Source organism: Camelus dromedarius, chromosome 23 (assembly GCF_036321535.1).
Source record: "Camelus dromedarius isolate mCamDro1 chromosome 23, mCamDro1.pat, whole genome shotgun sequence".
Taxonomy (NCBI): Eukaryota; Metazoa; Chordata; class Mammalia; order Artiodactyla; family Camelidae; genus Camelus; species Camelus dromedarius.
In genome coordinates, this window is record NC_087458.1 from 22249955 (window position 1) to 23372329 (window position 1122375).

General features: G+C 44.1%; 5 protein-coding genes, 6 long non-coding RNA genes, 1 other non-coding gene and 1 pseudogene across 16 annotated transcripts; 6 read left to right on the forward strand and 7 right to left on the reverse strand.

Moving 5' to 3' along the window:
• Positions 1-17924: 17924 nt before the first annotated feature.
• ASTN1 (astrotactin 1) lies at positions 17925-310980 on the reverse strand. Of its 2 annotated transcripts, none has more exons than XM_031435723.2 (23): positions 310660-310980; positions 206732-206919; positions 177415-177808; positions 175835-175981; positions 174640-174747; positions 169841-169990; positions 168685-168852; positions 161214-161298; positions 116888-116962; positions 110290-110427; positions 109631-109781; positions 101300-101466; positions 98156-98350; positions 96645-96772; positions 90337-90441; positions 87811-87999; positions 51157-51425; positions 45520-45653; positions 41165-41316; positions 39943-40078; positions 34226-34326; positions 23657-23840; positions 17925-20621 (listed from the first exon to the last, which is right to left on the reverse strand). In XM_031435723.2, exons 1-23 carry the CDS (start codon positions 310940-310942, stop codon positions 20384-20386), a joined length of 3885 nt encoding a protein of 1294 aa, XP_031291583.2. In that variant the 5' UTR covers positions 310943-310980; the 3' UTR covers positions 17925-20383. The 2 variants fall into 2 exon arrangements, with proteins under 2 accessions (XP_031291583.2, XP_031291582.2); XM_031435722.2 differs by having other exon boundaries at positions 168661-168852.
• Positions 25056-29196, forward strand: LOC135318942 (uncharacterized). Its single transcript, XR_010377412.1, has 3 exons — positions 25056-25290; positions 27642-27737; positions 28725-29196. It is a non-coding gene; the product is annotated as an uncharacterized LOC135318942 (long non-coding RNA).
• Positions 35297-41594, forward strand: LOC135319004 (uncharacterized). The gene is made up of 2 exons (XR_010377559.1): positions 35297-37901; positions 38017-41594. It is a non-coding gene; the product is annotated as an uncharacterized LOC135319004 (long non-coding RNA).
• LOC116148073 (casein kinase I-like) lies at positions 241289-242630 on the reverse strand (annotated as a pseudogene).
• A 6174-nt stretch (positions 310981-317154) lies between the features above and the next one.
• BRINP2 (BMP/retinoic acid inducible neural specific 2) lies at positions 317155-425206 on the forward strand. The gene is made up of 8 exons (XM_031435720.2): positions 317155-317937; positions 375080-375426; positions 404300-404490; positions 405600-405808; positions 416304-416409; positions 418868-419104; positions 421516-421738; positions 423218-425206. The coding sequence occupies exons 2-8, from the start codon at positions 375158-375160 to the stop codon at positions 424332-424334; spliced, it is 2352 nt and encodes a 783-aa protein (XP_031291580.2). The 5' UTR covers positions 317155-317937; positions 375080-375157; the 3' UTR covers positions 424335-425206.
• LOC105099967 (uncharacterized) lies at positions 406102-423636 on the reverse strand. 2 transcript variants are annotated; one of them, XR_010377560.1, is made up of 7 exons: positions 423531-423636; positions 422511-422599; positions 418894-419134; positions 415285-415393; positions 413321-413538; positions 412106-412178; positions 406102-407343 (listed from the first exon to the last, which is right to left on the reverse strand). It is a non-coding gene; the product is annotated as an uncharacterized LOC105099967 (long non-coding RNA). The 2 variants fall into 2 exon arrangements; XR_838138.3 differs by having other exon boundaries at positions 412106-412181.
• A 981-nt stretch (positions 425207-426187) lies between the features above and the next one.
• On the reverse strand, positions 426188-431210 carry LOC135318943 (uncharacterized). Of its 2 annotated transcripts, none has more exons than XR_010377413.1 (3): positions 431019-431210; positions 429777-429963; positions 426188-426356 (listed from the first exon to the last, which is right to left on the reverse strand). It is a non-coding gene; the product is annotated as an uncharacterized LOC135318943 (long non-coding RNA). The 2 variants fall into 2 exon arrangements; XR_010377414.1 differs by lacking the exon at positions 426188-426356 and adding an exon at positions 426905-427226.
• An 801-nt stretch (positions 431211-432011) lies between these two features.
• On the reverse strand, positions 432012-751145 carry LOC116148072 (uncharacterized). Its single transcript, XR_010377415.1, has 7 exons — positions 751110-751145; positions 698432-698584; positions 586426-586547; positions 461617-461743; positions 445752-445869; positions 434649-434742; positions 432012-432960 (listed from the first exon to the last, which is right to left on the reverse strand). It is a non-coding gene; the product is annotated as an uncharacterized LOC116148072 (long non-coding RNA).
• Positions 751146-757861: 6716 nt separating this feature from the next.
• TRNAV-GAC (transfer RNA valine (anticodon GAC)) lies at positions 757862-757936 on the forward strand. Its single transcript has one exon. It is a non-coding gene; the product is annotated as a tRNA-Val (tRNA).
• Positions 757937-989237: 231301 nt separating this feature from the next.
• SEC16B (SEC16 homolog B, endoplasmic reticulum export factor) lies at positions 989238-1026498 on the reverse strand. Of its 2 annotated transcripts, none has more exons than XM_031435718.2 (27): positions 1026329-1026498; positions 1025755-1025844; positions 1023884-1024237; positions 1022254-1022366; positions 1021042-1021144; positions 1020153-1020261; positions 1018805-1018949; positions 1018011-1018162; positions 1017572-1017633; positions 1015760-1015895; positions 1015045-1015275; positions 1012454-1012551; positions 1010194-1010275; positions 1006084-1006201; positions 1004836-1004947; positions 1003227-1003332; positions 1001391-1001531; positions 1000101-1000217; positions 999290-999362; positions 997089-997388; positions 996175-996242; positions 992977-993123; positions 992715-992813; positions 992258-992369; positions 992039-992118; positions 990983-991081; positions 989238-990388 (listed from the first exon to the last, which is right to left on the reverse strand). In XM_031435718.2, the coding sequence occupies exons 3-27, from the start codon at positions 1024177-1024179 to the stop codon at positions 990320-990322; spliced, it is 3168 nt and encodes a 1055-aa protein (XP_031291578.2). In that variant the 5' UTR covers positions 1024180-1024237; positions 1025755-1025844; positions 1026329-1026498; the 3' UTR covers positions 989238-990319. The 2 variants fall into 2 exon arrangements, with proteins under 2 accessions (XP_031291578.2, XP_031291579.2); XM_031435719.2 differs by having other exon boundaries at positions 992258-992366; positions 1026329-1026497.
• A 4711-nt stretch (positions 1026499-1031209) lies between these two features.
• Positions 1031210-1031857, forward strand: LOC105099999 (large ribosomal subunit protein uL11-like). The gene is given in 2 exon segments (XM_064477648.1): positions 1031210-1031358; positions 1031361-1031857. Coding segments are annotated over 2 exon segments (609 nt in total). The 5' UTR covers positions 1031210-1031246.
• A 25256-nt stretch (positions 1031858-1057113) lies between these two features.
• Positions 1057114-1082922, reverse strand: LOC105099969 (quinone oxidoreductase-like protein 2). Its single transcript, XM_031436782.2, has 10 exons — positions 1082794-1082922; positions 1082603-1082711; positions 1080439-1080535; positions 1078790-1078848; positions 1078186-1078251; positions 1077308-1077417; positions 1076350-1076431; positions 1071978-1072159; positions 1069240-1069468; positions 1057114-1058438 (listed from the first exon to the last, which is right to left on the reverse strand). Exons 1-10 carry the CDS (start codon positions 1082847-1082849, stop codon positions 1058370-1058372), a joined length of 1059 nt encoding a protein of 352 aa, XP_031292642.2. The 5' UTR covers positions 1082850-1082922; the 3' UTR covers positions 1057114-1058369.
• A 21472-nt stretch (positions 1082923-1104394) lies between these two features.
• LOC135319005 (uncharacterized) lies at positions 1104395-1110292 on the forward strand. The gene is made up of 2 exons (XR_010377561.1): positions 1104395-1105119; positions 1107512-1110292. It is a non-coding gene; the product is annotated as an uncharacterized LOC135319005 (long non-coding RNA).
• Positions 1110293-1122375: the final 12083 nt, after the last annotated feature.

Consider the following 1122375-nt stretch of genomic DNA (forward strand, 5'->3'; position numbering starts at 1 on the left):
GGGAGAGAGAAGAACTTCAACTATTTAGGGTCCATTTTGTCATCCTTTCTTGTTCAGTAGATGGGTTGTATGTGAAATGACCACGTTAACCTGCCTCTATTTACGTCCAGGGCTGACTCTGCATGTGGTCTGTTGCAGTCACTTTTTGGTAATGATTTATGGATTAGGCCTTGGAGAAAAAGAGTGCGGAGCTAGTTTCTTGTTCAACACCCCAGTTTATCATCTCAGGAAGGGCCTGGAGGCTTGCCTCCCTCCAAGCCTCTTCTCCAATGGAACGGAAGGACAGGCAAACATTTAAGTGCAGCCTTGGCCTCTCTGGATCACCTGCTCTTTGGCTCTTAAACCACAGTTTTCTACTTTCCCCATCAACACTGAAGCGATGGCTGAGCACAAAGAAAGAAGAAATACTACCCCTCACTATTTTGAGCCAGACTTATATGTAGGAAAGATCGATATTCTGGAATGGAATAAAAAGGGAAAGGCAATAAACATGTAACTATCTGTGGGGATATGAAGTGAGGGTGCAGAGTCTCTGGGGAAAGGAAAGTGCAGAGTCTGCCCATCCCAAAATCCCAAACTGCTCTTTCTCTGTATTTCTAGCCACATCAGAATACTGTCCATTATTTTGGTTCACATTTAGTTTCTCTAAGAAGAGAACATTTATTTCTGGGATTTTGACAGGCTTCAGGATGGAAAGGGCAGTAGAAAAGCTAAGAGTCTCCATTTTAAAACTGTTGTAAAATCATTATCCAAGTTTCCTGAAGCGTGCCAGGCTGTGCGCAGGGAAGGCCTGCCATGTCGGGAAGGCCACACGCCCCTGACGGGAACGGGGGGCCTGTGGCTCTTGCCAGCGTGAGTCTGGGCTCGGTCTCTCCGCCAGAGTAGCAGTGACAACATTTCTCTTCCATGCTTCGTTTCAAAATATTTTCTCCTCTATTGGTGACATCTGCATTCCATCACTGCCCTGGGAAGGTGACAGGACAGTCCTGATGGTGCATGGGAAGCTCCTCAGGCTGAAGGCTGCCCAGCCCGGGTCAGCTCTGGCCTTTCAGAGACAGCAGGTCCTTCCAGCCTTGATCCCTGGAGCCCAGTGTCACGAGCGCCTCAGGTCACTGATAAAGTCGAAGGTCTGAGACACCGTGGTCACAGATCGCCGGTGGGTATCAGCTCATACTCGCTCCCCGCGGTGGCCTGCATTCTGCTGTCCCCGCCATCCGTGGGGTCACAGAGGGCCTCTCCCAGAGGCTCTTCTGTCTGATTCTTTGTTCCAAAATCACTCCTCCGCTCCCTCTTTTTCCTTATAACTAGCGCTAGGGTATCCAGGTGGCGTAGACTCTGATGGTTAGCGCGACAGCCTCCAGCCAGAGGGGTGAGAGGACAGAACAAGGAGAACGGTCAGCTGGCAAACTTGTCCATGAAGGGAAAAGACTCCTTCTCGATTCTCTCCTTTCCTTCCCTCCATTGCAAGGCGTTGGGTTCGGCGCTTCCTCTGCTCTGTGAGATCGCTACGAGTGCGCGTGTCAGCACCCCGAGGGGATGGCTTGGTTGGGAACATAGGGAAAGGAGCTGATCTACTGTATTGTAACGTCAAACAGCTACAGCCGGTTATTTTGTAAGATTATGAGATGTTCATTAAAAAATCAGCACACAAAATGGGAAGCATCTTTGGTGTCTTATTCTTTGTTGAAATCACTCCATCACTTCCAAATTGCTTTTCATTTGCTCCTGCCAGGCCCAGACAGCTGCCATTGACTAATTGATTTATGATTCCTTTCAGTCACTTAAAAACTATTTATTAAGTAAAGGGTATGCATAAGGAAGATAAACAAGAATGTTCACGAGAAGAGCTGACACACAGAAGCAGACGACACAGCAGTCATGCCAAGTGCCTCATGCGTTGTAGAAATAAAATGCAAGAATCATTTACAGTTCAGAGGAAGTGGGCGTCACTCCTGGCTGCCAAAGGGAAGTGGTGCTTGAAAGATGGTCAGTGAAGGATGCAACATAGCTTGATGGGCAGAAATGGGAACGGGAGAGAGGAGAGTCCAGGTAAAGAGAAGGACAGGGTGGACACTATGGAGGTAGGAATAGGAAAGTATGGGGTGCTATCAAACATCTCCAGGACATTCAACTTAGCCAGAAGATAGAACTCAGCTAGCAGGCGCCGTGTGTTTGGCAAACACAGTCTTATTTCATCCTCATGAATAGATCTGCCACATCCAGAGCCTCATTTCACAGACGTGGACACCAAGTGTCAGTGTGTAAAGAAAGTTCTTTATGTCATATGCCTGGAGCTAGATTCAAGCCTGGTTCTGTGAGACACCGAGTTGTAAGAAAGCAAAGAACAGTGATGGTCCGTAGGATGGGAAAAGGGAAAGGGTGTAAGTGGAGAGAAGTGTCGACGACGAGGCATCTGTGTTATCTTTGTACCCCTCCACTGACAGAAAAGGGAAGCCCGGAGGCGTAGGCATTTGAAGAAGTAACATATATCTGCTTTTTGATAAAATCAGTTCAAAGGCCAAGTAGATAATGAGCTGGAAATTTCATATAAAGCAGTGTTTCACACACTGAAGGAGGCGTCCGCCACTGAGGGTCGCTCGCCAAGGTCTCTGGCCACGCCAGGCACCACCTGGCCGCCTGAAGGGCGGGGTGGTTATCTCAGTACATCTGTGAGCCACGTGGGGAAGCCTGCAGAACAGATGGCTAGAGGTGGGAGCTTGAAACTTGAGAGAGATGTGTGACCACATTAAACATTTGAGAGTGAAAATAATATGACCTGACAGTTCCTTTATGGTTTGCAAAATACCTTCCTATGATTTACTGCTCCCCATGGGTTACACAGAACAACCTTTTCCCTTTTTTCTTTTCATGTTACAGATGAAGCAACTGTGCATTAGAGAGGCCGTTGAAAACTCTGTTACTGTAAGTAAGTGCAGGCTGGGGTGGGACTCCAACCTTTCTGTCCCCCGGTGTGATGTGCTTTCCACCACGCGAAGTTCAGCCCACTAGACCCAGAGCGAACCCAGACCCAGCTGAAACGGGGAAGTCACGTGTCTTTTCCCTTGTTTACGCTTCAAGGTGCTCGCTGGTCTCCTGGTGGCTGTCTTAGTAGCTGGTGGTAGGAAAACTGAGAGTAAACCTAGAGCATCCTTCCAGGGCCCTCTGCTCATGCCAGGCCCTGAGTATAAGCAGATGCCCCTGCACATGCCAGTTCAGCCGGCTGGACGGAGACAGCTGGCAAGGCTGCCTTGCCCCTAACAGCTTCCTCGGGGAGAGTCCTGGAGGAGAATTTGGAGCTCTGGCTTCCCCTGACTGACAAACTTAAATGACACGGTGAGTCACCCACCAGCTGGGGGACTCACTACTCTTAGATTCAGACCAACCAGATGATGAGGGGCTCAGGATGGGGAGCTGGGCAAGAAGAAGGGTTTTCACTTATAAATAACTCCAGAGCATCTCTGGAGCTGGCTTTGGGTTAGCTCTTTTTATGTCACCCCAGGGACCCACTGATTCTGGAACCCTAACATTCCAGAAAGGGAATGTTAGGCTCAGGAAGAAAAGGGGTGATGATGAGAATCTTATATCTCATATGTCCGTGCCCATAAAACCCTGTGCCTTGGGTATTTGGGTCCGGAACAAAGACTCATTAGAGAATAATGGCTATTTTCAAGTGTGCGTGATTTGCTGATGATCCCTTTTTGTTTGTTTATTTGTTTTTTCCCTTGATCTTGCCACTGGATCTGCAGGTTACACTGCCAAGTGCTGGTAAGAGCTGGTGTGACAACGGCAGAGTCCATTCTTAAGAGAATCCGCAAGTCTTATCTGGTTAACATTCCAAATCAGTGTAATAAAAACATTGCTAAGCCCTGAAAGATAGTCCAGAGCAACTACAATTTGCTAATGTTCTTCAAATCAAATTTCCTTCCCAGGATAATTTAATATAGACAAACTCCCTTTGCTTTGTCTTTGTCCACATAAAAGTCACTTATTCAAATGCAAAAGATAAATAAATAAGGAAAGTGTTGACTTTTTAATGACTACCAATCACGTTTCATCAATTTGCCTTTTCTCTCCCTCGTGACTGCTATCTGAAGGCAGCTGTCTTTGAAAAAATGTTTGTAGACAGAGAAGTCACGTATTTGAGTCTCACAAAAGGCCATCAAAGTTCAACAATGTTCCCATACCACAATTCAATATGTGCATTTCAGAGTGCTTTCTGAATAGTGAAGCCAAGTTGTGTTAGGGCACAAATGACTTCCAAGGAATGATTTTGTGGGCAGTGAATCAATAACCTTCAGAATGACCTGGAGGAGAGTCCTAGGGCTTCTTAAAAGTGTCCCGGGAAATACGCTTACTAACTCTGCTCTTGCCTCCTCTACTTTGCTCGGTGACGTGCTGCAGGGAGCAGGCAGGGATGACTGAGTCTAGATTTTGAAGGTCAACGTGTAGGATGTATTAGTGACTTGCAATCTGTGGTCAGCATCATGGTGCTCTGCAAGGAACACAGCCTTGAAGCCTGACAAATTTAAATGTGAATTCTGACTTCACCGCTAACTAGGTCTATTACCTAGTTACTTAACGGCTCTGAGCCTCAGTTTCCTAAATATCTACCTTTGCGGGGCTCTGCCCACCTGAGCAGTGCCAGGCAGGAGGAAGTTCAGAAGTGATCGGTGGAAGCGATGAGTATAGTCTGACCATGGGCAGGAGGGGGGAACTGCCTTTAAATAGCTTGCAAAGACCCTTAGAGGGTCTATGAGACGCGTGCCATTGTTATTACATTCTCAGGACAGAGCAGATAGGAGACTTCCGTGTGGGGTCTGCCTCTTGGGAGATGTTCTAGTCTGTTGATTCAGAGTGAAGCAAAATGGACTTGTAGGATAATGGTGGTAAAGTTTGGTACTGAGAAAAATAAAGTGGGCTAAGGAGAAATTTTTGGAGTTGGCCAAAATGTTGATAAGCTCCAGATATTTGGAATGTATCTGGAAAGCTGTGCTAGCTATGTGGAATGCTGGCTATTTTATTCAAAGGATAATGGAATTACTGAATTCCAGTTTGTAGAAGAGTACTGTTAAATGCAGCCTTCTATGAGGATGGAAATGTCCTGTGTCTACACTGTCCCGTGTAGTAGCCACTAGTCACACGCTTCTGTTGAGCACTTGAGGTGAGACCCACAGGATGGAAGGACCACATTATTAATTTTTAAAAATTCCAATAATTTAAATGTCTTCAGACATTTGAAACCTATTTACCCGTGTGAAAAATGTCTTTCCTGTAGATTAAGTTCATTATGGGACTAAAACATGGCTTTAAGCCTTAACATTTTTTTTAAAAAAACATTCAAAAAGAAAACACTAAACACCATAGTGGACAGCGCATTTCTGGACCATTACAGAGACAAATCATTCACATGTGCTTTTGAAATATGCTTTAGGCACCATTTAAAAAAAAAAGCATGACACATGTCATGGCGGAAGAAAGGGTACAGCCCCTGTCACTTGGATATTTGGGTTATATTATTTTAGTGTAAGGAGACTAAACTTTAATAAGTCATCTATAAATTTATACATCCAGAAACTTCAAACCAGAAATAAAAAAAGGAAAGAAAAAGGTCTCTTACTGACATGTAGTTTACATGAAACCTCTGCAGGGATTTTTTGGTTTTTTTTTTTTTTTTGATTCTGAAATATTTTATTTTATTTTATTTTATTTTATTTTTTTAACATTTTTTATTGTGTTATAGTCATTTTACAATGTTGTGTCAAATTCCAGTGTAGAGCACAATTTTCAGTTACACACGAACATACATATATTCACTGTCACATTTTTTTTCACTGAGCTACCACAAGATCTTGTATATATTTCCCTGTGCTATACAGTATAATCTTGTTTATCTATTCTGCATATGCCTGTCAGTATCTACAAATTTTAAAATCCCAGTCTGTCCCTTCTTATCCTCTGCAGTTTTTTTTATCAGATGAGTTAACAGAGTTACCACTGGGACCTTAATTCTGAGAAATCAAACAGAACCAGTAAAACACTTATCAAAAATGAGACATGAGAAGTATTCAGAGAGGCACAAAGAGGCCCAAGGTGCACAGCTAATCAGCGGCAGAGCCAGGATTTGGGCCCTTGAGGTCTGCCTTTAGCGTCTGTGAAGTTCCTACTATGCTCCAAGGGAACACTCCCTCTCGGGGGAGACCGCACGCGTAAAGCATGGTCCTTAGCCTTGTGGGTTCTCAGGCTTGAAAGGGTCTCCGAGAGACTGAATTATCCACATGATGTTCCCTTCCATGGGTTGTCCCTTCTCATTGCAAACCAGTCTAGCATTAAGGAACTCACTGTCTCCCAGACAGCACATTTTATATCTGGTCTGGTCTGACTTTAGTGAAGCAGAACAAAACAAACAAATAACCATCCAGCTGGTGCTACCTTTGTTTTGGCCACTGAATACTAATTGAGCACCTGTTCTGCGCCAGGCGCTGCTCGGGGTACAGCAGTGAACAGAGCAAAGTCTGTGTCCTCATGGAGCGTGGGGAGAAGTAGGTGGACACAGACAACGTACCCAGATAGGTACACCTGCCTGTCCGCAGGTGATGAGCGCTGCCAAGAACACTCAGCTGCAGTGAGCGGGGCGAGGCGTGGCCGGGCAGGGGGTGCCAGTGTGTACAGGGAAGGTCCCTGAATGCTGCTCAGAGACCAGCAGGAAGGGAGAGCCAGCGCCAGGAGCGCCCCCTGGGGGAAGAGCAAACCGGCGTGGGGAGCAGCCCCAGTGAGGTGGGAGGGGACTTGGTGGGCCCGCAGAAGAGCACTGAGGCCAGCGTGGCCAGAGCAGAACAAGGCAGGCAAGTAAGGGCGGAGAGGGATGGGGCGTGGGGAGGGGTTGCGGTGGTCTCCTCAGGCCCGGTCATGACTTTTACTGGGAAGGAAATTGTTTCCAACATAGGTTTCTCTGCATCTGCACCTAATCCAGCGGCATCCCCTTCGTCACTCTCACATCCATCCTCCTCCTTTCCACCGCCCTCCTCTCACCCTGGCTCGGGCTGCCATCACCTCCTCAACAGACCACAGTGACATCACCAAGCCAGGTCCCTTCTGCCGCCTCTTCCGTGCAGTCCACCGGCATGCGGCTTCCACATCACTCCTCGTAAAGCACAGTTCACATCCAGGCACCAGTGGTGCAGAAAACCCAGTTCACAGTGTCTGCCTGTCCTGAAGGGTCAAACCAGTCCTAGCACAGCCAACCTGTTACACCGACCTTCCACTACGTCTGCTTCCTTCCCCTCAAAGAGGATGTGTCCCTGTCCCTGCCCCAGAAGCCTCAGATTTGCTCAAGCTAATCCCTAACCTGGATGCTTTTCCCTCCCTTGTCTTCCCGTGCCCCAAACCTGCTCATTTCCCAGTCCCTTCTCAGATTTTCCAGTCCTATGGAGCTGACCTTCATCCCCCATCTGCCGAGATTCACTGTGTCCATGACCCATATCGTCCTCCCCTTAGATAATCTATCTGGTTGACTGATGTTTTGTTAGATGTGTTCTTGTCTTTCTCTCCTATTCAAACTGTAAACTCTTGGAAGCCAGGTGATCAGGGTGATTTCACACCTTTTTTGAGAAGCAGAATAAAGCACCCCTTCGTCTGAGCAAAAGCAAACCAGTGTCAGAGACCATGGCTTGAAAAGCGTAGCCCAGGCTGGGTTTCTGGCCATATTCACCCCTTGGACCAGGCAGCCTTGGGCAAGACACAACTTCACAGCCCCACACAGCAGCCCTGGCTTACTGATCTTCCTCGGTTTCAGGTCCCTGGCACTGTCTTGCGCAATGAGTAAAACCTTGAAATGTGCCGAACTGAATCCCAATCCTGATTGTTATGGATGTGAGAACTGAGAGAAAAGAGGTTGTTGTGTTTGGGGTTGGAGATGGGCGGGTGCGCCTGTGGCCACTCGAGCTTTATGCTTTCACCGGTCCTTCAACATTGGTCCAGACAATGATGACAACACAGGCCCAACACAGGAGACTGTGGCTTGGGAGTGCGCAGTATCAAGAAGACTCATTTCGAAGTCGACCGTCGAATTCAGGTTTCGTCCATCAGTTTTACGTTGAGGTGTGTGCTTTAACCCGGCTAAGACGTGCACATTTGGTTTTAGACGTGTAGTCCACGTGGATTAGGAAGAAGTAGCAACTGTTGATGAGGCAAGACAGACGATCTAAGAGACAACCTGACCTGAGATGAAGTTAAGTGACCTTGAGCAAGTTATTTAATGACTTAGGATTCCATTTCTCCACCTGTAAAATGGAATGGCAATTCCTAACTTAAAGAATTTTGATGCAGATTTACTACAATAAACATGAAGCAAATCTGCCACGGAGCTAGCACTTTTTAAATGGTGGTTTTAAGTATTATTACCTGAGGAAAGCAGAAGTATCCCTGAGACAGAAGGGACCAAGAAGAAATGGAGTGGTGGGGATGGTGACTGCCTGGCTTTTGAGTTTCCATGCACCTTCTGGCCTACGATGTGAGTTTGCTAATGTGCTGGTTGGTATTCTGTCTCTCTCTCTCACACACACACATGCGTACATGCACACACACACACTCACACACTGATGTGTGTGCACACACACCCGTATACACACACTCACATAAAATCGAGTGTTCTATAAACCTCTGGCTATGTTTTAAACATAATTTCATTTAAAGCCATGCCCTGTGCCAGTTTGAGGCTCCAGATGAAATAGAATGTGACCCTGAGTCCAAGGATTAAGGGGAGGAAAAAATATTTTTAAACTATGTCAGCAAAACAATGTTATTTATTCACAATTTTAGAGGGTAGTGCTGATGCCAGAGCATGCCCTGGGGCCCTGGCTGGGCAGCATCCTTGGGAGGCAGCAATCCGTATCCACCCACAATAATCGTAGATGTAGGCCATTTATTTACCAAGTAAAGCAGGCCCAGGCAAAGGTCGGAGCTTGGGGAGTGTAATAAGGCTTCCTCTAGGTGTGAGTGAAGTTTCTGGAGGCACCAGGGCATCCAGACTTGACTGTCTCAAAGCAAACTTTGGAAACTGAAGGAATTTATGTATTCATCGTGTTCATGCAGAGGGTCTAGGCTTCACACTGAAGACCTAGTGTGGACTCACAGCTCAAGGAAATGTTGGGCAGATGACTGAGTCTTTTAGGGCTCATCTATAAAGTGGGGGGCAAGTTTATATTTGCAGATTTGTTATGAGCACTCAATCTGGAAACCTCAGTAACCCTTGAAAGCACCTGGCATGTCAGGAGTTCCATGTGAGTTTCTTTCCCATAGCATAGCTGCAGCTCAGTGAATACTCATTAATAATAAATATATATTAATGAATGTATTTCCTTCTTTCTTTTTCAATGAAGTAGCCAATACAATCCTATTAGCATTTCAGATGTACTTAAAATCTCACCACTTGTTTCCAGTTTCCATTCATGCTAGAGCTTAGACGAGAGTTTCTTCTAAGCCAGTTAAGGCTTCAGGGAAGAGGAAACAGGACAGAAAAGAGTTGAATCTGGAGAAGGGTTGAATCTGGCAAGACCTGGAGGTGAAGACGAGGTCAGATTCTGGCAATATCTTTTCCAGGCACTAGGGGGAGCTCCAGGCCTCCTTCACCGTAGATCACTTGGCCAGCAAGTTACCTCACTCTTACCAGGTTTTCTATGAGTCTCCTGGTAATGGAAGCCACGTCTAACACTGGGCTTTGGACACAAGACCCTGCCTTGATCTCAGACTTGGTGTACTCTATAAATTCAGCTCTTCGAGTCACGCCAGCCCCACCCCTTCCCTGCTGTTGTCTTGTTTCTCCTGGCGCCAGCATTTTCCAGACCGGCCTCTTCAACCCAGTGCCATCCACGTTCCCGTCGCTAACACCCCACAGTTTCGTCTTGTTTGATCAAACTGTGAGGCTTTCGAGATCCCAGGTCCGGCCCCACCGTGAGAATACCACCTTGGAGAAGGGCAGGCAGCAGATGGAAAGACAGAAGTGAACTTTTGCAAGGAAGAACTTTCAAAGTGATTGCTTGTACCCTGAAGAATGTCAGGCTTGGAGTTTTGGGGGAAAAACAAATAATTTATAGATCAAGTCTCTTTTGGCTCTTTGTGGAGTTTTCCAAATTTCTTCTGGGAGGCCCCCATTCTGTGGCTGGGGGTAGGAAAACTCACACCTGGCAGGCCAGCTTGTGTTTTCCAAGCCTGCCTTCCTCCTGAGTGGCCCTGAGAGGTAGGGCAGTCCTTGCTGGTGGCCTGGCCCCAGGCTCTGTGGGGAGGAACCGAGCTATGCTCAGACATTCCAGCTGCTGCTGAAACCCAGCGGCACTTCGTTAAGTCCCGGGCCACACCCTCTCCTTTGAGTGTCAGCCAGCATTGCCCTGGCAACCAAATGCCCTTTCTTTATGCTGCCCTCCCCTCGCCCCACACCAGTCAGCTCCATCATCAACACCTCGACTGTGGGCCTCTTTAGGTTCCTTCCTAGTTGCCAGGCTGCTTCCTACTCAGAGGCTGCAGGCTGAGGATGAAAACATCTTCCCATGTCTAACACCCAAGAGGGGGATGGTTTGGAAGGTCCGGAAATTGGAAGTACATTGGGCTGAACTTCTTGGTCAGGGGTTACTATGGTGTAGACACCACAGATCCCTGGGTGTGGGAGAATGCTTCTGTTCTCTCACTGTATAGACATCTGAGGAGCTGGCACGGTCTGCTTGAGAATCCGACCAGCCTGTAGGGTAGTGATGACTCAGGCCGGCAGAGATCAAAATGTCAGTAAGATCAGGCATGGGAGGAATTCCATTTCCACGGGTGCCAAGAAACTCATGTCACGTGGACCCTTGAAAGTGCAGAGGCCCAGCTCCATAGTCATTTCATGGCCAAGATGGACATTGTGCCGAGGACCAGGGCGAAGCTGTAAGACGTGGACGTGTAAAGACCACTGTGTCTCATTTGTTGGTTTTGCCGCATACAGGAAACTCCCTGCCACCAACAGCAAAACAAAACAAAACAACAGGCAAAATCAATGTGTTCAGTCAAAGTTTACTGTTAGTTCAGCTCAGTCACCACATTGCCCTCATATAGGTTCCAAGTCCCAGGGGGACATAGAGCAGCTTTGCAGAGTGGTTAAAAGCATGCACTCTGGCTCCCACACTTCCCTGCTTTATGGCCTCGGGAAGGTTACTTAAGCTTTCTGAGTTGCCTCATCTGTAAAACGTAGCTATTAACAGTGTCTGTCCCTCGGCTTGTTGGGGGAATTAGACAAGAGAAGCCACGTGACAGTGGTTAGATGGTACCTGGCACATAATAAGCAACGATACATGTTACTTGCTAGCAAAACAACAGCGTCTTCAGCAACAACCAAAAAAAATCACATAAAATGGTAAAACCTCTTAGAGAAAGTTCAAAGATAGCATGTGATATTGTGCACAGAAGTTGAAATAGAATGTTATACACATGAAACTTACATAATGTTATAAACCAATGCTATCTCAAAAAAAAAATCCCACAGGAAGAAAAAGAACGCATAGTATGAACTTGAAGCATGTTTTCTTGCAACCCTACAATGTCGTCAAGAGAAATCAATTGGGAAAGGATAATATCGGAGGCACGTGTGACTCCATTTCAGTGTTGAAGAACAGTAAAGAGGGCCAGGGAGCACCAGTGTTGCTGAGCACCACTGTATTCACTTCCTGTTGAATACAGTTGATTGAACTGAGTACATTCCCTGTGCTACACAGTAGGTCCTTTTAGTTTATCTATTTTATATGTAGTAGTGTGTGTCCGTTCATCCCGACCCCTAATTTATCCCTCCCCAGTTTTTCCCCTTTGGTAACCATAATTTGTTTTCTGTGCCTGTTGAGTCTATTTTGGTTTGTTAATAGAATTTATATTCTTTTTTTTCATTCCACATATAAGTGACATATGCTATTTATCTTTCTCTGTCTGACTTACTTCACTTAGTATAATAATCTCTGGGTCCATCCATGTTGCAGCAAATGGTGTTATTTCATTGTTTTTTTATGGCTGAGTAGTATTCCATTGTATAAATATACCACATCTTCTTTATCCAGTCATCTGTCGATGGACAATTTAGGTTGTTTCCATGTCTTGGCTATTGTAAATGATGCTGCTGTGAACACTGGGGTGCAGGTGTCTTTTCAAATGCATGTTCCAGACATTGTGCTGAGTGCTTCCAAAAGCACTGTCTCATTTAATCTTCAGGATGGTTGTGTTGGTGAAGCTACAGTCTCTCAGCTCAAACCCACCCTTTTGTCCTCTACTTTGTGATGCTGCCGTTGGAACACTGCAGACTTCAGCTCCTTTTGGACAGTCCATTCCATGTTAGGTTTTGTCAATAGGGGCCACTAGAGGGCAGTTGGAAGAAAGTAGGGAGAAAGGACTGGTTCCTTCTGGTTTGCTTGCTGTTCACGTCAGCATCATCCTGCTCCTGGTTCTTCATCGCCGCGGTGGCAGCAGTTCGTTCTAGTCTCTGTCATCTCTGTACACTTGAAGAACCGGCTTTTTTATGTTCCGAAAAGAAGTTCCAGCACCAGGCAAATGGCCTCTCCTTGAGGAAACCTCCTTTCTGTTTCCTCCTTTTGTTCTCCTAGTGGTGGCTGCTTCCTGCAGTTATCAGCACCTAAGTGTTATCTCAGTGTTTCAAATATTTTTGCCCTTTGATCCCCCAGTATCTTTTAACCAAGTCCCTATATTAAATTCTCTCTGTTGAAATCATGACTGGATCTTCACTGACATGCTGTTCAAGTGGCAGAAACAGATGGAGACTTTGAAATCCTTCATTTTATGCCACTAAGATACCAAATTAACGCCAGTAAGACTATCTTAAAATACAGATTCCAAAATGAAAAATGACAGTTCAGAAAGCATAAAGTGCTGTGAAAGTGATGATGGAGTAACAGGGCCAGAGATCTCAGAAATGTGTTTTTTTCTCACTCTATTTCCATTATCAGTGAACCATGAACCTATATTCACTTTTGTGTATGTCATAAGTTATATGACATAATATTATATTTTGATGCATATATAAGTGATTTTCTTGGATGGTCCTGATTTTAGGTGTTGGTACCTATTCTTTTTCATATAAATTAGGGGAAGACAAATGCATGGCACACATCCGGCTGTTCACCATTTCCACATCCATGCTAGGCATTTATCACACATCTCACCACTCTTTCCAGCCAGATACAGGTCCATCCTCAGGTCACAGGCAGCCACTACACGTGATCAAATTTAGCACTCAGGCGAAAACCTATTTGCCATCCTTGTGCTCAATCTTAGAGTTTATGGAAATTTCTTTACTTTTGGCATCAAAATTCATCTTCCAGATTGTCATTCAGGCCCTAAAGGGTTATAAAATTCTTATGCCAGATGATACGCAACAACTTTTAGTTTGAAGTATGTATGAGTTAAGAGCCAGCTAGGAAAGCAGAGGACATCTTAGATCATTCAATAGCGAAAATTCAAAATGGGGAACCAATTAGAAAGGCTTTGGAGTAACAGAAAGGGCAGGTAAAAAATGTGGGTCAATCCAAAGTTTGGCGACAGCAGAAGCTCCTGCTTTGAGGAGGTAAGATTCTCGAACTGAAACTCAGGAGCTGGAGCCGCCTAAAGGGAGCTAAGAGCATGGCGGGAATGTCCTGGAGTTCTGAGGCCAGATGGGTAGCCAGAATCACAAAGAATATGCTAAAGACGTCATCCAATCAGAGAGAGGAAGAAATACACAAAGAAGATGCTAAAGACGTCATCCAATCAGAGAGAGGAAGACATACACCAGCTTCCTCCCGCTCCCGGTCCGCCAGTCTTCTGTAAGTGCCTGCCATTGTCCTGCCGGGCTGGAAGTCTGTTGACGAGGGCGTCTGGAAAATGCAGCTGACAAGGGTCAGCTCTCTGTGACACAGAGTAGAGCCACAGAAGGTTCGGGAGTGGGTCCGAAGACAAAGAGGCAGTTGGTTTTGAGGAGTAAGTGTGTTACCAAATCATACTCAGCAGTCACTAAGACAAGATGGCAGTTAAGGCAAGTCCAACCTCGTCTTATCTACAGGGTGTTAGGTCCTGGGACATCGCAAGGACATGGCAGGAGACGGTTCATGTCTAAGTCAGTAGGTCACAGAACACTGTATAACTCATTGGGCAGTGACAGCCTCAGGGTCACTTGAGATTTGGATCCTTCTGAACAAAGGAAGTTGCTCCTAATTATTAAATACAGAGTATGGCTGAGGTTTTCCTACTGGGATGGGTAGTAAGAAATCTATTACATTAATTCGTAGACCAGGTGAACAGACTTCATAAACTCTAAGAAAAGGCAGTTTTGGTGAAGAAGCAAGATAGCAAAATCTGCCCCTCCCTACAGGACTCAATTCAATGACAGCACACCCTGCAAGGTCCTGGCACACAGAGGGCTTTTCCCCTCACTTTGGAATAGTGCAGACGTGAGCCACATCCTGGAGCCCCACACGCATCCAAAGAAATTGTCAGTTACGCTGTATGACGCTGAGGTTTCAACTGACGCTAAGCTGGTTCAGTTGAAGAACAATAAATCAGGAGTTGCTGACAGAAACGGGGTTGGGAGGCAGGAAGTCCTCAAAATCAGGGCTTGGTCCTGGGTCAGCATATCAAGCCGTGCTGTTCTGAAGGGCAGGAGGCTTTTGCGCTCCAAGTGTCCACTCCAGGATCGGGGGTCCTCAACGGATGCATGCAGAACACACAGTACAGGGCAAAAGGACCATTACAGCCCATTATCAGGCTACATCGGACCTACAAAGCTGGGGTCACAGTCCCTTGGCTCCACATTATCCTCATGTGACAAACAAAAAACCAAGACAGACAAACCCCAAGCCAAGCCAAACACACAAGCGAACAAGCTATGCACCAAGTTGTTTTCCTGATGACGGTGGTAGGTCTGCACAGAGGCAGCCACATTTCCTTTGATGGTCTGACATGGGATAACCAGCCAGTGATTTGTAAAAATCTCAGCGGGAGTTTTCTCTTCCTGGGAAGCTCATTCACGGTGGAGGCTGTGTTGTAATGGCTCCAGCCACCAGCCCTTGGTCGAAACGCCGGCACTTCAGCTTTGCTGTGAACTGGGGCGGGTGACCTTAAGCCTCTGAGCCTCTGCTTCCCCTCTCCTCACAGTACCCGGTTCACAGAGTTGCCGTGACGACGGAGGACCAGCCCGCAGTTCAAAGCTAGTGTGCGGCGTCCAGCACACCTCAAGCGCGGGATGCGCACATTCACGTCCGGGAAGTTCCAGAGGCGAAGGGACAGAAAAACAAAATGATTAGAAGAAACCTTCCCTTCTAATTTTTCTTCTTTGTCCCAAACTGTCTTCTCTCTTCTCTTTCTTTATCCGCCTGGCCCTGGAACAACTGTCCCCCCTCCCAGGGTTTCCACTAAGTTCCTGAGGTTCAGTCTCCCAGAGCCATTGGGATGAAGTGCCCGCCCTTCTTTCTGTTCTCCTGTTAGAGCTGAGACTCACCTCCGTGGCGAGAGGGACGCTGTGTGTATGTAGCGCAGCCTGGGTAAAATTTCCTCTCTTGTTCGTGGTGAATTCCCGCCCAGGGAACTACTTAGGTGTTCCATCACTGGGGGATGGACTGGACACCACTGGCCCCAACTCAGGTCCCTTTTACTTAGCAGACCGACCCTCTTCATGGCTTAAAACAATAACCATTTTATTAGGCTGCGTAATTTTCAGGGTGAGGGATTTAGGCGGCACTTGGCAGGCTGACTCTTCTCTTCCAGGTGACATTAATGGAGGCTGCTGGGTCATACACAGCTGGCAGAGGGACTGGTCTTGAGGGTCCGAGACAGCTTCATTCATGTGTCGGGTGCCTTAGCAGGGATGTCCAGAAGGTGGGCTCAGCTGGGGCGGTGGCCCTGAGGCTTACACGTGACCCCCCCAGCATGGTGAGCCCCGTATGTTGGCCTCAGATTTCTGCTCCAAAAGCAAAAGTTACAGAGAAAAAGACAGAAGCCTCAAGGCCTTTTCTTGACTCAGGCTTGGAAGTAACATAGCTTTACTTCTATTAGAATCTACTGGTCAGAACAGTCATAAACCTGCTCAGATTCAAGGGGAGAGGCAGCAGAACCCACATCTAGACGGGAGGAGGGTGGGAGAATTTATGAGCATCTTTTAAAACCGCCAGTCTTCATCTTCTTTAAATAGTTCCTGTTTGCACAAAGACCAGGATTCTCGCTGTCACTTTTCAAGAGAGCCGCCTGGTGCCCAGGCACTTAATATCTGGTTACTGAAGAATTTAAAGGGAATCACATGCGTTGGTGGCAGCACAGATCACATCTATTGAAAGTCACACAGTAGAGAAGGCGACGAAAGATGGAGTGTGGAGCTACTCACCATGAAACCGTACATAATAGCCAGCCCCTCCCAGATGCCTCTACAGAAGGCAAGATAAGAACGTGTCAGGCCGGGCCTTTTGCAACATTATTCTTAGATGCCCAGCGTGTAGATTTCAGCAACTCCCACAGCATCCTGTATGCCTCTGTCCTCTGTCGTGGTTCTCCTCACCCTTGTAATGATGGGTTCAAAGTCTAACTTTCCCCATAAAATGCCACCCTCCACGATGGAGAACAAACTTATCGCCAGCATACCCTCTGCACCAGGCCTGGTGTCAAATGCAGCAGACGTGCAGTGAATACATTCCGTTGGCTAATTATTTGGAGATGATGGCAGAAAAAAAAGATGAGACTCGCTAGTTACATAGCAAGCAGCTTGTAATTTGCTGTGAAGTATTTAACTCTTTTTTTTGACTTAGGACATCAAGGCCTATGGATGCAGAATCTAAAGTATAACGTTTAGAGTTCTGACAATTCCCCGTGGGTCCAGTCAGACCAGGCCGATGATTAAAGGACACAGGTAACATCCACACACCCGACACTTACTAATGGCTTTGTTTATTACTCAGTTGATTATTCCATTTTTTATAATCATACAGTGATTCCCTTTTAAACAAGACTGTTATACCCGAAGTTGGTCACACACTGTCCTCTCTCTTCCTTCTATAGTAGTAAAGGGTTTTTTTTTCACACTCAGTTTTTTAATAGAACATTTCCAAATATCAAGAAATGTGATTAACTAAAAGTAATGAACGGACCAAACTCCATGAGAAACGAACACACGCTCAGTGAAAGGTCCAGCGCGGTCACAGCGGGTCACGCACATTCAGGAGGGAGCACCAGCGGTCTCCCGGGGGCCCGGCACTGGGAGAGGGCTGGTGCGTGTAAGACCTGTTTGGCAGCTTGGAAAGTTGAGGTTTAATACTGGTCTTGTCAATCACCCTTTCTAACTAGAAAGGGTTCCTCCAATCAAACTGCGGGCAGTGTCCTCAGGGTGTGGTGAAGTGTGTCTCCCCAGGGCAAACATCCTCCAGGGAAACCCTCAGAGGGTCCCAACACTCTTTCCTGCTCCATTCAGGTTGGTCTCACTTTAAACTTGAAAGTAGATGGGGTTGTGTGTACAGTGTGTATGTGTGTGTATAGAGTGTGTGTGTCGTTTGTGTATACAATGTGTGAGTCTGTCGTGTTTGTATAGTGTGTGTGTATACTCTGTGCAGTGGGTGTGTATACACCTTGTATACAGAATGTGTGCAGTGTATGCATTGTCTGTATAGTGTGTTGTCCATGTGTAGCGTGTGGTGTGTGTGTATAGGTGTGTGGACTGTGTATATGTGTTGTGTGTACATCTGTGGCTGTGTGTGGTGTGTGTATACTGTGTGCATGTGTGTACGGTGTGTACACTGTGTGGGCCTACAGTTTGTGTTTGTGTCATGTGTAAATAGTGTAATCTGTAGTGTGTGTGTAGTGTGGACGCATGTGTGTATAGTGTGTGTGTATGCTGTGTAGTGTGTGTGTAGTCTGGATGCGTGTGTGCATAGTGTGTGTGTGCGTACACTGTAGTGTGTGTGTAGTGTGCATGTGACTGTGTGCGGTATGTGTGTATGCTGTGTGGTGTGGGTGGTGTGGACGCGTATGCGCACATGCAGTGTGTGTGTGGAGGGCAGAGGGGACACTGGAGGAGGAGGGGAGTCACGGGAAGGAAGAGGCTGAGCAGGAAGGGTCACAGGAGAAGCAGAAGGAGATGAGGTGGCTGAGAGGAGGTGGAGGGACCTGGGAGAGTTGTGGGGGAGGCAGAAGGAGGGAGGGAAAGCCAGGGCCTCCTTTATTGGATAACACAGAGGGAGGGGACAGGGCAGGGGGTCCCTGACCTGGGCGTCCTCAGACTCCTCCACGTTTTCTGTGGGGACATAAATAAGGGACAGCGAAGCAGCAGCAGCGGCCAAACCAGCTCCTCGCAGGCTCCGCCCCATTGGTTGGGACCCTTCCTCTCTGGTCATGGTCAAGATCAGACACTTGCCCTTTGAGGCAGTTTACCCGAGGCCTTGTGTTGACCACAGGTGGTCTCGGAGTTTTCTGGGAACTTTTCCCTGGAACTGGGGGGACCTCTGGGGGGTACATACCAGAATGCGATAAAAACTTCTCCGTCTTTCTGCGGAAAGACGCAGGGAGGGGTATGAGATCAGCCTGTGCTTCGCTCGCGGGCACCGCGGGGAAGGCCCCAGACCCCCTGGTCCCTAAGGGCGCTGTCGCTGCAGAGCTGGGGTGCCCGGTGGGCGTGTCTACCCCGCGGAGGCCGGGGCAAGGAGGAGCTGCGTGTCCCGGCAATGCTGAAAGCAGTGCTGAGGGTGGCGAGGGGTTAAAATCCCGTGCTTGGGGTGGGGGTGGGGGAACCGACAGCCTGATTTCATATGGTAGCTCAGGGGGGTAAGAAATGAGAGTGGGGGAGGGGACGCAAGTTGCATAACCTCTCTCTGCCTCAGTTTCCTTATCCCTGAAATGGAACCAAGAAGAGCACCTCCCTGGAAGGGGCAGGGGTGGCACTGCGAGAATTCAGCGATACCTAGAGCGCTCAGAGAGCGCCTGGCACCCAGGAAGCACTCAGTAAACGAGTTCTGTCATTACTACTGTTTAGGAAAAAATCGGTATGGCTCAATGACTGGCCCTACAGATTCTGCATCTCCTTCCTGACCCTTCTGTCGTGTTCCCAAACGAGGAGCCCTGGTCAAAGGCAGAGGGGCTGACAGCGAGCGTTCAGGCCGCGGGGGTGTTTAGGGGCGGTTAGGGCCGTCACGGGTCCGCAGGGCCGCACAGAGCTGTTTCTGAAGGGCAGGGTTTCCTGCCAGCTGGGCCCCCACTCACGCCCGTGCTGTTGCTCGGGGAGTGGGGCAGACACAACGGCCGGGCCCTTACCTGCGGTCACCGAGCTCGCCTGCCCAGGCTCTCCGCCGCTCCCAGCAACCAGATGGGAGGCGAGATGAATGATCTGCCAAACCAGCAACATAATTAAGCAAATTCGGCAAGGGGCAAACGGACAGGGCTTTTTTCTGGTCGGCAGTAACTTCAGCTCACCAGAACGCTGAGGTGGAGGTGCCAAGCCCTCCTGACCAGAGCAGGCATCAGCCAAGACTCATCGGTCCAGGGGAAGCGGTGTGATGTGCACTGGGGGTCTACAGAAGTTCACCCTGGAGGCACAGGAGTTTTTTTTTTTTTAAACAATAAACTACACTTCTTTCCTAGAATGTGGGCTGCCAGTTAGACTCCCAGGTCGAGGTCTCTGCGGGTGCATCTGACAGGTAGCATTTTGTTGCCTCTTAAAGATCAGAATGTTCAGAGGAGAGGTCGGCGATCTTGCGCAGGGAGACTGAGTTGCAGGACCTCGAACTTCAGGGGGCCTGCTGGGGTGCGTAACGGGGCTGGTTCTCCTCTGGGGTGTGAAGACAGCAGTCAGAGGCCTTGGGGAGACACCACGGGACCCACTCAGGAGCCGCCTTCCCGATTTTCTTGTCGTTCTCTGTGGGCAGAGCCGGGGCTCCCGGTGTGAGCTGCTCCGGCAGGAGGAAGCCGGAGGCGGGGCCCGAGGCCGCCCCGCAGCTTCCTAGCCGCGTCTGTGCCCCGCCATAGGCGTAGGCGACGCGGGAATTCCGTGAGCCCAGGCGCACCCGCCCTTTTCGGGGACGCATGACAGAACTCTTGAGCGTCTTGATGAACCTCTCGGACGAGAATGAACGAAACAAATTAACCAAAAAATAAACAAGCCCGAAAATACCCCCCTAAAGAGAAACGCGGGAAGCCCCGGCTAGGAGGCTCACTGACCACGCAGCTGAGGGCGTCCTACCGAAGAAGGTCTGCAGGGAGCAAGGGTCACGTCCTCCCTGCTCGAGATGTTGCCTGCGGAGGTTTAAATGTTCCATTAAAAAATATTAAAAAGCCACACACCGACCCAGGCGCGCTGGCTCCCTTCCTCGCTCCGGCTTCCTCCGGGCAGCTGCGCTCCGGCCGCGCCGCGGCGCTAGGTGTCTTTGCTGTCCCCGTAATCGTTGTAGGGGACACTCAGGGTCTGCTCCTCGCACGTCTTCCTGAGGTCCCGGCTGAGCTCTGACCAGTCAAGCCCGTAGGGCTTGATCTCACTGTAGCGGCAGCCCAGGTACCTGAGGGAGCTGCGTCGCAGGCTGATCCTGGGCTCCTGCAGGAGTCCGTTGCACCAGCTGCTGAGATCCCCGAGCTGCGAAAGGATGAGGCCGGCCTTCCTGTGGGGCAAGCATGGAGGACGCTTAGGTTACACAGAGCATAAGGCAGGAAGGGTCCACAGCGTGAGACTCTCAGCCTCAAGAGGGCCGAGCCGGGTCTGTTTTGCTTCCTGTCCCAGAGTTGGCAGTTAGATCAGGAGGCCCTCTATAAATATATGTCAAGCCAATGAACGAATGAATGAATGAAATAATTAATCAGGATGGATGAGCAAAGCGGGGCATCAAAGCAAAACAGAGAAGCAAAACGCACTGTGGACAAATAAAGAAGAGAAAACGACTCATATTTTAGTGGGAATTAATGCCCTTTTAAAATCATAGTTGTCAGTTTCCAAAGACAAATCAATTCACTTTAAAGCCAGTAATTTATCACCATTAAATGACAAATAATATGTTTGACTGGCTATTTCCCTTTTCAAGGCTATTTCTGAACTGAGTAGAAGCAGCCGATAAATTGCAGTTCAGGGGATCTCAGATGTAACTAATTATGCCTGTCTGGAGGTGATTATACTGTAATAAGGGCAGAAATGCCCTCAGTGCACACTGACCCAGGGTCATTCTTTGGGAAAATGCAGACTCGCAGTGGCACACATCACCTAATTAACCTGCAGGTGAGCTCACGCTCTGTTCTGCTGTCTCCTCTGGAAAGTCAGGAGGCCAGGGCCATCGAGCCCTCATCCAGGAGGTGATGACAGGGAGCCTGAGCTGTTGCAGATCTGAGAGCAAAAGCGGCCGAGGTGGGCAAGGTCTCCCCGAGTTCACACTCACTGGAAAGGAGTGATCCCACGGGGCCAAGAATAAAGTGTGAGACCCCTGGGTACAGCCTGGGGAAGCGGGCTGGGCTGTCACCACCATCTGGCTCACTGGGGTTCGGACTTCTTCTTGGCATCTACTTCTGTTGACAGGAGCGGGGACCACCGGATGGCCAGTTCTCAGCCCTTATGGCTTTGACTCTCAACACTTAGGATAAGTGGGGGGAAAGGTGTCCCTCACTCAGCTGTGCTGTTCCTTCTTCAAAAAACCTAAGTGATCAGAAACCCATGAAGGGAGAGTCTCTTGTTCCAACAAGCCCAGGTGAGGCTGTGAAATCTCTTCTGGAAAGCTCCGTGAGCAGCATCCCTTGCAGTATTTATCGACTGCGAGGCCAACTTTACAGGTGCGGAAGCAGCTCTTTTCTAGTTCAATCAGCAATTCTTTCCAGAAACTGGAAGTTTCTGCCCTGCATTTACAATGAGCTTTCAAGAACAATAAGCAGATTCATTTCATTCATTTTCTTCCAGCCAGGCGAGGAGCATCACAAGGGCTGAGCTCACTGCATTCCTAGGAGGGCAAGCGAGAGACGGGCAGAGGTGGCGCTGGAGGCAAGGTGTTGCGCTGCAGCAGCGAAATGCAGGGGCCCCGAGGGTGTGAGGTCATCAGAGGGCTGGTCACATTCTCTCCAACGTCAGTGGTGGGTCAGAGAAAATCAAACACACACTCTGCCAGCTAAACAGCTTCCGCATTGTCTCTCCCCTGCCCGTCAGCCTCTGCCATTTGGCCAAGCCAGCTTTCCAAAAATGGTCATCCACAGGGACTTTGGTGGCCCTCCTCTTAATCTGTCCTGCCGCGTGTCATTAGTTACTGACACATTCTTGGGAGGTGGAGGAAGGGGAGAGAAGGAAGAGTGAAGGGCCGTGTCTGCATCACCTTGAAGAAATGGATAAAGGTGCACCTTCGCCATACTTTCAAACAAATGGGTTTAACTAGTAGGTAGGGTTTTTGTGGCTATTTTCATTGCTCACTTTCTAAAAAACTAATAATGAATTTAGACCTGCCCTTGACCATCTCAGAACCTGTGGTCTTCTTGTTTCTTAAGAGCAGTGCAACCAACAGGGTCCTCAAAGTATTTCAACCCTCAACTCCATCTGGAAGCCTCCATGAATGCTAGTGGAACTGGGTTTAACTGAACCGAGGGGATCCTTTCTGCTTCCTTACAGGACACATGCACACACCCCACTGACTTTCCTGTTCAGTCTCACGGCTCACCCCAAAGTGGGCTGCTGTATCTCAAGGCAGGGGACTGGTTGTTTCTTGTGGTTCTCCCCGAGGTCCACGACACTGAAAAGTGAAACTTTATTTTCCACAAGCTAATGAAACTACAAATTCTGCACACCCCCCACCCCCAATATATAGTCTTGACAAACCAGTATTATACATGAAAGAGTCTCCTGGGAAGAGAGTTTTGAGAAGAGATCACCAAGCCAGCAGCAGGCCTCACTTCACAGTGAGATCCACATGTTCCCTCACTCCCCCTTTTCATTAACCAGTTGCCTTTCTGACTCTTGAGTTACAAGAGGGAAATTTTTAAAGCGATCCAGATTCCCTTGGAAATCAACACGATATCGGCAATGTTGGTGCTATTCCAATTGTGACATTCATGCTCTCTGACAGAGAACTGTATATATGGCCTCAACTAATGTCAGAAGGAAGGAGGGAGGGAGGGGGAGGGGAGCAGGCAGACAGAGGGACTTGGGAGGAGAGGTGGGGAGAGGGGATATTAGGCAGGAGTAATAGTGAGGGCAGGAGTGATGATAAGATTTGGAGCAGGGAGGATATTTGTTAATATACACCTACTTTCTAACCCAGGGTTTCCTTTTTACCAAAATTGAGACAGAACAAATGAAAAGTCCCGTATCTGTTTCTCTCTGTGTCCTTCCACAGCCATGGGATCTGTTTGCCTACCAACCTTTATAGGAAATAATTTATGGAATGCCTATAGATTCTTCAGGACCTTACACATAAAATCATTTTATTTCAGGAAGATAATCCTAAATTCTCTCCTTTCTTCAAAAGTAAGAAAGGCAGGACTTGACTACTTAAATATAGCTTATCCATAACTAATCTGCATGAACTGAGCCATCTTAAAACACAGGACTTTCTTCTCCAAGCACGTAAGTGCACCTAGGCTGTCTGCAAATTCACGGATGCAGAATTGTAGTGGGAGAGGAACAGAATTTCAAAGAGCTGAGGTCTTTAAAAGAGACAAGTTTATCGATTACCTGGGGCCTAATTCATCCTCGCACCGCCAGGTGAATTCTCCAAAACTCTCATAGTGTTGATTATAGTGGTAGAGGACCCGATGCAGCGTCGGGGAGCCCAGGTCCAGAAGGGTGTTGTAGGCGGTCTGCTGTTCCTTCCCACTGGTATAGCCATTGAAGAGGTTGTAGATCTTGTCTGCGATTTCTGAGGAGAAAAGGAAAATTAGTAAGGTTATATATGTATATATCAATAATTATAAATATAGACACATATGTGTGTATATGCATGTATATGTGTGTATTTATATACATACATATGAGTGTGTGTGCGGGTATGTGGAATTATTTAAAGAATTCTGGACCTACCTAGAGCCTGGAGAAAGTGGTTTGAGTAATTCATTTTATTCCTGCCCCATCAGGTTTCAGTTTTCTCTTCTATATAATGAAAGCCTTCAAAGAGAATCTCTCTAAGGCCAATTTCAGGGACAATATTCTTTGTCTTTACCCATGTTTCCTAAAAATACAGAGCCGCAGGCAAAAGCTCATAGATTGATACTTTATTGGAAAATGCAGTCCCAGGGAAGTAGGAAGAGGATGGAGAGAAATGAGGCAAGAAAGGAGGCAGAGCACATACAAGAAAGTGCACTAAGGAGCCGATGGCTATGTTTTGCAGGAGAGGATGCACAAAACTACTGGATCCCCAGGGGTCCATCCAGGGGGGGAATGGAAGAAGACTCTGTCACCTGCTCCCATGCAGGACTGGTCCATGGGGACTCTTCACGTTTGCCCCCATGAGGCATTAAAGCCCCTGCACTCCTAGATACAAAGTGGGTCCTGCAAAAGCAGTGGGGAAGCCCTGGACGTGAGGGAACAGCATTTGGCTCAGGGACGAAGTGAGGCACTGCCTTGAGCAACGTGAAGACCAGGAGCGGCCTCAGTGCCAAAGGCAACCTGGTCCCTTGTCAGCAGGGACGCAGGTCCTTTGCTAGGGCCACCCAGACAGGTATGAAGTGGCAGGTCTGTGGTTGTTAGAGCAGGCAGAGAGCTGGACATGAGCAGAGAAAGTGGGGCATGAGCCAAACGGCAGGAAACCATACGTCTTGTGAACAACGGGAGTCCTTGGGCAGACAAAGAAAAGCAGGGACCTCCGGATTGATAAGAAACCACACATTTTGGAATAAATGTCCTGGAGGCAGACAAAGGAAGGTGGGAAAAGTCAGGAATCTCTGGCATCAGAATGTAACCTTTTTCTCATTACGCCCTCACTGCAATAAAATGAGCCTTGCAGATAAGAAGTGCCATCATGCACTGACGCCGTAACACTTCTGATCAAGATTAAATAAGGACAAAAATCCCTCCTCCCCTTGGGAAGGTGGCCCTGGGATGAAATCAAGGACTATGACCCCAAACCCCTCCCTCTTCAATGAGCATTCCGCCCATTCGTTCTTATATGACCCCATATTAGCCAGCTTGCCAAAGAAACTCAGTGACGCTACAGTCCGCCGCTCTCCCCTTGAGAGCGTACTATTGCTTAATAAATCCCCACTCTACGTGTTTGACCTCCATCTCTCGTCTCTGAATTCTTTCTGTGATGGGACAAGGACCTGCTCTCCAGGAACATGGCAACATAGACATTCAATCCAGTGCAGGTCCAAGTGAGTCACCTTTTGGTTTAATTTCTCTCTCTTGTATTTCTGCCTCCAAGACGTTGCCAGGACTGAACTTGGTGAATGTGGCAAAGTGGTGATGAATTGGTGTGGCCTTGGCATTTTCCCCTATTGAGCTCTCAGCACCTTATCCGTAAATGTCTTCTCATCAAACCTGTCAGCAAGGAGAACTGACCACATTTCCTTCCTAAGCAGCTGGGAACTGGAGAGCCGTGCTTTGTCTCAGATCCAGTGTTAACTCTGGGGCTGAAGAAACTGAAGTCTACTGGCTTCTAAGCCGGACTTTGCCCACTTGGACCCGCTGTTAGCCTAAAGGCGCTGATTCCTTGTCACCATTCCAAGTGAACTCAAGGCTGCTGGTAATGACACATCATTGCAGCAGTTTCCTGGGTTGGAGTGAATAAAATTTCTACCTCCACTCTGCCCAAACATTGTGATAATTCCCTTCTTTTTCTGTCTTGCCCGTTGCCCACGAGGACAGGAGCCAGATCTTACTTCCTCAGTGTCCTGAGTGGTGAGCACAGAGCCAATATAGTTGATCAAAAATTGTTGGCTTAATGAGTGAAATTCATGACTTTGGGAGTCATTTGAGTCTTCCTTGGGTGAGGGTTTCCAGTGATCTATCTTCAGATCAGGTTATACCGACCTGTTAGCAATTAAACTCTTGTAGTCAGCATCTTTAGCTGCATGAAAAATGACTTCAGTCCAGAAATCCATTTAGACTTTCAGGATGTTAGAATTCTCAGGTTATTAAAGCAGGGTCAAGAGATAAAGTGGACAGTGATTCGGAATATAAAGATCTCTAGTATCTCCAGTTATTTATCAGCAGGCTGTTGATTGCCAGGAACTTTACATACGTGCATTCACATCCTCACATCACCACTGCACAATGGGTGTGGACGTCCTTGTCCCACAAACGGGGACTTTCACGAGAGGCCAGGTTACCCGTCCAAGGTCAGAGAGTCGTTGCAGGCTGGAGTCAAGATTTAAAACTATATCCACCTTCATTGCTCTTTTGCATCGATGCTCAGGGGACGGTAGTGTTTAACCAATTTGAGATACAGGAGGCAGAGTCTTGGGGGATGTGATTCTGGTGACTATTTCCAGGGGAGGACATGGCCCTGGCTGGTCCACAGATGCCAAGTAAGGGAGAGGCCTCGTAGGTATGCCCAGTGTCTGTCTCTTCTGGACTTGAGATGGAAAGAAGCAGAAGGACTGTTCTAAGAGCTGTGCTGTGGTCAGCGGGAGGTAGGGACTGTGTACTAAGAGGAGAATGACCCACGGAGGAAAAGTGTGGGTCATGAGACTGGAGCCCAGATGGGGAGGTTTGGGGCTCCTTCTCCCACCCTCTGATGGATGTCCATCTGTTCTTATTTCTGGTGATGGGAAATAGGTTCCCAGGCCTCAGGCCCCGGTTGTGACAGTCCGCTGAGGAACAGTGATGACTGGGAAGGCATTTTCTGGCATATTTGCTGTTCTCATAAGGCAGCAGTAATGTCCAGCAAGAGAAGGCTGGTGCTTCCCATTAGCAGCAGCCTTTGTGCCTGGGACCAGGTGGGATAGGCCCAGGTTCCACTGTAAATCTCCTAAAACCAAGATAATCTAACTCCAGGGTGTGCTTGGAAAGCCTACATTGCTAAATGGGATGCTACGTTCAGAAAGATCTATATGCCAGGCTCCCGGAGCCTGAGTATTTCTGGCTCCTCCTAGCTCACTGAGGGAATTTATGGGTATTATTTCATTAGCTTTCATAGTATCTCAAGAATTCACTAACTCAAAGAATGTTAAAGATTAGCAGGTTTTTTTCAGTCATCATTTTACCCAGCTTTCCGCTTCACAGCAGTCTTGAGCTATCCAAAATAGGTATCTGTCTTCCCTCTCTTGGTCTGCATGCGATTCAGGAATAGTTAAAATGCAGGCGAAGAGGTGGTGAGGTGTCTATATACACAGCCTCATCACGAAAAAGGGAACCGAGTTATTAGAAAGATCTCCTGGGGAGCAGAGTAAATGAACGGGGCTGGGACTGAAGTCCTCAGACCCAAAGCTATGGTAAGGACAGGCACCATGGCGTCAAGTGGAGCTGGGTTCCATTACACTAGCTGTGTGGCCTTGGACAAGTTACTTAACCTCTCTGGGTTTTAGTTTCTTTGTCTGTTCAATGATGATAATAATACCTACCTTCCAAGATTTATTGTAAGAAAAAAGTGATGTTGAATGTAAAGCCTTTCTTTAGCCCAGTGTCTGGACAAAGTGAGCATACATTCATTCATTCATTCATTCATTCATTTATTCAATAAAATTTGTACTGAGTGCTTACTGTGTGCTTGACATCTTTCTAGGTACTTGGGCTACAGCAGAGAGAAACTGACAAAATTCCTGACCCTGTGACACGGTCTGGTCGTAGGAGACATTCAGTTAAGCAATAAGCGTAATAGGTAAGTGTTTTCCAAAGTGGGAAAAAAATAGCACAGGAGAAGGAAGATTGGTATTGCTGGATGGGGCACTGCGATTTTAAATAGGGGGTGGGTCTCAACTGGAAAGAGAACATTCAAGCCAAGACATGGAGGAGGGGAGAGAGTGAGCAGTGGGGGGATACCTGGGGCAGAGCACACAGAGGAGAAGAAATGCTGGCACAGACTCCCCAGCTACGGCAGACAGCAGATTTGAAAACAGCAGATAAGCCATGGTGTTTGGAATAAGGTGAGGGAGGAGAGAGTTGGACAATAGTAGATATTATTATTTTTTAATTATTGGTCCTGGTTCCCTACTGGATCATGCTTTTCCCAATGCCATTAAATAGTCTTATTTAAATGAGAGGAGTGACTCCAGGAGCAGAAGTGAGCTTTCTCATCCCCCAGCAGTAATTGCTCTTTTTCCTAAGAAATAAGAATCCTAGGAAGCATCTGTACCTTCCTTGGCTGTTATGACAGAGTCCCCTGAAGGGAGGTCCTAAGTCATCACTGTCAGTATTCTGGGGGAGCTACCTGAAACCACTGTCTGTCCGCACTGAAGTAACTGACCACAGAATTCCACATGAAAACTTGAGGACAATGACTCCCACCTGGCGTTACATCTTGGCATTCTTAGCACTGTCCAAATTGCAGAGTGTCTTCCTCCTTCGCCTTGTTCCTAATGCACTCGAGTTAAAGTTCTTCCTTCTGTCCTTCCCATATCATGTCCTTGCTTATATGTCTCCATAACATAGGTCACTATCTGAAATATTATTTATTTTGCTTTTTTGTTTGTTTGACATCCCTGCTTCAATATAAGCTCCCTGAGGCTGGGGGTTTTGCCCCAACTAATGCCCAGTTCAGGTGTTTAGTGAGGGCTTAAAATAAGTTGTCTGATTTGATAAACTTGTGAAATCTAATTATAAAATTCTTGTAAACAAATTCTGAGCCTAATTCTTTCTGTTTCTTTAGCATCTAATGTCAGGGCGGTGGCATAATTAACAAATGGCCGTGAACGAAGAAAATGAAGAAAAGGACAGTATTTATGTTTGGCATCAGGAAAGGAGGATGGAGGTTGGAGAAAAGATGGATGAGAACCAGCCTTCGCTTAGTGAAGTTACATGAAGAACTCTGGGAAGGCTGTGCCTGGACCTGGGGATCGGGCTGATCTGACTGCTAACTTCATTCAGCCTTTCCTGCTGGGAGAGGATGGCTTCAATAAAACAGCGGTAGAAACTTACTTGCACAGTGGCCTTCCTGTCACGAGATGGCAAAATTCTACATAGAGAGCATCTCGCTTGGGAAAATGTTCATATAAGAAATAAAGTCTGGCTTCCTGCTAGATAATTAGGAGCTGAGGTCATGCTCTGGGTCACTCAAAAGGTAATTCCCATTTGTTACTAGGTTTAAACTCAACCCAAGTGAGTTGTATTTCCGATCGCCATCTGGGTTTGAAGGAGGCAAAACGTATGCTTTCTTGGTGTAAGTGCCAGGTCCGTATTAATTTGCAAGGATGCCCTCAATTAGTCTAACTCATTAATCTCCGCATCCGCCCCACATGGGACTCCTTTCCGACTGGAGGAGAGCAGGCCCTGGGAATGTTAATTTCATTCTCTCAGCATTAAATTGCCTCTCGAGCTCCCAGCGGGTCTGCTGGGATTTCAGAAACCCTTCTTTGCCAGGGGGCACACAGGGTCAGAAGGAAGAAGCACATGTTGCTATGCTCTGGGGACTAGAATAAACGCAAAGAAGCCCCACAGAGAAGCAGGGAAGTGGTCTCTCCCAGGCAGATTATCCTGCGTTGGCCACTTTATCCCCGGGTCACTTCGATCCATCTATTCCTGCAGGCAGCTTTACGCGACGTCCCTCCTACCTGCTTCTCACCACCCGACGGCCAACCAGCCTGCTGCCTGTTCAGCAAGCAAGTCCGAGGTGCCTGCTGTGGCTGCCGGCAAGGACGTCAGCAAATTCTCCAAAACAGAACTGGCTGGGGCACCTTCTCATCACCTGTTCCTCTCTGGCTTGTAGAAAATCAACAGATGATGAACTAAGGGTGCTGTGGGTCCTCTCCAGTCTCTCCTCTAGGGGTTTTCAACCCCACATTCTGCTTTCATCTTCAAGGGATTTCAGGGACCATCAGAAGTCATTCAGTCCATACCCTACGAGCCCGGCAGCGCTCAGAGTCCAGACAAAAGCACCTCTGTCTTCTACTTAAAGGTCTCCGTTCGACTGTTACGCCTCAGTGGACACCAACAGTCCCGAAGGGGGAGCTTTTCTGGTACCTAACTTGAACACTATTTTTTCACGTACGTCTTTTCTTCATCAGTATTGAAAGACAAAGAAAAGTTTTCAGTCTTTTACACAAATAACCCTGTAAAATGTCTAGTTTAACACTGCAAGCAGAATGGGCATTGACGCCAAATGATGAGTCTGAGTGCGGGTTCTGGAAGATGCTAGCTTTGCGGCCCTGGTCAGCTTACTTTATCTACTCCGAATCTCAATGTCTGCACGTATAAAATGCGGGCAATATTCTAGTCATTTAATAAATACTTACTGAGTTCCTACTCAAGAACAAACTCCACGCATGGTTAATGATATTAACAGAGACAATGACTGATTCTGGAAGTTTAGGGCGTACAAGTTTCAATAAGAGAACTGTTGTGGCCATGCTGATTTGCTGGTAGCCCGCAGATCACCTTCTTTATGGCTCCTGACTCCAGCTGTATCAAGTTGACCATGACCGACACAGCCCCTGAATGTGTACTCCCTAACGTTTACCCAACACTTACTATGGCACTTAAAAAAATACTTTACAACCCACCAGCTGAATGAACTAGAAAAAGAAGAACAAAAAACCCCAAAAGGCAGCAGAAGGAAGGAAATTACAAAGATTAGGGAGGAAATAAATAAAATACACGTTAAAAAGACCATAGAAAAAAAATCAATCAAACCAAAAGCTGTTTTTTTGAAAAAGTAAATAAAATGATATCCCATGCTCTTGGATTGGAAGAATCAATATTGTTAAAATGGTCACACTGCCCAAAGCAATCTACAGATTTAATGCAATCCCTATCAAATTACCCAGGACATATTTCACAGAACTAGAAAAAATCATAATAAAATTCATATGGAGCCATCAAAGACCTAGAATTGCCAAAGCATTACTGAAGAGAAAGAAAGAGGCTGGAGGAATAACTCTCCCAGACTTCAGACAATACTATAGAGCTACAGTCATCAAGACAGCATAGTATTGGTACTAAAACAGACATATAGACCAACGAAACAGAATAGAGAGCCCAGAAATGAACTCACAAACTTTTGGTCAACTAATCTTCGACAAAGGAAGCAAGAATATACAATGGAATAAAGACAGTCTCTTCAGCAAATGGTGTTGGGGAAACTGGACAGCAGCATGTAAATCAATGAATCTAGAACACTCCCTTACACCATACACAAAAATCAACTCAAAATGGATCAAAGACTTAAACATAAGACAAGATATAATAAACCTCCTAGAGGAAAATATAGGCAAAACATTATCTGACATACATCTCAAAAATGTTCTCCTAGAAGAAATAAAAGCAAGAATAAACAAATGGGACCTAATGAAACTTATAGGCTTCTGCACAGCAAAGGAAACCATAAGGAAAACAAAAAGACAACTTATGGAATGGGAGAAAATTTTTGCAAATGAAACTGACAAAGGCTTGATCTCCAGAATATATAAGCAGCTCATAAGACTCAATAAGAAAAAAATAAACAACCCAATCCAAAAATGGGCAGAAGATCTAAACAAGCAGTTCTCCAAGGAAGACATACAAATGATCAATAGACACATGAAAAAATGCTCAATATCACTAATTATCAGAGAAATGCAAATCAAAACTACAATGAGGTATCACCTCACACCAGTCAGAATGGCCATCATTCAAAAATCCACAAATGACAAATGCTGGAGAGGCTGTGGAGAAAAGGGAACCCTCCTTCACTGCTGGTGGGAATGCAGTTTGGTGCAGCCACTGTGGAAAACAGTATGGAGATTCCTCAAAGACTAGGAATAGACTTACCATATGACCCAGGAATCCCACTCCTGGGCATATATCCAGGAGGAACCCTACTTCAGGATGACACCTGCACCCCAATGTTCATAGCAGCACTATTTACAATAGCCAAGACATGGAAACAGCCTAAATGTTCATCAACAGATGACTGGATAAAGAAGAAGTGGTATATTTATACAATGGAATACTATTCAGCCATAAAAATCGACAACATAACGCCATTTGCAGCAACATGAATGCTCTTGAAGAATGTCATTCTAAGTGAAGTAAGCCAGAAAGAGAAAGAAAAATACCATATGAGATCGCTCATATGTGGAATCTAAAAAAAAAGAAAGAAAAACAAAGCATAAATACAAAAGAGAAATAGACTCATAGACATAGAATACAAACTTGTGGTTGCCAAGGGGGTGAGGGGTGGGAAGAGATAGACTGGGATTTCAAAAATGTAGAATAGATAAACAAGATTATACTGTATAGCACAGGGAAATATACACAAGATCTTATGGTAGCTCACAGAGAAAAAAAAGTGACAATGAAAAAAATACTTTACATAAGTTCACTCATTTAATTCTCACTAAAAACTTACCTACCATTTTATTTCCTCTGTCCATTTTACAGAAAAGTAAACTGAGGCATGGGGAGAAACAACCTGCTGAAGGTCAAGTAGTTAGATGGGAAAGCAGACATTTGACCCTGAGTGGTCTGGCTCCAGAGTCTAAGTTTTCCCATAACCAGTTGGTCTCCATGTTGCTTTCTAAGTGTTAGGGACAGAATTGTGGGCAAAAAGAGATCAGAACCCTGCTCTCATGGAACTCACTAATGAGGTAGACAGGCACTGAACACATGATTATAGTTAACAGATGGAGATACATATCATGAAGAAAAGGAACATGGACCTGTAAGGGCATCTAGCAATGGCCCGTGACCCCTTCTGTAATGAGGCAGGGACTCTTGCTCTGAGATCTGCAGGCTGAGAGGAGTTAATCAGTGAAAAGGACGGGGCTGGAGAGCACTTGAGACAGTGAGACCAACATGTACAAAGGCTCTGCGTAGGAAATGGAAAAGGTGTGATGGACTAACTGAGAAAGGCAGTGAGGCTTCAGGAAATACAGCGATTGATGGGAGAGTGGCAAGATGGGGCTGGAGAACTGGGCAAGGGACACTCCACTTAGGTTCTAAGATGCCCGTTACATATTTTGATCTTTGTCACAAGAGGAATGGCAATCCATTAAAGAGTTGTAAGAAGAGGCGTTAACATGATCAGATTTCTGTGTTGAATATAACAGTGCCTTTAACATGCCATGCATGTTAAATAAGGTAACACATGTGAAAGTCCTTTCAGAAGTTGTAAGGTGCGAGAGCATCAGTGATTTTAATTAGAGCAGGTCTGGGTCACTCTTTCCACTGTGATGGGCATCACCATGGCGTCACCCCCTTGAGCACTGTGGGACTGTGTCATCTCATACTCCTCTCGATACAGCTGGAGTCAGGAGCCACAGTTCAGGTGATTTGAGGGGCACCACGAACCAGCCTGGCGACAGCATTTTTCTTATTGAAACTTGCACAGCCCAAACTTCTAGCATCAGCCAGTGCCTGGGTTAATGCACACATGCTATCAGCCCATTAGCAGTCCAGCTGCTAACAGGCATTCGTGTTTGATCAGATCACTTTAACCAGTGCCAGAGCCCTGCAGAAGTGGTGCCCAGGACGGGTAAAGTCTGGCTGTGTGTGTGTGGGGGGGGGGTGTAATAAGTCTTAGATCAATGGATGATATCAAGACGGCCAGGGAGCTTCCTGAGAAGAAGCCCCAAGAAGTGTGCTATTTGTGTAATGGATGTGGACCCAACCCAAACCTTTCCTAACTGACAAAGGCTCATTTCAGTGCACGGAAGAGGGACGATTATTTACCAGGCACTGGTCCGTTGTTACAACTCCAAAATATACAGTGAAGATTCTGACACATCTCTGGCAGGGAGCATATGATAAAGCAATTAATTTTAAATCTGTAGCCCTCCTATGCTGTAATTCAAAATAACCTTTCAGGTGTACAAAAAAATATGAAGAGAGCGAGCGACCTGATCAGCACCCTGAGGGCCAAGGTCAGTTACGTCACCACGTACCTAAGCACCTGGTGTACCTCCATGTGTGCCTGGGGCTCTCACCAGTGTCTCCCACTGGCTCCTTGACTTGTGGATCACGTGGAATAATAGGATGCAAGGCGGGTTTCCGCCAGAGGCAGAGGTTGAGGAGTTCCTGGAAAGGAGATGCTCTTGCCCTGAGCCTTGAATTCTCCCCATTCCCAGCTGAACTCCAGGGCGTGGCATTTGACTTCCTTGCTCCCTGCTGCCCTGCCGTGAGAGAAGGTCCCAGGAGCACCCCTCCGCGGACTCTGCTAGCCTCAGTGCTTCTTACCTTGGGCTTTGACATCATCCACCACCGGACAAGGGGTCTTCACGATCACGTCACTCGGCCTGGAGCGCCGTCCTGTGTTGTCCACTCCCCACAGGGTGAACCTGGCAGGGAGGGTAAGGGACATTATCAGAGAGCACCTGAGCGCCTGGCTGTTAGCCAAATTTGCCTGGATGGGCTGGTCTGTCCCTGGCTGCTGTCACCATCCAGGTCATAAAGTACGCAGTCTAGAGCCTCTCACTGCCTCCTGGTGGGTCTCGGGTTGTAACTGGCTGTCTTGCGTATGTTGTCTGATGGCAAACATCAGGGCATAGGGCAATGGTTCTCAAAGTGGGGTCCCCAGGCCGGCAGCATCCCCTGGGAAGATGATAGCAATGAGAATTCTCATGCCCCCCGCCAGACCCACTGAATCAGAAGCTCTAGGGACGAGGACAGAAATCTGAGCTACGACAAGCCTTCTAAGCGATTCTAATGCCAGTTACATTCTGGCAACCACTGAGCTGAGGGGAAGAGCAGGTATCTTTGGAAACAGATGGCCTGAAGCCTCCACTCCCCGCCTTGTGGAGGTAGAGTTGACTCCTCTCAGCTTTGTTTTCCCTCTTCTGGGAAATGGGGATGATACTCAAACTACTCGCAGGTCGTTGCAAAGATGAAAGGAGATACTAACGTACAGGAAGACCTAGCACCCTACCTGGAGCCCAGAGACGGCACACAAATCCTATTAATTCTGCTCTGTCCGTCTGGTGCTCAGGTGAGGCTTTTCTGCAAAGCACCAGAGGACAATTTTCCTCTTTAAAGTCGAAGTGAAACAGTCAGAGCAGAGGGGTCCTGACTTGCCCATGGCTGGGGGCTCTGTTTCCTCCATGCAGCTCCCCTGGACCCACTGAGATGCTGCCCGGCGTGCGCCAGGCATCCAGAGTGGAAACCTTATGCTACCCCTGAGAGTGAGAAGATGTGGTTCTAAGAGCTCCCTCCGCCCTTCAGCGCGCACACACACACCCACACACCCCCCCAGGAAGAGGATGAAGCCCTGCTATCAAGGGCTGAGAGTAAGATCTCCTGCCCGGGTGATGCAGCTGGCTTGGAGAGGAAAGAGCAACGCCAGGTGCAGCTGCTCAGAGAGGGGTTCAAATACAACCACGGAAATAACCTCTGGTGTCAGCGTCCAGGGCCTCTAACGACTAATCTAGAGAGTCTAAAGCAAATCATTAACGCCGCCTTTCTTGTCTCTTCCTCTTGTGCAGTGTCGCCGTGGGAGGCTGCGTTTATTGGCAAGTCCGGGTTTTCTCTCCTCTTGGCGGAGCTACGGGGAGGAAGAGAGGTGGGAGGAAGAGAGATGCCCCGAGAGAGGGGCCCAGGTATGTTGTGCAAAGGTAAATGGGCATCAGACAGCTGAACCGCAGAGGGAGAAAAGCAATGGAAATTGCCTAATGATTCTGCCAGGAAGAATATGTTTCTCTTTGCAGAGAAGAGACAACCTTGCATCTCCCACTGGCTCCCCACAGGGCAGCCCAGGAAACGGTCAGTGTTAAGAACCGTGTGCCCCGATGTGCTGTTTTGCCTCCTTCTGCTTTCCCGGAGTCTCAGGCTGGAATCTGGGCACCTCACACAGCCAGGCTGCATCCCCCCGATTGCCCCCTGGGGTCCGAGTGAGCCCCCTTCTCTCACTGGAGGTCCTGGCAACAGGGCCCCTGATCTGCCGGAAGTCGGTCTGCCGGCTCAGAAGTGGGGCGCTTGGTCTTTGTTGCAGACTTGGCCCTGGCCTCACTTCGCGCTGTCACTTCTCACCACAGTCAGGAGACGGGAAACCCTGTTCTCCCCCAGGCTGATGCCCTAGTGCCGGCAGGGTCGCGGGGCTGCTAGCGGGAGCCTGGCCCTGGGCCCCGGTTCTCACTGCCAGGCTTTCTTCCTTCACTGCCTCGTCTTTTTCTGTCCGCCTTCCGGGGCCCTGAGCATGGCCTTGGGACTCCAGGTCAGGGCGGGAGCCTTGCTACTGCTGAAGGGGTGCTGCCTGTCCGTACGCTTACAGGCTTAGGGGCACCTGCCCTAGACAGTCTGTCTATGGTGGGGTCCAGCCACATTTTGCAGCCCACCTTTATTTAACTCTGGGCCACTAATTTCTAGCAGCTTCCCTGGATGTGATGAAAAATGTCCTAAGCCCCAGGTACCAAGTGGCTGTCAGATGGACGCGCTCTCTCAGTGCCTGGGATGGAGTTAACCCTCACCCCCCACCGCTGAACCACTCCTCCCAGTTTTGCTCCCTGTTCCATCCTGCTGTGAGTTCCCACTAACTCTACTAGATCCTGGGCTGGATCTGGATTTAATACAGATGCCTGTATTAAATTAATTCTCACGTTACTTCTACAGGGAAATTAGTATAAAATTTAGGGTCCTGAGCCCTGACCATTTTTAACTGCAAAGCAAGCTTTTAGGAAAGGCAATATTCCCCACAACCCTCTGAGCAGAGAGGACACTTGACCTAAGAGCCCATCCTTAGTGGTCCCGGCTCCCTCAGTCCTCGAGGGAGCCTGAGGACCAGCCGGATCAATGTTGCTGCTGAAGCCAGACTGGGGGACACTTCGCACCTTTCATGTGGAAACGTGGTGTGCAGTCATTTCAGGAAGGCCGCTCCGTTTATTGTCAGCGTCGTCGTTTCCAGCACTGGACGGCTCGTAGGACAGTAAGAGGGTTATTAGCCGGGACTACTGGGCGGGAGAGATGAGCCCTGCTCCCAATCCGGGGAGCGAATGTGTAAGGACATTTACTGCTTCGCCCAACGCCCCTGGGCCCTTCCCACCGCTGCCTGGCTGGGACGGTTCAGCCTCCTGTTAGAGCCCGTGTGATGACACGTAGATCGTGTGTGTGTGTGCGTGTGCATGCGTGGGTGCATATGTGTGCAGGAACCAGTGCAGCCCTGTGCTGGCTCCAGGGCTGAGGTTTTAAAGTCCTGAAACGTGATGTGCGTTGAGCCTCCTTGGGCCTCCTGCCGAGGGCTGCCTTTCACACTCAGCCTCTCTAGGTGTAGTGGTTTCTGCGCATGGCTCCAAATCCACTCCCTTTTTCTGAATGACCTGTTTGCTGTCGCCTGCCCCCAAAGGCAGAGCTGTCCTGTGAGCACACGCTGTGACAGAGGGGTGGTGGGCGACAAGACCAGGGAGTCACCTCCCCACTCTGGCCTCAGTTTCCTCGTCTGTCCAGTGTTGACGTTGGACCAGACACACTTTAAGATCCCGTTCAACCAGGGACTCTTAGCTGTTTTTATATAGTGGACCCTTCTCAGAATAATGCTTTTCAAATGCATCAAATAGAGCTCATGGGAAGACAAAGTAAGCCAGCTGTGCTGAAAGACCATTCCACTCCGTGGACCCAGGTGAAGAGCCAGCGCCACGCTTAACGTGGGTAATACGATCACACTAGACCCTTGCAGGGGCCTGGAGTGGCTGGGGAGTGAGATGCAGTGAGGAGAATGCAGACCCTGATTCAGTTCTTAGCCACCTGCCGCGCCCCAGACGACAAGCTGTGTGATTCTGGAGAAGTTCCTCAGTGTTGCAGCACCTCAGCTTCCTCAACTATCAAATGGGAGCAATAACCCTTATCTCACAGGGTCAGGGGGCTCCCAGAACCACCCATACGCGGTGAACACTCCCATAAACGAAGGTTGCCTTCCTCCATCACACAGGTAAGGAAACTTAGCTGCAGAAACTTCAAGCGTAATCATTTAGTGGTTGGAAACAAAACCAGGCTTGTGGCCCATGTGCTCTCCGCTCCTAAGGCAGGGATCCTCTCCTTCACAGGGCACAGTCGCTCTGGCTCCACCCGCCCCCTCTGCGGAGAGGACTCGCCCCCAGGCCCTCTTCGTGTGATCCGCAGCGCCACCTAGTGGACGTCGGCTGTCTTTCCCCTCTGCTCCGTGCACTTGTCTCCTAAATTTCTGCAGTAATCAACCTTGACAGAAAGCTCGTGTTTTGCAAGACATAAAAGGGCGACGCTGGAAGTTCACCAAGGATAGCAGAGAGGGAGAAGGCACTGGCCTCAGGTCTTTGATCAGGAAATGTAGCCAGGGCTGGCCAACAAGGGGAGGGTCCCACGGTGGGTAAGGGCTGGCACTCCTAACGGACAACCAACCACGCCAGCCTCACTTCGAATCAGGAAACTTGAAATTCCTAATTAACAGTTGTTAATTACTTGGGAATTACTGAGCCGTATTATAAATGGTAGTTCCCGTTGCACTGAGTTGGAAGCATTTACAGCGGGTTAAGCGTTCCACGCTCCCAAATGTTTGTTCCTTTTACCTGTTCCCCTCCTGACGAAGGGCCACCCGCTACCTGCCCAGGAGCAGGTCAGCTGATGCGAATCCTAAGTAGACTTTCCTCTGTCCCATTATCACAGTTGGTCTCTCCTCATTCGTCAGCCCCTCTAGAATGTCACTCGTCTTAATGTATTTTACTTCCATCACGCTGGCCCCTTGGTTACCTCTCTCTTTTCTATATTAAAGACATTCAGCCTGAGCATTCAAGTTCATCTTGCAATCCACGCCACTCACATTTCTAGCGCCTTTCATCTCTGAACTCTCTAACTGTGGAAATGGACATGATTCATTCTGGAAACCTTCACTCTGTTCTCGTGACCTCATCTGTAAACTACTAAATATTTTTCATACTGATGGAGTCACGGGGTCCCAGAACGGCATCACTGTGAATTCCGCCTTCGCTGCCCCTCAGTTTTCCCATCATGACTTAGATTCCATCACTATCTCTCCTCTTTGGTGTCTTTTATGTCTGCTTCACAAATACTTTACCATTGTTCCCAGAGCCCAGAGGGAAACGGGGAAGAGCTTCCAGGAAGAATCAAGCTGTTCCAAGCACCACGATATAGGCGCTCACTGTACTTTCTTTGCAGAAAAACGCTGACCATCTCTAACCTCTATAAACTATCTATTTCGACACCACTGGAGCTAGATTTTCAAAGCAGAGTTCTTGGTATTTGATGCCCTTCCTCCAAAAAATGCGATCACCTCCTCTGACTTCCAGCGTTCGCTCTCTTTCCCCTGCTCACTTTCTTCAGTTCCCTTTACTCACCATCTGCTTCTGCCTCATTGTCCACTTGCTGCTGACCGTCATCCTCGCCTTTGCCCTTGCTGCTTCCTCCGCCCGGCGTGCCTCTTCCCATGTGATGCCACCTACTGAAATTCTCCACGACCCAACTCAGGTGAAGGCCACTCAAGGTGGAATTAATCACTTCTTTCTTTTCTCTTCTACAACACATCCCTTGCTCTTTACTTTTTTGCTTTTCTTTTTTTAAATAGTAGACTTTGGGGGTAGGGAGGTAATCAAGTTTGTTTGTTTGTTTGTTTATTTTAATGGAGGTACTGGGGATTGAACCCAGGTCCTTTTTCATGCTAAGCACACACCCTACCACTGGGCTATACCCTCTCCTGCTGTTCCTTGTTCTTCGGTATCTAGCTTTCATCTCGTTCTACCTGCCGTTAAAGTTACTTGTTTCTATATCTCCCTTCTCTGCTGCAAACTCTTTGAATGATGGGACTACTTACCTTTCTTGAAGTGCCTGAAAGGTTCTTTCTAATGCTGATCGGGACAAGATTTGAGAGACTCAAAATAGTTTTCCAAGTCTCTGGAGGAACTCAAGTTAGCAAAAAGACACCAGCTGAAAACCTGGGGATGGTCAGGGGAAGGAAGAAGGAGGTGGTGAGGGTCACTCACATGTAGATGGTGTCGGGTTCCAGGCATCGTATGATCAGAGAGATGGTGGTGAGCTGCTTTTCCGGGACCTGAGAGGGCATGGCACACGGAGACTTGGCGCCTGAGATGATGTCGTCCACAAAGCTCAGCACCGTTTCTGCCCGGGGGGTGGGGGGTGGAGGGGAAAAGGCGTGAGAGAGTGTGATGGCCAAGCAGCCCCCAGCGGGGACCAACTCCATGAGAACTAAATATGAAAATCCGCTGGTCCCAGGCTTCTGAAACTCCTAGCAGGGAAAGGAGCCCCTAGAAGGAATGGCTTTCCTGCCTCTTTCCGATTCAGCTAGTCAGTTTAGAGCCATTTGTCCAGAGTTAGTTCTGAAACAACCAAGGTGAGATGTACCTGCCACCTCTGTGAGCTCTTTTACGACATGTTCTCGGCACGGGCAGGGAACGGCTGTTCTGGTCACTGGTCACTGCCCCTCCTTCCCCGTACCTGTGCACATCAGGGGAGGACCCCTGAGGAAGCCGGGGCATGCCCGGCTCTCCACGCCCGGAGGCAGCGCGCAGGTTTCCAGGCTTTGGCAACAGTTTCACCAGAAGCTGTTTGCCCTGAATCAGACTGTGGACGCCACCATCCTGCTGGTGACCATACTCGTGCGTCAGTTTGAGCGATGATTTATGTTGACCTTTCCCTACTTGTAGACAATGGACCACTAAGGCATGAAACATTGTTTCATGGGGTGTTTCCACCCTTTTAAGACTTCCCTCTGCTAGCTGGAACTGGCAAAATCAGAGTTTGCTTTAGGACAAGATGTGGGGTAAGCACATCTGTTTCTCCGTGTTTTTGCCTGAACAGGGCCAGGGGGTGGGATTTATTAGCAAAGGAATTTTTTCTTCTGTAATCATGACAGTGGTTAACACAGAACTGTTTCCTAATTGTGGGCTAGGACAACTAGTGTAGTGCAGTGTTGTTTCTTGGTGAGTGTGCCTAGAGGCAATGAAATGGACACCTCTCTTATAAACAAAAAGAAAAACAAAATCAAAGCAAGATTGTCAAAGGCTCACCATGCAAAACGTCTCAAGTGGAAAAGATGGTGGCTGCTTTTCCTCCCCGCTCCTCCCACGTGGCCCTGGGACACTGGGGACCTGGAGCAAAGCCAGGAGGCGGGACATCTTCCTTGTCTTTTGTTTTTACCCCCTCCCCCCGGGATTGAGAAGAGCCCGTGAAGGGGGAGATGCTCACCTGTCTCCACTTTGGAGTGATCCATCCTGTCAGTGACCTTTTCTTGACGGATGAGGTAATCTACAATCTGCACCCCGATTGGAGGCTCCGAGTGCTCCCACTCCAGGACCACGAGGGTGCTGCTGGGCTCGTGAACCGTGGAGAGTCTCAGCCTGGGTGCCGACAGGAAGAAATATGAAACGGACGCCCAGCCGAGACCCGTGACGTCTCCTGATGCCACTACCGGCCACCTTATCAATGGTCACATCGTAAACTCTTCTTTCTAACCTTTCATAAACAACCATTACAATGATCTTTTTGAAGGCTTGTCTCCTTCCCTAGAGGAAAGGTTCGGGAAGATCCTTGACATCTGTATTTTATTCATCTAAGTGTCTGTTACAGAGTGGAACTCAACATGTACTTGTAAATAAATAACTGAGTCAAAGATGAATGAATGCTTGCACCTTACAGGGTTAGTGGACAGGGCTTTGGGGTAACCTTTATAGGGCTTGGAAATATAATTTCTGGTTTTTGAAAGATAAAAAAATATGCCTCTAATGCTCACAACCAAGGCCCTTGCAAGGTGGCGTCTGGGAGAGCCTTGCATTAACAAGGCCACGGACAGCTCAGTGTCTGTAACGCTACCAGGATCTGCCCTGTTGGTGGAGCCCTGGCTTCCCCGCTTGCTGTGGGTACTAACTTGTGCTCAGTTTGGAGGTAATGCTCAGAGGGGACTTTCCTGGGCCAGAGAAAGTTGGACACGTGGCACGTTCTCCTCAGGGTGACGTCCTGTGTCTGCAAACTCCGGTTCTGATTTCTGTTTCTGTCTTTGCTCTTGGGTTTTGATGCATATCCCGATTCCCATTTCCAGTCTTTCTCTGCTTTTCCCAGTCACTGTCTCCTCATTTCATGTAAATTGTCCACTTTGACCACTCTTTGCCTTGCCATCTCATACCTCTTTGTAACTTGTGAAGACTCAAAAATGCTACTGACAGTCACTGGTATGAATCTCCCAACAATCTGAGTTGTTTTGATTCGCTGCCTTGTTCTCACCTCATGTGTGTGTCTTTGGTTTCTCACTTGCGTCCTGTCCCCTGTCTCTTCCTAGACCACTGGCTTCTGGGGGTGTTCCTGGTTTTTACTCACTCCAGCCTCCCTCTCTTCCATTCATCCCTGCTGTCCACCCGCATCCTTGGTTTCTTTATCTCATGATCACCCGTAACCCTGACCCTCGAGCCTCCACTCAGCTCACCAGATGTGCCATTGGTCTCCCGGATCCCTGGGCAAGGCGCTGTGGGTGGATCACACCAAAGCCATGTCCAGTTTCAAAACTCAACAAATATTTTTTAAGCACCCATTACTGATAAGAATGTGCTCAATGCTGAAGGTGCAGTGGGGCACAAGCCGGCTCCAGCCCCTTCTCCCATGGAGTGGCCAGGAGACAAACACAGTGACACATGTGATTGTAATAATGTGTGATAAGAACTTTAACAAGAAATCACGGGAGGCTGTGGGAGCAAAAGTGAGGAATTCAGCTGGTGGGGAAATAATATGAAACACATGCTCTTTAGTGGCTGATGATGAAGGAACGCATAGCTGACACATGACACTGAAGCTGGAATAGACCCGAAACAGTGTGGATATTGACAAACTCATTAATTAGAGTCATATGCAGAGGGCTATTTTGAAGGAAGAAGGCATCAGGAAGCTTAAGCAAGTAACTAAGCCTTTCTGAGAACTCAGATTCTGTGAAAATGTGGACTGAGGCTGGCCTCTGCTGAGAAACAGGGGTGTGTATGATTTACATAGGCTTGTGTAAAACCAGAGTGTGTTTCTATTTCCAGCTACCAAATTCAAGAGACTAAGGTCTGCTGCTGAGTGATTAGAGCTGACAAGAAAAGTAACATCCTTAAAAGACACTCCTGTTTATGGAAATTTAGCCCAATTTGATCTTTAGCCACAACATTTAGTAAACGCAGGTTTAGAAAGGAAATCACTACTTCACAATGACACCTACACCCCAATGTTCATAGCAGCACTATTTACAATACCCAAGACATGGAAACAGCCTAAATGTCCATCAATGGATGACTGGATAAAGAAGATGTGGTATATTTATACAATGGAATACTACTCAGCCATAAAAACCGACAACATAACACCATTTGCAGCAACATGGATATCCCTGAAGAATGTCATTCTGAGTGAAGTAAGCCAGAAAGAGAAAGAAAAATACTATATGAGATCGTTCATATGTGGAATCTAAAAAACCAAACAAACAAACAAAACATAAATACAAAACAGAAACAGACTTGTAGACATAGAATAAAACTTACGGTTGCCAGGGGGATAAGGGGTGGGAGGGGACAGACTGGGATTTCAAAATGTAGAATAGATAAACAAGATTATACTGTACAGCACAGGGAAATATATACAAGATCTTATGGTAGCTCACAGAGAAAACAATGTGACAATATATATATGTTCATGTATAACTGAAAAATTGTGCTCTACACTGGGATTTGACACAACATTGTAAAATGATTATAAATCAATAAAAAATGTTAAAAAAACAAATACTGAAAAAAAAATTCACCAAGCTAATATCTGTCTCTCCAATAAATAACAAAATAATAAAGGATTATTATTTGTTTCATTCAAAAAAAAAAAAGAAAGGAAATCAGCCTTCAGGCACTGATGACTGGCTCTTGTGTCCACCTGATGAGAACCCTTTGGAGGCTTCAGTGTTGTGTGTCAAAGGTCGCTTTCTTAGCTGGTGAATCAGTCTAGAAGCACCATCTTCTAGGGGCTCCATTTCTACCAAAAGAAAGATCTTTTACTAATAATGGGCTTGATTCTCTTTTGACTCAAGAGGTCAAAGTCATGGCTGAAAAGAGCAGGAAGCCAGTGGGTGGTGTGTCTGAAATGAGCCACAAGAAGAAGGCCAGTAGGTAAGAGAAGACGTTGGCTTATAATGACCAGTGTGTTCTCCTCTTTCTCCACTTTCTTCCTGCTGGGTCCTGGCCCTTTAATGCCCACCCGCACGAGCACGGGACCCGCCAGGGGGCAGTGTGCACCCAGACCAGCCTCTCTCTTGCCGATTTCCTCCTGCTGTCTTGCTCCCGCCCACTCCGTCCTCTGGTGACCGCGGGTGCGGGTCCTCCCTTTGGGCTGTCCTTGCCTTACCAACCCACGGGCTCACGCTCCTCCAGCCTGTCCTACCAGCTCTCTTTATCAGACACTATTTCTTTACTTTACTCCCCTGGCAGATGCTGTGTTCAAGGCTAAAAGGAATCCCTGCCTTTTACCTGAGTTCATCCAGTTCTGTTCAGCCATCCTCTGAGAGGCTGGAAACTGGGCGTGCTCGTGCTCAGCCACCTCTGCACACTGCTCACCCCTCAAATGCAGAGACTCGCTGGTGCTCATCCCGACCTGCTCCTCCAGCCCATACTTGTTCTGGAGCATCCTTTCTCACAGCTGTGGTTCCCTTTCTCATCCCTTTGGGGCTGATTAGTGCTTACTTGTTTCCAGGGCTCCCGTCTTTCCCTCTGACCCCTGAGCACCTCTGGAAGGCTGCCCGGCTATCACGCCAAGGCAGGTCCGAAGGGAACCAACCTCCTCAAACCTGCCTAACCTTTGATGCTTCTTTTCTCAGTAGGAGCCTCCTTAACTCTTCTTCCACCCAGGCCATCAGGCTTAAGTCCATTCTCAACTTCTCCTCCCTTCTCCCTCCCCCGGTCAGTCATCACCAAACCCTGCTGTTTCTACCCAAAGTTATCTCTCAGTTGTACTATAACGCCTGGGATCAGGATCTCTTACCTATGACACTGCTTCCTGCTCTATGACCTTGGAAGAATGATCCTGTCCATCTGAATCCATTTCCTTGCCTATTAAACGGGAGGTGGGAGCAGTACCTAACTGCTCCCCACAGTGCCCGGCCCCCAGTCAGCGTGGCGCTGGCCCAGGTCTTATTCCTGATCTCTCACGCCCTCCACGGCAGTAGCACGGTGACCCGTCTTATCTTTGAGCCATGCTGTCCTGCTCTCTCCACCTTCAGGGAGAAGTTCAAATGCCATCTCCTCCATGAAGCCTTCACCATTCTTCAAATTCAGACCGGACTGTCCCTTTTCACACTTCCCTTAAATGTCTCATATACCCCTTACCAAGCCATCTCTTCTACCATTAAATCTGTGCACCTGCCTCCCCTTGAAAATTGAAAGACCCCCCCCCCCCAAGCAGGGACTGCATCATGGTTTTCTTTCTGTTCCCTCGTACCCAGCCTACTGCTCTGCAAACAGCAGACACGCTTTAATAGACTTTGCCAGAATAAAGCGGAGGCACGCACACAAAAGAGAGGTGGACAGAGGGGGTCTTACACGGGCTGCGGGAGAGGCGCGCAGGTGGGGAGCCCGTCAGCTCCGAAAGCGGTGGAGTCACATCGACACCAGTCCTCGATGACGTCTCCAGTCCCTGAGCACCAGAGGGAGCTCATGGTGGCCTCCAGCAAGAGCTGCAAGAGAGAGCAGAGGAAAGAGTGAGCGTCTGGGAGCCCGGGCTCTCCAGAATCCAGAGACGGAGCATCAGGGCCCTGCTCGTCCCAAACGACTCCAGCCAGCAGGCTGCAGCACGACTTCACCATTTGTTTCTACCCCATGAGATTGTTTTTGGGAAACCTGGACCCTGTAGGACCTCTAGGATGTCTCTCAGCGTAACAGTTCATCCCTGCGGTTGAGGGCTGTCACCTTGGAGGCAAGGCTTCGTCCATCTCCCATTTCCCATTCTCTGCCATCATTCCAGGCCTCGGGCTCTAGTGACAATGACCTCTTCACATACACTCGAGGGAGTGGGGGCTGCCCTTACCACTCTTCCCTCTGCCCAGAGGCACTCAGCCTTTTCTCAAACGCCTCACTGTGCATCCTTCTCTTCACCCTGCCCCGGTATTTCCTCTGCACCCCTTCAGCATGTCTTGTTTCTCACTTACAAGATTCATGCAGTCCTGCCTTGGGTGGTGATTATGCGTGGGGCCCCTCTTTCCCAGGAGAACTGGAAAACCAGGCAGCACACAGGCTAGGAGCTGTGCTCCGGGGCAGTCCCCCCGGGTGAGAACTCCAGCTCTGCCCACCGCTGCAACCCTGGGCAAATCAGGTTTCTCATTTGTTGTAACGATTAATTGAAATAATAGATGGCAAAGGGCAGAGCACAGTACCTATGCTCTGCACATATTATTGCCACATAAAAAATACACATTAGTCATGAATAAATGTCAGGATTATTTTTGCCCTGGAATGACAGGATTGGGTCTTCTGTGGAAGCGTGTAAATATCACAGAGCCTAAAATAATTCTTTCCATACAGTGGGTTCACAGCAGATAGTCACCATTCAATAAAAGGACAACAATCTGAGAACACACTTAGGTCAGTGAGGGAAAAGAATTTGGGAGAGGGGCAAGTCCCCGGTGAAGAAGTGGGCTTTGCTGGGTGCTGGCCCCTCAGTGGGGCCCTGCTGCCTCCACCCCAGGCCCAGGGTCGGGGAGGGCCTGAGAGCCTGAGGCCACAGGGCACGTGGCTAGCCAGGCTGGCCAAGGTCACGGCTTTCTCTCCGGGTCAGGGCAGCATCTGCAGCCTATGCTGCTTCTCTGATTTTCTTCTCTCTGTCCCACTCTCACCACAGCCTCACACAACTGATAAACTAGAGAAATGAAACGGCTATCCTGGAAAACTTTAGGCCAAAAAAAAAAATCAAAAGACAGGGGAAAAAAAGGGGGGGAAAAAGGAAAAGGAAGAAAATAAGGAAAAGAAGAGATAATCCTACAAAAGTCAGCGTGTCCAAGCCCAAAGCCAGTCTGCTACATCCCATTCTTTCCGGACTTAACACAAGCCACCTGAGGCTGGAACGGCGGACACAAGGTCCAGACGGGCCCCGTCTCAGATTGGAACCTCCAGGGAGTGGGGACTGGTCTAGCTTATCACCAGGATCTGTGTAGTGTCAGCGTTTTCAGGGCCCCTTCAGGAGCTAACCCTTTCATTTGAGCTCCAGGATAAACGGCCACCATGATTCTCAGTGGAGGACACTCAGAGCCCAACAGTTTAGGTGACTGCTCGCAGTCGCAGGTTAGTAGCGAGCGGCCGCACGATGGACTGGGCATCGCAGGCTCTTTCCGTCACACGCTCTTCATTAACGCGGCGCCCACCCGCTCCTGGGGGGAGGCCCGGGGCATAGGAGCTGCTCCCTTCATGCTCTGTCTGACTGAACCAAATTCAGATCAAAAGGTGTGTTTTAACCTAAGAACACAGGCTTTTCTTATTGGCTCAGCTCCTCTGCGGGCCACTTCCCAGGCTAAGCATTTAGGCTACAGTGGAGCAGAAGACACAGATGGCCCCTGCCTGCGTACATCTTACAGCAAAATAATAAACAAAAAGTTACATAAATAACCAAATATCCGGAACTGTGGGCGGGCTCCGGAAAAGGGCGAAATGGTGGCAGGAGGGGCAAGGAGGGGCCAACCTCACAGAGGGGCTTGGGAAGGCCTCCATCAGAATGTGTGTTTTCATCTGAGCTTGGACGGACAGATCAAGAGTTATCTGGCCACAAAAGCTGGGGGAGTGTTTCCGGTGGAAAACCCAATATTAAGAAGACTGTAGCCTGGATGAAACCCTGGCTTCTAAAATCACCTGAGAAAAGGTTAGTCTGGCTATAAGAGATGGGGGTCGGGGAGGAGGGGCAAAGAGTTGCTTGGCAAGTGGGAGGGAGGCAGGGCCTGTTACAGAGGGTCCTTGGGACCCTGTGTGGGGGTGTCGGATTCTAAGAGCCACAGGAAGCCATCAAAGTGTTTTAAACTGGGGAGCAACATGACCAGGTTTTCCATGTAGAGGCGTGAAGACCAACCCCCGTGATGGCAATTATTTTAAAAGCCACCTCTTCGAAAGCTTTAATTTTCCACCTTTGATCCGCACCACTCCATGAGAGTTCCTACTCTCTAAATCCTGGGCTGCAGGTACCTGGGAAGGTAGGATGAGGCTACAAGGGAGAAATCACGAAGGGACCCTTTTGGAAAGGAAGAAAAAGGCAAATGACATTTTTTTCTTAGTGCCTACAATGTGCCAGGCATTGCCGAGGAATCCTCGTTTGTTATTGGACTTAATTCTGATTCCAGAAAAGAAATAGGATTTTCCAGTTTTTATTATTTTTTTCTCTAAGGAGAGCAGCTGAACTTTCAAGCCAAGTTTATCCATCCGTTCATTTCTCCACTCATTCATCACTTCGTTCTTTCATTCTGCAGAATGCCAGCTAGGTGTGACTACTGCTGGGCACTGGGATTCCACAGAAGAAGTTTCTTGTTGTCCAGAGGGAGTGGACAGCTACATGAACACTATGACAGTAGGTGATAATGATCTAAAAGACATATGCACGTATGCAGTGGGAGCTGCATGAAGGAAGACTGGGTTGGCCTGGGAGAGGAAGGCAGAGCTTTTAACAGCTGGTGATGTTTAAGCTGAAACTTGGAGGTAACAGCAATTGCGAGTGGCAGCAATGTGGGAGAGGGTGTTCCTGGGAGAGACAGCTGCAAGTCTGAAGGGTTGGATTCACGGGAGAAAATATGCCGTGTTTAAGGAGGTACAAGGAGTTAAACTTTGGAAGGTTACACTCTGGAGTGGGTACAACCTAACCATGTAAGTGAAGACAAAACTAGACAGTGAACTGCCCTCGTCGTGATGTGCTAAGGACTCTGGATTGTATTTGCTGGATTATGCAGAGCCATTGAATTACCTCGCTGCTCTGTGATCCGAAGTCCGTATTAGACAGATGGCTCTGACTGGTCTAACAGGAAAATCAGTAAGAAGGCCACAGCAGTAGGAAGACAGTGGCCTGACACTACAATGGATGACTGAAATACTTAGGCTGTGACAGGGGCTATAATAAAAAGAGGATGGATTTAAGAAATCTGTGGCCCTGGGTGATGGAATAGACGTTAGGAATAAGAAAAGTCTGGGAAGTGCCTCTGGTCCCCAGTTCGGGCAACTTCACAGGACATAGTGCCATTCCCTGGGATGAAAGCAGCAGGTCTGATCAGGGGGGAAGGCGGTGAGCTCATGTTTGTGGAGACACCTGTTTGGTTATATTACCTGACCTACTTGTTTCTAAACTGCAATCATAGACTGGACTGAAATATGGCATTCGAGATTATCCAGTCCAACGGAAGAAGGACAATGAGGCCAAGAGATTGGAAAATTGGCGGAGGATCTACCAGAGAGGTAAGGAGAGGAACACACGCTGGGCCACTGACGCCAGGACTTAGCTCCCCTCTGCTCCTCCTTTGCTTCCTCACTCCTCCTCTCTATTCTTCGGGAAAAAAGGGAACAATTAGAAGGAAAAGCAGAAGAGAAGAGAGAATGGTACAGACAATGCCCAAGAAAGAAGAGAGAAGAAACACAGGCTGGTGACCCAACTCCCGCCTGGGCCACCGGGTCCGTGTGTTTAGAAATTGAAGGTTCAAAACATGGCCAGATGGGAGCTTTCTCTCCACCCTTCTCTGAAGACCAGTGCAAGGAGACAGGGACGGGCTAAGCTCTGATGATGGCCCTGCAGAAAGCAGGGACTCCAGGCCCCCTCTCCTACGAAGCTCTTCTGTTCTGCAGGTCTGCACACCCCGTCCCATCAGATGGGGCTGTGAGCAAGCCCCCCGACTCTGCTGTTCCCAGCAACGTGAACAGGAGCTCTCGGGGAACCACTGCAGCAGCCTTGCGAGCTCACAGAAGACCGAGTGGGACAAGCAAGGGGGAGGCTAGGCACTGGCTTAGAACCACTGCAGCTTCGGTTTCCATGGCAACACAAGCCCCTCCTTCCCATCATCCTTTCAAGCCCCCCCTCCAGTGGTCTCTTCCCTTCCACTTCTCTTCCCATAGTCACTTCTATCGTAGGCCAAAGGAACAATTCATCTTTTTGCTCCTGTGAAAACCCTTATTTTCAAACACTCAGTGAAATATCTGTGGCAGAGGCAGGCAGGCGAGAGAAAAACACACACACACGTGTGCAAAATCCTTCCCGTGGGTTTGAGCATCACCTGTGAAGCAAACTGACACCCCAGGTGTCCCTTCGAAGAGAAAAGAGAGAGCAATTATCACCCCACCTGGACAGGCAGCCCTCTCAGGCGGGCCCGCGGCTCACTGCTGTGCCTACCGCCCCTCGTCCCCAAGGTGGCCTCAGCCTGTGTCTCAGAAGCCCCACACCTGGAGCGTTTGTGTGTTTTATTTCTGTCGTTGTTGTTAGCGTATGTGTTTTTGCCCTTTCTGTTCTTTTCATCCTTGAGATCAGAGAGCGAGGGCACTGCCTCTGCCGAGTTGATCCAGCCTACCCTTTCGGGTCCACTGGTTTCCGCCCAGCCCCTTTGGAAAGGGAGGCGCGGAGGGAAAGGACAGGTGGCTGGGAAACGTCATAACCCAGCTGCAGAGTATGAGGCAGAAAGAGCTGCAAGGACGTGGAGTTTGGTGCTTAGGGTCAGAGAGATGGGCAGGGAGCCAACCTGCGCCAGGAGAAGGTGGCCAGGGCCTTCCCTTTGGGATCTGTGCCTCAAAGGCTCCTGCTAGTCCAGCGGCAGCTGGTCCCATGCTTGGGGTCACTTAGGGGAGCTGGTCCCCCTGCCATGCCAACATGGGAGACACTGCCGGGCCTCTCCCCACAGCCATCCCCCGAGGCTCTCTGAACACGGCCGTGGAGACTGACTGCAGTCCTCCCCGTCTACCTTCTTCCTTCCGGCCCTTGTTGCTCACAGACCTGGACGAATGCTGAGCTGTGAGTCCTAAGTCATCATCATCGGTGCTGCAGATGCCTTGATTTGATTTAATATGCAAAAATGCAAATCTAAGCAAATTAGGTGCCTGGAATAGCTAAACAAAAAGTCTCACTACCCCTGTTCTCACAGGGAGCTCAGCTGGCCCCATCACCCCCTTGGGTTATGTGGAAAGCCCTCTGGTGTTGGGGACACGTCCCCGAGCCAGGAGTCCCAGGCGTCTTACCCTCTGGGTCTGGTTGTTGGTCACCAGTTCATAGATGGGGGCTGCTCTGGTCACCTCCAGCAGCACCGGCTCGGCAGGGGTGTCGGGGCCGGATGTCACATGACACAGGGGGCAGGACGAGGGGCACCGCCCCCTGCTCTGGCACTCCATGAGGACTCCCGCCGCCATGCGCTTGGTGCCAGACTCTGACAGGCTGGCGATGTACTCCGGGAAAGTCAGCACCTTGGGGTCTCTCTCCCGCTCCTCTGACTCGTCGGATGGGGAGTTGCCTGCCCGACACAAAAAGGAAAGGAACAGTGAGTGGGGAGAAAGAGCAAGGCCGTGCATGGCCTCGTGGCCCCTGCGTGCTGGAATCAAGTCCTTGAGAGGCCAGGAAATGTCTGTGAGAGGGTGAGAATCGGATGCTCAATTTGGGGAACTCATCCTCCCGGAAACCCACAGAGTTGGAAATGGCCCTTTCAAATGTGAGACCAGGCTTTTTCCTTTTTCTGAGATTCATCAGCTCCACGGATCCTTTCAGAGGGAGGCTTCTGCAGTCTTTGCAGGAGCCATGACTGTCATCAATAATACAAACAGTAACAGCAGTGATTGTTCTGTGACTCAGTTTCTTCATCCATAAAATGAGGATATTAATAGTACCCGCCTCTAGCATTGTGTAATAAATAAACAGCAAATTATTTTTAAAGCACATAACACAATGGCTAGCGCATGTCAAATCATCATCGTCACAGTTTTAATCATAACTGTCAGCAAGTCTCACGTCTGAACTATGAAAGTGAGATCTGTTCGAGACTTCCCTTAACCCCTACAATGGCTCTCTGTGTGAGTTCTGTCATTGTACCCATTTTACAGATGAGGAAAGTCAGGCCAAGAGCCTCAAGACCACAGAGCTTGTAGATTGTGAGATCTGGGATTTGAATCTGTTTTCATCTGATCTTAAAGTCTTTCAGTCATAGAGAAGGACGGGACTTCCCTGCTTCATTATTAATCACTGCATTGAAGAGGGGGAGGGAATTTTGACTTTTTCAAAAAGACTTACACTCCAAAGCCTGACAGGTGGGTTCACATCACCCCAATTGATGAGTAAAAGGTAGTTGGGAAGCTCCTGGTTTATTTTTGGTGAAACACTGGAAATGCCTGCCAGAAAATAATAGTTTGTTCCCTTTATGATTCCAAGCCTTTATGGTTTTTCATTTAAGTCATTCATTCTAGAGGAAGATGGAGGCAGAATCTGCTAACACAAAGCTCTGGGTTCCTTATGAGACCCCTGACCCTTCGTGGCAAGTTGCAGTCCCGAGTGTGAAACAATTTCAGGGCGGTGGCTGGGCTCGGGAAACAATAAGCAGATGCACAGCATTCCTTCTGGTCCTCTCAGGCACACCAAGGATGTGCTCCCTGATGGGCCCGAGCTGGGGGACAACTAAGGGGGAAGGATTTGCAAAGTGGTTCCATAGGGTGATCATGAGATTCGACTTATGACTTCACAGCAGAGTTCTCTCTTACAGGCTTCAGGCAGTTCCGTTATTCTCCCCCTTGTTTGGACCATTTGGTCCAACCAAGTAAGACCAACCAACCAAGTAAGGCCACGTGGAAGTGTCACGAGGCAGTTCGGCACTGCTGTTTCCCAGATAAGCACCGTCACTGTGCAGGTGAGGCATTTTTGCCTGCAGCTCCACTGACACAAAACTCCTCCTGCACACGAAGGCAAGGACTCACTCAGAGAGTATAAACATGGAGTATAGTTTATCTCACACGTGCATTTTGTTTAACAACGTATCCAGGGCTGAGCTCAAGCCCTTCCCAGGTCACATGAGAACTGCACCACTGCACACAACAAAACCAAGAACAGTGCTGTCAAACGGGAGGCCCAGGAGCCCACACCTGCTAGCCCCAGAGTCACTCCAAGCCAAGTGCATCTCGATGAACATCCAGGCTCATGTAACTCATTCAACCCCATGGCTGGGAGTGTTTGTAAAGTGGCCACGACCTGCCAGGATCTCCTCACCCAGGCCCTGGCCAGGCCTCCGGTCGTCTTCATCAGGCTGTTGGGAGCGGGCCTGAACAAGTGGGGGTCGGGTGAGAGCTTTGCACCCTTGATGTGATTTCTAGAAAAACAGGCCCTCGAGAAAGTGAATGAAATTTTTAAAAAAAATCAGTGAAGAGACAGTGCTTCTTTTCAAGATAATATTTAAAACATTTCACTGTGCAAACCCTGCCAGAGAGCTTGAGGGTCTCTTGCCAGCCCCTGGTACCCCTCACGCTCAGATTCGTTTCTTTCATTATCAACCCACTCGTCTTTCTAACCTCGTGGGGGTTGAGAAAGTATTCAACAAAGAGCCTGGGGAAAGGGTTTCTACAAAATGACCACTAGATGGCGATATTGAGTCTAAAATGACCACTGTGAGAGGAAAGGTGTGATAAATTCCGTGCGGCCACATTGATACCACAGAAAATAAACTTATGGAAATGTTAACACCTGGCTACTTTTTTAAAAAATATGATAGTACAGTTTTCTTTTAATCGAATAATAAAAAAAGGTTGAGCAAAACAATTTCATAAATTTTACCCTAACAAGAAAAATATAGAGTGAAAGACACAAGGTAATCATGGGAGCCACAAGATAATGAAGGGAAAATAAAACAAGGGAAAATAAAAATCCCCGTCCAAGCCCTTCACATGGAGTAAATATACTTCGATAAATAATATGTCATCAGATTCCTTTCTCTCCCCTTTAATCCCCAGATACCCAGAAACTCCTCCCACACCCCACGTGCACATTCATATATGTAACATACAACCTCAGCCTATTCATCCCTTAGGGTGTAGCCCTGGTAGACAAACCGGCCACTAGAGGGCACTGCAACCCCAAACACTGTGGAGCTGAACCACAGCCTCCCTGACTTCAGGGCTTCATCATCAAGGCCCATAATTGCCGTAAATATTTGAGAGGCTGCTCCTCTGGCTGCTGCCTTCCTGCTTTCCCAATTAAAATCACGAGGCAACGAATGCCCCTCAGTGTCCTTCAGCCCTGGATTGGTGCAGCGGTAGGCAGTAGAGAGGCACAGAAGATGATGGAGGCCACCAGACCCTTGTTTTAATCGGAACTATATTTTCCTTCTCCTGCAAATACTCAGGTCCATACAGAGCTGGCCCTGCTGGAGGCCAAGGCGAGCTGCCCCTCTGGTCCCTTCCTCCTGCAGGATGGAGCTGTCTGGAGAGGCGTGAGATTTACACAGAAGTAATGAGCAGCTAGCTCCCCAAAGCCATCTATCCAGGCTCCAGTGAAGAATAGAGATGTGTGTATGAGAGAGATTTTTCGAAAAGGAAATGCATTTTCCATGTGCAGTTAAAGATACAATGGGGAAATACTCCTTAAAATGATGGAGTCCGGTGGCATAAGTCCAGATAAATCTCCCTTTGCCCAAAGGGAGCGCCAATAACCATCATGTCTGTGGCAAGTCAAAGAGCAGCTCAAATCCTCAAAGCTTCAGGGGAGTCTGATCTTTGACACTTGCTTTTAGCCACATCCCCCACCCCCACCCCAACCCCGCTGTGTCAGAGTGGGTGGTAGGAAGGTCTGTGTGTGGAGAGTCAGGGAGGAGGCACTGCCTTATCTCCTCAAAGTGCAGTGGCTGCCTTCTGTCATCAGCCCCTCCAAGTAGAGTCTTTTCTTACTTCTTCCCTCTTCTGGCCTCTAGATCCTGGGTAGAAATGCTCTAGTAATCTGAGACACTACATTGTCTCTTAAAAAAACGGACATTCTATTTCAACAAATACGCAGTTTCTGGACTTAAGAATAAGCTACAATTAAAGTCTTAAAAGATTAGAACTGACAAAGGTGCCTTCTGACCTAGAATAGCCAAGTGTGGCCCTCCTCTGACTCCTGTTTGCATAATTCACCCCACTCTTCTCAGGGGAGGCTTTGGGGTCCCCAAGACACTTAGCTTTCTCACAAGTAGAAGAACAGCCAACCTGGAACATCGTTAACAACCCTGAAACTGCAAAGCATTTTGCAAATGCAGTTTGCTATAAATAAATGCCATTTGCTTTAGGCTAAATCTGTATCCGACAGCACTCAGTGGATGAGTTTCCCCAATAGAATATCATGGTATGAGCTTATTGGCATCTTCAGTGTTCAGAATCTCTTTGTGGATGTGCCTATGGCCTTAGGCATCCACATATTGACCCGCCGAGACTCGGGAGCACATGAAGATGATAAAAGTAACTGACCCATCCGCATGCAGGGTGTGCTCTGCTGGTGGAAACTGACAAGTCATGAAGGTGAATTAGTTGTGATGAAGTAAATTGGTACAATTCCTGTAGGATTCGGGGACCACTTAAGAATCTCTCTCCTGAGTTGGTGCCCAAGGCAATGAGATGCTAATAACATTACGGCTAGAACTACCCAGGTAGTTCATTAGGCAGCCAAGAAGTCAAAGGAAACTCATCACAGCCCAGCTTTTAGAGATGGCTTAAAATCCACAAGAAAGAAAGCTTGACACAGGGTAGGTGAAGCACGGCTGGAGCAAACTGCACCTGAAGCCCACCAGCACCCCAGTTTCTAGGGCCTGCCCCCACCCAGCCCCACACTGGAATTCCTGGAGTTTTACCAGAATTCACATTTCCGCCCATGCACCCAAGCTCAAGTCAGTCTCTCAGAGTGTTGGTCAGTAGACAGAGAGGGTCACGTCACCCTGGATGGCCTTAAATTGAACTCCTAGACCTGCCATGGGACACATTGTCTGAGACCAGAACAAAATACAATACGATGGATTCATACTCAGGGAAAAGCAGACAGGGCATAAACTGGTCACTTCTCCCTACACCTCAAGATGAGCTAACAAGTGCCCTGGGGTCAAGGGATTACGTCTTCTTCATATTGAAACTCCTCTCCCTAGCCCAGGGGTATACATCCATTTCCATATCCATCTCTTGTTCTACCTATCTGTATCTATATACCCGTGGACTGTATATATTATTGGGGGGGGAAGGGCACTGAATATATTAAGTCATGGCCGTACATCTAAAATTTAAAAAGAAGTCAAACACAAAGAATAAAACCGGAGCATTTGTAAACTGTCTCTAGCCCCTTACCAAAGCTTCAAACAATCAAGCAGAAAGAACCAAGCGTTATCTGATGACAGCCAAATCTGCATCTCTCACCGGGACTGCTTCCCCCAGTATAACAAACAGAACCTAAACACACTTGCTCGGAAGTTCATTTGAAAGTGCAGCAGGCACCTCAAACTCAACGTGTCCCAAACCGCAGGACTCATTTCTCCACACCCTCCCCGGCAAGCAGCCCCTCCGCTTGCAGGTCCCGGCCCAGCAAAGGAGCCAGAAATCCTGGCATCGCTGCAGGTTCTTTCTTGTTCTCGCAATCAATCTCCCAGTATTCTTGAGTCTTCGTTCCTCAGCTCCCCTCAACCGTCCACCTCTCTGCCTGGCCGCTGCCGTCCCCAGGGCAGAGCAGTCTAAAGTGTGAGGTCGGGGTCAGGCTGCTGGCTGTGGTTTCTGACTTACCCCTTGTTAGCTGTGGCACGTAGGGGGTGTTTCTTGACCTTTCTGTGCCTGGCCTTCCTCGTCTATCAAATGGAGACAAAGACTGTACTGACTGAGCAAGGCTGCGGTAAAGCCTGACTGAGCTAGTCCACGGGGAGAGCTGAGCAGAGCTGGGACACGGTGAGCATCTCTCAAATTCATGATTCCGACAATGCCCGTCTACCTACCCTGCCACCAGCCACACCATCAAATGGTGGGCTCCTTGAAGGTGAAATTACGCCTTGTTCTCCACTGTAACATCCCACAGTGCCTAACATGTAATGTAACTAATGCATTTGACACTTCATTAAACAAATATTTATCAAATGCCTACAAATGTGTGTCCAATTAATAAATCATTTATAATGACTCTTATACGAAGTGACTACTCTTTGTGCTCTGTAGGCACGAACTAGGCAGGCTGGGTTTAAATTCATTTCTTGCTTTGCTGTCCTGGGTTCTTTGAGATTTCCTAGAAGAGGCACATCAGTTCAGAGTCAGTTCCACTACTTTCAGGCACAAACGGGAACTGGTCAGAGATAATTCAGTTGCAAAGATTTGTGATGATACTGCAGAAATCCTTTTTGCAGATTTTGAAAGCACACACGTGCATCTCGGAGGTTACTGAGGTGCGTTAAGTCATCACCTTGAGATGTAAGGATTTCAGCTTAAGAAAAGGAGTAGCCAGTTGTAGTGCTGAAGAGACAGTGGTTCTCCTGTGACTAGAAAATGTGAGAAAGGTGTGGCCACTAATGTCACAACGTGGCAGAGGGGCATGGCTGGTGTCCTGGGCCTGTGAGGTCATGGGGACCATTGGCTGGGGTGGAGGTGAGGTGGAGGTACATCGCTGGGGGTTCTGGGTGGCTCTGAGACCTGAGTGATACCGTAGGACCAGGATTCAGCATCACATCACCCACTTCTCCAGCCAACAAGGCGGTGATTGTTACAGCAAGAGAGGGAGGCATTCTGGACCCCAAGGATGGTCACAGGGATGAAACGTGCAAACCCACATCTTCTGCACTTTTTCCACTCTGCCCCATCTCAGCCGGCACACAGGAGCCCGTCCACCCACATTACCAGCCAGGCATTCATCACGACCCATTAGCTCAGGGGAACCACATCTTTCTTTTGGGAATTAAATACTGGACAACGTTGGTTCACAACAATCCAACATGCTCTGAAACAGTCCCAACTCTGAAGAGTTTGCACTCTTGTCCTTCCTTACAAATAAATCCACAATTAAAAAACAAAAATCCTTTGTCAGGATGTATCCTTTACTTTGTGGTCTAAAATTAAAGTTATATTAAGAGATACAAGCTATGAAGTATAAAATAAGTAAGATATAAGGATGTAATATGTACCAAAAAAATGAAAGTTACTGTATTGCTTCAGATCTCATTCTTTGGTATTCCTACAGGGAGTTTCTGGAAATAGTGGACGGTCTTTGTCATAAGCAATTGCAGCGTGTCCCAGTGTGGTGAAGTCCAGTGTAATAATTAGTGGTCATCAGATACCCACTGGACATCTCACAACGCACCATAAGTGGGGACCTTCAAGAAAAGGTGTCTTCTGGAAAACTGAATTTTTTGTTTAACTGGTACTTCACCAGAAAATGCTTACTTTTCCTCTAATTCTTGTTGATACTTCTCTAAAAATGTGGTTTTCCAGCTTTCTGTCTCCCTCATGAAGCACTGCCTACCAAACAGATTAAACCTTTCCCCAAGGTGCCTCCTGGTGATGATTTTGTGCATCCGTTATGACCATGCAGCTTTGGAAGCTGTAGGAGGCAGAGATCAAATGGTATGTATTCCCCAAACAGCTCTTAAAAAGTTGACCGATAACACAAGGTTCCATTTTCTTAAGGTCGCCACCCTCTTAACGGGCACATCGTCAAACAAATAACCCCCTGGTTGAGGTTCCCGGCTCAGTCGGCTCATGTGAAGTTGAAGTTTTGGTGTAGACGCAGTGCTCTGTCTTTGCCAAAGGTTGTCAGTCAGCTTTGACGTGGGAACAGTTGATTTCATAACACATTGACAAACTGGAATGTTGGTCATAGTGACGTTCCAACTGGGATGAGAGATTGAGTCCAAGAAAGCGCGGACTGCAGCGTCCACCAAGGGATCAATAAAAACACAAAGACAGCCTTTGCTTAGCAGTGGCCCCAAGGGCACCCCCTTCTTAATCTTCAACTTAGTGTGAAAAGGAAACTATGAAGACAGCCCAGTGATGCAACCACCACTTGAAGGATGCCCGGTGATGCCCCTCTGCACAGCCCACGCATCTCAAGAAGGACGGAAATGAAACCCAAGACTTCCTAGGAAGCCCTAAAAGCTTTTACTACAAAAATGAGCTCTTCTAATCAGCTAGACCGCTAGTCCCCATGGGGCAAGAAGCTGCCTCCAGTTTTGCTGGATGTCCCGCACTGGATAAGCAGTGAACAGACACACAGGGATGAAAAGCAGCAGGGATTTGAGCTCTTTCTAGTCTCTGATTGCCTGCGATTCCTCCGGACTGCAACCCGAAGCCCATTAGGATTTGTCATACAAGCCAGGCCAGGAAACCTGAAGTGCTTCAGCGGGGTTATCCGGAAGCACTTAGCAAGCGCGCACGTGGGAGGGTGTGAAGGCTGTGGGAGACGGCTGGTACGGTGCGGTCCCCACGCTCCCTCAAATTGTCTGTATTTCTAACTCTTTCTCTTTCCTTCTTTCTTCCTTTCTTCCTCTCTTTCTCTCTTTCTTTCTTTCTTTCTTTTTCTTTCTTTTCTTTCTTTCTTTTCTTTTTCTTTCTTTCTTTTTCTTTCTCTTTCTCTTTTTCCTTTCCTTCCTTCCTTTCCTTTCCCTTTCCTTCCCTTTCCTTTCCCTTTCCTTCTTCCTTCCTTCCTTTCTCTATTTCTTTACTTTCTTTCTCTCTATCTCTCTCCCTCCTCCCTCCTTCCATCCCACCCCCTCTGCTCCCATCACCCCTGGTAGAAGCAATCCCACGGATACTTTGCGCCTGTGTCCAGTGGGCTACCTCCCACCCTGCATCAGGCTGAGTTGGTTTTATGCCTTGTCCGTCCCACTCAGCCCCCCGACCCCCTGGGGTGGGGACGTGCTCACCCCGTCCTTAGAGCCCGGCAGCTGCTAGTCTGTAGCTGCTCCCTATCACGATCTGTCATAAACGCGTGTGTGCGTGGTCTAACACCGTCCTTTTGTAAAGTTTATGTGATTCCAGTTTTCGTTTGCCTGTTACAGCCCCATTTCTTTATTCACCAAGTGCCTTTCCTGTGGCTCTTGAGTAGATCACCAAGAGTTTGATTCATACCGAGTCTTTCTCTCTGCTTCCTGGGGCTGCCATGACAAACGACGCCACATGAGTGGCTTAAAACAACAAGAATTTATTTCCCCAAGTCTGGGGATCAGAGTCCAAAGCCAGCGTGTCGGCCGGGCCATATCCCCTCTGAAGGCCCCGGGGGAGGGTGCCTCCTTGCCTCTTCTAGCTTCTGCTGGCTCTCGGCGCCCCTCGGCATTTCCTGGCTTGCAGTGGCCTCACTCCAATCTTGGCCTCACATGTTACGTGGCCTTCTCTGTGTGTCTGCGTCCTAATCTCCCTCTCCCTTCTCTTATAAAGACACTAGTCACTGGACTTAGGGCCCACCTAAATCCAGGATAACATCGTCTTAACCTAATTAAATCTGCAAAGACCCTATCTCCAAATAAGGCCACATTCTGCAGTTTCAGATGGGCATGAATTTTGGAGGGGACCCTGCTCAACCCACTGCAGCACCCACAGCCTTTAATATTGTAACATTGACCTGCCAGCCCTCTCCTGACCCACAGCCAGTGACGGTTCATTTACTGGCCACTGGGGAGCTGGCTGTCCATCCCTTCAACTTCCTCCCAGGGCAATGGGAAGAGGGAAGATGATTCTGGCTCCATCAGCGCCCCTGGCCTGGCCGCAGCTGCCTGCAGGTCCTTGTCAACATCCAAGTAAACCTGACACAGAGATTCAGAGTCACAGCCTCCTGGGTGTGCGGACCTGCACTGGATTATCCCTGCTGATTCGCCACAGACAGAGCGGCATGGAGAGGGGGTTGGGGGAGAGGGCGAGGCTGAGAGAGAGCTGAGAATGAGGAAGGCCTGCGGGATTCGTCCTTTTCAAATCTCCATTAGCAGAAGGACCAGGTGAACGAGTGGGCATGCTCGGCGGGCTGCCAGGAAAGAGCCTCCTGTGCCCTTGTCTGGAGATTAAGGCTTCCCCCCCCTCCCCAGTCTTGTTTCTCCTGTCTGGGAGGCTAAGCTGAGAAGCCAGGTGGGTACCCCCAGACCCCTCAGGAGCAGGCACCTTCCCTCTTTCCTGGCCCTCCCCAAGAAGAAGCCAGAAAAACACAGGGACAAGTAGAGGGAGAAAACCGTAATAGAAACAGAAAGCGTGTAGAGGAAAGGGCGTGCCCAGCACCAGCTTTGGCCTCTGCTCATGTTGAGGGCTCCCCTGGGGGCCTCTGTGAGCTTCTGGCTGCATCCGCAGAGTGGGACTAGCAATGCTGCCCTCTGACTGCCATGCGGCGTATTTCTCAGCCAGGGGGTGCCCGTGAGTGCCTTTAGCTTTGCCAGAACCATCAGCTCCATCTACCCTGTTACTCTTTTTCTTCCATCTCCTCTCCTACAGGTTCCAGCTCCTACCTCATCACCTCTTTCCTTTCTGGCTTCAAGCCTGGAGAAGACAAGCAGAGCCCGGGGAAACCCCTGGGCAGTTCCGAAACGGGTAAAACTGACACGTGACCATAGCTTGCCTTGTCTCCACGTGACAAAAACCGGGCAGGACACTGTGTGTACAGTGTGTGCGTGTGTGTGTGTGTGTGTGTGTCTGGGGATGCTAACACAAGTGGCATGCAGGCAGAAGTCCTCGGGGCTCGTGGGGTTCCACAGCGAAAGATTCAGTGCCTCGCTGAGATGCTGCATAGGCTAGCTTATAAATATATCTAACTACCAAATGGTCTAGAAATTTTTAATAAAAATATTATTCAATAATAATACTACTCTAACCAGCAAGGGAATGCTGTAACGATCTCCATTTTCCTCTCGATACTCATCTAGCTTCTGTTTTTCAAATGAATTTGGATGTTAAATCCTTTTGCTGCCCTGACCAATTTATTCTGCAAATTAACTATATGTGACAGGACTTTAGGTCTGTTGCCACTTAGCTTTGCCTCACTGAGATTTATGCTGCTTTCCTGCGCGTTGGAGCCACCACCAGCTCAAATAGATTGCGGCTCCTGGTGGTGATTTTGGATTCCGCACGAGCACCTCACTTCTTGGTCCTCTTCTCTTGAGTTTAAAAAGCGCTGAGTGGGCCGGGCCCCTTCCACCTCTCGGTGACCCGTGCCCTCTGTTCTCAGACACCCTGGTCTCTGCAGCTGCCTGTCCAGCCTTAATGAATCTCCCATTGTAAGGCGTGGTTTCACCCAGAGCCGGGGCCCACGCTGCTTTGTGAGGGAGACTCAGCCTGGCTGCGACACAATTTGTAAATGGCGGCAAGAGCCAGATGCGGGAAAGCAAGGATTACAAGATGAAGAGGCTGGCAATGATGGAGCATGGCTGCTGAGCCCAAGAATATAATCTCAGATTGTACTAAGAGAGTGCGGTGACCAAGCGATGGAGAGCAACAGTGCCTGGTCAAGCCACACACCATGATTTGGTTCAGCTCTGAGTGACCCAAGTCGGGAGAGGCTCTGCCAAAAGGGAGGGCAGCCAGGCTTCCAGGGCACATGGAGACGGTGCGACGTGAACAGTGGTTGACGGAATTAAGGGAGTTAGGATGGATACAGGGAGACTTGGAAGCAGGCTTGGCAGCTCTCTCTGTAAATATTTGAAGGGAAGAGGGATCACATGAATTCCGTATGTGTGAGAAGGCAAAACAAAGACCCAAGAGGGGAAAGGAGAGAGAGGTGAGTTGACTGAACCACAAATTTTCACTGAGTCTGCTACGTGTCAGGTATAGTACTCAGTGCTCATGTATACAGGTCATAGGAGAGAAAGCTCATTTTCGGGTGTGTGTGGTGGGGGGAGTAGATAGAAGGGAGACACTGATAAGATGGATGTTAGAGGCGTGGAAGACAGGCTTTGGAGTAAGTTTTGAAATGTACTCCTGCACGTGGGGGAGGCTACAGAAGATGCTTGATTCCTTCAGGGACAAGTTTTTATATTGATTTATAACTGATGCAAAGTAGGATGGGCAGCCTTGGAGCTGACAAGCTCTGGGCTACACACAGAAGGGTTCTTGTGGGAGCCAGACAGCCACTTACCAGGGGTTCTACAGCGGTGGGGGGGGGATATTTTAAAAGAATGAGTTCTATGTCCCTTTTAAGTCTATCTCCCAAATGTTAAATTTTTATTCTGTGACCTGATCTCCCAGTATTTCCTTCAATCAGTGGGGTGGAGCCGGGGATATGCATTTTATCAGACACGCCCAGTGATTCTGAGTCCAATACCTGTTGGGGTTCGCCACCTTAAACAAGAGTAATTTATTTTATAAATACCGTCAGAACCCTTTTAAAAAATTCTCCAACTAACCCTAATATGTAAAAGAGATAAAAGGAGTAGACTCTTTAGGCATTTCACATCATGAGTGGTAAAAATAAACAACTCTGTCGTTGACGGAGCCATTCAAGCATTGACTCAGAGCCCCAGGGTCCCAGCAGCCTGATTGGAAAACTACTGATTGAGACAGGGAAGACACTGCTCCAGGAGTGATCGAGCATGCTCCCCAGCCACGAGGACCATGTGCCTGGCCTGAGAAGGCTATTGCCACAGAAGTGGATTCCAGCACTGGCCATCGATAGTCACTTTGCCTCCTGGATTTTGCCAGACAGGAAGCAGTGTGTGCTCAGTCCTACCTGAGAGGGTAACAATGAACATCAGAAACCTTTTATGCTCTTGACCTAAAACAGATCTACTTAATCACGTATGTTCATCTCATGAAGAAGGGGCTTCATGGAGAAGTGAGAAGAAGGCAGCACTCACGCAAACAGTTCCACCAGAGGGACAACGAGACAAACGAGGGGCAGATGTAGAAGCCAGCTAACACCCTCCTTCAGACAGTGATTATAAAGCTGGGTATATAGTAACAAGTTCCTTTATTAAATCATCTCACTCCGAGACCATAAAGCAAACTGTATCATTGCCTCCCACCTGTGGCGCCGTCACTTCCCTGCACGCTCACAGTAATCGCAGACACTGAAACAATTACGGATGTTACAATGACACAGCGGTGTGGTTTCTGCAAAGGGCCCCGCTGTTGTTCGTGTAGCGGGGCCCAGCTGGCAGTTATGACAACCAGTAAACGTTGCCCATTAAAACCAAGGCCTCCTTTAATGTCTCGCTCTCCCTTGTGCACACACAGAGGTTTTTTTGGTTTTTTTCCCCCCAATAAAGAAACTATAGGGCAGAGCAGCAGTCACAGCAGCGAAGAGCCACCGGCCCGACCCGGCCCGACCCGGCCTGACCCAGCCACGGAGCCAGCAGGAGCGCCCAGACCTGAAGGTGGGTGAGGACGCGGTCCATGAGAAGGCCAGAGTCCCTGCGGCCTTTGAGGCTGGACCACCAGTCCAGGTGGGAAAGCAGATGTCTGGTCCTGGAAGTGAAGGGGAAGACCAGAGAAGGGTGCGACACCCCCATCTGTTTTCAGAGTAAGCAGCAGAGGCAGAAACCGTGAGTATATCGCATCAAGGGCCACCACCTCAGCTGGCAGAGACCCATCTCCACCCAGAATTCCCCATCTGATGACATGGGGCTCTGAAGCCCTGGTTCATACTCAGAGCTCTGAGACTGATCATAATGTTCAACCCCATTGGGCTAAAGTTTCCTGATCTATAAAATGGGTTTATACCAGAACTTACAAAATCGTTCTGAGATTACATGGGATAATTCATGTAAAGCCCTCAGGGTGGCTTCTGGTATCTTAGCTTTCAACGGCAGCCATGGTTCACCATCAAATCCCCATTACCTAGCACCATCTTGGCACCAAACAGGTACACGATAAATATATAATGAATTAAAAAAAAAACCCACTGATGCTCAAAAGCAAAACAAGGATCCCTATGGGCTAGAGACAGAAGAATATTTAGTAGTTAAGGACTAAACTTGCAGGCTTCAGGTCTGCAGGAACTCAACCCACCACAGTGGCTGTGAGGTCAGTTCCTACATAGTAAAGGAATCAGAAGTTCCCCACGGTGGGGTGGGGGGGGACAAAACTTGACTTGAGAAAGGGCTTCAACACTTGCCCCTCAGAATGAGGCTTAGGAAGCCAAGACAGTCCAGACCTCTGCCAGCAGCAAGATGCCTGCCTGAGATGGCAGGAGGGGGCAGACACAGCGTGTGGCCGACTCACTGGCTTCGGTACTGGAGCCACGAGGTCCCTGACAGCCCCACGGGATGGGGAAGTGGGAAAAAACATACAATGCTGAATCTATAGTTAGTTTGTAACAGTGTGCTCCCGTGTATAGATTTGACACAGGACATTAATCAAAAGATGAGGTTGGTCACCTCTCGGGCATCCCTGCTGTTGACGGCAGGCTTGTTCAGAGTGACGGACCCCTCTGGTCCATCCGGGGGCACGCTCAAGGCTGCAACCAATCTCTCTGGGAGCTGGGTGATCCTTTAATTGCTATTAGGGGGGAAATGGATAAAAAAGATGCTGCTGACCATGAGCTTGAACTGCTTCAACTAAAATTGCTACACGAGTGGAATAAGATTAAATGTTGATCTCCCAAACCAACCTTTCTAGTTACAAAATATTTCTCCCTGAAATGCAAGGTTATTTGGATGGTACTTGATTGGAGTGGATGCTATATAAATGGTAGTGTTTAAGGACCTCCACCCCATGTCTTGAATAACCATTTATAATACTGAGGTGTTAGTACTAAAAGAGTGCTGGGACTTTTAGATTATTTTTCATTTTCACAAGAAAGAGAAAAAGCAAATCTCTCCTAGGTATCAGCAAAACCCCACGGGTATCTTTCCCTTGTATCAACCTGGAATCAAAAACCAACAGAGAAGTACAGAAAATCAGCCACTGCAGATATATTAAGTCATGAATTCTGTTTCTGAAGCTTGCAACTGTGCGATTTTGTATTTAATTTCAATTCCTACGGTAACAAGTCTACTGGAGGGCAATTTAGATATTGTCTTTAGTCTAGCGTCAAACAAAGCCACAAAATGGAATGAATGTCCGCCCTTATGTGCATCTGCAACACGCACACACACACACACGCGCACACACACACACACACGCACACACACACCCCCCCTAACAAAATACCACCTCTCCCCCAGTGCCAGGAACTTAAATGGTGTCAAGAAAGCTGAGAAAATAGGACCCTTTTAAAATGATAGGTAAGAAGATTCATCTTTAACTTTTCCAAATCCCTGAGGCACATCTAATTTTGCACACGCAGAGACAGTAGGAAGTGAATGTTGTCAACAAGCAACCAGGGCTAAAATTTTCCATGTATCGTGGTAAGTACTCATGTCAAGGTTGTTACCATTACTTTTTTTTTTTTTTTGAGTGCAGATCTTTTTAGATCCTTCCTGTGCTTCTGTCTCGAGCCTCCCAGGACTTTCTTCCCACCAAAAAGTTGGTTGACATCATGTAAAAGCCAGAAGACCCAAACTGGAACTGAATTCAATTTGATAGAGCAAATACTACGTTACTGAATGTCTATTTACAAGGCTCTGTGCAGACCTTCTGAATATACCAGAATGAATTATGTGTAATCCCTATGCTCAAAGGATGTATTACCTTACAGAGGAGATAAGACCGACATACAGAACTTCAGTGCTATATTTTTTTTAAAAAGGATCCAATAAGGACCAGATGATACAGGACAGTTAGACCAGCAGAGGCCTCACTGAGGAGGGAGCTGTTGCGTTTGGCCTTGAGGGATGAGGCATCCTTAGGAACAAGAGCTACCATTTACGGCAGGAATAGGCGAACGTCTTCTGTGAAGAGCCAGACAGTAAATATTTTCGGCCACTCAGCTCTGCCTTTGTGAAAGCGCCACAGACAGTACGGAAGCGAGTGGGCGTGGCTCTGCTCCAATAAAATGCTATTCATGGAGACTGAAATTTAAATTTTATATAGTTTTCACATGTCATCAAATATTATTTTCCTTTGTATTTTTATTTCCCAATCTCTTAAGTAAGCAGAAGCCATTCTTAAATTGTGGGCCAGCCAATCCCAGGTAACAGACCAGGTAGGCCCGCAGGGCCATCGGATCACAGGTAACAGGCCAGACAGGCCTACAGGGCCATCTGATCGCAGGTAACAGGCCAGGTAGGCCGGCAGGGCCATCTAATCCCAGGTAACAGACCAGGTAGGGCCACAGGGCCATCCGAACACAGGTAACAGGCCAGACAGGCCCACAGGGCCATCCAAATGCAGGTAACAGGCCAGGTAGGCCCACAGGGCCATCAAATCCCAGGTAACAGACCAGGTAGTCCCACAGGGCCATCCAATTGCAGGTAACAGACCAGGTAGGCCCGCAGGGCCATCCGATCCCAGGTAACAGGCCAGACAGGCCCACAGGGCCATCCAATCACATGTAACAGGCCAGACAGGCCTGCAGCTCATGTTTGCTGAGACTTGACCCCCGACTTCTCACTATAAATACAATGCTTTATTATCGTTGAGCTCATTGACTCCTGACACCTTGTTCTGTAAGGTAGATGTAATCGTTTCCATGTTTAGATATCCAAAGTGAAGCTTAGAGAACCTAGGTCATACAGATTTCAAAGACCTTGCTTTTAACCACTAGGCCACGCTGTTTCTCGGCGGTGGTAAGGAGCTCACGGCAATGGTGAAATGAATAGGATTTCTTTGGCCGAAGGCACTTAAACATCTAAAAAGACCTTTAACAAGGAGCATGAGTTTTGCTCTCATGGCTTGCTTGTAGTCAACTCATTTTAAATCTTTGTTATCACCATGTTCCCTCTTTTCACAAGTCATGCAGGGCATGGGTATAATGGTTAATAACGTCTACTTTCCAGAATACAATATTCTCTCACATCTGAAGGAAAAAGAACAGCCTTCTGGCGTTTGTTGCAACCTCCCACTCCCGCCCAGGTTGCGCAGAGCCACATGGGGAAGGGCTTGCTTGGCCCTGCAGGTAGTGAGGGTGCTTGGAGACAGAATTCTCTGAGAGCTGGGACTTCTTTCTTTCTCTCCTCACTATTTTGAACAACAGTTTTCATCCATGGCGTCTTTTACTGTCTACTGTTTTGCTTTGTTGTCTTTACCATCTACTGTTTCAGAGCAATTTTACGTGCGAGAGAAGATGGAAGGAGAACAGGAATCGTCGTGTTCTCTCATCACCTGCTAAGATGACCTCAGGTGGTGGCTCCGTTCTTCCTTGATTGCCTTCTTTCTCTGAACAGAGCTAAGCGTCCTGTCCACTGTCCGTGGAGTCGTTCACGAATGTAGGATCTCACTGGTTGTCAGCTTCCAGATAGGATGCTGACAGGCTCGTCAGCCAGTCGGTGTTACCGACCTGTTACGTGCCCAGGATTGTGCTCTGTACTGTGGGGAGCTGTAAAGTATGAGACTGACCTCAGAGAATTTGTAATCTATTGGGGACAGCAGGATAACAAACATAATACAACAGTAATCATAATAATAGTAGCTGCTTTTTATTACCTGCCTTGGCACTCTACTTTGCTTGTGTTCTATCAAGTAAAAAACAAATCTCGACTTACTAGGGAGAGCCTTATTCAAAAAGAGTATTGCAAGACATGGGGCAGAGACAACTGTAGTAAGAGGGGGGACTATTACAATTAGGAGAATGCTCTGATAAGGTCTGCAAACATCTCGAGAGTTAGATAAAACGAGTTGTCCTTTCATAGAGAGAAGTAAACAAAGCTAGAAAGAACCACGTGTGGGGAAGTGGTATGAGGCCAGCCTGTTCCCAAGGGGGGCCGGATACTGGTTCAGGCTGAAGGTGAGCCAAAGTTCAGGAGCCTGGAGGAAGGAGATAAGGTTAACCAAAGTCTGATTCACAAGCATTTTGTTTTGATGGATCAGCGGGGACAGGCAGTTCAGCTCATCATTTATACGGCAAAGAACGGGAATTTTGAGGGTCTGTGTCTGGCCTGGTCATTGATAAACAAGGAGAGGGGTGAGTGCATCTGTGAGTCTTCTAAGTCTCATGGGGATGGATGGTTCTTTGCAGTCAACCATTTTTTCAGAACCTGAAGGGGTGACTGGATTTCTTAACCTCCAGGTAAGATTTAACACTAAGATCACTTTTCCATATTGACCTTAGTGGTTGGTGCTGAAAGTGTCCCTATTTTAGAGATGACAAAACTGAGCAACAGAGAGGTTAATTATTTTGCCCAAGTGCAGAGTTCCCACGAGAGGAGGTAGGACTTACACCCAGGTCTGTCTGACTCCAGGGTGTCCAGTCCACCCTCCCCCATATGACTGAGACTGGTCAGTGTCACTGGAGTTTGGAGATGAGAGGTTATCAGTGAGGCTGGAGAAGGCTTCGTGGAGGACCACAAGAATGGGCAGGAGCTGACTAGGTAGTTAGGGACAATGTGGGTGACCAGGGTAGGGGCGAGAAGGTCAAAAATAGAGGTAAAGTTAGCCAAGGAGGTCATTTAAAAGCTTAACTCTGTGACAGGGAGGTTTTAGCTGGAAAAATAATGGGCATCAAAGTTACATAGATAGAGTAGGGCCATGTGGGATGGAGCCGACCTTCACTGCAGCTCTGCAGGAAACAGCGTGGAGGGTGACATGGCCGAGGGGAAGGAGCCAGGCGGTGAAGTGCAGACTGACTTAGAGCAAATGAGTGCGTGAATGAGAGGCTGGAGGCAAAAATGACTGGCTGGGGGTGGGGGGGTGCTGTAGTCACAATGCAGGCTGGGAGGTCTGCGGTGACAACCACGTGTAGGGAACGAGGGGCAAACGGAGGGAGTATTTCAGAAGAAACAAGAGGATCTGGTGCCAACTCTGGATAGAGGAGTTTAAAGAGAAAGCTTCTCCCTAATTATTAGAAGCTGTGTAGCTAAAAACTCAGAATTTTTCTCAGTAGATCTCACAGAACTTCTGTTTTTAGGATCTGTTAATAGCATAACTCAAAATAAAAAACAGACCAACAGAAAGATTTTTTCAAGCTCTAACATGAGGGAGCAACTCAAGTGAAAGTTAAGCAGGTTTTCGGTAAATCTTCAAAAAGCCTTTAAAATTCTCATATGTATTACAAATCTCCAAGAAGGCAAAACACCATGCAGAGTTGTCAAAAATAATTTGAAAGTGGAATTCATGTCTTGCAGAAAATCTTGCTGGACTAGTGTGCCACAGAGCCCGTCCTGGAAAATAACCTCCCAGTTATTACTGAGGACCTACTATGGGCCAGATGCTCTGCCAGACTCAAGACCCTTGATCTGACAGTCCTCAGCAATCTGCTCATTATCCTGTTTTGCAGACAAGGATCTGTTTTAAAGTCGCTCAGCCACCAAGTCTCTACTCCCAAATCCCCCTCTTCCCTGTGCATCGTGCTTCCTTCCGCATCAATAGAAACACAAGATCTCCAGACCCCAGCTTCCCCAGCTTTCTCAGGAACACCCGAGATCTGCATTCTGCTGACTTGTTTTCAACAATGTGAAGTCCTTTCCCAGGATGCAGGGCTTCATGTGTCACGGGCCTGCTGATCCCAGCTTCCAATCTGTTGGCATTCACCTGCTGTCATACACAGCTTCCGGAGGCACCGTTCGGATTTTAGATGACTCCTCTCCCTTTGTTCCCCAGAAGCTGACATCTATAAACATGACAACACAGGCAGGAGAGGGCAAGAGGAGCAACCTCCAGCTTCTCGGTGCGGGCTGGTGCGAGGCGGGGAGGAGGGAGGGGGCGCGGATAAGGTCCTGACGTCTCACACGTCCCTGCAATTGACATGTACCCCCCTAGTGCTCACGGCTGCTGCCATCACAAACTGCTTGGTGTCAAATTTAGAATAAAAACCAATTAAAAGATAACAAGGAAACATATGCTCGAAAGGGCAAGAATCTTGAGTGTTTACAGAAATATGACCTCTAGCTGCTGCAGGGGAGCATCTATGTGTTTTACAAAACGGAACCCTTCCTGCCCAACCCATTTTCTCCCATGTCCCTAGTTCATCTCCACCCATACGGCTTTCCGTGGAAAAAACGCGGTGATTTTTTACTAGGTGGATGGACTAACTCGTATCTGAGACCCAGAGATCATGGAGATCATTGTTGGTCCCTTTCCCCTGAGCTAGGACAGAGGACTGAGTCTGGGCTGGGTCCAAGGAACTGTTAACATAATGCCTGGAGCTGGGTTCAAGGTGCTTCTACTTGGGGTTCCTGCCGAAGCACAGGCTGTTAGTGAGATAAGGAAGCAGGTAGGGTCCCCACTCCACCCTTGTATCTCACTGAGGCATGCCCACAGTTCAGGAGCCCCTAAGAAGGAAGAGACTGCTAGGAGGGACACCCTAGAATGGAGAGGTTGCTGCCTTGGGTGTCCCCTGCCATGTCAGCATCCGGAAGCAAATGCTACTATCACAGAAAGCAAAGGTTGTGCTACTCAGCACCCGTGTCAGCTCAGTTTAACGTCTGGGCTAGAGTGTTTTCAATTCTTGCTGCTCCATAATTGGGAAATCACCCCAGGAGCCACAGGTTTTCCATTTACGTCTCCCTAAGAAATTTCCACGACCGGGCCTTGCCATGGCTTACAACAGCCTCACCCTCCGCATCCAACGAGTTACCTGTTAGCCAGGTTTCCAAAATCACTGTCACATCCATCCTACACTTGACATTCCTTCCCCCTTAGTCCAGACCCTCAGCAGTTCCCATCGGATCTACTCCAAAATGGTCCTGACTGGTCACGCCGGCTCTAGATTTTACATCTTCCAGTCACCTTCCGGGGTGTTACCAGCTGTACGCCTCTAAAGCACAACAGGAACGTATCCTGTCTCTGCTGAAATCCGTTACTCACTCCCAAACCACATTAAGACAGAGAAGTAGGTCCTTCAAACCACTGCACGGCAGAAGCAGGAGGACTGGGCGTGGCCAGTGGGCCCTCTGCACCCACCCCTGGCTCCTCACCAGCCTTATTCCCCCACGTCTGGCAGGAGCACCTTTTCCTCATTCTGCGTGTTTACGGGCCCTGCCTCTCCCTGTTTAGAATACCATCTCCACCCACCCTCCACCTCTTTGTCCAGGCAACAACCCCGCAGGAAGGTTTGCTCCATCCTGCCCCAGTCTGGACTAGGATCCCCTCTCCAGTGCTGACTCTTCTTGGGTCTCTTAGACTCCTTGCCACAATACACTGCAATTTCTGGTTTACTGGACACCCTCCCACATATTTTATAAACAACTTGAGGGCAGGCCCTGGCTCTCATTCATCGGCGTGTTAGCATACCCTTAGTATAGAGCCTGGCATTCGATACACTTTTAGCAGTAGGTAGTCAGTGAGTGTTTGTTAACTTGTGAAATGGAGCTCCCTCCCCAAGGGGGGCATTGTAAGGTGAGAACTGGGTGGACTAAGGGTTTTATTTTGTCAGTAATGCCTAGTAGTAATAAAACTGTTAAGAGTGGATGAGCTCAGGTCGCAGATCTGGCAGCCTCATGGGAGGGGGTGCGTATCCTGGGACAGCCTCGTGGGCAGGTCCAAAATGCAGAGAGATGCATGCAGGCATTGGGACAAGCACCCCGAGCCCTCCTGGCTTCCAGCACTTTGGGAAAGCAACAGGCAGACCTGTGAGGCAAGGATGAGGAGTGAGCAAGCCTGGGTTCCACTTCCGGTTCTGCCCCTCTCTGCATGACCACAGACCAGTGTCTTCACCCCGTGGGCCTCAGCTCCTCCCCTGGGAGTCAGGGGTACAGGACTGCCAGTGGTACAGAAGCGCAGAGCTGGGGAGTCCTCCTGCAAGGCCACCTGGTCTACAGGCTGACGTCCCGAGCAGGGACTGGTTCTACCACTCCGCCCAGCATCCTGAGGACCTGGGACGGCACGCTGGCTCCGGGGATACCCCAAGGGACAGAGCTCAGCTTTGCAAGCTGTCTTTCATGCTTCACAATTCAAAGTGAAGCCACTGTGATTGAGCACAACTCACAAAAGACCCTTCACCAAACGGGGTCATAATACGTAACCTACCTCCTCACTTCATAGGGTGGTGAGAAATAGGATATATGTGAAAAATACTAAAGATCCTAAGTCTTGCATATATATTAGCATTATAATTATTTTTCAGGGTTTGCAGTCATAATGCTGTAGGATTCTCTAAGGGAGCATCGCTCTAAGGCAAATCTCACTGCCCAGCTCAGCAGGACAAGACATGGCTGCCCACTGTCTTCTCCTCCACAGCCTCCGCTGATTCTCCCGCCTCCTGGCTGCTCCCCATGCTCTCCTTTGTCGAACCACTCCCTGCCAGCCACCTCCACTCGGCCTCTAACTGTGGGAGCAGCTCAGGGCTTGGTCCTGGGCCTGCTTCTCTCCTCTCCTCTGTCTTCCTCCCTAGGTGCGGTTGCACTCTGCATTCTCAGATTTGCATCTCTAGCACTGACCTCTCTTCTGAGCTCCAGACCTGCGTGTCTAACTGTCTACTTGACTTCTTCCCTTGGACGTCTCCATGGACACTCACAGTCTGCACGGAGCTCTTTACTCCCCCCCCTCCCCCAGCCTGTTCCATCCCATCACCCCCTATTTGTGAATGGCACTCCGGCATAATCAGCGTCTCAAGCAAATGTCTAGGAATTATCTCGCTGCTCTTCCCCTGCTCCCCCCCTCCCAGATCCCACTCCCCCCACCCCCCGCCGTCTTCAAGCTCCTCTGTACCATACACAAACCTTGCTCCGTTCTTTCCTCTCCATGTCCCCTGCCCTGGGTTCCTGCTTCAGGTCTCTAACTGGTGTCCTTGTGTCCACTCTGGCCTCCCTTGAAGTTATTCTCCACTCAGTGCAGGAGGGTCATAATATGTAACCTACCTCCTCACTTCATTGGGTGGTGAGAAATGGGTGCATGAAAGGCACCTTGCAAAGCAGAGCTCCACCCACACATACGTGTGACGGGGCACTTGCCTCCGTGACGCTGCCTGGCCATCTTTGTCTTTCCCAGCCTCCAGCCAGCCCATGGTCTCCTCACCCCCCTGCTGCAGCCCCACTCAGCGCCTCACCTCAGGTCTTTGCACCGGCCATCCCCCCTTCCTGGGTTGCCTCTCCCCCAGCCCCACCTCCATATCCCTGCCTGAGCGCCACTCCCGCCCTCCCTGATGGCCCTCAAGTGGACGCGGCCTCGGCCACCCTCTGTCACAGCGCCCCCTTCATCACCCTCACAGCCCATTCACAGTTCCCAATATTGTGTCTGTTCCTTATTTTCTTGTTTATAGTCTGTCCCACCCATGTCTATTTCACAAGAGCAGGAATCACGTCCCATCTACAGTGCTGTCTGCCCAATGCCTGCCCAAAGCAGAAACTCAATAAAGAGTCATTGAATGACGAAGTAATTTTTAAATGGTTGATTAAATCATAAGAGAGATTTTCTTTGATTTCAATTTGCCTTTACGTTCACCTGTAGATCATTAATGATCTTTACCAGCCCCATGAGTGAATGCAGGATGCATGATCTATACTGGTCCCAACGCATTAATTACCCGTGAAGGGAGCTAGTGTGGACGTTTTGAAGACGCAATGCTGCTTCTTTCTACCCAGCCCTCTAAAAAAATGCAGCGACCGGTAAAGCTTGGGGGCACCAGCCTCCTGATTATCTTCGTTCACGTGACTGCGATCAAGTCAATATTGAATGTGAACCCACTGTGAGCAGAATCTAAGGCAACATCTACAGGGAGATGCAAAGAAGTGGGAGAGTCCCTGCTCTCTAGACGAGATGGCAAACAGACCAAATAAAAATACACACAGCTGGAGATGCCCCAAACACATCAATATATATAGAACCAGTTACCACCGCGATCGACTGGACTTTCAATAAATTGACAGGAGGGACCAGAGCAGTCAATGCGGGCGACAGAGCCACATGCAGAAATGACTTTTCAAGCTGCCTCTGTGGAATCAGCCTGACTACAGAAAAACCCCAAGGAAACAGGAAAAAAACATCAAGGGAGCCAGGCTGTTGGTTTGCCCAATTAGGCTGCTTTGCCCTGTCCCTGGCACTCACAGTTCGCCTACAAAGCACATATTTTAACTGGCAGATTCACTGAGAAATTGAGCTGGAGAAATGCTTCTTTCTACCTTTCTTTTTCTCTCTTCCTTTGTTATTTTTTTTTTTTTTACCAGCAAAAGGAAAATATTTGAAAGTCTTTTGAACTGGCTTGATTTTTGCGACTGCTCTAGGCTGAGGGCTTCCGTGCTGCTACATTCTAACTCCCCGGAATGAAGCCCGTCCCCTGCCAGACTTCACCAGGTAGATAGACCTTGTATGGTTATGACTTAGCGAAGCTACCTATTCCTTCCTTATCGAATTGGACCTTATGAGGAGACCAGTGTGGCCACTTTCTGGAGCCCCAGGGCAGGAACTCTGTTTGGGCAGTTACTGTGCCCTCTCTGGCCTCAGTGGGCAGTCACCAGACCGCAGGTAGTCTGCAAACAGCCCTTCACAAAGCAGCAAGGTGAGAAGAGGTAAGATGAGGCTGGCAAAGGAAAGAATTATGCTTTACCTGAACATCTAGAATCCCACCGAAGGTAAGGAAATTTCTTTTATTGCCCACTGTATTGCTGATACCTAGCACGGTGCCTGATCTTCAGCAGACACACATTTACTGTACACATTTCTGAATGAACGCATGAACATCATTACCGTGCAAAGGGGCTCACACCTTCCCTCAAGGTGCTGCTAATTGAGGTCTGTGTGTCTGTCCCTGACTCTGCTGGCAGCGGTGCATCAGCAATCAAGTCAAAGTGCACTTGGGAATTTTCTAGAAGGAAGTTGATCTGATTGGAAAACCATCTTCCTCTCATCAGTCACGGAGACAGAAATGATGTATTCGGAAGCCTTTGACAGTAGTAGCATTCATCATTTACATTTGGTAGTGTAGCTGGCAGCTGGGGTCAGGATTGAAAACGATGTCAAGCACACTCTTTTTTTTTTTTTCAAAATTAATTACAACAGACCTCATCCATTTCTTGCTCATTTCCTTGACGTTCGGTTTTTTTTTTAATGTATTTTTAATTTTTCCTTTTAATTTCTATCTTCTAATAGCTGAACCAACTTCCAGAGAGCTCCATGAGATTCAGGGAGACCGCCTCTGACAACAGAAGAAGGGAAACTAGGAGTGACTAGTGGCCAAATGGATAAACTTACATGAGACGGGCTTGTTGGTTTAGTGCTTTAAGCCAAAGTAGTCAAACACTGTCTTGTGTTTCAGTTTAAACACAAGTTGCATGTTACACCAAATACATATTCCCTTACCCCTCCCCCACTACCAAGAAAACTTTCCTACTTGCTTTGTATAAAAAAGCAATTATAGGAAAGGTGGTAAAAGAAAGACCACTGTTAGCGCCTCAAACATTAACTGGGAGCCAGAAACTATCACAAATGGGAAGTCCACACACGGACTCGCCCCAGTTCCCAGTATATAAACGTAGCCCTCCCTTGTGCTAATCAGGTGGTGGTAAGAGTCTGGCCTGTTCTTCTAATGCCAAATCCCAGCACCTGACATCATCCCGGGGTGGGGCTGGGGGGGCGTGACGTCCCCCACACAGAACATTCACACCTGGAGATGTGAAAGGGGGCTGGTGAGAGGGTGGGCTGGGGCTGGGGGTTGGAGGAGAAGGCATTTGAGGAGATGCTGTCTTAGACAATATGTGACCGTTTCCATTGGAAGGGGAAAAGGAGGATAAAAAAAGTATGGCATTTGCTCATCTAGTCATTCAACAACATTTACTGACTGCCTGCTAGATGCTGTGCATGGTGCTCCTCACTGCAAGAGATGGGGTGGGAGTAGGGAGTGAACTCAGATTCGTTACATGTAGCTCCACCTTTCAGAAATTGTTGACCCCCTCATGCCTCCGAGAATACAGAAGTGCTCCTCCAAAGCAGATGATCAGTAGAAAACAGGGTAAGATAGGAGCCTAACAAAAACATAAAAACTACTAACCAGTTATCTCGCAACCCCAACACACACATGTTGGAGCTTGGGTGGCTGCTAGGGCCAGGGTCCCATCTCTGGGGCGCAAGAGGAACCAATGACTGCATCGGGATGCAGGCAGTGGAACCAGACGGCGCAGGCTCTGGATCATAGGTCAAAAGGGAGGTGATGCAGCTGGACACTTACGTGAATTTCCCCCCTTTGGAGAATGCACCTGACAGCTCCTTTGCACTTAAAAAGCAGTAACACCCAGGCTGCTTATCAAAAAAGCTTCCTCAGGGAATCTTTTCCACAGCCAGCACTTTCTAACATCCCCAACTCCCGCCCCCACCAAGAAAAATCCCTCTCATTCGGGTGGGACAAATCAAGCTTATGTCCTGGTTTTTTCTCAGCAAAGGAGCTGCAACTGGGACTGAAAACAACTGCCGAAAGATGTGATTCTGGTCTTGATTTTTGAATGGAGGTTTGACCTCTCCGCACCCCACCCCCACTCCCATTCAACTAGCCTGCTTAGTAACCGATTTGTGACTTCTGAAATATACATCAGTGTTTCTACAAAGAGCAAATTTACCCAGTTTGACTGACATTTCTATTTTGATCTGTTGCTATTTTGTTCAGAAATAGTAAACTGAACTGCAAATGCCATTCAAGTAATGCTAGTATAATAGTAGTGATAATAATATGAGTCACAATGCATTGAACAGCTGCAGGATGCTAGACATCGTGTTTTATAAAAAATTATTGCATTCAATCCTTACACCACCCTTACTTGTAAGGTAAGTATCAACAGCCCTTTTTTACAGACATGGAAACTGAGGCTTGCAGTCATTAAGTAAACTTCTCAAGGGCCACAGCTAATAAAAAGTTTGATGCAGATCTGTCCGACTCCTAACCCTTGCTATAAACGGCTACATTAAACTCCTTCCACTGCAGTATCAGTTGAGTTTGCCTATTTAGCCTTGAGCCAGACATTATTAAATGCTGCAGGCTGTTATCAGAAGTTGAAATCATTTGCTGAGTATATGGAGTCACAGAATAGTGGAAGTAGAAGAAACTCTAAGTGTCATAGAATTCAAGTTAGTTATTATACAGATGAGAAGATGATTTTGAAGAGGGTTAAGTAATTTACCCAAGGTCAGCTGGCTGGCTACCCACTCCACTGAGACCAATAACCCAGGTCTCTTGACTCTCCATCCAGTGTCCTTTCCCTCAACATGCTGCCTTGGAGTAGGCTGGACAGTGTAGACGTACTACCTCTTAACACACAAGACACTCATCCCAAAAGACGTGGAAGGGGTGTGGGTATAGCTCAGTGGCAGAGGGCATGCTTAGCATGAACAAGGTCCTGGGTTCAATCCCCAGTACCTCCAGTAAAAAAAATTTTAAAATTAAAAAAAAAGATAACCAAAAGACATGGAAACCTCAAGTGATGTCAGGTTCAGATTTTCAGATGTGGTGCAGAATTTTGCATTGTATCACCATTCATGTTGTAATTTTTTCCAATATATTTTTTGCAGAGATGAACGGTTAGCTGTGGGATGGAGACCTTAACTTAAGATCAAAATAAAAGTACTGCTGGATATACGTATTGTACTATTAAGCCTGTAGCCCTAGGCTTATTTCCCTTCATATCACCATGGCCAGCCCACTTGAGCACTGACCTACATCTGGATGCAAGAGACGGGGCTACCCAAATGGATCCCAGCTTAGCTTGCTGAATCCAGGAATCAGAACAAGTTCGGCCACAAGGAGAGTTTCTTCCCTTCATATCCTATCAGAGATTCCCGGCCTCTCTCTCCTCCAGTCATGTTGCGTATCAGTCTGGTATTTACCAAGTAACTTCCATATGCCCTACGGGATGCGAGAAGCTATGAGAATTCAAAAAGATGTGAAGCCTTTCCATTTGCTATTTCCTCTGCCCCCAGGTCTTTGCATGGCCAGCTCCGCCTTGTCTGCCAGGTCTGAGCTCAAACTCACCCTTCGTCACCATCGCTGAGGTCTTCTCCATGCCTGCCATCTTAATCAACCCACGCCCCACACCCACCCATCCTCCAGTCATCCTCTTTTGCATCCCCTGATCTTGGTTCCTTCATAGCATCTATCGCTACCTAGAATTATTGCTTTCATTTATTTGTCACTTGCCACCCTCTTTCTCTTTTCACTAAGATGTAAGCTCCACAGAAGCAGGAAGCTTCCCCGTGTCACTCACCACTAAACACCCGGTGCCTAGACCAATGCTTAGATGTAGACAGAACTGAATAGATGAATGAATGAGTCCACTCTCAGGAAGCAATCCACCAAGCTGTGAAGGCAAAGCGCACATATTTGGAGTGGAGAATAATCCAGAAAATGAGATAATCAACTACTAACTTGTACTTTATGGGTAACATGTCACTATGGTCAGGCCCATCATTATACGAAAGGAGTTTGACATCATGAACAGAATTGTCCCATCAACTAAAATCCTAGCCAGGTTAAAATGGGAAAATCTAACAATTTGTGGTTTTTTAGAGAAAAAAAGATGGGGGCTTCGTGAACACTATTGTAAAAAATAGAGAGCATGCTTGAAATAGTAAGATGAGGACAGTGTTGCCTACAGCACAAAGTTAAAAAAACAAACAAACCTAGCTTTTCACCTTTAAGCCTGATTGTCAGCATGTTTCCAATTCCTTTCAGTGCCCGAGGGCTTAAGACTGTTCAATTCTGCACACACGCCTAACGATCAATGGTTTAATCAGAGACAAGTTCTGGTCCAAAGTGAAAACCACTCAGGCTCGTTCTCCTGTCTGTGACAGACCCTCCTCTGTGAAGAAGACACCAGGACACACCCCAGAGGCCACCATGCCATGGTTCCCGTGTTGAAGTTCCTGCACTAGGTAGGATGAACGGGGATGACGAGGGAACCCGCTCCCTGATGGTCTTGAGAAGAGACCACAGCTTTGCTTTTCAGAATGTGGTCCTCAGACTAACAGCTTTGGTGTTAGCCAAGAGCTCGTTAGACCTGCAGAATCTCAGGCCCCACCAGACTTACTGAATCAGAAGCACCATTTCAGCAAGATCCCAGGAGACACATACGCACATTAAATTTTGAGAAGCATTGTCACAAAGAAAAACAAAAACTCCTCCAGAAACTGTGTCATCATCATTAATTATGGACCCCTCAAAATCCCACACCAACCAACCAAAAATCTAGAAAGCTCAAGGTGAACAGCAATGGGTCCATCATGATGTCCAACAACGGCTGACGTCTGCCCCTGCAGTGTTCACCTTAGACCAGCGGCCTGGCTTCAGTTACGTCTTGACCCCACTTCCATCTTGTCCACTAACCTTCCTCCCTCAATCTCTTCTTGGGCCATTTGCAGGCAAGACAGCATGCCCCCATTTGCAATGTGTCTCAGTAGGTGAAGGCCCTCTTCTTGCCCTCACTCTGCCACTTCCTACTTTCGGGACTGCATGCAAGTTGTTTAAGCTCTCTGAGGCTTTATTTTCTTATCCATAACTGGGGAAAGTAAGACTTAAATGATGTGTACATTTGAGGATTAAATGAGAAAAGTTATGTAACATGTTGTTTGGTAATATTATGCGTGGTAGCTTCTTCCCTCTGCCTACAGATCCTGTTTACTCCGGACTCCGCATCAGAGCCTAGGGACTTGAAGACTCAAATTAAAACCTCACACATATGTTCAGAAAAGCTTAGATCCTCCTGGAAGCCTGTTTACGATACCACCAGGCTCGGCACCGGCAGTGCCTCCTTCAGGCCTGTCTGCCTGGGATGCCACAGAACAGCTGTCTCCTCCAACCCCCTCTCTGCTCACGACAGGGCTGTGCGTGCAATGGGCCCTCAGCAAACGTTTGCTGAATGAATGAATTAATCTTTTAAAGAAAATAGCTGTATGCTGTAATCGCTTTGCCACTAGAGTGCTAACTCTGTCATTGTAAATGTGCACAAGAAGGGCCTTCGCAGCTGGTTCGTAACCCCAGGGTTGTAAAGTATGAAGTGTTATGCAAACCTACATTACTCTTCACTGGGTTTCTGTGCTGTGCCTTTAACTGCACAGCTTTTTGTGTCACGTACCACAAATATGCAAGTCAGCCTATGAACTAGACCAGCATCAAACACAAAGCCTGGGCCTCTGTGGCGCAGCACTCACAGACCAGGCGCAGAGGCTGACGGCTGGTCCGGCTAGCGCTTTTGGTTCAGCCACGGCAGAAATCCGTTCGCTCTCCTGGGGAGATGGACCGTCTGTCCTGGGCTCCATCCACCCAAAGACAAATTGATGAAGGTGGAAAACATGGAGCCCTGTGTGGTAGGAATACAATGCCACGCAGGTGGTTTACATTTTTGACTCTAATCTAACTTAAGACTTCCCAGAGCTAGAGGGTCCCTTTACAGGAAAGACTTTCAGTTTGTGTCTTGGAAGAGGAGGAAGCTATTCTTAGCTTTCCCCCTAGAAAAGAAGCAACTGGCTGGAAACAAACAAACAAAAACCGAACACCCCCTCAGCCCAAACCCCAGTGTATTATGGACTAGAAGGCGCAGCAGAAAGAAACAGCTTGCTTATTGCCAGTTGTCACCTCCAGATAACCCCACTGATACGCCTCAAAAGCAATGGCAAGAAAAAGCTATGGCAAAGATCAGGTCTAACGTAGCAGTGAGAGTGGTACTGGAAAAGAGAAGGAAGAAAGACTGGAGGAAACCCGCTCCTGCATGGAAGGAAGGAAGAAAGGAAGGCGAGAAAGAGAAAGAGAGAAAGAGAGAGAGAGGGAGGGACGGAAGGAGGGAGGGTGGAAGGAAGGAAGGAAGGAAGGAAATATATTGTGGTCCTTGTGTCAGATGGAGGATTAAAATTAAGCCCTCAGAGGTTCTCATTTGAAGAAGGCTCAATTTGGGGGGAGGGAGCTCACTTCTCTGTAATCTACAGATCTATAGCTCTTTTTCTTTTTCACTGGTTTCTTCTGAAGTAAGAACAAAATAAAGGATATCCCTTCAACAAACAGTAGATGCTCATTATACTCCGGGCACTGTGTCCAGGGTGAGGACTCCAAGATTAGTAAGAAATGGTCCTTGTTTAGCCCCTCCTCCCAGATTTCCAACCAAAGTTCAGCTCTTTGTAGATACTATCATGTGTTTTGTTTTTTTTCAAAAAACTTTATAATAAGTCTTCACTCAAGATGGCAGAAACTTTTCAGAATATTTTTCTCAAATGTGTTAAAAAAAAAAAAAAGATTTCATTGTAAAAGTGGCACATGCTTATTGTGGGAAAAGCAACACAGACATTTTTAGTACCAAAAAAAAATTCCCTACCCCATACCCCTAATCTTGGAGCAAACAAAACATTTGTATATATATATACACACACACATATATATATACAATATATACACATATATATATACACACACATGCATACATACATACATATATATATAAAAAGCTACTTCAAGTTGAGATTATATACATGTTTCTGTAATATTATGTATACACACATATATATAAAGTAAGAAGTTAAAAATTATATATATTTATATAGACGTGTATGTGCATATATTTATATGTAACATTTTCAAAACAAACCAGACCTTAATATACCTACTTTCCCGCAATTTGCTTTGCTCGCTTGAAAAGGCTAGGAATAAAACTTCCCTGGATGGAGAGAGAGCAACCTGGTAGTAATGGTTGCCTGGCTGCCTCTGGGGAGTGAAACTGGGAACCAAGAGTGGGAGGAAGATTTACTTTTCACTTTATTCTCTTTTATACTTTTTGAATTTTTTAAATAAATAAACTTTTTAAATTACAGAAAGAAAGGAGATATGGTACGTGCTGTCAGGTCTGTCATCTTGAGAGTCAGTCCCAGAGGAAAAGGGTGATTCAGGAAAGGTGAAGAGTGCTGCCAGGTGACGCACACAAGGAGGCACCGAGCATCAAACAGGCAGCAGCGAGCTCCAGCTAGAGCATCAAGGAGGGCTTGGTGGAAGCGGGGACTTTTGAGCTGGCTCTTGAAGAATAGGAAGGAGGAAACAGTAGTATGGAGGTAGACAGAGGACAGGGTTCGACAGGCTCAGAAGTGTGGAAAGGCTCAATGCCCTCTTCCAGATGAGAGGGAACTTTGATCCTGGACCCAGAGTCGAGGCCTGACTCTGGGTCAGGGTGTCATTTCATTGTAGATGGCAAATTATAGAGCTGAAGCGGGCAATTTAAAAATGCAAGCAAGAAACAGAAATCATAGCCAGGAAGACCAATCTGCTGATGCAGAAGAGGGGGAGATCCACCCAGAAACTAGGCAACCAGACAGACACCAAGGAAAAGAGAAAAACAGAGAGCTGCAAGAGGAGGGCAAGTGAGGAGCCCAAGGGGAACTTGCCGAGTGAGATTTTAGAGTCGTGGAGATTTTAGAGTGCGTATCTATGGCCTCAGACTGCGGCAGGAAGCGGGTCTCTGAGGCCTTAAGCTGTCTGGAATCAAATGCCAGAGTTCTGGATTGATAGCCAGCAGCCTTGTGTCATCAGAGCGGAGGAATGCTCGACGTAGGGAAGGGTCAGTGAGGCGGCAGCCCGGGAGGGCAGTGGGTGTGCTAGGCTGAATATCTGCTCCTAGAGATGTCCGGCCCTAACTTCTAGAACCTATGAGTGTCACCTGTGATTGGCAAAAACTGCAGATACACTTAAATTAAGGTTCTTGAAGTGGGGAGATTAACCTGGATTATCTGGTTGGATTCAATGTGATCAAAAGGGTCCTGATGAGAAGAGGCAGGAGGAGGCAGAGAGATGACCACGTGCCTCAGAGGTCAGGGTGATGCACTTTGAAGGTGGAGGAAGGGGCCACAAGCCAAGGAATACAGGCAGCCTCTGGAAGCTGGAAGGGGGAAAAAAAATAAAAGAGGGAGGGTAGTTCTTCCCTACAGCTTCCCTTCCTCCAGAAAGAACCAGCCCCACTGATACCTCGAGCTGAGCCCATGAAAACTGATTTTGGACCTTTGGCCCCAGAACTGTCAGGAAATAAATTTACGTTGTTTTAAGCCACCAAGTTTATGGTAATTTATTACTGCAGCCACTGGACACTAATGCAGGGAGGGAAGCCATATTCCTGCTGAGAAGGAAGTTAGTGAAGGGCTTCAGGCTGAACAGTCACGCCATAAAGGGGCATTTTAAAAAGGTAACAGACGGCGAAGTGTAGAACGGACCAGAGCGGCAGGAAACTGCAGAAGACGAGACACACGAGGATGCGATTTCAGTACTTCCCACTTCCTCTGAGAGCTGGGACTGTGAACTCGTGCGAAATGCACAGGGGACACCACCTGCTGAAGAAATGTTTAGGTGGTGAAAAGAACAGAACTTTGTGGGCGGCTGAGCATGCAGGATGGAGGAGAGCATCGGGAAGGACTCCTCTCTTTCTGTTTTGGCCCATCAGTGTGGTTCACGCATCTACTGATGAATATAGAGAGGAGAGGTGTCTGTCATGGAGGTGCTTGTGGAATATACAGGTAGAAATGACCAACACTCAAAGGCAGGTGAATTTCTGAATTCCAGGGAAGAGGGAAGGATTTGAGATGCAGGTTGAAGTAGAAACAGAAGAGACTCATCCAGCAACGGTTGAAGAAGAGATGGCATTAAAGATGAAATCCTGGAAAATAACAAAATGTAAATGATTTCCCTAGAGGAGTAAGGGCAAAAAAAGAATGAGAAATAAAGGCCAGAGATTTATGAAGAGAATTTGGACAGAACAGCATCGAGGATGCCAAGGGAGAGAATTTGCAAGAAGGCAGACCTGGTCCAAATGGACAAATTCTTCAGCTGAGACACATAAAATGGCCACAGAAGAGGAAAGTGAAACCGCTTATGAAGTCCTTGCTTTCCTTCTACAGAGTGATTTCTACAGAGCGAAGGGGTTGAATATGATCATTTGAAGAGTGAAAAGAAGCTAAGAAAGTAGAGAAAAAAATGTGTAAACTACTTGCTCAAGGAATTTGATGGGGAGATGCTGAAAGGGAACAGAAGTAAAAGAGTTGCATATTATAAAAATATTATTTTTGGAAGGTCAGGGAAAGGATAATTGTGGCTAGAGAGGTTATAGAGATTAAAAAGGAGGAGAATAATGAATGAGTGAGGACCAAGAGGAGGCAGAGAGGGATGGAGCACGTGTGCAGGTGGAGAAATTAGCCTGACGGCATTTTCGGAGGCATGAGGGCAAAGGATGATGAGAAAAGATGAAAGTAAGTTTAGAAGTGAAGGGACCAAGGTAAGTAAGTTTAGAAGTGGAGAGAGCACAGTTGGGAAACTTCAATTCAGGTAGTCTTTATTTGGGCTGTTGCAAAAAAAAAAAAAAAAAAAAAAAAAGATAGGCAAATCTTGGACAATGAGAAATGGCAGGATATTATTCATAAGCTTCAGTCAGGCTTATCTGAAGATGGGTGTTCCTAATTATTGGTAGGACCAAACCATAGCCTTGTAAGACGACAAATAAGTGCCTGTTGAGTGAAGATCTGGAGATCTGGTCAAGAACATCCATCTCTGGGTTTTCATCAGTCAGGTACAACGGATGCAGTTTACACGCCTGTGATAAAACCCGCGTGGGAAGCCACCACATCAGAAGGGCTTTCCCCACCATTCCCACGGCCGCCGCCACCACCACCGGCATCACTGACAATGGCAGCAACAGCCACAAACCCTTGTAGGAGGATCATCATGTGCCCGGCTCTGGGCTAGACCCCGGGAATTCAAAGTTGAATAAGGCAGGGATCCCACCCTTGAGAAGCTGTGTAGTGATCTGTAGAAAAAAGAGGAGACTCTTTCCTCAAATGCCTGACCTGAGAAAGCTTCTCACCTAAAGAAGGACTCTCAGGATCCATAAACTAGCAGAGCTGGAAGGGACCATAGAGGGCTTCATGGGGAGGTGCTGATAGTTAATTGACTAAACAAAAGCCATCTGGCTGATTCTGGAGTCCCAACCCTTCAGTCCTGTGATCTTTCCATTTCATTTCACCCCTGATAAACTTCCTTTCCTATTCAATCTGCAAGCAATTTTAGGTATCTGATCATAGGTATAAAAGCAAAGAACAGAAAATCTCTTTTCACTGGAAGGTTTTTAAAGTTAGTGCAGGCAAGAACCTATCATCAAAGGACTCAAGTCCAAAAAGGTGTCACTTTTATGTCATGGTAGGTACATCCCTCTCAGAACACTTGTCACCACTAGTGTATAAATTCCTTTCTGGAGCAATCCTCTCAAGAGTGCAGAAACGCAGAAGAAAAATCTTCCTTTGTCTTCTGCACTTACAATTCTTGATCGGTAGCACGCTTCATGCTTTTGGAATAAAAAGAAATTAGTGCCTAGGGAGGAGAAAAATATTTAAGGGTAAGAATCCAATCTGACAATAAGAGAGAGAAACTTTGTGACATAAAAGTAAGACTCTGGAGTCGGTCCCGGGGTGGGTATACGTGGACAATTGTGAGAGAGCAAAATAGACATACTGCAATCTTTGAGTATCTTTTAATGTCAATAAAAAGCAAGGGCTGGGATACATCATATTTATAAGAACTCAAGTCAACAGTAGGACTAAACCAGCTCCTGTGTGGCAAGAATGGCCCAAGATCAAGGCGGCTGGGGCACAGTGCCAAGTCCACGGACAGACTTCCCTCCTGGACTTAGTATTGAACCTTAAGGATACTACGATGCTCAGGATAGATGCAGGCAGAACCAGGAGTTCTGAGGAAGGTCAGACTCTCACCTCCCAGCAGTCCCAGAGCCTGGCAATCCTTGGACTACTGGCAAACAGAAATAGAGGACCGTTTAGCCGTTTGGTTCAATCACTGGGCTCTGGCATGGGAACTTTGAAGTCAGAAAGCTTTGCCAGCTGGAACTCCTCTTATCTAAATGTGGTTACATTATACTCCTTTCTTGGCAAATTGGAATCAGGACAATTTTAAGACGCTGAAGTTTGAAGGGATACAAGGAGCCTTGTTGTGGTTGTGTCTTTGAGCTTAAAGGAATCAGGGCGTGTGTGTGTGTGTGTGTGTATGTGTGTGTGTGTGTTGGGGGGATGCCTACAGCCCAGGCAAAGCTTCTTGCTTCTTTTGGAAGAAAGTGCCCAGCCAGAAGAGAGGCGAAACAGAAATCCGTACGGAGCTCAGAGAACCGAGAGCATCTCAGCCATGAGAGCACGTCTCCCCTCACGGCAGCGCTGATGACAGCAGAGGGTCCCTGGTCTCGAGGGACCCTTGGTCATTAAATCTTACGATGACCTACTTCTTGAGTTTTCATTGTGCTAATTTCATCACTTGCCCTTTAGCAACTCACACATCCATAACTTGGCCTCATCAGAATGCCATGAGGACAAGCTGAGAAGAAGAAATTCCATGAATGGCAATGGTAAACCAGTCCTGGTTGACCAGCATACTAATTTACCAGCCAGGACTCCTCCCATATCAGAAGGTGAATTCAAAAGGTTTGAAAAATTCCAATTTCTTGTACTTAACTTGGACTGAATACTAACTTGCCATCAAGTAGCGGACAGAGATTTATTCGTGAGGCTGTTATCCATGACTATAGAAACCCCTGGGGCAAAGGAGACTTCCTCACAGCACGAGTCAGCAGAAAAAATGGACCTGGACAAAGGGCAGGACAGAATGAGCAGGGGTTTACTACGTAACTACTGGAAGGGGTTGCCGGCCCATGTAGGATGGGGTTGCTGGAGGCAGGAAGTGGTGGGGGAGACGTCAACACTGTCCCATTCTCCCCTACTCCATAAGCTCAGTCTAATACTTGGCCCTTGCTATGGTAGCAGAATGCATGGTGGCTGGTAAAAACCTTTCGGGGAGTCCCTCCTGTGTCCAAGTTCCCCCAGATACCCCCATTTTGAGATTTGGTTTTAGCAACCAAACCTTGGCAACCTGAAGAATGCTCAAGACCATTGAGGCAACACCTGAATTAGTCCTTTACCTACAGACGCCCGTGGTTTGGTCCTATGGCCGCACCTAGGCAGCCAGGACTTGCATGGGGAGTACAACTTGCCGATGTCACTCACCTTTGCTGATGTCTTCATATTCCAGCCAGAGTCTCCGCTGGACCTGCTTGTTTGGGTACCAGATGGAGCAGGATTCCTCAAAGCCATAGACAGCTTCCTGGATGTAATGGTTGCCAAACTGGTCCAACAAGGCTACAAAATCACCACGAGATGTAGCGCCATCCAGGGAGTGCAGAGCATTGCTTAGGGCTATGGAGAAACATCACCCAAGAGTAAGGATGAGGACTCACGATGGGGGTGTCTGGATTCCCGGGCCACTCGGCCTCCAAGGTGCAAGTGCCATGTGGCCTAGAGTGATGCTGGAGAGCTGGCTGCAGCTGTCAGGGGAGCATCTCCAGCTAGCTAAGTCAGACATTTCAGTTCCTAAAAGAACAGCTCTTCAAGCCAGTTGGTTAATTGCTAACTTCATGCACGTTAAGCAGAACATTGTCAAATCTCCACTACCCCCGTACTTAAGTCAATGTTTTTTTTTTTTTCAAATCACAAGTCATGACATTAAATCAATTTAGTGAGCTCAAATAAAAGCATTAAAAAGAAAAAGAAGAGCATGGTCTAAAATAGAAACACAAATACCAGCAGAGAACAGTTCCCATCGTAAGATGAAGTACCGCTTCATGAAACTTCTGTGGTGAGTGTGTGGGAGTGTGTATGCACAAGGTCACGGCGTAACATGTATTCTAACTGGGGATAGTGACCAAAAAGGTTTGTGAAATATTGCCTTCCAACAGAGAAGTTGGTAATGGAAAGTTAATGGAAGAAGAAGGGTAAGAAAAGTCGCTAATACACTGCTTATATTTATTTAAGAAAATCAAAAGCACGAAGTCTGGGAAACGGCAAATGGAGAGCCTGTTTGCCCCCTCAGCCTCCTCCCTAGGAGAATCTCCTTGGATTCGCTTTCCCTGTTTAAGAGAATTATATTTGTTGGAAAGACAGCCACTGGCCAATTTTCCAAATCCAGTACCTTCTGTACCTGGCCAACTTTGTACAGCCTTCCTTTAGACACACCTGTGTCCCATAAGGACAAGGCAGAGCCGGGTCCAGGCATGAGACCCCAGGGGCTAACATGCATATCACCCATGATGCCATGTGGGGCTTTGAAAAGCACGTGGCAACAGAGAGCCCTGACTGTGAACCCCGATACACACAGTACCTGTGCTGGGTGCAAACTCAGTGTGTGAACAAGGCAGGGTCTCCAACCACCGTGTTTTTCGAGAAGGAAGAGTAGCTTATTTCTTCCCAGGTATTTTCTGTACTAGAAGAGTGTACCTCAGTAATATCTAAACCCCAATCTCTTCTTGCTAAGAACTGTTTCGTGATTTAAAAAAAAAAAAACGAAAAGTTCTGAGTCCCTTCTGGAAATGCTCTGTATCCTTAATGCATTTTCTCTCTCTATGCAGGAAGCTTCACCTTTTGTGAGTATGTCTCACTTCTCTTCATAACTCTCTACCTGTCCCCTACTCTCTCTCTCTCTCTCCTGTTGGCCCTAAGACTCTGCTTCCTTGATGCTGACCCTGAGACCCCTCTCCTTGTCCCGCCCTCCCGTGCCAACAGGATCACCTGGCTCTGGTTACCCGTTCATGCAACACGGTGAAGCCAGACTCTGGAGCATGAACTTCAGGTCCAGTACATTCTTTAGGTAGCCTCGTAGGAAGGAGTGGAGCAGTGTCCTTCTAGTCCATGGGGAGGAGGTGGAATAGGGATGTAAACCTCATGTTAAGGCTACTTGTAGAAATTCTCTCTTTTTTTTTTTGCAAATTCCACATTGGAATCTCTCAAATGCTAGGAAAAACTTGATTCAAGGCATTTACCACTAAGATTTGAAGAATACTTACACAAGGTGCCTAGCCATTCTGTTTTGGAACAATTTATCCTAAGTAAGTTTAGAATTCACTGCTCCTTGCCTTACTAGACACAGATACAGATAAAGATATATGTAGATCTACAGATGCAGAAAAATCTACATCAATCAATCATCCATCTATCTGTCTGTCTGTCTGTCTGTCTATCTATGTATCTATCTATCTATCTATCTATCTATCTATCTATCTATCTATCTATCTCACTTGCTGTTTAGGAACCACAGCTGTTTTTTAATTTTTACTCCTCCTTCCTCCTTCTTGCTCTCTTTCCCTTATTTTTTTCATCATATAGAACCTCTAAGTTATACTCTTTGCATTTGGAAAGGGTTATTCTGTCAATTTATAAAAACGTCTGTTTTTGCATATCCTCTCCACACCTTGGGTGACCCCAGGAAAAATGATAAAGTAGGTGTTTATCTTCAGTGGTACCCCCTTACCCTTTCTATCTCTTCTATCCACTGGGATAAAACCTGCAATTCAATCTATACTAAGAAAGCAGTCCTATTCTGTTTGCCTGGAAGGGTGAATCCGAGTGAACAGGTTATAGATCTCATGGAGTGGCTTCATTTTGGATGGCATGTTCCACAAGGGTAAAAGGCTTGTGCCTCTGGAAGGGAATTCCACAGCCCAGGAGCAGGTGGGAGGGGCGGCTTGCAGCTGTGCTCACCCTGAGAGACGGCCACTTGGCTGAGTTTGATGTGGTACATCACAGAGCGGACCTTCCAGTGCTGCAGCACGGGGTATCCGGACACCTCGCTGAAGTTCACCATCCCTAGGGACAGAGGAGATGCGGGCTCAGTGTGTGCGACTGATTCCCAAGTCCCAAGGCTCCTGGGTTAAGGGGTGTAATTGTGAGAACATGAGAAAGCATTCTTTGATGGAGAAAAGTTCTGGAATCATAGTAACAAGAGTTATCATTTATTAAACCTCTCCCCTGTGCCAGGCATTTGTCTAAGCACTTTGTATATAGTCATGTGATACTGTTGAGACAGGGGTTACTGTTTACATTTTATAAATGAGGAAACTGAAGCTCAGAGGGGGTGTTTAAATCAGGGCCCCGGGTCCCCAGTTAGAGCCAGGATGGAGTTCCAGATGTGTCTGAGACCAGGCCAGAGTTCTTAACCTTTCTATCATACGCTCTTCATAAACTCATATGAAATGCTAGGCTCACTGCAACACATGGGGTTTTACTCTCTTTAATAGCTGCAGTAACTGACTCAGCTCACATACCTGACAACATTGATTTCTGTGTCCATTTAACTGATTTGTATTCAGTGTTTAAATTTTAATTACTCTGAAGCTGATAAGGCATGCTTCTCCTTTACCAGGAGGGACAGTGTCCGTGTGGCTAAGTAAGGGGCAGGGATGGCCCTATATTGGGTGTCATCTATGTGACAGATGTTGTCACAGGCACTGTATGTGGTCCCTCTTTTACAGATGGGAAAACTGAGAGTCTGAGAAGCCAAGGTACTTATCCACAGTCACTCTCAATAAAGACACACTTGTAGCTTCTTAGTGATGTTATAGTGAGCTGTTCTTGCTTGAACACCTTGGAGAAAGAGTAGCATCTGAATTGTAGCCATTACTACAAATATAAACTGTTACAGAAACAAAAATAATTAGGCCACAGGACATCAAAAAACACCTTGCTAAGTTTAGAAAATCTATTTTAGCTTCAATTCTATGCCTGATATATGCATATGTGTATGCATATATATTATGTATGTACGCAAATATAATGGCCATGTATATGATGAATTTAGATAGATTGTGTGTGTGTGTACATATAATGGCAATAATATATACATAGAGAATTATCCTGCCATTTTGACCCATGCTTGCTTCAGGCTAAGACAACGAATTTCATACCTAAACTGGATGATGAGTAGGCGGGGTTAATTAGCCGCTTGTCAACTCCGATCAAATTAGCTGAGTAATTGCCAAATTTCCATTTCTGTGTGAATCATATGGGAATAATTATTGGTAAGAAAAAAAGCAAAAAAGGTCAGGAGAGGTGCTTACTGAATCAATTGCCTAAATCTCAGGAAATCAAAGACAAGTTACTTGAAACTCAGGTTTTCAGCCTGTTTCCTTTCAAATGTTCTTCCTTCAGGGCGTTAAGCTTTGTGACGGCACTCATACTCCCACACACTCTGGCTTTTAGCCTTTATGTTAATTATAAGAGCGTATAAAGGAAATTCTAACTTTACAAGATTAAGACTCCGGTCACATACTTCCAAGGTACGTTTCATCAGCGTTATAATGTGCGTGCTCTGTAGAACTGTTCTATGTAGCTGGCATTCTCTAGTGATGCCAGCTCATCTGCTTGTTATTTTGGAAGCTCTATTAATAGAAAAATAGCCGGCACGGTAGATAAAGGCGCCTGAGCTGCCAAGGGGGGCTGGGGGAGCTTGTGGTGCCTGGTCGTGGCATCTGTAATGCGAGAGGCTCAGTGACATGGCCTCTTGCGTCTTTTCAATTCTGCACTTCCAACCAGCTGTGTGACTTGGGGCGTGACTCATTTCTTTCTGTTTTCGTCCCTGGAAAGTGGGGATAATAGCATTCATCCTGCCTACTTTACAGGTAGGTTGTCAGGACACAATAAAGTTATGGGAATAGAAGGGAAGGTAGAACTCAGTGGTACAGTGAGTGCTTGGCACGCACGAGGTCCTGGGTTCAATCCTCAGTACTTCCATTGAAAAAAAAATAAAGTTATGGGTATGAAAGCACACTGAGAAAAGACAGCATCACACACACGGAGGGTTTCCATCATGTTGTCATCCTCCTCCTGATCTCTCTCTCATCACCCCTAATTGTGGGAACTTGACATTTGTTGATTGATGCTTTTGTTATAGACTCCCAGGCTTTAGTTCAGGTCAACAGACGGGAAAAAAAATAAATAGATAAAAGAAGCACGGATGTTGTAGGGGGGAAGGGATGACAGTGTCCCACATTCACTCAGGATGAGCCAAACAACCAAACTCCATTACTTAACTGCTACACAACAGTTGTACTGAATGCATTTAGGCTGCACCATCATCAGGGAAACAGCTGCATAACTGTCAGTGTCCGGGAAATGTTGCTTTGTGCCCACTTACAGATAATATTTCCATTGGTTAAAAAGAAAGGGGTATTTTAAAGTATATATTTTCTTGCTGAGTCATAGGATTCTTTTTCTTTATGCCCTTGACATGCAGTCAGCTCTAATTTTTAAATTTTATTTTATTATTCTTTGGAACATATTTGTGAATGATTTTTTCAAGCAAAATCTGACTATGTTTTCTCAAGGAAGAACATTTTTTTTCCCCTATGCATGAAAAATGAACTATGGGAAAGAAAGGAAGAAAGCAAAAACAAAAAAGAAAGAAAGAGAAAGAAAGAAAAAAGAAGGAAAGAGGAAGCAAAGAAGGAAAGTAAGGAGGCAGACAAGGAAGGAAAGGAAGACAGAAAACAGAAGAATGAAGGAAAGAAGGGAGGGAGGGAGGAAGGACGGAAGTTTGTTTTCTCTTGTTATTTTATTGAAATGTTAAGGGGATGTACTGTCCCCAAAGTTCTAAAGTCAAGGGCCCGCTTCCTTTGTGTGAACTTGAAGAAGTCCCAAAGAGCTCAGAGCTCCAAGTCTTCACATAGATTGAGTGATTACGGCACCCAAGAGGCCCATGAATATGGCCACCAGCCTCCTCTGCCTCCTTGGTCTGCTTCTGACTCTCTTCTTTTTCTCAACTCAGAGACTGAACATGCAAATGGACGATGACCAGACCATTTATAAAAAGAAACCTCTGGCCCACAGTCTGCAGCAACCAGCCCAGGGAACCACCCACTCACCTACAGCAGCCAGCCCAAGACGCTAGTCCACTATCTCTAAGTCAGAACACCATCTCTCCTAGCTCAGGAGGCCAAACACTAACCCCTGTAAAAATCAGACCAAAATAACCAGGACCTGATTAATAATGAACAGCTTCCCGAATTTGTGTTCTTGCTTCCAAGTTAGGTCTAACCAGAGAAGGCAACTACATATACCCCTAAACATTTACATAGACATTTACGTTCCTGGTTAGTCGGACCACCTACATGCCCACAGCCTCCAATCAGGGCACATCTGAAGCCCTCCCTCACCTCCACTCTAAAGCTTTCCTACTTCTCTGCCTGCCTCTCAGTCTCTGCCAACATGGGAGTGATGGTGGCTGCCTCCCTGGCTATAGCGAGCTGTGCAGAAATAGCCTTCACCTGTTTTCATCCTGCTGGTCTTCATTTATCTCCACACCACTTATAACACCAAAAAGGCTGGCGAAGCTGAGAGTTCTTAACTGTCTTGATGAGGAGGGTGGCAATCAGCAAGATAAAACACATACATCAGTAATTTTCCAGTACATTCTTCAAACCCAGTGATTCTGAAAGATGAAAACAGCTGTTGTAGGTAAAAGGATTCTCTCATTAAAGAGAGCTGGGAATTGCGGGGCTGAAGAAAGTGAAAGGGTTTCCTTTACTGCGGGGCTTCTTGGAATCTCTTCTAAGGTGTTGCAAATTGCTGAAAGGTGGAGACTACAGTCTTTCCAAAAGTATTTGAAGACAGAACCTATTTATGAGAAGAACGCTGGTTTTTCATGAGAAAAAAAAAAAAAAAGCTTGAAAATGCTGATGCAGAAGATTCCAAAGATCACTTTAGCTCTAAATTCTTTAAAGCTTGTAGGTTTATGGGGATTATGATTTGTAATAGCATGTAGTGTGACATGATATGACATTCTCTGTATGACTCTCAGGAAAGACATAATCAAAATGTTACCAGAACTAGAAAATAAATATGGAAGAAATGTGGTCAACCATCTCTTTAACTGATTCTTCACATCACCCTGGGCTTTGAAGAAACAAGACTGATTCCTTCTTACATCAAAGGAAACACCTGCTCTTGGACTAACTGGTACCACCTCTTAATCAAAACAGGTTAAAAAGAAAGGCCGGGCAGAAAAGCAGAGGGCGAAGAAAAGTTCTCATGTCAGTGTCTCAAGGCCATGAGACATGGAGGTGTCCCACCTGGACCCCCTTCTACTCCTCTTGCCTCCAATGTGGCAAATCAGGCGGGGTCCAGGGGCACAGGGGAGAAAGGCGTTTCCCTTGCGAGTGAGAACCAAGTTTGGATCTCTCCCTTATTTCCAAAGACGGAGATTCAGACACACACTCTTCTGATGTTTTTTAGATCTATCCACTTAATTCTCCCCCAAAAGCTCAGGTCGCGTCCAGGACAACTTGGTGGACACAGGACAACTTTGTGGCAGCTGCAGGGCAACTCCTCACCTCCATCTAAGGTCTAGTGTGTGAGAGACATGCCCCAGTGACCCTTTAAACGGAAGCCTGGGAGTCTGTTGGTGGCACGCAGCCTGCCCTGCACGTGTCCGCCCTCTCACATCTTCTTTACCAGACATTTTACACACAGCCAGCAAGCGTTTCTCAGCAAATGACATGGAAACAAAAAAACTGTATTCCCAAACACTAAAGATGGAGGCTTTAAGGACACGCCCAGAAATGCGTTTTAATTTTTTTAGTTTTGTGTGTGTGTGTGTGTGTGTGTGTGTATCTGCGTGATCTTTTAGAGGGCAGCTTATTTCAATGAGATTGATTTCTGGTTCAGAATATATCTAATTGTTTTCTCTCTCGCTCCCTTTCCTTCTCCCATAGGGAAAACACTGTTTGGTAGTTTGAATGTTCCTGTTTTCCTTCTTCCTCGGTATACTTATTTATTTAGCAAACATACGTCTCACTATGTATCAGGAGCTGTTCTAAAAACTTTACAAATATTAATTTATTATTCTTCATACTAATCCTATAAGAAAGACAGTATTATAATATGCATTTGTTACAGGTAAGACAACTGAGGCACAGAGAAGGTAAGTAACTTGTCCAAGATCACACAGCCAGTGAAGAGTTGAGCCCAATGTCCAGAGCCTAAGTTAGTAATCGCTATGCTATACTATCTCAGGTAGACCTACTTCTAATTCCGTTTAGGTCTAAACTAAAGTTTTGAACATAACTTGATATCTAGAAAGGGCTTACCCTCATTCCATCCATTCCTCAGAAAAGGGAAGGAAAAGGGAGAGAAAGGTATAGAATAAGGAAGACACAGAATGAGGAAGGGAGGAGAGTGATGGAGAAATGAACAAAGCCAACAGTGGAACTGAGCTCATGTCCAGCTTTCTAGCACAAGATGCTGAGTTCCCAGTTGGTTGCCTCTTATGGGTCCCTGGATCCCTTTGAAGTGTCCTCTTTGGTCCAAGAGGTGCTAACTTGGGGGGAGGTGGTCTTCAGAGACACAGAAAGGAGAAGCATCCCCTGATGCTCCTGCCTCTTCCAGTCAACCCATACCTTTGATGCTAACGATGAGCCCAGGAGAAGAAAGCCACTGGGCTCAAAACAACACGGAGGGCCAGGTGTCATGATCCCCATCTTACGATAAGGGCCATGAGACCCCAAGGGACTGTGTTGTCTAATGTCACACAGCTAGAAAGTGGCAGAGCTGGGAGTCAAACCCAGGGCCGTCTGGCAACAGAGCCCTTTCATTCTGTATTCCCTCACACTGCTCCGTAAGGATCTCCGGGGAGCCCAGCAGTCCCAGTGACAGATGTTTAGGTTACAAGCAATCCATTATCTTTCTGCCTCTCCTGGGGACCGGTCATTTCCTCTAATCCACCGAGAATTCTGAACTCTTATATATCTGTCACCTTATTTGTTTTCAAAATACCCCAATGAGACTAGCAGGGAAAGGTATTATCATGACCATTTTGCAGATAATTATATAATCATCTTGGCAGTTCTACTGACAAATAATCCTACTAGTGTTCCGTTTTAGGACTGAGCTTTGATCACGTGTCAAGGAAATCACTGGCTTTGAAATCAAAATAAGCAAAGTCGAGAGTCTTGAGTTTGTAAAATCATAGAGAGCCATCTGTTTTGCCAGTTAAGGAGGGTGTGTGGCACACTCACCAGTCAGGAAGTCAGGGTCCGGGGTGGGCTCTGAGATTTCCTCCAGGCACTGATTCTCCAAGGGGACAGTGGCCACCACAAGACCATCTGGCAGTTGCTGGTCTAAACCTCGCGCAAAATTGTTTTGCCTGGAAAACAGAGGCAGACTTTCATCTCTGAGTGTTCAGGTGAACCCACTCCTTGGTGGACGATCTGTATCTCAACCCACAATGGATCAAAAAGTTCCTCTCACCCTGAACCCCACTCAGTGTACACGCCTGGAGTAAGACATGAGTGTGAGAAATAGGGCGAGGGTGGGGGGAGATGGAAATAAACTAGCTGAAAAGGTATTTAGAAGATAGAGAAGATTCTTCCCTCCCTCCCACCCCAGTCCTTACTCCCTGATCCCCTTCCCACAAGGTCTGGGTACACGCAGCCACCACAGTGTTAGTTATGACACCTTAACGCTTGCCATTGACAAAGTCCCAGGGGAAATTTTAGTAAAGCCTACTGTCTGTGACCGAAAACACAACTGATTTCAAAAACTAGCTTGGAAATTTGCTATTGATGTGCTCATAAGCATCCAGACCCAGCTTCCTAGCAACTGCTGGTCCGTATTGTAACCCTTTCAACATCCTTATCATCACCATCGTAATCACCATCACCATCACCTCCTGAAATGCATGAGTTCTGAGGAAGATGTATTCAAGCAGCCTAAGATAGATTAGGGACAGGAGCAAATGAAGGCTCTCCTGGGAATATTCTAGGTCAGTGGTTTCAAACATTTCCTTCTCAGGACCCCTTTATACTCTTAAAAATAATTGAAGACCTCAAGTAGCTTTTGCTTTTGTAGATTGTATCGATCAACATATATGATATTAGAAATTGAAATAAAAATTTAAAAAAATATTTATTGATTCATTTTAGGTGACAACAATCAACCTATCAAATATTAACATGTTTTGAAACATGATGAGACAAGTGGCATTATTGTAAAGCTTTTTGCAAATTTTTAAATGCCTGACTTAGGAGAAGACAGCTGAGTTCTCATCTCTGCATTCAACTTATTACAATATCGTGTTTGAGTTGAAGTATATGAAGAAAACCCAGCCTCTCTGTAGGTGGAAAAGGCAGGATCTTAAGCATCCCCTGCAAGGATCTCAGGGATCCTGGGACCACACTCGAGGACAACTATTCTAGATTGACTCACATGCTGAAACCTCCACCCAGAGGGACAATAGAATGTGAGCATTCTGTGATGGCTTCCATGGAAAATCTTGCAGTCCCTGTCTGGGCAAGGTAAACATTTATTTAACCATTTACTGTTCACCCAGAGGAAGCATGGTTCTTGGATTCTTTCTGGAAGGAGGAGTGTAGACCTGGAAAAGACCACGGGAGAGAAAATAACCTATCTTTTTAGGATCACATTTACCTGGACCCAAGATACAAGACTTTATGCTGACTTTGAGGCTCGTCAGGGAAGACATCCATCAACAGCCCTGAATAACCAGTTCTACGGACATGGGGTTCACCTGAATGTTCCTTTCAGCACCTGTCCAGCAGCCACTTCCTTAGAATGGTTGTTGTAACCAAAGAACATCTCCCCAAAGAGAGTCTGGTTCATGGGAAGCTCTCTGCTTTCCCCACAGTCACCTCCCTCAGGGCAGGTCTCCGTGATGAGTTGGCAAGAGCGTCCATCCACACCAAGCTTGTAATCCTCGATGCACCTAATATGGCGGAAAACTCAAGGTAAGAAGTTATTCCATCAATGAGCTGCTCAGTCAACCCAACGTAGCAGATTGGAAAGAAATGCCTGTTGGATGGCCAACGATTATGAATATCCCAGTTTGGTTCTGCCCCTTTTATAATTCAGTTTCTTAAGTCTATGAACCAAGTCTCCTTGCATTAGATGAGCGCACAGAACATCTCACCTTTCCTTTGCAGATAAGTGTTTTCAGAGCTTTGGAGTGCTGTCTCCTCTAATAAGTGTCTGATTTCCCAGAGATGTCAGAGTAAGAATCACTGGAGATAAGCTTATAAATGAGTTAAGACATTTAAATCCAAGGTATTCTAGACTCTTTCTCCGGAACTATCCACGTGACCAGACCCTGCATTTGTCTGGAGAGTAATTAGGCAGCAAAAAGAATTGTGCTTAAGAAATTAATAACCTTTTAATCTGGTCCTGTGACAAGTCAACTAAGAAATTTAAAAGATTGATCATCTTGCAGCTGTGTTCTGTTTGCATGTATGCAGACACAATTAATATATTAACTCCCCCTTCATTCAGCGTAGCCTTCCTGAACTAAACAGACGCCAGGGCATGTTGTGTGAACACCTCCTTGGTGTCCTCCCCATTAAGCATGTACAGTTACTGATGTTGGTAAATATGGGGCAATGACCCATAAGTCATTAATTGAACTTTATTTGTAGTTATATTGAGAAGAACACAATTTGTTCGTTCAAGTAAAAACTACTTTGATAAAGCTGTCATTTTAAAAGCATATTGATTTAATTTGGGTCTCTCCTTCAAAACATACCAAATTTAGAATTTATAGATATTCATGGCATTAAAACATATCATTTATTGCTATCTACAGTAATTGTGGCAATAAGATAAATACCTCTGTTCTAGATAGAGGAACACATAATCATAGTTTTAAGTGGTGAGAAGCAATATTATCATGGCAATAACTCTGCCCTTTACTGCATGACCTTGAATCAGTTGATTACTCCCTGAGCTTCAGTTTCCACATCTGTACAAACGGGAAAAACAGTAGCTGCTTTTTGGGGTTGGTTGAGAAGATGAATTGAGACACCGAACTTAAAGAATTTATATTGTGCCTAGCACATAGTGAGTGCTCATCGTGTTGTTATCATCACGAGCAGAGGTACAAATGAATCCTGCGTAAACGCGACTTTGCTTTCCCCATTTACCATTTATATATTGTGTGAACAGGTGTGAGGAGAGCTCTTTAATTATAAGTGCAAGTGATTTGGTCTTCCTAAAGAACCTCAAATCAAGGACTTCTCTCCGCAGGCTATATATAGTGGCTTGGAGAGTGCAAAATATGCATGTGTACCAAATTCCAATGGAATGGGAAAGTCCCATTAGGGACCTACTGCATTTGTCCAGGCAAAGGACATGTCTTGAGACCCACAAGGGACTCTCCAGCACCAGCCTAGGTCTGGGACAAGATGGTGAAGGGCCTCCTTCCTTGAGCCATAACACAGTGCTTCTGGAAAGAACTGAGAGGCTGGCTGGGTCCCTCTCAGACCATCCTGAGCGTCTTGACGGCTTGCCTTTTCACACTGCCTCCTCCCCCACTGTCCTCTGTGTTCATAGCTGCCTGTCTCCCTGTAAACTCCTCTGAGAGAGGAGACCAGCTCTCACATCCTGCTGTCTCTCCTACATCTGACACCTAACCAGGGTCTTTGTGCAAAGAGGGAGCTCAGATATGTGCTCATTAAATAAATAAATTCTAGGCAACTGTGGCTGATTTTAACTCATTAACTGAAGTGGGTCAACCAGAATGGTAACGTTATAGAGACATTAAAACTGAGATCACATTCCATTTATGGAATGGGATTTTATAAGAAACAAAACAGGAAAATTGTTCAATTGCAAAGAAATAAAAATAAAATGGAATACAATAAAATAAAATTACTAGTCCACTGAATAATCTTTTCATGATGATCCAGCAAGCGCTGGCTTTTAGCAACAATCCAGCATGGCTTCATGACTCTAAACATTGATTTTCACCACAAGCCTATTCCGATTGTGAGATCCTTGAGGGCAGGAACCAAGCGTCATTCATCTTTGCAGCCCAGTGGCCAGCAGGGTGTGGGGCACAGAGGCAGTGCCCTCCCCGACAGGCAGGAAATGAGGGGGATGGGGGGGCAGGGGAGAGGGAGGAAGAGGGGGTGGAAGGAAAGGGGAGAAAAGGATAGACAAGACAACCACGGGTGTGGGTGTTGAAGGATGGGCCATATTTTTATGCACTTACAGATAAACAACGAAAATGTTTTAAAATATAATTCCAGTCAGTGGTATGAATTTCAGTTTTGAGGGAATTTCAGAATTTTTTTTTAAAAAACAGGGAGGGCTTGAATTCCAGTGCTAATCGTCCCACCTTACCAGCTCCCCGATTTTGAGGGAGTCACTTAACCTCACCGCGTGTTAGCTTTGCCATCTGTAAAAGGGGTGGCACTGCCTGCCCTGTCCTGAGAAGGGGTGAGATGAGGCTGGCCCGCAGCGCAGGGCTCTGCAACTCCACGCAGGAGCAGTCCATCCGGGGAGGGAGGCTGTGCAGTCCCCTCTTCCCTTCTTTGACAGCTGATTCATTTCCCACAACCTTTCCCAAGCTTTTGGACCACAGAATTGTTTTGTCACCAAACACGTAGTGATCACACCACAAAACACAGTTAGGGAATCCTGGTGAGGACGGGCAATGATTTAGGTAAACCCTGTGGTCAGTTTCCCCATTTTCAGTGGTGGAACTAGACTTCTCACCCTCCCAATCTTGACTTTAAAAGTGCTCCTTTTCCAGTCCCAGAAGGCTCTTTCCTCAGAGCCTGAGGGCTGGCCTCGGTGACAGAGTTCATTCAGACTTACTTTCCCACCTCCCAGTCCCATCTCCCAGTCCCGACTTGTATGTCTTCACAGGGAGCTGACTCACCCGCAGAACATGAGGATGTTGTACATGGCGGGGTCGTCCGGGAAGGGAGCCATCTGCTGTAGACACAGCTGTTCACAGCCACCATTGAAGCCGTCCGAGCAGTCCACCCCGATGTGGCGGTCATAGCAGCCGGAGCTGTCCTTCATGGGGCTGAGTCCGGATGGGCACTGGCACAACCAGAAAGCATCCACACAGGTGGCTGAATCAGGGCCCTGGGTTCTCTGGGAACCAGAGTGTAACCACCGATGCCTAGTTTCAGCCCTCAGCCTCGAAACCATCAACACTGGTAAGTCATGCACGAATTTCCCACTGTGCTGGGCTCCCTTTAAAAGCAAATGACTTTTTTTTTTTTTTTTTTTTTTTTTGAGGTGATCTTGCTTCTTCTCTCTGGGCACAGATCACACACATTTGTATTAGAGCCGATTCCTCCAAGCAGGCTGGAAGGGAGTGCTGTAGCAAGACAGAGCAAGGTGAACTGGCCTCCCAGTTGGGCCTCAGGCTGGCAGGAAGGTGGAAGTGAGGGGCCAGAATCAAAGTGCATTAGCAGAGATTCCTTTTGGGCTAGAGGAAGGGAGTGCTGCTGTTTGGATTTAGTATTAATTGGACTTTTTTTTTTTTAAGTCCAAAGTACTTTGTCAACGTTGGTACCAGACGGCAGTGCTGGGGAGAGTGGGCTGGACCCAGCCGCCAGCCAGGAGGGCGTGGACTTTCCCTGTGACCTTGGAGGGAGGTTTCTTGGCTCTCCTAGTGGGAGTGGCTTTACTCATGACCTTCCTGCCTCAAGGATGTCCTGAGGAAGACGCAGACAAGGGCACCTGCTACATGAGTGCCCGCAGGTGCCACGCTCGGGTCTGGGCTTTGTCCCAGTGCCCTGGACACTCCATGTGCAACATTTAGCTTTTCTGCACCATGTCCTCAATAAACCACCCAGGAATGACAGCAAAGGAGACAACAGAGGAAGAGAGGTCAGCAGATCCCGGGGAAGAAGAAGGGGCTTGGTGAGCAGTAGAAACACTCATAAGGCCTCCATGATGAGCCCGGCAGTGTCTAACCTTCATACACCTTACTCTCTTACCCTCACAGCATCCCATAACGTAGGCAGGTGATCACCCTCATTTTACTTACGAAGAAACCGAGGCACAGAGAGCTCAACTTTCCCAGCGTCGTGAGGCTGAGCATGGCGGAGCCCCCCCCGGCAGGCTGGCTATGGCGTCCATGACTTGGCTGCCCCGTCACTAGCTCACATCACCACCAGGCGCTCACACAACAGTCACTGTTCACTGAGCACTTACTGGGTGCTGGGCGCTATGTGATGCGATTCAGGTATTTCATCTCACAGCCCCCACGTTATCCTCGCTTAATAGACCTGGAAACTATTAACAATTAATGCATGAACTTCTCACTGCACCGGACTCCATCTACGAGTGAATGAGTATTTTTTGCCATCCTGCTTCTTCTGTCTGTGCAACAGATCCTGTGCATTTGCGTTACAGCCGATTCCTTCCAACAGACTGGAAGGGACAGGTAACTTACCCGGGGTCCAGCAGCTTGTATGGGGTAGAGCTGGGGGGAGGGGGTCTGTCTGGGTCTGATCTGCTTTTAATGACTGTCATATACATACCATCAGCTAGCTACCACACTCTTCCAAAGCTAAAACCAAACCAAAAAAAAAAAAAAAAAAAAAAAAAAAACCTTTTAAACCCTGGTGGAACCATTTTAAGCGCCTCCCTCCTGCCCTGCTGCCTGGCTTCCACTTGCTTTTGCTCTCGGTTGCCAAGCACCTTGGCCTAGTAGCCTGGAGCTGCCGCAGGTGTGCCTCTGAAAACCCACCTCTCCTCCTTCCACACCTCCCAACTGAAGATCACAGCAGGATGTGCGCTGTTTGCTGACACTAATTCTGCAATTTCCCAAACAAATGGCCCCCCTATGGGCCTGCCAGCCTCCCAGCCTGGTCCATCCCCCTTCTCCCGGTGAAGCCAGCTGGAGTGCTGGAAGGTGACAGCCTTTCAAGATGTTTCCAAGGGCTGCCTTGTGCTGGGCCAACCCAGATGTTCCAGATGATGGTAAACAAGCAAACGAGGCAGCTGAGGATCGCACCCCACATTTTGTTCGCCCCCCCCCCACGTCCTTGGCCACCCAGCTGTCAGGCCAGATGTGCCACCAGAAGGGAGCTGGCTTCACCACTGTGAGGCTGTCCCGGCATGGGTGTGGGTAGTGAAACACGGACATTTGATTGGAATGAAACGGGCTGCCCTGGTTGCCAGGTGTTGCGTTTTCTTTCTTTCTCTAAAGCTTGAGAAAAGCCATCAAAGTAGAGACAAAGCCGTCACTCCCACCTCGCGTGTTTCCAGTCCCCGTATCAGCTCACTAGCTCAGTCACCAGCCAGGACTCCCCATCTCTGCGGCCACCTGCTTTTTTTCAGAATGCCCCATCAAGCACGATGTTTGACAAAGATGTCACTGAATGAGACCCCAGAGGGGCTTTGTTCCAGAATCCCAAACCTGGCACATCCACATCCTGCCTGGCTCTGGTATACAGATAACCATCGCTGTGCCAAACTGGATCACACTTTCTTAGGCGGCTTGGAGGGAAGACAGAGTTAGCTGCCTTGTCCAAGGTGGATGCTTTCTCCTCGTAAGCAAAGCTGAAAGTAATAATAACAGCTACCAGGAATTAAGCAATTTTATGTGCAAGACAGTCTACATCTATTATCTTCAATTGCAAAATTCAATTTGGCTTCTTTTCCCCCTTATTTTATAGATGAACAAACTTAGACTTGGAAAGATTAAGCAGTAACTTGTGTAAGGTCACAGAGGTGGAAACTGGCAGAATCAGAATTCGGACCTAGTTCTCTCTGACACCAGCGTTCATGTGGGTCTCTTCCACTCTGCCAGGCTGCTTGCCACGTGTGAGATAACCTAAATTTTTGGAATTGCTAAAAAAACATAGTCACTGTGTCAGTAGAGTAAAGTGACCCTGTAGATGTGTTGTTTGTCTGTCTGATTTTCTTAAGCAACTTCCGGAGTACAGTCTGGACTCAGTTATTTGAAAATTTGAAGATTCAGCCTAATATTCTCTCTCTCTCCCCCTCTCTTTCACACACACACACACACACACACACACACACACACACACACCCATATTATGGGTGTGTATATTTATAGGACAAAAGACTGCAAACTGTCCAGAGCAACGACCTTGAAGACAAGACAAGATCCTCAATCACTAAAAAAGATGCAATTATCTTTACTGCACTGTAACTTACTTGGGCTGCAGTTCAGAGTAAAACATTTTTGAAATAGTTCCAGAAAAAAAAAAAAAAGCTGAAACCAAAAATAGAGTTTTCTTCTTAACCCATGTTGAACCAGAACTCCCATCCCCGAGGAGTCTAATCACTCGTTTCCCATGGTAGAAATTTGCTCTTGTTTTTGCCTGAATGTTTCCTGTGTGGTTGTGTACACATTCTGCGCTCTTCAAAATCTGTATCAAAATACAAAGAGACTACAGGCTCTAAATAATGACCTCTTCCTAGAAGTACGTGCAGCCGGAGACCAGTTGTCAGGAGAGAAAACTTGTGTTTTCTCTTTGCAAAGTGCTGGCCATTGTCTTCTCCTGGCTTGTGGACAGTCCCTCCACTTGTCTCTCAAAAGAGAACTGTTTGCTCAAGACTGAGCCCCAAGGTCATACACTGACCCCTCTTTGCGTAGGTCACGGTTAGCAATCCCATGGCCTTTCCAAACTATAGACTTGAGAAGAAAACTCCATTCATTATGGCAACAACCCTCCCCCATCCAGAGGGTCTAATAAATGAGCTCATAGTTCAGTGACCCCTAAAACACACAAGGTTAATCATCTTTCATGAGATGCTCGTGGCTTCTTGACTTATTACTGGTCTAAAGCATAATTTGCTAATGAGATTAAAATGATTTCCCCCATTCAACTCCTTTTCTTCCCTGTCTTTCCCCTCTGTTTCTAGCAGTGATTTCTGGTTGATTAATTACTTTGGAGTCTAGCGAAATCTCCCTCAGCCTGAGACACACACACCTCAGCTCCATATCACGAGGTGGCGGCGCTGTTGGCAGATGAACAGGACTGATGGACACAAGGGCGTATTCAGGGCCCCTGGGAGAGAAGGAGCGACTTTCTGCAGCTCGCCGGCCTCGCCTTACCTGGATGATTCATAAGACGTGCAGCCAGAACTCCTACTCGAAATAGGTTCTTTCTAACAACATGACAGTCTCATTCCTTTCATAGCTAATGATGGGCTCTGACATGGAAGGCCAAGCCATGCAGGACTTCTCCCAAGGGGGAAAAGCTGGATGGAATGAAATTTGTATTTCAGCGTCCTGCCCTGTTCTCTGAGAGCCGCTGAGGCATACCCTCCTGCTTACAGGGAGAAAGAGGGAGGGTCACTGGGTCACCCGTAATGGTCACCACACGCCTGCACTCCAGTAGAGGTGAAATGACACATTTTGTGGGAAACCATTGTGGACGGCATCTGGACAGAAGGGCGGCAGGGTCACTGGGTCGTTCAAAGCTCATTAGAGCATAATGCTCTGGCCAGGAAGGTCATGCGTTCAATACAAGAGGAAGTGGGGCGGCCGCCCTCTTGCCTTCCACCTAAAGAAGTGCACATCGCACAGAGCAGAAGGCATTCTGGGGAGGCCACTGCCAGACGAGTGTGGAGATAAGAAAGAAGCGTTATGGCAGGTCTTTCCATTTTTAGAGTTTTTTTAAAAAAATAGATTCATAGTGTTGGAAATCATTTTCAACCTTTCAAATAAAGTTTTATATTAAACCTCAATACATAGGCTTGTTAAGAATGAAGATGCTCTAGGGGGAGGTTATAGCTCCAAGTGGTAGAGTGCATGCTTAGCATGCATGAGGTCCTGGGTTCAATCCCCAGCACCTCCTTTAAAAAAAGTAAATAAACAAATGAACCTAATTGTCTGCCCCCGCCACACACAAATAAATGTTCTTACAAAAAAAAAAAAAAAAAGGAACGAAGATGCTCTGGTTTGGGAGAGAAGAGACTAGAATCCTACCCACTGAGGTTGGTGGTGGCCCCGAGGATGTCTGGGACATAACTCCCAGAATCTGTGACAAAAAGAGGCCTGGCAGGTCAAGTTAAGGCTCTTGAGGCGGGAAGATGACCCTGGATCACCCAGGTGAGCCCTGTAATCACAAGAGTCCTTACAAATGGGAAGCAGCAGAGGGAGGATGTGCTACAGGAGAATGGTCAGGAAATGCAACGTAGCTGCTTTAACGATCAAAGAGGGGGACCAGGAGCCCCCAGATGTGGGCAGCCTCTAGAAGCTGGAACTAGAAGCTGGAAAAGGCCAGGAACAGACTCTCCCCCAGAGCCTCCAAACAGGAGTGCATCCCTGCTGACACCTGATGTTAGCCCGGTGACACTCAAATTGGATTCTCACCTACTGAGCTGAAAGATACTAAAATGGGTCTTGAGTCGCCAGTCCTGTGGTAATTTGTTACAGCAGCGACAGGACACTCACACAGCGCCTCTGCAGGACCCCATGGGGCTCCACAGAACAGAGAACCGTGCCCTTGTGCTGTCCAGGCAGGGACCACAGCCCCCTCCTCGGCACGGCAAGGACAAGAGGTAGGAGCAAGAACCAGCAGTCCACGGCGGGTGGCTGACCTCTGCTCCAGCACCCACCCCGAGGGTCAGCGGGCCTGCGGTTGGAGAGTGGTCTGCTTTGGAACGGAGTGACTGAGGCTGGCACAGGGCTGTGCCTTTCACGGGTATTTGTTTCCTGTCCCCAGGGACTCTATAAACAACAGGGCAATTAACTGTGTAGCAATTAACCCTGTGGGAGTCCATGCGTAACAGAGAGATGTGCCCTGCCTTCCTAGAAAGATGGAGGCTGATGTGGACCAAGCCCACCCATCTGGCTTGAACTCAGTCAGTATATGACTGCACACCGTCTCTTCCTACCTCTCTGTCCCTCTCCCAGGTTCCTTAAGGGCCACCTTGCCCTTGAGTCCTCCTCTCCTTTTCCTTTCACAAGAAAGTGCCTTTCCGGGAAGCCTTTCAGCTCAGCACCCAGAGAACTGCACGTCGGGGCTGATGTGGAGAGGAAGACGGCCCGATTCTCCCCAGACTGCAGGCTCTGCAGCTGGTGCCCTTGTCCCTGGTCTGCCTACAGATGACCCAGGACCACTCTGCTAACACAGCAAGGCTTCGGGATGGTAGCGGTACCCAGTGGAGTCAGACCAGGCTCAATGTAAAGTTCTTCTCCATAGGGTCACAAGATCACAATGTGGCATGTCACTCTCAACCCTCCTCCTGTCTCAGGGATCCAGTGCTTCACAGCTAATGAGAAACAGTCAATTGAATGGGCCTGGCCCCCTCCTCCCTCCAAAAGCCACGTGGACCAGTGACTTTAAAGTCTTATGCTAATGCCAAGCACTGGTATAATTGGGCGCCTTTCTGCAGGGGCTCTGATTCTCAAATGCAGCAGCCTTACTGCAAATACATATTCATCGGAACTATTCCTGCTAGCCCCGTCTCACAGATCATAGTGTTAAAAGTACAAAAATACATCAGCACGGCTCTGTGCCAAGTAAAGGGGCAGGATCACCAGCAAAAGGCAGCTGACAAGGCAAAGCCTGAGGGGCTCAGCAAAGGGGTGGAGGAGGGGGAAGAGATGGGGGCTGTATCCTCCTGCACGTGTGTGACTGTGTGAGCATGCTCACACTCATATGAGGGGGCCACGGGGGGGCCCTGGGGGCTGTTCACATATGTGCACACACAGTGTTTCAGCACTTAGACTGACCCAACTGAGAGAGCAATGAGAACGAATGGTTAAAATCTGGATGAAGAAATGCATGTAGAATAGTAAAAAAAAAAAAAAAAAAAAAAAAGAAATCAAAAAAAGTCTCAGCTGGGCACTCCATTAGACAGTGAAATTGTCTCCTGAGGGACCTGGTTGGGAAGCTCATTGCCTAAGACACCTGAAGAACACTTATCTTCGTACTTTTCTGATCGCCCTTGCTGTTCTGCTTTCCCTTCCTTTTAATGGACTGGCCGGGATCTCCGCCTCCCTGCCCCTCAGCCCTCTCTCTTTCCTTTTCCATTTCTTTATTTTCTGTCCCTTCTTGGATGAATCAGGCTCCTGCCACCTGCTGCCCGACCTGGGAAAGTCTGGGGAGGCCTCAGGGCCGAGAGAGTTCCACTCTGGACCCCAGGTACGCATCCATCTTTGATGGAGAACAGGTCCCCAAACAGAGCAGGTGCTTGGAGATGGGGGAAATGGGGCAGGGAGGGGGGCTGTGAAAGATGGAATGGGCCCAGCATCCTCACAGCTGGCCCCTGCCCTGGGTCCCTTTACAAGAGCACAGCTGTCAGATTGGGAAGCAAGATGAGGCATCATATCCTCCCCTAGCGCTGGAAGCTCCTGCACGACAACATGTCTCAATCAATCACCTTTTCCTCTTCTTTATGCTAACTTGGTGTATGGCTTTCCTTGTGTTTCCTCTCTGTGAGGATTGCATCATTCTGCCCTTAAAAGAAGGGAAGGCTGGAAACAGACACTAGTGTTGATGGGCACAAAAATGACTAATATAAAGGCACCAGCCACTGAAGGCTTGCCCATCTGGTCCTGCCTCCATATACCAGCGTGGGTCCATCCATCTTCACGTCCATGGCGTGGGATGTCCACCCTAACCCAAATAGTCTTTCTAGTCCACTGCATCACATGTTTACATGTGCCAAAGTCCATACAACTGATAGCAAAGTAGAAAGCCACCTTTGGCGAAGCATGGTCTCAAAGGGAACGTATTTTAATTTTTTCTCTGGCACTCCTGGCATAATTTATTTCTTCCATCATTCTGGCCTTAAGTAGAGCTCCTCTAAAATTTCGTATCACAGTCAGTGTAATTTGACTCTAGACAAAGATAGGTTCCTTCTAGAATTATCCTATTGTCAATATAGTCTATTTCTTATTAGAATCGATAGTGTACTATGAAGCAGTTAATTAGCTCTCGAACTGTTTAGGGGGGTCCATCACACACCAGACTGCAAGACTGGAAAGAGAGAATCATGCTATGTAACTCGTGAAGTTTTCCTTGGAGAGTTAGAGTACATGGATCAGGTGTTCCGTAAACACATCTTGGTTAAATGGCTGGTATTTGCTCCTCGTCTCTGTCAAGTGAAAATTCCTAATTTAGACCAGACAGTAGTGACAACGAGAGAGGGATGGTTCCTGACCCTCCCTTTCACTCACAGTATGTTGTCAGCTCTAATCTGCATTGTGCCGTACCCGGTGCCCCCTCTTCCCGAAAAGACCAGCTGGACAGGGCAGACATACCACGCAGCCAGTGGAGTCCAGCTTGCGATCTGAGATGCAGCGGAAGTTCTTGCTGCAGCCCCCGTTGTCCTTGCTGCAGTCACGCACTGGTCCAAAGGAATCCAGGAGACCCTCCAGACTGTCGAAGGAGGACGAGGTCATCAGCTCCTCTCTGGGGGGAGACACAGCAGGAGGAGTCAGGGGACAGCAGGTGCGACACGCAGCACCGTGTCCTCCACATTCCTGTCTGGCTGACCAGATCACGGCTCACTCTCTCTTACAAACACTGCAGATCAGCCATGCTCTGAGCCTTGAACTAACAAATTACGGACATTCTCCATGTCTGGGAAGTAAGCCAAGGCTGTAACGCCTGGTCAAAGAAGGAGGTCTAAACTTGGGCAGGGAAATTAACATTTTATTGCCTGTCAGTCCTCAGGGGATGTGGGAAGTGCTTATGAACTTTAATTTCATGCCCCCTCTTGGTGCATGAGCCTTGGGGTGTGCAATATTGACCCAGATAGAGTGGATCCTGACACTGTGTCTGGGGAATTCGAAGGCAGCCTGCCAGTGTCTCTTTTCAGCTTGTCTCGATTCCCTTCCCAGCACCTTGGACCTTCAGGGAGTTTCCCACTCAGCCTTCCAAACCCAGTGGAGTCACAGCACCCTGAGGCTGGACTCACCTGACCTCCACAGCATCCTCCATCACTGTCATGTCCGTCTTACACTTCGCTGATGGGTTGATGGCCAGTTCGGCTGGTGGAATCACAAAGCTCTTGCTGAGGGGCAACCACATGCCCTCCCCAAGGGTGTAGGTGAATCTGCAGAGACACCCAACACCAGCTGGTCATGCTTGGGGGGGTGAGGGGTGACCACCCCGTTGGAGGACCTGGCGCCCTACCTCCAGCTGCCTCCTTCAGGAAGGAGAGCTTATTGCCATTTTATGGATGAGATGATTGAGTCTGAGGGAGACAGACAGGTCTGCCTCTGCTCACACGTCCAGACAGTTGGAGAACTGACAACATGGCCTCCACTTACCAGGTGTTAAAAGTGTCTTTGTGTCAAATCATAAAAAAATCGAGTTCCAGTTTCAGCTTCAGATTTGAAGCTGGGGGCTTCCCCTACCTTAAGTCGGCTATAATTGGAAGCATTTTAATTGAAGAGGCAGGTTGGCCTCCCACCATTCCCATCCCCCGTGCCGCACACCCACTGTGGTAGCGATGGTTTCTCTCTGTGCCTGGAGGAACCCACCAAGGAAAAGAAAGAAGAAAAGCTCCCTTTTGCTGGCTTCTGTGTGATGGGAGCAGCGATGATTGAAGCCAGGAGCCTCCAGGGAAGAGGGAAGAGGGATGAACAAGACAAGCCCAGATGTATTTTCCACACTCCTGCCCACACCCTTAGCTCAGGGCGCTAACCCTCAGGAGGTGGGGAAGATTTTTTTTTTTCCCTTACAACAAGGGCTAAAATGAATGAAAGAATCAATCAGCATTTCAAGGGAGAGCTTAAGGAACCATGAGAGATTATTTGTTTATTTATTCATTCATTTTATTTCAAAGGCATTCAAATGCTCTGTGTTCATAGTCAAAAATAGTCTACAGGATAAAAGCCAGTGTGGGTGGGATATCATGAGGCTGTGGCAGTCTGGCGTCCCCTTCCCACTTAATGTGGAGGGAAGAACAATGGAGAGAGATGCGTACAATTAAGCAGAACCCAGCACCAGCTCCATTAGCATGCTGGTCACAGAGTACCATTTCAGAATCCCGCTCCTTTTCCTCCCCTGACCCGCACACTCCCAGCTCCACTCCCTGGGTTGCCTGAGATGCTAGGAAACCAGACTGCTGATGTGAAATCTTTTATGGGAAATGTAGCCCTCTCCAGGATGCTGGCCACAGAGAATCCCTGCTGCCCGAGGCTCATGAGTTAGAAGCAACCAGGCCTCACAATTTTCATCCACTCCCTGAATGACAGACCTGGGTGGCAGAGCAGCTGAAAGAAGAGAAAGCAGATGCCAAGGGGAGAGGCAAAACCGCGGAGCAAGGGAGAGGTGGCCAGGATTTGGGACATTTCTCTCCTATTCCCACCCTCCTCTTGGTCCCTTACTTCTCTGACCTGTGGGGCAAACCTCTGCAGTCAGCAGCACTGAAATATCAGAGATGCTTTTTGCTCTGAAGGAGGCACTCAACTCCTCCACCCCCAGGAGACTGGGGAGTGAGGTCTGTGCAGGGAGGGGTCGGTACCAGCTGAAGGAAGCCCATTACTAGGGAGACAGAAGAGAAACGTACCACTTCTCTCTTCTGTGAAGCAGCTGGCAGAATTGAAGGCGCGCTGGCTCCTTCACACACACACACACACACACACGACACACGTACGTACGTCATCAGACAAGATTAAGGAGCCAATTCGAGGCAAGCGATTGGCCTGTGGTGCCTGGGACCCCAGATTTAAGGACGAATGTGGGTTGAAGGCAACAACATTTAAGTGTTCATGTCCACTTTTCATTTTGACAGGGAGATTCTAATAGGCAGGCTGGGAGAGGGACACCGCCAATATTACATATAACATCGTTTCAAGGAGAAGATACACACATTTGAATGGCACTGGGAGGAGACAGCTCATCAGGACATAGAGGCGAGTTTTTGTTTTCTATTTTGGTTTGAAAGTTGCAAGGTTTGCGCTGATGCAGAGAAACAAATCTGCGACCTGTAGCTTCTCATGTTTGTAACAGATTTTAGGAGATGACTGGCGGTTCTAGCATATTTCTTTTGGGAGCGAGCAATCCGTGTCCATCCGTCTCATGGTTTTTCCTCCTCCCCAGACGAAACTGTTCACGGGCACGCCAGACCCACGGAGCACAGGTCACCCTCCGGAGATGTCTCTCTTCAGCTTCTTCCCTCACCAGACCCTGCTTCAAACTTCGTGCTCCTGCAACGCAATCTGACTGCAGTTCCTCAAGTTGTCCTAATTTTCTCACCTCTTTGTCTTTGCTCTTAATATTCCTTCTTCCCGAGTTTCCTTTCCTCTCTTCTTTGCTGGACTCCCACTCAGTTTAAGACTCGGTAAAGACCTCTTCCTGAAAGCCCCCTAGGGACTTCACGCCGTAAGGCTGAGTCGGGGACTCTCCTCTGGGCATGTGCACGTGGTCCTTTGTCATCCCTAAGATGCTGACTGGTACCCATCTTTTCGTGTGTCCATCACCACTCATAAGAATGTTCTCTCTTGGATGGCAGAAGACAGTTCTTTGTCATCCTTGTAGCCCCACTGCCTGATATAATTTCTGACCCAAGAAGGTCTCTCCATAAATACTTATTGACTGATCAACAAGGAGACTCGGTTATGTGCTTTAGTTTGTGCTTAGCTATGTTCTTTAGCTTAAACAGGCTACTAGGGAATATAATCTCAGTTTTCCAATTTAAAGATACAAGTCGTGGTGAAGATTATTCTTCATTTAAGACATGATATGGGTTAACCTCTGGGTTTGAATAAATTTAATGGTCAAGATCGATCTGGGTTTGATAGGATGGAGAACCTCCTAGGTGCACAGCAGCTTCTGAAACATGACACATGAAACATGACAGTTAACAAGAAAACAGTGTAATCTTCAGTCTCTGGTGGGGTCAAGGTGAGATCCTGTACATGGAACAAAGTCAGGTGTGGGTTGAAACTAGCCTTTATTGAGGCTTTATTGAGAATCCTCTAAAGGCAGGTGCTCTGCAGAGCCACCACATTTATCCTCACAAAAGCCCTCTTAGGTTAATCATTTGGTCCCATTTTACCAAGTCATCAGCTAATACTTTAAGAAGTTTAGCACTCTCTCCAAGGTGACTTCTCCTTAAGTGGGAAAGATGGGGGTTGGTCTGATTCTCAAGTGTTGCTCACAGCAACTTTCCAGCCCATGTTGGCTCATGCCTATAAAATTCTAAAGTTTTCTTTCATCTGAAAAAAATCTACTGAGCAACTCCAAAAACCAAATATAGAACAAACTGTCAGGGAAAAGCTGTGTCCTAAAATCTCATCTGTCCCTCATCCATGCGGATTTGGCAAGAACATCTTCAAAAAGCCACGGAAGAGAAGCTGGGTGAACATCTGGAATGCCTTCCCATGCTGGGCCTTCTCGCAGGACAGCTGGTGACGGCCACTGTGGTGGATGTCTCAGCTGTGGCCTGAGTCCTGCACATGGCCCTGCTGAACTCGAGCTTGAAATTTCTGTCCAGAATCAAACACTCGCCAGAAAGCACTGGACAGAATGAACCTGTGCTCTCACTGTGGTTTGGCATGAAGTAGAATGGGGGGGAAATAAATGATAAATAGCTCTTAGTTTGGCATCTCCACCCTCTCCCAGAGCAAGCCGTTCCAGAATGAGGTATTATTCCAAGGGATACAGGTACACGCTTGGAGGGAAGGTCTCTGAGAGTGAAATGTGGTCTGTACTGACCTCTGCCACTGGAGGGTCTGGTGGAATGGAGTGACCTTAGCTACAGTGGAAAGGACATTTTCAACACCATGCTGAGTCTGGTGAGAAGATTCATTCTGGAGGTTCAGGCTTCCCTTGGACCCTTTGAGTCTAGTTTGAACCTTCCTGGATTCTTTGGGATTGCAGATTACCAAGGTCAGGTTAGGTATCAAGGTTTCCTAATCTGGCTTCAAGTCCCCAGGAAATGCATGAAATGATCATCTACAGATATTTATTGAAGACCTACTATGTTCAAAGTTATGTTAGATTTTGAGTATTTAAAGCCATATAGGATGTTTCCCCTCCCCTGAAGAAGACAACCATGTTACTGAGAAGCAAATTGGCAAATTAAGAAGAAATATGAAATTAATAACTGACAAATAAATATTGCAGTCAGTATTATATACACATTTGGAGAGGAAGGAGTCATTATGGATTAGTGCAATGGATTGGAGATGCTTTAGGCCAGTGTTTCTCAATCCCAGGTACAGATTAGAATTACCATGTGTTTTTAAGAGACACTCATGCCCTGGCCCCACCTCCTAGAACTTTTGAATTAGTCGGTTTTACGCTAGGTAAGATCATTGCTCATTTTTAAAGCACACTGGGGATTCTCATGGACAGCCATAGTTGGAGAACAGTTCTTGGATGAGACTGTAAATTCCCTGACATCAAGAACTACCTTAGTCACATTTGTTTGGTCATATCTGCAGCATCTAGAACAGTGCCTTGCAATAGTAGGTGCTCAATAGATGTTGAGTTTAGCTGAAACTCGGTCTACACCATGACAATGGGCAGTGTTTACAGCAGGGGGAGAAAATGCACAGAGGAAGTAAATGTGCAGAATGGGAGATGGTCAGGTTGCCAGGGCAGTGGACCGGTAAGAAGGTAAATCTAAGAATGGAAGGTTCTACAGGAGAAGGGCAGCTTATTAAAAGGGAGTCTGTACACTGGCATTCAGTTGTGGAGAGATCTGAATGTCAGAATTTACATTTTATTCCGTAGTCCAGGGAAATATGCAGTGGCTTGGAATTTATCAAGAGCCTAAGTCATAAGTGAACAGAGTAGCTAGTAAACAGTCATTAGCTTCTTGAAGATATTGCCATCACTGACCAGGTCATAGAAATCTCTAGGGTGGCCCCTGGCAGTTAGTTTACTGAGATCCCAGACTGGTTTTGATGAAAGTTCTTAATACCTGAAATAAGGAGATCACGACCCAGGGTTTTCACTTGAGAGACTAGTTATTGCCATGATAGGGACCAAAAGGGTTGGTCACTATTGATTAACCCATGGCTCCTGAGATAGTTGGTTGCATGGGTCAGACCACACAACGGGTCCCCTCTGCAGTGACTGCGTACCACATCCAGGTGGTAGCTAACAAACTTGCAAAGAATAAATGATGTTTTTGGGGATGGAAACAGAGTTTTTGTGCAGGTTCAGCTCTAATAGCAATTTCATCAAAGCTCTTGTTTTTCAAAGTGTTAGTTGCTGACTTTTAAGAGAGAGGGAACTTATCGATGTTAATCAAACTCCACCAAGCTCTCCATCTGCCTTGTCTTTATCACTCTTCGAAGTTCCCAAAAGACCAGCAGCAGGAAAAAGGGAGAAGAAAAGTTAGCCAATGATAAATCATTGTTGGAAGGTTTAAATGCCTGAGTCATAGTCTAAGGAAGATAGCTGACATCTCTTGCAGCACAGATCCTCAAAAGCAGCCTGCAGCCAATGCCATTAACAAGACCCAGCCGCCCTGGGAGGGACACTGAGGAGAGAAAAAGGGCAAGGAAAGGTTCCACTAGGAAATAGTTCTGTAGACCTGGAAGGGATTTGGAAAGGCAGCAGCAGAGAATAGGTGAGACTCAGTACACTGCAGGAGTACAGTGAAAAGGAACTAAGTTTTCCATTTGCTCACTGTTCCTCCAATCCTGCCATGCAGTAGCTTGATGCCTCCTTTGACATCAGGCACTCGGGCAGGACTATTTACTTCCTCTATCAGAGGGCTTGCTCGTGAAGGGAGATGCATTCCTGTCCGTACCACCAGCACAAGCACAATCTCTGGCACTTACTGGGTATTCAGCAGATGCACGTTAATTGAAAGATAGATTGACAGAATAAATGGAGGAGAAGATCTTGGCTTGGAAAGAAACTTGCATTCCAGCTAAGGCCTGGTGTGAATTAAACTTGAGGAAAACCCCATAGTTCATGGCTGGCACCCAAATTCTTCCTTTGCTTCTTCACTTTTCTAGTATGTGCGATTCCCAGGTATGCAGGTAGACATTTGGGAGGGACTGGAAACACCCCATTTGATCAGGAGGTGGTAGATTGAAAAAAATAATACTGAGGTATAGTTAAGAAAGTGGAGAAGCAGAGGCGGGAGGGATTCATCTTGGACAACTTAAGGCTTTATGAGGAAGGTGCAAATTAGATGCAAGATGGGGAGGCAGAAACTGGCATCAGTTGCCTGTTCTGTGCTGGTTTCTGTGCCAGGGGCTTTCCCTGTATTATCTCATATATTCCTCTCAACAATAGAGCCAGGCATGTAATGAGCTCTGTTGAACAAATGTGGAAACTGGAGGCTCCGAGAGGTTGAGGTTTTGACTGGGGTTCATGGAGCAGGCAAGGAAGGAAGACAGACCCCAACAGAATCTGTCCAGCCTCCACATCCTTCATGCTGTCATGGCGTGGACGGGGGGCAGGCACTCTTGTTACTAGGAGGGCAGAGTGGCTAAAAGTGTTTCCCATTTTATAATTTACCACCAGGAAAGAAAGTTCACTGAGAAGTAGGACACGAGGCTTGCAGATATATATCAGCCAGTCCCTAGACAACCACTTACCTGAATATTTTATCAGAAGGCTGTTCTCCCAAAACCAGGTCAAAGCCTCGCTGAAATATTGTGTAAGGCCAAGGCCTGAAAGGAGAAACGACATTCAATTAAAGTCAATCAGCAAACGCTTCCTGAATGTCCACTCTGTGTCAGGCATCATGCCAGGTTCTGGAGACCCAAAGACAAAGCGGACCCAGTCCCTGTCCTCAAGAATCCCACCAAAGGGAGCTCACAAGACCTGGAATACCACAACCCAACCAAGAACAGGATCAATGCAAAACTCACTGACCCACTAGGAAAGTGGAACTTGATAAGACATGACAGTTTGGAACTACATACAGAGTAAACTATAATGGTGTCATAGCCATAATTTATTGTCCTTCAGATGTAGATTTAACAGATACTTAGCTTTGCCTCACTGAAGGAAGAAGGGCAGTATGATTTCTCGGAAAGAGGAGGCCTCTGGAATCAGACAGTTCTGGGTTCAAACTCTGTTCTGCTGTTGAGACAACTGTCTGCCTTCGGGCGGATTATTTGCCTTCCTGAGCCTAATTTCATCACTTGTGAAGATAAGGTTGCTAATAGCTGCTTCACAAACCATTGTGAAGATGAAGCAGACCTTTCAGGCTAAGGCAACAGCTCATACAGGGTCCTCAGCATGTCCTCTTTCTCTCAGAATGACATGAAGATTCTGGGTCTCTGACGGTTCCATGTGGTTTCAACCACTATAATGTCACGCATTCAAACAGAACCAATTGAAATGGTATTTTAAAATAAGACTTAACTACCTGTCTCTCTAGTGAGCATCTAGAAGTTAGTGCATGAACCTGAAAGCATCAAAACTATTTCTTTTAGATTGTATATATCTTTTCACTAACCCAGAGGTCCAAGTCCCAAATTATTCACTCCTCCCAGCAGGGCTTAGCAGAGCCCAGCCACACGTCGGGGACTAGATAGGGCGCCCTGGGTGAACTGGGCTCTTGCTCTCAGGGAACGTACAGTCTCCATGTATAGCCCCATTATACCAACCCCATAACCTAATTATTGAGGATTTTACTGTAGACAAGCCTTTGGTTTTCAAGGACTACAAAAACTCAGGAGAATAAATCAACACGATTATTTGGGACTAAATCCAATACTAGGAATTAACCGAGTAGTTGTCAGTGAGGGCGGTGTCGCCCAATAGAGGGCATTTGGGGAAATTTAGGGCAAGTGCCCTTGAATGACACAGTGATTGGAGGACATTACTGGCATTTAGAAGGCAGGGCTAGGGAGGCTAGAGGATCGCAGTGCTCGGGACCGCTCTGCACCACCAAAAATCCCTCCACATCCTGCGAATTTTCTGAATGTCTTGTTGCACATTTATGGAGATAAAAGCCTGCTTAAATTATCTGAGCCTAGATGCTAACTCCATTTATATATAAGCACAAAGCAACACGTATTGTTTTAATATAAGGTGCATTTTCTAGGTGACTTACTACCATGCAAATTAAGGGAAGATTATACATTATCACTTCAAAATTTTTACCAAGAATTTGTTCATAATTTTGGAAAACCACATCATGGTCTGCAACGCTGTTCGTGGTCTTTGAATCACCAATACAGCACATCTGCATCAGTCTAACCACTCTTACCTGTGTCATGTATTACATATTACATTACGGTGAATCTACATTAGATGCAAATGTCTGTCAACTTTATTATTTCTTCTATTGTGCTATTGCAGAGAATTTTATACGTTGAAATAGTTACTATGTTATAAATTATTTCTCATTTCTCTTAATTCTTGTTAAGGCATATATATATTTTTAAATTTTGTATATACAGATTTTATTATATATGAATTTCATTTAAGGATTGTAATAGGGGCTAAAATTTATTTGTCATAAAATGGGGTGTTGGGTCCAGTGGGGTTGAGAACCACCAACGACCCAACCAGCTAACTAATCAAGTGTTCAGAAGAGTTGGTATTTGCAAGGGGAGGCCCGTGGGACTGCAGAAGGGAGTGGCTGGAATGAATGCATTCATTTTTTTATCGTCAAGATCTATAAACACTTTATTCCTGGAATTCAATTTAGAAAGACCCTGAGGCAACTGGACTTGGCTCCCCAAAGTACCCAAACACTGTACTATGAATAACTCCTGCATCAAATAAACAACCCATGTGTTCTTCGTGTTTGTTCTGTTCATTGGAGGTGAACCCACAGAGTGGGGTTTGAATCTGATGCTGTTTTTCTGAACAGTGAATGGTGGCCTATGAGCAGCTAAAAAAATATGTATTATTTCAAGAGACAGTCTGAAAATCAGGAGAAAAAAATGTCCCATCTAATCCTAGATACCTAGAAAGGGCAATAAAAAGAGAAAAGAAACATGCAACTTTATCTCTCTTTTGGGCAAAATTACATTTAATTCACTATCAGTTTAACAATTTTAAATAACACACGTTTTGCCTTCAAGTCATCTCCAGTACTCAAAACGGGGATACTGTGTGATGAGACTTCACTCTTGGTGTGGTTCCTAGGTTGTTTGAAAATATAATTTGAGGAGCCAAATTTTAGGGCTAGCGTTGATTTCGATGTGAACAATTAAATGCGTGGGATAACATAAATAAACTCGTATTCAAGCCACAGGTGACGAATCAAGGAGCCCGGAAGCACAGATTAAGCACATACTGGCCTGTTGCTAGGCCATCAGGTCAAAGAGACCACCTGCCCTCAAGAGGCCTGAACGTTAAGAAGGGCAGCTCAGATGTGCTGCCTGGACCCGGCCTTGCTCACACGGGCGCCGTGGGTAGGACATGGGCTCTGGAGCCAGCCCGTTTCGAATTCCAGCTCAGCTATCAGTCGCTGTGTGACCTCGAGCAAGTCCCTTAACCATTCTGTGTCCCCATTGCCTCATCTGTGAAATGAGGCTGAGGGTAATGATTTTATCTACCCGGCAAGGCTGTTACAAGGAGGAACCAGTTACCATGGTTAAAGTGTTCAGAACAGTGCCTGGCATTTAGTGAGCATCACACACACATTTGTTAAACACGTTAAACGTACTAGTGACCTGAACCCAACACAAATGCCCTGACAAGGAGATCTCCAAATCCCTAACGAGGAAGAGGCATCTTTCCCTACGCGCAAGCACAGGCGACACCAGGTTTTCACTCAGACTGCGAGTGTATTTGTGTTGGCTGCGGAGAAGGGAGTGATGCACGTGGGGAGACCGGACGCCGCCCCCACCTCCCGGCCGGGGACCACTTCACAGGGCAGTGACTCCACAGCACTGACGTGAAACACGGAGAGAGGGGAAGTGCATGCTGGGAAATGAATGGCAAGAGAAGTCGGAGGGTTTGCAAACCGCTTCACCAAAGGGAGAAAAGAGAATCGACTTACTTCCTCCCCCCTAGTCGGGGATGCGCTGTCAGGGCGATGGGGATTCTTATTTGATTTATTTAGCAAATATGTACGGAGGGCCTACAGTGTGTGAACTGTGAGACTCGGCAACGGGAGGTGGGATAAAGGGGTTCTTGTGCTCAAAGGAATCTGTGGTCTTTCTGAAGAAACACACGTATGCCCAGACGAGTAGCAGAGAAGGAGTAAAAGGGGGGAGGAACGGGACGATGGCGATGAGCTAAGTGGGCGTGGCGGCAGCAGACACTCACTCTGGGCACCACGCCGGGAGGGCTGGGTGCTGGCAGCACATGGGAGGGCAGCAGAGGGGGCTTGATGCACGTGTGTGGACAGGCCACAAGGGGTCACCTAGGAAAAGGCAGGGGCAAAGTGATGAAGAGCTGGACCTAAAAGGGCCCCAAACACTTTGGGGGTGAGTTACCTGAGGACCGATGGAGGAGGCCTCTGCATTCAGGCTTTCTGGATGTGAGTAACAGTAAGAAAGCTGAACCGGCCTCACCAGAAGGAGGACCATCACTGAGTCAAACATCCAGGCTCAGATGGCAGCTGCCTTGAGGATGCCTGGCGACAGGGTCTAGAGGAAATTGCCCCTCTCCTCTTTTTGCTCTGTTTCTCACTCTATAGGCGCTGTTCTTTCATGAGGCTCCTGCACACAGTGGAGGCTTGGCTCCCCGCAGCTCCAGCTCATGTCTTCACAGGCTCAGACCACAGAGAGACACTCCCCCTCTTTGTTAGGGAAAAATAATCTGTGAAAGAGCTGCGTGACATAGCCTGGATCGGCTGAGCCACCTGGACCCGTTTCTGGGGCCAGGGAAGCAGAGGCATCCAAGCAGATGCAACTCCCGTGTGGTTTTCAGGGCTGGAGCTGGAGGAGGGTGACTGTCAAACAAAACAATAATTTCCACCTGACTTCGCATCTGCCTGTGGGGGCAAGAGCGTGACCTCCATCCGGAGTGGATGGCATCACTAAACCAACTGTGCCAATATTGGTTCTGTGAAAAGAGCGCCCTTCAAGAAGCCCGAGGATCGTGTCAGGCCAGGTGTGGGGCAGGAGGCCGAGCACCGCAGCTGGAAGGAAACCTCAGTCTTTTGACTCCAGCTTAGGTAACGTGGCCTCAAATATTCTCTATCCTGCGTTGGGCAACCTAGTCGCATCTTCTTAGTTTAGGAAAATTAACAGAATCGGAAGTCAGAATAGAGCTTGTTTGTTTGTTTGTTTGTTAATATCCTCATTCTGATGAATCAAGACCCTGAAGATTGTCTCCCGAGCAGGCAGCTACAGATGGCCTAGATTCACGGGCATCACGGGCCAGCACAGGAACCATCTGGGATCCATTGCCTCGAGCAAGAACATAATCTGTGCCACAGGGGAGCCCCGTTGTAATGGAAGCACAGTAAGCAGTCAGCAGGACACGCATGCAAACTGTGTATGTGGAGAGCTATCAGTGAACTCTTATCTGCCTTTTCTCTTCCGCCCCTGTCTCACACAATACCCCCAGGTCATGCAGTCTCCCTTAAGCACCAGCGATTTCTAAGCTTTTGGTTTCTCTTCTCGACTCTTGCTCTCCCAAGACACATCTGCCGTCACAGAGTGTTTTACTTTAGTCCTTGGGTTAGGCCAGAAGTTGGTTGTGGCCTTGACTGGACTTGATTTGACTGGCTGCTTAGGCGTTCCTTCCACTATGCAACCAAGAGAGCCAACTGGGTGAGTGAATCCCTGCACGGCCAGCCTGATGGATTGGTTCCTTCACAGTGGCTCTCCCAGGGCAGAAAGGGACCACATCTGTGCTGGACAAGAGCATTTTAGATGCTGCTTTTTGATTAAATGCTACTCCTAGTTTTCCACCTAACCATGGCACCTGGTAAGGGAACTCAGGAATTTGTGGTCAGCATGTCTAGTGAGGGGCTTCCTGGTGGAGAACTTAAGACTTAGCACCTGGGGGTGAGGGAGGAAGATGAGATGAAAGAAAGGTAGGAAGGAAGGAAGGAAGGAAGGAAGGAAGGAAGGAAGGAAAGAAGGAAGGAAGGAAGGAAGGAAGGAAGGAAGGAAGAGAAGGAAGAGAAAGAAAGAAAGAAAGAAAGAAAGAAAGAAAGAAAGAAAGAAAGAAAGAAAGAAAGAAAGAAAGAAAGAAAGAAAGAAAGAAAGAGAAAGAAAGAAAAGAAAGAAAGGAAGGAAGGAAGGAAGGAAGGAAGGAGGGAGGGAAGGGAGGGAGGGAAGAAGGGAGGGAAGAAAGAAGGGAAGAAAGAAGGGAGGGAGGGAAGAAGGAAAGAAAGAAAGGAAGAAAGAAAGGAAGGAAGGAAGGAGGGAAGGCAGGAAGGAAGGAAGGGAGAAAGAAAGAAAACGGGGGTGGAGACAGTGAGAGAGACATGTATGTACGTGTGTATGTGCAGGACACAGTTCAGTGGAGAGAGAGAATGGTTTCAGCTGGAGGCGATAATGAAAAAGGCATTTCATGATGAGCTTTTAAAAACTAGGAGCTGCTTTTGAACTCATATATTCTTCAACCTATCGCTAAAGAGGTCATTTTACAAATGAAAATAACTTGTCTGTCGTTAAGTGAAAGCACACCCTTTTAAGCTTGCCTCTGGCCCACGTTAGGCCAAGTTTCTGGCGGACCCTGGTTTCCAGAGGTCCCTCTGCGCTGTTCACAACACTTTGGGGTCCTGGTACAGGAAGTCATACCATACGCTACGTGAGAGCTTTTGAGCAAATGTTCCTTTTCTTAACTAGGTAAATGCATTTGCAAGGAGGCAGCAGTGAGACAAACAGGGAGTAGAGGTTCATTTAAAAAAATAATAATAATAACAAACTTCTGGAAAAAGGTAGTTTGCGAGATACACAGAGCCAGGAGCCAGACTGAGTAGGTTTAAAACGTGGCGAGATATAGAGGAGAAAGATAAAGACGAAACTGGTAAAAGTAAGTTTTCCAGCTATGCAGTTGGCTGAAACGTCCCACACCTCAATTTATCGTAAGGATGAGATGAGGAGATGACTGTGTGCCACTGTCTTCACAATCAGCAACAGTGCTGGGAGGAATGAGAACGGGAATGACGGGTCATTAGGTTATCTGGTAAACTTGTGGCTTTAGCAGCAGTTAAATAATAAAGATAATGTTGCCCAATGTTTCTAAAAGATGCTTTAGGGCCTCAGGGCCTTTGCAGATGTTGCTTTACCTGGACTTTCCTCCCCTCTCATTTACTTGGATAACTTACACTATTTTTAAGTCAAACTAGAACTTCCCTAACGTTCCAAGACTAGGTTACATCTCTTTGTTACATAAAGCACCCTGCACTCTCCTTTACAGCGCCTGTAAGTATAATGTAAATATTACATATTTAGTTAATATGTTCCCCTCATCAGGTATAAAGGACCCTGTCATCATCTCTGCTCTGTCCTCACTGTCCAGCGTAGAACCATCACATAGTAGGTGCTCAGGGAAGAACTAGACCCCATCACAAATGAGGCTGAGGGTAGGACAGCTCTGGGTTTGAGTCTTTGATGAAGCAGTCCGCTGTCAGGTAAGTCCATTAATTTCTCTCATCCTCAGTACCTTCAACTATAAAATGTGGATAAAATCGTACCTAGAGTTGTCAACTGAGCATATATGTACTTGGCCCCGTGCCTGCCAAACAGGACAAACTCAGCAAACGTTATTGTTCATTATAATTAACATTCCCATGCAGTGAATAGAAAACACATTTCTAACATTAAATTTCAAAAATAAATCACGATGACATGGTATATTTTACAAACTCATGTTATCTTTAAGCATATAAATCTCATGTAAAAGATTAAATTGATGTGATTTGATTCATTATTTAATGTCTATTAATAGGTCAACAAATTCATTTGGAAGTTTTTATGCAGAAAAATATATTTGTCAGGAACTAGCATAGCAGCCAGGAGTGTGACTCTCTGGAGCCAGACTGAGCAGGTTTAAAACCTGGCTCTACCGCTGATTAACTCTGTCCTTGGTCAAGGTCATTAACTCCTGCCATCAGACTAGCCTGTCCACGTCCTCCTTGTGCTCTGGTCGTGCAAACACCACATCACCCTCATCTTCCCTCCACAGTTCAGAGCCTGGCTCGCTGTCCTCTTCAATAATTTTTGGTGACTTCAGCAGCCCCTAAAATGAGCCTTTCAATTCTCAAACCACTCAGCGCCTTGACTTTTCTCCTCAGTGATCCTGCCCCTGACCCTTCCTCCCACAGTCATAGCCTAGATTACCAATATCTGCAACCCTTCCTTGGTCATAACTTCAAGAATCCAATATCTGGCGAGCACCTCCTACCCTCCAAGTTCATTCCTCCTAAAGCCACAGAATATTTTCTAGCCTCCTGAGACTTAAAATCCATTCATCCAACCACCCTTTTATTGACCCTCACCCACCTCACATGCTCGTTTCCCTCTCCACTCAAATTCAATTCTGTGATCCATTATTGTAATCACCCTTTCATGTAACCTCAACTCTCTCGCCCCTCCACTGCTTCATCATACCCATCGAAACACTCCAACACTGGTTAATCTCAATGACCCTGTGGCTCCACTTCTGGGTTTGCACAAATGTGTGCAGCTGGCAACCACAGTGATTGGTCTCGCCTTAAATCCTACACCACTGACCTCAAGTGGGCTCCGAATACTGCCTACTGATCAAACTACATATTCCTCATCTGTTCACTCTCCCACTCTCAAGATCATTATTTCATACCTTCTCCTTTCTCCTCAAACCTCCAACACCTCCACCCCCATCCTCGCCCGCAGCTAATGATCCACTTACTACATAATTGAGAAAACAGAGGCGATCAGATTAAAAGCTTTCCCCACTACATCCACCCACCTGCCTCCCCGAGTGCCCATCACTTGGCCCTCTTTCCTTTCAGGGAAGTCATGAACAGTCTGCGTTCCTGTCTTGAACGCTGCCATCCCAACTCCCTCTTTGACATCCATCTATAGGCGATGGGATATAAGGGAAGGAGCCCTAGATGGAAGTTACAAGTCCAAACCCCGTTCTACTATTATGACCTCAAGTAAATAAGACTGATCTAGACCCTCAATTTCTTCACACTTAGAATGGGAATCATGAGATACAGCACACTCTATGCAAATTTTACATTGGTGACCAAAGTGTGTACAAATAAATTTTAGATCCTTAACAGTCTTTGATTTTTCATCTTTTAATCTACTTTCTTTTTTGCAGTTTTCATTTGATATTTTCTGTACATGTGCCTGTGTGTGCTTAACATAAGTAATCGCATTTAAAGATACAACAGTGAAAAACTGACATAATCCCTGGCTTCCTGGGGCTTAGTTTTCTCACCTATAAAATGGGACAATAATAGTACCCACCTCACCAACTGCACAGGATTAAATGATGTGATATGTGCAAATAACTTATAATAATCTTGGATATAGTAAGTTCTGAATACATTTAGCTGTTATTATTCACATATTATTTGGAATGCTGGTTCTAAATGTTGAAAAGGCTTTTGCCTGAAGAAATTTTAAAAGTGGACAAAATGATTCTGAAAATGACAATAACAAATGTTGTGACTTTCCTCCCCAATTTTGGCATTCAAGGCTACAACCTTGCCCCAAAAAGTGGTAATGAAGACAAATAGACACATTATGATGGTTAATTTCATGTGTCAACTTGATTGAGCCACAGGGTGCCTAAATATTTGGTCAGACATAATTCTGGGTGTTTCTATGAGGGTGTTTAAATGAGATTAACATTTGAATTGGCAGACTGAGTTAAGCAGATTGCCCTCCCTAATGTGGGTGGGCCTCACCCCATCAGCCGAAGGCCTGACTAGAATTAGAAGGTTCACCCTCCCTGAGTAAGAGAGAATTCTTCCATCCTGATGGCCTTCAAACGGAGATATCTGTTTTTTTTTTTTCTGCCTTTGGACTCAAACTGCAACACTGACTTTTCTTGGGTCTTGAGCCTGCTGGCCTTCAAACTGGAACCACATCATCAATTCTCCTGGGTCTGAGGCCCTTGCAATCACACTGGAACTACGCTATTGGGTCTCCTGGGTCTCCAGCTTGCAGACTTGAAGATGTTGGGACTTGTCAGCCTCCATAATCGGATGAGCCAGTTCCTTATAATAAACCTTTCTATATATTCTACATCCTACGGGTTTTGTTTCCCTGTAGAATGCTGTCTAATACACCCACATACACAAATGCACAGACAGAAATACAGAATCCACACTTAACCTTTCTGTCAACACAAAGAGTGTCAGAGAATTAGAGCAGTGAGGACACACAGGCTTGGACCCTTAGTCATGCAGGAGATATTGTTACCTGGACCCCATCACTGGCTTTATGGGGAGAAAGGGTAAACACCTGCTTCAGTACACTCAGGGGGCATCACAGAAACAGAGCCCACCTGTCCTCAGTTGGGGAAAGTTGGCCCAGAGACTTGCAGTTCCCTGTGTATTCTGGGATTAAGGATTATATAAAGCAAAAAGAAGAAATCCTGACTGGGTCAGAAAAAGCTCGTAACAGTAGCTGCCATTTATTGAACGTTGACTACATGTCAGGCAGGGGCATGCTCAGTGCTGAAAACATCAGCACATCCTTTCGCTACCACCTGGAGAGCCGTCCAACTGTACAGTTATTATCCCCACGTTGCAAAGGTAAACAAAGGTTCAGCATGGTTAAGAACACTGTCTGAGGTCACTGAGCCAGCAAGGGCACAGTGAATGTCGTCATGGACCACATCGCCTGTTCTTTGTCCTACACCTTGCCTCCTCTTCTCACCGTCATGGGCACAGAGCTGCTAGAGAAAATGTGCAAAAACAGCATCTGGTCTACAGACGAGGATGCTGCCCGGGTACTGGCCTGGCTTGCTCACCGCTGGCCTCCAGGGGCAGGGAGATGGGTGGGGGAAATGTTATGCACAGTACAGGAGAATTATCTGCTCCCTTGCCTGTGTTTTCATAGGGCACTTCTGCCCTACACCATGTGGTGACAAAGTTACCTGTTCATCTGTCTCCCTCTTTTCATATTCTTGCATTGATATCTAGCAGAATGGTTCTCAGGCTTCAGTTGTTCTCATCCACATAACTAAGGTGGAGCCAAGCATCAGTATTCTTTATGGTTAGGGGGCTGATTCTAAAGCACACAGTAGGTGGAGAATCATCAGCCTGACATATGTCCACTCACACTCTCAATCTTTACCAATGAGTTTGGTCTTCTATACAAGAAGATCCCCATAAAAATGGAAATTACAATCTAGCCTAAATATTCACTGGAACCCTGAATAGTAATGAGGGATGAAGCATGTTGAGTTCTTTCCTGTCCCCTTTATCGATGAATTAAGAGATCCCAAATCTCATTATATCTATATAAGATGCACATTTGGGTTTTTTTAAGTTGTCAGTCATTTTTATTTTAGTGGATCAACATTTTCATTAAGACAGTATTAAACAGAATTGAGATGTTCATAAATGTGCCCACAGGTAGGGACACAGCCCCCCACAACACACATACACACACACATACATACAAGGGTCTGTGTATGTGCCACGGCAGACACCTCTGGCTCTTAGCAGTTCACCTAAATCACCCCAGAAAGGCCCCACCATGGCTCAGATTTTCTGTGTAGGCTCTGTGGAGTCAAGTCTGAGATCTGCATTTGAGTCCCTTGCCAGTTCTGAGAAATTGACGATTGATTTAACCTTTCCAAGCCACCCTTTCTTCTTCTGTGAAATGGTAACAATAATAACTGCCTGTTCCTCACAGGGCTGTAGAAGAGTCAATGAATAAACAAACACAATTCCAGTACAATGACTGAAGCACAGTTGTTACTTTCTACATATAGGTGTCCTTTCCCCATTTTTCTCTGGGCTCTGCATCTAAAGACCCAGCTGATTTTTGCGCTGGGCTGTGGAAGCCAGGATCTCAGGTTCAGTCCTCCTGAAAGCCTCTCAGGCTCACTTGCTCCTGTCCCTTGGGCAAAACCTGCACCAGGTATCCCTGGACACCCATCTTTGCCCACAAATGACCAGGATGCGAGCTGAGTGATGGATCTGTGCAAATCCATCCTTGTACAAGAAACACAGCTCAACCCCTGTTCACTGCTGAGTATGACCTCCCCACACAAAGGAGGGTGCAAACCTGGGACTCCCTCTTCCCCCAAGATGCACACATTCAATTCCCGCAAGAAGGTAGGAGAGTGAACAGCACTAACACGAGAAGAGAGTGAAAGATAAGAGGCAGAGGATGTGCTGGAGAAGAGACAGCTTCCTACATTTCTGTGATCTTCTGTGAGGGGAAACTGACAATGCAAAATAAACCAGGGGACAATCACAGCAGCGCCAAGGACTGTAGTTAGTAAGAGTCTAGAGCTGTTACTCTTTCCCCAAAGTCCTTTCCTATCTACTAATTTGTTTCAATTCAACATGTTATTTAGCAAGTTTCACTATTAATTCAGTCCCTCATTCACTCATTTATTTATTTACTTGAAAAATATTAATTAACCAGTTGCATTGCTAAACACTGTCAAGGGACACAGAAATGATTCATACATGTTCTCTGTCATCAAGGACTTCATTAAGTGACTCATTCCTTGAGCGCTTATTCTGCACCTCTGATGAGCCAGACGCAGTGGAGAGCGCGGGGACCACGGAAGAAAGCCTGGGTCCCCGCCCGGGTTCACGGCCTTTTGGCATGAGAATGACGAGAAAACAATCTGTGGCATTTGGTTTGTCGATTTTTATAATTAAGCAAGTAAAAACCATTATTGATTGTACATTTACTAGTCGGTGATGAGCCAAGTGCTTGATGTTTATTATTGCACTTAATTCTCATCCAGACCCTGAGGCATGAGCATGATGGTATTCATCTTTAATAGATGGGGAGAGTGGGGCTTAGGACAGTTAAATAACATTCACTGAAGTCTCCCAGCTAATGCAGGGCAGAGCCCAGGCTCAAGCCCAGCACTCCCAGACGCCAAAGCCCTCGCAACGACCTCGAGAACATCACCCTCTCTGGTGCTGCGGAGAACAAAGGGGAGTCACTGAGCTGCACGGGCTGGAAGGGCTAATGAGATGAGAAGGCATCCGCACTCCCACGGGGAAATGAGGAAGTAGGGGGGGAAAGGGCTGAGTTTTACCTGCGAGCATCTGGCCAGAGGTGGCGCTAGACAAACGGGGCTGGCATTTAAAAGAGAGGCAAGGACAGAGAATCAGAGTGGAAATAGAGGCGGTGGCAGGAGAAGAGAGAGTAATAACAAGGCACTGACCAATCCTTTACTATCCCCGTTATCTCTGTTTCTTAGATAAGCTCACTGAGGCTCAGAGAGGTTACATGGCCAAAAACGACACAGAAGAGAGGTGACGTTAGATCATTCATTCATTCATCCATTTATTCAGCAAATATGTATTCAGCGGCCAGCACGGGACGGGTTCTGTGTTCTGGGGACACAGAGGTGAACAAACGCAAAGATGGTGAGGTTCTGCTTCTTGAGTTTACACCAATGAATCACAGTTGATGTGAGCACTCTGAAGAAAGGAATGTGGTCCTTGAGTGTGTATGGTCAAGGGGAGCCTGTCTGAGAAGGTGAGGGTTAAGCCCTGGGCGAGGAGATCTTCACAGACAAATCGGGTCCTGTCACTCCCATCCTTTAAACTCCTGTCCTGACCCTCAAAGCCCCCAGCATGCCCAGCTCCTCCTTCCTCACCAGCCTCACCCACAGCCTCTCTCTCCCTGCTTATTGTGCCAGACTCGTGGTGTCTGGCAGTTCCCAGTAGAGGCCGGGCTTTTTGCTGCCCCAGGACCGTCCAGAATGTGCCAACCCTAAAAAGCCTTACGCCTCATCCCGATCTGGCTGGTACCTCCTCATGTGTCCGTTTCAGCTGAAGCACAGCCGCACAGACCTCAGATTTCAAGTGACCCCGCTCCTCCCCTCACTTTAGCCACTCTCGGCTAGCCCTCTACTTTCCCTCATGGCACTTTTCACAGCCTGTGACGGGTTTGTTTTCTTGTTTGTTCTAGTGGCCCCCTCACCAGAGCGTTTATCCCCCGAGGGCAGGAGCCCTGAGAGTCCTCTCCTCACGGTATCTGCAGCTCAGAGCAGAACCCTACACACAGTACACCCTCATGGAAAAAAAAAACATTTAATGAATGATTTTGGTGATTATAAATAAGCAGACACATGTGTGGTCTGTGTGTGTAAAAGATGAAGAGAGGAAAAAGAGAGAGAGAGAGAGATGGTCAAGCTGGGTTTGAAGTTTCAACGTCATAATTAAAACACCAGCATCAACCGTCTCCACTAAGAAATTAACTGACGATAAAAGCAGAGCCAAAATATGTAGATATTTGCCTTTAAGAAATTTAAGTGGGGAAAGTAAATGAGAAAAATTATAGGAGAGGTGATAGAGTCAAGCGATCGTCTGACATTTGAATAAGGGATAGAAGGTGTCTGGGTGTAAAAGCAGATGCAAGAAATTGTTGGCTGGGGAGCAGGGCTGCCTAGAAAATAATCAGAGCTGGAATGACAAATTAAGGTGGAGAGTTTAGCTTTGGCACCGAGAACGACACAGCCACTTCAAAGACAGGCGTGAGAGGAGGTAAAGATGAGGAGAGAGCGAGTCAGCTGGAAGAAAGGGAAGGGAGCCTGTGTCACACGGCTTTGACTTTGCCGTTAGATCCGAGGTCATGGGCTGAGAGCCAGGGGCCAGCACAGAACAGGGTGCTTGAGCAGAGTGGAAAGGTTTTTGGCCCATGACAAGAGGTGGACAAGAAGACTGGGAGGCTGCTGTGGGTCCCTGGTTGAAATTACAGAAAGAAGACCCGCGAGCAAGCTCCTGTGGGGTTCTCCCTAGCTCTAGGAAGCCCCAGGGCAGCAGAGAAGCAAACAGAAAGCTCTTATAAAGGTTGGAATGGGCCAGCACTGGAATGGCAGAAAATAAAAAGGATTTGGGGGTGACTGTGAATGTATTTTTATGAATGGATTTGCATGGGGTCTAGGCTGGCTGGAGAGGTAATAATGCCAAGAAAAGGGCAACACATTTGATGACACTGAAAAATGAAGTCAAAGAGTAGAGTCTTTGGGAGGCTGAAGTGGGGCAAGGAGAAGCTGGGAGATCTAATGGTGGGATGCTTTTAAACTGTAATGCCACCAAGGAGTGGCCTTGCTGGTAATCACCTAAACTAGAGAAGAATCAGAAGATACTGATGAACTGAGACGTCTGTTAGAAGGACAACTAACGTGTATGCTCCTTCGTCCATGCAGGCAGCAAACAATTACAAAGGGCTTATTCCGTGTCAGACACCACACTCAGCATCGGGGAAATAAAGCCAAGTGAAACACGGCCCCTCTCAAGTACCTATGATCTAATGAAAGAACCGGACCAATCAATGGACTAGTGTCATAGCTGGTGACACGGATGGAATTGTGCCCCCAAAATAGTTATGTTAAAGTCCTTCTTGTAGTACCCTCTAATGAAAAAGAATATGGAAAGGAATATACGTGTGTATGTTGTAGGACTGAAGTATTATGCTGTACGCCAGATATTGACGCAACATTATAAGCCGACTAGACGTCAATTAAAAAGAATCTAAAAAGTAGGAATGTTAAGGTCCTATTCCTCCATGTCTCAGAATGTGACCTTATCTGCAGATGTAATTAGTTAACATGGAGTCATTATGGAGTGAAGCAGGTCCCTACTGCAACCGTGACTGGTGTTTTTAATAAGATGATGACCATGTGAAGACAGACATGCAGAGGGAACACCATGTAAAAAGGGAGGCAGAGATTGGAGTGATGCAGTTGCAAGTCGAGGACCATCTGGGGCTACCAGGAGCTGGGAGAGGCAAGGAAGGAATGTTCAGACAGAGCACGGCCCTGCCGAGACCCCAGTTTTGGACTTCTGGCCTCCGGAACTAAGACGCAAGACACTTCTGCTGCTGGGAGCCACCTGGCTTGTATGGCAGCCCTAGAAAACACACACGCTTGGGAAAATGAACTCAAAAGAGAGCTAACTGCAGGGTTATGGACCCACAGAGGGAAGGTATCTATACTGCGGGCCAAAGAACGGTTTGCAGAAAAAGCAGAAGGAACCCGATTTTGAAGGATCAATATGAATTGATTTGACAAAGATGTGGGGAAATGCAGTCCACAGAGGAAAGTCCTGCCTTTAGCCATGGAGATGAGCACGGCAGGTGGGTCTGTCCTCCTGGAGCCCGGTGGCCCTGACACCAGCACTGGAGATGAGGCCAGAGGTCAGGGCAGAGCAGAGCCCGAGAGCAAAGGCTGTGTGTGCCAATAGAGGAATTTGGAATTTTGTCCTGAAAGGTAATGGAGAGCTACTGCAGGAATGCAAACCACGGAGGCAAGAAGGGTGGTTAGTGGCTCAGAGAGTTTCCCCATGAGAGACGAGAAGGGCTGGGATGAAGGGAGCAGTCAGAGGAGAGGGGCCAGTTCTGGGTGAGATGAAGAAAGCAGAAATGAACAGGACACGGTGATTGACTGGATGAGGGTGACGAAAAGAGAGGACGTCAGAGTGAAACCCAGATTTCTGGCTTGAGCATCCAGGTGGTGGCGGCTCCGTTCTGGGACAGCTAAAGGAGGAAAAAGTTAAAATTAGGAGTTCAGTTTTGGGTATACTGACTTTGAATTGTTTAAAATGGGTAGGAATACGGTCACCAGAGGCGAGAAAGTGATCTGTCCTCTTTTGGTCTACCAAATAAATCGATTCTTTTTGTTTGTTTTTTGTTGTTGTTGTCGGGGGAGGCAATTAGGTTTATTTATTTGCTTACTTATTTTGATGGAGGTGCTGGGGATTGAACCCAGGACTTTGTGCATACTAAGCATGTGCTCTACCACTGATCTATACCCTCCCCCCTAAATCGATCTTGAGAATTAGAAAGTTAGGAGGCAACTGGAAGCTGAGGTCAGCAGAAAGATGGAAGAGGCCTGAGGACGCAGAATTCAATTACAGTTGACTCTGAACAGTGGGTGTTAGGGGCTCTGACGTCCTGCAGTGGAAAATCCACAAAAGCTTACAGCCAGTCCTCCGTACCCGCGGTTCTGCCTTGTGCAGTACTATGGTAGTCACCACTGAAAAACAAAATCCGCATATAAACGGACCCACGCAGTTCAAACCCGTGTTGTTCAAGGGTCCACTGTAGCAGAGGGGCTTTTACAACTACATGTGCCCCAAAGCTTCCAGTTGCAACAGAAGTGTGAGGCAATGTCTGTGCAAATTTCCTTCTCCAAGGGGGCTGGCCAATGCACAGAAATGTCCTGTGAGTTATGTAGGGCTGGTTATTAATTGATTTCTGTGGAGAAAAACTAGGAGGAAGACAGAGAACAAGATTCCAAAATCATGGCTCTACCAGCCACAGCTATTTGGGGAAGTCCCGAGGGCATGCAAACCAAGGGCAGATCTGTCGGGATGAACACTTCAACCATTCCCTTCAGGGACTGCTGACTGGCCTGCACCTAGTGCAACAGTTGCTCTCAACCTTCAGTGCACATCAGAATCCCCTGGGAGGCTCACCCCAATGAGGACTGCTGGGCGCCCCCTCAGAGTTCCTGAGTCAGTAGGTCTGGGGTGAGCTGGAGAACGTGCGTTTCTAAGAAGTTCTCAGGTCATTCTGATGTGGCTGGTCTGGGAATCACACCCTGAGACATTGTACTAGTGGTGGTAACCCTCACTGGGCATCAGAATCACCTGGGGGCTTTTAAATTATACGAATGCCAGGTTCAAACCCCAGAGATGTCTGATTTCAAGGGTTTGACGTGGGGCATGGCCATGGAAATGTTTTAATACACTCAGCGAGGTTCTAATGTGTAGCCTGGGAAGAGAATGATGGTCTTGCTTTGTGCCTGGCACAGAGACAGACACTGGGGCACACGGAGTAAGACGACCTGGCCCGGGTCATAGGAGTTCATGGTCAGGAGGAAGAAGTGCGTGCGTGTGTGTGTGTGTGTATATATATATATATGTAAATAGTTATACAAGTGTATATATATGTATATAGTTATGGACTATAAGAGAGGTGAGTCATAGAGGTTTGTAAAAGTACAGAGCAGAGCTGAGGGGAAGCAGAGGAAAGCCACAGAGCTGATGACTGACGTGGGATTTGGAAAGGAAGACTGGAAGAGAGAAGGGGTTTGACTCTGCAGGTTGGCTACCAAGGAGGTGGAGGCAGTGGTGTTGCTAACGCTGCTGCGGGCGATGCAGATCGATGATGCCTGAGAGGACGCTCCAGTCGGGGAAGCCGAGAGCCTAAGAATGTGGTTTGTTTGGATAATGCAAGTGGCTCAACGCGGCAGAAGCACCAGGACCATGGAAGTGAGAGCCTGGGATGAGGCTGGCCGGGCTGGTGGGTGGCAGGTCAGGGAGCGGCACGCACGCCAGGCGGAGGCTCCGGGCCATCAGGGGTCACTGGAGTGCCGGAAGTTCTCCCTGCAGTGGCCCCGGCTTCCCCACTGGGCTCCCTTCCCGGCCTCACAGTCACAGCCTCCCACCGAACATCCTGACAAGTTTCTTGTTATTTTTCGTGTAAAAGACAGATAGGAAAAAGCAATTCAGTGCCTCGGTCTTGTTAAACTCGCAGTAGATTTCAATCCCCTTTACTTATTTATGGACCTATGTTTCCCAAGTGTTCCTTTTCCCTGGTATATTTGTAAACACCATTTTCATTTCCTCTTAATCCTTTTGGCAGCATTAACTCACTCCGTACTCACTACCCTTATCTTTCCTAGGGAAAATGTTCACAGACAAGGTTAAAATTCAGGTTTCTTTCTTTCTTTCTTTCTTTTCTGTTCTCTCCCAAAACTTTTTCTGATTTGAGGTTTAGGGATGTTTTCTCTCATAGACCACATTTTGCTGAAGGCAACTCACTCATAAGCTCAAGATATGTTCCTTACTTTCTGCATCTCAGTGCTCCCATGCTGTGCACACAGGTCCCTTTCTGTCTCTCTCTCAGGCCTGGAAAGTATTCACTCTGATCTTGGCCTTGGGCACAATGGTCGGCAGCCTTGCGCCTCTGGACTAACAAAAGGTTTCGGATTCCCTGAGGCTGTCCTTCCTGCATCTCCCACCAACTAGATTTCCACTCACACAAATGGCAGCATGGGGCCTGCCGCTCTTGGAAGGTGGCGCTACAGAACGTTCCAGCTGGGGCCTTAACCCGTCTGTCAAGCCGATGGCGAGTGGAGACTTGAGGATGTCCGGTGGTTGTAAGGGCCTGGTCAGGGACAAGACAGAGGAAGACACAGCGGGGGAGGCTGCACTCCTTATTCACGGATACCATGAATGCTCTGCAGTTTCTGAAGTCTTCCAGCATTTTCCAAGATGGGGCCTTTATTCTCCCTCCCACTGCTGCCAGGCTCAGTGACTATTCTGTGCAGACAGCAAGGGGAAGGGAGTGTTCCAAAGTGCCCTTCTGCAGCGTTTGGCTTTTGATTTTCCCTCCCTCCAATTTAAGTGATGGGGGATGGTCAGCACTGCTCTGGGGAGAAGGAAATGGGAGGACGTTACCTCCATTAGAACCAGCCAGAAATGAAAACCATTGCCTGGGAGGTAGGGAGGTCACCATCACACTGAAAGCCGAGAGGCTGGACCCTTTGGGAAATGTTGTCCGCATGATTATAGCCTCCAGGGAAAGGGTGGACTTGAGGAGATCATAAAATCCCAGGACTTCGAGACCACATCCCTCACTGCAAACCCACCACCGTGTGCCCACTGCAACGTCATGAGCCTCGACTCCGAATTTCGGAGATTCCAGGGGACGGGACACTGGCTGCCTCCCAGGGGAGGGCATCCTGTTTTGAGATGGTGTTAAGCATTCAACATTTTTCTTGTTTAAATTAAAATCTGCTTCCTTCTCATCTCTACCTATTAATGTTGGGTCTGCCCTTCTGGGCAAAACAGAGCAAGTCTGACTCTCTTGCTACGTTTGTCACCATGTCCTCCATTCACTGCTCCTTCTCTAAGCTAAACACCTCCGAGAGTGACCAGCCTCTGGTCACTCTCATCTGGACATTGTCCAGGTTGTCACTGAACTGCCCAGACCTAAACTTTGAAATCTGTGATTGACCAGACCAGGTACCAGAGGGCAAGATTCACACACACCTTCCACCCCCACCCCCCACACTTTCCTGGGCACCTGGGTCCTACTGATTCTGCAAGAGCACCTTAGACACGGCACAGGTAAGAGCTCGCACACGCCCCACGAGTTTGGCACCGGGGCAGATGCTGACGAGGACACCCACATCCGCACCTCTATGCTGCTGTCATGGATGCTCTGGGGAAACACCCAGATGTCCCCTTCAGGACCCAGGTCGCCCCAGGCTTGGGAGTGTGGCTGCAGATGGACCTCAGCTCGCTGGGAAGCTGCTTTGCCTAACATAGGCCTCCTTCTCCAGGGCAGCCCACCTCTAATGGCTGTTCCATGGGAGGGTCAAAGGCCCAATCCCCTTGCCTCAATTTGGGACACCTCTGAAAGGCTGTCCCAGTTCCATAGCTCCCCTGGGACTGGCCAAGGCCACCCTTGTCACTGCCTGGAGGTGACTGTCTCCTTCTGCCCAGTCTCCTTCTCTCACTGCCTCCCTCTGAGTTACTGCTCCTGAGGAGACCTCTGCCCTGCGTGCAGATCCTACCTCGGAGTCGCATCTGGGGAAAGCTGACCTGCTCCCAGCACACACACACCTCTCCCCCCACGCCGGCCTCAAGGCCAGCTATCAGGCCCTGGTGAGAAGGGAACTCGGTGCCCTCACCTTCTCCCATCATTTGTCTTCTGCTTCAAATCTAGACACTCTGGCTCTCCAAACACCTGTCTGGCCAGAAGAAGTCACATGTCCTGTGTGCACCACAGGCCCTCTCTCACTCTCCCCTCCGGAGGGTAACATAAGGCCTAAATAACATGAAGTCTCTTCCTAGGGCAAGGACATCTCAGAGAGGAAGACCCAGGGCCCGTCGTCCTTTAACCTGCAGAGTCCTGTTCTGCGCCCGCCTTCCCCGGCGCTGCTCCGCCTGGGCCGCCCCGCCTGGTCACGCTTCTCTCCGCACACCCCGTCCTCACGTCCCCTCTTCCCAGGGCTCAAGATCTCGGCAGCCCCTTGCTTCTGCTGTGTGCTCCCTGCTCCTGACTGACAGCGCACGCCTGATACACTTCGGCAGCTGAGCAAGGACTTCAGCTGACCTGACAAGGAGTCTGGGCAGGGTGGAGAGGATGAGAAGGCTCTTAGACAGTTAGCAGGGCGGGATCCTGCTTTCATTATTGCCCTGCTGCTTGTTGCTGCCTGGCTGCTCCCTGGGACCAGCCCAAAGCCAAGGAAGCAGCTGGCAGGCATCCAGGCCTCCTGCACACCCGATTCCTCTGCCCAAGGTTCCAGAACTCCCCTACCTGGAGAAGTACTGGCCACTCATCCACCTGTCCTGCCCCGATATTCAGGGGTACAGCTGTTCAGCCCCTGTTGTCCCAGGGCTGGGCTAATTTACTTCCACACTGTAATCTTGAGACGAAGTTATTTCATTGACACCCTCTCTCCAGCACACCCAGACACAGACACAGACAAAGACACACACAAGGCATTTTTGCTCTCCACGCAGGCCATCTTCTGAATAAAAGAGGATCTACCATGCCTGCGGAATACAGGCATTTTCTCTTCTCACTGCAGAGCTGGACGACCCCAACATTCACCTTGAATCCCTGACAAACCCAGTAGCCCGCGAGCAGGGCGGACTGGCTGACAGGTTCCAGAAGCAGCAGTGGAGGGAGATCTGGCTCCCAGCACCGCCTCCGAAGCAGAAGCTCAGACCTGCTCTTTTGCCCCTGGAAGGGCTGTCTCCTTTTATGAACGCCTTCCAGCTTATTTCATTTTCCCAGATCCATCTTCTGCCCTGTATAGACAGAATAACCAGGAAGATGACAAATGTGTTCCCAAGTACAAACAAGAAATGAAGTTAAAGACGGTGCTGAACCACAGGAGAGGGGTTGCAATCACTTCCTAAGAGCGAATATGAAATCACTACTTTAAAAATGTGGTGGAATGATAAAGACAATTAACACCCAGACACAGGCGACCACGACCATCCTGACAGTTCAAACCAGGTGTCTGGTGCCTGACTCCCTCACAGCTCTATGTGTGCGGTGTATGGGGGCGGGGAGTAAGAGGGTGACACCTTAAAGTGCAGAGATGCCCGAACAGATGCTCCAGCTGTTCATGGTTAGAGTGAAGTAAAAATAGTTTGGAAGTAGGGAGAAGGAGATAGGTCAAAACGCCCATTTTCTAACCACTCCCATAGCCATTAAGCCAACAGGACAGATCCGTCATTTTGTGTGTCATTCAGTGCGGTCCTGTGGATCTGCACGTGAATTCAGGAACCAGACCACCTGAGTTCAAAACCTGGCTCTGCCACCTATTAGCTGGGTGACCGTGAGTCAATCACTTTACTTCGGTGTCTCCTTTCCTCACAGGTAAATAGGTGACAACAACTACATTCACCTTCCAAGAGACTAATGGTAAAATAGCGCCCACCTCACAGGCCTGTCGAAAAGATTAAAGGAATCACACGTGCAAAGTGCTCATGGTGGCGGGCGCGTGCCGAGCACAATGTCAGGCTTGCTGGTACCATGGCCGTCACCCTGACCTGTTTAACTACCCGTCAACTGCCTCCAGTACTGCTGGCTTCACCGTAAGCCAAGGGGGGAAGATTTTGACCCCTCTCCTAACTGGCAAATGTCTGGACACACTTTTGATTGTCACAACTAGGGGAGGGGTGCTACATGTGTGTAGTGGGTGGAGCTCAGGGACATTATTAAATGTCCTGCAACACACAGGGCAGTCCCCTCACGACAAGGAATTATCTGGCCCCAAATGTCGACAGTGCTTAGGCTCAGAAACCCTGATTTAATGCAGGAGTCATCAAACTTTTTCTGTGGAGGGCCAAACAGTAATTCTTTTTGGCTTTGCAACCATATAGTCCCTGTTTCAATGACTCAACTCTGCCTTTGCAGCAGGGAAGCAGCCATGGTTGATACACAAACCAATGAGTATGGTTGTGTTCCAATAAAACTTTATTTACAAAAACAGGTAGTAGACTGGCTTTAGCTTGAAAGTGGTAGTTTGCAGGTCTCTGAGCTAATGCCTCCTGGGCCTTCCTGAAATACCATCTTCATCACTCCCTCTCTTGCCCAAAATATACTCTACAGCTTCCCATTTCCTACAGGTAAAGTCCAGACCCCTTGTTTGGAATTCAAAGCCTTCTGGCCGCTGCCTGTCTTTCCACCCGTATCCTCCACGCCTCCCCATCAGGCCCGCTGCCCCATCACCCACTGTTTCCAAACTGGCCACGTGCATTTCCTCCTCCACCCCTCACCGTCTGCCCATAGTCACTTCTCCATCATGCACATCCTCTAATTCCTGGGCTCTTTCCTTCTCTTCATCGCTCCTTTTTCAAAGGGTGAGCTGAATGGCACTGAGCACTGTGAGCAATATGCTAGAGGCTGTCGAAGGCAATGGATTGTCCTCAAGTCAGGTAACAGCCCTGGGAGGAGAGGAACATCTGGGATGGAGAGACATTTCTGAGAAGAACAAAGGGGATTTGGTGGCCAACAGCGGGACTTACGGAGAACGACCCCAAGATTCTCATCTGGGAGACTGTGTGATTGACGACGCTATTTACACAGGCCCCAAGGTGGGGGCGCTGGAGCAGGTATCAGGGTGGGAACGGGTTTCATGCTCAACCCTGGACAAGTTAATTTGAGATGCTTGTAGGAAATCCATGAGCAAATACCCAGAGAACAGTTGGGAGTAGAGGCCTGAAACCAAGAAAACAGACTTGGACAGGAGGGACAGATTTGGAAAACATAAGCATACAGATCAAGTCCAAGACTCCGGGAGAGGGGGGATCACCCAGGGAAAAGGCTCAGACAACCGAGTGCGGAAGGGAGCCCAGGAGCTCTTCCTGGAGGCTTTGGCTTTTGGATGCTTAAATGTTTGACCTTTGTCCAGGACAGTTTTAACGTAGGGAAAGCTGAAGGCCAAGGTGTCACTTTAGATTATTTGCAAATCAATAGACAAGGAAAAAAAAAAAAGGATTTCATCCCTAGGTAGAGTAACAAAGTGACTTCCAAATTAATTCCCAGCTCCTTCAGAATATCTTGGCTCTGGGTATCAACCTATATTCTATCCAAACCTAAATGTTTTTGAGGATTTCCAACTGATGTTAATTCCACCCATGGATACAAAGCTGGGAGGTAGCATTTATTCCTTGAAGGAACCTAAGAGATGCAATCCCACTTGCTTCTCTGCACTCTTCCAAGATATGTTGGTTTAAAGATCTTGGAAAAATTTTTAGAGCTGCAGTTGATAATGATCTGTGTATCTGTGCACCTAGTCCCGGGTCATGGCTCTAAGCACAGGGACAAGAGGAATAACACGCTGGTGAAGGAAATCAAGATTCAGTGTTAAGACAGAGAACCCAGGAGCAACTCAGTGTTTACACAAATACACACATTCTTTTGTTTGTTCAGATGAGATTAAAGTGATTGATTTCATGGATAAGGAACACTGGCTGGGAGGGTCACTCTTGTGTTAAAATTCCAAGGTTCTGAACAATAGGATTAGCATCTTGTCCAAAAGTATGCTCTGTCTGCATCTTGGTTGACACTCCACCACCAGAGAGGTCTTACGCGCTCAATATTCTGCAACTCAGAGCTAAGGAGCATTCCCCCGATTCTGGCTTTGCCCTGGCCCTCTGCAGAACTGGATTTGGGGAGGTAAAGTCGATTTGCCACTATTTCACTCATCTAGAGTTTTAAGTGTGATAGGGGAAGAATACTTTGACAAGAGGGTTCATTTTGATCTTTGGGATTTGTGTTACCTTCTGATTGACTCCAGGTTTAGGCATTCAATTTACTCTGTTCTAAAACTTTTTATCCAGCTGTCAAAGGCATTAGATCTAATCACCGCCACTTTCTTTACAGAATAGTAGCCTCTGCAAGGGGAGATATTTTTCTCCTTTTCAATGGTGGGAAAAGAGCCAATTAAGCTCCATCCTGCAGAGGTACCGTGGCCTCACACACACACAACATGAACCTAGCCACTCCATTAAACTTTGCATCCGTATCCCGAGAAAAATGAAACAGAAAAAGATGATGTCAGCCACCCCAGGTCTCCAAGGACCACCTTCCTTTTCTAAATCAAGGATCGGGGTGCCCCTTCCCTTCCCTCCTGAAGATTTCTTCTCCCTTCCTGCAGTGCACAAGGAGAGGGGGAAGAAGAGGGAAGGAGAAGGGGGTCGCCAGGACCGCAATTTTTGCCAGTAATGGAGGAATAATGGCTCATTCCAGGAAGACGGAGAAAATGGGCTAAATTAGAAAACATTTCACAATGTCCGGCCTCAGTATCAAGTTGAGCCAAACTCAGTCCAGCACAGCAATTTCCCACCTCCCAACTGTGTCTGCCTGGGCTCAAAGCTCCAATTATGTCAGCCTGAATGCTTCTCCGAAAACTACTACTTCTCTTGTCCGCCTTCCCCTGCCCCATCCTGAGCTCCGGGCTCCAAAAGGGGATAGTGACTGGATGCCGGCTGCAGCTTCTCCTTCAGCTTCCTCGAGCTGCCTCCCCTTCTCCCGCTTCCTTTATTAAAAATGCCAATACTACCATTTTCTGCCTGGTTTTCCGAAAAACGCAGCGAAAAGGAGCTGAGGCAGGGAGGGAACGGGAGCGGAGATGATCTGAACCAAGGAGGGGCTTTTCATCTGGCTGTCCTCCACTGATGCTCACAGTCCGGAAAGCGGTGACGGCGCAGCAGGGGGAAGGAGACGAGGCTGCAATTTTTTTTTCCCTTTTGAAATTAAAACTCCCTTAAAAGAGAAAATGCTGTCCTTGTAACTTTGGCAGGGACTTGCAGCTTTTGTTCCCTTTGTCTGAGTGGGAAATTTCGTCTTCTATTTTGGAAGAAGAGAGAAAGAGAGAAATGGCCCGGAAAACCTGGAAGACGCCAGGTACCAGGGGAAGAAAGACTGGGAGGACGATGAGCAGGGGGAGGATACCTGGAGGGGAAAGAAGCAAACCAAAAGCGGCTCTGAGGAGGAGGGGGCAGGAAGAAGTAAAAGGAAAAAAGACCTATGGGAAGAATTAGTGACTGGAATGGTTATAAAGGAGCAGGAAGGGAAAGTACAGAAAGGATGAAGAACACAGGAAAAGCTGTTAGAGAACCATAAAAATTTCCAACAGGAAGGACTACCCAGGTAACCCCCAGGGGTCAGGTTTATCATCCGCTCAGGCTTTTTCCAAAATGCTTACATAAATCAGGCAGCAGAGCCTTCCGCTCCCCACTCTGCGCACCAGCTAGTCAACACCAACATCGTACCTTCAGCCGAAGTTTCTCTGTCTGCTTCTCACTCGTTTCCTACTTACGCCCCCTGAATAACTTCTCTGCCCTTTCCTGTGACATTTACACCACGGAGATATTACTAGACGATGTCACATCCCCTTTACACGTGCTTAACCCAAGTTAGACACGGCATGATCATTCTTTTCCTCTCTCCCTGGAAACCAAACCTTTTGCCGCCATAATGAATCTCGGTGTTGTTCCCCCAAACCCCTCCCGTCTCTGCGCTTCAGGTACTAAAGCACCTTCAACAGTCTGATCATGAAAACTGGAGAGCAATTTGGGTGGTTGTCCAAAGCAAGGAAGGGAGGGACGTGTACAGTACAGAGGAAATAAATACAGAAGTAAGAGTCATGAGACCAGATCCCCAGGCTAAACTCTACCACTAATCAGTGATGCTACTGGGCCAGACTGTGAGCTGGGCTGCGTGACAGTCGAAGCTCGTCTGAGCTCCGACAGACTAAGATCTAATCTTCATTGACCCTGCCGTCCAGCAACTTTGTGGAGGCACGTGGGCTTCAGAATCTTCAGAGTCTGGTGATGTTGGGTTCAAATCTTGCTCAAACCTTGAAGTCATTTACTTGATTCTTCTGACCCTTTGTATCCTCGGATGTAAACTTGAGAAAATATTGCCAACCCTACCGGGGACGTTGTATGAAGTAAACAGAAGTTCCCAAACTTGCCCAACTCACAGCACCCAAAGTGGCAACCCTAGGCCCAAAGGAGTCTCCACTAGTTTTATTTATTAAATCGTCAGGTCCAAAAATCTTACTAAATATTCACATCCTAACAGTTTAGTAGTCATTTGAAAAAAATTAAACTTGAAAGTGCTTTGAGTGGTATCTGTCCGATATCCCTGTGTTTCCCCTAACAATTTGAAATGCATCTCACAGAGCCCCTGTAAGGCCGCTGTGGGCCCACACCCTTCACTGTGTACCGGGGAATCAGGAAAGTTGTGTGCAAGTAAAATTACCGTAAGTGCTGAGTAGGGACCCGACAAATGGCAGCTATTTCTGCTACCAGCTAGAACATTCCTTTAGCATCTAAACTGGGACTGGAAAAGTGAGCTGAAGTTGATCCCCTTCAGATTCATTGCTTCCCCATGTGTTACATCCAGGCCCAGAGGAGCTGGAAGAGAACTGAAGTGAGCTCCTGGGTTGAACTCCACCTTTAAGAGAAAAACATATGTCTTGATGAACATTGTGAAGGAGGGTTACAAAGATGACCTTGGAGAGTGAGAATTCTACTTCTGAACTCATTAAGGACCCCGAGTTGGGCCCTGTGGCTCCTGAAATATCAAGGCTAGACAAGGATCAGAAAGGAGCCTTCTCGACTGTCTAGAATAAAATAGCAGAAGAAACTCTTGTGTCCCTTCTTTTTCCAATAAGACTTGGCATCTTTTCTAAGATGACCTTTGTTGCAGTCTCTACCATCGGGTATGACTTTGGGTGTCAGAGTAGAGAGACCCTCAGCAGGGCAAGAAAAATTCCTGTTGTTCTCCCCTCTCAGAGAGTGATGACAGTGGAGCTATCAACCACCTGCCACTATTTGCTCATTGATTCTGTCATTGATTTAATGTCTGTTGGGCACCTACTGTATGACTAAGAGGGCTTGGCACCGTAAACACTGAAAAGACAAGCACAGAGTTTCTTAAGGAGTTCCCCACTGCTTGTACAATCCAGTGGGAAACCAGACCAAGGGTTTACTGACCTCTTATGTGTAGGTGCTGTGGAATCTTAAGGAAGACTTTGTTCAACCTACTGCAGCAGAGGTGAGGAGCAGAACAAAGCAAGAGTGTTTGGGGAAGGTTTTCTTGGAATAGGAGTTAGAGGTTAATGGAGCGGGGACAATGCTTATTCTTAACCCTCCCACCTCTTCCCCCAATAAATAGAAAAACAAAACCATAAAGAAACCAGTGACTGCCCCAGGAACACTTCCTTCTTAGAAAACCACCTACTGTAAAGTCTGGCTGCATGCATCTCACCAGTGCACACCCAGACCTAACCTAGGTCAGGGGACTCTGTTGGCTTCACTTCCTTCCACGGTGACAGCCATCATCCCACCTAAGCACCAGCCCTCGGGTTATCAGTGGGACCATCTCAGGACCACTCTGTCTTCCTCAATGCACCTACCTAAGTCACTCTTCAAGATGCTTCCTTCTCATTCTTTTACTTATCTCAACTCATTCATTCATTCATTCATTCATTCCTTCAGCAGACTACATTTAGTCAGCCTCCAGCTCTCCTATATTCAAATCTCTTGTATCCTTCATTTCCTGCACATTCTGCATTAATCTCTGCTGAACGTAAATGTTCACCATAATTCTGATGGAGACTGTTCATTTCCGCATGCGAGGCTGGCATTGGAAAGATAAATACGTTAACTCAGAAACGAACACCATGACAAGTATTAAATATAAATAAACTGAGATCATGATAGCTATGGTGTGAAAACAATGGTGGAGATAATGCCTGTGAGCTCAGGATCAGAGGAGACTGGGTGGCGTCACACAACCATCTCAGAGGGAGCTATCTGGATGCAGACTGAAATAGTAAGCAGGCAACAGCCAGGAAACTTTGGCGTGGGCTAGGGACTGGGTAGGAAAAGCCATTCCAGGCACAGCACACCCCCGAGCAAATGCACAGACATGTGGTACAGCACGGTGCACACACAGGCTCTACAACAGATTCCATGTCCTGGAACATAAAATTCTGGGCAGACAGTGATCAGAGAGGATGGGGCTGAAGGGGTTGGCATGAACCAGGCCAGAAAGAGCCTGTAGGCCACCTCAGAAAGGTCCAAATTGATTCTGTAGGGCCATAGGTTTCATTGATGAGCTTTGAGCAGAGTGTAAAATGAACAGTTCATTTAGATGGATCTTTTTGGTGAATAAAGAGGAAGAATTTGAGGCCAAGTCAAGGGGAAGGGAGCCTATTGTGGCGGTACAGGGAGAGAGAAAGTGCCAGCCTGAGAGGGTGGGGGTGCAGGTGAGACTGTGTGTGTATCACGGGCCTTTGGATAAATATTACGATGATGAGGAGATGCTGGAGTCCCCTAGGGGCATCCCATAGTCATTAGCAAGCCCCCTCCCCCCCGCGATCTGGACTCAAACGCGCCCCTTAAGAATTCCATGATGGGGCTCCACTGACGGATCTTCCCAAGATACAGCAGGTTGGTGGTCACAGCCCTGAACTTTAGTGCTGAAATCTCAGGCCCAGGCTCATGCAGAAATCTGAGACCTGGATCTAAGCGAATGGCTCTGTTAATTATTATTTCATTCACAACAGGCACTGAACTTCCAAGGGATTAAGAGACTGAAATTCAGAAATAAAGAGGCTGCCCAGGTACATGACCAGCGAGAGGCAAGGCCGGGACACAAACCCGGGTTTGTTTAACCAGCGTCCAGGTGCCCTCTCCCCCTCTCAGTCTCTCTCTCTCTGTCTCTATCTCTCTCTCGCACACACACTTCCACTTCACAGCGGAGTCCTCATGGCCATTGTCAAGTACATTCTAAGTGTCTAGAGCCTCAGAGCCACTTTTGCTACCTTCCCAACCCACATCCCATAAGGCCATAGAATACTGGCTGGATCCTTAACCACGTCCTACATTCCATTTTCCGGGCCTGAGCAAGGTTAATTGTTAAATTGGTTAAAACTGAAAGAATGGGGAGAGGTTTCGTGATAGCATCACCAGCCCTCTCCCTGGGCTTCAGTTCAAAGGAATCGCGGTTCGGGGCCGGAGGAGAAAACAGCGAACTTAATGCGCTTGCAGGCTCTTCCCCGCCTCCCTCTGCAGCCCTCGGTGAGCAAGGGCACCGCGGGGGCTGCTGGGAAGCGGAGTCTTTGACGATGTGCTCTCCCTGCTGGGAAGACTAACGGCTTCAAAGAGGGCATCCCGTCCACGACAGGGGCCTGTGTGGAAAACCCGACTGCAGTGTAATTAGGCAAGGGACTGGGAGTGAGGCTAGGGTGCCCAACAACAGCCTCCCCTGCCCAGCGGAAAGCACAGTTTGGGGAGGGGAGAGACAAAGCTTTTGACGAGCAGTAGTGTGTCTTCAAGGATGACGGCTGGGATGCTGGCAGAGAGAAAGAGAAGAGTTCAAACCAAACCCAGCCCAGAAACTCAGCCTGGCCAGGGGTCAAAGTGGAAAGGTTTTAAGTAATGGAAGCAGGACCTCCCTCCTGAAAACCATCCCCGACAGGTATTTTGATACCTGATGTGAGATTCTCTTTGACTCTTGGAGGAAGGACCATTTATTTGATCCCTTTGCCACCTGGTGTTACCAACAGCCTCCATGAGTTACACACTCTTGCTTTCCGTGGTTCTACCATTTACGTCTCACTACATTAGAGATGGGTACCATTATCACCCCCTGTTCACAGGGGGAGGAACCTGTGGCCCAGAGAGCTCAAGCAATTTGCCCAAGGGAAGCGGGTAGAGTCAGTAAGAGGTAGAGCCAGGATTTAGCCCCAGACTGATTGTATGGTTTTAACCATTAAGTCCTATGGGCTCAGCTCCTCATGTGTTTACGCTTCTAATGGATTGCACCTTACAGGACTATTGTGAGGATAGAATAGAGTGTCCAGCACAAACGAAGTCCTCAGTGGAAGTGATGTGAGTGATCTCAAGGTGCTCCCTCCCGCCCGCCTCCAACATAGGCATCTTTCTATTAGCTCATTTCTCATAAGGCTTGGAATCTCACGAGCAGCAATTATGTAGTTTTTATTGAGCACCTACTACATGAAAGACACTATGTACTTGAGGATGAGACTCAAAATGCAGCCCTTGCTCTAAAAGTCTCACTGACTATAAGGGGTCATGACAAGTCTAGGGATATAAACATGGCACAATGAGACAACTGCCCCAAGAGAGAGTTTCTAGCCTGAGGGAGCCCAAAGGAGGAAGAGGTGGCTTCCAACTGGAGAATAGGGAAGGCTTTATAAAAGAGCTGGACCTGGGAGAATGGAGTGAGTTAATGAGGAGCGGCTGGAGGGAGAGAACTGGAGGGGAAGAGAGGTCCTGAGCACAAGTGGAGGGAAGATAAAATAAAAGGCCAGTGCGGTCTAGAGCAAGCAGCCCAGCTGGGCTGGAAACAAATGCTGGGAGTCTTGAGTGCCAGGAGGGACCTATCCTGAGAGGCTATCTGGTGGCCAAACTTGTCCTCAGACACCACACCGCAAGCCTAGACTCAGAGCCAGACTGCCACGCATCATCCCTTCTCCTGACCCCTACTGTGTGCTGCCCAGCAAGACTGAATCCCTCCCTGCGGGGACTTCCCCATCAGCACGGGTGATGAAGGACTGCTATGAGCACTCTCAAACTATTTACAAACAATACCTTCACTTAGAAAGCACTCAGTAAATGTTTCCTATTATTATTTAAAGTGAGGTAACACACAAAGCACCTGGAAGACATCCCAGCCCATAAAAGGAGCCCAGGACACGTGGATCTCTTTCCCCTGCTGGACGGAGTGCCCCGCCCCCAATCTCTCTCTAAGTGTACTTCACTGATGCCTGAAACAGTTCATTCCTCTGGGCTAAACTCCACCTCTCCACAGGCTCCTTTCAAAGAGCAAATGTTTCTGGGACCTGGGAGGAAAAAACCCCGTAAGTGGCTGAAAGTGGAGAGAAGATGACTGCAGGAGCTCAATCCCCCTAAACTGGAGAACTGAGAACACGGGGTGCAGGGCGATCCTGATCATTGTGCCTGCAGCCAGCCCAGCTGTCTCACATCGCTTCAGAGAGGGGAGGGTGGAGTGGAGGGTAAGGCATAAGCAAAGGGGGCTTTCGCCGTCCACAAATCTACTAGTTCACTGAATACACTACTTTCCTTGTGAGGCTGCGCCCTGAGAGTTAAGCGCATGGACTGCAGACAGATCGCCTAGATGCCGCTTACTTTGGTGTAAGCTTTGGGCAAGCTACCAAACCTCTACATGCCTCAGCCTCCCTATCTGCAAAAAGGGCATAGCTTCTTCAAAGAGTTGTGGTAAGATTAAAATATACAAGCTCATGGAAATGTGCCAGGCAGTGAGTAAACTCTCAGTAAATATTAGCTATTATGGTTTACCTTCACTTACCGGGTAGGAACCCACTGAGGGTCACAGTGCTAGAACTCCTTTTAAGGCAAGACTCTAAATGAGATAAAACTGCTCGGCCTGGAGGAACAGATAGCCTAAGAGCTACGTGGAGAGTGTGAAGGCACAGTTTTAGTAGCTTCTGGTTCTTTAGAGAAAGAGGATGGGGCAGGATATTAAAACAAAACAAAACAAAACCAGGAATGCCAAGATAGACTGGGTTCCCTAACAAGAGGGCGTCCCAAGCCAGGCTCATGAACACTTTTGATGGCATCTCTAGGTCAGCATTTCAAAGGGTGGCGTAGGCGTCATCTACTCTGATTTCAGAAAAGCATTCATTCATGGCCTTAGGAAATGCATCCTGTACCCATTCTGGGCCAGACACCTGACAAAATCTTTTATACAGATTAGAGGGAAATAGAAGGGTTGAAGGAATATGGCTGATGGATTTCTGTGTGATTCAACAAATGTAACCAACAAGTTTCGAGTAAGGGGTCAAGGTCAACCTGTGGGAAGGCCTCTGATGGGGGCAGGGCTCGGAGGTATTCTCGTTAACAATTTCATCAGTTACCTGGAGAAGGTCACCGAAGGGACGTTAATTAAATTCATAGATAATACAAAGTAGGAGGGACAGCTAACACCTGGGATAACAAAGTCAAGGTCCGAAGGATTTCAATGCCTGCAAGCTAAAATTTAATAGTTTTATATAAGACCTGAACTTAGGTTAAGACAGTTGTCTTCCGTCTTGAATATACTTTCCGTTTTTGACAGCAGTCCCTGTGAAAAGGATCTTTAGTCGATACCATAAACTAAATACATGTGAACCCCATGGCTCTTCCCTTGAAGGACCTAACATGAACTTGGCTTGGGATTCATTCATAGAAAACACAGGGGAAGAAACAGGCATGGTACATTCTGTAGGGTGTTTTGATCAGTCCTGGACACCATCTGAAAGGTATAATGACAAACTAGGGAGATGCAGAAAACCGTTAGTAGGGTCTCTACGGGATTCAGGAAAATCGCAGTCTAAAGACTAGTTGAAGGAATTAGGTACATTCAGAAGGGAAAGCTGGTTGTGGGGGGGGGGGGAATCATTGCAACTATTTGAAACATTAACGTGTAGCCAGCTCACATATGGAGATCCCGTTTGTTCACAGGTGCCCACCCCACACCCTGCAACAGAGGAGCACGTTTTTCTAATCCGCACAGAGGCGCCACATAAGCTGGCAGTCCTAGGCGTAGAAGAAAGAAATCAGCGTACTCTTTATTGTTCCAGGACAGAGCTGACCAAACAGATGGAACTTACTGGAAAGCACACTCAGGCTCAGCCTGAAGAATGACTGTCTAAGAACCTGTATCACAGCAATGGAATGAGCTGCCTTTTCCAGGAACGTGGCCTCCGTCACTGACAGCATTCGGGTGGCCATCTGCTAAACAGGCTGTGGGAGGGGTTCCTCCACCAGTGGGCAGCTTAGATGATATGACCTTGAGATGGGCTCCCAGCTCTGAGGGTGGGGAATTGTTCGTGAGTCAGCTGATATTCTTACTCCCACCTCCTGAAATTAGGAAGGTGAGTCACCACTCTCATAAGTCTAGAGATCCAGTTAGGTTCAGGAAACAGGGGTCTGTGTAAGCCTTGCTCCAAGATAAACACATGCCTTTATTTATTTAACCAAAGTTCATTGAGCAACTGCTATGTGCCAAGCGGTGTGTTAGGGTCTGACAATACAAGGCTAGATAAGAGACACCACTTCTGCCTTTGTGGAATTTACATTCTAGAAGTGGATTATTCTAAACCCAACTTGCCAAATGGATGTGAAGATCACATCATTTGGAGGCAGTTCAAAGAACATAAATGAGGCCACGAGCAATGGAAAACATCGCCCTGGGATGCTTAATGCCGTCCCTTATTGAGTGCTTACATATTTATGCCACATTATTACATTCTTATTTTTACGGCAAAGGAAACTGAGGCTCAAAAAAGTTATGAAGCTCAGCCAAAAATACAGCGCTTTTAAGTAGAAGTGAGATTCGGGCCCAAGTCTGTCTGACTCCCATTATGCTCTGCTGCCTCCCGTACAGATAAAAACAGGAGCAGGCGAACCCACATCCTTGGGAGGTAGGTAACCAAAGCCTCCTGGCTGGGATGAGGTCGTCTGACCACGGCTATTAAGGGAAGTCTGGTTAATGACATTTAAGACTATACCTAGAAGGAAAAACTGCTGAACGTATCCCAGCCTACCTTCTTCCTAGTCCAAGTAGCTTGAAGAAAACGGATGGCCCCATCCTTCAAACATGAAGATGTCACTCGACCCACTGGGCGAAAGGCTCTGAAATCTTCACCAGTAGCAAGGACTTGCCCATGTGTTTTATTCTCCCTCATTTGTGCCAGCAGGTGGGCAAATGCAATGCCTGCACAGGGTCCACGGTGAGAGTGCGCCATGTCCTCCTGATACAATGGGCCCTCCTGACTTGGACCCTACAGTCGTGAATTTAGACCAGCCACAGCCCAGAGCTACTCAGCAACAGGTGCCTGGCCCCGACAGGTACCAGCCTGGGCCCCCCAGGAGGTTCTGACTGAGTGCTTTTTTTCACATGCATGGGACAGGAGGAGCCAATGGCATTTGCCGTGTTTAGGCCTCCAGCTAGGTCCCCCTGGTGACTTGTCCCTTTGCCTAGGACTCTACATCATTCTGAAAGAGATGCGTAACTGCAGACTACATGCTTATGGTTTTAATCAAGGCATTTGCTCAAGGATCACCTTCCCCCAGAGCCTCAAGGCTGAATTGTAGCTTCTCTCCTGCTTTCATTTTGAGACTCTCAGAACAGTAGCCGTTGTAAGTGTCAGCTATAATTACTACTATATTAATATCAGTATTATTACTGCCGCACCTGAAGGGTAGAGTGTGGGGAGTGCTGTGACACCAGGCATGCGAAGTCCCACGGCTCCCTGGCAGGGACGTTAACTTCACTCCAGGTGGGGTTCTCTGAGTGTGGAATATGTTCCCACGTGTGACCATCCCACCATGGTGAGCACTCACTCCATTTACAGTCATCCTTCTCATGTGGAAGGAATATAACAAGACAGAAAGAGACTCAGAGATATTAGAGAAAAACTAGTGACTACCGGCGGGAGAGAGGGAAGGGAAGAGCAGCAAGATAGGGGTAGTAGGTTAAGAGGTACAAACAGGGATGTCTGTCAACGTTTTATAAAAACTTTGAATGGAGTGTAAGCTATAAAAATATTGAATCACTATGTTGTACACCTGAAACTAATATAATATGGTAAATCAACTATACTTCAATAAAAACAATAAATGAAAAAAAAACAAAAGTCATCCTTCTCATTTGGTTATAAACAAGGGAGCTGCTGCTGTACGGGGGACTGGAAGAGGTCCACGCCAAGCACCGTGCTCCGGGCAGCCCCTGGGACATCCTCCACCCCCAGGGCCCATGGGGCTACAGTGGCACTGCGGCACTGAATAGCTGTTCAACTTCCACCGTGCGGGCCTCCCTTCACAGTCCTGCACAGCAGACATCTGGGGACCCTCCTCCATCCAAAGATCTTTGCTCCATAGGCCAACCTCGACTGCAAAGTGTGGCTGCCAGGCGATCTCTCCTCAAGCCAACAATGCCACTCAGTATGAAAAACCTTGTGGAAAGGTTAATAAACTGGGTGGGGAGGCGAGTACAGGGGAAGGAAGAGATCGTTCCAGCGGCTGAGCTGCACTGTGTGACGAAAGGAGCCTTGATGTTGGCCTTAGGCAGTTCTGTTCACCAGTCTGCGGCCTGGCCACCATGCTACTGAGCCTCACATAATAATAGGCACCTTGCTCATTGTATATGAATATACACACACATATACATATCTATATGTGTGTAGAGGCATGAATGAATATATGTTTTATATATATATATATATTTTTTTTTTACAAAGCAAGAGCTATAATAATACGATGTGATTTCTGTTCAAAAAATATTACCCCTAAACAAACAAAAGACTTCAGAATGAGTTCCCTCCATGGGATGGCCCTTCAGATGACTTGGATTGCCTTCTTTTTACTGTTCTGTGGGGTTTATTTTTTTATTTAGATTTTCCACCCATTACATGCATCCCCTTTATAAAAATAGAAACAAAAGATAAAGACCAAAATGTGCAGTGATGAAATGTTTGCTCTCCAACACAAAGTTAAAACTTAGGGGAAAATAATTGTAGTTATGAATGTTTGAACAAGAATTTCAAATGCTTATCTAAGAAGAATAAACCTTAAGATGAGTTTTACTGAAATTGTTTTCACAGAAATTGTGGGTGGGATAAACACTACGAATTGCTCACCTCTTAACCAGTTTGGAGGAGTTTTATCAAGATTAGTGATGATATTAAAAAAAAACAAAACACTGAGCCCAGAATTATATGCTTAATATATGGCAGCAGTTAATCAGCATTATCTGAGGGGCTGCTCAAAATCTCCAGTGACACTGAAGTTGTACTGTGTTAAATATTGTGCTGAATTTGAGGGTCACTTCTTGGTGTCCATCCAGTCCTTTGCTTTACACAGACTTACAGAGATGTTTATATTAGAAGAATTTGACCTGAATGCTAGACCCTGAGCCACTTTCTTCTTTCCTCCAAAATCAGGTTTTCAACTGAGAGTTTTCAGTTAGACATTAAGAATAACTTCCCCAAATAAAACAGTTTGAGAAAGATAATGTATCACAAAGACACTTTTAAAGCTTCTTTCTTAACTGCCCCCCCCATTTTATGGTTACAAAAGTAATACATGCTCATTGTTAAATTATGAAAGAGAACAAAAATATATTCAAAATTGAAGGGGGGGCAATAGGAAGGAAAAATTTTTGATGCATAGAAAAATAAATTGGGAAGAAATATGCCAAAATGGTAATGGTAGTTTTCTCTGAGCATGGAATAATGAGTGGACTTTTCTCCTATTTATGTTAAAGAAAACAAGATAGTCAGGATCTCCAAAGCCAAGGAAAATGACAGCGTTCTCAAACCTAGCATTCTTAGATCGAAACCCAGAGAAGCTGCAGGTCTAAGGAGCAGTCCTAGTGGAAAACATCCATGCATTCAGTAGAATTTATAAATTCAGGACACTATCTGGAAAGCGTAAGCCAGACATAAAACATTCATTTCTATAAAATTGAAACAATTTATCTTCCATTCTTGAGCAGATGGGAGGGTAAATTGAGGTTGATTTTTTTTTTTCACCCTGGTGGTCATGTTGGAGGAAATATGAGTGTTCCCACCCCCGGCACTGTTTAAAATAAGTCTCTCAGTGCCATGACTGGACCAGTCAGAGAGAACGCTGTGAAAGTTTCATCCTCCTTTGTGGGGGGGTAGGCAGTACTATAGGGGGACTGCAGACACTTGTCACGTGGGGAGGGGTGGGATGAAGCTGAGTCCCGTCAGTCCCTGGGGGAGGAGGACACAGAGAAGCAGGTGGGGACCACAGAATGTCCACCTCTCACCTGCAGCTGATAACAGACTTCCGGAGTGTCACATGCCTGTCACATTGTGTTCTCTTTGAAATCAGTATTTAACTAAATGATTTATCTCCAATACCCACCTGCCACTATAACGCTTGGCCACCAGCTATGTGACCTTGAGCAAGTTCCTTCACCTCTCTGATCCTCTGTTTCCCAAACAGTAAGATGCAAGAATCCTTTAGGATGCACTCAGACGCTAGTCTACAAACCTGTTCTTGTTTTCATTAGAGGGGATGCCTTCCTTGGGGGATGTGGAGCTCCTACACCTTGCTTAGGAAGGGTCCTTAAGTCTGGCTGTGTTTCAGAATCATTTGGCGGCAGGGGAGCTTTTCTTATGTACAGAGTCTGGGCTTTCTCCTAGACCCATGAAATGAAAATCGCTTGGGGTAGAGATCAGAAATCAGTATTTTAAATAAGCTCCCCAGATGATTAAGTCTCTGCTCCATGAACTGGCATCAGGGAGTCAATTATTAGGGCGTATTTCGCCCTCGTATCACCCTGAGTAACCAAGAAGGTTACAATTGCCTCTAAAAGGAGAGCAAAGGGCATCGCCTAAAATGACCATGGCCAGGGTCAGCAATGGCTCCTCAAGTGCCTTTGTGCAAATGAGGAAAAGGCACGTATCTAGATAAACATCCCCTGTGTCTCAGAGTTTGCTTGCTTTGGCCGCAGGGGCAAGGAGGGTCTCAGCCCTCAGCCACTCTTCTAGCAAGATGTCCACCTGCAACGTGCAAAGTGTATGGCTGTACTCAGCTGCCTGACCACATGCTTTGTGAAAATGGGTCAAGTTCCAACATGTTTTAACTTGAGAAGATCCCTGAGAATGAGGTTCAGAATTCCCGAAGCCAAATAGGGGACTGGATCCCGTTCGGTCTGTCCAAGGAGGTGCTGGCAGGTGGAGATTCCCTTTCAACTACTCAGTTCCTGCCTGCTCGCCCAGCAGAGGTCAGTTCTATGGGGCAATATTTCTGTTGGAAACAGGTCACAGCGGGGCTGAGACAGAGAGTGAGAGCGAGAGAGAGAGAGAGATCGAGAGAGAGAGAAGGAACTAGGAACTTTAGGTTTAATTCTAAGAGCTAAGATGATCTGTTTGACATTGAAACGAGTGGTAGAGAGGACCGCCACATTTCTACTGACTCCTGGAGGAGACGCAAGTCAAGAAAAAAAGAGGAACGAAAAGAAGAATGAGAAATAAAGGGCCAATTAAATACACAGGAAACCCTTGCTAGGAATAAGTCGAGTAAGTTAGGAGTAATTAGAAAGTCTCTCTCTCTCACACACACACAGAAACACAGAAACAGAAAAAAGGAGAAAGAAAAAGAGCTAATGGGAAGATAATCGCATTTGTGCATGGCGTGGCGGTGACAGGAGCTGGGCACAGACAAGGAGGTCGGGGCTGGAGGGAGGAGGGAGGGCACCTAGAGATAAAAGAGCACCAGCCGGCTGGCCTGCAAATCTTGTCTGAGGGGCTGGAGGGAGGTGAACAGGGCATCAGTGACACAGAAACAGGCATGGGGGTGGGGAAGCAAAGCCAGATGAGCTCACAACGGGCAAAGGACAGTCAGGAAATGTCATATGTCACGCAAGACTGTCTGACTCCATCTGAGTCACTTCTGACGAGACTTTGGGCAGGTCAAGGAGGCCAAGCACTGCCCGGGACCTGGGCTGGCAATCAGAGCTACCCCCCAGCACCCTAGTCACTGCCCTACAACAGGTCAGCATTTGCACTTTGATGGTCAGACAGCTGAGAGGACGATCTCGCTCAGGTTTAGGTGGTCAGAAGGTGAGACTGGGTTTTAAATGGATCATTTTGAATAATCAGTGGAGGCTGGTCTCTGCTCCATACCTAGAACCCAGAGGCAAAGGCATCCTCTCCAGCAGGCTGTGAGTGGCCTCTAGGGAAATGTTAGAGATGGCATCATTCAGACTGACTCAAATAAAATTACTTTCTGTCAAGGACGCTTTTGAGCAAGACAGAGGGGCTGAGGCCAACCATGACAACACCATCCTCAATCTTGGCTTGAAAAGGAAACTGGATTCTATGGTGTGGGGCATTTGTTCCTGATACAGAGTTAGAATCCCTTAGCAGTCACTCCTGGGAGGGTGAACAGAAGGGAGGAGCTGTAGACATGGAACAGTAAGCACCTGGAACAATGGAAAAGACATATTAAGGTGGTGTGGGCTGTATGAGAGTGTGTGTGCATGTGTACACGCACCCACGTGCACACACGTGTACTAATCTGGAGGCAGGTCACGGTAAGCATGTGGCCTCCTGAGCAGGCAGTGAAAGGAGGCCTCTGATGAGCCGGGCCACTCCTGACAACAGCGTCTAAAACCTTGGAGAAACACCTGTTCCTTTTCCACAGCCAGTCTCTTCCCATCTCATAAATTATTACTTTATCACCATCCTTCAGCGCTGAAATCTAGTAATCTATTCTCAGGTGGGGCATCTCCTTGGTGTTGCTCCCTGTATCTGAGATGCCAGAATAAGAAATCAGACTATTATTTACCAAGAATCTTCAAACACATGAATTTAATCTAACTGCGATCTTCTGAAAAATGTATCTAGAGGCCACTGTATACACTCTTAACCTAACAAAAACATTATTATAGCCTCTCTTAATAATCTCCAAAGTAGTTTAATAAATGTTTTTCCTCCTCGAACATTTTCACGTAAATCAATCTCTCTTGCCTCCTCCACTCTTACTTACTGGTTTCATTTCTTGTTGGTGAAAAAGTTTAATTTGTCCTTGTTGCCCTAGCAGACAGAAATCAAACAGACACCCTAACAGTCCTGGCTGTGTCCACGCAGCTGTAGGCGTGGAAGGCGGCGCAGTTGTGCAGGGATCAGACAGAAGGTGTGGCGAAGCCCTGCGCTGGGGTAGGACCCCTCTATCCTGGCTCCTCTGTTGGGCACCTGGGTCACCAGGTGGGCTAGGGCACGAACTGACTGATTTTGTCGCCAACCCCAAAGACCAAGGATGTAAGCTCAAGCATCTCATGTTCTTCACTAGAAATCTGTCATCCAGGACTTTGTTTAAATCCTTCTGAAGCTATTTTTACTTTTAGTGAATAGGAGCCCTGTGTGTAATGACTTCAGTGATCTTATAACCTGCCACTTGGATCCTCTCACCTGGGTGCACTTCAGTGATGGGCTTTTCCACCCAGACTCACACGCGGATGTCTCACTTCCTGGGCATTTTTGGCAAAACCAGAGTCACCAGAAGATGGCTGAATCCCCTCAACTCACATAACTTGTACATTATGGTCCCCAATTTTCTGTCATTCTTTGCTGTTTGGTCTTGAAAACTTTTTATCTACAGGATAATTTTCAGACTATGCTTTACTTGCAGAATCTAGATAAATAAAACTTTAGATAGCCTCAAGAGATTCTGTATGTGTTCCCTTTGGTTTCGATTTTCTTTTTAGGATAATTTTAATTTATTTTGAAGGGCCCAGAAAAATAATGTGTAGTGAGGGGACATCCCACCAAATAAGCAGACGCTCCTGCTGATAATTCTAAGGCTGTACACGTGGAGCTTTAAGGTCCAGAGCCTTAAGAAGCAAGAGCTCTTCCAGCTTTAGTCTTTACCCAATTTATCAGCCTCTTCTAGTGTCTCTGTAAATTACACAGTTAAGTTATATTGAGTTATTTGTTGGCCATTCTTGGAAAAACCATGCTCCCTACGTCTCCATGCCCTGGCATGTGCTATTCTTTCTGCTTAGAATTACCTCTGTTACCTGTTAAACAGAACAGTTCAAAATCTAACTTCTCCCCAAAGTCCTATTCTAGACTCTTGGATGTCACGTAAGTCACCCCTTAATCCCATTGAACTTTGCTCACAATTTGTTTTCACAGGTTTTAAATTCATTGTAATTTTTCCTTTCTGTTATGTGCCCATCTACCTGTCTAGACTATTAGTTCTTCCAGAGTAAACATCTAATTAGCAGCCTCGCTTATCCTGGGTCACAATGGGTGATGGAGTGAATATTTGTTGAAAACGTGAATGAGTGAGAGAAGAAATGATGGAGTGTCGTGGTGAGAGGATTTCTATAAACAGACTTGCTCACTCACACACACGTATATATACACACATACGCACCAGTCCAGGTAAAATGAAGCAACAAGGCTGGATAAAGCTGCAGGTGCAACTCCTCTGTCTCACAGACCCATCCATTTGTGGTTTTTTTGGATTAATGTCCTTGATCAATTTTCTTCCTTGTCTGAAAGTCATGAGTAGCTTATTGCTACTTTTCTCCTGGTACATTAACCTAGATTTTTCACAAGGGAATTCATTTTAACTATCGTGGGCCTAGGATTTAGCTGTTCTATTTTAAAAGAATGTTCAGCTGCTGTATAATGTATGCAGTCTAAGAATACTAAGTGAAAAACAAACACCCATGCATGCTGCTTACCTCCACCTTCTGGACCATTAAATAAAATATTCAGGAAAATCAGGCCGACCATTGATTTTTTCCCCCCATAATACCCCAAGCCATGTATCATTAGTCAGCAATCTGTCAGGTACTTTTTGAGCCAAGTGACAGTCTTCATGTTCAAATCAATTTCGATTAATTTTGTAAGAATCATTTAAAGAAACGCAGCATCAGATCCTTGATTTAAATCAAGATATATGGCATCTTCTACTTTTCATTTATCTTGTCATTTCATGAGGGAAATGCAATCCTTTGTCTGGCACTTTTTTATACACATATAAACTCCCGGTGCTTATCATTCCCGGTTCCATTATTCTCAAGATAGGCACTTTTTTCCCCTCCTACCAGTTGCTCCTTTATTTTATTAGTGTCCAAAATGAGACCTCATAGACAGTGATGATCAGGGAATAATGGAAATTGGAGATGGAAATGACAGATTAGGTCTCCTTGTCTGTTTCCTGGGGCTAATGTTCCTGTCAGTCTGTAACTCAGCGCTTGATCCTGTCTTATTTGAAATGACACCCACGTGGGGCCTCCACCACTTCCCTGGAGGCTCCTGTCTACATCCTAGGACTGTCTCTACACACAGCCAGAGGGAATAACAAAGCCTTGTGTAATTACCCAGTGAAGTCAGGCCCATCCTCACATGATCTGTCTACAAGGCAAGGGATGTGGAGGCCTGAGCGATTAGCCACCAAATCCAGTCTCTGCAGAGAGCCAGTCTGGACCATTCGGGGCACAAACCTGAACGATATTTTGTCATTGTTCACTTCAGCAGCAGGTACGCAGGTGAAAAGACAGAGAGCTAGTTATCTGTCACCTTTTGCAATATTTTACCCAATAAGAATCATAGTCAACTGAGATTCTCGGCCATCACATAAGCTAAAATCCTGGCTTCCCAGAAACTATGCAAATATTTCAGGGGTCAGAGGACAAGGGAACAAAACTGACTTTACACAGCCGTGGCGAACGGCACTCTTTATTCAAACTCCTCTTGGCATCTATGAGCCAAGTTCTCTGCCCTCCCCACCGATCTTTCAGCCACAGGCCACCTCATATGTATTTACCCTCCTCCAAACATCTTCCTCTACATCTTGTGGACTGCCTCCCTGATAGGATCTAAAATTCAGCGGAGATGGAGCCATCCTTCATTTTTCACTAACGGAAAAATTTCATGGCATTTTGACTTCCTCTAAGCTTTCTGACCTGTGACTCAGATTTCCTTTCCCTAACTTCATTCTCTCATGTCCTTATCCCTCAACTTCAACCCGTTCCAGCACATGTGCCCTCTTTGAACGTCTAAGGGCATCCATCATGCCTTGACTTAGTCATCAGCTGGCCAAGTTCTCAGAGTGGAGTTCTTCTATCCCTTGGTCGTAAATCACTCCCTTGGGATCTTCAATCATTTTTATTGCTCTACTCCAAACTCTCACCCATTTGTCTCCATATTTATTGCTTTAAGAGTCCAGAACTACATTCAATATTCTAGGCTTGGGCTCATCAGAATCATACAGAGGAGGCTGAGCACCGACCTCGGGGCGAAGAATCCTCCATGGCAATGTGTGAAATGACAGTGGTTCCTTTTTTCCACCTTGTCAGGCTGCAAACACATTTCTACTCTGCAGTCCGAGCAATCACTCTGAGATGGCTTTTGCCTTTATTTCTTTCTAAAGCTCCCTTCCCCATTGATGGCTATTATTAGTTAGCGTTTATTGATTTATTGATCCCTTTCTCCCCACACCCTCCTCCATAATGCAGCCAATGCAGAGAGGAAGCTCTCAGCACCCAAAACAAAGTAGAAAGTTGCTTTTAAAAAGCAATAGAAGATGGATGGTGGTGATGGTGGCACAACAATGTGAATGCGCTTAATGCCACTGACTTGCGCACTTAACAATGGTGGAAATGATCATTTTTACGTTATGTATATTTTATTACAATAAAAAGTTGAAGAAAAGAAAAGAAAAAGAAAGCAATAGACTAGGTAACTATTTTATCCCAGTCGTGTGTGCTTAGGGGAAAGCAAAGGTCTCACAGAGAAACGGTAATTGGGGATCGGGCAAAAATCCTTTGACTCAGTCCCAAGCACTCCCCGAGTCTTTGTGCTTCACACTCGCTGACAGCCCTGGTGAAAACAAGTTTCTACTCATGTCAGTCTCGCAAAGCTCGTCAGGCTCCGGGGGAGCTACCCTGGAGACTGTGTGGCTTCGCGTGCCTCCAACAAAACCATCAGCTAAGTTCTGGCTGTGGACTTCTCGTGGCTGACAGTGGCGTGAAAAGGAAGAGAGGGACAGCTTGATTTCCAGATCCCAGCTGGAGGCAGCCGGGCTGCGAGTCAGAGGCACCATCTCCAAACTCGTAAGTGGAGAGAGAGATGAGATGGACGTCACTGGCATGGTATAAATACGGAAACGCACGGGGACATTTTTACCCGTTTGCCGTTCAGAATATAACCACCCTTTTGCTCTGTTCCTCTACACGCAGTGGCTCCACGTCATGTCTGCGTGAGGGAGCGCTGACATCTGGGAACCGGCCGACCCGCCGCCCCCTCACTTACCCCTGGTTTGTGCCCCATTCGTTCCGAATGCAAAGATGCTTGTGGACTGGATCCTTCATGTAACCTTCATAGCAGAGGCATTCCCCTTAGAAGCAGGGTGAGGAAGGAGAAAAAGAAACATGAGGAAATGGATTAACATGTCTGTGTTGGAGAAAATTGATGAAATGATCACATCAAATGCTAACAGTGGCACGGATGAGACGGTAAATCCCATATGGCCCAACACACTCCCGCCCCCACTGCCCACGGCCAGGAACACACCACCAGTCTCTGCATTTCCCACTGCCTGATAACGTTCACTCGTGGAGGAATCTACTGTTTACAAAGCACCTGTTACAAGGACTCTGCAGACACAAAGTCCAAGAACTCTTTGAGCAAAGGGACTGTTTTGCCTTTACTTTCTCAGTGGCCAGTACACTGGGAGGCACATAATAGAAGATCAGTATATGTTTAAAGACTACATCAGTGAGTTATTTCATCAAATACATCCAAGAAACTTGAAAAGTAGGTATTATTAACCACGCTATGCTGGTGAGGGCAACTGAGGCTCAGAAAAATTAAGGGATCTGGAGACAGGTTTTAAACGGCAGAGTTAATATTTGAACCTATGTCTGTCTGACTCCTGAACTTTCCTCCCAACCAGGCCATGCTCCTAGCCCAGGAACAACTATTGTATTTAGAGGAGGCCACTTAGACCCATGGTGGCATTATAGGAACTCTGGGTTTTTATTTTTAAGTGAAAACGGCTAATTACGTTGGTGCTGACAAACAGAAGGATGACCTATGCTAGTTTAGAATTTCACTCTGCTTCATTTCATGAGTTACTCCAACAGTTTACCAAGAGGTCCATGGCCCCCTGGAGTCGTACGCAGAACTGTGCGTGTGTGTATGTGTATCTTTCCTCGGCAGGCTTTCTTCACATTCACTGGATTTACAAGCAGATCCAAGATCCCCCGAAGATCAAGAGTCTCTGCTCTACTTCGTCTGACCTTGGGAAAAATTGTAGCTGCTTCCTTATATTAATAATTCCTTAGGCAACGCTGTGTACCCCTGAAGTACTGAGACCAGCTCCCCTACAGTACCAGTCTTGATGCTTTCACTGGGCTGGTTATTTAATTTGCAGGTAGTGGAAGCACAGGGTGTGACTTCCTAAAATTCAGAAATTACGAAGGTGCCAGACCTTAGGGAGACAAAGGATAATACGATTTCTTTATCTCCCTGGGAAGAGACATTCAAAAAGGAGATAGAAGGAATAATAGCTTTGAGTGCCATCTTCTCTTTCCAAAGATAAAGAAAAACAATAAAAAATGAAGTGCAGGGGCCTCACAGTTGGAAGGGAAGGGACTGGGTGGGTTCTAAGCAAGAAGTTTTTGTTAGGATCTGAGCGCAGCCATTCTTGTCGAGGCTGACCTACAGGCTTCTGCCCTGTAGGGTCTCCTACCAGATAACGCGCGTTTCCCTCTCCCACCCCTGCTCAGCTCAAGGTGCTGAGGAGTGGCGTGAAAATAAGGAAATTCTTAGTTTGTGGGGGAGGCACAGGGAGTGCTGGATCAGCTGTCCCCTGTGTGACAGAGTCAGGCTTCTACATGGCCTAGGTTCACCATAGGCTCCATTTCCTGGCTTCAGTGGTGTTGTGCTGTACCTAGGAATGGTCAGGGAGCTGTGAGTCGAACATAGGAAAACACAGCCTAAAATTCGGTAGGGGATGATAAGACTATCATGTGAAGGCTGTTTCTCTGATAGAAGGAAAGATGAAGGGGCCAGGTACCAGAGAAGGGCAAAAGAAGACAGGTACCATGAGCCGGGCATCATACCTCACCAATCCCAAAGAAAGCGTGGGCTCTGGTCTATAAGCCACACAGGGCAGCAACGAGTTAGTTTTCCCTTGTTTGAGTAGATCTTTTATAAACACTCTGTAATGGAAAATAAATCAATGAGTTAAAGAGTGTGCCCTAAATATATAGATACCACTGCCACTGCGTCTCCTCAAGACACCAGTATCGAGCCAATTATGAGCTTTCCTCAAGGAGAACATCTTTCAATCTCTTTGTGGACTTCAGACCTGGGGATAGTATTACAAAACAGGAAGTAACCTCGGGAGGGTGTCAAACCCATCACCCTGACTCTTAGAATGTTCTTGGCTGGATGCCTTGCCTAGAATTAAAGATTGATAAAGAAGGAAGTCCTCCTTCCATATTTGATATCTTGTTACGGCAAAACATGAAGAAATAAATGTGGTAACGACTTACGAGTTCAAGCAGAGCTTGGCTTTCCTAATGATGGCAACACCTACCATTTGTAGAGCATATTTAACCTTCTCAGATTGCTTATATGGTCATTATCTCCTTATGAGGTTTCCATCATTCATTACTATGTGGGGACACACTGCTGACAACAAATAAAGCTATTCTGCAGCTCATGTTATATACAGCCCAAAGTCAGAGCAACAGGGAAATTTTCAAACATATCAGGTTAGAGTGTGAGGATTTCCAGAACTGGCCTCTCAAATCATCCTCATTTCCGGGACTCATCAAACTTCCCTCTTCTGTATTCCTCCTCAAAGCCAGTTTGACCATCTATGTTGAACGGAGCTCAGACTTGATAAGGAAAGTTGCTATGGCAACCAACTGCTAAATCTTGACTTTAAGAGGGGTTTCGTGCAAGCACCAGCTCTGACTGTTAGCTGTGAATTTTAAAGACCCCACAAGGGTGTTGGATGCCCTCCTAAGCTACAAGCGCTACAGCGCCTGCATCTGCTGTGACAGATGGCAGGGAACACATGACGTGCCGGCTCTGCGGCGGTGTTCACAGGAGTCCAATGGAGAGACATGTCACGGCCACGGAGAAGTGCCCAACAGGGACAGCGTGTGCCCTGCAGGGGGCACTCTCAGGCCACCACACTGCCAGGGACTGGAAGCCCATCCAAGAGAAGACCTGTGCTCGATCTGTGCTTGGTACCCTGAAGGCAGACACCTCGAGGTACCTTCCATGGTGGACAGTGCCTTCAGTCATTTCCCATTTCACAGATGGACGGAGGCACAAATCTCCTGGAAGGATCAAAGAAAGACCTTGCAGCTAGGGCTCCTCAGACATGGCTGGGCTCACTATGAGTTCTCCATGAAGTCAACACAGATCAAGGCCAAAAATCCTGATCACCTCCATCCTTCTGGTTGCCATGGGCTTTTATTGAAAGGAATTGGGAATCTAAAAGGGGACATCTTTCTAAGACATCTGGGCTGGAATACTGTCTAATTGCCTGGTCTCCTCTCCTGTCCAGACGTCAGGCAAGAGGCAGGCTCAGAGTCAAACAGCCCCGGTCATGTGGCCACGACTCTGGGAGGACAGAAGGAAAGGAAATGGGGCAAAAATACATCCTGAAGGAAAGTGCTTTAATTGAGCCACAAAAGGGAATTTGGGATGCGTGGGCGATCCAGGTAGCAGGAACAAAATGGGAGCTGTGCTACCGTGCCAGATTGGGTTCTAAAAACCAGGGAAGACTAGAGAGAGACAAAGGCGTAGTGCAGAGCAAGGGAAGGGGGAGAGGACAGGAGTGATTCTGGTAAACTGGTCCAATGCCCCTCCCAGATTTTACACACCTCTACACGTTTGGGGCTAGCCTATGGAAAGATCTAGGGCAGGAGGAATTTCAGTGAACATCTTGGATGGTGATTAAAACCTGGCTTAGCTTGGAAGCCCACGCTCCTTGCAGACCCATGAAAGCCACATGTCTTGAAAAGGGCAGTGAGGGTCTGGGCCCAAATTGATGGGGGCTGTGAAGTCAAGCAGGTGTGTGGAGCCTCCACAGATGCCCTTATGGCAGAACAAAGGCCAGGAATGGAGCAGAGAGAGAAGTTGCTGAAGCCCGTTATTCTGTGTTTCCGTCAGAAAACAAATAAACAAACATATGCTTGCAACAAAAACCCTTAGAAAGTACAGGAAAAGTCCACCTCTGCCTGGATCCAGCCGGCCATCAAGCCAGACAATTTTAGTGGTTTGCTGTTAGCCTGACTTGACCAAAGTTGTATCTACGGTTAATGAACTCAGGAAGATCTGGGAGAGGATGTCAGGATGTAGTTGGCAAAGGGCTTCCAGGCGTCAGGCTACAAGTTTTAGGTACATTACGTTCCTCCCAGCTAGCATCTTGCAAGAATGCAAAAGGGAGGCTGGAATGGAAAAGAATGACAAGTTTCTTTCAGCTCCGGTCCCTCTCTAGACACCTGACACTTTAGAAGGTCTGCACAGCCACCCTCTGGAAACTGTGCTGGGGTGATGTAAAGAGTGCTGTGACAACGCTGCTGCCTCTCCTGCCCTTTCTGTCCTTCCCTGGTGCATTCGTTTCTATAGCTGCCATAAAACATTACCACAAGCTCAGTGGCTTAAAACAACATACATTTATTATCTTGCAATTCTGCAGGTCAGAAATCCGAGGCTAAAAACAAGGGCTTCCTTTCTGGAGGCTTGTGGGGAGAATCTGTTCCCTTGCCTTTTCCACTTTCTGGAGGACACACATTCATTGGTTCGTGCCCCCTTCCTCCACCTTGAAAAGCCAGCAGTGGCTGGTGGAGTTCTTTTCGTGTCATATCACTCTGGCCTCTTCTGCCTGCCTCTTCCACTGTTAAGCACCCTGCTGATTACATTGGGCCCACCCGGTTAATCCAGGATACTCCTTTCATTTTAAGATCGGTTGTTTAGCAACCTTAATTCCATCTGCAACTTGAATTCATCTTTGCCAGGTAACGAAACATTTTCAAGGGTTCTGGGATTAGGACGTGAACATCTCTGGGGGCCCATGACTCTGCCTACCACACCTGGTGTTCTGGACCGCTGGGCAGGTGATGAGTAAACACACATTTGAGTTTGGAACACGGTGGAAGGATGCCCGAGGAGACTTTCAGACACCGGAGGTTGTTCCTTTGCAGAGACCAAGGGCCTGTTGTTTGTGTGTTTGTTTGTATGTGTGAAAAAGTACACACGTGCACTTGCACGGCTCCACCCATCCATATGGGCAGGCCCCTCGGCATGGCTGGGAAAGCACATGTCCCAACACTACGACATTTCCAAGTGAGTTAGCTGGAGGACTGCAAAAATAACGTCGACTTGACTTGCAGCCAATTCCCACACTCAGCTCTTTGGAGAAAGGCTCTAGGATGGAGTGTGGGAGGCGATAAAGTTTCTCACTGATGAGCGTGTGGGATGACCACATCATCCCATGTGCAGAAAGAAGCAGGGCGGCAAGGGGGAGGGTGCCCAATTCCCACATTAATGAAGATGGAAGTTTCTGCAGCATCATTTCTCAGAGGCTTCCCCAAATGAAGATGTTGCACCTTAGTTCTGTTGTGGGTTTTTATTTTTAATCTTCCTCCCTGGCTTTCCAGTTGGATATTCATTAATTGTCACAGATACTGAGAAGCCACGTGCAGGGGAGGGGCTTCCCAAAGTCATTTTCAGCAAGGGTTAGAAATGAGACATCTGGGAGGGATTAAAGAGGTGATGAGAGCTTCGCTGTGGACAAGCAGCTTCCTCAGCTTCTGACTCGGGAAGCAGTGATGCTCAGCAACGGTGGTTGCCTGAATAGTGTTAGAGCTGCAAATATGCTGGATCTGAACTGCCTGGGGAAATGAACCACCTCTGCTCTGATTCCATGGTGGACAGAACACCGACTCTGCCTTAGGTAGCTGTGGGACTTCAGGCAAGTCATGTAACTTCTTGGGGAACTTGAGCATTGATCTCAAGTAAGGAGGAGTTTATGTCTAAGACCCTCCAAGCTTAAAACACCGATCCTTTCTTTCCACATGTAATTAAAAGTGCTTCCCATTCCTTAAAATCTCAGGTGAAGCTTCCGTGGCCCTCTGGAGATCAAGCTTCTCTCAGAAGTGAGTTTAACTACTGAGATTGTCCAGGGTCTCCTAATCCAGATCAGAGAGGGGACCAGAGACTAGCTCAGCTGCACGGAAAGGCCCCACCTCTGAGATGAGCTGGTTTTTCTCCCTCCTAAGCACACCGGCTTTTGGGCATGGTGCACAGCCCATCTGTCTGGTTTGGTGTTTGCCTGACAGCGTGGGAGGAGCAGCAAGTAAGCACAGTCTTAGATATCAGATGTTTAAAATGCTGTACTTTCTCCTCCATATGGGGGCCTAGAATCTCTGCGATGGGCCCACGTAAAAACAACTTTTAGACCTGTGAAGGTGAACTTTAGATGTTACAGTCACCTGTTATTCCCCCAGAGAGATACAGTAATGGATTAGAACAGAAGTAAGAGCTAGATCTCTTGGAGTCAACTTCTACCAATATCCTTCCACCCCAGCACCTGAAGAAGATGCATCTGTAAGTGTGTGTGTGCGCGCGTGTGTGTGGTGGAGGAGGGGTGGTACGTGAGGTACAGAGAACTGGAGGAGTTGGCCCCAGACTCCAACATTTCACTTGAGGGTCTTAGGTATCAGTGCATCCCCTTCCTTGGTTCTAAGGCATCGTACCACCTCTCTGGGAAGGAGCTATCTGTGGTACTGAATCTACTGGAAATAGGTCTTTATAAAGACTACCATAGATGAACCCCTTCGACAGCGGAAGTGCGAAACAACCTGGCATGAAGGACCTGTAGTCCTGGGTATCTTGGGGCTTGAGAAGCAAGGTGAGTGCCCCAATGCATGCCGTGTCTGAATTCAAACCCTCTCTCAGAGCAGCTCCGGCCCCATGTGATAATATAATAGCCTGAAAGATGTCTCTGCCCTTTGGCCCAGTAATCTCTCTTCTAAGATTTATCTGAAGACAATAACTTCAAATGTGCCCTACATTTATGTGGAAAGATATTCATTTTAGTAGTATTTGGAAAATTAAAGGTTTAAAGCATCCTAAATGTCAAATAATAGGGGACTATTTAAATGAGCTATGATATAGACGTACAATGGAAGACCAAATGGCCATTAAAATTATGTTATTGAGGATTATTTAGTGGTTCTGGAAAACTCTCGTGATAGAAGGTAAAATGAAAAAAAAATGAAGAAAACTCTATTGGACTTAGTGTGTTTACAAGCCTCTAAAAATCAAGCATATATAAAAGATTGGAAGGGAGGATATTAAAATTTTTTAAATGATTTCTTCAGGAGATAGAATTACGAATGATTATCATTTTCTTCCATAAGCTTTTCTAAATTTTCCAAATTTTATAAACATGCATAAAAAGTCAAGCCCGGTGGCAGATATCCCCTGACTGGATGGAAAATGGGCTGTGGGGGTCGTCCTGCACTGATCTGTCTGGCTTGAGGCTCGAATTAAGATGCTTCCAAAGTTTCTGCCAGAAGATGACCCCCACTGTAAACCAACATGCTCAGGGGCCCAACCACACGTTGCCAGCTGCACGGTCTAGGTTCCCAACGGTAATGGGACAATCGGGAGGGACGGCCTGGGTTTTGAGGGGGTGATTGCGAGAGGCATGAGCTCTGACAGTTACCCGCTGCCCGGTGCTCCCGCCTACCAGTTTCGGGGTCGCATTGGTGTTCACAGGGGTCCAGGAGCCGCCGGGCACAGAGGTCCATGGCCCAGGGCCCGCTGGAGTTCTGCTGAGAGAAGAGAACCACTTGGGCAGGGTTCAGCCAGTCGCTGGCGTCCAGCTGGCTCCCCTCCAGCAAGATGAAGCGGCTCCCTGCAGGGGAGAGAGAGGAGGCACACTCGCGTGTGCACACAAAACACGCACACGTGTACACACACATCACTGAAGACAGGGTAAGGGCCGCTCTGCACATTAGTCCCAACCCAGGGTCATTACTTCTACTAATGCTGGCCCGCCAGGAGCCACAGAGCAAGGGATCAGCAGATGGAGGCGTGGCCACCACTTGGTCCTCCCGCTGTATCATCCCTGGCTGCCTTGTCTCGTCCCGTCTCTACTGGGGTGGACCCCAGGGCGCAGAGTCAGGGCAGCTCCGTGATGGCCGTGGCATGGCTTCATCAGACCCAGCCACAGGCACTGGCACTCATCCAAGGAGCAGAGACCCGCTGCCTGTCTTCACTTGCCGTGAAATAGCAGGCCCTCTACCACCGCGGACAGTCCCCACCTGTTTCCAGCCTTACAGCAACTGAGAGAGCAGACATTAACAAGTCAATTAGGTGCTCTGGGCTTAACTAATTCAGGGGCTCTCAAATCTATATCACTCCCTCATTATATTGGTGTCCCCCTGGATGAAAGTGAATGATTGCTTCAGGGTTCTAGGCTCGTGAGTTATTGCAATTAGAAATTTCTCATCAGGAATTTCACACAGAAACATGGCTGATGCTTCAACACTCTACAACTCCACTTAGCTTTTTCCCTCTCAAACGCTAAAAGAATCCTGGTGTCTACATACCTATATCCAGTCTGCTCTGTATTTATCCACAAAGACAGGTGCTTATTTAAAACAAACAGAAATGGGAAATGGGCATAGAGAGGAGGAGGTGATCTGTTCATTTTTTTAACCTGTTTTCTGATTTCATCTAATTTTGTCCTAAGCATTACTTATCTGAGTATAATCTTTTCCTCACTTACAGTCATAGGTCACAGTGCCCCCTGGCTTGTCTCCATCTTTCTTGCCCACCCTGAAACCTTCCCCTTGGGGGAGGGAGGGGGGAGGAGGTGGCAACCTCAGGGGTGGGCTCACCATCAGCGATCAGGTGCTCGGGGACGTGCAGGGTGATTTTGACAACAAGAGGGCAGCTGACGTGAGAGGAACACACAAGGCCAATCACGCAGCTGGTGATGCTGATCAGCGTCAAGGTGGTCTTATTCACGGGACTTCGGGGAGAGCCCACTGAAGCAAAGACAAAAGCAAGACACTTGGCGGTAAAAATCTTGGCAGTGAAGCATCAACAACCTTTTGCTGCCCGCCCTGGCAATCAGGGGAGGCAGCTGGAAAACCCAGTCCAGGTGGGAAATGTGCCCAGCGCATGAGTTCAGTGACCTTCACCCTCACGAACACCATGTCATCCACTGCCTGGACTCAGAGGGGACTTGGCCCACTGGTGGTCCTCAGGGGCAATAGCAGTCAGTTGCGCACAAGTCCTCTGCACGCCTTCTGGGCCAGGTTCACAAGAGAAATCATAAAGGAGGGCACTGTCCGCCTCTACTCGCCTGACAGGGCTCCAACCTCTTGTCCAAAGGAGACCGAACGCTTTCACCCTGTGCTGGAACCCCCTGCACTTCCCATGGCTTTCCACAGAGGGCGCTCTCACCAAACTAACTCGGCTCCAGGGCTCAAAATACCCATCAGGAGACACTTCTGAGCTTGAAGAGCTCACACCTACTCTGCGGGTGGGAGTCCCACAGGTGACTCTCACTCTGTAGGGCCTCAAAGGAGGAAAACGAGGGAAGTCTGCCCTGTATGAGTAAAGGAAGTTGTCACGCCAGAAGGCTCTCCCTGGGTCTGCGGTTGTTGGAGTCCAGTTGTAAATGGAAGCTTAAGAAAATACCAAAGCTGTGGGGTAAGAAAGATTCCCCAGGTAGATGGGGACAGGGCTAAGAAGGGAGGTTTTTGGGGCTGTGGGAATTTGGGTTTTTTTTTTGTTTGTTTTTGTTTTTTTTTTGGTGGGGGAAGGTAATTAGATCCATTTATTTATTTAATGGCAGAACTGGGGACTGAACCCAGGACCTCGTGCATGCTGAGCATGCGCTCTACCACTTGAGCTACCCCCTCCCCCTGTGGGCTGTGTCTTTGGTTTGGTTTTGGTGGAGAGAATAAAACGGTACTAACAAGAGGGACCTTTAATGCAGAGACAGAACCGATGTGGGAAAGTAAGAAAGTAAGGCAAGCTGCCAACAAAATGTGTGTGTCCTTTGGAGTTTTCGCACTGTCTAAGTGAACATTTATTACCGATAGCACTGAAAGGCATCTCTTACAGCCGACAATATGCTAAGTGTTTTATGGACATTCTTTTAAATATCTGCTTCCTTACATTAGGTGTATGAGTCAGCGCAGTGAGTACCCACTTTACAGATAAGGAAAAGATGTCTCAAAAAGATTTAACCTCATAGTGATACTGAACACTTATGAAGCATAATTATGTCAGGCACCAGCACGCAGGATTTTACGCAGCTTATGTCACTTAGCGATGACACGATCTGATGCGGCGGCTGCCAGGCGGGAAGAGTGCGTTTGGGAGGCCACAATGTGTGTCCAGAGTCAAGCAGCTACTAAGGAGGGAAGCCGGAACCAAAACATGGTCCAGTGAGGCTACAGCCTGTGGGCGATGCCCTGTTCAGGCTCTGGGCCTGGGGGGAGTCTTTGGAACCGCGGTTTTCAGGAGCACAGGGAAAGGTCTGGTCTCGGGCTGCAGCACCCTTTAGGGAGCAGGTTCCCTGTGTGGGTGTGTTGGCGACAGCTGGGAGGGAGTGATTCCAGGGTGGCCGGCAGCCTCTGGACCTCTGTCCCTGGCTACCTGGAGATCTTCTATACGTGTTCGTGTCCTAACTTACAAATTTCTACCTCCAGCCCAGACCGGGCCTGGGCAGCAGACCTACCACCAGCATGGCCCCCAGACACTCAAACACAGTATCCACAACTGGCCTCTCCTCCTTCCTTCCAGCCCTGCTCCCTCCTATTTCCTCTGCCCAGCAAATGGCACTGCCATCTACTTGGTTTCAGAACTCCAGCATGGCTGACTCTTCCCTCTCTTTCGTAAGCGACACCCTCCCCACCACTAACACCATTAAATCCTTTTTTCCATTTTTGTGTCCAAAATTTCTCTTGCCTCCATTCTCTCCATCCCTACCCGTGCCTCTCATCTTACAGCGGAGCAATGACAAGAACCACCCACCCAGCCCCACTGCCTCGGCGACCTCCTGCCCTCACGTAGCCTCCACTCATTCACAAAGCAGAGCAGAGCAGGGCTTCGTGCTTTAAAAGGCTTTAGTGACTCCAACTGAAGGGCAGGTCCAAGTCCTTCAGTCAAGGCCATGTACTTTCTCCCGATCCTCCAGCCTGATTTCCTAAGCAAACCACAAACCTGCCCCAGGAGCCTGATCCCAGCAAACTACTCACTGCTCTCTGACGAGACTAGAATTATTTCTGTCTCTGTGACTCTGCACGTATACTTCCTCCTCCACAGAAGGCTGTTTTGTCACCTTGTCAGCCTGGTGGACACCGCCTCTTCGAGTCTCAGCGCGAACAATATCTCCTTGTAAACACTTGCCTGAAACCTTCAAGAACAGCTGCTCGCTCCTTCCTCGCTGTCCCTCCAGCCCTTGGTTACAGCCCTGCTCACTCAGTGCTGCCACTGTTCACAGGCACTGTCTCTCTGGTCCCTCTGCACCATCAACCCACCATCCAGCATCTCTCCCCGACTCCAAGCTTCCCCGTGGTTCCCTCTGACCTGCAGAACCAAGTGCAAGCTCAGTAACAGGCTACAGGAACGACCCTTTGGCAGCCAGCCTGTTACCCAGCCAGCCTCATGCCTCTGTTCCCCAGGAGCCTATATAGTCATACCCCAGATTACCACCGCCATAGTGAACTATTTTTACTTGCTTGAAAAGACCATGTTCTTTTGTGCCTTCAAGGCTTTGTATCTGCTATTTTCCTCTACTGAAATGCCCTTCCCCTGGATTTTCCTCTTTCAAGAAATTCTACACATTGTACCTAACCCAAGTCTAATTATTTTCTCCTTTTTTTTTGCCTCCTGTTGCTGCCAGGTGGAATTAACTGTTCTCTCTTCTGAGTATTCATTTTACTTTATTTCTGTTATTAAATTAAGCCTTATCACTGTGCCATGTTTTCCTGTTTCCACCACTGATCACAAAGCCTGATCCATGGCAGGTGGGTTATAAAATTTCTTGCTGGACTGATTGATGTATCCAGTTCAATTCAACAAACACTTGAAAGCATCTATTATAGGCAGAATTCCTCACTAGGCACTTTGGAAAAATAAATTCGACATGCCCATCCCTAAGAAGCTTACAGTCTAGTTAATAGCAATAAACAGTTGATGCACTAGGAGAGCTTGGTATTTAAAAGGCACAGTTTCATGCCACAAAGAAACGCATTCTAATTCATTACTATAGATTTTCTGAAACAGGATTTTATTCAAGAAGAACCCACCGTGCTTTGCTGGGGCCTCGGTTCGATGGGTCTCGGTCGACTCTCTGCGGTATGTAAATATGTAATGAGGACCAGAGGGTCCACGTCCTCACCTCGAGGGCACTGGGGCGTCACACATTAGGCTACCCACGGCCTCACTGGTCTCTTGAGAAAAGTGGTGGGAAGAACTATTGTACTGATAGCGACAAAGCCTGCAGAAACTGGGACTGAGGAACTCACAGGGCTTCTTTCAGTCTCTGGGAAGAATTCCTCAGTATGACAGGAACTCAGGCAGAGGTAGGAGAGAGCCAAAAGGGAGGTGTCTTTTGGTGGGGGGCACTGGGTTGGTTACTGGTCGGGGAAAACGTTACTGAGTATAGCACAAGGAGATGTCACTCAGATACCCTCCATTGTGTCTCAAGGGGCCCCTGTCTAACAGTCTTCAAGATGAAGCGCTGCGGAAACCCGAGGCTGCACTGTGGAGCATTCTAATAGCAACTACAATAGAGATTTCATAGTGCTCTGCTGGTTACCAAAAAGGCACATTTTGATACAATTTAGCCCTACGCGTGATATATCATTAACCCCTTTAATATGTGAGGAAACGAGGTTCAGAGAAGTTGTTGTCTTTATCCAATATCACATAGCAAGTAAATGGGGAAGCTGATTGGTGCCTGAGCACAGACCTCCCTCAGTCTGTGGGACTGAGGTGGTGAGACCACCCATCACAGGCAGTGGCAGCCACACCTGAAGCCACTGAACATCGAAGTGGAGTGGCACAGACTGTGGCTCCGTGAAAGGACAGCTCTATCAATGCTGAGGAGAATGAATGAAGCAGCCTGGGTCCGGCCAGAGGAGGGGAGGGGACTTGGAGGCTGGGGGTCCTGTGATTGTACTGGATTAAAGGTCAAAAACCATTACACGTTTTTCAGGCCGTAGATGGTTCCGTAATTATCCTATCCCCACCTGGATCCCTGCCTTACCCAGTCCCAGGGCCAGTGTGGCTGGGCAAGTAAGGGTACATCTACTGTCCGTTTTTTCTCATGTAACACATTTTATCAACTTTATTTCCTGTGTCTAAACAGCAAAGTATGACTCCTGGGGCTTCCAGAAGGAATCGAGAGTCTTCTGACCAAGAAACAGCCTTTCAAACAACTCAAAAACTTGTTTGAGAGTGCCATTATCTGGGAGAGATGATTCTCTGAAATTCTCCACTCTAGGCTCTTCTTTCTTCCTTAGGAGGAAACACCAGTTCTGGTCCAAGAATTCTGCCCGCAGAAACGGATTTCGGTCCCCAGAGCCCCCGACCCTATGACCCAGCCCCTCTGCAGGGCCCTGCCTTCCCTTCCCCACGGCCCCTTCACCCCGCTCTGCCTCTCCGTCCTTCCTACCTCTGCTGCGCCTTCGGCTCCGCGAGGGGTCGGTGTAAAAGGTCAGCTGGGGGTCGTTTTCTGCCTCTGTGCTTGAGTCCCCTTCAGGGTTCAGGAAGGCGGAACCGGCTGTGATGAAGAGACAAGGGCAAAGACGGGATCTTCAGTTTTGTCTTCATGACACCGAATCATTCGGCAAGTTCAAGAGGAAAACGAGAGCAGGTTGACTGACGTTCTGGGAGGGGTAACCACAAGGACGGGAGCTTCCTGAGATACAGGTTTATTGGAGAAGTAGACCTTTATATGACAGCCGTCACTGGGGCCAGCCCACGCTCCTACCGAGCCGGCCACTCCTGGCGGCTACCTGCCGGCCAGGACCTTCGCGGATGGCAGGTGGAAAAGGAAGAGGGGGCAACTCCCCCCGTTACAGGTCAGTTTTCTGGTTAATATGAGACTGGAACTATGTCTTAAGGGGCATATGTCTATATGTCTTAATAGCTATATAATATTTTTTCTCGTTCTAGGATTCATGTGTATTCAAAGTGAAAAAGACAGAAAAGAATAAACAAAATACCCAAAATGTTTAAAAGGAACAACCCCAATGTACTCTAATAGGAGAAAAACTCAGTTAACATTTGATGAATATACTCTCCACCTTTTTTCTGATACAGGAACAGGTAAAGTTTTTTTCTTTTTTTTTTTTTAAATAATTTCCCCTTAAAAATGGCATTCTGCTGCACCGTCTGTTTTAACACCTCATTTTTCCCCCACTTAGTAGACGGGTGGGCAATTTTCCATATTAACAAGCCTAGATCTGTATCATCATCTTAAATGATCGCACAGTAAGCCCCTGGACAGGAGACAGATATGCAGGTAGTTAAGCGATTCCCTGCTGATGGACATCGAAGCAATTTCTAATTTTTCGCCCTTTTAAACAACGTCCCGATGAACAGCCTTTTACACACACCTTTGCGCACTTGCCCAACGACTTACTGAGGATAAATTATCATTGATGAAATTACTTGGTCACAAGGTTTGTGTAGATGTTCAAATTTTTTGGTTAAGTAACACTCAGCAGGCCTCCGGAAAGACTGTGCCCAAACACAGCCCCTCTCTAGCCATGCCTGAGAGTGGGGCGTGGGGGACGTTAAGGGCCCCGCCTATCCCCACACTAAGGAACCCGCCTTCAAGCCCTGCAGGCACCGCCCGCCCGTACCTCTTGCTTTGCTGTTGATGCGCTTTCTCTGGCTGCTGGAGGTGTGCGAGAGCAGGGAGGCCTGCTGGTGGTTGGCGTCCACGGGGCTGGTGGCGATGATGTTGTCTTTGTACTTGTTCATCAGGGACAGCTTGGCGTTGTCGCTCCCTGCAGAAGGCGAGGTCAAGGCAAAAGCTTTGAAGGAAAAGGCCAAAGGAGCTGAGAGCAAGAAAATCTGTATGAACCAAGGAGATGGGGGTTCACAGAACTGAAATATGAAAGCTTCAAAGTGAGAGATGGGCAGAGACAGAAATACTTCTCTGGGATTTCTAGGGGACTGTGAAGTCAGAAGAGAAGGGACGAAGAAAGAGTGATTACAACAGAAAACCCAGTTCAACCAATGCTGTATTGATAGGATCACCACGTGTGGCCTTTCAGTGGGGGGGCACACTGACTGCAGATTTCTTTCTTTTGGTTGGCACAGAGGTTTTGAAGAACCTGAATTTGAGTGTCCTCAGGCTGAACATGCCCTCTCTCTTTCACCACAGTCTGCACCGTTCCCTATTGTCTGACTTCCGGCTATGTCACATATTTGTGCCATCTGCCTGCTCCCTGAATGCATTTGAGTTTATAAACATGTGGCTACTTGGTGGCCTTAGCACTACGCCAGGTGCCATAGGGAATATGAGATATCGAAGGCACATCCCCTAATTCTCAACAAATTTCCAGACTTTAAGTCTTACTAGGAAGTGCTCAGGCTTAGCAGGACCTTTTCTAGATGACAGGATCTCTGCGATGTGACTTCACTCTTTCCAAGCCCCACTGAGAGTCCACATATCTTAATCAACATTCAGTTTCAAAAATGTCTTCTTCAAAGACAATTGGCCAGTTCCTTGAAGGATCATTGTCTTGGGGTTCTATCTACGGATAGTTGTTATTTACAGAAGTATAAGAGAAAGACAGGCTAAATGAAAATTACAGTTGTTTGACCCTGGTCTTGTTCACCCAGATTAGGTCCAAGTCACTTCCACCCAGTATCTCACAGATACAAGCGTCTGAGGTCAAACGGTCTGAATGTATTCCTTCCTTTTCTTTGAGGAAGTACATCCCTTGTAAAGACCACAGACGCACAGGCAAGACCACACAGCTAGACCACCCCAGGCCAAAGTCTCAGGAGTCATAGGAAAGAACAGATACCTCTGTCCCCTCCACTTCAATGGAAAATTAAATTGCCTGTGCAAACATACTATATGCAAAAACGTCATACACACACGTAAACCGTTCTTGCTATCTCCTTACTTCCCTGAGGATTGCTCATTATATATGGAAAAGGCTCTAACCCACTCTTCCGTTGGATGTAAAAGTACCCCTGCTTCCAGTGCAAAGTGGAAGTGGAGAGGGATCAAATTTACACTTGTTCTTCTGATTTCCTATATTAGAAAACAGTTCCCATCATCTCAGGAGAAAGCGTATGCTCTTCTTGCCCACCTGGGAAAGGGCACTGGCGGGTCCCATTATGTATGACAACCAGCCATGAAATTAGAAAGCAGCTGCTCCCCGCCCGCTCCCCAGCTCCTGGAGACCAGGCCCCACGTGCGAACCTGGCGTGAGGTCCATGCCTGCCTTCTCATTGCAGCCCTGCAGGGAGTCGAGGGTGCGGGTGACCTGGCTGGCGAAGTCCTCCCCTCCGTTCATGCACTCTCTCTGCAGGTGGTGGCGCAGGTCTGTGATGTCGTACTCGTAGCCGTCCAGGATGGGCGTCTCCCGGATGCTCAGGGTGCCGCTGGAGTTGTGGCCCTGAACGCGCGCGTTGCGCAGACTCTCCCGGCCGTGCCCGCCGATCAGCACAGAGGGGATGTAGTGAATCTCGTTGGCTGCCTCGGCGCTGGCACTCTTCTGGGGCTGGGGGACCCGGCGGCGCTTGCACCAGCGCCGGCGAGTGTACAGGATCATCACCAGGCACAAGATGGACAGCAGCAGAGCAATCATGCCACCCTGGGAAGAGAGAGCGGCAGGTGGATGCGGGAAGATGGGCGCGCTCTTCCCACAAAGAGGCATTGCCCCTCTCGCTGCCACCATCCATCACTCACCCATCCAACCATCCATTCATTCAATCAGGTGCAGTGAGCGCTTACAGCAAGCACCACTCAGCAGCAAAGGGTCAGTCTGCTGTGATCAGTGTTCAAGGCAAAAGAAAAATGGAACTCGGACGGCCAGCGCATCATTTCAACTGGCCCACAGTTGCTTCTGGCTTAGCGAACAATTTGAAGAAGAAAGAAGTCTTTGGGATTGTGTGTGTGTGTGTGTGTGTGTGTGTGTGTGTGTGTGTGTGTGTGTCATTTTAGCTGCAGAAATAGGGGAAAGGGTTAGTTTGTTAAGGCAAATCTGCTACATGTAAAGCTGGTTTCGGGCCAGCTTTTAGCAACGGGATGGCATCTGGTTTCTTCCTGTTTCACATCTGAAAATCAATCACGTACAGATTCTAACTCTGGCTCCACCAATGATCAGCAAATTCTGTAAATCAGAAACCTCAGATGCCTGGAGAAGATACCCCTTACCCTCGCAGGGTGGAGTAAGGACCAAGTTACATAACCGTGTCAAGCACCTCACAGAGTGTATCACAGGGAACCAAGGCGGTCAGCCCAACCTTAAATGTCTCCGTTGGAGTCACTGCCCAGCGGGAGAAAACCAGCGGCCAATCCAAGGGGACGTCTACATCCGCCGGGCGCTCACAACCAAGCGTGCGGAGGACTCTCATCCTTTGAATGTGCCTCTTTAGGAAACACTGCTGCTGCGAGACAGCTCTCTCCCACTCATACAGCCCTGAGTGATGCTCCCGATCCTGCTACAGCTCAGGAGAGGGGGCCCATGTCCTGGAGTCGGACTGGCGGAGGGGTTTTCTTCTGAACCTTCTCATGCTCCAAGGCCATCCTCTAAGCCGTTACTTAAAAACCCGCACACCACTCAGTTGTCTGTCACAGGAGAGGATGAAGGGCTCAGCGAGACCGAAGACCTTGCCTTGACGTGCACCCGGGGCAGGGTTTGGAAGGAAGGGCTGGCAAGCCCGTTGCTGCACAGCACTCAGCGGGTATAAATCTTCCCGTGTGCAATCTGTATTCACTCCCTTTATTTGGGTCAATATCCCTCCGAACCTATTTCATGAGGCGGGGGTGTGCCAGATGATTCTGCGCTCAACCTTGGGCTTCAATCACTGCCACCCCATCATACAGGCTAGAGATGAAAACCCTCTATTATTTTCCAGGGGGCCCACCCACGCAAGGCTGGGTCAAGATAAGTCCCTCAAATGTATCAGAGGGGGCTTTTTCCAGTCTCATAATAATTACGCTTTGGATTTATAAAGTTTCTCTCCGTGTAAATCTTCCCATTTATCCTCCCTCTCCCAGCACCACTGTGAGCAAAGGAGCATGCGCGTGCGCACACACACACACACACACACACACACAAGATGTTGCTGCTTTCAAACGGGCAGCTCAGAAGAACTGAGAGAAGAAGCAACAGCGTCAGCTGCCAAGTGACAGGTCATGTCAGGTGGCTGGTCTGGGACATACACTGGCCTCTAGGTTTTCAAATTTTTCTTTTATCTGCAGAACCCTTTCTCCTGGTGAAATCTCTCAAGCAAGTACAGAGAAAGCATGACTATGAAGTTGGAGATGGGAAGCAGGGATGGGAGTCCAGAGCCCAGCATTCCAGGTCCCGGCTAAGTGCCACCCCCCTCCCCACCATCCATCACCCCTCCAGGCGTCCCCGCAGACGTGCACACACAGCCCCTGCGGCGCCTGAGCAGGGCGGGACCGACCCCTGCACCCGTGTGCTGAGGGTGAGTGTTTGAGTCCAATCCAGTGGTTTTTTGGCAGATCCTTTATCTCAGAGTCAGACCCACTATCCTTTCCATCACCCCAAATTGAAACTGCAACAATAAGTAATTAAGCCACACAGAAGGAATAACTTTCCGAGTGACGGAAATTGTCAGACATTGAATTAGGCTAGTGAAAGCGCGAGGTGATTTTATTCCCTAAAGAGCCGTGAGAGGAGCATAAACATCAGCCTCCCAGGAATGGTTTAAACTCCACCGCGCCTGCTCGCAGACAGGTCCGCAGCAGCCCCTTCCTCTCCTCCTCTATGATTCCCCTTGCAGGTGCTCACGGCAGGATGTGACAAGATCCAGGCCGTAGGTTCATGCCCCACATTATGCAGTAATAAAGCAGGACAGTGGTCCATTATGGGGCGGTCACTCTGTATCACACATTTGTCCCAAATGTGCTACACTTTTAACTCTAGGAGGTAGGGTCAACTATTTCTCCAGATTAGATTTGAAAAGGCTAGGGCACAGATGTTGAATAACTTGTCCAAGGTCACACAGCAAGTGAATTGTAGGACTGGAATGGGACCAAAATGACTCCCACTCCCGAGTCTACCTTCTTAACCACCAGGCTACAGTCACCCTGAATGAGCTCTGCTCACTGGAGACGTAGACACCATGGCATCTATGTCAGGCACTGTAAGAGGGTAGAGTAGGAGAGTGTGGGTGGTTCCACCTAGATCCATCCTCACCTCTCGAAGGAAAAAGAGAAACGACTCCAAGTGCACAACTAGCTGACAGTGGGTCCAAGAGCCACTATCATAAACAAAGGACCTTCCACCAAGCACCCACTCAGTGTCCAAGCCAAGGTCAGCTGCCCGGGCCAAGACAGCAGGCACCGTTCAAGGTCTCTGTGCCAAAATAGGACTGTGCATCGCACATCACTACCTGCCTGGGGGACACCATCAGACTCTCAATTTAGTTGAATTTTAACAAAGAGATCTGTGTTCTCTTTCAACTGTAAGACCCACTGGAAATCCCTGGGCTCAGCCTCTCCTTTCCTGATGAAGAAACAAAGGTTCAGAGAAATGACAAAACTAGGGGGTGCAAAACTGGTTCTAGGTCCAGATCGTCTTCCACTGCTCTTTTCATGGCACTATTTTGTTAGGTTAAATTAATCTAAAGTCCCCTAGACCCCCTAGACACTCAATCAGCAGTATTTTATGCTGTTTTTAAAATAACAACTTAGAGTGAGCTAGAACACAAGTTTTCATTTGGCGAAGCCAGTGCATTTAGCAGTTCTAACCTTGGTTTAGCAAATCATTTCGTCTCCTTAGAGTCAGTGACTCCAGATGACCTCAACTTTTTAGTAATCAGTTACCAGCGATGAGCTCCAGCCATTAGGTGAAACTCAGCACAGACACAGGGAAAAGGAATTCTCAGACTGTCTAGTTATGAAACAGTCTCTCTGCTTCTATAACACAGATTGATGGCAGGTGTCACAACACTTTGTGATGACTTACCAACTGTGGACTACAATGGAAGTAATAATATACATAATGCTGTATGACATTAATGTGTAATATTACTTCATAATAATATGTTGTAATAATAATTTGTAAAATCTCTACACAGATTCCCCCCAACTGCTTATTGGTTCTAACCAGTGGGAAGAGTATAGGTCGGAGAACTACGTGCACAGGGTCTCTGGGAAAAGGCACGGGTGTAGCCACGTTGGTAACGTGCCTTCCACGGTGAGGACGTGCAAATCCAGTCCTCAAATTTGATTGCTTTTGCACCTCTGTGATAAACCATAATTCTTCGATGTTATCATTATTTTTAACCTTTCTACTTCCACTGGGGATTCTGAGCAGGTTCAATGAAAGTCACAGGTGCGCTAGGACTTTTCTTTCAACTAATCTAAAGAAACCAAGAGGTGGCAGATGGAATAGAAAGAACACCGAGGTCAAGCAGGGCGATAGCTGGGAGCTTCTTAATAACCAAGTCAAAAAGAGCAAGGTGAGCTGTACAGTCTTCTCGTCGGACAAAAGAAAGTTTGTCAGTAAACTTATGGTTACAGAGGGAAGCAGGGGAGGATAAATTAGGAGGATTAACAGATACACACCACTATATATAAAACAGATAAGCAACAAGGTCCTACGGTGCAGCACAGGGAACTGTATTCAATATCCTGTAATAACTTATAATGGAAAAAAATATATAACTGAATCACTTTGCTGTATACCTGAAACTAACACAATATTGTAAATCAAATCTACTTCAATAAAAAAAAAAAAAAGAAATTTTGTTGGGAGGAACAAGCTTCCTCCAAGCATTCAACCCCAGTTCGTGTGAACATGAGCTCAGTGGCAAACACAGGAGGCCATGTCATCACACTGGCCTCAGAGAGCTCCCAGGAGTTCTTCATATACGTACATCTGGCTTTGAGTTTCTGTCTTACCCTAGCTGTGTTCAGAGTATGTTCTTCATTTAAGTATTAGCTTCAATGTTTTTTTAAATTAATTAATTAATTAATTAATTATTTGACTTTTTTTTATTGAGTTATAGTCAGTTTATAATGTTGTGTCAACTTCCAGTGTAGAGCACTACTTTTCAGTTATACATGAACATACATATATTCACTGTTGCATTCTTTTTTGTTGTGAGCTTCATTTTTTATAGCATTAAAAACAAAACAAAACCAAAAAACAAAAAAAGCATTAAGGTACCTCTGGACCCAAGCAGCAGGTAATAAGCTACAAACTTTAAACATTAAAAAAATAACACTGACAGCAAGAGATGGAATTGTTTTGCTCTTTATTCATGTTTCCATGAGTTTTCTGATTATTCTATTGATTTTCCTCAAAACTGTTAACATTTTGTAACTTGAAGTGTGTTTGGGGTATATGAGATCTCCACATCTGTTAAAAACATGCTTGCAAAAAATGGCATTTAAAATATATTTGTCTTTTTAAAAATCAATAAATCATTTCTACTGGCTTTAATAGAGATCAAACAAATGAAATCAGCTTTTATTTTATCATGAAACTAACATTTTCGGCACTTACCTGAGAGAGTAGTATGAGGTTTGTCAGATAATTTGCAGATTTGGGAATATTTAGGTTAACAATGGTTTATATAACATTGATGGTGATTGCTCAGGGATAGAAAGTTCTAGGCAGATTTCCCTTTTATGTTTATCCCAGTCACACAGGCCAACCACGAGACTGTCTCATTATCTGAGCTGGGTATTCATCCTGGGTCTGGGTCACCCCTCCCTCCCTTAGCCAACCGTTACTTGTCCTTCAGAGACAATTCAGTGACATGACCTCGGCCAGCTCTTTCCTGGTTTCACTGAACCACCCACAGAACCCTCCGCATAACTAACCACAAGTACTGTTATCTTTGCTCTACTTGCCAATCTCAGCTACTAGATTACAGACGTCATGAGAGCAGAGGGCACTTAGCTCCAGGGTCAATCATAGTGCCTTCCATGAAGCAAGTGTTCAATAATTGCAGAAGGAAGGGAGAGAAGGAGAAAGGGAGGAAGCGGGGGTCAACTTTGAGTAAATTTCAATATAGACATCATCTGTGCGCCTGCAAGCAAAGCTTATATAAGTTAGTTGCTTATGTCACTCGTTCATTCAATTCATTACTCAATCATTCAGTTCACTTTAGCAAGGCATTTTTCTGATGGTCACTGTCATGGGGAAACCGCAGTGAATAATACAGAGAGAGGTCCTGAGCTCATGGGGTTTACATTTGAGTTAGAGGAAATAATCTGTATAGTTAGGTTTTTAAAGGTAAGTGTAGGCACAAAAGGAAGATTAAAAACAGATCACTGGGACAGGCAATAGCCTGCAATTACTTCTTTTCTTTATAACAGAAGAAGCTGTGATGGGTAAAGACGTCTTGGACTGAGGTGGAAGACTAGGTAACACCTCAGGGGACAGCGGAATCCTTCTGTTATCTCAAGTTAGTGTCATATGGTCAGTAAACCCCCAAATAAAGAATCTGGACTTATCAAATATCACCAAAGTTCAGGGCTTTGTCACCTGGCTTTTGTGGACCCTTGGCAGAGAAACAGAAAAGCTGAGATTATGTTTCCAGCTACCATCTGTCAAGGGGCTGCAGCCAATCAATCAGTTCACATTTCAAAGCTTAGCTTCACCCTAGGAGTAACCAGAAAAGTGAATCTGAGACATAATTAATTATCCCTCAAGGCAAGTGGACACATTGAATTCAAATTATGTTCCTAAAGGAATTAAATGGTGGTTCAAAAGTAAGACTCCAGCAGACAAGTTTGGTGGCCCATGTCAGCTATTTCTCCCCCATAACAAAGCCCAGAGGTCAAGGGCAAAGGCCCTTTCCCATATCTGACACTGATCATTCACATCTACCTCCAGCTTTCAAAGAAGACAGAACAAGAGGAGGAAAAACTGTGCAGGCCCATATGGCAACGCTGGTCATATTCTAGTCTCCATCCAAATGTCCCAAGGGTTGGGAATGGAAAAGGGGAATAGATGACTTTTTAAGGTCCCATCCAACCCTGTTTCTCTGTGCCCAGTGGAAAACTAGACCTACATTTCTAATAGTTTGAAGGTCACCAATAAACTTGCAGCACTAAGCAGCCAGTTGCACACCCTCTCTGAACCTACGCCAGGCCTTCATCTATCAGATGGGGTGAAATACATACATTGCCTCTTCCAACTTGAACATTTCCTGATTCTAACACTGATCCCCGTCAACCTGCAAATAGCTCTAAACTGGTAAACTAATAGTGGATACAATGTTTGTGAGCGCTTCCTGACCAGTAATGGCAGCAGCTACAGACCAAGGAAACGATCCTTCAGAGGCAGGCTACCAAATCCAGGTAGCCAATGAGCAGACCCTGATAAGCAGACCCAGTCCTTTCCCCAAAGGCATAATAAGGCCTTGGAAACTGGAAAATGCCATCAGAATTGCAGGAATACATCCTGGACCTTGAGGATTCCTTTATTGCCAAGAGTCCCTAAACTGGAAGGGAAGGCCCCTTGGTTCGCTCTTCTGGCAGATTCCCTTTTCCATGGTGGCTGCTGAACAGAAACCCATTATCCCCTGCCCATCTCCTTCCCAAATGGAAGATGAGAGCTACCCGTTAAGCATATTAAATGGGGAGTTCAATTTATGGGTTATTAGGGACATTACCTCCCCTTGAGGGTTTTCTGAAGTCTATAATTGTGGAAATGCTTTCCAGTTGCCACATCGTTAATTAAGAGGCTTCAGTATGTCCTCTGGGGCTTCTGATGTGGCCCGCACATCCCCCCGTGCATGGCTAGCCTCTCGCTGGGGCCTGAGACAGCGTGAGTCTGCTGCCAAGAGAAGCTGCAGAACCTTCCCCACCCTTCCAGGTCCAAGTAGCCAAAGCTTAGGGAAGATACAGGGTGTCCCCCAAGATCTCTCATTAAAATGCCATTTGGGGGATAAAGATAGGAACCAGACAACCTTCCGTATATAAGCAAGAGACAAGCTCTAAGACCAAGAGCCCCCTAAGTGAGGTAGGTTGGTGTTTGAGGGCCCTCCCAACCCAAAGAGGCTATGAGCATGAAGTTTTCTCAAGAGGAAACTCAACTTCATGGCTTTCAATGTTTTTTCTTTTCCCAGGTCTGAAAGTTTTAATTCTGTGAGGTTTGGTCACTGTCTTCCTTCTTTAACCTGGGAAGTCTGTCTTCAGCATCTCTATGAGACTCAGAGCTTCATCTAATGAGCGCCCAAAGCTCCGCAGGGGAGGTGGCCAGAAGCTGGCGTGCTGGAGTCGGCCTGGGCTATTGTGCACTGTCCGCTTTCAGACACTTTTTATAGAGCTGCTTTTTTTCCTTCTTGGGATTTTTCTTACCTTGGAGCCTTGACTTTGCTGTCCCAAAGTAAAGCAAGGGAGTACATGTGTTCACCAGGAGCTCAGAGCTCCCTGATCATCCGTAGCTTTGGGGACCTGCCGTTCGCCTTAATGAGAAGGCTAAGGTTGAGGGGAGCTTGGATGAAGCAGGGTGACAGAGGCAGCCTGCCACAGGCTGGGTTTTCCAGATCCAAAGCTACCCTAGTGGATCCCCTCATTCCAAAGACTGGCCCACATCACTGCAGGGTGGGAGATCTGTGAGGAATCAGGTGACCGGGGCAAAGCTGAGGTCCTCCACCCCGTCTAGCTGTAGACTTAGCAAATTTCTGAGATGCTGCTGTTCAGTTAGACATTACAGATGAAGCCCCAGTCAGTGCTGTGTGATGAGGCTGGCCACACGCGTAATCCATGTGTGTGGGTATGTATGTGCGTGCGTGCACGTGCACGGATGTGCGTATTGTGCATGACAGGCGGGCTAGGAGATAAAAGGGTCCCCACAGAAGCAAAAGCACTCCGAGTCGTTGTCTCAGCAACCCATGGGCAGAGCTGCGTGAGACAGGCTCCCTCCGTGGGCTACGTGCACCAGCCCTTCAAAGCTTCACAAGCCAAGCATGAAGCCAATAAATAAATATCTCCAGCTGAATAATGCTCCATGCCTATTCTTGGCCACGTTCCTTTCCCTTCTTTCCTCTTTGTTTTTAGGCAGTAGGTGATCTTGATGAAATGAAATAATAACAATAATCTGCTCCATTAGGACCAAACATTAAGGGAATTATTGAACAAGTAAGAGAAGAGGCAGCTGGCACAGTGTATGCTAATGACCATTAGACTTAAACCCTCTTTCTTTCTGAACATAATGGCGTTGTTAAACCCCTCTTCCTCCCACCTCCCCAAAAGTCAGGCCTCCCAGCCCGAGGGGAGGAGAGGAGGCCTTGGAGACCTAACAGCAATGTGGGCAGCAGCTGGGGCTGAGCAAATGAAAACCAACATTAAAAACTAGTCACTGAGGGCAGACCTTATGCAAGACACCTTGGGGGGCTCCAGTGACTTCAGATGAAAAAAGTCAGAAGTAGAAGGGAAGAGAGTCAAGATGTCAAGATTCCCCTGAATTTGGTACCTATTCATCTATACCGCTCTCTGAACCAGTGAAGATTTGAAACATCTTTTCTTCTTCAGCTGAAAACTGAAATGAACCATTAATGTCCTATTCAGGAGGTGCCTACTAGTGAGGGGACTGGCAGAAGGCCCTTCACAGAGGTGTGGGCCTTGATCATATTTCTGTCCCACACACAGAGGTCCAAGTTTATCATCATGACTGCCATGAGGTCTGGTGTGGCAGGGTCCAGTCAAGTGTTCAGGGGCCCTGCCCGGGTTCTCTTTCACAGGAGACCCTCCGGTGGCACAGTGTCTGTACTGGGAGAGGTGACAGTCCCACAGAGCTGATGGTTAGCTTTGTAAAGATCTCAAAGGCTACAAGTCACTACGAAAGCATTTCTCAGCTTCCTACAGCAATCCCATCACACATACTTAATTCTTCCCCTGAATTCCTGTCTTATCTTGTAATTCTGTGCACACCTTGCCTTATTCCTATAGGATCGGCACAATGGAGGAGACATGATGACAACTGCCACTTGTAAAGTACTTACCATGTGCCAAACATGGTGCGTGGTGAACCACATTTATTATCTTATTCAATCCTACCAATAAATACAAGTAGTAAAAACTATATTTTTCGATGAGGAAACAGAAGCTTAGAGGGGATAAATAACTTGCCCAAGTTTCTGTGGTAGCATGACCCTGAACCAAGGCTCACCCACTGATCTTAATGATCTTATTTTATGAGGTTGTTGAGCAGAAAAGGGTTCCACCATGGTAGCCTGGGCTCCAATTCCCCGGCTTTCTATCTTCCCTAAATTAAGCCCTGGATGGTCTTGCTCTCACACCTAACTCTTAGGGTTATGCAAGTGAGGATTCCCATATGTCTACACTCTGTCTTCACTGCCTGCCCCAGATGCTCCCAGTCTTCTTCAATTAAGCTGATTGGTTAATTTGGTCACTAGGTTGACCAAAAGCATAATTTCAAGCAATAATTTAATTGTGCCAAGGGTGACCATACTTAACAGGCTGACGTTCTAATGTGGGCAGGGAAGATCTATGAAGACATCTTGTTCTTGGGTGGATGTTTTCTAAGTGAAATCGAACACCTTCAGGGTCAACAGATACAGATGCTCAATTATTTCCTTGAGAAGAGCCTGCCACACTTGCACACAGACTCAGGTCTCTTTGCTGTGTGTAAGCCCCTGACCTGGGGTCAGAGACCTACGAGGAACAGTAGACATGTTCCATAATATAACACACATGTAGAAGATAGACTGGGGAGAAGATGTGTGGCTTGAATAATTTCAGGAAAATTAGAACTTGCATTGGTTAGATCACCCAAAAGACTGCAGGCCAACAGATTTGGAAAAGGTAGGAGAAACCCTGCATGTCATGTTTTACATCAGGACCCAAACAAGGATGATGGTCACTCCTGATGCAAGTCATTCAATGCTGGTCAAATACAGAGGTTAGCAAAACTCTCCAGACATGGCTTTCAGCTCATAAATCTCCTCTAACTTGTAACTTACTTGACCCACAGTGCTGGGAACGATGGGCAACCATGGCCACATCTCTTGTAATACTCCTGCTGTGACCCAATCTTGACATCAAGTAAGATGCACATTAGAGCTGAAGCATTGTGGCAAAGGGACAGGCGAGGGACTTAAGGACTGGGGGAGACGCTGAGGTACGAACATAATTAGTGCATCATACACCGAGATCTCCTCCAAGCCCCTTATCCCTTGCCAGCAAGCTTTGTTGGACATCAAAGAGGGGAGGGAGAGGGAAGACTGACAGTCAAAAGGCCCTCCTCTGGGGCCATACACTAAGTGCTGTGGCTCTTGTTTCTCCCCCTTAAAAAAAATATTATAATTCAATTTTTCTGTGGAACTAATCAAGCACAAAAATCTGGAGAAGAGGCCTGGTTGTGAAGGCAATCTCTGAGCAAGACACTGACGTTCTCATTAGGGCAGGCTTCATTAAACCACCAGCTCCAACATCAGCAGCATATTGTCTTCAGCTAATTACATTTTTGCTGGCAAAGCCATCGTACAAGTCTTCAAATCCTTCCCATCATTAATTTAAAAACACACACACACACAACAACTGCCCTGCCCTGCCTCCTCCCTCCCTGGCGTCCCACCCACACATCTCTGCATGCTGTCAGCTTTGTTCTTCTGGTTTTCCAGGATTCCTCTCTTATATTGGGTTTTGGAGGGGGAGGAGAGGAAGTGGAGGAGAGAACCTGCCACCTATTAGTTTGATTTTGTTCACTAGCTGACCATGGCTCCCTCTGTTCCTGGCCAGATGCTAGTTATATGCACCAGGACCTTGGGCTCAGGCCCAGTGCTCACCAACCAAAGATGGACCAAAGCAAAGAGAAGCTGGAAGTTGAACCCAGCTCTTCCCCCTCCTCTCGTCACTCATGGAAGGTGACAAAAGGCCTAACTCTGCGATTGTTTTGGTTTCCTCATCAGTGGCTTGATCAGGCAGAATGAATTCATCAGTCAGCCGGATCTGGCCAAAGACACTCACATGATACAAAGACAGTCAGGGGTTCATGCTTCCAAAGCAACTGGACGAGGCAGAGATCATCCACCCAGTGAGCGTGTAACTCTGCACCGTGGGGCAGGCCTGTTTTCCTGACCCTGGTGTGGGGGGTTGGGGGGGGGTGGCGTTCCCAGCCAACCTGCAACATCATTACGACTGCATTCAGACCGTGGCGTTCTGTTGTCAGGGAGAGAGGGGCACAGAGAGAACAGGCTAGCGCGATGGGGGTGTCCGTGCCTGTCTCTGAGCCTCTGCCCTCTCCCTTCCCTGACATGTCCTTCCTCCCCCTCCTTCTATCCTTCACCCCCTTTAAGTCCCAGCATACGTTCCTCTCCCCACTGAAGCCCACTTTGACTACTCCAATGCTCAGACATGCCATCCTCTCCCAATTCTTAAAGCACATAAGAGCATTTCTTAATCAATCTCTAATCCCGAATTCTGCTGTTTCCCATATCACAGCTCTGACTGGATTTGCAGGCAGAGACCACGGCTTAACAACTTTCTAGAGCCCCAGCCTCAGCAGAGGGCCCAGCCCAGAACTGACCCCCTGTAAACAGCGCACTGCTTGATTAATCACAGGGAAGCACGTCCTGCTGGCTTGGCAAAGTTGATAAAGCACAAAAAGCATGATGTTTACACTGTCGGCTCAGAATTAAGGCTTCCATCTGGAAGCGTGTCCTCACTCTTCTCGGCTGGCTCCTCTGCCAACCCTGAGGAAGGAGTCAGCTACGGTAGGGCATCCGTTCTCTCCCCACCAAGGACGTGCAAATAGGAGGCCCGCTGCAGACCCACCATCCAGAGGATACTGGCTGTGTTTTAGGAAAGCGTGATGGCTTCCACTTACCCAGCCTCATTCTAGCTCGCATCTTTCTGTACCATTAGCAAGCCATTGTGAGCTGGCAGAGGGCTCGCTTAAGCTGACCGAGATGGTCTTTTCTAGTAGAACTAACTGACCTGTACTTGGAGCTGACTGTTCTTGCCGTCCTCCCCAGAGCTCTGCACGAATAGAGTCTCATCACAAGACAGGTGAAAGAAATTTGTCATCGCATTTAAAAAAATTTTTTTTAGCAAATGTTTTGAAGTCTTCATTAGATTTATTTTTATGGGTTTTTTGGGGGGGATAATTAGGTTTATTTATTTAATTATTTTTTTTAATGGAGGTCCTGGGGATTGAACCCAGGACCTCGTGCTCTCTGCCCTTTGAGCTATACCCTCCCCCTCCCCCATCATCATATTTTAAAACATCTATTTAGCACCTAATTCTAGGAAGAGCTATACTATGTGCTTTACCAAAAAAAAAGTCACTCTTCTTAGAAAATAAAGCTTTAATTTTTTTGTTTTTATTAACATATGCATATACGTATTGATGGGTATATATATATATATATATATATATATATATATATATATATATATATATATATATAATTGCATTTCTGTTTCTGCAGAGTGACTGCAGGTAAGATGGAGAAGTTCTTTTTCACTCCATTCTGTAGTTGGAAAAATTAAATTTGGCTTAGCAAGAGGGATAAACACTGTCAGAGCCAACAATTTTCAACAGTTTCCTCTACCACCACACCGTGACAAATGTGGGCCACAACCTGGTAGACCCCACAGGCACACCGAGCATTTGATGTACTCCCCAGTTCCAGCTGTGACTCCATTTTTTTTTCTCTCTCCATCGAGAAGCCAGACCACAATGCAAGTTGAGTGAGAATGACCTTATTACAGGTCATTTATAACAGTGACTCCACTCTAATGGAAAGAAGCAAACCGGTCACAAATTTCAGCAGTTTACCCATTATTTGTATCAAATTCACCTGCCACATTTTACAACTGATGGGGTCAAGGCACTGTGGCTGTGAACTACAGAGGTGTCAACGTAGCCACTGAGGACAGGAAAAAAAAAGATTTTTTTCTTTTTCTGAGAGCCCTGTTTTGTTCAGAAGACTGAGTCAGGGACCGTCTGGTCTTCAGGTCCCAGGGGGGCCTCATCCTTGTACAACAGCAGGTGCTACCAGCTTGGTCCTTATTCCTTGCCATGTAATGCTCACAACTGAAGCTCTCACTCTGAAAATCTTTCACAGTCATTTTGCTTAGTGTCAATTAAAACAAAAATTTAATACAGATATATATAGAGAGAGATGGCCTTGTGACCTGGACGGCTCTGGTGTGTGTGACAGTCTTCCCTAAGTTCCTTCTCTATGACATGTGAAAGGAGGAAGAAAGGTGAGGGGTGGGGGTTAGTGGAGAGAAAGGAGCTCCAACAACCAGAGGAGATCTGAGCAGAACCAAAGGTGTTGTGACACAGAGGAAGGGGCACTGACTGAGCACTTGGCCCCAAGTCCCAACAACCCTCCCTTTGGCCCCTCTGAGCCTCAGCTTTCTATGATGTCAGACTTGCCCAGCCTTCCTCATGGGGTTGTCCTTCCATTCCTAGAGTCCCTTTGGCCAGGCCCTCGGCTGGGATACAGACATGCATAATCCGGCCTAGTGAGGAGACGCGCGAGGGGAGGCAGCCTCCTGCACGGGGAACGAGAGCAGGAAAATTGCACTGGGGGCAGCCCTGCCCGACCCGCCCCCAGGGAAGGGCGCTCAGGGCCGTCTCCAGGGGGAAGTCACAGGGCAAAGTTTAAAGAGTCATTAGAAGCGACCCTGCTCAGAGGAGACAAAAGACATTTTACGCTAAAGTACAGCACTAGTGAAATCACAGATGTATTCATCTGTCAGGCAGGGCCAGCAAAGATGACTGAGCCAGTCAGTGTGGCTAGAACGGACAGCGGAAACCAAGGAGTGGTAGGAGAGGAGCGTCAGGGCATGAGAGGGTCAACATCTTGGAATTTACCCTGCAGAGAGGAGGGGCTACTCGAGGTGTTTCACCAGGATGGGGACACAGTCGAAGCTGCATTTTACCAGGAACAGCCTGGCGGCAGTGAGAGGGAAGTTCTGTGGGGATCAAGTCAGCAGGCAGCAGCGTGAACAGGGGGAAAACCCTTGCAGCAGCCAGGTGAGAGGTGATGGGGGCCTGTATCAGCAGTGGTAGTGGGGAGGGAAAGAAGAGAGAAATTCTAGAAACATTTGGAAAATAAAAGGAGCAGAGCTTGGTGCTGGACTGAATGAATGAGGGGGGGAAGGGGCTCTAGCCTGGGTGACCATGTTGGTGGTCCCTGCACCAACAGAGGCAGAGAACACAAGAGGTGGGGAGGGTGGCGGGGAAGATGGATGATGCATTTCACGTGAGCTGTGCTGTTCAGAAGGCACGTGGGACATCCAGACAGATAGATCTGTACGTCAGAAGCTTGAGGGAGAGAAGCCGGGGCTGGAGATGGAGATAGATGTAAGGACCAACGGGGAAAACACATGATCCAAACAAATAACATTCATTCCACAAACACCAACTGGGGATGTTTCTTGTGTGAAGCGTTGTGCTGGTAGCTGTAAGAAACATAAAGATGAATCAGACTCAGACCAGATCCGGCCATGTAGAAGCCTAGTAGAGAAGGAAAGACTCATCAAAATACTAACACGCTGGATGGCAATAGATACCACCCATGAGAGAGGCTCAGAGGACGCTTTCCTGTTGGCTCAGCCATAGCAAACCAAGAAGAAGCCATGGTCTCTGGTTGAGAGGTTGGAGAAGGTGGCCAGGTGGAGATGTCTGAGGCAAGACCTGAAAGAGAGGTCGGATTTGAACACACACACGGGGAGGGGAGTGGAGGCCACAAGGGGACGATGCCACGGCCATAGCAGGTACAGGGACACTGAAAGGGAGGCTGCAGAAAGTGGAATCTTGGGCAATAAGAATGAATAGGAAGATTGAGATCCTTCTGTTCCCAGGAAATAAAATGCACTATTTGTGCAGATGATTCTCTCAAGTGAAATAACTGTCTTTCTCCTTTTGGCTGTTCTTTCTCTGCAACCCTAGTGACCTGGGACGGTATTATCTGGGTAAGGCAGCCTTTAGCATAAATGCAGGTGAAAAAAGTCTGGATGTAGAAACAGCCCTTTGAATGTGCTCACAGTATCACACAGAAATAGTTACATGGCCCACTTCCCACTCTAACTTTTTTTTATTAGATAAAACCAGGTGAAAATGAACATCAGATCCAAGCTCGATCAAAGAGGCAAAGGAACTCACAAAGAACATGGAGAGGAGGAAGCAGGGAAGAGGAAGGCAGCTGAGTCTCCAGTGTCTCAGAGAGGACCTGCCTTCCGGATGGGAATCCAGAATCGCCTTGTCCTTGTCCCCATGCAGAGGCTGCGCTGGGAACCAGCAGGGCCCACCTGGAAGGGGAGTCTGGGAAGTGCCCGAGAAGCCCCAGTGCTGGTAGTCAACAAGGCAGAGTCCACTACCCTGTCAGGAATTTTCCTTCCTCCTAAGATATAACTGCTGTCCTGAGGACAGAGCACACAGGGCAACTGAGGCTGTCCAGTGAGGGAAAAACACAAATAAAGCCGCTGGCTTGCCTGTGCATGCCAGGAATCATTCCGCCTCTGGCTTCACATTAGTCTTTTGTAGACAGGAGGATAAATAGCCTCTTCTCAGAGCACCAAAGTTCTCCAGAGGTGATTCCAGAGCTTTCTGTGGGACATTTCCCCATACCAGATCCCCCAAACTGGAGGCTGCAGGCCCTTCCGGTGAGCTGGTCCCTCATGTGGTCCCAGCGCCACTCCATTCTGGAGCACCTCCTCCCAGCAAAGGTGGGGGCATGTCTAGAGAGGCTCCCTGGAGACTGTGCGATGCAGAGCTGGCTGAGCACAAGGGGCCTTGAGCCTGCAGTTCAGCAAAATCCCAGGATGTCTGCAGAGAGATCCCTGGGGGCCACAGGAAAGGGCTCACAGCCACCAAACTCCTTTCAATGGATCAGCACCGTGGGAAGGGATAGCTCCCTCCCAGGGCAGCACTGCTCCCATCAGCCCAACATAAGGCACAGATGCCTTTCATTTTCCCCACAGACGGTCATCTCATGCTCATAAACGGAAAAAAAGAAGAGCAGAGTTGCTGCAGGGGATAAAATAGAGGTTCTTCATATATTGCTCTGAAGTGAGTTCTAAGCAGGGATGGCAGATGTCTCACATGCCCTTCACTCTCATATTCCTGGGATGTGAGAGCAGGGTGGGGGAACTTGAAGGCCGCCTAGCCTGGGATTCTCAGGGGAGCACCCACAGCCCATCTAGTGCCCCTGGCCGGTGGCATGCCCATGGCTGGCAAAAGTGTGAAACATTTTTATTTTATTTATTTTATAAAATATTATTTTCTCTAACCTATGTTGAAATAATTAACTATCACTTCAAACCCATGATTCTGTTGGCATTTTCATCTAAGATAAGATTAAAATAAGTTCAAACTGAAAAAGACAATCAATTTAAATAAAGATATTCATATAATACTAACACAGATTGTATAAAACTTTGGCAAAAAAACCCCAAAAAAACCAAAAAAACCCCGAATCCTAAATGCCCAAGGTTTTGAAAAACATTCACTTACAGATAAGAAAATTGAGGTTCAGGAAGGTGAAGGAGCTTGCCTGAGTTTTCACAGGCTTTCGTGGGGAAAAGGACTTTAATGAATGCCTCCTGACGTCTAATTCAGTGGTCTCATCCACCATTAGGCGGCTCGTCATCTCAGCAGAGCTTTAATCACTGCTGGGGAGAGTGAGAGGGGATGCGGTCTGGATGGGTACAGCTGGGCTCTCGGCCTGCATCACTGTGCTACGGATGCTCTGAGCACAGCCTTGGCTGGACATGTGGGTGCTGCCCCATCCCAACTCCAGATGGAGTCCAAGGAAGGCGATGGTGCCCTGGAGAGGCTGGAGGCCTTCGATGCTGAGGCTGCGTGCTCAGCAGAGCACTGAGACGAGTGGGGCCGCGGACTGACACAGCCAGCTGAAAGCCTGAGGATGGTGACCTGGATGTATACACGCCATGAAACTTGGGGAACAAAGACAGAATAAATGAGAGCTGCTTTAATGTCACTGCTGGGATGCAGAGTGCTTCTGAGTTTGTTCCGTGTGGCAACTTTCCTCACTCCATAACAATGTGTCTAAGGCCCATCACTGCCAGATTCTGACATGTTCACTCATAAATCCAAACTGCATGTGTGTCTTAGTCCCAAAGCTTTCCAATGTCTTCCTCAGACAAGATATAGGAAGGGAGGAAACAAAAGGCTGAATCTTTTTAATAAACACTTGGTGTCGTCTCTCCCATAGGGATCTCATACAGCCCTTTATGCTGTCGGAGCAGCAGAACTCACCTCAAGTTCACCTTAAGCGAACTTTGGGATTGGGAGCCAGAGCCCAGAAGGTCTCAGACACTGCTCCGCGAAGCACCCGCTGCTGTCAGCCACGATCCAGTGTGTTGATAAACTGAGCGTCTGATTCATCCCAGTTGGAAGGCTACTTGACTCATCTCTGCTGCTATCCACGGATGTCAGCAGCAGTGACGGAGGTACCAGGAGAATCTTCAATGGCAGGGCAGTATCAAGAGGCTGCTGACCTCCGTGGCGAGCCCTGCGCAACGTTGAGGAGGGCTACTGACGTCAGCGCCTCACATAGGCAAGACTCTTAATGAGCTTTAGGAGGTACTTGAGGGAATCACAACTTATTTTATGAGATGAGGTCTTAAAATGCTTTGTCCACCCTCCGCCTCCTCGGCAAGGCAGAGAGCCACCACCAACTTTTAAAGCCCTTACTTGTCAGCCCCACACAAGCCAGCTTTAACGTGACATGTCTGGAAGCACAATTCTACTTCCACGCGTGCATGTACATGTGTATCAGTATTTCGCTTTAAGGGGATATTCTAACATAAACAAGCATCTCATAAAAGTCTACTGTGTGTGGCAAAGTCGAAACCAAGCAGGAGACACAGGGAAGAAAAGATGGCATGTTTGCTTATCCGCGTCCTGTTCATACTTCTTTTGTCAAGTCTGTTTTTGTTTTTGTCAACTTCTGTCTTCACTGAACCCATCAGTACCTCTTAGGAGAGGCTAATGTGAGTGCATGTCACCTGAATTTGTGAGTACCACATGCTCTGAATTGTAGCAAGAACAATGTTTATCACAGCCTCCCTTAAGTGACAATTACAACCAATCCACAGGAATCTGACAAAAACCAGAATCTATTTCCTTTTATACCACAAATAAGACCCTATCATGTCTACTAGTTAGAGTCTAGTCTCTGTTTGGGTTCTGTGGACAAAATGAGGAGAATGTACTAGATTGGGTTCAGCAAACTATGGTCTGTAGGCCAAATGTGGCCCGCTGCCTACTTTTATAAATAAAGTTTTATTGGAACACAGCCACATCCATTCATTTATATCCTGTATATGTCTACTTTGGCACTATTATGGCAAGAGTTAGGTAGTTGCAAAAGAGCTTAAGGCCTGGAAAGCTGAAAATGTTTACCATTTGGCCATTTACACATCCTTGGCCTAATTTCCTGCCATTAGCCATGCTAGGGCTCTCTCTGTGGGCTAGCTGGCTGTATCTCCTGTACCTAAATCTAGACTGTTTCCAACCAGGGCTCATGGGTGTGGGTCTGAGGTCATACTTAAGGGCAAACTTCAGGTCTGTGAGAGAATCTCAAAGCTTTAGGGAGGGGCAGAAGGCGAGAGAAGGGAGCATGATCTGATGCAAAGAAAATGGCATTAGGAATAGGGATCTCTGAATTTTTCCACCAATACTGACCCTGAACATAACCCATCATTATATGCCTTGTTTTCCCTGTATGGATATCTGGGCAGAAAAGGAATTCCCACAATGACATCATTTGGCCTGATCAAAAAATAAATAAATAAATTAGTGAAGTTCTTCCAGGAAGTCTGGAGCTGAGATTATCATCCTAAACTGTAAGACAGCTGCTAGGAAACCCTGTAAACAATGAAACAGACGTGACTTAACAATGCCCTGGATGTACACGGCCACAGCCCAGCTTTGTAATGGGCCCATTCTGTGGCCCTGATGGCCCTAATTGCCTCGGTCTTTTCTCTGAGCAAAACTCCTCTAGGACTCCTGTAAGAAGTTGCTATGATCCTACCTGCCTTCCTGGTTTCCTAAGGTACCGAGCCCCTGGGTAATACATTGCACGCAGAAATTGTTACAGCCAGCTTGCATAGTACCCCAGGAGTTTACCTAGGTAATATTTACTGGGCACCTCCCATGGGCCAGGCTTTGTAGGAAGTGCTTAATAAGAATCACCTCATGTAATCATCAAAACAGCCTTATCAGGTAAAGTCTATTATCATTCCCATTTTATAGATAAGGAAAGAGAGTTTAGAGACATTAAGCAATTTTTCCAAGGACACCAGAAAATCTAGCTCAGTGGCAGAATGAGGATTTAACTTGGTCTCTCTGATAGCAAAGCCACTACCAAAAGCTACCATAGCTAGACCACACAATTAAAGTTCTGCCCCACAGTACTTACTGTCTTCACTGGCTTCTTGACTTCTCAATGAGCTTTGCTCAAATGCAACCCCAAGAGATGCTTGCTCTTGTTGCTCAACCTAAGTCCTCATTTTTTGATGTGGCTCAGAGACTCCACCATGACGATATCTTGCCCAGTTCTCTATGTGCCTTCCTAATCTTCGTCAAGTGGAGAGTTTCTGCTGTGCTAGCTAAAAGAAGCAAATGTAGGACCTAATGAAACTTACAAGCTTCTGCACAGCAAAGGAAACCATAAGTAAAACAAGAAGACAACCTACAGAATGGGAGAAAATTTTTGCAAATGAAACCGACAAAGGCTTGATCTCCAGAATATATAAGCAGCTCATATGACTCAATAAGAAAAAAATAAACAACCCAATCCAAAAATGGGCAGAAGACCTAAACAAGCAGTTCTCCAAGGAAGACATACAAATGATCAAAAGGCACATGAAAAAATGCTCAATATCACTAATTATCAGAGAAATGCAAATCAAAACTACAATGAGGTATCACCTCACACCAGTCAGAATGGCCGTCATTCAAAAATCCACAAATGACAAATGCTGGAGAGGCTGTGGAGAAAGGGGAACCTTCCTACACTGCTGGTGGGAATGCAGTTTGGTGCAGCCACTATGGAAAACAGTGTGGAGATTCCTCAAAAGACTAGGAATAGACCTACTATATGACCCAGGAATCCCACTCCTGGGCTTGTATCCAGAAGGAACCCTAATTCAGGATGACACCTGCACCCCAATGTTCATAGCAGCACTATTTACAATAGCCAAAACATGGAAACAGCCTAAATGTCCATCAACAGATGACTGGATAAAGAAGATGTGGTATATTTATACAATGGAATACTACTCAGCCATAAAAACCGACAACATAACGCCGTTTGCAGCAACATAGATGCTCCTGGAGAATGTCATTCTAAGCGAAGTAAGCCAGAAAGAGAAAGAAAAATACCATATGAGATTGCTCATATGTGGAATCTAAAAAACAAACAAACAAACAAACAAACAAAAACAAAGCGTAAATACAGGACAGAAATAGACTCATAGACAGAGAACACAGACTTGTGGTTGCCAGGGGGGCGGAAGGTGGGAAGGGATAGACTGGGATTTCAAAATTGTAGAATAGATAAACAAGATTATACTGTATAGCACAGGGAAATATATATAAGATCTTGTAGCTCACAGTGAAAACAAAATGTGACAATGAATATATGTATGTTCATGTATAACTGAAAAATTGTGCTCTACACTGGAATTTGACACAACATTGTAAAATGATTATAAATCAATAAAAAAGTTAAAAAAAATTAAAAAATAAAATAAAAACAGTGAAAAAAAAAAAAAAAGCAAATGTACTCCACAGCCTGCAAAACTGGAGAAGCCAGCCGACCCTCACGCCACCAAGCTGTAGTCTTATAACAGAATGAAGTCTGAAGTCAGATGCAGACTTGCCTTGAATCCTGGCTCCACCTGTGTGACCTTGGGTGTGTGATTTACTTTCCCTAAGTCTCAGTGTTCACATCTGAAAAATAGGGGAATGAGTATCTGTTTCACAAAGATGCTAAGGAAATTGATTGATATTATTCATGAAAATAATCCCATGTATTGCCTGGGACATAGTGGGTGAATGGGTAGCTTCATTACTATGAATATTACCAGCTCTTGATATTGATTTAAACCCTGCAGAGATTATGACTCCCACTTTCAAAAAGATCTTCAGGGATTTGGGGAACTAAGTACTTAAAAGTAAATCGTTGGCTTCTATGTCAAGTGAGCTAAATTGCTGAACAGAATATTACATCAAGTTGTTAAAAGACATTATTATCCTTGTGAAAATTTGGCCTCTTAGCTATTTTCCTTGCTGTCTGGAGAAATGGGGGTAACTTGAGGCCTCCATAAGCTTCAGGAAAGAGAACAGAATTGTAAAGAGGAAATTAAGAATGGAACGGAATGGGGAACCACTTGGTACTCGGTTCTGCCAAAGGCCATCCTCAAATGTTAAGTATTAATAATATGACTGAGTATTCCTTGAAAGCTGAATCTTGTATTAATTTTCCATCTCCTTAGTAGTTAAAAAAATACTTGAAGCCTGACAGATATTGCTGAATGAAAGAATCAATATATAAATGAATGAATGAGTCGATGATTCTTTTAAATCAATGATAGGTCAATAATGCTTTTAAAATGCTTTTTTTAGTTTCTAAAAGTTTACTGCCAAAGTGTGAAAGTATATACAAAGAAGCCTGAGTTCATGGTTACATGACTTTCACAATTTTAGAGTTGGAAGTCCCCAACTTCCCCGCTCCCTTCTCTGCCAATAAACCCGCTGCCAGCTGTGAGGCAGCGGGGCTGAAGCCAAGGTGAGCAGGTGGGGCCAGCCGAGCTGAACAGACTCTGAGCTTTTGGGGTGAGCTGACTGGTGTAGCCACAGAAAGACAGAGCTGTATCCCACCTTGGTTGTGGGACCTGGTGCTCAGAGTTCTTGGCTTTGAAGTAACACTGGGGACACGTGTCAGAGAACTCTCAGCAACAAAAGTTGACAAACAACAAAAGCTGGTAAAAGGACCTGCAAGAGACACATCGTGGGCACTCATGATGGGCCAGGGTATGAACTGGGTGCTTCCTACTGCACAGAGTCTAGATTCTGACAATTGTCTCAACTCAGGTCCTGGCTCTGCAACCTTAGGGTTGTTTGACTTTAGGTGAGTTACTTAGCTTGTCTGGCTCTCAGTCCCTTCATCTGTAAAATGAGATAATAACAAACCCTTCCTCATGGTGTTGTGGTGAAGATAAAAAATAAGCTACTATATATTCAAAGTACGTAGATGGTTCGCACATAGTAAGCACAAAATAAGATTGTGATATGATGATTATGATTAAATCTTTTGATCCTCCTAACATCTCTACAAGTTAGATTAGTATGCCCACTCTATTGAAGAAGTAAATCAGGGACTCACAGCTTCTCAGCCTCTGCTAAAGGAAGCGGTTCCAAGCTGTGTCCAGAGCAGGAGTGGCCATTATCTGTGGCACATCGGTCAACCTGCCCATAACTATAATCAACAGAAGAAGGTTGGTTAAGGTCACATCCACCCATGGGATAATTTGCTAGGAAGGTCTCTGAACAAACAGGAACTATGGAAGCCAGTGGGGTCCATCTGCTTGTTTCCCTGAGTTAGAATGAAGGGGTGGGGGGAAGTAGGAAACCTGGTAGCCACAGGAACAAAGTTGGAAACCCTGCAAAGCTGAGCAGTCAGGCGGGATCATAAATGAAGTGACTGGATGAGTAAATGGATAGTACAAACGTTTTATAAAAGCATCCTTGTGGGGTAACATTTACAGAGCAGACGGGACAAAGTAGCTCATTCGCGACACAAGGAACCATAGAAACAGCTGCAAACACCAAACCACATAGCGCTGAGGGGCAGACGGCGGGCCTGGATTCGAGACAACCCGCCAGTTCCAGGCTTCCTGAAATTCCTTGTGGACTTCTTTAAATCAGAAGATTCCTGTCTCCCTTGTCTCCACGTGAGCTTCTATAGTAAAACTCCATTATAGAGAAGGCCTGGGTAGACCTTCATTCTTTAAACGGCCTAACCAATGCATTCACTTCACACGAGGTAATGAAGCTTTCCAAAAGGACAGCAGATTACCTGAAGTGGTAAAGCCAGGATCTGAAGCCCACCTTCCGACTAAACACAGCATTTCTTTCCACTGAACCCCAGTTCTTACTCTGCAGGGATAGGGGAGGGCAGCAAGCAAGCTCAGATAGCTGATCAACTGAAAATGGATTCACATGTACCTGCACCTAATGCATCTTGACAAGAGAGGCACAGACAAATCATGGTGCCAGGCGGGGGAGGTCTGCAAGCCAACGTTCCCTTGGCACTTGGAATAGCCCTGAAATGGACCCTGGCATCTCTTGCCTTTTGCACATCAGTCTGTCAGAGAAAACCCAAAAGCAAAGGGGTTTTGTTTTTAGGGACCTTGCTCTCTTAGGAACCACCCACCATTTTCCAATTAGGAGGCCAAGAACACAATGATGGCTTTGGCAGCTGAGCAGTGACCAGTCAGTCAGTCCAGCCCTGTGACGGATGGCTTAATTGCCAGAAAAGTTCCTTGGACTCAGTCAGGACCTGTTTTTTGTACCTTCCAATTCATTACTCAGGTTCTGTCTTTTGTGATAACACAAGACCTGTCTAAACGCCTCCATTTGTTTTTCAAAGATCAGAAGGACTAGCCCTGATAAGTTAGGGAATCCTCACTTCAGCTAAACAAATAATAATATTAATTGACAAAAAAGATGCAAAAGTGACTCTGATGAATGAATTTGCTAATGAAGTTTTTGTAACAGGTTTGTTGAAGAAAAAAGGTGCTGACAGAAAAACCATCCAGCCCGCTCTCCTAGGCCCATGCACACTTAACAAGCACCTGATAAGTCTTGGTGGCACCTAGCAACGACCATGCTTGGAACTGCTCCTCTCTGCCCCAGAAGTGACTGAGCTTTAGGAACGAAATGGAGGCAGCTTCAAGCAAAGTCATACGTGACGCTTAGGCCGCTGAACTGAACTTGAGCAAAGATGTTCAAGTAAGAGCAAGCATGGGTCCTCCGGCACAAAGTTGTCTGCAGCCCTGGAAATGCATTCCCAGAGGCCCCCACGGGGTGGTCCGCAGGCTTTGTACCAACTCAGTCCCAAGTATTTCTTCCCCAGAATGGAACGCCCTTAATCTTGCTTCTACATTGTTTTTATTGGAAGAAAACTATGTGTCTTGGGCTCACCGGGGGCTCCCAGAAACGAGGAGCCTGGGGACACCTGAAAAGCCAGCAGTCGAAGGTCACAGGAACCTGCAGACGCTGGCTAATGGGTTCCACCCAGCCGGGGCTAGTGGTCCTGAGCATCGCCCAGGTCTGATCAATGGGTTCTCTTCACAAAATTCTCAGGGCAGATAAACATACACTCAAAGATGATTTTTTTCTTCAATTGTGAATTATGCCTAAGAAGGCAGAACTATGAAAAACAGTACCCACCAGCTGAGTTATCATATATATATCATGTATATATATAACTGAAGCATTTTTGAAAGGCTGCTTGCTGTGAAAAATATATTTAACTAACCCATATGCATACAGGAAATCTATTAACACTGCCATCTTTAATTACAAAATGAAATATGTAGTTAATACATTAAAATTCTATTATGCACCATTAACTCCTTCTGCATACTTTAAGAAGAAAAATGTAGAACACATAGCAAATGAGCAAAAAGTACAATATGGAAATCTAAATCCATACAGAGTCTGATCCAACTATCTAATGTAAAGTCATAGTAAAACCTGATCTTCAATGGAGTAAACACTTTGCTTATAAATAAAGAATTGCTTGACTTCTGGTATAAACTCACATATCAATTTTCATTTGATGATTTTGCTTTCACTTGTTCAAAAGTTTGCAAAAGAGTATCCTTGTGTACTTTCGTAGTTTTAAACATCAGTCATCTGGCAAAATTTGAAATAAATCTCTTCAGCCAAGTTTGAATCATGCAGGAGGTTAAAACACATTGTTTGACCCTCAAAGCAATAATATAAGATTTCAGAAGGGAAATCCAATTATTCTATGTAAGGAAGAAATAGTACCACTTTGGAAAAAGTAATTCAAAAATTTTGGGATGTGATTGAAAAGTAAGGGAAGCAGAAGGGTTTTCAAAGTTTTAAATTGCCAAGTTCCTAGCTGAGGTATTGGTTTTCTATAAGCCCACGATGTTTGCTGATAGTATGTTTATACTGGGCACAGTGTGAAAGAGAATTTACCAATTGTCATCCATACAATGTCAAAAGGATACAAAAAAAAAAATGGTTTTCCTTTGCATCTCATTCTCTCATGACTTAGATTTTGCGTGTAAAACAAAACCCAGTAAAAGTGAAATATAAAAATAAACAGCAGGCTCTGCCTTGAGGCAATATGAATGAGAAAAGTGTAAATACAAAATGAAAGAAATGCAAACTTTAAGGTTTTCACAGAACCATTAATTCTCTCCGCACATACTGGAAATATTTAGGATTATCAGTTAAGCTTTTAAATAGACATTTTCTTCACAAGAGAAAAGGTTGGGTCTAGTCACGTTTTGATAATAACTTTAACTTTTCTCTGTTTGAATTATGCTATTCGGATCCAACTAAAAACCGCGTCAGTATTGATCATTACAGTTAATGAAAAATAGCCCTGCGATTGTTATTTTGTAACTTACAGGGGTTTGGGTAGTAAGGTTTCATTTAAGTGCATTTTGCAGCCCAACAAAGGATTTTGCTGACGTCTACGTTTACAATGCTGTCGCTCCAGATGCCTCAAACGGCTGCCTACTTCACTTCCAAAGGATATGGCATGAAGTGTATCAGACAGTGTCTACCAATCTCTGAGTCTCTTAAGAAGAAACCATCAGAGACTCTCGGAACGACATCTTCAAACAGGATACCCTCAGGCGTGATTTCTAAGCTGAGGGCAGATACACAACTCCAGTCTTTGAAACCATTTCTAGAATAGAATGTTAAGGACGGAGAGGCAGTGTATGAGGGTGTAGGGAATCAGAACGGAGGAAGGCGGGGTGGCAAGAGGGGCTGGGGGAGACTCCACTGACCACGCCGTCTTTGACAAGGATGTGGGGAGAGTACTTATATCTTCAGTTCACCTCGGGGGTCCCTGCTCTCCTGCAGAAATCAAAGGCTTTGCTGAATTTTGCATGGAGATATGGGCCCAACCACATCCAGAGATCCAACCAGAGACAAATCAAGGCTGGCCCACCCTTACCCTTTGCCCAAACCCTTTTAACCTCTGCCCTTTCCAGCTTAGTTGAAAATAACATAGGATAACATAAAGTAAAGCAGAAGGAATAATCTCTTCCATTTTTTTTGGAAAACTGACTGTCACTGTCGGTCTGGCTAACCGGCAGTGTAGGAAGGAAAGAGCTCAGAGAGTCCCAGGTTTAAGGCTGATGTGTTCTCATTCCAGGTCAGTGTCCCCTGTCCATTAATTCCTGCCCGGTGAGGGAGGTCTCAAAAAACATTAGCAATGGAGGGCTTTTCATAGGGGTCATTATATTTTAAGGATATTGTCTTTTCCTCAAATTCTTTGGCATTCTTGATCAGCCATGCACCCCCCACAAACACGTGGACGCATACACATGTGCGCGTGTGCACACACACACTTATCTAGAGAATCTCAATTAACCTGTAAACCTGACGCATAGCCGTCTCAATCACCTGCTCGCTCTCCGGCATATCTGGACACTGAGGTTTACCGTTTGCCATTCAAGGACTCTTTTCTGGACCACATAGGCCACTGAAGATATGATGGAGGACCAGGACAAGCTTTGGACTGTTTTTCCACAGATCCTCACAACACTCCCCCAACCCCGACTAAACATACCTTCTGACACCTCACCTGTCTTAACCTCTGGTTTCCAGGGTCTTCCCTTCAGACACAATCACACCCAACATTAGTTCTTGGGGCTCTCTACTCTTCTCTTCACCCTAAACATTTCCGTGATACTGGTTCTTTGAAATGGCCTTGAACCAAAAGAAACGGAATGAAAACCATGCATGGCAAAGGCCGCTTCCTACACTGATGGGAGGATGTGGACGGCTGGTGGGAAGTCCAGCCTTGTGCCCTTCTTTTCAATCAGACTACATTACAAATATGAAGACAATGTGGCTTCTACATCTGTCACCCCAGTCAGCGCCAGGGCTGATTGGGCCAATCTGCCTGATCTCACCACAATCTGGAAACTACAAGCCACACTGAGGAAGACAAAGCTTCCCTGAGAGCGGAAACACTGGTCTTTGATTAAGGATGCGCGTGCACTCTAACCCCCACGTCATAAACCTGTTACTTTGTAAATGTGAGACACAGTCATCTCATTTACCTGCTCGCTCTCTGGCGTAGCTGGACACTGAGGTTTACCATTTGCCTTTCAATGACTCTTTTCTCCACCACATGGTTTAAACAGAGTGGAGTAGTATGTATATGCAGGTAACCTTCCAAGTCAGTTATTCATGGGGACACTGGCTGAAGGAGAAATAGAAGGCTTACATTCTGAGATTTTATCAGAGATTTGATGGGGATATTTTCCATGCCAAATAGTCAGATAATAGAAATTTTAACGAATCTAAAATGTGCTCAGTTATCCCCAATCTAATATGCAAAACTGAACAGCACATAGTGACGGTATTCAGAGTAATAGATTAATTAACATTTGGACCAAGACTTCATTTGGTTCTCTTTTGCGTTTCCTAAGAGTGAAAGAACCCAACTCCTCCCACACATATGGCCCGCAGATAATCAGTCAGGTCTCATCCTGCTTTCAGGCTACCCTAGGAGCAGAGGATGTACTGATTTTACTAATAAAAATACAAAGTGAACCAGGTATTTTCTGTCTCTCCTGGGAAATGAGTTCATTTACTTCACAAATAATTAAGCACCAACTATGTGAATTGTTATTTTAGGTGTTGAAAGTATGCCAATGAACCAAACACCACCAAACAAAACCCCTGCCTGCCATTGTAGCATTTACTTTCCAGTGAGATTCTAAAACACAAGTTCCTAGAATTTTAGGAAAAATCTTCTAATTTTCTTGAGGCCTCAAATTTCCAAGTAAGAGAAGGGATGCTGATGGTGAGATTTCTGAGCTCTCTAGAGGGAGAGGCAAGTATCTACTGGCATGTCTTTTATTGTAAGAGGAGAGAAAGTTAGGACTGACTTTCTCCCAACTGGGAGAAGAGAGAAGAGGACTTGGTAGCAGCAACATCTTGGCAATTCAGTCATTCAGCAAACATTTTTGGAGAAACTATTGTAAGATATTCGGATCCAGTTGAATAATTCTTTCTAAGACAATCCACTACCCCCATCTGATACTGTCTCTGGTTTGTAAAAGTGACTCCATGTGTAAGCGTGTTCCTAGAGAGAACATTCAGGTAATGGTGTTGTAGGAGTAACTGCAACTTTTATGTACATCACAGGGGGAGTACTTGTTAACCAGATCAATATCAGATCATGGTGTTGGGTCCAATGGAGCTATGTCTGAGGCACCAAGACCCTTAGTGTCAAGGTAACAGAAGCCACGGCCTGAGAGGCTGAGGTGGTGCTGCTCTTACCATGACTGAGATGTGGAGGATCCTCAGCTCCTCTTCTGCTGACTCATGCTGGGGTTCTTCTGTCGGGTCTTGTCCAGGGAGGCTTGGGGCGCCATCTTGGTGGTGGATGTGAAAAAGCAAAGTGCCATTCTCCAGCCACTGCTGCCTCCAGCGCACCAGAGGGATGTCCTCCGTGTTCCCTGAGATCTCTAGAGGACGAATACCAAAGGCACGGATCAGAATTCCAGCTGGACCTGTCTGAACCTTCTCTTTCATCTCCTTCCTAGACATTGGTACCGATTAGCCAGTGTCAGCTGAAGACAACAAAAGGTTTCTAGTTATAGTTAGGTTAGGTTTCCTGCTGCTCTGAATCTCAAGGAAGGGAAGAGGCCCTGAGAAGAAGAGAATTATCCCCCCCATAGGTCTTTGCACCCTAAACTAATGGCCTGGGCTCTCACCCATTGAGAAAAACCCAAAGGTGAAGATTCCAGTTCTTCCCCATATTTCTATGATCAATAGCATCCTTTACTCAGCACAGTTTGAATACCCTGATAACCCCCTGAGGTAAATAGAAGGTTGTTTGCCTCTTGTAAATTTGAAAGTGCGAGTTCCCTAGCAATTACTCCGAGACACCAGTGCATCTACCAAGGAGAGAGTTGGTAATTACTGTGCAGAGAACTGGCACTTACAGAAGAGTCCTGGGAGGTTACTGCAGAGCAGCTGGAGCTAAAACCACACTCATTGGCTGCATAGTCCACTGGAGATGTCTGGTTCTTGCTGTGGCAGGTAAAGCAATGTTTTAGTTCCCTCTCATTTTTCCCTTCATTTCTGCAGAGCAAAGGTGGTGTACGTGGAGAGGGCAGTGAAGAAGTGGGCCCTTATCACAGACACAAGCACTCACCTGCCCTCAAAGCTCTAGACCCAAACACCGAACTATCATCAACAGATGAATAACAGCATACCAAAACCTACTATGCCTTTTGTAGTGCAGGTGCTAAGTGTTGCAGAAGTACCCCTTTCTCTGATATTCCTAAGCAGCATCTTATCAAAGATTTGAGACATCCCACAATAGAAAGAACCTAATTAACCCAGCTTTCTCGAGGTTCATTTGGCCCTAAAAATCATTTTTTCCTTAACTATTATTATTATCATCCTCTGCTGAACATACTTTGGCAAAGCACTGCTTTATAAAATTTCATTATTTTGAAAGACCTGGCTTCTTCTCCCGAAATTTATCACCTTTGACAAAAAAAAAAAAAATCAATCTACATAAAAAAGATTTAGTAAGACACATTTAGAATAGTATTCTCATCAAGTACTACAATCGTAAAGAGGAAAGCAATTTTAAATATTTATGGAGTTTATAAATATCTTTCACTCTTTGTGGGAGGGTACAAATGATGTTCTACTGTATTTATTTACTTATATGTGTTTTCATTAGTTTATTTAACAGGCATACATTGGGCATGTGTTACGTATGTGCCAGGCACCATTGTAGGCACTAAGAGACAAATCTCAATGAAGCCCTCAACGGGTTCTCCAAAGCGATGCACTGCTGAATGAATATGGCAAATGTTACACCACATGCATGACAAAGTTTTGTGGGGACACAGAAGAAGGAAAGAGTAATCATGCCTGGGTAGAGGGTGGAAGACAGACGGGGGAAAGTACCCTTCCCAGAAGATGATGCTACAGGTGTTGAGCCTTTAAGTGTGAGTGGACTTCCTTTTAATAGGTGGGGAAGTGGGGAAAGGACATTCAGACACTGATGGGAGAATGAGGAGGAGGAGGAGAGGGAGGAGGAAGAATACTGGCTGGTCCTCTAGGCAAAGGTCAGTGAGAAGGATTTATGGGAGCCACCAGTCATCAGCCTGTCCCTAAAAGACACTGCTGTGATTCCCTGTCTCATCCTACCATCCTACAGACCAGGCAGGGGAATAGACGTAGGAGTGTGAGGGAGGATGAGGGCGCAGCAAAAACAAGATGCTAAGAGTTCCCACATTCTTAGCCTCCTCCCTAACTGCCTGAAAGACTCAGTCATCCTGTCCTGTTGGGCTGGTAAGCTCTCCGTGCTCGGGAAGTGACCCGCACAAGCATCCAGGAAGCTGCAGTGGGCAGAGGCTGTGAGAATGGAAGGGCCCCAGCAGCCCGGTCCTGGTTTTCCAGGCACAGCTCCATTTGGTAAATGAGGCAGTGACACAGGCTTCCCAAGTTCACCTTTCCTCTAAGGAGCCCTTCCAGATTTCCAGGTGAACAGAAACCCTGGGGCGCACCTCCAAAGATGCCTGCTTAGACCGGCTGCAGCCATGTGATGCTTCAGCACACGTCACCTGATCACAAACCCTACTCACAGCACGCCACCTTCCTCACCATGCTTCAAGCCTTCACATCAAAGCACCAGGAAGACTCCTCCTGGGAAACACACCTTTCTCTCCCAAGTCTGCCACTGCAGTAGAAACCAAATTCCATCTCCTTTTCAGCACAGACATAAAAATCACAAGCAGCAGCAGCTCCTACTGGAGGACCTAACGGCATAATTAAATCACCCAGAGCAACATCCAGTCTCTAGCCCACACCTGCTCTAACCCACCCTGGGATTTATTCCACATGTGCTGGCTGCCACTTTGGCCCTTTCTGTAACTATTCGAGAGGAATCCAGCACCTCCTACCTCTGAAGCACTTAACAGACTGGCTTTTTATTTCCCAGGAGATCCTCGTCAAATAGGTCAGACTCATTACCTCTGTTTTAACGGTGGAAGCAGAAACAAGAAAATACCCAGACCAAAGTCACCCCCGCCTGACACAGAAGAGGGACTAAGATGGATGAATTTCTGTCAGATCCCTTCCACCTCCAACACACGCATCAGACAACATGACCTTTGCACATGTGTAAAGAGTTGAGTTGGAAGTCCATGGGATCTTTTAGGAGTTTTTGTGCTGTAGTATTTTAATTTTTTGCACAAAGCCTTAGTATTCCATGAGTTCTTTTACAACTGAAATATAATTCACATACTGTAAAATTCACCCTTTGAATATATACAATTCAGTGGGTTTTAGTATATTCACGAGTGTGCAGCCATTGCCACTCTAATTCCAGAAACTTTCATCAGCCCCAGAAGAAACCCTGTACCCACTGGCTGCCAGGATTTTTTTTTTTTTTTTTTTGAGAAGGAAGGAGTTCTGTCCAAGGTTTTAGGATTTAGGAGTTTCAGGTGCAGCGGGGGTGTGGACAAAGTGCTCCCACGGCGAGGTGGGCTGAGTGTACAGAATCTCTAGCCTTGGCTTCCAGGCCAGCCCTCTGAACCTGACTGTGGGTTATTCGTGCCAAATTCCTTCGGAAAGTGATATCCCTGTTTGGCTCAGACCAGAATCATCACAGAGGGCAAAGGGTGAAGGAAAGAGAGTACCAGGCCTGCCGGTGAAGGTGCCTGTCACTTTTTAGATTCAAGATAATCACAGAATGATAGTTTCTTTCTTGGCTTTTTTCCCCCCCAATCCTGGCAGGATTTGACGTAGGAGAGCTAAAATGCTAAACCAGGAACTTACTTACTTATGCTGTATCTGGCCTGGGTCAACCAATGAAAAACCACACTGGGCACAGTAAATGTCTCATGAATTTCATCACAGTGGGGCTGAGATCAGAGCTGGGAACATCAGTGCAATCACGCTGGTCTGGATGTCAGCAGAACAGCTCAAGAAGAAGAAACACTCAGAAATTGCTTTACCAATGCAAGCCTGACCTGGGACTCCCAAGGAGCAAATATGAGAGGTGATAAAACAGTTACTTTAGTCCACGGCCTCCTGCGGGCCGTGGATGAGGCTCAGACAGAGAGCCTTTGCCGGTGCCCTGAATAAAACAAGTGCCAACAGGAGCCCACAGTCATCTCAAGATACCACAGGTGGTGTGAGTACGACAGCTATCATCGCACTGTGGGGCTGAGAGCTCCAGAAAGTGGAGGCTGTCCTCACTTTTAGCATTCGATTCTCCCCCTCCATCAACCTCGCAGATCTCAGCACCTCCAAAATCCTGGAATGCACAGCAACCAGGGTGCCATTTACTCTTGTATATAACAAAGATCGTTGGAGCACACCCTAATTTGCCACACTGAGCAAATTGCGCTGCATGGTCCCTACTCTCAAGGAGCTTTTGCTCTAGGAAGAAACTGAAGACACAGCAATGAATCAGTGCTCCAAGCCATAACAGCAGTGCTGCGTGAGAGGGTGGAACTTGGCTGGGCGTAAACCCTCGGGAAGGGATAAAATGGGAAGAAATGTTGGGAGGCGATTCGAAATGAAGAGAGCAGTGTGTATAAAGGAACAGCAGGGTGATGCCTGTTTGCAGAACTGCGGGAGGTCTGGTTATGCCGCAGAGGGGAGGATACGGAGAGGAGTAGTGGAGGACACGCTAAAAATCTAGATTGGTGTCAACTGTAAAATTGTGAATGCCAGTTTAAGGAGTTCAGAGCTAATGGAAAGTCATCCATGGTTGCATTAAGCAGAGGAATGAACAGAGCCATGATCAGAAAGATGAAGAAGACTCAAAAAGAGAGTAGATGACACACTAGACTCAATCATCATCTCACTATACCTATATTCTGCAGTGAGCACGATACTCAACTGGAACTCAGGAGACCTAGGTCCAGAGTAACCTTGAATGTGATGTGTAACTTTGTTTTCTCATCTCATTTCTTGTAGGAGGAGCTGTAGAGAAGAATTTCAAGATCCTTTTGTAACTTGACAGTCCACAATTCTAAATCCAAAAGGGTCTGCTTCATGTGACCATCCACAAAAAGGATGATTTTGATGTCCCAAGCGATGTCAAATCTTCTCTAAAGTCTAACCTGCACGCTACCTCTCCCCACCCTCTAAGCACAGAGTGGACGGGTTAGGGGTGATTTGATCAGAGTCTTTAAAAGCCAAGCCCATCTTCAGATTGGACCTCGGGCTGGTGAGAAAGGGTCTTATTCATGCTGATATAGACATACGGTTTCTAAGAAAGAAACCTTGGAGCTTTTGCGTGCAATAGAGAACCAGGATGATGGGCCCTTGGGCAGGGGAAGTCATGCTACAGAAAAACCTGGGATGGGGAAAGGCAGAGAGAAGGAGAGTGAGATGAAATCACTTTTAAATTGGCCTTAGTCATTGTTCTAATGTTAGCTTGTAGCATTGTCTTTCTGTGGGGTTAGCTTAGGACACCCAAAACGTGCTACAAAAATTCCTTCTCCAGGCATTACAACTTCCTTATACCTTCCAAGAGCTCTGGTCTTTCTGCAGGCATCCCCTCAAGTTGAGAGCCTCTGAACAGAGCTGCTAAGACATTACATCATATTAGAATCAGAATTTCCCCAGGAGACAACTTGCATGATGCCCTCTTTCAAAGATGCTGGCAATTTAAAGTCAAACGTGGATTTGAACTAGAGAAATTCTCAAAGATCCTTTAATTCACTGAATAACTGAGAGTGGAGTAGAGCAGTCCTGGCATTTGAGGCCCCTTTTCCACTCCTGGCAAGGCTGAGTTTCAAACTAAATCCAGCTGAGTAGCAATGAGGTGGCTCAGGTGGTGAGGTCAAGTCAGGAAGAGGCCCCGACTTGTCACTTCTTGGCCTCATGTTGAACCAACCGTGCTGTCTACCACGGTTCAGGGTGACACCCTCTGATGGCCATTATTACTAACCATTAGAAGATCTTGCTTAGATCAGGACTTTCAAATTCACTGTTAATCTTAAAAATCCTTCCTCCAAACCAAACCTAATATGGCTTCCAGGTGGGGGTGGCTGATTCCCCAGAGCTGAGTTAGAAAAGAACTGGATCGATTGGAAGACAAATAAAATGCAGAACCATGAAATTCCCTTCCATTAGGGGATTTGGGGGGAGTGTCTATGGGTTATTAGTTTTGCTTGGTTGTTTTTCAATTCTATTAAGTGTGGTATTGTGGAAAAGCCTTGTATTCTTTATGAAAGAATTACAAGGGGAAGGGAACATCTCTAAAAATAGAATCTAGCCACCCCTCCGCTCTGTGCTATCTCAGCTGCCATTGTGAGTTTCCCGATGTGACGAGGATTAAGCACAAAGCTTTAGTAGCGATAAGCTAATTATCCAAAACTAAGATTAAAAATGAGTCTTGTCCATCAGTGACTATCATTAAGGTGACCAAAGGTAGGCCTGTGATACAGTTACCCCTTTCCTTTCATTCCTTTTTATTGCCCCTCCCATTTCAGAGTTTGAAAGGTATTGATGGTCAGTCTAGTTTCCCACATGGTCTCATTATGATCTTCCGACTAAAACGATTAACAGTGGCATTAACTTTCAACACCTCTGTTAGAAAATAACCTGCTTTAAGTCAGGGGTTAATAACAGTAGGGGATCACTAATTATCCTGTAAATCTTTACTCTGGTATCAAACGTGACCCAAGTCTTTAATGTCTCAGGAACGGCAGCCTCTAAAGACCCCAACTTGTTCCATAAACATAATGACAGCAGCGCATTAGTGTCCTGGCCATCTGTGAAGAAAGATGAAGGACAGGTGAAAATCAGACAAAGGAGAAGGATGCAGAGAAAGGACAAAGTCAGGCGGAGAGAGGACAGGACACCAGCCAGAGAAACAACGTCCCATGGGCTGAGCTGGCTGGGCCTCCACACCTCTCGCCACAGGGACCATCTGGTATGGAGTTCGGAGGTGACACAATCCCACATCCAAGAGTGAGAGCCACATGCAGTAAGGCACCCTGCTGGGCCTGAACTCAACCAGCACAGATGCCAGGAACACCAACAATTTGCCTGAAGTTTGTGCCTATATAGGCCTGGCTAAGTGAACGCCCAGAGGGGAAATAGCACAGCCAGGTCATTCTTTCGTGAAGATGTTCCGAATCCAGCTGGAAATGGAACTCCCATTGTGGTCCCCCTGTTCCACCCACAGTCGGCCGTGAGGCTGCTGCTTATTTCTCTCTCGCTCCTCTGCCCCCACACCGAACTACGTGAGCAAAAGCTTTGCAGCAAAATGGCTTAAAATTTCAAGACTCTCTCACCCAACCGAAGAACAGGATGTTCCTTTTTCAAGTAACTAGAACCTTTTTGACTTTCTGAGATTTGGAACAGAAATTTCCAATTTGTGACCAGGAGAAGGATAATTGAATTTCTAGTTCCTCAGCTTGGTGACATTTGCTCTCAAAGGCAAAAACAAGAGAGCCTCAAAGCATTAATGATCCAGTGATGAGAAGCGGAGTGGCAGGTTAGCGGGAGCTTTGGACTGGGCTGGGCGGGGGCCGGGGAGGGGAATGAGGCTGCTGCAATCCCCCGGGAGCCCACTTTTCTCATCTTCAAACAGTGGGACTAGAAGATCTCTAAGGACGCCCCAGCCCTGACCACGGTATTCACTGACCACACCTAACACTGCCTCCCATTGGGCCCCAAATCAGGTGCAGGCTGAGTATGTTTCTGCATGTCAACTGGATAAAAGTCTCTGGAAGTTTTTTTCAAATCCAACTTTCCTCTTGGATGTTAGAACGCTTCCAGCTCAGGCCAGCCTGTCCACTTACAGAGTAAGGACTGGCTGTATTGCAACTCATGATAGTGACCTATGGAAACTCTAATCAATGGTCCCCAATAAGAGAGAGTCATCCACATGCAGATGCCTACAAATGGTTTCCAATGAGTTTTTACCTTTTGTGTTTATGCGGACAGAGTAGTCTAAACAAGAAAACGTCACCTGATCTCTCTCTGCAGCCCCACCAACATCCCTTTATAGAGCTATATTCTAAAAATCAGAAACGTTCCCTTCCTTTAGAGCTGCTCACCCACCCACTCTGTTTTCTGAAGAGGTTTAAGATGGACTAAAAGGAACTAATAGAGAAAGCAGGACTGATGAGAGAAAGAAGTAAGGACTCTAGATAGTCCACAGTATGTTTCTCTGGGGGTGGGTGGGGGCAGGGGCTGCAGAAAGCAGAGGGTGGCTTTTCAAATCAGACTTGATGGAAAGCAGCGACGCTTTCTACGGATGCTGCTGGAAGTAGGTCACTCTGTGCTCCTCTGTGCTGGGATGAATAGCAATCGAGTAGCTACACGAACATTCTATTTACCTAGCCATGGAGATGAAAACATTCCTGTGGGGGGAAATGCAGCCAAAAGGTTCTGACACAACCAAAGAGATGAGGAGACATTCAAATGGCTTCTGATTTCATCCAAAATGGTTTGCTCATTCCTACAACAGTGTTTCTCTGGATCTTTTCAAACCTCTGCAAAGAGTTTATCCACAGGATACTCATTAAAGTCCCATTTGAAAGGGGGAAAATAAAAAGCCCAAAGCTCTTTGAAAAAGGCAGGGTTATCTGAGCTACAGATGTACTGGTAAGAAGAGCTTTAAATGTATCTAGTTCTATTCTCCACTGCCATCTGACTGACCTTTGTAAATTGAGATAATGGCACACATTTAACAAAATCTGACATCGAGTAAGATGTGTAATAATATTTAAACTCTGTAATGTTAAAATATGTATTTACGGATCATTTCATACATTGTGATGAGAATAAGTCATTTTGAAGCCTGCGGGGTTTCATGACTGGAATTCTGATTCGAGCTTGGCAAGTCCCTGGGGGGCCACTTCCTTGCAGTGTGGCACTGGAAGCAATACTGACACCTGGGTTTGGGGAAAGCGGGACACTGGTTGGAGGGCGACTGCAAGGAAACTGCCCAGGAGATCCAGTGAGAGCTCTATTCATTCTGAGTCTTCTCTTATACTCGAGTCTTCTGCTAACAAAGAGTTTAGTATTTGCTATAATTCTCTGATTCTGACCTGTTTCAGTGAAGTCCCCTCACCTTACAAAATGGATGGGAAAAGGAAATGATAAGGACAGAATATCTCTTGTAAATGACTTACAAAAGAAGAGTAGCCTGTGGCTTGTCCTAAACTGTCTTGATTTATCTCCATTTCTTGTTAGTTCTCATCCACTTGTATTTCTGTTCTTACCATCCGTGATTCAACTCATCAAGTCATGACGTACCTATTATGTTCTGGCTCAGCTGAGAAGCCCTTTCAACATTCATGAACTAACTTCATCTTTATTGACCCTTTAATGTTGGTATTTATATTCCCATGTTACAAATAAGGAGCTCCAGAAAAGTCAACCTACTTGACCAAGTTCGCCCAGTTAGTAAATACTAAAATTAGGGGGAAAAAAATTCCTAGGTCTTTTGGCTTCAAGGCTATTGTTCTTTTCCACTATTTCAGTTCCCATTCTCTCATTTTGCACATCTCAACCCCAGGAAAACTTAAGTAAAGTGCTTAGCGATATCTGGCATACAATGAATGCCAGTCAACACCCATATCATCATTGTCATTATTAATAAAATGTGTTTTTTGTTGTCGTTATTGGTATCACTCATATATATTCTAAAATTGAGCAATAATCCTTGACAGAGTTAAGCAAAGGGTAACTTTAATTGTCACAAGCTGCTTAAAATCATTAAAAATCAACTCATTTCCAGTGGGGAACCTGGGCTGTGCCATTACTATAGATTTCTCTAATGCATCTCAGCCAATTGTACATTCTTTAGCTATCTCTGTTGAAACACCACTTACACTGTCTTCATTTTAAGATCTGGCCACGGGGGCTTTCGCAGATGATGCCGTCCTATTCATGCCCACTGAAGGCTGGCACGCGAGGCTAGATCCAGTGAGCTTGCTGTAAGGCACTGAGCTCATTTAAAATGGGGAGGTCTTCCCAGGCAGATGTGGAACTGGTGACTGTGGTCAAAGTAGAGGGAAGGACCAAGTTGAGACAGTGTTAAAATAATAGCTAAGCTTCCTTCAGGGGTAAACTGAGTCCTTTTCTGCAGACTAATTTGGGTAAGTGCTTATTATCATAAATGCCAAGAGGCAGTGCACTCAAGTGGAACCCTCCAGTCTCATCTTCACCCAGAGCAACAAAGCGTTTCCCCCAATTCCTACAGACCTGTGAGCTCACCTTGCCGGCTGTGAGCAGCCCAAAGCTGGGTGGCCAGTCATTTGTCTAGACTCCTCTCTAAACTATTTTCTCCTACAGAGAAGGGGGTCAGAGTGACTTCTAAAGCCTCTTTTCATTCTAAAATTCTCTGATTTTATTTTTTATCTTCCTATGATCTGCAATCACCACACTGGGGGCTGAATCTTAAGTTCCCACAAAGTGAAGATGAGAAGTGGTAATAATCTTATGTATCTCTGTTGTGTTATTCAGCCTGAGAAAAGGGAGTGGGAGGGAACTCTACAAAGGTTCGAGCACATGAAAAATTCCTATTATAATCATTGTGTTACAACTTACAAAAAGACCTGTCTTATAAGGCCCCCTCCTTTTTTGCTCATCAATCCTCTGTGGTAGGTTTTACAGATTTAGAATCGAAGGCCAAAGGGGTAACTGCTGATCTCAAGGGTTAGAGCTAATGTGATGGAGATGATTGGGCTCAAATCCAGCCTTCTGACTCCTAGCATAGTGCCCTTTCTACCAATCTGTGCTGCCTACCAAAGCAATGTTTATTTATACGGAGAAGTCATGAACCACTGTGCTGGCATGTCAGCTTAACGAATTAGATGAACAGAAGATAGACACCAATAGTAAACACTGTCAGGAATGTGAAGAGTTTGTGCTTACAGGCCTGGGAATGAAACTGAGTTATTAACCAATCCACACTAGTCTACAAATCACATGGCAATCTGATGTGATTTCCCTGTGACAGACTCCCCCGGAGGATCCAATCTGCTTCTTCCTGGATGCCAGCTACTGGTCTGAAGACTCTCTAGACACTGCCTTGGGCCCATTTCTGCAGGCTATTGTGTAAATGCTCAAAAGAGGTCAAGATGACCTCTGAATGACCTGACAGACATCTCCAGGGAAATGTTAATCTAGCCATCTAGTTCCTGCTGGGTGAATGATGACGGTTTAAAAGAAATACAAGGCCACTTGATTGCTAAGATACGTTGCTGCTCATCTGGGAGTAACAGTACACTGACAGCACCAGTTGTTAACATCTTTCCATGTTTCTCCTCCCTTAGTGTATTATAGACCTCTCCCTGGTCTCTCTTCATTCTAAAGCCCTCCTTCCTCTACAGACCCTCCGAACAAAACACCCATTATGGGGCTGGCAGTGGGAAGTGGGAGCCATGCACTCTTCAGGAAGGACGTACTTTAGAAAACAGGTCTGCCATTTTGCCCTCGTCAGTACCACAGCTCTTCCTGCTGCGTCCTGCGGGCTTCCAGCCCTCCACTGTGCTGGGCACGCTCTGCGGTACGTGTCTGCATCCATGTGTTCATATAACCATATACCCTTCATGGTGCCAGGATCTTTTCCTTTTTCTCATCTCTGTCACTACAGCTTGAAATCATGCTTTTGCACAGGCATACTTTAGAGTTCACAAAGTTTGCAGTGATGTGATGATCAGGGTGACTCCGAGAAGAAAAAGTAGGAACATCGATAATAATGACTATTTTTCACAAGAGCTCACTTACTGAGCATTAGCTACGTGGTAGGTAGTGGGCTAACCACATATATTCTCATTAAGCTACCTGACAGCGGATAAGGCAGATACTTAAGGGTATTATTATCCCTGGATTAGGAAAGTGAGGGACAAAGAGCTTAAGGAACTGGCCATGTGACTTTGGCACTGCGACTCTAGAAAAGGAGCACACTCTTCCTGAAGCCTCACCCTCTCCACCTGTCAACCAGTAAGAGGCAGGTCCAGGGAGGGACCATCAACACGCAGGCCAACAAATCCACTTCAACTCTTGCCCCCACTGACCACTGTGGCAGGAGATGAGTGAGGCAGTGTCCTTGGTGTCATCCGCCATGGCCAGGAGAATGGGGAGTGGTGAAACATGAACTGGGACCTGATCGTCTGTCTATACATCCTTTTTCTAAGAGTAGGGAAGTGTTATTGGGGTGCATGTACAAACATCAGTCCCCAAACACGGACTATCCAGTGTACACTGTGGCTAATGCTTACGAAGTATTTACAATATGACAGGTACTACCTAAAGGCTATTGAATATATTAACTCATTTCATCTCCCCAGCCATTGTGTGAAGTGGAGAACAATTACAGATGAGAGGGTTGAGGTACAGAAAGGTGATGTGATTTGCACTGTACACTTAGCAAGCAGAGGAGCCTGGTTCAAATTGGATGTCTAGCGTGAGAGTCTGGGTTCTGAAACATCGCACCTCACTGCCTCATCCCTATAAATCATTGTAATATGTACTCCCTGTTTTAAGACTAATTTCTAATTCACCTACTTGCTCACTAGGCGTTCCTTGCCCCTCTTCTCTTGGTTTTCTGTCATAGCTTTGTTACTATTCTCATAACTTAATGGGCGTTCCATTTCTGGAGTTCAAATTTGAATTTCAGCAGTGCTCCACATGTATTTCCACTGCAGGGTGACCTCCCATGGTTAGCTGTCCTTCTCAGCTGATCCTGGCACAGCTCACCAGCACCAAAGATCAGGAGATTTACAGGTGGGGCTGGCATTTCCATTTCTTACCGAGTAGCACTGGCTCATTACTTAAAGACTATAACTAAAACAATGTTAGTGGAGTTTTGCAAAATGGAAAAAAAAGTGCTGGGTTTTCTGCAAGAACACACTATAAAGGAATACAGCTATGTTTCATGATCAAGCCGACAGAGTGTGAACACAGGTGATGGTAACTGGAGAGAGTGGATGATTAGACTTAAGTCAGGACACAGAGACAGGAACTTGGGGACAGCAGATAGCATCTCCATCTAGCACTCAGCCTGTGTCAGGGCCCCCATCCTCTCTGACTTCAGTCTGAAAAGCTGATCTCAGATGCTTAGCAACGAAGTCTTCTCCATTCATGAAATTTTCAGGCTCTTTTTCGTCTTGTTTACTACACCTGTATTTTCTGATTGTACCACACACTGGGACATAAGTTCCCCACGGACAATACCTTCTGGGTGAAGTGGTGCTCCCTTTCATTTGCCCTATACTCACCTTCCTTGGGTTTCAAATAGAGCTTTGAATCCTAGCAGTTGAGGATTTGGTGAACAAGGTCACTTATGCTTGATGTGATAAATACGGATCACATTCTTCTCTTAGTCTCTGTATCCACAGACTCCCTCGTGCCCCTTTCATCCTCTCTGGCTCTTGTGTCTAGTATGCGTCAGGCTTTTCATTCTGCCCTCATACAACCACCCCCGCCTCCTGCTGACCATTACAGCTGCCTTTCCACGCATCTTCTCTGGGTTCATTAGATGCTCTGTCTGGAGTGGAGTCCTGCAGCAGGGCAGAAAGAGGAAGGATTCTAATCCAGACAAGGCTCCCACACCTAGTACCTCTGAAATATTTATGTCTCAGCTTCTCAATCTTTCGATTCATGAGAATAATACAAACATCTACCTCACAGGGCTATACAAGGGAAAATGCCTACAGGAATGCTTTGAAATATGAGAAATAAGAGTCGTAGTTATTACTAATTTTAATATGATCATTAAAGATTTGTGGCAAGAAGAACTTCTGTCATTCCTGGTAAAAAAATCACTGTGATTCCACATGTGTCGAGTCCTGTCGTGTTTCCCAGGCCCCTCAAGATGACGTTTCGTTCCTCTTTTTTAGCCAGGAGAGCTAAAAAATGTTGGGTCAATGTTTTCAGAGAATGATTCTAATGAATTCTAGGTTATTTTCCTGAATCACTAATGATATGACAGAGAGCCTTTTATTTTACAGCTATAGCTAGAGCCTGTGTCTGGGAGAGCGTCACCTTGAAGTTGATGATGTGAAAATCACCACTCTTTTCTGTCTTCTGCATAGACTGTAACAGTCTTCTTGCAGTCTGTCTCCACCAACTTGACTTCTTAATCTATGAAGTTAGCATCATCTAAATCATGTATGAAGACTGTTCATTATACTGCTTTCATAACTGAGGCTCCATGCCCAACAAATGTGTAGTAACTTACCACTGGTAGTTGTACAATTGGTAACTTAGCAAATGGTGACAACTCACCATTTAAAAACAATAGATATTTCAAAGGTAAAACCTGCCAGAGCTTTTTGAAAAATCTAAGTAGGTCTCCCTGATCTGCATGTAGGGTGCACTCCTACAGAACAGTGATCATTCAGATTTGATTTCCCTTTAGAGATTCCCGCTCTCACCCAGCACCCCGGACACTGTGCCCACCTCTTACAAGCATGCTAGGTTCCCCTACTGCAGAAGTAGTTACCAGTCTCATCCAGTAACATCGACTTTGGCGGTTTGTCCCCCGTCAGGGCTCAGAGTCCTTCTAAACAGGGACGGTGTTCCAGATTGGGCTGAACTAGATACTTCATGCCTCTTCCCCCAACTTCCTCTCTGAAGTTCTTCAGGATGCTAGAGTGTATCTCAGGCAGCACAGTGATTTCACTGGTCTTGTTACCTGGGGTGTTCTTTGTACTGACTTGTTTTAGTACTTAAATTTCAGGACGCTTGCTGAAATGTCACAGATTCTTCACTACAAACTGAGAAAAGTCACTGCATCAGTTGCTTTTCTCACTTTTCTCCCTGCACAATCAGGAGGGAATTTAAAGGTTTTCTGACTAGCATCATTTCTTTATATCTTATGGGGAATCTCTTACCTCCCTGATGGTAACAAAAATCTATTTGGGGTCAACTAACTTCTATTTAACACACATTTTTTTTTCATCCATAATAATCTATTAGTGTTTTCCAAATCCCTGCTTTAAAAAAAATTCTTTTTGATATTTAAATTGTCGCATTAGCACAAGACAGACACTAGGTAGCTTTGTTTTCTTTGTGAGAGGTTTCCTCATCATTTAAGGGATAAATGATGCCCTATCTTGTGTTGTCTTTGCTTTTTGATGAAGGGTTAGATCTGGATTTGGTGGGGGGAAAAGTGCTTCTGGTATACAGATGGCTTTTCTTTTTCTGGGAAGACCTTTCTCTCTTGGGTGAGGAGTCCCTAACCTGCAGCAGAAACCCCCTCACCACACCCACTATTCTCACAGGAGCAAACCAGAAAGCCCAGGCTGACTGGCTTCCAGAGGGACACAAGCAGAGGAGAAATACAACCTTTGCCAAGATGGGCCAGTCACCTGGGGAGGGATGGGAAAAGGAAAGCTGTCTCCTGCCTCGGATTTCTAAGACTGTGTTATAGATGATCAAACTAAGACGGAGGGACTTGGCTCTGCCTCTTTAATTACCCTGTCTGGAGAGAAAGCCTGTCATCAGGGCAGGAGTCTGGTCTGTTCAAGAGATTGATTGGAGGAAGACACTTTTTCGTCCCATCTAGATTGCTTCGGTTTTACTGGAATTGAGGCAGGCCATAAACCTATCAGTGACTCAAGAAAATTGAAGCAATTAAGTCTGCAGGTGCGCATATTTGTCATATTAATGATGGATCTGTGTTAATATAAGTCACGGAAGGCTCCCGCATGGCGTGTTCACGGCTGCCACAGGGTGAAAGGACCGGAGGCGGCTCTGAGACCCCGGCCCGCGCTGACATCCGCAGCCCAGGACCCCGGCGATTGAACCACGCCCCCACCCCAAGCTCCTCCCCTCCATCGAGCTCTGCTGAGACGCCGTCTCCTCAGGGCTCCAATTCCAATCAAACCGTTTCATAGACGCTTGATTGGACTCAGGTGAAGAAAACGCTAGTCAACGATGCAGTTGGATGTGGAAGGTGTGTAATTTGCAGGCATGACTTTGGAGTCAGACCGACCAGGTTTGAATCTGTACTGGTTTGTCTTGAACAGGTTATTTAAGCCCAATAAGGATTATAGTATCTACTTTCTAAAGTTGTTGTGAGCAGGGAATGAAGTCATAAATGCAAAGCTCTTAATGCAGTGTCTGGGAGCAATGGCCACTTTAATGATTTCTCCTTTTCTGACCTTGAAAGTATTTTAGCTCCTAGAAATTAATTTTCAGTCAGTTCTCATAGGCTGCCAACTCCTTCAGGGTGAAGAACAGTTCAGGGAAGGTTGAGGAAAAGATGGGGAGGCCAGTGCCCCAGGCAGCCCATCCTCGAGCTCCCCTCTGCTCCTGCCGCAGGGAGCTGCCCTCCTCCCGCCGCCCCTCCCCGAGGCCCTTCTTCCCACAGGACCCCCGGGGGCAGCTGGGCACCCCACCGCGGGGTGTCTGTAGACTGGGCAGGGACCCACCACGTGGCCGGACTAATCCAATTCTCACCCCTAGGAATTCGAGAGGGGGAATGTGGAAGGAACCGGGCCTAAAGCAGCAGAAGCAGAGCGCAGGGAGATGCCGAGGAAAAGCACAGATGGGAGTCTGGGCCGGAAGGGCCACTTCAAGCTGGAGAGAGGAGGAAAAGGAAAAAACAGGAGTAAGCAAAGCTCTGAGGGAGAGAAAAGGCGTCGAGCACAGCGGACAGGGGAGGCAAGGTGGCAGGGGGACGAGAAGCGCGGCCGCGCGGCAGGAGACAAGGCACGTTCACGCAGGACGACACAGGGAGAACCCCAAGGCCCTTCGCGGAGCCCCGAGAGTGTCCTGGATCCGGGTCTACCTGCCTCGGGGCCTGGCAGGAGCATGGCTCCCGCTCCTTCATTCCTTCCAGGTCACTGCCTCCTGCTGACACCTGTGAGTCCCCATCACTGAGTAACTTGGGTCACTGTGCCTTGCGATCAAAGGAGCCTACCCACTGAAATGCGATGCCCTTCCGAGGATCTGGAATGCCCAGAGAATGCCAAACCTTGGTCCCTCGAGATGGCCTTGATCACGGGCACTGGGCACAAGCCTCCTCTGACCGCTTGTCGCAAGAGTCTTCCCCCTACCCCGCTCCCCACCCACCAAGAAACAGGTAAATACATATCACTCTTCAGGAGAGAAGGCATAAGAAAATGTTTGCTTAGACAGTGAGAGAGTGATTAAACGGGACCTTGGTTTCTTCAGAACTGTGTCTTTTCAAAGACTGCCTATGGCCCTGAAGTCTCTTTGTAATTTTGTTTCCATCTGCAAAATGGGAGTTACAATGGCCCAAAGGGCAGAACAAAATTCACTGCATCCATGAGGTTGTGCAACACACAGGCAGGTAATGACACTAGAAAGGTAATGCATTCTTCTCTATTATAAAAGAAAAGATTTTCCTCTGCCAACCCACATAACTTAACATTCAGCAATTATGAGAAAGGAAACAAAACATAAAAAAGCACTGTACATGACAGCTAAAATCAGAATTTGATAAAATATTCTACTTCTAAAGGGATACTGTCAAGTAAAAAAAAAAAATCAATTTGAGTAGAAAAAAAAATCTGGTTTGTTTATTAGTTTTGCTCCTAATGCCACCAAATGGACCTCAATCTGAAATGGCCTTTGAAATCAAATTTGCTGTTCTCCAATTCTGCGACTTACTCTTTATGCTAATTTGTCTGCACCTGCAGGGACAAAGAAACTGGAAGCGTTGAACATGAGATCCAGGAAGAAAAAGCAACACGAAGATTCAGGAAATGAAACCAGAGCTAAATCACATTAGGTGTATAAAGGTTGGACTTTTCATAAAACAAGGAAAGAGTGGCTTGAATGTCTGAGAGAGTATTCTGACTGTAAAAATGACAGACCCTTGGTGAGGAAGCTGGTGTCTTTCCCAGGTCCCAGAGGAATGGCAGCATGGAGCGTGGGGTGATTTTACTGTAAGATCAAGTGTTGGGGCCAAGCTGGGTCGCTCCCAGCCTGCATGTCCCTTAATCATGAGGGTTATTATAAAAATATCTCGAAGGGTTTCATCCTTCAGGATTTAGCCTCTAGAGTTGGGGTTAATTCTCCCTTCCAATTAAAAAATTTATTTAGGGCCCTATTTTGAAAGAATTACCATGATTTTAAGGAAAAGACTCAGCCATCATTTTCCCATTGTCTTCCATTATCTGGATCCTCAAACGTTTCCCTTCTCTTGTTTCCCTGCTGCCACATCACCAGGTGTGCTCTGAAGGTGGCTGGGGACCAAACTGAGCACCCCGGCCATCATAAACCTAAGGGCGCAAGTACCACACAGGAACTTAGAAATACCGTCCTCATTTTACAAATGCCCAATCCTTCAACTGCATACACTCCACACGCTCCATCTGAAATACAATAAAAGCTCAGAGAGTTAAGTATTTTGCCCAAGGTCACACTGAGCATTAGCTCATAAGAAATCCAGAGAAAGAATCTCAGATCGAGGCTCTTTCTGTTACACTGCCTCTCAAAGTCCAGAAAAAAAATTGGAAATATGATTTTTTAATATTCTAAGATGCTTCTACTTTGAATATTTTCTCTATTTCCCTGTCCAGTGTATTTAATTTCAGACTCTCCGCATTGTATACAGCACTGTCAAAATTCAAGTTCTGTCAACAGCCAGTAACCGCTGAGGTCCAATGAAGGCTGTGAATGTTATGTGTTTAATGCTCAAGCAAAAATGTCCATTTCTACCTTGGAGTTATTAGACCTGGCGGGGAAAAAACATCAATTTGTCACGTAAAATGTTCAACAGTCACACTCCTACTGTCCTTCGTCTTCCCTTCCTAAGTGTCTCTTCACTTCTCCATTTTCTGCCCTGTCACCAGGGGTAAAATACAGGCATCACACATCTCAAAAAAAGACTTTTTATAAAATTAAGTAAAAAGAGAATCAATTATTTTATCCACTGCTTGAACTCTACTAGACCAGCTGCCTTACTTCCTTTAGACCAACCCTAGTTTCTTGTAGAAATAAGGTCACTTTCATGGTTCGTAATTGCATCAAATGCATTTTTGTAGCAAATGACACACACTCATTTATGAAGTGACTCTTTTTCATTAATTGAGTAATTGATGAGAAAAGTCTGTGTGTCCCATCTTTGTGACTACAAAGAGATGGCACATAAGAGGTTAATGGACTTTCTCAAAATCACATCGTGCAACAGGATGAGAGTCAGGGTTCACAGCTTCTGCCTCTCCAGTCCAATTTGTTATTGGAGTCACAGAGGAATGTCTTTTAGTGAAACTTCTTGAGATTTTATGTCCCTAATTCTGTTCTGTTTCCCTAGGGAGGAAGTGTAGTGAAGGGGAAAGAGAATGGACATCAGAATCAGACAGACGTGGTTAGACTCCCAACTCTGACATTTGCTAGTCACGTGATCCTAGGCAAGTTACATCACCTCGGAGCTTCTGTGTCTTCATTTGTAAAATGTAGATAATAAGACACTTCAAAGGGCATGTGAAGATTAAATGAGACCACGTGTGACATATACAGCAGGCACTCAATACATGTGAGCACCCTTCCTGTCTGTACTTTTTTTGTTGGACAATTAAAATATAATTGAGCCACGAGAGAGATGACAAACTCAAGAAACTGAAGACTTAACTTCACTCATCTCCAATTAGTTTGTGAGTTCTAACATTTCAACTTGAAAATAAGATCAATTTTGTAGAGAAAACGCACTGATGGTACCACTTTAAATGCCAAGGTCTTCTTACCGGGCAGCATGTTCCATTGATCTTTCTATTCATGTGTCAGTGCCACACTTCAGGACCAAGGCTGTTAATAGGTAGTAGGGAAAACATGAACTGGAAGAAGGAAGTTCAGGGACCACTAGTGGGCTATGTGGACTTTCTCTCATTCATTCATTTCTTTTCAAAGTGTTTTACTGAGTCCTACCTTCATGCTAAATACCAAAGATTACAAATATAAATAAACCTGCCCAAAAGTAGTTTACATTCTAGAATGGGCAGAGAAAAAAAAAAACAACTAAAAATGCAATAAAGGGGCTGTGGGAGTACACACAAGATGGAGTGAGGGGATAAGATAAGGTTGCCCATCTTCAAAAGGAGAAGGCACCAGGGTGGTTTAAAAGAAGAGGTGATACCTTCACTCAGCTGAAAGGTGAATGTGGTGTCCCAGCAGAGCGTGCGCGGTGAGGGGACGACACTCCGTGATGCAGAGCCATGTAATACTAGCAAGGCTCCCCCCTGGGGCAGCAAGGTGGTACTTGCTGGGTTTGAACTTTGTCCTCCAGGCAAAAGGGAGTGGAAGACAAGACCTGACTAGGGCTTCTAGAAAGGTGCCTGTGGAATGTAAAGACCAGAAGGGCTGAGATCAAAGTCAGGGAGATCAGCTGCCGCGGAGTCTTTGAGTGAAGAGGGGAGAAGGGCTTGCCCTGCGGAAGGGAGACATGGGAAAAGGCAGAGGGAGATGGAAGGGGAGGAATTAACAGAGTGTGTCACTGCTTGGATGTGGGGACGAGGGGAGGGGAGGACATGTGGATAACCCTGAAAGGCTAGTGTGACGTTTACACATTCACCAGAGAGGAAACAGAGGATGGGGAGCAAGTTGGATGAGGGGGTGAAGGTTCAGACATCCGGACCCCTAAGTAGGAGCACCGCATAGACAGGAACGTGGACACATCAGAAGGAACGGGAATGTCTCCTCTGTGGTCATGTACCAGTTACGGTAAGATGAAGCCACGGAAATGGATGAAGGCACCCATGAGTGTGCAGTGTGTAAAGGCTGGGGGCCAAGGATGAGACCAGGGACAACGCTGCCCTCTAGGGGCGAGGCTTCTCTGGGCCTCGGTTTCCTCTTCTGTTAAGTGAGTGGGATGGGCTTCTGGGCTCCCCCAGGTTACCTTCACCTCTACAGTGTCTCATTTCATGTCTTTTTATTTGGCTCAGGCTTTCCCTCACAGACGGCTCTTTCTTTCTTCCTCCTTTGTTATTTTTGGAAAAGGCTGTTTGAAGCTTAAGCTCCTCTGAAGGGGCCCCTTGATCCTTCTGTCACAAGGACGTGCATCGGAAGAGTACAGCAGGGAGACTTTGGGGAAGAAGAAAAGGCGAGCGAGAATCGGGGCCAGTCTCAGTGCCAGGCCGTGACCCTCCTGGGCCTTCAAAGAAGCCACAATAGCATGTATCTCCCTCCCACTCCTCAGATGTTCGGGGCAGGTGTTTTTGATACAAACCAGGAGAATAACACCAGCACCTTGCGTTAAATACTCCTGGCTTCCCTTCAACACTCTCCCTCCTGGTACTGGGGGGGGGAGCTCCACCACCGCGGACCGTGCTGTAGTATTAGTACTGCTATTGCTAGCAGACTTTAAAGTATTAGGACCAGAGCATTTTCATTGGCCACATCCCCATTCATAATTTTACCCACTCTTCCGCAATGCATCCTATTTCCTGTTTCTACATCCCGCCTGCATAAAGCACACGCGGATGTTCTCTGCGGAAAGTACACCCCAAATTCCTCTTAAACTCGAGATAAAGAGGAGGAAATTCCACTTATTTTTTGTATACTGCCTGTTTCTCATTAGCCTCGACTTCTTAGGCCCTCGGGTTATGGGCCAGTGGCTTACTTTCATGGCTGTATTACTAGATTTTATTACACTTGTACCGAGAGGCAAGATAGTCTCATTTTATATCTGGCGAAATAGGTTTAGTGACCTGATGACAATTGGCCATGGATCAGTATATTTTCCTTATTATGTGAGTCCAGGGCCATATGTTCTTGGTTGTCAGGGCGGAGTATAAAACGTATTGCCCATCACATGCAAATTCAACACCAGCTATCTATCGCCCTCTTTCTGGCACTGCCCAGTATCAGGAGATGACAAGCCTCCGGATTTTCTAAAATTCTTGTAGGAAAGCCATAGGTCCAAAAGCATTATTCTTTTCTTGATGCCAAATTAGGTCCTGTGCCATTGATAAAAAAAATGTTTCATCTCATCTTTAAAAATAAAAACTTGTTTTTAGGTATTGGAAATTAAGAATTCCAAGTGTAAAGTCAGAAATGAATGAAAATGCAACAAATGGGCTTTCCCTGTATAACACTGTGATGAGGCTTTGGGTTTCTAACCCCTGGAATAAAATTCTTTCCTAATGCAAGGGCCTATTACATAGCAGAAAAGCAACAGAAGAGTTCTTTTCTCCCCTTGTTTTTGGTGGAACTCATCCTCAAATCCTCATTTGTCAACACGGTCTCTTAAGTGGACCGCTCTCAGCGATAACCACCTGGGGTCAGGCTATCAAGATTATAAATGAAGTAGAGAACTGTAAGGGGGTCTTAACCCTCTTGGACCAAACCTCTGCAGGAAGCCCTTCTGCATCTCAGGTACCCAGCAAATGAGGGCCTGGAGGCCTCTAGGCATGCATGTTCTACATCCTCCAAATCCTTTCCACAGCATCCTTATCCTACCTTAGTAAGATGTCTTTCTTCTTTTGTCAGAGTAAATCCTCCCCTGCTGTCATTTAAACCTGTTCCTTTCGGCTTTGTCTTCTGCGGAGAGGGAAACCAGCTCCGTTCGATCCTCCTCATAATACCTGCAAATATGTGACCGCCACCTGGGGAGGGCTGTGTGCCTCCGACTGTGGAGCACAGCGCTGCTCTGGCTCCCCGTCCCGAGGGGGAGTTAAGTTCTCCCAGCCACACTTCTGAAACCACCAGGGACTGAATGGTTGGAGATGTCCCAATTTCCACTCAGGAGGAAGGAAAGGCAACTGACCACACTGAGCAGGGACGAGTGAAGCAGCCTGTTATGCGTTACCGCAACCCCAGGCCCTGCACGTCTCCTGCTGAAGACAGAGGCTGCCCTGTGAGTTCTTCCATGTGGTTTATCTAACGTCCCAATCACAGAGGTGCCTGAGTGTGTCCCTCCCCGAGGGAAAATCTCCAGAGTGGGTGCTTTCTGAGCCCAATTGCTGTTTTCATAACCCGAACCTATTATCCTGATCCCAGCCCATCTACAGGAGAGGTGGACTCCATTAACTTCCCTGCCCTTCACCTCAAGACATTTCCTCTCTTCACTTTTCCTTTCACGGCCCTTCCAGCCTCGAGGGAAAACTACTCTTCTTCTCAAAGTTCAGCCCCTCTGCCTGGGCCCCGAACTTCTCCCTCAGTTGCTGCCTCCGAAGATTGTGCTCTTCTCTCCCGTCCCTCTTACCTTCAATCTGTCTTTCCTGTAATTCTTCCTCTTTGGTCTAACATAATGCTAAAGGTGGTCCTTACCTCCATCTCCTCCTCCACAAAAACACTTCTGATCTTGATTTGGACTTCTCTTACTGTTCTTCTTTTCTTTCAATAATTGCCCATTCCTTCAAAAATGGAGCCTATGGAATAATTTTCTCTACTCATTCTCTCGTTTACTTCTTAACCCATTAACATCCACAAATGATACAGGGTGTGAGCAGAAGAGTCTGAACTTCTAACTGGGCCAAGAACCTCTCGAATACATGGCTTGGGCACAGCAAGTGAATGCTGAATGAGTAAAGGGATGAACACAAGAAAGGGATGGGCTAGCAGAGGGTCAGCATAAGGAATGACCTTTATTGAGTTACTGGTACTAATCCCTGCCAGGCACTGCGTTTGGTGATACAGATATTTGTCTTACTTGATCACAGATGACTTTGTTTCTCAATTCAAGTACTGCTCTTAACCATCCAAATGATATTGAACAAGTCAGTGACCTTTCTAGATTCTAGTTTCTGATCTATAAAACAAAGTGATTGGGCTAAAGGATTTCTCATGCTCCTTGACACCTAGGAGACAGGAAGGAAAAGCATTTGGTTGTATAGGACGGAGTAGAACTTAGAGATGAAATAGTCCTGAGTTTCTAAGTCTCCTTTCTTTCTTCCTTTCTTCCTTTTTCTTTTTCTTTCTTTCTTTCTTTCTTTCTTTCTTTCTTTCTTCCTTTTTCTTTCATCTGACATGGAACCTTGTATCGTATTTTTCTTTCTGTTTACCAAACTTATTTATTGTGTAATAATTTATTTTTTCTCTTTTTTTTCAAAGACACTGGGGTCATATGGCCCAGTGACAAGATCATACTTTTTGAAGGCAAGTAGTATGAACTTGAATCCCACTTTGCCACTCACTAGCCCTATGACCCTGAACAGGCTACTTAACTGATATAAGCCTCAGATTTCTCACCTGTAAAATGCAGCTAAGGAAAAGGGCACCTGCAAAATCCCTGCCTCCAGGGATTTTTGTGAGAGGAGGTAGAGATAAAAAGCCTGGTTCACAGAATGGTTGGCAGGGAGAAGGCATGGTTATAAATGAGTTTCCCTCGTTTTCTCCTTCTCTTTTTCTTTAAGATCAAGGGCAACATTTCTATTAGATTCTTAACAAACACTGCAAATACCTCGTGGACACTTGACTCAGTGGCTCCTAGGCAGACTGGTGTCTTTCAAAGGAAATGACTGACCTCTTGGAACCCCATCATTAAATGATGAAATAACAGAGTTTGGCCACCTGCCCAAGTTTGTGGCAATGTCAAAATCAGCAACCAGGTCGTTTCATGATTCACGGGGTTCTTATTCAAGGCCCTCATGATGCTCCTTGGGGGATTCTTCATGGCCGATTTTGTGTTCCTCAGAAATGGAATGTTTTTTCAAACTCAGTAATTATGATCTGATACAAAGACTTCTCGGTATTGAGGTCGTCAGATGTCCTGGTGTTTCATAAGAGTAGAGAAAACCTCCCCTTCCCCCCACGTATCTTCTGGTGTTTTTCTTTCTTCCTTCTTGTCTCTCTAGTGGTACTTTCTCTGTAGTGTCATGGATCATTCAACCAACCCTTTTCTCTACCTTTAGCTTTCTTTTCACATCAACTAGTTTTAGACATAAATACAAATTTCAAGAAGGGGAAAAGCCATAACCTTAAATAATATTATAATGGAAAAAGAATTATTCCAAAAATGTTCCCTGTAGAATTTAACTCGCAGACACTGGAATTCATCTAGATGCTAGAAAATGGGTAGATAAATTATGGTACAGACATATGATGAAATATGATGTAGTACTAAATACCATTGACCACCATATGTTTCAAAGAACATTTAATGACATGACAAATCACTTACAATATACGGTCAAATAATGTTTTTAAACTTTTTTTAATTGTGTAAAATATGAGGTCAGTTTTCTAAAAAGAAGTTTTATATGAATAGAAAGTTGGTAATATATGTAACAAACTGTTTACAGTTCACCTCTGGAGAGTGGGGTTATGGCAGATTCTAAATTTCCTCTTTATATTTTTTTGCCTGCTTCTTCTAATTTTACTACAATCAATAAATAGTTTGTAGTGAAACGAAAATAATAGCTTTTATTTTGACACCATAGATTGTTAGGTATCTTCTGTGGCAACTAATAATGAATACTCAGGGTGTTTTGTTTATAAAACTGCCAGAGCTGTTTGCATGGGCTCAGACTATTATAGCTGGAGAGAACTGGAAAACAGCATCGATTCTCAAATTTTTTTCAACAGCAGAACTCTTTCTTCAGAAGAAACCTTTAAAGAGATGCTTACTATGTCAACAAAGATAAAAGAAGAGCGGTTCTCATCCCAGGAGGGATCATGGGCCCAGAGCATCCTCATCTTCCCGCCCACCTGATGGCAGCTGAAGCTGTTGATTGAAGTCCCGAAGGCTCTGGGAGACACTATGTGTCAAAATCCTGATATAGTACAACCTCTCTGTGCCGCAGATGAAGAAACAGGCACCTAGAGGGGCAGTGACTTGCATAAAGTCTTCTGGGGTCTTGACCAGGACCGAAACAAAACGCCAATTTTCAGATTCCTGAGCTGGTTGTGTTAGAGACTTGCGTACGAGAGAAAAAGCATCTTTCAGTGATTGTTCTTGAGATCCAAGACTAGAAACAGGGCCTGTGATGCTGATCGTGAAGTCAGCCATCCTCAGCAGTGCGCTCAGCAAGCCATATGCAGAATTCTGCCCGTTCAGCAAGAGCCTGAACGTTATTTATTATTTGGAGGTGCCCGCGGCCTCTTTTTCAACCTTCAGACTCTGAATCTCCTCTGATCCCCACCTCTACCCTCAGGCTGCCTAGGTTTACAAGATGTACTAGTAAATCCTTTCCCCTCGTTGCGATGAATCAATGTCCCTGGGGTCTGCAGTCCTCAACCGTGTTTCACACAGAGCCAGCTTTGGGATGAAAGCATAAACCCTCAAATTTTGCTGAAGCTGTTCGGAGAGCCCAAGGTGCTGGTGGGAGCTGGGGAGTGTTCATCCCCACTTGCGAGGCCAGCTCCTACCCTGGTAATTACATTTTGCTTCAAAAAATGTGTCCCTGCCACTGCGGTTAGATGCAGTCTTCATTTTCACCTCTCCAAGTGAAGTTTGGAGTTAAGGTCTCTCTGAGGGTGGCCTGCTGACCCTGGAGGTGGCCTCGTTCCAGGCATGGCTGCATTTCAGCACCAGCTAAGCTGGGCTTTCCGTCCTGGGGTTTGCTGAGCTGTTTGCAAAGAGCTTTAGATTAAAGAAGCTGTATACCTGAAAAGCATTATTATCACCTAATCTTTTTCTATCTTCAACTCCAGCCACAGTGATGAGGAACCACCCTCATGTGCCCAGAGTTTCAGCTTAGTATAAGCCTAAAGGCTTGGATTTTGAAAATACATCTCAACCCCTCAGATGTGACAGAATTGAACTGGAAATCTACTTAAGAACCAAAAGAGAATGGAAGGCTTCCTACTGCTACCCATGGAGGTGGCTGCCTGCCTGATGCTTCTGCCAGCATGGAGAAGCCAAGACAAAGTTCCATTGCCAGAGTTGAATAATATTCACTCCTTAGTGTCCAGCCAAGCTTTTGTGGCTCCCCATCTCACAAGGGGCAAAACAGAGGCAGTATTCTTGAGCTTGAGAATCAGGCTGATAAGCCAAAGACACAGAGTAGCTAGAACCACGTGCTGTGACCTTCACCACGTGCCTGATTACATACTTGGCCGAATGTGGCTAGTGTCACCATTAGTACAATCAAAAAGGCAGGCAGGACAGTCATAAGGGGAAAATACACGTGTTTTGGAGTTATCAACAAACCAAGAGACACTAATTATTCTGAAAAATCCTACACTCTGTTGATATTATACTATTTTAAAAATCATTTTAAATGTTTCTCTTTTAAAATGTGACATGCTCATTTGAAGAAGTCAACCAACCCAGAAGTTTCTGAAGCAAAACTTCTGCCCCTCTGCCTTGCATCCTACTCCCAAAAGTAACTAATACTAAAGTTTGAAATATATTTTGCGCACCCTTCTCCGAGCTCGTGTAAATACAGATAAGCACACGTGGAGTTTTTCTTCCCTCCTTCTTTCCTTCCTTCTTCCCTCCCTCAACAAAACAGTGTAACAAAAACATCAAAATACTTCCATTAAGGTTTAGAAAATTGTAATACTCCTTTGATATGAACTGTTTCACCTGACCCAGAGTCAGAATGAGCCAAATTACTGTACGTGTCTCTTCTCCACAGCCCCCACTCCCCTCCACTTTACAGGAAGGACAATGGGCAGATACATGGGCATCGAGCAAGCAAGAGAGGATGGAGATTTCTCTTGGTTTCTGTAACCAGCACAGCCAGTTCTTCTCATAAGCAGAGGAGGTGACCCAGGAGCCCTTGCCCTAACTTCATCAATGTGGAGGCTGGGGGCTTCCTGATCTGTGATTTGTTTGATGCCAAGAGTTATCCTGCCCAGTGGGAAGCTCACGCCACCAGGTGGTCCCTGGAGGCCCCAGGAGAGCTTCTGGATTGTTTCGGAATGGAACCAGATTTGACCCTTTCAATAACAAAAGCTCCTATAGAGGGAAGTGAAAGCTATTTCTGATCATTTAGATAATGTATTAGTCTTTGCCCCATAGCTACGACCTACGACAGGAAGGAGAGAGACAGACACTGAAAGAGGCACCAGAGGGTCACCATACCCTGATAATGTTTGAGACAAATAAGATCAATAAGAACAAGTACCCCTTGATTTTCAGGGTCCAGTTCACAAAACATTAGAACCCTTATCTGATGACCCCCCACCAGGATATACACACTTACACACCCACATCACCCTCTCACACACGCTCACCACTCACACAGAGACACATGCAGAAAGAGTGGTATCTTTATTCTCACTCACCCTGCAGCCCCCTCCCTGCACTGCCCCAGCCCAAGAGCCGGCCCTCCACCTGCATCTCACACTCTCCCCACTACCAGCAGCACGCTGGGCGCTCTGGGCTTCTTCCCCAACCCCACAAACCCCGTCAGAATGGACCTTTAGGAAAAGGGCTTGAAATCAGACACTGAAATAGAAATTAGAAGTCACTAAAAACAGTCACCTCTTCCAGGGTGTTATCAGTCAGTAACTGAGCAAACCTTTTACTTCACTTTGTTTAATAAAAATAAGGCCATCCTCTTCACTTCTGACACCAAAAACATTAATTGCCCCTGTATTAGTTCAGCCCTGCTCACATGAGTATAAATGTACACACTTGTAAAACACACACACACACATACACTCCTCAGTCACTGCCACTTTAACCAATGCAATGAAACACAACTCAATACAATACAACACAATACAGTACAAAGGCAAGTTAGAAAGTTAGGACTTATACACAGTCAAACTGATCATCTCTGCAATCCATTTTTACCATAAGAGCCAACCATCACCATGTGACAATGTCCTAGATGGGAAGGAACTGGCAGTTCCACCAATCAGTAACCCACAGTGCAGCACTTTGTTCATCTACTATACATATATGCATGTATGTATGTGTGTGTGTGTGTGTGTCACATTGACTATATTTAGTTTATCTGTCTTCCCTAATTTAAAAGATGACTAACATTAGTTAAGTATATACTAGGTGCTAGGCATAGACATTCCTTTACAAACATTAAATCATTTAATCCTCAAAAGAACTCCATGGTGTTGGAATTCTTAGTATCCTTTTTAGACGGTGAGCTTCCTAAAGGACTGAGATCCATGAGACAGTCTTGTGTCTGCAGTCCCTGGTACAGTGTCTGATAGATAAACCAGCAGGGTGGCTTGACAGATAAAATGTTGAGATCTTAAAACTAGAAGAGATTATAAAGGTCATCTAGATCCTATTCCATCTGATCATAAATTCCGTCTAAATGGTCATCTGGCTTGTATCAACAAAGCTCAAATAACACTCCACCTAAAAGACCACCTATCCATGGAGAACTCATTTGAAATGCTCTCTACTTTGAGTCAAAACATCTCCTTCTCTGAATCTCAATCCATCAACCTTTTGTACACCTTAGTCTTTTCCCACATCTATGCTAAAGACCTTCAAATATCTCAAGTCTGCTCGCATGGTTCTCAGATCTTTGTCTGATGGAACAGAACTAGTTTGTTCAATTGTTCCTTATCCTTTCAACATGTCTTGGAACTCCTCTAACATTCCTTTTACATGCCTTTGTTTTCAAGATTGAGTGGTGAGGTGGGGCTAAACACAAAGGTTAGTAAGTGGCAGGTGATTAACATATATAAGTGAGTTTGGCCCTGCTCATGGTAATGAAGGAGTGATAAGGATGGTGGTGAAAGAAGAGGCCCATTTTGCCAAAATGCCTTTAAATAAGAAAACAGACTGTGAAAACTAAATATAATGTGCATTTGGACTAGAGTCACCCACTGAGTTGGATATTCCCTGAAACACAGCAACTAGAACTGACCGCAAAAGTCTGGGTGTCATTTGACCAGCTCTCAGAAAAATGATGTTAATCTCTCATTGGAGTAACTATACTTCTATTAATGCTGCAAACGTTACATTAACCTTTTAGAATGTGACATTCTGTTGACTCACATCAGGCTCTCTGCGAACTAAAGCCTGGAATTATTTTTATAGGGTTGTTATTAGTTGTTTTTCTTGAATGCAGTTTTAAGATTCTATGTTTGTTCCTACTAAATTTTACCTTGTCAGATTCGGCCTATCTTTCTGGTCTGTCAAGATTCTTTTAAGTACTGACTTTTCCATTTTTGCCATCCAATGCAAATAATTCCTTTGCTAGTTTCATGTAACCTATAATTATGATAAGCATGCCTTTTTATTGAGATATAATTCACATACCATAAAATTCACCCCTTTATAGTGAACAATCAGTGATCTTTAATATATTTGCGAAGTTATACAACCATCACTACTATCCAATTCCAGGAAATTTCCTCATGTCAAAAAGAACCTCTATTCTCATTAGCAGTCCCCGTCCCTCCTCCCTGCATCCTCTGGCAACCACTGATTTACTTTCTGTCTCTAAGGATTTGCCTATTATGGACATCCCATATAAATGGATTCGTGTAATATACGGTCTTTTGTGTCTGGTTTCCTTCACTTAGAATAATGTTTTTTTTAAGATGTGTCCATGTTGTAGCATTTTATCAATACTTAATTTTTATGGCCAAATACTAGTATATTGTATGGATATAGCACATTTTGTTTATTCATTCTTCAGTGGATGTACAGTTGGATTGTTTCCATTTGTGAACATTAAGAACAATGCTGCTATGAACATTCGTATGTAAGTTTTTTTGTGGGCAGATGTTTTCAGTTCTCTTGAGTATATACCTAAAAGTGGAATGGCTGGGTCATATGGTAACTCTATGTTTACCTTTTTGAAGAAATGTCAAATTGTTTTCCACATCAGCTGAACAATTTTACCTTCCCACAAACAGTGTACGAGGGTTCCGATTTCTCCACATCCTTGCCAACACTTTCTACTGTTTGTCTTTTTGATGATATCTATCCTAGTGGGTGTGAAGTGGTATTTCATTGTGGTTTTTATTTGCAGCTCCCTGAAGGCTGATGCTGTTGAGCATCTTTTCATGGATCATTGACCATGTGTATGTCTTCTTTGGAGAATGTCTATTCAAACTGTAGCCCAATTTTGATTTGGATTATTAGTCTTTTTATTGTTGAGTTGTAGGAGTTCTTTATATATTCTGGATACAAATCCTTTATCAGATACATTATTTGCAAATATTTACTCATTCTGTGGGCTGTAGTTTCAATTTCCTGCTATTGTTCTTTGAAACACAAAAGTTTTGAAGTTTGATGAAGTCCAATTTATCGATTTTTTTCCTTTGTTTGTGCTTTTGGTACCATGTAAGATGTACTGCCTAATCCAAGATCACAAAGACTTACACCTATGTTTTCTTCTAAGGTTTTTATAGTTTCAGCTCTTACATTTATATATCAAATCCACTCTGAGTTATTTTTCATATATGGTTATTTTTCATATATGGCTTCAACTTCATTCTTTTGCACAGGATATGCAGTTTTGCAGTTGTACCAGCACCATTTGTTCCCACACAATTGTCTTGGCACCCTCGTTAGAAATGAATTGTCAACAAATGTAAGGGTTTATTTCTGGACTCTCAACTCCATTCCACTTTAATATGTCTATTCTTATGCCAGTAGTGCACTGTCTTTATTACTGTAGCTCTGGAGGACAAACATGTTTTTCAGTGTTACAGAAGTCAGTTATGGAAAGGGTGAACAAGGCAGGACTGAGGACGGAGCCCTGTGGCATATGACACCAGAATATAAGCTCATGAAGGAGGAAGCACATCCTCAGTACCTAGAAAAGGGTCTGACATGTGGCAAAGCTCTGAATAAAAATATCTGTTGACATTGAATGAATAACTGAATAAAAAGTATGATTAGAATCCACCATCAAATTTCAACCATGTATGGATCTACCTAGGTGAGCCAGGATTCTGCCTTGTCTTTCCATCATGTCTGCAAAGCTAGTGTGGAAGACCCTGTCAAATGTTTTGCTGAAGTCTAAAGGACGTTTATTTTATTGCTCAGTGTCAGGATACTGAATGTGACATCCATCAACTTACTAGCAAGAGAACAATGACTTAGACCATTCGTGGGACAGGCAGGACTCTACCTGGTGAGTTAAGAAGGAAATCCTCTCTTACCTATTCCCTTAAAACCGCCACTACCAACTTAAAAGAACTGCAAAATCCCATGCCACTACATTCATATTATTTGATAATTCAAGAGAAAAAGAAGAATCCCTGTCTGGTGAACTAACAGTCTGAGACGTCACATTTGCCCTTTTGGGAACAGCAAGCTCAGGAAGCAACAATGAAAAACAAGCAAAAGAAGACCCTGCACACTTTCAATGCTGGGGCTGCCAGGGCTCTCCTGGCTTCTGAATGGGCTCTGGACGATTGAAAGACAACAGACAGAGCAGATTTCACCAAAAGACGAACGAAAAATCAACAAAGAGAAGGAGAGATTCCAACCTTCCCACAGATTTATGACTAACAGAGTTTTTGCTTTTTAAAGTTCGATGTTTTTTTCTTGATTGTATGTGACAGCTGACTTTTTAGCTGTGTGTTTGTAACAGTCCTAGACAGTCAGGTCTCTGCATTTCATTGAACGTTTATAGTCTAGGGCTTACATTTTGGGTGCAGATCTATACACAAATACTGACACTGACATCAGCTCCCAAGAGAGCCTGCTTATAGAAATATCCTTGCCTGAATTCTCATGAACTTTCAGGCAACTCCTATAATTCAATCACTCCAGTATCGTATACTAATGCTGCTTTCTTGTTAAAAAAAAAAAATCATCACCATTTTCATTTGATATTGCTACACAAATTATCTCATTTACTCTTTTCAATTGAGATAGATATTGGCCTCCACTGTACAGATGAAAACAGCAAGTCTCAGAGAAGTTGAGAAAATGATCAATTCATAATCAGAGGAGCCAAGACTCAAACCCAGGTCGGTCTGACACCAAACTGCATGTTCTTAGCCACTGTACATCCTGCCTGTCAAAAGAACAGACTGCATTACAGATATGCACAGGGTGGTTTTAAATGAAGAGAGGCTGCCTGAGCACATGACTGTCTCCTGCATAAAATCCAACTGCTGCTCCTCTTCCTCTAGATCCTTGCCCTGGACTTGGCCAGTTCAAATGGCCATAATCTCAAGCCCATTACCTCTTCTTTTTATCCTTCTTACATTCTCAGTATGTATTTTCATTGGCAGTGTTGCTTTTGTGTGCATGCATGTGTGGCAAAAAACAAAAAACAAAAACAACAAAAAAACCCATTTCACATGAAATCTACCTTCTTAACAAATTTCTAAGTGCACAGTATGGTATTGTTAACTATACACACACCGTTGTACAGCAGAGATCTAAAACTTTTTCATCTTGTGTTACTGAAACTCTGTACCCATGGAAAAGCAACTTCCCATTTCTTCCTCCCCTGCTCCCTGGCATCCACCATTCTCCTTTCTGTTTCTGTGAGTTTCACTACTTTGGATACCTCATATAAGTGAAATTATGTGTTATTTGTCCTCCTCTGATGGCTTATTTTCACTCATTTATCAATGGACATTCAGCTTGCCCCACATCTTGGCTATTATTCATAATGCTTCAATGAACATGGAAATGCAAATATCTCTTCGAGATCCTGTTTTCAATTATTTTGGATAAATATCCAGAAGCAGGATTGCTTGATTGTTTTATACAGTGGTTCTACTTCTAATTTTTTGAGGAATCATCATAACGTTTTCCATAGCAGCCATGCCATTTTACATTCCCACAGTGTACAAAGGTTCGAATTTTTCCACATCATGGCCAACATTCATTACTGTATGTTTTTTAATAAAAGCCATTTTAACAGGTGTGAAGTGGTATCTTATCTGCACTTCTCTGATGATTAATTATGTTAAGCATCTTTCATAAACCTACCAACCATTTGTATATCTTGGAGGAATGTCTATTCAAGTCTTTAGTCCATTTTTAATGGGATTATTTGGTTTCACCATTGAGTTGGAGTTCCATATATACAATGGATACTTTTAGAGAAAAGTCCTATTAGTATTTTTCCTCCAACTGCCAAATACCTTCCCCTTATTTCACAAGGAAATTTCTCGATATTAGGTGTATCCTTAACAAGTGGAGCTCCCATGAACATAGTCTTTGCGGTCAGAGCCTGGCCTGAATCCTAGCCTCATCATCTATCAGCTGTATGTCTCTACACAACTCATTTGATAAATCTAAGCCTCAATCTCCTCACCTCATAGTGGCTATAATAGTGATACCTAGATCAAAGGTTTGTCATAAAGATAAATAAAATAATACAGTGCCAGACACTTAACAAAGCCCGCATGGTAGCTATTCTTTTTATTTTGGTTTCCTTTCCTTTCCTTTTTTTTTTTTTTTTTTTTAAGGCCTCTAAATTCTTTGGCTTCCAGAAAGCATCAGAGAAACGGAAGTGCCATTCCTATACACTTTGTAAAGCAACATCTCGACGCACACGCCGACGGGATGCCCCCAGCGGCTCTGCCCGTGTAGCACGCGGGCCCCCAGCGCACCCACACCACCTGGGCTCTCCGACGCGGCTGCCCGCTCCGCGCGCACCTGCGGGGCTGGGTCGGGCTTTAAGGCACTTACCTCCCACGGCTCCGCCCGCAGCACGGAGAAGCCAGCACACATCCCGCGCGGCCCGCGGGGCCACGTGCTGGCCGACCCGATTCCGCGTCCTGGCGCAGCGCAGGGAATGGGTGCGCAGGAACACCCCGCAGGTCACGCCCGCCCGCCCAGACTTTGAGAAAATGGCCTTTGGATCAAGGTAGGCAAGCTGAACTTTATGACACTAACCGGGCTGGGGGGGTGGGGGTGGGGCGGGAGGAGGGCAGCCACTCTACTCACTCAGCAAACACAGGCGGAGGCTCAGGGCCAGGCGGCCACTGTGGTTTTCCTTTTTCCTTGTTTTAAATAGTTAATGCCCTTGGCGGGCAGGACTAGACACAAGTGTAGAAATCTCCAGTCTTCTGTGAAGGAAGTGACCCCACGTGTGTAGGGGGTGGGAGGGAGCGGCAGCTCAGCCGCCCCCATCCCCCCACTCCCCGCAGTCTGCGTTTGTCTGCGGCCCCGCGGCGATGGGGCTGGCCCAGAGAGGCTGCCGCGGAAGGATTCAGGGGCTGCTGCCGCCCCAGGGTCAGTTGTGCCCCTACAGCAATTTTCTCTCTCTGTTCTCGAAGAAACAGCAGCACTTGGTGTGGTCAGCCACCACCACCTCTGTGGGGGCCGTGATGGGGGCATTGGAATGACCAGCTATGGGGTGGTCTGCATTCAGCTCCCTGTCGGTAGCGTTCAGTGCCTGGTTTTTGCTGTGTAGCAAGGCTTTGTCCCGAGCCTGAGGCTGCGAGGGCAGGTCGGTGTGGACCGTGCCAGTTGGCGTGGGCAAGGGCTTCCCGGCCCAGTCGTACTCTTAGCCAAACACCAAGCAGCTCTGGTGAGAGAGGTCGGTGAAGAGCTTGGGCAGATAGTCGTAGCTGGGCTTCTTTAAGTCCAGGCGCCGCACTTGGCCATCTCCTCTGGGTGTCCCCGGTCTTCTGGTAGCGCTCCCCGAGCCTGTGGACCTTGAGGCCTTCCAGGGCAGGCTGCTGCGCAGTCAGTACATGAACGCGCGGTCCAGCGCCTCCAGGTCGTCCGACGGCTCTGCTTCTTGCCCAGGTGTGTGTTGCTCGCGGAGCGTGCAGTGCGTCAGGCTCTTGTGCTCGCCGTAGGGTGTGTGCTTTTTGGTCTGGAGGGTCTAGGGGGTCCTTGGCCAGGCTGAAGTCGATGACTTGGATGGCGTGCTGCCACTTAGTGCCGGCCGCCGTGCCAGGACACTCTTCGGCCTCACGTCCTGGCTGGGGGGGGGCTCGTGGTGTGCACGGACTCCGTGCACGTGATGAGCTGGAATGCGCGCACCGTCTGGGCGTGAACGTGCGCTCACACAAGTCGAGCAGGTCCTCCAGGCTGGGCCCGAGCAGCTCGGGCACCATGGTGGTGTACTTGCCGCAGGGGCCGAAGTGGTAGCCCTTCTACAAGGGCTAGAAGCGGTAGTCCAGGTGCAGCTGTGGCACCGGGGACTTGATGGGCTCCAACTTAACAGATATTATTTGTTTGCATAGACCCTTTCCTAACCAGAGCTCCCGGAAGTCGTCACAGCCTAGCCTCTAATCGACCCGGAAGTTGGGGTCCACCATCAGGACCCCCGGGCTGGTCCCCGCGTTCCGGACACCGTGTGGCTGGTCCGGCTGCTGGCCTTGGACGTTCTCCGGCCCTCCTCAGACTCCCCTTTCCCTTATGGCAGAATGCGTAAGTTTGTGTCCCCTGGCCTGTCCACGGTGACTCTGCTGCCGTGCAAACCCCGGCTCCGGGGAGACCTGCGGTCGCGGCGGCTCTTCCGGGCGGGCACAAGGGAAGCCCCGCGGGCTCCCTGCTAGTGAGATGCGGGTGCTCGCGAGGGCCCCGGCCACGGCGCTCATCTCAGAGGCCTCGAGGCCACACGCGCGGGGGGAGGACACCCGCTGCTCACAGGTCCCGCGGGCTCAAGTCGCGTGGCTCTGCGCTGACGTCCTCCGCGGTGGACGTGGCTGGGCGGCCCGGGCTCCGTCAGCAGCGAGGCGCGGGCTGCAGCTCCAGACCCAGTTCGAGCACCGCCCCCGGGTCACTGCCGCCCTCGGCATGTTGGGCGCGGGCCTATTATTTATTATCTGCTTCTCTGGATCCTCTGGATCACTCAGTTTGCTCTGTCTCAGTGTTTTTCTATACAGTGATAATGTGACTTTTCTTTACATGGCATTACGTGTTGTGGTCAATGTCAGTAAGTAAATTGCTGAGAAGGAAGCAAGGAGAAACAGTAAGAATACAGAAAAGGGAAAAACAGAAGGACAAAGTAGAAGAGAGATTTAAAAAAAATCATTATTCATAATCTCTTACGATAATGAAGATCAGTTGATATCCATTCCTGCCCTCCATCTGCCCCAAGATAAGGAAGCGAGTATCACTGGGTACATCCAAGAGGGAAATAAAGGTGAGAATACTCATTCCATGACCTGTTGCTAAATGGCTGCCTATTCATCCCAGATCTCTTAAATGACCCAGTCTGTGATTTAGGTTCCAAGAGGTCATGAAATGAACCCAGATCACTTCTATTAATGTTAAATGAGCCTGTAAGTGCCCGTTGGGCAGCAAATCAAAACCACTGTTAGCATCTACTCTAACTTAGGAAGTTCCTGTCTCTTAAAGGACCAGCTAGCTGCCCTTTCATAAAAGATCTGTTTTTCCTATGAATAATACATATAGTAGTAGGAAAGAAAATACATCGCCATTAAGCAGTATCAATTCTCAACATACTGGATATAATCTCTTATACTACTATGATTAAAAATTAAACATGAAGTATTACATTGAAGAAACTCCAAAGTTGATTTTTATGTACTCTCTTTTTTTTTTCCTCCAAAAACATCATTCTTACCAACTTTTCAATTTAATTATATTCCAGGGAAAAACAGGCAGGCAAAAAAGAATAAATCAACATATAATCTTCCTTTAAAAGCCTGGCTTATATTTTATGATCTGCACAGGCTGTTTAAAAACAAAAATCAAGTCTGAACTCTTCTACAATGAACACATAATATATTCCATTATTTTGTTATTTTTAAAAGGATAATCATGTAAAATATCAGATCAGTTGTATTTTTAGACACAAGAGACTTTCATTGACTGTGCAGGCTTTCATTGACTGTGTGAGTTGCTGTTAACCTATTTCCGTATCTTAAGTCCCTGACAAAGAGCTGGTGCTCAGTGGGTAGTTTCTGAATAAATAACTACCAGTACTGAAAATTAAAACTAGGAAGATATTTGAGGTTGGGACAATTCAGTGTCTGGCCAATAAGACTGCCCAGTGGATTTTCCCCTCCTCTGCTTCACTTCCCTTTTTGCTGAATAAAGAGCTGTCACTGAGAGGAGGATTCTTAATTATTGTCCTTAAATTCACTTAGGACAAGCATTCTCATCTTGTTTATTTAAGAAAGTCCCTGAGAAAGCTAATTGAACTCAGAGAAGTATGGGCATCTACCTTCCTAAGCTATGAATATAAAAAATAACAACAATAATAATATATTTCATTTTAAAAAGTTGGTTACATGCATTTCAATCAACATACCCAAATTGATTAAAATTCAAATCACAGGATTTCTAAAGGTGTTAAGATTCTTACATGTCTTGGAACCTAACCTCTCCTTTTAAAAACTGTGTAAGTTGAAGTAGAAATTAAGTGAGTGTCCCAAAGATACAGACTTGTCCCCAGGTACCTAATTCCAATTCCAACGCGTGTTCCATTTGACCGCACTCTACTTTTAACCCCTTCGTGCTTTATGGACAGATAATAAAAATTAGTTAATGCAGATGATGACGATAACGAAATGTCACTGTGCTGGAAACAGGGAAGTGCGGTCAGTTAGCTGACATTTGGTGATGCTTTTTTAAGGCAGAACATGTATTATTTTCCATCTTTCTCTGCATTTAAAAAAAAATCTATGTGCTTTGCAGAAAAAAAAAAGCCTTAGGCAACTAAATATCATTCATTAAGACATTTAAGACAAGTGACATCTCCTAGTAATACATTTCCAGAACAGAACAAGCAGGATAAAGATAGCTTAGAAACTGCATACACATAGAATTTTTCTACTGATACCTTAATCCCCTGCTGACCAATTGTTAAAAGTGGGCTTTTATTGTACCATAAAAATGAACAAGCTGAGGCTTTCACATCCGAAGAAAGGTTGGTACCGCCGTGGAAAATGTTTTGCCTTCAGGAGTCCAGGATGAGAGAAAATCGTTATTACTCTTGGGTAAGGACCACTAACTATTGGGATAGAATTGGGTAGTGAAACCTCATTTGTGAGTAGCACATAAACTACAGCTTGAGCAAGATGATTCCATTTCTAATTATAAGATTATTACTGATGCAAGCTTGGTCTTGGGGTCCTTTCCCAATGTTACCACTAATATGACCTTGTCTTTTAAAAGCCAAAGACCCAGCTTTGGAGAACTGTTTGACAGTAGCTATGAAAGCTAAGCACTTGCATCCACTATATGCCAGAAATTCCACTCATAGGTGTAGACCTAACTAAAATGCATTAATTTATCGGTCAAAAGACATGCACAAGAATGTTCGTAGCAGTCCTATTCAAAAGAGCCCCAAACTGGAAACCACCCAAATGGCCATCGATTGTAAGATGGATAAATACATTGTGATGCAGTCACACAATGGAGTACCATTTTGCAGTGATAATGAGTGAACTCCAGCTACTCTCAATTATATGAACACATTTTCACAAAAACATACTGTAGAGTAAGTGAAGCCAGCTATGCCAGAATTTGCACTGTATGATCTGTAATATGAAATTTAAAAGTGATCAAATGATAATCTGTGGTGTTATAATTCCATTTAGTGCTTCCCCTGGGTGGGGTGGTGGTGAGTGGAAGGGCACAAGGAGAGTTTTGAGGGGGAGGCGAGGTGCTGATTCTATTTTGTTTCTCGATCAGGGTTCTGGTTATACAGGGTTGTGACCTTTGTTTAAATGCATTGACCTATAATATATGTTTATGATTTGTAAGTTTATACGAGTGTATGTATGTCATTTAAAAATTCTGAAGCCTTAAAAATTTTCCTATAAAAATATGCTAGGGCAAGAGTGACAAATTAGTAGAAGAGATGTCCCATCAGTAAGATAAAGGCTGACTGCACCCACAGGCAGCCTTCCCTCCCTTGCCCTGTTTTTCCCTCATTGTTGCTTATGAAACCGGTCATCAGCCTGCAAATGAGCAAGGCAAATGTTTAAATGTCACATTCTTATGCAGGAACCAAGGCACTCACTTCTTTTTTGCCCCAAGGCAGGATTGGGTCTCAGTTTTCATATACTAAAAATGGACCTATTAGGGTAATGAGTGAGCTCACATCTGTCATTTCCAGTTGATTGCTGGCAGTCTGTGGTATCTGAGATGTGTCCCACTAATTAGAGAGAAATCTCATAAATTCAGGGAGCATACATCATTTGAGGATATGGACTAATTGGGCATTTGTCCTTTGTGCTCCATCCGTAAGGTCTATTGAGGGAACACAGAGGTCTGTCCTCAAGATTTAGTAAGTGCAGGAAGGAAGGGGAATAAACTTTTAAGTACCTGTTATGAGCCAATACAGTGTTAGGCATTTACATAATCTTCGAAATAGCTTTCCAAGGCATGTACTATTGTCCTCACTTTTCAGAGAAGGAAAGAAATTCTGAGAGAGGATGAACTATGCAAGTTACGCAAATTTGGGACCACTGACCGCTCACCCTGTTTTGTATAGGATAGCTTCAATAGAGGTCACTAGCCCTTTGACAAAATGTGTGCTTTCCCTAGAGAAGGGAACCAAAAGATTCTTTTCAACTCTGCTTCCAGTGTATCCCAGTACCAGAGAGTCTTCCAAGTGCAAGGAAAAACAAAACCAACCTTTTGCCTGAAAAAAAAAAATATCTTAAATAGCTGGGGTTCTGAGGATATGTTTGTTTTGTTTTGTTTGTTTTGACTTTTTTGTTTTTTATCGAAGTGTAGTTGATTTACACTGTTAGTTTCAGGTATGTAGCAAAACGATTCAGTTATACATACATATTTTTTCAGATTATTTTCCTTTATATGATACTGCAAGAAACTGAATATAGTCGCTGTGCTGTACAGTAGGTCCTTGTTATTTATCTATCTTATATATAGTACTATATATCTGTTAATCCCAAACTCCTAAGGGTATAAGTTGGAGGGTGTAAGTTGTTAATAATTATTATCACTGAGTCAGAACACTTTCCTAATCAAGCCAAACGTTTTTTCATAAATGATGATACCCAAGGGGGTGGTCGATGAGGTACCTTCCAAAAAGCAGGCCTCAAAAGTTTAGGTAGCCACGTTCAATGTGTCTAACCTCTCTTAGACTCAAGAAGGACTCACTCCTAGCACTACAGAACTAGCCAACATCCAAAGAGGAAGAAACCAATGGTGGCAACCCAAAGACTTCAGAGAAACTGTAAACCAGGTACACTGCTTTGAGGAATCCGAACTCCGACTGGGAGCAGGCCTCCCCTGAAAGCTTTTCCCTGACCATCACGGCTGCTGCTGTGACCGAGTACACATCTGACTCTCCCAACCCCAGCTTCCCCATGCTGCAGAAGGATGCTAAGAACTCCTACCTGTCCTGGGGGTGTTAAAAGAACCGGCTAATGTCTGCAGAAAGAGGCGCTGAGGGAGTGCCAAGAATCCTGAGACCCCCAGCGCAGGGAGCCTTGAGTGATGCAGATTGGCGTGGATCTTACACACATCACACAGATTCTCACCTCCCAACAGAGAAGGTTTCAGAGCGACTTTCCAGCTCATAATGAGACACTAAGGCAAATTGATGATGTGGAGTTATATTTGAGGACAGAAGGAAGAAGCCAGAAAAAAAAATTAGAGTGAAATTTGCCTGGCTAAAAGAGATCTACAGTAAGCCCTGCCCTTGCATACAAAGTCACAGGCTGGACATTTGTCCCCTGCGCGCTCTCTGGCAGGGTTAGCAGGACTGGGCACTGAGAGAATAGACTGAAACCACACTGGAGGGCTGGTCAGGAGAAAGCAGCCACAGAATTGAAACTGAATTAACCCTGATCTAACGCGGGAACACGGGGAGAGGCTACGCAGAGCGACCGAGATAGGGCAGCAGGTGCTCAGTGGGCATATAAATCACACCTGATGACTGGCTCCGGAGCAGGTGACTCTCTTCGAGGGCTTCCATCTGGTGGCAAGCAGACGTGAATGCTAAGAACAATGTCCCAGGCTCTGAGTTAGGTCGTTTTACATGTTTATCACACAGTCCTCACACCAGCCCCAGAAAAGTGGGTATGATCGTGTTTCAAGAGATGAGGGTTGCAGGGGGAGGGTATAGCTCAAGTGGTAGAGTGTGCGCCTAGCATGCACGAGGTCCTGGGTTCAATCCCCAGGATCTCCCCCATTAAAAAAAATTACATAAATAAACCTAATCACCACCCGCCCCCCCCCCCAAAAAAAAGAAAAAAGAAGTGATGCCTACAACAGTGAAGCCATCACTGAAATAGAGGTCTGGCTGACACAGGAGCCCTTGCTCATTCAGCTGGGTCCTCCATCTCTCATCACAGTTATTCATGGTGTATACCAGCTCTGAGTGGACCCCTAGGCCTACTCTGTAAGAAATCTACCCATGGTACCTGGCTTTGGAGTTAAAAGGTGTGGCCCAGAATGCAGAACTCATCCAACAAGCATTTGAAGAAGGCCTGCTATGGGCCAGGCTTGCGCTTGATTTGAGTAACACAGAAAAAGAAGACCCACGTCTTGGCCTTGGCCTTGTCCACTGACCTCCAACAAGGCGTGGCAGGGCAGCCATTCTGGGCAAGCTCTCCGCAGCACGGACCTCAGCCACGGTTGGCAAGATGTGTGAGCAACCAGAGAGGTTATGGCCCCCTTGAAAGCCGTTCTCACGGAGCCCCTCAGCAAACAGCCTATTCTTAAGTCTGAGTTTTTTTTTTTATTTTAATTCTTTAAAATTGTAGTATAGTCAGTTTACAATGTTGTGTCAATTTCTGGTGTATAGCATAATGTTTCAGTCATACATGTACATACATAAATGCGTTTTCATATTCTTTTTCATCATAGGTTACTACAAGGTACTGAATATAGTTCCTTGTGCTATACAGTAGAAGTTTGTTGTTTATCTATTTTATATACAGTAGCTAGTATCTGCAAATCTCGGACTCCCAATTTGTCCCTTCCCATCCCTTTCCCCCGCTGGTAACCATAAGTTTGTTTTCTATGTCTGTGAGTTTGAGTATGAGTTTTGACAATTGTTTATTAATTCCTGAGGATATTGGCTAAAAACTGTGGCCCATTCCTTTACTTTAAATTACAGCCCTATGGAAGGTTTGCTTTTTTTTTTCAAACCCAAACTAGTAAAGTTACTGCAGAAGAAAAAAAAAGTTCTTAATAATTTATTCATAGTGCTATTAAGACCAAGTCATGTTTTATTGGGCTCTGTGTGTTTATGTTATGACGTAGAAGTCAATAAGAGGGAGTTTTACTAATATATATCTATTAATATTCTCCACATATGTTCACCAAAAAATGTCACAGGATCCATAAAGGATCTCAATAATTAAAAAGTATGATTTTCCTCGTTTACCTATTTCCTCCCAAAAGAATGCCACAGATGCTCACACGGAGAGCCTCGCATCCCCAGTGAAAGCAGCTGCCCTTTATGGGGAGAGTGATGCAGCAGAATGAATGTTAGTCCAGGAGAGGGGGCTCTTGTCTCCATGCTGGCGTGAACCACAAGTGACCTTGAGGTCTAGACCCTTCCTTCTTCATCTGTGCGATGAAAAGATTCAGATGAGATGATGGCCATGTCTTCCCCAGCTTTCCAGCTGTGAAATAGTGCTCCCCTGGGCCTTATCTTTATCCCTTCTTGATCACCGCTACCTTTTGTCATGGGTCTTTCTGAAATGAGTTTCTTGTTTCCCGAGTCGGCCTTCCTCTCCGACGACTTCGCCTGGCTCACAGAGTTAATAGGCAGAAAGGAGACCCACTGTGTCCAGAGACAAGAGAGGAGGGGTCCCTCTCTGACTTGCTGTTTGCCCTTGATCAGGGAGTCACTTAGGAATTCCAGGCCCATCCCTTCCTCCTTGACGGGGGATTATGTGACGATACTTAGCCACCAAGAAGGAGTGAGAGAGGATTAAATAATACGCTTGTAGGGGACTTAGCCAGCACTTAATGTTGTGCTGGATGCTCGGTAATAATTACTTTTTGAGTCTCACCAAACTCACCTGAGATACCTTCCTGAGTAAAGGGCTAAATGGTTCCATAAGAGGTTTAGTCCCTTTTCATTCCCCAGAGGACCTGTGCCACAAAGTTAAAGCCTTGACAAGCCATTGACAGCATAGATTTCCTTCACCTGAGCTCCTTGGAAACCACGAAAGAATCATGATCATGGTGTTTTACAGTCTCAAATCATGTGTTCCCGTATCCCTTTATAGAGAGACGCTCATTATGCTGTAAACATAAAAGGAAAATATCCTGGGGGTGTTTCAACACAGTTAAGACTCCATCTCCACCATAACTGACTTGGGTCATCCCACTATAAACTGGAAGAGGCAACGGGACTTCCTGGAAAGAATTCATGTCTAAGCAGGACATCAAACTTGATGAGATGATAATAATAATTATGGTTAGCACTGAATGAGAAATTAGTCTCTGCCGGCATTGTTCTGAGTAATTTTCACTTATCAAGTCTTTTATTCCTCAAGACAGCCCTATGAGATTGTTACTGTTTTCATGTCCATTTCGCTGCGTAAAGCACACGCAGCACAGGGAGGTTAGAAGCTTCAAAATGCCGCATTTCCAGGAACTGGTGCACACCAGGTTTAAACCCAGGCAATTTAGAGTCTGGGCTTTTAATTATGCTATTCCTCAGAGTTGGCAGGATGATCTGAAAGAATATACGTAGAAAGCAAGCCATTACTGACAGCACTCACTGGTCAGTATTCTTGTATTATTTAGGTTAAAAATAGCTCTTCTCTTAAATGCTGTTTCTTTTCCCAACTGAGTATGAGACAGATTCATCCTTTATGTTCCTCTTTTCTACTTTCACGTCTCATATTTTTGGCTCCACTGGCCCCATTGCCATCTCAGTCCACGGGCACAGGCCCAGTGGTATCCACAGTCATCCTGGAGTGAACTTCCTTTACATCTCACCTTGAACTTCCCTAGGTCCTAGCTTTCAGAGTTCCGCTTACTGATCTGCCAGCTTACTCTATGAAATACAGTTCAGAGGGACAAGTTCCTCCCCACTCCCCACACTTTCCTCACTATTCGTACCTCTCTGGCCTCTGAAAAACTGGTCATTGATTTTATAAGTGCTGCTGAAATTCCATTGAACAGTGGGGCCAAGGATGTGTTAAGATACCAAAATTTTTGTCTGCGATACCTTACCCTGTTGAGGGGAAGCTTGCCCTGAGATTACAGACTCTTCAGTTCCTGCATCTCACTGATCCAGTCACCAAAACACCATCAGCTATTTGGCTCAGGTAAGCATCAAGCTGAATGGTGTTCAAACAAATGACAGCAGCAGCGAGGCAGATAGCAGATCTTCTAAGACACGATTCCCGGAAGATAATCATAGTAATTTGCTGTCATCATTCCTTCACAAGTCCAGGGAAAAGACCAGCATTAAATCCCATAGAGAAAGCACAAATTTTGAGGCTTGGAGAGGCACATGGGACACCTGAATCCTGGGAGCTGGTGGCAAAGCCAAGAAATAATGAAATAGCAGATGACAGGCCATCAGCAGAAAGGTGGATCCTCCAACCACCTCACCTAACTCATTTGGGGCAGCTAGTAGTTTATCTAAAGACCATTTTCAGATCATGCAGTGCCTTGCTCTTCAAATTGTGGCCCATGGACCAGCTGCATGGACATCACTTGGGAACGTGTTAGATAGAAATGAAGACCCTCAGGCCCCTCCCAGACCTCCCGAGTCTCAATCAGCTTTAGGAGCTGGTTACCCTTGATGTATTGAGAAGTCTTACTTAACCTAACTTAAGCTCAGGTTAAGTAAGACTTACCTAGCTATAGAATAGACTCCATTTTGAAATTTAAATGAATAAGTAAGTATATATGCTAATATGAAAGCAAAATTAGGAAAAGAAGAAATTTTAAAAGTGTTCCTAGGGTAAATATGGCGACACCAAAGTAGAGATGGCAAGAAGTTTACATGGACACTCAATAGGGATTTTTTTATCTGCTGCTCTGATCCACCCGCCTCTTTGTTTTCTTCTTGCTCTGTGCACAGGGAGGCTGACCTGTATGAGAAAAGAGGGCAGAAGAAGGGTGAGATTCCCCAGAGGCCAGCCTTGGGTTGGCCGTGTCCCTCAGTGGAGGTCACAGCTCTACCCCAACAGCCCTCACCATCTCTGGGTTCTAGGAACTGCCCCCTTCTCCTCCCCCTTCAGGACTAAGGCTGGTGACAACACTTTGCTGTCATTAGATTCTGCATACTGCACTGTTCCTTCATGTACCTTTTAAATAGTCCCTCAGTAAACTCTGTAAAGCTCAGTTGGAGTATATAACCTGTTTTCTGCTGGGACCCTGATTGACAGATGTAGACAAAACTGTTGGTTCAAAGAGAGAAAGGAGAACAAGAAACATTAAGCTATCATAGAGGAGACTTAAAACATAAGAATGGTCCAGGGGAAAGAGGCTGCAACCAGTTTAACTAAGGGTCATATTCCATCACACTTAGAGGTCAAACACAGGAAACATATTCTGAGCATGTTTCATAGCAAGCGTACCCCTCATCTGTTAAGGAATCCCAGTTCTCAGCATGGGGTTTCCACTGCGTTTCAATCCAGATTCTCCATTTATCAAAAGCATCCCAATTGTGTCTTCTAATCACAAGGTCCCTTTAGATGCACATCTGACTCACATCCACAAAACAGCCTAAGATAGATCATCTCCTGAAAGTGTCCCCTCTCCTTCCATTCTCCATGAAGTACAGAGGGGATTGGATAAGCCACTGCTTTGCCTGTGAGAATGTGTCCTTTCACCATCAACTTGTTCTGGTTTCTTTGTGTAGCATGACCCCTGTTTTCCAGAAGCTTTCAGAATTAGATATGATCAGACTTCTTTCTCACGTCTTTAATGTCACAGAATGTCAAATGTGCACACTCACTGACTGGCCTGCCTGCAAAACCAAATGAGACTCCAGCCAAGTGGAGTTTGGTCCACACCACCCCAGAGGGCCCCCTGCTACAAGGAGTCAGCATGACCAGCCTGGTCAGGTAAAAAGGCTTTCCTGCAGCTCCCCATCCATCACTGTCACTCGGGCGTCAAGCTTATTCCTACTGCATCCTCATTCTGTCCTTCTGTCTAGACTCTTATCTGCAACACCTGGTTCTTAAGTAATTCTGTATCAGCCAGCATTCAAGGCCCTTAGCAGGTTCACCTTCTTTGTAAGGTCTTTCTTGTGACTTTCGAACATAAGAATGTCTCCCTTACCCAAGTCCTTTGGATCTGCCTGCTTCTATGTCAGAACCACAGCAGAGCATGTGTGCAAGCATGTATGGATACATGGGAATGACTTCTAGGTTCCTGGCTTAAGGGCTTCTGTGGAAGATGGTGCTGTTTACTCATTTTTTAAAGCTTATTTATTTATTTTTGCCACTTAGGCCTCCTTTATTCCCTCCCTCCCACTCTTTTTATGCCTTTGATTTTTTAGGAAAACTTGGTCATTTGTCCTGTAGTACATTCCACATCCTAGATTTGGCTGGTTGCTTTATGTGGTCGCTTTTAACATGTTCCTTTACGTTTGGGTTTGGTTTTGGTTTTGTTTCTGGGTTTTTTTTTTTGTTTTTTTTTTTTGCTTTTTAAAACTGTGGTGAGATACACATACCAAGAAATGTAACATCTTAACTGTCAAGTACATTCTCACTGTTGTACAATCATCACCACCATCCATCTCCAGAATTTTTCTCATCTTCCCAAACTGAGCCTCTCTCTTAACCCATCAAACAGCAGCTCTCCCTGCCTGTTTCCTGCTCCTCTCAACTCTGCTTCCTGTCTCTATGAATCTGACCACTCTCAGTACCATGTAAATGGACTCATGCAGTATTTGTCCTTTGTGACTGGCTTGTTTTGTAGACATAGCATAGCATGATGTCCTCAAGGGTGATCCATGTTGTAGCATGTGTCAGCATGTCCTTTTTAAGGCTGCATAGTATTCCTTTGTCAGTACAGAGCATATTTTGTTTACCCACTCATCTGTTGATGGGAACTTGGTTCTTCTCACCTTTTGGCCATTGTGAATCATGGGTAGTGCATTTACTGGAAGAGGTGTGGCAGGTAAAGGGAGAAATGATGAATCCAGTTTGGGGCATGTTAATGTTCAGCACCTGTGAGACGTATAAACGCTCATATTCAGTATATAGATATTATATGTGTGGCTCTTGAGTTCAGACAAACATCTGGACTGGAGGTGTAGATTTAGCAGTCTTAGACATTTAGGCAGCAAGGAAACCAAAAGAGTAAATGAGATCACTGATGGAGCACAGGCAGAAGGTCTAGGGCTGAGTCCTGCAGAACTCTGACTTTATGGGGGAGGAAGGAGGGTGAGCAAGGAAAGGAGACAGAAAAACGTACAGAAAAATGGGAAAAGATGCAATGGAGTGTGGGGTTATTTGACACTGAAGAACATGTGGAATAGAGGATGTCAGGCGTCATCAGTTTGGTAAAAACTCAGCTTGAGAATAGATAACGTGAAATTCTTTAAATTAGGAATATTGATTTTCCAAACATAGTATGCTACATTTAAAAGTATCTACCTGAAGCTTGAGGAAAATAGGTAGTAAAAATGAGAAACTCATTTGTTCAGGAAATAGTAGAGGATGAGAAATGCTTACTAGGAAGGTGTGCATGAAATCACCGACGTTACATTTGTGACACATCGTTAGAAGATGTTGGAGACACACCTGATAAAACTTTTAAAGTGGCTTTAAAGGAGATAAAACGTGTTTCACACACACACTAGCCCAAGGGACAGATGACTTCGCTGCCCTGGACATGAAAATGCTCTAGGATGACATTTCTAAACTCCAGCGCTTAGCAGTCTGCTATCTATAAAAATCACTGTTGAGCAAGAAACATGGGACTTAGGTTAGATTGCAGGAAAAGCTCTCTGTGACTGCAAATTGTTAAAAACTTTCAAAATTGTTGAATGCTCACTGCAATCAAGAGACCATAGAATATATTCCTCTAACGTTGTTTAAACAGCAAAAATGGGTTCTCATCTGTCTGGCGCTGTCTAAGTGCAGGCGTGACTTAAGACCAAGAAGACAGACTTGAAGATCTCTCATGGGTCCTTCCTTTCATAATATTATATGGTTCTTTTCACTGTTTTACCGCTTTTAGTGGAAGAGCTTTCCTCTTTCCAGTTTCCAACCTACTAGAATAGATAGCCTGGCCAAGTTTCTCAGAACCACTGATTTTTCCACTTCCTTGAAAAGATCAGCTGAAGGCATCCTTCACCTTTAATTATACTTCTGAACATATTCCTCCTCACTACTTATCATTCACGTGCTATTTGCCCTCCCTTCTCCATCACTTCTCTACCTTATTTATCTACCTATAAAGCACATTAATATTTGATTCTTTCTCACTGAAGTCTTAGTATGTTGAGAGCTCAAAGTTGGTGGGTAAATATGAACCATAATTCACGTGTGAAAAAATTATAAACACAAATTTTACCAGGTCAGAATTGTATTGCCTTTGCCCAAAGGCCATCATAAGACTCATGGAGGAAAAATAAAAGTACAAAGAGACCTTTAAAGTAAGTTAGCGAGATCAAACAAGGACTAAGTTGGAATGAGTTCCTAAGTGTAAAAATAGGTAACATTTCAAAGTTAATTTATCAAAATGAGTCATAAGACCAATTCATCATTACACGCTTTTGGCTGGAGTGGCTAACATAACATTAACTCTGATTCTGAAGTGGCCAGTGAGTAAAAGAGGATATAAAATTATGCATGTATCTCCGACACGGAAACCTTCCTTTCCCAGTGATGTTCTAGGATAAATATTAGTTTTAATTATCCCCTCAAAATGGTTATAGGGTTGTTTCTAGAGACAAAGGAGGAAGAAATAAACATGCATGAACACCTATGATGTACAAGGTTCTGTACTTCCGTCGTACGTAACTCTCTGCTTACTCTTCACAATGACCCTGTGAGATGAGGCTTTGTCAGCTCCACGTTCTACCTAAGGGAACAAAGGTTCACAGAGAGTAGACAGCTCCTCCAGGTCATCCTTTAGTAAACGGCAGAACTAGAGTCTGGACCCAAGACCATCAAAGCCCAAAGCCTGTGCACGTACATCGCTGTCCACTTTACAAAAAAGAAATATGAAAGGTCCCGATTCCAGGTTGCTTCTGATACGGGCTCAACAGACCAGGAAATAAGCCGGTAGCTTGTCTTTAATTATGACATAGACATAATTTAGAAAAAGATTGCTGTGAAAGCCTGGCTGAGTTTAAGAGTTAAGATCGATCAAGCCAAGTGAAATTCTATGTAGCCATCCTATAACATTTGAATGCACTGGTTTCTATACAAGCTAGCCTTTTAGGAACAGGAAGCAGGGTGTTTCACTCAAAGGTAACTTAACAAGAAGACTTGGTTGCAGGGAGACTTTGCTAATTCATTCTCATTGCCAGCCACTTGACTTGAATTAGCTCACTGAATTCTCACAACCGCCCTGGTATCATGCTTTTATCCTGCAGAGAATGAGTCTCAGAGAAGTTAGGTGTCTTAGTCAATGTCATTAAGTGATGAAGCCAAAATTCCAAAAGACAAGGCATGCTCCACAGTGATGCTGTTGAGAGAAACGGCACTGAAGACAGACTCAAATGTGCTTGTGAACCACCTGGGATCTTGATAAATCAGATATCTGATTCACTGGGCATGGGGTGGAGCCTTAGATTGTGCATTCAGGGAAGGCACCCAGTGGTGCTGAGGTCTGCGGCCTCTCTTAAGTGTAGAAATGATGAGAAATTTACAAAGCCACCCCTACAAACGTCTGCGCAAACCTAGCACTCATTGGCTAGCTGGCTTCAGTGAAACTTTGTGCTTTCTAAAATGTTTAATTAGTGCCCTACGCGGTGGGGCGGTTCTCTTCTCTGACGCAGATCCTGAGATGGAGAGTGACGGCACGTAAAAGACTGGGATGGGGGTAGGTGTTCCACGCATATATCACCCCAAGCCCTCACCTCTGTTCTGCAAGCCTCCAGACAACTGGTTGGCAAAGGAAAGGTCCCCCAGCGCTTCCATGAGTAAGGTGGAATTTTGCTGTCTCTTGTGATCTTGGGGGCTGCAGTAGCTCAGATGCTCAGGATCCCACGTGACAGGCACACCCACAGGGGGTGCAGCCCTCGGAGGATGGAGGGGCTGGCCACCTGGAGGTGTTTGGTGCAAAGTGGTGTCGTGACCCTGTACAGCGGTCCTCTACAGAGGGTTAGGGGGCGGATGAGAAAAGCTTGGCTTTGCATTTCACTCCTTTTCTCGTCCCCTCTCCCCCTCCAAGGCTTCACAGCCTCCTTGGAGCCCAGTGACAGGCAACCCTCCTCCATGTCTGCAGTCAAGGCTGCTTCCACAGTGTTCTGCTATTTTAGTGAAAACCCACTTCACAGCAAATTGCTCTGGTTACCGCTGGGGTCACTTAGCTGTTTGCATAGTCTGCGGTAATTGCTTTATTTCAGCAGGAAAAAAAAAAAATACTTAGGACCATGTTTTTGTAGCTGATGGTGGCTTTTGTGTAAAGAATCCTTCCCATCAGAGGAAGAGGGGCTCTGTTGATGACACACAACCCGCTGTTCCCAGAACTGCTGGCCCCGACCCACTGCACCTCCTCTGGCGGGCCAGCTGAGACCCTGCTCACCAGGAAAGAGTTCCGAGAGGACACTCGGCAGTCACCCGTGTCCTGTGTCCCACAGGGGTGGGTGCCGCCTGGGTGATGACAGACTCGGGGTATGGACTCAAAGGTAGATGCGGGTCCGATGGGGAAATGGCTTCAGACTGCTCTTGATCAATCAGTATTGCCACGAGTGGGTTTTGCTCCCTCCCAAGTAGGCAGCTCTGTTCTCTGCATCTCACATCCCTAATGCCCTTGGGCTTGAGATTGAGCCTGGGAACGAGGGTTGGGGGGCGGACGAGAAAAGCATGAGGTGCAGACATCCCCCCATTCTAATAAGACAGCTGTGTTACCTTTTATCTCCACATTTCATGCAGCTTAGACAGTCCCGGGGCAGCCTAGAATCCTTTTCTTTTTTTCCCCCTTTTCAAATCAGTCTGTTATCATGCCCAGCACTCTGCTCATTAATTTCTTTTCCCTACATCATCTCCTGCTCCTCCCTCTGCAATGACCTCTCTCCCCTGTGACTGGTTGTGAAGGCTCTCTTTCATTTTCTCTGTTCGGCAGTCTTTGTAGAGCTAACTTTAACTAGCCGGCCAATTTTTTCCCCCAAGCCTATACAAAGCATCCCATGAAAACGGGCGTGCAAGCGCATGAGACCCGCAGCCCTCCGCTCACTCCAGCCTTCTCTGCACACACTCAGCGTCTTCCCGGTGATGCCCTGGAAACTGCCTGTTTATCACAAGGAGTTCAGGCTCTGAGAGGCACAGGGCAGTCAGTTCGCCACAGGAGACAGTAAGTCGTAACCACCACACTTGCTTCAAACCAGGTCATCAGCGCTTAAGTTTGTTTCCAGCTTCCATGTGGCAGAAGAGAGGCCACTTTCTCCCCAGAACTAAAACAGATCACCTATGATATCAGGACATTCAAAGTTCAGTGATTAAATCTTATAGCAGCTCAGAGCCAGGACCAGCTGGCTGACACATGTTGCTGCCTGTGTTCTGGAATCGGTTGTGTCCCAGGGGAGGCACACATGACAATTCCAGCTGGGAAGGAAGTTTCCACCGTCATCCCCTTGACCATGGATTTGTCCTCTTCCATACCTTCCTCGACCACCATCCCGTTTCCTTTGGAGGTGCCAGTTTCTGGAGCTAGCCTTGTTTGGGTCTTAATTTTTTCTGTCTCCCCATTATCCATGCACCTACCTGGTTTCACCTCACCCCTTCACTCTCATTCACATGTGCTCAGCCACCACCCTGGTTCTGGAAACTGAGCTCTGCCCTGATACCAGCTTCCAGGCCCTCCCAACCTTGCTGCACCCCCCCAGTTCCAGCTCCAGGATTCATCCGTATCCCATCCACATGCCTTGCATTAACAGAGTGTACAGGCAAGCCCCACCTAATTGTGATAATTAATTAGTGGGTGGAAAGGGAGTGGGGAGTTTCCCAAAGAAACCTAAGGGAGAGAGTTCAATTTAAAAAGACGTAACTCTCCACATAGCAGGGAATAAACCTGATTGATAGTAAAATTGATAGAGGAAACTAGAGATAGTAAAATTGGTCATATAAATAAGTGTAGTCAGTGTTTAGATCAACCCTTGGGGGAACAGTCCCAAAGGATCAATGCAAAGAAATGATCGTTGGGAGCAGACAAGACACCCCTACCTGTCTGGGTTAAATATTATTCAAGGTGAACGTGTCTTGCCTGACAGAGCACGGAGGGAGCACCGCTCAGGGATTAAGGGTGCACGCTTTGGAGCCAGACCACCTGGGTTGGTTCCTTACTTTGCAATTACTAGCTGAGTGAGTGCGGCAAGTTACTTAACTTTTTTTGGAGCCTCAGTTTCCTTTTGTGCCGCATAAGGGCAATAATAAAACCCATCATAAAGTGGATGAACTGATTCAAAGAGAATAATGCAAAGTGCCCAGTTAGCATAGTGCCCAATGCTTAATAATTTCTTAATGGAGATTTGTTTAGAACCCTTTGTTTTTACTATAGAGCCTGCGCCACGTGGGCCATGGACCTGACATGACACGAATGGCTCGCACATACTTTCTATTTGATAATTAACCATTTTGGTTTTTTTCCTGGAGCTGGAACTGGGGGGGGGGGGTGCAGCAAGGTTGGGAGGGCCTGGAAACTGGTATCAGGGCAGAGCTCAGTTTTGTTTTGAGATCGTTGTAGCACGGCATGCTGTTGCAAGAAATAACACAGAGAGAGCATGTGTCCTTCACTCAGTTGCCCCCAGTGGTAGCTTCTTGCAAAACGCTAATACAGAATCACAGTCAGGAGACTGACACTGATATGATGCACTGATCTTATTCAGAACTCCTCTTTTGCTTAGACTCATTTGTGTGTGTGTGTGTGTGTGTTTACCCTATGCAGTTTTATCATGTGTATAGTTTCATGCAGCCACCACCACGGTCAAGATACACAACAGTTTCATTACCACCAACATACATTTTTTTTTTTTAAATCAGTTTTTGAAATGGCCTGATTTGGGTGGCCACAGTCAAAACACTGGTTTTGCCTCTTTTCTGATTCCTGGTGCATTTTATCAGTGATGCCCAGGAACTTTTCCTGAGCCAGCTCTTCATCCCCCAGCACATGTGGTTCAAGCACAGAGATAGAGCACTTGGCCATTAGAGGAGCAGAGCCCACGGAAAGAGGAGGAGGAAGGAGCAGAGAAGGGGGAGAAGGGATAGCAGGAGGAGAGGAGGAAGGGGAGGACTCAGAGGAGGAATAAAAGGAAGGGCAGCAGAGGAGGGAGGTATGGAGGAGAGGGAGGGAGAGGGGGAGGAGTCATGGCAGCCGCTTCCATACCCAGCAGACCAGCAGTAGCACCACCAGCTCCCCAATCTTGATGCCACCCACTTCACTCACAGGGAAACTTCTGGTAAACAGGGCACTTCTGACTTGCTCTGGTCAAGTCTAAACAGAGTCTGTTCTGACTCATACTGAGGTTTGAATCTAAATACAGGATCACAGGGGTTGTAAAATCAGGACCCCCAGGTCCAGACTGTTCTGGTGAAAATGAAATGGAAAGACACGTGTGGGGAAACACATGTGCAATTGCACTTTTGTGATATTTAAGTTCAGTTTTAAATAATCTTTATAATTATAAAATTAAAGTATGCTCATTATATAAAACATGTCAAGTATATAAAAATATAAAGAGGAAAATAAGCCTTCATAATCCTATCACCATAGATAACCACTGTTAACATTTCTAGGTGAAAAATTCCCTCGGGTCTTCTTCTATGCAAATGTATCTATATGTGCAATATTTAATTTTATAAAACTTGTGTCATACTACATAGAGATTTGTATCCTGGATTTTCCCTGGAACATTTTCTTGGGTTTCCTCCGTGTTTTTGAGTATGCTAAATACTGCATATGATGAATTTTGAGAGGCACCATGGTTTATTCAGCGCTCCCCTCCCCCCCACCATTAGATGGTTTGTCCCCTTCTGTTTCTCAGTGCACTTGCATCAGGGTTGCATTTAGCATTGATGTGCAGTTGTCTTTCAGTCTTGTTTTTGAATAGTGTTTAAAAGAAAAACAAAAAAGCTAAGCATTTGTGTGTTGCCAGGGTGGTTTTCCACTCAGCTGCTGTACCCGGATGCCCAGGTTGATCTAAACATGAGGGTTGGGAGATTCCAATCTGAAGAGAGCCTGGAAATGTGTAGAATCCTTTCTATTCACATTTCAGCCAACTTTATGTTTCTTTAACAATAATTCTAGCATTCTGAAGACACAGGACAAAATAAAATCTACAACTTGCAGGAAAGGGTTGAAAAAATTTACTTGCTTCTATTTGGCTATGTTATTTGGTTTAAAAAAAAAAGGAGGGGGGGAACCTGCTTTTCCATTTGTTTCTATGCCAACTCTACTCTCTCATCTGGCCAAAACAAAGCAGTCAAGTTCCATGAAATCCTTTTCCACATAAACTAATACCACTACCACGGTAGGTCCCAGGCACGTTGACATTGGGCAGGACATCATCATTCTGAAACACTTTTCATGGAAATCCTCTGGAAGACAAGACAAAAGATCCAGTAACCTTCCAAAGTACCTCCACACCTAGAATTCTGACGCTTTCACAAAACCCAAATCGAGGACCATTAAGTTCTCGCTCTCTCCGACCTATTTTCCTCCTTCTGGGGTCTATGTAGCCATCGCCAGGCAATGGTGAGACAGGCACGGACAGGCCACGATGTCACCACCTCTCCAACCTCACAGCATTTACAGAAAGAAGCCCTCTTTCCACAGACAAAATCCGAGCTTGCCAAAATGATCATTATTAGTAAGGCTGCACATTGTCTTTCTGTATTGTGCTTGATGTTATCCCATTAAAATTGGGCTCAGCTGCATTATTTTATGTGTAGATGAAAGGTGTGTCTTAAGCTCCTTTTCTCAAGATCAAGATACTTTTCTAATGTTGTAGAAATGACTGAGAGTTTATTGTTAAGTTTTTCTGTACAAGCTCCCCTCTCATGAGCTCACAAACATACTTCCCTTCATAAAATGTCTTTCATCAACTCTGATTTCCTCTGAAGCCAAACCTTCCTCTCTCTTTTTATTCGTTGCCAAATTTCTTAAAGAAGCAGTCTGCGTTTGCGATCCACTTAGTCATCCAACATTTTTATGTTCCCGTGATGTTCTCTTCCTCCACCATTCTACTGAAATGACTCGTAGCTCTTGACTATCTAATCCAGTGGGCTCTTACCAGCCTTGACCCTACATTGTCTTCAGCCAAACTCAGTTCAATCAGAGAACACTCCTCCAACTTCTTTGACCCTCTGTCCTCCTGTTTTTCATCCTGACTCCCCAAGCTTTGGAATCTCCTCCCCATGAAAAGCAAGCTTTCCTCCAATTCCGTGTCCCATTCTTGTCCCATCCACGTCAGTCTTGCTCTCCATGTCCTCCGCAGGAGACCCAGGGCCCCGACCCCCTGCACTTTAATTATTACCTCTGTCCCAGCAACTCCCATGTCCCTCACTCTAGTCCTCCAGTCCCAAACTGTGCTCCGCTCCCCAGCTGTTCCTGTGAGTGTCCACGTGAATTTCCCAAGAGCCCCTCAAATTCATCCTTTCCAAAAGCAAAGCCGTTACCTGTCTCTTTTCAGCCGCTGAGACTGGGGGCAACCCCTCTCCTGGAGTTCTGAGCCTTGGTTAATGACAGTCCTAGCCAGCTGCTTATTTTTAAACATACAAGGGACATACTCGACCCTTGCCCCCACATTTACGCAGCGACCAAGTTCTCCAGTGCTTTCCTCGGTACCCCCCAAACCCTTCACAGTTCTCGGCCTTTCTCCTGTCACTCTCAGCTTCAGTCTCAGAGGTGTTCACTTGGGCTTCTGGAAGAGCTTTCTACCTTGCATCTCCTGCCTGAAGTCCTTCCCGTTTCCCAACTTTTACATCATCCCCAGAAACAACTCTGAAAGCCCTGGAAGAACCCCATTCAGCAGTTGTCTGCTGAGGCTCTGCCGGGTCCCCGGCCCTGGGATAGCCCTTGGGATGGGAGTGAACCAAGCAGACAAAGAGCCTCGCCTGGGGGAGCAAGCATCCTGCTGGGAGGACACAGACAATAAGGGATAAACAGAATGGCATCAGCTCCCTCCTCAGACTTCTTCACTGGCTACTCATTTCTGCCTCCCCACCCCCACTATAAAAGTAAAATCTGAACTTCAAGGCATGATGACGTTCAAGATTCTTCAAAACCAAGTGCCCGATTTCCAGGAGTCTCAGACTATCCTTCCTCATGGGACCATTCACCATTTCCCAGGCACCCCCCCGCCCCAGATCCCCTTCCAGCCTTTGGCAAGGATGTTTCTTCAGCCTGGATGGCCCTTCTCCCCCATACCTACAAAATAGCCCTCATTTTTGGAAATTCTACATAGATGTTACTTTCTCTTACAAAGCCTTTCTCTCCTAAAAGCCCTGGACACCTTTCAAAATGAATCATTTCTTTTATGCATGTTTACAGCATGTTAATTTATCCTATCAGTCATTTTACACTTATATAATGTATGTGTGAGGCACAGTACTAGATCGATCGATCGATCGATCTATTTACACATACAAATATATGCACATGTACATCTCCACCCTCCCTTCCATAAACACAGTAAATCATAAGATCCTTCACAATAGGACTTGTTCTTTCTCATATTTATATCCCTACCACATTGCCTTGAACATAGCTGTTGAATGAATGAATAAAAGACTATACATTAGTAGTAATATTGGGTGTGATAATGCCAATCTGATTATTTAGTGAATCCAGGTAATAAAAATAAGCCTTTGTATAAAAGTGCAATCAGTTGATGTGATTTTCTTCTTTCAGGATGATGGGTGTGATTTTTCAATTATCACCAATTAATACGCATGGAGTGTTCACAGGATGACTGGCACTGATCCTGGGGGTGGGGGTGGGGGGCTCTGTGGAATATTACTGAGGTGGGCCTTGCTCTCCTGGGCTCTGAAAGAAGTAATTTGTCTTCATATTCTTGGTGTCAGTATGCAAATTAGTATATCCCTAGGAGCATAAAGAAACCAGCTAGTTAAAGACCAATGAGGTAGTTCAGAACAGGTAGGTCTCTCTTTTTTAAAAAAGCCATTATGCAGAGTCAAACTAATGGTGGGATGTCTTAGGGAGAAAGTAATCTAATCACCAAACAAAAAGAGTTTTCAAATAGTTCATTATAAGCCGTCTTTAAAAAAGTTAGCCCTGACCACCCCCTGAGCCCTGCGTGGCATTTGGTTTGCCAGTATGACCTTTCCACAGAATGCAAGAAATGCATTTGTCCCTTAAAGCCAATGCATCAGTCAAAGCCCCATGAAGGACTGGGAATTGCTGTCAGTCCGCAGACTTGAAATCAACCCAAAGCGGGTAATGCTCCAGCCAGAGCCTCACAGCATGTGCGCAGAAGCTCCCCAGAGGGCAGAATCTTCTTGGGGACAGGACGGGGGCATCTCAAAGTCATGACAAGAAACAAAATCATAATTTTGCTCTATTTCCTGCCTAGTAGCTGTTATTCCCACAGGAATTCCCTTCTCACACTGTCCACCTGGAAAACTCCTACTTATTTCGTTTTTGTCAGCATCACTGGGAAGCCTTCCAGCTCCTACCAAAGTTAGCTTCACCCTCCTCTGCACCAGGCGGGTGCAGCACCCAGTACATGCACACTGAATGGCACAGGTCTCCTGGGGTGGTGGCCTCATCAATGTCAAGGGCTATTTCTTTTTCACCCCGGTATCCCCAGGGCTGGTGCATAGTCAGTGCTAAATAAATGCAGAGAATTCATATTCAAGGTCAAGGAAGGAAAAAACGACATTCACTACCGAGTACACAGATTCCTACATACCTCTATGTGTGTATATTTAATGTTAATAATCCAGAAAACCAAACTTCTCCTGTTTCATTTTCTGGTTCGGCAACACTAGCTCCAGAGCGGGCTGTCACAGCTTTGCAGGCTGCAACTGGGTTGCCATGGAAACAAGGTTCTGGTTGGAGGCTGTGGGTAAAGAGCCCTTCTCAACTCCAACAAAGCTGCAGAGATGCAAAGAGTATTTTGGTTCCCTCTCTTTCTTCTCTCCTTTGCTCCCAAACCTTCGACTCATTTGAGCAACTTGAAAGCTGAAACCAGCTGAGTTCCGGGAGCCAGCTCTCCTAGAACTCCATATACTCCCAGAATGGCCTCGCCCACCCGGAACACCGTGGATTTAGCTCAGGACTACTCTGAATGCCTTCTGTTCTTCCTTTACCTTTCCTTCTGCCTTTTGCTGTTTTTCCTGCTCCTCCTTCCACTTTGCCTCATTCTCCATATCACAAAGACCTGTCTCGAGCATGCCCGTTGACAACCTGCATCTTTTTGATGATGATCACAAGCAGAGGCCACCCCTCAATCCTAAAATAGCAGGGAAAGAAACAGGATGGATTTGGGGGGAAGCTGTAGAAAGAACCCATCCCCCCCGTGCAGAAGCCAGGTGCCTCATTGCACGGTCCATCAGAGAGCCATGGTCAAAAACTGAATAGGGGGTGGGTGTAGCTTAGTGGTAGGGTGTGTGCTTAGCATGCACAAGGGTCGTGGGTTCAATCCCGAGTACCTCCATTAAAAAAATTAACAACAAATAAGTAATAAACCTAATTACCTCCCCATAGGAAAAAAATAAGGGAAAAAAGAAAAACTCAAACCGTCCGGGAAGCAGCCTCCTCCTCCTGTTTCTGTAGGGCCCCAGAAAGCAGCAATATTTTGCTGATGTTTATTTGCTCCACTCTCCACAAAAGGAAGCCACAACATGGGCTCAGAGCTGGAAAGTGGAGCAGTAGTGGAGCTCCTGCCTCTGATCCCATGCTGCAAAGTCCCCTAGAAACGTGTTTGTGTGACTTCTTAATATTTAATTGAAGCATTAAAATACTGAGCTGCAACAATGACACCTGGAAACATCCTCTCAACAACCCGGGTGAAACATACACACTGGGAAATTTTACATGAAGACAGTATAGAAACCAGGCATTGACAAGCTGATCATCAGTGCCCTGAGCCCCACTGGTTCTGAAGTCACGAGCCCACCACCACCTTATCTTTTCACAAAGGGCCTTCTCCTCCCCGCAAGCATCCCACGGGGGGGGTTTTCTTGATCCGGACTCTCACAAAGCTAAAAATCCAAGGCAAAAAACCCTGACAGAAACTTACTTCCACAGTCAAATTGAAAAGACCCTGCTAAAGCTAGTTCCCAGGAATTATTTACTTCTTTCAGCTTCTGGGTTTCTTTTTAAAATAAGCTTATTCTTTTGATGCAAGATGCATGACTGCCCAATGCAGGAAGGCCCTCCACTGCAAAAGGACACACTCTCTTCTACGATGAGTTTCACCCTTCCTCCCTCGTCACACAGGCTCGGCCTCTCAGTGCCTCTAAGCTGGCGTCTGCCTTGGCGTTCCTCTGAGCTGCAGGAATTCGAGGGGAGAAGCCCATCAGTTAGAAAAGTCCAGCCGCTAGGAAGAGGACTTGCACCCGACCGGACGGTGTGTTCCCGCTGCGCCGGGTGAAGGCAGTTTCCCGGCAAAGGCTCCTGTCCGCCCCAGGTAGGGACTCTTAGCAGGCACTCCCTCTCTCTCTTCTGAACTGAACTCAGCAGATCTAATACCAATATGTCCTCTGATTGTAGGTCTGTCTGGTTTGGGTTCAGTTTATGATTGTCACTGCTGCCGCTGTTTCCTTTGTATAAGGAGCAGCCTTGCCAGTGTCAGACATCCAAGTTACACACTGTGCAAACCACATGTGAGCTTTATGAGGATCAACGGTTTCCAGTTTCGATCGTGACTCAGAAATAGGGCCACCGGCCATCCCCATAATCCTGCAGAGGCAAAGGAAGTGCTGGGTGCCGTGTGGGAAGGACTTCAGGTCAAAGATCGAGAGAAAGGCCAGTGACCTTGAACAAGTGATACCCACTCATTTGCTCAGCAGGGAAACAGAATGATGGACCCAGGTGAACGTTAAGTCAGGAAAAGAGCATTCATGGAGAAACAGGGCCCTTGAAATTAGATGGACCTACGTGTGCAGCTTGATGGTCACGTGACGGTGGGCAAGATACTATCTCCTCTGAGCCTCAAGTTTCTCATCTACCCACTCGGATATTTTGTGAGGTTCAGGGTGAAAATTAAGGGAGATAACATTTTACTACTCATAGAAGACAAGAAATGGTCTGTGAAAGTGAACTTCTCCGCCTCTGTCTCCTCTCCTTCCTCCAACTCCTTCAAGGCGTCTGTTAGCTCTCACACCTGAGACGCCTTGAAATTAGGTAACAAGACAGGCTATGGAGTATCATCTGTGTGTCCCCTTCAAGAGTCTGGGTTTTGTGGTGAAGACCCAGATTTAATCCGGGAGGTAGGTTACACGTGTCAAGTTTGAAGCTGGGAGAGAAGGAGAATGGAGCCCGGCTGGCGGAACGGAACAGCTCAGGGATGCCGCCCACAGGGTGGGAGCAGATGCAAGCAGAGGAGGGGACCTCTTGACCCACTTAGCACAGAGCTGGCAGTTTCATTTCTTGGCTGGAGCAGAGGCACAAATGCTGAGGAGGGAGAGAAGGACCGCTGCTACCTGGAGCACTTTTGAAGTGATTGGGTTACAAAAGAGATCGATGGGGACCCTACGGTGACCTGCCAGATCCCACTCTCCTGGAGCCAGAGAAATTTTAAAACGAGTGGCAACGAGGAGGTGGTGCGGATAAGCCCTGCATTACTGAGGGACTGAGAGAAAGCGCCTCGAGTGACGGCGGACAGCCAGAGGCTTGGGGCAGGAGGGAGACGGGGACCAAAAGTGACGGGAGCCACGTCTCGCCTATTCTTCGAGAGGCAGAACACGACGCCACTCAGAACAGCACTCGGAGCGTGGAGCTGTCTTTGCTTCCTGTCAACCCAATTAGTCATAATACCTGGGGACACTGGAGCGGAACAACGACAGCTCAGAAGTACTTGACTGGGGCTAGAGTGTGGCAGCAGGGCCAAACCTCAACTTGCAAGGTCACGGGCGCCAGAGAGAAGACTTTTAAGGAGTCAAGTGTGGACACCCCCATCCCTCTCTGCCCTTTCCCACCCCTCGCCACCCTCCAGCCGCACATTCAGTGCACATGCTTGCTGGGCGGGCTGGGGCCACACTCCCCATCCTGGTGATGTGACCACTCATGTCACCACTTGTTTTTGTTTGTTTGGTTGGCTTTTTTTTTTCCCCCTGCTTTTGGCCACCCTACACTCCAGACTTCACAGGGGCCAGCGTTCTGTCCAGACATTACCTACTCATCAGATTCACCGCGTTCCCGCAAGGGAGGTGACGGGAGTTCTCCCCCTTATTTCAGAGAACCAGAGTCAGAAATGCCCAGGATCTAAACAGTCTTCTCAAGCTGCTTGCAGTAAATTATGGAAGAGACTGAGGGAGAAGATCCCTCGGGCTAGTGAGCTAGAATCAAGACTCAGAGCTGCACAGCCTCTTCCGGAGCCCTCACCCTTCTTCCCTCCAGGGACGATCATGGCTTCAGCCCTCCCTGGAGCACTGGCCCCCAGCTTCAAGGCCAGGACCCCTCTCAACACCCCAGGGAATGCCTAGTGCAGCAGACTCTGCCTAACTTATTTGAAAACCACACATAACCACATGCAGCTGGACTTGCCCACTCCCAGTCGGGAGTGGAGAAACACATACTTCTGCAAGATTTCATAGAGAGACTCGAGGAAGCCAGGACGTGCTGAATAGAAAGCGTTGTTAGTGGTCCTAAGCAAATCCTCACGGTACGTGTTATGGCTTCATTCAAATAGTAGGAAGTGTGGAAGGTCAACACAAATATGCACAAAATTTTCAAAGCATTCATTTAAAACAAAGAGGAAAAATTGACCCAATAGTAATCATTATTGGACTTCCATTTTCACTCATGACAATTAATACCCAACAACTGCCCGATGTCTTCTGTGCTCTAACTGAGCTCTTGCAAATACGTTGGAGCTGCTGCTCCTTATCTGCTCCCAGAGAGGAAGAAGGGTGGGTACTATTTTCCCCTTTTTACAGACGGGGTAGGCAACAGAGGCTTCCGAAAATACGACCTTAAGCCACCATCCCAAAGATGGTAATCATAGATCGTGGAAGGTAGACGCTCACCCCAACCCAGTGGCTTCCCGTGGCCCACAGGCTGCTTCTTCCTTTGTGTTAGGAGTTCAGGGTTGTGGACAGCAGACTTTCTCGACAGACAGCCGCTATTCGTTTCAAGCTGCATCTTACCCACCCTGGCTCTGTGAGCTGATTCCATCTTGGCCGGTAGTGCAGCGAGCAGTTGGCACAGCCAAGCCATTGAGAGGCCTCGGGATCCACTTGTGAGCTAACCTCAGGCAGGAAGCCGAATTCAGTGGCTGATCAGTGACGAGAAAGAAAAGAATTAAGCCCCAGAGTCACAAGCCTATTTCCGTCTTGTCTAGGAAGGGACAGGCCCATCGTGTAAAAGATTTGATATAAAGGCATTTAATTTTGTTCTTTCCAATAGAGATGTTTTCAAAGAAGCCTTTCAACCACACATCTGATTATCTCCGGGCTTTGGGAGCTGCTTCGCATTGCGGGCTTGACTCTTCCTTCCAAGATACCAGTTTTCTTTCTAAGAAGCACAGGGCACAGTTCACCTTTTCCTTGCAAGGAGGAACACATACGCGTAAGGCAGGTAGCCAGCATCCCGGATGAGAGGCTCAGTCTGCCAGGGGAGCCACAGCTGCCCTCACTTGCCCTGCATTTATGTGTTTTCATCTCACTTCATCCTCACAAGAAGCATCTGGGAGATACTGAAACTGAGGCTGAAGGAAGTTCAATAGCACATTCCAGGCCAAACAGTTCAAGTCCTTCTCGTGCCAAGTCTTTCCTCTGCCTCCTACTGCAGATGGATTCCTGGCCTCAAAATTCTCTCCGGGAGAGAAGAGAATGAAGGCTCCTGAGACGCCGTCACAGATCTGGGGAGAGCGTAAGCTTGATATTGCTTTGGCTAATCTCGTAGTATCACCTCAGATCTGGGCTTGGGAGGAGTTGAGTAGTGAGAGATTTCTGCATCTGATGTCTGTTGCCTGCAGCATCTTGCTCACAGCTACCACAGAAGCCACTGCCCAGAGGGACAACGGGACAAAGATAGGGAAGGCAAATTCTCCTTCTTTTTTGTTTAAATCGGGTAGGAGAATAAGTTCTTTATTATCAGTTAGAAGGTCTTTGGGACTCACTGGCGTGTTTTGATAGAGGAGGAGTGGGAATGAGTTAGCACCACTGAAGGGGGCAGTAACTTCGATTACTCTTTGTGAAAATTAAGGGCTGCTTCCGTTATCAAAAAGCAACGAGGAAGCCCTTTCACCCTGGAATAACAGAGAGCAGCCCACCGTCCCGACTCTGTCTGCTTGGCAGCACGCACGGCACTTCTCACCGGCCAACCTGACACCCAGCAAGTGTTCACCGAGCATCAGCTACACACGGTGGGGGAAGCTGAGAGCACTATGGGACCTCCCTTCTGCTCTCAAAAGGGCTTAAAATCTAGTTAGAGCAACGTGATCTATGTACAAACAAAGTGATCAGCAGCCAATTCAAGACAGCAGAAAGCTGAGTGTTTATTATCAAGACAATAAACAGCGAAAGACCGTGAGGAATGAAGTGGTCAGAGAAGGTTTGATGGAGAATTGGGAATTGGCCCAAGCCTTTCGTTGCACGGATCTGGATGAACAATGGGGGAGGACAAATTCCAAGTACAAGAGACTAACGTAAGCAAAGAACTAGAATTCAGCATGAGTGTGATGAAACTAATGTAGTTTATTATACTTGTGTTTCAAATGAGGATGCAGAAATCAAGTGGATTGATTGCCCGTTTAATTCCCCACTGGTCTGCAGAGGAGAATTAAATGCTAATAGACAGAGTACTGACAAAGGCAGAGTAATCCTTAAAGTCCCTCTACAGGAATGCAGGAAGCTCACCCAGATTTGGGGACAACAGTTCTGAGGCACCCTCCACTTCTTCCCACACTTCTCTCAAGGGAGAAGGTCCCTGAAATTACCATGGACATTAGTGATAAAAACAGGTATGTAAAACTCTCTCTATTGGCCCAGACCAATGATCCATTCGGACCAGGATGCAGTTATTGAAAATGACACCAAGTATATTAAGAGAAGGACATTACTATCTTCTGTGATCTCAATCTCCAAAGGTTAGGGCTAGGACCCTAAACACCCTTAATTTCCTCCTAGTAGCCGACTATGGCTCCATAAAAAATAAACTTACCTAAATTATTCTTCAACCAATTTGTATTTTCTGACAGCATGACCTCTGAGGATGATACATTCCAAGTGTTTACTACTCACTATATTGGGTCATAATAATACTTCTTTTTATTTCTCCCCAAGTAAGTCTCTCCTTCAAGCTTCAAAGGATGCCCCCTATTTCTAATATTCCAGGATGCCGTGAACAGATCTATATTCATATAATTAGAACTTCCCTTGGCTTTCACCTTTCTAAATGGAAGAACATTGAACCTATCCTTACATTAGAAACTTCTACTTGTTTGTTGATTCTTGTTGACCTCTGCAGGTGCCTTCTTGGCTCCATTTCTTGTTGTTTTTTTCTCACTCATCATCATCACCATCGTCCTATCAGATACATCTTATGAACTTCGTGATTCCCTTGGCCTCACCTGCCTCTGAGACCCTCCGCTGCTTGCTCCCCCTCAGCTGTCTTTGTGACTGATGAACTGACCTAAGCCAGCGTGGAACCAACCAGTTACTGCCTGGGAGTGACAGACCTCCCCTTTGGCTAGGGACACACAGCCAGGCTATCCAGCTGCATCTCTTTTGAGTCTTGGCATCTCTTGCAACTTCTGGATCAGATGTAGCACCATATTTTAGGGTGTGAGATCTGGCTTGCCGAGTGGCCACCGCAGGGGCCAGGTGGTGCAACTCCGAAGCACAGATGCAGACTTTGACCAATGAAAACTAGAAGGGAGGGAGCCCAGCAGATAAATGAGCCCTCCTTCCCCCCTTCCATGGGTGTGGTGTAGCCCTGTCCAGAGACTTCCCGCGTGGCAGAGCCAAATGTGTGTTTCAGGTGACCTGCTGTGTCTTCTTGCTGGTGTCACGAAGCAGTGGCCATTATGATAAAGCATCATCTCACACCTCTTTTAGTCTTCCCTCTCTCAGTCGCCTTCTCCTCACTTGTGTGGTCCTTGCCTTGCCAATAAACCATCAGAACTTGGTCCTTAGGCCCTGTTTTCTAGGGAATCTGAGCTACAGTAAACATCAAGAAAACTATTCATGGTTTATTAAGTATCTAGTGGATTCTAGGCTCTGTGGCAGGTTCTAGTGATACCACACACACACAAAAACACAATGTGACTGGAGATTCAAGATACATATGAGAAAAGGAAAATAACATTTTAAAGCTGGCATATGCCCCATGCCAGAGAAACAGCATAAACAACAAGCATCAAAGGCGTTGAGAGGGGTAAACAGTCACTGGGACCACCCGACACACCTTGAGCAGGTGGGCCATCATCATGTGGGTGGCAAAGAATGAAGCTGTAATTTTTTACCAAAGTCACTTTTCAACTCCCCCATCTAATCTTCTCTGACAGTTCTGAAATCCACTTCTACTGGCTTGACATTTCTGTATGTGGAAGACTTGAATGTCGATTGCACACAAAAGAAATTTCATTATGGTCTCCCTTTTCTGCAAAAATATTAACATGTTAAATCAGAAGTTTCAAAGTGGCAGTTTCTAGAAGACCCCACGGTTAACGCTTTTTATTCCAAGAAGTGGCCATTTATCGTCTCCCTGACATCTAAGCCGGTTCTTAGCCACGTCACGGTATGTTCTGCCATTGTACCCACACCCAGTGACTTCTCCATAATCAAACAGCTTCGGCACATCAGACCCAGTGCATCCGGGTCTCAAGCCCAAGATCCTAACCACCATCCTGTCCTTCAACTCTGGATACGGTTTTGTAGCCAGTCAATGACCCTCTCTTCAGACGTGCTTCAAGTCTTTCTTGCAATAGGAGGACTCTGAGGACCCAGAGGTCCCTTTTGCTGACCCCTGGATGTCCCTGACAGTTACACAGGGAATCCAGTGAATCTGGTTGCTCATACACAAGCCATCTGACACTTCTGGCCCCCAGTTTTGCAATTTAACTCTCAGGTTCTTTCAAACCTATTGGATGGATGGCATCCCATTTTGATGATTTATTTAAACAGTTTGTCAGGTCAACCACATCCTGTTCGCATATGATTCAAAACAGAAACGTTTGCTGTAGATGTAATTTTTCATGTCAACTTATACACCAACAGAAAATGACCTTTATTTGAGAGCGATGCAATTTCTTTACAAATAGTAACATGCAATGCCCTGCTGAAGCAATCATCAGGTTCTCCTAAAATATATAATACAAATGTGTCTTTCAGTTGAACAGCCAAAATGGTTTGGGGGCCTTCGCCACTCCTTAATTACAACTTGACAAGAGGATTTAAGATTATTCACATGATTTCTTGTCATTAGATGGATGTGAGCAAATAATATATTTCTGAAGAGTCATAACTTGGAAGTACAATATAAAAAGGAAGCAAAAAGGGATCCACGTCCTTCTCACCAGCCTCTCAGGAGATTCCTTCTTATGTTGGTACTCACCCCACATTTTTTTATTATGAACAAGAGGAATTCTATACCTGGGGCTGGCCTTTCTATGGTGAATTCAAAAACTGAAAACCACATTTAATGTTTGCTCAATTTAATCAAAATTCTGTAAGTCAAACATTATTAGAAAGTTAAAATTGTTACCCTCAAATTACCCATATATTGCTTTCAAAAGTCAAATAAGTTACTTTTAATAAGTCCACAAATTTTAAAATATTTTTCCCTTAGTTTGGGGAACTCACAGCACCGCTGCTATTTTTGAAGTTGGTACGTGTCTGTTGGTGCGCGTATGCACCAAACACAAGATCTTATGAGCGATTCCCAAATTAAAACCTAGAAGAAACATCTGTGATAAAATGACTTCTCTTCCTTCTGTGATTTCAGCAGTGTATTTATGCTCTTTGGGTATTAGACAAGAATCTAAAAGACTAATCCCCTTTGGGAGCACTTGAGGGAAAGAGTTACTTAATTTTTTCGAATGGATTGAAGAGAAACTGGGGAAGCGGGTAGAACTAGCAACCCAACCTTAGGACACAGCAATCACTCATCTCTGCTCTGAATATAATATTAGGGTTGGAATTTCTCATCAGCATGGAATAGGAATGTGATAAACAGTCAAAAAAGGAAGTGTGAGTCTAAGGACAGAGAAAGAATCAGCCTGTGTTTGTCCAAGGTGCAAAAGGAGCTCCAAGGGAAGATGGTGCCCCTATCAGGCTTCAAGACCAGGTCAATGAGCCCAACTAGACCAGCTTTGTTTCACCAGATGGTAGGATTACTCTTACTGGGGAAACGAAATAATGAGTAAGCTTCAGGAAATGTAAACAAAAAAATCCCAGTAAGCAGGTGTAAAGGTTGAGGATATAACTTCCAGGGCCGGATAATCACTGAGTTCACAGAACAAGATGGTCTGAATTCTGAGGGACAAGTTTACATCCAGGATGCTGGGGACCAGACATGAATGGGAGAGATAATTATAGCTTCAGTGTCAAATTGACAATCAGTTTAAGGAGAGGAGAGTCATTTAGGAAGATGGAAGATGCAGAAATAAGACTGAAGAGCAGCTCTGGTAGGACCTGAGGGTCCCAGCAAAAAAAGAAGCAGCTTGTTCAAAGGATCTCTGCTGCTCCCAGATCTGGAGGCACCCATCAGCCCACGTCTTGCTCAGACTGAGAGCCGTAATGTCTTGTGTTTGTGTAGAGGTCACCTGAGGAAGAGCTGAGTAAAGAAAAGAAACAGGGAAGTAGCAATACCCACCCAACAACAACAAGAACAAAAAGCACCTGCCATTTGCTGGTGCCCAAGGAGGTGCTGAAAGCCATGCTCCATTCTCTTCTTTTTTTTTAAATATATTTTATTGAAGTACAGTCAGTTTACAATGTTGTGTCAATTTCTGGTGCACAGCACAACACTTCAGTCATTTTGGAACATACCTATATTCGCTTCCATTCTCTTCTTGGTGCTTTTTGTCTTTTAATGTTAACAAGAACCTTGCTATGTGAGGACTGTTGTCTGCGTTTCACAGATGAGGGAGCTGAGGCTCACAAAAGCTAACCGGCTTGTCCCAAGGTCACAGGGCTTGTGAACAGGCGATCTCATTCATGGCTAAACCTTGTTTTGCAAACTCATCTATTTTTTTTTTAATTCATTTAACTTTTTCTTTTTCTAATATTTCTTCTTTGAAGTTCCCTTTTTGAACCAGTAATCCTGCCCTGGGTGACAGAGAAGACCAGGGATAAACCTTGCCAATGCTGGACAGGATGGTCTAGGTAGCCCTGGATATAAAGTCAGGATCTCCCTCCAGAGCAGCCAGCAGGTCCACATTCCCACCCAGCCCTGTGCTATGTCAGTAAGGAGACTTTTAATGAACAGCACAAAGGCAAACTAGTCCTTGGCCTCAGGAAGATGACATGGCAGGGAGAACGGCATGGCACCCACGTGACGCCTCCACTCTTAAAACTGTCCCTGCAGCTCTTTCTTGCTAATGATTTCGGGCCGGGAAAATATCATATGTCACCTCCCCACTTAGAAGCATCACCCTGCAGGTCACCAGATGCCACCCTGTCACTCTCCTTGAGGTCCCTGAGCTGGGAGCTGGCTTTCTGCACCGGCCAGAGTGAGCCTGGGTGAGGGCCACGCCCTTCAGGTAAAGCTTTAAAACCCCAAGATGCAGCTCATTAGGGACCCTGGCTCATTAAGGCCCGTCACACGCTGTCAAGGGTAATTAAATCAGGGACTAGTGTCACCCAGAGAGTTCGGCGAGAGCCGGGCCCACGTTAAAGTGTTTGACACTGAGTAGTGAAGGCCGACAAGGTTACTGTTAGCTCCGAGCCTAAAGCCTCCTCTCTGAGGCTGGTGGGGGCTGCCTGTTAGGTCCCTTGAGCAGAAGAAAGCCACGTATTTTCGTTTGCCTCAAATGTTTTTCTTCTCTACACTGAGCCCCATGTTGGCCTTATTGGATTTTTTTAATTAAAAAGCACGTGACACATTTCACTCTTCAGATCCTATTTCAAAACACCTTCCCCTCAATTCGCCACAAGCTGCTCTTGTCCATCCTCTCAGAGGGATGGAGCTGCCAAAGTGGTCCTTGGTGTCTGTTAACTCGCTATCTGCCCGGGGAACAGTGAAATGCCTCTCACTTACCTCTTGTGGAAGTGTCAATTAATGCAGCCTTTCTGGAAAGCAATTTGGTAATCTGTTCCAAGACCTTTAAAAATGCTCCTATCCTTCTAACCGAGTGTACAATTACACTTCTAGGAATCTATCCAAGGAAAACCATCAGAAATACAAAAGGGGTTTGTTATAGCAAAGATGTTCACTGCAGCATTATGTATAAACGAAGACAAATCAGAAACGTCAATATTATTCAGTAGAATACTGAGCACCCATATGGTTAGAATAGCATGGTTCATTTTATTCAACAAATCTTTATTTGTGAGGCACTGAGAATTTAATAGTAAACCATCTACACCCATCCACTGCCTTCTCAGAGTTTATAAAGTTAATGTTTTTAGATTTTGATAATATGGGAATTTCTTTATCTTAAAGTTTCCAATGAAAACCCAAGATTTTAAATTATATGCACAGTTGTATTTTAAGTAGGTTCAAGCTGTGTTTAAAAAATAGGAACTGCACTTGTGTGTCAACAGGGTTACCTGTTTGGTGAGGTTAAGAGCTACTTTTTTTTTTTCTTTATGCTTTTCTGTTTTCTCTGACACAAATACTGTGAATATATATTACCTTTATAATTGAAGGAGGTAGGGAAAGTATTGCATTTCTAAAAACCTGCCACCAAGCAACACTTTCCCCGCCGCTGAGTAGGAAATGTGGTCCTCGGTGAAGAAGACTCACCTCTGCCTTGCGGGCTACCAGTTCCTATCTTCCTTTTGCATTTATTCATCACCAAGGAGAGATGATCAGGGAGCAGATGAAGTCACCAAAGATGTATGGTGAGAGTCTGCTGTCCCCGTCCTGTGGCTCCATTCAGATGACACTGTGAGTCTGGGGCTGACTCCCTGCGTGCCTCCTGCTGACCCCAACGTCGCCTGTTCCTACTCATCAGAAGGAAAGTGCAGTATATAAGCAGCAGGGGTTCAGTTCCTCATTAAGACCATACTTTCAACACAGTATCCAAAATCGTGTAAGCTAGGGGACAGCTGGGTCCCTGATAAAAAAAAAAATGTAATTCCTCTCTGCAGACCACCCAGTACCCCGTCTTGGTCAGCAAACCGCCTGTGTTTAACAGGTGTCAACTGCTGCAATGCCAACAAAGCTGTTCAGGGAAGACCCAGACTCACATATGTTTGCTGCTGCAGATTCCAGGTAGGGTTACAGGTGTTAACGGATATTCATACCCAGACTGAGAACAGGATAAAAGGATGAGGGAGATGTTCCAGTGTTGGTCTTCTCCCTCTCTGTGTCACCTGGCTTGCGGTAGATTCTCTTTTCAGGTTAGTTCATAAAGCAGAACTGATCACACAATCTACTTTTAAGGACAGCTTTTCGAGTCTCCCTAGTATCCACGAACACGTGGACCCATCCCATCCGATCCTGTTTTTAATCACACGTATCACCTTAGTTGTCCAACTGAGGTATCTTCAAGGATACCTAAGTCACTGACCTAAGTAACAATCAGAAAAAGAAGAGCCGTTCGTCAACAATTATGTGCTAGGAGATTTACTGTTTCTAAACTTCCCTACCGTCCAAGGAAAACCCAGGCTCAGAGAAGGAAAGTAACTGGATACCAATCGCCCACCAGTAGAATTCAAAACAGGGTCTTTGTCTGGATACAAAGGCCAAGCTCTTCTCTTTCTACTAGTCTGTCACCTCAAACAATACTAGTTTTTTGGTTTTTTTTTTTTTTTTTTTTGAGACTGATACACTTTCCCTCTACCTAACAAAATGCATGGTACAAAATCCACGTGCCGTGTAAGCATGACTGCCCTTGTAATCCCGCTCCCTCACCACTGCCTCTCTCTTCCCTCTTATTGGTGATGGGAAAGCAAGGATGGAGATGGTCAAAACATGATGGGGCAGGAATGGGGCTGTCTCTGGTGAGGAACATTATTTGCACATTGAATTCCATCAGAACAAAGACAAAAGCCATTATTCTATCCACAGTCCAGCTAAAAGTAAAATCTCAAACATTTGATGGTAGTTTGTAGGCAAAAATTTCTACTTATCCAAATGGCCAAGTTCACAGGTTAGCCTTGTAAAGGTCTAATTTATTTCTGTTTTTGAGGTGGGGCAAATACGACACCGGAACATGACGAATTCTCTGCAGACGACCCGCTTCTGAAAGCTTCCTGAGGGGAAGGGATAGGTCTCATCCACTTCGGTGCACACACTAGTTTATGCGCATAGTAAGTCAGTGAGTACCTACTGTGTATCAGATGCCGGGGGACAGAGTCGTCTGTGCCTTGGACGGTGCTGTGGCCACAGCCGTCGCCCAGGGAATGGGGGCTGAAAGCATGTATTGATTACAGATAACACTAGCAGAAACAAGGGCACCGATCTCTGGATCCGCAAATTCTAATCTGTTGCTCTGACACCTGCAAAATGTATCATTCCGTGTACGTAGCTGGCCTCTGTGCCTCCATAGAGCACCAAGATCCACGGACCAGTAATGGATTGCAAACAGAAGAACGTCATTTTATCAGCACTAAATGGGTTACATTTTCATTTCACTGAGTGCCTTCTTGCTGCAGAAACATGGGCCCGGGAAAGCAGGGGCACCTCTCCGACCTCTCCACCACTCATTATCCACTCCTGCTCCATCTCACAGGCCTAATCAGCTCTTCCAGTTCTGATCTTGTTAGGGAACACTGGTCTCCCACCCCTGGAGTCCTGCCTATTACACCTCCGGGAGCAGCCTCCCTGGCGCTGAGAATCACACGGTGGCTAGATTCCAGCCAGATTACCCGGTTCTCCTCCTGATGTGGGTCCCCTCCCCACCAACCCAGGGAGTGAATTTAGGCCAACACTAAATCGCTAGGTTTCAGTCTTACCGTTATTCAAAAAGGAATGAAAAGAGCTACCCTCCTTAATACTTTAAAGGGATACGAAGGGGATTTAGTGCCTGATGTCTGCAAAAATCCTAAAAGAAAAATCCTGTGAAAAACAATGGATTTTTATTGCTTAAAATATTGACTTTTTTTTTCCCCTCAAGTTTTAAAAATGGCTTCACTGGACACTGCTGTAGAATGCCAAGAGGAAATGTTAAGAATGTTTACAGGAGGGAGTGGAAACTTAAGCAACGATAACCGCCCTATGAGAAGACACATAATTATTATTTTCAAACGAGTTGTGAGAAATGCCTTAGGAATTCCCAGAGGGACGTCCAAGGTGGTTAGTTATAGCAATGACCTGAAAAGCAGCAAGATGCAAGGGAAGACATTACAGCAGATGAATAATGAAGAGGTTCAAGGGAATGAAGGTGTGGGTCTCCTCTCTATCCCTCCTTCCCCTCTCCCGCTGTCCTCCAAGGCAATATTAATAGAGGCGCCTTCCCTGGGATCCGAAGAGAACCTTTGCTGCACGTGGAGGGGCAGGTAGATGTGCTTACAGAGGCTGCTTTCGCTGGTTGCCTGTGTCTAGGCAGCGAGGAATGCCAGTGCACATTAAGCTCTGTGCGTCTCATCACATCACTAGTGGTCCTGAGCCAGCTCATTGGGTGCCGGGATTCATCTGTGACCAAGGTTAGAGCCCATCTCACAGAGGCACGCCCACCAAATGAAAATGGCCCATGCTTATCCTGCCAGTAGCCTATCACCGGTCCCCGGCAATCCTCTGCCCATCCAGCCCTGCTTCCTGCATCCCCCCGATTCATTCCCTAGAGGCAGGAGGCAATGGGAAAAAGAGACTGAAGCAGTGGCATCCAAATGACAGAGGCTTGGAGGAAATGCCGTCCCGGCTCCAGCAGGATTCACGGGGACCACAGCCCACGTGCTTCTAAAAAGAGAAATCCAAGGACCAACAACAGTATGTGATTTGCCAAAGACTGCACAGCGAGGCCAGGATGGGGAAGGTGTGGGAACTGGGCTGGGTACAGACATCTGGTCACCATACTGTGTCCATGACTGCCCTCAAGTCTCCGGCCTCACTTTCATCATGTGTGAAATACAGGCTTGGACTCAGTGACCTTTAAAATACTTCCCAGCTTTAACCCCCTGAGACCTGGTCACCCCTGGCGTGCCTGCGGTCCAGCAGCACCTGTATATATAGCACCATCTACAGCTTGTTAGAAGTGTGACATCTCGGTCCCCACCCCAGAAGTCCCTAAAGATACTTTGTATTTTAACAATATCCCCGGGTGATTCATATGCCCATTAAAGTTTTACAAGCATTGTTCTAGAATATTTAATCACAGGTTTATAGAGAACCATCAGTCCTAACTTGAGAATTATAAAATAAAGCCAAACAAATGCCAGATCAGATGACCTGTCTTCTTTACAAAAGCATCACTGTTGCTCATGAAGAGGACCCGACACTGCGCTAAAATTTGTCATCCAATGAAATCCCATCCCGCTCAAGGTTCTTGCTCACTGTTCCACTCAGAGCAGGCACCCCAGGCCTCAGAAGTCACTGCTGCAATCTGTGTGCCTGTTCCCAGGTGAGGAGTGTCCTCTTCGGAACATGTCTCCACTGGATTGCTTGAGGGTCTGGAGTCTTAGTGCATTTGGTTAAGAATAGCCTTTGGACATGTCAAAGTATTCCATGAAGTATCAAACCTCCGTTTTGGGCAGACCTCCCTTTCTGGATGTGATGGCGAGATGGTAACATGACTAAATCTGCAGTCATAGGGGCTCTGTTTACCTACCCAGACATTAGTCAGCCAAACAATAATAAACAAGTCCTCCTCTCTTTCTTTTATGAGTCTTGAGCTGCAGGCTATTTGAAACAGACATATTTGGTTTCTGCGCTTATGGAATTAAAAATGGTTATGTGAGAGTTTCTGAACACCAGCACTACGGACATTTTTGGACCTGACGATTCTCTGTTTCCCGGGCTGCCCTATGCACTGGAGAATGTTCAGTCACCCTTCAGCTGTGGCAGCCAGAATGTCTGCACACATTGCCAAACTCTCCCTGGGGGTGGGTGTGGGTGTGGGTGTATAAAGTCACCCCTGGTTGAGAACCACTGGATTTGAAGACTCTAGGGAGATAAACAGGAAATCGTAAGGAAGAAGTCTATGGGGATGTGATTGGAAAGAACCATAACACAAATGCTGAGAAATTATATTAATGGGTGAAATAAACAAAGAGGTATTCACAACACATGCAAGTCAAGGGGCTGGTGAAAACAGGAAGAAGAATCAAGAGAGATGCAGGATGCAGGAAGGAGAAACCAAGGGGAACAGGCTAGCTCTAATCGCAGCAAACATCGCATATTGGAGAGCAGAGGTCTTGATCACAGGCTGTTTCTCAGCCACAGGCATTATTAACAAAGATGGAAGTAATGTAAGAGACAAAGAAAAAAGTTCAAGGATGTCAGACAAGAAGGGCTGTTACAGTATGAAAATATCACTTTGAAGTATTAATTCTTAGAGGCTGCACAAAGATTCATAAAAATCTATGGCTGGAGTGGGCATTAGATTCACCTCCTCCAGTGCCGTCATTCTACACGTAACCCAGAGGGGCAAATGCACTCTCCAAGGTCAGTTACCTAGAGGCAGGGCTGGAACACTTGTTTGTGACCGTGAGCACTAAGCCTGCACTTGGTGTTAACTGTCTCTGGTTGCCCAGCACCCAGAGCTGGGCCTGGAGAATACTGAGGACCAGTGATGGCTGTGCAGTGAAACTGAACCTACATCTCCTGCCTCATAGCCATGCCACGCTTTCTGCCATGCCACGCTACCTGTTGTGATCTATGAGGATTTTAGAGTTAGATGGAAAGTCTGTTAATGAAATGCTAACTAAAAGAGCATTTAGCATATCAGGTAACATAAACAGTGCACCCCTGGATCTTCGATGGAAAATGGGAAGGATACAGTTTAGAATGGGGTTAAGTAAGATACCTCACTCAGGGGAGGGAGGAGGTCCCCTCCAGGGTACCAGTGGCAGGGAACAGAATCCTCCAGAGGCTGGAAGGGACCTAGGATACAGTACTCACTTATCTATCCAGTCCCTGCCAAGCCACCAGAGCAAGCCCCAGAACCCAGCCCAGGTCAACTTTCCCCAGGAGAAGAGGGAACGGAGCCACTGGGAAAGAAGAATGACGTCCCTACTGAACAAACACATCCTATCACCTTAAAAATGGGAACTTTTGGTTTATGTTCAAGGTCAAGGGGATTCGGATTGCAGCATTTTCCTGCTCCAGAAAATCCCCCCTTCTTGGTGATTTCTGGAGATCTCTTATTAAGGGACAGAGTTTTCTTACACCATCATAAACTGAAAAGGCTTAAAATACAACTTCTGGTTGGGGTAACACACTGGCTGAAACCCATTCACGTTTAAGTTCAATCAGTTGATCAGAGAGCATTAATTGTATCAGATCCTTCACAGTTTTTGTGGTGGGGTGGAGGCAAAGTCATTGAGGAATCTGGTTGCTGAGGAGGGGAAGGAGGAGGGAAAGCAAAGAAAGAAGAGGCTGTGGATCCAGATATATTTAGAACACTTGGTCATTTTGCTGAGCCAACATGGCTCCCTCTTCAACTGGACGGGGACAAATAGCTGTGTCCTTAGGTGGCTCTGTCATGCTAATATACCCAGACAGCTCCGCTTCACAAGATTTAGAGGAGGTTTTTTGTGAGTTTGTTTGCACCAAGCTGAGCTTCCTTAGAAAGGTTTCATTAATCGGGGTATCACCAAACAGAACGGGCACTTGGGAACTACCTGATTGAAGGCAGATGAGAAGGTGCAGCCTGGGTGGAGTCCAAATGGGTAGCAAGAAGAGACATCGCCTTGGTGCCAAACACTGTGCCAGCTTCCCTACAAAAGTGATTTCCTGCACTCTGAAGAGAAAAGAATTATCTCTACCATGCAGATGAGGCAGCCGATGTTTAAGGGCTTTGAATAAAACTTGGCTGTGGCCATTTAATGAATAACTGGTGGATTCTCTGATACCCAAGTCTATGCTCTTTCCACTCCACCTCGCAGAAAAGCTACAAAGAAAAGGGCAACCCATTGAAAAACCCTTCCTGGTGTGAGTTATCCAAAGTGTGCAAGATTTAGTGAATCTCAGCAAATGAGGACTCCTGCCTCTATTCCTTAACTCCTGAGCATCTTCAATGAGCAAAAGCATTGTCTGAGCTCCAACAAAGACAAGGGCTCTAACAAAAGACCCAGAAGAAATAGTTCCTCCTATAAATGGCCTTACCATCCAGCTGGGAGGAAAAATAAACACCAGAGCAAACAGTTAAGTAATATAAAATAATGCACATTAGATAACATGAACTGTGGGACTTTGGAGATAAGGAATGTCTACGAGAGATAGTGTAATTATGGGAGGCTTTTATCAAAGAGACTCACGCTGACCTTTGCAGAATAACTAATATTTCAGGGAGTAGAGAAAGGGAAAGAACATTCCAGAAAAGTGACATGACATGGACCAGTGTCAGGACCAATGCATGGTCCTGAACAGAAGCTGAGAGCTTGAATCAAGGAGGGCACTCTGAATGCTGTGATGAGGACAGCCTTACTGGAGCAGAGAGGTTGGGGAAATGACAGAATCTTGAATGCCACAAAGTCTATTGGAAATGAGGGGGAAACCTAGTGAGTCTTTAAGATTTATCTGGTAGTAATTATTATTCTGATTTTACAAGTAGAACACTCAAAGTGGACAGAAAGCCGGTGATTTTTGTCTACAGAGAGCAGAAGAGGGTATGACAAAGCCAGGAAAACTCTACTCATCTTGTTTATCTTCCAGGGGCCCCGCTGAGGCAACATTCCCAACAGGGTGAGTCACAGGTCCTTGGTCTGTTCCAGCCAAATATCCCAAGCACTTCCACTGCTTTATCAGGATATTTTTATCACCTAAAATAAGTCACTTTAGGGATGTTTTCCATATATAGCTGAGAGCATTTGGCATAGAAAGGAGACAATATATTTATAAATAAGCCAATCTCACTAAACACCAATGACTGAGAACATTCTGCCATTTTGAGCTCAGTTTTTTCCCAGTTGGCCCCAATCAGGAAGAATCTTGAGAAATAAACATATGGCTTCATAGCCACCTTTAAGCATGTAATTGAATGAAGGAATGAATGAAAATTCCACCACTGTGGTGATGCCAAATGTAGTTGTGTCATAGTAAGAAATGTGTGTTGGTCTCTGCACTGGTTCCGAAACTGGAGCTCCTGAAACCCTTGTAATTTCCTGAGCGATGAGGGTAATACACAGAACTCCTAACTCCTTCGGAATTTCCTGGGTGTTGGAGCATCATTTGTTCTCATGAGGTGACTCTTGGTGGGCTTCTCTGTGCAGGCTGGTCCCTAGAAAGACGAGGCCATGATTAGATGCTTGGAACTTTCAGCCCTACCCCCAGTCCTCTGGGGAAAGGGGAGGACCTGGAGATTGACTTAATAATCAGTCATGCCTACGTGGTGAAGCCTCCACAAAAGTTCCCTAAAGTACGAAATTCAAAGAGCTTCTGAATGGTGATGAGCATTTGTGTGCCGGAGAGTGTAGTGCACCACGGCTCCACGGGAACAGAAGCCCCTGTGCATGGGGCCCTTCCGGACCTCATTCTGTGTATTTCTTCATCTAGATGTTCACCTGTTTCCTTTCCTATATCATTTATAACAAACAGGTAAACATAAGTAATGGTTTCCCTGAATTCTGTGAGCTATTATGGCAAATTATTGAAACTGAGAAAGGGGCTGTGGGAATCCTAGTTTTCGGCTAGTTGTTCAGAAGTACAGGTGACAACCTGGGACTTGTGACTGGCATCTGAAATGGGAACCAGTCATATGGGACTGAGCCCTTAACCTGTGGGGTGTGTACTAACTTCAGGTAGTTAGTGTCATAATTAAATTGTAGGCTACCCTGCTGGTGTCCAGAGAATTGAGAAACTGGTTGGTGCAGGGAAAATACCCACACGTTTGGTATCAGAAGTGTTGTGAGTAGCGTAAAAGAAACAGTGTTTTCCTTTTAGCAGTCAAATGCAATTGAAGTGTTTTTGAGAAGGATGAGAATTAAGCTAGCTGAAAACAGGTCTGTCAAGAATCCACCATAAGCCTAAACGTCCATCAACAGATGACTGGATAAAGAAGATGTGGTATATTTATACAATGGAATACGACTCAGCCATAAAAACTGACAACATAATGCCATTTGCAGCAACATGGATGCTCCTGGAGAATGTCATTCTAAGTGAAGTAAGCCAGAAAGAGAGAAAAATACCATATGAGATCGCTCATATGTGGAATCTAAAACAAACAAACAAAGCATAAATATAAAACAGAAAGACTCACAGACATAGAATATAAACTTGTGTTTGCCAAGGGGGCGGGGAGTGGGAAGAGATAGACTGGGATTTCAAAATTGTAGAATAAATAAACAAGATTATACTGTATAGCACAGGGAAATATATACAAGATCTTATGGTAGCTCACAGAGAAAAAAATGTGACAATGAATGTATATATGTTCATGTATAATTGAAAAATTGTGCTCTATGCTGGAATTTGACACAACATTGTAAAATGATTATAAATCAATAAAAAATGTTAAAAAAAATTAGAATCCACCATAGCTGAGCAGACATTATAATTTTCTAAACTACCTTTCCTTTTATGGGTATGTACAGAGCCTCATAGTCCTAGGTCATGTGAGCATCACCTCTCCCATCAAAGCATCTCAGAATGGGCACCTTGTAAGTGTTTTATGGACGAGTGAACAAAAGAATCTCCCATGCACAACGTGACCCAGTTTACCACTTTATGGGAAACAAGACTAACCTCCTTCACCTAGCACGTGTAAGCTCACTCATAAAGAACATTATGAAAAGAGCATGGGCACACCCCACTCTCCCTGCCTCAAGTGTGCATCCTTCCTCCGTGTGTGCAGTCATTGGGCATCATATGTGTGCCAGCTAACTGTAACTTACAACCATCCTTCACTCTCTATTCCTTATAAGACTTCTTTCATCTGTCAGGATTGCTTTTCTCATTGTCCAGACTGGGAAATCAAGAAATGAGAGACAGTGGCACTATGTCTAGGTGTAGATTTCTATTAAATGTAAAATGTCTGACAGATCCACAGCTGACATCATATTCAATGGTCAGAAACTGAAAGCAGTCCCTCTAAGATCAGGAACAAGACAAGGATGCTCACTCTTGCCACTTTTATCCAACATTGTTTTGGAAGTCCTAGCCACAGCAACCCAAATTGGAAAGGAAGAAGTAAAACTGTCACTGTTTGCAGATGCATAATACTATACACAGAAAATCCTTAAGGCGCTACCAGAAACCTGTTAGAGGTCATCAGTGAATTCAGTAAAGTTGCAGGATACAAAATTGATATATAGAAATCTGTTGCGTTTTTTATCTGTTGCATTTCTATACACTAACAATGAAACACCAGAAAGAGAAATTAAGCAAATAATCCCATTTACCATCACATCAAAAAGAATAAAATACCTCAGAATAAACCTACCTAAGGAGGCAAAGACCCTGTACTCTGAAAGCTGTAAGACACGGATGAAAGAAACTGAAGATTACACAAACAGATGGAAAGATATACCATGTTCTTGGATTTGAAGAATCAATATTGTTAAAATGGCCATACTACCCAAGGCAGCATACAGATTCATTGCAACCTCTATCAAATTACAAATGGCATTTTTCACAGAACTGGAACAAAAAATGTTAAAATGTATATGGAGACACAAAACACCCCAAATAGCCAAAACAATCTTGAGAAGGAAGAATGAAGCTAGAGGAAACAAGATCCCTGACTCCAGACTATACTACAAAGCTACAGTAATCAAAACAGCATGGTATTGGCACAAATACTGACACAAAGATCGATGTAAACAGCATAGAAAGCCCTTAAAAAAACCCATGCACTATGGTCAATTACTCTATGACAAAGGAGGCAAGAATATACAATGAAAAAAAGACAGTGTCTTCAATAAGTTGCTGGGAAAACTGGACAGCTACAATGTAAAAGAATGAAATGAGAACACTCTCTAACACCATATACAAAAATAAACTCAAAGTGGATTAAAAGCCTAAATGTTGTGGTTACCAGGGGGTTGGAGGGTGGGAAGGGATAGACTGGGATTTCAAAATTGTAGAATAGACTACACTGTATAGCACAGGGAAATATACACAAAATGTTATGATAACTCACAGAGAAAAAAATGTGTCAATGAGTGTGTATATGTCCATGAATAACTGAAAAATTGTGCTGAACACTGGAATTTGACACAACATTAAAAAAAAAAATAAATTAAATAAAATAAAATATTTCAATGAAAAAAAAAAAAAAAAGCCTAAATGTAAGACCAGATACTGTAAAATTCCTAGAGGAAAACATAGGTAGGACACTCTTTGACATAAATCACAGCAATATTTTTTTGGATCCATCTCCTAGAGTAATGGAAATAAAAGCAAAAATAAACACATAGGACTTAATTAAACTTAAAAGCTTTTGCACATCAAAGGAAACCATAAACAAAATGAAAAGACAACCTACAAAATGGTAGAAAATATTTGCAAATGATGTGACCAACAGGGGATTAATTTCCAAAATATACAGTTTATACAGCTCAATATGAAAACAATGAACAACCCAATCAGAAAATGAGCAGAAGGCCTAAATAGATATTTCTTCAAAGATGGCCAACAAGCATGTGAAAAGATGCTCAATGTCACTAATTATTAGAGAAATGCACATCAAAACAATGTGGTATCACCTCACCCCAGTCAGAATGGCCATCCTCAAAAAGCCTACAAATAATAAATGCTGGAGAGAGTGTGGAGAAAAGGGAACCTTCCTACACTGTTGGTGGGAATGTAAATTAGTGCAGTCACTATGGAGAATAGCATGGAGGTTTCTTTAAACTAAAAATAGGGTTACCATATGATCCAGCAATCCCACTCCTGGGCATATATCCAGAGAAAACTCTAGCTCAAAAAAATACATGCACCCCAATGTTCATAGCAGCAGTATTTACAATAGCGAAGACACGGAAGCAACCTAAATATCCATCAACAGATGACTGGATAAAGAAGATGTGTTTTTTTAAATATATATATTATATATGTATATGTATATAATATATATAATACAGATATTTTATATGTATATATTTACACACACACAGGAATATTACTCAGCCATAAAAAAGAATGAATAATGCCTTTTGCAGCAATGTGGATGGACCTAGAGATTATCATACTAAGTGAAGTAAGACAGAGAAAGACAAATATCCTATGATATCACTTACATGTGGAATCTTAAGAAAATGATATAAAGGAGTTTATTTAGAAAACAAATAGATTCACAGACATAGAAAACAAACTTATGGTTACCGAAGGGTAAATGGGGGGATAAATTTGGAATTTGGGATTAACAGATATACACTACTATATAGAAAATAAACAACAAGGACCTACTGTATAGCATAGGGAACTATATCTGATAACTTATAATAGCCTATAGTGGAAAAAAATCTGAAAAAGAATACATATTTATATACATATATTTATAACTGAATCACTTTGCTGGACACTTGAAACATTGTAAATGAACTATACTTTTGTACATCAAAACATATATTATAAATCAATATGTAGTTTTTATTTAAAAATTTAAAATTTAAAACAAAGTTTAAAATATCTGAGACTTCCCAGTGCTCTGATTAAGAGCATAGGCTTTGGGGTCAGGTAGACTGAAGAATGAATTTTGTTCACACTTTCTAGCTACACAGATTTTGGGGAGACCACCCTTAGGCGGCCATAGTTCCTGCCGGAGTAAAACAGCACTTCCTTCATAGGATAGTTGTGCTGCCTGAGATCATGGAGGCAGAGGAGTACTCAGCACAGCACCTGGCACGCAGTGAGAGCTGGGATGGCGGGGAACCTCCTTTCCCTTGGCTGTGCGCTTCCATACCCTGGGGGTAGCCTTGCTGGTCTCGCCCGTGCACTGCGATGGGTATGGCTCAGCCCCGGCCACTCCTCGTGTATGTTCTTGGTGTCTGCAGGCCTGAGAAAAGTGCACCTTCTGCTCTGCTCTCCACCCTGTGTGAGCTTAGCAAGGCCAGCTCTATTTCCCGGGAGGCGTGACATTTGGGAATGTAAGTTTAGTTAAAGAGAATGTTAGGCAAGCCTTTCCACCATATCTAAGCTATGTCTCCCAGCATAGTTTTCTCAGCAATAAAGGTGATCCTTTCATATCCAACTGCCTGTCTCCTGTCTCTGCCTCTCGATTGGTCCTGAACTTGGGTGGAGAAGAGGGGGGACATTCCTTGGGTATGAGTCATAAGTGTTCCACAAATCGTGCCTGGCGGCAAAACCAAAGCCTAGCTCTGTGCTCCACTGTATCGCCTGACTGTTTGAAATCACCCAACAGTCTGTACCAGTGTCAGTGGTTAGCAGGACATTACAGTGCACATGAGTGTAGTGGCTTCCACCTGCCAAGTTCGAACGAATAAATAAGCCAGTTTACAGGATGCCCCTTGTGTGTCCAGGGGGCAGTATCCGTGCCTTCCAGTGTAACCATGGGAAACTGTGCGCATCATTATACCATGAACCCCAGCTGTAATTGTTATGCAGACGTGCTCTGATGACAGCTCCCTTTGGCCATATTTATTCTGCAGTAATCGTTATTTGAGGCAATAAAAATAATAATTACACATTGCCAGCAAATTTACAAATTCTAGGCAAGGTGGTCAGTATGTGGCTCAGTGGTCGAATTGCTGTTCTTTTTAAAATTATGCTTGTAGTGCCAGCGGTTGTTACATGATAAGCAAATCCAGGAAAAGAAATAAAAGAATAAAAAATTAATAAACCAATAAGAGCCAATGCAGAAATAGAGGACTGAGTTAACTACACTTCACGTGCTAGACATTTAGAAATGAGAATCCTTCTCCTGTTATGACCGACCACCCCAGGATTCAGGATCACCTTGGAAGACCAGCTCATGTGGAATGGTCTGGAAAGCCAGGCAAATATAAACAAGAAAATACAGAAGGCTGTCAAGTAGCAACTACCCATCAAATACTCCTTTATACATCACTATCAATCTTCTGGCTAAGATTTTATATAAAAAATAAAATAGGGGAACGCAAGAGCATCTGAAAGGCAATGGGACTGAGTTTACTTTCCTTGAGAAAGACTCTGGTTAAAAAAAATTTTTTTGCAAAAAGTATACCATGTAGCAAAAAAGCACTCCTGCTCTTTCTGGAGGTCATTATTTAATCTAGGAAATTCCTGACTTCTATAAAGACAATGAAACTGGGGGACTTTAATTTAAGCCCTGTGTCTCACCAGGCTTCACTCACTAGCAATGAGAACATGCCTGGGAAATCAGGGAGAAGGGAGGAAGGAAATACAAAAAAGGAGGGCTGAGTTTCAAGAGTCATAAATTATTTAAAGTGATTTTTGTCTCCTGAGGGAGGAAGGAAGGCTGAACTTCAGAAGGCAGATGTGGTCAGCAAATCTCATTTGCTGACCCCACCCTGCCCCCGAATTCTTAGTCATCACCTCTGCACAGAACCTAGGAGAACGTAAAACTGCCAGGCGGCAGTGTGATTTACATGGTGACCTGAAGATGAAAGCGATTTTTGCATTTATATTGGGGAAAACCCATTAACTGGATAATTTACATTTCCCTCTCAAGTCTCCCTTTAGTGTGAACATTTCCAAGTTTTTGTCAATGTCCAGCCTTAGGAAGAACATTAACTTCCATCATCACCTCCATAATCATTAATCTACATTGTAATGTGAGGATTCTAGGAAAGTCAACTTTGCTGTGGACATGTGCAGCGACATTATTCTAGGCTTGACCATCATCAACCTACTGGATGGAGGATGCAAATCACTCAGGAGTGGCGCTCTGAAGCAGTAAAGCCCGCCTTGGGAAGCCAGCATCCAAGGAGGGTCTCCCAAGATAGTAAGAAAAAGGAAGTAAACGCTTAAATTTCAAGTCATGCATTTACTTTGACAGGGAGTCCCAAATGTCACTCAGTCAAGCAATACTTTTGTAATTTAATTTTGCCACAAACCACCTAAAATCTTAGTCACTTTCATGCTTTTTTAATTAAAATTTGCTTTAAATCAACTTTTTGCTTAATCTGAACCTTTGTGAGAAAATCAATACTTATGAATTTGATATGCCTATAATTTTTTAATATACATATTTTCTAATATATGTTTAAATGTTGTATTTTTAAATGACAGGCCATGTACCACCCCAAAATATTCTCATACCAATGCTAATTTCTTAGTTTGGGTTGTTCATTCCACTTGGGCAGGACGTAAATTAGGAGAGGCTGAGTGCAGGGCATGTGGGCGTTTCTCTGAGTTATTTCTGCAAGTGTTCTGTAAGCCTAACATCATTTCAAAAAACAAGTTACCATTTATTGGGCAATGCTGACACGAAAAAAGTTCTCACAGGTAAACAAAATGTCAAGTTTCTTTCCTTTAGGTTTGGCTAGAACTTTATCAAGTCCCAATGGAAGCTGTGATGATTACAAATTTCCAAGGACTATCACTGGCCATTGATGAGCTCATGAGGAATTCTGACGCATGTCCCCTAGGCTAGATTACTGGACTAAATATGAATAGTACCTAAAACTGAGACAATATGTCAGGAGCAGGAATGAGGCCCAATGGTTTGGTGTTATCTCTGAGCTAATTTAACCCGCTGGGCAACTGGTCCAATTTGGAGGTACCAGTTTTTAGATGCTTGAGAAGGTTATTACTGATCTGTCATTTCACATGAGGAACCCACACAGGGTATAGTGAGATTCTAGCTCCTTCACATGAAGACACTGTAGACTAGAAATGATTAAGTTCCCAGTAGGTGTGTCAAGCATGCTGGTATGCTGCACACGGAGTACAGATGTGCTGTGACGTTCACCTCCAACCTCTCGGGGAACTGGTGGGATCTGGTGTAAGCCGCAGTCCCGAAACCCATCACCTCTGGCCATGAGAAGACATGTAATTTACTCTAGGGAGACAGAGAGAGAGCATCATTTTAGAGCTCTCCTGATCTAGAAACTTCCAGAGTGCTTTAAATCCCCAAATCTCTGAGTCTCCAAGTGTCTAATCTTCAGGACTGCGTAGTCCAGGGTCAAGATTGAAGAAAGTTGGATTATTCACTAGATTGCTTTAACCTGCAAGCTTAGAGAAGTCAGCTTTCAGCTCTGTTCCTCTGGTGGTAAATGAAGGTGAAAATGCCTTGGATTTAGAGTCTCTGTCTTAGAATAGCTCAAACTCTTCCACATGACTCTAGAGCAATAACCAGCCCCCTTATCTTTAGTCTCAAGACCCCTGGGAAATAAACTAGAGATGCTTTAAATGTCATATTCTCCCAATCGACCTCCCCTGTGACCTTTAAGTAAGGATAACAGTGAGTCTTCCAGGCTCACTGAATATCCAAAACGCTGAGGAAAGCAGCTAAAGAAAAGTACCTCTGAAAGCGCCTTTAGGCACCATGATTCAGAGATTCTTAACTGCTTTTCCTTCCTGACCTTAGAAACGCCCCTCCCGGTTGAAGGGGATGGGGACTAAACACAGCACACAGCGGTTCTCGAGTGTGAGTAAAGCTCTGCCTTCCAAAGGAACCACGGGATACGCATTAAAACTCAGTAACAAGAAACAGAGCTGGAGGAGACGGAGGAGACCAGGAAACTTCATTCATTCATTCTTCTGTTCATTCATCAAGTACTAGGTGTCAGATCTGCTCCAGAACTAGGCTCACAGGCTTGACAAAAAACAGGCACACAAACTAATATGTTACTCTCTGGGAAGTGTTATGACAGAAATACAAACCAAGTGCTGCAGCGCTCACAGGAAAGACAGTTAATTCTCCCTGGGATGTCAGGGTCAGTTCCCAGTTGAGATGCCGTGTGAGGTTCTCAAACATCTTGTCTCAGCAACACTTTTCATCCTTAAAAATTACTGAGGACCACAAAGAGCTTTTTTGGTTGTGTAAGTTCTATCTATCAATGTTTACCATATTTGAAGTCAGGCTGAAAAATATCTTAAATATTTATCAATCCACTGGAAAACAAGAAACCACTGCATAACATAATATATGGTTAACATAAACCATATATTTTATGGAAAAAAATTGTGATAAAAGAAATAGGGAGAAGAGTGACAATGTCTTACATTTTCTGAAACTCTTTTAAATATCTGGCTTAAATATGAAAACGAATATATGTATTTATATATATATGCATGACTGGAACATTGTGTTGTACACCAGAAATGGACACATGGTAACTGTGTGCTTCAATTTAAAAAAACAGGAAAAAAAGAATAGAAAAAAAAAAAGAGCTGGCTTAATAAGAGACAGGATTCTCATCTCTGTTTCTGCATTGAATACACCACCACATGTTCTTTTGGCTGAAGTATATGAAGTAAATCTTACCTCACACAGGGATGAAGTTAGAAAAGCGAGGAGTATTTTCAAAGCCACTTCAGAAAATTGTGGACATTCCTCTTTGATACTCTATCAAAACTCAATAAATGTTAACATCTTAAAGGTGGGTGGCAATGTGGAAACAGAAGTCACACACTGAACACTGTGTACACCCTTTATGAAAATCCATTATTGTGTTGAAAATTGAAGGTACTTTTTTTTTAATATCATTCATGGTTTTGAATCATTAGGCAGTGGTCATTTTGGAAATATTGGTTCTTCTAACTGTTGGCACACTTCATTACACAAATTCAAAAACTCTCATTCATTAATAGCAGTGCTGGTCTCAGGAGAAACGTCTTTAAGTGTTGGAAAGCTGTCACACTCACGGTGGCATTGACAAGTTTTTATAATATTCAGGTTTTTTTCTCTTGAAAGCTTGGACTTCAGCACTGGCTACAAATATTGCTAGTCGCTTTCCAAGCTCACTTTGTTCATTTTCAAGATAATGTCAGCCAAGGACCCCAGTCTGTATATAGTTTGCTTGTTTTTTCAAGCAAAAATTGTGGTACAAGACCAAGGGGGATAGTTTAGCTCGCAACTCCAACAATCACACTTTCGTTTGTAGCAGAAGTGCTGTGTGTACACTTCCCATTTTGTCAGAATATTAAGAGGACAGGTGCTCAAGGGTCAGTATTTCGTAAATTTATAATTTGCATTGCTTCTAGGATACCCCTCAGTAAAGCCAGATTTAAAAAAGCAAAAACGAAAACAAAAACGACTGTGGGTGTGGTGACAAGTGCAGTGACAGCTGGCATGGTTTGGTGTCACCACATCAATGCCTGTTACGGCACCTGAAGTTTCTCCCACTGTTGCTTTTGCAGCATCGGTGCAAATATCAACTCAGTGGAGAAGACACGTAGTATCTTTATATTATGAGGAAAATAGTTTCCACCTCAAGGAGCCTCTGGAAGGGGCCTCATCAAGCCATGGGGAGATCTGTGGAACACTGAGGACCACTGAGCTAGACTTGAAGGCTTCTCAGGAATTAGTCTGGTGAAGTTCAGTGGAACCGGCTCAACATGCATTCACGAAGTACATACTCCATGCCAAACCGGCACCGTGCTAGAAGCAGAAGATACTGAGATGCTTAAGAAGTTGTCTGCCTTTAAGGAGCTTATTGCAACGGGAACTATATGCAGTACCTTGTGGTAGACAATGATGAAAAAGAATATGAAAAGGAATACATAGATGTATAACTGAATCACTGTGCTGTACACCAGAAATAATCACAGCACTGTAAACTGACTATATGTCAAATAAGAAAAAAAAAAGCAGCTTATCGGCTCATGGGATAGGCAGTCCGGGAAGAAAATAGCTCTAGAATGACAGTGGGTTACAGGTATGCGTGGAGGGCTATGAGAATAGAGAAGAAAGGCACCTCAGAAGAGGAGGCTGTGTCTAAGTTATACATGGAAGCCTGAAAGGAATTGGGGGGAAATTTACAGGGAGAAGAACAGGTCACCATTCCTGAAGCGGGAAGGGGAGGGGAATCGAAGTGACCTTGAGGTTCCCTCCCCACACTCCCTCTCCCCATGCAGTCTGGGAGTTTGACTCCGGCTCCAGGAATGGGCCCTAATGAGCTGAAGCTAACTGGTTACTGCATCCCGTTTGGTACAGAGATTGTTCCAGGGCTGAGCAGGCCTACGTCAACTGACACCAAAGAATTGCAAAGAGACGCGTGCAGGGGGCTCCTGGGAAAGAGCAGCCTTCCTCCTCTTGTGAGAGACTCTCAGAAGCAACGCCGACTCCTCCACTGGTCACTTTCCCATGGTTCCCATACAGATGTGATGCTTGGCTGCTGCTCTTCTGCCACCAGTCTAGGGACGTCACCCACCAGGGAGGCCAAAGCCCTGAGACCTGCAGAGACACGCAGCTGGAGCCCTGGTCAGAGTAAGCCTGGTTCCCACCTTCCCTGATCTGAGCCTATGAATCCCTTTCATCATTTACACCAATTTGAGTGAAGTTTTCTCTGACTTGCAATGGAGGAATTCCAGTTACTATGAGGTCAATTTGAGATGGTACTAGAGACAGAGGAACCAATCATGGAGTACCTTTCACGCCTCGCTAAGAGTCCCAAGCATCTCCAGCAGGTTCTGGGAGTCACACAGTGTCATAAGCTAGGACGCAGCAAGGCTTCTGAAGTTGCCACCAGCTGATTTTGGAAAGACTCTTCCTATTTCCATGCCCTGGGCACAATGGCTTTCTTTCAGTCTTACAGGGTACCTCCCTACCTGTGAGGAGTTTGTCCAATACCCAAGGACAGGAGGGGAAAATTTCAGTGAAGATCAGCTGTGACAAATGCAACAGTGGACCATTGAGATCAGGACCGAAGAGCGTTCCTTGGACTTAACACTAGGGGGTCACTGGCAGCTTCAGTGCAGTGAAGCAGATAGGAAGCTGAGAGCCATTGTGATCAAGGAGAGACTGATAAAGTAACTCACCTTGAGGGCACACGAGTGTCAGTGGAAGGTTTACAATAGGAGAGACATGAATATATCAACAGGCTGAAACAAAAGATCCTGGAAAAAGGAAGAGAGAGAAAAGTAAAGATCTACAAGAGAGGAATGAAAAATACAGTGAGACCCCAGGAGAGAGAGAATCCTTGGTTTGCTAAAGACAGGATTGTGTCTTTTTGTTTATTTCTCACTGCATCCCAAGAGCCTAGTGTCATGGCCGGTCCTTAGCAGCTGCTCCAAAAATACTGGAAGCTGGAGGTGAGAAGGTGACAATGAATGTAGAAGTAGGTCTACAAGTTTGAGAGTTAGGGGTGTACAGAAAATACACCTGATAGCCTCATTTTTTTACATAAAGTGTGAGGCAAGGTCTTATGCTAAGTATAAAAATGCAGACATTAAGATGGCAGCTTACCTGTCTTACTGAAGGTTTGAAATAGTCACTCAGGGCAATGAAAGGAGAGGTTTACCAAGGACAATAAAAATCAATAAACAGTGTTTAGGACCAAACTGAGATTCGAACCGAGATATTTATAGTACCTCCAATCCATGCAAACGGGAGAATTTATACACAGATCTCGGCATTCAGTCTGGGTGTAGCAGTAAAGCGTGTGGATTTAGGGGAATTGATCCACATTTGGGCATTTAACTGGTGGATGCTGTGGAATAAGGATTCTGATAAAAAGGTACTTCAGGAAAAGGAAGGGATGCCCGAAGCATTCTCACAGACATGGGAAAAATAAAAGGATCAATGAAATGGTGGATTTCGAAGGACCAAATATCAGAGGGAGAGGGAGATTATGAGAGAGCTGGAAAAAGAATTTGTGCTGTGAACAGGACCAGTTTCAGAGTCGGGGAACTCTAGGGAAGACGAGGGCTTGTGACCATAGTTATGGGTAAATGGAGTGGAGTTTTAATGGTCAGTGAAGTGGCAGAGAGTCAAGGAATTATACAGTGGGAAACTGGATGCGTTGTCTACATCAGGAGTTGACAAACTGCGGTCTGTGGGCCACTTGCTGTTTTTAAAAATAAAATTTTAATGTAACACAGCCAGATCCCCTTATTTACATACTGTCTATGCTTTTCTGCTAAAACGATATGTTTGAATAGCTGCAATAGAGACCATATGACCTGAAAAGCCTAAAATATGTTCCATCTTGCCCTTTAAAAGTAGGTTTGTTGACCCAGGTTTGCCAGGGTAATGATATGCTCTTGGGTAAAGAGAGCAAAAACAGAGGGGCAGTGCCAAGTTCATGGGCGAAAGGCCTGGAAGCTGATAAACACAGACAGCTACCAAGGGCAGAGGTGACAGACCTAAAGACACGTATTCCCCAAAGGGAGGTGTTTTCTGAAGGGAGAGTGGAATTGTATGGGTCTAGAAGGATGTTTCTTAACTTTTTTGACATCCCTGTGACAAAGACTGCTATTTTCCCCCCAAATCTTTGCCTTACCTTGCGTTCCCTCCCCTCCTCCCCACTTCTCCCCCCCTCCTTCTCTTTCTCTCTCCCTCTCTTTCTCATTTAACTTGAGCACATGGCCCTCCAGCTAAGACTGCATTTCCCAGCATCATTTGCTGAGATTTGCCCCCTATGTAACAATAACATGGGAGTGCACAAGATGTATGCAATTTTTGCTTCATTTCCTTAAATTAAAAAAAAAAAAAAGAAAGAAAATCGGTACCTTGGACACCTGCCCTTCTCCTTCGCGTGAGCTGACACACACAAGCTGGTGAGCCAGCTTTCACTTGGGGAGCAGGATAAAGACCTGGGACTGGCAGAGCAACAAGATGAAAGGATTCTGGATTTCTGAACCACTGCAGGGAGCGGAGCTGCCCTTCCAAACCGCACCACTCACCCTGGAACTGCCATCATCTGAGAATAAACTCTTCTTTTCTAAGTCATGTGTTTAAGGTATCTTAGTTCCAGAAGGTTAACCCCTTTCCTACTGACAGTACCCTCTTTAAAATCTGATTTAAGCTATGGACTCACTTTCCAAGAAATTGCACTTAAATAAACATGTAAAATTTATACACAGTAGACCCTGCAGCCCATACATGGTCCTCAGAAATTTGATAAAGAAGCATCAGTGAAGAAAACAGGAAATGGCCACTCCTCCCTTGGGCTTGGGGGAACATTCTGAGACGGTATCCAGAAGGAACTTTTCAGGAAAGTAGCCACTCTTTGCCATTGCACCCTTTCAGGTTACACCCCTGACTACGGCTAGACTGAAAAGAGCTACCCAAAGAACACTGGGGAGGAAAGGAGAGGGGACACGGGAAAGAGAATAAGGTCAAGACACAGGATGAGATTAATGATGAGGAAAAGAGAGTGAGAGAGAATGTTAATCCTCAGAATTCACATTTGGGGGAAAAGTAGGTATGCAGGGGAGAACAGGACAATCTGAAGTCATCAGTCAAGGTCACTAACCGTGCACAGACTTTCACTGAACAACTCCAGGTGATGCTATGTGTACATCATTTTCAATGGGAACAGTGCCTCATGAGCTGTATAGTGTGGTGGATTCACTGAGAGCATTTCCTCACTACTTAGAATGATGAAGCTACCTAGAAACTGGCAATAGTAAAGGGTTGAACTGGATGCTTCTTTGGTTTCCATCTCAGCTTCATGCCCCTTCAACCAAAGGTGGTCAACTTCAACATAAGTGCCAAACACGACACTTAAACATACCCATACTGCACATCCTTTCACCTGTTTTGGTTTTTACATTTTCTGATTCCTGCTCCCTTAGGCTAGAGCTCATAATTTCTTTCCCAAATTCATAAACTCTGATTAGCAAACTAAATCCCACCATCCTTTGACTCTTGACTTAGGCCAATGTCTCTAGAAAAAATTCCCTATTAGACTGTCTGATTCAGTTGTTCACTATTTACTAACAAGTCATCAGTTCTCAATCCAGTCATTACACTCAGCATACTGTATGGTACAGTGGTGAAGAGGACACACTCTAGATAATTTCACTGTTATTTAAAGTGTTCTAGGGCAAAGATGGAAAACTTGAAAATTATTTTTATGCAAAAATGTTAACTGTGTTAAATGTAAAATTGATGACAAATCCTGACAAAGATTATACACACAAAAAAAGAAAATGTAAGACTAATCTCACTTAGGAATATTGATGCAAAATATCATTAATAAAATATTAGCAAACAGAATCCAACAGCATATTTAAGGAATAATTCATCATTAACCAAATAAAAATTATTTCAGGAAGGCAAAGATGGTTCAATATTAGAATATTTATTTATACAATTTATCCTTTTAATAAAGCTAAGAAGAAAAATCATATAACTATTTCTATAGTTCTGAAAATATATTTTTAATTTTAACATCATTCTTGATAAGGAAAAAACACTCAATTCTTCCTTAACATGGTAAATTTATTTACCTTAACCCAAAAGCCATTATCATAACTGGAAGACAGCAGTGCAGTTGGCATTAAAGTCAGGAAAAGACAAGAATTCACATTATCACATTCTATCTTGTAATGAAGTTACTACTAGTGTAATTAGACAAGAGAATGAGATTAGAGGTGTAAGAACTTGAGGGAAGGATATAAAATTATCAGCATTTGCATATAATATGTCTGTTTAGCTGAAATATTCAGGAGGAACAACTGAAACACTACTGTGGCTAGAGATTCAGTAAGGTAATGAGGTTGAAAATTAACACAAACATCAATAGCTTTCATATACACAAACTTAATTTTATATATATATAAAGAAAATACTCCTTTAATAAAAGCATAAAATGATAAAATAACTAGAACTATATAAGGAAAAATAATCCTTTAAAACTCTAGGAAGTGGAAGACTAGAACAAATGAATAAATACAGATATACCAAGTTTTTGGATAGAAAAACTCAACATCATTAGGATTTAATTCCCCCTTATTTAATTAAAAATTTTAACAAGGTTTCTAACAAAGTATCACTACTGTTTGTTATTCTTGCTGTTATATATACAACATATATCTATATTTAGAACTAGACAAGCTTCTTTGAAAGTATATATTAAAAAGAAAAAGAATGACTAGGGGAATTCTGAAAAAGAACAGTAGCATCAGTGACAAGTCCTATGAAATTTTGAAACATACGGCAGAACTTCAATAACTAAAACAAGACGATAGGCATATGAATGGCTATATGTAGTAATAAAATAGAAGTTGAGATAAATCTAAATGTATTAAAGAACTTAGTATAAGATAAAGGTGACATCTCAAGTCAGAGGGGAAGCCACAAACTAATAAATGACACTGAGACATCTGAGTGACTACCTGGGGAGCTACAGCTGGTACTTCATACAGTCCATTTGGATAAGGTTATACCTCACAGTGTATACCAGAATAAGTTAAAAATATATCCGATATTTAAGTGCAACAAATGAAACCATGAGTGTATGAGGAACAAAAATTAAATGCTTTATTATAAAAGTAAGGAAGAACTTATATCCTAAAGTGAGGAGGAGTTTCCCAGCTAAGATACAAGGTGTAGAAGCCAAAACTAAGGAATGAATAATTAAATTACAAAAAATTCACAAGCTTCTGGAAAACCAACCAGCCAACCAACCAACTGACTTAACAAAAACACAGGCAAAATCAAGACATACATCCATCTGGGAAAAAAATTTATTTTTAATTCATATTATAATCAAAGTATTAAGTGCCTTAGTATTTTAAAGTGCTGCTAAAAATACAAAGTGGAAGAACAATGAGCTATCACTTTACACTTTGTGGACTGACAAAAATTGGAACACTGGATAATGCCAAGCACTGGAAGGAATATGGAGATAGAGGAACTCTCAAATACTGCTGATGAGAGTGTACTTTGGGGGCAGCCATTCTGACAGTATTCAGTCAAATTAAGTGTACATTATCTTTATGAACCAGCAATTCCACTCCTGCTGTATATCCCAGAGAAATTTTCACAATGATCCTATGCATAAAAATGGTAGCTGCAGCATTATCTATGGTGACAGGGAGCTGGAGGCAACGTGGGCATCCATCAGTGAAAGGACTGGTAAAATGTGGTGGATGCCCATCATGGAATGCTCTGCAGCTGCCAGAAGTGAGGGGCTAGACCTGTTATGTCCAATCAACCTTTCTGCAATGATAGAAATGTTCTACATGTGTGCTTTCAAAATGAGGGCCACTAGCCACATGAGGTTATTTAAACATTAATTAAAAAAAAACAAAACAGACTCGGTTTCTTAGCTGCACTAGCTCAGTTTCAAGTGCTGAAGAGCCACATGTGGCTAGGGACTACCATCTTGAATAAGGCAGAGATAACATTATCATTATTGCAGAAGTTCAGCTGGACGGTACAGTGTTGGGCTATAATCACTCAGAGTACCATGAGTGGATCTTAAAATACAGTGTTGACTGAAAAGAGTTAAGAATCGGAATGTCGTTATAGCACATCACCATTTAGTTCAATTAAAAATACATGACCACACCAAACAACTATTCACATTTCACAAGAATGCATGAAAAAAGACACACATTAAGAAAATTAGAATCACGGCCTGTGAGGAAGAGCAGATGAACTTGGGAGTAAAGTTAAGTAAAGAGATAAAGAGAAACAAACAAGCAGGCAAACAGGTGAACCCCTGGAAGGAGGAGGGCTTTCACAGCCCTATGATACAGTGCATTTTGAATTATGAAGTATGATTAATTCAAACCTCTCCACTGAGATTACAAAAACAAAACAAAGTAAAACAAAACAAAAAAGCAAGCACCAAAAAAAAAAAAAAAACCATATGCTAATATTTACAGCACTTTTATTCTTAATTGTTAAAAACTGGATACAACCAAAATGTCTTTCCATAGGTGAGTGGATAAACAAACTCTGGTATATCCACACAATATAATATTATTCAGCACTAAAACAAATGAGCCAACAAGTCATTAAAAAAGACATAAATGCATAATGCTAAGTGAAAGGGGCAAGTCTGAAAAGGCTACATACTGTATGATTCTGACTATATGACATTCCAGAAAAGGCAAAACAATAGTGACAGTAAAAGGTCAGCGGTTGCCAGAGTTTGGGGTAATGAAGAAAGGGCTGAATAGGTGAAGGGTGGAGGATTCTGTAGGGCAGTAAAATTATTCTGTATGATAATATAAATGTGGATATATGACACTATATATTTGTTAAAACCCATAGAACTTGAGAGCATAAAGAGCCAACATTGATGTGTACAAATTAAAAAAAAAATCATTTAGGAGGTTGGGTGACAGAACACAGAATGTGACAAAGCACTAACTATATCATAAATACATGAAACAACTTCACCGGAGGGTGGGCGATGAAGGTGCTAACCTAAGGAAATGAGTGGAGTCTGTAAGACTAAAGGAACTGCACATAGGAACTGTACTCTGACTGATAAAGTCTTTCCTCATGGGGATATGAGTAAACAGTTCTGATACTGCTATACATGCACAGTGGAATTGAACAATGAAATAAATGGGTGGGAGATGGTGGGAACCAGGTTTCTCACTGTTGAAGCAAGGAGAAGGGGCTAGAATGACCCATGGACTAGACAAAGATATTAGATATTATTAGATAATTAGGTAATGGATTTACAGCTGGAGACATCAGTATGAAGTTATGCTTAGTTTAATATAGATACAGATGGTTACATATGGAAATACTGATACATATGTGTATACATGTGACTTAGTAGCACACATGTATTTCCTCACTCTGTTAGCTGCAGGGGCCTAGAAGTAACAGCACCTCAGTGTAGATAAGCACACCTAGTGCCTAGATCTTGGTTTCTACCATTCTCCAATGAAAGATCTCAGGACTCCATGGAGAAAGAGCTTATTTTAGGACTAGGGCAGCGGACGAGGGTGGACGCAATATACAAGATGAGCTTGCAGCAACATGTAGGGACAGAAAGTAACAAAGTGCACAAAAATCAAAACCAAAAATCTATATGTATTAACAGGGTTATGGCAAAGGGACACAGAGCCAACTGAAAGAGATCCCATTAGCCGAAGCTGGAACAATTTGAGCCCTAAAACCAATAAAACAGTATTGGAGTATAAAATAAATACTCATGAGTCAATATGATACAAATAAATTATTAAATAAATACATTAATAAGAGATGAAAGACAATTGTCTCAGGTAGAATAATTCAAGATAATTTCTGTAGATCCTCAGCCTTTAACAAGGTAGACCGTAGCTCCCCATGCCTTTGGTATGGGCTGTGTGTAGTGAACTCTCTTCAAGAGAACAGTATGGAAAGGGGGAAAGAAACGTAATTTTATAGCGGAGAAGACTGACAAATTCCACTGCAGCCACATGATCAGGTCAACAGGTCATAATGATAAAACATACCCTTAACGTGATGTGATGAAAGTGAGACTTTATCTCGATGGCTTCCTCCCCCAAGCTCATAGTTCCAACCTAATCATGAGAAAAACATCAGACAAATCCCAGCTAAGGGACATTCTGCAAAATAACTGACCACTAACTCGCCAAAACTGTCAAGGTCATCAAAACAAGTCTGAGAAACTGTCACAGCCAAGAGAAGGCTCAGGAGATGTGATGACTAAATATAGCGTAGGTTTCAGGTAGTAATGGACAAGGGATGTCAGGTAAAAACTAAGGAAATCTGAATAAAATATAGACTTTAGTTAATAGTTATGTATCAGTATTAGTTCGTTAATTGTAAGAAATGTGTCATACTAATGTAAGATGTTAATAACAGGATAAACTGGGTGCTTGTTAGATGGGTACTCCCCAAACTATCTTCACAATTTTTCTGTAAATCTAAAAATGTTATAAAAAATTACGCTTTTTTTAAAAAAGAAAGAAAAACAAAAATCAAGAACTGCCAGAATGTTTGAAGCCCTTCCTCCTTCCTCCCTCCTTCACAGCATCTTACCTTTCCACCAGAGCTAACACCCATCCTTTGTATTTTTTGTTTCCTTGCTTTTCATACAAATTTTACATCTGTCTGTATCCTTAAACAGTATGTTGTTATTTTGAATTTTATATCAGTGAAATTGTACCATATATATTTTTCAGCTAGTTCCTTATTTTCACTTAATGTACCTTTGTGAGATTTACCCATCCTGGTAAATGTAAGCACAACTCATTTATTTGCATGGCTGGCCAATACTCCATTGGTAACACTGTAACACCTTGTATACTTCTAGCCTCCTGTTAACAGACACTGGGTTGCTTCCAGGTTTTGCGATTATCCACAATACCACTACATATTTTTTTTTTAATTTTTAAATTTTTAAAAATTTATTTATTTGGGGGTGGAGGAGATAATTAGGTTTATTCATTTATTTTAATGGAGGTACTGGGGAGTCAACCCAGGACCTCGTGCATGCTAAGCATATGCTTTACCACTGAGCTACACCCTCCCCACTAAATGTTCTTGTGTACACATGGAAGAGTTCATGTGTAATTAAGACCTAGAAGTGGAATTCTTGGGTCATAAGGCATGTACATTTCCAACTTTACTATAAAGCACCAAATTCTTTTATAAAAGTCATCATGTCAACTCAGATTGCCATGAGCAACAATTTAATTTTTCCAAATTTTGTTCCTTGTAAATTGAAGGATCAAGAAAGGCACTTTGTTTTCTCTCTCGGCATTTAAATTGTATATGATTAAAAAATAAAATATTAACTATTGCAAACTTATAATAAAAAATGGTGATCAATGCCAAATTGTGGTATTTTAAAAATCGCCATAGCCCTTACTTGTCCTGGGAGATTAACTTGCTCAAAAGAGATCTTTTTCTGCCATCTGTGTGCATATATTTGAACTTGGTATAAAAGTGAAGAAATAAAGACTTGGCATATCCCTGCTGAAAAGGGGCCAAGTTCTGTTCTTATAAACTGGCCTTAATCTGAGAAACTACTAGACTTTTAGGTTTAATTACATTTCTTAAAAAGAAGGAAAGAAAGGAAAAAAATATACATATATACTACAAAAACAAGACCTCAATCTTGCCTCCAAAGATGAATAAAGAAATTAAGCTTATATTTTACTTTTCCTTCAGAAACTCCAATGACTTGGATTCAAACTGTATCAGTGTATCTGGAAGAGCATTTGAAGTGTTGTAAAATTCATCACTCTTGCATTCAAAATTCCTTTGATGTAAAATCCACAGTTCTGTAGAGAAGCAGTAAATAATAACCCTCTCAATACGATAAATGAGTGCATTCTGCTAGTACGAGTTATGTAAGTGCTGAAGACCCTACCTGAAGATTGCTGCTATTCATCGTCCCATGTCTTGGATGGGGCCGTCACTCTATACAAATTTGTCTGCTGTTAACCTAGGCAGCTCACTGTAGCAAAGAGCAAAAGGAAGGGACAGAAACAAATTTTAAAGTTTCTTCTTGCACAGGGAGGGGGGGGGATGGTTGAACAACAACAACAAAAAGTGGGATGCCTCCTGTTAGGCAAAGCTCCATGGTAAGTAGAAAACTGTGTCTAATATTATACTCGAAGCCAATCAAAATGCTCAGTAATTGCCATTCAAGCAGCGCCACTGGGCTCCAATGGTGGATTCCAACGACAAGATTACCTAATACAAATGTTAATGGTCTTAGTCAAGAAGCTAAAAAGCCATAGCACCTCCTGGATGGCGCCATTTAACAGAGGAACCTGCTCCCTGGGCCTCCCGGGTTGCATTTTGGTGGGGCCCTGCTCACCAGAGCGTGTGCATCATGCCTGTAGAGGCCGTAACACATCATAAAACGTGGCTACCCAGACCTGGAAACTTATGAATGAAATAATAATTTCCCAGCTTTGCTTAGGTAAGTGTTCCTGCTTAGGTAAATATGTCTTGACGAAGCTCACCCTCTTCTGCATTAAGGCTTATGTGAGAAATCACTCAATGGGCAAGGCTATTCAAAAGGTTTTTACATAGAAACCACGCAGAACTCCTTTATACAAACTAGGTGAGTGTGTTTGCCCTATTCTAACCATTGCCAGGGCTGTTTTTATCCAACCGTGAGAAAGAACAGATTTTGAAGACTTTTAAGGCATTTAAAAGAGTAACTAAGAGAAAGACTTAAATGTCATGTTGACCTGAGTTCAACTTACAGATCCATCAATTGTTAGCTGTGTGACCCTGAGTAAGTTACTTAACCTCTCCATCCTTATGTTTCTCCACTGTCGGAATAAGTGGAAAGTCAGGAGTTGACACCAGATCTGTCTTCAAAGCCTGTTCTTTTAACCACCACACTGGACGGCTCCAGACACTTTAAACAGCACCTTGCATGTGGGAACTCACTGTATCTGTACAGGCTGATTGATTTATCTTCAGGCGCACCTTCTTCAATCAAAAGCCTTGACAGCCAGAACTAAACTCCAAGGCACGAGAGAAACAGCTTTCTTCACTAAGCTTTACACTCGTTCAATAACTGGGACTGAAACAGAGGCGCATCCCCTTCAAATAGTAATGAGACGGATAAATATGTTCAGTTCACAGCACTGAAAGCCACACTTCAGCGTGGAAGCCCCACTTCAGGTTAACCAGCTATCTCGAAATCAAATATGCCTCCAAAGCAGGAATGTCTACTGTTTTGAATGATGAGATACACAATTTTAACTAAGATATGAAATTTTAAGTAGAAATTCAGCAAAATGTTTTTACTCTCCTGAGAGGAGAATAAGGCCTATGTCTCTAAATATCTTGAGTTAGAAATTGCAGTTATTTTGTGATTTTGTAGCAAGTTTTGCAACACTTCTGAAAACAGGGGTTTAGGTTACCTGGCTAAGAGGTGCCAGCTCAGTACCATAGAGAAGGGGAGCACTCATAGTACAATCAGTACTTGTAGGAAGTATGGCAAAGCTAGAGAAGGCATGCCTTGCCTGAGAACATTCAAATTTGGAACTACGCCTGGTCAGACAAAACCCATCTGAAGGTCACCCTTGGCCCTTTCACCAGCACCGGCCAATCCTACCCCAGAGAACAGGAGATAACGCCACCCCCTCCACTGCCCCTCAGAACTATCCTACAGGCAAAACTGATAACACTGATGGCTGAGACAGCCTCTGTGAGTCAGGCCTCACTGTCCTCTGTATCAAGTCAGCCCTCCCCTGCCTGGCTTGAAAGTGATGAACCATGCCGTCTACAGAGCCAGGCCTGGTCCTCTCCACTCTCATACCCCAAGGCAGGTCTCCATCCTGCGCCACATGCCCACCATTCCCATACTACCATACGTGGCTCATCTTTTTTCCATAACCTCAAGTAGCTTCACCTTTCCTAGGCCAAGCCAAATCCAATCTATCTTTAATTTTGCTCATTTCTCTGTGTGTGTGTGTGTGTTCTTTTTAATCCATGCAGAGACATAGAAGAGGGATGGACTGAGATTTCTTTGGGAGGGTAGAGGAGGCTTCATAGGGAGTTGACAAGTGTGCTGGGTATAAAAGGAAGAATGAAAAGCAGCCAAGTGGAGGAGGAGGGAAGAGCATTCTAGGCAGAGGAAACAGCATGTGCATAAGTCTTGATAAAGTCCTGAAAGCCATGGCAGGCTCGTAGGGGTAAGACGCTAGAGAAGGCTATCGTCAGAAGGGGAAGACACTTGTTTGTTTCATTGAAATGATAGGACTTGATCCTGGAGACAAAAGGATCTGATTTTGGTCAAGGCCTCTAATCAAGCCCAGGTCTTCCATGGAGTCTGCTCTTTCCACGCATGTATCTCCTTCCTCCACGTTCCTATACCCCTTAACAACCTTACCAGATGATCAGGTGTTATTATTTACGGCTCCTACAGGTAACTCAGTCTGGGTTTCCAGTGACTAGAGAGGACCAGAGGTTAGGAGCCTTTTATTTTTTTTAACTTCTCCATCCTAATAGTGCCAAGCAAGTAAATGCTCAATAAATTCCAAGAACTGACACGTTCAGATTCCTCCAGGGGATGGATTAAGCAAACCAGGTTCCAGAGAGAAGATGAGGAAAACCTCTAAACTCTAAACCAGTCACTATTCACTTTACTATTGGCCACGAGTGACAGGATCCAAGTGTACAAAAGTCAACTTCAAAAGCAACCACACCTGACTCTCACCTTCCATGAACTTGGACTCCTCTCCCCTTCTGCCCAGCTTTGCCCCACTGTCCAAGCTAAGATTCATTCCTTCTTCCCCCTGGGAATACTGGGCCAGAAGGGAAGGTACCAGCACATCTCTGGTTCTGAACATATCCCAATGACTGGGAGGACGGCAGACAATCAATGCATTGAGCAAATGCATCTGGCCCTGAAATGAGACTGTGTCTGCTCCTGTGTGTAAATGCCAAGTTGCAGGAGGTTACCATAGCAACTCCAGGAGGGTGCTGCCATGGGCAGCTTTGCACAGAGGTGCAGAAAGTCCATTCTTTAACATCTGGGCTTTTGCTGTGCACATTGGGTCCTAGTAGGCACATCATGGCTCTAGGCCTTGCCTTTGGGATTCTGCAAAAAAGGACGTGGGATTTTGAATACCTGCTAGTCCAATCATCCTCTTTTCATGCACCACACATGTTCTTCTTCATGCCCAGTAAACACTGCATGTAGAGCCCAAAATAGGCTCTTTAGAAACACATAAATCCCTATATTGGTTCTTATACATGATGAGGATCAGATTGTACTTGTACATCAGCATAACTTCAACACAAAATTGACATCCGTCGCATAACCCAGCAATTGTACATTTTAATGAGCACTCCCAGCCAGTCCCCGGGTTTTATTGTGCTATTAGTACATTTTTAATACAAAAATAAATAATGCCATCAAGACTGTAGTTTGGGCTTACGGGGCCTACTGAGCTGTACTCCAGGAACTGTAAACCAACTTTTCAAAGGACCGGGCGATTTTTGAAATTGTTTTTCCATACAGGTTGGGGAGTGGGGTTTACTCACCCACACTTCTTAATGTTTTATGTCTCATGATAAAAGAGCACAAGGAGGATGTTAAATAGCATTCCATTTATGGTTCTGACCTATGGATAGCCATCACGAAACTCCGTCCCTACAAAGCGAACTTTAGTTGGTGGGGCATTAAAGAGATGGAACAATGACCTGGACATTTTCACTTTTTTCCTGGATCTAGAAACTTGCTTGTGGTTATCTTCGAATTCTCTCTTGGGCAAAATAAGAATGATTTATGGCAGCACTAAAGAAACGGATTTGCACGGTGGGCGTGCACAGCAGGGTGAAATGGAGCTGCACATGGAGAAGTGAGGGGAATTTTGGTGAACAAGTCACATGGACCTGTGGCACTTTGCAAGGTGCTGGAGCAGGACTACAATATCTTTGCAGCTTGGCAGTGGAAAAAGACGGGTGGATTGAGAAGGGTTGTAGAAGTTCCAGTATCTGAAGGAGTTTTGTGGCCTAAGAAAATGAAAATTGGGATATTGAGAGAGAGAGATGTAAACAAAGGAAGGAAGAGCGTCTGGCTCAGGTCATTCTTTGTACAGGAATGCCTGTCTGTCCAAGGGAGCTTGAGAACAAAGATGCCAATGTTCCCAGACTACAGTTGGATGGTTTCTTTATCCAGGGAATTGGGATGTGGCATGGAGATGTGGAGGTGTCTGTACCAGGAGGTTGGTACATGTAAGCAAGGAGATAGGACTTGCCAGGATGGACACCAGGGGTGCAGTCAAAGGCCAGAGAGTGTGGGTCACCTGGTGACAGATAAAGAGCTCTCAGTGAGCCAAGACTGGAGATCCAGCCAGTGCAGTCTGGCCTGCACATGTCTGGCTAGGGGAACACGGGATACCTATTTCTAACTCCCCCAGGAAATGCTGGCAGTGGGAATCCAGGGGGTGTAAAGCGAAGAACTGAGCCTGTGGCCTGGGAGTGGGGAAAAGGGCTTCTGGGAGCTGGGAGCAGACAAGAAGTGCTCTGTCAACGGGCAACGAAAGCTCGGGAGGTCAAGGCTGGGAAAGGTTTCACAGAGACCCCTGCAACCTGTTCCTTAGGGGCAGGGCCGCTGAGGGGAGGCTGAAGGCCCAGCATCCGGGTCGGATGTGGGGAGAAGTCAGGTGCACCGAGGCGCTAGCCTGCGAGTCGGTACGGAGAATGGTCTGGGAGTGGGGCGGATCCAGGGAGGCAGGAGTGGGGGAGGGGAGGTGGCCGGCGAGTGGGTGTGGAGAGCGAGCCGGAGTGGGGGGTGGGGGCGCCGGGCCAGTGCCTCGGGCCGCCGCGACCTCCCCCGGGACTCACCCAGCACGAAGTAGGGCAGCTCCGTGTTCTCCAGGTCGTCCACCACGACCATCTCTCCCGGGAAGTCGTTGCGCACGGAGAAGAGGAGCTTGGGCTCGGAGGCCGAGGGGCTGTGCATGATGCTCAGGTCGTTCTCGCGCAGGAAGGGCAGCGCCGACACCGTGATGCTCTTGAGCTTGCACTCCAGCTCCTTGGAAGGATCCGCGTCGCCGGCGGCCGTGGCCAGCACCGCCGCCGGCCCCCAGCAGCAGGCGAGCAGGGCGCAGAGCCCGGCTAAAGCCATCTTGAGCCCCGGCCGCCTTCCTCCCAGCGCTGCGAAGGTGGGGGAGGAAGCGAGCGGGGAGGGAGCGAGCGAGGGAGGGGGGCGGGGGAGGCTGGGGAGGGGATGTGGAGCCGGGAAAGCCCCGGTCCCCGGAACGAGGTGCCGCTTGCCTGGCGCAGGGCTTAAGAGCTGATGCCTGAAGAGCCCGCTTTCTTTGTTTCCCGGAGCTGCTTATCTGGGGAAGGGAAAAGGGGGGAGGGGGGAGAAGAGGAGAAAAGGAGAAGGAAGGACGTCGGAGGAAAGAGGAAGGGAGCTGAGGATTCTAGGGAATCAGGTCAGCCCCCAGCAGGCTGCCGCCTTTCTCCTCCTTTGCATCCCCTTGCAGGAGCACGCTCTTGGCTATTAACTACCTGCACAGCATTTTTTTTTTTTAACAGTTTTTTTGCAATGCGAAATCTTCCCTCTCGCTTCATCTTACAGATGGCTTGGAAAGGGCACACAATGCACACACCTTAAAAGGTGCTTCCTCAGAGCAGGGGGGCGGGGGAAGGGGGTGTCTCTAGATGCAAATAGGCCCCCAGTTATTTTGTAGATGTAGGTGGTCCCATTTCTTGTATTTTTTTTTTACCCACGAGTTGGATTTAAATTTTGGATAAACATGTGTTGGAATAAATGCACGTGTGTATTCTTACTCAGCACTAAGTTTGCAGAAATATTTAAAGGAAATATTTGGCATGAAAATAAACAACAAAGCCAGTGTACTGAATACAGTGAAGCAGGAGAGCAGAACTCATATCTGCAATCTCTCTCTGCCTCTTCCGTTTCATTTCTGTTACAAATGTTATCTGTAGTAACCAATATAAAGATAATTTGGGGAATGCTATATTTGATAGAAAAAGTAGAGCTAGCTCAAGGAAATGTTGGATCTTTTAGTTTTAGGAAATCCAGTGAACAGAATAGAGCTGGAAGAAAATGTGAGAAAAACAAAGTTTCTAAGCACGCTTAACAAATGGAAAAGGAATAAAAGAATATTCTTGGGCTCGTGCCAAGTCTATCCCAGCCCAGACAAGAGTAGGACATGTAGACAGCAACAACCACCACCACAACATTAACAACAAAAACCCATATAAGTTTTGTTTCCATTAGTACCAGACAGTGTTAGCTTCCAAAAATGATGACAATATGTAATAAACTGTGGTAGAAAAGTGATGCTTGTGTGTGCTGGAATCTGATGATTAACTGAACTTTCTCTCACATGATAACTGATAACTTGTTTCCAGAGTTGTCCCTCCAGCATCATTTATTCAGTGCTGACTTAAATACTAGGTGCTGTAAGACTGTGTTTTAAATAGTTCCTATTCTCTAGGAATTTAATGCACCACCCTTTTCAAAGAGGACCCCCTAGTTTAGAAACAATTACATTCTCTCTCTACCTGGTGCCTACTTATTGACATCTGTGAATGTTATGTCCTTTAAAAGGAAAAAATAAATAAAACTTTGCCATATATTTCACAAGGTTACTCTAGTCAATGAATGGGAATAGAGGAAATGAACCATAATGAATTAAGGTCATATTTGAGGGGAGAAAGACCTGTTTACCACAAAAAAAGAACAAAAATACTTTATGACAAGTTGAGTTTCTGAATTTGACGTACCTGAGAACTAACCCAGGGTTGTATTACCATGTAGCATTGCAAAGTGATGCAAGAAAGTTTTCTGAGCTAATGACCTTTCTGCAACTCCCCTTCATCTTCATTGCCCCTCTAGGAGATGCTGAGGGAGAGGAAGCCCCCACGATACCTTTTTTGCCTACTCTCTCTAGCTGAAAAAGCAGTATTTACTTAGTTATACAAGGTTACCTGTTGAAAAATTAGAGTACATGCCAAGAAAATACACTTAGTCTTAGAACGTGAGAAATGGCATAAAACTAACAGATCATCTATTACCAGTCTCTCATTTAAAAGATGAGGAAGTTGAGGACAGTGAAATAGTGAGGTGGTTTACCCAAGATGGATCTGCCAAGAAGGGTTTGGGGAGCTAAGACCACAAACGAGATTTCTTTGCCTTGGGCTCTTTCCACTGCACAGCTATGGGACGTCTAGGTGCAACCATGGGTAATTATTGGACTTAATGGCTCCCAGTAATTCATTCAGTAAACATTTGCATACCTACCATATGCTGTGCGCTAGACTAGGCCTGGGCAGAGTCTAGGAAAAAGATTCTTCCTGCTTTTGAGTAACATATAATCTACAGTTGTTTTGAAATCATTCTTCCTCATTTTCTAAAGTGTCTTGAGTTATTTTAGAAAACCCAAGTGAATCAATTGGTGTTGATTTTCTGATAAGTCAATATCTATTTTACTTTGCCTATCTACAGTCATTTTTACATGCTTACATTTATACATGCTTTCTTATTCACAGATATAAGAATATAAGATATAAGAAAAAGAGGGCCTGGATCAAATGGCCATTTAAAAATGCATATTGAGTTGGACAGAGCTAGAGGTTGGTGTCTCAAGCTTTATAGACCTCTTTCTCTTTGGAGGGTTGAGCAAGAGGATTATGCAAGTAGACGGAGAGAGCATATTGCCAGGGCACTGGATTCCCGTAAACATGCATACACTGTCACATGGCCTCGTCCTAGGGAATTAAATACCTAGAGATGGGGGAGAGGTTGAAGTTCACAGAAGCCAGACCGTCTGTTCTGTATGATGTTTAACATTTAAATGGGACTGGGGGAAATTTGTATGCATCTAAATAATTACCTTTGTGTATAGGCAACATGACGGAGTGAAACAATAGACTTGGAGCTGAGTCTCAACTCCATAATTTGCTTATTTGGAGGTGAGCCTGGACCGTTCTTGTCTTCATTGTCCCCCTCAATAATATGGGATCAGTGATCTCTGTCTATTCCCCTGACCACAGATGACATAAATGCAAGTACTTATATTCGCTAAGACACTACAAAATAGGAGGTTCTGTTATCTCTATTCCTGACTTTTCTCCTGAGGTCCAGCTTGCTTTCTTCTAGCACCAATGACCTCACTCCTTGACTCTTATAATAGCTTTTGAATGTTTTCCCTGCTATTAACCTATTCTTTAGATGGCTACCAGATTGATCTTCATGAAATCTTGCTTTCCACCTGCCATTCTAAAGTTTTTCTTTCTTTACAGGATAAAATTCAAACGCCATGGTTTGGAAGTTCAAAAACTCTTTCAAATTTCATACTATTTATATTTTTAGGTGTATTGCTTACTATGTTATCCCCCCTGGTCCCAAAACACCCATACACATCCCAATCAAATTTAAGCCCATTCTTCAATTTCACTCCTTCTTTGCCATTCTGTCTGCCTGAAACACTCCACTCAGTTTTCTCCAGGTTGTCCCATCTCTACAGCCAAATCTCAGTCTTAATTTATATAGTGAGATCTTCCATCCCTCCCTTCTCCCTTATCTCCTCTCACAGAGCCCTGACACACACACACACACACACACACACACACACACAAAACCTTAGGTGGCCAAGGGCCATTTCCAAATACAGTGTCTTACAGTCAACATTTTTATTAGCAAAATGGAAACAATAATACATACTTTTTAGAGTAGGTGTGAGAAGGAAATGAGATTATATATGTAAAGGAGCTAACATTTTAGGCATTTAATTGGCACTCAGTAGTAATAGCTTTTGCTATTACCCACTTTTCAATTATTTCAGAAAGAAAATAGGCTTAAGAATTTTTTTCATGAGTTTTTTTTTTTCCCATGTAGTAGCAAAAAGCAAATTAAGTGATTTACATTCTTTGGCATATACCCAGGATAAATCATGGCATATGTCCACCAAAAGAATGTATAGAACATTCATAGCAACTTTACTCATAATGGATAAAAATGGAAACAACCTAAATATGCCTCAATAGGAAAATGGATAAGTTGCATATAGTCATTCAATGGAACACTACACAGCAATGAAAAATAAGCAAACACATGGATGAATCTCTCAGACATAATAAGTGAATGAAACCAGACACAGAAGAGTGTATGTGCTAAGATTCTATATCTATGAAATTCAAGACCATGTAACAATCTTTGATGCTGGAAGTCAGAATAGTGGTTATCTCTGGGAGGAGGGGAGTTTTGACCAGGAATACAGGAGGAGCTTCCTGGCAATGCTGTGGGTAGTGATCATATGGATGCATTATATAAGCAAAAGTTTATCAAACTGTACACTTGCAGAATTTTGTAATGTCTATTATACCTTGTTAGATTGTTTTTTACATGGCTTAGGACTCCATAGGAGAAGAAATTAGAGGTAAGCTTTTCTTTTTTCAAATTGTTTTCCTGTCTCCTAACTTTATATCTTCTTTCCTTCTCCTTTAGAGGTCTTGGAAATTTTAACTTTCTGTGGAGATTGGCAATCATTTGTTCAACTACTCCTTTCATTTGCGCACTCCTTTCTACTATTTCACAAGAGTCTCAACATTCAGTGTCTTGTCACCTGGGACAAAATTCAGGGGGTCTCTGTCTCTGGGAAGCACAGGAACAAATAATGCAGCAGTTGGACAGCAACAGATGTAGGCTTTCGCTGGTTCACTTAGATATTTTATTCTCTGGACTGTTCTCTGACATGTTTGATAGCTTAGGCAGATACCTACAGAACAGAGAGGGAAGGTCACACCTATATAAGATAGAGGCAGGAAGACAGAGAAAGAGAAAGAAATGGGTGGGGCTAAGAGTGTGTAAATGAGAGATGTTTCTAATTTTCCCCATTCGTTTAGAACACCTGGCGCCCTGATGCTTTGTAGATAATCCTGACATATACAACTTTGTCATTCATTAAACCTCTGCATTCTAGTTCTTAACAAAAATAATCTTTAATGTCTCTCTTAGAGACATTTTTAGAAAAAAAAAAAACAATTGAAACAGTTCTCTCTCTTTCTGACTCTGTGTTATCCTCTCCATATTTTCCCTGTCACACAAGTTAGTGTGAACCCCTCACATTCCTTTGCCAGCTCCACCTCCCAGCAATTCTGTTGAATTGGATTTTTTGTTTTCCTTCAACTACTACTCTCCCATGCTCTGCAAAAATTTAGTGTAGTCTGCTAGTTAGCTGGACATAATTCAGTTTTGCATCCTCCTTAGGTCATTAAAAATATATTTTACACTCTTTGCTTCAAAGTTAACGTTTTTTTTTACTCTTTCTCCCCCTCCCACCCTGTCCCTGTCTGTCTTTCTCTCTCCTCTCAATTTGCAGGCTCAGCAACAGCACCTGCCTTACAGAAACAAGGCTGTTTCTGTTCTGATTTCTCTAGTCTTCCTTTAAAAACCAAGTAGAGAGTCACAATCCTTCTTCCTGACACACTAAAGTGAAAGGAAACACAGAAGGGAAACACCACAGGCAAAACAATTGGCTTTTTTGAAAGCAGGACATTTTTTCCCTTAATTTCTCCCCAGAAACCTGAAGTTCTTCTCTTTGCCGTCTTCACAATCTTGGTCTGGGGACAGAATGTTTCTTGATTTAGCTGTTCAGAGTCTCTAAATCTGTTCCTCTCTACTCACTGAGTTCCTGCTATCTTTTGCCTCTCTCTCTCTCTCTCTCTCTCTCTCTCTCTCTCTCTCTCTCTCTCTCTCTCTCTCTCTCTCTCTCTCTCGTATCTCTGGGTGTGTGTGTGTGAGAGAGAGAGAGAGACAGAGAAAATACACTTTGAGATAAGTATTCTCACTTGGGGGCTCATTTCTAATTAAATAATTCAGGACCGAGACCAAGAGGCTAAAATGCACAGCACAACAGAATAAAACCACGAATTAGAAGGAAAATGGCTCAAATGGGTCCCTATCTCTGCAAGTTCTAGTTAAGCAAACAAACAAAATGGTCTGGGACAAATGATTATTGTAACTCAAGAAGATTAGAAGAAAATGTAATTAGCTCCCAAGCTTCTTCCTGTTCCTCAGCCTTCTTCCACTCTTCAACTCCCCAGCCGTGAATTTACCCAAGGCTCCCTTTCCCACACCAAAAAAGTCCCTGCTGCAAAGCTGGGAGGGTTAACAGAGCTGGTACCCCAGCCTGCCAGCTAACCAAAGGAGACAGCCGGTGAGGCCCCGAGCCCGCCCCCTGCCAAGCCGCCCAGCCAATGGGCGCCCGCGGGGAGTGTGGCGCTGCGTCCCATTGGCTGCCCACCTACGTGCATAAGAAAGCAAGCGAGAGGCAGGCAGGGCAGCATTGTTATCTTAAGACACTCAGCTGGAGCCTGAGTCTGCAGGTGAAACTGCTTAGGTACCAGCACGGAGTCGGAGCGGGGACGCGCCGGGCTGCAGCCTGGGATGGAATCCGCCCGCCTCGGACGCTGCTCTGCTCGCGGCTCCTCGGGCAGCGCCTCCGCTGAGCTCGGAGGATCCCGTTAGCACTTGCCCAGGGATGTGCACCTGCCGTGCGCGGCGAGCGCCCGGGCAGGTCTGCAGGCAGCCGCGGGAGCGGTGAAGCCAGAGGAGCTGTCTCTGCCCATGTGCAAAGCAGCGATTCCGGGAGAGAGACAGAGGGCAGGTGAGTCTCTTTAGAGTTGGAAGGAAGGCAAGATCTTGGGTTTCTCATCGTTGGAGGGACAGGAGACTCCCCGGGTCGGGTTTGGCACTTTCCTTCCCTCTCCACCCGCGTGCGCCCCGGCCCGGCGTCGAAACCCCACTTCAAACATGCTGTGGGTGCCGGGAATCCTTGCTGCTCAGCTGGAAGGCAGCAGGCAAGTGGTCTGACGGCGGCGGCGGCGGCGGCAGCAGCAGCAGCAGCAAAGCGGGGAGCAAGAGAATTTGAAAAGAGACATCCGCTCCCTCTCACACGCCGAGGGGGAGCCATTCGCGTTCCCCCAAATGAGAAGGAGCCACAAGAAATCATGAAGTAAAAACTTTGGAAAGCAGCCACTGGAGATGTTGCACAAAAACCTGGAATCTTTTAGGAGTCTCCTCCCAATCGGTGAAGGTTTGGGGAGCAGCTGATACAGCAAGGAGAGCTCTCGCAAGGATTCAAGGTAACAGTGCAGGATTTTGATGATTTTCTTCCATCCCCTTTTCGTTGTCTTTTTGGTGTGTACCTTGGCAAGGGGATCATTTTGCCCTCCAACAGCCCTCTTGCCCTGGCTCCTGGCAGTTGCAGGCAGAGGGAATGATCCCCTCTCTTAGTTTCTGTCTTGTGGAGCTGAGCAGTGGACTTTGGGGTTTGGCAGGAGATCGTCCTGTTATTGCCGCCTGGTGTTGCATGGCCGTCACACGACTTGGGCACTGCCTCTGACCTACATTGCTTTTGCCTGGTTTAAGTCCTCAAAGTTAGTGCAACTCCCATTAGCTTCAGAAAATCCAATTGGGCTGCATAATTGCAGATGACGAGGACTTTTGCCTGCCCAGCAGATGCTGAACTGAACTGTACCCGGTTCGCTACGGTTGGGATGGACCCCAAAGAGCTGAGGTCATGATACATGTTACACAAGTTCGCAGATATTCACATGTTCGTAGAGCTATATTCACATGTTCATGGGGCTCTGGGGCATGCCTGTAGAGGCCTGTCTCTTTCTCCCATGTACATGCAGCCAAAAAAAAAAAAATTGATGAGTGAACCCTGTAGGTTGCAAATTGTCTCCCCAGGGTGGTGGCGGAAACCCCATTGATTGAGTTGAGCCTGGCAGCGTGCTGGAGACACTGGGGAGAACATTGCTGTCCTGGAAGGAGGGGTGTGCTGGGATTATCTGGCAATCTCGATTTCTCTCCCTGGTTTTGTGATCATTTGAGTACACGGTCTAGTCCTGGTTATGGTACGTGAGTATTTGTATGTGTGTGTCTGTGCTCACAGCTGTGTGCAGGGAGCTGGCTGCCGACAGGAGAAGCATGCATGTGCAGCTCTCTTCCAAGGCCCCAGATGCCTGGAGTGTTCCTTCCTCATAGGAACATGAACTTGGGAGCTGCTGTTCTAGCCCAGAGGAGTTTTCTCCTTACCAAGCAGTCCCTCTGCATGGTACATATTTATCCAGGGTATACAGACCTGAGCCAAATATTAACTAATAATCCAACTAATGCCCTGTAACATGATTGAACAGACCCCTCCGTAAAGAACTGTGTGTGTGTGCTCTTCCCGGCTCTGGGAGCCGGGCGCCCTGAGCAAGGACAAATGTTTTGTTAAGAAGGATAGCAGTTATAACAGTCCAGGCTTCTAGCTGGGTGATCTGAGTCTTATCCAGCAGGGACAGTGATCTGTCATCAGAGACCAGTCAGGAGGATAGAAGGTATTTTGTAAGTCAAGTATTTCAGCCTCTGTCCTTCTCCAGACATGTGCGTGTTGAAGGGACGCACTTTCTGACCATGCTCTCTAGAATACATGCAACGCCAGTATTAACCAAGCAGCTCGAGTGTTTTACAAAATCCCCTGGGGGGCAGTCTGATGACATCAGGCAACAGCAAATTGATGCTGGAGTTTGTGTGTTTTCCCTCCTGACTTCACCCAGTTATGTGCATGTTATTTGTTTAAGGCAGGGCCCTCCGGAGTTCCCTCCCAACCAGAATAAGTTGCTTTGCAGCATTAGGGGCATGACCAAGCAATGCTGCCACCAACGATCCTAAAATCTTATCAATATCATAGCTGCTGCCTACTCTGGGGAAGGATGCATGCCTTGCTTCTTTGAGGCGGGATACGGTTTGAGTGGGTACAGAGCCTGGACACTGTGAGATGTGTGAGGAAAAGGAAGCAAATGTTAGATCATGGTCTCCCATCCTGGCTCCAAAGGGTTTGACAGCTGTTCTGCAGCCATGGAGAAGACAGAAGCATCCCTGACTCTTGCTTCTCCCTCCTCACCCCCAAATCGGGCTGGTTTTGTCTCCTACAATGGAGTGATGTGTGCTGCAGTGTGGCCACAGGAGAGGAGGGAAGGAGGGAAGGGCTGGGGAGGGAGGCGGGGTGCCACTCTGCCAGCATTGGGCCGGGCTCATGGATGGGGACCATCTTCTCCATTTTGGCCCTTGAGATCATCCTCTGAGTTTTCCTTCCTGGTTGCAAACAGAAACTCCTAACAGGTTGTTTACTGAGCAAGGCCAGAGGGCAAAGAACATCCCTGCGTCATCAGCTCCTTCTGATACCCTTTCCCAAGACACAGGCTAGCCACTGGGGAGCATTACACACACACAAAAAACCCATCCCCTCTGAGACGGTGCTCCAAAATCCCTCCCCAGCTCACAAACAAGAGTTAATCTGGAGGGACTCAAGATATCTGCGTGGGCACTTTCTGCTGACTATGGGATGCTTAGTGTGGAGGTTTCCTGGTTAGTGTTTTGCTTCCCCCACTGTGCGGGTTATTTTTGGCGATTCAACTCTTTCTCTTAAATAACAAGACCTTGGATACATTTTATAATGGCATACTTTTCCAAAGGGCTGGGACCATTTTAGGGAGCTTATCTAATTACGCCTTATTGTCTCATTTATCTCTGATTACCCTAAGAAGTCGAGCTAGAATGATGGTAGCCTCCTTCTTGGAAAAGGGAGGGCAGAGGACCTTGGAAAGAGGAACTGTTTTACTCTGGGTCTCACAGCATTTAAGGGAACCTATGGAGTGGGGTCCGGGTCTTATTGCTCCTAAACCAACCCCAGACTCTACCGACTTCTAAGGAATGGTTAATCCTAGTAACTCTGATTTGATTCAGCTGCTCTGTACTTTGGAATGGGAGATTGCAGTGATTTGGGCTTCGCCTCTGGTGCTGACGTGAGGGCTGCGAGGGATAAAAGTCTTATAAAGACTCTGTCTTTGCCTTCAATTATCTTACATTCTAGTTAGGAAAATAGGCTTACCTCTGGAAAAAGGGTAAATGACAATGTGCATTCTCAACAGCCATTCAGTAGAAGAGATTCACGGGGCTGACCTAATTAACCTGCAATTGATTGGTTATTGGAATAATGAGAGCTCTTGATATTCCAAGGAGGGAGAATTTGAGTTCTGCCACGGGGGGACAGGGTGGGATTTGGTTGGAGAGGAAGAAATGGAGAAAAAGATTCCAGTTGACAGAGATGCTAACTGCAGCACAGCTGAGAAGGCTGGAAACTTCGAGGCTTTCTTGTTTCCCTGGGGTGTGCCCTCAGCCTCTTTTCAACTTGGATCCTGGAAACAGCATACACCTGGGTTAATTATTTGAAGCGTCTATTGGCCTAGAGGAAGCTGTCCTCGGACCAGGCAGAGGGCTCTGAAATGCTGGATATCTCATTAGGCCTTGCAAATCACCTGGCCTTGCACCCACCCTCCAGTCTAATCCATAGTTTATGGGGAAAAATAGTGCTCAGGGTCAGGGAGCTTCTCAACAGCATGTCACAAATTTTAGAGAAAGATATTGGGGGAAAGCAGGCACATTTCAAGAGAACATGAACAAATCTTCCCGTATTTTTTTTAGAATCAGAAACTCCTAGGAGAGAACCTTGATTTCCCTTCATTTCCTATTTCCCCACCCAAATGTCCCCATTGGGGTTTACTTGGAGCCGGCAAAATGCCAGAGCCCTCAGGCATTAAGCACTGAGGAGATTTTCAATCTTTAGATTCTTGAGCATGCCCATGTACATAACCTCTTATCTCCCCTCCTTTTCCCTTTTAATAAAACATAGGCTGTAGCAGTCACCGAGGAACAGACCACAGAAGCAGGCGGGGTGGGTGCGGTATCGCCCGCAGCGGTGCCACGAGGCCCTGTGACTGCTCAGCTGAGCAGCAGAGGGGAGAGGCGGTCTGGCCGCCCGGGCAGCGCCCAGGAAGGACTAAGGATCCCAGACCACCAGGAGATGGCCCTGACCGCTCAGCCACACACATGTGCTCCAGCAGGGAGCCTTGTTTCCTAGAGAGAAGGTCAAGCTAAAGCATAGGTCCTGTGAGAGAACTGGTCCAACCGTGTTCATTGGTCTTCACTGGGTTTGAGATATCTGTTCACTCTCCATGTGACTGGTTGCTTGGGTGACCCCATTCCAACATGGACAAAATTCCCATGAGACACAGAGAGTGGAATGACTTGCCTAAAGTCATGCCATCATTGACTCTCTGGTCAAGAGGAAGATCCCCAAGAACCTGGTCTGCTTGGTTGCTTAGCCCCAGGAGTTCACTTTGGGGACAAGTCCTGAGGGAGCTGTACTTTCTCTTCAAAATTCTCCCCTAGGCCTTGTTGTCACTTTTGCTTTCCGTGTTAAATGACCCTGAAGCTGGTCTTTGGGATGGAAGCCTTTTTTCTTTATTATTCACAAGTACCCACTGCCATGTGTAGGGGACTAAGGTAGCTGTCCAGGGCCATGGGTGTGGGGTCGTGATTGTCGGCTAGAGCCTCTTCTGTCTGGGAGTGAAGAGAAAGGCTGCTCAGTTATGGTTCAGACGGGGCGCTGGGCTGGATGGGTCTCATCTGCCCATTTAGGGTGCAGGCTGTTCTCTCTTGAAACTGTTGCTTGGCGATGCAGATGGAAGTGAAGTTGAGTAACATCATTACAGCATGGAATCCTCAACTGCTAGTTCCATCTTTCCTATCACTGAAGCTCGCATGAAAAGCACGTTATGTCTGGAATCCTGGACTAAGCAAAGCGTGGGCAGTCTACCACCTCACAGGACTGAGCTCTGCCCCACCCTGCGCTACTCACACGGTGGCCGCTGGCCACTTGGGGCTCGTGAGCGCACGGAATGTGTGTTGTAAGTGTAAAAATACACAGTGAACTTTGAAGACTTAGCTTAAAGGACAAGAATGTAAAATATCACTGTTTCTTTTCATATTGATCACACAGTAAAATGACAGTATTCTGGGTCCCTTGGGTTCAATAAAATATATTAAGATTAGTTTCACCCATTTCATTTTACTTTTTAATGTGGCTGCTAGAAAAGTTAAAATTCTACACCTGGCTCTCATTCTGTTTCTTTTGGGCAGTGCTGGTCTAGCCCTGCAGAGGAGTGACAGGTGATTTGGAGAAAGGGCAGAGGCAAGAAACAAGAGGAGCCAGAAGCATAAAGAGAGAACATGGCGGGAGGGATGGTGAACAGATCTGAAAGTGTCTAGGCATGTACTTCTGAGATCAAAAGTCAGGGAGGGTACAGATAGCTCACACTGCCTTCTACTCGATGGCTGGTGACCTTACCGGCTCAGACTCAGCCCTCTCAAAGCTGTTGTGGAGCATGGCAGCTCCTGGGTCTCATGCAAACAATCAGCAGGTAGGAGGCCTGGAAATTCTACCCTAGTATTTCTGAGTTTCTGCCTGGCAGTAGAAATAACTGAATAAATTACCTGTAGGGTCTGGACACAGCAATTGGGATCAGCAGGGTCTGTTTGATTTCCAGATCCCCTTCTCCCTTCTTATCTCTACCATGTTATCATCTTTCCTTGGGAGAGTTTTCCTTGGCACCAGACATGTTGATGGTGTGGTGGTGAGAAAGAAAAGTCACTGTTGGGTGTTAGAGATTCTTTTGTGGACCTGTCAGTAAGAAGTATGGGGAGAAGGCATCATGACTGAGTTGTATTCATTAAGTTCAGATTGGAACATTGCCGTTCACTCATTGTGATGATCTTGTTATTTGTTGCAAGAAGGTTTGGCCACAACTGGAAACTCCTCATGCTTGCTCAGCTATTCTGTGGTCTGCAAAGTGCTTTACAAGCTTCCCCTCATCTGATTTTCACCACACCCCTGGGGGGTGGTTAATATCGCCATTCAAATTTTTCCATGCTCTGCCCCCAGTTGCCTTTATTACTTTATTATCTGATCTCTCTCTTTGTGTGCCCTTCATTCAACCTCACTTAATCAGACTGGTCTACTTACTGTCCTTCAGTGTTCACTACATAAAGTGAGGCTCATTACCTCACGGAGCCTCAGTTTTATCATCCATAAAAAATTGCCCCTCTCAATGTGTTCTAAATATTAAACAAGATCAAATATGTAAGGAGTCAAACCCAATTCCAGGCACATGATTGATGCTCAACAAATGTCAACATCGTTCCCTACCGAAGGTCTTCACTTTGATGATCACCGTTCAGGTGTCCAAAGGTGAACTCATGATATACCCATTTCACACAGAAGATGACTTCCCTCCTGCCCAAATGCCCTACTTTGGTTAATGGGACAACCGGTCCCCCAGCAGCAACATTAAGAAATATGGGTTGTCCTGGGCTCTGCTTTCTCTCACACAGCCCCCCACAGCCAATCAGTCCCTAAGAATTGACAACATCGACCTCCTGATGATTCCTTCAAGCCATGCTCCCTCCTCCACCTTCCTTCCCTCCACCGCTCTCCTTTGTCAGGTTCTCATCTCTTCTCACCTGAACTTCCCCAAGACTTGGTTCCCCTGTCTCCTCCCTTGAGGGTGAGCCAGCCCACCCCGATCCTTGCAGCCAGGGTGATCTTTCCAAATGGTAACTTTGATTATTGGGATTCTCCAGCGACTCCTCACTTTGGTCAGAACGAAACCCAAGTTTCCTAGCATCACAAACAGGAGGTCCTTCATCTAGCAGCCTCTCCAGGCATCTCTCCACTTCCCCTCCTCACTCCCGCTATCTGCAACTACGGGCGGTCCCCTGAGTACTCCAAGGCTGTCTGATGTGTTGTGGTGTTTCCCTGGAGAACCTTCCCTTGTCCTGTTCTCTGCTTCCTGAGGGTTACTGAACTTCAGGGCTCTATAGAGACTATCTCCTCTGCAAAGACTTCTCTGAGACTCTGGGAAGGAATCCATTGCCTCCCCCTCTACCCCCTGCACGTCTCACGCAAACTCATTTTGTACTGCACCCACCGCGCGGTAGTGATTTGTGTATCTGGCCCTCTCCTGCACTCAGGGGCCGGGCTGGGACTGGGGTTCTAAGATGTACTTCTCAGGAACTATTTATTGTGTATAATATGAGTATGTACCGGGTACTCGTCTTGGGCAGGCGTTGTGGGTTCTGCAGTGAGCAACGGATAAAAGCCCTGCTATCAGGATGCTTATATCCTAGAGTGGGGACAGGATGAAAATTGTAATAATGATGATTATTGACATTGCTGATCACGCTAACACTTTAGTAATCCTTATGTGTCAGGCGCCATGCTGAAGGCTTTGCATTCATTTCCTTCCCCTAATGATTCTATAATTCCCTCTTTTTAATTTTAATTTAAAAAAATTTTTAATTGAAGTAGAGTTGATTTGCAATGCTGTGTTAGTTTCTGGTGTACAGCATAGTGATTCAGTTATACATATCCATTATTTTTCATATCCTCCTTCATTGTAGGTTATTACAAGATATTGAATATAGTTCCCTGTGCTGTACAGTAGGATCTTGTTGTTTATATAATTCCGATTTTAGTAAATCCTGTATTCCCATTTTACAGCTGATAAATTGGAGGCCCAGCAAGGTTAAACAGTTTGTTCAAGGTCACACAGCTCGTAAGTGGAGTGGCTAGCATTCCAACCCAGTTTTGATCCTGAGTCCACATGGCTTATGACTGTGATGTCCAGAAAAATGAACATGTAGACAAAGAAGTAAGTGAGAGAATTTCAGGTGCTGAGAACGAAAAATATGAAAATAGAGTATGGTAGGAGAGGGACTGAGGCAGTGATCAGGGAAGGTCTTTTCCAGAAGGGAACATTTAACTGGAAGCTGACTTGTCAGTTGAGGAAGGTGGAAGTCCCAGAGTGGTGTAGGATCTGGGCATCTAAAAAAGAGAGACTGTGGACTCTGTAACCAAGACTCTAGCTGCTATGATGACCACCCCTAACCATTGAAGGTAGCAGACTCAGTCCCAGGGGAGAGGGAGAATGTCCTGGGGAGCAGCAGGTTGTCCTGATGTTCACAAACCTCTCTCCCATCAGTCTACTTGTCCCTTCTGTTCTCTTGGGTTAAGACCTAGCTCGCAAGACATCTGGTTTACCACAAAGGCAGACGCTGTGGACACACACACACACGCGCGCATGCGCAGGTGGGTCCCTGCGCTGCTGAACCACTTTATCTCAGTTCTTTCCTGTGAATGACGTCACTCAGAACCTAAGTGAAGTGACAGGCACAGCAAACAGGCTGCAGACAGAGGCTTGAGTGAAAGGGGAAAAGAAAATGATTTTTTAACAAGATGAGAAGTGAATTGGACTGGAGGGAGAAATGGGAATTTGATCTGGCAGGGGCATACAGAGGAGGGTGCTACTGAGATGCTGACAGTTGACTGGGATGGCGGCTTGTCCTCTATTTCTCATATATATGTATATGTATAGACATATACATACATGCAGGCATATATATTCACACACATGACCCACCACATATATAGACATACATACGTATGTATCTTCTCTATGAATATTTCTCATAATAAAGTTAAAAATTAAATGATTTGGAGAGCAGATGAAACTTGGGTGAGGCAAATTCACATCAATTTAATATATATCTGAAGCCTATTTTATGATAAAAATTGTACTGAGCTTGTTTTAGTTATATTATCTCATTTAATTTTTATTACAGTCTTATGAAGTACGTATCATTCCCATTGACAGGCTGAACTTGAGGAAAACAAAGCCCAGAGGAGCCGACAGCCAACCCAGGGCTCTTGCCGCTGCACCATGCCCTCCACCTTCCACGCAGGGAACTTCTGAGAGTCAGCAAGGCAGGGAGAAAAGGCCCCTGATTTCTGGGTCAGACAAACTGGGGCGTCAGTCTAGTTTTGGTCACTTACTAGCTGTGTGACCTTGGATGCGTTCCACAACCTCTCTGAGCTTCAGTAGCTGCATGTAGTAAAATGGAGAGGATAGCCCCTTACGTTATGAAGCACAGACATCATGAAGATAGCAGACAGTGAATGAAAAATACAAGCAAAGTACCTTCCACACAATGGGCACCCAGAAAATGGCAGCAGCTGTGGGTGTGTCCCCAAGTATTAAAGCTCATGGGACATGGAGTTCCTTGGAGAACAGTGATGGCATTTAGCTGTGGTCAGTGAGAGTCAGGTAGTAGCTTGGGTATTTGCTGTTAGATGCCAGTGCTTCAGGAGCTACCCGGCCATGGTTGCCACATGCCAGACACCATGAGACATACTTTCCAGGCATTGTCTCATTTAATCATCTAACAACCCTCTGAGAACAGTTATTATCTTCTGTTTATGGATGAAGAAATTAAAGTTCAGAGAGGTTAAATAACTAACCCAAGGTCACACAGCTTGGAAGCGGCAGAGCTAAGATTTGAACTCAGGTCTGTCAGATCCCAAAGCTCATGCTCTTTGACACAGCTTTTCAATATGATCATTGTCTTAAGTCACGTCTCAGGTCATATCCAGGGGAAAGGGCACATTTGTCAGGGTAAAGGTAACTGCTCCGAGATCTAAGCTAAATCAGGTGTGGGATGGAAGCATTGTTAGACCCTCAGGGTATTTCTGGAGCAGGCCAAGAGGGTTAATGCTTGTTCAAAATGCTGTAGAGTTTTGAGTGCAGTGCCTTACACATACTGGGTACTTAAGACATGTGGACTAAACATTTATGTGTCTCTGTTTCTGAATACAGGTGTGTTTCATTTTTAAAAGAGCAGCTTTCAAAACAAATGAAATAAGGGTTGAGTGTCCTTAGACTTGGAGGAAAGGTTTCCCTGAATTACACAAGGATATTTTAGCAGTGGTTTTAACCTTAAAAAAAAAAAAAGCTGTAGAAGACGCTAATCAAATAAATCCTTACCTAGAACCCCAATAGATGAAGCACACAGAAGTGGACCTTGCTGATGGGAGCAGGCCTGAGGGCATGGAACTCCCCCCACCTGTCACTTCTCTTTCCTCACTCGCAAGTGGTCCTTGAGGCATCTCCTTGGAACCAAAAGGCTGTTCAGAAACACATTGAAAACTACTGCACTCCAGAATTCCTTCAAAAACCAAGACTTGTAATTCATTTAAAACAACAGGCGACATATCTAAAGTTGATTTTAAAATGTAAGACTCTCGCCAGTGCTGACACACCTGTGAAGTTCAGGGAGCCTAGGACATATCTCTCTTGTTCTCCGTGTCCTCGGTGATGGAAGATGCATGGAATTCAGTGCCTATGAGCAAATGCCTGCTGTGTGGCAGACACAGGGCTCGGCACGTACGGACCAGCTATGCGATCTTTGAGTCAGCTCTCACAACCCCCTGTGAAGCTGATACCGTTATTCCCATTTTGAAGATGAGGAAATTTAAGTGCAGAGGGGTTAAGTCAATTGCACAGGATCTCACAGCTAGAATGACTAGTGGAGGTGGGATTGAAACTCAATCATAGAATGAGCTAGAGACCTGGAGTCTTGCCACCAACCCCTGCAGCCTATTCAAGCGTGGATCGTGAGGAATAGTGCCTCTCTCAAAGTTTCTTACTTTTTCCAGTATTCTTCTTTTGTAAGATTTTACGGGAAAACTCTGGACCCTCTAACCCTCAATGACCTTGCTTTCATAGGGCTCTCAGGTCTCCCAGGAGCCAGGCTGTCGTCCTCCCTCACTTTCTTTTCCCTTCCTCAGCTCCAACCTCAGGGAGGATCTGGCCGTCAGGGTCCAGCCCCAGTGGCAAGGGGGACCTTGGTGATGAGGGGGGCCCTGCGCTGTCCATCACTCTGGGGGTCTTGTGCGGTATCTTGAGCATCCATCCGGCTGAGTCCCGGGAGATTCCCGCTCAGGTGTAGTGCAGTAGCCTGGAGACAGGGCTTCCTGGAAGAGCGCGGGGTGGGGCTGCAGAGAGAAGTCCTTGGAATCCCCTTGAGGTATACGAACGCTTAAGTACTCAGTAAGGAGTGCGGGGCGGGGTAGGGGGGCAGTTAATTTCTGCCTCTCCTCCACTCATCGATCAGCCATTTAGCGTATTGTAAGTACGCCGTCAGGCGGGAGCAGGGGAGGTGGATGAACAGTGGTCTGGTGGGTGATGGGATCCTCGGGGCTCCCCGCACGCGCCTCTTTCCCTTTCTGCAATCTTCACCCTTTGGGATTCGAGCCCTGCCGGATAACGGAGCAAGGTCAGCATCCTCCTGAAGCCTCGGGGCAGTGGAGACCCCTAGAGGCAGAAGGCTGTGTTACAAGCCCCCTGGCCGAGGAGGCGCAGGGGAGGTTCTTGCCTGGAGGTCGCTGAGGAGTGGCTGGAACCTTTTTTAAAGCCCTTGCATGTAAGGACAGTCCCGGCAAGCTCCATAGGGACATCGGAGGACGTGTGTGTGTGTGTGTGTGTGTGTGTGTGTGTGTGTGTGTGTGTGTGTGTGTGTGTGTCTTTGTCTGTGTGTGTGTGTCTGTGTGTGTGTCTGTGTGTGTCTGTGTTAGAAGCAATGCTGTGGTCCTCCTGGTCCTCCTTCCATCCTTCTGTCCTCCCTGCCCCATCCATGCAACTCCCCACCACTTCCATCAAAATGATGTCTTTTCCTCAGGGCCCTTCGCACCTCTCAGTAACCTGATCAACTAATTTGTGCTGAAGCATTAATGACTAATAATGATTTAATGTGCTGCCCTCTCGGTTAACACTTGAGCATTTCAAAAGAGAAATTCAAATTTTAACCCAAGTAGGAGGCAGCGTTTTTTCCCTTTGGAGAGGAACTGTAGGCCCCTCAGAAAGGACCATACAGACAGCTGCCTAGTCAGTCCTGTGTTGCATCACTCTGATCTTAGCACTGTCTGGAAGCCTTATGCAGGGGCTCAAGCGAAATGTCCCAAAGGCTTGCTCTTATCCACAGTCCTTAAAAACAATGCCTTGTGCTGGTGGTGGGAGAACATAGATGAGCTCATCTCCTTCTCTTGCTCCTCCAAAGCTAAATGTGGATTTATTTGACTGAGAGGAACCCAAGGCAACTGAGCCCATGACAGTACTCACAAAACCTTCATTAAGAAGAGAAACCAGCAATGTGAGAGTTCACCTACGTGCCTACTGATGTCTCAATATCATGTCTCTAGGGGTTTAATGTGCTTTCTTTCGCTCACACATCAGATGACCTAGTCATTGAAAGCACAGGCTCAGGGATGATTAACTTGGGCACAAGTCATTGGCAAGCTCTGCCCTGTGCTGGCTATATGACCTTGCCACATTATTTAACTACGTAAGCCTCAGTTTCCACATCTGTAAAATGGATGTATTCTGTACTCAGATCACAGGCTAGTTTTGAGCATGAAAAGACATAATTCAAAACTAACACTTCCTGTAATGAGAGTGCTCCATAAGTGACAGTTCTTTTTCTTTATCATCTTATTTTTTAAATTTTTATGATTTTTGACCTATCCCAAACTTTCAGTACAGGACAGTGATGTGTTTATTACTTAAAAGCAGATGTAGCAGTCTGGCCTCCTAGGTGTGGTTGGTTTGGTAATGAACTAGATTTCTTTCCAAGTGACAGCACTGTATGAGGTTTTTTTTTCCCCCTTTGCTTGGTTTCTTTGAATGTATCTCGAAAATGCAGTGAGTAAAATGGATTTGGCAGTGACTTTAAAAGACTTAATGCATTTTGGAAAGAAGAAAACAACAAAAACAGGTTTTGTTTCTGTGATGTATGGTTCATGGGATATGACAAAAATCCATTTTTACACTTAGGGAAATTGGCTAATTTTAAAACAGTTGACACATGCCGTATGCATATAGAGTCGTGCTAGATTTTGCTCAGGCAAACAACAGAGGAACACAGGGCCAGTGATGTCTCCGTTAGGGCTTTCGGCGGTTCAATTCTTATTTAGTGGCAGCCCTGCTCCATGTAGGAGAGGACAGTAAAACAGGAAACGGACTCACTGTGGCCTCAGATGCTGGAGTCAGAGACTTGATCATAAAGACACCAACAACCAAGCTTGGGACACAGACACCGTGTTTTCCGGAAATGAGTGAGAACAGACTTGGGAACCGACCAATATGGCAAGCTTTATGTGCAAGAAAGCGAACAGTTTATAAAGATCTTATCTGGTTAAAAGGTGAAAATGATGCAAAGGATGCTGAGTTGTTGGGCCACCCTGATTTGGGGCCACTCCTGAGCTTTGCCTGCTCAATTCTCCTGTTGGACACATGGACACATGCTTTTTGGACTTCAAATACTACCTATAATGTCTTGTAAACCAGGATTCTCTGGTTTACAGCTCTGTGTAAATAACACTGAAAGGGAAATTCCTTATTTTTTCAACGTGTTTTTAACTACTGCTAGTTAGGACAAAGAGACTACATGTGAAAATCAAATGCTGTAAGAGTTGCACATGCAATAAGGGATGATTATGAAAAGTCTGAGAGAGGGAAGCCCTCTGTTATCCTGCTGTCCCTTCTGCAGATCCTGTCCACGTTCACTCCCTGAACAGGTCAGCCAGATACCCAGCCCTGTTACAGTCTCATGGTAGGTGTTTTGTTTGACCCCCCAAAAAAGTTTTTGTGTTTTTATTTTATGTCTTTTAAGGCAATATTTAATTAGTGACTGCAGAGGGGAAAAGCTGAACAGCTCAAGGGTTTATGATTCAGGTCTGCAGGACTCAGCAATTTGACATTCTAATCCTATTATTTCTCACCTTAAACCAAACAGAGTCAGCAGGGTTGTGGGTTTGTTTTTTTTTCTCCCTTCCCCTATTCATGTAGCTATTAAGTTTCCTCTCCCTTTACTTCCCACTCTCATCCTTTGCTTCATCTGCCTTCTTTGTCCTGTTTCCTACTGCATTTTTTTTTTTCGGGATATCAAAAACAAAGCAAAAAAAAAAAAAATCTTCATTCGTGGCTGAGCCAGTTAAGGGGGAAGTTTATTCTTCCTCTCGCTACTCTCATTCCTAGAACGAGCCCCCTGGATCCCGTGTGAACTTGACTGCTAAGGTGACTGCAGGCAAGGCCCCACGATGATGCCAGGCAAGAGGCTGTATCCCCGGTCCCTTCTTAATTACAGACTGTAAATGCCTTGAAGGCAGGATCTGAGTCCTATTTGTCACTGTATCCCTTGCTCCTTGGCACAATACCTAGCACAGGGAAAACTTTTACTGTTTATGCAATTAAACAAACTTCACCATTATCTCACTGTACCCATTAATCATTAAAATACGGGCTTCTGGGAAGTTAACAAGTATCCTTCCTATCTTACTTATTTATTATTATTTTTTTTTGTATGTGTGAAGGGGAAGGTAATCAGGTTTATTTATTTGAATGGAGGTGCTGAGGATTGAACCCAGGACCTTGTGCATGCCAGGCACGTGCTCTGCACTGAGCTGTACCCACCCCCACAATGAGTTTCCTTCCTATTAAGGAAAATTTAGTATTCAGGATTTCTAATGTATAGAATTCCAAAATTAGGGAAGTGTTTTCTTCAAGGCTGCAGTTCTCAAAATTTAATGTGCGCCTGGGGAGCTTGTTAAAATGCAGAATCTTCAGCCCTTCCTTCAGAGTATGATCCTGTAGGTCTTGTGTGAAATTCAGAAAACTGCATTTTAATGAGCAGGTAATAATACAAAGACCGCACCACACTTTGAGAGACACCATTTTAAGGCAATCCAAAGGAAATGTTACCTGGCTCAGTTTGGTAGAACATTAATGTCCCTTAAGTAGTTAACTGGGGTCATGTAGAAGGAAAGGCTCTGGGCTTGGAAATTTGGGGAACATGGCACTCTTCCCTCTCAAACCCACCCCCTCATTCACAATTGTAGGTCACAATACATTTAGCCTCTTAAGGGTTCTGAAAAGTCCTGCAATAAAAGAATATGTTTTAACTCTGTGTAAGTAAATATTTCCAGTATGCCTTGACCTCGAAACTTTTGTTTAAGTTTATTTGATTGCTAAAAACTTATTAACTTTTGATGAATTTGTTATAAAAAACATTGCCATCGGGGAGTGGGCAACGCCTGGGAGACAAGGGTGATATTACAGCTCAGCTCTACTGCTAAATACATCTGCCAAGGACAGAATGAACACAGTGAGTGTGGAGTTGGGGGAATCACTATCCGCGGAGGTTATCTTATAGTCTGGAGGTGTGTATGTTATAATAGCCATTAAATGTTAAACATTTACTATTTCTCAGGCATGATTCTCCATTTTTAATATGTACCAACTCATTTACATCTCAGAACAAGCGATGAGTCACTTTTACTATCCCCATGCACTGAGGCTGAAACTGACATACAGAGAGACTAATAATTTGTTCAAAATCACAGAGTTGGGAAGTGGTGGAGTGGGATTTGAACCCAGGCAGTCAGCCTCCAGAGCCTATCCTGTGAACCGTTCTGCCAGACAGCCTCTCGTCCAATAGTGAGGCTCTGGAAATTTTTGCCTGGGAGGAGGGACAGCTCCAGCAGACATAACCTGTTAGGAGCCACGCTAGCTCAGTGCCTAAGGATTCCCCTCTATTCATGAGGGCCTGTGATCACTGCCCCTTATTCATCAGAGGATTTATTATAATGACCACCTGTACCTCTGAAAGATTTTGCTGTACTTAAACACAAAATGTGCTTAGCAAAACAACCTGACAATGATGATTCATGGAGAGCAATTAGGTGCAGAATTCCGTGCCTACCAAATCCCAAACTGAGTTGAAGATCTGACCATCCCGCTAACACCATACTATGGAATTCAGTAGCCTGGCCCTTACCCCCCACCCCACTCTCAGCTCCCCCATTGTTCCTAAGCATGGGCAGAATCCCTAAAGGACCAAGCTGGGCTGGATGACACAGTTCCAGTGATGGCTTTTGGCAAGTTACTTCACCTCCTTGGTCCTCAGTTTTATCATCTGAATAGAGAAAGAGGAGAGGAGAGACTCATGAATTGTTATAAGGAATAAGTTTGTATATATATGTGTGTGTATAATATACATTGTGTATACAGACATACATACGGTGCTTACTCACAGTGAAGGTGTTCAGCTTCTTGTTCTCACACTATGGAGGCCTGGGGTTGACATGGTGCAGTCGGAGACCTTTTCTGATCGGTACCTTCAAAGGTGTTAATTCGGGCGTAACGGGAAGCCAAAGTTATGACCCCGGGGAGCGAGAAGGAATTGAGGAGTGAGAACGAACTGACTCCAAGGTCCTACGTGTCTTCTGAAATGCATGTAGGATGTGGGTCACTGGGACTTAAAATCCAGCTAGGATTCCTGGTCACTTTAATTTCCTCCTCTGTAAAAATATGAATAGTATCACTTATAGGCATATTTCACTGCGGAATCTCTGTGTCTTCTTCATTAATGAATGCTACAGATGTGTCATGTGACAAATAAGGGAGCATTTTCCAACCCTGATTCCCAAAGAATTAATGTGTTCCAGGCATCACTTTGGACACCCTACAAACGTAAACTATACAAGCTGCTCCTTTTAAGATCAGGAAGCAGAGACTGAGACAAATTTGTTATTAGTCTGAGGTCACAGAAGTGGGAGAGGCAGAGTCTGAACTCAAGTCAGATCTGTCTAACCCAAATCGTTGATTCTTCCTGTCAGCCACTTGGGAAAGGTGTAGGAGGAGAGAAGACAGGAGCAACACCTGTGGGCTGGCTCTCCAACAATGGGAGCTTAGAAAGAGCTGCTCAGAATCATATCAGGATCTCTGGAGAGTAATGCTTCCCAGCATCCCCTTTCATACCCAAGTTCTGTGCCTCTCTTAAGTCAACTGTTGCCTGTTGTGGTACTTTGTGCCCATCTCTTTTTTTCTTCTATTTATTATTATTGTTATTGAAATATAGTCAGTTACAATGTGTCAATTTCTGGTGTGCAGCACAATGTCCAGTCATGCATATACATACATATATTCATTTTCATATTCTTTTTCATTAAAGGTTATTACAAGATACTGAATATATTTCCCTGTGCTATACAGAAGAAATTTGCTTTCTAATCTATTTTTAATATAGTGGCTAACATTTGCAAATCTCAAACTCCCAAATTTATCCCTTCCCACTTCCTTTCCCCCAGTAACCTTAAGATTGTTTACTATGTCTGCGAGTCTGTTTCTATTTTGTAGATGAGTTCATTAGTGTCCTCTTTTTTTTCTTTTTTTAGATTCCACATATGAGTAATATCATATGGTATTTTTCTTTCTCTTTCTGACTTACTTCGCTTAGAATGATGATCTCTAGGTCCATCCATGTTGCTGCAAATGGCATTATTTTATTCTTTTTTTATGGCTGAGTAGCATTCCATTGTATAAATATATCACAACTTCTTTATCCAATCACCTGTCAATGGACACTTAGGTTGCTTCCATGTCTTGGGTATTATATATAGTGTTGCTATGAACATTGGGGTATATATATCTTTTTGAATTAGCATTCCCTCCAGATACATGCCCAGGAGTTGGATTGCTAGATCATAGGATAAGTCTACTTTTAGTTTTTTGAGGAATCTCCATACTGTTTTCCATAATGGGTTCACCAAACTTATACCAACAGTGTAAGAGGGTTCCCTTTTCTCCACATCCTCTCCAACATTTATCATTCATGGAATTTTTTTTAACATTTTTTAATTGAGTTATAGTCATTTTACAATGTTGTGTCAAATTCTAGTGTAGAGCACACTTTTTCAGTTATACATGAACATACATATATTCATTGTCACATTTTTTTCACTGTGAGCTACCACAAGATCTTGTATATATTTCCCTGTGCTATACAGTATAATCTTGTTTATTTATTCTGCATATACCTGTCAGTATCTACAAATTTTGAACTCCCAGTCTATCCCTTCCCACCCCCCGCCCCCTTGGCAACCACAAGTTTGTATTCTATGTCTATGAGTCTATGAGTCTGTTTCTGTTTTGTATCTTTTTTTTTTTTTTTTTTAGATTCCACATATGAGCGACCTCATGTGGTATTTTTCTTTTTCTTTCTGGCTTACTTCACTTAGAGTGACATTCTCCAGGGACATCCATGTTGCTGCAAATGGCGTTATGTTGTCATTTTTTATTGCTGAATAGTATTCCATTGTATACATATACCACATCTTCTTTATCAAGTCATCTGTTGATGGATGTTTAGGTTGTTTCCATGTCTTGGCTATTGTAAATAGTGCTGCCATGAATGTTGGGGTGCAGGTGTCTTTTTGAAATAGGATTCCTTCTGGATATATGCCCAGGAGTGGGATTACTGGGTCATACGGTAAGTCTATTCCTAGTCTTTTGAGGAATTTCCATACTGTTTTCCAGAGTGGCTGCACCAAACTGCATTCCCACCAGCAATGTAGGAGGGTTCCCTTTTGTCCACAGCCTCTCCAGCATTTGTCATTTGTGGACTTTTGAATTATGGCCATTCTGACTGGTGTGAGATGAATACCTCATTGTAGTTTTGATTTGCATTTCTCTGATAATTAGCGATACTGAGCATTTTTTCATGTCTCTATTGGCCATTTGTATGTCTTCATTGAGAATTCCTTGTTTAGGTCTTCTGCCTATTTTTGGATTGGGTTGTTTTTTTGTTTTTTTGTTTTTTTTTCTTAAATTGTATGAGCTATTTATATATTCTGGAAATTAAACCTTTGTCAGTCACATCATTTGCAAATATTTTCTCCCATTCCATAAGTTGTCTTTTTGTTTTGTTTGTGGTTTCCTTTACTGTGCAAAAGCTTATAAGTTTAATTAGGTCCCATTTGTTTATTTTTGCTTTTACTTCTATTGCCTAGTTAGACTGCCTTAGAAGAATACTGTTAAAGAGTTATGTCAAAGAATGTTTTGCCTGTGTTTTCTTCTAGGAGGTTTATAGTGTTTTGTCCTATATTTAAGTCTTTAAGCCATTTTGAGTTTATTATTGTGTGAGGGAGTGTTCTAACTTCATTGATTTACATACAGCTGTCCAGTTTTCCCCAATACCACTTGCTGAAGAGACTGTCTTTTCTCCATTGTATATTCTTGCCTCCTTTGTGAAAGATTAATTGATCATAGGCCTGTTTTATTTCCGGGCCCTCTATTCTGTTCCATTGATCCATATGTCTGTTTTTATGCCAATACCATGCTGTTTTGATTACCATAGCTCTGTAGTATTGTCTGAAGTCTGGGAGGGTTATTCCTCCAGGTTTGTTCTTTTTCTTCAGTATTGCTTTGGTAATCCTGGGTCTTTTGTGATTCCATATAAATTTTAGGATTATTTGTTCTAGCTCTGTGAAATGTTATAGTTAATTTGATAGGGATCACATTAAATCTGTAGATTGCCTTGGGTAGTATGGCTATTTTAACAATATTGATTCTTCCAATCCAAGAGCATGGGATATCATCACTTTTTTTTTTTAGCCTGATGCTGCTCTCTTGAAAGTAGTGTCCTTAATTTTTAATTAAAAAAAATTTTTATTGAAGTATAGTTGATTTACAATGTTGTGTTAATTTCTGATGTACAGCATAGTGATTCGGTTATACATATATACATATCCTTTTCATATTCTTTTTCATTATAGGCTTTACAAGTTATTGAATATAGTTCCCTGTGCTATATGGTAGGACCTTGTTGTTTATCTGTTTTATATATAGTACTTTGTTTCTGCAGATCCTGAACTCCCGATTTATCCCTCCTCACCCCCTTTCCCCCCTGGTAACACAGGTTTGTTTTCTGTGTCTGAGACTGTCTCTGTTTTGTAAATAAGTTAATTTGTGTCCTTTTCTTTTAATAGATTCCACATATAAGTAATATCATGTGGTATTTTTCTTTCTCTTTCTGGATGACTTCACCTCTTAACACAAAATGCTTATGGTGCATTCAGGCTAACCCACCAGCCCCAGGAGTTCAAACAGATATCTGATCTTAGTCAATGACTATGTCAGAGGTCTCCCTTTCAGAACTTGTTCCTCTGGACTCCGAACCCTGTGATTGTAATGAGGTTTAGTGGAAAGTTCTTTCTTCCCAAAGTAAGCACACACACAAAAATTGGATCAAGCCTGATGAATCTCGAGCACAGGGTCTGGAATACAGAGCAGTCCATCCCCTGGGGCTTGGTCATCAGCTGGTGAGGAGGAGGAGGGAAAGGAAAGGAGGGGAGTTTAACCAAAGTTGACCTCATAGAGGCTTTCCTGACCACTCCCATGTGTAGCCACCTGCTCTTCTGCTCGTAAGGAGTAAAATTTCTATTCCACTTATTTCTTCATATAGTGAGTGGTTATTACAATCATGAACTCTGGGGACTAGGTTGGCTGTCAATTTATCATTGCGGGTTGAAGCTGAGCAGTGTGTACAGAGGGGTTCATAACATGATTCTTTCTACTTTTATATATGTTTGGGAAAGTTCTCTAATTAAAACCATAAAAAATAATCAAGGATTCTGGGGTGAAAGAGTCTGGAGCTGAAATTCCAGCCCAACAACCTTTCTTGCCATGTTGTCTGGGGCCAATGATTTTAATTTTCTGAGCCTTTGTTTTCTTATCAGTATAATGGGGTTAATATCTGTCTAAAAGGATTATTGTGGAAATTAAATGAAACAGTGAAAGGACAAAGTCTAGCACAGTAACAGGCCCTAAATAAGTGCTCGATAAGTAAGTATCATTGTTGTTGTCATTGTTTCTTTGTTGTTAGTGTCATTCTGTGCATTCCTTACAGCAGGTACTGTAACCCACTGAGTTTCATATTTGTTCTAACTCAATTCCAGTCTCATATAATAAGAATTGCAAATATTTATTGAGTTCCCCCAAGGTGCCAGCCACTTTCCAGGAGCTAGAGATACAGCAGTGGACAGAGTAGACAAAAATTAAAATCCCTGCCCTTATGAAGCTTATATTTTTGTGGAAGAGACAGAAAAAAACAAAAATCCTAATAAATCAGTGAATTGTGTTTTTTGTTGGAAGGTAGTAAGCATTATGGGAAAAAACACAGCAGGGGAGCTTGGAGCACTAAAGGAGAGTTGCAAGATTAAATGGGATAGTCAGGGTAGGACTCAAGAGGTAGCATTTGAGCAAAGACTGCAAGAAGGTGGGGACGTGAGCCATGTGGATATCTGGAAGATGATCGCCTCAGTGCGAAAGTAAAGCATGTTGTCTAATAACTCTTTGATACCCATTTAACTCTTATATTACCTCTTAAACTTCCAAGATGTGCGTGTTTTATCCCCTGGTTGTCTCCTTGATTGCTTAGAGCATGCATTATACTCTACATTTGTGCTAGTTCACAGAGCTCCCTACTCAGTACTGTGCGTAGGTTAAGAACTTAGAAATTGTTTATAGAAAATAAACCCACACTTATGTTTCCAGAGAATCTTTTTATCTTTTTTTTAAGAGCAGTAACTGCAGTGTACAGGTTTACAATAAAACTTGCCTCTTTCACCTGTACCTTTAAGAAACATTCATCTTTTCTAAGTTTTATTAGCTTGATGTTTTCAATTAAGCTAACTCATGGCAAAGCACGATTTAATTGTAGGGAAATGTGTAGTTTAAGAGAATTCTTGGAGAGGTGAAAAAGCTAGGGTGTAAAATCAGGGAGGAAGCACAACTGATGTCTCTAATGTAGTCCTAAATGTGACAAAACACTTTAAAAAGTCTTAATGCAGTTTGAGAATTACAATTATAGATTATGTGACCTTAATTAAAAGCAGTAGTTCTGGTTAGAGTTGATTCCAAAAATCCGAACAAATGACCAAAGCCTGCTATTAAGGAAGCTGAAAAAAGATCGCTGGGGGAAGAAATTCTTACAATGTAGTCAGCAAGATTTTCTGCCATGAAGCTATCTGACAGGTGAGACCTGTTTGTCAACAAGGTCCAGTTGGTAATCAAGTTCTTCAGTAAGCAAACCGCCCAGAGTAGGGGTCAGGACAGCCCCACCCCTGGCCAAGCCCCTGTCCACAGTGACTGGTGTAGAGAGATGGCAGAATGATTCCTTTGGTTGCCCCTGATCACTTCCAGAGAAGAACCAAGGCCAACAATGGTAAATTACCTTCAGGATGGTAATTTATCTTCAGGATGGTAAATTACCTTCACGATGGTAAATTGCCATCAGGCTTGTTACAGATCCAACCAGTCAGAGGTACTGATCTGTCCTCCTTAACACAGACCTACCCTGTCTGGTGCTGAGGAATCTTTTGGTTTTTTTCCTTCAAGTAGCTATATCAATATAAATGCTTCTCAACTTGGGGCCTATGCAACATTGATCATTATTTTAAACAGAGGCCTCCACATTGAGATTTTTTCCTCTGTTTTGTCCTCACAGAACTTGATGGAGTAACATACTGTACAGTTGCTTCTCTCCAGAGAGACCCTCACCAAAGCAGGTTGTCTATCTCCTGTCTCCTAAGGCAACCTCATGAATAAACCATCTTAATGTTAAGTCATGTGCATAAATAATTTAAGCTAGGCTTGGGAGGGAAAAGGAAAGGCAAGTATGTGGGACACTGATCACAGCATCAGTAGTCAGTCAGCCAAGATGTGGGAGCGCCCTTGGAGCTTGGTAACAGGTGGTGCATCCATAAGGTTCAGCTGAACAGAAACTCCGTTTCATCGTATTGTCCCTTTTCTGGAACGCTGTTGACAGTGGGTGGGAACTGATACCATGCTAAGCCTCCTCATAATGGTCCTGATTTCTGCTCCTCCCTGTGGCTAACTCCAAACTAGGATGACTAGGGCAGGTTTCCTCTGGACATGGATTTGGATCCTCAACTGCCTGGAGGGGGAGCAGGTCTTCTGAATCTTTCCACTGGGCAGCTGTAGAAACCCTACAGAGAGGAGCTTGCTTCTCTTGTTTCTGATTGCATGTTCTCACTCACTTTTCTCCACTAGACTGGAGTTACGTGGCATTTAAAAAATGTTCTTTCAAGTCTATTTACCCATCTGTCTCCTAGATCCGTCCCTATCCCTCAATCTTCTTCTCTTCCACATAGATTGCAAGTTTAGCTCTTTCTGCTTATGTCACACTTCTCTCCAATCTCTTTCCCTTGTTCTTTGTCAGCCAGCAAAAAAATCTCTCTGTCCCCATCTCTACAACAGCCTACACACCATCTGCCAGGGTTGGCAGGCTCTCGTTCTCTCCTCTCTTTCTTTCCCCAGTGGGAGTCAGTCAAGGAAAGCATGTGAATCCCCTTTGAAGCAGCTGAAGGCAAACTGGACCCATCTCATGGTTCCTTCCTCATTAATGGACTGCAGTTTCATGGGGTCAGAAGTGAACGATGGGTACCAGTCTGCCTCCTTGGACCCAGGCAAAGAGATACACACAGGGTGTGGTTAGGAGAAGGGTCAGACAGTTTGGGTTTCAGTTCTGGGCTCTACTAGTTATGTGGTCATGAGTCAGTCACTTAACACATCTAAGCATCCTCATATGGAAAACGTAGCTGTACCTTCCTCATAGGGCTACGGTGAGGAGTAAATGAGATAATTCAGAGCTTAGCACAGTTGCCTGGCCCGTAACTGTTAGCACGTATCATTCTGTTATCCCAAACTGATGAGCAGAAGTATTTCCCTCAACACTTAAGAGAAGTATTCATCTTCGTACTTCAGAGGACCCTGGCTGTGTCAGTGTCTGTCCAGGGAGCATCACCCTCCCGGAATGTATGCCTCCATTGGCTTTTTAGCCACAGAGCACTAGTTTGCTAATCAAGGATCTTATCCCCCAAAAAGCCATATCTTAACTCGTGTCCTGATTGAAGAGGCAGTCATTTGCACCTAGAGCATTTCTGGGGCTAAATTTGAAAGAGCATCCAGGGTTTGTGTCTTCAGGAAGGCTTTCTGATGGCAGGCTCAGTTACCCAGACCTTTCCCTTTGGGGAATGCATTGTTTAAGACATTTCAAACTAGCAAAAACTCTGGAGACTATGAGGAGAGGATGGGAACAAACTACAGTAGCCCTTGGGGACAGAGGGCTTAATGGCTTGCTGTCCCTTTGCAAATCTGGTTCATTTGATTCATGTATCGTTCGCCTCTAATGTGTACAGAAGAAACCGTGACTGTAAACACCAAAATCTTGCAGTTCTCTAGCTGCGCATTTTGAAGCTAAAAATTTACAGTGACCAACCCTTTCCAAAGATCAGGGCTGTTTTCTACGTGACGTTAACTATAAGTTGTTCTTCTTAGATTGTCTTTAATGCGTATCATGGTTTAATCTTACATTAAAAAAATAAAAGATTATAATGAAAGACCATATTTCTTTCAAATAGGTTTAAAAGTGCCATCGATCAGTTGGAATAATGAAAATAACGGGCAAACAACTTTAAGTGTGGGATTCATGTTCACAGCGGAGCAATTATTCCAATAATTGCTCTACTATGAGCAGAGATAATAGGGGACTCCAGTGAACCTCATTTCCTCTCATTATTTCTCATCTTGGATGGAGATTCCTCACCAGTCTTGCAAAGTTAAGAACCTCCTTTAATGTGGAAAGGGTAAACCTTTTGCAGCTGAGACAAGAGACGTGGCTTCTTTAATGGACAGCCCGCAGCACATGTCACCATGCCTCTCAGTGTCCGGGTGCATGCCCACCTCAGCTGTGGATGGATGGGCCTGGTAGTTATCAAAGGATTAGTCTAGGAGGAAAGTGATTTGCAGAAATGCAGGTGAGATTAGAGAGACCCACTGTGAAAGCCGTCTGGTCCCAAACTCGGTCTGACATTTTTTTTCTTTCTCTTATGACACTGCCTGGGTCTGTGCACATATGTTGGTTTGTGGAGAGGAAATGAGCCAATCCAAGCTCTATTCTTATTAAGCACATTGCTCATCCCTGGTACACCTGAGTTTCAACTTTTATTACTACCACTAACCAGTGGCCAGACCTTATGTTCACCTTTGGTTAGTTATAGTGGTGGGTCAGAACATGACTAAATGCGATTCCCAAAACACTTAAAACTTATTTTACCCAAGCCTTCCTGCAGATATATTGTTGAAGTGATGACCAAGGGAAAAATAGATCAGGTTTTACCCTGCTCAGCCAATGTTCAGAAATGAATTAGCAATCAGGTAATCAAAAACGTAAGGTAAACAAGCAAAGACCTTGAATAACTTAAAAACCAGTTCGATTTAGGGATATCCAAGACTGAATAGCCCAAGAACAGTAAAGATTTGATGGGATGGTAGAAGCCAGCAACAGCAAACCACTGCCCACATGGGGTAGCAGAGCCTGGGAGGAAGAAACCCACCTAGACAGTGAAGCATAAACTGCTCATGAGACCATTTGTGTCCGGAGGGAGTGCAGTGAGGACTGGGGCAGGCTCTGTCCACCTCGCTCCTTCCTCCCTATAGATTTTGACATGGAGGATCTCAGTCCAAATGGTTCTTTTCACCCTGGAAGACAAGAGCATGGTCAGAAGGCAGGAGCACGTGATGGGTGAAGGGAAGGAGCCAAGCCTCCTCCATTATGCTGTCAATTTTCCAAAGCTAGTTTTGATCAGCAGTAATAAATGCCTGGATTTGAGCAATTTCCCAGGCTGTGAGGGGGAGGGATTAGAGAGACAATTAGGCAAAATCATCTGTGTTATCTTATTGAAAGCAAATATCTGCCTTATGTTAATGGTGTTTATAGGATCCAGAGAGGTAATACTAATGGAATTATTGGGGATGTGGCCAGGAATGCCCAACAGGTGCCTATAGTAATTCAATTAGAAGAACCTTCAGGAACCATATAATTGCATGAAATTTTTCATTTCCCCTTTGTTGGGCAATTTAACAAAATCTTTATTTATCAGTCTCTCCTTGCTTGAGGAAGGAAATGAAAGCGTGTGTTTTCTTGAACTAGCGCCACGCCACTAAAGCAGCCATCAGGTAGAATTTAACAGGGAGAACCTCGTGGTGTCCAGCACGTGCCCTCAACAAAGGCGAGGGGTTTTCAGCAGGCACTGTTGAGGCATTTAGAGAATGTATTGCTCTATGTGTGTCTTTCCCTTCACATGGCGAAACTGTTTTTTTAAAAAATATGAGCCTGCTGAGTGCTGGAAGGGAGACCCAGATGTTATCCGCTCCAGTCACTCCACTTTATACAGGAGGCAACTGAAGCTCAGGGGGATGACTTGTTCAAGGTCACAGACCTGGTTACTGGTGAAAGTTGCAACTGGAACCCAGATCCCATTCTTCTGAGCCCATGACCCTGGACTTGTACATGCTGCTGTTGCAACAGAAGTGCTGGTGTTCAGGCTAGACAGAGGCTGACCTGTGAAGAAGATACCGATGATGCTTGTGAGATGGTTTAGCTGTGTATCTTATTGTTTGTGCCATGGAGAAAGGACTAACACTCATGTTCTTTATGTGCCATTATTTTTCAATAGAAGACACATAAGAGGGTTTTTTGTTTTCTCCAATAACATTTTTAAGGTAATTTGTGGGAAGCAACTTTTCTACTCGACGCCCTCAAGCTCTTATCATATAATTTCGTCCTGCTTCCTTCCACAAACAGGATATTTCCCTTGGCATTGGTTTTGTCATCCACAATTCAAAGAGAATAGATGACAGGGTCCTTTCCCCTACTATGTTTCTGAGAACCCAGGCCCAGACTGAGGACACTGTGCCATGTCCCAGACTCCACCTCACCAGGATACCCCAGGACAGGATCACAAAGAAGATGAGAAATAATCATTTACCTGGTATCAGGCAACAGGGATAAAATATATTCTTAATTTACAGGTAGAATCTAGCGTCTGACCATTTAGTGTGTCAAATCTCCTCCTGTCCACCTTTTGATTTTAATAAACCTTCATTTTCCCCTTTCTCCTGAACAGCTACCTGTGACTAAGAAGATTTAACTCTCTTTCCATACCTATAGGGATGTCTTGTACATACCTATTTGCATATGGATAGAAAAGGTAGGACTATTTGCATATGGATAGAAAAGGTGATGAGGGTGTGTGTGTGTGTGAGCGAGCGTGGTTGGATGCGAATGGAGTACGTCCATCAGGACCTGTGTTACCCAATGAGAGTTGGCCCTCAGATAGCTTCTAGTGATACTCCGCTAATTAGAATATCGTGGGCGTCCTTTGAAAAATATCTCCTTTGGGCCTCATACCAAAATATCTTCCACTCGTTCGTTCATTTGTTCACTGTTTCATCCAACACCTACCGGTCATTTATCATATGTCAAGCAATATGGTAGAGCCTACAGGTATAAAATAAAAGAATGACATGCTCACCATTCTTGAGGACTTTATGGCCCAGGGTTTTCCCAGACACACCCTGTTCATCTTCACTGTTTCCTTTTTTATTCATTAGAGTCATTTGGCTCTAAGTGACTTTTATTTAAACGTAAAATATTTCCTCAAAGGAAAAATATTTGCCGCTATTAATTATATTTACAGGGATGTGCTTCAGGTCTTGGAAGCACTTCCAAAAATATTTTGGGTCATTGCCACATCCCTGGAATAAAGCAGTTTACCAAAGGGACTTCTTTTGATGAGCTAAATAAATACTCTTTCTGGATGTTTAAATTCTGGCATATCTAGCGAAGTATTGTTAAAATATTATTTTATTTTTTAAACTCTATTTCATACCTTTGAATTTTGATTTACACCATTGGTTTTCATACTTTTTTTTTTTTTTTTTTTTTTTTTTTTTTTTTTTACTCTTCCCATCGTATGGAATGAACTTCAGGTGCTGACCGTGCTCTCACACAGATACACACACACACAGACACACACACACACACACACCCCTGATCCCAACAGGTCATGAAACAACACTCACCCTTACAAGGAGGAATGCTCGCTAATGTTTTCCTTTTTTTGTTTTTTTTTAAGCCCTAGTTCAGTTCATGAGCTACTAAGGGGGTCTTGACTGCAGTGTAGGATACTCTGACACTGTCAATTTATTATTTTTATTACATATATAATAAACATTTCCCTAAATACAATACGGAAGAACTAACACATTTATTCCCCAAAGCAGCAATCTTCCAAAGTATCCTGCAAGCACCACTTTTAAAATGAGCTTTATTACGTATTTGTATTTCTTTATTTGTTATCCATCTACCTATTTATTTATTGTGGCTTTCCCTGTTTCTTACCCTAGTCTTCATTCCTGGGTGAAAAAAAGTGTTGCCACGATGCCTTTTTCCGTTCTAAGTTTACCCCATCTCTGTGCTGTATTTACTTCTAGACCTATGGTGTTCTCTTATTTAAATACTTAGCAGATAGATCAAATAAGCATTTAGTAAAGTTAGGAATCACTGCTTAATAGTGATTCCTTTATTATGCTGGGTGACAAACTAATTGATTTATTTCCTTTTAAACTTGTACCCCCTGCACCCATTTAAAAATCGTACTGTTATATTTTGTAGTTTAATCTTACGCGCACAGACTCAGACGTGGCCCGAGGCAGGTTTGCACAGAGCAAAGCGTGTGTCCGGTGCCCCCTTTCCTTACAGCCTCCCCTCCTCTTCTGTGCCCACTCCTGCCCGCAAAGCACTGAGTCTGCCCAAGTTGTTTCCTCCTTGATCTGGGTTTGATCCCAGTCCTCCCTCTCGCTGACTTTGAGCCTCTAAGAAAGTCATTTAACATCTCTGAACTGAAGTTTCTTTAACCATAATATCGGGGAAAATGTGGGATGCTGACTGTGGGCTGAGTAAGTCAATCCAGCACCAACATCCATAAGCAGAGGAGAGAGTCAGTCCCCAAAAAGCATCTGACAGAGGGTCCAGGCGGCCCCGGGATGCCAAGGGGCAGAGCTGATGTCACAGGCCAGCCATGGAACAAAGCATCCCCAAGGCCAAGTGGACGAAAATGTTTGGAATCCAAGCCCTAGATGAGTGGCAAAGATGGCTTGTAGGTAGCATTGTCGATAACACATCGGCCAAGAGCAAAAAACAAACCTGGCAGATGGCATTTTGCTGACTCGTTGCTTCTTTTAAAGGGGTTTAGTGTGGACCTCCCCCTCCCCGGGCTGTCGCCTCAAAGCGTTTGTAAAGAATAATGACACCTTCCTCACGGGGTTATTTTAAGATTTTGATGACACACTGAGTATGAAATTGCTTTGAAAACTGTAAAGTGCTCTACAAATGCTAATTTCTCTATTTACCCTTTTTCGAAACTGTTCAAAGCTGGCAGTTTTTCTTGGGATAAGAGAAACAAATTCATGGTCAGGAGTAGCAGTCTGATAATGTTGCATGGAATGCACATTTTAATGGATAGCATTCTCCCAGCCCGGTTGTTTCCGACCCAAGCTATCCATTTGAATCACCCGATGAACTTTGAAGACTGACCAGTGTCCAGGCCTCTACCCAGAGGTTCTGCACTGCTTGGTCTGGGGAGGGGCTCAGGTAGCAGCTTGGCGTAAAAGGTGGTCCCAATGTGTGGTCAGAATTGAGAACCACTGTCGAAAGAGGAAATCTCATATGTTAGAATTTAGGTGAAAATCTAAATGATAACCAGACAGCTGCCCTGACTGAGTTAGAGCATCGAGGCAACCCTGCACAGACACTCACAGATGCACGGGACTCTGCGTTAATTTCTTCAATCAAAATACATTTGCTGGGCAGCTGCTCTGTGTCAGCCGTATTCTGGGAAGTCAAAGATAAATAATACAAAACTCCCATCCATAAGCAGCTAAGTCCATGGAAGACCTAGGCTTTCATGGAAGTTGTAAGTAGTTACTGTTCCATGTGGTACGTTCTGTAGTAGGACGAGGAAGCTACAGGTGTAAGACTACAAATTCTACCTGGGGGCATCGGGAAAGCTTTTCAGCCAGTGTGAAATTTAAGGCGAGGATGACAAACATGCACAGTTTTGCCAGGCGGAGAATAATTATGACAGCTAACATTCATTGGGCAATTAGCATAACCAGTCGCTGCTCTGGACACATTACCCTATAACTCATCTGATCATTCCAGCAACTAACTTAGGAGGCAGGTGCTAATATTAGCCCCATTGTGGTCCAGGGAAGTGGTTCTGTTCTCCACATGCGGTGTGGCCAACAGCAGCCGGGACCTTGTTAGAAACACAAACTCTCTGTCCTCCCGCCAGACGCAATGACTGGGAAGCGCTTCTGGCGGGTGTCAGTGACCTGTGTGTGATAAGCCCTCCAGGTGAGCCTGAGGGGCTCGCGTGCTGGAGAATCCTGCAGTAGCGACACTGAAACACAGGGAGCTGAAGTAACCTGCTCAGAGTCACTCGGGCCAAATGGCAGAAGGATTCAAAGCCAGATGGTCTGGCTCAGAGTACCCACTCTTAAGTTCTGTGCCGAGAAGGGGAGATCCTCAGCCCTCCTGTGCACTGAATTGTGTCCTCCCCAACTTCATATGTTGAAATCCTGCCCCCTGATCCTGACTGTATCTGGAGATAGGATCCTTAGAAGGAAATTAAGTTTAATGAGGTCACGAGGGTGGAGCTCCAATATCATAGGATTGTGCCTTATAAGAAGAGAGAAAAATTCTTTCTCTCTCTCCTCCCTCCCTTCCATATGAGAAAACGGCTGGGATTTGGCATCAGCGGGCCAGGAAGGGATCTCCCAACGGAACCCAGCCATGCTGGCACTCTGATCTTAGACTTAAATTTCATTTGTTTAAACCACCCGGTCTCTGATATTTTGTTGCAGCAGCCCCAAGCTAGCTAATACATACCTCCACCCGGCAAGAGGGAAGGTTGTACAAAGGAGCAGAGGTGAGAGAAAGCCTGGAATATACCCGAAACAGAAATGAATAAGGTACGGAATGAGCTGTTGGATGAGGGACACATGATGAGGTATGAGGAGTGACAGAACCTGAAGCATGAGCGATTGAAGCCAGATACTGAACGCCCTTGTAGGCAAGGGAAATGTGTTTAAACTGTTTCCTATGAGCGATGAGGAGCCACTGCAAGATTTCAAGCAGATCAGATTTGCATTTAGAACAATAACTGTTAGGGGAGAAATGAATGGATATGAATATGGTGATTTGAGGGGTAGATTGATTTGTTAGGAAACATGCATGATTCCAGGTTCAGCGGAAAGAAAATGTGAACATAAGTCACAGAGGTTTGGGTCTGAAGTTTAAATATAAGATGTACTGAGATAGAGATGCCTACGGGAGATGTATATAGAAAATATACATAAAGATATGTATCTGTGTGTAACATATAAACAAATATATGTATAGATTTACATGAGTATGAATGGGAGAAAGTTGCTGAGAAGCACACAATAAGCCATTCATATTTCTTATTCAGAGCAGAGAAACTGGAGGGGGAAGGAAGAAAGAATTCATTTCCTTATACCTCTGTATTATACGTGTTGCAGTGAGGGGCCGTGCCTGTTTAATTTTTTAACAAACCCAATGACAACCATACACACATGCCGTTCAGGAGGTCAGGTGCCAGAGCTTGGCTTGACGTGTAAACTTGGGCAACACTGCTGTATGGGTAACAGTGAAAACTGTGGGAGTCCAGCAACCTTGGGACTGAGGAAAAGTCCTCCAAGGGTGGCAGGCCAGGGCTACCCTGTTTAAAGGATGGGCAAAGAAAGCGTGGGAGCCTGGAAGGACCAGCCCGGGAAGGGACACCAGAAGAGAGCCCATGATCTGGGAGGGCAGACGCGCCATCCCTGGTGTAACCCCCTGACCTTCTCGACATGTAACAGATGCTCAGCAATTGAGGAATGAAAGGACGTGTTTCAGCAAGGGGAGTGACATCCGTGTCACATGCTGCTCAGACAAGCCCTGCAAAACACCCTTTGAATTTGTGGCTTAGAAGATTTCTGAGTCAAAAGAGAAGCCATTTTTGCTGTTAATTTATTCCGTCATTTCTCCTGTCTGACATCTCCATTCCTAATCCTGAGAAAAATACACACTTGTAGATACACAGACACACACCGTCCACACAGAGATTCACATGGGTGTGGCATTCTATTTTTATCCCCGAGGTGATATCATAGGAAAGGAAAAAACACCCTTCGATGTTTTTCCCATTGCAAGATGGGGGTGGGCGTGGGGGTCAGTAAGCTATGGAAAGGTCCTTCACCATTATCATACCATACTGCTCCCAAATGGCTGAAGTCATAAACTTGTCATCTTGGCAGCATGATAATTGTCTTAGAGACAGGACACGTGAGGAAAATCAATGACCTGCTAGCAGCAGGGTGGGGGTTTGGAGTCCCAGCTTTGGCCACATGCACCAGAGTCATGTTTGACTTTTTCAGGGTGACTTTGCACAGCACAAGACCAGCAGAGAGAAGGATTATCTGATCATTTTGATCATCAGCTCCTTCTGAGGCCCAAGTCACAGAGATGGGCGGAGCCTGGAGGGCCAGCAAACCTCTGCCAGTGCCCCATGCATGTTAAACTGAGGGCTGTGTTAAGGATTCATTCCCATGTCTTCTTAATTGCAGCACCTGATCTGCACTTGCTTGGATCCAGAGTTCTCCATCCTGCTCCCACTGACACCCTTTCCCTCTTCTTTCTTTGGTGGCGATACTAAAATGACAACATTTTCAGGGTAAAAAGTGCTTCCTAGGAGTCTAATGTTTAAATTTTTGTTGAGATTGAGAAATTGGGGATGCAAGCATGTCTCAAGATTGTCTTGTTGACATTGTTGCATGAAAGCAGGGTAGGAAAGAGAGCGAAGGATGTCTTCTTTTAAAAAATAAAATGCTGTGAATTCTGGAGCATGGCCAGATTCCTCTCTTTGACTTATTCTTCCAACCAGTCGATGCATCACTAGATATCAATGGCTCCACGTGTACAATTTAGAGAGGAGCTGACCATTTTTCACCATCTCTACATCTCCCACTTGAGTCCAAGCCACCATCATCTCCCTGGTCCGTTATTCTGATCTCTGAACAGGTCTCTGCTCTATCGCTGGCTTCCTGGAGTCTATTCTCAACAAAGCAGCCGGAGCAAGGCTGCTCCAGTGTAATGTTACAGCCAGATTAAAGGTCAAGAACTTACGTAAAGGGTCGCACAGAGTCTGGTTGGCTTCTCCCTCTGTGACTCACTTCCCCCTCCTCTCTCACTGCCTTTCTGCCCTGTAGCCACTCCGGCCTCTTGGCCATTCTCCACACTGACAAAGCAAGCCCCTGCCTGCACTCACTCCTACCTGGGCCTGGCATGCTTTTATCCTCCAAATGCCCTCGTAAGTCCCCACCAAGCTTGCTTCGAGTCTTTGCTCCGATACCCTATTACTGGACTTCTTAAGGGCAGCTTTGCACAGCACGAGACAGCAGAGAGATATAAAAGATCTATCTATATATAAAACAGCAACCCTCCCTGTTACTCCCTATCCTCTTGCCCTGCTTTATTCTTCCTCTTGGAACCGTTTCCACCTGATACATCATGTATTTACTTGTTGACACACTTACTGTGTGTACCCTCCTCCATTAGAATGTAAATTAAGGAAGTAGTTGATTAGTGCTTAGTGTGTAGCAATTATTCAGTATTTTGTAGAATGAATATAAGATATGCAAATAATAATTATTGTGCCTCATAGTGTATAAAACCGGTATTGAATTCAATAACTTGGGCATCCAAAAGTTCTAGAAGCCTATACGTCTAGATGATGGGGCATCTATACTTTCAGTTTATTTTTGCCTAATTCGTCCCTCATTTAATTAGGATAGGCCTGAACAGGAGTCTTCTGGCAATTTCGACTCCATCAATTGTATTATAAAGGACTGTTTCTTTAATAAAAAGAAAAGGTGGAGTGTTTCTTCAGTTTTCTTGTGAGACCCTAAAATGGATCCTTGCTTGGTACACGGAAGTCAGAGACGTTGCATTGTACCTCTTGGCAGCGCACGTGATAACTAACACATTGCTTTCCATGTAGTTGGTTGTCATTAAAAAGAGTTTCCTTGAAGAGGAAAAAGTGTTGGATGTTTGTCTGGTTGTAGTTGGTCTTCCCCAAAGTCTAGGCCATCATGTCTGGAACTTTCATGGTTGATCTGGACCGAGGATCAGCCTTATAAACCTTGGTCTGATCGGGGTCCATTGAGATGAGGTGAGGTCCAGTGCTCTCGACAAAAGCCATATCCGTTCCACTTTTCATTCATTGAGGGGAAATTTTAAGTGCCTGTTATGTGTCAGGTAATATGCTAGGTACAGGGGATAAATGATGAGCCAAAATGAGTCATGTTGTAGCCTTTGTGGAACTTAGAGACCAGTAGGGGACACAGACCTTGATCAGTGATCCAAACAGGTTTGTAAAATTGTAGTTGGCAAATGTGAGGAATAAAAGGGACACGATGTTACAGGTGGCTGGAGTGGGGAATCTGACTGACCCTGATGGAGAGATTCAAGGAAGGCTTCCTGAAAGGGTTGGCCTGAGTAAGAGGTGGTTAGGTGAACGGGGCCCCCAGGCAGAGACAGCACGAGGAGCAAGGGCCCCGGGGTTGAAGGGCATTATTCTGGTCTGGGTCCTTCAAGGAGGCCTGCACAGCTGGTGCCCCGAGCAGGGTAGAACGTGCCAGGCTGGAGAGGTGGGTGGGGCCAGGCTGTTCGTAGCTTTGTTGGTTATACTGATAGGCTTTAAAATATATATCTAAAGAGTGATGGGAAGCCATTGAATGATTGATGTGTTTTGGGGTGGAGAGTAAGGAGGTTTATTCGTTTTCCATAGCAGCATAACAAATTACCACAAATCTAATGGCTCAAACCAACTCGCATTAATTATTTCACGGTTTGCATGAGTCAGGAAGCTGAGCGTGACTTAGCCAGATCCTTTGCTCAGGATCTCACAAGCCTGCAGTCAAGGCATGGACTGGGATGTGTTGTCACCTGGACGCTCAACTAGGGGACAGTCCACTTCCAGGCTCTTTTCAGCCTGTGGACAGAATGTATTTCCTTGAAATTCTAGGGCACAGGGCCCCAGTTTCTTCCTGGCTGTCAGCTAGAGGCTGCCCTGAGGTCCTCGAGGCAGTCCTCGGGTCCCTGCCCCGTGGCCCTCCGCAGAGGCAGTTCATAGCCTGGGCTGTTGGCTTGTCCAAGGCCACTGGAGAATCTCGGTCTCCAGTCTGTTAAGATGAAGTCTTATATAATGTCATGTAACCGTGAGAGGGACGGCCCATCACTTTGCTGCATTCTACTGGTTAGAAGTGAATTATAGATCCTCTCTATACTCGAGGGGAGGGAATTATACAAGGGCCTGACTCACTGGGGGCCATCTTAGGGAATGTCTACTGCAGGAGGGGAAAGTGATGGCACGTTCAGGTATGAGGCATTGTGCAGAGTGTGTTGAAAAGTCCAGGTGAGACATGATAGTTTAAGGTGGTGGCAGTGAGACCAAGGCTTATGTTTAAGTCTGAGCGTTATTTTAGAGGTCAGATTGATGGAACTTAGTGGTGGCTTACGCTTTAGGGGCAAGGAAGAGGCAGATGTCAGAAATGACCAGTTGGTTTCTATTGAATAAACAGATCAGTGGCACTAAACATTGTCTATTCATTAAAATCCATTGGGAGGCTTTTAAAGAAATACCCACTCTAGAACCTGACTCCAGGTGGCATTTTTAATTTTTTCTTATTTTTAATTGAAATATAGTCGGTTTACAATGTTGTACTAGTTTCTGGTGTACAGCAAAGTGATTCAGTTATATATATATATATATTCTTTTTCAGATTCTTTTCCCTTATAGGTTACTACAAGATAGTGAATACAGACCCCTGAGCTAAACAGTGGGGCCTTGTGTTTATCTGTCTTATACATAGTATGACATTGGTATTTTTTAAAAGTTTCTCCAGAAATTTTCAATAGGTGCCCAGGACTGAGAACCACCAGACTAGATGGATTACTTTTCCCTCCACTCTGATAGGAAACCACTTAGGATCATGAGGCTGGTTTTGCGGATGCTGAATCTGAGGAAGTTCTGAGACATCCAGTTAAAGTGCTCGGTTAGTTTGTACACCAGTCACACGAGCTCAGGGAGGAGGCCTGGGCTAGAGGCATGAATTTCACGTGATCCGTGGGTGACGGCTTCGAGTAACCCCGAAAGGGGCTGAGGCAGAGCACACAGTGAGAAGGGATAAAGGCCTGGGGCTGAGCTCTGAGGAACTCCAACATTCAGTGACTTGGTGTAGGAGTGTGAGTGTACAAGGCGTGGCCACAGAGAAAGCAGGAAAAAACAGAGTGTGGGGTCAAGGACGTCAAGAGCAGAGAACGTTTATGAAAGAGGCAGTGGTCAGTGATGTCAAATGAACTTAGAGATGTAGGCTGGGGGACTCTAAGTGCCTGACTCTGTCCCCAGAAAAGGATGTCAGAAAGCTTTAATTACTTTTAATTGAATCCCCAAACCAGCATCTACAAACTTTTTCTCCTTTTTCCTCATTACAAAGATAATGAGTGTAAAATGTAGAAAATTTAGAAAGAGCAGATTAAACCAAAGAAAGTTTAACTACCCATAAACCTACCAACCAGTGATGACCACAGTTTGTATAAATCTGTGTCCTTGGAGTTCTTTTTAAATCAGATAGACATTATTTTAAACAGAATAACAACTTGCATACTGCTTTATAACTGGTATTTGTCACTCAATGTATCCTAAGCAATTTTCCATGTCATTAAATATTCTTACGTAGTGTACTTTCGAACGATTACATTAGATTGAATTGTATAGAAATGCCATCATTTGCTCAAGCAGTCTATTGTTTGACATTTAGGTTGTTTTGATTTTTCCACTAGTATAGAAAACACCTTATGAAACATAAGACGTAATTGCGGATGTGAGGGGTCAAGAAAACACTCAAAGATTGAGATCTAATATAGGAATAAGACACAAGTAAAGGTTGGCCTCATTCTACTCTCATGAGTAGAGAATGTGGCCCAGATCTGGAACTAACTCAGGCTTAAACAACGCACATCCACTGCGGGAAGACGGCTGGCAGAGAGAAAGAAGTCTAGAGCTAACAGGGCCAGGCCAGCTCCGTTCTTCTCCCAAATGCACAGTCCAAACAATTCCTGGTGAGGACTTCTCTGTGCGAGGTCTTCCCCTGTGTGTGGTAGCCAGCCTTCAAGTCGGCCATCCGTGACTCCCAGTGCTGGCGTCCACACCCCTGTATAACCCCCTCCTTCAGGGCATCAGGCTTGGTCTACACAAGCAGGAAGCACAGCAGAAATGAGGGTGTGCGACTTCCAAGGCAAGGTCACAAACATCATCACAGCCTTTGCCTTGCTTGCTTTTGGATCACTTGCTCTGAGGGAAGCCAGCTTCCGTATTGTGAGGACATTCATGCTGCCCATGGAGAGATCTAGAGACCTCCAGCCAAACAGCCAGCACCAGCCAACAGGCCAGCCTCGAGAATGGCCCAATTTAGACATGGACCTTCGATCCCCAGTCAGACCCTCAGATGCCTGTAGCCTCAGCTGACATCATGATCACAATCTCACGAGAGCCCCAGAGCCAGAACCACCCGAATTCCTGGCCCACAAAAGTTGTGTGAGGTACTAAATGCTTTTCTATTGTCTTCAGCCACTTGGTTTTTGATAACTTGTTACATAGAACTAGATAATTAATATACTTTGGGCATATAAATGGCGCTATCTCTCTCCCAGTCGCCAACCCATAAACACTTTGTAGCTGGATCTTCGTGCATATCTTCAGACTAATTGTCCAGATGTAGACTTGCTAGATCAAAGGAAATGCAGAATTCCGGTGTCATATGATTAAGTCTTGAATGTGCTGTTTTTGACATCATGCCACTGGGTCCAGCCGTCACTGCTCTTGCCCTATTCACACACTTGCCTGCAGAACCGTGTCTTTGTTCTCTGCATGGAGAGCGCAGGGCTGGAGCAGGAGGAAGGACAGAAAAATGACAGGAGTCCCCAAAGGTTGAGAGGAAACTTGATGGGTCCTAGGGTGAGTGCTGACTTTTTTGAAGGGTCGCCTTTGTACGTATATCAGAAGGATATGTGTTTATGAATGCTCAGTGTGTCAGCATCGACAGAGGAAGCTTTCTGCACTGGCAGAAGAATTTGGTGTGTTAGACAGAAATGCACTGATAGATGGAAATTCCAAATTCCTGGAAAGAAGAAGAAAGACAGATGCAGAGACCAGGAAAAAGATGCATGGAGCGAAGAGAGAGGAGGCAAGAATAAAAGAAACAAAGAGCCCCAGAGCAGTAGATAAGACATATGGTGTTCGAGTTAGAGGAAGACGTAACTACCGCAGGAGAGGGAGATTTCAGCTAATGATCCCACCCGTAGCAAGCTGCTCCCGTTTATGGGCAGGAAGCGATAAAGTTCCAGCGGCAGCAGCCTCGTGCTTTTCAAGGCCTAATTTTAGACTGCTCCTGATAATGCCCCAGGAGCTGCTAGGTCTGAATTAAAAACTCCAGGTCCCTCCCTCCCCCTTTTCTAAATAAAGGGTTATTGATTTACTAATGGCCTTTATATCCTGCTGAAAACAGCCCTGTAGAAGAAGAAAGATGTTAGCCAGGGCTGGAGTGGCTAACAGCTTGGAAACACCAAGGTCGCAGGTGGGCAGGTAGACAGAAGACAGGCTGTGAGAAAAGCCAGCACCTGAGACGAAGGGAGGGTAGGAATGCAGGGTGGGAAGGGGCTTGGAAGGGGAAGAGCGGGCAGCTGAGCGGAAGTGTTGCCCTAGGATGCGGATGCGGAAGGACAGGCATGTGAGAGTCCTGTGCCGATAATGGTGTCCCTCAGATCAGTATTGGAACCAGAGGTTTGTCAGAGGAGTAGGGTGCAATCCAGGGTCTCTGGGCTGAGTGGCCAGAGACCTGCCTCGATCCTGACCCCGGATCTCCACCAACGGGCTGCATAACCCTACACATTGTAACCGCACCTTGGACCCTGGTCCTTCCTTTGTGAAACGAGGGGCCTTTCTTTCTACAAGCCTAGAATTCCAGATATCAGTTGCTAATGTGGTAGCCATCTTCCTGGGATTTTTGTCTACCTGTATCCTTTACAGTTTTTTTTTTTTTTCTGGTTGGTTCCTTTCCCCCACTCCCTCAAGAAGGCTGGTTCCCAGGGCTGAGGGTGAGAACAGGCCCACGCTGAGTGGGTGGAGGATGGCAGGAAGTGAGGGGACTGGATCAGGATGCTGTATTTGGAGGAGGAGGCAGGAGAAGCAAGAGAAAGCAAAAATACAGACGCATGGGGACAGACAAGTCAGGCAGAGGGGCAGGCCGTGCCAAAGTCTGCGGAGAGGTCAAGGTGATGAGGGAGACACGAGCCGAGGAAGGTAGAACGGAGTGGTTGCAGCCCGGACGCTGGGTCCAGACAGCCAACCCCAGCCATAAAACGCTGGCACCTTGAGAAATTACTTCATCTCCTTAGCTCCTAATTTCCCCATCCATAAAAAGAGAATAACAGGAGAACGCGATGCTATTTATCGTCCTGCGAATCAAATGAGACAGTGTCTGTAAAGCAGTGAGCCCAGCATGTGGCACCCAGTTATTACTCAGTAAGTAGTAGCCACAGGTACTAAAAGGTCTCTCTGGCTTGGAGATGGAGAAGTTGTGACGGGTTTGCAGAAGTCAAGCTTAATCACGTTTGTGGGATGGGGGGCTGGGCTGTATATGCATAGGTTCAAGAATTGTGTTGAGACAGTCTGGCGAGGGAGAGTTTTCTGTCTCTGAAATAGATTAAACAAGCAAAAATGGGAAAAGAAGTATTTTATGATGGGCGCTTACTGTCCGCTCTCCTAGTCTTGTAGCAGGCGCACCCTGCTAACTGCTGATCACTGCCCCTCAGAGAAGTGTCTCCCAGGTGCTAATCTATAAACAGTGTGCATTACCCTCTGGCTCCCCCTCCACAACTTTCTATATTTGCATCAGAGCCGCACGTGTTCTCACCCTGGCAAGCCACCTCAGGGAACTCTGCTCTTGGGGTGTGTCGATGATACCCAGAAATGTCCTTCATGATCGGACAAATGTCCCTTTTTTCTTTGCCCTTTGAGTATTTTCTTGCGCATGTTCCCTACTTCTGGACAACTGTGCTGTATCACAGAAAGGGAGGCTTAATTGTCATCTGGGAGGTTAAGAGGAAACACAGGACATGGCAGGGCCCCAGATGTGGCTGACCACACAGGTTGTGTTCTGCTCAACAATGCAGAATGCTGTTCACTTAGACTACAAGGTGAGTGGTGTCTCTTGGGGTTGTGCAAGGACAGTCTGAACCGTAGTATGGGTTGGCCCTTTTGGATAAGGTAGAGTTCCAAGTCAGGATGGAAAAAAGAACCAAAACATAAGAACTGGGAGCATCTTTAATTGAAACTTCAGGGGACAATGAGCACAGAAAGCATATGGGTAATCGCTCCCCAGGCCTTCCAAGCCAGCTGCGATGTCAGGAGGGCAGTTTCAGCCTTTGGAGATAGCTCATTAGGGCAGAGAGTGAGGATGGATGGGACGAGACAGAAAGCCCTGTCCTGCTGAATCACCAGTGCCAGTTCCAAGAGCTGCCCGGGCCATCCCCACGGGCTGCCTGGCTAAGGACTGAGCAAACACGAGGCTACAGAGCTGGCAGAGTGTCAGGGGTGGTGGGGCCAGATGAGAGCTGAAGGAGCGACATCTGTGAATGAATGTGATGAATCATCTCTGTTTCAGCTAAACCCCAGCTCTGCCTCCCACAAGTGGAGCAACCAAGGGTGAGGCACTGAGATGGTTGGAGAGGAAAGGATTGTCCGACCAGCTGTTCTAATTGGTGGTTGAAGCTCTCGAGTCAGAACAGCTAAGACTCATCTCGTTCAGTCCAATAGATGATGAGAAAAATGGAGACAAAAGTTCTCCTAATGACTTACTCTCATTTTTTTTTTAATTAGAAAGAAGATTTCTTTTTTCTGATTACAGAAACAATGCATTGTTTTTTTAGAAAATTTGGAAATCCACAGCATCTTCACAAAGGCAATAAAATATATCTGTAATTGCATCACTTGGCAACAATTATCAATATAAATTCACTTGCAACACTCTTCTCTCAGGAGAGCAGGGCACTTTGCAAACATTTTCTAATTCATTCTACAGTGCAGGTGTGTGAGGGTTGGTTGGAAGTGAGTAGTGCTTCCTGTTATGATCACCACAGGGAAGTCAAAATAGCAAAGTCACCGACTTGTTTGGTCTCTGTGATGGCAATGTTTTCTGTCCACCGGTTCCAGCCTCTAATAATAAAACATAACCTGAATGATTCACAGTTGTTCGCTGCTTCTCAGTTGTAAAGAGCTTTCCCTTGTGCCGCCGTCTTCTAGGTACCTTCCATATTTGTTCACCTACGTTCTAGTTCAGAGGCAGCCATGATTTAAGAGAGATTAACTGAGTAGTTGGAGGTAGAAAACCAGGAGCCAGGACTTCCGATCCCTTTACTTGTGGAGAACCATGCTTCACTCCAAATCTTCATGCTTAAGTCAGCAAAATGAAAAGAGTACACTGCTCCTTATACAGCTGTAGTGTGTCTGCGTCGATGGAAATGCTGTAAATAAGCATTGTGCACGCACAGGGTGCACAGGAGCAGATGATTTGTGGACCTGTCCAGCCGTGTGTTGTCCAGTATGGTGGCCACGAGCCACATGGGGCTGCTGAGCACTTCACAGTGTGGCTTCTGCAACTAAGAAATGGTTTTTAAATTTTATTTAATTTTAATTAATTCAAATTTTAAAACTTATACTCAATTTAGTTCTTGGAAAAAATTGAAGTATGCTTAGAATAATGTGTGTATGTGAATTTTTTCAACTGTAAATTACTTCAAATCTAAATGCAGAATCCAGTCTTTCTGATGAAAAATTAGTGTCTACGTTGAGATGTGCTGTGTTAAAATATACTGCAGATTTCAGACTCAGTGTGAAAAAAACACAAAATATCTTGATAATAATTTTCTTATAGTAATTATATCTTCAGATGAAAATATTTTGGATTCATTAGATTAAATAAAGTATATTATTAAAATTAATTGCATCTATTTTATTTTACCTTTTGAATGTGGCTGCTAATAAATTTAAAATATTTATGTAGTTTGCATATTTTTATTGGATACAGCTACCTGTAGCAGATTCCCAGCTATATCTTCTAAGCCATGAGCAATGAGGGTCTGTCTTAAACCTATTTATTATTCTATTTTGTCTGAAAGGCTGAAAAATTGTACTCTATCCTGGAATTTGACACAACCTTGTAAAATGACTATAACTCAATAAAAAATGTTGAAAAAAAAAGAAAAAAGAAAAACCAAAAAACTATTAGACATCTCTCCTTCAGTTCAATAGACAGGCATATTTTAGAACCATGGATTGGTAAATGGCATAAATGTCAATGTTAGAACCACTAGGGTTTCAGTGTGGGCTGCATGTATAACAATGTATGATTTTCTGTTTCTTTTTTCTTTTTACTTTAGAATAATTTCAGGCTCATAGGAAAGGTATATAAGAGTAGAAAGAACTTCCATATACTTTTACCCAGAGTCCCCATTCAGGTGCTTACAACTGACCCAGTAAAGTCTTCTCTAACAGAAGCTCCAGCCCAGGATTGCACGTTGCATGGAGTTGTCGCCTCTCTTCAGTGCCCTTCCATCTGAAACAGTTAGCTCCTCAGTTCTTCTCGGACCTTTATGATCTTAATATTTTTGAAGGTTACAGGTTTGGTATTTGTAGGATGGCCCTCAATTTAGGTTTGTCTGATGTTTCCTCATGTTGAGTTCAGGCTGTGAATTTTGGGCTAGAATATCATGGAAGTGATGCTGTGATCTTGCTAGGTGCTGTCAGCTGCATGTGACTTCCATTTGTCTAATTTCTGACGATGTTAACTTTGACCACTTGAGTTAGATGACGGCTGTCAGGTTTGTCCACTGTAAAGTTATTTTTTTCTTGAGACTTGAGACGTCTGAGTTATTTTATCTTGAGACTATGAAATACCCCATTCTTCACCAAATGTTACCTCCTAGTTTGGCACTGATTTATGTTTCTTGCCTGAATGGATTATAACTGTGATAATCCCTAAAATATAATTTTCTAATTCTATTGTTTTTCTACATTATTAGAAATTATTATTCTAAATTATTATTGTTCTTTACTCAATTATAAATTATTATTTTTTCTACATCCATTTTTCTGTATATATATAAATGACTTTCTAATTCCATTATTTTCAACACTTATTAGACATTTTATTCTACATTATTATTGATTATATAATCAATTATAAATTATTATTTTTCTATACATATTATATAAATATAATATGGCCTCTTGGATCTTTATTTTATTTAAAGAACGATAATCCATTACTACCATTATTTATTCTGACATTCAGATTGTCCCTGGATTCACGAGAGGAAGCCTTTCAAGGGAGCTTTTTGTCCTTTTGACAGGCACCCATCATTCTTTGGGTATTTTTTAATCTGGTGGTTTACTTGACTGGCTTATACTGCCTTATAAGAGCTCATTCTAAATTTTTCAGGAAATTTGAAAGTCATTGATACTTACAATCAAGCATGTTGGGAGAATTGATTTACACCATAGAAAATGGCAAATGCTACAACCAGAACTTTTTCCTCCAAAGATCTAGTTTGTTAGAAATTTGCCAGCACATCAATGTTTCTGCCATGAAAAGATGTTCCAGGGTCATCTTATTCCTTAACTGCCACAGGCTTGTATTCACCTACTTCTCCAAGGATCCTTGATTCCTTCTAGTGGAGAATTAGAAACCAAGATCTTGAAGCTAGGTGAATGCTAGTGGACACACTTGGGTGAACAGAACTGGGAAAGACTGCTTTGTGTGTGTGTGTGTGTGTGTGTGTGTGTGTATACACTAGGAAATGTATGCATTATATACATTATAATATGCATTATATACACTTTAATTTTAAATAAACATTTTATTTTGGAATAATTTTAGATTCCCAGAAAAATCAGAACACAGGTTTCCTGTGTATTCTTCACCGCAGCTTCCCCCAATTTTAATATCTTATGTAACCGTGGTACATTTATCAAAACTAAGAAGTTAATATTGGTGTAATACTATTCACTAAACTATAAACTATTTAGATTTCATCAGTTTTTTCCACTAATATCTTTTTTCTGTTCCAGAATCCAATCCAGAGTATCATATTGTATTTAGTGCTTACACACACAATCTGTCCGTCTATCTATCCATTTCTTTCAAAGAAACCCAAATCCAAAATCTTTCCATCTCTCTATCCCTCTATTTATCTACCTGTATTTAGAACCATGAGTTCAAACCTCTAATCTCAAGGCCACACCACAGGGTTTATTCTAGCTTTTGTACTTTCCGTATTTGTATCTTCCTTGACCATGAGAAACTTAGCTCCTATTATCCTTATTGACTTATTGGCTAGATCCCTGTACGTAACCACTTTTTTTTTTATTCCACTGGGCTGTTGCCCCTTTCAACCCACTTACATCACATGGATTCAGACCCTTCCTAGGTCACCCCCTCACACAGGCCTGCCTATTGGCTTTTTGACTGAACATTGGAATTTATTCAAGTTTCTTAATCTCTTAGAATCTCATTTTCCTTTATTAATTGCTCAGGGATTAATAATATTGTACCACTTTACTGTTGTTATTGTTGTCAAGGACGAATTAAGCATGAAGCAGGGATCCTAGAAGGAGGGACTATGGAATTGAGTAATTTTGGTCTTTGCCACCGTGATGAGTGTTGGCAAACTAGATATGCATGAAAAATGTACCTAAAAAGTTGGTCTTCTATTATTCAGAGATATTTTATGAGTCTGGGCTTATTAGAAATTATTGGCATAAGTCAGAGCTTCTCAACCTTAGCAGTACGGATGTTTGGGGCCAGAGAATTGTTGTAAGGAGCTGTCCTATGCCTTATAGGACATTTAAAAGATGCCTGGCTTACGCCCCTAGAAGTAGCACCCCTCTCCAAGTCATTAACAGCAAAAATTTCTCTAGAAATTGACAGAGATCCCCTGGTGTCAAAATCATACACACAGACAGACACGCAGACCAGCTGGGATGGACTGGAGTAAATGGTTGGCTTTGTCTTAACTACATTCTCTGTTACCATGTTTGAGGAATGGAATCTGTGATTTAATTTAAAAAATTTTTAACAGTTACTTTATAGTATTTTTTCCAAAGATTTGGACTGAAAAATCAATGACGCAATTCAAAATTAGGCTGAAAATAATTTAATCTCCATTTTGATTTGGAAGTTGCTGATTCGAGCCTCAGTTACGACTGAGTTGTGGACATTTGCAAATCCTGGCCAGCACAGAGTCCTCCTAATGTGGCTTTGGCTAAGTATAGCTTGCCGTGAGAAAATTACAGCAAGGATTTGCTTTTCTCTCAAAGAAATCCAAGCACTACCTTCTAGTTTTTTCTCCTCTAGTCTCCTTCATGCATTTTATATTCTAGCTAAATGGAATGTTCTTTGTCCAGTAAACATTAGTTGGAATAATGAGTAGATATTTATTAACTTTCCTAAAAGGAAGGAAGTGGGAAACTTATTACCACATCGTACAAAGGGTTTAATTTGTCAAAAATGGCTCAAGTAGTCAGTAACAGTGTGAGCCGGAATGAAGTGTGAATTAAGATTTTTAAAGAGTTTCTCCGGTTCTTCCATTGAAGTCTCTGAAACCTTTTTGCACAAGGATTTCCAGCTAGTGTCCAAATCACTGCAGTCTCTCTGTCTACAGTTCCACCTCTGAGTGGAGGAAGAGCTTGCTGTTAAAAGAACTGGAGAGAAACACACAAAACAAACAAAATCAGCAACAACATAGCAACTACATAAATTCAAAATGATCAACACAAGTAAAAACCTTAACTCCTCAGGATGACATGCAAGAGGCCTGAAATTCAAAACACCTTCATTTTGCACCACCCTCTAGAATGGGGTTTTGGTGACCCAGGCGGGGCGGAGCGAGCTGCATCCACACAAAGGATTACATGGCAATAAGCCTTCTCAGCTGAAGATGGAAGGAGAGCAAGTGCCCAGTAAACTCTTGCAGGTGCTGACTTCAGTGCAGGAACACCAGCCGCTGGTAACCTGCCATTGTTAATTTAAGAGATTGCTAATATACAAGGAACCTGAAGAAATCATTGTCAAGGAAGGCAGGTCATTTGGCTCAAGACCTGAAGAGGGGACTCACAGTGATGGAGAAGCTTGCTCTCCATCAAACAGCCTTTCCAAACAACAAGTGGATCTCAGACCATACTTTTAGAAATGGTGCCCTGAGGCCATCAGTTCCAAAAGGTTGACAGTGATTTCCTCGTCTGCCTGGTAACCTCCGAGTTGGCTCTTATCACCACCCCGTACACAGTACACCCAACACAGCAAACTTACGATTGCACCCACTTTTCCTCCTCACGCCACCCTCCCCCCGGCTGCCCGCCAGTACCAGGCAAAAGGCCACTGGGGAGAAAAGTCGCCTTCATCAAAACACAAACAACCCAGAAACCACTTAGGTTTGGGTTTCTTGGACGACGCTACAGAAAGGGATAATGATCCTTTCTCAGTGTACTTATTGACATTCATTGAGCAGCCAATAGTTTATTTTAGCTAGAGTTTGTGATGTAGCATCTATATTTAATTCCACAAGATGTGGGGCAACTCAGATATTTACAAACACAATCCCGGAAACAATGTTGTTTGCTGGTCACAGCTGCATCTGTAACATCTCCGGAGCTCTGTGCTGTTTGGCAGAGCTCAGGGCATTATCATTTTACATTCTGGTCTGTGCCAAGGTCCCAATAGGGCAGAGCTTGGGCTAAGAGTTCAGATTCGGTGACAGGCATGGCCGAAAGCCAAGAGCGAGAGTAACGGTGAGGGCTGTGGGTCAGGAGGGAGAGCTGCTCGTCAGCCCCACCGCGGGACTGTAGCCTGCACAGTGATGAGCAGTTTCTGTGTGGTTGGCTGAGGTTTCTTTTGGCTTCCCAGGCCTGAGAGAAACACTTAAACTCTCCTAAACAGGGGCTGGCTCTGCTGGGAAGTGAGCTGGGAGCTTCAGCATTGGAAGCCAGACAGTGGGAAGGAGGCAGGAACAGAGAAGGTTTCCTCTGTGGAGGATGGAACCAGCTGTGTGCCAGGGGTTGCGGAAGGATGACGAAGCCAGCTTCACTAGCTGGACCCCGAGGGGGTGGCTGGGTATAGCCGGGGCAGGGGCCAAGTGGCATGATTCCGGCAAGCTTGGTAACAGAATACATAGAGAGGGAAATATATATAATTAGCTGGTGGGACAATTCAGAATTAGACAAAGGGGCAGGCAATTCTGGGAGGTCTGTCTCCTACAACAGGATGTCGGGAGCTGAGAGCAGAGGATTCCAGAGCCAGTAAGGATGCAAGCCCCTTACGCCTTAGATGCCCACTCTGAGACTGGGCAGGAAGGAGGGGCTGGGGAACTTGGGCACAGGCTCAGTTGGGTTTGGGGGTCTAGGGGAAGAGGACTGTAACTCAGGGGCACACAGGACAGCAACGTTTGTAATTTGTCCACCAGGAGGACCCAGACTGGGGGAATGTGTCTGACCTTATGGTTTTTAAGACAGTACACATGAACTATAACTGGCATCTCATAAGGCCACGCTGACAGGCCATCTAAACAGGAGCCACACAGCTTCCCCCAAAACAGAAGGCTTAAGTGTCTTTGTCCAAGGCAGGAAATTGATTTTAGATGAATCTTGCCTTTGTACCTCAAGATTCTAGACTTTTCATCAATCCGTGAACATTTTTGTAAAATGAGAGTGACCTAGAGGAATTGAGGCTAACCTGTGACCACAGGTCCCTTATCAGAGCCTGTGGATCTGAGGTTAATCGGCCATTTGGATTGTCCTAAGAGCTTTCTTGGGAGATCATTGGCTTCTCTATTCTCAAGTTTCCTCCTCTGTTAAATGGGCATAATAACAGCAAACAACATCAGCTTCCTAGGGTTTTATGAGAATCAAATGAGCCAATGAATGGGAAGTTTTTAGATCAGTGTCTGGCACATAATATCTGATGTCTAAACATAACTGGAGATGATGATGATGGTAGCTCTGGAACTCTTGGGTTCTGGCTTCTGAAAGTTTGAATTTCCTACTGACATGTGAAATAAAGACAAGATGGGCTCTAGGCTTAGTGTTGAGAGACCCAGGTTCAAGTCCTGGTTTTGCCCCAAATCAGTGGTGTGACCTGGAAAGACTCATGGCACCCCTGAGGCTCTGCGTTCTTTCATCTGTTGAACAGCGTGAAGGGGATTCCGTCACTGGCTGGTGCTGGAGAGTTATATCAAAATCTCCTTCAGGGGCTTCTGAAATATTCCAGAATACATACATACACCCACATTCAAGATACTAGTTATTTCTCTCTTTCCTTCCCTCCTTGTCTCCAGACCTCTCCTCCCCACGCCAGACACACGCACCACACCCACTCCACTGCTGAGATCCACTGGGCCAGGGACGCTCCAGGATCTTACCCCTTGCCCCCAGTTCCATGACCTGATCAGGTGGAAATTAGTCAGGGACCAAAGTGACCAAGTAGTCAACACAGAGGCTATCTTCTTGGAGAAAATGAGTCTCCGAGATGTGATGGGCAGATACAGACTCACAGAGAGCAGAGGAAGGCAGGAGTCAGCACAATGGTGGGGCCCACAGCCAGGCTGTCAGGGGTCACATGACAGAGGCCACAGCTAAAGACAAAAGGCCTGCCCACGTCTGCAGTCATTAACGACGGAGGGTGTGACAGGAGGACGTGGGGTCACTCGGAGTGACCTGAAGAGGCCCCCAGGGGGCTAATGAGGACACATTCTGAGCAGAGGCTTTACCTCCTCAGGCTCCTTACCTGTAGACAAGAACAGCAGCAAAACAAACCAAAAGCCCACGTTGCACGAGATGGTTGGTGCCTATGGACTCTTTCCGGGCTTTAAGAACCGACGTTGAAGCGTTGGAGGAAGGGACAGTGAACGTACTCACTCAGCACAGGCCGGGCGCTTCTTAGGGCTTTACAGACACTAACTCATTTAACCCCCACGCCCTGTGAGGAGACGCTTTTATGATCACTCTTCTTCCTAACAGAAGAGGAAGCTGAGGCCGCAAAGTGGAGCCAGCATGGGAAGCCAGGCGCTCTGGCTCCATGGTCCATGCCCCTGGCGCCTCCACTACCCAGCGGCTGGTGGGGGTCACGGTGCCTGGCAGAGGAAGGCAGGTGTGTTCTCAGGGCCGCAAGTTGCTGCAGGGGTTTCATGATGAAGGAGTGTAATGAAAATGGTTTTGAGGAAGGTTAGTCTGCATGGAGATCAGGTTTGAAAGGCTTTGAAGTGTGCAAATGTTCCTGTAGAGGTTCTGTTTGATCTGCAGTGCCGTCTTCCTCTTTTCTGGAGACCCCCGTGACCTCAAGGGAAGCCCTGGGCCCTGGGGGGTGGGGTGGGGCCATATCCTGGTCTGTACACCGTGGCCTGGGCTTTATTGGGCAAGGCTCTGGGCAAGCTTGTCAGCCCGTCTCCCCAAAGAAAGTGCCAAGGATGCCCGGCAGGCAGTTCTGAAGCCTGTCACTGACAAATGAACCCCGTCTTTGATGAGTGAAGGGCTGGCTATCACACAGCAGAAACCTATAGATCTGGGGCCCTGAGGGGATGGAACGTATGAGGGCTGCTGCCACTAAAGCTTAGTGTGTGTTTGGGAGGGTGTGGGGGGTGGGAGGGAGGAGACAGAATATTACTCTTTTAAGCTCATTATTGGATTGTCAAGTCCTACGTTCTGTTCATGCTCCCTGAGGGCCAGTCTATCTTGTTCATCAGATTTACCACCATCACCTAAAACAGTCCTAGTGCACAGAAACTGTCTGATGGACAGAGGTGGAGGGTGAGGAGAGCTGAGTTATAGGTTTTGGAGACAGGATACCTGAGTTTCCCTTCTGCTTTCTTGTGGAATGATCTCTCCAGCAAGTCCTTTCACCTGTCCACGTGCCTCTCCTGTTTGAAGCCCAGCCGTGGGGAAATGCATCAAGTGTGCCTTGCTAGTTCCATGCCACTTCTGGGGGTGACACTGAAGGTCATATCCCAGAGCCTGGGGAGGCTGGTGACAGTCGGGGTGTAACATCTGCCCGGGTGCACGCAGAGAACGATGGCACTGCTGGAGCTCTCTGAAGCGCAACCAGGAGCACATTATAGGGGTAAAAGTGCCGTGGTTAGGGTCTGCTGAGACTGGCAGGTCATCCCAACAAGAGAGGAGAATAAAAGTTAGTAATCTGAACGGATAGCACCCCATATCTACCCTCCCCTTTAGGAATCCTTGCCCCAGAATGTCCTGTCATTTCTCCTGTCTCCCCTCCCTTTCTAGCCAAAGCAGGAGGTTTCACATCAAGACGTTGTGGGTGACAAGAACAAATAGCCCTTTCTGTGGGTTTTTACCACTGACACCCTCAGACTTCTTCAAGAAAACGTCTCTTCAATAGAGTTGACCAATTAACCATGCAAATGGCTTGAAAACTTATTTAATGTCACTGCCTAATCACTTTAATAAATGTCACTGCTCCAACAGGCAAGGATTTCTGCTTTATCCCTCACTTCTCGTATGCTTGACTCCCTTTCTAAAACACAGAGCTCCTCCCCAAAAAGACTAAAATCTCAATGCCTCTTCCCTTCTATTTGTGCCCCCTTTATGTGCATAGCATTAAGGAATTTCAGCATTGGGCGGGACCATAGGGGTCATCTTACCTCTTCAATCATCTGACTGATGACCAAAGAGAGGGAAGGGACTTGCTCTCAAGGTTACTGACTTGAAAGTCGTGAAGCCTGCATGTTTGTATAGCTGTAGGTCATGTAAATAGCGCAGTGATTTGTGAATATTGTGGGATGTAGAGAAATCAGACCTGGATCTGCCCCTGACAGTCAGGACCTTGGGCAACTCACTGATTTATTCCCGGCCTCAGTGTTCTCATCTGTTAAAAGGGAACCTAAAATCTGGGAAACAAAGATTAAGTGCCATTTTATTATCTGTGCTCCATTAGCAGCAACTCCCACACAAATATAAAATGATAGACAACTTATGGTTACCAGGGGGGGAAGAGGGTGGGAAGGGATAAATTGGGAGTTCAAGATTTGAAGATACTAACTACTATACATAAAACAGATAAACAACAGGTTTCTACTGTACAGCACAGGGAACTATATTCAACATCTTGTAGTAACCTATAATGAAAAAAAATATGAAAATAAACATGTATGTATATGTATGACTAAAACATTATGCTGTACACCAGAAATTGACACAGCATTGTAAACTGACTATACCTCAATTTAAAAAAAAGTTAAAAAAAAAAAGATAAAGGCCGGTATTTATTAATGACAATTTTGTTAATCATAATACTAATTTCATATTGGTTTCTCCTTTTCTTCTGGTCTCTAACCATAGCTTAGCCATGTCCTTACCTCCTCCAACACGTTATCTCTCTGCACAATAATTTTCAAAGAGAAAACTCTACTTCTATCTCACTTGCCCAGACCGAGCACATGAGCAGCTGGTGCCCCAAATCCCAGTGGCTCTGTTGACACAGCTCGCACACGTGGAGATGGAGCAGGAGAGCTGGGTGATGATCTCGGAGTGGTGGAGGTCTGATCCATAAAATCTCTTCCATTTTGAAGACAGAGCTGCCTACTGCTCATGTGACTTTGTCTACCCTTGACTTTTTCTGTTGACAAAACTGGAGCCCATTGAATTCATGGCTTAATTAACAGGTCTGAGCTAACAGACAAAGGAAAACCCAGGACTTACTGTACGTACCTTTGGTCCAAAGCTAATTTATTATTCGTGCAGATGTAAAGCTCCGTCTTGAGTGTGGTCTAAGTAAATGAAATTATTTGGCTTTCACAAGTAAATTTAGAATTCTTTCCACAAGGAGCTAGCTTAGCCATGACCTTAATACACTCACATGTAACCCGAAGGTTTACTTTCACAGCCAGTCTCAGGACCGAAGAACTACGTGGAGGCGGTATGGGAAAGGCGCTAATTGTTTTAACCTGATGAACATTAGCGTTACCAGCAGAAGTCAGGAGAATCTAAATAGTTCAAATTTTTTTGAATTTCTTTTTTTTAATTTTACATTATTTTTTTAAATTCTTACTTTTTATTGAAGTGCAGTCAGTTCACAGTGTTAGTTTCATATGCACAGCAAAGCGATTCAGTTATACATATACATATATATATATATTTTTCAGATTCTTTTCCATTACAGCTCATTACAAGAGTTGAATATGGTTCCCTGTGCTACACAGTACGTCTGTGTTGTTTAGTTTATATATAGTAATGTGTGTCTATTAATCCCAAACTCCTAATCTATCCCTCCCCACCGCCTTTCTCCCCTGGTAACCACAGTTTGTTTTCTATGTCTGTGAGTCTATTTCTGTAAACGGTAAACATTTGCTGGACAGGTTGCTGTTACAAAGTTTCTAGTGACATTATTTGTGGAGAATAAGTAGGAAATGGCCAAAAGCTATTCTCCTTAAAAACTCTAATTTTTACACAACTGTCAATGCAGCAATTATTTTGTCTTTTTTTTTTTTTTTTAAGGTGAAGGAACAAGTTCTAGGGGTTTTATTTTTAATGAAAATTTTGAAACCTCTTTAAAACTTTTCTTACTTAGAAAGAGATTTTTTTTTTAGTCAAAATGTCTTCAGATCCTGAAGAAAACCAGTGAAATGGAAACCACGTGATCCCGAGGCCAGGTTTTTCAGAGGAGCCGTCAGCACAGAATTCAGGCGTTCTTGCTGTGCTCAGCAGACCCGGCCCGGCAATCAAAACCATTTGATGCTAAAGCTGATACTCCTATATAACCAGGAAGGTTCCAGCACATTGTGAGCCCTGAAAAAGCATGATTGCAAACAAAGAATGACAAGCACACGTTGACTTAATATAGCTCGCTTCTTTCAGAGAGCACACAGCTTTTCATACACATGCTCTCACCTGTCCTTAGAAAACTCTCGAGTAGCAGGGGAGGGGTGGCTACCACCTCTGTGTTACAGCACAGGCCATCAAGAGGTTCAGTGGCTGGGCCAAGGCCACACGTTGTCACCAGCTCACAGTGATCCCTCCATGAAACCCACGGAACTGATTCATCACTTATTTTTTTAATTGAAATATAGTTTATTTACAGTATTGTGTTAGTTTCTGGTATACAGCATAGTGATTCAGTTATACATATATATTCTTTCCCATTATGGGTTATTATAAGATATTGAATACATTTCCTGTGCTATACAGTAGGGCCTTGTTATTTATCTATTTTATGTAGTTTGCATCTGCTAATCCCAAACTCTCAATTTATCCCTCTCCTCCTTTCCCCTTTGGTCACCATAAGTTTATTTTCTATGTCGGTGAGTCTGTGTTTTGTAAAAAAAAATTTCATTTTTATAATTTTTTAAGTTTCACATATAGGTGATATCATATATTTGTCTTTCTCTGTCTGACTTACTTCACTTAGTGTAATAATCCCTAGGTCTATCCATGTTGCTGCAAATAGTATTATTTCATTTTTTATGACTGAGTAGTATTCCACTGTATAAGTATACCACAACTTCTTTATCTAGTCATCTGTTAATGGACATTTAGGTTGTTTCCATGTCTTGACTATTGCAAATAGTGCTGCTATGAATATTGGGGTGCATGTATCTTTTTGAATCAGTGTTTTCTCCTGTTATATGGCCAGGAGTGGGATTGCTGGGTCACATGGTAAGTCTATTTTCAATTTTTTAAGGAACTTCCATACTGTTCTCCATAATGGCTGCACCAAATTACATTCCCACCAACAGTGTAGGAGGGTTCCCTTTTCTCCATACCCTCTCCAGCATTCATCATTTGTGATTCATCACTTATTTTTGAAGACTATGTGTGAATGTTGGAATCTTTTGTAAAAACAAAGACCTGGCCTCTGAACTTGAGAGGGTTCATTATCTAGGCAAGGGTGATGTAGTATGACTCAGGGGAGGTGATCAGATTTAGGGGATATGATCATTATCATTCTGCTCAAGAAATTGCCACACTGGCTTTCTCTCATGCCAAGAATAACTGCTAGTCTTCTTCGGGAAGCACTGAGAGCCCTCACCAGGCCAGAATTTGTGCAGAATAGGAGAGAAGTATCATTGTCTTCTACGTGCCTGTATTATCTTTTGATTGCTGTGTAAAAGATTATGACAAACTTACACATAAAGCAATACCAATTCACTTGCAGTTTCTATGGGTCAGGAGTCCAGGTACAGGTTAGCTGGGTCCTCTGCTCAGGGTCTCACCAGACAGAAATCAAGGTGCCAGTCAGGGAAGCAGTTCTAATCTGGGGCTCAGGATTCTCTTCCAGGCCCCTGGGGTTGTTGGCAGAATTGGTTTTCTTGTGGTGGACGGCTGAGGTTCCTGTTTCCTTACTGGCTGTCGATTGGGAATTGCATTCAGTTCCTAGAGGCCACCTGCAGTCTCTTGCTGGAAGCAGGGCTCCCATAGGCCATACACAGTATGGCTGTTTGCTTTCTTCCAGGCCAGCCGGAGCCTGCCTCTCTGACACTTCACCTTCTTTTAGAGGCTCACCTGATTAGGCCAGGCTCACCCAAGATACTTTTCCTTTTGATTAACTCAAAGCCAGCTTATTAGTAACCTGATCATGGGAGGAGTATCCCATTATATTCACAGCTCCTGCTTGTACTCAAGGAGAGGGGATTAGATAGGCCATGCACAAAAGGACTCAGGAATCTTGTGGACCATTTTAGAAACCTGCATTCTGCGTCCTTCCCTCTGGGTCAGTGCTTGTCCACCTTACTGTGTTTGCTGCCTTGGCCTGCTGTGGCAAGCAGCCCCAGTCTCCAAAATAGGCTTCCATCATTATGCCTTTAAATGCACAATGATATTTTATAAGAGGAATTAATCTCAAACGGTAGGTAGCGTTTCAGACAATGCAATGAGCACTTGCTTTCATATTGTCTGAATATGAAAGCAGAGTGTCTGGCACTTAGGAGTCCTTCATTTATGTTTCTCAAGCAATGGATGCATGGATGATTAAATGAGAAATATTTTGGGCATCCTTGTCAGATTACGTGCCATAAAAAGAATGCCTACCCTCCACGTGCAAGGCTGATTCCTCCTTTTAGTTCATAGCTCTTTTTTCCTCTGGTTTAAAAGTAATGCCTACTTCTTATAAAAATACTTGGGAATGTTTTTTCCTTCTTTTTTTTTATATTTAATATTTTAATCCATCTGGAACTAATTTCCCAATATTATGTATAAATAGTCCATCCCCTACCCGCTAGTTGTTTTGTTTCATTAATCTGCTGCCCACTTCCTGTGCGGTATCACCCAGTTAGTTATTGGAATTTTATAACAGGTTTTAAGATGCGGGTGGGCAGGTGTTGCCTCATCATTATTCTTCCTTCCGCCCCTCTCTCCCCCAGCTCATTAAGCTCAGGTCTGTCTTGCTGCCTGCTCTTGTGCCTTAGTCAGCAAAGCATTCTTTGGCAAAGTCTGGACATGGAACCAGATCTAGGTTCATATTCTGCATTTGCATCTTCCTAGCTCAACGCCTCTGAGTTTCAGGGAAATGGAAACATGCAATAATAATGCTAACAGTATAAACTTACTGTGAGAAGTAACCAGGGGGCAACTTCTAAGAATCACCCGGCACGTAGTAGGTGGTCAGTGGAGTGGAGGAGTGACTCTGAAGGTCTAGGCACTCAGGCTGCTGTCGCTCCATCCTTACCAGAAGACCCCGCAACTCTTTTGAAAGCATCTTGTACAAATGCTGAGGCTCGGATCTCTCAGACTCAGGCCAGGTGTTAGGCGGGGAGTGCCCAGGATTAATCTTGGCTGCAGCCTCTTCACGTTGGGGTTCACGTTGGTCCAGGGGCAGTCTGGTGGTGAACTGGAGCCATTCCAGGGTGCCCTGGGAGCCTGCGGAGCTGGTGTGAGTCAAAAGCTGAAGCCCACTTTACCTGACCTTCCAGGAGTCTGGGAGTGCCGGGGAATTGCTTTATCCCCAGGGAGCCCATCTCCGGACTTTGGCAGCCAGAGAAAGTCCTCAGAGCCACAAGTTACAGGTGTTGGGGACTGGAAGTCATTCTAGCACACGCCGGTTGGTACAGGTGAGGGGAGATGGGCGAGACTCTGACAAAATGGGTTGCACATTGAAGACAGAAGGGAGTGTGATTGCAAGAACCCCCACAGGATTGAGTTGGCCCTGTGCATCTGCCCACAGGTTTATAAAGGTGACTAGTCATCCTCAGAGAAGTGCGGGCACTGGAAATCCAAGGCCTGTGGTGAGTTGCAGGCAGCCAGGTGTTTTGAAATCCAAAGTCTGACTTCTTTCCTGGCACCTTCCCTCCAACTCAGAGAGGGCAGGGCAGGAATGCACTCATCCATTCCTTCAGGAAGGGTCTTTGAAGGCCTACTGTGTGCTCCCAGGAGCTAGGAGAGGAGGATACACAGCTTTTATGCTACACAGTGAGGAGAAAGAGAGCATGACGGGTATCCGTGTGTTTGGGGGTCTGCTCTCTGATGACAGCAATAGGGCAATCTGCTTTCTCATTCTAACACCATCCCTGCGTGGCTTTTTGTAAAAGAACGGGTTAGATGTTCAAAGCTAGAAAGGGTCTTAGACATAATCTAGTCCAGTCTCTTTACTTTCTCTAAGCGATAACTAAACCCAGAGACGGGATGTGATTTGCCCAAGCTCACCCAGCTTCATAGCAGTGAGAGAACGTCACTCCTCTGCCCACAATTCACCATCCGAAAAACTGGGGTTGTTATTTGCCTCCCATCAAGTTTCTAGGACAGCACACCACCCGTGAGGCTGTTTCTGAAGCACAGTGAACATTCCTGACAGAGGAAGACAGAAGTGGGTGGTGTTAGGTCTACACAGGACACAAGGAAGAAACACACTGTAAGGGTTAAGGATTAGACGATCTGAGTTCAGAAGTCTGCTCTCTACTTAAAAGCTGCATGAGCTTAAGCAACTTTCTTCATCTCTAAACCTCATCTTCTCTCATCTGTAAAATGATGACAATGCTGTTTCCTGTAGGATTTTTTTTTAGTTGAGCTATAGTCAGTTTACAATGTTGTGTTAATTTCTGGTGTACAGCATAGTGATTCATTTATACATGTACTTACGTATTTCTTTTCACATTATTTTTCATTATAGGCCATTGCAAGGTACTGGATATAGTTCCCTGTGCCATACAGTAGAAACTTGTTGTTTATCTGTTTTATATATAGTAGTCAGTATCTGCAAATCCCGAACTACCAATTTATCCCTTTCCACTCCCTTTCCCCTCTAGTAACCGTAAGTTTGTTTTCTATGTGAGTCTGTCTCTGTTTTGTAAATAAGTTCATTTGTGTCCTTTTAATTTTTTTAGATTCCACATGTAAGTGATACCATGGGATATTTTTCTTTCTCTTTCTAGCTAATTTCACTTAAAATGGTGATTGTTTTAAGAATTAAGTGAAATATACATCAACTCTTAGCTCAATGCCTAGAACGAAGATGTGTTACTCAAAGATTTGGAGAATGGGTCCTGCCCGCGTGCTTTGATGCTCACAGGCCCTGGGGGTCAGAACGGGGTGTGCAACTGACATGTCCGTGTTGTGCTTTTCAGTTCCAGGAGCCCTGGAGGAGCGGCTCAGAGCGGGAGAGGGTGGCGAGAGAATGAAGAAACCAACCTCCCGGGAGAAGCATGAGGTGGCAGTGCGGCACTCGGTTTAGAGGGCTCCGGCCGGCGGCGGCCCCGTGGGCAACCCTGCTGGCCCTGGGCCTCCCCGGTTGGGTGCTGGCTGTCTCGGCCACGGCGGCCGCTGTGGTCCCCGAGCATCGTGCCTCCCCCGCCGGCCAGCCGCCCCTGGACTGGCTGCTCACAGACCGGGGCCCCTTCCACCGCGCGCAGGAGTATGCCGACTTCGTGGAGCGCTACCGCCAGGGTTTCACCACGAGGTACAGGATCTACAGGTGAGTGGGGCTTCCCCGGGAACCCAACCTGGGTGTGTGCTCGCGGCCCCACCCGCCCATCCAGCTGGCAGGCCACAGACCGCATAGCGGAGGGGCCGCAGGCGGGGAGAGTAAGCCTGCCATGTTGGCTTTTTAAAAAAAAAGAAAGAAGAAAACACATGCAAGCTGGAAAACCTGCTGATGCCTCCTGGGGAACTTAGCAAAAGGGTTTCTATTTATAGGTTGTGCTGCTTATAAATTGAGGACAAATCAGGCGGCATCGAGTCAGCATGTGGCCCGCACTGCTGCGGGAGGTCAGAGTCAAATGCTGGGGCCGAGTTTTAACTAATGGGTGAGGTACTTTTATGAGTTGTAATTACCTAGACATGCAAATGAAGGAAGGGCAGCCCCAGCTCCTGCCTTAGAGGTGCGGGGAGCCCAGCAGGGGCAGGGACGGGCCTGCCCTTCACCACGGTCAGCACCACAGCCTCTGGGGGCCTTGTGCATGGGTATGGGCTGGCCCTTCCCTGCCCCTCAGGCTCGTCCTCAGGTGCATCAGAGCTGAAAGTCAAACATGGGACCTGCCTGGTCCACCTGAGGAGGGGTGAAGCAGGCACAGATTCCTGGCTGCTGGACCAGCACTTCCAAAGCAAAAAGCTCCTCAAAACCCCAACCTCGGGCAACCCAGCGAACCTCAGGGCTCTCTCAAGTGCACCCTGAGTTCAAACTTCCCTTTCATCCCTCTGCCCATTCGCCCCCTTAGCATCACCCCCACTTTCTCTTTACTTTGACTGTAGTCTTCAGACAATCCTGGGAGCTTTGCTGGAATTTTTTTCTTTTATCAAAGACATTCATTTTCTGATTACAGATTAATTTCTAATACAAGAGAGAGACACACACAAAGAGGAGGAATATATGAAAAAGGAGGGGGGTGCTGCGGGAGGAGAGAATATACGAAAAGTACAAAGAGAAACAAGGCTGGAAAGTCACCTATTCTTTTAGCACCTAGAGGTTGCTATTGCTAACCTTGGGCCCATGCGTTCCTAGTCATACGAATGTACTAAATGTTTCAGCCCTTTTGCTAGACCCAGCACTTTACTTGCCTTACGTACGTGAGCTCATTTAATGCTCCTGACAATCCTCTGTTGGAAGAACAATTATTCTCCCCTTTTTCAACATGAGGAAATTGGGGTCCAGAGACGTTAAGGAACTTGCTAAGGGGCACAGAGCAAATAGTGAAGGCAGAATTAGCTCCCAAGTGGTCAGACTCCAGAGTCTAGGTTCTTAAATATACTTAAAGAAATTATATTTTTCTGTTTCTGAGAGTTGGTTTTTTTTTTTAACTTCTGCAGTAACCGTGCAGTCCATTTAGTTTAGAACAGGCTCTCAGAAATAAGGTTTTCAGGTTTTAAGGTATTTAGCACCGGGAGATTCCCAGGGTAAGGGCAGCTGTTTACAGAGGCCATTCTGCTGATACATGGATCCCACACACCGATGCAGACAAAGGGCCAAGACGAGGTATTTGAAGGGCTGGTGCTTCATGGGTGCAGAGGTATGTAGTCACAAAATCCTGCTCTCAGGAATAGCCTTCCCTCCTTTCAGGCCATTTCTTTCCAATCTGGCCTTAGAAGGGATTGCGGTTCACACTGTCTGCTTCAGTGGCTCTGGTCCCTGCTCTCCTCCAAAGACTAGAGTGGAAATTCACACAGGGCCACTGAGGCAGAGAGCAGCCAGCTCAGGCTGGGAGTGGCTGAGCTAACACCTGCTCCGGCACAAGTAGGCAGACAGAAGAGGTTACCTCGACTCTCAGTACATGTATAAGACACTAGACTGCGTCCCACAAATTTTCCATAAGGCACATTCCAGGTGATGTTCCTCTTTATCCAAGAATTTCTTTTTCCATCTCCCCCCACCCCCCAAAAAAAAGAGAGAGAGAGAGAGAACATCCACCCTAGAATGTATTTAAGTAGTGAATCCTTTCAGTCCAGGAAAACAAGATTGAACTTACCTCAGACTGTTTATCCCAGATCTTTCAAAAACACTGTTATCACCAAAAAATATATATATATTTAAAGTATATTGGAACTAAAACGTTGGGCTGGGAATCCCAACACCACTGTTCACATCAAAGGGCTACTGGGGGTGAAGCACCAGTTTCCTTCTCCCCTCAATAGGTTTTTCTTCTCATCAAGCCCCAGCCCCAAGCCTGGCAGCCCCCAAATGCCTGAGCAGCCGCTTGGAGCTGGCCCATGGGGAGTGTCTGTAATCACTGTGCGCCAACCACCGTTCTATCAGGCAGTAATGGTTTTTTGATCATTTAATGTGACAGGCTCTTACCATGTGCCAGTCTGTTTCTCTGGGGTCACTTATTGCACATGAACCTGTACTTGGGGAAACAGTAACCAGTCATTCTAACAGGACTGTGGCGTTCTCATTTGCGACCCCTTGGTGGGACGACCAGAGAGTGGTCCCCCGCGGCTGCTCCCGGAGCATTCTGGGAGTCCTGCCTCCAGTTCTCAAGCAAAGCGGTGGACCCAGGGAAATGCAGGACTCCGTATTGTCCCCCTGGGAACTCGCTCTAATCCCTTCCCTTTTTGTCTCTAGGGGCAGTTCCCTCTGGCAAGTTCAAGACCTTGCTTTCTCTAACTAGAGCGGGTCACAGAAAACTGGTGAAATATCCACTGAAGGTCATCCCCAGTGACTAGAAGGGCATTTTGTCCAGAAGGGCAGGGGGAGAAAAAGCTTGCAGAGAATGTCAGAAATGATCTGTGGTAAAATATAGGATCTTGAACAGAATTAGTCTTTTATTCAATTCTGTAAGAAAGCTTTTGGTACCTAAAATTCAGATGGCATCCGCATGTGCTTTCTATATAAGGAAGGAGATGGACCGTGATGGGGGAAGAAGACTTTCCAGTAGGGCTAGAATATTTGGTGCAGAATTACATGATGCTTTCTCGCACAGCAGAAGAGAGACCCTTCTTGCCTTCTAACATTGTAACAATTAGACAACCAGGTTCTAATATTAAGCTCCACATCCCAGCTATTCTTACTTGGATATCAGACTGTGCTCCCACTTGGAGGAGGTAACTGGTCATCCCAGAAGAGCTCTGGCCTCTCTAACCATGTGTCCCCAGGGACTGCTGCTCTCTCCATTTCACGTTTGTATTCTTGTAGGCGAAGGTGCTTCCGAGGGAAGGTTCTGGAGCCAGATGACCTGGGCTCTATTCCTGGAGCTGCAGCTTACTAGATGTGTAATGTTGGGCAAATTATTTAATTTCGTTGTTTCCCAGTTTCCTTATTTGTAAAATTAGGACACTAATAGCACCTGCCTAATGGATTGGCATGAAATTAAGTGAGTTAATTGATGTGGAACTCTTAGAAGCATGCTTAATAAATATTACCTATTACTAGGGTATCCTCAACAAATATTAACCAATGAGAAAATTATAATGAGGTGAGAGCCATGGGTGCCATCTTTGTGATGACATCTGCTGAGGGCTTAGCATGGGACAACTTGTATTAGGAGGAAAAACATGTTCTCTTGCTTTCCTTTTTAAAGTATGTTAACTTTAACTCTGTCTATCTGTCTCTCTGCTGGGAGAATGAATGAATCTTCTCTGGGGCACACTCTTACTGGTCTTGTGGGCTACCAGAAAGAGCTGGAGCATTTCCAGCATATTTTAGAGTCTCCACAGGTGAAGATCTTTCCCCTAAAGTAAGGGATTGCCAACTGAGCAGGCCTTCCTTAAGACGTCCTACAGAAGCAGGTCACTGGTCACTGCCAGATCCTTGGTCTCAGAGATGATGTGAACAAAGCCAAGATGGCACCATTACAAGCAGAGAGACAATATACATTCATGTTGAACCTTCCTAAATAACACAGTGTGCTTGGCTGTCTCATCCAATTTTTGGCAAGCTTTTAAATTCCATTAGCCAGCCTCTCAGCATATCCTCAAGCCCGGTCAGACCAAGATCTGAGTAATCAGCCCACTTCTCAGACACCGCCTCATAACAGGCTAGCAGTAAGAGCTGTAAGAGCAGAGGTTCTCCAGTTCCACTTGTGACCCCCAACTACCCGCCTTTACTCCGCTCTAAAGCCCCCACTGCAACAAACACTTAAGTGATCAACCTCTCACAGCAGCCCTATGAGGCTAATGGGAGCTATTAGGGTTCAAGGCAGTGAGACGGACTTGTTCAAGGTCAGAGAGGTAGCCAGTCACAGCCAGAAATAGTACTCAGAGCTCCTGACTTGAAGTCTCCTGCTCATTACTCTAGACCATGCCACTTCCCTTTGACTGGTAAGTGCATCTTCATCATAACACGCAACCTAATCAGGCACCTAAATTGAGCTGATGCAAATGTAAATATGGTTTCTCGAAACACTCTAGCGGTAATGTTCTATTCTCTCTTTGCTACAAATCAAAGTAATGAGCAGTCTGGTTTTTTTTTTTTTTAATTTCTTTTTGTATTAAGGCTTTAATAGAGAGATAATCATGGAATTGGAAAAAATCCAAGCCACTATGATGAAACACTTAAAACTCGGAAAGAATAAATTAAAATTAAGAGAGAAAGTTAGAAATTGTACAGAACAATGAGTATAATATTGTGGGTGGGAGAACAGCAGGTAGAATTCCAAATTATTGACCTTCGGCATCATTACCTCCATTTCTATCTGCCTCTCTTTCAGAAAGGAAGGATCTGGCGGTATGTTAGAAGTCTTCAGGGAGAAAAACAAACCAAAAATAAATAAAGTAAATAGATATCTTCATAGGAAAAAAAGACCATTATATTCTGATCATGTTCCGGGCAAAGTTTGCAAATTTTGAGAACCAAAGTAGAACAAAGCTTAAAACCAAGAGGGTGGAGTGGTACCCAGAGGTGGGCAGTGTAGAAGCAGGGACGTGTTTTAGCAGGTGCATCTGAAAATACCCAGCAAGGCAACCAGAGATAGAGTCAGATGACTTGGTGAATGAAGGCAGTTAAGGCAAAAAGAACTTTTCAGCAGCCACCAGAGCAATGACTCTAAGAAACAGTAACCTGTTTGTAATTCATCAGATGGAAAGTAAGATTTGGCAATAGCTTACAGGTGAAGAAAGTAAGAAATAGGCAAAACCAATTCTCTTATCCACACTGCTCCAGCAGCATTGGCATTACCCGAGAGCTTGTAGAAATCACAGAACCTCGAGCCTCACCCTAGACCTACCAAATCAGAATCTGCATTTTAACAAGAGCCCCCGATGAACAGTATGACATTAGAGCTTGATTGCACTCAGGGCTTGGGAGATGGAGAGCAGAGCAGGAATGACCAGGGTGGAGAGGGGCAGAAGGCTTCATGGTGAGGCAGCATCCTCCGTGATGCATCTGTGGTAGGAAAATATTTACAGGAGATGTTACAAATGAAGTCAAATAGTGGTCGGGGGAGGTTAAATTTAGGAGTTATCAGTGCCAAGGCACATGAACTCTTAAGAATAGATCCAGCAGCTGGGAGAAAAGTTTAAAAGCAGAAAAGGCCGGAGGGCCTAGAACCGGCCTGTGGGTGCCTCCCGGGAGATGCAGAGGTGAGGAGGCAGGGAGCAGCTGTGGAAGCAATCACAGAAGGAGCTCCAGAGCTGATTTATCATCCGGACCACGTCTCACAGACTTAACAAATACTGATTTGAATAAACAGTGAACCCTGGGAGAGGCACCATCTCCAATTAAGAGATCACAATCCACATAAATAAACGGCAAGCGAAGGCAACCTCAGTGGGCCCGGATGAATCCCGGTGATTGGCTAGGCGTCCATTACGCTCCATCGGTGGAGAAGGGCTGTGTTATCACGCGGCTGCAGGGCGCCGCGGGGGAAGCGTGGTTCTCCGGTGGTTCTCCGGCGGATGGGACAGGCGTGGGTGGAGGTGAGCTCTTCTGGAGAAGCGCCCATCACCTGAGCAAACTGGTTGATCTCTGCCCTTCTCGCTGTGCTCATATTTTGGCAAGGGAGTTTGCTGGGGTGGAAGGATAAGCAAACTAGAGCAAAACAAATTAGAGCAAAATCGGAGGCAACGCGGAGTAATGAGCCTGCAGTCTGGGCACAGGTACTATTTCTCAGTCCATAGAAGTGAGGAGGTAAGAGAAGGACAGAACAAAATGTCTAGAATTTGCTTTCATCAAGAGTTCAGTGCTGGCTAAATGTACAGCCGGATACCTGACACAGGATATCTATCCAAGGCTGTTGACCTAGCAGAAGGCCTTCACCCAAGGAATTCTATTCCAGCAGCGTCTGGATGACGAGCCTTGCGAGGGCACATGGGCCCTTGAATGGGGGCTTGCACATCCTCATCTTTGTGCAGCGTCCTGTCTCCATCTCTGCCATGGAAATGCAACAGCAGGGCAACCGACCTCTGCAGAGGAGAGGGGTTCTGCTCTCTTGGAGCAGGGAGAAATAGCACAGAGACCAACGACTAGGATTCAGGAATTGTAAGAGGAGCAACGTTCCTTCAGTCTGTTTTATTGAAGGCCACCCCTGCTTATGCTTCTACCAGATTCTGATAATGAACCATGACCAGGGAGGACACAGGTCCTGATCTGCTTAGAACAGCAAGTGGCATGTGGTGGGGCATTGGTTCACTCATGACATGTTTATTGAGTATCGTTGTGTACAAAGTACACAAAGACAAGTACGTTTGGAGAAAGTGCTGGATTACTCTGCACAGACAGGCCAGGAAAGCTGGGCTTAAAAGAGGATGCCTGGGTCAGACTCTGATGGATGAGTGGAGACCCTCCAGGTGGGAGCTTGGGGAACGGTGCTGTAGACACAGGAGCAGAATAACCAGAGGTGTGGGAGCACCAGGTGCGCTTTAGAATCCAAGCAGCCCGTCCCGTGTGTCCAGCGTAAATGCCGAGAAGCATGTGACTGTGTCCCTTCTTCACCCGCTCTTCTCTGCTGTGTTCTTTCTGCCATATCTTGTTCCTCCAAAAGGCGAAAAAGCATCTCTTAGACACTGACTTCTTCCAGGATGCAATTTTAAAAACCTCTCACCTGGAGGGGGCATGGGATTTTTCCCTGCATTAGCAGTGAGTAAAATGAATTAAAAGTAATTGCATATCTGGAGAAGGTAGGACCAAAGGCAATTCTTTGCATTTCTACCTTGGTAAAATGGAGTGTGAATATTCACCTGGTGAGGAAATGGCAAGCAGTCTTTAAGGTTTTATGAAGCCACTAGTTCAACTGAAATCCAGCATCATATATGCTTAAAAAATTAAATTCGGAATATAAGCTCCCCACACTGTGTGTTTGCTCACTTGGTCCTGTTGCAATATTTACGGAGCATCTGCCTTCTGGAAAGCATTATTCTGGGCATTGTAGCAGGCTACACAAGATGAAGAAAACAGGGTTTTACTGATTACCAGGAATTCAGCTGTCCAGTTTGAGTGACAGCACACACACGGAAAAACAGACTGGAACGTAGCGGGAGAAGAAGCTCTGGGGAGAAGAAGATATTTAGCACATTCTCGGTGACTGATGGATAGATTTGCTCCCTGGATGCCATATCAGAATGAATTCTCAGGATGTCAGTCCTGCCTTCCCCCAGGACAAAATGACTCTTGCCCCAAAATTTCCCCTGTGTTTTGGGGCTCTTTCCAGGTCATCCACTGGGCTTGAAATAGGATTGCAAAGATGGTCTGTAAAAATAAAAATGTGCAGGAAATTCAGGGAAAATCCAGGAAGGCCAAGGGGAGAGATCTACATCAGTCTTGTTTTTCGATGAGATTTAGTAGAGAGATCTTGAGTCAGTCAGGCAGAGAAAAAGAGGATTAATTTTTGCTTTGAGAAATAATTAATTTTATTCATGAATGAATGGCTACTTAGAGACGTGTCTATGTAGAAAGGAGTGAGGTAGGCTTCATCTGGAAACTGTCATGACACAGATGCAGGCAGGCAGGGATACTGGCTAGCCACGTGGTCTTTTCATTTTTTTTTCCTTTTTCTCCTCAAGAGAAGAGCTTTTTCTGGGTCAGCTTTTTCCCCTTCATTCAGCTTCTGCCACATTTATCCCACCTCAGGGCTTCCCACATCTCCCACAAGAAAATTGTTTCAGCCCACGTAGCCTAGAACGTGTGGTGGGGCATTGATTCACTCATGGCGTGTTTACTGAGTGTCTTTGTGTGCTGGCCACGCCCGAAGTGCTGAGGAAACAGCCGTGAACAAGACACAGCCCAGGCCTCGGGAAGCTCTGCCCTCAAGGAAGACAGACCCGTGGGAGCAAGTGGTTGGAAGTGGGCTGCGGTCTGTGAAGCGGTGCAGAGCGCTGTGGGTGACGAGTTGGGTTCTCGTGCCAATCATCCATCTTCTCCAGGGTTAGAAACAGGTGAGTGTGCTCGAAGCTAGTGGAACAGGTTTATTACCAAAAAGCTGAGTTGGAGGTGAAAGTCTGGACCCAAGTCTGAGACAAGGATTTCTACCCCCACAATCCATCCCTGACTCGTATTAAAGAGCCTTTGGGTCTGTCGGACTGATCTGCACAATCCTCAGTGCTGGAGAAGGCATCACTGGCTACTGCGGATGGGCTGGGCAGGTGGCCTCAGGTGGAGCTCCACCGAGGAAGAGGGGAAATCCCTCGGAGGAACTGTCAGCTGCAGGGTGTGGATGTCCAAGAGACAGAAGGCTCTTGTGAGCAGGGATCCCCAGGCATTGACTTACACTGTATTGAAGTGTGGACCACAGGACAACAGGCTCTCCCCCATCTCCGCAATTTCGTCATGGATGGAAGGAGTAAGGGGGCAAAGACAATAGGTTGTTCTGGGAGGGCAAATACATAACTTAGGAGAGGAAAGCAAAGTATTCCTTCTATATTGTGAAATATTCGTAACAGTAATTAATAGCTATAGATGTTGAGTATTCGTAATATACTCACCATTTTACTAAGTGCATGGTACTCTGTCTACGTATAGGCTAAAGTTATCCTGAGAGCTTTACAAGGGAGATGCTCGTTGTATGCGTATTTTACACTTGAAGACACTGAGTTTTAGAGACTAACACACAACTGGTAAGAGGAAGCGCCAGCACTTAATCCTTACAATAAGGATCTCAGTCTGACCATTAAATGATTATTATTGAATCAAATACATTGAATCAGATCTGAGCCGGGGATTCTTAATGCTCCAAGTGAAATGGTGCCTCCAGTTGTAACCAGCTTTGGTCTCTGCGCCTCCTGGTGTGCAAGCAGATCTTGGGGCTGCAGAAAATGGGTCTCAAGGGGCTGGAAGCTGTCCCATCCCACTCAAAGATCCTGCAGTCCTCTGTTTGCACCAGAGTTCTCCAACTGCACTTGGGCTCCGGGGAACCCTTAGTGGGAGGAAGCTGCAAATGAACCTTCCTGAAGCAGTTCACCCACAGAAAATTTTGTATGTGTTGGCCATGCCCTGCTGGTGTATTTCTGTAAGGGTGCAGTGGTGAATCGAATTTCCGTAAATCGAATCCTCTCCTGGAAGGACACTTAATGCCATTTCCAAAATGCAGTATCTTATTTTTTGCCTGGCAATGGCTTATAAAAATTCAGTGCTAAGCCAGTCTCTAGCCCCTGACTTTGCGATCAGGTAACTGCTCGTTGTAAGCACACATATCTGCTTGGAAATGACTTATATTTCAAGGAATATTTTCATACAGCCAGAAGACACTTGGGTGATGCAAATAACCTCTGCTTATTGGACTATTTTATCTTTTAAAAAAATTTAATTTAAAAAATAATTTTAAATTAAAAAAAATTATTTAATTTACAATGTTGTATCAATTTCTGGTGCACAGCAAAATGTTTCAGTCGTACTGGAGTTCTTCGCAAATTTGGAATTTCTTATCGTGCAAGATTGGCATACGCTCTGGGTCACTCCCACTTACCCTTTGCATCCACAGCACATCATGGAATCAGATGAAGCAGTGAAGCAGACCTAGGGGCTGAGATTCCCAAGGCAGTTTTAGGCTTCGTAGGTCTAGGTGTGGGCGGATTAGGGCTGCTATACCAGGGACACGGCTTAGGGAGGATGCAGGAATCTAACAGAGATCCTCTGCCTTCCACGTTTGCCCCTTGGCACCTGTTTAATGCTCCCTGGTTCTGCCACCATGCCACCATGCCACCATCAGGCTCTCCCCTGAGCCCAGAAATGTGTGTCTTTCTCCCTCCCCCTGCAAAGAACAAACAAGCTCTGGATGTCAGAATGAGTCGGGGTGAACAAGAAGTCTCACTGGCCAGGCAGGAGGCCCCGGTGGGAGACAAATGAGGTAGCCAGACCCAGCGCTGCCCCAAGTCCTTCGTTACCAGCTCCATGCCTGGGGGAATTCTCGTTTCCCTCGTATGCCCAGAGAGCCTGGGCCTTGCCTGGGGACGTGCTAGTGACGAAGGAGGAACAGACAAGAAGACTCTTTGGGGAGTGAGTTCTGGATCCACGGAGGCACGTGAACACTAATGATCCCTCGACAAGGGTCATAGTTGGTTCACTAGTAACAGAGGCAAACTGTAGCGTGGTGAGCCGGCCCGTGCTTAGCTGGGTTCTGTTTGTTTTCTGAAGTGTGAGCCTGATAAAGGCCGCTTGGAGAGGAAGGGGGGCTGCGCAAGTCCTTGAGTGTCAGCCTCAGTCATCTGGAAACTCATGCTCAAACAGGACTTGATAGAAGAAATGAGACTCTGGAGGCTGATAGAATATTCCTTTGCCTTCTGTTACCACCAAGTAGGGCGGTGTCCATTTTGGTACCTGCAGGCCAGGAGACTAAATCAGGGAACTACGGATTTAGTGGCTGGCTTGGAAAAGGAGGCCAGGTTTGCAAAGACAGTGTCTGAGGATGCAAGGAAGCCTGACAGTGTGGGATGCAGAACAGAACCATGGTGCTTGAATCTGTGAATTAGAAGGAAACTTTTTCATTTTTTATTGAAGTATAGTTGATTTACAATGTTGTGTTAGTTTCTGGTGTACAGCAAAGTGATTCAGTTTCATAAATACACACACATATATATAATATATTTAATACACACACACACACACACACACACACACACACACTCTTGTTCAGATTCTTTTCCATTGTAGTTTATTACAAGCTATTCAGTATAGTTCCCGGTGCTATTCAGTAGGACCTTGTTGTTTATCTATTTTATATATAGTAGTCTGTTTCTACTACTCCCAGACTCCTAATTTGTCCCTCTTCCCCACTTCCCCTTTGGTAACCATAGATTTGTTTTATATGTCTGTGAGTATGTTTCTGTTTTGCAAAAAAGGTCATTTGTATCATTTTTTAGAATTCAAATATAAGTGGTATCATATGATATTTGTCTTTCTCTGTCTGACTTACTTCACTTACTATGATAATCTCTGGGTCCATCCATGTTGCTTCAAATGGTATTATTTCATTTTTTTTATAGCTGAGTAAGTATCTCATTGTATAAATATACCATAACTTCTTTATCCAGTCATCTGTCAATACGCATTTAGGTTGCTCTCATGCCTTGGCTATTGTAAATAATGCTATTATGAATATTGGGGTGCATGTATCTTTTTGAATTAGCGTTTTTCTCCAGGTATATGCCCAGGAGTGGGATTGCTGGATCATATGGTAAGTCTTACAGTTTTTTTTTAAGGAACCTGCATACTGTTCTCCATAGTGGCTGCACCAATTTACATTACCACCAACAGTGTAGGAGGGTTCCAGAAGGAAACTTTAAAGTCATTTACTTCCTATCCGAGGCAGACAGCCACTCTGCAAATCCCCAGGAAAGTGGTCAGGCAGCCTTGGCATGGGCAGACCCAGTCCTGCCTATCTCTAAGCCGATTTCTATTCAACAGCCCCAGATACTGTATAGATCTTTGTGAAATTGAATCTCAGTCTTTCTTTCCATAATTCCACGTATTGGTCCTGACTCTGCAGTCTCTTCTTTCTCCAGAATAAGTCTCCAAGCCTCTTCTTCACAACAGGTCTCCAGGTATTTGAAGACAGTTCTTATTTCCCCTGATTCTTAGATTTGTTAGCAGGCTGTGGCTTCCCTCCAGAGGTTCTTTTTTCTCCCTTTCCTCTCCTCTCACATTCTCTCTCTCAAACTGTCCTTGTTTCTTTTTTTCTCAACTCTTCCTTTTCCATCTTTCATCTTCATGAAATCATTCAGGACCATGATTCCATCTATCCAGTCACTTTGTCATCACCTAAGGCCTCAGAGTTCCCCTCTGGGTCCTGGTGAACAAGGAAAGAGATAATAAATAAGAAATTGATGTTGACATAAGATTTTCTTCCTAAACCAGTTCTGGCTCCTAGAAATCTTGCTTCCTCGTACCTTTCAAAATCCTTACGAAGTTTGTCGAGGATCAGTACCAGTTCCCTATTCTGACATTTCTTAGACCCAGCATTTTCCTCTCCACGGATTTCTCTCACTTCTTGTGTTCTGTGCAGTTCTTGAAAATTAGTGATGGTAGTTCTAGGTCACTGGCACACCTCAGAAAATGTGGTGACTCTGCTCTGGACCCAAAGCATCAGTTCTGCAAGGGAAGTTGGAAACATGTTCTGGGTTTATGGTGAGAGAATATAGGTTTTTCATCCAAGTGAATTGTAGGAGAAAAATATCCTAGCTTTTTTCTCAGCTTTGCAAAGAATCTCATCCCCCTCTTGATTTGGTTTCGTACAGCTAGACCTAGCTGGTGGTAAAATCATAACCAGAACTGCCCTCATCATGGTTCCTACTACACTTAGCATATCTCCTGTATTCTTTGCTGAGCTTCCTGGAATGAGCAGCAACCCGGACACTGTAACCCCTGCCTCTTCCCCATCCCCATCTTCCATTTGAGTTGTGGGGCTTCTGTCTCAGGACTGTCTTTCAAAGCCAGCCTCTTCTCTCTTGTCCTGGCTTCATCATTGACCACTTGGCCTTTTCTCTCTTCTCCAATCCAACCTGCCTAAAATCCTCTGTTGGTCCCTCTCTACCCAAAGGATAAAACCCACATGTGTTGTCCTCGCATTAAAGTCTCCTCTAAATCCGTCCATTCACGACTGCAACAAATAGTCCTTGATTATGGACCCTGTGCCACTGATAATGCCCCACCCTTTCTTCCTGCTTCTTCTCCGTTCCAGTCTCGGTGAGCATCTCCAGATTTGCCCAGACACAGAGGCCTATTTAGATCCCATGTGTCTTTCCATGTCCCATTTCCCCTTCCTGTAAAGCCCTTTCCATGTTCTCTGCCAGCTGAGCTCTTCCTCACCTTGCAAACCCATTTAAACGTTACCTCTCTGTGACGTCTTCCTTGGCTCCTGCAAGTGAGTTAGTTATTCCTACTTATGATTCCCCATCAGTCGGTTCGTACTTCTGCTAGGGAACTCATTTTGTGCAGTTAATTAATTATTTATTTGACTATCTCTGTTTGCTCTTCACTTGGCTCTGAACTCCTCTAGGCAAAAAAAAAAAAAAAAAAAAAGTTTTATTTCATCTTTGTATCTCCAGATCCGTGTACTATGTCTGCCACATGTAAGGATATAATAAGAGAATGAAGTCATTCATTAAGAGTAAGATTCTGGGACTGAATCAGATGAAGCAGAAAGCAAAGGGTTGAGGTTCCAGGCTCTAGAATCCTACTATGTGGGTTTAAATTGAATTTCTCCTGCTTCCAGCTGTGTGACCTTGTACAAGTTATTTGCTTCTGAGCCTCATATTTCTCATCAGTCAAATGGGCAGAATAATAGGACCTTATGGGATTATTTGGTAATAGCTAAAACATGAATTTGGTTTATTTCATGATAAAGACGTTCTTTTTTGTGAGTGGTCTCCTGAGAATAAATATGGGGGACAATAGAGTGGCAAATCTGGAGAAGAGGAAGGAAGAGAAAATACAGAGGGATTGATTGAGAAAAAGAGAACCAAGAAGGGGAAGTCTGAGTCTATCAAACCCTTTCAACTGCAGTCTTCATGCATTAACCAGATTTATTGCTTAGAATCTACATAGTCTTCTCCCTAACTGTAGCCTGAGTTAATCTATTCACTGATTTTATAGTTACAGATAGTCCAGAATAAATCCTTAACAGTGACAGGTACCTTCCCTGTAGAACACAACTCATCCACCACAATCCCATAGCGTTAAAGTCAAGGTCTCAAGACCAGCACCATTTCCAACTAGACTTACAAGAGGAAGAGAGACCTGATACGGGAATATTACTGAGCTGTGGATGTCTGACCACATAGGCAATAAAATCAGGTTATTGAAAGGGGCCCTTATGGACAGTCATATCAAGAGTGAAGGTTATTTGGCCAGGCTGCACTGTGAGATTGACATGATCAAGGCACAATTAGTCAGAGGAGGCTAACTGCTGGAACAAACGGCCCCCAAATCTCAGTGATGTAATGCAAGTTAATTTTTTTGCTCATGTCCAATGCAATTTATGGTAGGGTTAAAAGGAGATTGCTTCATGAAGTCATTCAGGACCAAGACTCCTTCGTTTTGGTCCCTCTGCCATCACTTTGGACCTCAGAGTTTGCTTGGAATCCTGGTAGACAAGGAAAGAGAGACAGAGTGAGAGAAAGCATGAAAGATTTCATGGGGAGTCTTGGGGAGTCTTATGGGCTAAGCCTGGGTTCACCTAGTGGCTCAGTCACATGGCTCCACTTAAACGCAGAGGAAGCCGGGGAAAATTACCTGTGGGCCCAGGAGGAAAATGAAATAGCTTAGAGAACAACTTCCCAGTCTGTGCCACAAGGGGTGAAATGCCAGAAAGAGGGGGAATACAAGGCCCTAAATTTAAGTTCAAAGCGTCAACTTCATAAATATAGGGTACAGGGGTCCTGGATTAGCTGTGGGGGAAAAACTGGGGTTGGAAAATGGGGGAGTCTGGTTTGGCCAAAAGATTTACTGTTAGCCAAGAATTTTGTCTCAAAAAAAAAAAAAAAAAGGAATGCAATATTCAGGAAATATGTAGAGTAGAAAGATCATCACTGTCTTCACTTTGGGTTGGTATGTGTCCTTGACTAAGGTACTTAAATTATCTGACTCTCAGCCAGCTCAGCTATAAAATAAGATTTAAGCTTGTGGTGTAAATCAGTGTATCTGTTGATTATTACCACAATTATGGATATAAAAATATCCCCCCCAACTCAGTAGCTTAAAACCAAAATCATTTGTCTTGCTTATGCATCTGTAGATTGACTGAGTTAGCTATGCTTCAGGTTGAGGGTCTGCAAGGGCACCACTAGGTCTTTACTCCAAAGATGTTTATTCTGGGTCTCAGGCTGCAAGGGCAGCACCTTGCAGGTCCATGGGGGGAGCATTTCTCCTGGTGAGGGCAGGGATGCAAGAGAGAGAGAGTGAAAACATGCCATCTGGGGCCCAGAAGTGGCACTCTGTCACTTCTCTCCCTATCCTTTGTCCAAAGCAAAGTCACATAGCCAAGCCCGTTGTCTATGGGGGAGGGACATAAATTCCAATCGTATCAGTGAGTGGTACTGCACAGTTACATGTCAAAGGGCATTCTAATACAGGCGAGAATGAGGATTCAGTCCACCACACGGACATTTGCAAGACTATGGTGATGATTAAAAAAATGTAAAGCATCCAGTCCCATGACTGGCAACACAGGGGCTCAGTAAACTGACACTGTTATGATAGTTGTACTGCTGATGATAATGATGTATTCAGAGATTGTATCCTAGTGCACTCCCGGTGGCTCAGAACACATCTGCTGGATTGGGTTTAATTTCGGTTGCCATCTTTGAAAAGAAGTACATGGACAAGCTAGATTGCAGGCAGAGAAGGTTAAAGCACCAGGGCCTTGGGATCTGGAAACTGTACCGGAGGAACTAAAAATAGTTAATCCAAGGAAGAGTGGCTGATATAAAAAGTAAATTCTCCCAGATACCAGAAGGGCTATCTCATTGCAAAGGGAATAAACTTGTCGAATAGAGGAAGGAACCGCCAGTCTGAGGGAATTCTCCTGGAGTTAAGTGGATAATGAGAAGCCCATGGACATTTGCTGGGGAGAAACCTGGCATGAGCTGTCAGCTTGCTGAACAAAGACAAGCACGCAGGAGGTGAAAAGTAGCAAACAAAACCATTTTCTCCACCAGCAGATGAGCTGTGGGGAGCGGGTTGGGAGGGAGAGCAGGTTTTCTGTGCCTCGGAAAACACAGGTATCAGCCCCTTTCTTTCCTTCTGGTCTCATAGACTCACTGATCCTTCATTCCAATGTGTCTGCTGCATGTCATGTTGATGCTACAAACACACCATTCTCAGTGCCCTGTCCAAGCTCCCCAGCCCCAACCGGGCAGTGCGAGATTCGCCAAACAGTAATCTCTTCCTCCTCCTTTAAGCTTGAGTCTCCCCTCCCCATTTCTCCCAATCAGCCTTAATTAAACTGTTTGAAAGCTACAGCTTGATTTTAATTAGAGCAAAATTGGGAAGATTAGAATGAAATTGGCCAATCATTGTTTACGGGCCGTTGTTTGAGAACACAGCAGGCTGCTAAATTACCTCCACGCCAGGCTTCTTGAATTCTTCCAGTGGGAAGGACCTGGGCACCGGGGCACTCGGCGGGCTGGCCTTCCTTCTGCTCTTATCCCTGCTAGAGTTGCAGGGGCTGAGATATTATTTAACCAAACACCCTTGGGTTGAAGCTGTTCTGCCTGGGGATTTCTCCCAGCCACAGTGGTCAGCGAGGCAAAAGAATTTCCTGGGATGTGTGACAGAGGTGTTCAGTGGTCTCTGAACTTGAGCACAGGTCATAGAGAAAGGCAGAAAATCATTTGTAGCAATGGCTTGGGTTCTCAAACTCTACCACTGATCAGCTAAGAGGTGGTCACTTTTCCCAGTTTCTCAGTTTCTCTGTCTCTTCGTTTGTTATCATCCAAAAGGTCATGATAACTCCACTTCCTCTTTCTCGTGGTCCTTGTATTGATCAAATTGTTGAGCTTGTGTAAAAACTATGTACAGTGGAATTTTTTTTTTTACACAAAACTAAAGGAAAGCTCTATATCCATATAAGAGATCATGGTTTTTGTTATAATTTCTTTTTAGAGTTCAGATTAATCATGTCTTATTCATTATAGCCATAAAGACTCTAACAGCCAAGTACGTTACAGTAATCTGTTGTTGAGCTAGAAGTCTCCTGATGTGACGCATCTAGAAATACTGCCTCCTATGCAGGAGCCAAACCTTGTCTAGCCCTCAGCCTCTAAAATACCCGGCTCGAGAACAGGAAGCCATCCTAGTTGAGCCACCCAGGTGGACAGCTGGCGTCCCTCTGTGTGTGTATTGGCTTAGCAATTCCTTCATGTGGATTTTCTAAGACAAAGAGTGTGAGCCATATGGGAAAAAAAAATTGGGTAATGTCTTAGCTTGATGGGTTGCATTCCGTGAAGAGAGCCGTAGCCCCGAATGCATATGAAGACAGAGAAGGCTGCTTTGGGTCTGGAAGTCTTCAGGGGAAATCAGCACTCCAGCATTCAGCGGGGTTTACTGAGACTCCTGTGTCGAACTGGGAAGTCTCTAGCTAGGTGGGAAAAGGCAATTCTCCAGGAGAAAGGTGGGCTGTGAGAGTAAAGATGTTAGTGCTAGAGCCGGTTGGTATGTGAGAAATTTCCCCATGGTCACTGGCTGACGGTTTACATAGACAAAGTCAAGTCAGAGGAAGAATGACAAGAAACCTATTTTTGTCCTTGGCTTAAGGCCAAGCCATCTTTTTTTGCTCCAGAGTTCTTAAATATTTTATTTAATGACCTGTCCTGTGTCTTCCTTCATTTTTCAAGGAAAATCCATCATACTTTTTCCTTACATGTGTGGTTCATGTCCAGACCACCTTGTAGAGAATGATACCCCAGTTCCTTTCAACCCTAAAGGTCTGGAGGAGGTGCCACCAAAACAGAGGTTGTTGGAAATAGATCAGGGGAGCTGAAGACTAGAGAGGGCGGCCTTCCCGAACACAACACTTCACTCTTTCTGTTACTGGAAAGTAGGTTCTTGTCTCCTCGCAGAAAGAATTCAGATGAGACATGGAGGTCAGGAAAGCAAAATGAGGATTCATTGAGTCACGGTGCGTTCCCAAGGGGCGAACAGGTGGCCTCGGGTGCGCAGCTGCCCTGAGTTTCTTTGGCAAGCTGGTTACATGGGGTGTAAAAATGAAGGGGTGGAATAATCATGAGAGGGAAGGGTTTGGGGTCGTTTTCCCTGGTCTTCATCCCAGCTCCACCTTCCTGAGGGCAGGAGGGATTTTTGTCCTTGCTTAGTCTGGATCGGAAGTGTCATGGCATCGCTGCATGATGGGCACTTCTGATCTGCAAGGCTCATTGTATTGCAGTGAGGGTGTAATGAGCAAAAGGTTACATTCACACACTTGAGATTCCTGCCTTATCCCACCTTTCTTTGTCTGCCTCTAGGACACTTGTCAGCCCCAAATATGTGGTTTCTTATCAGCCATAGGTCCCCGCTTTTCTCTGTCTGCCCGAGGACCCCCGTTATTCCTGCCGTTTGGTTCATGCCTCCACTTACTCTGCTCATATCTAGCTGTCTGCCTGCTCTGACATTTCTGCCATTGTTTTCAACACCTTGAAGCTGAGCATCCTGGGCTCTGTGGCAACCTTAAGGCTTTTCCCCAACCTCTCAGGGAGTCCCAGAGTCTCTTCCGAGAACTGCTGCCTGAGTGAGCAGGTGATGACTGGCTGGCTCTGCTGCAAACAGCATTTCATCCCTCCCCATAAACCCAGGCTGGATTCTAACTCAGGAGGGGCAAGTGGGCTCCTAGCACTCAGGAGCACACTGACCCTGGGACAGGATGGTGCCAGCCTGCTGGGGTGCCGCAGCGGAGGGGGGTGGGTAGATTGCACACTAAGGGTACAGGAAAGGCGACTTGCCAAATGACAGCCATATCAGTGGTCTTGGAAATGGGCTAACTGTGCTTCCCACACAGAGAGGGAGAGAGATGTCTGTGGGAAAATTGGTAACAATAATCTGTCTATTAGCATGAAGTCTCTCAGCACAACCACTCATATTGTAGGTTGTAATATTCATTGCTACCAGATTTCAGCGTCATTGAGGTCATGTTGTTTTTGGTTTTATGTATATATATATTTTTATTGAAGAATAGTCAGTTTATAATGTTGTGTCTATTTCTGGTGTACAGCACAATGCTTCAGTCATACATGAACATACATATATTCGTTTTCATATTCTTTTTCACCATAAGTTACTACAAGATACCGAATATAGTTCCCTGCGCTACACAGCATGAACTTGTTTATCTATTCTATATTTATCAGTTAGTATCTGCAAATCTTGAACTCCCAGTTTATGCCCTCCCACCCCCACCCCCTCCTGGGAACCACTAGTTTGTTTTCTATGTCTGTGAGTCTGTTTTGCAAATTAGTTCATTTGTCTTTTTTTCAGGTTCCACATATAACTGATGTCATATGGTATTTTTCTTTCTCTTTCTGGCTTACTTCACTTAGAATGACAATCTCCAGGTCCATTCATGTTGTTTTTGCTTTCAAACTATGGATTAAGAAAAAAAACAGCAACTTTCTCCTTCAAGACCTCACAGGGAGGGAGGCTTCATAGGTCAGGACTTCGTGGGAGCCGGATCAGGGTTCTCAGTTTACAAGCCTGAGAAGTGGGACTTCAGTGCAAGGCAGCTAGAAACAGCACCGGAGGTGGAAGAGCCCGGCTGTGCTCTCTCTGTGTTTCATAGCTAACAGCCCCGGACCTTGCAGGGGAGCGTTTTTTTTTGGGGGGGGAGGGGGCTCTAGCTGGCGGTTCTCATTGACCGCGGAGGAACACAGTGCTGCCAGGTGCCAGGAGGTTGGTGACCTTAGAGTCAGTAACTATGACTTGGAGGCATCCTTTTTTTTTTTTTTTCTCACTTACATCTTTTAAATTCAGAACACCTTGTAGCCATTTCGTATTCTAATCAGAGGCCCTTTGCTTCAGACCCGGAGCTGGCCCGGCCCCAAGCCCTGCTGAAGCTCCTGTTGCCTGAGGGGTTGGCATGGCTGTCGTTCAGCTCTCCCATTTCAGGCCCCTCTCGATTCCGGGAAATCCCTAACCTCATGTACAACCAGAAGCATCGTGTACTGGCAATCTGGACGGCTAGTGTTAAGCAGTCTGGGACAAAGATAACTACGAGCAGTTCAGAATGTAGATACGTAGTTTTTTGGTTATGTCTACAATGTTCTCAGCGCTGGTATGCACAGCCGCTGTCACACGCTGGATTTCTCCGTCCAATCTGGATTATATGTTTCCTGAACTTTGTTTTGGTTATTAAGGATGTTATGGGCATGTTAGTCCTTTGACAGAAATATGTTTTGTTCAGTCTAGGCTGATTTGAAACGTGATGGAAAATGGACTAAACTTCTGTTAATTACAGCATAGAGTGAAGAACCCTTTTGAAGTGTTGCGAGAACACCTTTGAGGGCAGAGTCCACACTGGAGACTGGTCACCCTTGGCTTAACCTGTGAGCCCTCTATGCAGTGGCCTCTGCTGTGCTAAAGGCCCTTTCCATGTGGTCTTCCCTACTGCTGGAAATGTTTGCTTTCTCAGACTGTTGACTGTGAAACAAACACAGTGGGAGAAGATTTTAGGAGAAATGGCTAAATTGAAATGGAAATTTACTTGATGTCTTAATTGAAACAAAGATGATGGCTTAATTGAAGTAGTATGCGTTAATATAACTGATATATAGAAAACATCCTTTTCCTAGGGAAAAAAAAAGAGCCTTGATTATTTTATTACTGGAAAAAAAACCTGCTAAATGAAAAATCGGAAATGAACATTTATTCTTTGAATAGCTCAGGCTGCCTTCCAGTGTTGCCTTCTGAGGTTTGCAGTTGCTGGAACGAACCAGGTTAATAAGTTCTGTAAGCACATTTTTTACCATTCTGGCTCAAACTCCATTCACAGCTGTTTCTCCCATTATTTTGATTCAGTGAAGGGCCCCAAAGGGCAGGCAGGAAACTTAGTGAAGTAGAAGAGAAAACCACTGGGCGCCTCAGAGCCTGAACCTTCCTGCAGCCAGCTGACGCCTTCTGCCTAATTCTGAGTTGACACCCTCCTAGTTTATGGAAATGGATTTAACTCTTAATTGTTTTAGGGGAGTATTTTTTCTCCAGTGAAATTCTCCTGCCTCCTCCAAGTATTGGTTAATACTTGCAGGCTACTCGGACTGCCTGAATACGAAGAATTCATTAAATGGTAACCATTATTTTTTATTACTGGCTCATAAAAAGCTTTCTAAGACAGTATCATTTATTTTCTAAGTCGTCTGTTAGTCTGTGTTCTGATCTCCAGAGCAGCCATAGGAGCTGGAATCAGGCCTTTGTCTCTGATGGCTTGCATGGGGCTGTGTCTGGACTTGATTGCTTTCTAGGTCTCAGCTTCACCTCCTGCAGATGGATAAACTGAAACTCCCTTCATCCCAAAAGGTTTTGCTTAGATGTAAGGTTGCACTAGGTTTTGGATGTACAGAAAATTCCTCTTTTATGTAGATAATGTAAGGAATTATGTGTTCTGGTTAATGAAAATATCTTCGTTAAAAGATAGTAAACATATGAAAAGCATTCGAATGAAATAAAATACACTTAACCGAACGTACACTAAGGAAAACAGTGTTACAAAAACAGCGATATGGTGTTGACCTGGGTTTTAACCTCAGCTCTGCCACTTACTGTGTGACTTTGTGCAAGTTCTTTCTTGACTTCTCTGGTCTTGTTGCTATTGTCACCGCAGTCATAGTTGTTGTTAATAACTCTGGGGGAGGGTCAGGACACTAGATTTTGCTCTGGTTCTGGTGCCAAGTGGTTATACTGCTTTAGAAAAACCACGTCCCTCTGTTTCATGGTTTTCTCCTAACGTAAGAGGAATGGAATAGATCTTCTCAGCTGCTGTGCGTGCACCTGCTGGTGCTGCAGATGGAATCCAGGTATGTCCATGTATTGATCCCCTCAGCCCTTGGCACAACTGGGTAGGGTCTGGGGTAGCAGGACTCTGTGAGCTTGTCTCCTCAGGCCTGAGAAGCCTCATTCACTGACCCCAGTTCATCACATATAGAGAGTTTTCATTGCACATGATAGCATGAAAAATATTGGCAAATAGTATTCACATGTTTCTTCTCTTTCTAATAGCCCAAACTTCCCTCTTCGGAGTAGTGTGACATCAGGCAAATTACTTAGTTTTCTGAGCTTCAATATACTCGTTCATTTAAGTAAGATAGACTCAAAACTTTTTTTTTTTTTTGGTTTGGATAAAATATCTGATTTTCCAAGTCTGATGTTAGACAAAGAAAATGATGAAGGCTTTAGAAAAGTGCAGAACTCCAAAATCATTGTCTTTTGGGGACTGTTTAACACTATGAATGTGGCAGAAAATATTGTTAGACCTGGTACAGAGAATTGGAGCTGGTGATCGTTACCACTGGGAGTAAAGCATGGCAGAGTCTGAAAAGCAGCTCTGCGCTCACTGGACCTTAGCGTGTGGTCTGTGGACAGTCATGGGAAGTTGTCCATGTCCACTGGAGACAGTGGAAGAGGGCCCAGACTCAGTTTACCAAAGCACAGAAAAGTACCATCAGTGCCTTTATTTATATACAGAAATGCACAAAATTATGCCGGTAAGTTACATTTTTATGAATCAAATCTAATTTTCCCCTTGAGATGTATACACATTTAGAATGCTTTACTTTTATTTCAGACCAGTCACTAATTGGTTATTGATCCATGTATTCTCATCCAGTAACTCTTTTTTATCAAGTGGCTAGTAATTGCAAACAACTAAAGAATTAGGAGAGCTGTAACATAAAATAAATGACTGTTTATTTTAAATAAATAAATGAGAGAATTCCCCCAGTGATTCAACAAATATTTATCGAATATCTACTATTGTTCTGTTTTAGAACATCTAGCATCATTTTATTGCTGTTGACTAAGGAAGAATCAATCCTGCCCTCACAAAGTTTATATTCTAGTGAGAGAGAAGGAGAATTTTAAAGTATATTATGTCAGGTAGTGATAAGGGCTAAAAAGATACATAAAGCAGAGCATGGGGACAGAGAGTGGCGGGGGGTGCTCTTTTGGATGAGACAGGGAACACTTCTTGTAGGAGATACTGTTTGCCAGTCCTGAGTTAAGTGCACTGAGCAAGCGATGTGACCACCAATTTTTATTTATTAGACTTAATTAAAGTGGGAGCCACCTCTCTGGTAAAGTAGCCTTTCCTTTCAGTGGGGGGCTTTGCCCATTGTAAGAAATTACGGGAAATGGAAGAATGCCTGCTTTTTCCCCCCAGTGATCTAATGTAAGATAGAACTATTTTGTTACACAATGAAGTCTATGTGTGGCCTACCACACAGCAGGGACAATGGGTCTGGTGTCAGAAACAAACACCATCACCAAGAGTCATGTCGGGGATCTTATGGCCTGTGGTTTCTTCTAGGAGTTTTATAATATCAGGTCTTACATTCAAGTCAGTAATCCATTTTGAGTTGATTTTGTGTCTGGTGTAAGATAGGGGTCCAGTTTAATTCATTAGCATGTGGTTATCTAGTTTCCTCATGATCATTTCCATTATCTCAAAGGAGACTATCCTTTCCTCATTGAATCTCCTTGAACTCTTTGTCATACATTAATGGACTAGGTATGTATGAGTTTATTTCTGGACTCTCTGTTTTGTTCCATTGAGTAGTGGGTCTGTTTTCTGTCTGTACCATGCTGTTTTAATTGCTATAGCTTTGTAGTAGAGTTTGAAGCAAGAAGTGTGATGCTACCATCTGTGTTCTTCTTAGGATTGCTGTGGCTGTTCAGGGTCTGTTGTGCTTCCATGCCAATTTTAGAATTGTTTTTTTCTGCTTTGTGAAAAATGACATTGAAATTTTTATAGGGGTTGCCATGAATCTGTAGATTGCTTTGGGTCATATGGACATTTTAATAATATTCATTCTTCCAGGCCATGAGCCCAGAGTATTTACTTGTGTCTTCTTTAATTTCTTTCATCAGTGACTTACGGTTTTCAGGGAACAGGTCTTTCCCCTCCTTGGTTAAGTTTATTCCTAGGTATTTTATTTATTTATTTATTTGATGCAATGTTAAATGAGATTGTTTCCTTAATTTCTCTTTCTAATATTTCATTACTAATTTATAGAAATGCAACTGATTTTGTATGTTTATTTTTTTATCCTGCAGTTTTACTGAATGTGTTTATTAGTTCTAACAGTTTTTGGTGGAGTCTTCAGGGTTTTTAATATGTATTATTAGGCCATCTGCAAATAGAGGCAGTTTTACTTCTTTCTTTCTGATTTGGATGACTTTTATTTCTTGCCTAATTGCTCTGGCTATGACTTCCAGTACATATTGAATAAAAGTGAGCATGGGCAATGTTATCTTATTCCTGATCCTAGAGAAAAAACTTTCAGCTTTTCACCATTGAATATGATGTTATCTGTAGGTTTGTCATTTATGGCCTTTATTACGTTGAAGGATGTTCCCTCTATACCCACTTTGCTGAGAGTTTTTAAAATCATAATTGCATGTTGAGTTTTGCCAAATGCTTTTTCTGCATCTTTTGAGATGACCATGTGATTTTTATCTTTTGTTTTGTTAATGTGGTGTATCACATTAATTGATTAGTAGGTGTTGAACCATCTTTGCATCCCTGGAATAAATCCCACTTTATCAAGGTGTATGACCCTTTTAATGTATTGTTGAATCCAGTTTGCTAATATTTTGCTGAGGATTTTTGTGTCTATGTTTACCAGGGATATTGGCCTATAAGTTTTCTTTTCTTATAATATCCTTGCCTGTTTTGGGTATCAGGGTAAGTAAGTCTGGCCTCATTAAATGATTATAGAATTTTCCCCTTTTCTTCTATTTTTTTGGAAGAGTTTGAGAAAGACTGGTATGCATTCTTCTTTAAATGTTTAGTAGAATGTACTAATGAAGCCATCTGGTCCTGGACTTTCATTTGTTGGGAAGTTATTGATTATTAATTCAGTCACTTTACTAGTAATTACATTGTTAAGATTTTCTATTTCTTTAGTTTGGTAGAATATATACATATGTTTCTAGAAACCTTTAGGTTGTCTGATTTGTGTAAAATTGTTCACAGTGTCTCTTAATGACCCTTTGTATTTGTGTGGTATCAGTTGTAATGTCTCTTCTTTCATTTCTAATTTTATTTATTTGAGTCTTTCCTTTTTGCCCCCTTGGTTGGTCTAGTTATCAATTTGTCTTTGTCTTTCTTTATCTTTCAGAAAGCAACCTTCAGTTTGATTGGTCTTTTCTATTGTCTTTTTAGTCCCTGTCATTCATTTCCACTCTGATCTTTGTCATTTTCTTCCTTCTACTAACTTTGAGCTTAGTTTGTTCTTCTTTTCTAGTTGCTTAAGGTGTAAAGTTAGGTTGTTGATTTAAGATTTTTATCTTTTCTTAATATAGGCATTTATTGCTATAAATTTCCCACTTAGAACTGCTTTTACTACACCCCATAGGTTTTGGTGTTTATGTTTACATTTTCATTCGTCTCAAGATATTTTTTTGACCCATTGGTTGTTCAGGAGCATGTTGCTTAATTTCCATGTATTTGTGAATTTTCCAGACTTCTTTTTCTAATTGATTTCTAGTTTCAGACATTGCAGTCAGAAAAGATGTGTGATATGATTTCAGTCTTCCTAAATTTATTAAGATTTATTTTGTGGCCAAACATATGATCTATCCTGGAGAATGCTCCATGTGCATTTGAGAAGTGTATTCTGCTGCTGATGAAATGTTCTATAAATATCTGTTATGTCCATTTGGTCCAACATGCAGTTGAAACCCAACATTTCCTTGCCGATTTCTGTCTGGGTGATCTATCTGTTGTTGAAAGTGGGATATTGAAATTGCCTTCTATTATGTGGTGCTGTCTGTTTCTCCCTTCAGATCTGTTAATATCTGCTTTATGTATTTAGGTGCTCCTATGTTGGGTGCATAAATATTTATAAATGTTATATTTTCTTGATGCATTGCTCCCTTTATCACTATGTAATGATCCTCTTTTCTTCTTTTACAGTCTTTGGCTTAAAGTTTATTTTGTCTGAGATGAGTATAGCCACCCCAGGTTTGTTTTGGTTTCCATTTGCATAAGATATCTTTTTCCATCCCTTCACTTTCAGTATATGTCCTTAAGGCTGAAGTGAGTCTTGTATGGAGAACATAGTTTGGGTCTTGTCTTTTTAATCTATTAAGCTGTACTATGTCTTTGATTGGCCATCAGGTCATGAAGAAACGAGGTCAAGCAACTGTTCTTTATGCTACAGTGGGATTTGGAATAGAAAACTCTTGACAAATACCCTAGACTTTAAAGTTTAGCATTTCCTACACAAAGGAAATAAAAGATAATGTATTATTATGAACTTACCTGCTTAGATAAATAAAGCCACACAGCGGGGATATTAAAAGATTTTCTTGGAACCACAGATTATTAGTGATCCCTTTTCCATTATTCCCCTGGTCATGTTTGGCATGTGCCCTTCCTCTCTCAGTTTCCAGAGTTAGATGGGGGGATGGCTACAGCCTCAAATGGGCATAGATTTGTATTTATTTATTTTGAGTTATTTTATTTTTCTACAGCCCTGTCATTTGTACTCCGTGGATTTAGGGGGAAGGTTAGACCAAGGTTTAGCACAGTCATGAAGCGCAGAGCTGGGATGGGTGAGAAAGTTGAGAAGACTTCACACTGTGTGCTTTTCTAAGGCAGCAGGGCTGATCCTTGCTAGTATAATTTAAGAGACAATGAAAAACTCTGTTTTTACTAGTGGAAATGATCACTTAAATTTCATGCTTTAAAATACAAACATTATCATGAGTAGAAAAGTTTGAAGATTAAAATTCCAGATGGGACTGGAAAGGAACTTTGCTGTCTTCTAGAACAGAGCTTCTCAAAATGTGCATCCTCTTAGTTCCTTCCAGGATGTCCATTAACATCTGCACTAAAGCTGCACAAGGGAAGGGGAATGAAACTGCTGGCATCTTAATTTGAATAAAGGCAGTCTCACCAGATGACACTAGTACTCACGTATTCATCGTTACATACTTGCATCTAAACACATGCACACATATACACGCAGGCTAGCTTCAGAAAAGTCCTTAAAGCAGTAAAATTTATTAAGTTTATATTATTGGATCTTGACCCTTGAGTACATGTCTTTTTAATATCCTGTGCGATGAAATGAGAAGTATTCATAAAACGTGTTTGAGGTTACTGAAGAATGATGATTGTCTTGGAGAAAAATACTTTCGTAATTGAGTTGTGAGTTGAACTGGCCACTTTTTTCATGGAATTGAGTTTTTCTTGAAAGGACCACCAACAGACAAACCATGGTTATTCAGATCTTGGTGTTTGGCAGACATTTTCTAAAAGTAAAAAGAAAAAAAAGAAAAAAACAAACAAACCAGAAACTGAAGCAAGCTTGCCTCTTCAAGGAAAACAGCTGACAGTATTTGTTACCAATGATAGAATTTCAGCTTTCAAATGAAAATTGGAATTTTGGAAAACTTGTATTTGTCACCCTAAGCTTGACAGCTTTACAATATTTAAAGACTTTTCAGATGACATTTGTGGTGATACTAACAAATATGATGTTTTGATATTACATAATAAAAAATGTCAAAATATGGAAGATCTGAATAACTCAGTGGTCCCATATTTTCCAGATGGATGACCAATCCATGATGTTACAAAATCATAGAGTAGAAAGATCCATTCAAAATAGAATATAGAACACTGATTCTAATGTAACAGAGTATGAAAAGTTCATTAATGTGGTTTCAGACTCCGCCCTGTAATTAACCTTTAAGAAACTACATTTGTTGAGCTTAGTGTGGTACCAAAGAGAAATATTCAAAATATCACAACAGATTGAGTGCAGAAGCAGACACAAGATTGTAAAATGATTATAAATCAATAAAAAAATGTTAAAAAAAAAAAAAAGAACGCATCTTTCTTCTGCTAAGCTAGATACTTGAGAGATTTGCCAACACGCACGGTGATGCCACTCTTCTTACTAAATCTATTTTGTTTCAGAACATACATTGTCATACAAATATGTTGTTTATGTTACAGGTGATAGATTTATTGCTGTTACCTTTAGATGAAATAAATTTCAATTTTCTCAGTTTTAATTTCTAAAATGGTGATTATCATTAGATATAAGCCACATAAATACATGGGACTCAATTATTTAAAAAAAAATTTTTATTGAAGTGCAGTTGCTTTGCAAACTGACTCAGTTATGTGTATACTTACACATACATATACACGTTTTCAGACTTTTTCCATTATGGCTTTTTACAAGAAATTTAATATAGTTCCCTGTGCTATACAGTAGGTCCTTGTTGTTAATCTATTTTATATAGTTAGTGTGTATCCCAAACTCCTAATTTTTCTCCCCCTCTTTTTCCTGTGAGGGGACTCAGTCATTTTTAACGGTGTGATAGGGTCCTGAGACCAGAAAGTTTGAGAACTGTTGTAAACCAACCTCTTGACTTTAAAAATGGGTAACTGAGGCCATGATGCGACTCATTCACTGAGTGGCAATTGTGTCTACATCATCTTTCTGCAAGTTACTGCCAATATTTTCATGGTTGGTTTTTTCCCCCAACCATCATGGTGTCTTCATATGAATCAGCTGGTTAGCTCGTCTCCGGTGAGGCAGCCGGGTGGGAGCCGGTTCTGGTGGAGGTCAGTTGAGCCAGGGCTTTCTTACGGCCTGAGAACGAGAGGCCGGGTGCCAAAGGGCCTCTTGCAGGCACTGGGCACCTCCGCCTGCAGAGCTGCACGCTGAGAGGAGGGGGCGGGGTGCACGTAGAGGAAGGACCATCCCTGCCGCCGATTTTATGCCTCTGGTCCCAAAATACAATGAGCTTTTCCTTCTCCCTCTTCTTCCAGGGAGTTTGCTCGCTGGAAAGTGAACAACTTGGCTCTAGAAAGGAAGGACTTCTTTAGTTTGCCATTGCCTCTTGCCCCAGAGTTCATCCGGAACATCCGTCTCCTCGGAAGGAGACCCAACCTGCAGCAGGTCACAGAAAACCTGATCAAAAAGTACGGCACTCATTTCTTACTTTCCGCCACCCTCGGAGGTAAGCAAAATCTTGATCCTCATTGGTTGCCAGGTCATTGAAAATCGCTTTATGACCCACTGACTTTAGCTTCAGTTCTTTTCCTGGGTCTTTTCTTTGTCCTGGCCTATTATTGACTAAGAAACATTCTCTTTCTGGTGTATTTGTCAGCAGTGTAACCTCTTGACATCCGGATTCACCCCAGAACACTGCTGTTTGCTTATAAGCATCCTCCTGAGGAGGGGGTGTTGGGTAAGGAGGTTGGGGGACAATCAAGCTTCTAGTAAGCACTTGCCAGCAGGGGGCGCTCCCAGTTTCCTTTTGACTGAGCCACCTAACCCCAAGGTTTCTCCATATCCTAAAACTGGCTGTAGCAAAAGCTGTCAGATCCACAGGCAAAGAGGTAAACATCCATTATCCCTGACCTCTCTGCTTCCACTCGGTAGAGACTGGTAACCAGCCAAGCCAATTCCAGTGATTCTGGGCTGGGTGGAGGCAAAGGGGGGAGGGAGGGGGGTGGCACAACCTATGGCTGGGACCCAGGGCAGAATCAGAACCTCGGAAGAGGCAGAGTTCTCTCAGCCTTGGGAGGAAGAAAGCAGGATTTATTATAACATTTAGCTCGCTGTCTGATGGACAAACAGGAACTCTCCAAGGGTTCAGGCCAGCTGGCGGCATGTGGTAGGTGTTGCGTGTTTGATGGAGAGAGGGGAGGCAGAGCTTCAAGGCTTCTGCCCTTTCTTAGGGAGCAGAAATACCCACTGTGACTTCTTATAAACAAGTTGAGAGAGAGAATTTTCTCTTCCCCATGGAGGCAGATTGCCTGAGACAGAGATCAATAGAGGATGTTAAATGGATAAGCTGGAGGGGCAGGGGATGAGCTTTGGGAGATTACAGAAGTGAGGAGGAGGAGGAGGGCCTCTCCAGCAGCGGGGCCGTTATCCGGTGGCACTGTCTGATGGTCTGATGAGATCGTTTGAAAGATAGTAGGGATGGAGGAGGGGCCGTCTGCAGGGGCAACACGCTCCCTCTTAGCTCTGCCCCCTCTGCTGGCCAAGCATCTCCCATTCTTATTAGTAGGACATTAGGGGGCAGACGGCCTCACCAGTGCACTGTGTCGTTTACTACAGGTGAAGAGTCCCTGACCATTTTTGTGGACAAGCGGAAACTGAGCCGAAGGTCAGAAACAGCCGGAAGTGCCCCTGTGGTCGGGAGCAGTGGGAACAGCTCAGCCGTGTCCCTGGAGACCCTGCACCAGCTGGCGGCCTCCTACTTCATCGACAGGGAGAGCACCCTGCGACGGCTGCACCACATCCAGATAGCCACAGGGGCCATCAAGGTAACAGCCTGAGAGGTACTGGGAGCAGGCGGGCAGACAGAGAGAGAGCAGGGACAGGGGTGCTGAGTCTGAACCGGCTCCGAGTCAGCCAGGCCTGACTGATGTGGGCACAGCCAACCCTAAAACGCAGTCTGGGTCTTCATTTCTGCAGCAAATAGTCATGTGGCATCTGCCCGAAGGCAGGCTGTGGCCGAGGGACTGTGGGGAAAGGTAGACAAGATCCCTGCTCTCTGGAGGTTACATTCTAGTGAGGAATGAAGGTAATAAGTGAAAATCAGCAAAGTAATCTCAGGTAATGACATAAGGAAAAGACTGAGTCAAACGTATGGACTCCCAGGGGTGAGAGAGGGCAGCAGCTGGTGTTAGCCAGACTGGTTGAGGGAGGGCACTTTGGGTTTAGAGTTTAAGGCTGAGATCTGAATGATTAGAAGCCCAGATGCGTGTAGAGCCGAGGGAACAGCAAGTGCTAAGGCCCTGAGGCAGGAACCAGTGCGGTGCCTTGGTAGAACCCAGAGAAGGCTGCTGTGACTGCGGGGAGGTGAGATGCTGGTACATGATGCAGTTCAGAAGTAGGCTGGAGCCAGATTACATGGTTATGATAAGGAATTTTAATATAAGTCAAAGTGCCATGGAAGACAAGCAGAGGAGTGACATGAGTCCATGTATGTTTGGGAAAGATCAACAGTTACTTTAACTGTATTAACTATAACCTCCATCCCATCTTCTCTCCTTATATCTACATTTCTAGGAAAGGTCATTTTTTTAGGGAGGAGAATACTAGTAAAGGTGCTTGAGAATGCTGGATATTCTCCTCCTAAAGTTAGGAGGAAAATCTGAAGTTTGGATGCTAAGGTCCACCTTGTCTCATATCCTGCTTTTATCCCATCCAAGAGTCACAAGGAAGTTTTGTTCATTTAGTCATTCAGTAAATATTTACTGAATGCCCAGCATGAGTCAAGTACTGTTCTGGGTAGTGAGAATCCAAGTGTGAACAAAACATATAAAGTTCCTTCCCCTGGGAAGCTAAAATTCTAGTGGGGGAGACACAATGAAATACATATGTAATGTCAGGTGGGATTAATGGTATAAAGAAATGAAGTCGGGGAAGAGGATAGGGGGTGATGGGGACATAGTACTTGAGGGGAGACCAGACAGAGATCCGAATGAAAGGAGGGGGTGAACCCCGTGGGTATCTTGAGCTAGCGCGTTGTAGACAGAGGGGAGGCAAGTACCGTTGCCCTGCGGTGGGAGCGTGTTTGGTCTGATCCAGGAACACCTCGAGCGTAGCTGGAGTGGAATCAAACGAGGGGTGAGGGGGGAGCTGAGGCTGCAGTGGTTACGGGGCCAGGTGTTGAGGGATTTACTGATTCGGGAAGACAGGAGAACAAGGGGTCCCGGAGACCAATGCAGGAACTCTTGCCGTGGTCAAGGTGAGACAGTGGTGGCTGGGACCACGCTGGTGTTACGGGAGGTACTGGTTGCTCGCCGGTTCAGGTTGTCCTCTGATGGTAGAGCACGCAGAGTTAGCTAATAAACTGGAAGAAAAGAGTCAGGATTAAGAGCAAGATCTTGGGCCAGATGAATGGTGATTTCATTAACTGAGAAGGATGACACTGTGGGAAGGTGCAAATCTGAAAAAAAAATGAATCAAGTATTTGGTTTTAGACATATTGGGTTTGACATTCCTGTAGGGTATCCAACCAGAGATCAGAGATCTCTAACCAGCAGTTAGATAGAAGTTAGTTAAGAGAAAGGTCAGGACTGGAGATATAAATGTGGCAGACATATGTACACCCACATGTGGTTGGTATTTAGAACTGTGGGAAAGGATGGATGAGCTCGCTCGAGGCACGAATACAGCTAATAAAGTGGCCCTTGGGCTTAGAGTTGTGAATCACATCAATATTCAGAGATGGGCCGAAGGAGGCAGCTTCAACAAAGGAGGCTGAGACACAGCAGAAAGGTATGAAGAGAACCAAAGCCAGATCCCCAAGGCATGTGAAGGAAGTGTCTCACGAAAGAAGGAGCAGGTGGCTGTGTTCAGTGCTGTGGAGCAGTCAGACTGAGAGCTGACCGTCAACTTGACAACATGGAGAGGAACCAGCAGCCCCGATAAGAGCAGTTTCAGTGGCGTGAAGGGTACAAAAGGCTGAGTGGAGAAGGTGCAAGAGAGAGAGAGGGAGAGACAGAGCAAACTGACGAATCAGAGGAGGAGAAACAATCCTTTAAAGGTTTTGCTGTTTCAAAAAGTTGAAAAATAGGTGAGAGCTGGAGAGTGATGGGGGGGGGGAGTTCAAGGGAGTTGGTGTTTGTGTTTTTAAAATGGGGATATTCCAGGGTATTGGTTTGTTCATTGAAATGATTCCGCAGAGCAGGGCAAAGTGATGATGCGGGAGAGACAGGAGATAATTGCAGAAGCAATCGAGGATGTGAGAGAGGTTGACGTTCCGTGCTTGAACATAAACACGTCATCCTGTGTAGCAGGAGGCGGTACGGAGCACCCACGCACAGATGCAGCGGGATGGGGGATGCAGCAGTGGGGGAATGCGGACCTTCTCTTCTGATTGGTTCCATTTCCTTGATGAGACAAGCCAAGTCTGTGGCTAAAAGGAAGAAGGGGTTGTTGAGAAAAGGATGGAGGAAGTGGGCTTTTCAGAGAGTGAAGTGTATCAGTTGGCTGGATAAATGCAGGGGAATGTTGGGCATCACTGAGGGCCCCTTTGAGACTCACGGTCATTGCTGTTAACATGAGGCCAGTCAGCAGAGTTGTGAGTTTCATCAGCTACATTCAGCTCTTTGTATTCAGGCAGGCATGGAATAGATGGAGAGTTGGATCTAACCAAGATGGGTGTGTGTGTGTGTGTACAAGATGAAAGAAAAAATAGACAAGGGAGTGGATATAGAAAGGAGTGATGACAGTGATGGATCAAGGGAGTTGAGACCATTAAGGGATGACAGAAAGTGAAAAGTTGGCCAGGTCCAAAGACTGGAAGACTAAGTTGTTTTGATGACTTGTTAGTGGGAAGAGACTAAAGGAGGTGCAAGTGTGTGATGCTTAATATATTGAGATTAAAGAGGGAGTGCACTTACCAACAAAAGTCAGGTTCTGGGGCACAGCCATGGGTGTGGGTGGCTAAGATGGGGTTGGAGGAGAAGATGAGGAGGTGAGGGGGCCAGGGGATGAAAGGATTACCTGTATGGGTGCTGAAGTCAGCAGGAATGATACAGACCTGGTGGTGGTAAGAAAGATGGAGGAAAGCAAGCTAAAGACTGAATATCCTCAATAAGTAAGGGAGAGTAACAAGAGAACTAGACTGCAACATGGAGGGGCAGTGCGGGACAGCGTCCTGATGGTTCTACTTCAAAGGAGCCAGAGATGCTTCGAGAGGAAGGAGGCACAGCGTTCAGGGTCACAATGGCAGACCCACCTCCTCCCTTGGGCTCCCAGGGGTGTGAGGTGTGGAAAAGCAGACAGCCGCAACTAGAGAAGACTGCAGGGGGACCATGTCCTCCAGATCTGCTGGGTTGTGGTTAGAGCAGAAAGGTGAGGCAGACACTTGAGAAGAGATCGAGGTGATAGATATTTTTGCTGCAGACCGAACGTGAGACTCATTGAGCACAGTGGAGGTTAACTGAAGAGAAGGGGTCAGGTTCGGGAATGTCCGGTGTCTGGAGTGAGAGCCTGAGAGAGGAGGAAGACTGAAGTTCATGTGGATTTAGGGTCCATTTGGGAGGCTGGTATCTTAGGCAGCTTAAGATGATGGAAGGGCCATAGAAGCATAGAGGGGGCTTTACCAAGAAGACAGAACTCTGTGGAAACCCCTTGTGTCCTCTTGTGGGCTATGTCAAAGTTGAAGATTTGGTCTTATGCATACATGAAAGGTAGGCTGGGATCACCAAGTCCACGGTCCCATTAACGCCCCTTTGACCTGACCATCTTACTTTTCACTTTCCGTCACTCCTCCGTGACCTCCTTTTCCTCTTTGCCTAACTTAGATCCCCTGAGCCATCACTAACATCACTCCCTCACATGTATCTTCAACTCGTACCTGGTTTTCTTGCATAACTAGTCTTCCTGTCTGCATGCTCAGCTCTGCTCCCTGGCTCACCCCCTGTGCGGCTTGCATGAGTGCAAGCCATCATATCGTATCATCCCCCCGCTTAAAATCCTTCAGTGGCTCCCGACTGTCCAGGGTGGCAGGGGACGCAGTAGAAACAACACAGGCTCGGACCCGGGTCTGAGCTCTGCCACTGCTCATGGCCAGGCTCTGAACAAGTCACCCAACTTCTCTGAACCCCTGTTGGCTCCTTCTTAGAACTATTGAAAAATTAGAGTAACTTCTACCTTGAAGGATTTCTGTGAAGATGAAATAAGAAAATATACAGAAATCATGAGCCACCACAGAGCTGGAGCTTGAAAAGGGATCATTCCTCCTCTTCTTAGCAAAACAAGGAGGCCATTGACGATCTATCCCTGCTGCCTTTTTAGTTTCAGCTCCAAACAATCCTTTTACACTCTTCTCGAGCCCTGCGTTCCCTCTCAGCCCTTCACTTATTGTTTACAGACATGGAACCCCAGTCTAGCTACCTACGAGTCTTTATTCACATATGCCATGCTCTTGTGTCTCCCTTCCCTGGCACCTGCTGTGTGTTTTGCTTCTAGTGCTTGTCTGTTGACCTGAATAACTCTTCCTAGCCCTTCTTTACTCGGCTCAAAAAGGTGACTCTTTGGTGAAGCCTTATCGGATTCCCAAGGTAGTTAAATGCCCCTATTCGGTGCTTCAAGCACGTGCCTCCTTCACAGGGATTATCATTTGAACTGAGATCATTAGCTAATCTGACGACCTCAGAGACTATGAGGTCTTTGTGGGAGGGACTGGGTCTTAGGCATCTCTGGTTCCCAGTAAGAGAACAGAATGTGCTATGTGATGGGTAATGAGTAAAGGTTTGTTGAATGAATGAATGAGTCACTGACCCCACTTTTCCATGGATTTAGGCTCATCTCAGTGTGTGTGCAAGGGCATATAAGTGTGTTTAGTTGAAAGAAACAAGGTAGCTTGCGCATCAAGATTAAGATGAAGAGGACTCTGGTGAGAAGCATCAAGGACCTCCAAGAATGAGATGCTAAATCCAGTCCAGACTCATGGACCTTGTGAAGGACGGTAACACTCCCAGGTTACTCTGTTTCTTGTTGGAACACACGTCTCTACTTCTTCATCTCTACCTGCTTCTCTTGTTCAAGTTCTTTCCTCTGTTTATTCTAGGCTGGCTGTATCCCAGTGACTTCAGCTTCCATTTAGCTTTGCCTCACTTCGGAGCTGACTCTGACCCTGACTGAACATTATCTTTGTGTTTCATATCAGCCAGTGCCTTCAGGACAGGGACCCCCTCTCTTGTTCATTGTAGTTATCCTCAGTTCCTTGTACAGAGTAGGTGCTTGATAATTATTTATTCTGAATTGTGTAAGTGTCCATTGTCCCCTCTTAAATTTTTTTTCTCAGTATCAATTCTAAATTCCCTGGAGAAAAAAAACCTGGTTCTGCATCCGCCTTAGTGCAACACAGAGGGTAGGGGTTATGTAATCTCGACCGTGGCCTTACTGGACTCACCTCTCTAGCAAGGTCTGTGGGAGGGAGAGGGCGAGGTGGCCCGGAACTCAAAGCCACGTCTGTCCGTATAGCAGGGGCGCCCTGCTGCACATCCCTGCTCGCTAACACTCTTCTGCTGGTGCCACAGCGCCCGTCGCCTACCCCCTCTGCTGCACATGGCTTCGCGGTGGCCAAGCTGGCTTCCAGCGCTGTCATTACTCTGCATGGAGGTAGGTGGGGGCGAGGGGCTCTGCTCACCTGCTCAGCCTTGGTGAAGGAGAGCCTCAAGCATATCTGCCCTTTCATTTCTCTGAGCAGGTGTGACCGTGTCCACCTCCCCACACACAGCAGGGGGGCTTGGAGCAGTGGGGACTCTGTTGCACGCGTACCGTTCCAGGTCCCTTCACCATATCTGGCACATGGTGAGACACTCAGTAAAATGCCTGATAGACAGGCTACCTGGTTTAGTGGGAAACAAACTTACTCAACTTACTCAAGTGAGAACTGGAATTGGGTTTCAGCCTTGATTCTAACCTATGTCTATGACCTTGAGAAGTTATTGAACTCCACGAATGGGCTTACATTCAGCTGATAAGGCTGCATCAGTGGTTAAAATATCAAAACACTTCCACACCAGCTGGTGGACCGCCTTCACCCCTCCCCTGGAACCCCTGGACCTCCCCCCACAGTAACCAAAGGACTTACGCACCTCGGGAGGCCGTCAGGACCCGGCTTTGGCACCGTGGTTGGTACTTCTTCTGGTTAGTCAGCTCACCCTGTACCTGCTGATACGTATTTGACTGTCACCCCTGACTCTGTGTCATAGGTTTGGGGGTGACGCCAAATGATACAGCTCACATGGAAACACTGCAAACTGTAAAGGGCTGAGTGCACATTCATCCTGTGCATTATACTAGGGAAGGGATCAGAGCCCTGAAGGAGGGGAGGGGTGTATGTAACTGAAGGCTGAGGAAGGACTTGGTAGGGAGGGTTAGAGAGCTCCTAAGCCGCCTGAAATGAGCCCGGGCAAAAGTTCATGTGCACTACAGGAGGGCAAAAGGGCGTGGTTTTCACAAAGCAAAGCATCCTTAAAGCGACTTGTCCAGATTCCTCACTGCAGCAGCCTGGGATTCAATTTGCAGCTCTTTGAATCACACACCCTGTCTGTCAGCCTTGCTCTCCTGACCGGCCCTATCGCTCACAATTAGAAGCCCATTTTACCTGCACTTAGCTTTGTAGGTACCACCCCCCTACCCTAACCGCCTGAGTAGGACAGGAGCAGCCAGGAAGTGAAGGGCAGGGACAGGGAAGCGGGTGCACCGGAATGAAGGTTTGCACAATCCGGTATTTATGGAAAATTGGCTGTGCTAATGAACCTGAGATCCATCAGGGCTTTCTGAAGGCAGGACGGTCTCTGTCAACAGACCAATTAGCACACAATTATTTTCTCTTTCTGAAAGCTTATCTGAGATGCTCTTTGATTGCATGCCTGAGTGAACTGCACTTTCCATCACCTCTGTGGGCCCTCTTTATAATCTGCCGAAGCTGCCTGCCTCTTCTCCAGAGGCACAGGGCTCTCTGGACCAAACTGCCAGACACTCCGGGACTTTCACTGCATGGGGGGCAGGAGGGAGGGGGTCCTTAGCCCACTCTGCGCATCAAGTCAGCGCTCAGACAGCATCTGCAACAGGAGCCTCTCCAACTCCCTTCCTCCTGCCTCTAGGGAGGACAAGGTGGCTCAGGGCAGAAGAGCAGTGGAGAGGGCAGTGGCTTTGGGATCTAGTAAAACCTGGATGAGCCTTCGTCACTCATGGTGATCTGGCTTGAATCCTTCCCTCCACCAGGGAATGAGCCGGGGATCATGGTCTTTGTCTCTTCCTCCTCCCCATCCTTGCACCCCGATTAACAAAGTGAAGCTACTCACTTGCTGAACAAGATGGTGGCGGTGGGGGAAGCAGATGGATCAGTGGTCGCTCGGTAGGGACAGTGGTGGGATAAAGGCGGAGCAGGCCCCCTTGGAAGTCGCCCTGCTTCTGCATAAGGCACGTAGCTCTCTCCCTGCCTGGACCTGATGCTGGGCGTGACCAACTCAGGAGGGGTGGATAGAAAAGCCAGTGCAGGACGGTGTGGTGGCCAGTTTACCTGGAGGTGGGAACACCCAAACACCACGCTCACCACCCCATTCTGCCCTTCAGCCCGCCCCATCCCAAGAGGGGCCGGCTTCCCCAGAACGGCTGGGCTAGTAGTCTTGGCCACAGCTCTTCCTGCAGGGATGTTTACGCCGTATAGATAAAGACTTTACCTCGAAATCAGCCTAGCTCTGCCTTCCCTCTGCAGTCTGACAACCAGCCAGCCACCCACTCACTCAGTATGGAGCTATCACTCAGCACCTAGTGCCCACCCGTGGAGGGGGGCGGGCCCACGTGTACCACCAGGCTTACAGAAACATGTTTCCGCTTGTCTGTGAACTCCCGGTGGCCGTGACTGTGTCTTACTGTGAGTTTGGGATTCTCCGTGAATGTGTCCTAAATGAATGAATGCGTGAAAGAACGAATGAATGAGTCAGATGAAACCTAGCCTGGCGGGTGACTAGCTGTGTGACCTCAAAGAAATCATTTAACCTCTCTGGCCTTGGTTTCCTCACCTTTAATACAAGGATCACAATGTCTCAAGTCTATACAGCGTGTCCTGCCCCATGTGTGCGTACTCAGGAGAGGGCAGATCACAAAAATATTCTGGATGAACTGGTCTGTTCACATTTGTCTTTAGAGTGATGTCACTGAAATGGGTTGAACTCATTTTAACTTTCGGCAGCCCTTTGACGTGTCCTCACGGGAGACATAGGGGGCTTTGAACTGGAGTCTGAGAACTCGATAGTCAAAACCCTGTTTTAGCCACTCAGCAGCTCTGTGGTCTCAGGCCGCTGTAACTCCCTGAACCTGGGTTTTCTTTGAAGAGTGATAGTAGCGAGATTTGTCTCCGAGTTAACGCAAAAGTTAAATGGGATGATGTTGGAGGAAGTTAATGGGATTAACTTGGAAACGGTGGCGAAGTTGTTCCTGCCTGTCGTGGCCTTGGTCCCGCTCCTCCTCCCGGCTGGGTCTTGCTGCTTCTCACGCACTGGGTGTTCTGCTGCCCCTCGGTCTTCTGCTGCCATCACCTCTTTTTACCCCAATCCCCCCTCTCTCCACCCCATCCCTACTCATCCCTCAAGGCCAATTTATGGGTTACCTTCTCCAAGAAGCCTTCTCTGACTACTTTCAGCTAGAAGGATCTCTCCTGTCTCTCTCTTTCCCGTATTATTAGTCAGTACTACAGCGTCTTGCACTTAATTACTCTGTTCCGTGTGTATTTTGAAAAACGAAGTCTGCTAAATTCTCTTTAAAGTGTTGCTTACACTTTGGTATTTACCATGATGACTAGCCCAGCCGGGTAGCAGACGCACACACGACACGCTTTCAAGCCCATGTGTCGGAAATCATGCTGCCCCTTCCTCGGAAATCATGCTGCCCCTTCCTCTTCTCAGAGATCTTTCCCTCTCTTCTCTTACTTTCTACTCATCTTTAAGGACCAACCCAGTTGGTGTCTCCTCCGCAACATCTTCCCTTCTTTAGAGCTGTGCCTTCCTCGGGGCTCATTATGACCCGTTGCTTCTGCTCAGTGTGGATGCGTATCGGTCAGCTGTGTACGCACCTGCCTCCCCCCCAGGTGGGGCACACCCCCTGGGGGGCTCACTCCATAACCTGCACGTCTTTCTGCCCACCTCTCCACCCTGCAAGCCCTGGAGCAGATCCATCATACATTCTCTAATTTAGTGAGTACCTACCGTGTGCCAGACACTGTTAATTGCTGTTGACATCATGATGAGCAAAGTAACTAGGAGCTTACCTCTGTGGAGCCCTTAGGGTGCGGAGGACCCAGGCTTGAACCAGATACTCGCAGAAAAGGATGGAACACTGGGGAGCGTGTGCTTGCTGCGGAGCAGAGGTGCCTGGAGCTAGGAGAGAAGGTCAGAGGTGTCAGGGCAGACTTCCTGAAGAACTCCGAGAAAGGCACTCTGGGAATGTTTGATAAATTGGATGGAATTGAACAGTGGCTGCTCAGTAAGTACTCACTGATTGGTTGATTGATTGTTGGCAAAGCCTTCGGAGATCCTGAGAAGAAAGGGCCTCAGGTCCCCATCATTCTTAGTACATAATTATTTCAGGGCATTTAAAGCGCCCCATTTTTCATCTTATACTTTAAACATCAGGGAAAAACTGATAGGCCAACTTTATAATATTTTTAAATGACTCTACGGTGTTTTGGAATATTACATAGCTGTAAGAGTTTATGTATATTTAATACACTTATTAAAATATGTAGTAAGCTCATGGCCGATTTTCTCTAAGGACGGCTCAGTGCCGACGTGGGACTTGAATGTTTAATATTAATAATAATACTCATAACTCATATTTCTCTAGTGCTTTTCATCTTTGGGATCCCTAAAGCCTGTGAGCACCACATCAAGTAGATGCAGCTGGGCTCGCCAGTCGGCTGACAGCATCCGTATCTGGCCTCCTGTCTTCCTCTGGGGGAGGTTGAGGGGGAACTCCAGCTTGAGGGTCCAGCTTCCTCTGCCTGCGCTGAGTTTTCTCTCCCCAGACACAGATTCCCTTTGGCTTCCTCTGAAAACCTTCCACTTATGGACAGCTGCTTCCGCCAGCCCTGTGCCACTGGTACCCGCTGTCTTAGAACAAGGGGAAAAGTGACTTCATGCTTCCAGGGTAGGGAGACACGTGCCCTTCCTTGGGCGGGTCAAGGACAGGACACAGAGCCTGAGACCGGCTGACTGACCGGAAGGTGGACGTGCAGAGGGGACGTCTTGGCTCATCATCTAAACCCACACCCTGCCTCTCCTTCTCTAGGTCACAGAGACCAGGACCGGCCCCCTGGGCTGCAGCAACTACGACAACCTGGACTCGGTCAGCTCTGTCCTGGTCCAGAGTCCGGAGAACAAAGTGCAGCTACTTGGTAAGTTTTGCTGTGAGGATTTTCATATGCTTTTCATACCTGGTTAAAAAAAACAAAAAACAAAAAAGCTTGGCTCACCAAAAGGAAAAAGCTGAAGACAAGCACTACCACTCGTTTGGGGACCTGTACTCAATAACTTCCTATCATTCTTTGGAGAAAACATCTTACCTGGTTTACTTTACACCTAGACCATTGCTCAAGCTTCTCACCACCCAAATCCTCCCACCTCCTAGTCCGTCCCGAGACCTCTGTCACTGTCCTACCTTCATGCCTGGACCTAGTTCAGTGATCTCCTGTGTTGCCCAAAGAACCCTCTGCCTTATCCTAAGGACACGCTGGGGACAGCTGGCCTTTGCAGAGTGGTCCCTACCTTCTGTTACCGGTCTGCAGTCTTCCATGGGAGATCAAAGCCAGGAGAAGAGTTTAAGAGGAAGGGGAGCTTCAACCAGAGACCTAACATGCAGAAGGAATGGGAGTGCCAGCAGGTCTGGAGGCTGGGAGACGAGGGGTGGCATTCAGCTCCTGCTCTCTGTCCCCCAAGCACCCGGGGGCAGAGCTCTGCAAGCAGATTCAGACAGAGCTGCTTGGCAGTGGGAAGAGTTCATTCTTCTTAAGGCCTAACTGAATTGGACTCTGTTTCAGATATTATTGTCTTGGTATTACAAAATCAATAGCCCTCACCCAGGATCTACGATTACAAATTCCAGGCAACCTGAGCCAGACGCAATCGGTCAGTGCTTTAGGAATGAAGGAATATATAATAATCAAAAGGATGAAAAGAATCCTTCACTGAAAGCCACCCAGGGCAGTTAGCACCCCTCTTCCCCCGCGTCCCTGGATGGGCTGGCTTTGTGTCTGGAAATTAGCGATGAGTGAAGTTCAGAGTGTCTGGTGGTTCATTTGGAATAGTTTATAGCGTTTAATTTTATAGCCCATCACTCATGCAGACATTGCTCGGGGCACTTATTTTATAGCAAGAGGAAATGTTATGGTGAGGAGGAGGGAGATAATGGGGGAGGTGAAAAGAAAGGACTTGCAGGGGGATGAGTATGGAATGCAAGCGAATGTGGCCAGGGTGTGTGCGTGTGGGGGGGGACAGCTCGAGGGCCCTGGCGGCCACAGCGTTAAAAGAGGAAAATTTAGGAGCAGTTCAGAATAGGAGGTAGATCTCAAACAAGCACAGCACACATCTACTGCAGCCACAGCTCTAAGTTCTATTTTGAGGTCTGCTGAGACTGGGAGATGTTCCTTGGGCTCCCTGATTTCCTGCCAAGGACAAGGTCAAGGGTGTGACAATAAAGGGCTGGCAGACATCTGATGAAAGGGGAGCACACTGTATCCAGAAGTCCTTGTGTCCCTCACTCGCCTGGCACAGTGTCTCCCAGTGGCCCTACAGGGGGAGCCTCCTGCAGGTCTGACCTCAGACCTGGCCAAGCTGCACCCAAAGGCACGTCTGTCCTTCATTTATCTCTTGATATGCTTCCAGCAGCCACCTCGTGTGGCTTGAAGCCAACTCGGAGTATATTCTGCTGCTGGTAAACCAACATCTACTCCAGATGGGTAGGAAACTGGAAGCTTAGAGCAATTCAGTGGAATATAAACATGACCAGAAGCAGCGAATTAGAAGAGAGAGCTGAGACACATTTTTCCCTCTCCAGGCTTGACTGATCTTGGGGTGTCCACCACCATCCTACTTTCAGATCTCCTTAAGAGTTAAATCATGAGACAGGCAGGCAGTCCCAGTTACATGAGATGACCCAAGGGGACAAGGGGAGGGTCTGACACCAAGGTCACATTACTAGTACTGTGACTTGGGCAGGTCACTGTGGTCACTGGGCTTGGACTTTCTCACCTGTAAGAGCCTCAGTATGACCACAAGTGGCCCTTGCAGTCGTATATGGGAAGGACTTGGTGTAGTGCCTGGCCACTGCATACCCACAACACCTGTCCCTGCCTCCTACGGCGGGCAGCCTCCTTGGTCATCAGGGCTAAGGCAGGAGGCCCACGAGGGTCAGCGTTCAGTTGGGAGGCCTGCTGCTAATCTTGGAGAAGCCAGAAATAGGATGGCTATTAGAGGCGGAGCAAAAAGCCCATCAGGCTTTGATTCTTCCCCCACGAGGGCTATAAGCTCTTCTTTTATCTGAAATGTCATCCCATCCCATCCTAGAAATGCTGATGTGTAGCCGGTAAGCCCATTCACATGTCACGCACGCTCTCAGTTTGGCTGATGTGAAGGGTTCAACTAAGCCTTAAGCTCTGAGGTTCCCCATCTCATGGGGGCAGCAGTAACCCTCCGTCCCAACCAGCTCAGCAGGATCAGGCCCCGGGGTGGCCATTCTTGGGCCCAGGATGCACAAGTCGGCAGAACCCCAGGCAGGGCCCCAGCAGCTGTGGGTGTGGGAAACTGAGTCCCCACTGGTCCCCTGCCGGGCAGTTCCCTGACGCGCCCTCCCCTCAGGCCTGCAGGTGCTGCTGCCCGAGTACCTGCGGGAGCGCTTCGTGGCCGCGGCGCTCAGCTACATCACGTGCAGCTCCGAGGGTGAGCTCGTCTGCAGGGAGAATGACTGCTGGTGCGAGTGCAGCCCCACCTTCCCGCAGTGCAACTGTCCCGACGCCGACATCCAGGCCATGGAGGACAGCCTGCTGCAGATCCAGGACTCCTGGGCGACGCACAGCCGGCAGTTTGAGGAGTCAGGTGAGCAGTCGGCTGACCCAGATATTCCCCCTGTTGATGGGAAGTGGCTGTGAGGTAGGTGCAGGATAGGAACACGGGGAACAACTGCTCTGTGACCTCCAGCAGGTTATGTATCGCCACCGCAGGTCTCAAGTCATCTTTTGTTGTATATGCAAACAGACCTAATACCTACCCAAGAGATGTGTTTCAAGGACTTAATAAGCTAAGGTACGTAAAGTTGAGGGCACAGGCCTTGTCTGTCTTGTTGCAGATTCCACAGTGCCTGCACATAAGGGGCACAGTGAGTATTTGGTGAATGAATGAATGGAGTACAGCGTGTTTCTAGGAGGTGCCTAGTACATGCTTGTTATTGCTTATTGCAGGTGTAACAGAGATCAGTGTCACCTTGACACTTAGGTTCAGAGGACGTGTTTTGAGTGTTGGCTCTGTATTATGGTTTGAATGCTTGTGTCCCCCACCCAGTTCACATGTTGAAAATCTAATGTCCAAGGTGATGGTATTAGGAGGTGATTAGGACACGAGAGCAGAGCCCTCATGAATGGGATTGGTGCTCCTATGAAAGAGGTCTCAGGGAGCTCCTTTACCCCTTCCACCATATGAGGAGCACGCAGCAAGAATTCGGCCGCCTGCCACCCAGAAGAGGGCCTTCACCAGACCCTGACTACTGGCATCCAGAACCTCTAGCCTCTAGAGATACACATCTGTTGTTTCTAAGCCACCAGTGTGTGACGTTTTGTTACATCATCTAAAACACTCTCTTACGGACCAGTTTTACGACCTTGATTTAGCCGTACACCTTCTCAGTGCCTCTTTCTTCATCTGTAAATGAGGGAAAATGATCATAATGAGTGGATGGATGGCTCATATGGGACAGTGTAGATAAAATTACAGTATAAAGACCTCTACGTGGTATAGTCATGTATCTCAGTACTAAATGAATGCTAAATATGTGGCTATACCTCAAAAACCCTTACTGTTGGATAAGACAAAGCAAATGAAAAAGGTTATGTATTATATACATATAAATATTATATGAATATATCTAATACTATAATATAATTTATTAAATGTAATACATATTTTGTACATCATTATGTGATGTTTAAAAACATACTAGCCAATACTTAATATTATTGTGGACATATTTGTAGAAAACATTTAAAAAATATACAATAAGAAAAAAGAAAACAAGAGAGTAACATCTAGATAAAGATGAAGGGGAAGTTTACGCCCTTCAAGTATAGTTGCTTTGCCTTATTTCTTTAAAAAAAAAAATCTGAATCCAATATGGCAAAAATCTTTGTGGTGGGCAGATGGGAGTTTACATTGTTATTCTGTGTGCTCATCTGTACACGGACATGTTGTATAAAATGAACTGAGCCCTGCTGGCTGTTACCATGCTAGTGGTTAATGTCATTACTAGGCATGGTTCTCCAGTCATCTGGGTGGGGGATGAAGAACCAGGTGCTTGAGGAATCAGAACCAGCCGAGACCCCAGGCATTGCCACCTCCAGCCCTAGAAGAGGCATTTGGTAGCGGAGGAACGTGCCACCTCCCAGGCCCCCTGCTGCATCAGACTAGTGGGGGTAGGATGGGTCAGGTAACGCTCGATCACGGGGAAATGACTTTGGGCTTTCAGTACTACGAATTACTGTAAGGGGGGGGAGGAGGGCTATCTGGACCCACCCCCACTAGGAGACCGGATGGCTGCAGGTCCCAAGAGAAAGCAGATTCCAGATTCATGGACAGAGATCTGATCATGAGTTCAGAAAACATGCTGTATAGAGGGATGTCTGAAAAGAAGTCAGACTTGCAGTAGGAACTGAGAACCAGAAGGCACATTGCTTCTGGATCAGCTTTAAGAAAGAACAGGTATCTGGCCAAGAGGTCAATCTCAAAAGAGAGGAAGGGTGTCCTAGAGTCAGAGAGAAGGATGTGGAGGGGAGAGGCTGGTCTCCAAGACGACTTCTGAGCCGGGTGCTCAGTCTTCTGTGTCCTGATTTGCCAGTACTGTGTGCTCTTCCCTTCACCAGTGCCTCACACCTTCCCTAAGGGTGCTGTGGTGTCACTGAGGATCGTGAATGACTTACAAGGAGGTGCAAAGGTCAAGAGACATGTGTCCCAAGAGATCATTGGCCCTGTGGGTGGTGACAGAGATGTGTTTTGAAATTCATAAGCATATCAGAGACAGAAAGGATGGTTAAGAATCCCGGAGCCGTAGCTTACGGTGTGTCAGTCATTTCTCAGTAAAGCTGTTTTAAAAGAAATGAATAAAGGGAGAGTGGACGTGGAGCCGCCTCCCTCACACAGTGACTGGAGGGCGGGCGGGCCTGGGGAGGGCGCTCCTGCCTTCCCCGGGTCCGCATGCCCCCCCCCCCCCCCGGCTCAGCCCTCCTGTCTCTGCCCATCAGAGGAATTCCAGGCCCTACTGAAGAGGCTGCCGGATGACAGGTTCCTCAACTCCACGGCCATTTCCCAGTTCTGGGCCATGGACGCCAGCCTCCAGCACCGCTACCAGCAGCTGGGAGCCAGCCTGAAAGTGCTGTTCAAGAAGACCCACCGGCTGGTCCGCCGGCTCTTCACCCTGTGCAAGCGTTGTCACCGGCAGCCCCGCTTCCGCCTGCCCAAGGAGAGGTGAGCCCCCGCCCCGCTGCCCACCACGGCCGCTGGGGACCTGGGGCCTCTGAGAGCCCCCGGTCGTCTCCACCCGCCTATGTGCCATCCTCCACTCTGAGCTGTGTCTGAAGTGAGAGAGGAAAACAAACGGGAGAGGGAGGCTAACTTGACTTCCACATAAATTACAGTAGATTCCAACGTTATCCTCCTAATCCTCTCATTCTCACTCACTCACTTCCATTGTGATCAGTCTTTTAGGAAAGAAAGGGGTGGAGTGGCAGCTCAGACACCAATTGCACGTGATGAGAAATACACACAGGGGGTTGCTCCCCCAGGTGACTGTTCAGAGTCACAGGGCGAAAGCGAGCAGGCCCCGTGCCCTCGGCCCTCACGCACGCGTGCATGCAGCACAGATTTTATCACGTCCACGCTGTAGGTCCTAACAGCAAGCAGTGGGGGAATATCTGTTAATTGGGGAGATACAATAAATATACAGGAACATAAAAATGAGAAAATTCTATGTGGCAGCCACTTAAATTCATGTTGGTGGGACATAAATCAAAGGCCAGAGAGGAAAAAGCACCTCAGAGAAGGGGGTCTGGGCCAGATCGTGCGGGAGGAGATGGAAGAGGACTGGCACCTGTTGAGATGGAGTGTTCCCAGAGGGGAGCTGCCCCTCCCACCATGGCACAGGTAATGGGGGGAGCCTGGGCAGAGAGGACAGACCAGCCAGGGCTTTGGAGAAAGGTGCTTTTTCCCCCCCCAAAAAAGATAGTTAGTAAATGCTTACCAGGCACCAGGAACAGCGCTAGCTTCTGAGATTATATCGGTGAAGAATGCCATGTCTGCGCTCTCAGCGTGCTTGCAGGGACGCCACCTCTGAACAAGTAAACAATAAGCAAACAATCATCCTTGATGCTGAACACTGCTGTGGCTCACATCAAAGCAGGGCGACGTGCTAGAGAGACTGGGTGGTCCTTTTGACAGGGGAGTCACAACAGGAGACCTCTGGGGGGGTGGGTATCGTAAGAGCTGAAATGTAAATCTTCAGAGAGAGCCAGCCACAGAAAAGCCCCGTTGTTGGCAAAGAGTGACGGAAGCAGAAAGAAAGGGCAGAGACCATGAAGTGGGAAAGAGGTCGGCGTGACCTCGGAAGGTTAGGAAGATGGTATTTAGGAGGCTGAGAACTAGATTAGAAACGGAGGCTGTTGGAGAGCTTCTGTAGGCTTCTGAATAAGGTGGTACTCGGCAGGGATGAGCCTAGCTGTTTCAGGACAATGTCAAATCTTTCTAGTGCTGATCCATCTGACACCAAGTTCCAGGCCTTACTCCGTCATCCCAGTGTGGTACGGTAGAGTTGCCATCATTCAGAGAACGTGGGGGTTTTCTCTTCCTCATCACCTTCCCTGTCTATTAGTCAACCCCCTGCCGCCCTCGGGGAAGCAGCAGTGTGTGGCTTCCTATGACTCTGCTTCATTTTTATCTCCGCTCCCCAAGGTCCTTGTCCTACTGGTGGAACCGAATCCAGTCCCTCCTCTACTGTGGAGAAAGCATCTTCCCTGGCACCTTCCTGGAACAGAGCCACAGCTGCACCTGCCCCTACGACCAGTCTTCCTGCCAGGGCCCCATCCCGTGTGCCCTGGGGGAAGGGGCTGCCTGCGCCCACTGCGCTCCGGACAACAGCACACGCTGCGGGAGCTGCAACCCGGGCTACGTGCTTGCCCAGGGCCTGTGCCGCCCAGAGGTGGCCGAGTCCCTGGAGAACTTTCTGGGGCTGGAGACGGACCTGCAGGACCTGGAGCTGAAGTACCTGCTGCAGAAGCGGGACAGCCGCATCGAGGTGCACTCCATCTTCATCAGCAACGACATGCGCCTGGGCAGCTGGTTCGACCCGTCCTGGAGGAAACGCATGCTGCTCACCCTGAAGAGCAACAAATACAAGCCCGGGCTGGTGCACGTGATGCTGGCCTTGTCCCTGCAGATCTGCCTCACCAAGAACAGCACGCTGCAGCCCGTCATGGCTATCTACGTCAACCCCTTCGGGGGCAGCCACTCCGAGAGCTGGTTCATGCCCGTGAACGAGGGCGACTTCCCCGACTGGGAAAGGACTAACGTGGACGCGGCCGCCCAGTGCCAAAACTGGACTATCACCTTGGGAAACAGGTGGAAGACCTTCTTCGAGACAGTTCATGTTTACCTACGGAGCCGCATCAAGTCCCTGGATGACAGCTCCAACGAGACAATCTACTACGAGCCCCTGGAGATGACCGATCCGTCCAAGAACCTGGGCTACATGAAAATCAACACCTTACAGGTCTTTGGCTACAGCCTGCCCTTTGACCCGGACGCCATCCGGGACTTAATCCTCCAGTTAGACTACCCGTATACCCAAGGTTCCCAGGACTCAGCCCTCTTGCAGCTCATAGAGCTTAGGGACCGGGTCAACCAGCTGTCTCCACCGGGCAAGGTCCGGCTCGACCTCTTCTCCTGCCTGCTCCGGCATCGGCTCAAGCTGGCCAACAACGAGGTGGGCAGGATCCAGTCCTCCCTGAGGGCTTTCAACTCCAAGCTGCCAAACCCCGTGGAGTATGAGACGGGCAAGCTCTGTAGCTAACTGGGGGCCCACTCCAGTGCTGGGTAGGGAGGGATCCAGGAATCTGGGGTGCAAAGATCACCCAAGCCCTTACCTTAGTGCCAACAGGGTGCTCCCCTGAGACTGTCAGCGCCCAGCAGACGGGACCTCGGGGCTTGGACTGAAGCAGGCAGGAGAGCGAGAAACAGCCACTGCACACATACACACACTCACCACGCTCGTGCACACATGCGCGCGCACACACACTCACACGGGGAGCCCTACAGCTCTGCAGCCTTGAATCTGTACCGCCGGTGCTTTCCCAGATGAATGCAGTTGAAGGAGAGGCGCCAAGGGAGAGATTCAAAAACAGGACCGGCCAAACCGCGCAACCAACAAATCCTTAAAAGTGATTCTTACCATTCAGGAAAGCGAGAGGGAACAGCAGTGGGAGGGGCAGGAGCACGGCCTCCCTCTCTGTGGAGTCACTTTTGTATTCTTTTTAACCAGATTTCTTAAAATGGTGTTGTTTCGTGATTCCCCACGTTGGTTCTTACTTTTTGTACGCTGCCTCTTCTGAGCCCTCCGGACACTCTGACTGCACCCCGAGCCGGCTCCCTTGGGAAACTCAAGAAGCGACACCCACGGAGGACCACTCAGGGCAGGCAGCCAGCCCTGCTCCCCACCCCTCCCGTGGCCCCTTTGCTTCCTCGGCCTCCCCAGTTTCGGGGCCTGGCTTGTTCCAGGTTCCCCGTGGTCCAGCCAGAGTTCCTCTTCCAACCGCACCACCCATTCGGTCCACGACAGCAGCTCTGTCAAGTTAGAGACCGTGTATAGGGAAATGTTCTTTTTAAAAAAAAAACAAAAAAACCCCAAAATATTTGTTTTGTGATTGTTTTTCTTGTCAATCTGCTCCAGCCACATGAACGTATGAGTAAAAATTTACCTGGTTTAATATATATTTTTAAAAAGGCCTTTTTTAGGGGAAAAATGAGAGAGAAAAGAGTATTAGTCTCTTGGGCCACCTGGATTTTTTTTTAATTGCTCTGTGTGTGACGTGGGTGTCCATGGATGGTGGGGACGGCTGTGTGGGAAGCTGGTTGACTGGTGTACACACAAGTGAATGCACATCTGGCTTGACTGTGTGTGTGTGTGAGTGAGTGAGTGAGTGAGAGAGAGAGGGGTAGGTATTAAATGAACAATCAAGTGAGGCAGAACTCTTCCAGAGATTTATCCGGCTAGTCCACCTCCTTTTCTCCCAGGTGTGAAGGCTACCACAGGTCCTACAACCAGGATTTCCCACTATCAGGGAAGTTCTTGCTGTCACAGGGAGCTGCAGCCTTCGTGGTGGGGCAAGACCCTGCTAAAGGGGGCTCCTCTTTGCCTACAGTGCGGCGGACATCAGGAGAATTTCCCGTACTCTGCATCTTACCTTTCGGTCTGGTGTCACCTTTTAAGGAAACTGGGAAAGATGCAGACATGACATTTGGTTTTCTCAACTCTGTCTGATTATCACTTTCCCAGCCCCAAAGGCAGGTTTGACATAACGCCACACAGAACAATGCATCATTCTCCCTTAGTGCTTCCTCCGGGTGGAGTGAGAAGCATTTTATAGCAAATCTTTCGGAGAATCACTTCTCTATTCTCCACATGATCCAAGTACAGTGCGTAGGCATGACAACCCCCATTCCGTTCAGGCAAAAGTCCCCACAAAAATACTAAGTACCTCATTCTGTACCTGTGGTACATCTCTGTTGGTACAAAAGGAACTAGGAGACAGGAGTGATGGTCACGCCTATATCTTCCCAGAGCCTTCTACACTTACTGTCATACAGAGAAGAATTCAGCATCCTATTTAATCACTGCACCACCTTTCAATCCATGGGTACCTGAAATCCTTGGTAGGTACGCAGCCTCAGGCATTTCTTTCTTTACAGTTTCCCAGAAGGCTTCTTGTATGGAAATCCGGAGTGACGGGATGATCTCGGGATGAACGCAGGTACTGGCTGCCTATTTCTGGCTCAGCGACTGCTTCCTTTGCAGGGTTTATATCAAGCTCTTCATCTGTGGAAGATGGAACCAGCAGATGTCATTTTCATCGGTGGGGGTGTCGATGTGCCAGAGGAGTGTGCATTTGTTGGGAAAGGGGTTGCAACCGGTGGGAAGGCTTTGAGACCCTCCAGGGGTGGGGTCTGAGAGGTCCAAGGCAGACCTGAGAGTCTGGTGTTAGCATTCTGAGTATGCACGTCTACATGCTACAGGAGTGCATGGGCAGAGGCTTCCACCCACAAATTAAAGGCATATCGTGTGTAGCAATATTCAGAGTGGGGAGAAGAGCAATTGAAAATGTGCTGTGCCCAAAATTTGCAGTTTGACCCTCAGTAGCATGAAGGTAATTGGCCTAGCGAGAGCTGAGTCAGTACACGAGGGCTCACGTCCCACCTGAGCCAGCCCCGCGGCCAAGGGGTGGGAAACCTGAACTGTCTCTGACTCAGAGAGCAGACTCGGGGCAAAAGCCCACCTACAGAGTTATTAGGAAGGATGCTACATCTCCTTTCTCAGACTCATTCCCGTAGGAAGGTTCTGAGAAGATGCTGGTATGATGTGTTGTGGTTTTAGAAATACATGCATCTGGTTACAAAGATTTCCACGTCTTGCCTGCATGAAGGTTAAAACCATGAAGCTGAGGGTATCAACTTCATCTAAAAGTACTCTTACACATTGGTTAAATATCTAGGGGTGCCCTTCTGAGCCCAGAAGCAAGTACCATACTGGTAGAAGGCATTAATAATTAATTACAGTAGTAGACATGTTTCTGTTTGACCTACTCATCTGTTACCTGTGATGGATACCTGACTCCTCTGTTCCAAGACAGTGATGGAGTATCTGGTGTACAAGAGCTTGGATCAAAACAGCAGACCAGAGACTTGGCTTCTAGAAGGCAGGTGGAAGAAGAGGGGAGCATAGGATGGGCAGGATTCCTTAAGAGGCGTTTAAAGTCTTGAAACCACAAATTCAGCATAGAGTTTCTCAGAAAGCTAGACTGAGAAATACCACAGTAAGGAAAGGCTGTCCCCAAATTGTTGCCTTAAGAGTCTTTAATAGTCAGAAGATGTGAACTACCTATTCTCAGACACGGTTGCAAATAAAGAATTGCCATTAATTAATTAGTACTGGGTTGTCAATACTGGTGAACGCATTGTGGAATTAAGAGCCAAATCACAATTCAATTACTGAATATTAGCAATCTGAAATTCAACTTTTAATTGTAACCCCAAAGAGCTAATACATCAAATGCTAATCTGCCCTAATGCTCGAGACTAACACCTCTAATACGAAATAATATATTTAAAACCTGCTGCTGCTAATATCATGCAGACTCATGCACCCATAGCCAGAAACGTAACTGAAGACCGCTTCAGACACTGGGTTATCGGAAATAGTCCAGATTCAGTTCCTGGCTTCCTTTCACGAATATGGAAATAGCGGTCATGAGGGCCAGAGCTGCCTTATGGGTGGATGGAATACATACATTGCCGACCTGGTGTCCTGTCCCCCAGATACCACCTCCAGCGTCTGTAATTTCATCACGTAAGTCTGTTCTCTTGCATATAAAAGAGGTCTTTTCTTGCCATTATATTTTGTATGAAAATTACAATGCCCTTAGGAAGAAATACGTCTTGTTCAACCCACTGGCAAAATAGAGGATTAGGTTTTTGGAGATGGAAGGCTTTTAGAGGTCGCCCAAGTCTACTGATTTCCGACACGCGGAAGAAGGGGCGAGAGAACTTTCCCAAGGTTGTACTTATCGGTGGGGCTCCGAACAGCAGTCTAATCTGGGTCTTTCTCGACCGCTCTCTGCCAGTAAATGACATCCGGGTTGTGGGAGATGACAAGGACCCAGTTCAGGGCTTGGGCGTGAGAGTGGGAGAAAAGACCATTTTCCAGGAAGAAAAGGACTTCTGAGCGGTAGGAGTGTGCCCGCATTTTTTGCTGGGGTTGGTTCTGCAAAAATAATCAGTTGCTATAACAAGTGAAAGAAAAAAAAAAAAGTAAAGTTTCTCCCCTGAGAAGCTTTAAGCACCGAGTAGACATGTTTCCATCTAAGCTGGAGAAAGAGGATAAACCTTCCAGTTTCCTGATGACTTTTTCAGCTCGATGTTTTTTAATTACAACATCCTGCCTCCAATTTCTTGACATTTTCTACAGACCACCAATTACAGTTTGAGTATCTTTACAAATCTGATAACTTCTGCAAAACACGTTCCCTGTGAAGGCTGGAGGAATCTGGGTACCACCAACCTCCAAAGGTCTTAAGGCTGCATGGTCACCATAGCAAGTGTGTGACCTCAGTCCAGGATCGTGGCAGCGAAGAGTGACGAGGCAATGGTCTTCTGTGGACTGAGTCCTTGCTCCTTGCAGCAGAAAGGAGCGCATGGACCAAAGGGGCCCCCAAGACACAACGCTAAGGTCTGCACTCCAGACCTGGAAGGACAGGCTAGAAAGTTCAGGTCGGGCAACTGGCTGTAGACACACGTCTTTCTCTGGTCTCTTGTTCTGCCACCAGCCAGCTCGGTAACTGCAGGCAAGTCACTCCACTTCCCTGGAGTTTGCTCTTCTGTGGACGAGGGAGTTGGGTTTCCCATGCAGGTACTGGGGGACCTTCTAGTGCGCTCCTTTCATGATGTTAAAAGCAGTGTGGTTCAGGAGACACGTAGGTCATAAGTCAGACAGACCTGGATTCGCATGTTGGCACCACACTTATATTTAAAGTGACCTTAATTCTTGATATGTCCCCTTATCTGTACCCCAAGAGCTTCATCCCCGTCTCCCTAAGATTTGTCTCTCCTTTCTCTTTGTGAACACTCACTTCTCTGCAGACTTCTGCTCCATACTCTCCAACTTCCAGAATACACCTGTACCTTCAATTCTCTAAAACGGAACCCCATTTCTTTCCCCCCTCCCTCCTTCCTTTCCTCCTTCTTTCCTTCTTTTCTGTATTCTTCTGGGCCATGAAGAATTGTACAATATAATGTGGGAATGCAGAAACAAATCAGAGTGGTGCATTCTCTGGCTGAGATGTGCAAAGTCCTGATGGAGCACAGAAAGGAAGCAAATCACTCCCTGGACCAGACGCTGCTGCCATTTGTTGTGAACCTTCTAATAACTAAGGAAGCAATACTCCAGGTCTCCAGGTGATTTACATATTCATGAGGGAAAGATTTACCACGTAATGCGTGCCTCTTTCTCAGAGGGCAGAAAAGAGCAGTGACAGCAGCAGAGCCCCACGAAGGCGCACGCTGCGTCTTGCAGGCGCCTTTATTTCTAACTCCTGGGCACCATGTCAGCACCTTGTTGCGCAGTCCGAGGCACACTCAAGGCACTGCCATGGGCGATCTGTTTGATAGAGGAGATGCCTCCTCCCCTTGAGGGGAGAGTGTTCTGAAATCAGGGCTTCCCGGCTTTAATGTACATGTGATTTACCTGCAGAGTTGAATTCAGCAGGTCTGGGTGCGCCTCAGTTCTGCACTTGTCAGAAGCTCCCAGGTGATGCTTCTGCTGCTGGCCTGAAGACCATCCTTGGAGGAGCATGGTCCTTGGATAGGATGCCTGTCATCTTCCTGCAGTGCTCAGGATGCTAAAATCAGGAGCCTCCTGGGAAGTACAGGGACTAAAGAAGCCAAAGGTTGATGATGCCTGGCCAGGAGGTGAAGACCTCACTTAAGAAAATCTTGGCACTCCGCTAGCCTTTAACCTCTCAACCAGTTAGGAGGCAGGCTCCTGGCCCATCTATACCAGTAGTCTAAGAAGAGAGAGGAGAAAGCAGAGGAAAAAGAAAGGAAACAACCAAATCAAAATTCTGTGGGCTGAGCTAGCTTGCCTGGGAATGTGTTTACAGACAAGCAGCCCCACAGACCAGCTGAATCATGCTGGTTGAGTAAAGATCTTTTCCCCGCAAGCCGATCAGAGTAAATCTGTTCCGAAGTGGGACTGGGAGTTCCTGTCAGAAACATACATCAGGCGAGATGATTAAATTCGCAGCAGCAAGGTCCAAGCACCCAGAGGCCCCTGACTTTAGACTGCTAAGGTGCCATACCACCTCTAGGTACCTAATCTAAGAAAAAAAAATGAATTATTTCTGTTTTCAGTTCTGTCCCCCTCTCCTCCAGCCTGTGCGATGACTACCTTTGCATCATTAATAAAAACAGCCACCAGAATTTATGTAGGGTCATTCTTCCAAGGATCGCAAACTTGGAGGAATGAATCAATGTTATTTATTGAGAGTTTTCAGAGAGGAGACATGGGGAATTAAACAAACATGTATTTAGTATGTAGACTCCCTTAATTCAAAAATCTTTGCAGATGACTTATATTATGAAACTTGGGGGTGGCTATACAGCTAAGTGAAAGCAGAAGCTGGACTTAGCATGCTTTCTGGTGTCAGGCTGCTCTGGTTCAAATCTCCATCTCTGTCACTTAACAATTGTTAGAGGCGGGATGTGTCATTTAATCTCTTTCAGCCTCAGTTTGCACATCTGTAAAAAAGGAGCAATACCTGTGTGGCTGTCATAGGATGCTGTGATGGTCAAATAAAGTAAAGCATGTAAAGGGCAGGGGTAGGCTCACAGTACATGATCAGTAAGTGGGGGTTATTTTTTATCGCATTCAGTAGTTTCTATGTTTAGAAGAGAAGCGAAGGAAAGGAAAAAGAAATATATCACTCACCTGCAGAAGCAAACTTCTTCCTGGAAACAGAGAAATTTATCATCCAGGCCCTTACATAAGGGTCATTAGGTAATCTAATAGAAAAGGTTTTCAATTGCAGGTTTGTGGCAGGCATAGATAAGCCATTCGCACAGATATTTCTTATATAGATCCTCTAAAAAAAGAAAAAAAAAAGCAGAGAATATCGTAATATCGCTCATCACCAAAACGCCTGTGCCTGGCTAGGTCATGTGGCCCAGGTACCCAGGTTGTTTCTGATGATATAATTTATTACAGTGACAGAGCTTGGAGCAGCAGAGAGAATGGCCAGTTAACATGCCCATTAGACTGTCTCTTTCAAATTGCACCTCTTAAGTGCACTTCTAGCAAGTACCGACTGCAGTCGATTCCTAGCTGAATTCCTTGATGGGCAACCAGGGCATAGTACTACCGTACCGCTTTTAGATACAGTAATGAGCCAGGCAGAGTTTACATTAGAAGTAGAAGACATGCACAGGCAGAAAGGTGGGGGAAGCGTTCTAAGAAGTGGGAGCAGCAGAAGTCTAGACGCATATTCATAGACTCAGTGGCGAATCAGCCTAATGTTCACATTCCACATCCATCCTCCTGCTCTTCCTTCTTTGGAAAATAACAGCTTTAGTGAGATATAATTCACATGCCATAAAGTTCACCCCTCTAAAGTGTACAGTACAATAGTTCTTATTCCAAAAGTTGTGCATCGATCATTGCTCTCCAACGCCAGAACATTTACGTGACCCAAGAAAGAAATCCTGTATCCATTAGTAGTCACTCTCCATTCCTCCCTGACCCCCAGCCCTTGGCAACCACTAATCTCTTTTAAGTTTCTATGGATTTGCCTATTCTGAATATTACATATAAATGGAATCATACAATATGTATGATTTTCTTTTCACTTTCTTGATAGTATCTTTTGAAGCACAAAGTTTAAAATTTTGATGAAGTCCAATTTATCTTTTTTCTTTTGCTGTTTTGTTGCTACCTAAAAATCCACTGCCTAACCTAAGGTCACCTAGATTGATGCCTATGTTTTCTTCTAAGTGTCTTATAATTTTAGCTATTACATTTTGACCTCTGATCCATTTTGAGTTAATTTTTGTATATAGTGTGAGACAGGGGTCCAACTTTATTCTTTTGTATGTGGATATCCAGTTGTCCCACCACTTATTGAAAAGATGTTTCTTCCCCCATGGATTTGTCTTGGCACACGTGTTAAAAATGGACTGACCATAAAAGTATGGCTTGATTTCTAAACCCTCAATTCTATTTGACTGGTCTGTATGTCTATCTTCATGCCGGTGTTTATTTGTAGTATCTGTAGCCTTGTGGTAAATTTGGGAATCAGGAAACGTGTGTCCTCCAACTTTTTCTTTGTCAAGATGTTATGACTATTCTGGGGTTTTTGAGGTTCAACTTGTCATTTCCTGCAAAAAAAAAATGCAGCTGGAATTTAATGGGGATTATGTCAAATCTGTAAATCAATTTGGGGAGTATTGCCATCTTAATAATATTAAATCTTCTGATCTATAAACATGGAACGTATTTCCATTTAAATCATTAATTTCTTTTGATGGTATTTTGGAGTTTCTGGCCTTAAAAGTCTTACACTTCTTCTGCTAAATTTATTCCTAAGTATTTTATTTTTTGATGCTATTATAAATGAAATTGTTTCCTTAATTTCAGTTTTGGATTGTTCATTATTTGTGTATAGAACTACAATTGATTTTCATATATTCATCTTGTCTCCTGCAACCTTGCTGAATAAGCTCTAAAATTTTTTGGTGGATTCCTTAGAATTTTTTTATTTACAAGGGTGTAACATCTTCAAGTGTAGTTTTAGCACAGCCTTTGTTCTTAATGACTCTTCTTTAGCCGGTGCATTCTTGCTCTTGCTGTCAAGACACAGTCTTGCTCTTGCTGCTTCCTATGAAAGCAAAAGGCTTTCTTTATGATCTTACCGGGAGCACTTGAGAAAACTGTTTTACTGCAGAGTCAGATTGGCTTACAGAGAAATATATCACTCTCAGCACTATTTGTGGGCACACAAAGGTATCCAAAAGCTAACACACTATAAATGTGAGAGTAATCGATAATCTAGACTGTTTGTTCAAAGTTCTTAGCTCATCTCCAAAGCTCTCAGCTGTCTCCAAGCTGTCTCCAAGCTGTCTCAGCCTTGATGAATGGAAACCCATGCTTAGCGTTCATGCCTGTTGCCATGACTGGTTCATGCATCCATTGTGCCAGCACCAGAGTGTCCAATGGCTTCCACCAGCTGACCAAGTCATGCTGTCTCATTGTTCAGTATCTCTTCCACAGCAGAAGTTCTCTGCTGAGCTTTAACATGCCGTTCAAAAACCTTCACACTTCCCGTCCACTTCCGTAGATTATCCAACATGCCTTTTCCCAGACCTCTTTGTCTCTGGCTTTCCAATCTTCCTCCTTCCAGACCCTGGACCAACCAACCATGCCACTCACTACTGCCCATAAGTTTCTCTCTACTCTTCCCTCGGGCCACTTCTCTTTCTACACATAGTTATTGAGTAATTGCACCTAATATCAAAATTCTTCCCACCGAGAGGATTTCCCCTCATCACTGTCCATCGCTGCCACCCTATAAATAAAGCTTGGCCTTTCTCCTTCCCTGTTATCTGGTCATAAAGGCCTACCATTAGGCTACGGATGTGAGCTGTGGGAGATACACTAACACAACTCTGATGGATGGCATTTGGCTCTGGGCCACCTGCTTGGTTAGCTTGTTAGCTCTCTAGCTCTGCTTGTTCCCAGTCTTGGATGCACTATATCCATCTTAGAATGGATTGCTGCTGGAAAGCCTCACCTTATGACTTGGTGGCTTTGACTGAACGTAGCTCACGATGGATACTGCGGCCGCAAGGTCCTTGGTCTCTCACAGACAGAAGCTCTGTATTTACCAGGGCCGACTAGCACATCAGTAACTAATTCCTGACGGTGACAGTCCTCTGTTGTAGATGGCAAGGACTTTATTCAGAACCCCATAGGTCTACATTGTAATTCTTCCATTGGGGCTTTCCATAAACTCTATTCACACAGATGCCATCAGCCCTATAGTGTCTCCTGGTCATATGGTTCAAATGTCAAGACCTCTTTACTACAGCCCAGTCCTTCTGCTGAGCTTTCCTGCTTGAGACACCACTCAAAGTTCACAACCTTTAATATTCCCCAATACATGGGTCAGAGCAGTGTTGCCAGGTACAGAATATGGTCCCTCTAGAACCTGAAAAGGTCTAGCTTTCTTCAGAACTTTGGATCCCTAAATAGTTCAGTAATGTGCTGGGGTTCTGAAGCGTTCATCTCCACCCTCTGGAGCGCATCTGTTTTGCCAAGGCTTTCAACACAGCTGGTCCTTCTTGCTTATCTGGTCCAATTAGCATAACATTGTCAATACAGTGGGCCAGTGCGATGTCCTGTGGGATGTCAGACACTTCACCTGCCTTCTAGCAATATTATAACTGAGGGTCAAAGTGTTAACATAACCTGAGACAAGACCAGAATTGTATACCCTTGTCCACCTCACAGAAATATAAACTGCATCTGATCCTCTTTTCCTACAGGGATGGAAAAGAATGTACTCACCAGATCAATGGCCACTTAATACGTACTGGAGGCATACATGCTTCAGTAAAACCACATCTGGCACAGCAGCTGCAACTGGGGCCACCATTTGATTCTGTAATAATGAATCATTTGGTCACAATTCATTCCGTTTTTGTATGGACTCTTCTATTAAATTAAATGGGGGATTCATCACAGACCACCACCTTTGTATTCTTTACATCTCTGAAGGTAGCACTAATGTTTACTCTTCTCCCCAGGTTGCAATGTTATCGCTTTATTTACAGTCTTGGCTTGGGTGGAAGTTGCAGAGGCTTCCATCCAGCTTTCACTACTATGATATTTCTTACTCCACAGATTAAGGAACAAATGCCAACTCCAAGGGTTTCTACCAAATACTGAGTATGTCATTTCCAATTATACCAGAAAATGACCATCAGGTGCATCCACGAACCCAGTAGACCCACTGCGAGCCAGACCAAGGATTCCAGAATTTCATGTGTCTTCTGCCCGGTACAGCAGCACTATATGGCGATACTCCCCGAATTGAGTTCTAGGTCCAACAAGGCTATTTTGGCATATCAGGTCCCGTATTAGGTACCAATGTCAATTCTGACTCTATGTTTAACTGTCATTGAAAAGTTTGGGTATTCCCTTTTACCAAATTCACATCACTTAAGTAAACCACTATAGTCCCGTAGGAGAAAGACTAGAGGAATTTCAACTGAATAAGCTGCTATAGAGTTGCAGGATTCTTTTTCACAGGAGCCAGCATCTCTTTCTGCCCTCGGTCTTCCAGGTCTGAGGACTGACTCAAGTCTGAGAACCTGACAAAGTAACATGAATTTTTTTCTTTCTAAGCAGTGAAATAATTAATGCTTTATTGTATAAATCAAGACATATCAATGACAAAAAAATAATAATTTGTGCCTGACATTAGTCTAAGGTTTTTAATAGCATCTGTAAAACCCACGTGGGGAAGCTGAGACGGCAAAGTAACATGAATTTTAATTCACGAGGCTTCCCTCTTCCTTATCATCATCCATCCTTGGTACTATTTGCTTATGTAAACTAAGAAGTTCCCTCTTTACTTAATTATCCCCTAACTTACCTCTGGAAACACCGAGTTCCCATTAATATCTCCACGGTTCTTTGGAGGTTAGAGTCCTCCTCCAGCTCAACCCAAATGCCACTTGGGTTTTGCCACATAACATGGTACCTATGGCCACTTCGCTTCATTACAATAACTGCAACTACCTCGCTTCTGAGGGTTGAGTGCCAACACTTGGACCTTTATTTTTTGGAGATCTAATCAGTCTATTGGAAGCCAAATTCTAAATCAGCCTCTGCCATCATCAGCCTGGACCTACAGAGAACAGTCACCACTGAGCTGACCCAGCTTTCACCAGCGTATTCCTTACTGGCATGACACTTGGGGTACGCTTCGGGCCCCTCCCATGGAACATACTGAACTGGTGGGTTTCCAGTCTTATGCAGTATATGCAGTCTGGTGTGCCAACTATTTTGAAACTTTCGATCTATTCTTTCACCATCCTCCACGGCAGGTCTAGCATTTCTACTTCACGATGTGCGGATCTTGGCTTTTTCCAGATCCTAACAGCCCTTCTAGCAGCAGAGTGGTATTAGCTCCTCGGTGCCTGCCAGGGTGTCAAATCACGTAAAAAGAAGGCTGTTCCTACACTGATAAACTCTTGTTTATCCAACCTTACGTTCTGGCCCTCTTGACCCAGGACTCCAGGTTTCAGCCCCACACACATGCTACCAGCTACTACGAGCACACATTAGCCAGGCCTTGCAGCTCCTTTGACGTGTCCCCTTCCTCCTTCCATAGCAGGCTCAGCCTTTGTCTAGCCTGCTTTACTGAGATTCAATCTTCCTTACTGGATTGGTTGCCAAGAGGGGTGGTGCGAGGATCCTAAAGCAGGCAAGCGTTGTCTTACAAAGTACATGCCTCATTTGAGGTCTCTGCACCATCTTCAAGCAAGGGGTGGGACACTATCTTCTAACGGAGGGGCAGACTTCTGAGGGCGCAGCAAGTCAAGGTCCTTAACGGCATCTACTTGGCCCACTGCAAGTGCCAGCGTCCTGTTCCTTCCCCATTAGTGCCCTGTGCTTGTCACAGGGACTTACAGAGGCTGAGAATTCAATCCTACCTGAAGCTCTACCACTTTAATGATTAAGTCCTGGGCCTAGTTTTCTATTCTCTTGGTATGTACTTTGGTTGCAGGAGACCAGGGTTTCCCTAAATGCTGTTAGGAGGCCCTCCAGCTTCATATTCTGTCTTGAAATGGTGATTAATCATCTGAGCCAGTCATTATTTATCTTTCAGAAATCAATGGTGCTCAGCAACAGCCACCCAATTCCATGGTCCTTATAATTACATTTCCTTTATCCCTTCAATCATGAGAAATACTGCACCAGGGCATGTATCATCCCCTTCTACAGATATCCCGTATCAGTCTACTGCTGGTGACTGTTTCAACAACTGCACAGAAACTTCCCGAATTTTAACAACTTCACTGCTACAGCATCTCAGGGGCAAGCTCTCTCTACCTACTGCCACTGATGGGGTTGGCATTGTCAGACAGCCAATGACTGACCCACCTCCAAAATCCCATTTTGAAAGCTTCCTAAAACCACTTTCTGTGTCAACAAATTCTTAGATGAGAAGTTGCATGCAGAAGCTTTAATGGGGTGAGTTCTTGAGGGGGACATAGGTAAGGAAGTGAAGACGGAAAGTCTGGGCAGAAGCAGCAGCTGACTTGTAATGAAGTTGTAACAGAGACCTAAGCAGACTCTATGGGGAGTTTTGGAGCTCGAATGGGCCCTTCAGAGCTATGCCAGATTGAGATGAGAGAGCTAGCCTTTAAAATCTCCAAGCAGGCCATCATTAGCCATAGACTCTGTGGAAGGTGTTACGCATGGGAGGAGGCATAACTGTGGTCAAGGCAGTTCCGAGTGAGAGGCGTAGCTGTGAACTGTGAGCAGTCAGCAGTCAGTGTTCCAAGAACCCAGGGGGCATGTGCATCAACCCTAAAGAGGGAACTTCTGTGCCACATAACAGCATCTGTTACAAAGACCATCTCTGTTATCAGGACCACTGCCTGCCTTTCACAGTGTCTTACCAGACAGGAATCTCCACACCTGTGCAGATACAGTTTGCTTATTCTGGACATTCAGGGTTGCATTTTAAAGCAAAAAGAAAACATTCTGCTGCCATAGTAGCACCACAAAAGATCTGCTAAGCTTGGCTGGCAAATGGGGGCCATGAGTGACCATGTTAGGTATTTTCAACATAAGCATTTTTGCTGCAAACATTTTCATCATGTAACAAATTGGCCATAAGGCAATTCTGCCACGAAAGATAAAATAACAAAAAATTAAAGGAGGACATAATGAAACACAAAAAAACGAATCACAAAACTAGGAAGATTGTATTGCAAAATACAAAATCTTTGAATACATTTTAAATGGGTGTAGATTCGTGGCAATGCTGCGCAGACAACTGATTTTATTTTGTGTATTGTACCTAAGCACTTGACTTCCAAGTCTTTCATTCATGGCTTTGTATATATATTTGCTTGTTGATTTGTCTCCTTGCTCAGCATTATAGTTTTTCTTTTTTGCTTAAATTTATTCCTTCACTAAGAGAGGTATCAATTTCCAAATACTAGGATGTATGTTTGTAACCAAGCTTTGTATCGTGCTAGGAAAGCCTCTGCACTGTTGTCTGTCCTTTGCATTTTGTCACTTGTCCCTTCATGGACCTTCCAAAGTTCTAAGGGAAATGTGGGTTCAACTCTGTGCCTTCGAGGCCCTTGGCTTCTTTCTCCTCCAATGTACTGTGTTTCCAAATAAGTAACCAACTCTTGGGGTGAATCATTGTCATCTGACAGCCAGATAAAGCCATCAAAAAAGTCACTAACTAGAAGAAATACTAATTCATTTCAACCAGTGGAAACCAAACTGTCAAACTAAAAACTATCGACCGGTTATTTTATCGTTCATGGCAAAAATGCTTTATAGCCAATTAATTACACAGTAAAAATGTTTGTGGCAAAGATATTTACAGAGAAAGTACCTAGACCCATGGATGACAATGTGGTGCCAATTAGTCACGCGATAGCCCTCCACTCTGGTGGCACTCTGGTGGCAGCACCTTTATTTGGCTTAGAAACTGATGAAATAGGTTTGGAGTACAGAGAGAAAATTTAGTTTGGCATTACAACTTCTTCACCATGACATTATGCTGATTAATGATCACCTTGAAACTTCAGAGCATCACCCTCTAATTAATGTTGCCCCTTTCCTGCAGCCTCCTGACTCTCAAACCTCCAGGGTCAAGTCAGAGCCTAAAACAGTCCATCTTATTCTCATCATAGAGAGAGAGGAAAAAAAGAGAGAGAGAGAAAGAGAGAGAAGAGAACGACTGTGGCAAAGATCAACTAGATGTTCAGCAAGCATTTTTCCTGTTTTTCCTTCACACAGAGATAGTCTGTATTTGCCAGCCTCCTGAAGTTAAGTGCAGCCATGTGCCTGACCTCTGGACAAAGGAACTGGGCAGAGATGATGTGCCTCCTCCCCACGCCTGGCCCATGGACGCTCCCAAATGCAATTCTCCTTTTCCTTTTCTCTCTTCTGAGAAGATAGGAAAGGGTTCTGAGGACTGAAGGTTAGAGCCAGGAGACGTAAGGTATGAGGGCCCTTGCACATCTGCTTGGAAGAAAGCTTTCCAGGAGAGCTGCTCCTCTAAATCAGACTGTTACACAATCACTTGTTGTGTTATCCCAGGAGAATTTGGGGGCTGTTTGTTACAACAGTTGGCTTATGCTGACTAATACAGAGATAAGCAAATTAATGTGCATCAGAGGGAACCCAAGGGAACCTGGACTGTACTCCTCTCCAATTCTAGGCATTAATTACTTGGTAACTTTTGAAAATTCTCAGCACCCACCCAATGACTTCAGCTGACCAAAATAATCATTTTGAACAAATATACATCTGAAAGTTACCTTGGTGGAAAGATGAGGTAGGCATGATCAGAAGGGTCTTAATGCAGCTAAGGTTTACTTGTAGCCTCTGTCTTACTCTTTGGACACCCCATGTGGAGATGGAGTTCTCATGGAGTAGAAAATGACTTATCTTCCCTCCCTCCTACCCCCAGCCTCTTTCCTCAATATTAAGCAACAAGCAACTCCATCTGGAGGGCCGTGTCCTGCATCTTCTTGGAAAAGATTTTTGTATTTAAATTCCAAGGAGCTGTTGATCTGTACACAAGGGTTTGGCTGGGGGCATTCCCCAAGAGCAGCCTAAGGCAGGGAAGGCGGGCTCTGGGGAAACATTCTTGCACTTGGCCGTGCCTGCCTGGCACTCCACAATGCTCGTGCTCTTCCAATTAAGCTGTTCAGTTCTCAATCATCTGGAGCTGCTGCCAACTGCTGGCTGCTGATAGTCAGAGTGGCTGCTGCCTGGACTGTCAGCAATTCTGCTTTTCTGCCTCTCCTGGACTGGCTTCATGTACTCTTCCAGCTTCCCCACGACAGTCAGGTACTAACTTCCCGTCACCTGAGCGATAGCCAGGGAGACACCCAGGAAGGTGTGGTGGGAATTCCATGCAGCAATTCCTTTTAGTGATCACAGTCTACGCCTGGTACTGTATCATCCCAGTGCCTTAAGCCCCACCTTATCCAAGTCAGATGTCCATTCTTGTTCCTGGAGAGAGCAAACAGCTCGGGTAGTGGGGACAATGCTGGCTGAGCATACTTTGCCTGCCAGCCTGGGCTGATGTGTTACATACGGCACCTCAAAGAATCTTTACATCACCCAGGGAGGTAAATGCTGTGTCCAGATTTCACAAACCAAGTAGCTAGGAGAAGCTAAGCCACTTGACAACCTATCGCCTTCTCTCCATTCCCACTACCAACATGCTGGTTTAGAAATTTATCTTCTTCCCTTGAACCTTGTAAAACCCCACCTTTATTTCTTAGCATCTACATTCCATCCTCTAGATGTGCATTGTTCAGTACTGCAGCCTTTAGCCACGCGGGGCTACTGAGCACTTAAGAGGTGGCTAGACTGAATTGAGATGTGCTATAAGCATGAATTCACACTGGATTTTGAGGACTTAGTACAATAAAAAGGAATATAAAATATCTCATTAATATTGTTTAATATTGATTACATGTTAAAATGGTTATAATGATTGTATTTGAATATATCAAGTCAAATAAAATATATTATTCAAATTAGTTTTCCCTTTCCCCATTCCTTTTTTAATATGGCTCCTAGCAAATTTAAAGTAACACATATGGCTCGCATTTGTGGTTCATAAGATCTATGAATTGGACAGCACAGTGTCTAGAGATTGACCAGAATGTTCTGTTTCAAGCATAAATGTACCATGTTACTCTCCGGCTCTCATAGTCTCAAAGTCAATTCCAAGGTCCTTAACGCGGTTGGCAAGACCCCGCCATGCTGTGTTCCTCCCTCAGGTCTCCCAACTCTCCGCGTTTAATCTACGCCCCTGCCCTCTCCACGGGCAGGTAACCTCCACCTGCACCATCGTGGCTGTCACACCTCTCTGCTCTTCCCTCTTCCTGAAGTAACTTCCTTCCTCAGAGACCCCTGGAAAACCACCATCTATTCATCTTTTCAGACCTAATGACTCCTTCCAGAAGCCCCCTCTAACCCTTCTCCTTACCTCAGGGCCAGGCCTAGGGTAAGGTGGGCAGGGCCCCAAAGGCACACAATCCAAGGAGGCACTTCCACAGAAATGAGAGTACCGCCTACTTAAATCTGGTGTCCCAGGTACCTCGCCCGCCTCACCCCAGCCCAGCCCTGCCTGGCCTTGCCGGACATTCGCCCTCTTGGAGTGATGTCCCTGTGTATGTCTCTGGCTGCACTGTAGCAATGTCTTAAAACTATCTCTGCATGTGATTGTTTTGAGGGTAGGGACGAATGTTTAATCATCAATGAAACTTCAGTAACTGGCTTTCTACCAAAACCTTGACTGTAACCCTCAAGCTATAAAACGTTGTGCTGAGCATCAATCTTGTTTTTCAGGCACTGTGCTATGTGCTGGGGATTCAACAATGTCGTAGTCTATATGCTTAAAAAAAATCACAAAACCTGGTTATTGGCCCTCTGCTTCCCTGCTTAGAAGAGAAACTTGCCAGTTTTGAAACACTGACGACCTGTGCAGCCAGGTGAAGGCTGGACTCCCAGGTCCCATCCCAGAGCTCCCGAGTCTAGAGCTGCAGTGGGCACAGATGCTCCAGGAAACATTTCTCTACTACATCCCCTCATCCATTTATTTATTCATTCATTTGACTATTATTGAGTGGCTACTCTGTGTAAGTCTTTGTGCCAGGGGCTGTCAGGGGAACCAAGATAAATCAGGGAAGAATAATGTCTTACAGACGCCTACAGTTTATGAAATGTCTCTGTATGTGCACTTTGTTTGATCAGTGGATTAGAGATTATCTCCCTCTTAGGGATAAGGCTTATTTGTTCAAAATCACGTGTAAGTAGGTTGTGGGATCTAGGACAAAGGTGACAGTGAGTAAGCAGTGGGGACTGGAGTCAAGGTCATACAGAAAATAGTAGGGACTGGAATCAAGGTCATAGTAGTGGTGCCTAGGATGAAGGTCATAGTGAATAAACAGTGGGATCTAGGATGAAGGTCACAATGAGTAAGCAGTGGGGACTGGAGTCAAGGTCATACAGTAAATAGTGGGGACTGGAGTCAAGGTCATAGTCAGTCAGTAGTGGGGCCTAGGATGAAGGTCATAGTGAATAAGCAGTGGAGGCTAGGATGAAGGTCACGGTAAGTAGGTCAGACTAGGATGAAGGTCTCATAATAAGCAGTCAGGACTAGAATTGAGGTCACACAGACAATAGGAAGTGGGGATGGGACTCGAGGCCAGGTCACAGAGTTTGTAGCAGGGACTGAAATCAAGGTTACACAGAAAGTAGTAGGGTCTTGGACGAAGGTCACAAAGTCACTGGGTGGTGAGGACTGGAATCGAGCCCAGTAATGTTTTCCCACTTGGCACAAGAGTCTGCCCTGAAAAGGCGATCTTGAGGTTCACAGAAATTTCAAACCTAGGAATTTGAGTCCAGCAGAAAGAACAGGAGGAGGAGAAAGAGAGGAGATCCTGGAAGACAGCGTGTGGAGATGTGGAGAGGGAGGGCCAGCTTGTCCCAGGAGTGGCTGCCAGCTAGCTAGCCGGAAGGTACTCAATCCCAATGTGACATGGGCCAAAGGTGGGTTCCACGGCACCTGCGTGCCTAGAGTCAGCTCTGGAAATCTCTGAGCTTCCCCTCCACTGCCACCCCTCCCTCGCCCTAAAGAACCCGTCCCAACCTAACAAGGGAGGGATGTCCTGAGAGGGCCTGACTTCTCCTCCACGCAGCCCCCTTGGACCCTGCGGCCCCTTCTTCCCCTGGGTGACTGGTGGACCAGAGGACACACCCACCTCACTCCCCTGGCCCCTCTGGGAGGCTTGCTGGTTAGCTCAAGGCCCTGCCTGACCCCAGAGGGAGGGCAGGGTAGGGAGGGAAGCTCATCACGTGGTTGGCAACCAGCAACAACTCCCCACCCCACCCCCAGGCCAGCCCTCCCCTCTCTGGGGGCTGGGCTCCCAGGGCTCCGGGTTGTCAGTTGAGCAGACCTGACAGCTGACAGCTTTCCGGAACAGCCGGAGCCCTGTTAGCTTTCCTTCTCTTTTTTTTCTCCTCTTCCTTTCCCCTGTTGTTGCGAGACTGGAAGCCTGACTGGAATTTAAAGCAAGGCTTTGGGATGAAAACGTATGCCAGCACCAAGCAGTGCTCTCCCAGCCTCCCCCTCAGATGGGCAGCTTTCCGCTCTGGGGTCCGAGAGGAGAGCACCTGCACACTGTCAGCGGAGGGGTCCGGAGCAGGAAGGCGGTGAGCAGTCCCTGCACCGCCGCCTGAGTGACCCTCTCTGTCTGCACGCTCATTGTGTCTTTATTTGGGGCACAGGAGGGGCAGGAATCCTCCAGGGAAGTGCCTGTCACCTGTCCTCCAAGTCCTGAACCCCCTTTGCTGTCCTGAAGTCTGGGATGCCCAGAGGCTCCGTGCCTGCCACGAATCCATCTCACTAGCGTTATCTATCTGTACCCCTATCAGCCCCTGCTTCCTGTAGATAGATAAATAGATGGATAGATAAGAAGGAGAGACTCTAAACAGCTTAGATAAACTATTCTATTTACATCTCTTGGTCCAATCCATCAATCCGGTCGCTCTGTCTATTGTGTTTGTGCTCTCTCTCAATCTGCCACTTCAGCCCTCATTAACCATTCATCTGTCTTCCTTCTGCCCTACACTTTGGCCTTCCACCCCACATTTCCCGGCATCAGAATACTTTCCAAGCCAAGACACAATGAGGCATGTCCTTTCACTCCAGTTATCCTGGAAGGGTGGCCGTGACAGCTGGTATGGGTGGCTTCCCAGGACTCCCCTTCTCAGGACATATGCAAATAGCCCTTGAACACTCCCCGTGGGGAGGGTGGGAGAGGGGAGGGGCTGATCTGCTGCTGGGCTGGTCCTAAATTCACAAGTTTTGCAAAGAAAGCAAAACGTTCCCAATCTAGACTCTCTTGGGATAAGGGAAGGTGGTGGAGGATGACGCTGGGCTGGGGAAGGGGAGAAGATGATGGCCTTGTATATTTGTACACAAAACGGTTTTATCACCTTTAAAGTGCTTCGGACCAACTGGGTGAAGACAGAGTAGGGGAAAAGAGAGAAAAGGTGGGAATTTGGCACATTTCATAATTAGTACTACTTGTTCTCCTTCAAAGTTAATTTCTTTGGATCCTTTGGACTTCAGATTTCACTGCTAACAGCATTAAGGGGCCATTTTGAATGATCACAATCCCAGAAAATGGAGTGCAAAGTCATGATATAAATTGTATATAAAAAATCAACAATTTAAAAGAAAGAAAGAAAGGAAAGAAGACTAGCACTCTCACCAAGTCCAGAGTGTCTTCTGCGTGCTCCCTAGGCACCAAAAAAAAAAAAAAAAAAAAGTAGAGTATCTTGCCCTTTCCTTGGGGCCACCAGGCATTTAAGTTTGGCCCAGAAAATACAGCAACTCTCAAGCTTCCCATTGCCCTTATGGGGCTCATCACCATCCTATTCCCACAATCCAGCCCAGGACTTGAGTCCCCAGCTCATGGCCCTGAGGCCTTCTCTAGCGCCTACACATGCCTTCTGTTGACCTCTGGATCGACGTGAGCAGAGGAAGGCAGCACCTCTGTCTAGAAACCCTTAAAAAAAAGAGAACCCAACAAGATATGGCAGAATTTTGTTTAAAATGAAAAAGATCACTTCTGTGATTAGCCTGATCCTCTGACATGCAGGTCAGAGATATGGGTCCATCCCTCCTCGCTCCTGGTAGGACGTGACTTGCCACAGGAGGGCAGCACCATCCTGGACCCTGTGAAACTTGAGCTGAGTACCAGCTGCTGCACCCCAACTCCAGCAGATCCCATGGCAGGTTTTAGATCTGCCTGGAGACCTGCCTCCCCATTGACATTGGAGACCGCTGGTGACAAACGAACGGAGCATCCTTGGAAGAGAGACCCAGTAAAGACAGGAGAAGCGGGGCTCATGGGGAGGCACTGTCACCCTCTGGGGCTAGAGAGACTCTGAAGAAAACTCAAGGCCACACTGCAGCCTAGGAAAATAAAACACAGCTAACAGTTTACTCATCCACCCTTTAATAGGTATCGGCTGGCTCAGTTTGGGGGCATGGGATATTTATTTATAAGCCAACACTGGCACATATCAGATGTCAATAAGTAATTATGAACCCTGCAGAAGAAAAGGCCCGCTCCCCAAGCCAGCCAGATGAATAGACAAAAGGTAGAATTTTTTTTTGTGGGGGGAGACTATTGCTTCCACATATATTATTTCAGAATGAAGAGTTCTGAATAAACATTATTTTAAGAAATAAAAGGAGGAAAGACAGGAGCTCTAAGCCCCACATTTCTTGAATTGGGTGCTGGGAAAATCATCCGGTATTCCTAACTTCTACTCAGTTTATGTGTAAATGGCGAAGGGGGGACGATGGTTCCTTACCTTTTCGAGGACTGGGTCTCGTGAGGCACCTCCCAACTGTCTGATCCATGATTCTGAGGCATTAAAAGATTCATCATTCAAGGAAAGAAAAGCTTCCTTCTTACTTTAAAGATAATCCCTGGAAAAGAGAAAAGCAAACAGTGAAGCAGAAAGGCGAGTCTCCCTATATCTCTATTTACTAAAGTCAAAAAAAGAGAAATGGGGTTCGTGTTGACAAGGGAGCTCCTGAGAAGGGATGCAGTGGAATAAATTAGCACAGTGACAGGTGCACAGTAGGTGCACAATAAATGCCTGTAGGAAGGGACAGATAAGTGAATGAGTGAGTGAATGAACTAAGATGCCCTGAGTTGTGGCTCTCTCATATGACCACTTGGTACAAAGGGCATTTCTAGGAAAGGAAGTTGCAAAAATCCACGGAGGTCTTTAAAAAGAAAGAGACTACCTAGTGTGATGCTTCCGGAGTGGTTCTGCATGAAGATACTGGGAAAAGCTTGATCGGTTTTACGGACAAGCGGTATCAACACCTCCCAGGAAACTTGTTAAAAATGCAGAGTCCCAGGTGCCACTTCAGATCTACTGAATCAGAATCCCCAGGGTGGTGCCTGGCAACTGTATTTAAGGAGCTCCCAGCTGATTCTCCTGTAGCCAGCCTTTGATAGTTCCCCGATCAGCATTTGATGGTATCTCAAGAGCCCTTCCAGCCCAGGGAGTCCATGAGTCTCTGAAACTGACACTTGGGGGGAATGATCCAGGCAAGAAGACTTCACTCTTCCCACATTTACTGAGAACATACTAGATGCCAAGTATTGGATATATAACAGGAGATAAAAAAGGATAGTTGGGGGAGGGTATAGCTCAGAGGTACAGTATGTGCCTAGCATGCACAAGGTCCTAGGTTCAATCCCCAGTACCTCCATTAAAAATAAATAACCCTAATTACTCCCCCCAAATAAATAAATTTTAAAAATTTAAAAAAAGGATAGTCATGTTGCTATGGTCTTTTACTGAGCAAAAACAACTTGACCGCCAGAGAAGATCACCTAGCCTCACCATCATCGTCTTCGAATAGGACACGATTTTTTTTTTCAACTTTGAGTTTCCCATGGTAAAAAATAATTATTTATATTGTATAAAGTTTCATATTTAATAAAGTGCTTTTGCACACAGTAGTCACAGGATATGACAAGGTAGGTATCCCCATTTCACAGATGAGAAAACCAAGGCTTAGAAAAGCCTAATTACTTCCCCAGCATCATTTAGGCTTGTATATAGGAGGACCAGGAATCCAACCCAGGTTTTGAAACTCCTAATACAATGCTATTTTCACTGTTCCCTAGAGACACTTCATCTGTGGAGTTTGGCTTAGATGTCCCTGTGAAATTGCTGATTTCTTTTTCATATTTTCTCTGTGCAATGATATTAACTCCTAAGGCAAGGAAAGTGCCATCTTCCTTAGGAAAATATAACCCAGATCTACAAAGGGAAGGGCAGCTGGATGGATCAGGTTTCATTTTCCCCTGAGATTCATCTTCCCTTGGTGAAATTTTCCAAAGTGTGTTCTTCAGAACACTGATTCTACAAAAATGTCCTGAAAGGAGGGTTGGTTTATCACCAAGGTTTGAGAAACACTTCACAACACCTGCCTCATCCTGGAGATGCCCTCTGCTCGTAACGCATTAAAGGCTGCAGGGAGTTAAAGGGTGATCCTGAAAAAAGATATATTCACTCCCAAATCCCTGGAGGGATTTGAACATTACCTAATATGACAAAAGATGTGATTAAATTAAGGATCTTGAGAGGAGCAGTTTATTCCGGGGTGGGCTCTAAATGCAATCACATGTATCCTCATGAGAGGGAGGCAGAGGGAGGCTTCACACATGCGCACACACCCCGAGGAGAAGATGACATGACAGTGCAGCAGAGAGACACGTGAAGATGCTGGCCGTGAAGATCAGGGTGACCTGGACACAAGTCAAGAAATGGGGACATCCACCAGAAGCTGAAAGAGGCAAGGAACAGATTCTCCCCTAGTGCTCACGGGGAGAACACAGCCCTGCTAACACCTTGATTTCAGCTCAGTGTTACTGACTTCAGACTTCCGGGCTCCAGAACTATGAGAATGCAAACCGCCAGGTGTGGCAATTTGTCACAGCAGCCACAGAAAACTAGTGAAAAGGCCTTGTGCAGCCTTGCGAGGAGGCAGCTCATTTCAGATGCTTAACTCAACTTTCCCCAAATCTGGTTAACCATGGCGCTTTTTTTCCCCATAAGGCTTATTAATATCCAAACGGAACTCTCATTATATGCAACCCACTTTGGAAAATGCTGCCTAAGGGAAATCTTTTGTTAATTATTAGGGCCACCACTGCTCATCTGGGGACAGAGCTGTTCCTACTTAATGTTCTGACCAAACATGAGCCAGGATCCTGTCCTCCCAACTCTGTAGCGTAGCTAGGACCAGGGGGAATATTTAAATAAGGCTTTCCGGAGGTGGGGGACAAGAGGAAAGGCAAGCGGGATATGAACTTAAAATTAGATGCTGTTGCTGCCAAAGAACTTTTCGGGGAGGGTTCACTGGGGTGCATGGGAGGGATACTGCCTTGCCTAGCTCCTAGCCACTAGCATATGGCCCAAAATATAAACCCCAACACCCTAGAGCATACTGAAGTGCCTCTAGGCTTCTCTAGAGGGGCAAGTCCTTGTGTAAGGAGTCTGTCTGAGATGACTCTTCTGCAGTGACCAAGACTTAGACACTGGCCAGTGGGCCCAGTATAATAACTGTGTCTGACTATGGTGGGGGGGGGGTACCTCTGGTATTAGTGCAAGAGAGAAACATGGTAGAAGGCAAGGAGAGCCATTTCTTCCTTCCACCTAGTTCCAGACGGCAGCCTCATCCCCACCATGCAGCAGTGCGTGATCAAGGACCAAGTCAAAACAGGAGGCACTCGGTCAGTGTGGCTGTCCCCTGCCCAGGAAGGAACACCCCGATCTTGCTTTGTAGGAGTTACACACACACGACAGGGGTGGGAGAGATGCATTTTATCACAGCCCCCACTTCCAGCCCTCCTTCTCTAACACCTACTTCTTGTTACGACTATTATCATTACTGTACGCACCTCTCTCACGTGAACGGTTGGCTATAAAGCAGCCCTGGTTTTGCTTTATCGCCATTTGCCTTACGTAGGCCGTTAAGACTTTTACCACTTGAGCAAGCAGGCGTCGTTTTATTTTTTAAACAAGAAAGTTTTGTGACTTCAAGGCATTTGTGCACTCCAGCTGGAAGGTATCCGTCCTTTCCATGGAGATCAGAGGGCTTGGTATCCTGGCCACTGAGCGGCAGAGTCAGTCGCCATGACACTTCAACATCCACACCCACGAGTTTGCCGAGCTGCAGATTCTTAGGAAGAAACTCAGAAAGCGAGCAAGAAAGGGAGAAAGATCACCGCAAGATGGAAAGAATGTTTAGAGAAGAAGGAACCTACTCAGGACATGTGACAGACAGAAGAAAAGTGGCTGCGGGCTCAAGAGGGCAGGTTGCAGAGCAATTTCTTAAAGCTAGACTGCCTGCGCCCTTCACTGAGCTGATCCCGCTTGACAAGGAAGGGAAAGGGGCTGCGGAGGGAAGCAGACTTACTGTCTCCACCGAGCTGGTGAATACCGTGTGAATGCTCCTTTGTGATAGGGAGAATGGCTGTGTGAACTCAATTGATATTCCTAATGTGGCCAAGCCAGCCTCCCCGTAATAGACTCTAAAAGCATTCACAAAAGCCTTAGCAAGGGGCATTGAGAGAGGCGTGTGTCTCTTCTTGGGATATGAATGGAGTTCTTTTATCAAAGAGTGACCTCAGGCTCATAGCAGGTCATTTCACCCCCTGGAAGCTATAGAATGGCTTTATTAATAAGCTGAACAGGTGAGCCCGAGGGGAACATCTTTAAAGACATTTCTATAATTTCCACTCAATGATGGGAGAGGAAGCCACTTCCTCCCGCCAGGGTAAAGGATGGTAAACTCCCCAGGCAGCCTCAAGAAGGAAGGAGAGGACATTCTGGGGGCTGGGAGGGTGGTCAGAGAAGGAAAAATGTCACTCTGGAGGCTGAGCAGCAGGTGACCCCCTCCTCTCTGGCTGAATGCTCGGCGGCTTTGTGGATGCACCTCAGAACCATGACAGCTGGAAACGGGTGAACTGGTGCAGATAAAAGAACCCGCCCCCGCCTCTGGAAGCATGGAAACAATCTCCACTAACCTTTATATGAGGCATTTGTTCTCTTCCCATCATTGTCTCTGCCTTTCTGAAGCCCTACATAGAGCCAGCATCGTAAATATCAATGCGCCAATTACAAACGTAAGGATGCAAGCTCAGCTGTGCCAAAGACCGTTGGTCTGCTGTGGGACAGTGATTGAGCGGAGACAACTGAAGTCTGATGGACCCCCTTAGAGATCACCTGCCTCTATACATTGTTTCCTGTCATCATCACTGACCCAAAATGGGACCATCTGACGGGGAACGGGCTGTGCAATCCGCAGAGTCCACGCCATATGGAACAGACATTCCAATTGCCCATCGCAATACATAAAAACAATTCAGGATTCTAACTCTGTTTCCCTGGCAATTGGGTTTAACTATCACTGGGCTCGCAATAATCGGATTCAGTTGCTGTATTTATTAAATATAAGTTGCTAAACATATGACTCAAGGGATGGGTAATCGGACGTGCAGTCAGGCGTAGCAGGAGTATCATTTTTCAGGTCTGCCCCCCAGGCAGTCACGGCCAGCAATGTGAACCAGACTACGGCTGCTAAGAGCCAATGAAGAATGGGTCGTCTCAGTCGTGGACGTGGCTTCTCTTAACGGTATATGGAGATGGTTAGAAGTTGCAACTAAGGAGGTCAAGATTATGCCAGATAGCTCTGTCTCCTCTTTATTAAGACAATATTTTAGTGAACAGCTATTATGCACCCTGCCCAGTACTAGGACCTGATGAGACCAACTGAGAAAATCATGGCCAATATACCGGCCTAGAAGCCACGCAGTCTAACGTGGGAGAAGGATAGGAAAATGCACATTTCACTCTAGTGTACTGAGTGCTGTAAAATACATGCACACAGACTGATATGTTTGGGAGCTAAGAAAGGGAAGCAATGAAAATATAACATGTTCTATTATTTGTACAGAGCATTGCACTTTACAGTTTCTGAACCTAACACAAAACTTAGAAGCAGAGGTGTGTTTTCTTCACCAGGGAAGGAACTGAAGTCAGAGGTTTTAATTGTCCAAGGTCAGACAGCTGATAAATCACAGACCCGGAAGGACACACTGCTCCCTGAGCCTCGCCAGCCAGGTCACACGTGTGAATTGCTGGTCACACACCGAGAGCCTGCTGGCCGATCAGGAAAATTCCCTCTCAAGACTCACAGCCCTCACCAAAGATCTGTAGCCGCATCTTCACAGACTAAGGTAATCTACTTATTAATTATCTGGATTGTGGCCCTTATTATTTACAGTCCTTCCACTAGGCAAAACCCAGAGTCATGAGATACGCATTGAGAAGTATAATTGTAAGAGTGTATCTCTGCATCTTCGTGAAACTCCACAAATAGGCCGATAAAATGATTTTTTTTAAAGGCTGCATACAGTCATGAGTCAAGAAAAACTAAGGAGGGAAAATGACCACACAATTCTTCGCCCTAGAGAGAATGGATGAGCAAGTGGTAATAAACTTAGTGCGTCAGAGCAGGCTGAAACCAGAGCCGGCGGTGAGAAAAGCCCAGCAGCAAGCAAGTCTACACCCTCCAAACTCAGAAAACCCCAGAACAGGAAGCAATGATACCCTTCAAGTGGGAGTGCAGGCAGGGCTGAAGACAAGAGTACTTGTTAAACGTCTCTGTTAGAAGCAGTTAGGCCCCCAGAGGCCTCTACAGAGTGCACGGGAGGGCCTGGGCCCCTTACCCAGCTCACTTCCAAGAACGCTGGCTGCCAGGTTTAGACCCCCAGGCAAGAGAGGAAACAGCCCAAGACCTGTACTAGGGAAACATCCAGCAGATGACATCCGGTGAAACCCACCCAGGCACAAGCCAGGGGCAAACCCCAGAGCACCCCATCAGCATTTAAATTTCTCACTGTTAAAAGATCCTGAAATGTTGGAGGGAAGCCCTGTGAAACGGCGAGACCAAAACAAACAGAAAAGAAAATGCAGAGGTGAAGCAGGAAGCAAAAAAGGATTTTCAAGGAAAACAAAAAATCCCTGTAATTAATATCCTCAGAAAAATGAGAGATGACATCACATACGTAGTAATGAGAGTTGACACGTACTGAGCACTCGCTACGTGCTAGGCGCTGCCCCACGTGCTTTCAGAGTAACTCACTGAGCCCTCACAGTAACACAGCGAGAAGTAGCTGTTGTTCCCATCTTCATTTTACAGTCAAGGAAACTGAGGCACAGAGGGAGGAAGTGTGTCGTCAGACGTGACACAGCTGGTTAAGCAGCTGAGCTGGCGTTTGCACCCGGCTATTTGCTCGTTCAGTTTACAAGTTCAACCATCATGCAAATGATGCTGCTCCAAGAGGCCTTTATAAAAAGGAACATTCAGAGAACAAAGAAGAGTCATTGGGAATTAAAGCTACAATTGCAGAGATGAAACATTTATTACTAAAAAATAAAGGTGAGGAAATCTTCCAGAAGACAAAACACAGAGAGAGAGAATGAGAAAGAATAGCAGAGAATATATAAAAACAAACAAACAAAAGAACCCATTCCCCGACCCCAAATCTATAGGATCAACCCTGCAGTCCTAGCCAAAAAAAAAAAAAAGGAAAAATTAATATTTTGGGGAAAAAAGAAAATTTCTCAGAACTGAAAGATCTGAGTTTCTAGAATGAAAAAGGGTGTACAGGCACAGTATTATGAAATTCAGGATTTCTGGGAAAATGGTAAAATCTTAAATTCTTTCCAGAGAGAAAAAAATAGATTAAATATTAAAAATTGGGATTAAAAATAATCTGAGATTTTTCAATAGTCACATAGGAAGCTAGAAGACAATGAATAGATGACTTCAACTTCTGTTTCGATGCCTCAGTCAATTAGAGAGAATAGAATAATGATTTTTTTCCAGATATAAAAGTGACCTAAAATGTATCTCCAATTCATGGACCCTTTTTGGAAAGCTTTAGGAAGACCTGAGAAGAAAGAGGGGAAAAAAGGGATCTGAGAAATCCGTGACTCCCATACAGAGGGAAGTGTTCACTCCTGTGTGTACTCTCAGTTAACAAAACTGCCAGGAGGGCGGCTGGAAGTGGACCCAGCGAGCAACCAACAAATGGCAGGAGAGGATGAAGGCTCCAGGAGGGATGTTTCCAAGAGAAGGCGTGACAAGAGAGATCACCCCATGTGTTTTGAAGCACTGAGAGGAGATCCGGTTTGGGGATGAATTAAAGATAGTTGCACGTATAGCTGAGAGAAAAGATCATTTAGGCAAATTATTCACTTCAGGGGAAAAGTTGTACAAGGGAAAAATCAGAGGGCTCCATACAACTCAGCAGTATGAGCATCTTATTTATAACCTCACAGCAAGTAAACAATGCATCTTGATCCCTTGCAAGATCGTGATGTGACTACAGCAGGAGAATGCAGCGAAGAGAAGGGGTGTGTGCGTGCATGCGTGTGGGTGTGTATGCATGCATCAGACTCAAATCTTAATTTTTCATAGTAGGAAAATCGATAGATTATGCCTAACATTGAAAAACTAGCAGTGTAAGCGTGTTATTTAAAATTATTGAGGTAACTACCAGAAGAAGGATTATATAATTGAAAGTGAGTGCCTCTGGGGAGAAAGAATCCGGGGCTGGGGCAAGCCGCTGAGGGTTTCATTGTAAACCTCATAGAACCACTAGAACTTTTTGAATGATGCACATCTTGTAAAAATTAAAGAAAAAAAAATTTTTTTAAGAGAACATTAATTGTCTTACTGTAGGCAGCATCCCATGGACAGGAAAGGGTCAATTCCGCCTGGACCACCAGAGCTCCTTCAGTGAGAACGCTGCTCCCAGCCAGCCCCTGGGAAGGGTGCTCAGCCTGCCTGTGCTGAAATTCAACCCTCAGTGGACTGGAGCTTGTTGGGCCTGGGTGATCTTATTTCTGCCAGCCACAAATGCCAAGAAATTCACTGCTAATGGATCCTAGGGGACACAGCAGGAAACACTGGGATAAGCAGGATTTCACTGTGTGTGAATTAGAGCGAGCCCAGCCTGCTTTCCCAAAGGATGAAGGGCTCTTTTCACTTTAACTAGGATTTCCCCCTGCTTCTGTGCAGGTTGTTCACTGGCAACCACAGTGTTTAGGGAAAGAGGATAAAGGTTTTGAATGAAATGGGGAGGAGGTAACTTTTCTCATTGGCTTGAACCCACCAATGTTAAACAGCTCTGTCCTTAACCTTATGAATCAGTAAGTCAAAAAGCAAAAACTGAATTTCTCTAATGGAACCAGATGCCATTGGACAGATATAAAACCAGCCAAGGAGGTTTACATACTAATGAAAGGGACAGGGGATGCACGTAGGCCAGGCAGATACGTGCATGCCTATAACCACAATAGCATGAGTTCAAAGACACAGGAATCGGCTTAGACATCAGCCTCACGCAAGTCCCGATGGACAGCATTTCCTGTTGTAAATCCAGCTGAGCTGTAACTGGATCAAAACCAAAAAAGAGTTCTGCCTTACCCATCTCTGCCATGATCTCTGATGGCGGCCATCTGTGGGTACCACCTAAAGGGAAAAAACTGTTGGTGAAAATTGTGAGGGATTTCTCCCATCAAAAGCCACAGGCCACATTCTACTGCAGTGTCTTACTTCTTCCAACCTGCCTTTTCTAGTCCAAACACACAGTTAGGCACAAACTAAACAGCTATCATAGAGGAACCACCTTATTTGGCTTCAAGTTTCCTAATGAAGGGACCGCCTTTGAGTAAGCCTCCCAGCGGAAGAGGAATGACTTGTTCAGTGGGTTTGGGAGGAGGAATTGAATCACATGGTCCAGCCTCTTTATTTAAATCTCTTTTTGGAGTGGCAGCCTGCTCCCTGGGAAGACTCATCCTATCTTTCTCCGTGGGGTAAATCGCAGGTCCAGGTCTAGCTGGGGCAGCTGGTGTCTTCCAACCAGGCCTGGGTGGGCAAGTGTAATTCTGAGGTACACCAGCAAGCCCCTTCCCCAGCCATCTATGCAAGGCCCTCCAACCTGGCTTTTTCCAGCAATGAAGCTCCCATTTTGATCTCCATCTGTCTGCTGCTCCCGCGTACCTCAGCAGTGTCGCACGTCTCCCACTGGCTGCCTGATGTTAGTTCCTAGAACATACCAAGCTGTTTCACCCTCTGGGCCTCTGGGCCTGCTGTCTCCTTTGCCTTCAGCAGGTTGGAACTCGGTGCTCACAACTCTGTTTTATGACTGATTCTTAACTTCCCAGTTCTCTCAGGGAGGCCTTCCCAAACCACTCTATCTAGTAAGCCCATCTCTGCTCATTTTTCTCAATCAGAGCTCCCTGTGTGTGGTCCTTCTGGCGCTAATGACAGCATATATTCTTGCATATTTACTGATGTATTGTATTATACCTTCCTTACATGACGGAAACTCTATAGGGCAAGGACTTTATCTTGCTTTTTTATTGTGTTCCCAGCACCTACCATAATGCCTTGCACATAGCAAGTTCTTCATAAATATCTGATGAATCAATTAATGAAATTAATGTTCTCGACAAAACAAATGAGTGTTTCCTACATGCTCAGGTGTTACAGCACGGAATAGCTCTGCTGCTAATATTGGTAAACAGCTCAACAAATACGACTCCTTCAGGGATCCCGTTTCCTCTGTTTCATTAATTCACCAGGCAGCTGGTGATCAGCAGTGTGCTGCCAGCATCAGGGCTTTCCAGACGAGCGTGTGAACCTGGCTCTCACCTGGGACACTGTGGCTTATCCGTCCCCTTTCTTCAACCTGTGACATGAGTCCTCATGCGGACTGTATTTCGTTTCTACACAGTCCAGGCACAATTTTAGTTATCATCTGCAGTGCCATTCTATTCAAACTTATCTTATTCCCCCCCACCCCCAGTTCACGCCTGCCTTTCTGTGTCCACTACGCACTCCATTTTGCTTTTGTAACACTCTGTCCAAACAGAAGCAGTAACTCTGTCTCCCAACTTCCCTCTCCAATCTGGAGATTGTTTTCCTTGCAATTTCTCCTTCATGGCTTCATGGCACTTTGCATTTAAAAAGTATTATCTGTATACCTTTAAAGAAGCCATGAAGACGCTACATTTATATTTAACAGAAATAATCCTCATCCACAGTCTAGGCGACTTCCCTGGAATTTTTAACCACAGTTCTCGGAAGACTCTGTGCTATCTGTTGTAGGGTTTGTGAGTAAAACTGCAGTTGGAAGGTACTAATGAGGTCAAAGGGCTCCCTCTGGATCTAGAAATCTCTAGGACCATCTGTCTTAGATGGTCCTGCCGGGATAAGGACAAGGGACAAATCAAATCACGGGAGGTTTTGTTCTCACGAGATTTTGAGTGCAGCCCAACTACACTTAACCGATAAGGCTCTCAGGGAGTGCGGTCATTCTCAGACTTTCCCAGAACTAGTGTGGGGTGGAAAGTTTATGGAGGTTTTACTTATTGTGATTCATTGTCTTAAAAGCCTTCTACCTATGAGTCAGGGATATGTATAAAATATATATTAATATACATATGACTATATATGAAACCCATTTAAGGCAGAGCTGTAAATGGCCTTTGAAAATAGGAAATTATATATCCAACTGCAAGTGGTGTTCCCAACCAGAATAGACTGAATTTGGGGTGTTTTCTTTGACCTTTCCTTCCTATGAGGAGTGGTCTGGGGACAGACTGCCTTCAGAGTAGACTTTTCTGGATTTCAGAAAATTCTCATTCTTCTTACCCTAGGACCTGAGGATCTGAGCAGCCCAGAGGCTTAAACAGATGCTAGTATGAAATGTTCTGATTTAATGCACAAATGGGCCTAAACGTTGTATCTAATGATGCTCAGGGAGCCTAGGAAAGCCACTGGCTGGGCTCATGCTCTGTACTTGGAGAAAGCATGTATCAAGATAAATTCATTCAATTTCTTTTTCCACTTTACCTTAACTTTTATTTCTTCATCCTAATATCTTATGAACTGAGCATATTTCTATTATGTTCATACTAGATTTAATATTACAGAAGGCAAAAGCAGTATTTATATTGCCTTATGTATTGTTAAATATATGTACCTCTGCATATACATACAGATGGACTTTGCTATGCATGTGTGTGTGTGTGTGTGTGTGTGTGTGTGCATGCACTCGCGTGTGCATACACACAAATTGAGAAATAATCCTACAATAAATGCTTGGGTCCAAGAGAATGTCCCTATCATGATAGTTTGACAAAAATACTTTGTCTCCCATTTATTAAGAATCATTAAGTCTCTTGGTTACAAGTGTTGTTGGAAAATGTGCTGTGGTGAGAGATACAAGCTTATGGAAAACAAATCTTGAAGGGAGAAGGTATGTCTGATGATATGCTTAAGCTAAAGCTGTTGCTAGAGGCAACCTGAGTCACTGATTGCGAATAAAGTATTGATCAGAAAGACACATACTTGAAAGACTTCCCAAGGAAGGAAGGAGTATATACAACAACAACAAAAAAAGTTGTAATTGCAGGGAAGTGGTTTTGAGGCTCTGTTATGTGGTTTTTCTCACCCTTTCCATATCAGCCTACAGGAGAGAAGACACAGGGCTGTCAGAAAGAATAGAGCTGAGATCTGGAAATGTAAAAGACAAATGAAATTTGTCCCTCTAATTCAAAAGAAGTCAGGTTATTGGTCATAAACAGCAAGAGACACACTCAGGACTCAAGATTCTGTCTTTCCTCAACTACCCTGCACTGTGCAAATCCTGAGGCATGAGATTCTGAGTACCCCCAGTGCCTAGATTAGAAATGGGTGAAGCCTTCTCAGAGCAGCCCTAGACTCGAACTGACATCCTATGAAAAAGAGGACCTCAGAGGGAAGATCCCTAAAGATGAGAATGTCTCAGACCTAAGCTCAATTAACTCCTTGACTTCGGTCTGTCACATCACCCCTTCTTCACTAAGAGATGGGGGTAAGTCCGGGCAGAGGAGGCCAGAGAGGGCATTGGGTTACTCCTGAGCTGAGCAACTAGTCTAAACTCCAAACAGGGTGAACAGATCAATGATAAGGGGGATGAAGGAAAAGAAGTCCCTGGATTCCCAGCAGCCGAGAAAAGCCCCTCAAGGGGCTGCTGTTGCAAAAAGGATCCAAAGTGACATCCAGTTCAGAAGAACGGCACCACGATGGGACTCAGAGTTCGCGACAAAGGAAGGAGGCAATTTTAATCAAGGTATCAGGATAAGGAGAGAATTAGATTACCATAATTTGCAAGAAATGTTCCGTAAGAGTGTGTTCTTTCTGATTACCTGCATCATCAATAAATTAGAAATTGATAGTATAAGGTTTCTACATAAAAGTAGCCATAAATGTACGATTACTTTCAGGTAGGGCGAAATTTCTAGGATGTAACTAATTTTGCCTGCAAAGTTCCAGGCACATGGTAGGTTTACTAGATATATGTTGAATTAATGGATTACTGAATGAATAAGCTATAATTCATATTTTAAACCTCATGGTCTTATATGACACATTTTTCATCTAGGGACTGCGTCCCTAATTGTAAGCAAAGTGCCAAATGTAAAGAAATGCAGCAATATTGAAGTATCAGTATATACTACTGGCAAGGGGTTTGTGGGTCTGATTTTTGTGTATTTGTTTTAACAAGGATACACTAACGATGGACTGCATACATTTGTATTATTATTCTAGATGACCAGGAGACACACACACACACACACAAAATCGTCTCATCTTGGAAGTCCTATTTTATTTACCTGGAATTTATCATGGCTTCTAGAGTATTTTCTCATATTTAGGACTTTGAAACAGTGGAGCTCTTTTTATGTTTATAATGTCCCTTGACCCCCTAAGTCCCAGTAGAATGAATAACTCTAAACTTTTATAAAGAATTTAAGTGAATATTCATACTCCAACATCAGGAGATGAGTGTATAGTGGGCTTTCAAAGCCACCTCCTCACTGTCAAGGATGGACTTTACTTCTAGCCAAGAAGGAGACAGAGGGAAATGACACAGTCTTTCTATTTTTCACTCTAATGAATGCTATTTTCATTTGCATTAGAGAGAGTCCTCAAGAAGACTAGTGACAAGATGAAGGTTCACTGGTTTCCTTTTTCCCTGACAGGTTCAAAAGTGCTGTGCAGATGGCAAATCCAACGTGGCTTCCCATTAACTGGTGGGAAGACAATTCAGACTGTCATTGGATCCTCAAGCACACATTGAGGTTTTGTGGAATTATTATTATTGTATTTATCATTGCCTCCAGTAATGCTGTAGGCAGGATCTCTGAGAAACGATACAGAGTGGATATCAATTAGAAGCTCCTTTGAATAAATGTCTTAAAGTAGCTAGAAACTGGAGATTACTCTTGGTAGGGTGAGGAACAAACCAATTGATATAAATTCTGAGCTCTGGGTTTGGGTAAAGAACTTACTCTATAGTTGTCTTTAAGGACTTTGAGAAAATAATAAAAAAGAATATTGAAATGATAATGACTATGATGTACGTGTGTAGGCAGCGTTCAGTGTTTGACCTTTATTTGGCCATTTGACCTACAGAGTAAACCTAAGAGATCACGATTATTTGTTGAGCCTTGGGGAAGTAGGGGATTGGCCAGCTTCACACAGCTTATTAGTAATAAAGCCATTATTCAACCCCAGGTTATCATTAGAAGGACTGCAACAAAGCAAACCATAAGAATAAGGGCATACACTCCATACACAAAACTAAACTCAAAATGCCTTAAAGACTTTATTATTATGAGACAAGACATGGTAAGTCTACTAGAAGAAAAGACAGGCAAAACATTCTCTGACATAAATCTTAGCAATGTTCTCCTAGGGCAGTCTACCCAGGCAATAGAGATAAGAGCAAAAATAAACAAATGGGACCTAATTAAACTTACAAGCTTTTGCACAGCAAAGGAAACCATAAACAAAACAAATGACAACCTATGGAAAGGGAGAAAATATTTGTAAATGATGTGACTGACAAAGGCTTAATTTCCAGAATATATGAACAGCTCATACAATTTAATAGCAAAAAAAACCAAACAACCCAATCCAAAAATGGGCAGAAGACCTAAACAAGCAATTCTCCAATGAAGACATAAAAATGGTCAATAGGCACATGAAAAAATGCTCAGTATCGCTAATTATCAGAGAAATGCAATCAAAACTATAATGAGGTATCATCTCACACCAGTCAGAATGGCCATCATTCAAAAGTCCATGAACAATAAATGCTGGAGAGGCTGTGGAGAGAAGGGAATCCTCCTAATCTGCTGATGGGAATGTAGTTTGGTGCAGCCGTTATGGAAAAAAATACGGAGATTCCTCAAAAAAACTAAAAATAGACCTACCATATGATCCAGCAATCCCACTTCTGGATATATATCCAGAGGAAACTCTAATTTGAAAAGATACATGCACCCCAATGTTCATAGCAGCACTATATACAATAGCCAAGACATCGAAGCAACCTATCGTCCATCAACAAATGACTAGTTAAAGAAGTTGTGGTATATTTATACAATGGAATACTACTCAGCCATAATAAAGAATAAAATCATGCCATTTGCAGCAACATGGATGGACATAGAAATCATCATTCTAAGTGAAGTAAGCCAGAAAGAGAAATAAAAATACTATAAGATATCACTCCTATGTGGAATCTTAAAAAAAAAAAAAAACAGACACTATGAACTCATCTACAAAATAGAAACAGACTCGCAGACATAGGAAACAATCTTATGGTTACCAGGGAAAGGGGGTGGGAAGGGATAAATTTGGGAGTTTAAGATTTACAAATGTTCACCACTATATATAAAAATAGATTTTAAAAAAGTTTCTCCTATATAGCACAGGAAACTTCAATATCTTGTAATAACCTTCAATGAAAAAAATATGAAAATGAATATATGTATATATATGCATGACTGGGACATTGTGCTGTACACAGAAATTAACACATTGCAATTGACTGTACTTCAATTAAAATAAAGAAAGAAAGAAGAAAGAAAGATAAGGGCATTGATACTTCTTTCCTTGGACATTCCAGCAAACAGAGCCAAAGACTGACATGGTGAATATTGGACTGGATTTACACCCAAGGAGGACAACTAAGGGAAGAACAGAAGAGAAGAATGTGTCTTTCTAGAGGCTGATGGTCTTTTCCATGGAACTCAGGGAAGTTTTTTTTTTTTTTTTTTTTTGGATGGACCAGCCCTAGATGTGCTGTGAGATAAAAACACAAACATGGAGAAAGACACATGTAAGAATGGGACACTGTGATGGCTTTGTGACATGTCAGCTTGGCCAAGCCAAACTACACTTCCCTGGGATGCTTCTGATCAGGGTGGGCTCCAAGGGAGATTCTTCCAGGAGAACTTGAGTGTCAAAGGTGGTGAGCAGCCATTTTGTAATGCACAAACCCCCCCTCCCAGTTATTTAATCAAACACTGGATACTGCAGTGAAAGGGTTTTCCAGGTGCAATTAAATTCCCAAATCAGTTGATTCTGAGTTAATCAAGAAAGGGAGTATCCTGGATGGGCCTGATTTAATTAGGTGAGATCCCTTTAAAGCCCTCTGTGAACAGCAAAGATTCCAAGCAGTAGAGGAGAAAATAAACAGTAAAATATTTCCAAATTCTGAGATCTCACACTCACCTCATTGCTGCCCATCTGCTGACCCACCTCACTGGAGTGAAGCAACTGCTCTCCTTTTCCTTCCTGACTGCCTGCCCTGTGGACTTCAGGCTGATGAATCCAGCTCCTACCACACTAAGCCTGCGCCCTGTAATTAATCATATACATGATTAATATATACACATACACACACGCATACACACACATACACACATACATACACATGCTCCTCTTTTGGCAATCTGATACAGACACTGAGGAATAGTAGAACCATAGCACATTTGAACGCCAGCCCTGTCCATCAGCTAAACAGGCTCATGTAACAAATTGTCTGGTTTCCAGGAGAGGCAGGGACACTGACTGGTACAGCAGTCTAGGTAAAAGAATAAGCAAATATAATATAAAGCCATATCCAACAGTGAGGAAGAGGGTGTTCTTTTCATGGAATAAGCACATTGTACTAGTCTGCTCGGGCTGCCATAACAAAATAGCAGACTTTGTGGCTTAAACAATAGGAATTGATTTCCTTACAGTTCTGGAGGCTGGAAGGAAGTCCAGGATCAAGCTGCCAGTGGGGCTGGTTTGGGGAGGGGGCCCCCTGTCTACAGCTGGCTTGTAGACAGATGCCTTCTCACTGTATCCTCTCATGGCCTTTCCTCTGGGTGTGCAGAGAGAACTCTTTGCTTTTAAGAACACCAGTCTTACCAGATTAGGGCCCTACTCCTACAATCTCATTTAACCTTAATTATCTCCCCCATGTCCCTACCTGCACACTGTCACACTGGGGATTAAGGCCTCAACCTGTGCATTTTGCAAGGACCCAACTCAGTCTATAACATACACCTAATGAACAAAAAGAAGAAAAATGTTTCCAAAATTAGGGAGGTTGAAGGATGGCCATTCCTACTTAGGATCAGCTAGTTATTGGTAGAAAGAAGAATTCTTCTGCTGTTCAGGTCGTCACTGGGTAGCTCAGCACATTTTTTTTTACAACTTCCCTCCTGCCCTCTTATTCCCACCAACCGTTCAGCCTGTCTTTGTCTTGTCTTTACCAGATTGTAGGTCAACATCGGCTCCTTCGTTGTTTTTCAAAAGAAACCCAGTTCATGTTTGTTAACAGATTTTATTGAAGAATCATAAGAAAAACAGAAAGGAGGGTTTATATTTCACCCCATCCCCACAGCAAAATGCATCGTCTTCTTACCAGATATGTCTCCTTCTCCACTCCTACTGTGGTCCTCACACGGGATTCCCACACCTAGAGGCAGCCTTTTGTTCCTCTAGTGTCCCACATAATTCTGCCCCTAATCTGAATACCCCATCAGGCTGCTGTTACTTAATATAACTTTGAAGTCTCAGCCCATCAACTTAAATGACTTATCAGACAACACACAATGGTCTCCCTCGAGGAAGTTCTGGTAAGACCTACTTTTCTCTATCTTGCCTCAAGAGAAACAGAATTGTTAAAGGAGTTTGATGCCTGTACGAGACAGGTACACTCCATCAAAAGGACACCCCCAAGCGGATGACTGTGGCACACCAGCCTGTTAGTCACTGGTGGAGGTGGGCCGATTCAGGCAGGGCACAAAGGTGGAGGGAGAGGGAGGTTTCAAGGGACCAAAGATAAGCAGGTCGCAGGTCAAGGTCAGACTAAGCTCTTCAAGGAAGAAGAAATGCAGCCAGTCTAGTGGCATCGCAGCCACCCACTCCTAATCATCCAAGAGAAACAGGCACTGTCCTGACAGCCTGTTGGGACAATTGGGCTCATGGAGTGTAGCACACCTCCCTCTGAAGGGATGCTCTCCACTGCTCATCAAAACGGTGATTTAATACAGTATCAAATTAATAATGGAGCATAACTGTGCCACAGCACTAAAGGCCTCCCATTTGTCTGCTGCACTGTTGGGACATGCCCTCTCCATGACCTTCCCTCATCTCATTACACAAGAGCCGCTTTCCGGAACTCACCGAAAATCGTTCCCTGTGCAGCTTGCATCCTCGGGTGCCTGAAAAACGTTCGAGCCATTCAGTTTGGAGAGGCCACGTGGGGTAACAGGGAGAGTCTGGGGAACAATGTGTGTCAGTGTGCTCTGTCCATGAGTCAGATAACACATAAATGCACATTGTATTTTTTACGAGTCGGGAGCCAAGGGTTCTAGTACCCGTTTTACCAATGATTGTCAGAAAGTCACTTGACCTCTTGAGAACCGAGTTTCTTTATTTGTAAAATTGCAGTATGTAACTTGACGCCCTCTAAGGTCCATTCTGGGTGAATAATGACCATCATCACAGTGATGACCTGACATTTATTGCACGCCCCATATATATATACACCAGGGCATTCTTCTATTCCTTTTATGTGTAGTTTCTCATTTATTCCTCAAAATAATCTTACAGAAATATTATCATCATCATCTTCATTTCTCAAATTAAAAAAAAAAAAAAAAAACAAAACCCGAGGCACAATGACATCAAGGAGCTTGTCCAAAAGTCATTCAGCTAAGAGAAGAGCTAGGATTTTTAACCCAGGCAGATTGCCTCTTGCCGACACACAGCCACTATGCTCTTCTGCTGTTGTGAGTATATTTTAATGATGTGCTCTATAAAAACAAAAACATACTGACAAGAAAGAAAAAAAGCTTTGAGATTGTCAACACAACATCAGGAAACACAGCCAGTATTGAACTGTGGGTTTTTTAATGGTGGTAGCAGATTCGTCATAATCCATTTATGCTCTTGTTCAGGCTTCTTATGACTAACATAGAACAGTTGGCCTGAGGTTAGTGCCGCAGACTGATGTCGTGAAACAGGCAGAGCTGACTGGTCTACCCAGGACTGACCCTTGACTTTGGGCACTTGATCATTTGGAGATATTTCACTTCCCAAGTTTCTGACAGACATTTGCTCATGCTGTGCCTGGAGAACCAGGCTTTGAGATAACCAGCACTGACTGTTGACGGCCTGCTCATGGGCAAATGGCATCTTGTCTCACCTTCCCCTTAGGGGCCATCCAAGGATGCAAAACAAAATGCAAAAGAGGCAGCCTTTTACTCGGTACTTAGAGATGGCTCAGAGCATCAGCTTTGGGTTAGCTCTGATCCCTCCAACATCCCAGCACATTTTCCATACCTTGAATGGCGTTCCCCATCTGCCTGCTCACTCCGAACCCACTCAATCCTCCAGAATAGCCATTCACAGTGATTTATCCTTCTCTGAACGTGTGCAGTATTGTCAGCTCTGCCCCAGAGTTTACTGCCTGATTACAAGTTTGATCCTGCTGCGTTGTGGCTGTGTCATGTGTAGTGGAGTCTCACCTGCACCAGCGGGTGCCTCGGAGAAAACAAGGCACACTTCTTTAATTCCTCCACAGCACCTGGCTCGGTGATGTATTAAGCACGTGGTTCTGTGACCACTCGCGAGACTTTTGCTGAATTGGATTGAAAGGAGGAATAGCACACAGGGACCATCTTTTGAAAAAAAAAAAAGAGCTTTAGGATCCAGGAATCTTTGTAGGAATGAGAACCCATGACACGATTTGTGTGGGGCCTACTATGGGCCTAACCTCCTACTTGGTGTGGCCCACAGTCGTCATTTCTTCACCTTGTGAACATCAACAAAAGTTTTTGAAGAATAAATGCCATCTGGGAAGAGCACTGTACACTGTTACTGCCAGACATCACTAGGTCAACTCCAGTTGGTAGAAAACCACGCAGAAAGTTAGAGCTCTGTGAGAATGGCCTCAGGAAGAAACAAAGGTCAGATCTGTGGAGGCAAAGTCACTCCTGGACGAGAACAACACAGAAGGTGGGAAGCAGGAAAGTAGGAATGCCAACAACGGAAGTGAGAAAACCACTGCCTTTGGGGATGTCTCTTGCGTATACTTCTGTGACGACGTGAGCATGTGGAGATTGCAAACATTGCATTTCCTCAAGCAGGAGGCACCAGATAACACATCTGCTTACAATCTAAAGGAGCCAAGGACTCTCCTTGTGTTGTCCTGATGTGATTTGGTACTCTAGGCCCCAAGAGAAGACTGATGTCTTACTTCGAAGAAACTGCTTTTGAATCATCCATCTCTTTCTGTAGATCTATTACAACCACGGTTCTCTAAGAGGACTTACTGGACTGAAGGGATGTTTGAACATCTTCCCCTCATGAAGTTTCCAAGGGTGGGAAGTGGAACCTCTGATCTGCTCAGCCAAGGATGTGCTGCAGAGTCTGTCCCAAGTGTGTATGTGCTCACGTCAGGGTAGAGCAGAAGAGAAAGCATTTGACTGCTTCCATCAGAGTGTGTCTGAGGTTGACTGTGAAACAAATGTAGGCAGTTCTGAGCCAAATGTCTATTGCTGTCCAAGGCATCTGCAAACCACATTTGTTTTTTGGCTGTGATGGAAAGGGGTTGGCTGCCTGTCTTGTCTTCCTTTACTTCCCTGATCCCCTGAGTTGGAGGAAGGTGTTGCCACTGATGTCTTTCCCAGGTACGGTTTGTTGTTTTTCTTTGTAGATTTTATGCACTGACAGCCAAAAGCCTTGAGTGAGGAAATGATTCTTTAGGAACAAAAAAGCTCTTTTGTCTGTGACATTTAGGACACCAGGCAGAATGGTCTTTCCAGATAAAGTTGGCCGGCGATGGGAAGAGTGGCGTCTATGGGTCACAAAGCACCATGTCTGTACATATTTCCTGCCGACAGGCGCTCACTCCGCGTGCCAGTCCCATGTGTTAATGTCACTACTTCCTTCTCCGTGTGGCGTCCAGGTCTCTTTGCTGAATAGTTCTGCCTGTGGCAGTTCCGCTGGAAGAGCTGGGAAGGAAGAATGCACTGACCTGAACATCTTCTTGAATGATTTGGTTTTTTTAGTTGGCTATTTCTAAATATTTAAAATTTTCTAAAAAGCAAGACAAAAAGGTAGGAAAAAAGGAAAAAAAACCAGCAGCTAGCTATTAATTTCTTAAAATTGGATTCAGAGCTTAGAATTTGAGTGGGTATTGATGGACTCTACCACTAATGCACATGTTTAACAAACGTTTTAGAATAAAACAATAGAGACAAAAAGACCTGAGCCCCCAGTGGTACCAGAGGTGTCACAGAATAAGTGAGCGTGAACATTAGCCAGCGGTAGAAAAGGAGCATCTTGTCAAAGGGACTTGACAGTGGATGGAGACCTCTGATCCTTTCTGTTAACCTTGTCATGGCTCCCCAGCTATGCGCCCCCCACCCTGGGGCATTTCTTTGATCTTTCATGTCCTGCGAAAATATACACAGGAATCATCTTTTTAAGTCCAAACTGGAATTATCACCCAGGGATTTGGTAAAAGAAATAGTTTGAGGTTCTACTTTTTAGTGGGTGGCTGGTAAGGGGCAGGTGGCGAGAAGAAAGGATCACAGGAAGAAAGGGTGTTTTCCCACCTTTTACTGACACTGTCTGTCTTGTAAGAAGGGGAGAAAAGTTACAGAAAAGTGAGAAAAAAGATATGAGCTTGTCTGACGCACCTCTTCCCGAAGATAATGGGCAGCTGTCAATCGGAACCAAGCCATGAGCGAAGGAAGTTTCATCGCTTTCACTGATCTGCATAGTGTATCGTTATGATCAGTGATTTTTAAAAATTGTTCTAACTTTTAGCTGCTTTATAACTTTAGGTTAGGTTTCTTAGAATAAAATGTAGGGCAACAAAAGGAAACCGAAAATGTGTATTTTCCTCCTTAGGTAAAATCAGTGCGAATCTTCATTAATATTTACCCAAAATATGTCACATTGGAAATTAGTCTATCTTTGGAGCTTCTCTCTGATGCTCTCCTCAGAGTCCACAGCTCAGAATTGTCTCAGTCTAAAAATACTTCATAACTCTGAGGCTACAAGGACAGAATTCAGTCTGGGGGTAGAAGAGTCTGAAGAAAGATGTAAGATGTGCTTTCAATCACAGGGACTATTATTACATGAGGGGTGGTGATTGTATGTTCTCTGTTCCTAATGATGAGAAAATGAAAGAACAAAACCCTGAATAAAGAAGAACTAGCACACAGTGAGGCTTGCTAAGAATGAGAGAGAAGGAGGGGTATTTTTGCATCTCCCTTCTTGTGCAGCGTCTGGATTACAAGCCCAATATCCTAGTGGGGGTTTAGGAGATTCTCACCTCGGTGCAGGGGACGGACGAGGACCTCCAACTCACAGAGTCGAAGTAACCAAAACACAAAACCAAACAAAAAAACAAAACAAAACAGTGCAAGTATGCAAAAGTTTGGTATCAGGAAAAAAAGCATTTGGGGAATTAGTTCAAAATCTCTTTCCCACAGCTCATTTCCAGAAATGGCAATACAACGAGCGGTTGTGGGGTGGTGTCTGGAAATCTGTATGGATTCTGAAGCAGGTCAAGGCTTGAGGAGTACAGATGTGGTGCTAAGGCCTCTGGCTTAGGTGCCAGGAGCCTGGGTTCCTCCCCTAGTCTGTCCCTAATTCATGAAATGGTCCCGTCAAGTATCGACTTCTTTGCCTAAAAAAATCCATACTTCATTTGGTCCTCCTGTCTGATGAGAAAAGAGCTGCAGAAGAGATTTTCTAAGGTAGAAGACTACTTTACCAATCTGATGGCATATTCTTTTTATCAACTCTTACATCCCTCATTAATCACTCTCCCAAATTAATCAGAAAAAGCCTTCTGTTCCCCAAGCTAATTTTACTCATGGAATTTCAAATCCACAGACACTAATTAGGAGCCTGTCCTGCGCGCAGACCTAGAGAACCCAGTCTGCTGCTTCCCACTTTTGCGATCACAGGCAAATTATTCATATTATCTGAGTTTCTATAACCTCATTTGTGAAATGGGGGTGCCTTTACCTGCCTCCCTGGCTGTCATGAGGATAAAATCTGTAACATCCCTGCTACCTTCTAGGAATCTGATCACTCCCACCCCCAAGTCCTTCCCTTCCTCTTTTCCCATCTCCTTCTCCTACTTTTGAATATGGCTGCCTCGTGACAGAGACTGAATGGAGACACTGGACTGGAAAACATAAGGTTCGTAGAAAGCTACCCAGAACGAATAGAAATGAGCTTTTTATTTTCTCCAAAAGCTCAACAAATTTCTCATGAAATGTATGTGTACATTTAAACAATCTCAAAATGGTATTGTCCTCTTAATAACACAAAATACAAAGCTTAGAACTGGATCGCTTGGCCCCTTCTATTCTCATCTCCTCCCAGCTCAGAATGCTTGCATCTCTTAATAGCCAGCTTCTCTTAGATCTGCAGTTGGGCTCAACACATTCACGCCTCAGCACAACCTTCTTTGTAGTTTTAGCCCTTTTCCAGATAGATATATAATTGTATAAAATATAATATATATATATTAAAAAACACATACACAAATATCTCCAGAAATGAGTCGGCGGTGCCTGTCCTTGGGCGTGTGGTGAGGGACACAGAATCCCCTTAGGGCTTCTGCAAGGCCACAGTAAACAGAACACATGGAAGTTCCAGAGGCTCCTGTCGTGGGGTTTAAAAAGCAAACAAAGGTAAATTTAGTGGGGTCTTTTCTGGCCTCAGCTCTGGAATGATTTTTGTTCTCTTGCTAAGAAGGAGCTCAGGGGCGCAAATAGCTTGTGTCAGACAGGAGAACAAGGGAGCCATGTTTGGGTGGGATTTTGAGAATTACAGTTATGGCACATTTTATCCAGAAAAACTGCTGGCATCAGCAGAGAGCAGACATGGCACATGCCTTTGGGTACATTAATTTTCTTTTTCTTTTTCTTTTTTTTGGCGGCGGGGTCGGGGAGCCCTCGCTGTTTCGGGTCCGTTAGTGGGTGTGTAGCCTGGTGCTGGCACAACTGCAGTTCTCAGAGAGAGCAGAACACCCAACCAGAAACCGCCCACTCTTTTCCTGCAGGCGAGCGCAACATGATGGGAGAAACATCCTTGCAACTTGCACCTGACAGTGTCTTTGCAGGAGGTGGTGGCATGGCCATCCAACAGTCAGCTGAGCACCTGGGCAGTTGCCTTTGAAGCCACCTTCATATCTTGAATGCTCAGCTGCAGAAGAGATCCTGGGGCAGAGGCTGGCCGGTCACCTCCCTGAGTCTAGGGGTCTAGGGGTGTGAAAAGTAATTGGACTGAAGCCCAAACTCCCTACCGTGACACATGAGGGCTTTCCTGATACACCACTGGCCTGCCTCTCCAACTTCACATTTGCTCCTGCCCCCTCCTCGAAGCCACTGTACCCCCCACCCACCACACATAGCTCCGTGCGCCACACTGGCTGTGCACCCACTCACCCAGCCATGGCCTGCTTCTCTTTCACATCTGAACTTTCACCCCACTTTTCCCCTCAAACCCTCCCTAACCACCTCGCTTCCCAGGGGAAACTCTCCTCTGTGCTCCACGTAACACTTCACTCACAGGTGTATTTGTCTATCTACGTGTCCTTCTCTCCCATTAAACCGGGAGCTGCTGAAGGCAGAGTTTATGCTTTATTCATGTCTGTTCTCAGGACTAACACTTAATCAAAAGGGCTCAATAAATGTTATCCAAGTGACTGACTAATTGAATGAATGAATCCTTTCAAGCAGCTTCTTAAAAGCAAAAATCCTACCCTCCCCTGCTCCCACCCCTCATGACTCTACATATTGGAAGCTAAAGCTATATAGTATTTTACATTTTTCTAGAACGAGGAGATATTTGGGGTAAGGATTCGCTGACAGATGGGCCTTTAAGTTTATGTGAGAGACTCTAATCCCATCCCCCACCCGCAGATATAGGGTACTATAGACTGAACTAGGTGTCCCTGAAAAATTCACCTGGAAGCTCTAATCTCCAAAGTGATGGCATTTGGAGATGAGGCCTTTGGGTGATAACTTAAGAGTTAGATTAGGTCCTGAGAGTATCTCCTGATGGAATTAATATCCTTATGAGAAGAGGAAGAGACAAGACACCTTCATCCGCCGGCTGCAAACACAACCAGCCCCTTGATCTCGCACTTCCCAGCCTCCAGAACTGCGAGAAACAAACGTCTGTTGTTTAAACCACCCAGTCTACGGTATTTCGTTACAGCAGCCCGAGCAGACAAAGACAGAAATTGGTACTGATCGTGGTGTGCTGCTGTAACAGATACCTAAAAATGTGGAAGTGGCTTTGGAACTGGGTCAAGGGTAGCAGCTGCAAGCGTTTGGAGGTGCCTGCTAGAAAGCGCCAACAATGCCACGAAAGGGTCTGGAAAGCCAATCTGGCATCTGTTTGCAGTTTGAAAAAAAGAAATTTTTCAATGGAGAGAGAAAAGTCCTGGGGGAGAGAATCCTGGAAGAGACCAAAGTGGGGAAAATAGAGAGAGAAGGTCCAGTAAAGGAGCTCGTTTGAACTTTAAAGGAGGGCCATCTTGTCCTGGGGGTTTTTTAAGAATTGTCAGAGAAAATGGCTCAGGCCCACGGCCACTAGATGAGGGGCTCTGGATGCCTTTGCTAGTCTTTCCTGCCACCAAATCCCACCCCCCAACTTGTTATAACACTTGTAGGCATCCGACAAGTAGTGACGTCTCTTTATGGCGCATTCAGCATGGTGCTAAGTGGGCTGAGCTCTCTAGAAGATGCAGGAGACACAGGTGTACACCCAAGTAGCTTACAGCCTCACAGAGGAAACAAGGTTCATTCATGTGCAAACAAGCATGCAACCCCCCCACCCCCCCAGAACACAATGCAGCTAGTACAGTTCGCAAAATGCTCTAGGTGGTGGCTCTTTGCTGTGAATTAGAATCAGCTGGGGAACTTTAAAAAAATCTTGAGTCTAGGCCATACCCCATATAAGTGAAATCAGAATCTCTGGGAGGGGAGCCCAGGCATCAGTATAGTTTTTTCATTTCCCAGGTGATTCCAATGTACTCCAGCCAAGTTTGAGAAACCACGCTGAAGAGCGAGCATCCGCTCTAGCTGAAAGATGTCTGAGCTGTCCATTCATTAGCTCTGCAGCCTGGGGCTGGCCAATGAGCATCCTGGAGCCCGGCTATTCCAGAGATTTTTTTAAGTCCTATCAAGGGCACTTTAAGTCTCCAATGATTAGCATAATGACTGACACACAGGAAGTACCCAATATAGAGATATTTATCGGAATGAATAACATAGGAAGAGTTATTTGATAAGCTTGCAAATGTACTTATTAGTAATGGTACGATTTGCTAAAGATAGTTTAGTGATAATATTGTTAATAATGGCTGTGCTAATTCAGGTTCCAAGGTACACAGCAGAGCCAAGCCCCGTGTTTACCATGGTGACTGTATATAATGGTGTTCCACTCATGTGTGCTACACTGAGAAGTGCCCTGGGTGGATTGGAAGAATCAAGAGGAGAGCTTTTTACTTCACCTTGGGAAATTGCCTGCTTCACTGCTCTGGTCTCTGTCCATCTGTCCATGTACCACTGAGATGCCAAGCCAATCAGCCATATGGCAGAAGTCTGGGAAAATATAGAGGATATGGCGGGGGTCGGGGGGCAGAGAGAGCACAGAGGAGGTGGAGGAGGAGGAAAGGGTTCTTGGGAAGAAGGAAGAGGAGGGGTGTGACGACAGTGATAGGAAGGGAAGGAGAGGATGAGGGAGGAGACAGTGAAACACTGGGTGGGCCCAATGGTTCAAGGCGATGAGATGACAATAAAGGTTTTGTTTGATGATGATCTGAAGGTCCCAGGAGATGGGGCAGAGGAGAGAGGGGGTTGGACTTGTAAAAGGAGCTGATAAACCCTAAGAATTCAGAGAACATGGGTATAATAGCCCACCAAGAGCATGTCGAGTTTTACTTTCCTGACAGTTTGACTGTCTGAAGGTTGTTAAGTTGCCTCCATTCCTGAAAAAGCCCAGGCTGGCCGCTCCCTCTGGGACTCACATTAACCCCTGTGCTCCACTGCCAGAATCCTGAGCTCACTCCACTCATCCATCTGCAGTCCTAGCAAGCATGATCAAACTTTATGAGGCTTGTTACAAGAAAATTACACAGGAAGCTGCAAAGAATTGGAGGGAGGGGGTGGCGGGGGGGGGCCCAAGCACACGGCCAGGAAAGGGGAACAAGGGTGGGGATGCTGGGCTCAGCCTTGACTTGGAAGGCATCGGAGCCCATCACTGAGCAGCTGGCAGCTCGTGCCTCCAGGGCCCCATTTTCCAAGCGAGGACTCGAGCGTTCACACCTGCACTGGCTGGGACTGAGGCCCTCCCTCTGCAGAGTTAATGGGGCAAGCAGAACCAGGAACGCTCTCTCGCCTCCTTGGCCCCACCTTCTCTACTGGCAGAGCAGGCTTCTCTCCAGCTCCATCTGGGCCTCTCTGCTGCTGAGGTGTGCAGATGCCCCTGGCTCGGCAGCCTCAGAGAGACCCGCTCCAAGACACAAAGGAATCCCACCCAGCCCACTCTCCCCCTCCATGAGCAGCTGGGTCTCACCCCATCCCCATTAGCCTTCTCCTCCGTTCCCAATGTAAACACCCAAACTATTACTATTTATTTGACTTTTTCTCTACATAATACAGCCTTGGACAATTCTTTCTCTCTCTCTCTCTTTTTTGGCTTCCCCTGGTATATTCTCCTGGAAATAGACTGGGGATGGAATAACTAGAAATATCCCAGGAGCTGGGTTTCCTGTGGCTTAATGAAGCTCGTACGGAGAGAAGTAAAAAGCTTGTGCAGATAATTTTGCTTGAATACTTTCCTACAACAACTGCCCCTTGGAGAGTCTCCACAAGCAGGGCTTCTCTCTCTTCAGCGCCACACACTTTTGTGTGCACACACACGCACACGCCCAGATGAACACAGGCTCGCTCAGAATCTTGCTGCGACAGAACCAAATCAGAGTGTTCAAACAGCCTTATGGCTTTTGGACAGTTTAGGAGATGGATGCAGGGTGAGTTCAACTTGGGCAGAGATTTGGACAGATGCTTTAGACCAGTCTGAAATGCAGGAAACCAAGGAAGCAAAGGAAAGATGCTATGTGAACGTTGTTCTATAAATTTTCTCTCCCAGCACAGACCAAGGTGGTTAGATGCCGTTTCTATCCAATGGGAGCTCCTGAAGCTCTCCCGCTAATGCTGGAAAAACATTCACTTAACAGGCTTGTCCAAACAATTCCCTTTTTAATTCAGACATGATGAACTGCAGGGGGGAAGCAGAGCCCCAGGGCTGTCCACCTCAATACCATCACTCCTGACAGGGCACAGAGCCACACGTTCACCTCAGCGGTCCATTAAAAAGCCTGATGGGGAAACTGTGTTTATAGTCAGGTTATAGAACAGGCAGGAAGCAATTAATGCCTTCCCCATGGCCCTGTGCTGCTGTCTCCTCTCCTTCCCAACGCCCACACAGCACATGCACACAAACCCAGCTCCATCCCCTGCTCTGATTTACACGCTCTTTCACAAGCTCCTTTTCTGACCCACCCATCTTCCCGCACAATGGTTCTCTCCAAGTACAACCCTCGGGAGAAACCATACTCACACGTAGACTGCACACTCACACTCCATCTCAGATCACAGCTAGACCCCTCAGCCTCTTTCTTGTTTTCCAGCCACATTTTTTTTTTCTAAACCCATTCACTTGCCATTTCGTCTCTAACCTTGAACCTGCTCTCACCCTCCTTTCATACACAGTCCCGCAGAAAAACACTGCTGCCTCACGCCTGTTCCCCACCCCAACCGTCCACCATCCTTCTTCTCTCCACCTGTCAGTGACCAATTCAGAGCTGCCCCCCTTCCTGGCACTCCAGGAGCTTCCACGTGAGGCAGTCTTATGACTATCTGATTCCTTCCTCTCTCTCTCTCTCTCTCTCTCTCTCTCTCTCAATATATCCCTGTCCTTCCAACTGAACTAGATTCCTCTGAGTTAAAAACCTGACTTTGGATTACGTAACAAGTTCCTTGGAGAATACACGAGGATTCAGCCCATCACTTAAAAGTAAAGCAAATCTCCAAAAAAAAAAAAAAAAAAAAACCCACACAACTATTTTAAAAATGGCTAGTTTACACAGGAACCCAATTAAAGAAAGATCTAGTTGGTGGAAAGTATTGGGAATCAAGGCAATTCTAGGTTGGGTAATGTTAGATTCTTGTCCAACAGCCATTTTGCAAGTGTTAACAAGATAAAAAAAAAATGCCATTGGAGAAAACAGGCATCTCTGAATGCCTCATATGTGTTTCATGAGCAACTGAGTCAAATATAGCAATATTCACTGTAGCAATACAAAATATATACCACAAGTGTGATTAATTAGCCGAAGACTCTCTATACCATGTGGTAAGGAACATTCACTATTATGTTGAAGTTTAATAACATCACACCTCACACTGTGATTAATATACATCCGATTATTCAAATATGGCTGTGCGGATCGTTTCTTTGTAAGAAATGGAAATCATTGTAACACATTTCATACACGTTTCCATATATAACTATTTTTCGGTGATATTTCAAAAAGTTGGATGTCGTCCCCATGTGATTGCTCAAATGAAAATGCTCAAACGTGTACACTGAGTTCCACTGGCAGGCTGGCTTCCAAAAAGAGCAGTGTTGAGATGTGGGAGGGGAGGCGTGCGGGCGGCCGAGGGGCGGGGCAGAGCCGGAGAGCCAGCGGGAAGGCTTCGCACCTGCCTTTGCAGCCCTGGCCCCCTATTTACCAGAACAGATACACAATAACCAGTAACTGCTAAGCACTTCTTGTGGGGGAAATTGAAACTACTAAATCCAATTGACAGGTTAGCGTGTAAGACTGCTCTCTAATGCAGGGGTCAGCACACAGCAAATCTGCCAGGAAAGGGGCAGATAGTAAATTCTCTTGATCGGAGGGCCATATGGCTCTGTCACACCTGCTCAGCTCTGCGGCTGAGGTGCGAAGGCAGTGGTGGAGAACGACCAATGCGCAGAGCTGCTTTCCAAGATAACTTTATTTATGGGCACTGATATTGGGATTTCATATAATTTTCATATGGCCCAAAATATTCTTCTGTCAATTTTTTTTCTGCCACTTAAGTATGCAGAAATGAGTTGGAGCTTGTGGGCTGTACAGACAAGTGGTGGGCTGGATTTGGCTCCCGGGCTGTGGTTTGCTGACCCTGATTTAGAGTGTTTTACTGCAGACACTACTGACTCTGTAAGTCCCTTCCCACCCTGCCTTCTCCTCTTCACCCCTCTCCTCCCGCTTCCCTCGCTTTCCTTCCTCCACCTCCCAGCTCCTGCCTGCTCCGCCTCCAGCAGTTACTAAGGCCAACCGGATCTGCCAGTCCACTCTCTCTGTATCCATGGAGTCCTTGTTTCGTTTTGTTGTCGTTTAGAGTGAAGATTTCTGTTACTTCTTCTAGAAAATGCCACTGCAGAAGTGCCTTTCTGGATACCCTGATCAAGGAAGCTGCTGGTTCTCACCTCCAGAGGATGGGGGCTCCTTATCCCCACCGGGGAGTGGGTGGAGGAAAAAGGCTGCATGGAACTGATGCCCTAGGACTGACAAGGTGTCTGTGTTCCCACAAGACAACCACAGCCAACCATTTGGGGAGCATGTGGAGGGGGACGGGGACTGGGTCAGTCATTTGGGCCCGCGAATAGGGTCTCACCAAGCACAGGTCTAACGCCCACCCCATACCAATTCCACTTTCACATTCACTCTGTGCTTGTGAGCTGGAGGTAAAAGGGAGACCTCCAGAGGCTGGCTGCATCTTGTCTCTTGAGTTCCTCATCCAGGAGCGCACTGTTGAACTTGGAATTGGGCCTCCAAGGGTACTGCATGTGAACATGGCATGGGGTACACTTTTGCCTCGGGCCAGTCCTGACTGCTACAGGCTATAAGCACTTACCAGAGCTAAACAGTATGTGAGAGGCCAAGCAAAGTGCTCCGTTATCCCCAGTTTACACAGAGGGACACTGAGGTTCAAAGTCAGTAAGTAATAGGTCCACAATCAGAACAAGAGATCCAGCTGCAGCAGAAAATCACAAAGGCTTCTATCACCAGGCTTTTGTCTCCATGGCAGGGGTCCCGCGTGAGTATGTGCTAGCTTGATCTGTCTTCGGTGAGCATTCTTGGATTTCTATGGCCGTAACATTTGCCAAAAGGCACCCGCACCAGCTAAATGAATGTCATACTGTAAGCAGCCCCCACATCCAGCCCCAGGTTCTGGGGGTGGGAGAAATTCGACTAGATCTAAAACAAGCAAAACTCCAAAACTAAAGACAAGCACACGCTGCAAACAAAGTCTTAGTCCCTGCTCTGGTGCGGTTCTTCCCCCGGTGACCCATGTTTCATGATAACTCGCCTGCGGAGAAACCAATTAGCAAAGGGAGGTTCCTGAGAGCTGGAGAAAGTCTGAAAGTGTTCGTGGCGTTTTATAAATCTCTCTACAATAGTCTGAAACATTGTCTGATACCACTGCAAGCCCACACTCTCCCTCCAACTAGTTATTTTTAACAACAGCAAAACAACAGCAGCAGAGCCGTAGGGGTGGGCAGGCATGAAGGGCTGCACCAATCACCAAACATCCCTTCTCCCTGCAAGCAGACAAGCAAAGCATCCTTCCTTTGCACAGAGAACGCATCCCTCCAAGGACCTAGAATCCCTACCAGTATTAACCAATTGGTCACATCGACTAGAATGGTGGGGAAAAGCAATAATGCCTCGCTGCTCTGCATTGCAATTGCAAGAGGTCAAGGCAGATTTAATAAAAGATCGCAGCATGTGGGCAAAAGGCAGGAATCGATATAAAAAAATAAAACTGATATGTGGAAAGGGATAATGATCAGCCAGTGTCTAGCTACTTTGAATCAAAACACACGATCCCACGGAGAGCAGCTAGGACTGCCAAGATACATCCGCGAAGACCCCAGCAGGAGTCTGTAATTATATTTCTCTAAAGTATGAGTCCTATATTAAGCAAATGGTCTCAAATATTTCATGAATCAAGCTATCAAAAGCCAACTGTTGACCTTGCGACTTTCCTTTAGAAAGAGCCAGAACCAGAACGTATGATTGGTTCAGAGGCCCAGTATTCAGGACACTGGGGACGGGAGATGGATATACCCACATCACAGCTTAAAAGCTTTGCGAGGCCAGTTGCACAGAGGTAAGCTTAAGCAACTATTTAAAGAAACAGTTCTAACATTTAAGACCCAAATGAGAACGCAGTTTACTCTTGAACAACATGGCGCCCCGCTTACTCGCGGGGCGGTGAAAATCCACCGTTATAGTCTGCCGTCCGCATCCGTGGTCCTGCGTCCGCAGATTGTGCAGAACTGCCTACGTATTTAGTGAAAAAAATTCACGTATAAGTGGGCACACGTGGTTCAGTCCCATGTGGTTCAAGGGTCCACTGTACGTCGCAAGTTCCTCCTGGGAACCATTTCAATTGATTTCAGCTCTTCAGAGCCCGTGATGAAGAAAATGTCGACGTGAACCACCAGGCAGGCAGAGCCGACCCACGCCCTGGCCCTGGGGGAACGCACCGGGACTGACTGCACATGCAACCACTTTCACAAACTCACGTGGTCCTTCGTCCGGCAAACACTTACTTGAACACTTTCTTTGTACCAGGCTTTATGGGAGGGGCTGGGGAAAAAACCAAAAAAAGAAAGTATTAACTCTACCATCAGTTAGCTTACAACCTAATACGGAAACCGGCATGAAAATGAACAATTACAACACCATTAGATAAGACCTATAAAGAAGGTGTGTAACAGAAATAGTTACTACTGTTGGTGTCCGGCTCAGTAGGTGACTTAGGGCCAGATTACTTGCATTATTACATAAAATTACAAAGGAGTGAGAGTCTAGGACAAGTGCCTTAACCTTCCTAGGAAGGACAGGGAAGGCTCTTCAGAGGAGACAGTACTTAGATTTTTCACAAAGGCATGCAGGCTGCATCCTAGACAGAAGAGACAGCACACACAACGGCCTGGAGACACGAGAAAAACACGGTGGACGCAAGCACTGACCAGGAAGTCGGAGGCTTCTGGAGGAACTCAGCAAAGCGAGAATCTTCCCCAGATGACACCCTCCTCTAAGGAGATAAGTGATTCTCAAAATTCTGACTGATCTTCTCCAACGGGAGGCATGGATACCCCAGCTGACCTCTTGAAGATCCATGTACCAGCTCTCCACACCCCCTTTCCTTACATGTTCTGCCCCCTTACCATGCTGGTGATGATCCGTCCTGACAGGAGTGACAGACTGCACTCTGGTTTTGTTTTGTTTTGTTTTGTTTTAAATTGAAGTATAGTCGGTTTACAATGTTGTGTTAGTTTCTGGTGTACAGCACAGTGATTCAGTCATATATATATATATATATATATATATATATATATATATATATATATATATATACACACACACACACACACACACACATATTCCTTTTCATATTCTTTATCATTTTAGGCTATTACAAGGTACTGAATATAGTTCCCTGTGCTGTACAGTAGGACCTTGTTGTTTGTCTATTTCACATATAGTAGTTAGTATCTGCAAACCCCAAGACGCACTCTGGTTTCCCAGCCAGCAGGCAGACAGGCCAAGCAGAACCTCCAGGAGACTGGCCTGCACAGCCAGTGGTAAACACACTCCGAGGTCCTAGGGTCCAAGCATATCTCACTGCTGCTGTGTCTAACCTTCACTCCTAGATACCCCCTGTTTCTGCTGATCAGAAAAGCAGCATTTTGAGACCCAGTCTGACGCAGTGGGAAGAACACTGGAGGAGAAGTGAGGGGGTCTAGGGATCTCTGTGAGCCCACCGCTCATTAGCGTGGCTCTTCTGCCACATCTCTGAGCTCTCGGGGCCTTGGTCCCCACATTTGCAGAATGGATGGGTTGGAGTCGGTGACTCTGAAAGTCCTTTCCAGCTCTAAGTCTCGGAGTTATTGCTACTTAGGGCACACAGTGAGTAGAGGTCGTCACCCTACTCCCAGTTCAGCCACACTCTGTGTCATGGAAGGTCATTCTAGAACAAGGGCTGGCAAACTACAGCCCATGGGTCATATCTGGCCTGCGGCCTGTTTTTGTACAGCCTATGAGGTAAGAATGGTTTGCACATATTTTCTAATTGGAAATAAAAAATAATACATGACAGGGACGACTTGTGGCTCACAAATCCTAATGTATTTACCATCTGCCCCTTTACAGAAAAACTTTGCTGGCCTCTGCTCTAGGACACCCAGAAACTGCCCACAGAGGAGGTCTTAGCCATGTTTATTCTGACAAAACAGTGCTTCCTAACTTCACCTGGGCTCTGTGGCAGATTATATATGGTCACAGTGTTTTTCCATTCTTCCTATTGGTGTGTGTCCCCACCCCTGGGCTCCGGGTGGGTTCTGTGAGAACTTTGTTCAATAGGATATGAAGGAAGTGCACTGAGCCAGTGTTGGGGCCCAGGCCTTGAGAAATTGGCAGTTCCCTCTTTCTATTTCTTGGGAAACTCTCTCAGGGGGCCTGGGGTTGCATCCCAGGAAAGGTGACAGATGTGCAAAGCGAAGCCATTGTGGCTCCAGACTGGCTCATCTGCTAGCTGAATGCACCAAGGGACCTCGGTCAGGACCACATGGAGCAGAGGAATTGTCTGGTCAAGCCCTGCCTGAATCTGTGACCCACAAAACCTGCACATGTAATAAAGCGGCTGCTGTTTGACCCTCTAAGTTTTGGTATAGTTTGTTACACAGCAAGAGGTAACTGGCATAGGACAGGCTGCTCTCAGCTCCTAGAGGTCACCCATGTTCCTCAGTCCCCGGCCCCTCCATCTTCCGAGCCGGTAACGGAGAATCTCCCTGCTGTCAACTCTCTCTCACACTTCCAACTCTTAAGAGCCCAGTCCCTTTTAAAGGTTCCTCTGACTAGGTCCGATTTCTCCAGGATTCTCTCCTTTTCTTATAGTCAACTGATTCGGGATCTTAATTACACCTGCAAGGTCCCTTTACAGCAGCAGCGAGATTAGTGTTGGCTTGAGTATGTGGGAGAAGGTACGTGTACACCTGATGATGGAGGTCTTGGGGCCCCTCTTGGAATTCTGCCCAGCACAGAGCACAGAGCAGGAGCAGGCTGACGAATGGAGGCAGCTTCACAGGTGTGTCCTCTCACAAAGATTTCATCTTTCTCTGTATGCAGAGGCCCCAGTGGAGAGGGAGCCATTCTAGAACCTTAAGGCAGATGATTATATACAGCGGTTTCTTAATCTGAGAGTGAGGGTTAGAGAGGAGGGAGCGATGGCCCACGAAACAATGACTCTGCATATTAATGTGCTGTACAAAAGTAGCGAGGCTGTGAAGAGTGGTACCCCATGCTGGTTCCCTGTCTTCCTCCTCTTAATAAGGTCTCTGTGGAGAGCATTCGCCCCAGAGGTATGAGCCGGGCAGGGTCTGGGTTTGCCTTTCCCCCACAACCCTGCATTCTCTGCAGAATCTGCTGCTTTGGCAGGAGAAGTTGATTACTGAATAATGAATTATAATTCCTTTTTCATTTTCCAGCCCTCTCCAGAAATGTGCTGCTAACTTTTCTGCTTTTTGGGGCTTAAAATGGAAAGAAAAAGAAGATTCTTCTTTCATCCAGAGGTGGGGGGAACCCACAATCTTACCTAACAACCCCATCTCATTCCTGGGGATATGATGGTCATTAATTGTTTTAATCAATTCAATTTCTAACTTTGGAGAAATTTCATTTCTTCCTTGACTGGACAATAATGTCTCCAACGAAGCTAAGCTTCATGAGATAATTCCAGGCAGGGCCATGGTCAGATCAAAAATGTCCTTGCCCTCTTGGGGGGCTGCTTTATCCCTGCTAGGCAGGGAGGGGGTGTATCCTGGAAATAAATTCCATCCAAGAGAACAGAGGTGTGGCTGCGTCGGAGACCAGAGGGATGCTCGAAAGTGCTCCCAGGGCCGTGGTGGAGGCGGCTCTGAACACCAGGGTGTGGGATTCCTGCACAGGATGGAATTTATTCTCCCGGGAAGCAGAGTGCATACAGAGAAACTGTCATGAGAGACGAGGCAGGTAGCCAGAGGAGAGGAAAAAGTAATGCCGTCCACAGACATCTGGATGAGGGAGGCTGGAATTCATGTACAGCAGGGTGAGCAAGAACCTGAAGGAAGCTTCAAGAAAACAGACCTGTGACCCAAGACCAGACCTGAAGTTACTGCAACCCCAAGTAGGAGCCTGAAGGACGGAACAGCTGACAAACAGCTGATTCTGGGACATGACTGCTTCTCTGAGGGCTGATTATAGTGAGGTCCCATTGCAGGGAGGGATCTCAGGATGTGTGAGAGCATGTGAGTGTATGTGAGTCTGAGTGTGTATATGTGTGAGAGGGTGTTGTGTGGGTGAGTGTGTGTACATGGTGCCAAAAGGAGTCATGACATAAGCCAGGTTGCCTGAGTGACCTTTCCAACAGATTTAAATCCCCAAGCAGAAGGAACGGCAGGCCCCGGCAGGGCAGTGCTGGGGAGAACTGGGGATGGATTCAGCACTTAGGAAACAGAAACAACCGAATGGGGAGACTGGGGGAGGGGAGGGGCAGTGGGAGTCAGGAGAAATCTGAGTTCCCAGCTTGAGCAGCTGGGTGAATTGTGGCCCCACTGACATGGGGAACAGAGAAAAATGGGAACAAGGTTGATAGGGCATCAACTGAAATGAGTATATGCTTTTGAGGAAATCACATGGGTCTTCAAGAAATACTTTCTGTTCTCAGAGTCTGCAAAAGCCCTAGGTCAGTCACCATCCACAAAATGAACTTCCAAGAATCTTATTTCATGCCTTCATCACATTTCCTGTCTCTCAATCTGCCTTCCTCTGTGTCTACCAAACGTTCCCTCCTGTCCTGGTTTTTGAGTTTTGCTTTTTCCACCCCCCGCTGATCCTGTGCACCCATCCTGTAGAGCGAGCATGATCTCCCCATCTTGTGAGCTGGAAACGGAGCGCCTGCACAGCTGGCGCACCCAGGAGATGCCCCCCGCTGTTTGCGGACTTGAACTGCACGTAACTAAAGATCCAAGAGAGAGTAAACTTTTCCCTGGTTTTTACATTGTTTAAAACTTCCTCGCTTGATCCCTGCTAAGGACGCTCAGGAACGTAACAAAAATAAATAGAAATTAAAATAAAAGCAAAGGCTTCTTTTATTTGTCAGAGTTCTCTCCATCATCAGCTAATTCAGATGACTACCATCAGTAGAACCTGGCCTTCCCTATGGGCTGGTAGCCCCTTAGGGGGTTAAAAACTGTTGGGGATGGAGGGGCAGGGAGATGGCATCAGTTAGAAACCTCTGGAAAAGGACAAGTGATGACAAGACTGAGACTAGGGAAATTGGAGAGGACAGCTTCCGTGAAAGGTGGCCAGGCAGGCATGTGACAGGACACGTGACATGCTGCCATGTCTCAGGAGGCTCCAGCCGAGAGAGAGACTGCCTTTTCAGATGGTCCATTACTGGAGGATTACAGTTTTAAAAATTAACCAGCCCCCTTATGAGAGCGACCAGATTGAAGACAATATGCTGCTTTGTTTCCTAGTTCTCTTCCACTGCAAACAAGGCTTTAAAAATGCTTCGCAGAACTAAATCATGAATCATGCAGGAGAGAGCTGTAAAGTCCAGATGAAGGACAGGCTGCTGCAATAAACTCCCAACACACCTCAGGAAGGGGACCCGTGGGCAGGCGTCGCAGGGTAAAACGTTCTGCGGCAGGAGTCGTGGAAATGTGTAGAAAGACAAGGGCAGGAAATCTGAGGACTGAGATAACTGGGGCGGGGAGGACCTGGTTATAAGTAGCAGTGAGAGGGGCCAGGCATCTCATCCTAGGAATTGTGAAGTACCTCTGTCACAGGTCTGGAACCCGGGGAACTGGTGTGCCTGGAAGGGCATGTGGGGAGCTTGCTGGCAGACACAAGTCAAATCAGCCTCGGGCACCCCCAGCCTTTTCCTGTGGCACCCAGATCATCAGTGTCACAGAGATGAGCATGCTCTCCGTCATCACAAAAGCAGAACTCTAGACGGCCCAGGCAGGCCGCGTGAGTGAGTGACGCCAGCTAGGCAAAGGAAAAACCATTCTTTTGGATCTCTTGACTGATGGAAGCATGGAGACAGACACATATTTCTCTACCATCAGGGAATCTACAGTGTGAGAGGAAGGTCAAAGGCCCCCTGGCACTCAGCCTCAGTGTCAGAAGCCTGAGGTGGCGAGCCGGTTCACGGTAAGGGGGCAGTCACACGTCCTACAACCCACTGCCAGCAAAGGGGTGCCCCAGGCCGCCACGTCTGCTTGTCAAAAGAAGCTGTACCAATTTTTATATGACATCTGCCAAGTTTTAAATATGTAGATTTTTAAAAAGATACAAATAAAACACCTGGGCAGGTTGCATTCAACCTGCATGCAGTCAGTTTAAAATCTCTGATCTGGTTCAACAGTCTCTCATTTTATAGATGAGAGAACTGAGGCCCATGGTGAAGTGTCTGGCCCTCTGTTATGCTGTGAACTCGGGCCAAGACTACAGCAAGGTCTAGGCAACAGCCTAGGGATTCCCCAAGTCTAGGCCTCCTGCCGTCTCCCGCCCTTCCAGACCGCCTCCCTGGATGCCTTATCATCCCCTCTCAGGATCTGCTGCAGCCTAGGATCCTGTGCACCACAGATTCCACCTGCCGAAAGGAAACAAAGCAAAATCCCTTACTTGTCCCTCCAGGACCAGTAGTGGGCTGAATGGTGGCTCCCAAAGATATTCATGTTCTAACTCCCAGGACCTATAAATGCCATCCTATTTGGGAAAAGGGTCTTTGGAGACGTAATTAAGTTACAGATGTTGAGATGAGATCACCCCGGGTTTACAGCGTGGGTCCTCAACCCAGTGATGTGTCCTGATAAGAGGGTGGCAGAAGATGATCCCAAAGACAAAGAGGTGGAGGCAGTGTGACCGCAGAGGCACAGATTAGAGCGATGTGGCTGTAAGTCAAGGGATGCTGGCAGCCACCAGGAGCTGGAAGAGGCAAAGAATGCATGTCCTCTAGGGCCCCCAGAGGAAGTACATCCCTGCCAAACCTTGATTTCAGACTTCTGGCTCTGCATCAGTGAGAGAATAGATTGTAATTTGTCACAGCAGCCACATAAAACCTGACACAGGACCCTTCCTTCTGCTAGGGAAGACGGATTTCCTGGGAGACTAGGAAAGGTACTGACCACCATTTGTTGATTGCCCCGTTTATACCAGGCCGTCTGTTTTCTGCACTCCTCACATCACTTCTTTAAAATAGGTGTTATAGCCTCTCTCGCCCCTCTCGCCCACCCATTGCACAAATAGGGAAACTGAGGCACTGAGAGGCCACACAGACCCTAAGCGGTGGAGCCAAGACTTGAAGCCCAAGCTTTTTACTCTCACCACCCTACTCATCTGGGACTCCCTGGAGAAAGCTCTTGTAACAGTGAGCTTCCATAGCTCAGAAAGCAGCTCTGAAGGTGGGAATCTGCCACTGTTAAAACAAATCAGTGCAGGTATATATATATATTTTGAACAATGGCCAAGTTTTTTGGTTTTAATTTTTTAAGCTAATGTTGTGTTAACACAACATTGCAAACCAACTACAATTAAAAGTTTTTTTTTTAAGAAAAGAAGAGGAAATATTTTAGGCTAAATTATCCAATATTAAAGAAAGAGCTGAGCCTGGTGCCCAGACCTGTGGGCAAATACACATTACTTGCAGATGCAGGCACTGCCAGACTATATCCTTAGATGAATCACCATGAGGAGAGACTCTGTTCATGCATTGATAATCTCATTGTTTTCGACCTCTGGGAATGACCACTGCACGAATGTTATAAAGTCAGGAAAATACAACTTCATACTAATAATGCAGATGCAAAACATAGGTTGACCAAAACTGGAATAGGCTTTACTAGAGGCAAGGGGAAGTAGCTGGAATTGTATGATGTTTAAGTAACTAGAGATATCTGGGGGAGTACTCTGGTCCAGAGAAATCAGATCCAAGTGTGAATTTTAAACAAGTAATCTTGAGCAGTTAGATAATTGAATTTAATCTCTTTGAGACTCAATTTTCAAATCTGTAAAAGGTAAGGATGGAAATGATGTGTGCATATCGTATGTGACACACATCTGGTTCTCAGTCAACAACGGTTATTAAATTATCATTATTGCTGTTGTTAACCGTCCTGACTCTTCCCTGCTTTATTATACAAAATTTTAACTCAAATATTCTGTTAGGGGATATTACAAAAATTATCCAATCACCATTTTAATTTCTCTTTTTATAGTTATATAGAGAATTGTAATTCCACATCAGAAATAAACACCCTTTCAAATTATCCTTTAAAATAACTTGTTGTGAGCATACATAAATTCACTGCACGTATAATATTCTTTCAATTGACTTAGAGATGTGAAGGCAGACTTGTTAGAGGGAAAAAAAAATCTATAAAGGCTGTACTCATTCATCCACTAGATATTTATGGAGGAACGTCTCCAGAATCAATGCAAAGTGCAATAATTGCCCTAAGAGCTTTGAGTATAATGCTGTGACATTATAAACAGAAAAAACACAAATTTTATCATTAAAAAATTAAATGTGAATTTGGAAGAGGGAGAATTCCCTTCCAGTTCCCCAGGGATGCGGGGTTGTGGGAGGGGCGAGAGGCACGATGGGGAAGAAAGCGTAGCGTAAGAAGCTGCTCTGGAAAGGAGGCAGATTCTAGTTGGATCTTAACACAGCAGTCAGGTTTCAACCTGGAAAGCAAGGGTCTCCTATACAAAAAGACCCTGAAACATTCTAAGTGAGCATGAGGATCAGCAAATAAGTCTGTTTGGATGAGGCAAAGGGGATGTAAAAGTGAATATTTGATTTAATATTGGAAAGGTAGGTAATAGAGACCCCACATATGGCCAAAGCATCTTAAACCTTATTTGTTAGATAGTGGATGTTATGTTAACATCGTTCATAGAGGAAAGATATGATCAGAAATGGGCATTTTGTAACTTGATGGGTAGCCAGTATTGGTGAGAATGGAAGCAGAGAGAGCAGTCAGGAGGCTAGGTGATAATCTAGGTGAGAGGGAAGTGAGTGATCAGCTAGGGAGGAGAGAGTGGGATGGGAAGGGAGTGAAAGACAAGAAGGAGTTAGCGGAAGGGAGTGGTAGGCCAAGCAGGGAGAATCAAGGATGACTCTGAAGTTTTAAATCTAAATGCCCAAGAAGATCTTCTGGGAGTAGCTGGAATAGGGAATGCAGAACAAAGAGTAGACTTTTCTGGAAGAATTGATATGTTTAGTTTGAGATGCACAGAGATGCCCATCATACAAATGAAAACAAAACAAAACAGAACAAAGCACCCTTAGTGTAGAAGAAAGCTTGGCCCTGGAGACTGACAAGGGTATAGAGTTCTACAAAAGGTAATGGTTTATAGCCTTGAGAAAGCTTCAGATTACTAACAGAGAAGATAGAGAGAAAGAAAAGGAGGAGACAAAAGACAGACTCTGGAGGGCAACGTCTAATTTCACGAGGTAAGAATAAAATAACACCCAGAAAAAGGGCACTATGAGAGGTGGAAGGAAAACAAAATATGTCTGGTGTCTCTAAAGTCTTTGAAAATGAAAAAGGCAGAGATACTTTACAGACCAAGATCTAAGAGAAAGCTGTGCTTTTGCCAATGCTCTTCCTGTCTGGAATGCCTGCTTCACCCCCACTCCCCTCCATCTAGCCAATTCCGACTCATCCACAAGGCTCAGAGTGAAGGCCACCTCCTCTGGGAAGCCATCCTAAGCCACATCCTAAGACACATTGACCCTGTGCTCTCTGTCTTAGAGGAATTTTCACTCTACGTGATCATTGCTTGGAGTCATGTAGTCATATGGTAGACCTTCTCCACTGCTTGTTGCTCAGTGCCAGGGCCAGTCCTGAAGGCCTAAGAGAAGGGGCTAGGCTAGTCTTGGTCAGCAGGAATGACACTTTTCTTCTAAGACAAGGGACAAGGGAAGACTTCTAGGCTTAGTATCTAGGACCTACAGGCTTTTCAAGAGCTTCAAAAATATTTGGGACTTCGACACAAACAAAAGATCCCTCCAAAATATGAAAAATTATCTGAAAAGCAAAATTAATAAATATTTAAATATCTATAAATGTTATTACATTGAATAGTCAACCATAATTCAAGTCAAGTTTCCTATAATCATGGAGAAATGTGATTTCATGTGGGTGTGGGTGCATTAAGCACATACATACTAGATAAACAGGTTTGATATGGTTTGAGGTGAAGCATCCAACCGTACGCATGCCCAGAACCTGGGAAGACCTTAAACCATCCTGAGAGGAGGCCACTGGAGGAAATCTGGAGTAGAGAGGACAAAGTAACAGTCCACGCTTTACAGGCTGTGTGTGCAGGCTGCTTTATTTCACACACACTGTGAAAATAAAGGTGTGGTGTTACGGTAAAGACTGAGAAACGAACCCAACATGCTGTCTTCCAGGAGCCTGGGGTTGCCTCCAACTCATCTTTGTTTCATCTGCAGCAATGACTGACAGGGGGGCAGGTCTACCAATCATGGCCTTGACCTTCAGGACCAGAGAACAGCCATTGACTATCCTAGGGGTCTAGTGATCTCGGCCCAGGCCTCACAAACATGCATTTAATTATTATAAAAATGGAAACGATTAATAAACAAACATAGGCAAAACAAGCTCTTTACATCCACAAAGAATAATGATGATGTCTTCAGAAGCAAGCCCTGACTTGCCAGGCTATTTGCTGGGCAACTTTCAGGCTACAGTAAATCTGTACACTTAGTTTTGTTGTCTTTACAAAACACATTAACGAAGTAATAGAAATATGGCTGCTGAAAAGACGTGATGTCTAGGTGAAGCCCTAAAGGGATTTTATAAAGTAAAGTGACCAGATGAAGGTAATGCCTTTTTCCTTAAAAAAATTTCAATGGATCTTTTTTTTTCTCTTAATTTCAGATTTAAGAATTAAAAGTGGAACTATATGCACAAAATATAATCTCATTTGTGAAAATGACAGCCCCAAATCCTATTTCAAACCCAATTTTCAGTACATGGAAGTTGTTCATGAGCATGTGAGTCATATTAGGACATTCTTGGTAAAATTACCAGTCTGTGGAGAAAATTAACTTTCTGAAGTATCCCATAGGTGCAAAAATTATAGGCTTTTAAAAAAAATTAGCATTCAGTTTTCTAAAATACATTGCTGGGTCTTCCTAAGACTGTACATTGAAATTAAACAGGCACCATACATATTAAATGTATATAACTTTAACGTATATACTGTTTTTAATATAATTATGGTCTGATAATTTCATATTCTATATGTGACATTATACCAATTTCTGTACATAGGCATCTTTCTCTCCAGTTATTTAAAATGAAAAATCTCACTGGTGTTTTATTAATGGTCTCTAAGAAGAGAAAGGCAGAGGCGGCCGCCTTTCCTGGCAATCCACCGCTGCCACATTCTTCTCACATTTTCATCCTGAAATTCCACTTATGAAAGGAAGCAGCTGTGGGAAAGGGGAGGGGTGAGTATTATAAGAAAGTGAAGTGAAGAGGCAAAGATAAAGTCAGAAACAAATGGTCATTTCGAGGGGCGAATATACAGCCAGACTTAATGCTCTTGGATAACCAAGCATTATCTCAACCTCTTGTGTGTTGTCCTGGATAGAAAGCTACAGCTTGGAATACCTCCCTCCCCTGAAACCACATCAAAGCGTCAAGAATACATGTTGTTGTCCTCAAACTGCTCTGGAGCTGGCGAAGTTAGCAGCGATCATGCAGACTGGCAGGGAGAGGCAGGCTGGCAGTCTTAATTGCCCCATTTGCACTTTAAGGCTTCTCTCTGCTGACCTCCATTTTGTAGAACTTCTATTAACGATCAACAGGCTAGGTACAAGCTACTTACAGGGCTTTTTAAACTTTTAAAACTACTTAGAGCCACTTACACACTTGGAAAGATTTCCATTTGCAGAAACCAAGCTCTTACATTAGCTGGGTGCATATGCATTTTAAGGATTACATATTAATGAGACCAAGCAAAATTTGGTCATTTGAACAACTGACCAGGCAGGCAATTGCTGGGACTCTATATACAAAAAGAAGTTCTTAATTGGGTCACTGATTTACATAATTGAAGCAATTCCCTTGGTGCTCTGCTTCAGTCTGAGGATGAAACTCGCTAGACCGTGGGAGGAGGGTCAACGTGTCAATCAGAATGAGGACAGACCTTCACCCTTCCTCTGCCCGAGTGAGTTGCACTTCCAGGTTATGTGACTATCTGCCCTGTAGTGAGCGGTAAGAGTGGACCCAGTGTATTAGATCACTGAGGGTTTCTCTCTTGTGTACAGTTTGGAGAAAGAGAGTCAGAGTCATTCCTTTTGACAGTCTTGATTTCTTCTCTGTGCTCACTGAGCTCAGAAAAAGGGTATGGAAGAGAGGCCACAAGAGCGGACCAGGTAGAAGTTAGAATAGGTTTTCGATCTAAAGCTTGTGGCTACCTCGCTGTACAACTCCCATCAGTCATGTCCCCTCTCCAGCCCTCAGAAGACCCCAGGTAGAATGACCAGAGGAACCAGGGCGAGGGCCAAGGGCAAGGGTATGGATTAGGTAAAACCAGTTCCTAAAGTCTGAATGTGGCCAAACTCACCCTAGTAGGTTCGGGGAACCATGCTCAAGTTATTAGAATGAGGCATTTCCTGGGACAAAGTAAGTGGCCATTTTATATGGTTCAATTTAGTTATAAAGTGTGTGTTTTGCTGGAGTTTCCTAGCTGGGTTTAGAGGTTCTGATGCTGATCTCTTTCAATACATTCCATTTCCTCATCTAATGTTGGCTTTAAATAACAGCTTTATAAGTAAAAGCTGGTATAGCATTTAATAGCTTATGAATTTCTTCAACACATTTAATCTGATTGAGTCCTCATAGCCTTATCAGAAAAAAAAAAAAAAACCTATTATCATTCTTGGCTTCCAACACATAGCACTATTCTGTTTATTCTCCCATTCGTGGCCCATTCCTTTTTTAGCTTCCTAATTGGCTTTTCTGTGTTGGCTGCTTATTTCAGGGTAAGTATTTTTCAAGGTTCAGGCCTCAATCTTCTTCTCCACCCCAGAGACGTCATCCATTTTTATACACATGACCTTCACATTTTTACTTCCTACCTGGACCTTTTCCCTAAACTTCACTTCTACCATTCAAAGTATCAGCTGGATACTTGGTACTTAATTTTCCAGCATCGCCTCAAACTCAACAACTTTATAGCTGAATTCATCATTTCTTCTCCCTCCTCCCTTCATCCCTTGTGGTCCTTCCTCCTGACTTTTCTACTCCAGTTAATAGCGTCATCATTCTCCCAGGAACCTAAGTTCAATATGCTTATCGTCTCAGGTTCCTCTCTCTCCCTTGTCTTCCAATTTCATCAGTCATCAAGGTTTTCTGATTGTTTCTTCATAATTTCTCTCCACCCACAGGGTCAGAGGATAATTTACCCATTACGACTTGAATACACTATTACCTCACTAGCCCAAGGAACACATAGAGAAATTCCTCCAGGTTCCATGACATGTGTGCCCTAGACTTTCCCCTTCGAGTGGTGAGAAATATTTAACTCAAGAGTGTCAGGTTAAAAAAATAAGTCAACAAAACCTTCCCTGGGGCTGTTTGGCCTGGGGTTGCTGGGTTGGGGAACTGAGGTAGAGAGTGGCTTTTGGACAGTTTACTTGGGGGGATCCAGACTTTAAATTTGCAACACTAAATAAATGGGAAACCCTGAGGAATTCCAAGCAAAAGTAGAAAACTACAGAGGAAGATAGATTTGGCTCTGAGATCCCAATTTGCTGTAATTTCGAACATGATTTTAGCCCTCGGGACAAAGAAGGTGATACATTGCAACTGTCAAAACAGCAACGAAGAAACCCCTGCTCCATTTTCTTTTCCGTTTCTTCTTTTTGAGCAGATGTTGAGGCACAAAGTGCTAATTTCAGACTGGGCTGATGAGAAAAATAATGTAAATTTTTAAATAAGTTAACTAAATTAATTAGATGATTAGGAACATAGTGTAAATGTGACCAAGGACACAGCAGAGAAAGAATGTTCACCATAGGGCTGTTCAACACCCTCACGTTTCCGCAGTTTGCTCTAAAATTGTTATAATAAGCAAGTTTACGTACAATGTGCGTAAAGATTATAGGGCGAGAATTAAGTCAGTGGGCGCAAGGGCTGATATGTGCATGAGGGAGAGCAATGACGTGAACGCGATTAAAACTAGGTACGTCCGAGAGGTGACGGTAGCCTTCACACATACACTGGTTCTTTACGCCCAGGGGGTGAGAAAGCAGAGGTTCAGAGAAGAGAAATTCATACCAGTCAGACAGAATTTTTTTTTCTCTTCCAATTACCATATTAGTTAGTTTTTAGGCTTCAACTTCTTTATCTCTACCACATGGGAATTAATGACGTCCACCTCATAGGTTGTGAGGGTTTAATGAAACTGCATGGAAAGCACTTAGCATTAGTAAACTTCGTTATTATTCATAGCTTTTATTAGTGTTATTGTCCTATTTTCATGTCAATAGGCACTGAAGAATCAAGTCAAACTGTGGACCGTGCTGTTGGTTTAGGCAAATATTCACAGTTCTTAACCTAGAGTCATGGTCACATAGGTGGAACACAGATGTCGGTGAGGTGGTAATAGTTTTAGTAGGTGAGTGTAGAGCTCTTTGGTATTTAAGCATGATACTGTAGTGTATTTGAACAGCCTACAGCACATTTCAGCCAACTATCATCCATTTTGGCTTGTTCCACTGTGGAGTACTCTAACAAAAGCATGAGGTTTGTCAGTCCTAAGCCTGAGGGTGAGACTCATTTGAGACAGAGCAATGGTTGGTGTGCAGCCAAAGCCGGTCTCCCCAATATCTTCTACAGAAATGCCAGCAGTTCCCAAGGAGAAGACAAAAGGATGAATGCTTCAACATGTCTACTCGAGCTGCCACAGCAGCAATTCAAAGGGCATCCCAACAAAATACATGTAATCCAGAAGTGGGGGGGGGGGGGCTTCCCCTGTGTAGCCTTCTCATGAGATGGAAGGGATGGAGGATTCTCTTTTCAGGGACAGTGTTAGGACACCAACATACTAATCATCCAATAGGTGAACAAGGTGTTGCCGAGGGGACCATAAAACTTAAGCGTTTTACAGGAGAAGGCTCACCAGAGGTTAAAAAACTTTTTGAAATTATAAACACATTTATATTATTATAGTTTATGCCAGAGATCAAAATTCGTTAAAGTTAAATGAGCAGTTAATGGGCTACTTTGTGGTTTATCTTTGTATCATCATTAAATTGGAGCGTGGGGACGTGCATTCCCTTAAGTACACTGGGAGGCAAGAGGACTTCCAGTTTTTTGTGTTTATTGTTGGTATTGTTCTTTCATTAATACTCAATGAATTATTCCTAATGAATTATCAAAGGCACTAATGGTACCCAGGTTCCTCTTTTCCACTAACTATCTCAAGTGTAGAAAACTTTGCATTTTCTGGAAAGCTTTAAAAAAAAATAAAGAAAAGAAAACTAATTTCTTTGGCCTTCAGATGATCTCAAATTGATCCCTCCCATCCTCCAATGAAGCTTTAGAAGAAGAAGGAGGCTGAGAGGGAGTGAGAAGTTTGGAAGGAGGTAGTGATGATCACAGTCCTTACTTGCTCCTGCCCAGCAGAGGAAGGAGCTCAAATAAGCAAATCAAAACACCACCACACCTTCTGTCCCTTTGTCCTTTTATATACAACCACCTAAATTAGCTTGACGTTCCCTGAAGGTAGAAATAAGGTCTATTTTCAAACTGTGTTCAGGATCTAGCACCTTGTTTAATCAATGTTAAATAGTAACAGTGCATTTTAATTGGCCTACTTTCAGAGCATCAGATTAAATTATTCTGCTAATTAATTGGTTGATCTCATATTTCACTTATATTGTCAGGTTATTATTTTTCCCTTAAGGGCTCAAGACACCGCTGACAGTTCAAATACTTCTTCATTAATTACCATGTCTTAGATTCGGCATAATCTTACTATAATTATTTTGATATCATATTTATTGAGGACCAGCATGTATTATGAGCGATTAAGAACAGAGAATGAGTTTCACCTCTTCTCACTAACATGCACATTGGTTCATTGCTCAAAATCCAATGGAAGGTGCACTTGGCTTGGCAGAGGAGAGCCTTCAATTAGGTTTAATTGGGCAGACATTAAACTAGTTTCATGTAAGTGATCAATAAACATTTTATAACATCGGATCAAGTTTCCTTTTCACCAGCCAAATGTTTCCTGTTAATCGGCTCATCCTGCCTCCCCTAGGTAGCTGTGATATATAACTAAACCAATCACTGCACTTTAAGAGAGAACTAGGCAAGCTGGTAGTTTTTAAGAGAAAAGGAAGCAAGAGAGAGAAGGATTTGAAAGTCAATGTAGGTCAAATGGTTAAAGGAGCTGTGAGTGTTTAGCCTGGAAAACAGAAAATGTGGTGAGACACAAATGCTACATGAAGCATTTAAAGAGCTTGCGTAGATGAGAAATGGGTTAATTTCATGTAACAGAACAAAGTCCAACGGATGGATGTTACAGGGAAAGAAAACTCTGCACAATGTAAAAAACTAACAAAATGTTAGAATAAAATATATACGGGGGATCCTTATACAGACACTGTCACTCAAAGAGGTGCTAAAGATTAATTTTTAAAAATTCAACAAATAATTCTGAATGACTACTATGTGAAGTATGTTCATAAGGAGAAGTGAACGTATCGGAGTATGGGCTGCCAAGGAGTTTTTAGTGTGTGCATTTGGGGGGGGCGTATGGTGGTTTGGGGGCAGTCACAGAACATAAGCAGTTAGACTACTGTGCCTCAGGTCATGGAATGTGCTCGGATGTCAGGAAAGTGAGGTCAGAGAGACAGTGTGGGCCTAAGCATGCCAGGGATTTATGGGGCAGGGTGGAGAGGCAAGTTTTTTTTTTTAAACTATCCCACTGGATTTTTTTTTTTTATATTGAAGTATAGTCAGTTACAATGTTGTGCCAATTTCTGGTGTACAGCATAATGCTTCAGTCATACAGGTACATACATACATTTATTTTCATACTATTTTCATTAAAGGTTATTATAAGATACTGACTATAGTTCCATGTGCTATGCAGAAGAAACTTGTTTATCTATTTTATATACAGTAGTTAGTATCTGCAAATCTCAAACTCCCAATTGATCCTTTCCCACCCCCTGCCCCACCGGTAACCATAAGATTGTTTACTACGTCTGTGAGTCTGTTTGTTTTGTAGATGAGTTTGTTAGTGTCTTCTTTTTTCTTTTTTTTAGATTCCACATATGAGTGATATCATGTGGTATTTTTCTTTCTCTTTCTGGCTTACTTCACTTAGAATCACAGTCTCCAGGTCCACCCATGTTGCTGCAAATGGCATTATTTCATTCTTTTTTATGGCCGAGTAGTATTTGTGTGTGTGTGTGTGTGTGTGTGTGTGTGTGTGTGTGTGTGTGTGTGTATCACATCTTCTTTATCCAGTTATCTGCTGATGGACACTTAGGTTGTTTCACTTCCACATCTTGACTATTGTAAATAGTACTGCTATGAACATGGGGGGTGCATGCATCTTTTCAAATTATATTTTCCTCCAGATATACGCCCAGCAGTGGGACTGCTGGATCATATGGTAAATCTGTTTTTAGTTTTTTGAGGAATTGGAGAGGTAAGATTTTAATCTAAGTGCAGAGAGCTTTTGGATGGTTTTAAGCTGAAAAGCCATGATTTGATTTGCATTTTTATTTTATCCTATCTTATTTTTTAATTGAAGTATAGTTGCTTTGATTTGCTTTTTTAAAAGCTCACTCTGTCAGGTGTGTAGAGAGTGGATGATGGAGGAGGAAGATGGAAGCAGGGTGCCCCTCTAGGAGACCACTGGAGTGAAGCAGGTGAGAGATGTCGGGGACAGACGGGAAAAGTTCCAGAGGTGGAGCTGCTGCTAGGTGAGAAGTGATGGATGAGGGATGAGTGGAAGGAGGTGCCCATCTCCAAGTGATGCTTGATCAGGAATTCTTGCTTTAAAGGGGAGGTTGGAGATAATGGTCTGCAAAGGCCCCTTCAACTCTAAAGTTGTAAAATTATATGGTAAAGTTTGGGTGTGGCAACTCTATATCCTCCATCTGACCTTTGTTCTAATGCAGAAGTACTTATGTGAGCACCAACACTGATTATGGGACTGAAAGGAATACAACATCTACGAAAGCAGAGATGTTCTACTGCTTTCTTTGCACTCTACTGCCTAGTACAGTGCCTGGCAAATCATCCGAATCCAATAAATATTTGGTGAACGAATGAATGAGTAAAAGGATAAAAAATTTGTAAATGAATATGTATATTTTAAACCTATAGTAGATATTAAAATGAATTCATTCCTATTGTTTTTTATCTCTATTTTATTCCATATCTTGTAATAACCTTTAATGAAAAAGAATATGAAAATGAATGTGTGTGTGTATATGCATGACTGGGACATTGTGCTCAACACCAGAAATTGACACATTGCAATTGACTGTACTTCATTAAAAAAAAAAATTCATCCCTACTAAATCTACCTTGCTCTTGCTGTCATGCAAGAGTTGTACTTGGTGCCAACACAAAGACTAAACAGTCATTTCCAGACAAAGGTGTCAAAGCTTAGCAATTAAAATGGGTCAGTCTCCTCCTCTCTCCCAAACTCACAAATCTTTTAAGTTGTCTCTTCTTCTACAATGATGCCAAGTCCTCCATACAAAAAAAAATTAAAAATAAAAATGGAAATAAATACCATGCTAATGTTAAGTAAAACCACTCGAATAGTATGTTTATGCTTTCAGGATATGTGTGCTATGTGGACACGGGGGAAGGTCTTTGCCAAATTGTACTTATAACCACAGGGCTCCTAGCAGGCCCTCAGTAAATATCAGAGGATTCCCAAAGTCTAAATTCATTGAGGATGAGAAAAAGGTACCAGGTGTGGTTCTACAGCCCACCCTGAAGAGCTACTCAGCTCTGCCAATGAAGCCCCCTCTTAAAATTCTCGTAATTGGTCCATCGTGTCAAGGTCTCCACATACCTGCCTTGAAATCACTCTAGATGAATTGCTTCCTGGTGTTAATGGCTTTTGTTAAATGTGTAACTACAGTGGGTTCCAAAGTCCAACAGTGGTCTTTCTAGAGGTTCTCTGCGCCTGCTCTTCCCTATTTCCTGTCATCGTTGGACTGCTTCCTCTGTTTCACCGAACCCACGGTTCATCTCCCCCTCTAGGACTAGGAGGCAGAGGGGAAAACAACAACCCAACACTAAACCGCGCTCGCAACACACAGAAGTTGTTGCCAAGGAAACCGCACCAGCGAGTCCTGCGTCCAGCCATCACAGCGCGAAGGGAGCTTCAGATGCGCTCGCTTGAGGGGCAGAGGGACCCTTCAGGAAACAAGCTGGCCTGATAAAGGAACCAGGGAGTTACTTTTCCAAGTGATACCCTTTTCCCTTTCTCAACAAAGAGAAGAACCTGTGAAAGCCCTGAAGGACAGACAGGCTGGGTAAACTAGATGGGGCTTTAGAAGATCGTGTTCAATTAATCTGATTGTGGATAGATCGGAAGAGTTGTGCTTGTGGGTGCACACAGAGGGAAGACTTGAGGGCAAGGAGACACAGGAAAGGGGACAGGGCACTACACACACCTCTGACCCACTGTGTACTCTCTAACAGGAGTGACCGCCTTTATTTCTTCAATGCCTTTTGTCCTGGACCCTGCAAGCACAGCATAGACATTGTCTCCCTGGGCTTCCAAACACCCCTGTGAGCTGCGGATCAAGGGCAGGGATTATTTTACAGATGGGAAGGCTGGCACTGCAAAGCAGCATATGTGCCAAGGCCCCTTCACAAGCCAGTGGCCCAGCCAGAAACAGGATGCAGGTAAAAATAACAACAATAAATTTCTTTCTTTCTGCTTCTTCTTTTTTTTTTTTTTTTATTGCTTCTTAACATCTTCCCTGCTGGATCAAGACCTAGTTCACACAATGACTTTAAATAGCCAAAGTCTCCCTTTCTTCCCAGCGCAGTGAGCTTACACACCCTGAATGCATTTGTTCAAGGCCCTGACACCATGGCCTGAGAAGAGGGTCAAGCGTGGGCTTGTGGACAACAGGGATCACGTTAAAGTGCCCCCGGACAGCACTGCAGCTGCTCTGGACCTCACTCTCCTGGTTTACCAGCCATACTTTTAGGGGATTCATTTCAACACCTCCCAACCATGTGGATTCTCAATCTGGGAATCTTAATCAATCAAACAAATGTTTATTGATTGCCTACCAAGTTCAGACCTAGTGCTGTGACCGAATAACAAGAGTTTACTATGGTATTCACCTGCCAAAATACACTGTGTATCCAGCACAGAGCCTTTTACAGAAGAAGTACTGAAAACGGGTAGTGAACAGTCAATAAACGAACAGAAAATGAACATGAAGACGTCAGAGACCATAAGGCAGAAGCAGAGGGTGCAAGGGAGTTCTGAAAAAAGCAGAGTATGGGGACGTGAAGCCAGGGGAGCCTTGATCAAGGAGGGGCTCTTGAACTGTCTGCCAAAGGCTTGTTCTCTGGATGAAATGATACGGTGGCAGCCCCAGATGAAACAGACTTACACACACATCGTTTCAGAGTACCCCTCACGTGTGCTCCAGTGACGGGACCCAGCACGCCGTACTGTACGCATTTACTTACCAACTTCAAAGTCTAGTCCTTCACCGGATTGGGTCCTTCTGAGCAGGGACCATGCTCTACGCATCCCAGTAACCCTAAGTGCCTAGATCAATGCCTGAATAAGCAATATATCAATAAATATATGATGAATAAACGGATGGATGAATTGAATAAACCAATGTCCTGAGACCACCATCATCATCATTTAATGCTCTCTTCCATGCAAGAAATCATAACTGATATTTAATAAATAAGTTCCCATACAGTACAGAAAACCAGTTGAGGAGTTTGAGTCTTGCCTCTGCCATTTACTACCCTCATGGCCTTAGAACAAAGCTCCAAGTCTCTGTATCCTCTCTTATAAAATATGAATGAAATAATTGTATTTACCTCAGTGGTTTTGGTTAGGATGAAATTGGATAATGCATGCAAAAATGCTTTGTGAAGTGTCAAGCAGTATACACATCTCAGTCATTATTGCCATCAGTAATGTAATTTGATGTATCATTAATTTACGTCATCCATTACATACTTTCCCCACCAAACTACTGTTGGGTATCACAGGCCGTTCAAGATGAATAAGCCAAAGTCGATGTAAAATGATTTCTCCCCAGGCCCCACAGCCAAAAGCAGAGCCACGTCTCAGACTCCTGGTCTGTGCCCCTTCCATGAAGCAGCTCCTAGAAGGGCCACTTGGCAGATAAGCCGTGTAAGGACAGAAGCTACACGCTTGCTTTCCTCCCTTCTCTGTCCTCACCCCGCAGCATCACCATGTCGAAGCAGAACCGGAAACGTTCTGTCGTCCTTTCTTGTCTCTGTCCTCACTCACGGCCAGGTGCTACTCCTCTTTCCTGCAGATGGTGACTGCACTTGGTCAGCCCCCCAGCTCAAGTCCCTCTCCCGTCACAACCCAACCTGGACTCTGACCTTAAATCGTCTTCCTCAAGCATCCGGCGAGCAGGTGACTGCCCTTCTCAGACCCCTCAAGGAGCTTCTGCTTGCTTCTTTTCCTACAAGTCCCCTTCATGGAGCCTGAACCTCCTAATGCACGCCCTCGCATGCTTGCAGAGACCAAAGGTTAGGTGGGGCGGGACTGTCAGTTATCACTCTATTGACTGGCTCTTTGCATAGGACCAAGCCCCCACTAGGCTCTCAGTATGATTTTATTAACTTAGAGGAATCACACTGAATCCTAAAGAGTAAACACCCTTCCAACATCCCCCTCAGTCCTACACCCAGGTTCACAGATTCCCAACGAAGTCTCATATCCACAGATTCTATGGAACGTACCCCATGACACTTGATACAGGCAGCACTGCCAGTGGGGGGGGGCATTTGTGACACTTACCCTTCGTCTCCCTTCTTGTCCTCTCATTCACCACCCCCACTCACTTCCCCCAGCTTGGTGGCAGGAACCCCCTCCCCTCCCCATCTCACACACACTTTCACTACCCTTCACGCTCTGCACAATATACTAGCCATCAAACCCGGCCTTTTCCCATTCATAACTGTGCCCAGAGTCCCCTTCAGCAGGAGCCCGCCCCCCTCACCCCCAACACCCTCACCATATCTTCTTCCACAGGGTCTATTTCAAAATGGAATTCTCTTCAGCGGCAGCCAATAGGTACTGAGTCCCTGCGATTGACAGGTCTTAGTATGAGAGGCCAAGCAAGTTACCTGATGTGTGTTTTAGTCCCTGCCTTCGGGGACCTGATGATGAAGGTGGGGAGGCAAGAAACGTGCATCAAATAGTTGTATGGCTTACAAGGCCCTTGCATCTGCAGGCGTTTCTTTCCCACCCTGCCGTGTGATCTTTTTATACAGCTTGGGCCAGCCGCCCCGGCTGTTTCCATGTCTGTGTGCCTTCTGCACCGTGCTTGTCTGGGGAAGTCCGAGTGTGCCACTTACGCTCTGAGGTAGTCTGTATGTCTTTTTTTAATGTGTGCCCAAGCTCTCCTGCTGGAACATAAGCTGGGGGGGGTGGGCACTGAGGTCCTTTCTGTCACTCCACAGGCTGCTACATGCAGTGGCTTTCAGGAAGTGCTAGGGATGGGGGCTGGCTGAAAGAGGTCACCTGGCCCAGTTGTCACCATTACACACACACTCACACACACACACACAGATCTGGAAGTACTGACCTTAATTAGAATCTCAATGCCGCCCTTCCCAGAGGAATGTCAATCAACCATGTCAACTTCCCTGTGACTGAGAGACTCTAGAACTTAACCTGACACCCGCTGAAAACAGAAAGGACTGCAGCCAGGTACGCAGGGCCACAAAAACTGCACCAGCTCTGCCATCTACCACAGTGCCTCCAAGAATTACGCTCGCCACTCCCTGCTGAACTCGTGCAGCCTCTCCCATGCTCCCTGCGTATGATATACACCGCCTCTTATCATGGATTGATTCATTCTTTCGTTCAGAAATACTTGCCGAGCATCTCTCTCTACTGTATGCTGGTAATAAAACATTACGGTAGCCTCTGCTTTTAGACAGCTTCCTGTTTAATGAGAAAAACAGGCAAGACATGGGAAATCACGAAGAGCAAAGGTGAAGGTCCGAAAAGGGTAAAATAAGAGGGTTACCTCACCCACAAAGGGCTGATTGCCTCAAAAAAAGTAACCTCAAAGTTTGACCCGAGGATGAGCAGGTCTTCAGTGAGACGCAGGTGGAAGGAGGGAGAGGAACACCTGCGGATGCAAGGACTTTGTAAGCCGCGTGACTGTCTGATGCATAGTCCTTGCATCACCAACGACATCGTTAAGGTCCCCGAAGGCAGAGACTAAAACACACCATGTCGCTTCCTGGACACCTAATACTAAGATCTTTCTGTAACAGGCGCTCAGTATCTACTGGCTACTCAAGAGAATCCCTTTTTGATGTTTCAGGTGTCACATTCTAAGGAAAAATACTAGCCCTTAGGTGGCACAGCTTACGCATCCACTTGGCTTCACTGATGAGAAGATAGTCATAAACATGCAGGTGGTGGGGAATCGCCACTCTTCCTTCCTCGGAGACTCTCAAAGAGAATTAGATGTCTCCACTCTCAACTAGTCTCCTGCACACTGTCGATTTCCTGAGGCTGGGAAACCCAGCTACATCCGAAAGCGCGGGGAGCCTGCATGAAGCCCTCTGGAGGCCCCTGGTGTCTGGCACAGGGCCTCGTGGCTTGAAAGAAGCATTTAGCAGGGGCCCATCTGCCCGTCCTTAGGAACCCGGTTCAGAATCACATCTATTACAGAGAGCTTTCCTTGAATTCTCATGACGAGGAGGAGGAAGACGGAGGGTGGTGGTGGTGGTGACAACATTCAGACAGGCTCCTCTGCTGACCCTCCCAGAGCAGGAAGAACCAAGGAACAGCCCAGGGAGGAGCCAGGAAGCGGCCGTGGGGCATCAGAAGCCCCCATTATTCTCTCTACTCAGCCCTCCCTGCCTCTTTACCAGGTCAGACCAGAAGCACTGCCTGCTCCAGCCCCAGCCTACCCACGGCCGGCCACTCCGATGATTTACTCACAAGCCAATGATGTAAACTTTGGAGTACACAGATTTTCAAACGCTTGCCTTTTCTGAAAAGGCCTGGATAACGTGAGCTGTAAATAACAAGCACTCAGCAAGTAAAACATGCTCTCTGAACAGTAGGATGCTGCCTCCTAAGAGCTTCTACCCATAAGTCTCCCAGGCCTCCTAGGGCAAGATTCTGTGCAAAGTCATCTTCAACTAAGCTAGGAAATCTATGGAGAGAAATAGAAAAGACACATGTAGGGGCAGCTGGGAGTAAATGGGAGTGATACAGCCTCCTTGTCTCCCTGTTCGGAGCGTGGGCTCTCTACAACACATGTACCTCCAGGCCAGTATTTTGTTGAGTCATTACAGAACAGAGCAAACAATAAGATGAAAATTAAAAAAAAAAAAAAAAAAAAAACCGGGGGGGGGGGGGGGGAGCGAGCAAAGGGAGTTTAAGAACAGATAAAATACAGACTAGAAATAAAATCAACCACCAGAAACTTAAAAACGAGCTACAGACAACTAAAAGCAACAAAAGAAAGACTCAAAATTTAGGCTAAGTATTTCAAAGGTTTCAGGGTTGAAAAAGAAGGCGGAGCCAAATAACTGGTGAGAAAAAGAGAGACGCTCCGAGCTATCCAGTAAGAGATTAAAATGTGGAAGTTAAAAGATTTAAGACTGTGATAAAGCCAAAATCCAAAGGCAAACTTAGAGCTTTGGGGAAATGAGGCCAAGAATCAACAGAATCAATAAAAGAAAGAACAAGGGTGTGTGCGGAGAGGTTGTGGGGGGAGGGCCGAGAAGGAGAGAAAAAAGGAGCACGCTGGTGGGGAGAAGACAAGAGGAGAGGGTCTGATGGAAGCGTCTTGAACCCTCGGCTAACTGAACAGAGACGAGGCTGCTGGGGCCACAGCATCCCCGCTGCACACAAGAGACAAAGGCATCCAGAGTCCAACACAGCCGTTTCTGTCTCGGCCCTTCAGAGTGCTTCTGGAGAGTTCTGCCCCGAGACGAGGCTTCACTTTCGCTTTTGCTGTGGGGAAGAGGAAAGAGGCATAGGTCCGCCAGAGCTGGGCAATAGATAACTACCCTTCTCAGATCCCAAGAGCTTTGATAATGTTCCCTTTTCCCAGAGGACGAGCTCTCCTCTAGGTCCCCCGTCAGCCTTGCATCAGAGCACTGGACTGGGAGTCAGGAGTCCGGCGTTCATGACCCTACGCTGTCAGTAGAGAGTGACTGCTCTCAATCCCCTCATCACTCTGGCTTTCATCATCCCGTCTGATGTAGGAAAAGGATCAGCAGTTAAACGACACCCAGCCCACCAAAAACCGAGCTGGACCGAGGAGATGCTGTCAGGCAGAGCCCCTGGGATCTCCCGAGGTCCCGTCTCCCAGAATCCCCTTTTCTGCTTCCCAGTTCTTGCCCCTGTTACCTCTGGAGACTGACTGGGCTTGTCTCTCCACCTCCCAGCGCCGTCCCACCATCGGACCCTGCTTTTTGGATCATTAACGGAACTCAACGTCTTTCTGGGGCAAACCTGGATGTCGCGTAGCGTTGACTTTATTTCTACGTAACGCTGGGCAAGGCAGCTTCTATTTCTTCCGATGACAACATACTCTGATTCTTATTCCAACCAGCTGTCCTAGAGCATCGGTCACAAGAGAGATCAGGAGAAAGTGTGTGTTTTGTTCCACATAAACCCATCCTGACTGCTAGATAAACAAAGCCAAACACATGCTGTGTGAAGAATAAGTCAGTGGCATCGGGTTCCTACATGAAGGGCAGGCCAGTGCATTTTCTAAAATCAAGGCACTTCAGGGGGAAGCAATCTCTCCTATTTCTCTTGTTCTTCGCCCTCAACTAATTCTTTGAAATGTAAAGACAGCTGCATGGGAGAAACAGAGCCCGGAGCTGCTAACACCGAGAAATCCCGGGAAACAAGAGAAGGTCTTGTTAGCACTGAGGTGATGTCCATTCAGAGCTGTCATGCCCGACATTGCTTCCTGTCTCTTCACCTTAATAACGACTTGCCAGACACCGAGTGAAGGCTCCCTGAGTAAGGCAACAGGAGAACACATCTCCGATGCTGCAAGCCACAACGAGGACCGATTTTCATGTTGCTTAAAGCACCTGACGTGCCTGTAGCACCGCAGCTCACAACACCTGTGCCTGGAAATGCTGCTGGAGGAGCGGATCAGCTCCAGAATAGCACATCCTCCTCTTGATAAACTAAACTTGCAGATGGAGCAACTAATTAGGTCCCATGTGCTGAATGCAGAGGGACTTCCAAACAATCTTTTTTTCTGGGCGACCTGAGGCTGGAGAAAACAACCAGATATTTGATGTAGGTGACTGTGAAGTGCTGTCTCGGGCAAGGGCTCCACGGAGGGCGCTCAGGGTGAGTGCTCAGCCACCAGGACGGGGTGGGTCAGGCACGTCCTGCGAATGCTGTGCTTGGCCAGTGAGGACTCCACAGCATCCTCGTCACAAATGCTGACCTCCTTTGGAGATATGGGTCAAGGTGGGGCAGGGAATAGTTCTGTTTGTATTTCCCCTAGGGCCGGATTAGTGTCCTTTCAAAGAAAGAGTTGCGGGGGGGGTGGACCCCAAACCCAGGAGTCAGTGTGTCAGGTTATCAACTGAGGGCTCACAGCTTCACAATTCAACAAAAAAGCAGTCACCCAAGGGAGGAGTCAGGTAGGGATGCAGCCTCTTCTGAAATCCCCAGCTTTCCCTTTACCCAGCAGCCCGCAGTCCCGACTTTCAGGACAGCAAACGCACACTGAGACGCCAGAGGGCACGCACCACCGTGCTGCATGGCCCCTATATGAGATACAACTCTCTCTGAGGCTATAATGGTAAGAAACAAGTCTTATCATCTATTTGACTTTGGCACCCATGAAATTGACACATGCCAGGGTTTTGACAAAACCTCCATTTCTCCTTCTAGGCTTTTCTGCATGTAAAAACCTAGAGCAATGCCTCAATCTTCTCAGTGACTCGGGGATCCAACTCCATCCTGTCTCAGTTTTATAGAACCAGTGCTTAGCAGAGCCCGAAATGACTCCCCTCCCATCCTCTCAAAACTCAGCCGGGAAACATCCCTAAATTCCGTCACTAGAACATCCCCGAACCTGTTCCTCTGCAGATATGGGGACAGTCAACGACTCTCCAGCGTCCGTGTCCTCAGGCTTTTGTGAACATACTCTCAATCCTGTGTGTCATCTGTAATGAATCACTTCATGCCTTCTGACTCATGGTCTTCCTGAGTGTGCTTGAATTCATCTTTATGTATCTTCTCTTCTTCGGAAACATGAGGTAAGTTTTTCCCTTCACCTCCTAAGTCCAGGTTCCACAGGTGCACTTTCCTTCTATAAAGCGATTTTCCACCAGCAGAAATACATTTCCTAGTTATCATCTCAGCACAGATGTTTTAATAATTCATTTTTTTTAATACCTACTGACCCAACAGAAGTGAGGCAAAAAGTGGGGATTCTTAATCCACAAAGAGATTTAGGTTTAGGGAGAATCACTGAAGACGATCAAATGATCAAAGTGAAAGACAAATTTAAAAAATCAGTTAACACGGGGTAAAATGTTCAGATTGCGTGAGCATTCACTCAAACTCTCCTTTTTAACTCTCAGTGCTGTTCATAAGTCACTTGATACGGAGTGACAGGACGAGAAAGAGGCAGGTTGAGTTGAGGATGGTAAACAGTTCAGGCCCTCACGGTGAGCGACAAGGAGAACATGAGATGAGCCTTTTAGGAAGCCTACTGGAACACATCAGCTGGAGTGTGTTATTATTTTTTTTAAAGAAAAGAAAAAGTCAAGTAACTCAATTTACTAGTAGGGATTTGGCCAGGGTAGCTATGCAGCCTGGGGACATTTATTTTATTTTCAGATGTATGTATTATGGAAAGAGTCCACATGAGAGCCATGACTGTTACCATAATTCTTAAAGGAGCCATCAGAGAGAATGGGCCATGGAGCTGGAGGACGGATGTGTACGTCCTTCGAGCAGTGCCTCTTATGAACCACGTGACAAGGACTGAAGCTGCTGATGTAACTGTTCGCATATTAAATGTCTCTGTGCTCCAATATTGCCGGCCTGCCTTAAATCATCCTTTCCTGGGTGCCTACCCCAAAGGCTTCTCTGCTCTTGCCCAGCTTCTAATGGGCAATCTAGTAAAGGTAACACATGGAGACACCTAGAATTGTGGAGCTGAAGGAAACCTTACAGATACTATGGTAACCCAGTTCTTATTTAATAATCGGTTTTCCCTCAAATTATAAAGCTGACACGTGCTCATTTTAAGGAGTATGAAAAACAGTATGGAGATGAAATAACCTATAATTCACTTCTTGGAGTTCTGAATTTCTTCTTAGTTTTTTTTGATGGATGGATGGCATATACACAAATATAAATATTTGTATAGATGGGTGAATATATACGTGTGTGTGTGTACACACCCCTACATATGCACACACTCATACACACTTAAATTTACAAAATTGGAAATATACTGTAAGTTCAGCTTTTAACAATATGTACATGATGTGAATTTTCCCATGTCAGTAAATATTCTTTAAAAACTACAATTAAAAATAAATAACTTATTGAAGTGAAATTCACCTACTGTAAAACGAATCATTTTAAAATGAACAATTCAGTGGCATTTAGCACATTCACAGTGCTGTCCCACCACCACCTCTATCTGCCTCCACAACATTTCTCACTCCAAGATAAAACCCCACACCCATTAAGCAGTTTCTCCCCATGCTTCTCTCCCCACCTGCAGCCTGGATACAACCAATCTACATTCTGTCACTATGAATTTACCTGTTCTGGATACTACGTATACATGGACTCATACACACATGACCTTTTGTGTCTGGCTTCCTTCCCTGGGCATAATGTTTCTGAGGTTCATCTATGTTGCGCGTACATCAGCACGTCACTCTTCCTTACAGCGACAAGCAGCCCACAGCGTGTGTATACCACAGTGCGCTTTGCCATCCAGCTATGAATGGGCATTTGGACTGTTTCCACCTTTTGGCTATTGTGAGCGGTGCCGCTGTGAACGTGTGTGCACGTGAGCTGCTTTGAGTGCTTGTTTTCAATTTTTTGGGTATATGCCGAGGAGGATTACAGGGTCACAGGGTAATTCTGTGTTTAACTTTTAAAGGAACTACCAAATTGTTTTCCATAGCTTTTTTTTTTTTTTGGATCTTTTTATCTATCAGCAATGTATAAGGGTTCTATTTTCTCTACATCCTCATCAGCACTTGTTACTTTTTGTTTTAAAAAAAATATAGCCATTCATTCAAGTGAGTATGAAGTGGCACCTTACTATGGTAAAACCACAATTTTTTAATGTCATCTAGTTTTTCCATATGTTAATGTCCCTACCCTATTGTTGGCATTTAGTTGTTTTGAAATTGTCCCTATTGGAAACAGCTATATGATGACATCTTTACACAATACATGAATCTTTAATTAAATCTCATTGTTTCCTTAGGGGGCAGTCATCTGATTTTGCAGATGAAGAAGCAGAGTTAAGAGTTGGTGAAACAATAATTCGGACTGCCTATCCTTCAGCCAGAGCTGTACTTTGATTTTTCTTGATGAGGTTTGGTCAGTGATTCGTATGTCAGATATACAGCAAATGAGGTGGAATTCAGTGGAAAAAACAGTGAATGCTTCCGTGTTGGGTCTGAGGCTCTGCGGCTTCAAAGCCACCTCTGGCACTATTTTCACTCATTCTGTTGTGCCCTGAATAGAGAAGGGGCTGTAAACACAGCAAAACGCTGTGTGCTCACACACAGTGCTGTATACTGTGTACCATCAACACGTATCACCTTGAACAAAGTCTACCGTAACTCCATCAGTTCTGCATGGGCTACAGTCTCCTGGTGGCGTGTGTTCCGCTCAGTCACACAGGATCAGGTGCCCTGCGGTGACATTGCTTTTCCACTTCTATGGCATTCTGTGGGTGGGCAGGAGAGTGACACACAGATTTGTGCTGTCATTGGTAGACCTCTGTTGAAAGGATATTTTCAATGAGGTTCGAGTTGGTGAGAGAGTGAGATGCCGTGATACATTCTGAAGTTTTTAGTGAGATCCCAAAAAGAAATATATCCAGCCACATACAGTGCATAAAACTACAGTCTGTTTCCCCTCTAATTGGTAATAAATGTAAATGTTTAGTTATGCCTGACTAGGGAGCTATGAACAACACATCTGTCTGACTGCTTTCTCAGCCTTCACAAGGACTGCTGCATTTATACCATCTGTAGCTTGTGAAGAAAGAGAGAGAGAAAGCGAGACCGAAATTGAGAGAATGGATATTACTACAAGCGCATAGGGAGTTGACTGGTTCAACAAATATTTATTGAACATCTACGATGGCCTGGGAACCAGGCAAGGAAAGAAGGGTACTGTTGATTTGAGGGAGACAATAAGTAACTTCCCTTCCTAAATTCTAAATCAACTGAAGGGGTGAGGGTCAGGGCAATGAAGGTATGAATGTCAGATCTGTTACTGAAAACAAGTTCTCTAGAATCCATTATTGGGTTGAGTGGGTTTCCTAGCAGTGAACTCCAGGATTAAACAGGCCTGCCTGCCCAGACACAGGCAGCCCTGGGGGACTGCAGGCCTTACCCGCAAGGGAAGAGCGCTGACTGCCTCAAGGGCTGGCCAGGAGCAGAGCGGCTCTCTGCAGGTCAGCAGGGCTGGGAGAGGAAGAGGGGGCAGCTGGCTACAGCCAGTCTTCCGCTTACACTCAGTCGGATGAGTGAGGGGGCAGCTGGGAAGGACCAGGACATGTTCACAAATGCTCTGGTTCTCTGCCCTGCCTGGAGGTTAGGGTTGCCTGGGAACTTTAGCAAAACCTAGATTCAGTCCCCAAACCCAGAGACTCTGATTCCATTGGGCATGGATTGGGTCTGGGCACGGGTATTTTTTAAAACTCCCTACATAATTCTATGTGTACATCCAGAGGCTGAGACTCACCTAATAGAAACTGAGGGGATAGGAGCCCCCCATTTCACAAAGCCCAGCACATACAATGATACGTGAGGGCCAGTTCCTATCTCCCCGGACCTCTCACCCTCCCGAGAGAGAAGTCATGACAGCAACCATGGTGCTATTTGCCGAGTGCCACGGGTGGAAAGACCAAAGGCTCAGGGTTCCAGACCCCTTCCCAGGACCGTGGGTGGCCTGGGTTTGGACAATTGCTCTGGCAGCTGTAGAAGAGGCCATAAGAGAGGCAGATGACCAGGCGGCCCCCATGGGAAGTCACGATAGATCAAGAGAGAGAATAAAGTAAAAGAGGAAACAAGGTAGCTGGAGACACAGATTGCTCATTAATTGGCATCCCCCAGGGGTCAGCCTTGGAATAACAAGCCTTCCTTCTAGAGCTGTGGTCTGTGCTGGCCATATGGGCAGCCTCGGTGGGGGGCTGGGGGCTGCATGAGGAGCTGTGTGTGGTCTGTAATCTTGGGGTTACACAGAGGAATAGAGGAGAGGGCGTCTATCAAATACACAGCCCAACACCTGGTACAGAGTATGTCCTTACTAGCCGTCAGATGCTACCGTTGTTTGTTTTGAGAAACCACAGAAGCTGCAGCAACAAGGTCTTTCTGTGGCTTGTTTGCTTCAAGCTCTGATTCACCTGCATGAAAGAGGAGGTTTCAATATCGCATCACAAACTGTTTTGCAGAAATTCCAAATTTTCTAGTCCTTTTTTTTTTTTTTTTTTTGGTTCGAACTCCCAAAGAAAAAAGGGAAGAAAATTGCTGTGGATTCCTGAACCTTATATCTTCTTGAGCTTTACTGATAACAAAGACCCGAAGCCAGGATTCAACAGCAAACAAGTGTTGTTTTTCTTTTCATTTAATCCTCATGGCTACCCTATGAGGTGCCTTTGATAATCCCATTTGACAGATGAGAAACTGAGGTCAGCAGAAGTTAAATAACATTTCTATTGTCAGCTGTTAAGTAACAAAGGAAGGATGACAATCGGGGCTTTTGGTTCCATCTCGGGCTCTGTTTCAAGTATATGACACCACGTTAACAGGGCTTACCGCCTTCAGAGACAAGGAGGAAAAGAAATGTATGATTCTTAAGTCCTCCGAAGTGCTGCCTACAAGTTGCCTTCGCGGTATGTAGCGCTGGGTTTTACCCGTTTGTGAATTCTTGCTAAGCTCTACTTCCCAGAATAGTCACCATTTCCCTTCCAGACACTGGAAAAAGCCCTTACATGAAGGCGAAAGTAAAATAACACTCACCCTCTCTATGAACTTGTTTTTCAAGGGGCCTATGGCAGGCTGTGAAGACTACGGAAAAATGAGAACTTTCTGAACTGAGTCACTCTTTTCCCCAATTTAACTGCATGCCACGTTCCTTAGACTAGTGTCCTCATTTTACGCTTTATGCGCCTGCAGACAGTCCATGGGAAGTATCATGACAAATGTTGACCATATATTCCTTAAATTTGCACTTGTGACTCATGTTTGAAGGATGACTTTTGACCAAATGAATGAACGCATGTTGGGGAAGATGGATACTGTTGGATTCAAAAGGTAGCAGAGATGCTACGCTTTACTTAGGGAATATTTTAGAGCATCTGAGGGTCCAACCAGCTGGAGTCTGACAGCACAAGGGGAAGCTGAGAAGGGAAGAGAGGTGTCCCCACCCCTCCCAGGGCCTGGTGACAAAGCCTTTCGCTATGACTGTGAGTGTTTGATGCTGTTCCTCATCTTAATTTCAAATGGACTCTCCTACTTTGAACCAGTTAGACACGGTGTGTTCGCAGTGCTGCATGACACCGCTCGTGTTCCAGGCCTTCCCAGAGGTCGCATCTCGGCAGCCCTTCCAGCTGATTTGCATTTATCGTCACCCAGCTTTTAAAGAGGCATCTGACCAGGAAATTCACTGTAGAGAGAGAGTCGCTACGTATTTTCCCACGACTGTCGAAAAGGAAAGTGGTGCCTTCCAGTAGCTTCGCCCCACTTGGCAGCCCGAGTTCAATTCAGCACACATGTATGCGGATCATTCTTTATGTGGGACACTGTGACAGAGACTCCCAGGGTCTCAAGGAGAAATGAGTCCTCAGTCTCATCTTCCAGGTGGAAACGCTGGGGCAGGCAGTAAGACATGTTACATAAATAACAAGGGAACACTGGAGTGGCTACCGTTCGATGACTATCCACCGTTAGAGCACACGGAGCTTCATCACCTCGTCCTTGGACATGTATCTACCATCATCTTACTGAATACAGCTGTAGCTCTGACTCCCCTACGTCCCCTGAACCCTGCTACGGCGGCATGAGGAATCATAATAGAAGTGGTTTTTAAACAAGGTTTGAAATATCAGGAACTATGAGTGATGGAAACTACAAACACTTCGTATAGGAAAAGAGCGATATCTTGATGCTATCTTAGGTCTAGGGCACCTTATCCAGAACTCTTAAGGCTTCCACCTCTTAAGAGGGTCTTTTGGATCAGCAAACATTTGTGGAACACCTACCATGTCCTGCCCACTTAGCTGGGTCCCGGGGAGTAGAAATTAAAAGACATTGCCTGCCTTGAAGGAGCTTTCAACCTTGTGAGGGGCGCAAAAACATATTATTTCAATAACTAATGTTGGGAGGTTAGGCGGAGAGTCACACAGAGCACTATCTTAGCAGAAAAGGAGGCGGGTGCATAACCCAGGCAGAGGGCTTGACAGGCGCCCTGAAGAAGCGGTTGCTCTCCTACGCCTTGAAGGTTGGTCAGGTGATGAAAGGTATGAAGGGAAGTCCAGACAGAGGGAAAAGAAAAGGCATGAAGGACAGAAGTGCATGGCTTTTGAGGGGAATTCCTACTTTAATTTTTTAGAATTAAGTACAAGTCAGGAAATGGTGGATGCTGTGGGAAAGGTAGACAGGTCAGGTTTAAGGAGGTTTGGGCGCTGTGTTAGGAAGTTCAGGTCCCATCATAAAGGAGCTGCCCTGGAAGACACCGTGACTCCAATGCAGGGAACGGGGTTAAAGGAGCAACACAAGGGGTGGGAAAGTGGGGAACCCAGTTCAGGAGGCGACAGCTGAGAGGTTTTTCAAAGTGTGAGCTAGGCTGTAAAGGCGAGGGGAAGGGAAAATTTCAGAGCTGGAAATTGGATGTGAATATTCAGGGAGGAGAAGAAGACTAATGACCTTGAAGTTTGGTGCCTGGATGACAGGGCGGGTGGCGGCACCATTTAGAGGCACTGGAGATAAAAGAGAAGATTAGAGCAGGTGAAAAAAAGCCCAATTTGGCTTATGTGTTGAATCTGAGGTACCTAGGGGACAACTGCGGGAGATGCCAAATAGGATACTGGATGTACAAGACTAAAGAACAGAGAGGCTGGGGCTAGAAATACAAGCAGAGAACTTGTCTTCCAATTCTCCTCTCAGATCAGAGCTTGGGAAGTAGGAAGGAAGGAAGGAAGCATTCCAAGTTGAAGGCTGACTGCTTGGGGGCCATAAGGTAGAGATATTTGCCATAGGAAAGATGAGTAATGAAAATCTTTTAAGATTTTCTATGCCTTAGATTCTGCAACACAGAAAAAACACCTTAGACCAAGACAGGAGTTGGCTGTTAATGCCAGCCTGAAAGCTTTTTTTTTTCCCCACTACTTATTTTTGGAGTCATTCAGTTTATTTTTAGACACCATTGAAATTAACTTTGGAGAATCTTCTCTTGAAGTTTGTCCAGGGGAAGTTGATCTGGATAGTGAACTATCTGGAAATCCTTTCATATGAGGATTGATTTAAATACTTGGAGATATTCATCCAGGAGAAACACACACACACACACAGATATCTGCATACATAATAACGATGTCCTCCAAATATTTAAAGGACCATCACATAGAAGAAACAATAGATTTATGAATATGTCTCCAGTAGATCAGTGAGTGGAAGCTATATGCAGGTAGAGTTAACATTTATTTGATTTACTCAAATACTTATTAAGGACCCACGTTTAGTAGGCACTGTTTCTAGGTACAGGTACAGTGATCGAATGAGGAACGTAACAGATAAATTTCCTTTCCTCCTGAAGTTCATGTTCTGGTGATAAAGAGACAGGTAATCAAGAAGATAAATGACTTCGATACTGGTAAATATTGTGACGACAGAAGCGCAGTACAAAGAGGGAGAGTGTGGCCAAGGGGGAGCGCACACGATGGGGGACCAGCTCCTGAGCCTGGGTGCTGGGGCCGCCCTTCCAAGGAAGTGACCTTGTAAGATCAGGATGACAAGCAGCAGCCAGCCTTAGGAAGGGCGTTCTGGGCAGGGGGAAAATCCAGCGGGAAGGCTGTCACTCAGGACTGAGCCTGGGCTGTTGAGGACCAGGAAGTAGACCAGTGTGGCTGCAGGAGGGTGAACGTGGGATGGGGTGTCGGATGAAGTCTGATAGGTAGATGCAGAAAACTCATACAAAGTCTCTTCAGGTTTTTTTTTCCCCCCAAGTGTGATGGGAGACTGTGTACTGTGTAAGTGTTGAGCAGGATTTGTCCAGGAAGTAAAGTGATCCAAATCATACTTTAAAAGAGCACTAACCATACAGCATAGAGTGGAGTGTGGGCGAGTTAATGCTACTGCCAACTTCCAGGGCACAAAAGACAGTAGCTTGACGCAAGGTGGTAAGACTGTAGCAAGAGAAAAATGGAGGGATTCCAGCAACATTTATAAACAGAAATGGCAGGAGCTGCTGAGGAATCGGATGTTGGGGGAAGGTGTCAGTGAGGAAAATGGAGGATTGAGGCTGACGCTTGGGTTTTTGGCTTAACTACTCAGCTTGATGGCCCTGCCCTTTATTAAGATGGGGAAATAATTGGGAGGAGCAAATTGTGGGACAATAAGCAGGGTTGAGAGTTATGTTTTGGATTTATTCTGTTGAAATCCCAGTTTGTTCACAAGTGGCTTTATCATGTAGGAAGCTAGATGCACGCGTCTAGAGCTCACAAGAGAGGTCATGGCTGGAGACACAAAAACTGGGAGTCGTCAGCACATAGATGGCACATGAGCCGTAAGAACATGGGAACAGGGATAGAAGGAAATAAAAGAGAACCTAAAACTGAGATTTGGGTGCTTCCAATGTTTAGAAATCAGTTAGAAAAGGCAGCATCAGTAAAAAGGGGGGCTGATGAGATAAGATACAACCCAGGAGAGGGTAGAATAATGAAACTCAAAAGAAGAAAGCATTTAAAGAGGAAGTCACTTCATTTATGGGAAATTCCATAAAAATTAGATTTTTTTCCTTCTATGGAAGGAATCTCAAACAGTCCCCTGTGAAGACCTTACTGTTCCATCTCTCTCCTCTTCTGGATAAAAGCAATTTAACTTTACTAGCAGGCAAAGATCACTCAGGCCAGGACTGAAGCTAAAACAGAGAGAGAGATTTATTGGTTGTTCAAGGCTTGGCCTCTGGACACTCTTGTTAGAGATATGACTGCGCTCTGGGAGATCGCTTTCCTAATGCTGTGCTCCGCCTTGTCCTCAGGTTTTGGTTGCCTATTTCAGGACTTTACCCTCTAGTTAGAATCTGATTCTTGCTGTCAGACGTCACCACCAGCACCATCTTGGTCCTCTACAACGGCCTCACTTTTCCAGTCCCTTCACCTGTCACTGTAACTGTGGTTACTTTCTGATCACAGACCAACTCTCAGACTCAAGCCCATGCATCTTGTATAACCAGAGCCTTGACCTCTGCCCAGCCACAGATCTTTCTGGATTCCAGCACTAAGTTGCATCTGATCTGGGACAATTCACAGCACCAGAACCCGGTTATGATCATCCCGCGTGGCCAAGCTTAGGTGGGATGAAGAATGTGGCCCTCCACCAAAGAGGACACTTGCCCTACGTGGGAGTGTGAAATGGATGGCCTTTGAGCACCCTTCCAACACCCAAGATTCTGTGGTATCTTCAGATCCAATGCAAAATAATGAATCCTGGGCTCATTTTCAGGGAATCATTTTGAAAGCAGACATTTAATGAAATAAAATTGCATTTTGTGTTCCCTTGCATCTAACTACTCTCATTCTGAAATTCTGTTTTTCTGTTTCTCTCATATGTTTTGTTTTGGGCTGAGGAAGCCCTTGTTTTGCTGGCAGGATTTCTTCCTTGAGGCTAGCACACTGCTTCTCAGGCATAATTCCAAATGACAAGGTTATCCATCAGGGAGTTCTCATCCTTCTGGCCCAAACTGACCTCCTAATTATTTCTTGCACATAGTAGGCACTCAGTAAATATTTAACGAGTTGAACAGAAACCTTTTTGAAAGTGGCTTCCTTATGAAAGCAAATGGCTTGTGCTGGTGTTCATTACCAGGACCCGGCAGAGGATGCGGAAAGGAGTTTTGGGAAGCACATTTCTGTTTCTTCCCTCATCTCTCCTCCCGTTGATGTGAAGATGACAGGTTGATGCTTTCCTATCTGTACCAACAATGTTGACAAGAAATTATAAATTATAGATTTGGGACATCTCAAACTATTTCTACACTTACCTAGACAGTGGCATTGGCTTAGTATGTATGAATGTGGGGGGTGGGGCATGTGACATCGTCTTGTCCCCTGTGCCCATCCCATGGCCACACTCACTGCAATTTCCAGGGTAGTGGGGAGAATGGTACCTAACACCTAACACCAAAGTCTTCAATGCCAATTCTCCATATTTAGGTCGTTTGACTGATGGAGGGTTTCTAAAACATTTAGAAGCCATGCGTTCTCCAAGTCTCATTCTTCTGAACTGCATCATTCATTCTTGCTACCTGCTAGCTCTGGGGATGCTTTTCAATGTGCAAAACGGATCTAAAACAGGATAGAGAGGGAAATATGGCAGTGCTTATAAACTGTCGTACACAGATTTTATTTGGACTGCAGCAGTGTAAACATCGCAGAGTTTTAAGACAGAAACAAATGTAAACTATAACAAGCTGGAATGAGAAAGGGGCAGGCAGAAAGCAGCCTTAGTCCTTCTCATCACTGCCCCTTTACACACCCTCTTGTGGGACTGTTCTGCCTACCACCAGATGGCCCCTGGGCAGATCCTTATTCTTCCTGTCACTCTCAGGCATTAATAATTTAAAAAAAAAGAAACCTGGCTTTTAAAGTCTTTAGACTGTCCAGTCCAGCCTGAGATCGAAGCTCCAATCTCTCGTCCAGCTCAAGTGCCCCACCGCTGGCCCCGCACAGCAGCTGGGGACTCGCTTAGGTCCAGGAGCCCGGGTCGAAGCCAGGTGAGATTAGTTTCTTCACTCTTTGTCCCGTTCTATTTTTCTTCTCCACTTTTTTCCAACTCTCTAAATCCTGTCACTGCCCTGCTCTTGGGCTGGACTCAGGGAAGAGTGATCAGAGAAAAGGCCACGCTCTTCCTTTGCTGGAGTGTTTGCGTCATGGCCGGAGGTCACATCAGAAGGCCACGTTTAAGTCTCCCCCTGACAGATCTCTTTTGTGTGTCCTTTACACAGCTCCCTGCTGGAGGCCTCCCATCAGTGGGCAGTAGCCCCACCAGCAGGCTTTTTATTACCTCCCTGTCATTCCTGGATTCTGACGCATCAGCGTGGACTTTCTCTCCTGGCAATGGTATTCATCTCTCTTGACTGTCCTACTGGGAGAGTGCTTTTTAAGAAGTCCCAAGACTACCTACTTTTTTGTGGGGTTCACATATGACCCACAGGGGGGAAAAATCTTGAATCTGGTGATTCTGGAAGCACAAGCCATTCCCAGTGAGGCCCTCTTTGTCTTGCTGCTACCAACCGCCCCACGCAGCCGTTCACCTGTAGACCCCCTCAGGTGCAGCCAGGGAGGTCCCTGAGCGCCCCACGCTTCAGGGACTCCATGCCAAGCTTCCCAGGGGAAAGCGTATGAAAACTTTCCCTCACTGGCTTGGAGTGGAGGGGAAAGCACCCCTCTGTTCTCTCACGTCCGAGGGAACAGCAAACGGACTCCCTTCCAGAATTTTGCACTCACTACTGACTTCTCCTGTGTCGCCTGGGGTTGGTTGATGGGCTAAGGCGACAAAGCAGGTTCCGGTCTGCCCCTGTCCAAGCCTCGCGTAAATGATACCATGCCTCACTTCAGAATTCAGAGATACTCACCATCTATTATTCTCAGATTTGGGGCCTGAGCAACAGAATAAGAGATCTAAGTACTCTTTATATCCTGAGTCAACAAAATAAAAATTTTCCTCCTACCAAAAGCCAATCAATCTCTTTTCTTGGACTTTGGATCCTGCTCCCTGTTGACTTTTACAGGCCTCCTCCCCTCTTTCTGCACAGCCTCTCCCTCTCTATTCAAACAGGCCTGCCAGTATCAAACAAGCTCTGTAACTCGCTGTCTTAAAAAACACCGGGTAAGTCTCCCTCCAGCTCACGTACTTCGCTATTATGGCAACATTTTTCTGCTCCTCTTCACAAACTTCCTAAAAGGTTTTTCAACACAAGCCGTCTCCACTCTCAGCAACTCCAATTTACTCTTCACCCAGCATCTGACTTCTGGCTCATTACTCAACTGAAACTACTCTTGTCAATGTTAACAGCCTCCATGGTGCCAAATGCCATCAACTCTGTTCTCTCCTCATCTCTCTGAGTGTTTCACCACCATTCAACCTGACAGACTCCCTACCAGAAACACTTTCCTCTTCTGTCCCCACGACACCCAGCTCTCCTGGACTTCCTCTTACTCACCTTTGTCAGGTTTCCTCCTAAATCTTTCCTCTTCCAATTGACCGAGATCGTTAGACTTCCCCAGCACCTTCTTCTGGGATGTATTCTTATCTCCAGTCTTTCCTGGGGGATGTTCTCCACCTTCATAGCTATAAATATCATCCATATTCCCATGGATACACACTGCAATCTCCAGTCCAGACCTCCCTTCCACCCTAGCCTTGCATATTCCACTGTCTATTCAACATGATGTACCACGGCCGTCTCGCACTTAATGTGTCCAAATCAGAAGTAAGTTTTCCTCTCAAAGCTATTTACGTCTTCCCCATCTTCTCAGAAAACAATGCCCTTCCTCCCTGTTGTGAACACCAAAAATTCGAGAAATGTTTTTCTTTTTCCTCCTCCTTCCAAAATACAATTTAATCACATATTTTTTGAAGACCTATTATGGACCTAGTCCTAGGTACCCACATTCCATTCTTCTCCAGTCGCTATTGATTCTACCTTCAAAACGTATGGCTAATGTGGGTACCTCCTTCCCATTTCCTCTGCCACCACGTGAGTCCAAGCCTCCATCGTTTCCAGCTCAACTCTCACGACTGCCTTCTAACCGACCTCCTCGCTTTCACCCTGATCCCGATCTCACACCCACCCGTTTTTTCACCCAGCCTCCATAGCAATTTCTTACATGTGATAATTTCACTAAGTCTAAAACATTTCAATGTTTTGTAATTAATATAAAATATAACACCCGCCTTGGGGTGAGCACTGGCCACCCAGCCTCCGCGTTTCTTTTCATTTTCAGGCATGACTCCCATCCCTCACCCACGACTCTCTGGCCAGGTAGGCCCTCCGCTCTTCTGAATAAGCTCACCTCTTTCCTGCCTCAGGGACTTTGCACTTGCGCTCCTCTTTGCCCTGCGCTGCTTATCTTATTCTCATCGAACAGGCCTCAGCATAGTGTCACGTCTTTAGACCTGCTGCCCCCAACCAGCGTCTAGTGTTCCCCTGCCATCCTCTGTCCTGGTTCTCTGTTGTTTTTCCCTTTATAATTCCCCTCATAACTTGTAATTATTTGTTGCTCTTCAATGTTTATGATTCCCACATGGTGGTAACTTCCGTGAAGGTAGAAAATGTGTCTGGCTTGCTCACAGTTGCTTCCTTACCGACTATGGGGTCTGACCGATAGAAGGCAAGCAAGAAAGGTTAGTTCTACCAGTGAACAGGTGGATATGAGCATGGCTCATAGACAGACATCTCACCCCTATTGTCTTTCTGATTGCAATGGTTTTGGACATTATAACAGGGGACCAATATGCCAGAATATTGGAGCTATTAATTCATTCCACAAACGTTTAAGAGATCTGTATTTACCATGTGCCCAGCACTGTTGTCTGTACTGGGAATGCAGTTAGTAAGGTGTAAATGTAGTCTCTGCCCACGTGGAGCTTTTGTTCCCATGGAAGAAATAGATCACAATATATCTAACAAATAAGGATACATTATCATGTCATTTCATAAGATATAAGAAGTAAACCAGCCAACAGGATAGAAAATAACAGGAATGGGGCCACTGTAGACCAAGTGGATGGTAAGGAAGTCCTCTCTAAACAGGTGACATGAGCAGAGATGCAGGGAAAGAGTATGTCTGATGAGGAAGTGGCAAGTGTAAGGACCCTGAGACAAGAGGGCGTCTGAGGAACTGAAGGAATGAAGGGAAGTCTGAAGACTGTGGGAGTGGAGTCAGATAAGAGGAAGAGAAGATGATGTTGGAGAGGTGGAAGGGGGCTGAGCACAGGGGGTCTTAGAGGACACGGTAGCATGTTGGAATTCTATTCTGAGTGTGACAAGAAACTTTGCAGGGGTTAGAGCAAGAGAGGAATGTGACCCCTTTGACATTTCAGACAGAGTCTCTCTGGAAGCTCTCTGGGAATTGACCAGAGGCAACAGGAGCAGTCGGGAGATGGATTAGAAGGCAGCTGAAGTAGCAGAGGTGAGGGATGAGCCATAGACATGGAGAAAGTGCACGGGCCAGGGATATGCTTTGAAGGTAGGATCAAGACAACTGTGGGTGTGAGGCAACATCTGGGCAAGGCTTTACTTTTGGGCTTGAGCAACTGGGTGAATATTGGTGCCATTTACTCCGACGGGAAGCCTGAGGGAGGGCACACTGGGCAGGGGTGAATAAAGTGTTCTCTTCTGGCCATGTTATGTTTGAACTGCACTGAAAACTGACGTAAACCCGTTTGACAGTGCACAACTCTTAGGTTCATTGTGGTACAGAACTACAGCCGCAGAAAAAAAGTTGAAATGGATAAATCAGTCAGTTGCCCCTACAACTTCACTACCAAGTTATAAGGAAAGCAAGTCTCAGATCAGATTTTACCCCAAATGCAAACATAGCAAGTGGGCACAAAGCACTTTATATATCTGCTTTTTAAGCCTGAGGTAGTCCCAACTCACTGGACTTCCAATATTCCAACCACTCCATCGCACGAGGCATTCACCCAGCAGAAGATCATATCCCAAGGCAGTCAGACATAAAAGAAATCCTTTGCCCCAATGGCTGGGAACAAAATTGCTCAAGAATCAAGTTTAAGGATCAGGTAATGTCCCTTAGGGTACAGTCTACTGGCCTTGCTAGATTCTTACCTCCTATTTTCATATGGGAAGAGACTGTCCCTAAAATATTTTCGCCAATTCCCACATCTTGATTACCTCTAATTTGACCTAGGAAAGCCCATTTCTAACATCCATTATGCTGATTAACAAGCCACTAATTTCACAAATGAAAACCTAGTTTTGACTTCAGCATGCTAATTAGTAAAATGTCTGGGGTTGATCAGAGTTAAAGATAGCTGGAGTGCTTGTAGTAGCTGCCTCTGGAGAGCGGCCTCTCTGTCATGAAGCCAGCTGTGGTGCAGATTCCTGATGAGAGCGACTGCTTTGAACTTTGAAGCAACTACCCCACACTTTTGGGGAGCCCTCTCTCTGCTACAGTATTATGAAGGAGATGACAGACAGTATCACAGGCTGCCTAGTAGACATCCCCATGGAGGTATCTTGCAGATGGCCGGATACACAAGAATGATGCTCAGGACTGCAGCAGTACATTGGAGTCCTCAGCATATGAATGCTATTTAAAGCCATGGAACTAAATGAGCTCATCCAAAGAGTATGCACGACAAGGAAAGTGGTCCACTGGTCCCTGGGATGCTCCAACTTTCATTGGTCAATTACAGGAGGAGGATGCAGCCAAGATCAAGAAGTGGCCAGTGATGTAGGGTGATGGCCAGAAAAGTTTCTTGACATGAAAGCTAAGTGAAAAATGTTTCAGAAAGGAGCAGTGGCCCAATGTCTCAAATGTTCCAAGAGACTAAGTAATGAGACCGAGAACTGACCATTGAGTTTACCCAGACTGAAATTATTGATATCTTGATAAGGTTAGTTCCCATACAGTGGCAGAGACAGAAACCTGATTGGAGTGGGTGAAGGAGAAAATGGGCAGCAAGGAAGCAGAAACAGAGTTTACACAACTCTTTGGGGTCGCTCTCCTGTAGAAGGAGAAAGAGAAATGGAGTGGTGCTTGGAGAGGACAAGAGGTCTAAGAGGTGCTTGGTTTGGTGGTTGTTTCTGCGACATGAGATCCTGTAGCATGCTTGGATGTCAGCAGGAATGGTCCATTACAGCGGAGCTATGAAGTGAGGTGGACACCCCATCTTGACGCTATGACATGGGCGGGACACTGTTCCCACCCACTATTCCCATCCCAGTTAGTAAGTTCCCTGCCACCAAGCAAATTTCGTCCTAGAGTAGAGCTGTGGGAGCTGCTTGGTGGTTTATTGTGGTGAATTTTTTTTTTCCAGAAGACTGAGAGTTCTAAAATAAAAGACCACTAAGGAACCCACACTTCAGTCCTTGCACCGCTAGACCAGGGGCCAGGAGTCGATGAGACACTTCTCCTCTGTTACCCATCGGCAGTGGGTTTTGCCTGAGAAATGTTCTGTTACATCAGCCTCAGTGATTGCAGAAACAGCCTCTGGTGATAAGATCCCGAATCTGCATGCTGGGGTGAAAGTGAAGAGAAGAAACTTCCAGCCACGAACCAGAGAGATGAACTCCACGCTCCACCGAGGGTGCTCAACCTCTCTCCATCCCCTCTTGAGATCATGAATTATTATTAACTCAGAAGCCTCTGTGCAAAGGCTAAAAGTGGCAGACCCAGACCAGCCTGAGGTCTCCGGTCCTCCGGTTGTGGGGTTAGATGCCTGCACTGCTGGCCTCTCTCTCCCACCCAGTCAGCAAAGTCAATCAATTCCCGTGTTTCACTGACCGCTGACAAGGAACTCCAGGATGAAATGTGACCTCACAAAGGCCCCCTCTTCTTGCTTAGCTCTGCATCCATGCCCAGCGTGATTCAGCCAGGAACTCAGTAGCTTTCATCTGAAACTTTCTGCAGTCTCTTTGCTGCTAGCCTCTCCATTCTTCCAGTTAATTATCCTGAGAGAAACTTCCAAATGGAACCTGTCATTGCTCATCACTGCCTACAGACTGAGAACAAATACCTTCCAAGGGATGCAAGACCCTTCCTAGGCTGCCCCGATCACTTTTAAGCCCTCTTTGCCTCTTTCCACTTCGCTGCCACCTACCTGCCATCACAGGTGCCAAGGGTTTCTGGTCCTTGGGCAAAGGCACAAGCTGTTTCCTTTACCGGAAATGCACTTTGACTGTTCTCTGTCCAGTGAGCTCTTATTTATCCGTCAGTACCCAGCTCAAATATCATTTTCCCTCTGAATCCTACTGCTGTGGACTTCGTTGGTTACTTACCCACCCCGCGCCCCCAGCATCTATTTTATTCCTCCTTTATACCACTTCCTATACCCTGCACAGGGCTCAAGAGAAGTTAATTCCAGGGGAGGGGCTGTTTTAGCTAAAGCCCATCATGATAAATCCCTACCCCCTTAAAACGTTCCAGGTGAACGTTACTGTCCCAAGAATGGGTTATATGACTTGAAATGACTGAAGGCAAGAAAGTGTCTTCCACAATTTGAGCAGAGATTTTTCTCTCTCTCATACTGGACGCTCACCAAAGAAGCTGCTGGCCGTCAGCTTGCAGCCAGCTAGGGAAGCTGAGGTCAAATTCAGCCCCGACAAGAAGGCAGAGCAGAGAGAAGAGCAGAGAAATGGAGCTGGTGCCCTGGCCATACCGTAACTTTTGCAGACCATGACTTGGATGGTGTGTTTTTGAGAGAATTTTCCTCTTATTTAACTCAGTTTGAATTGGGTTTTCTGATCCTTGCAGTTGCATGCCTCCTACCTAACACATCTACTCTCTCTCACCTGGACAGAGTTAGCATCCTTTGATGCTCCCCTCCCATGGGACTTTGTCATAGCACATTCATAGATGATAACTTCATCAATACCTGTGTATCTTTAGTGTCTTGTACAGTTCCCAGCACATCACAGGTTGATGAATGTAGAAGGCATAAGCAAATGAATGAATAAACCCCCTGGTAAGCCCAAAAAACTAATCCAATGAATTACAAATTATGAAGAAAAAGGTAACAAATAAGAAACAAAGAGAGGGAAGAAGAGCCTATTCCAAGAGAACAGGCTAATAACTGAAGAGATGTCAATTTTTTGGATTACTTAGTGTCTTTAAACCCAGTTTCCTATTGTGGCCCTACCTGCAACAGGGACAGGAAATTGCAGTAAAATCAAGGCAGGTGAGTCCACCTAAGAGTTTATGTAAACTACAGATTTCTTGTGGGATCCAATGCCGGCCCCAGAAATTACAGCAACTGGCTTTGTGCAACCTCTCTGAGCTTCACTTTCTTCTCTATGATATCAGGGTAACGATATGTCACAGGGCTGCTTGAGGTTTAAACAAGGTTAAAACAAAAAAGAACATATCCTAGTACGTGGGTCAGTAAACACCTAAGCTCGTCCAGGGAAGTGTGGGAAACAGGGAGGTCGTTACACATCTGTCTTCACTGAGAAAGTTTCCCTTAACAGAGAGGCCCTCTACTGTCATTCCCTTAAGATCCTTGCTTTCTGCCTCTATTTGCATCTGAGCTTGGCCCAGATACAACTGTGGAAAGGAAGGCAGGACATCCCTTATGCTGTGACAGGAGCACTGTAGCGTGCTAGTTAAACTAGAACAGAAGTAGGAAGCGCGAACAGGAAGAAAAGGATGGCCATGGCTCTTCGCTGGGCCCCTCTGCTGGTGGGGGCAGCGATTCCCCAGCTCTGCATTCAGTGATGTGGGCATCCTCAGGCCCGTCTTACAAAGGGCTCCAAGACCCAGGGAGCAAAGGAATTTCCCCAAAGTCACACAGCTCATCAGGGGCAGAGTTTCTAATCCAGGGCCATTTGGTTTAAGAGCTCAAAATGGGAGGCCAGAAAGCCTGAGGACTAGAGAGAGCCTGGGGTCTTAGCACACCAGAGTGGAGTCCCAGGGAGCTGAGACCACACACCTGGTCTATTTGCATTTTTTTCTGGGTCCCGAGAGAGAATGATCTGTTAGTCATTTAATCCATTCCCTGCGGTCGGTGCAGTATGATTCTCTGACAACCTGCATTTAGGCCAGTCCACAGGGGGACCAGGAAAAACGAAGCAGGGCTCTCAGAAATCATGTTCCGCACATGAAAATAGATCAGGCAGTGGGAGGGGGCGAGCCAAAAATAGCCTGAGGGAGTGAGAGACGAAACATGAGAAACAGCGAAAGGGAGGCTGAGACAACTGTGATGTGGTGAAGAAGGGGCACAACACGGGGAGAGGAGCAGATGAAGGGACGAGGTGGAATGGTTTTCTCTCGGGATTCTGTTAAGCCATCCATTCATCCCCTCAGGCAAAGCACTGCTAAAAAGACAGGGTATTTTAAATTATGCCAACTTAGTTAAAGTACTACTTTTTGGGTAGTCTATCTGCCCTACCAGAACATCATTTTCTGAAGAATATAAATAAATAGACAGACAGATAGACAGACAGGTAGATAATATTTCCCCCAGATGTGAATTTAATATATATTTATTATATAAAATTTAGAATGTACAGAAAACCATGATGAACGAAATCACTCATCCCATCACATATTACTAGCATTTTATATGTTGAGCCCAAGCTGTATATCTCTCTCTATCCATTCAATCTATCCATCCATTCATCCATCCATCCATCCATCCATCTACTATCCATCTATCCATCCATCCATCCATCCATCCATTTATCCATCTATCTATCCATCCATCCATCTATCCATCCATCGATCTACCTTGAGGTAAATCCATATTGCTGCAAAGTAGCAAACAGAAACATTTATGAATCTCTAAATTCCTGAACAGAGAGTCATATGGCTGAGGCTCCCAGAGTCTCTGGAATTACCTGTGTTCTGATTAGCATCAGATTCTTACCTTCTTAAAGATTTTTCAGCCTTCATTTATGCCCTATCTCTTCTGCATCATAAAAATAGATTTCAACATATTAAACACACACATCCCTCTACCTACCACCTCGTTTCTCATAACCATCTCTCAAAAGAATTGTCTTCATAGGTTGATGCCACTTCATTTCTAATTCATTTTTGTTTTAAAGCTACTGTATATATAATAGATAATTTATATTGTCATTCATTTTTGTTTTAAAGCTACTGTATATATAATAGATAATTCATATTGCCATTAATTCATTTTGTTATTATTTAAATAAATACACTTGTTGATTAATTATATAATTATGTATGTAATTAATAATGTCTAGTTTTAAAATTTTACTTCATGTAAACTTTTACTTCGTATACCTCCACGAATTCAGCCCCCGCTGAACAGTTTCCGTAGCTCTTTTCTTGGAGTTCATTTAGTTTCTCCAGAAAAGACTACCGATTTCTTCTCCAGACCTGTCAGAGTTCTGGGAGATAAATGAGGAAAGAAGGCTGGTGCCTCACTTTGCAAAATGCAGACTTTTAGTCATTCCTCTTGTTTTTGCAATCGCCTCGCCACCTCTGCTGTTCATGCAATTGGAGAGAAATCTGGCGGGTCTGACTGCTCTTCACAGGACTTCCACACAGTTCTCTCATGCTTAGCTCATCCTCCCAGTCCTGCTGTGGTACATGGACCTAACTCTTCATCCATGTTCTTTGCCATGTATGTGGCTTTGCAGTTCCTCTCACTAAAGATCAGAGTCTGTTCCCCCATCTCTTAAATTGAGGCTTGGCGATGTGACCTGCTTTGGCCAATCCAATGGGGTATGAGTGACAAGTGTTCCAGCTCTGAGCCTCATTCTTAAGAGATCTAGAATTGTTCCCTTGTGCCCCCATGCCTCTGCGCTCACCAGGAGGAAGGCGTGACGGCGCTAGCACACTGGCCTTCAGAAGAGGGTGACAGACACGTGGAGCAGAGCTGCCCCTGCTGGGAGCTCAGCCCAGCCCAGCCCAGCCTCGAGAAAAGCCCCCAGCTGACCCACAAGTGTAGGAGCAACCCAGTCAATCTTCCGACGTGTGACAGATGTGCAAAAGGTTCCTCTATGCCACAGAACTTTTACGATTGTTACACATTTTTATTGGGACAGTACCTAATCGATAGACCTTGTTCCTCCAATACTGCAGGTTTTTAGGGGCCAGGGGTGGGTGAGCAGATTATCTCTTTGTCATCTTTTTTCAACATTTACTACTTCCCCATTTGATTCAGCTAATCTTCATGTTCCACATTTGTCAACATCTCTCTCTCATTGTTTCTCACTCATTCTCTTTGCCCTTCTCAACTTCTACCTTTATTTTTACTCCTCTATTATCATTTTAAAGGATTATTTAAGGGTTGAGGAAATAAGAAATGCATGTGTCTAATCAGAAGTCTACCTACCTATCCATCCATCCATCTACCCATCCATCCATCTACCCATCCATCTATGCATCTATCTACTCTTTCCTAAAATGCTCTGCTCTCAGTATGACGGAAGCAATGCTATTGTTCACCAAATAATTTTTAATTTTCTCCTAGGTATAGACCTTCTCGCACTTGCTTGCATCTAGGTTCTGGCCAAGATGACTAGCTCTGGCCAACAGAATGTGAGGAAAAATGCTATATGCTACCTTCATGGCTCTGTCCTTTCCCCGCTATCCTAGATACAGTATATTTATAGTAACTTGTTACTTACTCTTTAGATTACAGAATATCAAATGGCATTTTGGCTGTGCGGGGAAAGGAATGAACATCTCCCACACACGGATATGTGGGATTTTGCATTGGTGACACTGTTGTTCAGAAGTTAGATGTGGACTGAAGGGTGTGTCTGGACACTGAAAATCCAAAGGAGTACGCGGTACCGAGTGTTGTGTATTAAACTTTGTACCTTTGCTGCCACTCTCTGCTCTTCTTTCTATTTAAGGCTGTAAATTTTTTTTCAGACTCACTTAAAAGACAGTTTTCAGTTGGAGTCTGCTTATCAGAGACACTACCATGACTACTGTGACTCCCTCGGGAGGTTGTGAGTCCAAACTCCACCCGTGCTAAGGAGTGGGCGGACACCACCGAGAGGCACTGTCTTCTCCCAAATCGTTGTCGGCCATCAAGCCAACCAGGTGACTCAAGGGAACCTCCAGTACTTGAACCTTATGCCCTGTGATGCTGAACATCTGGACCTAGACACCTTGCCATATGCTTTTCACGTTCACCATGCCGCTCTGTTCACCTTGAGTGCAAATGTGTGCATTGCACAATCACAGCACCATGGTGCAGGAGCAGTATGGAGGTGATGGGGTGACGCTAAGGTCCCTGCTGAGATGACTGGCCCCAAGTATGGGACAGACAGTAAGAACACTTCTAGAAGAAGAAGAAGTCCCTGATCTATTCAAAAGGAAACATCTGAAATCATCTGACAGCATGGGGGTACATAGTCACTGAATTTGAGTACTTCCAGAAGAATTGTCACCTGGGCCATTCTGAGTTCTTCGGTGTGGTGACCTCCTCAACTAACCTGTTATGATGCTGGGCTTGCTGGTTTGTACTGGTTATTCTGGGGAGAACTTGGTACCCATTTTAGTGTTTGCCTACTTCTAGTGACTTGGGCAAACTCTGCTGGATCACAACCCTTAGTACCCACCAATGAAACTACTGACAGTGAATCATAGGACAAGGGACTGAGGAAGCCATGCAAGATGTCTCTTCTGTCTTCGGGAGACACTGGAGGAGGCTTGAAAGTAATGCTGCCAACTTTAGTTAGCATTTTCTCAACCTCTGGGCAACAGCTGCAAATGCTACTGACCCAGCTACACTTCTCATCTGAAGGATATGCACCCCCTAGCTGTTTTTATGCATTAACTTCTTTGTGTGCCTTAGGTGAAAAGGACCTGCCTCCTGAGGATGATCAATTGACCACTACTAACCATCTTCCAGTGTCTTTTAAAGCAATGCCAGGGACTAGTCTCATAGCTCTCACAATGAAACAGTATAAGTTTCTGATAGTGGGATACAGTGCGTACACACAAACTCAGAATCAGAAGGCAGACTGGGAGCATCTCCTGCAGGACCCCAGCAAAGATCCGTGGAAAGTGGCTACAGCCCAGGGCTTCAGTCAGTCAATACTAGTCAACCAAAAGGCCTGGACCCCAGGAACCTTGTCAGACCAGGGGAGGGTTTGATGCTTCTCCAACCAAGAATGCTAATGGAGGAAATCTTGCCAGTAATTCACCATGTCAGACTGTTGCAACTAAGTCTTAGATCCCAGTTCCCTGTTCACATCAAGAGCGGGGCTAGTTCTTCATGAACCATAAACATGGAGCTAACAGAACTGGGCTAGAGCAAAATCCTGATACTCATGTTCTATTGAATAAAGGCCACTGACTGTGCCCAGTGAAGGGCTGATGGTGCCTTAGTCAGACAGCTGAGAAGTCCCATAGCCCAAGGGCTGAAGTCTAGCATTTGACCCTGCTAAATTTCTGGGCCTTGACCAAGAATGCAACCAGCAACAAGAAACCTGAATACTGGTTACGATGCCTCTATCCAAGAGAGATTTTTTTCTTCCCCCAAGAAATGTTGCTCTGACAAGCCTAGCATGGTTGCTGGCTTGCTGTTTGCCCTGTTTTGCATGGTCCTCAGTATTCAGCTGTGGTCTTTTTCTCTCCCCACACTCTCTTTCTTGAGGACATCATCAGCTTGCATGGTTTCCAACGTCATCTAGATGCTGAGGGTTCTCAACTACATGCTGTACTCATACCTTCAACATCTCTGAACTCAGGAATTGCATCCCCAACTACTCAGGTGCGCTATCTCCATCCGAGTGTCTCACAGACTTCTTAGATTTGCTGTGTCCCAAACTAGAACATGTCTCTTTTTCTCCTCTGCTACTACCCTTTCCTAGGCCATTCTTCTACCTGTCGCATGGATGCTGTCATCTCTCACCTGGAACGCAGACCCCATCTTGGCCCTCCTCTACCACATTCTTATGGCAGACAAGGTGATCTTGCAAAATGTAAACTAGGTCATCCTATTTCACTGCTTATTTGTTTAATAACCGAATAAAAGCCAAATTTATACGATGTAAAAGGGCCCCAATGACCTCCATGCTGACACAACTCATCCTTCAAGACTCAACTTGAAAATCACCTTTTCTGACCAGCCTTCTTTACTAGGTTATCTAAGATACGTCCTTAACCTTACTCTTTAACTGAGTACCTTTCACGATTTGTAATCAGTTTGTCTGTTTGCTTAATTGTGAGATGAGTTTGATTGTTCCATTAGCTCCACAAGGGCAAATATGGGCAAATGTTATTCACCATCATTGTCCCAGATCTGGGACAATGGCCAGTACATCGGAAGTGCTCAGTAACTACTTACAGAATAAAACAATTTAAATTTCAAAAATACCTAGTATGTCTTTTACTAAGCGTATCTTCACAGCTTTACTTGCCTTTGTTGACTTTTGCTACTGTTTTCTCTCTTAATTGATAGCCATTTTAAAGACAAAGAAATAACATATTTTACTCTAGTTTAGTGTTTACTCAGTGAAGGCAAACACTGCACATAGGAGGATGCAGATGCTGTAGAGCTGATCAGATTAGCTACCTCACTCTGTGATGCACGCCTTAGCTTTCAACTGCAACACAATTTAAGACGGCTACATATCACAGGCCTTTGGGATTGCTTAAAAACAGAAATATGAACTCTACCAATGGCAAAGGGTTTCCCTATGCGGTTCTGTATTAAGACATGTACTTGAGTAATGACTGCTCATGTAATTATTACAAATTCATTAGTTACTTGGGGAATGTCTTCAAGTAACTTTTTCAAAAAGATTAGTGGGTAGTAATATTAACTGGTCCTATGTGAAAATATTTTGAGTAACTGTCTGGTTGGGTATAATATTTGGGCTACTAATCTTCATCCTCACAGCACTGAAAATTCCAGATGTTGCTCCACTGTCTTCTAGCATTTATTGTTGAAGGAAATTAGTTGTCAGGAGTCTAATATTAACACCTCTGTAGAAAACCACTCCATTTGTTTTCTTCCTTTTGTTAGAGGTGCTCACAGGACACCTTTTCCTCTTTACAGGTCAAAAAAGTGTGCCTGCCTACATCTGGGTGTAGGGATCATGTTTAAAATTTTTCCTATAGAAGTGAGCAGGTTGGTTACCCCAATGTGAGATCTTTTCTTAAAGTCAAGAAACATTTTCAGGAACATCTTTTCTAATTTAATGTGGTTCCCATAGGTTGATTTTCCTTTTCAGAATCACTTCTAATTATCTAAAAGCTGCTGCCTTCTATCGTCTGCATTTATAATTGGCTTTCTCATTTTCCCATTTCCTCTGCATATCTGAAGAGCTTCCCAAGTTACTCTTGCAAACTGTGGTTCACTTTTTTTCCCCAGCATCAATTCTAAGTGCCTCTGATGCAAAATCAAGTCTTTCCACCGGAGACCCCGACGTATAGTAACTAGACTTGTACTTCCTCATCCCCACAATTTTTATGATATTTCTTTTCATGATCTATTTAGATTATTTAGTAATGATCTAAACTGGTATTAAAGATGATCTAATGACTGGGAATGACACCATCACTAATGCTACTGCCATGCTAACTCAATTATCACACTTGGTTAGCTGGTGAGGTACATCCTGCGAACACGCTTGAGCTGTGAGACTCTCAGTCACGCAAGCTCTACAGTGAGGCTCTAACTGAAACAGAAGAGCAAAGGATGGGCAGAGGAGAGCTGGAAAACAGGCATTTGCTCTGAGGGGACCATTAGAGAGATGCGCTGCCCCTGGGAGGACCTAGCCTTGAAGATGAGCGGAAGGTACCTTTGGTTGGACACAAACTTATGCCAAAGAGCACGGCTTAGGGAATGGAACAAGAGCTGGATACCAGCTCTATGGTGCCCCCTTGGCTGGGCACCTGTGCTGTGCACATACCGTGCAACTGCCCACGACAGCTCTGGTCCCAGGGTTCCCTAAGGCCAGAGCTAGCATTTCACAATTTGGCTGTATGAGTCAATACATCCATTGTTTGCTTGAAAGAATTCTATCACTTACAAGTAAATAAAATTGGTTTATCTGTACATATATTTATTCCTTCAAATGTGAAAAAATAAGGTGCAGAAAGTGTTGGAGTCAGTGACTGTCTGAGGCAGAACAGGAAGTCTGGGAATAGCTGTTGCGGATAAAGCCTTAGGTGGTCTGACTAACGGACACGGAATCTGTTAAGGTGTAACTGTGAGCCAAGCGCACACATATTAGTCAAGGAACTGGCTCTCAAGACAAGTGAGTCCCTGAGATATTCTCTCACAGCATCGTAGGGTTGGGAATGAGGGCCACTTACTTGGTTACAGGGACCACGTTGATAAGAAAAATTACAGTGTATTTGTACCATCTTGAACATTCAGAAGGGAAAGGACATAAAAACAGTTCTTCCAGTCCACAGTGGAGACCTTCCTGGTTACTGCTTAGACCCAGTGAATCAGTCTAGTCACTAGGCCCCTGCCTTTTCCCAGGATGGGGAGGACCATCCTGCAACAATCCAGCCTACCCTCGCTGACGACAACTGAAAGGAAGGAAGGGAGGAAGGAAGGAACTGAAACACTCATGATAAAGTTTAAATATTGGTATCAGGTTGAAGTGCAACTTCTCTCTGAGATAGTTATATTAAAAATAAGGGGGGAAATGCCAAGCTACTGGAATTAAGACAAAAAGATAAACTCCTTGAAGGAACTAAATAGAGTCCGTGCCTAGCAAAGCACACAGCATAGAGTAGATGTCCTGAGTAGGAAAACCCACGTTGAATGCACCAGCATGAGCTCAGGGAGAACTGTGGCAGGGGGCTCAGTCCTCTGGAGACCACGCCTCCCCAGGGAAGCTGCCCACGCCCACGTCTCAGAGGCAGCTGGTTTGCCCTTTGTGTTCTCCACAGACGCACACATGTCCATCAGCACTTATGTCTGCTGTAATATTACCCTCGGTGTGTGTCCTCAAGAGTTTGAGTTTTTGCCTTTATGTTTGTATGCTCAGCACCTGTCTGCTAAGAGTGAGAGTTTATTAATCTTTAATAAATCAACCAACAAACAAAAGAAGGGAAGGAAGGAGAGGGAGGTGGGGAGGGAGGGAGGAAGGAAGGAAGGGAGGGAGGGAGGGAGGCTGCCCGTATAAAGAATTAGCAGAGTTCAGGGAGCTCTGAGAGTTGAGATGTGGAGTTTGGGGCTGCAGCAGCTAACTCCAAGCACCCTTCTCCCAAGTCTGTGAAAATGAGAAAATGAAAGCAATCTATTACATTGGGAAGCTGTGACAGTTTTTTTTGTGTAATAAACTACCCCCAAAATTAATGACTTCAGACAAACAAACAGCCATTTATTTAGCTGTCAAGTTTGCAGGTTGACTGATCTAGATTGAGCTCATCAGAGATGTTTGGCTAGTCTTGGCTCATACCCTCACATGCCTTTGGCCAGGTAGGGGTCAGCCGACCTAGGCCAGGTAAGGCTGGGAGAGTGTCTACTCCACGCGACTCTAGAGCCAGCAGGCTTGCTCATCTCATGATGATGGCAGAGGTACAAGGGCAAGCCTAATCATGCAAGCATCTTCAAGGCTCTGCTTGAGTTACATCCACTAACATCTCACTGACCAGAGATGGAGAACTGGGGCCATTAACGCAATCCACCTAATTGCATTAATCTAATTGACTAACCTAATGAAGAAGGCCTTCATCCTTCTGAGAGCAGATAATTATTTTAAAAGCACATTACGGACATACCATTGTTTGGCACAGATATAAAAACTTATTTCTGGAGGGGAAAAAAACTTCTAAAGCTTTCCTAGGAAGTCAAATTACCAATCACAAAGTGAAATCTCTTTTTTATAAACCTGGAAGTGGTAATACGTTGATCAATAATTTAACAGGTCTGAGATTTCACCCTGCTGGCATGCTAGCAAGTTCGCCTGCCATAGTTGCATGGATACTGGCAGAAGACGTGAGACGCTTAGGTCAGAAACAGAGGATGCTTTACTACTCACAGCAATAGCAACAACCAGAGCATCATCATTTTTGCATCAGTTCCCTGAGCCCAGCTCCCGTAAGGCTTGTTTAGAGGGCCAAGTAACAGCTGTGTACTCAGTGCTTTGCATTCCTGGAGAGGGAAACTGAGCTTAGGGAACCCAAACCTTACATAACAGATAGTATCTCTTTCCCTAGCAGGGCCAGGCTTACTATCTCCCTCTTCCAAGGCTTTGATTATACACCACTCTGAGGACAGCCAGGAGTAAAGGCAGTCAGGGCTTCTTCTGACAAAACTTATGGAAATGCAAGAGATCCATGAAGAATTGCATCCCAACAAAATAAAAGCATCTTGGCTCCTCTGTGTGGGCCTTGGCCACAGCCAGGATTCCACACAGGGCCTTTAATTTCTATTTTTGGTATATACACGAGCTGTGGACCCAGGTTCACACGAAAAGACATGACAGTATAGGGCAAACATCATTCACTTTTATCCTGCGACCCATGGTCACTCACTCCATTTAAGTCCACACTCCAGTTAGGTCCATGATAATTAGAGGCACATGGAGCAGACACTCCCCTAGGCTTACCCAACCCAAGTCCATCCCAGAGCAGGACAGCGGAAAGCAAAAGCTTGTCTTTGAGTCTCAGTGACCCCCATCTATAAAATAAAGGGTAGGGTTAACACTTTCATTTACCTGCTAGATCCTCTATCCTGGGTTGTAGCACGCTTTCCCAGAGGCTGCGAGCGATGGCTGGTGATCCTCTCTGGGTAACTGCCCACGGCCAGACAGAAGCTGTCACACCCAAGATACTAAGCCATGCCCACCTTTGCCCTAAGGGAAGTCAAAGATTGTCTGAAGGGAGGGCAGTGGGCAAAAAGAAAGCCACCCCTTCCCTTCCAGGTTGAACAATTCCATGGTGCAATTTATGCTCCACTTGGTCTCCAGTGAAATCAAGCTGAAACCAAATGCTTGCTTAGCTCTTTCCCCTGGCCTATCTGGCTTCCCTCTCTCCATTTCTCCTGAGAACATCCCTTTTATAAATTAAGTGTACTCAAATCTCTGACCTGGGCTCTGATTTTAGGGAACTTCACCCAAGACAGAGAGTAACAGCTGCCCCACAGCCGCGTGATGAACTATAGCTCGGTGCAGGTCAGAGGTAAAAGAGTTGTAGTCGTTTTCCTACCATTTCTGACTCAGGCCCACAGAATTATCTTGTCCTCTAACTGTCCTGGTTTATGTGTCTTCCCACTGGAGTTGACCTTTCCTGGTCTACCAGGCTCAAAAGTATTTCAGACCTCGATCTCCTGTTTAGAGGGTCATGATCCATTCTAAAGGAGGCTACATCATGTTTGGTGGTGACCCGGGTCAGCAAAATTCCGGGTCCTCAGGCAAGCCTTCTAGGCTCCAGACAAAGCCACGTGATCTGCAGCAGTGTGTGCGTGTGTACAAGAGGGAAAGAGAGAGAGAAAGACCCTGAAATCTGCCTTGCCACAGCAGTGCATGTAGCCACAGTAAATACAGCCTAAAGTAAAAAATAATTTGCCAGGTTGAACCTGGGAATAACGTCGGGAAAAACAGTTATTCACTGAGACTGCTCTTAGCTTTCAGGTCACTGCACTTACCTGCTGCTCCTACAGAAATCCACGCACATACGCACTAACAATGCCCCTGGCGATGCCAGCGCCCAGAGAGCTGCCTGCCATCTTCATTGGCACCGATGCCACCATTAATGCTAGACTACTGCTTCTGGAGGATCAGCTTCCACTTTGGTGGCAGAGAGTCAGCCATTTCTTAACCTACGCAGTTACATGCTTGGGTGTAAGCACCAAACCAGACACATCCTACCAAACTTGAGTCATTTTTCCAGTCCTTTCATTTCTGTTTCCAGCACTACACGGAATTCCAAAGTAAGTTCATATGACCTTCTTTTTGTCATGATAAATAGCTGGTCCTTCCCCAGAAATCGTCTTGTCTGCCACATTTCTGCCTAAAAATTGCTCTTTTGCTCCCCTCTCCACTTCCTTTCAGTTAGCAATCTCTCTCTTGAGTTCAATCAGCCCATTAGACCCATTAGACCTTTTTCCTGACATTTTTTCCATCTAAATAAAGACAATTCTGGACACAATGTACTGAACCCTCCAATATGACACTCTGATTGGTAGCATTTTTGATTAGTAGACAAGCCATGTCCCTAAGGTCAAACTAGCCAGGGATGAGTCATGACAGGCCAGCTCACATCAGCAACTTCATCCTGGCCTCCACACCCCACCCCCCATGTACAAGCAGAGCTGTGTCCAGTCTTCACTGGTCAAACAAAACACAGAACTGGCAGGATCATCTAGATGTTTGGAGCAAGGCTCATCTCTCATATATAGCCATGTATTTCCAACAGGCTCTCAACTTGAGCACAAATAAAATAGCAAAACGATGCACATGGAATCACATCCCACCCAACCTAATAGATTTGGGAAGCACATCTGATTCCTCAGTAGAGTCCCATTTTAGAAATGTAGCAACTGATCACCAGGAGGCAAATGCTTCTCCTTAGGATGTTCTTTGACTCAGTAAGGCAGCATCTGCACAGGAGGAGACTTGCTAAGACTTGCTAGCACACGTTCATATCAGAAGAGAAGAAGAAATTTGTGCACAATCGGTGTTGAGACTCATCTTACTTCCCGGTGCCTCAGAGGCAATCAGGGCTGTGGCAAAGAAGACCAGCACAGATACGGCGACAGTGCTTCCGCATTTAGAACATTCACAGCATCAGAACACAGAGATGCATATATTTGCTGCTCTGAATCGCTGGGTTTTTTTTTTTTAATCTAAAAATACTTACTCTTTTGTCAGGCTTTAGAAAATCAAGTTTTGAAAGCTCCTCTCCCCCCTCCCCCCCATTCCTATCAACATTCACAACAATTTACAAGCAGCCAGGGATGAAGAGATACATAGACTATTCTGTGGAAACTAACACGGTGACAAAAGTTTCAGATTCTAGGTCTTGCAGTCAAGGAACAGAATGAAAAGTACAACAACCGCCTCCACATCTGGTAAGGAGGCAAGGAACTGTCACTGACGAGGCTGTCTCAGAGGCATCGACACACAGTAGAAAGGCTTTCCTTGAATCTTATCTAACTCTGGTGTATGAACACGGCTAACACCCAAATTAAGACATCTATTTACGCCACTAAGAAGAAGACGTTTGTCTATATCATCCTGAAGACTAGACTGGATCATGAAATATCGATGAGACTGTAATAATAGAAGGTAAGAGTTTGCAGAGTCCATAAAGCAGAATAATAATGTAAGAGTGTCCACCACTGTCCAAGAAAAAAAAAATGACACTGTAAATGCTGAACACTATAGTCAGTACCTGGAGAGCTGTGCTCTAGGGAAAAGTAAGGGCAGTGTGCAATTCCTGCCCAGTTCCCGTGTAATTCCACCCACTCTTATGGCTTTGTTTATAGATATGCTGATGATTCTCAAAGCAAGCTCCAGACCTGAGGGACATTGCCACCTGGATATCCCCCAAAAAGCTCACAATTCATAAATCTAAAACTAAATTCAGTGCCTTCTCTTCCACGACCAAAATTTGGAGTTTCTTCTCCCTCAACTGCCACAGCCAATCAATCAAATTCTATTAGTTCTTCCTCTAAACTATGGCTCAAATTCCACTTCCACTATGAATCTTTCCATCATAAATGCTACTACCTCAGTTCAAGTCTATCTCATGAATTATTTCAACAATTTTCTAAATGGTTTCCCTGCCTCCAACTTTCTCTTCTTTAAACCTCTCTCCCCCCACCCACCTTTTAAATGACTAGCAAAACCACAGCTATGATGATGTCTTTGCTGGCAATGATTCATTATTGCCTTCAGGCTAACTCCTGAATGCTTTATAAACCGTCCCCCCAGCCCGCCCATCCACCCTGACCTCTTATCATTCCCCTCCTTGTAGTATACATTCCACCATGCTGGACAACAATTTGTGGTTCCTTGGAGAAGCTACTCAACTCTTTTTCTCACCACCTGCTCTGGCCCCTCCCTCTTCTCTTTTACCTAGCTAGATGGACCCCATTCATCGTTCAAGACTCAATTCAGGCACACCTGATTTGTAACATCTAGCACTACTGAATATTATGCATCATGTATTATAAAGGTCCTCTCTGACTAGGCTAAGCTTTTGAAGATAGGTACCATGTCTTGTGCGGCACATAATAATGGCTCAATAGGAATATGCCTAATTTAAAAATTCTCGTCTTTTGTAGAGTATGTGACAGTTCTTCCAAAACTTCTCAACTACTTTTTAGCAACTTCAAATTCAAATCCCTGTACCCTGTTATCTTGATACTGGGAAGAAATGTAGAGGGTAAAAGCATCCTTAATACTATTAATGTTTTTCGTTATGAGAAATAATTTGAGTTATCATTAAAACTCTATGCTTAATCACTCATCATCTATAATTCTATAATTGCTTCCCTGAGATGAACTGATGAAGGAGGCAGGCTAAAATGTCAAGGCAAAGTCGCCCTTTTTCCTTTGTGCCTATATTTTGTTCCTGTACTGTACTGTATGTCCCCAGGACAGGCCACGTGACCCTGCCAGATTATTTTTTTTTTACTGGTTTGACCTGTGTCTTATGGCTAACTAGCTTTAGATAGCTGTCATCATCACAAAAGATGAGATGAGGCTCTGCTTAACATCAAGCAGTGAGAGAAATGGTGACTAGAAGGTGGAATGAGCCTTCCGCCCTCACCTCCTCTGGAAAGTGTTCAGCAGTTTACATTTGATTTCTTACTGATACAACCAGGATCTCTAAGTAAATACCTTCCATTCCTCTCACAGATGTTCAGTCAGTGGGAATCTGTCAGATACAATGGAAGCCATCTGTCTTTTCCACACATGACTGTCGTTAGGAGATCTTGAGGGTCCTCTAAGAATTCTGCCCACTATGCCCACAGCGACACAACAGGGGTAGCCTTTCTGGATCTGACCCTGAACACTTGGAGAAAGTATTAAAGGAAACCACAAAAATGATAAAAACATAAGCTTATATGCATCAAAAAGATAATGTCTTCAAATGTAGCAAATTGGCTCACCTACCAATGCCACGTCTCAGCCCGGGATTACAGATACATACAGACAAGAAGCCAGCAGCGTCTAACTCTACTTCTTACAGAGGCTGAAAAAGAAACATCCTACGTTGAGGGTTATTAAATATTAGAATGATTCATCCAGAGTGAGAAATACAATCTCTTATTCTGAAAAGCTATAAAAGGAGAACTTGGGCTGCCAACTGTTTACCTGCCTGAGGCAGGGGAATAGATTTTATAGGCTCTTAGTTTCCCTCCTGGCCCCACAATCCTATAAATCTTTCTAATAGAAGATTGTCAGATAAACCAAGTGATTTGTGTTCACTTTTTCCTCTAAGTTTAAAAAAAAAAAGTAAAAATCACTGGCAGGTGGTTCATCTAAGGGCCAAGTTTTCAGGAGAAGGGACCCCCTCCCTCATCTGGATAATGTCCAGTGGCCATCCTATGGACTTGACTTACACCTGCAAAAGAGAGCCTAGAATAGAACTATAGATCAGGAGAACGTATCTGGAGCAGCCATTTTTCCTAACAGTGACTAGGAACAGACTCCTGCCATCAGGCAACCTGGGCTGGTGCATGATAATAATAATAATGTATTTGCTGCTAAAAGTTTAACACTAAAATTCTGGAAGGTGAACAGAACTAAATACAAAAGACAGTAGGAAAATCAATATAAACTGCCCCAACTCACACAGGGAGAAAGGATTACGCCCAATTCTTCTACTCTAAGGGAAAAACCAAGAAGAGATATTTCTGAGAGAAATCTATTGGGTGAAAGTGTGACGCTCTCATTCCAAAGCTTTATGAGACCGGCTGTGAAAGACCAGTAAAATATAAAATTCCTAGGGACAGGGTTCAAGGTGACAGTGTAGGAAGATCCTGAATTTACCTCCTCCCACAGACACAACAAATCTACAACTACATATGGAATAATTCCCTCAGAAAGGGACTTGAAAACTAGATGGACAGAGCCTCCACAGCAAAGGGTAAAGAACAGCAAGATGGGCAGGAGGGGCAGAGACACGGGCTTGCCAAGGAAACGCCCATAGCCCAGCGGCAGCAATCCACAATCGGGAGGAGTCACGAAGGTTCAGATCTGTTCCCTGAGGACTGAGGGATGAGTCCTGCATCAAGCACCCCAATCCTCAGATCTTTTATTGGATAGTTAAGCCCCCAGAACATCTGACTCTAGAAACTAACAGGGAATATGTCCAGGAAAACTACACAACTGCGGGGAGCAGAAAACCTGACCTGCTCTTAAAGGGCTCACATGCAGACTCATTCAACCCAGAAACTACTGCAAAAACACCAGATTGAAAAGCACATGGCCCACAGATGAAGGGGAACCATTTATTTATCTTGAAGTGTCTGCCAAAGAGGCAGGAACCAGCTGGATCACTCCCCAGGGAGTTAGTCACTGGCAGGAGCCATTTATCCAAACTCAGGCTACCTTGCTAATAGGGGCACTTGCACGAGTCATTCTGTAATTCTCCACCTACCTATTAGGCTAGAGGGGGCACCTTACTGAGAGCCCTGCCCACCAGCACCCTGTGGAAACCACTGCCGGGCCCCACAGCTGGTCTGAGCCAGCCCATTCCACCAGCGCCCCCCCAGCAGCTGCAGCCCACACAGGGGACGGACCTTGAGTGCCTGGCACTGGTGGATGAGCAGAATTGAGCTTCTAAGCCCCACAGGACATCTCCTAAGTAAGTCACTCCTTCAAGCCTGGGAGACAGCTGATATACCTAACACATAGAAACAAAGAAAATTAAGCAAAATGAGATGACAGAGGAATATGTTCCAAACAAAAAAACAAGTCAAAACTTCAGAAAAAGAACTAACCAAAATGGAGATAAGCAACCTCCCTGATGAAGAGTTCAAAGCAATGGCCATAAAGATGCTCACTGAACTCAGGAGAAGCACCGATTGACACAGTGAGTACTTCAACAAAGAGACAGAAAATAAAAGTAAGTACCAAATAGAAGTTATAACTAACCTGAAAAATACACGAGAAGGGTTCAACAGCAGATTGGATGAAGTAGAAGAATGAAATCAAAGAGCTGGAAGACAAAACAATGCAACTCATCCAATCAGAGCAGCAATTTTTTTTTTTCAATTTTTAAAAAGTGAAGATAACTTAAGGGACCTTTGAGATGTCATCAGGTAGAATAACACGCACATTACAGAACTTGCAGAAGGAGGAGAGAGAAAGGGCCAGAAAAATTGTGTAGAACAATAATGGCTGAAAACTTCCCTAATTTGGGGAAGGAAACAAACATCCATGTCCAGGAAGCTGAGAGAGTTCCAAATAAGAAGAACCCAAAGAGATACTCACAGAGATACATTATAACTAAAATGGTAAAAGTTTAAGACTAAAGAGACAGTCCAAAAAGCAGTAGGAAAAAAACTACTTGTTACATACAAGGGAAATGCCATAAGGCTGTCAGCAGATTTTCATCAGAAACTTTATAGGCCAAAAGGGAGTGGCATAACAGATTCAAAAATACCAAAAGAAAAAAACTTTCAACCGAGAATGCTCTCCCAAGCAAGGTTATCATTCAGAAGGGAAGGAGCAATAAAGACTTTCCCAGATAGCAGAAGCTAAAGAAGTTCATCACCACTAAACTGGCCCTGAAAGAAATATTAAAGGGACTTTTTTAAGCTAAAAAGAAATGGCACTGAGTAATAATAAGAAAACATATGAAAATAAAAATCTCACTGGAAAATGTAAATATATAATAATGCTGTGAATCAATCATTTATAAAACAAGCATGAAGGTTAAAGGAGAAAAGTAAAAATAATAATTAGTTAAGGAATGCATAAAATTAAAAGATGTAAAATGTGTCATCAGAAGCATAAAACATGGTGGGGAGTAAAAAAGCTATAGCTTTGTAATGTATTTGAATTTAAGCTGCAACCAACTTAAAACAGGCTACTTCTGTAGTAGCCTGTTTTAAACCACTACTTATCACAAGAAAAAAACTTACAGTAAATACACAAAAGAAAATAAGAAAGGAATCTAAACATAACACTAAAGAAAACCATCAAAGTATAAGAGAACAAAGAGAAGGTGAAAGAAACAGAAACTACAAAAACAATTAACAAAATGACGCTAAGTCCAAACCTTCCAATGATTACTTTAAAAATGAATGAACTAAATTTACCAATCAAAAGACACAGAGGGGTCTTAGATAAAAATCAGAAGATCCATCTATATGCTGCCTACAAGAGACTCACTTCAGAAGAAAAACATGCAAAGTGAAAGTGAAGGGATTGAAAAAGATATTCTATGCAAAAGAAAATGGAAAAAAGTTGGGAGCAGCTGTACTCTTATATCAGAAAAAATAGACTTTAAAACAAAGGCTATAATACAAGACAAAGAAGGGCATTACATAATGAGAGAGGTCAATCCAGCAAGAAGATAAAACTCTTACATATGTATGTACACCAAGCAGAGAATTATCAAGAAATATAAAGCAAACATTAATAGAGTTAAAAGAAAACACTGAAAGCAATACAATAATAGTAGGAGACTTTAACATCTCATACATCAATGGGTAGATTACTTTAGATAGTCAGTAAGAAAATATTGGCTGTAAATGATGCATTAGATCAGATAGATTTGATAGCTCTACACAGAACATTCCATCCAAAAGCAACATAACACATATTCTTCTCAAGTGCATGTGGAACGTTCTCAAGATAGATCACATGTTAGATCACAAAGCAAGTCTCAAAAAAATTCAAGAAGACTAAAATCATATCAAGTGTCTTCTCCAACCACAATAGTATGAAACTAGAAATCAATCACAAGAAAAAAAAAAAAACAGGGAAAACCACAAAAACAAGGAGATTAAACAACATACTACTTTACATCAATGGATCATCTAAAAAAAAAGGAGAAATAAAGAAAAAAATACCTAGAGGCAAATGAAAATGGAAATACTACATACCAAAATCTAAGAAGGAAGTTTATAGTAATACAGGCCTATCTCAAGTAATAAAAATCTTAAATAAACAATCTAACTTTATACATCTAAAGAAACTAGAAAAAAAGCTCAAAATTAGTAGAAGGAAGGAAATAATAAAGATCAGAGAATAAATAGAGATTTAATAAAATTTTAAAATAACAATGAACCTAAGAATTGCTTTTTTTAAAAGAAAATCAAAATTGATAAATCTTTAGCCAGACTCATTAAGATTAAAAAAAAAGAGAGAAGACTCAAATAAAATCAGGGTTGAAAGAGAAGTTACAAATGATACCACAGAAATATAAATGATCATAAGAAACTACTACAAAATTATATGCCAATACATTGGACCTAAAGAAATGGGATAAATTCGGGGAAACATATAATCTTCTAAAACTAAAATCATGAAGAAATAGAAATTCTGAATAGACTGATTACTAGTAAGGACGCTGAAACAGTAATACAAATGTCTCAAAGAGACAAAAGCCTAGGACCAGATGGCTTCACTGGTGAACTCTACAAAACATTCTTAAAAAACAGAAGAGAAGGGAAACCTACCAAATATATTTTATGAAACCAGTATTACCCTGATACCAAAACCAGACAAAGACACCAAAAAAGAAAAAAATGACGTGCCAACATCCTTGATTAACACAGATGCAAAAATCCCCAACAAGATAATGGCAAAGTAAACCCAACAACACAGTAAAAGGATCACACACCATAATCAAGTGGGATCTATTCCAGGGTTGCAAGGATGTTTCATCACCCACACGTCAATCAACGTAACACATCACATCAACAAAATGATGGATAAATATCATACGACTATCTTAATAAAAGTAGAAAAAGCATTTGACAAAATTCGATATGCATTCATGATGTTACAAAACTCTCAACAAAGTGGGTACAGATGAACCCTACCTCCACATAACAAAGACCATGTATAAAAAAGCCCCACAGTTAACACAGTGCTCAATGGTGAAAGGGTAGAAGCTTTTCCACCCACATCAGGAAGAAGACAAGAATTCCCATGCTCACTACATTTATTAAACTTGGTATTGGAAGTTCGGGACAGCACAACTGGACAAGAAAAAAAAAAATAAAAGGCATCCAAATTGGAGAAAAAGAAGTAAAACCACCACTATTTGCAGATGACATGATACTATATATAGGAAGCCTTAAAGACTCCATCAAAAGCTATTAGAACTAATCAATGAATTCAATAAAGTTATAGGATACAAAATGAATGTACAGAAATCTGTGGTATTTCTATACATTAATAATCAACTCTCCGAAAGAGAAATTAAGAAAACAATCCTACTTACAGTTGCATCAACAAGAATAAAATATCTAGAAATAAATTTTGACCAAGGAAGTGAAAGATCTCTACACTGAAAACTCAAAAGTCACTGATAAAAGAAATTAAAGAAAACTATTTCTTGTTCATGAACAAGAAGAATTAATATTGTTAAAATGTTCATACTATTCAAAGCATCTACAGATTCAGTGCCATCTTTACCAAAACCCTAACAGCATGTTTCACCAAACTAGAACAAATAATTTTAAAATTTGTATGAAATCATAAAAGGTCTTGAATGGCCAAAACGATCTTGAGAAAGAAGAATGAAGCAGGAGGTACCATGATTCATGACTTCAAACTATATTATAAAGGGTTAGTAATCAAGCAGTATGGTCCCGGCACAAAAGCACACACACAGAACTGAGAGCCCAGAGATAAACTCACATATATGTGGGTAATTAATTTATGACGAAGGAATAAAAAATGCAGTGAAGAAATGCATATCACTTCCATGAATTATGTTGGGAAAACTGGACAGCCATATGCAAAAGAATGAAACTAGACCATTATCTTATACCACACACAAAAACTGGCTCCAAATGTATTAAAGACTTAAATGTAAGACCTGAAACTATAAAATTTCTATGAGAAAATATAAGTGGTGACTTTATTGACTTTGGTCTTAGCGATGCTTTTGTGGATCTGACTCCAACCTAATAAATGGGAGATTTTACAAATCATACATCCAAGGAGTTAATATCCAAAATATGTACAAAGAACTCATACAATTCAATAACAAAAACCAAAAGGACCACCCCCTCCCCGAAAATAAAAAGATCAAAAAATGGGCAGAGGATCTAGAAAGATATCTTTCCAAAGAAGAAATACAGAAAGCCAACAGGTGCATGGAAGGATGTTCAACATCACTAATTATTAGGGAAATGCAAATCAAAACCACAATGAGAAATCACCTCACATCTCACACCTATTTGAATGGCTATTATTAAACAGAGAAGAAAGAACTAATGTTGGAGAAGATGTGGAGAAAAGTGAATCCTCATACACTGTTGGTCAGAGGCTCTAAACTGGTACAACCGCTAACGAAAACAGTATTGAGATTCCTCAAAAAATTAAAAATAGAATTATCATATTACTCAGCTATCCTACTTCTGGGTATGTATCTGAAGAACATGAAAACACTAATTCAAAAATATACATGAGCCCCTATGTTCACTGCAGCATGATTGACAATAGCTAAGATAGGGAAATAACCTAAGTGTCCATTAATGGATAAATGGTAAAGAAGGTGTGGTGTATTTATATATGTATGTGTATGTGTGTGTGTGTGTGTGTATATATACATATATGTGGAATACTACTCAGCTATAAAAATGAATGAAATTCTGCCATTTGCGAGAACCTGGATGGACTCTGAAAGTATTATGCCAAGTGATATAAGCCTGATGGAAAAAGACAGATACTGTATTATTTCACTCATATATGGAATCTTAAACAAACAAAATAAAACAAAAACTTAGATACAGAGAACAGAGTCATTGTTACCAGAGGGGAAGGGAGTGGGTGAAATGAGTGAAGAGGGTCAACCGTATGGTGCTGGATGGCTACTAGACTTGTGGTCTGTGTATACAGATATTGAATCATGATGCTGTGTAACTGGAATATATATATTTTAAAATTCTTAGAATTAGGAGGAGGATCTCAGTAAACTTTAAGACATATTTATGGATGTTTGGCCACGGTGACTAAAGTCCTACAAAACGAGAAATCATTAACGTATTCTGTACTCAGCACTGCATGTTTAATATTGCATACAGTTATTTGGATACCCTTACACCTACTCAGTAATTACTGGCAATGAAGCAAAGTATCACCAGAAAAATATCCTGCTGTTACGAAGATGTATGACTTTAAAATCAGAAATTAGAGGTTAAAATATATGTATCTGACAAATGTAAATGAAATACTACATCTAACTGGTAAGGGGATTTCTTTGAATAAATCCTAGAGTTTGTAGTAAATCTCCACTTCAAGGTTTTTAAAGTACTTTCTAACATTACTGGTTAATTGCCACAAAACCAAAATTTGGAAAGAGAAGGAATGAATTCACTTCCATTTTTAGGACAGAAAACAGAGTGTTGACCTGAAAACGGTGGTGTTGCTCTACCTCAGTAAAATGGGGGTTTTAAAGAACCATCAGGAGGTTAAGGAAGACAACTCTCTCCCTAAGGAAGCTGTTCTGCCACCTTCTCCATCTCCACGTACTTACAGCCCAGCCTTAGCACCAGGGATTCAGAAATTCTGGACAAGTTCTTAATCAGTCCAGAAGGCATGGCCCCACTGGAGAGATAGATGCCAAACCTTGCCCTCTCTCACAGTCTAACTGAGTCCAGTCATCAGGCTATTCCACAACAGCTGAAAACCCACCAGCCACAGAATGACTAAACAAACTGTAGGAACACTGGACTGTGGAAGTCTATCCAGCAGTTATCAATAACACCAAATTCCAAGTGTGTCGGCACACAAAGATCCCTGAGACATACTGCTGAGTGAGAAGCAAGTTACAGTATGATATATACACTGTGACATTATTAATGTTAAAAACACAAATGACACAATATTCTTCTGCACATAACTGGCTTGTTGAAAAACATGACTTACTGCACTATGTATATAGAATTGCTTTATTATTTTTTTCAATAACTGTATTTAATGGTGTTGAATCTCCTTGTTCAAACCCTCATGATACGCAGGACAGGTCTCCTAGCTTTCTGATCACTTTCGCATATTAACACTCCAGTTTAGTCCTCTACATATATCCCAGCTTAAATCACCAAGCTCACACCTTTGCTCCTACGTCATTCATCTTGACCCTGGCTGGGGGGCGTGGAGGGGGGAGGACGCCTGGCTTGTTCTTTTGCGTCTTCTCCTCACCCTCCCTCTTCTAGGTCTCTCTCTCAACTCCAGCACACTGGAGTAGAGAGGTGGGATTAGAGTTTCTGTACCTTTGAGGTCTTCTCTTGGTTGACACAGTCTGGCCTCTGAGGCCATTGAGTTGACTGACATCTTTCTTGAGAAACATGAGTAACCTCTTTCTGATGGAGAAGAGAGGCTCTGATGTGACCTCTACTGACCCACCTTCCTAGTGGTCCAAACCACATTCTCTTGTTGACAGGGTCTCCTCTTCTGGAAGTCAGCCACCTCGGTCAGACCAACAAGAGTATTCAAGCCACCTTCCTCCATGTCCACCGGAGGCATAGAAAACTCTTTTATCCTTGCCAAACCAAACAATGTGCAACTGCTTCATTTTGCCCTCTCCATCCAAATTTCTTTTCACCTTGCTCAAACAGGTGCTGAGTGAGAATCAAGTCCACTCCTCAAGAAGATGTCCAATCAGGGAATCAGAAGTCAGTCTCCCCTTCCTGTAGACACCCTCAGAGTAGACAAGTGTTTCTCTTGGAGCCTTTCTCCTTTGACTAGAGGCTAAAGCATCTCCTCTGATTGCCCACAGAGATGGAAGGAAAAACCCACAGCACTCTCTCTAAACCAACAAGCCACTTCCCCACTTCCCTTCTTATGCATCTTGAGGGAGGATTTATAGGGTGTTGGTAACAGGGTCAGTTCTACTGCTTCTTAAAGAATCCTGCAAGGAGGCTCCCAGTGACTCCTCACCTGCACACCCATGTACCATCCTGTACCAGACAGCTATACGTCTGTAAAAAATGAACTGGTTGACAGTGTTCTCCTCTGGGTAGGAACATGAGATGGTAAGTTGTAGTAAACAGGTTTTTAGTCTGTCTGTATTGTTTGAGTTTTTGCAAAGAGAATGTTTTTATATATTTCATTCAATAATTCAAAAGAAAGCTGGCTTGCCTCTAGAGATACCATGGATGGTTTAACCAAAAAAGCTAAGGTTGGAGCCTTAGCCCTGACTACTGTATCATGCTGAGTGCCACTGACTCTGCATCGATAGATTTTCCCAAAGTTTGATGGAGGAACCACACTCTCTCCAAGAGCATAAAGTGGCAAGTGGAGCCATGGAACACAGCACAGACTCCCTTCACCCATGTTGCTGAAGAGACACAGACTACAAGTCCGTGTTTCCCTCCAGGTCCCACCTGCTACCATTCTGTGCGATCATCTGCTAGACTCTGGCTAACGAGAGCAGCAGACACCCCCGCAGGGCAGCAGGGGCAGTCTGGCAGGAGTGTCCGGAGGGAGAAGATAGCTTTGTTTTGTGATGCTGAATGCCACGTGGAATTACCAGTTGTCAGGGCTTCCTGACAGGCATTTAGAGAGCTGGGAGGTGACTGAGTCAACATGCAAGAGGCCTGGGATGCTCTCCTGTGTGTTATTCTGCATCTCCAGAATAAGAGAAGCTCCCCAAGGCACTTCTGTTGGCAAGGAGAGAAAGTAACATAGCCAGCTTCTACCAGGGTGGCAATGGGCACGTGAAAACATAGTTTTTACATCTTTGCCAAGACTTAAGAATCGCAGTGGTTATCTGGAAAGGAAAGGAGTCTACCACCTCTAGCAAGCTTCACTGACATTGGACAGCCAATTCAAAAGAGATAAAAAGAGAAATCTGAAGTTTTCAGATAACAGCACAAGTAATGTGATTTTGGTTCAAGACAAGTTTGTGCAGCTCTCTAAAAGCTGGTCCAAAATTTCCTCCATGACTTTGTCCTTGAACATCTAATTACAAGAGAGATGTGATTTTGTTGTTATTGTTTTAGAAATTACAACACATGCACTTTCATTCCTAGCTTTCTGTCTGAGTTTCCATTAGGATATCTCTTTGATCAAAGACATACAAAACTTGGTGCTGGAAAGGAATCTTAGAGATAATCAACTATAACCATCTCATTTTGCAGATATGGAAAGGAGGGATGTTAAGCTTGCTGCCTGAGGGCTCACTGTGTTACAGCAGGAGAGGCAGTACTCAAATCCAGCTCCCCAGATTCCCAGCTCTATCATCCTTTGCCACAAACGCCTGCCTCTAGCCCCACAAAGGAACAGCTCTGAGAGTCATAAGTTACCCTCCCGACCACTGTTCTCCAACATCAGTGCTGACGGTAAAGAATAATAAAAGTACCTTAAACGTTTACAGATCATAACAATCACAGTACTTTCACAAACACAACCTCATTTGATTGCAACTCTAAGAAGCAAGCAGCACAACCATCACTGGGCCCATTTTACAAATATGGTGACCAAGTTCAAGAGATTATATGGTTGGCTTAAAATCATGCAGAAACTGTCAGCTCTGATCTTAGTTTAATTTTACTTCCATATCATTAATCACAAGTCTTTGTATTTTCCACAAGTTTTTAACATCATAATTTGACTACTTTACACCTGAACTTCATGTTTTATTCATCTCCACATGGATAAGCTTCAGGTCAACCATGTGTTTATTTTCAGATGTGCCTGCTAGAATTTTATTGTGAGAATATGGCGTACTGAAATTAACAGAAGCCACACAGCCTCAAAGAAGCTCAATATTCATTTTGTACTAATTCTCACTTCCTCAACTTGGGCTGGATGCCTTTGGAGAAGGGTTTCAGTCTGTGCAGACTGAGAGATACAACAGAAGAGCACGGCCCACGACCGGAAGGTAGGTGCTCCCAGCATCTCTCTTCCTGCTTGAGCCCTGAAGGCCTCTGCCTATCTCCTGGCTCATTACCCCCAACAAACACGCATCAGGGCACCCTCAGTTGGCTCTGTGAACAGTAAAACAGATGAGCCACACCAGGCAGGCCTTGATACACGGCTTGCTCAGCTTCTGGTGCCTCCTGCTTCGTACCTTCAATACACACCACTTGGCCATATTAATTTCTGTCACAGGGAGGAGACTGGTCAGTGAAATCTAAATGGGCTTTTCCTATTTATTGATACAATTTCGTGGCAAGAGCAATTTTCAGAGCTTATTTTCCACTCCATTGAATTCCATGTTACTGCAAATGAATCTATTCCTCGGTCAGTGCGATGGCAAAACACAGTTGTAAGTGCTTTATGCTTCATTTGGATAAAGAGTTCAGGATATTACCAAATATAAAAGGAACTCAAGGGCCATATTTCATTAGGAAGCTGTCTCCCCTGTTAATAAAACCTGATGTTGGTGGTAGACATGTAAAAAAAAAATCAGAGCAGAGACTGGTGGCTCTGGCTGGCAGTCGGTAAGACAGACCCGTGATTGCAACGTCACCTGAGCAGAGAGGAATACACCACATCTCCCGTCAAACCAGTAGCAACACACCAGCCTGGGGATCAGGAAGAAGCTGGGTCGTAAGCTGGAAGTTTCATAGAAAGCTGGAAATCCCACCCCAGGCCAAAGTATGTTCTTCTTTGGGTGCTAGCTTGGCTGCCATTAAGAGAAAGCTCTCGCTAACACCAGTAAGTGTAGGAGGTACCAGGTAAGCCTGTTGTGGGCGAATGCACTGTGGCCTTAAAAAATGGATGCATTAAAAAAGGGATCCATTTCCTGTATTTTAACTGTTTATTGGATCTAGGAAAAGGTAGTCCCATCTCATTTCTCAAATGGGAAAACTCAGGAGCAGCCCCAGGAATCAGTGAAGAATTGAGTCCTTTATAAAAACTAGATAATTCTCAAATTAGAGGCTCCTGAACATCGTACATAAAGGGTGAGACAGCTCTCCCTTCTGCATGTGGACTCATGGCCTAGTCTTTTCTGTACCCGTCTCTGTAGTGAATGACCCACATCATAACACTCTCCACCAAATTATAGCTCATTCACATCAAAGCTGGTAGCTCATTTTATTCAGCCACCAACTCTTGAGAAATGGTAAGAGTTACTGGCTTCTACAGGCGATGTGAAGAGTACCTTCAAAATCCAGGTATTTTTTGAACAGGATAAAAATTTTCTCTTTTGTCAGTTACCTGACAGGTAAATTATATCCCATCCTCCACCCTCACTGAACTTCCCTGAAACTCCCAAGGCCAGGTCAAGCGTTCTGTCACTGACCGAACTCCCTCTCAGCACCTTCCTGTTAGGTAGATTCATGGTCTTTGCCCTCCTCTGACCTCTGAATTTCTGTTTCCTATCTTAGAGACAAGCCTTTATCTAAATGAACATTTCTAATGCCAAAGTTACGATAGATCATCGAACTCACTTTTGTGTCACCCAAGAAGGAATGAGGCCTCCTCTGCAGACCCTTGTTTCATCTGACCACCTACTTTGTTTATGCCAAGAAAGCAGCTTCAAACCGAGGTATGAGGGACACAGAACCTGCTCCAGGATCAAGACTCAGTGCAATACTCCTGCTGTGGAGGGTTCTAAGCCCTGATACACTGTATTCCAAGCTGATAAAGTCCGGATTCTGCCTTCCCCCTTGTGCTTAGCATGAATCCTCCCATCAGGCTTCATCTGTACATAACTTCTGGATACTGACGTCTGCTTTGGCCACGTTCCTGCCTATGCTTTCTGTCCAACTGGGTCTTCTGAACCTCAGGCCAGCCCTTCCAACTGCTCAGCCCTTGTCATGACCCTCAGTGTGTCCAGACCCTCCACACTCTTACCTCAGGGCCAAAACCTGGCTCTGCCTCTTACTAACTGAGCAAGCTTTCTTGACTCTCTGAGCCTTATCTTCCCCATTTATAAGATATAAACCCCATTTATAAGAGTTTAATAATACGCATCTTATACAGCTGTTGTAAGAATGAGATGACATAAGATGCCCACTTCTAATAGGGACCAAATAAACATTATTTCCTTCTCCTCTACCTGGTCTTTGCTTAGTGTTCAAGCATGGTTGGCTCATGTTGACTCTCTGATACCATTTCCTCCCAGAGTCACAATTCACCGGAGTTAAAAAACAGCCAGAAATTAACCCCTTGGGCTTCAGGATGTAATGAATTTGATTCAAGGTGCAGTAGCTTGGAAATATTCACATCAAAGCCAACTTGTAGCTAAATCTCATCCAGATTTAGATTTAACAGCTATGTTTTGGAAAATTTGTATCCTGACATAGGTGAGATAGTCTGTCACGATGTTTCTCTCTTGAGTTTTTTAAAAGGCACTTAAGAAAAAGTCCAAAATCATTTTGTCTGAACAAAGAGAGAATAAAAAAATCATTGGCTATATTTTTTATTCATAACTTGATCAGTACAGGCAAAGCCTCCTTGAAGAATTAGTGATGACTTACCATTGGCTCTCACCCATCATTAGGGCACAGTATTGATTGCCACGTTTCCCCAGTTAGACTCCCCAATTATGATTTTTTCTACCCATTCTCCTTAACTTCGTCCCTATGTCCTCGTTTGAGATGAGTATAGTCAAAGTAAGATCATCAAAGAACTCTTAGATCCCAGTAACATTTGCCCAGGAAAAACTAATTTTGGTTTTTAAGTATTTGTTTGATATTCATGAATTCATTTATACGTTATTTTAAAAATAGACATTTATTAAGCACTCATCATGCAAAACTCACTGAGCTACATAACAGTCACTCAAAGACCTTGACCTGAATAAAGACTCTCTCTGTTGGGGAGGCCAAGATGTAAGAGAGAACTCTCATACCATTCATTGAGTGTGACAGAACAGTATGACGACTCTTCGATGTAGGTATCTGGAGGGTTCTCGGTTTTACAAGTAAAGCCCAGAGTCACAACTCAGGGGCTGATAGTTTATACTCCCAATCGTCAACTATCTTACGTGATGAATCCAATATTTTCCTAAAGAACTGCAATACACTGAAAAGTCTAATGAGAAAAGAGTATTCACATTAGTGTTGTGAAGGAGACGTCATCATGGTAGTAGGATGGGGCTTGGACCACGATGGGACTATGAGCAACAATAAAGGAGCATTGGGCACAGTGGTGGATGAATTTCTCCTCAACAGTGGTGAGCAAGACCAGGGGAAAGCCATAGACAAAACACCAAAAATTATATGAGTGCTTGAAGTTTAGACCTCCTTTCAATTAAGGGAAAGGCAAAAAAAAAAAAAAAAAAAAAAGCCAAAGTGACTGAATATTTATCCAAAAAACTTGAAGAAAAAACGTGATAGAAGGGACTTTATTACCTCAGTAAATAAGATTAAAATTTCTTCCACTGGTAGGATTTGAGAGTTATTTGAGATTTAACTAAGGTAAATTCAGATGTAAGTAAATAAAGTTCCACTTACGCAGTAGAGTCTGTCACTATGAAATTCATGCCATGTACGCAATCATAATTTTTTTTAACTGTACTAGATGGTGATCTCTTTGGAAGAAAGATTTAGACTTTTTTATCTTTTGAAGAGTGGGCAGAGTATGGATTTTAGGAATCAGACAGGCGTTCGAGTTTTAGCCCTGTCGTTTATTGTCTGCACAAATTTCTGCAGTCTCTGTTCCCTCTTTTGAAAACCGTAGATCACGTAAGTTACCACGTACTAAAGATATTGTGAAGATCCAATTCAATAATATGCAGGAGGTATCTGGCACTCAGATGTCTAATCAATATTTTTTCCCAGTATCTCCTCCTCCCTCAGCACACAGCAAAGAACACAGCACACACTGATACTCAGTGAACATGTGGCTTCCCCTGCCTGTAGCATGCTCCCCACTAGCACTGCCCGGCATGATCCTGGAACAGTATCTCCTTCCTCTCCCCTAGAACGTTCCAAGTGGCTCTTAGTTAGATTTGCTATGCCCTTCCAGGAACCTAATGATGTTCATGTTCTTATCCCCGTGTTTCAGATCAAGAACGAGGCACAGGACAGTTCAGCAACGTCTTTAAAGTCGCACAGCTGGTTAAGATCATGGAGACAAGCTCTTTCCAACTTCAGAGTCTATACCCCTACCTACTTTCCCCTCCTGATTCCAGGTCCTTCCAATTCCAAGCTCGTACTTCTTCCACAGCATCACAGTCCTCCCTTCCACAGATCAGTTTTCCTTCTTACAAATTCCTCATTCGGTCTGAGGTAGCTTTGCTGAAGTTAAACTCAAAGCTCCCAGAGAAAGAACTCTGTGATTCTCAGCTCCAGGAAGCACACTGGCATGCAGCCACTCTTTCAAATGTCTACCAACTCAGCCAGTAAGCTCTTAGTGAGAACCAATATTTGGTCTTGAGTTCTGAAGGATGCTGGAACTCCAACTGAGGATCTTGAGCTACAAAGACAGATGGGGCACTGAAATTAGCCTAATCAATGACATGCAGGTCCTTTAAATTCCTATGTTCTCTCTGGAGAGCTCAGCACAGCTCAGGTGCTGAGCCAGGACAGGGCTCGGCAGTCCAATCCAAGGAGAGAGAAGAATTCAAAGATACCTCCCTTCTCAAACAAAAACTTCCTTGGATCTTCTCATTTAGGAGGTGATAGTCAGCAGTGTGTCCCGCCATACCCTGAATATCGAGGTGAGGGTCTCTGGTCCTCCAAGGCTGGCCCTTTCCAGCACAACACAAGCTCTATGAGAGAGAAGGGCTCATTCTCCGTCGTAGCCCCAGTGCCTAGCACAGGGCCAGGGATACTGTGTTTCTCAATAGATAGTCATTGTATTCATGATTAAATGAGTTTCCCTTCTCAGTTTGAAAACTCTGATTCAAAAACACTGCATTCTTTCCTCGTTGACTCAGTTTGGCTGGGCAGGGGGAGGGAAGGGAAGTGACGTCCATTGACCATGACTCTTTCTCAGGCACGTTGTTTTCTACGCATGATATTTAGTCCTCAGAACAAATTCTGTGAGGTAGACAATTACTACTCCACCTGTAGATAAGAAACTGGATCTTACAGAGGTAAGGTAATGAGCCCAAGATAGCACGGCTGGAAGCAATGTCTATGCTGATGATTTTTCTGTCCTTGTGGAACAGTTCTCACGAAGCCTAAAAAATTGATTAATTTTCATGGTTTGCCTCCTCTTCAATGCTATTAGATAGTTTGATCTAATTATCATTAATAGCAGGTGTGACTTTATTTTTTTTTTTAGCACTTACCGTGTGCCAGGCATTGTTCTCACGCTTCATATGTATTAATACATTCAATTATTTCCACATCCCTCGAAGATTAGTGATATTATTGTTCCTATCTTACGGGTGATGGATGGATGGGAAATTTGAGCAAAAACAACTTATCTAAGGTTATATATCTAATAAGCAGTGGGTCCACATTTCAAATCTAGGCTTTCCACTTCCTGAGCTCTTAAACACTCTGCTGCACCTTCTCTCTGAAATCCACCTATGTTGGATGTGTGCAAGGAGCAGCCCAGGGCTGCCAAAGACCAGCCAGTCCCCACCATGGCACCAAAGAACACCCCTGAACTCATCATCACATCCTAGATGTTGGTTACCAGCAAAGTAAATCTGGCAAAATCTGGACTGATTTGAATTGGGTAAGTTCTGTTTCTTTCATATATACGGACTAATTGGTGACATGGCCATCCTTTTTGTCTTCTCAGTGTAATCATAGCTGGGACCAGTTTTCTTATTTTTTAAAGAAAGTCTTAACAGTTGTTGATCACACCAAGCTTTATCACTGATGATCATTCTGCTCAAAGTCACTAGATGCTGACATTTTAAGAAACTTCAGAGAGTCAATGACACAGCTCAACCCACTGGCACATTATACTGTGAAGTGGCTCAAGATGTGAATCAGACAGAATAGCTAAAATTCCAGATGCATAAAGTATGGAGGGCAGAATCCTCTGAGGAAACAAGAGAGGACCAGTCAGGCAGAGATGATTCAAAGTACAGAAGAATCTCCGTTCAATTTCCTCATCTACCCACCTTCATAAAAACTCTACTCTTGCCCTGCCCTCAAAGCTAAAAATGAGAGTAATCCTTAAATAGGAGGCTGAAATTTGATTTTCTGGTGACCTACATCATGTAAATACAATAAGTAAAATTAAAAAAATTTATTGTAGCTATCTAACCAACGTGGGAATGGTATTTTTTTTTATTAAATTCTCAAGAGTGACCTGAAGATTTAACCAAATTATGCTGGGGATGTGGGTAAAAAATGTTTTTTACCCCCACAGAGAGCAGCTGCTTTTTGAAATCAAGGGCACTGACCAGCGGATAGAGTCTCTGCAATTAACCTGAAACTGAAGAAGGCCACCTAGAACATAATTGACACCATTCCTATTCCTGGGTCAGGCCAAACAGGAGCCGTAATGATGAGATTCTTCTTCACATCTGTTCTTGTAACACAGCCGGAGCAGGAGCAGCCATTCTCTACCACTAAGGGTTAACTCTCCCTGGTCCACAAAGGCCTGGCTCTCTCTTCATTTTCCTTTTTCTCCCTCCCTCCCTTCAGCCATCACCACCCCCCATCACCGCCCACCAACCCAAGACAATGCACTGAGATAACCACATTCCAGGATGACAGCAAATACCCTCTAGGGGTCTCAAAGACTGTCTTATTCCAGGCAGCTTTGAGGCTGGGGTCAGCAAATCACAATCTCACAAATACTCACAAAGAAACTAGAAATACTGTTCCCAGTGAGTATAATAAGCTGAAGACAGACAAGGGTACAAACCCAGCCATGTCGTCTTCTCCAGCGTCCACAAATCAAGCTGAATTGGACATAAAGAAGCACCATTCCTGTGTTTAAGTCACCACGTGACCTCAGACAAGACACTTCATGTCTCTGGGTCTTCATTTCCTCACTCATAATGAGAGGACATTGGGTTATTAAATTAGAAGGATGACCGTGGACTGCTCTTCCTCAAATACGCTATGATTCAAAATACAGGCATATTGTTTCATTTGTGTAGATTCATAAATTCATATTTATTCACACAGCTTGAGGACCCCGAGCCATTTTATTTTAGTGAAAACGTGTATACACTCTGAAGTGTCTGAGCATTAGGGATCAGCTTCTTGGGAATAGATGGGGTTAAATGTAGATTTCGTGTTTTTATACTGAGGAGTAAGTTTTTTTAAAAAAAATCAGCGTGACACATTTGGAAAAGGGGGTGGTTGGGAAGGATGGATGAAGGAGACATTATTGGTGCAAGTGTCCAGGAAACAAGCTTATAGTTGTCAGTGGTAGGTGACCTATATTCATAATTTATTATTTACTACTGATGTTCATCTAACCTGTTGGAAGCAGATGCATGAGGTCCACGTCCTAGGGAGCAGATCAAGGACAGTGATAAGCAATACTGACTTACACCAATGTCATCAATTCTAACTAAAACATAAGCACTGGGCCAATTTAACAAGCACATCAACCAGCACAGCACGTCTGCACAGAGGGACTTGATGCTACTGAGAAAGGATAGAAATTTTTCCTGAAGCTTTGCTGAGCTTTACAGAGATGCTTTATGGGCAGAGGAGAGGGCTAGCTTTGCTGAATGGACAAGATACACGCTACATTGAATACAGGTTTTGTTTTTTTTTTTTAACCATGTTACCAAGGTTGCTTACATAAGTTTGGGAAGATAGGAGGGTTCATTGAGTTAATAACAAGAATTATGAAAGTAGCTGAACCCAGGAAGAAGACCATAAGTACGGCCAAAGCTATTCTGAAGTCTAGACTACCTCGCTGCAGTGGTCCCTAGTGTGCTATTTGGCATTCCTTTTAATTTCCCTTCAGTTGTAATGAGATAACCAAGGTTTATAATACAGTAAATGTACAATTAAATGCAGACGATATGGTATTCCTGGCAGCACAATTCAGGATGCTGGGTTTATACTGCAAAATATCATGACCACTTTGAACAGAGATTTGTTGCTCAAGGAAATCAAATCTCTAGTAAAACGGGTCACTTATAAAAGTCTTATTAACTTTGGTGGTGATTGGGAAATTTAGCCATTTCAAGCATCTTTTATTGACTAATTCACTTAATAAATAATTTTTGGACACTTACTGTGTGTCAGGCACTCTGCTGGGTCCTGAGCACAGAGCAATGCCTATTCACATGCACCTGACATTCTATAGGGGAAACAGTAAGCAAACATTAATACACAGAAAAGTTGTATATTAGGGTAAGTTCTACAGAAAACAAGCAAGGAGATGCTATAGGAATAATGGAGAAAGGCAGCGTTTCCAGCCAGTGCTACTGAAATGAGTTGGATGCCTGAGGAAATTATCTAAGGAAACTGGTACAAGCCTTTTTGGCTCCCTCATCTGAATCCCTGAGGACACAGGACTGGTAGCTGCCACTCTGGCAGCAGGATACCCAGGGTTATGAATCAAAATAACCTGGACTCAATTCTTGGTTCTGCCAATGGCTAACTGTGATTAAGGGCAAGTCACCGGCTTCCATGATGGCTTTTCTCATAGACAAGGTGGATAATCCCTGCTCTGCTTATTTCTATCATGGCAGAAGCGAGGAGCAAATTGATAGGAAATGATAAACTGGTACACGAATGTTAAGTTGTGCTATAATTAATCAACCCTAGGAATTTCACATCCTTTCTCACACCTTCAAGATGCTGATCATGAAGATATTATCCTTTTTTTTTTCCTTTCTGGCTTTCCATGTACAATGCCAGGAATGTAACTCTGCCTTCTGGAAAAACGCACCCTCTGACATACGGTGTATGCAAACATCCATCTGCGGGCAAGAGAGGCATGGTAAGCGCTCTGCGCATCAGGAGTGGGAGTCTGCTCGTTAGTCAGTTGTTTGAGGCCTGGGTGGTGACTTCTTTTCAGTTTTCAGGTTATATAAGGAAATAATCAGTAAATAGAAAGATTGCCTCATTATGCAAAGTGAAATACAATCCGCCTTAGAAAGGAGAATCGTGCCGGGAAGCTTGCTGAACAGACTCTGCCTCCAATTAAGCTCAGATTATAGAGCTGTGCTTTAGCTGAAAATCCATTCTCCAGAATGGCTTACATTTCAAGGGACATGGTCAACATGGTAATGACAATGTTATCCTGCTGTTTTCTGTAATTCCTTTTCCCAAGGAACTCGGAGTACCATCCTTGTCTTAGCTTTTCTCTTCAGACCCAGTTGGGAAAATGATGGGTAGAGATTCTGCCCTCTACACCCCTAAACAGAACCAACAGGGAAATAATGCTGTGGGGTTTGCCTGGAGCACCAGGGTGGGAGCTGAAGTCAGGCTCCAGGTGCTTCCTCCTCAGCGTTATCAGTTAGCACCTTTGAAGTGCTGATGCCTATACAGTGTTATATCAAAAGTTATAAATAACAAAGAAGCTGGTTTGGCCTCTGAGACAAGAAAGATGCTGGTGGGGAAAAAAAAGAAAAGCACCTGAATACACGTTGAACAAATACACAGACTAAATCCTGGGGCAGCCAAGAGGCATCTCATAAACATTACCATTGTGTCCCACCAGCCACAGTTCCAAAAGACCAACAGTCTATCAATACTGTATTTCATGGAATTGAAGGTGACCATCAAGCCACACCATTATCTTTCCTTACCACTACAGAAAAAAATTCCACCAGACTCTGACACGTTGCTTTCTTAACTTTAATTGTAGGACATATATTGATTTTAGAGATGTTAAAATGTAGGGGGAAATGCATCTTAGATTAATCGATAAATCTGTTTTTAGCACACCTCTAAAAAGACACGCAAGAGCTAGGGAAGTCTCAAGAAGCTGCCTAGCTAATTTGATAAAATTTGAGGTTCTTCTCTATGAGAAAAAACAAGGCCTCTTTAGAAAAAAAACAGGAACTTGAGGGGTGAGTATGAAAGACACCTGAAAAATCACACAAGGTACAGGGAGGGCACAGGACACAGGACCCAGGGATCAAATCCTAGAAACCCAGAATTAGCAGGAGTTCCTATAGGCTTAAAGGAAGAAATTTCTGAAACAAAAGGATGTGTTATTTCACACAGCAGGCACTCGACATAAGGAACCCATTACCCCTAGAGACAGCACACACTAAAAGAAGATCATTTGGTTCAAAAAGGGTTTTAGATAAATTCAGACGGTAGATCCATAAGGGGGTCCACCCTCTATACACTTAAGCACTCTTATTAAGTCATCACTTCAGCTTTTTCCTTCTGTGCTAAATAACAGTGCTTCTTCTAGCTCTCCCTAATAGTCCCCATTTTCCAATCCTTCAATTTTATCTGTCTTCCTTTAAATCAGTGGTCCCTTTAAGTGAGTCCCCCACCCTGACCTTTTCATTAGCCCTTAAAAACATCATGGAAAGTTCAGGTATAATGTAACCCCAAGTCACTGTCAGAGTTTGAAGCTCACTGAAGGCAGAGACGTATCATCTTTATCTTTGAAACTTCACAGTGCCCAGCACAGTGTCTGGGATAAAGTCCCCCCCAACAGATGAGTGAATGAAGGAGTAGATGTGTGTAACCCTTGTTCTCTGGAACCCACCTGGGTTGCCTCGTTGTCCCCTGTTCTGTGTGGATCGTCTACGTGTGTGATGGCAGATTTCGGGGTGGGTATTGCGGAGAAAGGAGGGAACAATATGTTTATTGAAGAGGGATTTGCATCTGCTGCCAAACGCCCTGGATCCCCAAGTTCAGTTATAACTCCTATTACAACTATCTTAAGGGGAGCTCAGGGAATATGGGAGCTCAGCCTTGAACCCCATAGTCAGGTGTCTGTTCTTGCCACAAGACTGAAGTTAAAAGAACAGATGAGGTAGACAGGTAGAAAACGTAAGTAGGCAGGCAGAGTTGTTCGTTTTTGTTGTGGGAGGGGAAGAAGAGAGATTTCTTCCCACAGATTTTTCCTTTCTAAAAAACCTTTTCTTTGCATGATCTACATGATTTTGCAGATGTCCATGGGGGCTCAGCCAACAGCCTTCTGCAGGTGAGGCAGAGGGAGTTTAACTGAGCTGTCTCCACACCTGCAGGGTTTCTAGTCCACAGAGAGTCGGAAACTGTGCAAAGTTATGAAGTGCCCACAGGGCCACAAGTGAGACTGGAATGCTAGAGGTTGTCTGATGCGGCGAGGGGTTAAAAACACGAGGAGATAGCAGACTTAGAAGACTGGCTTCTTTTTTTTTAAGGGAACTACATTCAATATCTTGTAGTAACCTACAATGAAAAAGAATATGAAAACAAATGTATGTATGTATATGTATGACTGAACTGTTATGCTGTACATCAGAAACTGACACAACATTCATAGTAAACTGTCTATACTTCAAAAAAAATGAAAAAAAGAAACTGGCTTCACTTCCTCTTAAAGTAAAGGGTGGAGGGAAGTTCTCTTAATTAGAAAGACTATCAATTAACCCAAAGGTGACTTTGGTGACTTGAACAGGAGTCATCCAACAAGCCTGACCTGTATCCCAGTGGAACCCAGCTATGGCCTGGAATAAAGCACATGAGTGGCATCATTTAGGAAACACACACAGAGCAAAAGGACAGCTAATGCTTCTGTGAACTCAAGGATCATGTCCCTTTGGCCTCCTTACTCAGCAGTCTAGATTCCTGCCGATGGAGAAAAACTGAAGGAAAAATAATTATTCACACATTCACATGTATATGTGTGTATTTATTTCTTCAAAGCAGTTTCGTAACATCCTTTTGAGACAGGTTCTAAAACCTCACTTTCACAACAAAGCTCCTTTATGGGCACACTTGTCTTTCCGCAGTGGCCTGAGTTAGCACTTGCCGTCGTGTTCCTTTACACACCACACTTACAGACATGACACCATGTGAGAATGAAATGCTTTGCGGCTGGTCACCTCTGTCTCGTTACACAGGATTCATGAGGCCAGAGGGGCAGCCCTCATCACTGGCCCTAAGCCTGATGGCAACATTTTATACATTTTCTCTTTCTCCTTGTTAAGGAATTAAGGATTCATTTTATCTCATTATTATCTATGGATTTTCCTTTCCTCCTGCCATATTTGCTAAGTATTTTTTTAAGTAGAGGAATATTGCTTAAGAACATCTTTTGTGACACGTACATGGGTCTGTGTGCATGTCTGTCTTTACGCACTTGTGTGTGTGCATGCACGTGTGTGCATCCGTGCATGAGCACTTGTGAGTCTGTGTGAGTGGTTGGGACGACCTGGGGACACACAAGGGACAAATCCTAGCCCTAGGTTTAAAAAAAGCTATTTCCTCTAAGCACCGATCCCACTTGTCCACTGTGCACCTGAAGAAGGTTTACATTCTTCAGGAAGCACAAAGGGAGTGGCTACTTCCTGCTATACACACTGGTCACATCTGTGTGTTTCCTAAACCTTCCCTCTCAGCTGAGTATCATTTATCTTCCCAGACATTTCGCCTCCACAGACGTTTTGAGTTTCTGCATCACTCATAAGACAATGACAGATCATTTGGTGCCCCTGAGCTTCTAGACATGGGTTTGTCTTCTGTTAGGTCCAGTGAACCAAAACCAGGAACTGTTCAAGACATTCATACTTATGGAACACCCTTCAAGTATAGTGTGGAGAAAGAGGGAAGAGATAGAAAACTAAGGAGACCTTTTGAGATCCAGGCTCTTACTGCTTGCCTTGACAATCTTTGTAGGGACCAAAAAACAAAAAACAAAAAAAACCACCAAAAAACCAAACTTCCTATTGTGTGCAAGGAACTGTTTGACAGTCTCAGAGAGCTTCCATATCTACTACTATGTTAATATAAAATGGCTTTTTTCAGCCCTCAATTTTTGTATCTGTGATTTCTTACCTACATGTTATAAATGAAGAAACTGAAGCGCTGAGAAGTTGAATAGCTGGTCCAAGAGCAACAGCGGAGAATGAGGGCAGAGAGTAGATTCAATCCCAGTCAAACAGGGAAGTACCAAGTGGGAGCTAGGAGCATGGCATCCAGAATCCAGTGCCCTCAGATGCCACAAGTGCCTTCTACTAACATTCCCCCTAATGGGAAGTCTCGGAGCCTCAGTCACCTGATCACGAATGAGGGTAGTTTCAACCTCATAGGAGCTGAAAAAATGACTGAATGAGATAATGAACGTAGAGTCCTAGGCCGATTGCCCAACCCATATTAAACTTACAATAACATTTACTGATATTTTATTCTTATATTTTATAGTGTTATTCCCAAAGAGAACCTTTGAAAGTTTCACATTATCCCAGGATATTGCATGGTTCACTCTGCCAAAGTGCATAGAATTTACAGATTACTCAGAAGAAATAGAAAGGTAATTTTTCTGTGATAAAAAAGCTTAGCATAAGGTGTTTATGAGCTGAAAATGTTTAATAAAAAGGTAATAGAAAACAAATCACCAAATCAATTGTTACCTGGGGAAATAAAAAAATTAAAGGAATATCTTTAATTACATTTGTAAGCTTCTAAATTCTAAAAGTTACTGGGGTCTAGCCTTCCTTGCATACCCTTAAAAATTAATCCTGGTTGTGACCTATATTCCACACAGTGATCGTTCAAGCATTTTCCTCTGCTTTCCTGAAACTTTCCACTCTGCTTGAATGCGAGGGACATTTTTACTTTGAATTTTGGCATCACCCATCTTCAAGGGAGGCCTAAGGAGATGTCTAGAAAGATAAAGACTGAAATATGTATCCTTCAGATTTAAATCACACTTCAGTTAGCTTTCACTGCACAATCGACCAACCCCAAAACATAGAGGCTTAGGAACATTACCATTTATCTAACTCATGATTCTTCTAGGTGGTTCTTTTGGCCTGGACTGGGGTAGATTCAGTGAATCTCAGCTAGGAGTGTCACATTACACTGAAATGAATGATCTGTTAACCTGCCTCAACTCTGACAGGGCCCGAAGGATATAAATTGAAAGCTGGTAAATGCTTTTTTTAAGTTACTAAATTAATGAGTTAACAAATTAATGGATGAGAAAGTGAAGTTTTCTGCCCTTGGCTTTTCTTGGACACTGTGGTGTAGGGCTCTCTCTTGGAGAATTACAAAGAAATTATTTTCCCCAGCAACCTCTCAACGTTCTTTTTCTCTCGGGTTGATCCAGTGCCTCTCAGTTAGAAACATACCCAGATCTGCCCTCCCTGAGTGCTGTGCCAAGTAAGTCACATAACTTTTCCCAAATATTCCATTCCTTCTTTTCTGTTAAAACGCCTATTCTTTCAGTGCTCGAGAAAAAGTCTTCCCCGCTTGATGGGATGAATTGCAAGGGCATGAATACTAGGACATGATGGCCTTTTTTGCAATCCACAAGAGGTCACAATTTATGGATTCCGAAGTGCACCATGCCCTCCCAGATCACAAGGTAGCATAGAAATGTTGCTGTGTAAAAGAGAGCAGGCGCCTCTTTCTAATACTCTTCTTTCTATTTAAAAATAAAATGCTCCTGGATGTCAGCAATTCTCAACCTAAAATAGATGCCTCAGCCCCAGTCAAACAGCCTTTAAGCTCTTTAAAATGCATTCATCATAGCCTGGAGAAGTGACAGACACACTCTGGAAAGGAAATCCCAAGACCAAAATAGTTATCTGTCACTTCCGACAGAGGATGGCAGGATGCCGGGAGGGGAGCATGAGCTGGAGAAGAGGACCCTACGGAGAAGGCTGCTCTGGGTCACCACCGTCTGCTCGGCGGGGACTTGCAGAGAAACTGGAGATCTCATTCTGCAAAAGTATGCTTTAACTGAGCTCAATTTCTTAGAATAAATAAGGGACTAGGAATGATGGATGGTTTGGTTGGTCCTTTATTTAACTGAATGGAACTGGAGATGATACATGGCCCCCCTCCCAGAACCTAAACGCAGGGAGACCATCAGCAGATACCTATACTCCCAGTGGGGTAAAGGAAGTTTCAGCTGCTGAGAGGGATTCTAACTTGTCACACATACACGTCCATATTCAGGGACACTATCATCTGCTGCAGACTCTGTTAGCTCCGCTAGCTAGTCTCCATCCCCCCCGCCAGGCTCCTGTCTGACTTCATGCCCTCACTTCTGCGCTTCCCGCCTCCAGACCTAACTCTTTCCTATCAAGTTGGCTCTCTTTCAAAAATGCAGTTCTGACCATGTCACCGTCAGCCTGCTTTCAGGTCCCACATAGCTCTCAGGATCAAGTTCAGATACTTTGGCTATGCCCTCCCCTATTTCTCTCCTCTCCCACCTCCACACACACCTCTGTTCCTTCCACCCACCCTTCACCACACATTATCAAAACAGTCATTTGAAACGACTTGAAATTCCTTAAAATACAGCAGGCTGCTTCAGGCTTCCAAGCCTTTGCACATATTGTTCCCCCTTCCAGGAAAACACTCTCTCCGCCCCCACGTCATCTAAGACTTACTCCTTCTTCCAAATTCAGCTCAAGCATCACCTCTTCCAAGAAACCCTTCTCGAGCCTCCTAATTTGATACAGATGCCCTGTGCTCCCCTCACAGCCTTGCTACCTCCGCCATGGCTTTGACACATTATACTGACAGGGGTGTGTTCTCTTGGTCTGTCTCTGCCACCACTCTGTGATTTTGTCATAATCAACTCTCCTGGGGCTGAGCACCAAGTGAAAGCTGGCTAAATGGTTTCTGAATGAATGAATGAATGAATGAAGTTACCAGCACTTGGATCTTTTTAGATATTGTATGGTCCATGACTGTCTCTCAGAGAACTGCACCAGATTTCTCCACCACCAATTCACTATCTCTTGAGTTTTTCCAGTACAATCTGCCTCCCAGTTAGACACATACCCAGACTCATCCTTGACAAGTAAATCATGTAACTTCTCCCAAATCATCCTTTCTTTTTTCTTTAAAACTTTTCAATCTTTTAGTATCCTGAGACAAAGAGAGAAAACTGAAAGGTAATATCATTTACAATATTTAACAATGAAGCGGGAACAGCTGAAAATAATAACCCCTTATGATTACAAAGTGCTTTCCAGTTTAGGAAACACTCACCTTCATTACCTTTATCTTTCCAACAGTCCTTCTGAGGTGGGCTGCTCAGCTACTCTCATTTCATTTTATACCTAAGAAAACTTCAGCTCACAGTTGTTTGGTAACTTTGCCAGAATCACATAAGTAATAAGCAGCAGACTTTCCATTCATATTTTTATTCTATTTTATAGTGAGAGGTAGTCTTTAAGCAACATTCACAGAATAAGAGATGTTGGAAATGCTTTACAAAACCACATTAATATGTTGATTAAAGGTCTTGGCTGATCCCTTGAGGTCCATGGCCTGCTCATCAAAAACCCGCAACTTCTCATCACAGACAGATTTCTCCCAGAGCCTGCATCCAAGTCCATGACACAGCAGACTGTCCTACAGATCTGCTGGGAGGCCACCCTAACCATCAGGCCAAGTGATGCGCAGGAAGAACCAGAGGGTCTAGAGTGAGTCACTGAGTGGAGGAGGATGGAAGGAAGGAAGAAACAGGAACAGGTATCTGAAAAACTTTAAGAAGTTCCAGACTATAATCATTAATCCTGCACCTAAGATACATGATTATACAGATGATCACCCACGTTGACGAGCCCCTGTAGGGCAGGAAAGGTCGTGTGTCTTTTCTCAGCCCCCTATGCCACATCCCTACCACCATGCTCCACCACCCCTGCCAGCATCTGTGGCTGCGCTCAGTGTCTACAATCACTTACCTACTGATTGCTTCTTTTCATTTCAATCTGAAAAGGAATTTGGGTCATTTCTATGAATGACTGATGAAAACCTGAGCTGAGATGACCCTCTAATTCTGGGGTCTAGCACCTTTGTAAGTGAGCGTCACTTTCCTGAAGAGAAAGACATAGTTTAACTCTAATGGAGTCCATGTTTGTTGTTCATCTGTTTCTTTCTTTGCTTATAACTTCTGTAGAGCCTGTCAAAGATTAGGAGCTCAGGAGAGCAGACTTTGAGATGGAGTTCAGTGTGCAGAATGTTTATAAGGACGTGGCTCTGGAGTAACAACAGTGGAAAGAGGAGAAGGAAGCTGGATGGGGAGAGGAGGAAACTGAGCTCAGATGGCGGCCTGAACAAGCACCCCAACATACTCCACAGGGGAACACTGCAGCTAAAGTGGCCTGTCAGAGTTCTCCCACCCTGGGCTAAAATGGCCAAGCCCTTATATCATTTCATCTCTCAGTCGCTGAATGTGGCATGCCTCAGAAAGAGCACGGCCTTGAGCAAAGTGGCTTTCTGCAACTCAGGCGAACTCTGAAGGGGCTGACAGCTGAAGACTGCTCACAGCACTCCCCGCTACGAGTGCAGCAAGTCAGTCTTCGCAAGCAATATGGAAGGCACACGTCCATGTCCACTACAGTCCACCCCTTGTATCACTTGGGCCAACATATGCCTTTGTGGACCAGCTTCTCTAGCATTTCAGTGGGCCTTTCTTCCTGTGGGAAATTTAGAAAGGCAGTTTAGTGGCAGATACAAGAACAGGGTGAGGATAACTAGGAGAACAAAATTTAAGGGGGTACTTGCGTAACATACTTTCAAAAATTTTGATCTTTCTTAAATTATTGAGACCTATTTTATGGCCTCACGTATGGTCTATCCTGGAGGATGTTCAGTGTGCAGCTAAGAAGAATGTGCTTTAAACTGCTGTGGAAGGAGTGTTCTGTTGATGTCAGGTTTAGTTGGAGTATGGTGTTGTTTACATCGTTTCCTTGTTGAGCCTGTGCCTAACTGCTCTATTATTGAAAATGAGGTACTAAAGTTTCCAACTACTGTTGCTGAATTGTCCATTTCTCCCTTTAATTCTGTCAATTGTTACTTCATATATTTGGGGGCTCTGTTGTTAGGTTCATATATGTTTAGAATTGTTGTGTCTTCCTGATGGACTGTACATTCTTTATTCTTATTTCACACTCATTTCCAGGGTCATGAAAGTACACAGTCAGCACTCGAATGACCTTGAGAGACAGTATCTCCCTAAAATTTTCACCCTAGACAACTTGCTGGCCCTTGATAGTGGAATAAACTGCAGTTGGTCTCAGAGTCACAACTTATAATAATTATCTCCCTGCTATTCAGTTCATTCTAGATTTCCCTCACCCTTTGCCAGTTCCTCTACTCTTCCCCAGTGGCTTATCTAATGATGTACCACAGATCCTCATCCCTGAGTTTGATGAGTTCCTGGTCACCATGCCTTTCTTGGGCATGGAGTTTTCTTCACTTGTCCATTTACCATCACAACTGGGCAACAGAGAACAAAGCAGTACTCAAACAGATCATCTGGATGTCAAGTAGATTCCATACTTGCATAGATTAGATTCCGTAACAGCAACAATAGATCCTCTTGGATCAAGGTCAATTATTCTTGCCGAGATTATGCCTCTTCTTGCTTGCTGGTAGTTGGACACAAAGAATTCTAAGTTCTCAGGTGGTAGCCATAACTTATAATTCAATGGGATTCTTTCTAAATCAGCTGAAGAAAATAGTTCCTATTAGGAGAAAAAGATCTCTAACCCTGAAGATCCCAAAAGAACAAATTCCCCAAGTGGGCTGTTGGAAGTGATGGTAACCAGCGCCACTCTTGCTTCGATCCTCTGGTTTCCAGACTCATGTATTCTTGCTAACAGGCACAGAACAGCATGTGAACATCTTGACTACCATAAGCAGGTCTCTAGATCTGATGTGATGTTATATACACTCCTATGAGTGAATCAAACATTTTAAGTCCTCAGACAGTGGTGTTGGCTGAGTTCCTGCAGGCAGGAAAGGAATACCTATTCCTAGAATATGTGCCTATTCCTGCCTGGATGAATAACTCTCCCTTCCAGGATGGAAGGGACCCAGTCCTGCCAGCTTGCCACCAAGTGTTCAGTTGATCTCAAGTGTTGGTTCTATATTGGAGGCTATGCATTGATTTCCTTTGTGGGCAGATTGGATATTTGATTGTGGAAGCAGCTAGGTCAGCCTTGAAAGGTAGGAACGTATGCTACTGGCTCCATGCATAGCCTTCATCTCTGCCACCATGATCACTTCATTGATGTGACTATTAGATTAGCACTGAGGTAACCAGTGGCAGAGGCTGCTTATCATTAATTGGACAAATTATTTTGCCTACTTATTTGTTTAAAGTCTTTTCCCACAATGGATGCTCTCTGGTGAGTATTAACATGTGAATCTTCATGCTTCGTGTCTACTCCCATATTCTTAGCCACATGCCTCAATCCCACACTTCCTTGGTCTCAAGCTTCACACATTTTTTTTCTTTAGGGCTCCTCATCATCCATCCAAGTCATTTTCCACTGCCCAAGGATCCATATAAACTCCAAAAGTGGGCCACTTTCCCCCCAACACAAAGCGTATGACTGTGCTCAGCCTGGTGTTCTGCCTATTGAGATTTTTCTTATTTTTTTTTTCTTTCTTCTAGTTCTACTGAGATATAGTTGACATACAGCGCTATATTAGTTTACAGTGTACAATGCAAGGATTTGATTTACATACATCATGAAATGATTACCAAAATGGGTTTAGTGAACATCCATCATACATATAGACACAACATTAAAGAAACAAAATTATTTCTTGATGAGTAGGATTTACTCTCTTAATTTGTATGTATAATACGCATCAGTGTTAATTGTTACCGTGTTGTACATTACATCCTTAGTATTTACTTATCGCTGGAAGTTTCATCTTTTGACCACCTTCATCCAATTTCCCCTCCCCCAACTCTCTCCCTCTGATAATCACAAATCTGATCTCTTTCCACAAGTTTGTTTTTTGAAGTATAATTCACCTATGACACTATGTTAGTTCCTGCTACACAACACAGTGATTCGATACTTCTATACATTTCAAAATGATCCTCATAAATCTAGCTGTCATCTCTCAGCATAAAAGGATATTATGTAATTAGTGACTATATTTCCCACACTGTACGATTCATACCTATGACTCATTCATTTTGTAAGTGAAAGTCTATACCTCTTATTCTCCCTCACCTATTTCCCCCCTCCCTCTCCAGCAACCGTTTTTTCTCTGCATCTACGACTATTTTTGTTTAGTTTTGTTTATTTTGTTTTTCAGATTCCACAAGTAAGTGAAATCATATGGTATTTACCTTTCTCTGTCTGACTTATTTCACTTAACATAATACCCACTATGTCCATTTGCGCTGTCACAAATGGCAAGATTTCATTCTTTTTTGTGACTAAACTATAAAACCATATTAACCATTGTGTATATACATATATATGTATACATATATATCACATCTTCTTTATCTGTACATCTATTGATGGACACTAAGGTTCCTTTCACATCTTGGCTATTGTAAATAATGCTGCAATGAACGCAGGAGTGCATATATCTTTTAGAATTACTGTTTTCATTTTCTTCTGATAAATACCCAGAAGCAGGATTGCTGGATTGTGTGGTAATTCTATTTTTAATTTTTTGGGGAAGCTCCGTATGTTCCATAGTGGCTGCACCAATTTACATCTCCATCACCAGTGCACGAGTGTTTGGGGAAGATTTTTCTTGCCACTATCTTTCAAGTCCACCCCTGAGACGCTATGTATTGCAGTGGTTGTACATTTTAAGCATACATTCATGTGAAGAGCTGACCCATTCTTAAATTAACCTAAGTTATTTTTCCCCTTCCATGAGCTAGCTGGAAGATGACCCACAGTTCATTGATACGAACTTACAGAGGAGCATGCTTGCAACTAGTGCTACCTGACATGGAATCCAGGCTACCCGTTCACACGGCTTGGCCATGCCTTCCCGTACTTGATCCCAGATGTACGATGCGCAACTACGTTGTAAAATAAATTGTTTCCTATCTGTCCAATCTTGTAACTTGGTAGGCCTGACCAAATGCACATCTTGACAGGAGGTTCTAGATGCATGATCATTTGATGCTCCATGATCTCTATTCTGTCCCTACCACGGCCCAGTGACACAATAGATGTTGTTTTTCAGAAATACTATAATTCTTCACTGAAGATAGCAAGGACCAGTTCCAGAACCCCAAGGTACCTTCTGATTATTTTATTGGATCTTGCCATAAACTCCGCATGGCATCTTTTTTTCACCGCTGATCATCTCTAATACCATAAAGTCCGCTGGACTGTATGACCCACGTGCAAAGCTGCTTGCCACATAGGCTACACCTGCTGAAGAGCCCTTTCCTGCTCTGAGCCCTATTCAAAGCTGGCAGCCTTTTGTATCACGGATGAAGCAGTATTCTCAGGTGTGAAATACGCTACTTCCAGGACCTTAAAAGGACCATAGGCTTATGCATCCTTCTTTGTGATGGGAGGAACAAGATGCAGTAATTTGCATTTATTTTGGAGGGAAAGTCCTAGAATGCCACTGATCACTGGACTCCTACAAATTTTACTGATATTCCATTCCAGGTCCTGAATATTCATAGAGTTTATCTCCTACCTTCTTGACAGCATGTGTCTCACCAGGGTTTCTAACCACGCTAGCCATTTCCTGCTTATTCACCTCATTAGCATAATGTCTTTGATATAGTGTATTGATGTGATAGTCTTCAGAATGTCCAGAAACACAGATCTCTTTGGTTTGCATTTTGACAGAAGATAGAAGAATTAGCATAGCCCCAAGGGTAAAATGCAAATATATTGTTGTCCGATCCACAGAAATGCAAACTATTTCTGATCTTTTCTCCGGGCAGGGATAGGACACAAAACATTGGCCAAATCAATAGCCATGTTCCACAAACCTAGGTGAGGGTAACCTTTTATAGCAAGAGATACCTCATTTGGCATGCCGTTGCAATAGGGATTACGATTTGGTTGAATCTGTGATAGGAGCAGTCTATTTTTCCTACAGGTACCAGATTAGTGATTTAAATTGAGGTATGATGGGGACCACCACTCTTGATAACATTAGATCCTTAGTGGTAGCACTCACTTTTGCTCTCCTCACCCCTGGAATGCAAATTTTTTTTAAAAAATTACTATCTTGCCCTTGATCTTCCCTATTATTATAGAAAGTTCTTACCCCACTGGCCAGGGACCCAATGTGGAGGTTGCACCAATTACCAATTATACTTTTAGGGCCTGGGGAAATTACCACAGGGTGATTAACAAACCCGAGAAACTAAAAACAAGCTAGACATTTGTCAAAGTCCACTTTTACTTGGACCCCGTAAATCTCTACCTGAACAGAAGGACCACAGAAATATTTCATGTCTCCAGGTGTCAGTTAACCCCCAACATGATATTCAACAGTCTTTGAATTAGCTGGATATTCCCTTTTCACAACGTCCCTGAGTAAATTGCTACGTGTCCCTTTGGGGAAGGACTGGAGAAATCATTACTCTACTGCATACCTTGCTGTGGGTCGTGGTGCAGCCCTTCATCCAAGAGGCCCTACTTCCTCTTCAATCGACAAGTTCAGGACCCAAAAACTGGCTCAGATCCAGAAAATGGGCAAAGAACCGTAACTTTTTATTCGCGTGACTGCCCTCAGCCTCTTGATTTCCTCTGATGGTACAAGTTGAATAATACCTTTGTTGGATGCACATCCATTCTGCCCCTAGGGACGCCACAGTCTGTTAACAATTCATAACTCTCTACAGATCACATCTTCTTGGCTGCCATTCCAACCTTGGCGTTCTTTATGAAAATTACATCCACCTGGCTTCTGGCTGTTAAGCACTGCCACCTGGCCTCAATTGTTTTAGGACTCCAGTCATCCCATTGCTATCACAATGAGCCGTGTCCTGTGCTGGCTGCTCCGTTATCCATGACCTGTACCTGACAGGCATCACTAAGTCCCCGATGCTAGTGATCTCATCAGGGCTTTCCTTGTGACCTTGGCAAACTAAGACCCTGGGTCTTCCCAAGGAATGTAAAAATCTGGTGGAGGTTTTTGCCTTTACATAATATATCCGTTTCAGCATGCCTACTTCCCTGAGTCTTTTAATAATTTCTTCCATCTTCTTCCACAGAAATTTCAGCATTTCAGCCTCACTCGGGATGGGCTATTGATTTTTCATGCTTCAAGACTTTGTAACAAGTCTGCCATATCACTGGGGTTCTTGACACAGTATTAAATCCTGTATCTCAGAGGAACAGTCCTAATTTTTTAAAATATCTCCCTTATCCAGACATATATTTTAGTCCTCCTGATCAAGCACCCTCAGAATCCAGTCCCACACATACTCCACCCCCAGCTCGTCTGAGTACGTTCTGGCTAAGTCTTGCATCTCCTTTAATGTGTAGCTTCTTTTCTTCCTTTGCAGGTCCTGTACACCTCTGGCTGCTATTAGAGTGGTCTAATGGCCAAGCAGCAGAGATGGGCAGATCCTGAAAACATGTTGTTTCTCAGGGAAGAGGCTCCTGCAATTTCTTCAAGAAAAGGAGTATGTTAACTCTTAATAGGGATGGGTAGGCCACTCCCATGGGCTCAAAAGTTCTGGAAGAATCTAGAAATTTAAGATTGTTAGAGGGATCAATCCATATGTCCCTATTCTATGTGTCAGTGTCCCCTTCTTTCCTAACCAGAGTCCTGACATTAGCTTAATAGACCTTCCTTGGCTGGGAGTTTAACCTTCTTTGGGGCTCCGTTAACTCCACTGATTTAAGTCCTGGTTTAGCTCCATAGCTTTTCTGCCTTCCCACTGCAAGGGACAAGAGCATCTTTGTCGTTTGTCAAAAAGGTCTTTTGGGTTTGACATTTGGTTTTGCAATTGCTTGTTAATCATTCTAACTCTTTCTCTTTTTTTTTTCTTTTGCAAGGGTCAGCAAACTTTTTCTTTATAGAGCTATATAATAAACATTTTAGGCTTTGAGACCATAAAGTCTCTCTCACAACAATTCAACTTGCCTTTGTAGTGCAAAAACAGCTATAAATAATATGTAAATGACAGGTATGGCTGTATTCCAATCAAAGTTTATTTATAAAACAGGCAGTGGGCAGAATTTCACCCATGGGCCATGGTTTGCTATCTCCTAATTTATTGCATCAATCAAGCTTAGCAATAGCCACTCAGTTCCATTCTAGTTTTTCCATATTTCTCACAATTGATACATAGCAGTTCCTTCCACGGGCATACCATCTAACCCTGGTGAAAATCTTAATAACTGAACTTTCTCCTTGTGCCAGAGGCTCTTTGTGCTCTGCTAGTGACGGAGCTCTCATTGCCAGATGGGTAGTAAATCATCTATCTCCACAATGCCATCTTAAAACCTGCTCTCTTGGACCACCCCAGCACTAAGTGTCCCTGGCTGAGTAATCTGCAAAGCCAACTAAGACAGAGGTTAGCATGGAGGATGCTTATTGAAGTGTCTGTAGGAGGGAGAAGAAAGATGGCTGTGTAGAGGGAGAAGCTGAGCTGCAGTACAAACCCAGATGACAGCCTTGGCCAATCCCACGGGCAGCTCTGGGGCTACAATGTCCCAGTGCAGTTGTCCTGCATGTCCTGTAGTGGCCAAGCATTCCTCCCCCACCTCTATCTCTAATTAGATGTATGTCATCTCAGGAAGGTGTGGCCTTGGATGAGATGCTCTCTGTAGGTGATCCAATCCATAAATGGACTGAGAACCGAAGGCTCTCTGCAGATAGCACTCCCTGCAGCTGGGGGCAACAATTACAATTACCCTTGGACAACGTGAGGGTTAGGGGCCCCGGCCCTCAGCCCAGGTGAAAATCTGCATGTAACTTATAGTCAGCCCTCCATATTTGCAGTTTCTCATTATTTATGTGGTTCCTCCACCTCCATGGTTCTGCATCCGCAGATTCAACTAACCTGGGACCGGGGAGTAGCGCAATATTTAACCTTGAATAAAACACACGTGTGAGCGAGTCGACCCACAACTGTACTTCTCTGAAGGACTGGGTAGTGCATCTCTGAGTACATCACAGATCTCAGCCTCACCTTCTTACCCACCAATCTCCCGCTTCCTGCTCCACCCATCAGTTAGTCCTTTACCACCACACTGGCTTTGCCTTTGCCTCTTCACTGATTCTGGCTGCAGGACACTTCATGGTACCTTTTCCAAGGTCTGCACTCCACGCACCTTTCCTCTTTTGCTGACTGGCACACAGACACCCCGTCTGGCTCTCACACTGCCGGTCTACCTCTCTCAGAGTCAAAGCCCTCATTAATAATGATTTGCAGTCTTGTCTCTGCTGTACTCCTATTATGTTTCTAAGCATGGGGAGTGGGTAAGTACCTACGGGAGGCTTTTAACAATATTTATGTTTGTCTTCAAAAACAAATAATTACAGACTTCTTGTGGGGTGGGAATGAAAGCCAACAGCTAAATAAAACTCAAAGCCTTGGTATAAATGGTCAGACAGTAGACAAAATGGCCTCCTGCTGAGTGGGACCAACAGAGCCATCCAGAGATAAACAGGCAGCCCTCAGCCCAGGCTAATTGGTCTGGTGCCCTGGGGTAAGTCTTCATGCTCCTTTCCCACCTCCCAAACCCCCAGCAGCCCATCGGCATACTGTGGGACAGAGCTTTTCACCTCCACTTCTGTTTCTCAGGGCTTCATGACTATTAAAGATGCATGTTCTTTTGAAAAGGGGATACACAAGTAATATTATTTTGAAAAAATCAAAAATATTATAGAGGGGGAAGAAAGAGAGATTCGGGGCAAAACTACAGAAGATGAATTAGGTTTCAAATATGGAGAAGGGAAAACGAAGTAAAATCCAAGATAAAGGGAAGGAGATAGAATGGACAAAAAAAAAAAAAAAAAAAAAGTATGGGCAAGGAAACTAAAGAAAGAGGAAAATAGAAAAACAAGAAAGCAGATTAAAAAGAAGCAGAAACAGACTACAAAGAGGAGGAGGAAGAGGAGAAGGGGGTCAGAGAAGACCCGTGTGAGCTCTAAACTTCAACCGGAGCAGCGCACTCCATTTAACAAACCACCTCACATCCAAACTGAGCCTGAATCTCATCATGGAAATGAAACTGGCAATCCAGAAAATGAAGGTAGACGAGGAAGCCGAGATCTCAGACAGAATCTCCTCAACTACAACCCTGCCTTGCACTTGTTTGTCTGTACGATATAGCTTGTTGGCTGGAATGCAGTTCTCCCCCAGAATCCAAAAGGATCATCTAAAATAGGTTCCTAGAAAAATCAGAAAAAACAAAACAAAACAAAAAAACCCTCCAGCTTCTAACAAAGAACAGAAGCCACAGAGGCAGGAAACTACACGTGTAGATTCGGATGCGGTTCTCTGGTTTCCCATCCCACTCACCCTATCATCTGAGCTTATGTTGGGAAACTCAACCATTATCCGAAATCATTTTTAAGATCAGGAGAGAGCTGCACATTAACTTCGTCTGCAGATTTAATACGCAAAGAATGCCATAAGAAATTTAAGACAACTGGAATTATTTTTTAAATGTAGCTTCATTGTGCTTCATTCCCCTGCCGGCAGTAAAGTGGACTCCTTAAATAGGCCTTGTAAAAGCAGATTATAAAAGCAAAGATCCAAGAGAAGCAGACATTTAAGCACCCCACCTGCTGTACACACCGGTCACCAAGGACCTCTCAATGCGCACGCTAGCAACAAGCACAGATTTTTATATTCGCTTTGCCTCCATTACACAGGTATTACATCCCAGTCTATCTCCCTCACCTTTGGCAGTAATTATTCCCCATCTCAGCATTTTCCCCCATCCCCCCTTTCTTCTTGTGTAATAGTTTTAGCCCTCCGGGGTGTAATCATTTCTTTGATCTGGAGGACAGAATCAAATTTGGTTTAATAAAGAAGCTCTCATGGCTAGAGCTCAGAAAACTTGAAAAGGCAATGCTGATGCACAATGGTGAGTGGGAGAAAGGTTCCAACACCTTTCTGTGTTAGACGTCTCTTTGTCTACTTGGGTAGAGATTACCTGACCCATTTTTTTACCCAGCTGTTGGGGGTCTGAGCGCACCACCACAAAATACAGATTAATCCCTGGATAATCCTACACCAGGGAAATGATCTCTCCTGCCCGGACCTGGACTAGAAAGGGGACAGCTGTATTGACTGTTTTCTCACTTCATTTACAAGGTCTTTGAAGTTCATTGAGTTTGTAACGAAATCGGTAAGGTAGGAAGGGTCGGGGTGGAGGGGTCTTAAAAGCTCTACGTGAAGAGGAATAGTGAGGATGAGAAAGTCCTGAGGGTGGTACGTACTGGAAAGTAATCTTAACATTTCCACTCATTAAACACCCGCTATGTGCCAGGCACACTATATAAATGACCTCTATTCAAGCTATGACATTGAGACCAAATCTGGGTTTAAATTTTAGCTCCAACTGTTATCAGTTGCATAATCTTGAAAAATTAGTTTGCCTCTCTGCTCCTTGGTCATCTCATCTGTTAACAGGGGCAATCATGCCTCCTTCAGAAAACAACCGAGGAGGATGAGGGCTGCTTCATGGAAAATGTTTATGGTAACTATTATCATCATCATCTTCAATCCAACTCTCCTGCCCATGCATTTTAAAAATGAAAGAACTGAGGCTCTAGAGAGTTTAAATAAATTGTACAAGGACACAGAGCCAGCGAAGAGCAGACCTGGGATTTGAGTCCAACTCTACATGACTCTTTCCACTGTGTAATGACACCTCAGAGCACCCAAGATAGTATCCATGGCAACTGCAGAGAGACCCTGGTGGTGGCTTTTCTAGTTATCAGCAATATACCAGTTCACCTTCGAGGCATAAACATCTCCATTCCCTGTTCCTCTGTTTAGAGCTTAGCTCATCTCACTGACCTCCAGAGAGTTTATTTTGGTCCAGTAAGAAAAAATACACCAGTAAAAGATAAGTGATGGATAATTTTGTATCTTATGATGGAATATTAGGCATTCAGCATGGAAGGAAGACCGATGAAATGTATGCTGTCACTATGCGTGACCATTCTCCTCGACCAAGTCTCCTATTTATTCATTCATTCAACTAATATTTATTGAGCACTTATCACACGTCAGTCACTACTCTAATGCCGGGAATAAAGCAGTAAACAAGAAGACAAGGTCCTTGCCCTCAAAACTAACAGGAATCATTGGAAAGACAACCTAATTGAATATCAAGACGGGAAGGAACCTTAGAGATCAACTCACCAACATCAAACCATCTTAGAATGTCTTCAACATGTATAATTATAGTAATTGAAGAAATGCATAATTGAAGTAATTACATGAGTTAAATGAGAAAGAAAGAAGGGTCAGAGATTTTAATGGCAGCGTGACGGGATGGATTCAGTTAATTAGATAAGGCATTCTCTTTACACTAATCCCTCCCTAAATGGGCTTGTCAGTCATGGAGCTCACCACATTCACCAGCCCTCCTAACGAAAATTGTCTAGCCACAGTCTTTACCCTGGGGTGTTTTAATAAATAAAGATTGGCCACTAATTGAGCAACACAGAGATCTGACCCAAGTGTGGTCAACCTAGACACTGGTCATCAGCCAACTGATAACTCTTGTAAGAAAAGTTCTACACAACAGAAGTCATATAATTTTCCAAGACATTCAGTATCTTTCTCCAGATTTAGCATGTAAGAAATTGACAGAATGTATCAGTAATAAGGGCTTTAAAAATATGCACTCATTAGTTAGCAAAATAACCAATGAGGCAAGTACTATTATTATTCCCATTTTACAGATGAGGAGATTAAGGTTAAGTAATTCACACAGCTAGTAAGAAACAAGAGCTGGTGTTTGAAACCAGATATTTTAACCCTAGAATCTATGTTCTTAGGCACTGTGGATCTCCAAACAGTGGGAAGAGAAATGATAAATGACACAAAGAGAAGCACCAACAGAGAAAAACAGAGTCTTGTTAATGGTGTCAGAGTGTAGATCTATATATTCTTGGTCCTAAGGGGACAACAGACATGACACTAGTGCTCAGCACTACCTGGGAACATGGGTAATGGATGCTCCTGGATTCCTGTGAGAATACTATCCTCTTTATTGCCACGTGTGCCCTTTCAGGAAACTTCCACTACTAAGATAACTTGAGCAAGTTTCCTGAAGCCCAAGTGCCTAACACTCTTTTTCAACTATGAGTTCCCATTCATAAAATTCTAGAATTCCAGAATTTGTAAGTCATATCTTTTTGCAACAATATGACATGTTTTTTCTTAATCTTTTTCTTGGTTTTTTTTTTTTTTCCTTCCCAGAAAATACCAATTATGAATCACTCCTGATGAGGAGATCTAGGAAAAGAGTAAACTGCAGGTTAGATGACTACCTGGACCTCTCTCTCTTCCGTGTTCAGTACAGGGAGATCTGGCCACTGATCTCCTACGTACCTGCCTAAGGATTCTGGGCATCATTCCGAAGGAAAGCTCAGCCAGCCAAGCTCGCCGTGCCTCCCACGTTTGTCACTCATGAACACAGACTAAGGTGTAAATACTCCAGGCATCTTTCTGCTCTTCATTTCACATTCCCATCTTGCTTTGCCTAGCACGCACTCTTGACCCAGACTCTTACGTTTCCTTCCTTATATTTTTGAGAGAGCCCCCTGGAGTTCTCATATCTTACAAGTGAATTGCAGTTAAGTGTGTCCCTTCCTTCATATATAAAATAGATCAATTAAATGGTTACTGCTTCATCATCTTTGTTCTAACTTCTGAGTCTTTTTTTGCTCATCGGACACATACAGTCTATATATACAACCTCCTTGAACTCCCTTCCAAACTCTTTTCAGATTCTTTATTCATTCAGAGCAGTCCGTAGGTAATAACTGCCATTTGTCTTTTCACAAAAGTATAGCTATTTAAATAAAAGAAGATCTGAAGTTAGAATTTCATTTGTGCTTAAAAGTAGGGGAGGATTTTAGGGGTGGGGAGGTAGCTTGGAGACAAGCACCTCTTTTACTTACCATAATCGACTTCAATATTAGACCTGGGGACAAATTACTCTAACGGAAAATGAAAAGCATTTAATGCTTGCAGGACCAGAACAACCTTTACATACCATCCCTGATTAGAATCCCTGATTAGAATAGGAACATGTCTCTATCCTGTATGTCAACAGGATGGTGATACTAAAATCCCCTCGAGCAATACAATGACGTTACTAGGAAGGAGAACAAAAACATGTAAATAACAACTCCATGTTATTTTTCAAATTTAACTGACTTTAAAAAATACAGTGAAAAGTTTATCCTTCAAATTTTCCTTGCCTTTTTTTCTTTCTTTCTTTCTTAGGGAAGGCGACTCTGCCAAGTTTCAAACTTACAGCTTTAGACATTTCTGAGCTACACCATCACGAGAAAGAGACTGAAGTATTTCCTTGGAAAGAGGGACTTAAAGGGGAAAGAGCCTGTGTGGTTTCACTTAGAGGCAGAGAAACGGGTGGAACTGTATCAGTTCAAACTTTCAAAAGAGGAGGAAAAAGCTCACTTCAGGATGAAGCACGTCCATTTCCAGGCTAACTTTTTTTGTGTGACGAGAAAGATGAATATCCTGAAATGTCAAAGGAGAAATGGTACATGGTTCATAATTACACAGAGCTTCTCTATTGCTCAGGATCCAAGTCTGCAGTTAACTTTAGCTGACTTTAGCTGTAACCACTCACATAAAAACACTGATTTCTAGGGAATGATTCCTACAAGGTCTCCAATATGCTCCTCAAATCAACTCTTGAATGTGGATATTATTAAGCCCATTTTATGAGTAAGGAAGCAGAAGCTTATGGAGATTAAATGACTTGCCTCAGGACACAGAGATGTTAATTAGCACAGCCAAGAGTGGAAATCCAGACTTTCTAACTTCAAATCTTGGACACATTTCATCAGAGCATAAAAGAAAGGGTGTACTAGCCAATTAAGCCAAGTCATTGGATCACCAAAGCAAGATGATACTCTGCATCTATCTACCATCATAGCCTGGGTTGTCAAATTCCAAGTGGATTTTTGCCACACTCGAGAAGGACAAGAAAAATAAAGGATTCATCTCAATGGTAGCATAACTACCTCTCATTTGCTCTACTCCAGATCAGACTAAGGGAGCAACAGTTTTCAAATGGAACACTGTAGCCAATGACTTTAGTTTTACATGATACTTAACTTTTTTGTGTAAACTTTACAAATCCCAGAAAAAAATTTTGCATTCTATGGTTAATCAAATGTTACGAAGTTCCAGCTATGCAACAGGCAATGTCTTAAGTCCTAGGAATATAAAGAAGAATAAAAGGTATCCTGACAGACATATGAGTCAATGGAACACAATAGGGAGCCCAGAAATCAACCCACAGACTTATGGTCAATTAATCTTTGACAAAGGAGGCAAGAACATACAATGGAGAAAAGACAGTCTCTCTTCAGCAAGTGGTGCTGGGAAAACTTGACAGCCACATGTAAATCAATGAAGTTGGAACACTCCCTCACACCATATACAAAAAATAAACTCAAAATGGCTTAAAGACGTAAACATAAGACAAGACACTATAAACCTCCTAGAAGAAAACATAGAGCAAAACATTTTCTGACATAAATCTTAGCAATGTTCTCTTAGGGCAGTCTACCCAGGCAATACAAATAAAAACAAGAATAAACAAACGGGACCTAATTAAACTTATAAGCTTTTGCACAGCAAAGGAAACCATAAGCAAAACAACCTACAGAATGGGAGAAAATATTTGCAAATGATGCAACTGTCAAGGGCATAATTTCCAGAATATATAAACAGCTTACACAACTTAATAACAAAGAAACAAACCAACAATCCAAAAATGAGCAGAAGACCTAAACAAGCAATTCTTCAATGAAGACATACAAATGACCAATAGGCACATGAAAAAAATGCTCAATATCACTAATTATCAGGGAAATGCAAATCAAAACCACAAAGAGATATCACCTCACACCAGTCAGAATGGCCATCATTCAAAGTCCACAAATAATAAATGCTGGAGAGGCTGTGGAGAAAAGGGAACCCTCCTACATTGCTGGTATAGTTTGGTGCAGCCATTATGGAAAACAGCATGGAAATTCCTCAAATAACTAAAAACAGACTTACCGTATGACCCAGGAATCCCACTCCTGGGCATGTATCCAGATGGAACTCTAATTCAAAATGATACATGCACCCCAATGTTCATAGCAGCACTGTTTACAATAGTCAAGAAATGGAAACAACCTAAATGTCCATCAACAGATGACTGGATAAAGAAGATGTGGTATATTTATACAATGGAATACTACTCAGCCATAAAAAAGAATAAAATAATGCCATTTGCTGCAATATGGATGGAACTAGAGACTGTCATTGGCTAGGTGAAGTAAGACAGAAAAAGAAAGAAAAATACCATATGATATCACTGATATGTGAATCTAAAAAAAAGACACAAATGAACTTATTTATAAAACAGAAACAGACTCACAGACATAGAAAATGTTCATGTTTACTGAGGGGGAAGGGGCTAGTGGGAAGGGATTAAGTTGGGAGTTAGATTTGCAGATACTAACCACTAAATATAAAACAGATAAACAAGTTTATACTGTGTAGCACAGGGAACTGTATTCAGTATCTTGTAGTCACCTATAATAAAAATAATCTGAAAACAAATATATGTATGTACACATATGACTGAAGCATCATGCTGTACACCAGAAATTGACACAACATTGTAAACTGACTATACTTCAACTTAAAAATAAATAAATTAATGAAAAAAATTAAAGGTATTCTGGTCTAAGATTACTTCCTAGTACTGCAAGAGAATAAAATTACTGAAAGAATTATTATGCAATATAAGTGTAATTAAACAGAATGACGAAACTTCAGAGGAAAGACCATCAGAGGGAATCAGAGAAGTCTTTATAGAGGTGGTATTTGACCTTAAACTTGAAAATGACCAGGAGAGAAGAGGTAAAGGTACATGCTAGAAATTAGTTCTTTTATGTTATTTTGAATTGCAAGAGCCAAGTATGAGAAGCGAGGAGGGGTTACCTTCCTAAGTTATGCAGCATGTTCATAGGTCTCCAGTAGATATTCTTGTGTCATATCAGGTTGCTTTAGATTTATTAATTACATAAGTTTTGAGCATGACTTCAGGTTTTAAAGACCTACGGTGGCTTTTATTTTATTTTCCAGCTTTACTGAGATATAACTGACATATAACACTGTGTAAGTTTAAAGTGTACAAGTGTTGATTTGGTATACTTCCATACCGCAATATGATTACCACCAAAGCACAAGCTAACACCTTCATCGCATCACCTAATTACCACTTCATTTCTGTGGTGAGAGTATTTAAGATCTACTCTCTTAGCAACTTTCCACTGTATGATACAACAGTATTAATTATAATCACCATGCTTTACATTACATCCTCAGAGGGTAGATTTTTATTATCCCATTTTTTTTTAAAGAATGGGAAGCTTTCTTTTAAAAATATACAGTATCTTCTTGGATTAAGGAACTGAAAAAATATCAGTGACTGAGCTTCAAAGGCTAAAAAGACCTGTGTCTGGAAGAATTTCAAGGAATCGAGTTTGCTCAGGAAAGAAACTGAATTTGCTTTAAAAACACACATCATCTTTTTATCACATCTGGAGCTCCAGGAGGAGGAAGGATAGCCTCCCTCAGGAGATCATAGAGGACTGCCTAGACCCAGCTGAATGTGGAAATACACTCTTGGGGGCCAACAGACAGATGTGACAGGGAAAAAAAGAGATGCTCCTGGATTAAATGGCTCAAAACATCAGAAAAGCAGAGGGGAAGTTTTGTTCTAGACGCAAAAGAGTTGCTACGGTCCGAAGCAGCCCCACAGAACAAGAGAGCAAGAGGCCAGCCTCACCTGTCCTGTTTCCCAAAGGGAGCCTGGATCCTGCAACTGCTCATTTTAAAGCTGAAGATTGTCTCTACTTGTAAAAACAACTGGGGAACCACTCTTAAAAGATGGGAAAGCTATAAAAAGGATTTCAGAAAAAAAAAATTAGACAACTTACAAAAGACCAGCATAAATACTCCTAACATTACTGGGGTGAATTTCAAGGCAACTCGGCCACTGTAGATGGGGATAAGGTTTTGTGATGGTTAATATTTAGCAATCCACTCTCCAGGAAAAAAAAAATAACCTTATTTGTTGCATTTGCCAATTTCTGTGACACAAATACTCCGTGCACAGCTGGTTTCAAGCTTGCTCACAATACCACTGCACACAGATTTGGGAACAGACGTGCACAATCAGCTCTTGTGAGCCCGTGTGAGCCAGCTCCAGCACACCACCCAGGCGGGCGGTTATTGGAATCTGCTCAAAATTGTGTGAAATCTGGCCTCTGCGGGAATGTGAGGAACAAATAAAACCTACTAACAGGGAGCTGGGGAAGACAACGACTACAAAAAAATAAGTGTCCCGGACTGTTTTAGATGTTGACCTGCTGCAATAACACCTCCTGAGTGAGGTTAGCCAACTCAAGGTTGGGAAGTCAAAGAAGATTTGCTTGAACAATAGATGATGTTACTGACCAGAAGGCGCTGACTTTTCATGTCTCACTGTAAAGGCTCCCACAGGCAAAAAATAGATATGCATCAATTTTTAAAAAGCCAATGTCTGGGGCTGGACTGATATTCAGCTAGAATGCACGGTTACATAACACATGTCCATAAGCCTTATTTACAGTCAGCGTCCCTTTTGATTGGCTGGTGCCGGTGCTATACTGAAGGTTAAATAATTGAGTATCATTCCTGTCTAGACCAGAAATCAAAAAGCAGAGAGGAGAGAGAACTCATAGTCTTGTAAACACCGCCCGCCTTCCACGTGGCAGAGAAGGAGAGGAACAAACTATAAAAGGGGGTTAAACTCTCAGAAACTCCACGGAGCCTTTCTAGAAAGTACAGGGCAACCAGCAAGGAAAAGGAAGTCCTAGAGGCCTCTCCCATTACTGCAGAAAAAAATTGTGGGAGAAAGAAATGTTGCTTAAGGCCTGTCACACACAAATGCCGAGGACAAAGAAGAACCCCGTGGCAGATGTGCTCAGGGGCACAGACTTCAGAAGTGTCAGCTGCAACTTCTGTTTAGTTTTCCAAGGGTAATGCTCTAGCTAAAAGGGATGTCAGTTCAAGGGTCAAAACCTTAAATTGATGAAACAATGCCAGAGGAAAAGGCAGTGGTGGGGCCTTTGAAGCACAGGACTGACTGATACCTGCACATGAGGCCCCAAAGAGGTTCTCTCTTTAAACAGAGCTCGCACCCAATGTGGCTCGCAGGTGTCAGGGGCAAGGACTGCAGTGGGGGAAAAAAAATCAAATAAGAAGCTTTATATATGCAGGATGGGTAAAAACGAGGTCTCAGATAAAACTGATGCTTGCGGTTGCTACCAATGCATGTGTCTAAATTTAGAAGAACCTTGTCTTTCTGAGAAAGGGGACTGCATATATGTATTTGAGCTTCCCCTCAGCTCTGATTAATTCATGGCCATGATAGACTCTTTGAAGGGACTTTTTTTTTTCCCAGCTGGGTTTAAATTCATAAGCCATGGCATCAACTGATTGACATCCTGGCAAAGCTGCAACCATGCTGTTTCCCTTTTTAGTCTAGATTTTTGCAGATATGACCAAGTCTCAACTATCGTCTTTGGCGGAAGCCAGCTTCATCTGTACAGTTAACCACCACTCCCTGGTAGTGTGTATCTGAGAGTTTGGCACTCTGGGTGAGGACACATTCCTGGCTCAATTCTAAGCTGGCTGTTTAATCTAAGATGCTACTAGATGTACTAGGTCAGCCTTTCTCAACTGGGGTTTCCTAAAAAAATTATGACCTTATGAAGACCAACTGCCCTTAAGCAGGCAAGCTCTATTTAAGGGCCAGATAGAATAAATTTTAGGTTTTCTGGGTTCACTGTATGCATTTTTTTTTTTTTTTTTGCATACTATGATGTTTTGGCATCTTAAAAAGTCTTTCTGGCTGGGGAGAGATTGCTCCTCCCAGGAGTAGCCAGTTCTTAGAGAAAGTAAAGGGCCCAGCCAGGAGCAAACCTTCTGTATGCAAACCAAGTGCTGCAGGGCCTTGCCTCCATGCACCCCGGAGGCAGTACACCTCTGCCTTAATCATCCCAGAGCCAGGTACTGGATACTTAGAGATCACCCCAACGGCCCAAAGCCCGCTGAAATTATGCAAACTAGCCACTCTGCCCTGCTTTTTCTTTCCAGAAGAAACCCCAATAAAAGAGGCACGTGACCTAAGCATTCCCCCTCCTCCTGTCTGCTGCTTCCTGACCACCTGGTGTTTTTCCCACGTGACCCTGTGGGCACGTCCTGCCTCCTGTCTCTAGGACCCGTGGGAATCATCAACTGGCTTCCTGAGTCTCTCCTCTGTCTCCTCTCCTGGCAGTGCCTGATTGACCATCTCATAAAGAATACAAAACAATGGGCCATTCTCTGTTCCAGCTACTCAGCTCTACCATCACAGCATAAATGCTGCCATACGTAATGTATAAACAAATGGGAATAGTCATGCTGCAATAAAACTTTATTTATAAAAACAGGCAGTGGGCTCGATTTGGCCTCCAACAGTAGTTTGCCACCTCTTGCACTGAAGCATCCCACGTATGTAATAATTTAGCTCCTCTCCAGGGCATCCAGAATCATACTAGTCATGGGGCCAAATTTTCAGTGCTTTCTGTTTGAGACAAGGAACTCGAGGATGGGGAAGGCTACCTTTGATAGAGTAGATAACCTTAATTCAAATAATCCCACACAAACGCTAACATGTCTCTCTTAAAGCTGCTGAGCCCCCCACTGCCTTTCCTACAGCTCCTTCACACAACCCGACTCCCCCTCTATTTTTGCCTTATCCTGGATGGAGAACTCGGCACCTGTTCAAGTTCCTCCAAAGGACTCCAGTCACCCTAAAATTGGGGCTGGCACCAACAAGTGATGGAGTAGGAGTTTTACACATGATCCCTCACCATAAACCTCTTAAATGCTCCCATTAGAATAGAGCTAGACCGCAAATCACCTCCTCAGCCACGTCAGTCCTGGGGGCTTCGCTGTATTACATACAAGTGCACACCTGCCCTTTTGCCTGTTCCTTACTCCTAGATCTTTCCTTACCCCCCAAACTTCAACATTCTTTCTCCTTAATTATGCAGAGCGATTCTGCTTGGCTCCCAGGGCTGTGCCCTCAACTTCGTATAATCAAGTCTATTGTAGACTTCAGAAAAACTAAGGCCTTTCTGTTGATAACATTAACCCAGCTTAGAAGCAGGCTGACTTAAAGATAGAAAATAAGCTTTCTGGTTATACAGACATTGTTTGTCAAGTGTTCAACAATTGTGTGTGTGTGAAGGAACAAAGCACATATATTTTTACTATTCATGTTACTTAAAAACCATGCTGTTGACCTTGGGACTTAAGCCATATACATCACTCACAGTCTAGGATGTTCTGACTCCTGCACAAATCTTCCACGGTAGTGAAGGCCAGATGCCCAAGATGTGTGACAAGGATGCTCAAGTTGCTGGAGGGAGAGGTGAGCAAGGGATGCTGCTGTGATCTAGAAAAGAGAAAATGGGTCCTGGGTGGGTAACCAAATACACAATGATGTGAAGAAGCCCGGGCAAACCATGTGAGATAAAGTATGTAAATCATGCATGATTATGCATCACATTTAAATTAACCTGAAAGACTGAATTAGACTGGGAGAGAAATCTGGTTGATACACCCTTCTGGGATCGGTCCAAAGTTAATGAACGTCTTGTCAGAAGGAACTCAAAATTGGCTGAATTGAAAACAAAATGATTTTATTCTGTGTCATTTGTTGGTGTCATCGGTGCCTCCTGGTGGCACCCACCTTGCTTCTCTGCGTAAGATAGGACTTCATACTTAAGGTCTCTCTGAGTTAGCATCCCTACCTTCATTAGAGCGGCTTCTCTGGCAGAGTGGGTTGGGGTTTTGATCTTTATGGTTGAGGAATAAAGTCCCTACTTGCTGGCTTTGGAGATTACTTTAGAGATAGGAATGGCAAATAACTCTCAACGTGCATAGTAACACTAATTGGTTGGTAACAGCCACATAAACGCTGTGTTGAGAGGGATTCTGAACTCACAGCAAGGGTAAGCGGGCAAAAGTTTTGTCTCCTCTGATATTCCAAGTGCCGCCCACACCATCGAAGATTTTCAAGGAAGAGTTTGGTAGAATAAAGAGAAAGCAAGCTGCTTTGGAGACAGACGAGCCTTAGTTTGAATGCTGCCTCTTCTGCTTAGAATCTGTGTTTTAGGCAAAGATCTTAAAAGCCTCTCTGAGTTCAGACACCTTTATTTGTGACACAGGGACAATAGCACTCAGCCACATAGTTGCTAAAAATGATTTAGCACATGTTAAAATCTAACACAGTCCCTGGCACATGGTTCATAACTCGAAGTACGCTAGCTCCCCTTCCTGACTACAGAGATACCACGCTCTCTCATGCAAAACTCTTAGATCAGCGGGGGTAAAAATCATCTGATGGAAGCCTTGCTGCAAGACTGCCGATCTTCCCAAGGCACGTGCACCCCTATGTTCACTGCAGTGTTATTTACCAGAGCCAAGACAGGGAAGCAACTGAAGTGTCCACTAATAGGTCAATGGATAAAGAAGACGAGGTACACATACACAATGGAACATTACTCAGCCATAGAAAAGAATGAAATCTTGTCATCTGTGACAACATGGATGGCTCTAGAGGGTGTTGGTCTAAGTGAAGTAAGTCAGAAAGAGAAATACATCATATGATTTCACTTATATGGAATCTAAAAAACAAATGAACAAACATAACAAAACAGACTCGTAGATACAGAGAACAAACAAGTAGTTGCCAGAGGGGAAGGGGTGGGGAGGATGAGTGAAATAGATCAGGGAGATTAAGAGGCACAAACTTCCAGTTATGCAATAAACAAGTCATTGGGACATAATGTACAGCATATGCAACATGAGTCAGTAATACTATAATAACTTAGTAAGGTGACAGATGGTAACTTGACTTACCATGGTGATCATTTTGTAATGTATAAAAACATCAAATCACTATATTGTACACCTGAAACTAATACAATATTGTAAATCAATTATACTTCAATAAACAATAAAGGGTTTTTTAAAAAGACTATACTCCCAAGGCAACAGAAATAAAAGCAGAAATAAACAAATGGGCCCTAATCAAACTTATAAGCTTTTGAACAGGAAAGGAAACCATAAACAAAATGAAAAGACAACCTACGGACAGGGAGAAAATATTTATAAACAACATGATTGACATGGGTTTATTTTCCAGAATTACAAACAGCTCATACAACTCAATAACAAAAAAAACCAAACAACTCAATCCAAAAATGGGCAGAAGATCTAAATAGACATTTCTCCAAAGACAACATACAGGTGGCCAATAGGCATATGAAAAGATGCTCAGTATCACTAATTATCAGAGAAATGCAAATCAAAACTACAAAGAGGTATCACCTCACACAACTCATATTGGTCATCATTAAAAACTCCACAAACGATAAATGTTGGCGAGGGCATGGAGAAAAGGGAACACTCCTACACTGTTGGTAGGAATATAAATTGGTGCAGCCACTATGGAAAAGAGTACGGAGATTCCTTAAAAAACTAAAAATAGAGTCATCATATGATCCAGGAATCCCACCCTGGGTATACATTCTGAGAAAACTCTAATTCAAAAAGATACACACACCCCAATTTTCAAAGCAGCACCATTTACAATGGGCAAGACATGGAAGAAACCTCAGTGTCCATTGGCAGATGACTGGACAAAGAAGATGTGGTGTGTGTGTGTGTGTGTATGCATACATATATATATACACACACACATATACATAGACATACACACACATACATACATATACAATGGAGTATTACTCAGCCATAAAAAAGAATGAAATAATGCCTTCTGCAGCAACATGGATGGACCTAGAGATTACCATACTAAATGAAGTCAAGCAGAGTATAGTATGACATCACTTATATGAAGACTCTAAAAAATAATACAAATTTATTTACAAAACAGAAAGAGACTCGCAGACATAGAAAACAAACTTATGGTTACCAAAGGGGAAAAGCAGGGGGAGGGATAAATTACGAGTTTGGGATTAGCAGGTACAAACTACTATATATAGAACAGATAAACAACAAAGTCCTACTGTATAGCACAGGGAACTATATTCAATAGCTTGTAATAAACTATAATGAAAAAATACACACACACATATATATAACCAAATCACTATGCTGTACATCAGAAAATAACACAACATTGTAAATCAACTATACTTCAATTAAAAAAAGACTGTAGATCTTTTCAATCTGGGACAGAATATTAGAGACCAACCTGAACATCAATAAGTTTGTCTCTCTTTGAGAGACATAAAATTGAGAAGAACTTGAAGTGAATGAAAATGTAATTTAATTCACAATCAAATAAAAATTCTATAGCCTCAGAATCAGAGAATATTCTTGGAATGGACTCTTTTCAGTACCATAAATTTAACCGACTGAATTCTTTTAAGTATCCGCCTTGTCAACCTTTTGAAATGAAGGTTGATTAGGTTCAATGGAAAATCTGCATTTCATCATGAAAATGGAACACAACGTCCTTGGCTTAGTCTCCCAAGGAGTGGCAATTTGGGGCACTATGTGCAAAGCATGAAGTCAAAACACAGGTATCAAATTTATTTCTGGCATGACAAACGGAGGCATGCAGACGCACAGTCCAAGAAGCATGAAAAGGCACAGCCTCCACGCTCACCTTCTAGACCTCCAGAAAAGGAAAACTCCCTTGAGGAACACTCCAGCCTTTCACATTGCAAATAGTAGTCTATGAGAAGGGAGACATTACAAGGAAGGGAGACACTTTAGATTAAGTGAGTTGATTTATTTAAATATTAGATGGAAGAAGAACTCAATTATCAAGGGGTAAATGTGGCAATAGTAAGTCTTGTCAAAGGAAACCAAGCCCCGTTGGGTGTGTCGCAAATCCTTGCTACTCTTGAAATGGTTTAACGCACAGCCCCAGAGAATTTAACTATCTAGTACCCTGAACACATTAAAAGAAAAAAAAAAGGTATAGTGGAAGAAAAAGTGCGTATGATGCATCTCGTTTCTAAAACAAGTGAACTGTGCGCTAGATTTAGCAGGTTAATTAAGGAATCTGTTAGCAATGAAGTGAAAGCTGGCACGCTCCCAATTCTGGCTGATACTAGCCAAGACAGAGACATAACTGATGCTTCTCCAATACAACCAAGATGCTTCACCTAATCCAGAGAAAACGCATTATCTGTAACAGGCTTAAAGTCAGATTGGAAGCCAAAATGTTGTCAGTGTTTTCAGATCAAGTAACGGGCTTCTGAAAAGCTGAGTAAGCTGTTTGGCTGATGGAAGAGTTAAAATTGAAAGGACAGTTCAGATGGGCTGACACATTAAGAGAATCATTTAGTCAAGTTCATGACATATCCTTCTTCAATCCTGTGCCTTTAAATCAAGTTGACCCTCCCTGGGATGAAGAAGCTAATGGCCAGTTAAGATGAGAGGTACAGATAACCCACATTCTCCAATTGTTCTGGTCCCTGGCACCCCTGCAGGCCTGCTGAGCTTCTGCAACACTAGGGACAAGTACCTCAAGCAGGAAACCCAATTTGTATCATAGCCCAAGTGTATTAATGAGCGCCCAGGATGCATCCTGGTATCGTGGACACAAAGATGAATGGAACACGATTCAAAGAGCTCTTTGCTGAGTGGAGAAAGCAGATGGTAAAGACATAGTTATACTGCAAAATGGGTGAAGTTAGATATAAACAATTATGGAAACTGAAAAGTGAAAAGATAGTTATTTCTGAATCCAGAGCGCAAAGTGGAGATCTTTGATCAAGTGATCCCTCTAACAATGATTAAGAGTTGTCCTGTAGACAAAAAGGACAGTGCATTGTAAGCAGTGCTGACAACAGCCCACGTGTGGAGGGGTAATCATGCGTGTGGCTAAGGAGTGGCTGGAGTGGAGAAGCTGTGACCTAACTCGGAGATTTTGACCTATGGGACAGGGAGGGAGCAGCCGGATCCCTTCCACAGTGCTGTGTAAAATCCCCCGCCCCCCGTACCCCACTCAGCTGAGACTACAGTCCAACCAAGGAAGACACAGTCACTGCAGACAGCACGCTGCATCTTTTACTCCCTCCTCCGATGAGCTCTAATTGTTTTATTTTTTTCCTTGAGCAAATATTTCCTTTCAGCAAGGATGCCTTGAGTGTACTGTAAGGTAGTATTTGAAAGGCACAGAGAAAGAAGCATTAAATGGAATCAGCATAGGTTAAAAGTGAATGTCTGAAACCAGACTGTCCGGGTTCAAAGTTTGGGTTCAACACTCACTAGCTGTGTCGCTTTCAGTAAGGGATTTTATTTCTTTAAATGGAGATAACTCTGGTAGTTCACTGTAGCACGGGTACGTGGATTAATGAAACACAGCATGTGTAACACTCAGAGCACTGCCTGGTACCAAGTGCGTGCTGGTAAATGTTGGCTGGACTCAGCATCTCTGGGCACTAGAATGAGTGCTGCACAGAGTAACTTGCAACATAACCGTTACTCTGTTTGCCCATCACCTCCAAGGTTCCATCCAAGGTTGACTCCCTGCAACAGAAGCTAACACCTTTTTTAAGTGGCTCCAGAGGGTTTTCTCTAGACTTCTGAAGAGCTCATTTTGTCAGCTATTTCTCCCAGGAAATCAAATTCACCCCTCACAGAGCATCAACCCCTCTGCCCAAATATAAACAAGGCATTCTCAACTTCATCCCATGCTCACATTCCCACGGTCAGACAAAAAAAATGCCGTTTGCAACCCCTGCAAAACTCATTTATTTCAACATGAAATCAGCTTGTTCTGGATGAACTGCAGCAAGAAAGGTAGGGACCACGTGACTGTTTAAGGCTGGTGGTTCCCAGAATGTTAAGAATGACTACATAGTCATGTCTCTGTCTGGCATGAAGCAGGGAAAAGTGAGGAGGGGACACCAGTTTGGGGACAGAATGAAAAAGGAGTCAGCGAGACCTCCAGGGCTCAGGCTGCTCATGGCAGAAACCTAGAAACCCTAGGATTAGCCTTGAAGGAGGTGCTTCCTCCTCTGATTCCTAGACCTGAGTGACTGAGAAGGAGCCCAGTGCACGGGGGAAGAAAGAAGGAAGAGAGAAGGGAAGATCTAACAACAAATAATGGAAAAATCATTACAAGCAGCATAATGGTTGAAAATCTGTGCCAGCCTCTACAGCAGGACGCCACCTGCAAGCTGGTCACTGTGACATTCTGATAACAAAGCCAAAAAGAAGTGTTCATGGTAACCAACAGCTGCAGGACTCAGGGATATGGCAACCTGGGCCGAAAGTAACTAGTGTCACCAGAGAGCTCTCATGCCCAGCAGTGTGTCTGTGGGTGGCCAGTGTCCCACGGACAGTACATAATTTAGCTCCAGACTCCCGAGGAACCTGCCAGAAACTGAAATAGAAGATCAAGGAAATAGACAGGGATGTACTAATGAAGCAATAATCTAAAAAGAAAAACTTCAGTCAGTCCTAGGCGAGTAGTTTGCTTTTCCTGCCAGTGTAGTCTCATTATTCCCTCACTCCTCCCCCAGTAAGTGGACAGAGGTCACCTTTCTGAAGGAAGGGGACCACATATCTTTCCCCTCCTGCCACTATCAGAATTGAGGACATAATCTTGATCTCAAATATCCTCCCAGCAAAAATCACCCCTGGGAATCGCTCTTCTCTCAGACCGTCATGTAACTTCCATTTATAACTTAAGTCCACAAATTCTTTAAAAATGCAGACACCTCCAGAAGAAGTGGCATTTCAAAGCACTGGCCATTTAGACCACAGGGAGAAGGATTTACAAGCAGGTTTTAATATAGCAGTGTAGTTCTTGCTCGATAAATGTTTGCTAAGTGAGTCTGCAAGAATTCTACATGTTAAAATTCAAGAGAAAGAAGTAGCAATACCCAGATGAGGTACAGCAAAAGGCTAATTTAAAGAAAACAACACAACAACAACAAAATCACCCAGCACCCAAGGAGCAGGTTAAATTTCTCATCACCCATAATACATCGGTTTTTCAAAGAGGGAGGAGGTTAGGAGGGAGGAAGTGAGGAGCGCGGAGGCGTTCCGAGGTAATTCTGACTATGATTGATGGTCCTGTGCTGGATTCTCACTCATGTAGAAAATTAGAGCGAGATCGCTCCAGATACTGGCCCATCTGAGTTCCTTCTTGTGTCCCTCCCCTGCACCCTGCTTCTCTCCTGGGAGCCCTCCCTTCCTGCCCGTGGGCGTCATTATTCAAAACTCCAAGCAGAAGAAAGCAAAACCACTCCTTTCTTTCCTATTCTCTCTCCTCCAATGTGAGGAATCAAATCATCATTTTGAGGCTCTTCCCACTTAGTGACTTAAGGGAAAATTCATTTCTCTTGGTGCTCCAGGTTATTTTTCTAGAAGGCTCAAAAGTGACAGTGACAATTATTTCTGAGAGTGTCTTCATCAAATCTGCCGTGGCGCCATCTCTGCTAAATTGGCCTGACTGTCTTTCCACCCCCCCGCTGGGCTCCCCCGCTCCCTCCTACACGTAGCCTGCTTTGTACCAGGCAGGGTTTATTGTATAACTCTGCCTCTCCATTTAATTAGTGTGCTACTGTTTTAGGCAGATCTTTCAAGGTTTCAATTTCTATCCTAAGAAGCGGAGCAACTGGTCTTCCATATTTATTCACAGGGTCTATACTGGGTCCAACTCTGCTCTCCATCCATCCAGGGACGGCCATCTACAAGCTGCTCGCATGAGATGTCTCCAGGAAGAAGTAAGGTGGAACGCCGTAGCATCATTCAATTTTAAAAGGATGTCATTCTATGAATGACATTCAGTGCACTTACATTTAGTTTTACAGTCTCTGCTAATATATCACCTTTTATAAAAAGTCCAAAGTCCACGGAAAAATTTGGAAGGTATGCACATTTAAAGTTATAATTGGCTACCGTTTTGTTTCAACATGGAAGCCTGAAATACCGACGCAATCCAGGTCAGAAGGAGGTTACGTTTATCAAAAGTTGATACAGAACATTTGTGCCAAACAACAGATAAAGGAAAAATGCACATCCAATCAGCCATATACTAGTCTGATTTTAAGAACCAAACTGTATTTTCATTCTGTTCAGGAGAATATTTCTTTTTAAAGGAACCTCATCATAAATCCTATAGTGAAGCAGGCTAGTTGAGATACCAATCTTCTGACGCCACTGTCTAAGAACAAGTAATTTGTTGTCAGCACAGCAGGGATCTGAACCCTTGGGAAAGTAAAAGGGGTGTGAGTGTTACCTCTTCACCCTACCTCCTCCTCAGCATCCTTTTACCTCACATCACACACCCCAATGCTGTTCTTCTCAAAGTCAAATCAACACCCACCAGGAATGTGGTTCCATCCAGCTGGAGATGTGCGGTGTCAGGGTGATCTCAGAAGCAATTAGGTGCCACAATGTTAAAACCTTATAGGTTAAACCCAGCAACCTGAGTTGCATGAGGCAGTGTGGTGAGGCAGTGATGGACAGTGGAGCTAAGACAGTGCTGGACAGGTAGAAACGCCACTGGAAATACCAAGTGTGTCTTCAGTCCACCTTGTCTTCAACAAAACCTTTCTCAGAGAAAGAAAAATACCATATGAGATCGCTCATATGCGGAATCTAAAAAAAAAAAAACACAAAAAAACATAAATACAAAACAGAAACAGACTCATAGACATAGAATACAAACTTGTGGTTGCCAGGGGGACGGGGTAGGATGGGACTGGGATTTCAAAATGTAGAACAGACAGACAAGATTGTACTGTGTAGCACAGGGAAATATACACAGGATCTTGTGCTGGCTCACAGAGAAAGAGAATGTGACAATGAATGTATGTATGTTCATGTATAACTGAAAAATTGTGCTCTACACTGGAATCTGACACAACATTGTAAAATGACTATAACTCAATAAAAATGACTATAACTCAATAAAAAAAAGTTTTAAACCTAAAAAAAAAAAAAAAAGACCTTTCTCTGCAGGAGGACACCTGCTGGAACGTGACCTAAACTCACACCGAGAAGAAAAGCACATGGCTGGAATTGAAATCAAGAGCTTTCTACCCACCTGGAGGCCCCTAGCCCTCATGGAAGGTGACTCTGTTGAGCTTCACCGGAGGCCAGCCTTAGACAGACGCGCATGGGAGGTGATCCCCTCCCTTAGCTCCTGTCCAGTCTCCCCCTCCTGTCCTTCTTTCCAGCTTAGACTCCCCCTGCTGCCCCACACGGCTTTGTTCTAGCCTCTGGTGAATGTAACAAACTTGGGTTTCTCCCACCAAATGGTCCCTTCCATTGTTAAGCCTTGAATCTTTTTTTTTTTTTTTTTTTAAGGACAATGCCTGCTTCCTCTGCTCCTCTTTCTGTGAATCTGATGAATCACGCACGCAGTTTTTCTCCCAAAGATCTGGCAGTGATGTGGAAGGTAGTCTGCCGAGTTCTCTCCTCCTCCTTGTTACCTCCAAGATAACCATAAAGGCCCCTTTGATTTTAAGAGTTTGCTTTTTGGAACTACAGATGGGGGAAACAGCCAAAAGACTAACAGTGATAATAAATACAGTGAAGTTCCAAACCTTAAGAAATCCTTCAAAGCGTCTACAGCATTGGTCTCTAGGCTGTAGTTACAGCTCGCCTTCAGATGGTCACTGAAAACAACACTTGATTTCTCTTTCCTGTTTTTAAAGTTGGTGCCTCCTAGCCTCTCCTGGCCCGGCCCACTCCACACACTGACTACCATTTAGTGAAAGCATGGTCCCTGTGAGTCCCTAGGACCTTCCACACTGAGGGGCCTTCATTTCTCTCAGCCTCAACCTCCTGTAGTCCTCTGGCCACAAATATTTAAACAAACATTTAATCCCTACAAAAATTCTCATCTGAAACATCCCAATTTAATTTCGCGCTTAAGCTCGTTTATACCAAGGGGCTAATAACTACTTACTATGTTACCCACCTAGGGGTACTTACATTTTAAAAATCTAACATTCCAGAGAGGAAGAAAAATAAAAGGAATGACACTCTAGTGGGGGAACTAGCGGCATTATCGTCATGGACGAGAGGGAAAATTGACTAATACACTTGAATTGTCCCAATGCCTAGGATGGAAAATCCTAGTTGAGCTCTGTCTCTGTCCACTGCTAGAAGCTTTTAATATTAATGTGGGTCCTAGTCAAGAGCTGTTCCAGCACATTCTTCACACCAAGATCAGAAGAATGTGGGTTATAAAATGGGATCTAAATCCCAATAGACTTGAGCTGTGGTTCAGTAAACCTGAGAGGAGCCAAATCCAAGAGTTGTCACCTGGCGCCCAGTCTGGCTTCCAGTTAGATTGTCCGGGGCCCCCACCATTCTAGGCACTGAAGCGATCACACAGCGCCTCTGCCCTTTCCGGACTTCACTGAGGACGCACAACGGACCAACACAAAACCAACGCTTGATTATACATGCTAATGTTGGAGAGCAATGGTGCACATAATCAAACCTAGCAGATCATTGGAAAATTATACATGCCCTGCCCCCTACCCGGGGGCGGGGGGTGGAGAGCAAGCAGCAAGAGAAAACACAGCACCATGCAACACACGCAGAACAAGTTTCTGGAAGGAAACAGGGGATGTGTCGGGCAATCATTTGCATCACAGCGACTGTCTTGGCAAACTGGTGAGAGCGAATGTTTTGTATGTTTAATTATATGTGTTGGTTAAAAGATATAACTGTTTAATATATAGCAGTTGTACCAGGGTTTTTAAAAATTCAGGTGGTGGAATCACTTGTTCGGAGCAAGCCTGAGGGAGATGATGATGAGAATCACAACGACAACAAAACAACAGCTAAAAGCCGGGGCTTGGGATCTGCGCTGTGATGACTTTATTGAAATGCTCTCAGCAGCTTACAGACTTATTAAACTAATCGGTTAAAGAACTGTCACCTTCGTTTTCTCAGTCCATTTCAGACCGAGGGAGTTGACTCAAGCCAACACCGAGAATTCCCTTGGTTCCTAGTGGCCTTGGGACTAAACAGGGCCTGACTGTGTCCACCTCCCTCTGTGTGTCTGAGCATCTTAATGAAAGTAGTAGCAGAAGAGTGGTGGTCTCCAGGCCTCAGCCTCCCATACTACTCATATCTCCACCCTTCCCCACTCCAGGCCTTTCTCCAATCGTCTCTACTGAGGGTGCCTGGCCTCCTTCCCCAAGTGAAAGGAGGTCTTCCCATCCAGAGGAATGGCTCCTGCATCTTGGTTCAATTGCTCAGTGTTCCCAACTCCACTGCTGTCCAAGGCGGACCCGGCAGAGAGAGTTGGTGAGATCCCTGAGGAACCCACCAAGAACCCTGGCTCGTGTGCTCCTCCCCCTCGGACCAGAGGTCCAGCACAGTCCTCCAACTTCTCCCACCTCAGGATACGTTTTCTGACTTCCTGGGACCCCTTCCCAAGGGCATGGCTGGCAGATTTTGTCCTCACCGCCCTTCCCAGGCTGCTCCACAGTCCCCATCCCTGCTCCTCCAGAGTGACTTGGGAGATTTGGTGAAAACAGAGCCCCGGGTAACCTGCTGTGGCGTCGCAGAATTCCTGAGGTAACTATGCAGATTAGACCCCTCGATGATCCTGGGCGACTTTCATTTAAGGCAAGATGTTAATTAAGTACTAAAATGAGTGGTACAGGCAGCAAGTGCAAAGGGAGTTCAGAGTAGGGAGAAAGTTCACGTCCCTCTCAGGTGAATCTGCAAAGAAGACCAAGGAATTTTAGCCTCTTCGCCTTTGAATTCTTAAATACAGCACCCTAAACACACACACTTGCCTGCAAACACACACACACTTCTCGGCAGTAATATGTGAGTGAAAGCCCCAGGGAGTAGTCCTAACCGAAGCCCTGACTCTGCGCCACCAAAGTGGACGCCAGTGGTTTGCGAAGCATGCAGCGAACACCTACTATGTGTCAAAGCACTGCGCTTGACTCAGGGAACTCAAAAGTCAGTTAGATGGGCATGCTGTTCTTATGAAGCCTGCAGGCGGGGTGAGGCGTGGGGGAGCATGTCCGCGGAGTACGAGGTTCAGGGGGAGCAGCGCTCCGTCCGGGCACGTGCAGGCTGCTGGGGGACCAGGAATGCTGCGGACTTCAGGGGCAGGTGAGTGATGCTCTCCCACAACTTTTAAACTCCTGAACCCAGGAACAAAACCCTCTGGAAACTCAAAACAGAGGATAAAAAAGCACAGGTGGGTGAACACACACACATAAATTTGATGTAAAGGTGGGAGTAAAAAGATCTCAGACTTTTAAAAATAGCTAACACGGAATCAGCGGGGAGTGATAACACACTTTTCCAATGTCTTGTGGCCAGTAAAAGGCCTATTTTGGTGAGCATTTGGACTGAAAAAAAAAATGTGATAAACTCTAATAGCACACACTTCTCATAAGATTTGTATTCTCCCATTGTGATTTGGGGTAGAAACTTCACATCATGACAATTTAGAGAAGTGGGATTTTTAGAGCATGACAGCAACACATGAACACCATGATTAAAACTAATGGTGGGGGCGGGAGGGGACAGCACAGTGGCAGCGCATGTGCTTAGCATGCACAAGGTCCTGGGTTCAATCCCGAGTACCTCCATCAAAATAAATAAATCTAATTACCCCCAAAAAATAAATTTTAAAAAATTGAGGTTAAAAATAAAAACTAACAGTGACTCAAAATTCAAAGATGGAGAATATGCCACATAATTATTATAAACAGCCATCAACATGAAAGTCTGTATTTAAATTCCAAGCTGACACCCCTCTCTGACAATGAAAACATACCCACAAAGGTTAGCATCTTTTGTTTACAGCTAGAATAAATTATGTGGTCATTTACAAATAAAAAGGAAACAACCCCAAAACGTTGGCATCATTAATGTCCTAGTTAACGATTTGATCCAGTTATAAGCACGAACACATGCACTTCCTCTATCGTGTCTTAGTTAACAATTTGATCAAGACATACAGGTGATCAAATCCCGCCTGTCTAGGATACACAGGGAGGTCCCAGCAGTGGGCAGTAGTCTGTGAAGAACTCACCAAAGCAGCCAAATGAGAAAACCAAAGAAGAAATCAGAGAGAACCAGTCGGGTTTGAACTGCCTACTTCTTCTTCCTTTTTTGTATATAACCTCAAAATTCTCTTCTCAAGGTATATTGCTTAAGACCATTATAAAAAGCACATACTTTGGAAAATATTGATTCACACTCTTCATCCCCTTTACTGCCCTTGCTCCTCAACAATTTTCTTCGTGACGTCATCACTCTATTGACATCGTCTTTATTTAAGGTCAACAATTATATCTGCAGCTCTCTTGCCTGACTTGTCCAAGGCATTTGACACTGTTTGCTACTTCCTCCTTCTTGAAATTTGTCCTTTGACTTTTGTGCCAGATCTCCTGTCCTGGCTCTCTTCCTCCACTCCTGGATTCCCCTGATGGACACTTCTGCATCCTCCTTTCATTTCAATACCGCTGGCACTGGCATTCTCACCTTGGTTCTACTCTCGTCTCATTCTGAACACTCTCCAGTGGTCATTTGTTCCCTTTGCACCTTCCTTCTTATTACTTCCCGGCACAGGAGGCAAAATAAATGCGTATGTGAAATGGCTTTTCCTCGTTTTCCCTCATGAATCAATCCCTTTTAATCTATTTCAGTGTAAAGTTCTTTGAGAACTATGTATTTATTAGGATGAAGTGAAAATTGAAGTATGGGCATTAACGCCCATCCAATGATAGGTTCCAGATCATGGTCTGAAGCTCTAGTGATGGGTGGGCTGGCAGTGGTTCTTCTGGAAGGTTTACTTTGGCTTCTTCTAGTGCCTTTGAGAGCCAACTGGGGTCCAATGCAATGAGGACGCTCATCTCAACAGGCAGTACCCACATTCCACAGTTTGAAACAAGGACTCAATCTTCTTGTGAGGGACCTGATCCTCCAAGATTTAGCTCCCGTATGATTGCGACAACTGTATTTAATGCTTGCTAGATCACGTCCTAAGTGGAATCTAGAAGAGTGATTCTCCTGGCATCCATTGTATACACATAGAGAGGACTCAATGCAAGTGTGGCAAGATAACAATCTGAGACATTAACTGTGGTTTCCCCACCACTTCCAACAACCTATGGCCCTTCCCTCCTCCATTTAGTAGAAATATACATTTACCTCAAGGAAAGATTGTTACAACAGAAATACTAAAGGACAGTATAGCTTTTGAGTCTTAAAAGAGTGTTTTGAAATGATAGCCAGAGATCACTGAGAAAAAAAGGCTTTTATGTTCCAAAATCTTGGCTTTGAGTATCTAAAGCCAAAGTTTGGAAAGACTCTGAGACTGAAGTTTGTTCCATATAAATACAGGCTTAGGGAGAAGAGATGGAAGTTCAGACCACCCTATCCCAGCTAGGTGAAGAGTCCATCAGTGCCAATGAGGAAAGGTAATCATAAAGGAGGAGATGTGGTGCAGCCACCATGGAAAACAACATGGAGGTTCCTTAAGAATCTGAAAACAGAGTTACCATATAATCCAGCAATCCCACTCCTGGGCATGTATCTGGAGAAAGCTCTAATTCCCCCCAGTGTTCACAGCAACACTATTTACAATAGCCAAGACATGGAAATGACCTACATGTCCATCGACAGACGATTGGATAAAGAAGGGGGGTGTGTGTCTGTGTATACACACAGGCAAACAATGGAATACTACTCAGCCATAAAAAGGGATAAAATAATGCCATTTGCAGCAACACGGATGGACCTAGAGATTATCATACTAAATGAAATAAGTCAGACAGAGAAAGACAAATATAGTATAATATCACTTATATGTAGAATCTAAAAAGATGATACAAATAACTGTACTTAACAAAACAAAAAGTGACTCACAAACTTATGGTTACCAAAGAGGAAAGGAGGAGGAGGGATAAATTAGGAGTTTGGGATTCACAGATATAAAGTACTATATATAAGATAAACAACACAGTCCTAACACATAGCATAAGGAACTACATTTATTATCTCGTAATAACCTATAGTGAAAAAGAATATATATGTGTGTGTAAAACTGAATCACCATGCTGTACACCAGAAACTAACACAGCATTCTAAATCAACTACAATCAGTTAAAAAAAGGATAAGAAAGAAGCTTAGATGTCAAAGTTCTCTAAGGAAAATCCTTTCCTGTAGCCTGTGCCAACTTTCAAGAAAGGGGAAGTCAGAAATTTCAGGAAAGTTTGGGAATCTGAGCTCAATGAGGACCTGTGCCTTACAGTCCAGACAGGACCCATGAAAGTCCCAAGGTACCAGAAACGCCCCGCCCCCACTTGAAGAGCCTGTAGGGAAGCTTATGGAATTTTTTCACAAACCCAGGAGGCCTGAGGAAGTAGCCATGGAGGTCTGGTGGATCTGAAGCAGCCTCCTGGTTTCCCTGAGGGGGATACAGAATGACCTGAGTGGAACTCTCAACTCCAGACCACGTGAAAACACAAACTTCTCACCAGATACGTCATGGAGGAGACGTCAATTCCAAGAGGAAATGTGGCAAAGACCAAAGATCAGAAACCACCCCAACTGCAAGGTCTTCGTGCTCTGTAAGCCCCCGGGCAATGAGCAGCCCCTGAGGAGAGGAGGAGGAGGAGAGAGTGGACTGAGTTCCTCCTGAATTGTCTGATGTTAAATTTCCTCATCACTGGAAACACGATATAATTAAATTATAAAATAGATTAATTTATATTTTAGCACCTCTGAATTTGTAGACTTAGATTTTTTAACTCTTAACATGTTTTTTGTTTAAGTGAACTTAAAAAATACAATAAGACTCTGAAATTTGTAAGTAATCTTGTATGATGGCTAAGTCCCTGAGAAAAGCCCAATATACCAATGGGTCAGAATCTCCAAGCTTTAGACCCCCTACCATCAGTACAACTTCTAACACCCACTCTCTTCTCCTGCCTCCTTCCCCAAAAGACAATCCAGAAGACTTGAAGTAGGTGAGAAATGAGGGCGAGTACTGCTCAGGCAGGGCAGAGCCTGTCCCCTCCACCCTCAGCTGGTCCCCAAGCCACGTTCTGAATGTGCTAGCTTCTACACCCCTTTAATAAAAATCTACTGGGCAGAATGGAAAAACACTGCACAAAATGAGCAGTCACACAGATCCCTTTGGGGACACTTGTTCTGCTGCTCTCTGCCTCAGAGCTACTGCTGAGTTGGAGGAAGAGGGCACTGTTAGCTCGGAGCCATTGGCATGGCCCGCCTGGGTCAGTCCCCCTGCTCTGCCTGCCGCTGTTCGCAGCTCCACCGGTGGCAACCGCCACGTTCTCCCACCGTGCGCCTGCACTCCCAACCCATCCTCCAGCCTTCTCAGAAAAAGCTGCAGAATCGGGAACTCTGGAGTCTCCCCCTGGACTGCATCCCAGCTCACAGGGCTCCTAACTGCTCCCTGCAGGGTCCTAAGAAGCTCAGCCTCTGTCTCATGAATTAGACCCCTCCTGTGGCTGAACTCTTCCAACTTTGAAACAGACTTGATTTTCTCAAGGCAGTGGCTCAGACTGAGGAGTCCAAAAAAAAAAAAAAAAAAGAAAAAAAAAAAAGAAAAGAAAAGAAACACAAGTGAAACCTAAGATTCAGGGGTTAGCATTTGGGACCAGCTCTAAGCTAAATTCAATTTGAATTTTAAAATCCCGGTCTCTCAGAACTAAGCAGGAGTTTCATCACCTTAAGAAAACAGGATATCCTTGGCCAGCTGCATTCCCTGGAGATACTGTGGGGATTAAGTTAAATTTGATTAATGGAGAAAACACAAATCTGTTGGTTATGAAGTGATGTTTAAACAGAAGTTACTGCATGTTTCAACATTAAATCGGAAAGGTGTCCTCTGCTGCTTCAAATAAGTGAGAAATATGTGATGTACTTGGATTAAAGATATATTAATCTTTTCTAAAGTAACTAATCACAGCTGGGACAGGTAAAAGGTTTAGGGAAAACAAAGACTGCCTTGAATATTCTCTCTCTATCCAAATTCAAATGGAATGTTTGCAAGCTCATTAACTTTAATATTTGCAACTCGCTTGCCTCTGAATTTCTTTCTTCCATCCTGAGTAGGAAAAGAAAATGTGGAAGAATTTTGTGGACCGGGAATCCACTTCACCAACATTTATGGGGCATTCTCCAGGGGCCAGGCAATGCTAGGGATACAAAGGTGATTAAAACACAGGCCGAGTCTGTAGAGGACTCAAAACTGTCGAAGGGCTTAGCCCACAAATAAGTAGAATATAATAGAAAGTGTGTAACAGTTGTAAGAGTACTTTATAATGGGAATCCAGGAAAAGGAGCAATTAATCCACCCAGGGCTGGGTCAAGAAAGGAGAGCAAAAAGTAAGTGACTTTAGAAGTGAGGCTTCCCAGGCTGTGTAGGGGTTTCTCTAGAAGACAAGTGGAGAAAAGCGTTCTGGGCAGAAGGAATCACAAGCAAACCCATGATATGGGACCCCCTTGGTACGCTCCACGTCTTCAGTTCTTGGGGAGCTGTGGCTAAAGCCAAAGGAACATGGGACAGAGAGAGAGTGTAAGAGGCTGGAAAAACAGATTGGAGCCCCCACACAGGAAGAGACCTGCATGCCAGACCAGATAATTTAGGTTTTATCCAGAGGCATTATCAATGCTTTTAATGAGGGTGGTGACTTGATTAAAGGGAGGACAGGGGATCAGATGGAGGCAAAGAAAACATATAGGAAGCTATTACAATAGTAGAGGCAAGATGAGAAAGGGGGTAACTTTTTTTTTTTCCTGGCTTAATCTAGACTCGGGGAAGAATGCCTCACCAAATAATTAATTAAAAGTATTTATTAGCGAGCTAACATAAAATAGCTTGGACCATATGAGATTGTCATTTTTGTAGGTCAACAATGGCTGAACATCAGCAATTTCCTGTGATTCAATCTAATATAAAATGACTGCCTATAAGCTCCTCTGAATCTAGGAGAGATACAAGGAGCACACACCCTACAGAATTAAATTTCTAGTACTGGGGATCATATCTGTGTAACTTGCTTTGTACATTACCTTCAACAGAATTGCCTATAGCCAGATTCTTAATGCTCTGATAAGGGGAAAAAAAATCTGTCAAAAATATTGCTTAGCATTTTGCTATTTCTTCCATCTCCCCTTTGTTGTTTATTTCAAAGCATGTCACAGAAGAAAGAAAAATACCACAATATGTGTAGAATGAGAAAGCAAAGTGAGATTCAGGGTGGTAGGAAGATGGGAAGAAATAAAGAAATTGAGGGCAGAGTCTCCTAACTGCAACTAGAGAAAATGAGAGTTACATTGTGGGGGTGGATTTGCCTGAGGAGATTCAAAGAGGCTCTCTCTGGATTTCAGCTAGAGAAGAGAAAGAAATCCGAGGCCAGGGGTGGGCCAAGGAAGATGACATTCCGAAGGAGCTTATGGTGTAGGAAGAGAACTTGGGAAGGTTTGGGGTGAATATTTCTTCTGCCAGAGACGCAGCATGATTTAGTCTCAATCCAGTCTCAGTGATAGCAACCCTCACCCTGACAAACATTTGTGCACAGGCACGCATGTGCACAGAAACACACACACACAGGCATACACACATACACAGCTCCTCTTTGCCTGAAAATTAACATTAAGCTGTTCTATTCAAGGAACCAAGATTTTGCTATCACACCCGAAGAAGTGACAAGTTGCAATTTCCCACCATGTGGTGCTACCCAGAGGAGGAGGAGGGGGAGGGATCGGAGGAGGCAGAATGCAAGCGGGCCTGGAGATGCTGGGGTTGTGTTCTCACTCCCCGCCAGCACCCCTCACCCACGCCATACGGCGGGCTGCACCTGTTCAGAGAAATGAACTTCCACACAGAGCACACCGCCTTGGCTCTTCCCTGGAACCGCAGAACATTCCCTACCTAGAGAGGGAGTAAGTGGTCCCACATCCAAGAGCATTTCCAGACGAAGAGGAAATTTTGAAAAGCCAGCAGGCCTGCTAGGCTTCACGGTGAGGTCCAGTGATCTGAACTCCTCTCCTTATTCACCTGGGTCTACCACCAGAGTTAATCACAAGGCTCCAGCGTGACCCAGTGTTGGTAAAAGTGGGAATGCAGTGGCACAGGCAGTGCGACAGGGTCCCAAGGAAGAACCCGGGATAAAACTCAGAGCCTCTCGTTACATAGGAGCCTCGTCCACTCTGATATACTAAAGAGGCACTGCCAGGGCGCAAAACTGGCCGTAGAACTCTGCAGGTCTTCCCGTCAAGTGAGGTCTATTTCCCTACGCCTTGAATCTGCTGGCCTTCAAGCTTGCCTTGACTAACAGTGATGCTGTGAGTGTCCTAAGCCATGGCTTCAAGAGCCCTTAGGAACCCGGAAGCCATCACTACATGAAGCAGCTTAGCTCACCTGCTGGGTGACGAGAGACAGATGCCCTACATCAGCCAACACCCAGATGACCGCCAGACAATGCGGGTGAGGCACCAGCTGCCAGCTGAACCTGGGTGCAGGGGTGAGGCCAGCTGAGACCAGCACACATTCCCAAGTTGTGAACTAAAAAAAAAAAAAAAAAAAAAAAACAACCCAGTTTTTGTTTAAAGCCACTAAATGTTAAGGTAGTCGGTTACCATGCAAAAACTGACAATGGAAAGGTGATTGGGAAATGTGCACTATAAAGTCATTATTTAGAATTCCTACAGAAGAGTATCATCCAGGAAAAAAAATTTTTTTCTTCATTTTCCAGAAAAAAATTAATGAGTTTCCTGTCTTAGCTATCTTTCTACACATTTTTTTCCCTATTCCTTTACAAAATACATGCAGCATGATTGAACCTTTCTTCAGGTCAGGAAATGGACGTAAAGTGATTGCACTGTGCTGCAGTCACGTGGAGACGTCAAGGCGCCAGGGAGGTCAAAGGAGAAAAGCCAGAGTGGGATGAACTACTGTTTGCCCCAAAAGATGGCATCAAGAATTTTCTGATATTTCTTTTTATATTTATAACAATGTTGTGATTTTAATAACTCCAGAAAGAAAGAATCACGACCTCTGTTTCACAACTGATATTGCTGGTGTGGTTTTCTACCATACTTCGAACAGGCACAATTTTTCTCCTTTTGTATTTATTTCAGCAAAATTCAGGGTAGGCGCTGGATGAAGGGGCACCTCGTGGAACGGTAAAGCGCCCTCTGCATTTATGCCTGTGGCTTATTTACTCTAACAAATAGCCCCAGATCCCCATCATTTTGTGTCCTTACTACAATTTTCTTTTTCTTTTTTTCTTACTGTCCAGGTTTAGCTGCTATACCTCCCTTCTCTCTGCTAGGCTGCTCCTACCCTCCTTATTAACGCATTCAATCAGGTGCTGTTTAGGAAATCATATAATTAAGCATAAAATGAAGGGAAAGGAGTCCAGAATAAGGATCTAAAGACTCTGTTAGGAGTAAAGTAAATAAAATGTAATGACTATACTAACATTACGGTGGACTAGACACTCTGAAGTCCTTTCCAATCGAGAGAACTATGCCCTATATAAACTGGAAAAAAAAAGCATGACTGTAAAAGCATTACTGGCCTCTCGCAGATGTAAGGCGGAGAAGCAGGGAAGGGAGCGCTGAGATGCAAATGGTGAAAGGAAGCCAGTGGTAAATTTAAATGTATGATGGGGACAAATGGCAAGAATAGCACCAGAATTACGATGAGACAGCTGGGGTGTGCTGCAAAGTGGGGAGCAGAATGTGAGACGCCAGCACTAAGACAGGACCCTCTAAGGGGGGCTAAAGAAGTCCCAGTCAATAGTGTCCCCTAGCTTCTGAAGAAGTGAATAGAAGTCCTGTCTGGAAGAAAGCAAGTCAAAGATAGGCCCTCTGAATTAAAACAGATTAAACTAAATCAAGTATCAGTTCACAATTTTTACAAAGTCATCAAACTCACATGGAAACAAGCTACTAGGAATAAAAAACAAGCTAGAGGGAGAAACACAAAGAATTTAGAAGCTCGAGGCCCAAAGGTACTAGAATTATCGGATTGGGAATATACAATAAGTACAAATGAAATTTTTTTGAAGACAGAATAAAAATAAACATAGAACAAAATCCAATCAGAAATTACCAGAAAATGTATAAAATAAAATAAAAGGAATTTTTAGAAGTGAAAAATATAATCATATAATATAGTCATTGAAATTGAAAGTACGCTGAATAGACTAATTACAGATGAAGAGAGGCTTATACAGAAAGCAGCAGAAAGGCAAGAACAAAGAAATCTGTGAAGGAAATAAAAAGCAAGGAGAATAGAATAAAAAGGCTTAACCTCTCATCAAAATCTCAGTGAACAACGTAGGAGAGGAAATATCTAGAACAATAGTGACTGATAGTTTTCTAGAATTTATGAACATCAAGAGTCCAGAAATAAAGGAAGAAAAACAAACAAGCAAGATAAATACAAAAAACCCCTCATGCAGGTGTACGGTAATGAAACAGATTAACACCAAACACAAAAGTAGATCCTAAAAGAAGCCAGGAAGAAAAGACAGATCACCTGCCAAAGAACTACAGTTAGACTGAAATCAGAGCCGTAACAGATGCCAGAAGACATGGAATATTTAAAGTTCTGAAAAAAAAAAAAGTAAAGACACTCTCAAGTAAACAAAACCTGAGAAAGTTCACCATCAGCAAGCTTTCATTAGAGAGACTTTCAGAGGATATACACTGAGAATTAGGAAATAGCCTCAGTGAGGTCTGAGATACGAGAAGTAGTGGTGAGTTTTTATCATAAATGGATGTTGAATTTTCTCAAAAACTTTTTCTGCATCGATTGAGATGATCACATGACCTGGCAATTCCACTCCCAGGTATGTATCTAAAGAAAACAAAAACACAATTTGAAAAGATATATGTACCTCAAAGTTCAGAGCAGCACTATTTAGAATTGCCATGATATGGAGGCAACCAAAGTGTCCATCAACAGATGAAATGATAAAGAAGATACACATTTATATACACACACACACACATACAAAATGGAATACTACTCAGCCATAAAAACCCCAAATTTTGCCATTTGCAGCAACATGGATGGACTTGGAGGGTTTTATGCTAAGTGAAATGTCAGTCAGAGAAAGACAAACACTACATAGCATCATTTATATGCGGAATCTAAAAAAACACAACAAACTAGTGAATATAACAAAAAAGAAGCAGATTCACAGATATAGAGCTAACTAGTGGTTACCAGTGGGGAGAGGATGTGTGGGGAGGGGCAACATAGGAGCAGGGGATTAAGAGGCAGAAACTATTACGTACAAAAGAAACTACAAGGATATACTGTACAACGTGGGGACTATAGCCAATATTTTATAGTAGCTATAAGTGGAATATACCTCTAAAAAGTACAAATCACTATATTGTACACCTGTAACTTTTATAATACTCTACACTAAATACTTCAAAAAAAAGAAAAGTAGTGGTGAGAAAAGAAATAAGCACACATTTAGATGAATCAAAATATTTTCAGTCAAAAATAATAGTAATGATAATAGGGAAAACACTTCAGAAAAAATACTTAGAAGTAAGGATATAATAAAGATAAGAACAAATATCAATGATACAGAAAATAAGAATAAATAGAAATGCTGGTTCTTTGAAAAGACTAATAAAGAAGAGAAACTTCTGGTGAGATTGATACAGAAAAACAATATAAGGATGGATATAGGAGGGTAACTATAGAAAAAGCAGACATTAAAAGCAAGTAAGAAAGTGATCTGAGAAGATATCAAGATGGTGGAGTGGAGGGGCATGGAACCCACCTTCTTCCACAAATACTTCAAAAATATATCTACATATGGAAAAATTCTCACAGAATACCTACTGAAAGCTTGCAAAAGATCTTGTACAGCCAAAGCTACAAGAAGGATCCCCATGTAATTGGGTAGGAGGAAGGAAAAAGGGAAAAGAGAAAGCAGGACAGGACCTGTGCCCCTGGGATGAAGCTATGAAAGAAGAAAGGTTCCTTCACTCTGGGAAGCTCCTTCACTGGCCGGGAGGGCTTCAGGAATACATAAGGAGCTTCAGAGGCTGGAGAGGAGAGATTAGGAGCCGACCTGCAGCTCCAAAGGGTAGAGAGAGCAGAATAAACCATCCTTGCCACATTACTGCACTTTCCAGTCCAAGCTGTATACCTGCTGGTATGCACAGTGACTGGGTGCTGAAAACCGGGCTTCACTGGCAGACTTGGGAAGAAAACTCAATCTGGATTTGCAGAGACAGCCCAAAGGGCCTAGAGTGTGGCCTTCGCCAAAACTGGGGGCATGCACAGGATGGAGTGCAGGTCCACCACAGAAGCACCACTGTCAACATGGGAAGGGAGGGGTGTGGGTTCGCCATAACAGCTTCATTATCTGCATGCTCACAGTAGACACAGGTCCAGCCACCAAGGGTTTTGCTGACTTTGTGGGTGCACACACAGAGAGGTGGGGCTGAAATCTGGGTCAATTACTGGCACTCCCACAATACAGGTAGCCTGCAAGGGCAGTGCCTGCAAAAGTGATCTTTGTGGGTGTGCACGTCAGGTGTCAGGGAGTGTCACAGAGTTGCATATCCCAGTAGACAGCACCTGGGGAGGAACACACAGTGGCTCCTTTCCAAGAATGGATACTCCAGTCTCACCTACCTCACAACACAGCTTAGAACCAGATTTTAGAGATTCTGCTGCAACAACTGGGGAGCAGACTCTGCCCATGATGGAGGTGTGACCAACAGAGCAAAGAGGAAGCCCTGCCTGACATCCAATGCAGGCTCTAGTCACCAAAACACCAAACATACTCACTATCAAGGAGACAAGTGCCAGCACACCCTGAGGAAAGACATGGCAAGCATCCATACCAAAAACAGCCCTCGCACCACAATACTGGACTCATACAGTCTAGCCAGGGTGGCTCCCACATAAAAACAGACCTTTAAGACCACAGTAGATAACTGTTTCCCCTAAATTCATAGAGTCATAAAAATACAACTAAAATGAAAAAGCAGTACTTCCTATTAAAAGAACAAGAGAAGTCCCCTGAAAGAGTAAGCAATGAAACAGATTTCTCCAGTCTACCAGGTCCTGAGTTCAAAAAGGAGGTGGTAAAAATGCTGAAGGAATTAAGAAAGACTATCAATAGAAATGCAGAGCACTGTAACAAGGAACTAGAAACTATAAAGAGGAGACAGTCAAAATTAGACATCTCAACTGCAAACATGAAAGCTGAGCTAAAGGCAACAAACAGCAAAAGAAAAAATGCAGAAAAACAAATGAGTGATCTGGGAGACAGAATAACGGAAATCATCCAATCAGAAGAGCAGAGATAGAGAAATGAAAAAAAAGAAAACAACTACAGGAACTTTGAGATAATATAAAGCATGCCAACCTACACATAATAGGAATCCCAGAAGGAGAGGAAAGAGAAAGGGGGATTGAAGATGCATTAGAAGAAATTATGGCTGAAAACTCCCAAAATCTAAAGAAAGAGACATATATCCAGGTACAGAGGGTCCCAAACAAGATGAACCCAAACAGAACTATTCCAAGACATATCATAAAAACAGCAAAAGTTAGACAGGATTCTAAAGAAAGTGAGAGGAAAACAATGAGTCAGGTACAAGGGAATCTCCATAAGGCAATCAGCTGATTCCTCTACAGCAACTATGCAGGCTAGAAGGGAGCGGCAAAATATATTCAAAGTTCTGAAAGGCAAAAACTTGCACCCCAGCAAGATTATCATTTAGAATAGGAGAGACCAAGAATTCATCAGTCAAACAAAAACTAAGAATACAGCAATGTGAAACTTATCCTAAAAGAAGTATTGAAAGGCTTTTTTTTCTAAATAGAAAAGTAAGAATCTTTGGAAAGGGAAAATCACAATAGGAAAGGTAAATAAATAAAAGGATCAAAGCTCACTTAAATAAGTTAGTACACAGATTAAAAAACAATAAAATTTTTTTGTGAAAGTGATTATAATGAACAGTAGAAGGATAAATATGCATATGTAAAATAGGACATTAAAATTACAAAATGTGAACAAGGGATGTAAGAAAATATAAATCTTTTAGAATGTGTGAGTTTGTATGACGAACAGTCTAAAACAAGAAGATATAATTATGGGCTAACATACCTGAAAGACAGGGTAACTATAAGTCAAACAAAAAAAGCAGATTCACGTCATTCTAAGTGAAGTAAGCCAGAAAGAGAAAGAAAAATACCATGAGATCATCACTCATATGTGGAATCTAAAAAAAAAAAAAAACCAAAAAACCAAAAAAACACAAATACAAAAGAGAAACAGATTCATAGACATAGAATACAAACTTGTGGTTGCCAAGGGGGTGGGGAGTGGGAAGGGACAGACTAGGATTTCAAAATGTAGAATAGATAAACAAGATTATGCTGTATAGCACAAGGAAATATATACAAGATCTTGTGGTAGCTCATAGCGAAAAAATAAATGTGACAATGAATATATGTATGTTCGTGTATAACTGAAAAATGGTTCTCTACACTGGAATTTGACACAACATTGTAAAATGACTATTACTCAATAAAAAATGTTAAAAAAAATTAAAATTAAAAAATTAAAAAAGCAGATACACAAAAAACAAAAGTTTTTTCAAAAGGAACTCACGCATAATACAAAAGAAAACCATCAAATCACAAAAAGAAAAAGAAGGAGCAAAGAAGAAAAACAAAATCAACTGGAAAACAAAGCTTAAAATGGCAATACATTTTTATCAATAATTATTTTAAATGTCAGTGGATTAATGTACCAATCAAAAGACATGCGGTGGCAGTTTGGATGATAAAACAAGAACTTACAATATGCTGCCTACAAGAGATCCAATTTAGGATGAAAGAGAGGTATAGATTGAAAGTGAGGGGATGGAAAAGGATGTTTCATGCAAATGGAAATCTTTGAAAAGGAGGCAAGAATATACAATGGAGAAAAGACAGTCTCTTCAGCTACTGGTGTTGGGAAATCTGGACAGCTGCATGTAAAACAATCAAGTTAGAACACTCCCTTACACCATACACAAAAGTAAACTCAACATGGCTGAAAGACTTATGTAAGACATGACACCGTAAAACTAGAAGAGAACACCAGCAAAACATTCTCTGACATGAATCACAGGACTGTTTTCTTAGGTCAGTCTCCCAAGGCAAAGAAATAAAAGCAAAAAATAAACACATGAGACCTAATCAAACCTATAGGCATTCACACAGCAAAGGAAACCAAAAATAAAATGAAAAGACAACCTACAGAATAGAAGACAATGTTTGCCAACAATGCGACCAACAAGGGCTTCATTTCTAAAATATAACAACAGTTTGTACAACTTAATGTCAAAAAACAACCCAATGTTGAGATATGTTCCCTTTATACCCACTTTGGTGAGAGTGGGCAGAAGATCTAAACAGACATTTCTTCAGAGAAGACAAACTGATGGCCAACAGGCACATGAAAAGATGCTCAATATTGCTATTATTAGAGAAATGCAAATCAAAACTACAGCAGATACTACCTCACACCAGTCAGAATGGCCGTCATCAAAAAGTCTAATAAATGCTGGAAAGGGTGTGGAGAAAAGATAACCCTCCTACATTGTTGGTAAGAATAATTTGGTGCAGCCACTATGGAAAACAGTAGGGAGTTTCCTTTAAAAAACTAAAATTAGAGTTGCCACACGATCTAGCAATCCCACTCCTGGGCATATACCTGGAAAAGACAAAACCTGTAACTCAAAAAGATACGTGCACCCCAATGTTAATAGCAGCATTATTTGTAATAGCCAAGACATGGAAGCAACCTGTGTCCATCAACAAATGAATGGATAAAGAAGTTGTGGTAAATGTATACAATGGAATATTATTCAGCCATAAAAAAGAATGAAATGACATTTGCAGCAACATAGATGGACCCAGAGATTATCATAGTAAGTGAAGTCAGACAGAGAAAGACAAGTATCATATGATATCACTTATATGTGGAATCTAAAAAAAGATATAATGGAATTTACAAAACAGAAACAGAGTCATAGATATAGAAAACAAATTTATGATTACCAAAGAGGAAGAGGGGTAGGGATAAATTAGGAGTATGGGATTAACAGATACATACTACCATATGTAAAATAGATAAAAATTTACTGTATAGCACAGGGAATATCTTATAATAACCTATAATGGAAAAGAATTTTAAAAAGAGAACACCTATATATTAATATATATATATATAACTGAATCACACTGCTGTACACCTGAAACTGATACAATATTGTAAATCAACTATACTTCAATTTTAAAAAAGAAAGCTATATGAGCAACTTAGTAACAAAAACTTTGAAAAAGGGCTGAACTGGGCAAAACCATGGAAAAATACAACTTATGAAAACCTACCCTAGAAGGCTTATAACCATTAAAATGAGTAAATCAGTAGTTTAAATACTTCCACAAAATATTAGAAAAATTAATCCAGAAGTGTATAAAAATATGATGTCATAAACAGGTTGGCTTCTTTCCAGGTGCTCAAGGGTAATTTCACCTCAGAAAATGTAAAAGCAAATCCACTTAGGAACATACTGAAATAGTAAACCTACATCATTAGGTCAATAGATCCTGAAATAAGTTTTTGATAATATTCAACATCTAACCATAGTAACAGTCTAGAAGTATAAGGGAACTAACTTAATCTGATAGAGGCTACTTATTCCAAGTCTACAGATCACTCTTTAATATGAAATATTAGAAGAATTTTATTTTAAATAAAGAAAAAGATACAACTATATCTGACACTGTTCAATATTTTATTGACTGTTCTAGCCAGTGCAATAAAATGAGGGAATAAAATTTGAGGACTGGAAAAGGAGCAAAACAAACATTTTCACAGATGATATGGATATCTACAAAGAAATCCATGATAATTTACCAACAAATGTTTAGAATTTTTGGAAAAGTTTAACAAATCTGCTCAATGTTAATAAATACACAAAAGCTGATTTCTATACAGCAGCAACAATTGGTTTTTAAATATCTTTTTAAGATTTTCTTAACACTAGCAAAAAAAAAAAAGGTACCTATGAAAGGTTTGTAAAATATTTATGGAAAAAATTTTTTAAACTTTTTAAACTTTATTGAAAGATATTTAAAAAGACCTAAATAAATGTGTGTGTATATATAATATATATATTGTGTGTGTATATAATATACCTGTATATAAAGAGCTTCCTTAAACAAAACATAAAGAGCAGTAAACCTATGAAAAATAATGATTTGATCATTTATTCAATTTCAAATAAATCACAAAGTTAGCAAAAAGACAAATCATAGAGTGAGAGGTTATTATAACATATTTAACTGACAAAATATTAGCATGAAGACATATAAAGTACAAATATATATATAGTTACATATGTATCACTAACTTGAAAAGTGGGCAAAGGCCACAAACTGTTATTTTATAATGGAAGAAACCTGAGGGACAAACGTTTGAAAAATACTCAAAGTCATTAGAAAGTCTGGAAATGCCCAAAAATAAACCGTATTTTCCCCCTACTAGAGTGCAGAATTTACAAATTTGCCAAGACCAAGTGATAGCAAGGATGTTAGAGCAAGACCTCTTATGTTCCAGTAACAGAGGTGGAAATGTGTGCAACCATGTTGTGAAGCTGAATCCGCTCAAGCTCTATGATATGGCAATGCCACTTGTGGTAAGAGTCTCTAGAGAAACTCACACCAGCATGAGACAGCACATCAGCACAAATGTTCAAATCAATATTGTTCGCAACAGCAGAAACCTGGACATCACCCAAATGCCAATCAACAGGAGAATGGATTCATAAATTATGGTACACAGTCATCCTCCCTTATCTAAAGGGGATATGTTCCAAGACCGTGGTGGATGCCTGAAACCACAGATAGTATTGAACCTTATATATACTATGTACTATATTTTTCTATAAATATATATGATAAATTTTAATTTATAAATTAGGTACAGAAAGAAATTAAATATCTACATAGAACAACTTTAACAACATACCGTAACAAAGGTTACCTGAATACGGTCTGTCCTCTTTCTCTCAAAATATCTTTTTGTACTGTTCTACTCTTCTTATAATGCTGGTTTGAGATCATAAAATGCCTACGTGATGAAGTGGAAGTAAATGACGAAGGCATCATAACGTAGCATTAGGCTACTATTGACCTTCTGAGGACACCTCAAAAGGAGGAGCATTCTCCTCAGGTGATCCTGGACAATTGAGATCTAATGATGTGGATAACTGGATGTCAGGAACAGATGATGTCAATAGTTTAGGAGTCCCATGTGGGATGGAGCAGGATGGCACGAGATCTGGTCACACTACTCAGAATGGAGAGCAATTTAAAACGTGAATTGTTTGTTTCTGGAAATTTCCATTTAATATTTTCAGAGTGTGGTTGACCACAGGTAACGGAAAATGTGAAAAGCAAAACTGTGGATAAGGGAGGGGCACTCTATGTAAAATATAATACTATGTAGCAGTAAAAGTGGATGAATGCATGTATATTTTCTTTAATAAATATATAAAGCCTGATCTATACACCAGGTACTGTTCTAAGTTATTTCCATGTTTAATTTTGATAAAAAACACAGGGAAATAGGTACTGTTATTACCTTTATTTTTCAGCGATCACTGGGCTCAGAGAGTGTGTATAAATAATTAAATTTAAAAAGCCAAGTCCAGAAGACTACAAATAGTATGATACTTCATTTTAATAAAACTAAAAACCAAACAATACTCAAGATTATGTTTCTAGGGATTTGTATGTAAGAAAATACTTTCAAAGAAGAGATGAATTTTATGGCCAAATTTAGGAGATATTTATCTCCAGGAGGTTAGCAGGCCTGCAGATGGGAGATAGCTTTGAAAGTATTACTAATGGTCTAGCATTGTATGACAGGTGGAGAACTTGTAGTTGGTGATTACATCATTCTGCTCCATAACTTACATATGCATTACATACAGTTTCACTTCTATCAAAATTATATTTTGAGAAGTTCAGCACCTGCATTTTGTGACATTTAGATTAACTGTTCAGAGGACTATTTTGCTTATTTCCTGGTTTCCAGCTATGCTTCTAAGAGATGAGATTGCTAGACAGCTGACTTCCAGAGAAGCAAAACTATAATTTTTTTTCTTTCAGTGTCATTCTGAAGATAAATCAGGTTTAAATCAATGCTTATAGTAGAATAAATGATCAAAACCTGAGCTTTTCTTTTTAGCACACAAAATGCAAAAAGCAGTTTGACTGTTGCTAATATAAATTAGCAGCTTCTACCTCATCTCTCAAACCAATATGCCTACATTATTTTAAGAGTTGGAATAACAAAGGTAAAAAAATAGGAACGACAATTTCCATTTTCACCTCCAACATGTAAAAAGTTTTAAAGTTATCATACTCATCTTTATGACAAGAAAAGGCTAGACAAACTGAAAATCAATGACTTTTGTTGAATTCATCAGAGAACTGAGTTTTTACGGCTGCCACTTCATAATCTAAACATATAGGCTCAATCAGAGACATATCCAAGATCTGTTTACCTGGAACAGAACCTGCTGGAGCAACAGATAGAAACACTTAAATTGTAATTTTGGTAAATTATTGCTAGTTGCACGAGAGTGAAAAAATCCTGGAGATCACAGTCTAAGGGGTTCACCACGTGTTCATTGATTTTTACCCTTAAGGATCCCACCAGGTTTTCATGGTGAAGATCCAAAAACAAACAAAGCCAAACCTACCTTGTGGCTCTGGCAGGGGTAAGGATGGGAGAAGAATCACTGTAAAATTCACTCAGAGTATTCACCATAAGGAAGACCTACCCTCCAGGGGAAAAGACTTCACCATAGCCTCATCCCAGCTGGGGAAGAACGTATCTCCCACTCTACTCCCCTCTACCCTTCCCACCTCACTTTAAGGGTGAAAAAAAATTATATCACTGGAAAAATATGTGTGACAGTTATAGCTCAGAGGCACAAGCCTAATGAAAAACTGAGATTTAGTCACACAGTTATAGAATCTGACCACCACACCAACAGGGATTCAGAGAACAGTGGTTAACAGTTGAAAGAGTTGCAAAATGTAAAATCTCTGCAAAGTAGGGAAGGCATCCAAAAATCAAGAGATGAGACAACAGAAAGGACACTGGAGGATTCTGAAGTCTCTGGCAACTATAATATCAGCAAACAATGAACATAAACTTACAGCCAGATTAACACAGATGCTCATACTAGTGACCTATATACTTCAGTATGAGTTACTTGATACATGTCAGTTTTCAACAAAAAATTACAAGGCATGGAAAAGAAAGGAAGGGAGGTAGGGGAGGGGAGGAAAAAATTTTGAAAAGACAAAGCAAGCATCAGAATTAGACTTAAATATGACTTAGATCTGACAGATATCAGAATTATCAGATCAGAAATTTAAAATAACTATGACTAATATGTTAAAGGCTCAAATGTAAAAATAAAGAGTAGGCAAGAACACATGGGTAATGTAAATAGAGTGATGAAAACACTAAGAAAGAATCAAAAGGAAATGTGAAAAATCAAAAACACTGTAACATAAGTCGATAATGCCATTGACAGGCTTATTAGTGGACTGTACATGGCCAAAGAAAAAAGCAATGAGGTTAAAGACAGGTCAATAGAAACTTCCCTAGCTGATATTCAAAAAGAAAAGAAAAAACAGGACAACAATTAAAAAAAACTATAATAGAACATCCAAAAAATGTGAGACTATTTCAAAAGATGTAGCATATGTGTAATGAGAATGTAAGGTGAAGAGAGAAGAGAGCAGAAGAAACGTTTAAAGAAATAACGCACTTTCCAAAATTAAAGATACCAAACCACAGATCCAGAAATCTCAGAAGATACCGAAAAGGATAAATAATAACAACAACAAAAACCATTCACATAGACATGTTATATTCAAACTTCTGTAAACCAAAGACAAAGAGGAACTATTCAAAGAAATCAGGAAATATCACCTTACCTAAGAATTATAGTGGACTTCTCATCAGAAATCATGCAAGCAAGAAGAAAGTGAATTGAAATATTTAGTATTGAAAGAAAAAGACACCAATCTAAAATTAAATAGCTAGTGAAATTATCCTTTAAAATGAAGGAGAAACAAAAACATTTTTAAACAAACAAAAACTGAGGAAATTCGTCTTCAGCACACCTGCCCTGCAAGAAATTTTAAAAACTCTTCAGGGAGAAGGAAAATGACATATATCAAAAACACAAATCTACATAGAGCAATGAAACTCATCTGAAAGGGAATAAATGAAGGTAAAGCAAAGTCTTATTTGTTGTTCTTAATTGATCTGAAAGTTAACTGTTCAAAGTAACAATACTAACAATATACTGGGTGATTATAGCATATGGGTAAGTGAAATAGATGGCAACAGTCATAATGGATGGGAGGGAGGAATTGGGAATATGTCGTCATAAGGTATCCACATTGTATGTAAAATAGCATAGTGCTATTTGAAAGTGGACTTAGTTTAAAAATGTATATTGCAGTCTAGAGCAATACTAATTTTTTTAAAGTATAACTGATATGCTAAGAAATCAAAAGTAATATTTTAAATGCTCAATTAAAATTGAGAAAGCAGACAAAAGAAAAAAAATAAGAACAAATGCAACTTAAAGAAAATAGTTACAAATATGGTAGATATTAATTCAGTTACCTTAACAGTGACTTGAAATGTGAATGGACTAAATACATCAATTAAAAGATACAGACTGTCAGAAGAAATTTAAAAGAAAGAGAGAGACCCTGTAGACAACTATATGTTATCTAGAAGAAATGTATTTTAAATATAAATACTTAAACTGATTAAAAGAAATGAAAAAAAGGTATTTCATGCTAATAATAATCAAAAGAAAGCTAGAGTACCTATTTTAATAGCAGTCAAACCAGTCATCAGAATAACAAAAATTTATCTTGAATAAAGAGGAGTAACTCAGGATGAAAAAAAGGTCGATTCTCCATGAGACAGAGAAATCCTAAAAGTGTTGGCACATAGCAACAGAGTATCAAAAGTCGATATAACTCAAAGGAGAAAAAAGGAAATCTACTTCTATAGTTGGAAATTTTAACACCTTTCTTTCAGCAACTGAGAGGTCAAGCAAGCAATCAATCAATAATTGACCTAAACAACACTATGCATCAACATGATAACTGCCATTTATAGACTATGCCATCCAACAACAGCAGAATATACACTTTACACAAACACATATGGAACTTTCACCAAGATAGACACATTTCTGTGCATAAAGCATTCCTTAACAAATTTTCAAAAAAAGCAATCATACAAAATATGTTCTTAGATTGTAATAAAATTTAACTAGAAATCCGTAACAAAAAGATAGCTGGAAAAAAATCTCAAAATATTTGGGAAATCAACCACACACTCCTACATAACACATGAGTCAAAGAATAAATCTCAAGATAAATAAGAATATATTTAACCAAATGAAAATTAAGAATATATTTAACCAAATGAAAATTAAAATACAATTTATCAAAATTTTTGAGATGCAGAGCAGGCAATGCTTATAGGGATATTTGTAGCATTAAGTGTACATATTAGAAAGGAAAAAAGATCTAAAGTAAATGACCTGAAGTTCTGCTTTAGGAAAATAGAGAAAGAAGAGCAATTTAAGCCTAAAGCATGAAAAAGGATAATAAAAAGTAGAGCAGAAACCAATGAAATTGAAAATGAGAAAAAAAAAATGAAACTAAAAGCTGATCCTAATTCATCTAAACCAGATATGGGTAACCTATCCATCTTTAACTATTTCAAAAATTGAAGAGGAAGGAACACTTCCAAATTTATTCTATGAGGCCAGCATTATACTAATACCCAAAGACACTACCAAAAAAAAAAAAAAAAAAAGAAAAGAAAAGAAAAGAAAATTCCAGGCCAATATCCCTGATCAACACAGATGCAAAAAACCTCAACAAAATATCAGCTAACTGAATTTAACAATTCATTAATAGGATCATACACAAGAATCAAGTGAGATTTATTCCAAGGATACAAGGATGGTTCAATATCCACATATTAATCAACACGACACATATTAACAAAATGAAAGACCATATGATTATCCCAATAGATGCAGAAAAAGATTTCGACAAAATTCAATGTCCACTTATTATGAAAACTCTCAAAAAGTGAGTATACAGGGAGCCTACCTCAATATAACATGGGGCATATATGACAAATCCACAGCTAACATCATGCTCAACACAGTGAAAAGCTTTTCTTCTAAGATCAGGAAGAAGACAAGGATGCCCAAATTCTTTTATTCAACACAGTATTGGAAGTCCTAGCCACAGCAATCAGAAAAGAAAAGGAAATAAAAGGCATCCAAAGTGGAAAGGAAGAATTAAAACTGTAACTATTTGCAGTTGACATAATACAAATATAGAAAATCCTAAAGACTCTACCTCCCCCAAAATAGTAGAATAAATGGATTCAGTAAAGTTGCAGGATACAAAATGTGTTGCATTTTTATACACTAATAATAAACTATCAGAAAGAGAAATTAAGAAAACAATCCCACTTACAATTTCATCCAAAAAAAAAAAAAAAAAACCAACCAAGGAATAAATTTAACCAGAGATGAAAGATCTGTATTGCATGACTTTAAGACACTGATGAAGGCAATTGAAGAAGATACAAATATAAGGAAAGATATACCATGCTCATAGGATTGAAAGAACTAATGTTGTTAAAATGTCCATACTCCTTAAAGCAATCTACAGATTCAACACAGTATCTATCAAAATATCTATGGCATTTTTCACAGAACTAAAACAAATAATCCTAAAATTTGTATGGAATGACAAAGACCTCATGTAGCCAAAGGAATACTGAGAAGGAAGAACACACTTGAAGAGATGAAGCATTCTAGTTTTGAACTGTATTATAAAGCTATGGTCATCAAAATAGTATGGTACTGGCACAAAAACAGACACACAGATCAATGGATCAGAATACAGTGCTCAGAAAGAAACCCCTGCTTATACAGTCAACTAATCTATGACAAAGGAGGCAAAAATATTCTATACGGAGAAGATCAGTTTCTGCAATGATGTTGGGTATAGCTCAGTGGTAGAGCTCACGCTTAGCAGGCATGAGGTCCTAGGTTCAATCCTCAATACCTCCATGAAAAAAAAAAGACGCATTCAATAAGTTGTGTTTGGTAAATTGACCAGTTCCATGCAAAAGAATGAAACTAAAACATTTTCTTACATTATATAGAACAATAAAATAAAAATGGATTACAGACTCAAATGTAAGGCTGAAAAACATATAACTCCCAGAATAAAACAGCCAGAAATCTCTCTGACATGGGTCTTAGCAATATTTTTCTTTTGGTGGGGGCGGGGGGGGCGTCTTTCTTCTCAGGCAAAGGCAACAAAACCAAAAATAAACAAATGGAACAACATCAAACTAAAAAGCCTTTTCATACCAATGGAAACCATCAAAAAATGAAAATGCAACCTATTAAATGGGAGATGATGTTTGCAAATGATATGTCTGTTAAGAGATTAATACCCAAAATATACAAAGAACTCATACAATTCAACATCATAAAAATGAACAATCCAATTTAAAAATGGGCAGAGGATCTGAATAAACACTTTCCCAAGAAATACATACAGGTGGCAACAGGCAAATGAAAAGATGTTCAACAGTGCTAATCATCAGGGAAACGCAAACCAAAACCACAGTGAGATGGTATCTCATACTTGAAAGAATGGCTATCATCAAAAAAACAAAAAATAACAATTGTTGGGGATGATATGGAGAAAAGGGAACCTTTGTGCACTGTTGGTGAAAATGTAAACTGGTACAGCCACTATGGAAAACAGTATAAAATTTCCTCAAAAAAATTGAAAATAGAAATTTCATATAATTCAGCAATTCCACTTCTGAAGAACATAAAAACATTAATTTGAAGAGATATGTGCACTCCAATGTTCACTGCAGTATTATTTACAATAGCTAAGACATAGTAGTAACCTAAGTATCCATCGATAGATGAATGGATAATGTATGCAATGGAATATTACTCAGCCATAAAAAGAATGAAATTCTGCCACTTGTGAAAACATGGATTGACCTAGAGGGTATTATTCTCAGTGAAATAAGTCAGACAGAAAAAGACAAATATCATATGATTTCATTTATACATGGAATCTAAAAATAAAATGAACAAACAAAACAGAAACAGAACCACAGATACAGAGAACAAACTAGTGGTTGCCAGAGTGGAGGGAGGTAAGAATGGGTGAAATCAGGGGGAGGGTATTAAGAGGTACATACTTCCAATTATAAGATAAATAATTCATGAAGTTGTAATGTACAGCACAGGAGATGTAGTCAGTAAGACTTTAATAACACTGTATGGTGACAGGTGACAACTAGACTTATCATGGTAATCATTTCATAATACATAAAAATATAGAATCACTATGTTGTAACCCTGAAATGAATATAATATTGCAAGCTGATTATACTTCAATTTTTTAAAAATTTCCATTATCCCATCAAAAAAAGTCTGTTTTTCCATCACCACTGTCAGCCCCTATACCTCACCATAACTAAACTTTAAGGCAGAGGTTTTGTTTGACTCAAAGACAAAAACTGTGGCTCCAGCATCTTGCACATGCCTGGCAAACAGGAGGTGCTGAAAGAAAGAGTTTCTAACTAAGAGACTCATACCAGCTTAAAGGGAAGCAAACATACTAAAGCTCAGTAGATCCCATGCTGTGCTCAGCTTTGTTCCATGATTTTGCAAGAGCTCAAGAAATTAGGTTTTTCAGAACATACTACTCTCGGCCCTGCCCTTCCAGCCAACCTCTCCACATATGGCAGGACCTACTTCCACGCTGACATTTCTCCCATCCTTTTTCTTCCATTCCCTTGTGCATGGCAGCCCCCCAATGGCAGCCAGTTACTTGAGAAGCGCAAGCTCGCTGATTTATATTCCAGCCGCCTTCTGGAAGGGGCTGTGGTCCAGCTGCACATTTGTATATTCATTGAGCCATACTCCCTACTCCATAGCCTCCTGACAGTTGCAGATGGCAAAGACATTTTTCATAAGGTGCGTGAGAGGAGGAGAGGGACAGGCTTAAACATCATTTGGAGGCGACAACAGCTTTGTTGAAACCAAGGGAGCAGGATTGATAGAGAATTAGAAACTGAACAGGGGGCAGATAGTACATTCTCATCCTATTGACAGCCACTTAAAACTGCTGTACAGTTTCCCTATTATCAGTTACCATTTACACACTGTTCAGAATGTTCTAAATACCCAGGAACTATATTCAGGAGCTTTCCCATGCAAAGGCATTGAACTTCAGCTTTCTCTCTCTCTCTCTTATTCTTTCTTTGAGTATAATCTTGCTGATCGTAAGCCCTGGAGTAAACAGTTCAAAAACAAAAAAGAACAAGAAGTGGAAATGGCTGGACTTGAATAGGAAGCAAGTTAGTGAAAAAGAAAAGGGTCAGAAACCTAGAAATCTTGTTAAGAGCGGAGCGGACAGAGGAGGAATTACCCACGGCTCTTGGCTACCCTATCTGTATCAGCAGCAGCGGTTGACACACTAAAAACAAAACTACTGGCCCACAGGACAAAGAATCAATGAACCCACAGCTGAACCAAGAGGTGTATTTCTCTGATAAGTGACCCTGCATCTTAAAAAAAACAAGCAAACAGGAAAAAAAAAATGGCCACCTCTACCTGGGTTGCTTTCTCCTGTCATTTCAGTTTATACTTGATATTTTGACCCATGCTTACATAAAGCCTAACATGACCCACGTGTGCCTTCTGTATATTCTCTTAATAAATCTAGTCTCTAAAATTACATCCCTTTAGGATCAGAACTGAGCTACCTATTTTATTTTTCAACCCCAACATTGTTTAACATGGCTAAGGGCAGGGACTTGACCCTCCTCGAATGCCTCTCTTTCCCATAAAATGTTCAGGTCATAATAAATACACATCGTTTTCTCTACGATAAGGTCTATCATCTTTGTATTTCTGAAGTGAATTTTCTTTTGGCCTGCATTTCCTTCAATCTGAATGTCATCCCTGGTGACAGATTAGCTCAAATCCTGAGGTCTTTCATTTTTTTTCCTCTTTCTTCTCTTATCTCTCCCATCTATTAGCTCACTCCAACAGACTGAAGGCGAGTATTCCAGACACTATTGAGTACAGACCACATTCACCCTATTTAACCACAAGAGGAATAGAGACAAACTATGAGAAAGCACCTCATCTAGAGTAATGCTGGAGGATCAGGCTTTTTCAGAACCTAAGCAAGGCTTCACTGTGCCACGGAGGCCGTTCCATCATCTGCACACGTGGTGGGCTCTGTACAGGAGGACTCATGTGTCAGGGGCAGGTTGAGCTATCTGATGCCAATCATACATACACAGAAGGCACCTGATATTCCAAAAGAATGAATCTTAATGTGGCAGCATAAATGTGCTTCTATCAGAGGAGACATTTAAGGATCAAAAAGAATCTACTTGGAGTGGCATTTTCATCACCTAAGACTCAGCTGCTATTTTACGCCAATCTGATAGCTGTTGGTAATAAAAACCAGCTCAGAAAGGAACCAAATGTTCCTTGCAATAGACTGTCAGGGTTTTTATTTCTCAAGATACAGGTTTAAAGTCATGTCAATGGGAAGAACACGCTTTCCGCTTTCAGGGACCAAACCGATTTTCTTCCACTCACTGTATCAAGAAACGTTTGCATTTGGGAAACTCGGGAAGAAACTGATCCTAGCCTTTGGTACTGGGAAGAGGGAACTGGAAGCAAAGCATCTTTCTCACCATCAGTCTGTTCAGAGTCAGTAAACACCAGGGCAGTCGAAAGAAACTATTTCTGATCCACCCAAAATCTGGAATACCGATGTTTCCAAAACTCAAGGCACAGAGGCTCCACATTCCTTTCGCGTGGCTTTCTGAAAGAGCAGACTGGCACCCCCACGTTTGGGGAGAAAGCCCTGAAGCGTGACACACAGAGAGGATGAGAGTATATGGGGGAAACAGAGAGATATCAAGACAGAGGGCATATTCATGCAGATCTCCCTCCAAAGGCTCAAACTAGGAGGCAGAGGTCCTCCATCCCTTGTGTGTCATGAGAATGAGCTAGCGAGGGAAGGTCCCAATTCCTGATCCTCTCACTCAGCCCTTTCTCAGGATGTCTCCCCATTCTTCAAGAAAAGAGTTGTCTCAGCTTCCAGCGGGGTTCTGAGGTGTGTAGGGTAGAGAAGGCAGGAAGGGCACTGTTCAGCAATGGGGCAGGACCCTGATCACCCAGTGGACTCTGGCAGGCACAGGGCTGGTGGAGGGACATGCAGATCATCAGGGGCCTCACTCTGTGAAGCACTACATGGTTAGGACTGCAGACTACTTGTAGAAGACTCTCAAGGCATAAGGTCCACCATGAGGTCAATGGGGTACTGAGGATCATTTCTTTTACTTGATGGTAGAGAAAGAAGGGGTCTTGCCACACTCAGAGTACAGTAAAGAGCTTCGTTAATGACCCTAAATAAGAAAGCGATTTGAGCCTGGAAACACACATCTAAACTAGAGCATAAAAATTAAGACATATTTATCAGGGAGACGAAGATCAAAAAAAAAAAAAAAAAACCTGATTAGGAGACAAAATATGTGACTTAAAAGATTCCCAATAATTGAGGCCAAGAAAGAGCCTTTTAGAAACTCGAAAACAACTCAGGTTAGAACACAGCTAGAAGAATTCAAATTTTCTGAATTCAGAATTACGTGATCTGGTCTCACGAGATACATTATATTTCTGTACTACTTTTATAAAACTTCTCCTAAGATTCTCATAACAACCCTAGACAAAAAAGACTGACAAATCCATCCTAGGATTTAAAGATAATGAAATAGCTAAGTTCTCTGACCTTTTCTCTTGCTTTTTCCTGTGTCCTCCCTGTCCCAGGATCTATATGTCTCTTTCAGGTTTTGTTTATGTTGCAGGAACTTCTTAGATGCCCATCGAGTCCATGCTTTCTTCTCTGAGATCTGGCTACCACCCATGGCCCCTCAGAAGTGCGGACCAAGGACCAATCTTCCATGTTGGGACCATGTGACTCACTCTCTCTCCACCCCCAGGACACAGCTGACTGAATCTTGAATAGATTGTTTACTCAAGGTGAGCCAGTCATGTTTCCTCTCCCAGGCGTTTGAGGTTGGGACGTAGAGAATCTCTAGTTCAGGGATGTCGGGTATGGGATCTGAGAAGTCAAACAGGAACTATAACCATGGAAGCCAATTCCTATCTCAGGCATGCCAAGGCAGAAAAAACCTGTCTCCACAGAGAAGAGAACCAAGCAGGTGTGCTGACCAAGTGTGGTGGGGACACTTGTCACAGGGAGAGATGGACAGGGAAGCCGAGGCTTTTCCAGTTTCCGAGACCTAACTTTCCTTTCTGCACCTGGGTTTTATAAGTTTTCTCTGATTCCATTCTTTAAACTAGCTTGAGAGGGTTTCTATTTCTTACAACCAAGACATTCTTGACAAAGATGATTATACCCCCCCCCCCAATGGAAGCTACTGATGCCCTGCAAGCATGCACTTGGCTGGGGTCAAGCTGGATCAGCTTGACTCTCCCATCCTCTGGTAGAAGCTAAACATATTGCTGCCTCCATTCCACCTCCTGCTTTTTATTTTTTTTAAACTGACATATACTCTCTCCCCTCTCTTCCTTCCTAACTCTTCTCACTGTGCACATTTCACATTTCATGGAAATGAAAACCTTTACCTTTTTAGTCTTCCCATTTCTTGCTAAAGGGAAATAAAGCTGTCTTCAAAAGCCACGTTTTCACTTTCAGTTCATTCAAAACAGAATGTCCTCACTCTGTCTCACCCCACGTGCCATGGGGCCCTGAGAAGGCATCTTGGTTCTCCTAGCGACCCCCATCCACTTCAGTGCTACATCCTGCCACTGGACTCCCCTTTGACCTACACATCAACCACCATGTACATAATACTCTCGGTGCTGTGTGTTTAGGGGCATGTGCTGAACTGATCTGTTGTCACTCACCATCATTGTTACCCCTTTCTACATGGCAGAGGAGAAGTCTGCTACTGTATTTCCCAGAATCCTATTCTGCCCATGTTTACTCTATGTAACCATATGCCTCGATTTAAAGAAACTCTTTCTACTTGGAACACTTAGAATGATGTGTTTTTCTGACTCAAGATGTTAAAGGGAGAAAATCTTTGTTTCTAATCTTACACTTCCTTTCATGTGGAAGAAGTATCACCTGCTTTACATTCCTTCTTCTCCCTTCATGAGATAGGGTGACTTAAATGATTTAGGAATCTGGCTATAGATCTAGGCATGAATAGATCTGTCTCTTCCTGTCCTCCTCTCATTTCTTTTCTTAAATTGAAATATAGTTGATTTACAATGTTGTGTTAATTTCAGGTGTACAGTAAAGTTATGTTCATACACACACACACACACACACATTCATTTCAGGTTCTTTTCCATTATAGGTTATTACACAATACTGAATACAGTTCCCTGTGCTGTACAGGAGGTCCTTGCTGTTCATCTACTTTATATATAGTAGTGTGTAACTCCCCTCCTTTCAGAGGCTAACCTTCTTTCTAAGAGTGTATCTTCTTTCCTGGTTTCTGATAACCTGAAAGGAGCCTGCCTCTCACTCCCCAGAAGCAGCCTCCAGCGGTCCAGAACTTCCTAAGCCTGGGTGGCTAAAGCCTAGGGTTTGATGTTGGACAGCAGACTTACGTGCAGATATAAGCCATATTCTCCAAAATTAATTTTATCAGTAATAAAGATTGCATTTTTGATCCCCATCTGTTTTAATTCTTGTCTCTTTCTTAACTGGTATCAAACTGTGATTGAACAAAGGATGCTGTTTATCGAGTCCCATAAAACTCTAACACTCTAATTTAGTTATTTGCAGGTAATGCTCCCATCTCCATGTAACATCTCAACAACCTTTCTCCTCACCCATGCCCCTCCAAAATCCTGTATTCCTTCATTTGTGCACAATCAGTTCAATAACCTAGCTCCAGATTTACTTGACCCCTTTAACTTCAAGAGCCCTCTTCTTCACCTAGCACCCCATTCCTATCGCCCTGCCCTGACACAACCCAGCTCTGCCCCATGCCAAATTTTAAATGCCACCTTTTTTTTAATCTCAACCTTCAAAATATCTAGCTCTCTTATCTCCTTTCCCCCATTATCCCTATCCTCCAACTTCATGAGTCATATCCTCCCCTCAACACCTCACTTCTCCAGGTCTACCAAGCCTGAGAACTTTCATCCTTTCAGACAGAGCCTCATTCTATAGTTTACCCATCAACGTCTGCCTAGCTTGCAATTTTAACTCCTTCCACCTTGGTTCCTTAGCTATCTACCTTAAAGCAAATCCCCACTGTAGATCAATCCAAACATTCACATTCCGCATTCATATACTTCAGCAGCTGCGTGCTAATGGAAAAAACTTCACTGTTCTCTGGATTGACGCCACCCCTGAGACAAGGTCTTCAATTTCAGCTGGATCTTCACGGATGTTCTTTACTCTTTGCCTATTTCCCTGACCTGGGTCTGTCTAATTCACAGCTACTACAAACCACCACATTCCTTGAACTCCTAGTTAGCCCTTTCCTCCCACACCCTCTGAATCTGACTTGACTTCCCACATCGAAAGGACAGTAATGGCCACTGAGTGAGAATTTCCATGAGTTCTTACCTGCCCTGTTATAATCAGACACAACCATTCTTATCTCCCTCCTACTGGTCTCAAAGGAAGAAAGGGACCTGCCTAGAGTTTATCCATCCTCCTTAAACAAGGTTCCGGCCGCTCATCCTCTAAGACTCTGACCCCATCGACAGGCTCCTCTATCCAACTTCTGTTTCATTCTGGCCTTTTCTTCTTAGCTTGTGAGGATGTGAGCAGGACCAAGTTTCTTCTATCTGTAAAAGAAATTCCTTATTCTTTCACTTATTATCTATAATCTATTCTTCTCTTCACAAATGAACTTACAAAATACCTCCACATACCTTTCATTCCATCTTTTAACCCATCCCAGGCCACTGTTTGTGAGTTCTCATCCACCTGAATTCTCTAGTGACTTTGACACTGTTGGCCACACTTTCCTTGACACCCTCTCTTCTCTGGGACCCTTTACTAACCTCCTGCTTCTGATTCTCCTTTACTTACTTTGATAGCTACTTACTGTACCTCAGAGCTCATCTTCAACCATCTGTTTCTTACATGCTTAACGTTCCCAGAGGGTTCTGTTCTCAGTCCTCTCTTTCCATTCTGAACGCCTTCTCTGTGTGAGGTTTTCTGTGTTCACAACTTCAACTTTATGTATAAATATTTGGCTTCAAGATCTTTCTCTCTTACCCGGACTCTCTCCTGATATGTGCCAAAGCTGTTCACCATACATTTCCATCTAGAATCCTCTATAAAACCTCTAACTGAGCATTCTTTAAATGAGTTCGTTGTCATCAAACACGAAACCTGGCCTTTTCCCTTTATTTACTAACTCAGTGAAGACGGCGGAATCTACACCAGACTATTCAACTTGCACTGTCTTTCCTTCTCTGCTTTCTTAATATGTCTCGTGTCTGTAAACTCCTTCCCATGTTTTCTATCATTTCCCGAATATTTGCATTCACAGTTCTTGCTCAGACAATTGCAGAAGTTTCCTGATTGGGAACCTGTCTTTGTTCAATCCCCCCAACATGAGGGGGCTCTTTCTCACATACACATCTAATCGTGTTACTTTCCAGCTCAAGATCACCCCTGGTTCCCCACTGCCCTTGGAAAAAAAAAAAATACAAAGTCTTTAACATATCCTGGAAGATCTATTATTTGGCTGTGACCAAGCTTGCCAGTCACACTCAATATATGTTTGGTTAACTAAATTAAATGACTTAGTCAAGGTCACACACCTGGCAAATGGTGGGACAAGGATGGAAATTTAAGATCCTTGGGCTCCATGCCCAGTGCTTTTTTCATTGCCCCATCCCACCCACACCATCACTTCAGAGGAACTGAGAGATGTCATACGAATCTAAAAGCTGTTAACGCTCCCGTACTCCCAGTCACTGCTGTGTTCTGAGGTCTACAATTGAATGCTTTTGTGGTAAGCCAACCAGAGTCACAATCACCAGATGAAAACTGGTCAATTTAGGCAGAGGCGGCTTCAGGTTCCCAATGAGCTCTTAAGAGGAAGAAGACAGTTCCATGCTGATTGAAGATTAATGAGAACCGCTACAAAGCAAGGAATATGAAGTGGGTACCCCAGGGGGGACGCCTCTGTCTGCAATCAATTTCTGTGCAGCCACAAATCTTGCCTAACTTGAACTCTTTTCAAGTGTTCCATTTCTAGGAAAGACATTTTAAAACCCTGTTTGTTTTTTATTTGTTTAAGCGAGTGGGTACATGAGAATAATTTGTTTGGGTTTGCCTGGCATTTTCATTACTGAATCACTTTCATGCCCTAAAAAAAATTAAAGTGAAATTTCAGTCCTTCTGGCCTTGAGTCCATGGAGCCACGTCACTTAAGCCCCTCTTTTTGGTTTTCCTTTTAGTGCTGTTTCCAAGTCAGAATCTCCTCCTGACTTTAATTATAAAGGGAAAGAAATCTGAAGGAATCTACAAGATGCAACCCACACCACCCAGTCATCTCAAGACAGAACTAACCTAGAAAGCTGTTCCTAAAATTTTCTAAGTTCCAGTTTATTCCACAGAATCTTGGACTTACTCCCATGTTGCCCACTGCCAGGGGAACCTGCACACCACAGATCCAGCAGAAGCTCAGCACCTGACTCCCAGAACTTGCTGGAACCCATTTCTCAGCTCTCTGACCTGAGACAGGGAGAGAGGAGCGCCTGTGTGCTCCACGGAGCTGTGAGAGTGCAGTTAGCAAGTAAGCAGGCGTCAGCCCAGCCGTGGAGGCAGAGTTCGTGACAGAGCCTGGAGGCGTCTGCTGCACACCACACCAAGTTCTTCTCTCATAAAGGAGTTGGTGTAAAGTCATTTAATTACTGAGTGTTAAGTGAACACCTAATTATGTCAAGTTGGTGAACTCTAGGGCCCCAGGGGCTGGGAGAGTTTGATTTTTATTCTTCTTAATGGCACCTGCTTTGCCTTTTTTTCTGACCCTCAGCTGTGTGGATCTTTTAGGCTACTTAAAAAAAAAGAAAAAAAAAGCTGTATTGAAGAAAATGGAGTTGTTCAATGCTAAATGAAATAATGGCAATCTTCTTCAAAGTTTTCAAAAACTAATTGTGTAAAAACTGAAAAAATGTGACATGGTGGGAAAGTGAGAGTTCTGGGGTATAAAAAACACAGGTTCAAATTCCACCTTTACCATTTGCCAGCCACTTGCCTTGGGCAAATTACTTATATCCTCTGAGCCTTAGTTTCTGGAACATGAACAGAAAAACAACTTTTATCTTCCTCCACCTGGCCAGAAAATTTGGAATTCCCAAAGGCTCACGTCTAAGCCTTCTTGTCTGTCTTATGGTTTAGTCCTTGGTGACCTTGTCTGCTCCCTCTCCTTGACCCCAATAGTCAACCCATTAGTAACTCTATCAAGTTTCCCTCCTAGTGTTTATTAAATATGTACCACTTTCCCATCTCCTTGGATGCCACACTATTACAAAATACTGTCATTTCTCACCTTCAACATCCTCCTAACTGGTGGCCCTGTATCCACTACTGCCATCTTTCTCTATTCCATTTTCCTCCTAATATCCAAAGTAATCTTGACAAACAAAAATTTAATTCTGTTACTGTCATCTACTTAGAATAGTTAAGGGACTCTTCATTGCTTTCGTGCTGGAAACCAAAATCGCTTCCAAGGCACCCAAGTCCTGACCCCCGCTTATTTCTCCAGCTTACTTCCCACTTTGCCGTCGTTTACTCTAGGAACTCTAGTTTCATTGGAGATATATATATTTTTTTTCAAGTGGATTATGTTTCTTCTTTCCATAGGGCAGTTCTCTTTGTTGGAGCACTCCTCCAACGTCCCAACTCTGCTAAATACAAACACACAACTTCACGTATTTGCACTTAGTTTCTACCCACCTCAGATAACGAGAGCTCCAACATCGATTCCTCCAGGAAGCCCTCCATCCTGACTCAAGCTTTCAGATACGTTTGCGTGGGTTGCACTGTGCACAAGAGCATCTGGCTGAGGCGCAAGGATGGGTGGAAGTGAACCACACTCCACTCGCCAATCCCTACATTCTGGCACCAAACTGCGTGTCCTAGGACAACTTTATTTAATTCTCTCACTAGTTATTAGCCTCTGTGCTATGTCCTCGACTAAGTCAAAGCTCTGTATCTCTTGCTGCCATAATACTATTCACAGTGCTGCCCATAATTGCAATTTTATATTTACTTGTATAAGATGATGTTTTTAATGTCTATCTCTCTTAGTAGACTATAAGCTCCCAGGAACGATATTTGATTTGGTCACCATTTTATCCACTGTCTAACATAATACTTGACATCTAATACACGTTGAATAAACATGTGTGGAATGAATGAAAAATGAACAACAACGTTACTACGAGGGTAAGTTTTCATTTGTGAAAGCAGCATGCCATTGCCTAAAACTTAGCAAATACTCACATACATATTTGTTTGAAAATGAATTACCTGACACCCAAATATTAAATGACTCAATCGGGGTCACAACAATAAAAAGTGGGCAGTGTGAGGACGTGCCTTTGAGGTGACCACTCAGGATACGGAGAGGCTTGGGGGACAGGATTCTCCCAGTAGAGAGCTATTTGAAGAGTGAACACATCTAGCTGGGGCATGAGACCTCTACCATTCTTCTCCAACATCATATTCAAGGCAACATACTGGGAAGAGCGGGCTTTGGGGGCCGCTGGCTTGTTCTTTACCTTTAGCCAATGGTCAGACACAGCGAGGCATTTGCTTGGTGCCAGTTAGAAAATTGAACTGAGGGCAAAAGTCCAATAAAACCTCAGTTACCATCTCAGATAAAAGTCGTTAGGATCCTCATGGCTTGTCTGTATTGAGTACTTTTGTGAGCAGCATTATGATAAGTGCTCTACATGCATTATTCATTTCACCTGCAACAATCCTACGATGTATTAAGTTGAGTTATATTAAATTGTCAATATTTGACCCTTTGACCTACCAAAATGGCAATTTTATATGTTTCGATCTAATACATACTACTGCCTCCACTTTAAACATGAGTATTTGAAGTTCCAAGAGCTAGGATCAGAACCCAGGCAGCCTTAGGACAAGACGGTGAACAGTCCTGCCTGGTCTCCTGAAGGGCCAGTCATGCGCAGGAACCAGAAACTAAGAATCATGTCTCTGACGATTAACAAAGATTATTTTAAGCTTTATAACTCCCCTAGATTTACTGTTCTAGCTCCCCCAACTGTGTCTTTGTGCTGATTCATGGTCAAACTCTATACAGTAAAATGGGCTGCGTTCATTTCTCTGCAGGAAGACTACACCCCATTCCTGTTCATTTCTGGGGAGAGGAGGAGTTTCCAGGGAGGAGTGAGTGGCAGCAGTGCTCAAGAGGGGAAGACTGCAGGCTGACTCCAGGCCCTACAGGAAGGAAGGAAGAAGAGGAGGAGAAGCCCCTGCGGGCTCCTGCTTAGAAGTAGAAAGACCTGGACAGAACCTCTGACAAGAACCAAACCCACAGCATCTGCCATCATGCCCTTCCCACGGCATCAGCGCCGGGGAACATGAAGTCCTTCTCAGGTCTCTGCCTTTGCGAGGTCAGAACCTTAGCACCAGGAATACAGCATTGGCAGGGACTTTACACATCCCATGCTCCAGACATCTCTTGTTAAAGACAAGAAAGCTAATCAAGCCAGCATTTACTGAGCACCTACTACACGCCAGGCACCGTAGTAGTTCTTGGTCCCAAAGATGTGAACCAGAGAGACAGAGCCCCTACCTTGCCTTACAGAGTTTACAGATGGAGCAGAGGAACACTGAGTCACACTAATTACAGGCTGATAAAAGGCAAAAGCCCAGGGTGCGATTACAGCAGGGTGCAAGGCCAGGTGTGGAAATCTGAGGAAATAACTTACACCGAGACTTGAAGGATTTGATCAAAGGAGGCAAGCAGAGAGCAGCTGGCTATTTAAGTGAAGTGGTCTGCTTGGGTCACCTAATTAGCTCTATAGTGCAAGCCTCTCTGTGCCTCAGCAGTAAACAGGACATTTGTTAATTCATAGACTTGTGAGTGTTAAATGGGCAAGTATATATAAAATATTCAGTGTATAGTAACTGCGTAATAAGCGTCTGGTCCTTTCCCCCATTTTTTCCTGATCCAGAATATTCTCTGCTATATGATTCTGCCTTCATTCTTGGGACACAGAGCCCTTCAGGGTCAAGCATTTCAGTCTGTTTTGATCCCTGTTTCACTTGCTGCAATGTTGCGGGCTGGGCAACGTGATTTGAAAATTATGGCCTTTGTTGTGACTGGGCAAGGAGCTTTAGATTGCAGCCAGGGGCTGGATGCATTCCATTTTTCATCTCAAACTCTTGTCCATGTTTTTTGCACGGTTAAAACTATTCATGGCCTCCTGACAAAGTAGAAAAACTCGTATTATTTCAGACATGTCCACTTTGCGGCAGCACTCTAACATTGTCTAGCAGTCGGCTAGTTAGGGAGGCACTGCTGGGGGGGGTCTTTTTCATCAATAATTATTATTGATGAATAACGATAATAATTATTATCATCAATAATTTTATCATAATAAAATAATTATCAATAATGTTAATCATTATTATAATGACTACATTATAATATTATTACTATTATCATTAAAACTATTAATGAATATGCCTTCCATGCACCAGTTGCTGCTCTAGGTTCATCATAGGGAAAGCCCTGACTGACCACCTGAGGAACCAAACAGTATACTGTAAGTGACAGGAATCCTTTGAAGTTTATGGCAAAGGAGTGACATGATTGTGGACGGGAGGCATGGAGGTCAGGTGGGAGTCCAGGAAAGAGATAATGAGAACCCAGTGGAGGCAGTGCCAGCAGGGACGGAGAGGGGAAAGGAGGGACTGAAATTTACTGAGGAGACAAAATCATCAAGACTGGACGAATGACTAAAAAAGGAAGGGGTTGGGTGGAAAGAAAGAGGAATGCAGGACGGCTGCACCAACCAAGAAGCTGAATAAAGACAGAAAAGTGGACTGATTCTAGAGAAATCTGAAACTTGCAATATTGGTTTAGAAACTACTCGGTTCCATGTGACTGTGGGACAGCCAGGTAGCAATGTCCAGCTGGCAGCTGGTGTAGCAGTCGGAGGCGCAAGTCAGAAGTTAGAGCTGAGGATAAACCGAGGGGACGGGGGCATCCACATATACGCAATTGTTTAAACCCCAGCACTGGATGAGAGCCCCAGGAACAGTGGAAAGAGTGAGAAAAGAAGAGAACAGGGAATAAAACCCTGGGAAATACCAGTATTTGAAGAGCTACTGGAGGAAGAACTTGTAAAGAAGAGGGAGGAGGAGTGTTTGAGAAGTAGAAGGCAGAACAGTTCTGGAAACTAAGAGCGGACATGGTGCCCAGTGCTGCAGAGTCAGGGAAGCTAAGAGCTGAAATGCAGTGTTGAATTTCCATTTAGATGTTACTAAGGACACAGGCAAAGTCGCTGACGACTCCACTTCTAATGGAGTGGTGGGCATGGAAGCCAGTGGTTGAGAAGGAGACAGGGTGTGAGAGCAGAGGCTTCACACGCACTTTGGATTGTGACTCAGGGCTGCCTAGGGTGTTGCCAGGGATCCCTGTGACACCAGAAACCATATCCCATGTTCTCCTTTCTCCACCTTCTGATTCTCTTCCAACTTCTACTGACTTCCTTTGTCCTCCTAGGTTTCAGATCCAACTCTGATCAGTATCGGAGGCCCTAGAATGACAAGATCCCATTTTTAAAAGCAAGAGCAGGTGCTCTAAGCTCGATATGGCATCACAGGCTAGGCACTCAGGTTGTCACAGTATCACCTTCCTACCTGGACGGTGACTGGGGAGGAGGCCAATCCAACAACTGCACTTCATTCTAAGCCACTGTCATTTCTCCCCAGACAAAGCAAGAAACTCTTCTCACCTTTGTCCTTTTACATCTGTATTCCCTGCTGCAGTCTGAATAACCCTTTTGAGAATGAAATCAGATCAGGTTTCCCCTCGGCAAGACACTGAATGGCTCTGAGCACTTCACTGGGAGTAAGTCCTGGCTCTCACCACTGCCTGAACGTGCTCAGCAAGCCGGCCGCGGTCTATCTGGCCTCACTCCCGAGACCTCTTCCCCTTGCTACTGCACTTTGGTTGCACTGGCCTCCGGGTTGCTCCTCCAACACAGCAATACATCACACCTGCCTCTGGGACCAGGCAATTCTTTTTCCTGGAATCATCTCTCTCTAGAAATCTGCATGGCTTCCTTCCCTCACTTCATTCAGGACTCTACTTCAATTACAGACAAGTCTAACTACATCGATGTCTATGTCTGTACATATCATACACGTATATATGCACGCTCTTTCTCCTCCCACAAGGATGCAAGCTCTGTGAGCGTATGAACCTCGTCCGTATCTCTAGCTCCTAGAACAGTATTGGGCCTTTAACACATAACTATTGAGTGAATAAGGGAATGAGCATCTAATGCAGCTATGAAAATATGTCGCAGAATCTGAAACAAAAGAGAGTGAACCAAACTGAAACGAAGGCCAGGTATCAACCCTCCAGTGGGTGTGTACCAAACACTTCCCCTGGGCCAACATCTCCTCTACCCACTGGCAGAGATGATGCCGGCATAAAAGGAGTCAGTCCTTGCCCAGAATAAGGAGGTGCTTAAGAAGAGTAGACTTATTAAATAATTAGTGAATGAGATAGTTTATAGAAAAGTACTGGGAGTCTTCAAATTAAACCTCGAGTTAGTTAATAAATCTGTATCGCCTTGCCCGGAGCTACTGGGTGTCTCCTTCCTGCACAGCCGCTCCTACCCACTGCCATAATTACCTCTTTCCTCTGTGACTCTCCCTGACAGGGCCAGCCCCTGGGGGCCTGGCTTAACTGCTAGCTCACTCGGTCACCGGAAGAACCTTCTCATTTTGCTACTTAGGTATCTCCCAATCACTGGCCTTCTCCCTCCATACTAACATCGGCCCCCTTTTGGGTTAAAAGACATGTAGAGATCTAAGCAAAGGAAGCAGACCTGTTACTGGGGACATACATGGTATATCCAAGTAGCTAAGACTTGTTAGGGACTTAAGTTACCTATTTAATACCGAGTCAAAAGGATTCTAACACAAATGTGTTTTAGGAATTTGTTTAGTATCTGTCCATTAGTCAGAAATTATCTACATGGCTATTAATACTGTTCACTGACTCCAATAAGACACCAAAAATTACGTGAGGAATATACCCAGCCACCATCCTGTGCAGAAAGAAGCGGGTTGCTGAGGATCAAGCTGTTGGAATAAGAGGTCAAGTCCCCTGTGTACCTTCTCTTTATGACCATTATTGACTGCTGAATGGGGTCTCCAGTCCCAGAGGGGGAACAAAAGAGAACAGAGTCAATACCTTTGATTGACTGGCAGGGCCGCTGCCTCAGTAGGCTTTCCCTCCAACAAATCTCTGCCAGCCACGTCCCCTCAGAACACCCCACCAATCCGAAAAATACCACGTGCATGCGGATACGGTGCTTCAAAGATAAAACCAGCAAAAGCAATGATCACACTACAGTAACAGGCCGAAGAATCTTGTCTTTTGTTAGACAAAAAGTCGATAGAGTAATGATTGACCTCATTCACCACGGTCAGCCAGCCCTATGTGATTACTCCCATGATAACCAAGGAGATAAAGAAATCTGATACAATGTTTTGATATCTCCCCAAACGGGAGGATTAGGATGTTTTACCTGTATTTTTTCCCTGAATTCAGAGAAAAGAATCAGATTCATTTATTCAATGAGGATGTATTAAACACAAACAAACAAGCAGCACTAAAGGAAACAGCATGAAAGAGGAGGAATAATGGGAAGGTGCAATTTTCTTTCAACGGCATTTCTAACTGAGAAGTAGGAACAGAAATAAGAAATGATATCAAAACCATCCGGGGAAGAAGCAAAATACCACAGTATAGAATGTATCAGTAAGATGAGATGTGTTAAAAAAAAAAAAAAAAAGGAGGGAGAAATGAGTTAAAATAAGTCAATTCATTCATTTTACAATTATTTCCTGAGCACCTACAACATCCCTAACACCAAAGCATAAAACAAAGGCACTACCTTGAAAGATCTTAAAAATTACCAGAGAAGATAGAATATACAGGTTAAAGCTAAATAAAAATATGTGCAGTAGAACATTATTTGCTGAGTGAGTGGCATAGGAGTATTGTGACTGTCAAGAATTTGAGGAGGAAGAAGTCACTCTGGTTTGTGAAATTGCAGAAAACTTCATGGAGGAGGTGGGAATGACCCAGGTGTCACACGAGGGATAAAATTTAAACATGTGAAGAGGAAACTCATTCCGGGCAACGGGAACCATGCAGATATGTTCATGTCAAGGAGAAAGTATATGGCAGGTGTGTTATAAACGCTTGCCCCTACAGACACAGATGAACTTATTTACAAAGCAGAAACAGACTCACAGACATAGGAAACAAACCTATGGGTACCAGGGGGAAAAAGGGGTGGGAAGGGATAAATTGGGAGTTTGAAATTTGCAGATACTAATGACTGTATAAAATAACAAGTTTCTACTGTATAGCACAGGGAACTGTATTCAGTATCTTGTAGTAACCTATAATGGAAAAGAATATGAAAATGAATATACATATGTACACGCATGACCGAGGCATTATGCTGGACACCAGAAATTGACAGTATTGTAAACTGACTATACTTCAAAAAAAAAAAAGAAAGAAAGAAATGCTTGCTACTATAACAAAAATGCAACAATCTCAGTGGCTAAACAAAATTAAAGTTTATTTCTCCTTCACATAAAGTCTAATTCAGCTGTTCCCAGTGAGTTGAGGGAACTTCTGCCCAGTCATTTGAGGACTCAACTCTCTTCCTCTTGAGGCTCTGTCTTTCTCTACGTCTGCGGAGTCCTCTCCCTTTAGCTGATGGGTGGGAAAGAGAAAGAGTAAGGATGACTGATTGAATATGGAAAATGTTTACAGGGCAGACATAGACGTGACAGAACTCATTTTTTGCCCACACGCCTTTGGCTAGAACTCAGTCCAAGCACCACACCTAGCTGCAGGGGAGGCCTCGGGATGGGTTCAGCAGATCAGGCAGTGGGCGGCGGTGAGCACACAGCCGTCCCCGCCGCAGCAGCACGTCTGAGAGAAAGAAAGTAAACCTATCTGGCTGGTGCAGAAGGGCCAGAGGAATAGATGAAATCAATGCCGGGAAAGTGCAAGACACGAGATCGCTCTGCTCTCTAGGAGCTTCGAGAGGAAGGACAGGCACACAGTCAAGATTTAAAAACAAAAGAATGCGCTTGATTTTCCCAAGAGGGATGCATAAAACAGATGGGAAGGGGGTTTATGGTACTGAGGGGTTTCTCAGAGTGGCTTGATTGGGAAAGGTGTCAGGGAAGATGCAGAAATAACCCTGAGCCTTTCAGGCTGGAATCAGAGAGGCAGAAGTACCTGCGTGGGTATCTCAGGTGGGACAGGTATGAAGACGAGAGGGTAAACATTAATACAAATGAGGAGGGTGGACAAAGAATACGAGCAAGGGCAGAGAGAGCTTAATAAAGCTGCTGGAGGAAGACAGCAATCTGACAAGCGGTATTTATCAATGACAGCCCCTTCTGGCATTGGGAGCAGGGGAACAGTTCTTTATTTGTAGGACTGCCACACATGGCAGGACTTTTAGCATCCCTAAACCCCACCAATCAATGCTGGTACTTCCCCCAAGTAACAGTGACTATTAAATCCCCCCATACTTCCAAATCTCCCTCCCGGAGGTAGGAACAGAGCAGAAATGCCTCTATTAAGGGCCCTGGCTGGAGAACAAAGAGAGATGAGGTCAGAAAAGTGGTCAGGAAATCTTTGATATAGGGTCTTGATGTGAGGCTAGGGAGGTTAAGGCAGAGAAAATAAGGAATAGGAAGCTCCTATGGGCCTTAAATGGAGGATTGTGTTGAAAACAATGTTCAAATCTGTCGCCTCCAGGCTGGACGTCCAAGATGGTGGCATCACTGATTGGCAACTGTGTTTCAAACTCAACTTGAAGCATAACTCACAAAAGACTTCTACCCAAATCAAGTCAATTAATCCAAATGCCACACATGGGCATTCAAATATTAAACAATAAATTCCTGAAAATTCAAGATGCTCCTAAATTAAGACCACTAAATCAGTCTCCGACCTCCTGAGGCTAGCATGTTATGTAGATGGAACTTTCCCTAATGAAAGAAATCAATCTGGCAAGAAACCAGAGAAGTTAAAGTAAATTTGAAAGTGTCTGTGTTTCCTATCCACCTGGCCTTGTTTTGTGAGTGTTTCCACTAGTTAGAGAGCCACTGTAGTTACTTCAGACATGTCAGGGCCTTCAGGATGGATATTATCTTGCTCTGATTCCAAAACCACCGGAAATGGTCCTCTATCAAATGACAAGACTGCTGATATGCCAAGCTACACTTTGGTACCCATATCCTTTGCCCCTTGAGTGGCCCTTAAAATAAGAGTTTTTAGCTGGAGAGCATGCTGAGTGAAAGAGGGCCGATCCCACTGGCCAGGATCGCCAGCTACCCCACAATCACAGAGCCTGGTCTGGCCCTCACAGCACTGATGTGGGACAATCAGGGAGGTCGGTCAGATGTGCCTGCGGTCCTGATGGGAAATGTCACTCAGAAATGCCTTGGCTGCGGGAGAAACATCTCGAAATGGATGTTTGGAAATAACCCATGATGAGACCCACAGACAGCAGCACACTTAGGAGGAAACAACAGGTTCACACACACACAAATAGTTCTAAGGGAATATCTCTCTCAATGGGAAGCAGACAATAATTTTCCCAAACTACGTGACTTCTTTTAAAATTCACTGGCAGTTTTTCATGACACTCCTGAGACCAGAATATCATGTAGCTGTAAAGCTTCCTCTTTTGAAAACTCAGACACCCTGACAAGGGCTCTGATGTAATTATTGGGACATCAAAGTATATTACTTCAATAGGTTATTTCCCTAGCTTTTTCCCCAGGGACATGCCCTCCATTGAAGTAATAGAGGTTCTGATTGAGGAAGAGAAGAGATGGGTGATTGGGACACGTGCAGCTTTGAGGTTTAGGGCACTAGGATTAGCTCTTTAGAGAAAGAGAAAAGTGGGTGTTAGGAGAGAAAAGGAGAAAAGAAAAGGGGCTTCTCACCCAGACCTCCACAAATTCTTAAAGGGAATCATTTCTGTTTTAAGACGAGGGAAAACTACCATTCTTTCCACTCACAAATACTTCTGAAATGTTTACTAAGTGCCAGGTTCTGAGTCATGAGCAGTGAGCAGCACAAAGAAACAAACCCCAAACTGCCATCATTTGAAAGCAGAAGAAGGGATTTCATCAGATGGGAAAATCTGCAGCTTCTTAGGAGAGTAGGGCAAGTTTGAGAGCAACATGAAGAAGGATGGCAGGCGGCAGTCACAGAGCAATGGGCTTCTGAGGAGGAAGAAATGCCTGTGGGAACAGATACAGCTGGGGGTGGAGGTTGGGAAGCTAAGGTCAGATGGCCACGACCTTCTCAGCAAGTGTGGAGGTATTTGCTGAAAGTAGTGTGAAAAGGAAGAGAACAGAGAAGGTATGAAGTGTTCCTTTTTTTCCCTTTTTTTAAATTGAAGTGTAGTCAGTTTGCAATGTTGTGTCAGCTTCTGGTGTACAGCATAATGTCTCAGTCATACATATACATACACATATTCCTTTTCATATTCTTTTTTAATTATAGGTCACTGCAAGATATTGATTATAGTTCCCTGTGCTCTACAGTGGAAATTTGGTGTTTATTTTATATATAGTAGTTTGCATCTGCGTATCTTGAACTCCCAATTTATCCCTTCCGACCCCCTTTTTCCCCTGGTACCCACAGGTTTGTTTTCTAAGTCTATGAGTCTTTTCCTGTTTTGTAGGTAAGTTCATTTGGGTCTTTTTTTTTTAAGATTCCACATATAAGTGATATCACATGGTATTTTTCTTTCTCTGTCTGGTTTACTTCACTTAGAATGAGGATCTCCAGGTCCATCCATATTGTTGCAAATGGCATTATTTCATTCTTTTTATGGCTGAGTAGTATTCCATTGTATACCATAACTTCTTTATCCAGTCATCTTTCAATGGACATTTAGGTTGTTTCCATACCTTGGCTATTGTACATAGTGATTCTATGAACACTGGGGTGCATATATCTTTTTGAATTAGAGTTCCCTCTGGATATATATAGAAATGTATTTTTGGCTGTGGTAGTCTAGTCATTTGTCTGCTTTTCACCCACTAGAGGTATGTGGTATTATATTCAGCCTGGTTTCAATGAATTGATGTGCAAATATCTGTTGATACACTGGTGATCAGCCTTACATGTTCACCAGCCTAAACCCCCCATGATATTACAGCCACCAGTTAAGTGCTCCTTTCGGTTCCAGCAGCCTGTGTGCTTTTTGATCTTGTAAGAGAGCAGCTAGGAATCTCCCTAGAATCAAGTTATCAGTCTTTAATGTCAACAAATGATGACTCAACACCTGAGAAATTATATTAAAGTTCAATAGTAACTTTACTGGAGAGTTCAGACCCACTCACTCCATTCCAACTACATGCACTTCTTTGCTTTTCACCAAATGTTTTAAGAGCAGTCCCACCTCAGGGAGTTTGCACTTGTCTCCTGTGCAGATCTCTCCAGGGAAACATACAACTTACTCCTTCACTTCCTCTTCCATCAAAGTTTTGTTCAAATGCTACCATTTCAGCAAGACCAACCCTGAAACCCTGTTTAAAACTGCAGCCTTACAGCACCCCTATCCTCCTTGCCCTCTTCTATTTTTCCACAGCACTTACCACCTTCAACATACCGTAAAATATACTTTTAAAATTAGATATGTCTCCATCCCCTGCCAAGAATGCAATCTCTGTGCACGTGTACGTTTTTTTCTTTGCTTTTATTCTTACTGCGCTCTTCCAGAACCTAGGACAGTGCCCGATGTAAAATAAATTATTTGTTGAATGAAAAAAAAAGGTAATTATGGCTCATTCTATCTCTGAAAAAGAGAGCTTAATAAAAGCACCTTCTTGTAGAATCTCCAGCCACTGAGATCTTTGGTAATTGATTCTAGAGTAAGATTATACAGTCAAGAAATAACTACTGTCATTTATTGAGAACTCTCATCGAAAGGACCAAAGGCAGACTAGAAAAAGGCGAGAGGGTAGAGAAGATGAAAGAGAAATGAAGAGACAAAATCACTGAGGAGTGAGTGTGCAATGAGAAAAGCAGCATTTGAGTAAGAACAAGAGAAGACTCAGCATGTGAGGAAGTGGCAAACTGGCTATCCTCTGCCATTTTCCCACACTTCGTGCACGGGGAGAGCTGGGGTCGGGGCATGCCACATCTGGGCGGGGAGCTTCCACTTGCCAGTCCCACCCCCCTGCCACCTCCACTGTGGGAAGCAGCATCTATGTTCTTGTAGTTATGCTTTCAGTGAACTGGACAAGATCAGGTGGACTGGTTACCCTTTGAGCCAACCACTCACAGGAGATTCCTCAGAGTTAAATCCATTCTAGTCTGCGTATTTACAGACAAAATGCTTCTTTGAAGGGAACATTAGGATGGTTAAGAGCTGTTTTTATTAGGTCTTGTATTCAAGACCCTGAATTTCAATGTGTGTTTTCTCCGAATTTTAGGAGCAAAGCTTCAAAATTATGTCGAGAGAGATTCGATACACAAATATTAGCTTTATATCCAACTTGATGCATTTAGTTCATAAAGCAAAGTTAAGTTTTACTTTCCTGGGGACATTTAAAACTCCCGCAGCCCTCGTTACCTTCCAACAAAACGTAAATTGGGAAGTCTACAGTTTTACTGTATACAGCCCTTCCGCACCAGCTTCAAGAAAGAAATCTTTGAATTTCTGTAGAGCTTTTTCCCCACCTGGTGTCGTGGCAGGTTGCAGACGAGCGTGAGCAAGTGTGCTTCATCCGTGCTCCAGCTGACACCAGGACGTGACACCACACCAGTGCCGGAAGCAGGCTACGGCTGGCTCTCCACTTTGCTCTGGAGGGCTCTGTGTAAGCCTTATGCAGTGTTAAGAAGTGGGTTTTGGGGTCTTACAGCCCTCAATTTGAATCCCATCTTGTAACTCACTGTAACCTTGGACATGCTCGTCTCTAAAATGGATAATCTACGTCAGGTAATACGAGGAGCATCAGAGACAAAGTGCATAAAGTGCTCATGCGGGCCTCTCACACAGTTGGGTTTCAATGAGAAGTAATTCCATTCCAGCTCTGTCCTCTTGACCTTCCCATCTTTTATGGCTTTTTCTTCTCTTACTCAAAGTTACCATAGATACTGTGTTCTATACATTCCTACCTCTTTTCTAACCCGACCTGATCTCATTCAAAGCACATGAGTGAATTGACTCCGTGCAGCTCTATGGAAATGTTCTCATCAGACATAAGTCATTGAAGCTACAGTTTGGGAGAAAACAGTCTCACTCAGCTGGAGACAATCTCTGTTTTGTTTTTATTTTGAAGGGAATAGAGCCTTATAAATGCTAGTGACTTTATCCAATGATGACCTTAAAATATTAAGCTGTTGATCTCCAGGTGGTTAAAATTTCGCCTGTGTAAATACAGAAATAAAATACTTAATATCAGTCATCCTGAACTAGAAATTTAGAGAAACCTCATAGCAAGTACCAGAGTATTCTCTATAATAATTAGAATGAATACCACTTACATAGTATTACGCGCCAGAAAACATTATCTCATTTAATTCTTACGATTTGAGGTGTACCTGTTTCTATGTTTACAACAGTTTAGTTCAGGAAGTTTGGTCCTAAGGTTAAGATGAAATAATATAAACGAGAAGAGAAAACAGAAAATAAACTATAGGAAAAGAACAACAAGGTTAAAATCTAGTGTTACACAAGACCAGCAAAACTGAGAAAAACCCTGGACATGATCATCAAGGAAAAAGAGAGAGAGATGACACAAATTACTAGTGTCAGGAATAAAAATAGCATTCTTAAAGATTGAACAGTATTTTAAAGGATAACGGGAATATTATTAACAACTTTATGCTAATAAATTCTACCCCTTAAACGAGTTGAACAAATTCCTCAAAAAAATACACTTAACCAAACTGACAAAAGATGAAAAGGAAATTAGAAGGTCCATATATATACCAAAGAAATTTAACTTATCATCAAAAACTTTTCCACAAAGTAATGCCAGGCTCAGGGAGTTTTACTAGTGAATTCTACCAGGTGTAAAAGGAACGAACAAAATCAAACTTACGTAACCTCTTTGAGAAAAAAGAGACCACTTCCTAACTAATTTTGTGAGACCAAAATAACACTAAACACTAATACCAGAACAAAAAAGACATTAGAGAGACAGACAGAGAGTGAGAATTCATGACAAATATCCTCATGAACAAATGTAGAAATACTTAACAAAAATGTTAATAACTAAACTGGATCTGGTAATATATAAATAGGATCATGATGCAGAATAAAAACATTTGACAAATCACAATGCTAACCATAACTTTTAAAAAAAACTATCATTAAACTAGGAAAAGAAGCAAAATTCAAAATTCATTAATTCATCACCTAATTCAATTAATCTACACAAAGATAAAAAGTACAATCATATTTAGAGACCAAAGACTAAACATTTTTCCCACAAGATTATATACAAGTCAGAAATCCCCATTCCCACCATTTCTATTCAGTATTTTACTGGAGGTGACAGCCAGGGTGATAAATGAAGGAAAAAAATAATAAAACCCATAGAAATCAGAAAAAGTAAAACTGTCTATTTGTAGATAATATGACTGTTGGCACAGAATATTCTAAGGAATCTGGAAAACATCTAATGGAACTAATAGGTATATTAGGCAAAATTGTGAAACAAAGTTAAAAAAATGTATTTTACATAGTAATAGCAATTATAAAACTTAATTTAAAAACAACTACTTCTAAAATTATCAAGTCATAATATACTTATTAAATTTAAGAACAGCTATAAATTGAAAACTATAAAACATCACAGAGAAATCAGAGACCTAAATAAGTGGAAAGATGTATCATGTTCACGGATTGCAAGACTAATTATTGTTAAGATGTCAATTCTTCACAAACTGGTTCCCACAATTCCCCACAAAATTGTTCTAATGCAATTTTGGTCATAATCCCAGCAGACTTACCTGAAATTGATAATCTGACTCTAAAACATCTCTGGAAGTGAAAACAACTTAAACATCAAACCTTACGTACGCCTTAATCTAATAAAACAGGTGTCCTTATTAAAAAGGGAAATTTGGGCACAGACACCAAGGGAGAACACCATGTGATTGCCAAAGACTGCCAGCAAACCGCCATGAAACACACTTCTCCCCACAGCCCTCACGAAACCAACTCTCCCAACACACTGATCTCAGGCTTCTAGTCTCCAGGGCTATGAGACAATAAACTTCTATTATTTTGCCACCCAATTTATGCTGCTTTGTTACAGCAACCCGGGAAAACTGATACAGTGGCCAAGAGCAGGCAGCAAATTTAGAGGAAGTGACCCTTGAAAGAGCAAAGGCCATGAGGTCAGATTTATATAAACGTGGCTTTTGACCCTAAGCTACTTCCTAGTATGTATCGTCCAGAGGAGAAGGAAGCTGTAGTCTTACTGGCTTGAGGAATCAGAGGAAGAAAACAGGGCTAGCAAAGCAGCAGGAGGGTTAGAAGGAAAATTTCATGAAGAACGGGGCCATTTAGGGGTAGGGTGAGCCCCTATATCTGAATATAAATTCTGCTCCATTCTTGGCTAATCAGTGAATTACATTTTCATGGGGAGAACTTCAGGAGGCCTGGTGAAAATGTAAGTTGAAAAGTATGAGGGAATATTTCCACCACTATAGGGAAGATACTGTCTGGAATTTAAATCCAGCCCAATTAACTTCTAGCTAGAACAAAAATCAACACTCAACAAAAGAAAGTAGCAGAATTCAAAGTCTCTAAAACATCATACACACAGTGTCCAGTTTAGAATAAAAAATTACTAGACTTAGAAAAATAGAAAAAACATACTCAAAGTCAAGAGAGGAAGCATTTAATAGAAACTGATATCCAGAAGAATCAAATGGTGGAAATAACCAATAAGAAATTTAGATCAGCTACTTTAAACGTGTTTGGAGCTTAGAATTCGTGATAATTATTAATGATCATATGAGGAGTATCAGCAAAAAAAAAAAAAAGGAAATTGAAAAAAGTTAACATTAAAAATACCAGAATTAAAATGTAATTGCGGAAATGAAAAATTTAATAGAAATTCTTACCAGGATACTGGAGAAAAAGAAATAATTAATTGGAAGATACATCAGTACAAATAATCTAATAGAAAGAACAAAAAGAAAAAAATTGAAGTAAATAAAAATAGACTACATGACATGTAGGAAAATATTAATCTGCTAAATACTCTTGTCATTGGAATCTCAGAGAGAAAAGAAATACAAAATGGAAAGAAGAGATACTTGAAAAATAATAGCTGAAAATTTCTCAAGTATAAGGGAAAATATCAAGTGACAGAATCAAGAATCTTCACAAAAAAAAAATCTTAAAATCAGGTTAAGGAAAAAAGATACTTAATATGCAGGGAAACAATAAAATAAACTACAGCTAGCTTCACATTAGAAAAACTAAAGGTCAGTTGACATCTTAAAGTGCTGAAAAAAAACTGTCAGCCCAGAATCTTAAATCCAGCGAAAATGTCCTTCAAATATGATGACAAAATATTCAAAAAGAAATATAAGTTATATCCAGCAGAACTGTACTAGAAAAAATGATAAAAGAAGTTCCTCAGAATAAAGGGAAATAACAGCAGATGGAAAGACCAATCTACACAAAGAAATGTGGACCATCAAAAATGTAAATATAAAAGATTGTATTTTTCCTTTGCTCAATTTTTCATTTAATTTTTATTGAAATAAAATTCACAGAATATTCACCATTTAGACTTTTTAAGCGTATAAACTTTAGTGGTTTTTAGTATATTCACAATGTTACGCAACCATCACCACTGTATATTTGCAGACTATTTTCATCACACCAAAATGTTTCCCTGTACCTAGTATGTAGCCATCCCCATTTCCTCCTTATCCTAGCCTGTGGCAACACTAATCTCCTGTCTGTGGGTATTTGACTATTCAGGACATTTCATTTAAATGGAATCATATAATATGCAGACTTTTGTGTTTAGATTATTTCACTTAATACAACGTTTTCAACATTCATCCATTTGTAGCATGTGTGAGTACTTCCTTCCTTTGTACAAAGAGTATTCCACTGCATAAACATACTATTGTTTGTTTATCCACTGATCAGTTGATGGATACTGGGGTTGTTCCACTCAGTGGCTATTGTAAATAATACTGCTAAGACTGTTCATGTACAAGTTTTTGTGTAAACATGCGTTTTCAACTCTCTTGGATGTATACAAATCCCACACGCACTTGAGAAGAATGTGTATTCTGCTTTTACTGAGTGAAATGTTCTATAGATGTCTGTTAGCTCTAGTTGGTTTACAGTGCAGATCAATTTCCTTGCTGACTTTCTGTCAAGTTGTTCTATCTGTTACTGAAAGTGGAGGACTGAAACCTCCAACCATTATTTTTAAGTTGTCTTATTTCTCACTTCAATTCTGTTAGTTTTTTCTTCATGTATATGTAGCTCTGTTCTTATCTGCATGTGTGTTTATAATTGTTCTATCTTCTTGATGAATGGACCCTTCTATCGTTATATAATGTGCTTCTCTGTCCCTCGATTTATGTTAGCACATCCACCCAGCTCTCTTTTGTATACTGTTTCATATCTTTTTCCATCCTTTTATTTTCAAAATAACCTGAAGTGAGTCTCTTCTAGACAGCATATGGTTGCACCATGGTTTTTTTTTAATCCATTTTACTTATCTTTGCCTTTGAATTAGAGTTTAAACTATCTATATTCCACACAATTACTGTTAAGAAAGGACGTACTTCTGTCATTTTGCTATTTGTTTTCCATGTATCATATGAGTTTTGTTCCTCAGTTTTTCCATTGTTGTCTTCTTTTCTATTAAATAGTATTTCCTAGTGTATCATTTTAATACCCTTTCCATTTCTTTTACTATACAGTTTTGAGTTACTATTTTAGTGGATGTTCTGTGAATTATAATTAACATCTTAATTTATAACAACTTTATTATAATCTTAACTCCCAATCTGACAGCTACTCACTTTCCATAGCATACAAAAACTTTCTCCTATATAGTCTGTGCCCCTTCCTTATGTTATTATTGTCAAAAATTCTATCTTTATTCATTGTGCAACTATCAATAGAGATTTATAATTTTATGCAGCTATATTTTAAATAAGTTTGGGAAAAAGAAGAAAGTTAAAGAAAAATACCTTAATATAACTTTTACATTATCATATGTAGTTACCATTACTGGAGGTCTTCATTTTTATGTGTGTATTCAAGTTGCTATATGCTAGTGATGAACTCTCTTGATTTTTGTTTATTTTCGGATGACTTAATTTCTCCTTTATTTTTGAAAGACAGTTTTACTGGACAGAATTCTCTGCTGTCAGGTTTTTTTTTTCTTTCAGAACTTTGAACACATCATACCAATACCTTCCAGCCTCCATGATTTCTGATGAGAAATCAACTGATAAGAATTTTTTGTTTATGATCAGTTGCTTCTGTCTTGTTGTCAACATTCTCTCTTTGTCTTTCAACAAGTTGATTATAATGTGTAACAGTGTGGATCTATTCTGGTTTATTTTACTTGGAATTCACTGAGGCTGTTTGATGTAAGGTTTGGATTTTTCATCAATGCTAGGATGACTTCAGCCATTTTTTCCAAATGTTCTTTCTTCCTTTTTCCTCTCTCCCCTTGACTTGTAGGCCCCCCATTATTAATATGTTGCTATGCTTGATAGTATCCTATAGGTCTCCGAGGCTACAATCATTTTTCTTTTCTTTCTAATTTTCAGACTGGATCATCTCCACTGACCAGTCTTCAGGTTCATTGATTCCTTCTCCTGTCTAGTTGTTGAGCCCTCTAGTGAACTTTTAATTTCACCAGTTGCATTTTTTTCAATAACAGAATTTCTATTTGGTTCCTTTTTTACATTTGTATCTCTTTACTTATTTACTAAAGACATCATTCTCATGGTTTCCTTTAGCTTTCTCAACATATTTCCAGTAGCTTATTTAAAGTCTTAGTCTAGTAAGTGCAGTGTCTCTGCTTCCTCAAAGGTAGTTTCCGATGATTGCTTTTCTTTTCTTGTGCATAGGTCAGACTTTTTATTTGCATATCTTGTAACTGTGGAAAACTGGACATTTTAAATATGATACAGTAACTATGGAAATCAGATTCTCCCCCATCTCCTAGGTTTGCCATTGCTGTTTGTTGTTGTTTGCTTGCTTGTTTAGTGACATTACTGAACTAATTTTATAAAGTCTGCATTGTTGTCATGTGTAGTCAATGAAGTCTCTGTTCCATTAGCTTAGAGGCTAGTGATTAGACAGATATTTCCTCAAATGTATGAAGCCTAAAAAAAAAACAAAAAACAAAAAAACAAAAAAACCTTCCAGTTTTACGGATGGGCTCTATGAGTGTGTTAGGGTATGCCTTTGACATTCAACTAAGTCGTTTACATCTCTGCTTTAACCTTCACTTCCTGCTTGTAAAGATCCAAAAGATCAGAGCTGGGGACTTAGGACCTTCTCAGGTTTCTCTTGAGTGTACACACAATCCCAGGCTACGTTTGCCTAGACTGCCTAGAAGTGATGGCACATCAGGATCAATAAGCACACATCGTGCCTATATCTTGGTTCATAAACATTATCCTTATTATGAACCAAAAACCTCTTAGAAAAAGAATGATTCCAGGGCTGATGCAGGGAAAGGACAAGCAAAATCCCAGAGTATCCGGTGCTAGAAAACACTCAGAGAAACATGAATACATACCAAAAAATCAGAAGAGCTGATAGAGCGATTCTCCACTGGTCAAATTTGGGACAATCTGAATGATTAGAGAAAGAATGCTGCATGGGTAAGACAGAGCCTGAGTTGTGCACCTTGAATCATGCACAAAGTTGACTAGAAACAGGGAGATGGAGAGTGCTGTAGGGGGAGGGCATGGGAGGCAAAACAGAAGACGGGATTAATCAAATGATGACATTAATAAACATTTCTATGGCTTTTAATTTTTTTTAAATCTGAGATAATTTGAGTATCAAAATAGATAATGATAATAATGTACTGTAATCCATTAATAAAACCAATAAATCTGAGTCTACCATTATAAAAACACATAAATAGGGAGCAATCATGTTTTTTCTTACAGTAGAATCCAACTAATAAATATAGAAAGACTGATGCAGTTAGACAATCTTCATTAGATGCTAAAACTGGTAGGTGAAGTTTAAAGAGCTGAATATTCATACATTTTTTAAAATAATTTCACTAAAGTTAGTTATTAATTACAAAGGGCAAGTTTTTTAAAGTAGAGAAACTTAGAAAACACCATTTATCTAAGTCATCAAAGTTAACACAGCCAATCTGGGAGCATATTGACATTATGTGCCTCCTAATAAGATTCATCGAGGAGAACACACTATCACTTCAGTAGTTTTCTTGCCAAAAATGCATATCCTCAATCTAATCATGAGGAAACATCAGACAAATCAAACTTGAGTAACATTCTACAAAGCAGATGGCTTAAAGTCTTCAAAAATATCAAGGTCAAGAAACACAAAGAAAGGCTGAAGAACTGTTCCAAATTAGACACTAAAGAGATCTGACAACTAAACGTAATGCAGGGTCCTGGACTGGATCCTGGACTGGGAACTATCAATTGCTATTCAGGACATTATTGGGACAACTGATAAAAAGGATAAGATGACAGTACTGCATTAATATCAAATTTCCTGGTTTTTATAACTCTAATCTGGTTATGTAAAATAATGTTCTTATTCTTAGTAAATGCACATTGACATGTTTAGGTATAAAAGGACATGATGTCTTGATCTTGCTCAAAAGTATTTTCCAGGAAAAAGAACATACAGAGAGAGAAAGAAAATCAGTAAAATATAAATGTTTGGTGGAAATGAGTAAAAGGTATATAAGAATACCTTACAGTATTTCAACAACTTTTCTGTACATTTAACGTTATATCAAAGTAGACTTCCATTTTAACAAATATACAGTAATAGGGAATGGATTCACCTTCTTAGACGAAACTAAAAAGTGTGTAAAATATATAAAAGAATGGCTTTCAAGACATAGGATATCAGGCAGTGGAAGATAATGACCATGAGATCCCAAGAAAAGGGAAACAAATGAAGGAATAACTACAATTATTCCACCTTACTGTCTGGAAAGAGCTCCCAAGATACAGGGCAAGATGGGGGAACCAAGACCAAACCCAGGAATTTCCTTGAGTTGAGAAGATACAGATAGGATACTGGGAAGGCTAACGTCACCAGAGTTCCAATAGCAATGGACTGAAGTGGAGAAATCTTCCCCAAAAAGAGAACTACAAAAGGTAAGCATCAAGTCTTCAGCTGAGTACTATTCAGAGAATGCACATAAAGAAATTACCCAAGACTGGGGAAGGAAAACATCCAAAAACACTAAAGGGGAAATTCTCAGAGCTCACACACAGCCGTAAGTAATTCACTTTTCCACTACCAGAATAGAAAAACCTCATCATTCACAAGGGTATTGCTGTAGTAATGGGGGAAAGTCAACTCTAAAGAACAGTTTCTTTGGTGCCACCTAACAAAGTTTTAAAATATGCCTCAAAAAGATCAAGTGGTTTTCAAGTCAGCTCACAGTGTCCCAGAACATAGCTCAAGAATATTTACGGAAATATGAAAATATCCGGTATTCCAATAAGGTAAAATGTGAAGTTGTTGTCATCTAACCAAAAATTCTGAGACATATAAAGAAGCCAAAAAACAAAGCCCACACTGAGGAGAAAAATCAGTCAATGGAAATAGATCCATAAACGATATGAATGATACAATTAGTCGACAAGGATCTTAACAGTTATTATGACTGTTTCATAGTTGTTCAAGTAGGTAGAAGAAGATTATGAATGTTAAATAGAGACAAGGAAGACATTAAAAATACTGAAATTGTACTTCTAGAGATTAATACTGCAATATGGATAAGATTAAAAGCAGATTAGATTCTACAGAAGAAAAGATTAGTAAACTTGAAAACAGAACAACAGAAACTAATCAAAGGTAAACACAGAGAAAGAGACAGAAATAAAAAGTATCAATGAACGTCAACCTTCTAATTTACATTGTAAACACAGCCCCTGAAGAAGTCATATAGCATACAGGAAAAAAACATGAAAAATAACAAGTTTTTTCAATAAATTTGTACTGAGGAAAAAATTATTATGACTAACATCAATTCACACTTATTATACCTCTGATTTTGTTGTTTTTGCCAAATAAAAATAAGTAGAATTATTAAGAATTCAGTGGCAGCCATATATTAAGTAACAAAACTGAAAGTTTCTAATACCAACAGCAACATATTAGGAAAAAAAGAGTTAATTGTCACATCACAGCTGCACTGTAAAATATCTACAGAAGAAGTTAATAAGAAACAAACACAACACTATTAAGAAAACATATTGTTTTTAAAAGAAACATTTAAGAAGACTTGTGAATTATATTATCTTATAAAAACCATTAGTGGAATATAATCTGCAAAAACTAAAAATAATAACTGAATCACTAATCTGTAAACCTGAAATTAATGCAGTATTGTAAATCAGATATACTTCAGTAAAAAAGAAAGAATTGGGAAGCTCCAAATTGGCGTATCTCCAAACGGGTTCAGGGTCTTTTCCCATTAATCTAGGTCTTTTTAAAAAGTCTCTTTCATTTTCAATAACTATAAACTAATAGATACAAGCAGTCCAGTAAAATCCAAGTTTGATAAACATAAACGAGCTACATAAAGGCACACTGTACTGAAACTGTTTAAAACCAGTAATAAACAGAAAATGTCAAAAAGAAAAAAATACACAAGAATGTATTATACACTGTGTTCTCATACCTAAACAAAGATGAAAACAGACTTCTTGTCAGCAACAATACAGGAAAGAATAGTAGTGCAACACTTTCAAAATACTGAAATAAAAATCCGTCAACAGAGAATTCTGTACCCAGTGAAAGTTTCTATCAAACTGAAGGCAAAATAAAGGCTTTTAAGACATACAAAAGCTGAAAGAATTCATTGCCAGCAGACCTGAACTAAAGGAACTGTCAATAACCCTTCAGTCAGAAAGAAAACAATATTCAGTCTCTTCAGTCAGAAGTGAAACAACATTACTTGAAGGTAGAATATTATCATTTCAAAATGCATACGATAAACCCTAAAGCAATTATAGTAAAAGATTTACACTTTATAAAAAAGGGGATAAAATTATCAACATTACTAAATTAATCTAAAAGAAAGGAGAAAAAGAAAGAGGGAACAACGAGTAGATGGAACAAAGTAACAAGTGGCAATACAACAGATTTAAACCCAGTCATATCAATTTCCATTAAACATAAATGGTCTAAACACTATAATGTCAAACTGGATAAAAAGGCAATATTCAGTTATACGTCATCTACAAGAATTTCACTTTAAATATAAGGATTCAACAAGGTTAAATGTAAAAGATGGTAAATTTATCTCATGATAAGCCCAAATCAAAATTATATCAAAATTAAAAATCAATACATGTGCAAATCAGCAGGAAAATATGACTCTATCCTAGAGACCAAGCAGTCAAGAGAAAGAGATGCTGGAATTTGTATACAGACACATTAAAACAGCTGTTAATATTATGCTCAATGACATTTTTTAAAAAATGGAACTAATATGTGAACCAATGGAGAAATCTCAGCATAGAAATAAAAACTAAAATAACAACCAAAAGAAAGTCTAGAAAGTATATGGGACTGAAATTTAAAAAAAAATTACTGGGTGGGTTGCTTGTGCTACATAATGTAAAAAAATTTAAAGTAAACGTACAAACAGTAAAATATAATAAAAGCTAAAAAAGTTACAAGTCACTCATCAGAGAGAAGGGACCCAGAGGTCCTCGCATGCCCGTTAGAGCAGTAGCAGAAGAAAGGTGCGGCAGAAAGCCTAACGTGCAAGTAGCTGCACTTACACTTTTGAAGCTCATGTGAGGAGTGGCATGGCAGCTGCACATCCCTAGAAGCCTCACACTCATGGGGAATCTGCACCCACCTCAGCTCTTTTCTGTGGGCCTTTCCTGAGTACTTTTGACAAAGACTGCAGTCAGAGAAAGAGAGAAAAAGGCACCGCCTGAAGTGCAGGTGAGCCGCTCCTGCTGAAGTCTCAGAATGGAGCAGAGCAACTGAGGGAAATCCCCCAAGAGCTCAAAACCTTTCACTGAATTCCAGGCAGGGACTGTCTACAATAGGGACATGAAGAAAGAAAACAGAGAGGACACCTGAGATGCGGGCTCAGGCGGTCTGTGGAAGTCTGAAGGAACTGCAAGAGAACTGAAAGAAACCCCAGGAGCACTCTAGGCCTTTCTCGGAGTACAGGACGTGGCCACTGGTTGTTAGGGCAAGGGCACAACCATCAGGAGAGAATGCCCTGAGCAACAGCAGCACGGGTCCTGCAGAAGTCTGAAGACAGAGCATGAAAACTAAGCGAAGTTACACCTGCACTGCAGGCCTCACACTGAGTACAAGGCAGTCGCCTCTGCCCTTGGAAAGGGGGCAACAGAGCTAGAAACGAACCACAGCGGCACGTGAACATGGCCTACGGAAGTCTAACGGCACACCCCACAATCGTCACAAACCCTCAGATCCAAAGTTCATATGAACTTAAAAAAATTACAGTGCTGCGTATCAACATTTGTGGGATGCAGCTAAATAAATTCTTAGAGGGAAATTTATAGTTTAAATAATCACACTGGAGGCTGGGTATAGCTCAGTGGTAGAACACCTGCTTAGCATGCATGAGGTCCTGGGTTCAATCTCCTGTACCTCCATAAAAAACAAACAAAAATTTTAAAAATAATCATACTATGTTTTTTAAAAGGTATAAAATCAATGATCTATGTGTCCACCTTCAACTAGAAAAATAAGAGCAAATTAAACTCAAGATAAATATAAGAAACAGAAATAATAAATTTAAGGGAAGAACTCAATGAAATAAAAAACAGACTACCAAAAGGGAAAAATCAACAAAGCCAAAATTTGTTTCTCTGAAAAGTGAAAATTAAAAAAAAAAAAATCACTAAACTCCATAGAAGACTAATTTAGATTTCTCTACACTTTAAAAACAAAAAAGGAAAAGAAAAACAATGTCTGGAATAAAGGAGGAAACATCCCTTAAGATCCTGCAAACATTAAAAACTTGTAATACTGATATAATGTGAACGAATGTGAAAAATACTGGTATAATGTAAACAGTTGTTGAACGTCTATACACCCAACAACTTAAAAGGAACAGATAATCTTGAAAAATACAACTTACCATAACTGACAACAGGGAATACAATATCTAAAAATGAATAAATTTAATTCATAATTTTAAAACTTTCCACAAGACATTTATACTGCACTAGTAAAATTTATCATTGAGGAAAAAAATACTGCCAGTATTACAAATATCTTTTCAAAAAATAGATAAAGATGGAACATTTCCCAACTTATTTTATCAGGCCAGATACCAACACTTGGCAAAAAAAAAAAAAAAAAAAAATTACAGTCCAATATCCTTCATGATCATAGACTCAAAAATATTCAATGAAATTTTATCAGATCAAATACAGCAATATATACCAATGACAGACTAGAAACTAAACACGGTTCACCCAAGGAACGCAATATTAGTTTATAATGCAAAAAGTAATACATGTAATTCACAAAATCAAAATATTAAAGGAAAATCATGTGATAACTTCAACTGATAAAAAAAACTGTGGCATTCATTTATTGAAAAAAATAGCTCAGAGCAAATTAAAAATAGAAAGAAGTCCAAATTGATAAAGGGAATCTATAAAAACTGACAGCTAATATCATGCTTAATGATGACATATTAAATTTAAAATTAAGAACAGGACAGAAATGTCCATTCTCATCACTTATATTGAACTTCAATGACTAGTGCAATAAAGTAAGAAAAAAAAAAGAGGCACACAAAAGTGGGAACAAAGAATTAAAACTGTCTCTCTTCTTTGCAAATGACAAGATTGCACATGAAGGAAATCAATTAATCTTTAAAAATGAATAGAACTATGGTGCTGTACACCAGAAATTGACACAACATTGTAAACTGACTATACTTCAATTAAAAACAATGAATAGAACTAATAAGTGAATTTAGCAATGTCACAAGATATAAATCTTTTACAAAAATCAATTGTGTGTACATACATATACACACACACAGGAAATGAACAGCAGGAAAATAAATTTTCAAAAGGAATACCATTTATATAGCATCCAAAAATATAAACTATTTTGGAAAAAAATAACAAAAGAGGTATAAGACCTCTATATTGACAACTGAAAAAAATGCTGAAAAAAATGAAAGATAATCCAAATAAAATGAAAGATGTGTGTTCACGAACTGAAAGTCTTTATATTTTAAGACGTTAATTCTCACAAATTTAGTCTATATAGTCAATGAAGTTTGAAGAAAAATCTGCAAGTATTCTCATAGAAATCGGTAATTATTTCTTAAATTTTATATAAAAGTGCAAAGAACATGGAATTGCTAAGACAATATTGAAAATAGACAACTATGAGGATTTATTCTAGCTGACTTCAAGACATTGCAAAGATGCAGTAATGAAGACTGTGGTAATAATAGCAAAAACATTAAAAAAGAGCTTAATAAAATAGTCAAAGAATAGTCCTACACATCAACAGTCAAGTTATATTCAATAAGGGTCCCAAGGAAATTTAACTTTTTAAAGTCTTGAATATCCACTGAAGAAATAAGGCAAACCCCTACCTCATAACATGCTCCCAAATAAACTCGAGATGAATACTTAAATGTAATAGCTAAGGCTTCTAGAAGAAAACATATGAGAATGTTACATTGACTGTGCAGTACAAAAAAGATTTTTTTTTTCATTTTGGATACAGAGAAAAACTAATCATAAAAGTAAGCAACTGGAATATAAATTGGAAAGCAATGCCACTTAAAAATATCCTTGATATTACTCTGATTCCAAAAAGACACCAACAGGAAAAAAAAAAAAAAACTACAGACGAGTATGCCTCAGAAACATAGATTTTAAATCTTCAACAAAATGGTAGCAAAGTAAATTCAGCAACATTTAAAAAGGACTATGTACCTTGATCAAGTAGATTTATTCAAAGAATGAAGAGTTGGTTTAATATCCAAAAACCAATACCATATACTAATATATTCATATAGAATAAAAAGAACAGTAACAAATCATGTAACACTATATTAAAAGAATAAAAGACACAAAACCGCACTGTCATACTCAGGTAGGTCCAGAAAAAGCATTTGAGACAATCCAACACTCATGCATGATAAAAGCTCTCCAACTAGGAATAAGAAAAGTTTCTCAATTTTATATTATCCCTATTGCTGCCATAACAAATTGCCACAAAGTTAGTAGCTTAACACAAAACAAAGTTATAATCTTATAATAATATAATAACAAGATGTCAGCAGGGCTTGATTTCTTTGTGGAGGTTCTAAGGAACAATCCATTTTCTTGCCTTTACCAGTTTCTAGAGATGACTGCATTCCCGGACTTACGGTCCACTTTTTCCATCTTCAAAGTCAGCAAAGTAGCATCTCTCTGACCCTTTTTCCATCAACACATCTATTTCTCTGACCATGGCCAGGAAAGATTCCCTGTTTTTAAGGACATGTGTGATTAGAGTGGGCCCTCCTTGAGAACCTAAGATAATCTCTCCATCTCTAGGTCTGTAACATTAATCTCCTCTGCAAAATCCCTTTCAATTTGTAAAGTAACATATTCATGGGTTCTGGGAATTAACATGTGTGGACATCTTGGGAGGACCACAACCAGTATCATATTTACTGGCTAAAGAGTGAATGCTTCCCCCTAAAGTCATGAGCAAGACCAGGATGTCTGCTTTTGATACTCATATTTAACATTGTAGTGGAGTTTCTAGCCAGAGCAATCACACAACTAAGAGAAATAAAAGGTGTCCAGAGGGAAAGAAAGAATTAAATCTCTTTATTGCCATATGATATGATCCTGTATGTATAATATTCACAGATTTCCCACCCCCATGTACAGATAAACAAATACAAATGGCTAGAATTAATTTTTTTAAATTTAGTAAGGTTGCAGCATACAACACTGATAAACAAAAAAAATCATTTTTCCATATAGTAAGCAATCAATGGGTAGAAATTGAAATTAAAAAAAAAAATTCCATTATCTAAAAGAGTAAAATATTTAAGAGTAAAATTATCAAAAGTAATGCAAGTCCTAATCACTGAAAAGTCCAAATTACTGCTGGGGAAAATTAAAGATCTAAATAAATGGAAAAATATTTCTTGCTCATAAATTGGAAAACTCAAAATTTAAAAGAAGTCAATTTGCCTCAAATTTTAACCCCAGTAGTGTTTTTGTAGTAATAAGAAAGTTGATGCTAAAATATATATATATATATATATGAAACAAAATTTCAAAGGACCTAGAGTAGCTGAAAACAATTTTGAAACAAAAAGCTAAGGTAGAAGACTTACGCTACCTCATTTCAAAACTTACTATAAAGCCAAAGTAATGACAATGTAATATTGGCCCAAGAATATGCATATTGATCCAAGAAACAGGATTGAAAGTGCAGAAATAAAGCCTTATATTTACAATCATTTGATTTACAACAAAATTGACAAAACAATTCCATAAGGAAAGAATAGTCTTTTTATTAAAATGATGTTAAAACTACTGGAAATCTAATTGCAAAATACAATAAACCTGGACCTTTACTTCATAAAATATAAAGAAAACTAACTCAAAATGGATCATGGACATAAGTAAAAATTGAAACTATAAAACTTCTAGAATGAAACAAAGAAGAAAAATTTGTAACCTAGGGCTAGAAAGAGTTGTTAGATATGACACTAAAGATATGACATTATCATAATTTAAAACTCTTATACTTCAAAAGACATCATTGAGAAAGTGAAAAGACCAGCTGCAGACTGGGAGAAAATATTTATAAATCATCTATTTGATAAAGATCTTGTATTCAAGATGCATATAGAATAATTGCAACTCAAAAATAAGAAGTCAAACAGCCCAATATTTAAATATGGGCAAAAGATTTGAATAGACGTTTCACCAAAGATGAAATATGAATCACTGAAAAGCACATGAAAAGGTGTTCAGCATCATTATTCACTAGGTAAATACAAATTGAAACCACAATAAAATGCCACCACATACCTAACAGAATAGCAGGTTCTGGCAAGTATCTGAAGCAACCAGAACCTTGTATATTGCTGATGAAAATGTTAAAAGAGTTCAACCACTTCGGAGATCAGATTGGCAAATTCCTTAAAAAACTAGAAACAGTAAGTCTAGTTAACGTGTGATGATCATTTTGCAATACATACAAATATCGTATCATGATGTTGTATAACTGAAGCTAGGAATGTTATATTATATGTCAATTAAACCTCAATTGGGGAAAGAAAAAAAAAAGCTAGACACAAACATTGTACAGAACCCATCAATTCAGTTGTTTAGGAATCTACCAAAAAAGAAATGAAAATACACGTCCACACAAAGACTTGTACAGGAATGTTCATGGAAGCTTTATTCATAATAGCCAAAAACTGGGCGGGGGGAACCCAAATGCTCATCACCTAGTAAATGATTGAACAAATTGTGGTATATCCATACAATGGAATTCTATTTGCCAGTCAAAAGGAACAAACAACTCATACGTGCTACAATAAGGATGAGCCTCAAGAACATTATGCTAATGAGAAGCCAGCTGCAAAAAAAAAAAAAAAAAAAAGTATTCCATGATTCATTTATATTCAATAGCTAGAAAGACAAATTTATAAAGATATAAAGTTGATTAGCAGTAGCCTAAGGCTAGGAGGGTGAATGGGGATTAACTGTAGATGTATACGAGGGAACTTTTCTGGGTGATGGAAATATTCTGAAACTGGACTGAAATAATGTTTGGATCATCTATCACTTTAACAAAAGCACTGAACTGCACACTTGCAATGGGTGACTTTCACAGTATTTAAGTTACACCTCCATAGCTATTAAAAATATCTTTGGGAATAAATTTAATGAAGGCAGGCAACACTTTTATACTGCAATCTATATCACATTGCTGAGAGAAATTAAAGACTCTTGGAAGATCCAATATTGGTAAGATGTCAGATACAGCATTATCCCAAACAATGTTTCAGTCTGTCTTTGCAAAAAACAACAAAAATAATTCCAATTTTTTATGTAAATGCAAAGTGCCTAGAATATATCAAGTAATCTTGAAAAAGTAATACAAAGTTAAAGACTTACACTGAGTTTACAACAATCTATAAAGGATTGTTTTAGTGGGTTAAGAATAGACTTGGAAAAGATTTCAGATATATACCCACACATATAAGATCAACTGATTCTGACAAAGGCACCAAGATAATTCAATAAGGGAGGGGAAAGGAAACTTTTTGAGCAAACGTGGCTGGACCAACTAAATAACATATAAGAAAAACTGAAATTTCAACCCCTACCTCACACTATACACAAAACTATAATTCAAAGATTTATATATATACACACACACACACACACACATATGTGTACATATATAAACAGCTAAAAAAGCTTCTAAAAGTAAACATAAGAAAATGTCTTCACAAACATGGGGTTGCCAAAGATTTCTTAGAGGACAAAATAAAGCAATAGTACTGTAAAGAATTATATGTAAGAACTGTATTTATATATTTAAAAATTATTAATATTTATATATTAGGAAAATAAAAGGCATGTCACAATCTGATAGAAAATATTTGCAAAACATATATATGACAAAGAATTTGTATCCAGAATGAATAAAGAATTCCTATTAAGCTAATAATAAAAGGACAACCAAATTACAAAGAAGACTGCAGATTCAAACAGACATTTCATACCAAAAAAAAGACATGAGCACATACTGTAACACAGAAATAGCACATAACTAGGTGTTAAAAACCATTACTTACCAAAGAACTGCACATTAAAAGGACAATAAAATACACCTTACTATTTCAAAGTGACTGGAAGAACATTAAAAAGACAATGTTCATAGCAGCATTATTTACAATAGCCAAGACATGGAAACAGCCTAAATGTCCATCAACAGATGACTGGATAAAGAAGATGTGGTATATTTATACAATGGAATACTATTCAGCCATAAAAACCGACAACATAACGCCATTTGCAGCAACATGGATGCTCCTGGAGAATGTCATTCTAAGTGAAGTAAGCCAGTAAGAGAAAGAAAAATACCATATGAGATCACTCATTTGCGGAATCTAAAAAAAACAACCATAAATACAAAACAGAAAGACTCATAGACATAGAATACAAACTTGTGGTTGCCAGGGGGACGGTGGGTGGGAAGGGACTGGGATTTCAAAACGTAGAACAGATAAACAAGATTGTACTGTGTAGCACAGGGATATATATACAGGGTCTTGTGGTGGCTCACAGCGAAAGAGAATGTGACAATGAATGTATGTATGTTCATGTATAACTGAAAAATTGTGCTCTACACTGGAATTTGACACAACATTGCAAAATGACTATAACTCAATAAAAAAATAAAAAATAAAAAGAGAACACCAAATGTTGCTGAAAATGTGGAACAACTAGAATTCTTAGACATTATTATTGGTAGAAGCGCAAAATAGTCAATCACTTTATAAAAGTGTCTGGCATTTCCCTACCAATTTAAATATGTACCTATCCCGGGTCCAATAATTCTATTCCTACAGATATATCCAGTAGATGAAAACATTTGCCCACAAAAGACTAGTACAAGAATGTTTGTAGTAGCTTTATTCATAAAAATCAAAAATGAGAAAAATCTAAATGTCCATAAGCAAGAGAATTAACACATTGCAATTTACTCACATAATGGAATACTACTCATAAATTTAAAAATACATAAATTACAGAAATACACAACATTAATAAATCTTAAATTACTTTGTGCAAGAGCAACTAGACAGAAAAGAGTGCCCTTAGTGTATGCTTCCATTTATGTGATATTCAGGAACAGGCAAGACTACTTTATGGTGACAGAATCAAATTACCGGTTGCCAGTTAGATACAGGAATTGACTGGAATTGGGATGAGAGAATTCCCTGGGTGATGAAATGTTCTGTAGCTTGATTGTGGTGGTGTGTGTATTTGTCAAAATTGAGTAAAATGAACACTTAAAGTTTCTAAATCTCATGTTATGTAAATTTTGCTTCCCAAAAAGAGAAGGAAGCTATAGCTAGAAAAATTTTATAAAGCAAATAATTATTTAACATTTCTTTGGAACAAGTTTTCATCCTACTATTTGCATATCAGTGAATCATCTGAAAATTCATCACATGCTTTAAATGAAATAATAAAGTCAGTGTCCGAAAAAGCCCTATGGTACTGAAACCATAATGTGCTGACAACCCCCTCCCCATGCAAAGGCAGCGACACCATCAGATGATGCACAAGTGCAGTGTCTTTCAATTTCCATCACTCTTCTATTTCCGCTTCCACCTCTCAACTGCTACCGCACACATATTCGCAGTGCAGGCGAACAGGTCATGTGACTGTGCCTGTATAATTCATCAAATGCCTACTGCTACTCCAGGATAGTAGTTTTGTTTTGTGTTGCTTTGTGTGTGTGCTTGCATGATTCTGGATGAGAAATAATTATTCTCTGCACTGCCTGGAAGACCTTCTCTCCTTACTGTAATGCCTAATTGTCTGTGGCTATTCCTGCCTCACTTCCTAAATGCCCTCAGCTAAAGACTGAAGTTAAAAGCTGTTCTGTGTAACTAGGGCTTTGCTCTTTAACCCTTTAATGCCTGTATACAGGTGTCACACTTGGACCTAATGGAGATCACGTCTCTTGGCAGAAAACACAAGAGTAGCAATTAGAAGGGTGAGGATTATTCAGCTTATTTGCTTTTTTCTGACCTCAGATCACAAATGGGGAACCTCAACTTTCAACTGACCAAGCAAACATGACTAGCACCACTCATTCTTTACCCAGTGCATTTTTACGTTCCTCGTTAAGTGTTTAATAACTAAACTATTAAGACATTTCCACCAGAAGTTGTTTTTAGCCTATAAATCTGCCTGGATTTAAAATCAAGCAACCGTGCTCTCCCAACTAGAGTTACAGCTCTTTTGAATATAGATCTTTCATCACTTCGTGCTTACAAATCCTGTGTGTCACAGCATAGCATTAACCCCACACGGCTCTCACGTCCCACCTCTGAGAGGTGGTCACACAGTCAGGGAAGAGAACGCACGCACGAGCACGTGAACCTGTGATGTACGTGGGTGGCTATTTGGAATGACATCCACTCCAGGAAGAACTCTTAACATGAAGAAAGGATAGAAATGGGAACAGGACTTGATGAATAAAAAGTAGAGAGAAAGGAAGAGACAAGAAAATCTAGGCAGGGTTTATGAACAGGAAGGTGAATGAAAGAAACTCTCCCATACGTCCAAGCAGAAAACCAGAAATACACTGATGTCAGTGCAGAAGGCAGGAAAGGTCTCAGATAAAAAAAGGCAACATTACTAATGGACTTTCAAAAGGAGCTAAAAATACTGAGGGTTACTGACTTCTGGCAAAAGAAAGTGACTCGCAGGTTCAATGCCCTTCCTCCATTCAGGGAGGGCGAGATGAGTGAACAGCATGTTTTCTGGTTTTTTTGTGTTTTTTTTTTTTAAACAAGATGAAGCAAAGTGTCATTCATTATCATTTCACCTATCCATGTGGTAGTCAGTCCCATTAAGTAAATGTTCACCTGAAGAAGAAAAGAAGCTTTCAGCCATGTTAATTTCACAAATCCAAATGGACACTACTTGGGAAAGTTTAGAAAAATCTAATAATGTTCCCATTTATTTCTTGATTCTATAACTCAAGGTCAGGGGAAAACTTTTAAGAATATGTCATCACCATTGCTCACAGCTTGGACCTTACATTATTCATCACGCACTATGGTAACCAGTCATGCTTTCTCTCTCTGACAAAGGGGGACGGGGCCCAGTGTCAAACCCAATACATGGCATTATTTCAGAATGGTTGACATTCTTGATCTTGGCAACTGAAGACTGAGAAAAGCATATGCTAGACAAATGAAAGTTAAAAGGGAGTGAACATTTCATTATTATCACAGAATTCATACAATTCCTCAGTCACCAAGTCTTCTAGAATTTATCCCCCATGCATAATGAGCATTCTTCAGATTCTTATTTTCTTTATCCAAACCCCAAGAGCTCTGCTCTCCTTCCCTATGGAGCAGTGAGACTACTGACCACCCTCTCAATAGGACGAACAAAATTAAGAGTATACTCACAAATAAATAACACTGTAATTATCTCTCTGCTTTCAACCTTGCCTATCTACCCTTCACATTCCTAAATTCATCCACATTCCAAAAATGCAAATCTGTTTATGTCACTCTCCTGTTTGAAAACCTTCACAGCCTCTTAATGTCTTCAAAATAAATTCAAACTCCCTACCATGGCATAGAAGGACATTCATGGTCTTCTTCTTGCCCACCTTCCCGGCGTCCTCTGATGACTCTCCCCACAGTCACCCAGGTTTCTTCGTTCATTACCATTCATGGTAGACTTGCTGTTCCCCGCACACATCATGCCATCATAGACTTTGACACCCCTTCCTGTGCGATCCTTCTCCCTGGAGCACCCAGCCCAGCCCCACCAGATCCACCCCAACCAGGTTGATGTCTCCTTTGCTTTAAGACCCTGCTCAAGCATCCGTTCTCCTTCAGCGAGTTCCCTAATGGTCTCTCTTCAATAATACGCCACCTGTCACTCCTTTCCCTCCTCTTTTCCTCTGCCGCGCACCATGAAGGCTACATTTATGAAGGTTTATATTTCTCCTCTGTATTTTTGTAGCACTTCCCACATAACTCTCTTCCAGTGCTCTCACACCACACGGGCATCTTTTATTTTCTCACCTTTCTTTCCCTACAAGATCTTTTTGAAGCAAGCCCTATGTTAGTTCATTTTTGTACCGACAGTGCCTAACAATATAGCTGATCCATAGAAGATATTCAATAAATGCAGGTTCAATGAAACAAACAAAGTGATGGAAGGAAGAAAGGAAGGAAATCAAAAGAAAAGTGCTATGGATTGAATGGATCCTCCAAAATTCATATGTTGAAGCCCTAAGCCCAATGCAATGGTATTCGAAGATACAGCCTTTGGGAAATAAATAGGGTCAGATGAGGTCATGATGGCGGGTCCCTCACAATGGGATTAGAGCCATTTAGAAGAAAAGATACCACAGAGCTTTCGCACTCCCTTTCTCTATGTGCACCGAGGAAAGGCTGTGTGAGCACACAGCAGGAAGGCAGCTGTCTGCAAGCCAGGAAGAGAATCTTCACCAGGAATGGAACTGGCTTGTACCCTGATGTTGGACTTCCAGCTTCCAGAATTGTGTGAAAATGAATGGCTGTTGTTTAAGTTGCCCAATAATCTGGGGTATTTCTGCTACTAAAGGCTGAGCTGAATAAGAAAAGGAAGGAAGAAATAAACAAATGAATGAATGAATAAAATTTTAAAAATCCCAGATGAGTAGGTGAACTAGTGGCTATGCCCCTTGCACACTTGGTAACCAGCGGCTCATGGCTGCAGATGACCGGCCACATGGAGAAATTCAGTCTGTGGTTCTCCTCTCTGCAGAGGTAATTGCCCCCCACCCCAGGGAGTCACGTTATTAACCTTGCCCTCATCAGTACCCCGCGATCTAATCAGAACTAACAGCACAAACAAAGGAGCCATTAAGCAGATGACTGTCTGGGTAAAAGGCCACCAAAACACTTTCTGTCCTTTATTTGAAAATGTTAACCTATGTGGGGACATTAGGGACAAATGTGGGGTTTGTAACATTCATAAAAGCCTAGATTATGAAGAATATTCATCTAAGAAAAACTCCCCAAGATTGAATTAAACAAATAAAAGGGAATACCACATTGCATAGTGGTATCTCAGCTTCCTTGCTTGCTTCTCATCCTGCCTCCCCAGCCCCCCAAGATCCATTCATTCTACCATTCTTGAAGAGATTTTTCTAAAGTTCTCTTTCTTAAACATTTCAATAGCCCCTCATTGCCTTCACAATTCAATGCAAGGAACCTATGCTTCATGAACTGGCCTTTACCACCCTGGCCAGAAAAATCACACCGAGCCCTCTCTTACCTCCTCACCTTTGATGTGCTTTTCTTTCTACGTGTCACATCTCTCCACCCCCAACCACCCATCCCCTCCTCATCCTCCAGTTCTTTGCTTCCATATCATTCTGCCCAGGAAGCTCTGGCCTCCCAAACCTAGGTTCTTACAACACACCCTCTATTTCTCTCTAGAAAATGGTCATCCCATGCACTTTATTTGCTCATTTTCCCCATAGACAAGAAGCTCCTGTAAAGCAGGAGCTACTGTATTACCTGTGCGAGCCACATGGCTGGCAAATGGTAGGTGCTCATTGAGTAATTTGTGTTAAATGGGTGAATGGATGTAAAGTTCTTGTGAATAGTCCTGAGTCTCATGGCAGCTCTACAGTTTTGTTATTTCACGGCTGGCTGAGCACATTCATACCTCATTATCTCGTTTAACTCTTTTAACAGCCCTGGGAAGCACGGAAGGCAATAACCAATGCCTGCTGACTGTCCACTCTCTAGCTGTGTCCTTTCTCTTCCACATGGGCAGAGCCCTCCTTGTCTTCTAAAGTCTACTCCTCCCCCAAGTAACTAGAATGAGCTCTGATTGGTTTGAGGTAATTGTGGGGGTTGTATCAGCCTGTTTGCTTGGCAAACAAGATTCTGAGGCAAGGCTAAAGTGTGAGTATGTCCCTGAAAGGTATGACATCAGGGCATTAAGAGTCAAGAAAGAAGGAATCGGGGCAAGGAAGAATGCGAAGTGAATAAAGTTGCTGCTTTTCCTGGTTGGCCATCATTTCATGGAGAAACAAAGTTCCTTAGCCACTGGAGGTATCTCCAGACGAGTTCCATCAAAAACCCATGCTTTGGAACAGGCCATTATAGGGGCAACAGAGAAGAAATTTGTCTACAAGTCCCTGCCCGTTCTTTGCCTTCCACTGGTAAGAGTTTGTCCCATCAAGGAGTAACTGCTGGCCTGGTGTTTACCCGAGTGCAGAAGTGGTGGTAGAAGCCAGAGGCTTAGTGAAATATTGTGGGCTTGCATGGAACCGGCCCAGAGGGCTGCAGCAGCAGCTGCTAACTTCCCAGGGCCCAGGAGACAAGAGAATAGGAGGACATCCACAAGATGAGGCAGATACAGCAGTGCAACAGGGATCAGTTTAAGGACTGGTGAGTGGAAAGTCTGCTGACAGAGGGGAAAGGGTATGGAAAAGTTTTTAGAGACACAAGAAAATATACTGCATACTGCATTTCATTGACTGGATGAGTCAGGACGCATGTGATAATAAATAGCTTATCATAATCAAATTGAGTGTGTGTGTGTGTGTGTGTGTGTGTGTGTGTGTGTGTGTGGTATATAAAATAATAGTGCATATTCTAGCCAATGACATCCTAGAATCTAAAATACAGCAGGTCCTGTGTTTGTCTTCAGATATTGGTGTATAATTACGTGACACTAGGAGCTGCAGCAGCCATTTTGCAACCATGAGAGGAGCTAATTTTGACAGTCTGAGGACAGCAGAACAAAAATATGGAAAAGAACCTGGGTCTTTTCAGTGAGGTCTTTTCCCCATCTGACAGATTAAGAAACTGAAGATAGAAAGCTGATATGACTTTTCCAGAGTCACATGGGTGGTTAAACAATGCAGCTGAGACTTTAACCCACGTCCTCAGCATTCTTTCCCATACAACTATATTCGACGCCATTCACAACTGGCCTGTTTACAGCTGTATTTGTTAATCTCTTCCCACATGTCTTTCCTAGTCTCCAGTTGTCTGAAATGGTGTTTCCTAAAAGCAGCCTGTTTTATCATGCTTCTCTAACTTTAACATTTTTAGAAATTTGGCAAAAAAAAAAAAAGTGAAGAATGCTATCCCATTAAAAATTTATTATGGAAAAAGTGCAGAGATCTGGGGCTTTATTGTCAGCCTTTTCCAAAAATAAAAATAAAAATTGTATAAAATTTAAGTATCTATCGCCAGTCTTTTAAGGTTTAGTATATGGAAAGCAACACCTTTCCTTCATCGTTCCTTCAAAACACCTTGATGCCACTGTCAAAATCAGAGGACTGGGCTGCATGCAGATGTGATACACAAGGCATGGAACAGCCAGTACATCAGGAACCCACTCATCAGAAGAGGTCCCTTAGGGCCATGTCCGCCAGTGTGTGCCAGCTGAACGCCATTTTTCAGCCCCAGCTGCATATCCCCGGTCAACCCCAAAGCTCATATTCACAGCTATCCAGTGACTTTTACCCAAGATGCTTAGACTGGCTGGCTTGTCTCATTCTACTTGTGCTCGCAAGTATTCCAGCTCAGGTACGTTACCAAATGTCAGAGGAACTTTGAAAAATCAGAAAACAATGTCTCTATAACAAATCAGGCCCCGATTGTTCTGAGATGGGGAAAATAATCTATCCCCAATTTTGCCCATATGACCAAGCATCAGAATAAAAACCCAAATGATCTAGAGATGTTTACTGATGAAGCAGCTTAATGACTTGGTAGATTTCTGCCCAAGAGAAAGGCTTTAAAGAAAAAACCCACGAGGGCATAAAGGCTCCTCTATAGAAATAAAGCAGCTGGTTTTTGCTCGTGGGTACCTCCAGCATTCATCAATCTGCACTTCTGTAAACAGTCAGGGTGCCATCTTCCATCTTCACCAGGGGAGCTGCACGGCTTGAGGTTCCCAGGTCACAGGGGCGCCCTGCAGGACCAAGTGCACTAAGACAATATCCCCAGCGTGTCAATCAGCCCTGCATCAACTTAGCAACTGGCTTTGTTCTCCTTATTACACAGGCATCATGTGACACTCCTCCAGCACCTCCCCTTGATGAGAAGAGGAAAACTACATATATTTGGGGGAATATCCTTCCAATAAGTGGCTCAGGATGGAAATTAAGCTGACTTTGAGTATTCCAAGGAAGCCTGATTTAGAGAACCTAGTTCATTCATCAGTTTTCTCTCTTCCCACTGTCCCTCTCTCTTAACTGGGGACATGGGGCTGGAATGCAGCCCCGGCACTCTCCTTATCTGACCTTTCTCCTCGTTCCCTAAGGGTGTGGAATTAAGTAAATATTTGTGTACGTGCACATGGGTGCCACAAACGACCTGTGGAAGGTTCATGAAATCTGGGCTTCTGAGGAGGCAAACAGCAGGTGCTCAGTTTATTATGTTCTAGGCAGAACCAAGGGGGAAAGCGTGAGACCATGATTGTTAAGTGCACTTCGGGTCCTTTGCTGTTTGGGAGCTGCCAAGTGAAGAAATACATTAGTCTTGCTTTTCTACAGCCTCTTCATGAAGTAATCACTTAAATGGGTTCTCAGAGTTCAGGGGAATTGGAAGACCAGCAGTAATAAGAGAAATACCTTGAATTTTCTTCCAAGGCACTCCAAGGACTTTGCCGACATTATTACATTTACCAGCCCTCCCAGGTCCCTGAGCTTCCACCCAAAAAAGATGTCAGCTACATGAGGAAGGAGATCTTCCCTTGCAAACCGGGGAGGGGCACGGGAGGGAAAGCAGAGGATCTGAAACTCACCAGGTGTGGTTCCTGCAACTTCGGAGGCCAGGATCCTGAAATCCCAGTCCATCCGTGGCTATTTTGAGTATGTCAGAGCACTCCCTTTAGGAACAGGAAAGGATGATTACAGCGTTGACCCCCAGATGCCCTCTCTGAAAGGAAAACATTTGGAGGTTGACCGAAATGCCAGCCTCCTCTTTTCCCATGCCTGCTCCCCACAGCTCTGCACACACAACCCTTGGGTAGCTCTGAGCTATTTTGGGCTTCACCCTCATCTGCCTTTCACATTAGGCTCTGCGTTAATTATGACGCTTCAGTGAAAACGAGCCTTCTGACAGTCTCAGGCCCGGAGAATGGAAGGAGGGAGAAAGGCAACTCCAATCATGGGCCATTAGCACTAATTAACGCCCACCTCTTGTGCCTCGGATTCTAGACACAGTCGCCCCACTACTGGGGGGAAGAACACAGTTCACTCTGTGGCACAGGGAGCAACAGCATTAAGCCAGACACTTGCTGGTCCCTGTGGAACCAGATCTTTCAGGCAAAGAAGCAATTTATATGCAATAACCAGGAGGAACACGTAATCCTGTGTTTCTCCTTTCAAACTGTCTTTTGACATTCTTAGAGCACATTTTCTCTTAGGGGACAGAGTACAGCCATTTAGAAACCAAAACTGCTTTTCCTTCTCTGGTTCAAGACCCCAAGTCAATCAACCAACCAAATATATACACATATATATTATATATACACACACGTACACGTAGACACACACACAGACAACACACTGTAATAAGCTCTGCAAGAAATACGAAGCACATAAAATCTGGTTCCTCTTAGAAATACGTCAAAAGCACAAACTTGACTACATCACAGTGTCTTCTGGGCAAGAAGTACCTCCCTGCTGCTTTCTGAAGGACCTCGGCAATTAATCCTGCACAGAGTAAACACATGAAGAACAAGGCAGCCATACAGGCCCCGACCAGAGCCCCACGTACGCCGTTAAGCTGGTCAAGTTCGCACTGACTTCTGCCTCTTGGCCTGTCCGCCCGCCCTCTCTTTCCGACCCACGGCTTCCAATCCACCCATTCCCTTCTATGTAGTCCGCCAGCTGGTCACTGAGGACAAAGCAGCCCTGGGCCTGGAGCCGAGCATATGTACTGAGTGAGCCATAATCCAGACTCCTTCATTCTGTGGCTCAGAGGAATCCACAGAAATTTTATGTCTCCCTGTCACTCTCCACCACTAGGCTATAAATTCCTCCAGGGCAGGGTTATGACATAATCACCTCTGGGTCCTCAGAATCAAGTTCGAACCTCACAGTCCCAGGCTTACCAAGTGACAAAGGAATTATTAAATGAAGGAGTAAATAAATTAGATAAAGCCAATTTAGCAGGGTAAAAGATGGTGGCCTCAGAAGCATCCTCCCAGAGCATCTGTTGATCATGCCCAGCCAGGCCTTCCCCATGTTGGAGAGATCTTCCCCAATGACTCTCCAAGGTAGCCTCCTTCCCCCGACTCGTCCTTTACGCATAATGTGCCCACCAGCACTCACCGTGGTTAGAAGCTTCCCTGCCTACCCATCTGTTTCTTCGACTGCTGTCTGTCTTGGGAGGGTAAGTTCCAAAAGGGCGCAGACTTGTCTGTTTGGCCTCTGTATCCTGAGCACAGTGCTTAATCTCATGCAAAAACATGTGTTTGATGAGTGAATGAGTGAGTGAATGGAGAATCGTGGGTCTAAGTAATGTGTGAGAACCTCGGAGTTATGAGAAATGTTAACATAGCTTAATATTTAAAACCAATTAATATTTGTTGATGGAGAGACCAGGGCACTGCCAAGAACAGTGGGTACCAAGATAAATAAGACGTCGTCTTGAACATTAAAGAGTTTACAATTTAGTAAGGGCGAAAAGACTCGCCTACACTCACTCACAATGTACACACACACAATTCCATTTCAGGAGCTCTTACAATAATGCAAACTAAGACATGGTAGCAACGTGAAAGCCACTGGGAGGTATAAAGTGGTCTAAACCCCAACGGGCTTATCACTGCGCAGAGGGGCTGAGAGCACACAGATAACTAACACATCAAATGCTAGTTGACAGCAGCCATGTGAATCACAAGCTCGTGGACCACAGAAGGAAATGATTATCATCACCCCTTGAAATGGTTCAAAGGTGCCCTTTTTCCTCCCACACTGTGCAAGGGGCAGACATGGCCCACAACTAGCAGGAAGGTGCTCCTGATGGCAGCTCTGTAAGTAAGCATCCGTGTGCAGGTGACCTCAGGAGAGGGGAAATCATTCGTCCCAGTCACCTATTCAAAGAAGGCTGTGTTTTACCTTTATGTTCTTCAGCACACTTACTACACTACCAGCTGGCAGTAAATTACAGTTAGTAATAACAGCATCGTCAGCCTGGGTTTTACTATTAGAGGCATTAATTTTTAATGTTTGCTGTTCTCAGACATGTGTGGAAGACTTGAAATGCATTTAATAATGGTAACTTCTACCTTCCGAGCTCGAGTGATGGCCCAGTGGGATATGACCACACTGCGCTGCATTTAATGCCCTGAGCAGAATAAGGCAGCTAGAAAGAACAGGATAGTAAGGGGGCAGATTCGAGCTGAGAAGGAATGCATGCTCCGTAGGACGGGAAGCCCGTTAGGTCTTCGCTGGCGGGTCAGGGCTGTGCTCTGCAGCCCGGAGGGTCTCTCTGAGCCGGCCTGGCAGGGCGGACCCTAAGCGCCCTCCAGGGAAACAGGCTCAGAAAGACTCCTCTGCATGTGGAACTGAACATTCTTAAAGGGAGCTCGGGGAGACCCTGTCTGGAGTGAGGAGGTGGGGAATAAGGAAAGAGGGCCCTTCTCCGCCCCTCCCCCACGTCTAGGCTACAGGCCTTCTTGGGGCTCTGAAGGCTGGTAGTTCCCACCAGTTAATTCCAGCTCAGGCTGACAGATCACCCTCCTCCCCTTCCTTCCCAGGTCAGACGAGGCCGAGTGAAGAGGCTCTTCCCTGTCGATATGGCAAGATGTCGGTGGGGGTGAGCAGCGTGCGTCCAGGTTCTACCCTGCCTTCTTGTGTGGCCTTGGACATTAGGCCCCTCTGTTTAAATGATGCCCCAAAGGACACTGACCCCAAACTCTTGATGATGGTAATCCACCCTGTGCAGAAGCTACAGGTTTTTTCACAAACAAGACTGGAATGTGCTGAATTCGGCATTCAACCTTGGTGCTTGGCCAAAATCTAAGGTGCTGTTTGAGCTGTGGCCATCAAAGGGCTAAATAACCATAGGCCCACTTCAGCATCACTTCTGGGCCCCCTGCATGTATGCCCAGTCAATGGCTGTGTCACCATCCGGGTCACTGGCTTTTTAAGTAAAGACAATACTATCACTTAAAAAAACAAACAAACGAAAAAAAAAAACCAGTTCATAGCAGCACTATTTACAATAGCCAAGACATGGAAACAGCTTAAATGTCCATCAACAGATGACTGGATAAAGAAGATGTGGTATATGTCTACAGTGGAATACTATTCAGCCATAAAAATGACAACATAACGCCATTTGCAGCAACATGGGTGTTCCTGGAGAATGTCATTCTAAGTGAAGCCAGCCAGAAAGAGAAAGAAAGACACCATATGAGATCACTCATATGTGGAAATCTAAAAAAAAAAAACAAAAAACATAAATACAAAACAGAAACAGACTCATAGATATAGAATACAACCTTGTGGTTGCCAAGCGGGAGGGATAGACTGGGGGTTCAAAATTTGTAGATACTGACAAGCATATGTAGAGTAGATAAACAATATTATGCTGTATAGCACAGGGAAATATATACAAGATCTTGTGGTAGCTCACAGCAAAAAAAAATGTGACAATGAATATATGTATGTTCATGTATAACTGAAAAATTGTGCTCTACACTGGAATTTGACACAACATTGTAAAATGACTATAACTCAATAAAAAATGTTAAAAAAATTATTTAAAAAATTTAAGAATGAAAAAAAACAAAAAAGCAACCACAAGCCATGTCATTTGAATTTACTGTTAACATCCAAATGACATTCAAATATAGGAAAACACTGCACAAGGACCTCAGAATGAAAATCTCCTTATGTGCTTTACATGTCGAAATTCTACAATTACAGTATAAATCTGCATTTATTATTTCAAGTGCAAAGTGCTACCAAAATTAATGGTGATTGTGAAAGCTGTTAATTTTAAGCACAAAAGTAATTATTTAGAACTTTCAAATTGCTAAACAAATGGGAGAACGGGGAGAGTAATGGGGGGTTAATACCGGTGTGTTACCTAGACAACTTCAGGAAGGGCACTGTACCCTTTCCAAGTACAGATGTTTATTACAATGTAAATAACCATCCAAGGCAAACTAAGAGAGATTAGATAACATCTAATTTCTAATCTTTGCTGTTCTTTTTTAAATCCGGCATCTATAACGTTAAACAAAATAATCGTGAAAAATGAATGGGCTATTAGTTATTTATTTCCTCTTAGGCCACGCTTCCTACTCCTCCAGGCCCCTGAGCTGAGCATGAACACGGCTTTAGGACGGTAGTTGAACAACGTGGTGATCTCACAGCCTAGCTTGTGTCTGGCAGAGATGAGAGATTGTTGCTCCCGAACCATCTTCAAGTTTTCCAAACTACACTCTTTGGAGTAACTAAATTTTTTAAATAAAATTTGTTATTGAGATCTGTAACCCAGAAGCTCATTCTCGAATGGTAATATTTGGCTTTAGCCGAATGTTGATTTTTAACAGATGACTACTACTCATTAGGAATATAAATAGGTATTACTCGCAGGCTTTGGGCTCTTCTCCCCGACCTCCCCTCTCAGCAAGAACAAGTAACTACTTCCAAGGAAGTCTATCCCCAGAGCCTAAAACAATTATTAAATCAATCTCTCCAGGTTCAGGTCCCCTAAGCTGCTTTTTTCCCTCAGTAATAAGTGTGTTATCTTTTGAAGCTGCACGAAGAGATGCCTGCCCCCATCACGTTCTGCACACTCGGCCTGTGTTGATGCTTTTCCCACACAGGGACCCACACCACGAGACATCAGCAACAGATAGACAGTGCCCTCTCCCTCAGGCAGCAGCCCAGAGGCTCCCAGGCACCCCCCACCCCAACCCCTGACTCTGACCCAGTTCAGAGGTTCAGGTTCCGCCCCACTGTTCTCTCCTCTTCCCTAAGGCAAGTCTCCCGCCCACACAGCAACTCATCCTTGTGGGGTAGCCAGAGGGCAAGACCCAAAGGCATGTATTCAACTAGGCTGTGACATGCTTTACATTTTTCCTGACCTCTAGGACTGAAAAAGCATTGAACATGGAGAGAATGAGCTTCTGGGTTACAGATCTCAATAACAAATTTTATTTAAAAAATTTAGTTACTCCAAAAAAAAACACTGACTCTACATTAAAAGGGAAAAAAAAAAAATTCTTCTCCATCCTGAGCCCACACACCTCCTGGAAGAAGAGCAGCAGACCTTGACCCCAGCCCCCTCAGATGGGGCTACAGGGCTCCACAGACTGGTTCTGCGACACACCCACCCGTGCCTCCCATCAGGGCCACCTCCTTAGACAAGTTACAACCAGCCCTGGTGAAGCCTTGCCTGTGCAACTGAGAGCCGTAAACATGCCAGTGTAATTAATGTCTTAACAACTTATTACAATCCTCAGATAATTAATCACAAAAGCTAAACATGCTGTCTCACCCTCCTAATGTGCTAATGCTCTAATTATTATGCCTCAATTAAGAGGAAGTCAATGCTCCTTGCTTAGAAGTGCATGCTTAATAAGGGCTCGCGCGTGGCTCCAGCACACAGTAGGATGTGGCAGGGCAGGGAGGAGGAGCGACCTTTCTAATGAAGCTTTATAGGCAGCTCCAGGCAAGAAACTGACAACCCCCTTTTCTTGAATTTTACCCTTGGATGAACACTGCGTTCTGAGAATCGACTGGCGCTCAGGGCTGCCTCCTGGAAGGCGGTGGGAGGAGTCTGTTCCAAGTGAAGGTGTGCGTGTGTGCACGTTATCTGAGACCGTCAACTGGAGAGCACCCTTCCCTTTAGGGGATTCATGTGTGAGAGCGGCCCATGGGGCTGGACACCTCCTGCAAAATCCAGGACCCCGTGTGCTTGGCATTTGGGGAAGCAGCTCAAAAAGTGAAGGGTCTCCCCCTCAACTAGACCTTAGACTTGTCTCCAAATCGTCCTGAACAGAGGTTTTTCCCTTCTTGAAATAGATTTCAAACTTATTAAAATCGATTTTGCACTGTTACCTGGGACACACCCATGCACATCTGTAAAGACACAACAGCAAAACAAAGTTTACCAAAAAAACAGACAGCATCATGCATGAAGGCATTTTTGATACTGTAGATTCTATTCTTTTTTTTTTTTAATGGGGGTTGCAACCCACTAGACTGAGCTCATAACCCACTAATATATCTCAATCCAGAGGTTGAAAACACTGGTCTAGAAGCTGAATAGTCCACAAGGCTATTCAGTAATTTAGTAAATTCAGCTTACTAAAAGTTTCCCCTTTTACTAGAAGTCTCCCAACTGAGTCTAGGATCTGACTTCCTGGTCCTGAGGATCTTTTTTTTTTTTTTTTTTTTTTCCTGAGGGTCTTTATCAGTAAGTCACAGATACTCATGAGCAGTCGCATGGCCCCCACCTCTCGGGTTGCATCCATCTGCGTCCTTTCCTGGCTATTTACCACTGGTGGTAGGTCAAGAGTGACCCTCAGCCTTGAATCCTAACTACACACACACACACAGAAGGTTTTGAGATGATAAATAGTAACCTTCTCAAAAAGAAAAAAAATGATTGGGACCCAAAGTTTTAGGGAATCTTTTTAAGGGGGAAAAAAAAAACTTTCAAACCACTCTGAACATTCAAACTAAGAGATGTTGAAAAATCACTCCCCTGCTTGGAGCCATTTTGTTTGGTTTTGGTATTATGTTTGTCTCCTCATTTACCACAGTTGGAACGTTCTCTAATACCACGTGCACCACCCCAGAGTGTGCACTCGGGGGAAAAGACCCAGACTCTCCGGGATGCAGACCCTCTCCCAGGAGAGCCCAGTGTGGCCAACGCGCCTGCACTACTGTAAGTCCCCTCCACTAGCGTCCAGACCCTGCACTCCTCCCACAATCCTACATCCCCGCCCCTGGGGCTGCGATAAGCCTCTGGGATAGGAATGCTGAGACTCCACAGTCCTGTATCAATTGATAATCAGAAGACCATTTTTATTCCTTGTGTACTAGACACTGTGTCTTGAACTTTGGGAGATGTTGAGAAGGATCAGACACAGTTTCAGCTCTTTAACAGTTTAGAGGCTCCTTGGGAAGATGAGACACAGAAGCATTAAAAAGGAAAGGCTCTCAGTTCAAGGCAGTATTTGATAAATGGCCCATAAACGCTACTGTTTAGAAGAGAGAAAGATTCGGGAGCGCTCAACAAAGTCTTCCTCAAGGAGCAGGTGCTGGAGCTGGCCCTTGAAAGAGGACACATATCACTGTGCAGGTCTATAAATCTTGGACCTCCCATCCAAATGTTGTCCAAACTCTGCCAGCTCTACCTTCAAAATATAGAGAGAATGTGGCTACTTCTCCCTACCCCCGTCACTACCCCCTCGTCCAAATCCCCACCATCTCCCACCGAGAGCACCGTAACTGCCTTTCACTGGTCTCCCTGCTGTGGGACTTGCCTCCCTGCAGATTGCTGTCCACACGGTAGTCAGGAAGGTCCAATGAAAACTTAAGGCAGATCATATCATTCGTCTGGATTCTCATTCACCCCTTGCATGCCCTCCAAGGCTCAGACAATCTGGCCCTTCATGAATTCTTTGCCCCCATCTACCATTATCCTCCAACCCCCCGTTCCCTCTGCTTCAATCCCACTGAGCCTCTTAATGTCCCCCAAACACAGTTCACACAGTCTGTCCTACCCAGGTACCTGCCTGGCTCACCCTGACCCCCTACAGGTCACTGCTCAAGTGGCATCTTCTCAAAGAGGTGTTCCCATACCACACTAATTCATACTGCAATGCCCCCGTCCTCTCCCTGCAAAACTCTCTCCCTCAGATCCTTGCATGGCCCACTCCCTTCCCTCCTCTGGGTCTTTACTCCAAGTTTACCTTCTCTCCGAGGCCTTCCCAGCCATCCTGTCCTCTTTTCCTGCCCATCTTCTTCCTTAAACTTGATCATCTAACACACTGATTGTCTGACTTACTTATGTCGCTCATTATCTGTTTCAGCTACCAGAACGTATCGTCCATCTGAGGTGGAATTTTTGTCTGTACTATACATTGCTGCTCTCCCTGGGTCTAGATCATTGCCAGGCACATAGTAGGTGCTCAATGCACTTGTTGAATGAATGAGAGGAAGAGGACTATTGCACAGATTAAATGAGATAATACATGTAAATATGCAGCGTAACATCTGATGCATAGTCAGTGCTCAAGAAATGAGAGCTCAGTATAAACAGCAAACAGAACCCAAAGCCCTGGGATTCCGAGGCTTAGCTCTGACTCTGCACACGGTGACTCCCTGGTGTGTCTTTCACAAGGGCCCAGACCAGCTCTCTTTCCCCAGGACCTGGCCCACGGTAGATGCTCCATGTACTTTTATCCAATCAAAGTGAAAACAGAGGAGTCTGAATTTGCAGGTGACTGGCCAGGTTGTTCCCTCTGGTGTTGATCCAAAACTAAAGGGGCTGCTCCTCTGAGGAGTGAGGTCCTGACACAGGGTCAGCTGCGGGATTTAAAACCAAGTGTTCCCAGGAGTCACTGGGCTGCTAGATAGGTAGATGGATGCCCACCTATCCTGCACGCTCTCTCCTTCTCCCATCTCCAGGTGGGCCCAGACAACCCTGCTTCCTGTGACAGTGCTATTTATGTTTACAGTTATCCCAAGAACAACACTAACCACCACCACAGACAATTACATATGCTTATAGACTCCATTTCCTCTTAAACTCACAAAGTACAGAGCATGGGTCATTCTCCCACCAGGAGACTAACAACTGTGTGTTTCCAGTTTTCTTAATGAGGCTCCAGCTTAACTCCCTGCCACTTAAACGGAAGAAAAGAGATGGTGAACCTCTGTGAACCATATCTCACCTCTCAGCGATGCAGAAAAGTACCGGCAGAGATAACTCCAACACCACGTCTCCAGATCTGAACTCTTACAAGGAAACTGTGTTTGGGGGCACGTTTGCATTTCTTGCTACATAATTCAGCCTCCAACCCTAACTTGTCTGGCCATGGCATGTATTCATCAAAGACAATATGCATTTATGGAGCACCTACTGTATACTTTGTGCTAAGTCTCAGGTTGCAAAGCCCAGACATGATCACCACAGAAGCTCAGTGACAATCCTAGATTTAGACAACATGAAACAAACCAAGAAACGTTACGAGAGGGTGTGTGATTAAGTGCTGTAAATGTCCGGTAACGTCACATGGACATTAGTTTACTGGCGACAGACCATGTATGCAGAAATCCCAGGGAAGCCTTCATGGAAGAAGTGGTACTTGAGTTAGAGACCTAAGAAAGAAAGGATTTAAACAGACAAAGAGTCTAAGAAGGAGAATCAATATAAACACATAGGTAGGAGTGAGCAAGGCTTCTAAGTCTGAGGCCCAAACAGTCCACACATTTTATACAAAATGTATCATTAATAAAATGTCACGTGTAAGGTCTAGGTCCTACCACCAGTAATACCTCAAATGTAAATGTTACTGGTAGTAAAAAACAATTATAAAAGATAACTGGGCAAACATAATTTTTTAAAAGGAACAGAACAATTAAAACTTTTGTCTAAGTTAAAGGCTCCTTCTGGGTTTTATAATAACCGTTTCCTGCTATTTTACTCCCAGTTGAGACTCTGATGTCACCACGCCATTGCAGCCCCAGCCCCAACCAGGTGAGCCGACAGCTTTCCTTCCTTTAACTGCCATGATAACCCCAGATCACTGAGACATCTTTTTTTCCTTCTTAATCTCTAAGGAGCTTCTGGGCCTCTTGCTTCATCTGCTAAAGGCCAAAGCAGCTGTACATCACTGCTCCTCTTGGCAGATCCCTGCAGCCAAACAACTGCTCGCCGCATGTTTCCTGTTCTCCAGGCCGATAACCTTCATTCCCTCGCCTTCTGCAACAGCTTGTCCAGGGCAGGGGCAAAAAGAGGCTCAAGCCTCGGCTCCTTTTAAGCTGCATGCTTCATGGCAGACTAGAACATGCTGGATCCTTTCCAAGGGCTGGGGGATTTACAAACCAAGGTCCTGACATACTACAGTCTAAAAAATCAGGAAACCTATCAAATAAATAAAAGAAGAATTTTATCAATCCATTCTCTTAGGACCACTGAGTCTTATATCTGCTATGTGTAGCAGAGATTCATCATTTTTATTTTCTGGACGATACTATGAAAACTAAATTTGCCAGCCTCTCTTGCAATTAGGTTAGAGGCCATGTGACTACGTTTTGGCCAATGAATGGTAGACGGAAGAGATGGAAGACCAATTCCAGTCCTGGCCCTAAAAAGCATCACGCCAGCATCTTCCATCCATCCCTTGCTTCTCCTTCCACTGAAACCAGGAGTCCCAGTTGGCATAACTACATGATGGATGAATCCCAGATCTGTGTCACCTCCTGAAAGAGAGCCACCTAACTCATGTCAGGAGTGATGTGGGTGATAAATAAAGCTTTCTTATATTAAGTCACACATATTTCAGAGTTCGTTACTTTAAAATGGTGTAGCCTATACCAATTAATATACACTAGGGAAAAGACAGCAAACTGAAGTCAGATTATTGTTTCATTAATAATCACTGCTATTAGCAACCTTCTCTATACTGGGCGCTGAGCTGAGCACTATGTGCATGAAAGCGTGTGTGTGTGTGTGTGTGTGTGTGTGTGTGTGTGTGTGTGTGTGTGTAAATCAACAACTTTGGCATTTTATGTACAAGTGGGAGAATTGAGACTCAGAGAGGTTTACAAAAAGCTGCTCCAAGGTCAAGCAATTAATGATGAAGATTTTCTGATGCCAGACTCTATGGTATTTCAATGACTTCATTCATATCTCTCTCATGGTAAAGAGTCCCTCTCTCCATTTTTGATAGGAAGAGATTACCTCAATTACGTTCACTTTTCTTTATTGAAAGCCTGCTGTCATTTCTACCAAATTCAGAATCTTCTGGAGACTGCCTCATTACTTGCTTCCAGAGTCACTGAACACAACAGAACTTCCAGCACTTTCTGTGTTGTTAATCATTATGAAAGCCCACTAGGAATTTTCCATCAGTCTTAGTCCTTATTCTAAAAATGAGAATCTGTCCACTAATGTAGCTGGGATCTACTCAAAATTAAGGTGTTATAAGAAAAGTCACCTAGTATTTTGGCCTATGCCATTGCATCATTAAGATGTCAATTATATCCAAACCAATCTAGGTAAAATAAATCTAGTCTGCAAGTATGTACTGAGTCTCCTGTGCGTGCAGGGCACCGCACAGCGGGCAAAATGGCTTTGTGGTTTACATCTGAGCTCCAGGTCCTAGTGAGGCCATGAGACATAGCCTCAGGCAACAAGTTTGGCTTCCAAATCAGGTATACTTTTCACATTAAAGGGGGAAAAAAAAAATTAGCCTCCATTTCTACTAATAAGATAAAATAAAGATCTTATTTTGGTAGTAAACATGTATGCATACCTCAGTGCTTTCATATCTTTAACTAAATTTTATAGGCATAGCAATCCCATGAAATAGCTAAATTGGTTATAATTATTCCCATTTGCCCTTGGTAAAATTAAGGCTCACTGACTTGATGAAGCTTTCACAGCGGTAGAATTGAGAATGGAGCAAGATCTGCGGAGTTCTCATACCAAGCAATCTGCCCATTTTTTTTTTTATCAGAGAGCCCTTGGTATATTGTATATAATTTTTGATACTTCCATCCTGTCCTAATCATGCAGATCAGTCGGAGCAATCCTTTATCAGGAACCCGTATACGGAGGACAAGCCTTTATTATCTCCAATGTTCCATCTACCCCACATTTTGGTTTCTCAATTAAAAATAACTCCGCTGAGTCACATGGAGCTGGTCCACTGTGCCTCCTTCTCTGACCTTTCTTTCATCAGTGAACACATTATTCATATCAAAACTTTATCATCTTATGTGCTCCCATAAGCTACGCATATAAAAACCTACAATATATTGTGTCTCCATTCCAAGTAGAATATTCTGGCCCCATTTTTTTTTTTTTCAGAAGTAAGCTTCAATGTTCTATAATTATTTCTGATGATATTTCCATAGTGGGCCCCCTGATGGCCATGAAAGGAGGATCCAGGCAGGTTATAGGCAAGGTAAACGAATAGCTCATTTGCCAGATAATTTATTTGGAAGCTGCAATATCCGGTGTTTTCATCAGAATCCCAATGGGAAATGCAATACTCTCCCCAGGGGATCAAATGAAGAGAACTATATGAAGGGGTTCCCTGCAGAATAGTGGGTGAGGGTCCTGAAGCACCCAAGGACCAGCAACTGATGAAAGCTGCTCCACCTCCAGTGAAGAAGGGGTAAGGGGAGGAATCTGGATAACCAGAAGCCAGGGAAGACAATGGTCATGGTGGGGAAGAGCTATTGCCAGATACACCACACTAACGCAAGGAGAGGGAGCACGGAAGAAAGGCCATCATTTCTCTCCTCCCATCCTCTGGTCTCCTGCTGATGCCTCCCACTGGGTAAACGCATTCAGGGACACAAGGGGGCACACAGCCTGCAACAGAGACTCGCAAGTTCAGAGCAAGCTAGGGAAGGACAGAAAGTGACTCTGGGGCTGGGGTGGGAGCCAGTGGGGGCTGGTACAAACGGGATAACCAGTACCTCTGGTCAAGCACAGGCCTGCCGCTGTACATTTTGTCTGCAAGGGTGGGAGGTGGTTTTTATAAGAATGAAGCCCCTCTTCAACATTCCACCATCTGACGCACACATAAAATACTGATGTAAATTAAAAATGGCTCTGACCTGAATACACATCGATGTTTTTTAATGTGTTCGTAAATACAGTCGTTGGCTGTTCCAGGAGAATTATGCATCATCAACTGACATAAAAGGGAGTGTAATGTCATCTTCAATTGCTGTTAGAAGAAATAGGATGAAATTATGAGCAATTAGGGAAAGAAATATTGTATCCCTGTGGCAGCTCAGGTTTTACTGGAGATCCTGTTAGATTGGTTATGGGAGCCACCACATAAACGTCTGGGGCCCACGCCCCGGCAGCGGACAGAGTTATGACCTGAGAGTGTATCTCCGTGGTAAAGCTCCAGGGAATTTAACGCCCCGAAGTAGCTCGGAGCACATCAATGACACAAGGTCAATGAAGAAACCTGTTCTAAACATGAGCAGTGTTTACAGGCATTCTGTAAGGGTGATTTAGAGAACTCTTATCTCTCAGATGCCAATATTTTAGATAACAGATGACTCAGGAGAAAAACGAGCAGTCCCCTCCAGGGAATCCTGCACTAAGAGAACACAAATCCGGATCTAAAGGAATGGGGCCTGGGGCTGGGGCTTCGTTCTACACAAATGGTATCTGTCGGCAGAAGTGGATTTCCAATTTGGGGTGGACCCTAAATGATGACTCTGTCATACCAATCAATTAACCTTCCCCTTGAAAAAGGTTTGCGGTTCTCCTAACACTCATTTGTTCAGAAATTGAGGACGGCCTCGCAGTGACCTCTGAAATACTGTTGAAAGAGAGCTCTTGGAACTATGTGATCAAATACAATCTTTTCACCCCGGTGCTCAAGGCCTTAGAGCATCTTCTCAGGTTTACCTCCCAACATCCCCTTGCAAATCAGCGAACTTACTCCTCCCTGTCACTTTCATTTTATTGTTTCTTCCATCACTAATTTCTGTCTTCACTGATCGTTCATCTGTTCATGCCTCAAGACCACCTTCCCTACAGAACATTTCCTGATCTCGGCAAACAGACTAATTCCTCCATCTTTTGAACACTCGGAGCATTCAACTTGTTAACGAAAATGGTACTTGCTTTCTTCTGCCTTGCATTTTAGCCACTTACACCCTTGCTTACGTTCTCTAAGATGCTGGAAGTTCCTTGAAGGGAGGGCTTACTCCTTTCATAAACCCTACTGAATTTAGTGTAGTGATTTTTACACACTAGGGGCTCAGTCAGGATGTTGAATTGACCTGAATGGTATTAGTGACGATAAGAGAATGAATGAGTTTACAAAAATAACCTCAAGATTTTCTACCTCACTGAGTCAGAGATAAAAGGGATCTTTTCAATATTATCAGAAAAGATGCTTCTACACAAAGGGGACTCAATATTCTAGACTGCTGTATCAATTTAAGAGATGGTTAACTCCAAGAAGGCATTTTCTCATAATGCTCTCCAAAATGATTTTATTCATGCCAACAGTACATAATTCCTGTATGCTAATAATTTCTAAATATAAATTCCTTGGTTCCACATCTCTCCAAAAATCCAGTCTCATGCCACAGCTTGTCTCCTGAAGACACCCGCTTGGATTTCCTAAAGGCATCTCAAATTCAACACAATACATTTGAAATTCATGCTCTCTATCGTACTCTCCCCTTCCTCCCATCCTCACAATTCCTCTTCATTCCAAATGTTCCATCTCAGTTAATAGCATCTTCAATCAATCATGTTCATCTATGTAGATGTCATCCTGTGCTGCCCTGTGCAAACACATGCAAGGCTGCAGTGAAGGAGCAGCCTGGCTCATGCCCTCCTGGAGACCTGCCTCCAGTCTCTCTCCTCCTGTAAATGGAGACCTAATCGATTCTTCCAGGGTGTGGCCCAAATGGTCAAGTAGGAAGACCCTGAGCTCACGTTCTCCCAACAAGCACACCAAAACTGTAACTACTGACAGAGCAACTACCAGTGAGAACAACCTGAAGACTAGAAGAAAGGATCGTCTACAACTGAAAATATTAAAAAACGGAACCACAATGAGACAAGAGAGACAGAGAGGCAATGCAGGCCGGACGCATACCCCGAGGCAGGTGGCCCACCAACAGGAGGGCGATTACAACTGCCGAAAGTCTCCCCAGGGAGCAAGGGGTCCACGCCTCACGTCAGGCTCCTCAGCCTGGGGTTCCTGCACATTCCTGAAGATGTGCCCCCAGAATGCTGGGCGTTAAAGGCCGATGGGGCCGACTTTAGGGGGAACCAGAGGACTGTGAGAAACAGACTTAACTTTTAAGGCTGCACACAGAAAACCTCACACACTCTGGGACCCAGGGCAGAAACAGTAATTTGAAAGGAGCCTCTGTCAGACTCACCTACTGACCTTGAAGGGCCTCCAGAAGAGCAGAAAGCAGTGGGGACTCATCCTGGGGACACAGATGCTGGCAGCAGCCATTTTTGGAAGCTCATCCTACCACAAAGACACTGGTGCTGCCAAGCGCCATTGTGGAATCCTCTCTCTAGCTTATTAGTGCCAAGACTTGGTTTGGCCCACTGGCTGGTGGGCATCAGTCCTGGGAAGCCCCAGGGCAAGAAGCTAGCTGGGAGAAACACAGCCCCACCCATAAGCAGGCCAGCTGCCAAGCAGCTACAAAAGCACAAGCAAGAGACATGGAAGAGGCCAGGTATTAAATCCAGGAACAATGAGAACAAATTGTGCCAGGTTTATATTCAGCCAAGATCACAGTTATCCCAGGAGAGGACCCTAAAAGGAGGTAAAACTGGGCTCCCGAGAGAAGGACACGCAGGCAGAAGGAACAACACAAAGCTGGAGCAGCATGAACGTGTTGCACGCAGACCAAGGAAGACAGAAAATCCCCTGTCCCAGTGGTGACCCTGAGTTAGACATTTCCCTGGCCTGGTACACTCAGAAGTAAAGTCCAGGGAGGCTCAGCAAGCTGGATTCTGATTTTTGGTCTTCCTTGAACAAAGAGTGAGAGGGGAACTGAAAACGTGTATGTGATTTTTATCCCCAAATCCCAGCGCAGAACAGAGGTCTTTGAAAGATATTATGAGCCACCTCTCTCTGCTACTGATGACAATGAGGCAAGCCACAAAGCAAATCTCAGCTTATTACAGGGCCTTGGGGTGCAAGGGGCCACCTGGATTGCACTTTGGACCAGCACAAGGTGTCCCTGTTGATGGCAAAGCCATCAGCAGAGGCCGGCTGTTAACTGATCCACCATCTCTTACATCCCCAAGCACTTACAGCCTCAGGGTGCCCAGGCTTCCAGCAGCCAAGGGTACCTGGTGCTCAGTGCAGCTCTGTCCAAAGTCTCCCTCAGAAAGGAAGGCTGAGGAAGCCTCCCACATGCCAGCTGGGCTGTATCCAAGGCATCAGAGGAGAAAGCTCTTTAGAAAAGTTCAGGTTGGGAGTCTACTTTCTGCATTTTCTAACAGGCAAAAAGGTACAGGCCATCATTCTTCCTCTCTCGGCTCCAAGTGATCAACAACTTTTTTCACATCCCCTTGGCCTCCACCTCAGAGAAAACATCCTTAGTAGCTGCCATGCACAGAGCCCCAATGCCAGGGACGAAACCTCGTCCCCACCCATTAAATCTTGGGCCTAATGGATTTCCCATTGATCTTCCTTCAGCCCACGCATAAAGTCCAGGGCTCCATGCAGTGCAGTTACTTCTTAAAATATCCTTATAAATCTTGGCCATCGTATTCATTAATTACAGCCCAACCAAGACTCTGGCTATGAGTTCTGGGTGGCAACTTCATTTATTCCCACATTAAATGCTTTATTTCTGTGAGCTATTTCAGTCTCACTCCATTACTTAGCTTACCCACCATGTCATCAAGCAATTTTTTTTAAAAAAAGAGACCCATCCCATATTTTTTTAAAAATGAGACAAAATAGCCAAGTTATTCTAAAACTCTATAAACAAGGCCACCAGATAATAACAGCTAAACGTTTATTGAGTCTTACTATGTCCCAAACGCTATACAAAGTGCTTTGAATACATTAGCCCATTTAATCCACAAAACAATTTTATAAAATAAATACTGTTATTATTGTCCTGGTTTCATAAACTGAGGATTAGAAAAATTAAGTAACTGGCCTGAAGTTAAATGGGTAGGATCTCCACTGGAATTCAGGGCTGTCTGATTCCAAAGCTCAAACTCTTATCGATAGAACCATATAGTAAGTAATTCCAAAATTCTAACTGCATGCTTTACTAAGCCATAGTATGGAGATATGCACTGAAAAACAAATACAACATTCTGGAGTTAAAAAGACCTTTCAAAGATTTTAATCCAATCTTCATACTTAGCAGATGGGCCCGAGGTCCCTTCAGGGTGAGGCACTGTGCCCAGGGTCACAGAACCAGTAGACACAGAGCCAAGACTGGGACCCAGGACTCCACATTTTCGGCTACATGCTCTCCCTGCTGAAGTCTGCTGCTGTCCAAATGCTCTATTACACCAGAATTTGTTTTCCCCTGGGTACATATGAGAGTAGAAGGATCTGTGGAGTGGTGTTAAGTGAATTGAATGTTCCTTCAGCAAATGAAAATGAGAGGCTAATTAGATTCAATAATCACTCTCTCCGATTAAAGCTGCCCTCCCTTCTCCACCAACATCTGCACCTTTGATGTCGTCCCTCAGTTGTGATTTGCAGTAACTCCTGCTTAGTCTAAATTTGTCTCCTCACACATACACCCTGATCACAAAGCCTGACTTATTTCATCCTTTAGTAGCCAGGGACTGTCCCTAGTTAGATGGGGTTGAGGGCCTGAAATCATGCTTATTCTTACTGTTGAAAGTCAGAAGGTTCTTACTCTAAGATGGTAGAGCTGTGGCTCAGAGGCCAGGCAGAGATCTAAGACAAGAGAGCTCAGTAGATACTAGGACATATCAGTGTCTCAAGTGAATGCAGGGAACTGTAGTGGACCACAGGGCTACCATCACCCTAAAAGGAGCGGCTGCTCCTCATCTCCAGCCAGTGGTTGCTATGGATTCTGTCTCCCTGACAATAAAATAAGGTCCCCTATGGTGAGGACTTCGTCTCATACCCTGCAACACTTTCAATGCATGAAGGGGGTCTGGCGCAGACTAGGCACTCAATGAATGTTTTCTGAATGAACAAAACTGCCATTTTGGAAGCTCTAAAGTATATTCTATATCCAGTGTACAGATAGCTATAGTCCTGGATCTGCTAAAAGAGTGCAGGACATCTGATGGATCTGGAATAAGGAGAACTATGTAGGGATGCTCATTTCAACCACAGGGCACTTCATTGCATAACTGAGGGCCACTGCCAGAGTGGGGAGAATAATGGAGAATGCTGCACACTCATCACCTTTATCATCAATATCAGTGCTGCCAGCTAGGCACCCTAAACCCTACAAAGTACCATTCAATGATAGAAGGAGCTTTTAGTAGGAGGGTCTGACTTTAGGCACTAAAAAGTTACAGGACCTTAAACAGATCTAGGCCCTCTGACCCAGTTTTTCTCTCTTTTGGCTTTAATATGTTTTGCCACCTATTTTGTAAAAGCAACACACCTAGTCAAGAGTCATTAATAAACAGTCAACTGATGCCACAAAATACACAAGAAACCACTACAAACAATTATATATCAATGTCTAGAAATATACAACCTACTAAGACTGAATCATGAAAAAATGGAACATCTAAATAGACCAATTACTAGTAAAGAGGTCGAATCAGTAATCAGAAACTTCCAAACAAAGAAAAGTCCAGGACTAGATGGCTTTACTGGTGAATTATACTAAACATTTGAAGAAGAATTAATGCCAATCTTTCTCAAACTCTTTCAAAAAATTCAAGAGGAAGGAATGCTTCCAGATTCACTTTAAGAAGCTAGCATTACCCTTATACCAAAGCCAGATAAGAAAATTATGAGAAAATGAAATTACAGGTCAATATACTTGATGAACATAGATGCACAAATCCTCAACAAAATACTAGCAAACTGAATTCAACAGCACATTAAAAAGGATCATAAACCATGACAAAGTGGGATTTATCCCTGGCATGCAAGGATGGTTCAATATACACAGATCAATAAATGTGATACCATTCTATTAAGAGAATGAAAGATAAAAATCATATGATCATCTCAATAGATTTAGAAAGGCATTTGACAAAATTAAACTTCATGATAAAAACTCTCAATAAATTAAGTATAGAAGGAATGCATCCTCAACAGAATAAAGGGCATAGATAAAAAACTTTTCAATGGTGAAAAGCTAAAGATTTTTCCTCTAAGATCAGGAATAAAACAAAGCCGCCCACTTTTGCCACTTCTATTCAACATAGGACTGGAAATCCTAGTCTGAACAATTAAGGAAAAGGAAGGGAAGAGAAGAAAGAAAAGGGTATCCAAATCAGAAAGGAAGAAGTAAAAATGTCTTTGTTTGCAGATAACGTTATTTTATATATAGAAAACCCTAAAGACTCCACCAAAAAAACTCTTAGAACTAGAACTAATAAACAAATTCAATATAGCGGCAGGATACAAAAATCAACATATAGAAATCAGCTGCATTTCTATACACTAACAGCGAGCTTCCCCCCACCAAAGATTAAGAAAAGAATCCCATTTATGACAGCATCAAAAAGAGTAAAATGCTTAGGAAAAATTTTAATCAAAAAGGTGAAAGATCTGTGCACTGAAAACTATAAGCCTTGATGAAAGAAACTGAAGAAGCTACAAATAAATGGGAAAATATCCGATGCTCATGAATTGGAAGAATCAATATTGTTAAAATGTCCATATTACTCAAAGCAATCTACTGATTCAGTGCACTGCCTATCAAAAGTCCAATGGCATTTTTCACAGAAATAGAAAAAATTCCCCAAATTTGTAGGAACCAAAAAGACCCCAAATTGCCAATGCAATTTGAGAAAGAACCAAGATGGAGACATCACAGTTTCATGACTTCAAACTATACTGCAAAGCCAAAGCAGTCAAAATAGTGTGACGCTGACATAAAAACACATAAACCAATGGAGCAGAATAGGGAGCCCAGAACTAAATCCATGCATATACGGTTAATATCTTTGACAAAGGTGGCAAGAATACAGAATTGGGAAAGGATAGTCTCTTCAATAAATGGTGTTGGGGAAACTGGATATCCACATGCAGAAGTGTAGCATTGGACTCTTATTTTACACCACACACAAATATTAACTAGAAATCGGTTAAAGATTTAAATGTAATACCTGAAGCCATAAAACACCTAGAACAAAAGTGAAAATAAACAAGCATGACTACGTCACACTAAAAACCTTCTATACAACAAAGGAAACAATCAACAAAATGAAAAGGCAATCTACAAATGGCAGAAAACACCTGCAAAATGTGTACCTGATAAGAGGTTAATACCCCAAATTTAAAAAGAACTCATACAACTCAATAGCAAACAATAACAACAATCAAAGAACTCTTTCAAAACAAAGAACCTGAATAGACAATTTTCCAAGGAAGACATACAAATGGCCAACAGGTATATGAAAAGATGCTCAGTATCACTGACCATCAGGGAAATACAAATTAAAACCACAATGAGAGGGAGGGTACAGCTCAGTGGCAGAGTGCATGGTTAACATGCACTAACAAAATACATAAAACAAAATGCTAAATAACACCCACAATGAGGTATCACCTTACAACTGTCAGAGTGGCTATCATCAAACAGTCAAAAGATAACAAGTGTTGACAAGGATACGGAGAAAGTGGTACCCTTCACACTTTTGGTGGGAATGTAAATTTTTATAGCTGGAAAAAATTATGGTAGTTCCTGAAAAAACTAAAGATAGGACTCCTGTATAATCCAGAAATTCCATTTCTGGATATACATACAAAGAAAATGAAATCAGTATCTGGAAGAGATATGTGTACTCCCATGTTTACTGCAGCAACATTCACAGTAGCCAAGATATGCACACAACCTAAGTGTCCACGGATACTTGAATGGAGATACATATATATACACACACATACACACAGTGGTATATACAGAATTTTGTGTGTGTGTATATATATATGTGTGTGTGTGTATATATGTATACACACACACACACACACATATATATTTAACGGATTATTCAGCCATAAAAAAGAAGGAAATACTGGCATTTCACCAACATGGATGGACCTTGAGGACATTATCAGACACAGAAATACAAGTGAGATCATACAGTATCTATATGTGGAATATAAAAAGTCAAACTCACAGAAGCAGAGCAGAATGATGGCTGTCAGGGACTGGGGGGTGGAGCAAATGTTGGTCAAAGGGTACTAACTTTCAGTTATAAGTTGAGTAGGTTGTGGGGATTTAATGTAAAGCATGGTTTCTCTAGTCAGTATTGTATTATATACCTGAAACTTGCTAAGAGAGTAGATCTTAAGTATTCTCATCAAAATAAATAAATAAAGGTAACTATGTGAGGTGACAGATGTGATAGTTAGCTTGACTGTGGTAATCATTTCACAGTATATATGTATATCAAATCATCATATTGTACACCTTAAAATTTTGTAATTTTCCTGTCAATTATACCTCAATAAAGCGGGAAAAAATTACTAAACAAATAATAAATAAAGAGTCAATCTTCTTTGTGAGCCTGGACAGAGGTTTGTCAATTTTATTACTCTTTCAGAAAACCAGTTCTTGGTTTGATTGATTTTTTTCTATTGTTTTTTTTTAATCTTTATTTTATTTATTTCCTCTCTGAAGCATTATGCTATACACCAGAAATTGACACAACATTGTAACCTGACTCTACTTCAATAAAAAAATATATATATACATACACACACAAGAAAAGAGAAAGAAAGAAAGAAAGAAAGAGACAGACAGACAGACAGACAGACAGACAGACAGACAAGACTCTAACCAGTCACCCACCTCGTCCAGCTGCCGTCTGAGACACCATGAACTCAGCAGCCAAGTGAGAGCATACGTATCTGGAGCTCTATGCAGTGCTACTTTGAACATTATTCCCCTTGACAATCCCAAAGGCTGATTCCCTCAGCCTTCAGTTCATGTCAGCAGTGGCAATCTAGATCCACTGGAGAGTTGCAAAAAGCCAGAAATGCATACGCACACGTAAATAGAATGACTTGACGTGTGTGTACGCATGTAACCCTCGCCCAGCTAATGCTCATCATTCATGGATTGAATTTAATTCCTTACCTCTCCATTTCCTGCTTGTATTTCTCTCATTCCATCCTACCAAGATAGGCACTATTTATAGAGAAAGCGATCCAGTTCTGCCCTCTTCTCTCATTGCATTCCACACGGAGTATATATTCGTGTGTGTGCACACCCACATACACAAGTGTGACTGCAAGTCACTTTGTAAAATGTCAATTGTGATCTAGACACTCATTACTAACACCTGACTCTGCATTTCTGGCTAAATAACTAAATTACCACTTTTCTCGTGTCATCTCTTCCTGCCTGCATCGTCACTTTAGTACATCAAGGGATCAAATGTGGAAATCCTTTTAGTTCTTAAAAACGTTGCCTTCAAAGGAAAAATTCTGTAACTGACTTGATTTGACACAAATGGCTCCATATCACTATTCTTCCCTACATGGGTTTCAAATTTTCAAATGCAGTTTGGTGGTGTTTCTTTCTGATATCACACGTAATAACTGGTTATAATTAGGAATAAATTGCTTCTAGGTATGAAGACAGTATCTAATTGTGTTTAAAAATAAACTGTACCTTTAATGTTGAGGCAACCTGGTTATTTACATTGTCCAGAGACTCAAGTAAAGAACCTGGAAATTTGCTCAGGTGAGGGCTGAGACCCAGTGCGCTGCGGATTCAAGGAGGGACACAGAGGCCACAGAAACTAAGGGCTCGGATTCTGGGATTCATAACAGGAGACCTGGATAAATGAAATCCGATGATTAGTTTTTTTCTCTTAAGAAGCAGATTGACCAGAAGTCCTATCAAAGGAGGTGATTTATGACACAGAAAACTCTAGAAATATTTCAACGAGCCCAGAACACCTTCTGCCTAGGAAGGAGGATTATTACAGCCACAGGTGTGAAACAGACACAAAATGAATCAAAGCACAGGTGAGCGAGATTGTTTACCATCACGCATACTTTAGGAACAAACATTCCAGGAGTCGAGCCTGAGGCTACAGGGCTCATGGATGAGGACCTACAGGGAAGACACAGGGCTGACAGAAGGACAACCCAGACATCCATGGGTGGTGCTGTGAGTGAAATATCAATATTTCCTGCTGTGGCTCTGAGCTCCATAAATCCCTAGCTAATAAGGTACCGATGACAGAGGTGCTCTTTAATAACTCTGAGGGTGTAATAATTGATGGCATAGCCAGCTGGTTGCCGCGATCAGATATAAATTAAATCATCTTTATTGTTTTATGTTTCCTCCGACTCCCTACCCCCCAACCCAGTCCAACCACCTTTCAGCCTCCCTTAACCAATCCTGAGAAAACAGTCTGTTTGCATCACTTATCAAATGACAAGAGCTGGAGGGAACGAGAGGAAAGAGGATGAGAAACACGTTGTAAATGATTCTCAGTTCCTTGGGCCAGAGATTAGTCTCTTGTTTTTGTAGGTTTTTTTTTTTTCCTCAAACGCTGAACAATTACTTCCTTCCTGTACTTTCTTTGCCACCCGTACCAGGTCTGTAATGCCTAAGCATCCTTTCATCTAAGAAGCACGGCTTGGGGAACTCTGGTGGGCCAGGCCCCGTTCTAGGCACTGGGCACCAGACGATGAAGACAAGGTCACTCCCTCGAGGAGTTCACTGTCAGGGTGGCAGGGAGGGAGAGGTGACGAACACATGTCATTGTTGTGACAAGGTGTGACAGTTGTCACAATGGAGATATAAAGGAGAGGACAGAGGAGGGCGAGATAAATGTAGCCCCAGTGGGGAAAACCCAGGGCAGATGCAGAGAAGCAAATGGAAGAGAGGCCAGAAGGGCCAGTGTCAGAGAAGGGCCGGGTCAAACAAGGCATGTTCTGCACCACCTCCCCTGCCTCTCTCACTTTCTCTTTGTCCTGAGACAAAGGACCCAGGCAGCAATTAAGTGTCTTAAAGCAAAGACAAACCTGGGTGGTTTGCCCTGGCTGCCTCTCAGTCTTTCCCCAGTGATCACCCTTCTTTTGTTCAACCACTGAATATCCTGAGTGCCTGCTAGGCACCAGACCATGAGCCCAGAGCTGAGGACAAGGAGAAACACAAGACGCCCTCCCTGCCTTTGAGGTCATAGCCTCACCAGGAAACAGCCACGTGAACAGGTAGAGCCCACCACTAAGGGGATGTGATGAAGGTCCAGGCTCTGGCACCAAACTGCCTCAGTCCATCATCCTGGCTCTGCCACTTACGAGCTAGATGACGTTGATAAGTTACTGGTCTTTCTGTGCCTCGGTTCCTCACCTGTATCACAGGGGTAGTGCCCACCCTGCAGAGTCACTGATGGGTCAATAAGTGTTACAGTCTTAGAACAAAGCCTGGTGCTTTTAAGGAAGAGCTGTGTAAGCACTGCACACAACATACTGTCAATAATATGAAATGTATTAGCCACTGAAGTAGAAGCAATGTCCTCTGCAAGCACAGAGGAAGGAGCTCTGTGCCTTAGTGATAGGGAGGCTTCACAGAGGGGGTGGTATTTAGACTCACTGACAAAGAAGTCTTTGCATCCTACGTGGGCACCTACCTAGGAGACAACTGAATATCACTACTGGGATACACAAGACAGAGAAAAGGCTCTGACCACGACAGAGGAGAGGTCAGGCCAAGGGTGATGTCAAAATGGCTTATGTGTGCAGATGAGGTCCTGAGCAGTCGACATGTAACAGAGTCCTATCTTAAATCACTGGGAAAGATTCCTCGGTAAAAAAGCTCTTCAGAATCTTGCAAAGGTGAATTACTACCTAAAAAACTACCTTTATGTCTATATACACATTTTCACTATTTATCTTTCTTTGATTGCACAGACTTTTGCCTATTTGGTTGGCTTAGACCTGTGACAAGTTACTAACCCTCTCAAAACCCCAGTTTTTTTCATCTGTAACATGGGGATAATAAAGTGCCTTTTTAAGGTGGTTGAGGCAACATAAATAATCTCATAAAATACTTGTCAAAGTGACAAAATAATGCCTATTCAATAACTGATGGCTACTGTGTTAACTTGATGATGTCAACAATATGATGATAGTATTGGTAATGGCAACGGTATGAACATAGGAACACAAGGTCAAAAATGGGTCTTACCATGTCCTCTTACTCTCTTTAGCTCTTCGAAGGGTTTTGCACCTCTAATATTTATAACTCCTCCATTCAGTTTAACGTCTAGGCTGGCAATGCCTCTTTTCAAAGAAATGTAGATTAGACATTTGCTGATTGAATAAAAGATCTAAAAGCATGAAAATCTGGGGAGAAGGGAGAGACATACATGCTTGTTCATTCTGAGTCTTTAAAATGTCTGCCTCTGGCTCCCCACTCAGACTGCAGCCCAGCAGACAAGGGCAAACAGCAACGTGAGCTGGCTGTGATCGGGAGGGACTATCAATCATGATGAGAGTTGAAATTGAATCAAATGGGGGCGTCTGTGCACACTATTTCACAATGCAAGCAACAGGGCAAACCCAATCTTGCGAAATAAACCAAGCTGCTTGCTATTGGGCAACAATTCCTTCCACCCCTCCCTGATGGCTTGAGCTGCTTCCTGGATTCTAAGAGCAATTCGGAGGCTCACACAGACGTTTCATATTGCAGGCACACCTGGGAGGTATTATAGGTTTGGCTGCAGACCACCACCAAAAGCAAGTCACACATATTTGATATCCCAAGGCATATAAAAGATATATTTACACTATATTGTAACCTATTAGGTTTGCATTAGCATTATGTCTAAAAAACATACATACCTTTAATAATATTTTATTGCTAAAAAATGCTGTCATCTGTGACTTCAGTAAGCCCTAATCTTTATGTAATAGTAATATCAAAGATCACTGATCACAGATCACCATAACAAATATAATAACAATGAAAAGTTTGAAATATTGTGAGAATTATCAAACTATGACACAGACACGAAGTGAGCAAATGATGAAAAAATGGCATTGATAGACTTGCTTGACACAGTGTTGCCACAAACCTTCAATTTGTAAAAAATGCAGTGTCTGCAAAGCGCAATAAAATGAGGTATGCCTGTATATCTTACTATCTACAGGTTTCCTAGTCAAAAAAAAAAAAAAATGGCAGCAAACTTCCGTGCAGAAAAATGATTTAGGGAAAAGAGGTGGAGCTGAGCTGGGGGCAGTGGGCAGCAGAAACCAAAGCTAGGTCTCTTAGAGGTGGTCGCCTACCATTTAGTAGTAACTTTCAGGGTTCCAGCATGCTGAGAAGCCTCCCCAACACCCCCCATCCTTCTCCATTCTAACTTGATGAAAGATGAAATGGCATAAGGAAATTCTTTTATTATCTGTCAAAAAGCAGAACCCCGCCCCCCAAGAGGTAACCACCAGCCATATGTTAATTTGAGCAAGTTTATTAGTTCCTGGTTGAGAGTCATTATTGACGGTTCATGAGAGAGAGAAGAGGGGCGGGTTCGCAGTGCTGTACTGGGCACTGAGAAGTCAGGAATGGTGGGGGAGATGCACAGCAGGGCTAAGAAAGGAGACAGACACAGAAGATGGCAATAGGGCTACTGACAATACTTGCCTATTTCATAGTGCTATGTACAGTTGACCTTGGCCCAGGCTTTGAGGAAGGCAGAGAGGACTGGGGAAGAAGTTAGGACGAGGAGAGACATGCAGACTTTCAACTTGGAGTCTGTCCAGAGGTATCCTGCCCACCCCAGCCCCGTCAAACATATGCAGATGGCAATGGTAATAAACTCAGATAATGATAGAGTCAGCATTTAAACTCACCATAGAATGCATAAATTACAGGGGAGGCTGTTACAGATGCAAAGGCTGGAAGCTTCATTGCTGGGGAGAGGAAGTCCTGATCTGCAGGTGCTAACTGGGTATCTCAGGCCAGGCAGGGAGTCCCATCACACTCTGGAACTCCTTCAGGGCTTCCTACAAGGAAAAGAAGTCAGAGGTCAGGCTATGCTGCTGCTGGGCATAGAAGTTGCTCTTACAGGTTCAATGTCTTTTTTCCAGGCAGACAAAGCAGCCCAGACTCCATCTTTTCAATACACCTGCCTACTTACACCACTCCAGCTTCACAGGCTGCCTCGCTGTTCTGGAACCTGCCAGACACACTCTTGTCTCTGCCCTGCTTCCTCTGCCTGCATCCTTCTTCCTCCTGATAGGCATGTGTCTCACACCTTTACCTCCTTTCTCAGAGAGGCTCATCCTAACTACCCTATTTATACTTAGAGCCAGTCATGCCCCCTTACCCTTGGCCATAGAATTGATCGTTTTTTAACAGACTATATAATTAACTTTTTGCTGTATACTTTACTTATTTATTGGCTATATTGTTTATTATCTGTCTCCCTCTACTAAAATGTAAGCTCCTTGAGGGTAGAAAATTTTGTCTCCCCTAGACACTCACACACACACACACAAAGTATCCCATGTGCCTAGAACAGAGCCTGGTACTTAATAGGTATTTAATAATTAAGCATTTGCTAAACGCATTATTAAAAGCTGTCTCCTTCTAGAAGTCAGAAAAGAGAGAACCTTCCTTCTCAAAAAAGGTGAATACAATTTATAAGGTGAATAAAATCTGTAGGATGACTGTAACAATTCTGTTTCAGGCACTCTCCTTCCCCAACTTGCGGTTTGTTACTGACTCAGGATTGAATACTCTTCCAATTAGTACAACACCTATGGTTCAGAAGCGTATTATCTCCCAAGAACAAAAGGGGACCGGAGAAGCCCAGAGACCTGGGGAAAATACGCATCAGTTTGATTTCTCCCATGCTCACATAAAGATCAACTTGGAGAGTCATTATATATCATAACTTTTTAGAACTGAGAATAAACTTGCATCTGGTCCAATCACCTTATTTGAAAAATAAAGCATGGGAGATTAAATGGCTTGCCAAGGCTCAAATATCCAATTAGCTGGAGCAGTGAGATCAACCCCCATGTCTGTTAATTTCCTATCCAGCACGTGCTTCTTTTTCCTGTGCTGTCTCTGTGCACTTTACTAGGTAGGTTTTGTATCTGGGTGTTCCACGCAGCACCAAAAATTCACTCTCTGAGCAGTTCCTTATTAAGGGCTCTCTCAGGGATCCATTTTTCACAGGGTATCGCTGCTTCAGCACCTCTTCATGTGGACAGCAGCCAACCCAGTTTATTCTCACCAGTCTATACTGAACATCTGACTGCTTTCACTTCTATTTACACGATTAGCCAGTGCTCATTCTTTGCGTAAGCCTTTTCAGAGGGTTTGGTGATCCATGGCCATTTCTCACTAACTTACAGGTCTAGTGGTCTAGCCAGATTTTCAGCATTATACCAGCAGTGCCTAAAAAGCAAATTCTGAAAACCAGTAATTCTTAGGAATTTAATAGACACTTTGGTATTAAAGAGGTAAGTATGCATATATTTACATAAGCACATGTAAATAACTTTCCTTCGGTGCCCTTTAAAAGGTGCATTACAAATTTCCAAGAGAGGTGTGTAATACACATTATTTCTCAATCTAAACTGACCATGAAACCTTTTATTGTGCAGCATCTCACAGATCTGATGAGAACGTGTTTGGGAAATGCCTCTCTATAAGGCCAAAATGTCTAGTAAAAGGGAAAGAGCTATGGGGAGCATTAGAGAAGAAAATCAGGGGATAGGATAAGTACCCCCCCTCCAAAAAAAAGGCATATGAGTTCAAGAATAGCGGCGCTATGGAATAGTAAAAATATAAGGATGCATCAAAGATTCACCGCATCTTTCAAGACAAGGGGCCTCTCTCCTAGATCTGGGAAGTGGAACTTCCCCCATAAGATGCCTAGTTGCTCATTAGCAGGGCCCAAGCCTCTTAAGTTCTAAATACAAATCACCAAGGAGCTGAAATCCACCCCTAAGCCTCTGATTTTAGCGGCTTATTCCTTTCCAGAAGAATTAACTTGCCTACTTAAATGGCTCCTGCCCAGGGCTGGAAAGGTTTGAATAAAATGCATTTAGCTACTATCTAAAGATCTTAAGTCATTGAGCTAAATGCAAGAGCCTTTTGTTAAAAATCACACTCAACTAGATATTGAGGTTTATTACATACTTTCTCCAATTTTCCTTCGCCTTTTATGTAATCTCAGCTGGGCTGATTTGCCTGCATTCTTTCCACTGGAATCTTCTTATTACTCCCAAGACACAACAGAGAATCACCAACCCTGTACAGAAGGGCACATGGCTGCAGCTGGATTAGAAAAAGGGGGCTATTTATACTCAAGTCAATAGGCAGATTTTAGCATAACACTTGCAGGCTTTCTGCAAAGAGAATGAAAGAAAAGAAAATGCAGCCCCTTTTCCATTCTTCTTTGCTGTATTATTTGCCCCATAGTATGCCTGTCACATGGCCCAGGGCAGTGTGATCTAATAATGATAGGCTTGCTTGGCACAGGAGAAGGGAAAATCCAGCTGCACTGGAGGGGGGGTTCGGGGGATGTCGCAGACAGCTGGCCCGGCCCTCACCCACTGTGGATTTCAGGGTAAACAACCAGGATGTTGCTCATCCCACTTGCACTTGTAATCCTTGCCAATGATAAACCTGACTCTGGGTCAGGGCCATGCAAAGCCTCTTGCTTCTTGAACAACCAGAGGGCCAGAAAACCTCGGATAATGCCAGGAGTAAACAAACCTGAGGCCACAGATGCCTTTGATTCCATTCCAGTTGGGAGGCTCTCCAAGTCTGCATTCAAACTGGCCAGACTGTGGCCTCCCAGCCCAGCTGTGAGGAGGAACCAAACAGTCTGCCTCTTTCTGCAGCTTTAATTAACCCCTGTGCCTTGTCAGACCAGTGGGAAATGCTTCAAGATGGGAGATTCGTGAGTCAAACAGTTGAAGCTTTAAAATGAAGGAGTGGGTGGACCCTCCATAAACCTGAAGGAGACAGGAGAGAGCACAGACTTCCTCTGCACCCATTCTAGGGAGCACCCAGGTCGTCTTAGCTGCTTCAAGGAGATTCACCAAGACAAACTGCCAGGGCACAGCAGAACCACGAGCCTTCTAAGTCCGTTTGTGCCAAGCACCACCAGTCCCCTCCGTCACCCGCAGGACAAATTCTCCACTCTCATCTGCTTACACCAGCTACGTCTCGGTGCCAGCAGCAGTAACCCACGCCTACTCGACCACTTCATAAAGGCATGTAAGAAAATCCTTGGCTGCTGCCACCCAATCTGTGCCTCGTCTTCTAGGACACTGAGCCTGATGTGAGCAGTGATGGTAGGAAGAGTCTGCAACGTCACAGAGTCCTCCCACCTCAAACGGTGAGGTTTCCAGCGCCTCTACCTCCCTACCTGCGCTAATTTGTGAGCCTGGGATCTTATCCGCTCAGTGAAACCCTTTGTTTATACCCAATTACAGCAAGAGGCCACAAGTGACTAACAGATTATCCTCTCCTAAAATTGTCACGATCGGCTATTGTTATACGAACAGGGAGATCTCTGCCAGGGATCCACCGTGCACTCACTTCAGAACTGGGAACAAAATGAGAAGAACACTGGGTTTCATCAAAACCCTTGGAAGAGAACATTGCAGGGTTCAAAACCATAGTCCTAGACCATGTTATCAAGTGTCAGGAAGAAATGAAAGAAAAAGAACTTCTGGCACAGAAAAATATAGCAGACATAAAATATCTAGAAGATCTGGCATTTTTAAAAAGCATTTTGTAAACTGTCAAAGAGGAAGATGAGAAGTGTTCCAGCCTTTACACAGTGATGCTGTCAACTGCATAGGAATGTATTTCCTTAATTACTACATGAGGAAAACATCTCCAAGACAATATAAAAATAAAATAAAACCTTAAAGAGGTGCATGTCATTATATGAAGCCATGTGTCACAAGCCAACTTCATTCAAGGACTCAAAACTGGATGAGCATCAAATGTGAGGTAAGGCCGTGATATACTTAGAAACTTGCAGCACGAAATAGCTCACGTGATTCCCTCGAGCTTCTGACACTCCCCTTCAAAAAAGGGGGGGAGTATTCATTTCAAATGAAAACCTAGATTATATACATTAGAGTGATGCAAGCAGCTATAACAAACCAATTCCAGATTTTTCAGTACCCTTACAAAATAAAAGCATATTTCTCACTTAAACAGCATCTCAGTGTGGGTGTTCCTGGTACATAAACTGCTTTTCTCCATTTCGTGATTGAAAGACCCAAGGTCCTCCAAACTCCTTGTGGCTCTGTTATTCCTCTAGAGCCTTGAAGCCATATGTTCTACTCTGGCAGATGGAAAAATAGAAGGCAGACAAGTCACACTTCTTCTTAATATCTCTGGCCTTGCAGCGGCATCATTAATTTTGCTTATACTCCAATTGGTGAGAACTAGCCACATGGCCTCCCTAGGTGCAAAAGAACTGGGAAATATAATTTCTAGGTGTGGAGCTGTTTTTACAATGACAACTCAATAATACGGAAGGACACACATGAATTTTGGGTTAAAATTTGCCATTTCTGCCACAGAGACATCTACCAAAGCAAACCAGGATGATCTGACTTAGCCAGACTACAGATAGAGTGGTCAACATGTTACCAATTAGGTTTTGTCAGTGGAGAGGAGATAGGTAACTTCAGGGGAGAGGTAAGACAGATACCAAAATAACTCAACAAATTTTAATCCTTCAGGTGCTCCCGTGTTTCTGGTCCCCAAATGATTTACTTCATTTTGCCAGACTTGTGAGCTATCAAGCATTATAAGGGGATTTCCATGTAAAGTGGGCAGAGTAAGGGCCTTTATACGCCACAAGCCTCTTTCTAAACTCACAAAAACAACAACAGCAAAGAATTTTTAAAAACTTTGTCTGTAAAATAAGCGAACAGCTATAAGCAATGAGGCATGTTGCCGAATACTGAAATCTGGACAAAGATGAAGTAGGATTCTAGCAGCTGACATAGCTCCTCAGTTCTTCAATAAGATCCTTAAGAGGAAGTACCAGGAAAGGCTGGTTAAGGAACCACAGCTCAAAAATTTGGGGGAGAAGCAGATGAATGTTACCATACTCGGGGAGGAGAAATTTAAGAAGAAACAATGCTGACATCTCTTTTTTGTTGTCTCTGATCTTAACCTCTAGCCAAGGAACATCACTTGGGTGACACCAGGTGAAGGGGACATTGTGACCACCAGATCACAAGGCAGGAAGTTTGTGATTTCTGAGACCTCACTCTAAGCTGAACCAACACTTTAAATGCTGAAAATTGCGGGCAGCTATGAGTCCCAGAGCCAAATAAAGAATTAAGTAAAGGAATATGACCAAAAACATGTGAAAAGCATATTACACATTCAAAGAGGAGTCACCAAAAGAGAGGAAATATTATTTTAAGTAAATAATTCTCCTTTTTTTCAAAAATTTATATACAACTTCTCTCCCTCTTGATAAATAATAATTAAAAATTGATACAGACATTCAAAGGAGGTAAGTAAGAGTTCAAAGAAAATATTACAAGACAATAAAAGCAAACACAAAATGTTCTAGAGAAAAAAAGATCCTTCAACTCAGGCCTCACAAACCTCCCACAGAGTGTGTTCTAATAAATACGAGTTCACAAAAAAAGTCACAAAACTCAGGGTTAAGATTTTCATGAAAATCACCTAGGAACAACAGTGACAACAGTAAAATAGACTTCATATATTGGAATGATCAGATAGAGGATTATGAGATAACTATTATTTATTTAAAGAATTAGAGGAAAGAATTTCTAAATAAGGAACAAAAGACTATCAAACATGAACAGGTAGATATGAAGAAAAACCAAACATATTTTCTTGAAAGTAACAATGAAATAACTAAAGAGGTCAATTCAAGTGACCAGGAAACCTCCTGGGGTAGTGACAGTGTTCTCAATTTTGTTAAGGGTGGTTGTTACATGGCTATATATACAACTGTCTAAACTCATAAAACTAAATTCGTAAGAACTGTGCACTTTATTGTATGTTAATTATACCTCAATTTTTTTAGAACTCAGTGAAAGGATTCAACAGAAGAAATACATCCAAGAAAGAATTAGAGAATAAGAAAAATGCAGAATGCTGCTCTAAGATGTTTTAAAAATAGAAAACATTAAGGAGAAATTAATAAACTTAAGAGTATAGAATCAGATGGTCAAACACAGATTTAATCAGAGTTCCAGAAGGGACATTGAAACTAGAAGGTAAAAGAAAGACAATATTCAAAAGCCAATGGGTGGGAACATTCCAGAACTGTTGGAAGACACCAAATCTCATTTTAGGAATTTCAACAATCCCAAGATGCATCATAGTGAAACTGCAGGACACTAAAGATAAATTCAAGACCTCAAAAGCAATCAGATATAGGAGTAATGACTTGCATAGTCACAATCATTAAATTGACAGCTAACAACTCAACAGCAGCCGTGAAGGCAGAAGACAGTAGAATACTGCAGTCTTCCTTAAGTGGTGACAAAAATAAGTGAAGTCCCATGCAATGATGAATTTCCTCATACAGTGTAATATGCATATAAAACAGTGGAAGATGGGCTCCCCCTCTGGCTCAGTCTCATACCTTACATAGATTAAAGGTTAAAGAGGTGGAGAAAGAAAAACAATGAAAAACCCCATCTCCCCAAACAACGAGACCCTTAGCATCATTGTCACTCTCTTGAAAATCTCAGCCAGATGTGGGACCCAGAGTTGTCCCCATCAATATTTAAACTGAAATACACGTAAAGACCACAAGATGATACCTAATGATGTGGGACCCAGAGTTGTCCCCATCAATATTTAAACTGAAATACACGTAAAGACCACAAGATGATACCTAACTAATGTTGCAATATAGACAGATTTAGATCATCCAGCTAGAATTTGGGAACTCTGAGCCAGTTGGCTTCAGCCAAGTCATTTCAACCTTCAAATAATGGGACTCGCATTGTAAAATATGGGTATGTGAGCTCATGTTTACTGCATTTTGTTAAGGTATTACTGTATCAACCTAAAGATTGAGCTATATCACAAGAACAAGGATGAAATAAAGGTATTTTCAGCTATAAAAATATGAAAAACAAGGTCTTACTGTATAGCACAGGGAACTATATTCAGTATCATCTTGAAAGAGCCTATAATGAAAAGGAGTATATATGATGTGTAACTGAATCACTATGCTGAAATTAACAACACTGTAAACTGGCTGTACTTTTAATTAAAAAATCTGAAAGAGTTTACCACTATTAGACGTGCAGTAAGGAAAATTTTAAAGTATGTAACTCAGGAAGAAAGAAAAGAGCAGAAAGGAGCTCTGATATCCAGGAAGGAGTATAAGTGAAATAAAAAGTAAATATATAGATAAATTTAAATAAAATCTGATTCTATAAAATAATAATAAAGTGTCTAACTTATGATCTGATAGAGAGCTAAAAGGATAGTCACCTAGACACTTGTTGGGGTGACTAAAATTAAGCCTTTCTAAGTCTCATATTTAGAGGGAGGAAGGTAAAAATATTAATTAACCTTCTATTGTGTTAAGAATGTATTTTTCAAAATTTCAAAGGTAGCCACTAAAAGAATAGAAATAAAATTAGTATCTCCAAAACCAGTAAAAAGGAGAAAAAAAAACTTGAATCAATTCAAACAGAGGAAAGAAAAGAGGAAAAAGAACACACGACCCTCTAAAAAACAGAAAGCATAAGATAAAATAGAATAAAGCTAAATATATCAATGACTACAATAAATAAAAATGGTCTATCTAGTTAAAAGAAATAGATCATCAGACAGGATTTTTTTAAGCAATGTGGTGTTTACAAGTGATAACCTAAAATAGGAAGACACAGAAAGATTGAAAGTAAAAATATAGGAAAATTATATAAGATACAACCATTAACCAAAAGAAAAATAATATAGTTATGTTCACATCAGGCAAAAATAAACCTTAAAGCAAAGGCATTATCAGAGACAAAGAGAATCATTTCATAATGGTAAAAATGTTCACTTCTCCAGAAAGATATAATTTTACATTTGAATATAGTCAATAAAATAGCTCAAAATTCATAAAGAAACAAAAAACAAATGCAGGGGGAAAAACACATCTGCAATGGTTACTAAGAAACTTTAACACACTTCTGTAAGAAACTGATAGTATGAGTAAGAAATATTTGGGCAACATAGTGAATAAACTTGAGTTATATAAGACATATAAAGAATATGCAACCAATAAGTTGGTAACATATTTTTAACAAACACATAAGGAACATAAATGAAAACTGATCACATATTAAACCGTAATGAAAATTCCAACTACTTTCAAGAATTACTGTCTCACAGATAAGATTTTTCTGACCACAGTGCAATTTAAAAAAACCCACATGAATGGAAAACCAGGGTGGGCACATGCATTTCTAAATAATTCAGTGGTAAAGAAGGAAGAACCCCTAATGGAAACTCTAGAATATTTAGAACTGCATAGCAATGAAACTCCCAGTCCTCAACTGTTGTAGGACACAGGCAAAGGGATGCCAAAGAAAACGTTATATAGTTAAATACTTAGAATAGAAAAGTGGAAAAGGTGAAACCTAGTAAGATAAGAAAACAACCCAGGAAGCCAGAAAAAAAGAAAGAAAGAAAGAAAAGAAACCCAATTAAGGTATAAGAAAGTGATTAATTAAAAAAGAGAGAGAAGTTAGTGAAAACAGAAACAAAGTTATTAACAAGTGTTTCACAGACAGCTCACACAGTTCTTCCCACAGTGATGCTCAAAACTAACAACACTGTCTATGTGTTCAGAGCTTCCAAATAAATGGTTAGGACCTAGCTATCATTAACATACAACCAAGAATTATCAAATATACAAGGAAATCCTCTAACAGGAAAGCAAATAAAACTGAACAAATGGGGGAAGGAAGTGAAAAAGCAATTTGGATAAATCAGAGATTACCCAGAAAGGGGGAAAAAAAAAACCTTCAAAAATGTTATTAATATCCTCAGAGAAGTAAAGAAAAGCAAGGCTTTCATAAAGCAATAATAGAATGCTAGAATAAAAGGAATATGTAGGGAACAAAAGTGAACGTATGATAGCAGAAATTTTAAAAACCAAGACAGGAGATAAATTTAAGAATGTTTACCATGAAGTAAAAAGACAGTAAGTTGATCACAGTAGGAAAAGAGGATAATCAAATTAGAAATCCATTTCAATATGTCCAGCATCCAAAAAGGAGACAGATAAAATTAAAAACAGACATCATATGAAATAATTCCAGAAGATTTATCAGGAATGAAAGGTATGATTTTCTAGATTAAAAGTGTTCAGCACAATGGATTAAAATAAGCCCACTCTAAGGTATATTACTGTAAAATTTCTGATCACTGAGGACAGAAAGAAGTTCATTAAACTTCAGAGGGGAAAAAAAAAATACAGGTGAAATAGATAAGATCAGGAACAATGGCTTCAGATATTTCTACACCAATACAGAAAACTAGCAAAAAATTGAGCAATGACTTCAAAATTACAAAGGAAAATGTTTTCTAAATTGGATTTGTGTACCAACCCAAAACCAATTAAAGGGAGGGGGAAAGTGTAGATATTTTCAGACATGGATAATCTAAAACTTTTTTGTGTTTTCTCAGAAAGCAACCAAAGAATGTGTTGCATCAAATCTAAGAAGTAAAGCAAGAAAGAGAAATAAATATGTGATGTGTAAGAAATCAAAGTTTAATGCAAAAGAAAGATGCACTGTATCCCCAAGACAATATTGAAGGAGGAGGTGTAAGATGGCAAAGTAGCCAAACTGGATCATGTTTGAGATGTTTGGACAAGAAAAATTCAGGATCCCATAAACATAGGGACCCTTCCTTCTAACACATACAGATGGGCATAATAAAATTTAATGGAGAGACATGGTTTCTCCCAATGAGGTCCAAAGGATGCTGCTCTAAGATTGAATCTGAAAACTGAGACATCAAGTCTATATTCCTAAAATGAACGGATTCATTAAACCTGGTGGTTCTTTTGGGGCCAACAAATAGCCAAAGTTTTCTGATATCTACAGACTGAAACACAATCGGAAACGTGTAAGAATTTATCCCACATATGTAAGTATACTTGTATATGCATAGACTATCTCTCGAAAGATACACCTGACTGCCACTCAGAAGAGGAATTTGGTGAAAGAGAAAACTTATTTTCTGCCACTTATCCCTTTGTTTCTTTTCAGTTTTATAACACATGTACATATAACCTACCCAAAATGGATATAATACAATATATTCCCTACACTCTTTGATCAAATAATTTCACATCCAGGAATTTATCCTAAGATACATCTGCACACATGCAGAGTGACATATGCACAAAATTATTTGTTGCAGTGGAATTTTTAGCAGTGAAACACTGGATATAATTTTATGGTCTTCAATTTTTTAAAAAATCTGTAAAATAAGTTACATGTATATCCATATAGGATATATGGATGCATGTATCCATGCATCCACAAAAGAGAATAAAAAATTCATTATTTCCTGGTGTGGAAAATCTCCAACAGATACTATTAAGTGCAAAAGATTAGGAGAACAAAAGCATGTATAGTATGCTACCATTTAACAAAATGTAAAACTATGTACTTATACATACTCATGTTTACGTATATATCTGTGTCCTTATCTAGAAGGATATACAAGATATTGATTAACATTAGTTACTAGAGGGAAACGTAATGGTAGTAAAACAAGAGAGAGATATTTTCCACTATACATACTTCTCTACCTTCTGAATTTTAATCATGTAAATATATTACCATACAAAAATGTACAAGCTAAAAATTCAAAAAGACAAAGAAAAATATATAAAAAGACAAAAATTAGTAATATTGGAAGTAAAAAAGGGATACAGCTACTGATACAGAAAAAGAGGTAAACAATGTAAATTGTTATCACTAATTTTACACCAATATGTGTTATAATGCGGAGAAAATTTACAAATTCCTGGATAAACATAACTTACCAAAACTAGCTCAAGAAAGAATAGAAAAACCATTAGTAATTTTTTAATGTTTCACAAAGAAAACAATGGCCTCAAACTGTTTTACAGGTAAATTCTACCAAATATTCAAGGAACAATAAAATATAAGATACAAAAGGACATGATTTAATCATCTGTTTTGTTCTGTGTTACATCTCCAATCTCTAGAGCAATTTTTGACTTTCTGTTCACTTAATGGGATTGGTATCAACTTAATTCTGCAAACAGACTTGAACAGTATATATGCAGATATTATATGCACACAGTATCTTCCCAAACCTAGTAAACAGCATCTCACCAGAAACCTGGGAGAAACATCACCTCAATGGAAAATTGTTAGAATGATTTTCTGTAACATTACTAACAGGATAAAGTTCCCTAACAAAAGAATCCCTTATTCACCACTGGAGGAAAGCCTGCCCAGAAAATAGTATTAAAGAAAATTAAAGGTATGAAGTTTAGAACAATAGAAACACAACTGTCATTATTCACATATGATATAATTATCTACACAGAAAACCCAAATGATTTTACAAATTACTAGAATTAATAAGAAAAGTTGGTGGTAGCTAGAATAAAATCCATACACAAATATGTACTTCTATATAACATCAATAAACAGAAAATATTTTTACACAGTTTACTTTAAGTGCCATAAAACATATAAGATACCTGAACATAAATATACAGAACACTGGCAATGTTTTCATGTAGAAAGTATAAACTTAAATAAAGACAACTACATAAATGGAAATTTGTACCATATTCATAGATAAGGATACTCTCTACCATGAAAATATCAGTTGTTCTATATTTTACATATAGATTTATGCAAACTCAATTAACACACTGGCAGTCTTTCAAGGAACGTTATTAAGTGACTCCCTAATTTATGTGGAAATGTAAAGGAAAATACAGAAGAGGCAAGGGAGCCCAGAAAAAAATCAAAAGTCAAGGAAAACTTAAACTATACTATCAACCAACTTGACCTAATGAGTATCTACAGAACACAACATTCCACCTCAGAACAAAAAACAGAGGAAAAGAAAAATACATAATAAAAGATCAGACTTAAGCCTAACATATAATTACTTTAAAAATAAATGGTCCAAATACAGCAATGAAAAGACAGAAATGAGCAGAGTGGATTCAGAAAGGAATTACCCAACTACATGCTGCCTACAGGAAACTCACTTCAAACACAACAAAGTAGGTAGGTTGAAAGTGAGAGAATAGAAAAAGGTTCATCAAGCTAATGTTAACCAAAAAGTAAAGTGAGTTAATTAGGTTAAAAGTAAAACAATGAACAAAGATATGCATCACTCAGGATAAAATATCTAAAGTAGTTATGTTAATATCAGAAAAGAGAACTTCAGAACAAAGTGTATTATCATGAGATAAGAGGGACATTTTTTAATGATAATAAGTTACTCAAGATCACAGAATAATCCTGAACATGCATACACCTAATAACTTCAAAATTCATGAAGTAATCACTAACAGAACTGAAAGAAATACACAAACCCACAATTAAGAGTTGGAAACGTCAACACTGTATAATTGGGTTTTAAATCGTTTCTAAATAATAAAGAAGCTAAGAGAAAAATGAATAGAAATCCTTTATTAAAATGATTCAAGAGTGGCTAATAGATACGGAAGACAAAGGAGATCCAACATATGCATAATTTGTGTTCATAATGAATAGAATGCACAAAATGGTCCAGAATAAATACTTTTTAAAATGCTTCATGAATGAGAAATACTTGAACCTGCAGACTGACATTATATAAGGATAAAAATACTGAGTTGTCTACAAGGGGATTAGAAACCTACACTATCCTGGATACCATCACAGCAGTAGCCAGGGCCAGCAGACAATGAAGCATGACTCATGGCTTTTTCCTTTGTATTAGTCTGTGAAAATTCAATTAAAAATTAAAATGTATCTTATTCATGGCTTTATGAGGAAACAGAATGAAATATAGAGGAATGTGCACTATGATGCACATTAGAATTCTGGGTCCACGTCCCAGATCTCTCATTTAACCCTCCGTATCCTTGAGTAACTCACTTCACCTGTCTTAACTCAAGGTGAAAACAAGGTGGAAGTCACAGTCTCAAAGATATGGTGATGCTCTGGCTGTTAAGACTGGTCCTCGGGAGCAGGTCAATGATTCCACACCCTGTATTCAAAAGGAGCACTAAGATCAGGCATGTCCAGGAGAATGCTTACACCAGGGAGCTCCAATCTGGTGAGCAAAGGAAATGCTCCAGGTGAGGTGGGCATGTACAGGCTGTGATGGAATGGCAATGTAAAGTGGCCAAGAGCACAGGCTTTGCGGTCAAAACTTTGTGGATTTGAATCTGAAGTCTGCTACCTTGGTTGCTATGCGACCTTGGATAAATCACTTTCTTCATCTGTGAAATAAAGATAATAATCCTCTCACAGAATTAAGTTTCATACTGTTTGAGAGACACCCATATCAGAGTTTGGTACAGAGTTAGTGCTTAATAAATTGTAGTTATTATTCAACAAACTCTAGGCTTTACCACATGTGAGCTAAAAACTAAATGCCCTGCCCTAGCTTATACTGGCTCTTAAGTAAACAGGGTTCAGCCTGTAGGGGAAAGGAATTCCTTACGCCCCTGTAGGGAACTAGATAAGGCAGGAATAAACATAGTGCCTCTTAGCTTCAATTCTGTCATCTCTACAATAAAAGAATTTAACCAGGCAATCTCTAAGGACCTCATAGCTCATAGCTCTAAAGCTCTTTGATCTGTGAACCAAATCTAATGCGTATTCTATGTTTAGAATTGATATATTGTTAGATCAGCTGGGAATTGCTAAAATCATATCATCTATTGATTTATATAAAGGGTTATGGTAAATGACCTTGGGTAAAGAATATAATCTAAAATGGTATTTGTAACATCAAATGGAGCGTAAAGATTTAATGGCTTACCTTTTGCACTGAGGACCTCTTAGACACGTATATTCTTACAGTTTAGAAGGATCTTAGAAAACCAACTTGTCAAACCTTCCAACCATTGGAGGAACCACTTCTACTACATCCTCACAATGCTCACAACCTGGTTTGAATATATTGCATGACAGGGACCCTCACTGCCTCACAAGATACATTCTCCATTTTTGGAATTCTGGTATTAACACATTCTTTTAAGTTTATTTTGAATCCAAAAATTTTTACGCCCCGTATTTTCCTTGAACACAATGAATGGTCCTTCATATCTGAAGCAACTATCAAGCATTCACTTTCTTTCTCTTCCATGCTATACAACCTTAATCACTTCAATCATTCTCCATGTAAGTTTTCAGACCCTACAGCATCCTCACTTCCTTCTTTGGGGCCTTTTTGTAGCTCAGTTAAAATGTAGACCCTGAATTAAGTACCGTACTCCAAATATGGTGCGAAAAAGAACACTTATCCACCTCAGGTGGGACATGATGTCCTTCTTAATTCCACCAATAACTGACATTTGACTGACTCAAATAGACAAAGAAGACATACAAACAGGCAATAGGAAAAATGCTCATTGTCACTAATCATCAGGGAAATGCAATCAATTCAAAACCACAGTAAGACATTACTTCATACTAGTTAGAATGGTTATTATAAAAAAAATACATCCAGTTTTGGCAAGAATGTAGATAAACAAACTTTACACTGCTGGTGGGAATGGAAAATGGTGTGACTGCTTTGGTAAACAGTAAAGAGGTTCCTCAAAAAATTAAAAGTAGAACTACCATATGATTTAAGAATCCCACTTCTGGGTATTTATCCAAAAGAACTGAAATCAGGATCTGAAAGAGATGATAGCACTCCTATGCTCATTGCAGCATTAGTCACCAAGATGCAGAAACAATCTAAATGTCCACTGATAGGTGAATAGGTAAAGAAAATGTGGCATATACATACAGCGGAATACTATTTAGCTTTAAAGAAGAAAATTCTGCAACAGGAAACAACACGGATGAAACTTGAGGATGTTATGCTAAGCTAAATAAGGCAGCCACAAAAAGACAAATACTGCACGATTCCACTTATATGAGGTATATGAAGTAGTCAAATTCATAGAATCAAAGAGTGGAATGGGGTTAGAGAAAGGGAAATGGGGAGCTACAAATTAATGAGCACAAAGTTTTAGTTAAACAAGATCAATCAGCTCTAAGGATCTGTATAACATTGTAGATCTCATCAACAATAATGTATTGTACACTTTAAAATCTGTAAAGAAGGCAGATCTCTTGCTGTTTTCTTACAATATATTTTTTTATGGAATCATAATATAAAAAAATTAGGATTTGTGTTTGTGAAGCCCCTTCTCTGCTGGCTCATATTATACTCATTACTTTGGCCATGGTGTCCTCACAGTGTGTCCTAGGCTACAAGATCAATGGGTTGTTAACATTTTAAAGAATTGTTTATATAATTCATAAAGGTTACTTTCCATTACAGTTCTTACAAAATATTGGCTATATTCCCTGTGTTGTACAAAACATCCTTGAGCCTATCTTACACCCAATAGTATTTACTTCCCACTCTCCCACCCGTATAGTACCCCTCCCTCCTTCTCCCCAGTGGTAACCACTAGTTTGTCCTCTGTATCTGTGAGTCTGCTTTGTGTTTGTTATATTCACCAGTTTGGTTTTTTTTTTTTTAAGATTCCACGTAAAAGTAATACCATATAGTATTTGTCTTTCTCTGTCTGACTTCTTTTTCTTAGCATAATGCCCTCTAAGTCCATCCATGCTGCTGCAAATGGCAAAACTTTGTTATTTTTATGGCTAAGTAGTATTCCATTGTACATATATACCACATCTTCTTTATCCATTCATCTGTGGATGGACACAATATGCTTCCATGACTTGGTAATTGTAAATGCTGCTGCTATGAACATCAGAATCCACGTGTCTTTTCAAATTAGTGGTTCTTTTTTCTTTCAGGTATATACCCAGGAGTGGAATTGCTGGGTCATATGGTAGTTTTATTTTTCGTGTTCTGAGAAACCTCCGTACTGTTTCTACAGTGGCTCCCCCAATTTACATTCTCACCAGCAGTGCAGGAGGGTTCCCTTTTCTCCACATCCTTGACAACATTTGTTACTCATCTTCTTTTTGATGATAGCTATTCTGACAGGTGTGAGGTGGTATCTCATCGTGGTTTTGATTTGCATGTTCCTGATGATTAGTGATGTTGAGCATCTTTTCATGTGCCACTTGGCTATCTGCATTTCCTCTTTGGAAAAATGTCTGTTCAGTTCTTCTGCCCATTTTTTAATTGGGTTATTTGGGGGTTTTTTTTTGATGTTGAGTTGTATAAGCTGTTCATATATGCTGGATATTAATCCCTTATCAGTCATATCATTTGCAAATATTTTCTCCCATTCAGTAGGTTGCCTTTGCGTTTTGTCAATGGTTTCCTTCACTTTGCAAAAAGCATTTAAGTTCAATTAGTTCCCATTTGTTTATTTTTGCTTTTATTTCCATTATTCTAAGAGATGAATCTAAAAAAATATTGCTGTGATACATGTCAAAGAGTGTTCTGCTTATGTTTTCCTATAGGAGTTTTATGATATCTGGCCTTACAGTTAGGTCTTTAACCCATTTTGAGTTCATTTTTGTATATGGTATTAGAGAATGTCCTAATTTCATTCTTTTACATGTAGCTGTTCAGTTTTCCTAGCACCACTTATTGAAGAGAATGTCTTTTCTCCATTGTATATTCTTGTCTCCTTTTGACTTAAGTTAACTGACCATAAGTGTGTGGGTTTATTTCTGGGCTCTCCACCCTATTTCATTGATCTACATGTGTGTTTTTGTGCTAGTACCATACTGTTTTGATTACTGTAGCTTTGTGGTATAGTCTGAGGTCAGGGCTCATGATTCCTCCAGCTCTGCTATTCTTTCTGGAGATTGTTTTGGCTACTCTTGTTTTTTGTTTGTTTGTTTGTTTTTTAAGTTGCATGAACTCTTACTTCAAATTAAAACATATGTGGATCTCCAACAAGAAACAAAACAAATGGAAGTGTGCTGGTTGTATCCTGTCCATTTTATCCGTGCCCACTCAGTACTCTACCCCGTTGTTCTGTGAAGGGGACTATTAAGACAATGTCTAGAAAACTCTAGGAATCTATGGACAGCCTCCTCTCTCAGTTTCTTTCAAGCTCTAATATTCTACAATTCTCACTAAAGAAGAAAAAAATTTCCATATGAACTGCTGCCATGGCATATAGCATAGTGGTTACCAATGTCCAGTCAAATCCCAGCTCTACTATTCCATGGGTATATGATGTCGGGGAAGTTTCAGTGCCTGTTTCTCTTCTGTAGAATGCAGAGAGTAATTGCCCTTAATTCAGAGGGATGTTGTGAGTATTAAATGATTCAACACACTCAGCCCTTAGAATAGGATGTGGTACTTAGTCTCATATCAACAGCCAGCTCAAGCCTCCCCAATCCCGACTCACACAATTAAAGTTTTGAACTGAAATTCAAGATGTTAAGCTTTTCTATATTTAAATTTTTTCTTCTTAATATGAACTCAGCATTCAGGATTCAGGCTCAAGATAATTTTAAATCTGGATTCCTTCATCTTTTACCATATAACATCTTTTCCCAAGACTCTGGCACCTGCATTTTTGATAAGCAAACTTCCTGTACCTTCTTCCAGGTCACTAGTCTCTTCCTAAAGATCAAATTTGACTTTATGGAAGATTATGGCTAGAAATATAACATGGCAATATTTAATCAGAGTGTATATGGATATCATAATGGTAATGTTTGGGTAAAACTGTGTAAATTATAATTTTGACATCCAGAGATGAGATGTTCTGAAAGTAAGATAAGAATAGATTTTATATATACATATATAACACACACACACACACACATACATACACATACATACACATATATATATATATATATAAAATCTCCCCATATTCATATATATATAGTATTACCTGAACTTTGAAGCAGCCCTATCAATTTTGGAATTGCTTAGAAACCAAATAATATTTGAGAACCACTATGACCTATAAGCCACAGAGCATTAAGAAAATTTCTCAGAGAAGAAATGAGCTTTTGCTTCTTTACCAATCTCCAGTTTTCCATTCAATTCAGAAAACTTTCTTAGCACTGACAAAATAAATCTCAGCTCCCTAACATGGCTTATAGCATTTTTCACCACTTGACCCATCTGCCTCCCTCACCAATATTCCAGTCACACAAAACATTCCATGAACAAATCATATACTTTCATACTTGTACCATCTGATATGCTATTCCTCATGCCTATTAATATTTCTCCCCTTTTCTCTCTGGGGCAAATTTTCATTCATTCCTATAAACCCAGTTCAAATGCCATTTATCCTGTGAAATTAACTCCAATTCCAAAGTCTTTGCTCCTGCTCTTGAGTTCCCCCAAGAAATTGTAGATTCTACCATTTCTCTTTTAGAGCTCTCACCATGTTGATTGGGACCAACTGTTTCCAAAGTATGTTTCATGGGCAAGAGCCAGCTAGGGGACATTGGGTGATAACTCAGCTAATGTCCTTGGTTTTGGGCATATGGTAGAACTTAGATTTAGAACAAATGTTACAGGACTTACCTACCATGAACAGCACTGTTTCTGTGCAAAAATGTAAACAGTGTTCTAAATAGTGGGGTTTCACATTAACTTTGGGAACACAATCCTATCATTGATTCATTCTTTCACTCAACAAATGCTTCTTGAACATTTACTGTATGTACTCGTTATCTGAACCACAGAAGATACAACATTAATCAAATCAGTCAAATATATTGTCCTCATAGAGCTTATGTTCTAATGGGGATGATAAACAGATAAAATATGTTTAAAAATAAGGTGTGTTGGAAAGTGACAATGGTAAAGGGAAAAAATACATCTTGGGAGATGGAAGGGTAGAAAATATCAGGGGAAATGGTGGCAAGTTTTAGATAAAGCAGTGAGGGAAGGCCTCACAGAGATGGTGCGCTGGAGCATCAAAGTATGAAGGAAGTGAGTAAGTGAGCCATGAGAACAGCTGGGAACTAGCCTGCCAAACAGAGGAGACAGCAAGGTCAAGGCTTAGAAGGAGAAGACTGCCCGTATGTTCAAGGACAGCAAGGGGGCAACGTAGGAGAAATGAGAAGAGCAGGCGTGGGAAGACAAGTAACCAGGGGCCGGGTCCTGTGCAGCCCCGTAGGTGAGCATGAGGACTCTGAGTTTCATTTGATGCGATGGGAATCCAATGAGAGTAATAAGCAAAAGAGCCCTATGATCTGATTTATATTTTCATAGGGTCCCTCTGGCTGCTGTGGTAAGAATAGGCTTGGGGGAGGCAGGGGAAGGTGGGGACAAAGATGGAAGCAAGATACCAATTGGGAAGTTACCGCAAGTACACGGGTGAGACATGGTGGGAGTGACGAGAAATGGTCAAATTTTAAAAGAATTTGTCAGGATTTTCCGATGGATTAGATATAGGTTGTAAGAGAAAGGGAAGAGTAAAGGCTGAGGTCGATGTTTTTTTTCCCTAGAAATTTGAGGACTGAAGTTACACTAATTGAAATGGAGAAAAGTGTTAAGAGAAGCTACCCTGGACAAAGATCCAGAGCTTAGCTTTGGAGACGTTAAATTTGTAGCCCTTATTAGACATCTAAGTGGTGATGTCAAGTAGGCTGTAGAACATATAGGTCTGAATCAGGGAAGACAGCTGGATTGGAGGTAAGAATTTGGATGGTATCAGCACAGATATGCTATTTAAAGCCATGAATCTGGACTAGATCACCTACAGAGTGACTAGAGGCAGGAAAAAAAAAAAAAAAAAAGAGGTCCAAGGACTGAGCACTGGGATACTCCAACATTTAGAAGATGAGGAAATGAGGAGAAACCAGAAAAAAAGACTGAGAAGAAGTATTTAAAGACATAGGAGGAAAGCTAGACAAGTGTGGTATCCTGGAGCCAGGAAGAGCGAGAGTTTCACAGAAAGGAGAGTAAACAGCTGCATGTCAAGTGCTGTTGAGATTTTAAGTAAGATGAAGACTGAGAATAACCATTCTGTTTAGCAACATGGAAATCAAGGGTGACCTTGACAAGTGCAGTTTTAGAAGAGTAGTGATGGTGAAGGACTGATTGGGGTAGATTCAGGTGACGATGAGAGAAGAGAAATCAAAGCAATTAAATAAACTTAAGACATTTAGAAGTAATGAGAAGGAGAAAATAGAGAGTTAACTAGAATGGAAATTGAAGTCAGGAGAGGTTTTTTATCTTTCTTTTGGGATGGGAGAAACAATGGACTGTCTGAATGCAACTGAGAGGGGAATATTCAGTAGAGAGTATTCAGTAGAGAAGGAAGGAAATTGATGTTGGAAGGAGAGAGGGGGAGAATTGCCAGAACAATATCCTTGAGTGGGCTTTTGGGAAATGCAGTAGCCTGAGCGACCTAGGAGAGTGATATGGGCAGAATATGGACAATGGGCAGATACTGGGAAGGCCACATAAGCAACTTACCAAGCAAGGGTATAGAATGAAGGCAAGCCCAGGGCTGTACTGACTATTCCAGTCTCATCAACGCTTCCAAAACCCACAGAAACAGGCACACAGAGATGAAGACCAGGGTGGCAGACTGTGGTCACCAAACCATTTCTGATTTCCTGGGCACTCACCTACTACTCTCCTGCCTCCATGCATCTCTTGGTGGTTATATGAGACTGAAACATTGGAGATGCAGAAAGGAAATAAGCTGAGTCTCTGAGTCACTGGGTCCCTGGAAGACAATGACATAGGAGGGCCATCTGACTTGCATCAGATTCTGATGAAAACAAGAAATAAATTTTCAACGTATAACGTCAATGTATTTTTTCCCCCGCAGCATAGCCTACGATCCTGACTACAACACAGACACACCATCTTAGCAGAGGTAACCATTTGGCCTACAAATGCCAATCCTTAAGTCATAGCAAACATCGCAGATGCTTAAATAACAAGTTCCCTTAGGATATAAAACGTAATTTGATCCACAACAATTTGGTTTTCACACGGCACATCTGGTTTTTAGAAATACATCTCTGTAAATTGAGTCACCTCTGTAATGATATTGTATTTGCATGTGAGGAACTGGAAAGACAAGACTGACTGCAGATTAAATAAAAAGTGCCAGGTCTATTTTAATTTGCTCTCTAAGCTCCTGTGATAACATATGTAAACATGCTGTAGGTAATTAGAGTCTAAATTCTTCTTCGCTATAATGATCCAGGTGTTACTGGAATGATGGTTTTAAAAAACAGGCATTTTTCCTACATATGAATTTTTTCTTTTTAATTAAACCTCTACAGTGAATAATACACCTTATTTAGATATTCGAATCTTTCCAGAACCCCCAACTCAGCTGAGAGAGCCAGTATAGCTGATTCAGGCAATGGTGATGCCTTATAAAATACTGTCCCCAAAGAGTCCTTTACAGCCACTTAGAGACAGCAGAGTCAATTATTAAGGTTTCTACCTTATTGCTCAGTCTGTACTTTCCCCCTAATATTGTCCCCATTACTTTTTTCAGGAACCAATTTGCTATTTCTGATGCTGGGTTAGGGGTTGTTGAGGTGTCTGTCTAGATCTTCTTGGGTTGCTTAACACTGGAGGAGAAGAGCAGAAATGGTAGCTACAGCGAATGTTTTGGTTTAGACCATGCCACCCAGCCCAGATGCTGAAGAGAAGGTCTCTGGGATGTCTCCCACATCGGGAAACTCTGGTTGAAAGTATTGAAAAGTACTTCCTGCTTCATTGATAAAATGACAGGATTTATTAACCAGAATTTATCTCTCCTAGTTCTTTTATCACTGGCAGTTTCTGTAACAGTAGCACTATCCCAAACATTTGTTAAAGGCTTAAACAGTTTCAAATGGATGCTCTTTTGTTTAATTTATAGCTGTTTCTGAAAATGCAGCACTCAGTGTTAGATGAAACAGCTTATGCCTCCTGTCGTATTTCACATTTTGTTTTATGCTTTGGTAGATTTCACGGTGATCTCTTTTTAACCAGTAAAATTTGTTTTAGGAAAGAAGATGTATTTTCTTTAAACAGTAAGGCCACAGAAAGAGTCCTGTATCATGAAATCTTTTCACTGGCCTGCATATCAACAGCAGGTCCGGCAGACCTTTAAAAAATTGGGGCGGGGGAGGCTCTTAATTCTCATAGAGGTTAGTTGCAGTCTCTCATAACCTCATGTCACAAAAGCAACCGTAATAGCGTGGGAGGCATGAACTTGACCTAGGTCTAAATCCTGACCCTACCACTTGGCAAAGTCTGTAATTTTGGGCACATGACTTAACTTCGCTGAGCCTCATTATCTTCACGTGTGAATTGGGGCTAAAAATACGTGTGCACAGGGTTAGTCTATGGAGTCGATACAGTACCCTTGCGAAAGCGCCTAGCACTGAGCCTGGCCAAAATAGTTCATCAGTATTCATTATCAGAATCTCCAAGGCACACGCAATCCATCTAGTATGAGATCACGTGAGTCAGTAATTTACATGGAGCCTCCTAAGATGAAGTAATATGGAGAATTCCATGGCAATTTAAGGTGTTCTGGCCATTTAAAATTTACCTGATTTATGTCCCACGTCCTGTGCCTACCCTTCAGTCACACAGGTCCTGCAGTTCAACTTGCTACTGTTTTGCTCTGAAACTTTTTATTTTTACCCTCTCCACCAAGAAACAGCCCTGTGGGTTCCCCACCAGAGTTCCGACTTCCTGTGCCTCCCTACCACCTCTTCCTCCCTCAGCGCCAACACAGCACAAAAGGTAGGAAGCAACCCCTAGCTTTTAACTCAGAGATGCTTTGGGGCTAGGTGAGGACGGCACTAATTCACTTTCTCTTCCTAAGAGAATTTTCTTGGAGTAATGTATGTCTGGAGTACAAAGCAGCCTCCTCCAAACATTTCTGACAAGAACCTACTTGCTGCCAAGCAGGGGCTGGAAGGAGCCTCTCAGGTTCACGGCCAACAGTGACATTGAGTTCTTCCCCTTTCTAACTATAGGCAAGTGTTTCTGGAGCAAAAGGCATTTTTAAACAGCAGACATGAGCCTTCAGTCCAATCTGAACCTAACTGACATACAATCGCCTCACTCAGCTAATGCCTGTGGGTGGCAGAAGGCTTCACATAACTCAGCTGGAATAACTCTTCTTTTCTCTCCCTCTCACCATTCTTTGCCATATCAGTGAGTGGATTTCAAACTCTGTTGACTGTAATCCACAGTTAATAGGTTTGACTTTACAATCAAGTATTCATACATACATGGGTGTGCGCACACACACACACACACACACACACAAACACACACACAAACACACACACAATCAAAAATGTTTTGCAACAATTCTTGCCCTTATTGTGTACTTTATCTCCACTCTATTTTATTTCATTTTTAATGCTGGTCATGACCTATAAAACTGACCTTATGACTCACTAATAGGTCACAGCCAATAGTTTTAAAAACACTGATTCAGATTTTTAATAAGGAACTACTAATGCTACTAATCTAGAAAATGAATTAATGAGGATCATACTTTAAAGTATATGGAAGGTTTAAGTTCTGTTAAAAGTATATGTACAGTTCTGGTAACGTGGAAAAGATGTACTTCACCCTATTTCTCCTACAAAGTACAACTAAAAATTCTAGGAATTATATATAAAACAAACAAAGAAGACTCTGAAAGGTTAAGCGAAGTCAGACTGGCTGGGGACCTGGGGACCAGGGGACCCAAGGAATGATGTACTGCTGAATTCCTGGCTTGTCTTTTCACCTTACACATCTCTTACATGGAAGTGAAGAAGCCGGCAACCTGGAAATGCCAACAAGTACAGACAAAAGTCTCTCTAAACAAGGACCAAGAAGGGGAAGTTCTCTCTAAACAAAAGACCAAGAAAGGGGAGGCCTACAAACATATGAACCTTTTAGACATAGCCACTCTATGCCAAACACAACAGGTAAAACTGTGGGCCCACCCTGCCCATGCCAGCAAAGGCAAGTGGAAAGCCTAGACAAGGCCACAATGAAGCACCCCAATCCGCCCAACGTGCTGATCTCAGAGGAGGAGGAGGAGGGAGCCAGAACTTCCACCTCCGCTGGGTGGGAACGAGCTCCTCTCGCCTCTGTCTACAGTACCATCAGATATTGTAAAGAGCCTGGGCTTCCACCTCCACCAGCAGCACAAAGGCAAACCTCCACTTCCCCACGAGGGTAGGGTCAGAGGAGGTCTGCTGGAGAATCAGGACTTGTACCACTGTCCAGTGGTAACAAGGCGACCCCCATTCTGTAGTAGAGACCATGTTAGCAGCAGAAATAATATCTATTCTTCACAGCTGGAGAAGCCAGAATGCCTCTCCTGCTTAACACTAACAAGGAACCTCCTCCTCAGATGTCAATGGAGGTTTTGTGAAAATCTTAACTTCTAGCTCCACATGGCAGTAATGAGTTGGTGAACCTCCATTCCATTCCAGAAGGGTTTCATAGGAAAACAAAATCAAGGGTTTAAATAAAATATAAAGTTCTATAATGTAATACCCAAAAGGACCAGATTTAAATCAAAAATCACTCATCCTATCAAGAAATAGAAAGATTCTGAACTGAAAGGAAAAAGCTAATTCCTACCATCATTTAGATGATAGAAATGTTAAAATTATCTGAAATATATTTTAAAGCAGCCATTATAAAAATTCCTCAATTATCAAATACAAACATGCTTGAAACACATGAAAAAATGCAAAATCTATACAAAGAAATAGAAATAACTAGCAAACAAATAAAGACATAAAGAAGAACCAACTGGAAATTCTAGAATTGAACAACAACACAATAACCAAATTTAAAAATTCAACAGCAAAATGAATGAGGCAGAGGGAAGAATCAGTGAACTGAAACATAGAACAATAGAAATTACATGTTCTGAACAGAGAGAAAATTAAAAGGAAAAGAATAGAGACTCAGGAACCTTTGGGGGTGTGTGTGTGTGTGTGTGTGTACATATGCATATACACACATATATATAGTATTCATGTGATTGGAGTCTCAGGAGATGAGAAAAAGAGTAGGACAGAAAATACATTCAGAGAAAGAACAGCTGAAAACTTTACAAATTAGGCAAAGAGTATGAACCTTCAGATTCAAGCTAACTAACACAAGTATAACATGACTTGGCTAACTCACAAGAGTGATTTCTCATAGGAATGCAAGGAAAGCATACCATAGGAATGCAATGCTTTCTTTTCAACATAAGAAAATCAATATAATATACCACATTAATAAAATAAAAAGCAAAACAGATAATCACTTCAATTTAGGAATGAAAAGCATTTGACAAAATCCAACACCCTCTCATGATAAAAATGCTCAGAAAACTAGGAAAGAAACTTACCTAACATAATTAAGGGCTTTATGAAAAACCTGCAACTAACATCATACTCACTGATAAAAAACTAAAAGATTTCCCCCCAAGATCAGGATAAAGACAAGGATGCCCATTTTCACCACTGCTATTTTACATTGTACTAGAAGTTCTAGCCAAAGCAGTTAGGCAAGAAACATGAAATAAAAGACATCCAAATTATAAAGGAAGAAGTAAAACCGTATTTGCAGATGACATAATCCTATATGTAGAAAATCCCTAAGAACCCATAAGAAAGCTACTAGAGCCAATAAAATGAGTTCAACAAAATTGCAGGGTACAAGATCAACACACAAAAATTTATTGTGCTGCTACAGACCAGCAACAAATAATCCAAAAAATTTAAGAAAATAATTCCATTATGATAGCATCCAAAAGAATAAAATACTTACAAATAAATTAAACCAAGGAAATCAAAGACTGAAAACGCAAAACATTGCTGAAAGAACCTAAATAAATAAAAGGACATTCCACGTTCATGAATTGGAAGATTTAACATTGTAAAGATGCCAGTAACACCCAAAGCAATCCACAGATTCAACACAATTGCTTTCAAAGTTTCAATGGCTTTTCTTTTCTGCACAAATGAAAAAGTCTCCCCTCAAATTCATATGGAATTACAAAAGGACTCGGTAGTCAATCTTGAAAAAAAAAAAAAAGTACCCACACTTCTTGATTTCAAAATTAATACAAAGCTACACTAATCAAACAGTGTGGTACTAGGATAAAGATAGACATATGGACCGAGTCCAGAAATAAAGCTACATATCTAAGGCCAATTGATTTTTGACAAGGATGCCAAAACTACTCAATGAGGAGAGAATGTCTTCAAGAAATGATGCTATGGCAACTGGATTTTCACATGCCAAAGAATAAAGTTTGACACCCGACCTCACACCAAATACAAAAATTGACTCAAAATGGATAAACCTAAATTTAAGAACTAAAACCACAAAACTCTTAGAAGAAAGCAGATGTAAATCTTCATGACCTTGGACTTGGCAATGGATTTTTTTTATGACACACAAAGCATGAGAAACAAAGAAAAAATAGGTAAACTGATCTTCATCAAAATTTTAAAATTTGTGCATCAAAGAATACTATCAAAATATTTTTTGAAAAAATAACTTTTGACTTCTGGTTTCTAGTTCAGCATGTAATAAGCTTGTAAGTTGCCTCTGCATCCTAATAAGTTAAAAAGGCTAAACAAGCTGGAAAATCAGCAACTCTTCTTTGATCCATAAAAGAAGTGAGGTCACAGGACAAACAAGTAATTCCGTAACTGCAGAAGTTGACAGGTGGAATCAGAATTACAACTTACCTGAGCAGAAACCCAAGAGCTTAAACCTCCAAAGGAACCACTGCTCAGATAAGAAAACCTGACCTGTAACTGACAACTGCTGGAAGCTCATTTGTGCACAACTCTGAGAGTTAAAAACACCAAGGGAACACATTCATTCGGTAACCCCTCACATTTGTGAGTTTTACTTCCAGGAGCTCAACTTGGTTCTCACAGAGAATAGTGGAGAAAAAACAAAAATCCCTTCATGCTTCGAGCAGGGGAAAGGGGAAAGGAGCCATTTTGGAAAATGCCAGCGAATTCTCTTCTACTTAACAAAGTCCTGTTTAACAAGAGCTTAACCTGCTAGGGTTTTATTAGAGACTAACTGATCTGGGGGGAAGGGAAATATTTTTAAAAACAGCCAGATCTAGTCTTCCACATGGAGGACAGGAAATACTTAACACCATCCCTTTCTAACCTTCTTCATGAGAGAAGGGATGTACACAACCCCAGCACATTCTAAGTACCCTGTCCCACCTAAAGGCAGTAGAGCTGGGGAAGGCTGAGAAATGCATGTGTTTACTTCCAGAACAACTAAAACTCACTAAAAGGCTGAGATCTAAGCATAGCACTACAGAATGCACCCCCTACCCCCAACACCGTATTACTAAAAGTCTATTTACAGCACCCTCTTTTACCCAGGACGTCATGTCTGGCTATCAGGAAAAAATTATAAGACATGCCAAAAGGGAAAAAAAAAAACCCACACAATTTGAAGAGACAGAGCAAACATCAGAACCTGACTCAAATATGGCAGAAACACTGGAATTAACAGACCAGGAATTTAAACTATCATGATTAATATGCTAAGGGCTCTAACAGATAAAGCAGACAACGTGTGAAAACAGATGAGCAATGTAAGCAGAGAAATGGACATTCTAAGAAAGAACCAAAAAGAGATGCCAGAGATTAAAAACACTGTAACAGAAATGAAGAATACATTCAACGGACTTGTAGACTGGACACGGGTGAGGAAAGAAACTGTGAGTTTGAGAATATCTCAATAGAATCCTTCAAAACTGAAAAGCAAACTGAATAAAGCAGGGCAGAATATCCAAGAACTGTGAGATAACTACAAAAGGTGTACAATATGTAATGGGACTGCTGTAAGGAGAGAGAGACAAAAGAACAGAAGAAATACTTGAAACAACAGTGACAAGAGTTTTCTCAAATTTATGTCAGACACCAAACCACAGATCCAGGAAGCTCAGAGAACACCAAGCAGGATGACTGTGAAAAACACTACACCTAAGCATATGATTTTTCAAATGACAGAAAATCAAGAAGAAAAAGAAGTCCTGAAAGAAGTCAGTGTATACAAACACCTTACCTACAGAGGACCAAAGAGTTCATCTGACCTCTCAGAGACTATGCAAGGAGGAAGAGAATGCAGTAAGATATTTAAAAAGCTGAGAGGAAAAAAAAGCAATTTATCTGCTTTGCATACAATCATATTCACCAAAAACTGATAAAAGCTCTATAAAGGAAATATTAAAAATAACACTGAAATTTTAAGAAGCTGAGGAAAAATAAACACCAACCTAGAATTCTGTACACTGAGAAATTATGCTTCAAAGGTGAAGGAAAAATAAAGACTTTTTCAGAAAAACAAAACTTGAGGAAATTCATTATCAAAAGACTTGCCTTCCAAGAAATGTTAAAAGAAGTTTTTTTGAAGAGAAGGGAGTGATAAAGTCAGAAATTTGGATCTACATAAAGAAAGGAAGAGCATAGAAGATATAAGTGAAGATAAATAAAAGTTTTTTCTTCTTAATGTAAAAGATAAGTTTTTTCAAAATAATAATAGCAACAATGTATTTGATTACGTATGCTTTATATATAGTATATATAAATATATATAACAAACGTATATAACAATTTATTTATATTATTTATATAATAATATATACATAAAATATTGTATGTGTATATACAAAGAGAGAGAGTTATGTGTGCTTATGTGTAAGTGAAATGAATGCTAGAAGAAATGAGAAGGAGAAAATTAGGATTATTTTATTATTAGGCACTAACTGAAATGCTATGGTGTTATTTGAAAGTGGACTTGGATTAGTTGTAACTACATATTGCAATCTCTAAAGCAACCACTTAAAAAGGTAAATAAAGAAGTATAACAAATATGCTAAAAAGGGAAGAAAATGAAATTGTATAAAAGGCCCAATTAAAACCACAAAAGGCAGAAAAAGAGGAAGACAAAAATAGAAACAAAGAACATGGGCATCAAATATGAACAGTAACAAATACAGCAGATGTCAATCCAACTATATCTATAGTCACTTGGAATGTCAATGGTCTAGATGTATCAACTAAAAGACAGAAATTGTCAGAAGTAAGATCCAACTACATGTCATCTACAAGAAATCCACTTTAGATATAAAGACACATATAGATTAAAAGTAAGTGGATGAAGAAAGAGGAGCAGCTACATTAGTATCACACAGAGCAGGCTTCAGACCAAGGGAAGTAATCAAGGATAAAGAAGGGCATTACATAATGACAAAGGGGTCAGTTATCCAAGAAGACATAACAATCCTTAATGTGTATGGACCTAAGAAGAGAGCTTCAAAATACACGAAGCAAAAACCAATAGACCTGCAAGGAGAAGTAGATAAATTATTACAGCTGAAGATTTCAACACAACTCTATCAGAAGTGGACAGACTGAGCAAGCAGAAATTCAGTCAGGACGTAGGTGAACTCAACAGCACCATTAATCAGCTGAGTACATAGACTATTTCATCCAAGAACAGCAGAATACATATCCTTCTTAAGTGCATGTGAATATTCACTGGCAGGATAGACCACATTCTAGGTCATAAAACAGACTTCAATAAATTAAAAGAATGAAAATTATAAAATGCCTGCTCTCAGATTATAATGGAACTAAACCAGAACTCAGTAACAAAGATAGCTGAAAAATTCCAAAATTCTTGGAGATTAAGCAACACACTTCTAAGTAACACAAGGTTCAAAGGAGAAATCTCAAGAGAAATTTTAGCATATTTTGAATTAAATGAAAATGCAAACACAACTTACCAAAAGTGTGATGTGCAATAAAAGCATTAGTTAGAGGGAAATGATAGCATGAAAGGCATATATTAGAGAAGATGGATCTAAAATCAATCATCTAAGCTTCCATTTTTAGAAACTAGCAAAAAAAAAAAAAAAACAAATGAAATCCAAATTCAGCAGAAAAATAAATAATAAAAATCAGAGAAGTCAGTGAAATTGAATATAGGGAATCATTTGAGAAAAAGCAGCAAAACTTTTTTAAAAAGCTCAATATTTGAAAGTATAAATAAGACGGAGAAGTAGTTAGCCAGGGTAACTAAGAAAAATTTGCACTTCTTTTCCTAGTTTTCTAAGACGGAAGCAGCAATTCCACTGCTAGGTATAAATCCAAAGAACTGACAGCTGGGACACCAGAAGATATGTGTACACCAGTGTTCACAGCAGCATTATTCATAATAGCCAACAGGTGGAAGCATTCATGTGTCCATCAACAGATGAACAAATAAACAAAAAGTGGAACACTCATTCAATAGCATATTATTCAGCCCCCAAAATGAATGAAGTTCTAATATGTTCGGCAACATGGATGAGCCCTGAAAACATTGTGCCAAGTGAACTAAACAAGACATAAAAGGACAAATATGTATGATTCCATTCGTATGAAATATCCAGAATAGACAAATTCATAGCGACCAAAAGTAGGTTAGAGGTTACTAGAGGCTGGGAGGAAGGGTCAAGGAGTAGTCATTGCCTAGCAAATTCGGAGTTTATGTTTGGGGGTAATAAAACGTTTTGGAAATAGGTACTAACTATGGTTGTACAACACTATGAATGTCATCAGTGCCACTGAGTTGTATACTTAAAAACTGTTAAAATGGCAAACTGTATACTGTATGTATTTCTCCACATGGAAAAAGAATCTAAGTAAATCCCCCTCAAAATAAATCTAAAGAAATCTACATCAAGACATGTCATAGTCATATTCTGAAACTAAAGACAAAGAAATAATCTCAAGAGCAGTCAGAGAATAGTGACACCTTGCCAAAGGCATAAAAACCTTCTGGATGGTAGCAAACATACTTTCAAAAACCATGCAGGTGAGAAGGAAGTGGCACAGTATTTTTCAAGTGCTGAAAAAAACAGAGTTGTTCATCCAGAATCCTATATCCAGTGAAAATACCCTTCAGGAATAAAGAGAAAATCATGGCATTTTCAGATAAAGCAAAAGTAAAGATTTGTCACCAGCACATCCATCCTAAAAGCAATAAAGAAGTTCTCTCAACAGAAAAGAAATGATTAGACAGGAATCTTGGAACATCAGGAAGAAAGGACAGGGTAAACAAAAATATGGTATCACACTGACTGATATTTTAATATCGAAATCAGGCTTACATCCCTGGAATGCCTTCCATTTGGTCATAGTGTATGATTCTTTTCATATATTGCTAAATTCTATTGACTAATATTTTGTTAAGGATATTTACATCAAAGATATTTGCCTGTAGTTTTTTTTTTTTTGTACTGTCTTTGTCTAGTTTTTTTTTAATCAAAGTAATAATAGCTTTATAAAATGAATTGGAAAGTGTTTCCTCCTCTTCTATTTTCTGGAAGATACTGTTTTGATTATTATTCTTGATACTGGTAATTTCTGTTTTCTATGTTTTTTTTCTTGTCAATATTGCTACAGGTGTGTCAGTTTTATTAATATTCTCAAATAACCAGTTTTTTGTTTTCTCTATTATTATTATTCTGCTTTTCATTTCATTGATTTCTGATTTTGTCTTTTTTTTTTTTCTTTTTCTGCTTTGAGTTTAAATGTTCTTTTTTTTCTGGATCCTTGAGAAGAGTTTAGATGATTGAGACTTTTCTATTGTATGCATTTAGTGCTGTAAGCTTCCCTCTCAGCAGTGCTGTAGCTATGTTTTATGAATTTTGACTCTCATCACTCTTATTCAATGTATTTTGAGAAGTTCTAGCCAGGGCAATAGGCAAGAAAGAGAAGTTAAATGTATCCTTATAGGAAGGAAGGAATAGAACTCTTTAATTTTTAGGTGACTGTACTATTTTCACAGAGACTCCCAAGGAACATACAAAAAAAAAGTTGTAACTCATAGAATTAATAAGTGAGTTCATCAAGGTTGGAAGGTATGGATAAACATACAGAAATTAATTATATTTTTATATACTAACAATGAACATGTAGACACCAAAATTTAAAACAATACCACTTGCAAAAACAAAAAAAAAAAACTAACAAAATAGATACAAAATTTACATGCTCAAAATTTAAAATGCTGATGAAAGAAATCAAAGGAGATTTGAATGAATGGAAAGACATACATTGTTCATGGACTGTAAGACTCGAATAGTAAAGATGCTAACTTTTCCCAAATCGATATATGTTTGATGCATTTTCCTACAAAATCTCGAAAAATATTTTGTAGATGTAAATAAGATTACAGTAAAACAAATATGGAAAAGTGAAGGAACTAGAATAAGCTGAAAAAATTTTTGACTAAGGATAAAGTGTGAGGAATCATTCTACTTGATTCTGAGTCATATACCACAGTAATCAAGACAGATTTTGGTGGAGAAACTGACAAATTTGTCAGTGGAACAGAAGAGCCAGATATAGACTCACATAAATATGCCCAATTGATTTAAGACAAAGGTGCAAAATAATTCAATGAAGGAAAGAAAGCTTTTTCAACAAATGGTAATAGATGAGTTGCATAGCCAAAAGTAAAAGAAAAAGAAAAAAAAAAAAGAACATTGACCTAGGTTTTATCCCTTCTTTATAAAGTTTTTGGAAAACAGCATAGAAACAGCTTCAGAATCTAACGGTTAGGCAAAGAGTTCTTAGATCTGAAACAAACAAAAAAAAAGCACAATACATAAAAGGAAAAGTTGATAAATTGAACTATATCAAAATTTTTGAATTGTGTTCTGCAAAAAGATCTGGTTAAGAGGATGAGAAGAAAATCTACAGCCTGGGTGAAAATACGTGTAAACCCCATATTCAGTGAAGAACCAGCATGTAGAGCACTGTCAGCTCAATAGCAAAAACAGCTAAGACAGATAAAGTAAAAACACACAAAAAAGTGAATGCAATTAAACAATGAGCAAAATACATACAGAGACATTTTGGTAAAGCACATTTACAGATGGCAAATAAGCCTAAGAAAAGATGTTCAACATTATTAGTCATTAGAGGCATGAATATTAAAATCACAATGAGATCACTATGTATCGATTAGAATGGCTACAGTCAAAAATAGCGAGAACACCCAAGGCCGGCAAAGATGTAGAAAAGCTGCATCACTCTTGCACGGCTGATGGGAATGTAAGATGGTACAGCCGCTCTGTAAAATGTTTGGCACTTCCTTAAAAACTAAACATGCAACTACCACACAACCCAGAAACTGCACTCCTGGGCATTCATCCCAGAGAAATGAAAACTGATATTCACACAGAAACCTACATGGATGTTCACAGCAGGTTTATGTGTGATTTCCCCAACTCCACACAACTCAGCTGTCCTTCAGTGGGGGAGCAGTTAAACAAACCATAGTGGTGCATCATACCGTGGAATGCTGCTCAACAATAAAAAGGAAAAAACTACTGGTGCCTGCAGCAACCTGAGTGAATCTTCAGAGAATTATGCTGAGTGAAAAAAGCAATCCCCAAAGGTTGCACATTATATGATTTTGTTTATGCAACATTCCTGCAATGACAAAATTATAAAAATGCACAACAGATTAGTGTCTGTCAGAAGTTCCAGAGAGGGGAGGGGCAGAAGGTAAGTGGGATCCTTGTGGTAATGGAAATGCTCTGCATCTTGACTGAATCACTGTCAGTATCCTGGTTATGATATTGTACTATAGTTTTAGAAGATGTTGCCATTGAGGAAAACTGAATAAAGGGTAATATAGATCTCTCTGTATTATTTTTTACAAGTTCATGTGAATTTAGATTTATTTCAAAATAAAAAAGTTGTTTTTTTTTTAAGTATACGGACAACATAGGCTTGAGACCTGAATTCTTTAACTTTCATCCATCAACTTTAGGCAAGCCTTTTTCCCTTCTCTGGCCTTCAGTTTCCCTGCCTGTGGAGCAAATGGCAAAGTGAGCTCAAAGTTCACTCGATTTTGACATTATGTATAAAAATAGAAAGCAAAAGCAGGATGAAGGAAGTGCACACACAGTGATAAGTATTACCAGCCTTGCCCACCTGACAGAGCTGTTTTGAAAATAATATGAGATAGAATCTCTGGAGGTACTCTGAAAATGGAAAGGCATCATACCAATGTTACTTATTATTGCATTCTTCTTAGGCACAAAAGGAGGAAGGGGACCTGCATACATCCTAAAGAACATAGAAGTCAATAAATAATTGGGTTAAACTGCCTGGGGTTATCCTGTGGGAAGAGTAACACCTGGTAGGGCTTTATCTCCTCCTGTCTCTAGCCTTGTACCTCCTGCCACTACTATTGCCACCTACAGCTTCCAGAGGCTGGACAGAGATCCTTGCAGACCAAGGATGTAAGGTCTGCAAGCCTCCCACATCCACACAGTAGGGAGGAGGACCATTAGTAAACATAACAACAAGAAATCTCCCAAAATCTAATCACATGTGTCAGTACCCATACTCAGCACATGATCTACCTCATCCATTTCGAGAAAAAAGCAGAGTAATATTTTATAGATTGGTACGCAAGAGAAGCAGGAACAATGGAATAAGAACTAGAGATGTCAAGTCATCCAATGAGCAATGGCAAGACATATGATGAGCCCCGGGGCGCTCAAGAAGGCATTCTAGTCAAGGTCAACCACAAAGTCAGAAAGACAGAGAAATAAAGGAAGAAAGGAAAAGACAGAGGTAACTCCGCAGCACAGCAGTCTGGAGAATTACAGGTGCTTTCTGAGACCGGGCATGCAGGGAAAAGGGTAGTCCAACACCACCAGTGAAGACATTAACTTGCTACCCATCATAAAGACACAGCAGCTGCCACTCAGAGGTACATTTATAACCCCTTAATTCCAGAGATACGCAGCAGGAGACAGCCTGCCTACTCTGCCAAAGAGAGGGAAGATGGAAGGGTTTGTTTCATCCTGAAGTAAAAGAAGAAAGAGAAAAGAGATCTTAGGACACTTAAGAGACAGAAATGATGGGAAAAGCCACTGACCTTCATTGAATTAGATGTGATGCCTTCCTGAGCCCAGCGCCTTAACACCTCTAAGACAACCAAGGACAGAGCTTCCTGCAAAAGGAACTAGAGAAAGCTGGTACATGATTGGGTGGAAGAAAAAATCCCTTTGCCTCAATTGGTCGTGGACATTAATTATTCAAATAATTTCCACAGTTTCTCACTTACTGACACTTAAAAGTAAAGAAAGACCAACTTTGTACGTTTTCAGAACTTTTAGAATTTTATAGAAACACCTGACAAAAAGGAAATGCAAAACTTTTCAAAGGAAAAGTTAAAATTTGTCAGCAAAGGGCATTATTTAGCAAATGGCCCATTCCAGGATGCAAGAGAGGATTCTCAACACCTTCAAAAGACACAATGCAACTTAGAAAAAACTACTTCCAGATGGAAGATTGTTCTTTTTACCAGCTTTATTTAGACAAAATAATTGATATATAACATTGTGTATATTTAATAAGGTATACAATGTGATGATTTGCTATCCTATACATTGTGAAATGATTATTGGTTAACACCTCCACGACCTCACAGTTACGTTTGTGTGCGTGTGTGGTGAGAACATTTCTGATCGCAAGTATATAATACAGTATTGTTAACTCTATGACCATACTGTACATTAGATCCCCAAAACTTACTCATCTTCTAACTGGAAGTTTGTACCTTTTAGACCAAAATCTCCCCATCTCCCCAACTCGCAGTCCCTGGCAACCACCATATTACTTTGTTTCTCGGAGTTCAGGGTTTTTTAGTTGGAAGATTATTCTTAACTAAGTTTAATACCATTTCAATTCACATATTGCTAGCACTCAATGAGAAAATATTAATTTATTTTTTTAATTTTAAAACTGTCTAAATGAAACAAGTTTGTAATCAAGAACAAACCAAGAGCTCTATGTATAATGTATAGATAATGATTATCTTATAGATTTTAATTTATTAAAGACTGCTCATAGATTACATAAATATGTATATACGTTTATAGAATATTTGAAATTGAGATTTTTTTCCTCTTGGTTCCAAATATATTCATTTAATAAATTTACATGAAGCCCTGTTATACGGTCAGCAGTATACTGGGCACAGGGTTGCAAAGATGACTACGATACACAGTTGACCCTTGAACAACATGGGTTTGAACTGTGTAGCTCCATTTATATGCAGGTGTTTTTCAATAAATACATCCTACAGCCCTGCACATACTGCAGTTGGTGGGCTGAATCCATAGATGCATAAGTGCAAATACAAAGGCCAATTGTACAGCTATATGTGGATTTTTGACTGTACAGAGGATCAGGGCCCCTGACCTCCCCACACCCACCCAGGCATGCTGTTCAAAGGTCAACTGTATAGTCAAATATGGGAGAGAGATGGGTACTTATTTAAAAAGTGGGCTGTTTGAGGATGATGGTTAAAAAAAAAAAAACGATGATTAAAAAGAAGGATGATTAAACTCTCCAGCTGATGGAGAAGGTGCAGTAGAAGAATGGAGTGGTGGTGGAAACAAAGGGGAGGCAGTCAAAAAAAGTCCATGATCACTCTTTAATTATAACATATATCTGGCTTGAAATGGGAGGAGGAATTGTATAGGCAGGAGCCAGGTAAGTGATCCGTTCTTGCTGAAAATATTCCCAGATAATGATTATAGTTATTTCCCTGGTACTCCGTGGCTGTATTTGATTTACTTCCCCAAAACATAAGAGCAACATTAGATGGGTTTCTTCCACGGAACTTGCTTTACTGAGTTTGACAATACTTGTGAATTTTTCACTGTAATTTCCTCCCCCCCAGCTTTTCTTAACATAGTATTTATCTGCAAGTAACTGCAAGGTGTAATCATCTTGATTCAAGCCATGATAACTTCAGATTTCCTGGCCTTTTATCTCTTTCCTATTACGTTGGAAGTGACCGGAAATATCGGTGACTCTAAAGCCAACATGTATGAAGATGGTTGTTGGACAGGCTCTTCCTGCCAGGTCTAAATTCTATTTCCTGTTGCTGGCCTGAAACATGACTCTTGCTCTGTTTCCTCTTGCGGTATTTCCCAAGACAACTGAGTCAGGATACCAGATTGCTTTTAGAGAAAACTGCATGAGACCATCTACAACGGGAATTTCATATTAGAAACAAAGAGAATCTATCTGCAGTCAGAAGCCCATTTAGCTTAGGAGGAGGCAAGGGTAAAACCAACGCCACTGGCTGAAAGTCCCAAGCCCACAATTCTCTCCTATATTCACACTTTCCTATTATGCACTTGGAGACATGCCCATGCCCTGATGAACAACTGCATTCTGCATTTTGCATTCTGCTTTGTTTGTGGAGACCTGGAGAGATTTGTGGACACTGGGATAAATTATGCAAGGTGATGTGACTATTCTTTACTGTTCTGGGTGATGAGAGCTGGAAACCCGTGGACATCTAGAGAAATTATTTTCAGAAAATGAGCAGTGGTGGCAGATCATGTGATGAACTCCAGAACAGAAATAAATTATGGTCTGAAACAGCTTGGACATTCATTATTTCTGATGGAGCTGGGCCCTCATTTGGGTTTGGAGACTCTTGTGATGTATGTACCTCAAGCAGAAAATTCCTCAACTCTGTGTTACAAAATGAACTCATGAGCTGAAGGTAAGGTGTGAGCCACTGACCATCCTAAATTTGAGAGAAGTTGTTTGCCTTGCTGTCTCCATATTTACAATGCATTCCAGAAGGGTCCTGAGAATTAACCCCTTCGTCAGTACATTAAGTCACAGGAAACTGTTTTAGACTGGGTTACCAGAATTTGGAAGTCCTTCCTCTAAATTCATGAAGCCAGTTAGACACAGAAATTTCTCACAAGGGTAATTTGAAAGGCTTTTAACATAATAGGAACAACAGATCTTATGTTTCATTGGATAAAGCCATTAAGATTTGAACATTTCATTTGGGGCCACTGTCCATGTATAATGAACCAACTGGAAGATGTCCTGTCTTGATTACATGAGGAAAGTCTAGGTAATCTTCCAATGTTGACTTTGCATGAATCATGGCTTCCATCTCAGAATAAGCTATTCAAAAACCAAAATGGAAAGTTTCCGTTTGCTGGCATAAAATAACACTCCTTTCTTCCATCCTTTCCTGATAACAACTATCTCAGGAAAGGAAGCACACTTTTTTCCCATCAATTTGGATCTCATCTCTGGCCTCACGCCCTTTGGGTCTGGTTATGTTCAGGAACATCTGGGAATGTGTTCAGTGGCAGGTGTAATCACTTGCACTTTTATACCTCTGAGCATCAATCTTCTGAATCCTTGGTCCAAGGTTGTGGCACGGCAGAATATGACAATAAAGGTCACCTAGCTGTGGGTGTGCGTGTCTCATCCTTGTGTCAGGAGACTCAGAGATGCTAATTCTGACTCAAGAACTTAAGCTTTAGGAAACTTAGCTTTTTCCACTGTTCTGCCAGAGCTGCTATCCTGAGATACTTTAAAGCAGTGCCTGCTCAGCAGAAGGACCACTGCCGGCACACACTGCTGTCTCTAGCAGGCAAAGCACGATGCTCTCTGCCCACGGCATCTGTGCAGCTTGGGACCCTGGCCTGACTGCCTCCCCTGGAGATCCCAGCCCCTCCAACTCAAGCATGTACCTTATAAGGTTTTCCAGGGGAGCCAAAAAGAGTAAATAAGCAAATCTTCTGCTGGGGCTGAGTTAACTGACCCCCTTTATAAAGAAATAGATACAGGCCTTGTACAGAAAACCACACTCTGAGCTGGCCTGCTGACCCAGGCACACCGGGTCGCCGGAAGCATCTCCCCCTGACTTACTGGTGAGTGCAGATGACCTGGGATGGCTTGAGGCTGGCTTATTACTCAGCCCTACTGTGACCCCCCCCCCAAGATCACTGATAACAAATGCTCAAGTACCCAGGTGGTACCCACAGCAGTTTGCCCTCAACAGCCAATGACTCAGCTGACTGGTAGCATTCCCTGTCTACGCCTATAGCAATGGGCTTAGGGCGCAGCAAAAACAACCAGGAGCATGCACACGAGAGTGGGGAAGAGCTTTGGATCCAGGTGTATAGGATTCGGGCTTTGACTATAGAATTTACCATCTGAGTAACCTACCGCAAGTTACTTTAAACTTCCTAATTCTTGATTTTTCTCATCCATCTATTCACTTGTTGTTGTGGCAAACGCATACTGAGCAACTACTTAGTGTGAGAGGGGCCAGGAAGCAATGAACAAAGTTGCAGGAAGACTGCAGTCTAGTTGGGGGAGACAATGAACAAAATAAATCAGCAAAACAAAGTAATGTCAGAGCAAAGGGGCCTTGGAATAAAGCAGCACCTACTTCTTAGAACTGTTGTGCAGATTAAATGAAATAATATCTGGCCCTAACCACATTCTAATATTGCAACTGACACCATTATCAGGAAGGTACTAATAGGAAACAGAAATTATTTCTGCTTGGAGTCCGTCCTCTCTGACAAGTTTATAATCTACCACGTTGGGGAAAGCAGGAGTGCAAAGGGATGGAACAGAGATGACACAAAATGTGACCTGCAGGGGATCACTGCTCTGTCCCAAGCCTCCCACAACCTTCTCCTTTCTCCTTCCATAAATCTAAAGACTCAGGTCCTCTCAAGACCCGCCATGACCCACCCAGAGCAAGACAAAGGGTCCTCTTCTCCAGTGCTGACTGCCAAGTAGAATGTAGTCTCTTCCTGACTCCTCTTATGATATGATGCAAAACAAGTTTTGAGCCCTTTTTACTTAATAACTTTTTTCTGCTATCTCCACAGGAAAGCAATCATTTAACCATAATTATAAAATTTATAAATGTGGGGAATTACAAAGCCTCCAGCAGCCCTGTCCATGGTCTGTGTTCCTGACTTCAGAGGTGCTCAGAGACCAAACATCCTCCGTCCTACTCTCTCTTTCCTCCAGACCCTACCTTCAGTCTCCCATCCTTTTCTAGGTCCCTAAGACTTTGAAACTGTGGTCTGTGGCCCAGGAACACCAGCATCATCTGAGAACTGGTTAAAAATTCAGAAGCTCAGAACTTCTGAATGAAAATCTTCATTTTAACAAGACACTCAGGAGACTTGTATGCACATTAAAATTCAAGGAGCACTAGCTCCCTTCCTCTTTCAGAGTGAAGACAGGATAATAAGGGTTAAATAATAATAATGATAAAACAATAGCACTATTACTGTTACCACCAATAATACTAATAGGATGTGCTGACAGTATACTACTTGAAAGAACATGGTAAGGGCTTTCCACTCCTTAGACCTTTTAACTAATAACTATTTTAGTGCCCCGCTGTCTCAGTGAATTTCAGGATTTTTCTGTCTCAGGATGTCCCTTCGTTTCATGCTGAACATGGGAAGACTCAGCTTCGAGCATAAACTCATAGGAAATCCATGGATGCAGGATCCAGCAGGGCACAATGTCCACACAGACAGTAATGAGAGGAGCTGCTGTCGGAGTGGGCCAGACAAGCAGGCGGCCACGGGGAGACTCCCAAGGACCAGAGCTGAGGGCGCAGAGCCAAACAGGAGGGAGAACAGAGGAGGCTAAGCACCGGGAACAAGCAAAGGACGGCTAGTGAGGCCACCTGTCCCAGATCCACCACCCTCTTGAGTCCATCCCAAGAGAGCTCAGCCTTGGACCTGCAGGCAAAGGTAGTAACATAAAGAAACACACACTAACCTGATTCAAGGTATGTAGGCAGAGTCAAGGGAGGGCAGGAGATAGGTAGAGATGGGATGAGAGTCCAGGTCTTTGACTCCAAGTCCGTGACTCTCTCCTCCACTCTGACACTGCCTTATCTGTGTCTATACATTCTGCTGACCCTCAAATTGTAAGGACAAAAGTCCCAGGAATGGCAGGACACTGTAGTTGGGCAGATGGCTGGGCCACAACAAATGAAGCCAAGGCTGTGTGTTCAATCTCCATATGGACCAGGCCATAGTGGTCCACGTCCTCAGACAAGACCCCTTAGAGCTGTGTCACTGTCCTGCCAGGAGTGAGTGGGAAAGTGGCCACTGATGAATGCAGATGCCCCCCAGTACAGCACACATCGTACCCCTGAGGGCCGGCAGTATTATCAAGTAGGAAAGATCACTGCATTAGGTCACGTTCTCCTTGAAATCAGAATGAATAATCTAAGCAGGACCCAGTACGGTGATGAACACATCGTGGGAAAGAAGTGTTCGATCACTGAAGAAGAGACACAGAGTCATCTCTGGACTAACCTGGGGAAAGGGTTAACTTTACAATTCCTCAACCTAAGTCTGTTTTTACTCAGGCTTGTCCCACTGTTCAAAGAAAGAAAAATGAAGGCCAAATAGATAGGATCCTATCTCTCCTCCTTGGATGTGGGAGCTTTTTCCTTCTGCTGTTACAGCCCTAATCCCACAGACGTGAGTACGTCGTGCACATGTCTTAACCCCCTACTATTCTATAAGCTCATGACGGGAAAGCACGAGCTTGATCTTTCTTCTCTCTTGTGTGCAACACAATGCCGAGAACAAAACAGGACCCAGCAAGCAACTGTTTAATTGGAACTGACTTTGAATCCCAAGCCCTCTGACCAGCTTGAACCTAGAGGCCAGCTGTGATAAACTCCACTCTGGGCTACACCTGTTCTCAAGACACCGTCTTCGCAGGTCATTCATCTCTGCTCAGAGATATGAACAGGTTCTAGCAGCTCCCAGTATCAGAACTGATGCTGGGGGTCAAAGCCCAAGCTCATTTGCACTGTCAATCATCATCTCATATGCTTAACCTGAACAGGATATTGATCCTGATTGCCTGGAAACGCACTTGAAAACGGCTAGGTGACATTTCTCAGGAAAGACAGATGCTTTCAAGTCAATTAGAAGCATCAGAGGATTTGGCGCACAGAGGAGGAACTCACCTGAAAGGAGCACCTCCTGAGAATGTGGATTAATTTGAGCCCCCCTTTACACACCGAATCCCCTAATAATCCCTGACATCTAAAAGATACGGCTGCTTGCCCCGTCACACATGCTGCCGTCGGAGTGCCATGGCTTTTTGCACCGGACCTATAGAACACAAAGTGGTTGTGACTGTCAGAAAGACAGATGCACAAAGTATTGACTCACTTGGAAAGCGAGTTAAGTACCTAAAGCCTCAGGTTTGAAAGATGGTTGCTTTGGCTTTATAAATAAAACAGAATCCCTTCTGGTTGCAAAGCACTCTGTACCTTTCAGACAACTTTCACCTCTTCTCTAATGACAATGGTGGCCACCCTGACCCTGTGAGAGAGCGTGGGCCATTAATTACATTCAGGTGAGAGATGAGGAAACCGGGCTCCCAAAAGATAGGCTGACTTGACCAAATTCACACAAGTGGCTCCTGTCCGACTTTTAACTACAATCAGATTATGCCAGGGATCTTTCCATTCAATCTCACAGGCTGTACCCTTGCGGGGGGGCCTTAAGAAAAGATACACCACGGGATGTTAGTTCTGTGCCTTAGAGTTAAACAAGTGGTTGGGAGGGTTCATTCACTGGATCTGTCTGTAGCTGGAGCATCAGACTTAACAGTCAGGGAGACGGGAGAAAAGCAGGGGAGCTGCCTGGAACCTGGACTCCCAAAGACAGGTCAAACACCCACGGGCAGGTTCTCCATGTACAGCCTGAAGCTTATACAATTGAGGAATGGCTCTTTTAGAAAAGAAAACAAAATGACAAATTCAAAGGTAAGTGTAAAATTCAGTGTTTTAGAATGAGAAAGTAAATCACAATAAATTACCTCTTTTAAAGAGCTGACAAATATCACAAACACCAATTTTTTTAATTTTTAAAAATAACCTCGTACTTTTATTAACTGCCTGACAAATCTCTGAACTGCTTCCTTTCCCATACATTATTAAATGCATAATCACTTCCTCCTATGGCAGTTGTAACAGTTACTATAGAGAGAATAGAAACATAATTTAGTCACTCCTCTGTATAATTGATGAGCACTTGTTTTCCATTATTGATAATTTAGAGAAGTTTCTTTCAGCTTCAGAACTTGTAATTAGCAATGACATGTAAATTTTTAGGACTGTTGACAAATCCAGGAAAATTCCTGTCAAGTTTCTCTCAGATGTGAGCTGTAAGATTTAAGAGAATTTTGCATAGGCAAGCGTCTAACTCTGTCCATCTCAAATCTTGTTTCTCCTCTTCTGACCACGTCCATCCCATGCCAGGCACGTCTTCATATCCGGGTACAACCTCCAGCCCTACAACTTTGGAAGCTGGTGAGATGGCACAGCAGGTGGTAGAAGCATTCCTGGAAGCCATTCCCACGCTGGGGCAGCTGGCACTAACTTAATATGCATGCGAGTGTCACATATTAACGCTGTATTAACATACCCACTACACCCAAACTGAATGTCTCACCTCAGCTTCTCCTTAGCTGGATTCTAAAATGCCCAGGGACATTCCATGTCCCAACACAAGGGGAAGTTAGCATGGAACTTGGAATTGAAAAAGAGTGATCAAAAAAAAATTACTAGCCAGAATGTGCAATCATTGGACTATATTACTAGGGTCCTTCTCAATGCCATGGAGGGGGCCTCTGTCTGTGAGGAGCTCTGCAGAGGTTCCTTTTGCCCATCAGCGGTTTTGCCCATTAATAATCAGAGGTAGCCAATCATTTCTACTCCTTTAAGAGGACAGAGGATTGACTTGGATTAGAGATGAATTCACAGGGACTAAACATGGGTTCTCTGATCCTGATCCACAATGTCTGGATCTGCCACACCCATCCTCAGTACAAGATGTGGGATAAGGGGGAGGGTATAACTCAGTGATAGCGTGAATGCTTAGCATGCATGAGGTCCATGGTTCCATCCCCAGTGCCTCCATTTAAAAAAAAAAAAAAAAAAAAAGATGTGGGATAGAATACCCCATCTATTGAATACCACGTGAGATAGAGAAATCACTTTGAGGTCCTCAGAGAATAAACAAGTACACCCACGTCAAACCGAAGAAATACAAAAAGGTAGTTGTGCCTGCTATCCAGCCTGCTTCACTGTGGTGGTACTGACAGGCTGCTCAGTGAGCCCCGCCACACCCTGGCTTCCATGTCCCTCCACCGTCCAGACCTTAATGCAGATCTGGACAGGAGCTCTCTCCTCCCCACCACCAGACCAGGCCACCACACCTCGCTTCACTCGCCTACAGCCCCGGTCAACTAACTGCTGCCACTCACTGCTGCTTTAAGGGTCTTAACAAAACTGGCTTAATCCTCCTGGCATGGAATCCAGCTACAGCAGGGCAGGCTTTACGGAGTGTGTAATCCCAGGATTCGGTGCCACCGCTACTTGGCTCCAGCGTCCACAGCGGGCCGTGCGCCACCCCCGGCGCCCCACTCCCTACTGCGCCCTCTGCAGCACCGCTCACCACTGCCTTTCCACTGGGACTGAGCTTTGCATGATTCTGCGCAGCTGAAGGAAGGCATAAGGGGGACTAAAACGGGAAGGAAAGACAGATGTAGAAAAGACCGAGGGAGGGATGGGGAAAAGAGAAGGAAAAGTTAGAGAAAACAGTATCAAATCCTTAAGGAAATCAGATGGAGATATTCTTTTAACTCAGCTAAAGGACAGAGCGAGCTTGTATTTTTAAGCCTGCAGGCTGTTGGCAAGGAAAATAAACCTCCTAACAGACCCTGAATCCAGTGACATCAAGGAGGAACGGATGGGCAAGTGAGGACAGGGGAGCGGGGGGAGGTGGGGGAGGTGACTGGTTTTTCCTACAGGACACTAGGAGAGGAAGCCTTTGAATGCAGAGTGTTGTTTTACTCTGCAATCACCAACAGACTTCCGTCACTGACTGTTCCACATAGGTTTAGCATCAGCGCCTTCCACCAGCATTTATATCAACGCACAAATCAAATGGATGATTCCTGAATGTGTTTTCAGCCTAGAGAGGTCACGTGGGAACTTCACGGCATGTCAGACCCGAAAGGTTAGTTACTGTCGTCACCAGTATCACAATCATCAACATCGCGCTCATCATTACTTTAGATGGGAAAACTCTTCAGTCTGTATTTCCAAATTCCCTTCCCACCCTGAGACTTCTGCAGTAACAGACCCCGTGGCACAGCAGCACAGAAATCCCTCTCGTGTAGCTCTCTCCCCTCCACCCCTTAAAAGTTCTTTCATGTAATTGTGCGCATTCTGGTATACAGCCAGATAGCGTGGAGTTCCGGGTAGGAAACAGAAGAAAAGGTCAAAAAAGGAAAGATCAAGGAAGCAGCAACAAAATTTAAACTTGGAATGGCCCCAAAAGTGCCAGCACTGTTTATCTAGGTGCTCAAAAACCATATGCAGATCACATGCAAATGAGCCCGTGGCCCTCTTAACTAATTCGATACACCTGGATGTGGCTCTGAGGAAAAGCCTAATGGAGCCACCTGCTAGGAGCGCAGGAGGAATAGCCCCCTGGTGGTGTTTCACCCCTTCTGTTTCTGCTGCCAGTTCTGACTAGGGGAAGCGATGAGCTGGTGCAGAGCAGTAACTAAGAGTTGGGGGAAAGAATAGTAACCACGGGATTTCATTCAAGCCGTCATTATTTCGTACTGAGAAATTACGAGGAGGCACAGACCTACCCATCCAACCTCAAAATGCAGAACACACTACCCATCCTATGGCAAGGGACTTGGGGCAAATTAGTCAGAGGTACCAGTGTTTCCAGGCGCTATGTTTTGTGGTGGGATAAGGAGGGACTCAGTTTCTGCTGCCCAGGATAGGCGAAGGGAGTGTCGGCCTGCATCTCCCAGCCAGTTGCCAGCAGTCAGCAGGGGGTTGGGGGTCAACAGTTGGACCAAGCTGGCTTCTTGTTTGGAACGTTCTCTGATCTTGGACTGAGCAACAGGACTGTGATGTTCCTTCACTGCAGTAAGAGAAAGCAAATTACATGCCCTCCTTAATCTGTCTGCCCCTCACCGGAGGGGCTGCAATCAGGGTCTGTGACGCTGGCTTCCCAGCTGGGCCCTTTCCTTGAAGTCTCCCGCCCACCTGGTTCCTGCAGAGAAGTTGGTATATTAGGCTTAGGGTGATTCAGGACAAGACAGTCTCAAATTTCCCAAAGATTCAAGTGCAGATGGGGATTAGAAGGAAGAAAATGTGTACAGTAGAGGAGACACTTGATGGGTAGCTAGAGTAGGGCTTCGCAATGCAAATATATTTATTCATGCAGCCAACACAACTTCCCACATGCATGGTGCAGGTAACGGATGGGGGCCACTTCCCAGAATGGAAAATGGGAAAACATACTTGAGTGTGCCCAGCCACGTACTACCTTCAAGTGCCCAGGCAGCAGTCTTAAGGGGATTCAGCCCTAGAGGATTCACAGGGCTCTCTTCTCTGTTCCAACTGGTATCAGTCAGGGTTCAGCCAAAGTAGCAGAAACACCATGAGAGCTGATTGATAGACAAGCAGGCAGACTGACAGATTTACTACAAGGACTTGACTTTATGCAGTTGTGAACCCTGGTTAAGCAGGTTTCTTTTGAACATCTACAGCTGCTGTTGGAGCTTGTTGATCACAGGGCAGACAGGCAGGAATGTGGGGGAAAGCAAGAAGCAGGAACCCACAAGATGGACTGAAATGCATGTCAGTTCTTGCCTCTGGCCTTGGAGGCATGAATGTCCTGCAGAAGCCAGGGCCCTTTATCAAGGAGCCAAAGAGCATCCTAGTTACTACTTCACGCTGACGAGGTGAGTCAGCTTATCGGCGACAACGTATGTGAGCTACAAATGGCTGTGCCTTCACTTTCGCCCTCCACCTCCCGCACAAGGCTCTCTTGTGACCCGCCCTAGCAGGAAACATACAGGAAAGGGAAGTTGGAAACTGTGGCTCCACCTACACAAGCACACACATCACGAAGCCACCACGCTCTCTAAAGCCTCTCTCTTGGCAACAGTGGATCGGGCCCTGGCTGGGCTCAGCCACTCAGCAGGCTGACTTCCAGGGAACCACAGGCAGGAGCTCGAGCCTGCAGCACTGGCCCACGACAGGGCTGGAGGAAGGACACAGAAGCACAGCTGAGTCAAAGTCTGCAGAGTCACCCAAACGCGCCGAGGGCCAGTGATGGAGAGGGAGGCCTGGCCTGACACAGCCTCTGCTCTTCCGCCACAGCCCCACTTGGGCCAGGGGCGTGACCACACACTGCCATCTCTCCACACTCACTGCCAGATGATGCCGCGGTGGGGACTTGTTCATCACTCAGCACTGACGGCTGCAGAAGGGGGCTTCAGCACTGCCAGAGGAAGCAGACAGGAAGGCTCTCCTTGTCTTCAATTTTCACTTTGACAATGAGTTTCCTTGCAGGGACTCACAATTAGCTGGGTTCTACTGGTGCTACCGTGAAAATGAAGGAAAATTGCCCGGGGTTTGGGAAAAAAAAAAAAAAAAAAAGGAGTTAGATGCTATGGCTCCATGTTGGCATGCACAGAGATTACTGAACTCCTTATTAACTGCACTGGGGCTTAGCCAGGACCCCAGGCAGGTGGTCTGGGACTGAGCATGTGTGTGATTCACACAGGATAAGCGCATCCAAAAGGTGACAGCGATGGTTGAGGGGGAAGGGTGGCTAATTCCCGACATGCCTCTCAGTGAGGCAGGCCTTGGAAATGCCTCCTTCCCCCGAGAGCCCCGAGAGAAAGTCAGCTCTTCAATCCTAGAGAGGCTTGTTTCAGCACAACAGACACGCGCCCCGGCGCTGATGCTCAATCTAACTTACCAGATGGCATTGAAAAGTCACAGCTTCCGTTTTTCTTACGCTGACAAGGTTTCAGAAGGGTAGAAACGAAACACTTCCTCCAAGTTAAATAGTGTCTGTTCTGGCACCGTGGAGGACTCACTTCAGCCCAAGTGCACAGAGGCTTGCACATGCCTGTGCGCACGTGTCTGCGTGAACAGGAGGTGGGGTAGGGATGGGAGATGGTGTGATGCCTAAAGCTCTGCACTCCTTGGCTGCCCTTGCAACCTCTAATGCTAAAAATAAATAACTTAGGTTAGAGAACAGTCACAATAGGCATCTGGTAAAAGGAAATAAAGTGTTCAAGGACCTAACTGAAAATTAGTCTTCACAGCCCAGAATACCAACAGCATCATTCTTCATCAGGGGCTTTAAGAAAGTCAAGCAGCCAGGACAGAGATGGCCCCAGGTTGGAGCTCTGTTCTCACTGATGTGGTACCTTCTATTAGCAAGCCAGTCTACACTGTCATAAATTATGAGTTGCTCCGCAAAGCATCCCAAGGGAAATGGTCAAGATCATCGGGGAGGCTAGGGCAAAAAGTAAGTGGAGACTAGGAGAAGCTTAGAAATTGCTGGATTGGGGCAGAGTAGGCAGCGGGAAGTTCAGAAGGCAGAGCTGGCTTAGTTCCACCTCTGCCACCTCCGGTCAATGATCAGGGCAGATCCTCAGCCTCAGTTCCCTCACCAGTAATACAATGATAGCAACGCCTATATCAGAGACTTTTCCCCCAGTAAATAAGAGATGAGGTATACACAAAACTTGATACCTGACAAAGAAAAGACAAAGCTAATATCTGAGATGTTCAATTATTAATAATAGCTACCATTTATGATATTCATTAGTTATCTGATCCTTCAAATGCTCTATTTTATACATGAGGAAATTGAATCTCAAGAGGTTAAAAATATTATCCAAAGTCTCACTGGTAAACAGAATGGCTGAAACTTTAACTCAGGCTTCTGGCTTCCAGGCTGCTGACTTCAAAGCCTACCTGTGGATCTTCATTCCGTTCTGCCTGCCTTTCAATGCCATGATTGGCCAGTCAGCCAAAAGCAGGTATCTCCCCACTCACGCTTCTAGGTTTTCTCAGATCTGAGGTGTTACAGAAATATAAGTAGAGTAAGTTCAATATTCACATCACAGAGTTTTGGAAGCTGCATCCCTTTTGCAGCTAACGTGAGCTTGGATTTCAAAACTTTTGCGTGCTCTGACCTGCTCTTTAACCTTCAGCTCTGGACCTTATATGCACCTCTTGGAAGAACAAGTTCTTAATTCTTTCCCTGGCTATCTAGGACCTCTCCAAGACTTTCTTCTAGGGCCAGTCTCTAGTAATAGTGGCCCCTTAGTTCTGAGACATAACTTTGCCTCTTAGGGTATCCTGTTTCTTCTAGGTAAATGCATTCTAGGTCCTGCATTCTCTGTGCCTAGCTTAGCACAAGCACCAGAGCCTTTGCACCTGAGCTGGTCACAGTAGAAGAAATAGTATTCCTTCTTCTCAATAATCGATGTGGACTTGGGGGTACAGCGTGTGTCAAGCACCAGGCTTGAGCCACCGTGAGGAAAGCTGATCTTGCCTTGGTCAGAACAGAAGGAGGATGTAGCCAAATTTTGGCATCATTAAACTGGTCAACCAGCTGCAAGACATTACCAGCTGCTGTGTTAATCATTAATGAGGCAGACAGTGCCTGTTGCCTGCGTAGTGAACCAAACATTATGACTTGGTTTTCATTTCATTTAAAATTAACTCACTGGATGAAGGATCAGCCTCCAGCTTGTGAGAGACAGAGCTGCTGGCACAAAGTGGGGACTGGCAGGCCAGAAGCACAAAAGGAACATAAAGTCCCTCACTGATATGATCCAACTGTTTGTATGCAGGCAGTGTCTTTTAATTCAATTCGATCTCAGCTCCTCAAAGCTGCCACTCAAAATATTTCTGTAATTCCAGGCAGAACCTCCACGTGTCACAGCTCCCTCCTGCCATGGCGTAGGCTGATGCCTCTCCAAATTACTTTTACTACGTCTTTAAATATAGGCAAAGTTACAGTGCAGTCCTACTCTTTATTTTCAGATTGTAATCTTCCTATTCAAGGAAAGCAAAGATAATTTTTTAAACTTTTATTATGTTTAAATACACAGAGGTAGAGAAAATCAATGAACCCACTATTCGCCTTCAACAATCATGGACGTTCTACCAATCTTGTTTCATCTACCTCCCCAAAGTTGCTGGGTTTTGTTTCTCCTGGAATATTTTAAAGCAAAACCAAGATATCCTATTCTATTGAAAAATTATTTACAAAGGATCTCTAATAAGAACATTACCTATCTATGCATATGTAAACACTTATGGCATTATTAAGCCTAACAGAAATTAACAAGTGTTTATTATTACCACCAAATAATAAGAGCATATTCAAATTTCCCTGATTGTCACAGAGATGTCAGCTTATAACCGATTCTTCTATGGAGGATCCAAACAAGGTCCACACCTCCTTGCATTTGGTTGTTAGGTTTTACTTTATAATACTCCTTCCTTCCTTTCTTCATTCCTCATCCTTTTTCCCCAGAACAATTAGTAAAACTGGGTCATCTGTTCTCTAAATTGTCCTATATTCTGAATTTGGCTGACTGCTTCCTCATAGTGTTATTGAATGTGTCCTTCTAGCCTCCATATCTCTTGTAAACAAGAGGTCTGAGCACTCTCAAAGTCATTCTACGAAGCCAACATCTCCCTGATACCAAAACCAGAAAAAGACACTACCAAAAAAAAAGAGAATTACAGCAATATCTTTGATGAATATAGATGCAAAACTTCTCAACAAAATGTTAGCAAACCAAATCCAACAACACATAGAAAAAATCACACAACATAAGCAAGTTGGATTCATCCCAGGATCACAAGGATGGTTCAATATTTGTAAATCAATCACGGTGATACACCACATCAACAAAAGACAAGACAAAAACCACATGATCATCTCAATAGATGCATAAAAAGCATTTGACAAACTTCAGCATCCACTTATGATAAAAACTCCTACCAAAGTGCATATAGAGGAAACATATCCCAACATAATACAAGATATTTATGACAAACCCACAGCCAACATAATGTTCAATGGTGAAAAGCTGAAAGCCTTCCCATTAAAATCTGGAACAAGACAAGGCTATCTACCCACTGTCACCACTTCTGTTCAACATAGTGTTAGAAATCTTAGCCACAGCCATTAGAAAAGAAAAAAATTAAAGGGATATAAATTGGAAGAAAAGAAGTAAAACTGTCATTATATGTAGATGACATATTATATACAGAAAATCTCCACACAAAAACTACAAGAACTGATAAACCAATTCAGCAAGGTACCAGGACACCAGACAAACATGCGGAAATCTGCTGCATTTCTTCACACTAACAATGAAATATCAGAAAAGGAAAGTTAAAAAAAAAATTCCTTTTATTTTTTTTTAATTGATGTACAGTCAGTTACAATATGTCAATTTCTGGTGTACCTCACAATGTCCCAGTCATGCATATACATACATACATTCAAAAACAATTCCCTTTAAAATTGCACCAAAAAAAAAAATACCTAGGAATAAACCTGACCAAGGAGGTGAAAGACATATATGCTGAGAACTATAAAACACTGATAAATGAAACTGAAGATGATTCAAACCGATGGAAAGATAACCCACACTCTTGGATTGGAAGGATTAATATTGTTAAAATGGCCATACTACCCAACGCAATCTACAGGTTTAATACAATCCCTGTCAAATTACCCAGGACATTTTTCACAGAACTAGTACAAATAACCCTGAAATTTATATGGAACCATAAAAGACCCAGAATTGCTCAGTTTGTTCTTGTTGCTTAGGTGGTCAATTAAAAAAGAAGCTTCATTTATGCTGTTTGCAGTGGCCAGGATGTGGAGATGACCCAGGTGTCCATTGGCAGACCACTATATATCTCTATATATAGATATATATGTATATGCAGTGGACTACTACTCAGCCATAAAAAAGAATAATGCCATTTGCAGCAACATGGATGGAACTGGAGAATGTCATTTTAACTGAAGTAAGCCAGAAAGAGAAAGAAAAATGCCATATGATATCACTTATATGTGGAATCTCAAAAAAAAAGGACACAAATGAACTACTTATCATTTATAACTCAAATGATCAATTTCTTGAGTGTGTGCAAGCACACCTGACTGTCCTTTATGACTGGATTACTGCGTTCTGCTGATTCTTATTTTGGGGTTGGCCCTTTATCCTTTGATAACTGTTTAGCTTTTTTTAAAGCTAAGGCTCTAAACTGTTCTTAGAAACAATGAACAGTACATATATGTAACTTTTTCAAATGCACAGTATATTATATTTACATGCAATATATAGTATATGTGCAGTCAAATTATATCCATTTTACCTAATAAAACTGAAAAATGAAGAAAAGGAAGCTGCATCAAGAAGCGATGATATTTTCAGACTTACTGTTGACTTCGTGAGTTTCAGTTTTGAAAACTGAGCTTCTCCATGGGTAAGACAGCTGCCGCCTACTACTCAAAGGCTGTAAGGATTTCATAGTAAACAACAGTACAATATTTAAACATGGGGAAGGGGTGAAATGCCCATTTTGATTTAGATCAAACCCACCTACCTGTTTGCTCCATCTCCCTCACTCATGATACTCATGGCTCTATATTCTCTCAGTAATTTATTTCCTCAAAAGTGTCATCCTCTTTAGCCTCTGAACATACTGCTCACTTTGCCAGGAACACTCACTTCCTCTTCCCTCTTTTTGCCTTGCTAACTCTTAGTTTGTATATTCTTTCTTCCAGGAAACCTTCCCTGATCCCCACCCTTCCATTAAGTGCTTCCCCATCAGGGCATTTATCATTTTCTGTTATAATTGTATACTTACATTCCTCACTGGCAACAAGGTCTCTGAGAGCAGAAACTAAACATGCCTTAGGAATTGCTACATCACAGCACAGAACCATCTGTATATAGTCAATCTGCATACAGTGGGCAAATATGAAGCATTTATTCATAAGTAAATAAATGAATGGATAATTCACTCTGAATTTTCTATTTCTTCATTTAAAAAATATTTATCATACACTTATTAGGTACATAGCATTACACTAGGTACTCCTGGAACAACAATGTATATTAATCTGTCTATAACATACAGTTCCCAGCCTCAAGGAACTTACATCTAGCTGGCAAGTACAGAAAAACACATAGGAAAAACTAAGTAACATTCATATATTCAGTGAAAATAAGATTGAAATTATTTCTTTTCTATATGACAATCAGGAAAGGTAAGATCAACTATTTAAATGCTGCCAGTGTTGCTGACGGAACAAAGGACATAAAATCTGAAAGTAAACCTTTAAGTTTGGCAGTCAGGAGGTTAACAGTAAACTTTGAGAGAGGAACTTCAGAACTTGGTGACAGAAGCAGCCAGATTGCAGGGCATGTGGAGTGAAATACTAGCGAGGACGCCCAGTCTGTGGGGGGAGCCCACATATTCAAGAAGGTTGGCAGGAAGAGAACAGAGGACCACTCTTTTGGAGGCAATAGTTCAAGCTGGTTTAAAGGCAGATGGGAAGGATCCCACAGAGAGGCAGAGTCTAAAACGCCCAGGTAACGCCAAACACCCGATACGACACCATCCTGAAAGGGGAGATAGGGACCAATGCTACCTGCTGGGGCCAGGAGTGAGCCTAGGAAAGGGAGACACCTTCTCCAAGACGGGAGGAGAATGAAGGCTGGGACTTTGAGGAAGCAGGTGGATTTGGAGGAACTGCCAGATGGCTTCCAAACTCTCAGGAAAGTAAAAAGTTAAGACCATTTGCTGAGAAGGCAAGAGAACGGCCAATCTGGGAAACTTGAGAGTGGAGGTGGTTTAGAAGAGCTAATATGCAGAAGTGTTCTCTCTTGCAGCATGGTCTACGCCAGATGTCCTTCTAGTATTCAGCAAGCAGGGCAGATACGCGAGGGACACCTGACATAAAACCTTCCACTGTCATGGGGTCGGCTTCTTCCAGACAGGCTGACACGGAACACTTACAGGGAAGGCAAAGGCATACTCAAGTGCACCCTACGGTACAGAAGGGGAGAAACGAAGGGAAAAGAAACCCAGAGGAGTGTCGCATCACATTCCAAGATACATAGGATTGAAGAAAGAGATCATGTACCTAATCGAAAAGGTTAAGACCCAGCTTAGTAGTGAAGACGGGAACAGGGGCACAGAAGCAAACCCCGTCATGAAGGTGGGTATCGGAGTCCTATCCAGCTCCGTTCAGGGAACTCGGCTGTTTCACAACATCCAAGGCTGTTTGGCTGTGTTCTTACCAAGCTGCCCACAGTTGCAGCCACTTCCATCCTAGAGCATTTTAAAGGTGTGCTTGGCCTTTGGCATCAACAAACGAGCAGGTGGCACCAGAAAAATGTGTCACAACCAGCAGGGCTCAATGTCAATGTCAAGACCCTAGCATAAGACACGTTTACAGGCCTACAAAGGATTTAAGCACTAAGGTATTACCAAAACAGGACTGGCACGAAGGGAACCTGTCAAATGCTTTACACTAGAATTGAGATTCACTCTGATGGTGAGTTCTTGAGGGAAAGGTAGAGTAGGCCATTTATTAAAATCTGGGACTGAGAGGTAACTGGGGCTTAACAATACGACAAACATGAGACTCTCTTCTAACTAGTCACAAAGGTCAGGTTATGTTCATTTCTCTTACCACTATCAACACAAGTTCTAGAAACTCCAAAAGGACTGAACCAGAAGTGACAACGCAGAGGCTCAGGACATGGTGCAGGTGGGTTTTGGATACAGACTCTCGCGAGAGCTGCTTGGCCAGGGTGAAGCCTCACAGACTCATGAACTAGGCCTAGAACCACAAAGCCAGGGGGCGTGGAAATAATCACCCCAAGAGGACACAGAAGTGAAGTCTACTGGTCAGAATTAGGTACACACCAAGTCTGAGAAGAGAAGTGTAGGAGATGACAAAAAGAGGAAGGAAAATCAGTAAATTTTAAAATCGAAAGAGTGAGAGGAAATTGAAAGGGCGGTAAACGCATTTACATGGTCAAGAATCTGAAATGCAGGAGCAGGCTTGCAAGCCTGTCTCAGAGGAGTGAGCTGGGGAAATATGCCTGCCCAGCACCCAGACATAAAGCTGTGTGTCACATGGGGTACTTGTGGCTGACTATCCATGAAGCATTCTCCACCCCCAATTTTTAAGACCTGTGCTGAGCCATAAAACCAGGCAGCCTCCAAAGGAGTATATAGTGTAGGGATCAAAAAGACATAAAGGATTCAGCACAAGGAAGCTTCTTAGGTGAGATCAGGTGGTGTATTAGCGGACCTGGGCTGTATTCTGAGAAACTTTCTGACCTTGTGAAATTGGGATTGGAAAATGACAGTATGGTAGGGGGCGACCAGAGTTAACAATGGAAATGTGCAGTGGACAAATGTAATTTCTTGCTGTCAAGCATCCATTCTCTTTCACTGTGAGCACATAGCCTCCCACCAGTGTGTATGTGATCTTGAGCACGGATGGCTCACAGTGCCTTCCACTAACACCTAGTACAGAAGCTGAAAGGAGCCAGATCCTGGTTCCTCCCCTTCTCTGCCATCCCGAAAGTGGGCGCTGGGCCCTATGCTCAGCCAGTCAGACTCCATAACTCTGAACCTGAACACATAAGGTGGGGACTGGTGGAAGCTGTGGTGGGGGTGATATAATCCTTGGTTACTTCTAATTTTCTAAGCCTGGTCCTGATCTCATCAATTCTCTGAACACTTCACATCCTTCCAACGTATGTCCTTCCTGCTTCAAATTCTCAGAGACAGTTTCTATCGCTTGCAATCAAAATCCCTGACTGAAACATAGTGTGGAAGATAGTCAGAAGGATGAGAGCAGATCTGATTGTCAGTAAGGGCAGTACGGATGCAAATGACCTTGAAATAGAGATTAGACTACAAGTCAAGAAGACAGAGAAAGACATTACTGGTTTAGGTGAAACCAAGGATCCAAAAGTAAGAATGTTGTTGGCATCAATGGGTTTCGGAGAGAGTGAGACCACACACAAGTCAGTGGTGGCTTTGGAAAGAATGAGGGGCTGGGAACACACAGAGCTTGCCGTCTAGCAAAGAAAAGAAAATTACATTAACAATCACCATAAAACATGGTAAACGTCATCATTAAGAATATGAGTTCCGGAGTAAATGTATCTACATTCAGATCTCACCCTTATGAACTATATGAATTCTCTGCACCTAAGTTTATTTGTAAAATGGGGTAATGATACACGCATGGAAAAACAACTCAAATAGTGCAGAAAACCTGGTATGTACTAAAAAAAAAAAAATAAATGTTCCCTCTTTGTACAGGAAATGTAGGGTATTCTATGAAAGCACAAAGCCATTCACTCAACCCAGTCTTGGAACAGGGTCAGAAGTCAGTGGTAACAAAAAAGTGGTATTTAAACTAAGAAAGGTAAGTAATAACAATCATAGTTGTAATTACTAACATTTATTGAGCTCTTCCCATATGCCTGGAACACTATCTCCTTTACTCCTCACAAGAGTTCTAGGAGACAGGCACCGTTATCCCCTCTATTTTGTGGATAAAAGAAACTGCTGTTCAGAAAAGTTAAGTGCCTAGACTGAAATCACTAAACTAACTAAGCAATGGGGAAACACAAGGCAAATGGATGAGCATATTTGAATCCACTCAAACTTCTGATCTGCAGTTATGTGAAATCCCTCATTGCCTAGACCCTGCCTTCGCCCTACGGATTGGAGGTATTTCTCTGCCCATAAACATCTCAGTTTTATAACACAAAATGTTCAGAGGACACAATTCCCTAGATGAAATTTTATTTTCCATCCCACTTTCAAGAGCATGTATTTTTCATAACTGAAGACTAATTGATGTGGTTATTGATCATGATAAAATTAACATATTTTCTTAATTAGATTCATGTCAGAGAACCTCTCAAAGCTGGCTCTCGGTTTATTCCTGCTTCTGATGAAAGCGAGGGGAAAAAACATGCTAAATGCCCTCCCTTCTGTTCAAAGAGAGGCCACATTTGTCCTACACACTCATCAAAGAAATGTGTTACCATCTTGCCCAATATGAGCCCTTGACTTCATTACTAAAATATGGTGTCTGCTGAGGTGGGTGACTGGGGCAGCTGTTCAACATACGCCTGGCAACACTCAGCAGTCCTGCTTGTCTAGGAAGTGAGGAATGCTCTAACCCTTCGAAGCTGAAAGGGAAATTGTAAGTAAGCATAAAGTAATTACCCACTTGGAGCCTGTCAGGCCATGTTCAATGCAACTGAAAGCTTTTGTCCTTGATGCCAACCTTCCCCGGCTCAGGGAGGTCAGAGAACTTGGAATGTTTTCACCACTCTGCGCTGCAGAGACCTGATCTGCTTTGAAGATCTGTCTGAAATACGCTCAGGTCGCTGAGGGGAGGGATTACCACCTTCCCAGCCAAAGAACATCCTGTCCCGAGAGTTAATATCATTTCAAATGCTCTTTGGTTCATGTTAAATATTGCTGCTTTCTCTCTGTAGTGGTGTACACAGTGCCTTCCATAGATAGCATCCTTTTGAACAGCACAACCACCATGTGATGAAAATAGGACATGTATTCTTACTCCCCATTTACAGGCAAGGAAACTTGAGGATAGAGAGGGTAGTTGACTGACTGAGGATGCAGTCATGGTCTTCTGAGCCTTGTCTTCTGGGCAGCTGGTGTCCTTTCTTCTTTACCTGACTTTACTTCTATGATTCCCAACTATAATGATTAATTTTATGTGTCAGTCTGATTGGACCAAGGGGTACCCAAATTAAACAGGATGAGGTTAGCATTTGGATTGGTGGACTCAGTAAAGTCCACTGCCTTTGCCAATGAGGGTGGACATTATCCAATCGATTCAGGACTTGAATAAAAGAAAAAGATAAAGAAAGGAAGAATACAACCCTTTTGCCTCCTGTTTGCCTACTTGAGCTGAGACATCAGTCTTTTCCTGCCCCTGCACTGGAATTTACACTACTGACTCCTCCAGTTCCCAGGCTGTCAGACTTGCATTGGAACTAACCACCAACTTTCCTGAGTCTCTAGCTTGCAAATAGTAGATGGTGGGGCCTCTCAGCCTCCATGATCACATGAGCCAATTCCTCATAATAAACCTTTTAGTATAAATAAATACTTCTATTTCTTTGGAGAACACTGATAATACTACCAACCAACCCTCATTTGGAGACATCCAAGTTCTCTTTCAATTGCCTTAACGGTCTAGAAGAAACAGACTAAATATATTTTTTTTTCAAAATTAAAGTCACATAAAATAATTTTAAACATACACATTTAACCTACCAGATCTTACAAAGATGATAACCCCAGACCTGCTGACTCCTTCAAAATCAACCCTGAAGTATTTGAAGAAGCAGGAGGGAAACTTGAATTTTTGGAGCTAACAGAAAGCATGTACATCTCATAGACTAAAAGATGTTTGATCTAGTACGTGGAGACTGTATTGCATTCTGAGACAAAAGGCTATGAGAGGTAGCAGTGAGAAGGTAGATTGGAGAAAAGCTTTTAAGCACAGCCCTTGGCTTTCCCCTTCATTATTCTGAAACAATTATCACCAGTCAATCCTCTGCAGAAATTTACATTCCAGATCATTGGTGTGGGCAGTAAAATCAAGGCAGTGTGGGTGCATCATGGGGTGAGGAGATGCTGAAAGCAGGGGCAGCTGACCAAGAACTCTTGAAAGGCCACTGCTGGACCATATGGTGACTGTATGCATCAGGGAAAGGCATCCCTGCTTCTAGATAGTTAGAGGCTTCTACCAGGGTACACAGCTTGGGAGTGAAGATGGATGGCACTGCGTGTTCCCCTCTGTCCTGTAAGTAGGGACCACCTACTTAATTATAACAGCAGCCCTAGCCCTACAGTATCCTGATCCCCACTCCTCCACCAAACTCCCATGCTTGGAGGAATCAGAATCTGTGGAGACTGACTCATCTCAGTGCTGCTTCTCCCCAGTAATTCAATTTAAAGGAGAAACTCTTCCCAGGGGAGAGGCAGTAAAAGGGAATGACACAAAGTGCTTTTCTGGCACTTGTGGTGCAATGCCCTGGGGCTCAACATATCTCACTATTTTAGACTCATCTAAATGGATGGAGACTAGAGCCTAATATTTGGCCCTCCCCAACAAACATTACCAGGCAGAGCGGCTGATATTCACAGTAGAGCATGAGCTTACAAGCCCAAATAACAAGAATCTAGTAAAGAAAGACAAAAACATCATGCACTATCTGAAGCAGAAACATTTGAACAAATAGAATATATTAGTATAACTATGCTTAAGGAGGGGAGGGTGGGTGTAGCTCAAGTGGTAGAGCACATGCTTGACATGCATGAGGTCCTGGGTTCAATTCCCAGTACATCCTCTAAAAAATAAATTAAAAAACCTAAGTACCCACCCCACAAAAAAAAAAAAAACTATGCTTAAGGAGATGTGGGAAGGTATTACTAAAGTAAAGCAAGAATATGAAATCTTAAAAAGGACCGAGTGAAATATTAGATGCAAAAAAAAAAAATGTAGCTGAAATGGAATGAATAACAGGATGAAATAGAGCTAATGAAAGAATTAGTGAATTTGAGGATCAGAATTGAGAAATTCTTCCTAAAAGCAATGGGAAATAATAGAAAGACAGAAAATATAGAGAAAAAGTTTTAAGCTAAGAAATATGAAGGCTAAAATTAAAAGTAATAGCATCCAGATAATAGGATTCCAGAAGAATGGGGTGGAGAAAAGGAAAGGATAAATATCTAAAGAAACAATGAAGATAAATGTTTCAGGATTAATGAATGAGAATCCTTAAGGATGAAAAGGCTCTTTGAGGACCAAATAGAACAGATAAGGAAAAATTCATACCTATTTACATTATAATACAATTAAAGGATATTAAAGCAAATAAAAAATATGTAAAGGTTCCCAAATGGAAGGGAAAAAACATTCCCTGTAAAGTAACAAAAACCAGACTAACACTAGAATTTTCAAGAACACAAAATGCAAGATGATAATGGAATTTTTATAAAGACAATGGAGTGTAATTTTCAAGCATTAAAGGATAAACAATTTCAAATCTAGAATGTTATCATTCAAACATAAGGACAAAATAAAAACATTTTCATAAGACTTAAGACCATTTCACATGCAAAAATCCCCACTAAAATACTCACAGCATATTCAAATTTTAAAACATAGAAGTTCTACAAGAGAGAGGCAAAGTAAACATAATTAAATATCTTGAGGAGGAGAACAAAAGGGCAGAGCAGAAAGATCCTGGGCTCACTCTTCCCGTGGACACAACAAAATTACTACACATGGAGAAACTATCTCAGAGAATGACCTAAAGACTAGCAGAAAAGGTTTTCCACAACTAAGAATATAAAGAGAAAATCCACATTGAGACAGGTAAGAAGTCAGCTGCAGTCTGCCTAGGATCCACAGCCCTGGCTCAGCGATCCATACGTGGGAGAAGTCTCACAGCCACAGAGGTCCTCTCTGAGGAGCAAAAGGTCCAAACCCTACATCAAGACCCCCAGCCCGGGGGACCTGCATTGCAAAGACAAGCCCCCCATAATATCTGGCTTTGAAAACCAGCTGGGCTTATGTCTGGGAGAGCAGGAGGAGTGTAGGAAACAGTCTCTGCTCTCAAAGGGCACATGCAAAAAGTCACTCCAAGTCCCAACACAGAGGCAGCAGTCTGAAGTGTCTGGGTCATATGCAAAGACAATTAATTGACTAATTTTAGGGCATGTGCTGGAAGGACAGCAATCCACTGGAACATTCTTCAGACACAGAGGCACTACCAAGCCTCAGTTATTTCTGCTCACCTTCTACCTCGCTGGCCCAGCACTGGCAGGTGCCATTCTTTTATTCTCCCCATCTACCTTAGCAGCACCACTAACCCTGCCTTGGGTTCACCTGCAGACCTGCCCTAGCTAGCACTCCTCCAAAGAGGTCCTCCACCACACCATCTGCATCCTGGCAGATGCCCTCAGCTGGCACCAGGGCCCCTTCAAAGTGGACCCTCGACCAATACCTGGGCCTCTCCAAAGCAGTCCCGCAACTAACCACTATGGGCAGGTGTCCTTGACTGGCAAGAGTCTCACCAAAGCAGCTCCTGCCCCAGTGGCAGACCTAGCTCATCAGAGCACAGACAACAGTCGGAGCCAAGTCTTTTAGCCAGCAGCACAAGGGGCCAGGCCTACACACTAACATGCTTGCAGAAACTGCAGCTCAGCCACAACAGGTAAGCACACAATCCACATAGGGGTCGTTTCTGGAAAACCTGTCTCTGGCAACCAAGGGGGACTACACTGCTGGGCCCCACAGGATACCTTCTACATAAATCACTCCTACAAGACTGGGAAATGTAGCTGATCTACCTAATACATAGACATAACACAGAGTTAGGCAAAATGAGGAGACACAGGTATATGTTCAAAATGAAAGAACAAGGCAAAAGGTCAGAAAAAGAACTAAATGAAACAGAGATAAGCAATCTACCAGATAAAGAGTTCAAAGGAATCATCATAAAAATACTCACCAAACTTAGGAGAAGAATGGAGGAACACAGTGAGAACTTCAGTGGAGACAGGAAAAAATCATAGCTGAAGAATACAATAACTGAAATGAAAAATACACTAGAGGAAATAAACAGCACATTAGAGCGTGCAAAAGAACAAATCAGTGACCTGGAAGACAGGGTAATGGAAATCACCCAATCAGAACAGCAAAAAGAAACAAGAAACAAACAAACAAAGAGGACAGTTTAAGAGACATCTGAGACAATTCAAACAAATTAATATTCACATTATAGGAGTTCCAGAAGGAGAAGTAAGAGATAAAGGGGCAAAAAACCTATCTGAAGAAACAGTGGCTGAAAACTTCCGTAACCTAGCAAATTAAATAGACATCCAAGTTCAGGAAGCACAGGAAGTTCCAAACAAGATAAACCCCAAGAGGCCAAAGCCAAGACACATTATAGCTAAAATGTTACAAGTTTAAAAAGAGAATCTTAAAAGCAAAAAGAAAAAAAAAAAAAAAACTAGTTCCATATAGGGGAGCCCCCAAAAGACTACCAGCTGACTTTTCAGCAGAAACTTTACATGGCCAGAAGGAATTGGGAAGCATATTCAAAGTACTAAGGGGAAAAATACGTACAACCAAGAATATTCTACCCAGCAAGGTATCATTCAAAATTGAAGGAGAAAGTTTTGCAGACAAGCAAAAGCTAGAGGAGTTCATTACGACTAAACCAACCTTAAAAGAAATGTTAAAGGTACTTCTTTAAACAGAAAAGAAAAGACCATAACTAGAAACACAAAAAGCATGAAAGAAAAAATCTCTCTAGTAAAGGTAAACATATCATAAAGGTAGTGATTCATCCACATATATAATGAGTGTGAAGGTTAAAAAAACAAAAAAAGTGAAACTATCTATTTCTACAAGAATTAGCTAAGGGAAAAGTAAAATAAAAAGATGTACAGAATGACATCAAAAACATTAAACATGGGGTGTAGTAAAAATGTAGGTTGTTATATAATAATGTCATGGTAATAACAAACCAAAAATCCGTAGCAGGTACACACACACACACAAAGAGAAAGAAATACAAACGTTAACACTAAGAACGTCATCAAAGGAGGGAGGGAGATAAAGATGTCAGAGTAAGGGAATGTGGATCTTACCTCCCCCCATGAGCAAATCAAAAACACATCTGAACACATCAAAAACAAATGAAGCAATCCTCACTGAAAACAAACTGGAAACTGTTATATTAAAAGACAAAAAAATTATAAAATCAATTGTGACTACAATAAACAGAGAATGGATAAAAATGAAGATGTAAAATATGAGATCAAAAACACAAAACATGAGGGAGGGGAGGAAAAAGACTGACCTGTTAGAATGTGTTTGAAATTAAATGACTATCAGTTTAAAACAAGTAAATATAGTTATAGATCTACATATATGAACCCCATGGTAACCACAAATCAAAAACCTTTAATAAATACACAAAACCTACAAAGAAAGTAGCATAAACATACCACTAAAGAAAATCATCAAACCACAAGGGAAGAAACTCAAAAGAAGAGAACAGAACTACAAAAACAACCAAAAAACAAGTAATAAAATGGCAACAAGCACATACCTATCAATAATCACTAAATGCCAATGGACTAAATACTCCAATCAAAAGATACACGTTGGCTGATTGGATTTAAAAAAAAAAAAAAAAAAAGACCCACCCATATGCTGCTGAAAAGGGACTCACTGCACAGCTAAAGACACACACAGACTGAAAGTGAGGAGATGGAAAAAGATACTTCACGCAAATGGAAATGACAAGAAAGCTGGAGCAGCAATACTCATATCAAACAAAACAGACTTTAAAACTAAGTCTATAACAAAAAACAAGAAGGACATTCTATAATGATAAAGGAATTCATTCGAGAAGGGTATATAACACTTGTGAACATATATGCACCTACAATAGGAAAACCTAAATGTAGAAAGGAAATATGAACAGACAAAAGGAGAAAATGAAAACAATAGGAGACTCTAACACCCCACTTATACCAAAAGACAGATAATTCAGACAGAAAATCAATAAGGCAACAGAGGCTTTAAATGACACATTAGACCAGTTAGACTTAATAGATACCTACAGGACATTCCATCCAAAAACAGCAGAAGACAAATTATTTTGAATTACACATGGAATATTCTCCAGAATAGATTCCATGCTAGGCCACAAAACAAATCTCAAGAAATTTAAGAAAATAGAAATCATATTGAGTATTTTTTTCTGAAACTAGAACTCAGTTACAGGAATGAAAATGGGAAAACACAAACACATGGAGACTAAGCAGCATGCTACTAAAAAAACCAATGAGTTAATAAAGAAATCAAAGAGGGAATCAGACCTCGAGACAAACGAAAATAAAAACACAACTTTCCAAAATCTATGAGACACAACAAAAGCAGTTCTAAGAGGTAAGTTTATAGGGATACAAGCCTGCTTCAGGAAAAAAGAAAAATCTTAAATGAAAAACCTAACCCACCAAAAACAAGAATTAGAAAAAGAATAACAAAGAACAAAGTCAACAGAAGGAAGGAAATAATAAAAATCAGAGAGAAAAATAGAGACCAAAAAAAAAAAAAACAACCCAATAGAAAAGATCAGTAAAACCAATAGCTAGTTTTTTGGAAAGTTAAAATTGATAAGCCATTAGCCAGGCTTATTAAGGAAAAAAAAAAAAAGAGAAGACACAAATAAAATATGAAATGAAAGAGGAGAAATAAGAAAATGATACCACAGAGAAACATTTAAAAGAGACTACTATCAACAGCTTTATGCCAACAAACTGGACACCCTAGAAGAATGACAAGTTTCTAGAACCATACAACCCACCAAGCCTGAATCAGGGAGAAACAGACAATCTGAACAGACTGATCACTACTACTGAAACCAAATTTGTAATTTAAAAAATAGACCCAACAAACAAAAGTCCAGGAGCAAGAACTGCAAAGGGGAATTCTACCAAACATACACAGCAGAGCTAATACCTACCCTTCTCAAACTATTCCAAAAAACTGAAGAGGAAGAAACATCCCCAAGTTCATTCTACAAGGTCTGCATTGCCCTGATACCAAAACTAGACAAAGACACTACCAAAAAAAAAAAAAAAGAAAGAAAGAAAATTACAGGTCAGTATCTATGATGAATAAAGATACAAAGATCCCCAACAAAGTATTAACAAATCAAATTAAAATTACCAAGAGAAAGCAACAAATAACATAAAGGGAACTCCCATAAAGTTATCAGCTGATTTTTCAGCAGAAACTCTACAGGCCAGTAAGGAGTGTCACCATATATTTAAAGTGATGAAAGGAAAAAAACTTACAACCAAGAATGCTCTATCCAGCAAGGCTCTTCTTCAGATTTGGTGGAAAAATTAGAAGCTTCTCAGATAAACAAAAGCTAAAAGAATTCATCACCACCAAACCAGCTTTACAACAAATGTTAAAGGAACTTTTTTAGTCATCAAACCATAAGAAAAGAGAACAAAAAGAAGAAAGAGAAGGAAAAAAAGACCTACAAATGATTGCTTTGGCAGTTCGGGACCTCTTATGGTTCCATACGTAGATAACACTACAACTTTTTAACATAGTACTAGAAGTCCTAGCCAACTCTATAAGGAAAGAAAAGAAGAAATAAGACAAATATGGTATTCCAAGAAAGAGAGAAAACTGTCATTATTTGCAGGTAGATGAAAAAGAGAACTCACCAAGTTTAGAGGGCACAAGATCAATTGATAAAAGTCAATACGATTTTAATATGATAAAGATGTCAGTTCTCCCCCATATTAATCTATAAATTCAATACAATCAAAATACCAGTTGGAATTTTGAGAAACTCAAACTCACCTGAAGTTTTATATGAAAAATTAAAGACGCATGAATATTTAAGTCAACCCTGAAAAAAGTAGTTTAAAGGAAAGAAGCAGGGACTTACTCTATCATATACTAAAAATAGAAATAAAGCCATAGCAATGAAAACAAGCTGATATTGGCACAAGGACAAAATATGGACAATGGAACAGCACTGTTCCACTGAGAACAACGGTAGTTCAGAGAACCACGTACGTATGAAAACGTAACATATGGTAAAGTTGGCCCCACAAATAAAGTGGAAAGAATGGTTGTTTACTGAATAACATTGGGACAACTAGCTCATTACATGGAGAAAGGTAAAACTGGATCTCTAATATCTCATATAAAGTTGAAAAGTGGATGGATTAAAGATCTAAATACAAACAGTATATTTATAAATGTTAAGCAGAAAAAAAAAAACAGTAGGAAGAGTATCTATGTAGCCTAGGTTTGAAGGACTTCTTAAACAAAACTTCCAAAGCACAAGTCATAACAACAACAACAAAAAGGTTTCCATGGAAATTAAATATTTTCTAGTCAACAAAGGGTATCACAAAGTTAATAAAGAAATAACAGATTAGGAGAGTATTACAACGTAACAAACCAAAAAAAAAAAACCCATCTGGACTATATAAGGAACTCCTGCAAGTCAACAGTAAAATACACACACACACACACACACACACACACACACACACAATCAATTTGCAAATGGGCAAAGAATAGGAACATACAATTCACAGGGAGGAAATCTCAATGACTCCCAAACATATAAAGGCAGGATCAAAATTAGTAGCAATCAGCAGACCATAAGTTAGAGCAACAAGAAGATGTCATTTGATACCAATTAAAGAGGCAAGGATTAGAAAGCTGGTTAATGCCAGTGTTAGTGAAGGTGTGGGATTATAAGAACTCTTGAGCTCTGCCGAAGGACAGTCACTGAAGCAGGGCTTGAGATGGCAAAGCAGTTGGAGATCACCCCAGTGTCCATCAATGGGAGAGGGGATATGCAAACTGTGCTATGATATTTATTAAGGAGTTAATATTAGCATGATAGTCTTCATCTAGATGAATGCACTTCATGGAATAAGTGAGAAGCAACAGTGTGCATGTACATGTAGTAACATGGATGGATCTGAAAACACAGGGCTGACACATATATAACATAATACAACTTACATAAATTTAAAATACGTGTATACACAACAATAACTTACAGTTTAAAATAATACATCCAAACAAAAATACATATATTAGACATTAGAACTGTTGCCTGGGGGCACAGAGAAGGAAATGGAGTAAGAGGGAATGGATGAATGAATAACTAACCTTTCATGGAACAATAATAATGTACCGTGAATGGAGGGATATGAGTAAGTTTACATTGATCAACAGATTTCATAAATCAATAAGAATTCATAAGTACCTGTGTCAGATGGCATTCTTAAGCCAGAGAAACAGTGAAGAGATAAGGCAGGGCAGTTAAGCATACAAGGCAAAATCAACCACAGGTGGCAAATAATCAAAGATTGCTTTGATTCGTAGTTCACACACTTGTTTGGTCTCCGGACTATTTTTTTTTTTTTTTTTACAATGTTGTGCCAATTTCTCGTGTATAGCTCAGTGCTTCAGTCATACGTGAACATACATATATTCATTTTCATATTCTTTTTCACCGTAAGTTACTATAAGATACTGTATATAGTTCCCTGTGCTGTACAGTTTGAACTTGCTTATCTATTTTGTATATAGTAGTTAGCAGTTAGTATCTTTCTTGATCAAGGCTAAAGACCCTGAGAAGCACCAGTCCTACCCATTTCTGCTTATTCCCATCTCTCTAAATCCTTTCTAAGAGCCTGAGAAGATGAGCCCAGCATTATGAGAGGCCGATGAAGTCTACACAAGCAAATGACACTTCATACCAGGAGTATCATAAAGACCTGCCATGATCCCAAAACATTTCTCACCTTAATCCTAAATTACAAAGTAAAGCTTTGGACTCCTGAAGTCTAAAGGGGAAGTTAAAAGGTAAAATCCTTAATTAATGGTGAAAATTTGTTGACACCAATGACTACTGCAGTATCAAAAGAGCCTTACTTATCCTTAGGTTTGGAGTCCAACTTTCCCAGAATTCTTGTTTCTTTTTCTCCTTCCCTTCTGCCCTGACACATTCAGAAAACCAGGCAGGAAGCAAAAATTATGTAGCTTGTTTTTGCCTAAGAAGAGCTTCCAGTGGACCTATGCATTGCCAGGGTCTCATAGCAGCTGGAAGAACCATCATCTCCATGGCTATGACGACTGAGTTCCCGACATTGACCTTTTCCTCCAGCTATCTCCTCCCCAGAAAGGGAGTGTCTCCACCCCTGCTGTTCCCATGCTGAACCAGTCTTAATTATGCTCCACACAGCTCTGTTTCCCACACGCCTAACCTACACAGACTGCCTGAATCCCCTTGTCCTGTGGCTTCTCAGTGAATATGGCCAATTAAGAGCAATGGCAGGAGACCAGAGGAAGGGAGGAATTTCCCAGGTCCCCTCTGAAGGGCTGCTGTAGGATGGCTGTGTTTCCAGATATCTCAGCTCTAGTCAAATGATGTCTTCCAGAAGCCTTGTCCATCCCAGGGCTCCAGGAACCACCTGGCACCCCCACTCCTTCAGATGGAGGGGTGGTACTGGAGCTATCTCCAGGGTACCACACTATCACTTTTGGTTTTCCTATAGCCATACCTTCAAAATGCTTCCTTTAATAAAAATCTAAAATTATTCTAATCATGCCAGCTGTGTCCTACTGCAGCCATGACTGCTGCACCCAACCTGCTCCGTATTTGGCAAAAGGGTTAAAGATAAGTTCACCTTTCTTCAAGGGCACTGTTTTATTTTTAGGCCCTCTGTGAACACTCAAAGAGTTTCCAATGGTGGTGTTGATCAGAGGCCATGAGCCAAAGTTATCAACAATACTAGTTCAGAGCCCTGGTCCGGAATCACCCAAAACATGCCGAGAGGACCTTTGTGCATGACTAACCAAAGCTTTCCTCAATCTGTTCTCGGAGGACTCGCCATCCCCCTTCTGGGACATCTTACCCTCTGTGCTTTTATAGGTTTCATTACAATTGTAACAGTTTTATGTTTCACTGTTAAGAGTTGAATAAAACTTTACCCATGAAAAGTAAATCATTGCAAATCTCTAGACGAACGGAATGGCCTCAGCATGATAATATTAATGTTTATGGCATGTGCCACCTAGCTTTCATCTGCAGAGCGTCTCAGATAAAAATGACTTCCAGGGTTAAAGAACAGCTGGGGCAGGCTGAGAAGAAGCCAGTCTGGAAGACAGATGTACCAAGCGGGTGTGGACAAGCTAACACACTACTGGGCGCCAGGCAACTCAGAGATGAAATGCCGCAGCTGTTAACTGCTAGGGCCAAGAGTTTCAATTTAAGACAAAGAGAATAAAGAAAAATCGCCTGCCCAAAAGAGCTTAGAAGGCACAGAACAATGAAGACAATTAGAATCACTTAGGAGAGCTATAGAGTTTCACCTCTCGCAACTTAGCCTCGTCTCCTAACTACACTATAACTTAAGGCACGATGTTGGTGTTACTTTTTAAAATGCACCGTTCTCACTGCACACACAACTCAAGAGATACACGTTTGTGGGACAGATACACGTAAGAGGCAGTGTTTAAGACTAGCTCCCCGCCATTCATTCGACGAATGTGTCCTGCTATGTCCCCGGAACCGTCTGAGCACTGAGAAATGAACAGTAAATCCAAGAGTCCCTGCTCGGTGAAGCTTATATACCACGTGTCTATGTTGTTGAGTGGGGCTGGGGGAAAGTGAGACAGCAAATAATAAACAAAACACAAAATGTCAGGTAGTGCAAAAGGTTAAGAAGAAAAGAGCCAATTGAGAATAATGGAGGACGCTATTTTAGAAAGTTTGGACATGGAAGTCAGTCATTAGGAAAGACAGACAGATCAGATACGGTCCTCTCTGCCAAGGAAAGTATTCACACTTCTTAATACGGTGGTACATAGTGGGGACTGATTAAATAATGCTGACTGAGTAACCACAAGTAGACCAGACTTCAGTCTCTCCTAAAATACCTCTTGCTACTGTAGAAGGCAGCCAAGTGCCTACGGTGTCCTGACAAAAACAACGCATTGCCAGCACCATCCCCCTTGAGCCTGACTTAATACGCTCTTTTGATCCTGAGATGCAATGACGGGTAAAGCTCTGTAGGAAGGGATCAAGAGGAAGGTAAGTGACAGGTACCAAGCAAGCCCAAAAGGCTACAAACCTGCCACAAGGAAAGTAAGGATAAGAGTCACAAAGGTTTCCCCCGCTATCTGAAAGCAGAGCATTCCTGTGAAACCTTTGTAAGTAAAAATGGTGTAAAGCAAAGAAGCAATTACCTTAGGACACATCTTGCTAACGGATGCACAAAATAAATTGAGATAAGGCGCAGATGCTCGCAGACACAGTTCAAAGCTTGGCGTCTTGATGCTGAGTGTAGCTCCCGGGGAAGGAGCTCGGTGGTGCCCCTCTCACTGCTCAGGGTGCACACTGCCTCTATAACACTCATGGAACCCTCAACACTATTTTTGCTTTTCACCATTCTTCATGCAAGTGAAAATCCTTTTCAGGTTTCTTTGTGTTTGCAAAAACACATACTAACGTAGCTCCTTCGTAAAAGCAAAGAGTGATGCAAAGGAAAGTTTCAAAAAGTGGGGGATACCTGTGTCTGCAAAACTCTAACCTCCAAGGAAATCCTGGCAATTTCCTTTTCAGATTGACTTCTGAAGTAATTAAACCTCGAGACATCCTTTGAGGGAAGCTCTCATTGGCTTCATTTCATAGATGGTAAAACTGAGACCCCAAGATGCTCATTAACTGCCTGATCTACGGTTAACTATGACTAGCAGAGGCAAAACATAGGGTTGGGGCAACTGGGTACATTACTGAAGGGGACACACACACACACACACACACACACACACACACACACACACACAGACTACTGCAGGGGAAAATGAGGGACTTCTGCCTGGACTATGTAAAGTATCTAATAATTAGTTCCCTCTCCCCTACACTGTGCTCATAAGGTCTCACCAGAGGTCACTGGCACAGTTTCAGAGACGGTATGTCAGGGTTGAAAGTGCACAGGCTGTTCAAATGAACACATTTTATAAGAACACAGAAACTGTATAAATATATAAACATATATATAAATATGCAAATACATATATAAAAACAGACCTGAATAGTTCCCTAAGGGAGTGCTTGGGCCTGAGTAATGGAGATAAAAGGGAATAAGTAAATCAAACCATTAAAACTTGGTTCAAATTGATGACGACCATGTATATAATGAAGCAACCCTTTGTACATGAGGTTAAAAAAAAAACAAACAAATGCACACCCTGTCTACCAGAGTCCAGCAGACTTGTCTTGAACGTTGGCAAGTCTTTAACTTTTCTGAATCCCAGTGTCCTACTTTGAGAAACAGGGGGTATAATATAGACCGCCCACATCATTAGTTTTCAAAATTACAGCACACAGGGAGAGTTAACATAGCACCTGTTCTCGCCAATATGCAGTTGTCTTTTCCTTCTAGACATATGGAGGTTACAAAATTTAACCACCTTGAAGTCTGCAAAATCAGATGGCAAGTGATTCAGGCTAAGTCAACAAAGTCTCAGATTCTCCAGCTTCCCTCTTTCCCTTCGGCATGAAGTTTGGAGGCCATGGGTTGACGTGACAGGGGCCAAAATACTGGAGGAGCCTGGATGGATGGATGGATGGATGGATGGATGGATGGATGGATGGATGGGGACAGCTGTCTGAATAGTTGCTGGGAACCACAGTAGATTTTAGAGGAGCAAGAAACAAACTTCTGTTGTTTAGCGTCTGAGATTCGGGGTTGTCTGTTACTACAGCATTGTTTCATTGGACCTGATTTATACATGTGTAATAATCATCAGTACCCATTCTCATGGAGCCAGGAATGGCTGACCCCAGATCCTGCAGGACTTCAGTGCCAGGAGGACTCAAGCACTGACCGGTTGGCCTTTTGAGCTTTTACCGTGAGGTTAGGGGCTGGGCATGAAGAGCTGGGAAGGGGAAATAAGCATGATCTACCCCTGGGATTCAGAAAGCTCAGTCCATGAATCACTGTAAATCTGACTGGCTTGCCTCTGGGAGGGAGCTTGCCCTAACCCATGACTCTCTTCCCTGGATCACCCAGCCCCCTGGGTATTTTCCTCTAGTGGCATTTCCAGGAGCCACGAAAGCCCAGAACAAATCCCATTACGGGAAGTTTTTACAGTAACCCCTCCCTCCTGCCTCAGTAATAGGAGTAGTCTGTTCTCTCTAGCTAGAAAATTAAAGTTTTACTTGGCCAAAGCCAAAAGGTAATACAATTCTATAACCCTGTGGTTTCATCTGTTTATTACTTACTGTTTGGGGAGAAGACAATAATAAAATATCTGCGCATGTAATATCCCCTTTTCCCTCTGGGGACTCATGTAAGCTCCAAATTTCTCAACAACCTCCGTGTGAAGCAGTGTTTCCCAACAGTCGACCAGCTTCTGTATGGCTCTCTCATTAACCTTCTCAACCTCCCAATCCCTGTTTCTTGGGTCTGGTCACTTCTATTTAATAATGTTGGTGCAACCTATTGCGTAGACTACAGTAACAGAATGGCCTGTCCTCACACATACTCAAGCAGTGTATCAGCCCCTGTGTAAATTACGGGACTGTGAAACATCAGGAAAGGGCCGTCAAATGAAGAGCAGTTACATGGATGACAAAGTGAGTCAGAGAAAAACCGATCTCGGTCATCACATCTAGCAGCTGGCTCCGCTCTCTGAGACCTCCACACTCACTCCCTCCCAGCTGTCTCCGGTAGAAAACGCAGAAGCCAAGAACTGTGATGAGAGGAAAAACCCAAAAATCAGGAGGCCCAGATCCGCACAACCTCGCCACCTCCTGACGTTAAGAGTTTCCAGCTGCCCTGGAAAGAGTCAATGGATCCTGAGGATACTGGGAGGCCCAGGTGGGGACAAATGCTTGTTAGCGAGTGTAGCCTGTCACCGGCCATCTCCACCTCTCCTCACCTGGTCCTCCGGCTTGAGCTCACCACATCATTTCCATAATATGAGCCAAGGGGACACTGGGCCTCAGGCATTTTTATTTCTTGAAGACTCATGAAAAGTCATTAAGATTCTAGGGTAACAGTCAACCTAGTGTGGCTCTTTCAAACGCAGGCTGCCCTGTCTGCTTGGTCCCTCAGTCTTCTCACTGCCTCCATCAAAACAGAAGACAATTCCATAACCTTTTAAGTCTTACACAATTGGACAAAAATGCCTTCATAATAAGGTATTAGTTTCCCCAGGTAATTTTAAGCCTCTTATCTTTAATTGTTGAATTAAGGATTTTATCTCCCACGAAAGGAATTTCATGCATCAACTAAGCAACAGGCAGGGCAGAGGCCTAAGGAAGCCTCCTTGGGCTCCTAAAAACCCATGCCAAGTCCTGGGGGCCCAGAGATGACGCTGCTTCAGGAATGGAAGGACGGAAGTCAGAGGACACGGCCTGAGTCAGAACTGCTGTTCTCTTGCTCACTCAGCTGTCCTCAGGTGCACACACCTGGGCTGCTCCCTTAGAGCTCTTTCCCACAGTGGTTCCAAGTGGAAAAGTCTGGAATTGGTGGTTTCATTGCACTGTGGCCCCTGGACCTGGAGCCAGAGGTATCTAAGCCCTCTTTCCCCTCTGGTCTTCCTGGATCCTCTCTCATCCCCAGGCCCTGGGACTACACAATCCAACCCTTTCTGTCCCTTCCACTCCCCTCCCCTGAGCCACCATCACTGACCTGTTTGTGCCCCATCCTCAAATGCCCTCCCCAAGCTGCCACCACTTTCTCCCTAGGAAGACTGTCCACCCCCTCAGCGCACCAAGTGTTCTGCCTTGAAGACTTTAACAAAGGGACACCTGGGAACGTGGGCGGAAAGAAGGAGGTGAAACTTGCTAATAATGCTTAACAAATTGTCAGCTCCAGAGGTAGGAGAGGCTAGGGGACCACAGAAGGAGCTTCCACCGGGGAGGGGTGGGTAGAGACAGCAGAGATGTGGATACCTGATCTAGGACATCTCCTACTTTCCCTGCCTGTGCAAGTGTGTGTGTGTGTGTGTGTGTGTGTGTGTGTGTGTGTGTGTGTGTGTGTGTGTGTGTGTGTGTGTGTGTGTGTGTGTGTGTGTGTGTGTGTGTGTGTGTGTGTGTGTGTGTGTGTGTGTCCGCGCACGCGCGCACGTGCGCGAACAGGAGGGTGCTGAGGGAAAATCGACATCTTTGACAATAAGTACCGTTACCAATAAACTTTAAAAGTGAGAAAAAGAACTGAAACTTTGGCTAGCTAAGAGTAATACTAATTACAGCCTTTATGCCAATTAAGTCTAATTATCATGCCACACAATAATATGTCTATCACTATAATGTGTCAGATTAACTTCCTGGTAAATTTCCCATAACAATTCTGAGCTTTCTTCATGTACTAGAGTCGTGCAAGTAAAAAGAGTATAAATTAACGGAACTGCATTGTCTTTTCAAGTGCTGCGCCCATATTTCTACATGGTTGTCTTTCTCCTTAACGGTTTTTAAATGGTCTTTATGCTTTGATGAGAGAATTTTTATCTATCACATGGGCTGCAAATATTTTTTCCCAGTTTGGAAATTGTCTTCTAATTTTGATGGTGTATTAGGGTATACAGAAGAACTTGGTCTGATTAAATCCTTCATAATCATCCTTCACGCACTCACTTTCCAACCAGCATACTCGCCTGCTCAATTTTTTTTTAAATATAGAAATTCCTTTGAAAAGGAAGTCATCTTTCATTTCACAATTAGAGATAAAAGGTTTGCAAATGCATAAGGTCTTTGAGATAATACATTAATTAGTGTGTTTCAGGTAAATGCGTGTGATGCTAACAGTCCTGCCTATGTTCATGGGAGGGGGTGTCATTTAGAAAGCGGTAAAGAATTCACTGCCAGAATGTGTGAGGAAGTGAGGCCACCAAAAAGAGTTCCAGAGACCAAGACTGACCGCCTCCTAGAACCTTCCCTGACCCTCCAAGCCAGAGCTAGATGCCTCTTGCCTGCAGTCCCCTGGCACTCGGGTATATCCCTGTCATAGCCCACTGGTCACACAGTCATACAAATGCCGTTTACTTCTCTGTCTTGTCTTCTTCACTATGAGGTGCTTGGAGGGCAGAGGTTGCATCTAACAAGGTCACCACGTAACCAGAGCACCATGCTTAACAGATTTTTTTTTTAATTGAAGTATAGACGGTTACAATTGTCAATCTCTGGTGTGCAGCATAATGTCTTAGTCATGAACATACATACATACATTCGATCTCACAGGTTTTTAACAAGCCTTCACGGGATGACAGAGTAAAACAATCAATAAATCAATAAACCATTGTTACTATTTTCCTTGGGGCTTATGTGAAGATCACTACTTCTGTCACAGAAAGACAGGAGGGGACTGGATGTTAAAGGAGAAGACTTAAGCTGGGAAGATGAGTAGGTACAGGATGGCCACCACTCTTCCAGGATCGAGCCCCCCAAGGCCCCAGAAATAAATACCCAAGCAGAACTTCACTCAAAGACCTCAGCCTCCCTCCGAATTCAGATTCCAAAACATTCAGGTGAATGGGGAGAATGCCTCCCCATCCTCAAGAGACACAGTGCTTCCCTTATTAGCTGAGATCCTATCTAGTGCCTCTGGGCTGAACGCTGAGGAAGGAACAATCGGATTTTTAGGGGCTGCCCAGAAGAAACAGCCTCTCTCCGCTGGGGACCCTGTTCGAGCCGGAGCCCCGTCAGTGCTCTCCTGGGTGTTTTGTGATCTTGCTTGAGCCTCTGTACCTTCTTGGAAATTTGCTGAGCTTCCAACCCTCCTTTAGCTGACCTCAAATAATACCACATCCTTCTCTCCATTCCTGTGACCCTCTGTGGTGGGTCTCAGAGTCCTGTCTAGGCGGTGTAGACCCTGCCCAACCCACCACCAGGGCTGACCTCTTCTCTGGCCTCCCTGGCAAGTTCAGCCTGGCTGACCCTGGGTTCTACCCCGTCCTGGTACCTAGTGCCGACGTGCCCTTCCCCATCCCCTGCCCCACACTCTGTAAATCTACCCAAGCCCTGACCAAACACCCCACCACCATGCTGGAACCTGCCGTGTACAGTGGCAGCTCTTCCTGGCCAGGTCTGTGCATGTACAATGCACACTAGGGCTTGTTTGCTGTTCCAGTTTCTCTTACCTTCAGTGCTGTGTGTGCAGCCCCGCCTGCTCACCTCGGTTTGCAAACTCCTGTTGTCCAAGTGCTTTAACCTAGGTTTCTAGGCTCCGACTGTCCTAGCACTGGCCTGGGCTCTGCCTCCTGGTTCCTTGGTGATGGCTTCTCCTGGAAACCACTCAGCTATCTCTCAAAATCAGGGCCGATCCCTGCCCTTGTAGTCAATAACTGCAGACACATGGTAGCCGAGCACCCTCCCCACTGCACACCCTGTTCTTGGATTGCAGCAGGCACCCCCCGGCCCTGTTCACCTGGTTCATTGTTATCCAGACCCACAGAGGGGACAGAAGCATAACCACCACCTGTGCCACATAAAAGGTGACTTTTGAGCAGCTCACTGGCAAAGCAGCCAAGCGTACAGATTCCCATCCATTTTCCATCCATCCCGGAGAGGTTTCCGGGTGGAGCACAGCTGGGTACACCATGAAAAGGGCTCCAACAGGAAGAACCTATGTCCATAATGTGCTAAAAATTTAAAGGAAATGGCGGGGGGTGGGGGTTGGTTAGGAGTGCTGAGGAACGTCTAGTTGACGGCATGGCAACAAGAGCTTTAGGACTCAAGAGACCGGCTGCTATTATCAGTGTCCTTCCATGGAGCCAACACAGAGAGCTGATCCAGCTTCTGGCTAAAAACCGGGAGGAAATGAGCCTCCAGGCTATCCAGGTATGTCCCCCCTCAAACCCCAGCTTCGTGCCTGGCTCACCCTCAGCCCCCATTCCCAACCTGAGTCCGCAGTCTTGCCCACACAAGCCTACTCTCAGCCCTTCCACAGTATCCATAACCTGCTTCCTTCCGGGGCCCAGCAAGATGGAAGTGTACAGATGCACAGAGCCTTGGAGATGACAACATTAGCGTGGTTCAGGCAAAGGTGTTTGGTAACCGAGTCTTTCCTACGATTCTGGGGGACTGTTCTACTTAGAAAGCAGTAGAGAATTCGGTGCCAGAATAAGAGGGGAAGTGAGGCCACCAAGAGGAGTCCTTGAGCTGCTCTGGACTTGGCAGTTTCTCCCATTGCAGGGACCCAGCCCAGCCTCTTAAATCACTTTCTCAGTCTCCTCCCCACTTCCCACCAAAATTCACCCATCTTCTAGTTCGTTCTCCTAGGACACTGCTCTCTAATCTCAGTGTAGAATCACAGAATCTTAGGTATACGTGATCTAACAATAAAACAGGAACATAAAGATCTCCACCAAAGCGTAGGAAAGCCAGAGGGTGCTGCTTGTAAGAGGTGGGAATCTGCGGTCTTTGGATCCCCTCCCTTACTCACGGGTGCCTTCTCTAGAGCCCTCTGTCCCCCGGATCCTTTTAAATATCAGCTCCACTATTCATTAGCTGTTTGATCCTGGGCAACTGTCTAAATCTCTCTGTGCCTTTGTCTTCTCATCAGCAAAGTGAGATTGTATTACACCTTTTCCAAACAACCAGCCAGAGGACTAATGAGATACTCTTATGTGAATCAGTACGGTACTGGACGCTCAATCAATGTTGGGTCTTACTATGTCTTTAAGCCTTTATATCTCTTAAGAAAATCAATCTAAATCAATCCCTCTATTAAGCAGTATTGAAAGAAAGTGTGTTTTACCTCTCCCAGGTAATATAACTGCATTTGAACTGAAAGGGTGTTTTCATCCAATGAGCAGCTCTAACTTGGAGAATGCCAAGCTTCCTGACAAATGGAGAAGGGAAGCCCTTCAGGGTAGGTAGGAGTTATGTATCAAGTGAAGCAGATAGATGTCTTGCGCTCCAACATGTGGAGAAAGACTTGGGCTTGTTGTCCAAATTCCTTAAAGTACCAGGCCTGGAAAGATGACAACCAGAAGTTATTCTCACAGCTCTATTAGAACAGGGGTTTATGACAGATCATTTCTTTTCTCCTATTCACACCATATCATCCAGTTCTTTGAAATCTGGTTAAAAGAGTTAAAGCATGATCTATCTTAATTTAAATACCTAAACAGTCAGGTTATTTAACAGCTATAGTACTGTTTATTCTTCAGACTTCTACAGAGATTTTTTTTTCCTATGTCAAAGTCGATTCCACCATCCTGCTAAACACTGGCATCAGTTTCGGCAGACATTTATTACAAAGATGTTTCTACCTTTTCCAAAGGCTGACAGATTTCCTAGTTTATTTCCTAGTCTATTTAAATCCTACACAAACACCAAAAACCCTCCTAAGGCGAGCCCCATCCCGAACTGCCTTCCAGTTTTGATTAGCAGGGCTATTTCCTAATGGAAAGCCGAAGTTGTAACATGTTTCTTCCCTACTTTTCATGAAATGCTCCCTTGGAGGAGTCTTCATTGCCTTTTAATTGTCCGAGTTTATTTTCATTTCTCTTACTAAAGCAGAGCTGGCAGAGGGGGCAAGGGGGAATGTAGCTGTACCTCAGCAACCTTCAAAGTCATCTTTAATCTTATAATCATCTTCATTCATCAGCCAGACTCCCTTTTCCCTTGCCTCCGCTTTTTCTTGGTTATTCAGAAAAGTCTTTCTCATTCGCTCACTTTAATTCACCCTGCTCTTTGGCTGCCCTAACTTGAGTTGCATATTCTCATTTGATTCCCTCCTGTCCCTTTCCTTTCCAAGTCAGATTTTTCTTTGCTTATAGGTTTTTAAGCTACCCTTTGTAAATCCACTTGGCAAAGAGCAAGCAATCTCCAATCTCCTTTTCCAGAGCAATTGTAATCCACTATGCTTTAATTATAGTGTCTATTCAGATGCTCAAAATTCCATCTAGTTATAGGTTTTAATACTTCTTCCCTCTGCACCATATTTATTAGATTAATTCCCCAAATGTGGTTTGTTTGTTTTTTTTGAAATTTAATACCATAGGTCTTTGAAGCCACTGCTTAAAGAATTCAAGGAGATCATGATTACCAGTAACAAGGCAACTGCCTTGGATTTAACTATAAAATTCAGCTGTTGCTATTCCCAGGCGCTCTAATGCTGTTCCACTGTTAGCTCGAGTTGCAAGCATCTTACTCAAAATACAGTCCTCTTCCTATCCTGGGACACACTGATGGATGTTCTTCTGCCTATAACCCATGGAGATCTACATCTGGGAAGTTTCACAGCAAGACAGTTTACTAAGAAAGGACCAGCTCCTTTTTTATTATTATTCCCTCTCATCTTGGATGACTGGTGCAAGTTGGAGTAACTCACATTATTTACCTGGACCTTCATTTCTGCATACAAGTGAAATAAGGAAGGAGAGTTAGCTGGTTTCTATGATACCTTCTGGCTCTTGCAAATACCATAGCTTCTATGACTCTAATTTATTCTCCAAAATTGTGAAGTTCTATTTCTGGCACATTAATCTGAACTGTGGAACACTTCCTTATTTAAAAATAAACATTTTTAAAAATAATAAAATAATGCCATTTGCAGCAACACGGATGGACCTGGAGATTGTTATTCTAAGTGAAATAAGCCAGAAAGAGAAAGAAAAATACCGTTATGATACTACTTACATGTGTAATCTTTAAAAAAGGACAAATGAACTTATTTACAAAACAGAAAGACTCACAGACATAGAAAACAAACTTATGGTTGCCACAGAAGGGGAAGGCAAGGGATAAATCAGGAGTTCAAGACTTGCAGATACTAATACATATAAAATAGATAAACAACAAGTTCATATTGTATACCACAGGGAACTATGTTTAATATCTTGTAGTAACCTATAGTGAAAAAGAATATGAAAACAAATACATGCATGGTCATGTATGACTGAACCATTATGCTGTACACCAGAAATTGACACAACATTGTAAACTGACTATACTTTAATGAAATACATATATATTAAAAAATATTTTATCTTAGATGTTTAGTAGTTAAACCCATCTCATCTTTTTTAACAGCTTTATTAAGGTAAATTTGATATACAATAATATGTATTTATTTAGACAATTTGATCACCTCTGTCATATTTATGTACTCATGAAACCATCACTACAGACAAGACAATATTAATACCCATCACCCCTACTTTGAGATTAGTTAAGTATCCCTTATGATTCCATATTATCTACCTTGTTAGATTTCCAGCTAGAATTCTTTATAGTATTATTTCAGTGGTGGCTCTAAGGTTTATATAACGTACATCTTTAACTTGTCACCATCTATCTTCAAGTAATATTATATCACTTAATATGTAGTAAAGGACTTTTACAGTAAAAGTAACCATAAAATTGCATTTTTCTCTCCTAGCCTTTGTGATATTGTCATACATTTTGCTTCTGTTATGTTATAAACTCCAACATAGACTGTTATTATTTTTGCTTTAACTGATCATTTTCTTTAAAAGAAATTCATATAATTGTTTCAAGTCTTACATTTGCCCACAGAGCATGTCCAATACACTTCATTCCTTTGTGTAAATCCATATTTCCATCATATAATTTCCCTTGTGCCTGAAGGATTTACTCTATGTAGTGAGAATGTGTTAGTAACCAATTTTTTTTTTTTTCAGTTTTTGTTTATCTAACAAATCTTTATTTAACCTTAGCTTTTGAAACCCACATTTTTTGCTGGGTATAAAATTGTCAGTTGACAGTTGTTTTCCATCAGTACTTTAAATGCTGCTTCACCCTCTTCTCTTGCCTTGTTTGTTGAAAAATCTATTGTCCTTAACTTTGTTCTTCTACACCTAATACATATTTTTCCTCTGACTACTTATAGGATTTTTCTCTTTATCACTGGGTTTTAAACAACTTGATTGTGATATGCTTTGGTGTAACTCTCTTCACATTTCTTGGGCATTTGTTGAGCCTTTGAAATATGGATCTGTAACTTTCAAATTTGGACAATACTTGGCCATTATGCCTTCAAATTCCTTTGGTGTCCTGTTCGTCCTCCTCTAAAGACTCCAATTACACGTATGCTAGGCCACTGGAAGTATATCACAGTTAACTGATGCTCTGTTCATTATTTTTCCAATAGTTTTTCTCTGCTTCATTCTGGGTAGTTTCTGCTCTGTCTTTTCACATTCAATAAATAACCTTTTCTTCTTCGTTGCATAAGCCACCATTAATGCCATCAAGTATATTTATCATCTCAGAAATTATAGTTTTTATCTCTAGAAGTTCTTTTTTTATATTTCCCATTATACAGTCCTTAATACACTCAATCTTTTCTCTGGTTTCTTGAGCATACAGAATATCTCTGTCTAATAATTTTGTCATCTATACTATTTCTGGGTTGGTTTTAATTGATTTTTCTTCTGATTATGGATATCTTTTCTTGTTTCTGTGCATGCCAAGTAATGTTTTATTGAATGCCAGACATTGTGAATTTTATCTTATTGGGTGCTGAATATTTTTCTACTTCTGTAATATTCTTGAGTTTTGTTCTGCTTCACCATCAATTTACTTGGAAACAGTTTGGTCCCTTCTGGCCATTTTTTAAGTTTTGCTAGGCAGGACCAGAGCAGTGCTTAGTCTAGGGCTAATTTCAACCATACTTCTGGGGCAGGATCCTCCTAACTGCTCTAATGTCCCATGAATTATGAGATTTTCCACTCTAGTGAGAACAGAATTTATTCCCAGTCTTGTGTGGGCTCTGGAGATTGTTCCTTCTAATCTTCTCAAGGTATTCTTCTCCCAGCTTCAGGTAGTTTCCTTAATAGCACGTGCTGATTCCTGGGGAATAAGCCTGCAGTTGCTAAGGGACTGATGCACAAAGGTCCTAGCAATGGAGCAGCTCTGCAAAGGGCACAATGGCTCCTGACATATCAGAAGCAAGTGTTTGTCTCTCCTAGTTCCTGTGTATTGACTCTAAATACTATTGAAAATAGGAAAGAATAAATGTGACTCCATATTAGATCTGTTCCTTTAACTCTAACCCTGCACTGTTTCCCATGCTGAGTCATGCTCGTTCTTTACCTTTTAGAAAAGAATGTTGCCTATAGCCTGAAATACACAGGATAGCCTTTAATACACAGAATAGCCCATTCTCAAGACTCCGATTTTTAAGGGTATAACACTTTCCATTTGTATAGAGAGAAAAAGTTGCAGAACAGAGGATAACATCTGTCTTGTTGGAGGTTTACAGGAACATCATGACCTGACCTATGTGGACAGCTGCAAAAACAAAGGATTCTGACACCAAGAATTTTGCAACAACAAACCACAGCCCCTCCCTTTTTAGTATAAAAGCCTGAATTCTGACTTGGGTAAGATGGTTCTCTTAGTCTGCCATCTTCTCGGTCTACCAGCTTTCCAAATAAAGTCATTATTCCTTGACATACCCCTCCTCCAAAAAAAGCATGTGCTGATCAGTATCCACCAGAAGACACAAGGGGATTCTCTGTAGATCTCTGAAGCTCTCTATGCAACTCTCTCCTCAGAGCACTCTGCCTTGCAAAATCTAGCCACATTGGCCTCCCCAGACTCCCGCTCTGTCTTGTCAGGCCAAGGAGACCACAGATTTTCCTGCATTTCCCCATCCTATGCCTTGCCAAGAAGGTCTCACTTGGCAATACACTGAGATAATCATAAGATGCACATCTATTTCTCAGGGATCATCACCATTTTTTTTTGATACCTAACATCTTACAAACAATTGTTTCACATATGTTGTCCAATGGTTAGTTGTTCCGTGAGAGTGGGCAAGTTCAGCCTCTGTTAACTCCATCTTGGACAGAAGCAAAAGTCATCTACTTTAACTTGAACTATCTCAGTTGGATGAGCATCCCTTTAGGTATTTAATGATTCTGTAACAGATCACCCATTTGCCTCCAATACTGCAACTTCAAGTCATTCTCAACTATCTTCCTTAGCTCTGCACCAAAATATGTATTTAGATTTACTGTTTCATTAATTGTTTTCTTTCTTCAGTAAACAGCTTCACTGAAATGTTATGAATATTTACTGCCTTTTCCCCCACTATTTGTAATGACACTTTTACAGAAGTTTAAGCAGAGGTAAGTTCATCAGTGTTGGCTTAGTTTTTTTCAAAAACCCAGAAACAAAGGTTCAGTCATTTTGATGGCCTCGTTCTGAATCCATTTTACATGTTTCATATTTACTCATTTGGTAATGACCTCCAAGGACAGGGGAAGATTTTCTTCTTAAAAAAACATTGGCCTTTGTGTATAGGAGAGAAACCCCCTCTTTTGGTGTGGAGAAATGGGAGCCCTCCTACACTATTGGTGGGAATATAAATTGGTGCAGCCACTATGGAAAATAGTATGGAGATTCCTCAAAAAACTAAAAATAGACTTATCACATGATCCAGCTAACCCACTCCTGGGCATATATCTGAAGAAAACTCTAATTTGAAAAGACACATGCACCCCAATGTTCATAGCAGCACTATTTATAATAGCCGAGACATGGGAGCAACCTAAATGTCCATCAACAGATGACTGGGCAAAGAAGATGGGGTATATCATGGACATAGAAAACAAACCATGGTGCCAAAGGGGAAAGAGAGGGTGAGGGGTAAGATAGGAATTTGAGATTAACAGATACACATTATATAAAGTAGATAAACAACAAGGACCTACTGTATAGCACAGGGAACTATATTCAATTTCTTGTAGTAACATATAATGGAAAAGAATATGAAAAGAAAACATATATATGTATGTATATGTATAACTGAATCACTTTGCTGGATACTTAAAATTAACATTGTAAATCAACCACACTTCAGTAAAAAACAAATTTAAAAAAAAGGAAGATACAGGGGACTCTGCAGATCTACAAAGTTCTCTGTGCAACTCTCTCCTCCTCTTGCAAAATCTAGCCACCCTAGCCACATTAGCACATACACTCAATGGAATATTCAATAGAATATTACTCAGCCATAAAAAAGAATGAAATAATGCCATTTGCAGCAACATGGATGGACCTAGAGATCATCATACTAAGTGAAGTCAGATAGAGAAAAATCAATATCATATGATATCACTTATATGTGGAATCTAAAAAAAAGATACAAGTGAACTTATTTACAAAACAGAAAGACATGGAAGACAAACTCTTCATTATCAAAGGAGGAAGGGCAGGGGAGGGATAAATTAAGAGTCTGGGGTTAGCAAATACAAACTGCTATATATAAAATAAACAACAGGGTCCTAATGTATATAGCACAGTGAACTACATTCAATATCTTGTAATAACACATAATGAAAAAGAACGCATATGTATAGCTGAATCACTATGCTGTACACCAGAAACTAACACAACATTGTAAACCAACTACACTTCAATGGAAAAAGAGAGAAAGCCGCTCCAATTATTCACCATTTCCAAAGTATGAGCTGGCCTTGATTTCCCAACAACGCCACAACTGAGTTGTAATGATTTGTGCAAAATTGGTTCTTATTTTAGTTCCCTCCTGTTCCTTCTAACATTTAATGGGGGAATTTAACACAGAAATGCACACACCCCTACATAGCCCTCTGTTCACGTCAGTGTAGACGATTTCTCAACTCATTTATTCATGTACTTCAATAAAACGAACAGAAAAATACCCTAATGCTACAGATACAAGAACCGAAGTCCGAGGAGAACTCATTCAATGGAAAGCCTGTTAATAGACAGGAAAGTGCCCACATCCCAGGGACGAAAGGTGCTATAAAATCCCAGAATATTGCTGCCACCGCTAGACCTGCTCTGTAGCACACAACAGAGCCAGAGAGATCTCCTTTCATCTGGCTCCTATGATTTCACCACGTCTCCTTGATTTTACATCAGGTGTCAGAATAAAGTTTTCTGTCCCCACTCCAGTCTTCCCAGCGGGCCTGTCCTCCACACTGACATGCCACTGTTTTCTGTTCTCCCAGCAGCAATCAAACACTGCGGATGACACAGACCCACGCTGGCAGCCTGTCAGGAGCCACAGGGCCTGGCCTCATCATCCAGGAGCAGAGGCGACCAGGCTGCCGGCTTGCTCTGAGGCTCCACACACCCCCCTGGTGCGTGGTCAGGGCACTCAGGACCAGCCAGACCCTTTCTGAGCTCAACTGCCCAGAGACATGGAAGGGTCACCCTGGTCCACTGAGGGCCCATTTTCTCCCAGACTCTCTCCCTCTCGGGCCTACTCAAAAAGCTGGTGAGAAATGTTAGACTTTGCATGTTCTCAAAAGCGATTTTCTGCCTGCAAGGTTGGACCCCACACACACACACACACAAATTAACACAGCCAATCTTACAAGGAGGCCTTCCAGACAATGTTTTCAGAGGCGAGTGACCAAAGTAGGCTCCTTCCTATCCCTGGAAGAATGCACAAGGTGTTGAAGAAACTTCAATGACCTTTGGAATGAAACACCTTTATCTGGTTCTTCTTTAAATGAATAACAAATTTCCTCCACTCAAGAAAACAGAGCTTACATTTGGGTAACTCCTTCTATTCACCTATTTAACAAAAATGTATCAGGCCCTGTTCTGTGCCAGGCAGTGTTAGGAGGTGGACAATGGGGAGGTGAGGCAGGCAGGCAGGTGTGGCCCAGCCTTCACAGGGACCACGGTCTGTTCAATTCAGACAGGTCAACTGCACTTGCTACACTGCTAAAGGATGACATGGTAGGAGCAACACAGGATGTAAAACACAGAAAAGGGGCACTGGGTCCAGGCTTTCAAAGCCCAGGGAAGATATCCCTGTGGAAGTCATTTGATCATTCAGGCTAGGAAAGCAAGAGGTACAGGAAGCAAGGCTGGAGATAAGGGAAGAATTAGAATTACAGCTGCCTAGTCAAGGAATGACGCTGGTCTGAGCCAAGTTAGTGGTAGCAGAATTTCAGAAAAGTAGATGCATTTTCAAAATATGTTATGATGTAGACTCCACAAGAGTAAATGAGTGACTAAGGACAGAGGTTCAGGAGGGAGCGGTGGGAGCCAAGGAGATGTTTTCACTAAGGGGGTGGGGGTGCCCTTTGATAAGACAGGCAACATAAGAGGGGACAGAGGTCCAGAGTGGGCACTAAGTTTTTCTATAACCAACTTGGTTAAGGTAAGGGAGGTGGAGGTGGGGAGGGCAGATGGTCTCCCAGAACCCCTGTGCCCATCCTCGTCTGTGAGGAGGTAGGTGCCATGGGGATATGATAAAACAGAGAAGCTGAGGCATGACATGAAAAGGAGATTTCCCTCAAGGACTCATAGGAAGTTCATGTTTGTGTCTGCAGTTTCCAGTCCAAAGCTCCAACCTTCTCACCTGGCATCCTTCATAAAGGGATCTCTGATTTTCCATTAAATGTCAGGTAGTGGTTTGGAGTAGATCCAGAGGCCCCAGAGCTAGAGACATATTTTAAGTAAGTCACACAGCTCAATAAATCACATGGAAGGGCAGCGGCTACTGAGGCCAGCTTGTTACCTTCAGGCTTGGTATGTGCCAATGACTCCACTTTGCTTAGGAAGATGGAGGCAGTGAAGGCTGATCCCACAAGCCCTGGAGGCTGCGCTCGGCCCACCTGCCACTTCCCTCTGTCCCTTGTTCCTCCTGCTGAGGGTACAGAGCATCCTGGTCCTTGGACCGCCACCTCCTCTTATCAGTGCTGGCTCCTCCTCTCGGGGTGATTCTTCTCTTCTGACCCCTCTCCCATTTCTCTCACCAAAACATTTAATGGAAGAGGAAATGTGAATATATATTTAGGTCCAGAGCCAAGGAAGACAGCTGAGAACGCCTTGAAGACGTAGCATTGGAAGATAAATGGGTGATCTGTGACAAAGAGTCATTAACTACTTAAAGAGATGCTCATCCAAACCAGGGTTTTATAGCAGTTCAAGTTAAGGTGGACGATTTCGGCTTCCATGTGTCATGCAAATTACAAGAGACCCACTTCCTCAGCAACCTGAAAATGTGTGCAACTCCTTCCACCCCAGTCCTGGCTGAGGGCTGCAGACAGATCCTCCAGGACACCACGGGCATCCTCTGTCCTCAAAACCTGCAAATGCTGAATTACTGGGCTGTGATTCTGCTGGGGAACGATCGTTCCACAAGGCACATTAGACTGTAGAATCAATGCTTTTACCCACAGAACCAGAAATGTAAAGAGAGAGAAAAATCACTATGTCAGTGATATGCTCCACAGGGCCCCTAAGGACCTAATTATGAATGGACATTAAATATTTAATCTTATATTTAACCCTCGAGGCCAAAGCCCACAGTGGGCCCAGCTTGCTCCACGGGCACAGCTCCACAAGGTTTTCCCAGGTTCACTTCTCTCCCATGGGCAGTTCAGCCTCACTGTCAAAATGCAGCCCCTCTTCTCCCGGCTTATGTAAGTAGACCTGCTCCGACCCCCACCCACAACTTCCTTTGGCTCCTCCTTCTTCCTACTGAAACTTCTTTGGTTTTAAAAATCAGTGATTTTTATGTTAGCCCCTATTTTTATTAAACAAATAACAATGATAATGATAGCAACTAACATTTACTGGACGCCTACGCCGTTACCAGGTCCTGGGTGACGATTGTGCGTGTGATCTCATGCAATCTTCATAAAACCCTTATTTCATAGATAGAAAATTGAGTCCTACTCAGAGAGTAGGACTGGTCCGAGTTACACTGTGTGGGATTGGCAAAGCTGGGATTCAAACCCAGGCCTCTGACTTCAAAGATCAAGCTCATCTGCTGTATTTTATATATATATATATTTACTTTAATAAATATATATTTATTTTAATAAAAATTCACTCCAGAACCCAATGAAATCCTGATATTCCTTGGAAACATCAGGGATCCTGACTTCAGCTCTCCCCAACATCACATGGGGAGGTGTGTGCTTCAAGGCAAATGAGGCTATTTTCCAAAGTAAAAGAAGAGGGGGAAACAACGTTGAGTACCTTGTAAGTGGCAGGGGCCCTTAGCACCTTCTCCTATTGAGTATTCACAACCAACCAGGCAGGGTGGGCACCACCACACCCATTTTTCCAATGAGGGATTTTAGATAACCTGTGCCCACTGTCATAGACCAGGCGAGTTGTAGCAGAGCTGATCTGCAGGACCCTGACTCCCAAGCCCAAGCACGTTCTTTCTTCTAACCCCAACTACCACCACACGCAGAGAACAGAGACACTTCCCTCTTCATTATTTTTTTTACAAGATGCCTGACATGTAGGTCAGCAGTATATTACAAGGCGATACCTCTGTCCCTCTGAGCTGGTCCCACCACAACCTTGACCCTTGACTCTATGCCTCATTTCCATCTACCCTAAGAGGCAACAAGTCACAAGGGTCTGACACTAGGTCTCTCCAAAAGTCAAGGTAATTCTCAAAGTGTCACTTCCAATGTGGCCCAGTAAACACTATGCTATCATGCCAACCTCCCCTCAGATAACAACTACAAACTGTGGACAAAATCCAAAAAGGGAAGAACAATGATAACCTGAAGACTGGAGAGGGAAAAACAAAAGCAGGCAGATCCTAGAGGGGTGACAAGACTTTGAAGAAGGAAATTGCATGGCGCTGAGTTTCCCATTTTTACAACTTTAAGAATGAGACAGAATTTTATAAGGTAGTTTAAACTGAAGTAGTCAAAACAGAAAAATATAATTGTTCTGGCCTGAAGAACCAGAGGGTAGTGTTTGGTGTAATTATAGCCTCTGGGAAGAGGGAATCCCAGGAACAAAAGAGCCAAATACATGGAACCCCACATTCTGTACATAAACTCTACCCTACCCAGTCTCTGGCTCACCCTTGACCTATGCAGCGCCAGACAGACTCAAAAGCAGTTCTGCTAAGGATAAAAAAACAAACAAACAAAACCTATACTTGGCTGTTAGCCAACAGACAGATTTTGCAATTTAAATCTAACCAAATTAATTGCCTGGTAAAACAAAAAGTCAACGTTCTTCAGAGGTATATATAACGGAATCTGGAGTGTCCACAACAAAACCACCACACTGTTGAGGGTAAAGTGAAAGTCATTTAATGTTGTAAGAGCCATGAAAATTCAAAAGCCGAGAGAAAAAGTTAGCAACAGAGATTAACAAATCGGTACAGATTTTGGAATTAGCGGACTAGGATTTGAAAGCAGCTATTGTAACTATGCTCAGTGGTATAAAGTAAAATATGCTCACAGTGAACAAAAGAGAGGAAACTCAACAGAGAAACTATATTTTAAAACTGTTAACTCTGGAACTGGAAAACATAGATTCTGACATTTAAACTTCATAGGATGGGCGTAACAGTAGAACAAGATGACAGAGGAAAGTCAGGGACTTGAAGATAGATCCATAGAAATTATCTCATCTGAAGAGTAACAGGGGAAATGATTTAAACGTGGCCAGAACCTTAGAGCTGGGGAAATTTTCAAAACATTTAAGATATAAGTAATTGGAGTGCCAGAAGAGGGGAGGGACAATGTAGCAGAAGAAAAATGCTTGAAGAAATAACGACAAAAATTTTCCCAAATTTGATGCTAAACAGATTCAAGAATCGCTGGGCCCTACATAAAATAATTATAAAGAAGACCATGTTTAGGCATATCAAATCAAACGGCAAAAAATGAAGAGAAAACCTTGCAAACTGACCGAGAAAAACAACGCATGACATACAGAAGAACAAAGTAAGAATTATCATAGCCTTCCCCGTGGAAACCCTGCAAGCCCAAAGATAATGAAGTAATATTTTTTAAGTGCTAAAAGAAAACCTGTTAACCCAGAATTGTATATCCAGCAAAAATATACTTCAAGAATGAGGCAAAATTAAGGCATTTTCAAATTTTTTTTATAAGCGAGAACTCATCGCCATTTAAATGCTACAGGACCTCTTTGGACTAAAAGAAAATGATGCCAAATAGAAACTCAGATCCTTAGGAAGGAATAAAGACACTGGAAATAGCAAATATATGGATAAGTATAAAATGCTACTTTTTCCTTTTAATTGAAAAAAATTATAACATACAGGACTATATAATTATAACATATAGTCTAAAAAGGTTTATATAGATTTAAGATATATGACAACCAGAGCATAAAAGCCTGGATGGAGGAGGTAAATAAACCTATACAGTCACAAAATTTCTGCATTTTACATGAACTGGCACAATATTAATTCTTACCTGATTGTGAAAAGTTAAGGATTTATATTGTAGTCCCTAGAACCACCAATAAAAATGTTTTTAAAATGTAGTTTAACAGATAAATTAAATTAATGTGGAATTTTAAGGATTATTTAATCCAAAAGAAAGAATGAAGAGAGAAACAAAGGAATAAGAAAGCATAAAAAGAGAACACAAATAATAAAAAGACCAAAACCGAAACATATTAATAATTACATTAAATTTAACGGACTAAACACTTTAACGTAAGTAAGAGATTGTAAGAATGAGAGGGAAAAAAAAATCAACACCCAACTACATGCTGCCTATAAGAGATTACATTTTAAATAGAAACAGATAGGTTCCAAGTAAATGGATAGAAAGATACATTACTAGGCAAATACTGAAAAGTAGAAAGCCCAGAGTGGCTATTTTAATATCAGATAAAATAGACTTCAAGGTAAAAAGTAACATTAAAGATAAAGGACATTTCACAGTGATAAACGGACTGATTCAACAACACCACCTAACAGTAATCAATGCAGCATGTGCCTAATAGCAGAGCTCCAAAACACACAAACCAAAAACTTACAGAATTAAAGGAGAAATAGATAATTTCACAACACAGCAGATTTTAACACACATCTCTCAACAGTTAATAGAACTCTTAGACCAAAAAAAAAAAAAAAAATCAGTAGGGTCCCAGATAATCTAAACCAACTTTCAACCACCTTGACCTACAACTGCAGAATACATATTCTTTTCAAGCATGTGACATGCTCATCAAAGCAGACCACATGCTGAGTCATAAAAAAGTTTCAATAAATTTTGACCCACTGAAAACATAAGAGGCCTCTGAGGAACCTAAAATTTAAGATCCATGAGATCAGAGACTTAATTTTATTGTCTGCTATACCTCTGGATCAAGCTGGGTTCTCCGGAGAAGCAGACAGACAGACAGACAGAGACAGACAGACGTAGATGATAGATACGAGGTATATTTTTTTTATCTTGAAGTATGTATTTGAGAGATTTATCTTAAGGTACTGGCTTATGCAATTGTGAGGTCTGGCAAGTCTAAAATTTGTAAGGCAGACCAACAGGCTGGAAACTCAAGCAAGAGTTGATGCTTTAGTCTTGAGGCAGCATTTTTTCTTCTGCAGAAAACCTATTTTTGCAATAAAAGTTTTCAACAGATTAGATGAGGCCTACTCATATTTTTACTTATACTGATTTTAGATGTTAACCACATATACAAAAATACCTTCAGAGGAACACCTAGGTAAGTGTTTAATTAAATAACTGCATAGCCAGGTGGACACAAAATTAATCACCATAATATCTAAAGCCAAGAACAGTGATTGACACTTAGAAGCTTTACATCAGCATTTGCTGAATGGATGTTTGAATATGTAATTATGGGATCACCAGGCCACAATCCAAAGGTAGAACATAAATAACCTTAGGGACTATCTAGGCCAGGATTCTCAAGCTTCGGAGAATCCCCATGCTGCATCCTCCAGAGCATCTATGTTAACGGTGGGGGCAGACCCCAGGAAATGGTTTGTAACAAGCATACCAGACCCACCACACGTGGACGTGCAAGTTACTCTGTGCACTACTCAGTCCCATTGCCCTGCAAGCATCCACAGATGATTCTGATGCCGGTGGTCTACAGATCACAACCTGAAATCTCTACGTTTGTCAGCTCATCAAATACAGCTCATCTCTTCCGCATTTCAGCTGCTGGCCCTCCAGCTCCAAGGACTGAGTGCTCATTACCTACTCAATGCCTGCCCAAACAGCCTATTATGTCTTCAATCAGCTGACCTTAAAAGTTCTTTCTAATTGAGAGTTCGGGATTTGCAGATACTAACTGCTATATATAAACAGCAAGGTCTTACTGTATAGCACAGGGAACTATATTCAATGCCTTGTAACAGCCTATAATGAAAAAGAATATGAAAAGGAATATATATGTATAGCAGAATCACTAGGCTGTACACCAGAAACTAACACAACACTATACATCGGCTATACTTCAATTAAAAAAAAAAATGCTTCCTTATATTGGGTCCGAAGAGGATTTTCTGAAATTTCTGACCATTGAAACCAGTTCTCCTGCAACTCGTAATATTTCTGGATCCCAGGTGATTAACAGTGCAGCTTAGATTAGTTGACAGTTCAGAAGATTTGGTTCCCATGACAGCTGTTGTTCACCTGGGAGGAGAGAACCTGATGTAAGCCAGATATATTGGTGAGTGTGCGAGGATGTCTGGGGGAAGCCCCCAAAGGCAATGGCCTGCTAGGAGAGCATTGAGAATGCCTTGCAGGACCATGGTGGTGCAGTGCAACCTGGGAACTTGCTCCAAGCAGGTCGGTTGCTACGGCAAGTATCTGGTTCTGCTTATTAGAAGATGGACTCTTGGACCTAACAAAAATGCTAAATTACAAATCCAGAGCAAGGAACTAGAATACATTCACCTGGGATGACCGGGAACAACAAAACAAATTTGGATGAAGGCAATACCGGGGCTTCTCTGCCTGAGCTGACACAAGCTGGTATTCAGTGGTCCTTTGATGCTGCAAGTCATTCATTTAGTAACTCATTAATTCAGGCACTCACTAGATGTTGATTACATGCTTATTATACTCAGGCACTGGTACTAGGTCCAAGGAATGAGTGGTAAACAAAATAAGCATGGTCTTTGCCCTCATGGAATAAAAGTCTAGTGGGAGTGACAGAGTAAACTAGCAAGCAAGCAAAAATATGTTACAAAATAATGTGCTTTAAGAAAAAAACAAAGTGTTTGTATAAAGAATAACAAGGCTGACCTTGCGTTCAAGGAAGGCTCTTCTGAGAGAATAGAGTTGATACTCGATCTGAGGATGAGCAGAAGTTTGCTGAGTGCTCTGGGCACAGACACAGAGAAAGGCATGTGCACAGTCTCAGAGGCTGGAAAGAACCCGGCCACACGCAGGACTGAAAGGATGTCAGTACAGTGGGAGCAGGAGCGAAGGGAGGCTGTGGTCTGAGACGAGATCACAGAGGTAAACAAGAATGCTGCCATGGTAGATACTGGAGTAGGAGGCCATTAAAGGATAAAAAGCAGAACGTGGCATCATTCAATTCATGTTCAAAGGGATTAGTCTGCCCACGTTTGGAGAATGGATTGGAAGGGCCAAGACTGAAGGAGGTCACTTAATAAATAACTGCCCAAATGAGAAATACTGGTGGTAAGAACTAGGGTAGTTGAGGAAAGAATATGAGAAAAGTCAACGGATTCAAAATACACTTAGGAGTCAGAATGAAAAAATTCCATGACAGCAGAAACCATGTGTGTCTTGCTTAGCAGCGTATCTTCACTAGCACAGCGTCTGGTACGTAAACATAGTGGATCCTCATTATTTACAGATTCCGTATCTTTAAATTCGCCTATTGGCTAAATGTTACCCCCAAATCAGTACTTGTTTCACCTCTGCCATCATTCCTGGATAAGCGCATGTGCAGACAGGTGAAAAGTTTCAGTTGCTCGATGCACGTGTTCTTAGCCGAGGTCCCACAGGGCAACGTTCTGCTTTGTTTCGGCTCTCATCCTGTACACAGGTGTCCTTTTCATTGTCTACTTAGTGTCATTTTTTTTGCATTTTTGTGCTTTTTCTTGGTGCTTTTGCTGCTTCCCATGGTCCCCAGGTGTGGTGCTCTGGCGCTGTCTAGTTTTCCAAAGTGCAAGAAGGCTGTGAGGCACCTTACAGAGAAAACGTGTGTGTGAGATACACTTTGTTCAGGCGTGCGTGGCAGTGCTGTTGGCTCTGAGTTCAGTGTTAATGAATCAACAATATATATTAAAGAGGGTGTCAAACAGAAACACACAGAATGTATTAAGCAGTTGGCAAAAACATGTGACCAGAGGCTCACAGGAACTTAACCCTGTAATTTCCCCAGGAGCAATGGTTTAGTATTCACTAAATCAGTGTTCGCAGCAATTTTATAGCATATAGCTGCCCCAAATAACGAGAATCAACTCTAACTGCTAACTGAACAAATGAATACAATAGATATGGCAGCATTTGTTCATGAATTGAGTTTTAGGCTTGAACAATTGCATTGATGGTGGCATCGTTTATGGGGATAGGATATTCTGAAAAAAGAACAGGTTTGATAGGAAAGTGCAAAATTCCAGTTCTTCATGTTTCTTCTGAGATGCCTGTGAGATATCCAGGCAGAGATGCCAAGTAGCCAGGTGGATATAGGATTGATGATGCTGAAGAGAGGAGAAAACTGAAGACCTGACGGAGGTAAGAAAGAATGGGACCCAGGGCACACTTCAGGGGACCAGTCTTTGTGAAGACGAGTGATCACCACCCTTGGCACATGCACACGCACGCACGCACGCACACACTCACCTGTATCTCTGTGACTGATACCACAAGTTAGTGTAAGACTCTTCATGTATTCCTGTCATCTTACTGATTTGGACTAAAAGTTCTAACAGAATTTGAAGAGCTACAGATATTTTGAATCTTGCTTCTCACATCCCTCAGTTTACATCCTTCTTTTTTCTCATGTTTCAACCTTCGGACCTTTGCACTTGATTTTCCCTGAAGCTACCCTTCTGGGGTTCTCCTAAGCCTCTTGCTGACTCTTAGTTCTTTATAGGGACTTATTTCTGTTCCCTCCTCCCAGCTTCTAAAGATTTGAGTCATGTCTTTTTTCCACCCAAGGCACTGAAGGCTGAGAACTGACCTGGGACGACTCTAGCAAAGTCCCCTGAGCATCCACTGCCCACAGGAAGCGCAGGGCTCGGTTCACAGTCAAGGCTGTGGTTTCCTTAGAAACTTCCTTCCTGGAAGTTCTGTGTTCACATGGTTTCATCAGTGCTCAGAATTCACTTGAGGTATGACTGTGCTAATAATTTTTAAAAATTTACATACTCCCAAGGATATCCACCTGTCAATCTACTGTAACACAAGACATCCGTGAACCTACTCTGTGTTCTGTGAGCTGCTTTAAACATATTACCTAATTTATTCCTCATATCCCACGATGAGGAAATATCATTATTCCTAGTTTACAGGTTGGGAAACTGAGCCTTTGGGGTCTGATAAGTCAAGGAGACAGGATTTGAACTCACATCAAACTCTAAAGCCTAAAATCTTCCCATTCTTGCCAGGCTGTGAAGTAGACAGTGGTGCTCTCACAGCACATCTTTTCGGCCACCATTTTATTCCATGGTCCGGCTCCCTAAATCCACCGAGATTGCCGTGAAGAAAAATACCGATGCAAATCAACTCATGTCCCCACCTCGCTCAGTGCCTGACCAGTAAACATCTGCCCGGGCCCCCAGATCGTGCGTCCTCTTTGTGAGAACCCACTACACACTGCCATTTCGACCACCCAGGTCAATCTAAGTAATAGGAAAAGTATGTGGGTGGAATTATTTTAAGTCCCTCGCAAAATCTTTGGCACACTGTGAAAAATGGTTTTGTAGAAGAAGCCTCGTCTCTGTCAAGGTGGGAAATAAACTATGAGCTTCAGAACGAAGAAATAACACAACAATGATTGGAAAGGGGGCCATCATAGGTCAGAGCACGCCTGCTCATGGGTGTACGTGGGTGGTGGGGAGGGATGGCCTACTGCTTTAGGGACTGGAAAGAGACCAGTAGGACCCAAGTACAACCAAGAAAAGAGAGCTGGCTCAATGCAAGTCAGAGAAGCAGAGAAGAGCTCTCAAGCACCCCCTACACTGCTGGTGGAATGCAGTTTGGTGCAGCTGTTACGGAAAACAGTATGGAGATTCCTCAAAACACTAAAAATAGACTTACCCTATGATCCAGCAATCCCACTCCGGGGCATATATCCAGAGGGAACCTTAATTCAAAAAGACACCTGCACTTCAACGTTCATAGCAGCACTATGCACAACAGCCAAGACATGGAAACAGCCTAAACGTCCATCGACAGATGACTGGATAAAGAAGATGTGGTATATGTATACAATGGAATACTACTCAGCCATAAAAAATAATAAAATAATTCCATTTGCAGTAACATGGATGGACCTGGAGATTGTCATTCTAAGTGAAGTAAGCCAGAAAGAGAAAGAAAAATACCATATGATATCAGTTATATGTGGAATTGCTAAAAAAAAAAAAAAAAGACAAATGAACTTGTTTATAAAACAGAAACAGAATGACATAGAAAACAAATTTATGGTAACCAGGCGGGAAAGGGGATGGGAAGGGATAAATTGGGAGTACCAGATTTGCAGATACTAAGTAACATATATAAAATAGATAAACAGGTTTACACTGTATAGCACAGGGAGCTATATTCAATCTCTTGTAGGAACTTATGGTTAAGAATATGAAAATGAACATATGTATGTTCCTATATGACTGAAGCATTATGCTGTACAGCAGAAATTGACACAACATTGCAAACTGACAAACTGACTATACTTCAATAATATATATATACAAAAAAAAAAAAAAAAAGCCTGTGAGTGAGTTGAGGGGGATCGAGAGGCTCTCTGCCTGCCTGTGGTAAGTGTGAGCCTGGAACTGGGGCCAGAGTGCAGCCCGCAGTAGGATGACAGATGTGGCAGGCAGAGAAGGTGTGGACAACGTTGTCAAGCTCAGAGAGCCACGTGAGGATGGCCAGGGCTTTCTCTGAAACAAGAGAAAGGAAATACAGAGGCCAACTAAGAAGTGACTGATACCAAAGATCAGAGCAGGTTGGATGTCATTCCACTTGCGATCCCTCTTCCTCACCAGGAGGACAGAGTTAAATTGCTATAGATCAATTTACACTTTATTCTGTTTTAATAAAGAGGGCTCTGATTTTTTTTTTTAAGCAGATGTGATTTGATTATGTGCTAATCTCTGCCCAATTATTAGTGTTACTCAGACTGTCTCCAAAGCACATCAAAACAACTAGTTAAAAAGGAATAATTAAGTAAAATCCATTTTGGCCTGTGTCAGGGGCATCCCTGGGGACCCTGGATTTCACAACCTCGACATGACATTCAAATCACCTTGTGTGCACAGGCACAGGCCCAAGACAGTGATGGCCAGATTCTCAAATTTAGCTTCTCACAAACCCATCAGCCTCCACAGAGGCAGGGGAGGAGAGGGTTTGGTGGTGAGGTTTGTCTAATTAATGGCAAAAGCGTGGGAGTTCAAACCCACACCACTCCCCAAATGCTTCATCTCCCTTTCAAACAAGTTTTCTGAACAAAGAGTTTGGTAATTTGCAGCAGCACAAGGCAGAGGGGGTGGAGGCAACATAATTTTCACAACACCCCAGTGCCTGTGTGCACACACATGTATACACACGCGGGAGCACACAGAGCACACGGCATTCAGGGTACACCTATGCTAATGTGAGATTTGATGGAGAAGAGAAACCTCACTTCAGAAAAGTTTAAAATTAAGGTTCTGGATACAATTGCTACCCAAAATCACCTGCTCCAGAGCCAAGATCATTACCATAACTATTACTGTTAATATTAATAACAAAAAATAGGATTTGCATAACACTTTACATAAATTATCTCATTGGGCTTTGAAAGAGTTTGCTAACATTTCCAACAAATGGCCAAGCCACCGGGAACAAAAAGCAAAAGCCTTTGTATCAGGGGCTTCCAAGATTTCTGTCACCGAAGACCTTTTTTATTCTTTTCCTTACAAGGTTTCTTATTTTTAATTATTTTTTTGTCTAACTGACAACCTTTATTAAAGAATATTCCATTTTCCTATCTTGAGGAATTCCTCAAAGAACAATCAGTATGCAATAACCCGCATTACCTAACTGAGCTAATATAGCTCATGAAGCTGGTGTTTAACTTAAACTCTGATGCCGCAGCATCAGGAAATCAGTTTTACTTTGGCTTTCTGATGCACTGAAGACCACTTTAAGGTCCCCACCACCCCCGTCCAGGACTTGTAAAGAGTCCTAGGGCCCTAGGAAGGGAAGCACTGATTGAAATCTAGATAATATTTTCTTCTTCCCCTTTCTTTTTTTTTTTTTTTTTTTTTGTAAGAAAACTCACAAGTCTCCTAGACATCACAAAGCAATTATTTGACGGCACACACACGAGAAGGGACGCAACACACTAACCACTGCCAATACTCCTGTCCCATCTAAACGCACTCTGGCCTGACCAAGCCGTTCCGAGCAGTAACTATCCAGCAGTGCTGGGCGCCGATGCCAATTTGTTTACCTTCCTACCCTGCATGTCTGTCACTTCTTAGTGAAAACAGAGGAAAGTTTCTGAACTTCGTGAGCCCTCTGTTTCTTCATCTGGAGGATGGGTTCATAACTGGCTCACCTTTTAGGACTACGTGGGGCTTCTGTGAGCAAATGTATGTAAGGAGCTTCAGACGGTGTCCGGCACGTGGCAGGTAAGCAATACCTTTTACCTATCATCGTCATCATCATCTCACACTTTTCAGGACCTGTGGCTGGTTCCCAAGCTTTTCAGAGCCATGAAAAGGAAAATCTAGTCATTCATGGAATGTGTTTTTCATTCAACCTCTTGGTCCCAACGTTGTTAGAATAACTGCATCTCTGCTGAGATCAAATCTAAAGCAGCATGCAGAGAAGTCACGGATGAAGGCTGTGGGGGCAGAATCGCCTCTGTTCAAAGAACTTTTCTAGCTCTGACCAGCTAGGGAGAGCTGGATGTAACTTGGAGTGTGTTAGTCAACCTCTCTAAGCTTCAGCTTCCCCTTCTGTAAAACAGAACTCATGACTATCTGCTGAGGCCCTGGAGAGCTCATGAGAAATCCCCTCCCTCTCAAAAAAAAAAAAAAATTAGCTATCATGATTACTATCCGTTAACATATGAAAGTGTATTTGCTGGATCTAGTCCCTGGTGCGAAATAGAAGACTTCTGAAATCCAAATACATTCCTATTTACCAAGGCAGAGCACTCAGATAAACCAATAATTAGCCTTGGAAATGGGAAGCTAAAAAGCAGTGTTACTGGTGAATTTGCTCGCTTCTCTTTTCCCCTTGCACACATTGACTGCGGCTTGATCTTGAACGATGTCAGTTTACATCACCAGCTTCAGCAGTTTAACTGATCCACTTAAGTTATTTTGCCGGTTGCTTCAGTTAAAGGACTGATGAGTGGTCGGTTAGCCCCTGGCCAATTTAGTCAAAAGCATACAACTGGTTTTTCCCTAACGGTCCCATCCTATCACAGGTCCTGCTGGAGACCCAAGGAGAGAAGAAATCCCTGGCAGAGATGACGAGCCACTTCCTTGTGCCTAAGACTGCTCAGCTGATCCCCACGTCCAGCCCCTCCCCGGACCCCCTCGCTCAGCCACTGGCACCCTGTGCTGACTGATCTCTCCAAACCAAATCTGACACGGAGGGCCTCCTCCTTTCTTCCTGACTCTAAACTGAAGCCTTTATGGACCTGCTCCGTGTTTCTAGGGGGCAAACCAAATCCTACCTAAATAATAAAAAGTGGGAAAGTTTCCCCAGGCAGACTGCCTCTTCCGCACCTTGATTAGCAGAGCAAAATGTAGACATAAAATGCAATTGGTTTTTTTTCCCCCAGATGCTAAAAATGTCAGCCTTGATTTACCCCGACACTCTGACTGACTCACGGCAGACATAAATCCTTCACGCCCGACGCAATCATTTTTTGACCTGTTCAGTGGTGGAGAGAAGGGAGGGCCTGGCGTTTATCTTCCTGATGCCAGCACCTCCAATCGCAATAACTCTTCCTTCATCTACCGCTGAGAAGCAAAGGCAAGCAGAGTGAAGGCAGCAAGGCACGTGTTTATTATGTTATTTCTGAAGCATCATGCAACAAGGGGTTTTTCTTTAATTTACTAAGGAGGAAAGGGAAGAGGAAAATAAAAAAGTATTTTATAGATCGATTTTCCCTCACCTGACCCACAACTGCACCTCATCGCTGCCTCGTCCTTCATTAGGAAAATATTGGAATAGCTTCCACATGGGAAGCAGCTGTCTTACTACTGCAGGGGGGGAAAAAAAAACCTGATGCTTTTCTGCCAGATACTTTCCCAGGTGGCACATGTGAGGTTCCACGGACTGAGAGCATAGTGAAAACTCCCATTGTGTGTCGTTTGCTCAACACAGGCAGGTGGCCTGTGGGTTTGGAAGCACTGTCCCCAGAAGCTTGGCCTATTATGCACATCCATTAAGCAAATGGACGTGACTGGTTTAATGTGGAAGACGTGGGGTCGGACCTCGCGTCAGCCCCGCACTAAGTGGACCTATCATTTCTTTCTTCGTAATTCGGTCCCCGAGTCTTTCAGACAGTTCCTGCCCCTCACCTCTTCCCCGAAGGGGATCTGGTTGTTATTTTGAAATGCTCTGCGCTCTCCTAAAGCAAGAAAGAGAGAAACTGATGGCACTCCTGTCCCTGCTTTCCACGGCAGCGAGCCAGAAAAATGATGCCACTGCTCCCAGAAAAGATGGTCTCTGGCCTTCCCAGCTCACAGCGTGTACCACCTGCATGGGCCACCTCCATCTCCCACGTAGCAGCGTGGCAGGCTGACTCCTCATACACATCCCTCTCCAAGGCCATGATGGCCGAGAGTCCCTTCCTAGTGTTCCTGTTTCTCCTTTAACTCCTGTCTTTTGTCAGAGAGGTTTTCTTTATCATCTTCTTTTAGTTGAGTTGTTAGCCTGAGAGTTTAATGGCAGAAACTATAATCACATGCCTGGCATAGGGTGGGTGTCCAATAATGAACTACTGGAATGGGCTCTTGTCTTCCCATAGCCCCAGTCTTCCAAACCTTGGCCAAACAATCCTCTCATAAGAAAGACCCTCCTAAATTTTTCCAGAGTCAGATGCTTGAGAATCCTCCTCCTGCACGCATTTCCTGCACACCCTGATCTCCCTCTTTGTCTCCTCCTCTCCCACAGCCTACAGAGGTTAAGTGTGAAATTAATTCCTGGACCACTGGAGGAAGGCAAAGGCACACCTCTGCCATCTCTCCACAACCTCCCTCAGCAGGCCACCGCCAGCTTCCTGCCTACCTCTACCTGCCCACGGCTACTTCAGGAGGGCTGTGCCTGATTACAGTCTCGTGGCTCTCTGGAACACAGGGTGGTCTCAGAGTTGAGAGCTCAGGATGCCCTGGAGTTCCACGTGCAGCACTGGCTCCAAGCCCCTAGTCAAGAGGACCTCCGACTTGGCCTTCCAGAGAAGGAGGAGCTGCAGGAAAGTTGTACCACTTTATAGCATCAGAAATAAGGATGTGTTTAGGCACTAAGTGGGCATACATATGAGTTCTTATTTATCCACAGACCAGGGCAACACTACAGGTAAGTTTTTCCTAACGTTACAAAAGGTGAAGTTGAAGGCTGGCGACTTCACTTGTGGCTCTCTGGTTGGGGATGGTTCCGATGACCCTTTACCTAACCCCACAGCTTTCTCCTGGCTCCAGCTGGTCAAGGGGAGAAACAATGCCACGAAAACCCCCTTTGCTCCTGCTCCAAGTGGACCATGAAGACCCACACTACCTGCAGAGATGAAGGGGACCTTCGGGTGCTGTCCTAGGTTGTAGCTCAAAATATACTGCCAACCAACCTCCATCCTGCATATCCAAGAGAGAAGGGGAAAAAAATTCACACCAGCACTTAAGATATTATGGGAACCGTGTGACACGCTCTGCCAACCAGCCCCTGGCCTTGGAATCCGTACATTATTTAATGGGAGGGAAGACATATCCTAAATGAGCCAGAACAGTTGCTCAAGGGGGGTGTCGGGGGAGAGGGTGGAAGAGGAAGGATTGTGTGTATATTTTTTTAATTTCTCAGACTGTGCCCCTTAGTTTTGTTTCTTATTTAGGATACAGCATTAATCATGCTAATATTTTACAGCCGGGCTTCACTCTTTAGTCATTACTTTAATCAAACCCATCAGCGAACGAAGGAACACGTTACCAGGTGGGAATAACTGCTACCGCTCGCTGTTAATTACTTTGCATTTTACAGCAATCAGCAGCAGGGGCTGAGATCATAATAAATTCATGACTTATGGGCCCATAAAATCATTACCGTAGGAAAATATGTTTTATCGGGGATTCGATGGGCTGCTGCTCAGAGAGAGATTTCTTGAAGGAAATGACACCCATGAAATTAAACTGATCTTAGCAGTCAGCAGAAATGCAAATGCACAGAGAGCAGAATTTTACTGTGGGAGAGAGGCTGGCGGGAGCAGGGACTGGGTGCGGGTCGAGGCGAGAGGGGTGTGGCTATGAGAGGGGCGGGGCCCCGAGGTGCTGCGCGAGGAGGATGCGCGACCTAGAGGCTCCTGGGCAGGAAAAGCTCTTAGAGAGCAAAGAAGGCAAGAACCTCAGTGAACCCGGGCTGATCTGGAAATCTGGGAGAGCAGTTCTTTTACTACATCACAGGCTTTACCCTCTCCCATCCTCCTTTATTTCAGCCGACTTTTTCTCAACGCCTTGCATATCTGACTTAGGTGGTCTCAGGTGCCCCGAGGATGGTGATGTTAAAGGCAAAAGGACAAGTCAACAAATCATCCCTGGGAAAGCCAAAAAGAGGGGGTTGGGGGGAGAGGGGAACTCACGGTCTTCTCCCCCGTCCTCAGGCAACTCAGATAAGCTGTTCGGATGGACCGCAGCACTCTTTAACTGAGGCAACCCTGCCCTGGCTTCTAACCCCCACGGCCACCCAACATATCTCCAGCTTAGCTATACGGGACTCTGTGTTCTAAAAGGTTGTCTCTGGCCTGTGGGAAATGCTCTCCAAGGAGGCTAATTAAAGCCCTGGTGTTCGTTTTATTTGGGGGTTTCTCTATCTTCAACTTTCTCCCAAGATGCTGTCATGCCATTTGTTTGGAAGTAACTGTTTCCCTTTTCCTTTGCTTCTTCCAATTATGCTAGACAAATACAGGCCCTTATTTAGTGTTATTTAAGCATGAAATTATAACAGATCCTTTTAAATGCTGAAGCACTAAAAATAAGTCCCTTTATCAAGGCACATCAGGACCAGCTCTAGTAGCTCATTAATTTCTGTAACTTAGACAAGTTGAAATTCAAACAAATTCCAAGAGCTTTCAGTGGAAGGTTTATTCATTCTTCCTGGGATGATCACCATCCTTGTTTATCATTATCATTATTGTTCTCATTTCTAAAGGGCTAGGGAGGGGCTGTCCTCTCAACAGGGTGAATAGCGCAGCTGACAGGGATCAGTTGTCACCAGAGAGATGACAAGGAGCCAAAGGGAAGTTGGAAGCCAACTCTCACCCCTTACTAGTTGTGAGGGGTCTTGGGGAATTTATTTAACTTCCTGGACCTGAGTCACTGATTCTGTAAAATAGGAGAAGTGATACCTCCCTTTAAATAGAGTTCTGATGGAAACGAAATGAGCTTACTGTGTATGTGGAGCACAGAGCAAAACACGAGGCAGGGCTTCTGACAAAGTTGATCCACTTCTTGGAAACTCCTTAGCACCCTACCTCAAGGCTGGTCAAGGTCAAACCGCCCTCTCCCTGAGGGAAATCAGGAGGCTGGGGAGCTGGCCAGGAGAGCTGGTCCACGGGATCCTTGCACAGCAGCTGCCCATTCCATGATAAATGAATGGTGTGGGGCATCTGGCCATGTTCCCACCTGTCACTGCGACTTTCAGGAATATGTACTGCGCTCCTAGGTTCTGGGGAGATTCTGAGCATCCTAAGAGAGAGATTCGCTTCAGGAGCAAGAGACAGGGACAGCAGGCTCTAGCCTCCCTGGGACAGATGGAGATGCTCTGAGACGCTGAGCCTGGGCCCCAGGCTGTGCTGTCTCCTTTTCTCCCTTATGGCCTCCGCACTTGCATTTACACCTTTCTGAAACTCTTCATAATAAAAAGAGGGAGGCCCCTTGTCATCATTTACCCCAGCATACTATCCTCCACAACCAAGGGATGGCCACAGACATCCCCTCACCCCACCCACCACCACCCACCCCTGCCCATAGGCAGTGCTGGCAGCAAAGTTCAGCAAGGGATCCTGCCCTCCCCTAACTTCAAAAGATATTAACTGCCTTCATTGCCAATAAAAAAGCAAAGCTAGACCTGCCTCCCCTGCTTAGTTCCTTCCCCCAACCCCCAGCCCAGTCCACTACCACAGCTCTGGGGAAAGAAAAACAGATGAGGAGCCATGGGCAAAATTAATCATTTTAATCAAGAAACCAAGAAATGCAATAACCCAGCAGCCTTTCATCCCTCTGGAGACCAGAGTTCCAATATGATTCTGGATCACGAGTGAAGTGAGTTAGATGGGTGTTGACCTTTTAGCCATGTATGTGTCCTTGATAAGTTGTAAAAGTGAGCCCCTTACAGTGGGCTCAAATAAACTAAGAGAGGAGGCAGAGATGTCCATGCAGTTTTCACCTCATTTCAGTTTTCTGAAGCCACATTGGAGCAGCTGCGGTACAGTCAAAAGAAGAGAAGTACCTGAGTCAGCACAGACAGGTCCAAATCCTAGCTCTGTCAAGTGCTGGCTACCTGGCTTTCAGCGAGTTACTCAAGGTCCTCAGTTTCCCCATCTGAATTATTAAGATTATGCATCTACCTTTCAGGATTGGTATAAAGGATTTAATGGTTAATAATAATAAAATATCTATAACAGGATATTCACAAATGCTCATGGCTATTTAGATTAGCACCTTATTACTAAATTAGCACCTTGTTACTGAAAAGGCTCCAAGGAGCTACTGTAATGAGTGTGAGTGAGGATTTCAGCCTGTGTTAGCAACCCCAAAACAGTTTGAGCTCTAAAGACCCAATATGTGGTACCGGAATCCCTGTTTCTATTAGGGTCCTTTGGCTACAAGCAGAAGAAACTTATTCGAGACATCTTCCATTAGGAAATGTATTTATTAATAGATAACACATAGCTCAGTAACTTCACTGTAAATCTCAGCCATCTTTAGATGCCTTTATGAGGGATTTTTAAAGAGATTTTACTTTACCATTGTTGAGTCATCAAAGGAAGACCCAAGGGCCAAGGGAAAGAGGACTTAACGCTCCATGTCTCTCTGTGTCTTCCATGTCTTCACGTTTGTGCGTAACATATTTCCAGTCATCTGAACGACCACACATTTATCCATCATACACACAGCACAGAGGTGCTGTTCCTCAGACGTGAGGCACATGTGCCACTTTCTGTTTTCTGTATGCTGTATAACACCTCAGTAAATATACTGAATGGTACTGATTGTTTAAACAGAAAACTTCCGTTACTGACATGAGCATGGGGATGAGAGTAGAACTTTTTCTTTTAAAGGGAAAAAGGAAATAATGTCATCAGATACCTATTTTGTGCCCTGAATTATGCTAGGGGTTTACACATACTTGTCACAACAACCTAGCCTCAACCCTAATAATAACCTCAGAGGTAGGGAGGTGAAGATACTAAAGGACCTGAGCATGCTACTGTGTGTTATTAGAAGGATGACAGAGAGAGAAAGAGTGAAAACCAAAGAGAAAGGGAAGGAGAGAGGGAGGGAGAGAGGAGGAGAGGGAGTAAGGGTAGGAAGAAAGGAAGGAGGGGGAGGGAGAAAGAAAGACTTTAAAAATCAGTAGAGATAAGTAAGTTTGGGTCTTAAAAGCAACCAGCACAATATCAAATATACCAGCACAGTATCACTATATCCAATGAAAGGCAGGAAGGAAGAAAAAAGAAACAACTTTGGTTTCAGTTATATACATATATATACGTGTGTGTGTGTGTATGTGTGTGTTGGATTGTGATGTAAAATATATTTTTAGGTCAAGAAAGTTTGAAAGCCACTGTAGTTAAGTTACACTGGCAAATAAAAGCAAAAATTAACAAACCAAAAAAAAAAAAAAAAAAAAAAGAAAGAAAAAGAAAAAAGAAACAAAGGACAGTAAATGGAAAAAATCAGATGACAGAACTAGGTCCTAACATAATAGAAAAAATATAAATTAAACTCAATTAAAATGTAGAACCTCTCTTTTTTTTAATCCAACAATGTATTGACTACAAGACACAGACTTAAAAACAGATAGATTAGAAATAAAAGGATGGAAAAGATGTATTAATAGAGTATGAACCAGAAGAAAGCTAGCAGTGATCTTAATATTTGGACAGGATAGCATTTAAAGCTAAAAAATTTGAAAGGAACAAAGAACATCAACAATTCATAAAAAAGAGAAGGTACAGCCAACATAAATGTATGTATCTGCTACAGCTTCAAATACATAAAGCAACAGTTGTCTAAATTACAGGATGAAAGAAATTAATCAACAATCGTAGTGCGGTGGATTTATTACAAACCAGAATATCAAACAGAAGAAAGCAGCAGAGCTATCAGAAACCTAAATAACATAATTGGTTATTTAGCATAAATAATATATGTGGGAACTCCACCCCAATAAATAGAGAGTATGGTTTTCATCACACCTCAGTTACCACCTCAGGCCACATATTGGACCACTAATCTCAATCCATTACTGAAGAACAGTATCAGACTTCAACAATAATGAAATACTGTCAGAATTATCTACAAAAGGATGACTTATACAACGTATTTGGAAATGAAATCACATTTTATTAAATAGTTCTTGGGTTAAACAGAAAATGACAGAGGGAATTAGAAATATTCAGGACTGTATGATAATTAAAACACCTTCCTGTCAAATTCTGTGGGACATCAGTAGGGCTGTGCTTAGAGGAAAATTTATAGTTTTAAATAAATTATCAGGAAACAAGAAAAGATGGAAGTAAAATTAGCTTAGCATGCAACTGAACAAGTTGGGAAAAGAGCCTTAGAGCAAACCCAAGGAAATAAAAAGTAAAGAAACAGCAACAGGGCAAAAATCAATAGAGAAGATTCATGGCTACAGAGATTAACAAAGTCAAAAGACATTTTACTTATTTCATCATGAATATAAAATATAGATTTCTGGCGAGGAAAAAGGAAAAGTTGCACGCCCTCTCCATGAACAAAGGATGGATGGATGGAAAGATGGAAGGAAGGAATTAAGAAGAGCTGTAAGTGAATATATTTGAAAGCATTAATAAAATGAGTAAAAGGCTAAAATAATTTTTCAATGCCAAAATTATAACAACTAGATTTGGGGAGCTTAAAGAGACCAATAAATATTTTAAAGAGCTAGAAAAGAAATTCGGTAACTTTCCTGACCTAAAACTAGCCAGACAGTTTATGGGAGAGTTCTATGAAATTCTCAAGGAATGATGAATTCCTGTTTTAAGTACTGCTTCTGAAAAATAGAAAATCTAGCTCATCTTATGAGAAAAAAAAATGCAATTCTGATTCCAAAACCAGATAAATACAAGAAAATTCTAGAGCCATTTCACTTACAAATTTCAATAAAAAGATACTAAATAAAATCATAGCTAGCAGAACCAACAATGTTATGTGTGTGTACATGTGGGCATATCAAGCTGAAGTGAAGTTATCCAGGAATGCATCAAAAATCCAACATCATCTATTATGTTCAGGAGGAAGAAAAATATATAATAATTATGTATGAATTATTAAAATGTGTTCAGAAAGAAAAATATGTAATAATTATACATAAATTATAAAAATAATACCAATATACTAATATCAATTGATTCAGAAAGAGCAGCTGATAAGGTTTAACACCTACGATGATGCGTTCCATCATTACTACTAATTTCACTTAGTACAGGAGGTCAACGTTACAAGGAAAGTGAAAGAAAATAAGAGGTTATGAGGATTGGAAGGCGGTGCTGAAATTGTCTTCTAGGTAAATGTGATAAACTACCTTGAGGAATCCACACACCAACAGCTGCCAGAAACAAGATCAACCTACAAAAATCAAAATAATTTCTCTGGACTGGGAAAACCCAACTAGAAAGTGTCATTTTGAAAGTAAGAAGATACCAATCACAACACCAACAAACAACTACAAAGTATCTAAGAGTTAACATCACCAAAAGCATACAAGACCTCTACAAAGAAAATGCAAAACCTGAATGAAAGACATAGGAGAGGATACTGTGCATGTAATAAATGAGGAAATTTCATGCTCCTGGGACAGGATAATTTAATAGTAAAGATGCTGATTATCTCTGAATCAACATATAAACTAAAGCAATTGAATTAAAATCTCAAGTCAAATTTCTGTGAAACTTGATCAACACAGCCTAACATGCATATGGAAAAATACCTCTGCTGATGGATAAGTCACGGTTAAAAAGACTGACTAGGGGGGACCTGTCCTGCAAAATACTGTCAAAAGATCACAGTTTAAATAAAAACCTCTGGTATTAACATGAAACCAGAGCAAAAGAACTAAAGAGAAAACTCAGATCTATGACATTATAGGAAGATAATACACACACAGTAAAGGGATTCTACAGATCAATGAAAAAAAGTTATTTAGTCCTTTAGCAGAAATTGATTCACCAGAGACGATTATAACTGAATCCCTAATTAATATCATATAGAAGTACAGGAGAACATCTATGTGATGTAAGAATGTAAAACTTTCTAAATAAATTTTCTAAGTGTAAATCCTAAAACAGTCACTCTGAATTTTATGATAACAAAATTTATTATTTCTGTTCATTGAATGACATCATGGGCAAAGCTAGAAAACAAGACATTTTTCAATGTTTGAAACTGTAAGAAATTAATATCTAGAAACTAGAAGAATTACAAATTAACATCAAGAGAGCATCTCCATTAGAAAAGCAGGCCATTCATACAAATAGACAATTTGTAAAAGAGGAAATCCAGAACCTGAGAAGCATATCAAGATACACTCAAACTCATCAGTCGTCAGAAAAATGCAAATTAAAACAACATTGAGATTTCACTCTATGCCAATCAGAATAGCAAAAATTAGAAAACTGGATAATGCCAAGCACTAGGGCCAGGAATACAGGTATATTGGAAGTCCCCTACATTGCTGTGGGGAATGCAGACCAATTTTCAGGGGAGACAGTCTTGCTTTACGTAGAAAACTAAACACACAGATCTTATGACTTTGCAAGTCTGTTCCTAGATTACATCTCTAAAAGGAATTTTCACACGGGTCCAGGAGGGGACATGTTCACGATGTTCAGTGTGAGGGTTACTTGCAGGCTATGCGAACGGCAGCTCCTGGAGGGGTGCAGGTGACAACCTAGCAGGCTGCACACAGAGACCTGAGCTTGGCTGTCCCTCACTGGGAGAGGGAGTAAGTAAGACGCGGAGGATGTGCACTGTGTGGTATCATGCATGCAGCTTTAGATGCAACAGATACACATATACATTCTGTTGCTATCAGGTTCTTTTCCCCTCGCAGAAAGAATTCAGAGACGAGACACGGAGGTTAAGAAAGTCAAGTGGGGATGTATTAAGGGATGGATTGTACACTCTCAAGGGGAGAGCGGGCGGGCTCAGGTGAGCGGCTGCCCTGAGTTTCTTTGGTAAGTTGGTTATACAGAGTGTAAAAATGAATGGGCAGAATATTCGTTGGGGAGGGAAGGGTTTGGGTTGTAATCTCTGATTTTCATCAACCACCTTCCCAAAGATAGAGATTTTTGCCCTTATTTAGTCTGGATCAGAAGTGTCATGGCATCAGTGCATGACGGGTACTTCTAATCTGCAAGGCTAATTTTACTGTAATGAGGGCATCATGAGCAAAATGTCACATTCAGACACTGGAGATTCCTGCCTTTTCCCACCTTCTTTTGTCAGCCTCCAGGACACTTGTCACCCCCAAATGTGTGACTGATTATCAGCCCAGAGGTTCCTGCTTTTCTTTATCTGTCCAGGGACCCCTGTTGTTTACATGATGTGTGGTTTCCTGCACTTGCCCCGTGTCCCTCTCTTTTTTGCCCAATTCCTGCCATTTGGCCCATGTGCCCCTTTCTCTGCTCATGTCTAGCTATCTGCCTGCTCTAATAATTCCAACATGAAGAGGTCTTAAAGCATAGTACTTAGTGGGAAAGTTAGAAATACAAGCTTATACATAATACATACCTTCCAAAAACTGCATGCACATAAAACAAAAACAAACATTTTATAAGAACACATGTAAATAAATTGAGACAGTTTAAAGGTGGATCACTGCCTCTGGGAAGGAGAGGAATGGAGGTTGGATATGGGGATAAAATTAGAACACAAAATATAAAATAAGAGGGCCCTTCTCAGACTCATGATACTAAGGAGTATGAACAGTTCAGCACTTTGCTCCTGAAGACTGAACCAGAAGGAAGGGAGGGAGGGAGGAAGGAAGGATGGAAAGATGAGAGGGAGGAAGGATGGAAGGGAGGGAGGAAGGAAGGAAAGATGGAAGGAAGAGGGAGGGAGGAAGAATGGAAGGAAGGGAAGGTGGGAGGAAGGGAGAGTGGAAGGAAGGGAGGGTGGGAGGGAGGAAGGATGGAAGGATGAGAGGGAGGGAGGATGGAAAGAAGGAAGGATGGAAGAGAGGGAGGAAGGATCAAAGGGAGGAAGGGAGGGAGGATGGAAGGAAGGGAGAGAAGAAGGGAGGAAAAAGTTCTGAGAAGTTGATACTGGAATCACTCGTCCTCATTACTGTGTCAGCCATTTAGACCAAGAGTTGACTAACTTCTTCTGTAAAGGGCTAGATAGTAAATAGTTCATTCTTTGCAAGCAATATTCTCTGTTGCAACTACTCAACTCTGCCATTGTAGCAAGAAGGCAGCCATAGACAGTATCTAAAGAGCAAGTAGCCGTGTTCCAAGACAACTTTATTCACCAAAACAGCTAGTGGGCTGATGCGGTCCACAGGCCATAGTCTGCTGACCACTGATTGAGACTTTCAAGATTATAACAGGTAAGTACATTAAAGGACACCTTGTTACACAGACTGCCTTTATAGAACCAAAAATCTGGTTATGCGGCCTGAAAATTTCCAATGTACTTCTGTGAGTAATAGAATGGAATGAAGAACCAATACTGTCTCAAAGGACGCTTGGGTTTACAGTCAAGAGAGGAGATAGAGTTTGAAAGATCTCTGGGTAAGGTTATTCTTATTGAAACTCTACTAGCTTTTAAATTGCTATTTCCATGGGAGCGACCAAATCCGTAAGAGGCAGAAGCTACTCAGGGTTCTGAGTCCTATTATTAGAATTTTTATATAAGCAGAAAATGACAGATACCAGGATTCCACATTACAGTCCTGCAATCCTATAATATCTTTTTCTTCTGGTAAGTGTGTCTGACCAAAACATCTGAAGCAATGTGACGGTCCAGTAAAAGAGAATAGAGGTTTAAATGTCAGCTGAAACAATGTTCATTTCCTTTCAAAAAAAAAAAAAAATCATTTGCACAGCTCTCTAAGCCACCAAAGTGAACCTCCTGCACTTTGAAGTTCATCCAGAAAATCCTTTTGCAAAATATTTGCTGAAACACTGTAACGTAGGAATTGTAAGGGATTAAGGTCTGTTTGGTTTCTCCTCCCCCACACCTATCTTTCCCGAGCTGACTCGTGCAGCCCAGAAGGAAGCTTAAATCCACGTGTCTGAGATTCAGATTCCAAAATCAACATATCGCTCTCCCACTCCCACCAAAAACTAAAATGTTACTGAAATGTCTCATTTATAACTAAAATCTGCCTAAGTGAGCAGACCAACAGTTCTTCATACAATCCTGTTCGCTCCCAAACACCCCCAACAAAGTTCTCTTTCGTCCTTCACTTGTTCTAACGCAAGACCCTTGCACGGAGGTGTGGGTACCAGCACTCAAATCACCACCCAGCTTGGCCACTGACGCTCCTAGAGGGAACAGCTGTGTGGCAGGGACTCCGAGTGCAGTGGTGCAAAGAAGGGAGAAATGACTGTGGGCTACAATGGTCTGGGGAGATTCATGGAGGGGCCCACCTTTGCAGGGCAGAACATCCCAGAACCAAGACATCAAAGGGTGAGGAGACGCCTGGCCTGGAGAAATGGTATAAAGGTTCTATTTTAACTACAACAAATCAGAAGGTGCAAAAGCACCCACATTTAGGTGGTGACGTTTTTAAAAGCTTAAGGATTTCTCACCTGTTCCCTGTCAACTTTTGTTTTTATCCACTTTTCTCAACAGAAGCCCATGTCACGTGTATACACGTTGCAAGCATAGTACTTACAAGTCAGGTAGGTTTAAGAATTGCAGCTTTCTTAAACTGCCATTTCATCAAGTTTGAAAGCCTCCCGTCAGCTCTTGGATTCACACTGACCCTTATTCTATAGGGAACATACCTGGGTTTTATGTATAAACCAGCTCTTCTCTGCACTGAAGCTCAGCCCTTTAACCTCTGCCACATTACTTTTTTATACAACCTTTTTCAAATAACTATGATGTATAATGGAGGCTGTATTCAAATACGCCCAGCGTTGAGCTGGATAGTGAACCTACAAATCCAAGGTTTTCCATCCCTGCAACTCTTGAATTACTCCTTACTACAACAGGTGTCTATGATATGCAAATGAATGTGTGTGTGACAACACGTATTAAGATTCTGCCTTCCCTAACCGTGGCCCCAGCCACCTGTGCGCCACCCCCACCTCCCAGCTGTCTGTAAGCGCAGAAGACTGGAGGAAGTGTTGAAGCCACACAACATTTCTAACTGTATTATGGTAACAACCTCACGCTAAAGCACACTGTAGCCTGATTTTATAATGCACGTTACTTTTGTTTCGCTCCTGAGAGCACTCCCCCTCCCCCTCCAGTCCCTCTCATTCCAGGCACCAAGATGTTGGAAGGCGCAGCTCATTAACTCTGGGAGCAGAAGACTCCATCAGTGGATTACAAGGACATCAGTCTGCTGATTTACAAGGTCATCTAGAAAAAGAACACAGCCCCGTGCACATATCAAGACCCTTCCCAGAAGCCTTGGTCTCAGGACTTTCCCTACATGACGCCCTGACGACCCCACCCAAGAGAGATCATCTTCTCCAAGGCATTGGCCTGTTGTGACTCCCTTTGCCTGGCAAAGCAATAAAGCTGTTTCTTCTCTATCCTCCCAAAACTCTGTCTCCATTTCCATTTCAGCTGCAGGTACAGAAGACATTTTTTGGCAACAGTGAGAGAGGAGAGAGAGAACCACTGGGCGGATGACATGGAGACGAACATGGCTGCCACCGGTGCTGTGAGCGGAGAATTCTGGTTCTCCGCCCTTTGGGGCACACAGCAGAGTTACACGTCCTGACCCTTTTGTTAAGACAGGACCATGCAACTGGTTGTAGACCACGTGTCATTTCTAGGCCAGAATGACAAATGGGCAGTGTGAGGCCTACCAGAGCCCTTTTCTTTCCCTCTGACACGCTGGCCGGCACCACTCATATAAAATAGTAGCTTCCACGTCAGCAGTGATGAACAGAGCCTCCCTACCAACCGGGAGGGGCAAGTAGCTTCCACAAGAAATTTTCCTTGGCTGTGTTTAGCTCCTGAGACTTCAGGGAGTTTGTTACCATGGCACAACTTAGCACACCCTGACTGTTACATTAAAGGAGAGAGCGCATGGTTTTCTCCTTCCCTCTGACTAAGGTCCTTATCATCCTCCAAGACAAATGTGGAGGCTTGAAGAGAAGTTTTTTTTTAGAAACTGAGGAGACCAGCAAAAAAATGAGAGTGGGCTCCCTTCCCCTGTTGAGTATCTGCTTGGGGAACAGATGTGATGCCTATTTGAGGAACACAATGTCCACTGGCATATCAAGAATGTTAAGAAATTCCAGAATAAAAAAGAAAAAAAGTAAGATTCCTATGGGTCCATAGGAAAAACTTTGCAAGTTATCTCGGCTAATTCTATCCATGTGCAAATCATCAACACTGCAAATGTTCACCTGGGAAATGTGACGCCAGTCTTCCCTGTACGCAGGCTCTCCCTCTCCTCCACTGTCACCACACACACCTCACTTGGCTGAGCAGGATGGTAAGCAACAGTTGTAGATGAGCTATGTGTCTGTCTGTTAAACTCAGTCCCTCTTCCCCACATGCTGGACGATACAAAAGATGCAAAAGAGGATCCTGTCTCGTCCTCCAGGTAGACCCCTCTACCACAGTCAGTCTAGGAAACGGGACTAGGAAATTAAATAAGGCTGTACCGGACTTAAGAACTGAAGTGACCAAAAAGCTCTGAGAAAAAAACCTGTGACAGCATTCTAAGTCAGGAAGTTTGCACAAAATACGATGGAGAGCAGTAATCAGAGAACGGAAAAGCGTTTCACGCTTATATGGCACTGAGTTTGGAATGTTCACGAAAATAATTACATGTTTAGCTAAAAATAATGATTATTTTTTTCTAAAGCACTCAAGACCTCATACATCCAAATGAGTATTGTCATTCAAAGTGATCTCCAAGGCTACAACTCTTCATCCATTAACACTGCCGTTGCTCAAAATATTTTTGAAATTGCCTTGAGTCAGGGGATGAGCCACAGAATGAAATGTCTCTTTATAGCCACAGCTCAGCTTTGCCTGGATTATTTCTTTATTTGCCCTCATTCCCTCTCTTCTGACTTTATTCAGCCTAACTCCATATTCCTCCCTCCCATTCTATCAAGTAAGGCAAAAGAATTTCATGCTTGCTCTGGTAAAGTTCTCTCTGTGATTTGAGGGATATAAAGGGTTGGGAAGATGAAACGAGGAAGGAAGGGAGTTTTACACGGAGGGCCATTTGGACATTGCCCACTGAAAAGCAGTAAATTACTAACAAGGGCACTGCTCAATGACCATCACAAATGTGATCCCCAAAACTTTAATCCCTCTGATTTTAAAGAAAGCATTCTGGGCTATAAAATAAGTCTCAATAAATTTAAAAGGATTCAAATCATACAAAGTATGTTCTGTGGCCACAATGAAATTAAACTACAAATCAATAACCAAAAGATATATGGCAAATATTCCCCAAACATTTCTATACCAAATAACACAGTTCTGGGGGGAAAAAATGGTCAAATAAAAAAAGCAAAAGGAAAATTAGAAAGAATATTGAATTGAATGGAAATGAGAACACAACATGTCAGAATTTGTGGGATGCTGCTAACACAGTACTCATGGGGTATCTATAGCACTAAACGTCTATATTAAAAAAGAAGGAAAGTCATAAATCAATTACCTTAGTTTCAAACTTAATAAACTAGAAAGAGAAGAGCAAATTAAGCCCATAATAAGCAGAAGAAAGGAGTAACAAAGGTCAAAACAGGTTATCAAGGAAAATAGAAAACAAGAAAACAATAGAAAAAAAGCAATGAAACCATAAACTGGTTCTTTGAAAAACTTAATAAAATTGACAAACCTCTAGTAACACCGAGCAGGGGCAATAAAAAAAAGAAACACAAATTACCAATACTGGGTCTAAGAGGTAACGTCATTGCAGATTCTACAGATCTTAAAAGGGTAGTAAGAATATTATGAACAACTTTATGCCTATAAATTCAACAACTTAGATGAAATGGACAAATATCTTGAAACAAGCTCTCAACTTTACTCAAAAATAAATATGTAGCCACCTTGATAGTCAACATGAAAAGATGCTCAATGTCACTAATTATCAGAGAAATGCAAATCAAAACTACAAGGAGATATCACCTCACACTAGTGAGAATAATCATCAAAAAGTCTATAAATAATAAATGCTGGGAAGGATGTGGAGAAAAGGGAACCCTCCTACACTGTTGGTGAGAATGTATATTGGTGCAGCGACTATGGAGAACAGTATAGAGGTTCCTCATAAAACTAGAAATAGACTTACCCTATGATCTAACAATACCACTTCTGGGCACATATCCAGAGAAAATTCTAATTTGAAAAGATACATGCACTCCAATATGCATAGCAGCACTACTTACAATGTCCAGGACATGGAAACAACCTAAATGTCCATCGACAAATGAATGGATAAAGAACTTGTGACAGATATGGATATAGATATATATATAGACACACACACACAAACACACACACACACACACACACACACACAATGGAATACTACTCAGTCATAAAAATGAAATAATGCCATTTGCAGCAATGTGGATGGACCTAGAGATTATCATACTAAGTGAAGTAAGTCAGAGAAGACAAATATCACGTGATCTCACACATGGAATCTTAAAAAAAAAAAAAAAGATACAAAACAGAAATAGAGTCACAGACATAGAAAACAAACTTTTGGTTACCGTAGGGGAGGTAGGGGAGATAAATCAGGAGTTTGGGATTACCAAATACAAACTACTTTATATATATTAAAAAAAAAAATACAGCCCATGGGACAGATCTGACCCATTGCCTGTTTTTGTGTGACTTGGAAACTAAGGATAGTTTTTACCTGTTTAAATGACTGGGAAATAAAACCAAAAGAATAATGTTGTGCGAGATGTGAAAACTACCTGAATTTCAAATTTCAGTGTCCAAAAAGTTTTTCTGGAACATGGTCATGCTCATTTGTTTATGGCTGCTTTCATACTACAAGGACAGAGCTGAATAGTCCTAAGAGACTACAGAGTCTGCAAAACCTAAAATAGTTACTCACTGGCCCCTTACAGCAAAAAAAAAAAAAAAAAAAAAAATTGCCAATCCCTGATCTAGAGGACTAATGACCCAATTTCTTCCACAACAACAACAGCAACAAAATGCAAAGGGGACGAAAAAAAAAGAGATGAAAGGAAGACCAACAGTTTAAAAGACTTAAAAGATATATTTATTTTCAAAATATCAACTTTGGATCCCCACTCAAAAAAATGAGATACTGGAAATAAATCAGAAATGGGAGCAGTGGCAAAGATATCTGATGACATTAAAAAATTGTTCATTTTTAAAGGCATGGTAGTACTTTGTGGTTACATTTTAAGAAGTGCCCTTAGCTTTTAGAGAGACATTCTGAAATATTTACAGATGTTTGGATTTGCCTCAGAATAATCAGAGGACCGGGGGTTATTGGGTGTGGGTATGAGTGAAATAAGATTGGCCATATTATGAAAATTTTGACTGGAGGGTACATGGTGGTTCATCATACTATTTTACTATTTTCTCTACTTTCATATATGCTTGAAAATCCACGTAACTGATTTATTTTTAACTCTGTAATTTCAAAATAAACGTTTCTTAAAAAATCGGTTCAAGGGTCATTTTCTCTGGCCCTTGTAATCTAATGTCTCATTTTTGTGCTTCTGTAGAAACATGGAACTTGCCACATCAGTTGTTACTGATAAATGGTTATTTGGTTCCCAAAGACTATCAGTCCCTGAGGATGGGGACCATGCATTCTTTGACTTTGAGTCACAGAAAATGGCACACAACCTGATACATATTAGATCCTTAATAAATATTTTTGGAACAATAAAGAAAAAGAGAAGAGCACCAGTTAACTGTAGGACAACCACAGTAGCCTAATATACATGTTATTGGAGTTCCCAAAGGAAGGGAGGAGACAGAAAAATATTTAAAGATATAATGGCTGAAAATATTTCCAAGTTTAATGAAGACCATATATATAGATATAGATATACGTGCTTATATCTCCATGAAAATTAACATACCTAGCACACAAAAAGGCATTTTACCACACAATGCAAACAAATTTAGAGTAGACTGATTGTACAACCATCAAAGTTTCCAAGTTAAGGAAATAACGCCCCAACTTCTATTCAAAATAGACAATTAAGAGCTCATGTTGGACGTCATGCAAAGTGGGAAACCTCCATCCAATCAATTAAAAAATAGATGAGGTTTTATATATAAGGAAGAAGCAACCAGAAGAGTCAAAGAGATAAATTTATACACCAGACCATAATGTAGAATGAAGTCAAGATGAAATCCACCAAAAGGATAACTTAAATACCTACTACTGACAGCAAAACTACCCCATATATTAATGACAATAGCACAGTATCTGTAGTCCCTAACCTGCTTCTAAGATTTAGATCTTATTTTCAGCTGGCCCTTGGCATATTCATGGTCCCAAAATTTCTTAACTCAGTACTTCCACCTTATTACCTCACTACCCACATCACTACATCTAACTCCTGAACTCAAACTCCTTCACTGTGTATATTTCAGTCTCCATTAATGTACTCACTGCCTTCTGCCAGTCCACCTTGTTCTCATCTACAATTCCTCAGGCTTCCTCAAAACCACTGACCAAATCTTGTGGATTTTACCACTGAAATATCCTTCGTATCAGGTACCTTCCTCCCCTTCCTTCTATTCCTACTGCTTCTGGGCCTTCATCATTTCTTTTATTTTTACCTAATATAAACCTTTTACTGAAGTAAAGCACACACAAAGAAAGATGAACAAATCGTAAATGTACAACTCAAAAATTTTTAACAAAGTGAAGACATCTATTTAACCACTATTCAGATCAATATGTTGAATTTTTCCATTACCCTAGATGACCCCTTAGTGTCAGCTCACAGTAATTACCTGTGTCCCCAAAAGATATCCACTACTCTGAAAACTAACACTGAAGATTTTGCCTGTTTTTTGAACTTTGTACAAGTAAAACTATATGACGTAAGTCTTGTATCTGGCTTCTTTAGCTCTACATAATTGTTGCAAAATTCATCCCTGTTATTCGGAGTAGCCGTAATATGCATATCTCATTGTTGTGTATGAATATACCACAAATGTATGTACACATTTGACGGTTGGCAAGCATGTGGGTGGTTTCTATTTTGGGGCTATTATGAATAAAGTTACCATGAATGCAAAAAATAATAAAAATAAAAAAGATAAACAAGGTCCTACTGTATAGCACAGGCAACTATATTCAGTATCTTGTAATAAACTAAAATGAAAAAAAACTGGCAAAAGAATATATATTCTCAGAATAGTTACATACGTGTGTATGTATGTGTGTGTATATATATATAATATCTATATAACTGAATCACTTTGCTGTACACCAGAAACTACCACAACATTGAAAATCAACTATACTTCAATTAAAAAAAAAAAAGAAAGAATCTGGATAATCCCTTAAAGAAATATGTAGCCCTGAAAAGACCTATTTCTATTAAACAAATTGAATTTATACTTAAAAACTTACCCACAAAGAAAATATCCAGGCCCTGGTGGTTTCACTGGTGAATTCTAACAAATGCTGAAGAAATAATGCCAATTCTAAACCAATTCCTCCGAAAAAATTGCAGAAGAGGAAATACTTCTCAACACAGGCTATGCAGCAAATGTTACCCTGATACCCAAACGGACCAAGCATTACTAGAAAATGACAGACCAAAATCCCTCATTAACAGAGACACTAAATTTCTGAACAAAATTTTAACAAATCAATGATACATAGAAAAGATAATAAACTATGGTGAAGGAGAGTTTATCCCCATAATGCCATGTTGGTTTAACATTAAAAAATCAGTCGATGCAACTCACCATATTAATAAGGAAGAACCAAATGTGATCATCATCAACATAAGGAAAACAAGGGAAGAAATATCAAGGATGAATCCTAGGATTTGGACCTGAAAAAAATGTGTCAAATGGCACAGAAAATTTCAGTGGAACAAAAGAGATGCCCACCATTTAGTTCTGATATTCAGGAGAACATCTGTAGACTTTTCCATAAGTTTCAGTAGAAGGATGGGGAAAAGATGGCTGATTTGATGCTGGGGGCAGGGGAGGGAGGGTCATCAATATCACCCATAAGTGAACCATCACTGCTTTTCTACACAATCCCAACCTAAACCACAACCCTTGATGAGAGAAGAGTATTTCTCCCCACTCCCTACCTAGAAATAAACTACAACAGATAAATTTTCTGAGTCTTTAGCCAATATGAATTCAAGTCTTGGTCCTACATAAACCCCAATTATACTTATAAAGTGCTTACTGAGAAATAAGCTAGAGAAATTCTTAGCCACAAACCATCTTTCAGAACACAGGGATTAAGAGGAAGGAAATGTGGTGGTAAAGCACTAGCTGCTTTAGACCTAATTGACAAATTTAGAAACAAATAAATCACCAGGAGTAGATGGCACCCACCCAAGGGTCTGAAGGAACTCAAGGATGAAACTGCGAAGCTGTTGGCCAAATTATAACCTTGCAGTTACAAGTGGCCACATGCCACCGGAGTGGCAGATTGTCAGAGTGACTTCTCTTTGTAACGTGGGGCTGCAGAGGAGAGCTGAGAACCACAGACACATGGGTCTTACTTCCAACTCCAGTATGTTGTCCAAAACTGTAATGGAAGTGGAGACCTACAGCACACTTAGGAAGCCCAGTCTCCCGCTTAGGGTGTGCCTCTCCCTCTGAGGGGAAGCAGGGTGGTCCAAGGGAATGAGCCACACTGGAAATTTTGAGACTCACTCTGAAGTCTGTTCTGCCCCTATTGAGATTGTAAGCACCCTGTGTCTCATTCTCATCTGCAAAATGGGAATAATATCTACTCTATCTACTCCATAAAATCGTTGGGAGGTTGAGAGGAGGTAGCAGAGATGATTATGTTTTGTTTTTTAAACAAGCCTAAACAAATCTGTGGTATTCACGCGTTAAGGAGGGTAATAATAATAATTATATTATCATGTTAGGATGTTCTACTAAATGCTTGTAGAAAAGGTGACTCTCAAGTGATTATTCCTCCATTACAGCCTTGCAGTCATTTACTTTTGTCTCTCTCTCCTCCCTTGATTTTGACTACACTGAATTTATCACCTTCCACCCCAGGCTACCACTTCCACTTGCCTCTTTGACATCTGTGTCTTACTTGAGCCTCTATCCATAACTCATCATTTTTGTTCCCAACGTTGGGTCTCCATTTGTCTTCCCTGTTTATGCTAATGATATGCCAATCTTACCCTGACTCAGGTTCAAACCTCAAGGCAGATTTCCAGGCTTTTTCTCCTCCACTAAACTCACATGGGTGCACACACATTATAAATTTTGCTCTTTCTTGCCAGTTCTCCATCACGATGCCGCTGGAATCCATGGCTTCATGTTACTCCCCGCAGCTCTGACCTAACTCAACTCCTGTTACCTCAATCACTCTCTGAACACTTAACGGAGAGTCTTCTACGTGCCAGGTATCATGAAGGATGCTGAGGATGTGATGGTGAATGAGTCATGAGACTGGCTCAAAATTTCTCAGAGTTGAGTGCTGTTGGTGGAGGCTTTCTACGAAAAGGAGCGCATACAATGACAGAGGTTGTAAGAGGATAAACACAGAGGAGGGCAGTGATGATGACAGAGGTTCTGTGAGATGAGGCGCCTAATCCAACATGAAGTGGTCAGGAAAGGCCTCCTGGAGGAGCAGGTTCCTGAGCTAAGCCTTCCCAAGGGGAGGCCATAGGGCCATCATTGGTGTGTAGAGGCCAGAGGAAGACATGTAGAAAGGAATGAGTTCCAGTCAGAAGCTGCAAAAAATGTTTAGGAAATTATAAGCATCTCAAGATGGTCGGAACGTGATTTGTAGAGGAAGCAGCAAGACAGAAGTCTCAGGAGGGAGCCCGGAGGCAGGTGCGTGGGGGTGCTGAACACTATGTGCAGTGCTTTCTCTTCAGGATGAAGAGGAGGTGGAGCCATATGAGGGCATTTATGCATGGAGGTGACACAGATTGTTTTTTAGGGACATCATCCTGTGAAGAGCCCAGCCCTCAGCCTCAGAGCCTGGTATCCAGCCTGGAATGCTCAGAACGTGTTGCCACCTGCTTTGTCTCTGCGCTCAGAGCCTGCCAGCCTGCAGAAAGCCTCTCCGGGACACTGCCATCCAGAGGCCACGCCTCTCTTTCAAGCTACAGGTGAGCCCTTGGGGGCCACCAGCACCTCACACCCAGCCCACTCTCAGGACCTCCTGCTTTGGCAAACATGCAGCCATGTGTCTCTACCTTCCTAAATTGAGGTCCGTCTAATGGTTTCGCCTCTTTTTCCTTATTCCCAAATAGTTTGGTGTTTCTTCTCTGATCCAACCGCTGGCACTCACATTTCTCCTAAATCCTTTCCCCATCTGGAACCTCTGTTCCCTGATTAATACACCCCCTGGCACCCTTAACTTCTCCACTGAATGTCCCTTTACTCCCTTATCTTGACGTGGTTGTCCCCTGGGAACCCTACTTGCCCTGTAGCCACGGCAAGTGGAAGCTTGTCATCCACCCAATACCCCTTGTCATTCCAGATTTGGAGTCAGGTCCAGAATCCTCGCACCTGCAACCCCTAGACCATCGTTCCACCCTCTCGTGTTAAAAACCCAGCTCCCTTCCCCAGGACACACTGAGCCATCTTCATTCCTCATTTCCTGAAACCTTCAGCATCTCCACCTGATCCTGCCACCATCCTGATTGATCTCAAACAGCCCAATTCCTGAGTTCTTTGACTTTCCAACCACCAAAGAACTGCTCTATCCAGTTTCCTGTCTTCACTTGAAATTCTTTCACCTCTGAAGAGTGTGCTCTGTAATACTACACGTTCCATCCCCCAAGTGCCCTCACTCAATTACACCCGTCATACCAGCTCTTCCTCCTCACTGGGACTTCCAGTCCATTGACCTCCCTGATCTCCTTCCCACTCCACCTATATCTTACACTCTATGACCCACTGTTTGAATCGCTCATTGGCTGGCATGCTATATTGAGTCTTTACAGAACCAATTCAATTAGCACTCCCATTTTCAGAAGCCTATGCCCTGTGCTAAATGGGGTATCCCTGTATTACCCAAAGCCTCCTAACCAGTTTCTTCAGATTCTAGGATCCTCTCCACTCTAAAGCGTCTAGTACATCACCTTCTAATTCATTTTCCTAAAGCTGAGCCACCCTACTACCCTGCTCACAAACCTTCAAGGGATGCCCATGGCCTATCAAAGTAACTTTATGCATCTGAGATTTATATTCCAGAACCGACCCAACCTACCTCTCTGATCTTATTCTGCTCCTGTCTATTTTTAATATCTCCATCATTCTGATCTCACATCCTACCCATGTCTCCAACACTCACTTTTCTCCTCCTCCAAAGGTGTGTGTGTGTGTACATATACATCTTCAATTACTGTTGTAAAGCCAGCTCAGTGCCACGCCTCCCCAAAGTCTTCCCAGCTTTTTCTGGGAGAACCAAGGATACCACCAAGTACCTTCACCACCTGTTGCAGCCAACACCTTGTCTCCTCTCCCCTTCAGTCCTGTCAGCAATGCTGGCCGCCACACACCACGTGCTTGCCCTCTCCCCAGTGATGGGGCCATTTCCCAGGCATGGCCCCACCCCAAGTCTCCCTGTGCCAGCACCACTATGAAGTAGTCAAGCTACTGAAGAGGGGAGACTTCCCTGATCCCATACACCCCAGGGGACCAGGATCCAAATTTTAACCCTAAAAGAGCTTTGGGGCATTCCCAGTGTATCACAGAGGATGTGTGTGAAATCCACATTTTATACTTCTGCTTGCAATCTCCCTTTTCCTAAGAATCAGAAGTAAGGCCTCAGGGACCAGGAGAGAAAAATCTGTGAGAAAAAGAGTGTTTTTCTCTGAATCCCTTCCGAGCCCCCCACTCCCCATCTCTGTCATCCATCTCTCCCCTGCAGCTGTGTCACAGACCCAATCGATAAAGGGCTTTCTTTTCAGGATGAAGCTTTCTGTGAAGTTGGATGGAAAACACTAGTCAGTAATCCAAAGGCCGTGCTTCACCACTGGTGACCTTGAGAGAGCCACCTGGCTTTTCTGAGTGGCAGGCCTTATCTGCCTCCACTACAGCAGAGCTGCGGTGAGAATCACCCAAGATGATACAGCTCGCATCCAGCTGTCAAGTGTCAGATGGCACATACAGCCAGCTTCTCAAGGGCAGAGATCTGGTGCGTGACCCAGGGCAAATTAATTAACCTTCTAAACCTCAGTTTCTCCATCTATAAAATGGACGAGTAAGGATCATCTACCAGGGCCACTCTGAGAATTAAATGTTGTATGGAAGATGAGTGAGAGTGTACTCAAACTAGAAGGCAGTCATGAATCTCAGCGTTGGTGTGATGGTGACGGTAGTGGAGTTATTCCACGAAAGATGGTGTCTCTATTTTGAAACCTGAAGGTATCAGCCTGCTTATGTAACAGTCCAGCTGGATCTTAACCCAGAAGAAGGGACCAATTAGCACTAGAAATCCTCCAAAGGGAAATTCCCTTATAAAACATTTGAAGATTTTCTACTAAAGGAGTTTTAAAATTCTTCTATATAATGATATTATCCATTATCCATAAAACATCATCCTATGTAATGGCATGTATAATTTGAATGTTTCAAAGTCTATTTAAGACATTACAAAAACTTCTATTGCCATAAAAATATCTCTGTGACGCCGGCATGTTATTCAAACAGACTTTTATAGCATCGGTTTAATTGTTCAGGGCCAAGCTTAACTCCTTTTTAGGCTGGTGTATTTTTGCCCAAGATTTAATTTGGGGATAAACAGGCCAATATAAGCAGAGCAGAAAAGGCACCACGTGGTAACCTCATGTTTTCAGCACATTGTGTCTGGCCATACATTTTTAATATCAGAAAATTGGCTTGGCCTGTAATATTTTGATTGGAGATGTACGGTACTGTTGCCACATTCTTTAAACAGATGTGCGGTAAATTTGATGGGAAAAAAAATCCCTTCCTCCTGAAACTAGGACACTTGCTCATTTAAATAATATAAAACATCATCAGTCAGTGTCTGTTTTAGCAACACCAGGTGTTGTACAAAGTAAAAGGCCTCAAAAACGCGCAGTCACACTTTTATTCCCAATTCAGTTCAAACTTCAGAGGTCCTGCTGTGTTTCCCACAGCGGCCACGCCCATCACCCCATCCTCGTGTTCAGCAGCCACACAAAACACCCGAAGCAAGGAGAAGGCTGGCCTTCACTCCATCAGGAAGTGCAGTCCCACAAGTGCAGGGGTATTAGGTTGAACCTGCGTCCCACGCCCGATCCCAGCCACTGAGAGGCTGCGCAGAAAAGAAGAGCAGGCCCAGGCTTTGGAATCAGGCGCCCCGGGTCCCAGTTCCAGTGCTAGAACTGGAGCATCTATGGAGCTCTGTACTGCATGAGTTTCCTCATCTGAAATGGGACTAAGAAAACACACTTTGCAAGGAGACAGTGTAAGCGCTTAATAAAATGGGCCTAGAACAGTGCTTGGCGTGCAGTGGGTTCTCTGCAAATTATGTTCAGTATAATTTACATTTTATTATATAATCTTGCTAACAAGCATCCTTGGTCTAAATGAGCTTCAGGAGATAGGGCGAAAGGATCCTCACACCCCCACACCGGCTGCTAGGAAAACAGTGACCACCACAGCAACACAACGCCCACTCCTTAACGGAGTGGATCTTATATGCAGACTGACAGGTACATGAAAAGCCTCTCCATCTTCAAGAAATTTTCTTGGAAATTATGGTTACAAAGCAGCCTTTGCACCCCATTTTGAACAACTCCAGAAACCGTAAACTCTAAACGGCTGAAATAATTTGCACAGTCTGTGTGATGTTTTTATTCAATGCTCCATCTATATTAATCCACCAGTAATCCCAAACCTCATTTGAATGAGTTGTTTCCATCTCCTACCCAACTGAGGCTTCCACTCAATTATTTTCACCGTATCCAAAGGGACTGCTTTGAGTTCTCCCTTCCCTGGTGAAGATGTTAATGAACGCCAATAGTCAAAGGCCAAAACACCAAAGGGAAACCAAGGGGTTTGGATTATCTGGTAAGGGTAAATAATTGAACGTGAACTATATTTTAATTTTGTACATAACTTAGCCTTGGAAAACTTTACATCTGGAGTCACTCTATCCATCAAATCCTCCTTTATCCGACACACTTCTCCAGCAACCATTCCATTTCTCTGCCCCTCTTAGAATTAGAACTTCTCCGAAGGGTTGTCTGTCTTTACCATCTTCACTTCCTCCCTCCCGTTCCCTCTCAAACACACTTCAATCAGCTTGCCTTATAAACACTTCACCGAGACTGCTTTTATCCAGGTCACAAATGACTTCCATGTTGACAAGTTCAGTGGCTAAATGACTGTTTCTTTTCATTTAGAATTTCTTAGGCAATATTTAGACTCTACAAAAAGTATACATAATTCAGAGTTTATCTGTGTCTCCGCCACCAAAAAGCAAAACATTACTAATATTGTCAAATGCCTCCTGTGTATCCCTCTCCTGGATGGCTTCAGCTTCCTCTCCTCCTGCTCTTAAAGTAACTAGTACCCTGAATTTGGTATTTTTTTCCATGTATTTCTTTACACTTTTACTATGTATGTTTCTCTAAGCAATATGTTTGTTTTGCATGCTTCAACTATTTAAGTGGTATTCAAAAGCACATATTCTTTGACTTTTTTTCCCTCACTGCCACATTGGTGGGATTCATTTTTGTGACTCTAATGCATTCATATTTTCAGCTGAATAGGATTTTGTTGTGCAAACACACCGCCACGCATTTACCCATCCTCCTGTTGACAGACATTTGGGAATGCTTCCAGTATTTTGCTAAAAATAAACAGTGCTAACCTAAGTATTCTTCGCTGTATCTTGGGTTGACCCCAAGGTCAATTCTCAGTGCTCACCTGACTTTACCTCCTAGAGATATCTGACACAGGCAATCACTCGCTCCTTAAAATGGGCTTTTAACTTAACCGCGGGGACACCACCCTCTCGTGTTCTTCCAACATGACTGCTCCTTCTGCGTCTCCCTTCTGGCTCCTTCTCTCCTCAACCTCTAAGTGACGAAGGGCCCAGGACTGAGACTCTGCCACTCCTCTCTTCCCTGCTTTCCCTCCCAGACAATCTCATCCAATCCCATGGCTTTGAATCCTATTTTGTGCTGACGATTCCAAACTATGTATTGTTAGCTCTGTCCTCCTTCTCAAACTTCGGCCTTCTCCATGCAACTTCCTAGTCAGCATCTCCACTGGGATATCTGCATTTAACATGTCCAAAGTTGATTGATTTCCACAGCGGTCCCCCCCAAAACTGCTGCTTCTCTATGCCCTCTCCATTTCACTGGGTCAGATCAAGCAGTTGGCTCTAGAAAGAAAACAAAACCAAACCACTTCTCCTCTTGTTATTCTATATACCACTTCAACTATGCCAAATCCATTCAAAAACAGTACAGGACCTACCTTCAGAATAACCACTTCTCCTCACCTCCACCTCTATCAAGCCCCGTGCTCTCTCATCCAGACTTCTTACTCGCTTCCTGACTGATCTGCTTACTTTTGCTCCTGTCCCTGTGCAAGCCACCCAGCAGCCTGAGATGTCTTTTAGAAAAGTAAGTTACATAAATCGTATCATGTCTTTCCTCTGCTCAGATCTCCCCAGTGGCTGCTCATCTCACTCACAGCGCAATCCCCAGTCCCCACCATAGCCTATGAAGCTTCGGGGGACCTAGCCCCCTAACCCCTCAGCTTCCTAACCTCCAGCCATTTCCCTTTCCTCACAAGGCTCCTATCATACTGGGCTCTTTGTTGTTCCTCAAAAACACTGAATACTTGCGGTCCTTTGCATCTGCTGTTCCTTCTGCCAGGATGCTCTTCCTCCCCCTAGATCTGCAGGGCTTGGTTTCTCCAGTCATTCAGATCTCTGCTCAAATGTCTCCTTCCGTGACCACGTCACCCAATATTTCTCCCTCATTTCTCCCTATTTCCTTACCCCCATCACTCAGCTTGTGTTACCGTCTAGACGCCTTTGGAATTCTAGGTGCTGTGACTTGCACTTCAAGTGTTTGGGAATCACAGGCAAAGCAGAATTTTCAGGCATTTTCGTTTGACGTTTGCATGACTATGACTCATGGGGAAAAAGGGTGGCTGGCAGGAGTTTGAAGGAATGCGCTAAGGCATACATTTGTATTCTGCCTTCAGGCCACCCAAACTACTGTCACCCAACCCGTGAGTCCCTAGAATGCTGGTGTAGACAAACATTCCCAAGTCCATCAGTTGCAACCTTCCTCGGACTTTCACGGAATCACCATGGAGATCCGGCAACACTGACCTCTCTTGCGGGGGCTGCAGGAATAAATCGATTCATTTACGTACTGAACAACCATGAGGCATAAAGCACCATTCTCACCCCACACAGAAACATCAAAGTGTAAGGCACAGCGTCTGTCCACCCCCATGTCCCAGAGGCTCCCCATGAGGTAAATGATGCCCTGTGATATCTGAGAAGTGCTATGCTGAGTGCAAATAACAAAAGACATGCTGCAGAAGTTCAGAGGAAAGAGGTCAGCCAATAACAGCTAGCATTTGTTGAGCAATTAGAGTATGCCAGGCTCAGAGCGAAACGATTTACATACATTATTTCAGTTAACCTTAAAAAATCATCCTTGGAAGTAGACATTACTACTATTCCCATTGTGCAGGTAGAAAAACTGAAGCCCAAGGTCACATCACTAGAAGTAAAGAACTCTGCACTTACTCGCAGAGTGGCTTGGGCAAGTCACTACTCCTCTCTAGGCATCAATCTCCTGGCCTGTAAAATGCACTCCTTCAGGCCATCATTTTTGAGTACATGTTATTTTAGGTGCTAGGGATTCAACATTGAACAAGGTCAACAAAGTCCTAGCCCTCAGGGATCTTGCAGTCCAGTATAAGACCAGAGTCTATAAACATAAAAGGGGATAATAAACACTTAATATACATTGGCTATTAATATCATTTTAATGTAGTCATGTATTCCGCCAATGCTTGTTGAGCACCTTGGATGTGCCAGGCACTGGACTAGGTGTCACAGTGTCTCACTGGACTAGGTGTCACTGAGGATGTCACAGTGACTGAAACAGATGAAGTCCCTGCCCCATGGGGCTTGCATGCTAGATGGAGGACACGGGAAATGAATAAATACATGCATGATACAGGTCAGGTAAGAACCAGGAAGAATGTAAAGCAGGTAAGGCCCTAGAGGGCGACAGAAGTCAGCAGAATAATGTGAGAGGAAGCAGGTCAGGGAAGGCCTCACTGAGGTGGTGTCCCTTGAATACAGACACCTGGGAGGAGGAGGAGACAGACACGCAAATATCTGGGAGGCGAGGCCTCCTCCGAGAGCAGAGACAGGAGCCCTGATGCAGGAATGGGTCATCCCGGTCGCAAGAGCAGCAAGGAGGCTGGAGTGGCTGGAACACAGGGAAAGAGAAGAGAGGCAACCAGAGGCTGTTCACTCATGTAGGGCCGGGTGGGAATGTGACAAGAACTGAGTGATGACAAAGCCTGACGGTTAATTTTGTGTGTCAACTTGGAGAGTGTTTTGGATGCAATTAACATCTAAGTCAGTGAACTCTGTGTAAGCAGACTGCCCTCCGTAATGGGGGTGGGCCTCACCCAATTAGCTAAACGCCTGAATAGAAGAGAAAGACAGACCTCCCCAAGCAAGAGGAAATTCTCCAGCAGGTTGTCTTCAGATTTTATTTGTGCTACTGGCCTGCTTAGGTTTCCAGGCTGCCGGCCCACATTGCAGATTTTGGACCTGCCAGCCCCCATGACCATGTCAGCCAATCCCTTTTAATCAATCTCCTTCTCCATATAGACACATCTTATTGATCTGTTTCTCTGGAGAACCCTGACTCATACAACCAGAAAGCACTGAAGGTCCGGAGAGAGGAGTGACATACTTTGATTTACCTTTTACACAAATGAGTCTAGCTTCTACATGAAAAGTACACTGTAGGAGGCACACGTAGGGGCAAGGACACCAGGTCAATGGCAACTCAGCAATCAAGATGAGAAATGAAAGTGGTCTACACAGGAGTGGCTGAGGTGGATGCGGTGAGAAGTGGTGGAACTGGGGATAAATTCTGAAGGTACTGCTGACAGGATTTGCTGATGGATTAATTACTATAATCACTGTAGAAACAAACTATGACAGAATGTGGTTAAGAGCCATAATTAAGGGATACACAAGGTCGTGGAGGAGCAAAGATTAAGGAGAAAGCAGTTCCTCCAGGAAGGTGAGTTTCCATTCAGAAGAGCTCTGACGTTTGGGTTGAGCTTTGAGGAACAAGTCCTGTGAGCAAGGCAGGGCAAGGGGACATCGCAGGCTGACAGAGAGGCCTGCATACAAGCAGGTGGGCGAGAACACCCAGGACGCCTCCAGGAGAGGTCCAGGCAGTCTAGTGAGGCCTGAGCAAAGGACCTGAGGGAGAAATGCCCAGAAAGGAATTGGAAGAGCAGATTAGGAAGGTAGGCAGGGGTGTCAGTGGGCTCTTCATCCTATTTTAAGCAGATGATGGTGCACAAGATGATGCACTGAAGGGGCTGGTAATGGACTTCCGGGGCCTCCCAGGCCGACGGAAGAACTGGAACAGCTGAACGTGGCCAGTGGCCCTGAAGAGCTCACCCTCTTTGAGTCCTGGAAGCAAGACCAGCGCTTTCAGAATCCAATCTCATGGATGCAGACTTACATTCATCATCGAATGCCAAAGAAAAAGTTATTTCATTCTAAGATGAGAAAAGCAGTTGGGCTATTCATCCCCACAGCTTACATTTGCCCTCACTAACTGCTTAAACACACTTTTTACAATCTGGCAGTGATCTTTGCCTATTAAGCATCTCTAACCACAGAGACGTGAGAATGATTTATTTCACTTTTACTGCTAGAGACATTTATTCCTATTTGCACCCTTGCCTCTTTCTCCTGATTTTTGTAACATCTATTGTGGTGGTAGATCCTGGACCTGATGATTCATAGTTTGGGGACCTTTGAGGGGAAGGGATGCCACGTGCTGAGTAGACATTCAGCATGACTTCTGCTAGAAGACCAACTGAGCATGCGGTCCTTTCTGGCTTGGCTGGACAACGTTGAAAAGGACTCCAAATCAGTCATAAAGGAGGGCCTAGGTTTCCAACCAGTTGTCTCATCGCTTTAGACCCTACAATGTGCCAACTGCTGTGCTCAGCGCTGGAGATCCAGAGATGGAGGCAGGCCCTCAAAGAGTTCACAGTGGGAGTCAGATGCTCCAATAAAACAAATCATTGCAATGGGAGATGGACACCACTTCAATGGATGTGTGAACACCATTAAGGGCAGTGGGCGCATCCACGAGTGCTCAGATGGGAGGTCAAGAATGGGCTCACTAGGAGGTGACTTCCAGCTGAGATGTGAGGGAGGCAAAGGATGCTTCTAATCATTCTAACATGAAAATTCTAGCAGTCTCTCCACTCTAAAATTTTACCACGGACAAAAGTTCATTTTCATTGGCTACTCTGAAAGACATCAGGACACTGGTTTTGCAAAGATATGCATGGTGAAACACTTTGTATTTCCAGTTTTAGTCAGTGTCACCATAACTGTCTTTAATTCTGCAAGTGTTGGGTTTGTGGCCATCCCTCCTTCCATGATGCTGTCACTGGGATCCTAAGTGACTTCAACAGCCGCAGCAGAGCAGGGCAGCTCTAAAGGAGCCATTGGCTACTCCATTGCTGGACAAAGCCACAGGCAGGAGAGAAGGATGAGAACAGAGGATGAAAACAAGCAGAACTGGGAGAGAAAAATAGGAAGGGAGATGGTCCAAGAGAAAAGAGACTCAAGCTTCACTGGCATGCTGCGGAAATGTCCCCCCGACAATGACCTGTCATTACTACCCTGGCCCAGGACCTCAGTCTACTCTAATGTGGTTCATGAACAGATCATCCTCAGAGGTCCTCAAGGTTCAGACAAGAGCTGAGGGCTGGTCTGAACAAGATGCCTGCTGCTTCTCTCCCATCCAGAGACACCACATCTCCAGACTAAGAGCGTCTCAAAGGCCTAGAAAAATGTCTTGGACCAATGAAACAAAAGTGGTTCCAAATACAAAAAGCTAACACGAAAATTATCAAATGTTTAATTGAATGTGTACAGGATGTAATATTATGTCAACTTCATTAATTTTTCCATTTCATATACATCAAAAAAGTCATTATTTTAGAAAATCATTTAAGATTTTTCTCATCCCATGAGAATTCTTGAGTATGGACGTAATTTCCAAAAATCATCCATCATAAATGATTTTAAAATCAAAACTAGAAAATAATTTTAAAATTTTACAGCAAAAGAAAATAAAGATAAATTTACCAGGGGGGTTGGAGGCATTTTACATCATCTCATATGCTTGGAATGTTTGATAAGATCCAGCATAAGGCCTCCAAAGTAAGAGAGCCTTCTTCTTAGAAGAACCCTGGCTATCTTCCAGGAAATTTTTTGATCATTTTCTGGGGCTTCTTGACCAGCATCTTCCCCCGAGATAACAAAAGCTGTCATGAACCACTTTTGAGTAATTCAGAGTAGTCTCCAGCAATAAACAGAGCACACTTAGAGCTTTGATTGCACTGTCAGGACAAGCGCAGATTCTTGGAATGCGCTCTGGAATTCCCAGTAAGTACAGAATGCCTTTCCAAGATGTCACTTTTCCTGAGGCTGGGATTTACTTGCCTGGTCACTGGATAAATGCCTATCACAGAGCTTAGCACGCCATTAGCGTTTAATACACATTTAACGAACAAAAGCTCCTTCTATGATTCCACAATACACGATCAATTCCCACCTGTAAAGCAGCATGTGTCACATAGCATCACATTTTTTTTTTTTGCACCACTGTCTCCTCCACTTAATTGTGGGCTCCAAGGGGATGGGAACCATATTTTATTCATTCATGCAACACCTAGTATCTAACACAGTACATACTAGGTGTTCAAGAAATATTTGTTGATGAGTGAGAGGATAAAAGGATAGACAATAAATCTAAAAGATTTTCTCCTAATGGGTCAGCTCAGGCTAATTCCAGTTCTAATAATAATTTTAGCTGCCAGTTGTTGAATGGTCACCGTGGGCCACTGCATGCTAAATGCTTTTCAGGAGTATCTCGTTTAACCCTTACATGTCTGTGAAGGAGGCAGGAGTAAGGTAATGAAATGGAGATTGAGAGAGATTAACTAAGGGCCCAAGGTCACACACCTAAGAAGTGAGGACAGCATCTGAACTGGTAATACCAGCCTCCTCCCAGAAACCAAGTGTTGCCCTACTCTCCTGTCCTGTCGCCTTGCTCCTTGCGGGAGACTTGACATCACATGGCTAAAAAGTGGGTCAGAATTCCTGCCCAGGAGTAACACACACTGAACGGTTCCCCCAGACCGACCTCATCCTGATGACTTCCCAGGCTTGGACTCCGATCAGCCCCCTCCCACTAATGGGTCAGTGAGCACGGGAGGGGCTGAAGAGCAAGGCAGACGCAAGAGTCAGCGGAAGGACCGGAAACCCCCCCGAGGCCACGTGCTGCAGCAGACAGCATGCTGGCTGAGGATGCTGGGATCCTGGGCTGCACCACCGAGCGGCTGCCCGACCTCAGTCAAGTCTCCTCACTTCCCTGGATCATCTCCATGGCCTCTTGTAGCACCAATATCCTCTCTACCTAAATGCCCAGTCTCACCCACCGCCCCCCACCCCAGCTTTTTCTGCATCCCGGGGTGGGGGGGCGCCTCTTCTCAACCTGGCCATCCCTTGGTGTCTTGTGGCAGAGGATGGAAAACCTCAGGAATCGCAGCCGTAACCAGTGTAACTGCCAAATCAGCTGTTATTCTTCCGACCTTCTGAAAGCCCCGCTAACCGTGCACCTCAGTTAACAGCGAGCAGGTTAGGTTCCTTCGTAGGTTAATTATACATTGCGTGGAGAGCATTTCCTTTCATCAGTTCTAAATTTGCTCCCTTTTAATTTTGTCAAGTGCTGCCTCTTTCTCCGAATAGGGGAAAGGGCACGGGGGAGCCTGCAACTGGCTGGCTGCCTCCCATTCATTACGCTCCCCGCCTCAGCGCGGGCTCGCCCCTCTCCCCTGCTCCTTTCAGAAGGAAATGTTTCATCTTTTTCGGTGTGGAGGTCGCCTCTTCCCCCCGATCCATCTGCTCTGCCCTTCCGGGGGGGGACCTTTTCTATTTCTGCCGTGTCCTATCTGAGATTAGGTGAGCCGCAGAGGGAACGAGGGAGTCAAGGTGAGGAGAGAGCACGGATTCGCCAGGTGGAGTAACAATTCTCCCCCAATTGTGCTCTGGTTCTTTCTTAACACCCACTAATGTCCTGCTCGCCTTTTGAGTCGCCCCTTTCCTTTAGAAACGAAATCCAATAGCAGAGCCAAGATAACTAGTGGATCCTTCTTACCCAGAAAGGGGCTAGTAATTTAACTCAAACTCAGCAGTTTGATTTTTTTTTTCCTCTCCAGTGACACCAGGACCTTGGCTACTTTGTTCTTTGTCAATACTTCATGTCATCTTTGGACAAAGAGGGAAAGAAGTTTCTTCCTTCGGGTGAAACAGCCATACTGCTCTCTGTGAACCAGGCACAGAATCCCTGTATTTTGATCTGGAAGTAGCATTCGAGGCCATCTGACAGGGCCCTCTCCATTAGGGCTAGCAAGCAAGAGAGGCTACCTGGCTGTCCTAAATCTCATATTCCCCATTTATCATTTAACAACTGTTTCTTGAGTCCTTACTAGAAGCAGACACAGTGACAAGGACTGAAAATACATGGATGAGCAAAACAGATCTCATCATAACAGCTAACAGTTTGTGAGAAATTGCCAGGCATTCTATTAATCACTTCATGTTATCTCATGTCAGCCTCTCAATAACTCCATCAAAAGAACATTGTTATTATCATGCTCAGTTTTCATGGCAGGAAACTGAGGCTCAGAAAGGTTATAAGCTTTGTCCTAGGTGCCATGGACAGTGAAGTGTGTTGCCAGGGGCCAAACCCAGAAGCTGTGACATCAGAATGAAGCTCCCATCACTCCCTGTCCTGGTCCTGCCTCCGCAGGGCTCAGCCTGGTCATCGGGGAGCTCACCGAAGCCTTCCATTGAAGCTGAGCTGGGGAGCTTTCCTCTTGCTATGGGGTACCAAGTACTTCTTCCAGCTCTACGGCTTCACCATATTCCAACCCATCAGTGGCTTTTTGGCTGTGCCCAAGTCCCACGTTAACATCAGAGCCCTGGGTTATACACATGCAGAGGTTTTGAAGCTTCCTAAGTGATGCCAATAGATCCAAGATTCAAGACTAAGGGTTCAAAAACCCCACCTAAACCAATTCACGATGCTGTCCCTAAATTGGATGCTAGAATCCAGAGCAGGAAGATGTTTGGGACATGTCTAAAAGAGGGTGCTCACCAGCCTGGCTCTTGGAAAGAACTTCTGCCGGACTGCTTGAGGCACCCGAGGGAGGAGCAGTGTTGATACGGACACATGTGGGTTCCATATAATGCTGAGAGCAGCCCACACTCCGGGAGCATGCACTTCGAACCAGGCACTGATCCAAGCGCTTCGCACACATTACTTCATTCAACACCCACAGCTACCCTCTGAAACAGGTGCTATTACTTTAACAGAGCAGATGGAGATACAGAAAGGCTAATTAACTTGCCCAAGGCGGCACAGCTAAGTAGTTTCAAACCTGGGCTGCCTGATTCCAACACAGCCAAATCAGGAATATCTCAATGACGCCTAAAGAGAAAGAAACTCAGATACTGAGGTCAGTGGCCCATCGACACAGGCTCTGGGCTCTTCTTCATTGAACCAGCATATGGATTTTCTCTCCTGGTGCCCAGGCCACCATGTGACCGGAATCTGGGAGCAGAAGAGGGGGCCCTGCCCTTCCCCAGTAGCACTGCCTGCCTAGTGCTCCGGCTGTTTATTACTGACTCCTCCTGATCTAATGGGAGTTGAAATTTCCATTAATTAAGAATATAAATAAGTAAATGGGTAGGAAAGAAAGCGAGATGGTGGCGTGGTGCCCGGAAGGCTCTGCGGAAAGCAGCCAGTTCACGCTTCATTAGCATCTTTGCTCCCTCTCCAAACCTGCTAATGCAGCCTTTCTTCTCAGACGCACTCAGGGAGCTCCAGTTTGGAAGGGATGGTTTGGTTTCAAACATTCCGTGCTTCTGAGCATTTCTGATTGGCCGTTCATGACCTTTCAAGGGCCAGCTTTCCCCCAACCCAGGGCACCTCCTCAGCTCATTCACCCTCCTGGCCACAGGGCCGTCAAAAAGAAAAATCGTCTCTGCAGGACCCCCAACGGAAGCCCTCATGCTGTCGCAACACAAGGCTGCGTGACGGTGACTCAGCTGGCCCTTAACGTTTTCTTGGTCACATTTTCCCCTCAGCTAGATCTTTATGTTCCCCAGGTCAAACCTCTCCCCTCCAACTTGGATTGAAACATCATTGCTGGAAGTGAGCATTCTGCCAGCAGGCTGCTATGGTAGACCAGAAGTGAGAGGTGGAAGCGAAGTGAAGATGGCGGGGTGCTGGTGACAAATCCATCCACCAGCCAGCACGCGTGCCTTACTGACCGTGCTGGGCTCTGGGTCGGAGACACGAGGGGTGAGAGCAAGTCCTCTGCTCTCCACTTGCAGCTATTTCGGGGAGAAGACATAACACAACAGCAGGTAGCACTTAACAAGGACAAAACTGCATGTGGTAGACTTTGCACAATGCAGTTCATGACAGAGAGAGAGAGGATGGGGGCGGGGAACAGGCAGGAAGAAGTTCCACAGTGTCTATATGGTAGGGGTGTGGAGCGGGGAACTAGGCTGACTTGGTTCAAAGCTGCCTTGTCAGACACACACACTGCTTTCCTTTGCTGCATCTTAGGCAGAGTTAATGGAGAGGAGGGTGCTGCCCACACCCCCCGGGAAGCTGTCGTTTGGTGCTGCTAACCCCTTTGAGGCTTGTGCTGGGCCAGGAAAGGGTGGGAGACATTCCTGTCTGCTTCCTCATAAAGAGATAGGATTAGCAGCAAAAATTAGTGACTGAAGCTGGAATCAATGGAGAATTTTTTAGAAGCAGAGGCAGAGAACTCAGCCACATGCAAGAATGAAACTTATGCCATACACAAACATTAACTCAAATCAAAAAGGCAACCTGCTGAATGGGAGAGAATTATTTGCAAATCATATCTGGTAAGAGCTTGAGATCCAAAATATATGAAGAACTCATGTAACTCAATAGCAAAATAATCTGAATTTAAAAGGGGGCAGAGGATCTGAATGAGTATTTTTCCTAAAGACTTACAGCTGACCAACAGCTACATGAAAAAATGCTCAACGTCACTAATCAGGGAAATGCTAACCAAAGCCACAATGAGCTATCAGCTCACACCTGTTAGAATGGCTATCCTCAAACAGACAAGAGGTAACAAGTTTTGGTGAGGATGAGGAGAAAGGGGAACCCTGGTACACTACTGGTGGGAATGTAAATTAGTACAACCACTATGGAAAACAGTACAGAGGTTTCTCAAAGAACTAAAAACAGAGCTACCATATAATCCAGCAATTTTACTTCTGGGCATTTACCCAGCAAAAACAGTAACACTAACTCAAAAAGGTATCTGCACCCCAGGTTCACTGCAGCATTGTTTATAAGAGCTAAGATATGGAAACCACCTAAGTGTCCATCGATGGATGAATGGATAAATAAAATGTGGCATATACATGCACAATGGAGTATTATTCAGCCATGAAAAAGAATGAAATATTGCCATTTGCAACAGCATGGATAGACCTCGAGGGCATTATGCTAAGTGAAATAAAGTCAGACAGAGACAGACAACATATGAGCTCATTTATATGTGGAATCTATAAAAAAAATTAAAAATAAACTTAAATACAAAGAACAGATGAGTGGTTGCCAGAGGTGGGGGTGGCAGGAAGAGAAATGACTGAAGGGAATCAAAGGTACAAACTTCCAATTACAAAATAAATGTCATAGGGATGTAATGCACAGCATGATGACTACAGTTAATACTCCATTACACATCTGAAAGTTGCTAAGAGAGTAAATCTTAAAAGTTCTCACCCCAAGAAAAAAAAACTATAGCTATGTATGGTAACGGATGTTACTACGCTTAGTATGATGACCATTTCACAATACATACAAATATTGAATCATTATGTTGTATACCTGAAACAATGTTATGTCAATTATACCTCAAACCTCAATATAAAAAAAAAGAATTTGATATGAGAAAGTTTGTCAAAAGATCCAAAGGTTTTTCGTCTTTGGCTTCTGAGATTCCCATTAGCAATAAGTCTATTACTCCTTTCACTAGAAGAGTTCTTTGTAGTGGCGGACACCCTGATGGCTTTTAATAGTTTGGCTTGTGCCTGCTTAGATTGATGGTCAAAACAGCCTGAATCTCCTAATTTATTTTCCCAAGTTCCCCAGCAGCTTATGCTGTGGACATACCTTGAGGCTTTGCAAATTTCCTAACGGCTGTTACCCACTGTGGACTCTCCATATAACTTATCTTGAACCTTTCCAGGGCCCCAGAACCTTTCTGGGAACAATTTATGGGTTTTTTAATAAAGCTTGGATCGCAGAGCTGCACACAATAGTGGAGCTCAAATCCGAGCGTGACTTACCCAGGGCCCTCGGCAAGGCGGAGCGGAGAAGAGCTGCGACTCCAAAGGGGTCGGGCGCATCACCTGCGCACTTGTGGTCCTGCAGTCCGCTTCGGAGCCCACTCCTCGTCAGCAAAAACTGTTTAACAAAAAAAAATTTACGTGACACAAACAAACTTTAACACTTCAGTAAGTAAACGGTCTCTTTTCAAACAACTGCAAGATGGGGTACGTCAGCCCAGGGAGGCTGAAGACAGATTCAAGGAGGTGAGCCGGCCAACTGGAAGAGGGTGCGAGGCGCCGAGTACACGTCGTTGCTGTACAAGCGGGTGGCGCCCCCTCAGGTGTACGCACTTGTCCTTTTATAATGCTAGTGGCGCATGCGTAATGTTCACAATGCTGACTCATGCTAGTGGCACATGCCTATTGCTCACAGTGCTGACTCATGCTATTAGCGCATGCCGTACATTTACTTCTTAACACGTACAAGTTATTATGAACTTTGACCTGGGTCCCACCGGCCTGCTCACTTAAGGCTGCCGACAGGGTAGAAGGCAAGAAGCTTTAATAGGATAAAGAATGAAGAACAAGAGAGAAACAAAGTATCTGATTGCCTGGGGCCACAAAGTCAACCTTGTTTAGGGTAAGAAGACCCAGACTGGGCTTGGCTTTTGCAGACAGGCTGATCAGATACACCGTGTTTCCAATCAGGAGGAGTATTTACAAAAACAAGAGTTATTTTTATCCTACCCCAGGCTGGAGCAGCTCCCCCATGGGCCTAGAAATTTATTTCAACAGACCCCAAATGCTACTTTTAGCCCTGCCCCACACACTTTGCTTAACTTGCCTATTTCTTTCCCAAAAAGTAAGGATAAGGCAGTCAGCTGGCACCCCTGCAGATCTGTCTCTGCTTCAGCAGCGTTAGGACAGACAGACCCAAGGACTCCCCTTCTTCTAGCCTCTCACCGCCCTGTAACCTGCTTTCCAGTCTCAACGCACAGGACCATGTTCTCAGCCATCCTCTACCTCCAGCACCAGCCAACTCCGCTTTATGTGGTCAGCTTTTATTGCCAGCCAACCCTGAGCTCCCAGGCCACCGTCAATCACCGGACACGGCAGCCTGTACCTGCGGGCCTCCTACACTTACCTCTCCCTGGGCTTCTGTTTCAACCACAACAGTGTGGCTTCAGCAGACTTGAGCCACCTTTTCTACGAGTTGGCCGAGGAGAAGCTTGAGGGAGCCCAGCGTCTCTTGAAGATGCAAAACCAGTGTGGAAGCTACTTCCACTACTGGGATGTGCAGAAGCCGTCCTAAGGCAACTAGGGTAAAGCCCTGGACACAGGGACGCCACGAAGGTCCTAGAAAAGAACCTGAACCAGGCCTTTCGGGATCGGCAAGCCCTGGGTTCTGCCTGCACCGACCCGCAGCTCTCTGACTTCCGGGAGAGCCGCTTCCTGGATGAGGTGAAACTCATCAAGAAGATGGTGATCACCTGACTAACCTCCACCAGCTGAGGGCCCTCAGGCTGGGCTGAGCGTGCATCTCTTCCAAAGCCTCACCCTTGAGCACTACAGTGTTCAGAGCCCAGCAGCTTGGGGGGGGGGGGGCTCTGCACCCCTCCAAGTGTTAAAGCTTCCATCTGAGCCTCTCCCCACAGCCACTAGGCAGCTTTTAAACACCCCGGAGCCCTCTCCCAAGCTGTGGACCAAACGGAAACAATAAAGCTTTTTGCAGGGGGAAAAAAAAAGAATAAGATTTCCTGAAGTCTGCCTGCTTCACAGGTTCGCCTCATCAAAAGAGCTCCAGAGTATGGTTATTATAAATATTGTCATATTTTGGATTCTTTGAGGTTCGGCTTAAATCAGAGCCTTTCACTTAGTAGCTTGGGGAGTGTTGGTGGGAGTAAAGACAGGAATGCATTTTAGGAAGTCAGAAAGAGCTCATCCAGCATTTCTAGCTTTCTTCCAAATTAAAGTGCAAATCAGGCTGTTTCATTCCTTCACCTTCTCAGTCCCAGCCTCCTCTGTCCTCAAAGTTTCCAGAGAGTAAGCCCACCCAGCTTGACTGTTTAAATGAGAAAGGAGCTGCTATTCTTAGCCAGGGAGATTTACTAATGTTGCTCTAACAACCTGCCTTTTCCAGCTTTTCCCCTGAGAGCACATCTCTTTCTCTAATGCAGCAAGTTACATTAGAATCACCTGGGGATGTTCTTTAAAAACACCAACACCTGGGCCCCACCTCTAGCAATTCTGACTTAATTGCTCTGGAGAGTGGTTCTAATATTCAGCTAGGTTGAGGACAAGTGCTCTGCTGTGTGAAATAAATTCATCATCCATTTCCCTGCTCCCAACAAACAATGGGCTTCTCTCCCACTCTGCTGGGGTGAGAGCCTGGATCTACTCATGATTTGCTTAGATGGCTGGGTTTCTTAGGTTTGGGGGTGGTTTTTAGTGAATTAGAGAATTAAGATCTTTATTCTTTCGGAGAGATGTCAGGATGTTACAGGAACCAACTCACCCCTCCTTTGACAAAAATATTTTTAAAATATTAGTTGAAATCTAAGATTCTGTGAGATTCGCAGCTCCGTGTAACATGATGACCAATGTTAGGGGCATTTCGTCCAGTATTTCACAAATATAGGCTGCATCAGAATCACCTGTGCCCTGCTCGACACCCCGTGTTAAAAATCCAGATTACCAGGTTCCACCCCCAGAAATTCTGACTCAGTAATTCTGAAGTAGGGACCGGGAATCAGAGGCTAACACAAGTTGTCCAGAATATTCTGCTATACGGCCAATTTGGGAAACCACTTATTTTGACAACTTCCCTCCTGCATGAATAGATGTAAATGGCTTAATTTCTATAGTAGTGTCCTTCAATCATTCGCTTTTAAAATAGCACCCAAACTTTAAATTGTGTTGATGCCCCTTCCCCAACATCCCTCCTAAAAGTGTTATAGCAGGTGCTTTTTACAGTTAGAGAGGATTTATGTTGAGGACTCTGCAAGAAAATTCAGGGCTAGGGTTAGGGTTGAATTAGGATCCCAGAACTCACTTTGGAAATATTACCAGGTGTACTGCCATGAGCATACACTTGAATCAGGAAGGGGAAAGATTTTAATAAGAATTTGACGCCAAAAAAATTAATAAATATTTTTTTTAAAGAAAAGGGAGGAGGGTATAGCTCAGTGGTAGAGCACATGCTTAGCATGCACAAGGTGCTGGGTTCAATCCCCAGTACCTCCACTAAAAATAATAAGTAAACCTAATTACCTCCCACTCTAATTAATTAATTAATTAAAAAACAAAAAGAACTTGACACTCTCCCTATTCACTGGCCATGAAAGCATCCCCTTATGGGGTGCTGATGAGAGTCGGTTCCTTCTCTCCAACCCTGTGTGACCTCTTCAAAGGAAAGGGAATGGAAGAGGAAACTTAAAAGAGAAAACTGGGGGAAGGGATGGAAAACAATCCTGTAAGGAGCAGTCCTGAGACGCCTCCAAGTAGAGTTTGATATTGGGAGAGGAAACAAATCAAAGAGAGCAGAAGTGGGATTAAGTCACACGTCCCAACCCCTAGCACTCTGACTCTAAGTCTTCAGAATGTCCACTTCTGAACATGCAAAAACCTGATGCATCCCAGAAAGTCATTTTTCTTCAGAGCAGTACCTGACATACAGAGGGAAAGGACCCCACCACCTTAGCCACAGGGCTTCTTTACCCCCTCACAGAGCCCCTCCATGGCTTCCTGCCTGCAGAAATCTTAATGGTGGGGAAAAGTGCAGGGGAGCCAGCCTGCAGGTAGAGTTACACGAATGAGGGTTCGGATTGGGATCCAAGGAGCCAGTGTTTTTGCATTTATCACCAAATCCCTTTGATTTTTCTCTTCGTAAAATTCTCACTGAGCACCTGTTAGGGATGGTGCATTGACACACACATGATCTCATTTCATCCTCAGCACAGCCCTAAGAAGCAGGATTACCATTTACATTTTACAGAGAAGGAAACTGAAGCTTAAAGAAGTAACATGACTCATCCAAGGAAGAAGAGCCAAAATCAAACTCAGATCTTTACCCAGAACAGTGTTCTTTCATGGTACTTTAACTACCTTTGGATTTGAGATAAGTCAGACAGACAGACGCCAAGTACCATATGATCTTACTTATATAAAGAATCTAAAAACAATAACAACAAACAAACAAAAAAACAAGCTCATAGATGCAGAGATAAATCAGGGATTGGGAGGGGCAAAGGTGGTCAAACGGTGCAAACTTCTAGTTACAAAATAAGTAAGTCCTGGGATGTACTGTGCCGCATGGCAACTATCGTTAGTTATGCTAGACTGTAATTTGAAAGTTGCTAGGAGAGTAAAAGTTCTTTCCACAAGGAAGAATAACATTGTACCTACATGTGGTGATGGATGTTAACTATACTTATTGTGGTGACAAAGAAAGAACTAATTTGAAAACATCTGGTTCTTAGATTTGTTGAGAGAAGGAGAGGATATTGGAAGCTCTTCTGAAAAATTAACTTGGGAGAAGACGAAATAGAGAAAGACCATTAAAGGAAAACCGAGCAATCCCAGGCAAGGGTGCACAGGGAGTTTACACTTTGTAACACACTCTGCTCCAGACACTTACCCACGAGACACGAAACATGAAATCAGAAAGTAAGAAAAGTAGAAGCAAGCTTGACAACAAGATAGAGGTTCTGTGAGCCAGAAATAGAATAGAAATACAAAATGGTAAGTGGAGCTAAGGCTGCAGCCTGCTGGATTCTGGGTGTGGATACAAAGAACCTGGTCGGGAAGTTGGCCATCTAGACAGAGAAACAGAAGAGCGCTCACTGCCTCAGGCCCAGAGTTCGGTGGAGAGGCTTCCCTGTTCCACAACCTCCCTCTGGCCAGAGCTTTTAGCACAACGTAGATTCAGAGTGGCCCGACACCTCCACTCCAGCAGAAATCAAACTCAGTAGCTCACAACAAGGGGAGTGAGTCTGTGCACCACTAATGTCCCTTCAGAACAAGAGTCCCCAGTGGTTCTAACCTGGGGTGGCAGGAGCAAGGTGGAATAAATGACAAAAACCACTGGACACGGATGATGAGTTAAAAAAAAGGGAGGGGACAAAGAAAGACAGAATGGGGGGTGAAACCATCCATATTTAGTCAGAAAACTAAAATTTCAAAACACTTGAAGAAATCTAATGCTAAGAAAAACAGTCAACAGAATCACCTACTGGAATATAAATGCATCCCAGATTAAATTAATCTTATGAAATAGCCTGACAAAGACTTTTTAAAAGCTGTATTTAGAAAACACAGAGACTAATAAAGTCACAACTTCTATTTAAAAAGAGCAAGTAATTATGAGACTACAGAAGCCAGATGAAAATGAAAATGTCCCAAATGGCTTGACTGTGGTGTTCATTTCATTTTACAGTGTGTAGATACATCAAATCATCATCTTAAATCTTAAATCTATACAAGTTTTATTTATCTTAAATATATATGTTTTATTTATCAATTATACATCTTAAATCTTAAATATATACAAGTATATCTTAAATATACACAAGTTTTATTTATCAAGTATACCTCAATAAATCTGGGGGACTACTATAAATGAGAGATGTTATTGAATCTAAATTTCAATAGGATGAACTCTGGAACAGACACTCAAAGAGATTGTAATTCATACATTGAAAATTCATTGTACAGAGAAATTCACTCGGACAATATCATAGAGAAAACAAAAATATACATGAAAAGTCAGTTAAGAAACAAAGAGAACGGAAGGACAGAGTCCTAGGGCTGTTCCAGAAGATAAAAGAACGAAGAATTTTCCAAAATGAAAAATATAAGAGCTGTTAAAATCAAGACTGCCCTCTGACAACTGAGCAGGAAAAGTAAAGATAAATCCACATCTGGCGCTAGTAAACCTGCAGAACATGAGGGAGAAAAGAGAGAAAAATACTTCAGAGCTACCAGAGGGAAAAGCCAGACTACCTCCAAAGGAGTGACGTTGCCACTGACAGCACACCGCTCACTGGCAGCAAAGAGCAGGATGGGCAGGGGAGTTGTGTCTTTAAATGCTGAGGAAAACAAAATCAACCTAGAATTACAGACACGTTAAAAAGAGTAGGGACAAAGTAAAGGTAATTTTTAGTCACAGAAAGACAAAAGAAAATATTATCCGTATATCCTCACTAGCAGGTGCACAGAAGGGTGTTCTTCAGCAAAAAGAAACATGAACACAGAGGGGAAACGTGGGATGCAAGATATACAAAATGAGAGCAGAAAATGATTTGTCAATAAATTTAATTAACTTTAACTATTTGCCATAAGAAAATGAAAACATTTTTATATATTAAAAAAAGAAAACAGGTAAAGCTAAACTTTAGAACACAATAACAAGATAGGGAAAAATAATATATATAAACATATAACTGAATATACATATACACACATATATAATTGAATCACTCTGCTGTATCCCTGAAACTAATGCAGCATGTAAATTAACTATGCTTCAAGTTAAAAAATAATAATAATAAACAAATAAAATTAAATTAAATAAGATTGTTACAAAATAACAAGATAGGATACAGGAGTTGTATCAATTGAAATAAGTGGCAGGTCTATATTATATTCAAAAGAAGGATAAAAGTACTTAACAACTTGAAATTATTAATAATTATTTATAGCGAGATATGTATTTTTTTTAAAGAGAGGGGAAGCTACCAATAAAAGAACAGTACTACAGCTTTTATCTTCCAAGCCAACAGAGGAAATATAAGAAGGTGCTGATGGAAATATAGAAAATTTATCAATCCACAGCAGGAAAGAAGGGAAAAAAGTAAAAGAAGCAAGGGGAAAGAACGATAAAAACACAAAATAAAAAAGTCAAAATAAATCCAAATATATCACTGTGTGTATATGCAGATTAAATTTTCAATAAAACACCAGAGAATACTATACTGGAATTTGTTTTAAATAGAACTATTATTGCTTAACACAGACACCCCTAAAGCAAAACATCCCCCCAAAATTAAAAATATAAGGTACAGCACTTAGGAGAGTAATTTCTCAAGATCTAGTAAAATCCAAGATGGCCAAAATTCTTCCTTCCTGGTAATATGTCACAGAACAGTGTGTTTCAAACTGCATTCTGTGATCCATTCCTGGGTCATGGAATCAATTTAGTGAATCACTCCAACATTGTTTTAATTGCAAAAAAAAAAAAAAAAAGCGGGGAATAGGAAAAGGGATAAATAGAATGGGAAGGAAAAGGATGGGATAGGACAGGGCAAGGCAGAACAGAACAGACATTAAAGCAAGTATCATGGTGCTTCATGGATGCAAGCATGCACGGTTTCACAAAACTTCCACCTGTGGTGTGTGTGCGCATGAGCAGGCAAACATGCATGTGCTAAGTTGCGATGGAAATTGCATCTCTTTTTTCAGTTTGAAAAACCCTAGCCTAGAGAACTTCTTGCAAGTGTGATGTTATGACAGTGACGGCAGTATCATTTGCAATCGGGAAAAATTAGAAATATCCTGAAAGTTCATCAACAGGAGAATGGAGATGTTAATTGAGGGAAATACACATACAACAAAGACGATAAACCAAACCTATGTGCGTCAGCATGGATAAATCTCAAAAACAAAATACTGCATGAATAGAAAGGAGCAACTACAGAAAGATACACACTATACGCTAAAAATTTATACAAAGTTTGGAAACGAGCAAAACAGTAGTGTGTATTGTTATAAGCACGCACGTCCATTATGTAGAATAATGATATAAAAACCTGTAGGATGATAAACACCAAATTCAGGAGGGTAGTTAACTCTTGGGAACAGAGCAGAGGCGGGTATTGGGATCAGGGGGGACCACATAGGAGGCTTCAATTAAACTCATACTGTGTTAACCAAAAAGTGTGGAAGTAAATATAACAGAAACATGAAGATTTGATAAGGCGAGAGGGACAAATGATTGTTAATAATTTGCTCCTTATGCTCTTCTATATATTTGACAAATTCTATGGCCAAAGGCTATAAAGCTTCCAAAATCTGTGGTTTTTAGTCCCCGGGCTAATCATAAGCTTCTACCCTCCCCAAACCTTATATTTGGCTCATCAATAGAACAAATATTGACCTATTTACCTTACTCCTAAACAAGCAGACCTAGTCAACTTTTCCACGGTCACACGAGGCAAAAGAAAATTCCCTAACTTGAGTCGTGAACCTGACAGATTTATTTTTACCTGCGGCGGAAGCAGACTTAGAACTCAGCTCTGCTTGCGGGAAAAGGCCACCGCCTAAACCCTGAGTGCAGGACAGGTTCCATGGTGCTTCTGATGAGCAGAAGATGGATGTATTGCTTTACTCCACCTAATGAACATTTCAATCTTCTAATAAACACCCTAATAAAGAAAAATTGAGATTTAAGTCACTTTTATTATCGCAACTGACATGTCGCAAGGTCTTAATTGGGCTGAAAACAGCTTCCAATAATAATACCTTCCTTAATTGATTCATTAAAGGGGCCCCTACTGAGACAGAAGTGCTTGTTCCAGGAAAAGGAATGAAATAAGCCCCAATTTCCCACTGAGTGGCGATGATCCCTCTGCCATCAACTCCCCAGGCCACTGAAGAGGGTGTTAAGAGTGTCCAACACATGAAATTGTTCTGCTCGTCCCAAAGTGGCCACAGATTAAAACCAGACCTTCACACACTCACCACTCCCTTAGTGGGGTAACAAGACAAAGATGGAACCTCAAAACATTCCCTCTAAGTATAAAATGAATCTGCAAATAAACAACCACACAAAGGGATACACTGATAGCAAGACATTAAAGCTTTTTACAAGGTTGAACAAAAATTACCACATCCCAGCATGAATGAGCAGGGAGAGGAGAGGCAGGTGCAGCAGAGGGAAGACTTATGTGGAGCAAAGGGGAATCATCTGTTTGCAGGAAAAGGCAGTTTTGAGAGTATTATATAGATAATATAGTGCAGTGGTTTAAGGCGTGGGGTCTGAAGTCAGGTAGACCTGGAAGTCTGTCCTGCTCTTGTACTGGCCAGCTCTGTCACCCTGAGCAGGTGAACCTACCTAAATCCCAGTTTCCTTGGCTGTAAAATAGGAATGATAAACTAATCAACTACTATAGCAGCCTGAGTAAGTCAGAGCATATCATTCTTTTGCTCAAAATCCTCTGATGGCTCCTCATTATGCTCCCTCCATTACCCCCCTGATGTCATCCCTTAACCCAACCCCCAGTTCACTCCACACCGCACCACCCCCTCTGCTGTTCCCCCGAAGTCCCCCGGCGTGCTCTCACCTCCCGCCTTTGCTGCTGCCCTCTCCTACAGTTTTCTGCACCACTCCCTCCCTCACTTCTGTCAGGTCTTTGATTGAAGTCACCTCCTCCACAACCACCCTATTTAAAATTGCAAACTGTCCCTCTGCTGACTCCAAATACCCTCCTCCCTGCCTTACGTTTTCGTTGTGCGTAGCACTTAGCACCTTCTAGCACACCACACGGCTCATTTATGTCTACTGTTTATTCTTCCCACTGCTTTGTTCACCGATCTATCCCAAATGCCTAGAACAATGAAGCGCATATAGCAGGTGCTTAATTTTGTTACATGAAAATCTCATGAGTGTTCTGATGACTAAATTAGACAGTACATGCCAAGCACTCAGCTCAGTGGGGGCCTATAGAAGCATTCCGTAAATGTTATCTGTTCTTACTGTCGGGGTTACTACTATTGTAATTATTGTTTTCCACCCAACGTGAGGATACTGTTAAATAATCAAGTCACGATTCTTCCAGTCATTGGTTTCTGGAGACGAAAGACCTAGATTTAATTAACCGGAGTTTTCTGACCCTATATGACATCTGGTTATATACAGACACTGCTACCCATGATTAAAGGTGCCATGTCACCCAGACTCCACCCCTACCCCATCTACTCACACCTGCTAGGTCAAGAATGTATTTCAAGGTACATCTAGGAACTGCCGCTCTCTCTCGTCCCTTTAAGACTGTACTGCATGTAAATACCTACTTGACAGGAAGAAGCTAGAAAGCATTTTAACATTTAGTAAAAGGTAAGGAAGAAAACAGAGAGAACAGTTATCCGACTTGCCTGCTGAAGTCCCCAGAATTTAAGCTTCCACCACACTCTCTGAGACATTTGTGTTTCTGTCCAGGAAAGGAAGAAAGCAGTAACCATCTGCCCACCTCATACCCTCCCAGGCACTAATGAGATGCCTTCTTCTTTGTCAGACACTTAGGAGCTCCTGTGATAAAGCACTGTCCTGGGAGAAAAAATGAATGGAACAGACCCATTAGCTCCAAGTTCAACTGCATCTTCTGTTTCCTGAACATAAAAGAAGACAGGAGCGGCCAAGGCAATGAGCCATTTAGCACTCAGAGCCAAAGCTCACTCTCCACTTGTCAGCTGATAAACCATGTGAGGAGCATATGGCAACCAAGACACCAGGTTCTGGTGTCTTCTTCCCATAGTGCCCAGCTCCATTTGCATGCTGCAGATGGCACCTGTGCAAGGAAATACAGGTTGGTGCGTGTGGAAGCACTGGTGGAGCCATCAACTTGGCCATCCATGGACATCAGGAGACAGGAGAGGGCAGGGATTCAAAAGCACGAGCACCTGAGCAGGAAAGTGCTGTGTTCAAATCCCGAATCTATCAATTAACATCTGTGTGACCTCTGGGCCTCAGTTTCCATATCTGTATAATGGGTTGATGACACCTCACTCATAAAACTTGTGGAAGATTAAATGAAATCAATTAACAAGGAGCCTGGAGCATAGTAAGTGCTCAGTAAAACCCTATTTTTGGAGGGTGGAGGGCCTGCAAGGAACAGAAATCTTGAATGCCATTATATTCAATCATCTGTTCATCAACAAATATTCGTTGAATACCTTTGAGTTTAGTCAACAAATATTTGTTGAATGCCTATGGGTTCCAGGCCCTAGGCTAGCTGCTAAAGATGCAGCAGTGAGCAAAGCAGACAAGATACCCTGTCCTCGGAGTTTACAGCCTAGTGGATAACAGTGGCCAACATACAATAGGTACTTAGTATGCGCCAGGCAGTGTTCTAAGTGCTTTTCTTGTATTAACTTGCTTAATGCTTAAACCACCCTAAGAAGTACATTAAATTATCTATCATCTGCAAATGACAGAAGCAGCAAGGGAGGCACAAATCAGTTACGTAAATTGCTCAAGGTCATAAGGCTACTAAGCATTAAAGCCAGGGGTTGAACCCAACTAGACCAACTCAAGTCCCTTCTTTTAAGCATAACATGTATTGCTTTCTTGCAACTGCTAGACAGTGAGCTCTTTGTAGGTAGAAAAAAACATCATTCATTTTTGTATCCCCAGCAAAGCACCTGGCTTGTGAGGGTGCTCAGTAAACGTTTATTGCAGGAACGAAGGACAGATTTTCTTTGAGGCACGAGAGCCACTCTTTTTGCCAGTCTCTTGACAGCTCTTCATAAACCCTGAATATATAACGAAAATATACTAGTCTTCTTATGCATAGAGATTATTATTGATCTTCTGTCCATAGGCTATTAAATGTAAGGCTATTTTTCCAGAAATGGTGATGAATTTTCCTTGAACCACCTACATGCTTTTGAGAGGGGCCTGGCAGGGACTGAGCTATATTTTTAAAATCTAGAATATGGGGTGCCAAGGGGACAAAATACACAACACTTCTGCTATTTTATTTTGGGAATCAATGAAACATCCCAGCCACACTCGGCATGTCTCACTCAAGGCCCGAGTTCTCCCACTTAAACACCTCGAACTCTTCACTCTTCTCAGGACTGCTTATAGACAAACCAGCTGATGTCTAAGTGGGCCACAACCGAAGATGACAGAGGCGATGACTACACTGAAGGGGATGGAGGCAGAGGAAAGAGGGCTTCCCAGTGCGCTAAGACTGACAGTTTGGCAGAGCAGATAATCTGCACTGACTATGGCCAGTACTATGATCAGTAGTAATTACAATAATTATTATTATGTTAGCTGTATGTTATGCATTATGTTAAATATGTTTATATTTATATCAATTAGATTATGTATACAGTCTATTATTATAAGCGCCATTTATTGAAGTAAAATCTACTAGGTTTTTTTTTTTGTTTCACAGTAACTCACTTAATCCCTTCAACAACCATGAACAGTATTACAATCTTTATTCAAGAAACAAGGTTCCTTTAACAAAGACATCCCAAAATGCAGTGATTTAAACAAGACAGTTTTCCCCTGTTGTGTAACAATCTAGAAGTATTATGTATAGTCTAAGCTGCTGTGACAAGGATTTTTTTTTTTAATGTGCTTTAAACAAGATAAAAGTTTCTCTTTCACACGATAGTCCAGAATTGGGAAAGCAGCCTGCCATCACCAACATGGAGCTTCCATTTGGGGGGATCCAAGTTCGTCCTCAACTCCCACCTGCACGTCCCAGCCAGCAGGAGGCAGAAAGGAGCAGCAGCAGAGCACGCCCCTTTCTTTCAAGGATGCCATCCAGAGGGGCACACATCACTTTCATCCCATTGGTCAGAACTTGGTCATAGAGTTGTTGTGAGGACTAAACTGAAAAACCAGATGCCTTGAGTAAGGCATGTGATAAACATCCATTTATTTTCCTTCTCTTTTTAACACCAATATCTTGAAAATGAATCCGAGTGTGATCACCCGAATTATTACTCAGCAACAAATTCACTCCTTCCCCTTCCCACAGAGCGTGCTTCCCTGTTCCACTGATAAAAGGTTTGGCCATGTAATTTGCTTTGTCCAGTGGAATATTAGTGGGGATGATGCAAGCAGAAGCTTTAAATGTGTTGTCTGGTTCAAATGGGCTAGTGCTCCAGTGACAAGAATATAAGAAGAGCTTATCCCCAAGCTGCTGCTGCCCCTTTTCAGCCTGGGCTGAAAGCAAGCACGTATGGAAAAGACCTGAGCCCAGAACACAGCCGGAGTCAGAAATGACCCTCGGTTGATGTACAGGGTCATTTGCTGAACTCATCCTAGATCAGTTGAATAACAATCATCCAGCAGACCTGTGAATGGGAGCATAAGTGCTTGTTACTGTAAGTAATGCGTTTTGGGGTAGTTTGTTATGCAGCAGAAGCTGGGCAGCACAGAAATTGACAGCAGAAGTGGAGCACTGCCATCGTGAAAATCCGAAATACGTGACTGCGGTTTGGTGATTAGGCAGCAGATGATGAGGAAACTGTTATGGGAAGCTGGAAACATGCCATCTCGTGTGCTGGAGTGATGAAGCCCTTGGCAAAACTCATCTCTGATAACTTGGAAAATAGAAAATGTGCCTAATGAACTTGAAGCATTGAGTAAGAACGTGTCAGAGCAGAACACAGATAGTATAATTTCGTTGTTACAAGCAGGATAAGGTATTGCAAGACAAAGTTGAGTTTACAAAGGAACCGAGCAGTTCGCTAACAAAACTGAGAAAAAGTATAGAAAGCCCAGAAATTCCAAGGCTTGCAGGTTTGAAACGTCAAACTATTTTTCACCTTATCATCCTATCAGTGTCAGGACAAAGACTAAATCCAGGATACAATTGTCACATCTTTCGTTATAACTTTTGAAAGGACTGAAGTGGTGCCTATCAGTCCTTTTCAGCTGAACAAAGTGCTCCTGGAAAGATAAAGGGCCTAATCCCACAGAGGCTTAATAAACCCCGGGTAGCCAAAATTAGTCTCAAGAAAGAGGCATCTCTCAAAATGAATCATAGATGTAACTCACGTGGAGTTGACTGAAATCAAACATGGGAAATTCACAAAACTTTTGAGATATCCATGTTGATAAAATGTCATCAGTCTGAGACTGTGACTGTCTGAGATGTCAAAAGATCCCTGGTCCCCAAATTTCTACAAGCAGACAGCTGGCTGAAAAATTTGCTGATCCAGAAGGAAAGGCATATTCTCTAAAATTCTCTTCAGAAGTGGACATGCATGGTAGAAGACGGAAAAGGAAGGACCTCTTTGGAAGTTGGAGCCTAAAGACATGGAGAACAGTGGACCAATGAGTCAATTCCAGGGAACAGAACTAGGTCCTATTTCAGAGGTCAGTGAACCATGGCTTACAGGCCAAACCCTGTTTTTTACCTGGTTTAGTAAATAAAGTTTTACTGAAACACAACCACACCCACATACGTATATATTGTCTCTGTTGCTTTTGCTAACACACCAAGTTGAGAAGTTGCAACAGATACCATTTGGCCTGCAAACCTGAAATATTTATTATCTGGTGCTTTACAGTGGTCAACCCCCTGCCTAGTAAAAGGACGCTCTGACCCTACACGGTAAGGAAATCTGGCCACATGTGCACAGCAGGATTTCAGAACTGCTGTGTGTCAGTGACGGCACTGGGCTGCCACCCTTCCCTCTTTCACATGGGAGTCCTTATTGCAGTTATTCTGCTCCTGTTAACATTGTGTATTGGGTGGTTGGAAAGCAAATAACTTATCCCTTTATTTCATAAGTGTCTCAGTCAATAGGAGCCATATCAGGATTTGGTACAATTTCAAGTTCTTAGATGTCAAGCCTGATACAGATGGGATGAATAATGTAGGAGTGTCGGGATGGGGGTGAGTGTATTTTGTGTACAGGAGAACAATGAAGAGGTGTGGATTCTTTTTTTTTTTTCCCCTTTTCATTATTACTTCATTTGTTATGATGGTCTGTGACAGTGATTTTTTTAAAAATACCTTTATTGTGGTATGATTCCTGTACAGTAAACTACACATATTTCAGATGTACAAGTTGATGAATTTTGATAGATGTAGACACCAATGAAACCACCATCACAATCAAGATAGCTAACAATTCCATCATTCCTCAAGAGGTGAGAATCTCAAATTCCCAATTTATCCCTTCCCACCCGCTTTGCCCCCTGGTAACCATAAGCTGTTTTTTTTTTCCTATGTCTGTGAGTTTGTTCCTGTTTTGTAGATAAGTTTATTTGTGTCCTTTTTTTTTTAGATTCCACATATAAATGATATCATGGTATTTTTCTTTTTCTTTCTGAGTTACTTTGTTTAGAATGACAATCTCTAGGTCCATACATGTTGCTATAAGTGGCATTACTTTACTCTTTTTTAAAACTGAGTAGTATTCCATCTTCTTTATCCAGTCATCTATTGATGGACATTTGGGTTGTTTCCATGTCTGGGCTATTGTAAATAGTGCTGCTGTGAACATTGGGCTGTGTATGTCTTTTCGAATTATATTTTCCTCTGGATATGTGCTCTGGAGTGGGATTGCTGGATCATATGGTAAGTATATTTTCAGTTTTTTGAGGAATCTCCATATTGTTCTACATAGTGGCTGCCCCAATTTACATTCCAAACCAACAGAATGGAAGGGTTCCTTTTTCTCCACATCCTCTCCAGCTTTTATCATTTGTGGACTTTTAATGATGGCCATTCTGACTGCTGTGAGGTGATATCTCATTGTAGTTTTGATTTGCATTTCTCTAACAGTTGGTGATGTTGAGTGTCCATCCTTTCATGTACTTGTTGAAGAGGGCCAGATTCTGATGGCTTACATTATTCATTCCCCTTCGTATCCCATTGTGGGGAGTATAGCCTTCCTCCTTGCATGGGCTTGGCCATGTGACTTGCTTTGGCCAATGGAATGTGACCAGGCACGGTGGGAACAGGGACTCTTGATGTGCTTATGTGGTTCACTGTAAATCTTGTGTTCCACTGATCTGCCATGAGAAGAACATCCTCTTCTATTTGGTCCTCAAAATAAACTCAACATGGAACAGATGTGAACCCAAGACACAGGCTTAAGCCAATTACAGCCTACCTGAGGCCTGAAGTAGAGCCTCCCTGGTGAGGCGAGGATAAATCGGCACACTGCAGTCAACTGCAGACCGGTAAGTGATAGCACACATTCTTGTTGTGACAGACTGAATTTTGAGGTGCTTTATTACACAGCATTATTGTAGCAGTCACTGACTGATACACAGGGTTCCAAAAAATGATGAGGTCACCAGAATCTAGTAAATTACACTTCCGTTCTGAAATCCAAAGACTTCAGTTCAAATCCCAGCTCTGCCATTTACTTACTTAAGTATGTAACTTATTTATTTAATATTTATTTAATTGGAGGAAGTCACTATACCTTTCTGAGTCTCAGGGATTTTTATTATTATAGAATGAAGATAGTAACAACCTTAATCCCAGGGTCATTATATGAGACTTTTGCCACTTGCAGCAACATGGGTGGACTTGGAGGGATTTATGCTAATGAAATAAGTCATACAGATGGTATCACTTATATGTACTATCTAAAAAATACAACAAACTAGTGAATAAAACAAAAAAGATGCAGAGTCATAGATACAGAGAGCAAACTAGTGGTCACCGGAGGGGAGAGGGAGAGAGAGGAGAAATATAGGGCTAGGGGGAAAAGTTACTATGGGATTATGTGAAATCATATGTGTGAAACTTTTGAAACCTGTAAAGCACTGTAGAATTTAAAGAACCTTTCATTCAATAAAAAAAAAAAATCAAAATAAAACAGAAATGTTCCCAACAACAACAAAAGGGTCACTAAGATTAAACATGATGGTATACTTAAGTGTGTTTTGTAAACACAGTAAAGTGTATAAATACAAGATATTTTTACTATTAACTTCAATTCACATAAAGCAGCCCTGGTTTTTATTTCAATGGTGGAAAGGAGTACACCATTTCTGTCCTCTGACTCCAGAAAAGTGGCCATGCTAAATCTGGAAAGATAAATATCTATAAACTGTCAGCATTGTGATGTCTTAATAATTTTTTCTTGCTTTTGTATATGAGATTTCCCGATTTTTCTCTAATGAACATGTATAATTTCATACTTAAAAAAACAATATAAAGGTTATTCTTTTAAATACTGATTATGCTACCCAAGCCTGGCACTTCTGAGCATATCTCCTGTCCCCGCCTCCCACATGAGGCACACACAGTGCCACTGGCAGCAACAATTTAAGTACTAAAGAAAAAGTTCTCTGAGCCCACATTCTTCCCTTACTGTCAAATGAGGAAAAAAAACAAACATGCCCCTTTCTGTACCACCCACCAATCACTAAAAAGCCCCACCCAGGAGAGGAGGAACCTGCATCAAAAAGAAAAGCCCACGTTAGAACTATGTCCACCAAATTGTTTTCCATGGGCTCCAGTGTGCCACACTGAGTTGTGCCTGGGGCGTTGCAACCCCATTATTTTGTGCTCATGTCAAAAATGTTTTTCTTTCTCCAAAAAGCCAAGGGAAAGAGCGTGGGTTTCCTAGAAATGGCTCTAACTTGTCTCACTACACCCAAGAGAACCGTGCAGTGAGGACGCTGTCCACCAGGAGAGGGGAAAAGTTCAACTCAGTAACACTGGCGATACCCGTTTGTTCTGCAAAGACAGCCAACACAGGTTTCGGGGGAGCATTATTTGAGAAATAAATCTACCCACACTATTCCTCTTGATCTTCCAGCCAAAGTAGCCGAAGCCACTAGAAATCCGCTCACACCTCTCAGCTTGCTTGCTAACAGGCAGCCAAGCTGGGCAGCAAGGCCACAAAATGGAACCGCTGATCAGATTAGCACCGCACAGAATGCTGCGGGCGTGCGGTGCAGGACGGGCTCCACGGGAAGGGCTTTGATGGAAAAGAGAGAATGGTCCCCCGGGGAAGGTAGACACCTATGAGCAGCGTCCTCCCTAAGGCAGGGCAATTACGGCGACAACCACAGGACCAGCTTCTGAGGGTCACTGTCCTGTTGTGGGCACCTATGGGCCCAGAACTGAGGACAGCAACACGCAGAAGAGGAAGCAGCCGCAGAGATGGTGGTACTGCCCACTAGCCCCGCCCATGACCTCTGGACTAATGATAGGGGACAGACACCCAGGTGACTCACTCCCCTGCAAAGATTTCCTGTCTACCAACCACGTGCTTGTGCGATGCTAGCTGCGGCTGAGCATGCAAAGATAAATAAGGGACAGTCCCTGCTCTTAACATGACATGCCCCATTGTGCCCAGCACATAACAAGGGCCCAATAAGCGTTCACTGAGTGTTACCTTATTCTTCAGCTTTATGTGACCTCTTTTCTCTGCCCTCCAAGGCACTCTTTTATATTCTTGTGTTCTGAATTTTAGTTCCTGGTGCATATTTCATTTCCCCTATGACACAATAGGATTGCTGAATATAGGACCTTCTTGTCACTGCATCTTCTCAGTAAATATTTACTGAGTGAATGACTGGCTAACAATAACTGGTGTGTCGCCACCCACCACTACCTCAGAATAGGGTGAAAGGCCTAGGGCTTGCAACTGCGTGACAAAGCATGCTGGGTCAGGAGTCCGGAGACCTGCCTTCTCACAGAAGCTGCTGTCAGCAACTTGCTGGGTGACTGGACAGCTGCCTGAGAGCCTGGGCTCAGCTGGAAGAGGGAGGAGTGGGTACGTGATCTCTAAGGTACCACCCAGCCTTAAGAGTCAGCATCTTAATTGTAGCTTACCGATGACGTCCACTGAGCACGTGGCATGTTGCAGGCCCTATATTAAGAACTTTGCCTGCATTATTTCATGTGACCCTCACAATAACCTGTTGAGATGCTATGGGTATTCCCACATCATATAAAGAAAAGAGGCTTAGGGAGGCTGAGGAAGTGGCAGACCGGGGATTGGAACCCAAATGTGACCGATTTGGAAACCCCCTCACAACCACTAAGCCAATCCAATCCCTCTTCCACAGCCACACCTCAGGCTGTGGGGTTCCCTTTGGGCCATCACTTCTTTTCCTGAACAGCTTCATTTTCCATCATAGCCAATTTTTTTTAGAAAATTGCTAGAAATGCCTTTGGTGGAGAGAGGCACCACGGGCAGGCTTTGCGCACCTCCCATGTGTAGGCAGTGAGTTTCCTTAAGTTCGCTGGTCAAACTACAAGGGATCCTACAACAGGAAGAGAAACTCAGCAAGGAGTTACAGAGGGTGCGAGCCATGGCCCAGGAGCAAGGCAGTCTGAGCCTCATTTGAGAAGGCAAGAAAAGAAAAAAAAAAAAGATATTCTGTTCAAGGAGCTTTGGAGAACTCTAAAGACCTTGACCGTATTCCAGATCCACCTGAGAGATGCTGCTCTCCATTCCTCCCCATATTTAAAGCACGGAGAGGGAAGAAGTTGAGTCTCCAATAGACAACAGTGTTCCAGACTCTCACCAGTTTCAGAACATGGTACCTCCCACCTGGGCCTCCAAATACCCCAAGCGTAGCAGTGATCAACGGCACTGATCAAAAAGCCGGGAATAAAACAAAACAAAGACTTCTTAAAAGGAAAATGCTTTTTATAAGGAGACAGAAAAATCAAGTAAGGTTCTAACCCTCTTTTAAAGTTGTATCCAAAATTTTTTAACAAAAAATAGCAGCAAATAATCAAGTACAGAATGCATGGCTCCCCAAAGTTAACAGAGAACTAAATACATGCTATTTGAAGGAGAAAGGAGTGGAAACACAGCCCGTGTTTAGTAAAGCAAGAGAAACAAGTCTATTTCAGATCTGCCCAGCAAAGCCCAGTGCTCCATTCAGCCCCCAGTATACATCCAGAAGTGGACGTGGAGAGCCAGCCACGTCTGAGGCCATTTTTTGTGGGGTGGAGGCAGTAATTAGGCTTATTTATTTCTTTATTTTTAGAGGACGTACTGGGGATTGAACCTAGGACCTCGTGCATGCTAAGCATGCGCTTTACCACTTTACGTACACCCTTCCCCCTTCTGAGGCCATTTTGAATTGTGTCTTTGGCTGCCTTTAAAGACAACTGCTTTCTATCTTCCTGTCTCTGAAGATCATAACCCGCTCATGCCTCCAAAATTTAAATGGACGTTATTAGAAGTATTAACATTTAAAATTCTACACCAAGCATGTGAGGGGTGAGGCAGCATTTCTAGGAGGTCCTGCAAGTTTTCCCTGGTCCTTACAGTTAGACCTTGGTGTTTTTAAAAATCTGTGAAGAGGCTTAATGGATGAGCTGAAATAGAGATGGGAGGAGAGAGGAAAGGAAAAAGAGAGAAAGAGAGGGAGGAAGTGAGGGAGGAAAAGAGGGAGGAAGAGGAGAAGGCAGGCAGGTACCCTAAGGGGCTGATAACAGTTTCCTGACTTGGTGCTCAAGGACCTTACTTTGAGCACAGTAACATTGCCACCTAGAGGCTCAAAAGTGCCTTCCTGCAGTTGTACACCTGTGTGCAAGATTTATTTATTTGCGTAAGCTTGTTAAGGAGCTTTGAAAAGGGGGCGGCAGATGATGGCAGGGCGGGAAAGTACCGTCAAGAACCTCAACATCTCACCATTTCACAGTGGCTAATACTTCTCAGGCACCTGCTGGGTGAAGGGACTGAGCGAAGTCCTGAGAACGCAAACACAGATGAGACATTCCTCCGCTCAAGGATCTCAGGCTAAGGAGAAGACAGACACATGCAGAAATAATGCAGACTGTGGTCATGACCAAGACGTACAAAAGCACTGGTATAGGTGAGGTTAATTCTGACCAGAGTTGTTAAGGGAGGAGCATGGTCTGGAGAGGATTCAAGGAAGAGAGACAGTTGAGTTAGGTCACAGGAAGTCTGGACAGGTGAGCAGGACTCCAGGTTGGGAGGTAACCGTCCAAATAGGCAGAAAGAAAGGACACCGAGAATGCTTAGCATGCCTGGATGACAAGGAGTGTGGATATTACATGCAGTTGTCTGAAGAAACAATGAAGACCAGAAAGATGAGCTGAGCCAAAGTGCAGACGGCTTTGCACACTAGGCTGAAGAGCATGCGCTCTTTGGGCTGCACGTGGATGGTGGTGTGGTCACTGCTCTGTTCACTCTGGTGTGCCCAGCACCTAGAGGAGTGTTGGGTACTTAGCAGTTGCTCAATGAGCATCTGAGGAATGAATGACTATAACAGGAAGCCTGTGAAGATGTTGGAGAAAGAGAACAGCTGGATAAGATCCATCTTTCTGGAAAATATAACTCGAGACCATCTCAAGAGGAGTGGACAGGAAGAGGACAGGAGGAAGAGTCTACTGCTAAAGTCCGGGTAATGTGGGTCTGATGCAAGGCACAGCAGTGGGACTGGACAGGCTGGAATGGCCATGAGTGATTTTGTTGGAGAATCTAGGGGTCTTCACCACCGGCACCCAGTCTGTGTGTTGAGCCTGACTGGTGGACCTGGCCAAGAGGAGGAGGAACAGTGTTAGGGAGGAACAGTGTTAGGGAGAAGACAAAGAGTTCAGTTTGAGAAATGAAATATTTCCATTTCTGGGAGTATAACCAAGCAGAGACAGCCAGCGGGCAGTTACAGATAAAGTGTGGAACTCTTCATATACACACACACCCTGTACACACACAGACACACGCATGCTCACCTGAGGTGAATGCTACTGACTTTTTGTTTTCATCCTAGTGTTAGGGATTAGGTGAGCATGTTAACAGCCTGGAGGCTAAACTGCTTTGGTAGAGCCTGAGCTTGAGGGAGCATCATTCATTTCCACATCTGGAAAAGGGAGATTGTTGTAAGGACTGAATGAGTTAAGCCATGTAAAGTGCTTGGCCCACCGTCCGGCATAAAATAAATACACAGTAAGTGTTAAGTTTATTATCCAGTCTCATTGACAGATGCCTGGATAAAGAAGCTGTGGTATATTTGTATAATGGAGTATTATTCAGTGATTAAAAAAAAGAATAAAATAAAGTCATTTGCAGCAATATGGATGGACCTGGAGATCATCATTCTAAATGAAGTAAGAAAGAGAAAGAAAAATACCATATAATATCACTCATATGTAAAAAAAAAAAAAAAGGACACTCATGAATTCATCTACAAAACAGAAACAGACTTGCAGACATAATAAACAATCTTATGATTACCAGGGGAAAGAGGGTGAGAAGGGATAAATTTGGGAGTTTGAGATTTGCAAATGTTAACCACTATATATAAAAATAGATTTAAAAGAAAACAAATTTCATCCATATAGCACAGGGAACTATATTCAATATCTAATAATAACCTTTAATGAAAAAGAATATGAAAATTATCTATATATATAAAGTTTCTAAAATTTATATGTATGTATATGCATGACTGGGACACGCTGTACCCCAGAAACTGACACATTGTAACTGACTATATTTCAATTAAAAAAAGAAATAATAATAATCCAGGCTCCCATTATGATGTAGTAGGAAGAATATAGGATTAAAATTCAAAGCCCAGCTCACCTACTCATCATCTGTATGAACTTGAACAGGAAGCCTGGCTTCTCTGAGTCTCAGTTTTCTTATCTGGTGAATGGAAAGAATATTATTTGCCATACCTGCCTCACAAGATAAAATGTACTAATGCATATAAAACATTTTGTAAATGTGAGCTCAGGATATAAATATTATGTATGATTTATCAAAAGGAAGACCGAGATACAAAAATCTATGAATTTCTTCAAGATACTATGGTTCTAGTTAAGCATGTATCTCTTTATCACCTTTCACCCTAAAGAAAGAGATTCTTTTCCAACCCCCTTTAGTAAGAAATTCCTCACTTGTCACCTTTCCACATTCCAGATGCGCTTTCCTGGGAGCACATTTCCTTTGTCTCATCTTCAACTGAGATTTTAAAAAAATCTTTGAAACTCCCCAGCTGGTGGGACTTACTAGGGAATCCAGCACATTTGTTCTCTCTTCCGCATCTCCCCCACCCCACATGGGTGACCAAACTCGAGCTGTTCATCTGAACTGATAGGAAACAGGATATTATCAACATCTGACCCGCAAAGGGTTTTCTGTCTGCGCTTCGCCCTGTCAATTTCATCTAGAACATGCCTGCAATGAAAGGCCGAGACCCTGGACACTGCTGGGTGTAGCCTCATGGCCATCAACCCCGCCTCTGCGTCTGTGTTCAGGTGTTAGGTGAATCATGGAATCGCTGGGCTGGAACTGAGGGAAATGGAATAGGATGTGATGCTCTTCGGCCTGATTTATAGCACAATAAGGAAGTCTTTTTAAAGTCACTGACCAGCAAGCATTGAGCTTCAACTTAATCCCATTCAGGACCAGGCACTTACCACTCCGTAAGAGGCTCAGCCCACCAATGGGCAGAGTGAATCGATCCTTAGAAGACGCTTCACTATTAGAAGGTGAAGCCTACCTCCCTGAACCTCCACTCGGGGCTCTCAGAGCTGCCCTTGGGCACTGCCCAGAATGAGCCTTCTTGTCCCCTCAGCCTTCTCGTCTCTAAGCTAAGTAGCCCTCATTCCCTCAAGGTGTCCTCACATGATGTGTTTTGCTTCCTCATCTCAATTCTAAATAAAAACCACATCTACAAAAATATCTGCGATCTCACTGATACCTAGCAAAGCCCAGATGGCATTGTGGATTCACTCTCTAAAGTACCCCAACTGTACAGGATGATCACTATGTAGCCCCTCTCGACAGAAGGGCAGCATCTCTGTGTGACATTTCCTGAGCTCTAACAGGCTTGGGGGGGTGACTGATGAACTAGTTCATATGACCACAGTCCCTCCAAGGCGGACAACCATGACCACAGTTTATAGACGAAGGTTAGAGGCATTCTCAGCTTAAACCCAATGTAACAGCAACTCCCCCTCCCTGTCTCAGTTCTGCTGTGGCACCACTGTCCTCCCCGTCAGCCTGGTCCTAGAGTCATGGGCCCAACCTCAAAGGCGCTGTCTCCATTTCTCACAAATCCATCACTTCCCCACCCTGGCATCATCTCCTGTGTTCACTGCTCTTTTTTGACTATTGCCACTGACCTCTGCTCAAGTCTTGTTTGTGTTCAGAAACATTTAATGATTTCCAAGTTGCCTGATTAAAAAAATACAAAATCCTGAGCAGAGCCCTCAGTGTTCTCCAAGATCTAGGTGGGACCACCTCTCTCGCTAGTCTCCCAGTCCTCTCTGGACTGGTCAGGGTTCCACCAGGAGACGGATGGCACACACTAAAGGGTTCAGCTGCAGAGAAGTCACTCAGGGGACCGTTTATATGGCTGTGAATAGGGTTTAGGGAGCCAGGGAGGGAAGGTGAGTCCCACAGCGACCAGCAACCAATGAGAAGCCCTAACTGTCACTAGGCCTGAAGGAGCAAGGAGTTGGGTGCTCGTCCCAGATCCCCGCAAGAGCTGCAGCTGGAGGAGGGTGTGACAGTGCTGCCAGGGGTCTGTGGGGCTGTGGACAGGCGAGCTGAGAGGGAAGAGAATAAACAAGCCAGCCTCTCCTTCCTCCCACCCTCTGATGGCTTGCCTGCCTCCTATTGGTCAATTCCAACAGGAAACCACAGGGCAAGGAAGCCCATGTGATGGAACCATAGAAGTCAGCCCCCTGGGGCACAGAGCAAGGACAAGAAAGGCAAAAAATAGATTTTAAAATAATATAGGAGGCATCAAAAGAATAACCAACACACCCCTCACTTGTAGCTGACCTTCAGTCAAACGCAAAACCTCATGATTTCCTAACGTGTACAACTCCCCAATCTTATGTCTGTTCCTACCACCTCCTCTCCTTACGATGCCCTTCCCTGCAGGAGAGACTTGTTCAGGGTTATCTGAGAGGCACGGAGGGTTATACATTCATTTAAGAGATTTCTGCTGCATGCCTGGTACACAGGGACAGATGTGGCAGAATGAAGGGTAGAGAAGGACCCCAGCCACTGCAGGCAGAGCCCCAAAGGTGGAGCCCATCAGCTCGGAGGGGTGCTCAAAGGAATCCCTACGGCCCCTCAATGCACTCTGTTCATAAAAAAGGAGACGCAGGCTCTGCAAATGGAAATGTGGCCCCATGTGTGATGACATCTGTCATCGGCAGCCGGGAGACACTGCCTGTCTCCCCACAGCACCTCTCACACCTCAGGTCAGGGACTCACAGCAGGACCACTAGGGAAAGAGGGGCTTCAGACCCTGGGTCCTCTTGGGCTGAGCCCCCTGCCTCTGCCATCAGGCTCCTGGGTGCTCAGAATTCATCAGTGGAACTGTAAGGCTGGCTCTGCACTTAACAATTCTTTTCAGAGTAAAGGTTTTCCTCCCCTTACAGTTCTTGCCTTTTGTCAAGGAAAAGAAAAGAAGAATCAATCCAGATTCCTCGTGGCTGGAGATTTGAAGGCAGCAGACGCAGCCAGGAGCACATCTGGTGTGTTTGTCTGAAAGCTGCTCCCAATGCAGGAAGGTGGGGCCACCCTGGGGGCTGGGGGTCGGTTTCCAGCCTTCGGGGGCTAGAAAAGCTGCATTTTCTTCCAATAAGGCTAAGTGGGACAACATAGGTGATCTAGAGGGATCTAGAAAACTGGGAAATGCTCCTGCTATCATGAAGAACACTTTCAGAGGAAAATCGGGAGGGCTCAGGAAGAAGCTTCTTACTTATGTGGTCAGTGAACATGCGCACTTTGCCCGGCAAAGCAGGAAAGAGTGTGGACGCTGAAGCCAGACTTCATGTTCAAATCCTGTCTACACCATTAACTAACTGCATGACCTTGAACAATGGGGGGCTCCCTCTGTGCTCCTCTGCTGGAAGGCTGAACTAAATCCATGTTAAGTGATCAGCACAGGACCTGGCACATAGTAATCGCCCTCAAGAAAAATATCTCCATTTGCAGATGAGGAAGCTGGGGTGAAAGTTCGTTACATAATTTGCCCAAGGTCATTCAGCTGGTAAGTGCCAGAGCTTAGATTTGAAGGGGAGCAGTAACTGAGTAAACCAAAAGATAAAATCGTAATTACAGCTAGTGAGAAGTGCTCTGAAGAAAATGAGAGGCATGCAGTGACAGAGGACAGCGGGGAGCGCCCCCCTAGACAGGGCGGTCAGGGTATCCAGGCTGAGATGCGAAGCAAGAGGACAATCAGTCAGGCAAAGAGCCAAGGGAGAGAACACCAGGCAGAGGGAATGGCACAAGCAGAGGTGCCAAAGGGGAAAAGAGAAGGTGGGTGTGGCTGGGACAGGCTGATTAAGGAAGAAAGGGAAGTGGGAGTGGCAGGCAGGATTCAGATGGTGGTAAGACCTCACAGGTCATTAAAAAGCCCTCAGCTCCAAATGCAACGGGAAGCTGCCAGGGGGTCTTAAAAAGAAGGGCAACCCAATCCGAATGTTCCCATGGCGCAAGCCTTGAATGAAGGCACTGAGACCCTTATAAGGCAATTGTAATAGTGTTTAGTGACTTGGACCAGGGACACGTCAAGCTTATTGTAGACAAGGGATGTGCTTTGTGACCAGTACAGAATAAAGGCATCGCTCACATCCCCAGCCTGAACTTGACACAGATAAAACTTTGTATGTGTTTTTCCACCCTCACCATCATTATCACTGCCCCTGCCATGGCTATCAAATCAAAGGCAAAGGTCAAAGTGGCCTTGGGTTAGTCATGACTCCATTCAGATTCCCAGGCAGGTCTCCCCTCTTGGATCACAGCCGACAGCACAGAGTGCCAGCCACAATGCACACACAAACACCTAAAGAAACCCTGAACATGAAAAGCCAGAAACAGAGTAGGTTTCAACAGCCCCAGGCACAGACAGAGGGATGAAGACTCAGAGCAATCACGGGAATTGAGTGCTAAATACAAAGACTTACCAAAGTCCTTTTGCCTGCACTGCCAGCGAGGGGCCATAAGCACCCACTGCCCCATTCTCTCCGTGTCTGAAAGCTTGAGGCATTACTACATAACATTAGGATATATCTCCATTCATTCACTCATACACCAAAAAAGACTGAATAAACCAGCTGCATCCCCTGTACTGGCTGATGGGGAAATAGTAAGACAAATGAAAAGCCGTCTTTGCCCTCATGGAGCTGAAATCTCCTTACCTTACTGACAGGTAAAGGCAATTAGCATGCAGTGTGATTGGAGCCAGGGTTCAGCAGAGAACAAGGAGCTGAGGAAGCACGTAAGATAGACATTTAACCCAGAAGCAGGGCCAGGGTCTCAGAGAGGGGAGGTGGGACAACAAGAGGGTGGGGAGTCAAGTATGAGATCAGACAGCACTTCTGGGGTACACAGGGAATGAGGGCACTCAGTGTATTCAAGGTCAACATCAAAAAGTTGATAAAGGGACATAGGGTGGGGCACACATCAGGAAGAGCCTGTGCGTTATGCTAAGAAATTAGGACTTCTTAGAGATAAACAACAAGTTCCTTCTGTACAGCACAGAGAACTATATTCAATATCTTGTAGTAACCTATAATGAAAAAGAATCTGACAGGCCTCTCGCTCCCTCGTCTTCTGAGCTGGACCACACTCTGTCTATGCAGTGTGTGTCTACTGAGCATCCAACCCCCACACCTCGTGGCCTTTCTCTTGCCTTCTGAAACAGCCTGTACTCTATGAAGTATGTACCTCTGAATAAATCAACCTTTATTCAAAAAAAAAAAAAGAATGATAATGAATATATGTATGTACATGTATGACGGAAACATTATGCTGTACACCAGCAATGGACACGTTGTAAACTGACCATACTTCAATTTAAAAAAAGAGAGAAAAAGAGAAGAAATTGAAAAAGAAATTAGGACTTTTTCCAAGCGCTATGGGAAGCCATTAAATAATTTAAGGGAGTGAATGATGGTCATATTTCCCTTTAGAAGAACATTCTGTGTGCAGCAGGAAGAGCAATGTAGAGGGGGAGGGCTGGAGGCAGCAAAGCCTGGGACAAGTCTACAGCACAGTGACTCAGGTGATTAGGAGGATGTGAGCTAAGGCGGGAGCAGAGTGGGTGGAGAGAAGGAGGGCCAATCACTGAGCTAAGAGCAGGGTAGAGCCAATAGGAGCGTGTGACCAGTTGGATTTGGTGGGAAGACGGAAAAAGAAGGGTTAAAGTTTCCTCCCTTGTATGGGACATGGGGACATCCATGAAAGGCCCTGGGTGCCAGCCTAGGGAGTCTGGGGCTGGCATGGTGGGCAGTGGGAAGACACTAAATGACTTCGAGTAGAGGAGTGATATAGCTGTAACTTAATACAATTCATATGCCAGCAAGGTATTAAACAGGTTGGCGGAGAGAAAAGAAGAACTCTCTTATGATGGCCTAGAAGTGGGAAGAATGAAGGGCCTGCGTTGGGGACACCACCATGGTCGTGCAAATCCAGGGCAGGGCGGGGGGTGGGGGGAGCAAGTTTCTTGAAGGGAATGTGGTCAAGAGCAAGGGGTGAAGTGTTCTCAGCCTTGACAAGGAGGTAGCACTCTTTAATCTCTGAGATGGAGCAAAGCAGAGGGAGGTTGTGATCAGAGATAACTTCCACGTGGAGCAGAGCAGAGCTGGTGAATCCATATTGGCCCCAAGCCTCTCGGCGGCATCGATAGCCATGAAGAACCAGCTAAGAGTGAGGGCCAAACATTAAAAATTATGTTGAGAGCAAATACGTTAAGACATAGAAAAGCACGCAGAATCTATTGTTAAGTGAGAAAGCAAGTTACAAAATGATGTAGGTGTTATAATCCTGCTTGTTAGGAACATGTGTGTTTGGACAGCACAGCTCAGCACCAGGATTGTTAACAGGGCCAGCTCTCAGAGGGAGAGTTCTAGGTGATACTTACTTTCTTCGAGATGCTTTTTTGTATTTTCTACCATGAACAAGCATGACTTTTGTAATCAGAAACCCAGCAGACTTTAAAATATATTTGTTAAGCTCATCTAGCATGGCTGTCTCCCAGAACTGAAGAGAGGGACCTGTTTGTTAACTTGTTTTTTCCAGTACATTTATGGTCCTTAAGAAGCAGAGTAATGTAAATGCTCCTGTTGGGAAAAGCTGTTGGTTCTGTTTACAACCTGAATGGTCCCCGGTTCACCTAGGAGACCCTCACTGCTCACCAGACGGTCTTCTCCATCCCCTTCCCCAATTCACAGGGTATTTCAGGTCCGGGAACTCCATGCTGGGACAGCCAGACCCAGCAAGCAGGCTCCGCACCCCTGATTCTCGTATTCCAAGCCTTCGCCCTTCCTTCCTTCCTCCCGTGACACAGAACCTTTCCTCTTTTTCTCTCCCCAAGACTCAACCCTAAAAGCTCCAGTTCTGACAACAAACCCAGCTCCCTTATTTACCTGCTCCCCAATTCTTTTTTCAAATTATTAAAAATGTTATTCAGTCCCAAATCTTGGTGGGAGCCAGGACAGACTAAAATAAAAGCACCCAAATCTCTTTAAAGGCGAAGGGAGGGCCAGGAGGACAAGAGCACACCAATCGGAACGTGTCAGGTCACGTATCCCCCAGTCAGGCCAGCTGTGTTCACAGGGGCTTCCTAAGTATTCCAGACAATACGGCGCTGGGGACCCCAGTCTCAAGGGGTTGTTTGCAGAGGAGTTCAGAAGAAATGAAGGCTCAGGCTTTTTTTTCAGCAGGATGAATTCTACCTGTTGGTGGTGGAGGATAGTGATGTAGAAATTCAGACGAAAAGGGGAAGTCCCTGCTGGAACTTCTGCCACTTTGTCCAGGATTTTCCCAGAAACTCAAAGGAGCGGGGGCACCTGGAGCCTCTCGAACCCCTATGAACAGCCAACAGGGATAGTAAAGGTCTCTTTTCCTTTCCTCCCCAAGACAGCCACAGAGGTGGCTTAACGAGGGAATGTTCCCTCTTCTTACACCACCTGCTCCTCAAAAGCGGGGCCACTTTTTCCTGCATCTCACCCAGAGCCCAGCCCTGAATTTGGGAGTTAGAAATAAGGCACACAGAAATTAAACAAGGGGGCCAAAGTCACCCAGTTATTTTTATTTTTATTATTATATTTATTATTCTTTATTCTATTCACTATCAAATCTTTATTATATTTATGAAGGCCCCAGGGACTCAGTCCAGATGCTATTCTGAGTGCTGGGGAAACAGAGCCCTGCCCTCAAGGGGCTCATAATCCAGTGATGGCAGAGCTGGGACTTGAACCCAGGATCTCTGACACTTTTTCCTCTAGCACACCACATTTCCTGAGTTTGATCTCTTTACTTATGAAAAAAAAAAAAAAAGAAAGAAAGAAAGAAAGAAAGAAAACATTTTAATTTTACCAAAATTGTCCAAATATCTGATCAAGAAATCTTTCATTACAAAAACAATTATTTCTAATTCCAAGCATGCAGCACGAAAGTGTCCCTAAATTCTGGGGGCGCATTACCTGGAGCCTCTAAAACTAAATAAGCTCCTTTTTTTGTTACATCAGAGAAATCTTAACCTACTGGTAATGATGCCTTAGGTGTGTAATAATGGTTTTCTCAGAGTTTCAACCAATGGTATCCCATTTCTTCGCACAGTGTTGCTAAGACTTTGAACAGGAAAAAAAAAAAGAGAGTGGATTTGAAATCGCTAATGAAATTATTAAACTATATATAAGTTGCCTGACTTCCTGCCTGTACATAGATGTTTGATTCTATGACTCTCAAGAGGAACTTCCTAAAATAAGTATTTACAGAATCACAGAAAGTCAGTGCCCAACAGGACCCCGTGTGCCATGTAGACCAGCCCCATGCTTTCACAGATGAGAACCTGAGGCTATTCAGCCAAGTTGCCATCCCCAGTTCCCAAGCGGTAGCTTAAAACTCACTGTTAAAGTTCAGCCCATATTTGGTTGCTGGAGGTCAGGTGACAGGAGAAAGCCTTTAGGTAATAAAAGACAAAAGGATGTGTCAAAGGTCAGTGACAAACAGGGCAGAAGGAATTAAGAAGTGGAGTAGGTGAAAAGAGCATGGTGATTTGGGGGCTGCATTCTGCTGATGCTGCCAACATCAAAACCCAACAGAAGGAGGTCCACTCGACAGGGTTAACGGAGGCTTGGCTGCCAGGCCGCCCTCCCAGGCCATGGCTGAATGCAGTCCAGATAACCAGCAGCAGGGAGGCCCCAAGGAAATCGTGCCCTCTCTGAGGAGAGTGTGGTATAGCTAGAAAGGGAACTAGGTTTTATAATATAAAAAAAATGAAAGGGAATGTCCAGCATGTTTTGATTTCCAGCTTTGTGTTTTTCCCCATTCAAGTCATCCCAGGGCCACCACCCAGCACAAATCCAGGCCTCCTTTCACCCATGCGACGTGGTGGCCCTAGCAAACAAGTGACCTGGGAGAGAATCCTCTCTGTCTCTGGTGCAAAATGAGAAGCCCCCAGCGGAGGGTCTTTGAAAGGGGCACAAGCAGAGAGGGCGGAGGGCCAGAGGGCAGAACTGCTGGCTCGGGCGGACACGGGTCTCTGTGGCCGCAGGCCCACTGGGGCTCAGACAATTGACTCTCATTTATCCACGGTAACAGCAAGAAAGGCAGCCCAGCTAATTTAAATCCATGGCTATAATCAAAAAAACCCCGCTGTAGCTAAAAGTCAGCCTCCCCATCCACCAGGCCTTTTCAAAAGAGCTGCTAATAAGGAGCAAAACTGAGTGGCTTAAGTTTCATTTCCCTTTCCATTTCCTTTCTGGTAGAGGTGTTAATGAGGACGCGAAGGCCCAAAGTGCACAGAGAGAAGAGATGAAAACGGCCTAGGGAACATGAACTGTGCAGTTAACCTTCAAATAAAGGAGACGGTAGACATTTGCAGACAGTACAGAGTTTCCTTCTGGACGGCCATGGAGACTGTAATGCAAGGGAGGGTGGATGTTAAGTTTCAAGGGAGCCGGCCTGGGAGTCAGGGGCCCCGGGGTGGGGTCCTGATTCCACCACTTCTCTGCCCCTCAGTTGCTTCAACTATGAATCAGTAAGTGTGAACGTAGTGGTTTAAAGTTCTAAAATGTAGGATGTAAATTCTTCACAAGCTGTAATATTGGATTCTCTAAATAGAGCGGCAATATAATCACACCTATTTTTCAGGGTCTTGTGAAGATTAAACGAGAAAATGAGAGCAGGTAACGTAAATTTGTGTGTGCCGCGTAATACAAGCACTTATTATGCATTAAGTCACTTTTTTCTATCAACAAGCCTGTCAGATTGGAAGGAATATGACCCCTGTTTCACAGATAAGCATGCTGAGGCTTGGAGGAGTCAGTGGACATGACTAACGTCACACGTGTACCAACTGATGGAGCTAAGACCTCAAACAGATCTGCCTGGGTTCACAGCCCAAACTAGTAACCTCTGTGCAACACAGCCAGTCTAATAACGTGTGTGTAAGCTCATGGAGCATCACTGGTTATCAATAAATGTCAATAATGCTTAGATTATGACCCAGTATGATGACATGTTTGCATATGTTTATTGAATGAAAGAATAAATGAGCAAATAAACTCTATGTCGCGTGAGGCTTATACTGAGATCTTGGACTTCCAGTAGCCACTTAATTCCATGCTGTAGTAAATCCAATTACTGGGGGAACTTTAGGGCAGTTGACTTTTCGAAGAGTTGGGATCCAGCGTCAAAGAAGCTGTGTCTATCCAAGGACAGACGTATGGAAGCCTCCATTAGGCACAGCAACCACATTATTGCACAAAAGCACCCATAATATATGGTTGACCCTTGAACTCTTGAGTTTGAACTCACAGGTCCACTTATACGCAAATTTTTTTCAGTAGTAAATGCTACCGTTCTACGTGATCCAGGGTTAGTTGAATCTCCACACACGGGGCCGACTGTAAGTTCTATGTGGGATTTTCCACTGCAGGGCATCAGGGCACCTGACTCCATGTTGTTCAAGGGTCAGTGGCACTCGGGGACTGAGATTCTGGCTTTAGTAAATCTTGAGAAGAACTAGACCAGGAAAGAAAGATTCTTAATTTAATTTTAATTTCCCTGCTCAGCTAATTCAAGGGAAAAAGAGAGAGGTGGGTAGGGAAGAAGGGGGGAAGAAAGGAAAAAGAATTGGCATCTTGGTCAGGAATTTCCCCATGTTCTTGCTGCCTTCCTGAAGTCCTTTTGACTCTATACAACCACACACAAGAGAGCCTCTTCAGAACAGGGGTGATATTTAATGATGAACTGATGGGCGGAGCGTGTGCCTTCCCATATCATCCAAGGCAGACAGAAACAACAGCTGAATGGGCCCCTTCCAGAGCTGTGGTTATAAACTTCACCCCCATCTCCCACCCCAGACAAACCCCAGGCTCCACAGCTATTGAACAGGGCAAGGGATGTCTGAAAGGAAAGGAGCAGGGTTCTTAGAGGGAGGCATCTGTGCAAGTAGCAACCTCCGCCCTTCTCACCTTCCTACTCAAACCAGCCTCACTCCTCCTTGTCCTCTCCAAAGACCTGGGTTTCCGGGGGCTAAATGGCCCTGTCTGAGCTCCCAGAACTCCCACAACCACACAAAGCATCCAACTCCAAGAGGTGAATTCTCTCTACTTCACCAACGGCTCCAGCAAATGGTTTGAAAAACAAGAGAGGGGAAAATAACTTTAGAAGTAAATAAATCAATGGAGCATGAAAGGAACCTTCTCAAAACACACAGACAGACACAAGGGCAAAGGGAGGCAAAGGAATGAAGAACAACGTGTGCTCTTCGCCAAGGCACGGAAGAAGAAACAAAATGCGTGTCGGAGCCCAAGGAATGTGTTGTTCCAAATTAATAATCAATGTTAGATACCGACGCCAGCAACTGCTAATAACGAAGGAAGAATCACCTCTCTTGAGCTGTAATTATTTCTGACACGGTCTCCAGGAGGAGTGTCAAGACTCAGGTTAGCAGCTCAGTGTGATAATAACCCAAGATTACCAGAAATTCGCAATGTCTGAAGAAAAGGAGGGCACGGAGGAAGGAAGTGGCAATTAGAAATACTTGTCATGGTAATTGCGTTGTGGAGAGTGGGCATCCACTTTGCAGCAGCCAGTGTAGGTTTTCTCCTGCCCAACTTTAGCAAAACATCTTCCAGGCAGGTAGAGCCGTGGAGGAATATATCAAGTTTTCAGAAATAACACAGTGTGAAAAAAATATTCTATTTCTGTCCAAATAATGGTGTGCTGGATAATAAAGACTCTTGAAATCCGTAAGGCTGAGAATGGCATGACCTGACCAGCCAGGGAAGCTGCCTTAAGCCAAAGAGCAGCCCCCCGATCCTCTCACTCACAGGGGTGACTTCAGTCCACATCAGTATATTGTCCTCTGCTCTCCAAGGACAAAGATTCAAGGCTCCTTGACGTCATTCTTCAATCACTCAATTTGTCCAAAATGGGCACATCAAAAGAGATCTCAGGCCAGGCTGAAACTGAATGGAATCCAGGGATCAAGGAAAAAAGTTAAGTCAGATAATGAAGAGTGACTACTTGGTAGGTTCAGAAAGAATTAAACCTCTCCAACAGGTAAGAGTTTTGCAGTCTAAGCTCTGGAGGCTCATCTCTATCAGTCAAGTAATATCCTCTCCAGGCAGGTATCTCCACTTTTTTTTAATTTATTTTTTTATTGAAGTATAGTTGACTTATAATCTTTCAGGTGTACAGCAAAGTGATTCAGTTATACATATATATATGTTCTTTTTCAGATTCTTTTCCCTTATAGGTTATTACTAGTTATCAAGTATAGTTCCCTGTGCTATACAGTAGATCCTTGTTGTTTATCTGTTTCATATACAGTAATATGTGTATTCAAATTCTCAATTTATTCCTCCCCCAACTTTTACCCTTTTGAGGGGTATTCGCAGACATAGAAAACGAACTTATGATTACCAAAGGTGTCTCTATTTTAACAGTATATAAAGACCACAAAGAGACTGAGATCTTCCAAATGCAGGTGAGGCTGAAGTCTTACACATGCAAATTAGCATCTGTAAATGGGGGGGGGGGATTGACAATAAATTATTTTTAAGGCATTTGCAGTCATACCCTTCATGTTCAAAATTGTCGAAAGTTCCTAGAAGCATTTATAGCATCAAGTAGGTACTCAATAAATGCTACCAGGTTGGAGGCTGAAGAGGGCTCATGGAACATGAGACCAGGTCTGACATGCAGGCAGTACGCACCAGAATGGCTGCACCGAGTGCTGAAGACCAGCGTCTGCTCTGAAGGGTGCCCCTGCGTTAAGACCACTAAGAAGTTCTCAGATGACCCTGCCCTCTCCTCTGGTGATTGTCAAAGCAGTTCTGGATGGGCTCGAAAGCCCGCAAGTTCAGCATCCTTCCCTGAAAGAAAGGACTGGAAGCCGTTCCCTCACTGCTCCTCTTGTCCCCACCTGCCCCTCATCTCCCCGTCCGCACCAGAACCAGGTACAACCCGAAGTTCTCAAGCGTCCTCTCTCTCGGAAAGACTCAACATCGTGTCTTGCGAGCTCTTGTAGTGTTTTGTAAGTTTTGCCCTTAATGCGGGTACCAGCACGCCTGACAGTTGTTTTGGGAAGAGCGGGGAAGGGTGTTTTACAGCTCAGCTGCTGGGGAGCACAGATGTTGCAGGCTGTGCTGTGGAGAGGTGGTAAAGCCTGGAAGGAAGGTCGGAAAGCATTAATTATCTCCCCACAGCTGTTCATTAGCCCGCAGACGCCTCATCTTGCCATCTTCGGGACTGACAGCCACATGATTCCACAGCAGAGCCAAGCAGGAGGTTAGAGGGAGGAAGGGAAGAACGACCTGAAGGTTAAACTGGAAAGCAGCATGCGGAACAGCTGGAGGTGCCCCGTCTCAGCTTCCCGGAGTACCAGGTGACCGCAGCGGGGCCCAGGGACGCAGGCTAGGGCTCAGCCCCCGCCAGCACAGCTGGGAGTCCCAACACAGGCTGCAAGGGAGAATCCTCATCCAGACACTGACGACCAACCAGGCAGGTTGTAAGAGCCTTCATCTTTCCAAATTCTAGCTCTCAGGTGTTGATGAAAGATGCTGATTCAACAAGCCCTCTACGCTCAAACGCTGAGCCAGTGCAGTCGGAAGAGAAGCACAATTCTCATCAGCAATCTGAAGAGAAGCATTTCGGATCTCAGTCCATTTAACCTGCTGAGAAGTCACCCAAGGTCCATTTCATTTTCCTCCACACAAGGAAAATACAAATGATAACCGCAAACGCCGAGAGAGCAATATTCAAACCAGCGCCTGTGAGCACTAGCCTGCCTGTCCCGCCACCAACACCTGGTTCCAAGATGACACAGTTATGTCCATATCTTCATTCTCCACATGTGGTGCTCCCTTGCGTCCCAAGCCCTCCTCCCAGAGCAAATGCCTCTCTTGCTTCAAAAAGGCCATCCCTTCATGAAAACTTGAAGTCATAGTAGAAAGATGAATACCTCTTCTTGCCAAACCCTGTACCATACATCTCTTGTTTTTCATGTGACTCACTCAAAAAGGAACCACAAAGAATATCAGATATAATCAGATTAAGAGGCTCCATCTGCCCACGCCAAGCAGCCTTAAAGTGGAGCATGTAATAAAGTCCTGGCCCAAGGCTTGCAGGCAACCACAGCAGGAGGGGGTCTCAGCCAAGGGATGTGAGTGAATGGCGCCCCCCTCCAGCATTTCTGCAGGGAAGGATAAGGCCCCAACCTCTCGGCCCTCCTGCCGGTTCCCTTGGTCACATGTTGGAGACTGTCACCCGGGTCACTGATGTCGGTGTCCCCCGTGAGCTGTGTCCCGCCCCTGACTGCTCTCCTTCCCTGCGGGCCTGTCATGCTAACCCTCCCCTCACAGATACAGTCACAGCACAGGCTGCCATGCGGGTTTCCACTCTGCCACATCCTGCGCACAGAATACCAGTCAAGGACAGTATTTCATGACTAGTTCTTTGATGACCTTGGTCTGAGTGCCGCCATATTCCTGGAATGACACAAGACATTACAGGACAAGGCAGATCCCAGGACAAGGGGTAGTCCCAGACGCCATCATTTTTTTTATTGTAGTTGATTTACAACATTGTAAACTGACTATAACTCAATTAAAAAAAAATAGTCCTTAAAAAAAAAAAAAAAAGGACAGGGATCTAAAGGCTACCTCAATCCCAGGGCCAGTCCCTCGACCACTCTCATGGTTGCAAATCCCTCATCAGACCGAGAAGGTCTGGGTTCTTTCAGAAGCAAGAATTCGTTCATTTCCTTTTCCTCGCCTTCGCCTCCCAAGTGGTAAGTCAGAGCTATCCATGTTGAAGTGATTTTCTTCTTTTTCAGTACTTCCACTTGGGGCGTTTTGCTATTTTTATATTATTTATATGGTGTGTGATCCTTTTGTGATGATTATCTGTGATTAATCCTCACAGCTATGGGAAAACCAGAAAACCAGTGCAACGGCTCATACCACATCTAACAGAGTTGATGGCTGTGTAGCTTTTTTGTGTTAAGCAGCTTTGCAAGTTCACTTTAATTGACAAGAGGAAAAGAGGATATGCAATTAAAAAGGTGTTTATTATTTATTTTTTAATTTATAATTTATGGAAGTTACGTATATAGTAGACAGATAATAAGGCACACTCACAGCTGGACTTAATAAAACCAGGTGACATGTCAGCAGGGCCCTAGTGCCCTCCAGGGAAGGGCTTCGCAAGCCTGCCTCCCGGGGTCTACGCTGCCATCAGGCTGAGGTCACCCTCCACGTAGTCAGACGCAAGAGAAATGCAAAGATGCGACAGCACTTGGCATTTGATCACAGCATGGATCACAAGCTCCTGTTTCAAACAGGAGCCATACCTAAACCATCACGCCCTATTTCTGACAATATGGGACAGAGAGAAGACAGGCCCCCTCAAAGAGTAGCTGGCCCCCCAGACACTGGCAGGCAAGCACAACCCAGCCCTCGGGTTTAAAGGGCTAAAGGGGAGATTTACAAGACCGTATTTCTTTCCCTGAAACATCAGGCAGTTCATATGTACACATTTCTCTCCACTAAGACCTAATTTTCCACCATTTCCCTTGATTTGCAGCTCCCTTTTCCCCATTTCCTTGATTTAATGCCCAATTATTTTTGGTCTCATTGCCAGTAAAACAAAATATTTCAAAACTGCTTCTGTGAGGTTTTTGGATACTGTTTTAAACACATGACTTACATACCTTATACTGCAAAATTTAGAGAAATCTAGTGAACACGTGAATATGAGTTCTGCATTTTTCTCCACCAGCTGACCTAAGCTTGACATTTAAAAGCACCAAGCCACATTTTGACTGATCTTTTAACCCAGTTCCCCCATCTCTCAGCATCCCCCCAGCATCCTTGATGTCAGCTAAGAGCAGGGATGTTGAGGCCCCATTTCTCCCGCTTGTCCAGTCTCCTTTCCCTCCTCTGGCCAGGAAGGGACGTAAGTGGACAGAGAACTAGCATGTGGTCAGGAGATGGTGATGATTTCCACACCTGCCACCAGCTGACTATACAGCATCGGCTGGCTCTCCTCGTGAATTTGGTCCTTAGTTACCCTGGATATAGAACAAGGGTTTTGAATCAAACTACGTCTCATTTTCTTAGAGCTCTAAAAACTCTAGATCCCCTTCTGTGTCCTAGAAACAGAAATTAAAGACCCGGGCTTACGGGTCTGGTTTTACTATCTGAGGAGGGAGAAAATGAAACATGAAGAGGCAAGTCTTCTCTACTCGTAAAATCCTTTTCCCCTGCTTAAGCCTCTTGTGGCCTGATTTTCACACTGACAGATACAAGGACAGTAGGACAGGAGGGACTCTTCCAGAAGCTCCCTGATTTGTCTGACAATCGCACTTCTTTTCTTGCTCATCCTGTTTTATGACTTATTGCTCTGTTCTCAGTAAAATAAAAGTTACATCAACTCTGTTTTGAGAAGTGTATGTGAACTTCATGAAAGCTGTAAAAACACTGGAGACACTGCGGGGTGTCCAAAAACCATGCTGGCCAAACCCACTTGGGAAATGTCACAGGATGTGACCACTCAGTTCCAGGCCTGCTAATAAGAAGGGGCCACTTCTTTTTCAAAGCGGAATTCCCCCGAGCCAGCCCCCAGGTCCTGCCACGTTTGACGTCAGGCATCTATTTGATTTCCACCACCTAGAGAGGGCACAGGTGGCCCCAGCCAGGCCCCCAGCCAAGGGTCCAGGGCTGGGATTGGGTTCCAGAGAGGGCACTTCCCACTGGAGACAAGATCTAGACAGACAACCGAGACAAAGCGCCAGAAAAGATGGAATTCAAACCCAAGTTCAGAGACCAGAGGAGCCAGGAAACCAGAAGTTCAGAACTGGGTAGAGAAAGCCTGAAGGGAAACTCCACTGGACTCTGTATGCAGGGATTCCCACAACCACCAAGACAAGAGGGAAGCCTGGCCCAACTACCAGGCCCAGACTGGACGGGGTCGGATTATCTTGCACATCAGTCAAATCGGCCCTTGCTGGAGGGCCTCATGGTTTTTGCTATTGTTATTTTTGGTTTTTTCCCCCAGTGGGGCCAAACACGCTCTCAAATGCCTGGGGATTCCAAGATTATTGCTATGAACCATGATGGTATTTGCTTCTTGGGGATAGACAAGGGCCTGGTACTTGGCTGGGATGGGATGGAGTCAAGAGGATTCTGGAAAGGTGGTGGTTTGGCCACACAATATTCCCCCTGCACTTCCATCCCTAACTTACCTCTATTTCCTGAGCAAAGGAGCTGTTGGAGCCTAGAGGCACCAGGGTGACTATGGGGAGGCCTCAGGGACTCTGGGGGAGAACTGGTGAGGCGTTCTCCACTGTGGGTCGGCTGGAAGCCCAGAAGCCCAGCCTCACAGTGTCCAGGTCATAACTGCAGGTGCTGGTAGAGCGTGATGTGCGTGGGTCATGCACGCGCGCGGACACACACACACACACACACACACACACACCCCAGCAGGGGAAGGTCTACCCCTGTCCTGGGTGAGGGTCCTGATCTCTTTGCCTCTAGGACAGGTGAGCTAAGTCCTCCCACCTCTTGGGGTTGGAAGGGCCCAAGAAGACCAGGAGAAGATGAGCATCTTCCTAGAGTTCAGCCGTGACATTGGTCCTCAGGGGCGAAGATCTTTTGGCTTCTCTCCAGAATCCCTCCACTTAGCGTTCTCCAATCACCATGCCTGAGCCTTGGGGAGGCAAAGAGAGAGAGCAACACAACCAGCAGCGAAAGAAGGGGTGATCACACTGAACAGCACAGCCCTGCCCTGTAGGGGCTCAGCCTCTAAGAGGAAAGAAGAATCATAGCAAAAGTCGTTCCTTTCCATCAATTCTAAAAATAACCCATCTTTTACAAGGGGCAAGCAGAGTCGCTCACAGCCCCCTCCCACAAGCAGGAAATCAGCATTTCCCTCTTTTTCTATATTTCCTGAAGGAATTTTTTTAAGTTAATAAAATAAAGGGATAGGGCCAAGGAAGACTTCCTCTCTTGTGGCTCCGAGCTCTTGACTATGTCAGGCGTAACTATAATGCAAGGGAGCTGCTCTCATAATAAAGGCAACAGAAATTTATACATCCCAATGAACATAGCTGATGGTGGCTTAAAGGGCTAATAAATAACACCTTTTTTCTTTATGACCTGGAGATTAAAACCAAATGAGAGAGATACCAGGAGTCCTATAGGCACAATTCAAAATATCACCAACCTTACTGACCATGAGGTTTTAGATCGGGGGCCAAGAGGGCTTGCTAATCCTTCATCTCCAAGTTAAGCAGACCCACCCATGCAGACGTCTCCAGGGCACGCCTCTCACTTCAGGGCCAAGACACCTGCAGGCTGGCAGATCTGGAAGTGCAGCCCAGAAGGGGCTGAGCCACCCATGCCAGTCCTCCCTAAATCACCAGTCCTAGCCCCTAAATCACCATCAGACTCGGTTATTCTTTGCCCCCTGGGAGGAGCAGGGGAGGTGGGGACTGGCCAGCCGTCTCATCCTAGGGGATAGCTCTCAACACAGGTCCAGGAAGTCAGGGGAAGAACTCCTCCTCTGCCCCAAACCCAATAACCATCTCCTGCAAAGTGGACCCTCTGGGATTTAGCCTCTCTCTCTCTCTCTCTCTCTCTCTTTTTTTTTTTTTTTTGATGCTGCAATTGTTCAGAGCATTTTTAGAGCTCCTCTCTAAGAATGCCCTTCATACTCCATAGCTATTCTTTCAATACCTTCAGTTTTGAGAAAAATTTCACATCCGAACGTTAGACAGTCAAAAGTCATCGGAGTCAAGCAGGTAGAAACCTTTTGGGTCAATATAAGGGACAGTGGAGAGATGAATGTGGCTTTCTTGGATGATATATAAACTGATCCTGAAGTTTGATCAATGTTTTTACACAATAAGCAGCAGCCTGGATGTGAGGGGGTGGTCACTGCGGCAATACTTTCTGAAACTGAAAATTGGGACCCGTGATTTGACAAGGACTTTTAAAGCTACTTTTATGTATAAGAAGCTATTTCTCACATATAATTTAGATGCTGAAATCTTGGACTTTCTGACATATGTCAATTTCTTTAGTAGCAGATGAAATTTTGACAAAAACCTCTGCATCATCAATTCTAATCACACAGATGGCACGGGTAAAGTACTTAGAAGGCGATAACTTTGAAGAGGTTAGTGTTCACTTCACAAAATTCTGGTATATTTATGTAAAAAAAAAAATCACACAGTTTTGTAGTAAAACCTTAGATGTGAACATTGATGGGAGGGTTCGGTGGCTCCTCCTGACCCTTACCCGGGAGCCCAAGCTGCTATCCCCGCTCAGCTGTTCATCAGAGAAAGGACTGCGCTGCAGGGGAATAAACCACTTTGAACCGTGCTTTCGTTTTAGATGAGGGATTACTCATACTTTCTACCACATTCACATTTTCCATTGCTTTGCAATTAATTTCGTGAGACAGCCTCTTCTGCAAGGATGGAAACCAGTAATGGGATTCAGAAGGCAGACAGAAGAAGGTGAGGCATTAAAAGGGAGTTAGAAGTTAGAACCCCAGAGCGGGGGTAGGTATGGCTCAGTGGTAGAGCGCATAGCACACATGAGGTCGTGGGTTCGATCCCCAGGACTTCCATTAAAAATTAAATAAAAACCTAATTAAATAAATAAACACCTAATGACCACCCCCCAAAATACTTTTAAAATGTTTTGCAATTAAAAAAAAGTCAGAAACCCAAGAGCCAGAAGCAGGTTCAAGATCCACATATGAAAAACCCTGGCTGTCGGAGGGCTTGCCCCTTCGGTTGGAGAGGACAGCCCATCCAGGGTCAGAGGGAAAGGACTGAGCGTTGGGGAGAGCAGGTGGGCACAGCTGTGATGATCAGAAATGAGTGGGGGGCTTTCCTTCCACCTCCTCATAAGGAGCGTAAGAGGGGAGACGGGGAAAGGGAGAGAAAGCTGTGGGAAGCCCAAGGAAACGACAGCTCTAACACAGGCCGTAAGAAATCATAAGAAATACGGGATTTACTCCTATCAGAGCACAGTGACATTTAGGAACTAGGTCCCAGCGCCGCCGGGCCCGCTGGGCCCCATCTGCGTGGCGCGGGGCGGGAACACAGAGGCCCCCGGGCCGCGTTCCCCTAACATACTGCTCTTCTGCAGCGTCCGGGAGGCCTCCCATCGCAACTCCAGGCTGTTCGCCCCTCTGCTCGGAAGATATTTTCGCTGCTGTCCGGAAGGGAGGAACAGCTGGGCTGTTAAAGTCAACAGGCTCCCACCTCCACACCGAGCAGCCCGTGTCACAATTGGAAACGTGAAGAATGTCCTCTGCTGCGTCGGCTTCGAAGGCAGGGCAAGGTCTGCTTGGGTTTCCTCCAGAGCCCAGGAAGGGCCGGTCTCAGTCCTGAGTACATGCGCCAAACCTGTCGGTGAGGAGAAGGGGCCACGGCCCCCCGCCAGGTCCTTATGAAATGCCAGGGCTCAGCAGCCCTGCTTGGGGGAGGCGCGTGTACAGGAGCTGGAGGATGCGGGGGGAGGGGGGCTAGGGCTGTTAGAGAAGTGGGGGCGCCGGGCAGACCCATGGAGGACAGGGAGGATGGTCCGGAGGATGGCGTGGTGCCCACCTCCAGCATAAAGAGACTTTACTTCTAAATGAGTGCCGGCAAGAAACCGGTTAGAACCCAGTAGCCACAGCTGTGGGGTAGCCGAAAGGACTCAACCCAGTGCTCCTTGTATTATAATTAACATTGTGGTTTAGGCCCCCCGTGGGGTTTTCTGCATATACCCTGTGTAAGGTCATGCGCAAAAGGGGCCAAGCATGACTCAGCATTCCAGGGACGAGCTGTCAGTCAACCAAAGGACCACCTCTAAGTGAGGTAACAGAAAGGGGAAACAAAACCCGCGACTTTTCCTCCCTTGGATCCTCCCACCTCCCGCTCTTGGAGGTGCCCTTTTCCTTTTCCAGGTAAATCTTCCAAAATCCTTCACTACACAACACACTGTCTCTGGACTATAAACTTATCTTTCAGATATGACAAGAACTGGGGTCTTCTCCTTTTTGGGGGTTAACCAGACCACTGAAACAGGCCATATTAGCCGTGCACCTGAAGTCTCCTCACCAGTCCTCTCCATCCTCTATGAAAATCTTCCAGTCCTTCAGGGTTCAGCTCAAGTCCCACCTGTTCCCTGAGGCATCCTGGCCACCTCAAGATACCCTCCCTTCTCTGAGTTTGAACTCACATAATGTCTGCAGTTTGCAACGGACACACCCTGGAACCCAGAGGGGTCTTCCGTGGAACCAAGCCCTCTTTCCCTAAGTGGCTTTTTTCTCCCTTTTCCTTCAGTCCTTGTCTCTTTTAACTTCTCCCTGAAGTTCCACTCCTTTCTTGCTCCCCCCAGCCATTCAGACCCCATTTCCTCCCCCAACACATCACATAGCCCCAAGTCCTCCTGATACCTCATAAATTGCTCTGGCTCTGCTCTCTGTGGTGAGGCAAAGAGGGGCCTACTCTGCCCCTACTTTCTGCTGCTGGGCACATGTTTGGGGGCTCTGGGTCCATGTAGGGGAGGAAGTGAGACTGGAGGAAAGGGGATAGGGCACAACCTTAAAAGAATGACACAGCAGTTAGCACCAAGATGGCAGGATTCAACTCCCAGTAGACCTTGAGCTTCAATATACACTCATCAACATACAATAGCATGCTGAATGGCACTCACTCGGGTGCCAGGGGAGTTTCAAGGCTGACCATAAAAGGTCAAAAAGTAGGCAGTGACCTGATTCCTGGGAATCCCCTCCCCTTCCCTCAAGTAGTTGGAACAATCCTCCCACTTGTTAGCATATGATGTTACCAAGCCCATAGAAACTAACAACCCCGCACCTCGTGGTCACTCTCTCGGCCCACACTCTGCCTATAGAGTGTGTATCTACTTTTACTTTAAACTAAATGCCACCCCCGCTTCTCACGGCCTCTCTGGCCTTCTGAGACAGCCTACACTCTATCTATGGAGACTGTATCTCTCTAAATAAATCTGCTTTCACTCAGCTATGGCTTGCTCTTGAATTCTTTCCTGCATGAAGCCCGGGACCCTCACTTGGTGGGGTGCGTCCCAGGGACTCAACTGAGACTTAAGGTCTACCATTCCAGTTTGTAGTTCCCCCTCAAATGTGTATCTAAACATACCAGACACATCTCAAACTACAAGGTTTCATTTCCTGCCAAAAGTCATCACCAAGACTACTGAAGAGACACATATTTTTCCTGGTAATGTAATTTTGAACTAATTACTCTGCCAAAAGCCTTGGTCCCCTCCTAACCTTCCCACCCAGTGAAAGATGCTGTGCCCAGCTTCTGCTCCTCGATTTCTGGGTTTCTCTCTGCTTTGTTTGGGGTGTCAAGGTGAACAGACTAAGATAACGCTCCTATTATCCAAACAAGTTAGAGTTTTTTTCTCCCCAATTAGAATGCAAATTCCTTTTCCCCCAACAGAATCTAACATAGCATCAGGCGTATTTAGTTGCTTCAGTGCGAACTAAGCCACAGAGCTGGGACTCAAACCCACGTCTGCTGGACGCCAGACTTCCACACTGCCTCTGCTCGACACCACGTGTCCACCTCTGTTCCACAGGGTTCCGTGGCTGGGCTGACCAGAAGGCCCCCTGGGAAAATACTGAGGTACTACTGGGTCTGGGGGTCGGGGGGCAGGGGTGCTCAGAGCCGGCAGAGTCCCCTGCCCTCTATCCTGCTGAGCGTGAGCTCTCAGCATGCGCCCAGGCCCTCAGGTGAAGAGGCGGGTTCCACAGCCATTTAACATCCACAACCCTGTCCTGTGGCCTTTGCAGAGGAGTTTGATCCCCAGCCAAAACCCAGCCTGTGGCCAGGGAGAAAGGGTGAGGAGGCCAGTCCAGGAACCCTACTCCCCCATAATAATTTGGCTGAGAGGAAGGACAGAAAGCATTAAAAATTTATATTCTTTTTTATTGACAAGAATCACATGACAGAGTCAGTCCAAGCGATCAGGGCCCCCGCACCCAGACTGAGATCTGATCCCAGCTCAGCAGACAGAGGCTTTCGGGCAATTTCTAGCATTGCACCCTCACCTTGCCAGTGAAATCTTACACCGAACCCCAAAATGGAAAAGCAGTAAAAGGGGCAGAAGTGAGAGAGGGGTCCTCCACCTTTCTTCAACCATCTGGTCCTCTGCCTTGGTCCTCACCCCAGCTCATTCTCCCCTGCACTTGCCCCCCAGCCCCGAGTCCCTGGGGCACCGCGGGGGAGGACCAGTCTGAGGACGATGGCGGCAGAGCAGTTGGGCAGCCATGGGGGGAGGGGAGGGACAGGAAGGAAAGCTGAACATCAAATTTGCTCTGTACAAGGCCCCTTGAAGTGAGCTGCTTTTGTTTTTTAGAGAGAAAATAATGGGTCCAGGATTTAGAATGAAGCCTGACACAGGACCTGTCAACATTTCCAGCATTCAGAGTCTTTAAATATTCAAAAACCAAGATTTTGAAGGATCTTTGACTTTTCTCTTCATGTTTTTTTTTTCTCCAAATGTCAACAAATACGACTTTTGCTGAGTGAAGAGTCTGGCCTTGCCTTTCCTGATGAAAAACAAAAGAGGTGAAGGGAGAGAGAGAGTGAGATTTAAAAAAAAAAAAAAAAGGAGTGTCAAGGATGAGGATTCTTAAGTGTCCTGAGGGAGAGACTCGGAATGGAGAGAAGGAGATGGAGGTGGCGGGGGCTCAGAGAGGTGCAGCCCCGCAGTCCCTGGTGTGTTGAGGTTTTGGTCCTGCCCCTCATTTCACAGATAGGTAAACTGAGGCCCCAAGAGGTAAGTGGAGTTCGGTTAGACCAGAAAGCCAAGTTAAAAAATAATAATCATCATTAAAACTAGAGCTCACCATTTCTGGTGGCTGCTTTTCACAAGGGGAATGTTTTTATTCATTTATTTATTGGGGGGCAGATAATTAGGTTGGTTTGTTTGTTTGTTTTTAATGGAGGGACTGGGGATTGAACCCAGGACCTCATGCATGCTAAGCATGCGCTCTACCACTGAGCTCCACCCCAGCCCCTGCCCCTCTGAGATATACCCACCCACCCCCACCCACATAGGGAGTGTTTTTAGGAGGAAAAGGCAGTTCTCCCAGGCTAAGGGAAAAAGACCCACAGACCTGAATTAATTCTGTCCACAAGCGTTCCCTGAGCCCCTGCTACATGTCCACCGCCCTAGGTGTGGGGAATAGAGATGAGCCCGACACAGTCCCTGCGCTCAAGGACTCCCCAGGCCAGGGGGTGAGGCGGACGGATCAGAACAACTGCAGCACAACCTAGCAAGTGTCATGACCGCGCTGTGTGTATGTTGCTCAACCAGATGCATAATTTATGGGCCTCAGTGCAAAATAAAAATGCAGGGCCCCTTATTTTAAAAGTTCTTTAGAATTTTAAGATGTCAACAGCAGGGCATTAAATCAAATGCAGGGACCTCTGAGCCTGGGGCCCTGTGATGCTGCACAGGTGACACGTCCGGAAAGCCAGCCCAGGGTGTCAGGTCCCACTTCACAGAGTGGTATGCTTCCATAGCAGTCTGAAAAGACAGAGAAGTCACCAGCAGACAGAAGAGGAAGAGCGTTCCAGAGAAAAGACAACTGCATGTCTAAAGGCGCAGAGAGGTGGGAGGACTACACTACATTTGAGAAATGGAAATAAGCTGTTAAGCCAGTAGACGAGATACGAGTAGGAGAGTAACAAGAAAGGAGGCTGGCATGGAGGCAGACCGCAAGCATCACGGTTCTTTGAAACCACACCGGGCAGTTTTCCTTCAGGTATTGGTGAGCCACTGAAGCTGCCCAGAGATATGATCTAATGGGCAAAGTGGGGAAAACAAAAAGAAAAAGAAAGAAAGGGAGGAAGAAAGAGAGAGAGAGAGAGAGAAAGCAAGCAAGCAGAAAGACACGACAGACAGACCTGGGCAGCAGGAAGAGCGTGGCTTGGGGGAGAGTAAACCTGGAACTGCACCCAAGTTGGGAGGTTGGTGCAATAATCGAGGCAGGAACCAAAGAGGAGATGTCCAGAGGGCATCCACATAGTGAAGAGAGAGCCCCTGGCTGGAGATAGAGATTCAGGGCTCATCCAGGCACAGGGGCAATTGAGTTCTCCAGGGTGGATGCAGTTACCCGGAGTGAGAATGAGAGCGGGCACCAAAAACGAAGATGTAGGTGGAGGGAAAAGTCTTCAAAGGAGGGGTGTTAGAGGTAAGAGGAAAAGCAAGAGAGCAAATCCCATTGTTCCAGGGACAAAAGAGTTTCAGGAAGGAGGGATGCAACTTGCAAAATAGTCCCTGAGGAAGGTAAAGACCACAAGGGCTGGGAGAACTGAGGGCAGCAAAACAGAGTATACTGTCCAAAGATGGAGATGTAGTGAGTGGTTGTTTCCCAGGCCATGGCAGTCTGGAAGGGCAGGAGGACGATAGAAGGTTCTGGAGCTGCATGCCCACCTGCCCCATGGCTGGACCACTGCCCCACCCCAGGTCCCCAGGGTGCTGCAGCAGCCTGGTTTTCCCTAGAGCTGGAGCAGAGAAGCTCCTCCTCCCATTTGCTCCCTCGTGGCTGCCATGCGCCCCTGCAAGAGCCGTCAGGGGCCACATCTGACCTGGAGGATGACACTGGGGAGGGCATCTGCCCCACGGTCACCTTCCCTCGCCCTCACAAATGCTGACTTGGTCACTCAGCCAGCCACCAGCCATGCCCCGGCCCCGGCAGCTGCCTGAGCTGTTTGCACTGAGGTTACACTACTGCCTGAAACTCTCTCATGAGGCCCCAAACAGGAAGACTTCCTGCACCCTGCTTGTTAGACCTCAACAGTACTTTTATTTTACGTGCTCTCCCTGCATAACAAATAGCTCATCTATCTTAGAACCTGGTACCAGTTTCCCTTAAGGACCCGCTCAGGTATCAGTGAGCCAGGTCCCCCCCCATCACAGCATCACCTTGCTCAACTGGCTCTCTGGTAATAGACTGAGCCCTCCTGAGCCTCCGAGCGCTCCTGCCACGTTAGGCACACAGCCTGTGAGACCAACGGTCCAACACAGAGCTTCCTTTTATTGAGTTCCTCCTGTGTGCCAGGTGCTTCATACCTGTGATCTCACTTCCTTCTCAATTCAAGCCAAGGAGGTACATTGTCCTTTTTCCCAGAAAAGGTAAACCAGAGCAGCCAGTGGTTGGATGGTGGGGGGCCAGGAGTGTTCAGGTCCTCCCCACTGTGTCTGGGTAGACAGGACTTTGCACGGCCTTTTGTGCTTTTCTTTATCTCAGGCAATCATCTGCTTCTGGCCTTGTCTCTCCCCAAAGGTAACAGAATAAGAAGAATCAATCAATGGGACTCTGTCTCATTCTGGGCTTCACATCCACTGGCTCCCACGCAGATTGTGGGAAGAGGGTAGGACAGGCCAAACTGGCTATGGTCCGAGGCCTCCAGAAGAGGTAACCCCCCTGACTTGGAAACAGCCAGAGGATGTATATGGCCTCACTTGAAGGTTTCCTGCTGTTCTGAGTTGAGTTTGCACCTGTGTGCATGTGTGCACAGACACACAGACACACACACACAGACACACACACACAGACACACAGACACAGACACACAGACACACACACAGACACACACACAGACACACACACACACACACACATACACCCTCCTTATTGCACAGAGATAAGCCACAGATGGAACCCACATCATATTGGAAAATGCAAGCCAGTCATCCACCCTGGTTCTGGCTTCTTTACAGCTGGCATTGCTTCTGATTTGGCCTCCATCCATTCTGACTGGCTGATGCCCATGCCATAACTGTTGGCTAAATATTTTTTATATCAGCCTTGATTCTGGAGACAATGAGGCTCAGACAGGTTAAGTAATATGCTCATGGATTGGCTGTTAAATGGCAGAGCCAGAACTCATAACCAGCTCTAACTCCACAGCCTCATGCTGAGTCCCAGTGCTCCACACACTGTGACTCTCTCTGCCAGAATGTCTATAGGGTTTCCGTGTAGATAGACCCATAGTTTTCACCCAGACATGCTCGATGTCCCATGATGGAAATTCAACATTGACCCTGTTTGGAAGCTTGGCTATGGTACAATAAGGAAAGAATTCCAGGGAAAGGCAAATGGTGAATCCCATTTTTGCAAATGTCATAAATTTCAGGTGAACCATCTAGTTAGATGGATGAGCCAGGGTTTTGTAATCCTCTGAGCTGGATTCCTAGTTCCCAGAAAATGCCCGTGAATCGATTGGTTTCCAGACCTTCACTTGTATGCATTTAAAAGCCTCAGCTTGTTAGCAGGTGACCCTCATGAGTTTCGGGCAGTGGACCAGCCCACACACTACCCAGAGAAGAGGAGACACCAAACCGAAACAGATGCAAACAACCAACCTTCTGCTTTCCAGGAAGCAATAAGCAAGCGGCAGGCATTACGGCAGCGGAGATGGGAACCCCGCGTGCTTTGTTTCCCACGCGTCTCTGCTTCCCCCGTCCACTAGGCGGCGCTTCTCAGAGTGTGGCCAGTACCAGCAGCAGCGGCGGCGGCACCTGGAAACTTGGACACATGCGGAGGCTCTAGCCCCACCCCGTGAAGCCTGAATCTGAATCGATATTTTAACAAGCCCACCGGCTGATTCTGATGCCCACGAGAATTTAAGAGCCGCTGCACGAGAGGCCTGCAAAGATTCAAAGTTATGAGAATCTGTCGCTTTGACTAAGAAAAACGAGGAACCATGAGCCTGTCTAAAGAGACATGTCTAAAAAGGAGATGGTGTGGAAAAAGTATGAACTTCAGAGTCAGATGAACGTGGAATTGGGTCCCAGCTCAGTCACTCACTAACCACGTGACCTTGAGCACGTCACCGTATGTTTCTAAGAATTCATGTCATCCTCCGTAAAATGGAAATCATAAAACCTAGCACAATGTCTGGCACACAGGAGGTGCTAAATGAGAAGTAACTGTTAGAAGGATGCTTCATGTCAATCAGCAACTGAGCCCAACGGCCAACAGCTACTGATTTCCTTTCTTTACTGTAGGGAAGCCACGGGGGACACCCACACAGGGGAGGAGCAACCTCCCTGGAGGGGCGGCAGGCTCCTCCACCCCGCCTGGAGAGCCGAGTGGGGAGAGGTTCCAACTTTGACAGCTCTGCCTGTGCCCACAGAGAGTAACAGGATCACAGTGATCTGATCGGTACAGCTGGGGAGCAATAGATACAAGGCCCAGAGCCAGCTCTTTGGGGACAGAACGTCACCGAGGAAAAGCTGCCTCCATCTCTCATGCCGACAATCCCCTAAGAAACCATCCCTCTGAAAAACTTGCAGTGCTGCACTGGGGTGCAGTGCAAAACAAATCAAGACCTTTAAGTGCCAGCCTCTTGTCATCGCAGAGCAGAGCAGGTCTACCAGGTAAACCAAACAACACCCAGCTCACATCTTCCTGGTATTGCAGAAAAAAGGTGTTACAGCTCAGTGTTATAGCTCAGCATTACAGCTTATTTGTGACAGCAACCTGGATCCAGGGGAGAGACCAAGCAGCACTCGGAGAGTTGGAGAACTCAGGTTTATTACGCCAACAGGCCCAGAGGAATTAACACTCCAAGCTCTGGACCCCATCAGTAGGTTTACACAGGCTTTTATTGGCTTCCAGTTTACACTTTGCAACATCATATACAAATAAGGTATAACAAAAGTTGACTAATTAGGAACAAGCTTTGTAGAAATGGACCAATTAGGAGGGAGAGAAATAACCAATCAGGAGTGAGGGAAATGGACCAATCAGAAGTGAGCTCAGGGAACCAACAGAATTTTAGGGGTAAGTAAGCCATTTCAGAGGCAAAAAGTGAGATAGAGCCTCTGGGCCAGGGAATCAGATGGTGCTGGCAGGAGAGTAGTGGCCCTGCCTGGGGGTCCTGCTGGTCTTTTTATGGGGCTTCCAGCCTCACTGGGAGAGAAGAGATGGAAGAGAGGATGGGAGGCAAAGAACCAGGGGCAGAGTGGATCCCTGACACATGTCAGAAGGCAGGGCGCAAGTGAATATAGTTTATCACAGAGCTTCTCAACTTTAAAACACAGATGATTCACTCATTAACGTGCAGATTCCGATGCAGCAAATCTGGGATGGTGCCTGAGGCTCTGCATTTCTACAAGCTCCCAGGAAATGCCGGTGCTGCACTTCCGAGAGCCCTTTTGGACGATAATAAAAATGTTTACCATAGGGTTTAAAAGCCTGGGTTCCGATCCAGCTTGGATCCAGCTTGCGTGACACGGGGCCTTGAGAAAGTCACTCAACCTCTCTGAGCCTGTTTCTTCAACTGTAAAATGGGAAAATGAATGCCTATCGCACAGAATTCTAAGAAATCCACAAGATAACGTAGAGTTTAGCGTCGTGCCTGCTGCTTGGTAATCCCTTAAAAGACGGTAATGTGATGACCACCACCTATAAAGCCCGCAACACGAAGGGAGTGAGGGCTGCAGACTCTTGCTGGACCCCGAGAGGACCCAGAGCTCGGCTGGTCCCGTTGCTAGGATTTATCTGCTGGCTCTCTGTCTTCTTCTCTAGCTCCTCTGCCTTGTCAGCCCTGAAACTGAGGTATTCCCTGGTTTGGGCTTTGGTCCCCTGCCCTTCTCTGTCCCCCACCACCCTGGTCTCACGCCCATTTCCAGCGCCATTTCTCACCCCCGTTTCTCACCCCCAAGGAGAGGGAAGATGCTCATATAGCTACCTATTCCTGATTCTCCTTCCTGATTCTGAGCCCCAGTTTTCCTCTGTTTCTACTTGGAATCCCAGCGTCCATTCTATTTAACTTGCCGAAATTCAACATCCTCAGCAGAGTACTGCTCGCTGCCTGGCCTCTGTGATCGCTCTCCGTCCCTTCTCCAGGCAGCCTCCCCAGGTCAGGCAGGACAGGATGCCCTCCACGTGCTCTGGCTGCCCCTGGCACACATCTGTAGTATAGCAGTCACCCTGCCGTGCGGTCCTTTCCTGTGCATCCGTCCCCCTCCACCACTGTGCAGGGGCCTCCGTGAGGGTTGGATCCATCATCTTGATCACTTGTGATCCCCAGTGTTTGACGCATGATGGCCTAAATTCCAACCTGACAATCCCACTTTATCCAGGACATTCCTGAGGAAGCTGCGCATGAGAGGAATAACGGACCACTGGGATGTGAGGAACCACTTTGCCAGTGCTCAGTCCCACCGCAGTAGAGCTCAGGTGGTGCTCAGTGAACGTGAAACTCAGGCTTGGAACCCAAGTACAGGCTCTTGGCTCTCCAAGCCTGAACCCGGACCTTGGGTGTCATCATCACCTTGGGCTAGTCACGAAGAAGGGAATCCCAGACCCCTGATGAGAATGCCTGGGAAAGGGGGAGGATGGGAGGGGAGGGGAGGGAGAGAAAGGGGAAGGGAGAGAAGTGAGGAGGAGGCAGCGGGGAAGGAGAAGGGAGGAGAAGGAGGAGGAGGGGAGAGAAAGGAGGAGGAGGCAGGGAGGAAAGAGGAGGGGGAGAAGAGGGAGGAGGGGGGAGCAGAAGGAGGAGGGGGAGCAGAGGGAGGAGGGGGAGAAGAAGGAGGAGAAGGAGGGGAGAGAAAGGAGGAGGAGGCAGGAAGGGGGAAGCGGAGGAGAAAGAGGGGGAGGACGAGGAGGAGGAGACAGGGAAGAAGGAGGAAGGGGAGAGAAAGGGAGGGAGGAGGAGGAAAGGAGAGACTTTCTTTCCTCCAAGTCTTTATGCTCTCCTTCTCAGAACTTTGTGATATAGATTAATTTAAGCTCTTTCTCCACAAATAAGAATCCTTTCTCTTTGGAAAAAGAAAAAAAATGGTGGGGAGAAGAAAATTGGGCTAAATAACAAGATTATTTTTGATGGGCTGGAAAACAAGGGAAATTGATAAACACTGCCAATTGAATAAATTTTGTCCCCTTGTATAGGAACATGTCCTAGCACTGTGCCACACACGATATATTGCTTAATAAAAGAAAGGATGAATTATAAAACAGTCTGTAGGAAAAATACTTGTAAATGAAATGTTGTTGTCATATTCATCACCACGTTACTCAGGGCTGTCCCTAGCGTGCTGTATCTTAGAGTCTCCAATCAATCCTCATCTACTCAGCAATCCAAAGCTCTAAGGGCCTCAAAATGAGCCCTCATGTTAGCCTAGAATTTACCCTGAGTCAATGCTACCACTGTTTATTCCATAAACACTCGTGCCCACCGTCAGGCAGAATAATATTTTGAAATATTATTCTATGTATTTTTCATTCCTGGTAATTTGGTAGCTTGTGTCGCCCGCCAGCCTTCTACCCTCAGAGTCTGAGTTGCCCACGGCTGGGGTGCAGTGAGAGAGAGAACAAGGAATTAAGTTTCCCAAGAAGAAGGCTTTGAAAGTCTAGTTTAGCCTTTTAAATTCACAGAACAGACACTCATCTTGAAAGCCCTGGTTTTCCAGCGCAAGAACCAGGCACTTGAGAAAATGAAAAGGTCTTTCTGAACTCCATAGTGGAGGCAGGATGGGGGACATGAAGTGGGAACTGTTCACCTCTACTGGGCGAGAAGCTCAAGGAAAACCACAGAGAAGGATGTCAAGGGAGTCAAATTACGTGTAAGTGCGCGCGTCCTGAGAGGACGCAGCCTGTCCCTCCCAGAGCGCCTCTCTTCCCAAGTGGGAAGAAGGGGCCCCAAGCAGGGGGATGTATCATCCCTCTGCACTTGCACGCACACACACACACACACATTTCATCCCTGGAAATTTCAGGCGACACTTGTGACTAGCAAGAACTGAGTCAAGACATGAAGACATGAAGACATGAATTAGTTGGGCGGCGAGCAGGGTCACGTGGACTGAGCTACACGTTACACCAACTACAGACACTGAGGCAACCAGTGCAATGAGAACAATGTCCCCAGAGCAGCTAGGACCAACCACAGCACCCCCCCAGAGGGCGGCCAGGACCAGAAACCAGAACACAAACCAGACAGGAACCGTCCCCACCTCTTGTTGTCGTGACTCCATGGCTCCTGCATGCAGGTGCCAACCCAGGGAGGAGACAAGAGAAGAAGACTCGGTAAGGGACGGTGGTCCGGGTATGAGTTTTGGATTTTAAAATAACTGAGTTTTAACTGTCTGAGTAATTAGTGAAAAGAGACAACAAACTGAGCCAGAATTTGACTCAGCTACCTTTAATTTGACTCTTTCTACAATAGCAAAAAAAAAAAAAAAAATGGTGGCTAGTGACAGGTCTAGAATAACAGCATGACATCCAGCACAACTGAGTTGTGACTCAGCTTCGTACCCACTACGGGTCTTGGTTTTGAGCAACAGTAAGAGCAAAGCAGATGAAATCTCTACTCCTTATGGAGCTTACAGTCCAGTGGCAAGGCAGTCATTACACAGGCAATCCCACAATAATTACAGGACAGCAGTTGTGCTTGGTGCCTTGAAGGCCAAGTGCAGGGAAGGAAGAGAGGAAGACCCGTCCCAGCAACCTGCCCACTGTGATAGCAGAAACCCAACCTTTAGGAATGAATTCTATTGGTTAGTCACTGATTTCTCTCCCGATCCTCTTTAAAATGCAAAGACCTGTGGGAGGAGTTATTCATGAAGTTGTTAACCTTTCCATCTTAAGGGTTTAATAACTCTTATTCTGCTTAGAAGATCAAAAAGCAGGAACGCTCCAAAAGGCTGCCGGGGAGGGCGGGGAGGAACACGCAGGGATGGAGATTCCCACATCAAGCCCGTTTGGCCATCCTGCCCAGGGTGGCTCTGCCCTGCACGATGGCATGTGGAGCTTAGCAGAAGTTTAAGGTGATCCCATGGGTGTGATCTGATGCCTTACAAGCCTGGGTGGTATAGACAGCACCTAGCTGCAGGGTAGCTCTGACTCCTGAAAAGAAGTTAGGCTCTTTTCTAAATTCAAGGGGCCTCAGCTTTCATCTTCATGCCCAGTGGGAAGCAGGGTCCTTCTTCCAAAGAGGACAAGAGACCCAGTTAGCCAGAAACCCCTCTCTCTTCCAGGAGGGAGCAGGGCATTGTGGTTAAATCCATTGCTCTGAAGTCCTGCAAAACTCAGACCTGGCTACTTACTAAAAGAGGGACTTTGGGCAAGTTACCTGACCTCTCTGAATCTTCAGTTTCTCATCCATAAAATGGGACTAATAAACAGTTATCTCACGGGTCATTGTGAGATTAGGTGAGATACTGTATGTGAAACGCTTTCCGGCGTTACCTACTATTGACCAGAGTTCAGAGACAGGCAGTGGTGTGACAGCCAGCCGCAGCGCCCTGAGCAGGGTTGGCGCTATCTGGACCCATGTAGCCCCACATCAGCATCACCAGGGTGCTTGTTATGCCTGGGCCCCACCCCAGGCCTGTGGCATCAGGATCTCTGGGAATCTTGTGTTTTAACACACTTCCAAGTGAGTTTTACACCCAGTTTTGAGAAGCACAACTCTGTGTCATCACAGACAGACCTGAAGTCACAGTTGGAATGTCTTAGGCAAGTCCTTTCTTCTCCAGAGGCAGTGATACCTGTCTCAGATATCTTATAAGATTGATGAGAGCATCCAGTAATGTGCCTGCAAGGGCTTTGCAATGTATCAAACGACGTGGAAGGGGACGAGAGCGTGATTATTGGCCTGCGTTTGTAACGGGGCCCTTTAAAAGGAAAACAGCCAAGTACTCTTTCCTTCTCTGCTCTTGGCAAAACCTCTGCCTTCTCTAGGAGGACTCAAAAACGTTGACCCAGAATTCTCTGCATGTTCCTTTGGAAAAGCAAGCTAACTCTGACAGCTAAAACTGCACAAGCTGTATCATAAAACCCCTGCAGCTCAGACCTGACAGCTGTTCCCTCTGGTTCCTGGCCTGCGTGGTCTGCTTAGAACAGTGGGGCTCCCAGTCTCCAGAGTTTTCTGCGAGTGGATCATGGCTATCAGGGGGCCCCAGGATTTGAATCAAGACCAGTGAATGGGCAGAAGCTACAAAGAGTCAGGATTCATGCCCAAACAAGGAAGAACTTTGCAGCCATTAGAGCTGCCCAAAAGTGACGTGAACTTCCCTGGGAGGTGGGGAGTGAGATCCCTGACTCATGCGTCAGGCACCATCCTAGACCTGAGTAAGGAGGCCTTGCTCTCAAGGAGATTCTGCCCTAATGGGTGGTTTCGACTGGGTGAGCAGGGAAGGTCTCTCTGAACAGGTGATATTTAAAACTGAGATGTACAGCACAGGAAGGAGCCAGCCACGGGACAGCCGTGTGGACAAGCATTTCAGGCCAAGGGGACAGTGGTGGTGAGGCAGTCCTCTGCAGGAATGCTGCAGCACAGTGAGTTGGGGTGACTCGCAAGAGGAAGGGAGGGAGAAGTCCGGGAGGGACCGGATCTGGTGGAGAAGGCTTTGTGAACCAGTGTAAGGGGTGAGGATTTTTTTTTTTTCCTTTCTCCATTGTAGCATTTGAACAGGCCTGCTGATTGCCTGCACCATCAACATTTCTTTGAGCACCTACTTCCTGCTCCGAGCCCTGAGACACCAGGGCCCTGTTCTTCCACCCAGCGGCTGCTTCCTCTAAACACTCTCACGTCTGGTCCTCCGTCACCTCCAGCATCTTTGAAGGCCTCAGATTTGACAGCTGACTGCTTAACTTCTTAGCCGTTGGCTAAACGAGAGTCCTTTTTTTTTTTCTTCTTTTTCTTTTTTTCTCTTCTTCTTTTTTTTTTTTTTTTTTTCTGTCTTTTCCATGTGATGAAACACAGATGCGTTTTGGATGTGGGTCTAAACACAACCAGGGAACAGCAAACCCAATCTGTACGGTGCGCCAACACAGCACAGTGGCTAAGGCACAGGGTCTGGAGCCTGGGTTTCAATGCAGGTTCCTTCTCACCCACCAGCTGTGTGACCTTGAACGAGTCACTGACCTCTCAGAGCCTCAGCTTTGCCCTGTGTAAAATGAGGGAAGTGATAGTGCCTGCCTCGTGGGACGGTGTGTACGGGCTGATATTTACAAGTATAGAACTTAGAACAGAGGCTGGCGCTTGGTAAGGGCTGAATAAGCACGAAGCCTCATTGGCCCAAACTTTGGCTTTGCTGTAACGTCTGTTCAACACTGGACAAATATTTGTTGAGTATGTCCTACGTATCAGACACTCTGCTAGGCGTGCTTTCACGGAAAGAGCTTTGGGCTAGAAGTCAGAAGACCTACGTTCTGGCCTCAGTTTTGCTATGAGTTGGCGACCGAGGACCAACCTCGTCATCTCCTGATCTGCTCAGGTGCTTCCCCTTTAAAGGCAGGCACTGGGACCGTGTGACTTGCAAGGGTCCCTCTGGTCTCCGCCTGCCCTACATGACCGCCCTCAGGAGAACACAGCCTGCCGTCCTCCCCAGGCGGGGCTGACCCCTCCAGCCACTCACATCCACCAGGCCCCCGTGTGTGAGCACACGCCCCAGAGAGAGGCAGGCCTGATCATGGTCTCGTGCTTGCCATAAAATATTGAGTAGGGAATTTAAAATTTCGAAATGATTTAGGAGCCCCAAGATGGGGACGTAATGTACTGTGCCCAACTGCGTTATGAGCCATCTATCTCCTGTCAGCAAGCAGCAAGAAACTGACAGGATCAATACAGACGTGTCTGAAGACAGACTTAACTCATTTCCTCCCCCAAGCCCCCGGGGCTGTGGTTGGAGTGCGTCAGCCCTGAAAGGTCAGCCCAGGAGCTGGGGCCTGGACACTTGTCTGCCCAGGATGGAGGAGGCAGGAGTCTTGACATGCTGCCTGTCTTCCTTCCCTCCACTGGCTGAGGCAGGTGGGCTAACGCATCAAGAAAATTAAGGAATCTAGTACTTCCATTCTCTGCTCTCCCTTTCCCATGGTCTAAATACAGTCTTCTGACCTGGGTTCTGAAAGCAAAATAATAAAAATAACAGCTTCCTTATATTTAGCACCAAGAATCATCATTACTTAACCTCTCAGAGCCTCAGTCTCCTTATCTGTGAAAGGAAGAAGCAGTAACACCCTCCTCACAGGGGTGACATCAGATCAAAGCAGATGCACTGTGTTTGTACTTAATGGCACTAACTCATACACCTAAAAATGGCTAAAGTGGCAAATTTCGTGTTAGGTATGTTTTTCCATAGTAAAAATTAACAAGCTTAAAGCAAACTACATGGCCTCGCACATGACAAGCTGTCTGTAAATGGCAGCTACTGAGAAGACGAGGAGGCAAGGAGCCACAAGCAGCCTATCCCAGGTGAGAGGCCTCAAAGCGCCGGAGCGGGCATCTGAGCCCAGGTCTGCTGGTGCTGAAGCGGGAGCCCTGTCTTCCTAGCCGCGCTGTCACAGAAGATCGGGTGCGCAGCCAGGAGGTCTGACTCGTCCGTGCTGGCCAGGCCCACCTACTGCCTGACCAGCCTCCCGGGTGCCAGGCTCGCATTACGCAGTGAGGTTTATAAGTATGTCACTCCCAGGGAATGGCTTTGTTCCTTCCTGCCTCGCACACGGTTCTATGCACCTGAAGCATTTATTAAACTCGCCGTGAGGCCTGAATAGGAATTTAATTTTTCTGGCTAAACAATGGTGTGTGCAGCAGGCAAACAGAATTACTTGTTTAATCTTACCCTTGCCCGCCTACTCAGTCCAAGGCAACCGGCTAACCCCAGGGGCAGCGTGACATCTCAAGATTTAGGATGCTAAGCAGCGGATCTATAAAAGGCCCACTTATACTATATCAAGGGAAAGCCCATCTGGAGGTCTTTTTAACTCAGGATTGTTTTTCATGATACATTTATCTCCCTAAAGGCATACATACCAAAGCCACTCTTACCCAAGGCTGTGTTGACCCCCTTCCAGCACAGCATATAGACCTACTCTCTGGTTTCCCACTGCAAGCTTAGACTCTCAGCATGGCTGTGGCTTGAGCATAATCTGTCTTTTTTTTTATGCAGTCCCTTCCTGCGGTCTGTCATTCCTCTGAGCACCTCGTGCAATGCCAGGCAATGTGGCCCACTTGGAAAGATAAATAAAGCAGGGTCTTCACCCTCAGAGGACTCACAGTCTAGCAGAAAAGACAAACATGAAAACAGAGGAAAACAATACAGTGTTAGAAGTGGCGTGATTCAGGGTGCCAGTGCAGGGAACAGCTCACTCTTCTGGAGGGCCAGGAGCAACCCAAGACTGTGAGTGACTTTTCTTTTTAATTTTTTTTTTTTGAGGGTAATTAGATTTATTTATTTTTATCTATTTTTTTTTCCTTCATAGCAGTCTTGCTTTTTTTTTTACATTGTTTTATTGAGTTATAGTCATTTTACAAAATGTGTCAAATTCCAGTGTAGAGCACAATTTTTCAGTTATACATGAACATAGATATATACATTGTCACATTTTTTTAATCTATTTATTTTTTAACTGAGGTACTGGGGATTGGGGATTGAACTCGGGACCTCTTGCATGCTAAGCATGCACTCTACCACTGAGCTATACCCTCCCCCACCGTGAGTGACTTTTGAATTACACCTTCATTCTAAGCAGTGGGGCCTGAGGGAACTGAGTAAGGAAAAGCAGTCCAGAGATGGCACCCAGGCAGTGGCACAAAGCTGAAGAACAAGGCGGCCGACTGGGGAGCGGAGTGTAATTTGGCAAGGCCAGAGCACAGGGTGCAGGGAGGGCTGGAGGGTGTGGGCGGGGAGCCAGACACAGCTGCTTCGGTCGTTAGCAGCCCAGTCTGGAAGGCCCTGGTAGATCTTGCAAAAGGATTCTAATTTTTATCATAATATTCATCATTAGCTGCCATTTATTGAGACACAGTGTCAGGCACTTCACATGGATTATCTCCTTTTACCCCGACGCTCATCCCTACAAAGTAGATATTATTATCCCATTTCTCAGGTAATTGCATTGTGGCTCAAAAGAGTAGGAACTGGGGAATAATGTTACAGGGCAGTAACATGGTTTAGTTTCTACGTTGGAGAGATCACTGAGAGGGGAATAGGTTACCAGGGAATAGATGTGAATGCAGAGAAGCCGACTAGGAGACTATTATAACAGTCCAGGTGCAAAGTGTTAATGGCCTAAATTAAAGCAGAAAAGGAGAGGTTAGAGAATCTGGAGGGAAGAGGGGAGGATTACCTAAGGAGTACATTTTGCCTTGCCAGGCGTTTTTCTTAAACCTTCCCTTGTAGTGTGCATTGAGAGGGCACTGTCTCTCCTTACACTCTTGGCTCAGAGATTGGAGAAGTGGAGTTTCTACAGGGAAGGGACAGAGATGAAGGAGAAAACCCACAGTAACCAGAGCTCGTATTCGTGGCCTCTCCCTTTTATGGAATGCCCGGGACAGCGAGGGCACTGTTCTCAGTGAGTGTATGTTTATCTTATTTCCGTTTGGTGAAGGACTGTGATCTTTCATTTTCCTGTATTTTTCTAAGTTCATGGCAAAAAGACCAAGACTCATCTCTGAAACTGAGAAAGGCCCCCAAACTGTACTCTAAGAGGCCCATAAGCATATTTTTTGAGTTCATGAACTCCAGGAAGATCCTCTTTCCTTCTTCAATATAGTAAAGTAAAATGAACTGGATAGAGAGGACAATTTATTTATATAATATCTTGCAAAGAATGGTGTGCTAGATTGTATTCTTGTTCTTAATTGTTCACTCTCCCTTTCTGCAAGAGACATACACATCCCAGCCCACTGACAAATGATTTCAGAAACTTCCTGAGAGGAGTCTATCCCCTGCCCCCAGTAACCGCAGGTTGCATGAGACTTGCTTTGGCCAACTGAATATGAACTGAATGCCACTTTCTACATGAGAACCATTGTGTGATTCAGCCGTGTCTCTTTTTCAATGTTCCACAGTAGCAATTATCCCAAATGGTGGCTGTTTCTTCAATCTAGGTTCTTTGAGGAAGAAGATATCTGGAGCAGGAGCAGTGCCATTCCAACCCCCAGCCAATATGATATGTAATCAAGAAATAAACTTTTGTTGTAAGCCACTGAGATATAGGGACTGCTTGTTACTGCAGCATAACTTAATGAAAACTGACAAATACAGATGGAAACTTGTCCACACAAGTCTCGGAGAAATAGGCATATGGAGCTTAAATGCTTAAGACTTTGCCAACTAGAATAGAAGCTATGGACAAATGGCTAAAGGAAAGGGGGCATTTGTTCTCTCCGAAGTCATGGCCCATTAAGAGCCAGGACAAAGTTTCCTGGCTTGCATTCACTGCGCAGATCTCTCAGATTTCTCACAAAAGACTTCTGATCATCATCTTTCTGCTAAGGGAGAGACATTGGTAGGGTTTCCAAACTCCCTAAATTGAAATTATTTGGTTGGAATTTAACGCTGAATAAATCAAGAAAATAAGATTGAGCTAGCTGATTTCATGCTTTAAATTTTTTTTCATTTCCAGACTTGACCGTTTCTATCTGTAAAACACCAAGACAGCCGGCCATCTGCTGCTTAAGTTTCTACAGCAGCACTTAAAGCAGACAATGCTTTTTGCCTGAGGAAAGTTATCTTCTTTCTTGTGTCAGCTTATCCAAGAGAGACAGAGAGAGAGCTCTTGTATTATCCTGAGGAAGACACTGCTAGAAGGGTTTTCACAGATTATTTGAGCTTCCTTTTTTAGAGATGAGAAAACTGAAGATGTAATGTGACATACATAGAAGTTGGCACATAATAGGTACTCAATAAATAACCATTGAATAAATGGATGGATTGAAAATTGAATGAATGAAAGCTCAGCTCAATTGCTGATGGCAGGACTGACCCTAATTAGAGCTTGTACACCATGTCAAGTGCACTTTTCAAGAGGATGAATTGTGTTTTATCATTTATTCGTTAGTTCATTCAATAGCCAGATTGTATTGAGCCGCTCCTGGGCACTAGATAACATGCTGGATAAAAGGCAGTTGGAAACAGAGATGGTTTGGGCAAGTGACATCTCTGTCCTCTAAGAGGCTTGTCTAATGTGAGCCTGTCTCCACTTTAACTACCTCACCAGAATCACCTGTGTGTTCTATTTCTTTAATTCTTCAATGTTCCTCTCCTCAACAAAGGAAAAGTTACACTGGTATGCTAATAGTTTTGAAGTGGTAATTACCAAACTGTTGGGCCTCTGGATCCCTTTACATTCTTAAAAATTTATTAAAGACCCCAAAAGGCTTTTATTTAATGCAATCTCTTTTTCATTTTCCATAAGAACTGTTAATGCTCACAATACATAACATAGGCAAAATTTTAAACAAGAAATGTTTAAAATATTTATTCATTCATTCATTTAAATATTATTGTAATAAACCCATATGTCAACATGAGTAACGTTTTTATTTTTTAAATATATTTTTCAATTAAAATAATTTTAATGAAAAGAATGGCACTGTTTTGCATTTTTCCAAATATCTTTAATGCCTAGCTTAAAGAAAGCAACTGGAGTCTCCTACCTGCTTCTGTATTCAATCTCTTGTGATATCACATCATGCAGCCCCTAGAAAACTCTGCTGTGCACCATGAGAATATGGATGTGGAAAAAGCAAATCATGTCTTCATGTTATTTTGAACATAGTTTTGATTTCATGGACCCACTGGTAGGTCTTATGGACCTCCCAAGGACCCCTGGACCACACTGAGAGAAACACTGCTCTGAATATAATTTAATCTTCCCTTGAAACAGAAAAAAAAAAAAAAAAAGGAAAACTGGAAATGAAAATGCTAACACTCTGGCATGTCAAACCTCTGAAGAGGTGCCCATGAGGGTCTAGAAAGTCAAGTTGAGACCTAGCCCCTTCCACGACCACTTAATTGTTTTTTTAAGGTTGGACAGCCACTCCCCAGGAACTTTTAGTACTTTTCACATCAGGTCCCATGAAATTTAAGGCAGGGTCCTTGCTACACCAGCGTTCCCTCTCCGTTAATGCTGTTTGCTCCTTTGAGTACCAAATGATTCACAAGGGTAAAGGAAGTTGGCTTAAAGAAAAGATTCCATCAACTACCCCTACACCAATTCCATGTTAAATAAATACTGTCACCTTTGCACTAGTGAAGCAAGAATAATATACCCAAAAAATATCTCTAAGCCTATGAAAACTTTATTTTGTGTATATATTAGCCAAAGGGTAACCCTTTTCTACCATAAAGGATTTGTGGGAGATTATAAAAATATGCAAAATACAGAAAAATAAAAACAAAGATAACAACATTAAAATCAATAAATAATCAACACCTAACAGTAATATGAACCCAGGGAGTGATAATAGACAGAAATCCAAGACAAAAAGACCAGCACAATTATTTAAATCATTTAAATTTTATGTCCAGATTCTTCTGAGCCCTAGAAAAGGCAGAAACACAATTAGCTGCAAGATAATTATATGCTAACTTTATCTAACATAGTTTTACTGGCACTGAAACTGTGGGTCCTCATAGAGGGGACAGCAAGTGACAAAAAGAAGATACCAGTCTTGTAATTTACACACTTCTTACAACTTGCATAAACAGACTTTAGAACACCAACTTAATATCTGTTATATATCGAGGGTTTCACGATTCTTGGTAATTCCAAAACTACTGGTACAAAGATTTTCAGTGGCTTTTCACCTTCACTGATTCACATCCACACCCCGTAAGCCAGTGTTCAGGGCCCCAACCTGATTTCCTGAAGTTATTTCACTGCACTCCCACTCAAACCCTCTACCCCAGACAGGCTGCTATAGTAACTCCTTCAAACCCTGATTCCTATCTCCATGCTTCTGTCTATGTCATTTCTCCCACTGAGTGGTACCCAATAGGTTTTTGTTACTTTCAGGCTTAGGCTATGATCAGAGAAATATATGAGTGACCAGTCTTCTCTTTAAGCTTTTTCTTACTCATTTTTCTTGTTTGCTTTATTGATGTTGCTTCAGGAGGAATGGAGTGGCATAGAACAAGTCTTGAGGACAGGGACATCACGTCTATGACTCATTTGGTGTCTCCACACAACATACCCTCCCACCCCTTTCCCTTCCCTCTCCCTAGTTCATCGTCTAAGTGTCATGGAAGGTGGTCATTCATTCCCTCATTCATTCATTCATTCATTCATTCAATAAAGATTTTAGAGTCAGCTGCTATTCTGAGCCGTGAGAATATAGACGTGAATGAGAAAGACCTCATCTCAGTCCATACAAACAAAAGTAAACAAAGAAATCGCAAGTTATATTTAATGCTATAAAAGTCAAAACATTGGACTGAGACTGAAACTAGCGTTTTAGATAGGGGAGTCCAGGAAAGCATCCTTGAGGAGTGATATCGAAGCTAAGACCTAAAACAGTATGAGGGAGCTACGACATGAAAAGGAAAAAGAGCCACTCGGATGCGTAAACGCGCGTCAGTCTCCTCATCAGTTAAACAGAGGAGTAACAGCTTCCATCTCGGGTGGGCGATATGAGAATTTAATGTGTTAATCCATGAAAAGCACTTAGAATTGGCCTGGCCCATAATAAATGCCATTAAGTTGGGGATGTAAATTACCATTCCAAGCAAAGAGGACAGACAGCATGCACAAAACCCTTGATGTGCAAAGGCGTACGGTGTGTTCAGGGGGCTAAAACAAGACCTGCCTGACTAGATCCTGGTGAATAAGGGGCAATGTACAGTAAAAAAAAAAAAAATGATTGGAGAGGTAAGAGCCAGAGCAAGTAAGTCCTGGAACACATGATAGGAACTTAGGTTTTATTTCTAGAGGCAATGTGAAAACTTGGAGGGTTTTTGAGCAGGGAAGCTGCTGCCGTTGGCAGAGTGGACTGTAATACTGAGACTAGAAGAAGGAAGACCAATTAGGAGGCAGTTGCACAAGGCCAGTTGGAAGATGATGTAGACCACGACTAAGCATAGCAAGGGACAGAACAAAGTACCTGGTACAGTTTGGAGTGACAGGACTTGTTGAGGGATATGAAGTTGAGGAGTTGGGAAGCAGCCACCAAGAGCACCTTTCTGGACTTACTCAGTTGGAAATGCCTGCAGATGGGAATGCCCATCAGCCAGTTGGCTTTATATGTCTAGAACTCAAAGGAGAGGTTGAGAGAGAAGATATAAATGTTGGAGACATCAGTGTAAATGTTGCAATTAAATACGTGGAACTTGAGCAGATCAGCTAAGAGGAGACTGGAAGATACAAAGAAGAGGAGCTAAGTCCAAGCTCTGAAAAATCTCAACACTTAGAGGTTGGGTGGAAGAGACCTATCCAAGGAGGCACAGTCAGCGAGATCAGAGAAGAGTCAGGAAAAAAGAATTTTCACAGAAACCAAGAAAGGAGAGTGCTCCGCTAGAATTTGACACAACATTGTAAAGTGACTATAACTCAAAAAAAAAAAAAGTTAAAAAAAAAAGAAAGAAAGGAGAGTGTTTCAAGAAGGAGGAAATAACTAAGACTGCCCCAAAATGTTGTGAGGTCTAACAAGATGAGAAAAGAGAGTAAACAGCAATGTGGGAACGTGGAGGTCACTGGTAATCTTGGCAAAAGAGATTTCATTCGGGAGGTAGAGTCAGAGCCTTGACGTGACTAGGTTGAAGGGAGATTGGGATATGACATGAAGCCATGGAAACGATACATTTAGACAGCTCTTGTGAAGACTTTGTATCAGAAGAATATTAGAGAAATGGGAGAATGACTGGAGGGCATAAGGAGTCAAGGAAGGAGGTCTGCCATGATTGGTATTGACAGGGAACGAACTTTGGTTTCCATGATTTCAGCGTAGAAATTCTAAGCTCAGTCACCAAAGCCCAAATGGGTCCTGTCTTTTGTCCCCTAAGAGGGAACACGACGTCATAGGAAAAAACTGGTCGTGTCAGTGTCCTCACCTGGGCATTCCTCCTGACTCCTCCCTCCCTCCTCTGCCCCTCTCTAGCTCTTGTTTAACTTCCCCAGCCTCAGTAGAACATTCCTAAAGTTCCCGCATCCCAGTATCAAAACAGCCTTCTATGATACAATCAAGAAATTAATTCTTGGCTGGAAGACTTGTGTTCCATGTGTCCCAATCCCCACCTGATTGCCTCAGCATTCCCCTCTCTCACCTGGATGAGGGTAAATCACTGAGTTTCCATGCACTGAAGCAGCGTTCAGACACTCACTACAGGGAGCCAAATATACTCATTTAAACGTCAGTAAACCTGACCTCCAACCGAGCTCATCTGTGCAGAGGGAGGTCTGGTGGATTTCAGGGAACATCATTGAACCCCGTTAGCTCTCAAGATGTTTAAAGAGGAAGAAACACCAGCCTCCCACCGACAATTCCTAAATGTGATCATTTTCAACTTGTTCAGTTCAGCAGATCAGTGACATACAGATTTGAGGCTTGGAATAAATTGTAACTAGAATTCCAATGCTGTAATATTCCAGCAGGACCTGAGAGCACATATCTCCATCCCACCCTGCTGAATTTCGTAACTTGAACCTGTTGTGGCTGGGTAGTCTGCAAGTATCCAAAGCCAGTGAAGTCGTGAAAAGTAAGGTCTATTTTTTTTTTAATATATTCTTATTGAAGTACAGTCAGTTTACAATGTTGTGTCAATTTCTGGTGCACAGCATAATGTGTCAGTCATACAGGAACAGACATACATTCATTCTCATATTCTTCTTCACCATAAGTTACTACAAGATATTGAATATGGTTCCCTGTGCTGTACAGTATAAACTTGCTGTTTTTATCTATTTTATATATATTAGTTAGTATCTGCAAATCTCGAACTTCCAATTTATCCCTTCCCACCCCCTTCCCTCCCTGGTAACCATAAGAAGGTCTGCTTCTGTCTCCAACTGACCAAAACTCTAATGGCCCTCCAACCTCCAAATGCTATTTGGCTGGGTTTTTTTTCCCCCTGTGCTTTATCTAAGGGCTGTAGAATGTCCATTGTATATAATGCCGATACAGAAGAGAATGCAAAGCCAATCCCCTAATCAAGATTCCATTTAGACTTTATATATTAAGGTAATCACTGGTTGGCTTGAAGATAAAGGTTTTGCCTGGAATTGGGTCATTAGTGGTCACAAAGCGAAATGCTAAACTTACTCTGTTCACCCAGAAGCACAGGCTCAGTAAACATTTTCATTAAAGCATTTTATCAAGAAGGAAGTTCTTTCTAACCTGACAAATGAGTAAAAATCATAATTAATTAATGTGCTGCTTGTTTATGCGTGGTATAAACAACTAATCATTTTAAAATGATATGGTGGGGAGGGAGACTGAAACGAATCTAATGTTTGAGTTTCCAATGTGGGCTAGAAGCTGAGTTAGACGCTTTCCCTTCAGTAACAGACTTCATTCACACGCCTCCCCTATAAGGTAAGTATTATTAACCACCCCTTTCCTGATTAAGAAGTGGGGTCTGACATGTTAAGTGATTTGCCCAAGGTCACATGCCTAGTAAAAACTGAATCACGATTTGGCTGACCACAAAGTCCATATGCTCGTCCCACTCCACTGGGCTGCCTCCCTCACAAAATGACCCAAAACATATTATAAATGAGAAAGGGGGGAGGGAGTCAAAACAATTATTTGTAAGGTCGAGAACCTAGAGCATTCACCTTTACAGGAAATAAATCATGTTACCACACTGATCCATGCCAGTGAGTTGACTTCTCATTTATTCATTCCACAAAATAATCTAATTATTTCCAGCCACTAGAGAACACGAAATTACTGCTCCAGGGCACTAAATTGCTCACGAGTAACCTTAAAAAGCTAACCAAAAAGATTTCAGTTATTCCTGGAAAACCCATCAGGTTTATTAATCAGGGAGAACCCACCCTCTGCCTGTTGTAAATTGAAGCATCACTTCCTATTCCGCTGCTGAAATTTCACACGCTCTAGATAGCCAGGCCTGCTCAGCCATAATGCCGTGTAGTTTTCTCCTTCCACTTCTCTCAGAAGAGTTATGTGATCAGTCCTACTGACTCAAACCTGAAAATGGAGAAAGAGAGGGGAAGGGAGAGAAGGGGAGACACAAAGAGGAAGCGTGCTGGCCGGCTGCATGTGTGTAATCCACTATTTACTTTTCTCTGTGTTGGTGTGTTTACCCATCTCTAATAGACTCCATAAACGCTTTCCAAATCCAGTTTCAATGGTCTATTTGCTGCCTAGTACAGCATATAATCTTTTCCAAAAGTGGTATTGATCTTGTTAAGTCTCCACGTCATCTAGGCTTTGAGCATCCGTCAGCAGCGTCGTTCCTGTGGACAAACCACGTGCTGCTTTTGTACAGCTGCCCATCCACAGCGTCGGAGAGCTCCGGCCTGCTAAAGCGGGTCAGGAGGCAGGGGGATCATCACCCCAATAGCCACTAGGTACTGAGATGCCCTGTGCTCAACACTTTACATACATGTCCTCCCCTGAGCCTCCCAAAAGCCCTGGGGGGGAGTAGTGTTATCCCCATGTTAGACCAGGTACTATATGTGAGCCCAATTTACGACGGAGAACCTGGGGCTGAAGGAGGTCCAGTCACTGGCACAGGCTCATTCATTCTATTCAAAGACATTCTGTACTGGCTTCTCCCCTCTGTCCTTTTTTTTTTCCCTACTGCCCATCACCCCCAATTTTTTAGAGCATCCAAGAGATCTGTGTGATGATTACCTCCTTTCTCATTACCAAGAGCAGCCTCCAATTCCATTGAGAAGTTTGCAGCAGAAGCGTTCTGTCTCCCTACCCAATGCTGAACACAGAACAAGATTCAAACTCCTAAGGCTGTGCCCGATCCTTTCTTCCAACAAAAGATTTTTCTCAATCAGATCAAAAGATCCCAATGTTTCCTCTCTCTTGCTTGCTTGCACCTGCACACACACGCTCCTCATGTGCCCTAGTCATATCTGACCAAATCCAGACCTAGAGCACTCTGCATCTCCCATCTGTCTGAATTCATACTCTTCCCTCTACAGAGAGTCTTGTTTTCCTACCATTTCAACCTGTCTAGATCCTCTTCATCCTTCCAGGCTCTGCCAAACCCCACCTCTTCCTGGACGATGTCCTTGGTCCTCTCAAGCCAAGAGTAATCTTCCTCCTCCTGTTCTCATTCTGCCCCTTTAACTCTTTTTCATGGCTGGCCTCACACGAGAACTACTCATATATGTCTCTCTTCTCAACTAAGTTGTGAGTCCCCACGTGCGACCGGCTGTGGCTTATTTATCTTTGCAGCCACCCCTCTGCCTCCCCCAACTCCGAGCAGTCAGCATATTGCTTTACAGAAAGTGGAACCTCACTATGCATTTAATGAGTTGAATTGACTCTTTGGGGCCCAGATGGCCCAGCGGCAATGGAGATTGAAAGCAGGGACCTAGAGAAGACCCCAGCTCAGAACAGCACCCATGAGTAAAGGAAAGTTTCTCTTTAGGCAGAATGAAAAAGGAAATTGGAAGTGAATGATTACCATCCAGAATTTCTGTCTCCAGATGCTCTCAGCATTTGGACCCCTTTGGAGTGGCTTTCCAGCCTCGTCAGCCATCCTCCACCAGACACTCCAGAATGCCCCTCCCTGGGAGTGTGCTGCTGTCTACCCTGTCTAGCAAGAAGGGTAGTTAGAGAGCCATCAGCAGGACACCCTAGCGATGCCCAACGAAACAGGACACAGAGGGTGCAATTTTGGTATCAGAGGACAGAGTGGAAACATCAGTTGCACAGGCCGATTGGCAAGGCCTGGGAGGGGTTTCCGGGTGAGAGACAGGATGAGGTGAGCCTGCTGGAAGGACTGAGGAGAAAGCGTAAACAAGCAGGGCATGCCTGAGAAAAGGTGAGGTTGAGGGTAAAGACAAACTTTGCCCTGGTCTTTGCCCGGGACCACTTTCTTTGCATGTAATTCAGTTGTCATCTCTGAGACAGCAGGATGCTCTGCAGACAGCCTGCTTCCTGGCCCGGTGCCGCCGACAGGGAAGATGCACAAGGCTGGTGAGGGGCGGTGACCTGCTGCTCTCTCTTTATGATCTCCAGCGACATAGTTTGTGCATGGTGGAGAGGGAGGGGAGCCGACAGAGGAGCAGACACCACCCTCACCCCTCGACATTCACGCGACCCGATTGTGTCAGCGCCACTCGTCCCCCCATCTGTCACAATGTCAGCTCCTGCTGGGGCCCCGGGATCCACAGAGGTTGCTCCACGTGTCGCCCCATTTATCTTTGCAGGCGGCAGTGCTGATGTGTTTGACAGTTCTATTTGTTATCCTACAAAGCAGGGCCCCCACTCTTCAAAGCCAGGGGAAGAAAAGTCAGGCACGGAAAAGGACCACGACAGAAACAGGCACTGGGAGAGATTTGAAGAAGGAGGTCTGCGGCGTCTGCACAGCTAATGCAGATGAGAAGAGGGATCAGGCAATTTGGGGAAAGCAGGCCCTACATCTGGCCTTCTGGAGGATGCTGAACCAGGAGAAACTCTGTGTGTGCGTTTGTGTGTGTGTGTGCATGTGTGTGTGTAAGGAGAGACTGAGTCATCACAGTGTGACTACGAGAAGGGGGTCTGGTGTGTCTGTGAGACGGACCCCAGTGTTGGGTAGCCACTGCATTGGAGCTCCCCCTCCCCATCTCCCCACCTTCTCCCCCACACACCCTTTCTTCAAAGAGGGGAACTAATGGGGACCTGGGTCCTCTGCCTACTGACAACTCAACCTCCCCCTTCCTGGGCTCTGAGGCTTGTTATAATCTGTGCTCAGGACACAGACTCTGTCTTTGGAAAGATGCTAATCCTGGAGTGGCCCTGGGTCCCCCGACCCCCCACAGAGCTTTCAGTCTGCCTAAAAACCCTCCAGTGAATAATAAACACCGCACAGGAAGTTGTGCAGCCACACCAAGGGGATAGCACTCTGTCCCAAATGCCGACACCAGGGGGTCCAATATGGTCTTGGGTCAACTAGACTCGAGACAGAGTGCCCGTGGGACTGGCTGTGCTGCCAGTGAGAGATCAGGACGCTGGCGTCAGTCACATCTGTGTGTCAGGGACTCTACACTGGGTGTGTCATTCAAGCTTCACAACAACCTCTGAAGTAGGTACGATTCCATCCCCAATTTGCAGGTGAGGAAACTGAGGCACAGGGTCTGTTTTGCCCAGGTAGACCTAAGCAGCTTTGAACCCAAGTAGTCTGACTCCAACCCTAAACCATTAACCACAATTGTGCCTTACCCACTAAGTGTGACCCCCTCCTACAGCTAAGCTTACCAACCATCCTGGTTGGCCTCAGACTGTCTTGGTTTTAGCAGTGACAGTCCTGTGTGCCAGGAAACTCCTCAGTCCCAGGCAAAGAAGGCTGATGGGTTACCCGCCTGCAGCATTATTTCCATCCCCCTCCCCCAAGACACACACAAAAACACTCACATAAACACACCTTAATTTTTTCATCTCTCCTAATTTTTTTTCATTTTTACATTTCTTTCATCTCAGTACTACTCCGTGAGCATAACCGAGTCAGATGTTGTCTTGCTGCTTGAGCTTTAAGGAAGGAGGCTGCCCTCCCAGGCCCAGGCAAGGCTTGAGATTCTCACCAGGAGAATGTCTCTTTCTCTTTACAGACCCTCCCGGCAAGCACCTGCTGCCTTAAGCCTGGTTTAGCTGCTGAAGGTCACAGAGAAACTCAGGGGGCTGAGAACCACTGCTGATCCTTTGGGGTCCCCATAATAAGACACATTTTCTAATTTATAGAATACTCCTAAATTGTGCAATAGGCTATGGGGTATTGATTGACGGAGAAAAGAGACCAGCTGTGACTATCAAACTAATTGTCTTTTGTGGTTCCTTACCCGATTCCGAATGAATAAATGATCTGAAACTCTAGGCCTTGGGAACCCTTAAGAATGAATGGTGCATAAATAGGGCAGGATGATCCAGCCGTAGGTTTGGTCAACATTTAATGGAATGAACATGGTCTTGGAGTCCAAAAGGATTACAGTAAGGATTCCGTGAGATGAAAAGGGAAAACACTTAAACACATAGAAGATATTCTGTAATTGGTGTCTATGATGACATTTTTATCACTATTACCATTAAAACCATCTGCAGCCTGGCCAAAAGGCTTCCACCTGGACACGGACCATCCCGGTCTCTTTATGGCTTCATGTGGAGCCTGGGGAAGGGGTTGGAGGGAGTGCGTGGCAGCGCGCACATTTGGGAGCATCTGGGACAAGCTGGCAGGGCGTGCGCAGTGCACTCAGGGAGCTGGTGATCGTCCTTATCAAGGGGACAAGCGTCAACGGCACCCTTAAGGAACTGCTAAGGAAGTCAGGACTCAGAGTGTGCCGTGGGGGGGGGGGGGGCTGAGGGACGGCATCAGGGAAAGTCAGGGAGCGAGTTCCACCTGGAGTCTGGGGCAGAGGGGCAGGGCTTTTACCTCTACCTTCGTCCAGCCTCACAGACAGCACAGCAAGAGTAAGTACAATAACGGCCACTTGAGTGCTGATTGCAGCTAACGTTAAGGTGGGAATTTTCCAAGTGTGATCATTTCATTCCTGTCTCAGAGATGTAGCAACTACGTCTAGACGGCTAACCTGGCTCATTCAGTGTCACTCAGCCAACAATGGGGTCTGAACCTAGGGACTTTTGATGCCAGTTTGGGCTCTTTTCACAAAGCCATGCTGCCTCTGAACAGATGAAGGATTTTCCAGCTGATTCCGATGATGCTAAACTGTAGCATGTGATGCAGGAGCACTAACCACCCTGCAGCGTGCACAGTTTGTAATTTCAAATGCCAGAGCAGGGGCTCCTGAGCATGGACCGAGGGCTGTTAAGAACCAAAGGCCTGTCTCCTGCTGGTGCCAGTTCTGTGTCAACCCAAAAGGGCTTCAGAGAGAAGTGGCTGGGAACCCAGCTGGCTTCTCTGTGCTTCTTCTATCCCTGGGGCTCTTACTGGGCAGCATTACTAAGGCTTCGAAGCTGCTGCGACTCCAGTTCAAGTCCCTCCTCCAGGGTGTTCTCAGGCACCCAGATGACACCCCTGCTTGGAAGAGTGGGCTGATGAGAAACTGGGATGAAGTCACAGAGCTGGCCTGTGGCTAAAGGAAGACCGAGATGTCGGTTCTTTCCCTCCCGGCTCAGCATCCCCACACCTGCAAAGTGATGTTCAACTTCCAGGGTTCTGAGGGAACCACTGGGCAGGGAGACACAGCCCAGGAAGCCACTGCCCCTTGTCAATTTCCTAAACTGAAGAAGATCTCTCCCCAGGATGAATAACAAGAAGGTCACTTACTCTCATGAGAATATCCATTCGTTCACGCTGGAACTTGGTGCTATATCTTTCAAGTGACTTTAATATGACCCATCAGTTATTCAAAGAATGCCTCTTGGGAATGATTTTTCAAGACTCTTTTTATTTATTTATATATATATATTTCAAGACCTGTATATTTTTCTTTTTTATATTGAGCACCCTTTAGCTCCTTTATCTTACACTAAAGTCCTCTATAATTATATTTTTATTACCTCCCCCTCCTTGCTGCCATAAGCCGCTGGTCATTGGATAAAGCCATTCCATTCACATCACTGGGACATGGAAGTCGCCAGCAAATGTTTATAATATATCCTTTTAAAATACACCATGTCTTAAACTTTCTTTGTAAGAGTGCCCACCATCTGCTAGGCAGGTGACACACCAAGGCTCATCAATCAAGTGACCAAGAAAAGGGAGATACTTTACCTTGTCCTTCCCTCTGCCAACCCCTGACCCTGCTGACCTAGGCTGTAAGGGAAGGGCTGCCCAGCTGCACAACACGTTGTCAGTTTCAGACAGGAAATGTGGCCCTTGGCTTAGTGGTGGTTCCTGAGCTTCACCAGCACCTGAGCTGAAAAGAAATATGCTGTGACATGGAAAAACAATCCCTATGCACAAAAGTAGAATGTTTACACATACACACACATACACATATACATATATATACACACGTATACATATATATACATATACACACACATATATACAAACACATATACACACATATACATATATACACATATATACATATACACACACATATACATATACACACATATACATACACACATATACATATATACACACATATACATATATACACCCACACACATATATATACACACATACACATATACACACACATACATATATATACACTCACACATATATATACACACACATATACACACACATATATATACACACACACATATACACACACACACATACATATATATACACACACACACATGTACACATACATATATATACACACACACACACCCTTTATGTGCATCTAGATATATATATAAATTAGTGCTCCCAAAAGAACTGTAGTGATTCCATTCTAACCAGACAACCTCAGTAAAGGGCCCAGCAGACAAGTGCAACAGCCTCTGACCAATGACACAACAGGGGGCACACTGCAGAAGACTCATTTCTGTAGGGAAAGCTGATGTCGCCAAAGCCAGATCATATCAAGTTTTATTGGAGGATCTAATTCCAGTCCCCACAGACCTCATCAGTTTCTTGGCTGTTCTTGCCCAAAGAGGGACAAGATGCTGAGATAGAGAGAACATTGAACTTGGGGGATGAGGCTTGGGTTTGTGTTCTAGATCTACCACAGTGGGTGAGTCTCAAGCTTTCTGGGCCTCAATTCCTTTATGAGTAAAATGGAATGAATATTATCTTTCCCACAGACCTGAGTGACTGCTGTGAGATACAAATTAGAGCTGTAATTTGTAAAATTCTATAAAGCCATGAAAGGTAACTTTCCTGTACCGCAGCTGAAAAATTGCATAATAATAATTTGAGGGCAGATACGGAGTAGCTTACGGACCAGCCCAGGCCTCCACTTCCAAGATGTGCGTTCAGGTGAGCTTGGAGTGGGCACATCCTGATGTTTGACAACATGTGCATGAACAGTCACTTACGAATGTGTAAGCAATGCACTGTACGCCCGCAGGTCTTTGAAGGAAGAATACAGCATCACCCTGGAGATGGGAGAGACATGTACAGTCCTCCATAGGAACACAGAGACTCTTTCAAATGGATTTTTCACTGTTGTGGAAGTTTGGGTTTTGTAGGGCGAAGGGGAGACAGGGATGGAGGCCAGCAAGGAGAGGGAGAAGCTAGGAATTGGAACAACCCAGGAAACAGTCGGGAAGTCTTCAGGGTCCACTTTGTCAGGGGAGATGCCTCATGGCTCCCTCCAACACAGCATGTTCTAAGCCAAACTCAGCATCGTCCCAACCTGGACCCCCTCATGCTCTTTGTTCCCTCTGTCAGACAGTGGCCACACCAGCCACCCATTGTTCAAATCTGGGTATCACCCTGGATTCCTCTACTGCTCCATCCTGGAAATTGAAGGCCAGGGATAGTAATCACTTAAAATGTCTTCTTCAGTCCTATGATTACTGTCCTGGTTGGAGCCCACATCACTGCTGGCCTGGATTATCCCAAGTGCCTCTCAAAATTGTCCAGTCTGGGGGGTTTGAGGACAAGTAAGAAGCCCCACAGAGAGCCAAAGGGGGCTCCAATAACAGGATGCCTGCCTGCACCCTAATCCCTCATGTCATGAAGACATAAACCAGAAAACACAAAGAACATTCCTCTCCCAACACGTAATTGCCTTAGCCCAACTAACCACCCTGACTTATGACCTAGCAAACCACGTCCTAAAACTCCCCAAGCATACCAGACCGCCTACCTCCTCCTAAAGATAAAATATAACTTCCCCAGGTGTAACGAACTTAAGCTCTTAGATAATGATCAAGGTCTGGAAACCTTCAACATGACCCCCTTCCTTAAAGCATGTAGATGGTCAGGCCCTTCCTTATAAAAGACTAAGAATCTCGCTCCTGGGCTTATATCCAGAAGGGACCCTACTTCAAAATGACACCTGCACCCCAATGTTCATAGCAGCACTATTTACAATAGCCAAGACGTGGAAACAGCCTAAATGTCCATCGACAGATGACTGGATAAAGAAGATGCAGTATATTTATATAATGAAATAGTACTCAGCCATAAAAAAACAACAATATAACGCCATTTGCAGCAACATGGATGTCCCTGGAGAATGTCATTCTAAGTGAAGTGAGCCAGAAATAGAAAGAAAAATACCATATGAGATCGCTCATATACAGAATCTAAAAAAAAAACAAAAAACGCAAAGAACAAAAAACAAAAAAATACAAAACAGAAACAGACTCATAGACATAGAATACAAACTTGTGGTTGCCTGGGGGACGGGGGGGAGGGAAGGGACTGGGATTTCATAATGTAGAATAGATAAACAAGATTGTACTGTATAGCACAGGGAAATATATACAGGGTCTTGTGGTGGCTCACAGCGAAAGAGAATGTGACAATGAATGTATGTATGTTCATGTATAACTGAAAAATTGTGCTCTACACTGGAATTTGACACAACATTGTAAAATGACTATAACCCAATAAAAAAAGTTTATATATATATATATATATATAAAAGAATCTGCCCCCGGGACACACAGACACCTCTCTGGTCTGTCTGCCAGCTTTCGCCTGCAGCATTGTAATCTAGTATGCTTTTCTTTTACTTCTTTGTTTCTAGTAAATTCTTACACTGTCCATGGTATAAGCCTGCCTTGTCCCAGGACAGTCTGTTTTCTCCCTTGAACCCATTCGCCATATTCCTGATTCCTCAAACCAAATCCAGTCACATCCCTCCCCTCGGCCCCTACCTTCCTCTAGGCGACGGCTTCCTGCCTTTCTTCTGCACACATCCAGACTCTGCTCCAGCTCTCCTAGCTTCCAGGTCTCTGCATGTATGGTCCCCCCACCAATATGTCCCCACTTCTCCTAGGTGAGCCCTTCTCATCCCAGAGGCTTCCAGAGCCACAGCCTGAATTCAGCGTCCCTCCCCCGTGCTTCGTGTTTACCCGCTCTTTGACATGATCACAGGTTTCGCACACTGAAGGGTAAGAATTGTTTCATTGACTTCTCTCAAGGCCGTGAGCACCTGCAAAGCCCGGCCCGGACCTGGCTTTAGCACCCAGACGATGGCTGGAGCAGAGGGGGTCCTCCAGAACTACCTGTTGATCTGAGCAGCGCTGAACTGAAGTGAATGCGGCTCGCTCGGTCAGAAGTCAAAAGAGACCTAGTCCCCTGCGCCCCTCAGGCCAGAGGACGCCCCTGCTCCTGCCCAGCACAGCAGCCTGGCGACTGGTTAGGGCCTCCCCGCAAGTCAGGCCTCTAGCAGGAGCCACTAACGCTCTCCAAAGTTGACACAAATATGTTGTTCGCCCCCAAATAAACCTGGCTTCCTGCATCCCCAGGACAACCCATCTTCATGATCTTAGGCCCAGCAGGGGCCTTGACACGGGTTCTGAGACCATCGCTTTAACCTCTTGAGACGTACACTGAATACGTGTTTCTCAGGTCATTAAGGGACACACGTAAATCAGGCTTGGACACGTGCCCTACGCATTCTGCAGCATAAAACTGTCCCCTTTCCTTCCAAGCTTTATTCCCACCTCCTCCACGGGGCCTGCAGGGACACAGCACGCCTGCGCCATCAGTAAAGCAGACAGACCCTGTGACAGCTGTTGTCTCGACTCTTCTCATGCAAGTAACATTCCACGCAGCCAAGCGTGCCAGGAGTCAGGCCTCAGTCCCTGTATATTGTTACAGGGAACGCGATCACTAAGTTTTCTCGGACTTTTTAAGTGTCACTTGACCCTTCTCCCTGACCGGAACTGTCCACAAGTCTTCAGAGGTTGTGTGATGCAAAAGATTGCAGAAATGGCCACGAGGTTTCATCCCCCTTTATCCAAGCGCTTTTCAACGTGACTTTTCAGCTCCTCCCATCAAAAGGCGGAGCCTGTTTCTCCCTCCCTTGAACCGGGCTGGCCTTGCGACTGGCTGTGCACACAGGAACGCAGGGGAGGGGGAGCGGGCCCGCCTCGAGCCCAGCCCTCGGGAGATCTGCATGTTTCCACTTTCTCTCTCTCTCAGCCTGGCTGCTGTGATGCAGACAAGCCCGGGCGAGCACGTGCCCCCATAACCACTGCAGGTATCTACCGCTGCGGAACAGACCACCTCAAACCCTGGGGCTTAAAACAACAGTGACCATTGACTTTCCTCACAGATCAGCACTTTGGGGAGGGCCTGGCCCTGACAGCTCACCCCTGCTCCTCACAGCGCTGGCTGAGGCAGCTCAAAGGGGGTGACTCGACACCCAGGGGGTGTCATCAGGCTCCCTCACTCGCACGTGTGCTGGCTGGTGCCGGCTGTCACCTGGGACCTCAGCTGGGACTGGGACTGGACCTCTACGTGGGGCTTTCCCAAGGGGCTGCTGCACTGCCTCACGGCCTGGTAGATGACCGCCAAGACCAACGCCATGAAGGGAAGACAGAGGGAGCAGCCAGTTTCTCAAGCAGCCTAAGCCTGGGAATGGGGCCGGCATTACTTCTGACATTCTACTGGTCAACGCGGTCGTAAAGGCCTGCCAGATTCAAGGCAAAGGGACACAGACGAGAAAACTGTGATGTCACATTGTAAAACACGTATGTGAGACAAGGTATACTGGGGTCATCTCTGGAAAATACAACCGGCCACACCCTCATCACTCTAACCAGCACTCAGCCAGCTTCCAGACACATGAGGGGAACAATGCTAAACCAGTCAGACACACACACACACACACACACACACACACACACACACACACCAGCCTGCAAACTGACCACAAATGCTTAAGCAAACATAACCAAGATTAGCTGAGCCAGACCCAGATCAGCAGAACCGCCCAGCTGACCTGTCAGCCGATACCGTACTTAGGCTCGTGAGCAATAATACATGATTATCGTTTTAAGTCATTAAGTTTTAGGGCAGTTTGTTACACAGAAATAATCCTGGCTCTACTATCTATCAGCAAGTTAACCACTTTGAGACGCAGTGTCCTTGCCTATAACTATAGTAATAATAATACCTGTGTCCCAGGGTGATAAATTATTAGGATTCGACGACACAATGGGTCTTACGTGCCTGGCAACGTGCTGGCGCTGAGTCCCTAAATGACTGTGCCCTCCCCTTCCTCACACACCCAACGCTGCAATGAAGGTCACGTTCTCATCATAACCTGAGCTGCCTGAGCCAAGGTCACAGAATCTTGACTGTGTGTCAGCCTCAGTTCTGCTTGGCAGAAGGTGACTTTCAAAAAGAACTCTCCCTACTAATCAATTAAATAGGAAGAATTTTCAAAATCACTCAACTATTCCAGGAGAAGGGAGAAAGGGCAGGACAAGAGGTGAACTGTATGATCTTCCTAATGAAAATTTCAAGGAGTCTTGGTTTATAAACACTGCAAAAATCCATTCTAAACAAAAACATCAGCTTTTCACTGTGGCTGGGATATTAGCCAGCAATGAAGGAGAGATTGACCTGATTTAGGGTTGGTTGCACAATATGAAAAGTGATTTTTTTTTCCTTTCCCTAGACCTAGAGCTAATAGCTTTGTTTGTGTCCCTGATCAACAGAAGAGAACACTGCGCTCGTCCCCCTTAAAACCTGTAAGTGCACAAGTGGAACCTTGCTTAGAGTTAACTCCACATGCACTTTGGAGCTGCTGCAGTCGACACAAACCTCACTAAAGCAGGAGCCCAGAAGAGATGCATCACATGCTGATACTCTGGCCTCAGCTCCTGAGAAGAGGGGAACCTGAGACATTTTCAAGAAAATGCAAACATGAAAGATGGTTTAATTACGCTTTGCCCCAACAATGACAATGCAAGCTTCTGTTTGCAGGGAATTTTCATTCAGCAAAGGTCTTCAGGCCCAAGATATCCTTTTAGCCCATGCAACAATTCTGTGTGACAAAGAGTAAGTGTTAATATTCTCCTTCTGCAGATCAGGGCAACTCTCTCTGATTTGACTGCTGATTTGGTGGTTGCCAAACTTTTGGTGAGCTCCCAAACTGAGGACTTCGTCAGAAGTGCAGATGACTGGATTCTGTCCCTGAACTTCATAAGTGTGGGGTGCAGCCCAGAATTCTATGTTTTGAACAATAACCTAGATGGCCCTTTGATAACTTTGCCCCAGTCTGATACTTTTCCTAGCGTGCAAAGTCAAAGGATGATTTTTAGAACTCCTGCATACAAATAAGTCCTGTTTTTTCATGGCTTGTTACTCTTGAGAATTTGGAAATATCATGGGTCACATCATGCCCTTTTGAAACCTAACTACTACCTTTAGTGAAAGTCTCACGGAGCACAGTGAATGTGTTAAGCCGGTGCTCGATCTGACTGCCAACACCATGGTATTTGGCTTTGGAATGAAAAATTTTTTTCCAACAGATTTGTCTCCCTAATATGTCTGAATTCAGATAACATTAAAATTAACTTGCTTTTTCCTTTTTCTTAGGCTCACACCAGGGCACAGAAGAAGTAGGGAGAGCCATTCCTTACGTGTGCTGGATGGCAGAAAGAACAAATGATGGACTCTAAAATCTGAAATCAACTATAGTGATTATCCGGTCCAGCTTACCATTGACTGACATGGAGAAACCAGGAAATAGAGATGTTAAGGGTCACAGACAAGTCAGCCTTGACCAAAACAGTACCAAACCAACATCATACAGCTCAACTGGCATTTGAAAACTCTGTGAGGGCAGCCTTGAGTTCTTCCTCTCAGAGTTGATCAACAGTTTACAATACTTGCCCATCCTCTCATGGGGTTAATTACCTAAATGAGAAGCAGGCAGCCATATAGTATTATTATTACCTTAGGACACTGTCTTTTGCTTCTACGAATTACTACCGTTGAATAGATTGTTTCATGAACTGAAAGTTTCAGCCCCTTTGTGAAGCCACCTTGCTATCTGAAGATCTAGCCAAAAGCTATTCTTATTGTCCTTTCCTAATAGATGCTCAATAACTGTTTGACGTATGAACCCATGAGGGAAGGCAGGGAAAGGGCCATTTTGATGATCCAGACTTACATGTGAAAACTGAAGCATGTTAAGGAGAATTCCGGAGAGAAGACACAGAAGATGTGCAATATCAAGTTAACATCCAGTTAAATGAGATCAGACAGAAGTTTATCAGATATGGTCTGGATGTTATCAAGCAAGCATGTGGTTACTGCCAGTTCCTCAACATCTTAACCTAAGGAAGCGAAAATGTGTTCTGTCTCCTTAGTAGATCAAGGGCTATCCTGCTCCAGGAGGTCCTCACTGCTATGCAGATTAGTGAACACGTTCACATTTTGATGTACCACAAGCTTTTGCCTTGATCAATTGACCAAGGTCTCTCAATGTCCCTTGTTGCAACCCATCCTATAAAGCCTTACCCAATACAAAGATTCCTCCTTTAATTTCACATCACCAAAAGTCATGCACAAAGGTTAACAAAAACACTCTCCAGTCCCTCTTTCCCATCATGGGAGTACAGGAACCCTACGTGTCCTAGCTTCTCTTGCAGTTAGGTTGTGCCTGTGACCAGGTTCTGGCCAAAGGAATATGGGACTAAATGATGCTTGCCACTTCCACGCTGGATACAAAACACCCCACACTATCATCTTCATATTATTTCTTTGCTCATCAGCTGGGGACAGTGAAGATCCAGTGGAGGACATCGAAATGGCCATAGCAGACGTGGGAGCCACAGGATAAAATGGGTCTAGGTCCCCATGTCAATACTGGAGGAGAGCCCTTCAGGAGAGCTGCCTGGTGTCCAGCAGCTGCAGCACAGAGGAGAAGTAAACTCTTTTAACACACACCAGTGAGACTTGGGGTTTCTTGGTTACAGCTGGTAGCCTGTTCTAATTAATATGGGTCACATCTTCATGACTAAAGAGCTCAGTCTATAGAATAGTCATGTCTATAAACCAACATAAAATAACATAATCAGAAGATGAAACAACTTCTTGTAGAATTTCTTTCTTCTGGGGAAAAGAGACTCAGTAAAGCAAACACTGAAAAACCAGAGCAAACTGAAAGTCACTCGCTCTATTTGTGGAATCAATCACTTTCTTCGGCATACCTTTGCCTCCTTTATATCTGAAACTGAATGAATTATTTATTTTGTGACTATATAATCAAATCCAAACAGTATAAAATCTGTACTACTCTCTGTTATGGCTTGGTGGTGTCTTACCGCCTCTATCAAAAATGCTCATCTTTGTACCAGCCTTTTGGTGCTTCTAGGAGAAAAAAAAAATCTAGATATAATAATAATAATAATATATTTACTGAACACTTACTGTGTATCAAGGACACTGCTAGGAGTCTCACAACTACGCCGTGAGATAGGTACCAATTTACAGGTGAGAACATCAAGGCAGAGGAAGTCCTTCCTGTATCCTCAAGGCCACCCAGATCGTAAGTTATTTACAGCAGAATCAGGGTCTGTTCACTCCCACCCAAGAATCTGCTCCCTCAACCACCTCTGCTTATCTCCTTCTTCGATGCAGTTCTGTGTGCTCATTTCCTTGGGGTTGTCTGTGAGTATCTCACAGTAACCACTTCCCTACAGACAGAGTTCCAAACTGGCTATGAAGCCAATTACTTTAATTACGCTCTGCTCACCTTCTCAAATGGGCCTCCGAATTGGCCCTCATTTTATCGCTTGAAGTGCTGCATATTTATGGATGTAACCCAGCTTCTTTTGACTTATGAATTCTTCAAACCTTCCCAACTATTTTTCAAAGGCTGGGCCTCCCCACCCTCCTTGATGACTTACAGGGATATTTTCTTTCCATTAAAAATTTCAAGGCTGTTTGCCTTTTAAACATTGAAGAATTTCATATTATAAGAGCCATAGGGTTATTTGATGTCCTAATGGCCTCCAGCCTTGTTTTAAATGCCTTTATAGCAAAGGGTGATGCCAGCAGTAGCCTTCATCCTACTGCTTGGCTTACACAGCAGCCAGACAGCCCGTCTGATGTGAGACCCGGGGTTGAACCCAGAGAAATATGAGGACCCAGACTAATCACCCCCTAGAGAGTCAGACTCTCCCTGCCACCTCCAAACACACACACGTGCACACACATGCCTGCTGTGAAGCAAGGTCGCAGCAAACATCCAGGAAAGCACTGAAGAAGAAATAAAGAAGGGCTGTGTGAGGCACAGTGCCCCAGCCCAGCTTTCTTTGCTACTGGGAGGTCTGTGGGCTGATAATATTTATAGGTAAATACACACCAGTATGTATATTTGTGTACATCGGTATAGAATATTAAAATGGGACTTTAGGCTAAAATCTTCAAACATAGGTATCACTTTGCCATGATGCAGAATTTCAAAGAAGTAAACAAAAACGAATCAATCCTTAATTCCCTCATTCATATCAAGGATGTAAGATTGTTAAGACATGTATATGTTTAATATAAATAATTAGCATTTATATATAATATATTATATATAATAGTATTTATTTATATATATTACATATATATAATAATATATATATGTCAAAAGGGTTTTTAATAAGAGTTGTCTAAATGCCGAGCTTCTCCCAAAGAAGACACGTGTAAGAGGCAAAGGGGTCCTGATCTCATCTCACATTTAAGGACTCCTCAGAAAGCCTAAAATGTGCTTCGTGCACACACCTGACTCCCACTGTAAAATCTAAAGGGTGAGACATGGGCTCTCCAGCTGTTTTGCTGGCAGAGTGAAAGAGAGTCGATTACACCGGGACCAAGTCCCGGAGCTACCAGAACAGAGGTGCCCGTATGCTGTGGGAAGCAGGAGTAGAGATCTCTAGGGCTGAGAGAGGGAAGGTAGCATCTCTAAAGAACCCAAAAAATGCCCCCACAAGCAAGAGTCAGGTTTAAACACCTGCCAAGCCCAAGAGTGCCAACACCAGGTATCTTGAGGTACCATGAAGAGAGAAGTTTCCTGTGTCCTTAACTCCTCCTCCTCCCTGCATGCTCCTGGGAGGGGTCAGAGCTGGGGTGGCCATATAATTTATTTCCCAAATGGAGAGACATCTGAGAAGGAAAAGGATAAGGGCTCACTTCCTGTGTCAACCTGGCAAGGCTATGGTGCCCAGTTGTTGGGCAAACACTAGTTTGGATGTTGCTACGAAGGTGTTTTGTGGTTAACACCATCGGTTGAACCTGAGTACCCTCAATATTGAGAGAGCCTCATCCACATAGTTCAAAGCCTTAAGAGCAAAAACCAAGGTTTCCCAGAGAAGAAGGATTTCTGCCTCAAAATTGTAATATAGAAATCCTGCCTGAGTTTCCAGCCTGCCAATCTGCCCTAATTGCATGAGCCAATTACAATATATATGATATATAATCTCCTATTGGTTGTAGTCCTCTGAAGAACTCAGATACAAAGGGGAGCTAATAATTACTAGGTCCGGGCAACAAGTATCTGGGGCCAGCCTGAGGAAACCAGGATGTTTGGTCTCTCTCATCAGAACCCAAGAGTCAGTAGAACGTGGCAGGAGGCTAGAAGTGCCCAGTGAGGAGAGAGAAGAGAAAAGTTGAGAACATCCCTTTCCCTGACTGTGGTCTCCTGCCTGGAATAAAGCCTGAACTGGGAGAAAGGGAGAATGTCTTAATTAAAACAAAATTAATTTTAACTATAACGTGGGACCAGATGTATTATTTATCATCCCAAGATGACGTTACGTGACTTGAAGTGGTAAGAGGACTACTTGTGTTGCTCTTGTTTGGGCAGAAGAGTCATCGGACCTGCCTGTATTCCTTCTGGGCGACAGAGGATAAAGCAGTCCCACAGAGTGGACTTGGAAAGGCAGTGGGAGGCAGAGAACGTGGTTATTGCCCGACTCCCCTCCAAGGTTACATGTCTATAGAGATCCTTCTCTTTGATCAGAGTCCGGCCTGAGTTACACCCAGCTACCAATTTCTGTAGCACAAAGACCCAGCCCTGGGGCTCTCGGACCTCACAGGCATCCCTGATGGGTTCCACGAAGTGGGACGTGCTCACTCCAGCTCAGTATTTTCCCACACCATGTCTACTTCTGCTTCTGTTCACACCTCCAGTAACATGATTAGCCCACCAGGACATACGGTAACTGTAAAAGCTGCTTAACACATTCAATAAAGACTTGACACATTCAGTGCATATGTATTGAGCATCTATTGAACATCTACCCTGTGCCTAGTATTGCTGGACAGAAGTACAAATATGCAGCCTCTGCTTCAAGAAACTTTGGCATATGTAGAAATGTAATATACAAGCTTCTTTTTTTATTGAAGTACAGTCAGTTGCAATGTGTCAATTTCTGGTGTACAGCATAATGCTTCAGTCACACATATAGACACATATAATATACAATCTCCTTGTATTCAGCTTTAATCCTCTTATGTATCTACACTTAGTCAACATATATTTTAAATTCTGAGAGCTCTGAATTTAATTTACCTATTTTTCCAAACTTACCCCATTGAGGTTTGTACCTGGCCATAAAAATCAGAGCAAAGACCGGTTTTGTGGCTTGTAATGAGAGACCTAACACAAAAGACCAGGAAATTTTACTGGAGGCCTAGAATGTGGGCAAAACCCTTTTATTGTGTTCAAAGACATGCACACCCATGTACAATTATTATTTTTAGATTTTTCAAGTTGCATTTATGTGATCTGCTGTTTTTCAATCCTGAAAGAGGGCCTGGGGACTAAAATAAATTGCTCTTCCTAAGATAAGGGAGCAGCACCAAAATTATCCTTTTGAAAAGCAGAGGGCCAGATGGCCAATCTATATGGTTTTTTGGAAACACTTAATTTCGTGAGAGATAGCTCATGAAATAGTTTCAGATTTTTTTCTGTAAGTGAGAATTAAGATGAAGCCAGGTGGTTAACATTCTTAAGCATGAATCCATGCCCCTACAAAGGGCTTCAATCTGAGATCTAAAGTTCAGATGTCCATCAATAAAGAAAGCACCAGAAGTGAGAGAGGGAGGTCCCCGAGGGTTGATAGAAGATCAGAACGAGACCTTGCGTGGCTAAGCTGGGCAGAAGGGCCATTGTCACAGTGGGGGGAGAGCTCTCAGCACTTGCTGACTATCTCATGAAACAAGGAGCAACTGATAACACTCAGCTCCATGCTACCTACGCCTTGTCAGTTCCGTTAAACCGTAGTTTAGTTCTTATTTTAGCCAAAGCCAGCTTCATTGTCACGTAAGCCTCGCTCTGCACCAGCACATATTTCCAGAAGTAAATCAGAGACCATCCAAAGAAATCTATATCACAAAGGAAATGGGACTGGGACCGCCATTGTTTTCTCCAAAACTAAATGCATTTCTTTGCTCCCTGACTGGCAGTAGGTTATTGTCCATAAAAACAAGCAAATTGCCTTGGATGAATCTTTGCTCACTCCCTGGGAAGGCCAGCTACTCCTGCTCTGTGGAAACCAGATTACCCTAATCCAGCTCAATGCCACTAGCTCCTTCCCTTCCCCCTCTTCTCCATCACTGGATCTCACGAGAGTTGCCCAGCCTTGATAAAGCCTTACTTCCCTTGGCATTCAGTTAATTCACCTTTTCCCCTCAAGGATACACATGGTTTCTGCTTCACAGAGCATCCTTGGCACATTACTGGCCCATGCCTGTTTTGCACCACCAGAATCTCCTGAACTTTATCAGAGATGATACAGATGTAATTAAACCAGAATTCTAGTCTCTCCTTGTGACAACTCAGCGGACAATTAATGATGATAAAAGAGCCTGCCAGCTGCTGCCTGACATACCAATGTGAGCTTCCAACTCCGATGAAGATGGAGGGTGAAGGGCAGGTCCCTCTGGCTCTGTTTCAATCTGCCTTTTATCTCACACTAGCTGAAAAGTAAAACTCACTTTGGGGAAGTTTAGATTCTTTCTTCTCTCTTCTTAAAAGCACCAAATAGACAATCGGGGGTAATGCAATGTCTATGAAATAAACAAGAATGTTTCCCGGAAGAGGGGTTTAAGCTTTATTACCTGGGACAGTGGATTCAAGCCTAAAGCCAGAAGGCGGGCTGTGCTCTTAATCACTGGCCCTTTGGGGGAGGATGCGCCCACTACCTCTTTGCCATGGGAACATAGCAATTGGTTACGAGAGCCCTTCATAATGGGGACACTTCACGGATTTTTTCCCTCAATAAGGCTGTCCCACTCAAAACTAATTTTGATCACATTTGGCCTTTTCTCTCAAAAATTTCCGGTTTAGCCGTGACACCAGCCTGGTACAATGAGATGCTACGAGGGAGACCAAGGCTAGAGAGATGACTGGAGAGAAAGTAATCAGAACGAGGATGATGAGAGGGAGTAAGAGAAGCCTGCTCGACACCCACGCTTCAGAAGCAGTGCCAACAGCATGGCACTGCTGGCTTCCTGTGTTGCTTTCTGTGTCACAGTTTGGTGTTTGGGGGACTGGAGAATCCATTTAGACAATTCCCAGAAGAAAAAAATGCAAATGACTCATAGACATATGAAATAAATGTTCTACATCACTTGTAATCAAAGAAATGCAAATATAAAACAACAAGATAGCATTTTCATCTAACAAATTAACAGAGATTAAAAGGAACTCTAATACTCAACAGGGGTGATGAGATGGCCTATCTCTCACTGCTGGAGTGTTAGTTGGTACAACCTTTCTCCTGGGCAAATTTGCAATACGAAGTCAAATTCTCAAAAATATGCATGCCCCTAGGACCACTAAGTCCCCTTCTAGGATCTATCCTAAAGAAATAAGCAGCAATTCCAGCAAATGTTTCATTGAGATGTTATTTCCAACAAGACAAAGTGCAGAAAATAAAATATTACTTTGTTATAAATGATATAAATATATAATATATAAATATAAAAATAGGTGACATTCCTTCACTAATTAATATTATGCAGCAAATTTTTACATTTTATGAAGCAAAAAAAGCAACACTGCATATATAATGTGATCCCAATTTTCTTAATACATATATGAGAGAAAGAAAGAAAATAAGGGGGCAGGGTATAGCTCAGTTGTAGAGCACATGCTTAGTGTGCACAAGGTCCTAGGTTCAATCCCCAGTACCTCCGTTAAAAGTATCCTGAAGAGATACTGGCACTCCTACGTTCACTGCAGCATTATTCACAGTGTCCAAGACATAGAAGCAACCTAAGTGTCTCTCAGTGAAAAGATGGGTAAAGAAGGTGTGATACATATATCACGGTGTGTGTGTGTGTAAGGATATACACACACATACACGTATATGTACATATGTACCCATATATATATGTATACTCACACACACATAACGGACGTACTGAGTTATTAAATAGCAGGAAATCCTGCCATTATGACAACATAGATGAACCTGGGGGACATTACGTTAAGTGAAATAAGGCAGGTGCAGAAATATAAATACTGACTGACCTCACTTACATGTGGAATCTAAAAGAGTCAAACTTATAGAGCCACAGAGTGGAACAGTGGAGATGGGGGAAAGGGGGGGATGCTGGTCCAAGGGTTCAAATTTCAGTTATAAAATGAGTAAGTTCTAGGGATCTGACATACAGCCTGGTGATCATAGTTAATAATACGGGACTGCATAACTGATTTGCCAAAAAGAGAGAACCTTAATTGTTCTCAGCATGCACACACACACAGAGGTAACTGCATGAGGTGAAGGACTGAAGGACATGCTAACTAACTTCACTGTGCCAATCATTTAATAAGGTATACATATATTATATCACCACACTGTACACCTTAAAAACCACATTGTACAATGTAAACATATTTAATTTTTATTTGTCAATCATACACAATAAAGATGGAAAAGAACTTCAAAAAAAACAAAAAAACAAATAAACTTAATTGCCTTCTCCCCCCCAAAAATAAACAATGAAGGTTGCATGTCCTCTAGGGACTCAGCCCTACATGGCCTCACTCAGGAACAGAAACTAACAGAGCCTCCATCATCTGGAGCATCCCTGGGCAATGGGCACCACGACAAGGGAAAGGCAATGCAGCAAACTGTACACTAACTCCAACTAACTCCCATCCAGCAGTGACGCGTGTCATTTCTACTTACGTTTCGTTGGCTGAAGTCACATGGGCAGTCTTCCATAACACAGAGTGGGAGGTTCAGTCTTACGATGTGCCTAGAGGGAAGAAAACCAGAAATATTTGTGAACAGAACCAATATTTACTACCCCCAAAATTCTTAAGAATTAATTAGATGTCAAACCAAAGGTCTTCCTTCTGTGCTTCATAAGCAGTCACGATATGACATTATGGATCATTTGTATAACCCTAAACAACTTGGTTCTGCTTCTCAATTCGGATTTTAGAACCCAGGCTATTCAGGAGATGCCACCATTTCAGGCAAGCAGTTATCTTAAAAGGTAAAAGGCTGTGAGCACACCACCACGACACTAAAGAAACATCCCTTCTCTCCAAGGTCCATGGAGCAGCCAGAGGAATGCCAGCATTTCTCAGCCAGCATTCTGAACATAGAAAAATCAAAATAAGCAATTTTGGAATGATGTCTCCCACTTTTTCTCAATGTTGGAGAACAGGGTCCAGGCATATATCCAAGGTCCTTAACTTAACCCCTAGGAACGTTTCTCTAGTCAGTATAATCTGCTTGCTTCCTTTCTTTTTAATTGAAGTATAGTCAGTTACAATGTGTCCATTTCTGGTGTACAGCATAATGTCCCAGTCATATACATATACATATATTCATTTTCATATTCTTTTTCATTAAAGGTTATTACAAGATATTGAATATAGTTCTCTGTGCTGCTTTTTTAAAAAAAACCTGCATTGTGTATATAAAAGATCAGAATAGATCAACTCCAAAATATAACTATTAATGTTAAAGGAAAAACCATCATAATCCCCTGCACATTCAAACGGTTCATCACACTCACTCTTTTAAGTACCTTTTTTAAATGTTTTTGTATTAATAAAAAACTAGTGTGACTTTATGAATGACAAAAATGGAAGGCAGCATTGCCTAGACATTAAATCAATTCACAATTTTCCTCGTAAAATAAAGTATAATGAACCATGTTAAAAATAAAAGTTAATTACATGGGATGCTGGTTTGTAGCTTGCATTGACAGACCTCCCTAAGGGATGCAGGTAATTATAGAAAATCCTATCCAAGCCAGACCCCTCAGGGTTATCACAGAATCTTTTTTGTCACCTACCGTATCTAATTGGTCTTCAAATCTTGTAGATGCTAAACTTCCTAAATACCTACTTCTTTCTCTCCATTCCCAATTGCTATATGCATGGCTTCATCACCTTGTACCTGCAATCACCTCCTCTCTTATCTTTCTCCTTCAGACTCCCCTCTCCAAACCACCTTCCACACCGCCATCAAAATATACCATCTTGTTACTTCTTTCTTTTTCTCCAGAATTAAATATATTTTATTATTTTTTATTGAAGTATAGTCAGTTACAATGTGTCAGTTTCTGGTGTACAGCATAATGTTTCAGTCCTACATATACATACATACATTCATCTTCATATTCTTTTTCATTATAGGTTACTACAAGATATTGAATATAGTTCCCTGTGCTATGCAGAAGAAATTTGTTTTTTATCTGTTTCATATATAGTCGTTATTATTTGCAATTCTCGAACTCCCAATTCTCTTATAATCCCTCAGTGGCCTTCTACCACCTGGAAGGTCACGTCCAAACTCCTTAGCAGAGCGTGGAAAGTTGCTTCCTGTGCGGCCCTAGGCTGCTTCCCAAGTCTAAAGTGGCCGTTCTCCAAAACGTGCTCCATAGGTCAGCAATTTCACAGGTACACGGGGGAAAGTGGACCCCCTGGTCAAATAAATTGGGAAAAGACAAGTTCCACCTGTTTCTTTTCTTCCGCGATTGTCAGAGTCGAGAATTCAAGTGTGACTCTAAATGAATCCCAAGGCTCAGTCCTTGGTTCTCTTTTTTTGACCTGCAGTCGTACACTGAGTGACCTCAGCCTCCTAGCTTTCAATCCTGTGTATATGCTGACAACCCCTTAGTCTGCAGCTCGGGCCCACACCTCTCCTCTGAGCACCAGACTGCCTGCTCACAGCCTCCAGCGAGATACCTAAGAGACATCTGAAATTTAACCCCTCAACCTCTTCCCTCCCTCAGTTTTCCCCAACTCAGTTAATGGCAACTTCACGCTTCAAGTTACTCAGGCCGAAAATCTGAAAGCCACTCTTGATTCCTCTATTCCTCCCACTCCCCATATTTAGTCCATAAGCAAATCCTATCAGCTCTTCATTCAAAATATACCCAGAATCTGACCACTTCTCATAACCTCACTCCACCTCCCTGATGCAGGCCCCATCATCACTCATCTGAATCATTTAAAGGGCCTCCAACTGGTGTCCCTGCTTCGGCCCTTCCTTGGTGGCATCTATTCTCAACCCAACACCCAGGTTGACTGCTTCATTTACTTTAACAGGGCATAACACTCCTTTCCTCAAAACCTTGCCAGGGCCTCCCCTTTTACTCAGAGTGGAAGCCAAAGTCCTTACCATGACCCGAACCCTAATGATTGCTCCTCCACGACCTCTCTACCCACTTCGCCCACCGTCACCCCTCCCTCCCTGAGGGGCGGCCGTGCTGCCCTACACCTTCTTCTCTAAATCCTGGGCACTCACAGCTTCCTCTCCTTGGACTGCTCCTTAGCCAGACATCCACCTGCCTCACTCCTCCCTTCAGGTCTTTACTCAAATGTAGCCTTCTGATGAGAACCTCGCCTTCAGTATTCCAACACACCCCTCCCCAACTCTTTCAATATTCTTCCCAGTTAATTTTTTTTCCATCGTAGTTGATACTCTTCCCTAAAATACTATATTGCTTCGAGCTCTTCTTTCGTTGATGTCTCCTGGCACACTAACTAGGATACAAAGCCCCATGAGGGCAAGGACTTCGATCTATGCTGTTCACTGCTGTGTCTCCAATGCCTACAACAGTGCCTGGCACAGAGTAGATATTTAAAATACATTTGTTAGACTCACAGACATAGAAAACAAACTTATGGTTACCAGGGGGAAAGAGGGGTGGAGGGATAAAATAGGAGTTCAGAATTTTCAGATGCTAACTACTCTATATAAAGCAGATAAACAATAAGGTCCTACTGTATAGCACAGGGAACTGTATTCAATATCTTGCAATAGCCTATAATCAAAAAGAATATGAAAAGGAATATATATGTGTAAGTATAACTGAATCCCTCTGCTGTACACCAGAAAGTAATGCAATATTGTAAACCGACTATACTTCAACTTAAAAAAACTAAAAATAAAAAATAAAATGTATTTGTTAAATGAAAGGATGACTAGAAGAGAGTAAACAGCACTTCCCAAAATTATTCTAACACAGATTCCTTTTGCATGGGTCGTTTCACAAAGCCAGTTACGAGCAAATGTTGGACCATTTCTGCCCTCCCTGTCTGCGAGAGAGGCCCCTGGCTCTGCCTGCGTGGCCTTTTCTCCCTCCTACTCTGTGAGACAGGGTCTTCCTTTGTCAGTTCTTGAGATCCACTAATGTAAATTCTGGAGAATGGGCCTAGCTCACCGTGATAGACATTTATATATAAAGGATGAAAAATATTCCATTGATCCTTCCTTAAGAGTTTTTGGGTTTTTTCCCAAATCCACTCGATGTATTAATATATCATTCACTAAAGGCTAGCTACGTGCCAGGCAGTGTGTCAGGCCCAGGGCGAAATGGCTAACAGGGCACAGTATTTGATTTCTGCAGGGACAGACACAGAACCAACTACTCAGAGAATTGTAGTAAATACTAGCACAGTTACAGGACCAAACGTTACAGTCAGACGAATGAATGCTTCACTGTCTACAAAGGCCAAAGAATACTTTCCAAAGAAGGTGTCCTTTGAGCTACGTCTTTAAAAATAAATAGAAACCTTCTGTAAGGATTGTTCCAAGCAGAGGGAAAGGCAGTGCAAAGGCACGGAGGTGTGAGAAGAAGCTAAGAGCAGCTTGGATCAGCGGGAGGAAGGTCAAGGGTCTTGGGAGAGGGGGTGTGGATAGAAGCCAGAGTCCAGGTCAAGGAAGGCCTAGGAGGCCCTGCTACAGAGCGTGCAAGGGCAGCTAACACCTCTCTTTGTTCAAAGACTCCATGCAGGAACGAATTCCTCGAGAGGGGTCGCACCAGAGCAAGAACTCTAGGATAGGCAAGGGACCGAGGTGGCTGGTGGTGCTGGGTCCTTAGTGCCCACTCCTCATACCCAGCAAGCTGGGCCATCACCTATGCACGTATGGGCTCACAAAGTACTGCTCTGTGTGGCACATCAGCCTGCCGTGTCTGGTGATGGACAAGGTCTTGCTGGATGGTCCATTAGTATTTTGCTCCTGGTCACGCCCCCACCCTACTGTGCTGCAGCTGAAGTCAGCCACTGTGGTCCTAGCAACACGCAGAGCATGAGTAGGAGAGGAAGACGCCAATGAGGTTCTGGCTGCAGCCCTTCCTGACCCCGCCCCCCAACCATGGTCTAATTACAACACTTTATAGAACTCATAGGGTTAGCTTTCCATTCTACTTATTGGTGTGTAAGTCTTCTTTACCAAGTCATAAGCTTCCTGAAATCAGGAACCACGTTTTAAGCCTCTGTGCATCTATCAGGAATTTGCGTGATGTCTGGCACATGGTGAATGTTCCATAAAAAAGCAATCTCACTGGGGCAGTCAGTCAGAGGTGGCGGTTGAGAACTGAACTTCACTGAAAGTGTTCACTGGCACATAGGGGCCTCACACCTGAGCTCGACCGAGATTGCAAATCCAAAGGAAATTAGGGTTCCCAGACTTCCAACAGAGGGCAGCACATTTATCACATCAAGACATAAACTGATGCCTCATCACTGGTCTGCGATGGCAGAAAATGTGCCCCAGTCCGACAGACAGAAGGAAAACTGCAAAGAAAGCATTTACGGCTCTAAACAATTTTTCTTTATTCCTCATCTGGGCCCTGAGGCCTGTGACTTGGCTCCAATTTTTTATTTGTGGTTGTTTGTTTCAGATAATAAAACTGTTCCTTTAAAATAATGGAGACGATATTGAACCTAAAAATAAATATCGGAAGACCAAAGTCCCCTGAGTGGGAGCAATTATTGCAAAAGGACCAGCCAAGCTCAAAGCAGCTGTGAAGAGATCCAGGCCCAGGCAAGAGGAGCCAGCCTCCTGGCTGGTCTGGAGTCAACATGACAAACTGAAACAGACAAAACTGTAAAATACAGAAAAAACACACACACACGCAGCAGCAGTAAATATACAACCCTATGACTATTACCCTTCTTTGATGATTATCGACCACTGTCTCTTTGCAGTGTTGTTAGGACACTTCACAAATGGATAGAAATGAGGGGGGTAAAAGCAGGAGGGAAAGCTACTTGTGGATTTCCAAGAGAAATAACACTAGGGTCCAAGTTTGCTCTTAGACATAATAAGTCCCAGTCAGTAAGCAAATGATGCATGAAGTCTTGGGTTCAATCCCCAGCACCTCCATTAAAAAAGTACATAAATAAACCTAGTTACCTCCCCCCACCAGAATAAAGCAAATGAGAAGGAAGCCAAGATGATGCGGCTTTATTTCAATACTGTGTGTGTTTGTTCCCTGATGCATTCAGAGAAAAAAAGTAACAAAATCATTCAGTAAATTCCAAGCCATCGTTACCATAAGTCTGCAGCAATTTCAGAACTGCCTCCCTCCCCAGGATCTGGGCCTAGACAGTTCACAAACACAACCTGTATTTATGTCTCAAGAAACCTCTGTGTAAAGACAACACTCTCTTAGAAAGTGTGGCATCCATGTGCGTACATTTTCCCCTTCTTGAATGGATGTTTCAACATTTATGTTTTTTAACACCTTTATCGTGGTACGGTTCCTGTACAGTAAACTACACATATTTGAAATGTACAATTTGATGAATTTTGATAGATGTATATACCCATAAAACCACCACCACAATCAAGATAGCTAATATTTCCATCACTCCCCAAGAGCTGCACTTTTCGAATTCCCAATTTATCCCTTCCCACCCTCTTTACCCACTGGTAACTATAAGTTTGTTCTCTATGTCTGTGATTCTGTTTCTGTTTTGTAGATAAGTTCATTTGTGTCCTTTCCTTTTTTTTTTTTTTGATTGCTTATATGTGGACTCAAAAAAAAAAGAACACAAATGTACTTATCAATATTTATGTTGTTTAAGGGATGCATTCCAGCCAGTAATTATTTGATCAATTCTTTCTAAATGTGTAATAGATTTCCTCATCATTCGGGTAGTCAATAAACATTTATTGAGCATCTACTAGGTGCCAGACACTCTACCAAATGATACCAGGAAAAGCATTAGTTTCTGTCCTCAAAAAGCTCAGAGTCTGGTGGAAGATCTAAGGAAAAAGACATGGTCAATCAGAACAAGGTAAGTCCTATGAGCCATTAGCACAGAGGACTGGCACTGAACCCAGCCTGGTGGGCAAGGGCTGGGATCAGAAAGGTCTTCTGGAGAAACCTGAAGATGGGTAGTACAGGGTTTGCTCTGCCAGGTGGATTTGCTTGGACCTATGGAGAGATTAAGAGGCTTGTTGTCATCTGCTTATCAGTAGCAAAAACGGAAACTAAGCTGGGTCAAGAGCTTACTCTATGCCAGGGACTGAGCTAGTACTTTGAATATTAGACCTTGTTGAGGAGACATTGTTAATACATGTCAAGCAACAGGATATCAACATATGGTTGCGGTAAGAAGAACAAATGGCCCCCAAAGACATCCATATTCTTATGCCTGGAACCTGTGAATGTGTTACACTGGCACAAAATGGTTACATGGCAAAAGGGGCCTAATTAAGTTTGCTGACCCTAAAATGGGGCTGTGGATTATCCTGGATTACCTGGGTGGGCCCAGCGTAATCACATGGGCTCTTAAAAGGGGAAGGGAGAGGCAGACAAGGAGGCCAGGGCAATCTGATGCAAGGACTCCACCTGCCATCACACTGGCTTTGAAGGTGGAGGAAGGGGGCTACCAGCCAAGCAGTGTGGGCAGCCTCTAGAAACTGAGGACAACCCCCCAGCCACCAGGCAGCAAGGAGATGGGGACCTCAGTCCTACAATTACGTGGAATTCGATTCTGCCAATAGTCTGAATGAGCCTCGAAGCAGCTATCTCTCAGGGCCTGCCAACATACCTTGATTTCAGCCAGGCAGGCAGAGAAACCAGCCGATCCCCCTGGACTTCTGACCTACAGACCTGTGAGATAACAAAACTGTGTTGTTTTAGTGGGGAAGGTATAGCACAGTGGTAGAGTGCCTGCTTAGCAGGCAAGGGGACCTGGGTTCAATCCCCAGTACCTCCATTTTGAAAATAAGTAAATCATTTACAATAGCCAAGACATGGAAACAACCTAAATGTCCACTGACAGATGACTGGATAAAGAAGCTGTGGTACATTTATACAATGGAATACTACTCAGCCATAAAAAATAATAGAATAATGCCATTTGCAGCAACATGGATGACCCTGGAGAATGGGATTCTAAGTGAAGACAGAAGAGAAAGCAAAATACCACATGATATGTGGAACCTAAAAAAAAAAAGACACACAAATTTACTTACAAAACAGAAACAGACTCACAGACATAGAAAACAAATTTGTGGTTACCAGGGGGATAGGGGATGGTAAGGGATAAATTGGGAGTTCGAGATTTGCAGATATTAATATATAATAGATAAACAACAAGTTCATACTCTATAGCAAAGGGAACTATACTCAATATCTCATAGTAAATTATGGTGAAAAAGAATATGAAAATGACTATATGTATGTTCATGTATGACTGAAGCATCGTGTTGTTCACCAGAAATTAACACAACATTGTAAACAGACTATACTTCAATAAAAAAATGTATATATGCAAGAAAAAAGGAATTGTGGTACATTTATACAACGCAATACTACTACTTATCCATAAGAAAGAATAAAATAATGCCATTGTAGCAACATGAGTGGACCTGGAATCATCATTCTAAGTGAAGTAAGCCAGAAATTCAAGATATTCAATATCTTGTAGTAACCTATAATGAAAAAGAATATGAAAACAAATATATGTATGTATGACTAAAACATTATGCTGTACACCAAAAACTGACACAACATTGTAAACTGACTATACTTCAAAAAAAAGTGAAGAAAAAAAATAAAGGAAAGCAAACATGCAAAAGAAAAAAAAGGTAAATCAATAAATAAATCTAATTACCTCCCTCTTCAAAATATAAATAAAAATAAATAAATCTATTTAAAAGCTGTTTTAAAAAAGTAAGCATGCAAACTAACAAAAAATAAAGTTGAAAACCAAAAAAAAAATTTCAATGGCTTTAAAAAAACTGTAGTTTTACACCACTAAATTTGTAGCAACGTGTTATGACAGGAATAGGAAACTGATAGAACGGCATTACCTAAATGACACAGTAGCAGGAATGGGAAAATTACTACACCTTCTATATGTCAGAAGCATCTCAAATATCATTCCCTTTAGCTCTCATAAATATGCAAAGTTGGTATTATTCTCCCCACTTCAGAGATGACAAAACGGAAGCACAGAGATTTTTCAGTAACTCACAGCTAATAAGCAGTAGAATTGGGATGCGAGCCCCAGTCTGTCAGGTACCAAAGCTCCTGCTGTCTCCACGTGGCCACGCCACCCCCCGTAACTACCCTTTACACGTGTCTCTGCTGGGCCAGAAGCACCTCTCTGTGCATCATCTTCCTTGAACCCTGCGAAGGTCTGTGAGGCAGGCAGAGCGGGGATTATCCAGCCCTTTTGCCAGATGAGGACACCCCATCCCAAAATCCGCTGTGAGGTGCACGTGTCCCTGGGTAAGAACACAGACCTTCCAACTCCAGCCCCGCTCCCCTGCTCCACCACCTCAGCGGCGCAGAGTGCGTGAGTTACCCCCCTTCATGTGAACCAAGGTGGCCATGGATATGCAGCCTGTTCTCACAAAGCAGTGGGAGAGGGCCGCTGTCAGGAGAGAAAACACCAGTTGGGCCCTGGGTGGGAAATCAGTACTTTAGTGAAACTGAAACCTGTAGCTACACCACTAGAGCCACGGAAGAGTCCTTTGCACCACTTAGGATGATAATTATCAATAATTGCTGTAATAAGACTTTGGTGCAGAGTCACATCATCAGGGCCCTCCACAGCTGTGCTGGGGACGAGCAATGATGCTCTAAGCATCTCATTTTTACTCAATTATTTAATACATGAGTTCCTAGAGTCATTTTGTGCCCTGCCCTTTCAAAAAAAGAACAAAATCTCATTTTTGAGAAGACCCCAAAGAAATGTGCTTCATCTGTAGCAGAATCCATTCACCCAAAGTTCTTTCTAAAATGCCCCTGTGGTCCAGGCAGGGTGCTAGGCACCGGGGATGCTGGTCTCTGCGTTCACGGAGCTTACACTCCGTCAGGAAGACAGACAGTAAGCAAGTTAGCAAATAACAAAAGAATTACATTTGAAGATATAGCAAAAGCAATAAGTAGAACCTCAGACAGGTGGGAGGTGCCTCTTTTAAGGGCATATAGGGGCAGAGGTTCTGGCCGCAGAGATTAAAAGCCAGGAGCAATAGGCATCTGGCCTGCCTGACTCAGAGAGCGTCCTTCTGTCGTAATCTCTGTGAGCCTTGCGTGCCCTATGAGTGATACCAGAGCCCAGTGCTGGAGGGAGGTGGGGGTAGAAGGTGTGATTCCATTCCTACAAATTACATCTCATCCGCTTCTCTCCCCTTACTGTGCAAAGTTGGGCCGTTTGCTTAACCTCTCTGGGCCTCAGTTTCTTCATAGGATTGTGTTAGTGCACACAAATCACCGAAAAGTGTTCATACAAAGTAAGTGCTCAAGAAATACAAATGGTGCCTGGTACATAGGTATCACTTGATAAATATTAGCTGTCTTGAGGGTTTATCTGTCCTGGGAAGTGAAGCGAAGGGAAGAGAATCACTCCCCACCCCCATCACAGGGTCCGCAGGGAGTCAATATACACATCTCTTACTAACATTACTGCCCCCATAAAATGATGCCTACTGTTGTTATGGGTGAGATTGTGTCCCCCTAAAATAATATGTTCAAGTCCTAACCCCCACATCTCAGAATGTGACCTTATTTGGAAATAGAGTCACTGCAGATGTAATTAGTTAAGATGAGGTCACACTGGAGCAGAAGAGGTCCCAAATCCAGTATGACTGACGTCCTTATAAAAGGAGGAAATGTGGACACAGACACAGGCAGGCAGGGACAAGGACGATGTGAACACACCAGGAGAAGATGACTATCAACAGGCCTAGAAAAGGGGCCTGGAACAGTCTTTCTCACATCCCTCAGAAGGTGTCAGTCCTGCAAACACCTTGATCTCAGCCCTGCCAACGGCCTGGTCTCAGAGTTACAGCCTCCAGAACCGTGACACAAGAAATTTCCGTTGTTGAAGCCACTCGCTCAGTTTGTGGTGTTTGATGACAGCAGTCCTAAGAAACTAATACGTATTCCCGAAGGGTAAGATGTGTACAGTGTGTAAGTCTGAGTGCCCAGCATCCAGCAGAGGGCCTGGCACATACCAGGCGCTCCATGAACGTGTATTACATGACTGCATGTTAATAAATGAGTACATACCTACTGTGATAGCTCATATTCCCGGCAAGACCTGCCAGAGAGATGTTTAAGGTCTGTATCCAGATGGCCGCTAAGGTTAAGAGGTGGCTGACGGGGCGGGCGTGGGGGTGCAGCCAAATACAGGCGTGGCTGTCTCTGACCAAGACAGAGCAAGCGCTTGTCACTGTGGTGAAGAAGTCCTTGGAGGTGCCGACTGGCAGGGGACACGGCTGCCCTCAGAAAGCCCGTGGGGCTGCGCCCGCATCTGTGAGGTCTGTGCCCGGGAGCCGGCCCCCTCCTCGCATTGGGCGGGGGTCAGGCATCAGCCCCTGATGAGGAAAGCCGACGAGAACAGGCAGCGCGCGCATCAGTGAAAACAGAGGCCAGCAGGGGGCGCAAATGAGTCTCAGGGCGAGGCCGGTTCTAGAAGCCTCCTGGCAAGGCCACAATCGCGGAGGTCAAGGGGGATGGGGGCTCGTACCTGGGAAGTGGCGTGAGAGTTCAGGGGGCGCTCAGTTCTGCGCCCGCGCCGTCGGGGGAGGACGAGCGGGAGGCCTCTCCCCGAGGGCAGCTGCGACGTGGGCCAGGCGGGCGGAGGGGCCAAGCCCCTCCGCAGAGAGGAGGCTGAGAAGGTGCGGCCACAAGGGTTAAGGTGATCGTTCTCGAGAGCAAAGAAGGGAGAAAAAGGGCTTTTCGTAATTGAACTCTTCTAATTGACTGCTGACTCTACACTGTTCAGATCCGCCAGGTAATTGCCCGCTTCTCCAGTTCATTTCATCTGTGGAGCTCCAGCCCCCGCCGTCGGTTGGAAGGGGGAGGGCGGGTTTAAGAACTGATTAGGGGAAATCACTCCTTGCAGGCCTTAGGTTATTCTTGTTTAAAAAAAAAAAAAAGGATGCCAGGAAAATCATAATTAAAACAGGAACCTGGTGAATAACAAGCACCCCTTTCCTTGACTGTGAAATAAATTTTAACAGCTAACTTCGCTAAGGAGCCCAACACATTCGACCTTCCAATAAGGGTAAGCAGAGTTTTCTATCAGAGTGAAATGGAAACTATAAATCAAACGTTTCATATCTAAAGTCCAAGCCGGCTCCAGTGAGTAAAATTCCACCCTCCAAAAGTCTTAGGTTTTTTGGTGTGTGTGTTTGGTTTTTTTTTTAGTGTCTGGCTATCAGACTTCTTTGACTCCAGAACTGTATGGACACTTTCTTCATCTTAAATCTGTGAAACTACCTTCAGGAGCTGTTGTCTTGACTGCTTGTGACATACTCTCCAAGATAGAGAAGCTGGTCAGTAATAAATGTGCCTTTGTGTGAGATTCTGTCAAGTGCATGTGGTTGAGATGGAGTGGTTGGGAAGGAGGAAGGGAGGAGGGGGGAGGACAGGGAACAGGGTGAGGGGTGAGGGGGTGGGTTGCAGAGATTCTGGAAAGGCGGCAGGCAGCAGGAAGCAGAGCAGGTTAGTGCACATGCATTTTAGACACAGGTTTATATTGATTATCTCATTCTCCCGATTCAAGCACAATGAACATTTTCTTTCCCCATTTTCTCTGGTCCCACCAAATTCAGCACAGGACCCAACAACATTCTTCCTGGAGGGAAAGCTTAGATCTCGAAGGAGACACACTGCCTATGGAAACCGTGTATCTTTTTCTGGGATGCTGTTTGCTAACTAGAGGAGTGCTCCAAGCTATTTGGCTGACTGAGCTCCTGGTCCTGTTGAAAATACAAGTGAATTGTCCCTCAGCAGTTTGGTTCAGGGCAAGATGCGTATGCTCTGGTGGTCACAGACACTTCACAGACTCTCCAGGGGCTCCCATAACTCTCCAGTGACTCTCTGATCATCTTAATGGGCTTGCTGCACAGCAACCGTGAGAGGCCCGGGCCCCGTGCAGCCAGTGAGGCTGTGGGGGACTCTTCACAGGGCAATGGAGCCTTCTGCTGCCCCAGCCCAGTGCTTCCAGTGAGGCTGGCTTTGGGGCTGCCCTTTCCCTCCCTATCCCCCACCCTTGGTACCCAATCTCAGGCTTTGGAAAGTCTCAAAATTATAGCAATAAGTAGCTGAAAGTTCACTGCTTGTTCCTGTTACTGCAGCTTACCTCCTTCCTCTGCGGCCATCTTTCCAGCACTCTCCCGGCTCCCCTGCTGGGATGTCTTCAGTCCAAGCTCAGAGAGGTCTCTTGGGAAATGACCCTGGAAACCTAAAGGGTGACTGACACTTCCACACTCACTCAGGTGAGATTTGTGGTTTACTGCTGGGCCAACTGCATGCCAAGCTTGCTGGCAGACACCACCAGCCCTCCCATCTACAGGCGGCTTTGTCCAGTGCTTCTCAGCCCCAGTCCTATTAGAATCACCTGGGGAGGATTTGGAACACTAAATACCAACGCCCAGGCTCTACCCGCCCCCAGAGCAAATCAGAGATTCTGATTTGCTTAGTCTTGGATGAGGTCCAGCCTGGCCACCATGTATTTCCAAAGCTCTTCAGGTGATTCTAAGGTACAGCCAGGGTGGGCTACCAGAGCACCCTCCAAGTCCTCTGGGGCAGTCTTCACGACTGCTCTGAGGGAAGACCTGATTTCCTGAGTAACTTCTCAGAGGGTTAACCTAACTCTGGAATCTGAAGGTCATAGAGGTCATCCTCACCATATAAACTGGAATATAAAGCATCTATTTACTCAGACTGAACAAATGTTTGTCAAATGCCTACAACGCACCGGATAGATACACTGCTGGGCTCTCAGACAGGAGCACGTGCATGTCTCTCCATTTATTTGGCTCTCCCTCTGCCCCTTCATATTTGGAAGCATAGTTTCCTGTTTTGAATTCATTCACTCACTCTCACTTTCATAGCTAACACATATACATAGACTTATTTACTTATATATCTTACAGTTCATGCTCATCAATAAATAACCGCCAGCATATTCCTAAGGTTCACGTGCTTGGAATATGAGGAAACACCCACATCGAGTATGAACGCACTCTTCTCCTTTGATGACTTTTCATCTCCTGATCAAGTTTCTATTATGTTAGCCTGAGGATCTAACTAACGGTAAACATTCAAGAAGCCCAAATAAAAGACCTTTTGTACTCTCTCTGCTCTATCCTCTCAAGTGTTCAGTTTTTACCAAGCTGTCAGGAAAAACATAGTCATGAAACTCCCCAGCCGTAATTCTTATGTACACCTGAAATCCTGGGGGCAAGGGAGGAAAAACCTGTTGCTGGTAGCACTCTCGTACCAGAGATCTAGGACCAAAGGAGTGAGTGGCCCTCGAGCAGCATGTCACTCTGGCTTGTGCTTCTGCTGTGCCCCCTGCCTGCTTTCACCATTGTTCCTGGTTCCAATGACGTCTACACCTGCCTTCTCCACTGGACTGCGGCTGCACCACAATCTGTGACTTACTCAGTCCTGTCCTCCCATCCCCCAACAGAGACTATATATGACAATAGTCTGCACATGTTGAGCACTTACTATGTGCCAGGCACCGTCCTAGAGGCCTCTCACATATTATCTCACTTAACCTCCAGCCTTATGTGTTTACTACGTTTACTTTCCCATCACGCAGGGGAGGAAACCAGAGTACAGAGCTGAAGCACCTTGCTCACATGTGCCCAGGACCCAGGAGGCAGAATGCCCATTCAAATCCAGGCCATCTAGCTGCGGACTCTCCCCTCTTAGCCACTACTCTCCAATGCTGGGGCTTAGACGAATCAGCACAGTCGTTTCCAAGATCTTTATTCAGTAGAGGCAGCTGTAGTACTTAATAGATGATACGTGATCTTGAGAAAATTACTAAGCCTCTCTAAGCCTCATTTTCCTCCTCTAGAAAATGACAGTACAAGTAACACAAAGCTCACGGGTGAGTGTGATGATGAAACTAGGTAACATGTGTTAAGGGCTCCGCACTGTGCCCGGCATTTAGTAAATACTTTAAAATCTAAATGCTGCTTCTGCAGCTTGCTAGTTAGTGCCTGGGTCTCTGTCATCGGACATCTCAGATTCCTCCCCAGTGTGAGTGGTCCTGCCTCTGCCTGTCAGGGCAGTGGGCAGGGGCCACCAATTGCCTTATAATTTTACTTAGATATTATTCACATCCATTCTCCCATTTAATGTGTACAATTCAATGGTTTTTAGTATATTCACAGAGTTGTACAACCATCATCATGATCAATGTTAAAGCCAATTTAGAAGCAGTTTAGCACCAAACAGAATCAATTCTAGGAGATTTTTTCATCACCCCAAAAATGAAGCTCTGCAAGTGTGATCAGTCAGTCTCCATTCCCCCCTCAGCTCTCACCCTACAGCCCCCTGGCAACCACTAGTCTATTTTCTCTCCATTCTGGACATTTTGTACAAACAGAATCATGCAATATGTGTTCCTTTATGACTGACTTCTTTTACTTAACACAGTGTTTTCCAGGTTCGTCCAGGCTTAGTGTGTTCAACACTTCATTTCTTTTTACTGCCAAATAATATTCAATTACATGGATGGACCACATTTTACTTATCCAGCCACCAGTTGATGGATATTTGGGTTGTCTCTACTTTTTGGCCATTATGAATAATGCTGCTACGAGCGTTGGTGTACAGGTTTTTGTACGGACATGTGTTTTCACTTCTCTTAGATACGTACTTAGGGATGGACTTGCTAGGTCATACGTTTAACCTTTTGAAGAACCACCAGACTGTTCTCCAAAGTGAAGAGCCACTAATCGTACACTTGCTTCCCAGTGACCAGAAATAAGTCACTTAACCTCGCTAAGCTTGAATTTCTCTATCTGCAAAATGAGGATATTATCTCCCAGAGGAGATGTTGTAAGGATGGAACCCTCATTGCCCGACACTCAGTAGGTACTTAACAAAGGGCAGGCACTCTTTGTCCCTGGCAAATGGTCCCCTGCCTGTTCCTTCTTCTCCATTTTGGATTCAAAATGGAAAGCTTGAGCCATGGAAGGTTAGCATGCAGCCTGACGGAGGTGTTAGGTGGGGAAAGTCAGAGCACAAGGTCATACCACCTCCGTGGACTATGTCCCAGGTCTCTAAAATAAAGAACAAATAAACAAATAGACTACTCTCAACTCGTGTGTGTGTTTGTTCTCTTTGCTTCTACAAACTGGACTTTTGCCCAGAAATCACCGCAAGGAAAGAAATCAATAACCCAAGTTCTATATGCTAATGTAATTTAGTGGGAAAATGTACTACAATGAGCTTGGTTAGAACAATATTCTCTAGATTGCCAGAGCTTCTTACAGGCCACATCTCCAAAAGGACCTACAGAAACGGGATTCAGCAAAACCGTTGTCCACGTGGGTCTAAGCAAAGATGAGGAAGGGTGAGTCCCCAGTCCCATCATGCTGAAGGCTTGATTAGCACTTCTGTTTCTGGCAGAAAAGAGTGACAGTCCATCAGTCCCAAATAACAATAATACAGCTCTGCACAAAGAAATTTCCACTCTTAGGGGACTTAATGTTATTCAGGGTGAAAAACATCCCCTGGGCAGATTCACTCCACTGCAGAAGTTGGTTTCAGACTTACTTTGCAAAACCTGGGGGGAAGACAAAAGAGAAAGAACACCAGGGGGGAAAAAAGTTGTGCGTGTAATATTTCACACTGTGAGTAGATTTGCTTTGGGGACAGTAGGCAGGACATTTGGAGGCAGGCCCTCACCTAGCATATGAGAAAATGGAAGGATGTCTGTCTTCAGCTGCCAAGATAGTAATGGGACAGACTTGAAGATTCAGTGCAAGTGAGGCTGCCTGTTGTCGCCGGCTCCGTGTGGCAGTGGGGGTCACACACCTGATGAAGCCACTTTCCCAGGCTTTGTTCCATGTGTTCTGGCTTCTGTCTCCCTCTGCAGGAATGCTAATTATGGGGTAAGCAAAACGAATCTTTTCTTTTCCTAAAGACATTAATCAAACCTATCAAAGAAGTGCCAAAGAAAAAGAAAAAAAGAAAGACAAATTTTCAACTGGGGATTGCAATGAAAGATTTAAAAGAAAAGAATACTATGGGATTTGCTTACTGTTAGCCATGGGAAGGTTAAAAGGAAAACATGATAATTAAGCGAGTAAAAGCCACTTGGGATGTTCTTTATGCATTTTACACACAAAAATAAACATGGAAACTGAGTATCAGAGTCTACCTCTAAGCACCCACATGTCACCGAGTGAAAATATATGCCAGATAAACACGCTGACAGCTCTCAGATGTCAGTTACAAGTTTGGAGGCTGAATTCTATATAAGCAGGTGTGACATGGAGCCCTTCAGTTACTGAAATGACCTCATTATAGGAGTCAGTGCCTGAGAGGTAGGACCCCAGCAAACCAGAGTGGGGAGGGCAAAGGAGATGCAGTGTCTGATCTTGGAACCAGAGAGTAAGTCCAATGGCCTTATTGAATGAAACTGGAATATGGATGTGGGGGTGTTTCCTGAAATATTGTGACTCTGGATCAAAAGAAAATAATGCAAAGTTTAGTTTCTAAATGTAAAATGCTCTGTGTAGCCCCCAGGGCTTTGTTAGGTTGTCCCCTCTGCCCTACCCCAGCTGGCCTACTTCTCATCCTGTGGCCCTTGCATGGAGGCTGTGTCCTGTCACCTGCGTCCCCCAGCTCCCAGGGCTGAGTTAGGTGATCCCACAGGCTTGTGCAGCTCCCTGTAATCACCTCCTCCCAGAAACTGCCTGCTTACTTCTCCATCTCCCCGCTGAACTGTAAGTTCTAGAAGAAACAGAAAAGCCATATCTTGTTCACAGGGTATCCTTGGGGCCAAGACAACATGTAGCCAAGTAGGGGCTCAATCCCTTCACCCAAGTCTCTAGTTGAATGGAAGAAATGGAGCATCCAAACCCAGGAGTGGGGCAAACCCTGAAACCACCCACCAGCCAAGGTAGATCAGGTCAAGGACTGGGGGAGGGAGGAGCCCCAGGGGGATGATCCTGGAGGAAATATCTCTAGGACAAGTTTTTTTTTCCCCTTGCCAACCAATGCCCATTGGAACTTCCTTCTCAGAATCTGTGGCTTCTACTTACTGTGTCTTAGAGCAAAGAACCCTCTTGGCTGTTACATTTCTCCAGTAAAGACATACAGATGGCCAATAGGCACAAGAAAAGGTGCTCAGTATCACTAATTATCAGAGAAATGCAAATCAAAACTACAATGAGGTATCACCTCACATGGGTCAGAATGGCCATCGTTCAAAAGTCCACAAACAATAAATGCTGGAGAGGGTGTGGAGAAAAGGGAGCCCTCCTACACTGCTGGTGGGACTGCAGTTTGGTGCAGCCATTATGGAAAATAGTATGGAGATTCCTCAAAAAACTAAAAATAGACTTACCATATGATCCAGCAATCCCACTCCTGGGTGTGCATCTGGAGAAAATTCCAATTCAAAAATATACATGAGCCCCAATGTTCATAGACAGCAATATTTACAATAGCCAAGGCATGGAAGCAGCTTAAGTGTCCATCAACAGATGATTGGATAAAGAAGATATGATATGTGTATATATCATATATATAATTGGAATACTATTTAGCCATAAAAAAGAATAAAACAATGCCATTTGCAGCAACATGGATGGACCTAGAGATCATCATACCAAGTCAGACAGAAAGAGAAAGAAAAATACCATGTGATATCACTTATACGTAGAATCTAAACAATGACACCAATTATCTGATTGACAAAACAGAAATAGACTCACAGACATAAGAAACAAACATCTGGTTATCAAAAAGGAAGGGTGGGGGAGGGATAAATTGGGAGTTTGGGATGTGTAGATACTAATTGCTATATATAAAATAAATAAACAACAAGGTCCTACTGTATAGCACAGGGAACTATATTCAATATCTTGTAGTAACCTATAATGAAAAAAGAATATGAAAAAGAATATATGTATGTGTATAACTGAATCACGATGCTGTACACCAGAGACTAATACATTGTAAATTGACTATACTTCAATTTTTTAAAAAAGTCAAAACACTTTTGCAATTGTGAAGTATTGCTATTAAATGAGGAGCATAGGTCCTGAATACAGGTTAGTAGAACAAAGGCAGATGAACCTAGAGTTCAAAATCCTGGCTTTACTCCCAGCTAGCAAAGAGGTAAATCACTCAGTCTCCTTACGCCTTTGTTTTCTTATCTGCAAAATAATAGCTATGTTGCAGAATTGTGATGATTAGATTAAGTGATGAAAGGCATATATTTGACACTATTGAGTGATACTTGCTAATGATGGATGTGTGTGTGACAGTGTATTTCAGCAACACTTAGAGGTATGATTCCCAAATGTTTGCTAAGTTTGTTCCTCTTATGTCAAGGACTATAAAAATAAATAAACTGTTTCTCCTGCCCTCAGGGAGGTCATAGGATACTGAATTCAACAGACCCAGGAGCAGCTGCAGCACAGAGAGGTTATGACCAAGGCTCCCACATGGCAGAAGTGGACAAAAATACAGGTCAAGTACTGCCCAGACACTGCTCTTCCCAGTAGCTCATATTTCATGAGAGGGGGAAAGCATGTTTCTTTTCTTCTGTGTCCACCTCTACCTGCCATGGAAGGTAGGTAAAAGAAAAAATTATACTATGGTCATTAGATGGTATTTTAGTCAGTTCAGGCTGCCATAACAAAATATCTTAGATTAGATGGTTTATAAAAAACAGAAACTTGCCTCTCAAAGTTCCAGAAGCTGGGAAGTCCAAGATCAAGGTGCCAGCAGATTCAGTATCTAGTGAGGATCAACTTTCTGGTTCATAGATGGCTGTCTTTGTGGCTGTGTCTTCACATGGCAGGGGGATGAGCAATCTCTCTGGGGTCTCTTTCAAAAGGGCACTAATTCCAGTCCTGAGGGCTCCACCCTCATGACCTAATCACTTCCCCTAAGGCTCCACCTCCAAATACCATCACCTTGGGGGTTAGGATTTCAACATATGAATATCGAGGAGACACAAATATTCAATTCATAGCAGATAGTAAATAGGGTGCTTCCCAGTAAGAGGCATTGAGGATTTTTACCAAATAAAAAAGGCAAAAAATACGTTCAAGAATTTTATTTAATGATATTGCCCGATGGATCACCCAGAGCAGAAAACCTGGACCGATGAAGACCAAGGAACTATGTGTCAGCAGTAGAAGTAGATGTAGATGGGCTTCCATTGTTTTTCCTTTATCCCAGTGACTCTTCTTTCAAAAAAACCCTGCCTGTTGCAAAAACTCTTCCACACCCTGACGGGGAAAAATTATGTGTGAAAGGAACAAAATGGTTTATTAACATTCCCCCTCCTCTTCAACTTGCCACCCACCCAAAAGACTCATCCTGATAAGCACAGGGTCCTCTGTTGAATGGGTAGCGTAGGGGCGCTCAGATATGGGCTTGAGGGAAATAAATTACTCTGCTTAAGAAAGGAAGAACAATACTACTCAGCCACAAAAAAGAACAAAGTACTGCCATTTGCAACAACATGGATGGACCTAAGTGAAGTAAGTCAGAAAGAGAAAGAAAAATACCATATGACACCACTTATATGCGGGATCTTTAAAAATGACACCAATGAATGAATTTACAGAACAGAAAGAGACTCACAGACATAGGAAACAATCTCGTGGTTACCAGGGGGAAAGGGGATGGGGAGGGATAAATTGGGAGTTTGGGATCTGCAGATAGTAACTACTACGTATAAAATAGTTAAACAACAAGTTTATACTGTATAGTACAGGGAACTATATTCAATGCCTTGTAATGGCCTATAATGAAAGAATATGAAAAAGGGTATATGTGTGTATGTATGTATGTATATATATATATGTGAACTTAAGCACTATGTTATACACCAGAAATTAACACATTATAAACCAACTATACTTTAATTTAAAAAAAAAAGGAAGGAAGAACTATTGAGAGGTTTCTTGAGGAAAGTTCCCAATCCACAGCCCTCTTCATAAATATATATTGAGGGTCTACTTCTTATCAAGCATTGACTAGCTGGTGCTCACACATGTTCCTTCACTACAGGTCACAATACACCAGACATCATTGCTACATTTTATTTTTTTAAATGAGGAAGCATGCTCAGGAGGTGAAACCATCGCCTATAAAGGCAATGGTGGAAATTAGTTTTAAGGGTGAAAGGCTGAGCATAGAGCTCGGCAGAAACAGGCAAGGAGACTGATATGTTTGGACAAAGAATGGGGAGAATGCAGTGAAGTCAGGAAGGCCGGGCATCTGGGGAACTACAGAAGGTCAGGAACACGAGTTGAAAAGGGACCCAGCAGAGGAAGATGTTTTCTGGGGGAAGAGCAGGGCACGGGGCAGCTGGGCCTCCATCAGAATTTTACCAAAGGCAAAATGGTAGGAAAGTGGTGGGTAAGGTAGACCCTGACTGGACTCAGAGGACATGAGTTTTCATCCTAGCTCGGCTACATGCTTGCCCTTTGACCTTAGCTGGACAAGTCACTGGATCTCCTCAAGGTCTGTCATTTTCTCTCCTGCAAAATGGGTACTATTTGCTTCACAGCAATGATGAGTTAATATTATTGAACACAGCACAGGGGCCTCGGGAGCAAGGCCTGGAGTGAAGCTTCCCATTGTTTCCCAACCATCGACTCCACTTGGTCTGAGTCCCACCCCCTTGGGGGGACGTGAGCTATATCTCAGGCTCTGTTTGCTCAGGGTCCAATTATTTCATCTCTGCATTTAGAATTCTTTCAGAATTGTACTTGAACACATTTATTTCCTGTCCTGGGAGAGAGAGATGCTGGGCAGAGAGGAGACCTAGGACTTAACACTGCAGAACTGTTAGGTGACCCTTGTTCAAGCCCTGCTTGTGGGAAGTCGTTGTCTCCTTTTGATTGAGTTTCCTTATCCCTAAATGAGAGGGTTGGAACTGATGATCTTTAAGGTCCCTTGGAAGACCCCTCCGGAGGCTGTCCTGCCAGCCAAGTGTTCCAGCACTTTCAGTTGCCCAATTAGCAGCATTTATCCAACTTTTTTGTCAGGTATGTGCTTCTATTCCAGGCATTCGGAGCCAATTCTGCAAATCAGACTTCTTGGAAGACTCAAATGTTTTAACAGTCTTCAAACATACGACATCAAACGTGCCATTTTCCCTTCATCCACCAACTCTGTACTTTTATCAAAAAAAAAAAAAAAGGAGGTACTGAGTCCATCTGGCATGATTTGTCTTGAATAAAAGCCCATCTGCTTATTATTTCTAATTTCATTGTCTTGTAGAATGTTTACAGAAGCTTCTTTCAATATTTATTGCACTGTGTTTCTAATTGCTGATCCGGACCATCCACGCAGACGTGGTGGGGTGCCGTGCTAGGACAGAGGTTCCTTTCTCCTTTTCATCTCCACAGTTCTTCACTCTGGAGGCACAGTGTGGCCCTGGGCCGTCATTACACCGCCCTGGTGTAATGCTGCGGAGGCGGATTCTGACAATCAGCCCCTTTTTCGTGAGTCTCCCTGGGGGCTTGCGAAGCCGCCTCTGATGAATTCTTGCCTGCCTCGACACCATTATTGTCATAGGAGGGATGGAGATAATTACCTGCTTTATTAGCCTGAGGCTGGTTTCATCCAGGGCCCATGATCACCGGAAACAGAAGGCTTATCTCTGTCTTCTGGAGTCCTGAAGAGATGGGTAAAAGATCCACATTTCCTAAATTATGGTGTCTTTGAAAGGCAAGGATGGTCTCTGCAATGGAAGCATTTGCAACCAGATCCTTTTCAAAATACTCCCTAAAAATCCAAAATGCTAAAGCTGTTTAAAATTAACCTTTTTCTCCCCCAAATAAGCTCTGATTTCCCCAGTTCTGTTCTGATGTTTATTTTTCTCATCTCACGGCCCTACTGTTCCCCACAATCAAACAAGTCCTGTTACTCCTCCTCTGTAGCATCTTAATGCCTGTCCCATCTGCGCCCGGCTTTCCATCCCCACTCCATTGTCTAACTTCAGCCCATATCACACTGACTCCATTCCTGTGGGATCCCTGCTCTCTCAGTGTCTTCCCCACCACAACCACCATGCACATACTCCAGAATCATCCACATACAATATTGATGTCATCACTCTCCAACTCAACAATACGCCACGCGTGCCCTCTGCCTTCAGGGTTCCATGCCCTCACTGCCTTGCAGGGTCTCCACGGCTGGGCCTCGCAGCCCCCAGCTGGCTGTTCATCCCTCTGCTGCCCCCTGAATCCTCCTTCCAGCTGCACAGGGAGTGTGGGGCCCTGCACACTCAGCGACTTCCCAGGCATGTGCAAAAGCTGAAAAAGGAACAAGACAGATTTTGAGGTGAATTCTTATTGCATACACCTAAGGATTAAAAGTGAATTTTACACTACTTTTTATGGAGTATGTCACTCCTCCCAATTCTGATACTCCCCCAGACCCAGGGGAAATATTCCCACTGCGTAGTCCACTAGCCAGGCCATAGCTCTCCTTCGCTGATCCAAGGAAGTTTTATAAGAAAGGAAAGAAAAACACAGCATTGTAAAATGACTATAACTCAATTTAAAAAGTTTTTAAAAAAAAAGGAAAGGAAAGGAAAGGAAGGAAGGGAGAGGGAGAGAGAGAGAGAGAGAAAGAAAGAAAGAGAGGAAGGAAGAAAGAAAGAGGAAAGGAAAGGAAAAGAAAAGAGAGAGAGAAAGAAAGAAAGAAAAAGAAACAGGCATTGTATAGGAAGGGCAGAAGGTATGCATCAAAAATATGGGCTTTAGCATCAAGTAGAACTGGATTCAAATCTCAGCTAAGAGGCTAATGCTATAATTCGGGCACGTTACTTATCCTCCCCGAGACTATTTCCTTATTGGTAAACAGAACAAATACCATCCATGCAGGGTCAGTGTGAGAATGAGTCAACATACAGAGCATCCCAACCCTGAGCTTGGCACTCAGCCTCCCAGTCATGGCTGCATGACTCCACTTCCACCACCAGCCCCATCAGGCTCCACTCCAAGGGTGCTTTTGGGGTGGGTTCACTCCACCAGCCTCCAGTCCATCTTCTAACCAGAACTAGCAGGTGCACTGGGAGCCTGTTATCTAGCCAGTGATTACAGCTCTTCCTCCACAGAGCCCAGCTCTGCATATCCTCCCACTGAGACCTCCTCTCAGGCTGCAGTTCAACTGCCCCGTTGCCAAAAGCCCACCAGGTGGGGGTCCCTGCATCTCCTCAGAGGTCAGTACCTCCTGGTCATTCCTAGCGACCAGCTGAAGACCTGGGCTCCCAGAGAGTGAGCAGTGCTGGTTCTGGCCGTGACAGCGCATGACAGGCAGGGTAGAACAGCTGAGGCAGGTCAGCCTGGACCTGGGCTTCTGAGTCACGCTGCCTGGGGCTGCCCTGCCTTCGACGTTTCTTAGTGGAGTGATCTTGAGCATATCACTTCAATTCTGTGTGCCTTGGTTTCCGCAGCTCCAAAATGAAAACAATAAGAGTACCTGCTTCGTGGGGTTGTTGTGAAGATTAAATGAGTTAATGCACACAAAGCACTTAGGATATTGCCCGGCACATAGTGGGTGCCCCATACATTATCAGCTGTTAGAATGAATGAATGAAGTCCTCCATCATCAAGGTTTCAGGATCCTCACTATCAGGCGATGGAGATGGCTCCCTGTTTGCCCAAGGGCGTCTTCCAAACACTCCGCTTATTGTCATGACCACCATGTGCCCAGGTGTGGTACACAAACACACACACACACACACACACACACACACACACACACACACACAGCCCTCAGCAGTACCTACCCAGCGGCAAGACTGATTCCCCGGAGCCTTCAATCACAAGCACTGCTCTCTACCCTCTCCTGATGAAGCTGAGTCAGTCCTCAGCAACATCCTAGATCTGCTTCACTCAGAGACCTGCCTTCAGTTCTCCCAGGTCAGCAAGGGAGAGTTTGGAAGTCAAATGGAATCATCTGGTCTAATCCTTTGTTGAGAGATCATAAAAATCAGTGTCTTTCTGCCTGCAATGTCTGAATTGTCAATGTCACCTCAATTTACCAGATTATTTCTCAACCTCACACTTTTCTTTGGCCTCTCTCACTCAGAAAGTTTACAAATTTGAGTTCAACTTTTCAGAGAACATTTACCAAGCATCATTTTTATGCCAGGCACTGTGCTGGGGGTTGCAGATGGAGGGCTGACTCAGAGACAGACTTAGAGTCCAGGTTACAGTCAAGAGGGCAAGATGGGCAGCTGGACAGGTCACTTTAAAACAGTGTCTTATGTGCTAAGAGAAATGCACAGGGAGCTTGCAGAGAACAGAGGAGAGGCATCCAACCCAGAAAGGTAGATCAGGGAAGCCTGCCAGGAGAAGGTGACTCCAGAGATGGGTCTTGAAGGATGAGTAATCATTAACAAAAGAATAGCATTAAAAAAATAAAACATATAGGCATGAAAAAATGTAGTGTGATTTTGTAATTGTGGTCATTTGGCACCACTAGAGGGCACAGGGTGAGGAGGAGGGGTAGGAAATTAGACTGGGAAGAAGAGCAGGTACCAGACCTTGAAAGGACAAAAGTCTCTTTTTTTTTTTTTTTTAATATCAAAGGGCTCAAAGATATTCACAAATTTTTGTGGATTTAGTTAACATTACAACTATGAGTAGACACAATGGAACAACACAGCACAAATTTTTAAAATAAAAAGTTAATCATATATTACATATTTGGGGAAATAAATATTAAACCTAAAATGTAAAATAAAGTTGGAAGCACAGTTTCTAGTAGAATGGATATAGTTGGGATTTTTTTTTTCTATTAGTGCATGTATCTGTAGATGATTGTCACTTATTTCTAGAATGAGATAGAAATCAGGATTAATTTTACTCCTGTTTTTAATTTCCATAGATGCATTCTCTGAGGAATCTCACTTACATAAATAAGTAAGTAGGAATGGAAGCCATTTAACTGACTAAAGTCTTTTATATATTACCCCGGAACAAAGAGGAAACAGTGAGAGGTTCTAGCAGGGAAGTAACATGGTAAAAACTGAATTTGGGTAGAAGTGAGACGGTTTTCCTGGGGCAGGGGGGTGGTGTATAGAAGCAGAGACCACTTAGTGATTATTTGTAATAATCCAAGTGAGAGACAGTAAGAACCTGAACTAAGGACCTGTCGGTAGGACTGAAAGGAGTTTCAATTTCATTTCAGAACTATTTAGGAGGTTGGGTCATCAGGATATGGGGCAGGTTAGGGAGAGAAGAGAGGGGAGACAGATGAATGGGTCCCAGATTTCTAGCATAAATGAAATGTCAAGTTTCAATTGATGAGTTAGAAATCCTAGGAGTATTTAGACTTATATAGTACTTTTTCTGTGCTATATATATATATATATATATATTTAATGTTAAGACAATGCTAAATAGAAATTTCATCATGTCAACTGGGTAACAAAGAAAATACTTTATTTCTGACCCTGAAGCCTCAAATGGACATTTTTTTTCAGATAGCAATAGATCTTATATTTAATTGAAGTGTCTACTATTGAAGTCCAGTCCCCTGGAAATGACAGCTTGTACAAAGAAGACCAGCTGGAAGAGGCGGGGAAGCATACAGAAGCAAAGGTAAATGTCTTTTATACAGGACAAATGTCTGTGGTCCGGAAAGAACTGTGATCAGAACACTGGAGAGGTGATTTTAAATTAGGCATCTGCAAAAGGAAAGATAATTCCTGCAACTTGAGGATGCTGTCGTGAACAAGTACCACCATCTAAGCAACAAAGACTAAGCCTTGGTGTTGACCCCATTGGAAACTCTTCATTAAAATCTTCCATCACAAAAGTTCAGCGATAGTCATTTCCCATCTTGGTCATACTGGACCATTCAAGGTTCTTTTGTCAGGGTCTGTTAACTAGAACCAGAAAAGTCCACATAAGAAAATGGAAATGGGGGGTTCGAAATAAGTTTTGGAGGGAAGGCAAATGTCAAGCCTAGGAATGTGGTCTACATTTGTAAGCCATAGGGAGTCACTGAAGGCTTTAGAGCAGCATGATGTGGTGAAAGCAAAGTTTTAGGAGACTGGCAGCCCAATGCAAAATGGATTAACTTGATTAAAATTTACTCGAATACTAAAGAATTACTGCCATTCTTATTAAATCTTTCAGTGTCTTCATTAATTGCATCTTCAAACTTGGCTCCCTGTAAATCGCCTGGCAATACTGTTTCCTAAGGGCTCCTAGCTATCAGCCTCAGTGATGTTCAACCGGAGCGGATGCCAGATACCCTTAGCACGCTGGGAAGTCCTGTACAACAGACTTGTCCTATTCAAAACGCCTGCAGTGCCCTGGATGAGAAGCATGGTATCTGATCTCTTCTGCTGCTCCTACCTTTGTCTTCTGTAAATTTTCTTCTTCCATTTATCCCCAGGCATCCCGCCAGCCATCTGATTAGCAGGTTAAATGGTCACTCAACTGTCATCGGACTCTTTCTCCCTTCAGAAGCAACTGGAGGCAAGCCAGCATCCATTATTGGCCTATTTCCACAGCACTTAAGGTTCCCACAGTGCTTTGCAATGGTTTCTATGTCAACACCTGCTTTGAGTTAGTTTTGTTGTTAGTGGTTTGTAAGTGGAGAGACTCAAGTACAGATGTGGAAACCAGTTCGGGTCTCTTAACATTTAATACATAGACTCAGGTTGTGGAGAGCTATTTTCAAAAGCACCATAATTCTTTCAAACGTCTAGGAAATTCACTTAGTAGGGTGTCATTTGTGAAGAAATTTTAATACAAACATCCCTTGCTTTTGGAATTTAAATACTTTGGTGGCCTAGTTATGAAAAGTGGATCTCCTTCTCCACTGGTTTTTATTACATTATTGAAGATATAGTCATGTTTTTTTAATCTCTTGAAAGAGCTGAATGCTTTATTGCCATCTCTTTGGACCTCTCTTTTGACGTCTGTTACATTTTACCTTGTATTATTGGCCCTCTTTGAGAGATTGCCGTATCTTCCTAATAGATTGACAGTGCTTTGAGGGCTAAGTGTCGCCTTCTTTGTCCTTCCCAAGACACTATGACAGTGCTTGGCCTATGGTAATGGCTTAGTAAATATTTGCTGATGAATTGGTGCTCAAGTTGATGGTTGTACCTACTGAGAATTTACTCTTTGAAAAAAATCTTCACAGAACATTACTGTATTTTTCAGTATTCAGCCCCAATGATGTCCTGGTTGCAATTAATTTCAATTCACCAACACCCATCTCTAAGCCATGGGTATTTCTCTCATGACTGAGCAGTCCCTTGACTCTGCACCTGCCAATCCCTTCATCTTTTCTCTACCCAGAAATGTACTAGGCCAAATACAGCTAATAACATATCCATCGAGGGGGGTGGTAGACAAATGGTGACAATGGTCACACTGGACAAAAATGGCTACAATTTTCCACTCATCACTATGTCCATGACCTTTGCAGTGTAAGTCTGCATCTACTCCTATTGAAATGTGGGTCTATTTTCCCATCCCCTTGAAGCAGGAATACAAAAGAAATTCCTGAAGTTGGTAAAGGAGAAGGAGAGCTACCAAAAGACCCAGATGTAATAAATCCATTTTAAAAAACGTATTTATTTATTGATTTATTTATTTTTAATTTGGGGGGGAGGTAATTAGGTTTATTTATTTAATAGAGGTACTGGGGATTGAACCCAGGGCCTTGTGCATGCTAAGCATGCATTCTACCACTGAGCTATACCCTCCCTGACTCAATGCATTTATAAATGCATCCCTTTTCACCAGAATAAGACCAGTAAGACAGAGATGCTCACTATTACTGCAGTTGCTCTGAGTAGCCCTCAATGTCTTGGCTTATACGAGACATGAAGATTGCAAGGGAAGAGCAAACCTGTCACTGTTTGCAAATAACAAAGAACCTACAAGAATTTTATAGAAAAATTCTTAAAACATCAAATCATATAAGTTCTGATTAATAGAGAAAAGCCCAATGCTCACAGATGAGATTATTTAACACTGTAAAGATATAAGTTCTCCCTACAAATTAATTTATAAATTTAATGGACTTAGAAACAAAATTTCACGAGGATTTTTGTAACATCTCATCAAACTGTCTAAAATGAGTGTGGAAGAATAAATGTCCATGAATAAAAGACAATTTTGTAAAACAAGGGCAGAAGCAACTCGTTATAAATGGGATAACTTCAAACAACAGAAATGTGTTCTCTCACCATTGAGGCTGGAGATCCAAAATCAAGGTGCTGGCAGAGCCCATTCTCTCTGGAAGCCCTAAGGTAGGACCTGCTCCTGGCCTCTTCCAGCCTCTGTGGATGCCAGCAATCTTCGGGTTTCCTTGACCTGTGGCTGCCTCACTCCAATCTCTGTCTTTGTCTTCGCATCACCTTCTTTCCTGTAGGTCTGTGTCTTTCCCTCTTCTGTCTCTTGCCATTGGATTTAGGACCTATCCGGGTAATCAGGTTAATTTCATCTCAAATACCTTAATTTAATTATGCCTATAAAGACGTTTTTCCCAAATAAAGTAATATTTACTGTTTGTAGGGGTCTGGATGTGGACGTATCTTTTTGGAGAGCACCATTCAACCCATAACACTTGCCCTACCAGAAGTGAGGGTGTAGGATAGAGCCATGGTATAGCTCTGTGATGCACCAGCATGAGAACAGACTAACGGGCCAGGGGAACAGACCAGGGGCCAGAAAGAGTTCTAAGTTAGAAACTGGATATAGGGACAGCTGACGTGATAAACAGTGGGGAAGGATCAGTTCAAGAAAGGGAGCATAAAAACCCCATAAGGAGAAAGTCTAATTTGGACCCTACTTCCCATCTGATATAAAGGTAAAACCCAGATGGATTAAAAACCTAAAGATTAAAGATGAATATTATATTGGGGTGTGTGTGTGCGCATGTGTGCAAAGGAAGTATAAAAGAATATATTTGTGGCCTTTGGGATAAGAAAAGATTTCTTAAATAAGACCTCAAAAGCACAAACCATATGGTGAAAAACTGGCAATTCTGATTACATTAAAATTAAGAACTTCTGCTTTCTTCTAGAATTCTAAATAATACAGGTAGATACTCCCCTGTCCAGAAGGTAAAGTTTGTTTCCCCTCCCCTTGACTGTGAGCTGAACCCAGTGACTCTTTTCCGAGAACAGAGTATGGAAAGCGAAAAATTTTAACTTTACAGTGGATAAAACTGGCATCAATCACCTTAACCAAAAGTTCAAGATTAACATCACCAGTGATAAGGCATGTTGGTATTATGTTCCCACTGATTTGATGTGAGAAGAAACACACTTTAATTCTGTGCTCTTCTTCCCAAAAATGCACACAGCAGTCAAACCCAAATTTAGAGATATTCTACAAAATGCTTGACTAGTATTCTTCAGAACTGAGAAGGTCACGAAAAACAAGGAAAGACTGAGAAACTATCATAGATCAAAAGAGACTAAGATGATGGCCACTGAATGCAACGTGGTATCTGGATGGGATCCAAGAACAGTAAAAGGAAATCCATGGGGAAAAAAATAGTGAAATCTGAATAAATCTGTAATTTAGTTAATATTATATGCCAATGTTAATTTCTTGGTTTTGATAAATGCACCAAGTTATGTAAGATGTTAATGCTCTGTAGTATCTTTACAACATTTCTGTGAATCTAAAATTATTCCAAAATAAAACATTTGCCATATAAAGGATAATTTCTCTTCAACAAAAGATATCAGAGAGAATTGCATCAACTAAAACTGACAAAAATTAATGTCTGAAATATACATGGAATGCCAACAAATTAATGAGAAAGACAAGAAACCCAACAATAAAGTGGACCAGGATACAAGAATACAAATCCCAGAAGGGGAAATCCAAGTGACTAATATATTAAGAGGTGCTCTACATCATTAATAACCAGAAATACGTTAATTTATAGGGACAAGAATGTGGGGGTATAGGAAGTCTAGGTCACCGCTGTAGGGGGGGAAGGCGGAACAGTTATCTGGAGAGTAAGCTGGCGGCACCATATGACATGAAGTGTGCAGTCACCCTATAGCCGGTGATCCCACTCTAGGGCTATCACCCCGGGAACACTCCCCCAGGATCACACGGGGGCACGGAAGAGGGTAGTCCTCACAGCATTGTCTGAGGCAGCAAAGCACTGAGCCAACAGTGGTGTCTGTAACTGGGGTTGTAAGCAAAACCTGGTGGATGCACATTCCAGAAGGTAATGCAGCAAAAGAATTAACCACATGCACGTTCACCAACATGGATAAATCCTGAAAAATTATGCCGAGTGGAAACAGTAAAAAGCAAAAAAAAAAAAAAGACACATACAGAAATACCATTCTGTAAATTAAATGTCATACATACATCTCAATAACATACTATGACACATTAGTATGCATGTTGCACATTTACTATACTTGAATGAAGGCTATAATAGGCAAAGGGATGGGGATGGGCATGAAGGGAGAAAATGCTAAAGTAAACCAACCCACGTGAGCCACAGTGACCAGGTAGCACCTTCGGATGCTGACGTCAATTCTCTACACTTGAGGTCGAATCTAAAATCAAAAAGGACAGAGGGTAGTTCTGCATGAGAGCTTGAGGAGATCACCCTTGAGCTAAGAATGTGGGTTTAATATGGAAAGATGTGGGAACATCTATATTATCTGCTCGCCAGCCTTTTTTCTTTACGTACTGATTACAAAATAAGTTATTTCTTAATGTCCAAATAAGTCATCCACGGATGAGAAAAAGTGTTGCTCGATTTCATTACAGTAAGATATACCTACAGTACAGCCTGCCACTCATGAGTAATTCTTTCCAATATATTTATGAATCCCTTCAATGCACAAAGAACAACTATACCATGTGATTTCCCCTGTAATATGTATATAGGAGTGAAAAACATTTTTTCTTTGAGTGGCGGGGAGCAGGGTTTTAGACCAGCCTTGTAAACCACCAGTACGTCCCAGTATCCCAGCCAGCAAGTGCAATCCTGACTCATGCTTCAACAAGAATACAGATTATACTACATGTTGAACTTGGAGGGTCATTTGCAAATCACGAGGAATGCAAATTCTAAATCAATGAAGGTCCAGGGAGCATGGCACCATGATGACCACTCCTGCGCCCTGGAAGAGTTACTGCAGCTTTTCAAAGTGTTGAATATAATCTCTGAAGCGACAGAGGCCGTGAGCAAACCTTGCTCATTGTGATTGACAGGTTAGCCTGTGGCTTAGACCACTGCAGCCCTGACTCTGAGCAAATCATAGAAGATTGAAATTCTAAAAGAAGCCATGGATTTCAAAGCTTTTAATGATTCAAATTTTCAATCAGCAGGGTTTTATTTTTCCAGTTCATTACCCACAGACTCTGTGGATCAACCAGCGTGTGCAGCCCATCTCCTCCTTAATTCCTCTAGTAATACAATCCTGTCTGTCACTTTACCCAGCCCTGGAAAACAAAGCCAAAATATATATGTTTATTTTACCTTCATTTACTTTGGCAAGATGCCAAAAGCATGGGAAACAAACTGAAAAATCCCAGCACCTCAGAAAGCTTCTAAAGTGAAGCTGATCACACCGATGATTCCTTAACACAGCTGAACTGATGGGAAATTGAACGTGAGCTGGCAGGTCTGGCTGTGACGGACGAGAGATGCATGTGAAAAAAGAGGGGTAAGCGGAGAGCACCTCCAGCCTCAAGTCAGAACGGTGTCCATCTTACAGTGTCATTCCTCCTCGGGGGTCTGGAGATGAAAATAACTTGGCTTTGAAACACGCCCAGGCTGTTCAGGGAAGCAGCCGACAATTACAAGTATGAAGGGGGAATAGGGAATAGGTTGCTTCTGTGTAAAATTGCATGTTATTGAATTGATTGAGTTGTCATTCGGAAAAGGTGATTTTAGAAATGAAGCTAGCGGGGAAATAAATAAAGGAGAAATTCAGATAAAATTCATTCAAGTCTTGCCACTGGTATCTGTGAAACTGAAGGATTGCAGCTCTTGAAGGTAATGTTATTAAACAAAGATGCTGAAGGTCATTCCTTGTCACCCTTTTCTATAAATTATTCCACTACCTCTTTGGCTCATTGGCTGTCACTCGGCAGAATCACTCACTCACAGACTCACCTGGAGGTATGGCCAGCCAGACCTTGTTGATGCTAAGAAATTCTCACATTGTCTTAAAGGTCTCCTAGAACCCATTTCCCATGTTCTGACCCCAGTCATGACCCAGCCTAACTTCCAGCCTCCTCAGTGCCTCCACTAAGCCATCAGTTTTTGTGGCTGACAGTGGATGGAAGATTTAGAGGAAAAAGACCCAACTTTAAGGCATCGGATGAGCTAGTCAATTGTAGCACTTATACTCTCTAAAGGCATGTGGCAAACACACGTCTCGTTAGGGTTACCCTGAGAGCTGATTGACTCTGGATTGTGTCCTGTCTGTCGTGGATGCTCTATAAAAATGTGTTCAGTGCATCCTATGATATCACTCATATGCGGAATCTAAAAAGAAAAAAAGAGGACACTCGTGAACTCATCTGAAAAACAGAAACCAACTCACAGACTTAGTAAACAATCTTATGGGTGCCAGGGAAAGGAGGTGGGAAGGGATAAATTTGGGAGTTTGAGACTTGCAAATGTTAACCACTATATATAAAAATAAATAAAACAAATTTCTTCTGTATAGCACAGGGAACTGTATTCAACATCTTGTAATAACCTTTAATGAAAAAGAATATGAAAACCAGTATATGTATACATATGTGTGTATGTGTGTGTATATATATATATATATATACGCATGCATGACTGGGACATTATGCTATACACCAGAAACTGACACACTGTAACTGACTATACTTCAATTTAAAAAATCTATAATCAAAAAGAAAAAAAAAATGTGTTCAGTGAATGAAGGAATAATGAACAGCCAGCAGTGCCTGAGATAGCGGAAGTCAGAAAGAAACACAACAGTTGGCATCCAATTCTGGCAGGTCTGTGCAGAGGAACAAAACCCCAGGTGAGGGTGGGAGCAGAAGGCACAGAGCACTGCTGCCTGGGGCAGAGAACCAGCAGGGAATTAATAGGTTTCCAGGACATCAGCCAAGGAGACTGGGGATCAGAACAGGGCTCCAATCCCAGCAGTGAAGGCAAGTGTGGGATAGGATCAACTCAGCAAAGCTTAAAGAAAGTGTGTGCACACTCACCAGTCAGCTTGGGCAGGAGCAGGCAGGGGGCACCGCAAAGGAGAGGACCTCCGGGTCTGCCCCAGCTGAGCAGAGCCCGGGAAGACGCTGACCCCTCTCTCCTATTCACATTTCAAAACTGGCTCTCAGGATGGTATAAAACTGAAGTCAAGCACTTCCTCTGTAGGGTGTTTAACCCAAGAGCCTCCTCTAGTGGAAAGATCATTAAGGAAGCATCCTCAGAAGCACAGGATTCCAATTCCAGGTCTACCGTGACCTGCGTGTGCCCTTGGACAAGTCACTGAATTTCTTCAAGCCACAGGTCCCCCCTCATAATTGTGGGCAAAGATTCCACTTACAGGAATGTCTGAGGATAAAGAAGATTCCACACATGGAAGTGCTCTGCAGAAAACACAGCACTATCAATGTTGGCCATTTGCCCATGACATGCATTGTGTGTTCATACTGAATCCATTGTTGAACTTGTCAAATTAAATTCTCTGTAATTATAGAAAGAGAGCTTTGGTTTCAAGAAATTTCAAGCAACAAGCAGGCAAAATGAGTTCTGGAGGGAGCCAAGGAGGCCATCCCTGGGCCCCTGAAATCACACTGCAGTTGGCATCCACCTAATACATCTCTACTTACCGCAGGCTCCACTTGAAGCTGTGATCTGCAGCCTTGTACGAAACTCACTTAAACATCTGCTGGAGGGCATGTAAATAAAGGCTTTACTGAGGTAAACAGTTGTTCAGTTTTACAGCCTGTTTGCACGTAACTTTTATGCGCCATTATGATAGATGGCTTCTATGTGTTTCGAAGTCCTGGAACGCCTTTCCACGTGGCGTCCTCTAAGTGACTGGCTGATAAACGATTATTTACTCACTAGTTTTCACGGCCCATGAAAGTCTTTAAACTGGAACAGTGTCCCTAACTACCCGTTAGTGATCATGGTAATTCCTCCTAACAGGACGTGAGCCAGTTATCCTGACAGCCTTAGTGGCCCAGAACGGAAGATTGGCTGAGGTAAGGAGGGGCCTACACTCAACCCAGAGGGTTCCACCTTGCTGCCCAAGCCAAAGGCCATGCCTACCATTGGTGTCCCGCGTTGCGGGCAAACTTGGTGTGCGTGCACTCCTAGCACGTGGTCCATGTCACAAGCATGAAGCGGTTGCAGGGAAGAACTTGGGGGCCATACACAGAACCCGTCACTGAGTCACCTTCTGGTGGTTTCACACCAATGTGATCGCACGATCCGAGACGAAAGAGTCAAGTATGTTGGCTCCCCTTCCCGGTGACACCTATGAATGCCCCTGGGCTGTAGGGAAGCTCACTTCAGACTGGGAGAAGCAGCAGTCAACAGCTTGAGGACGAAATGAATCCAAATTTTGCCTGAAAAAATGTTGGTTGGAATTTGCAAAGTATTTTTAATAGAAATAATAGTATAAATAAGAGTTTGAAAATGTTACCATGGTTCTTACAATAACCATCACTACCAAGTATGGAGTGCTTGTTGCTTGCCTGAAACTCTCTTGAGTACTTTACATATAATGATCATGCAATACAGAGAGTAAGCCGGAGAGACAGGGCTTATCATGCCCATTTCACAGATGAGAATGCTAAGGCCCAGTGAGGGTAAGTAAGCTGCCCATGCTCTTCACCATTCCCCCATAGTTGGTGGAAACTCTTGTGTTCTTCATACTTTCCATATTTCCCCAATTTAAGAAGAAACCATTTTTATTAGACAATCAGGAAGACATTTTGTAAATATCTCAAAAATTGATGTGAGCTATACATACTGATTTATGAGAACACAAGGCTAAGCAGGGGTCCAAGTGAAACGATAAAGATGGAAAATGAGGAACGAAGGGTAGAGGACAAGTCAGAGATGGAGGAGGAAGAGGGCAAGCCACTGGAAATGGAAGGGAAGAGGTCTTCATGGAAGAGGATGTGGGCGCGTGAAGATGATGGGGAAGCACATTCCAGGCAGAGGGAAAGCCTAAGGGTAGAGAACGTGACAAGGAGCAGTGGGAGGAGGTTGGAGCGGGATGGTGAGAGCCTTGGAGTGTCAAATTAAGAACTCTGGACTCTCTTCCATCTCCGGAACAAGTGCCGGTTTTTACCTCATGCAGATTTTGTAACATAAAAATGTGGTGAATATTAAACCTGCTGTCAACTGGAAAAAGAAAGACGCAATTGTTGGCACCTACAAGATCAATTTAAAAAAAAAAAGATGAAATTACTTAAATGTCATATTTATAGTAAGAATCATCTTCTCCTTTGAAGTAATGAAAAAGACGATTTTCACATTTTCAAAATACTAATGATAATTCAGCACATTAAATTATTACAAACACTCAGATGTATATGATCACAGGCCAGGTCTTCTAGTGTGTTTATTGTTTATTTTTCATGCCGTCCTCAGCACCCTGACACTGTCTCGGGTACTCAGTAAACACTGGAACTGGGATTGCTGGGCAGACCTTCAGCCTCAGCAGGTAACCAGATATTAAGCAGGGAAACTGAGGCAGAAGCCCAGTTATGAACAACTCAGTGGCATTTATAGACTGCCACTTGAAGCCTTCTCAGGTGTTCAGGGCTCAGCCCATCAGAAGAAAGAACTGAATACCAGGCACCCGTCCTGGCACAGAAACACACACTCATGGAGCGACTGGCCGCAGGCACTGGAGCACTCACAGTCTCACAGCACTTCCTTCACAGTCAAAATTAGCCCAGGGACCATGGAGCAGACCTTGTAGGTGGACGGCATCCGTGAGTCCTGTGCTGTGTGGCTGGTGGGGCAGGAGGGAAGGTGGCAGGTGCAGGGATCAGGGCAGAGACCCTTAGACAAGATGCACAGGGTCTTCACCAGCCCTTCAAAACTATGCAATGTGGCAGCCTCCTCTCTACATCTGTAATTGGGGGTCAAGACAGAATGTTCGTTTTAGCTTTGTTTTGTTTTTTTCCATTGTGCCAGGGGCACACATGGTCATGTTCCAGCCCAGGGGTGGCCTGTCCTAACTTTTGGGCTCCATCTCCGTCCTTGCTGCTGTTTTGGACATTTTTCTGTTCCTTCAAAGCACCGCATTCTCTCCACTTTGGATCCTTTGGAGTTTTTCCTTCAGGCAGGTATATTCTTCTCCCCTTGTTTCCCTCTCCCCCTTCACCTGGTTTACTCAATTCTGCACTGACTTGTTGGCTTAAATAGCACTTCCCAAGGGAAGCCTTCTCTCCCAGGTGAGATAAGTACACGCTATCTACTCCCATAGCACCTGTTCCCCCCTTTTCATAGTTCTTATCACGTCTATAACTGTTTGCTGTTTCCCACGCCTCTGGGCCACGAACTTTATACAGCAGGGCTTGAATCTGTCTTGTTTCCCACTGTATCCTTAGCATCAAGAACAGGACCAGGCACAGAACAGATGCTCCGTAAATATTTGCTGAATGAGTGAGCAGGAGTCCCATCTCTATGGAAGATCAAATTTCTGGAAATTTGCATTAGTCCACTGTGAGAGGCTGGGACCGAGACTGACTCATCTTTCAACTTGGTGCCTTACATTGCTGCTGAAACACTGCAGGGACTGCACTTTTAAAGGAGGACAGGTAGTCAGGGAGAGTATAGCTCAGTGGTAGGGTGTGTGCCTAGCATGCACGAGGTCCTGGGTTCAATCCCCGGTATTTCCATTATAAATAAACAAGTAAATCTAATTACCCCCCCCAAAAAAACCCCTAAAAATAAAATAATTAAAAACAAAATATGAAGGGGACAGGGGACAATCCAACCCCAGAAGAGCAACTCAAATTCCACCTACTCCAGGAAATCTTTCCCCTCCACCCCAGCCCCAAATCAGTTTCCTTTTCTCACCTCCCACAGGCCTTCATGGCTGTTCCATTCCTTGTTCCCCACCCCCGTCTTTTCATGTCTATCTTGTTAGCTCCCTAAAAACCGAGGCTGTCTTCTCTTTCCTTTAATCTCTTGGCTCCTAAATAATTCCTCGCACAGAGTCAGGGCTCGATATATGTTCACTGAGGGCTGACGGGAACCTGAATTTGTTTCCCAAAAGATTTTTATAAACTCCTTCCCTGGCGGACTTTGAAAAATAGGGTAGGTTCTCAGGTGTGAGGGAAGGACGAAAGAAAGCCCTTCTGGAAACAGGAAGGTAAATTATGTGAGTCTCTCTCCAAACCTCCGATTCTATGAAAATAAGTGTCATGTTGACTCTGTACAAATGAGAAACGCTCTTTTTTGTCCTCCTTCATTTTAGGCAAAGCCAGGCTGTGTCGGATAGGCTTCGGTTTCAGAGGGCTCTGGAAGAATGGGAAGCATCCTTCACTCTGACTTAAAGTAAACACGGCAGGCCCTTGTCCTGCGAACGACAGAAGGAGCAGTTTGCTCAGGGAAGCTGAGGACGGATCCCAGCCTTAGCCCAGGAAGACGCAGCAGCACCGCAGAGGTGACCCTGTCGCTTCCTTTTTAGGGCCTGGCTTCCAGAACACCCTGTCCCCACACTTACTGGCCCACTGCCCTGGCCCACAGATAATGCGAGAAATCTTGTTCCGCCTTTGCACCAGGATCCCCCTTGCAGGAGTTCTGCTAAGCCTCTCTACACCTTCCGCCACAGGCAGGGACAGGAAAGGCCCCCTCGGAGGGCCCCTGGATGTGTCGCTAATCCGTCCTCCTGCTTCTGTGCCACATTTAATTACTCACTCAATACAGAGTTATCTCTACTACAACTCCAGACTAATGAGATGCTGAGAAGACTTCAAATTGGGGATTACAAAATATGGCATATTGTATGCAGCAAGGTCAGTTTGGATTGTTCTAAAGCTCTGATTACTACAATATCACCTTTTTAACCTGCAAACCTTTACTTCTCATTTTTCAAAAGGGAAAAATTGTCGAGTGTTCTGGAGGAGGCAAAGGATGTTGCTTGGTTGTTTGTTTTAACTACATGAAAGCCTCAGTGATCAATATCTAAATCCTCAGAGCTGCTTCGAAGCTCCCTCTCTCTCTCGGTAATCTTCCCAGTGGGGTACGTTGACCTTTGCCTCGAGGGAGTAAGAAACTACAACTTCTTATCACATCAACAAGAGAAAGGACAAAAACCACATGATCATCTCAATAAATGCAGAAAAAGCATTTGATAAAATTCAACACCCATTTATGATAAAAACTCTCACCAAAGTGGGTATAGAAGGAACATATGTCAACATAATGAAAGCTATATATGACAAACCTACAGCCATCATAGCACTCAACAGTGAAAAACTCAAAAGCTTCCCACTAAAATCTGGGACAAGACAAGGATGCCCACTATCACCACTCCTATTCAACATAGTCTTGGAAGTCCTAGCCACAGCAATCAGGCAAGAGAGAGAAATAAAAGGGATCCAAATTGGAAAAGAAGAGGTAAAAGTGTCACTATATGCCAACGACACGTTACTATATATAGAAAACCCTAAAAGGTCCACACAAAAACAACTAGAGCTGATCAAAGAATTCAGCAAGGTAGCAGGTTACAAGATTAACGTTCAAAAGTCAGTGGCATTTCTTTACACTAATGATGAATCAACAGAAAAAGAAAGTAAAGAAACAATCCCCTTTAAAACAGCACCCAAATTAATAAAATATCTGGGAATAAACCTAACCAAGGAGGTGAAAGAATTATACACAGAAAACTATAAACCATTGATGAAGGAAATTAAAGAAGACTTTAAAAAATGGAAAGATATCCCATGCTCTTGGATTGGAAGAATCAATATTGTTAAAATGGTCACACTGCCCAAGGCAATCTACAGATTTAATGCAATCCCTATCAAATTACCCAGGACATATTTCACAGAACTAGAACAAATCATAATAAAATTTATATGGAGCCATCAAAGACCTAGAATTGCCAAAGCATTACTGAAGAGAAAGAAAGAGGCTGGAGGAATAACTCTCCCAGACTTCAGACAATACTATAGAGCTACAGTCATCAAGACAGCATGGTATTGGTACAAAAACAGACATATAGACCAATGGAACAGAATAGAGAGCCCAGAAATGAACCCACAAACTTTTGGTCAACTAATCTTCGACAAAGGAGGCAAGAATGTACAATGGAATAAAGACAGTCTCTTCAGCAAATGGTGTTGGGAAAACTGGATAGCAGCATGTAAAGCAATGAAGCTAGAACACTCCCTTACACCATACACAAAAATCAACTCAAAATGGATCAAAGACTTAAACATAAGACAAGATATAATAAACCTCCTAGAAGAAAATATAGGCAAAACATTATCTGACATACATCTCAAAAATGTTCTCCTAGAACAGTCTACTCAAGCAATAGAAATAAAAGCAAGAATAAACAAATGGGACCTAATGAAACTTACAAGCTTCTGCACAGCAAAGGAAACCACAAGGAAAACAAAAAGACAACCTATGGAATGGGAGAAAACTTTTGCAAATGAAACCGACAAAGGCTTGATCTCCAGAATATATAAGCAGCTCATATGACTTAATAAGAAACAACCAAACATCCCAGTACAAAAATGGGCAAAAGACCTAAACAAGCAATTCTCCAAGGAAGACATACAATGATCAATAGGCACATGAAAAAATGCTCAATATCACTAACTATCAGAGAAATGCAAATCAAAACTACAATCAGGTATCACCTCACACCAGTCAGAATGGCCATCATTCAAAAATCCACAAATGACAAATGCTGGAGAGGCTGTGGAGAAAGGGGAACCCTCCTACACTGCTGGTGGGAATGCAGTTTGGTGCAGCCACTGTGGAAAACAGTATGGAGATTCCTCAAAAGACTAGGAATAGGCTTACCATATGACCCAGGAATCCCGCTCCTGGGCTTGTAACCAGAAGGAATCCTACTTCAGGATGACACCTGCACCCCAATGTTCATAGCAGCATTATTTACAATAGCGAAGACATGGAGACAGCCTAAATGTCCATCAACAGATGACTGGATAAAGAAGAGGTAGGTATATTTATACAATGGAATACTACTCAGCCATAAAAACTGACAACAGAACGCCATTTGCAGCAACATGGATGCTCCTAGAGAATGTCATTCTAAGTGAAGTAAGCCAGAAAGAGAAAGAAAAATACCATATGAGATCACTCATATGTGGAATCTAAAAAAAAAACAAAAACAAAAACAAAAAAACAAGGCATAAATACAAAACAGAAATAGACTCACAGACATAGAATACAAACTTGTGGTTGCCAAGGGGGCAGAGGGTGGGAAAGGATAGACGGGATTTCAAAATTGTAGAACAGATAAACAAGATTATACTGTTTAGCACAGGGAAATATACACAAGACCTTATGGTAGCTCACGGAGAAAAAAATGTGACAATGAATATATATATATGTTCATGTATAACTGAAAAATTGTGCGCTACACTGGAATTTGACACAACATTGTAAAATGATTATAAATCAATAAAAAAAAGTTAAAAAAAAAAAGAGATACTGTGAATGAAAGCAAAAAAAAAAAAAAGAAACTACAACTTCTTGATGGCATTTTGCAGGGAAATCATGCAAGAGGCTGGAGAGATGTTGTTTTGAATGTATCTGCCTTCTTACCTAGTTTAATGATCAGAGGGATCCCACGTGCAATTCTTTTACCCCAGTTCTTTATCCCGTGGGTCTGACAAAGGTGGTGGGGCTTCGCATCTCACCATATTTGCTGTGCCCAAGAAACTGGGGTCATGGAGAGGAGCTTCCTGGACTCTAACTGCATACCTGCTCTGTCTGTGCTGGTGCTGCGAGCCACACGTGGTAATCGAAGGGCTGAACCATGGCTGGCCTGAATTCAAGTGGGTTAGAAGTGTAAAATACACACCAGACTTTAAAACTTAGAATTTAAAAAGATGTAACATACCAGATTAGTGAGTTTTTATATTTGATTACATACTGAAATGAAATGTTTTGATGTATTGGACTAAATCAGGGTTTTTCAACCAAAATACTATTGACATTTTGGCCATGTAGCTCTTTCTTGTGGGAGGCTGTCCCCTGTGCACTGTGGGATGTTTAGCTGTATCTCCAGCTTCTATTCGCTAAATGCCACTAGCACCCTCCCAGTTGTGACAACAAAAATTGCCTCACGACATTGCCAGATGCCCTTGGGATGCAAAATCTCCTCTGGTTACGAACTACTGGGATAAATAAAATATATTATTAAAGTTAATACCACCATTTCATCTTACTTTTTTTTTAATGCAGCCACTTGAGAACTTAAAACTGCACATGTGTCTTGCCTTTCTGGCCTATATTGTTTTTCCGCTGGGCAACACTGTCCTAGACGTGAGCATTCTGAGGTCAAGGCTCTGCCTTTTCCTTGTCGCATCACCAAGGCTGCGAACACGGACCCCTGGGCCAGGTGCTGGGCAGAGCCACAATAGGTAATGTTTGCAGGTACCGTCGGCAGCTGTTGGCCCACTGAAGACACTAGGGAGAGTAATAGGAAGGAAACGGGACAGACACTGAAAGGTCACAGATCAGGACCACAGGTGCCAGAGAAACACAGTTGCACGAGTCCTAGAGTCTGAGGAAAAGAGAGTTCTTAGTAATTATTGTGACATCCCTGGCTGGCCCCGATGACATGAAAACCAGTGGAGAAAGGCCACTTCAGGTACCCATGTTGTCTTTTAACTGAGATTAGCTTTCCTGGTGTCAAAACAGGAGAAACTAATGTATTATTTGGGGACATAATGTCTCAATCAGCACATAAGCTCCCAAGGCCCCTTGCCATTTGTTTATTGTTTACTTTGCAGTTCTGACCCCCTTGCCCTGCTTTTCTTCAGCTGTTCTTTCCAATCCTGGGTTTACCTCCCCCCACCCCCATGTCTCCTCTGACAACAAAATCCTCAGAAGTTTGCTGTCCTTAAGGCACCCAGCACCCCTTTCCACCACCATGGGCTCCCACCCTGTTCTAATGTCGTTGCTCTTTACTCACAGCCTGACTTGCCCGCCACCTCTCCAGCCCTTCCTGAATTGCTCCTTCCTGAATCTTCTCCTGATAGTTAGACCTTAATGTAGGTACAGAGTTTACGGCTGAGCGCCATCTCCAATGACAGGCATCTCCCACCGCCTCCCGCAAGGCTCAGGGATCCTGCCCCATAGCCTACCCACCTGTCCTCAGGACACAAAAGAAATTTTAACATTATCACTTTATCAATTAAGTTGCCTTTGACCAAAAGTAACAGAAAATTCCAACTCAAGGTAGTTCAAACAAGAGGTAGTCAGCCCCTCAGTTAACTTAGTAACCCAAGGAAGCCATTAAGGACCCAGGTGCTTTCCGTCATTTTTGCTAGGTCATTCTCAGGGTCTGCTTTGTCCTTAAGGTTGCTCCCTTCATAGTCCCAAAACACCTACACAATCCCAGATGCTCCTTCCAGAGACAACGTCCAGAGGTAGAAAAGGAGCCACCTCGTCCCTGTGACTCTTTTGAAGAGTGAGATTCCCTTCCCCACAAGCCCACTTACCACATCTCATGGGCAGAGCTGCTTCATGTGTCTGTAACTAACCAATGACTGGCAAGGAGGACGGGACCACCATGACTGGCTTGGAGGTTCTCAAAACGTGGTCTTCAGACCGAGGGTATCAGCACCACCTGACGCAAATTCTCTGCCACCACCCAGACCTACTCAATTAGAAACTCCAGGGCTGGAGCCCAGCAACTGGTGTTTTAACAAGCCCTCCAGGTGATTCTGGTGCACAGTAAAGTTCAGGAACCACTGGCTTAGACCAATCAAGGCCTGCTTCTGGGCTAAAGCCTGCCTCCCTGGAAACACATGGTCATGATGAGGGTGGATGTGTAACGAAATCAGGCTTCTTTTGCAAGAAGAAAGGGGTGATGTTGAACACATACCAACATTACCTCCTGTAATCACTGTGTCCATTTTTTTTCCTTTTTGACTGGAAGAGTAGCCTTTCCTGTATTATATGCTTTTATTGTACTTGCCCAGCAACCACTTTACAATAGTTCAAAGAATGTTTTTAGAGATCCTTAGAAAAAGTGTAACCAACTCTATTTCCATGCAGCATCCAACAAAAATGACACCCCTTTAGCAATGCAGTCTTTAGAATATTTCCCATAAAGGGCTTCCTGCTATCCTCAGGATAATTCTATAAAGTAGAAAGCACAGTTATTTTTATTTTCATTTTACAGATGGGAAAACTGAAGCTCAGAAAGGACAGAATCACACAGCTAGCAAATGTCAGAGCCAGGACTCACTTTGTAGATCTTCTGGCTTCAACTCTTTTTATTCCCTCCAAGGTGATAGCAAGCTGTGTCCCAAGTAAACATTGCCAGACAGAGGCTGCTGGGACCCAACGCGCCCTTTGTCAGAACTCCGTCGGGGAATGACCTCTTGCAAAAAAGTATTTTAAGAAGAAAGCCATGTCTATTTCCATGACTTTCACCTGCATGGCCTGCTCTGCTGCAAGACACTGGAATTCCAACTACAAGAAAATCTGACAAGAAGAAGTGGCAGAGACTTCCCCCCCACCGTTAATTGTACAGCAGAGAGAGTCTGCATGCTGCTGCCCAAGAAAATGAGCGTTTTCATTAACACCAGACTGAATGATTGACCTAATGTTCAGCAAAAGAGATGCTACCTTGCTTACACTGAAATTACTTAAGATTATTTTTCTCTAGAAAATCCAGAAGATTTTTTATTTTCTTTTTGTGAGCTAGAAATATGAATGACTTTTAAATCCTAAATAAGAAAAAAAATAAAAGCACACACAATACACATTAAGATAAATTTCAACAGTACTTTTCAGCTCAGGGACCCAGGCTGTTGTGTTCTTGAATAGCATTAAACCAGGAGCTCAACCCCTGAAGATCACATCAGGTTCTTGGGGCAACAGAACCCAAGAAACAGGGCTGTTATGTTTTTTAACCCCAATCTCCTTGTAATCTATCCGTTCTACAGCACTGCCAGAATTCTCTCCAGATCCTGGGAGCACACATAACTAGAAAGTACAGCCTGAGACAGGAAACCTATGAGTCAACCGTATGAGATCCTGAACAGGCAACCAGAGGCCCAGGGAGGAGGAAACGGCATACACTTGGAGATTTCCAGAAGAGGACTTTTACTGAGGACAATAAGTCAGCAGATTTCAATGGAAACCCTGGATACAGGACAGGAGCATCATTGTCCTGACAGCCCTTGCTCTAGGGTTAGCCAAGCGAATGGTCATCTACAGATTCTCTACTCTTGGCCCCACTGCTAATTTTAGTTCTGCCTTTTGTGGCCTCACTGAACCCAGAATGATGCTCTCTGGGCCCTAAAGTGCTGTGAATCTGTGCTGGACCAGCTCTGGATTCTAGCATCACTCCAACTTGACTTGGCTTAGATCTCATGCACCTGCTTACCAAGATGCTGTCACCAAGGAGAACTTTCTTTTCGATAAAAAGAAATCCCTGCTCCAGCTCTACTGGGTCCTGGTGCAGCTGTCAAGTCCTGTCCCTGACCGAAGTCAAATGTCTTCCTGCTGAGACCCAGGCGTGGCGGAGCACATGCCACACCTCAGGTCCACAGGAGCAGTGCACTTCAAAGCCCAGGAAGCGCTCCGCCTAAGCTGGGTTCATGAATGCTTTATTATTGTTCTGCTGAGCAGTTACCCCCATGCCAAGCAAGTCAGAACAAGCCTTCTAAGCTGTGGTGATGGATGTTTGCAGGAAACCCATGGGAGTTATTAATATTCATGTTCCCGTCACACTTTTGCAAGTCATAGAAGCTTGTTTTCTGTAACACATCATTAGGCGAGGAAGACAAGTGACCTCCTAGGGTTTTGACGCCCGAAGGGTGGTCACCCAAGACTCAGCAGGGACTAAGGGGAGATCAGACAAGGTGAGCGAGATGACAGTGTTAAATTTTCTCCTTTTGGGGACTCCTAAAAGACCCTTTCGGTGAAGGCAGACCTCCGTGGGCCCCTGCAGAGTGAGCAGTGGTGGAATCTGGGGCTGGTCACAGTCTCCCTGTCGCAGAGGACAGCAGGACCCAGTGAGGGGTGTCTGCAGTCACAGCTCTGAGCACAGCATGGGGAGCTGGGACATCTGGGCCGAGCCATCCTGCCTGCTCGGAGCACTGGAGGTGCCTGTGGATTCAGGACCAAAAGATTCAGGGAGTCATGAGGGTCAGAGGAGACCAGGGTCAGAAGGAGACCAGGTCCAGAGCAGCAAGGATTGAAGTGAGGGAGGGAGAAGTGTCCAGCAACCACAAGAACCAGTTAATGGGGATGACGGCAGGAAAGCGATTATCACCCATAAGCCTCTCACATTTGCCCACCTGCCCCTCCCTACTCTAAGGAAGCGCCCAGTTAAAAATGTAAGCTGTTTCACACACCCCATTCACACCTCAGAACGCTGCCACACTGCTCTGTAATTAGATGTGTGGCCTCTTTGTGCCTCTGTTTCCTCATCTGCAAAATGGGCATAAAAGTCATACCTAGCTCGTTTTGTTGTAAGAATTAAAAGAGTTAATATCAATAAATGTGTACCTGGCACATAGTATGCTCCATTCAATGTGAGCCATCATCACTATTACCATTAATATTATTTATGGGTCCATTTCCCTCAACAGACTGAGTTCTCTAGAAGCAGAAATTGTGCCTCATTATATTTGTCACCCCAAAGCACTGTGCCAGGCATGATTTAATTGCACCATAAACACCTAGTGAATGAATGAACCAATGAATGAATGGCGCCTTCCCTAATCCTCCCTCCACCCTCCGGCCACACAGAGCCATTTCTTCCTAATAGCATCAGGTCATTAATTCATCCAACAAATATTTATTGACACCTGCTCTGGGCCGGGTACTGTTCTGGGTACTGAGAATACAGCAAGGAGCAGAAATGGCAAGATTCCTGGTCATCGTGGAGCTCACCTCTCATGGGGGAAGGGACAAGCAAGAAAAGTGAAAATCGAGCTCACGATCTGTGCCACAGAGAAAAGCTGATGGGCAGGAATGCCAGCGAGCAGGCTGCTCTGTGTAACCAGAGTGCGGAGGGAGACCTGCCGGGGAAGGGGGTCCCGCGGGAAGCCCAGGAGGCGGGCGAGCCGGCCAGGCAGATGTAGGGGAAGGGCCTTCCGGTCAGAGGGAACCAAACATGCAAAGATGGGTTTGTGCTTACTGTGCTCTGGCCGGTGGCACCCACTGACAGCCGTCACAGCCTTCCTAAAATATTTGGAGAGGGTTTCCTTCAGCAGCTGAGCCGTCAAGGTCAGCTTAGGGTACCGGATTTTCTACAAAGTCACAGCACAATCAAATAGCAACAGCCCTTTGTTAACTAATGTGTGTTTCTGAGCAAAACTGGGTCTCTCAATCTGCTCAGGAAGGGACCCTCCTGGCAATTCCAGATCTGTGTCGATCTATATATCATAAATCTCTCTTCCTTCTGGATAGACCAATTAAATGAGATATTGGATGTAAAAATGCCTTGTGCTATCCCAGGTCCACTGTAGTTACGTTAAATGGTTATTCCTGTTATTCCAGTCTTATTCCTTCTCCCTCCCCAACTCCCACCCTTCCAAAATGCCACGAAGGAGGAAAATTACTGCAGGAGGCTGTTGCTCTCTTGCTACTTGGGAAGCATGGGTGGGAAGTGGGGGACGGGATAACTAACTATTACTGGATACTTTCTGCACCAGACCATGAGCAGCTTGAGAGTAGCGATCTCCAGCTTTGTTGACTCTGCACAATACCCAGCAGACGACCTGCCACACAGTAGGTATTCAGTACATGCTTGATGCAAGAAAAAAGGAAAAGCCCAGAGCAGCACCATGCAGTGGGACATGGCACCATCACAGGCTCATTTCCATGAGTCCTGCCGGCTTCTCAGCCAGCCTGAGCTGAGGACACCCACAGAGCGAGGCTGGACGCAGACCGAACACCTTGGGAGCTGAACTCTCTCACTGTGCCACACGCACACTCCCTCAAATGCCACCTGGTGTCTGGGGCAGTGAGTGAGCGGCAGCCCACAAAGGGAGTCTGAGTGATTTTACTGCATTTAGCTTCGTTGGCGTTTAGATAAATCATCCCTTTCTGTAATTTTAAACTTTAGCTCGGTGTTCTCAGAGAAGATATAAATTATTAAACAAAGGAAAGCAACTCTGGCTTCAGATCAGATGGCAATTAGCATCACCTAGCACTGAGAAAGGAGTCCTGTCATGTGGTCCATGTGTCAGCCTAAGGAGAGCAGGATTTGGCAATGCTGCTCAAGTTCTGGCTGATCTTAATCTCAGATGTGCTTGGAACCCAGACGGACTAATTGGAATGATTTGGGCATTCACTGCCACCATGAGAGAAAAGAAAAGGAAATTAAAAAGAGAAGGGAAAAAAGAAAAGGGAAATCTTGGCATAAGAACAGAGGGCATCTCTGTTAACCACTCCTTTTTTATATACCATGTATGGTACTTATGTGATCTCATTTTAATGTTTACACCATGAGGTAGCTGCTACTATCTCTGTTTTGCAGATGATCAAACTGAGGTTCAGAGAAGTTGAGTAACTCACCCAAAGGCTCATAGCAGGTGGAGGAGCTGGGAATAGAACCTGGATCTGCCTCCTACTAAGCCGTCTCCTCTCAGAAGAGGGCATAGGACCCCCAGGCAGCCACAGAGTACATCGCAAAGGGCTCGTGGGCAGTGAGCAACAGTGCCCTGGGGGGGAGCTTAAATGTGGACCACCCTCTTTGAACTAGTACCTCGGGAAAAAGGATGAACCATCGCACATTCAAGTGATACCAGAATTATTTCCTCCATTTAATTAGAGATTTTTTTTAACAACAAACTGAGCAAAAGTCATGAGGTCCAAAAGCACTGTTTCTCAACTTTTTCTTCCCTACAGTCCCCCACTTTTGCATATGTTCTGTCTCCCTTATTAGATTATAATCTACATCATATGCATAGAGATGGAGAAATATTATATATTTGATATTCCCCTTCAGCGCTAAAACCAGGACTTGCCCCGACACTTAGCAAATATTCGTTAAATGAATATTCTTGTGTAAAACCTACCATGAGAAATAAAAGATTGTACCTGATCCAACTAAATAGGGTTCAAAAAAGAGAAACCTTTAAGCGCTGATTTTTATTTTTGATTTCAAAAGGAAATCCTCCTCTTGGAATTGAGAAAGTGACAGGAGTTTTATTGACACTGGAAGACGAGGGGTGGGGTGAATTAATCAGACGGCAAAACAAAAGTCTTTATTTACCTAAGAGTCCCTCTGCCCCAGCCAGATGCCTCTTACCACGAAGAGTTTTTATGACTCAAGGATGATCCCCACAGAAATGAGAGGAAAGGTAAACGAAAGAGTTAAAAGGACACCATCAGGAAGGCATGTAGGACTCCCAGGTCACAGTTCTAACTGGTCAGACAAATGTTAATAAGAGGGAGAAAACCACAGAAAGCTGCACGGAAAAGACCATCAAACAAACTTCAATCAAAAGACCAAGACAAACATGAAAGTCTGAACAATGAAAGCAGGGAAGTTGGGAAGAAAATACTGCATCAAAGATTCCAAGTAAGGCCCTTTTAACTCATCTGTAGAGACCACACACACACATACACAGACACACACATAGCTGATGAGAACGCCCACACACTAGCCTTGGTAACCTTCCAACAACCATTGTTGCCAATTACTGTCCCTTTGGTCCCAGCCCACCTGCTTGGTGTGACACAAGCCAGAGATTCCAGCCGAGCATCCCAGGACCATTCAAGTTCACATTAGCCAGGTGACTTCTGAGCCTGAGGGAAGAGTCAGCTCAAACATTGCACTTGGGATCAAGCCAAAAAGCAGCTGCTGAAGTTAAGAGCCCCGAACCAGCTCCAGAAAGATTGTCCCTCTGGATAAGAAGAGTCATTTGAGCAGTCCGCACATGGGCTGCATATTCAGGGAAAACATTTAGGTAAAAGCGACTGACAATGCGATAAAATCTAAATCTTTCTTCCTCGAAAATGTTAAACTTACTTAGAACAAAGACCTAGCGACATCCTGTAACAGATGACAGACGTTCCATAGCTCAGCGACTCTTACAAAATGGCTAGAACGGATCCCACATTCACTATGCACCCAGCACTGCTGTAAGTGTTTACAAGTCTTAAGTCACTTGTTTTTCGTATTAATCAATGCAAAAAAATTCTGTGAGGCGACAAATGATCATTACTCCCATTCTGCGGATAAGGAAACTGGGGCCCTGGAAGGCTAACTTATCCAAGATCAAACAGCACCAGAGCCCTCGCTCTTACCCACTATACTATACTATGTCATGTTTTAGGGTCCCAGGAAAACCTTAGATTTTTATCTCACTTGCTGTCATTGACACAGAATAACCCCCAAGCCTCTCCATTGGGAATATATGTGCATTCCTGGAGATCTATCCAGTTCTGCAAACCCAGTGAAACCTGACTGGGCACCTGCTACTAGGAATCAGGGCTAGATGCCTGGGCGGGCTCCATCTGGTGGTGGCAGTCAGGCTCCCCTCGCTGCATCACTGCCAAGGAGGAGGCGCACTGATGTGGGACATTGCCTGGAGCACTACTGGGCCGTAATGCAGGGTGGGAGATTCTGTGCAATAGACAAGAAGTCAAGTGCTCTTGCATTCCTGACCTGTTCTCTCCCCTCCTTATTTAGTTCTGACTTCATTTCCAGGTTGTGTCCTTATATTTGGTTAGTGTGATGTTAATTCTTTGGCTTCCTACCGACTCCCATCTCCCAAGGCCTCAGGGGTTAACCGAGGCCAGCTGCGCTCTAGGCTGTCTTTCCCTAGACCTGTGAGATTCAGGTGTCCCTGCCCTCTTCCCTTCACACGGAGCGGGCAAGGCTTAGGTGAGGGCCTCAGAGGAAGGGACCAGGAAAGCCAGTTTTCAGTCCAGTCCTTGAGCTCTTCAGGAGGCCAAGAAGAAACTGTGGCTCACACATGGCGAAGCCAGCACACAGGGCCTTGGGTTCCACACAGGGCTCTGGGCCAACACTGTGCAGTAATCAATAGTGTACTGGCTGTCTGGCCATGTCCTCCAAGCATTTCTACATCAACACCAGGAATGATAAACTGACTAACTGAGGATTCTGATTTTCAGGATCCCACCTCTGTCTGTCTCCATTTTGGAGACATCTTAGAGATATAAGGACCTATGACCCATGGTCCTTCCGTACCTTCAAGGAGCTTACAATCTGGTGAGGATACAGACATAGACGCACGTAGTCATATCCAAGATTGGAGGAACACACCGTCTGTCTACCTGGGAACACAGAGGGCATCATGGATTTCAGCTAAAGCAATGAGAAGAGGCGCACAGGCCTTAAAGGATGAACAGGATTTTGATGGCAAAAGAGGGAAGCACATTCCAGGTTGAGGGAACAACACGAGTAGAGACTATGGGGCAGGAAAGGGCAAGGGGGGTTGAAAAATATCAGTGATTGAAGCCTTGGGCTTGGGAGCTCAGTGAGGGATGAGGCTGAAACCAACCCACAGAAAACTTTCAATCATATTAAAGGACTTGGCCTTTGTCCCTCAGCAAGTAAGCAAACATTACAGGTTTTGAGTATTTATTTTCTGAAGTCTTCCCCTAGCTCTCCCTTGAACTCTAGTCTGACAAATCCAGCTGCCTGGCTGGGCACGTCTCCACTTGTAATTCTTGTAGACATCTCGAAACCTAATGTGCCCAAACCAAACTCTCCATCTTCCACCCCACATCTGCTCCTCCTGCAGCTTTGCCCATTTTCCTGCTGCTAAAGTCAAAATCTAGGAGTCAGCTGTTACTTCTTCCTCTTTCACACCCCACAGTGAATCCATCAACAAATTCTAATTGCTTAGCCCTGAAAATAGACCCAGAATTCCACCCCTTCCCACCACCATCTCCACAGCCACCACCTTGGTCCAGCCACTGCGACATGTTGCCTAGAATATTGCAAGAGCCTGCTGTCTCCCACCCGGAGTCTAGTCTCCACCCAGTAGCCAGAGTGACGCTTGAAAAGTGTAAGACAGATCACATCGGTCACTCCTCTGCTCAAAACCCATCAGCAGTTTCTCTCTCACTTGGCGTAAAGGCCAAAGCCCCTGCCTTGGCCTCTGCATCCTATGTGACCTGCCCCCTTCTGCCCCCTGCAGCCCCCTCAGATGCAGACCTCATGGCCGTCACTCCCACACCAAGCATTCTCTACCTCAGGACCTTTATACTTGCTGTTCTGGATCTTGCCTGGATCTTGCGATGAGGAAATTATCCTGGATTATCCAGGTGGGTCCAGTGTAATTAAAAGGAGGGAAAGGGAGATTTGATAGCGAAGAGAAGGCCATGTGATGATGGAGGCAGAGGCTGCAGTAATGTGGCCACAAGCCAAGGAATGTGGGCAGCCACCAGAAGGTGAAAGAGGCAAGGAACAGAGTCCCCCCCACCTCCCCGGGTCCTCCAGAAGGAACCAGTCCTGCTAACACCCTACTGTTAGCATCCTAAGACTTTTCTCAGACTTCTGACTTCCAGAACTGTAAGATCATATATTCGTGTTGCTTTGAGCACTAAGTTTGTGATAATTTGTTATAGCAGCAATAGGAGACTGATACAGCTGGGGAACCACCAAGGCCTGTCACAAGTAGAAAGGGTGCTGGACAAGAATTATTGGATCTCCAAGAATCCTTTTACTCTTGAAATTCTAAGAAATTATGGGGGCTTTAAAAAAAAAATCATTGCAGCCTCTCCTGCTTCTGAGTCCTTCCATTGCAAGATGTTCCAGGCTGAGGCCAGCTCTGCCTACTCAGCTTGGCCTCTTTTATAGCAGGAGCTTTTAGGAAACACTATTTCCGGACCTGACATATGGAAATCATCTTATTTTTAAAGCGCATTAGCTTTCCTAGCTTTTTCTTTCTTTCTTTTTCCCTTGATGGGAGGAGGAGAAAGAAGTCTTCATGCCCTGAAGTAGAAATAATTACCTTCAGGACTTCAAGATCGCATCCCCACTGCTTATGCCATTCTGATCAAAGTCAGTCATGAATTAAGAACAAACTCTAGCCTTCTATTCACTCTTTCTTTAAGTAATCTTTCTGCCTCTCCTCTTTGACGAAAAAAAAAACTTAAAAACCGAAGACTAGTATTAACCATAATGATAATGTTTCACGTTTATATTCTCAAAAAGCTTTAGCATCATTAGGCAGTTAATGCACATGACACTTCTCTCCAGGAGGCAGGTCAGTCCTGTTATTCCCTCTTAGCGCAGGGATCTGGGTGCTGCGAGATTTAGCGCTCACTCATACACCTGTCATTCATCAGTCACAGAGCCAGGGCTGGAAACCAGGTCAACAGAATCTCTGATGTCTCCGACATATGTACTAGACCCGTGAGTGGCCAACAGCTTCCAAAAAAGATTGTGTTGACAAAAATAAGTTTATCAATTAATAACAGGAATTGAACAGAGTGTTCCCATTCTTTAGGGGAGATAAGACTTGTGAATAATAAACAGGGCACAGAAGGCAAGGTTAAAACAAAGGGCTATGCTGTGTGGCACAGACAGTAAGAGCTGCAGGGATTCAGAGAAAGGAGATGTGATTGCACAGACGTGCCTATTCAGAGTCTTTCCCCCCACATTTCCCACCGACTTGAATTCTTGTAGCTCAGAGAGGTGCCCTGTATTTACACAGTCAGAGCACATACATGTTCTCCCCAAAGACAAAGCAGCAACTACGTCTGGAGCAGAAGAGAACGCATTAGACATTAGTATATTGGCTTCTGTGTTCCTCCCATTATAAGGACTGACCTGGATTTAAGAAATCTCCTATAGCCTAGTGATGGCATGACTGTAAGACTGATGTGGGCCAGCCTGGACTCCTGCTCTGAAGAGACAAGACGGACAGGTGCTTGTAGGACTTGAAGCATCTTATCATTTGCTGAAATGAGCTAATTCTTTTAAGCAGCCAGGTGCCTCACTTAAAGCCAATAGGTGATTTCTGTGATTTTTTTTCAAAGACAGAGATGAGTTAAACCAACCACACCAAACCTTGGGGTTTCACAGCCTAATTAAACTTCCCCTCCCCATCCTCCCAAAATGTGGGGGACTTAGGATCTTTTTGTTTTGCCAAGTAAAGGCATTTTTAAAACGCTATCATCCACTATTAGCATCATCTTATAAAAGAAAGGGTGTTTTAGTGACAAATAAAGTGGAAGGACCGCATCTCAGAATTCCAGCAGAGAATTCACGTAGATCTATGAAAACTCACCACGTAGGCCTTATTTTCTCATCTCATTGCAAACTGGCGAAAACTTTGCAGTGATCTGGCCCCAGCTGCAGACCCATGTTTGTAAATCTCTGGGTTAAATGCTTTGTATGATCTCTGGTGGCTTTTAGTCTAGAGATCTCATCTGTCATTTTACCATTTGTATGCAGATTCAAGGAGAACCATGGCTCATACCTGTTTTGCTCCTTGAAGCCACAGCGACAGGTAGGCTCTGCCTGCAGAGGGTAGTCGCTGAGGGAATAAACACTTTCCTCCATCCACCTACCCACTCATTCATTCATTCATTCATTCATTCAACATTTATGGAGCACCCAGGAAATGCCAGGGACTATTTTAGGAAATGGAGACGAAAAGAAGAATTTACAAGCCCTATAGACACCTAAATCATGAAACAAGGTTCAGTGCAGCACTATTTACAACAGCCAAGATATGAAAGCGACCTAAGTGTCCATCAACAGATGAATGGATAAAGAAGATGTGAGCTATAGATACATATAATGGAGTATTACTCACCCATAAAAAAGAATGCAATCTTGCCATTTGCAACAACCTGAAGGGACCCAGAGGGCATTTTGCCGAGTAAAATAAGACAGAGAAAGACAAATACCATGTGATTACACTTACATGTGGAATCTAAAAAAGAAAACAAAACAGAAACAGACTCATAGATACAGAGAACAAACCAGTAATCACCAGGGGGAGAGGGCGAGGGATGAAACAGGTGAAGGAGATTAAGAAATATAGACTTCTAGTATAAAATAAATGTCACAGCATGGAGAATATAATCGAAAATATTGGAATAACTCTCTATAGTGACAAGTAGTAACTAGACTTACCGTGTTGATCATTTCATAGTGTATAAAAATATTGAATCGCTGTTTTACACCTGAAACTAATATAATATTGTAAGTCCATTATACTTCAATTAAAATAAAAGAAAAAATTATGAAACAAAGAGACCAAGTGCAAAATGCAGCAAGACCTGCGAATAGCAGTGCCAGGGCCCCTGCAGGTTTGGTCAGAGATGAGGGGCATGGGGAAGGTGGGGGGTCCCACACACGTGCTGCATCCACCAAAATTTCCATCTTCCATTGTACACACCCCGGTAACGATGCTGACAGCAGGCATATATTCAGATAAGGCAGACAATGATACATCCCACTGTTCTAACTCTGGATCTGCTATGCCACCTCATTAATATGTGGAAATGTGTTTAAAAAGCTGCTGATAAACAGCTGCACAGAGGCAGAAATAGTGGCTCCCATCACATTTGCAAGCTTTATGGGCTCTCGAACATGGCATGAGAAACGAAGCTTCACCTGCGTGTATATACTGGGTAATTTGCCATAATACTCCACTTTATTGGTAGACATTTTGCCATATCACGTCTCCCCAACCACAGTTTAAGGACACTTCTGATTTACACAGCCCTGTAAACCACAGCCCTGTAAACTGCCTCTTCCTTAGAAAGAACTGTCATGTCAACTGGCAGCGTTGTTTTAACACTCTCCGATTTATCAATAAAATGGAAGATTGACTCGCTCCCATGCGTTGCACAGTTTCTAATAACTGCATTTCTATTCACTCAGAGAGCATTTGATTAAGGAATTAGAGGCAGGTTATACAGGAATCAGTGCAAACCCTGAGTCGACTGAAGCGATGGGAAGTGCCTTTCTCAGGCAAGGGGACTAAAATCCAGGACCAGATCAGGAGGAAGACAAGAGGCTTGTCCGAAATGTTATAGCCAGAGCAGATCTTCATCTCTCTCAGGCATCGCTCTCCAAGGCCAGGGGAAAAAGCCCCAATTTACCTTACCTTGGGGATGGCTCTGCTCTGTATTTCTCAAGCGACGCTTCCAGCTGGAGGAAAAGTCCCCAGTGACACTCATTTCCAATTACCTCCTTTCTGTGCACCCCCCTCCTCTCTCCTTTCTGGTGACAGATTGATGGCCTCCTCGGGTGCCTCCTGAATGCACCCGGTGACAGGGGACAGCAACACTGAGCTCACGGAATTGATTCCCACCGTGTCCCTATTTAGACGCGGCCAGTGGAGGCGATGCCCATCGCTGACCTCCCCTCAGCACCCCCTACCCCACAGAGGAATTACAGCCTGTTTGGGGACCTTCTCTTCTGGATAAATATTAAACTGTTTTCTGTTTGGTACCAGGTGACAGCTGCTCCTTCCCTTCTGGGTTGGGGATTATGTATTTGCGTAATTTTTATATTGTGTTTGTTTTCTTGGCAGATGGCTTCCGTCTCATTATTGGGGTGGCCTGGTGAGGAGTGGAAGAGTGTAACTCCAGGGGTGTGTGCTGCTTGATAAAAGGCAGATAATAAAAAGGTGGCTTTTCAGTAAAACCCACAGAGAGCAAAACTATATAATTTAACTACACGCGAACAGCCTGGGATCCTGCAATTATCCAAGCAATCTCCATCCCAGCGGTGCTTGGAGCAGGGTAACTTAGAGACAGGCTTTTCCTTCCAGAAGCATTGAGATGATTCTCCTGATGCACACGTCTCCTGTCGCCTGGGTCCACCCGGATCCTGTCCCTACCCTACACTGTGGAACGGTGCAAAAATGGGCTCTGGGTCAGAGAGTCCCCAGGTCTAGAAAATGAACGTTTCCTGGCAGTGCCGAAAGGAAGGGGCCTTAGAATTACAAATGCAGCACCAAGCTAAAGCCCATGGTATAAAATCTGACCTAATTAAGACACTAACAGTGCACAGCGTTCCAGTGGCAATTACATAGGTTACAGAGCGGTGAAGTACCTTCTAAAACCAAGAGATGCTTCTGCCAGAAGTAAGTGCTCCTGAGGGTTAAATGAGGAGCTGTTGATGCAAAGCATCACTTACCGTGACCTCAAGCGGGCACCTCCCTTCCATCAGCTGCCGAGAATGTTGCCTGCCTGGGGGTCTCTGCAAGAAGCCTGAGCTCGCCCTCCCAAAGATCTCTATCATCTCTCCCCTGGACAGTCTCCCAAAAGCTGCCATGATTCTCTCATTTGAGCCCCCTTTCCTTTCTTACCAAGCCATTTAGATTTTTTTTTTTTTGAGCATTTACTATATACCGAGACCTGTTTCAACTTCAAAAGATGCAGAGATGGATCAAATTCAAACAATAGGATGACCACACATGGCAACCTCTAGGCCAGAACTAATCTGTGGACATTTTCTTGCAAACAGTTTCCAAGTTCTCGAGATGGGCAATTATTCATTCCGGTCTATTTTGAGTATTAAGCCCTTATTTCAGGCATGGGCTCTGTGCAAGGTGCTGGAAATATAAAGATGAGTAAGTTGCATTGCCTCTGTCCCCAAGAAGTCACAAGTCTAAGGGAAAACAGGCATAAGCATAAAGACTTAAGACAGTGAGTAATATTCCTCAGTTACAGATGGAAACAGAGGAACGGAGATTCACCCTAGCTGAGACGGCAGTGTCAGGTCAAGGGTAAGGTTCAGAGGTCCTGCTTGGGTTTGCAGAACAGATGCAACCACTTTAAACTAAGTGAATAGAAGGTAAGGGTCTAGGCTCTGGGGCCAGACTGCACAGGTTCAAATCCCCGCTTCTCTACTTACTGTGTGATCTCAAGGAAGTTACTTAAACTCTCTGTGCCTTCATGTTCTCATCTGTGAAGTGAGGCTAAGAAAGCCACCTGATTGTGTTGTTTCAAGGATTAAAGAAGACAACATACGTGAAGCGCCTAGCGCGATGCTTTCCCGGCTCCCTCATCAGCTGTGCGGCGTTGTGCAAGCTATTTTTTGAACTCTGTGCTTAATTTGTTCAAAATACCTACCTTCACTGTATGTTAAAAGAATTTAATGAATAACCCATGTAAACGTTTATAACAATACCTAGCACAAAAGCTTAGTTATTATATTGATGTTTTTGTTACTCCAGACACACTCTTAATGTAATAATAAAAAAGCTTGACATTTTAAACTATGTTCTCATACTCAGAGGAAAAGAAGACGCAGGTATAGCTCAGTAGTAGAGAGCCTGTTTAGCATGCACAAGGTCCTGGGTTCAGTCCCCAGTACCTCCCTTAAGTAAGTTTTAAAAATTTTTTTAAAGAAAAAACAAAGGAAAAGACCATCAGCCTGGAAATCAAAACTTTAAGGTAATTTAGGAAAATTTATTAACCCCTTCTTCGGTCCATGGTCTTTTCATTAATAAAGTTCGAACCTTCCCAACCACCTCCTTCCCCGGTAGGCAGCACCGGGGACCTCGGCAGCCCATCACTGGCTCCTGGAGTAACCACTACCCTGGGATACACTTGCTCACTTCGTCTCCCATCTCATCTGTGAGCTCTTTTAGAGCTAGTACTTGTGTTCACCTGTCTATCCCCATGGGAGGTCCTAATTCATTTGTTAAATGAGCAGATTCAAGTTTTTAGCTGAGAAGTTTGGGGACACTGAGAAATTCAAATAACTGACTTACAGTCACCAGTTTAGTTAGTGGGAGATGTGAGCCTAGAACTGGAAATCTTCTCTCTCTTACTACAGCCATCTTCCCCCAGACTACAAAGTCAGCCTCTACGAAGCTAGTGATCAATTTGGAGTGATGGTTTTCTTGGCAAATCAGTTTTTATTTTTTTATTTTAGGCAGTTAACATCAATTACTTTTAAACTGCAAGCCACTCCAGTACATTTAAAGCCTAATTTGATTTAGCAAATGTCAATATATCTGCAGCTTGTTGTTCGAATACCTGTTGCACAAAGCAAGGGCGGTTGGATCCCTACTCGAGATATTAACTGAGGCTTGTTATCAGGATGACTAACACCATCTGTGGGCTTGAGGGTTGGTTTGTTGTTGTCAGCAAGGAGAAGAAGCTGAAAAATTACATAAAGAACTCATGACTGTAAGGCTCCGATTTGTTCTTAATTCATGGGTACTCATTCAAATACCCAGGGAAGTGGAAATAAAATCTTGCGGCCCAGTACTCAAATTATTTCTACTCCAGGACAATGAGGTCTCCTTGTGATATCAAATGCCGATTGTAAAACACAAAAATAGGGAAAAAGAAACAGTCAGGGATCATCCTTTACATTCCAAAACGCACTCTTAGAGCTCGGAGGCAAGTTTTAAAAATCCGGATTTTTGACTTCTAAGAAACCAGTTTGAGGGGGCACAAAAAAACAGCTAAAATGTTCTAACCACAGGTTTGGATTTATTGACCTAGGATCTGCCACATCCCACTCTGGTGAATGGGACTTCACGGGTAGTCACCTAGTGTCAGTCACCTGGCTGACGCTCAACAGACAGGCTCTCTTCTGGATAAGCAGTAACTGTGAAGAAGAGGATGTAAAGGTCTGGGCGGGGGAGCATAGGTGACAAGAGACACAGTGGGAAGGGAACCTCATGGGATGGCATCCATGTAGGTGAACACACATAAAAACCACACACACACCCCAGCGTGGACCCCTCCCTTCAGAGAGTTCCTCTGCAATCATCACAGACTCTTCCTGCCTCAGAACCCTGAAAAGGGCAGGAAGAGGCAAGAAGGAATTCTGTGGTGGCAGTTTGGCAAATCTAAACCAGATTAGCCTCCTTTCATTTGCCACAGCTCCCCGGTACTTGTGATCTCTGGGCACCATTACTCTTGTCCCTCCAGACTTCATGCCCACCCACCACGGCTTAACACCACTCCAAACTTGGGCCAACAAAGTTTAAATTTGCTATCCTACACACTAGCAACAAACTTAACCTGGATCTTTACCTTCATGAGGTGGTACAATTTGAACACATTACATATTAGCCCCCAAATTACATAAATAGATGAAACCCCTATATTATCAAGGGCTAGCAAGGTACTACGTTTTTTTTAAATGTATTCTTAAGTATAATGGTTCTCATATTAGGCAGTAATTTCTGTGTCCATATATCTGTCTCCCTCACTAGAGTATTTTAAATGTGAAGACCATCTTGCTGGGAAAGGCATGCAATGCCTGGTGCATATTTGATGAATTAATTATTTGATGAATAAGTGAACAAATAAATGTACGTGTGTCCAGGAACAATGTGGCTAAAAGCCCAGATTCTGAGGCCAGATTACCCTGATTCGAATCCCAGCTCCATCCTCACTAGCTGTGTGACCTTGGACAAATTGCTTAATATCTTGAGTTTTCAGATTCCCCATCTATAAAACTTTGCAATACTAATATACACTTCATAGAACGTACATCACAGTGCCTGATACAAAGTAAGTACTCAATAAACGTATCACTGTTATGATTGAAATTCAGAATGTCTGGTCACCATGGCTACCAAAAGATTCCAAGCATCTAGCTGGTTTCACCCCCAACTCTGGTGAAGAAAACCCCATTTTGTAAGCCTTCGTTTCACAAGCTGAGACATGATTTAATGGGCTTCCAGGATGCGGAAGAGTTCCAGGCACAGGTGGTGGTGAGCAGCTGTTCCCCATCTCCGCCGAGGACCAGCTGAGAGTCTTAAAGAGCCACATGAGTGATTTGGGCATAAAGTATTAGGAATAGCTTCCTAATGTTGAGAGTGTGAAACCCTAGGCTGAAACCTCAAGGGAAGCCATGGAATCCTCTCTTGAGATGCTTTTAAAACGGGAAACTTAATTGGCTCTCTCTAAAATGGATGAAGACCAGGAAAGCATCGCACGTTCAAGTAACAGGCAGTTTGCCTGGATCAATCAAGTTGGAGCTGCACTGCTGTTGACCTGGGTCCCGCCAAGTACCACTACCTGGAGATACATATAAAAAGGAAGAGAGCATGGGAAGCAGATTCCTCTACTTAGTGAGACTGCAATGAAAATAGTTTAATATGCTCTTAATCCTCATTCGAAATAACTTTAAATCTCATTAAGGATCCGTTTCTGGAGGATCTGAGTGAATGGTGCCTGGGGTAAGTGCTTCACGAGGGCAGGCAGTGTTGGAGGCTGTGTTTGAGGCAACTGCAGGTGAGCAGCTAACATCCTATTACGCGCAGATCACGCCACATGCAATCTGCAGCTAACGGTGGCCAAGAGGAGAAAAGGCACTTCCGTTCCACTCGCTGCAGGGGGAGCGTCAGAGAAACCCCTGGGAGTGGAGAGACCCAAATTACACACCTAGCATTCTTTTCAAGCTCAAGAGTGTTTTGCATGTTTCCCCCTCAGCAAGCAGACATTCTGATTTTAGTGAAGAGGTGGCTGCAGTCTCTTACTCGTCTTCTTGGTGGCTCAGAGGAAGAAACCAAAGAGAAGGATGATTTCTGGGGTAAAGAAAGAAAAGCTAGCAGAGACTTTGATCCTGAGTGACCTGAAGCTTGAGTTCGGGCTGAAAGAGGAGTGTGTAGAGGTGACAAAGGAATCAAGGCTTGTTTGCAGTTTTACAGCCATAAAAGGGGATTAGACAGAAGGCAGGAATGGTGATATGTGATAAAGACACTTAAATGGAATTTAACGGTTTGTTCTCTTCCAAATTACTGAACATTAGGTTTAAATGTTTCCATATAAATATGAAATTATATGTATATAGCAGGATCGCAAATTTGCACATTACCACTCAGTTTTTTTAAGGAAAATGTAGCTGCTTTATTTCCTATAATGATTCTTCCTCCAAGCTCAGACCCCATTGAGAAGTAGGGGGAGAAACAAACTTGCCTATTAATAATATCTTATCTCTTCCCTTTTAAACAGTGTCTTTTGGTCATTCCTTTTTTTTTTTTTAAGAGAGACCATTCTGTTTATTTTCTCTCCCCAGAATGGCTTCTGGTGATGGAAGAGAAGGCCTAGGGCTGACACAGTCGGCTCTGTTCCTCGCAGGTGGTTGGTCTGGCCTAGTCCTGACCTGGCACCGGCTGGGCACAGCTGGTCCCTTGTGGCCTTTTGGGACACTGTGCAAAAATCCCTGCAAAAGTGCACGTACACCAGGCTGCATGGTCATCCCCACGGCCAAGCCGCTACGCCCCCGAGCCAAAGCCAGCCTCTCCTCTGCCTGCAGAGGCTCCCGGCCTCTCGGGGGCTATGAATGCAGAAGGGGCCACGATCCCAGTGTTGTCAGACCCCCCTTTCCTAGCGGCGTATTTCTAGCACAACCTGTTCCACTCCCCAAGCTTCCACCTTGCAAAGGAGGAAAAAAGTCTTTTCCTCTTAACAGCCGCACGTGCTTTGTTTCACCACAACTGGGTTTAACTGCTGAAGCTGTAAAGCCGTCATGACCTCTTGCAACCCCACCACCATCACCACCACTTGAGAAAGCTGATGAACAACCAAGAACTCTCAGGGACCCCGGTTCCTCAGACCCTCACTAGGCCCAACCCAGGGCTCTTTCCTGACCCATGAACAATAGGATTGTTTTAACCAGCCATGCACGGATGAATGGACGCCTTCTGACTCTGCCAGAGTGCACGCTTTCAATCAGGAATTAGCATAAATACCATGCCTCCTCCCGTCCTAGTGCACAAAACCCGCTGACCTCCCCCCTCAGAACGTGTGTCCACTGCTGCAGATGTTCCTTCGCTTGGGAAGTAACTCCGCTCAGGGCTTGCTGAGCTGACACTCTCGTCACCTGTTTTCCATGAATAATCCCAAAGGAAGTGAGGACACAGGCAGCTGACGTCGTCGCCTTCCTCTCTGGTCCTCACTCTCCTCCTGGCAAGTGTTTCTTTTTATGGGGTAGGACTTCCCCTGCGTCACTGCTCCCAGAGGCACGAAGCCACGTGGCCTAACGTTGGTGGCAGATGGGATACAGGAAGAGAAACTGGCTTAGTCTTAAGAACACATATTGAGAAGTAGTCTTAAATTATTCTTCCCATCACATACCTGTATCAAGAGTGAAAACTCCAGAGTTTAATCTGGTAGGCAACAAGACAGTCAATACTTACTAGATTGTATACTAATAATGCTTTTTTTTTTAAAAACACACACATATAATACTTAGCACATACTAGGTACATTTTAAGAGCCTGACTCATTTAATTCTTGCACTGTTCCTATGTGGTAGGTCCTACTGTAATTATCATTCTCATTTTGTAGGTGAGGGAACTGAAGCACAAGGCATTTAGATAACCCTGCCCAGGATTAGAAGGTGAACTGTGGGTAAGCCAGGATTTAAGTCTAAAACAATTTGGTGCCTACGAAACTCACAAACGACTGGCATGGTACCACCACTGGGTGTCCACTACTGAGGGACTGCAGTCTTTCTGGGGAAAAAGGGAACAGCACTTACTGAGGGCCCTCTAGGTGCAAAATGCCTCTGCGTTCATTCCCTAACTTAATCTGAGAGATGGATAAACTGTTTAGAGAAGAGAATATGCAATGTTGAGTGAACAGAGGGGCTCATTTGCAACCGAGGAGATTTTGTCCATATTTTCTTAATTGAAAAAAATGACAGTAGACTTGGAAGTTAAGAGGATCTGTCCGTGGCTAGATTCTTCGTTAACAAAGGGCTTTTTCCAGCTGTTTGCACCTCATCACACAATGAAGCTGTTATTAGAAAGACTTCAGGATAGAGACCACTCGGCGTGTGCTCTCTCCCTCTGGAAAAACCAGCCAGAGACCAGCATCTGCTGTAAAGCTATCTGGTTTAATGGCTATCAACATCAGAACCACAGTACATTAGAGCGCAAAGCCTGTATGTGCAATTACATACCCAAAAAATGTTCTTTGCGAGGAGCAATTTTCAGCAAATCTGACAAACAGCAAGAGTCATTCTTATTGGGGGTTTGGAAGGAGAAATGGAAATTTCCAGGACATCTCCCTCCTCCCTCTGGCTCCAGTGACCCTCCGAACATCAATTTGCAAAGGCCCGAGGGAGGGAGGGAGGTATTAACAGTCTCAGGCACTCATCCTTCCTCTTTCAGGGAAGGGGTGAATTTTTAGGACACATTTTCCATTCTTTGTTATACTGATGTTCCATCCATTGGCATCATTAGGTTCAGTAGTTACCATGACAATATGATGCCTACAGCCATCTAACTTGATAGCCAGATGCCAGAATGTGAAAAAAATAGGACCAGCTAAGAAAGTGAGAGAAATATAATTAGTCTGAACCACATAAAAAAAAAAAAAACGTGCACAGAACTCAAACCAAGAGGGAAACTGCCGAAATGTCACCCAACAGGGAATTAACGACAGGAAGCGATGATCAAGTTTCCGTATAAAAATCTTTGGCTAACTAGAACCAGGAATTGGTCCGTAACTAAGGCTGGGGAAGGAGTCAAAATTAGTCTAGAGCCCTGAGTGGCCCTCCCCGAGTAATCTCTGGCTGCCGAGCCTCCTGCCGAGCCCAGAGGCGTCATGGTTGATTCCAGCAGTGGGATTCTTAGGCCCTGACTTCCCCGAGGGTCCGAAGCTACATCCTAAGTACTGTCCCCACGGCATTCAGCTCCCCTCCCGCCTGCAGCTACACCCGGTTTTTCCATCGATAGTCATTTCCACCACTTGCTGAAGCAAATCTTAAGAGACTGAACGGAGCTGTCTCCTGGGAGACCACGTCCCCTTGCCTTCTCCACGTCCAGCGGAGGCAATGAGCTAGCACAACCTTCTTGGGAGCACCAACATGGCAGAGGGACTGGGAGATTAAGAAAGGAGAGCAACAGGAAAATTGTGCTTCAGGGAGACCAGCCTGGGATGGGTAGTCACTCTCATCACGGCTGGGCTGGATAGCGGCGCTGAGCTAGGCGATTTGGCCGGTTCAGGCTGGTAGCCGTGGAGAGCTGGAAAAGACCAAACCAAACGGGGCACCAGATTATAGCCCCAGGCATGATGCCACCCAGGGCTGGCTGGCCGGGCTGAGCTCGGACATCCTGAGAGTCTAGAGCCCTGCAGCTGTCTCTGGCTTCCCACAGTGGTGTTCTTATTATTCACTTCCACAAACACCTTCACCTCAAACACAGAGAAAGATATTTGATTTTATAAAGAAGGGAAGCCAAGGATGCCTTAGAGTGATCAGTCTCAAAGTGTGCAACGATCCCCTCACCCTCAGGACACAGTGATGGTGCAGCCACACCACTGACACCAACACCAATTGTCTCTCTGGAGTCTCAAGACTTCTGAAAGGTCAAGAGCAGGGTTAATCACAATGACACTGATCGAGCGTTTTCTGTGTGCCAGGCGCATTTTATCCTCACAACTGCCCAGTGACACAGTTACTACTAACCCCCTTTTACAGATGCAGAAACCAGACTTAGGAGAGGTTAGTCATTGCTCAAGAACTCATGGCCAGAAAGTTGTTCTAAGTAGTTATAAACCTGGGTCCCCTTAATCCAAAACCTGTCCTCCTAACCCCCCTTTCCTCAGAGCTTCCTTACCTGGGGGACCTGAGATGGATTGTAGAGGGGAACAGACCCTGTCAAGGGGGGAGGAGGGAGCAGAACACCAGGGCTGAAGTGGAGCTCAGAGGACACACCCTGTGATGGAAGATAACAGAAAATCCTATCAGTCTCCGCTTCTCGGATTCCAGAATGTCCCTGAGCACCAGCTCCGGTCAAGAGATGCAGATGTGGCAGAACTCAGGGAATCCTGAGCAAACAAACATGGTTCCAGTGTGCACAGCCAGCCTGTGGGTCTTGGTGGCACTACAGGGGCGCAGGTGCACCTGGAGTACATGAGAAGAAAAGGCCACAATAAATTATACTAATAGCACCATAAAAAGTAATCTCATATTCTTTGAAAGGCCTAAAATACTGCAAGAGAGCTGTAACCCGGCCACGAGAAATAAAAATGTTTTCTTAGCAATCAGCATGAAATCCATACCGGTGTGGACAATTCATTGAGGGTTTATTACAGCCCTTGCCAAGGATACTGGTGAGCTCTGGCTCCTACTGGGACAGGAAAAGAAGCCGTTCTTTAGACTTCATCCAAGCAAGCAGTTACGGGCTAACTCGTACCCCTCCTCCAAAATTTCATGCATTAAAATCCTAACCCCAGCACCTTGGAATGTATTCAGAGAAACGATCATTAAAGAGGTAATTAAGATAAAATGAGCTCAGTAGAGTGGGCCCTGGCTCAACATGACTGGTGTCCCTATAAGAGGGGGAAATGTGGACACAGACACACACAGAGGAAAAACCATGCAAACACACAGGAAGGAAATGGCCGTCTCCAAGCTAAGAGAGGCCCCAGGAGAAGCTCACGCTGCCACCACCCTCCTCTGCGATCTCCAGCCTCCAGAACCCTGAGGAAACAAGTTTCTGTTGTTCAAAGGGCACAGTCTATGACACCTTGTTATGGCAGGTCTAGCAAACGAATATAGAAGCTCTCTCCATATCTCCACGAGTCAGGTCCCCACGGGGTGGCACCTCCAGCCTCATGAAAGGGCAGAACGCACACAGGCCTCCAGTGGGGCCCAGTGGGCAGCAGCTCACCTCAGGCCCCGACAAGCCTCCACTCCCAGTGCCCTCGGCTGTCCCCCCACTGGACGCTGATCCTCGGACTTCACCCCCACCTGGAAAGCAAGGAGTCAGAGGGGTCCCGACTGCTCAGGACGGAGGAGTCCCCACTCCCAGAAGGCACCCCCCGCCGTCTGCCCCAGGCGGCACAGAGAGGACCACAGACGGCCGGGGGGACATGGGGTTTGGCGGTACCTGCATCCCTGGGGAAGTCACAGGTGCCCGGCAGAGGCTGGGGCTCGAGGGGCGGTGTCAGGGAGAGGCCCGGGCTGGGCTGGGGAGGGGACGACGCTCTGGGGGTCTCCTGCTGAGTGGAGAAAGAAGGGGCAGCGGGGGCGAGCAGGTCCGCGCCACGTGCGTGAACGCCTGGGCGCCCACAGCCGCGCCTCCACCCGCAGCCGGACGCCGGGCTGTCTCTCCAGAGCTCCGTTTCCTGGGTGCCACTCCTCTGCTCAGTACTCCAAACTGCTGCTGGCCCGCCAGAGGTAAAACTCGCGGCCCTAACTTGTAAGGCCTTTCACCATCTGCCTCTGCCCTCACTGGACCAATTTACTTCCCACCACAAAATCCCCCATCGCAAAACCTCTAGGGCGGAGCCTGGTGCCAGCGCCAGGCCGCGGAGCACCGAGGGAAGGGCCTCCCCACGGGTTACCTCAGAGTCGGGGGTGTCCGACGAGTCTTCATCTCCAGAGGGGGACGCGTGGGTGGCGGGCTTGGAGCGAAACCAGCTGAACCAGCCGAAGCCCGAGCTCTGCAGGGGGGGGGTCTGCATTCGAGGCCAACCCGCCCCACGTGGCGCGGGAGACACGGGCGGGGCGGGGCCACGAGCGAGGCGGGGCCACGAGCGAGGCGGGGCTCCCCGCCCTGCTCCGCCCAGGGAAGGGAGGGGCCGCGGGGAGAGCAGGGCGCTCCACCTTCTCCTTCCCGTCTCCGGGCTTTCCTCTCCGGGCGGGATTGGGGGAAGATTTTTGATCTTCCTCGTTGGAGGACTCCTCCTCATTCTCGTTGACTGAAACGGTGGAACTCTCGGAAGTACTTCGTGCTCTGGGCATCTGCGGCCCCTGGAAGTAAAGAAAATAGAACGAACATTTTTATAGCACCTGACAGGTGACAAAGGCATGTTGACGTGCACTCCCGCACCCGACCTGCTCGGTAAGTCAGAGCGGGTGGCCTTACAGGATCGTATTTTTCTGATGAGGAACTAGGGCTTAGCCATGGGAAATGGTTTGCCCAACCCCAGTCCTCGGATTATCCCTAATCCTGAGGGTTTCGGCCACTGCGCTACCTCCCAGAAAACATCAAATTTCCAGAACTCCGCCGAGGCCTGGAGCAGGGGTCTGGACTGCCACCACTGGAGATGAAGAGAGACGGCAAACACCCCGCAGGGACCCGGGAGCCCAAAGGACAGGCAATGTGACAGCCTTCAAACCTAACTCACCCTAGACCCCACTTCCTAGCAGACTTGTTCAAGATCAACTGAACAACTGCACCAGAGGGGAGTAAAAGATGCCCCCGTCTCCTTATGTTAGTTTTGTATGTGTGGTAAAATGCACATAGCATAAAGTTTATTCATTTAACCATTTTAAGTGTTTAACTCAGTGTATTAGGATATTCACAATGTTGTGTAACCATCACCAATGACCATTTCCAGAACTTTTCGTTAACCTCAACAGAAACTCCGTCCCTCTGAAACATGCTATACACCAGAAATTGACACATTATGAATGACTGTACTTCAATTTTTAAAAAGAGCTCTGTCCCCATTAAACTTAACTCCTCATTTTCCCCTCCCTCCAGCCCCTAGTAACCTCTACTTTTTTTGTCTCTATGAATTTGCCTATTCTAGGTGCCTCATATAAGTAGAATCATAAAGTGTTTGTCCTCCTAGGTTATTTTATGTTTTGCACTCTCAAAAAAACGTAACTGGTATAATTTTTCAAAAATACTTTGGTAAATATAGAAAAAGCTTTATATTTTTATTCTAATGAGTGTAGAATTTACTGTGTACCAAGTAGTGTTATAAACGCTTCATATATAGTGATTCATTAAATCCTTACAACTGTCCTGTGAGGTAGGTACTGTTATTATTGTCCCATTTTACATATGAGAACGCTAAGGCACAGAGAGGTTAAGCAACCTAAGGTCACACAGCTAGTAAGTGGCAAAGTAAAGATTCGAACCTAAGCAATCTGACTCTCTTTCTTGGAATTTCTCCTAATTGAATAATTCAAGAAATAGACAAGGGCTTATATACTAGACTGTCCATCACTGTGTTTTATACATGAGGAGAAGGGGAGAGAAGAGTAGCAAAAAAAAGTAGGGAAGAAAGGAAAGGAAAAGAGACACACTTGAAGCAGGTAACAATGTGGGAAGGACGAATTAAAATCCGAGCTCCTTAAAGGGCCTACCAGGCCCTCCATGGCCTTGCCTCTCTCTGCCCCTCTGGTCTTGCTTCTTAGCCTTCTCCATGCTGCTCCTTACCTTCCAGATACAGTGATTCCTGCTCTTCCTTGATTGGACCAAGTCAGTCCCATCTCAGGGACTTTGCTCTTGCTGTTCCCTCTGCCGTGAATGCTTGTTCCCTGAATACTCACCTGGCTCCTGTCCACCCTCCCTTGTGACCTCCCTGAGAGATGCCTTCCCTGGCCATGCTACCTAAAATAACATCCCTTACATGTACAGTGGTTTATTTGCAGTCACCTCCTGAATAGAAGCACCAGAGGGTAGGCTTTGTCTGGTTCCCTGTGTTTCCCCAGCCCCCATAACAGTGCCAGGTATGTCGAAGGAAATCAGTATTTGTGAATGAATAAATGCATGAATGATGGTGTTTTCATACAACAGATTTTCTCACACCCGTATTAAAAGTCATATCTAGGAATAGCATGGAAAACCTTTTTTTTTTTTGTATTAAATAGGAAATAAAGCTTCATCTCCATATGTTCTTAACCATTTAAAAACACATATGTGTGTATGTATACACATTTATATATTCACATATATACACAGACCAGTATCCCCTGCTTTTTGAAAGTTAGCATTATGCCACTTGGCTTTTACTGGAGACCTGCATTAGTACCTGTTTTTGCTACCCCCAAAAAATCCAAAGAGGATTTTTGCTTTTAGGGAAAAAAGGCAAAAAAAAAAAAAAAAACAGCATTCAACTTTGGTTTTGCAGGAGTCGCTATAGAAGAAGCATGTATCTGGAACAATGAGAGCGGCCCCGCCAAGCTCCTTCCCGGGAACTCCATGCAGCATCTCATAGCTACGAACTGTGTCTGTGAGCACCTATGCTTTATCTCGATTTATTCTGTGCATCGTTAGCAAGATGTGTCCTAAGGTATTGCTTCTTCACTTCTCACCACTTATGAAAGGCTTCATAGGAACACTCTGCTTTCAGATAGTAGGGGAAACCTGTACACAGGAAAAATACTGGGAGGAAATAAACCAAAACAGCTGACTGTAGGATTATGTGTGATGTCTGTTTGATTCTTTATATGATACTTTCTGTTTTTCAGGGGGAAAAAAAAGTAAATCATAGAAGTATTTTAAGGTCTGTCGCCCGGTTACTACTTGAGAAAGTTCTATAATATCACCCTCCAACCAGGCAAAGCGAGAGAACATCTCATGCTTGGAACCAGCAACGCCCATTGTTGGGGGAAGAGATTTGGTCATTCAACAGCTGGATGGATGGCTAACTAGGCATGGTCATCTCCATGATCTGACAGCCCACCTGAGGAGAAGAGACACAGCTGCCGTAGGTCCTTTTTGGAAATAAAGTAAGGTAAAAATTCAAAGAAAGAAATATCAAGAGTCTTCCATGATGCGGCAAGGGCAGGGCATAGTCAGCATTCGGTGCCACAGCTAGAAGAGGACGTAAGAGGACTAACCAGCCCTGCTGCCCCTGAGGACACAGGTTGGTGGGACTGAACGTAAACGAGAACAAAGCCTCCTCCCCACCTCTCAGGATCTGGTATAGAAAGAAACAAGGTGAAAGGTGGCAGAGAGGGCTGGTGCAAAGCACAGGAAGGAGTCTGCATAAGAAACTAGGGCGACTGGAGAAAACCCACAGCTCCGAGTGGGCCCCCACCATGTGCCGGCCTTTGTCCTCTCACCTGTGGTTTGGAAATGACCTTCTGATCATCAGGATGCTGGAAGGCTCCTGGAGACACTGTGTTCTCTCCTATGGCACAAAACACAACAAAAATAGTGATGTGAGGTTGTGCCTTTTCCCTCGCTCCTGAAGAAGGATGATGGGGACACAGTCCGCTATCTTAATCGCCAAGCAGCTGGAGCTCTGAGCCCAAGTGCATCATGGTAAATTTCAAGTCTATTTGCATAACCCTCTCAATTCCAGCCGCCCCAGGACAGGCTGCTCACCAACCTCCAGCCCAAACCAAGGTCGTTCCTTAGGAATCCTGGAAACCAGGGTCACATCGAGCTGGACCATGGGGATCCTCCCTGACCTCCCCTCTGTCTGAGTCTCCCATCTTGGACAGGACCTTATCTTAGAAGGTCTGAGAGCAGAGCCTTCTGTTTGGTTTCCAGCCATTCCCTGGCATCATTCGGCAATGCTCCCCCCGTCTCGGCCCTGTCATCCAAGGCCTGATGGGACAGGACAGAAGCACGGCCTCTGCCAATAGTCCCTGACAGTGACACCTTCAGAAAGAAGACTTTGCTGAAACTACAGCTCGAGACATAGATGGCATTTTCTTGCCTTCTCCAGCCTCTTTCCCAGGAACTACAGAATCCACGGAGCAGGCAGGAGTGGCCACTACTGGCCATGCTATGTTTGCTCTTCCCAGTAGAGAGGCAGACTGGCACGGAGGAGAGCAGTGGCCCTGGGTGTATGCGAAGCCCCAGTACTGGGGCTGACACACAGTAGGCCCTCAATCATGTGCATGCCCACTGCTCCGGTCTTTACAGCTCTGACCCCACCTCCTCCCAGCGGTCCCTGCACCCCGCTCATCTCCTTGCTCCCCTCCACACCTCCTCACCCAAGGCTTCCCACCTCGCTGCCAGGTCTTACCAGGGGGCAGGTGTATCTGCTGGGCTTCCTCCCAGGCCCTTCCTCCAGGAGCCCCTGTCACTGCCACGCTGCCACCAGTCCCTGGCAGATGGGTCTTAAGAATGGAGTAAGGAGGCACTGGGACCCCTGTCTGCTCGGAACCTCCTCCTGCTGGGTAGGAGCCGGGCTGGAGAGGAAGGGGCTGCTGTGGGCTGGGCCGGCCTGGGCCCATCTGTTCCAGTGTTGGCCACAGGGCTGACTGGTCCCCAGCGGCTTCTGAGTTGCCTTGATACCCAGAAAGGTCCTGGTTGAAAGCATTTTCTAAGGACGCAGGGCAAAGAGGAAGAAGTGAGACCTGAAATGTGACATTTGTGAGGACTAATCACACCAGGAACATTCCTGCCCATGTGCTCTTTGGAAAGCAGTGACAAGGACAAGCTGCTTGATGCAGCTGTCATTAATGCGATGACAAGTATGACACAGCAGTGACAGTTAATACCTCTCACCGCTTATGACTTGGAGTTTACAAAACCATTTCCCTCACCACCTTGTATGACCTCTGAACCTTCCACCAGTGGGTTGGGGGGGCAGAAATTACCATCTCATTTAACACCACACTTTTTTGCTTTGGGATAAACTTTCTGCTTTAAGGATGTCCTAATAGAGTTGGGTACTTGAAACTTACAAAATTTCCAGTTAAAACCCAAATCAGACTCCAGAAATGGTGGTTCTGCTTTTCAAGAAGCAGGGACACTGATGGTACTCATTGTGGCTCTGCTGACGAGCCAGACCAAGGTGTGGACGTGTCCAACGGCTGGCCCAAGGTCTCGGGACTGATGTGGCGGCTGACCCACCAGTGTGATTAGGAGACATGGCTACTTGCTAGCAACGCAGCCACTCAGAAACACCCAAGCCTGCTCTCCTGCAGCCCTTGAGCCTCAGATTCCAGGACTTAGTAGCACAATTGGGAGAAAGAAACCAAGGCCTGCCCTTCCTTGTCCTCCCCTCTCTCACCCCGAGGGGAGCATAGAAGGCTGGGAAGCAGCGGGAAGTAAAGAGATGAGGCCCTGTCCTGACTCCACTGTGGGGCCTCGTTTGGGGAAAGGGCACAGAGCTAACTGGGGTGATAATGTCTGCCCGACCCAACACTCAGGCATCCTGAGAGAAAGGAGAGATCTGTTGAAAATACTTTGAAACCTATTCCACATGGGTGTGGCAAGTTACTGCTCAAGGTGCCTCCTGTGTCCCCACCACTAACAGGGAATACAGATGATCCACCATCTCCAGCCTCAAGAAATGCATTCAGCTGGGAAGACGGTACTACCATATGGGAAACAATTAGATAACAACATGGCATAACAAGATTAAAATCTGAAAGTGTGAAAAGACACACGCAACCCAATGTTCATAGCAGCTCTATATACGATAGCCAAGACATGGAAACAATCTAAATGTCCATTGACAGATGACTGGATACAGAAGTTGTGGTATATTTATACAATGGAATAGTACTCAGCCATAAAAAAGAATAAAATAATGCCATTTGCAGCAACGTGGATGGACCTGGAGATTGTCATTCTAAGTGAAGTAAGCCAGAAAGAGAAAGAAAAATACCATCTGATACCACTTATATGTGGAATCTTAAAAAAAAAAACACAAATGAACTTATTTATAAAACAGAGACAGACTCACAGACATAGTAAACAAACTTAAGGTTACCAGGAGGGAAAATGTGTGGGGAAGGATAAATCGGGAGTTCAAAATGTGCAGATACTAACTACAAAATACAAAATAGATAAAACAATTTTCTACTCTTATAGCACAGGGAACTAACTATATTCAATATTTCATAGTAACCTATAATGGAAAGGAATATAAAAAGGAATATATGTATGTATATGTATGACTAAGGCATTATGCCATACACCAGAAATTGACACAACATTATAAACTGACTATACTTCAATTTAAAAAAAGAAAGAAAAGAAAAAGAAAAACCCAGATGTGAAGCAAAAACTCTAATACTTAGGAAACAGAAGTGTTGGGGTGCCTGTGGCCGGCAGAGCTGTGTGCAGAGGGGGCCTGGGCCACCGGGTCAGATTGACACAGGCAAGGAAGGCGCTCCAGGAAGGGAAGGATGAGTACGTTTTAAGTTGCATTCTTTAGTGTAATCTGATCCCGAGAGTCAGTGATTTACATGCTCAGCTCATTGGTTTGGGTACCTGTTGTTTTCCTGGCTCCCGAAATAGCCGAGTGAGCAGAACGAGGATCCCCCGTGTCTCCTGCTACCTTTTGCTATTAAAATAAAGTAAAATCCTTTTAGGCAACACAAACAAAAGGAGTGAGCCATGGTTAAAATTAAGTCAAAAATAAACTTCAGGAGTGACAAGGTAAAGACGCCCCAGTTGAATGCAGGGGATGGTGGGGGAGGGTCCTTGGCGGGGGGGGGGGGTGGCCTCAGCCCTTCCTGCCTCCCAGCTCTGCCTGGAGCAGGCAGGGACCAGGGACCCATCCTCTCCCAGACGGGAGGAAGGAACGGAACTGTGGGCCCCAGATCACACAGCACATGGAGGAAGCAAGGGCCGTGTGTGCCTCAAAAACCTACCTGCCCTTTCTCAGAGTCAGAGGGACAAAGAAAACAGAGGCGGCTCTGTTCCAATGGCTGTTATAGTTACTCCCAGCAGCTTTTGCAATCAATTGGCAGAAGAAAAAAGGAAAAGCCCGGAAGTCTTTTAAGCAATTGCCCTTCGTTACATGGAAGTGACACGGGGCCGCCGTGATCCACTGTTCTTCACGGAATAGTGGAAGCTTTGATAGTCATAAAAATGTATCTTCTGGGACCGCAGAAGGGTAGCAGGGGGATTTGGAAGAGGGCCCCCCTGTCTCACAGGCCAATGCAGGAAAATGTTTCCACCCAGGAGGGAGGCAGCAGCGGGGGAGCTGAGGGCTACCCCTTCCCAGGTCAGACAGCGCCTCACGGGTGGCGGGGGCCCCACAACCCTCTATGTGAGCTAACCTGCTCCCCCAACTCACCTGCAGCTCCTCGTGCCGCCCTCGAAGCTGCACCAGCCAGTCGGGCTCCGGGTCCCTGCCTCCAGGGCGGCGGCGTTCTAAAACCAGGGGATCTGACAGCTTCAGTCTCTCCGCCAGCTATGCCAGACAGCAAGAGAGGGAAGAGGAGGGACAGAAGGAAGAGGAAAGGACAGACCACGGGGAGAGGCAGCCAGAGAAAAGAAGAGAGCTTTCACTCACTTAAATTCACTCACTTAAACTCAAAAAAACAAACAAAGAAGAACTGAGAGGCAGCAGATTCAGCAGACATCCCCCCCGCACATCACAACATAAACAGTTTACCCCATCTTGGTGTTAGACATTAAATAAAATATGAGCAGAAACTGTTACTCGGCTTCCTGTCTCAGCAAAGCTGTCCTCAGTAGCAGCACTTCTCAGTCTTCAGGGCTCATAGGAGCCACCTGGGACCTTGTTAAAACGCTGATTCTGATCCAAGAAGTCTGCAGGGCCCGAGATTCTGCATTTCTAACAAGCTCCCTCACAGGTGATGCCCTGCTGCTGGTGGAGGGACTGCCGGTATTGCAAGACTAGTCCTTCATCAAGTCCCCAGACTGCCCTACCCTTCCATTCAGGGTCCTGAGCTTCCTACAGCCATCATCCTGTCGCCGGAAATTTGCCATTAAAGAGGGCTCAGCACCACAGACTTTGTTGGTACCAGAATCCAACGCCGGGGCCTCATCTAAGGCAAAGCCAGAATTGATGGCAGGCTGCCTTTTTACTCTCAGCAAATGGATTTTTTCTTCAATTAATTGGAACATCTATTCGCCTGATTGTTTTCTTTCCCAGGAACTAAAAGTTGATATGTTTCTGTTTTCTTTTTTGGAATGTATCTCACATGTGATAAAATATTCCATGCATTTAAAAGCTTTTTAATAAGGAACATTTCCTGTTTTAATCACTAAAATATATTTTTCCAAGCCCAGCTTTTGTAATTAGAACGGTTCACCGTTAATACGCAGTTTTACTGTACCAAGAAAGCAGATGCAAGAAGGAATTTCTTGCACAGCACACGCCTGGTTTGCAGGCCCCCAGTCGCTGCTTCCCCCACCCCTGCCCATAGCATCCCTCTCTGTGCAGTGTCAGGCCTCCCCTTATCACATCTGGACATGCGCACGTGGTCAAAGAGAGCCACGGGCTCCAATTTGGCAGCGCATTCAAAGAAGATGACACGGGGAGTCGGGGCCACTTTACAAGAGCTTTCTCTGAACACTGATGATAACACACCTGCAGGGACCCCTTTGAGAAGCTCACCTTGATGAGTTCCACTAATAGCACAGGGTGACTGCTCTCTCCCTGGCCCAGGAGGGCCGTGCCAATGGCTTCGCAGTAATGCAAGGCTTGGGATGCGAGGCCGTAATCTGCCAGACGGGAAGCATAAAGGAGCTTATACACCTGCGAAGAGGAGCAGGGCCAGTGACGAGTCCGTCCGGGCAGGGACAGACAGAGGGAAATGGAGATAAGACTTCTTGGAAGTCAGCTGACTGCCAGCTTCCTCTAACTCTGGATCCAAATATTAAAGAGGGCCTTGTGCCCTGTGGGGCATTCTAGCTGTGCACAGGCACCATTCCAAATCCAGCCCGCAGGCCCTGCATTCTGGAGAAAGGGATGGAAGTCACATCAGCTGAATCTCCGTAGGCTCTGGTCACCATGGAAATGCACCGGACTCTTCTCAGGCAGCCCACGTCTCTGGGGAGCCTGGCGTATGGGGACACAGGACCAGGCACCAGGGGGAATGTAGAAAAGAAGGAAAAATGACTCCAGTGCAGGGGCTTCACGCCCACAGGACAGTACAGACAGATACAGGTAAGTATTCAGGGAAGCGGGAGCGACAGCGAGATGGATCATGAGGGCTGGGAACCAGACAGACCCAAGTTCAAATCTCAGCTCCGTGCTGGGCGTGGAACACTGAGCTGGTTACCCTACCCCCACCCTGTGCCTTGGTTTCCTCGCTACAACATGGGGATGATAATACGAGCTACCCCTTGGTCGTTGTAAAGAGTCAATGAGATAACCCACGTGAACGCCTTGGAACAAGTGGTACGCAAGAGATGTCAGCCAAGAGCACATGACTCCTCCGAACCTCAGTTTCCCTTTTTGTGAAAGGGGGGTTATCACGTCTGCCTCACAGATTAGAAGTCATACAGCAAAGGCGTCATAGCACAGTGCCAGGCGTGGGGAACACGCTCCCTGAAGCCAGCCAGTCTCACTGCTATCAGCCCAAAGACAGCCGGGAGGTGGGATGACTAAAGACGAGAGAGAAAGAGACTTAAGACCTGCAAGGACCCAAAGGAGCTGGTCAGGCCAGGCTTTGCTGGAGAAGGTGGGTCTTTGGTAAAACTCTTGAAGAAGATACTACCTGGGTCGTTCCCTCTATACAGTAATTCATTCATATCCAAGGCTTTGTTTCATGTTTCGTGGTGCGTGTGTGCGTGTGTGTGTCTGTGTGTGTGTGTTGCCGCCGCCACGTACATTCTCAACACAGGCCCTGAAGGAGTGTCTCTGAATTTAAGGGGACAACAGGGCAGGGAGCAGAGAAGTTGAGAAGGGAGGTCAGAACCTGGGTGTGGACGCCACCTGCACAACTGCAGCCCTGAGGGGAAGAAGGAAGGATGGGGGCCAAGGACAGAGCAGGGAGGAATCGGCAGAGTTAAAGACAGAGGAGACAAAAGAGACGGGATAGGCGGGTCAGAAGGAGAGGGAGAAGGGTAAGCAGCCCCGGTTGGGCCTTCGAGCTCCCGTCCCAGCAGGATGGCCGTGGACCGGGAGAAGGTGGAGCCGTCTGGAGAGAGAACACGGCTGCAGGCGGGAGCTGGGGTCCCGGGGCTGCGGGCACAATTCTCCTCTGTCAGGAGTGGGGCAGGAGCCTCGCGCCGAGAAGCTGCTGCAAGGTTTTGCTTTTCTATCTTAAAATGCAGAATTTTAGGGGACCTAGAAAGAAATCCAAACCCTTCCCACACCCCAGCTAATGAGGGAAAGTCCAGGAGATGACTTAGCCCAGGGACTAGGTGCCAAGAGCAAGGCTGAAAATCCAGCCGCCCGCTGCCGCGGATCGCAGCTAAGGCGGCGGCCCCGCAAGGGTTCGGTTACCTGGAAAGAAGGAATGAAGGATTTGGGGTCGCCCAGCAGCTGACAGTACTCGAAGATTTCCGTCCTCTGGATGGCCTCAGTTGTTGCAAATTTCAAAAACTCTTGACTATAACCGGGAATAACAATAAAAGAGATTGAGGTGGGGGTGGGTGGGGGTGGGTTTCAATCCTAGCTGATGGCCAAACACCAGCTGCACCCATTCATGGTAGAGTTTCTGTCCCGGGCTGATCCCTGGGGCAGCTCCAAGAGAGGAAAGAGGCACTGAGGGGAGAGAGACTGCGCAGAGGGGGTTCCTGCCTTCTTTGCTGGAGGGTCACTTAAGGCAAGCTGCTCTCTCCCAGCTCAGTGGGGCACTGGGTTCTCCCTTTCAGTGCATGAGAGCCAGCCTCAGTGCGCTGAGATCCTGGAATGGGCGCAGGAAAGGCCCCCCCCCAACCCTCGCCTGAGCAGGAAAGAGGGAGGGATGTGACATTGCAGGAGAACTGGAGAAGGAAGGCCTGGCAGAGGAAGGGGGGAAAGGCTAAGCCAAAAATCAAATGATGGTCCCTAGGTCAGATGCTCATTTCAGGGAGGCAGCAGACTGGGTGAATGTGATTTCAGCAGCCCTCAGAGTTCCCATGGACCCGAAAACAATTGCATGGTGTTTGAAGTCACAGTCAACGAGGCCAAGCCCCAGAAACATCCTCATACGAGAGAAACACCAAGGGAGACATATTAACCCATTTCACTTATTGTCACATTTGGCTCAGACTGGCTTCTTTGGCAAACTAACTACGTGCTATCAGAGACCATGACCTTGACAGGCCATGAGATGGTGTGTTTCTACAAAGAAAAGCCCGGCAGTCTAGATTCCAAGTCCTGTGCCTCAGTTTCCTTCCTCTATAAAGTGAGATGAAAAATGTACCTTCTTCTCAGGGTAAACATATAATGATTAAGGAAATAGTGCAATAAAAAAAAAGTCTAGCACAATATAAGAGCTTATGAAATGTTAACTATTACAGGGAGGGAGAAAGATCTGGAATGTGGAGGGCAGCAACAGAGCAAAACTGGTCTTTTTGTCCATTTATTCATTCTCTAGGGGCTTATTAAGGTCCTTCTGTGAAAAGCCTAGTGTTATGGCCAGCAGGTTGAATAAGTGACAGGCAGGACTTTGAGTAGCTTGTGCACCAAATCAGTGTAGGGTGTGGGGGCTAAAAGTAAACTTCTTCCACTTTCAGGTTTTGCCCAAGGCGGGCTCTGAAAACAGGCTCAGGGCTGCCTCACTGTAGACCTCAAGCCACCGCCTCTCACTAGCATTTTCAGTCTCTGGTCGTGGAGCCAGGGCGCCACCGCGTGGCGGAAGAGGCGCAATACAACCCACAGGCACCAGCTCACAGCTTCCCCGAACAGAGCCTGGACCTGACGCCCCCTGGCGGTGCGATGCGGCACCCACCGAACATCCCCTGGCCCAGAACCTACCGGTGCCGAAAACCATCCCAGAAGAGGGGACCAGCTGTCTCCGAAATTCACACAAGACAGTGGACAATGGAGCCGTGAAACCCAGCGAGGGCTGAAACAATCTCCTGGAAGACGTCCCTCCCACCCCCTTCCCCCCAAGAAGGCCGCATACCTGTGGCTACTGCCCAGCAGAGCCAGGTGGTCTGTCTTCACGGTGTAGTAGCCGAAGGGCACGTGGGCCATGAGGTAGCAGAAGTGAGCGGCCTCCACCAGCCCCTTCCCAGCTGCAGGAGAACAAGCCCGGGTCACGGGACACGCCCACGTGGGGACGCCCCCTCTGGGCGAGAGGGGAGAGGGCTGGAGACCCCGCCCGGAGGTCGGAGCCTCATGCGAGTAGAAGAACAAGCTTTTCACACCACAAGTAACAGACCCCAGAGCCCACTCCTCCCACCGCATTTTTGGCCTCGACATTACATTTCGCTTGTCTTCAGCCAGAATAAGGCAGTCTTTCACATTCCCCCACCTAATGGATTTTTGATGAGGGAGCTTCTAGGCGTTTTAGTCCGTCCAGAGGGGGAGAAATGAGTAGAAATATATGCACCTGGGAGGAGAAGCGGGCCATGGGGAGCAGCCATTTTTAAACCAGGCTTCTTGGGGCACTAATGCCGCCCCTGCTAAAATAAACAATAGAAGACTTTCCCCGGTGCTCATAAAAATCACATTCATTACCAAATTGTTCCCGATCTTACAGTGTTCTCCCATACGTTTTCCCATTACTTCAACATTGAATGAATTCAAATGGGTAAGGTAACCAGCACAGGGCCCGGCACCCAAGCAGGTTCAACAAAAGTTCCTTCTCTTTCTACCCAGGTGCCCAGCAACCTGACATTTGGGCACAACCGTACACGTAGCTCTTTTGAAAGTTTCACCAAGTTCCACAAAGCCATGTGCTGCCCCTTGACCCAATCTGAGAACCACTGATCTGTAACATTCAACAGCCCCTAAGTGTTTAAAAGGCCACGTTCACAGAGAGATAATAGAAATAAAGACCATGCAATTACCCTCCGTGGTTCAGGCAAAAATAGAATTTCCTATCTGGCTGAGGGGGGGTCACCGTGGGACCAAGGGCAGCAGGAGGGGAGGGGCCCCAGGTGTTAACTCCATGTGTGACTTCGAGGAGCCTCCTACAGCAACAGGACACCAGAGTGTCAGGGGCCTGGCCTGCACGGGTCACAGCAGAAATCTGGGAAACGGAGCCTCCTTTCTCTGGACTTTCTGTCCCCAGTACACTGAGTTTCTGGGTCAAAGAAAGCTTGAGGCAGAGACTTGGGCCCAACACAGGACCTAAGCCGCTAAACCCAGGATGTTTAAAGCTGCCTGGAGATAGAGGAGAGGAGGGGAGGGGCGGGTTTCGGCTTACCCAGGGTGTCCCCCATGGTGACGATCGTGTGCTGATACAGCTCCCGGTCCCCACCCGGATTCGACAGAATCACAGCCAAGTGAGGCCTCCAGTCTCCCCACTGCTTGTCCCCACAACACTGAAAAGCAGCAGAGAAATTGAAAATTGAGTGATGTTGCACTGATGTAGGTGAGCAGGCAATGTCGGTAAGGAAGGTGGCTGTCTACTTCCTGGTTCGCAGGGAGTGCCCATTATAGTGCCTGCCACACTGCCGGCCACCGATTTGGGGTGCTCTTTTTCAAAAAGCAAAACTCCTAGAAGGGTGAAAAAGAATATGAAAACGAATATATGTATGTATATGTATGACTGAAGCATTATGCTGCACACCAGAAATTGACACACATTGTAAACTGACTACACTTCAGTTATATATATATAAAACAAACCAAAAAATTCTTAGAAAGATGGATAGGCAGACAGACACATATACATACATACATACACAGGGATATTGGGAGAGAAATAAAATGACACTATTGGTCACTAATTTTCAAAGTTCTTCCTGGTGCCCCTAACCCCAATAGCTAGGGACAGAATCCAAAAAAAAAAAACCCTGATGTTTCAGTGGGAGAAGGAAGATCAAATACCCTTGGCTCATGAGGAGAGTCCACATTAGCCTGTCAGAAGGCAGGATAGTGGGGAGGGTATAGCTCAGTGGTAGAGTGTAGTGTTTAGTATGCATGAGGTCCTGGGTTCAATCCCCAGGGCCTCCATTAAAATAATAATAATAATAATAAAAGGCAGGGGAACAATGGACTCCTTAATTAATATATTACCAAATGGCTAAAGTTTTCTGGCTTTACAAAGCTCTCTCCCCCACATCACCTTCTTTAATCTTCAGAACAACGTTGTGAAGTCTGATTCCTATCGCCCCTTGAGTAGTGAGAAAACCAAGCCCAGACAGCCCTCCATCTCCATCTTCCTTCCAGCGGGGGGCTCTGTCCTCTGCCTCTGGTGACGATGCAGAGGCAGCAGAACTCCACGAGGGGGCGGTAGAGGGTAACACAGAGCAGGGGAAGCAAGCAGAAGTCCCACACAAAGGATGGGCCACCTTTATCCTGAAGGAAGGGGAACTTCCAGGCAGGAAATATCAACAAAGAAACAACACATGTCATAAAAACGACACAGGTCCTGGATTCCACAGGGGTCCTACCTCTTGAGCAAGTTTCTTAATGTCTTTGAAACTTTGTTTCCTCATCTCTTCAATGGAGATCACAATGTCTACCCTGTTATCGTTGATCATAAAATAAGACAGGAAAAGCACAGAGCGTAGCGCCTTACGCTTGGTTTGCACTTTATCAATGACATGTAGGTGCAAATACACACGCAGGGAAGCCCAGCAAAGGAAAGAGGTGATGTGCAGACCAGCCGGTTCTCCAATGTGGTCCACAGAACGGGCAGAGCAGGAGACTGACAGTCACAGCTGAGATCTGGGGGTCCAACAATTCACAATTATTTGGTATTGTATTTGTAACTGTCCCACAGAACAAAAGATGCTTTGTCCACCTCCATTGTACAGTTACTCCTTGTTTACCTGGGCAGTGCAGTGTGAATGAGGCTGATGCCGAGAATAAATCACAACATCAACAGCAGTTCTCACTGACTGCACTCTGACCGTGGGCCACAGCCCGTGCTAAGCATTTCTCCTATGAACAAGCACATGCATCACGTCCTATTATTATTCCCATTTTAACATGTGAGCCAGGCTCTTCCACGCTGGAACTAAAGGAATCAGCAAAAGAAAAGCCCTTGCTAAAAGAACAAAAACTTAGAAGTGATTCTTCTGTCCCCTCCCCAGGTGATTTGGGGGGGAAGAAAATCACTGGAGGGCAGATCTGTAGAGAGAGATTTTGAGAGAGAGAGAGAACGCTTATTAACGAACTTCAATGCACCAAGCACGGCGGATGATATGTTCAGATATTCTGTCTCCTTTAGTTTTCACAATAACTCTTCTGGGCATCAAAATGCCCATGAAGATGAAAAGCTGAGGCTCCGAGATTAAGTAGCAAGGCCAGGGTCACACGGCAGTGTGGAGCGGAGTCTAGGTGAGGCCTGTGACAGAAGCCCACATCCGTGTTTCCCAGCTGCCATGCTTTTCCCACTACACTTCTTATTAAAAGTACCAGAATCTGGCCTTTTCCTGGATGCTGCGATGCTGGGGAACTCTCAGACACTAAGGTCAAATACTGCACTGGCACATCACCTCTGGCTCCTCGGTGTTCTCACCCCGAAGCAGGGAACAATCAGCGAGCTCCAGCAATGCGATGAGACCCAGTGGACTGGATGTAGTTACATCATTTCCTGCATTTAGTGCTTTGGGACGTGAGACAATGCCACTGCAGAGCACAGGCATGCAGCGGAACTGGGAAGTGCACCCCATGCTCCAGTCCAGCCAGTTGGTTTGACGATGGGGCGTGAAAGTCATCATTTCTCTTTTCTTTTCTTAAAAGTGTGCACAAGCAATAAGAAGAACCAAAAAGCAAAAGCATGAAGTCCATTTTCATTAAAACTAGGTGTCAGCAAAAAGCCAAGCCTCTAAATACAAGAAAAGGCTTCCAGAAGTAATGACGATTGAACAGAGGTGGGCTCAGGAGGCAGAAGGAGGGGGTCCCACAACCATCTCCCCGGCGAGGGAGAAGCAAAGACCCTCACAGACACCAGGTCACATGGAAATGCTGACCGGCCTGGAATCGGGCCCCGGCCCCTCCCCAGCTCCAAAATCCCATAAATAACTGGGCCAGGGAAGACTCAACACCTGTGGAGGAACAGGTACAGATACACTGTCAAGATAAAAGGAAGGGGGAAGGTAGAACATTCACCAGAAAAAATGTTACCATGACGCAAAGAATGGTCACCCAGCATTTCATCATGAGTTTAAGGAAAAAACAGAAGAAGGTGACTGTGGGCTCTTTTGCAGAGCTCAGGAGAGACATGGGAGAAAAATCAGAGGAATAAAGACAGGAATGGAGAGAGCTCGAAAGCCCAGAGACACTGATGAAAACACAGTGAGGAACACACGGGGTGGAACTCATACAAGCAAAAAAGAAGGCAGAAAGAGCTGAAATAAAAAAAGGGATTTTGTAATTAAAGAGAAAATTACATGTATATAAGTCCCATGTGTGTAGATACACGTAATGTGTATACAAAGGATTCCTGAGAAGAAAACAAAAACAATGGAACAAAGCAATTACTTAAGGATATAATTCAAGAAAACATCCCTGAACTGTAAGATGCACATGTTAAAAGAGTAAGTATACTGTACCCCAAGGGAAAAACTCACCCACACGGACAACACCAAGATACATCCTAGTAAATTCCTGGACTTCAAAGATGAGTAAGGGGTGTCTTGGGACAAAAAGATCAAGTCTCTTGTTACAGGAAAACTAGTGAGCTGGCCTCAGACCTCTCCGGAGCCACACAGCACTCTGCTGACATGTAAAAGCGAACGTGTCCAAGCTTTGAAGGGTGGACGTGCAGTGCTGGGAAGAAAGGAAGCCTGGCTGCGGGAAGCATGGACGCGGTCTCTCACTATTGGAGACACAGCAGGCAGCCATGGGATTGCGGGAAGGGCAAGGTCTTTGGAATCAGACAGACCCTGGCTGATCCTGACTCCCCTACTCCTAGCTCCGTGATCTTGGGTCACTGGCCATCTTTTTTTTTTTTTAATATTTAATTTTATTTATTTTTGTTTTGTTTTGTTTGGGGGGGTAGGTAATTAGGCTTACTTATTTGCTTATTTATTTAATGGAGGTACTGGGGATTGAACCTAGGACCTCGTGCATGCTAAGCACACACTCTACCACTGAGTTATACCCTCTCCCCCCTCATTTTCCATCTTTGCATCTCAGTTTTCACATCTGCAAAACAGGGATAATAATTCCTAGCTCCATGCATTAAATGAAATGATGTGCATCACAGTGTTTAGCACAAGGCCAGACACATGGGAGGTGATTCAGGAACAGTTACTGTTTCTTTTTCATCTCTAAAGCCATCACCTCACTTCTGAGCAGTCCCCACCCCCTAAACCCTCAGGATGCTGGGGTGTTGGCGGGGTCCTGTCGAGAAGGGTACCGTGGCTGCCTGTGGGATCCGCCCCGACATGAGCTGGAACAGCGTCTGCAGGGGGTCGTTGAGCGCCAGCGTGCTGGTGAAGCTGCAGAGAGAGGGGACCATCAGTGGGTACCCCGCCAGGAGAGCCTGCTATCCGATGCCTGCTGGGCACAAGCCCCGTCATGCCTACTGGACTGCAGCGGCTTCTCCAGGATCCTGAGTTTCTCTTTGCTGTTCGGTTGTGCCTCTGCTACCTCCTCCCACTTTCCGATCTCCACTCCACCACACGGCCCAAGTAGAGCTCACTGATGGGGGAGATCCTCCGCGCTTGGGCACTGACACCCTGACTCCCGAGTAACCATCTCTGCTGGCCTTCGGTCATCGCGGTCATCGCAGAGATGACCCAGGCACAAGGTTAACCTGAGCCTCTTCTCCGTGGGCCACTCCCCCGCCCCTGGCCGCCCTCCACTGCTGCCCGCCACCCCTACGGCAGCCCTCCTCCAAGTCAAGCCCTCAGCCCTCAGCCCTCAGCCCTCAGCCCTCAGCCCTTGGTGCTGGTTCTCGGGCTCATCGCTAGCCTGCGTCTGCAGTGCTTTTACTCACTAGCACTAAATAGTCATTTCAGTGACCAAAGAGGCGGAGAACAGAGACCAGAAATGATCCTGCTGATGACAATCCGTGGGATCTGCTTAACAAGGATATAATGAGCTCTATGGCTGATTTGAGATTTAAGCCCACTCAGTAAGGGATATTTTTCACGATTCACTGGGCTCCATCAAATACCAATGGCCCAGGGCAAAAATCTGGAGTGGAGATGTATGCTACAATGTGAAGATTTTCCTTTCCAAAACCGAAGGGAAAATCACCCCTCGGAGCATCATCTTTGATTTTTTTTTATTTGAATGGAAGGACTTCGGATTGAACCCAGGACCTCGTGCATCCTAGGTGCACAGGCTACCACTGAGCTGTGTCTGCCACCGTCCCCGCCCACATCGCTGACTGAGCAGCACCCTTCCTTCAGGGCTCAGAGTGCTTCTTCCAACAGACGTTCAGTGCTGCTCACTCTGAACGTCTTGAAGTACGAGGTGGAATTACTAGTCCCTGGGACAACCGAGGGTCAGAGTAATACAGAGACTTGGCTGAGGCCATCATGAAGAACGGGCTCCCAGGTTAGCTCCACAGACCGAACTTAAAGTGGGGGTGATCACCTTCTTATCAACTCTGCCCAACAGGACTTACAGCCAATTTAAATTTAAGAGAAGTTGAGGAGGGGGTGGGTGTGGCTCAGTGGTAGAGCATATGCTTAGCACGCACAAGGTCCGAGGTTCAATCCCCAGTACCTCCATTAAAAAAAAATCAATAAATACAGAGCCGACATTTTAAAATTAATTAATCAACTAATTAAATATAAGAGAAGTTGAGAGGGTAGTTTCACGGCTTTAACCAACATGAGAAGATAAGTATCCTTCTTGCTGTCTGACCCAAGCCTGCTCCTTATAGGAGGGTCCCCTGCCCTACTCCACCCCGCCACACGTCTGTCCCTGACAAGCCATGGATGCTAGATTCAGCCAAAAGGACTGACTCCAGCGCCCCCTGCCCCCACCACCTCCATTTAATTCTGATTCTGTTTGGCTGTTTCATTGCCCTTGTTCTGCACTCCTGGCTATGTACTCACACCTCCATCCCTATCTCGCCTTGGTTTGGGCATTCTGCCTGGTCCCCCCTGGACCCGGATCACAATGTGCTGGCATCATTTATGACTGAACACAGCCCTTCAGTCTTGACGTCTCCCATTAGATGAAGACATCTCGATCTATTCCCCAGCCCTATAAACCCCTTCCCTACCACAGCTCACGTTCCTGGTACCCTGAATCCCTACCCACTTCTCCACACCCACATCCCCACTGCGGGACTGAGCAGCAGACAGTCACTAACTCTCAGTCCTAAAGCTCTGTCAGTTAACGCTGAGTGATCGCCTGTCCCCTCACCAATGGAACTCTCTAGAACAGACCCTCCAAAGAGGAAAGTCTACTGCCATGTAGAAACCTACTTAATTTTTGGAAACTCTGACCCTGGGAAACATTACTAAAATGTTGTATTCAACTTAACAACTAGGAAGAATGTGTCTGTGCCTGGGTTATAAGAATCTGAAAAAGAGAAATGCCATGTCCAGCTTAGAATTGAAATGTAGGGCTTCTCCGTGCACCTTGAATTTTCTCCCCACCCTCACCCCCATCTTTGGAGGGGAGGCCTCTCGGCTCCATTGGTCTCCCCAGCTTACCTACTCATGACCCAGCTGTAGGTCCTTGGGTCCATCTTGCTGGACAGGAACAAAGCATGGCCCCACAAATGGTTCTTCATGGCCCACTCCAAGGCTTCCTGAAAACACAAACATCGCCTTCAGTGCCGCCTGACCCCCTTCCTCTACCAACAACAAACGACTGTGCTTAGGTACTGCTGCCCCCTGAGCAGAGGAGGCTGGGCTTCCAGAAGACTGGCAGAGCCTCTCATGTGAGTATGAAAAAGGAAGACTTGGGGAATGGCTTTCACTGGCATGTATTTCTCTCAGTTCTCCCTTTCTCCAGCCTTCACTTGATCAAAATCCATTATGCAATTTCATTAGCTCCCCTCAAACATTGTTTCCAGTTAGCTTTTTCTCCTTGGCAGAAGTCACACAATGCTTTCAGGAAGCTAAGCACCAAAATTGAGAGAAGCATCTCACCCCAAGGCTCGAGTCCCAAAAGACGAGTCCAAGATGGTGTTCGTGGAGGCACGATAGAGGAACAGTTTCTTTATTAACAATTATGGCAGTTCCTCACCCAAATCCATGCTCTCCTTCCTGGGCCAAGAAGTGGGCAGCATTTCCTACCCCCATGGCACCTAGATGTGGCTGAGTGCTAGGCCGTCAGATGGGAACGGAAGTGATGTATGCAGCTTCCGGGTCTGGCCCATAGAACATACGAAAAGAGCAGTCTTCCCCCCCCCCCCGCCCCCCGCCAAAAGAGCAATCTTTATGTCGTTTTTACTTGTCCTGGATGTGAGGCTGAATTTCCTGGGATTGTTTAAATTTATTCTCTCTTTAAATAAGATATCATGAAACATATTGGGATAATCAAATCAATTTTCATTTGGAGGTGGAAATACCTCATTAGTGATTTCCTGTCCAAAAATCACATTATTTGGGGGCACCAAGGAAATTAATACCATGCCAAAACCTCACATATCAAGCCCTTACTCAACAGTTCTGAAAATTAAATGAAGAGGTGAACGTGTGTGTGTGTGTGTGTATGTTTTAAAATTTGCGTCTTCCAACCCATGTCACCAAGTTCATGGTGTCATTAATTTGGCATATGAAGTTGATAGTTAACAAGCACTTGATGGTTAGTAAGCAATTAATTACAGTATTAGGAGGGTAGGTTAACTGCTATGTATGCTGGCTCAACAAAAGAGCAGCCCCCCTTCTAGTCATGGGAGAGCACTGGGCAGGGGAACAGAGTCCGGGGCAGCCCTCCTCCGTGTGGCAATTCAGGGACTCAACTGTGTGAGCCTCCACCGTCTCCAACATCGAGCCCCCAAGGTTTCCGGATGTCATCCTCCTTCCAGCCAGATGGGGAAGAGGCCATGGAGGACTGAGTCTAAGACTTTTGTAAAATGTGAGTTCAACTTCAAAATTAAACAAGGCATAAAATAATAGCTGATGTGAGGTGATGGAGGAAACCCTTTCACAAAGTGTAAGTGTCTCAAATCATCATATTGTACACTTTAAGTATCGTATAGTTTTATTTGTCAAATATACCTCAACTTAAAATTTTTAATATATAATATAAAAATTAAAATAGTCTAATTTACATACCACAAATAAACAAGGCATCACTTCATCTATGGAATTAAAGTATTCAGTATTGGTAGGTATATTTTAGATATGATGGGGGTACCATTTGTAAACAAACTTTCTGGAAACTAATATTAGTGTATATGTGAAGAACTTTTTAAAAGTGCCTACCCTTTAACCCAGTGGTTCCACTTCTAGGAATCTATCCTAACAAACAATAAAAAGATCAGCCAAAGATTTTTATAACAAGATGTTCAACTTGTAGAATTTATAACGGGTGACAAAATTGTAAATAGTCTACATATTCAACAGCAGTGAATTGGTTAAATAAAACATGATATGCTTAAATAATGGAATATAGTCCATTTTTAAATGGTGTATTTTAATGTCATGAGAATATTTCACCATATAATCTTGAGTGGGAAAAAAAAGAAATAATTGTGTATATAATTTAACTTTTTTATTGAAGTATAGTTGATTTCCAATGTTGCGTTAGTTTCAGGTGAATAAATGCTGGAGAAGGTGTGGAGAACAGGGAACCCTCCTGCACTGTTGGTGGGAATGTAATTTGGTGCAGCCACTGTGGAGAACAGTATGGAGAGTCCTTAAAAAACTAAAAATAGAGTTACCATATAATCTGATTTTTAGCATACAGGCATGGAAAATACTAGAAGTAAATAAATCAAAATGTAAATGAAAACAAGATTATACTGTATAGCACAGGGAAATATACACAAAATGTTATGGTACTTCACAGAGAAAAAAATGTGACAATGAGTGTGTATATGTCCATGTATGAAAAATTGCGCTGCACACTGGAATTTGACACAACATTGTAAAATGACTATAAATCAATAAAAAATGTTTAAAAATGTAAATGGGTGTTATCTTTTAATGGTAAGACTATAGGTGTTTTAATTTTTTTCCTTTGTACCTCTCTGAACATCTTAGGGGCTGTAAAATGACTGTCACAGCTGGGGGAGAGGAGAGTGGCTGGGGCGGTGGGTACTTTTTTAAGCCCGAGGCGGGGCCGCACTTGCCTTCTTCCTTCCGTAGTAGAGCAGCTTGGTGAATTTCTCCACGATCTGCGCAGGCGTCTCCACGCTTGGGGGAATCTCCCCGGTGAGCAGGTTCCGGGGGCCCGAGCTCAGCACCGGCCTGTCCTCGTCCGTCAGGCTGATGAGGTTGGCCACGGGCGGCTGCCTCCGGTACTTCTCCAGCTTCCTGCAGTCTTGCATCAGCAGCTCCGCAATGTCGGACCCCGCCATGGACTGCAAGGCAGAGGGGGCCGTCCTGACGCAGAGTCCTCACCGTCCTCACGCCGGCAGCCCAGGCTGCAGAAGGAAGGCACCGGGGCACCAGCCTTCTCCAGGCGGGAGGCCGACATGCAAACGCAAGACAGCCCCTTCTTGTATTATTGTATTTCAAACTTCAGCTTCACTCTCAGGGTTATTTTCTTTCTGTCGGGAGCCGTGAAGATGACCAGAAATATGCACACTCCCACAGGTGTACTGTCTGCCTGGCGCAGTAACCCAAGAGCTGGGCGGCAACCCCAGACCAGCGGAGGAGGGCAGGGCAAAGGTTAGGCTTAGAAAACTGTGGTGTCGTCTGAGCAGTATCTCCCCTTGGGGCCATGTGTTGCTTCTTTCATGTTACCTTTTATAATTTTGCCATAAACCGTATCTTCTCCGTCCAGGAAGGCTTAAATTCCAAGCCAGCCTGCACCTGCCCATCCACCCGAGCGGTAATACTGACCCCGTTCTGCCGACAGAGGAGAACCAACAGCTGCCACAGTAGAGCGGAGTCTCTGCTCCCCGGTGTCTCGGACTTGCGGCTCTGCGCTGCTTTCTGCTGGCAAAATGTCATGATGTCCACCTTGTGTACATCTTCCCTAGGGAGAGATTTCAGGGAGCAAAGAATGAGGGGCAGACCCCTCCCCCCCCCCACCTCCCTGTAGGACCGCAGGCTCCTCCTACCCTGCGAGGCTGCTGCCTGGGCTGGAGCTGAGGACGGGCGTAGTGAGGCTGTAACTACAGGATAGTTTCCTTGCAGAACAGAGATTCTCTGGTCCTCCTTCTCCATTTTACAGAGGAGGAAACTGAGGCTCAGAGACTTGAAATGACTGTCAGGGTAGCAGGTAAGAGAGCACGCAGACTTTGGTCAGACATCCCTGGGTTTAAATCTAGCCTGCCACTCCTCAGCTTACATAAGTTTTTTTTTTCTCAATGAAATATGTTTGTAGGCTTTATTTTTTTTGGTTTTTTTTAAACACCTTTATTGTGGTATGGTTCCTGTACAGTAAACTACTTTTATTTCAGGTGTACAGTTTGATGAATTTCAGCTTACGTAAGTTTTTTATCTCCTCTGAGCCTCTGCTCTTTCCCCTAACACAGGGGTAATTTTTTAAAAATCTACTTCGGTGGGAGGGTATAGCTCAGTGGTAGAGTGCATCCTGGGTTCAATCCCCACGACCTCCATCAAAAATAAATAAAAATCAACCTAATTACCTTCCCCTGCAAAAATAAACAAACAAAAAAAGACAATGTAGATAGATAAGTATTTTTAAATAGAAATTAAAAATTACCCCCATACAAAAATGAATTAGCCAGTTGTGTAGCATGTATAATTGCCCAGTGAACAGGAATCATTATTTTCTTGAGCTCATCCAATAAAATCAGTCAGACTGGGACCAGTAACCTCATGTCCAAACACCCAACCCAGTGCTCTGCCTTACATCTATATACCTACCTGTGTCTCAGAAATCGAGACAGCACTCATTTTTACTTGAAAGCACTGTCAAAATACTGTAGGGTTTTCTTGGAGGGGGAAGCTTCAGGTAAGAACACCTTTATATAGCAGTGATGAGACTGAGAGGACTTCAGTGTGCATTCTCTCTCTTGAGTCTCGCAGCCGTCACTGGAGTAGCACAGCCAGGGTTACTTCGTTTTTAAAGGGAAAACTGAGGCTCAGAGAGGACTAACTAACCTGTCTACCATGGTAGCTCTAGTTAGTAGGTTGTCCTGGCCTAGAACCCAGATCCTCTGACACCACCAGGACTCCACTGCTCAGCAAAGAGCGTCCTGAATGTTTTATCAGAAGCAGGACTCGGAATGTAAAAGCAGTTCCAGCTCAGTCCTGCAGAGGGCAGATCTGCACTCTGTCCGGTAACTCAAATGCTGACCGTGTTACTTAGCTCCCCAGAAAAATTTTTTTATGTGATCCACTTGCCTATGATCTCCCAGGCTGTGCGCCCCTGTTCTAGCGGCTTAAGGACTGTTAGTACACAGCATGCTAAAACCTCCTACCACGTAGCCTTTGTAAAACAGAACTGATTTCAGATTTTTAAACCTTTAAGTTAATTTTTCTTTCTGCTTTCAACCCTCAAATTGCTTGTCAGAATAGCTCGGGCCACATTTGCCTCCATCCTGTAACACAGAGATTCCACTCTGACGGGGACAGACATTTTCTTTCAAGGAAGCCAAGAACAAATCCCCAAAATGCTGAGCTGGGCGGGAAGATGTGGTAGGTTCCAAAAGCCCTGATGTGGCAGCTCTTAGGGTAATTTACCTAATCAGGGGTCCTGAGAAAGTCCTCATCTCTTCTTGTTCCTCAAAATCATTAAGGATAACCTGGAACAAAAAAAATCAAGTTTGGTCTTCAAGACTCTGTTCACCCAATGGCCCTTTCAGCCAAGTCCGGGATCAGAACCCAGAGCCGTGGTCCTGGGATAGGGCTCGGTGCCTTGTGGAGAAAGCAGATGGACAAAATCAGTTCTCCAGTTGCTGAATATGAACTTACAGCATCTCAGGGAACATAAGTCTAGCATTACTTCTTTCAGAGAAGAGCCCCACCCATTCCTTTATACACACACACAAACACAGACACTCCACAAGATGGATGGCCCAGTCCCCCACAAGAGCACCCTATTTCTAGAGATGCCCAGGCTTATGCAAAGGGAAGCAGGGAGTGGCATGCTGGCATACCAGGGACACAAAATCTTGCTTACCTCCACGCTGTGCAGTTCAACCAGGGCTGTTTGTCCATCACTGGGGGAACTGGGACCCACACACACCAGCTGACCTCCTGGTCCAAAACTCACAGGCACGTGAGGGACATAGAACTTCATGGGTGCCTTGGGACCAGCTGCTGAGATGTCCTCTGACCAACAGACACAGGTAGACACTGTTAGCATTACCACCACTGCTTTACTTTAGAAATACTCCACAGACACATATGTTTCCAAATTCCACCTGGGACCAAGATAAGATTCTGTGTGGGCTACATAATTAGAAGGCCACACTTCAAGTCTGACTTGAGACTATGAGAATATGTCAGAATTTAATGCAAGGATTTGATGGTTTGCTCCAAAGGATAATGCACCAGGCCCAGCCCCTCAGTGATGGTGACAAGCCAGGGACTTCAGCTCTTGTAGCTCCAGTAATCATGGCAAGTCTCCTACATCCAGACCTTTGTGACCTGCCTTGGCTTTACCAAACTGACTCTACTTTCTTCACCTCTGAGGACCTAAGAGGACCTCTGAGTTCCGCCTCTCCCAGCCTGATGATGGCTAGGGGCAGTGTTCCCTTCCAAGAATCAGCTATGATGCAACCTCCAGAACAAGGGAAAAGGTGGGAAATGGAGCCAAGGTTGGCCACTCCGCCCAGGAGGCCTACATACACAAATGAGGCAGACAATAATCTGCTCTTGGAAACAGAGCTAAAGGTGACCTTCCAAGAGATGTGCCACCCAGCCCTCTTCTCACCAGACTCAACCAACTCCTTTGAGGACTTCAGCACCCACCAGCCTGAATTGGACTCCAAGCTGAGGAAGCCATGGGGTCAGACAGTTCAGGAGCATCTGCCATGTACTGACTGAGCTCGTAGCTGCTGGAGCTGAGACCAGACTCATGCTGCCGGAGAAGGTTGGACTCCTCGGTCAGTGACGGCTGGAAATTAAAAACAACGAAAATGCATGGAAAGAATCAGAAGCACCTTCAAACAGATGGTCCTCCCAAGTTATCTTTCAAAGCACCAAAATTCAAACTTACAAATAAATATAGTAAATGTGGGTGTGTTGAAACAAAAAGAGGGGATCATTCAACTGATAAGTGTTTGCTAAAGGATTCGTTATGGCCTCTTGGAAAGAGTGTTAGCCCTGGGGCCTGGGGCACTGAATTCAAGTCCCAGCTTTGTCAATACCTAGCGGCTATGACCTTGAACAAGTAACTTAGACTCTCAGATCAGTACTGTCATCTGTAAAGCAGACAATAATGCCTACCCTATATAGTTCATGTACTTACACTTCCATTCATTCACCAGCTGTTTGATGAGCACATACTATGCTCTGGTTCAGTGCTTTCCCTGGGGATAAAGGTGTACAAGAACTTCATGGAACATTACATCCTGGGAGAACTGTAAAATAGTGGATGCAAACAATGGATGCAAAAGCTCTCTGCACACTGTAAAGTGCTGTATGGGTGTACGGCTGCTGTTACTGTGTTGTTGTTACCGTTTGTCATAGTATGCACCCTGCCCTGTTCTGCATCAGAGGAAACTGTTCCCCTAAATCATACCAATCTGATCAGGGAAACAAAATTGATACAAGACAAGTCAAAAATTAAGGGCTGGTCTCCGTAGTATCTTTGCCACTTTTCCATAGAACTAAAAATATCGCAAAAGTTAAAGTTTATTTTTAAAAATTCAAGAGTTCCACTTTGTAGCCTAGCAAGTACACACGGTAAGATTTTAGAAGAGAGAGATGAAAGAGTCAGGAAGGCTTTAGAGTTCTGACTTTCAGACCTAAATTAAAAGATGCCAGCAACTTCCCACTTCCTGGGTACCCCAAAGTGCCAGACCACTGGAGGCCTCTTTGCCGGCACCCCAGAGTGGCTTGGGTGACATCTCCTGATCCAGCCAACTTGGCGAAGAAGGCAGACAGGCCAGATCAGGGCCTCAGACCCAAAAGAATGAAACAGGACGCAGGGAAAGGAGGAGGTAGGAGAGGAGGCTCTGCCAAGAGGGGAGGAACGGGACCCCTCAGACTGCTGGCCCCTGGGGACCCCCACCCGCACCAGCCCGCCCTGCCACTGAGGAGCGTGTCAGCTGTGATGCGCTGTCACAGACCGCCAGCCCCACGTCACTCAGGTTACCTTGTTTCTCTGGGCCCCAGTTAGCAGACTCCCCGGAAGTAGGTCCCCAGGCCTCTCCTGTCCAGAGTTGGAAGCAGGGCTGTTTTTATAATGGTTCCGACTCTTAGATCTGCAGCAAAATGACAGGAGCAGGTGAGAAGGGGTCCAGGGCAGGCCAGCAAGGCTGAGCTGCTCTCTGCTGGAGGATGTTCTACTGCAAAGCGTGGGCAGGAGTCAGGTTGGCCCCGGGGGCCACAGGGAAAAGCCTTGTCCTCTATTTCACCACCTCGATCTATTAATACCAGAAAAGCAGGCGCTCCTGGGGTTCATAGTACATTTACTAGAAGTGGCCCCAAACCCTGCAGAAAAGGCTCGGTCTCTGTAGCCTGACATCCGGGAAGGACTTAAATTAGAGCAGTTGGGTTGGTGAGTTCCAGTAGGGCAAAGGCACCAGACTTCAGGGCACCAGGACAGGTGCCAGCACAAAAGGCTCTTCCCTGCTGGTCGTATCTCAGGGGATCGCCCATTCTCAGGGCACAGGAGTGGGTAGAGGACAGGCACCCCAGCCCGAGGCAGGACCCAATCATGAGAACTTTTGTGAGGCCACATCTGTTCTGAGGCCAACATAGAATTCAGGCCCTATTTTAGGATGGATCTCAAGTAACCTCACAGATCTGGGGACTCACGCGGGTTTGGGGAGCTGTGTCTCGGAATTAAGACTCCCTCCCTCCAAGTGTCCATGTTAACAGCTGGCCTGGGCCATCCTGGGCTCCCCCAACATCCCTGAGGCCAGAACAAAAGCAGATGGGCTTCCGAAGATGAGGAGCCAGCACCAGAGGACATAAGGTTTGCCTAAGATAGTCTGAGTTTGGCAGAATCGTGTTGAACTGGTCTCTCCTTTCCCACTTACTGGTACTGGATCTCACTACTCTGGTCTTCACGATGATGTTCACTGAGGCACTTTTGATCTCGATAATCTTCATGCCAGATGTAAGGACTCCCTTGCCTTGGCACTGCACCCTCAGAGAAAACAAAATAAAGACAGGTCACTTCCTACTCCTGAAAGTTCAGAAGAATAGTAGCAATCTGTAAAGCAGAGTTACTGGAGCACAGCAGGTATAAAAACATTCAGTCATCCCTCTGTATCCACGGGGGAATTGGTTTCAGGACCCGGGGAAGTTCAAGTCCCTTATATACAATGGTGTAGTGTTGGCACATAACCTGTGCACATCCTCCATTTACTTTAAATCATCTCTAGGTAACTTATAATGCCTAATATCATGTAAATGCTGTGTAAATAGTTGTAAATTCAGTGTAGATACTATATAAATAGTTTCCTGCAGCAGTAAATTCAGTTTTTAGGAATTTCCTGGAATTTTTTTTTCTTCGAATATTTTCAATCCGCCGTTGGTTGAATTGGCAGATGCAGAACCCATGCATGGACACAAAAGGCTGGCTGCATTTGCCAAATTGACTAAAAATGATGAGTGAAAGCTAACAGTGGACGTCTGTAAGCTGCTTCTCAGTCCCCTCTAAATAAATTAGCACAGCTGTATACAATTGTACAACAGTAGGGGCCCTGTGTGTGTTTTCCACGTGGAAACAGCTTTCTCTTTGCTGGCAGGTCAGAAGTGCCATTAGCACATACTCATGATAGCCTCACTACTGGTATGAAGTATACATTCCTTTCTGTGCGTATCTGCCACCTTCAGGGTGAATGATGGTTAGACTCATTACGGCCCAGTCCCACTCTTGGTGACTTCACTGTTAAGAACTGACTTCACTGTCACTTTATCAGAGGCTATCATCTCGGCTATAATGAAGAGGAGAAGAAAAACGTGGATGAAGTGCAAACCATCCATAATACTAGTAACGTAATGACAGTTTCAGTACCGTCAACCACATGTACAAAGAAAAATGACTGCTTTCTACCTCCATCTCTTCTCCTCAAGACATCTAGCCACAGTGGCCCCATCCGGCTGAGAAAGAAGTGGGTGGGGGCGGGGCTCTAGCTTCGGCAGAGCAGGAGACCCAGGGTGAGGCTGTGAGCACGGCCCTGTCGGCCTCTGGTCTGTCAGCCCGACTGCACTGTCCTAAAGGCTGCTTGGAGATGACTCCATACCTCTTTCTTCCTGCAGCTGCTGCGGGTGTCCAAGGTAGTAATAACTTCCATAGGCGTATTCTTCCCTTAGGGCTGGGGAATGATAGCTCTGATACAGATCCTCCATGCCTGGCCTAGAGAACCACCAAGAAGGCCCGTCACTCAAGGATAAGTGTGGTAGAGAGAGAGACCAGTGGGGGACTTGACAAACCAGACGACTTCAGAGGACAGACTTGTGACCCCATCTAGAATCTGCTCTAAAGCCACAGTTCCTTCTAGATCCTATAACCAGAAAATCCAGAATCAGAGTAGAACTAGGACCTTTGTGTCAGCACAAGCCTGGGATTTTTATTGCAAAACCATAGCCAAGTATCTCATTCTCCTTCTCCGTGACCCCTCTTCGTCCTCAAATACATACATCCAACAGCACAAGGTATTTTCTGAGAAAACACTGTCCTGATACCATCTTAGGAAACCTCTTCCCGAGATGACTGTGTAAGTACCCAATAGGCCACTGTAATTCCCATGCATATTACAGACGGAAATGAGATGAAAAAGTCAAGTTCAAATTTATACTGTATGGCACAGGGAGCTATATTCACTATCTTGTAGTAACCTAGAATGAAAAAGAATATGAAAATGAATCTATGTATGTATATGAATGACTGAAACATTATGTTATACACCAGAAACTGACACAACATTGTAAAATGACTGTACTCCAATAAAAAAGAACGCAAATTTTAAAAATGTTTAAAAAGTCAAGTTGGGCCATCTTAAATCTGATTGCTTTTATCACCTCTGTTCTTAAAATAACCTCCTTCCAGAATTCAACAATACAAAAAGGGACAAAACGAAAAGGGTCATGTTGTTAATATTTTTATCAATTAGTAATTCTTTAGTATTCCCTAGGGGCAGAATTCTTTACCATAGTTGTCATAACTTCAACCCTAACTCTGGAGGCAGGAATGATCACCCCTGTCTATCAAAGTAGAAGACAGACAGCTTGAACAGTTCATAAAATATTAAGTCCAGGAGCAGGAACTCTAGATTCTCCTAGAATGGCCTCACTGAGACCTCTTCATTCTGAATTTGGAGTATAGAAGCTTCTATTTGCTTTCTCTGAGGTTTTTGTTGTTTTGTTTGTTTTTTAAGTTTCTATTCTTTCATTTAATGCATATTTTTTCTGTGTGCTGATTACACTATAGGTACTGTTCTGGACACTAGGGCTCTTCTGGGTGCTAACCCTGGGTCAGAGTCACCCAAAGATGCTAAGGAACCTTTTACTGGGACTCATGAGAAAAACTTTTCCGTAGTCTACAAATATTGCCTTTTGTGATCCCACAGTAAGAGGGTCTCATCCGCTATCTTGAATTGCATCATTCTTTCTACCCACTCCCCTGCCCCCAACACCCAATCACACTGTGATGCGTCTTTAAGAAGCTCCCCTAGTGGATAAAGAGGAGAAAAATACTGTATTTTTGGTCACCAAAATCCAATTTGGGAGAAGAAAGGGTTTAGCTAAGTCAGTGTAGTAGGACGGAGATGGAAAAAAGAAAAAAAAAGAGGAGAGGTAAAAGGAGAAGGAAAAGAACAATCTGCTCACAGGCATTTAGGAGAGTCGGGTCAGTTCCGAGCTCTGAGCCCATACCTTGGGTACAACTGACTGGGATAACCACCTTCATAATAGGTAACCCTGGACACAGGCTGACGCCACTCCCCAGGCCTGGGCACGTAACGCGGCTGCTGGTGGTCTGCCCTGGGGTCCTGCTGTGGCTGGGGGCTCCTGCCCACATCTTGCCTTTGATGGAACTTCTCTCCATTGTGCCAAGAGTGAGGAGCAGGCGGATAATATCCATCTCTCCTAAGCCCTCGGTCTGGATCCTTTGATGGTGCTGGCGGCCTCCCCCATGGCTGAGGCGGCCACTGGGGAACCCAAGGTTCCATCCCTGACCCTCTGAATTTCTCCCGTATTTTGAGTCAGTTGTGTAATTATTTTATCCTCCTGCAGACAAAACAAAAAGACAAAAATAAATGAATCATCATTTTTAGGTCCATGTCCGAATTTGATGGTTGATTAGGTTTTGTGGAAGAAGCACCTATGGTCCTCATAACCTTCTGTCTGAAACAAACCACACGGGCGCTGATGTAGAGATATCTGAAAAAATCCCAAGCAGATACTTGAAATAAATAACAGGCTAGATAATTACATGGATGCTGCTGTAAAAATTAAAAAGTATATTTGGAGCAACAATAGATGTGGGAGGCATGGGAGAGAGAGAACAGTAACAGATGAAAACAGTATCAGAATATTCCGATTAAATAAATGTTTGCTCATTTGTGCCACCACAAGTGTTTATTCAGCACGTACTACGGCGGCCCTTTGTTGTCATAGAAATAGAGTGGACCTTAGACAGAGCTAGACCACAGTTCAAATCCTAACTCTGCTGTTTAGCTGTCAGCTAATTAAATGTTTCAAGTCTTCATTTCCTTGCCCACAGAATGAGGACCGTAATGATTAGGTGCAGGTCACTGTCAAAGTTAGAGCTAACTTGCAGAAAGTGCCCAACACACCATCTGGCATATAGTAATTGTTCAACAAATAGTAATTAGTGTTATCAGAGAAAGCTTAGGGTAGTGTGAGGAGCTGAAGGCATTTTCTAAACAAAAAGAAGCTTAAAGTGACCTCAAGTCAGGGGAGGGTATAGCTCAGCAGTAGAATGCATGCTTAACATGCAGGAGGTCCTGGGTTCAATCCCCAGTACCTCCATTAAAATAAATAAATAAACCCAATTACCTCCACCACCCCCTCACAAAAAAAGATTTAAAATAATAATAATAATAGTAATAGTAATAATAATAATAAATGAATAAGTAATACTAATTACCTCCTCCAAAAAAAATTTTTTTTAAAAGGTGACCTCAAGAGACATCTCTTCTGAAATTTTAAATTAAAGTCTTAGAAGAACTAGGCCCTATAATCCAGCCATGCCCACCCCTTCCCCAGGGGAACCGATGAGACACAAGTTTGGGGTTGCTTCCGTGGCAAGCTAGAGAGCCATGTCTCAGTCATCTTCCTGGCCAGAGATCTTAAAACCTGGAAGTCTCCCCCAGCATTAAACTGATTTTCCCCACTTATTCTTCAAAAATGGGAAACAGCTCCAGAGAACAAGTTACCTTCCAAGCTTCTCTGCCCATATGGCAGAGCAGCACCTGCATCCAGCTGCCTCCAAAGAAAAAGCACATGTCAGACCTCACTCCTGTTCTCGGCTCTCTAGTGTTAGGAGAATGCAGAGCTCAGCCAGACCCCGTGTCTCTCCTCCCCTGAGAACCATTTTAGGTCGAAAGAGTCTGATCCACTTCAGTTAACTTGCTCCCACTCCTGAAACTCCCAGCCCAACATAAAAATGCATATCAGAACAAAAGGTCAAAGGTGTGTGTTGAAATCAAGACGTCACTCTGCTCGAAGGCCGTGGAGCCAGGGTCCACAGCAATGAGCTGAGAGCGGTAAGCAGAACATACCCGAAGAGCAAGGCGCAGAAGTGCCTTCCACCTCAGGAGCAGTCACGGCTCAGGACGACCTGCACCTTCCTTCCCGCATCAGCCCCCTTCCTGGAAAAAGCCAGGCACAATGAGACCCTTTTCCAGCAACTCCCAGCAAAGACCAAGTGCCCCAGACACAGTGAAAGGGTAGCTGGATCTTTCCTGAAGGCCCTTGGAACTTGATACCAATGGGACACAAGGAAGCTCAGCAAGAAGAAAGCCTCTTCCACCTTGTCCCCAGATACTGTCCCCAGACAGCCCTTCTCCCACTGCAAAGACAATGTTCAGTCTCTGCGCCAAAGTCAACTCCAGTTGATTTTTGTGGCGAAGATATAACTCCAGTAGGTTAGACCTCAGGTTACAATTAAGGAGCCCAGATGAAAAGCACTGAAGATTCTCCAAGTGAAGGCATTGCATCTGCTGTGACAAGTCACACTTACACGCTCACATACATGACCTTCCCTGGCCCCGGGAAGAGCACTCTTGCCTTTCCTAATCTGACGCCGCCGCAAGCACAGCGAAGAGAAAGACAGAAGCTCGCGCTCCCACAAACCTGCTCCGGCGCCTGGCTCCCCGCCTCCCCTCAGCGCCGCTCCAGGGCTGTCTGCTCCCCTCTGGGAGACTGTCAAAGTCCAGGTGCCACATCTACCGAGACCCACCTGGCCCTCAGACCCACAGCCTGTCAGCTACCTTTGCAACTGCCCGGCCCCCAGGGAGCTGATTCATGAGGGCAAAGTACGGCCCCGCTCCCTCCGTCGGACAGACCTGGCTTGGTGTGTTTGCTCAGAACCCTGTCCCAGGCTCCTGCTTCTGTTTGCTTGGTCGTGGGCTGAGCCAGGTTCACTCCCATACGAAAGCATCCAAAACCCCACAGCAAACAAGGAACAGAGACCCGAGGGAGAGGAAATCCAGCAAGCCCTGAGGCAGCCTGGCCTGCTGAGAAGAGCACCCCGTTCTGTACTATGTGACTCACGGCTGGGCCACAGGCTGGCCCTATTGCTTAATTCGTCCGAGTCTCAGCTTCTTCGCTGAAAGGAGAATAACAATACTTAGCTTATGAGGGTCACTATGAGGACTGCAGGTGGACCTCAGACATATCACTGGTTTGTCCAGACCACCACCATAGAGCAAATATTGCAATCGAGTGAGTCACACGAATTTGTTGGTTACTCAGTGCATACAAAAGTTACATTTAAAACAACCCAATTAAAAAATGGGCAGAAGAACTGAACAGACATTTTTCCAAAGAGGAGATACAGATGGCCAAGAGGCACATGAAAAGATGCTCAACATCACTAACCACCAGGGAAATGCAAATCACAACCACAATGAGATACCACCTCACACCTGCCAGAATAGCGATCATCAAAAAGAACAAATAACAAATGTTGGTGAGGACACGGAGAAGAGGGAACCCTCGTACACTGTTGATGGGAATGTAAATTGGTGCAGCGGCTGCGGAAAACAGTGTAGAGCTTTCTCACAAAAACTAAAAATAGAACTACCATAAGACCCAGCAATTCCAGTCCTGGGTATATAGCCAAAAAGAACAAAAACAAAACCCAAAACACTAATTCAAAAAGATACCTGCATCCCGATGTTCATAGTAGCACTATTTACAATTGCCAAGACAGACACCACCTAAGTGTCCATCAACAGATAAGTGGATAAAGAAGGTGTGGTGTGTACACACACACAAACACACACACACACAATGGAATACTGAGCCATAAAAAAGAGCAAATTTTGTCATTTGCAGCCATGTGGATGGACTTGGAGGGCATTACGCTAAGTGAAGTAAGTCAGAAAGGAAAGACAAATACTGTATGATATCACTTACATGTATGATATCATATGAAATCTAAACATATGTGGAATTTAAAAAAACCATAAATATAACATAATAGAAGAATATAACATAAAAGAAGCAGACCCACAGATATAGAGAACAAACTAGTGGTTACCAGTGGGGAGAGGGAAGAGGGGAGGGGAATTAAGGAGGTGGGGGAAAAAAGGTCGTTATGAGATTGTATGAAATCATGTGTGTGAAACTTTTGAAAATTGTTAAGCACTATAGAATTTAGAGTCCTTCATTGATAAATAAAAATTTTTAAAAAGTTACATTAACACTATACTGTAGTCTAAGTGTGCAATAGTATGTCTAAAAAAAAGTCTGTATCTTAATTTAAAAATACTTCATTGCTAAAAAAATGCCAAAATAATTATAATAGTAACATCCAATATCACTGATCACAGATCACCATAACACATAGTTTGAAATATTGCCAGAATTACCAAAATGTGACATAGAGACACGGAGTTTACAAGTGCTGTTGGAAGAACGGTGCCGATAGACTTGCTGGACGCAGGGTTGCCAGAAACCTTCAGTTTGTAAAAAACACAATAAAGTGAAGCGATATAAAACAAAATATGCCTTTAAATGTTGGTGAAGTGGCACATGGTTTATAATTATGTATGCTCTATAACTAAGTATTATCTTTTCCTTTCACAAGAGATGAGTTAATTCCCCTGGCTGAGGCAGGAGAGTACTCTCTGGTGGGTAGTCAGTGCCCGGCTTGTCTGGTTTGGGTTTTTCTCATTCGTGTTTCTCTCCATTGGGTTCTGGTTGTGTATCAGCTGAGTTAATTGGATGGGAGGCAAATTTAAGTGCCCAATATTGAACTGAAGGCACTGAAAAGTTTCTTCTATTACAACAAGAATATAATCTCTCTTGTTTGAAAAATACATTTCTTCAGGTAAACACAGAGAAGCACGTGTCTGCTTTTGAATTAACATTTTAAAATTCAGCAAATCAGCAACTACAGTTAATAATACTGTATTGTATAATTGAAATTTACTGAGCAAATAGAACTTAAGAGCTCTCACACAAAAAAGATAAATATATGATATGATGGTTGTGTTAATTAATTTGATTGTGGTAATCCTTTACAATGTAAACATATATCAATCATCATGTTGTTCACTTTAAATATATTACAATTTTATTTGTCAGTTATACCTCAATAAAGCTTAAAAATAAAAATTAAAAAGTGAATGGAAAATAAATTAATTAATTAATTAATTGATTAATTAAAATTCAGCAAATCATCACGCTGTACACCTGAAACTTGCATAATGTTATACATCAATTATATCTCAATACAGCTGGGTGGAAATATAAATAACACTCAGAATTTGCTCTAAAAAATCCTAAATGGTTTATTCTTTCTTTCAGCAAATACTGAGTCCTTACTATGTGTCAGGATATTACACGTAGATATGAAGGACACAGCCCTTTTCTTCAGAAAGCTTTGAGCAAATTAACCTCTCATGCTGTTCCCAGTCCAGGGAAGACCGCCACGGTTGGTCTCATGGTCAGATAGGTAAGGTACCTAGGCTATAAGATTTTGTCTCAGCCCTTCAACTGACTCCTAGAACCTGACAACTGCGTGTAGAATCCTCTGACTGTGGGTCACGGTTTCTTACCCGACGGGTGGGCCATGAGTCTGGCTCACTAATGGCTGCGCTGCCATGTTTAGTCCTCCTGGGAAGAGGTACTGGAGAGGGACACAGACACTGACAGCAGGAATCAGATATGGCTGATTAAGACACAGATTCAAATATCAAATTATATGTTCCAATAGCTCACAATAACGTGCATGAAAATCTGACATAACTCTTTCGGCTTATAACATGATGCTAGTCTTGCCCTACGACACCAGCTGTGTTACTGAAATGTTAACTTCAGAAGGGACCTTGCAGGTTATTTTAGCAACTTCACTTCACTGATGATAAAAACTAAGATTCAGAGAGATGAAGTAGTTTACCCAATACCACAAAGCTACCTAGAAGCTCATCAGGATTATACTGATGTGCCGGACCTGCCTGCCATAGGGCTACAGGAACTGATTATTAAATATTCAGGAATTATGGGAGCCAGTAGTCAAGCCATCGGTAATTTGCAATCCACTACGATGGGAGTATTTCCACCACAGAAACTGGCAAATGCTGCAAGGTCAGATTGTTTTTAGATGACCAGTTTACCAGCATTGTGATTACAACCCCAAACTCCTAGCCCCCATTCCAGTGTTCTTTCAACCACAGAATTATCTTTCTGTTGCTAGGCTTTATTGCACATCTCTGGTTTAAATATCTAGCCCAGTTATTCCAAATGCTCCTTTTGTGACATCCCAAAGCATCTCTAATTATCTCAAGAGTTATTATGAAACTCTTCAAACACTCACCAACCAAAATTAATTTTAATTAGCTTTAATTATTTTACATGGACACATGGCATACAACAGTTATATGGGTCATGGAATGAAATAGATTGTGTGGGATCTCCCCATTCCAAAAGGTTTGGGATTTATCAGTCCCTGCCTTCCCCAGCCCCACAAATCTACAGTTACTAAGTTTTTCAACCTGGCAGCTTAAGTCTTCCTGCTTTTTAACAAAATGCACTCATTTGGACAACACATTAGCGACCATCCCCAACAGGAGGGGGACTGAAATTAGTCTTGGCGTCCCAAGTCCTGGTTGCAGGGCCATGGTGGGTCCCATAGGCTCTCACTTGCTGGAATGGCTACAGTCTTCACATTATCCGTTCCCCAGCGTCCTGTCCTCTTGCCTGAGTCCTACTCTGCATTCCAACTGTCCACTAGAATCGGAGCCCTGGCCAGTTGCTAACAGTTGTGAACTTCCTCCCCCAGTCTCTGCCCTCCTTTCCAAATGTCAGAAAGAGGATCTTGCTTCAACCAGGAGTAGCTACCCTAGTGTGACGTCTAACAAAAGCATCATCACTGCTCACAATTCTGCTAATCTCTACCCACCAGATTAGCTCTGATAGATGTGAACACCCACTTAGATCCAGGACAGGCTTGCCATGAAGCCACGAGCACGATGATTCAATGACTGGCTACTCCTGCAAGGGACAGCCCAGCAGCTGAGACATCCCCCAGGCTTGATCCCATTCCTTAACTAAAAGTAAAAGCTTAGAAAACACACTGAGGGGCCGTCTGTCAATAGGTGAGCAGTAATTATTTGTCTAGGTGATGAGACTGTGGATGATTTTATTTTCCTTTTCTTACTCAACCATATTTTCTAACTTTTCTGCAATAAACATATTTTGAAAGACAAAATCAACTAACATTTTTTCAATATAGCTTTTAATCAATACTATATCCCACTGTGATGTCATATCCGTAACTAATTACGCACCCAAGTTGTTAAAATGGAGCAGAGACGATAGCTGGGACTCCAGTGAGGCACTTGGGGCTGCAGTACTGGCTGAGGGTGGACAACAAAAGAGAGTTATATGCCGATTCATATGGAGATATTGGAGAGACAGAAAAGGAATACAATTACTAAAGGTACTAATCTCAAAAGAAGCAGGTCACATGGGATCCAGAGGATAGAAGCCAAAGTCAAGCCTAGCTAAGAGGAAGGGATAAAGGGGGTGAAGATGAGCATCAATGGAGGCAAGTTTGTACAAAAAGAGACATAGCTTTTGGCTTTTGGCTCAAAGGAGTCCAAGGTGCAACTTTCTTCAGTTGTCCCGAATTCGGGTTCATCACACAGACACCAGCCACCTCCACCATGACAGCCCAGCAAGATCAAAGTCTTATACCTGGGGTGCATCCCTGGGGAAGTCAGTGCCACCTCTGTCCTGGCCCCCAAGATCGGCCCCCTGGGTCTGTCTCCAAAAAAGGTTGGTGATGACATCACCAAGGCAACTGGTGATTGGAAGGGTCTGAGGATTACAGTGAAACTGACCACTCAGAAGAGACAGGCCCAGACTGAGGTGGAACCTCTTGCCTCTGTCCTGATCATCAAAGCCCTCAAGGAACCACAAAGAGACAGAAAAAAGCAGAAACACATGAAGCACAGTGGACGCTTCACTTTTGATGAGATTGTCAGCATTGCCGGACAAGTGCGGTGCCCGTCCTTAGCTAGAGAACTCTCTGGAACCACTAAAGAGATCCCGGGGACTGGCCAGTCTGTGGGCTGCAATGTTGATGGCCACCACCCTCACAGCATCAAAGGTGACATCAACAGCGGTGTGGTGGAAAGCCCAGTGAATTAACTGCAAAGAAACTTATTTAACCAAGGGTTATTTGACAACCAAAAAAGGGGGGGGGGGGTGCTGGGTACTGAGACTTCTCTGGGGAGTAAACTGCTAGGGATCACGGTGAGCATTTGGTGAGAGACTGAAGAAGCATTATGAAGGTTTGGATTGGCCAGTGTGGAAAACGGGGGTGGGCTTTAACTGGGAACATGTCCTCAGAGGAACAGGTAGGCAGGAAGTGCAGCTGTTACTGGACACTTTCACAGATTTGAAGGTTCGTGGGAACAATAAGCATCTGTGCTTTGGTCCTTGCTGTACCCACAATGCCTAGCACAGTGCAGGATGTATGACAAGAGCTCAATAAAGTTTTATTTATAAGTGAATGGACCTCTTAAATTTACAGCAGCAACAGCCTATCTGCAGACTGTACCCAGTAGTTTTCACAGCCTGAGTACAGAATTAAACTTTGACAGGGAATTTCTAGAGAAAGTAAAAGAAATGTTGAGCCAATGAGTTAAGGGGACTGAGCAGAGAGCGGATAAAGGGATGCCATGTTGGACATAAATAAGATAAACACACACAAATTATCTGCATGCCTTGTTAAACTGAGGTGCCTAGAAATACTTAAGGGGCCCTCTCCAGTTGGACAGTGACAGAAAAACATTCAATCACAATTCAAAATAAAAAAACCTTAGTCACAGTGAGAATGACTGAATAATGTCTGCACCTGCATTTCCAGAAACATCTGATGCACTGAGGCGCTTTTTAGTCAGCCAGCATCTTGTAGCTCCGGCTCCAGGAAGGAGTCAGGGGGAAGGGTGAGTACAGAGCAGCCTCTTAACTCCAGCAAAGCCAGCGCCTGGAGCCAGCCTTGGAGATATGGAGCTGGCAGCCCCGGCCAGAGACTGGCCATCAAGGCTGGGACCCCTTCCCTCAGGTGAGCCAGATGGCAGGCAAGAGGCAGAGCAGCATGTGCCTGTCAGCAGTTCCAGTTATCAGGAAGGATGCGTGCCGGAAAACACGGTCCAAGGGCCAGAGACAATTAGCCTGGCACAGGCACCAGGAGCTACCCATGCCAATGCGGGGACGGTTGCTCTGACCACATTCCTGGAAGTGAAGGTTTGGACACTGTGTTGGTTTTCTATGGGACCAAGGAACCCTGCGTATGAGCCCTGATAGAAGGGCTCCTCTAAATGCCACACATGTGGCTGCCTGCAGACCTGCCCTACCTCCACCTACTTTTGCTGCCAGAACTAGAAAGTGAGCGTACCGTTTGAGAAGAAGAATGACTCCATTCTTCCTCATCAGCCCTGGGCTGGCAGCGGTGGCCCCACTTTCTCCTCCCTTCCCCCTCCCATTTTACTCCTGCTCCCTGAACCCGGATGAGTGGGGTGGCAGGTGGATAACCCCACATCCAGCTCCTTTAGGCAAAGGTGACTCACACACCTGCTAAATGAAAGAAAAAGCCATCACATGCTGGGAGTGTCCTCCAAGCCCCAAAGCCGAGGGGACGCAGGCAGAAGAAGGCTGCCTGCGTGTGACTCTCAGCTCCACCATCTGCAGGCTGTGTGGACTCGGGCAGGTTATTCCATGTCTCCTTTTCCTCATCTATAAGATGAGGATCATAACAGAACCTTCCCCAGACAGTTATTGTAAGAGTAAAATTAGATTAAACAAACCCGCAAAGTACCTGACATCCAGTAAACACTCGATAAATGTGAACTGCTGCAGTTTCCCTGAAGATGCTGTAAAGGGCCCAGGAAGCATTCTGCGTGAGTCATCGGCAAGGGATTAACTGAGGACCCACAACTGCTGTGAAACCCACAACTGCTCCTTTACCCTGAATGCAGGGTCCCCACTCAATCATGAGGTCAGGGGGAACTGAGAAACTAAGCCACACAACTCCATAGGGAAAAAGGATGCATTAAGGTACGAACATCAGAATTAGAAACTTCACGAAATGCAGCCCTGTGCTTCTCACACTGGAGCACTTGTAGGCCCAGGAACCATGCAGGTTGCCACAGAATTAACACCAGTTTTGTTTTGTAAGCAATTTAAAATACTATTTTATAAACCAATTATATTTCAACTAAAAAAATAAAAACTAAAGTATTATTTTAATATTAAACAAACACAAATCTTACGTTATTGAATATTATGAAATAAAATTCAAATTTGTATTCATTTTTACAACAAAGCATGAGAAACTTCAAAAAACACTTCATACTTGCAATGGGACACATACACCCAGACACACACACACACACACACACACACACTTTCACATACACATACCCTGCACCCCCTGCCATTTGGTGGAAACGTTTGAGAGACACATTCTGAACAAGAGCAGACATTCAGACACATAACTGATGAGCTGGAAAGAATTCCTGGAAGGAATCCATCCCTGCAGGTGAAGCAGTGTCTAAGCCAGGAGACTCAGGCCAAGGCATACAGCTCTCTGATTTACAGACCCCCGGCGCTTCACTTGAAGCGCTGGACAAAAATCCCCTATCACATCAGACTCCACAGGGTACCCAGGAGGCCAGCGACTCTCTGTTTACCTGGGGCAGGACGCATTTATTCTGCAGCTACAGTCAGTCCTCAGACTCCCTACAGAAATACATGCCAATATTTTAGAGTCAAGATATTCTTCCTGATGGTAACACACATGCCTGACTCAGACTCATTTAAACTCTTAGAACACAGGAAAGCATGAAGCCACTCAGCCTCCTCCTCTCCGGGTTACACGTCCCAATCCTGTTTATGTTTCCTCATACAGTTTCCTTCCCTCAGTCGTTCTGGACAGTAGCAAAGGCCCAGGGGAAAGGAAATAGGAAGTGAAACCTGCATTTAGTTTTAACTCTGCAATTTCCCAGTCACTGTATTTGGAAAAGCATCACTGAATCTCCAGGAGCCCCACCTTTAAAATGAAGTCTAAAAAGTACCTCACCAGGCTGTGATGTGGCTGAAATGAAATGATATATGGCAAAACACCAAGGTGCCTGTTAAATAGACATTTTGAATAAATCTCTGCCTCTTCCTCTTTCAGGATCCTTACCTGCTGTTAAAGGCATGAGAAGCTGAACTGTGCACAAGGCTCATGGGTATGGTACAGGGTAGTGGTGGAGAGTTCAGGCTTTGCCATTCAAATTGGATTTGTGTCCCAGAGCCTCCCCTGGCTAGCTGTGAGACGTCGATCCAGATTCGGACCCTCTCAGGCTAAGTGTCCTCACTTGTTAAGGGATTGTATAATAATGGATATCTTCACAAAGTTGTTGTGGGATAAATGAGACAATGTACCGCTAGTGGCAATGTAGGAGGTGCTCAGTTAACATGTGATGGATAGATGAATGCACCACCGAGCAGAAACATTTGGCACAGCGCCTGCAGAGTAAGGGTTCACCAAGCGGTGGTTGTAAATGCTGTTGTGTAAAAGATCGTAGCAGGAGAGCTCCCTCCCAGGCTGCTCAGGGTATACGTTCTCATGTTCTTTCATCATAGCAGTTCATATTTAACTTTCATCTTAGCTGTTCTTCATTATTGGCTTAGAATCTGATCTGAGCTTTTTATTTTTAATTTTTCTCCTGCCCTCTCTCTCATCATCGTAATCCATTGTATTCATAGCTTGTCGTCCACAGGGATGGGCCTTCTTGGCTCTTTATTTTCATTACCCAGTGGTATCAGCAGAGTTTGTCCATTTGGGGGCCAATCAAAGGGAGACCAGAAAGGCGAGAGATTTCACCAAACTCACGCAATGTCAGTATTAGTCATCACGTGGAGGAAAACCAACTCCAGCACGTCTAGTTAAAGCTTTGTTCAGAAAAGCAGACTGGTTAGTAATAGCCATGTGACATATTCAGCATAAAAATGCAATTATTTAAAAACCTATGCCATATTACTCAGCCATAAAGAGAATGAAATAATGCCATTTGCAGCAATGGGGATGGACTGAGAGATTATCATTCTAAGTGAAGTAAGTCAGACAGAAAGAAGATCATATGATATCACTTATATGTGGAGTCTAAAGAAAAGGGTACAAATTGAACTTATTTATAAAACAGAAACAGATTCACAAAAAAGAAAAAAAATAGAAAGAAACAGACTTGCAGACAAAGAAAACAAATTTATGGTTACCAAATGGGAAAGTGGCAGGCGGGAGATATATTAGGAGTTTGGGTTTAGCAAAAACTAACTACTATATATAAAACAGATAAACAACAAGGTCCTACTGTAGAGCACAGGGAACTATATTCAATATCTTACAATACACTATAATGGAAAAGAATCTGAAAAAGAATGTATATATGTAATTCTGAATCACTTCGCTATACACCTGAAACTAACAAGACATTATAAATCAACTATAGTTCAGTAAAATAATAATAATAATCCATTTCATAATCTTCAAAGCTATCATTCAGTGTAAATTCAACTTGACATACATATATGAATATATATTCATAAGAACAAAGCTCAAAGATGAATTTCTCTATTCCCTCCTTGTCCCATTTGTCAGTCAGTTAAGGTGCATACCACTTCGCTGGCTCCACCACGTACAGAAATAGCCCATGTGTGTGCACAGCGTGAGAGCATACACATATTTCAGTGGCACTCACATCCTTGTTCTCTCGGCCTGGAATAACTGACTGCAGATAGAGCAGAGATCCCCAGGAGTGCTGTTCTAATGCTGAATTTAGCACATCAGGGCAATTTCCACTGGAGCCACTTAAGATGCCAAAAAACAAAGCTCATACTTCAGTTTCTGGAGGACACTGAAGGGCACCACAAGCTGATGGAGAAGTTTCTTTTCTAAGCATAAATGTTGGCAGTTATCACAAGGGAGCTGGCCAGAGGTCATTCTTTTCAGGGAGCCTCTCTGAATGAATGTTACAGATTCTCTGCATGCTGAGCAAACACTTACTGCCTTTCCCGACATTGCAGCTGTGACGTGGTTTCTGAACAAGCTTCCTAAGAATATTCCCTTCTTTCACTAAGGATGCCATATTTTCTATGCTCCACGATGTCATGGCACTATGACCCCATGCCCTAAGGCTGGTCCAAATGTCATTCATTGGAGGAATGTCACTAAGTGAATCTGACTGGGGTATATAGCCTCACTTCTAGGAGAATTTTTAAAAATTATTTCCTTCGCTGAATAAATAATATTTTAGATAAATATAAATTCATTATCCCTTATAATAAGAATATTTTCTCCTGTATGTGCTAGCTCTGCATAGTTTCTCTAAGAAAGCTGCTAAGCCCCAAGGACTATGTGGAAGGAACCCCAAAGAGTCCCAGTTCCTATTTAATAACTTAGATATGGGTGAGAAACTGAGTACTTCATTCATCATGTATTTACTGAGTGCCTACCATGTGCCAAGCATCACCCTAGGGGGTAAGTGACCAGCATGAGATTGTTCCTTATCTTCTTGGACTTTACTGCAGACAAGGAAACAGGCAATTCTAATGATCAGGGCTAGGAGGGGATGGCGGGGAGAAACAGATGAAACACACAGCAGAGATGCCAACCCTAGTCAGACAAGGCTCCCCAGCAAAGAAGGACGTCTCAGTGGGACCTGAAGGATGTGAGAATGTCAGCCTGGAAGGAGGGGAGGCAGAGCAAGAGAGAAGGTGTTCCGAGCAAGAGGATGGTTGTGACAAGGGCTTGGAGGCGAAGGAGGACCTGTGTGTTCCGCGCAGCACCATAGGTTTTATGTTCAGTGTGACTGGAGCCTAGAATGCAGAAAGGAGTTGCTGTAGACTGAGTGTGTGTGTTCCCCAAGCTTCATATGCTGAAACCTAACCCCCAATGTGATGGTATGTGGAGATGGAGCCTTTGGGGTGCCTGGGTCATGAGGGCTGAGTCCTCATGAATGGGATTAGCGCCCTTATCAAAGAGAGAGGTCCCACACCCCTTGTGAGGACACAGTGAGAAGATGGCTGTCTAGGAACCAGGAAGTGGGGCCTCACCAGACACCAAATCTGCCGGCACCTTGACCTTCAACTTGCCAGCCTCCAAAACTGTAAGAAAAAATTTCTGCTGTCTATAAGGCAGCCAGGCTACGGTAGCACATCATGGCAGCCTGAATGGATAAAGTTAGAAGTGATGCGGCTGAGACTGAAAGGCCTGCCCCAGCCGCCTCGGCCAGCAAGGAGCAGAGCTGTCCCCTGTACCTAGGCTGTTAGCACAAAATTCGGCAAACATGTGCTCTTTCTGCCTGTCAGGCAGCCTGTCCTCCAGCTCCTGGTCATAAATCATCAGTGTTCCTCTGATGCACTTCCCTGCACCCCTCTCAGTTTATAGAGCACGTATGGAACGGACCTCATTCCTTGTTCTAAAAATGGACACAAAATTCACACCTACATGGTAAGGGCCTTGCACCCCCCTGGCCACAGAGATTAATCTGGCAATTAGCACGTCCCCAGGGATGCGCCCAAGGAGCATGTTCCCAGAACTTACACTTCAACTACTGGGAAAGAAATGTGCTTCCCATTGGGTTGACTGAGATAACAGAATATCAGCCTGGAGCCACAGGCAGCCATCTGTCCACCATCCACTCATTCGAGACTAGTTTATTGAATAACTAGTCCAAGCCTCAAGCTGTGGTAGGCATTAGGGATACAGAAATGAAAGACATAATTCTGCTCTTTAGGTTTTCACCATCAACTGGCAAGGCAAGTAAAGTGAATTAATCACTTTGGTAAAATGTGATAAATGTTACATAGATTATTAAATAATCAGGGAAGGCCAGCCAACTCAAGCAAGTCTTCCTAGGGGAAAAAACGCTCACTAAACCTTATTGGATAATTAGGACTCAACCAGGTGAACTGAGGCATAGGGGTGGTTCCATACTAGGAATCAGTAATAAGTTCAAAGTCATGGAGGGGAGGTCCAGCTGGGCAAGCTCTGGTGACCCACCACGTCAGTCAGACTGGAGGGTAATACCCACTCAGGGGAGTGGGAGAAAGGAGGCCAGATGGCCAAACTGGGACTGAATCGTGAAAACCTTGGCTTTTTGCTGAAGACTTTGAGGGGCTTCTGAAAGATCCAACGCAGAAGTGACACCATCAAGTTGGCCTTTTAGAAAACCAGACAGGTCACCATGTAGAAAACAGCTTGGGTTGGGGGAGTGCCAGACGGCAGGCAGGGAGAGCCTTAAGAGGCAGTCACCATCATCCTCCCTTTTAAAGTCAATGCAAACCAAATGAAAGGACCAATGGAGGGGAAAGTGAGCAGGGGCTGGGTGTCAGATTTGAGGAAGAACAAGGAAGCAGAATGAATGAGATTTGGAGGTTCCCTGTATTTACGCAGCTCTGGCCTGGTGAAGATTGACGGCGATGTCCCTGATCAAGACTGAACTGGCTTGAAGTGCATTTTACTGGAAGAAGCAGGTTTTCTGAGGAAGGGTAAGTTCAGGCTGGGCCGTGGTAAGCTGAATTACTGCAGGACAATGTACTGGAGGGGGTCTCAGGCAATGAATATGCGTCAGGAGCTCCTGAGAAAAGTCTGCAGGGACTCACACGGGTGGTGGGCGGTATTCTTTTGTTTATATGTTGCTTCTTCCCTGAAGATTTAGATGTGCTTTGATTTACGTGTTATTAGCACACAAGTCATAATTTAAATCACGAACGTGAATGAGATTGTCAAGAAAAAGCACAGACTTCAAAATTTTTAAAATAATAATCAAGCTAGAAGGCAGAGAAGGAGAAATTCATGAAGACTAAGAAGGCAGAGTCGAAACAAAATCACAGAAGCTGAGGGAGAAGAGTGTCAAGACAGGAGGTGGTACAAGAACAAAAACAGTACGAGATCAAGTGACTATAAGAACCTGAATGCATCCACTGGATTCCATAGGGTGGAACGGTCAAAAGAGGGTTAGGACAGTATGGAGGGACCATGAGTGGTTGTTCATTGGCTGGTTGGTATAAAATGGGAGGCACTGGCACGTGTTTTTACTTATGGTGGAAAGCTGGCGTAGAAGAGACACCAAAGGGATGGAGGAATAAGGGAAATGAGGGACGGATGTGGTCCCTTAGGAGGCCAAGGCGGATGGAGCTCAGAGCCCAGGACAAGGGATTCCTCAGGGGTCGGGAATTACATGTCTGCCATTGAAAAGGGAGGGAGGCAGCAAGGGATGTATGAATGTCCATGTGGATAATTTTACGAGCTAGGCTAGGCAAGGCTGATGGGAAAAGTATACATACTAATTATGCTGAAGAAATTGATTTTATCCTTCATTCTATTAAAGCATGTTAATGAGATGCCCATGATTTCCAGAGCTAAAAATGACTGCGCTGACAGTGCTGAGTTTCAGGGAGCTGAGCTGCATCACACAGTCACCAGGGGTGGGGGTAGGTATTCTATTATTCATCTTCTTCTTCTTCTTTTTTTTTTTTTTTTTTTTTGTATTTTCTATTTGAAACCAGAGCCTGGCTTAAGTTTGACTCATTTTAATTTCGTCCAAGCTGTAGCTTGTGGGTCACACCTATTTCGCGCCATTTCATTTTCCTTAGTGTGTTAGGCTCTTGGATCTTTATTCCTCAAAAATCAGTAGCAGTTGGAGAAGTACTTGTTCCAATCAATAACCATGTGAAAATAGAAACTCAGATATTTAAGATGAGTCTGTGTGGAATTGCTAACTTTAAGATATACTTCTGGGAAACAATCTTTGCTCCTACCAATATCATATTAGATGTGGGCCCATCCAGAAGGATCCTTCAAGTTTCTGTTACAGAAAATCACAATTTGATAAAGCCTGCTTGGTGACATGTGAGATCCATCTCATAAATAAAACACCCGTTCACAAATTGGACATGGAGCAAATTCGATGCTGTGTGAAAAGCTGTTCCGCAAGGGAAAAACTCACACTAGATGAGGAATCAATTACTGACGACATTATCTTTCCCACCCATCCATTTTATAGCACCTAAACTGAAGCCCAGAGTGCCATATGGTGAATGGGATCTATGCCAGGACTCGAATCCAGGTCTTCTCACTCCCCGCCCACTGTTCATTCCTTCTCTCATAACATCTGTTTTTCCTGCTGGCAGGGCCACAGACCTCTTCCGTCTCATTCACGTAGGTGTCCCCAGCATAGAGGTGACAATCAAAAATACCTGTTAGTGATACACACTGCTGTATATAAGATAGATAAATGACAAGAACCTGCTGTACAGTGCAGGGAACTGTATTCAATATCTTGTAACAACCTACAATGAAAAAGAATCTGAAAAAGAATATATAGATACATGTGTAACTGAATCACTTTGCTGTACACCTGAAACTAACACAACATTGTAAATCAACTATACTTCAATTTAAAAAGAAATATCTGTTAGTAAGTTAACCACACTCAGGGTGGACAACTATTGGTCCTTTTTGAGGTTTCATGAAGAGCTGAGCATCAGAGTAAAAGGTCTCAACAGAAAGAAACAAACAAACAAAAAAAACCCCCAAAACACCAATCCATAGACACATGGTTTAGAAACTCTGAAAATGCCAGAAACTCCAGGCATGATTTCCAAGATGGAAGCTTTAGGAACAGCAGCTCAAGCTAAAGATCCACACCAGGGTTTCATTTGTCATTGGGTTGGCAGGCACCACACCCCTAGTTATCTTTATCGCTCGAGAATAGAAGTTTCCACTGTTGCCTCTAAGTCAACTCTAACCAGCTTGAATCCACCTTAAAATATTTAACAGGCTCTCTCCTCTCCCACAAACACTGTAACTGCTAAGCCTCCTTTTGTCTTCCCATAATCAAACCTGCCTAAAAAAATTATGTTGAAATCACATGTCCTTTTGCATATTAGCAATGCCTTCCATCCCACAGGGGACAGCCTCTGCCAGAGTATGCAGGTACTTCGAGGAGTTAGGGTTTGAAAGCAGCATTAGCCACAGCTGAAGTTTTTCAAACAAGACCCTGTGAGGTTCTTCGTTTTGCTGTAAACCATGTGCTGGTTTGATAACTTTCTGCTCTGGTTGAGACCAATTGCTTCTCAAATGAATCTGCTAGAAGTGTCTTGAGTGAGAATTGTATACCCTCTTAGCATTCTTCAAGTTGAGTTCAGTATGAGTTAATTGGTTAATAGTGAAAATAAATACTTACATCTTTTGCCCCTAAATCGGGAGTTGCTGCTGCTGCTTCTGCTCCATCCCATGATGACAGCCTGCTGTTACTCACAACTGGCAGACACTGTAAACTGTACTGCCACGTCAGCTGCTCAGAACCTTTCTGCTCCAGCAACAGTTTCCCAACGGAATGATTTTGTGTGCAGATCCTGAAGCTGGAAACATGATCCGACCACCATAATGAGAAGGTCAGAGTAAAAGAGGCCACTACCTCTTTTATTACAGAATTACAGAAAGAAAGCACATACTCCTTTGTGTGTCTAAATGAAAATTCCAAAAGGAAGCTAAATATGTTGACCTTCTAAATAATCAGGACAGCAAATTAATAATTGACCAAAAAAATCAGGATTAGAAAGTGAAAAAGCAAAATTTAGAGACTCAGTGTTACAGATTTTAGTTCATTTAAAAATTATGAGCTTGAGCTGAAAAAAAATTATGAACTTGTAACGGCAAAACACTGAAAAAGTGAATGCTCATGAATAGGAAGATTTTTAACAGATTATAAAACATTCATGTCATGGCATATTCAGGTATCTAATGACAAATAGTAAATTAGAGCTTGAAGGGGGTTCTATGGCACATTTATGAGCCAAAAAAAGGTATAATATTATTCTGTTTGGGGTTTCTATGACATATTATTGAATGAAAAAGTATATTATCCCATATGCTATTATATATGCATATATATATATATATATATATATATATATATATATATATATGATTGTGGTTATATATGACTATTTATGTATCTATATAGATAAAAGTATACAAAAGATATATACCTGGTAATTAATAAAACTTCCTTTGTTCGAGGGGGAGGATGTGCAAGGGCAGTGGATGGGGATGTAAGTAACGTTTTGTTTTGGTGGGGGGAGATAATTAGGTTTATTTTATTTTTTGGTAGAGGTACTGGGGATTGAACCCAGGCCCTTGTGCATGCTAGGCACACACTCTACCACTGAGCTGTACTCTCCCCTGTAAGTAACACTTTTAAAGGCTTCACAATAATCAGCATATATTACATACCATTAGTATAAAATTACCTGTATACGAATGGCATGTGTGTTTAAAGAGAGGTATGTATGAGTTTACAAAGGTGTTTATTGGATGTCTTAGTGGTGGGCTTTCAGATGATTTTTATTTTAGTTTCTATTATTTTATGTGTGTTTCAATCTTTTTTTAAGAAAAAAAATTATGTATATCATCAAAAGAAATAATAAAGCTGTTTCTATTATGTAAAAATTACTGACAAGTGGTAACTTGCCTGACTCTTATGCTTTTGAGGCCCTCTGCTGAATCTTAAATAGATTCGGGTTTTTTCCTCTGTGTTCCAAATACACTCAAGAATTCTAAAGATGTTCCTGTGCTTATCTGAAACAGACAGGCCATGCCAAAGAGAACTGTAAAACGCTCTTCTAGCCCAGGCCTCACACAGCCCTCCTCTCCTTTGAAATTGATGTGTCAGATGTGGGTCACATCTTCACGCCCTGCCGCGATTTGTGTGGTGCAGAGGGCGGGTCCCGCGGCACGTGCGCACACTGAGATGTCGCTGACGGGGCTGTGATCCATACTGCCTCAGATCACGTCTCTAGGGGGACTCAGAAATCATTTGGGAAAATACCCATTGAGGGAAAGGGCGTTAGAATCGACCAACCAATCCCTGCTTTCAGCAACAGAGCCAGAAACTGGAAATGTATTGATTTGATCGTGTTGATCAACGGCCACCACGTTTTACATAATTAAAACACGGGAAAGTTCACCATGTGCCACATTTTCTGAATTAAAATGAAGTAAGGTATATGAATGTACTTGCATGTTACATTATCCTATTTACATGGACAATCACACAGAGATTTTTTTCAATTGGTAATCATAGAAAATTCAAGATGTCCTATCACCAGAAGGGCAGTGTATCAAGTAGACGTGTGTACAAATCAAAAGGCTTCTATTGTAGGTATTTATTCATTACTCTGGAATGGGTGAAGCTCTCAACTTTAAACTTAAATGAGAAAAAGACTTGATTTAGGTAAAATTTCTAAATTATAGAATGGTTTTAAAAATAACTTTTAAAAATAAGTGTTGTTCTTTTACTTTCAACTACAAAAATAATCCAAAGTAGAGGCCTAAAAGAATCTTGAATTCAACCCAACATTTTAGATACAAATGGAGTTTCAGAGAGGTTAAATAATTTGCCCAAGTTCACACAGTAAAACTTAGGGCTCTGGCTCTCAGAGATCATCTCACAACATTGTGCTGGAAATATTAAAAATAGATCCTGCCTAACCTGACTTATCATAACTAGAGAAGACATAATTATCATATTCTTGCTTTATATGCAAAAAGCACCTCTTTGGATTTATCAAAAAAATATTTAAATATGACCTGCATTTGCCACCTTGTCTTATGATTAGTTTACTCCCTGTTATCTTGTTAATAATCACTCAACTAGATGAAATGAAGGATACAAATAGAAATCCTTAAAAAGCAGAATGTAACTAAATGCCGAATGTGTGATGTCAACAGAAAAGCTACGAGAGTTCAGGAGAGGGAGACAAACCTAAGGTAATTTCAAAGAGTAGTGAAAAAATAAATCAATACAAAAAGGGATAGGAAATACAGTGAAAAAGAATATGAAAATGAATATACGTATGTTTATGTATGACTGAAACATTAGGCTGTACACCAGAAACTGACACAACATTGTAAACTGACTATACGTCAATTTAAAAAATGGGAAAGAATATTCAAAATATGAGGGTTCTTATTCGAGAACACTTCTACTAGTCAGGCTATTATTGACAATACTGGGCCTTGGTTTACATGGGACTCGTGACCCTGATCTGAAGACCATCTACTGTCCTCATCTTCCACACGCTTCCCGTACTTAAAAAGACACACATTTGGAAAATGTGCAAAAATATGTATTTTCATAAACCTGCATCTTCCTTGGCTCCAGACATCTTGGGTAAATTGGGGAAATTACAGACCTGTCCATATGTTACTAAACAACTGAATAAAAAGTAGAAAATGCAGTGACTGCAATGCTCCCAAATACATACCTTTTGGATCTTGGAGGCATGTACTTGGCAGTATCATCAGCAGATTCGAGGAATTAGCTCAGTCTTTGCTGAACCAAAACCCATAGCAGAAAATAACATACACAAATGCTTCTCCTTGAAAGAATTTTAAGCTCCATCTATTAAACTAAATTACTCACAACAATGGGCCAAAAATCTCATGTTTACCTACCACAAGACTGAGTCAAGTGATGGGAAAACACCTTGAACTCCCCAGGAGAGATTATGGAAACGGGTTTTGAGCAGAGGCAGTATACCACAGCGGTGATGTGCTTGGGCTCTGAAGCCACGTCGCCGGGCTGAGGTCCTGGCTCTGCCACTTCTGAGGTCCAGTGATGTCGGGTAAGTCCCTGAATCTCTCGGGGCCTCAGTTTCCTTGTCTGTAAAACAGGGTTACTGGTAACTACCTCATGGATTGTTGTGAATAGAAATTGAATCATTATAGAAAAATCACTTAGAAAAGTTTATGGTTTATACCTCCAGTCTGATGATGATGATGATGATAACAGTCATCGCTATTGTTATTATTACTACTACTATTTAACATTTGTTGAATGCTTATAGTGTTGCAGGCTTTAGGCTAAAAGTTTTTCACATATAATTCTATGTCACCCACACAGCAGCCTTTTGGAGTAACTCCTATTATCCCTCTTCTCTTATTTATTTATTTTTTGTTCTTTTTAAACCTTATTTTTCTTTTTATTATTGATTTGTAGGAGTTCTGGTGCCGGATACTAGTCCTTTGTCAGACACATTTACTGGGAATAGTCTCTCCCCGTCTGTGGCTTGCCTTTTCATTTCTTAACTGCCTTTGTGTGTGTGTGTGTGTGTGTGTGTGTGTGTGTGTGTGTAAATAAATAATTGAAGTACAGTCAGTGTACCATGTTGTGTCAAGTTCTGGTGTACAACACAATATTTCAGTCATACGTGTACATATATATATATATATTCATTTTCATATTCTTTTTCACCATAAGTTACTATAAGGTGTTGAATATAGTTCCCTGTGCTGTACAGTATAAACTTGTTGTTTATCTTAACTGCCTTTTGTTAAGTAGAAAATTTTAATGTTGATAAAGTCCAATCTATCAATTTTTTTTCTTTTAAAAGTAGTGCTTTTAGGATCTCATGAAAGAAACCCTTTCCTGCCCCCAAGGTTATAAAGATATTCTCCAATTTTTTTTCTTCTAGAAGCTTTATAGTTTCAGCTTTCACATTTAGGTCCATGATCCATCTCGAATTATTTTGGGGGGTGAAACTCTGGGGCAGCCAGGTGGAAGAGATGCAGAGGTCGAGGTATGCGGGAAGTTGCGTGGAGCATCTGCGCCCTCTCCCAGCATGCCCCTCTCCCCGTATCTCACGTGTTCACCAACCCAGAAGACCCTTCCCTTTCTTTACAAATGAACGTCAGAGACAGTGAGTAATTTGCTCAAAGTCCCACGGCTTGCAAGGATAGACCCAAACTTTGAAGACAGGGCTAGTATGAATCAAGAGCATGAATCTTTCATCACTGTTTATACTGCCTCCCAAGTCAGCAGTTCACAAACAATATAAATCCATTCCTTTGTTCATTCATTCATTCATTCATCCATTCACCGAGAACTTGCTGTGTGCCAGGCACTCTATGCTGCATTGAGGATCTAGACTTGAACTAGGCAGACCAGAAGGGAAGTGTCTTCCTGCAGCCTACATGCTGGGAAGGGACACAGACAAGCAAACAAAAATAAAGCCATTGTGTAATAATCAGACGGTGGAAAGTTCCCTAAAGAAAATCAGAAAGAGAGGATAGAGAGCATCAGGGCTGAGTGGTCTAGTTTAGGTAGAAGAGTCAGGGCACACTTCCCTGAGAAGGACAGAGGAATCCAAAGAGGGGCGCTCTAGGCAAGATCTGGGGAACAAGTGGAAACAGAGTGAGGCAGGAACAAGAGTGGCCTACTGGAGGCATGAGAAGGCCAGAGATACTGGAGGGAGCTGGTCTGGAGAGAGAGGGTATAAAGGAGCCTCTCAAAGAATAGGAAAGTGAATTAACTAGGGAAATGAGGCAGCACTGAGAATCCACTTGAGCTCTGTGTTCATAAAATTAAGACTGCTGAGCCTTCTTTTTTTTTTTTTTTTTTTTTGGTGTGTATTTTTATCCAGCCACATTCTGAGACTTGGCGCTTGGATGCACACATGAATAGATGAGTAGAGTGCAGTGAGGTCCAGGCACCTGCCATCTGAGGGGGAGAAGGTGAGGGAGTTGAGCCTGGGCCATGGACTCAGGTTGGGTGGGTGGATGTCAAGGCCTGGGGCCACGATGGACAGTGGAAAGGTGTAAGGATGATGGACTGATGGACTTGGTGAAGTCAAAGGATAGTTGGAGTTGGGGTTCCAGAGAGAGAGAGCTGGTGGTCAGAGTGAGATGCCAGAAGTCAACATTTATGAGTTGGGGCAAGAACTGGAAATGACAAAGACCAGAGTGTTACTATAAAAGCGAGTAGCTGAGCTGGGAGAAAGATTGTTGAAAGTAAGGAGGAGATAAACAACAAGGTCCTACTGTATAGCACAGGGATGTATATTTAATATCTTGTAATAATGTATCATGAAAAAGAATATGCACATATATATAACTGAATCACTGTGAGCTACACCAGAAACTAACACAACATTGTAAATCAACTGTACTTCAATTTTAAAAAAAGTAAGGAGGTTAAGGATCCAAGAGGCCAGAATATTACTTGGATCACCTACACTGGTCATCTCAAACCTGGTCACATGCTCGAAGAACCCAGGGAGCTCCTAAGAAATACATAGGCCTCCAACCCCCAAAGATTCCAGCTCAGCTGGTTAGGAGGCAAGGGAGTTGTGTTTGGGTTTTGGGGTTTTAAGTTTCCCAAATAATTTTAGAGTGCAGCCAGGGTTGAGATTGACTGATCTAAGTGGGCCAGCCACCAAGAGTGAGCACAGTAGGGGTGTGAAAAGGGTAGAGGTGAGTCAGAAGGGCTCAGAGCTTCACTGGATGAGGAGTGACCGCAGGCTAGTGGATGACCATGGCGTGGGAGGTTGATGGAGATTCGATGGCCTGTCCTTCAAAGCGGGGGGCGGGGAGGGAGGCAGTGGTCAGGGAGGAACCGTGGTCTGGAAGTGGCCATGAGAAGCAAAGCAGACATCTACCCCACCATCAGGGCCCTGGGACACTTGAGGGGTGTCCCCACGTTCCCAGGAATGAGTCAGGTATCAGAGCCAAAAGGTGAGGGGGACATTCAGAGAGGAGGCTAAGGACACTGGAGAGGGCTTGGGGGTCAGGAGAGTGGGAGATACAGTCAAATAAGGAGACGTACGAAGGTGTGTGGGGAAGGGGGCCTGGGAGTCTTGGGGTGAGGTAACCACAAGGGAAGGCGTGATGGATGGGGCCTTTCTGGGGAAGATGAGTAATCCATTCAAATTAGAGCTTCTCTTTTGTATTTTATTTAGACTCTTAGGCAATGTGTTAGTTTCCTAGGGCTGCCATTTCAAAGGACCACAAACTGGGCTTAAAACAACAGGAACTTCTTTTCTCTTAGTTCTGGAGGCTGGAAGTCTGAAATCAAGGTGTCAGCAGGGCCCTGCTCCCTCCAAAGGCCCTCAGGGAGGATCCTTCCTGTCTCTTCCTAGCTTCCGGTGGCTCCCCGCAATCCCCCACATCCCTTGGCTTGTGGCTCTACCACTCCAGCTTCCGACTCCACTTTCCCACGGCTGTCTTCCCTCTGTGTGCCCAAGTCCCTCTCTGCTTGGAAGGATACCTGTCATTGGAATTAGGGCCCACCCTAATCCAGTATGGCCTGATCTTAACTTGAGGACATCTCCAAAAACACAGTTTCCAAATAAGGTCACATTCACAGGTACTGAGGGCTAGGATTTCAACATATCTTCCAGGAGTAGGAGAGGGACACAGTTCAACCCACAACGGGCAATTCATGGAAGTGGTGGGACAGCTGGGAATAGCGGTCTTATCCGAAGAACACAGGCCTTTGGGCCTCTATTAAACCTGTTACTCGCCTATCACTGCAGGAGAGGGCCAGCTTTAGGCTTCTTTACAGACCTCAGTGTCCAAGCAGGGGGAGGCCAGTCTCACCAGGCACACACGCAACTCCGTGGACTGTCCTCAGCCCTGCCTGAGCGAGAAAACAGAGCTGATTCAGGGAAAACCCATCCTCACCACAGATGAACAATTCAAACAGACTTTGTGTTCAGGGGAAGTCAGCAGTATCTTTGAATACACATGGAGCATATTTTTGATGAGAAGCTACAAATTGCCAAGATAATGAAAGCCTCAAAGATTTCCTGCTATCTCACCATTAGCAGCAAGCAGTGAAGGAGCGATAAAGACAAAGAAAATAACCCGTGTTGTGCTAAGAACCCAAATTTAGTTGAAAAAGTCGTGCACTCCATCAATCAGTTATCAAGGATTAAGTGCCGATTATTGTAACATTGACCCAAGAAAAATAAAATGCACCATAAAGAATTTATTCACCCACCAGTCAGGGATGCGAAGAAACTAGAGCCACATGTTAAAGACAACGTACAGTTAACTCTTAAGATTGTGCCGTGTAGACAGACTCACTAATACAGAAATCCAAAAATAGGAGAGATTAATCACTCCGTGACTACTCAAATTGGGCTTTCTGGAGTCTGACAAGTATTCCTTTGGAGCCTGTTCTGTGTATCTCAGTCGCTGGGCTGTACCCTAAGCCCTCAACCCTCACTCCGTGAGATTATCAGTATCTCTTGTTTTACAGGCCAAGAAACTGGCATAAGGTGACTTGCCCAAGGTCAGACAGCTTGTCAGCTTCCAAGTCAGGAGTTGAACCCAAGTCTTTTATCCTCAAGTCCATTGCTTTCTCTACAATGCACTGAAGAGTGAAGAGGGTTTGGACAGGTAAGGAAAAACAAGGAGAGTGCTTTATGTGTGGGAAATGGAATTAATATTTTATCATTACATTTAGCTAATTGGCTCTTGAGAGCCGGCCTGTATCCCCAGATGAGAAGCTGCTGTCAATCCTCCAGGTCTTAAAATATCTGGGTTAGTGAGAAGAGGATCACAAGGCCTCCTTGTGCTTATTTTTAACTTAAAAAATATAACCTTTAAAGAAATGGAGAAGATAAAAATGAAAAAAAAAAATATATATATATATATATCTCAGAAATGTTACAAGCTGAAGTCAAAAGGGAACTACTAAATAGGAACAGCTCGGTTATTGACCCTGACTTGGAAGCTGCAGGGAGGGGTCCCTGGTGGGTCACAGCGGCTCCTGGCCCCATCAGAGCTGAGAAGGGTGGCCCTGCATCGGAAACTGGGCCTGGACTGAAACTGACGGCAGGAGACATGCAGGTGTGGGTGCCACCTCCCCAGGCCTGCCTTCAAAAGACATTGCCCTTGATTCTTTCTTCAGAGAAGAAAGGGAGAAAGAAAGTCAGTGGACCTTTTCCAGCTTCTACCACTGGCTTTGGCAATTTCAGAACAAAAGAAAAAGAAGGGGCATCTTTTAAGCCATGGCCCTACGGCATCTGAAAGAGGCACCAACCGACGTGTGAATGCTGCTCTTACGGGAAGGATATTCTGAGCACTGCTTCGTGTTTTTTTGAGACAAATCAGCAATAATATAAACCCCCTGCACAGCTGTCCCATCGACTCGAAGATATGAGGAGCAGGGAAGCTCTAAGTGCCAGAAACCATGTCTCCTGGGACCTCAGAGTGAGAGGTTTCTGTAAAGCATCCCTCCGTGTCATGTGTCAAAAGCAGCAGGATGTAAGGACAGGCAGTTTCCCTCAGGTCTGGGACAAGCTGGGCACTTTCCAGCCCTGGGTCCCAGGCAGGGGAAGAAGTATCAGAGCTAGGTCCTGAGTCTAAGGAATTGACTTCCTGCCTGGGGCTTTAACCCACACTCCTGCTCATAGCAAATGTTCCCCAAATGTTGGACATCACTGAAGGATACGGCCACCACATGCAGTGCAACAAGACAACTGTGCAAACCCCTGGCTACCCGGGGGCTGAATCATGTGCTGGGGGAGTTCCTTGGAGACCAAGAGCAATACAAGCTGGTTTCACGGGGACTTCAGCCGAGCTCACAATGGACCCAACATGCACAGAAAGGGTTCTTGGAGTGAAGAGATTTGTTTCTTTAGGCACTGAGCGTGCACCAAAAGCACAATGGTAAGCAAAACACATCCCGTGCCTGCTTTCACAGAGCTGCAGTCCAACAGTCAGTTTCCTTAGAGTAGAGGGTACTGGTGAGTCATGACAAAAGTTGACATTCATTTAGGGCCTATGATGTGCCTGGCACAATGCTAAGTGCTGCACAACTAGAATCTCAACAGCCCCTCACTGCAACTCAGGGATAAGGGGGGTTTCTATCGTCAGCATTTTATGGATTGGAGACTGAGCCCACCCAGCTAATTAGCGGTGAAGGCAGAATTCAAATCCAGGGCTGCATGGCTCGTGGGCCGAGCTCTTTGCACTACAACCCCCGGGAAAGGAGGTCAGGGGAGGCTGCATGGTGGAGTGCTTGGTGGCCCGGTGGAGCAGTCCATATTTGCAAGGGAGGAATTATTTGCTATCAGTTTTGTCTTCCTGCTGTTGCCTTACCTACTCTGCCAAACTCAGATTCCCAAGGGACACACGCAAAATTCAGAGGACCCGCCAGGCGAGATAGACGCTGCCCCTCCAGACCTCCATCAGCTTTCCTGCCATAGCGAACTGCACTGGCCATCTTGAAAGGAAATTTCAGAGCCCTGCTTTTTTTTTTTTCTCTCCCTTAAATCCTAAGCTTAATGAGAAGTCATAAGTTTTTTCTCATCTGGCTCTTGTATTGCCTTTTTAAGTTTTCCCAAGATCCACAAGAACCCTCGAAGTTGCCCAGAGACTAGAACTAGTTTTTTAGGTGGCATCTTACCACCCAAAACATCTGAAGGAGGAGAGAGATGCTTGCAACTTTCTCCTTAGCTTTGCTTCTCCATCTGCTCAGGGAGAAACAGGGATGAGAGAAGAGGTCTCTGTGCTCTCTCCACCTCCCGAGAGGATGAGGGGCAGTTCCCTGCCCTCAGTCCTCGCCTTCACTTCTGAGCTGGGAAATCCTGCTCCCCACTGAGGCCAGCCAGGATCAGGAAGGGCAAGATGGAGGTCAGCCCACCTAGAGGAAACAGAACTGGAAATGCTACAATAGAAGTGGAAATTTTTTTTTTTTGGTGGGGGGTGGGGAATAAATCAGTTGTTTTTTTTTTAACAGAGGTACAGGGAATTGAACCCAGGACCTCATGCATACATGCTAAGCATGCGCTCTACCACTTGAGATATACCCTCCCCCCTAAAATGGAAATTCTTATGCTCAGATGGATAATATCTATCAACCACAAAGCACTTCCAGAAACATCCTTTCATTTGAATCTCTCACAATAGTTAGGGAGGTTTTAATGTTGTATTACTTTTTTTTTTCCACAGTTGAGGAAATGGAGGTACATAAAAAGGAAGTGAGTCCCTAAGGTCAGAGAAGTAGAACTTGCTGCCAGACCCTCTGAGCTCAAATTCTGTACTGTCTCCTCTGGTATATCCACCCAGAAGCCCAGTGCAGGCAAGGATGCCGGCAGAGACAAGAAGGCTTCCCGGTCAGTCTCTATGGTGTCATCCTCCAAGATGAGGTAGATTCACCCCCAATGGTTTTCACTGCATTTTGTAATCTCCCGTGGCTCTCTTCTCCCACAATATGTCTTTCTCTTACAATATCTGGTTCTGGTCCTAGCCAGCATTCAGAGTAGTGAGTTCTATGTGCTCACCATTCCTGTGGAAAGACGTGCTATTTTTACTTTGCCCTAAAACTATTTCTTTTAAAGAATAAAGTTGTCCCTAGTTCTTGTGCTGTGGGATTTAATAAGTTCATATTTTTATCTTGTGATGTTCATTATTTTATAAATTTCGATCACATTCTTTCCACAGTGAGGAGCCCTAATTCTTTTATCGTCCCTCACAAAGGACTCTCCTGACCTTCTCGATCAATTTACGTGTCCTTCTCTAGACCTTGTCTGGCTCTGGGTGTCTCTGCGGTGTATCAGATCATCGGGCCCCCATCCCTCTGTCCATTATTCTGTATGAAAGAGCACAATGACTTCGGCTAAAATCAAAAGTAGAAATATTTGAGAGACATTTTTAAAAAGCAAGCATTTCTTTTGCTCCATGACAGCCCAGCATATGCTGAAAAAAATAGACCTTTTGCTTCAACTCTGAGACGAACCTGAACATACTGCTACCAGGCAACCTTGTAATCTGTTATGAAAATGGCAATTTGCAAAGCAATTTCACATACATTATCTCCCTTGACCCCCACATGAACCACGCCTGGTAGAAAAAAAACTTACGATTATCCTCATTTTTCACATGAGAAAAGTAGAAAGATGAGTCTCGTCCCAGGTCAAACAGCTGGAATGAGAGCCCCAGTCACTGGCCGCCCACTGGGAGAAGGGGGCTTAATCACTGCGCAATACAGCCTTCCTTATGAAGACTTGCGGTTTAAGTTAAAGCCCCAAACTACCTCTTTCTAAGTCTATTTCTGCGGCCACAGCAGAGTCATGAAATGGTCGATACCTCTACTGAAAGGAACGCTGTTTAAGGTTAGTCTAGACCCTCTTCCCTTCTCCCTCTACATGTCATCCAGGGGGGAGTCTCAGCCACACCACAAGCATCATCAGCCCCTCCGTGCAAATGACTCCGCAATCTACATCTGTAGGACACACCTCCCCTCTGAGCACCAGAGAGGCACAAAACTGCGGACTTGACATCTCCTGGACATCTCAGTGTGTGAGTCTGCATCTGCTGCCCCAGTCATACTTCCCTTCACTGCCAAAACCCAGTTGTCTTTTGATGTTCCTCCCCTCAAAGACCATCCAGGGGCCCAGGAGTCCTCTTGACATTTCCCCCTCCCCTTAACCCCGCCCCCATGTCCGGTCTCACACCGAGTCCTTGGGCTTTTACCTCCCACAGAGCTCTCCGTTCTGTCCATTTCGTTCCTTGCCCAACATCTCTGCCTTAGTCCACGATTCCATCCTCGCTCATTTGGAACTTCATGGACTTCTATTCCTCTCCAGCCCTTCCTCCCCACTATAGCTGGAGGGATTCGTCCACCAAAATGCCATTCTGGTCACGCCACACCCCCCCTACTCCTGCTTACAGCACTGCAGTGGCATCCCAGGGCTTGTCAGGTAAAGGCTACACACTGGGAACTGGCCCACCAGCCCTGCCTGCCCTCGTCCCACAACTCTCGCCTTCACTTCTCAACCTCCAGCCCCACTTCGTTCAGCCCCTTTTACTTGCCACTCTTTCGTTTGCCACAGGTCCTAGAACATTCTTCCTTGTCTTCCCTGCCTATTTAAATTCCTAAAATTCAATTCTTAGACGCATCAAGCTTCGGACAGAGGCACAAGGGTCTTTCCTTAGGGAAAACTTCCTTGCCCTCCCTGAGTTAGTTCATCTGTTTCCCCCACCAGATTTGTGGGCTTCTGGCTCACCACTGTACTCCCCGTGCCGTGTGGGGCCTGGCACACAGAGGCACATCAATAAACATTTTTAAATAAAGGAATAAGCTCACTAGTAAGGAAACAGCTGTATGTGATAAACATCCTCATTATGGAACACTAAGCAGTTGGTAAAAAGAATAAGTCTACATGTTCTAATATGGAATGAGGTCCATGATGTATAACTGATTAAAAATAGTACCTTACAGAACAGTATGCAAACTGTGATCAGTTATTTTTTAAACCTGTTAAAAAAAATACAGCTATCTCTGTGTGAATGCATAGGCATGTATGTGTTTTAAATGGTCTGCAATATACCTGAAACTAATATAATATTGTAAGTCAACTAAACTTCAATTAAAAAATTAAAATAAAAAATTTTTAAATTGCAAGACTAACACCAACCTACTTATAGTGGTTTACCTGGAGAATAAGAATGAGACAAAGCAGAGAAAAACAGTACAGCAATTTCTACATCAACTTTCTGCTGGTTTAACTTTTTTCAATGACCCCGTGGTATGGTCAAAATTATTTTAACAATACCATTTTAAAAATAATGATGCAATTCACTGAAGATCAGGAAACTGGCCATTTCTATGTTCGGCAAAAAGAAAAATAATAATAACCACTCTGTGTATGATTCCTCAACAATGATAAAGTTGCAGAAACCAGCATATTTCAGCTCAGATCTTAGGTCTATCAATTAGCTGTGATGAAGAGGGAACAAAGAAGAGAACCACTGGAGAGGCCAGCATGTGTTGGCTTAATTAGGTCTTCCCTCACCTGACCTGTATAAACAACAAACGTTTTGAAAAATCACTGCTTTTTAATTCACTCATAAAATCCTGGAAGGAAAAATAAGAGAAAGAAATAATACCGTGAATTTTTCTTGGTTCAGTTTTCTTTTGGTTGTTGTTACAAAAAAGTGATTACGTGAAGATATCTTTATTTTCCTTCACTTGCCAAAGAAGAAATCCTTTGTCGTCTTTACCAAAGTTCCAAGGAAAAAGACAGCTTTCTAAAGCCACACAGATTGCAGAGGAAGGAGCAGGGACAAACAGACAGGATTATTCTACAGCTAAAGCACAAAACCTCACTTTGGTTGTCGAGAGAAGTGTGTGCAGGTGGACAGACCCACAGTTAGTGAGGAAGAAGAGGTAGCTGTGTGGGAGTGAGTTCTCCGGCAGCCAGCCTACAAGGGAGAGCCCGGAAAAGTCTGTCAATATAGAATAACGCTGTCACTTGGAGCTGCACTGATTCTTTTTTCAGACTAACTAATGGCTCAGAACAACCAAACGATGACTAAAATGTGAGTCAAATGCTTTCAAATCAAATCATGCCAATGAAGCAGGAACACAGGCAAGCAGAGAGCAGATCATTAGAGGGTCTAACCAATACTTGTTAAACCCGAAGAAACTCACGCTCCTTAATGACTGCCCATTTCAATCTAAGTCACTTTGACGTGAGCGAGCCGGGGACAATCGACCTTTATTACTAGTGACATCTACCCATCAGCTCTGAAGGTGGGAAAAGGTAGCTCCCAGTGGGGCATGTACACTTTTCTCAATCCTGATTTGTCTTCCTTCTCCCCTGGGGTCTATCCAGCATGTCTTCAATTATCCCAGAGGGTGTCCAGAGATTCTAAAATGAGCCTCGAAGTTGGTGTCTTGATATTTTTGAAAACTAACTAAATTCAAAAATAGCTCAAATTAAGAAGTAAGTTTGGGTGAAGGCAGGTGAAGAGAGGCTTATTAAATGCAACCACAGGGCGTGCAGCCCCCAGAAGGTGAAAATGTGCAGCCGGGCCCAGGGGAGACGGCAGCCCATGCCCTCGTGGAAGCACCAGGTGGGTCCACAACAGACACGTGGGCGGTTTCCCTGATCTCTTCTCCCTCCCTCTTCCTTCTGCTAATTTCTCAGTTTTAAATTCTTTCCCTAAATGCTCCCTTTCTATTTTTTACAACTCAATTCTTCCAAAAGCTTTTTGGTGAGGAGACCCTGAGAAGATGGGTGTTTTCGAATGGCCTGGGTACCTATCAAGAAACAGAGCCTCTTACCATGTTTCCTGGAACAGGACCTTGTGAAGAATAAGAATCAGGTGTCTGCTTTTATCCCCACAATCCCCTCCTCTCGGGGAATGACCACTGATGCTAGAGGGAGGGCTAGAGAGCAATGCTATAACCAAGCAAAGGCAAAGGGCCTCTCCCCACAGGCCAGGGCCGGGGCAGCGACTGGAGCCCACTTCAGCCTCAGCTGGGCTCTCTCCTCACACTCCCTATTCTCGTCTCTGAATGCATTCACTTCGATGTGGGGGTAATATATTCTTTTAGTTTTTATTTTGGTAAAAGATACATAGCATGAAATTTACCATTCTAACCATTTTTAAGCACACAGTTCAGCGGCCATTAAGTACATTCACATTGTCGTACAACCATCACCACCATCCATCTCCAAAATTTTTTCATCTTCCCAAACTGAAACATTAGAGCCATCAAACAACAGCTCCCCTCCTGTCTCCTCCTCCCAGGTCACGGCAACCACAATTTTACTTTCTATGAATTTTATTCCAGGTACTTCACATAAGTGGGATTATACAATATTTGACCTTTTGTGACTGGCTTATTTCACTTAGCATAGTGTCCTCAAGGTTCATCCATGTTGTAGAATGTGTCAGAATTTCCTCCCTCTGTAAGGCTGAGTAATATTCCATTATATGTATATACCATGTTTTGTTTATCCACTCATCTGTGATGAACATGTGGGCTGTTTCCAGAGTAACTAATTCTCAATTTAATCTCACAAATTAAGACCTGCAGATCACTCATATTCAATTCAGTTCAAGGGTAACTCACTGTGCAAGGAAATAAAGGCTTGGAGACCTTAAGTAACCACCTCTCAAGTGCTGAGACTGGGATTCAAATCCACATCTTGGATTCAGAATCCTATGTTCATTCCACTAGGCATGCTGCTCCCGCTGGTGCAAGGCAGAATGTGACACATCCTGGGGGAGAAGCTTCAGGAAGGTAGAAGGGAAACAAAAGAGATGAGCACCCACCTGAGGGGAGAAGCTCATGCAGAGGTAGGTCTTGGAGGTCATGAAAGCTTGTGTTAAACAGAGATAAGGGGTAAAAGAAACTGCTTAGCAGAGCAAAGTAGGGAAGGCGGGCAATCCAAGTGTACACGGAGGGGCTGGTGGAGCTGTCCAACATACAGCTGGAAACACAGAGGGACGAAATCCTGGTCATAATGAAATCTAGCTGGAGGAGTCTGAGCTCCACCCTGCAGACGATGGTGAGCCACTGCTGGGTTCTGAGACATACACAGTCATAGCTGTGCTTTGGGAAGGTCGCCATGGCAATAATGTAGAACAAAGATGGAGGGGCGAGGGTAGTTTGAAGGTAGGAGAGTCAGTTAGAAGGTGACTGGAATTAGCAGATGTGACATAATTAGTCAGAATGGAAAAGAGGATATGGAAGTGAGAGACCTCTTAGAGGTGAGGATGACAGAACCTGGCCATTGATACATTATGAATAGGGAGACCAGACATCCTAGTTTGTCTGGGACATCTGTCTTCCTAGCATCCTTTCACTCTCAAATGGGTCCAAATTTGGACAATAAAGTATATGATCACACTAACTAGGAATAAGAAAACAGACTCAAAGGTGACTCTAAAAGATTTTGAAACTGTGTTAATGAGGAAGGTGGTAAAACCTTTAAAAACACAGAAGGGAAATCAGGGTTTTTGGAAACATTACGAGTTTGGATTTAGACACACTGAGTTTGCTGCTGAAGTGAGGAGTTATTTAAGGGACAGAAGCACCTTGCCTGTGGATTTGCGCTGTGTGACATGAAGGAAGGCATCATTGACCTAAAAAAATAAATCCAGAAAAAAATGTGGTCAGATTTGCATATATGCACATTTCAACAAACATCTGTTGCTGGCTCAGTTCTTAAAAGAGCTAAAGTATTAAGATATGTCTCCAACAAAGTGTATACAGCTAACTGTGCAATATTAACTCAATAACTGATCACCACAAACTCAAAGGAAAACAATAAGAATAACCTAACCTCAGTTCTAAACTACCATTTTAATGTTGTCAGGCAAATGAGAGCAGGTGAAAAGTCCTCAGGCCTGTCCATACTCTGCTGTAATATTTCTGTGTGTTCTAGCTTTTAAAAGAATAGAGCTACTGCCAGAAGAATCAATCATTGAATTTTTTTATCATTTTTATCTTTTTATTAAAATGGTCCTATTTTCAGTATAACTGAAACTGCAGTCTCTCTCAAATCCATTTTTAGAAGTACAAGGTTATAAAACATAAATTAAAAAGCAGTCACAGTAATCAAGACAGTGTGATATTGGTGTATGAATAAAAAAAAAAAGGTCCATGGAACAGATTAGAAGAGCCCAAAAATAGACCCACACAAATATAGTCAACTGATCTTTGACAAAGGGGCAAAGACTATTCAATGGGAAAAGGGCAGCCCTTTCCAAAAAATGGTGCTAGAACAACTGAACATCCACATGTGAGAAAAACAAAAAAAGAATCTAGACACCACCCTTATATGTTTCACAAAATTAACTCAAAATGGATCTTACACATAAATGTAAAAGGCAAAATTATAAAACTTCCAGAAGAAAATAAGAAAAAAAGTAAGGTACCTTGGGTTTGGCAATGAGTTTTTTAGATACAACACCAAAGCACAATACATGAAAGAAAAAATTGGTTAACTGGACATCATTAAAATTAAAATCTGCTCTGCAAAAGACACTTAAAAGAATGAAAAGATAAGCCACAGCCTGGGAGAAAAATATTTGCACAATGCTTCTCTGATAAAGAACTCGTGTCTAAGATATACAAAGAATTCTTAAAACTCAAAAATAGGAAAACAAACAACCCCATTTAAGAATGTGCAAAAGCTCTGAGCAGAAATTTTACTAAAGAAGATACACAGATGGCAAATAAGCATATGAAAAGATGCTCAATATCATATATTGTTAGAGAACTGCAAATTAAAACAACAGTGAGATACAACTACACACCTACTGGAGTGGCTAAAATCCAAAAAGGAACACCACCAAATGCTGATGAGGCTGTGGAGCAATGGGAACTCTCATTCACTGCTGGTGGGAACACAAAATGATACAACTACTTTGGAAGACAGTTTGGCAGTTTCCTATAAAACTAAACATAATCCTACCATATGATCCAGCAATCGCGTTCCTAAGTATTTACTCAAATGAGCTGAAAACTTACATCTACACAAAAACCTACACAAGAACGTTTACAGAAGCTTTGTTCATATTTGCAAAAACTTGCGCACAACCACCAAGATGTCCTTCTGTAGGTGGATGGGTAAACAAGCTGTAGTACATCCAGACAATGGAACATTATTCAGTGATAAAAAAAAAAAAAGAGCTATCAAGCCATGAAAAGACATGGAGGAAATTTATAAGATACAAGATCAGCTTACAAAAATTACTGCTATTTCTCTATATCAGAAATAATCAACTAGGAAATAGAACAGAAATAAAATATTGTTCTCAAAGGCAACAAAAACAATAAAGTAGTTGTAATGAACATAAGTCAGAATAATCCAGGAGACTTTAAGGGAAAAAAACTTTAAACTCTATTCAAAACCATGAACAATCTGAATAAGTAGCAATATATCCCTGTTCACAAGTGAGACAATTAAAATTGTAAAAAATATCAATATTACCCCAAATTCACCACTAAAGTCAACACAATTCCATTCAAAACTGCAGCCAGATTCTTTGAGGAGCTAAATAAATGTATTCCAAAATTTATCTAAAAGGATAAAGATTCACAACTAGCTTAGTCACACTTGAAAAAGAAGAACGCAGGTGGAAGAGTTACTCTTCTAGATATTAAAACATACTTCAAAGCTATAAACATAAAACAGTGTGGTATTATTACAGGAACAGATACGTGAACCAAGGGAACAGAACAGAGAGCAGAGAGCAGACACTTACATGTATATCTGGGAATTTGAAATAAGACAAAGGTGGCACCACAAATCAGTAGAGGAACAATGAACTGTTAGGTCTGAGAAAACAAGCTCAGTACAAAGAGAAGAACTGAAACTGGTTACCAAATTTATACCCAATACAAAGGTGACTTCAGATAGATTTAAATCCTTAAGTGTGAAATAAAAGAACACAGTTAATAGAGAAAATCACTGTGATTCAGGGATGACAAAGGATTTGTTAAACAAGTCCCAAATAACACAAACCATAGACAAAACATTGATGTTTGACTGTATTAAATCTAGAAAAAAGTGACAGACACATGACAAATTTGGAAGGACAGACTTGTAAAGCCTCAAACGAACATCTGGAACCTTGCTACTCACAGGGTGGTTCAGGACCACAGGCTTCTGCATCATCTGGGAGCTTATTACAAATGCACGGTCTTGAGCCCCATCCCACCCTTATTAAATCATAATCTGCATCCTAACATGGTTCACGTGCAGATTAAAATTTGAGAACCACAGGTTATACAAGGAGCTTTTGCAAATTAGTAGAAAGAGACAGAAAGTCTCACAGAAAACTGCCTGAAGGGCTTAAATTGCAGTGCAATGAGATGGAAACCTGAATGGCTAGCAAATATATAAAGAGATGCTTAAATTAATGAGAAACCGAGGAAATACAAATTAAAATAACAATAAAATGCCACTTTATGCCTATCAACTTGGCAAAAATCAGAAAGTTGGACAAATGCTACATTTCAACAGGGTGGCAAATAAACAAGAATTCTCATGCACTGCTGAGAAGGGCATAAACAGGGCAAGTCATTCTGGAGAGCAGCCGGCAGTCAAATGAAGGATGCATACATCCTATGACCCCCCAACCCGAGTCCTGGGAAGATACCCCCAAAGCGACATTTGCACAAGTCCCGAGGGTTATCTATGAGACTGTTCATTGTAGCACCGATTATGGCGGCAGGCAATCAAGTCAACTTTGAGGTTTATCATTAGGGAATGGATCTGTAAACCATGGTAGATGCACACCATGGACGCTATGCAGCGGTGGGAAGTAATGAACTGGATACAGGACCAGCAATGCAGGTGGATCTTAGAAAAGCAGCACTGTGTGCAAAACGTAAAAAACAGAACACGATCTACAGCACATTTATGTCACTTGAAAATAAATTAGCACACAAAATGATTCTGCGTGTCTTACAAGGAAATATAAATCCAAAGATATGTACCGAACACATGATAGAGACTGACTCAGAAAACGAGAGTAAGTAGAGACAGCCATAAACATACAGACGTAAAAGCCAGAGACGGGCCTCGTGCCAACAGCCAGGAAGATGTGCTTCGAAACGAGGATTACAATTAACCAACCCTTTCCACTTGGACTCCTTCCCCAAAAGCATAAGAAAAATAAATAAATAAAAATAAGCCAAGAAACCAATCAATCGTGGCAATCTCTCTGCAGCCTGAAATTCCTGATTTCGAGAACATCTGTCTTTCAGGCCTTTGGGCCTTACAGAGACCTTCCCAGTCTGTGCAAATTTAGATGTTCTTGGAGGAGGCAGAAGAGGGCTAAGACAGATGTTTGAAACACTCGTCTTCACCCTGTCCATCACTCAAAGTACATCTCCAGGCGACTCACAGCTGCATCACGCTCCCTGTCAGTTAGAAGCTTCTTGTTCCCAGGGATCTGTCATAGCCCACAACAGAAATACTTGGGAAAACAAGCATAATTGGAGAGACTGATATTTCTTTCCACCTGGCATCCTTGAGAAATGAGGAATCTCCTGCAAATAAATGTTAACATAAAAAGAAAGTTGTCTCTGCCAATGCTAAAGCTTATTTTTAATCATTCTGCATATAGATCTTTATAAAAATGTGGCACATATTTACCTGACTTCTTTAAAAGATATTATGAGGGGCGGGGGAAGCATAATCTTTCTGTCCCATGATTTGGGAATCTCAGAATTTTGAGCATACGTTATTTTGCCCTCTGTTTTTCGGATGTTCTGTTAATTCTGTGTCTAGCTGCCACTTCTGTTGTGATAGCGGCTTCTAAAAATAACCCAGCTCTATCCCTTCCTACCTGGTGGTTTCTATCTGGGTAGGGAAAACAGACAACCAGTTGTGTTAGGGGCTGGATGTTTAATACGAGTGATGAGTCTCTGAGTGAGAGACTAAGAAGTGAAGTACCAGGCTTTAGACCAGAGGGTTTTGATAGGTAATTCAGATGCCTGGGGACATTGTCCCCTCCTGTATTCTACAGGCTGTGTCACGCAGAGGGAGGCTGCTCCACACGAATCGAATGCCTACACAGATACACAGGCTGTTCCCAGAATCTTGGTTCTCTGCCCTGCAGTGGGTGAAGCCAGAATTAAATTTGTCTCCAGAGATATGCAACCTGGAATTCGGGGGCTGGGTGAGGATTTTGCTTTTGTTTTAGGTTCTGTTGGAATTCTTAATTAGCTCATCAAACCGGCATAATCAGAGTTAACTATCATTCCCTAAATATATTATGCTGACTCATCCTTCTCATTAGAAACTAGCGTTTCCCCTCTCGCAGCACTGTCCTAAGACCATCCCAACTGAAAAATAAATTCCTTAAGTCTTACTTTTTATTGACTGGCATACAGAATGTACCTAGTGAATGTCTGACGAATAAAATAAACTCACGAATGAATGAATATATCGGGGGCTGAGTGGGACTGTTTTTAAAAGGTAGACATGTTTAGTTAGCGATACACTGTCACAGCTGAATTATATGCATCGGCTCACTGCTCTGATAGAAGTTAATCTGAATCCTCTCTTAAAAGTCAGTCAATGCATTTCACCAGAAAAGATACAGATGGCAAACGAGCATATGAAAAGATACTCAAGATCATTCTTCATTAGGGAAATGCAAATTAAACCCACCATCAGCTACCACTACACACCTATTGGCTAAACTTGAGGAAAACAACTGACAATACTAAGCTCTGGCAGATGCAAAGCAACAATGCTCACACACTGTCAGTGGAAATGCAAAATAATACCACCACTTTGATAAGCAGCTTGGTAGTTATTAAAAGGTAACCATGTAGAAGCAAATCAGTATAAACAAAATCCTGAAATGTTCAAACACTGTAAGTTGGAGCACCAGCTTCTAATCCAAAATACATCAAAAAAAGGAGAAGGAGAAGGAGGGGGAAAGAAGGAAGGAAGGAAAGAAGGAAGGAAGGAAGGAAGGAAGGAAGGAAAAGAAAAACCTATAAACCCACGTACTGTGGGCTTTGCTAGGAATGCGTTAACAGTATCCCTGTCTTCAAAATCATGGGCTGTAGAGACTGCTTCTCGTGACTGAGGCACAGAGAGTGAGCTGCTGGCTTGGCCAGCTTGCCCTTCTTGAGGGGCATCAACATCTGTTACTTCTGAACTGACGTTCTTATCTAATGATATTCTCTAGCCACCACTGGAGACTTGGGGTGTGGGTGACGGGCTAGGGAAGAACCAGCTGCTCGGTAAATAAAGCCAACTAAATATCTGTATAAATTTAACAAAAAGGTTAAACATATACTTAGTGAATGACCCAGAAATCCCAGTCAGAAGGTAAATAAAAACATAAGTCTATACAAAACTTATACATGAATGTTTATGGAAGATTTATTCATAATCACCAAAAAGACTAACTAATCAAATATCTATTAACAAGTGAAGGAAAAAACCAAGTTGTGGTAAGTCCATTCAATGATATTATTCAGCAATAAAAAAGAACTAACTACTGACTTATGCAAAAACATGTGAAGCATGTTGCAAAGTTGCATTATGCAAAGCTGACTCAAAAGGCTACATACTGTATGATTCCATTAATATGACGTTCTGCAAAAAACAAAACTATAGGAACAGAGAACAGATCCGTGGCTGCCAGGGGCTGTGGGGGTAGAAGGGGACTGACGACAAGGGACACAAAGGAGCGTTTTGAAGTGATGGAAATGTTCTATATCTTGATTGTAGGGGGGGTTAGATGACTAAACATGTTTGTCAATTTACAATTTGCAGGGAATTTTACTGTATATAAATCATCCCTTAATAAACCCATCTTTTATTTTTTAACACCTCTATTGTGGTATGGTTCCTGTATAATAAACTACACATATTTCAAATGTACAATTTAATGCATTTTGATAGAAGTGTATACCAATGAAACCACTACCAATCAAGATTGCTAACATTTCCATCACTCCCCAAGAGGTACAGTTTTAGAATTCCCAACCTATCCCTTCCCATCTCCTTTACCTACCAGTAACCTTAAAAATAAATCTGACTTGTGAAAAAAAAAAAAGGTCAAGCCATGTATTACTAACCACAAAATTAAATAAATTTTCAAAATTAAGTGTCAGCCTGGGTTCCTTAGAAAATACAGCCTGATCAAAATGTATGCCCTAATGCTACATGGCAATCCCAGGGAGGTGAGGGTGAGGGGAGAGTCGGGTGATCAAGGAAGGAGGAAGAGGAACCACAAGGCATGTGTTACTGGTCCGGAACTGGCCCGAGCTGCGGGGGGACACGCAGCTGGTTGTTGTTCACACGGGTCTGCTCCAGAGAGGTCGTATGGAACCCGGGGCCCATTGAAATGGCCCATTGGGAAGAGGAAAGGCAACTGATTTATCTCTTCTCTCCATGTGCCCAGGCTTGCCCACGCAGGAGCTCCTCCCCACCTCTGGGTGGTTACCCAGACCCCACATATGGTTTCTGGGGCCACCAGACCTTCAGCAGGCCCTTGGGGTCAGACCTCTGCACCGGAGCAATGGCATCTCTTGCCCCAGTGGGCAAAACAGAGGCCTCGCCTCACGTCAGCCCTATCCTGGGGGAAAGCATGAGCCTATCAACAGTGTCAGGAGATGGGCCCGAGGGCCGGGCCGGGGCTGTGTGACTGCAGGGGTGGGCAGTGGGAACCATCACTGGAGAAGTGTGACAAGAGGCCCAGGCCTGGGGCAGGTGGGGCCGGCTGATGTGGGGAGGCCCCTACACTGGGTCTACAGCAATGGACTAAAACTGATACTCCATCTAAACTGAAGGAATAGGGGTAGGGGAGAGCATAGCTTAGTGGTAGAGCACGTGCCTAGCATGCATGAGGTCCTGGGTTCAATCCCTAGTACTGCCGTTAAATAAATAAACCTAATTACCTTCCCTCAGCAAAAAAAAATAAAAAATAAAAAATTTTAAAGAGCAATTTAATTTTTAAGAATATTCCACAGATACACTCAGGAAACCTCAAACAGACAATTTCTATCCATTAAATCTGTTCATGTGGTGATCTCACCCCACCTTCACATAATAAACACGTTCAGCTCCGTGAGGTTTAAGTCCTGCGTCAGGTTGGGATGTGTGTGGGCAGCTCCCTAGAGAAAACAGACTCTGGCACATCTAAATAATGTCTTCCTCTGAACAGATCTTGGGGCTAATTCACAACCCACCCGTTGTCGTGGCATGGATACCACCCTTCAGAAAACGATACCTGCTAGTTAAAATTCAAAACCTGAAGACTGCGTCTCTAATCTTGCCTCTAAAATGTCAATGTAAAAGTGTTACAGTTCAGGGACCTGCAAAAGCTCAACTCTGTATTTTATAATGACTATGTATTTTGCTTTAAACGATATACTGAGGGTTGACCATGTGCTTTTATACGTACTACCTTATTTAATCCTCATAAGCATGTAGGAGGTAGGGCATGTTACTGCTCTCATCACAGGTGAAGAAACCAAGGCACAAAGATGTGAGTCTCTTGCGCATAGCCAGTTAAGTGGCAGCGCCAGGCTCTGAACGCCAGTGGCCTCACCCATACCCACGATCATCCACTGAAGAGATGTGTGAGTACCTGCCGGGATCTGGAGGTACAGGCAGCATGTGGGCCTCTGGGAATGACGGGCATCATACAAGTCCTTACAAGTGGATGAAGAAGAAGCAGAGAGTGCTACGGATGCTCACACCTGTTGCCTACTAAAAAGCCTATAATACAAATACGTGGTCATGTTAATACCAACTATCAACGTCAAATCTATAAACCCACATATTCAGGAGAAGATGTAAGCTGGGAAGCACTGGCATCTCTGGTGTTATGCAGATGTTAAGTACTGCAGTCATTTTCCAAACAGATTCTGATCATTTTTTTTCCAATGTGTTAACTGATTTACGTGAAAAAATATTACCTAGGCTTTAAAGTTCAGTGAAATTAATTATAATTTCCTTTAGTCATCTTCATTTTAAAAGAACAAAATATATAAATTCTGGTACTGCTTAGGAAAATCCAAGATTCCTGTTCATTTTAACAATAAGACAGCTTGTTCACATAGCTAATTTCATGATAGATGGATAAATTCTGTGCTCTAGAAAAAGGTTTCTAAAAAGCAGCTTCTGGCTTGTTTGAGGAGAGAGTATGAATGACGTAGCCATAAGGAGCCCTCATTCCGGGGTCAGAGACCAACCCGGACTGGATTCCAGGTCTGTCACTTACGACATAACATTGGGCAGATTTCTCAGCATTTACAGGTCTTGATTTCATCTGTAACCTACGATAAAAATGGCTCATACCTTAAAGAGTTGCTGTGACGATTAAGTGAGAAAATGCCTGCAAAGTGCTTAGCACAGTTCTTGACCTACTGTATGTAAGCACCTAGCGTCTGTGAGCTGCCGTCACTATTAACACTATTATCCTAAATAGCTTGCACAGTGAAAGAAGCAGGAAGGGAAGGAATAGTGAATGGATGGTGTGTGAATGAGATGCTTAAAATGTGTCAGGGAGCTTGGCCTCAGGTAACAGTTGATAACAGGAAGGTCAGCAGAGTGGGCAGAGCTAGAAAATCCTACGCGCAGAGCCCTCGCTGGAAAAGAGAAGGGCAAACAGAAGCCGACAGCAAGTTAGCAGTCAGTTAACTTGAGCTTAAGATGAGAGAGAACTTCAATGTGGGTAACTGTAACAATAATCCACCTCGGGTTTTCTTTCCTGCCTGAGCGGCACCTAGAACACCTCAGTGAGGAGAAGAAACAGCTCCAACTAGCCTGCCTTTCCACTCTGGTCCTGCCCACCTGTCCTTATCCTCTGTCGACAGGTGTATGTGAGCCTCAGGTAAAGCAAACATCAGCTTATGAGTCACATGATAAAAGTCACAAGTTGGAAAGGGACCCAGAAATTCTCTGAACTGGTGGCTTTCGAGATTGCAAGCCACAAAACCGTTCTTAAAAGGGAAGTGTGAACAAAAAGGTAAAAACACGCAGCTACTCAGGCCCCAGCGGAGATGGAGTCCCAGAACCCGGGCAGCTCAAGTCTCAACCTGCCCACCCTGCATCCTGCATGCGGCTCTGAAGCACAGTCTGAAAGCCATTGATACTGTCCTACCCTTCAATTTTAGAGACGTGGAAACTGAAGGTCAGAAAGGTGAGGGGCAAAGCCGCAACAAGACAGGGGTAAAGCTAGAAACACAATCCAACCAGTTTTCTGATCGTCAGTCAGGTTCTCAGTTTTACCACTGAATATTACCTTCTTGACCAACATGCCACAAAGATGAGGAAGAAAGCAAACTGTGTTTGAGAAGAATGTGCATCAAAAAACATAAAACTGTATGTATGTTCATGTGTAACTGAAAAATTGTGCTCTACACTGGAATTTGACACAACATTGTAAAATGACTATAACGCAACAAAAAAAAAAAGTTTTAAAAAAAAAACATAAAACTGGAAGGCTGAGGGAGGGAGGGTATGGCTCAAGTGGTAGAGCACAGGCTTAGCATGCACAAGGTCCTGGGTTCAATCCCCAGGGCCCCCTCTAAAAATAAACAAGTCAACTAATTACCTATCCTCCCCTGAAAAAAATAAAATAAAATTTTTTTTAAAAACTGGAAGGCTGGAGAGCAACGAGGCTGGCAGTGACAGCTTGGGCTCCACTAATCTGCATATGAACAAAACATCACCTTCATCAGTGGCTGACTAGAGTTACCAAAATGGTTTTTTGAACATTAAAAGAAATTAAGCCAAAAAAAAAACCTTCACAGTGAATGCCTAACAGATTCATATTTACAACTATATTGCATATGCATGCACACAATTACACTTTGGAGGAAGTTTAAGCCACGTTAATGGGGCTGTGAGGGAATGAAAAAAGGGAGTGAAGAGCCAACAAAATTAACTACAGTGACTAATGGATGAATTACAGTCATACAATGCTGGGCATGATTTGGTGTTTTGTTCACAAAACTCCAGCTTAGATCATCCGGTTATACTTTTAAGAGTCTACATTCTACAAAGGTCAAGTTAAGTGCTTCCTTTTTGGACTTGTACGTTGTGGAGTTCAGAGTTCATATCAACACGGGTAAATTATTTTCTAAAGTACTATCATATCCCTCTGTTTAAAGCACCAGTGATGTAGACAGATCCCCTCAAAACCCAGATCCTTCACAGTCTTTACAGACTCAGTTTCTCACTGGCTTGCAATACCTGAGTCCACAGCCATACAACCCAAAAGACAGGGAGAAGTCCCATGACCCTGCAGCCTGTGAAACCCCATTATTTTGCATTGTATTTTTACCCTTTAACTCCATAAACAGAGGAGTTATAATATCTAGAAAGAAATTGTCCAGGAGTTTGACACAGATTATTTCCTGGCTTTATCTACATGATATCCCTTAAGAGCGTCTCACCTCCTCCAGCTTAAAAACAGCTCCGATGTGTGGCTGGATGCGCCCTTGCTGGCAGTACTGAATTGCAGAGGACAGGCCCCTGGAGAACAGGGGAAAGTTCTGGTCCCGGTATCGGCCCAAGTACAGCCCCATAGCAGAGACATTCTTCAGAAGCAGAAGATTGGCTGGCACAGAAGCAATGGTTCCTCCGGCAAAACCTACCACCACAATCCTGCCCTCCCATGCCAGGCTGCGGACAAAAAGGAGAAAGAAAAACAATTATAAAAAGTAATGATCATTCACACCCATTAGGATGGATACTATTTTTAAAAAGAAAAAAAAAACCAGAAAATAAGTGTGGGCAAGGATTTAGAGAAATTGGAACCCTCATGGACTATTGGTTGGATTATAAAATGGTGCAACTGCTATAGAAACCAGTATGGAGGTTCCTCAAAAACTTAAAAATAGAACTACCATATGATACAGCAATGTCGCGTCTATAACCAAAAGAACTGATAGCAGGGTCTTGAAGAGATATTTGCTCACCCATGTTTACAGAAACACTATCTACAACAGTCAAGAAACAATCTAAATGTCCATCAACTGATGGATGGAGAAACAAAAAGGAAATCCTGTCCCATAAGAAGACATGGATGAACCTTGAGAACATTATGCTAAGTGAAATAAGCCACTTACAAAAAGACAGATAATATATTATTCTACCTACATGAGGTATCTAAAGTAGTCAAATTCATAGAAACAGAGAGAACAGTGGAGGGGAGTGTATAGCTCAGTGGTAGAGTGTGTGCTTAGCATGCATGAGTTTCTGGGTTCAATCCCCAGTATCTCCATTAAAATAAATAAGTAAATAAATAAATTTAATTACCTTCCTCCCAAAAACAAAAAAAAATTAATCAATAAAAATAAAATCTAAAAAGTAGAATGGTGGTTACCAAGGGCTAGGGAGAAGGGGGAAAAGAAGTGTTGCTGCTTAATGAGTATAGAATTTCAGATTTGCAAGATGAAAAAGTTATGGAGATCTGTTTCACAACAATGTAAGTATATTTAACACTACCAACTGTACACTCTAAAATGATCAACATAGAAAATCTTTCGTTATGTATTTTTACCACAATAAAAAGCGCAGAATGGGGAAAAAAAGCAATGTACATTAATTCAAAGAGACAGAAAGAGACAGAAAGTAGAACAGAGGTTACCAGGGGGTGGAGGGGACAGTTTAATGCATACAGAGTTTTTGTTGGGAATGGTTACACAACATTGCGAGCATGTTTAATTGTACACTGAAAAATGGTTAAAATTTTAAATATTAGGTTACATATATTTCACCGTATTTTTTAACAAAAAAAGCAACATGCATTAAACCTCCAGGTGTGAATTCCTCTTGATGGTACAAGCTGGCTGGGGTGAACCATTCTGCACCAGTTTGGACTCCTCAGTAGGAAAATAAAACTAAGCTATAAAGAAGACAGTAGGGGCCAGAAGAACTAGACCGTTTTGTAAGGGGACCCATTTTAGAATTAAGGCTTTCTATTTAACTACTCAACTACTTTGCGAAAAGGAATCGGGTATAAGCAGATGTCATTCCATATGCTGAACTTCAAGACAACTCAGTTTGAAGGTTTTGAACTTAGGAAGCAGGAATAATTAGTCAGGCGCTTTAATGAAGCATCATTTGCTTTGCATAAAGACTTACCTTAGGGCTCATACTTTTCGAGAGAATTTTGAATAATCTACAAAAATTCACACAAGTATCCTGCGCCCCATTACAAGAAGTACCATACAGCACACGCGAAGCGATGAATTATAAAAGCAAATTTTGTTAGCATCTTTTATATACGTGTATGTTTATTTTGTGTTTGCTTCTGCCTTTTCTTCAGAGGGGAAATGAAAGGCTGCTGCCCAAACACTGTCATCCAGGCAAGACAAGGGTGTGCACTCGCAGCTCTCTGTCCCAGCTCTGCATTTACGCAACGCACTCCTTCCTTTGCATCCTCTCTAAGCACGGTGGCAGGCACAGTGCGGTGATGCTCAGGGGCTACAGAACCGACTGGATCCCTTCTGTGGGCAAGTTGCTCTCTCTGCTTCTGTTTCTCCTAATTTAAACTGAGATAAACCACAAAACTGGGCTTCCCAGGATGACACAAGAAATGAAGCTAATATTATCAGAGCACTCCAGAGTCCCTGTTTGAAAACAGAATGAGAATTGGTGTGGATACAACAGTCGCGTTAAGTCTCAAGTGACTTTTTTTTAATTAAACAAATCAAGGAGACACTTACACTGGTGGCTACTTCAGAAACCAGTAAGATCAGAAGAGTCTGTACCTTGGTGCCCAGTGAACAGGGGGACTGCCACGCCCGTAATTCTAACATGTGGACAACGATCTCAAGAATTACCCACATCCTATATATTAAGTAGTTAGTGGGTGCCGGCATGGCTGAATTTAACGCATGTATAATTTCTAAAGCATTTGGTATTGCCAACTAGAGAGTCTGCAGTCACTTTCTGGATATTTTCCAGTTGGATATTTTGTGTTCGCTATATTTAAGCATTTCCTGATTTCCCCTCTGCTTCTATTCCTTTTCACCCACCCACTCAGCTGTTCTCGATGATGCCGGTGCCTACAGGAAAAGTGAGCAGCAAAGATGAAAGAGAAGCGAGGCCAGAAGGAAGACAGAGGTCTGGAGAGGTTTCAGCGGAGCCCCAGGTCTAGCCCACTGGGAAAGACCCCTGTGCGTACCTGCGGAGAGCTTCCAGGAAGAGATCTCCTCCCACAGTGTCGATGACCACGTCCACCCCGCCACTGCCCACCAGCTTCCTCACCGCCTCCTTCAGGCTGCCCTGACTGTAGTTCACGCTGGAGTGGGCACCCCGCTGCATCGCCAGCTGGCACTTCTCATCACTGCCCGCAGCAGCTATTACCTGCGCAAAGAACACAATGCTTCTGATGGTCCAGAATAGGTACCAAGAGGGGCTTACCCCACCCACCCAGCCTCCAATCAAAAGGCACTAATCAAGGAAGCCAATTCCCTGTCCCAGTATCAGCCTCAACCCAACACATCAGGTCCGTCACACAGCACCATCACACTGGCCCCTCCGTGCCCCACTGGCAATGGGACTGACATCTCCAGGAATCCTGGAACTCCAATGGGTCTACGTAGGAGATGGTTCAGGAGACACAAAGTCCTCTCCAAATGCAAATTAAAACCCCTATTTATTGAGTACATACTCTGAGTCAAGTGGTAAGGACACAAGCTAAATAGCAAGCTTAGAGTCAAGAAAGCAAGACCCAGCGGTATAGCAGGGGGAGCTCAGAGGGGTCCAGGAGCACGAGAGGTATCCACCTGCGATCTATTAGATCAGGAAAGGCTTCTCAGAGGGCAAAACATGACTCAATGGAAAGACCTTGAAGTCGGACAGACCTGAATTCAAATCCTGGCTCTGCTATTAACTGCTGTGGTACCCAAGGCAAATTACTCAGTAAGAACCAACACTTGGCACTTACTATGTGCCAGACACTATTCTAAATGCTTTACATACATTAATAACTCACTTAATCTTTTTTTTTTTTTTGGCTTATAAATATCAAACATTTATTTCTCACAGTTCTGGAAAGTTCCAGATCAAGGCACTGGCAGATTTGGTGTCCTGCTTCTTCGAAGGCTAAGCCCTCACATGCCAGAAGGTGCAAATAGTTCCCTGGGGGTCTCTTTTATAAGGGCAATAATTGCATTAATGAGGGCTTTGCCCTCGTGAACTAATCACCGCCCAAAGGCCTCCACCTCCAGATACCATCACCCTGGGGGTTAGGATTTAACAAATTTGAGGAGGACACAAACATTCAGTCTATAGCGTGGTGTAACTTTAAGGACCCAGGGATTTGTCCTTTCCCTTACCCATATCTTCTTGTTCTTTTTTTTTTTAAATCAAAGTATAGTTACTGTACAACATTATATAAGTTACAGGTGCACAATATAGTGATTCATGGCTTTTAAGGGTTATACTCCATTTGTAGTTATTATAAAGTATTAGCTGTATTCCCTATGTTGTAATAACTCAATCTTAATAACCCAATAATATACGCACTATTATTATCTCCAATTTCGAGATGAAGAAACTGGGGCAAAAGAAATCAAGTATCTCGCCCAAGATCACACAGCTAATAGGAGGTAGAACTGGGATCCAAACCCAGGTAATCTGTCTCTAGAATTCTTGCTTTGAACCTCTATACTTCCAGCCAACTTCTCTTAAGCTTCAGTTACCTCATCCTTAAAAGAAGATGTATTTTTTAAATTAAATGGAATATTGTATATAAAGCACTGGGAAAACAAAGTGTTACACACACTGTTAAACATATGTAACCCTTTATTCTATTTAAACCACAGCACATCATGGGATGGTATACTTACTCCCCTCCTGTAGAGGGATACAGATCCAGAGAGGTTAAGTACTTAACCCAGGAGCATACAGGTAGGAGGTGGAAGAAAAGTTTCAAATCCAGTGCTGCCTGATTCCAAAGCCCATGTTTTTCCACTCCATCACCCTGGGACAGAGCCATGTCTGAGGCCTGCCAAAGATGGCAGAGATGGCTGTGGGCCACACTGTGAAGTGGCCTGGGGGCTGCAAGTCTCCAGAAAAGCTTCAAACACTCAACAATTTGCCTGGAGATGCCCACCAGCCCAAGCACTTTGGCCCCAAGGTGACGTTCAGAACTTGCAGTCAAAAACCCAAGAACATCCGTGTCCCCAAAAGAATCTAAGCTCACTCATAACTATTTGCAACTACCATCAAACACTCCCCAGGGCAGCCCCCACACAGCTGCATTTCACTGAGGGCTGTCAGCACACAGTGCCTCCGAGGACACGCCAGACTAGGTCAGGTACCAGCCTCCAACCCAGGCTTCCCTGGGTCCCGGTCAGGCCTGCTGTGAACCATTTTCTCTCTTGATGCCTCACTTTCTTTGTCTGTGAAACAGGGGTAATAAACACTTCCATTACCCATCTCCCGGGTAATGTGAGGGCCAAGGGTGAGGTGATTGCTGCAGAGGCACTCTACAAGCAGGATGAGATGCTGTGAATGGGACGTGTTCTCAAAATGACCTGTTCCAAGTAGGTGGCGTGATGACATTATTATTTTTTTTCCCTGTTTGCTTTTGCTTAAAACCATTACTGCTGCTAAAGAAAATACAGCTTGGATTAATTTTATTATCTGAATTGAAGTGAATTTTTCTCTCTGCCTAACTTCCCATGGCTATTTAAAACAAATGGTACGATTTTACCTTTCCAGAAATGTTAAATAGTCAATGGTTCTACACAATGAGACTAATTTTGGTCTCCCCTGCTAAGAGAGGTGCTAAAAGCCCTTACTTTTGAGTTGAAATACATTAATATTTCACAAGGAGCCTCTTGCTTTCAGAACTCACAGGCCCTTCCCCAAAGAAAGTCAATGTGAGGAAGGAGCGATGCCACCTGAGGCAATTCCAAATCAGCCCAACTCTCACCAAACCTGCGCAGTGTCTCTGCGCCTCTGGATATCCCAACTGGGACTCCACAGGAGCCTCACACTCACCACGTCCAAAGCTGAACTCACCGTCTCCTCCTGGGTTCCCAGTCCCAACAAATGGCCAGTCCCCCAGTGAGCCTGGTCGGTGCCTTCCCCTCAATGTCTAATAATAACAGGGACCATTTTTAAAGGATCCTCCAGCACACGCCACACCCTCCAGCAAGCACCGGATTCCCACAACCGCCCTATGAGAAGAGCATTGTTGTACAAACGAGGAAACTGAAACTATTAAGCTAGAGACAGAGCTGGAATCTGAACGTAGGTAAGGCTAACTCCAACGTCCTTGTTCCTTCAGCTTCTCTTAGGATGCTATCCGGTCACCAAATTCTCTATTTTCTTCTACTTTGTCTCTCTCCACTCATCGCCTGCAGGGCCTGGGCTTAAGTGTCATCACCTCTGGCTTGGGTTGCTCCAAGAGTCTGCCCTACTGCGTCCAGATTGCCCTGGACCTTGCCCCATCCCTCATGCCCACTGCCACCAGTGGGAACTCTGCAAAACGCAAAGATGATCATGTCACTTCTCTACTTAAAACCCTCAGTAGCTCCTGATAGCTTCCGAGAAATGTTCAAATTCTGCAGTCCCTCATGATCTTGTCTCTGCCCACCGCTCTGGAGTCACCCTCTACCACTCCCACCCCTCAACCCCGTGCCGTTGCTCCAGAGATGCTATTTGTAATTCCCTGAATGCATCAGGTTGGTACCCAGGTCTCTGTCTTCTAATATGTCCACCCATCACTGAATCACCCTTCCTGTCCCTTCTTCCTCTATACAGCTGTGACCAGTCCTGCAAAGTCAGCTTAAATGTCTACCTTCTCTAAGAAATCCTCCTTCTCTGACGCCCACAGGCTAAGAGAGATGCCCCTATAAAGGGCTGGGTTCTTCTTTTATGTATTCATTCACTCATTCAGGAAATACTTATTGAGTGCTTACTATGGTCGAGGTACCATGCTAGGTGCTAGGACTATAATAATGAACCGACCAGACACTATTCCTGCCTTCATGGGGGTTAAAGTCCAGGGTGAAGCACACAAGTAAAGGACTAACCACACACTATGAAAGAGAAGTAAAGGATGCTCTGAGACCACATACAAACAGTCAGGGGCAGAGGGAACATCTCCTGAAGGACAAAGAATATTTCCCTGAAAAGGCAAACATCTGACTTTGAATTTGAACTGCAGGGGAGAGAGCTGAGAGGGGAGGGAGAGGGAATAGGGTCTGCAGAAGCTGAGAAGTGAGTGGAACCTCACTAAGTTCCTGGGAACCAGAAGGACCAGTGGTTTACTCCTAAGCCCCCTCGCTGGGCTGCAAGCAGAGAGATGGCAAGCCCCTGGCCCAGGTTCCTTTATATCCCCAGTGCCTTGCACGTGATTTTTAACAAATAAATGAATATATACGCTGTGATTTTTAATAAATACTGTGATTTTTTTTCGTGCAAAAGCATCTTTTTATTTTTTTAACACCTTTATTGCAGTTTGGCTCCTGTACATTAAATGACACATATGTCAGATTGGACTGTGATATTTTTAAATGGAGAATCGAACACGCAAATACCTTGGCCTGAAGAATGTTTGTTGCCACGTCTATCACGGCAAGGCCTGTGGCTCCAGCTGCTGCTGTCACTAAGACGGTTTCTCTGTGCCCAAAAAAGAGGAGTGTTACCCAAGAAACCAAAAATCATCCAGCAATGTGATTCCACGAACAATTTTAAAGCAAAAAGAGAACTCTCAGGCCACTGCATTCAACCCCTCGTGTACATGGACACGTATACATCCACCCTCCGGCCTCCTGGGCTGGATTATGTACGTGGTGGCTAAATCAGTGCTGGTTTGGTCCAGTCTTGAAGTCTTCCCAGGTAAAAGATCCCTCGATCCCTCTGCGTAACCTCTTACTCATGCCAGTGGCAGCCTTCTTTGGGGCTACCCCTCCAATTTTTACTTTGCGAGTTCTGTCTTAAAATTGTTTTCACTAAACACAGGCAAATTTTAGAAGGTGATGATCATGTAGCAGCCACAGCTCAACTACACCCATCGCTCTGGAGCAATCCCGAGGCTCTATGAGAAGAGCAAGAAGCTGTACGCTACGCTCCAGGGAAAAGCGGGAAATTCAGCACCTGAGTTTGAAATACCACAGGTAGGCACACCCGACCAAACCTCACAGGAGCAAACACCACAGGCCTCCATCAAAGCCGGACTGAAGTGAGTTTACATAAACCGACCCTCTAAGAGTTAGGGCTTTCTAGGAGGTGATCTCCAGAGGGGCCTGATTTGAGAGAGAGATTTCTTCAAATTCATATTGGCCAATTCACAGTCTACCATCCCTCTCAGACAAAAGGATATCCCCTCTGTCACCAGACTCCAGTCTTGGGTCACTATCTTCCTTTGGCCTTTCCTCAGACAGCCTGAACACAAGGTGAAGGTCAGGGGAGGGGAGTCGAGGGGCAAGGACTGGTGGGCATTTCTGGTATCAGAGAAGGTACCAGCCAGCCCTCTGTTGTCTGCACAGTCCTCACCCAGGCTGGGTCCGGGCCCGATGCTCCAAGGCCAGGATAGCAGTGCTGTAAGATACAGGCAGGGCCGCCGCTTCTCGGAGGGGGACACCTTCTGGAATCTGCCACAGTGCCTATAAAAGGCATAACAGTGACTTAGGCATTAAGCACCTGTACCTGTTCATTAAGGCTGCTCAGTACCTATGATGATTTGATTTGCAAAGGGCAACACATGTCAGGAACCAAGCCCAGTGGAAGTCAAGGCCAAGCAAGCTGTGGCCAAGTTCAAGACCTGGGGGCAACCATCTTCAAAAATCCTAAGGCTGGTATCTGGATTAGGAAGGAACCAACTTATGGAGGATGTAACACAGGCCACTGTACTACAATGAGTGAACTGAATGGGACAAAAATTTTACCTCAGATAAAGCTGTTGGGGGAAAGAGTATACTGTTCACCACCAGGGGGCACTACTCACACCTCGCACAACCACATGCCCCCACCGCCCTGGCTGGCTCCCTTTCCAGGGCTCCCTCTTTCACAAGCTTGGTGTGGGGGAGAAACCCATTACACCCAGCTCAAAGCCCCCAAACCAGTTTTTCTACCAAAACTACCAAACTGTGGTCCAGTGGGACAGCCAGCCAGTTGCTCTGGGACTCGGAAAACAAAATGCCTTGCTTCATGAAACCACTCTACACAAACAAAGCTTTGTGCAAGGGCTGTCTGACGGACAGAAAAAAAGGGATTGAGCATTTGAAAGAAAGAAGTGCTTGGCTGAGAAACAAGATATAACCAAAAGAATACAAAGAGAGGGAAAGAAGAAGGAATGAGGGACAGATGGAAATTAAAGAAAAGAAAGAAGAAAAAAAAATCTCCAAGCATTAATATTAAAGAGATAGGGCTACCTTGTGGTCAACGACGCATTCTTCAGCCATACCATTAAAGCCACTCATGCCAATAACTTGATCTCCCTGAAGGGAAAACACCAGCAATGTTCAAATGAATGGCCTTGCCACTTACCCTTCCCAAATTAATCCAAAAAAGAAAGAAAATCCTCCTTTCTGACCTAGTAAGACACAGGTTTCCCTTAATTATCTATTCCGTGTTAATGTTTAATTTCAGTCATTTTCTCAATACCCCCACCAGGCTGCCAAGCCAATTTGAGCACATTTTGGACCAGGATAGGATGGGGTAAGGAAAAGGCTGATAAGAATTAGAATATTGGTGTTAATTTCTTTCACAAGAAGCTGAAACTTGAGAATTCTCTATCTTCTCAGTCACTAAAAACCCAGGTGCTGCCTTTTATTAGTAATAAAACGTTTGACGAAGCCAGGAACTTCCACGGGCTACTTTCCCCCGATTCAGAATTAGTTTCTGCCCGCTCCACCTTGATTTCCCTTTGATTCTGCTGGCAAAGGCCAGGAGAAGCAAGAACTCTGGCTACAAATGAGGTTAGCACATTTCTCATAGCTGGCCATACATCAATTCCCTAGATTTCAACTAATTTACCTCTTTCACCGCGCTGACATCCGTGCCTGTCTCCAATACCGTCCCAGCAAACTCCATTCCTACAACGAATTGTTTAAAAACTAGGTTATCTGTAAAGCCCAGCACCAGGGAGATGAGAAGACCCTGATCAACAGACCATCCTATGAGTTTTCTGGAGCTGAGAGGGTCTGTGTTCCTCCCACCCAGGGGAGGGATGGAAGAGTGTTGTCCCCCAAGGCACAGGAAAGTGATCTAAGATTTCACAGTCACAATCTGTAAAGCTATGGCAGGCTCATTCTTACTGTGACGCAAATGAAAATTCCAAGAGCTGGCAAAAGCATAGAGAATCACAGATATACAAGTGCTTTTGACCTTGACCACTGGGGCCTTGGGCTCCTACCACACCTCAATGACAGCATTCATTGTGTTGTATTTATTTGTTTCCATGTCTCCTCTTCTGAGGCCCTCAAGGACATGAACTACATTTATTCACATGGCACTTGGCTCAGTTGGATGAACTGGTACTGTTTGCCCTTTCCTCTTCCACTTCCAAAATTTCTTAATTTAATGATCATATATTTCCCACTTGAGATGCCGGAAGAGTAAGTCCGTTGAGTATGACACCACCTTCCCCCCCATCCAGCATTACAGCAAATACAAACTGAGGGAAATGGCTCCCAGTGCTGAGACATAACCAAATACCCTAAGGCCAAAACACAGCAACTGTTCTGCAACCACTGTGCCCTAAACAGTGTATATCTGTATAAAATATACACGTACTATATACATGTTAAACTATACTTCTCTTTTAATAAATGTCAACAACAAAAATCAGTCATTGGTCCACAGATTCAGGAACTAAATGTAATCAGATTGGGAATAATGCAAATCAGATAAGAAATGTATAAACTCTTTTTCTTCTTTCTGATCCTTTCGTATCAGGTTTCTTGGGGCATGTATTCATGAGACTGAGAGTTTTAGCTGCAGCAAGATGTTTATGATCCTTCAGTGAAAAAACAAAATTGAGGCACTGTCAACGAATGAAAGGGAATGACCTGGGCCAGTGATGATTCTGATCAGAATTCTGGTGAACATAATGATATACAAAATTTTATCTGTTCATTTGTTCATTTTTAAAGTATTTATTGAGGGATGGGTGAAATAGGTGAAGGGGATTAAGAGGTACAAAACTCCAGTCATAAAATAAATAAGCCACAGGGATGTAATACACAGCATAAGGAATATGGTCAATAATATTGTGATAATTTTGTATGGGAACACATGGTTACTGGCCTTATTGTGGTGCTCATCTCATAATGGATGCAAATGTCAAATCACTATGTAGTACACCTGAAACTAACATAACACTGTTCATCAACTACATTTCAATCAATCAATCAAGTACTTATTAAACATCTACTATGAGCCAGATACAATAGTGCTAACGGGGGGCAGGTAGGGGAATAAGGCTGAGCAAGGCAGTCACAGAACCTTCGCTCTCAGCACTTGCAACTTAGTGATTCTAATTAGCAGTGAGGTTGACGTAGCTGAGACACCACAGGCAGCGGGCAAACACCACTATCACAGCGCCTGAGATGAAGCACATGGTTCTGAAAACTCTCTAGACCCTCTTTTCCTGAAGCAGTCCCTCGGCCGCCCTTCATACTCACCAGGTGTGAAGGGAAGTTGGGGCCTTTCCTGATATTGACCATGACAGACCAAAATATCCGCAAAGTTAACGCCACAGAAATGGACATCAACTCTGACCTGCAAAGGAAACAGAGCAACAAGGCAGAGCAGTACACATTGGTGGAGACAAAGTTCATTCAATTATATCAAAATATTTGCTGAACGCCTACTATATACCAGGTACTGAACTAACTACCAGTGCACAGTCTTGAAGCAAAATGGACAAGGTTCCTGCTCTCATGAAGCTAAGAATATAGTAGAGAAGACAGGCATTAACCAAATTAATTATGAAGATTTATGTGCTAAACTACAATTCCTACACAAAATGTTAAAGATACAAATGTACAGTGCTATATAAGCACATAATGGGGCGGGGGGGATTTGACCCTTTGGGGAAGTCAGGAGAAATTCCTGAGAAAGTAACACTTGAACTAAGAACAGCTAAGAGTTAATTATTCAAAATTGGGGGTAGTGGGGAGGAAAGCCTGGCACAGACAAAAGCAATGGCAATGTGCAAAGGCCCCGTGGTGGGGACAAAAGAAAAACCAGTGTGCTTTGAGGACAAGGAGGAGAAAAAGATGGGTTAGAGAGAGCAAGACCCACACCATTGAAGGTTTTGTAAGCTTTATTATGGATCTTAGTGTTCATAGCAGGAATACTGGAAGCCATTAAGAGATTTTAAGCAGAGGGTAACACGATCAACTGTTTGGAGAATCAGGAATCCTACAAGCTAGTCCTAGAGTCCCCAGTTTCTGGGTTTCATAACAAAACTAGATCGGAGGCAGGCCTGCAGGAGTTTCTCTAAGTTTTATTAGGCAGTAGTTCTCAAAGTGTGGTCCCCAGAACACCAGCTTCAGTGTCACCTGGCAACTTGTTAGAAGTTCAAATTCTCAACCCCCAACCTACTGAATCAGAAACTCTGGGGACGCAGCTTGTTTGAACAAGCCCTAGGTGACTGTGATGCAGCCTGACGTCAGAGAACTCCTGTCAAAGACCAACACAACTCAACAGGGCTTGGAATCACAGGAGGATATGAAGGCTGAGACAGAATTGGTGAGAGCTGTTTGTTTGTTTGTTTGCATTTCCAATTTAGTACAGAGGTGGCCATATTGGTGAGAAGACATTTTATGGGCAAAACACATTCATTCAACAATGTTTTAAGCATCCGCCACAGGCCAGGCACCATTCCAGACTATGGGGATTTTACGGTGGGTCAACGTACGTAGGCCCAGCTCTCATGAGCTAATTCTTGACAAAGCAGCGTCCGGACACATAACAGAACAAACGATCCCAGCCCTCAAGCCTACGCACATGGTGTGCATGACACAGCTGTTGATGTGTGCAGCCCATATAAATTCTCAAGCCACTCCACCGTGATTTAGGGTGAACGTCTTTCAGCATGTGAATCCCAGGAAGTAGATGCTCACCCAAATAATCCATTGAGCCACAGGGTCTGTGTTGGTGACACTTCAGGGCTGCAGCCACATTCCTCCCCCTCACCAGTGGTCCGCAACCCTGAGCCTCACTGCCTGCTTCACTTTGTCAGAGGTTCTCATTATCCACGCCAGATGACAGTGTTACTGGGGGATCAACAGGCAAACCCAAAGTGACTCCCACATTTCCCACCACTCCAACTGTGGGGAAATGCCCACAACCCTAAACTAGCCCCACCCACCCCAAATCACTGCAGTACACCAGAGGAGGGCACGTTATCATGGAAATTAAGGGCGTTCGAGGGCTGGCTGGGGGGAGGAGGTGGGGGTGGATAATTAGATGTTCACACTGAAAAGAGGAAGCAAAGGATGGGGTCCATTTATCTGTGTTAAATCAATAACGTGCAGGTGGTTATGCAAAGCAGTGTGCAAATCAAACTGTCAGTTTCTAAGGCAACAGCTCTAAGGTCTTCAGAAAAATGCCTACATGTGTTTTGAGGAACAATCTTCGTTTAGAACTCTGGTCTTTTTGTGACCCAGGAAACGTCCCTTCTAGAAGCCCAGCCAGAAGTTGGGCTCCAGTCTCGCGGGCGCCCCCTAGCCGAGCACTTGGGAACTCGACCCGGGACGGAGCCGGCGGTTTTGTGGCTGGTGGCCGCGGGGACAGTGAAAGGGACGTCCAGGGGTCCCGGGGCCAGGCCAGTCACCCTACCTCGTGCGGCCGGACAGGGCGGGGGTCGACCTCCTCAATGGCCAGGGGCTGCTTCAACTCGGCGCACAGCGCGGCGCGGTAGTGCCGGCCGCAGCCCTGCCCAGCCCTCCTGCAACGCGGAACAAGGGCCGGGTTACTGGGGGCGAACCGGGGGTCGCCTCTGGGGGCCCGGGGGTGAGTCAGGGTCGCACCTGCAGAGCCACGCCCGAGACCAGCACCGTCCCCACACCGCCGCCGCCGCCGCCATAGCCCCACTCAAGGGTCGCCAGAGGGGGCAGTCCGAGCACTGCAGGAAGAGCCGGCCGCCGCCCCGCCCCGCCGCGCCCCGGCCCGCCCCGGCCCGGGACAGCGGAAGGGCGCCCGGCCACGCGGCCCTCGGACGCCACCCGAGCGCGCCTCGGGCCTGCCCCACCAGCCGAGCGCTGTGCTTCTCCCGGGCGCCGCTGGACCTGGAGCCCGCCGGGGGGGGACGGGGCTGGGGGTGGAGAAAAACAGGTGAAAAAGAGAGTCCCCGAGATTAACCTTTGGGCCTTTTTGTAGCAAATTCGGGAGACTTTTAAAACCACACTTGGTGGTTCTTGTACAGAGAACAAACTAGTGGTTAACAGTGGAGGGGGCGAGGCAGGGAGGGGTAAAATAGGGGAAAGGGATTAAGGGGTACAAACTACTAGGTATAAAATAAATCACACCCAAGGAGGTAATGTACAGCACAGGGAAGACCGCCAGTATTTTATAATAACTTTAAATGGTGTGTAATATATAAAAATATAGAATCTCTGTTGTACACTTGAAACTAACGTAACAGTGTAAATCAACTATTCTTCAGTAAAACAAATGTATAAATAAATAGCTAGGAGTGGGGGGTCTTCTGGATGTGAGGAATCCTAAATGCTTAAAAACTTTGATGTCTGCCTTCAACATCTTATTAGGATTCAATGCTTGTTAGTAATTTTCTCCCACTTACAGGACCATTTGTACTAAAACTGTACAGTTACTAGTAATCCAATGTTAAATGATCCTACACAAATTCAAAGAAAACTTCCAATTAAAGTCAGCCCCAGACCTGGTAGTTTTCCTGTTCCTGACACCTATATTATGCCTGGCACAGAGTAGAAGCTCAACAATTGATTCAATGATGTAACGAGGTGAACAGGTACACTATGGAAAAACTGAGAACATAACACTATAATCTGTGAAGTGTTATGAAACTGGGTAGATCTCTGTTGCAACAGCAGCCAGATATTCATACACTGGCAATGTAAGAGAATGCTATCTTGGGAAGAATGTTTCATTTGACAGGTAGCTTTTAAAGACAGTATGATGTCTTACATCTGGGCAAAGAGTATACAGTCTCTGAGTTGCAAGCCCAGCTCTGCCACCTATTTGTGTGGCTTTGACAATCCTCCTGGCTGTGGAGTTGGTTCCTCCCCCATAAAGTGAAGGCATTGGGCAGAGTCTCTAGATTGCTAAATTCTGTTTCTATTTTTTGATGGAAACTGTAGTCCAAGATAGCATAGAATAACAGAAGGAATGATCAGGAATGGATAAAGGAAAAATGAAGTAGGAATGTATTTCTGAGATTATGGCCTAAAGGCTTTGGTGGGAAAGGAATTCAAAAACCAGTTTCCTACCTCAGGTATGTAGTAGAGATCCACTGTGATCTTAAGGGCAGTCACAGGGAATTTGAAGTCATTTTAGGCCCGCCTCCCTCAGGGGGAATCTCCACAGAAGAGGAACAGGGACTTGAAGGTGAGAAGGTGGAAAGACTTAAATTTCCAATGAGACAATTTGTAAATTATTCTAAACCAGGAATAATGGAGACATACAAATATTATCAAAATGAACATTCTGCTTGCCCAGTAACAGTGAGCAACAAGAAATCTCAAGTTTATGAAGTGTGAAACCAGGGCTGATCTGGGGATGCAATGAATTGTTATGTATGGAAAATGTTCTGTAAGATATTAAGTATTGCTACGAGACATAAAGCTATCGACTTTTAATTGAGCTCCTTGAAAGCAGCAACCATTTCTAAATCTCTTTTATGTTTGTAGTACTTTGCACAATGCAACACTTTTAGGCGCTTAATACATGCTTATCTACTAAAGTGTTGAATGAGCGCACTCAATTATCTAGTATCGATTTTCCAGATAATTGGAAGTATCTTTAGGCATCAGGTTGGGTTTTTTTTTTTTTGATTAAGTATTTTTATAGAAATGTTTCCACTGTCACTTTCATAATATCCTTGTCATTCTCAGGGAATATGAAAATCAGTGCGTTTTGGAGAAATCTATCAATACTTCATTCTTCATTTATAGCAATATCTGAAAAAAATAGCAGAAATCCCTATAAGAAGAATCTTGGAGGGAGATGAAAGTATCTTAGGTAATTGAGGTGATTTTAAGCACCTATATGCAAAATAGCTTTCACTTTTCCAAAGAGCTTCAAAGGTAAGTGATAAGGCATTTAATAGTAGTTGCTATAGTAGCAAAAGAAATATTTGTCTTATCCATCAACATGCTGCCAACACCTTGCTGTCTCCTTTTTGTTATCGTTTCTGGTTATGTTGGTTCATGTGGCGGTAAGGGAGGAAAGCGGACAAGAAGAGTAAAATTTGAGTCCTGGGGGAGAATAAGACCAAGCAGCTAAATGTGAACTCATCAGTCCTCTGGAAAGAAAAAGAATCTTTCACTGGCCTGCAGACTAGTTTGAGGACTCATTAGGAAGTGAAAGAGTAACAGATGATTCTTCCTTCTGGTACAACGTACACGAGGTGATAATATTTAACATCCAGAAGCTGCTGGAGGGCTGAGGGAGAACACACAAACAGCTATGTTTTCACAGAATAATAGTACAAACAATATAAGCACCACACAGGACTATGCTGAAGATGTAGAAGTATCCCCTGCAGTTAAAATGCTCTAGCCAATAGTCTGTCAGCTCCTTGAGAACAGAGGCTGTGTCTGTAGCCCAGGGTACCAGCACACCTGGCACACAGCAGGTTCTCCATATGTTAGGAAGGGAGAAAGCAAAGAGCCCCACAAGCTGTTTGGGAGAGCTGCCAGCACGTTACTATCCAAAAGACACATCCAAAAAAAATGTGTAGGGGGCTTGCATTTCCTGCCTAAGTATACAGCTGCCGGGGCATCATCTGATCTTTCTTCTGACTAGTTCAATATTGCCATTATCCGGATAAGTTGTCATCTTCTACCGAAAAGACGAGGTGTGTTGTAGTTGCCTTTTCATTGAATCCCCCCAGATTACTCTTCCTGATTGCTGGAGTTGGGATTAACTTTTCTCCACTTCAGAGATGGACTTTGGCCATTGATATATGTGGTACCATATTAACCATCTAGGTTATTCTAAGTTTATTCTAAATGTAAGATTTGTCACATAACTTATTTGCTCTGATGACACTGTGGAATATAGAATTTCAGAGCTGGGATGGAGCTTCAAGGCAATCTAATCAAAGTGCGTGATTTACATGTGAGAAAGCAGGAGGCTCAGAGAGAATGTCCTAAGGTCACACTGCAGATAGGTGGCCAAAGGAGCATTAGAAGCTGCCTTTCCTGATTTCTTGTTCGCTTCTCTTTCTACTGAGCTCTTTAGAATTCACCCAACACTATATGCAGTAATAAAATTTCACATTTTCATAGTACTTCATAGGTTTCAAATCACTGTCACCCAAATTGCTTCTTCCTGCCAGTGATAAGAGGGACAACAATTACTGTTTACATCTTGCACTTATTGGTAACTTCTAACAAACCAGTCACTAAGCCCCTTGTGCCTTATCTCATTAGTCCTCACCATAGTCCTTTTACTAGGATACGATTCTGTTCACGCGTTTATAGGTCAGGAATGCGGGCGTAAGGAGGCTACGTAACTTGCCCAAGGCCACACAGCCAGGAAATGAAGCAGTTTAGAAGCCTCCTAATTGCCTGGTGCCAGAGCCCGGCCACCCACCGTGCCCTCTGCAGCAGACAAGGAAGGTATTGTACCATACCTTTTAAAGCTGTGCTTTTTGCCTGTAGTTTTAAGTTTAATTTTATAGGAATTTTACAGTGGTTCAAACCGAGAAATAGATGAATTCCCTGAAGGAGGGGAGAGAGAGAAAGCAGCCTCCGGGGATGCCTGCAGTGGAGACAAGAGCAGGTGGAGAAGTTAGCACATAATTAGGAGCACCATCCTACTCCGCAGAGCCACAGGCTTGCAAATGTATTGATTTTATTTAAGTTTAAAGGAGAGTGTGTAAGGTTAAAACTGACTGTATAAAGTCATTTTCACACACACACACACAAACGTGATTTTAATGAAACAGTGTGCTAACTGGGTTGCCTGGTTACCAGCCATCACTGAGGCAGGTACCCACAGGCGTTTGGGCTACATTCCTGGCACCCAGATGGACTCATTTGGAGGCAGTGGTGACCCAGGTGATGGCTGCCATGGCCCCCAAAACTAACCACCCGTATTTGATGCAAGGATCGATTTTCCACCTGAAGTTTACAAGTTCCCAAGCATTCTGGTAACTTTATGAAGCCTTTCCAACACCACCTCTCCCAGAGAGAACAAATTCTTCCCATCCAGATGTTTCCCCCCAACAACTTTGTATAAACCTGGATTAGCTCACTAATCTCATTGTTCAGGTGGTATTTATCTGTTTATCCCAACAGCTAAGCTGTGAGCCCTGTGGATGGTTCTGATGGTAACACAAGGAAAAGAATCTAGGCCTTGGAATCACATGTACCTATGTTGAATTCCTGGCTTAGCCACTTACTCATTGTGACCTTGGGAAAGTTGTTTAACCTCTCTGAGCCTCCTTTTTTTTTTTTTCATCTATAAAACAATCATAATAACACCCTCGTGGGAGTGGTTGTGAGAATTAAACAAGATAACAACTATGCCACTACAAATGGCAGCTCTTATTAGGAAGACAGTCCCTCCCCTTGGACCTCTCACCATCTAGTGGAGAGACACACACATAAATAGGCTTCTAAATGCCTGTGATGTGTCCTATGACAGAGGGCTGCAAAGGGGGCTGCGAGAGCACAGAGAAGGTCAACCTACCCCATCCGGAGAGCATCCTTTCAAGAAAGCCTCCCAGGGGAAGGATGAGGAAGAATTAACCAGACAGAAGCTACAGCTAAACGTGTCCCAGGCAAAAGAGTGCACAGGAAAGAACGTGGCTCATTCAAGGAATTGCAGGCAGGCAGTTATGCCAGAAGTTACAGTTTGAGTTGGGGACTGGTGAGGGATGAGGCTGGAGAAGCAGATGGTGGTATAGAAAGAGCATAGAATCAGACAGTGAGGAATTTCAGCCACTTTCCAGCTATATATCCTCAACCAAGTGACTTCTTTCTGAGTCTCAGTTTCCCCACTTGTAAAATGATTGTGATTCCACGAACTAATGTATGTAAAGTGCCTGGCATAGAATATTTATTTCTTTTTTGTTGTTGTTTTGTTTGGGGGAGGGAGTTAATTAGGTTTGTTTATATATTTTAAATGGAGGTACTAGGGATTGAACCCAGGACCTCATGCTTGCTAGGCACACACTCTACCCCTGAGCTCTACTCTCTACTGGAATATTTAACTCTGTTCGTCAAGGATGAACTTAGTGATTGACCAATAGCATCACTCACTTTGACTGAGTCAATGGGAGGCTGAATGAATGGGTGAATTCATTCACTTAGTAATATTAATTAGACACCATCCCTATACCAGACACCGTTCTAGTCACTGGGGGTATAGCAGTGAACAAAACAGACAAAAATCTCTGCCCTCGGGGGACTTGCAGTTCGTGAGTTGAGATGGAAAAGGGGCCACGGGTGTCTGTGAGGGGACAGTCTACTTCATAGCCCCTGTGGCCCCAGGGTTATCTGATAAAAACGTAATAAACTGTCGAAGCAAGTTTCCAAGTTGAGGTCTGGATGTAAGTCCTACCTCCCAACAAAGAGGAACCTCTTGTCCCCGCCCTTAGTCACTTCTCACTTATCAACCCCCAGCTTCCTGTTGTGATCCAGAGGAACTGGTAGTTGTGTTGTTTGGCAGGAAGAAATGTCAAGGAGGGCTCAGTTCATTCTTGGGCTCTAAGTCTAAAGTGGTGGAAAGAGGAAATAGGAAAACAGCTCACACAAAAAAGCTCTGGAGAGGGAGATTTGCCTATCTCAGCAGCCCAGTGATAAGTGAGCTCAAATGCCTTGTGATGCATGGTGGCTTTATTTCAGTAGCAGGATAATCATATTCACATGTGTATAGTACAAAGGGTTCCCCAGGTGATCTCATTTAATCCTCCAAAGGACTCCACAAAGTAGGAATTAACCCCCCATTTAATCCTATCTCTCCTTTAACTCCTCCCTCTCCCAGTGCCTCCTTCCCTGTGGTATATAACTACATCCAAGCGTCAATCATAGACAAAAACAACAAAAATTTTCCTTCCTCTCTCATCCCTCTCTAGCAACACCCTACTCTTCTCCTTACAACCAAGTCCACTGAATGTTAAGAATATGCCCATTAGAGAGAACTATTTATTATATGATCCAGCAATTCCATTCCTGGGTATACACTTGGAAAAACTGAAAACACTAATTCAAAAAAACACATGCATCCCAAAGTTCATAACAGCGCTATTTACAATAGCCAACATATGGAAACAACCCAAGTGTCCATCACCAGACAAATGAATAAAGACAATGTTGGATATATATATGCAATGGAATATTACTCAGCCATAAAAAAGGAAATTCTGCCATTTGCAGCAACAGGGATGGACCTAGAGAATATTATGCTTAGTGAAACAAGTCAGACAGAGAAAGACAAACACTGTATAATATCACTTATATGTGGACTCTAAAAAGTAAACCAGTGAACATAGCAAGAAACAGATGCACAGACGTATCAAACAACCTCACAGTTACCAGTGGAGGGAGGAAATGGGGGAGGAATAAGTTAGGGGTAAGGGATTAAGAGATACACACTATTATGTATAATAGAAATGAGCCACAAGGATACATTGTGCAGCACAGGGAGTTATAGCCATTATCTTGTAGTAACTTTTAATGGATTATAATCCATAAAAATACTGAAATCACTATGCTTAAACCCATGTAATATTGTAAATCAACTCAATAATATTAATTTTTAAGAGAACATGCTCGTTAGCTCTGTTGCTCTCCTCCCACTCACTCTCCACTGTGATCGTCCCCTAAATGCCGCTGGTCCGGTGGGTGCCGATCAGTCCCCGTGGTAGCTGGCCTCTTGCAGCCTTTGAAGCCAGTCTGTTGGTTCTCCTCCTACTTCTCAGCCCACTCCCCAGTCTTGTCCTCAGATTCCTTTCCTCTGCCACCCCTCTAATGTTGTCAGCTTCCCCTCTCTCTCTCTCTGTGAATTCTCTTTTTTCTTCAAAATCCTGCTCAAGCTCCTGATTTGGGAGGCCTTCTGTAACCATAGTCTCACCCCCTCTCCTCTTCTCCCTTGTCTCTCCCACCTCCAAAACATACACAGTGCCCTCCTCTCACTTTCCTGGGAGCCCTTCTGTAGCTCCGGTAAAGCACGGACCTTATTGTGTTGTGACAATGTGTGTCTCCCCCGGACATTATGCAGAACTTCAAGGTTGAGCCAGTGACTTCTCTCAGTGACATCTCTCATTAAGCCTGGCACATGTTAGATGGTGAGATTTAGAGATGTTTTGCAAATTCTCAAGAGTCAAACAGCTAGCAACTGGAAAGGCAGGCCCTCAACCCTAGCCTTCTGTCTGTAAAGGATGTAACCTCTCTGCCTCAGCACAGAAAAGAACCATGTTGTGAGTATTTAATTCTAAGTGCCTTAGCCCTGGCGAATTATATATAGGGGCAAGGTGGCAGGAAGGATTTCCTTTTCCCCACAGACATTGCCCCCAGGTACCAGGTGTGGAAGGATTGTTTGGTATTTGTAGCCTTCCTTTCACAAACTCCAGGATGAGAAGAAGGAAGAAAAGAAACAGCCCACCTCCCATCTCTTCCTCCCAGTGGACGATTACCACCATCACTTCCTTTTGAACCAGGAGGCAGGAAGCCTAGCCTAGCTCATGAAATTCCAGACTGGAGAGGAATAGGGGGTCTCTTAAGACACTTTGCAGCTGGGCCAGCCCTGAGTATGATCGCTGCCACACTGAAGTAATGCTCCTGGCGAAACCTTCAGAGGGTGATCACAGATACACCTAGAAGAAAAAAAACTTCCCCTTCCCCCTGGGATTAAACAAGCTTTCTAGGGAGAGGCTCTGAAATCAGACAGTGTGTGCAATCGCCAATTACAAGCTCAAGTTCCACCCAAATACACACAATCAAAGGCTTACCAAGGCCATCATTACAAGTGCAGGGCCCTCCTGCTGTTTAGGCAACATTTCAGTGCTGCAGTGAAGCAAGAGAAGTGTCATCAAAGCGGGAAGGTAAAGACAGACCCATCCGGCCGTGCCTTTTTTCGACCTGATGACTCACGCCGCCTTGTCATTTATAATGTTGCAGCCTGGGAGGGGGAGAAGGAAACGAAGAGGGAAAGAGTGGACTGTGTTGTGCCTGTAATTTGTTTCCCGATTTCAGACGGCTTTTTAATGAGCTTTCTCATTAAGGACTCTGTGAGCCTATGCTTAAAAGTTCTCCGGACAAGCAAATAAGCAGGACTTAAATCAGATGGCGTCAGGCCAGCACTTCATGTTTTGTTTTAAAGATACAGGAATCGCGGAGGAGAGGGGAAGGCATGGGTAGTATGAAAGAAAACATTGTTATTTGTGAGAAGAGAGGTTTGATAACTCTTTTGGGCAAGATGATTTGGAAGTGAGCGATGTAGTTTTCCCCACTCCTGATGGAAATTGTAATGTTCATCAATTATTAGAATATTAATGTGTATCTGTCATGGCCTTTCTCTATTCTGCTGGCTCCCAAGGAGAGATGTCATTGTGCTGGGCTATCCTAGCCCTGGGTTCATAATTCTGGTGAGGTTCTCATCACATTGCCTCAGAGATAATGGCCCCTCCTGGCTCTGATCCCCCATGGGGTAGGCACTCAGCCTCACCCAGCCTCGTTTATATTTCCATGGCCCACACAGTGTCCAGACACATAGACATTCAATAAATGTGATTTTACCATTTAACTGAATTCATTAGGTGCTATTAGTATATAAAAAGCACATAAAATAATTAGACCTAAGTACTAGATTGCAAATCAGAGTAATTTATCACCTTGCAAGGTTCAACAAACATTTTAATGTGGTAACAGCCCCTAATTAAAGCAACAGCCTTCAACTGAAATTATCAAGAGGGAGGAAGATAAGTGTAGCCGGCCCTCTGGATCCATGGGTCCTGCACCCACAGATGTGGAAGCCGGTTGTGCTGCACCATTTTATGTAAGGGACTTGAGCATCCTCAGATCTTGGTATCTGCTGGGGGTGCTGGAATCAATTCTCCTCACCCCCATGCCCCAAGGACACCAAGGAATGACTGTACTGATAGGGATTCAGAGGTACAATTTTTTTTTTTAAATCATTGGTGCACATCATTTGATTTCTGAGCAGGAATTGGCTCTTTTACAGTAAAGGATGTGGTTGTTGGTCGATTTCTCTTTCTAGTGAATTTGCTTAAACAGAGCACAAGTACAGAGTGCAGGAAAACAGATTCTAGCTGTTGCCTATCCTTGAACCCAGGTGCCCACAATCCTTCCCTCTGCTTGAATGGTATAAGGCACCCCTCACCAGGGACTTCCAGAGATGATACACTGCTACACATGAACTTATCTGACACAGTGTTGGCTATGGAGTGTGTGTTCAGTAGAAACCAGGAACCCATTGCCAAGGAAGGTTGAAAAAGAGGAGGGGGCTTCCCTCCTTTAGACTGAAGAACGGGCATCAAGAGAAGGTAGCACAGTCCTCCCTGAAACATTTGCTCAGTGGTCCAGCTAAAACTGCTGCTGGCTGTTCTTGTGTGACCTGGACTGTATTTCATACCAAAGGTCGAGGCTATCTCTGTGCCTCCCTTTCTCACTTGCGTCCACACTTGAGTAGTCAGCAGTGAGTCAGTGACCCATTCCTCCAAGCGAAAGGAGATTGGGTGTCCTCAAACTACATACCTGAAACACTTCCTTTGATGGGCATCACCTAGTCACTATTTCACAACGTGTGAGCCGTGGACCGTGCGTCAGATCCCTGAAGGTATCAATTCAAAGGATTGGCCTCCCAGCTGGCTTGACATCCTGGCATCTGTAGTTTTATGAGGCTCTCTCATTGATCTTGCTTCTTGCTGAAGTTCAAGAGCCTCTGGCCCTGGGTTCCGACCTAGTGGGGCCTTGGATCACTAGAGGGCACCCTGGAACAACAGTTCTCCCAGGCTGCGGGCTTCCTGCCAAACGACTGGGGCTGCGGCGCCCTGAGAGTTCTGGGCTATGGTTTCCAAGCCCATCCTGAAACCACAGTTTCCTTTAAGAGACTTGGTCCAATTGCCACATCACCGAATATATCTAGCATGAATTCCCACAATGGCGCTGTAATAAAGTCAGGTTTTTGCTTGTGGGGGGAGGTAATTAGGTTTACTCATTTATTTATTCTTAGAGGTACTGAGGATTGAACCCACGACCTGATGCATGTTAAGCATTCACTCTACCGCTTGAGCTGCACCCTCCCGGCTAAATTCAGTTTTTAAACACAAATTGGACTTAAGTCATCCTATCACCCTATCATTAAACACAAATTGTGAACCAAAACAACACTAGGTATTAAAGGGACTGACAAAAGAAGGCATTCTTCCTACTCTGAACAAAATTGTGGGGAAGATAAGGCATAAATATGAAATCATTTGAACATAGTTATAATGATAAATTAATTTTCAAATTAATGAAAAATAGAATAAATGGCTAAATCTGACACAAACAGGGACAATATGTACACAAACAAGGAACTCCACCGGAAGGCCTAACCTGACGGAGAAAATTGCACACGGGGTCCCTGGCAAGGCACGCTGGGAAAGGAGAAGGAACGCCAGACAGCCCAAATACATCACATATCTTTTTAATTCAGGGCTCTTCCTTGTGTCCCGGCAGACACTTAACTAAAATAAACATGGCAAATGCAAAGCTGGGAAGGACCACTGGGACTTTGGTCATGTTGGCATAATGCCCATTTATTCAACAAATCCTTATGGGGCACTACCGTGTGCCAGGCACTGGCCATGCACTGGGGGAAATGGTGGGCAGGACAGACGCCTTTGTGCTGCCCTCGGGTGTTTACAGTCCAGCAGGAGAGACAAACCAACACATAATTACAAAGTAGCGTGTAAGTGATCAGTTAAGTAGGAGGTTTGTGGGAGCTCATGGGGCGAAGCCTAACTCGGAGTCATGGCGATGAAGGAAGGCTTCCTGGAGTAGAAAGATGCAGTGGAAGAACTTAAAGGATGAGTCAGGAGCAGCAAGAAAAGGCATGTTTGAAAGCGGAGGGAGAGAAGAAGCAGAGATTTGAGGAACTGAAAGAAATTCAGCGGAGCTGGCAGAGTTGGGGAGGGGGCCGGGGGAAGTGTGCTAAACCGTGGTGGGCAGGGGGAGGGTGTGCAGGGCAAGACTCAGCCAGCTCATGAGGAGACTTGTAAAGGTCAGTGGGGATATGTGGACTTTATAAGGGTACGGAGGGGCCACTGAAGGAGTATGATCAGATCTGCATCTTAGGAGGCTCTCCCTGCGCCAGGGTCAGCGTTAATAAGCCAGGAAAGCCAGAGGAATCAGTCTCTCCCTTTAACGGGACGTCTCCAATTTCCTTCCTCCATCCCCAGTCACCAGCTCCCCAGGAAACACTTTATTATTATTTTTAAAATTATTTCTTTTGAGAAGGCTGTGGGAGGTAATTAGGCTTATTTATATATATATATTTTAATGGAGGTACTGGGGAATCGAACCCAGGACCTCATGCATGCTAGGCATGTATTCTACCGCTGAGCCATACCCTCCCTTGCGCCCCCATACCTCCTCTGCCCAAACCTTTTAAAAACAGAGGTCCTTTTTTAAGATCAGCTTCACAAGCCAGAGAGCAGAGGAGACAGAAATAGCCTAAGAGGTGTGACTATTCCCAGCTGGACTGCCCTTCTCAGTGTACCCTTTGGTCCTCACAAAAGGCGACCTTGGGCAAAGTGAAGAGGGAGGCAGGGCCATGCTGGACTGAAATGGGGAGTGATCTGAACCCCATTTCCTTGGTTGGATGCCCTAAGCACCTCTTTTGAGCTGGTTAAAGGCCATACAGAGGAGAAACAAAAAACCTGTGAATGGCACAGAAAATGCATGCAAAATATACAGACAGAGGCCTTATCCACCCAGGTAGCTGCTGTTTTATTATGCTTATTACTGATTATGACTTGGCTTGGCCTCCACATCAAAGCTTAAGACTCTTAATCAAGCCTCTCGTCCTTATCTGCCTGGTAGCCGAGAGGCAGGTGATGGCAGTAAACCTTAACCCGGAGAAGCGGAACACTAAGGCAGCTGACTGAGCTTTCCAATGAGAGTCTACCTCCACCATTGTTTGCCTACAGAATAATCAGAGAAGGCTTTTTTGTTTGTTTTTAACCAACGCCAGCCTCAGGCCAGTCCCAAGGCATCCTGCTTTGAATCCTTATTTCCTAAAATGGAGGTTGCACAGAGAACAGGCCTTCGAGTAAGGCCAGTTCCTCAGTTCCGGCCTCTCACAGAGGCCTCACGCCCAGTTTCCTTTCCTTCGGAGTGAGGAAGAGTCTGTGTGCAGGGCCTGGAGCCTCTGGGCACAAAAATAGACTATTTGAGCATTTGGATTTTCCTTTCCTGACAGTGGACTTACTCAGGAAGAGGCACTTAAACAAGACTTTTTTTTTCCCCTCTGTGTTTTTCAAAATACACATTTAAAGTGGGGCGGGGTGGGGGAGCAAAACTGTTGTGGAGAGACTTTTCAGGCCCCTCCTCTTGGTTCCCCGAAGAGGCCCAGGTGAGGCAGTCCTTCCCCCTTACTTGCCCTTTCTGCTTGCCCTCCCACCACCCCTACTGCCGCCCCCAGCAAGCTTCCAGACGCCTCCGCTGGGCCCCCACCACGTCCGAGAGGCACCACTGTCTCTTCCATTGTTAGGCTTGTAACTGAGACTTCCCACACAGTGATATGAAGAGACATATGATTCAAGCATCCCCATTCCAGAAATATTATTATAGTCTCAGGAAAAAAAATCGGGGCCTGCTCTATGTCTGTCACCTGAAATAAACTCCCAGTTCCTTCCCTACTGCTCCCCAGATGCTCGATTCTGAAGATTCTTCCCGCTGATTTTGGGCCCCCACCACACGCACACAAGGTTCCTAAGCCCAGCTAGTGGCTGAGGGAGTGGGAGGAGAAGAGGGGCCTCTGCAGTCAGCCACGTCAGGCTGTGTGAAGCACATGCTCGTCACGTGGAGAAAAAATGTGCCGGGCTAACCTCTGCGACTCCCTCGGGAATCCAGAGTTTGTGTCTCTTTGCAGAGCCCAGAACAGCCTGTCTGTTCTCCTCCCCCTGTTGTGTGCCTGGCGCTTCCCCAATGAGATATCTCCTGGAAAAGCTTTTCCTGTGAGGGGTGGGGAGCTTTTGTTCTCTGGGAAATATGGTGCAGCTAATTAAGAGCATTGTCCTGTGAGGGGGAAGGTTTCAGAGACGGCTTCCACCAGGGGCGAGTGCTGCTGCTTCTTGATCTCTCTGCCCTGCTGGGCTAACCATTTTGGGGGGAGATCGTGATAAAGCCCAATGATATAAAAATAGATATGCCAAGTGAAATCTCCAGCTCTCTTTAAAAAAAAAAACATTAAAAAAGAAACATCTTCTCTGCAATGTATTGAGTTTCTATTACTAACACACTTCAAAGAGGGACCCTCTGACAGTGGTCTTGGACTCCTACCCATCTGGTCAAAGCTGGAGGTCCCAGGACCAAAGCCATATTCTGTTACACCCCATTTCTTATGTAATAACACTCAGACATGAAGCTAAAGTAAAATTTCTAGCAACTATTTTGATTTAGCTGTTGGTTGTCAGCACAGAAGTAGTTCAACAGCTCAGGTCTTGATTAGAAAAACAGGAGCAGCATCGTTCATGGCATTTGTAGGATACAGCCCTGCAAAGGCCTTAAAAATCTCATAAAAGCTATGATTGTCCCCATAGTGGCAAATCCAATTAGAAGTGAACTCCGTGGAGGCAGCCTTCTGCAAGATGTATCACTCACCAGGTTTGCTCTCTCTGCATTCAAAAATTTCTATTTATAATGCTACAAATATTTATTGAGCATTTACTACATGCTTGGTAGTGTTCTGGGCGCTTGGGATACGTTAGGAAACATAACAAACACAGATTCCTGCCCTTATGGGTCTTACAGTCTAGCCAGGGAAGATAAACGATAAAGAAAACACAGTAAATAGATTATATATTGAAAGATGATAAGTGCTTTGGGGGAGAAAGAAGTAGATCAGAGTAAGAGCAACTAGGAGGGCTGGGGTGAAGGAAGGAGGCTGCAAGTGAAATAGAGCAGTCTGGGTAGCCATGGGGAGGTCACTGAGAAGGCGGCCCTTGAACTAGGACTTGACGGAGGTGACGGAGTTAGCCATGTGGATGCCTGTGGAGGACAACTTTCCTGAAAGAGAGAAGAGTCAATGCAAAAATCCTGAGTTGAGAATGTGTCTAGAGCAACAGGGAGGCCCCTGTGGCTGGAGCAGTAGACCCAAGGAGGACAGGGCAGGCAGGTGGCATGTTCCAGATCAGCAGGTTCTCAAGTGCCAAGGCCAGAACTTTGCCTTTTACTCTCAGGGGCAGAGCAAGCCACAGGAGGTTTTTGAGCAAAGGAATGAAATGATTAGACTTAAATTTTAACAGAATCACCCTAAGCTACTTGGTAGAAAAAAGACTATGTTAGGATATCAGCAAAAGTGATAAATCCTAGTTGTCTGAAAACATTTTTTTTCTTTTCTGTCCTGGGTATATTTTGAAAGCAGACAGAGCCAACAAGATTTGCTGATAGATTTGATGTGAGGTGTGAGAATAAAAGTTAAGGATGATGCCAAGGCTCTTGGCCAGAGCCACTGGAAGGAAGAAATCAGCATCACTTGAGAAAGGAAAGGCTTCACCAGGGTCACCTGGGGCCCATTTGATCCAAGTAACTTTTTCTGTGGTTCTTATCCAAGTGTGTGAATCAGAATCACATGGTGGCAAGTTTGCCAATTTCACTTGCCCAAGAACCCCAGAGATTCTGCTTTCGCAGGTCTCAAGTGGGGCCCCAAAATATGTTCAATGTACACTTTAGGCTAAGAACCACAGAAATTGTGAAATAATATTTGGTGGGGTTTTCTGCTTAAAATTCTGGACTTTATAATGAAACAAGTGAAAGGATTTATAGAAATCTTCCCACTCTCTGAGATGAACTGCAGTTTCTCCTTTCAAAATGTGTTTCGAATGAACTACATCTAGCTTAATACACAATTAAAGCTTAAACATTCAGAAATGATAAATGATATGGAATGAAGCTGTGGGGTTAAATTCTGATCACCCTCATTAGAAAATTGGTTATGGGACAGTGATGTCCTGAGTCTGTTTAGGTTCCTTTGATGCTTACCTAGTGTGGGCTAAACATCAAGCCAGTCGCCATCTCTCCAGCAGGGACCAGAAGAGATGGAAAGGCAAACCTTCTTGGTGTAAAACAAACAGGAAGACAAGAGGAGTATCTCTGGGGAAGTTTGAGGGATGGTTAAAAAGTGGCATGATGGTTTTTCCAATTCAGGCACAATATGAAAACATGAATCTAAAGGTAAAGGCTACAGATCCCACTTTCCAGATTGGAAAAGAAAAAACAAAAATCTGAGACCCAGGAGGCCAAGTTCACTTGCTTACACTCAAGGAACAATTCAGTAATAGGACTGGGCTTCAAAGCGACGAGTCAAAGACCTGCTTTGCTGGTTCCCAGGGCTGTCAGCACTTCCTTGTCACAATTGGTTCCACTGAGAGTTGGAATCCCTCAGTGAAAGGCCGAGTTGCATAATGAAACAGTATTCAATGGGAACCTTCTATTCAGGCTGACTCCCAGCCGGATTGTTCTTTTATCCTGGATCGTTTTCTCAAACTATTTATTCCCGGTGGTGGGAACACTGACGACAAAACGGCACCTTCTTACTGGATGTTGCTGCTCCCTGGCATGTCTGACTCACACCTGCTGACAGGAAGGAGCCTCAGCGTCTTGGTTCCCTGCGGAGCTGGAGGTGGATTTTAACTTGCCCTTGCCCTCCCCGTCGTCAGGAAGAGTGTCAGCTTAGTTCTGATTTAAAAACAAAAAAAGAAAAGAAAAGAAAAGAAAAGAAAGAAACTCCACAGACCTTAATTACCCAGCAGGTCACTAGAGGCAGAGAGAGAGCAGCTGAATTCTCCAGCCTCACGTAGAGGACCCAGTGCTGGCAGTGGGAAAACCAGTTTCTGACTTGTTAAAGGGCAGCTGAATTGGCCGCCGAAGCTCTTAGGCAAGGAGGAACAGGCGGCCCCTCTTTCCACATTCAACTTCAACGCTGAAAACATTCTTTTCACTGGGCAGAATGTCCACTGGACGACGTTTATTTGGGGTACGTCTAGAGTACTGGTTTTGTCGAAATCAAGCATTTGTTTGAAAAATCACACTCATGTCCAGTGAGAGTCTAGAACAAGTTGATGTCATGTGCTATTCTTATTGCCCATGGCCTGGGGTTGTGAGTTCCTGCTTCCCACTCGTGGCAATCTGGGTGATGCTCTTTCAGAGCGTTCTTCCCAACCTCGGGCATCCTGGAGGTCAGCCACTTGCAGGACGGCTGGCCCTGGAGCAAGGGCGGTGCAGAGAGCAAAGGTGACTAGTTTTATGTGATTTAAACCCCTAACTTTGTTTTCCTTAGTACCTTGCCCTATGACACCAAGACAGAGACCGCTTAGCACAGAGGTGCAGCCTCTGGGATCCATTTAGATGTAGCCGGTCTTGGAAAATCACTTTCCCTGGAAGACAGACTCAGGTCACGGTCCCACTGTGTTGGGGTATTTGCCCTTTACCTGCACGCTCATGGAATGGCGAGGGATTGTGCTTTTCTGCCTGTCTCCTGGACTGTTCTGGGGTACTGGGAAAAGGGGCACACGCAAGAGCAAACTGCCCTGATTAATATGGTATTTATAGTTCAGTCTATCAAGGTCATTTCCCTAGATGACAGCCTTCCTTTATGAAGACAGAAATACTATGTCAGTGTTTCTCTAACGCTAGAAGAGACAGGAGGCCCGTGAGGAAGATCAGCGGTAATAAGAGTGAGATGCACATTTATTTACACACACACACACACACACACACACACCCCACACACACATTTGGCAGCTTGGTGCCATGCCTAAGTCTGGGCCGGCTTTTTCTCCTACTCTGAAACTCTCTTAGGTGGCCTCAGTTCCCTCTTAGACTGCTTTTTGGAAACAAACCCACCTCTGTTAAACAATTTTACTCTGTTTCTATCTCTTCTCTGATCAAACTAAGCATCTGGTGGGAGGCCAGTTTGCAGGACTGTGGTAGGAATATAGTGTCACTATTAAAAACTGACTTTTAAATCATACAAGTTCGTGAAGTCTGAACTAAAGTCTAGCATCAGAGGGGAGGGTATAGCTCAGTGGTAGAGTGCATGCCTAACATGCATGAGGTCCTGGGTTCAATCCCCAGCACTGCCATTAAAAATAAATAAATAAACCTAATTACCTCCCCCCACCAAAATAAACCCAAACAAATGAAAAATGGTAAAGTCTGGCATCTCTGACTCTGGAAGGGATAGCACCCCCGGAACACAGCCCTCTCCTTGAGCAGGATGAGTGAGATCACAGGTGTCTGTGACACTGGCAGAAGGGAGGGCCCGTCAGTCTCAAATTGTTGGAAAACAAGTTAAAACAGTTACCTTCGTGTTTCCTTGCTCTTAAACAGTCACATTTATGTAAAGAAGACATTACCTCAGAGTCAGTTATGACGCCTTCAAGAACCTTGAGGTGTCCTGTTCGATTCAGACCTTCCCCCTCAAGGGAGTATAATTCCCTGAGCACTCGGGTAGAAATAGAATGACCTCATTTCCAAAAAGCTCCAAGTGACCAGCAACCATACTGATGTAATTTTTATGTGTGGTGCTTAGTGTATTTCTTATTCACTTTGGGGTTAATGTTAAGAATTTTGATGACAAGTTTAGATACAAACATTTCCTTCATTTATTCATTTCATAAATATTTAGTGAGGAGCTCTGTGGAGATAAATGACACAGTACCTGCCTTCAGAAGTAGTGACAGCCTTCTTTGGAGTGCTCACTATGTGCCAGGAGCCATTCAAAATGCTATACTTAGCTTTTCTCACTTCATCTTAGCAAGAACTCTGTAGGTACTTTAGCATCTCCATTTTGCAGATGGCAAAACGAAGGCACAGATTAGCAAGTTGTCTAATGGCACCAAATTAGGACATTGCAGAGTCTGATTCTGAATCCAGGCAATCTTGCTCCAGGGCCCGAATTCTTAACCATTGTACTCGAAGTGCCTTGGGTCTAAAGAGAGAAAACAGACAAGTGTACTATGGCTGAAAGAAGTGTGGGACATCAGCAAGTATCTAAGGGATATGTCGACCTAAGCTGCCCATCACCACGACATACGTATTTAGCCAAATTCCCTGCTTTGCATGAGATTCAAGAGCCTGCCTAGGAAAGTACTTCACCCTAATCCAAAAGAGGTAGGAACACACAGACATATAAGTTGGTGGAGGTGAAAAGATGTTCCAGAGGAGGAGTTAGATTGAGACTAGGAAGTTTTTTCTAGCAGAGAATCCAGTCTCAGCTCATCGAGGCCAGATAGAAGACTGTCTGGGAGCAGAGGGGACAAAGGAGAGCTTGGTGACAGATGGCCAGGTCATAAGAGGCCACACATGCCATGCCAAGAAGTGAGGGTTTTATCTTGAAAAATTTGCACTTTAGAAAAATCACTGGCTGCATGATAGAGAATGGATTAGAGATGGACAAGCTGGAGGCAAGCAGACCAGCCAGGAGTTGCTTGGGGTAATCCTGGGTAGAAAAGATGGGGGCTTGGCTTAGGCAGTGGTAGATGAAATGAAAGTAAGTAAGTGGATTCCAGAGATATTTAAAGGTATAATCATCAGACTCAGACTTGACTGGAAATGGGGTACAGATGAGGGAGAAGAAGTTGAGAATGACACTCACATTTCTAGCTTTGGGTAAATGGTAGGACCATTCACTGGCACAGGGAACCCAGCAGAAAGAAGAGGCTGGGAGGGAAAGGTAGGTGCCTTTGGAGCAGTTAGAGTTTGAAGAGCATGAAGTGCCTCCAGACCATCTAAGTGGACATGTTCATGAGACAGGTTGATATACACACATACCAGTCCCAGAGGGGCGATCTAGGCCAGAATTGTGGATTTGAATCACAGGCAAATAGACGGTAACTAAAGGCAAGGGAGTGGATGGGGCCACTCAGGGTAAGTGTGTAGATTGAGAAATGAAAAGGACCCAACACAGGGAAAGAGATGGCTGGCAAAAGAGAAGCTTAAAAGAAATACAGCCAGAAAAGTAGAAAGAAAATCCAGCCAAGCAAAGAAAGCAGTTCAAGAGATGGCGAACCATAGTGTCAAACATTGAGAGGTGAAGAAATAAATGGAGTGAGCAGTGTCCCTAGGATTTTGCAATAAGAAGGTCATTGGTACCCTCAGAGATGCAGATTGACAAAAACGTTGATGGCGTGTGCCATGATGTGGTGGGGGTGAGGAGTGTGTGGGGGATAGAGCAGTCATGACACCAAGTGTAGACAATTCCTAGAGACGTGTGGCTGAGAAGGGGAAGAGAAAGTGCAGAGGCTGTGGGACGATGCTCGTTTGTTTGTTTTGTTTTGTTTTTATTGATTATGCAGAGATTTGAACATTTTAAAATATTGATGAAAGGATTTAGTTGGGGAGGGAAAGGTGAGTAATGAAGAGAGAAGGAGAAATCAATAGGACAGTGGGAGGGTCTGGGATTCAAAGGACAGGCAGGGGCTTTAGCTGCAGAGGGGAAGGAGGACTTCCATCACGAGCACAGAGAAGGAGGATGAGGTGCGTCTGGTGGGAGGTCAGACTGCAGGATTGTGGTAGGAATTTGAGGTGGTTATCATCCGGTGCCTTGTACTTTCCCTATCAGTGGATGTTGAGTCATTTGCTGAGAGGGAAGGAGAAGTGATCTGTGTGGGTGGGAAGGATGGCTGCAGATTTGCAGAGAGACAAGAACTTGTAAGAGAGCTGCTTTGGAGAATGGAAGGGAACGTACCGCGAGGGTTCCCCGGGTCTGGAGTGAAGTCGGAGAACCCCACCCACTGTGGTGTATGCATTCAGCCAAATTCCCTGCTTTGTATGAGACCTAGGAGTTTGCCTGGGCAAGTGTTTGATCCTACTCTACAAACAAGTTTGAAACATAGGTGGATACGTCAGCTACTTAACTGGACTTAGAATAAATAAATATTTCTTAGAGTTAATATTCATTAATGATTCATTTTAGGTGCTGTATTTACTGTGGATAAGCAGACCCCACAAATCTCACCTTTTCATTAGATTCTACTTTTTTATTTGTTTTGTTTTGGGGGGAGGTAATGAGGTTCATTTATTTTTAAACGGAGGTACTGGGGAGTGAACCCAGGACCTCATGCATGCTAAACACACACTCTACCATTGAGCTATCCCCTCCCGCACTCCATTAGATTCTAATATCACGACATTGAACTAACTGGTGTAAGGAGGTGGTGTGGATAGTTAAAAGCTCAGGCTCTGGAGTCAAACTTGAGATTCAATCCTGCTGAGGCTACCGACCAGCTATGTGACCTCCAGCAAGATAATATGGACACGTACCTCATAGGCTTGTTAAAGGAGATGATGCATTTGGTGGGATATTTTTGATATGTTAACTTTTTAAGTTATTAGCAAATTTCCTTCCTGGAACTGTTTTTTTTTTTTTTTTTTTTTTTTGTGATCTGCTCCTGGAAGTAGATTGGGGAAGGGTAAGTGAAAAAAAAAAAAAAAGGAGAAAAAAAATGTGTCTTCCTAATTAGGGCACACCTAAACCTATTAAGAAGATTAGGCCAGGCAAACAATACATCTGAAGCCAACAGCAAGAGAAGGATTGTCTCTGGGCAATTGATTTTCCCTGTAGAAAAGATTCCCTACTTCCTGGAGAGAAAAAAAGGAACTGAGAGAAAAGGGTGTCTGCGTGTGTTTGTGTGTGTCTGTGTGTGCACAGGTGTGTGTAGGATGGTGTCACTGGAGAGAAGTCAAGACTTATCAGATCCAAGCCCAAAGGAATGAGGGATAACTCAGCAAGTTATCTATTGCCAGACACTCCGCTGGTTATCTGTTGCGCAGTAACAAATTACCCCCAAACTTAGCAGTCAAAGGAAATAAATAAACATTGATTATTTCCCAGTTGCTGAGTGTCAGGAATCTGGGTGTGGCTTAGCTGGGTGGTTTTCACTCAAGGTCTCTCTAGAGACTGCAGTGAAGCCTTTGGCTGGGCCGCCATCATCTGAAGACTTGATTGGAGCTGGAGAATCTACTTCCGAGCTCACTTACATGGCTATTGGAATGAAGCCTTGATTTCTCACCATGTAAGCCTCTCCGTCGCGATGCTCAAGACATGGCAGACAGCCTCCCCCAGAATGAGTGATCTGAAAGAGGGAAGAGGAGAGACCAAGACAGAAGACATAGTGTCTTTTATTACTTAATCTTGGCTGTGTCCTACGATCACTTCTGCCCTAGTACGTAGATCAACCCTGGTGCAATGTGGGAGGGGACTGTAGGAAACGTGACTACTAACAGATGTCGGCCGTTGGGGTTATTTCAGAGCCTGGCTATCAGAGATGCTGTCAGGGGCTTGTTGGAGCAGCCAGGCATGAGTGGGAACGGACTACCTGACTTCCCTGGAATTTTGTTCAGCACTGTGTCTCTGCCAGCCTAACTTCCCTTTGGTGTTATTTAAAGACTTCTCTTCTACAGCAGACTTCCCCTTATTTTACAGGGCCTCTAGCAGGAGTGGTGGCCACCATGCTCTGAATCTTGGCTTCTTTATGCTTACCCTGTTGTGTGACCCCCACCTTGCAGTGAGCCCCAAAGATGGATGCCTGGATTTATTCCTGGGTGGGTGTACTCAGGAACCTCCCTCATTATCCAGGACAGTAGTTAAACATACTCCAACTTCATAATAACAGCTAATCTTACCAGATATTTATTTACCAGACACTATGAAGTCTTTCAGATGAAGAATTTAAGGCCCAGTGAGGTTAAGTAACCTGGTGAAGGTAATAATTAATGGGTGGTAAAGCTAAGATTTGAACCCTCTAAACCTGGTTCTAAATCCATGCTCTCAGTTCCTAATTCTATATTTTCAGCACAGAGCCCAACGTTAGTAAATATTCAGTAAATGTTTGTTATTATTAAGTTTTCTCATTGGAGACAAACGTAACTTTCTACATTCAAGAAGCTAAAGAATTGGTATATTCATTTAAAAAGGTAAACATTATGTTTTTATTACTTTTTTTGTTGCTATCACCAACAACCTGACAAAGCTTATATAAAGTTGTATTTACCAAATAGCTATTTTGATCGAAGTGCCTGCTGAATTGCTCAATGGTGGATCCAGATTGGCTATGGCTACCATTTGTTTTACCTTCTGTTTAGACAGTTTTAATAACCCAAAGTCATCCTTCCAAACATCGGTGTCAAAAGCTGCCAGTTCTTCTCTGGACTCAACTGTAATCCACACTGCTGCCTTCCTTGAGGGGACTGAAAGGAGTGTGGATTCTTCCAGGTTTGAATTTGGCCTCCAGTCCCAAACCTGAGCGGTGTGACCTTGGGAAAGGTACTTAATGTTGCTGAGAAGCCGTTTACTCCTATGTAAAATGGGGCTGCTGGGAGGATTAAAAGAGATAAGATATGTAAAGCACTTAGCACAGTGCTTATCGCAGAGTAGGCTAAATGTAGTTAAATGCCTTCTCCATTTCCTTCTCTCAATAGGGTTTAATTACGCTGGTCATTGTGGTCCCAAATCATTCTGCTTACGCCAGTTTGTGGCATCTGAAATTTATCAGATGATATTCAAATGCATGAGTGCCTAGTGATATCTGTATTTGTTTTGTATTTTGTTTCTAGACAAGGCTCATCGCCCCTGATGTATTCCCTGAAAGCAGAGGCTATTTCCCGTTCATACTTACATTTTTGTTCCCTGTGGTGCCTAGCAAAATGACTGGCACATAGTAGTATTTAATATGTATCTGCTGGCCTAAATTGAAATCAGAGTAAATGGAAAGGATTGAAACTAACACAAAATAGGAAATGCTTGCAATGAAAGGTGAAGAAGATGGGCTTGAGGAGAAGGGAAATTCATATTTCCAGGAAACAAATCACGTGCCCTGCATAGATTTTCATACTGCATATCATTCAACACCCTCCACGTACATCTTCAAACTCAATTAAATAACATTTCAAGTCTTTAAAGAGATAATGGTGGCAGAAATAGACAGAGATACATCTTTTGAAAATATTTAACATTTTATTTCATGAGCTTAAATGATATGAACTCCTAGTACTGGAGAAATTATACCATTACTCATATTAATGATTTAACTGGTTTCCAAGTGTTTTAGTTCTATTATTGCTTAAAGAGAGAGTTCTTAGAAAGGAGAAGAATTTGCCCTAGAGGAAGTCAGTCTGTATTCTCCATTCAACTAATAGGACACTTGATAATAGATTCCTAATGGATCCCTGATAATATGAGTGGAACAGTGGGCCCAAGGCATTTTATTTCCCTTTCCCTATTGTCTAGTCACTTCTGAATGACAAACTATCAGCCGTGGATCAACCCAACCGTCTGATTCCTCCATGCCCACATCAATCACTTGGTACCCTGGAGTTGCTGCCTCCTGTTTGGGTGTGCAGGGCTGTGGCTCTTTTTAACCTCCCTGCACCATTGTATGTCCTTTATTCAATGGTACATGTCCTGTCAAAGAAATGCCTGGTTGGAGTTACTCAGTTTCCTGGGTATCTCCCACTAATACAGGAAGTATACATGTTTTTGAACTTCTGTTTGTTTTCCTTTTGCTTGAAAAAGAAAAAAAAAAGAAAAGAAAAGAAATGCCTGGTCATGGCACAGCTCTGGCAAGCTCTCAGGAGAGGATGGGGGTTTCTCTTCCAGGAGAGTCCCTTTAGTCCCTCGCAGTGTTATGGAGATGCGCTGGCTTTCTTCTTAAGGGGCAAGTGAGGATAGGTTCAGGAACAGAATTTCTCTTTCTTCAGGTTGTATTGCTGAGTTGGGTCCCCTTTTCCAGTCTTCTCCCCCTCTGATGGTGATTTTTCTCCTTTCAGGGGCCCCCTTGTCCTCCTCTGCAGTCCAGATCCTATTATGGGGGTGGGTGGGGATGAGATGGGGCTCAGGGAGTGGGTGAGGAGGTCTGTCAATGCACATTACTTGGTAATAACTTTTTCTTGGCGAAAAGTTTATTGGTTTGTTTTTAGACAGAGTCAAAATGTTCCCATATCAAAACAGCCACTTCAAGGCAGCCACATCAAGATGTTCCTGGCATCAAAATGACTGTGTCAAAGCTGTGTGTCAGCAAATTGACTACAACAAAACAGCCTGTATCAAAATGGCTGTATCCTACGTTGGCACAGGACTTGCCATCCAAGCAATGAGTTTTAGAATGTCAGTGCTGTTTATAGTAAGATAAGATGAGAAGTTGTTTCTTTCCATTGATGCTTCTAGAGCTGGACTTGACCACAAGGAACTGGATGACAAGGAGGCACCACTCTTTCTTCCTAGTTATCACTGCCTCCTGCAAAAAGTAATTAGGCACAAATTAACAAAGATGATCCTGCTTTTACTAATTTTATAATCATGCTTTTGCAGTTCGTTCTCATCACAAAGATCTTTTGGAATTATCTACTGAGAATCAGCCAACAAATGTATGCCAACATGAAGGGAGCCTGGAGTCACTTGTTAACTGCCTACCGCTACTGTGTTCAACCAAGCCTAGAAGAACCATAACATGTGCAAATGCCCTGAGATGCTGCCTCTTCAGATACCCAAATAGGTTGCAAAACCTTTCCTGGAAGATTGGATGTTAGAAACCTTCCTTGACTTCTATCTGCGGGCTAAGAAAACTTATAGATTGGGCAGAATCTTGCACTGGGTATGCAAATAGATAGTGGACATGGCTCTGTCCTGCATTAATTGTCCCACCTCTTCCTTTACTTCAAGGTACTATGCTCTCTTGGCTTTATCTTGCCTCACTGGCCGCTCCTTCTCTGTCCCTTTCTGTCTCTCATTTTTCTATATGACCTCTAAACATTGGAGTGCCTCTGTGCTCAGGCATGGTCCCTCATCTCTAGAGCTAATTCTCTTGCTGGAGAGCTCATTCAATTCTGTGACTTTAAATAGCATCTCTGTGCTGATTACTCCAAAAATACACTTCTAGCCCTAACCTTTCCTAGAACACCAGATTCATAAATCCAATATCTCCATTTGAATGTCCAAGAGGCATCTCAAATGTATGGGTCCAAAACGGAGCACTAGATTTCCCAACCTAAACCTGTTCTTCTAGTCTTCATCTTAGTGCCAAAATTAACTATGTAGTTGTGCAAGCCACAAACACAGAAATTATCCCTGACTTTCTTTCTCTTTTTAAATACATATATTATCAGCAAATGCTACTATAGCTGTGCCTCCAAAACGTAGTTGGACTCCTTTCTTATCTCTCCACTGGCACAAACACAGAGTCGAAGTCACTGTCATCTCTTACCAGGGCTACTACAAGGGCCTCTTAATTGATCTTCTCCTTTCTTTGCATGACTGTCTCCTTCAGCCCCCTAGGTCTCAGACAACAGGTCAAAGCTCAAAGAGGACTTCCCAAACTACCCTGTTGGGAGTACCTCCCTTTCCCCCAGCTTGTTCTCTGTCAAATCACCGTTTTGACTTTCTTCATGGAATTTACCACAATATGTGATTGTCTATTTCCTTCCTATTGACTGTGTTCCCTGCTGGAATCTAAGCTCCAATGGAGCAGGGAGTTCAACTCTTTTCTTCTCCATTCAATTCCCAGGGTTCACCGCAGTGTTTGACCCACAGTAGGACCTTGACAAATATTTGCTGGAAATAATGAATTCAAGTCTTTCCAAAAGGGAAAAAAAATCTCTTTGGGATTCCAAAAATTTAGGATCCACCAATATTTGCTATTGTTCAGAAATGATTTATTCAGGTTAGCCACACATACATACATACAAACATGAGGAAAGTTCATTTAAAGGCATTAACTCGAGACTATTTTAAGACCCAGTTCAGACATAACTCTGTAAAGACTATTCCTTGGTTGTCCCGACTTGAAAATGACAATGGTGACTACCTGGTTCCAGCACCAATCATTGGCAATAACTAAAGGTGTTCTGCTGCACAAGATTTTACAAAAGATTAAGTTAGGAAGAAACAATCACATGGCTTAAAATGAACAATATTGAATTTTTAGTTATCTGACACATAAACATACATACCTTATAAACAGAAATTAGTCAAGAAATGAGGAAATATTATTTTATAAACTGGCACAAGAGTTCTCTTTAGGTAAAGATTGTCTTTGTTTAGAATAATATCTTGAGAAACGCCTAAGAAGTGAAAGTAGAGGCTCTGTGTGTGTTGGAAAGAAACAACAAAAGATCACAAAATCATTATGCATAAGAAATTGGGGAAGAAAAGAGAAGTAAATGACGAGGAAGAGTGGAGGTGAAGGTTGAAGAAAATGTCAGGAGGCTTAACTTTGGGTTAGTAGGAATAGAGCAAGAAAATCAAGTTTTCAGTTTTAACTTAGCTGCTGAAGAGTGCTGCATATTTGCCATTTAGCTCCCTATCTGGCAGACATTATCTTTGAATCTCCAGGAAGGGTCTATTACACACAGCTGCCCCTTATGAATTTGGGGTGGGAAATCTAGGAGGAAGGGCTGGACCCACCCTGGAGTTGGTGCCAAATGAAAATAAAGAAACAGCTGCAAGATAGAGAATTAAAAATGGGAATTCAGCAGAAGCCAGAAAGCAAACCCTGAGGTTATCAAGAGAATGGGGAGCCCAGAAAAACTGCAGGGAGTTTGCGGATAGCACTGGTTTTCCCATAAGACATGGGATGGGGTTTCCAGATGAATTTATATAAACCTCAAGGTGATATCTGGATTTGCAGATAATCCAGGAGCCACTAACAATGTGATCCCACTGGTAAATAGTAATCACTCCTCCCCATAGCGTTAGTGAAAACCCTAGTTAGGGATGATTGACAGTGTGTGTTCCAATTGTATTCTCTCCTTTCATTCTATCCTACTTCATTTGTTTCTATGTTCCTCTGTGGTTCCATACTCCAATCTAGACCATATTAGCTAGACTCATAGGTCACTAGTTTTTTGGTTTTTGTTTTGTTTTTTTTACTGTTCTTAGAGTTGGTTAGCCAGAGCAAAAAAAATTAATTTATAAAGTCTACCTGGTGGGAAAGGTCTAGTGAAAACTAAATTTTAAGCAATAATAATCAGAAAGACCAAAAGTTTCTGCAAAGAGCTTATTCAATTCAACTACATCATTTATTCATTGAATTCCACAAATATTTGTAGGTTCTCAAACTTTGAATACGAATGAATAAAGCTCAATGGCTTCTTTTGATGAGTTCACTGTCCAATGGGGATACATAAGCAAATAATTACAATGCAATATGGTAAATGCAAAATGCAGTAATAACAATGACTTCTATGAGATCTTTGAAGAGCGGCACTTAGGGAAGCCTGCAGGAGGGGGTCAGTGTTAGCAATGGTTTTGATTGAGCTGACAGCTGATTTGGATCTTAAAGGATGTGAAAAGTTAGCCATGTAGAGATGGGGGGTGGGGAGTTAGAGGTGAAGGGAAATGGAGCTGTGCCTTCTAGAAGGGAGAGCATGGCAAAGGCATTGAAGGAAAAAAAAATGCATAGGGAACTACAAGCAGTTGAGTTGCTGGAGACAAGATTAAGATGTAATTAAAGCTGGAGAAAAAGGTAAGGATAACGGTGGGCTTTGAATGCCACGTCAAAAAATGCAGACCATCCTATCCGCAATGGAGAAACTTTGTAGGGCTTTGAGGCAAAGTGGCATGGTGAGATTAGAGTTTTTAAAAAATTATTTCAGTGATTGTAAAGAGAACAATTAGAAGGTCATGGTGGTGACACCTGCAGTTGCATCTATATTTGAAGTAGACAAAACAAAGGAATTGGAGATTTTTTAGCAAATTTTTGTGCTAGTCCAGGTAAAAGGTGAAGAGAGCCCTATCTGAGGCCTGGAAAATAAAAGTGGGGAGGTGGAACAGATCAAGTAATGTTTAGGAAGCTAAACTGTCAAGGCATGGTAATTGATTTGAGAAATGAAGGAGAAGAACCTAAAGAATTCCCTCTTGGATGACAAATATGGCTAATGGGGTCATGAGCTAAGATTGCGTCTGCAGGAGGAGAAACTAGTTTAATGGAGAAGATGGGGAGTTCTTTTCTAAACATGTGAAGTCGCAGGTGACTTTGGGACAGCCGGAATGAGCCAGGGTAAGCTGGAACTGAAGGGAGAGATCTGAGACGAAGGGACAGCACTGAAATTCATCTCTGTACAGGTGGTAGCTGAAACCATGAGGATGTGTCAGATCACCTAGGGAGCCTTGCAGAGTGAGAAGATTGTTGGTCAAGGGAGATTCCAGGGAGAAGATTAAAAGGCCCACAAAGAAAGTAGAGAAGGAATTCTCAGAGATGTATGAGAGAACAAGGAGAGTGTTATTAATGAGTAAATTTTAAGAAGGAATTGATTGTGTAAGATGTAACAGAGACATTGCAATATGGGCTTTAAATTCACCCCCTTAGATATCGTTTTGAGAGCTGTTGTCATAGAGCAGTTACAGGTTGAGGAGTGTGTAGAGAGGTAACTCCCTTGCATATCCAGGAAGGATAGTCAAACCAGACAAGGACGGCACCAGAAGGGAAAGTTATCAGCTTGTCTTACGTATAAATATAGATACACAAGAACTAAATAAAATATTTACAGTTCCTTAAAAATATAATATAATCAAGAAGGGTTTAAACCCAGAAATATAATGATACTTTATTTTTTGAAATCTGCTAATGTAACTCACTATCTCATCCAATTAAGGGCAAAAACTAAATGATCACCTCAATAAATACAAAAAATGTTTAATAAAACTTAACACTCAATTTGTGATTTTAAAATGTTCTTCTTAGAGAACTAGAAATAGATCAGACAATCCTTAATATCAAAACTTACAGCAAACATCGTAGCTAATGGTGAAATAATGGAAGTAATCCCTTTAAAGTCAGAAACAAGACATGACTATTGTATCCATTCCACATTGTCCTGTAGGTCCCAACCAATGCAGTAAGACAAGCAAACAAAGGGAGGGGATTGGAAACAAAGAAACAAAATAGTCATTAAAAGAAAATAATACAATTATCTACTCAGAACATTCAAGACAATCTTTTGACATGAAATCAATACGTATAAGAGTTTTTCAAGATTGATAAACACAGAATCAATATTCAAAAACTGATGGTGTTCCTATACATAAGCAATAACCAATTTGAAAATATAATAATAATAATAATTAATAATACCGAAATTAGAGTGGGAAGAAAAGCCATATTGTTTTCAGGAAAAAAATCTAACAAAAAAATCTAATACCTATATAAACAAATGATAAAACTTTATTGATAGATATAAAATAGGAGAGATATACCATATTTTTGAAGGGAAAATTCAGTATTATAAAGAGGTAATTCTCCTTAATGTATAAATTTTGTTTAATTTACAATCAGAATCCCAACAGGGTGCTTTGTGGAATTTGACCAACGGATTCTAAAATACACACGGAATACTTCAGGGCCAAGAATAGGCAAGGCAGTTTTGAAAAAGAAAAATGAGGGAGAGAAATTAACACAGTGTGGTACCAGAGCATAAATAGGTAAATGGACCAGTAGAACAGAGAGCAACACATATGAGAACTTGGTGTACAATAGAAGGTACAAAGAAATAGGGAAAAGCTGAACTATTCAATAAATGGTGCTGTGTCAATTAGCTATCCATGTAAGGGAAAATTAGATCCTTCCCACTGTACACATAAATAAATATCAATTGGATTAAAGACTCCAATGTGAAAGGCAGAATAATGAAGCTTTCAGAAGATAACAGCGCAGAATATATTCATTACTTCCCAGTAGGAAAGGCTTTTTTGAGGCATGAAAAAACTTAAACCATAAACAAACAAACAAAAAAGATAAATTAAAATTAAAATTTCTGTTGAGAAAGATATGAACAATGTTAACAGGCAAGACTAAAAAGAATATATTTGCAATTCAAATAACTGACAAAAGATTAGGGCACAGCACATATAGAGAACTTTTATAAATCAATAAGAAAAAGACAAACGTGCAATGGAAAAATAACTTGTCAATGAGTGTGAACAGGCGATTCAGAGAAGGGAAACCCAAACTGCTAATAGTATATGCAAGAGATGCTTAACCTTTCTAGAGGAAAATGTAAATGTGAAATTGGACTGCTTTCCATATGTATGAGAATTGCAAAATTTAAAAATCTGACAATACTACATATTGGCAAGGATGTGAAGATAAGAAACCCTCATGCTCTGCTGGTAAGAAAGTAAACTGGTACAATCACTGTGGAAAGCAATTTGCCAATATTTTGTAGAGTAAAATCAGTGTGTACCCTACTACACAGCAATTCAATTTCTGGACATATATCTAGAGAAACACTTCTCCAGATGCACAAGGAGAATTGCCTTAAGGATAGTCACTGCTTTATTGTTTGCAACCATAAAAAATTGGAAACAACCATCAGTAGTGGAACATGTAGATTAATAGTGGACTATTCAAATGATACAAAACTACAGAGCAGTTAAAATGAATGGACTAGATCCTGGAGTATCAACATAGATAAATCTTGAAAACACAATACTGAATGCAAAAGTAAATGCCAAGATATATTATGTATATAGAAATTTCATGAAGGCACAAAACACAAATTCAATAGAAAAAATCATCAAAGGATTTGCATACACACATGCATGTGCATGTGGGAAAGATACATACCAATATTAGAACAGTGATGACACCATGGTAGCTGGGAGGAAAAGGGTTTGGATGAGATATAAAGGGGGCTGCAGCTGTATTTACAACGTTTTATCTCTTTTTTAAAGATCTGAAGCAAAAATAGTGACTTAGAGTTACGGAAATAATAGAGACAGTGAATATAGTCTATTCTTCCAAAAAGTTCAGATGGAAAAAGGAAGAAGAAAGATTGGATGATAATTTGAGGAGTATGCTGAGTTGTGAGCCACTCCCCCAACATTTTTATTATGTCAAATTTTAAACATATAGAAAAGTTGAAAGAATTGTAAAGTGAACATCTATGTACCTCCCACCTAAATTCTACAAAAAGGATTTTGCTATATTTGGTTTATCATATATCTATCCATCTATCCATCCATCAACCCATCTTATTTTTCAGATGTACTTCAAAGAAAGTTGGAGACATCTGTGTGTTCATAGGTCAGGAGCTTTTTGATTAGATGGGAGAGATAATCAGAAACTGAGGGAAGAAGCCCTCCATGACTAAAGCTTGGTTGAAAGAAAGAAGAGAGAAGATAATCACTTAAGCCCTGAAAGAGGAGGGCGAGTTTGGCTTTTAAAAAAGAGGAGGGACCACTCATCCTCTGAGACTGAAGGAAAAGATGGTGGTGAGCTGGGGATGCTGAAGGAAATCTTGATCAATGGCCTCAATTTTTCTCCTTGAAATAGGAGGCAGAAACATGTTGAGAATGAGGATCGGGAGTTGACTAGGTCTTGAAGAGAGAGACAAAGAATAGGTATATTTACTGGAGAGAATGGGAGAGGGAGTAGATCAAAGATAAGCTAAGGGATTGATGGAGTCCCTGAGGGCCTGGATGAGCTCAAATCCATAGCAATACAAGACTCTACATTATGTGATTTTCTCTAGCCCTCAGCTGTTTGAGAAGGAGGAGTAGAAAAAAAGCAGACCATAGGAATGATCTAGAGGTGATGCTGCAGGACCGGGTGCACGGGGATGGAGGAGACTGGTGTGAGATTATTTCAGATGAACAATCATTAGTCCTAGGCAGGGCATGGGACTAAGAGAGTCTAGGAGTCAAATAAAACAGAAAACAGATTCAAGTCCTCGTGAAATGGAGAAATGGCCCCTTTGCTGAGCCACAAATTTAGAGAGAAGCTTTGTTTTAATAAGGCTCACTGCTACAACTCCAAGCACAGGGACACAGTTCATTTAAGAACAGTCTTCATAGTCTCTCCAAAAACTTTGTGGCAGCCCTTGCCACAACGCTGTATTTTGACTGCAGCTTTATCCAATTGGGACACCAAAAAAATGTTTACCAAAGTATAATATTTGAAGCCTGTCTCTTTCTTACCCCTATAATTCTCAGTCACTGATTAAAGGGAAATGCTTCTAGTCACCTATTCTCTTTTCCCCTCGTCCCTTTAATGGTTTAGTACTTTCTCGCTTCTTCAGCTTATTACTATGAACCCCTTCCTTCTCATCTCTTGTACCTATTGCTACAAACCCCTTACTCATACTTGCCACCACGACATCTGCAATCATTATTCCATTCTAATAATATACTCTACCTTCTCAATGTTTCTTCTTGGGAGTGTATGCTCCACTTCTTGCCTTGAATTAAGGGGTTTTTCTTCAAGACTAGGATTTGCCCTGCAAATTCCTCTAGCTGGGGTTGTTCATTCTCTGGTACGCTTTGTTTTGTTGTGCTCCAGAGGGAGTCAAGGTGCAGGGGTTGGCATTTGGCTACTGGTAGCCCCACTGCTGCTTCTGGATCATCACGCTTCAACTCTCATGTAACAGCTAATCCTTCTCTTAATGATGAACGCTACCCTCTCCTCCTCCCTGCCACTAACCAACATTCTGGTCGCTTACTTTCATTCCCCAAAGACTTGGAGACTTAACTCACAGTTGCCTTCTTTATCCCACCTCCTACCACCATCCTAAAAATTCAATAACTTAGCTTCCTAATATTTGTACCTCCTTAGTCCTTGTGACCTTCTCGTCCACTCTGTTTCAGGTGTCTACCTCCCAGGATCACATTCTGTGTCTTGTCATCATTCAGCCATTACACCTTATCAATCTTAAACTCCTGTACCCCACTTTCTGACTACTAACTTCTAAACTTCTATCTCCTCCCTAGTTCTCCTGCTAAGGATATCTTGCTACAGACCAATGGGAAAATGATTTTAAAAACTTCCCAGAGTTCTTATTCCCAACAGCAATCAACCCTAATCGATAATGGTGAGACATTCAGGAGCTATGATCATCTTAACCCATACTTAGGTGACAGCCTTCTAAGGAGATATTTTGGATCTTTTTTGGTCTTTGCTCACAAGAGTCTTAAATAGGCCCCAACTATTGTGACCCATGTCTCGACACCTTTATTATGCTAGAGGCAAGATAAAAATGGGCCACTGTAACCTCCACACATTGACCAAAGATGACAACATCACTCTCAGGGTAATATGAGAACTGTGAAATCATTAAAAAAAAAAAAAAAAATCTCTCCTCTAGAATCATTTGGCTTTGATTTTTTTTTAATTGCATCTGTTGAGGAGTCATCAGAACCATAATGCTAAGGAAGTGATTGTTTGCTTTGGCTAGGCTGAAGTAATTTAGTGTTTCAACAGTTACTAAGAGAACACAGAAATTAATTTGCTAAAGATTACCCCCTTCATAGATTGTGTTAGTTCATAGATGTTTGGCACTATGAATTCCAAGCAGAGCTGGAAATGATATGGTGTTTAGAGTGCTGGCAAAAGCAGGAGTACACAAAAACACATACGGAAATTTTAATATTTGCCATTTCTAAAACAAGTTCAGTGGTCATCCCTGAAAAAAAAAATCAGAACTTTGTACTCTTTCTAACACTCGGCAATTTAAAAATTTTAATTACATGGGGTGAGGAAGGGCGTTTTGTTATTTTCAGCGCTCAGGACCGCTAAGGTTTTAATTAGGCCCTGATGTCAGGGGCCCTTGCCATTCGTTCCATCTGACTGTTTTTATTCTTTTTGCATTCCTAGTTGAATGCTGAGGTGAGGTCATTATTTTGGAGGAGATTTGCCAAGAAGAAATGACTGGTGGAGGTCTGTTTGTCTCTGGCCTGTTCCACTGTTTTCCCAAACAATATAGTCATTGGATGGTACAAACAGTGACTTTCTCTTAGGGAACATGGGTCAGGTATAAAGGAGCACTCGTAAAACCCAAGAAGATTCCTAAGTTTTCCTTGGTACCGACGAATGCCTAAGATCCAACAGTTTCTGATTTATAATCATTGTCAAATGTTGCTATGAGGAGAGTCAGTGTTCCTTAAGTTCTCTACATCGACCTCAGTTTCCCCATTTGGAACACTCATTTCCTTTCTCTCTGACCTGCTTTCAAACTTGACTCATGCCACGGCTTTGGTTTTTCTCTAACTTTTTCTACCCAGAAGGCAGTGGAATAGATGGCAGCCACCCAGCCTCTTGAGGCTGCTATCCCAGGCTCTTGAACTAAAGACAGAAAGTAGAGAAATTGTTCCTTTTAAATACAGACCACTTCGAGGGAATAGGGAATCTATTTTCTTCCGTTGCATCCGATTCTGCTTAAGACTCAGGATGCAGGATGCTCTCTTGATGAGGGACAGACAAGGTTGAAAAGAGGGACATACTGAGCAATGAGGAACAGCTGAGAGCTACAAAGATAGGGCCATGCTCATGTATAAATAGAAATGCTGCTGCTACGCTGATGAATCAGACCAGATGTTTCTCTGATGTCTCTGTTTGGTCCTTTGGTTTGAAAAAAAAAAGTATAATTTTGCTAAAATTATATGTGGGGCCAGGAATGTGGCACAAATGCTGTAAGCTTAAATAATATGGAAAAGAATAAAATTACCAAGGAAACCTTTATCAACAGAAAAACATCCATTTAGAGAAGGACAGAAAAGGGCAGGAACGAAACAATCTGTTGATGGAGTTGATGAATCGAGATTCAGGTCTGAATTCTAATCCTTCCTGTGTCCCCGGCTGTGTGACTTTGGACAAGCCATGTCCTTTTCCCAGGTCTAGGCATGTTTCTTTTTTAAAACTGGGGAGAGGCAAGAGAGAAAACAGGGGCTTCATTAAATTGATTTTCAAAGTGTCTTCTGCAGCCCCAAACATCTGTGAACCAACCAGGTTTTCTTTTTCAGTTTAATTTCTTGTTTCCCGGCTTCTAGTTTCATTGAGGGGTTGATATGTGAAAGACGTTGCAGGGGATAAACATGAATTAACACAAGGGCTCTGTCCTCAAGATGCTTATAACCTAAAAGCAGAGTTACACAAAGGTCTATATCAGAATATAAACTGTGATTGGTTCCAGAAGGCAGACAGGAACAAAGGCCATGGGAACCCGGAGCAGCTTGGAGGATAGGGAATGACTTGCTGGAGGAAGTTACTGGCATTTGATGGGGCTGGGGGGAGGGGCTTGAAGGTTGGTGAGTTTTTAGCAGGCAGAGATGGAGGAAAGGACATTCATTCCTGATAGAAGAAATAAGCAGAGGCTAGGGGCAAGGAAAGTGCTGGGTGTATTTGGGGAACATGAGACATTTGAGGTGGCTGAGCATAGGCTATCAGTTAGGTAGCAATGGTGGTTTGGGACCACATTGGGGAGGCCCTTTTAATCTCTCGATGGAGCATGCATTGTACTTAGTAGGCAGTAGGGAGCTGTATTTTGAGCTTGGATATGACCTGGTCTGAACTGTGCTTTACGTTAATTCACATACAGCACAGTAGAAAGGCCTCAGGAGCAGGAGGACAGCTAAAAAGCTAATGCACAATCCTGGTGAGTGCTCACCATGCCTGAGCTAGGATGGGGTCAGCGGGAATGTAAAGCATTCCAAGGAGGGGGTGGATTTATGCAAGTTGGCGGGGAGGAGAGGACTCAAAGGTAACTCCATGTTGAAGTAAGTCTGAGGTAGGACCTACTACTTCCACTAACAAAGAAGGGAAATTCAAGTAGGGAAGGGTGTTTGTGCAGGGGAAAGGGGGAAAGAACTGACTTTCTATGCACTGAGTCTGAAGCACAGGAAGCATAACTTAGTGGAGGTGTGTCCAACATTTACAAACTCCTGACTGGACCGCAGTACTGTGGATAGGGCTGGAGATCCATGATCCAAGTGAGAGCTGAAATCAAGGCAGTGAATAGATCACTAGGGAATTGGAGAGTGAGGCAGGAGGAAGAGAGATGACAGAATCTTGAGAAATGCCTAAATTCCTACCTAGTGATGAACTGGGCATGGTCAATGTTATAGAATATAATCAGGAGAGTGCGGCACCATTTTGCCCAAGATGAAAGGGAATATTGAAAGGGAGTGGCTGGTGAACCACAGTTGTACAGCTTGGGAGATTACGGGTTTAGAGGTGGTGTCTAGATAGCTTAGAAGGAACTGGCTTTAATAAAATAGTTAAGAGCATTTGTGATGAGGGAACTTCTTATGTGTGTGTTTTCTGACAGGTGAACAGAGGAGAAAATTGGACATGAACCTGGTCCTCGGGTTGTGATAGCCAAGATTCCAAATCCTCACCTCTCTTTAAAATTGGCAATGGGTACTCAGAACCCAAGGCCTCTTTCTTTCTTTTGAAAATCTCAGATTATTGCCAGCTTTTGTTCTTCAGAGTATTACATGGGGATAATAATGTATTATCTTTTCTCCTCCATAGTTCCCCAATTTTTAGTTCCCTCTTGTTCCGGGTCTTGGGTTTGATTCTTAGAGTTGAATTCCAGTGACAATAAATATGTAGATTATCTCCGAGAGCTTGGTGTCAGAAGCTCTAGGGGGAAGAAAAAGGAGGAGGGGTTAGGGCAGGCAGGGAAATGAGACTTTAGCTCTATTGTAGTTCACACACAAAGGCCTGTTTGCAAACTACAATGGAAACCAAAACTTTATCAGCAAAGGATTTATCTTCACTTTAAGATCGGGGATTACAGCAGGCAGATACCACTGGTATAAAACCAAGTAGGATTAACTGCTTCCCAGCAATGTAGATTGGTTTATCACTTTTATTTGTTTGTTTTGTTTTTCTTCAGTATTTTCTTAAGTGATAATAATTTACAAAAACCACGAAATATTTACTTTTGGCTCCACAACTGTTAGAAAAACTCTACCCACCAAAGGGAAAGAAAACAAAACAAAATGAAACAAAACAACCCCTAGGAATCTACATCTGTCAGTGAGTTAAAAAATTAGGAAACTAGAGGGGAGGGTGTAGCTCAAGCGGTAGAGGGCATGCTTAGCATGCCCGAGGTCCTGGGTTCAATCCCCAGCACCTCCTCTAAAAGTAAATAAGTAAACCTAACTACGTTCCCCTACCTACACAAATAGGAGAAAAGAAAACCAATTAAGAAACTAGAGTTTTAATTTATTAGCTAGCTATATTACTTTAGGTAGGTTGCTTAATAGAATACTATGCTCCCCCCGCCCCCTCTCCACGGGCTAAATGGTGATTAATAAAAAACACTGGTTCTGCTTATCTCACAGAATTATTGCTCAGGTTGTGAAAGTATTTTCTCTTTAAATTATAAATATTAGATAAATTCCAGACATACTGTTACTTAAGTAACTAGATAACCACTGCAGCCAGTCTGGGGTCAGGCTGGGGAAGTGAAGCAGGAGCTGGGATTTGGGGAATCTGGATGAAGAAAGTAGGATTACTGGGGCTTGGCAGAAGTTTATTCTTCAGCTCAAGAGTGGATGATGCTAGGGGGAGGGCATAGGTCAGTGGCAGATTATGTTCTTAGTATGTAGGATGTCCTAGGTTCAATCCCTGGTACCTCCACTAAAAAGAAAGAAAGAAACAAACAAACCTAATTACCCCCCCCCCCCCACCATAAGTAAGAAAAAGAACGGATGATGCCAGTGAGAGCAAGGTAGAAAACAAACCACCCCCAACACCTCTGTGACTGTTTCACACACCCCTCTTAATGCTGCTTTGAAATAATTGCTTGGGTAAATAAATTCCTGATATATTGACTAATAAAGAGATGCTCAGATTTGTACATCTGCTGCCCATAATTCCCTTGCTCTTTGACTTCTGTTACCATGACTTCAACAGTAATATAGTGTAAATAAAAATGCTCTATCTCTGTTCAATGCAGGGCTCTAAACCTCCAGCTTCAACACTTCCCTTTGTCCACTCAAACACTGAAGGGTACGAGGATTTTGACTTGGAAGTCTGACTATGGAGGCAGACAGTAAGAAATCAGGGTGCTAGAACTGGACATGATCACTCCAATATATCACCAAGCCACACATCAGCAAGCTTAATCACAAAAAGTTCTTGAGGGAACAAAGCTGAAGTAGCCAATATCATTGAGACACTGCAGACCTAACTGTATTGGTGGTGGTTTTGCCAGGTGACATGGTTGTTCCTCAGTTTTCTCACCTGTTTAACAAGAGGCAGGATGAGATCATCGCTAAGGTTACCTCCTGCTTTGAGATACTATTACTCTAAATAAGAGTTTGGAGAAAATTACAAAATGCGTCCCCATAGCTCTTGATAAGCCCAAATAATATACCAGGATACCACAAAACCAGGAAAAGAAAATGTCCCCTTTTCGACCAGTCTCTTCGTGCCATGTAGGGAGAAATGGGGGGTGGGGTGGGGATACTAAACAATCCTCCCTACCCAAAGATGTTAAAAAAAAAAAAAGCAACGTAAACTTTTGGAATTCTTGCTTTGTTGTATGCCGCGGTGATCAAGAAACATTCTTGGAGACCTACTAAGTGCAAGACACTTTAAGTTGATACTTTTCGATTTTATTATTACTTTTCCAGCAATTTCTTAAATCTGAACTAGTGGGCATAAAATTAAACCCAAGGTCAAGGGAGCCAGTCTACAAACAGACCAAAAATAAAACGCAAGTGACATCATTAGAGGCTTTGGAAAAAAAGCCAACATATTGCGCAAAGATCAAAGGCAAAAAAAAGAAAAAAAAAAGGGGAGAGAAACATATTTGGTTAATACTGGGTTTTGAGCATTTCATGTCCTTGCGAAGCCCGTCCATCCATCCACACCACACTTCCTAAACTTGCTATTCTAAACCGATGACAAGTCCAGCTTCAGCGCAGACAGGGCACAGAGCGCGGATCCCACACATATCCCACAATCCCAGATCCCGCTGCCAACTCCTCTCTCTGGGAAGGAAGGAGGCGTTTCCCCCAGGGTGACTGTAAAATAAAGCAGCCTCTCCAATTTCTTCGTCCAACAGGAAAGAAATATTGGTCCAAATAAGTAAAGACACAAACGCATACACAAAAGGAAAGGGTGGGAGGAGGGGAAAGGGAAGTTCTTTTCCTTTCTTTTTAAATTTCCCGCATGCCTTTCCCTCCCCGCCTCCCCACGCCGGCCGGGTCCACTTCCAGCAGCAGTTCGGGAGACCAGGAGACCGGGAAACGTACTGCAGGGCGGTCTGGGAAAGCGTATTTGGAAAGTAGGCGGGACTGGCCGGATGAATAACTCGGTATCCGATTTTTCCTGCCTTCGGCGGCAGTTCCTCCTCCTCTTCGTTACTCGATTGCACACGCGGCTGGGCTCTCGGCCCTCGATTGCTCCGGCCTATCACCCTGGGATGCCGCCTGCCGCCGCCACCGCCGCG

Excerpts from the sequence above, each read along its gene's own strand:
- ASTN1 (XM_031435722.2), bottom strand. The coding sequence starts at position 310,942 with ATGGCTTTAGCCGGGCTCTGCGCCCTGCTCGCCTGCTGCTGGGGGCCG. Across the intron at positions 206,920-310,659 it reads GCTGCCCTACTTCGTGCTGG|AGATCTCAGGGAACACGGAG; the intron begins GTGAGTCCCGGG and ends TTCGTCCTCTAG. Across the intron at positions 41,317-45,519 it reads GCGCCTCTCCCGCAGCCCGT|GCTGAGACTCTCCACGGTTC; the intron begins GTAAGACCCCCT and ends GTCGGCACCCAG.
- BRINP2 (XM_031435720.2), top strand. The coding sequence starts at position 375,158 with ATGAGGTGGCAGTGCGGCACTCGGTTTAGAGGGCTCCGGCCGGCGGCG. Across the intron at positions 404,491-405,599 it reads ACTTTCCGCCACCCTCGGAG|GTGAAGAGTCCCTGACCATT; the intron begins GTAAGCAAAATC and ends CGTTTACTACAG. Across the intron at positions 419,105-421,515 it reads CCGGCAGTTTGAGGAGTCAG|AGGAATTCCAGGCCCTACTG; the intron begins GTGAGCAGTCGG and ends TCTGCCCATCAG.
- SEC16B (XM_031435718.2), bottom strand. The coding sequence starts at position 1,024,179 with ATGGAACCTTGGGTTCCCCAGTGGCCGCCTCAGCCATGGGGGAGGCCG. Across the intron at positions 1,010,276-1,012,453 it reads TACAGCTGGGTCATGAGTAG|CTTCACCAGCACGCTGGCGC; the intron begins GTAAGCTGGGGA and ends CTCTCTCTGCAG. Across the intron at positions 1,003,333-1,004,835 it reads CTGCTGGGCAGTAGCCACAG|TCAAGAGTTTTTGAAATTTG; the intron begins GTATGCGGCCTT and ends TCCCGGTTATAG.
- LOC105099969 (XM_031436782.2), bottom strand. The coding sequence starts at position 1,082,849 with ATGGCGGCGGCGGCGGCGGTGTGGGGACGGTGCTGGTCTCGGGCGTGG. Across the intron at positions 1,082,712-1,082,793 it reads TCTCGGGCGTGGCTCTGCAG|GAGGGCTGGGCAGGGCTGCG; the intron begins GTGCGACCCTGA and ends TCCGCGTTGCAG. Across the intron at positions 1,078,849-1,080,438 it reads CCAACTTCCCTTCACACCTG|GAATGGAGTTTGCTGGGACG; the intron begins GTGAGTATGAAG and ends AATTCGTTGTAG.